The sequence below is a fragment of the Heteronotia binoei genome, chromosome 4 (assembly GCF_032191835.1).
Source record: "Heteronotia binoei isolate CCM8104 ecotype False Entrance Well chromosome 4, APGP_CSIRO_Hbin_v1, whole genome shotgun sequence".
NCBI classification, from domain to species: Eukaryota; Metazoa; Chordata; class Lepidosauria; order Squamata; family Gekkonidae; genus Heteronotia; species Heteronotia binoei.
Window position 1 is genome coordinate 144,852,289 of NC_083226.1, and position 1,153,433 is coordinate 146,005,721.

The following is a 1,153,433-nucleotide window of genomic DNA, read 5'->3' on the forward strand; positions in this document are numbered from 1 at the left end:
ACACATTTGGTGCAAAATGTGCCAGCCTGCCTTTTTTTGGGAGCTAGTTATAATGGCAATGCCACTCTTCTTCTGAAACAAAAACACTGGCTGTTTCCCACCCCTCCCCACCCGAGCTCAGTTTAAAGTGCTGGTTCTTACCATAAAACCCCTTCAAAATCTTGGACCCACATAACTGAAGGACAAAGGAACCCCCAAACCAGTCACTCGTCAGCTCAGCGTCTCCTCACCATTCCTTCACCCAGGACTGTACATTTTTTCTCTTCCAGAGCTTTCTCCTTTTTTTGTTTGTGTGGTAATCTTTTGGAATGGGCTGCCAGAGATGTGAATTTCCTCTTGAGTGATGTTACTGGGCAGATTATTTCTTTTGATGTTTTTAAATTTTTATTATTGGTTTTTATGTTTATAACTAAAAAGTGTCATGAGCCTATTTTTTTTTTGTTGGGGGGATAAGTGAGGGAAAAATATTTTAAATATAAATTCTTCAGGGTATGTGTGGAAATTCTATGGAAGCTCTTGTGGAATGTTAATTTTTATTCTGATCAGTCGTGCAAAACACCATCCGTTGTTGTTTCCATCTTGATGACTCTTGCAAGGAGCAGGCAATATGGAACAATATATATGCAATATATGGAACAGTATATGGAGCAATATATGGAACAGTATATATTAAAACAGCATGTAGTTGTGATTGTGACGACTGTGTTCTCCCAGTGTGTTCCTGCCCTGGAATTAAGATCACATGGAAAGGCCCTCCTGACTATATCTGGTATCTTACCTTATAGCAAATCCTTTTACATGTTTTTAGCATTATTAGACTATTTTTATCACCATGTTCTTAATCTTTTATTGTGATGGCCTTTGGCTATATACAATAAATATTTCTGAGTAACTGACTAGGGTTGCCAAGTCCAATTCAAGAAATATCTGGGGACTTTGGTAATGGAGTCAGAAGACTTTGGGAGTGGAGCCAGGAGACATTGGGGTGGAGCCAGGAGCAAAGTTGTGATAAGCATAATTGAACTCCAAAGGTACTTTTTGACCATCACATTTAAAGGGATCGCACACCTTTTAAATGCCTTCCCTCCATTGGAAATAATGAAGGACAGGGGTACCTTTTTTGAGGCTCATAGAATTGGACCCACTAGTCCAATCCTTTTGAAACTTGGAGGGTATTTTGAGGAGACGGACTGGATGCTATGCTAAAATGTTTGTGCATCTACCTCCAAAACAGCCCCCCCCCCTGAGCCCCAGATACCTGTGGATAAATTCTCTATTATACCTTATGGGAATCCATCTCCATAGGGAATAATGGAGTGCCAGCAGACATCTCCCCCGCTTTTTGATGACCCTGAAGTGGGGGAGGGCCTCCAAAGCAGGGGATCCCCTGCCCCCACCTGGGGATTGGCAACTCTATGACTGACTGTCCTACCAACCAAAGAAGCTTGTTTTGTGGGTGCAAGAATGAGGGGCTTTTCAGTGGCAGCCCCATGATTATGGAACAACCTCCCCAGGAAGATATGCCTAGCCCTCTTACTTTCAGTCTTTAGGAGACAGCTGAAGACCATTTTATTTAAGACTGCAGTTGGTAAAGTGTACTAGCAGTCCTGAACAAATTTTTGGTTTTTAAAAGTTTTTGATGTATTTTATCTATGTTGCAAGCCACTTTGCGCTCCATAAGGAAGAGACATGGCTAATAAATGTTTTAAATAAATAAAATAATACGGAGCATAATCTTGTCTATAAAAATTAGACAGACATGGTCCCTAAAAATTAGACTTAAAGAAGCGGCTAATAAATGCTTTAAATAAGTAAAATAATACAGAGCATAGCCTTGTCTAAAAAGATTAGACAAACATGGTCCCTAAAAATTTGACAGACATGTTCTCTTAAGCAGTGAGGATTCTATACTCAGAACTGGGGCTGCAAGCTAGCAGAAAGCTAGTGCATGTGTTGGAACACCTCACATTTGCTCATGCCTTCTTCATCCATTGAGAGACAGGACAATAGCCTTTTACACCAGCTGAAGCTTCAGAGGTTTTCGCCCTGATGGAACTCCTTAATCACCAAAATATCATGCAAAAATGACAGAAGGCTGTGTATGTTTCAACTTCTAGTGGATTACCCTTGGGTATACGATCTTGCAAACTACCCAGAAGACGTTTTCTGGACACAGCTTGGCTGACAGAATGATGGCAGCAAAGAAATAATTCTTCTCTGCTACCCAAAGGCCTCCAAATGGCAGAAGATGGTCAGATTGAGTATGGGTCATCTGTCACTGACATTCATGTCTTCCCCAGCCACCTCTGTCTCTCAGCTCCTCATTAAAGTATCTAGTTGGAGACCTATGAAGTTGATGCCAGGGGCAAAGTGACTCTTCTGGTTGCCCTGATTCACATGCTTTGATAAAGTTGTGATCTGAACATGACAGTGACTTATCAGTACCTCTTATCACTAGAAATTGGCCTAGTACATACCATCAAGTTCAAATGGCTGTGAATGATGAATGCATATTGAAATCTGCAGTCCATTCATGAAGTTTTGTAATTTGCATCAAAATCACAGTTCTGCAGAGGTTCACAGCATGTATTCAAGCATGTTAGGTCTTCAAAAAGAGAACCCATTAGAAACCTTCTGTGCTTTATGTCATTATCCATTCCAGATACACCAGTTGTTGTTTAGTTCTCTGGCAGCTGCAAACTATTGAATCATTTAATCAATCCATGCAAACATCATGTAGTAGATAAAATAAATCAAGTAGGCTGGTGCATAGTTGAGTTTTACATAGTATACTTGACAAATTGACATATACAGTTTGTACTGCAAAATAAAGTAAAAGTAAGTTGCAAAGAGAATAGCATTTACAGCTCACTCATTCATATGTAAAGTTGGCATACCTAAACTGATTCATTTCAGTGGATTTAGGCACTGCTAACTCCCATATAGAATTACCTTGTAAAAATATGGTGGTACTGAATTGAGCATGTAGATGGATTCACCATGCCTCCTGGAAAAGGAAAAATGGAAAATAATTTTCTAGGCAGATTCACTGTTGTTTTGGAACATTGGACACTATAAAAAGAGCTTTGTGGAACTGATCGAAAAAAGAACTCTCATTCTTTTTGATCTTCTAGCCCATTCCCCAGTTCTTACGTCAAATGTATGCCACATTCCTTTAGTGAGGAGGGGGAGTGGTCCGAACATAGCGTGATTGTGCATATCAAGTGAGCTGTAATAGTGAGCAGCAAGGCTGAATAAATGCAGAGTTTAATATACTTTTTAAAATATTCATTGACAACTGTAACAAATTTTCTTTGCAAATAGGAGGCATGGATACTAAATGCCTGTTTTCCTGGAGGAAGGAGGGGCCTAGTGTGTAGTTAGTCATGGTTCAAAAAAGTAAAGGGAAGTCTGTTGCTAGGAGTTGCTTGCAGATGCTCTTTCCCTTTGCAATTTCTTTCAGCATGTAAGTGGTTCTGGATAGGGTATGATGCTTCCCTTCCCTGTCCATGGTCAGTTGTCTGGCCAAGCCCCTCAAAAACAGGGCTGCTAAGAACCACCATGGACCCCAGTTTCACCTGGCTTCCTGTGAATGTTGCTGCCAGCTGCTATTATGAATCTGTAGTAATGAAATAACTGGCACGGCTCTCCATCTGCCTTTTGGGGCAGGTAACACTCATCAGAAAATAAAGCTAGGAATTTCAAAATTGGTTGCCAGTTTCAGAGTGATCATGGAAGTTCCAGGGCCAAAAACGAAAGGAACTGGAATATCCTGGCCTAGGTCATCTCCAGACCAGTATCCCCCACCCAGTGCTATTTGCAATGGAAGTTAAAATACTGCTACACATTTGAAAACGGGCCATCAACCTCAAGATGATGCCAGAAACAAAGGAAATAAGGACATTTTGGACCAGCTGGGGGCAGGGGATCTGTAGCAGACATCAGCTGTGCTTGGTGGTGTTGCCTTCTGTTCCAGTGCTGGCCTGGTTGAGGAGCTGAGCAGCCTCATTGTAGTAAACTTTGCAAAAAGGCCTGGCCAGCTGGTTCAGAGCTACTGCTGTTTATTCTGCTTTGCCTTCCATACACCCTAGTGGCTGCAGTGTGGAACTGCACTAAAAGTGAGATATATTGCTTAGCATTAGCTGAATGCAGCATGATTCCAGCTTGGACCCCAGGACTTCCCCCAGCCCTGGTCCTTCCTCTTGGTGGCCCTGCATAGGGTGGCAGAATGAGGCAGACACTGAGTGCGTGTGTATGACCTCTTGGATTCAGTGTATGTACCTTGCCTGAGTCAACAAAATACCTCGGACTGGTCCTTCTGGCTTTTTGCTATATGGATAGGTGGAAATGGACATCTCCTTGCTCAGTGTATAAAAGAGTGGGAATCCATGCATCCAGAACCAAGATTTGCTTTTAAAACAAAATTCTAATGAACAGCAGTCATTGGCATTGTCTCACAGAGCTGCTTTTCAAAGTCCTGTTAACTCTTGCATTACAGAGCAGTGGAGCTCTTGTTTCAGAAAGGATCACTAATGCCACCCCTTGCATGTGCCTCGAGTGGTTCTTCCTCTTACAAAAGCCTTCACTTACTAATTTAAATGGTGCTCATTTACCACAATGATGCTGTGGTCAAATCTGGTCAATATGTTAACACATATTATTTCACGTATTGATACCTGGCGATTGTAGTTGTCTTCTGTGACGAAAGAGAGGACCATTAAAAATAACACTAGAAAGGGCCCAGTAAACCATCAGAGAAGGTGCTTGCCAGTCTTTCCCCACTTTCCCTTCCCTCTTCTGACCCCAGGAAAGTTGATTCCCAGGGTCAGGGATAGCCATGTGGGTCAATGAACAGTAGTGAGGAAGAGGAAGGGGAAATCTTACTACTTGCCTCTCTCATCAGCAGACTTGCACTGGTGGAAGTGGGACAAGTGCTTTGCCCTTTGTCAGCCCAGTGACCCACGTGGCTATTACTGCATGTGGATCCTGTGGCATTGGGCATCATCTTTCTTAAGGCCAGTAGGGACTGCTGGGGGGAGAGAAAGCAAGAGACAACCTTGATCTTATAGATAATTGCAGGACCAGGCAGGTTTTTTGTGGGGGTGGGGAGAGAGACTGAGCAGAGAGTGTTCCAAGGTTCCCCTTCTCTCCTCAGTCTTAACACCATGCCCCTTCTCATGCCTCCCTTCCCACCTGCTAATCCACAAGCCTGTGCATCCTTCCCCCAACCCCTCATAAGCCATCTCACCACCTGCATTCACAGATGCCTGCACTACCCATGTGCCCATAGTCTGACAATACTGCACAGCAAGGAGCATGGGTCTCAGAGAGCTTGCCAGCCAGTGAAGAAGAAGAAGACTGTAGATTTATACCCTGCCCTTCTCTCTGAATCAGAGTCTCAGAGCGGCTTACAATCTCCTTTACCTTCTTCCCCCACAACAGACACCCTGGGAGGTGGGTGGGGCTGAGAGAGCTCTCTCAGAAGCTGCCCTTTCAAGGACAACTCTTGCGAGAGCTATTATTGACCCAAGGCCATTCCAGCAGGTGCAATCCCAGATAAGATTCCACACACTTAACCACTACACCAAACTGGCTCTCAGTTGAAGGGTGGTTGAGCAGCAGAGGCAGCGTGGAGTGAGTGGCAGGGGAGCCCACCATAAGTCCTGGGTCCCAGCAGCTGCCCCACCTCATGAAATGCTGATGCTGGATTCAACCCACTGAATGTGGTATGAAAGTGTCTGCGGAAGAGTAAGAGTAAAGCAAGGTGCAAAAAGATGGATAAAATCCAATCAATAAGAACATAAGAGAAGCCATGTTGGATCAGGCCAATGGCCCATCCAGTCCAACACTCTGTGTCACACAGTGGCAAAAATTTTTATACATACACACACACTGTGGCTAATAGCCACTGATGGACCTCTGCTCCATATTTTTATCTAAACCCATCTTGAAGGTGGCTATGCTTGTGGCCGCCACCACCTCCTGTGGCAGTGAAGAGAAAGATCAAGCTAGATACAAAAAACTGCACAATTTGTAAGATAACACAGAAAAACTGAATTACGACTACAAATCAGATAGATGAGGTTGAACTTTAACTCTCTCTTCTAAAAGCAGAATGTGGATTTCAGACTCTGACTTTAAAAATTGAATCTCAGCAAAAATGACACTGAAGGGATTGAACATTGTCTAATGGTACCCCAATAAACTATTTCAAACTTACCATACTTCCTGAGGGCCACTTCCTCCTTGAGCCACTAACTTAAAGTGGTGATTTCAGTCAAAACAACTGTTTAAATAACTATAAATGTCCTTTCTCTTACATGAGGTCTAATGCTACAATAACTTAATACTGTACATGGCTGCTACCCAAGGCAAATAACACCCCTGGCCCCTGAGGCCTGTTTCTCATCTTGAAAACAATGTGAGGGGGAAGGCTGAAGTCTCCCTCTTTCTGTGACGTGGTCCTAATCTGAATTGAGTGTACCTGTGGTTATTAGTTTCCCGTAGCTGCTGTCCATCTGATCAGGGTTCTTCTCACTTGACTTATTTGAAAAATGTAGTGTCTGACACATAATTGAACAAACTACTACCATGTAGTAGGGGGCAGGAGATCCCCTGAACTGGAGGTTCTCCCCCCACTTTAGGGTTATCAGAAAGTGTGTGTGGAGGGAGGAAATTTCTGCTCGGTACTCCATTATACCTTATGGAGACTGGTTGCCATAGGATATAATGGCAAATCAATCTGTGAGTATCTGGGGCTCTGGGAGGGGGCTGTTTCTTGAGGTAGAGGCACCAAATTTTCAGTGTATCATCTGGTGCCTCTCCTCAAACCCCTCCCCCCCAATTTGAAAGAGATTGAACTAGGGAGTCCAATTCTATGAGCCCCAAAAGAAGGTGCCCCTATCCTCCATTATTTCAGGTGAAGGGAAGGCAATTAAAAGGACCATGGTCCCTTTAAATGTGATGGCCAGAACTCCCTTGGGAGTTCAATTGTACTTGTCACAACCTTGCTCTTGGCTCCACCCCCAAAGTCCCCAGATATTTCCTGAGGCTGAACCTGGCAACCCTACCACGTAGCAAGAAAACAACCACCATGCCCTCAAGGAGATCTGAACCTGTAAAAACTTTCATTCTCTATGCCAAACTTGAAATCTCATTTTAAAAAACAATGGATGCCGTATAAAACAAAATCTGAAATTACAAAACAAAACTCCACTATTTCATTTATAAACCTTTAGGTGTCACTGTTTCTAATGAGTATATCTAGTAGGATTCATATTGAACATGTATCAACAGATTTAAACTCATTAAAATTCTATGGAACTGTGAATTACTAATGTTCTGTGCTTATATTTTGAGAAACAATGTGCTAATGGGGCTTCCTCGCTGGATTCAGTTCCTCGTCTTACTTTTACATTCAATTATTGATACCTGAAGAGATCTGTTAATTTTCTCTACATGCAGTAAGTTTCATCTTTTATAAATCACGTAGAGTGAATTGCAGATGGCAAAGGATCGTATTAAGCCATGATAAAAAAAAATTCTCCATAAGCATTTTAAAAAGTCAACACAAGCTACAAAATGCTGACCCGATTTCTCTTCACGGTGTGAGCTTTGCAAATATTATTTTTTAATGCCCAGCTCCTCTGTTCTAGGGCAGAGCGTCTCATATCATTGATCTGCCAGCAGGTGGCTATTCCAGCATTACACAAAGCACGCTGAGATCCAGACATTGCATAGGAAAAGCAGTCTGTGCCAAGGTGGGGAAAAATAGGGAAGTGTTTATATCTGGGAGATGGAGGAGGAGAAGGATTTCCCAGTGCAAGTCTTTGATGTATTTGTCTCCCCACTCACACGAAATATGCTTGTGAGAAAGGAAAGGGAGAAAGTACTCACTGTCTAAAAGAGTGAAAAGGTTTCTCTTCAGAGGGGAGAAAAATTGCTGAGCGTAGCTGCCAAGGCAGTCCCTTAAGAAATCAAAGCTGGAGGAGAGAGTGACATCTTTAATTGGAACAATTTTCTGTTGCTGTAAGCATGCAAGATTTCAAACAAACCCGCAAAAGCAACAGACTGCTCTTTTGAAGCAGCTCTAAGCTTTGCCTTCCCAACCTCTTTCCCCACTGAAGCATGACCTGAGTCAAAGGGAAGCACTTAATTGCAAGCAATGTATGGTGATCCATCAGTGGCTGTTTGTCATTGGAACCTCCATGTGCAGAGAAGATTTTTATGTTACGAAACACTGAAAAGTGTGATCCCCCCCCCCCGCCCAGTCTTGGGTCTGAAATGGTTTGATTTATTTTACCACCTCGTTTCTGCTATGTGTGCACATTTGTATGTCATTGGACACTGCACTGTAGCAATTGTTTGCAACTAGATTGGGCTGACAACAAAGGAAAACCCAGTTGTGAATCATTTCTGTAGCCCAATATACACTGTTGCAGAGATGCAACTCAAGGCTTCGGTTGTGAATGTTATTCCATTTATAAATACACAAGTGGGGACCCACGATATTTGTGGGGATGATCCCTAACCCCTTTGCTGCTAATTCCCTACATGGCTCAGTGCAGAGAGAGGCTCTTGGGATAGGAATTCCATATGCCCCCCGGTGCCGAGCCTGGCAGGGCTACTAATGAGGCCTGGGGTGCCACTGCTGGGAGTAGTGTGGCTGCTCGTGTTCTCCTCTTCCACTGGCAAGCCCGGCACGGCTGAGGATGTTGTCTTCTTCTGCAATCAAGCCCAGAGAGGCTGCTGGCATCCTCTGTGGCTGCTGCTGAGCCTGGTGTGGTTGGTGGTGTCCTCTGTGGCCAGATGCGGCTGCTGGCATCTTCCACCACAGCTGCTGGTGTCCTCTGTGGCTGGACCTGGCCTGTTTGCTGGCATCCTCCTCTGCTGTCGGGCATGCACAGACAACACAAATGTATCTGGGGGAGATTTAAATCCCGCTTTAATTTTTTTAAATTTCACATTTTTCTGCAAATCTGGGGATTCCCCCAAGTTTGAAGAGTTTAGCCTCCAGGTGGCATCAATCCATGGATTTACCTCTCTGCAGATAAGGGCCATGGGTGGCTATTACAATATAAGATGAAGCTGTTGTACTGAATAAAGGCTACTGGACAGTCCAGTCCAGTTCCAGACACGCTTACACTGCTGTGTTCAATGATGTGCAAATACACACCAGCAGAATGCAATAGTAAAATGACTAACAGCAGCTCTTAAGAGTTTTTCCTACTGCTGATTCTTGTATTGGAGATGCTAGAGACTGAATCTGGGGGTTTGTGCATGCAGAGCATGTGTTCTAGCACTGGACTGTGGCCCTCCCCATACTTTTGTGTACCCTGTGAGAGATGTAATGGATGTCCCTTATGAATGTAGACAGCTAAATAACTATGTAGTCAAAACCCTTCTTCTACTTCTTTGTTAGAAAGCTACATTCAAATTAAACATGACTACTTTAATTCAATTTGTGCCAGTTTGGTGCAATTAATATTGGCCTTGAAAATTTACAAGCCTAGTTCCCTGTTTTTGTTTTAAATTTGTGCTCTGTGCTCATAGTGATTAGTTTCCAAAAGCAGGGTTCTAGCATGTGTGTCCTCATTCACACATTCACAACCTGCTTTGTTGCATATATTCCTAATAGCAGGGAAAACTTTCTTCTGGGTTTTGAACATGTCTCACAGTAGCCACTGACATTAGGAATGAATATCCTGGAAACCATTGGAAAATGTCAAACATTTCTGAAGACTATTGGTAACGCAGATTGCAAAGTAGACAGTTGAAAAGTAATCTGATTATCATTTTTTTTTTACAAACTATCTTTCAGAAAAAGGGAACATATTCAGTTTGCAGAATGAGAGTTATAAGTGTATGGCTGGATCTGACTATTTAATTTAAAACATGACTTAAAAACAAATTAGTCTCTCCAAGAGCTACTGTTGATGTTTCTTGCCTGTCCTTTTTTGTTAGCATGTCAGTCATGTGCACAAATAACAACAAAAAAGACTAAAATAATCTCTTTCAATTAGTTGGTGAGGTGCTCCCATTAAGTGAGTGCAGTGTTCTCATAATCATCATAGCTGCAATTCATGCATTGATTGGTTAACCACACATATTAATTAGTTATATCTTTTATACACTCATCAATAAATGGTAGAAAGTGAAGTCTGTGTTTATGTGGGCCTGCATCTGAAGTAGTCTTGGAGCACTTTGGTGCATGTCCCAGAATTTCCCTCGATATATTGCTCCCGTCAGAATTCCTTATACTGCATTGAAGGGCATTCATTCAAATGCTGCAGATTTACTGACAGCCCATAGCTTGTGAGGGATATAAGAACATAAGAGAAGCCATGTTGGATCCGGCCAATGGCCCATCCAGTCCAACAATCTGTGTCACACAGTGGCCAAAAAAACCCAGGTGCCATCAGGAGGTCCATCAGTGGGGCCAGGACACTAGAAGCCCTTTCGCTGTGCCCCCCCCCCCCCAAGCACCAAGAATACAGAGCATCACTGCCCCAGACAGGGAGTTCCATCAGTACCCTGTGGCGAATAGCTACTGATGTATCTCTGCTGAACCCAGGGCAGCTATCCCATGAAGAAAATCTCCGTTTCCACCACTCCAAATTCACGGCTACTTCCTGCTCACTTCCCATCCCCACCAACCTCATTTCCGCTCCCTCATCCATACACATGAATGCATGGAGCAGCAGAAAATCCATAGCCTTTCCTGGTGGGTCCCAAACCATATAATTCTCTGAAGTTCAGCCCCACAACTATGGGGGGGGGGCCTCTGGGGCCCCACCCGAACTTTCTGCTGAGCCCCACCCCCACAACTCAGGGCCCCTGACAGGAGAGCAAGAGGCAGCAGCTCTTTGTGCTTTTAACAACATGTTGGCTGTGAGAAGCATGAGGACTGAGCCAGCTGGCAGTGGGTTTTCTTCTCGCAGCTGACTTCAAAGCCAGCTGCAAAAGCAGGAAGACGTGGCCCAGAGAGGCTGCCAGGATTTTTATAGAGGTGTTGTGGGGCCGGGGGGGGGGGCTTTTAAAAAATTTGAGTGTCCAAGGCTTTTTTTGTTACAGGAACTCCTTTGCATATTAGAACACACATCCCTGATGTAGCCAATCCTCCAAGAACTTACAGAGCTTTTAGAACAGGGCCTACTGTAAGTTCCAGGAGGACTGGCTACATCAGGGGTGTCTGGCCTAATATGCAGAGGAGTTTCTGCTACAAAAACCCCCCTGTGAATGCCCCTGAATTTTTAAAAAGCCCCTGACCTAAAAAAATCCTAGCTACGCCCCTGCAGAAGGTGGACACTTATATGGACCTTTGTATAGTTAATATTGGGTTCAGTGGAAAGAATGAGATCTCTCAGAGTAGTGAGCAGCATCTTTTACTAGTGATTCAGTATAACTATTTACAAGCATGCAAACCCCAGGCCATGGCCTGGTTATAAACAGTGAGACTCTACCCTGCTCCTGTCCCACAGGTGCATTCAAACTAGCCCACTAGCCTCCTATAGGTATTCCCAGACAGCCTGACCAACCAGGCTGCAGCTGTTTCAATCCAGGTGTTTTGTTGTTAGCAGGACTGAAGCTCTCAGAGTCTCTGTGTATTATTGCACAGACATAAGAGCATAAGAGAAGCCATGCTGGATCAGGCCAATGGCCCATCCAGTCCAACACTCTGTGTCACACAGTGGCCAAAGAAAACCAAGTGCCAACATATACCAACCATTGTGCATCTATTTAGAGAGAGAGGGAAAATACTAATGTTTTCTCTGTTGTATCTTTGTAATTCATAGAGTACTGAGCTGAACCTGCTTTAGCAGTCATGTCTTTAGGTCTAGTAATTTTTCTAGGTTGGTTTGTGCTTTGTGGAAGCCAAGCATAGGGGGCATGGAGAACAGCATACAATAGTAGGCTCATCTCTGTATTTCAGTTTGCCCAGTTTTAAATTTTAGAAAGGGTAACAACATACTGGAAATGTTCTCTCTTTTATCCATAAAACTGATGAGAAGAGAATGCCATTAGATGTGGAGGGAAAAAAGATTTATTAACAAGCTGGTTTCCAAGATTTCCATCTTGTTAATAAGATTATCTTCTACTTGATGCATTTGGCATCTTTTCATCAATTCTCTGCAGTATGCTGTGGCTTGCCTTCCATCTGCAGATCATCTCTACCTATGATTAGGTTGTTTGCTCAGGCCAGTACTAGAGAGCCAATCTGCTTCAGTGCTGTTTTTTGGAAACAGTTTCAGAGCTTCTCTTTCCCCTAGCCACGCCGGGGACTTTGGTACTATAACGGCTTCCTCTCCTCAGAGTTAGATGAGGTGAGGCTTTCTCCTACTGATCTTCTTTCCATATTATGGTAGCTTTTTTCAGCCGTCACCTATATGTTTGGTTTAGATTTAAGCTAGTAGTTTGTGCAGCTCATTTATTTACTAAATTATCCTTTCATGATATAGACATGAAGTCATTTCAAAGAAATCTCTTGGTTGCTGGGTCTCTGTGGCAACTGGCTGAGGGGTAGGAGGACCTCCCAGATGGTGGGGGCCCTTGTGATATACCGACATTTCTGGTGATGTGCTGATATCACTACCTGAAATGATGTCACAACTCTATGGATGCTCTGACATTTAGACAGAATTCTGTGTTTTAATCATAGAGTTTTGACCAAATGTCAGAGCATCTCACAGTGATGTGCTGATGTCACTTCCAGGCATGTGATGAGTGATGCCAGTGTCTGGGGGCACTGCTGACATCCTCCCCTCTTTTGGTACCATTTTCCATCCACCAGCAGTGGGAGCATCTGTTGGGGGGTAGGGGCCTGGGACCCCTCTTTGTTTATGGTATTTATATGACACATTTTCAGAGTTCTGATTGAGGTGGCTTATGAATAAAAACAATGCTATAAAAACATGAATTGTCTTTTTTTTTTAAAAGCCAGGGCATAAAATCAACATTGAGCATCCTAAAAAATACCCATGAAATAGACCCAAGACTGGAAGAAGATAATAAAATGGTGCAAAAGACAAAAAAACTCTTAGTTAAAAACCTGGGGAAAAATACATGCTTTGTCCTGGCAACAGAGAGCGAAAGTACGTATATATTTTTTCACTTGTTTACCCTTGTTTCCCAAAGTCACATAGCAGCTGCAGGGAACTGCTTCTTTAAAAAAAAAAAGAGCCTAAATGGTCTTGGAATGACTCCAGAGGGTAGAGGAAGGGCTCTTGCCAGCCCCCCCAACCTGTTTTCTTGCCCAAAAACTACATGGGGGGGGGGGAGAGAGCAAGAGCGATGAAGAGAGATATGTAAATAAGAGCAGATTTTCCTCAGAGAAAAGGGGAGCTGTAATTGTTCCATTCATATTGGAATCTCAAGGTGCAAGATCTGAGGTTCACTATCTCTTCTTCAAAGGTATGTTGCTAAACAGCAATAACAGAAAATGAATATTATCCACAGTTAATGCATGAAGAGACAACACGTAGTTTCAATGTCCTAAAATACATTACATCTGGTCAGAAATTTTGCTAGTGAAACAAAATTATTACAAGATTTTAACTAGAAGACTCCCTTCACCAATGTTTGCTTTGTTTATGAATGGATAGCAATCCTGCTTGTACAAGCGACTAATTGTTTGTATGCTAACTGTGGCATGCATTGTGTTAGATAGCTTGTGAAAGCAAGACACTGTTCCATCTAAAGCTCAGCAGGAAGCAAAAGTATGGAACATTTCTGTAATGTACAAAATTACCCATCAGATAAGTATTTTGCAAGGCAGGCAAGCTACAGTATTTATACAAGTATATATATCCTGCTCTCTCTCCACACACCCCCCCCACACACACAACTTAGAACACACCGTATAAATAAACCAGTGTATCTTGGTTGAACCAGCAACTTAATCAGCCCATGGTGATATCTGTGAGCCACAGGTTAGGAGCCTTTTAACCTGTGACTCCAGCACAGTTCAAGTTAACTGCAGGAAGAGACAACTGTCATGGGTTGGTCAGAGCTCAGTGAGGAAGAGGAGCCATCTGTAGCCAGCAAGCAGGAGGACAAACTGCAGGCTGATCAGGTTTCACAGCCAACAGCGGGTGCAGTGCCACCTACAGTCTACAGCCCTTAGTCTACAGGTGAAAGTAAATTGATTGTTTCCAGTCCTCCAGCATCACTCTTTGACTGCTGCAGACAGAGGCTATAAGCAGAGCAGAACTACAGGAGAGAGTGCTTGCCTCCTGGCCCAATGCCAGCTGCTTGAATAGTTGCAGAATTACTCCCCAGCAACTGGCTGCAAATTGGACCCTTTGACACATGCCAATAAAAACCAGCCAAGAGAAGCTGTTAGGCATGGAAGCAAGAAGGCAACTGATCACTGACTCTGAGATCATAGCCTTGGATCCTGCCTTGCCTGTGTGACCCTTGGACCAGATTCTGACTATGGTTTTTGGTTCTGCTTGACTTCTGCTTGTGAGTAACTCTTGGATTGCTTGGCTACGGCTGTCTTAGCTCTGAACTCTTGGTTTGGATTCTTGACTTGATTTCCCTCACTTGGACTTTGACTGTCCTCCAGGAACCCATCATTGGCTCTGCCTGACCCACGACAACAACAGACTTATCTCAGAACTCAGCTACTGCTGGATTGCTGCCAACGAAGTCTTCTTTATTTTTCACCCCATAACTGAGCTGTGATGTAATAAACTTCCCAGATATTGAAGAACATGATCTATTGTTCTAGTACAGAAGATGGAGTACAACTGACACTAAAGGAATAAAACTAGTTAATCAAGTCAATTAGCAATTTAATTATTAGCATTTAAGCCAGACATCTTAATGAAATAATGAAGCTGGTGGCCTAGATATGGATCTTCTTTCATGTAAATCATCCATCGAGAGTCAGTGATGGAACTGTTTAGGATCTCAGGTAGCTTTCTGATGAGCCCAACATACACATTATTTCACTTAATCCTCGGCAGGATCCAAGGTGTTGTTATGAGATGGCATGCTAGACAGTCACCCTAAGACATTGTTGTTGTGACTACAATTAAAAGGTGGCATAGTTAACTGAGCCCAATTATAAAATTTGCTAGGAGTAGCTGGAGTTTATGTGAGGATAGCTTGTACTATTCACTGTTTTGGGCCTCATTCTAGAAAATCAGAGTTCATGGTACATTTGTTGTATTAGACATCGATAGATAAATATTTGAGAACTGAGACGTCATGGGTCACACTGTGCCCTGCACGCGTTTCACTATAATTGAAGAACTGCAGTTTAAGAACAGGAAGCTCTATAGCTCGCAAGGCAACATTTCTTCTACCATTGCACAACACTATCAAGTTCATAGCTGGAGAAATTGCTGAACTGAAGTTTAAACCTTGCTGGAAAAAGCTGGGTCCACTAACAATGGTAAGTAGCATATTTCTCTTATTTCTAAGGGAAATTATCCAGTTTGACAGTGTGGAGTTGATTTTGCAGACTCATAGAAAGGGGTGGAGGCTACCTTTTCTCTACCAACTGCCCCAGAAACATGGGCCACTGTTGACATGTCTACAGCACTAACCAAGGGGAGTGTGACAACAAAGCTCACAACAAGGCTCACATTTTGCCATTGGCAGTGGCTCACACAAACAACCAACTTGCAGTTATGGATTCAGCTGCAGTTCCAGCTCCAGGAAAACCCTGGACAGAAAACCTTGTTGCTGCTGTCAGGAGAGAAGCCATGGCTGGAGTCTCAAGCACCTCAACAGTATCATCCATTGTGAGCTTTTGACTTCTTCCTTCCTTCAGTTTGTGTAGGAAATACTCTGGCAATTCTTATCTTGAACTTGTGGCAACATGGTAAAAAATACAAATTACCGTTATGTTCCACATTGAAGCACAATAGGTGACCTTGTGTCATAATTAATTCTGATTAATTATCTGCAGTTACTATAAATTCTGTCCTCCAGGAATCTATTATGGATATGTTTTCCATTAGATCAGGGGTTCCCAACCCCTGGTCTGTGGACCAAGACCGGTCCATGGCCTGTTAGCAAACGGGCTGTGAGTTGTATAATTATTTCATTATGTATTACAGTGTTGTAGTAGTGGTGGTGGTGGTAGTAATAATAATAATACGACATTGGATTTATATCCTGCCTTCCACTCCGAATTTCAGAGTCTCAGAGCGGCTCACAATCTCCTTAACCTTCCTCCCCCACAACAGACACCCTGGGAGGTGGGTGGGGCTGAGAGAGCCCTCTCCAGAAGCTGCCCTTTCAAGGAAAACTCTGCGAGAGCTATGGCTGACCCAAGGCCATTCCAGCAGCTGTAAGTGGAGGACTGGGGAATCAAACCCGGTTCTCCCAGATAAGAATCCACACACTTAACCACCACACCAAACTAATAGAAATAAGGTGCACAATTGTATCATCTTGGAACCATCCTCCCCACCCCGGTCCATGAAAAAATTATCTTCTACAAAACCGGTCCCTGGTGCCAAAAAGATTGGGGACCACAGCTTAGATCATTCAAAGTACCTGAAATAGTGTGACTATGAGGCAGAGACCTGGGTTCCATCCTCTAAGGCAGGCATGTCCAACTTCGAACAGGTCGTGATCTATTTTTTCTGAACAAAAGTGCTGGTGATCTACCACCATGAAAATTAAGTTTCGAATTAGATTTTAACCCACCAAAGTTGGGTTCCACCGTGCGCCCCCCCCCCCCCCCCCCCCCCGTTTACAATGCACCTTCTGTCATTTACTGGTAAGCAAAATAAGCAAAAGCCAAACATAGAAACGAAGATCCAGAAAGAATTGTGAACAGTTTTTCTTAAATTTTTATTGTTATAACTTTCTTTAACTGTCGTAATAACTTTAACTTTTATTGAGTAATTTGTGTTAAATGTAGATCAAGTATCGATCCAGGCTGATCTTGCACAGTCTTTAAAACTTCGCTCTTGCTAATTAGTAAGATGTCTGAGCCTGCATTTCATCCACCATCTTTTTGAAGTTGGGTGAATATTGCGTGAGGACCAGTCTCCGGGAATCCTGGAGATGTTCCTCTGTCAAGTTGGAACACTGTGTACTCTTTGTCATTTTCAGATGGGGAAACGCAGATTCACACAAATAAGTTGAACCGAAACAGGAGTGTACAGCTTCACTGCATCTTCTCAAGTTGGGAAATTTGTCTCTAGGCACTAGCTTCCAAAACGATTCTTAGCACGGATCTTGAGAAAAATGTCATTTTTAAGGGTTACTATTTCATTTTCAAGAGATGCTGTCAAGTATTGGTATTTTGAATAATCGAGCTGTTGTTTAAATCAAAGATTCGTTTTATTGATAATCCAATACTTGCTCCAAGGAACGATACCTTGGAAGTGATACAGAATGTTACATAGCATGGCATCTTAAAGTCTACTTCAAAGGCAAAGTTCAGATAACTTCAAAACATAACATACAGATGTTAATTGCATAGAAGGTTCAAAGCATACTATCAACTACTCATTCAAATACTATAACATCTCTTGTTTCCCCCACATTCCTGACTTGCTGATATGTATGGGAACTCGTGGGAGAGGCACTTCTGCTTTACAATAGGAAGATTACTTGCATATCCTGCATCCTTGAGAGTCAACAGGTGGGGGGGGGGACTTTGAAGAGAGATCTTTATTCAGAAAGGAGGGGTAATAGAAAGGAGGAGGGAAGTATGAGCACAGAATGCATACTAAATTAATACTCAGAAATATCATGCTTGACAGATGCCTTGTTCAATGAGTAATTTTTACTGATAGCAGCTGCAGTATCCTTAATGTCTGCTTTGAATGAGTATGACAAGTAGTCCACAACTTTTTCAGTTCTTTGGAAGTCACAGAATCTTTTTTCAAATTCCTGGATAACAAAGCAGATTTCTGTCACATACTTCTCATTCTGAAAAACAAAATTTGGATATTGTCCCAGATGGTCCTGCGTATTAGGAAAATGATCAAAAGTGTTGTTTGCAAAGTCAGTCATTATTAGCTCAAATTATTAGCTCAAACTGTACTCATCATCTCGCCAGTGCATTTGTTTTTACCTTGTAGTTCAATGTTCATATCACTTAGTTCGCCTGTAAAGTCAGCGAGAAATGCCAGATCACATAACCACTCATCTTCCAACTCTGCTTTGTCATCTCCCCTCTTCTTCAAAAACCTTCTTATTTCATTCAGCAAATCACTAAATCTTTGCAGAAATTTGTGCCTACTTAGCCATCTTACATCTGTGTGCAAAATTATTTCCGCTGCCCCTTCATCAAGAGTAAGATTGAAAAGCCGTCTTTGATCTTCCACGAACTGAATTTACAATTTTGAAAGTGATGTCCTTGACATTCTTTGTGTTGAGTCTCTTGCTTGCCAAAACTTGCTGGTGAATGATGCAGTGGTAAGAAAGGAAATCTGGAAAGTCGTCATACTGTCAACAGAGGCCTATGAAACCGTTAACCTCACCTATAATTGCTCTTGCTCCATCAGTAGTGATGGAAACAAGTTAATGCAATGGAAGATTACACTTTGTCACAAAAGAATGGAAAGAGCTGAATATTTCCTGACTGGTAGTTCTCCCTTTTAAAGAAATCATTCCAAGTAGTTCTTTAACACTGAAGTCTTCAAAAACCATCTGGATAAAGACTAGTAACTGGGCTATGTCTCTTATGTCTGTAGATTCATCCAGTTAGAGTGAGAAAGCAACACAAACTGAAACATCCTCCAACAATTGTTCAGTTGTGTCTCCACACATCTTTTCTATTCGCCACACAACGGTGTTTCTTGACAATTGTACATCTTGAACAGCAGCTATGATCTTTCTTATTCTTAAATCCTTCAAAAAGATTGTCTGCTGCTTCAAGAAAACGATCTTTTACAAATTCTTCTTCATTGAAAGGTTTGCATTTCTTTGCGATCAGGTTGCTGACTTTGAAGGATGCCATGGTTGCACTGACCAAATGTGACCTTGGCTTCGCCATCAACTGTTGCTGTGCAGCCAATTTAGATTTAAGTTCTTTGCGCTTTAGTTTACAAATTTCACTTTTGGGTGGAAAATCAGCATCAGACTTATTGCTATGCAGAGCCTTATAATGACGCTCCAGATTACCCTTTTTGGGCCAGGATACAGCGGCGTTACAAAGTAGACAACAACACCTGTCTTTCACCATGATGAAGATGTACTCCATTTCCCATTCATCATGAAAGAAGTGCTCTTCTTTGGAACACTCATCTTCATTATACTGGGGTGGCTGGGGCTAACACTGTTAACACTGGCTGAATCTGGTCCAAAACTGTCACTGTCCCAATGTATTAAAGATCAACAGGAACTGAAGACTCTGGATGATGCCAAGACCACACATGCAGTTCTAAAAGTAAAAATAAGAATTCATCATACTGGCACCAATAATCAAATACCACCACACCAAACAATCATCAAACCCCCCCAAACACCTGTCCAGCAAACCATGAGACCAAGTGGGGCTGGTGATTTACCTCTGACCCCTCTGCGATCTACTGGTAGATTGCGATCTGCCTGTTGGGCATACCTGCTCTAAGGGGAACCCCAGAAGTCTCATGACATGCACAATAACAGCGGCAAATTAGCTTGCTCTCATTTCTGCAGGCAACGTGGTTACAAAGCTGTGTACTTCACTAGGCAAGAAAAGTTACTTCACTCGCATTTCCCTGGGTGATGAGTTCATCTTAAGGTTCAGCTGAGCTGCCCCATCAAAAGTTGAAACCAAGAAACAAAAACTATATCTTTTAAACCTATAAAGCATGGTATAAGTAGTATAGAGGTGTGGAATAAAATGCTGTGCGTAATTGTTGAGGGACCTAAGGATAAATGGTTTTGGCTTCCTTTGGTTTTCTTATTCTGTCTCCCTGCTAAGGAAGGACTGGCCCTGGAAAAGGGCTCTGCCCCTACCTGCCCTGGTCTCCACAGGCAAGGATGGACCTGGGGGGGGGGGCAGAGGGGGGTGCTTGCCCTGGGCACCAACCGGGGGGGGGATATTTTATTTATTTTATTTATTTATATTTACATTTATATCCCGCCCTCCCCGCCTAGGCGGCTCAGGGCGGCTAACAACATTTCACATATTTAACAAAGGATAAAACTTTAAAATTTAACAATTAAAGAAATTAAACATAAAAACCAGTTAATTAAGTTAAAATATTTAAAATACATAATTCATTACATAGAATAAATCTGGCAGCAGTAAACTTGTTTGGCGCTGGTTCTGCCAGTTTAGATGGTTCCATAATCGTATAGTAGATGGCGGCTCCATAATCGTATAGTAGATGGATATGGAGTCCATTATATTCTATGGGACCATAAAATAGAATGGCCCATAAGGGGTCGTCATTTTTTTAATTCTCCCCCTCAAAAAACATGTAGATCCGGTCCTGTCCACAGGGTGGGGTGTGGCTAGGACGGGAACCTCTTCTCTTGTTTCTCTTTGGGAAAGAGCTGCTGGCTCCAAACCACCCCTCACTTTGGAGCAAGGGTGGCCCTGGCAGAGGAAATCCCCTAGGCTCTTGACCCACCAGGAGTTTTTCTGATAGCCTTTAATGGTCAATCTGCTGCTTCCCCTTCCATTGCCAGAATAAAAGGCATCTTTGTGTAATAACTTCACCTCCTTATTGATTGCTTGCACTTATTTCACAGATTTTATACTTTCCCCAAGGGTTTATGAAGCCTTGTTTAAATAGAATATTTAATTTTTTAAATAAATATTTAAGTAGAAATGAAGAAAAAAATTGTCTTTGGGCTTTTGATGTTGGTTCTTAGGAGTTTTGACCTTGTTTTCCCAATCAGATGTCTGTTTGTTGCTGGCAGTTCTTTTAGTCTCTTCTTGCTGTAGAGTCCCATTGATTTTGGAGTGTGGCATTTTAAGATGTTTAATTGGTCTTTTAAAAATTATTTGTTAATATGTTATGAAGTCGCACCTGCAGATTTGTTGAGAAGTTGAGTATTAATTTTTAAAAAGTAATATTAAGTTATAGAGTCAGTCTTCCTGCATAGGTAAGTCAGTTCCACCCCAGTCAAGAGAGCTGTCGCAAATGAAGGGGGGCAAACCTCTTCAAGCCTTTTACTTCTGCATCTGTATGGGTAATTCTGTCCTGCAATGAGCTATGAAGCCATTCACTTACCTCTGTTCCACTTCTCAGTGCAGATCTGTTCCATCATCTATTCCATTTTTTATTCTGTCTGAAAATCCAGTTGCACATGGTGGCATACATGGTTCTCTCCTCCTCTGTTTTATTCTTGCAACAACCTCATGAGGTAACTTAAACTGTGGAAAAGTCACTGGCCAAAGTTCATTTAGTGAGCTTCATTGCAGAGCCGGGATTTTAAACTGGGTGTTTCTGGCTCTGGTCTGAGAGCCAAACTAGATGTGTTGGCGTCCTCACAGCAGCCATTAAGATGTGGCTGACATTTCAAATGCTTTAAAAATGCTGCAAAGGCCTGATCCTGATTGGGTCCACAGTGTGGCACTTGTGCCCCCTCACCTTTTCAAGTGATGAAACAGCCATGGGGAGGGGGGTATGGCTGTTTCAACACTTCATCAGGAGTGAGGGGGGATAAGAGCACCTCAGCCCCCCACACTGTGGCCTCAATCAGGATCAGCATTGATTTTAAAATGGTGACAGTATCCTTGTGGCAGCCACAAGGACGTCGAAACATCTAATTTGACCCTGACACTCTTAAGACTCTATTCTTGCCTGCTTATCATCTGTTGTTGGCAGGGGCAGTATTTGTAATCCCTGTAGGGGAAAGGAAAGGTAGTTCAACCACCAAATGTATTATTTTCAATGATATACAATTTGTTAAATTCTTGGTATAGAGCTACTGAATTCAAGAAGGCATTTGTAAGACAACGCTGAAAAACCTTCCAAGCATCACCTTTATTACAAATCAGATTTAGTCATCAAAATGGATGTTTACTTGCAGCATTGTCGGCTGAAGAGACATTTTCTTTGTCAGCAGGTTTCAGGCCAAGAAGTCACACACAATGAGAGCAAGATTTTTCTTGGTGCCTGATGTATGAATCAGAAGATGGAACAATGACTTTTAAAGGAATGTTGTGCAGTTCCAGTTTTTTATTGTAATCATTGTAAAAAGATAAGTAACTTAATCCAAAGCAAAGAGGGGGGAAAGAGAAGAAGGGTGTTTACATCAGTTCAGAAAAGGCAAAGGTATATGTTTTTATCTGTAACTTCTGCTGAGCCTGTATATAACCTAATCATAAATACTGTGCATAATGTATAAGGAATTGTCCTTTGCCGGCCCCACTATAGCACCTATTTTTATGTATTTTAATCTATATATGTAATTGTATTGTACTCATAATGTTTATCTGCTTTTAATTGAATCATGACGTAGTCATGTCTGTGAGCCGCCCTGAGCCCGCCTTTTGGTGGGGGAGGGCGGGATATAAAAATAAAATTTATTATTATTATTATTATTATTACTAAAGTGAATGGGAGCAGCTCAAGAGCACTGTAGCAGAGCAAAACTTATCCTCACCATTTTCACTCCCCACTGACTTTAGTAGGGCTTACTTTCAAGTAAAGGCAAAAACAGAATGGCAAAGACTGCTGATTCCCTTTTGATTGTAAAAGGCAGATTGTAAGCATAGGACCTCATAGGAAGAGGACAGGGGGAGAAGATGCTGAGAGATTTAACACAAATGTAGTTACCAGCCAACCTTAGCCTTGATCATAGAATCATAGAGGGATCTTTGCTTCCGTATGGGTTGAGTCCTCTCACCAGATTGTCTCAGAGCTTGACTGTACATTGTTTTTGAACAAGTCAGGTTTGGGTTCCCTGGACCTAGCTCATTTTCCTCACAGTCACACAGGGGGGCTGTTCAGACGCACAGTATAATCAGTTATCGCTGCTGTTTCATACCGGATTAAAAGTGGCTGATCAGACAGCAATATCTGCCTCCTGGTATTAACTCGTAGTAGTTCTCCCCCCCCCAATCCTTCTCAGAAACGGAATATTTTGTTACCTGCTCCTTTGCGGTGTTTTTTGAGTTCTCCGGTTTCATCTCGTAGTTTCCCCATCTGGATAGTTCTTGACCAGCTTCCGGATGTATGAAGGCTGTTCCGGAGCAAAAGGAGCCTTAGACATCCGGTTTATGGTTGCAATTTTTTTTTTTACTGCTTAGAGATATGTGCATAACTGCACAACCACATAATGTTTTAACCTATGTGCATGCACATGTGTGCATATGTACATAATGCGCATAAAAGTGGAGAAAAAAATAACTGCATGGTGCTGTTGTGTGGACGGCAGAAGACTTGTTTCACCACGGAGTGATTCGAATTGCAGTATGGCAGTCTGATCGATAATATCCGGAACAAAGATATTCACAACAGAACCAGGTCAGTTTAACCCGGACTCAACACGCTGTGTGAACAGGGCCAGGGATTCTTGGAAAATGCTGTTTAATGTTCCATCAGGGCCCACATCAGCACAGGTCTGTGGTGTGAGGGAGAGGAGGGTCTTCTATTCCTCATGTATTTATTTATTTATTATTACTTTAAATTTCTATCCCGCCCTCTCCGCAAGCGAACTCAGGGCGGCTAACATTCATTTTTACAAATTAAAAACCAATAAAAATAGCAACAATTTAAAACCATTTTTTTAAAAAACATTTCATTTCATGGTGCTGTATCACTATAATATAATATAAGCAGTGATCATATGGGACTCTATAATGATGTAGGGTGGCAGCTGTTTTCCCTAGGCACATCAATCGTGCATGTGGGTGGGGTGCGTGTGGGAGTTTTACTTGCCCAATTTCAAGCTGCAATACTCTAAGAAGTAAACTATATTTCCCATATGATTATGTGAGAATACACATGCATTCCTCTAGTGAATATTAAACTGCTATTTTAGTTACAAACTGCCCAATCTCATATTTATTCAGAAGGGAGCCCCAGTGAGTTGAGTGGGGCTTACACTGGAGTAAGTATGCATAAGATTGCAACTAAGTATTCTATAACATCTAAAAAAACCTGATACTTATATAAGCAAAGATACATTAGTAAGTATATATCACACCATGATTTAATTTTTAATTAGTACAGACTGGGCCAAAATACTGAATTCTACTGTATGTTGCCAATTTGGAATATCTTCAGTAATGTAAAATTGTTTGGAAGAAGGCGGGGAGAATGTAAGCAATAATGTTGGTTGATGGAAGGTGTGCCTATTTTAAATCTCTGAAGTGTTATATGGTATGGGATTCAATCTGAATGATGAGGTGGTGGCAGCAAAGATTTTTCTGGGGTCACATAGTAGTTTTCAGCAGCCCTGCATCTAAAGACCATAACACCATTGTATCTAGATCTAAAAGTAGTTAACATTACTGCTTGGATGGAATAAAACTCTAATAAGATAAAAGATCTTTTTAAATCCCATGAAGATGAAAACAAAACATGACATTTATAGTGTTCTATTGCTTTACATCGTTCTCAGTTTTCATGTATGTCTATCACTCTGAATTGTGGAGGAATCCCATTTTGCTGGAGATTCTGAACAGTTATAAGGCATAGATTTGCCAAGGCTGTCTGGCACCAGCTATATATTCGATATTAGTCTCAGCAAAAGGGCAGTAAATATAGCTGGCAGAGACATCTATAGGATAAGGAGGGGAGGTAAACAGGAGAACTCAGGGGAAAAAAGCCGCCTGCTAATGTCTTTGCAGGAGATTGCTTCTTAATTTTTAAAAAGTCTCAGTTCTATACAGGCCTTAGATTCAGTGGGAGCTCACAGGAGCACAGCTCCTGAACCTTTCTGAGAGCTCCTCCTCCTTCTCCTGAGAGTTGCACCTCCTTGTCCATTGAATAGTATGTGCAGCTGCATAACAATCCCTGGATGAGCTCCACCACCTATTTTTCTACAAAACGACCCCTGGTAGTTTTGTAGTCCTTTAGCTTTCGCTGATAGCTCTTATAGTTAACTGTTGTTGGTTTTTTACCCTGTAACCAAACAGTATTGAAAGTCATTAAACCTTGACCATAACAGGATGAATTTCAGACAACAAACATCTTGTATAATTTCAGTTTAGTATTAGTGATAGATAGTGAGTTCACAAAGAATATGGAAATTAAGCAGCTTGAAATAAACATCAACATTGCTTCACTGCAAAATGAATATTTAGAATGATTAAATTTTAGGGCAGTGGGAGGACCCATTGTTCAGTGGTAGAGCACATGCTGAAGGTCCCTGCTTAAATCCCTCCTGGCAACTTCACTTGGATTTCAAGCTGCTGTGGCAGAAAAATGGACAGTCATCTTTTGTCAGAAAAAATATCACTGGGATGTTGTAGGCCCCAGCTGTTATGCACCAGGGCCCAGTTTGGCTGAGTTGCCTTACTTGATCTCAGACAAAGAGGGTTGGGTACTGGGCACCACCTTATTCTACTTTCTTCTGTCTCTGCTCCCTTCTGAGCTGGAAGCCAGAGCTGGTTTGTCCTAGCTGGTGTCCCTCAAGACTTTTGAAGGCCTTGTCAGCCCTGGAGCATTCCCAGTGTCCTCTCTCTACCCAGAAGACTTATGTAGATGTGACCCAAGTCTGTGAGGGACCAGTAGTGCCTTCTGATCAATTTCTGTCTAGTTATTCCCCTTTCTTACCCTTATGGTGGAGCTTCCCAACAGCTGATTGTCAGACAGCTGGCTCTCAAAGGGCCAGCTGTTAGTGGCTGCCTCACTCTTAAAAGGCCAACTACCATTGATCAGCTGGCTGGCGTGAAGATCTTTTCAAGGCAGGGCCATAGCCAAGATTTTAAATGTCAGGGAGCTTTTTTAAAAAGTCAGGAGGCACCCTTTCCCATCCACTGTGGGGCTCACTGCTTCTCCGAAGCTTTCTGGGGTAGGGGCATAAGCTGGAGGCTCTGAATGTGGCCAAGTTCAGGCAGCCAACACTAAAACTTTGGAGTCAAGAAGGGACTACACCCTGCGTTTTCTTCCACCCTGCAGAGGGGTTTCCTTTCATCTCACTCTCCCCCACCCTGGCACTTTGCAGCCAGCAGCTCCATCCATCCCCCTCCCTAGCCCATTCCATATGGCTTCCTCTGCCTCCTGCTACCCCGCCTCTCTCCTCTCTACCTGCTGCTTTTGTGCCCTATTCATCTCTCCCAGCTCTAGCAGCTGCTGATGACACTTTGCTGGTTCAGCCTTGGGAAAAAGAAAAAGAAAGGGCAGGCTGCACCCTGGAGGTCCCCCTGAAAGTTTGGAGGCCCCATCTGGAAGTTGGGGGCAATGCCCCCACAGGGCCCCCTAAAGTTACTTTCACAAAAAAAGAGATCAGGTTAGTCTTGAAGAGGGACCCCTGAATAATTATGAACACCCCTATAATAATAATAATTGAAAATATGGTTTTGCCTTTAACAGCAAAGAGAATATCTGATGCAATATTTGAAGAGCTGTAATTGTTAGAAAAGTAGGCAGCTCAAATGGGTGTAAGACACAGATGGGTACTGATAAAGAGGCCCTTTGAATAAGCTCCTTGCTGAAAGTTGATAAGGCAAGCGCAGAGGAAAATGCTAGAAGTTACTGGAAGGGAATGCAGGAAGGGTGGATTTGAATAAGATAAGCAGACTACCAGGGAGAAGGGGAGGAGAGAAGTGAATTAGATAACGTGTAAGGCGGCAGGCGGCAGGCTGCAGGCTCGCTTTTGCTTAAAGCTGATGTTTTGAGAAGTGTCGGAGGTTCATTATTTTGGGGGAGCCTAGATGCTCAAATGAACCTGCTTTGATGTCAAAGTAAAATACCTCGTTTCAAACCAAGCAATGTCTTGTCATTTTCCTGCTACAGTCTGACATGACTTGTTCTTGAGAAAACCATGCTGGCTCTTAGTAATCACATCCATTCTTTCCAAATGTTCCAGGACCAACTGATTATTTGTTTTAAAACTTTTCCAGGTATAGACGTCAAGCTGACGGGTCTGTAGTTACCCGGATTGTCTCCCCCCCCCCCCTTTTCCCTGAAGATAGGGACAACATTCGCCCGCCTTCAATCTTCTGGCACCTGTCCTGTTCTCCAAGAATTCTCAAAAATAATAGCCAGAGGCTCAGAAATTACATCCGCAAGCTCTTTTAGAACCCTTGGATGCAATTCATCTGGCCCTGAGGACTTAGTCCCATTTAAAGAAACTAGGTGTTTATGTACTTTCCCTATGCTGATCCTAGGTTGGAACTTCATACCCTCCTTATATGTTCTGTTTTTGCCATGCTGAGCACCGTTTCCCTCAGAAGAGAAGACTGAGGAAAAGTAGGAATTGAGCAGTTCCGCCCTCTCTTCATTACCCATTACAATTTCACTTTCTTGCCCTCGCCATGGGCCCGCCATGTCCTTGCTCTTTTTCTTACTCTAAAGAACCCTTTTTTGTTGTTTTTAGCATCTTTGGCCAGCCTAAGCTCATACTGAGCTTTGGCTTTTCTAATTTTTTCTGTACAAGCACTGGTGATTTGCTTAAATTCATCCTTGGTTATAAGGCCCTCCTTCCAATTCCTAAAGGAGCCTTTTTGATTTTTCAAGTCTTTAGAGAGCTGTTTATGGAGCCAGTTCGGCTTCTTTAGGCTTTTTCCATTTTTTCTTCTCATAGGAATCGTCTGATTGCGCTTTCAGTATTTCGCTTGATATTGTCTCCTCTCCTCTGACAGCTGTACCCCCATTTCATTACTTTATTGCACTGAGCTCTCAAGAGAAGCTAAACTTACTAAACTGAGCTCTCAAGAAAAGCTAAAATTACTAAACTGAGGATGTCATACATTGAACATATTATTAGAAGACAAGAGCTGCTGAAAGAGATGATAATGCTAGGGAAAGTCTAAGGCAGCAGGAATGGTAGATACTTCCAAATTTGATTTTGTTAGAAATTTCATTGGAGTTCTGCTATGAAATGTCAATAGTGATGGGATCCAGTGCCCTTCCACTCATAGGCCCTTTTCACACTTACCAGTGCAAACTGGAAGGGAGTTGGTATTGTGCCGCTTGCAGTAATCCGAGACAGGGATGGGAGTTTTCAGACACATGTTTTTTTTCCCGCTAGGGTTCCGTGATTGAAGCGAGCCATTTCACACTGTTCCGCTCTTATCTCGCTTCCACCAGCGCCAGCCGTTTTTGCCTGCCAGCTCGCGATCTCCAGCTTATTTTTTTTTTTTGGGAACGTCGGGCTAAGATCGCTATAGCGCTATAGCGCTATAGCGACGTATCACAACAGCAACACCATAGAGATGGCTAGGCTCTATTGAGATAAGTTACCAGGTTTCAGCGGTGGCGATATCTGGCATCTTAAGGGAGCCCAGGCATCCCTATGGTGATGCTATTGTGACACATCGCTATAGCGCTATAGCGATCTTAGCTTGACGTTCAAAAAAAAAGCCGGAGATCGCGCGCGCCGGTGGGTGAAAAAGGGCGTGAAAACTGCTCCCGGGTTAGATACTGGACATTTCACACAGCACCCCATAGCGATTTCAACCCGGAAGGAGGGGTTGAAAAGTGGAAGAAGCTGCTCTTTGTTTGTAACGACTCAGGCACGCCTCACTACTGGGACAGCCACGGGAGTGTGTGAAAAGGTGAGAATATTCCGGTAGCAGCCAGTTACTGAATTGGGTCTGTCTGAAATGCCAGCAGAAACCCGTTACTGTTCAGTAACTGACCAGCTTCCATACCGGAATACATAGACTGTGTGAAAAAGCCCATAGTCTTCCATTCATAGAAACACTCAACAGGGCAGTAAGTCAGAGTGGCAATTACCTCATCACCAGCTGATAAAACTTCATACCTAAACATCATGGCTGACTCCAGCTCATTATGTTCTTTGAGACAATTTGAGAGCGAAGTCCAGGCATCTTTCTCTGGTTACTGACTTTGAATAGGAAGGAATACTATGGGGGAGTAAATAGCAAGGATTTTGCTTGCAGTGAGCAAATTCACTGCGTCTTGCGTGCAACTTCTCAGTAAGTGGGAAAACGAATGCCTTGCATAGTAAATCCCAGACTCGTTATGTACACTGCTGGGCCACAGTGTGTATTGGGGGGAGAGGCATATAAAGTAAAGAGATGTAGAAATCATTAAAAGACATTAAAAGTGGAACCTGATAGTGACATTTCTAGCAGTTACTTTTGGAGCAGAACTGCACTTGGCGATGTATCTTCTTTTAATGAATCTATCTGAGCCAAAAGCACACAAGAGCATTCCCAATGCGGATGTTGCTTGCAAGGTTTTCAGGGGGGAACTGTAGCATCAAATTAGGCACTGCAGTTTCAAAACTGGCTCCTCCAGGTAAGCTTTTTTTAAAAAAATTGTTTTTATTCAGTGCCTTTTTTATTTGTCATCTTGGATTATAGCTTTGGTGTTTAATTAGACAAAATGACACAAGCGGCCATGGGTTATAACAAACACTGATTTTTTTTCCCTTTGTTTGCCTTAAGTAAAGTGTCTATTTGACATGCAGAGACTTGAACGATCATTCATCTTTTCAATTGCTTGGGGAAAATATTAAACTGGCTATTTTTTTTTAAAGCTTCAAGGTTAACTTTTAGAATGCTGTTAAGCTGTTGGAATTTCAGTCAGAAATAATGAATAGTTGCTCTTTGAGATGAGCAGCTGCATGTTTTAAGTGACAGAGAAGGTGGCTCTAGTGATATCAGCATAGACCTTGGAATCCTTTTCCCATCACAAAACAAATATGACATTCAGATCAATTTAATCACTAATATAAAATAGTCCTGCCTAACTTTGCTTGGAAAAGAATTAATAACTTATATTGTCTGTGACTGAAGTGTGATTGGAACTTATGCTAGACAAATCCCAGGCACCAGGTTGCCATGGTATCTAGAAACTTCATTGTGGCATCTGGTATTTGTAGAAATTATTTCGTTGGCAATGTTGCTCAGCAATTCTTAGTTGAAATACCAAGGGATAGATTCAGCCCCTTTTTTTCCATATTTTTTGAAAAGGGAGGAAGCGATGCTCTCCAACCCCTAAAAGGCTACATATTATGATTATGGGACATGCTGCATGGGTGAAAGCCATGTGAAATGGGGCTGTAAATTGGGGGATTTATAGTTTATGTGTTAAACCCAAAGTGTTCGTATCTTTTCACATCAGAACATTTTGTTGTATGACATAAAAATAAATGTGCAAGTTCCTGTCACTGGTTGTTTATACATGTGTAAACTTAATGTTACGGCATTCAGTGGTGAATTTCATTCCTTAACCAGTTGCTTTTTGTACTGGCTCCAATATTCAATTAAATTGAGTTTTTAAGGGCAATGATTTACAAGAAATCATGGTCCCCCCAGAATTTGTCCACTAAAGCATTAAATGGAAAAATGTTTTCAAAGCTTTTCCATCCCAGTGTCTCTCTGTCTACAATTTAATTCCATGCTGGTAATCTCCTTTTTGTTTGTCCATCCCCATTGTGCTGCTTACTCCTCTGTCCCCACTGCCAGCCTCCGCCACCAATTTGGGAGACTTCCTAGACACTGGAACTGCCCCATACCCCAGTGAGGCAATGACAGGATGAGTGGCAGGGCCTAGTGGAAGCCCACTGAGGGCTCCCGAGGACAGGGGCCCGGGCAAGTGGTGGAGGTGGTCAACAAGAGAGCAGCTGGCAAGGTTCGCAAGCAGCAGAAGACTGCAGATTTATACACCGGCCTTCTCTCTTAATCAGAGACTCAGAGCGGCTTACAATCTCCTATATCTTCTCCCCCCACACCAGACACCCTGTGAGGTGGGTTGAGAGAGCTGAGAGGGCAGCCCCTTTCATGGACAACTCCTGCGATAGCTATGGCTAACCCAAGGCCATTCCAGCTGCTGTAAGTGGAGGAGTGGGAAATCAAACCCTGTTCTCCCAGATAAGAGTCTGCTCACTTAACCACTACACCAAACTGGCTCACAGAAAACTGTCCTTTTCCCTTGGCCCCTTTCCTCAGGTGACAATATGGGCATGATGCAGAGCCCATTAAAGCCATGGCTTCCCAGTTGTGTGAGAAAGAGGCACTGTGGGATTGAAGCTCCTGGGTGGCTCCTTTGAGTGCAGGGGTGTGGCTTGGCTTTCTCCCTTGCCCTTCCAGGAAGTACTCAGGACACCCTGTTTCTTAGCAGATGGAAGGAGGAAAAGCCAGGCTGCCTCAGGAGGCACCACCACTGCTGTCTGCAGCACCACAGGGAAGGCAAGGCAGGGAGCGGGAGCAGTCACTGTGAAGCTCACTTTTGTGTTTCCCATGATGTAGCAAATTCTTTGTTGTGTTATTAGCTACTGTGAAAAATAGAAGCAGTGACTGATAACAATGGCTGAGATAGATATATATATATATATATATATATATATATATATATATATATATATATATATATATATATATATATATATATATATATATATATATATTTACAAACAACATTAATCTAGTGAAAGTCCAAGATCAGTACTCCTCTGTTGGCTCTGTGATCACCTGCTCCAGTGCACAGGAATGTATGGTGTTTAGGAATCTCATTTCTACAACATGACTTTAGTACATGTTTACAAAGTCAATGTGAGTGTAGTTGAAGTTTCCCAGTGTCATATTATCTCCATGTTTCCTTCTCTGTCTCAAGGACAGCCCACTTTTAAATAACTCTTAGGACCCAGAATTTCCACCCATATCACTGATGTTGCGGAGTTAATTACCTTGATCTTTTCTGATTTATTTGATTCTATGCCCTCTTTGATGAACAACACAAAACCCCACCAACCCGTTCCTATAGAGTATATACCCAGGAATGATTGTATCCCATAGATTTTTTCTATTTCACCATGTTTCTGAGATACCTTACAATATATGTCATTGAGCACCAAGCACTCCAGCTCCTCCATCTTGGCTCAGGGACTTCTAGGACTGGGATATAGATGGCTAAAGTGTTTCCCTCTCTTCCCCAGCCCCTTAGTTGCCATACATGGCCCTCAGTCACCATCATGCCCTCACTCCCAAGTTCTATTTCAGTCCTATCAATATTACCCATAGTGTTTAAACAGTCATCCCTTTGGATTGACTTGTCCCAAACTGGAGGCTCCCCAACACCTATTGGTTTCCCCTCTGATTTTACCATGTTTGATAGAATGGCTGGTATTGTTCATTGTTATTCCTAGCTTGCTGAAGAGTTCTGGATAATTTGAAAGCTTGCACACAGTTTTGTGTTTTGGCTGGTCCTACTAAAAGATATTACACGCTTTTGTTTTTGCATTGAGAAGCATGTTGCCTTGGAGAAGGGTCAGCATCTTCCTGCTCTCAGGAAAGCAGGAGTCTTTGGGGAGGTGAGTTCTTGATGAATCAGCTGGCAGGGAAGGTCATAGAACATGGAGTGATGCCTACTTTGCAAGCTAAATGATTGATGGATAATTGTAGCTGCTCTGTAATTTATTTTCTGAAGTCGTTTTGGACAGATAGGTGGGATGGAGAGATATAGGTAACCAAGCTGGATGGACCAAGGAATGGGTAGCAATCTTGAGTGAAGCAGGAACAAGGAGTATTGTCAGGGCTTTTTTTGAGCAGGAATGCACAGAAATGTAGTTCCGGCTGGCTTGGTGTTGCAGGTGTGGCCTAATATGCAAAAGAGTTCCTGCTGGGCTTTTTTTTTTTTTTACAAAAAAAGCCCTAAGTATTGTGATTATTTATTTATTTGTTTGTTTGTTTGTTTGTTTATTTATTTTATGACTTCTATCCCGCCCTTCCCAACAAGTGGCTCAGGGCGGCTTACAACACAGGAATCTAACATAAATAGGAGTTAAGCATAAAGCATTTAAATTTAAGCATTAAACCATTTAAAACATTGAACCATTTAAAACATTTAAAACATTGGGGGCAGCAGACATCCAGTATAGCTACGCTCAGTTTCTTGTACCAGCTAGTCATAGGCTAGCCGGAAGAGGGTTGTCTTACAGGCCCTGCAGAACTGGGCAAGGTCCCGCAGGGCCCTCATCTCTTCCGGCAGCTGGTTCCACCAGGAGGGGGCCATAATAGAAAAGGCCCGGTCCCTTGTCGATTTTAAGCGGGCTTCCTTTGGCCCGGGGATAACCAGGAGATTTTGAGTTCCCGATCTCAGTACTCTCCGGGGAACATGCGGGGAGAGACGGATTAGGAAAACACAAGAGACTGTTATATATATAAACTGTGCTGGAAGAAAGAGAAATGCTTTACAGGGAAGTGGTGCCCATGCGGGTTGTGTACTGAACCTTAGTCTTTATGTTATGTTTGCCCAGTTGTCTCTTATATTCATCACATCATATTTGGATCATTTATTTTAAATTTTCCCTGGTGAGGACTATTGCAAAAAAGATACAGCTCTTTTCTTTGTAACTGTAGGGAACTGTCAGTGTTCACAGTATGTGTAATGCCATGATTTATTTAGAGAACATACAGGTAGTTTGTGGGTGGGGGGAACAATAGATGAGGCAGCTTGTGGCAATTCTGCTGTGCTAGTTCCTTGTGCATTTATTTGTTTCCCTCTGAGAAAGTTTGTAAGCAAACTGTTTTTAGCAAAAAAAAAATACAGAAAGCTGTCCATAATATGACTCACTCCCTTTTTTTCATGGCATGCTCCCCCCACCCCACCCCACCCCACCCAATGTGCCAGGGGTTTTACAGAACAAATAACGCATGGTATCTGACAACAAATCTTTATTATTATTATTTTCATTTTCAGTGTCATATTACAGAATTAAAAATAGTTCTACGACTTGCTACAAAAAGTCAAAGAGGATTAACTATTGAATTGTGATATTTTATGGAATCCATACTGTTCAAGCAGTTTAAGGAGCCAAAGAATTGAATCAGGGTGTCTAAAGGACACCTTCACCTCGATGAATCTATCCACAGTTTAACATCAGCTCCTGGGGACTAGACTTGGACAGAAATCTGGAGGATCAAGGGAAGGGTGTTCAACCCTTGTACTAGTTTCACTAGCTAAAATTAGGCTGCCATGCTCCCTTTAAAAGAAAACAAAAAAGATGGCCATCCCTTCATGACCCAAGTCCCACATATTTGAACCCAACATCTACTGTCCATATATGTTCCTTATCTAAGGCAGGTTTGGCAATGGTCTGCACTTCAGCCTTTTCATTGGCTGCCCCATGCCTTTGGATTGTCCTCCTAGAAGAGGTCAGGAGTCCTCCAATCCTCTTGGATTTCTGCTGAGACTGCAAAACGGATCTGTTCTGAGAGCTTTTTGGACTTCTAGGCAAAGGGGAGTACCAACTGATTGATATTTTGGACTGGTTGTTGATGATAATAGTATTATTTTTTGGCTTTATTATTATTTTTATACTATTGTTAGCTGCCTTAGGTTCTGAGTTGCTCATGAGAGAGGTGGGCATAAAAATATTATAAGTAAATAGGTATAACAGCAGTGTTTATCCAGTGATCCACAGATCTTGCAGATCAGGTCTCTCCTGCTCTGCTCTCCAGTCTCCAGAGCCCCCTGAAACCTTGTTCTTGGGCTCACTTGGACCCTCTTGATCAGTTTAACTGGCAAAATGGGGGCCTGCTGTGAGAGGAGGCATCAGTGGAAATTAGTGCCCTTCTCTCTTCCAAAGACTTGACATTTCCTTACGTCTATGGAATTGCATGGCTGAACACATGGCAGTATTTGCAAAACTATATGATCTGAAAGTGTGAAATTTCCTCTCTCCTTACAGTGCTGCTCTGATGTGAATCAGGGCCATGCATGGCTGAAATTGATCTTCAAAAATGGCTGAGAAAATACAGTCTCTATGCACAGTCTTTTTGAGCATCTCATCTGTTTTGACCTTCTGCTGTAACTTTAGAAAGTGTTGCTTGTGAGGAACAGCCTGCTGCAAATGGATTACTTTGGCTATGTTGTGGCATTCCCAGTTTTACCAGCCAGCTTCTGATAGCAATAGGCAAAACCCCTTCTATAGGTGTTGATCGGTTCAAACGCAAAGCTCCTTCTGCCCATACCTGATCGGTGTAAGTAAAAGGAGGTATGAAATAGCATGAAAGTTAAAATAGCTTTCATACATTACCATATACATATAGTATTTCACAGGGAATTTGGATTTTATTACCAGTGACTAACCAACATGTTTGAAAGAAGGTGGAAAGAGTATACTTGAAGTAACAAGGTGCTATATGTAATTGATTATCATGTCACGTTTCACAAAAGATCACTCCTTGCTAAAGGATTGACCTTTTATGCCTGTTCTGCCACTTAAACAAATGTTTCAATTATCTTGAATGGATTATTTGCACTGCCCTTTTATATGTAAGATAGGTTTTATTGGAAATATATCATATCTGAAAAAGTATTACGATTAACAGACTCTGTTAATTCTCAGTGCAAACCTATGCACAGTTTATCATATCTTGCAAAGAGGTAAATGCTTGAAAACAAATCCACCGTATACATTGTCACAGATACTTAACATCAGAGAGTTATAAAAGTCATCCATATGCATATTACTTAGGAGAAAGTAATTTGCCCTACCTATATCCAACTTTGGTGTCTGTTAGCTGTCTTTGGAGATCTGGCACCAGTTTCGTGATTCCTGTATAAAACTGATAAATCAGTCATAGGAGGAAACTACAGGCAGGGCAAGCCGGAGAATTTCTGCAACAGTTTAGAATTCCTTCTTGCCCAGGGTGTCAAATGACACTAGGAAATCATTCTGCTTTTGTGATACAAGACTCCCAGATTTACTGTCTTCCTTCAGTCTGTGCAACTCTTTGCTGAAAGAAGTCACCATGAATGATCAATCCTCTGTCTGCCACCTGCTGGCCTGTCTATCCATGGTACTTGCCTATGTGTTTGGGGTAGAGCGCAGCGTGGCCTCCATCTTGATGAAGTCAGTAACACTATGATTAAAACTGTTTATTTATTAAGTCAAACTTAAGGCTGCTCAGGATTTGTATGCCAAACATATGCTTGGGTGATGGTGCTTCTGGACCACCCCTGTAGCCATGGTGGGGCACAGAAGGGCAATGCCCCTCCATTCAAGATCCCTGCCCCAGCTTGGCAGAAGCCTGGAGACCCCCCCACCCACCCCAGCACAGGAGGAGCCTGGAGAGCATAGCAGCACTTGTTCTGGGCAAGACGAGGAGAGTTCCAGGCAAGAAGCAGGAGGAGAGGAGCAAGGCGTTGCACTCATTCGGATACAGATGGGTGCTGCCCCCGGGAGCCATTCCACCAGCAAGTGGAATGACCCTCCCCAGAGCCCCAGCAAAGCGGTCCAAATGCAGGCTTGCTGGGCATAGCTGAGCAGTCAGAGTGGTGCCTCCTTTTCCTCCCCCTCCATGTATCTGGGCTGCCTTCCTTGTTTATCTGGTGGGCTGTGGAATGACTTGGCTGGGCAGCAGTGGCCTCACATTGTGCCTGCACCAGCCCATCCATGTGACCCGGCTGCTGGCATCCAATGGACCTGGTGTCGTATGACCCAGAGTGGTTGGGCTGGTGAAGGCGTAGTGAAGCTTGTGCAGCGTGGCTGAAGAGGAGATGCTGCTGTATGTCTCTATACTGTTCCGGTGGGGGGGGGGATGAGCAGTTGCAGGCTACAGAAGATTTTAAATTATTATCGTGACATCACGCTCCCCTGGGTGCCCCCCCCCCCAGTTTTTCTGGCCACAAGGGTGTCCTGGACACAGGCCTACTACTCAATAAGCAAGTGGCAGCTGTGACCAGGAGTGCCTTTGACCAGCTTTGACTGATTAGCCAGCTCTGACCTTTCCTGGACAGAAAAGATCTGGCCAGCATGGCCTGGGGTTGCCCTTAGAAAAGTGTTTGGCAACGCTGTTTGGTGCAGAATGCTGCTGCCAGGATGTTGACTGGAGTGGGTTGTAGGGGCCATGTTATTCCAACCTTAGCTCATCTGTACTGGCTCCCAATCTGTTTCCAGGCAGTATTCAAGGTGCTGCTGTTGACTTTTAAAGCCCTGAAGGACTGCCTACTCCCTTATGAACCTGCATGACCACTATTGTCAACTTCTGAGGTCCTGCCTTGTGTACCCCTGCCTTCTGAGACCAGGTAGATGGCAACTCAGGGGATGGGCGTTCTCAGTCATGGCACAGAAACTCTGGAACTGTTTCCCCAGAGAGACTCTCCTGTCCCCTTCTGTTGCTATACTCCGCCAGTGAGTGGTTTGTTATTATTTTTTAAATCTGGCATTCCCTCAGTGATTCCCTTTCCTGCCCTGTTTTTAATTATTGTTTTTATGTATGTGTATTTTAACTTGGTTGTAATTGTTTTAGTGAGATTTTCTTTTTCCCCCCCGTTTAAATGGCTATTAAATGTGTTTTTATTATGTATGTTTTTAATCTGGTGTAAAGTTCAAAGTAGGGAGGACTGAGATTTCTGGACAAATTACAACATTTTGAATAACCTCTTCACAGAGTTCCCAATTTAGCTTAGAGTTCCTTTCCAAACCATGGAAATGTAATCTAATCGATCATGTGGGATCCTAAACAAAATTTCTTAATTATATTACATAGAAAAGTAGTAACATTGTGTGTTTGTACACAGGAACAGAATTTAGCCATGCAAATTACTTGGGGAGTATATACCTAGCATTGCCGTACATTTAAAAATGTTTCTGGATTCTTCTTAATCCACCAAGTCAATAATATAAAGTAATCGAACGTGTAGCAGTTTCTTCATGCTTGCCCAAGCCTAAAATCTCTAGATTTTTTTCCTCAGCACAGCTTTCAAACTGCAGCATTAATACCAGAAGCCAAGAAGGTTACTGAGGGAATTAATGTTCTTTCTTGCTTTCTTCTACCTCCTGTAAAGCAACAGTAAAAAATTCCATGGCCCTGTTCCAAAGATTCCAGGATGTGCGTATATGCAGCTGAATAAGAGAACATTTCCCACGGACTTAGTTGTCTAGTGCAGAACTGCCAGGGTGTGTGTGTGTGTGTGTGAGGAGGGGTTATCAAATTTGATTCTTACATATTTTTAAAAACTTGATTTGGATTCCATGAGGCAGCATGGAAAACTCTTAATTAGTAAGTCACCAGAGGGTGTGGTGGGTGCCTTCACTTGTTGCATTCAGGAACACATGCAAGGTGGTTTTATTTCATAGGGCAGTCAGTTTTTGGCAGATTTGGCTGTTTTAAAACCTGTGTAGTGGGGTTGCCAATCTCCAGGTAGGACCTGGAGATCTCCTGCTTTTACAACTGCTCTCCAGGATATGGCATTGTACCCTGCTGAGGTCTCTCCCCTCCCCAAACTCTGCCCTCTCTCAGATTCACCTCCAAATTCTCCATGAATTTTCCAACACAGACCTGGCAACTGTACTGTATTTTTTAATCTTGAAGGACTGTTCATGTTGTTTTTATGGCACTGGGGTTTTTTTAGCCACCTGAAGGAAATTATATGGAATATAAATATTTTTAAATAAATTTGTCTAAATTTTAAATGTGAGAAGCAAAATAAATGTGTAAAACAGATTTTAGTTTTCCTGCTGCTTCTTCCCCAGTCACATGCTTGAAGTTGGCATTATTTTCTTCAGCTAGGTCACATGGCCTCCACCTCAGCTAGGGAAGAGCCTCCAGATGAGAGCTGCTTTTCCCTGTTTCTGCCCCCTACCAGTATCCAGGGCCAGTCCTAGACTGTCTGGCACCCTAGGCAAGGATAACTTCTGGTATCTCCCCTGCACTGATAACATCACCGAGTCACATGGGGGGGGGTGCCCAATTCAGCACCCCCAGAAGGCCAGTGTCGTAGGCAATTGCCTTGTTTGCCTAGTGGCAGGACTTGCCCTGCCAGTATCTCTGAAAAATGCTGTCTTGAAATGTCTCGCTAGTCCCAGAATCGCTATAACTGTTCTCAGTGTTCCAAAAGGGCCTGCAGGTTCAACTACGTTAGGATCCCTGTTCTGTTAGCTGCTTATTACCAACATACCAAGTGGTATCTTGTCTATGCCATAAAAATTTGATCTACCACCTTTTTCTTATCTGGGAAGGTTCTTCTAGGCCAGGGGTGTCAAACATGTGGCCTGGGGCCGAATCAGGCCCTTGGAGGGCTCCTATCAGTCCCAAGCAATTGGCTGTCATCTTCTCCCACTGTCTTACTTCCTTCTGCGTAACAGTTTGCTTTGCAAGGCTTGCTCAGTCACACAGGAACTAAAAAGCAAAGTCTCTGTTTTTTCCATTGGCTGCGGCTCCTCCCTTGGGGAGGAAGGGGGGGAGGGAGAGCTTGCTTTGCACAGCACAGTTACTGAGCCAAGCCTCTCTTCCTTCTATTGGCTGAGGCTCCTCCCCTTCCTGGCCCTCTGGAGAAGGAAGGAAAGAGCCAGAACTTCCTTTGCCCAGTCCCTGGATCCCATGGGAGAGATACAAAGAAAGCATCTTTAAGACCAACGAGTGCTAATAGTTTAAGCATTTTTTTTAAAAAATCTTAAATTGTGTTTGTGTCCTTTATAAAGTTTATATCTCTGCTACCTAATCTTAAACATGTACACATACATCCCGGCCTGATATGGCTCAGCCCAGCAAGGTCTTGTTTATGTCAGATCCGGCCCTCATAACAAATGAGTTTGAAACTCCTGTTTTAGACTGATCTCTTAGCAATAAAATGGTAAAAGTGGTCCCCTGTGCAAACCAGTCGTTTCCAACTCTGGGGTGACATTGCATCATGACTAGCAGAGTGCAAATTAAACACTTGTGTTATTCTGGCTCTGATAACAAGGGCTTGAAGCATATTCAGTAGCTGGGAGCCTTATGGCTAGCATGGAATCAGGCTAACCATATGAACTGGTTGAACCACAAGGCTATCTGCTTAGCCCAGGGCCTAAGTATCATCCAGACAGGGCTTAACTGAGCCCTGATCTTCCAAAGCATTAGGTGCACTTGGGCAGCTCAGTAGCTGGAACATGGGCTGTAGCAGCCTGGTGCTTCTTTGTCACTGAAGTGCGTCCACACGAGCCCAATCTCTCTCTTGTTCTTCATGAATTCAGGGGGTGGGATTTTGGAGTGTATGTGTTAGTTCAGGGTCTGGTCCTGCCAGGCAGGGGACTGGCTTCCCTGGATTCCGGTGTGTTAGCAACATTGCCTGGAGCTAAACTTTCAGATGTTGGCTGAGGTCTCCTGGAGCTTGAAGAGGCTCGGGGGCCAAAGGGGATCCAGTGGAGTTGGATATCCCATGAGCCTCCTTGTCTTCCCTCAGAGTAGTTCTGGCTCTTCCTGCTCATTGTCTAAGGAATCTGCCCCTGAGTCTGGCCCAGGGCATGCTATATGACTTGTAGATTTTATGCAAATCGCTCATGGAATGTGGTTTTGTGTCACCTTGGGGAGGGGATGTCTTGTTTTATATGTACAAGAATGAAAAGTATGGGAAGGGGACCTAATAAGTGCAAGAGAGAGGGCTAAAAAACAATACTTGGTCTCATAGTAAATAAATGTGAGAAGGTAAGCAGAACTGGTTCTGCCAGTGGACAGTCAGAGTAGACAATATGTGGTGGGAGGAAGGAGAGAACTTGCTTAGGGATGGCATGAATTTGCATCTACAAACTCTTATGTGCAAACAGCAATGTGGAGTATTCTACAGGTGGTCCCCAGGAAGTCTTTCAGCAGGGACTTGCAAAGCCATCAACTAAGTAACTGAATAACTTTTAAAATACAACTTTTGTGCTTTGTTCAGAGTTGACACATTAAAATACCGAAGGCCTGCAGCTGTATGGCCTGTTGGCCTTCATCCTTCAGCTTTCTCTGCCTGCTATAATGCCGAGTTATTTTTAACATGCGTTATGCAAATGCTAGTAGCTTGGACTTTAATTTGCAAACAGGAAAAAAAAAATCCCTTTGGTAAATACCGCGATGGATTGTACATTTTCATGATGCGGTTCTGACAAGCACATCAATTGCATTGCTCAGCTCTACCAGTCATGAAGAGGGCTGTGTCTGAAAGATTAATAAGCTTCTTATTTGTATTTTTTTTTTTTTTACAAAAAGCAGTGAACCATGAACATTAAGACATACTTCTAAGATCATTTGAGTATAATAATGTCCATTTCTGCAGGGGTGGTGCTGCTATCTGTGAGCCCGTTTATTGCTTTCCTTCAGCAATTGGGTCTGTCTGTCTAGTGAGATTTAAATGCTTCACTTTGTGTGTGTCAGTGCTCCAACTTTTATTTCAATATAATAAACCAGATCCAGTATTGGAGATTTATTTTACTCATCATGACGGATTCCCTGTCTGCCCCCTGCAGTTACTGTGTCTGTATATCTGAATCTAAATGAGGCTGGAATGGTGCAGTTTTGTTGTTGTTTTTCTTTGGGGTTTTTTGCTGATATTTATAAGCCTAGCTTTACTCTTGATCCTAAGGACTAAATTAGGTATGGTGCTGTAGGTTTTTTTTTTTTAATTAGAATGTCAGATTCATTATTTGGCCTTAAGTGGTAGTAGCTCTCATCTGGACGGCCGGGGCTGGCACCATTTCATTAGATCTTGTAAGCTGTACAGAGATGGTATTGGTTAGCATTTGGATGGGAGACCACCAAGGAACTCCCGGGTCGCTATGCAAAGGCAGGCAATGGCAAACCATCTCTGAACGTCTCTTGCCTTGAAAACCACACGGGGTCATCAAAAGTCAGCTGCAACTCAACAGCACTTTCCACCACCAGTAATCATGGGAGGCTTTAATATGGATAAGTGGCTCTGGCTCCAAGAAAGGTGAATTATATCTCTGCCTCTATGCAGTTTCCTCAATCAAAAGTGCCCCTTGGCTGCTTTAAGCCTCGATAGAGAGCAAAGTCAGGAACAGTAGCATACCTTTCTTTCTTTTGCCTAGCAGGAACTGAAGCAGCCTATGGAGACATGGCACAGGTCAAAGAAGAGTTAATGCCTTCCTCTTTAGTGCCATTGCCTTGAACCATCTCTCTCTCTCTCTTTCTCTCCCACGCCCAAACGCACAGAGTGCTTTTCTAGGGCCAAATTTTTACTCTCTGTCACAGACCTGCAGTGTCAGTCTGGCTGTCAGGCTGCCAACTTTGACACACATCTCTGCTGTTTGTGTTCTACACTGGCTTTTATTTTTTTAAAGCAGGAGCAACAGTTGCATATGTCTGCCTTGAGGAGCCTTTCCCAAAGAACGATTTTTTTGCACAATAAATTTGCAGTCATTTATTCTTGGTTCGAGAGGCATTACCATTTGCCAGTATTCAAGATGCCATGTTGTGCACCTAAGAAAATGTCAGTCCTCTGCCATCTTCAGATTAATGTTTTGTGGTGGTTGCACAAATGACCTGAACTCCTGAATACTGCATATTTTAAGTGGTAACCTGTAATGCAACCTCTCATTATGCCTATACCATTTTATGTTATTTGCATGCCTAGATCAACACTTTTTCATACTTTGTTTTACATTTGTCACTTAGAACACGTTTCCTGTATGCATAAAACTTAATACTCCAAGGTGCAATCACAGTGAACACTCAATATATACAGTTGAACTCCCCCCCCCCCCCCCACCGAATGCATGTACCAAAGATCAAGAGAAAAGGAGGCGGGGTGGCTGTGCCATAGTTCAGAAGTAGAGCAATACTTGGCATGTGCAAGGTCCCAACAGCAGCCTCTCACATCTCCTCTTATAAAGATTTCAGGTATTTTGGCTTCCTTGAGACCTGGGGGAGCTGCTGTCAATCAGAGTAGACTGTACCTTAATACACTACATGGATTAATGATCTCATCCTGTACAATACCCCAAGTTCTGGGCCTGCTGTGCTTTCAGCTTCTGCTACCAGATAGGCTTCCCAATCCCCAGGTCCCAGCAGGGGATCCCCCATTTTTACAGGCTGCCCCCCGCCCCCAACCAGCTGGCTGGCGGGGGAAACCCCGCCCTCACAGTCACCATGTACCTCTAGAGCTCCGACAGGTTTAGAAACCTGCAAACAGGTCCGTTTTTAAAATGTGTGCCTTTAAAGCTGAGCAGGAAGCAGGAAACAGGAAGCGCTTCATGGGAAAGGGTCAGTAACAGTTTCATCAGAGAACAGCCCCTCCCTTTGTTTTGCTTTCGTTTTCAGAGCAAGTAAAGTTGTGCAGGAACCAGACCCAGTAAGTGTGTGTGTGTGTGTGAGAGGGCAGGGGATTCCCTGGTTTGGAGGCCCTCCCCCCGCTTTAGAAAGCGGGGTGGGGAGGGAAATATCTACTGGGCACGCTATTATTCCCTATGGAGAACGATTCCCATAGGGAATAATAGGGAGTTGATCAGCGGGTATCGGGGGCTCTGCGGGGGCTGTTTTTTGAGAAAGAGGCACCACATTTTCCGTATAGTATCTAGTGCCCCTCCCCAAAATACCTCCCAAGTTTCAAAATGATTGGATCGGGGGGGTCCAATTTTATGAGCCCCAAAAGAAGGTGCCCCTATCCTTCTTTGTTTCCTATGGAAGGAAGGCATTTAAAAAGGTGTGCTATCCCTTTAAATGTGATGGCCAGAACTCCCTTGGAGTTCAATTATGCTTGTCACACCCTTGTTCCTGGCTCCACTCCCAGTGTATCCTAGCTCCACCCCCAAAGTCTCCTGGCTCCACCCCCAAAGTCCCCAGATATTTCTTGAATTGGGCTTGGCAACCCTGCTACCAGATGAAATTAGCAAGGCACCCAGGAAACTAAGTGCATGGATGCGATGGTTTAATTCAAACCTATCCAGAATGTGGGTCAAAAAAATCGAAAGGAAATTTGCTCTCCCAGTGAAAGAGACAGAATGGAAAGAGACCAGGAAAAAGGGTCAAAGTAATGTCCGAGACCCATTGTGTGAAAACATGCAGTCATTAAGTGAAGTACAAGATTTTGTGGGAGAGTAAAATGTCAAACTGACATATTGTGGGGTTGTGATTGGGTGTGACTTGTCCTCTTGCAGGAGTATAGCAGATGGGCTGTGGCCACTCTTCCTGCAATTTTTTTGAAAGTAATACTTTTTATGCTTTACATTCCCAACCTGTATAACTCCATCACAGGGATGCCAGTCTCCAGGTGGGACCTAGGGATCCCCTGGAATTACAGTGCATCTCCAGACTATAAAGCTAAGTTCCCATGGAGAAAATGGATGCCTTGGAGAGTGGACTCTGGCACTATACTTCACTGAGGTACCTGATCTTCTCAGACTCCATCCCCAAATCTCCAGGTGTTTCCCAACCTGGATCTGGCAATGCTACTCATCCAACCCCCACTGGTGGCTGGGGTGTGTGTATGACATGGCAACCCTGAACAGTTGGAAGGCTGCTGCTTTCTTTTCCTCCCACCCTCTCCAGGAGAGTCAGTTTGGTGTAGTGGTTAAGTGTGTGGACTCTTATCTGGGAGAACGGGATTTGATTCCCCACCCCTCCACTTGCACCTGCTGGAATGGCCTTGGGTTAGCCATAGCTCTGGCAGAGGTTGTCCTTGAAAGGGCAGCTGCTGTGAGAGCCCTCTCAGTCCTACCCACCTCACAGGGTGTTTGTTGTGGGGGAAGAAGATATGGGAGATTGTAAGCCGCTCTGAGTCTCTGATTCAGAGAGAAGGGCAGGGTATAAATCTGCAGTCTTCTTCTACTTCTTCAATCCATTGTGTGAATTGTTTTTCAGTTGTTAAACAATTCATTTGCTGGATCTATACTTCTCTCCTCTCCTCTGCTAGACTACTTATCTAGCCAGTTTCTAAAAAGAAGGTAAGCTAGTCTTTCTCTTGCCTTCAGAAGAAGGCAATTTACCCCTCTGTTCAATACAGTTGAATGTTGCCTTATTACCTTTGAAAAAGACTAATGGAAATATCAGGCAAAGGTGAACACACAGTTGCTGTGGAAAAGCCCAAAGTAAATTGCCAGCAGCAGATGCCTTCTGCTTAAAGAAATAAAAGTGGGGCTCTGATTCCTTTGTAGAAGCATATTCCATTTAAACAAATGGGATGCATGGCCAAGTGTGAAATTCAATGAATTTGTTGTACAAGGTGTACGTGCTGAGTGCTCATGTTGGGGAAATCCACAGATTTCTCACATTTTTGCACCAAAGACAAGGTTCACATACAGTTTTATTTTTCAGAAAATGAGTTCCTTGTAGGAATCTTTGTCCTGGTAAAGAATGTATTTCTTACTTGCAAGGGTTTAGGTCAGACTGTAACTTTGTGATATTGCTAGAAATGAAAAAGAATATTTTTAATGCTGCAGCAATAAAGAGGCAGAGGAGATGTATGCCAGGCTTAGGAGCTTTGGAGGGAAGTTCTCAGAACAAAACTGGTTTAGTACCACTATTTCAGCCACAGCACAGGCAACAAAACTTAAGCACTAATATAGAGGACTGTAAAATATCTAGTGGTGAGGAAAACCTTGCAAATGCTACCTGATAACAGGAAAAAATGAAGCAAAAAAGTAGAAATTCAACATGAGTTCCCTACAAATTTGTACAGATTGGGGCACAGTTCACTGGCAATTTCTTTTGCAAGCCTCATTGAAATGACTGAGACATGGAGCTTGTACAGGAGAATTTGCCAAAGGATTGTGCCTTTTGGGCCAAACTACCCATTACAAGTAGTGTGGGGCTGTCAGAGAAAATGGCAGCCTCATGCCAAGTCCCCACCTCCATACCATTATAGTACAGTATACCTTGGGCCCTTACATTATGCTCTTATGCTGTTATGCAGCGTGTCCCTCCACCCAAATCACTGTCTAATGCTTATGGATAACTGCAGGAAACTGTGAAAGACAAGGACATGGGAGGCACTGTTGGCATGATGGTGTGATGAACTAATCAGTTGGCATGAACCAGTTTGGTGTAACGGTTAAGTGTGCGGACTCTTATCTGGGAGAACTGATTCCCCACTCCTCCACTTGCACCTGCTGGCATGGCCTTGGATCAGCCATAGCTCTGGCAGGGTTTGTCCTTGAAAGGGTAGCTGCTGTGAGAGCCCTCTCCAGCCCCACCCACCTCACAGGGTGTCTGTTGTGAGAGAGGGAGATAAAGGAGATTGTGAGCTGCTCTGACACTCTTGAGTAGAGGGCGGAATATAAATCCAATGTCGTCTTCTTCTTCTATTACATCACTTCTGGGGAAAGCCTGGAAATGACATCACTCCATTCTAGGAACAACCAGAAAGTATGATAAAACCATAACATTTCTAGTGATTCCTACAGCAGAGTGACATCACTTCCAGGCTTTCCCTAGAAATCATGTAATACTGTTACTCCAATCGTGAAGTCAATATTTTTTTTCTCCTACCAGCTGCTGGAGTAGCATCAGGCAACAGATGCTGGGGGCTGGAGATTCCCGACCCCCAGCGAGTAAATGGCATTGTGGAAGAAACAGAATCATGTCAAATGCTGCCAGTGTGCCTATAATGAGAAAAAATTGTTTTGTTTTTGTTTTGATGTTAAGGGTAAATCATTGCAAAAATGAAGGGGGGGCATCATTGCAGGCTTGTTCCACCTCCCTTGGCCCCCACCCCCGTTTGCTACCAGGCTACAGGTGAACTGTCATGCTCACTGTGTTAGAGGCAAAGCCCTGGGCAACCACAGAGTGCCCCAGTAGCAGTACCTGGCATGCCAGGTTCAGCAGTAGGTTTGGAGGGTTCAAGCAGTAGGTTCGGAGGGTTCATCAGCATCAGCAAGATTGCAAATAAATTGATCCCACACTGGCTGCAGCCTTGCTACAGGTTTATACAGACTTGGGGTCATCTCACAAACTCAGTCAGCTCTTCTGCTCATGAGGAGTATCAGGGCCCAGATCCAGTGACTGACTGATTTCTTCAAGTGCTTCCTTAGCAGAGGGGGAGGCTTTAGACTGCCAGGAACACAGTCCTGCACCCGGCCCAGGCCTGAGGGCCTTGCTGGCTCAGTAGGAAGTGCCTTTGCTGGTGAAGGTTCCCTTTGAGGAGGCAATGAGGTATCTGCCTTACAAGAAGCATCTACCAAGGTAAGGTTCAAGGGCAGGTCCTCCTGCACTGATGAGGACTCATTTTCCCAGACTAAGATCAACATAACTTAATGACCAACCTCCTCACATATAAACCTACCCAACCTCTGCAGGAATCTTCAGAGGCCCTTCTTGGGGTGCGCCTGTTGTCTAAGGCTAGATGAGTGAAAGGGAGTTCTTTTATCTGCTCCTCTGTCTTAAGCTTCAGGGAAATCAGGTCCCCATGGCTGCTTTGGAGGGTGGACTCAATGGCAACATACCCTGCTGAGGTTGCTTTCCTCCCCCAACCTCACCCTAAGGGGAAAATTACCTCTGTAAGTTGAGAGATCTGTTATGATTCCAGGAGATCTCCAGCCCCCACCTGAAGGTTGGGAACCCTAGGAATTAGAGAAAGTGGAGATGCTATGGGGGCTTTCAAGAAAGGGAAAGAGGAAATAGTGGGGAAGAGGGAAATGAGATGCCTCCTGCAATTCCTTGGAGGTTCCTATTTGTAGATAAACATTTTCACAAATCATGCCTTGTTTTCAGAATAAGGGGTTTTCTCTAGGATATTATTTTTATTTGAAAATGCCAGAGAAATAGCAAAACAGAAGGCCAGTGACAAGTTATCAGTTAAGAATTAGAACCAGTTCAGGCAATATTGCCTTTCTGTTGGTTCATGTTCACAAATAATTCCTTCTGCTAATGGCATACTTGCATATGCTGTGTAATGCTGGGGATTTGGATCTCAGCACTTGTAACAAAAACAAAAAAACGATTGCTGTGTTCTCTACCAGGATCCGTTCTTGGGATTGTATTGCTCATGTGACTAGGCTGCCTATGAGAATAGTTCTTTGCTCATGGGAGTTGGCTGAAAGATTAACTAGCTCTCAATTTGTGTGTGTGTGTGTGTATCAGAAGTCCCCATCCTTTTCAAGCCTGTGAGCACCCTTGGAATTTGGCATAGCGTGGTAGGTGCAGCCACACAATGGCTTCCACAGGAAGTAGAGCTAGCTACAAAATGGCTGCCATCCCTTCAGTTGCACAGTGAAAATCCTTGTGCTGTGGTGACAGCTGCTGTCAAAGACATGTTTTTAAACTCTGCACAGCCATCAAAAGCCTTGACAGGCAACAGTCCCACCTGACTCCAACCACTTTCTAGGGACACCAGGAAAGGTGTTGGTGGGTGCCATGTTGAGGACCCCTGGTGTATGCCATTTGAGATGTACACTTCCTATGTACTGGCAATTGAATTTTGTCAGCTGTGTTGAAAATCATGGCTTTCAGTGGGTGCTTCAACATGACTCTCTTGTAGCATTCTGTCTGGGACAGCTGCTTTACACCATGTTCCATTTAAGTGACAAATATTCATGCATAAAAAAGACTCTGAAGAGCAGGTGTGGTGGCAACAAGCATCAGACAGAGCAGGTCTTCAGAGGACTTAACTGAACAGTAATAGAAGGAAATATGGCCAAGTTTTTTATCGTAGTCAAGGACTGTTACATTATAACTGATTGCTAAAGCTGTAAAGGCTGCAGTTAAGTGATGGATGAGAGATGAGTTACATTATACTTGGCACTAAAAATGAATGTGTGATGCCAGGAATACAAATAACACTTCTCACTGGAATTTGCCACTTGAGATACTAACATTATGATCTGCTAGATGGGGTTTTGCTTATTAACTTGAGACTCTATCTACCAGGAGAGGGTGGAGCTGGGGTGTGCCCAGAATAGTTGGCTTCAGCAGCCACCTTGGCTGCCCCGATCTGCCAGATAGATCTATCTTCTCTCCTTGGATTCTTTCCCAAGCATCTGGCATGTAAACCCAAACACACATGAGACACTACCATAAAGTTTGAAAGGAGGCTCATGCCTTCAGTGGAAGCTGCTGCAGCTTAGACATCAGTAAGACATCAGTCATGTTGATTAAGCATCAAATGGTTTCCAGCATTCTAAGTGTGGGGGTGGGGTGAGGAAGCAAGTGGCTTCCAGTTAATTGCTCATCATGTGTAAAATAGTGGATTCCATTATCCATTTTGGACTGTAGCTGTGAGTATATGTTGGGGGAGGAATTTGATATTAGAATGCTTCCTCATATTTGAAAAAAAAATTACATACACATAAACATAGATGCCAGAAGCATGCTAGTTTTTTGTGTGCAATATAATATTATATATATATATATATATATATGTTTGTGGGAGTAATTGTGCAATTCCCCATTTACAGATTCAGGAGGTGTAATCTGGAACAGGGGTACCCAACCCCCAGTCCGTGGACTGGTACTGGTCCATGGCCTGTAAGCAACCGGGCCGTGAGTTGTATAATTATTTCATTATATATTATAATGTAAGAAGAAGAACTGGGATTTATATCCTGCCCTCCACACCAAATCTCAGAATCTCAGAGTGGCTCATAATCTCCTTCACCTTCTTTCCCCACAACAGACACCTTGTGAGGTGGGTGGGGCTGAGAGAACTCTCCCCAGAAGCTGTCCTTTCAAGGACAACTCTGCGAAAGCTACAGCTGGCCCAAGATCATTCCAGCAGGTGCAAGCGGAGGAGGGGGGATCAAACCCGGTTCTCCCAGATAAGAGCCTGCACACTTAACCACCACACCAAACTAATAGAAATAAAGTGCACAATTGTATCATCCAGAAACCATCCCCACCCCTCTCCCCGATTCATGGAAAAATTTTCTTTCATAAAACCAGTCCCTTATGCCAAAAAGGTTGGGGACCGCTGATCTAGAACCACTGAGTTTTTCTCCCATATTTGTTTAGACATGTCAGATGTTGACTTCAGTTTGCACATGGGCACTGTTGATTGCCACAAAAGCTTCCCTGCTGGAGGAGATGTACAGACTCCGCTTTGGCTGTTCTAAGCAAGTAGGTCATATATGTGTATGAGTGTTCTCTAGATGCTTTTAGAACGTTTGCACTCATACTCCAAAATGAAGAACCAGATGAAATCTGTGGGTTAAGCTAGAGTTTATTGATTACAATCTGAATGGCCCAAATGATTAAATTCATCTCCCCCCCCCCTTTTGTGCAGGTTCTCTAAGAGCAGAGGTGCCAAACTCATTTGTTATGAGGGCCGGATCTGACATAAATGAGACCTTGTTGGGCCGGGCCATGTGTGTCACCCAGTGGGTGGTCTGGCCCTGGCCATTGCCTGCCTCTGCATAGCAGATCTGGACTTCCTTGATGGTCTCCCATCCAACAACTAACCAGGGGCAACCCTGCTTAGTTTCTGAGATCTGATGAGATTGGGCTAGTCTGGGCTATCCAGGTCAGGGCAACATGGAAGATATAGTTTCAACCATCCTCCCATCCTCTGTCCCACATCTTGACTGCACTGTATGAGACAACTGAGAATCCAGACTAAATGTGATCCACTGGAGAAGGAAATGGCAAACCACTCCAGTATCCTTGCCAAGAAAACCCCATGAACAGAAACAAAAGACTAAAAGATATGACACTGGAAGATGAGCCCCTCAGGTCAGAAGGTGCCCAATATGCTACTGGGGAAGAGCGTTCAAGTAACCACAGAAAGAGTGAAGTGGCTGAGCCAAAGCCGAAAGGGTGCTCAGCTGTGGATGTATCTGATGGTGAAAGAACAGTCCAATGCTGCAAAGAACAATACTGCATTGTAAGCTAGATGTGGTTAAACAAGAGATGGCAAGACTGAACATCGACATCTTGGGAAACAGTGAACTAAAATGGATGGGAATGGGTGAATTTAACTCAGAGCATCACTTCATCTATTATTGTGGCCAAGAGTCCCGTAGAAGAAGAAGAAGATATTGGATTAATATCCCGCCCTCCACTCCGAAGAGTCTCAGAGCAGCTCACAATCTCCTTTACCTTCCTCCCCCACAACAGACACCCTGTGAGGTGGGTGGGGCTGGAGAGGGCTCTCACAGCAGCTGCCCTTTCAAGGACAACCTCTGCCAGAGCTATGGCTGACCCAAGGCCATTCTAGCAGGTGCAAGTGGAGGAGTGGGGAATCAAACCCGGTTCTCTCAGATAAGAGTCCGCACACTTAACCACTACACCAAACTGGCTCTCCAGAAATGGTGTGGCCTTTATAGTTAACAAGAGAGTGAGGAAGGCGGTAATGGAATACAGTCTTAAAAATGACAGAATGATCTCGGTCCATATCCAAGGCAAACCATTCAATATCACAGTAATCCAAGCCTATGCCCCAACCACTGATGCAGAAGAGGCTGAAGTGGACCAGTTCTATGAAGATCTACAACACCTTCTACAATTAACACCAAAAAAAATATATCCTCCTCATCATAGGGGACTGGAATGCCAAAGTAGGAAGTCAACTGACAAGTTTGGCCTTGGAGAACAAAATGAAGCAGGGCAAAGGCTAATAGAGTTTTGTCAAGAGAACAAGCTGATCATAGCGAACACCCTCTTCCAACAACCTAAAAGGCAACTCTACACGTGGACAACACCTGATGGGCAACACAGAAATCAGATTGATTATATACTCCGCAGTCAAAGATGGAAAAGCTCCTTACAGTCAGCAAAAACAAGATCTGGAGCTGACTGCAGCTCAGATCATAAGCTATTCATCACAAAATTCAGGTTTAAACTGAAGAAAACTGGGGAAGCCATTAGGCCATTCAGGTTTGACCTTGATCACATCCCTTATGAATATACAGTGGAGGTGAAGAATAGGTTTAAGGAACTAGAGTTGATAGACAGAGTGCCTGAAGAACTATGGACAGAGGTTCATGACATTGTACAGAAGGCAGCAATCAGCACCCTCCCAAAGAAAAAGAAATGCAAGAAAGCAAAGTGGCTGTTTGATGAGACTTTACAAATAGCTGAGGAAAGAAGGAAAGTGAAAGGCAAAGGTGAAAAGGAAAGTTTCACCCAACTGAATGCAAATTTCCAGAGAACAGCAAGGAGAGATAAGGAGGCCTTCCTGAAGGCACAATGCAAAGCAAAAGAGGAAAATAATAGAATGGGAAGGACAAAAGATATAGTCAAGAAAATCTGAGAAATCAAGGGAATGTTTCATGCAAAGATGACCATGATAAAGGACAAAAATGGTAGGGACCAAACAGGAGCAGAAGAGATCAGGAAGAGGTGGCAAGAATACACAGAAGAATTATACAAGAAGGATCTCAATGTCCCGGACAACCATGACAGTGAAATCGATGACCTTGAGCCAGACATCCTGGAGTGTGAAGTCAAATGGGCTTTAGAAAACATTACTAACAACAAAGTGAGCGGAGATGATGGTATCCCAGTTGAGCTATTCAAAGTCCTAAAAGATGATGCTGTTAAAATGATGCACACATTATGTCAACAAATTTGGAAAACACAACAGTGGCCACAGGATTGGAAAATATCAGTTTATATTCCAATCCCAAAAAAGAGTAATGCCAAGGAATGTTCAAACTATTGCACCATTGCACTCATTTCACATGCCAGCAAGGTCATGTTAAAGATCCTACAAGCTAGGCTTCAGCAGTATATCGATCAGGAACTACCAGAAGTTCAAACTGGGTTTCGGAGTTGTAGACAAACTAGAGATCAAATTGCCAACATTTGATGGATTATGGAGAAAGCATGGGAGTATCAGAAAAACGTCTATTTCTACTTCATTAATTATGCTAAATCCTTTGATTGTGTGGATCACAACAAACTGGCAAGTCCTTAAAGAGATGGGAGTACCAGGCCACCTCACATGTCTCCTGAGAAACCTGTATAAGAGTCAAGAAGCAACTGTCAGAACGGGAAATGAAACAACTGATTGGTTCAGAATAGGAAAAGGAGTTCGACAAGGATGTATATTGTCACCCTGATTAATTTATATGCAGAATACATCATGTGGAATGCTGGCCTGGATGAAACACAAGCTGGAATTAAGATTGCCGGGAAAAACATCAATAACCTCAGATATGCAGATGACACTACTCTAATGGCAGAAAGTGAGGAGGACCTAAAGAACCTCTTGTTGAGGGTGAAAGGAGAGCACAAAAGTAGGCTTGAAACTCAGCATAAAAAAAAAAAAGATCATAGCATCTGGCCCCATTTGGCAAATAGAAAGGGAAGATATGGAAGTAGTGACAGACTTCACATTTCTGGGATCACTGGAGATGGTGACTGAAATTAAAAGATGTTTGCTCCTTGGGAAGACAGCTATGGCGAACCTGGGCAGTATAATAAAAAGTAGAGACATCACCCTGCCAACAAAAGTCCGTATAGTCAAAGCGAAGGTATTCCCAATAGTAATGTATGGCTGTGAGAACGGGACTATAAGGAAGGCCGAGCACAGAAGAATAGATGCTTTTGAGCTGTGGTGCTGGAGAAGACTCTTGAGAGTCCCTTGGACTGCAAGAAGATGAAATCAGTCAGTCCTAAGGGAAATCAACCCAGACTGTTCACTGGAAGGTCAGATGCTGAAGCTGTAGCTGAAATACTTTGGCTACCAAATAAGAAGGGAGCACTCCCTGGAGAAGATCCTGATGCTAGGAAAGACTAGGTAAAAGAAGAAGGAGATGGCAAAAGATGAGATGGCTGGACAGTGTTACTGAGGTAACAAACAAATTTGAGCAGACTTTGGAGGAGGGTGGAAATCAGGAGGGCCTGGCGTCACTTTGTCCATGGGGTCGCAAAGAGTCGGACTTGACTGTGCGACTGAACAACAACAACATGAGACAGCTCCCGCCCGCCCCACAATGTCTGGTACCTCTACTTCTCTGAAAGAGATGAGTGCAAAACCACTCCTGCCAATATTTGGACAGGAAAATGCTTCTGAGTGTTTTACAGGGACTCTTGCAAAAGCGTGAGTAGTTCTGGACCAAGCATGGAGGTGTCTGTCATTAATTCTCAGTTATGTGACTGTTTTCCCTCTCTCTCAAATAGCATTTCACTTGATTACTTTTGATATTAGTTTGAACAATATTAGTTTATTCATTATTAGAATAATGCAAATGATAGAAAGCTTGCCTTTTTCATCACCCTTTGCCATTAATCTTGTGATATTGCTGATGTGTGCTGCATACTGTTCTTCCAAAAGCATTCCTTTCAAGGGCATTCTGCTGAGCAAAAAAAATAATCTATTTGTAGAGTCAGCAAATCCAAAGCAGTTAATAGGCAAAATTTCAGACATTTCCGCTCCAAATCAATGTTAAAATGAAATATGCTGTGAAGGGCAGCAACGTGAACTGTGTATCACTGCCATCTGGTTGCTGGATCGAGAGGTGTGGGGTGTGCCTACTGTGGCTCTAATCTTCCTGGAACCCCAAGGGTGCAGATGGAGATTTGGGCATATAAGAAAATAAATGTATTGTTCTAACATTTGGGATTGTAGCCAATTATTCAATGGCCACATTGTGCTTACCTGCCAGCTGTCCACTGGAGAGTTATATCATCCCCCTGCAATTAATTAGGGCTGCACATTTTAAGTGTATTTCCTGAGTCCATTGATTTCATGATACATAATAGCAGCTTGAAACAATCTATGAATATTTGGAGACCAATCTGTTGAATTTCAGTGGGACTGTAATTTCAAATATAATCAATTTAGAATTGCAGCCTTTATCTTTCTGGAAACAAAGGTTGATGACTGAAAGTAGAAACTGTCTAGAATGACCCAACACTTTTCTGGAATTTCTCTCACTATATCTCTCATGAGGGTAAACATACATAGAGGACTGATCCAGAACGATTGTGTCTTTGTTATAGATGCTGTGTTTACTTGTTTGAAGAAGGTAGCAAAGCATGACTGAGACTGATTCTGACATGACAAGAGTCCACATGGCTGATACACACGTGTTGTCTGGGAGTGACTGAGATTAGGAGCAGGGTCTTCAGGGAGAGAGTGCTTTAAGCCTTCCTGTTATGTTTGTCCAATTGAAATGCCTCGGGGAGCCAAAGTGTGTAGTCAGGGATACACATAAGTTTCCCCAAATAGTGACTTTCCAGGGCTGCTTCAGTCAGAGAAGTGAGACTCATGCCTTCTCTAGTCAGTCCGAGAGAAGGCTTTTCAGGCAGGCTGCTGGTACTTGGAAATATTCAGTCAGCCTCTGTTACCTGCTTTAGTGAAAAATCAGGCTCCATCTTCTTTAGTTCCATGCCTTAGCACTTGCACTGGTACTCTTTGACTTACACTATCTAGTCTGCAGGAAAGCATACTTGTCTGGACACTCATGTGAAAAAACAGACCCCCTTTGTGAGATGATAATGCAGGACAAAAGCCAGCATATATACCTAGACTCTTACTTGTGTGTCCCTAATCACTCTTCATAGGATCTTGTACACTACCCAAGTTCTGTTTATTAGTTTCCAAACATCTGTGCATTGCCTGGTTGTTTTTATTATTTTCCTTTTTTCCAGCTCTGTAACAAAGTCACAGGAAAGTAGGGGAATCTGAGAATGTGTAACAGTTACAAAGCCAGTTTCTTGTTTGACTGATTCAGACTTATAACATGGGACAGAAATGTTTTGAACTCCTGGGGAGTGGAACTTCAAACCATTCATCATATGCCCACCCTTTCTAGGATGTTCTTTGGATGAGGTTTATGCAGGTCTCGCCTGAACAATGTTAAAACAAAACAAAAGCATTAACATTTTATTTACAATTACTTACAACCCACTGTATAATTTACAATTATTTACAACCCACTATATAATAAAACCTTTATATTCTGTTAAACTAGGGATGGCCAAACTGCAGCTCGGGAGCCACATGTGACTCTTTCATATACATTGTGTGGTTCTCAAAGCCTCCACCACACCATCAGCTGGCTTGGAAATGGCATTTCCTTGGGTCAGCCATAGCTCTGGCAGAGGTTGTTCCACCTCACAGGGTGTCTGTTGTGGGGGAGGAAGGTAAAGGAGATTGTGAGCCTCTCTGAGACTCTTCGGAGTGGAGGGCGGGATATAAATCCAATCTCTTTTGCTTCTTCTTCTTTAAATCACTATTCTGAGCCATGCCTACTAGAAGCTTGGAGAATGCATTTAAAGTTAAAGTTGCTTTCTTTCCACCTCTCCCTCCCCCATCTTCCTTCCTTCCTTCCTTCCTTCCTTCCTTCCTTCCTTCCTTCCTTCCTTCCTTCCTTCCTTCCTTCCTTCCTTCCTTCCTTCCTTCCTTCCTTCCTTCCTTCCTTCCTTCCTTCCTTCCTTCCTTCCTTCCTGTGACATTCATGTCCTGCAGCTCTCAAACATCTGACATTTATTTTATATGGCTCTTACATTAAGCAAGTTTGGCCACCTCTATGTTAAACCATTTTCCTTTACATGGATAGCCACAGATTCAGGTAGGTAGCCATGTTGGTCTGAAGCAGCAGAGCAAAGTTTGGGTCCAGTGGCACCTTTAAGACCAACAAAGTTTTATTGGGAATATAAGCTTTCATGTGCAAGCACACTCATTCAGATACAAACAATAACCACAGTTATTGATAGATTACCACAGTTCAATTGGTACAGTCCTGTGTAGTTTTCCTTTAAAAAAAAAGATACCTGCATTTAGCATAGTCTGGATGATGTATCTGCAACACTACTTTCATTTCCTTTCAGATGCAGTATGTTAAAATCAAAAGAACTAAAGCCTGTGCTTTCTTCAGGCACTTCTCAAAAAGCAAAGAAAAGGTGCTGGATCCAGTCTACTTGATGTGCACTGATATAGCTCCTCAACACTAGATTTAAGTTAGAATGGAATCTCTGCAGCAGGCCATTGGTCTCTGGCTGGGACACTGACATGATTAAATGGTAATGATGGGGATTTTTGGGGCAGTGATCCGGCTTTTCCATGGGCATGTCCATCTTCTCATAACTGAAAAAGGCTCACAGTAGAATCATGGCTTCCCTATTTTTGGAACAAGATGTCTTTTTATCTTAACTCCCTACCTGAATTTGATCCTTCCAGGTTACACAAAAGGAAGCAGGTTCGTTTTCTTCACAGTTATAAGTATGGCAGATGGTTATTTAACATTGATCAGGAGTTATTACTGGTATTACAGGAGGTTCTTATTGGCTTCTTTTAATCTTATATACCTTATGTGTTTATATTCTAGACTTTAAAGGTGAATGGAACCCAGTTTGAGATCTGAAGGTTCCGAAGAAAGATAAAAACAATTGAAACAGATACGACTATAAAGAGAATACTTGGTTGTTTTGTCAAATTCACAGCATACCTGATTTTTATTTTAAAACTCCACGGGCAGTCTTTGACTGCTAAGATAAGATACTTCTATTCATCTGTTTTCGTTCTTTGAGACTGCAATTCAAACACAGATGATAATAGATAAGGTAGCCATCTCCTGCAGAGGTTTTATGCAGTAATAATACATTGTCCTATTCTATTATCGTATTCTTTTGCAAGAAAAATCTAAAGCACTAAAAATGGAGAGCACTTTAGGCATTAGATTTTGCTACTTCTGTTATTAATTACCAAAATAGGTTTACCCTGTAGTTGGAAGTAGTGTTATGTTTATAGGAGCTGGGTGGGAACCAAAGACTGACTTAAGCTTATGGAAAAGACACTTTTTTTTTAAACTTTAATCAGTTGACTTCCAAACTGTATCTCAAGCTATTCTTGATCTTCCCCTTAGCTTTAAAAACTGTTTTCTAGATGGCCACGAGCTGCTGTACAAGAAGAACACATTCAAACTTTTGTCAACATCCCAAAAAGCAACACAGTGTTTTAGATTTTGGGCAGAATACCTGTTGAATGTGACCAAGCTTTAGTGATTGTTGGACTCTGCTCACCTTAAAGTAGTGTGACCAGGCAATGGTAGGGGTGAGGGGTGATAAAGGCATGCACTGGGGTCATTTGGTCATGCCTTTGGTTGGAGAGCCAGTTTGGTGTAGTGGTTAAGTGTGCGGACTCTTATCTGGGAGAACCGGGTTTGATTCCCCACTCCTCCACTTGCACCTGCTGGAATGGCCTTGGGTCAGCCATAGCTCTGGCAGAGGTTGTCCTTGAAAGGGCAGCTGCTGTGAGAGCCCTCTCCAGCCCCACCCACCTCACAGGGTGTCTGTTGTGGGGGAGGAAGGTAAAGGAGATTGTAAGCCGCTCTGAGACTCTTCGGAGTGGAGGGCGGGATATAAATCCAATATCTTCTTCTTCTTCTTCTTCTTTGGTAGTTTCGGCCTATGTAACTTGACTACATGCAAAACAAATTATTATCCAACCACAATACATTTTTGGCAGTCCCTGACATGGATGGCCCAGGCTGGCCTGATCTCTTCAGAAGCTAAACAGGACTGGCCTTAATTACTACTTGGATGGGAAACTACTAAGAAAGTCTAGGGTTGCTGTGAAAAGGCAGGCGATGGCAAAACACCGCTGCTTGTCTCTTGCTCTGAAAACCTGGTTGCCATAAGTTAGCTGCAGGTGGACAGTGCTTTCCATCACCAAAGGATATTGCAGTGTAAAGATTGGTTTTGCTTGTTAGATTTGATGTCGATTTTAAGGGCCAGCATTGAATATAAATATAAAGCAACCCACAGAAACTGCAGGCATGCAATTTTAAGCTGCAATGAATATCAATGAAAACAATTCCTTAACAGAAAAATATAGAGGCAAAGTCATGAGCAACTCAGTGAACACCCTGTCCCCAGTTTAAAACCACTCCTTTCTCCACATGTACAGTGGTCTCAGTCTGAATCAGGCTGTGTGCCTGGGAAGCATGTGTCCAGTGCATATGTGACCCGAAGTCCTGATGAAGGCCTTGAGGCCTTTGTTAGGTGTGATTTGGTCCTTCTGGGCTTCTGTTGAAAAGAAGCAAGATCCAGGTGGGGAGCTATGTTGGTCCAAAGCAATAGAACAAAGTTAGTGTCCAGTGGCACCTTTAAGACCAACAGCATTTTATTCAAAGTATAAGCTTTCATGTTCATGCACACTTCCTCAGATACAGAGAAATGGAAGATAACTGTTCAAACATAGACAGAAGTTGAACAGCAAATTAGCATAGAAAATGAAGCTATTTTAAGATAGGCAGTGACAAAACAGGAATCACAGGTTAAGTTCATAGGCTCAACAGTTGTTTGAATTTAATTAATTTTTTTAAAAGCAATAAATATGTCAAAAGAGGCGATAAATGTTTAAGGATCTTTTCTACTTGTGGGAAGTTAACTGAGGGCGTTTTCACACTGACCTTAATCGGCAGCAACGTCCCTCTTCACCGCGCAGGATCTGCATGGATTTCGCACCAGTTGCTGCGGAGCACCCGGAAGAGCCGCCAAGTCCCGCGGCTTTTGCGGCGCAAATGGAAACTGGTTTTTGGCGGTTTCCATTTGCGCCGCAAAAGCCGCGGGACTTGGCGGCTCTTCCGGGTGCTCCGCAGCAATTGGTGCGAAATCCACGCAGATCCTGCGCGGTGAAGAGGGACGTCGCTGCCGATTAAGGTCAGTGCGAAAACGCCCTGAGACTCCGTTGTAACACTCCATTCATCTCTTCTCAAGCAGCAATTTAATCATTCATCTGCTGAATGCTTTTTTTTAGTATTTTATACTAATATTTTCAGTAATAGATGGATCATATATACATCCTATAGAAAGAACAAGTTTCAGGACCCTGCAGTGTGGCTGCAGCAATGATTATACCCTTCACTAATGAATGCATTAAAGGTAGTCTGAAACTATAATCCCAGCCATTTTCAGAGTTAATACAACATACAAAGAGTATCACAGCAGAAAAGAACAAGGAAACAAAAAGCAAAACGCCCCACATGAACCAGCTTCTATATCCAATTACATAACAAGAAAAACCATTCAAATATAAATAATTGTATTTAACCCACATATATTGCTTTCATCAAAGCAACCATAATACTCAGTTTTTTGAACAAAAGGAAGCAGTTACACCAAGAGTTCTTTTCCTTTATATGGTAAAATTGACCAGCTTTTCCATGTAATCCTGGTGTGATATTCCAAATGATGAATGTCTCTCAGTGGATGCAGCCAAATTTTCAAAGAGAAAAGGGACAAGGTTGTACTAATTCCCTTGTTTCGCAAAAGCTTTTTCAAGCTATAAAAGACTTCTTAGCAGAGACTTCTTCAAGCTGCAATAAACCTCTTGGTAGAGAGCATATTCAAGCTGTAATAGACATCTTAGCAAAGACATCTGCTTGAATATGCTCTCTACCAAGAGGTTTATTGCCAAGAGGTCTCTGCTAAGAGGTCTTTTATAGCTTGAAAAAAGCTTTTGTGAAACAAGGGTATTAGTACAACCTTGTCCCGTTCCTCTTTGAAAATTTGGCTGCATCCACTGAGAGACATTCATCATTTGGAATATCGCACCAGGATTACATGGAAGAGCTGGACAATTTTACCATATAAAGGAAAAGAACTCTTGGTGTAAATGCTTCCTTTTGTTCAAAGGACTGAGTATTATGGTTGTTTTGATGAAAGCAATGTATGTGGGTTAAATACAATTATTTTCAGAGTTAAAGCAGAAGTACCAAGAGATTTCCTAGAGTATCAGCATCCCTTTTAGCTGATGATAAACCACATAGCACACCCGGCAGGGCTCATCTTTGCTTCTGACTATGACAGGCATCGCTGGTCCAAGCCCTGCACATCCAAAGCCCTGTAGCTGCCAGGTTTCCTTGCTCCTGTATCTGGCCCTGTCTCTGGAACAGTAGTACAATACTGAAAAGTGTTATTAGGAAAGAAACAAGACTAGGTAGGCTTCTGAAGGAACATTCAGCAACATGGGGGAAATTCTCCTGCCACAATTGGAAGAAGAATAACAGTGCACAGTCTGAGACCAATGAGAGGGAAGTAATCATGTTTTCTTTTCACTAAGAGAAGATTTGAATGCTGACTGAATAGCCGACCAGCCCCAGAAAGGGATGATTGAATGTGTAGGTTAAATAAACAGAAAACTAACAGGTTTAATATGGCATGAGCGTTCCTTACATGTGTGGACTATGTCCTCATTTGGCAGGTGCATACAAACGAATCTAGTAAAAAGACTGTAAATAGCAGGGTCAAAAGGCAATTAAATACAGGAGCAACAGTGTGTGATATTTCTGTGGAAAGGTCAAATGTGTGAAAGATAATCACACTGACTATTCTCAGCAGCAGAAACAGGTGGTAAGATAATCTTCCTAGACTTGCTGAGCTAATCTTCTACCTGCAGGCTGAATGGAAATCATTCTAGTATTTTCAACCGAATCCAGCAATTTCTGATTTTTAAAAAAGTAACTGTCACTTTCAGGTCATTGGTTTCTGAATGCCATTTTTTATATTAGCTTTACGGTAATTCATTCTTTTGCGCAAGAATTGATTTGTACGCATGGTGACCTGTAAGACTCACCATCCTCTCCTCCGCAGCTCACTCACCCTCCACCTTGGGCTTCCATTCCTCCCCCAAGAGAAATTTGTGGGGGAAGGACAATCTTGTATACCCCTCCCCCACTCTGCTTTCCTGACCCTTCCCTGCTGCTCTACTAGGGTTGCCAGGTCCACCTCAGAAAATATCTGAGGAGGTACAAAGTTTGAACTCCCAAGGGAGTTCTTGCCATCTCATTTAAAGCAACTGCATTCTTTTAAAATGCCCTCCCTTTATTGGAAATAATGGAAGATAGGGACACCTTTTGGGGCTCATAGAATTGGACCCCCTAGTCTAATATTTTTGAAATATGGGGGGGGGGGGGGTTTGAGGAGAGGCACCAGATGCTATGCTGAAAATTTTGTGCATCTACCTCAAAAAACAGCCCCCCCAGAGCTGCAGATACCCAGGGATCGATTCTCCATTATATCCTATGGGGACCAGTCTCCATGGAGTATAATGGAGTGCCCAGCAGATGTTCTCCCCTCCCCCGCTTTCTGCTAACCCTGAAGTGAAGGGAGGGCCTTCAAACCAGGGGATCCCCTGTTTCCAAATGCTCAATCCTCCTTCTAATTCTCCCCTCCCCACCTGTCCTTTACTTGCTTCTTTGCCTGTCCATTCTATGCTGCCCCATTGTCAGTGTGGCCTCTCACATCCTGCCTCATCCTTGTTGTTCTGCCTACACTGCTGCCTGCTCCCCTGCTGCTCTGCTCTGGCCTCCCATCCCTCTCAACCTTCCACCACTGTCCTCCTACAAAACATAACCCACTCTAAGGGGAGTGGTGGGGCTGTCATTGAGTGCTTCAGGGACGGAAGGGAGCAGGAGTGGCTCCCATTCTTCTCCCACCTACATTGCCACTGCCTCTGCTTGGGGGAGGGGGCTACAGTGGTAGCTGCCTTCATTCTCTGGCCCACCTGGGGTAGAGGAATTCACCCCCCCTTTTTAACTTTTCAGATTTTTCTGCAAACTTGGACATAGTCATTCAAATTCATTGAAATACGTTTTCTGTCTGCCTAGCCTTGATCCACAGATGGGGTTATTGCTGAATATTTAGCAGAGTTCACAATTAACTATTAAACGTGGCTCTTAATAGTTTAAAAATTGAACTAACTGCCCCCTGGCAGAAGCAGGAGGTCATGAATACGGTGGTGGTGCAGGCCACCAGCAGAGTATCATCTGTACCCCCCACACATGCAAACACTGATCCCTGGAATAGCATCTCCAGAGCTGCAGGCTGAGCGGAGAGGCATGTGAGCTCTCCTTGGAACCCTGAGCTGGCATGAATGTGGCTGCAGGTGAGTGCAGCTTACCAGTGAAACTGCCATTGCAGCAAAGGGATTCTGCTTGACTGCTGTAGTCAAGGTTGTTCCACTGTGCTGGAGTCAGGATTGGAGTGGCTCTGCCCACTCCCCCCCCCCCCCCGCCGGAGCAGCCTCCTGTCTTCCCTCCTTTGTGCCGGTTGCTTCTGGGCTGGATAAGAGCCCTGATTCTGGCCCCTGGGGCTTATGTTTGACACCTCTGCTCTAGATCCATTCTGTTAGCAGTGGTATTTTCCTCCAGTGCAAAGAGCCTCCCTATGATGCAAGAGAATCTTCTGGAGAGTTTTTTGCCTTGGAGGAAGAGCTTTTCCGCATGTGTTACTTTGTTGCTTGTGTGCCCATGCTACGATGTTTATCTTTTCTGCACCTGTTTGGCTCCTTGTAGTGGTCCCTTCAATATTGCATGACTCTACTTCCAGTTTATTTATGACCACTTTAAAATTGCATGTAAATAAACTGGAGATATAGTGATGCAATATCGAAGCAACCACTAGAGGAAGCAAAACAGGTGCAGAAAAGGGAATAAAGACCTCACACAAAATGGGCGTACAACTGACAAAAATAAGAAGTGTGGAAAAGCCTGAAGATTGCTCATTGGCATAAAGAAGGGGTGTCGAATTCATTTGTTATGAGGGACGGATCTTACAAATGAGACCTTTTTGAGCTGGGCCTGGTGTGTCACAAAATGTAATGCTAGATAGCAGAGATAAAAACATTATAAAAGACAGAGGCAAACACAATTAAATATATTATAGAATCATAGAGTTGGAAGGGACTTCCAGGGCCATCTAATCCAACCCCCTGCACAATGAAGGAAATTCACAATCACCTTCCTGCCCCCCCACATACCCTTTTAAAACTTAAAATATAACTATGCTTAAAACACTAACTCCTATGCAATATTTTGCCGCTGATGCCCCCATGCTGCCTAGAGTGAGGGGGTCTGCAAAACTAAACTGGAGTGTTGTCAACATGTAAGCTGCCCTGAGCCTGCCTTGGCAGGGATGGAGGGATATAAATGGAATAAAATAAATAAATAAATAAACAAAACCACAGTCTTTCCCAGAAAAATAACAACTGCTAACAGGCAGTGCAAGAACAGACAGACAGCAATGCATAGTTGTCAATATGAGCCTACTATTTGGAAGGTTTAGGTTCAAAATCCCCAGTCTATAAAATGAAATGTGCTGGGTGAATCTGGCCTGGACAAACACTCTCAGCCTAATGTCCACCCCAGTGGCTTGCTTTGCACACATACAGACCTACTGGATTCAAACTTGGCTTCAAAGATGCAGGGGTGGGGGGGGGGGAGAGGGAAAGAGGAAGCAGACACAGCTCCTATCTTAAAGAAAACTCTATCGGTTTTAAAGAAAACTCTATTGGTTTTAAAGTGCAACTGGATTTAGACTTGGCTTCCAGTATGGAGTTAACCATAGTGGCGGCACAATTCTGAGGCTTTCCCCTTCTCACTCAATTTTACCTTAATACTTACACTTAGCTTTATCACAACAATTTAATTGCGGTTCAAGCTTGTTTGAGCTATCTTTTATTCATGAAGTTTTTCTTCTCAGTACCTCGAGTCTCTGGATGAGTTTAGGAAAGCTGGAAGTTTGGAAATGCTGTTCTTTGGTAAGACTCTTATCTTTGCTTTGCTTCAGTTACTGTGAGGCTCAGATGTGGCTTCAATCATACAAAGATGCAATGTGAAGGGAAGGGGAAAGACGAATCAGACCCTGCTCCTATCTTAAACAAAATTCCGTTGGTTTTCAGATGCAACTGGACTCAAACCTGGCTTCGACACACAGAGAGACACGCCGGGGAGCGGGGGAGGGAAAGATTAAGCAGACCCAGTTCGTACCTTTTAAAAAACTTAGTCTTAAGGTGCTTGTTGTGTATGTTAGGAATGGCATAAAGTATCATCCTTGGCATTGAAGGATGTTGGGTTGCTAGTTCCTGCCTGGCTCATTGGAGCCTCTAGGACAGAGCTTGGGGACACCATAACAAAGGGAAGCAGGATTCTACTCTTCACCTTCCTGGACCAATAGCAAGCCCCCTGCTGGTTCAAATGGTCCAATGATGTTCTAGTGCAGGAACCTGAATTGTATATAGTTGGCCCCATTGGCCCAGTTCTCTAGTCTTAGTTTAACCATTGCAATGCTGTAATCACTAATAAAGAGCTTTGATTACTATGCAACGAGTCTCCTGATGCATCGAACCCATTACATTTTAGTGTTACTGGACTCAGACTTGGCTTTGCACACACACAGTAGCAAAGTGAGGGGGAGGAGTACCCAAGTAATAAGGGGGTGGGTATTGTATGGGAAAACAGGAAGTAGCTGATCACAACCACGAGGAAAACAGTTATGTGAAGCTGCTGATCTTACAGCCAACCCCAATAGTAATTGGCAGTAAATCTTTAACAGGGGGAGGGGGATTGTGGGGAGAGGCACTGTACCCGCGGGCTGAATGAAAGACCTTGGAGGGATGGTTCTGGCCCATGGGCCATATGTTTAACACCTCTGGCATAAAGTATCATCCCTGGCAGAACAGATCTTTGGGACTTAACACCTTCCTTTATAGTAAAATGTATCTTTATCTGACAAAGGGAGCCTTGGCTCTTGAAAATGTATTATCTTGAATCTTGCTCTTCTACTTCAGGCCAACATGGCTACCCACCTGAAACTTTGTTTACCTTTACTATATTTCTATCCCTCTCTTCTTCCAAGGAGCTTATGGGAATTGGCTTACAATTCCTAAATGGTTCCATTTCAACCAGGGCAACACCTCCTTAAGCTTCAGTAGTTGCACCTTATAATGTGTTCTAGGACTATTGTTTATTGTTGTTTAAACATTTGAGGGTGTTTTGTAGAGGAAAGGATTTGGTAGGTACAGACAGAAGAATTATAGTGATGTTTATGAGCTAATGGCCCAGAAGCATGTAATTAAATACCATAAAAGCAACCAGTTCCATATTTTTCCATGGAAACCTTAAAATTGCTTGAGTCATTAGTGCCTGAGTGTTTCAACATCATCTAGTATATTTCTGGTCTCATTAAAATCTCTTTTTGTCTAACTCTAAGCAGCGTGAAATTTCCTTTTAAAGATTCAAATGTACATCATTACAACTGTCCAGTGAACGACAATCGATATAAAACCTGAAAGGAAATAGAATATGAAGTTCCTTGTTCTCCCCATGTGTTCTTATAGTATTTCAGACATGCTGTGCTATTGCAAGACAGTTCTTTCACTAGGCTTGGTGTGACTTTGTTCTAGACAATGAGCCCTAATTAAAGAGCAAGCAGGGCAGCAGTTCATCTCATGTTGTTTCTGACATAAGCTACCTGGGAATGATTCTCGTTGTACCTGGGGGCACATGCTGGATATGGAACTAGTGGGGGAGTGGGATTGTAATGTGCTAGGGACCCCCAGCTGGGGACTCTTTGCTCCATGCTGCTTTCTGTCAATAACCTGCTGATGTTCTGCCTGTGATGGCTGTCAAGCCAAACCCAATCCACTAGCCAGATTTAGTGACTTACCAGGTACTAAATACATCCTTGTGCCTCCATCTCAGGCAGGTGGCCACAACTGGATATTTACAGTGCAGTTCTAAGCAGATGTACACTCTTCTAAATCCGTTGAAGTCTATGGGCTTAGAAGGGCGTAAAGTGTGCCTAGGACTGCACTATCATTTGTCCACTGCTGAAGTTGGTTGGTGAATTTTGTTCACCATAGAGAGTCACAAGTTTGCAAGCCTGATCTAATTTAATTTAAGCATGTGTGTAGGATGTGTTTGTAATACAATTGGTACTGTGGTTTTGTTTCATGCTGTTTTGATTGATTAATGCAATCCAGTATCAGCTATTCATCTAATGTGTTCCTTTCAAAATGCCAGCCTCTAAGTTTGGTGATGTGATCATTAATTCACAGTGCTTCACCTAATAGCAAAATGGTATACACTGCGTCAACCAGAAGAAAGAAAATCTGTGCTCGTTAATCAAGCCACACATGTCTGTATCTAGAACCTAGCTTTCAAGCAATTCCCAGAACTTAAATATGCCCTTGGTTTTATAAAGAAGCAAATGTTAAGACAGTAGACTTCTTAAGGGTGGCATACATGTCTCTCTGTATCTACACCATATACTGAGAATTATATCCTGTGTTTTCCTTTTAGTATAAAGAGCACATGCAAGGCTACTACAGGCATCTTTGACCTCATACTCTAGTCCCAGTATACCTATGTACCTTTTCACATGACCTAATGTATTTACATATTTAGATCAGATCAGCTAGAATTTAAGTACATAGAACTCTTGCTCTTTTCAGATAATAAACTGTTTCTTAGAATTGTTAAAGAGGTAAGACTTGTATATTTCTTACTCCCTATTCAAACAGTAGATTTTGTTTTTCTGATTTAATCTTAATTGAGGGTCTCAAGCAAGCCATAGCAGTGAAAGTATTTAGGTCTTTGTTAAAGGTATGCTAGAATTATAGGTAAACAAGTTTCAATTAGATTATATGTAATGAAAAAGAAATGCAAAAAAGTACCTTTGACTGTTTTAATCAAAGGAAGGGTAGGCAGAGAGAACTGAAGGCAATGATAGAAAAATATTTTCAACTAATAAACAGATTCAAAGGACTGAAATAGCACTAACTTGGTAATCATATTTAAAGTATCAGTAATCATAGGTGTGTGAACACACTAATTTTTTTTTTAGACTTTAGTTTACCTTGTGGAATTATCCATTGATGTAGGAACTAGTAGGAATTGATTGCTGAAAAAAACCACTTGACTTTCATGTTGCCAACAAAAGACTGAGTTTGCATTTATATGAATAAAGGCAAGCGATTTTGGATACTCCCATTGAAATAGTCAGGGAAGAAGACTGCAGATTTATACACCGCTCTTCTCTCTGAATCAGAGACTCCGAGTGGCTTACAATCTCCTATATCTTCTTCCCCCACAACAGACATCCTGTGAGGTGGGTGGGGCTGAGAGGGCTCTCACAGCAGTTGCCCTTTCAAGGACAACCTCTGCGATAGCTATGGCTAATGCAAGGCCATTCCAGCAGGTGCAAGTGGAAGAGTGGGGAATCAAACCCGGTTCTCCCAGCTAAGAGTCCGCACACTTAACCACTACACCAAACTGTCTCTCACCAAACATGCTTTGCTTTTGTACTGAGGCTATGTTCTTCAGGGTGGAGCCAGACTGAATTGGCGGTCTCTACCAGTCCTTCCTTCCTGCTGCAGATCCTCCACATTTCGTTCCTCAGGGCCTCCTGTCCCATAGGAGCAACATTTGGTAGAGATCAGTGGGCTGCAGTGGGTGGGAGGAGGAACCCCAAAAAGAACAACTGTGCCACTGGAAAGATCCAACCCTTCTTGGTCCATAGGACATTCCCCTCTCACCTCCCCAAAGAACCATGGTAGTATGCAGGGGTAGAATTCTAGTAGGAGCTCCTTTGCATATTAGACCACATACCCCTGGTGTAGCCAATCCTCCAAGAGTTTACAAAAAAGAGCCTAATAGGTATAATACAAAAAAGAGCTCCTTTGCATATTAGGGGGTGTGACCTAATATGCAAAGGAGCTCCTGCTAGAATTCTACCCCTGGTGGTATGAAAATCTGCTCAATTATATGAGGTGAGTGATTTAGATCTTCCTGTTGATGATGTATACCTCAGGTCCTTGTGCTGAAGCAAGGGCATACAAGTACAGAGTCAAAGCAGCAAAGTAAAAAACATGATGCATGTTTCACACAAAGATTTCTGTGTTTTGCATGCTGCTTTGATGGCAAATTTAAAGTAATATATAAAATATATAAAAGTTTATGACTGCCCTGTTGTCTAACCCAGCCATACACCTCTTGGTCCTGTTCCCTCTTGACTTCTAGTTGCTATTTCTCTGCACTCTTATTTCACCATTTTCTACACTCTTATGATGACGTAGCCCGGTTCCCTCACCCAGACAAAGTATTTTCCCTCCATTTTTTCCTTCCTTTTTGACTGAGCAGACCTTTCATCTATTTTCTTTTTTTTTCTAGAGATCTATAGCTGTCCTATCCCGTCACTTAATTGGATTTTCCTACTGGCTAAGCACAGGAACTTGAGCAAAGAGACAAGATCACCTCTTAAACTTCTGAAAATGGCACATAAGAGTCTTTAGAACATTCAAAACTAAACAAGGTATTTTATTCAACAGAGGGGAAAAGCTCAGGTGAAATCAGGGGTAAAATGTTTAATAACGAACTCTGAAGTAACTTAGTAATTTCCCATTCGTATGTTTCCAACATGAGAGTTCTTAAGCTTTTCACAAAGTCTTAGAATCTTAGGGTGTTCAGTGTATCCTAAACACTCCAGAAGTGAGCAGTGACTCATAAAAGCTCATACCCTACCACAGATTTTGTTAGTCTTTAAGGTGCTACTGAATTCTGACTCTTTTTTGCAGACAGACTAGCACAGCTATCTAAACACCCCAGTTTGCTTTCTTGGGTTTAACTGGCTCTTCAAGTTTCAGAAGGCAGCAATACACAACCAAGTACCAAATTCCTTCTTATACACACCAGGGATCAGTCTACCTTTGAGCTATCTCTCTTCCCAACTGAGTAGGGAATCACTTCTCTAACTAGAAGATCTATCCCCTTTTCCGGCCCAAATGGGAGCATTCACTGATCCTCCCACTCCTCCTTGCCAGCCTTCCCAATACTCCGACAGGGTTAAACTTTTCTCAATCAGTGTTAAAGGCTGCTCAGTCAGGGCTGAAAATGTTCCAGTTCTCTGTCAGAATTAAACTGGGTTCTTTTAAAGCAGTCAGTTTCCAAGTCTTTCTTGCTCAGCTGACATTAACCAATCAAATCCCTTTGAGCAGCCTGTAACTCAAGACTCTCTGACTCTGTGAGGCATTAACCCTTCACATGTTTACACAGCACTTATGAACTTTCACTGCACAGTGCATCACAACTCTCCACTCCAATCATTCTTTCATTCTCCTCTGTCCCCTTCCTCATTGTATTCAGGTGTGCCACTTCTCCTTTTACTCTCAAAAAGGCATCCTTTGACTCATCCTCTCTCTTCAGGTACCAGCCAAACCTCTAGGGCTCAGTCTTGCTGTCTCCAACACCATTTTTGACTCCTGTAGTCTGATTTCAGTTCTTTCTGATCTTCTGAAACTGCCCTCATAAAACAACTGCTTGATCCAAAAGTCTTTTTTCTGCCCTCTGATCTCTCTATTGCCTTTGACACAGTCATTCTTTCTTGCTTGATTCCCTTTTTCTCCGGTTTCCATGGCTGTTGTCAACTGGTTTTGTTTCTACCTTTTTACTCATTTAACATTTTCCCAGAGGGAAGAGCTTCTTTTGTTTTTCCTTCATCTCTTCCACCCTCCAAGGAATTGTCTCGGACCATTTCCCATCCTGAGTCTACATACTGTCTTCAAGTGACCTCATAAAATTGTGTGAACTTGAGTACCATGTACATACGAATGTCAACCAACTCTGCTTATGAATTCTCTCTATATAGTCACGCATCTTCAGTTTTCCATTTGATATCTCTGCTATTTGATACGTCTAAAACTGAATTTCTCATCTTCTCATGCCCTCTTTTTAAATGCTAGAGCCTGGACTCACCCAGGGTCCTTTCTTTACAAAACTGAATTGGGACAGCAGTATTTATTGTTTTATTGAAGTTCTTTAAACCATATGAAATGTTTTTCCCTCTGCATTTTGGGGAAAAACAACAGGTCATCTGTCAAAGTATGAAAACAGCCTGGAATAAATCCATGCTTGGGTAAATTAATACCACCTTTCTTCACATTCCCCATTTGCTTCTAAGTTTTAAGTTATTCTTATTTTCAAAATTTGCTATGAAGCCATCCCTTCCATTCTGGACAGATGAATAGGGCTGTAGTTTCCCAGGTAACTTTTATATCCTTTCTCATATGTAGGAGGATTATCAGCTATTCTCTCGACACAAGGTCCTATTCTCAAAGTCATTACATTCCTCGCTGGCTTGCAGTTTTTAATGTGTGTCACAGTTCCTTCAGTACTCTCAATAGAAATTATCTAGACCTCTTCACTTCAGTATATTGCATGCCTCAGATGTGGCACTTCGCATTGCCAGGCACTCATTCCCCAGCCATCCTGACTTTGTGCTCTTTCAATATCATTGTTATTAAAAATGGAGATGAAAGTTGAGGTCTTTTTCTTTTTTTACTTACCTACACTGAATGTTATTAATTTAGTCCCACTTTCTCTTCTTCTTTTCATATTTTAACTAGGTGAGAGGTAGTGTAGTCCCGAGTCAGTATGATGGATAGACTGAGACTACTGAGGCCTGGCTTCAGATTCCCCCTCAGCTGTGAAGCTCACCTTAGGCCAGTCTTCCTTCTGTGCTCAAGGAAAACATTGAACTCCTTGGATGAAAAAATATAGTGGATAAATTGGTCTTAAGTTTTTGTATTGTGAAATACAAGGTGGCTATGCCAGTGCAGTCCCAGACATCTTTTGGAGAAAGAATGAGAAATAAAAGGAGGCATTGGGTAGGATGATGATATTGGATTTATATCCCATCCTCCACTATGAATCTGAGCAGCTCACAATCTCCTTTACCTTCCTCTTCACAAGAAACACCCTGTAAGGAGGGTGGGGCTGAGAGAGCTCTCCCAGAAGCTGCCCTTTCAGGGATAGCTCTGCGAGAGCTGTGGCTAACCCAAGGCCATTCCAGCGGCTGCAAGTGGAGGAATGGGGAATCAAACCCGGTTCTCCCAGATAAGAGTCTGTGCACTTAACCACTACACCAAACTGGCTAGCATAGGCCTAGGCATGTGTTTTTAGATAGATAATACATTTTTAAACAACTTAAGGAAGTAGAAACTGGTTCCCAAGTTCCATATTGACAGTTTTTTTCTCTCTAAATATTTATGGTTTATTGAATTATAAATTATACATACATTACCATATACATTACATCATAATCCATTAAAAACAGTAGTTAATTAAAAACAGAGAACAAAGGTAGTTATTTCACTTATTTATTTGTTTGAGCCTGCTTGGGCGGAGAGGGCGGGATATAAATACGAAGAATAAAATAAATAAATAAATAAATCATAATACTTGTTAAACATACTGTAATTTCACATATATTAATTTAATTACCATATTAATTATTATTCTTCCAAGTTTAACTCGTACTAATATAGCTATTCCTCATTATTTACTCCTTCCTGTATCCAATCATATAATTTAACCCATTTTTCTGTGGCTGATTGTTTTGGTTTCCCATTCAATAGTGCCATAAGTATGTCTAATTCTGTGACTTGGAAGACTTTTTCAAACTTGAGAGCCAGTTTGGTGTAGTGGTTAAGTGTGCGGACTCTTATCTGGGAGAACCGGGTTTGATTCCCCACTCCTCCACTTGCACCTGCTGGAATGGCCTTGGATCAGCCATAGCTCTGGCAGAGGTTGTCCTTGAAAGGGCAGCTGCTGTGAGAGTCCTCTCAGCCCCACGCACCTCACTGTCGGTGCGGGTGCTAGCAGAGAGAGCTGTGTGATGAGCCCGACACTGAGCTCCAGGAAAGAAATCAGCCAGACACCTGCAGCTAGTGCCAAAGTAGTGTATTTACAGTATATACAACTCGTGCTCACTAGTGCAGTCCAATACATTGATCACAGGAACAAAATGCTTCGCCAGCAAGTCCACTCTCAAAGAGAGACCTGTGCATTGCAAACACAGTCCACATATAGTTCAGTCAGCCAATCCTGGCAGTCCACTCTCATGCTGACTCAGCAGGTTCCTTCCCTTGTCTTCAGCCGGCTCAAACCAGCCTGGTGATAAGGTCACTGTGACCTAGCATGCCGGCTAGATCACCAGCTGTCATTACAGAGCTGTCAAAGCTGGGTTCAGATAGATTCCTTAACTAACACACCTCCTAATCTATCGAACCCAGAGCACCCAACCACAGTGAATTTCAACATTGACTACAGTTTACATTCATATCTGATAACTGCACATCACTCACAATGTTCTGCATTGTTATGCACACATGCCTTCACATTGGTTCACAGACAGCAGTATTACATACTTATCATATTTACAAGTTTACAACTTCCAATCCAGGAACTCATTATCACTGTCCTGGTCAGCCAGTTCCCTCTGGCGTTTGGCTTCAGCCTCCCTGTTTCGTGCCTCGCACTCTGCCACCCAGACCTTCCACGCCTCAGCCTTTTTCCTGAGCGTTTCCTGGAACCCTGGTGGGTCTGGTTTAACTACCAGTGTAACATAAGGCACCTTGTATCTGGCAGGAGGGATACCCTTTGTGGCTCTAGCAGATACTCGTGGCCCTGTGCTCGGACCGGGCTCGTCTCCTTCGAGCTCATCTGTTGCCACCTCCTGGGCTGGTTCTGCCTCTTGATTCAGAGGTTGCACCTCCTGACTTTGTGCCTGAGGCTCTGTGCCAACTTTGGGCTCACCTTGCTCTGCTTGTTTGCTTACCAGTTCCCGGTCGGGAGATTGTTGTTCCTGCTTAATTACCCTTGGCAGGACTCCAGCACCGTTATCAGTGCTTGGCAGCAGCACAAGTTCTTTCTCAGTAGAATGTAATTGAGGCCACCTGGCGCTCTCATTAAACTTGGCAGTTTTACTGAGAGTTATCTTAGCCCTCTTATCGCAGAAGCAATAACACCTAGCTTCTGGCTTGTAGCCCAGAAAAGTTAGGCTCACTGCCCGGCCAGCCCCCTCCCTCCCGTTCTCGGAGGGGATGCCAACCCAAGCTTTTGTCCCAAAGACTCTTAAAAACCTTAAGTCTGGAACCTTATTGTATAGCCTTCTGTAAGGCAAGTCATTCACAGCTTTGCACCAAATTCGATTATGCACGTAAACTGCTGAATACATGGCCTCGGCCCAATAAGAAATTGGCAGCTTTGCATCTTCCAACATACAGTACATCAAAGTCTGCAGTGTAGCTCCGTGCCTCTCTGCTAACCCATTCTCCTGGGGCGTGGCTGGCTTCGCTAATCGGTGGGCAATGCCCTTATTTTCCAGCCAATGCTTTAATTCATTAGACAAGAATTCCCCCCCCCCCCCCGCGGTCGGTCTGAATAGACTTAATATGAGTATCCGACTCCCTTTCCACCGCTTTTGCCCATTTGGTGAACACCTTGTACACCTCGGATTTGTGCATCATAGCAAACACCCAGGAATAACTTGTATAGTCGTCGGTGGCCACTAGGCAGTACTGCCTCCCCGACAGACTCCTTGGCAATGGACCAATAACATCTAAATGGATGAGTTCTAGGGCACGCTTACTCTCTCTGTTGCTTTGCTTAGCAACTGCACAAGCCCTGCTCTTAGTCTTTTTGCAGACCTGGCAGTCTAGATAACACCTGCAGGGCTTTACCTTCAGACTTGGCACCAACTGTAGGGTCTTTTTCAACGCACTAAACCCACAGTGCCCGAGTCTTCTGTGGAGCAGATGTATACATTGATCATGCACCGGCACATTTGACACCTGTGCCACCTGGGCACAATGACTCTGAACCACATATATATTTCCCTCTCTTTTCCCAGTTGCAAGCAGCTTCCCCCCACCTCCTAAGATTTTACAACAGGCTATTTCAAACTTCACCTGGTATCCATGGTCAATTAGCATGCTCACACTTAGCAAGTTCAACCTTAGTGAGGGTACACACAAAACATGCTGCAAAGTGCAATCTAACACAGGAAATTCAACACAGCCAGAACAAGTAACAGCTGCGGAGGTACTGTCAGCTGATCTGACATGACTGTGCTCAGGAATGTCAACATTTCTCAACAGCTCCTTGTCGCAGCAGAGATGGCTCGTTGCACCAGAGTCTAATATCCAGGCAGACCCGGTGCTCTCTCCTGCAGACGTGACCAGCCGGGCTTCTTCCTCACATCGGCTGGTGGTCCTCTGCCCTCGCTGCCTCCGTCCACGCCGCTTCCCTTTCTCTGGGCAAACGCGTAGTAGGTGCAAGGATGATCCACAGCCATAGCACCATCGGACAGACAGTGCAGTCGGCTCCACTTCAGCTTTTGGTTGCCTGCCAGCAGCAGAAGCCGGCTCGCTCTTGGACGCCTTCCCAGACGAGCCAATAGCCACACGCTCCTCAGCCGACACCCCCGGACAGCTCACTGCTGCAATCCTCTCTTTGAAATCAAGCAGGTGGGCACACACGTACTCCATAGTCAGAGTCGCCACATCAACCGTCTCCAGGGATGTAATTAAGGGAGTAAACTCAGGCGGCAACAAAGACAGTAAAATATAAACTCTGTCATCAGGATCTACAGTTTTGCCCCTGGCTTTAAGCTCAACGAAGCAGTCCGTTAGCTTCTTGATGTGCTGCCTTACACACCCTCCAGCTGGCATTAAAGTGCGGAACATCTTCCTGGTCAAGGCCATAAGGGAGCCGGCAGTGGTACTAACATAAACCCCACTGAGCGTGTCCCAGGCAGCCTTGGGAGTGTCCTTCCCTCGCACATATATTAGTTGGTCATCTCCTACTGCTAGCACGATGTTTGCCAGTGCCTTATCGGCTAACACAGTCTCGGCAGGAGATAACACGGCAGGGGGATTACTTACAAACAGCCATTGCCCCTCACGCTTAAGGTAGTGTTCCATTCTCAGGCTCCACACCGCGTAGTTGGCTGAGTTAAGCTTCTCGACGGCCACTGCAAGCTGCTGCTGAGCCATGATGCCGACTCCTCCACACAGCTGGCTGCCGTCCTCCCTCTGGCTCTCAAAATGAGATAGCTGGTGCTTCTTTGTCCTTCAACCGGCATTCCTCACCTCCGGCTCCTTCACAACTCTCACGGTGCTCCTCCGCGCAGCGGAACCGCTCTGGGCCCATAACCCTGTCGGTGCGGGTGCTAGCAGAGAGAGCTGTGTGATGAGCCCGACACTGAGCTCCAGGAAAGAAATCAGCCAGACACCTGCAGCTAGTGCCAAAGTAGTGTATTTACAGTATATACAACTCGTGCTCACTAGTGCAGTCCAATACATTGATCACAGGAACAAAATGCTTCGCCAGCAAGTCCACTCTCAAAGAGAGACCTGTGCATTGCAAACACAGTCCACTTATAGTTCAGTCAGCCAATCCTGGCAGTCCACTCTCATGCTGACTCAGCAGGTTCCTTCCCTTGTCTTCAGCCGGCTCAAACCAGCCTGGTGATAAGGTCACTGTGACCTAGCATGCCGGCTAGATCACCAGCTGTCATTACAGAGCTGTCAAAGCTGGGTTAAGATAGATTCCTTAACTAACACTCACAGGGTGTCTGTTGTGGGGGAGGAAGGTAAAGGAGATTGTGAGCCGCTCTGAGACTCTTCGGAGTGGAGGGTGGGATTTAAATCCAATATCTGCTTCTTCTTCTAGTTCTCCCATCTTTGGGGTATTTTCCTGTCTCCAATATTTTGCATACAGTATCCTAGCGGCAGTATATGAAAAGTATTGACAGTTTTGATGTAAAGAGAAGTCCAGGGCAGAAGTAGGCAACCATGTTTAAACTTGTGAAGGTGTTGCATGCCAGCAAACTAAAGGGGGATACGTGAAGGGGGCACTTTGGCACATTGGAGCAAGATGAGCCCCAGTGGTGCTAGAGGCTTCTCAGTGACTCACCTCAATCTCCTGAGCAGAACAGGGACCCAGCATGCCAAGAAAGTGGTTTGGCATGCCACAATTCAACACATATGCCAGGGTTTGTGTAACCCTGGTCTCATGATCCGGAAAGGTAGGCGGGGCATAGTGATGGGCTTGAACTTTGGAAATGCCCCCTTAGGGCCATAGAGTTCTGAGCAAATCATTCTCACCTTCATATTACATGTGGTGTTATTCCCCCTCATTTTCAGTCTTCAGGAGGCAGCTGAAGACAGTTTTATTTAGGGCTGCATTTAACCCATTTAGTTTTTATTTATTGGCAGTCCTGAGTTTTTAAATTGTGGTCTTTTATATATGTTCTATTTACACTACAATCTGCCCTCAGCACCAAAAGGTAGAAAGAAGGCAACAAATAAATGTTTTAAATAAAGAAATAAATAGTGGTGGGCTGCAAGAACATAACCGTACAGGGGCCAAATCACTCCAGTCTTGTTCCTTGTATGCTGGCTTCCAATTTGCTTCTGTGCTCAATTTGAGGTGCAGGCACGGTTTTTTGTTTTTTTTCCTGCCAGAGCCTACAGGAGCAGAGCTCTGCCTGGCTCAAATCGCCATGCGGCAGCCACATGCTCCCAGGCCAGACGGTGTGGCTTGATATGCAAATGAGCTCCTGCTGGACTTTTTCTACAAAAAAAGCACTGTCTGCAGGTATTGACCTTTAAGGCTCTGTAGGGTCGGAGACCAACATACTTTAAGGACCGCCTTCTCCCATACGAACTTACCCCTTCACTCTGGTTATCCTGAAAGGCCCAGCTTCAGTTGCCCCTGCCATTTGAGACTGGACAGGTGGCAACCCGAGAAAGTGGTTTTGTGGTCCTGTTACCAAAACTTTGTCTGCCTCCCTCTGCTGGTGTTTTCCACCAATGAAGACTTTTGTTTGTTTGTTTGTTTGGCATACAAACAATTATTGGCCCTCCTCCCTGGTTCTAATATTGTTTGTGTTTTTATTTAAATATTTTGTAATTGTTAACTGTTGTTTTTAGTTGCTCAATGTTTGTGTGTCATCCACCTCGGAGATACAAATCTTTTAAATAAAGTAAATAAAGCATTGGATCTATTATAATATATGTATATACAGCAATGCTTAATAATATGTGCCCTATGATTTAGGTTTTGTTTGTTTTTAGTTTTTTGCTTGTATTGGGGGAATTATCAGTTTTGCCTATGTACATTTTCTAGACATAAGTTACTCTCTCCCTTTTTGTTAGCAAACATCTCTGCCTTTTTGGTTCTCTGTTTGCTCTGTATAACCTCTTCACAATAACACATTTGCTAAGCTAAAGATAAATGAAAGGACTCTTACATTCAGATGCTGCAGAGCAAAGGTCACCTAATCGTAACGTTAACAAAAACCTGCAAGAAAACACCGGAATCCATTTTAACCATCAGTTGACTGCTGCTGTACCTGTTCAGCCACCAAGATTCTCTTGTTTCTGCTGCTTTCCCTTTCTTTCTTTCTTTCTTTCATTCTTTCTTTCTTTCTTTCTTTCTTTCTTTCTTTCTTTCTTTCTTTCTTTCTTTCTTTCTTTCTTTCTTTCTTTCTTTCTTTCTTTCTTTCTTTCTTTCTTTCTTTCTTTCTTTCTTTCTTTCTTTCTTTCTTTCTTTCTTTCTTTCTTTCCTGTATGTGTTGCTTGCTCTTTTGTTTGCATGACTTTATTTTAAAAATATTCAGGGATTGAGTTCAAAAGATGAGAAACAATAGCAGAAAAGCCTTGTATTTTGGTAGCTGCTTGGTACATTTTGATGTGACGTACACAGAGCAGGTTCTCTGATTAGGATTCAGTAGGTTCATCTGGGATTTACTATATGTTACGTTTTCCTTGCATCCTCCCTAGATCCAAATAAAGATCAGAATTGCACTGAGTATTCTGTGCTTGGAACTCAATACCTAGGAGCACGAGGGCCTGATACAGATTGGGACAACAGTGCATGGTAAGAGGTGACTGAAGCTTCCCTAGCTGCTGTTTTCTCAACCTGAAATGGCCCTAGAGATCTGCTTATTTGCACCAATAGAAAAACATATACATAGCCCTTCAATACATGAAAGTTCCCCACTGGGGCAAATAACAGTTCCCTGGGGCCATTTCAGGTTGGGAAAAAGGGAAGGGAAAGTTTAAAGCCCTCTTCCTGCATGCTGTCATCCTGATTGGACCTGTGAATGCTTGGGAGTTGCGTTCTGAGCACAGAACTCATGGTGTTCGTCTGACTGAAAGCCCTTGTGGTGGACCTGCAGAGAAGACAAGGAAAGTGCTTAAAGTTAGGCTTTAAAGGAAGAACCAACACATTGAATGAGGCCCAGAAACAAATTGATTCTAGGCCAAATGAGACTCTCTTATTAATTTTGTGGGGAGACCAAAGGAACATGTGGACCCTTCAGCTGAAGTGAGTGGGGGGAGTCCTGGGAAGCAAGACATCCACTTGCATATCCAAGGATGCAGTTTTCTGAATGTTGTTCCACATAGTTTTGCATCTTGCAAATTTATGGTTTGCAACAGATGTGTCACATTTAAACCATAAAGTACATATGCATTGCATTCTGAATTTCAAGGTGTTGGTATTCCACATTGTTCTGCATCCAGCAAGTCCTGGATCGTGTCAGCCCAGGAAATTAGGAGCATAGTTTCAAGACTTGAGCCACTGACAGCCTGAAAAAATAAAAACAAAAATCCCTGTTGCTTAGTGAATTAAAATCAGGGGTAAAAGTGATGCAACTTTCAGCCTGCCAGTACTTCTCTACCACAAGGCTTTCTTTATCTGTCCTGATTGTAAGAAAGGAATGGTAGTTGTAGGCACACTTGTGTGCCAGTGCAGCTTATGCAAGTGGATGGCGGATTTTGCTTCAGGAAGCCATTTTACTATTGCTGATGATATTGCTGTTTAGTTACAGAGATGTGCTTTAAACAAAGTGGCAGGTTAATATATCAGCACATTTCCTTCACTTTGTAGTGCCACAGACATTTGAAGTATCTTCAGAACTCTTTAATTTGGTAAACATAAAGGCTGGTAGCTTTGTTCTCCCCTCCCCCCCTGTATTTAGCACTGCCAGAGGTAGACACTTTTTATTAAAAAAAAAAAAAAAGGCTTCCCTTACTCCAGAATGCTAGAGGACAGTTTGTACAATCATCAGAACCAAGTGGTAAACTTTTCCCTTGAAAGGGTGAACAAAAGAGGCTGGAGGTTTGGAGGAGATGCATTTAAAAAAAAAAAACACAAAACCCTCCTTATTCATTGCAAACTGTCATGCAACGCTTTTAGGGATTTATTTCTGAGGGGAAGGATTTGCCATGCTGTTCCCTACATCTAAAATAGTAGTGCCAGACGGTCCAGAGCAACTGTGGCTGCTTGATTTTGATGATTGTATAAATTGGGCTAGGTAATGCCGAATGCGATAGAAAATAATGGAAGTTCCTTACTGCGGGTCTCACACCTCCAAAATTGCCCCTTATTTTTCAGTGTCTGATCTGGCCCCTTTTGCTCTATCTCATAGAGAAATCTAGCTGTCTGCTCCATGATGAATATCTGCAATTGCTGCTCCCTGCATGACTCATGGAATGACAAACATGAGCAATTGCATAAACCAATGAAGGAGGGAGGAGCGCTGCTTGCTTAGATTGTGGGGACTGAAATCGTACCTCAGGTGATCTGCTCAATGCAGAATGCGCTATTTCATTTTGAATTGAAGAAGGTGACATGATGAAATCATACTAGAGTTAGGTACTGAATGACAAAAGGTACTTTGCCAGAATAAGGGAGCCAAATAAATCTGGTTTTGAACAGGCTGCATATCTGCAATGGAAAGCTTAGGAGAAGCAGGGGGCAGGTTTGTGAACTGAAAGGACCATGTTTAAGAATACTGGCTTAGAGCTTGCTCTTTTTTTCTGGTCCAGTCAGTTTTCCTTTGTTATGAAAGATTAAATGGGGGCTCTCTGCACTTGTTATAAATGTCAAGGTCAAATATTCTCCCCACCCCCAAGTTGACTCTTATCAACCCTCTTGATAACATTGCTATAATTATTGTGAGGTATGGACAGCAGCCGCAAAAAGAGCTCTTAAAATTCATGGTGCCTTTCATAATTTAATCTTGAATATATCCAAGAGATGGCTTTTAATCATTTCTCACAAACTTTCTTCTCCCTCCTCCAAAATATCCACCACCACTCCTGGTACAGAAATCAGAAATGACACCCCTGGCAAAGGGAATGGAAAGTGTGGTTCTTAAAAGGATCCATTTGCTGCCACAGGAACAAACCTTGAAAGAATTTAAGGCTTGCTCCCATGATCCTGTTACCCTCCCTCTGTTCCAATCCAAGAACTGAGCTAATTATTTCCACCTTCAAGGCAAACTGTATACATTCTCATCAAACCGCCTTATATTGAGTCAGACTGGGTCAGTATTTGTCTATTCTGACTGGCAGTGGCTCAAGGTTTTTTTTTTTATATTATCTGCTACCTGATGCCAGGGATTGAACCCGAAACCTTCTGCATGCAAAGCAGGGTTATCAATCCCCAGTTGGGGGCAGAGGATTCCATGGTTTGGAGGCATTCCCCCTGCTTCAGGGTTATCAGAAAGAGGGAGGAGAGGGCATTCCATTAGACTGGTCCCCTTTCCCTAATTATTTCCAGTGGAAGGAAGGCATTTGAAAAGAATGCAGTCCCTTTAAATGTGATGGCCTGAACTCCCTTCAGAGTTCAACTGTGCTTGTCACAACCTTGTTCTTGGCTCTACCCCAAAGTCTCCTGGCTCCCCCAAGTCCCCAGATATTTCCTGAGTGGGACCTGGCACCCTAATGCAAAGCAGTTTCTCTACCACTGTCAGCCCCTGTGGTGTGTTCCCCCCCCCCCCACTGCCAACCATGCTCAAAGCCACCCTTCGGAATCCTGGCTTGCAGGGAATTTGACCATCACAGTTCACTAATTTAGAAGTAACAGCAAACTGGTTTGCTGTCAACAGAGGAATAACTAATGACATCACCATGCATGAAAGCAAGAGAGATTGAAGAACTCACATGCATAAGGCTTGGTATGTAGCATCGCAACATTGCTTTCCATTACCCCCAAACCCTGCAACTCTGTGTATGTCTCTGCTGTCTAAAACAGCATATTTGTTCCCAACATTCCAGTGTGCTTTCTCTTTTGGGATGTTTCTTCAATGAACGGAAAATATTATAGTTGGTACTCTACATTTGTTTCTACACATGTTCATTTGTTATTTAGTGACTCCCCTTCCCAACTTAACATAAGAACATAAGAGAAGCCATGTTGGATCAGGCCAGTGGCCAATCCAGTCCAACACTCTGTGTCACATAGTGGCCAAAAATTTTATTTATTTATATATATACACACACACGCACACTGTGGCTAATAGCCACTGATGGACCTCTGCTCCATAATTTTATCTAACCCGCTCTTGAAGCTGGCTATGCTTGTAGCCGCCACCACCTCCTGTGGCAGTGAATTCCACATGTTAATCACCCTTGAGGAAGATTGTGTTTTGAAAAACAAAACAAACAAGCCTCTAAAGATAAAGGACCTCTCCAGATTCATCCTCACATGCTCAGAAACAAAAGCATGCAAGGAGATTTCCACGGTAGCAGTTTTCTCCTGTGCATTTTCAGTTAGGCTACACATATGAACACATTGCTGCATTAGAGAGGGAGTAAGTGGTCTTCCTAGTCTGAAACAATCCATACATATCTGCAGACATGTTCTTTGTTGCACAGGCTATTCTCATCATACCCCATATCAGTGTTTTGCTTCAGCTGGTGATTCAGATCTGTCTAGTGTTGTGGGGATCTTTGAAGGCTGCTCTAATATGCCAAGATGTAGGCTTTTTCATGAAGAAACAGCAGCTGTAATTGCCTCCATTTGGGACTGGAATCTAAAGAGGCTAGAATGCAAATGGCAAATGATGTAGCGAATCTATTCTTGGACTGTACTAATTTGTATGGCAAGTGAAGGAAGATTTTTGAATTCCCATTTTAAAAATGGCTTTGTCATACAAAGTTAGCAAGTAACAGGTTAGGTTAGCACTGACATCTAGTTTTCTATGTTCAGGTTTCTTTGTACATAGAAGACCGTCCTGTCATGCAGTTCCCCTGTCTGCAGGCATGCAGTCTAATGTGTAACCATTGACTAAACACTTGCCACTCATCTTGAGTAATTTGCGTAACAAGCATACATTTAGAGAAATGTGGGGTTGGGAGGTTAGCTGTTAGAAATATATATTTATTTAAAATATTTCTATGCTGTCTTTCTGCCTAATTCAGGGTCCCTTGAACATTTAAAAAAACAGAGATTTAACCCCAGCTTTAACAATAAGTACCACTATTTTAAAAACATATTTTCTTCAAAGAAGGTTGGGATACAAAAGGAAAAAGGAGCTGGGGAAATAAAAAATCATCAAAAAGTTTTCAGGATCATGGATAGTTACATACAACGAGGAGAGTCAGCTATATTAATAGAAATGAAAATAGGAGCATATAGTACAACATCATAATAACAATATTCCAGAATATTTTCTCTCTCTTAAAAACTGCACAAATTGTTTAAAGATATTTAAAGAGCTAATAAAAAAATAAAAGGATACATCTCTAGCATTAAGATAAATATTAAGTCTGAGCCTTCATTATAACCTACATATTTTAATCATTTATCATATTGTAAATCTTATTCTTAGAGTATCAAGTAAAACAATTAAAATTTCAATCAATGTTTTCCTAATAATCAGATAGGTTCATTTTGTATTAAATCAAATAACTTAATTATTCCCTGCATTGAGGTCTAAAAAAGAAGGCAGAGGAGATTGGATTTACCCCCCCCCCCTCTTCGCATGGAGTCTCAAAGTGGTTTACAACATCCTTTCCTTTCCCTTCCCCCTTCATAACAGATGCCCTGTGAGGTAGGTGGGGCTGAGAGAGAGCTCTTTCCAGAACTACTCTTGAGAGAACAGCTCTGAGAGAACTTGTGACTAACCCTAGATCACACCAGCAGTTGCATGTGGAGAAGTGGGGAATCAAACCCAGTTCTCTTTGAGGTAAACCAAGAACCTGAACCCCCCCCCCAATAAATATGCAAAAATCACCTATGATTTTGTTCATTATATTCTTTCTATGTTCCTGATTTTTTAAAGGGAATGCATGACCTTGACTTTTTATAGGATTATTAAAAACATAAGAAGAGCCCTGCTGGATCATACCAAGGGTCCATCTATCCAGCATCCTTTCTCACCCAGTGGCCAACCAGCTCCTTTGGACAGCCAAAAACAGGGCATAGAGGCTGATTACCAGTAAGGTGTACACAGTTGATTGCACTCAGTTATCTCTGCTACAGCTTCCATCCCTTTTTGAGAAACAATATAATTTTAAGTGTCTTGTTATCATCTGTATGACCATTTTACAAAGGTATTGCAAACTAGCTAATGTTGGTGTTATTATTGAAGCCCACACAGCTTTGCTTTTTTAGAGTATTCTGTAAATTTCTGTGTACTTGCTGCTACCACAAAGACTCCTTTTCTGAAACACTCAAAATAATTGTCGTTTAACTCATTTAAGTTGTTGGCTGAAAGTATTTGTGGCATAAGACTATTCATATATTGTATGAGCTTTAAAATGCAAAAGGAAGAACAGGAAATATAGCAATGTTCTGTTGATATGAAAACATGTGACTTGTTTGCTATCTTCAGGGGAACTTGAGCTGATTAAAATATTCATACACCAAAGATGTATATGGTGCGCCCCACAGTATTAATTTGCAGTCTGCAAGTGAAAGTTGTCACCCGTATAAAACCTTACCACCTTAAGGAAAGATGAGATCTTCGCAGTCTCTGTGCATCACACTAATGGGATCTACAGCTCCTGCGCCAGTTCCAATTGGTGTTTTGTAGCTCCACTGGAGGGATTTTTGTGTCTCTCCCTCTGAACATGCCCAGGGACTCCACTGTGCCTGCCTGGGAGGCAGGGTACAAAGTTCTCACCAGTTCTCTTCTGACCACCACACGAACAGGACTCAGATCCTCGGCTCTCCAGTTGGTGAACTTATTTTCCTCTTCTATTTTTTCACCGCTCTGCTTCTTCATCTGCTTCTTTGGATTGCACTTCTCAAAAAAAAGAGTATGAGAGAGACTCATTTGCCTCCTTGGATGCCCTGATCCCCACCACCACCTCTGCTTCCAAGATTTTCTTATGTGGGGTTTCTTCGGTGCAGCAACAAACTCACCCCTTCAGATGGACATTATTCATGCTTCCTTTGTGTGGGTGAAGTTCACCGCACTGGCTCTTGCATTCATTGCTTGAAATTTGGCAAGCAAATGTGTAAAAACTGGGCTGCTCGTCTCTAGACTGCCCTAATGGCTTTGGTGCTCATACCTCCCAAAATGGACTCTGGCTCTGCTGTGGAGGGTGCTGCCTCATCAGCCTTGGTATTGCTGATTTCTCTGCCGAACCCTGAAAAAGGTGCATTGGCAACCGGTTCTGATGTTTCTGAAATGGAAGCCAGTTTTGACTTTGAAATCCGTCTTGGCTTCTCTGACAAAGCACAAAAAAATATAAAGCGCACAAGTCTTCTAAGGAGCATAAGTTCCACCTGAAACGGAAACCCTCTCTGACTCCATCAGAATAGTCTATGACTCATTTTCGGGGCATGATAACTGCATCTCTGCGGAACCTGACATCTCCAAGAAAGGTTCCAACAAAGGTTATATGGACATATGAAGCTGCCTTATACTGAATCAGACCCTCAGTCCATCAAAGTCAGTATTGTCTTCTCAGACTGGCAGTGGCTCTCCAGGGTCTCAAGCTGAGGTTTTTCACACCTCTTTGCCTGGACCCTTTTTTGGAGATGCCAGGGATTGAACCTGGGACCTTCTGCTTCCCAAGCAGATGCTCTACCACTGAGCCACCGTCCCTCCCCAGGTTCTGGCATCACTGTGTTGGGTGGACTCCCCAGTCAGAGCTACGACATTTCAAGTGTCTTGGTTGGTTCCCCCTTCTGATTCTGACACTGAGCATATCAACTTGACACAACAATCACATCACTCCTCAGTCTCGGCTTTGACAAGCGGGGAGTGGGGGGGGGGGGTCTTCCAGACCATCAGACCTGGACCCATGTCATCCTCCTTGGCCACTGAGGGACCGTAGCTCTCTTCCACCTGACCCTTACTATCAGGACCAATTTGTGGATGACCGCCTCTTACGTGGCACCCCCTGAGCCCTGCTCCATAGGACCAACATCAACTGAGCTATCTTTATGGACTATACCATCTACTGATGCCATTGCTCTCCTCCAGAGGACCCCAGGATTGATTGGGACAAGTACTCCTCCTGCAGATTGCCAGGTGCCAGTTGGGAGGAGGTATCCTTCAAATCCAAGTCAAAACATAAGGCTTTGTTGCCTCCTGTCTCAACTCCACCTTGCCCTAAATGTGCTTTGACTCTGACTTTGGCTCTGAAGGCTCCAGCAGAGTTGGACTCTTCAGCTTTCAAGGACACTTGCACTTCCAATTATCTCAATTTGGACCACAATGGTTCTGACCATCATCCCAATGACTGGTCACCGCCTACTATAGTTGCAGAACATGCACCAATCTCCCCATCAGCGGACTTAAAATTGTATGGTGATCTAATCAAGTGGATGGCATCCACCTTAGGCCTTTCAGTGCAACAACCTCAGCCTGAAGTGGATGACCTTGTCTTTGACATTGTACAGAAAGATGTATCTACAGCTGTGGCCCTCCCATTGACAAAGATGATTCTCCAGGCAGTCAAAGTCCCCTGGGACAAACCAGCTTCCACTGCAGTGTCATCCAAACATTTAGACCATATGTACAAGATACAAGAGAAGGATGTGGAGATCCTCTTCTTCCATCCAAAACCTAATTCCATGGTGGTCACCTCCTTTATCCAAGGGTAAACACTCTACCTGCTCTCCCCTGGACAAGGAGGGTAAGAAGATGGACAGCTGACATAACCACTCTCAAAACCAGAGTGCAAAACCTTACAACTCCAATTCTAAATTTGTGGGGAGCCAGTGTTGGTCATGCACCAAGCAGACAGGTAGAAAATGTTATTCAACAGCAGCCCTGGGAATAAAAAATGTGAATTCTTGCTTGCCTGGGTCATTATAAGTTTGCTCTTTGGGATCAGCTCACATCAATTCTACTATCTCTTTTGGATGAACATCACAGTACATTTCAGAAGGTACAGAATGAAGGCATGCTTGTTGCCAAACAGCTAGTAAACTCAGCAAAACATAATATGGACACCTTTGCCATTGCCCTCAGACACCACACCTGGTTGTGATCCACCAGTTTCAATCAAGATACCAAGATGACTATTGAAGATCTCCCGTTTGATGGTAGTGGGCTTTTCCATACCACTACTTGCACTTCTCTACAGGACATGGACAAGAGCATCATGGCTTCCAGAACTCTCCGTGTGTCATCCTCTTCCAGGTCTTTTAAGAGCAAGGCCTGCCATAGACCATGGTCCTGCAGGTCCTCTCAGAGTCGCTCCTCCCTAGAACAATCTGACATAACCACTCTCAATACCAGAGTGCAAAACCTTAGAACTCCAATTCTAAATTTGTGGGGAGCCAGTGTTAGTCACGCACCAAACAGTCAAGTTCAGGCAAGCAGAACCTTTGACTCCACACAGATCAGCTTTCAACAACCAATCCTACAGAATACTTCACTCTGGGCTTCCTGTCTTTCTCCATTTTTCTACTATTGGGAGACTATTACATCAGACAAATGGGTACTCTCCATCATTGCCCAAAGGTATGTGGTTGGATTTGAACAAATGGCATCAGTTCTGAGAGTAGTCACCATTCTGTCATCAAATGTCCTACAGGATGAAGTTCAATCCTTACTCCTCAAAGGGGCCATCAAACCAGTTCCCCTTTTATTTGTGCTACTTTACAGTCTAAAAGAAGGATGGGGTCTCTGCCGCATCAAGGACCTTTGTGCTCTGAATAACCATATTGTTTACAAGAAATTTTGGATGACAGCTCTTGCCCACATCCTCCCTCTGGTGAACAGGGATGCTTGGATGGCTACGATTGACCTGCAAGATGCCTACTTTCATCTCAGCATCAGGCACTGCCACAGACAATACCTGCATTTCACAGTGGGTGATGACCACTACAAATAGTTTTTCCTTACTTATGTTTTCTTCTCTGATGTGCTGCTTTTTAATGTTTTCTACAATACATCATGGTGTTCTTAATTTCAGGGGAAATGTTATTTATGAAGTTGAGAAAGATGGCCTGCTCTTTTTCTTGCTACAAAATTAGGCACTTGATGGCTGGTTGTTGATTGCTGACTCCCAGGACGGTTTTTGCCATCACATCAAACTGACCTTTCAAACACTAAGCAGCCTGGGTCTCTGTGTCAATCTGAAAAAGTCCAACTTGATTCTGAACCAACAGGTGCCGTTTATAGGAGCTATACTGGACTACACGACCTGCAGTGCTTATCTTCCTCCTCAGAGGGCTCATATATCATATCATATCATGTTTTATTTATATCCCGCCCTCCCCGCCGAAGCAGGCTCAGGGCGGCTAACAACACAAATCACTACATTAATTTTACAAGATATTTAAACAAAAACTAATTAACAATTTAATTAAAATTCTACTAAAACTCTAAAATCAATAAAATTAATATGGTGGTGCTATTATACAGATGGTGAATTTCATTAGCAGTTTCCCCCTTAGTCGGTGGAGGCCAATCGAAAAAGGATGGTCTTGAAGGCCCTGCGGAACTGTTCAAATTCCCGCAGGGCCCGCATTTCCTCCGGAAGCTGGTTCCATAGGCGTGGGGCCATAACAGAGAAAGCCCGATCACGGGTGCTCTGAAGCTTTACCTCTTTCGGCCCGGGGATAGTCAGCAAGTTCTTCCCAGCTGACCTCAGTGCTCTCTGGGGTTCGTACGGGGAAAGACGGTCCCTAAGGTAGGCAGGTCCTCGGCCATATAGGGCTTTAAAGGTAATAACCAGCACTTTGTAACGAATCCGGTCTATAACTGGCAGCCAGTGCAGTTCACACAGCCCCGGCTGTATGCGCTCCCACTTTGGGAGCCCCAACAGCAGTCTAGCAGCTGCGTTTCTGTACAGAAACCTGGTGGAATGAGGAGAATCAGTAGGACACAGTGATTCCTGGATATAAGTTATATCAGAAGGATAGGGAGGGAAGGGTTGGAGGTGAGGTGGTCAACCCCTTCTTGAAGCTAGTTGCCCTTTTCTGGGTGTGGGGAGGAGCCAGGTGTGCTGAGAGTTGCCTCTGAAGGCTTGTTTACTGATTCAAACTGCAGTGTTGCCTTCATCACAGCTGTGGGCTGTGAGTTGTGACCAGTCAGTAACTCGATTTCCTGTTGCTCATCTGCTGGCTCAGGATTGGATACAGCTGGCTCCTTGTCTGAGGAATCATCGCTGTCACTGATCACAGGCTGACTTATAGATGAACCAATCGACAGGGAGGGAAGGGTTGGAGGTGGGGTGGCTATGTATGTCAGAGAGGGTATACAGTCCAGTAAGACTGAGGTCAAAGAATTAGATTCTCTTCTAGAAATGCTTTGGGTCGAAATAGAGGGCCCAAAAGGAAATTTAACTATGGGAGTTTATTATCGCCCACCAAATCAAAAGATAGAAGATTATTATAATATGATGGAAGGATTAAAGATAGTGGCTAAACGTAAAAACTGTGTCGTAATAGGTGATTTTAACTACCCGCAGATTGATTGGGTCAATATGTGTTCAGGTCGAGAGAAAGAGATTGGGTTTCTAGACGCTCTCAATGACTGTGCTATGGTCACAGAACCTACCGGGGTGGGGCGATCCTGGATTTGGTCCTAAGTAATGCCCAAGACTTGGTGAGAGATGTAAAAGTGATTGCACACTTGGGAGCAGTGACCATAACGTTATTGATTTCACCATTTGTATAAATAGGGAGTTGCCCCAAAAGACCAGTACAACCATGTTTAACTTTAAAAGGGGTAAATTCTCTGAGATGAGGAGACATGTGAAGAGGAAACTGAAAGGAAAGGTAAATACAGTCAAAAATCCTTGGGGAAGCTTGGAGGCTATTTAAAACTACAATCCTAGAAGCTCGGATAAAATATATACCACAAGTTAGGAAAGGCACAAACAGGTATAAGAAAAGGCCTGCATGGTTAACAAACAAAGTAATGGAAGCTGTAAAAGGTAAGAAGGACTCCTTTAAGCGGTGGAAAGCTAGCCCAAGTGAGATTAATAAAAGGGAACACAGGCTGTGGTAAAACAAATGCAAGACTGTGATCAGGCAGGCAAAATGGGACTATGAGGAGCATATTGCAAAAAACATAAAGACCAACAATAAAAATTTCTTCAAGTATATTAGAAGCAGGAAACCAGCCAGGGAGGCAGTGAGGCCCTTGGATGACCAAGGGGTAAAAGGATTACTGAAGGAGGATAGGGAAATGGCTGAGAAGCTGAATGCATTTTTTGCCTCCGTCTTCACTGTGGAAGATGAGAAGTATTTGCCCGCTCCAGAACCACTAATTCTGGAAGGGGTGTTGAAAGACCTGAGTCAGATTGAGATGACAAGAGAGGAGGTCCTACAACTGATTGACGAATTAAAAACTAATAAGTCACCAGGTCCGGATGGCATACATTCAAGAATTCTGAAAGAACTCCAAGTTGAACTTGTGGATCTCCTGACAAAAATATGTAATCTTTCATTGAAATCTGCCTCCGTTCCTGAGGACTGGAAGGTAGCAAATGTCACCCCCATCTTTAAAAAGGGTTCCAGAAGAGATCTGGGAAATTACAGGCCAGTCAGTCTGACTTCAATACTGGGAAGGTTGGTAGAAACCATTATCAAGAACAGAATGAGTAGGCACATTGATGAACACAAGTTATTGAGGAAGACTCAGCATGGGTTCTGTAAGGGAAGATCTTGCCTCACTAGCCCGTTACATTTCTTTGAGGGGGTGAACAAACATGTGGACAAAGGGGACCCAATAGAGGTTGTTTACCTTGACTTCAAGAAAGCTTCTGATGAAGTTCCTCATCAAAGGCTCCTTAGTAAGCTCGAGAGTCATGGAGTAAAAGGACAGGTCATCTTGTGGATCAAAAACTGGCTAATTAATAGGAAGCAGAGATTGAGTATAAATGGGCAGTCTTCACAGTGGAGGACGGTAAGCAGTGGGGTGCTGCAGGGCTCAGTACTGGGTCCCATGCTCTTTAACTTGTTCATAAATGATTTGGAGTTGGCAGTAAGCAGTGAAGTGGCCAAGTTTGCAGATGACACTAAATTGTTCAGGGTGGTGAGAACTAGAGAGGATTGTGAGGCACTCCAAAGGTATCTGTTGAGGCTGGGTGAGTGGGCGTCAACGTGGCAGATGTGGTTCAATGTGGCCAAGTGCAAAGTAATGCACATTGGGGCCAAGAATCCCAGCTACAAATACAAGTTGATGGGGTGTGAACTGGCAGAGACTGACCAAGAGAGAGATCTTGGGGTCATGGTAGATAACTCACTGAAAATGTCAAGACAGTGTGCGATTGCAATAAAAAAGGTCAACGCCAAGCTGGGAATTATTAGGAAGGGAATTGAAAACAAATCAGCCAGTATCATAATGCCCCTGTATAATTTGATAGTGCGATCTCATTTGGAATACTGTGTACAATTCTGGTCACCGCACCTCAAACAAGATATAGCATTGGGAAAAGTCCAGAAAAGTGCAAGTAGAATGATTAAAGGTTTGGAACACTTTCCTTATGAAGAAAGGTTCAAACGCTTGGGGCTCTTTAGCTTGGAGAAAAGTCGACTGCGGGGTGACATGATAGAGGTTTGCAAGATTATGCATGGGATGAAGTAGAGAAAGAAGTACTTTTCTTCCTTTCTCACAATACAAGAACTCGTGGGCATTCAATGAAATTGCTGGCCAGTCAGGTTAAAACGGATAAAAGGAAGTACTTCTTCACCCAAAGGATGATTAACATGTGGAATTCACTGCCACAGGAGGTGGCGGCAGCTACAAGCATAGCCAGCTTTAAGAGGGGATTGGATAAAAATATGGAGCAGAGGTCCATCAATGGCTATTAGCCACATTGTGTGTGTGTTTGTGTGTATATATGTGTGTGTCTGTGTGTCTGTATATGTATGTGCGTGTGTGTGTATGTACACACACACATATATTGGCCACTGTGTGACACAGAGTGTTGGACTGGATGGGCCATTGGCCTGATCCAACATGGCTTCTCTTATGTTCTTAGTAGAGAAAACACAATGAGGAGGGGGTGTCAATCTAAAGAGAGAGAAGATATTACAGGGGAGGGCCTCAAAGATCCACCAGAGACATTCTAGTTCTAAAAAGAGACCTACCGGTAAATCAAACACAGAGCTGGCAAAGGTCTGCATCAAAAGGAGTTTTGGAAATCGTGGGGCAAAAGTATACTGAAACCACTGGGAGAGGTTACTCCACCAAAACAGATGTAGAAACAGGAAGAAGCTCTGGGACAAAATAGAACTGAAAGTAGGAGGTGATACAGAAGGTGAATTTGAAACGCACTCAGAGACCGCAGCAGAAGGCAGGTGTAGAAAGGACCAAAATGCCCCATTTAAATGCTGGCAAAAGAAAGAGCAGACAACCAAACTAAGAAATGCACATACACGCAAAAGAAGGAAATATCTTTAATTCAGATGCATTTGTCCCTCAACCACAGTCCAATAAATACTGCTTCTCCAGATAAGATGAGAACACCAACTCCTTAAAACATTACCCAAGTCTCAGCAAGACATACTGATAAATGGCAGCAAATAAATAAAACAATGCAACATTGAATGTAATGCGCAATCTGGTGCAAATGTGTAACTTTAAAAATACCATCATTTTAGAAAACATAGCTGAAGAAATTAGCAGGACAGAGCATTGCAGGGCCCATAAATGTGGTAATGGACAACATCCCCAGCATTTCCAGTAAGAGTTGCTCAGATCAAGAACTCTGCTTCTTTGTGATGTTTGTCTCATCTTTTTTTGCTAGCAGAAAAGATGCATTGCCTCTCGTTTATTCTTAAATGCTTCACTGGGCTGGAAATCACTGTGATTTCCCTTTTCTCGTGGAGTTTCTCATTTGCAGTATTTTATGCACGAGAACAAATGACAGTATGACAGCTCTCCACAGTAATTTATTTCTGAGGGCTTATTCATACATGCAACTCATTTAGGGATGTTGATGTAAATGAACGAAGAATATACATTTGTGAATCAGCACATGAGTTTGCTGCTTGGAACACAGCCACATAGGTGCAGCTGTGAATAGCATACCATTTACACAAAGCAAATCCCTGCGTACTTAACAGTGATTACATCCACAGCTCTGTCCCCCTCCACTACTAAACGAAACCTCACTTGAATTGCATTGGCACAGTTGAAGTGTAGCAGCTACATAAGGGGCTCTTTCACACAAATGGCTTGCCACTAAGAGCTGTGCCCACAGATTTGCATTTGAAGCAGCAACTATGGAGTTGATGGTACATATTAATCAGGTCCCAGTGAATGCTTCTTAAAAGCACTTATTTTCTTCAGGGTCATTTCCTTAAATCACACAGTACATTAAAAGGCTAAGCAATCATGCATTCTCCACTGCAATGCAAAGTAAACAAGGCTAGTCCACACCGTCCAAAGCTCAATCCTGTTTCTCAAACAAGAAATTATGCAAAAACAATTCTAGATATTTCAAGAACTACCAGTGAGTATGATTACTTCACTGTTCAGGCCACTGAACATAAAATCATGCATTTTGAATAAATGTGAAAATAAAACATTGATCTAGTATCTAAGATACAAAATTCAAAGTAACCCTTGGAAAAGAAAATGGACTCATGGGAAACAGATTTGGGCACCAGTCTATATTATTATATCCACTGTTCTGTTGACCGAAATTGTTCAAGGTCTTCTCTTAGCTCTATCATCCTCCAAATGGGATACTACAACCAAGAAATCAAAAGGAGACTGAGACTGGGAAGGGCAGCCATAAAGAAACTAGAGAAGATTCTTAAAGGTAGGGATGTGTTGCTGGCAACCAGGATCAAGACCATTCATGCCATAGTATTCCCTGTTACATAGGTATGAGTGTGAAAGCTGGACAATGAAGAAAGCTCACAGGAAGAAAGTTGATTCATCTGAAATGTACTGAAGGAGTTTTACGGATACCATGGACCACCAAAAAGACAAACAAGTTTGTCCTAGATCATATCAAACCTGAACTCCCCCTGCAAGCTAAAATGACTAAACTGAGGCTATCATATTTTGGTCACATTATGGAAAGACAAGAGTCACTAGAAAAGACAATAATGCTAGGAAAAGTTGAAGGAAGCAGGAGAAGAGGAAGAATCAAAATGAGATGGATTGACTCAAATCAAGGAAATTGCAGCCCTCAATTTGCAAAATTTGAGCAAGGCTCTTAACGATATAACATTTTGGAGAATGATCCTAGTAGTCAGCCATGTTGGTCTGAAGCAATAGAACAAAGCAGTAGACAAGTGCATCTTTAAGACCAACTAAATTTTATTTAGAATGTAAGCTTTCGTATTCCCTTAAGAAGACTTCATCAGACAAAATGGGAATGGCAAGCAGCAATATTTAATATAAGTGGGCAGTGTGGAATCACGGGATTGATAGGGTTGCCATAAGCCGGAAGTGACTTGATGGCACTTAACATACACTATTCATTCTTCCAAGAACTTCCAAACAGGAACTGATATTATTTTCCAAGTTCCTTAAAAACTGATTATTATTGTGTATGTTAAAGCAAACTCATTTCAGTCTCCTTTGAAATTGGATAAGAAATAAAATGCAGCATCCCAATGGACCAATGAAATAGATTGGGAACACTCTGAAAGTTACAGCATCCTTAGGTCTGAAATGAACCAGTCCTGAAATATTAAGACCATTTTCATAGAGATGAGTTATTTCTAAATACGGGGTTCTTCAAAAGCTTACCAGGAAGTCCTCACTGAGAAAGCCACCAATGGCAGGCAAGCTTACTTGAAAGACATCTTACTTGTCCACTGCAATATGCAAATGAAAGAAAACATTAGGCATGTCTGATGCTGTGCTGTGTAACTCGACAGGACCAACAGGTCTGTCCAGGCAGGACCTGTGAACTGAATGCATAAACTACAAAATGCTACAGGTTCTCATATAGGGCCTAGCGGAAAAGTTGCCTGAAAGTAGTAAGTTTGGAAGCTACCGATGTAAACAACTGTTTAGATCACCATGCTCCAAATGACAAATCACAGCAAATCCATTCGGGATTCATAAAAACTTGGATATAAATATGTTGTTTTGTCAGCAAAAGGGGTCTTATGCTAACTTGTTGCCCCCCCCCCCCCCCACTCCCACTACAGATTCTTGCCTTATGCGAGTTAACCATGTAGCAATTAACAAAGCTTTTATCATGGGCATCTTTGCATATCAGCCCATAATGAATTAATTTAACCTCTCTTACTTTTCTCTCTTTAAAAGAAAAAACTGGGCAGAGATTTTAAATAAGTACCCCAAAAGAAATTATTGTTATCTTCTTTTTTACAATTCTTTCTCACTGAGACTGGAGGCAGATTACACAGTTAATAATGCAACAGCATAAAACTATTTTCATTCAACATCCAAAAGGGACCAATTGCTTGCAGTAACAAGGTGAATGAACAGTCTGACTGTATTTACAAATACCCAGTAAGTAGAGAGTTGAAATAGGAGTGGGAAATTTTGCAAAAAGATTAATAAAATCTTCATTGGTGTTGAAATAGGGCCCCAGCTTTTTAGTAGTGAGTAGGGAGGTTGTTATGAAAAGCTGTAAAGTGTTTGTTTGTTAAAATAATCCCTGATTGTAGAATCACTCATGTAACCAGATTTGGAAGCACCACCTTTATTCTAAATAGGATTAATCTGCCATATAACTTCAGCACAGAAGACCAGCCTTGGTATAGTTCACTGGTTTCCAGTTTGATTATAGGCCCTTTAAAGCTACCAAAGGGACTGAGCATGCAGCTCAAAGACTGCCTTCTCCTACATGAACCTATACATATGCTTCAGCTTGCCATAGTGATTAGTGTGTTAGCAGGACAGGCCCTGCCACTAAGCAAACTAGGCAATTGCCTAGGGCATCATCCTTCTGGAGGCACCAATTTGGGCACCCCCATTTGACTTAGTGATGTTATCAGTGATGGGGAGGCACCAGAAGTTAGTCTTGTCTAGGGTGCCAGACAGTCTAGGGCTGGCCCTGTGTGTCAGAATAGGTTCTGAAAGACCAGGTTTAAACCCCCACTCTGCTGTGGTAGCTTCCTGAAGGACCTAGGTCTAGTCACAGACTCTCAGCCTGACCTACTTCACCAGTTAAAATGTTGTGAGGAGGATTAAATGGAGGCCCGCACCTGGATAGCCCAGGCAAGCCTAATCTTGTCAGATCTTGGAAGCTAAGCAGGGTTGACTCTGGCAAGTACATGGATGGGAGATATCTCTCTCTCTCTCTCTCACACACACACACAGACAAAAATACCAACAAATAAAAAAGGATTAAATGGAGGAGAGGAAAATGTTGTATAAGCCACTATGGGGTCCCTACTAGGGAGACAAGTAGGGTTGCCAAGTCCAATTCAAGAAATATCTGGGGACTTTGGGGGTGGAGCCAGGAACAAGGATATAACAAGCACAACTGAACTCCAAAGGGAGTTCTGGCCATCACATTTAAAGGAACCACACATCTTTTAAATGCCTTCCCTCCATTAGAAATAATGGAGGATAGGGGCACCTTCTTTTGGGCCTCATAGAACTGGATCCCCTGATCCAATCCTTTTGAAACTTGGAGGGCATTTTGAAGATAGCCATCAGATGTTATGCTGAAAATTTGGTGCCTCTACCTCAAAAAACAAGCTCCCCGCAAAGCCCCAGATACCCACAGATCAATTCACCATTATAGCCTATGAGAATCAGTCTCCATAGGGAATAATGGCGTGCCCAGCAGACATTTCCCTCACCCCACCCACTTTCTGATGACCCTGAAGCAGGAAAAGGGCCTCCAAACTGGGGGATCCTTAGAGAAAAGTAGAATACAGATCTGGAAAGGCCCTTTTCTACCTTCCTCCCAAATTTACATTGGACAGAAATTTCTTTAATAATTATTAATAGATGCTTTAATGCAATACCATGCTTTAGAATCATAGCGTTGGAAGACATCTCTAAGGTCATCTAGTCCAACCCCCTGCACAATACAGGAAACTCACAAACACTTCCCCCCTAAATTCATAGGATCTTCATTGCTGTCAGATGGCCATCTAGCCTCTGCTTAAAAACCTCCAAGGAAGGAGAGCCCACCATCTCCCAAGGAAGCCTGTTCCACTGAGGAATCGCTCTAACGGTCAGAAAGTTCTTCCTAATGTTGAGCCGGAAACTTTTTTGATTTAATTTCAACCCATTGGTTCTGGTCCTACCTTCTGAGGCCACAGAAAACAATTCCACACCATCCTCTATATGACAGCCTTTCAAGTACTTGAAGACGGTGATCATATCACCTCTCAGCCGCCTCCTCTCCAGGCTAAACATCCCCAGCTCCTTCAACCTTTTCTCATAGGACTTGGTCCCCAGACCCCTCACCATCTTCGTCGCCCTCCTCTGGATCCGTACCAGTTTGTCTATATCCTTCTTAAAATCTTTCTTGTCTTTATCCTTCTTAAATGCTTTAATATTGACAGGTTGTTTGGTTATGCTTCTGGGTAGGGTTTCATACTCATTTACCATCTTCTCTCTGCTGGTTGGTCTTTTAAGGTTAATTTTTGATATTTTTATGTGTTCTAAATTATTATTTTTTCCTTGTAAGCTGCTTTGTGGGTCTATTTGACCACACAGTCTTCATAAAAGACTTTTTCTTTTTAACAATAAAAGTCAGTTCCCCAATAAAACAATAAAGTTAAGGCACAGGGATGAGTTAACTCTAAAACACAGAGTTAAATCTAGGTCATAGAGACTTAAATAGTGCTTTCTGAAGGTAAATTTTTCTATAACTAATAATTCAAAGCCAAACTGGCTGGGCAATATCTTATAGATAAAAAGTAAATCTTGCCTCCAATAAAAATACTCATATGACTGATAATGCAATTAAGTTTTTTTTCATTAAAACAATCCTTCAAATCTCAAATAAATATTCTACACACAAATCAAGGAGAACAGCATAATTGGCTCAACACGACCTTTACATTTGTCAGCCCCAACAAATTCGTAAAATAAATTGAAACCAAGGGAACGATCCATCACCTTCAGCACATGGTAACAGAACCTTGCAAATGGAAGAAGATTCCTGCCTGGGCACCACCAAAAACCTTTACATTCTCCTCCTGCATGGGCCATGCACAGCACAAGGTACAATGCAGCACTCCCACTAATTTTTTTTTTTAATGAGAATAGGATTGTCAACTCCAGCCCGGGATATCCTCGAAGAGCTGAGGGCCATGCTGGAAGGGAGAGTTTGGAGAGGGATTTTGCCTAGAATCTGTGTTATATATATACCAGAGAGTCCACCCAAAGCTGCCTGTTGTTTTTTCAGGGAACTGATCTCTGTAGACTGGAAATCAGTTGCAATTCCAGGAGAACTGTGCCCCTCACTTAAAGGTTGGCAAATCTAAATGGGAGATTTGTCTCATATATATGCTTCCAGCAGCCTCACTCTTTTTCAAGGCTCTACATGCAAGGATACTCAAGCGCTAAGCTATTTATGATCCACTGGTAGGCAGAAATTCTGGTAACCAACTACAACTGTGTTTCAGTTGTTATTAGTTTTGATCTTGTAAATCATTCAACTCTACGGCTTATTGCAGTTACAAGAAATGACAAGCCTGGCTAATATCCTCATTGAACAGAATATAGTTTAGTGGGAAGGGGTTATACACTGGCAGTGCTGTGTTTTTTTTAAAATGGCTCCAGAGATTGCATTCTGGACTCTGGATATAAAATGACAGCTACATAAATAATGGGGAAGAACCTCCACCATCTATCAGTTCACAGATACTTATATGCAGTTCTTTACTGTTTTTACAGTAGTCGGTTTTTGGATGGCATTGATTGAAATCTCCAGGATGTAAAGTACTCAGAGGTGAACACCAGACAGGGCAGATAAGTAAGGCTCAAATTGATGAAGAGTTTGAAAATAGTTAATCCAAGTGTGTGGGGAGGAACTGAATTACTCCCATGTTCACAGAACAGGAAGTAGTAAGAAAGCTGTGCATTTTTTACATCTAGATAAATTTTTACATCCAATGACATTTGAGATTCAAAAGCCAAATTATGTGCTGAGCTTACTTCACATTTATTTTGAGTTTACCTCAGTTTTCTTTAATATTCTCTTAGACAAATTAAAAAGCTCTAGCTGTTTGAATGCCTTTAGATCATGCTCTGATTTATGTACTTTGATATGTCGATTCAATTAGTCTTGTTAACAAGATAAACCATGCTGAGTTTTCTATGACTACTATCATGTCTCTGAAGTGCCCTGCAACCAGCTTCCTCTGATCCTTTAATAGGTTTTCTCACAAGATGAGATGAGTATTCAAAAGTATTTCAGATGACTGCAGATCACAAATATATTATACTAGCATAATATATTATACAACATGGTCCACATTCATTTAGCCAAAGGAAAGCACAAAGACTGTATGTGTGTGGGTTTTTTTTAAAATAGCTTGTCATAAATTAACTTGATTGTAGTTTTATTCATTGAAACAACTCAGACATTTCAATTAAAGTATAACAGCATTTTGGTTTTCCAGTTGCATTATTTTGGCAGCTAGCAACAATTTGTTTCTGGGGCCTATGCCAAATTACAACAAAAACCTCTTTAAAAGCTGCCTACCCAACATCTTTTGTGTAGCTGTCAAAATCTGGATAATGTGGTATGGAATGCAATGTAGGTACTTTCACTATTGTTCCCAAAAGGAGTTTTCTATGATATGCCAGCCAAAAAGGATGAACCCCCACCCCTGCAGCAATTAAATAAGTGCAAAAAGAAAACCCAGACATGCATGATTGTACCTGATAGAAACTAGAAGGTATATTGCTCAAATACTTTAATAATATACATGATTTGAAGAACTGTTTGAATGACTGATCATCTAGCCTACACCCATATTACATATTCTGCAGTCTGTTCATTGGTTACCAATTAGCTTCTGGAATCAATTCAAGGTACTGGTTATTACCTATAAAATTCTTCACTGCCTAGAACCTCTGTATTGGTAAGGCCACTTCTTCTGATATGTTCTGCTGTGACAGCGGCATTCATCTGAGCAAAGGTCAGATCAACAGTTGCCCCTACCTAAGGATTTTCAATGGATGCTTCCACACTTATTATTCTCCCCAGAACGTATGAAAATCAAGCACTTTTATAAAAGGAAGTAGTTTTAATGTTTATAAAATCTTTAGGCAGTTTTCATTATATTCTTCATAGTTATGTATTATACAAACTCCATTTCTCAGATTAACCAACCAGGATTTTAACCACAGCTGAAGTACAACATTTAGTCCATAGCACACTCCAATGCCCTTTTGCACTCCCGTCCCTTTCCAGAAGGGGAGTTTGTCTTCTTCCTCATTCCTTGCTGCTTCAGTAGCTTTCCCTTTGTCTTTTCTATCAGCCTCCTCAACATACTGGTGTTATTATGCAGGGTCCCTCAAGGAGCAATCCTCCCCCTGAAGTTGTTCCCTCACCCAGCTGGTGAGGAAGTTCGGGCTGGAGTGTCACCAGTACATTGGTGACATCCAGCTTTATCTGGTGATGGGCAGACAACTGGACAATGCCCCAATAAACCTGGTAGAGGGGTTGGAAGCTGTGGTGGGATGGCTAAAGCAGAGCCGGATGTGACTGAATCCATCTGAGATGGAGTGGCTGGGGTACTTTGATGTGGAGTGTCAGCTCTTGGTTCTTAGTGGTGTGCCCTTCAGACCGGCACCTACCATTAAGAGCCTGGGTGTTATCCTGGATGCCTTTCTGACAATGGAGGACCAGGTCACATATGTTGCCAGACTGGCATTTTTTCAACTAGCCCCATACCTGTCTTATCCTGACCTAGCCACTGTGCACCTGTCACCTCTAGACTCTACATGGGCCTACCCTTGAGTCTGACCCGGAAACTCCAACTGGTACAGAATGCAGTGGTGCAGGGCCTTACACTGCACACAGCACACATTTATCCTGGGCTGTGTGAACTGAACTGGCTTCCAGTGGAGTACTGGATCAGGTTCAAAGTTCTGGTACTGACCTTCGCCCTAAATGGTCAGGGACTGACTTACCTTTGGGACCACTCTTCTGCTATACCCTCAGAAGAGCATTGCACTCTGCAGATAAAAATCTATTGGCAGTCCCTGACCCAAGATACAACCATATGTCCTCAACCAGAGCCAGGGCTTTTTCTGCCATGGCTCCAACATGGTGGAACTCTCTGCCAAATGACATCCATGCCCTTCAGAACTTGTTACAGTTCCACAGAGCCTGGAACTGTAGGCATTTGGTTTAAGACAGTAACGGTACCATCCTAGTACTTCCACCCTCTCCCTTCCCTCCTGTGAGATAGTGGCATTATTGGTCTTTCTTGCTCCATCTCCATTTGCATTCTGTTGTTACTGGTTTTAATCTGTTTCTTAATTGATGTTCTTATGTCTATGTTGTACACCGCTCCGAGCCCAGCTTGATAAGGGAGGGCGGTTGAAAAATCTAATTAAATAAATACCTCATGACTTAACAACCGGCTAATGTGTCTTCTGTTAATAAACTGTGCTGTAGTTCCCACAGTATCCTATGGCCCATCAAATTTGACCTCACCTTTTACCAGAGCCGTATTATGGTTGGCTAATTAAGATGTCTTACTTAACCACACAGAAGAAGCAAAGGAGGAACTATGACAGAAATGCCAACCCTTTTTCATCAGCTGAATAACAGGAAGGCCTAATTCAAATATGCATAGTTCTAGCACATAAAGCTATATTTAAACACAAAGAGGGGGCAATAATAAGCAAGTCTATGTTTTTGTAAGTTCCAAAACTGTTTTTAGGATTGCAGCCTAAGTAAATTAAGGGCTAGAGATTCAGATTATGAACTTGAAGTATCTCTGAACACACCCTACTAAATTTTGGCTTTTGGGGGGGGGGGGTAATGCTATGAGGCCTCTTAAATTTAACAGAACCCCAGTGGAGAGTCCTCTGAAATGTGCGCCCCAGCTGAGGAGAGAAGCACCCATGGTGAATATCTTGGAAGGGGGTGTTGCTCTGAACAACAAACCCCTGCCAAGTCATTGAATGTAAAACGTCCTGAGGTGGGGTGAGAATGAGAGACGGAGGGTGGCGAGTGGGGTGGAAGGACCTCAGGAACCAAAGTTGTAGCTGTCTCATCCTGAGCTTTGCCATGGTTGTGGTGGAGGCCATGAGGCCTAGAAGTCATTGAATAGAGTGGGCAGTTGTCTCACCTCAGACTCTGATGGAGGTAATCATGGATAACATAAGAGAAGCCATGTTGGATCAGGCCAGTTGCCCATCCAGTCCAACACTTTGTGTCAAACAGTGGCCAAATATATATATACACATACACACACACACTCTGTGACTAATAGCCACTGATGGACCTCTGCTCCATATTTTTATCTAACCCCCTCTTGAAGCTGGCTATGCTTGTAGCTGCCACCACCTCCTATGGCAGTGAATTCCACATGTTAATCACTCTTTGGGTGAAGAAGTACTTCTTTCTATCCATTTTAACCTGACTGCTCAGCAATTTCATTGAATGGCCACGAGTTCTTGTATTGTGAGAAAGGGAGAAAAGTACTTCTTTCTCTACTTTCTCCATCCCATGCATACTCTTTTAAACCTCTATCATGTCACCCCGCAGTCGACGTTTCTCCAAGCTAAAGAGCCCCAAGCGTTTTAACCTTTCTTCATAGGGAAAGTGTTCCAAACCTTTAATCATTCTAGTTGCCCTTTTCTGCAAAGGAGCCTTTGATGAGGAACTTTATCAGAAGCTTTCTGGAAGTCAAGGTAAACAACATCTATTGGGTCGCCTTTGTCCACATGTTTGTTCACCCCCTCAAAGAACTGTAACAGGTTAGTGAGGCAAGATCTTCCTTACAGAACTCATGCTGAGTATTCCTCAATAACTTGTGTTCATCAATGTGCCTACTCATTCTGTCCTTGATAATGGTTTCTACCAACTTTCCTGGTATTGAAGTCAGACTGACTGGCCTGTAGTTTCCCGGATCTCCTCTGGAACCCTTTTTAAAGATGGAGGTGACGTATGCTACCTTCCAGTCCTCAGGAATGGAGGCAGATTTCAATGAAAGATTACATATTTTTCTCAGGAGATCCACAAGTTCAACTTGGAGTTCTTTCAGAACTCTTGGATGTATGCCATCCGGACCTGGTGACTTATTAGTTTTTAATTCGTCAATCAGTTGTAGGACCTCCTCTCTTGTCACCTCAATCTGACTCAGGTCTTTCAACACGCCTTCCAAAATTAGTGATTCTGGAGCAGGGAAACACTTCTCATCTTCCACAGTGAAGACGGAGGCAAAAAATGCATTCAGCTTCTCAGCCATTTCCCTAATCCTTTGACCCCTTGGTCATCCAAGGGCCCCACTGCCTCCCTGGCTGGTTTCCTGCTTCTAATATACTTGAAGAAATTTTTATTGTTGGTCTTTATGTTTTTTGCAATATGCTCTTCATAGTCCCTTTTTGCCTGCCTGATCACAGTCATGCATTTGATTTGCCACAGCCTGTGTTCTCTTTTATTAATCTCACTTGGACTAGCATTCCATCGCTTAAAGGAGTCCTCCTTACAGCTTTTACAGCTTCCATTACTTTGTTTGTTAACCATGCAGGCCTTTTCTTATACCTGTTTGTGCCTTTCCTAACTTGTGGTATATATTTTATCCGAGCTTCTAGGATTGTAGTTTTAAATAGCCTCCAAGTTACGCAGCTCTCACTATCTCCCCAGTGTCTTCACTGTTTGAATTTAGGCAGACACATTCTGATTCTCCCAGGCTTTCAAAGATTTGTTTTTTATCATGTGTATGGTCAGTTCTGCTTTTCAGTTTTATAGATTCAGTTTCTTTGTTTCACAGCTTTAGTTTGATCTCTGCTAAATTTAAATTTGTGCTTGGGTTTGTTTGTGGAGTTGTTTTCAATCTGATGGTTTTTGATTTATTTAACTGCTGATGTTTTAATTTTGTTTAATGTTTTTTTAATACACCATTTTCACAGCATTATTATTCCATAGTGATTATTGAATGAATTAAAGCATTTCTCCAACACGTGGATCCCAAAAATGGGTCGCAAAACCTGTGAAAGTGGGCCCCAGACTTTTGTAGGTTATTGATCTGTGCATGCCCTGTGTTTTTTTTTTTTTTAAAAAATGGGTCACCACACCAAGTAAATTTTGAATTATGGGTCACCTTGCTTGATTTTTTTTTTTTAACATTTTAAGGCTCATTCATGACCTGCCATCCTTTAGATTGCTGTAGGATTCCCTGTTTTACCTACTCCTGTACTTTACAATCACCTTGGCCTGGGTGGGCCAGGCTAGCCTGATCCTATCAGATCCTGGAAACTAAGCAGGATTTGCCAGGGCTAGTTAGGGATGCCCACCTCCAGATGTGATCTGGGGATTCCTCAGAATTACAACTCTCTCCTAACTACAGAGATCAATTCTCCGAGATAAAATGAATGCTTTGAAGGGTGGACTCTAGTCTAGGGCATTTTGCCCCACTGAGGACTTTGTCCTGCCCAGATTCTATCCCCAAATTTCTAGGGGGTTCCCAACGTGTAACTAGCAGCCCTACCCCCCATCCCTTGCTGGTGGCCAGGGGGAACCTGGCAACCCTATGGTTAGTATTTGGACGGGAGACCACCTAGGAACTCCAGGGCTGTTAACCATCTCTGAACCTCTTACCTTGAAACCTTAAGGTAGGGGTGTCAATCATATGGCCCATGGGGCAAATCCAGCCTATCCAGGGCTTTTATCCAGTCCACTAGCATGTGAGGGGCTGAACATGAGGTGTGAGCGAGGGAACAGGAAGCTGCTCGGGGGAGACAGCAGGTGAGCCACTCCAGTTGTATCTTCAGTGTGTGGTGGAACAACCTCCTCTGTAGCAGTTTACTTCAGCATCAACCTCCCTGGTAAGTAGGGGGCCACCGCAATCATACCTGCCTCCTCTCTCCCTCCCTTCCTTCCCACAGCATTTGGCAAAGCAGTTCTTTTCTCTATCCAAGCTGGACAACACCCAGCAAAAGTGGTGCACCAAGTGCAGGGTGGAATGGCTCACCCTGGGTGCATCCAATGAGGGGTGCCCAGAAGCCCAATGGGGAAGCTTTGCATTGAGGGAGAGAAGGAATGGGTTGCAGGGACTCTTGACCTGCCTGATGTGGATTGTAACACTGAAAAAAAGGATATCTCCCTGAAATGCAAAGCCCCGCCCTCGGGTCAGTCTCAATGGAAAAGAGAAAACTAAGGGGGGGGGGGGGAACCACATTTTCTTCCTGCTCAGCACAGTATTTTTAACTGTGTTCAGCAAGAAGAGAATGCATCTTTTTCCTAACTTTTTTTTTCATCCACAAAGTCAGGGATGCCCAAGAGCCAACAATCTGGAAGGGGCTGCTTCAGAATCCAAGGGCAGGCTCTTGTTCTTCCCTTGGCACATTTCTGTGCGCATTAGAAGCTGTGGAGGTACAAAGGCTGCTCCAGTCATGGCGCTGGAGAATAGCATCATCCCTCCTCTCCCCACCTTGCAAAGCCCGTCCTCATGCAGAGTCTCGACTGAAAAGAAAAAATGTAGAAGAAAATATATTTTTTAACTGTGCTGGGCAAAAAGAGAATGCATTTTTATTCCCCTCCACAAAGTCAGGGACACCCCCTCCTCCTCCCATTTGAAACAGGCAAGCCATTCACATCACAAGAACAGCTGGAAACATGTGATCTGGTAACTTCATTTCTTGTCCTTCTGTGGGATTGTGAGATTCAAAGTAAAAACTGAATTGCTTCTATTAAGACGTTGCATTTGGTTTCTTTTCCTAGAAAGTCTTGGAAGGTCTATATATCAAAACTGATTGTCTTTGAAGCATATTTGTGTTTTGAGTAAAAAGATAATATTGTTAATTGGGTTTGTTGGTGTCCTTTATAAAGTTATATCTCCTTTATCTGGTGTTACATTTTATGACACACATGCCCCAGCCCAAGAATAACAAATTAATCCAACACCGCTGCCCTAAGGAGTCCCCATAAGTCCAACAACATACCATATGACCCCTGTGTCATTGTGATTGCTTGAATCCACCAAGGTCAGCAAAGAGACTGCGAATACCACTTTCCATCCCTGCCTCCCCCCCAGGCTGCATAAGCAGGTTCGTGATTGATCTTCTCAACATGGCAGCACACTGCTATCAAATTTTAAAAGAATTCACTGCCAGGGTTTGCTAAAGAGATGTTACCAGGCTTTTCAATTTTTGATGCACATCCCAGTCCTCAAACAGCGACTTCTTCTGAAGTCTATACACAGCTGTGGGTCAGCATGAGAATCTCATGAGTCCCCAAACCTACCCCCAAACCCTGTCAGACACAAAGTTATCTAAGGTCTATGCTGAATCAGTCTTAATACCCAATTCTGCTGCTAAAGCAAAGAGCTCTTATTCCTCAAGGGAGTAATCTTAATCTGGGTTCTGCTACTCAGCGACTTCACTCTCCTGTAAAATTCCAGATAAAGCCTTGGAGAGCAGCCAATCAACAATGCCAGCATATATGTCATCAAACCAAGGATTTCCCCCTTTCTTTTCTTGCTAGTTGTTAGCTAAGGAGCAGAGCTTTTGGGCTCAGCAGGTTTGCTTCACTATTTGGGAGCTCAGTTGGGTTCTGACCATTTAATTAAAAAAGCAAAGATGGTCTTTGCCTTTGAGTTCTCCCTGTTATGCCGAATTCACCTTTGCACAACTACTGGTATTGCTATCCACTGTTGAATGGCTCTAGATTAGTCCTTCTGAAGGCTTCTGGCTACACCAGCTGCTTTCAGTGGGTCATCACCGAAAACAATGTAGAATTTCTCCCATAATTTGGGGATGCAATGTACCAAGAATCAAAGCAAAGCAGCATCCGTACAGAAGCCAAAACATTATTGCCTGCTAGTCTATTAAGACATTTTTGTTAGACTTTTTGATAAGAATGGAGTGATAATATTTCCAATAAAGAAAAAAAGTAAATACAATTCAGAACTTAAGTCAAGGGTCAATTCACACATTACAAGTTCATATAGTGAACATGTGGACATGTAGATAAGACATGAAGCTGAAGTTCACTGCTGGCAAGTGAATTCCAAGCTGCAGGTGGTCCAATTCAGATTGGGAGCATAGCAAAGGAGAAGTGGTTTAAGCATCCCCCTGTCTACCATTTTCCTAAGCTGCCTTGGGGATCCATTTTTTGCCCTATTGGGGCAACCTGCAAGTAGCCATTATCAGTCATGTAACAGCAGCTGTCCGGGGCCATTTCAGAGTGAGGAAATGGCACAGGACAAGGCTTAAGCCCAGTCTCCTTGAGAGCCTTTGTCTCCTTGAGGGCAAATTTAAATGACATCCATCCATATCTTGTGAGTCATATTCTCAACAACACATCTGGAATAGCTCCATGTGGGAGACACATGGATTTTGTAAAGGATAAATCAGCCCTAAATGGCAGTTTTATTTTAAAATAATTAATACTGACTGTGATGAGATAACAGCAATACATTCAAGATTGCAGTAGTATAAAGGATAAGAAATCCTATAATTTTCTGCCCAGTACAGGGTTATAAGCAGAGTTATCTGGAAAAAACACTCAAGGTGTTTATATGCAGAAAACACAGGCCCTTTCTGCATTCTGTTTTCACTCCATAGTTTCCCAGCAGTTGAATTATGCCTTTGATTCAGATCATTTGCTTTCATTCTGCATCTGCTGAATTTCCTCAGTACTTTGTGCCTGGAATGTCACTCTCTGGGGATTATGCTTTCTGTATTTCCACCCCGGGGCAGGGGGATCTGCAGCTGGCTAGTCTAGTTGGAGATGGAAAAGTTCTTGCTGCCAAGATCACAAGGAAGAAAGAGAAGTCAGAGGAACCCTCCCATCAAGAAAATTATTAATGAGGGAGAGAAGAGCTGAAGAGGATCCTGGTTGAACATTGATGGTGTTTTCCTCTGGCAGGCAATGAGAACAGAGAATAGGACACTGTATGTTTAAGAGAAACTGAAAGCAGGAATTTACTCTGATGCCCTAAGAAAACACACACATACCATTCCCCCCCCCCCCCAAAAAAACCCCTGTATCTGCCCACTGTAGGGCTTAAACTGACAATCTTTGTATAATGAGTACAATTCTTAACTCATTGAGAGCTAGCTAGCTGCATGATGAAAAGAAAGGCAAGCATTTTTCGGCACCAACCACCACCACCCCTCCGTGATTTTGCAAAAAGAAAAGGGAGGGAGGAAAAAATCCAGGCCTCCACAGTTGGAAGCAGTGAATCCCCTAGTTCTTCATATTTACTGATTCCTTTTTATGCTCTCTCTGTTTTTTTAAAAGTTTGCCTGTCCAGGAGGACACATCTTTCTCTTTGTCTTTGAAGAAGGTGGATTTACAAGGGGACTCTATATTTTAAAAAAGCTATCATGAAGGTAGAATGCCAGCAGGGGGGTGGGGGCTTTCCAGTGTCTTGCACTGAGTGTCACATGTATGACTATCTGCCCACAGGACAGAAGTCTTGGCTGTGTGCTTGATGCAAGGAGCTCCTGGTACTCAGGAAACGAGTTTGTACCCTTGAGGCCAAAGTAACTGACCTGCAGAAGCAGAGACAGTCAATTAAGCACTCGGAGAAGACTCTCAGGGACGTATTAGATGAGCCCCACTCTGAACGTAGCAGCCCCGTTGCTGCCAGGGAGCATGAGGGTCGAGAAGGAACAGGGCACTGTGCTGAGGATAAGGGGAATACACCCTCAGAAGGGACCTCTTCTTCAGTTGGTGAGCGGGTATCCTTTCGCGCCAAGGAACCATCCCTGGGCAGGGAGGGGGGGGGGTCTTGGTAGCTGGTGATTCGATCCTTAGGCAAGTAGATAGCTGGGTGGCAAAACTGCATACTGACTGTATGGTGACTTGCCTGCCTGGTGCGAAGGTAGCGGAGATTACGTGTGTTGTTGATAAGCTGATAGACAGTGCTGGGGAGGAGTCAGTGGTCATGGTGCATGTTGGCACCAACGATGTGGGGAAATGCAGTCGTGAGGTCCTGGAGGAAAAATTTAGGCTGCTAGGCAGGAGACTTAAGGCCAGGACCTCCAAGGTAGCCTTCTCAGAAGTGCTACCTGTTCCACGTGCAGGGCTGGAGAGACAGGCACAAATTAGAAGTCTCAATGTGCGGATGAGACAATGGTGTAGGGAGGAAGGGTTTAAGTTTGTTAGGCACTGGGATGTTTCTGGAACAAGCGGAGGCTATACCAAGGAGACGGTCTCCACTTATCCCCAGATGGAACCAAGCTGCTGGCGTTTAAAATCAAAAAGGTGGCAGAGCAGTTTTTAAGCTAAAATTTTGGGGAAAGCCGACAGGAAATGAAATGTCTCTGGTTCAGGAGGACTCATCTCAAGGAGATGAAGGGTTAGCTGTTACTTTTCTACCAGGTAATGGATCAGAGTTGTCCACTGAGATGGTGACAAACAGTATGGAGTGTCTGCCAAAGTCTCGAGGCAGCAGGAGGAAGGTTGCAGGCCTAACTTGCCTGGTAAATTATAGATGTTTGTATACAAATGCTAGAAGTGTTCGAAGTAAAATTGGTGAGTTGGAATGTTTTTTTTTTTTTAACTTATAAATGTTTATTCAAGAAAAAACAATACAAACGAAAACCAAAGACACTACCAACAATTAACATTACAAGAAAGAAGAAAGGAAAAGAAAAAACACATGTCCCACCCCCTCCCATCTTCCACCACCACCTGTGAAAGGAGCTTTAGGAGCATATAAGAATATTAAATCTACTGTCTCATGTCATATCCCATACCTTTCGCCCATGTGTACACTGGCTCCCAAGTCTTTATACATTCTTGCCAGTTTCCATCTCTCAACCTTATAGTTAAAACATCCATTTCGGCAGACTCCAGTAATTTAAACAAAAATTCTTCCTTACACGGGATTTGGGGGGATTTCCAATATTTTGCAAAGAGAATTCTGGCTGTTGTAATCATATATATTACTAGTTTTTTCTCACCCTGTGTTAAGTTTTCTCTGCATATACTCAACAGATAAAGTTCGGGTGAGTGTTTTAACCTTTTCTTTAATACCTTTTGAATCCATATACTTATTTGTATCCAAAATTTTTTAGCAATCTCACAGTTCCACCAAATGTGGTAGAGTGATCCTCTAGCTTTTTTACATTTCCAACATTTATCATTATAGGTTGGGTTCATTCTGGCTAATCTCGCTGGGGTCAAATACCACCTATACATCATTTTATATAGGTTTTCCTTGAAGACTACCGATTTAGTCATTTTAATATTAAATTTCCAAACCTTTTCCCATTCTTCCAATTCGATCGAATAGCCAAAGTCCTGTAACCATTTTATCCAGCTCTCTTTGACCGTTTCCGACTGCATTTCCATCTCCAATAACCAGCTGTACATTTTTGAGATAAGGTTTTTGGGTTCATGTATCATTGTGTCAAATTCATTTACTTTGTTCTCTTTAGGAAAGCCCACGCTTTTGTCAGATTGATATATTGACTTAATTTGGCATCTAACCCACCAATCCGGGATTACATTTCCTTCCAAATCTAGATTATTTTTAGTATCTAACAAAATTGAATAGTTTTGAGGATTTCTCCAATCATATAAATTAGGGTGGGTAGTTGCTTCCACTGGTGAGACCCACAATGGAGTATATGTATAAATTTTCTTTTTAATCTCAAACCAAGTCTTATAAATTGCTTTCCGGACTTCATGTGCCTGGAAGTTAGTGTTTTTTGTGGAGGTCTGATACCAAATGTATGCGTGCCAGCCTTTAGTTAGTCCTGCCCCCTCTAGAACTAGTAATCTTTTATTTTCTAACAGGCACCAATCTCTGGCCCAGGCTAAACAAGAGGCTTTATAATATAAGTGCCAGTTTGGTAAGGCCATACCCCCTCTTAGTTTACTCTCTTGAAGGATTTTTAACTTAATCCTTGGCTTCTTGTTTTGCCATATGAAAGTCAAGATCATTTTATTAAGTTTTTGAAAAAACGAATTGGGTAGTTGAACTGGGGTCATCTGGAATAGGAATAGGATTCTAGGCAGAATGTTCATCTTTATTGTAGCTACTCTTCCCAAAAGGGAAATTTGCAAGACTCGCCATTTCTCCAAATCTGTTTCCACTTCCTTTAAAATTTTTTCGTAATTATCACGATAGAGAGATTTCACATCATTTGTTAAATAAATTCCCAAATATCTAATTTTCTTCTCTTTTTTAAAGCCCGATTTATCTTCTAATTGTTTAATTTGTTCTTTATTCATATTTTTAGTTAGAAATTTGGTTTTCTGTATATTAACTTTGAATCCAGAAACTTCTCCAAACTGTTGCAAATTCAATTTTAGTTTATCAATCGAAGAGATAGGATCCTCCAGGAAAATCAGCAGGTCGTCTGCGAATGCTTGGATCTTGAATTCTTCATTCTTTATCTTCAGGCCTCTAATTTCAGTATCTTCTCTTATTTTTTGAATCAAAAATTCTATTGTAGTTACAAAAAGGAGAGGGGAGAGAGGACACCCTTGTCTGGTCCCCTGTTCTATTTCCACAAATCCAGAATTGTTCCCGTTTATATTAATTCTTGCCTTTTGCTTAGTGTATATAGCCTCAATCAGTTTCTTAAAGTTCTTACCGCAACCAACAGCTTCCAATACTTTGTTCATAAAGTTCCAATTCACGTTATCGAACGCTTTTTCAGCATCCAACGAAATTCCTGCAAATTGCTTGTCCGGATGGTCTCTATAGTATTCCAGGATGTTCAAAAAATATCTTAAATTCTGCCGCATCATTCTTCCCGGTATAAAACCCGTTTGATCTTCTTGCACTATATTGGTTACTATTTTCTTGAATCTGTTTGTCAGTATCGTTGCGAAAATTTTGTAGTCTGCATTTAGGAGAGAAATTGGCCTATAGTTCTTGATTTCCTTAGACACTGTTCCTTCTTTATGAATTAGTGTGATCAACGCCTCTCTCCAGATGGACTTCCGGAAAGATGGCGTGGTGAGACGCAGTGCAATCGCTGAGCTCCGGCGTGCACTGTGATTTGGAGTGCTCCAGAGAGGTCCCTCTTCGCAGGGGGTCTCTTAAGAAGCGTCTGAAAGACGCATCGAAGCTTGGGGGAGCTGGTTGGGGGTTTGGGAGGAACGCGGAGGCGTCCCTACTACCCCAGCCTGTCCCTCGCCTGGAGCTCTCTAACGCGTAACGCGTTGCGCAACAACCAGGCCTCCGGGAATAGGAGCGGAGGGGGCAACTGAACTCAAGCGAACTGCCCTGAGCTGAGATTAAATTCGAAAACTTCTAATTGTCAACATAAACGGAATATCAAAAGAGAGACCATTGAAAGAAAAAGTACCGTCCGGCGGAGAGCGGGGAAGCGAAAGTCGGAGTAGAGGCGGCCGGCGGCGCGGTGCGGCAACGGAGAGGTGGAAGGGACCGTATAACAGGTCTGTCTGGGCGAGAGCGGCGGTGGCGGTGGCGGCTAAGTAGCTTGGGTTGAGCGGTTTAGTCAACTACTGGAGTTCGAGGCGTCGGCGGCCCTGACTTAGACGGAGACGGCCATAGCAGAGTGTGGAGAAAGTGCCGGGACGTCGGGGCGAGTTGACGGGGAGGCGGAACGAAAGCGGGCGGTGAAGCGGCGAAGCGGAGAAACGGCAACGGCTTTGTTGAATAGAGGTGGTGAACGGAAAGTCGGGGAGTAATGGCTGGGCGCATGGACTGGAGCGAGGCAGCATGGTGAAAGATGGCGCAGAGTGGTGAGTGAAAGAGGAAGCGGCGGCGGAGAGCGGGTTAAGAGCTAAAGACTAGTGACGGGACTTTAGAAGGTTGCGGGAAAGAGAAAAACGGCTAATAAAACTGAAAAAGAAAGAGAAGGAGAGACAGAGAGAGAGAGAAAGAGAGATAAAACCAAGGCTTACCAAGAGAGGGAGAGGCAGTTCTTAGCAGGGAACACTGCGGCTGTCCCTCCCTTGAAGAAAGGGTGAGAAATAAAAGGATATAAAAACCAGAGAAATAGAGACAGAGACTAAGACTATATATAATAACTCTCCCGGAGTAGATTGTAAACGGCTAAATAAAAGGGGAGAAAGAAGACAGAAGACAGAAGAAAGAAAGAAGAAGATAAGAAGCTAAAAAATAAGAAGAAAGAAGAAAGAAAATAAAGTAAAATTAATAAGACTGAACTCTAAATTAACAGTGGATCTTAGCTGTCAGGATTATATTGAAGTGTGAGTTGTGTTTGATAAACTTTGAATATTATACTATATGCTAAATAATGAATGGCTAATGTGAAGAAAGGTTAGGGGAAGAGGTATTGATTTACAATTTATTATTTGCTTAGGTATTGATGAAATGAGGATTTGATTTACCAATGAAATTGATTTATTGATTTTGGGGAAGATACGATAAAAGGAAATGGTGGGGGTTTGACTTGACTTACGTACTTAGTAGCAGCAGTTAAAGGGGCTCATAATTTCTGAATGGCCAATATATATTAATATCCTGAAGTAATATCCTGAAGTAATTGTTTTGTACTGTAAGTGAGAAGTGAAACAGAAGCTTTGGGTTCTGTGCTGTGAGTAATAATTGAAACAGAAGCTATATGAAGCTAGGAGAAAGTCATTTTATGTTTTTTCAGTGACCAGGAAGACTAAGAATATGGGAGATAAAGAGAAAAAAGAAAGGCAGATGGAGGCCAAAATTAAAAAAGTGGGTCAGGGCACCTCACCAGGAGGTCAAAGAACTTTACCACCAACAGATAACCAGGAAGCCATAGAAAAACTACAAGCAATAATGGTGGCAAATTTTAAGCAAAGCCAAGAAACCCTGGAAGCGATGAAAATGGACCTGATGGGGGAGATTAAAAAAACCAATGACAAAATGGACGATTTTCAAAAACAACTATTAGCAAACACACAGCAAGTGCATAGTTTGGTTGCTAAAGTAGAAAGACTGGAAGATCAAAATAAGGTCACCACAGTGACGGTGCGAGAGAATCAAGACGAATTAATGGAGTTGGAAGACAAAGTAGCAAAATTAGAAATGGAAAAGGCGGCATATGTATTAAGGTTCCAGAATATTCCAGAAGATAGGGGAGAGAACCTAGAGGAGAAAATTCTGGAGATACTAAATACAGAGGAAGAGAAATTATTGGAGGGAGGAAAGAGTGAGATTGACTGGGTAAGGAGAATATCTTCCTCCTATTCCAGAAGACACAATCTGCCAAGGGAAGTTTTAGTAAGGTTTGTTAGAAGAACAATCTGTGAGAAGATTCAAAGAAAGGCAAGAGATGAAGGCTTATCCTGGCAAAACAGTAATATCAAAGTTTTGAAAGATGTTCCCTGGTCAGTTCGTCAAAGAAGACAAGGATATAAGAAGTTGACTAGTTGGCTATTGAAGCAGGCAATTCAATTTAGATGGCTGGTGCCAGAAGGAATCTTTTTACGTACCAGGCCAAGAGGTATAATATTACCACTCTGGAGAAAATGGAAGACTTTTGGTGCAGCTTTGTGGCTTCAAGTAACCAGAGTTCTGATATAGGGGAAGACCAAGAGGAAGAAACAGACCTGCGTGGAAAGGAAGTAGAGGACACCTATAAACTCAGAAGAGAAGGAGTCAGAACAAGACAATTCACTAAAAGAGACCAAAGAGCAACAGAAGGAAGTAAAACGATATTAGGATGAATAAAAAGACGGGATTACAGATTGTATCGGTAAATGTGAACGGTTTAAATGAACCAAAGAAGAGAAGGAAAACCTTTCTACAACTTCAGAAAACTAAAGCTCAAATTATTTGCCTTCAGGAAACGCATATAAAGGAAAGAGATAGGAAGTTTCTACAAAATAAAAGATTGGGACAGTTATATTGTTCGTGTGATGAAGGGAAGAGAAGAGGAGTAGCCATTTATGTTCATCATAATATAGATTCTAAACTGATTTATAAAGATGAAATGGGAAGGATCCTGATAATAGAAATAACAATTAACAAAAAAAAGATACTGCTTGTAAACATATACGCTCCGAACGACAAGCAAGAAAATTTTTATAAAAAGATACATGAGAAATTAGTGGAACTACAAACAGAAGCTTGTTGTATCATAGGAGATTTTAATGCCATATTTGATCCTCAAAAAGATAAAAAATTTGAAAAGTTAAAGAAAAATCTATCACGTAGTGTCTTGCCAAAGGCCTTTCTTAAGATGGTAGAGGAGTTAAGCCTTATCGATATCTGGAGGGTGAAGAACTCACAAACAGAAGATTTTACACATTTCTCACAAGCTCACAGGTGCTGGTCCAGAATCGATATGTGTTGGATGACGATAGGCCTGATTCCGCAAGTTACTCAAGCCAATATTCTCCCGAAAACATTTGCCGACCATAATCCATTGCAAGTGATGATATATTGCCCATCAAGGAATAGTCGCTGGACTTTGAATACCCAAATTTTAAAAGAAACAGCATTTTTGGAAGGGGCGAAAAAAGAAATAAAAGAATTTTTTCAGCGTAATGTGGAAGAAGATACCAGCATTCAGAACATTTGGGACACTTTCAAGGCATTCTTTAGGGGGATGGCTATTAGTTTCACGGCAAAAAGGAATCGGGAACGGATGAAGTTATACAACGAACTAGTGAAAGACTTAAAGGAGCAAGAAAGACAACAGAAAATTAAAAATACAAAAGAGATAAAAACAAAAATACAAGCTACGCAACACAGAATAAATTTATGGCTAACAGAAGAACTGGAAAGGAAAATGAAATGGACCAAGCAAAATTTTTTCGAAAATGCAAATAAAACAAGCAGATGGCTAGCATATAAACTTAAAAAGGAAAAGGAAAAAAAAATCATAAGATCACTTATTAATCAAGAAGGTGAAGAGACTACAAAAAAAGATCAAATGGAACAAATAGTCAAAATTTTTTATCAAAATCTATACAAAAAACAGGAAATTGAAGAACAACAGCAAGAAGAATATATTCAAAGTACTAATGTGAAACAAATTACGAAAGAACAACAAGATGCAATGGATAGTTCTATTACAATCCATGAGATAATTGAAGCAATTAAGCAGCAGAAGCCCAACAAAACGCCCGGCCTGGATGGTCTTCCGGTGGAAGTATATAAAACCTTTGAAGATATACTTTTAATTCCCTATAAAAAATTGATGGAGAAAATTCAGGAGTCAGAGTTGGAATGTTTAGTGTTGGGGGGAAACATAGACATTGTGGGAATTTCAGAAACTTGGTGGAATGAGAAGAATCAGTGGGACACAGTGATTCCTGGATATAAGTTATATCGGAAGGTTAGGGAGGAAAGGGTTGGAGGTGGGGTGGCTCTGTATGTCAGAGAGGGTATACAGCCCAGTAAGACTGAGGTCAAAGAATTAGATTCCCTTCTAGAAATGCTTTGGGTCGAAATAGAGGGCCCAAAAGGAAATTTAACTATGGGAGTTTATTATTGCCCACCAAATCAAAAGATAGAGGAGGATTATAATATGATGGAAGGATTAAAGATAGCGGCTAAACGTAATAACTGTGTTGTAATAGGTGATTTTAACTACCCGCAGATTGATTGGGTCAATATGTGTTCAGGTCAAGAGAAAGAGATTGAGTTTCTAGACGCTCTCAATGACTGTGCTAGGGAGCAGATGGTCACAGAACCTACCAGGGGTGGGGCGATCCTGGATTTGGTCCTCAGTAATGCCCAAGACTTGGTGAGAGATGTAAAAGTGATCACACCGCTTGGGAGCAGTGACCATAACGTTATTGATTTCACCATTTGTATAAATAGGAAGTTGCCCCAAAAGACCAGCACAACCACGTTTATCTTTAAAAGGGGTAAATTCTCTGAGATGAGGAGGCATGTGAAGAGGAAACTGAAAGGAAAGATAAATACAGTCAAAACCCTTGGGGAATCTTGGAGGCTATTTAAAACTACAATCCTAGAAGCTCAGATAAAATATATACCACAAGTTAGGAAAGGCACAAACAGGTATAAGAAAAGGCCTGCATGGTTAACAAACAAAGTAATGGAAGCTGTAAAAGGTAAGAAGGACTCCTTTAAGTGGTGGAAAGCTAGTCCAAGTGGCAAATCAAATGCAAGACTGTGATCAGGCAGGCAAAATGGGACTATGAGGAGCATATTGCAAAAAACATAAAGACCAACAATAAAAATTTCTTCAAGTATATTAGAAGCAGGAAACCAGCCAGGGAGGCAGTGGGGCCCTTGGATGACCAAGGGGTAAAAGGATTACTGAAGGAGGATAGGGAAATGGCTGAGAAGCTGAATGCATTTTTTGCCTCCGTCTTCACTGTGGAAGATGAGAAGTGTTTTCCCGCTCCAGAACCGCTGATTTTGGAAGGGGTGTTGAAAGACCTGAGTCAGATTGAAGTGACAAGAGAGGAGGTCTTACAACTGATAGACAAATTAAAAACTAATAAGTCATCAGGTTCGGATGGCATACATTTAAGAATTCTGAAAGAACTCAAAGTTGAACTTGTGGATCTCCTGACAAAAATATGTAATCTTTCATTGAAATCTGCCTCTGTTCCTGAGGACTGGAAGGTAGCAAATGTCACCCCCATCTTTAAAAAGGGTTCTAGAGGAGATCTGGGAAATTACAGGCCAGTCAGTCTGACTTCAATACCAGGAAAGTTGATAGAAACCATTATCAAGGACAGAATGAGTAGGCACTTTGATGAACACGAGTTATTGAGGAAAACTCAGCATGGGTTCTGTAAGGGAAGATCTTGCCTCACATGTTACATTTCTTTGAAGGGGGTGAACAAACATGTGGACAAAGGAGACCCAGTAGATGTTGTTTACCTTGACTTCAAGAAAGCTTTTGATAAAGTTCCTCATCAAAGGCTCCTTAGTAAGCTCGAGAGTCATTGGAGTAAAAGGTCCTCTTGTGGATCAAAAATTGGCTAATTAATAGGAAGCCAAGAGTGAGTATAAATGGGCAGTCTTTGCAGTGGAGGACGGTAAGCAGTGGGCTGCCGCAGTGCTCAGTACTGGGTCCCATGCTCTTTAACTTGTTCATAAATGATTTGGAGTTGGCAGTAAGCAGTGAAGTGGCCAAGTTTGCAGATTACACTGAATTGTTCAGGATGGTGAGAACCAGAGAGGATTTTGAGGCACTCCAAAGGGATCTGTTGAGACTGGGTGAGTGGGCGTCAACGTGACAGATAAGGTTCGAAGTAATGCACATTGGGGCCAAAAATCCCAGCTACAAATACAAGTTGATGCGGTGTGAACTGGCCGAGACTGACCAAGAGAGAGATCTTGGGGTCATGGTAGATAACTCACTGAAAATGTCAAGACACTGTGTGGTTGCAATAAAAATGGCTAACACCATGCTGGGAATTATTAGGAAGGGAATTGAAAACAAATCAGCCAGTATCATAATGTCCCTGTAGAAATGGATGGTGCGGTCTCATTTGGAATACTGTGTACAATTTTAGTCACCACACCTCAAAAAGGATATTATAGCACTGGAAAAAGTCCAGAAAAGGGCAGCTAGAATGATTAAAGGTTTGGAACACTTTCCCTATGAAGAAAGGTTCAAACACTTGGGGCTCTTTAGCTTGGAGAAACATCGACTGCGGGGTGACATGATAGAGGTTTACAAGATTATGCATGGGATGGAGAAGTAGAGAAAGAAGTACTTTTCTCCCTTTCTAACAATACAAGAACTCGTGGGCATTCAATGAAATTGCTGAGCAATCAGATTAGAACGGATTAAAGGAAGTACTTCTTCACCCAAAGGGTGATTAACATGTGGAATTCACTGCCACAGGAGGTGGCGGCAGCTACAAGCATAGACAGTTTTAAGAGGGGATTGGATAAAAATATGGAGCAGAGGTCCATCAGTGGCTATTAGCCACAGTATATTATTGGAACTGTCTGGGGCAGTGATGCTCTGTATTCTTCGTGCTTGGCGGGGGGGCAAAGTGGAAGGGTTTCTAGACCCACTTGTGAACCTTCTGATGGCACTTGGTTGGGTTTTTTTTTTTTTGGCCACTTTGTGACACAGAGTGTTGGACTGGATGGACCATTGGCCTGATCCAACATGGCTTCTCTTATGTTCTTAGAGGGGTTTCTTTCAGTTTAGCAGCAAGTTGCCTGGTCTATTAGGCCTTTTCTTTCTAACATTGTCAGCTTGTGTAACAGTCTCACAGTTACCTTTTCAGTTTCAAGCTGCTAATAGAGAGCTTCCACTCTAGCTCTCACTATCCCACAGGTGCTTCCTCAACCTGCTCCGAAGTTGCAGCTATTTCTCAGCCTCTCTTGGGTTTCCCTCATTTCCCCTTTGTGTTCTCTCCCCTATTCTCTCCTTCTCAATGAACAGCTATGTTTGTTTTCCAGGTCTCAGTCTGCAGGCTAGGACTGGTAGGAAATCTGGTCCCTGTGCCAGTGTTTCCAGTTTTAAAATAAGTCATGTTGTCGGAAGAGGGTGTGGAAGAGCTTGCCTTCTCCTGGGGTCATCCCATCTTCTAAAACTGAAGTTGCAGAACATTGGAAGTGAGAGACAGTAAACTAGCTGGAGGAGCCATTTCAGTAGCAAAATCTCAGTCCTGAGTGAAGAGGGCTGGTTAGACACCAAATTCCTTCACAATATTTTCCTAGGTTCTCCTTTCAGGATAGGAATAGATTCCTCCATGGTCTCATTTGTTTGTTCTAGCTGCCCCTTTTTTTGTCTCTCACAACATCCCACAAGGTTAGCTCAGTGATCTCCAATAGGGCATTGTAGGCACCACGACCATGCTGCCCATTGTTGTGTTTACTAGTTCCCACTTCCTTCTCCCCCTAAGTCAAGAGCCAGACCTGTCTTCCTCCATTTCTTTGGAACAGGGTGTCATAAAAACCCAACAGGCACCACATTTGTATCTTTGTTGAGCACCCATTCAAAACCAGTTGCTTCCATCACAAAAGGAGGAAACTTCAAACTTTTTGTGATTGGCCCTAGCTCTCATAGCAGCCATTTTGTAGAAGGCTGCACCCCCCTGTGTCAGTCATTTTGTGATGGTGCCCACTAACTTCTCAAAAATTCCATAAGTGCCCACAAGCTTAATGTTGGAGACAACATGTAACCAGCTTCAAGAGGGGATTGGATAAAAATATGGAGCAGAGGTCCATCAGTGGCTATTAGCCACAGTATATTATTGGAACTGTCTGGGGCAGTGATTCTCTGTATTCTTGGTGCTGGGGGATGGGGGCAAAGTGGAAGGGCTTCTAGACCCACTTATGAACCTCCTGATGGCACTTGGGGTTTTTTTTGGCCACTGTGTGACACAGAGTGCTGGACTGGATGGGCCATTGGCCTGATCCAACATGGCTTCTCTTATGTTCTTATGCAGTGCCAGTGCTGTCAGCAACGTGCAGAGTTGCAGGCAAGGAGAAAGAGCATATGTCTTCTGGCCTGTCATCAGAAGTCAACTGATGGGATAGATGAGTAGTTTCTGGATTACCCTCAAGTAATTGTCTGTGAGTATGGCTCATTAAGACTTAGCTATAAAATCACCCAATAGAAGCAGCAGTTTGTGGATGCAACAAGTACTGTGCTGCTGAGCCACTGACATTTTTGTTACTAGATCTCTGGAACCTTGGACCCTGGACTGGACACGGACAACTGGGTTTTCTGAAAACCCTGATCCTGGACTGGACTTGAACTTGCTGCCTGGATCCCTTTACCCTGGACAGGACTTGGTTAACCTGGAACCCCTCTCTTTGGACTGGACTCTATCTGTAATCTCTGTCTTTGGGCTGCCCTGCTGAATAGCAATGCCTGCTACCTGGGAGGACTGAGCCAGTACAGTCTAGCTCTGTATTACCTATTCTGAGTAACAGTGGTTCTCTAGGATCTCAGGCAGAGAAGGTTCTTTCCAGGCATTTCCTGAGATCCTTTTAATGGAGATTCTAGGGCTCCTTCCCTCCCCATGTGTCTTGGGGAATGCCTATATTCTTGTGAACCAAGGTCATGAGGGTGCAATTGATTGTCATGGATTGAGAAATGAAGCTGAAAATTGCATATTTTCATAATACAGCTCAAAGAAGCAGGTGTCAATTTTTCTGGTTAACTGGAAGGAATGATTTGTACTGGGAAATTATTCTTTTTATAATTAATGAATTACCATCATATTCCCTCTTTTTAATGCTTGGGTAAGATTAACTTTCATGGAACATGACAGTAGTGTGAGAAGAAAGGAATGCACAGTGGGAAGTTTATGTAAGCAAACACCACTTTTCGCCTGTTAACTTCTGTGAATTGGTTTGCAGGCAACACCAGCTGTGTCATTCAAACCAATGAAGTGTGATTTTGTTGCCCTTCAAACTATGGCGATTTAAATCCATCACTTTTCTCGCATAAATCTCAAGGACTTGGAGCAGAAATGCGCTACGTGCTATTTTATGCTCAGGGCCAGCAAGATTGATGGGGTCCGGTACAGGAACCATGGGAGGGCTATAGCACATTGAACTAGGTGTGAGGTGTCAGTTTTTAGGAAGTATGCTGGTGATGTGGAAATGGCATATTAATCTCTCTTGCAAGGTTTCCAAATCCACCCACGCACAGTGCCCTGCTGCCAAAATGAAAAAGATAAATTCAGTGCTGGGAAACAGGAATAGAATTAAATCAGTAAATGTATACATCTATACAGGGGTCATTTTGTAGAAAAATAGGTGGTTGAGCTCATCCAGGGATTGTTATGCAGCTGCACATACTATTCAATGGACAAGGAAATGGAACTCTCAGGAGGTGGAGGTGGAACTCTCAGAAAGGTTCAGGAGCCGTGCTCCTGTGAGCTCCCACTGAATCCGAGGCCTGCATCTATAGCATACTCACACATGAGTATGCTGATCTGCATCACAATGGATGTTGTAGACATGTAGAAGGTTCAGAAAAGGGGAATGAAGAGTCAAATGAAGGAGACACACAGTTGCATGTAGTTTGCCTTGACAAAATGCAATCATGGAGACTGCAAACAAAAACAGAATGGTAGGAGAGGGATCTTAAACTGTTCTTATTCTGTTTTTCCGCTTTAAGAAATTACCTCCTTTTAGCTGCTTTTTTGCTGCCTAAGGAATAAGATACTGGTTCTTGATGGGTGGTCCAATCTCTGGGGGGAGTGTCAGTGTTTTTCAGCAGAAGGTTTCTGATCGGTTAAGCACCCAAAACACCATATGCTGCCACCATCTTGAATGTTAAGTATCTAGGATATCTTTCTCTAACTCAGGGACCCCCAACCTTTTTTGAGCCTGCTGGCACTTTTGGGATTCTGACACAGGGCAGTGGGCACAATCACAACATGGCTGCCAGAGGAGGTGACTCTAATCACAATGGGTTGAAATTAAATAAGAATTTTTGACTAAATATTATGAAGAGTGGTTCCTCAGTGGAACAGGCTTCCTCAGGAAGTGGTGGGCTCTCCTTCCTTGGAGGTTTTTAAACAGAGCCTAGATGGCCATCTGACATCAATACTGATTCTGTGAATTAAGCTGATCATGAGAAGAAGGAAGGATTGCATCAGTGCTTAGTTCTCATGGCCCTTTCTTACATGCCTAGGGAAATGCTGATTGACACTTTGGGGGCAGTCAGCATTTTTTCTCCTGGATTAAGGGTTCCTGGAGGTTTTTGCCATCTTCTGGGCATGGAGCAGGGATCTCTGGGGATATATGTAAGCGGGGGGAGGTATTTGAAATAGTCCAACCCCCTGCATTATGCAGGGGGTTGGTCTAGCTGATCCTGCAGTCCCTTCCAACTCTATAATTCTATGAAAATAAACAGTGTGTAATGGACTTCGGTGGGGCCCAGAGGGGGCATGGCCCCTCCACCCAACCCCCACTTCCACCAGTGTGGCCCCTCCTTTCCCCACTGCTCTCCCTGCAAGCCCGTTTTTGTCACTGTAGCTCTCCCCAGGCTCTTCCCACCCTGTTCCTGCCTCCCCCACTCTCCCCGCAGCCCCGTTTTTGCTGCTGCCGCTCTCCCCAGACTCCTCCCTGCCTCCCAAGCTCTCCCCACAGCCCCAGTTTTGTTGCCGCTGCTCTCCCTGGGGTCTTCCTTGCCTCCCCCGCTCTCCCTGCAGCTCCGTTTTTGCCACCGTCCTCCCCGGGCTCTTCCCTGCCTCCCCTGCAGCCTTGTTTTCACTGCCGCCACTCTCCCTGGGCTCTTCCCTGCCTCCCAAGCTCCCCCCGCAACCCCATTTTTGCTGCTGCCACTCTCCCCGGGCTCTTCCCAGCCTCTCGCACTCTTCCTGCACTGTCTGCAGCCCCGTGTTTGCTGCCGCTGCTCTCCCCAGGCTCTTCCCTGCCTCCCAAGCTCTCCCCGCAGCCCCGTTTTTGCCATCGCCACTCTCCCTGGGCTCTTCCCTGCTTCCCAAGCTCTCCCCACATCCCCATTTTTGCTGCCAGCGCTCTCCCCAGGCACTTCCCTGCCTCCCTCGCTCTCTTCGCAGCCCCGTTTTTGCTGCTGCCGCTCTCCTCGGGCTCTTCCCTGCCTCCTAAGCTCTCCCTGCAGCCCCGTTTTTGCTGCCGCTGCTCTCCTCAGACTCTTCCCTGCCTCCTAAGCTCTCCCTGCAGCCCCGTTTTTGCCGCTGCCACTCTCCCCGGGCTCTTCCCTGCCTCTCGCACTCTTCCTGCACTGCCTGCAGCCCTGTGTTCGCCGCCACTGCTCTCCCCGGGCTCTTCCCTGCCTCCCAAGTTCTCCCCACAGCCCTGTTTTCACTGCCATCACTCTCCCCGGGCTGTTCTTCCCACCCCCAAGAGCGTGAGAGAGAGAGAGCTGGGGCCCGGAGGCTGGCTGCTGGAAGAAGCAGCCAAAACAATACGGCCCCCTCACCCAGCATTTTATGTCTTGGGCCTCCCCAACCCCAAAATTTCTGGCTACGGAGCTGTTAAAGAATGTATATGGAGATTATTTGGTAATTGTAAAAAGGGATTTCCCTTGCACATTTTGTTATTTTCTTGTGGTTCAATAACTTTTCCCTTAAGTGAAAGCAATGTTTTAGGCTTTGTTTTTCTCAGGTTCTTTTGGGGTACAAATAATGCAATTTATATTAACTTTGTTGCAGTGTGCTAAAAATATAACAGGAGGCTGTAAATCTCTCTTTGAATGACCTATAAATAGGATTTTCCATGACATTTTACAACCATTCACATCTCTCATTTACTGTGCAGTTCATCCAGTATAACTACAGTTTTTATTATTTTTACATTTCCTTAAGGCTAGACTAGGTATTTATCATGAATATAGAATTTGGATTGTCTGGTTTGTTTGTTTTTTAAATTGAAACAAGAGCGTGTAGTGTTTAACTCATTCGAAGTGGCTTATATTTTATAAATGTAATTTTAATATACTTGTTAGGAAGCAGGTCTTATTACTATGAACTCTGGAATTTAGGAGCCCAAGAATTCCCATTCCAAAACCGTTAGATCTTGGCTGAATACTTTATTTGATTTTTTAAACAAATAATATTATTATCCCCTATGTAGCAAATGTATCCCAAAAGCAGCTTATAGTTGAGTTAGATTTATTTCTTCTACCGCTGTTTCCTTAAGTTCTTAAATAAAACCCTTAAATAGGGTTCTTATAAGACTATGACAGGGACAAAGTGGCATCAAGTCCTTTCTGTCTCCTTTGACTGATACCATATAGGTAGGTTTTTTGTTTGGCACAGAATCCTGTTTTAGCCAGTGCTGCTCAAGCGCATTAATAGAATTGGGCTTGTAGTTGCCCTTGCCACGTCACACTTTGCTAACAAAACAGAAATCATATGTCAAGAATTAATGGATGCAGCCAGTAACAGAAAATGCATATTTCTTTATTATTATAGGTATCTGAAGAAACTCTATTTCCCCATAATGAAGAGGAAGGGGCTCTCCAAGGAATGGAGCAGTACCGTGTCAGGAGACTTTCCTGTCGAAATCTTCAGCTTCCTCCTTTGGCATTCCGGCAGCTGGAGCAAGCAGACTGGGATAGAAAGGGGGATGCAGAGACCATGGCACGGCCCACCAGTCTTCCACTGCGGACCCTTCCACTAATTGCTATCACGGCTGCAGACTCTGGCAGGTAAATGTTGATTGGGAGTCTTAACTCTTGCATCTGACAGCTGAGCGACCTGAATTCTGATAGCCAGTGATTGGGATGAAAATGTCCTGCATGATTGGGATGAAAATGTTTGTTCTGTTTAAGCCAGTTTTAATGGGAAGCATATATTTAAAATAGTTGCTGGTTGTTTAAAATCATTTTGATAGGCACTGGCAGACAGCATAAGTTAGAGAGGCAGAGGGTTTTTTTTTAAAGGGTGTACAGTTTATCCATTAGCTCAAGGAGTGCCCTACTTACTTATTGAAAAAAGAAAGTAGATGTGCCATTGGCTCCTGGATTTTACTGCATAGTGTAGAGTTCCTGGGCATTATTAAAATACTGAGGGGAAAAAATCCACTTAGTAATCTTCAGATGCCAACTCTTTAGAATGCAGTTAGGAGATCACAGGTATGAATACTCATCTAGTTCTCTCCAGACATCGCTGGATGTTGTGCTGTCATGGCACTAACCACTGTACAGTCTGGGACTTACATACTTTAATGACCACCTTATTCCATATGAATGTACCTGCTCACTCTGGTCATCCTTGGAGGCTCTACTCTGGTTACCCCTACCATCTGAAGCTAGACAGGTGGTGACTTGAGAAAAGGCTTTCTCCATCGTGGCACCTAAACTTTGGAACTGACTTCTCCAGGGAGATTTGTCTCCCTCTCGCCATCAGTGCCTTTTGCCAGCAGGTGAAGACTCCTTTGTTTCATCTGTCATACCCCCAATAATGGTGTTGGCCCTCCTTCTGGTGGAGTTTGTGTGTTTTAAATTGAATTTTATAATTTTAACTGTGTTTTAATTGTTTAAATGTTTTTGTTAGCTGCTTTATGGACCCTGATCCAGTGGAAAAGTGGTATTAAAATGTTTTAAATAAATAAACCAGTCAATCACAACTGGACTGTCTTGTCCACAGTGATTGCTGTACCATGGTGATAGTGCAATATCCAAAGATGTGTGAATGCAGAAGGCTATCAAGTCCAAAACGAGGCTAGGACTGGTGCCTTTGTCCCTGGCAAACTTGTTTCAAAATTTCAGGCCATTCATGAAAACCTTTTGTGACATTTTTAGATGAAGCTCCTCTAAGCTGTTAGCTGCTGTAAAATGCCAAAGTTTTCACTGAAATTTCATTGAGTTTCTCCTGATATTATTTAAATTAGATATAGCTTGACTATCTTTAAGACATATGGGGTATGTCCCCACATCCTTATCAAAATAAAAAGAAGTCCTGGCATTCTACCACAAAACAATGTGTATTGCAGGAAAAAATTATGCAGAGAGAACAGACGCCCACATGCATGCTCGTCAACAGGGAAGTGAACCCAAACAGAACTTGCTGTAAAGCAGATGCCGTTCTGCAACTGATGAAGTAACCTTGTCTCTCCTACATGTAGCACTCTAAACATTCATAAGCACATTTTTAAAAAGTCAGCTGTAAAAAGATACTGTTTTGAGGAAAGACAGAGTAATATATATACAGTCTCAAAGCAGTAGTACATAATAGCAGAATAAAAACTGCAAGGAGTTCAGGGTGACTGCATAGCCAATGAAAGGGGCATTCTGCCTTCCTCATACAGTTCAGAGAATCCCATAGCAAAAGCTTCGTAAACCAAAGCCAGCTCCCCAAAGCAGGCAATCAAATTTGGTCATATTGTGATAGACAAACATTTAATAACTTCTGAAGCATGCATAGATTTTCCGCTAATTCCTGAATGTAAACTGTTGGATAATGATACTATTCTATTTTAAAAATGCATTCACTAACATGATCAATTAAAACCAGAAGCTTCCCTATGCCTAAACCACACCCCTCCCCCCATTAATACAATTAGACCAATGCTTGGAGGCGAGGAAGCTCTGCGTTTGTCACACCGCTGCACCTGTTTCTTCAGGCCTTTCTGAGCCACTTCTTAGCTTAGATTTTTGACTGTTTATACTGTAGCCAAACTAATTCGGTCAACAGCAATGTCCTACAGCCCATCACATGATACCTATGTGATCTTTGATTGCCTACTATCACCTTGAGAAAGGATGAGGTCTGTAGTATTCAGGATGAGGTCTATGGTAGACTGGAGGGAGCCAGCCTCTTACCAGCATTAGTGCAGATCTCGTCACACCCCAGGGAACTTAAGATGTAACTGGGATGTGGAACAATGTATATTTGAGGAGAAGCGGATGTGTTTGGTTGTGTCGCACCCCGCATGCCTCTCTCGGTCTCTAGGTGCAGCCGTCACCCCCATTGACGGGTCTGCCCCCCCCTGGGTCTGGTGCGAGTGCCCCCCAGAGGTCTCAGAATTAGGGGTGGGAGCCAGGTTACGTCACCTCAGGCCCCCGTTCCCCTCTGGCTGTGCATGGGCTCCTTATTCTCTCTCAGGAGGCAGCTGTCCAGTGCAATTGCCAGCTTCCTCCCTGACCTTGGGCTTCCCTCCCTTTTATCTCCATGGTCGTTTCCTCCCCACTCCCCGGGTCCCACCCCCTGCTGGCTCCGCCCCCCATTCATAAGCTTGGATGCCGGGGGGAGGCGTGCCGGGGCCTGGACAGGCTGGAGCCGCTGGGCCTTCCTGGGGCTCTGTGAAGCATCGGGGAGTGACAGTGGTAGCCACTGTGGCTCGGTTTGCCGGCCCCTTCCTCCTCTGCTGCTAGCCGCCCTCCTGGCCTCCCGTTCCCAGTCTTCTTCGATGCAGTGCGCTGGCCAGACTCCTCAATTCTGTGGCCGGGTGCGCTGGCTGTGGGGGCTGAAGGGGTCGGCTGGGGCTGTGGCTCGGGTGTCGGATGCCCAGGTGAGTGGCTGTGGGTTTGCGGAACCCCCCCGCGGCTCTGCAGGGCACTCCAGGGGTGTTGGCAGGAGGGGTGAATGGCCGTCGGTGGTAGGGGGATCCCTCTGCGGAGTCCCAGCCTGGGCTTGGCGGGACACCCCCCCTCCGTGTCCCTTGCTTCTTCGCCTCCTCCTCGAAGAGTCGTGAGAGGTAGTTGGCCACGCGATGGTCAGCCCCGGCCTGATGGTGAACTGTGAACGAGAAGGGGAGAAGTGACATGTACCACCTGAGGACACGGTCATTGCTGTCCTTCATTCCCGACATCCACAGCAGGAGGGCGTGGTCAACCACCAACCGGAACGGGTTGTTGGTGAGGTAAGAAGAAGAAGAAGAAGATAGAAGAAGGTAGAAGGTAGAACTTCAATGCCCCAACGGCCCACTTTACTGCCAGGGCCTCCTTCTCTACCAGGAGTACGCCCGCTACGCGGGCAGGAGCTTGCAGCTGATCAACACCGGGCATTCTTTCCCGAGGCTCCCCTGGGACAGGGCTGCCCCGATCCCGGTCCCTGAAGCATCAGTGTGCAACACGAAGTCCAGGTTTTGCAGCACGGTTCACGGGATAGGCTGGTGCAGAGCGCTTTGAAAGCTGCCGCCTGGGCCACCCCCCACTGGAGGACATTCAGGCATGTTTTCCGCAGGCAGTCTGTCAACAGGGTGGCCACAGCTGCGAAGTTGGGGAGAATTTGCTGTAGAGCCCGCGAACCCCAAGAAGCGCCCTAACTGCTTCCTGGTGCGCGGGCGGGGCTGCTGCTCTAATGTGACGACCTTCTCTGTCCCTTCCCTACCAGGAACCCCAGATACTTTAGCTCCTGGAAGCCAAGGTGGCTTTTCCATGGGTTGGCACGGAGTCTGGCGGCGTGCAGGCCCTGGAACACACAGCGCAGGTGGGTCAGGTGGGCTTCCCACGTGGGGCTATATACGATTATGTCATCGATGTAGGCCCGAGTGAAGCCCTCGCACTGTGCCAAGGCCTTGTCCACCAGCCCCTGGAACGTGGCCGCTGACCTGTTCAAGCCAAAGGCCATGCGCTTGAACTGGAAGAGCCCCTGGGGGGTTGCGAAGGCGGTCTTTTCTCTGTCAGCTGGGTGCATGGGCACCTGCCAATAGCCCTTGGTGAGGTCCAGTGAGGAGAGGTACCAGGCCTCCCCCAGTTGGTCGATGAGGATGTCCGCCCGGGATATCGGGTACGCGTCGGATTTGACCAGTTTGTTCACTTCCTGATAGGCTACACAGAAACGCACCCTGCCATCGGGTTTCAGCACCAGGACCACCAGGCTGTGCCATTCGCTTTGCAATGGTTCGATGATGTTGAGGGGCAGCATCTCCTCCACTTCCTGGGTGATGACGTCCCAGCGTTTCTCCGGCACTGGCCTCCATCGTGCCTGAGCCACCTGGCCTGGGGGGGGGGGGTTACCACTCTATGCTTGACCAGGGTGGTCAAGCCCGGCTTGTTGGGGAACACGAAAGGGTACTCGGCCAGGACCTCTTGCAGGGCCTGCCGTTCTCCGGGTGTAAGCGAGGCGCCGAATGTCGGGGGCCCCTCGATGCCCTCTGCAACTGTCCAGGGCAGGGACCCATCCCGTAGGTCACTTGGGTCTTCGGCCAGGAGTCCCTGCTCTTCCACCGCCTCCTGTTGTACTCACGCCTTTAGGTTATTCTCATGAATGGACTTTTTCTGGTGGGCACGGGGTCCACATTGCACCTCATACGTCAGGGGTCCCAGGACTCAGGTAACTTGGAAGGGTCTTCTCCAAGGGTCACCCTGGTTCTGGCCTATCACTCCCCTATGCACCAGGACGTCTTCCCCCACGTGGAAACCTCGGGCCTTAGCGCCCCTGTCGTATCATTTCCACTGGACTTCCTGAGCCTGTGCGAGGTTCCCTCGGGCCTCCCGCCGCACGTCCTCCAGACGTTCTAGCAGCTGCCTGATGTACTCCTCTGGGGCTTTCTCTGGTCCCTTCCGACCTTGCACCCACTGCTCCCCCAGCAGGCCTAAGATCCCTCGGGGTTGCCTCCCGTACAGCAGTTCGAACGGGGAATACCCAAGGAAAGCCTGGGGTGTTTCCTGGATGGCGAAGACCAGCGGGTGCAAATAGAGATCCCAGGCCATGGCGTGGTCATATGCCGTTTTCCTCAGCATGGCCTTCAAGGTCTGGTTCATCCACTCCACCAACCCATCGGTTTGTGGGTGGTGGACGGAGGTGAATAGCTGTTTGATGTGCAGCGTCTGACATACCCGCCGCATGAGGTTTGCCGTGAAGGGCGTGCCCCAGTCTTTGAGTATCTCTTGGGGCAGCCCCACATGCGCGAAGTAGTGCATCAAAACCTTGGCCACGCCAGCGCTCTTCATGGTAGGAAGGGGGATGGCCTCTGGGTAATGGGTGGCATAGTCCATCAGGACCAAAATGTAGCATGTCCCTCGGGGGTGCGGGGGACACCCCATCCTGGACTGCTTCGTGCCTCCGTAACGCCTGTAGCTCCTCGTCCTCCACCTGAGCCTCTATGAACTGCGGATCTGCCGGCCACGCCTCCTGTCCGCCGGCTGCAGGAAGGTCTGCAGTTGATGGGCCCTCCCCAGGGTCCGTCTCCTTTGTCTCCACAGCTGGAGCTGCTGCATCATAGCCGGCATCGTTGGGTTGACCTTGTTGACTGGGCTTCGCTTCCTCTACCATGTCCCCAAAGCACGGGGCATCCCGCCCAAGCAGGACTGAGTAGGGTAGGCGGGCTACCTTGGCAACCGGCATGCTCCAGTAGTGGCCCAGGTACTTCAGTGGAATGGACACCACCGGGCTTCTTTCCATGTGTCCATGGACGCACTTGATGGAGGCAGTGCGAATGACGGGCAGTGGAGCGAACACCAGGTGCACCCGTATCATGGACAGCGAGCTGCCATTATCGACCATGACTTGCAGCTGCCGTCCTCCAAGGGATACAGGAATCGTCCGGGGGGCCCGAGCCCCGATCTCTGTGATTTGCAGGGACTCTTCCCAGCCTGCGTCATATTCCATCAGGGGACACTCTTGCTTGAGATGCCCCCACTGGCCGCAGGTGAAGCAGGGCCCTATGTCGCCCGCTGGGTGCCAAGCATCTGACAACGGGCGCCCCTCCTTCTCTCCTTCGCGCCCCCCTTGCCATAGGCCCGGGCCTGGTAGCGCCGGACATCCCCATGGTCCCCAACAGTCAGACGTGGAGTGGGCGGCTGTTGTGCTCGGCTCTCCGGTTGATTGTCCCTGGTGTCTTTCCTGGAGTCCCTCCCGGGGCAGTCTGTCGCCCGGGCTGGGGAACGCCTTTCCCGGGCTTGCTGCTCTCCATCCACGGGGGCAGGTCGCAGTGATTGGCTGCCTGGAAGTTTTCCCACAGCTCTTGGACCTCACTGAGGCGGGTCGGCTTCCAGCAGGCCACCCAATGGCGGGTGCAGGGCGGCAACACCTGCAGAAGCTGCTCCACCACCGCCAGCTCCACGATGTGCTGCCTGTCACAGGTGGTGGCATCCTTGAGGGTCGCAATTACCGAGCGGGGTCAAACGGTTGCTGTCGGCAGCCACGAGCGGAGCTTCTGGCGGTGGGCCTCAGGTGTGATGTCCAAGCGGTCCAAGATGGCTGCCTTCAGTGTTTTATAATCTGCGGCCTGGGTCCGTTTCAGGGCCTTCACGGCAGCTTGAGCTTCCCCCGTCAAGTAGGGTCCCAGAAAAAAGGCCCACTGCTCCTTGGGCCATCGAGCGGCCTCGGCCACCCGTTCGAAGGCCTTGAGGTAGGCCTCCAGTTGTCCTCCACCCCCAGCTTCATCAGAGGGGGCCAGGGGCTCCATCTGGAACCAAACGGCGTTGCCCCGGCTGGCTCAGGGCGGGCCAAGAGCACCTGTTGGAGGTTTCGCACGAGGGTCGCTTGAGCCACCATCTGCTGCTGGGTGATCTCGCTGAGAAGCTGCACCTGGTAGTTGGTGAGCCACTGCCCGAACTTGGCCAGGTTGAGGGGGTGGGGTTGGTGTCCATGGCGGTCATCAGCTCCACCTCCACCACAGAGTCACCGCTTGCTTCATCCATCAACAAGTCGCTGGACCCAGACTCGAGTGCCGGGGGTGCGACTCTGTCCAACCACCACCTGAGCGGGGCCGGGATATGGGGGCGAGGTCGGCCTATGCCAGGGGCAGTGCTCGCATCCTCCACCACGTTGTCGCACCCCGGGCGCCTCAGTCTCCAGGTGCGGCCGTCACCCCCCTTGACGGGTCTGTTTCCCCTGGTTCTGGTGCGAGTGCCCCCCAGAGGTCTCAGAATTAGGGGTGGGAGGTTACGTCACCTCAGGCCCCCATTTTCCTCTGGCTGCGCACGGGCTCCTTATTCTCTCTCTGGAGGCATCCATCCAGTGCAATTGCCAGCTTCCTCCCTGACCTCGGGCTTCCCTCCCTTTTATCTCCCTGGCCATTTCCTCCCCACTCCCCGGGTCCCCCCCCCCCGCGCTGGCTCCCCCCGATTCATAAGCTCAGATGCCGGGGCGAGGTGTTCCGGGGCCTGGACAGGCTGGAGCCGCTGGGCCTTCCTGGGGCTCTGTGAAGTGCTGGGGAGCGATGGCGGTAGCTGCCGCGGCTCGGTCTGCTGGCCCCTTCCTCCTCTGCTGCTGGCCGCCCTCCTGGTCTCCCATTCCCAGTCTTCTTTGATGCAGCGCGCCGGCCAGACTCCTCGCTTCTGTGGCCGGGCCCGCTGGCTGCGGGGGCTAAAGGGGTCGGCTTGGGCCATGGCTTGGGCGTCGGACGCCCAAATGAGTGGCAGCGGGTTCATGGGGTCCCCCCGCGGTGCTGCGGGGTACTCCGGGGGTGTCAGCAGGGGGGGCGAACGGCCGGCGGCAGGGGTCCCTCCGCAGAGTCTTAGCCCAGGTGGGGCAGGACAGGTTGGAATTAGCTGTGCATTGCATGTCCATGGCAGCCCATTCTTAATGCATTTAGATATCAACTTGACTTTGGCTAGGAACTTAGAGGAGTTACAGCTGTTTTTCTTTTTCTTTTCCAGATTTACAGAAATATGTAGCATCCAGGCTTCTAGATCCCCTCTATAGTCTGTTGTTTTATTTACTTAGAAAATGTATATGCCACTTCTCCAGAGACCTACGCAAGAAAGTTTACCAAGTAAAACAATTACAATAAAGTCCTAGAACCACAGCACAAAGACAAGTTATCAAAACCACAGCATAAAAATAAGCCAGGGCATAAAAACAGCATAAAACAATATTCAGTAGCTTAAAATTGTAGCAATAAACAGTCCTCAGGCTAGAGGCAGACCATAAAAAAGATGGAGGCGGAGCCCATCAGTGATAAGCCTGCGTAAAAAGGAATGTTTTGGTATTGCGCCTTAAAGGGAAAGTTGGACACCAGGAGAACCCTAGGGAGTGGAGGTGGTAAGGTGCTGCTACTGAAAAAACCCTGTCTCTTACCAACTGCTTCACCTGTGCAGATAGGGCCACAGAGGGCAAGGCTTGAGAAGAGTATCTTAACTTGCAGACTTGACTGTTTTTGTTAGGTGCTGGGAGGGGTAGGAGGTAGCATAGATTGCTATAATAAACTTATCCATGATACTCGAAGATTCTTGAAATGTTGAATTGCTTAAATTTGGAAAATACTGTTCCAAGAGATTTGATTGCATGGTTTGCCAGAGATAGTCACATCGTGGAATCGATCAGTTTAGTACGGTCATATCTTGGGGTGAGGGAGGAGGGTCTCCGGCAAATATGTCAGTACTTGCATTACATGCAGAGGAGGAAATGTAGAAGGGAGCTGAAAATGAAAACATTTCTTCAAGCAGCTAAAAAGGGCATGTTGTGTTAGTGGATATGCTGGTGTGTTCTGCTGTTGTTTAGTGAGGGAGCTGACGTGTGAGAGGCACCCTTGCATTTCTCTACCTGATGTTAAAAAGAATGCTGTTGTTCTGCCTAAAAAGATCAGTTATTACAGTCATTTAATTTGGTTTTAATTTACTCTGTGTGTGTGTGTGTGTAAATGTCACAAACAAATCCTGAATGTAAACTGTTGGATAATTATACGATTATATTTTAAAAATGCATTCACCAACATGATCAATTACTGCCATGATTGTGTGTTTTTTTAAATCTTTTAACTTTTATATCTGAACTTTATGGTGAGGGGGCCAGGGCTTGGTGGAAGAACATCTGCTTGGCATGCAGAAGGTCCCAGGTTCAACCTCCAGCATCTCTAGCTCAAAAAGGATTGTGTAGTAGGTGGCATGAAAGACCACTACATGAAACTCTGGAGAGCTACTGCATGTCTGAAAAGACAATACTGACCTCTCAAGGAATGGATTTATAACATCACATGATCCTCACAGGTTGTTTGGCATTTCCACTACTCCATCACAATTCCCATTTTTAATTCATTAAAGAGGCAACCACTGATGAAAAGGGCATTTGAGAATATCACTGGATGGGATTGCACAACGTGCTGCAATCAATCTGTAGTTTCAACAGCTAGATCATATCTTGAGGGCAGTTCCAGAAGATCATTTTGCTGTGCATTATGTATATAGCAATTAATGTCCTGTTGCAGAAGTTTTCTCAAGGCTGTGACTTTTCACCCCTCCAGGCAGACACAGTCAGTGAAAATCTTGTATACTGATTATGAATTTGCAGTTTGGAGGTATTGGGATCAATTCTGATCCCTAAGAAGAATACAAATGGAATCCTCCCAGAAAGGCAGATGAGGAACTGAACTTGCTGGTGATACATTTTATTAATTTAGATATCATTTATACCCCAATTTTTTCCTCAATGGGAACCCAGAGCAGCATACAACACTGTCTTCCCCTCCTTCATTTTATCTTCAAAACAAGCCTGTAAGGTAGAGTGACTAGCTAACACACCTCCTCCTGTACAACCACTTTTCTGATCGACAAAGCTGCCTTTCACTTAGAACCTATGGCATGCCATAGAGTTTGCCCTCTGAAGCTGGGTTGCCCTCTGAGTTCCCCCCTCCAGGGGAACTAATCTCTGTGGGCTGGAGTTCTGTTGTAATTCCAGGAATTTCCCCAGAGGAGGATGACAACCTTATGTAGATGTTATAGTTTTTTGCATGGACTTTGCTACTCATGATTCGGGCCCTGCGGGATCTTCTCGAGTTCTGCAGGGCCTGTAAAACAGAGCTCTATCACCAGGCTTTCAGCTAAGGCAGTGGTCATCACTTGTTACCAGCCTCCCCCCTTCATTCCATCCCAGTGCTATAAGATCTGCTGGACCTGGACAAAAGGCTATGTCTGTGAGGCATTTTAGTCTCTGTTGTCACTCTGTAGTTTTAGATTTTATATATTTTAAATTGGTCTTTTATTGTTTTTACTGCTGGTTGTTTTTATGATGTAACCCGCCCTGAACCTGTCCTATGAGAAGGGAGGACTAAAAATTGAATAAAATAAATAAATAAATAAATAAATATAGTGAGTCTAAGCATTTGGGGGCTTTAAAAATCAAACACAAGACCTTTTAATTGTGTTTGGGAGCTAACTGGCAAGTGATGCAATCTCTTGAACATTTTGGCACTGTACATTTATTATCTGTGGCTTAACCTTGCCAACAGCTAGATGGTTGCATTTCCTCCCTCAATGCAGCTTCTAAGCAGTCTCCCTCAGGAGCCCCTCACACACACACACACACACACACACACACACACACACACACACACAAATCCAGCAGTTAGTTCCCAAGTCATGTGTGACAGTAGTAGGACCCCATCCCATAAGAAACTATCCTGCTTTCCAGTGTTGTTGAGACATGTTCGGGCCCTCTCGGATCTGTTGTCATTCTGGAGGGCCTGTAAGATGGAGCTGTTCCGCCAGGCCTTTGGCTGAAGCAGGCAGGCATCCCTATCTTGCTATACCATCTAACTGGCCTCCCAACAGTGACAACACTGATACCACCGACTACCAATACTGATTACCATCTGGACTGAGGAGAAAATCAGGCCAATATAGTTGGCATCTTTGGACACCAGGCTGTGTATTTAAGTGTCCACACTATCCACACTGTTACTGGCTTAACTGTCTTAATTTTTAATGTTTTTAATTGTTTTTTTTACTGTTTTACTGTTTTATTGTAATAGTGTAATTATTGGTTTTACTGTCTGTTCTGTTGGAATCCACCCTGAGCCCAATTTGGGAAAGGGCAGAATATAAATCTACAGAAATAAATAAATAAAATGTTTTCAAATGTTCTGTGTTTCATGTAGTTAGCTTCATATTTAAACTGGGTCTTCAGCTATTACTTACATGCTTCAAATCTTGTTTAAATTATGGCCCTCCTGCAGTGAAGTATTTATACAGTTTGAAACATGCATAATCTTGTCTAAGTTAGAAAATGTCAGGTGCTTAAAATTAAGCATACATAAAAATGTTCCACTGAGTCATCCCATTTTTTGTGTGGATCTAGAGATGGTTTCATTTGCCCTTGAAGACACACTGACATTTATGTGTAATGTGTGTGCCTGGTGAAGTCACCATTTTATAGACTCTCATCCCACATTTTTGAGTCTTCCTTTTTTACTGCTTATGGATACATTCGTGAATCACTGCTGAACACCTCTCAAAAGCCTCTGCAGGGGTGCAGTAAAATATCCCCATGGATTAAGAACGGAACTAGAGCCATTATTTATTTATTCCATTTGATTAATTTGAATAGAGTTGCCAGTTCTGGGGATTTTAGAGGTGGAGCCTGGAGAGGGAGGGGTTTTAAGAGGGGAGAGGCCTCAGCATGGTACATAGAGGCCACCCTCCAAAGCAGCCATTTTGTCAAGAACTGATCTCTTTTGCCTGGAGATCAGCTTCAGGTCCTATGTGGAGGTTGGCAACCCTAAAAGAGATCTAATTTTCCTGCCTGACTTCACCTTGCAGGGCAAAGCATGAGCATGGTGGTGGCTCTGATTTTGCCCTGCAGGCTCAGGCACTGTGTGGCTGGCACTTCCTTACTTCAGCTGGCTGTACAGCCCTCCATCAGATGAGGGGGGCATGGTGATGGTGTGGTCTCCTCTAGGACCATTTTGGCCTCTCACTCTTCCCTTAGTAGCAGCCACAACAATTTAAGAAGAAATAGTCTCCAGTTAGCTTAGGCACCTGGATTTGGATGTCTTTGCAAATTGAAATTTTGAGGGTTTCCCAAATCTGGACACTTTCAAATAACACTCTATACAAGAGGAAGAAGGGCAGAGTACACCACCATTTCAAATAAGCTGTGTTTTGGCCCATCATGAACACAGAGAAGTTTGTTGTGTTAGTACTCCACTAACACTACAGACCATAGGTGAAGATTTGTAGTGGTCGGCAAGCAGTTGTTGTCAAGAAAGTCTCTCTAACACTATAGATCTTCTCATTGAAAAAAAATCTTGGTACGGTTCCAAGAAATTAGAGGGTTGCCTGAAATACTGCTTGAACTCCACTGTTTTAGAAGGTAATTTGATTTGTTGCTAAACATTTTATGGATTTTACTAACTGCATGATCCATTAAACATGAAGAGGATTAGGTTTGGTAGTTTCTCCTCCAAAGCTGAAACATGAACCATTAACAGTTGACTGTCCAATGGCTATAATAGCCTCCTGTCTTTCTTGTTTGATTCTAATTGGCAGCATTGATCTTGCAGGATGAGATATTCTCATTAACTCTGTTCTACAAGTTGACTCTGTTGGTTTTCTTCTCCACCCCCCATTCCTACCATTTCTGCTTTCTTGATTCCAGATTTATTCAGTATGCAGTTTTTGCTCCCTTTCTAACATGAGATGGGTTGGTTGCCAGGCATGCAAATAGATCTGGGGTTTGGCTGGTGTGTCGTGGTTGGTGATGTTATGAAGCAACAGTAGTGGCCCTGTGATGCATGAGAAAGCAAGGATACCTCCCTGTGCAGTTTCAAAGGGGAAGGGGCATTTGGGACTCTCTCCCAGCTGAGAAGGGACAGGATCTTTTCGACTTAGCATCTTTTCCATTGGCGATTTCAAGAAGTGAAAACAAACCAACATGCAGAACTGTGTAACATTATTATGGACAATTCTACAGAGAATAATTTCCCAAAGGCAGAATGTACCTTAGGAAAACAGCGGAAAGATTTATGAGTAGCATTAAGTTCCAAAAATAAAAATACTCTCAATCATTTATGACTTTTTCCAGTTCGTCCAAGGTTTCTGAATCTGTTTGTAGTTCCTCAGAATGCACCAAGTAGCTAACCTGCAATTGAACTGTGACATTTGTGTGAATGACTTTGGATTCAAGCAATAGTAACCACCATGTCACACAGATTTTGGTTTCATAATTGAGCACAGAAAACCTGATTTTATAAAAGACTTTTAAAGACATTAAAGTTAAATATCTTGCTAAGAGTTCAACTTAAAAAACTATTAGCTACTAATGGGAAAGCTGCAAAGCAACTCTAAATTGAAGCTACTGTTAAGACCAGGGGAAAGCCATCTTGGGAGTTTGTTCTGGAATCTGTGGCCTACCTTCTAAATGAGAGGCAGAAGTATAAGTGATTAACTACTAGACAATTTTACTGGAGCAAAATCCTCTCAATCAGTTTTGATTGCCAGTTATCTGGAATGCAGCCATTTGCAATGACAGGGCAAGGATGAATGAAAACGTCAGCTTGGTCTGGGTTTTAAGTTGTTGAAAGAGACTGGAACAGCAGTTTGACTTTGCAGGAAGCTGGCTAAGTTGGGTTCTGGGAGCAACTGTGCTGCTTCTGTTACTCGTGTTATGTATTCCTAATGTTAGCATTTCTAAATAAGCAGATGATTCCAAAGACGAAAGTCTCCAAAGCTCTCTCCTGGCAAGTAATTGACTATCCAAAAGGCTGCCTTGAAGTATCGGCTACTTGGAGTACAGCAGGAGGGTTGCAATGTTATTTTGTGTTTTAAAATAGGCAGATTTCTCATTATGCATTCTTGTGGTGAGTTATGAGTCTGTTACCTGGCTGGCAGCTATTTTTTTTTCAGGGAGTGTATTTTGAATTGACCACAGGTGGAATGTTTTGAATTTGAACATGTCTACTGACTCATTCTGCTTCCCCCACAGACATCAGCAGAGGACTCTTGAACACAGGCACCTTTATGACCACCAGCACCTTCCTCACCTTAGCTGTCCACTCCTATTTGTTTGTATCTTGCCAAATTAGGGGGGGAAGAAGGAAAAAAAAGCTGAGTCTCCTGTGTCTCCAGCTGCTGAAATGTGCAGGAAGAGTCCTGCCATTTCTCATGTCTGTTGTTTTCACACCCAGAGTTCCCTCTTTCTTTCACTTCTAACTTGTGTTAATGAAATTAATGACTCTTTATTTTTAATATGTCCTTACTTCAGTTATATCCTGCAAAATATAGGCAGCTTTCAATACATTATATGTATTAACAATATACAGTGTATAGATAGGAACTGCATGTATGTGCAAATTCATACAGATCTATAAAACCTACAGTGAAAGGCAGAAGACAGAACCCACTGATAAACTGTAAATAAGCAAAGACGACTTGCAAGGGAGAGAAATCTTAATTTTTCTCCTTGTGTCCCTTTCTTCCCCATTTTCATTGCCATCCCAGCAATGCTCATCATTGATATATTCTTCTCAGTCTCCTTGACCTGGTTGTCACCCCCTCTGAGGCCTGCTTCCAAAAGTCTAGGTGGCTGATTGGTCAAACATCATGGTTGCTATGAATGGTAGCTGTGGCTAGCCCTTTTGTACAGATGTCTTGATCTACATGAGGGCCAGCTCTTGAGTATTAAATAAAAGGGGGGGGGGGGTTAAAAAAAGGAAACAAAATAAGGGAACATTTAATCATCCTTAATAATAGCCTAACCTCCAACATTTCCCAGAGGGAGACATTCTTGTGCACTTGTACCAACCCTATTTTCACACAAGGGGTCAGTACCTGAGTTCTCCCCTCTTCATCATATGAACTTCACATCGCTGCAAAATCTTCTCCACCTGCTTTTTGTTGGATTAACTTACTCTGCATTAACCTATCTTGAATGGATTTCTGAAGCAGGGTTCAGTAAATCAACCCTAACTTTTTTTTTAAATAGTCAGTCTAATAAAATATTCAATTTAGGGATGTCACATCATGGCAGGCAGGTTTGGCGGGTGAACATACTGTACTCAGTAGTCACAACCACCCATAGGCTGAACCTTGGACCTCTCTACCCTTGGGAAGCTGCCAAACAATGAGTGGCGATGGTAGATCTGCTGGGGGGGGGCAGGCTGCTGAGCAGTGGGGGTGATGCTCGGGTCTGTTAAGTGTGTGGTGATAGGTCTGTGGAGAGTTGACTGTGGAGAGTTGTGCATGCTGCAGCCAAGTAGTGCCCCAAGGAGTAATCAGTAGACAACCCCTTTGAGGAGTTGGCAAGCAGGGTTTGAGCTAAACTGGTGGGTCTTTGAGTATTGCTTCTTTAACCCCATGTGTTGTGCGGTCTAACACATCTAACTGTTCTTATTACAGAGTAGTTGCATTGCATACACTGTTGGGGCAAGTGGTTATGGGGGGATGGAATGAAAGCAGGGCTTTGGCATTTTGTATCAAGTCAAAATGCACCTGCTTCTCCCACGCTTCTAGAGAAGACTGAGAGAGGGAGAAATGTTAAGAACTGTATTAGAACATTGTTAGCCTTGTGAGAAGCACTCCTGAATCACTCTCAGTGGCTGACATCGAAGCAGTGTTTTAATAAGAACATGCATTGGGAAATGAGACCATCAATAAACAGTTGGAAATTGGTTTGGAAATAAATTCCAAATTAAATAAGTTAATTATAATTTTGGGTTTTTAAAAGATTTTCATATGGTTCCCACTGGAGCAAACGTAGGAAATGAACGTTTTGGTAAATGTAAGCAAATGACAAATTTAGCAAGGCTAATTTTTTTTTTTAACTGCTTCCCAGTTCTCTTTTGTGTCCTGCTGTCCTTGCTTTTGTAATTTCCTGTTGCCAATTCCAGCATTGTGTTGTTCAGACATTATTCATCAGGTACAAGGAAACTGCATGGCAAATGGTTTGTCTGAAATAGTAAAAACCAAATAGGCACAACTTTTAACAGTCGGGGGTATTGAAAATTAGTGTGATTCACTTGAAGAAGGATAAAAAAAAGTGTGGGGTAGAATCATGGTGGGTCTGGGAATGAGTCTCCACAGGAGTCTGCAACTTTTTATAATTAAAAAGCTGAACTGTGTCAAAATTCAGAGCAAGAGATCAAGCAAAGCACCGGTATAAGGAAACCTATTTTCATATCAGAATATACAGTTTAAAAAAATGACTAATAATTGACATGTTGATTAATAATCTATAAAATTTCTACAGGCAAACACTGTTGTTGTGAGCCCTTTATTAGGAACTGGCACATACAAGGTCTGACAGTAAGTAATAAATACACACAAAAAGGCTCTGAATAGTTGCTTTTATGCACTGGCATAAATCCACACATGGTTCCCACTTGAATAATCATTTCCTCATCTCCAAGAAACCCCTTACTCCCATTAAAAAACCTCTGCCTACCATGCCCTTTACATACTGGTTATTCTCGCATCCTACCTACCCAACAAATATATCTTAATTTGAAGGCTTAGATTTCTTTTTTAAAAGAACCCTGTTAGGTTCTCTACTTAGCCACACTGGGTCCTGGAGCCAGAGGTTGCAGACCTTTACTATGTACTGTCCAAAAGATCTTAGCCCCCTTGAATGCTAAGGTTACCCAGTGAAACAAGTGAACAGATCTGCCTCTCATATATAATACCCAAACTCAGAATTTCCCAATGAAATTAATTGGCAGCAGGCTCAGAACTGATGAAATTATTGCTTCACACAAAGTGTAAGTAGAAGCCTATGGAATTCAGTGCCACAAGAGGTGTTGGTGTGCCACAGAGGGAGGTGGTTGATTAGGCTATACCACCTCGGAACACAGGTGTAGATGTCCCATTGTTAATGCTCCCCCATGTCAAGCCTCCCTAAACATGATTTTAAAATGCACATCAGGAAGTAAGGTTCGCTCCAGCTTTTCACATGCTGTGCTGGTTTGTCTTTTTCAATTAATTATTAATGCAGAGGAGCCAAGAGGAAAGGAAGGGTAAATATTTAGATAGATAGATAGATAGATAGATAGATAGATAGATAGATAGATAGATAGATAGATAGATAGATAGATAGATAGATAGATAGATAGATAGATAGATAATGGCAATAGCTCACCTGCAATCTGTAGTGGTAAAGTCCATTCTACTGCGTCAGCATTCTGCCCCTGAATACTACTTCATTCTGCCAGATGCCTAGACTAGGCTTTTGATAGATTTTGCAAATGCTTATGCCAAGGGGCCCCAACCTTTTCCAGACTGCAGGCACCTTTGGAATTACGACACAGCGTGGTGGTCAGAGCCACAAAATGGCTGCTGCAGGAAATGGAGCCAGCTCAAATCTCTCAATCAAATCTCCAGTGGCCAATCAGAAGACTTGCTTGGTGAAAGCCCCACCTGACCCCACCCACTTTCTAAAAATACTTGGCAGGTGCCAGGTGGCACCAACGAGCATCATGTGGGGACCCTGGCTAAAGTGAATAAACGGAGGCTGTGTTGCAAAGACCATAGTAACTGGACAGCTCTTCCATATCTAGATGTAGTCTATTCTTGAATACTGTGTGGTGGAGGCAAACAACAATGAGAGGTCTACTGTTGCATGGTCTGCTTCTGTGCTTCCTGAAGGCATCTGGTAGGCAGCTTTTAGAATGCTAGGTGAAGGAACTTTTGGTCTGCTCCAACAGGTACAGTCATAGTGATGCATGTCTTTTTACAGCAAAGCTTAACATACTGCAAATGATGGTCCTCTTGTAAAAAAATTATTCTGTCTCATTGTGTACTTCTGTCTGTAATATATTATGTGTCACTGTTCGGCTGTGTGTACATGAGGATTTCTAGGAGCAGTAGAAATGCAAAAATCCAGAATACACTTGGACCCTAACAGAGTGGCATTTACTGAAAATGAATTTGGAGAGCAAGCATGCTGGTTTCTTTGCAACTCAGCAGGGCAGTGTCTGCACTGAAAATAAGTGGGAACCAAGAAAAAAAATGTAGTATTGAAAGTTAAGGCTCAGGAAGAGTTGCAGTCTGATTTATTTCCAGACTCTGAGGGCCTTTCCTGGGACTGCAAGCCTCATCTGTCTCTAGCAGCTTCGTGTGGATTTGGGGTATTTTATTTTGGCAGCGGCTGTACATGATGACTCACCTATCAGTAAGGAAGAAAGAACAGAGCAATGCGGTGATGACCTAGGATGTTTGGATGCTGTTTCTTGTTCATAATGACTCTGTCACATGAGCTAATTCCCACATCTTCATCATCCCATAAGTTAGAATGACACAAGTGATTGCCTTCATTTTGTAATGGGATAAGGGGGGGAGAAAGGGGGGAAGGGATGTAATCACCAGTAAATTTGCTAAACAACAAGGACAGGAGTAAACTCCAGAGATTCTCTTCACTTCTCTTGCTTTCCAAGTCTCTTTCCAAGAGACTCTAAGTTGTCTGTGTCAAAGAACTGCTGTTGACATGGGTGAGGATTGAGGAAGGATGGATCAGGCGAAGACTTGATTCTTGGCCTAGGTGTTGCATGCTCCACTTTTGGATTGTCCACCAATTGGATGCTTCCTTGGAGAACTTGTTCTCTGGCCCACCACTGAGATGAACACCAGAGGATATTATTTTGTCTTTGGCACAGCCTCCAGTCTGACCATCAGACATACAGTGAAAGAATGAGTTGCTTTGTTATAGAATTGAATGTGCAGAAGCCATCCACCCCTACAGATTTGTTCAAATGTAGTTCATAGCTGCCTTGAAGATGTACATGGTGGGACATCACTTCCAAACCAAATACCTGAGAACTTGTGTCTAGGCATCAAGTACCATTCCTTTGTAGCTTGCACACAAAGGCTTGGATCCTGCAGTAAATCTGCATGGAGGGAAGGGAACTTCTGTCAGTATAAGGGGAACCCTAGCCTCTTCCCTCTTGCTGAAGTCCCAAATGATCTCCAAAGTGTTATTCCTAGGAAACGGGGAACCCCTATGAACAGTATGAGGGGCCTGCAGCAGGAGGAGGGACCCACTGACCCCCTGCCATTCCATTAGTGGAAATTGCTATGGGAACCAACCCAAAAGAAAGAAACATCTTCTAGAACATTCCACCCAGTCATCAGAATAACAACTTTGATGGTGTCATACATGTCCTCAATAAGGCAGCCCTGGAATACTCAAACTTGCAGATTTCGGCCTTTTTGTGGTGCTATAATTTAACAGCCAACCTCAGACAAAATGCTGGAATATCTGTGAGTAAATTTCTAGAACTTTATAAATTGCATAAACTGAATCTCACAATTAAGTCAACAATGAAGTACAAACAGCATACTACATCCAGTGAGGAGGAAAAGCAAGCTTCCTTAATGGTTCATGGGAAATGAAAAGTAGAGCCTTGTTATATATGCAGAAAGTGGCTTTCCTGCACATCTCTGTTTTCTTTATATGGATGCCTGAATAGTGTTTTATGTATTCTGCAAGACAGTGTAAGTCTGGATGCCTGTCTCACCTCATCAGGCAGTCAGTTCCACTAGGCTGGGACCACAGCAGAGAAAGCTTGAGTATGGGTTGCTGATGTTTTTACCCCTGTGCAGGGTGGCACCTTCAACAGACTATGTGGAGATGAGCAAAGGTATCTCAGTGAGACAGATAAAGAGAGAAGACCCTCTAGGTAAGTGAGCCCTGAGGTATGAAGGGCTTTGTAGGTAATAACAGCACCTGAACTCAAACTCTGCCACTAACTGGTAACCAGTGGAATGACTGCAGAATACATGTAATGTGCGTACTTTGCTTAGGTTTCAATAGTAAACAAGCCACAGTATTCTGTACCAGCTGGAGTTTCCTAGCTGGCTTCAAGGGCAGCCCCGAGTATTACAGAAGAGGAGGAGGAGTAAGAGGAACAAAAAGAAGAGAAAAAGAAGGGGATTGGATTTATACCCTGCCCTTCACTCAGTGTCTCAGAGTAGCTTACAAACTCCTTTCCCTACCCCTCCTCACAACAGATACCCTTTGATGAGAGAACAGTTCTGTGAAAACTGCGGCTGACCCAAAGTCAGCCATGTGGAGGGGCAGGGAATCAAACCCAGTCCTCTCAGATTAGAGTCTGTACACTTAACCGCTACACCAAACTGGCTCTAGCCCTTGATGTTCCCATGTCATTGATCTACTTGACCAGATTCGTTGGGTCAAGTGAGTGATCCATCCTCCTGGCTAAGTGGAAGAAAGCATTTTTACAGAAAAATTAATTTGCTTTTTCAGGTTTCAGTATAAACCTTAGACTCTTAATTGAGTCAGCAAGGAACATCTGAACCCCACAGCAACCAAGGACAGCATCACTGGGCAATTTCAATAAAGAAATATAGAACAGGGTGGCCTCTGCAGATTGATGACTCCCCTCCCATAGAGGTCACTTAGAGATTAAACAACAGCTGGTCTCGGACAGTGATCCTCTGAGTCCTGTATGTAAGTAGTGCCTTAAACCATTCTAAAAGGGTCTCAAGTGGTGTCGTAATTAGAGTGTTGGACAAGGACTGGAGAAAACGGAGTCCAAATCCCCCCTCTGCATTAAAGCTCACTGGGTGACTTGGGGCCAATTGCTGTCTTTTATTCTAACCCACCTCATGACACTGTTGAAATGGCAGAAGGACCCATCTTTTGGTGGAAAGATGGGTTATAAATAAGTCTGTGGATGAGCATAATATTTTCAGGGTGCCAGAAACCACTCCTATCCACAATACACAGTTTTTGTTTGTTTGTTTTTGTTTTGTCCAGCTAAATCTCTTTTTTGCTTGAAGCAAAACTTGTGAAAACCCAATGCTCCCTCCCAGCAGTACAAGAAAAGCTGATTCCACTAAAATATGGTGTTTCCAGAAATCCAGATGGCCTCACTGCAGGCAACACATAGGGTTGCCAGGTTCCCCCTGGGCACCATTGGGGAATAGGATTGCCAGATCCAGGTTGGGAAACTCCTGGAGATTTCAGGATGGAGCCAGTGGAGGACAGGGACCTCAGTGGGGTACAATACCATAGGGATTGCCCTCCAAAGCACCCATTTTTTCTGGGGGAACTGATCTTTATAGTCTGGAGATGAGCTGTGATTCTGTGGGATCCCCAGGTCCCACCCAGAGACTGGCATCTCTAGCAACAGACCAGGCAGTGGTGGCAAATTAGGAAGCATCTTGCAATCCCTTTCATGCCTTCATGTGCCTCCCAGGAAGGAAAGCAGAAACTGATCCAGCAATCTATTCTCTTAGGAGGTGGACCAAGCTTTGCCGCTTTTCACTAGAACTCCGAGACATGACAGGGTGGGGCCTGCCACCTGATCGTCCCAGGAAAGAACAGAAACTCCACTTGTCCTTTTTGGGGAGAGGGGACAGACCCTGTAGCAATTTTTGGAATAAAATCTTCCTTTGATTTGATTGCATGTTCCCACCATCTCAACAGATAGGGTGAAGAAAGCAGCTCACAGGAGTGATTTTTGTACTTGGCACAAAGTCTGCCCAAGAGAGAATGCCCAAGGAAGGAGGAGAATGGGCTTTTTCTCCCTTCTAAGGAACTCAGTGCCAGATGAAAAGATCAGAATCACTGTCCTCTGTATATCTGTTGCATAATTCTTTCAGCCTGTGAAAGTGCTTGGGGAAAAAATAAAAAGTACTGCTACTTTATTTCTGTAACCACTCCTATGCAAAGCAAAATTACTCCTGTCTTGTTCTCCTCTTTCTCCCATGTGACATACAGCAGTTGGGGTCATGATCTCAATCCTTTTACTTCCTGGTGCCTCCAGAAGTAAGATCGGAAATTTTTGAAAATGTAGCACTGAGTACGATCGCATGAAATTGTTGGCTTTAATTAGATGGTTTTAAGGAAATTTTAAGGAAATTGTATAATGTTGTAGATTGTTGTTTTATCATGTAATCTTTGTATTTTATATTATGTTGTGAGCCACCCTGAGCCTGCTTTGGCAGGGAGGGCGGGATATAAATTAAATGTTGTTATTATAATTATAAGTGAGGAAGTAATACAAAGTGCTCTTTTATTAGGCACCTTATGCAAAAGAAAATTCTTTGATCACTTTTAAAAAACACTGTGGCAAGCTGGATAAAAAAGAGGATGAAGTGTGTCTGGCAAATGATTTTTTCACCTCAGTTGGTGAAATGGCTTGAGCTTACCCTGTGTGAAGCTGTTGCAGGTTCCTATTGACAAATGCCTGCAACATCGCTGGTGGCAAACGGTACAGAGAGACCAAACCTTTGGTCAGTTTTCTGTCTCTTTTTGAAGGCTGGCCCTCCCCACAAGGCTGGAAAATGAGACAGATTATTGAGTTATCTACAGTGTGTCTGGACAAGAATTTTAAGGAGCTTTTATCGCAGACTTTACTTCATTTCACAGTTGTGAATTATATATTTTACCTAGAACTTGTTATCCCAAGAGGTGACATTTTTCTCTGCAATTAAGACTATTGGAAGAAAGGTTCACATACCAAACATATACATCTTTGCAAATTTAACATTTTTAAAAGCTTTCTTTGTAGCATAATTTGGCATTCACATCAGTTTTTAGCCTTGAGCAACAAACAGTAGGTGGAATGTTCTGTACAAGTTCCACATCTGATTTTAGTCTGCTGTGAATATATTTAGAGCCTCGATATGAAGGAATGGTACTTTGCAAAGTGCTCTTCCTTAAAATTCTCTTCTAAAACCTTATTGTTCATGCTTATGACTATGAAAATTTTTATTGCTACTCATTTTCTGATTATTTCTGGCTAGTACTAAATGGGAAATTCGTGTTACAAATCATTGGGTTCAGAATGGGTGGCTGGGAGCAGGAAAAGGTTTGTGAAGCTACTCCCACTCAATCTGCTGCCGTTTGTTCAGTGTGTTCTTTGAGGTAGTAGCAAAGAGGCTCTTTGCTGCTGCTATAGCATTTCCTTCCTTCCTGCGTTCCTTCAAATTTTGATTGTCGTCATGCTGCTAGATCTCATTGATCAGTGATCACATGGCCATGTCAGCCAAAATGCTTCTGCCCATCACTCTGGCATGTTGTGGATTAAAAGGTACACAAAAGAAAATGGTGCCTAATGACTTTGGAAACTGACTACTGCTGTGTTAACTGGGACAAACCCCTTTGTAGCATGCCTGATTGCTGAAATACTTCCTCAATTTGTAGCTTATGAATAGGATGGCAAAGCATTTAGGTTCTCTGTTACAGCTGATGCTTCTGTGTGAAGGATTTCTAAGCTTTCCTGATAACCACAAAGTATGTGGACTAATAGAATCAACCTAATGTTTTTTTGTTTCAAACAATTTTATTAGTAACATAGGTAATAAATTTCAATTACATCATCAATAACTACTTTTTAAAAATCTATCCCATATATTACTTTCTACCCACCCCTCCCCCCATTACTTGACCCCCGCCGGTGTTCTATACTTAAAATATTAATATTAAAGCTACCCTTAATTAATAAGAACCAAAATTAATATCCTCCTCCCTCTTGTACTTAATCATTATCAAAAATTGCCCAATGTCCTTTTATTTTCCACTCTTGTTCTACATATCTTCTGAACTTTTTCCACTCCATTTTAAATACTTCTAAATCATAGTCTCTTAAGGTTCTTGTTAACTTGTCCATTTCACTCCATGTCATAACTTTTACAATCCAATCCCATTTCTCTGGTATTTTTTCTTGCTTCCACAACTGCGCATACAATGTCCTAGCAGCTGAGAGCAAGTACCAGATTAAAGTTCTATCTTTTGGAAATTTTTCCATTTGTAATCCCAACAGAAAAGTATCTGCAACTTTGTTAAATTAGTATCCCAAGATCTTAGAAATCTCTTGTTGAATCATCTGCCAATACTCTTTCGCTCTTTCACAAGTCCACCACATATGGTAGAAAGAACCTTCATGTTTTTTACATTTCCAACATCTGTCTGGCATCTTATTGTCCATCTTTGCCAACTTTTTAGGAGTCATATACATCTGTACATCATCCTAAAACAATTTTCTTTGATACTCTGACATGTTGAGAGTTTCATAGAGTTCTTCCACAAATATTCCCATGTATCCATCTGTATTTCTTTATTTACATTAATTGCCCACTTGATCATTTGAGATTTCACTACTTCATCTTCTGAAGACCATTTTAACAGTAGTTTATATATTTTTGAAATTAATTTTTCGTTATCTCCAAGCAGAACTTTTCCCATTTCTGTTTGTTCTTTTCTTATTCCTTCAGTTTTGATATCATTATCCACCAGACTCTTTATTTGTTGCATTTGGAACCAATCACATTTATTATTCAGCTCTTCAGCAGTTTTCAATTCTATTTTGCCACTTTGTATTTTTAATAATTGATTATATGACAACCACTTTTTTCACCTATCTCAGCCGTTATTTTTATTACTTCAGATGGCACTATCCATAACGGTTTTTTCCTCATCCCCATATTTCTTGTATTTCATCCATGCATTTAGCAAATTATTTCTTCTATAATGGTGAGAGAAAAAACCGTCAGTCTTCTTTTTTCCATAATACAAATACTTGTGCCAGCCAAATTTATTTCCGTGACCTTCCAGCCCTAAGAGTTTTTTGTTTAACAGCGTTATCGATTCTTTTATCCACACTAAACAAACTGCTTCCTGATATAATTTTAAATTCGGTAGTTGAAATCCAGCTCTCTCTTTTGCATCTATCAAAATTTTCATTTTGATCCTTGGTTTCTTCTCAGCCCACACAAATTCTGAATTTTTTCTTCGCCATTTATCAAATTGTTTACTTTCTTTCACAATGGGAATAGTTTGAAACAAATACATTATTCTTGGTAGAATATTCATTTTAATTGCAGCTATTCTACCCAGCAATGACAAATTAAGTTTATTCCATTTTAACATATCTTCATCCATTTTATGCCATAGCTTCTCATAATTATTTTTAAATAGATCAATATTCTTCATTGTTATCTCAACACCCAAATATTTTACCTTGGAGGTGACTTCACAACCCGTTAGTCTCTGTAATTCTTGTTGCTTATTTCTTTGTTTTTACATAAAAGTTTTTTACATAAAAGTTTTGATTTTTCTTTATTAATACAAAGTCCCGCCAACTCCCCATATTCTTGTATTTTGGCTAACAACAAAGGTGTGGCTTGTATGGGGTTTTCATTTATAAACATTATATCATTTGCAAATGCTCTATGTTTGTAAATAAATCCTTTTATTTTTAATCCTTCTATTTCTTTATCTTCTTGGATCTGCATCAGTAATGTTTCAAGAGTTATTATAAACAACAATGGGGAAAGCGGACAACCTTGTCTTGTACCCTTGCTAATTATCTTGTCTTCTGTAAGGTCTGTGTTTATACATAGCCTTGCACGTTGTTCAGTATATATTGCTTTTATCATTCTTATAAAGCTTTCTCCCAACTCCATTTTCTCCATTACTGCAAACATAAAGTCCCAATTTAAATTGTCAAATGCTTTCTCTGCATCCGCAAAGAATAATGCTACTTCCTTTTCTGGATGTCTTTCATAATATTCTACAATATTTACAACAGTTCTGATATTGTCTCTTATTTGCCTTTTGGGAAGAAACTCCGCTTGATCTTCCTTTATAAAATTTATCAAATGTTGTTTAAGCCATTCTGCCAAGATTCTTGTATATATTTTATAGTCATTATTCAATAGCGAAATTGGTCTATAATGTTTTACATTCGTGACATCTCTATCTTTCTTTGGTATCAACAAAATAACAGCTTCCTTCCATGTGTTTGGTATTTTCTCTTTTATTCTTATCATGTTCATCAACTTCTGCAATTCTGGTGTTAATTCATCTTTAAATTCATCTATATATCTTCCATCTTTTAAAATATTTAGCTGTATATCCATCTGGCCCAGGTGCCTTTCCATTTTTCATTGCATTAATTGCAGCTTCAATTTCTATTTTTTCATTTGGATCATTCAAAACATTTCGCATATTTTCTGTTAAGGGTTCTATTTTTATCTTTTGTAGATACTCATCCATCTTTTCTTTCTTTATTTTGATGCCTTTAAACAACTTGGCATAATACTTAAAAGTTCTCTTTTTATTCCCTCTTGGATAACCACCTCTCTTCCATCTACCACAATTTTATTAATAATTTTATTTTCTCTCTTTTTCTTCAGTTGCCAAGCCAAATACTTTCCAGGTTTATTTGCTCCCTCAAAAGATTTCTGCTGCAGTCTTTACAAATTCCATTCCAATTCTTTATTTAACAAATGTCTCATTTGCGTTTGTAATATTGTAATTTCCCTTATAATTTTCTTTTTCCCTGGCCTTTTTCTCAACTCCCCTTCTTTTTTCTTTATTTCATTTTGAATGTCCAATAACTTTTTCTTTTGCTCTCTTATCTTTATTGTTCAAGGTAATCAATATTCCTCTCATTACTGCTTTATAGGAATCCCAGACCGTCTGAAATTCTATATCCTCTTTGTCATTCATTTGAAAGAACGTTTTAGTTTCATTTTCTAGGTATGTCACTATTTCTTTATTCTGTAGTAAATCTTCATTCAGTCTCCATCTTCTCCACTTCTTAGACATTTTTGTAATCCACATTACTGGGTTATGGTCAGCTCCTATTTTAGGGAAAATCTCTATCTTCTTTGTTATAAGTCCCAAATCATTGGTACCCCACAACATGTCAATTCTAGAAAAAGAATTATGTCTGGCTGAAGAAAAGGTATAGCCCCGTACTTCAGGACTGAACTTCCTCCATATATCCTCCAAATTCTCTTGTTTAACCAGCTCAAAAAAAGACTTTGGTAATTTCCCTTCTTTATCAATTTTTTTCTTCCCAGATCTATCTGTTGTATTCTGAATTGTTCCATTAAAGTCCCCCATCAATAAAATTTGCTCATAGGTCACTTCATCAAGATGTTGCGTAATATTTTTTAAAAACATGTCCTTTGCACCATTTGGAGCATAAAGTCCCAACAATAAAGTTTTTTTAGCATTCAATGTAATTTCCACCACTATATATCTTCCATCTTTATCTTTAAAAATCAATTTTGGGTCTAATTCTTTTGTAATATAAAAAATTACTCCTCTCTTTTGTTCCCCTTCTTTTTTGTGGTGAGTTTAGTCCATTTACATTCCAAGATATCAATTTGTAATCCATCATGGTGCAAATTCTTTATTTTCTCCATAAAATCTAAGCAATTCCTGTGTGTTTGTAATTGTAATCCTTTTCCCTTGAAGTTCAAAGCTCAAACCTTCAGGTATTATCCATCTGTATCTCATCCCATTGTCGCGTAATTTTTCTGTCAGTTTTTTATATGCATTCCTGTTGGTTAACACTTGTCTTGGCAACTCTTTCATAATTCTTATTCTATTACCTCCCACTATCAATGTCTTTTCAAAATTTTTGTTCATGATTTTCCCCATAATTTCTTTTGTCATAAATCTTATGACCACATCTCTTGGCAGATTGTTCTTTTTTGCATAGAGTGAATTCACTCTATACATATAGTCATACATATTTCTATTCCCTTCAGGATTCTCCTCCAAAAATTCTGCAATTATTTTTATTATTTTTATTATGTATTCTTTCAAATCAGATTCTTCATCTTCTGGTACACCTCTCAGACAAATCTGTGACTCCATCAACTTGCAGTCATGTATTATCACCTTTTCTTGTAGTTTCAACAAGGTGGAATCGTGTTTTCACTCTCTCTTCCACCTCTTGTACTTTTTTTGTTATTTATACAGTCTCATTCCTGAGACTCTCTATTTCTTTTTTTAATTCTTTTTTGAGTTTTCAATATCCTTTCTTATTTCTTTTTAAAAGGCAGTTATCATTTCTTTCACCCCCTTCATCATCCTGGCTTCCATTGCATCTAATTGGGCTTGCATTTTCTCCATTGAAGCAGACATAGCACGAGTTAGCTTCGGGTCTGACACATAAAAAAGATCGAAAATTTTTATCTCACCAAATTAAATTTGGACCATCAGATTTAATAGAGTGAAGCTTGCCCTTTCCAATGAACCTAATTTCGCCATTCTCTGAGCCTCCCTCCCAGGCTCAGATAATAATGTTTAAAGTCTTTATTTCCCCCAAAATGGCGACCGCAACTTTTGCTTCACTTTGAAAAAATTTTCTTCTTTTTCCTTATCCAATTCAAATCTTCTTCACCACTGTCCAATAGTCCTTATTTTAAAATTTCCAACTGTAAAATTGTAATAATAATAATAATAATAATACTTTTTATTTATATCCCGCCCTCCCCGCTGAAGCAGGCTCAGGGTGGCTCACAACATGTAAACACAATGTACAGTAAAACCATATACGATAGTTACAATTACAATTCTAAAATCATCCTTAAAACGATAAAACAACTTGTATTAAAATTAACATTATGGTGCTATGTCTAAGGTCTTCTGTAGAATTCAGTGACTAAAACATAAAAACATATCCAGCGAGACTTTCTTGGCTCGGTATTAAGTGAAGGCTATTTTAAAGAGGTAGGTCTTGCAGGCCCTGCGGAATTGTCCCAGTCACTTTAAAAACGTTGTTAAAATTTTGTCCTCCCAGCAATGGCTGCTGATGTTTCTCTCTGATATTATAATCCTAGAGTAGGCTGTTTACTTCTCTTACTTCCTTCTTCTTCTTCTTCTTCTTCTTCTTCTGGTACTTCCTGCTTTTCCTGCCACCAAGTCGCATTTCACTGGTAGAGAAATCTCACGATGTCTGACGTACTTCCTGTGTTGACTGTGAGTGCTGCAGATCTATGACGATGGGGCTACTTCCTCAACCGCAAATAGACTAAACAATAAATTCCTTTCTCCTTTTAGCACTGTCCTTTAGATTTACAAAGTTCAAATTTAGTCCCTTTTCTTCTCCTCCTTTCAGGCTTCCATTATATCCAACTCCCACCTTTTAATTTTGTTTTGTTTGGCTTTAGTTAGTCCCGGAGTGAAAAGATAGCAATCAATACCTTTTTTTTTGTAGATTATTCAATTTGACACCAGTCTTTTGTAGATTAGACATTTAAAGTTGTAAAAGAAGATTCGGATCCTGTCGAGCTTATGTCAAATAAATGACTCTGGAAACTTCTGCAGATGATGAATATGCAATTTCTCTCCGGAGATCCCTCAAAGCCTCAAAGGAGCCCCCTCTGGGACTCCCTTTCAGCCTCCTCAAAGTATCTGTGCATATCTTGGACAATTCTCTAGCTGAGAAAAGTAGGCAGTAGGCATTAATTTGCCTTTTACTACCCCAAACAGAAGTGCCAGCCTACCCCCGTTAAGGAAAGCAGCTTAGCTCGCCATTTTCCAATCCTGGAAGTCAGAATCAACCTAATGTTGAGCTGGGAACTCTTTTGATTTAATTTCAACCCATTGCTTCTGGTCCGACCACCTCAGACCATAGAAAACAATTCCACACCATCCTCTATATGAGTCCTTCAAGTACTTGAAGACTTCCTCAGTCTCCACATACAAGTTGCTGTCCATTTTGCAGTACCTTTTCTTTTGTCCTGGTGTACTTCTTCCAGGCAGCAAATATGGCAACCTATGTGTGTTCCCCCCACCTCACTATCTGAAGAAGTTAGTAGTGACTCAAGAAACCTCATACCCTGCCACAAATTTTGTTAGTCTTTAAGGTGCTGCTGGACTCTTACTTTTTTCCTGCTGTTACAGACGGACTAACATAGCTACCCATCTTGATCTGTCTTCCACCACCATAGTAAATAGCAGCTTTGGGGAAAGGGGTTCAGGACAGGAAAATAATTCCTGCTCCCTGACTGCTGTTTAACCATAAAGATACTTGGGGGATCTGATCATGGATCTCCAAGTGTCTTGTCCAATAGGACCATTTGGTTTAGGTCTTGGGTGTGCTGTTAGGATGTCAGAGCCCCAGTTCTGCTTGACAAAAACCATCTTACGCCATCCTATGCCAGTGCCATTTTCAGTGGCTTCTTGCTTTCAGTTCAAGCCAGTCTTAGAACGGTAGTTTTCAGACTGTGTTCCAGGGAACCTTGAGTTTCATCAGAAGCAGAGTTCCTCAAAGTTCCACTAAAGGAAGATTTAATTATGGGGAGACTTATTTATTTAAAAGGTGAGCATCCCACACCATACAATAATAAAACCACACTATTAAGGCCCAGCAAAGATAGCAGCAGTCCACAACTGCTGTACTGGCTGCTGCTCAGGGAAAGAGCCCTTCAGTCTTTTCTCCCTGCTGCATGAAGACTGACCCTGATGAAGTCTGAGGGGGTAGAGTGAAGGCTGCAGCCTGACAGAATGACAGAATTTCATTCTTTCTCCCCCTCCTTCATTTGCAAGATGTTTACATCTGACAGGGAGAGTGGGGAGACATTCTCTCTGAAATACAGCTTGTCCTCCATTATCATTTCTTCCCCATTTGAATAAAACTTTGTTGGTCTTAAAGGTGCCACTGGACTCAAATCTTGTTCTGCTGCTTCAGACCAACATGGCTACCCTCCTGAATAATTTCTTCCCCTGTGCAGCTGCAGGAAAGTGCTGGGAATCACACCTTTAGGACCAGGTGCAGTCAAACCCAATACCCCAGCCCTGAACTGTTTTCCCTAGCATATGTCCTGAGAAAATTTATTTTATTTTTCTTTCATTATTTATAGCCCATCTTTATCATTGATACTCAAGGCTCATTGCAATTTTTTTTTAAAGGGAAGTTCAGTCAGACAGCAATAGGTCTGCTCTAGGACTGGGGTCACAGAACTGGAAAGCAGTGCAAACAATGACAACAGTGAAAAGGGGAGGGGAAGTCTAGGCATGAAGGGCTGTAACTCAGAGGCAAAGCATCTGCTTGACATTCAGAAAGTCTCAGGTTCAGTCCCTGGCATCTCCAGCTAAAAGGAGCAGGTAGTAGGGGATGTGAAAGACCTCTACCAGAGACCCCAGGGACTTGCTGCCTGTTTCAGTAGATAATACTGACTTTCATGGACTGATGAGCTGATTCAGTATAAAGCAGTTTCATGGGTTTGTGTATGTGTTCAATGCAAAAAAAGTGGGTAGAATACAATACAGTCCGCTCCTCAATGTGGGAGGATGTGAACATAGTTGCTGACTGTACCCATTTGCAGAGTGGCAGTCTCAGAAGACTTAGCTAAGATGACTGGAGCTGTCATGGTGGGACATGGCATGAGAATGTAGTATGGCCTGAATCTGACTCTGGAATCAGTAATGGAAGAACTTTGAAACAATTGGTCCAAACTGGGAGAGTGGCTGACAGTGCAGGAAATTAGGTTCAATGTAAATATAAGGCAGTGGAATGTAAATATAATGTAAATATAAGGCAGTGGAACCAAAACTGTAGGGTTGGATCCAGACAAACATTTTGGTGAATACAGGGATTACCACCCAGCTCTATGGCAGCCACAAATGCCCCTGAAATCTTGTCCCTGGAAGTCCAGGACTGCAGCGGGGTGGAGTGTGGGACACAAGAAAATCACACTCCTTGGGTATAAATCCTTGAACTTGAAACATCTAATCTGGATCCAAGCCCTAACTTTAAATATAAATTGATAGGTTCTGAGCTGACAGTGCCTAACCAGGAAGGAGATTTGGGGACTGTGATGAGGTAGCTTGATGAAAATGTTGACTCAGTATAATTTTATGGTAGGGATTGTTGAAAACAAAACAACTACTGTTGCAATACTCTTGTGTAGATCTGTAATGTCGCTGCATCGTACAGTTCTTGTCACCATATCTCAAAGAGTGTATTGAGATATTGTGAAAGGCAGAAAAAAGACAACCAAAATTATTACAGGTTTGGGGCGTCTCGCCTGTAAGGAAATGATAAGGAATTTGAGTATTTTAGTTTAGAGAAAAACAAATGGGGAGAATGTGATAGAAGTTAATAAAATTATGCACAGCACAGAGAAAGTGAACTGATTGTTTTTCTCCTTTCCAGTTAGCTTCATGGCAGTATATTCAGGACGCATGAAAGGAAGTACTTTCACTCAGATTTTGTTAAATTCACTATTATGGGATTTTGTGATGACCAGTACTTCAGCTGAAGACTTCAGAATGGAATTAGACAAATTCCTAGAGGTCTAGATCATCAGTGGCAACTTGATAATTAAAATGAATTTGCATGTACAGAGGCAGTAACCTCTAAATACTAGTGCTGGGTGGTACCAATAGAGGAATGTTTTGCCCCTGCTCTTGGGCCTTCTGGGTGCATCCACTTGGCCACTGTGTCTGGAGTACTGGCTGGATCCAGCACAGCTGCTGTAGATATGTTAGCCAAAATGCCCTCAAAACGAGGTTAGGGAATTAGTTAGGTGGGCACCTGACTCACTAGGAATCTTTTTACCAATATATACCAGGCTCAACCATCCAGAGGGTGATGCTCAATAAAAGGACTCTAATTTTAATAAAACCAATTGTAATTTATTGTGAAAAATATAGTTCTTTCATACGATAAAAATACAATCACACATTCACACAGTCCTAAGAAAATACAGATAGATTGATAGGGGAACATATAAGGGTAGACAGACAGGGCGATGTTACCTCTCGTAGTCTTCAAGGAAGGCTCTGGTGGCGACAGTTGAGGGAATGGGGGAGGACCCGAAACTGATCAGGAATCGGGGATGGATCTATGCAGCGGAATGTGGGTTGCTGATAGAAGCACACCTGTGGGTAGCTAGTCCACAGGTTATAAGGACTCACCTGAGCCCTTAGGGAATGGGAGGTGACGGGGAGGAGAAATGGGAGGCTCTGTGATTACCATGAAGGCTGGACATTAGCAGAGCCAGTGGTGAGTCCCTTGGTGGCCCCTAATTGGGTGCCAGCTTTGACCAATGAACTTCACCTTCGTCCTGGGCAACCTGGAAACTTCCAAGTTGCGACAGGGCCTGAGGCGGCTCCAAGGGTGTCAGTATGGAAATGGCTAGGTGCTTGGGATTAAGTGGGCTTATCTGGGAAGGTGACAATAGGGAATCAAATATTGACCTAGGTATCCCCGGTGTAGACAAAAGACTTGGTTGTGACAGGAGATGTTCTTCCTCTTTTCTCATCATCTTCTGGACAAGAGTTATTGTTCAGGGTATTGCTAGGCAATTAGGACTAACAGTTGAGCTATTAATCCATTCATGGGGCAAATGGGTTGCTTGCGGGCTAAGGGTGACTCGGGGTGTGTACGTGAGCTTCCCACTATGAAGGAATGAAGTCCAGCCTGGCAGGAAGATGGCTACAGGTGGTGTTAGCGAGACACAGTGGATTCTATGCTCAGCACTTCATCACCGGTCGTCTGGATAGCTCCGTGACGGCGTAGCTTCTTCCCTACCATGGCGGACCCACGCAGTGACGGGGAAACGTCCGTGCACGTTGGCAAGCACTCTATACCGGTTTAGAATGCCTGCAAACTTAGGCTGTTTGTACACATGAGTCCCTTTAAGTTCCTGAATGGCTTTGCCCACACCCTCTGGCCAAAGGTGTGTGAGCTCACTTCTCCAGGCGCCCTGGCAACCATGCTGGTGACTATTATATTGGGGAAAGAGGGGTCTTTTCCTCACAGATATGCCTTTCACTCTGTGTAAATGCTAATGTCCATGTAATGATGCTAAAAGAAATTCAGACTTCCATCTCTAAGATTACAGATTGTTGCTTGCTTTCCTACAGGTTTCTTTTGCTTGTTAAAAAAAACCCCTTCTTCATTTTTTAATTTGGATTTAAATCATTTATATTATTGGCTTTTCCTTGTATAAACAAGAAGTCTATGAGTGACATTGTCATCTGAAACTACTGCAGAGAGAGAGAGAGCAAGAGAGAGAGAGAGAGAGAATTGCTTACATTATTAAAAGCTATGGGGTTTTATTGGGGAATGGTTTCTAAGCATCTGAGATTACTTCTGAAGTTCAGAAGTTGTGTTTGAACCAATTAATATTCATGCAGCATTCTCGTAGAAAGACTTTATATCTCTGTAATATGCAGTTTCCTAACATTCATACAAGATATTGGCCATTCATGATAACTGGATACTTTATCTTGTGGATTTCATTTTCAGTTCTAGAGTAATAATGTATCTGAATCCCCACAAGGCACCAGATTTTAGGGAGCTGGAAGAGGAGCATCCTAATAATTATGTTCCTTCACATAATAAAAAGTCCTTCATGTTCATAGGGAAACTGGTTTGGCAGTTATTCTTTTCTGCTTGCTGGTGCTCGTTCTTTGTTTGCTGAGAGTTTTTAACAAAGGGGAGCAATTCCAAATGTGGTCTTCCATGACTCTGCATCGGCTGTATGAAGAGATACAGCTCTTTCCCCCACCTAAGCCTTCTGCTGCCTAATTTCCATCTTACTCTATAGTGTCTATGAGCCAATTCGTGTTATTTATTGCAATATTTCATTTATTCCCTGCCTTTCTCCCCAGCAACAGCCTAAATCAGCTTGAATCAATCTTCTCTCCAGCATTTTATCCTAATGGCAACTTTGTAAGGAAGGTTAGGCTGAGAGTATGCAACTGTCAAACTTCCAAGGCAGAGTGGAGAGTCAAACCTGGGTCCCAGTCACTACACCAGAATGGCTCTCTTGTGTGCAATCATACCACTTTAGCAGCACCTTACTGGCTCCCCAGTGACTCAGGACCCACCCAACTTAATCTTTTGTGGATATCCAAGTACTCCATTGGGATTCTGAAATGATTTTCAAGGAAAAATAGATGCAGAATCTAGTGATGGGAGAAACCTAATGGGAAATAGTGCTTTTAGAAACCTGCCAAGAAAACATTCAGTTTTCCCTGCAAGCTTATCTCTTGAGACCTAAGGTTACTGGCTTGGTCACTCACCTGTGATGTAACGACTCAGAGGGCATGGTTATGTGCTCTTTTCTTTCTTATGCTCTGGGATTCCTGGATACTGGAAATCAGTTCCAGTAATGAGATTTATGATCTTTGGCACAGCTTACAACTTGATTGGAAGTCTAGGGTTCTCACTAAGCAGCTGGACGAGTGCTGGGGAAATAGCTCTTCTATCCTTGTTTGATCACACATTGCAGGGGACACTCTCAAATATTAAGAAACCCTCACATTGTATTGAGAGCTTTACCTGAGATCGCAAATATTCCATTCATGTGAAATCTCACACTGCGAACTGTATTCATGTGCAGGGGAAAGCCTAGGAACCTGAGCAGTGCTCTATGTGTCTTATATGTCATCAGGGCTTTTTTTGAGCAGAAACGCATAGGAATACAGTTCCAGCTGTCTTGGTGTCAGAGGTGTGGCCTAATATGCAAATGAGCACCTGTTGGGCTTTTTCTACAAAAAAATCCCTGTATGAAACAACAGTGATGTCAGGGTGTGTGACCTAATATGCAGATGAGTTCTTGCTGTGCTTTTTGTACCAAAAAATACCGTGTGTGTCATGATGATACTTTGCTCCTGGGCTGGAACATGTGGTGACATTTATCATCATGTGCTCTTATAATCAAGGCTTTTTTGTAGCAGGAACTCATTTGCATATTAGGCCACATACCCCTGATGTAGCCAATCCCCAAAAGCTTACAGTAGGCCTCGTACTAAGAGTCCTGTAAACTCTTGGAGGATTGGCTACATCAGGGTGTGTGTGGCCTAGTATGCAAAGGAGTTCCTACTACAAAAAAAGCCCTGCTTATAATTTTTCTTATTGGTGTTCTTATTCCTGTTATAATTTTTATTCATGCATATGTTTAGAGGACATTGAAACAATACATACAGGGATGAGTTGATGCAGCCATTTCTGTTTCTTACTGATTTTATATGTTGTTTACATAGGTTTGGGGCTGCAACACTGCATAATTCTTGTTGATACTTCTGTTTCTTGTGCACCATTTTTATGCCATATATACATGCAATGTATATGTACACACTGTTTCTATGCCAGTGATGCACAACTAATATTGAAAATATGCAATTTTTACAGCGAAAGCTGGGGCAAGGAAACACACTGGTGCTAAAATAAAAATTCATGAATTCATTCCTTGCAAAGGAGAAATAAAGTTGTGATGGGGACCTGCAAGCTTGCAAAATTTGATCTCATCCCTATCCTCACCTTGAGGCATATTTGACTTTACCAATAATCCACTATTTTTTGCACTGCGGCTACTAGTTGGTTCCATAGTAGGGTAATAAAAGCTGCTGTCTGCGCAGATTCAAAAGCCACATAAACCTGAAACATTTTAAATTGATACTGTTATCACTAATTAGACAATGTGGAAAATCAACTTGAGAGAAAAATGGAGATTACAAGCAAAGGAACCTTAATTTTTGAGCACCTAATTCACAGAGTTCACAGGCGCATCAAGGGAAACTAATCCACAGTGTCTCCCAACATCCACTCTTTCCCTTAATCAGTGCAAGAACTTTTTCAATACAGGTTTGCTTGTATTGATCACCCAATTTGCAGTCAATTCAAGCAAAAATGTCCAGGTTCTCTTTGATAATCTCCTAATAAAAATACAGAATTGTAGAGCAATAGATAGGACCGGATCTACATGTTTTTTGAGGGGGGGGGGCAAAATTAAAAAGCGTTGCTCCCTTATGGGCCATTCTACCTTATGGTCCCAAAGACTACAATGGACTCCTTACCCAATTTGGCGCCCTCTCCTCCGTTGGCGTCTAGGGCAAGCACCCCCCTCTGCTCCCCCTAGATCTGGCACTGGCAATAGATGATCTGGAAACCACCTAATCCAAAAGCCAAACTATATCTACCATATGATCACTGTATGGACTTGCAGCCATATAACTGCTGCAAGTTCACACATGAGAAAATTCAGAAGTCCCAAGGGGGCGTTCCATAGATGTTGAGCAGGAGCCTCCCCCCCCCCCCAGATAAATAGCACCCCTGGCATCATTTCAGGTCAATAAACCAGTACAGTAGGGAAGGCAGGAGCACCCATTTCTTCCTTACCATGATTCCAATCTGGGTAGTTTGGACCTGTTTGCCTCATACAGAAGACTGCTGTTTTAAGACCACTGAAATTGTGCCTCTATTGAGTCTAATTACAGGTTTCAAAGTAGTGCTTCTGTTTTCAGGGTTAAGTCATATGTTCTACCATTGCCAGCGTTTAGTGGTGCCCATATAAAAGGTTAGCCATTCCATTTAATTAAAGCGTGCATCAATGTAGCATGCACAATGGTGTGCCTCTCCACCACGAATGTAAATGTTTTAGTAGGATCTAATGGTAATACTAATAACAGATGGCTTCAGCAGAAAGCAGTCTTCAATAAATCTTGTGGATAACCTTGGTGCACTATTTCAGAGTGTGCAATAGGCCTTTTCAGGCTCTATAAATATTAATTTTCTCAGATATACAAGAAAACATAAGTTAAACTTGGATATAACAAAATTCCTTCCTTGTCCTTCTTTTGAATGGGTGAAATAAAAGAGATTGAATAATGATAGAGATGTTTGTTTAAACTTCCCGAATGATATAATTGCAGAACCCCAACCTTATTAAATAATGCATAAAGAAACAAAGAAATGTTAATCGGGGTGACCATCTTTTGTTAAGCGTTATTACAAGCATTATTAATCTGTTTGCTTGCCGATAGGATGATTGGTGTTAAATTTTCTTACCAGCAACGTGTGGTGAGATTTTTTTTTTTGCAGGATGAAATCTAAAACAGGGTTTGTTAAATATCAGATTTTGATTGCCATTTTTAAAAATATATATAAAGAATTAAAATTACTCTTTTGAAATCAGTCCAGTAGACATTTCCATTGTTTTTAGTGAGGGGAAAAAATGCTGGGTATAACATGCCCAGACCAATTGGCATGAAATTGGAATCCTTGCTGAATTTTAGGCTTGTAGAAGAAAATGTCTTCATTATTATTCATTAGGCAATTAAAATTCTTACAAGAGCATAAGAAAAGCTATGCTGCATCAGACCAGGGGCTCACTAGTTCAGCTCCTTGTTTCCAACACTGACAAGTCAGATGTCCAGGAAAGCCCCCAAGCAGGGTCCAAAAAAAAGAAGGAAAAGAAAAACTCCCATCTGTTGACTGCTCCGTGGTGTCAAACAATCAAAAGCATTCTGCCTGAGTCAGAACTTGGAGTTTCCATTTGGCTACGATAGCTAATCATGCTGGAGCTCAGCTGAGAATAGACCTGCATGTTTTCACTCAAGTGATGCAAGTGGCCAGTAGGATACAATCTGGTCCTATAAAGCTGTGGACTTCATTCTGGATCTTCTGCATGAACAAATTGTTGAATGACTATTATCATACCTGATGTTTGCCTGCCTGCCCAGCTGTTCTCTTCTGAAAGCTCTGATGGGAAGTTGGGCTGCCATTGGCCTTTTGCTTCCTGTCCTAAGGCTGTAGGCCTAGACCACATCACCAGCCTTATGGCTGCTGTGGCCAAGAATCAGAGATGAGGATGGATACCTATGGCAAAGGAATGGTGCCTCACAGATGATATTATTGTTCATAGTAGTCGTAGTACAAGTGGCTGCTTTTGCCATGAGAGTTGCAAAAAACAAATCAGGCTGCCATGTAGTACCAATGTTGGAAAAGACTATGGCTACAATCCGGAGTTTAGATGTAAAGCCCATTTATGTCCATAAGTGTATGTTTAACTCAGGACTTAGTTGTTGTGATCTGTATATGAAAAGTAAATAGATTTCAGATATACCATTTTTCTCCTTGAAGTCTATTTGCATTACTTAAAAAAGGAACAATTAAGTACATCTGTACTTCTGAGCATGTCGATATCCCAACTAGCAGTGTGCTGAAAAACAACAATGTCCATCTGTACAGAAGTGGTTGGGCACAGTATAGGATTAACTAATAACAGTAAAATGTAGTTACTTGTCTACAAAATTTATGTCCCACCTGTCTGCCCTATCAGAGGCACCAAGCTGGGTAACAATTAAAAACAGAATCTCTCTCTCTCTCTCTCTCTCTCTTTGTGTGTGTGTATGGAGATAGATAGGTAGATGATAGATAGACAGGTAGATATCTTATTTAGTTGCTGGATTTTCCCTGTTCTTTTTCTTCTAGTTTTTTAAAATCAATAATTTAACATAATAAAACAATCAATTAAAATATAGGACAGGAAGGATGGATCATTGAAGGAACTCAAAACGAAACAAAAAAGTCTATGCTCTGGTGGAACACAGCCATGGTGGGGGACAGCTGAGAATACCTGAGAAAGACTTTGGTCCATAATTTTGATTCTACAAAACAGAGTAGAATCACAGTTGTTGTTGTTGTTGTTGTTTTTTGGGGGGGGGGGCATACAAAGCAATTAATGGAGATATGATGCTCAGTTTTAATACCTATGAAATACAAGGTTGAGCATAAACCAGTCTGTTTTTTTACCACAACAGAACATCATCAACAAGATAAGAAAGACCTTGGATCTCTCATAGCATATTGTGAAGAAAATAAGGAAGCAGTAATCCTGCTACTGTTCAAAAAGGCTTTGACAGCATAGATATAAACTACTTAAAAACACTTATAGATTTAATGGGCTTTGGTGAAAATTTTTAATAAGTAATCCAAACAATAATGTTGTCTCAGAAATTATTAATCTTCAGAGAGGGACAAGACAGGGTTGTCCTCTGTCCTGTTATTTATCTTAACTATTGAACCTTTTGCAGAGAGCAGGCCTTGAATTCAGCAGAAGCTCACAGGAGCGCAGTTCTCCCTCCTCCTCCCCACCTACCTTGTCCATTGAGTAGTGGGTGCAGTTGCATACCAGTCCCTGGATTAGGAGAGCGGGCAGCCAGCCAGCCACCAGGAGATTTGCCACACTCCCAACATCAACTGCTCAGATGGAATGCCAAATTGTTCACTTGGAATGAAAGACTTAAAATAACTAAAACTTATATAGTACCCAAATATTTATTTTATTTCAGGCCCTCCCTATTCCCACCAAATAAGGAAAACCTGGCAAGGAGACATTAATAATTTTTATGGTCTTTCAAGAAGCACATAATACATTTTGGGACCCTTACCAGGGCTATAGAAAGGGGAGGAATGGACTATCCAGATTTAAAAACATACTACAAAGCTGCCAATTTATCAATTTTGATCAATATGGCAAATTCAACACAGTCCCCATAATGGGTGGAAATAGAAACCAATGTAAACCAATGCACTCTATATGATATATTATGGAATCCAAATATAACAAATTTGTACAATACTGTAGATAACCAACTTTTGGAAACCTCCCTAAAAATATGGAAATGTAGGAAGTCCAAATTAGCACCTGATATCTCCAAACAAGCTTCCTTTACTAATAAAAAAATGGTTCATTTCCAGCCAAAACCAGCTAGACTTTTCCCATTAGAAAGAAATTAATATCAGCAAAATTGATCATCTATTGGACAATGACAAAATATTGACTAAATTGCTATTTGGGAAAAAAAAGATTAAACAAACTATTCATTGATACAAATACCTGCAGATAAGAATTTTTTGGAATCTCCACAATTAAAAGTGACCAGACAAAGACCGTTGATTCAGTTTGAGACCTTATTTAAAAAACCAATCAGAACAAAAACCAGGATTAATAACTGTACTGTATAAAATCCTAAATAGAAATGATGAAGAAAAAACAATATTATATCAGAAACAATGGAATTTTGATTGGAACCAAACATGGTCTGATGAGGAATGGGAACAAATTTGGTCATCATCGAGCTTCAATTCAAAAATCTTTGCATTCCGTCTACAAGCCATCAAACTCATAGCCAAGTGGCATTTATCACCTACATATATTCATCATATGGATAATTAGATTTCACCTTACTGTAAAAAGTATTGTGGAAGCTTAGCTAATTTCATACACCGCTGGTAGTTATGTTCATCTATACAAACCTTTTAGAACCAGATAATCACTAAAATAAAGAACATTGCAAACATAAAAATACCTTATACTCCTGAAGTGGTACTTTTGGAAAGCTGGAAAACTCTTCATATAGATGATTCAAAGATCTTATTTCTATCTTATTATCCATAGCCAAAACTCTGATCACAACAAAATGGCTAGATAAAAATCTACCCACAATCCAATAATGGTTAGTAACAATACGGGACTATTCCATTATTTCAAAAAAAGATTTATGCATGCTCCTACCTATCCCCTAAAAAAAAGGTTGTGAAAAAAAAAGGTTGTGGCAGTGTGGTACCCAGTACTTGACTATTTAATACAATATGATATAATTCCAAATAACTCTTTGTATTTAGATATTATTTCTTTTTAGTTAATGTTGGTTTTGCTTACAGGTTAAAGGTCCTCTTAAGCAAAGAGGATTAAGTAGCATCTGAACTGTATGTAAAAATATTTACTAATGATTGCTCATTACTGTTTTTGTATATCTAGTGGATGAATAGACAGAAAACTACAAAAATTGTTAAAAAAAGCTTTTGTTCATAAAAAACATACAAGGTTGAGCAGCTGTCTCGGTGTTGGACATTGACCACAGAGACCTGGGCTCAGATCCCTGCTCAGCTGTGAAGCTTAGTGGGACAGTTGCAGTTCTCTGCTGAACCCCTGGTCACAAGCATCTTGTGAGAATAAAACAGAGGAGGGATAATGATTGTATACTATGCTGAGTTCCTTAGAGGGAAAGTAGGATAAAAATTTGATTGGTAGAGAGTTTGATGGAGGATGAATCGAATTCTCAGCAGAAACCAACACAATTCTCATTTATTTCCATCTACTAATTATGTTCCCCTAATTGACAGCTTTGTACCTTTTTTTTTGTTTCACTTTAGCAGCTAAATAATACGGTCTCCTTTCTTTCATCAGACTGAACAAATCGCTGGAGTTTTTCTTCTTCAGAGCTCTAATGTTGGTGTGTTTTGCTGCAACAGAAATATTTGTTAGAAGTACATAAAGAATGTGCCAGTCAGAGGATACAAAATGAGAATGTTTCCCTCATCAGACGTTCATTTTTTTGTCTTGCCTCTTGATCTGCTTTGCTAAATAAATCAATATAAATTTGATAAAATAATAATAAAAGATTCCCTTCGCCTCTTGGCATGTCGAGTCTTGGACCCTTTTTTTTCACAATATAATCCTTGCTGCATGGGACTGTTTTCTCTTCCCTGTTAAAGATATATCAAGGCAAGGATAAGATCCACTTCTTTATGACTGAGTACATGATCTGAGCAAGGCAGGCGAGACCTGAAACTGCATGGGAAGAAATAAAGTTCTAAAAGGCAGCAGATGTCCCTTTCATTGCAGACTCAAGTGCAGCACTTCCCCAGTTGTTTCCAAGTTATTTCCCTTGGCCAGGCTTCTTATGAATACTCATCTGCTCTGTGTGATTGGGTTGCTTGTTTGTTTGTTACCAGCAGGAGATAGATCATGCCTTCACTCTGGTTGCATTGCAGTTAGTGACTTCCCCAATACACAAAGCCAAAATAATTCATCAAAGTAAATTGGCTCTCATCTCATATTCTGTTGCTTATTAAAAAAAAATTAATAGCCGTGCTTGTGCTCAGCCACAGAAGGCCCCCTTGCACCTGTCTGAAAATTGCTGGCTGAGTCATCCCCCCCTTTCGGCTAAAAGAAGAGACCTTATTGATGCCTCTCCTTAAGTCATGCACATATCCATTATCATGTTGCTCTTCTGATATTGGCATGGCTTGGTGGTGGGGAAGAATTTTTGTCTGACTGTGAACCTCCAAGGAAACTTCACCGAAATGTAAAAATCCATGTTTTTGTCCCTGCCCTGTAGTTGCTGCTGCAAAAACATTCTCTCTCCACTTATGTGACATGACTCATAGGCAAAGCAGCTCTGTGCTTATCTGTCATGGGAAGTGCTACAGAAAGGAGTTGGTTAACTCTTCCTCACTGCTTTTCACTGCAGCTGACCTGTGCAAAGCAACTGTAGTTTTTGTAGTCGGAATCCTCCTGTGGGAGGGGTATGAAGCACCTAATTTCTTCTATCCAACTGCTTCTGTATTGCAAATTTCATTACAGATATTGGCATGCAACATGAAATCGGGCCTGATATACATTACTCTTGGATAACAATTCCTAAACCAAGGCTGCCATCCGAAGCAAAATTCATGGTGCGAATGTTCAGGATTGCAGCCTTACAATGCAGGCAAAGAATTTAGAAGGGTGTAATTCATCGTTAATTTAGGAACAATTACTTTCTGATATGCAGGCCTTGAATTCAGCAGGAGCTCACAGGAGCACAGCTTCTAAACCTTTCTGAGGGTTCCTCCTCCTCCTCCCCACCTACCTTGTCCATTGAATAGTAGGTGCAACTGCATAACAATCCCTGGATTAGGAGAGCAGCCAGCCAGCCAGCCAGCCACCAGGAGCTTTGCCACAACCCCAGCAGCCCTCATTAACCCCTGGAGAAGCCCACACCACCCTTTCTCCACTTATGTGATTTTGGGTGCCAGGTGGCTTGCTGGCCTTTTGACTATGGAGGGGATGGCCAAGGAGAGCCCCAGGTGAGCGAGGCCTGCTGGATCTCTAGCCAGCCCAAGCAGGCCTCGCTTGCCTGGGGTCTCCTTTCTTGTGTTGGGTTGCTTTTGTCTGGTGGGAGGATAGCATATGCTAATGAGTTATGCTAATTAGCCCCACTACCTATTGTTCTACAAAATGACCCCTGCTGGTATGTATAATTACCACTGTACTCTGTAGGACTTGTTTCTGGATTAAATTATTTAAGGTGTGTCTCTACATTTGCAGTTTCATGACCATAACTTAGCGTGGGCCTTTTCTCATATACATGCCCAGCAGCAGGAAGGAGGTGATTCACAGTGGGCCATTATCAGACTACTGGAGAGCATGTGTAGACCTAACCACATAGACCATGCTAATTGCAGAGGTCTTTCCCCTAATCTATTATTCAATATTCATTAAGCCAAATCTGGTTGACCTGCACACAAGAAAGGGAGAATGAGAGATAGTAGAGAGGACCTCACTTTCCCCTGTATTCCCTCCCTCATACCATTTCCTCCTTCCCTCCTCCTGGCAGCCCCAATATCCTCACCTTTCCATACTTTCTTGTCTCCTTCCCAACCACCAAGCAACCTACCTTTTATCTGGCTGCTATCTTCAGCTGTATTTATTATTTATTTACTTCATTTATTAATTTGATTTTAATTTAATTTAATATTGAGATTTATATCCCATCCATCCCACCGAAGCAGACTCAGGAGATGTGAGTGGTCTCCACCCAAGACCCTGCAGAGCCACTGCCAGCTGGATTAAATAGTATAAGGACGCTTCATGTGCTCATATGTCCCTTGGGAAAACCCCAAGGGTTGCCAACATCTCATGGCAGGGGGAATTTAGAGGAAGTCCCCCAATAGTAGTTTCTGCTGATGATGTTCCTAAAGGAACAGGTTCCATTTAGATTATTTAAACCACTCATCATTAGCAGTAATTCAACTGAATCTTTGTTTGCCTGCTGTGTCTGATGATATACCACATTATAAAGTGTTCAACATTATGGAAGAATAAGCCAGCAACGTACTTTAGACATGGGCACACCTAAATGCTTCTTGCTATCTCAGTAGATGTTCGACTTCTTCCCTGAATAGCTGACTCCTTTTCAAGCTGCAGTCTGTTTTTAAAACTATTACACATTTCAGATGTGGTTTGTCGTGCTGTGTTGGATGTCTGCTGTTCAAGAAATCCTATTCCATATCACTACTGGATGTGCAGAGATAATTATGTGGTTTTCCCCCCACCAGACCATAAGATCATTGCCAAAAATAACATCATGATCAGGTTATAATTGTTCAGATTTACTTTGATCATTTCAGTACAATTTTAGTAGCTTTGCATTTCTTTCTGTTGTTTTTTCCTAGACTAATAGCACTGAATGGGCCCAAAGGTCATCTGCTCCATTCTTCTGTCTAGAGGCAGATTTGTCCACCTGCCAGCTGCTTTGCCCTCTCCCCCAAACCGATCCAAGTAATACAAACCATTGAGAGTCAGCAAAGAATGTGCACTGCAGAGAGGTGTCCACAGATAAAATAGCTGTGGATTACTCATGCATCTCTGTCCTTGTGCAGCGAGATGTGAACAATCAGGTGTGGGTATGTGCATGTACACCTGTGCATTGATCAGCACCTCCTGTGATGGGATTAACCCATTAGGCCTTTCATATCCTAAAGTTTATTGTTTAAACTCTTAGTCACTTTCTTAATCTCCTTGCTTTCTTCATTCCATCCTGAAACAAAATTTGAAGTCCCCATAATTGCATTTATTCGTATATAGTTTTATATACATGAAAATATTTCTTTCCCATCCTTCCATAAATATCAAGGCAGTTTGGAATGTTATAAACCTTTAGAAAGTGCATTTAAAAAGCAAAGTATCAAATGATTCTTTGTGCTGTCACAAGCACAAATTACTATGAAATCGCAATGAGATTTCAGAAAATCAGCTAACAAACCCAACCATCTTCTGTTTCCTGTTTTAACTTTCTCCCCGCTTCACTTTGCAGTGTTTTCTAATGTCATTGTGTAAACTGTATGCTCATTGGGGCAGTTCATAAAGAAGTCTATACAGGGATGGTTTTGTATGAATAAGAAAAATTAGAATGAGGACTGAAGAAGCCACATCACAATCTTTGTTTCTACAGATTGTGGGGTACAGCTAACTCCCAAATGGCTGGTTTTAATTTTTTTTTGTCATTGTTTCCATTGTTGGCTCTTTTAGCCTGAATTTCAATATTCATTCTGTGCTCCATCTGTTCTCAGCAGACACTCTTGCAGTACAAGAAGTTCCTGCGGAGCCCAAGTCCATGACTGCTGTGGCAACACAAACCATTTTACTTACCTTCCGTAGCTCTCTTGCTCCTAGCTGGGACTTTGTTTTTTACCTTGATTTATTAGATCTCTCTTGAATGTATCCAGTTTAGGTCTGCAGGAAAATAATGAACAGCTGTACATGTCAGGAGATGGTTGCACTTTAATATTTTACAAATGGTATGAGATATATGGTGGAATATAAATAGAAGGACTGGCAGCAACAACGATAAAAGCTTAGAGAAGAGATTGGATTTTTACCCTGCCCTTCACTCAGAGTCTCAGAGCGGCTTCCAGTCTCCTTTCCCTTCCTTTCCCCACATCAGACACTCTGTGAGTTAGGTTGGACTGAGAGAGCTCTAAAAGAGCTGCTCTTGAGGGAACAGCTCTGAGACAACTGTGACTGACCCAAGATGCATGAAGTATGTGTGAAGATTAGATATCCTTCTAGGTGCATAAATGCATCTTCAATTTAATAGCTGTGTATATCTGCTGCATGCCCATATTGTCTTTAAAAGCATTTCACTCATTTTTTTAAAAAATATATATTTAATAGACTTTTTTTTAGTACTCTTCAAAATGTTTTTTTGGAGGATGGGGGGAGAAAGGCCTTTTTAAAAAGACAGGAATCCTACCCCCCTCCAATTTTCCTATTTTTCCCCACGCCTTCATATGTCCACTGTTGAATCCTGATCTCCAGGTTCCAAGGTCTCCACTAGTGCTGACCCCTCTCAGCAATGTGGAGAAGCTTGTGCCTTGTTGTTTTCTCCTGGATATTCTTCTTATTCCGGGGCAATGTTGTATTTCTGGTCAGGAGGGACATCCAGAGGGAAATTCTTACTCTTATTCAAATCCCAGCCCGGACTTATAAATCCTAGCTCCATGAGAAACAAATAGGGGTTTGTGTTTAAGATTTCAGAACCTTGAAGAAAAGAAAGAGCCATATACAAGCTTGTCTGTCCCAACCCTGATGAGCAGGGCTTTATTTGTAGAAAAAGTCCAGCAGGAAATCATTTGCATATTAGGCCACACATCCCTGATGTCACTATTGTTTCATGCAGGGTTTTTTTGTAGAAAAGGCCAGCAGAAACTCATTTGCATTTTAGGCCATACCCCCTGATGCCAAGCCAGCTGGAACTGCGTTCCTGTGCATTCCTGCTCAGGGGAAAAAAAAGCCCTGCTGAGGAGGTTCCCTATGCCAGAAGCCAAAGGCTTTCTCCCTCCCTTTCCTTACCCTTATTTTCCTTAGCATATTCCCAGTTGCATTGATGGAAGCCTGCCAAGACCAAGAAACCTCACTGATTCAGAACTGATCCATTAAAAAGCATGGCTGTAGTGGATGTCCTCTTAATCAATTTTTAACTAACTGATTCCAAATCAGATGCTGAGAAGACCACCTGTTGTTAGAAACCATCCTTCTAGAGGGCAGGGATGTTTGAAAATAGATGAGATGACATAGCCTACAAACAGACCCTGATCTTCTGTTCGCAGAAGCAAACATGGGATTGTTGAGGGGGGGCGGGAACTAGTAAAGCATGACAACCAAAAACAGTAGATAAGAACTTGGATGGCTGCAAAATGGAGAGATAAGAAATATCAAGAACTCATTGCAGTTTATGACAAACTCTGCCCAAATGTAATCTGTGGCTACAGATACATTAACTTAATTTGGCTGTGCTTAGTTTGAATATGTTAAAGAACAGAGACAGTGCAGCGCTTAAGGGCAATGACTATGACTTAATAAGGCTAATCATTCTGTTTAAGGAAGGCACCTACAGATGGCTTAGCAGAGCCTTTTGTCCCTTTACTTCCTGGGGTGCAGGAAGAGATTGTTGGTTTTTCAGCAGGAGTGAGCTTCATGCTGTCCATTTCTGCCTGGTTTTAATTGTGGCAGACGTGCAATGTGCTACTATTGGAAGCTTCTTTTAACAGCAGGAGGAAGGTGATGACCAAGAATAGAATCTTGTCCTAGAACAGAGGTCACTGCTATCCCTAGCCTGTAGGCTGACTTTCCAACATGGTGAGCTGTGCTGTTGCCCAAGTATTGATGTCACTTCTAAAAATGAAGTCTAGAAGGATTATTTGTTTTACTTTTTCAAAAAACAATATGTATTCCACCTCTCCAAAGACCTGCTTGGAGGAACACACAAAGTCAAAACAAAATTTAAAAACTACCACCATGAAAATTGCCAATATTATAACAAGTCATAAAACAGCCTCAAATGATATCTAAAATGAAAACAAACCTCAGGTTAGGAACAAACCATAACAAGAAGTGAAAAGATGGAATACTTCAATTGCAGTCCTGGGTAAAGAGAAAGGTTTTAGCATGATACCCAAAGGACAGGAAAGTCAATCGCAGCATTCCAAAGACAAAGTGCCATCGTGGAAAAAGCTATGTCTTTGGATGCTTCATATCTTCAGGCACAGAGAAGGGCGAGGAAGAGACTCTTAAGTGCCAGGCTAGACATGGGAGAAGGGGGTTCTTCAGATGCCCTGGCCATTTAGGATTTAAATGTAAGAACAAAGAGGCAGACAGTACGACAGATCTTTCACTGTAGGGGCTATATGATCCCTGTATCCAGCCTCTGACTGTAGCCGGGCAGCTTCATTTTGGATCTCTTGAAGTTTCCACACTGTTTTCAAAAGCAGCCTCACATAAAGCACCTTACAGCAATCGAACTTGGATAGTGGTACCAGGTCTGACTCAGGAAATATCTGGGGACTTTGGGGGTAGAACCAGGAGCAAGGCTGTGACAAATACGACTGAACTCCGAAGAGAGTTCTGGCCATCACATTTAAAGGGACCATGCACCTTCTTTTGCAGCTCATAGAATTGGACCCCTGGTCCAAACTTTTTGAAACTTGGGGAGGGGGGATGAGAAGAGGCACCAGATACTATGCTGAAAATTTGGTGCCTCTACCTCAAAAAATCCTCCCAAATTGCAGATACCCATGGATTGATTTCCCATTGTACCCTATAGGGACCTGTCTCTATTGGGTATAATGGAGTGTCCAGTGGACATTCAAGCCCTGAAATGGGGGGAGGGCCTCCAGACCAGGGGATCCCCTTCCTCCCCCTTCAACTGGGGATTGGCAACCCTAAACATGGTTTTGATCAGAGCATGGATCACCATGGTTTTTCTAGGAACAGCCATAGCTGACATTATCAGCTAAAACTAATAAGTTAAGCTTTGTTGTATGGAAGAGACCCGAGACTCCAACCATAGGCCAGGATCCAGCAGCACTTCCAAGCTGTGAACCTGATACTTCAATATGAGTGCAGCCCTTTCCAGGACAGACTGACTGGGAACTTTTTGATGTGAAATAAATCAAGAACTGTTGGTGCTTGCAAACCAACAGAAATATTGAAACTTGACAAACAGCTTAGTGCTTAGTAAAATATTTTTACACACATTAAAAATATTGAATGATAAGAGAATAACAGGTTTAACTGCGTGTATATGTGTCTCATTGGTTTAGTGTGGAGTTTAAGCACAAGAAATGTTTTGTGGTCATCTTACTTTCTTTATCATTTTCTAGAGTTACAGTGTAGAAAAGGGTTGTCAGGATGCCTGGATGGGTTTAAGCAAAATTCCATTGTTCTTCTTTAGCCTTGATCCTGTCATCTCATCATCTCTTTTTTTAGCATCTCCTAGGAATCTGTGTCTTACTTTACTGTTTTGGGGATTCTTTAAATAGTATTAAAAAATTCTGGATGTGTGTGTCATGTTTTGGTGCAAGTGCTACAAAAAGGGGGGATTCAAAACCTATGTATTCCTACCTATGACTGGTGTCTAGAATACTTGAAGGACATTTGTAATATGTGGAAAACGTTGAATTGCTATTATATGTCAGGTCCCCAACAGTTCAATGGTCAACAGCAGTCCATTGCAAGAATAGCTGTTTATTGATACATGACAGGTCAGAGCAAGATGGTTCTTGCAAAAACTGGCTATGGCAGGAAAGTACCCTCTATTTATAGTTCAGTAAAAAACTGTTAAAAATTTAAATCTAAGGTGTGAAGCGAGCAATCCCTCCCCTAATAGTTCTTTCCCAGGCCCCTTGCAAATGCAAGCATAATCAGACAGAGACAACCTTGGCCATCCCTGGGACTAGGCAGAAGGAGTGCTTGGTTCATTGCACAGAGATAGAAGCGGCGCAAAGCAGAGACAGTAGAAAGTACTCCCAGAGTAATGGTAAGAGTCTCTCCTGACCAGGGTGGATTTGATTTAAATCAAATTGATTTAAATCACGATTTAAATCACTAGTCAGTAAGACTTGATTTAAATCATAGTTTTCTACATAAAGACTCATTTTTGCTGGTAGAATCATAGAATCATGGAGTTGATTCCCTCCAGGGTCATCTAGTCCTTCACAATGCACAATGCAGGAAACTCACAAACACCTCCCCCCTAAATTCACAGGATCTTCATTGCTGTCAGATAGCTATCTAGCCTCTGTTTAAAAACCTCCAAGGAAGGAAAGTCCACCACCTCCCGAGGAAGCCTCTTCCACTGAGGAATTGCTCTAACCGTCAGGAAGTTCTTCCTAATGTTGAGCTGGAAACTCTTTTGATTTAATTTCAACCCACTGGTTCTGGTCCTACCTTTGGAGCCACAGAAAACAATTCCACACCATCCTCTATATGGCAGCCCTTCGAGTACTTGAAGATGGTGATCATATCACCTCTCAACCGCCTCCTCTCCAGGCTAAACATCCCCAGCGCCTTCAAACTTTCCTCATAAGACTTGGTCTCCAGACCCCTCACCATCTTTGTCACCCTCCTCTGGATCCATTCCAGCTTGGTTATATCCTTCTTAAAATGTGGTGCCCAAAACTTAACTCAATACTCCAGGTGAGGTCTTACCAGAGCAGAGCAAAGCGATACCAGCACATTACGTGATCTGGACACTATACTTCTGTTGATACAGCCCAAAATTGCATTTGCCTTTTTAGCCACCGCATCACACTGTTGACTCATGTTCAGCGTGTGATCCACTAAGACCCCTAGATCCTTTTCGCACATACTACTGCTAAGACAAGTCTCTCCCCAGCCTATAACCATGCGTTGGATTTTTCCTACCTAAATGCAGAACTTTACATTTATCTCTGTTAAAATTCATTTTATTGATTTTAGCCCAGTTTTCCAGCCTGTCAAGGTCATCCTGTATCCTGTTTCTGTCTTCTTCTGTGTTTGCAACCCCTCCCTATTTAGTATCATCAGCAAATGTAATCAGCATTCCCTCTATTCCTTCATCCAAATCATCGATAAGATGTTGAACAAAACAGGTCCCAGGACAGATCCTTGAGGCACTCCACTTGTCACTCCTCTCCAAGAGGATGAAGAACCATTCACAAGCACTCTTTGGGTGCAATCTGTCAACCAGTTACAGATCCACCTAATGGTAAAAGGATCCAAACCACATTTCACCAACTTGTCAACTAGCATAGTATGTGGAACCTTATCAAAAGCCTTACTGAAATCAAGATAAATGACGTCTTCAGCATTCCTTTGATCCAGCAAGGTAGTCACTTTCTCAAAAAAAGAGATCAGGTTAGTCTTACATGACTTGTTCTTGAGAAACCCATGCTGGCCCTTAGTGATCACATCCATTCTTTTTAAATGTTCCAGGACCTACTGTTTGGTTATTTGTTCTAAAACTTTTCCAGCTATAGACGTCAAGCTGACGGGTCAGTAGTTACCCGGATCGTCTTTTTCCCCTTCTTGAAGATGGGGACAACATTCCTTAATAATATAACCTTAATATTCACAATTAGATGAAGATTTCATTTTTAGAATAACAACTGTTCATATTTTACAGTTTTTAGATATTTTACATATTTTCATTTTTAGAATAACAACTGTTCATATTTTACAATATTTTACAGTTATATGAAAATATTGATTTTTAATATATTAGAAACACATTATAGATAGTAGAGGAACTTCATTAAAATATTCCCAAACTGGGTCGTTTTTACGGCCTGCTGCCATTATAGGTTTTCTCCTCCAGGGAAAGAATAATGTGATAAATCTCAGGTTATACACACAAAAGAGCCAGTCTTGTGGAGTATTCTGCTCAAAAAGTTTCACTTTCTTTTTTACTGCTTGCCCCTCCCTCCTCACGCTTAAGTTTCTTCTTGTGCAGATCTATTTTTCTCCAAGCGATCTTTTTCTATTCATTTGCAATAAAAAAGGCCAACGCCATGCTGGGAATTTTTAGGAAGGGAATTGAAAACAAATCAGCCAGTATCATAATGCCCCTGTATAAATCGATGGTGCGGTCTCATTTGGAGTACTGTGTGCAGTTCTGGTTGCCGCACCTCCAAAAGGATATTATAGAATTGGAGAAAGTCCAGAAAAGGGCAACTAAAATGATTAAAGGGCTGGAACACTTTCCCTATGAAGAAAGGTTGAAACGCTTGGGGCTCTTTAGCTTGGAGAAACGTCGACTGCGGGGTGGCATGATAGAGGTTTACAAGATAATGCATGGGATGGAGAAAGTAGAGAAGGAAGTACTTTTCACCCTTTCTCACAATACAAGAACTCGTGGGCATTTGATGAAATTGCTGAGCAGACAGGTTAAAACGGATAAAAGGAAGTACTTCTTCACCCAAAGGGTGATTAACATGTGGAATTCACTGCCACAGGAGGTGGTGGCGGCCTCAAGCGTAGCCACCTTCAAGAGGGGGTTAGATAAAAATATGGAGCAGAGGTCCATCAGTGGCTATTAGCCACAGTGTGTGTGTGTGTGTAATTTTTTTTGGGCCACTGTGTGACACAGAGTGTTGGACTGGATGGGCCATTGGCCTGATCTAACATGGCTTCTCTTATGTTCTTAAACATTGCATGAATATACAATCTTATGCTTCAGAATTAAAAACTAATCCTTATTTCATGGTGGAATAACCTTTGGATGATAATATATTTTCCTCAAAAAAGCATTATATTTTTAAAAATCTGATTTAAAATTTTAAAAATCCAATGTAAATTAAAAAATCTGATTTAAATTTTAAAAATCCCATTTAAATAAAAAAATTGGATTTTTAAAATTTCTTTTTAAAAAATCATCGATTTTTATCCTCCCTGCTCTTGACATTAATATCTGTGAGATTTAAGCAAAAAAGGCTGTACAAGACTGATACATATGTGCGGTACTTTGTGATGGTGGAGGAGGTCAAAGATGGAATTGCAAAAAGTCCTGCCTACCACAGAGCACATGCACAGACCCATTGTGTACCTGTATGTTCTGAAATGTATCAATACATATGGCATAAGACATGCCTTTCACATCTGTACATGATGTGCATTACACACAAAATATAGTTGGTAAATGGGATGTAGTTTGATGTATGTGTTTTACTGCTTTAATATGTTAAGAATGTTGGAAAATTAAAATTGAAATAAAATCAGGATTGGAGTCCCTTTCAAGTCATATATGCACAGTCATGCTCACATAAAAATCTACCTGCCTTCCCCACTGTCTACCTTTACCTCTTTTCTCTTTTCCCCTTTCTCTTTCACAAATCTAATTATCCATATTTCTGTACACTTTTATAACAGATAAGGTGGCAGCAAAGAAGAAAGAGAGAATAAACCTTCACATCTATACGCCAGAGCCCCAAACACTGGTGACATTTCTGTTATGTCAAAAAGGATGTAGAGTTCATTTTTACATGAAACTGAGTATGCATGTTGAATCATAGTACTCATTTCTTCAACCAAATTGCATTTTCTAGGAAAGAACTGTAAAAAATAAGTTTAAAAGCCCTTTTCAACAAAAGGAACAATAACCAAACTTTTCAGGCTCAAAAACACAGAAAAATGGAGTTGGTTCCTTGAGAAAGTATCCTAGCAAGCGCCCCAGGCCAAATGGCTGCATATGCTAAATCCAAATCCAAGCCAACCTCCCAAATCTGAGTGTCTGAACCACTAGTGGTATTCTGAGATTGGTTGGGGTTTGAGGATTGTTTTGATCTCTCAATGTTGGTACACAAAGCCAGAATGTCTCTAAAATGGGTTATTTTGGGGGGGAGGGGGAGAAGACAGTTCCTGACCCTCCAGTTTCTATCCTTGATTAATGTGAATTTGACAGAGTTTAGAAGAAGGATATAGATAGGCAAGTACTGTGATAATTCATGGTGGTATGGAGGTGAAGAGGGACGAGCTCTGAATTTGGTGGTGCTGGTTAATTAGAGTTCCCAACTCCAATCAAGGAAATTCCTGGAGATTTGAAGGCAGAGCCTGTGGAAGGGGGGAATTTGGGGAGGGCTTTCACCTAGAGTCTATGGTATGCCAGAGAGTTTGCCCTTGGAAGCTGTCATTTTCTCCAGAAAGAGAACTGATCTCTGTAGTCTTTCAGGAGAATTCAAAGCCCAACCTGGAGGTTAGCAACCCTGGGATTAGTTAATCTGTTAATGTTTAGAATAGTGTGTTTGATTATGAAGCTTTAATTATTGCTTTCTTAATGTTATCTACTCCAAACTTGGGGATGAGTCAGCTTAAAAGTACAGAACTTTTATTAGACAATTATTAACCATTTGGGGACTTGGGTGGGTTAAAAACTGTAAATAAATCTGTGTATTTATGCTACAGAAACTGATCAGGATGAAAATGAGGTCCTGTCCATATTTTATTTACTCCTTTACTCCTGTCTTATTTGAACAAGTTATTAAATCACCCTACTTAAAAAAAAATTGACTCCATTTGTTGATAAGACATCAGAATATATATCACTAACTCATGTGGTTTTGATTGCTTTTTGTTTTATGCACTCATAGAAATTAGAGCTGAGAGGGAGAAAGCCGTAATCCTTTATTCAGTTAACTCTTTTGATGGTCATTGAAATTGTGATAAAACCTTTACATTTTTTTTGTAACTATATTTCTTAGTCAGTACAAGCTTCTTGAGATCTGTTTACATTTCTGTTGGATATTCTTCTTTTTATGTAATGATTCTAATATTCTTTCCCCCTCTTTTTATTATATTAAATTTTTATTAATACAGCATAACAACAACAATTTAAAGTTTGTATGATATTAATCTAATAATAATTATATAACTAAAAATATATTCAAAAATACATTCAACTTATATAATGATGATTTTTCGGAACTATAATGTGTTCAGCCATATATTCCTTCCGCCTCTTGATTCCATTTCTTAATCTAACCCTTCTTGATCTAACGCTACTTTTGTTATTTGTTTCAGGCAGTTGCCCATGTTGGGATCATGTCTGTACATGGAACTGCCAAGAAAACCATTCTAAAATTTTCCTTCCTTATGCTGTAGCCAGATTATTAACAGGAGCACATTATACCCAGTGTGCTGGCTTCCATTTAGTTTCTGAACCTAATTCAAAATACTGGCTTCAGCTTTTGAAGCCCTTAAATAACTCTGGGTTAAGAATTCCTGCAGGAATGCCTCATCCCTCTCAGGAACTGAGATTTTCAGAGGAGGCTCTATTCTGTGTTATCATTACAGTCTGAGGCAAGATGTATTGCGATCAAGCACAAGGAGTTCTTTGTGGTTCCCTAGAACCATCTAATTAGCTCACTGTAGAGTTTCAGGAAAATACTTAGACTGATTCATTATTTTAGTTTTTAAAATGTATTTAAACTTGGTTTTTACATTTGATATTTCTGTTTGCTGCTCGTTCTCCTTGCATTGCAGGTGTGAGAGTACTGTGGAATTAAGAATGGGACACAAAAGGAAGCAGGGTTTGGCCTTTATACTGACCTCTTCCTGGGGCAAACCAGTCAGTATGCAACAGATATGATCCCACTGGTTAAGTCCAGAAGGCCTGTCTTCCCCATGCTTTGGTGGATCAGCACAGCCTTCATCCACACCCTCCCATGCAGATATAGCCAATTTATAGTAATTTATGTGTGATTGAGCAGGACTTCTGGGGTTTTTTGCTTGCCTTGAACCAAATCAGCTATGGAAATTGAAGAGAATGCCTGGCATGCTTGGGGCTGTGTAAGTGTTCTGAAATTACATCATAACTGAAAGGGGCAGTTCAGGTTATGAGAGAGAGAGATCAGAACTTACCCTGGTGAGCATCCTGAGGCATCACTCGGCAGGTGATCATTCCCAGATTACCTTCTCACAGGTTGGGGTCATGACTCAGGCGTAGAGCATCTGCTTGGCATGCAGGAGGTTCCCAGCTCAGTCCCCAGCATCTTCTCAGTCACAAGTTTTATTAAGTTTTAAGCTGGATTCATTAAAAAGAATACACACACACAACAAAAATCAGAAAAAAACCCACAAAAAAACCCTAAGAAAAGAAAGGGGAGGGAGGGAACAAAAGAAGGGAATATATTTCGACTTTTATAGTACAACTTAATTCTCTATTATCTCTAAATGTACATAGATGAAAAAGACCTCTCTTTTGTTTATAATTATTTTCTTCTTATTATTTTCAAACCCATAGATCATCCATTTATTTTTTTCTGTTTTGTGAAAAAGTCCATTGGAATATCCAGTTAGCTATAAATGCAGTTAATGTCTTTTCTCTGATCAAAGAAGTCAATGTAGCTAGCATCTTCATTTGATAGGATCAGGTAGTTAGGTGATGTGAAAGACCCCAGCCTGGGACCATGGAGAGCTGCTGTATAGACAGTACTGATCTTGATGGACCAGTGGTTTGATTCAGTATTAGGCAGTTTCATATGTTCAACTTGACTCAAAAGGACCAGGAGCATCTAGGGCTTGACTGGTTCATCTTTGCAAATCTTAGTGACTAAAATGGTGAAGCACATTTTTGGATGGATGGAATGAAATGAGCCAAGAGCTACATGGGCTCCAATCAGAGTGGGATCACCCAGATTGTGGAATTACATGGAAGGAAACCAGTCACTTCCAAATCATTGCAAGTTGGACATTTGCCTGCAGTCTTGGATAACATTTAGATAACAAGTGTGGTGTGCAGTTAAGAGTACCAGATTATGATCTGGAAGACCCCAATCTTCCATGGAAACTTGCTAAGTGACCTTGGGCTAATCACACACTCTTAGCCTAACCTTCCTAATGGGGTAATGGGAACAATGTCTACTGCTCTGAGTCTGTTGCACACCATCTGTGCTGAGAATTGAGTCCCTCCAGCCCAAATTAAGAGACTCAACAGCCAGAGTTCCAAATAAGTTGATCCAGAGATTCCTTTATTACCACTAGTGGCAGGAGGAAAGACCCATATCTCTCTATACTACCATCTTTCCTGCGTCTTTCCTCAAACTCCTGGTTTCTGGTTTCATTCCAGAGAATGTGTCAGTACTCCCAACCTCTACTGCGTGGACAAGATGGCTCCTTTCAGATTAGGAGGTCCTTCCTTGAGGCAGGGAGGAACGCTTCCCTTATCAAAGGATGCTAACAGACTTCTGATAACGTTCTCTTGCTAGGGAAATGTGTTTCCTTTCATATATATATTATGCTTAGCAAGGACTCTTAATAGAGATGTCTATTGTTCCAGACCACTTCAGGCCTGGGATAGAGCGAGATAAAGCACTATGTACTTTTAAAGCAAGCCCTGCAAATATAATACTTTGAAGGTAACAGTTCAAATGCAATGGTAGTGCAAGGTAGCTAGAGCAAGTGAGTTCTGTGATCTGGATTAGTGCAATTCTATTTGGCATTCTGCCCATGCTTTAATGCAAATCTGAATCTGCGTCCTACAGGTCCCTGCTGGGGAGAAAGGTGGAGGCATAAATGAAATAAAAAAATGAATAGCCATTTAATTTACATCAATTTTATTTTAAAGATGCAAATTTAAAAGGTAATAAAACATTTATGTTTCAGTGCAGTTTTATGGCCATAAATAATCATACCTACTACTGTTAATTTACCCAGCCAGTTCAATTTCAGAATAACGTATTATGGGGGACCAACATATTTTCCTATACTGCTGAATAGCAGTAAGGTTTTTAAATAGCCATATAATTTACAGTGGCTCACTGGTAGAGCATCTGCTTGGGAAGCAGAAGGTCCCAGGTTCAATCCCTGGCATCTCCAACTAAAAAAGGGTCCAGGCAAATAGGTGTGAAAAACCTCAGCTTGAGAACCTGGAGAGCCGCTGCCAGTCTGAGTAGACAATACTGACTTTGATGGACCAAGGGTCTGATTCAGTATAAGGCAGCTTCATATGATCATATGTTCAATTATTCCACTGCAAATTCCACTGTTAATTGAGTAATTTTTGCTATACAGCAGGGGTGGCCAACGGTAGCTCTCCAGATGTTTTTGCCTACAACTCCCATCAGTCCCAGCCATTGGCCATGCTGGCTGGAGCTGATGGGAGTTGTAGGCAAAAAACATCTGGAGAGTTACCGTTGGCTACCCCTGCTATACAGAATTGGTTGAGAACCAGCGTGGTTATGACATTGGACTATGATTGGGGATATGTCAGTTCCAGTCTCCACTCAGCTATGGACATCATTTGGCATCCCTGAACCAGTTTCTCTTAACCTACTTCATAGCATGTTGTGGGCATAAAATAGAGGAGGGGAGAGATGGAGGAGGCATTTATGTTGCCAGGAGTTCCTTGGGTGAAGGGTAGGAGAGAGATATAATTGAAACGTGACTTGCCTTTTAATTCCAGTGTTGGCTTGCAGTGATGCATTGGAAGGTGCCACATGAGCAGCCTTTTGGCTGTTTGACAGGATATACATTTTACAATAAATAGGCAAGCCATCTGTAGTTCATCAGCAGACCTGTCAGAACTGTATTCCTGCCATCTTTATTTGCTCCTTGCCCTAAGAAGACTACTGGAGAACACCCTGCACATGTTATATGTCATATATTGGTGGCCAGTGCAATGGCTTTCTATAAGTCTCAAAGCTTACACTTGGTAAACAAGCCAAAGTTTCAGCTTCTTCATATTTCCAGTAGATGTTATTCAGTTCCTTTGCTGAGCTGCTTGTTACCATCTGCACCTGTATGCAGTAAGTGGACAGCTGATCAACTCAAGCCATGATGATGTCTGTGTAGAAAAAAATTAAGGCAGCCATTTAACTGATGTGAAGTGCTATTGGATAGAGGCCTTGATTAAGCTTCCATTGTGTGGAATGGTGTGATGACAAATATTGTAAGATTATTTTTCATTTTCTTTAATGGGGGTATATTTTTATCCGTAAATTGCTTTTCAAATGTGAGTCTTTTAAAGAGCATTTCCAGGAAGATATTTCAAGGCCCATGAAAATATTGCAGAGTACCACACATGTAAAATGAAAGGAAGTTGCAGGATTGTCTAGGAACAGCATTAGACCGTTAGTGGATAATACTGTAATAAGTTTTAATGAGTATTTTGAGTAAATGCGTAAAGCATTAGCACAGGCGTTCTATTAGAAGAAAGAGCAGTAATTATGAGGTCTCCATTTCAAATCCAGAGCAAATGCATTTAGGGTTGTCTAAAACTTTTGGCTGTAATGTGGTTCTGCGTGGGGGCGGGGAATGTATTGCACAAATGGAAAAGAAGGCTTTCATTGATGTCAGTGTTTCATGCTGAGTTCTTAAGGCGTTTCAAGACTTCTGTTTAAATACCCGCCATTCAAATCCCTGCCCTTTCAATAAGAAACAGCAATGTATACTATTAGCAAAACATAGGTATACTAACATTACAGCAGATTAAACACCCACAAATAGATCTACTAAGATTATATTTTAAATGTTACAATATTCTTCATAGGAAAATTAGTTTGTATGAACACCATGAGAATATCTCTTTTCTAGATTTAAAATAGTCTCCTCTGGAGACTCTGCAGATCCCCAAAACCTCTTCCCTTTTGCCTCAAAGTAAAGGATGAAAGCTATGTAAATTAAAGTACTTTGATTTATGGTCAAACTTCATATCATGACTTTAAAAAAAAAAACATTTCAGAGAAGGGAAAGAAAAGGATTGGGACTGTGGTGCTAGAAATCTTTCTCTCATCCCAGATCTGCTCTTAGCCATGATAGCAGCAGTTTTGATGGGACAGGTTTTCTGGGACATTTGATGGGACATTTCTGACAGTGAAATAGCATATGGGTTAATGCTCTCTCCCCCACTACCAAGACTGCAGTCTAATTTGCTCCACCCATCCATCCATCCATCCATCCTCTACTTCTGCTTTTTAATCTGAAACAAGACATTGGGAGACCAGATCATGGATCCCCTGTGTGACAGGTAGCCCATAAACTGTCATGCTAGTCACAGTCATGAAATAATCCAATTCAATTTACTAGAGACTATGTATGGGCATGGGATTGGACTGTTGTTCTAAATACTCTAGGTTAATAGGGGTTTGGGCAGAATCTGAAAGCTCATGGGTTATAATGGACAGGGAACTGATAATGCTGATAATGGAAGTGCTATAACTTAGATCTCTGGAAAACCTAGTTTCACATATAATTAAAACCAGTTCAGAGCTGAACAGATGTGCATTCTTTATTCAGCATCCATGTTTTACCCCAAGAGTCACCCCAGGGAAATCTGATGCTGCAAGAATCTGGCAAAATACAGAATAGGGAACCATAGCGTAATAACTCCTCCAAGCAAAATGGGGTTATTCCCATATACAGGATTAGTCTTCCTCTTAAAGCATCAGATATGGAGATTGTGGGGTGGGGTGGATAGACAGATTTGCTAAATTTAGAAATGTCAACAGGATCTCAGCTTTCATGATTTTTTTTGTCTGTTGCCTTGCAAAGACAGCTTTGAAAGTGTAAATTAATCCAAGACAATTTTACATCCTGACTACAATTAAGGACAGCCATCTGGGATTCTAATTATTCATAAAGGAACTTAGAGACCCCTTCCCCTCAGCTATTTTTATGACCCATAAGAAAGTGTGAAGTTTGGAAATGTTTTGGGAAAAGCAAATCTCGTGTGTGTTTTCTGATAACAGCTAGTTGTGTGTGTCTGTTTTACAGTGACCAATTTTTCACAGCTGTTTGACCTTTATTTTGCTTACACAAACACATGCCTCCCCCTCCCCCTTTCATTCTTGTGGAACAATTCACAGTCTATATAGAATGTATCTATTGTTTTGAATGCAAATTTACAGATATTACATCTTCATATTTGTTTCATGCTAGTAATTCAAACAATAAATGAGATTTATAATTTACATTGAGAACATATTACTGACAAATAGATGTCACATGTGAAGCTGCCTTCTGTTTAGTGAGACTGACAGGGTCAGTCTTATCTACTCTGACAGGCAACAGCTCAAGCTTTCACCCCACTACCTGATCCTTTGAACTGGAGATGCCGGGATTTGAACCGATGTCTTTCGTCATACAAAGCAGATACTCTACCAGTAAATCACAGCCCCTCCCCAAGTATGAGATACATGTCAACATTAGACTTTTAACTTTTGAAGAGATGCTGGTGAATGTCAAAGACCCACTGAAAGCCACCATTTTTATTTTATTTTTGCTTCTAACCTGTATGAATTGTAGTGGTTCTTCTGTGCTCACCCATTGTTGTGCATATGCTGCCTGTTTCATAGAATCATAGAGTTGGAAGGGACCTCTAGGAGCATCTAGTCCAACCCCTTGCACAATGCAGGAAACTCACAAACACTTCCCCCTAAATTCACAGCATCTTCATTACTGTTAGATGGCCATCTAGCCTCTGTTTAAAAACCTCCAAGGAAGGAGAGCCCACCACCTCCCAAGGAAGTTTGTCAATGCAAAGAGTGAGGGCCAAACTACACATTGCTGTTTTAATGAGTTGGGTCCAGGTTCCCCAAATAGGAAGCTTCTTGAGGCATACTTTGCCCTGGTTATATTCCGTTTAGTGGATTGTAAACAGTGTGGAATAGCAGAAGGCTCAAAATATACAAACCAGCAGAAGACATCCAGTGCATTATTTTCTTGTCCTTTCTCCATATCTGAAGTTGTCAGAAGTTGTCTTTATGAAATGCCTGTCACCTGATAATTTTAAGCATCTTCAGGTCAGGTTAGAAAATACCTTACCTGGTAGGGACGTGTGAGCTTTGATATAGGCATTCTCTGGTTGGAAATAGTTGGAAGAAACATTTCAATTAAAATATACATAATGGTGCAGATATTAATGTGAGAATTTTATGGTCTTAATACAGCTCCTAGGAAAGAACTGAATTTGTTAAAATTGATTGATTTCTTTTCCCGGCAGAATTATACTGCACTCCTAAGCACAGTTACACCCTTCTAAACTTCTTGATTTAAATGACCCTAAAAAGTATACAACTCTGTTGAGGATTGCAGTGTTAGTCCACCAGCCTCTTTCTAGCAAAACAGTGTGAAAATAATATTACAAGGTGTTGGTGGGACTAACTGACAAGTCTATTTTAAGGCATCATGTATTTCTTTTCCTTCCAGCTAGTTTCTGCTGAGAGTTTTAAAAATAGTTCAGGTTGATTCCATTAAGTTTTGTCTAACACGTTATTGTGATTGACTGTTTCAAGTTGGACATCCTCAGCTGGACTCTTATTGATAAAACTAAAGAATAGGAGAGATTTCAATCAATCAATCAATCAACATTTTATTTATATCCCGTCCTCCCCGCTGAAGCAGGCTCAGGGCGGCTAACAACATCAAATACCGTAAATTATACAATAAATATTTAAAAACAGTAGCTAATTTTAAACAGTCTAATTTAAAATTTCTGAAATTAACATTCTGGTGCTATTTCAGCATGATGGTAAAAATTGCTTAGGCGAGTCTCTGTCATTTTAATTGGTGAAGGCCATCCCAAAAAGGATGGTATTGCAGGCCCTGCGAAACTGTTCAAAGTCCCGCAGGGCCCGCACTTCTGGGAGCTGGTTTCATAGGTGTGGAGCTACGATAGAGAAGGCCCGCATGCGAGTGCTTTGCAGTTTTGCCTCCTTCGGCCCGGGGATGGTCAGTTGGTTCTTCCCTGCTGACTTCAGTGCTCTCTGGGGTTCATATGGGGAAAGACGGTCCCTCAGGTAGGCAGGTCCTCGGCCATATAGGGCTTTAAAGGTAATAACCAGCACTTTGTAACGAATCTGATATGTAACTGGCAACCAGTGCAGTCCGCGCAGCCCTGGCTGTATGTGCTCCCACTTCGGGAGCCCCAATAACAGCCTAGCTGCCGCGTTCTGCACCAACTGCAGCTTCCGGGTTCGGCACAGAGGCAGCCCTATGTAGAGGGCATTACAGTAATCCAATCTTGAGGTGACCATTGCATGAATCACTGTTGCTAGGTCCTGATGCTCTAGGAAGGGGGCCAACTGCCTTGCCTGCCTTAGATGAAAGAAGGCTGACTTGGGAGTGGCTGCTATCTGGGCCTCCATTGATAGTGAAGGCTCCAGTAGAACTCCCAAGCTCCTGACCTGGTGTGCCGCTTTCAGCGGCACCCCGTCAAAAACCGGGAGAGGTATTTCCCTCCCCAAAGCACCCTGACCCACGCAAAGGACCTCTGTCTTCATCAGATTCAGCTTCAACCCACTCAGCCTTAGCCAAGTTGCCACGGCCTGCAGTGCCAGGTCCAAATTCCCTGGGACGCAGTCAGGCCAGCCATCCATTAGCAGATAGAGCTGGGTGTCATCTGCATATTGATGACACCCAAGCCTGTGCCTCTGGGCAATCTGGGCAAGGGGGCGCATATAGATATTAAATAGCATCGGGGAGAGAGCATCGGGGAGGTGGAGCCAGGAGACTTTGGGAGTGGATCCAGGAGCAAGGCAATTGAAGAAGCACAATTGAACTCTGAAGAGAATTCTGGCAATCACATTTAAAGGGACTATGCACCTTCTAAGTCCCTTCCCTCCATTTGGAAATAATGAAAGATAAGGCACCTTCTTTAGGAGCTCATAGAATTGGACTCCCTGGTCCAATCTTTTTGAAACTTGGGAGGTGTTTTGAGGAGAGACACCAGATGCTATGCTGAAAATGTGGTGCCTCTACCTAAAAAAAAAACAGTCCCTACAGTGACCCAAACACCCACAGATCTATTCTCCATTATACCCTTTGGGAATTGGTCCCTGTAAATGATAATAGAGTGCCCAGCAGACATTTCCCTCCCCCCCCACTTTCTGATAACCCTGAAGGTGGGGAGGGTCTCCAAACTGGGGCATCCTCTGCCCCCAACTGGGGATTGGCAACCCTAATTGATTTACACAGAAAACATGTCCTTGGGCAATCTGATGTGTAAGTACCAATAATTTTTGAAAGTCATGTAACTTCAGTCCATCTTCTGGGCATAATGTTGCCTCCTCATATATATTGCATCACAATTGTTACAATCCATGACCCAGAGAGCCTCTTTTTACATGTTGATCAATTATCTATTAACTTAGGCCAGTGGCTTGTGCAGAAACTGTGACTGATTTTCCACTAGCCTTATGCCGCTCTCATGCTCCTCTTCTCCGCAGGGCTTTGGTTGGATTTCACACTATCTGCTCTGTAACTAGCTTCATCTTTTTCATGTGGCAAACAAAAACTGTTTTTAGAGGATCTTGTTTGCTGCACGAAAGAGGCGGAGTGAGTTGGAGCCCCGGGGCAGATAGTGTGAAATCCAGTGGAAGCCCCACAGAGAAGAGGAGTGAGAGCAGCATAAGGCTAGTGAGAAATTGGTATGTGTTTGAGTAAAATCAAATTGCATCCCAAATAATCTAATCAAGCAAGAAATTTCATGCAGCTAAGGGTACCATTTGAGGTTCTACAGTTGTTTGTGCAAGGGACAGTGAGTCCATACTTCGCAAATAAACACAGGGCGTTTTCGCACTGACCTTACTCGGGAGCGACGTCCCTCTTCACTACGCAGCGTCTGCACGGATTTCGCACTAATTGCTCCGCAGAACCCGGAAGAGCCGCAAAGTCCCGCGGCTTTTGTGGCCAGTTTACATTTGCGACGCAAAAGCCGCGGGACTTTGCGGCTCTTCCGGGTTCTGTGGAGCAATTAGTGCGAAATCCGCGCAGACGCTGCACGGTGAAGAGGGACGTCGCTCCCGAGTAAGGTCAGTGCGAAAACGCTCACAGTCTTATTCACTGGGGTGTTTGGTTGCAGCCACAGTTTTCCCAATGACACATCAATGGACATTCTTGGTAATTGTTTCTTTGGTGCTCTGGATTTCTTTCACCCTGAAGTCTGCCAAAGTCCAAAAATGAATATTTCTTTATCATTCTGTGTGTCAAATCTGTTTCAAAATATGCCAGAGAGTACAACCCTGCTGTGTTCCTGAACTGCAATTTAATTTGTCCATAAGGAATGTACGTTTGACTATGTTATGTGACAGCCACACATGAATGTGAACCACTCACAATGCTAGTACATGGAACCATTACTTCGTAATATCGGCTGCTATCGCATAGCTTGCTGCTGGAAGCAGCTCGAATACTGATCATTTTCTCACAATATGAATGATACGTTGTCTTTGTGTGTTGTGCAACAGAAGTCCTCACTTCCATATGAATACAGAAAATGATTGCAAAATATCAGCCTGCCTGATTAAATTCACCCTAAAATGCCAATATGACTAGGTCTCAAAGAACTTAAGATCTAGTTCTGTCCTTCTAGGGGTGCTTAGGCCATGTGTTTCTTAAACTGCATGCAGCCCACTGGAAAGTGTTTTCAAAAGCAATTTATAATGTACTATTAAAAGTTAAAAAAATCAAAATCCCGCTATGGTTCTCCTATGCATTCCTGCCTATGAGGCCTGATTTTATTGCTAGATGGATTTGCTGACTTGAAATAAATAAACGAAATAAAATGAAATAAAATAAATGAGACTGAAAATCCTATGCATTCTACACTAAGGAGTAAGTACCAGTATCACTAAGGACTCAGTGGGATTTCGAATGAAGCTAGATTTGAATGGATCTTTTGCATGTTTTTTTTTAAATGAATAAAATGCAGCTGCAGAGGCCTCCCTAGTTGGAATGGAGCAACAGCACTGGGGGGAAGAGCTTAAATGTTTTCCCCCATGCCATTTCCCCTGAAGTTGCCCTATGTATGACAACCAGCTTGATGGGAGAATGCTCGAGATCAGGAAAATGGCATAGAGACCAGTGTAAAAAACCCCTTTTCCCTTCCTCACAATGGCACCAATCTGCAGCAGCCCCACCATGAAACCCTCCCTGGGGAGGTGCACCTGGCCTCCTCACTTTCAGACTTTAAGAGGCAGTTGAAAACAGTTTTAATTAGGACTGCACTTGATTAAGTTTAGTAGCATTATTGAGTAGTGATTTTAAATTTTAGGTTTATGCCTTAGATGTACTTTATCCTGAGTGCTTTTAATCTACATTTGTAAGTTGCTTTGAGCTTCATGAGGAAGAAAGGTGGCTACAAAATGTTTTGAATATATAAATAAAATAAATACACTTCTACTATTTACCACTAAAGACTCTATTTTAATGCTCCTTTTTAAAACATGGATACTCAGTCATTCCTCTGTTGCAACACAAATTGCACAGAGCAACATTCAATTGAAAAGCTGTTCATTTTGCCCAAAGATTTGAAAGTGAATTGAAAAGCCCTGCTGGGAAAGGAAGCTCCATGGCTTATCTCTTTTGCCCATTTTGCTTGGCTAATTAAATGTTCATCAAGTCTGGACTGCAAATACATAGGTATGGCTGTCCCCTTCCTCCCCTCACTCACCCAACGCACAGAGAAGGGGAACCCCCTCCCTATTTTACAGAAGTTCTGGTTTCCTTGCTTGACTTAATCCTTCTGGTGTAGAGAAAGGGTAATCTGTATAGCTTGTCTGTGGCAGTTCAGCATAGTCCATTTTCTCTCCCTACATTACTTGCAAAATTGAGTGTATTCATGTTCATCTGTATTCCTTGGACTACACTGCCATCTGGAAACTGTCATTCAATCCAGTCTGTTCTGAGCGTACATGATAAACACAGTCAACCAACCAGTGCCACTAACTGCCCAGGTACAAATGCAGCACATACAGTCTGGCTGATTTTTAATGGGGCAGAGACCTGTTCAGGATGATCCTGTAATCTGTAGCGGATGTTGATGTGTCTCAGCAATGGCTGCCTGTGTTGTGCTGAATACAGCCACTGTACAGATGTGCAGCTACTCAAAATGCTGTTTTCGAGCAAATCATCGAGGCAATCAAATGAGGTGCTTGATTCGGTATAAAATGGGCATTGCAAGCAAGGGAAGTTCAAGTATCAGTTGCCCTTTTCTGAAAATCACAGCATCTCTGGGTATTTACCATTAGGGGGGGAAACTGCCATCATGTCTCAAATGACCCTTATTTTCAAATACATGCGGGTAAAATCGTTCTGTGAGTTATTCAAAAACACCAAAACACTGTTCAGCAGGAAAGTGTTTATTATTGGAATACAGAAAACATGTTGAAACAGACAAATTGTGTTACTCTAGTCCAGAGATCCCCATTGTGGCGCGCATGGGTACCATGGCACATTCCCTAGTGCCCGCCAAGTGTTTTATTATTTATTATTATTTATTTATTACTTTAGTTTTCTATCCCACTCTCTCTGCAAGCAGACTCAGGGTGGCTGACAATCAATTTAAAAAATAATTTAAGGTTACAATTTAAAACAGTAAAATAACAATTAAAATACATTTCATGGTGCTACTCAAAACTTCCATATAGGCAGGATCATAACTTTCTTCTGACAGCGATCCTATGGTGATAATAATTCCTCATGAGTAATGTCACTCAGCAGTGTAGGGTGGCAGTCCTCTCCCATTTAGATATTAAAGGCCTGTTGAAATAATTCAGTTTTACAGGCCCTGCAGAATTGGGAGAGATCCCATAGGGCCCTTATGGCCTCTGGGAGGGTGTTCACATTGTTGGTGCTACCACTGCGAAGACCCTAGCCTTTGAGCCAGGTGAGTTTGAAGTTCATTCTGTAATGCTGACAGTGGCATTATGTAAAGTACTCTACCTGGGCAAAGTAGCTGAGGGGCATTCTGAAATCACAGTGGGGCTTGATTCTAATGAAATATGATGGGGCTGCACAACGTGATTGAAATTCTTAATGCACCCAACTGGAACGGCTATTGAATTCAACTGATCTTCCAAGTTTTAATGCATTTTTATAATTCATGTGGAAGTATATCACTATATCAGATTTTTGTCTATTTTTCAAAAATAATTTATCATCCTATTGAAATCAGGCCAGAATCTTTCTTTTGCTGTACGCACACACAAGGAGCATCAACATTGTTATAAGTAATTGTGCAGGTTAAAAATGGTTGGGCTCATGTAAAAGGGATGCATAAGTGTGTTATATGACTGAAAAATGGAGACAGAGTCTGACAGTATCTTTGTGCGCTCTCTCTCTCTGTCTGTCTGTCTCTCTCTCTGGTGTATGCAAGAAAGTATTTTAACACTGTATTAATTTTAAGAGGCATCCTATTAAACAGAGCTTCTTCCTGCAGTGTTGAAAGCCTATCAGAGTTGCACATAACACTCCCTGATAGCCTTTGGTTGGCTCTCTCTCCCATGACAGCCATTCATTCTATGGTTGACTCTGCCTCCCAGGGCAGCCATTCTATGGAGATAGATCCAGCTATTCTATGGTTAGCTCGCCACCATCCATCAGAATCGGTCTTGCAAGTGCCTGCAAGGCGCTTGGGCTAATCTTACACTGTTCCTTTGAAATGTAAAAGGATGTGGGGTTAGATCCTATGGGCTTTCTGTTTATGAATGATGGAAGTCCCACCCCACTTCAGTCCCCTCCCCATGCCATGGCACCTTCTCTTTACAAGATTCTCCAGCTGTCAGCAGATGATTTGGGGGGTGGGGGGGAGGAAAAGTGTGAAAAGATCCAGACTTTGCAGGATGGAATCCTTTGTTGTTATTTAAATTTATTTTGCAGTATTGGTGAATGTCAGTAAGTCTGTTTTCTCTTGCTCTGATATGCAGTTGCCATGTGCCTCTGCATCTTTTATTTTCAATCAGCCTTCAAGTGATTTAAAGCCTCTACTTTACTCTATTTACTAATTCATGTTTTCAGCTGATTTATGTAGCGATTGTCTACTGAATTCATTTTCCATTATCAGTTGTTGCTGCGGCTGCAGGTCAGATGTGGCTTGAAATCTGAATGGTTACCTTCCACAGAGTCAAAGCTAGCATGCCTTGAAGTTGTTTATGAATATTCAGTGGACTTCAGAGAATTCCTGTGCTATAAAGAAACTGAGCCATAGGCCCAGTTCATTTATTACAGAGAGCAATACAGCAGCCACATTCCTGGAATTGCTTCCCTCTCTAGCCTCACAAGAATGGGACAAGCCATTTGGGAGGGACAGGACCACATGGAGGGAAAGCCACTGGGCAGTGACAACCATAACATTTGGTAATTCCTGTACTTGGTCTTAGTTGCGATATTTCTATAATATGTTTAATTTCATTTTAAAAGTCTGGTGAGTATCTTTTAAATATTCATGGCTTTAAAATGACTGTGGTGGTAGAACAGACAGATTCATGGAAGAGAGGCTATTAGGCATGGTGAGTAAAGGGAACCTCTGCATACAGAGGCAGGAAACCTCTCAACTCAGGGCTAGGAGGCATCATCAGGGGAAGGCCTTGGCCTCTGTACCCAGTTCATTGGCCCTTCCTTACACTGTGAAATAAGAAACTGGAACAGATGGAGTATTGGTGTGATCTGTTACAGCTCTCGTTGCTGTCTGTTAAACAACAGGTTTTCTACTTCAGTAACTCTTCTGTTATAACAGTTGTACTGGTCAACTCAGGGAGGGGGCAGTACTGATATACTCTTCTCCATTATCTTGTCCGTCCTGCTTGGTCTCTCCATCCCTATCTGATATGAGTGGTCTGGGAACAGGCACCGTGTTAATGCATGAACTTGGCCAAAAGCAACAGTTCAGAGAATGGTATGAGTAGTGCTATTTTCCCAGCAGGGCTCTGGAACTTCTGCCAGCAATAAAGCTCTCCACCTCACTTGCAGGAGAAGTTTCAAGAGCAATTTGGGGGAAAGGCTTTGTTGTTCCAGGAAGGGGAAGGAAGTCTCTCTCAAGAGTTTGCAGAGGTCCTTGGAATTACTTAAATGGCTCATTTAGCTTAGATGTGATGGGAACAGTATGAAACAATTATAACATGATCTCCTTTGACCTATGGGATAATAGGCATTATCCCCAAGATTAAATTGTACTCAGTACATTTCTTGTTCAAACCATTTGTGAATTATCTATTATTTATAACATATATCTTCTGTGCTGAGTAATTTACAATATGTATGGCCTTAATCCTGGGTAACACATGGGCTCTTCTAGGGCTTCCTTCCTCCAGATTGTGAGGCAGTAAGAAGGAGTCTATGCCCTTGTTAGGATTTCAACCCAGATCTCCACCTCTAGGGTAATGACATCCCCCCCTTCCAAATTTTGAATGAAAATTCATTTTACAAAACTTGATGTGGAATCCAGGCTTGGCTCTTCAGCATTTCTCAAATGGGCAGAGGTAGAGGAGCTCTCCTGGACTGAAATCCCAAGTTTAACTCTCAGGCTCTAATAGTTCAGCAAAAAAATGGTAACTTTTTCATGCAGGAAAATTCACATCTCCTTTCCCTGCTCAGCAGGAAGCAGTGCTGAAGACTGATTCTGTTCTGTCAAAGTTGCGGGACTTGACCATTTGTTTAAGAGTGATCCAGCATGGATCATCATGTTTCAAAACTGAATTGCCAGATGCTGGGGACTGTAACTTCTGATGGGCACAGAGACCCCAACGGTAATGATCTGGGTCCTGAGCAATATTGCATCTAAGCTGTGGAGTCTTGTGAGCAAAAAATTCTACTTTGTGAGCTACTGGCATTAAAATTGTGAGCTGCTGCATCAATTAGTTTGCTCTGGGGCTTTTTTTCCTGAGCTGCGACAAAAATGTGTGAGGTGGAGGCTAAAAAAACTGCGAGCTAGTTCACACCAACTCAGCTTAGAGGGAACACTGGTCCTGAAGCCAACTTCCATGCATGGCTCACCCCTGCTAGATGGGCATGTGCAGAATACTGAAGCCTGGCATTCCATCTTCAGTGACTCCTCCGATGTGGGAGTCATCCACTTGCAGTCTTGGTGTGAATGTGCTGTTCTGGGTCGGAACAGTTTGGAAGCAGGAGCCCCGGCTGAGGAAAGAGGAAGAATAAAAACAAAATCCTTGGACATATTGAAACTGACATTGCTGCCCCCAACCCTGTGCCTCTGAACTGCCTTTGTTGTGGTTACCTGGCAATGACACAAGTGCTTGAAAGACAGCAAGGGAAGCAGATCTCCCTCCCCCAGTGACAACTCTAATTCACTTTGTAAATTAGTTTTATTTCAGGGCAGTAGCGTGTTATTGCATCAAATACAATCGGGTCGGTTGTCTGGAGTTGCCCACCTCTCCCCCATGTTGAAGCCTTTTGAAAAACACCGGAGAGTTTCCTTCCAGCATTCCCAAGCAGGGAAAGTGGTGCTTTAGGAGTGGAGAGGGGAGAGCTCGCCCCAAGCTCCGTTCTTTACAGCAGGGGCAGAATGGCTGTAATTAAGCCTTCCCGATGTTGATTCACAGCCAGGATTACTGGGCGGGGGCGGGGGGGAGACCAGAAAGGAGAGAGAGAGAGAAGCTCTTAATAATCGCCCCGCAGGTTTCGAAGCCGGAGCGAAAGCGCTTTTAATCCCGCTGGATGGCGAATCCTCGCTTTCTCTCTCAGTGGCAGAAGGCAAAACAGTAGAAGGGACTTAAGGGGGGGGAATCCGCTTGGAAGAGGAGGAGCCGCGAGTTCCCTGTTTTGCTTCCCTCCTCCCAGCAGCATCAGTTCTGCAGCGCCGTCGACTTCGTGCAACTTTGCAACCTGCAGGCACTTCCCGCCGCCGCTCCTTGGGGTGGGGGTGGAGGTGGAGAGGAGGAGGGAGGTGGAGAGGATGCGCCTCGTCAAAGCCCAGGCAAGCCAGCAGCCGCGCGCCACTCTCATGAAGGCGAGCGGAGCCAGCAAGCCAGTCGCCGCGGATCGGCGGGGAGGCGGCGGCAGAGGAGAGGAGCCTGGAGGCGCTGCCGGCCAACTGCTCTGAGGTCGCGGGCGCTGCTCAGCCGGAGGAGGACTGGCGGCTCCCTTCCCGCCGCCGGGTGCTTTCCAGCTGCTGCTTGGCTTCCGCCGCCTGGGCTGCCGGGCGGGGGGCTTGGCTGGCCAGCCTCCAGGGGGCCGGGCGACGTCTTCTCCTAGCGGCCGGGGACGAGCGGCGAGCGGCGAGGGAGCAGGCGCCAGGGAGCTGTCCAACTTTTCAGCAGCGCGCTGGTTGCTCTTGCCTCGCGGCAGCACAGAGCAGCGAAGCAGGCAGGCAGGCAGGCAGCGGCCAGAGTCGCTGTGTCTGCCGGCTCGCCCCGCGGCTCCTCTCGCCTTCGCCCCCGCCCTGCCCCGGCATGGAGGCTGAGGAGAGCCTGCCCGGCGTGGCCGAGGGCACGGCGGGCAGCGCGGGGAGCCTCGCGGCGCCGAAACACCTCTGGCGCCACGAGCACCACTGCCGCTACCAGCTCCGCCAGCAGCACCACTTCCTCGTGCACCAGCCGCAAGCGCTCCAGTGCCCGCCGCCCCCCCAGCCGCCTCTCCCGCCGCCCCCCCAGCCGCCGCCGCCGCCTCCCCCTCCTCCTCTCTCGCCAGCCGCCCGGGGGCGCGTCGCCGGGGGCGGCCGGGTGAGGCACCGCGGCTACTCGGACACCGAGCGCTACCTCTGCTCCCGCAACATGGACCGCGCGTCCTTCGCCCTGGAGACCGGCCACCGGCCCGGCTTGAAGAAATCCAGGATGTCCTGGCCCTCTTCCTTCCAAGGCTACCGACGGTACGAGGGAGGGGCTCGGGGCGCCCAGGGTCATTTCAGCCCCCTCATCCCATCTGCTCCCCTCCCGCAGGTGAGGGGGGAGGGCCCTTTGGAGTGGCAGGCAGGAGGGGGGGCGCTGGGAGGGCGCCAATGGAAGGCGTGGGGGTGGCTGCAGAGGAGGAGAAAGTGTTTGGGGGCTGGGGACAAGGAAAGGAGAGGACTGGGACTACCAGGGGTTGGTCATCAGCACCAGGAGGCTCTGGGAGGTAGAGAGCAGGCCTGGGGGCTACATTGAAACAAGGGCAGGGGTCATATAGATCAGGGCATTACCTCTAATTGTCACCTGGTCCTTGAGCCTTTTTTCATGTGTGTGCGCGTGGGGGCGGGGTCATAGGCCTAGGTTAATGGAACAGATTGTTCTCTGTTTGCTGCACAAGTGGAGAGAGTGTATTTTTTTGGTTACAAGACTGAACCCAAGCACGTGGCTGATGGAGAGAGTTTGAGAGTGAAATTCTGTAGTAAGCCTCAGCTGTGAGTTTTTCTAATGGGTTAGCATATCACTGACAGTCTAGCAGCAAGGGGTCCTTCACTCATTCTCCATCTTCTCTCCTCTCTCATCTCCCCCCTCCACCCTTGCCATAATATTAGCAGTGTTAATCTGCTTTTAACATAAATTACAGTGAATGATGGGGATTTAAAAGCTCAAAGGGCAAAAGTGTGCACTGTCCAGATGCGGTAGCAAATTAATGCTGGTTAACTTGGTGGCATTAGCTGGCTAGAAAACAGATGCAATTAGCTGATTAAAGGGAAAAACAGGCATTTAAGCTGGGAGGAGGGAAGCATTGCTGATGGCTCTGTTGTTCCCTATTAAAGGAGTGATCGGTTTTGTTGCAGTCTGCCTGCTACAGAGCGACTGCTGGATCACAGGGTGACATCACTCTGGAGGGAGAACTTCCTTTTTCAATCACCAGGGAGTTGCTAGTGAAAGGCCGTAATAGCTCTGCTGATGATTCTGATTTTGTTTGCAGTAAGCTGGGCCAGGCCATTTTCAAGGGTGTGCATTAGGAAGTAGTGGAATGTGTGTGTGTGTGTGGGGGGGGGGGGTCGATTATTTTTCATTTACTAGCTGCAGGGATTTATTTATACTCTGCCTTGACATGGTTGGTAGAGCGCTCTGTACACTGGGAACAAATGCCAGACTTCAAAGTTAAAAACTGTGTGCTGTGTCTGCAGCGCATGACCTTGTCCATGATTGTGTCATTGTGCCCCTCTGGTAAGGAATGAAGCATAGCACAGAAGCAAGCTACTGTGTACTGATTGTGGCTTGGTGGTTTTGTTTTTTTAACCATGGCCTTGTAAACCATTTTGAAGATGAAAAAGATATAATCCAGGCCACACTTTGTATATGGGCATTAGTTACAACCATCATAATCTTACACTTCTTTCATTTCTCCACTCCACCAACAGTCTTAGTGTAGTCATGTGTTTATCTGGTGGTACACTGTGAGTCTTAAGAACAGTAGCTATGAAAAGAGAGCTGCAACGTGAGACTTAGAAAAAAACATTTGCTTTGGATTAAGTGATCCTGGCCTCCAAGTAAATGTATAGGATCAGGCAGAATGAAGCCCTTGAATTGGAATACTTTATATGGAGTTGGGCATCTTCTCAGGACAAAGAAAGATGCTCTATAAAACTTAGACGTGTTGTTTTAAATAATAAAACATATGAACTCTGCATGGGCAGTGTTCTCAGCAGGTGTGAATTGTCTCATGAAAAATAATTTTTAAAAAACCATATGCTATTGTTGTTTTGTTTTACTTCTCACGCTGGTGCTTCAGTAATCAATGTCTTTTCCTTATAGGGTTGCATACTTTATTGAATAAAAACTACCTATGAAGCAGAGTTTATATCTCCTTCCTCTCTGTTAACAGGGATTGAATGTGGGATTGCAAGATACTTTCCGCTGATATTTAGGCAATAAATTAGTCAAAAGTGACTTTTCTTACTGTGTTCAAGATATGTGAAAAACAAAGCACAACTTTTCTTTGAACCATCTTTCTTAAATGAGTCAGACACTGAGCATTTAAGTTCTCATTCACATTTTAAACTAGCACTTTAAAATATTACTTGCCAAATATACTTACTTTCTTGTTATATTTTCTATCCATTCATGGAATAGTTTATATTTAGTATATATTTAGTAAGATAATTTGAGATGATTTCTCAGAGCGTGTCCCTTATTCATTTTTAAATGAGTAGCTTAACTTCAGTGGGTGTTTCTGGTATACCACCAACTCAGGAAACTGCAACATCAAAGTCTTCTTTGTGATCTCCAGAAACGATTAGTATATTACACCAAAGGAACATTATGATCTGAAAAAACTTTTCCAGCATTCATTGCATTTTATGTACTCTTACTGGAAAACCATTTAAAGCCAAGCCGCACATTTTTAGGACTGTACCATTCATTTAAATTTATTTATTTATTTATTTATTTATTTAAGATTTATATCCCGCCCTTCCCACAAGTGGCTCAGGGCGGCTTCCAATAGTAGATCCATCAAAATTACACATATAAAGGGATCCATATTTAAAACAGATAAAACAGATAAAACCCTAGTTATTAATACACATAAATATTTCAGCTATATATAAAAGGAATCCAGCAAGTTACAGTAAAATTCTCAAGCTAAGTAAAGGCTAGCCGGAAGAGGGTCGTCTTACAGGCCCTGCGGAACTGAACAAGGTCCCGCAGGGCCCTCACCTCTTCCGGCAGCTGATTCCACCATGTAGGGGCCATAACAGAGAAAGCCCTTTCTCTGGTGGACTTCAACCGGGCTTCCTTCGGCCCAGGGATAGTAAGGAGATTTTGTGTTCCCGACCTCAGTACTCTCTGGGGAACGTGCGGGGAAAGACGGTCCTTCAGGTAGACAGGTCCCAAGCCATATAGGGCTTTAAAGGTGATAACCAGCACCTTGTACCGGACTCGGTATATTACTGGAAGCCAGTGCAGGGTCCGAAGACCCGGCTGAATGTGTTCCCGCTTTGGGAGACCTAATAACAGCCGGGCCGCGGCATTCTGCACCAGCTGCAATTTCCGAGTTCGGGACAGGGGCAGCCCCATGTAGAGGGCATTACAGTAGTCTAACCTCGAGGTGACCGTGGCGTGGATCACTGTTGCTAGGTCGTCGCGCTCCAAAAAGGGGGCCAACTGCCTTGCCCGCCTAAGATGAAAAAACGCGGACTTGGCAGCGGCTGCTATCTGAGCCTCCATCTTTAGGGAAGGCTCCAACAGCACCCCCAAGCTCCTGACCCTGTCCGCCGCTATCAGCGGCGCACCGTCAAAGGCTGGTAGGGGGATTCCCCCTTCCGGACCACGGCGACCCAAGCAAAGGACCTCTGTCTTCGCAGGATTAAGCTTCAGCCCGCTCAGTCTGAGCCATTCAGCCACGGCATATAGTGCCCGGTCTAGATTTTCCGGGACGCAGGTCGGCTGGCCATCCATCAATAGATAGAGCTGGGTGTCATCAGCATACTGATGACACCCTAGCCCGTACCTTCGGGCAATCTGGGCAAGAGGTCGCATATAGATGTTAAATAACATCGGGGAGAGAACCGCCCCTTGAGGCACACCGCAGTCAAGTGTGCACCTCCGGGACAGCTCCCCCCCAACTGCGACCCTTTGTCCCCGACCTTCAAGGAAAGAGGAAAGCCACTGTAAAGCCAACCCCTGAATCCCTGCGTCGGCGAGGCGGCCCTTCAGTAGCCGGTGGTCGACCGTGTCGAACGCCGCCGACAGGTCCAACAGCATCAGCACCGCCGAGCCGCCCCGATCCAGATGCCGTTGAAGGTCATCCATTAGGGCGACCAGCACCGTCTCCGTCCCATGTCCCGGGCGAAAGCCGGACTGAAATGGGTCAAGGATGGAAGCATCCTCCAGGAAAGTCTGCAGCTGCATCGCCACTGCCCTCTCGATGAGTTTGCCCAAAAAGGGCAAATTTGAGACCGGCCGATAGTTTGCCAATTGGGCCGGATCTAAAGATGGTTTCTTTAAGAGGGGACGGACCACAGCCTCTTTAAGTGGCGTTGGAAAGTGCCCTTCCCTCAGGGATCTATTTATGATATCCCGTATAGGATATCTAAGGTCACCCTGGCAAGATTTAATAAGCCAGGAAGGGCATGGGTCCAATTTACAGGTAGTTGGGCGAGCAGCTAAGAGTATCCTGTCAACTTCCTCCAGGCTGAGGGGGTGCATGCCTGAAGAGTAAAGAATCTGAAAGTCCCATGCATCACTTGTCACAGAGCCAGGACTGGATGTGCTTTGTGTTGAATGTAAATTGGGAGTGTTGTCCCCTGTGATGAAAATTTCCTCCAGTGTTTGCTTGCAGAAAGTTCACTTTGGTACTAAAAACCTTTTCAAAGACAGAAATGGAAACATAGAGGCATTGGAATTGAGAGCAAATGAGTTTAACTACAAGAAGTGAAATGTAAATCCTACATGTACTGAAATTATATCACATATCTGAATTGAGTTCTGAAATATATAACACATTAGTCACTTCTTAGGGATGGTTTGTAATTAAGATTTCTTAGTTGCAAAGTTATCCCCAGCAATTGAAAGGTCATTAGGAAACTAACCACAGTGGCATACCAACAGCTGAAGTGTATTTTGTTGGTTAGAGCTGACAGGTTGGCTACAGACCGTCAATCTGTTCCTGACTCTTATTTTGAACTAGTAGATCAAACTTTTTTACACTAGTTATGAAAAGAAGCATCATGCATCGTGCTTTGTCAATTCCCTGGGAGTTGGGAGTGGTCCACATCTACCCTGACTGGCTCTTGATTTCATATGTGCTTCACAACACAATATAGCACAGCTGTTCGCAAAATTATTCTTGGGTAGAACTGGCGATAAACAGGCCTCTGCCTATATACAGACAATTTCAGTCAGCTGTTTGAAGATATTGTAAAATATATCTATTGCAGTATGTCAAACTTTATGCATAGTGATTGGCACTATTGTTAAAGAGCTAAAGCAATGCCTTTACTCTTTATTGGGATATATAAAAAGAAATGTTTGGTTTTCAGTCTTGGAAGATTTGGGAATTTTTCACAATGTGGAATGTGTGAAATAACTCAGCTCCTGTTAATGTTTAAATTCACAGTTTATTTAAGCAAGAACACTTAGGTGTTACAAGCCTAGTCCTCACTCAGTTACTATAGTCTACCCTGCAAACAATGTTCCTCTGTCCAGCCTCTCCTTCCTCCATTTGTTATGTGTATGTCATGTAAAGAAATAGCACATTTAACCTCTAAGAGTCAAACAGCTGGATTAATATATAGGTAGCTCGGGTGACTTTATCAAGGTTGCACTGTTATTCTAAAGTTCTCCTGTCCCCAGGATTGCAATTCTCTCACTGGTTAGTGTAGGGCTTCTACCCAAGGCTAGGTAGAAAGAGCAGAGAAGTGAAACTAACAGACTAATGGGACCCCAGAGGTTAGAAGAAGGCACAGAGCAGCATACATAGTTCAGACACAGAACAGCATATATAGCTGGAAGATAGAAATCACCAAAACGCATTGAGTGGATGCACGTTTTCCCCCTGCCAGTCAGTTATGTTGGGTTGGCTTACCTATCTTTTACAACCCATTACTCCCTCTGTAAAATGTTGACTGATTTGTGCTTGTTTACCAGAAGCAAACTCTGCCACTTCAGCCAAAGTACCAAACAGTTTTCTTGACATTAAAGCAAGCAGAGTGAAAATGCTGATAACTTCAGTTTTTACCTCTTGCTAAAATTCTCAGGGTGTGAAAGTGGTGTGCAGATCTGGTCAGCATACATCTCTTTGCTCATGCAAATCCTTTGCTGGTAGCAGTGTGGAGGAAGGTGCTATAATCTGTGATGCCAACAGAGAATCCTGTTGACTCTGTTTGCAGACTAGATAGCTGTGCATCCCAAAGCTGTGGATGTTTATTCAGAAGTAAATCCCAACAAGTTCAGTGGAGTTAATCCCATGTCAAGTGTACAGCCAGCCTGTGTCTGGTTTTCTGGTAGAAAGCTGAATTGCTTCTGAAAACTCCAGACAGCTTTCTAGACAGTCTTTCCTGCATCTATTGCCTTTTTAATGTTCATAGACTTAGGGGAGAAGATACTCATAAATAACCCAATTGTCTTTTTATTGCCTACACAAAATCTAGCACAGCGTAGGATGTTGTATGGTCACATAGTGTAAATGTATATGTTTCAGGCCAGCAGTCCCGACAGACAAGGTCTGTCTTCATGGTCCCTGTGCCACCAAGGTGGTTGACCAGAAGAAGGAACTTCAAATCAGTTACATCAAATCAACTGTGGTGCAAGCAAAGCAGCTAATTGGAAGGGGGGAAATGTAGACTCTCTGCATACCAGTCAGCAAGAACCTTGTCCAGTTCTTCCTTAGCTTACTGACAGTCCCCTCAGTTATCTAGCCATCTACCAGGTGACCCTGGGAACCCATGAATGCAGCACTTTATTTATTTATTTATTTATTTATTTATTTATTTATTTATTTATTTATTTATTTATTTATTTATTTATTTATTTATGTTATATTTATATCCTGCTCATTCTATACAGACTCAAGGCAACTAACAGCATAAAATAGACAGTTAACAAAAGCAATACTAAAACAATAAAGCAGATAAATGGCAATGGTGCTGCTTCAGGTGGATCATGGAATATTTTCTTTCTCATGCACACAGATCCTAGGCAATTAGTACTAGCATGATAGATCCAGATGTGGTGGCAGCCCTCTCCCATTAGATGTTATATACCATCCAAAAACAGTTCAGTCTTGCAGGTCCTGCAGAACTGCGATAAATCCCACAGGACCTTGGTGGCTTCTGGGAGGGTGTTCCAAAGTATTTGGGGCCGCAACCAAGAAGGCTCTTGCTCTGGTGGAAGTGAGCCTAGCCTCTTTTAGCCCAGGGACAGCCAAAAGATTTTGAGAGCTCGATCGCAGTGCTCTCTGGGGAACATGTGGGGCAAGGTGGTCCCGCAGATAGGTAGGTCCTAGGCCATATAGGGCTTTGAAGGTTAATACCAGGACTTTGAAACGGATTCAGTACACAACAGGCAGCCAGTGCAGTGCTCTCAGCACAGGCTGAATGTGTTCCTGATGGGGAAGCCCCATTAGTAGCCTGGCTGCAGCATTCTGCACCAACTGCAGCTTCCTAATTTGAGTCAAGGGCAGCCCCATGTAGAGATCGTTACAGTAATCAATTCTTAAGGTGACCGAGGCATGGATCACCATTGCTAAATCGCTGTGCTCAAGGGGACCAACTGCCATGTTTGCCGAAGGTGAAAAAAAGCAGCTCTTGCAGTGGCTGCTACTTGGGCCTCCATAGTTAAGGAGGACTCCAGAAGCACTCCCAAGCTCTTAACCCTCAATGCCCTCTACATGGGGCTGCCCCTGTACCGAACGCGGAAACTACAGCTAGTGCAGAACGCAGCAGCCAGGCTGCTAGTGGGACTACCTCGGTGGGAACACGTGTGGCCTAGGCTGCGGGAACTGCACTGGCTGCCAATTGTATACCGAGTTCGTTACAAGGTGCTGGTTATCACCTATAAAGCCCTATATGGCCAAGGACCTGCCTACCTCAGGGACCGCCTCTCTCCATATGTTCCCCAGAGAGCACTGCGTTCCAGTTCACAAAATCTTTTGGAAATCCCTGGGCCTAAGGAGGCCAAACTTAAAACAACTAGGGAGCTGGCCTTCTCTATAAAAGTGCCCCAATGGTGGAATCAGCTGCCGGAGGAGGTACGGGCCCTGCGGGACCTCAACCAGTTCCACAGGGCCTGCAAAACTGCCCTCTTCCAAGAAGCCTTCAAGACGTGACCAGACTGAATATTACGCTGCCTGGATAAATAGAGACTGTAGCACCACCGTATTGTTTTTTAGCTTTTTAACATTAATTTATATTTGTATTTGTATTTATATTGTGAATTGATTTTACCTGTATTGTTATATCATGATACCATATCATGTCTTGTAAGCCACCCTGAGCCTGCCCCGGCGGGGAGGGCGGGATATAAATAAAAACTTATTATTATTATTATTAATGCTGGCATCAATGGCACCCCATTGAAGGCTGGTAGAGGGATCACCCTTCCTGGGCCGCTGCGACTGAGATAGAGAACCTCCATCTTCGTTGGATTCAGCTTTAGCCGGCTCAACCTGAGCCATGATACCACGGCTTGCAGCGCCACATCCAAATTCTCCGGGGCGCGGCCGGACCGGCCACCCATCAATAGATAGAGCTGGATGTCATCCGCATACTGATGACAACCCAGCCCATACTTTCTGACCATCTGAGCAAGTGGGTGCATATAGATATTCATCAACATTGGGGAAAGAACTGCCCCCTGGGGCACCCCACAAACAAGTGGGTGTCTCTGGGACAGCATTTCCCCAATTGCCACCCTTTGTCCCCAACCTTGAAGGAAAGAGGAGAGCCACTGTAAGGCAGACCCCTGTATCTCCACGTTGGCAAGATGGCTAGACAGCAGCTGGCAGTCGACTGTATCGAATGCAGCCGACAGGTCTAATAGGAGCAGTATTGCCGAACCACCTTAATCCAGATGTCTCAGGAGGTCATCCGTGAGGGCAACCAGCACTGTCTCCATCCCGTGGCCTGGGCAGAAGCCAGACTGGAATGGGTTCAGTATGGAAGCGTCTTCCAGGAAACCCTGTAACTGTGTCGCCACCGCCCTCTCTATAATCTTACCCAAAAAGGGCAGATTTGACACCGGCCAATAGTTGACCAAATTGGTCAGGTCTAAAGATGGTTTCTTCAAGAGAGGGTGGATCACAGCCTCTTTAAGAGGTGTGGGGAAGACCCCCTCTATGAGGGATCTGTAGATAATGAATTGAAGTGATAATGAATTACTTACTGAAGTGTCTACCTGCCTCACTTGCTTTCCAGCCTTACTTCACCCCTCTCCCTCGGAGTGGCCACTCAGCATTGATCTGCTACAAGCTTTCTTAATGTTGCTTTTGACCACACACATCTTCAGCTTAACTACTATCTGGGAGTGCTGTGTTCCCTCCTCAGTGGCCCTCATTCCATTGCAACTACTTACTTTTAATCTGGCCTGATGCCTTCTCAGCTTCAGTTTCCTTTAATATAGACCAAGGGCTTGGTAGAAGGTCATATTATTTTTGCAAAACTATAGGAAAATCACCTGAGTTTTAATCAAATACTCAAGGGGAGGGGAAAGCCCAAACAAACCCTGCTCACAGCATTTTCAAGTTTTATTGATTAATTTGAGCTGCAGTAGATGAGATCCATGCTATTTATGTGTGTTGGGGGGGGGGGTGCACAGAAGGTTGGTGGGAGCTGGCTGATTCATGGCAGCTCCCACAGAATTTGTGAACCAATGGTCAGCAAACACTTTTTGTTCAGCATCTGGTTACCAGTACAGCATTTGCCAGATGTGGTTCTCAGGGAGTTATTTCACTTTGCCCTCTGTGCCTGTAGGTTCCTCGCATCTCCCTCTTTCTTATTCTGACTACCCCAGCCACTTTTGGACTGCCACATTTAGTGTTCTACTCAATATCTGGGCCTGCCCTCTTGGCTGAGTTCCATCTCATTCCTGGTTTTCCCATGCCCTCCACAGTCCTAGAGAAATGCTATCTCCATCAATGGCATCAGCTATCACCAACCAGCCCCTGGCCATGCCAAGCCCACATGTTTGCTTTAGGGCGCTGGTTCTTCAGTTTCAGCTAGCAGGTGGGTGTTTATACCCTCCCCACTTAAATCACTCCTCCCTTCCAGTCCTTCTGTGTTGTCGGTCATCTGGGAGAGCGTGAACTGTGACTCCTCACCGCCACTTGAACATTCTCAATTGCATTCTGGGTAGCTGCAAATACTTATATGGGTTTATGCACATTTACAGTGCCTTCCACTACAGATTCAGAATATAACTCATGAAATCTTGTCCCAAATGTGCCCTGTTTGGTAACCTGAGAAGAATAATGAATCTGAATGAATTTACCTTTGACATTTGTAAGTGTTTTGGGGGAAATCCTTGAGGTTCTAATGCCTCATTCATGGATCCTGTTTCTCTTCAACTGGGGCAGGGCAAAGCAGTGTGCAGTGGGAAAGGGGGGGAGCAAAGAATGAGTCAGAAGAGATGTATCTGACAGACACACCATGCAATCCAACCAGAAGAGTTGCCTGCAGGACAGTGTTGTCCCTGATTGGCATTTATGTGCACAACATTTGCTTGGTGGGTGCCTGACTACACACAAGTCTGCTTCACATGGTAAAGTAGGCAGGATGGAGAGATATAATTTTCTTACAGAAATGGAGGTGGTTGGTGAAAGGCGATCAAGCTCATACCTTCTTATGCTTTATCTTACTGTGTTTTGCTGTTTGAAGGATTTAATTTTCTCTAAGCAAGTCCAATGGCTCCTTTATGGATATCAGCAACTGAGTTAAGCTGAAGGCTACAGTTTAGCCCTTTCAGTGTTTCTGTTTAAAATGGGCCCACATCCCTACCTTCCAGCTACATCAGAGTCTCTGCAATGAAAAGGACAGTTAAAAACTCATCACCACACCTCCGCATGCCCCCTCTACAAGGGAAACTTAAGGGTTTCAAAAATAGAGGCAAGAGGGAAGGCAGTGTGGTATAGTCAGATCTTGGGAACTAAGCAGGGTCAGTACTCTGATGGAAGGCCACCAAGGAAGATTGCAAAGGAAGGCAACGGCAAACTGCTTTTTGCTTGCCTTGAAAGCTTCTTGCTGGGGTTGCTTTGAGTCTGTCAGGGCTGGCCCTGCCACTAGGCAAACTAGGTGATTGCCTAGGGTGCTGGCCTTCTGGGGGCACCAAATTGGGTGCCCCCCATGTGACTCAGTGACATTATCAGTGTGAGGGGGAGGCGCCAGAAGTTGGCCTGGCAGAAGGGTGCCAGACAGTCTAGGACCAGCCCTTGGAGTCAGTTACGCCTTGCTTTAGCTATGTAAAATGGAGGCCTTTTCTTCTCTCACACCATAATTTGGCAGGGCAGGTATTTGTGATAAGGGCAAGAAATCCTCTGGATTTCATCTGCACTGGATGAGGGGGTGAAGTGGTTAAATCCAAACAGTTATTATACCTCGGAGTAGAAAAATATCCTCCTATCGGCTTGAAATGTGGGAGTCAGGAAGCCTTGGGTGAGAGATCTGATCCCAAAAGATTTTATTTCAGTTCATGGAGAGTTACACACTGAAATATATTTCCCATGAATATGACTCCGAAACGGATTGATCAGAATGTGTGCTATTGTGCTATTAAATAAGTGCGGATGAAATTATTGAGCAAAGCAAGCCAATTATAAGCTGAATAAATTCTCTGTGCATTTTCCAGCATGCAGCAGGTATGATAGCACCTGACCACGAGAGCCAGTATGGTGTAGTAGTCAAAGTGCTGGGAAAAGGCCTGCAGATTTGAATCCTCATTCTGCCATGGAAGCTTACTGGCAGGGCAGCCACTCTTAGCTTAATCTCTCCCATTGTGCTGTTGCCACAAGAATAAAATGGAGGAGACAAGAACAATGTTGTGCATCGCTGTGGGTCCCCCTGAGAGAGAAAAGCAGGGGCATAAATATCTCAATAAATAAACAGACCCCCTTCATGCTCCCTATTACTGTGGCTGCTGTTTCAGATCCTGATGCAACCTCTGCATGAGGGGAGTATGTGTGGGGGGGAATGGGGGAAGTTACATCTTTGGGGGGGGATCATAGTCCCATGATAGAGCACATGTGTTGCAAATTGAAGGACCCCAGTTCAATTCCTGGTAGGGGTCCCAAATCCCCCGCTAGGCCTGGAGACCCCCGATTTGGAGCCTCCTCCTCCCGCTGGCCATAAAAGGGAAAGCGGGGGGGGGGAGGGGGAGAATGGCAGCCCTTCCCACCCAGCCCCGATCGCAGCAGCCAGAGCTCTTCCGTTTTCTCAGGCTGCTTCCCGCCCCCAGTCAGCTGGCCGGTGAAGGGAGGGGAGCCCAGCCACGCCCCCAAAGGACCATGTGCCTTTGCACCTCCGGAGGTGAGTGAGTTCTGTCTCCTGCATCAGATTTCCCAGAAAGGGGGGGGGGGCGGGGTGGAGGGGGGTGGAGAGGGAAACGTCTTCTCATAGGGTATAATGGGGAATTGATCTGGAGGTTTCGGGGGCTCTGGGGGAGCTGTTTTTTGAGGTAGAGGCACCAAATTTTCAATATAGTATCTAGTGCCTCTCCCCAAAGTATCCCCCAAATTTCAAAACGATTGGACCCGGGGGTCCAATTCTATGAGCCCCAAAAGAAGGTGCCCTTATCCTTCATTATTTCCTATGGAAGGAAGACATTTAAAAAGGTGTGCTGTTCCTTTAAATGTGATGGCCAGAACTCTCTTGGAGTTCAATTATGCTTGTCACACTGTTGTTCCTGGCTCCGCCCCAATGTCTCCTGGCTCCACCCCCAAAGTCTCCTGGCTCCACCCCCAAAGTCCCCAGATATTTCTTGAATTGGACTTGGCAACCCTAATTCCTGGTAGGTCCATTTAAAGTATCTAAATTTCTTCAGTTCCACAGGGCCTATAAGACTGAACTTTTCAAACTCGCCTTTAATGGCTAGGGGGAGGTGGCTATTACCTTCAGCATCAACAATCTCACTGAATTAATATAATGGAAAACAGAAGCTTGCCATATCGGATTTTAATATATATGGAAATGTTTTGATAGATCTAATTTTAATATGTTTGTAAACTGCTAATGTTTTTAAACTGTTGTTAGCCGCCCTGAGCCTGTCGGGGGAGGGTGGGATATAGATCTGATAGATAAATAGATAAATAAATAAATAAATTGGTGAAGACCTTTTTTTGAGACAGTACTACATTTGAGTACTCAGTACAAAATAGTTTCATCTATTTCTTCCAGTAGTTTATAGACCACGAGTTTACTGATAGACTTTTAACACCACACTATAATAGTGGCTCAGCTTATAATAATTTATACTGTCATTAGGGGACCATATATATAATTATCCAAATGTTTATAATTGTTGCCCATCTTATGTGGGCTGTCATAGGTACATAACTCACTGATGCTATGTCTTGAAGTCATCAGTCTCAAATATCATTTTTGTGAGGAGGACACATCCCATGGGTGAAATAGCTCCCAAAATTATTATATTGGCTTGTATGCATACTGGCACCCAAGGACTTAAGTGTCCATTGCTGGGAATGGTGATTTGCACCAGTCCCTCTGGCTGCCTTGTGGCAATTTTTTTTTGGGGGGGGCGGGGTTAGTGGAACCTCTGGAACAGCATAGGGGACCAAAGTGGGACTTGGCAGTGGGAGTGGGAAAGTAGCAGAAATCACTTCCCTTGAAGAAAACTTAACAATTTGGAGCAATTAGGTTGGATAAACACTAGAATCAAATCTCATCATTTGTCTGGCAGTTGTTTTTTTGTTCAGTAGTTATGGCTAGTCATATATTGGAGTGAGTGGTATGTTCCCAATAAATTGTCTGTAAATGCTTTTGATGTTCACCAGTTTGATGGACTAAATTATAGGAACCCAATTGTTTGTAGTAAGTGTATAAAAATTCAAACAATCCATATAAGTATTCCAGAATGCTTACATTCTCTTACTTTTAATTTAAATTTTGCTTCAAATGACTGCTTCCATGCTGTAATACTTCAGTTGCTTTTAACATTCTCTATAAATATTATGCATCATTTAACTGCAGGCTTATGAGAATTAATGTTGTTAATAGAAGGAAGATACTTAATAGTAAGTACATTACTTTAATGATCATGTTGTTGCTCTATTTAATTGCTCTTATTTGCTTTTATTCACTGTAGCCATTGGCTCTGAGCACTCCTGAATTGTTCAATGGCTAACGAAAAAGCTATTGGAGGAAACAATCTGTAATGAAAATTTTTCTGTAGCAATAAAATACCCCAATTGTGCTGAAGGACTGGCAAGGTGCCTCTTTACATGCTACATTGTTGACCAACAACGCAAGGACACTGAAGCAGACATTCAGCTAGAGTTTTGTGCCTCTCAATCTCACAGTGCCCTTGCTCCTCCTGACCAGAGTGTGTGGCCAGAAGTGGCAACTGCCTTACCCTGTGCACCAATACTCCCTTTAAGCTGGGGAGTCTTGTGAGCAAAAAATCTGCTTCATGAGTTACTGCCATTAAAAGCTGTGAGCTCTTGCATAAATTAGCTTGCTCTGTGTCCATTGTTCCTGAGCTAAGACAAAACTGTGTGAGCTGGAGGTTAAAAGTGTGACTTAGCTCACACTAACTCAGCTTAGAGGGAACGCTGCTGTGCAGTGTTTTCTCCTCTTTAACCATTCCCCATGGATCAGCTTATTACGTCTGTTTGCAAAAACATTAAGTTTTGAAGTGGAACCAGCAGCTGCTCCAGGGGCACTACAAGGAGGAGAAAATGACACGGAAGGTGAGGCTGCCACTGATTCTCTGCCTACAGGCCCTCTGGTCACAAGGAGCAAAGGGCATGTGGGAGATGGTAAAGTCCAGTTGAATGTCTGCTTCAAAGTCCTCAACAAACGAGAGCCCTGGCTGGATCAAAAGATCCACCAGTGCAGGTCTACAGTATTTGTATTAGAATTTCCAAGGAGCACCAGCTTCTTGTATTGCACTCCATATGGCCAAGAGGCAGTGCATTGCATTCAAGGATACAGAAGGAAGTGTTCTGATATGCACCCAGAACAGATGTGTCCTTATTCAGCCATGGCTTTGTAGGTGTCACCTAATCAAAGACTAAGCATTTGATGACCTATTTTTCCAATGTGAGAATGTTAAGTTTGTACTTACAACTTTCCATTTAAGGACCATGCAAAATGACATAAGAGAGACCCAAGATGAGATGCACTGTCCCTTTAAATTCTAGAACTAACAGAGCAGAGCCTCCAGTCTGGATTAGGATGGCAGGTTGATTGAGGATAGGGGGGCTGACCATCTCCCCTAGCAAGTTTGACTGTTGTTTTGCAAGGGGAGGCTTCTCATTAGGAAAGGCTATGAGGGAAAGGGTTAAATCCCCCATCTGGTTCAAATAAAATCAAGTCACTCCTGCTAATTCATAGTAATTTAAAGAGACAGGTGATCCAATTGCAGATCTCCAATATCTTTTCTGGTTTGGCCTTACCGCAATAGAATTTATATGTGATTAATTTATTTTTAACAAGATCTCTATTTTATAACATTGGAATTCAATTATGAATGAATACATAAGAGTTTCTAAACTTAAACAAGAAGCAAAACTTTAAAAACAAGGAACCTAGAGTAGAAGACTAAGGTGACAGATATAAGCATCTCTTCAGCACCAATGATCACTGAGAGCAATATATGTAGTGGTTAGTTTGTTGGACTACAATGTAGAAGATCCAAGTGTGACTCTCCAGTTTGCCACGGAAGCTTGGGCCAGTCAAACTCTCAGTTTATCCTTCCTCCTTCCTGTTGTGAGGCTAAAACAGAGGAGAGGAAAACAATGGAAGCTGCTTTTAGTCCCCACTTGGGAGAAAGGTGAGATATAAAGTAATTAAAATTTTAAAAATAAAGTAATGTCATTACTTGGAATAAAGGTTAGTACAATAGTTGGATTCATTTTGGCTGGGAGGCTTTCCTTTTGAATATCTAATGTATTTTTATGGAACAAAAGCTACAGCCTTAACTCCATCCAATGCATGTTACATAGAATATTAACAGAGATATTTTTAAGAGGTAAGGTTTAATAATACATGGGCCATGTTGCAATTTTCAGTTAGGAAAGGGCTTCCAGCATGTCACTTTTTAAATAAAAATCATTCTATGAGGAATGTTGTTACCTTTACAAGTCAGTGATAATTAAGATAAGGATTAGAGAGCATTTGAACATATCCATGTTTTGCTTATGAAATATGAAAATGGATAGAAGTTGCAGCTGCCAAAACTGCATTTTATTATTCAAAACACTGAGCAAATACAAGTAGAATACACAATAGCTTTCCACTTTGAGGAACAAGACTTGACTTACAGAAGTATTCCTATGAATGCAAATTTGTGTACTGAATTCAAGGTATTTGACATAAGGATGAACACACATGCCTCCTTTTTTGCCCTTTTGTTCTATCCGTTTTTGCTGCTGTTTTTTCATTTTGTTTTTTTTTACACCAGTTGTGTAAAATAACATTTTAAATGCATTAATTTTAATAGGAAAAGGTTGGTATGCAGAGGCAGAATATATCACAAAAATATTTGTGGATTCAACTTGAACAAGAGAACAACAAAACTGACATTCAGATTTTTGAGTTGAAACCAACAGAGATGAGAAATCAATGGCATCTTCAATATTATCCTGTTTAGTTAATATTCTGAATGTTCTTCCTGGCTCTGCCAGTGGTGAATGGATCATCCTAAAATGAAGGTGGACATTCCACTAGAAATGCTGTCAGCTTTCATCCAGAAGAAACCATCTGGGTTAGTCATATAAGTATATGAAACTGCCTTACAGAAAAGGAATACAGGGAAATCTGCAGTCCTGCTACAAAGATCCCCAGTCTTCATGCCAGAGCATTGCTCAATCCAATCCAGTCTACCTATTGGACTGGACTGAGCAATGCTCTGGCATGAGGACTTGGGGATCTTTGTGGTAGAACTGCAGATTTCCCTGTATTCCTTTTCTGTTCCGCAGCTTCTGCTGACTCTAGGAAAAAGCTGATTACTAGTTTCTTGGAACTCATATGGAGTAATAGGGTCTCATTATATGGCATGTGAAATGTGAGTCCCCAACCCAGTTCCCATTTCATACCTGACCTGGACTCACTCTCAAAATAGTTGGAAGGTGGGAAAATAAGTTATGAAGCACAACACATTGACAAAAGGAGCTTCAGCACTGCTTCCGACAGCAAAAAATGCTGTGTCCCACTGTGGGGGTCTCTTTGTCCCACTGCCATGCTTCTTAGCTGGTTCCCCTCCTTTTGGTTGAAGGCGAGTCCAGGTCAGATGTGAAATGCAAGTCAGGTTGGGAAAACCCCCAACCCCACTCTCATGTATCAAGAGCCATAGCTGCACAGGTCTGTGGGCTGCAGTAAGGAGGGAGAGGGAGCAGAAATCTCTCACTTCTGCCTCTTTCATCAAAGAGCTCTTCAGGTGAAAGATGCAGAAAAGGCCATTTCACCTCAGATCTAAATTTATCAGCAGAGGTTATCAAATATCTGTGAAAGTATTATGGATAAAGCAGCTTATAATCATGCCTTACTGTTCCCTGAGAAATGGACTGGTGGAGAGATTAAATTGCACTTTAAAAGAGTGCCATTAACACTGCAATTATTTAGGATTTGAAGTTACTACATCTATTATTTTCGTGTAGAGAAGTATCTCAGAAGGCCATGGAGTTTCATCATTTAAGTTTATTTTTGTCAAGCAGATGAGAGGACCACTAGATCTGATAGAAGAAAGATACAATGATCTGATAGAAGAACGATCAGGAAACTTCCGGATACAATGGTGTATATTTTAAGTTTTAGAATAAAAACATGATTAACACTGTTAAGGAAAACATGATGAGAGTGCAAAACAAATAGCGTTTGGTATGACAGAACAACTTGTGTTATGAGAATCTGAGCCAAGATTGACGCTGTTTCAGTCTGTAAAAGCAAATTCAAAGCAGCATGGGATGGATTCCATGCTGTGTTACAAAAATGACATAATGTACTTAATATTTATGAGAAGACATGGAAAAGAAATGTGTGTGTATGTAGTTGTACACGTGGGTTTAAGACTATGGGTCAATAGTGGAGCACCTGTTTTGCATGCAGAAGATCCCAGGTTCAATCCCCACCATCGCATTTAAAAGGAATCTCTATTGAGACTGGAGACGGAGAGCCACTGCCAGTACAAGCTGTACTGACTTTGATAAACCAATAGTCTGATTCAATATACAGCAGCTTCATATGCATGTGAACATATTACTGTGTTGTGTTATAAAAGAGACAACATATTTGAGCCGAATGAAGTAACTCAGAAGATGATGATGAATTCATAGACATATTACTACCAAGTTCTTTGGAGTTATAGTGAATTTGGTCAGATTGGGATAAGATATTAAAAGTTTGGAAGAAGTTATTAGAGGGTTTTCTTTGTGTAAATATATCTGGGTGATATACTCAATCTTGATTTTGAAAGTAAGTTTTCATTCTCAGATTTGTTCACCAATTTATTGTGTAATTAGGAAAGTAATGGAAATATTGGAAAGGAAATAGTGGATATGTAAAAGATGTCTAAATAACAGACTGATGTTGTATGTATTAATTTAAAAATATGAATGTTATTAGTCTTTCCTAAAGTACATAAAGTACCACACATGCTAAGTCACTCAGTTCTCACTTATACCCAGAATTAAGCTTTGTTGATCTTAACGGTGCTACTGGACATATATGTTGTCAATTCTAATGTTATCTGTAGGTCAATTTGCTGCTATGCACAGATCTTACCAAATGTTTTCCAATCTTAGCTGTATTTATTGCTCAGTCATTTTGACTCTAATTAGCTCTTCCTAGCAACTAACCCACCAACCTGTATGTAATGTTTGAGGAAATCTGTTTCAACATATCTAAGAAGTATGGATCTACACATGCTAAGAGCGCAATCCAGAGGGGGAGGGGGCGGAAAGTCTTTTGGGAGCAGACGAGCTGCTACGTGGGCACAGGAAGGGTTTGCACCGACGTATGAACAGCGCCACCCCAGTGAAGGGGAGTTCCGTGGGCGGGGGGACGCCCTCCGTCTGAGGGCAGCAGTGCCTGAGGACTGCATCCAAGCGTGGGTGGAAGTGAGGCGGAGCGCGACGTTCAGGTGGAGGAGGGGGTGGAGTTGGAGCGCGGCCAGCTTAGGTGGCTTCCAGAGCAGTTTGGCCCTTGACACGCCCCCCCAGAGGCGCAACTTTATGCCTGCAAAAACAGCGGCGTGCCCCATAGGCATTCGTTGAAACCAAAAACAAAGGTCACCTCCACCGCTGTGGAAGCTTGCAAACCCCTTAGGGAGCGGAATGATTGCCTTGCCAATTCCCTCGCACCTCGAGCTGACGAGCCCCCTCCCCAGCACCCAATCACGGTCTCCCCCCTCCTAGAAATACTTCCGCTCTGGCCTCGCACAACTCAGTTGTTAGGAAGAGGAGCACATGGCGGGAAGATCTGCCGGCGAGCTCCCGACCATATAGACTTAGAGTGAGAGACAGGCAGGCACGTTGGTGACGGGTTTTGAACCTCGTGGTTGCTTTGACAGTATCTTTAACTTGCAAGGGGGGTGGGGAGAGAGGTCTCTCCCCTGGGGCTAACTGCTCTTATTTCCAGGTCTCCACAGGTTCCGGGCTCCTGGAAGATCTGCATGTGAAGACTGTTGCCCATGGCTGGGTAAGTTCCACTGCCCCCCTCGGCCTCCCCCTCCCCTCAGTTGTCTCTCCCACTTGTCATCTGCTGCACGTTCCCTGGGCAACCCCCCCCCCCCACCTGTCAGTGGCCTCTCCGAGGGAATGCCTGGGAGGGTGGGCAGACTTGATGTTGGGGGGGGGATGGTCTATGAGCTGCTATGCTGCCCCCCGTGTGGCTGGACAGGGGAGGGGAGTGCCACCCCTCAGCCTACCCAGGCTGACAGCCTACCTGAACCCACAGGGCTGTTGTGCACAGGGCACTAAGGGGGGGCTGATGAAGTGGACTCAGAGTTCTGTGTCTGATGCACTCGCACTCTGAGTTCTGCGGCCCCCGGGGGAGGTGTTCCTTGCACATGGCAGGGGGTATCAGGGCAGCACAGGGGGTCTCTGGGTGAGGGTTGTCTGCTGCTGGGCTGCTCCCTCCCAGACACACATTCCAGCCATTGTCTATGACAGCGAACTCCTGCACTTGGTACTTCCTGCTTGTCAACCTGCCGTTGGCAGAGTCTCTGACAGTAGGAGGGTGTGAGAGGATTGACAGCTTCTCCGTGGTCCCATGCAGGCCTGTCTCACCCCCACCTTGCCACTAAGCCAGGCTTCTTGTGCGTGCATGCCCAGCCTCACTCCTGATCCCTCCCCGTGTTGGTGGGCCGTCTCTCCTTTGCCTGTGATGGTCTGCCCATCATTGACTCCGTTCTCTGTTTGGGGGCGGGTTGGGGATGGCTATCAGCCTCTCTGGGGCTGCATCTCCCTATCCCTGACTGTCATGAGCTTCGGCACATACGCTAGGACTGGCCAATGGGGGGGCTGGGCTGGCCCTCCCTTCTGGCTGCCTCCGCCTCCCTTCTGTGCCTCCGCCAGCAGCATTGCCATGGCGACCGTCTCCCTCACGGCAAGCTATGCTTCTCCCCTCCCCACACTCCAGTATGCCGAAGTCCTCAGGAAGTCTACTAGTGGTGTGGCAGCTACGCTGTGGCCGGCTGCCCCTTATTTCTGGATTGGGCTGGCATTTCTCTCATATACACATAATTGAACTTTGTTGGTCTTGGAGGTGCCACTGGACTCAAACTCAGTTCTCATATCTGTTTGTAAACTCTTGAATTTGTATACTAATTTACTGCTATTAACAGATTTTTACAAACTACTTGAATTCAGTCTCAGCTGTAATCTCCCATTTACTTATGCATCTTGACTCTTAACTAGCTGGTCCTGGTAACAAACCCCCCCCCCCATATGTAATGCTTGAGAATATCTTGTTTCATTGTATCTGAAGAAGTATGCGTGCGCGTGAAAGCTTATACCATAAATAGAACTTTGTTGGTCTTAAAGGTGCCACTGGACTCAAACTTTGTTCTGCTGCTTCAGACCAACATGGCTAATCAACCTGAACCTGTATTAATTACTGATAGTTTTGGTTCCTGAATCAGATAACTCATTCAGAGTTTTCATTTATTTTTATTTTTATTTTTTATATCCTGCTGGGATATATTTTTTTATATCCCACTGGGAATATGTACTCATTCATATGAGCAGAGAGAAACAGGTAACTGTAACAGTTCACAGCAATATGGAATGCTGTCCTATCGATACAGAAGGTAGATCACTGGGTCTGGCCATTTGTCCATGTCTGACAGAATCTGGTGTAGACAGTGGTGGAATTCTAGCAGGAGCTCCTTTGCATATTTGGCCACACACCCCTGATGTAGGCAATATTCTAAGAGCTTACAAAAAGAGCCTTGTAAACTCTTGGAGGATTGGCTACATCAGAGGTGTGTGGCCTAATATGCAAAGGAGCTCCTGCTCCCTGGATGTTGGTCTATGCATACAGTGCTATTATCTCATTTGTGGGTAAACCAGTTGCTTTACCAGAGAATAGGGTTTTAATAACTAAGTCACAATTGACTTACGGCAACCCCTCATGGGATTTTCAAGGCAAGAAATGAGCAGAGGTGGATAGCCATTACCTTCCATCCAAGGACAAACCACAGACAACCCTGCTTAGCTTCTAAGCTTTGATGAGCTCAGGCTAGTATGGGTTACTTACAGTGCAATCCTAAAGAGAGTTACTCCAGTCTAAATCCATTGAAAAGAATGGGCTAAGAGTGGAGCAGCTCTCTTTAGGATTGTGCACTTAGTCTCCTGCAGTAGAATTTTAGCAGTAGAAGTTTTGAGAAGTTTGTGAGACCAGGCCTTCCTTGGAATAATGGAAAGAGTTTATATAAAAGAGAATACTTATTGGGGTGTCTCAGCATGACTCCTTTGTGAACTTTGAGCTGAATGCAATCCTCATATCTGCTCACTGCCAATATGTGGAATTGTGCAAACAGGAACTGTGTTGAAGTGTGCAGTAGTATATGGAGAGGTAGCATTTCTCTAAAATGGTGACATTTTATTTTCTTATTTGGAAACACCTCACCATGCAGAAGCAGGGAGCAAACTTAATTACATAAGCTCAAAAGTAAATATCATGGGGCTCACTCTTAGGAGAGTGTATTTAGGATTGCGACTACAATCGGGTAAAGGTTGGAGTGCGAGGAAGACTTCACAAATAATTCTTGGCATCATCCAAAATTAACTTAAGAAAATAAGAACATTTGAAGAGCCCTGCTGGATCAGGCCAGTTGTCCAGCAAATCCAGCATCCTGTCTTACACAATGGTCAACCAGTTCCTCTGGAGGTTGAACAAGAGGGTGTATAGGTCCTGATATTGCCCTGCTGACTGCCTTTGAACATGGGTTCCCTTTAGTCATCATAGCTAGTAATCACTGATAGACCTGTCCTCCATTAATCTGTCTGATCTGATTTTAAAGCTGTCTATGCCTGTGGCCTTTGCTGCATATTCTGGCAGCAAATTCCACATTTTAATCACTTATGTAAAGAAGTCTTTCTTTTTGTCTATCCTGAAATTCTATACTCGGTATTGATTTCAGCAGGAGTAAAGCAGACTTAACTTCCTCTGTATCTCAAATGCCATGTTGGTTCCTTCAATAATATATTATTTGACATAATTGCTATCTGTGTCAAGACATCTCTTGTCCATTGCTCCTGTGTAAATAATTGCCTTGGTGAATTTTGTACTGCAAACTGGTTTTTTGTTGCATATGATGCTGCCCAAGGCTTGAGCATCATTCATCATTTCCACTAAATGATGAGTTTAATGTAAATGCGCTAAGTGAATCACAAGTGGAAACCATAAATCTACGTCTAGTTTTTTTTAATGAGATTTCCATCACAAATGCTAGTACACTGGAAAATGAGAATAAAGGAAAAGTATGTTGAAAAGAGATATCAGTTTTCTTGAAACATATATCCCCCCCCGCCCCTTTTTTTAGCTGTGTACTTATTCTCTGAAAACTGTTTAAAGCTGAGTATTGCATTTGATTCTCATTCAGGACCATTTCAGCCCTGTTAGATGATCAGGGATTTGATCATCTTGTGTGGCCAGTTCTGAGTCTCAGCTTCTATGGAAGTCATTGAAAGTTGTGGAGTTCTGATCTCCATAAAGGAGCAGCCCTTTATTCCCCCCTTCATCTGTCTCCACAGTGAGTAAAGTTTTTCAATCCGTCAGCATCCCACAGTATTCCCTGCCAATCTACATAGCTGAAGGAAGTTCAGCTGTTTTGGCTTGTGAGTAGCAGCAGAGTGGGTATGTCCTACAAGAAGATCTTTTTATTATTTATTTATTTGGTTCACTTATATTCCGCCCTTTCCCAGACGGGCTCAGGGCGGATCACATACAGATAAAAACCAGTCACATATAATAAAACTATATAACTGGGTAGATACACATAATTTTAAAGTATCAAGTATATTGGGAGTAGTGTTGCTAGAAAGGTTGCTTGTTCTTTTCATAAATACTTTTCCTCATGAAATAATGTAAGACTGCATCCCTTTGCCAATGAACAATGAACAAAATTAGAGTTTTTAGGACCTTAAAGACCAGCGAGGTTATCAGAGTATAAGCTTTTGAGAGCCACCAGAGCAGAAGCTTTCAAGAGTCAAAGCTCCCTTTGTCAAATAATTCAAGTCACTGAAATCAGGAAGACTTACTTCTAAATAACAGCAGGATCTTAAGCAGAGTTCTAGGCCCGTTGAATTTCTTGGGCTTGAAGGGTGTCATTCTCTTAGAATTGTGTTTAGGGATGTTTGCTTGATATATAGTGAACCAAATAACTACCCCCAAAATACCTTATTGGTATTTATTCAGCCATGCACAGAGCTTTTTTTTTTTTTGAACCGGAATGCACTGGAACGCTGTTCTGGCTGGCATGGGGAGCATTCCAGCCCACCATGCCTGCGTTCCACCTCAGTCCAGCCAGCTTCCCAGCTGGGCTGAGCTTGCTGAACCAGCTTCCCAGCCGGCAGGGGTCAGGGGGCGGAGCCACGCTTGTGCGGTGTCCTCCCAGCTCCCCGACGACCGGCCGGGGTCCGGGGGGCCAAGCTGGGCATTCTTGCCATTTTCCCGCCTCCCTGACCTTCAGTAGGAGTTGGGGGGCTGAGTCCCGCATTTGCAGCATTTTCCTGCCTTCCTGATATTCGGCTAGGGTCAGGGGGCTGAGCCGCACATCTGCGGTGTTGTCTCGTGCTTCCTGACGGCCAGCTGAGGTGATGTGCAGATATGCGGCATTTTCCACTACTCCCCAACAGCCGGCCGGGGTCGGGGGGCCCAGCTGCACATTCGCGGTGTTTCCCCGCCTCCCTGATGTCTGGCTGGGGTCATGGGGGCCGAGCTGCACATCCGCATCGTTTTCGCACTCCCCGACAGCCAGCTGGGATCAGGAGGCCGAGCCCAGCATCTGCGGCATTTTTCCAGCTCCCTGACAGCCGACAGGGATTGGGGGGTTGAGCTGTGCATCTGCAGCGTTTTCCCAGTTCTCTGCTGGCTGCTGGGCTGAGGGGGGCGAGCCGCGCTGGACTGCATCCTCCCAGGGCCTGACTGGCTGCAATGCTTTTGGAGCCCAGCTGCAGCAGTGGGATTGTTGCTGGCCGGGGTTCCCCTCTGTGGAAGAGTCAGCATTGCATTTAAAGTAAGTTTGTTGATGCTCCTCTACACCTGCATGAAATCCTTGCTTACTCTGATCCCCTTTATTTCCATTTCTCTTTCTTTCTTTCTTTCTTTCTTTCTTTCTTTCTTTCTTTCTTTCTTTCTTTCTTTCTTTCTTTCTTTCTTTCTTTCTTTCTTTCTTTCTTTCTTTCTTTCTTTCTTTCTTTCTTTTTCTTTTTTTCTTTCTCTCTTTCCTTCCTTCCTTCCTTCCTTCCTTCCTTCCTTCCTTCCTTCCTTCCTTCCTTCCCTTTCCTGCTTTCTTTCCTCTTCCTTTCCTCCTTCCTTCCTTCTCTCAAACATATGACATTCATGTCTTACAGCTCTCAGACATCTGTTGTTTATTTTATGTTGCACTTATATTAAGCAAATTCCTGTGCTAAGGGTTCTTTTGGGTCACAGACAGTGTTCCTTCTAAGCTGAGTTAGTGTGAGCTAGTTCACTGATTTTTAGCCTCCAGCTCACAGATTTTTGTCTTAGCTCAGGAAGGATGACCCCAGAGCACAATAATTTATGCAGTAGCTCACAACTTCAGTGCCAATGGCTCACAACTTTAATGCCAGTAGTTCACAAAGTAGAATTTTTGCTCTCAAGACTCTGCAGCTTAGAGTGAACATTGCCAGCCAGTGCCTCCTAAGTGATTGCTAAGATGTCAGCTCAGATGCTCTCTGAAATGTGCATATATGAATACTCTCAACAAAGAAACACAGCCACAACTGAATTGCCAGGGTGCCAGCATCCACTGCAAGTAAGGAACAGTGCAATCCTAAGCAGATCTATTCAGAATTTTATTGAACTCTACTTTGTTGTGATTATTTCTAGGAAGGTTAGATTCATGTCTAGTAGCACCTTAGAGACCAACAAGATTTTTGGGGTGTAAACTTTGAGAATCAAAGCTGGGAGGGTTATAACTCAAAAATATTGTTGGTCTCTAAGATGCCAGTGGACTTGAGTCTAGCTGTTCTCCTGCAGACCAATACAGCTACCCTCTGAAACTATCCTAAAATGTGAATTATAGACACAATGAGAATATGGAGAAATTATCTCAGCGGATTGCACTGAAATCTCCTGGAATAACTTATTAACTTTTGGGAGGACTGTGTAGATGGGTATGTTTATATGGCACAGTTCTCGAGGAACATGAAAATACTGAAGAATTCTGTTTCCTAATAATCTCCCAGTTTCATTCAAAAAGCAGTTTTCTAGCCCTTATGCCTGTAAAACCATGACCTTAGTAGCCCAGACTATCCTGATCTCATAAACTACAAAAGGTTGTGGCTCAGTGGTGGAGCATCCTCTTGGTATGCAGAAAGTCCTAGTTTCAATAGCCAGTTAAAAGGATAAGGTAGGAGGTGATATGAAAGACCTCTACCAGAGATCCTGGAGAGCTGCTGCCAGTCTGAGTAGACAATACTGACCTTGATGGACCAGTATAAGGCAGCTTCATGTGCTCCTGTATGTTGGCCATGGTTAGTATTTAGATTGGAGGACCTCACAAGTAATACTCCCTCTAAGCTGTGTTGCCCTGTGAGCTAGAATTCAATTTTTGAACTACTGGCATTAAAGTTGTGAGCTACTGAATGAATTAGTGTGCCCTGGGGCCATTTTTCCAAGCAAAGGCAAAAATGTGTGAGCCAGAAGCTAAAAAACTGTGAGCTAGCTCACACGAACTCATCTTAGAGGTGGATGTGGCTAGATAACCATACTTCTGGTGATGTCAGAAGCATGGCCTTGCATGCAAATGATGGTGATGTCAGAGGTGCAGCCTATTATGCAAATTATGATGATGTCAGAGGTGTGGCCTATTGTGCAAATAATGGAGATGTCAGAGGTATGGCCTAGTACGCAAATAATGGTGATATCAGAGGTGTGGCATCGCATACTAATGAGTTCCATACAGATTATACAGTCTGATTCAGCTACTGAAAAAAGCCATGCCCAAATAAAAGTTGATATTATTCTCCAGAACTCAAAATATTATATTCCTGAACTTTAGATGCCTTCTGAGTTCACTCACTAAGTGTGCATAGTGGTAGCAGCATGATTTAGCGAGTTCTGTGAGTTTAAACTTTAAATGCTTTCTGAAATCCACTATATCATATGGGGATGGTTCCCACAGGGTTTAATAGAGCCAAATAAATTCAGGTTTCCTGACTATTTTCTTGAATCCCATTAGAATACAAATATTGGGATTTGGGAATATTCAAGAATGCTGATATTTTTGGGGTACAATAGACCTGAATTGGAAAAATACTGATTTTTAAAATTACACTGTGTGTTCAGGATCATGTTGTGATTTCAGAAGCTCACTGAGATATATCCAGGACCTGTGTATAACATTTTCTTTTTCCCTTTGTCTGCTGAATCTAATTTACTTGCATTGTCTGGGAGACTAGTAACTTACATGATTGTTACACAGATGCATTCTGGTAACTCTTGTGGAAATTCCGTTAATATAAATGCTACTGTGGTTCTGCTTTTAGTACAAAACTTTATATCAGACTTTGAAAAATGACAAAAAGGGAAGCTGTTTATTTCAACAGACATGACTTAAATTCCAAATACAAAGTTAACTCAGGGAAATTTGAGATTACTAAATTTCATACCTCTGTGTATTTCTGTAAGGCAGTGGATACAATTCACTCCCAGACACATACCACCTTCCATTCATTTCAGTGCATTAACCCAGGAGACCAACTCAATTAATTGAACCCATACCTAGCAGCGGTAAAAGTGGGAAACAAGCTCTAGATTCTGTCTGCAAAATGTTGGACTTTGCCCATAATGACATTCTTATTTTTAAATAACCAGCAGTTTCCTTTGACTACACTGTGTTTTTTTCTTAGCCAGATTACTGAGGAACAGTAGTAGTGTGAATTTCTGAAGAAATGTGTATGAAACAATCCAGACACAGCCCGTACTCAGACATCCAACAAGATATTATCCTTTTCATTACTTAAGCTATTATGAGATAGGACAGGATGTCTGCCTTTTCTTCCACTTAATTAGAAAAGGGGCATGTTGTTGAAAATATCTCTTATTCAAAATAGGGACATGCATTTTTTTTTTAACTTTAAACATTTTATTAAGGCATAAAAGTAGCTTACAATCCATAGCGCAAGAAGTTTACCGTCAAGATTAACAGAAATAACATCGTAAGCTTAATAGACAGAATACAGAGCAAAAATAACCTTTAAAAACAAAATACAAACTGAAGGTAATAGTAATTATAATTATAATAACACAGTATTTGAAAATAAAATAAGATCAGGGAAAGGAAAAGGAAAAAGGAAGATATAATACACTTTAAATAACTTGAAATTAACTTGTTAAGAGAATTTTATAGCAAAAGGAAATCCTTATACATTTTATTTTTAGAATAAGAGTTAGCATAAAATGGATCGGTGTCAAGCTTTTCTAGAATGGGAAGCCAAGTTGCCAGATATTTAGCGTAGGCTTGGTATGGGTCTTTGTGGTCTATGGCTGCCTGAATTTTATCCATTACAATGTGTTCCCAGACTTTAATAATAATAATAATAATAATAATAATAATAATATTTTATTTTTATATCCCGCCCTCCCCGCCGAGGCGGGCTCAGGGCGGCTGACAGGCATGGGAATCCCATGAATCATAAAACAACATAAACAATTTTAAATATCAGTTACAGTAAAAATTATTTAAAAGTTAAATATATAATAAAATAGGTGCTAAATGCTGTAGTCGTGATATCCACAGATGACTAGTTGTCCATTCATCACATTAGTCGGGTTCCATCTCAAAGGCCAGCTGAAAGAGACATGTTTTGCAAGCCCTGCGGAACTGGTTCAAGTCCCGCAGGGCTCGCACCATCTCCGGAAGGTCGTTCCACCAGCGAGGGGCTATCACCGAGAAGGCCTGCTCCCTAGTGGCCCTCAGCCTGGCTTCTCTTGGCCCAGGGATTGTCAGTAAGTTCTGTGAGCTGGATCTCAGTGCTCTCTGGGGCACATATGGGGAGAGCCAGTTGTCAAGTGTCAAATTCAATGAGTTTTTCCAGGACTGCGCAATCGTGGTTTTAGCGGCTGTCAGGAGTTTAACTATCAAGGATTTTTTAGAAGATGAAAGACGGGTATCGGACCAATGATTGAGAAGTATCCTTGTTGGTTCATCTGGGATCAAGACCCCAGTTAGGGAGGAGAGAGGGGCACAAATTGAGGTCCAGAATGGTCTGATTTTGGGGCAGTCCCACCAGCAGTGAAAATAAGAGGCTTTGAGCCCACAGTTTCTCCAGCAGTCTGAAGAGCCTAACTGGGTCATATGGGAGAACTGGTTAGGAGTAAGGTACCAACGTGCTATCAATTTAAAGTTTTGTTGAGATATATTTATAATGGTAGATTGTAGGGCATCACTAGCCCATATAGAGTCCCATTGGTCGGGAGAAAGGATGATGCCACAGTCTTTATGCCATTGGGTGGTGTAAGAGGGTAAGGTTGCTTTGAGTTTAGACAATAAGATTCGATACAGCCGTGAAATGAGACTTTTAGGCGTTCTCTCTTCGTGAAAATGAAGAACCAGATGTTCGTAGTCAGATGAAGGGCGAGAAAATGAAGAGATCACTTTAGGGTCCTGAAGAAAGTGCCTGATTTGAAAGTATTCAAACCAAGGTGCTGGCTTAGTCAAAACTTGGTCTAGATCATTTTTAGGTAGAAGTTGTTTAGAAGATGAAAGAAGATTAAAGAAAAAAACTTTTGAGGAGTCTCTCCAGACCTTGAAAGAAAAGGGTAGTTGGGCAGGAAGGAAATATTTTTGTCCTATAAAAGATGAGATAGTAGAGAGTCCTGGAGCCAGAAAATGACGCTCCGAATCCCATACTGACAAGAGCGCCCTGAGGAATGGGTTCATGAATTGCCACGGTGGGCGTTCATTTTTCTTGAGCCATTATAGTTCGTAGTATTTCAGTGGGGTAAAGTGAGCTTCCTCTATGGGCGTCCACGGTGGCGGGGGATGTTGGTACAATATTTTGGTCATCTGGGATAAAATAGTAGCTTTATAATACTTTGCAATGTCGGGAACTGCTAGGCCACCTTTTTGTCTTGATCGACATAAAGTTGAAACTTTGATTCTAGGCTTTTTATATTTCCAGATAAAGGAGGTCAGTATTTGTTGCCAGGATTTTAAAGTAGGCTGAGAGATCTCAATAGGAAGAGCCCGAAAAAGATATAAAAACTTGGGAAAAATAAAGGATTTAATTACATGGATTCTTTCCATCCAGGATAGTTGCAACTTATCCCATTGCTTGAGCGTGGTAGTAATCTCAGAAGCCGTGGCCGTGTAGTTAGTTTTTAATAGGCCAGCTATATTTAAGGGGATTTTCAGCCCCCAATAGGACCAGGAATCAGAGACCCAATGAAAGGGGTAGTTTGCAACTATGTCTTTTTTAGAAGTATCGGAAATTTTAATTGGGTAGAGAATTGATTTCGAGTGGTTAACTGAAAGACCTGAAAGTTTACTATAATCAGACAGGAGAGAGGAAACGGCTTTAATAGACTGTAGTGGATTTGTAATATATAAGACTATATCGTCGGCAAATAAACTTATTTTAAAAGTAGAATTTTGGACAGAGATACCAGAGATCTCTGAAGAAAGCCGTATCAAATTTGCAAAGGGCTCTATGACAATGGCGAATAGCAGTGGTGATAGGGGGCACCCTTGACGAGTCCCTCTTTCTAGGATAAGTGAAGGGGACTGTTGACCATTGATTTGTATAAACGCGGATGGACAGGAATACAAAGAATCTATAACCGTTCTGAACCTAGGTCCGAAACCCATGTGATGTAAGACTTTTTTAAGGAAGAGAGGTTCTACACTATCGAAGGCCTTCTCTATATCTAAGGCAAGAATGCAGGAGTCGTATGGCTGAAAAGTGCAATATTGAATTAAGTTAATTGTTTGTCTAGTATTGTCCGTGATATCGCGATTCGGAATAAATCCTGATTGGTTGGTGTGAATATAGAGCCCTATGATTGTGTTCAATCTAGCAGTCAAAATGGAAGTAAATATTTTATAATCGTTATTTAGTAAAGAAATGGGGCGGTAAGATTTAACATTTAATGGGTCTTTGTCTTTTTTGGGAATCATAACTATTTTCGCCTGGGACCAGGAGGGAGGCATACAGCCGGAGTCCAGAACAAGATTGCAAACAGTGGTGACATGCATTTTCACCTTAAAAAATCTGTTGGAAATCTTTGCCTTTATTTTTATTATTCAGCAAGCTGGGTCTCCCCCACCCCTCCACTGAATCTTAAAAGGATATTTCAGTGCAGTAAACAAAAAAGAAAAGCAGATGTTTTCTGCTGAGCTGTGTAGATCACTCAGGTCAGGGTAATAATTTGCTAATGCATGCTGAACAGAAAAGAAACTTGCTATTAAGGAAATATGGGAAACACAATTCCTGGGGAATCCTTTAGAGAACTATTGCTGTATTTTCTATGGTTACATTATTATGATTGTTCCTGTATTTAGTTCATTGATACATTTCTTTTCAGCTCCCAAGGCAGCCTGCAACTTAAAACATTTCAAAAAGCACAAACACAAAAGCTACTATAAAAACACAGTAAAAGAAGGGCACTATGCTGTCACCTGTCATCAATCAGTCCAGTATATGCCTTATGGGAGGGGGAAAATGATGGAAAATTCACTGCAGTGTGTCGTCAGTAAGAATTGGGACTTCAGTGTAGTGTTTGGCAAACCGTTCTTTTCTGGATTAAAATCAGAGGCACATTATAGCTTGCATTGGAGATGTGACAAACAAACAGAATTTTGCCCCCCAAGGTCGGAATAAAGAGTCAGACACAATGCATTGGAATAAAATTGGGCCACTTTATTAACTAACAGCATAAACAGCAAGGGCACCCCACCAGCAGCCTGGTCAGGGCTAGGGGTCACCGCGACTGCTCCCCTGCCATTAACGGGCGAGAGACCCAGCCCCCCAGCCAGAGCTGAGCGACTGAGCTCCCTCCAGGCAGGCCCAGCAGGGAGGCCCGCACCAGAGGGCCCAAACCCAGATGCACGTCTCGACAGAAAGGCAGCCTCTAGCCGAGCTTCCTGGACAGTCTGCATTCTCCAAACCCAGGTCTCGAAACCCAAGGTTGATCATGCCAGACCCCAAATTCCCCCAAAGGGGGATGCTTCACAGTCCTCCCCTAGCCGCATAGTGTCCTAAACCCCAAAAACCTGCCAACTAAAGTGACCACCTAAGCCAATTCCACAATCCACTGCACTGCTATGCAGGGTAGGCAAAAAACACACCCCAGCAACAGCCAATCAGCTGGGGCATAAAAAATTCCTACCCGGCTCCTCCAGTGAGGCAACCAGCAAAGCCTACATAACAGACAGGGTGGGCGGGAGGCCCGATCAACGAAGAAGTGACAGGAGGGAAGGTAGAGCTAGCCGTTAAAACAGCTAAACCCCACCCCCAACATTGCGCGCCCAAACGGGCGAACTCTGACTCCTCCCTCCCAGGGAGGCAAACAGAGCAAAAGCAGCCTAGCAGCTATAAGCTCCAGATTGTTCATGGTGAGCACTAACCTGTTTTCTTTTTGAGCTTCTGCATTTCTGGCTTGAATATTAGAACATCAGAAGCGCTCTGGTGGATCAGAGCAGTGGTTAATCTAATCCAGCATCATATTTCACACAGTGGTAAAACTGGTCTGGGATCTCCTGTGCTATAGGTTGTGAGCTGTAAGCTAGGACCTTTTAGTTCTTGCCCTTTTGGCTCCTGTCCTGTACCCATTCCCTGTCCTAAAAACCTGTAACATAAGGGGAAATAGAAGCTCAGATCTTATGAAGCCAGCCAAGGTATCTACATTCCTCTTGTCTATGGTTTATAATTTATTTGGAGAACTTCTATGCTGCTTCCTCAGAAACTGCTGGCTACTGAGTTACTTACAGTGTAATCCTAAACAGAGTTACATCCTTCTAAGCCCATTGACGGTAACAGATTTAGAAGGGGGTAACTTTGCGATGTTAGCATAGCTGGTATCAGCATACCAACAGATGAGTCAGCTGCGGAGGCCCAGGACTTCTGCTAGGGGCTGGTACTGCCAGCCCTTTCCACACCTGCTCCACTACTCATGCTCCCAGCTGCATGCACTGCCCAGTGCCATCAGGCAGGGCAGGGCCAGCAGTGCAGAGGGCTCTGAGCACAGGCAGTGGGAGGGCTTGCAAGCAGGGCAGGCAAGGAGAGGAGATGGAGCCTGAGAATAAACCAGGCTCAGACTCATCAGAAACAAACTGTTACAAGCTTACTCTCAAAGTTATGTCCAGCTCTGAAGGTTCCAGGTTCACCCCTAGTGTCCTGCTGGGCTCCAGGACACAGGTATAGGTCAGAGAATGAGGGTTCCACTGGCCTCAGAATTCAAGAGCGAGGTGGTTGAGACATCAGTAGCCCTTCTCTCTCGCTTTGCACTCACTCTCTCAGGACTCTGCATTATCTCTGTCAGCCTTGTCCTCTCTTTAATCCTTGTAAGTTCTGCATAGTTCCTCCCCAGCTTGGGTTCCTCCAGTCCCCTTTATACTCAACATCCCCAACAGCCCCTCCCCAGGTGGTTTTGCTCTCTTTCCCCAAGTGGTTCTCTGTTGCTTGAGCATGGGCCAGGCAAGGGACAGTGCAGGTGCTCCGACAATACCTGGGCCTTTTCAGTTGTGAGCCAGTCATCCCCTGGCTTTCCCCCTTTTGCCATGACTTCCCTAGCCCTGCAGGCTGTGAGGAGAGCCCTTGGTAAGCCACTCATCATTGGAATCCTGTTTGGGGCTCAAGAAGGGAACTGGTTGGCAGAATCATGAAGGATGCTGGTGATGAGTCCCACCATCCTTTGGTTGAGGGTTCCTGGTGTTGGTACCTGTAGTTTGGCTCTACCTCAGGTGCTGAACAAGTTAAATGCCTGTTTTCTCAGGCAGCTTCCAGAACAGTGGACATGCATCAACTGAAAGGCAGCCTGCTAATGCTGCTTACTGATTCCCTGATACTTCTTTTGTCTAGTCAGTTAGGAATCAGGGATGGCACTGTGCTGTGTGGGCAACTGTGATGAATCTGGGATTCCCTTACACCTATCGGCTATAAGACAGGGTATGTAAGGGAATAGTTTTGTGTCATTGTTCCCTCTGTCAGAATAATGTCAATGTCCATTGATTGGCAGAGACATTGAGATCAGCATTTCATAGGTCGCAGCAAGGGCCATTGAGTGACAGAAGCAGTGAACATGACTTAATTTGACAAGGCATACTTCAGTCTCTCTTGGGGGAACAGTTGAGTACTGCAACAAGCCGTTAGGGAGTCATTCTTTTAATAACATCATGAAAACACCCAAAGCAAGCCACTCCACCCATCAGGGAGGGTTTTGCATTGAAATTATTGATTTGATGTCAACAAATAAGGTACAGACTTATTATGGCTTATGTGACAATTAAAGTTTATAGTTGTAGTCTTTACAGACAAGTCACATGAGATATACCAAAGCTGTTGTGTGGTATGAATCATCAATTATATCCTTCAAAGCAACTGCCATTTTATTTATTAACTGGTATATGTTTATTAACTGGTATACGTTGTACTTTCTGTTGATTCCCAGCAGAGAACTCAAGCTTGTAAAGTTTGCGACATAAATAGAACCTAAATAAAATGGGGGAACAGGGGAATTAGTTACCTATAGCTTATCCTTTACAAGTAACTGAGATTTCCAAAACACTTCCACTGCAATCCCAAACAGAGTTACTACCTTATAAATTCATGGAAGTCAACAGATTTAGAAGCACTATTAGAAGCAGTGATAAATTTGGACTGTCATACATGGTCTGCAGACCCCAGCAACTGCTATCAATACAATTCTCCTACCAATTATAATTCTTAGCCTGCAGTCATATCACATGGTGCTCTGATGTAGACAGATTCAATAAGAGTAAAGCATTAAGTACAAGCCTGGTTTCTGTTGGTCTGAGAGACCACCAACAAAGACATATTGTAAGGAATATGTATATTAAAAATACTGCAGAAAAGGGAAATTTGAAAACTGTTTTATTAATGTAGGCCTTAAGCATGTTCCTAATGGCATGTGATCATTTTAAATTGCAATGACCTTGCCAAAATAAAAGTATGAATCAGAACTGTGCATATGTTATCAATGTGCTTTCTCTAGTCAGGTTGATGAGAGTTTGCAAATAATGGACTTGAATATGCATGTTCACTGTTTACAATGCTCATTTTTAATGTGAATTGAACAACTTTACCCTACAACTCTGGTTATATTTGTAATTAATAATAGGACATCTTTTGAACTGATGCCTCACTATTATATATGTGCAGTCACTTTCCTATGATATAGGGACACGCTCAGAATTAACCTCTTCCATCCAGACTTGATAAGGAGTTGCTCCGTTCTTTCTGATAGTTGAAATTGACATAAGGCTTTGGAAGGGAAGTGTAGGTTACAGATTAGAGGCTGAGCTCACTCTATAGTCCAGCAATGTAATCATTATTATGGAAGAAGTGTGCATACATGTAGAAGAAGAAGAAGAAGATGAAGATATTGGATTTATATCCCACCCTTTACTCTGAAGAGTCTCAGAGCGGCTCACAATCTCCTTTACCTTCCTCCCCCACAACAGACACCCTGTGAGGTGGGTGGGGCTAAGAGAGCTCTTACAGCAGCTGCCCTTTCAAGGACAACCTCTGTCAGAGCTATGGCTGACCCAAGGCCATGCTCGCAGGTGAAAGTGGAGGAGTGGGGAATCAAACCCGGTTCTCCCAGATAAGAGTCCACACACTTAACCACTACACCAAACCATACACACGCTTAGACAATGAGCTGCTGGCTCACTGCCCCAGGCTAAATTTGCATGTGGCACTTTGTGTTTGTTGTGGGCCAAAATATTAGAAGCCACTTTAGCATTTTCACAGGGAGCTTCCCGCCATAAAAGGTATATATTTTTAGCATTATTTGTGCATCACTAAATGAGTTTATATATTTTTCATGTGCTGTACTATATGCGTGATGTATGTTACATATAAAATTATATATAAATATATACAACAGCTGTACATTATATGGATCTATGAAGCCAATAGCAAATGTAAAACATGAAACTATTAAAAAAATGGAAAAAAATGAATAAGGAACATTTGTTCATGTCTAAATAAAACCAGTAATCTCCCCTGCCACATACATAATGAGAGAAAACATCTTTCTACAGGTGGGAGTCTAGTCATGCTTATCTGTTGTATGAACTTGATTTTTTAGTAGAAGAAGACCGTAGATTTATACCCCGCCCTTCTCTCTGAAACAGAGTCTCAGAGTAGATCACAATCTTCTTTATCTTCCTTCCCCACAACAATCACCCGGTGAGATGGGTGGGGCTGAGAGAGCTCTAACAGAAGCTGCCCTTTCAAGGACAGCTCTGCAAGAGCTATGGCTGACCCAAGGCCATTCCAGCAGCTGCTAGTGGAGGAGTGGGGAATCAAACCCGGTTCTCCCAGATAAGAGTCTGCACTTAACCACTACACCAAACTGGTGTATTAACCAGTTGGAAAAGCATTTTTGTCTTGCTGGTTGGATTAAATTTTAACTATTATCTTTGAACCAGAGAAGCTTCCAAAATTTTTTATTTTGCTACTCTGAGTTTGCTCAGCAGACTTTGAAGATTTCCTCCAGCCTGAAGAGCCTTCCGCCAAGTAGAAGAACCATTTCTGTTGAAGGAAGGTTCCCTAGGCTGGAGGATAGACTTCAGATTTTGCTGAAAGGAGGGGTAGAATACAAGTCTCTAGGATACGTCTTTTATCCATATACGGTAGTTTATTTTAAGACACTAGTATGACCTGCAAGAGTAATTAGGACTGGTGTTTCTTCATCTGAAGCTGTGGTTTTTAAAAATGATGTAAGCCATGCTATGAACTTTCCCCATCCCATTGCATCCAACTATACTTCCTTGTGTGTGTATGGCCTTTACCAGCATTGGCAAGGATCAAATGTGGTGGGTTCCCCCCCCCCTCCCATATGAGTTCCTATCCATATTTATCCATACAAGTATTTGAGGGTGATGGGATGAGAAGTCATGAGTATATATAGTTCAGTAGAGTGGGAAAACTGTATTGGCCTTTCCTCCTCCTTTGAAACTGGCAACACACACTGATTTCCTCCCCCCCCCCCATCCCAGGAGTAAGAATGGAGTGTTGTGATGGTTCCTGTTGAAGTGGCAAAGGGAGGGTCCCTAAGCCAGGAAATCTAATATGCTTCTCCTGCAGGAAAGAACCATACATTTGGACCCTGCACCTATGACAAATGTGATTGTTTTCTCTAGCATCCCAAATTTTATCTAGTCTCCTCTGTACATTCATTTCCTTAGGGTTTTGGTCCCTCTTTTTTCCCCACTGGGAACCCAAAGTGGTTTACAAATAAAGCGAAAAACATAATTTAGATGAAGAAAGAAAAAAAAAATCCTTGTCTTTCAGCTTGAACCTCTGGCTATACTAGGGCTGCCAAGCCCCCGGTCTGGGTGGAGGTTCCCCTGCCTGGGAGGTTTCCAACCCACCGGCCCACATTGGTCTGGTGGGGAGAACTTCCCCCTATGTCACTGGCATGATGACGTCACCTGGAAGTGACGTCGCGTGCAGCATTGCTGGCACGATGATGTCACTTCCGGGTGACGTCATTGCGTCGTGTGCGCGCTTTGCACACACTAAAGTCCCCCACTCTGGGATGAAGAGGACTTGGCAACCCTAGGCTTTACCCAAGCCAAATACTTGCAAACAAAGGAGGAACAGCAGCTCAGCCCAGATCACAAAGAAGGGGCACAAAGAAGTTCCCAACCTTTCTTCCGTTTGTAGTCTACAGCAAAAATAAATTGTGCACATTTTAAAAATCCAGTACATTTTGCAGCTCAGATGGCAGTGTTCAAATCTGACTTCATAATCAGTTCAGATTTCAGACTTCAGGATTTAATAGCTCTGTTTGAGAAGTGACTGGTGCCAACACCTTTGCTCTTCACAACTTGCTGCTTTTGTTTGGCTCCGAGAATGACTTTTGGTTTGTCTGACCCCTTGTTTCACTCAAGCCACAGCTCCCTGTTCGATGAAAGCCAGTAGCCTCTGTTGGTTTTCCCAGCAGGCCTGTTCATCAATTTTCCCTTCCTACTGCATGCAGCTATTGCTTCCACTGTCAAATACTATCAAGTGCTGTGCATCAGATAGTATTCTGATCGACGGCTGCTTCTTGTCAGATACTGACTACAACAACAGCAATAATGGATAATAATTATTTGCATAGACATGAAATATTCTAAGAATATTCACTCTCAAAATATGCTGTAAGAATTTGTTTCTCAAATGAGGGCTTTTGTTTGAGCTATCTTCTTCCTGTTTCTTACACCATGCTCTTACCTGGTCCCCATTTACTTTCTCACTGATTCTTTCCAGTACTTTAAGCTGAAGACTTTAGGGTTGTTCAGGCAGAAAAGGCCCATCAATTAATTCCAAAGAGCTGCCCCCCCTCATTTATTACTAAGAATAATAATTAACGTTCACAGCAGGAGAACCACATATGATGGGCCAAACCCCAGAGAAGATCAGTCATTTTTCTACTTTCAACTCACTGTATATTTGAAAATATCTGTGTGGATTAGAAAAAGAAAACAGAATCTTGCCTTACTACATTCAGTAGTCTGTTTGTTTGATAATTTTGCTTTTGATTGGTCACCCTTCTTAGCCAAAAATGCAACCTGATTTATTTTTTGCCATACTTATAGAAATGAAGGATTCAAACAAGTGGACTTGAGATAGGCCCCTGTGTTCTGAGCAGATGGAGATATGCAATTATGAGCAGACTCAGCTCTGAATCTTGACATTCTGTGGAAATCAAGGAAAACTTTCCTGTGCAGGTTGGTTAGGAGGTCTCCCCGCTCTGATGCATTCCACCACTTCATGTGAAATCTGCTCTTTTCTATTATTTCATTAAAATAGCCTCTTTATTACTCTGCTTGACTGGCAGGAAAAATTTTCATATCAGAGTGTGTCAGAGAACTGGATGTGTTCAAGGATCCTGGAGACTTTAGGGAATTCAAAATGAAAACAGGCTTGTTTTCCCCTGCCTTCCCTTTCTGTGACACAGTGAACAAAAACAATTTAAGAGCTTAACAATTCTGTTGGATTTCACTGTTAATAAAAAGCAATTACCTCATACCTGGTGTATGAAACCAGTAGTTCTTAAAAGGCAGGCTAGGCTCTCCATTTCCTGAATAACAGAATCAATTTAGTGTAAGAAAAGAATACCAGATAGCGGTATTCCAAATTGAGGCTGGTAGGTTGAAATCAATATGCCCAATCTAACCTTATCCCACCGTGCAGCTTTTGTGCAGATATTCAGTAGTATGAATAAGCTGAAAGGTATGCTTTTGAGTAGGGATGGGCACAGACCAGAAAATGCTGGTTCTGTTCATGAACAGAACTGGACTGGTTCCCAGACCAGTTCACAAATCGAACCACAGCCTGGTTCGCGAACCAGTTTGCGAACTGGTCTGTTTTTTTAAAAGCCCCCCACAGGGCTTTGAAACTCCAAAATGGCAGGTTGTCTCCAGATCACTCTCCTCAATGTACCCACCAAGTTTGGTCCACATTGAACTTCGGGGGGCTGAGTTATTCATTGCAATGCTTTTCAATGGGATGTCACCTCTGCTGGTTCAGAAGTGACAAAAACTGACCTGGGTGAGCTAGAGGCCTTCAACACACACAATTCCTCCCTCCACATGGCCCATATGTTACATGCATGTCAGATTTGGAGAGATCCAAGTAGCAGACCACCAAGCAAGGTACCTCCAGGAAACTATTTTTGGGGGAGTTGTCCAGCATCAGTTTGAGACACTACAGTGTAGACCCGGTTAAGCTACAGGCATCAGACTCCCAGAGTACTTCCCCAGGAACCACCCACATGGCTGCAGGTGGCTGTATCTTCCTGGGACCAGCCACCCAGCCCTGGTGACATGATGACTGATTGGGGCCAAGCCTTCCATCCTACCTGGGAAGGTGACAGGGACAACCAAGCCTGGCAACTGGGACTCACTGCACAGCTGTGGGAGGGGGCACTGGTGGACTAGCTAAGGGAATGTGTGGGAATATGTGACAGAGGAGAAAGGATGCTTTTTTGGAGGAGCAGCAAGGATATCCCACAGCCGGGAAAGAGGGCAGTGAGCCAAGCCCTCCAGAAATCTGTAGGTAGTTTGAGTGCCTGAGTGGGAGAGGAGAGTGGAAACCCCCCAGGCAGAGACTCCAGCAATGCAGGAAGAAACGGGGTGCTTTTTGGAGAAGCAGAAAGGGGACCCTGCAGCCAGCATGTAGAAAAAAACGGCAGTTTTCAGAACTCACAAAAGTGAACAGTCCATCCCCAAATCAAATCAAAAACATGTTTTAAATGGAAAAAACCCCTATCCATGTTTCCCACTCCTTACAGTAAAGAAAAAGACCGAGGGTGGGGGAGAAATGTAGCCCTGAATGCAAGGAAAGGAGAAAAAAGAGAGAGGTAATGCTTTTACTCTGGCAGTTTGTATAGAGGCCAGGAGATTCAACAGGTTTCTTCACCCATCCCAGTAATTCCTCCCCCCAGTACACCAAAAGATATTCTTTCACACGCAAGAAGAAAAAGACTCGCAAAAACCAGAAGCAAACAGAGAACAGGAATTCACCTCCAGTGATTATATACATTTCCCTCCTCCCATTCTGAGGAAGTCAGATGAATGCCTGTCATTGGAAATCAAACTTGCCGGTCATCTTCAGACTAACTGTCACTATTGGTCCCTCAATGGCTGGAAATATCCCACTCATACCCACTTTTCAGCATGAAACTCCATGGGTGGAGTTTCTTTGCCAAGAGTGCATAATAGGTTCCAAACCAGGCAGAAAGTTCGAAGACTTCCTGGTCTGAACATGTGACTTTTGAACCAAGCTGTTAGAACCTTGAACAAGGTAAAGTCCGGGCTGGATTTTAGTTCGGGTTTGAGTCTGTGCCCATCCCTACTTTTGAGTAAATAACCATGAAGTCAATGAAGAAAGCAAACACGTATGGTCACAATGCAATCCTAAAATAAGCTAAATAGAGTGTAGTCAATAGATTTTTATATAACTCTTTTTAGAATTGCACTATGAGGTACAGAGTATTAGCATAAAGCTTATTGTGAAATGAGGGTACTACCATTTTCTCTTCCATTTTAAATAACTAGAATGTAAGATGAGTCATGCTGATTCTGTCTTGGCCAATGTTGTCTTCTAATGGCAAGCCTTGTGCTTTCAGGAAGCCTATATCAGGGGTTGCCAACGATAGCTCTCCAGATGTTTTTTGCCTACAACTCCCATCAGCCCCAGCCAGCATGGCCAATGGCTGGGGCTTATGGAAGTTGTAGGCAAAAAACATCTGGAGAGCTACCATTGGCCACCCCTGCTATAAGTCAAAAGCTGTAATAATCAGGAGAACTGGGTTTGATTCTGCACTCCTCCACATGAAGCAAACTGGGTGACCTTGGGTCAGTCACAACTTTTTCAGAGCCATCTCAGTCCAAAAAATAGGTCTAGTTTCCCATCTAGTGGTATATAATGTTAAAAGAACTAGAACATTAGGCTTCCAGACAGTCTTAGGATCTCCTAACTCAGGGGTGGCCGAACTTGCTTAACATAAGAGCCACATAGAATAAACATCAGATGTTTGAGAGCTACAAGGAAGGGAGGGAGAGAAGAGGGGAGGTAGAAGGAAAGCAACTTTAAATGCATTCTCCAAACTGCCAGCTGGATTTGCAAAGTGATTTAAAGAGAAAAATGCCATCTCCAAGCCAGCCAATGGAGGCTTCAAGAGCCATACAATATGTGTGGAAGAGCCACATGTGGCTCCCGAGCCACAGTTTGGCCACCCCTGTCCTAGCTATACTGTACACAATGCCATATGCTAATTAATTAACTCACCCTCAGCAAATGGTATAGAGTTATATTGCCTCTGGGTCTGGAGGAGGTTTTGGAAGTTCTCTTAGCTATTATGATGAATAGCCATTGATAGATCACAAATTCATTGAATGGTTTTTGATCACTATCTCAGCCAGCAACCATCACCACAAGGCATATCAAGGCCCTGTCAAAGGAAAGAGTGTCCATGCCTAATTTCTAAAGAGAGCCAAGACAGGGCTCATACCAGTATGGGAGTCCTACCATCTTTGCTATACTTTAATTTTAAATGAATGGGGCAAAGGAAATATATATATGTTGTATTACACATTACTCCATATCTGTTTTATTGATGTGACTAGAAATGGGAAGGGGATGATACTGGTTTGATCAATCAGTTTCCTAGAAGGGTGAAACTGAGCTCAGGATCACACTGTGAGTGTACCCACCAACCTCATGAGTCAATCAATAACATTCTTTTCAACCTCTTCATAGTAATGAGAATCCATGGTGTGGGATGAAGCTGGTAGGTTGAATGGACTCACAAGACCTCATCCCTTGAGTCCCAGGAGGCTGGGAAACCAAGCCATCCCATGTCTTTGCTCAGCATCACTGCCCTTTCCCCACTCTTGGGGGTGGGAGGGGGGAGAGTACCAAAATCACTGCTATAGGCATATCTGTTAGTAGCTCCTGCCAAATGGATTTGCACATCCATTAGCATCTGTAATCACTAAAGTGCTACAGGCTTGGGGCTTGATGGCTCATTCTCCACCCCCTCCTTTGTACCGGCTATAAGTTTGCAGCAGGTTCCCACTAAAGAGCAGAGAATTGCTAGGCGAATTCTAGGATGGAGGACATTTCTCTGCTTTGTTATTTAAAGGAAATAAGGGGTGGGGGAGATGCAAGCCAAATCCACTGAGCACAGCTACACTTTTAAGTAGATCTTTCAATTCCTTTTTTTCTTTTAAAATGTAACCTCGAATGCGAATAGAAACATTAATGCATTTTATATGATTGAATGCAATAAGGTGCAAAGAAGAGTAGAAGCACTTATTTCATTAAGAAGAAGATGATGATATTGGATTTATATCCCGCCCTCCACTCCGAATCTCAGAGTCTCAGAGCAGCTTACAATCTGCTTTATCTTCCTCCCCCACTACAGACACCCTGTGAGGTGGGTGGAGCTGAGAGGACTCTCACAGCAGCTGCCCTTTCAAGGACAACATCTGCCAGAGCTATGGCTGACCCAAGGCCATTCCAGCAGCTGTAAGTGGAGGAGTGGGGAATCAAATCTGGTTCTCCCAAATAAGAGTTCACACACTTAACCACTACACCAAACTGGCTCTCCACACCAAACTGGCTTAAAACTTTCCTACGCAGCTGGTTTGACTACCTCAGTCCAGCTTATGACGTATAATTAAAATGGAAGATCTGGAAAATTGTAAAAATGAGGCTAGCTAGAGATGGATGAGCAGATGTTCCTTATTTTGGTTGCTTTTTTAGCTGTTTACATAACTTTTATCTACAGTTTTGGACCTGTGCTTCGTTGCTATTGGTTTTGTGAATTTGCTTATATGGCATGTGACAGTTGTATGGGTTTTCTGTGCCATTTGTATGGTATTAATGCATACATGCACATCATTGGTGTCTATAGTAGACATATAATCATACTGCTGATTTATTGATACTGAATGCTGATGCACATTACAGGAAGAGTTCTCTGGCTACCATCCTAAGAACACTTGTCCGGGAGTAAGCACTATTTAATACAATTATTTCTCAGCAAATGTGTGTATAATTGTACTGTGTATGTAGAAACAGGAATTGGCACCAAAATAAATAACTTTAGGGAGAATTGAATAAATAATCAAAGGAAGACATAGCTCCCCCCCCCGGTCAAATAATCAGGGATGTAAAATTTGAAATCAATACTAAAACCAAATTAGCAAGTGCCACAATCCACACAGCAACACAAGAGCCACAATCTTGTTTCACCAACCTCTTGAACCCAATGAAGGTACTGTCAAGGTATGTTTGTGTGGAAGAAATAACCAGATCCAACAAGCATACTTCTTCAAGCAGGCTGGATGCCTAGGTTCCATCTTGGCTTGCCCCAATGGCCTCAGCTTGAAGGGACAGAAGAAGAAAAAGAGTTGGTTTTTGTACCCCACTTATCTCTACTCTATTGAGTCTCAAAGCAGCTTGTAATCACCTTCCCTTTCTCTCCCCCCAACACTCTGTGTCACACAGTGGCTAAAACCCAGGTGGTCAGGAGGTTCACCAGTGGGGCCAAAACTCCAGAAGCCCTCCCATTGTGCCCCCTCAGGCACCAAGAATACAGAGCATCACTGCCCCCCGATATAGTGTTCCATCTATATCTTGTGGCTAATAGCCACTGATGAACCTTGGTTCCATATATTTATCCAATCCCCCCCTCTTTTGGTATTTTGTATACTTGTTTGTGTGTGTGTGTTTGCACTTGGGGTTCGTGTGACTGACCCCTGCTGGGGGCTTGGAGGATATTCAGAAGGGTGACTGAATAGGGTGGCTGAATAGTGCCTGCCCCTGTCTTCCTGACTGGGTATTTCAGGGAAGTCTCCCATCCAAGTACAAACCACAGTCAACCCTGCTCAGCTTCCGCGATTTGACTAGATTGGGCTTATCTGAGCTATCCAGGTCAGGGCTATCCAGTCCCCTCTTGAAGCTGTCTATTCTTATAGTCACCACCACTTCGTGTGGCAGTGAATTCCATGTGTTAATTACTCTTTGAGTGAAGAAGTACTTCTTTTTTCCTGTTCTAAACCTACTGCTCATCAATTCCATTGACTGTCCACAAGTTCTTGTATTGTGAGAAAGGGAGAAAAGTACTTTACTCTACCTTCTCTATCCCATGTATAATTTTGTAAACCTCTTTCATGACACCTCTCAATAGCCATTTCTCCAAGCTAAAAAGCCCTAATCTTTCTTCATAGAGAAAGTGTTCAAACCCTTTAACAATCTGTTGTCCTTTTTTGCACCTTTTCCAATGCTATAACGTCTTTTTTGAGGTGTGATGATCAGAAACAGTATTCGAAATGAGGCCACACCATGGAATTTATGAAGGGGAATTATAATAATGGCTGATTTGTTTTCAAATTGCTTCCTAATAATCCCCAGCATAGCATTTGCCTTTTTTAATTGCAGTTGCACACTGAGTTGACATTTTCCATGAGTACCATAACCCGAAGATCTCTCTTCTGGTCAGTCTCTGCCTATTTTGACCCCATCATCGTATATTTATAGTTGGGATCTTTGGCTCCAATGAGCATTACTTTGCACTTGTGCATACTGAGTCTCATTTGCCACTTTGGTGCCCACTTGTCCAGCCTTGACAGATCACTCTGGAGTGCCTCACTGTTCTCCCTGATTTTCAGCGCCCTGATCAATTTAGTGTCATCTACAGACTTAGCCATTTCACCACTTACTCCCAACTCCAAATCATTAATAAACAAGTTTAAAAGCACCAGACTGAGCCCGGCTGTATCCCATTGGTTATCACCTGTGAAAACTGCCCATTTAGACTCAATCTCTGTTTCATGGTAATTAGCCAGTTTTTAATCCACATGAAGACTTGTTGTCTTATTCTATGACTGCTGAGTTTACTTAAGAGACTTTGATGAGGAACTTTATTAAAAGCTTTCTGGAAGTCTAGGTAAGCAAGATATATTAGGTCACCTTTATCTACATTCTTGTTTACCCCCTCAGGTAACAATAAATAGTTGGTGAGACGAGATCTTTCCATACAGAATCCATGCTGAGTCTTCCTCAATAGCTTTTGTTCACCAGTGTGCGTACAAATTCTATCTTTAATAACCAACTTACCTGGTATCGATATTAGACTGACTGGTCTGTAATTTCCCAGATTTCATCTGCAACCTTTTTTTTTTAGAGTTTAGTATTTTTATTAAGATTTTTTCACATATATATATATATATGATTGAAAAAGAACAAGAAAAAATAAACCAAAATAGAAACAATAGAAACAAAAAGAAAAAAAGAGTGGATAAATATATCTTTACAGTTTAACCAGATCCAAAAAGATCTTGACAATAAAGCAAAATATTACAATAATCCAATTTATTACAATAATCCAATTTATTTCTCTTACTCATAGCCTTTCACCCAACCTTTTCCCTCTTTATTGTATAAACTTAATTATATACCTTATTCATATATCAAGTCATTTTTTTTAATATAGAAAATCAATTAAGGGCTTCCAACTAGCAATAAAAGTAGATAATGTCTTTTCTTTAATTAAAGAAGTTTAGACATTTCTGCTAATTTCAGCTTCTTCAATCATCCTTCTTCTACTGTACGTATTTTTGTAGATTTCCAATTCTGTGCATAGAGTAATCTTGCTGCAATAATCGTATATAGATAAATCCAAATGCAATATCATCATATAGAAACAAAGTCTCACAATGGAAAAATTTAAAAAATGAATATACAAATTAAACTGGAAGCTTTATTGTTGGGACTGATGGAGGGACAACTTTAAAATAGTAATGGAACTGTTTTTAAAGATGGGGGTTACCTTAACTAACTTCCAGTCCTTGGGAATGGAGGCAGATTTTTGTGATAGTTTGCATTTTTTTGTCAGGAGACCAAGTTTACATTTGAGTTCTTTTAGACCTCTTGAATGTTTGCCATCTGGGCTTGGTGATTTGTTCATTTTTAATTTGTCTATCAGTCATAGGACTTCCTCTCCCATCACCTGAATTTCAGCTCAGGTCTTTCAATACCTCTCCCTAAATCAGCGGTTCTGGAGTGGAAAAGCTCCTCCCATTTTTGACAGTGAAGACAGCGGCAAAAAAAACATTCAGCTTCTCTGCCATTTCCCTGTTATCCTTTAGTAATCCTTTTACCCCTTGGTTATCCAAGGGTCCCACTGCCTCCTTGGTTGGTTTCCTGCTACTAATATATTTGAAGAATTTTTTAAATTATTGGTGTTTATGCTTTTTCAATATGTTCTTCATAGTCCCCCTTTGCCTGTCTAATCACCAACTTGCATTTTATTTGCTGAAGCCTGTGCTCCCTTTTATTTACCTAACTCAGACTAGCCTTCCACAGCTTAAAGAAAGCCTTCCTTTCTTGCCTTTTACTACTTCCATTACTTGGTTCATTAATCATGCAGACTTCTTTTTATACCTATTTGTATCTTTCCTAGCCTGTGTTATACATTTTATTTGAGTTTTTAGGATTGTTGTTTTGAATACTCTCCAAGCTTCTTGAAGGGATTTGACCCTCCTTACCTTCCTTTCTTCTAACAGTAAATGTGGTTGTGCTGGTCTTATGGAGCAGTTCCCTATTTACATAAAAATTAAACTCAATAGCATTGTGGCTACTGTTCCCAATCAGTGCTATCACATTTACATCTCTCACAAGGTCTTGAGCATTACGTAGGACCAAATCCAGGATTACCTCCCCCCCCACCTTTGGGTTCATTGATCATCTACTTCATGGCACAGCCATTGAGAGTGTCTAAAAACTCAATCTCTTTCTCCTGACTTGAACACTTATTGACCCAATCAATGTGTGGATAGTTAAAATGACCTGTTTCAACACAAGTATTTCATCCAGGTGTTTTCCTTCATTCTTTTGCTGTTTTTAAAGCATCCTTTAAACTGGTGGGTGATAACAAACTCCCAGGGTTAAACTTCCTTTTCATAGAATCATAGAATTGGAAGGGACCTCCAGGGTCATCTATTCCAACCCCCTGCACAATGCTGGGAATTCACAAATACTTCCCCCCACGCCCCCAGAAACCCCTGCTCCATGCCCAGAAGATGCCCCCCTCCCACAACAAAACCTCCCCAGGATCCATGGCCAAACTGGCCTGGAGAAAAATTGCTGCCTGTCCCCCAAGTGGCAATCAGCATTTCCCTGGATGTGTAAGAAAGGGCTCCTTTCTTACTTCTTCCCACCCTCCTTCCCATGATCTGCCTAAGTTCACAGAATCAGCACTGCTGTCGGTTGGCCATCTAGCCTCTGTTTAAAAACCTCCAAAGAAGGAGAGCCCACCACCTCCTGAGGAAGCCTGTTCCATTAATGAACCGCTCTGTCAGGAAGTTCTTCCTAATGTTTAGCTGAAAACTCTTCTGATTTAATTTCGACCCATTTGTTCTGGTCCAACCTTCTGGGGCAAATAAAACAATTTTGCACCATCCTCTGTAGGGCAGCCCTTCAAATACTTGAAGATGGCTATCATATCACCTCTCAGTCATCTCTCTAAGCTAAACATACTGAGCTCCTTCAGCCTTTCCTCATAGGATTTCATCTCCAGACATTCACCACACTATTGGGTACACTATTTCCACCCATAGTGTTTCTGTAAGGGTGTTGTGACACATACTAAATAATACAGTCTCAATCCACTTCAGAAACTGTTTGAAAGTGGATTTTGCCATTTCACACAATAAAACCCAGTTGGAAAGTGCGTTGGAAGTTGATTGAAAGTGAATTATTTAGTGTGTGTGACTGCACCCTAAGTGAATCTATTTCTCTTACATTCTCAGTCTTACTGTACTGTATACCTTCTCTGACATACAGAACCCTTCCACCTCTGACCTTTCCCTCCCTATCCTTTCGATATAATATGTATCCGAGAATCATTGTATCCCACTGATTATCATTATCCCACCAAGTTTTTAAAATACCCACAATGTCTATGTTCTCCTGTGATACTAAGCATTCCAGCTCCCCCATTTTACCTCAGACACTTGTAGTATTTGTAAACCCAGTTCTCCAGATTAGTGTCCACTGCTCTTAACTACAGCACACTGGCCAGTGGTTTACAGCACCCAATTCTTGCTCCTTCTATTAACTCCCATTCCATACTGCTGCTCAGGGTAGGCAGTCCAAAGTCCTCCTCATCCAGCCCTTTTGAAGAGCATGGTGTGCTTTCAGCATGCTCCATGGGGATCTCTGGCCTCTCATGAGAATCCCTTTCCTCACAAGAGATTGGACTCTTTTCCCCATGTAGCCTTAATGCTGCCACACCCCCTCGCAGCCTTCGCTTAGCTGAGGGGGCTATATGACTTTCAAAGCCTCCTTGGCTATAGTGTTTTTTCCTTCTGTCCAAAGCACCTCCCAGTCTCATATCTGGGCATCTCCATGGTTTCTGAATACTAACCCTGGGGGGAGGGATGATGGCTCAGTGGTAGAGCATCTGCTAGGTAAGCAGAAGGTCGCAAGTTCAGTCCCCGGCATCCCCAACTAAAAAGGGTCTAGGCAAATAGGCATGAAAAACCTCATCTTGAGACCCTGGAGCTGCCAGTCTGAGTAGACAATTCTGACTTTGATGGACTTAGGGTCTGATTCAGTGTAAGGCAGCTTCATATGTTCATATATGTTCATATGTTCTTGGTCACTGTCCACTGAAAACACCCTGTTTTCTGTGTTGCTCTCCACTGTGTTTTCGACACAAAGGAAGGTTTCACTGTACACCATATCCATAGGCAAGCATAGGCATAAGCATTTGTAACATCTATGGAAAACTGAATTCTGACTCCGTCTTATATCAAGGTATGTTGAAGATTTGCTCCTTAGAAAGTAATTGGGGTAGTTTTGGTTGTTGTGTAAAATCATCCAGCATTTTGTGGCCCTTCACCAGGCTCAGGTATTCTCAGGGCTTTTTTTGAGTACACAGAATGCAGTTCCGGCTGGCTAGTCACTAGGGGGTGAGGCCTAATATGCAAATGTGTTCCTACCGGGCTTTTTCTACCAAAAAAGTCCTGGGTATATGAACTCCTGATATTGGGAGGCATGTTCCTTCACCTGTTTCCAGCATGCTCAGTGTCATCCTGCTATAGTTTCATAACACTCCTAGTCCCTTGTGTTTCCTGCAGCTCGGAGATCTGGTCTCTTTCATTCTCCTGAAACTCTTTTAAAAGTTTAGCATATAGTATGATCCATGCATTTCCACTTTTAAAACCAAATTTCTGCACAAAAGGAGAGGGGAGGAGCAGTTGTGTGTTAGTCATCTTGTAGTTTCTAGATGAGTAATGCAGCATTGTACGTGTCACCAGAATGTGCTATAATCTCAATGTATGTTTCTATTTCTGAAAATAGATGGTTGGATTTTAGAATGCCAGACATGATTTAAAAAAAAATCCTGCCTTCCACTCTTCTAAACATTTTTTAATGCTTGTTCACAGCCATTGTTCCCTTGGTATGTTTTGGTTCAGGGTAGGAAGAAAGAGAATTTTTCCTTATTGCTAAAACTACCAGGTCAGTGATCTCTCTTGACTTGGAAATGCATATCCAAATGTGCCAGGGTTACAGTGTGATGGTTGAGAGCGTGGACTTGCCTTGGGGAGATCTTGGTAGAAATCCGCAATCAGCTGTTAGACTCACTGGATGACTCTGGTCACTCATTCTTAACTTGGCCTACTTCACAGGGTTGTGGGGAGGATAGGTACAGGGTCTCTTGCAGAAGAGCAGGCTAAAAAGTATGATAGATATGAATTCCACTGAAAGCAGAGCAGGGCAAAGGAATGAAATCTAAATTTAGATCCATAAACCAATGCACATGTTGCCATTGTCCTATATTGCTTTCAACGGGATGTGCATCCACAATTTGAAGGAGCATAGGGCTGGCTGTTTCAGCAATGGAGACGTGTGCCTCTCCATGCCTACCATCTACTGCCTTGTATACAGCTCACCCTTTTGCAAAGCAGTGGGGGGAAACCTGCCAAATATAGTAAAAACTATATGCAAACTTGCACTCCTGATTTAGCTCATTGCTAGTTGCATATCAGAATAGTCACCTGTGTTGCACAGCCCCAGCTGAAGGACATACATGGACATATATGTCTTATGCATGAATCAGTTTTCTTCTCTATAAGTAACCTATATATTCAATTAGCATTATTTGGGGGGAGGGGGGAAATGCAACATTATGGTTCAAATTCTGGCACCAAGAAAGGGTTCAAACAAAGGTCTTTATAGGGAAGTAGACAAAAGAAATTGTTCTGCTTCCTTTGTGATGAACAGCCTGTTCTAGTTATACCCTAGTGACCTAGTTCCATGGACCAGATTTACGGTAATGCTATGCGGAAATAACCAAAGAAAAGAATGAGGGGGATAATGGAAGCAGCTCACCTTTCCTCCCCTGCATTCTTCTATATTCAGCTTTCATTATTTTCTGCCAACCAGCGATGTAATTTGCTACTTTGTATTCTTTCCAGCTATGTTTTCCTATGATTGTGGGCAGTTGTTGATGTTTGGATTTCTGACATCCAGGTTCTGAGAAGGAGTTAGTTCAGAGGGTAGTGTTTCTGGTCCTTCCCCCTCCCCCCTCCTCCATACACACTGTGCAAAAGAAGGGTCCAAAAAGGGCCCATCTACCCTGTTAAAGCAGTTCAGAGGACAAGAGCGGGCACTATTTATGGCACTTAGATAGACAGAATAGGCAGTTTGACATATCACAAATATGTTCAGTCCATGTTTTGTATACTTCCACTTAAAAGAAAAATCACCACCCTGACTCTTTGGCTAAATAGGATTCACCAGCTGGCTGTATACTTTAATCATGCTTTTACCTACATATTTTGCACTGAAGGATGTTAACTAAAAAATACTAACTTAGTTGACTCTAAAGTGCAGTGTATCCATTTGGCAAAATAAAAAAGTCAGAGCCAAGTTGGTCTAGTGGTTAAGAAGAGCAGACTCTAATCTAGAGAACCGAAATTGATTCCCGACTCCTTCTGCACATAAAGGCAGCTGGGTGACTTTGGGCCACTCTTTCAGCCCGCCCCCCCTACTTCACAAGGTGCCTTATTTTTGGAAGGGGAAGGTAAGGCAATCATAAGCCTTTATTAGACTTCTTGGGGTAGAGAAAAACAGGGTAAAAACCCAACACTTCTACTACTTTTTTTTCCTAGACTGTCCAGTTTAGGACTATAGGTGAGAGTTGTGTGTTTCAATTTTTCCTTTCAGAAGAAAATTCCTCCCTGCTTGTGGAAAAGTAACATTTCAGGGGAAAGGCAGTGTTGTATAGTGGTTAGAGCAGGGGTGTCAAACGTGGTCTGGGGGCTGAATCAGGCCCCTGAGCAACTGACTGTCGTCGGCTTCCTTCTCCCTCTCTCTTGCTTCCTTCTGCATAGCAGCTTGCTTTGCAAGCCTTGCTCAATTGCAGAAAGCTACAGAGGCAAAACCTCTATTTTCTTCATTGGCCGAGGCTCCTCCCTTGAGGAGGAAGAGGGAGAGGCAGACCTTGTTTTTCCAGACTCTCTCAATTGCACAGCAGAGCTACTGAGCCAAGCCTCTCTTCCTTCTACTGGCTGAGGCTCCTTCCCACCCACCCCAGTCCCCTGGGGAAGGAATGAAAGAGCCAGAGCTTCCTTTGCCCAGTTCCTTGGATCCCATGGGAGAAATACAAAGAAAGCACCTTTAAGACTAATTAATGCTAATGTTTTAAGCCTGTTTTAAGTTTTAAAAAATATGTATATTTAATTGTGTTTGTCTTTATAAAGTTTATATCTCTGCTACCTAAACTTAAATAGGTACACACATGGCCTGGCCCAACATGGCTTGGCCCAACCCAACATAGCCAAGCCAAACAAGGTCTCATTTATGTCAGATCCGTCCCTCATAACAAATGAGTTCGACACCCCTGGGTTATAGTGTCAACGACTGATTAGGTGACATGTTAAATACAAGATGGGGTTTCCCCCAGGTCAGTTTTAATGTATTGTCTCCTGGTGCCCAATGGTATTTCCAGAGAGTGGGTCAGCCATTGAAATGCAGGGCTTGTTATTGGTGTCCCTCATTCAAATGAAAAAGTTTTCTGTGGCTGCAATAGCAGATGCAGCAACTGGAGGGTCAAAAGAACTGATTTCCTTAGTGTGTGATTTCATTCTCTTGGGGTTTCCTTTTTTTCTTTCTAATCCCAATTTCTTTTTAATCTGTCTGAGTTTCTCTGTCAACTCATATGAAGCATGCATTGGTTTGGTATCAGACCAATGACTTTCTTTAGCTGTACTGCTGCTGAGGAGATACCCTTAGTGCCCATTCTCCCAAAGTGGGCACATCATTTGGTTGCTGCCCACTGGCTCTCCTTCAGGGTCCACTCCATAAAACCACCCAGCAGGAGAGAGGAGGAGAACAAGGAGGAGAGGAGATTGAATTTATACCCTGCCCTTCACTCAGAGTCTCAGAGTGGTCTACAATCTCCTTTCCCTTCCTTTCCCCACAACAGATACCCTGTGAGGTAGGTGGGGCTGAGAAAGCTCTTTTGAGAACTGCTCTTGAGAGAACAACTCTGAGATAATTTGTGACTGACTCAAGGTCACATCAGCAGCTGCATGTGGAGGAGTGGGGAATCTGGTTCTCCCAGATTAGAATCCACACACTTAACTAACTACACCAAACTGGCTCTTCTGTTTCTTTCTCCTCTTGCTGCTCACCAGGCACTGGTAGCAGTGAGAACATAAGAGAAGCCATGTTGGATCAGGCCAGTGGCCCATCCAGTCCAACATTCTGTGTCACACAGTGGTCAAAAAAACCCAGGTGCCATCAGGAGGTCCATCAGTAGGGCCAGGACAATAGAAGCCCTTCCACTGTTGCCTCCCCCCACACCACAAGCACCAAGAATATAGAGCATCACTTGCCCCAGACAGAGAGTTCCAACAATAAGCTGGACCTCTGCTTCATATCTTTATCCAATCCCCTCTTGAAGCTGACTATGCATCAGGGAAAGGCATTGGGAGCTGGAGGGCTCCAGGAGCTGGAAATGGGCCTCACTCTTTGTATATTTCAGACTCTCAAATTGTCATTTACATTTTTTTTCTTAATTCCCACTTTGTGAAGGGAAAAGAGGGAGATCATTATTTGGAATAAATTAGTCAAACTAACTATGAAAGTGAGCATGTTTTGATTGCCAAGGATTAGTTCTCTTTAATGAACAAGGGCTACTGTTGATTCTTAGCATACCAATGAGACTCCTTCAAAATCTACTCTTTGAAAGATTAAGAGAGCTAATATGCTCTGGTAGCCCTATTGAGTGAGATTCGGTAAGAGATCCTTTTTAAAGGAAATGTATAACGGTCAGGCTGACTACAGATGCTGTGGTGCTCTTTATAATGACAGCCAAGAGCAGAATAATTGGTCTGAATCATAGACAATGGGGGGAAAGACATGACTACCAACAAGTTTAATAGATTATGCAAGCAGCACTGGCCTTCCTTAGACATGTGCTTTCGTAGGCTGCCCTCTTCTTCCAAGTGTTCCTGGGCAGCTGTGTCATGGCTCTTATGCAAACAGCCTCTAAGATAGGCTTACAAGCCACTTGCATCAGGGGAAGGCTCCTAGGGTGGCCAGGGAGAAGCGTGTGGAGCTTGATACCAATTGTTCCAGTTGGATCAAGCTCCGATGCAGTGTGACATTTCAGTACAGGCATCTTGGGGAACTGAAGTGTATTTACTTGACACAAATTGAGATTCTGTATTTTCTTTTAAGCCTGGTTTAGAATTCCAATTTGCGTGGGGTAAACAAGCTTCCAATTCATGGAGGTGCCTTCACTCAGATGTCTTGATGCATTTAGGGTTTGACAAAACAGAGAGTTTTGCAACCACCTTCCCTCTCAAAGGGAGGAGGGAACTGGCAGGAGTGAGGGGCACACACAAACAAACACCACATCAATCTGCGTTTGTGTCTGATTGGAGTATAATTGCTGCTTGTCACAACATCTGAATGCAGCCTGAGAGGTTCCTTCAAGTGAACATGCTTGTCTTATTTCAGCTCTTTCACCCGGGGCTGGGGAAAAACCCAAACCCTCTTGCACTAAATTTGCAAATAAGCTTGGCAGTAATTGGTCACAAACTTCTGCAAGCTGCAAGAGATGGATTTTATAAGTGTATATTTGATTTGGGGTCAGTTATTTGGAATGACACTTTAAAAAAAAAAAGGATGCCATTTGAACATTTGTGTTAATAAGGTACAATTTTTATTCCCTTATTCTGCGTCCCTTCTTTTTATTCCCTTGTTCTGGTCCCTTCCCTCCTCTCTGCTTTGATGTTGCATGCAAAACATACTTCTAAGGAACCTGGGCCATCTGCACTCCTGGCCACTCTGAGCCCTTTTTGCTTCACACTCCACAGTGCACTTGGCTCAAAATGATGTCAGTCTCTGAAGTGTCTCCAATGATCATTTTATCTTGACTGTAAATCTTTTCCCTTCTCAGGCCCAACAGATTTGTTTTTATGAATAGGGAAGATCGCAGCAAGTGTTAATTCAGCTCGGTAATGACTCCTAAAAATCTCAGGAACGCATGTACTAATGCCTACAAATTAAACTGCAAATAGTTTCCAAAACAGTCTTCATCTTCCTTCTAGGGATATTTTTATTAAATCATGTTTCTCACTAAAAATGTGTTTCACTTGCCCCTGGAATTTCTGCTATTTTCTGTTTCCCCTATATAATCATTCAAAGTAATGCAGGATGTCTCTCCGTAGAATTCTGGCAGTTTTGTCACAATTAACCACACAATTCTGATACTGTTTGTGGCAAACTCAGGTTTGGGAAGTTTGATCATCCCCTCTGTTCAGACAGCAGTTTAATTGCAAATTGTTAACAGGACTCTCACAAACCTTAAATATTTAAAAAGCATTTGAAATTATTGAATTGAAAATGTGAGGAACACGCTCTTTCTCGTGCTGTTTTTCTTATCCCTTGTCATTTAGTTAAAACAAATGCATTTTCAAAAGAGGTGTATCATCAAGTCCTTCTGGAAGGATGGGAGCTGTGTGACTTGTCTGTCTTCTGTAGCCTTGCCCTTTCGGTTTGGACCCATGAGGTCTAGCCTGAAAATAGTTGTGCTATGGCTATCTCTACCGCCTCGTGTTCATCTGTGAACCCAACAGGGAAAAAACTAAAGTTTTAAAAGAAATGTGGGAGGGGCTTGCCTCTCTCATGTTCTAACAGTGATTGTATTTTACCTTGCCGCCTGACTCTGAGCTTGTTTGTGTCTGTTTTTATTAATTGTATTTGTGCATTTTTGCAATTACTGCCTAGAAACTAGTTTGATCCACTCAGTTCTGAACATGCACTAGCATGATGAATGCCCCCAGAATGATGAATGGCAGCCAACATAATACTCTAGCATAGTTAATTTTAGATGGTGCTTGACAGGGCTTATTTTTATAGCAGGAACTCCTTTGCATATTGGGCCACATCCCTTTGATGCAGCCAATCTTCCTGGAGTTTACAGTAGGCCTTGTACTAAGAGACCTGTAAGCTCTTGGAGGATTGGCTACATTAGGGGTGTGTGGCCTAATATGCAGAGGAGTTCCTGCTACAAAAAAAGCCCTGATGCTTGACCTGCTGATGATGGCTCTGGGATGTGTATATTCCAAGCAGACCAGTAAACACTGCACACATATCAGGAGCAGCTACCTGGCCAGTGTCCCTGCTGAATGCCAGCATTGCAAAAACAATTCAAAATGCAGTTCATTTTGAGTTGTGAGCAAGTCAGTCATATGAGTGGCGAGATGCAACACAAGATGGGCATTGCAGGTTAGTTAAATGTAAAAGTGGATTACACTATTGGTGAAGTCTTCTGACTTTCTGGTTATATAACAACACTTTATTTATTAAACACTTTATTAAACAACATTATTTATTAAAAGGAATAATTGTTGTTCCATAGAAATACATTTGCACTTGCATGGGGTCTAAGATAAATGATATTTAAGATCTTTTGATAATTTTTATCCTCCTGCTTTGCTCCTTCTGTCTCTAATATTCAATCGGCTTTAAAAATGGGGTTTTTCTCCTTTTAATCAATTCTATTTTATTGTGTTTTGGAATAGGTTGTTCTTTTTCTCCAAGCTGTTTTTGAGGACTTTTGATTGAAGGCTTCTCAAACCATGCTGCGTGCATGAAGGGGATGGAGAAGAAAAGGCATACAGGCACTGCCAATAAGCACTGCCAGTAAGCTGTGTTCCCCATCATGAGCACGTGCAGGTTTGTTACGGTGACATCTGAGCATGACCAGAGATTTACTCAGGGGCATTCTTTCTCCTGAATCTCCTGTGCTGAAGCCATTCTGCAACACAACAGTTCATCCTGGATTCTTTTGGTGTCCATATCATACTACTTGCTGTTCATCCAGGCAAATCAGGAGTGGGGAAAAAGAGGGAGAGGGAATCTCTCCTGCTATGTTAGGGAGCATCCTATCCTGTGTCTGAAACCTGTTTGTATCGGATCGGATCTCAGAATTCTAGATGCCAGGCATTATTGCATCTTGCACAGCTTGCTTCATAATGACATGTGGTTTGAGAACATTCCCCCCCCCCCCCCAAATAGTAGATTTGCCAGATATGGTTTTATAGTGGACAGTTCAACGTTGGTTGCTTTTCCACTTTGGAAGTCTGGCGGGTCTGAGATTTTCTCTGAGGCTTGAAGTGAAGCAATAGGAACAGGGTTTTGCAGATGCTATTGTAATGCTTTTGCAGATAATACTGTTCTTATTCAGTTACCTTGATGAATTTCAGGTCATGTAGTGTTTCATCACATCAAGAGGATTTACGGTCATCTGTAAAGGCAATGTGAATGACAGCTTCCTCTTGAAATATTTAGAACAGAATGTTTAATTGTACTTGCTATATAACTAGAAGTTGTACCTTTCTGACATTTTCACAGCAAGGCAGCTTTTAAAAGGGGGTACTGCAAGCAAGCTTCTGTTTACAGAGAAACCTCATTGATTCCCATTGGGACTGGGACTGCATCCCTTTCCCTGTTAGCAAAGCTAAAATTTTTATCATACCTTTTCACCAAGGATCCATGAATTTCTCGAGGAAGGGCTTTCCAATGCAACTATGGAGAAAGCCCTTTATCTCAAGGAGCCTAACCTGGTCTCCTTTTGAAATGGAACCTTAAAACAGGGTCACTCCAGATGATCTCAACACATGGGTGGAATTGTGTATGGGAAAAGATGCTCATTGATGAGACTAGACCCAGGCTGTTTAGGGCTTTAAAAACCAAAGCCAGTACCTTAAATCCAGGCTGGAAACAAATGGTAAGGCAGGTCAGTTGCTTCGGTATCAAGTCAGCTGCTGTCAGATTGAATTACAGAAATCTAATTTAGAGGTCACCAAGGTGTAAAAGTGGTGAGGTCCTTTTCTTCCACGTACAGGGTACAACTGGTGAATCAGACAAAGCTGAAAAAAGTTGCTCTGAGTTATAGCTACTACCTGCAAATCCATGAACTCTCCCAAACTGTGAACCTGGTCTTTTAAGAGCATGATTCCTCTAACAGGAACAGCTCAGAACTTCATGGGCACCATGACAAGCATGGGACTGTTCCAGAACATTCTAGTCCCCTGTTGTTCAGAGGAAACAGAGCTGAGTGTTGTCTACATATTGGTGGCACCTTACTCCAGATCCCCTGATGATATCTTCCAGCATGGGGGGAGGGGAACAAGATGGAAATCTGCGGGATCCCACAGTATAACTGCCATAGGACTAAGCAGCAGTCCGTCCCCCCCACCTCCTGGAATTGGCCAGTCAATCAAGAGGGAATCTACTGAAGCACTGTACTCCCTGTTCCCAGTTTAGCCATTCTCTCCAGGATTCTATGTTTGATGGTGTCAGATGCCATAGAGAGGTCTAGAAGAATCAACAGGAACTTGCTCTACCAGTCAATCTCCTACCAAAGATCATCAGTCAGGGCCACCAAGGCAGTTTCCATCCCAAACCAAGGCCTGAATTAGGATGGAAATAGGGCTAGATAATCCATCTCCTCTGAGACTGTTTGAAGCTGCACAAGCACCACCTGGTCAATCACCTTGTGCCCAAATCTGGAATGTTAGTCACCTGACAGGAGTTCTTTAGATGCTTTTTTCAGGAAAGGCTGCATGGCTGCCTTTTCACACAGGCATTTATTACCTTCTGAACCCCCTCGATCAACCCATCAGCCATAGCATCCTGGAGAGGCTGGCATACAGTGCATCAGTGCATACAGTGCATCAGTGGATTCCCTCTTGATTGACTGACCAATTCAAGAATGTATTTATTTATTTTATATCCCACCCTCCCCGCCAAGGCAGACTCAGGGCGGCTCACAACATAAAATCATAATAACAATTAAAACAATTATATTATAAAATAACAAATTCTACAATTTAAAACAATTCAAATAGGTTTGGTGCTAATCTCATCAGATGTTGTATATTTCCGGTGACGGCATTTCTCCAGATTCCTATGATGTAGGCTGCACGTCAATTAAAAGCCAGCCAGCAGAGAGCAGTCTTGCAGGCCTTGTGGAAATGAGCAAGGTCCCGCAAGGCTCTCACCTCCTCTGGCAGTTGGTTCCACCAGTGGGGGGCTGCAACCGAGAAGGCCCTCTTTCTGGTGGTCTTTAGTTTGGCCTCCTTCGGCCTGGGGATTACTAATAGATTTTGCGATCCAGATCGAAGTACCCTCTGGGGAACATGTGGGGAGAGATGGTCCCTAAGGTAGGCAGGTCCTAGGCCATATAGGGCTTTAAAGGTAATAACCAGCACCTTGTAACGAATCCAGTACACTATTGGCAGTCAGTACAGTTCCCGCAGTCCCGGCTGTATGTGCTCCCACCTGAGAAGCCCCAATAGCAGCCTGTCCGCCACATTCTTCACTAGCTGTAGTTTCCAGGTTTGGCACAGGGGCAGCCCCAAGTAGAGGGCATTACAGTAGTCCAACCTCAAGGTGACAGTTGCATGGATCACTGTTGCCAGGTCATTGCGCTCCAGGAAGGGTACCACCTTAGATGGTACCCTTAGATGGAAGAAGGCGGTCTCACCCACCTTAGATGGAAGAAGGCGGATTTGGCAGTGGCTGCTATCTGGGCCTCCATTGTCAGGGCAGGCTCCAGCAGCACACCCAAGCTCTTGACCTTGTGTGCCATTGCCAGTGGCGCACCGTCAAATGCTGGTAAGGGAATTTCCCTGCCCAGACCGCCACGACTCAGGCAAAGGATCTCTGTCTTTGCTGGATTCAACTTCAATCGACTCAGCCTGAGCCAACCTGCCACAGCTTGCAGCGTCAGATCCAGATTTTCTGCGACACAGTCAGGCCGGCTGTCCATCAGTAGATAGAGCTGGGTGTCATCAGCATACTGGTGGCAACCCAACCCATACCTCCGGACAATCTGGGCAAGGGGGCGCATATAGATGTTAAACAACATCGGTTAGAGCACCGCCCCCTGAAGCACCCCACAATTAAGTGTGTGCCTCGAGGACAATTCTCCCCCAATCACCACCCTTTGTCCCTGACCATCAAGGAAAGAGGAAAGCCATTGCAAGGCCAACCCCTGTATCCCTGCGTCAGCAAAGCAGAGGGTCAGCAACTGATGGTTGACCATCTCGAACGCAGCCGATAGGTCTAACAGTATCAGTACCACCGAGCCACCTCAATCCAGATGCCACTGGAGGTCATCCACCAAGGCAACCAGCACTGTCTCCATCCCATGACCTGGGCGAAAGCCAGACTGGTGGGAGTCTAAAACGGAAGCGTCATCCAGAAAACTCTGTAACTGTAACGCTACTGCCCTCTCAGTAATTTTACCCAAAAAAGGGTAAATTTGAGACCAGCCAGTAGTGTGCCAATTCGGCCGGATCTAAAGTAGGTTTTTTCAGGAGAGGGCGGACCACTGCCTCTTTAAGAGGCATTGGAAAAAGCCCTTCCGAGAGGGAAGAAGGTGGTGGTGGGGGACTGTTGCTCAGTCCTGTGGCAGTTATGCTGTGGGATCCTACAGATTTCCATCTTGCCTCCCCCCTCACCCAATGATGTTTAACATCTATATGAAACTGCTGGGAGATATCATCAGGGTATCTGGATATGTGGATGAAGCTTTTTTGTAGCAGGAACTCTTTTGCATATTAGGCCACACACCCCTGTTATAGCCAATCCTCCAAGAGCTTACAGGGCTCTTAGTACAGGACCTACTGTAAACTCCAGGAGAATTGGCTACATTAGGAGGGTGTGGCCTAATATGACACCCAGCTCTGTTTCTTCTGGACAACTGAGTTAGGTGGATCTGTGGAAATCCCTGTCAGGAGCCTGAAGATGGTAATGGAAAGGATGAGGGCCAATAAACTGAAGCTCAATCCCAACAAGACTGAAGTGCAGTTGGTCAGTGACAAAGCTGCTTGGGGACTGAGGAGTTGGCCTGTCCTGGAGGGGCTTGCAGTGTCTCTGAAAGAACAGATTCATACCTGAATCATGGCCTGCAGTTGGAGGCACAGTTCTCCTCTAGTGTTGTTGATTAGCTTTGGCTGATACACCAACTATGGCCATACTACCTTTTTATGTTGTGGCTGGGTTTGTAATCTTGGGTTTTAATTCTGCATTTTAATAAATAACTTTTAATGTTTTGTTTTTATTATATTTCATTTTGTAAGCTACTCCAAGCAGCTTCTCTGGAGAGGTGGCATATATACCTGCTAAATAAACAAAGGAATAAATAATACAGGCGTTTCCTCTTTCAGTTGGCCAATTGTGCCACCAGCTAGCACCATCCAATCTGTTAGTGGTACTAGAGACAGATTTAAGCCTAGGATAACTTCATCTAGGCAAGCTGAAACACAGACATAGAATTGAATGTCATTCACATATTGTTTACACCAAAATCCATGCTTGCTGATTACTTCACCCAGCAGTTTCATGCAGATGTTGAAAAGCATGGATGACAGAATGGAATCTTTCAGGACTCCGCAGGTCAATTTTCATGAAGCCAAGCAATAATCACCTAGTGCTACTGTCTGAAACCTTCCCCCTAGGGCTTTTTTTGTAGCAGGAACTCCTTCACATATTAGGCCACACACCCCTGATGTTGCCAGTCCTCCTGGAGCTTACAGTAGGCCCAGTACTAAGAGTCCTGTAAGTCCTTGGAAGATTGGCTACATCAGGGGTTTGTGGCCTAATATGCAAAGAAGTTCCTGCTATACCAACACTTAAAGGAGCAAAACCAACACTCAATTCAGAGAGGCATTCCAGAAAGACACCAGAGTCAATGTTATCACTGAGAGATCAAGAAGAACAAGCAAGATCACACTCCTGCTATCATTGCCTTGATGTAAGTTATCAGCCTGGGTGACCGAGGCAGACTTCTTAGGTGGTGTGTCCACATTTCCAGTGGGGCAAATCAGTGATTCAGGTGAGTCTGTGCACCCAGTATCCCCTGGCTATAGCTTTGAGTAAGGGCAGTGGAGGGGGGGGACAAGCTAGAGCAATCTCAGAAGGGGTGATGATTTCAGAGGAACAAAATCCAAGACACCTTTGAAATATCCAACCTAGCAAAGAGTTCTCCAAAGCTTGCACACTCCATTAGGTTTATCTCAATAAAAGGACCAATGTAATTGTAACAAAATGATATGGCTTTAAGACTAAATAAGATCTTATTCTAAGGGATTCCCACCGCCAGAAAAAAATAACAGCTGCATTGAATGCAATCAGCTAAACTGAAGTGCATTGCAATAGGAATAAAATGGGGGAATGAATGGATATTGAGCAACATAACGAGTGGGTTTCTGTATGCAGTGTTTGGGGTTTTTTTTCTTCTGTGCAATTTACAGCATATCAGTAGCATAGCTTTGATGTCTGTTGTGAATCTTGGTTTCCACTGAAATTTTTCCCAGTATTCAAAATATGAAATGACACACTTGTTCTGCTCTTGCTGTATATTCTTATACCTGTAGTGCCAAGGCCCTTTTTGCTGTAGAACTCAATCATTCCTTCTTTCCCTCCCTTCCAAGCTAGGCTATTATTATTATTATTTATCCCCTTCCTCCCCATGCAGACTTACAGTTCCTTAGACCTACACAATAAGGATTAATTTCTCCCCACTTCTATTCAAATTGCCTTTCTTGAACTTTCCTGCAGCCTCATCCAGCAACCACAGTTGCACTGCCACAAAACCTATTTTTTTTTAACAAGGAAGGATTGGAAACATGACTATTCTTAACTTAAAAACTAAGCCCCAAGATAATGCATCACTGTGGTTCAGTGATAGAGCGTCTGCTTTGCATGCAGAAGGTACCAGGTATGACCCTTGGCATCTCCTGTAAAAGGATCATGTAGTGGGTGATGTGACAGACTTCTGCCTGAGACCCTAGACAGCTGCTACCCATCAGAGTTGACAATGCTGACCTTGTCAGACCAGTGTCTGACTCAGTGTAAGGCAGCTTTTCATCAGTTGCCAATGAGAAACTCTTCAAATGAGGGCAAGAACCAAAAAACTCAAACATGGATGGGTAGAAGATGTAGTTACCCTGACAGCTGCTTTGCAAACTATATAGCTCTTAGGGGGAAAAATGTGGTTCATTCTGAAAATTGATGTGACCTTTCCAGAGAAAGATTTTCCTTAATTATCTCTCAGTGTTTAGCAGGGCAGATCTGCTGCTGGTGTAACAGACATACGTCTTTTTTTTTTGCACGTTCATATACAAGTAATTAAAACCACATCAAGGAATGTAACTTCTGTGGAAAAGATCACTGTGTCATGAAGAAACAGGCACTTAATCACTATAGCATTCATTCATTCTCTCTCTCTCGTCCCCCCTCCCTTTTTAAAGCAACAGACTTCTTTTTCACAGATGTAGCTTCAGCTGGAACAAGGTTTGGGGCCTAGAATTGGCTACTCTGTATAGCTCTCAAGCGAGGACAAGACCATCTACCAGAGCCTACATTAAGTGTCTGTCTCTCTCTCTGTTCCTGGCAAGAGATATCAGAGCTTGAATTTGGGACTTTCTGCATGCAAAGCATACTTTGTGCTGCTTCTTGCCATGAGAGGGGGAAGTAGCACAGTATAGCCTGATCTCCTCAGATCTTGGAAGCTAAGCAGGGTGGGCACTTGGATGGCAGACCATCACCAAGGAAGATTCTGCAGAGGAAGCACCTTCTGCAAAGGAAGTGCTTCTCACTTACTTTGAAAGTTCCTTAGTGAAGTCGTCAAAGGTGATTTGATGGCACTTACATAAGTAAGCTCCTAGCTGTTTGTCACACATTCTCCCATGTTCCATCTGCTGAAGTTCGCTTTGTAGAGAGTGCCAAGCTGGACCTAGAAACATATTCTTGGGTCCAACACTCACAGCAGCCCAAATGGCAGATTGGATGGCAGAGAAGCGGAGGTGGAAAGTCTTTTCTTAGCATCCTGTCCATCATTTAGGCACTGTTGTTACCACAGGCTCAGTCTAGAAACACTTGTTCACACCTGATCTGGCCTTTGCTCATCCTGCAGGCCTTCCTTTGCTCGTCCTGCAGGCCTTCCTTTGCTCCCAGCAGATGGAGATAGCAAATGGAAAATGCTATAATCCAGAATAACTGCTGCTTTCAGTGCCATATCGACAGGATTAGGTTAGAGGCAAGAACTACTATGCGGATGCAGTGTCATATTACATGGCTTCATGTATCAGTCTGGTCCACTAACACACCTGTGTGGGTTGACCCAACTTCAACACAACCAGGACTGCTCAGAACTTTGCAAGAATTGCAGTGTTTGTGTTTTGCAGTGGACATTCACCTTTACCTTGATTGAAGCTTATGTTTTTGGTTGAGTGCAGCTTCTTTTGATCACCTCAAAGATTTGTGTGAGAGTAGTATTGCTAGCACAGGGAGAATGTATTGCATGACAGACGGGTCACTGCTGATCATGAATACTCAGTCACTGTGCTGCTGGCCATTGTTGCCTTAGAAGTAGCTAAATCAGGTTGTCTGTGCTGTTTTGTGCCTGCCTAGTTGGCAGCATTCCTCCTTCTCCTTTGCTCTTCACAGCAAGGCCTTTCACTTCCCTTCTATGTATCCCAAAGGTGCACACCTGTCTCTGCTCTTCCAAAGCAATTTGCAAAGAACCTTAATCAATGCATGGAAGATGAAATTGACTAAGGCTTCAGTGGCTAAGGTCACTGTCATAGTCAGGTTCCTAGGCTTGGAGGAGCTGCTGTCCTTTAAATTAATACACTAAACTAAAGAGCTGCTGGTAGCACTTAGCCACTGAAAATCTTGGTCAATTTCATCTTCAGTGCACTGGGTGAAATATAGATGGTTGACCTGCTTAAATAATGTGGGAAGTAGCAGCAGTAGTAATGGTGTGTGCACAGCCAGGGTTTTGTTTTGTTTTGTTATTTGCACAATTGAGAGCATATCTGAACAGCAACAGTCAGTCCCTCGTTGACCTGTACTGATTGCATATAAGCTGTTATATGACAAAGGAATGGATGGAGAGGGTCTAAAGTGGCAGCAGAACTGGGGATTTGATTGCAATTTGGGACTGAAAGTGATTTGTGGCATAAGATGGTGATTTACATTGTATGCCTTGAAATGAGTAGGACCTACTGAAGGAGAGCAGGGACCAGGGGTGAAACATTACCGAGGGGAGTTGCTGGGAGGCACCTGGAACTAGATAACATGTTGCTAGGGTGCAGTACTGGCAGCATCTGTGTTCCAATCAAGGCTCTTGTGTGTGTGTTTCTTAATATGAGGGATACTCGAAGAGACATTTGTGTCTGGGAGCTTGTGGGTGTCTTGCAGCTCCCCTGCTATGTGATTACAGTACTCTAAAAATTAGGGTTATGCTGCAACTTGGCAGCATTGAATTTTCAATTTGCCTAATCAGTTGGAGTAATCGCACAGGTGTGCAGGTGGCATCTATGTACATAAACATATTTTTAATGGAGCACAGATTTTTTATCTCCCCAACAATTTTTTTTTTAGTACTAAGCAATGTACAAAGCATTGCTGAGAGTTCTTAGCAATAAATCTGAGTGGCAAGTTTCTTTTTGCACAGTTTATAAGAAGCGAGCCCCCTCTGCTGTTAGTTAGGAGTAATGGTTATAATATCACATAATATCTGATCTTTCCTTAAATCCTTGAGTAATAGAAAACATGTAATTGCAGTATTGTTTGCCAGTAGTGTATCATTGTCATCTTAGCAATTATTATGGGATTTAGCCTGACTCTTTTCCTCACTTGCAAATCATTCTGATAGCCAGCACAAGAGAATTGGTTTATCGTGCTCACCCCACCCAGTGTATGAAATCTCAGATCCTAGATCCCCCCCCACCCCCGACCTTCAAAAACCGTCATAGAATTACTAAGAATCAAGCCCAGCTTTAGCCAAAAAATTGGCTATTGGCCTTCAAGCAGCTGGAGTTCTTGGAATGTATGTCTGTCATCTGTGTGTCATGTGCATATACCTTCAAAATCTTTTTGGTCGTTAAAGTGCTACTGTAGACCAACGGTGCTGTGCTTGGTGTTCTGTTTTAGGTCCTAATATTTTGACTTATTTAGTGGTGACTTACTGGTGATACTTCCAGGCAGGGCACTTTTTTTGTAGAAAAAGCCCAGCAGGAACTCATTTGCATATTAGGTCACATACCCCTGGTCCAGGCCAGTTCCAACTGCATTCCTGTGTGTTCCTGCTCAAAAAAAAAAAAACCCACCCTGCTTCCAGGGCCTCATCCTCATTCCCCTCCCTTCTGCTATCCGTTGAGCCTCAGCATGGAGTCATTTTTTGGGGGGAGGGAGATGCAGAGGATTATGGAGATGCATAAGAAGGCTGTTCTTTTAGGGGAGCGTTTCCCAGTTAATTCCACAAGGAGCATATTATTTCGAACTGTGATTGTCTTGTCTTTTTAAAAATTGTCTTTTAGCCATTGATCAGTTCCTTTTTCCTACCCTAGTATGCTGCTATGAGCTTCGATGGTCAGTGGGAAAGGAAACATATATTTTAATGTATAAGATGGGGAGGCTGGTGATAATGTTTTCTGCTTTGGAGTTAGTTGTATGTTGAAGGCTAGGAATGCTGGGGTTTCGTATGTTGGATGATGAATGTGAAGATCTGGGTTCAGATCAACACGCTTCATGAAGCTTTCTAGAATGATAGCTTCAGGCCAGTCACTTTGTCTCAGGGTTGTTGTGTTTATAATCTGGAGGTAAAGAGTATGGTTTAGGCCCCCCTGAGCTCCTTGGAAGAAAAGCAGGATAAACAGGGGGTAGACAGAAGGCAGCAAAGTTCAGTTGTATTCTTTCCTTGTTCCATGGAGGTTGGAGTTCATCCTGTTGTATCCCAACAAAAATCTTCTGAGAGAGGCTGAGCTGAGAGGTTATGAGTGACAGGTCATAGAACAGGGAACCAGGCAGAAGTTAAGATTTATTTATGAGTAGCAGCTTTGGGGTCTAATTATTTAAGCACCACTTACAAGAACTGGAAGATGCTTCCAAGTTCACACACTTGCCAAAATCCATCTCGTCTTGGAAGCGTCACACTCTTATCACTTCAAGGATTTATATGTTGATGGTTTTACTTTAGTATTGCTGTGGGAATTTATGATGTTGGAAGCTGCCTGTGCTGGCTCACTGCAATCTCGATTATAAAGATACAGCCTTCTCTAAGTCCAATGGATTTCGAAGGGTTCACTAGTTTCAATTACCATCCTCATACCACCCCAGGCTTCTTTCATGATAGTATTCAGCAAAGCTTTTCTGTGCTCCCTGGGATTCAGTGAGAGCTGCTCCATTAGTGGTAAACACTTCTATACTGCTCCTTCATTCGCTGATAAAGAACAAACCAAGGGTGCAATTGGGCAATGCAGGAGATGCTTTCAGAAGGCTTTTAAATTCAGTTTCAGTACCTTTACACTGGTCTTATAAATGCTTTCAAAGGGCAAATTCCTTTCCTCCTGCCATGTATTGTTCTTGTATTGCAATTAATGGAGGAACCTTTCAAGCCATTTTAGTTTAAAATGATGTTCCTAAAAATAATACACAACAGTCACTGAAAAGCTTTTAGGAATTTCTTGTTCTCGCTCTTCCTCCCAAAAAAACCCATTTCTACAAAAAAAATTTCAAACACAGGCTCCATTTTTCTATATTTCTTTGGTCAAAAATATCAATTACTGGTGGGGTTTTTTAAAGTATTGTCAACTACAAAGGGACTGGAGTTTTCACAAGGAAGGGGGGGGAGTTGCATCCATTTAATTTGGACAATATATTTATTGATTCCTCCTCAGTCTGAACTGGCTTAAAAATTCCATTCAGCATTTACTCTTTGGAACAAACCAGACAATACCACATCTCCAAGCTTTCCATGGGGGCAAGCTGCATGTTTTGTTTTGTTTTTCACTTTTGTTTTGTTTTTCACTTTTCAAAATGTCATGGGGACCCAATTCTCCTGGGGAACTTCAGAGCAGGAGCTAAGGAGATGCTGTGTCTCCTTGTAACATTTTCAAGAACTGAAATGGCATGGGTGGGGGGTGGGTAGATAGGAGTCCCTCATCGCCTCTCCAGGGCCATGACTCCAGCAGGATTGGGATCCCACGGTATTTTGAAATGTAAAAAGGCTCTAAAATTGTACCACATCCCTGTGGTGGACTCAATAATGTGGTATTGTCTAGTTCAATCCTGTGCCCTTTTCTCTCTTGAATAATTATTACTATGAAGGAATGTCCCAGTATCCTTTCAAATGTCTTTTTTCCCCCTTGACACATTCTTGATTTGGCCTCTAATAGAAATCAGAATCATGCTTACTGCCTTTGCAGGGTGAGTCATGTCTGGCCTTAGGCATTTTCCTCAGTTGTGAAACAGAACACTGCCAGTTTGCTGACCTCTGTTCCCATTTTGTTGCCTCTTTCCAGTTGCTGATCTTTCGACAGAAACAGAACAATGTGTTATTCTATAGAGTAATATCTTCATGCATGTTAAATAACTTCACGCTTATAATGCAATGCAACATTTGCCTACAAATCAATGTGGTAGAGAACAAAGGCTTGTTTCTTCATGTCCTGGCCTCAACTTGGGATTTAAACATTTAGTCAGAGCAGACCTTGAGTACTAACCCAGATGCTAACCTGGAGAACAAAATACATGTGACAGGATAGCCACATTTGTATATATGTAATGCTTGTGTGTGTGTGTGTGTGCGCGTGTGCTTGCATGTGTTTCCTGTCCCTTGTGGTATCTCCTCTGGAATGGGATATATGACAAGCACTGGATTCACATTCATTTAGTCTGTTCCTTCCCTTCCTTTTTTTTTTTTTGGCCTGGTATGATTTCTATTTGATCATGGGATTTTGATCTCCAGACAGAATGTTCTGCAAACAGATTATCTTGCTAGGGCAGCCCTCTCTTTTGGGACTGGAACTCATTGTGAATAGAAAAGTGACTGAACAGTGAAAGGTAGCTGCTGAACTGAGCAATTGCAGATGTGCCTGCCGTTTTGGCAGTGAAGTCTCCACAGAAACTAACAGTCTTTGGAACCATTAAGATTTCCCAACAAAGAAGTGGAACAGTCCATGACTGACAGGGATAGAGGAGGGAGTGACTCAGTGCAACTCATGAGGAAGCAACATGGCAATGCAACATGGTGGTAGAAAGTGTCATCAAGTCACAGACAGCTTATGGTGACCCCGTAGGGTTTTCAAGGCAAGATATGAAAAGAAGTGTTTTACCATTGTCTGCTTGTAAGTAGTGACCCTGGACTTGGTTGGTTGTCTCTCATCCAAGTACCAACCCTACTTGGTTTCCAAGATCTGATGAGATCGGGCCAGCCTGGTCAGGGCAGACTGAGATATACAGATTGTAATAAGACCATACACCCCCTCTCCAGCTATGGACACAGAGAGAACTGACACACAGATAAATCAGTTTGTCTCCCCCATCATGTCTCATCTGTTCTATAGTCTCAAGTGAATTTATGTCCCCAGGAGATTTAAAGCCTAATTTGGTCATGAACAGATGATGGGCTTCAGAACAAGTTTTATTCTATAAGGCAGCTGGACACATTTTTTTCCCAGTTGCCTGAACAGTATAATGTGGTCCTAGGAACGTATGTTTTGTGTGCCATCAGGTACATTGAGAAAAAGGAAGTACATTGTTTCTTAAAAGCAGATGTGAGGAAATAAGATTAAAATAAATTGAATATGAATATGACTGTGTTTGTTCTTGTCCCCCCCCCCCAATCCTTCCAGACAAAGACACCGCACTGATTCCTTATGCAGTGAGAAAGAAAACAGAACATCTATTAGAATTTTATCCCCCCAAGGAGTTATATTTGCATTGCTCTCATCTCCTCTCAGTCAGGTTAAGCTGAGAAAGAATGACTACCCTAAAGCTTTGTGAATTAATGCAGGATTTGAACCTTCCCAATGACACTTTAACCCTTGCACCACACTGCATCATAAGCTCCCTGTCAGATGTGTACCCAGAACCACACAAGAAAAACAGCTTAAATGTTCTTTGGGTAAACTCTTTGTCCATTAACCTGAGTTCACCAGTTTTCTCTCTTCTGAGTTGTAAGTGCACCTGGCCAGGCAGTCAAGTTGCCAGCTCTGGCTTGGGAAATTCTTGGAAATTTGAGGTCAGAGTTGGAGGAAGGGAGGAAGTGCACTGGGAATGTGATGATGCAATATGTTGATATGTTACCAGGGCTTTTTTTTGTAGCAGGAACTCCTTTGCATATTAGGCCACACATCCCTGATGTAGCCAATCCTCCAAGAGCTTACAGGATTCCAAGTACAGGGCCTACTGTAAGCTCCAGGAGTATTGGCTACATCAGGGGTGTAATAGAATAAAACTTGTACTGAAGCCCATCATCTGTTCATGACCAAACTAGGCTTTAAATCTCCTGGGGACATAAATTCACTTGAGACTATGGAACAGATGAGACATGATGGGGGAGACAAACTGATTTATCTGTGTGTGACCTAATATGCAAAGGAGTTCCTGCTACAAAAAAGCCCTGCTTGTTACTACCACACAATTGAAAAAATGTATTTTAAATAAGATACTCAGCTGCATGTAATTGTACATGGATAAGTACCTTGCTCACACTCTCTGTTATCCGTATATCAGTTCTGAGTTTTTTTCTGGAATTTGGGGCATGATTGAGCCACACAACACTGAAACCAGTGGGATGTAAGAGAGCACAACTTCACCTGCATTGCACCTTCTGTTATCAACTCAATGTTTTGCTAATCAGCCTCCCATCACCATAGGATGTGGCACCTCTCTAAGTCATCTAGCATACTGTGCATACTGTGAAAAATTTGACAGCAGTTTCTTGTATATTTCTAATTCTGTCCTTTGGCTTTATTCAACACATTCAATACTACCTCTTCTAAGAGCTTACAACAAAATGTCAGAGTCCAGTTGTAGAGCTGCCTTTCATCTGGTGTGTTGTTTTCTTCTTTGTTCTTGCTGACAACCTTTCTTTATATTGTTTATGTACCATAATTGTTCATAATCCATCTTCCCCCTTCATAAGGGGTTCACCATGGCTTAGAAAAAGCATATGCTGAAAAGGCATACGGATAAGCACATTAAAACCATACAGATACATAGAACTAATTGACACAGATTAAAAGCACAACAGTGTATGATAAGGACATCATAAGTGCCAATCAGGCCCACCACTCCAGACTCCAGTGCCTAGATTTGGTTGCAAACAGGGCTTTTTTTTGTAAAAAAAACAAAACAAAAACCCAGCAGGAAATTATTTGCATATTAGGGCACACTCCCTGATATCACCATTGTTTTGCACAGGCTTTTTTTGTAGAAAAAGCCCAACAGGAACTCATTTGCATATTAGGCCACACTCCCTGACACCAAGTCAGCTGGAACTGTGTTCCTTCTCAAAGAAAGCCCTGGTTGCAACCCCTTTTAAATACCACTGCCTTATAACACTTCCAGCTGCTACCCAAAAGGCCTGTGAATTCCATAGCTATGTGAGACAGAAGGACCAATAAGGGATGTTAGGAGAAAGAGAGTTTGTATAGGACGCCGCTTTCTGGTATTGGTGCACGGTCATGGTTGATGCTGCAGCAGCTCTGACCATCCACTCCTTTGTGCCCACCCAGTATATTTAGACAGAATTATATTGCCACCTCTTAAGCACAGGTTCATGAAATGGGCATCAAGAGAAGCAACTGAACAATTAAAACAAATAATTTACCTTAGAAACTAAGCAGGGCCAACCCTGGCAAGTATTTGGATGGGAGGCCTCCAGAGAATACTGGGGTCGGGAGGCAGAGACAGGATGTATCAAGCCACTTCTCTGAATGTTTTCCATGTCCCAGCAGGAGTCTCCAGAAGTCGGCATGACTTCCAGGCATGGGGGCACACATACACACAAATGCAAAAATACCAAAAAAACAAAAAAATTACAATGAAAAATTCAATAAAAAAGAAGCACTTAAGGTAATTAAGAAAGCAAGCTGAAGCCATTTTTAAAGGTTGTAAAACATTTTTTTTTAAAATTCAGCAGCAATATAACAATTTAGCTACGCCAACTCTTAAAAATATTAAAAAGTCATGGTCTCAATAGCCATAAAACTATAAGCATAAAAATAATAATAGCAGCAACTGATCAAACTGTTTAAAAGAATCATTGAAACAACACATAATAAATAACTACTCATTCTTTCTCCCTGTCATCTGAAATTTATTGAAGAAGATTCCAGTAGGTGCAAAAGGAAGGAGGACATTCCATAGACAGGGAAGTCCCTGCTTATATTTATTTTCTCCCCCATGGGAACCTGAAGAAGCTTAGCCTGTTGTTCTCCCCTCCTTCTCTACTCTAGCCTTACAACAGCAACAACCCTGTGAGGTAGATTGGACCCAGAGATTGTGATAGGCCCAAGGTTGCCTGGCCAGCCTTCATAGCAGAGTGGGGATTTGAACCCTGTTCTAGGTAGGATCTAATCCAACACTCTATTCACTACCCAACACTGACTCTCCCTGTCCCCCCTGGCTACCCACTTCACTTCTGTAAGCAGTGGCATGATCAGCAGGAACTCTGAGGGTTTTGTGTTTGGGCCCATTCCTCTGGGGGAAGTTGATCCTGAAGGTCCTTAGCTCTTAGCCACTGCCCAGTACCTCAGAACATGACATTGCACAAACACAGTTTTCTATGCTTTCTCTCCAAATCCCTTATTTCCTATCACATAGCATTTCAGAAGAGCAGGCCTCTAGCTGTTTGACTGGAAGAAAGCCAAGTAACACATTAATGTGCTTCACAGCTGCTTTGTTTAATTACCCTAAAACATATACACAGTGATGGCTGATTTCCAGGCTAGGGAAATCCCACTTGGAATACTGGTTGTAACGTCGTTTAACATCTGTTGTTACTGTGTGTAAATCCTGGATTTTTCAAAAATGCAGTTGGAGTGGGAGGTAACATAATACATGGTAAATATGTTTAAACCTTTTGTATTCGTTTAATAGGATGAGATTTATCAGTTTGCATTTAAAAATATAATCCATTTGCTAGAGGCTTAAAGACAGTATAAGTGTGGAGTTTTAAAAGGTCGGTATTTGGTTACAGATTACATTTTCTGTTGAGCATAGATTACATTTTCTGTTGAGCATATTTTGTTTTACTACTTCTGTTAATTCTGGAAAGTATTCAGTTTGGCTGTGGGACAGGAGACAAGCTCCTCTGCATAGACTTCTCCCTTGGGACAGAAGATGAAATTCTTCCCCAATGATGTTGTATGGAAGGGGAGAAATTAAGGACTTGACTAGATGAAACAAGTGGAAATCCATGAACAGCTCTCCTATGGTAAATAGCAGCCACAAAGCTAGCTCTATTCTGGGGTACAGGGTGGGAGTTCACCCTTCTTCCCCTTCCATTTCCCCAGCCCTATTCTTTGGATCTGCTGCTGGCTTCACTTATGGGGGAAAGTACATGACTGCTGTTTGCTATTAAAAAAAAATCAACCATGGGAGAACCATTCATGGATCTACAATTGCCCTGTTGGATTTGACCCTCTAAATGTTAGAACAAAAGGCTATTCTCCTGCCTAGATAAAATAAACCTTAATATCCACATCTTATCTGGTGCTGAATTTTGCCTAACTGGCCTTCTTTTTTGAGTGTGCTTTATGTGGAACTGCCCTTAAAGATGATTTTGAAACTACTGAGTGCAAAATGCTGCAGCCCTCTTGTTAAATAGTGGGTTCGATACATAGCGAGATGAGGCTGTGGTGATTAAAGCTCTTTATTTTGATTACAGCATTCTGTTGCTGTACATATGAACACAGAAGCTGCCTTATACTGAATCAGACTCTCGGTCCATCAAAGTCAGCTTGTATAACAGTATAAATGTGCTGTCCCCTCAAAATTATGCAACATACAGCCATTAATGTCTAAACTGCTGGCAAGAAAAGTGAGTACATCCCTAAGTGATAATGTCCAAATGGGGCCCACATAGCTGTTTTCCCTCCCTGGTGTCATGTGACTCGTTAGTGGTACAAGATATCAAGTGTGAAGGGGGAGCAGGTTATTGCTCTCACTCCCTCATACTGGTCACTGGAAGTTCCACATGGCACCTCATGGCAATGAACTCTCTGAGGATCTGAAAAAAACGAATTGTTGCTCTGCATAAAGATGGCTTAGGCTATAAGAAGATTGCCAAGACCCTGAAACTGAGCTGCAGCACAGTGGCCAAGACCATACAGCGGTTTAACAGGACAGGTTCCACTGAGAACAGGCCTCGCTATGGTTGACCAAAGAAGTTGAGTGCCCGTGCTCAGCATCATATCCAGAGGTTGGCTTTGGGAAATAGATGTTTGAGTGCTGTGAGCATTGCTACAGAGGTCGAAGGGAGGGGGGTCAGCCTGTCAGTGCTCAGACCATATGCTGCACGCTGCATCAAATTGGTCTGCAGGGCTGTCGTCCCAGAAGGAAGTCTTTTCTAAAGATGATGCACAAGAAAGCCCGCAAACGGTTTGCTGCAGACAAGCAGACTAAGGACATGGATTTCTGGAACCATGTCCTGTGGTCCAATGAGACAAAGATAAACTTATTTGGTTCAGATGATGTCAAGCATGTGTGGCAGCAACCAGGTGAGGAGTACAAAGACAAGTGTGTCTTGCCTACAGTCAAGCATAGTGGTGGGAATGTCATGGTCTGGGGCTGCATGAGTGCTGCTGGCACTGGGGAGCTACAGTTCAGTGAGGGAACCATGAATGCCAACATGTACTGTGACATACTGAAGCAGAGCATGATCCCCTCCCTTCGGAGACTGGGCCGCAGGGCAGTATTCCAACATGATAGCAACCCCAAACACACCTCCAAAACGACCACTGCCTTGCTAACGAAGCTGAGGGTAAAGTTGATGGACTGGCCAAGCATGTCTCCAGATCTAAATCCTATTGAGCATCTATGGGGCATCCTGAAATGGAAGGTGGAGGTGCGCAAGGCCTTTAACATCCACCAGCTACGTGACGTCGTCATGGAGGAGTGGAAGAGGACTCCAGTGGCAAACTGTGAAGCTCTGGTGAACTCTATGCCCAAGAGAGTTAATGCAGTGCTGGAAAATAATGGTGGCCACACAAAATATTGACACTTTGGGCCCTATTTGGACATTATCACTTAGGGGTGTATTCACTTTTGTTGCCAGCAGTTTAGACACTAATGGCTGTGTGTTGCATAATTTTGAGGGGACAGCACATTTATACTGTTATACAAGCTGTAGACTCACCACTTTACATTGTAACCAAGTATCATTTCTTCAGTGTTGTCACATGAAAAGATATACTTAAATATTTACAAAATGTGAGGGGGTGTACTCACTTCTGTGACATACTGTATTTACTAAAACTTTTACAATTATTTTTATTTATATTATTTATATTCTGCCTTCCTCAAAGGGACTCAAGGTGGATTACACAGAGTGAATCAGTATAGACAACAAAATGGGGGATTTGGTAACCAGTGTGTTAGGATTTTAGAAGTCTAGAGCTTCCAGAAAGAATTGAAACACAGCACGAGTATTAACATGACACATTAAATGGTACAGAAATTACATAATAGGATTGTCCTTAAAATAAGTTGCACACAGCAGTATAAACCATAGTCCCACTCATTTATCCAAGTAAGTGTGTGAACCACTTTGTACAGCACAACCCTATTACCTGTACAGAAAAGCCCTCTGTCTTGAATAAGAACATAAGAGAAGCCATGCTGGATCAGGCCAACGGCCCATCCAGTCCAACACTCTGTGTCACACAGTGGCCAAAAAAACCAGGTGCCATCAGGAGGTCCATCAGTGGGGCCAGGACACTAGAAGCCCTCACACTGTGCTCCCCCAAGCACCAAGAATACAGAGAATCACTGCCTCAGGCAGAGAGTTCCAACAATACGATGTGGCTAATAGCCACTGATGGACCTCTGCTCCATATGTTTACCCAGTCCCCTCTTGAAGGTGTCTATGCTTGCAGCCGCCGCCACCTCCTGAGGCAGTGAAGTTTTGCATAGTTTGCAGAAAGCCATGAGCGTGGGAACTTTCAGCAAGCCTTTCCCATAAGGCAGGAGCCTCAATGGAGAAAGCATGTTGATGGCCAGTTATGAACATGAACATATGAAGCTGCCTTATACTGAATCAGACCCTTGGTCCATCAAAGTCAGTATTGTCTTCTCAGACTGGCAGTGGCTCTCCAGGGTCTCAAGCTGAGGTTTTTCACACCTATTAGCCTGGAGCCTTTTTAGTTGGAGATGCCAGGGATCAAACCTGGGACCTTCTGCTTCCCAAGCAGATGCTCTACCACTGAGCCACCGTCCCTCCCCAAAAAATCTTGGTGAGCACTAGCTCAGAAACACACTCAAGGGACAAGACAAGTGGCATTTGCACAAATGAGAAAACTTTTCAAGTCCAGCCAAAAACAGACCCCCCCCCTCTCAACCTCGATTTTGGCCTGAAAGCTTCCTAAACCTTTTAGGTAACATCCTGAGACTCAGTAGTTGTAGAAGGAAATGACAGAATGAATATGACATGCCAGGGTGGAGGAGAGGAGGAGGAGAGAGGGACCATTGCTGATTTTGCTCATTTGCAGGTTGGCACCTGCAGAAGCCCCTGCTGACATGAGCACAGTTGTCATGGTGGAGCAGAGAGAGGTGGTTTTGCAAATAAGAGAGGCCAAGGCCATGAAGGGTTTCATATATAGTTGCCAATAGCTTAAACTGAGTCCAGTATCATTTTACATTTTAATTTTGAACATCAGACTTCTGGGAATATCACAAACTGTTTTTGCCCCATAGCATGGGAAATGGAGGTGGGGGGAGGTTCAAGGAACACAAGTTCTAAGGATCCTTTGATTGCTCTAGAAGCGCCAGATGGCTCTTTGGACAATGGTCATTGTATACAGCTTGAGTTCCAAGCTCAGGAGGACTCTTGAGAGATTCATGGCAGCCCTTTTCTCTCACATATAATTTCTATTGCCATATCATTTGGTGTCTTTATATTGGTTTCATATTTGCCTGCTGAATAGAATGCTGTGCTCGTGCAGTCAACCCGTGCAGTCAGCTCTGAGTAACAGTTTCTTCATCTCTAAAATAATCCATCTTCATGCCTGAACAGAACACAAATGGACTAGATGAACAATTTCTGCTTTCCTAGCTGACCACGAGAGGGAGTACTCTTGCTTGCATTTTTCAAATCCTTGTAGCTTCATCATTTGCCAGTTGCTGCAGCTGGCTTTTTGACATGTGGGTGAGGGAAGGTTTTGCATTTTGAGTTCATCTGTCCATGTGTGAAATTTCTAGATTTGCATTTGCTATTCTGTCATTCCACATATTTTGCAGAACAATAATGCCTGGGAGAGGATTTTTTTAATGAAGAGATTAGAACTGAAGCAGAATGAAATGGGTTTTGAGGGCACCTTCAGAATAGGACTGTAGTCTACTGCAATGATTAATCTAGGTCAGGGGTGGGCAAACTGCAACTTGGGAGTTACATGCAGCTCTTTCACACATATTGTGTGGCTCTTGAAACCCCCATCACTCTTTTGGCCAGCTTGGAGAAGGCATTTATCTCTTTAAATCAAGCCAGCCAGCAGCTTGGAGAATTCATTTAAAGTTAGTTGCTTTCTTTCCACTTCTCCCTCCCTCTTCCCTCTCCCCACCTCCCTCCCTCCCAATTCTACTTACTACATTGTTTATATTGTAGCATGCCTTACACAGTTTGTTGTCCGCATTATATTCTGATTCTGAATGATTGCAGTGATCACTGGATGTCTTATCCTTTAGCAGTACATTATTTTTATTCTGTTATCTATCTTGGGTCTTGGTGAGAAAGACAGGCTATGAATAAAATAGCTAACTAAATAAATATAGTAGAGGTGATGCATTCTCTCTACCAATTTACCTGTTGTACTGATTCTGTTGTAAAGAGCTTCCTTAACCTTTAGGAGCAAGAGTGTTGCCAGCAATGGCAGCCTGATCTCCATACACTTAAAGGTGTCCTTCAGTGAGTGTTACCTATGGCACCACTGTAACTGGGACCTCACAAGCAGGATATTAGGAGCATACAGGTAGTTAAGCCGTGTTGGGGCTTCTGTGTCTGTTGTCTCCTGTTTCTTCCCCAGACACATCACTGCCTCACATGATCTAGCCTCTGGATACCTGCTTGCTATGTCAGTTGAGGAAAGGATGGCATTACAGTGATATTCATGAAGCAATAAAATCCTAAGCAGTGTCTTGTAGATCTAAGCCTGTTGCGGTCAGTGGGCTGAGGAGGCGGCAACTGTGCACTGTAAGTGGGATGGAGCATACAGGACTAAGTGAATTGGAAAGGAGAATCAGATTTTTAAATGACTAATGACTCAGTGGGGGATGTGGAATGGTACAGGATAGCCTGACCTTGTCAGATCTCGGAAGTGAAGCTGAGTTAGTACTAGGACAGGAGACCACCAAGGAAGATCCTCCATTAGCATGTCACAGCCCAGGAAGCTTCCACAAGATAATGACTCAGCCCTACCCCACCTGCCTGAGTAGATATAAATTACCTGCCTACCAACTTCTTATCAATTTGACCCAGAGAGAACTCCAGTTTTCTGGGTTACACCTCTAAGGATGCCAGTCACAGTTACTGGTGAAACGTCAGATCTCACAATGCCAAGACCACGGTCACACAGCCTGGAAAATCTACAACAACCACCAAGGAAGACTTTGCAGACAAAGGCAATGGACAAGCCACCTCCACTTAATTATTTACTGTGAACCCTATGGGTTACCATATGTTGACTACAGCTTAATGGCACTTTACAACGCAATGATTCAGTGCAGTGCTCGGTCCAACTAAATATGCATATTTCTGTATGAAAACTGAAACCATTAAGATTTCAGCAGAGGCCTAATTTGTCGTGCTGTACCAGAGTCGTGTTCCTTCTACAGGTGTCGTCTTTGTAAAATCATCCTCTTTTCCTGTGACATTCCCTGTATGCTTCAGTTTTTGGGACTCAAGAGCTATATATCTGTGTTTAACAGGAACCCAAGCGTGATTTTTTAAAAAGAAAAACAAAGACAACTTCAGATGAAAGGGATTTGGTGTAGGAAGAAAGTGCTCATGAAGAGTGGATTTGCAGCAGGATGGGGGAAAATAATCAATAATCACCTCCTTCACCAACTGAAGTACTCTTTTAAGTAGAAATGCTCAAACATCCACTGGTTAGCCAATTTTTCATTATATGATTTGGCTACTTGTAAATAGTTTGGACCAGTTCAATGGATCGGTTTGTACTGTACAGGTATAGAAATCGTTGCTGTGAAACATGGTATGTTTACTTATCAGAACTGTTTGCTACAAAGTTCATTGCATTCCTAATCATAAGTGCTATTATTCCAGTAGAAGAGTATGTTTGGATCCAACCCAGTATTCCAAATGCAGTTGTACCTGCACCCTGCCTTCTGTGCTGTTCTTCACTAAAAATCGCATTCTACCAAAGCAGCTTTTTCTCTGTAATAATGTTGTTTACCAGTAAAAGATATAGAGCAAGTATCTTGATCAATGTGCTTGTACCTCTCTGTTTTAGAGCCTTCTTATTTTGGATCAGATTCCTGTTATCCCAGATCACTAAAACTTGGTGAATCATCCCATTTCATGTGGTAGAACTTCAGTTGATTATATTTCCCATCCATCTCAGATGAAGATTTGTTCTGAAAAATTTCTCTTGTTATCCTTCATGTCTGGATGTCTGAAGAGAAATTGCAGAAGCACCTTGTTGTGCGACTAAAGGGGAAAGTCTCAAAATGATGGCAGTAAAAAAAGGAATTTCCTCTTTTGCCTCAATGCTGTTATCATTACAGTCACTCAGTCAGCAGCTCATGCCTTTTGATTTCTCAGAGTTATCTCTTGTCTGTAGGATGGAACTGTGGAGAACTGATGTGATGTAGGAAGGATAAGATATGAGATGAGTGAATGTCAGGAAATGCCAACGCTGAGATACTTTAGAGTGTTAGCCTGCAACTGATCAGGTTTCCATGTTCATCCGCAGCATGCTTGTGATCCTAAGAAGTTAGAGTCCAGGGAAGGGTCAAGTTCCAGAAGGAGAAACCTGAAGAGTCAGAAGCAGAAATCATAAGGTCAAGCTGGCAGCCTTGTGGCAGTTGACTTTTGCAGCAAGACCAGTTGATCAGACTGGCAGTCCTAAGCCTCAGGTCTTGCCCAATAGAACCTAGTGGTACAGGATTTGTCTGTGAGGGTCAGCTGAGGGTCAGGCTTGTATTGGAGCCTTGGGAAACACAGCTCAAGTCTTGTGGCAGAAACACATATCCAGTGGTGCCAGTAGGTAAGGAGGGAAAAATCCCTGACTGCTGAGACCCCAAACTGAGATGCTGAAAACCTAAACCTGAAACTCTGCTGGAGTTACATCTCAAGACCAGTGTTTCCTCTAAACTGAGTTAGTGTGAGCTAGCTCACAGATTTTTAGCCTCTAGCCTACACATTTTTGCCTTGACTCAGGAAGGATGACCCCAGAGCACACTAATTTATGCAGCAGCTCACAACTTTAATGCCAGTAGCTCACAAAGTAGAACTTTTGCTGACAAGATTCTACAGCTTAGAAGGAACATTGCTCAAGACTTGGGCATCCAGCCTTTCTCCACTTGCCAAGGAGTGATTAGGTAATCTCCATGCACAGGATGGTATGATGAAGCCCTTCTTCAATCTTGATACCCCCCTCCAAATGCTCCCTGGCAATTATTTTGAACCCCTTTGATCTATTTTATTCTGTTTTTGCTAATTATGGGAACATGCAAGGAGAGCCAGTTTGGTGTAGTGGTTAAGTGTGCGGACTCATCTGGGAGAACCGGGTTTGATTCCCCACTCCTCCACTTGCACCTGCTGGAATGGCCTTGGGTCAGCCATAGCTCTGGCAGAGGTTGTCCTTGAAAGGGCAGCTGCTGTGAGAGCCCTCTCCAGCCCCACCCACCTCACAGGGTGTCTGTTGTGGGGGAGGAAGGTAAAGGAGATTGTGAGCCGCTCTGAGACTCTTTAGAGTGGAGGGCAGGATAAAATTCCAATATCATCTTCTTCTTCTTACAGAAGGTAATGGCAGCCATACTCCCACCTATTGAAAATCTTATTCAGTGACTCCCCCAGTTTCTGAGATTTCAGCAGACCTTGCATGTAATATTTCTGTGTTCACAGAGAAAGGCTAACAGGATAAGGAATGGCTGAAAAACAACTTTAATATAAACAGCAGCTCAAATATCTTGTACAGCAGTTTTGCTCTGAGCCAAACTAAGGCCTTGTAAGAGCAATCTACAAATTACCAGTTCCTTAATACCATTACAGATAGGGGAATGTCTCTAAACCATGTCACTACATTGTCTTCACTTTTTAAAGTCACATTCACTTTTAAAAGCCATAGTTTAACAAGACACCAGGACTAGAAATTTGCTTTAAAACTGAATGCTAAATTTCTTATGAAGTAGATTTCTAGGAGTGGGCCACATTCTGTGTTTCGTCAGCATTCCCAAGGACTTGTGTCACTGCCAACTTACCGCCTCCGGTTCCTTGGGCCTTTTCTGGCATCCTTTACAGTCTTTTTGATCTTCCCTTAAAAAAGCCACAGAGGTGTGCAATTGAGCCTCCCAGAAGTAGGGTTGTCAGGTCCCCCTGGTGAGGGATGGGGGACAGGGTCGCTAGATCCAGGCTGGAAAACTCTTGGATGTTTGGGGATTGAGCCTGGGAAGGACAGAAACCTCAATGGGGTACAATGCCAAAGTCTACCCTGCAAAGCATCTACTTTCTCCAAAGGAACTGATCTTTGAAGTCTGGGGGTGAGCTGTAATTCCTTGGGATCTCCAGGTTCCACCCAGGGGCTAGCATCCTTATGAACCGCCCTAACTTTTCTTTGATCACGGAGTTGGTCAGGAATTTCTTTCCATTTGGAAGCTATGCTTTTTCATGGCACAAAGCCATCTGGAGAAAGCCAGGCAGCTGCTGGTTTCTTTTCCAGTGTGTGAGAAAATACTTTATTTCCATTATTGCTCTGTGTTTGTCTGTTTGGGAATGAGGAGATGGTTCTTTTGTTTGATTTGGCTTGTGAGAAATGCCTGTCAGCAACCTTTCTCCCCCTCCACTCCCTCCCTCCTGAAATAGAATTACATTACTGAATGTGAGTTGGGTCACTGTGTGATCCCAGCCTTAATATGTAGAAAGTTGAGATGTTGTCATTGTGTCTTCCATTTTAATCTGTTCTTTCACCTCTCTGCGGTTCAGTGACAAAGCTTTGATAGCTTTGGTTTGTGCTTTCAATATCCAGTTTGGTGCAGTGGTTAAGTGTGCGGACTCTTATCTGGGAGAGCCGGGTTTGATTCCGCACTCCTCCACTTGCACCTGCTGGCATGGCCTTGGATCAGCCATAGCTCTGGCAGAGGTTGTCCTTGAAAGGGCAGCTGCTGTGAGAGCCCTCTCCAGCCCCACCCACCTCACAGGGTGTCTGTTGTGGGGGAGGAAGGTAAAGGAGATTGTGAGCCGCTCTGAGACTCTTTGGAGTGGAGGGCGGGATATAAATCCAATATCTTCCGCTTCATCTAAGTTGTTTGTTGCTTGACAACTTTTTTCTGAGTAAATGCTCATATAAAGAAGTTTCATAGTCCTCTCCAAATAGGAATCAAAACTCAAGGGTCAAGTACGATGCATCATTACTTTCACATTTGACAATTAGACTTTTACATTTCTTGGAAAACAACTTCAACTGCTGATGTTGTGGAGTTGCATTGTTTGTACTCCTGAGACTTTGGGTATTGTAGAGTTCTGCAGTGAGGGGCATCCAACACGTTACGATGCTCTGATAAATGGAAAACAATATACGATTTACAATGGCAATGACTGGGGAATTCTACTAATGCACCGAGAGCTGCTTTGATGCATATGAAGCCTCTAGTAGTGATTGGTTGAACTGCTTTTATGTCACGTACAGGCAGAGTAAGCAGCACAGTTCCTAATGGTGTTATAAGAAGGGGATTTCAGAAACTTATCACCACAGTAAAACAGTACTGCTTGGTTAATGATGGTTTTTGTCTCTCATGAACTGGCCTTTGGACTAATCTATTATACTTTACAAATCTCCTTCCTTTTTCTGATACAGAATACTTTTAAAATGATAGCAACAACACTATGATTATTAATGATAGATTTGATTTTATCTTGGAAGTCACCCTGAGCCACCATTCATTATTGTTGTTGCTGTTGTTAATTTTGAATTTTGAATGCAAGTCCAGGAAGTTGTACTTGTGTTGGAAATAACTAACTGAATCTAGCTGATGCATATTTAGAAGCAGTCTTTGCTAATGACACTCTGGAGTCTTTTTATCATGAAAGAGAGGAGAAAGGAGGTATCATACATGTGCGGTATAATGGTTAGATTGCCAGGCTAGGACCTGTGAGCTACAAGGCTGAATCCCTACATGGCCATGGAGGCTTGCTGGAAAACCTTGGGCTGGTCGTACACTCTCAGCTTAACCTATCTCACAGGGCTGTTGTGACAATAAAATGAAGGAAAGAAGAACAATGTAAGCCACTTTTGGTCTCTGTGGCATTCGGAAGAGAAAAGGCAGTGGCAGCAGGGAGATGCTGAAGAGATAGGAAACAAAGGTGGTAATATGACTAGGCGTCAAGGCCTGGCCCAGCTGGGAGCATTTCCTCAGAGGCCTTGGTAGTCACTTCTTTACTGTCACTCTCTCCCTCCCTTCTCCCCTCAGCCTCACCCAGGACAGATGAGGATTGGGCCACTGGGGAAGCTGGTAGGCAGTGGTTGCTAGGCAGTGACATCCAATCTTGGTTCTGTCAGTAAAGGGAGAGACTTCAGCTGAATGTAATCCCATAGAGTCCACCCCCTTACGCAGTTATTTTCCCTGTGGGAGTGAGGTTTGTTGTCTGGAATTCAGTTGTGATACCACAAGATCTTCAGGCTCCACCTGGGCGTTGGCTACCCTAGGCCTGGCTCCTTGATACTGTTCAGCAGCAGCCCCCTTATGACAGTCAGTGTGGCATAGGAGTTAGGGCTTCAGAGCAGGGTCTGCCAGACCCCTTACTGTGGAAGCTGACTGGGTGATTTCAGACCAGTCACAGACTTTCAGCTTAACCTACCTCACTTGGATTGTTGTGCAGATCAAAAGGGGGAGAGGAGAATGATGTAAGCTGCTTTGGTCCTCACTGTGGAAAAAGACTGTCCTTTTCTTAGATAGAGGCTGCAGGGAGGGAAAAGGAGATGAAAAGCTGAAGTCAGATCACTTCCCCTACAGAAAACAACTGACTTGAGGTGCATACTCTGTGGTATACCATAACACAACTATGCCAGGTCAAAAACCCCCACAGATCATGCCACAAGCTCACACTGATGCTAAACGCTGCAAGGCTGAATATGACAGGGAAAGGCAGCAACAATGCAATGTAAACGAAAGGAGTGCTGAGCTTCAGCATCTGTTGACCATTGTCATGCCCCCCCCACCCATAATTATTCTTCCTTCTCTCCGTTCTGGGCCTCTTTCAGGGCTTTGAGCCACCACAGACATGGGGACACACACACACATCTGGGAAAGAATCAGCATCTGTTTCAGCGGCAGGGTGGGTTGAAAGACAGCAAGCGTTGGGAGGGATGAGTGAATGCCAAGGGTTGGGAGTGGATGAGAAGATGGCAAGGGTGGGGCAGGTGAGTGAAGGCCAAGGGCTGGTGGATGGGTAGGAAGACAGCAAGGTTGGAGGTGAATGAATGTCACAGGTGGGAGGAGTAGTGGAGTGCCAAGGGTATGGGGGTAGTTGAGAGAAAGAGGTGGTTGGGGGATGGAAGTTGGAGGTGGTGGAGGGTGGGAGTTGGCGGTGGTTGGGAGGAATGACACTCAAGGGTGGGGGAGTGAATACCTTCACTTGGGTGAATGGAAAGACCGCAAGGATGGGGGGGGGGGCACTCACCCAGAGCCTCTTTCTAGAGCCCACTGTATTTTCTCTCACAACAGGCCTTATTCCTAGTACATAAATGTATGTCTGCCTAAGCAAAAATGAAATTTCATGCTAATCCATTTGAAAGAACAATTTAGCAATGTTAAATTAAAAAAAATGTATATAGTTGCCTGTTAATGATAAATAAACATCTGATGTAAGATTCAGGGTAGCCTTAGGAAACTGGTATAATGAATTTGACAAGAGTCTGAACTGCGAATCAGGAATACCCCAGTTTCAACCGACTCTGCCATGATTATAATAGGAGGCAGTAGGGTGGAATTTCAAGTTATACAGTTTCAATGATTGTTTTTCCTGAGGGCTTTCTTTTCAAATGTGAAGCAACTGTGGGTGGTTTTGACAATGTATATGTTCTATCCTTTCCCCGTGGGTGTAATGTTTCCTGTGCCACGTGGCCCATGTAGTCAGGTTAGCTCAGGTTCTAGCTATGCCACTCAGTACCAATTGGGATATTTAAAAAGGCTAGTCTGTAGCCCTTACAATTGCTAGGATACCTGGAAAAACTGCTCTGCCCTATCAAATAGTCAAAAAGTGCACTCTGCATTCCAGCTGCTGTGTGGATGATCCTGTAATGAAGTGTTTTCCCTCTCTTACTTGTAGTGGCTAATGGAGAAGGGCAAATGTAATTTGTAGAACACTCCATGCTAGGGTTGCCAATCCCCAGGTGTGGGCAGGGGATCCCCTGGCTTGGAGGCCCTCCCCTCGCTTCAGTCATTGGAAAGCAGGGTGGGGGAGGGAAATGCCTGCTGGACACGCCATTATTCCCTGTCCTGGAGACCAGATCCCACAGAGTATAATGGAGAATTGATCTGGGGGTATTTGGGGCTCAGGGGGGGCTTTGTTTAAAGGTAGAGACACCAAATTTGCTGCATAGCATCCGATGCCTCTCCTCAAAACACTCCAAGTTTCAAAAAGATTGGACCAGGAGAGGGGTCCAATTCTATGAGCCCCAAAAGAAGGTGCCCCTATCCTTCATTATTTCCAATGGAGGGAAGGCATTTAAAGGAATGTGGTTCCTTTAAATATGATGGCCAGAACTCCCTTTGGAGTTCAATTATGCTTGTCGCAACCTTGCTCCTAGCTCCACCCCAATGTCTCCTGGCTTCACCCCCAAAGTCCCCAGATATTTCTTGAACTGGGTCTGGCATCCTACTCCATGCAACTTTTGTTAAAATATTAAATATCAAGCTGTCCAGAATAGATTCAACATTAGGTGTGTCTGGAAAACCTCTTTAGGTAGGACAGCTGCTATGGGATTTGTTTTGAATGGTAAAGGAAAGGGTTAAATGGCCTGGTCACTTCCTTCCTGAAGCCAATCACAGGTTCTTTGTAGTAAAAAGAAAGGGAGGAGTGGCTGGTAGTTCTGTTGTTGGATGAACTCTTGAGTCAGCTTTAGTGCCCCCTCCTGCAATATGTATGTAGATGACACTGTCCTACTTTACAAAGCTATCATACATAAAACAAAAGTTCAGTGGCAACATTTATTTCAATATGAGCTTCTGTGAGTCACGCCTTGCTACAGCAGTGTAAGTGAAGGTGACTGGAATTCTTGAAATTGCTACATCAATGCCAAGTATTATTATATTTGATTTGGCTTAATGAGCACACGGCAGACATTTCAATATGGGACAGTTTACAATTCTGATGTTCAGTGAAGTGCTTTAAGACCAACAAATCCAAGGACTGGCCTTCTAGACCTTTGCAGTAGTGCATCTGCCTGGGACGCTTATTTATTTGTTGTTTCATCTCTTTATTTATCGATGGCCTGTCCAAATTCCAGGATGCCACGCTGGCTCACAGGATGACACAAATTTGAGAGACAGCAGTACAGTAAGAAGCTTGATGCTTCTTCACTATCATGCTGGCATGCTTGGTTTGTGCGGCCCCATCCTAAATAGTTAGACTTAAATTCTGAATAGAACTTTGTTGGTCTTAAAGGTGCTACTTGACTGCTTTGTTCTGCTGCTTCAGACCAGTACGGCTGCCCACCTGGATCTATCTAGTTAGGCAAAAGTAAAAGGCTACAGAATATTTTTTAAATAAAAGACTGGACCATAACAGCTTCTTTTTATTTGTGCTTGTAGGTTTGTGCTGCCCTTCATGCTCAATGTGCTGAAACTGTTTGTTCAGCCTCAGTATTGCACTGCTTATAACTTTGTATATCTGGGTAACTGGTTTTTGTGGGTTTTTTTTTTTTGAAAGGTTATAGTTATACCAAAGTCTTCATTGTGGGAAAGCTTGAACTTCTAATATTCTGTATGACTGGCATGGTGAAGTAGAAACATTGCTTCATGTTTCTTATCTCTGATCTTTCAGTAATGTCACCAAAAATATTTTTAGTTCTGGGCTCAGGATCAAATGCTTAGGAAACAGCATCAAGTGTGTAATGAGCTGAGGGGAACAGGTAACCCTTGGCATGCTGTCTTTTAAAGCCCAGTCAGAATGTTTGTGGCTGGTAAGGAATGCCTGTCGTCTGATTGGTCAGAGGGAGGACTATCGGGATTGCATGTCTGAATCTGCCTGCCTCTATATAAACCCCTCTATATTTGCAAAGTTGCTGTATCAGGCTAGGCTTTTCTGATTGGCTAGCTTTGCAAACACTGGATTGTGTCTAAAGGAGAGTCAGTTTGGTGTAGGGGTTAAGTGTGTGGACTCTTATCTGGGAGAACCAGGTTTGATTCCCAACTCTTCCACTTGCACCTGCTAGCATGGCCTTGGGTCAGCCACAGCTCTGGCAGAGGTTGTCCTTGAAAGGGCAGCTGCTGTGAGAGCCCTCTCCAGCCCCTCCCACCTCACAGGGTGTCTGTTGAGGGGGAGAAAGGTAAAGGAGATTGTGAGCCGCTCTGAGACTCTTCAGAGTGGAGGGTGGGATATAAATCCAATTTCTTCGTTTTCTTCTTGTTCTTCTTCTAATAGATAGTGTTTCCCTACAACTAACACTAGTACTTTGAATCTTTTAGTATGATACATCCTGGTGAAAGAATTTGCATTTAAAAATAGTAGTTTTCTTTCTGTCATCCTTAGAGTGGGCTAGTGGCTGCACCTAACAAAGTGTGTAGAGGAAGAACCTCCAGATTAAAGCTACATGGGATTGAAATCCAGCCAAATTTATGAAGCATTCAATCATCTCTGGTGGCCATGTGTGTCAGTTAGTGGGTGTGCATGGATTCAGTTTTATGATGCATTAAAATTATGAACATTTGGTGTCTCTGCCAAGTGGTCAACTAATTTACAGGAATAATCCAAGGTTTTAGATGTAGTCAGAGGGTAGAACAAGATAGAAGATGATCAAGTAGAAATGCTTGTATGGAACCTGGGGGATGAGGGAGTGGTTCCACCCCTGGAGCCAGGTTTTTGTGAAATTATGAGGAAGGCACGCAGTTCCTGGCTCCATTCCTAAATTCCTGGGCTCCTCTGCACTCCAGTTCACAGCTGCTAAGTCAAGAAGTGACTTTTTCATGCCACTCAACATATCACATACTTATAAGGTGTATAAACACACTTATAAACTTCTGGGAAAGAAATGCCTTCTTTTTTACTCAGGTTTTTTAGCAATAGAATAATTAACAGGCATTCTCACATTCTGACATGCTACTGTTTTATGGTTTCCCACACTAATGCAACCCAGATCAAAGGTTTTCTGAATTTGTTAATTTTATTATTCTGCTGTTGGTTTTTAACTTTGTATCACTTGGCATTCCAAACCCCACCAGCTATATGTGACTCTGCTTACTGTACTTCATTCCTCGTCTGAAGAAGTGCACATGCACACGTTCTGAATAAAACTAAGTTGGTCTTAAAGGTGCAATTGACTCCTATTTTGTTATGTCATTGTTTTCCTATTTATCACATATTCTGGAAGGCTCTCCTCCGCATGCTGTATACTGTATTAATTTACTCTTCGGTAGTTAGCCTTTCACTGACATCAGTGCCAAGAGAGCATGCCTGCTTTTGGTTAAAGGCTGAGTAGAAACACATAATTGTCATACAGAATATTATCAACAGTTCAAAATATAGTTTAGCTGTGGAAGGACAAGCTGTCCAGTGCATGGTGCCTTAGTACATTTTGAAGTCTGACTAATAAAGGCAAGATACAGGCATCCTTTGTTCAGAATTATATTCTGGGAAGGGAGATAAAGTTTGAAGGCCAACTGTAGCATCTTGCACGAACAACATTTTAGAAAGGCATTCATTCATAGGGGCAATGATGTAATAGAAGCAGATATCTCACATTAACAAGACCTGGAGTGTTTTAGGCAGGTAGACTTCATGGGGCCCCAACCTGGATGGTGCAGGCTGGCCTGATCTTGTGAGATATCTGAAGCTAAGCAGAGTCAGCCATGTTTAATGTTTGGATGGGAGACTACTAAGGAAGTCCAGGGTTGCTACACAGAGGCAGGCAATGGAAAACCACCTCTGTTCATGTCTTGCCTTGAAAATCCTATGGGGTCACCGTAAACCGGCTACAGCCTAATAGCACTTTCCAGCACCAGACTTCACAGGCAAAGGTTGCTTGTCTATCAGTCTAGCACATTTCCATCCCATGCTTTCTCTGAGGAACTCAACGTAGCATGTATGGCTCTCTCCCCTGCCTCCATTCTCACAACAATCCTTTGAAGTAAGTTAGATTGAGAGAAAGTGACTACCCAAGGTCACCTGATAAATTTCATCACTGAGTGGAGATCTGAAACCAGTAACACATTTGCCCTAGTCCAGTAATCTATGCACTACAGCACAATGGCTCACTTCATGTATAGTAACGTTTATCTACTTGGTGTTTGATTGAAAAGACCCCTAAATGGACTTTAAGGAGCAGTGCATAGATGCCAAAATCATGATAGTTTTCAGGTTGCCACCAGTGGGGGTTGAGAGGTAGGGTTGCCAGATCCATGTTGGGAAACCCCTGGAGTTTTGGAGATGGATCCTGGGGAGGACGGGGACCTCAGTGGGGTACAATGTCATAAAGTCCATCCTCCAAAGCATCCACCCTTCAAAGCTCTTAATAGTCTGTGACCCTCATACCTACAGGACCACCTCTCCCATTACAGCCCCCCTCCGTGTTCCCTTTAGTCATCATCTAGGGCCTCTTGCAGGTGCTTGGTCCCAGGATGGCTCAGTTAGCTGTAACCGGGGAATGGCCTTCTCAGTTGTAGCTCCTACCCTGTGGAATGCACTCCTGGATTACACCCATGGCCTACTGAATTTATTTTGTTTCTGCAGGGCATGCAAAGCTGAATTGTTTAGGTTGGCCTTTGGAGGGTAACCACATGTTTGAGCTGTTTTGATAGTGGTATGGTATAGTGGAATGGTGACAGACACATATTTTAATATTTAATAATTTAATATTTGTTATTTGTTTAAAATATTGTTTCTGCTGTATTGGTTTTAATATAAATCACCATAAGAACCCTTCAGGTGAGAGGCATCTAAAAAATTCAATAAACCATAAAAATAAATTACATTTTGTTCAGGGGAGTTGGCCTTTGTAGTCTGGGGATGAGATGTAATCCCCAGGAATTCCCTGGGCCCACCTTGGAAGCTCTTCTCCATGGCAGGCCTGCAATCTTGCAGTCCCCCTGCCGTGGCAACCAAACATCGCTGCTTGTGGTAACTTACTGAGCACTGTTTGACTTTATAGGAATACACACATACATACAGGAAACCACCGCAGATGGATTGAACAACACATATTGCTGGTGAAAAAGTCTTAAAGACCACTTAAATCCTTTGCAAACAACATTCTATTATATTCATAGAACACATCAAAAGAGCATGTTATACTTCTCATATATTACATACATTTTTCATATCATTGCATTTAGAACATAAACCCTTATCAAAACATAAACTCTTATCAAAGTTCTTAAAGTTACAGTCCCATGCACTTGCCATTAGTGTGTCCTGCAGTCATCACTTCACGATTTAAATATCCAGCATGAAATACAGATGCCAACTTTTCTTATCTGATGGGTGATGTTGTCAGGTAGCACTTGTAGACTGTAAAGTAGCTGTATTTCTTTCAAAAAATAGGCAGTAACATGAATCCTAGGTTGACTTCATGTTTCTGTAATCCTTCTTCTTGGCCACAACTAAGATCAGAACCAGTGTTCTTAAAGTCCTTACTCTGGCTTTACACAGCTCTCAGTCACTCATCATAGCACTATAGTTATAGGAAGATAGCAGTAATTTGCACCTTTCTCTTTATGCTCGTAGAAGAAAACAAACCTATGCAAAGCAATGAATGAATAATATTTTTGTTGCCTGGCATGTTTGGCTAGTAAAAGGTATACAGCAGCAGGATAAGAAAGTTGCCTACGCAAATCACATTGCAAGGATTTTTTTCAGTGCCTAAGGTAAACATTCTTTGTTTAAATTGCTGTGTGCTCATTGTGCAATGGTAGAACTACTTGAAATTCAAGTTAAACCTTCACTTCCTCTTAGGGTGGACACACGGTAAACCATTTGTCAGGCACAAATGTGTTTGTTTCAAGAATGTCCAAGTGCATTTAGTTTGAGTTTTCATTGTTTATTAGGAAAATATTCAGCATAGGCACAAATAAGTGCAAGTAAGCCTGTTGTGAGTAACAGGATTCTTCCATTTCTCTAGGGTTGCCAGACTCAACTTAGGAAAGCAATGAATTTATTATGGCACCAAGCCAGCAAGTCAATAACAACACAATACATAACCAGTATAGAAGGATTTGTTAAAATATAAAAACCAAAGTCTAAAAGAAATTTAAGACTCAAGAAATATCTGAGAACTTTGGGGTGTCAGCCAGGAGACATTGGGGTGGAGCCAGAGACAAAATTGTGACAAGTACAACTGAACTCTGAAGGAAGTTCTGTCCATCAGATTTAAGAGGACCGCACACCTTTTAAATGCCTTCCCTTCACTGGAAATAATGGTGGATAGGGGCACCTTCTTTTGGGGCTCATAGAACTAGTCCCCTTGGTCCAATCTTTTTGAAACTTTTTTTAGGAGAGGCACTAGATGATGCTATGCTGAAAAGTTAGTGCCTCTACTTCAAAACACAGGCACCCCAGAGCCCAGATACCCACAGATTGATTCTACATTATACCCTTTGGGGACCTGTCTCCATAGGGTATAATGGAGTGCCCAGTGGACATTCAGTGCCCCTCCTTTCTGATAACCCTGAAGTGAGGGATCAGGGGATCCCCTGTCCCCAGCTAGGGATGGGCAACCCTAAGATCCTCTGATTTCAGATGCTAGACTAACAGTGATGAGTGGTGCTAGACTTTGAAATGTCAAAGATACCCAACCCCTCAAATATAGTAGAAACTGCAAACATAACTAATAAAATACATGCACCTTAAATGAACTGCATTGAATCACTGTCAGATTTTTAAACAAAAGCCACTAAGAATAGTCTTTTACTAAATATGAAGAATTTGTTTATTTTTTCTTTGACTTTGGTTTGTAATGACAACTTGATTAAGGGCTGATGAAGGAACATGGACACAGAGCTGGCCAAGAGTGCATTTTTCAGTGTTCAGAATGTTTGTAAATAACATGCGGAAATATATTTTGATGTATACAGGAACCTCCTAGTGTATAATGATGATAACTTCGTTGCTGAACTTGAAGCAAACTTAGCATGCTTCAAAAGCCTTTTGATGGAGGCATCTCTTTAATATGCCCTTGTGGCCCTTTAAATTATATAAAAGGTGTTGGTTTCTAGTTTGGGTAATAATGGTAGCTCAATGGTAGAGCATGTGTCTTACACACAAGTTCGCAATTTCTTTTCTTTTCTTGGTATTTTTGTATATTTGGGTGTGTTGTGTGTCTGCCTGCACCTGAAAGTCGTGTAGGCCTCTGGCGACTGACCCCTACAAGGGGCCTGGAGGATATTCAGAGAGGTGGCTGAATAGAGCCTATCTCTGCCTTCCAGCTCTGGTATTCCAAGGAGGTCTGTCATCCAAGTATTTCCTGTATTGTGCAGGGGGTTGGACTAGATGACCCTGGAGGTACCTTCCAACTCTATGATTCTGTGATTCTAAGTACTCGTCAGAGTTGACCTTCCTTAACTTCTGAAAGCTGATGGGACTGAGCTTGCCTGGGCTGTTTAGGTTAGGGCACACGCTCCCAACTGCAATCTGCTGTTATAGGTTGGACATGTCAGGAAGAGCTTTTCTTTGCCTGAATCCCTGGAAAGCCTCTGCCAGTCTAATATATACAACTGTATACAGCTAGATGGACCTTAGACTTCTACTTGCTTACATTATACGTGTTTGATAGCAGGGGCGGGGGGATTAAATTCATGTTCTCTTGTGACAGGTGGCAGTCTGATTATGCCAGCCATTAGGTCCACCAGGTCAAACATCTTCACAATTTCATATGTGCCTATTAAAGCAGTGAACTGAAAGTAAAGGGGCTTCAAGCAGTAAGTAGTATATTTGCATGTGTGGAAGTTGGGGACTAGCTTGTTTGTTTGCAGCTGTGCCTCTTCCTATAGCAAAGCCCTGCCTGAATATGCAGCTGTCTGTGTGCGCAGTATTGATAGTATCTTCGGATAATGGCTTTGACCACAGTGTTGGTAAAGGTTGCTATTTTAGATGACGTTCAAGATAATTAGACAAATTCGTGGAGCATAGCTCTGGAGGCATTAGGCACTGAGTAATGGTTCCTGAAAGGGAAACAATGGCAGAAATAGGCATGCCAGTTTCCATTTGGGAAGTTTCTGGAGATTTGGGGGGTGGAACTTTGGGAGGGCAGAGTTTGGGAAGGAATCTCAGAGGAGATATGATACCATAGAGACTGCCTTCCAAAGGTGCTTTTTCTCCAGAGGAACTGATCTCTGTAGTCTGGAGATGGCTTGTAATTCCAGGAGAAGTCAGTGCCCTACCTGGAAGTTGTTGGCAAGCCTAATTTCCAGAGTCTACCTGTGTGTCCAGCAATTGTCCTGTGGGAGATATACTTCTATGTTTCATAGACTCACTTGTAAGCCTTTTAGGCTGCCTTCCACATGACTGCTGCCAGGTATTTGCTTCATGACCCACACACAATATTCACCAGTGAGTTGGTTCCCAGCCACCTCGTAGATACAAGAAACAAAATGGTAACCAAAGCTTGTCCCTTAATATGATTTAGGTGATCATGATGTCAGTAAGCCTAATTAACAGTGAAAACCAGATGGAGTGATGGCTAGAGTGTCAGGGTTGAAATTTCAAGCCCCAGATTTGAATCCCTTCTGTGTCATGAAAGCTCACTAAGTGGTCATTCTCCACCTAACCTGCCACACAAGGTTGTTGTGAGCATGAAATGGAGGAGGGGAGAATGATGCTGTAAGCTTTTCTGGTCCCTGTTGGAGACAAAATTGGGTGTAAATACCTAAGGTTTTTTTAATGGTTTCTTGGTAGATTTTCAGTATATTTATTTATTATTTATTGTTGGGATTTATATCCCATCCACCCCACCAGGGCAGGTTCAGGGTGGGTTAGTTGACAATTGGTCAACAGAAGATGTAAGGGCAATGTTTAGGAGCAATGTAGAAGTGAAGAGATGGATGAATAATAAGGAAGGGTACATCCAGTCAAAGCTAAATATTTTTTAAGTACTGTTGTTTTCAACTGGAGAGTGTTATGGACAAGCATAGATCCAGAGGAGTTAGCCATGTTGATCTGTTGCTGCAAAATAGTAAAGAGTTCAGTAGCACCTTTAAGACTAACAAATTTTATTGTTGCGTAAGCTTTCAAGAAACAGCTCTCGGTCTCACCCAGCCTGGATTGTGCATTCTATCTCTTTCATGACTTCTGCAACTGCTTTGCACTTACTTGGCACTCACTTTCTGCATCCACTTCCCCCCCTTACCACATATATATCTTTGGCCAGTTTCTACATCCCCTCCATGCATCTGATGAAGGGAGCTGTGTTTCTTGAAAGCTTATGCTACAATAAAATTTGTTAGTCTTAAAGATGCTACTGGACTCTTCACTGTTATGGGCAAGCATGACTCTTTCCAGCTGGTTTCAGAAGGGTAGCCATGTTAGTCTGCAACAGAAGAGCTGGATTTGAGTGCAGTGGCACCTTAGAAGGCTTCAGACTTGAAAACCAGGGCTTTTTTGAGTAGGAACGCACAGGAACACAAGTTCTGGCTGGTTGGCGTAATATGCAAATGAGTTCCTGCTGGACTTTTTCTACAAAAAAACCGTGTGTGAAACAATGGTGATGTCAGGGGGTGTAGCCTAATATGCAGAGTTCCTGCTGGGCTTTTGTTGAAAACATATCCTGAGAATCTCATTGGTCTCTATTACAATGCTTCTGGATTTAACTCTAACTGTTTTGAACTGAAAAAAAACTGGGTATAACAATGTTTCTATTTTGATCAATTTTAGCCTGTAATAATAAACTTTTTAAACTACTGTACAGCAAGCAAATCCTATTGCTGCTGTTTCTGTTAATAATAATGAATAATAATAACAAATAGGAATCTTCATTGATTTAAATATGAAATTCATGCACCGAAGTTTACACAGTAAGAGTTGTGAGCTCAATAATCTTTGCCTTTCTGCCCCTCGTGCTGAACTGGAGAAAACTGATGATGCTGATAAAGGCTTTTTCCTTTCCTTTGCAACTAAGCAGCATCGGGTGTAGTTCTGAAAAAAATTCATTTGGGCTATTTGAAAGACAATAAATTAGTCTGCAAGAAAAATGCAGCTTTATGTAATTGTTTGGAACAGCCATGAATCCCTTGTTCAGAATGAGATCTAATAATCGGAAAGAGCAGGAATCATGGTGCTTGCATTAAGTTAATTACTCTGAGCCATTTTAAAGCAATAATTGTAACATTTAAGAAATAGTTAATGCTTACAGGAAGCTACTGGCTTGGGAATTAGTATGATCTAATTAGATGGCTGTACTCAGCAGCATCATAGCTTTTAAGTTGGTTTGTGCACAGTAGCAGTTAGATATACCAATTTGTTTTGTATTGCTCATGGGACCAGCCTAAGATATTTTGGTGACTGAGGTGGAAACTCTGTCCTACATTTATGTACACCTCCCCCTGCCAATTTTGGTAGGGGTTGCATTTGAGCAAGGTTTGTATATTCCCCAAGTTCTAGCTACTAGGTGAACATATGCCTCACAGCAAGACCACTTCAGGTTTCTGAGGAGAAACTTGAGAAGTTCTTTCTGTCAGCGAGATCAATTATCCTGGTGTGGCAAGTTGGTAAAAAGAAAAAAAAAATGTTGCTGGGCCAGTGTTCGGTTTTTTACGTCTCTCTGACAAGCTCTAACTTGCTGACAAAATAATGTATGACAGGGCAAGAGGTTGGAGGGAAACGGAGAAGCAAACAGGCACACACAAAAAAGAGAAGCTAATATCCAACATTTCCATTCCCTGCGAAATAATCGGGGAGGGCGGGGGGGGGGGGGAGAGACTAGCCAAACAAAATGAACAGGCTGATGGTTTGAGACCTCCTCCCCTTTCCAGCGCTCTCTCTCCTTGCGCGTGTGTGTGTACATAATCGGGAGTCACTCTGGCAGCTGCGGTGCATTAGTTCCAATACTTTGACAGGCAGCCTGGTTACGTGGGCACAGAAGCTCTTTCGTAGCACACCATTTGTTCCCTCCGCACTCACTCGCAAGTAGAGTCCGCCGGAGTGACTGGTCTTAGGCTAGAAGAGGAGTGGCAATGCCTAACAGGCTCACTGGAGGAGATTGCTTTATTTCCCCCACACACTGCCGTTCATTATGTGTACACTCTGAAGGGAGGGAAAACCATGCTGAAAGCAGAACAGGCTGAATCAGAGTCAAAGCTCTGCATAGTGGCTCAGGACCGATAAGCAAATGAACTCTCTCGATATATTTTAAAGCTGCAGAAGGAAATATATTGCATTACTGAAACTTCCCTAATACCAGTTGCTTTGGGAACATGGCTCAGCAAACAAGCCCAGACACCTTGACTGTACCTGAAGTGGATAATCCACATTGTCAGAACCCGTGGCTCAATGAGGATCTTGTGAAGACGCTGCGGGAGAACCTGTTGCAGCACGAAACGCTCAGGACATCCAGGAAGTCATCTTCCATCTCTCCTAAACTGTCACCGGTCATTTCTCCCAGGAATTCTCCAAGGCTTTTGCGCAGGATGCTTTTAAACAGCAACATACCAAAACAGCGGCGCTTCACTGTGGCACATACCTGGTAAGAATGGCATACTTCCCTGCCCCCATTCCTTCCCCCCCCCCCCCCCACTTGGCATGGCATTTTTTAAAAATGTATTTTTCATGCCAGATTCCAAAGAATTAAACAAAACTTCCAGCCCATAAGGACAGGAAAAGCAGTAAACATTTATCCAGTTCCTCTCAAGCCGTTTCTCTTTTTTAAAATGAATCAAAATGAACTGTATTCCAGATAACAAAAAAGGGAAGTCAGCCCTGCTGCCAAAACTGCGTTTCCTTTCTGATTTATTTAAAAGGTTGCCTTTTCCCCCTTCCTCTTCTTTCTGGCCAGTTTTATGTGAGGAGCATGAAAAGAACATGTTTATTGGATTGGCTGCTAAAGTTAGAATGATGGTGACTTGAGGGGTTCCCCCCCTGTACTCTTTGTGGAAGAGCAGTGCCCCACACTGAGATATATTTCTATATGAAAGCTAAATGAAAACAGCGATGGCAAGCTCACAGTGAACCTCTAGGTCCATGTATTCAAATAATGGCCATAGGAAGGGAGAATGGAATAACTTACTTTATTACTTATAAAGCAAGTTATTCCCATTCTCCTTTATATACTGAATTATATGTCTTGTAACAGGGCAACTGGTCCTGTTCATGTATGTCTTTCTTTTCAGTAAAATCTGATACTTAGGTTTTTCTCTGAGGATAGTCCATTGGCTTTTGTTTTGATGGTTTTGACATCTGTTTGATGTGCTCTGGTATTTTAAAATTTTGGCTGGCCTTTTAATCTGATTTTTTTCCTCTTGGAAAAAAATACCAGTGTGTTAGCAAGAATGATTTTGTAATGGAAAGGGGAGAGAGGAATCATGTGTTGGTCAGAGAGCAAGTCTTGCAGACATGTTGATTTCATTTGTTTCAATTTGTTGAAGAAGCATAGGCATATCTTAGTGTGTGTGTATCTCTAGGTGTGTATTTATTTTATATATTTATTACTTGCTTGTCAGCTAAAAAGCCTCTGGCTAACAACATACATTCTTTTTCTGTTCATTAGCACTGATGGGCTTTAGCAGGCTCTGGTGGAATGCTAGTTGCCTAGGGACTGCAGATAAAGAGAAAGACATTGGCTTCTGTCACTGGCCAGCGGTCCAAAGGACGTTGAGCAATGGGATTTTATTTTGGCATATCTAAAAGGAACATCTCTCCATGTATGTTCCAATGTGCCAACTATAGTCTTTGGCTTGCTACACACTGGCTGTTTCCCTGTTTAAGGTAGCCCACCTGCCATTTACCAGAGCCCATTTTTTTGGGTAGTACTTCCTACCCTTTCAAATAGGCTCCCTGAGGAAGTGAGTGGGCACCATCTTGAGATGTTATTAGGAGGCACTGCAAAGCCATTTTATTTGCTAAAGTATTTTTAAGGGGTGTGAGTTAAAGGCAATTTGGGAGAGGGGGAGCAGTTACCTAGAATATTATTGTACTTTGTATGTTTTAAAATGTGGAATTGTAAGCCACAGTGAGCCACAAAGGAAAGGCACCAGGGAAATCTGTATATTTTAATAAATAAAAATCTAACATATTGTTGATAATACCCCATCTTGAGAATAATTTGATTTAAAGGTGGGATGTAAAACTTTATATAACATGTAAAATAGGGAGACTGTATCCTCCTGGCTCCTCTGGAAAGTGGTAGAATTTAAAGAACTGCCTTCACTCTTATTTATTTATTTTATTTATTTATTTATTTAATGATTTATATCCCGCCCTTCCCAACAAGTGGCTCAGGGCGGCTCACAACACAAAATTTCATATAAATAAGATTTAAGCATAAAAACAGTTAAAATAATTAATACATTTAAAATTTTAAGACATTTAAAACATTTAAAACATTAGGGACAGCAGAATTCTAGTATAACCACACTTGGTTTCTTGTACCAGCTAGTTATAGGCCAGCCGGAAGAGGGTTGTCTTACAGGCCCTGCGGAACTGACCAGGGAAAAAAGCTGAGTTCTGACCTATAGTAGCTAAGCCCTGTAAGAGAAACCAACCAGACTTTTTACATACTTGCGGGTGGGATATGTTTGCGTGTGATATATACATTGCTAGGACATGTACACAGTACACACTAGGACAGATCAAAATGCTTAGAATGTGAGCAGAAGTGGGCATTCTGGCAATGCTCCTGCTCACAGGTGAGCATGTTGGCTCCATTGTCACCCACCCACGTTCTTCTGAATGTGAGCAGAGTGCCTGTGCATGCAAGCTGTGTCCTTGTAGAACACATGCATGACCCCATGAAGCTACCATAGACTAGTTAGAGCAGTGGTCTGTCAAGACCAATACTGTCTTCTCTGGCAGGCAGTAGTTCTCCAAAGCCTCAGGTAGAGGTCTTACACATCACCTGTTGCCTGACCCTTAACTGGAGATGCCAGAAATTGAATCTGGGACCTTCTGCAAGCCAGGCAGATGCTGCGTCACTGAGCTGTGGCCACTTATAGGAAAATATGAGGAGAGCACACTTAGTCACAAGCAGGGGTTGGTGCCAGCCTGCTCCACCCTTCTGCAGACATTGGCTTCTACCTCCATATATCATACATACAGGGCTACTGTGTGTCCAAAAAGTAAATTGGACTGGAGAAGAATTGTAAGTGGTAAGGCCACAAGGCTCTTCAACTAAAACAAGCATACCGCTGCATACTGTCTGGAAAGAAGAAGGAGAGTTATTGAGAAGGAGAGTTAAGTATATTAGAGGAAATTGCTGTAAAATTAGTAGGAAATGGAGCACTGGAGCAAACATAAGTAGGAGAGGCTATGGCTCAGTGGTAGAGCATTTGCTTGTCATGCAGAAGGACCCAGGTTGAATCCCCAGCACCCCCTGTTAAAAGGACCAGGAGCAGGTGATAAGAAAGACTGAGATACTGGAGAGCCGCTGCCAGTCTGAGTAAACAGTACTGACCCCCATGGACCAAGGGTCTGATTCAGTATAAGGCAGAGGCATATGTTTATGTGAGGATTCAAAGATCCACCATGGAATGACTTTTCCAAACCCACTGTCATGACCACTGGAACACAGAATACTGTCTGTGGACCAATAGAATAATGTTAGACTCCAGTGGTACCTCTAAGACCAACGAAGTTTTATTCAAGGTATGAGCTTTCGTGTGCAAGAACCTTCAGATGAAATGAGCTGGAAGAGACTTATTTGAACTTATAGACAGGGTTGAAAAGCGAATTAGCATATAACATGATAATGACGTTTGGAGACAAAACAGGAACAAGCCAAGTGTACAGCATCAACAGCTATATGGATCCAATTAAGGGGGAACAAGAGTTGAAGCAATAAATATGTCAAAATAGGAGATAAGTGTGTAAGAGAATCTTTTCTAATTTCCTTCCTTAACTGAGAGTCGACTTTCATCACTATTCCATACTTCAACTATCTCATCCTGAATCAGGCTGTTCTTGGGGGGACGGGATCGTCCCCCAAGTAAAATGAAGGATGCCCCCAAGATATATAAACCCACTGGTGGCCTTGTTTCAAATAGCTTCCTGTTAGGCATGGATTCATTAATTCAATAGTATGAGAAATAATGCTACTGGTTTTACATAGGAGAAGAATTTACATCATTGTCCTGAATATCAGGAACAAACATCTTTCAATAGTAAGAATATATGAATATGTTGGAATAGATGAAATGAGATTCAGGAATTTGTTCCCCTCCTTTGAAAACTCCTAATTACTGTAAATATATTAATTTCTGATGGCTAAATGATATGTCCTGACCAGAGTTCCTTCAAAATATGCTTCTCACATTTGCAGAGAATGTTCTTTGACTTCTTCTGGGATTGTCTTCTGCAATTATTCTCTGTGTTATTTTTTTTTGTTCTGAATAACATTGACAGACAGCTGTACAACTCAACACAACAATTACTTGGACATGGCATGCAAAAATAAGGACTCTATCCAGAGAGTCTATTTAGAGAGATAAGTGGAATTGCTTCTTTTTAAACAGTGGCACTGTTTTACTGCTGAATGAATTGATGCCAATTCCGAAAACTGCTGAATATGTTGCTGATGAGGCTTAGACTATGTATGGCAATTCTTTGTTGTATCTTTTTTGTGTTTAATAAAGATGGTACTTCTATATCAATAATTTTCAGGCCATCTGCCTCAAATCATACTACTGGCACAAGCTCTGTGGAAATGAATGAAAATTGCATTACAGGGTTAAAAGGACATGAGATGCCCCGCTGGATCAGACTGGTAGTTCATCTAGTCCACCATCCTGTTTCATGCAGTGACCAACTAGGTTGGTCTTGGAAGGGACAGAGGCTAAGGCCTTCTCCTGAATTGCTTCCTAGCACTGCTATTCAGAGATTTGTTGCAGAGGTCTGACTGTGTAGCTTCGTTTTGATCAATGTGGGTAGCTAATGGACCTGTCCTCCATCAATTGCTCTAATTCCCATTTTAAAGCCAACTGTGTTCCTAGCCCTACATCCACTGGCAGTGATTCCCAGATCATTATTACTGATTCACTGAAGAACTACTTTCTTTGGGCAGTTCTGAACTTATTGTCCATTGCAGATAGGGAGAAAAATCCTGTTTTATCTATTTTCTCCACTCTATGCATAATTTTATAAATGTTTGTCATGCTCATCCTTAGTGGTCTTTTTTCTGAACTGCAGATGCCCAAACTTTTTGGGCTTTCCTCATAGGAATGGTGCTCCAACCCCTTAATTCACAGTCATAGATGCTCTCTTATGCTGTCTGACTGAAGATTTTTTTAAAATGTGTTGTAATCTGCCTTGAACGTCAGTGAGAGAGGAGAGTTATAAATAAGATAAACAAATAGTTGGTGCCCCTCGGTAGTAACTGAAGGCTTGTTTACACAAACCATCTGGGTGTCTGTAGGAAATGTTTGCAGGTAGTTGCTGTTACTCTTTGGTGAGTTGGTTGTTTGCTGTCATATATAGCATCCGGCATACATTGATCAGCCTGATTTAATTTATGTTACATATTCTAGAAACTGCCTCAGAACCAAAGTTTTTGAGGTGGCTCTTTTGAGGAGGGGTTTCTCAATATATATAGAGAAAATTCAGTCTAGCGCGTAGCTCCCAGTAAAGAGAATAAACTCAACACGAACCTCCATGTGAAAGATTTCAAGGACTCTTTTCCCACATCTGCAGCATGCCCCACAGATATGTAAGCAATCCCTGAGTTTATAACATGTTGATGATTTTGGCTTGGTATGTTCATATGGACTTCGTAATTAACCGCTGTTTATCTGTTTGTCTTATCCTGTGTCATACCACTTTAAGTTGTCACATTGTTTGCTTTATTACTGAAGAAACTTCTCTATTGGATAAAATCCTGTTTGTTGCTGGAGCCAGTCACAGATGCTTGAAGAAGTTCATAACAGGAAATGCATCCAACAGAATACACCAGGCCTCTGTCAGTCTCCTTCCCACCCTCTGGCAATTTCAAATGTGTGAACACCCTAAAAAAAGTATTTGGACATCCTACAAATGGCCCTTTATACTGGTGTTCAGTTCTGTTGTTAGCTCATTTATGCGGTTGACCATCACTGCCTTGACAGCTGGCAGTTCTTACAGGTCAACTTTATCACACTGGGTAGCAGTGTGTGTGAACAAGATTTTGGGGTGCGGGTGGGGACCGTAAGTTAAATATGAGCAGCCAGTGTGATGCAGCAACAAAAAAGGCTAATGCAACTTTGGGGTCTATTAGCATCCAAAATGCAAGATAGTCCTGCTATATACTACATTGGTCAGGCAGCACTTGGAGTATTGTGTGCAGTTATGGAAGCCTCACTTCAAAAAGCATGTGGACAGGATGGAGCAAGTGCATAGGAGAGTGATGAAAATAATCAAGGGCCTGGAGACCAAGCCCTATGAGGAAAGGCTGAGGGACTTGGGAATGTTCAGTCTGGAGAAGAGGAGGTTGAGGGGGGACATGATTGCTTACTTTAAGTATTTGAAGGACTGCTACTTAGAGGAGGGCAGGAAGCTGTTCCTGTTGGCAGCAGAGGAGAGGGCTCACAATAATGGTTTTTAATTAAGGGTGGGAAGGTACTGGTTGGCTATTAGGAAAAAGCTTTTTTACATCAAGAGTTGTTCAACAGTGGAATCAGCTACTGAGGGAGGTGGTGAGCTTCCCCTCACTGGCAGTCTTTAAGCAGTGGCTGGATGAACACTTGTCAGAGATGCTCTAGGCCAGGGATGTCAAACATGTTGCCTGGGGACCAAATCAGACCCCTGGAGGGCTCCTATCAGCCCCTTGAGCAACTGGTTGTTGTCTGCTACCTTCTCCCTCTTTCTTGCTTCCTTCTGCATCACAGCTTGCTTTCCCAGGAGCTGCAGAGCAAAGCCTCTATTTTCTCAATTGGTTGAGGCTCCTTCCTTGGGGAGGAGGGGGGGTAGCTTGCTTTGCCAGGCTCTCTCAGTTGCACAGCAGAGCGACTGAGTCAAGCCGCTCTTCCTTCTGTTGGCTGACTCTCCTCTCCCTCCTGGTCCCCTGGGGAAGGAAGGAAAGACCCAAAGCTTCCTTTGCCCAGTACCCTGGATTGCATGGAAGATATACAAAGAAAACACCATTAAGACCAAAAGTGTTAATGTTTTAAGCGTGTTTTATTTTAAGCTTTTAAAAACTCTTTAATTGTGTTTGTCTGTGTCCTTTATAAAGTTTATATCTCTGCTACCTGACATTACATTTTATGACACACATAGCCCAGCCTAACAGGGTCTCGTTTATGTCAGATCCAGCCCTCATAACAACTGTGTTTGACACCCCTACTCTAGGATGATCCTGCATTGAGCAGGGGGTTGGACTCACTTGATGGTTTATATGGTCCTTTCCAACTCTGTGATTCTGTGATAATTAGTAACAGAACTTTCCCCAGCTTCTAAATATTCTGTTAGAGACAGGGCCTCAAGGATTGCATTTAGTATTTAAAATACCAGCTTCTCATCGATTTTTGTAGGTGCATTAGGTACTATTATGTATATTGATTTCTATCCCTACCCTAATAACTCTTTATGAAAACTGAAGAAGATTAAGCTCAGTGTTTGTCGGGAGCTGTCGCTGTCAACTATAGCTTGCAAGACCCTCCTTCAGTAGTTGTCGTAGTAGTAATGAATTAATTGCCATCAGTTTTCATTTACTGGCAATAAATGCCATGTGGGTTTTTTTTTTATTGTCCGCTCTCTTAAAGCTCTTTGAGCCTTTTTGTGACTCAATTATCCTGGCCAGAGTCCTCTATGAGGAGCTGCTGCCTCCACTGAAATGAATAGAATCAGATGCTATAGAAAAACTACATCTCCCAGTCTCCTTGGAGTCAATGATGCCAGTCTTCCAGTTATAGGAAGCAAGGCAGGACACTGACCCTTTAGTCCTCTCTATCAGCTGTCCCAGCCTCTGTTTCTACAACCATTGCCAAGTCCAGTAGCTGAAGACAGAAGGAAGCAGTTTGACTGGAATTCTTCTCTGGTTCAAATCATTATCCATGCTGGAGGACAACTGGGGAGGTGGGGGTGGAAAAAGTAGTGCTCTATTTGGAAGGTGATCAAGTATTGTGAACAGTGTTCCCTCTTAGCTGAGTTAATGTGAGCTAGCTCACAGTTTTTTAGCCTATGACTCATATTTTTGTCTTAGCTCAGGAAGGATAGCCTCAGAACAAACTAATTTATGCAGTAGCCAAATTGCTCACTCACAACTTTAATGCCAGTAGTTCACAAAGTAGGATTTTTTCTCACAAGACTCCACAGCTTAGAGGGAACGTTGATTGTGAACTGGAGTAATTCATATCCTGAACTAAAACTGTTATCCCAAATTTCATTGACTGCTCCCTTGATCTATCAGCTGGGATTTATAAACTGCCATACCAGCAATTCCATAATTTTGATGACACAACCAAAAAGGCCCTTTCTCAGGTTGTCATCTAGCCTCAGATGGCGGGGCACCCATAGACAACCACAGTAGTTGGGTAGGTTCATATGTAGTATGTGAAGCTGTACTTTATGGCATCAAGATGCTAATCCAAACCTTTCAGCAATATACTGCTAGAATTAAGTTATCGATGCTATTCCACCCTTCATCTTCTAATAACCATATCCCCTGCACACTTCCTGGATGTTCTCATTGATTATATATCTTATTCTTTTTTTGTTCCTCTCAAATGTATATCCTGTCTTTTCCTTGGGATGCTCAAGGTGGATTAAAAATCAACACTGCATAAAACAATTATTCTAAAGCAATACAAGATGAAAACAATAAAATTCAGAAGCCTGTGATGGAGAGTTATAATGATACAGGAAAAAAATTATAATCTTTCTCCTGTGGACAGGTTTATTCACTCAAGTGGTATCATACTGAACCTTTTAAACTAAAAGAAACTTTTGCGTTATATAGCACAACTGTCAAATTCTAATGTACTTAGCTGCAAAATAAACCAGTTGATTATTGGGGGGGGGGGAGGGGGGGAGGAAGAAACAGCCTCTTAGTTTTATCAAGAGATTCTTCCATCTCATTCAATAATTTACAACTGAAAATAGCTTTGCCAGAGCTACAAATACAAAACTATATTCAACAAGCCATTTATAAACAAGAGGAAAGACAGGATATAAACATTTTAATCAGTTTAATAAATAAAATGTTGGATTTCTTTTTTTGTTTAGTAGAGATAAGCATTTTTTAAAAAAACAACAACAAATCAACTCTAAAGAAGAGCCAGATCATGCAACTTAAGGGTATCCAAGCTCTTCTAGTCCAGTGATCTGTTTCTTTACTAAATTTCCCCCACCTTCTCTCTAGTGGGCACCCAAAGCAACATTCTCCTCTTCTCTGTTTCTTCCTCATAGCCACCATATGAGGTAGGTTAGGCTGAGAGTGTGTGACTATCCCAAGGTCATCAACAGGATTCTGTTGCAGTGTGGGGATTCAACCCTACTCTCCTAGAACCTGTTCCAACATTCCAACCACTTCACCACACTGGCTGTTGCTAGGATTACTTGTTACCAACACAGGCAAGTTAGATGTCTCTGAAAGTTCAAAATTAAAAACAAATTCATTATTGTGAGGATGGAGGTGAGGCAAGGTCTTTCGTCCTCAAACTCACCTCTCTCTGCTTCCTATTTACAGTTCCCCTTCCCTTTCAACGGCCTTTATTAATGCCACCAGCTGGAAGTCTGTTAATCTCTCAGCTGCCTCTATCCATCAACCTCTTCTTATAGGTTTGTTTCTTATAGGACTCAATCAACTATTAGATATTTATTTCATTTATTTATTTCACAGAATTATACCCCACCTTCCCCTGCAAGCGGGTTCAGCACAGGTTACAGTAAACAAGTTAAAAACAAAGAAACCAATTCTATCATTTCAATGTCACTTAAAACCAGCTGATAGCTAAAAGATGGTGATCCATTATACAACAGAGTCCTGAGTGCATCGTGTACTATGAGATTATTTTGTAGAATGAGATTGGATTATTCATAGGGTGAAAAACAAGCTTTAGACATTAGGAGCAATCCTAAGCAAGTGTACTCAAAATCCTATTCCTATTCTCCTCCTCCTCTGCAGAGCCTTCCTTGGTGGTCTCTCATCCAAGTGGCCCTACTTAGCTTTTGAGATCTGATGAGATTTGGCTATACTATGCCACCTCCCCAAAAGCCTAATTAACATACACTTTTAAAAGTTTGTTTTAGCAGTATACACAAAACCCGTAAGATAATTCTAGATAAGAAAATAACAAGGGGAAACGTAGCCAGCAAAACCTAGCTAGACTCTTTTTTCTGGGAGATTTATAAGACAACGCAATTTCTTTGAGTTCTGCTTGTTTCCTTGCCCTTTTGCAGCTGCCAAGTTGTCCAGCAAAGATTTCCCTTCAATTCTCTTCGATGGTGCTCTGACATCCTTTCCCCCCAGCTCTCTCTCTCCTTGTTTCTTGGCTTGTGGTTCCTCTTTAGTTACAATCTGGTATTCCCTTCCAGATCTTGACCAACCAATGAGGGCATCCTTCACATTCCATTCTTGAAAACTACCTTTTTGTGTTTTGTTTCTGCAGACTGTCGAGAGACCCTTTTCTGTTTCCTAGGCTTGGACTTTCATCTTGAAACTGGTCAAGAACATTTTTTACCCAAAGGCAACCATTTTGAACACAATAAGAACCAAACACAAAACTGCTGGAACGTTTCCATCCCTTTACAGACCTGCCATTCAATAACTTTTGTCTGAGTCTTTTTGTAAAGCCATGGCATCATGCATTTAGTGTTCTGTGGAGAAGTACTCCCTTTTGCCTTTCTTGGACCCAGAGCATTATCACTGTGTGAACCTGCATTCTAGTATCATGTGACAAAAATTCTCTTTATCCTCACCTTTTATAATTTTATATATCCCTGTTATGTCACCCAAGGAACCCATACTTTTTACCTTTCCTTGTAGGAAATATTACCTTCTTCCTTTTCCAGTGCAATCCTAATCATTATTATACCCCTATAAGCCCATTGAAGTTAGTGTAGTTCTGCATAGGACAGCAGTGTTAGATCCCCTTTTTGATGTTTCTTTACAGCTTTACTTTGTTTACATTGCTTGCTTAGTTAATATTTGTGTTCTGCATCCTAGCCCATGGGACATTCAGAGTTTCAGAATGCTATGTGTGTTAGGTCTGGAGTTAGATCTTTGATAGTACAGTCCTAAACAGTTTTACACCCTTTTAAATCTGTAAAAATCGGTGGGCTTAGAAGGGTGTAATTCTGGTTAGGATTACAGTGTGAGTGATGCAGTATTCTGGATTTTTAAGCTTCTTTGGACACTTCACTTGTGGAGGCTGGGAAGGGATCCTTTCCTTAGCCATACATGTTCATAGGCAAAGCTTAGAAATTAGCCTGGTTTGGCATGAAAATAGCAAATGTATTATTAGTGCTGTTCACTTAGTTAATAGGTTTTATTCCCATGTTCAGCATCTCACTGATTTGTCCTTTCTTAGTGTTGTTAGGTGCAGCTTCTATGCTTCAAAGTTAAACTTTGGGATGATCTGCAAATATTCATTTACGTCTGAGCAACAATACTAATCTGCTGTTTTCTATAAAATTCTAAACTTCTAATTCTTTTGTGTGGTAAATTACAGTTCAGAAGAAATGAAAATGAATCTATGATAACAGGATAGTTTGATAATAAAGAGGCTAGAAATCACAGCCTTACATCACCTTTTAATAACTGAATATTCCAACCACACTAGCAAAATGCCCTAATGATGATGGAAGGCAGGGGTTGTCTATTTCAAGGACAGCTGAGGGATGCACTCTGCATGCTCTGCTCACAGGCAAATTGCACTGGAGTGGAGGTGTTATGTGGGCACTCAAGTTCACAGTCTCTCTCTCTCTTTCTCTGTCTCTCTCTCTCTCTCACACACACACACGTAAAAAAACAAAGGTTATTTTTCTCCTTGGCTTTTCTATTACACATTACAAATAACAAGTTCAATACACCAGGGGTGGCCAACGGTAACTCTCCAGATTTTTTGTGCCTACAACTCCCATCAGCCCCAGCCAGCATGGCCAGTGGCTGGGGCTGATGGGAGTTGTAGGCAAAAAACATCTGGAGAGCTACCGTTGGCCGCCCCTGCAATACACAGAAAAGGAGCATTGAACAGATGTGCTGTTTCAGTCAGTGTTCTGATGTCAGCCCACATCCCTGCCCTTTGCTAATATTGTTTCATTTACTTTTAACACTCAGATGCCAAGGTGATAAGTGCATGCTGAAGAAAGACCTGCTGGAAGGGTGGGTTGTAAAGTGAGCACCAACTTAATGACACTGAGAAACTACATTTGGGCTTAGCTGAGAAAGTAAGCTATAGCCTAAGGGTTTCAGCTATTACTTAATAAGCTTTATTCACAGACTTCACACATAAGCGATCATTTGAAAATGGAGATCTTAGTGCTTGTGGCCAAACAAGATAGATTGCTGTAGAATCTGCTTTTCAAAAAGTTTCAGCTTTCCTTCAGTAGAACTGGATCACTCTCTCTCCCCCGCACCCTACCAGCCCCCAGCCCGGATTCCTTCAAAGTTTTTAGGCTGATTTCTGGAGGCCAGCAAATACTGAGTTCTAAAATTGAAAATGTGTTTAATTAGTCTTATTGCAAGTAATTACTGAATGTTGTAATTGGTTTTATTATGATTTTATTGTGATTTTATTTCTATTTGATGTACTCCGCTTTGAGCCCCCAAACAGGGGAATGGGCGGAATATAAATAAACAAATAATATTAATAATAATAATAAATGAACATAGTGCAATCAATGCAGTTGAAATATATGAGAAACAGTGAGCATATAATCTATTCCTGCAGAAGTATAGCTGTGATCATGGGGTAGGGGAATCAGAATAGGGCTCACTAGAAAAGAAGAAATTTAATTTATACTACGCCCTTTACTCAGAGTCTCAGAGCAGTTTACAATCTCCTTCCCTTTCTCTCTCTGCAGAAGACACCCCGTCAGGTAGGTGGGGCTGAGAGAGCTCTCCAAGCTCTGAGAGTGTTGTGACTGACCCAAGGTCACTCAGCAGGCGCATGTGGAGGAATGGGGATTCAAACCATGTTCTCCCACTTAACCAGTACACCAAACTGGTTCTCAAGAACTGTGTTCTCCTTGACGGGCTCTTGGCATGCATGTGTTGTGATGCACTGGCCTTTGCACAGAATGGTCACACACTCTTCTCCCCAAGGCCCATTCACAAATCCCTTGAACCCTGAGGGCTGGACCAAATGGATAGGAGGAAAGAGTGCACTCCTATGGAAAATGGCTTATATCCAATGATAAATAACCAGTCCCAGGTTCATGGCCCACTCACCTGTTGCATAAGGTTTTTATTTTAGCAGATCTCATGAAGTTCAAAGTGAGACTGAGGACAAAAGAGGGCTTAGTAAAAATGCAAAGGTGGATAATATGAAATTCTAAGTCTCCAGTTTTTTGTTCCGGATGCTTGAGGGTTTTCTTCAGCTTCATGCATAATTCCAGGTATTCATTTGTAAATGTGGAAAAGAATTCTAGTAATTTATTTTCTCTTAATCATATCCTAGAATCACAAAGGGGAGAGGATGAAAAAGAAAGAAACACTAAGCTAATCTGCTTCTTTCTTTCTTCATTAGCATGGCAAAATTCATATTTTACATTTTTAATGAATGAAAAGGAATCGTTTCATTTTGTGTTCATGTGTCAGTACATTTAGAAAGAGTTTTCTCCTTTTACAAACCCATGAGAATATTTATTATAATAAAATAACTAAATTTGAGATATGTTTTAGTGATTCATATTTTGCTCTTTATGTTCATTGAAGCTTCCTTATGTCCATTTCCAGGGTATTAAGGAATCCTGTTATATCCTGTAGTTTATCGTGGCTGTATTGTTTTCCTCATTCATACAAACTTAATTGCAATTTAAGGGCTATCTTTTTAATTTGGAGTAGCCTTCTTACAAATCCATTCCACATTTGAAAGTAGGAACCATTACTTGGATATCCCAAGAAACAGAGATGTATGTCCCCCTTTCATTCAATCCAATATGTGGTGGAAGAATCCCTTGACATTCAAATAGGAGCCTGCACATATATAGCCCAAGACAGGTAGATTCAAACAGCATGACCCCTACAATCCTTTTCTGACCTTATGTCTGTGTGTACTTTGAGGATGGCAACTGCATATGTCAGGAGCATGTTGCTTCTGATATGTTTAGTCACCATGTTGTCCGATCAGGGGCATGAAGCTGATGAGACTACTGCAGGTGTCATGAAGAATATACTACCAATATGCACAGTTGCCACTCTCCCAGTATGTGTGGCATAATATTTAAACAGGGTTGCCAGCCTCCTGATGAGACCTGGGGATTGCCCAGAATTACAACTCATCTCCAGATGGCACAGATAATTTCCTCTGAAGAAAATGAATGCTTTGGAGGGTGGAATTTATGGCATTGTATCCCACTGAGGTCCTTGCCATCCTCACACTCAATCCTCAGATCTCCAGGAGGTTCTCAAACTGGATCTGGTAACCCTACCACCACCACGCCACCCTCTGCCTGTGGCTGGGCAGACCTAGCAACCTTAGCCTATATAAAACAGAGTGCAGTCAAGGACTACATAAGCTACATGCTGGTACACAGACATCTGTGCAGAGGCAATATGCATTACATAAGCTATAGAAAGTGCGTGCACTGGAGGGGGTAGTGCAAATTAGGACAATCTTGATTCTCTTTTTATAAATTGGTCTAAACATGTTCAGATAACAATACTGCTGAAGTGTCCAGGATTCACATTCCTGTGTTTTGCTGGGCAGTACACACAGGTACAACCACTTCCTAGGTAATGATTTCGGCTCTTCAGGAGTGATCTCCGGAAACACTTCTATCACTTAGGATTGTTTCTTACTTATATTTTGAATTCCAGTAAGGGTTATGTCTGTTTCTTTATATCCTAGATGTTCCTAGGTGCAGTAATTGTCCTTACAAGGTGGCACAGATGTTGCCCTTCTCTATGGCAAAAACATATTTGTAAGGCCACATCTGTTCATAGCATTTGACTGAGATAGATGTCTTTCTAAGAGCATCAATTCAAATTAAGAATAATAGTAGAGTATAACTGTGACAGTGTATAATAAGGGACAGTGTATAATAAGGGATCTGAGACTGCCCTGATCTGGATGGCACAGGCTAGCCTGGTATTGTCAGATATCGGAAGCTAAGAAGGGTCAGCCTTGGGTAGTATTTGGATGGAAGAACACTGAGGATTTCCAGGGTTGCTACAAAGAGGCAGGCAATGGTAAACCACCTCTTAATGTCTCCTGCCTTGAAAACTGTACGGGACCACCATAAGTCAACTGTGACTTGATGGCACTTTATGCAGGTATGATGAAGGGGAGGGAGGTTGACTCTTGAAAGCTGATACCCTGAGACTCTTGTTGGTTTCTGAAGTGCTACTGAACTCAGATCTGGCCCTTCTACTGCAGACCAACACAGCTGCCCTCTGAAACTATCATCATATAATGTATGTGTATAATGTATGCCGTATATTACTAGTTTAGAAAGAAAAGCCTAGCTACAACCCTGGCCAATGGATACACTTAGTAACCCGATATTGGTCCCAACTACATCTTATGTTTAGGCCTGTGTTTGTTTTGTGTTGTTTCTTTTCCAAGTGCAGATGCTGGGACTTCTTTTTTTTAAGAGAAGAGTAGCAGAGGGATGAGGAAGAGGTTCATTTACTCTTTCCTCACTTTCTACTGTGAAAAGAAGTACGTCTCCTATTTTTCTCAGCACTGTAGAAGTGGGTATCTATACTATGTTCCCTAGTGGACTAAAAGCAACTGGTTCTACTATTGAGTTGAGGGACATCTGATGTACAGACGTGTACCACTGTAGGGGTTGTCCACCTTAAATTTTTCCAGGACCATGTAATTTTCCAGTCTGTTCCTGGACTGTAAGCATCTTGGTCAGCACCCGCCATTCTTGTATATTCTGCTATGCCTATAGTAGAATGCAAATAAATTGTTGCTTTTATTCTTTATCATTTAAGCAATTATATTACTTAGGAGTCCCCAGTGGACTGGAGCACTGTTCTAGCAGGTTCTCTGTAAACAGTCCTTGCCCTGATAATGTCATCGGTTTATTTGTACTAGGTAAATTCTCATTTTCCCAGCTGAGCAAATATTTTTTCATTCAGATTCTTACATATGTCATGGACAATAAACATCCTCATAAGCACTGGTTACACTGAAGTATCGTGTTACTGCTGCTAGAGGTATTACTAACAAAAACACTATGTGGATGGTCAGTTGAAAAACTGAAGGGAAAGGAGGCTTTGTTCAGAGGAGCATATGCTAAAAGAATTAATCTCAACCTGCTGTTGGTTCTTCTCTACATTGGTATTTATTTTCAGGAACATAGTTTTGCCATTGTATAGAAAGCCTACAGTGGTAGGAATAAAGAGAGTAACCTTTTGGGTGCAAAATACCCTTCCACATGAGTCACCTTCTTTATCTTTTAATGTACAAATTAGCAGTTTCCCCATTCTCAGCCTTGTAATGAACAAGGTAACTAGGTATTATTTGGGAGTGGCTAGCATTCAGAGCACATGCTTTACAGGCAGAATGTATCTGGTTCAATCTCTGGCCTCTACATTTAAAAAAAAATGGAGTTGGGAAAGGCCTTTTTTTGCCCAAGGCCCTGAGGTTAATCAGAGCAGACAGTGCTAGATGAACCAATGTTACGTGTGGAGAGATTGTCCGGCACTTGCCAGGCACCAGGCTGCTACCTTGCAGGGAATATGGACTTTTCCAGGCTGCCCTGAGTCACTGCTTGGTGACTCACCTACTTCTCTTTATTCCCAGATTGTCTCTTTCTTTGATCACTGCCTCCATCTACTCAGTTTGGTGTAGTGGTTAAGTGTGCGGACTCTTATCTGGGAGAACCGGGTTTGATTCCCCACTCCTCCACTTGCACCTGCTGGCATGGCCTTGGGTCAGCCATAGCTCTGGCAGAGGTTGTCCTTGAAAGGGCAGCTGCTGTGAGAGCCCTCTCCAGCCCCACCCACCTCACAGGGTGTCTGTTGTGGGGGAGGAAGGTAAAGGAGATTGTGAGCCGCTCTGAGACTCTTCGGAGTGGAGGGCGGGATATAAATCCAATATCTTCTTCTTCTTCTTCAATTTGTAGAGTATAACTGGCTGTGCCAGAGGGACCCCAGACCAATAAGCCTTCAGAACCCTTGCTGGCTCCGCCTCCTTACTGTGTTCACTATCTTGTTTAGCCAAGCTCCAGTGAGAATGAACGGATACCCTTTCACACCTTCAGGGTTGAAGGAATCAATTCGCCCCCTTTTCTTACTTCACCTTTGGTAATCTGGTTGAGAGCAGGACATGGTATTGGTGGGATGCATTAATCAGACTTCCACTGTTCAGGGTGTAAGAGCCAGTTTGGTGTAGTGGTTAAGTGTGCAGACTCTTATCTGGGAGAACTGGGTTTGATTCCACACTCCTCCATTTGCACCTGCTGGAATGGCCTTGGGTTAGCCAGAGCTCTGGCAGAGGTTGTCCTTGAAAGGGGCAGCTGCTGTGGGAACCCACCCACCTTACAGGGTATCTGTTGTGGGGGGAGAAGATATAGGAATTTGTAAGCCGCTCTGAGTCTCTGATTCAGAGAGAAGGGCGGGGTATAAATATACAATTCTTCTTCTTCTTTAATGAATGAATCATGCACACCATCTGAATTAGCATCAGGACTGAGCAAAAGAGGGGAAGTAAAATGGCACACTCCATTCTGTCTTGCCTGACTAGGCTTGTTCCTAATAGATGTATTTAATGAAATGGGCCCTTAATCCTTGGAGGTACAAACTGTTAGATTTTGCACTGACAGCGCCCACTTGAATGTCTGTTGGACTGACTGATCTTGACTGAGTATTGGTTTATTTTTATTTATTTTTCTCATTTGGATTCAAGGTGGATTACACAGAATAAATCAATACAATCAACAGAATGAGTCATGCAATAAACAGTGCGTTAGGATTTGGATTGCAGAAATCTGAAAACAGCTGAAACAACACATAAGTATTAACGTGATGCATTAAATTATGCAAATATTACATAGTTGGATCCTCTATACACTGTTCTAACACACAGTATGAACTGTAGACAGTGGTATAGTCCACAGTCCTTAACCTTTTACTCAAGCATCTTTCTGAACCATTTTGTTACTGGTCAGCACTATTACCTAGGTAAAAAAGCCCTCTTAAATAGTTCAGTTCTACATAGCTCATGAAAAGCCAGGAGGGTGGAAGCATTCTGACTTCATCCCATCGGAATTCCATAAGGCTAGTGGTCATAACAGAAAACATACACTTACAGGCAGTTGTTAATTTTGTCCACCTGCAGAGTGAAGCTGTCAGGGTGGGGCATAGGGGAATGATGTTTCCACTGGTAGGGCAGACCAAAGCTATGAAGGGCTTTGTATGTGATGGTTGATACCTTAAATTAAGCCCAGTAGCTGATGGGTGGGCAAAGGAATGACTACAGAATGCAAATAATATCCATGCTCTGCCCAACTGTTGATAATAGTCAAGCTGCAGCATTCTGCACCACCTGAATTCTCCAAGCTGACTTCAAGGGGAGTGTATTACAGTACTCTAATCACAATGTTCCTGTGGCATTGATATAGGTAGCCAGATCAGCCGTATCAAGGTAGAGGGCCATCTTCAAGTAGTACAGCCTGCTAGTTTGTTCCTGGTGACTTATTAGACCTAAAAGAAAGCCATTTTTTTCATGACATCCTGGAAGGCATGTCCAGTTCAGTGAACTTTGAGAGAAAACTGTGGGGTGAGGGGCTGATAAGGTATTTTTTTGGTATTTATTTAGCTCGGTATTCCGTGTGCATACCTCTAATACATAATTAGCACATGTAGTAGTTATCTAGCCTAACGATATGTATACAAGGTTTCATTGCAAAATGAAAGAATGACAGAAATAAAAACAGTATGTGCTGCCAGCTATTATTTAAGTGATTAGCTGGAAGAGAACACAGCCCATATATTGTCATTTGGAAGGCATCACAGTATGGTGGTTAGAGATTGTGCTGGAGGATTGAAGATCCAAGGATTTGGCTTTTGCATGCAAGTTTTGACCATTCCCTTCTCCCCTGTAATTATTTTAGAGCCAGACTACAATAAAGATTCTCTTCTTAACTTAAACCTTGCAGTTTACCAACAGAAACATACACAGTGTACCATACCCAGCATATGCCTGGTAAACAAAAAGTGGCCTCTTAAAAGCTTACAACCCAATAAATGTGTCTTCTATATTCCAGTGTTGTTTATAGGGTTGCCAAGTCCCTCTGCCACTGCGGCGGGAAACTTGTTTCTCGTGTGTGCAAAGTGTGGGGCTGTGTGTGCAATGACATCATCTGGAAGTGACATCATCACTCTGGGGATGTTGTGCCAGGGATTCTATAGGACTTGTGCTAAAAAACTCTGTGGTACCATAGAATTTACCACAGTTTCTAGACTGTCACACCAGAAATGCTCTAGGATTTGTGGTAAAACTCTATGGTACTATAGAGTTTTTAGCACAAGTTCTAGAGCATCCCCAGCATGACGTCCCTGGCACATTGGTGTGCGCCAATTGAGCTCTTTGGGAGCAGGGATCCCTCTGGTGGCCTGCTCCCTGCCAGTGGGTTGGGGCTCTCCTGGGCATGGGATCCTCCGCCCCCAGTGGGAGCTTGGCAGCCCTAGCTGTGTGTGATTTTTTTACAACTACAACAGATTAACATGGTGGTGACCCTACTAGAATATCCCCCAATGTGAATTCTTAGCAAGATCCCAAGAAAGATATGAAAAGACCCTGTTAGGATGATGCCCAAGATTCCTGCCAGATAGAACCATACAAATCAGCCATATTATCATTACTTATCGCATTTTTGCCCTCCCCTTTCTATAAAGGTCATTAGTGATAATGTGTACAACAGTTTATCCAATTTAATCCTATGTTGAAGAATAGACTAAAGGAGTTGCCCAAAGTGCATCAGCCAACTATGGCTGAGGGCTAGACTAGCATGAGCTGGTGTAAAGCTGTTTTGGGGTTGCCGGGTCTGTGTTGGAAAATACCTGAGACTTTGGTAGTGAATCTGGGAGAGGGCAGGGTTTGGGGAGGGACCTTCTTATGATGCAATGTCATAGAGTAAACCCTTCAAAGCAGCCATTTTCTCCAGGAGAGCTGATCTCTGCCACCTGGAGATCAGTTGTAAAAGCAGATCTCTAGGCCCCACATGGAGGCTGACAACCCTATTTGGGGGAGGAAACTGTAGGTGATGGGATAATTCAGGTCCCACTCCCAGTTGTTTATGCTGTACTTTATATGCATTCCCTCAACATGTAGTGCTGGGGGGAGTCAATTAATAGATCCTTCAGTATTTAACTTATAAGCAAAAAGCAGGCCTGTGAGGTTGATCTGTATCAGGACAAAATTCTGGGAAAGCAGGATGTTGCATGGCTTACTGTTTTTCTCCCATGCACACCATTTGTCCAACAGACATTGCCCCCCACCCTGGCTGCTTGGGCAAAATTGGGGATGGGGGAATACAGGTACCCATGTTCTGTCTTTCTTTTTGTGGAACTTAAAGCAGTCTGAAGAGTACCAGAGCCAGTTTGGTGTAGTGGTTAAGTGTGCGGACTCTTATCTGGGAGAACAAGGTTTGATTTCCCACCCCTTCACTTGCACCTGCTGGAATGGCCTTGGGTCAGCCATAGCTCTGGCAGAGGTTGTCCTTGAAATGGCAGCTGCTGTGAGAGCCCTCTCAGCTCCACCCACCTCACAGGGTGTCTGTTGTGGGGGAGGAAGATAAAGGAGATTGCGAGCCGCTCTGAGACTCTGAGATTCGGAGTGGAGGGCAGGGTATAAATCCAATATCTTCTTCTTTGGCTATGTTTCAACTAAATCTCATCAAAAATGCCTAATGTCACCCAAAGATGGAACCTTAGACATAGCTTTACAGTTACTATCTACCCTAGTCATGACTGTGAATTTGATCCCAGGTTTTCTGAGCCCACGTTCAGTACTTCACTCAGTATGTGACTCTTCAGTGGACAAGAGACAGAGATTCTGCATCCCATGCAGAAAGTTCCAAGCTCAATCCCAATACTGAATAAAATGGGCCTTGCTTCTGAGCAGACGTGCATAAGGTTGCTTTGTCTCTTTACTTCCCAGGGCTCTCATTTATTTGAAAAACAGAAGCAGATTTGGAGTTCTGACGGAACCAACAAATGAAGTTTTTCTCCTACAGTTTATTGTGCACATGAAAAGTATATCTGATAAATGTTCCAACACAGAGGAGTGGAATATAATCTTGTTTGTTTAAATTTTAAATATCTTGATTAGTACATAATCTTGTTGCAGAATAGCTCATTAATAGTTCAACATGCTTCTCTTGAAAGTTTAATGAATGTTCTTTTTAAAAAATAGTGATCTTTTTTCCTTGAGCAGTCAAAGTATAATTGACTTCTCGTGAATAGAGTTTTTGATGAGTGTAATACCAAATTATTTAGCATGTGGAGTAGAGTGACTCATGAGTCTGTGCAAAGATGGATGTTAACATGGCTATCGATATTTACACATTCTAGTGTTTCTAATAGAAAATGTGAAGTACACATGGTGAAGAGAAAAATATACATGACAATAGACAAATATGCATGGCAAAGAGGAAAAAAAATTGTGCGGCATTCGCAGACAAGCTGACTATATTCAAAACAGTAACTTGTGGAGTGTATGTGTGCTTGACCATAGGACCCTGTCAGCTAGAGAAACAAGTTGCCTCACAGTTGACACGTGACTGTTGGAGTCGGTCAGCTAGGGGTTGTTCAGCCATAACATGTTAAAAAATTGTCACATGTAGTTTTACCCAGTAGTCTCAAGTCTGAACATATGTGATCCACCTGAACAGAGTGGGATATAGAGTAAGGAATGGCACCTGCTGTGAACTGTTTCATAAATCACTCACTTCCCCATGTACCTTGCCTGTTAATGTTAAAATCACCCAGGCTGTTAATGGATTTAGGCAGGGTGGGTGAGGTGCGGTGTATTTCTGCCAATTCTCCCTTCTGTTTTTCTGTGTAGGTATACTAAGGAGTTCAGGCACTGTTAAACTTTTTTACCCATAGAGCAAACTTCTGACTATTTTATTTTTAATAGTTAGAGAAATGTAATTAGCTCTTTTCTTCCATCACTGCAATACAGGAGTGATGGTCTCCCTTGCTTTTGCAGTTGTTTAATTTTTGCATTACTGTATCCTTTTTAATCTCTTGAAAAAAAAGATTTTGTCTGTAGTAAAATATCAGAACATAGTGTAATTTTGCTCCAGCCAAATTGAACTCTAGATACATACCAAGCTAAATTTTAAAGGCAGATGAAATAGTTTGTGCTTCTTTTAAGCTACGATATCGAGAATAATTTAAACTTTTGCAAGTGTATGGCAGACTTTTCATTAGAGTCACCTATTCATGTGTTAAATAGGCTCTTTGAGAGGGAAAGTGTTAATTGGAATCATAATGTGGTCTGCACTGGGTAAGCAAATCAGAAAGGGAATGGAGCAGCTTACGTAACTGCGCTTGGCATGAGAGACAGGTTAGAAAGTATAATTAAACCTGGAAATCAAATATGCCTGTGGAAAATGTCATATTTCTTTTTTTGTCATTAATTGGAAAGGAAATGGCTGAAAAAAGAAAGTTGAAGCTGGGCTCAGTCAGCCATTCCAGAATTCTATTTCTTCTTTTATGGGGAGAGAGATAGGGAAAGAGTTCAGAAATACATACATTTTCTCCTCTCTCATATTCTGTTGACTTTCATGTTGTTAAAATGTGTGGTAAATCAGGAGCAACCTGAGCAACACATTGCGGTTGCTAAGTACTTTAGGGTTACCAGAGTCAACGGTGAGTATATAATTAGATATTATAGAAGGAGAGCTAGCCCCAGGGCTGCAGAATGTGATATTTTTCTTTTTGTAATTCCCCTCCTGATAATTGTGTAAAAATGTGTTATCAAAGAGAGTTTCATTTTTACGGGCTTTTTCTGCCTGAAATACCTGCCTAGCTTCTCAACTTAGCACAGCTGTTTCTGTGGTGGCGCTGAGAAAGTGGACATTCATCAGGGAAGGCCTGCAGAGATGTAAAATTTGACAGCATCATGCCACATGCTGCATTTAGAACATACAACAAAAATGAATTACTGTAATTCCCATCAGCCACCTACATGACTGAAATATATTGTTCAACCCTTTCTCTTGACACATATGAATGTTTAAATTTATACAAGCGGCATGAGAAGCACACATACACAAGCATCCTCTTTGCTTTTTCCTATTGTCCTTAAATATATCTGTCATTTAAAAATTGCTGGAGCAAAGATTTTGGTCTGGAGCTTACAGGGATAGTTTGTCGAGCTTTATAGATAATGTGAAATGTCTACTCCCCACCTCCCCACCTCCTCACTTCTTCAGAAAGCATTTTGTTTTGAGAACAGATAATTTTAGGCATACTCTGGACAGCTGCTATTGAAGCACATGTGAAAACAACGTCTTAATCTTGCTGTTGCTATGAACAACCATATTGTTTATTTGGCTGCTAAAGTGGAAAAATGCTTGCAAGCAAAGTGTTGAATTGCAACAGGCAGTGGATCTCACAATGGTTGGAGCATGGCTAAAGTTCATAGGAATACATTCATAAAGCAGCACAAAGGGTGCCTAGGAACTTGCTGGTGATGCTAAACAGAGAATCCATACTCGGTCCATATTTAATCTAATTTAAAATCTAATATTTCATACTAGCTCATACTAGAAACTGCTGGACTTCCCTCAGTTCAATTCTGAATAGAATCAGCTTTCTAGAAAAGTGTTCATCTTTTTCAGAGAACTCTTACTCGACTCATAATGTTGGCATATAAACATTGTTTTCAGTTGTCCTGAGCATACTTAAAGGCTTGGTTTTATGGCTATATTCTAGTATTATGACACAAGCACATTTCTGTTCAAAAGCAAGTTATTACAGACTTCAGCAAAACCCATGGCTGATACATAAAAGTGGTTTTATGATCTTTCTTAGTCTTTTCAGGCTCACTGGGATGCAGTTCCAAAAAGTATTTATCAAAAACATTTGACTTAATCTGAGAAACAAATGTCATATATTGTCAGACAGAATAGATATAGTGTGTACTCGATAAAATTTGGAAATCCTGCTATGTTACATAGCAACAGGCCACATGCTGTGTAAAATCTATTGGGCACAAGCCAGAGAAAGCAAGGGGTGCCTTAGTCCCACTGGGGCAGCTTCTATTCTGGGAACAGTGCTCAAGTATTCTTATGGATGGAAATGCAAAAAGCGAAGCTTTGATTATAAACCCATCAAGTATAGAGACTGTTGGAGCTAAGCCTTGAGGTCAGACCCAACAGTGCCCTTCTTCTTACAGAAGGAATCTTTCCATGAACGGAAGACTCCTTTCATGAAAGAAAGGTCATTTTCTATGGCTGGAAGGTGTTAGGGTTGCCAGTGCCTGGGTGGGGGCAGAGGATCTCCTGGTTTGGAGTCCCTCCCCCCACTTTAAGCAGGATAAAAGTAAAATGAAACACCAAAAAGTTTACAAAATCTCAGCAAACCATATTGTACTGCTTATAGTGATACTTCAGTATTCCTGAAACATTCGTATAGATTTCAACAAAATGGCTATTGAACAAAATAAACTGAAATCACATTTCAGTACCCAATAAATTAATCATGCGTAATTAATGCATTTCATCCTATCCTGGAAATTTATTTTCAAAATGTAGAAAACAACTCGTGTTATTTGCAAGACGCTTCTCAAGCAGACACTGGGGAGATTTAAAGGTCATCAAGAACTTAAAAGGTAAGTTAGAAAACAAGTAAATGGCCAATAGTTAAGAACATAAATATAGAATAATAAAAATACATTAATTTTTTCCCGAAACATTTTTAAAAATAAAATAATTTTTTTTAAATGACCCAACTCAAACCTAACCACATAATAAAAATGACATATGCACAGAGGAAACAGTTATAACTTAATGCGTTTTAGCCCAATTGGGCCTTCCTCAGAGGTCAAACAATATAAGCTACTTGCAGGCTCCTGTTACAATCAAAAGTCAGTAAGCAAGTTGATACACAACCAAAAAAAGGAATTTTCCAATATGAGATCTAATGACACAGGAAAAATATTATTTATGAGGCCTCTTGGAAACTGGCCCTATATCAATTACAGATGCGTACAAATTGAATAGAATTGCAAGTGTATGCCTTCCAATTTTGGTCCAGGAAGTACAGGTGGAAACACCTAATCAGAGCCAATGTGCCTTCATTACAGACATTTGAAGGCCTTCATCTGTGAAAAAAACAAACGTGAATTCTGTGTGAGACTTGAGAGAGAGGACAATACAAATGAAAAGGCCCAACAGAAGAAGACCTTAAAAGAACTGCTACCCATTGAAAAGTAGAATGGGGTAAAATGTGGAAGCTTAAGCCAGGAGTGCAAACACTGAATGTGAAATATATTATCGCCCATAATAAAGAACTTTTGACAGCTTTACACAGCAGCAACCCATTTTGGCAGCACAAAGCTCGGCTTAATGTCAGCAATTCAAGGAGAACAATTTGCAGTTATTTGATATATGTTCCTGTTGGATAAAAGCCTCTTGTGTGTATTTACTCCTTCCACCTGTGGTTACGAGGTAAGAACATGTGGGAGGCAGCAAGATTTATCTGAGGTTGACGGAGCAGCAGGCTTAAGGAGAGGAAGGATGTTTCTTCATTGGACTGGCACATAGCCCCTCACCAGCTTGGATACATGTCAGCATAGCAACGTCTGTCAGACATCTTGGTATCTGAAGCAGAAAATCCACAGTTAAAAATGCTGTGATAAGTCAGGATTTCCCTCCTCATCTTGCTGTCTTTAGAGAGCCAGAATGTAGTTAAGAGCAGCAGACTCTAATATGAAGAAATGGATTTGATTCCCCACTCCTCCACATGAAGCCTACTGAGTGATCTTGGGCCAGTCACAGTTCCCTCAGAACTGTCTCAGACCTACCTACCTCACGAGGTGACTGTTTTGTGGAAGGGAGGGGAAGGCAATTGTAAACCACTGTGAACTCAGCCCTGTGAACTCAGGGATTGAACAATTCATGAATTTAATTAATAAATAAATACTTAGAGACTCCTTAAGGTAGAGAAAAGTGGGATGTAAAAGCCATCTCTTCTTCTTCTTTGGGTTGGCCCAATGTCAGAGATTTAACGGCAGGCCTCTCTTACTACAAGGCTTATGTATTCAGGTTGGCTTTTAAAATTTAGAGTTAGTTTGCAGGGTCAAATAATCTTTTATTAAAACCCTGTCCTCTTTAGTGGAATCAAATAACCTTTTGTTCTGTTACTGTGGCTTCTTTGACAGGATTGTAATATTTTTTGTTGTTCTTTATAAGATTTTTAATGCTTTCAAAAATCATTACTTTCTTTTGTCCTCCAGGGTTGGAATGGTGCATAAATATAAGTTAATTTCAGGTTGAATATTTGTATCAGCATTTCTGTCTGCAACATTGTTTTAAAAGTCACTACAGCACAAGGGGAGAACACCATTAAGTTTGACAATGGAGCATAAAAATAATTCATACATAGTGACAATGGGAGAGATTTAATCATTTGCTTAATGTGTCCACTGAAATCAAATAGGATTTAAAATTAGAATGTTAAATGGAATGCTCATTAGAATGAATTTTTATTTTACTTGTTCATAAAATAAAATAAATACCTTCTCCAAGCTGTGTGACTCCGGTTCACCTGGAAGGCATCTAAAGGGACTGTGAGCCCTTTAAACACCTTTGGAGTTCTCCAAGTTGTGGTGTTGTGCAACCTGGAGAAGGTAACGGGACCACAATCTCTGTAAATGCCTTTTTTTCCTCCACTTAAAACAATGGTGGATGAGGGCACCTCCATTGGAGGTCCATAGAATTGGACCCCTGCCACTGGTCCAATCTTTTGTAAACTTGGGAGGATTTTTTTGCTGCAAATTTGGTGCCCCTGTAATACCTCAAAAACGAGCCCCACTGAGCCATAGATACCCCTGGATCGATTCTCCATTGTACCCTATGGGAACAATTGACTATAATGGTGCCCATAGAGTATAATGGAATGGGGGGAATCAGGTTTCCCGGGTATTTCTTGAATCTGAAGACCATACCAGTATTGGTATTTGAGAATATTAGGAAATACCAATTTTTTTTAGTTCAATATACCCAAACCTGAAAAATACTGGGGTTGTTGTTGTTGTATGTTTCTAGTCTGTATGGGGTGGGGTGGGGGATGTCCTTCAACTAGGAGGTCTCAAATACTTAATGGCTTTAAAATGAAAACTAATATTTAGCATTACACCCAAAAGCATATTGACAGTTGTTGTAGAACTGGGGCTGTAAGCATGCACTGTGCAATGTCAGCATGTCAGGAATAGGAGGTGTGGCTACTAAAGATTTCCATTGGTACTGAGCAGTGGTGTCAGTTGCAAAAAAACATTTGGATGTATGTTTAGTCGGCTGCTGGAGTCTGGCTTGGAGAAGCCAGGGTTGGTTTAGATCCCTTTCCAACTTCAAGGAGAGCGAAGAATATAGATAAAGATAACAGTGTTTATGTTACGTTGTGTCTTTTTTGTGACTTCCCTAACTTGCATTATAAGGGCCGCCTTGGTTGCGTCATTAACACTGTGAGATTACCCAGGTAGATTTGTCTGCCGCCCCGCCCCCGCTATCATTATCTTCTGCCTTCTGGTGAGAATTTTTTTTGTTTTGTGTAGCAGTCTCTTATTGACCCTTCTCCCCATTTGTGTTTTAATTGCTTTTAATTGTTTCCATGTTGGCAAGGGCACATCCTCTATATTTACAGAGGGGCCAACTCTGCGGAAGCTAGAATTCTTCTGGTACAGATCACAGGGTGTGAGGTGTCCCCCCTCTTATAAGTTAAAAAAAAAACTTTGGTGGTGGTGTTTGATGGATTCTAGGATGTTTTCTGTAGTGGGCCCTACCTTTTTCAGTGGCAAGGCAGTCCATCTGAGAGATAGTTCTGTGCACCAGGCTAAGCTCTTACCCACCCAGACAGTAACTGTTGCATTTTGAACCCACTGTGATTCCCAAGTTATTTTCAGTGCAGCCCCATATAAAATGCATTACAGTAGTCGGTTCTGGTGCTGGTAGGCTGGCAGAATCCAAGAAAGGAGAAAGTCTTTAAATTAAAAGTTTTCTTAAAACTATTTTTGTGATCTGAGAAAGACAAATTGACAGTCCGGTCTTTTTTCTCCAGAGGAACAAACTTCCTAGCTGTCAGACTCTCCATCTTGTTTGGATTAATTTTCAGCTTGTTCTTTCTCATTTATTTGACTGCAGCTTTCAAACATGACTTCAGACAGAGACAGCAACATCCGGAGGTTTAGGCAGTTTTATTTCAGTCTTTAGAGGTTAAAATCCTTTCTGCTACAAATTAAAACAAGCACTGTATTTATTTCAAGTTTAAAGCCAAAGATGGAATTAGATTAGAAAAATCAAGTCTAGTTATTTTAGAAGTCTGGCTTTGTGATTCCGTCTGCTTCCCACTATATATATGAAAATGTTATCTGAATTGGAAGGGTTATCGTTATTTAAAGAATACGGTTAGCAATTAAAGGAGCAGGATTAAATAATGAAGAACATTCCCTGGCTAAATGGCCCTCTGAGGTTTGCTGTGACTGAAACTTTTCTCTGTTTTTGCAAGCACTGCTTAGGATGGATCCTTTCAGAATGCTGGTGCTGTCATCTTAGATAAGGAGCTTCATGCATTTTCTCTCTCTCTCTCTCCATATATATGATCAATGCAAAATCATTTCTTGTGAAAGTCTGTGTAACACAAAGGATCTGTTGAGACTTCATGCAAAACTATCCTTTATTTAAACTACAGTTAATTTGCAAATCCAGGATTTGATTCACTGCTAATTATTCCAAATCCCAGTTTGCTTCAACAAATGCTGGTTTCAGTGCTTTTTCTCTGAGAGGGTGTCATACAAGCAGCCTTGTCTTAAACAAGGCTGCTTGTATATGTGTATTACATATCACATGAAGTTATATCTAACTGTGGCTAATAAACCAACTTCAAGTGGACATACTTTGGACCATAACTAATCATAGTCTGCAGAGTGGCCTGCATTTGGGTACTCACAACAGCCATAGTTAGTTCTATTAAACCACAGATTTGTGCAATGTCTAAACTCAGTCGAAAAGGTAAAAGCATATATTTATTTAAGTTTCATTAGCAAACAGTTCTAAAGAGGAGGTGAACTGTAGAAAGATTTTTGGGGAAATGTTTATGATCAGTAGAAACAATAAAGTGTAAGTTAGAAAATGTATTAAAGATACCTTGGCATTTCAAATTGGCAAAAGGATTGAGTACTCTGGCCAATGAAAACATTTTCCTTGCCATCTTGCCATTCTACATGTGCCTGCTGGCAAGTGAAAGGGTACGTCAAAGCTGGATGTCATGTAAATCAATTGCATCAAGGAACAGCTTCTGTTTGCAGTATTGATTCACTCGTATCCAGGTGGATTCCGTCATTGCTCTAGTGCTTTTCCAAGTACAATTGTACTGTGATCATTCCGTTACTCCAGCTGATAAAGAAATGTTGGATTTTAAAGCAATTTACTATACATGAGGCTAGTGTCAAATTAATCTCTCTCTCTCGCATATACACTTACTGTTTTTTAATCTCAGGGGCAAGTTACCCTTTTCACATTTCATTGGGCAATTCTTGTCCCAAGAGGAACTATGGCTTGGGAAATTATGGGTACTTTTTGCAGAGTACCAAAGTCATGAGCCCTCCCTACAATACTAACTGCTGTCAGTTTTGAACCAGTTTAGCTATCAAGAATCTTGATAGTACTCATGGAAATAAATTTGGCTGGCACGCTTATATGTATTATGGGGGGAAAAAAGATAGACAGCTTATTCTCTCACCATTATATAAGAAACAGCTTGCTAAATACATGGATGAAATATAAGAAATATGGAGATGAGAGAAAACCGTTATGGATGGTGCCAGCTGAAGTGATAAAAATAACAGCTGAGACGGGTGAAGAAAAGTGGTTGTCATATAATCAACTATTAAAAATACAAAGTGGCAAAATAGAATTGAAAACTACTGAAGAGCTGAATAATAAATATGATTGGTTTCAAATGCAACAAATAAAGAGCTTGGTGGAGAATGACATTAAAACAGGAGGAATAAGAAAAGAACAAACAGAAATGGAAAAAGTTCTGCTTGGAGACAACGAAAAGTTAATTTCAAAATAATATAAATTACTTTTAAAATGGTCTACAGAAGATGAAGTAGTGAAATCTCAAATGATTGTGGGCAATTAATGTAAATAAATAAATACAGATGGAAACTTGGGAATATTTGTGGAAGAACTCTATGAAGCTTTCGACGTGTCATAGTATTAAAGAGAACTGTTTTAAAATGATGTATAGATGGTATATGATTCCTAAGAAATTGGCAAAGATGAATAATAAGATGCCAGACAGATGTTGGAAATGTAAAAAACATGAAGGTTCTTTCTACCATATGTGGTGGATTTGTGAAAGAGCAAAAAAGTATTGGCAGATGATTCAACAAGAAATTTCTAGGACCATGGGATATGAATTTAAGAAACCTGCAGAGACTTTTCTGTTGGGATTATAAATGGAAAAATTTCCAAAAGAAGATAGAACTATAATTTGGTACTTGCTTTCAGCTGCTAGGACATTATATGCGCAGTTGTGGAAGCAAGAGATACGTATTAGAAATGGGATTGGATTGTAAAAGTTATGACATGGAGTGAAATGGACAAATAAAGAAGAATTTTAAGAGACTATGATTTAGAAGTTTTTAAGATGGAGTGGAAAAAGTTCAGAAGATATGTAGAAAAAGAGTAGAAAATAAAAGGACATTGGACAATTTTTGATAATGATTAAGTCTTAGAAAAAAGAAGAATATTATTTTTTGTTTTTATTAGTTAAGGGTACCTTTAAACATTAGTATTTTAAGTAAATAACACTGGCGAGGGTCAAGTAACGGGGGGAGGGGTGGGTAGAAAGTAACATATGGGATAGATTAAAAAAGTTACTAATGATGCAAGAAATATAATTTGTTACCATATGTTACCAAATAAAATTGTTTTAAAACACAAGAATCTTGATAGTACTAAAAGTTTTGTATTAGTGACCCTTATATAATTCCAAGGTAAAGGTATGACAGTAAACTCACTTTTAAATCTGTAAGGTAGTAACAACCTTAGTTCTTTAAAAGAATGCATTATGATAATCTACGTACTTCAAGAAAAATAAATTACTTGCATGCATTTCTCTTTGCAATTACATATGCATGACTAAAACTTTCTGTGAGAAGATGAGGCCTTCATTTCACTTTAATCTAATGATAAATACTGATTTGTCAGGAACGCTGGAGCTTGAACTAGGAAGTTAATGGTCCAAGGCTGAGCTTTAGGACTTAGCCAAGTGTCCCAGCCATGGGACTATTTGTGTTTGGATCTCAAAGACACCCTCAGGAATAGAAAGCCTCTGAATCAACCAGAAATTTGGTCTTCTGCTTTTGTGCAGTCAGCATTAAATACTTGTTGCCTACTGGGCTTGAGCAGGATGCACATCAAGGGTGGTAAATGTTAGGGCATCTGCTGAGGCCTACAGCCTAGCAGAGAGTAAACCATCAACCAGAGATTATGCTTGGCTCACCCATGTCCACCACCAATGGTGTATCACCTGAGAGGTCCTCTGAAGGAATCTCACATTTTAAGGTTGGAGAGAAACTTGGAGGAAGCAGAGCACAATCCTTTTGCTTTTTACCCCAATAGGGCTTTGAACAGTGAGAGTAATTTTCTGTTCCAGGATGTGTATGTGCGCACCCATGTGTATGCACAAGAAGGCAAGGGGCCACCCCAAATCTTGGAGGTTAAGTTTCAGATTTTAGTTCTGCCAAATCCTAGCTCCAAAAGTGGCCTCAGGGCTCCTGAGCTGGAAGATCCTGTCAGCCTAGATTCAGTTACTACTCCCACCCACCCTTGACCTGCCCTGACACAATTTGGATAATGGCACTACTGAGAATGTGATCTATCTCTAATACATATCTACCAGCTGGTTTGGCGGGGGTGGGTTCCAACTCCATGATCTTTGAGTGGTCTCTGTGCTTCACACTCATGGGACAGAGCGCCTGCACCGATCCCCAGATCAGTACCTAAAAAGCCCGGGATTTTTTCGCGCTCGGCACCAACGGGCATGCGCAGGTGTCCCAGTGTGCATGCTCGCCGGTACCAGCGTGAGGATCGCGCCAGTTTCTTTCTGACTGCTGCTGTGAGAGGATCTCCTTTCGTGTCCCCGGTCGGTAAAGTAATCTTAGGATTGCCTTTCTTGTTGTATATAGCCCGTTTGTTATTTTCTTAGTGTAGTTAGTTAGTTGTTAGTTAGTCTTGTTAAAAAAAAATTGTTGGACTTTGCCCTTTGGGGCCCAGTTTTCCCCCCGTTTTTCACCTCAGAGTTTTCCTGTGTGGGTTTTTCCTTGGCGTCTATGGAAAGGCGTTGGGTTTTTTTTAAGAGGTGCCGTTCCTGTGGAAAGAAGATTGCCCCTCTTGACGGCCATTCCCTCTGTCTCCTTTGTTTGGGCGAGGAACATTGTGTTGATTCTTGCACGCACTGCCTGATTTTTTCTAAACAAACTCGCAAGAATCGAGCGGTGGGGCTTTTGGCCGCGTTGGTTGAGTCGGCACTTCGTCCTCAAAAGTTGGCATCGGGCTTGTTGGTACCGATGGGAGAGGCCACGGCCCCAATGGTCACATCAGCCAATGCATCGCCGATCAGGATCGAGATGCCGGTCGAGCATGGGTGCTCCACAAAACGACCATCTGAAGGGTCAGTGGACACCCCAGCTAAGAAGCGTTGGGATGACTTGAGGACCCGATCATCCACACCGAAGAAGGTGAAATCCAAGGAGAAGCGGAAGAAGAGATGGTCCCGCACTCCTTCCCCTTCTCACAATGCTTCGACAGCAATGTTGACCGCTCCACCGAGGAAGATCGTGGCGTCCCCACATTGTAGCCCTTCAGTGTCGAGAGGCAGTGCTTTGCAGCAGTTGCGCCTATCAGCATCGGAGCAAGAGATCGACCTTACTCAGTGTTCCCACTCTTCAGGGTTGAGGCATCGGAGTGAGAGCAACTCTGTCTCGGAGGTGGCGGTGGCAGTACCAACGGAGCCATCGGCACCGCTGGATCAGGAGAGGGGTCGGAGAGAGTTGGAACCAACTACCATAGCTCATTGCTTCCCACCGCTTCCACCGTGGAAGCAGTGCCAGTGGCCTCCCTATGCCTATCCATACCCGCCGTACCAATGGTACCCCCCTCGTGAGTTTGCAGACTGGGATCAGCAATCTGAAGCATCCCATATGTCGAGGCTTTCTCAGCATTATAGGCGGCGTCCCTCAGCATCGATGTCCGTTCCACCTGAAAGACGCGGCGTGGTGGTGGAGGAAGTCCAGCCTAGGTCATTGGTGTTGATCCGGTCACCCGTCAGAAAGTCAACGCCGGTGCTCTCGGAACATTCCTTGAGGAGAGAGTCTTCATCGTCAGACTCCGAGGTCGGTACCGACGATCCGGATAGGGCTTTGGAACTTTCGCCAGTGTCTCATACTGCTGAGGATCTTCCCATTTCACCATCGGAGGATCTGAAGTCGTATGGGGACCTGGTGAAGTGGATGGCACTCTCCCTCTCTCTCCCAGTGACACAACTGCAACCCGTTGTAGATGATACCATATTCGACATCATGCAGCGGGATATGTCTACAGTGGTTGCCCTGCCTGTTATGAAGGTCATCTTGCAGGCGGTGAAGGAGCCCTGAGCGAAGCCTGCTTCTACACCTGTGTCATCAAGAAGATTGGACCACATGTACCGCGTCAAAGAGGCCAGTGCTGAATTCCTTTTCACGCACCCAAAGCCCAATTTGGTGGTCATATCCTCCTTGTCAAAGGCCTGCAAGACTCACTCCTCCCCACCAGACAAGGAGGGAAAGAAGTTGGACAACGTTGGGAGGAAGTTTTATTTGGCTGGAGCGCTGGAAGTAAAGGTATCTAACTATGCTGCGTGCATGGCTAGATACTAATACTCAATGTGGGAACAACTCACCCCCCTTCTGTCTTCCCTGAGTGAGGAGAAGAGGTCCACTGCAAAGAAGATAGATAGATAAATTTATTGTCATTGTTCTCAAGAAAATGAGAGCAACGAAATGAGGTGCTCTTCCACAAACATACCAACACATCAACACCCACAAAAGGACATATACATAGACCATTTAAATGCATCTAAAAACACATAACCTTGCAGAAGCAGAAGTTGCAGAAGGAAGGCTTTGCTGTAGCCAAGCAACAACTGGCTGCAGCAAAGCATATGGTGGATGTCTCAGCAAGAACCATCACGTCTGCTGTCTGCCTCTGCCGCCACTCCTGGCTCAGGTCAACGGCCCTCCAGCAAGACACCAGGGCCTTTGTTGAAGATCTGCCCTTCAAGGGCGAAGGCCTCTTCAGCTTGACCACCAACAATGCTCTTCAGGAGATGGATAAGAGCATAAAGACCTCCAGAAACCTGGGTGTCCTGGCATCTTCCAGAGCTGCTAAACCAAAACAGTGGCACAAACCCTGGGCCAAGAAACAGTATCAAAAGATTTCTCTGGAACAGCAATGGAGACCTCGCTCTGCCCAACCTGAGAGTAGGTCCCCATACAGAGGGAACAACAGAAACCGATACGCTTCAGCACAGACCACTGGCAAGTCTAAGGGCGCTCACCCCCAAAAGCAGGGCCTTTGACTTTCTAGTAGAACGCATCACCGTCCCCACTTCTTCTTCTATCCGCCTCCACCCATTCCTGCCGGCCTGGGAGTCCATCTCTACAGACAGGTGGGTGCTTTCCATCATCGCGGAATGCTACAAAATAGACTTAGTTCAGATTCCAAACCAATCTGTGGTAATCACCACACCCCCTTCCCCACCTCGGCTGGCAAAGGTGAGCAACCTCCTACAGAAACAAGCCATAGAATGGGTTCCGGTGGAGGCCAGAATGGGAGGCTTCTACTCTCGTTATTTCCTGGTTCCTAAACAGGATGGAGGTCTGAGACCAATCATGGACCTTTGGAATCTGAACAAGTTTATTCTGTACCAGAAGTTCAGAATGTCCACTCTGCAAATTCTTCCCCTCATCAACCAAGGGGACTGGATGGCAACGCTGGACCTCAAGGATGCCTACTTCCACGTCAGCATTCATCCTGCGTTCAGACGTTTCCTTCGGTTTGCTGTAGGTTCTCAACACTTGCAGTTCAAAGCTCTTCCGTTTGGCCTGTCCACTGCACCTCGGGTGTTTACAAAGATGATGAGGGCTGTGGCTGCTCACCTCTGGCTTCAAGGGATAGTCGTGTTTCCATACATCGACGATTAGCTCCTTGTGGCGGAATCGAAGGAGAGTTTGTCAGATCATATTGCCATCACTCTTCGTCTTCTTCACACCTTGGGGCTGCAGGTCAACTTGGAGAAGTCACATCTTACTCCATCATGGACAGTTCAGTTCATAGGGGCTTTGCTGGATACGAACCTTCATCGCGCTTTTCTGCCTCATCAGAGAGCGATGGACATTATCTATCTTGTCAAACTCTTACAGAGTCGAAAGTGGGGCACGGTGTAGCAGCTGCAGCGGATGCTGGCGACTACAAGCGTGCTGCTCTTTACAAAGCTGAGGATGAGAGGCCTACAGCTTTGGTTTCTTCATCGGTTTTGACCACTAAGAGACTCACCTCGGAAGAGGTTTGTGATTCCACCTGTGACACTTCGAACACAGTGGTGGTGGAAATCAAAGGACAACATCTGTCAGGGAGCTCCTTTTCACCTACCTGCAACGACAGTGACGATCACAACAGATGCGTCTTTGTGGGGTTGGGGGGCTCACATGGACTCTCTGTGTGTGTGGGGCCTTTGGCCTTCTGAACTGACTCACTGTCATATAAATTACCTGGAACTGCTGGCAGTTCACTTTGCTTTTCGGTCCTTCCGCCCCATGGTGGCAGGGAAGGTTGTTGCTCTTCTAACAGACAATACTACTGCCCTGTGTTACATCAACACGCAGGGAGGAACAGTCTCTCGATGGCTCTGTGTGCTGGCACTGGAACTGTGGTCGGAGTGCCTGGAGCACGACATCTTTGTGAAGGCTGCGCACCTCCCAGGGGTGCTCAATTTACAAGGAGACTCGCTCAGCAGGGGTGCAGCTTCCCTGCACGAGTAGGAGATACAGTGACGCTTCCTTCAACCTGTGTTTCAGCTCTGGGGGTACCCTCAGGTGGATGTGTTTGCCACAGCCAGAAACTGGAAGTGTCTGTTTTGCTCCAGGGAAGGCTTGGATCCAGAGTCACTGGGAGATGGTCTACTGTTCCCGTGGGAAGGTCGGTTCCTGTATCTGTTCCCACCTCTGCCACTACTGACAAGGGTGGTCAACAAGATCGCAAGAGAGAGAGCATGCTGCATCCTGGTGACTCCGTGGTGGCCTCGGCAGAACTGGTTTCCGATCTTGCTCCAACTGGCAAGGGGAGTCTTCTACCAGTTTCCGGTGGAACCGGACCTTCTGTCAGCTCAGGACGGTCATGTATTCCATCACAACATGCCTCACCTGAAGCTGACAGCGTGGTTCATCGATGTTTGCAAGGCTGCCACCTGGTCCTCTCCGCATGCCTTTATGAAGCACTACGCGCTGGATGTGCATGCTCAGCAGAGGACTCGTCTGGGAGCTGCAGTGCTGCAAGCTGTTTCTTCTGGTTGACCATCTTCCCGCCTCCAGGTATGTCTTGCTTGCTAATCTCCCATGAGTATGAAGCACAGAGACCACGAAGAAGATAGACAGGTTTCTTACCTGTAACTGTAGATCTTCGAGTGGTCATCTGTGCATTCACACTAGTCGCCCTCCTTCCCCACTGCTGACGGTCTCCCTCCAGTAGGGGCTTCCAGCGGTCAGGAAGGAACTGGCAGGATCCTCGTGCTGGCACCGGCGAGCATGCGCACTGGGATGCCTGCGCATGCCCATTGGTGCCGAGCGCAAAAAAATCCCGGGCTTTTTAGGTACCGATTCGGGGATCTGCGCAGGTGCTCTATCCCTTGAGTGTGAATGCACAGATGACCACTTGAAGATCTACAGTTACGGGTAAGCAACCTGTCTTTTTTGTTGCCTGCTCTGGTGCTCTCTTTAAAATCCTTTACCCATGGAAATAATTCATAAAAATATGCATTATAGAATGTTGTCTATGCTATCCTTGACTCATCAAAACTGAAGTGCCTCGTTAACTCCTAAAGTTCATGCAAGGTGACTTCGTTCAGCTGACAGTTTCTAACAACCCAGCCCTGCTCAACTATGAGCTTGTCTGGAGGCAGCCTTAAAAAGGTTGGCAGACAGTATCTGTTTCAATACCCAGGAATATTATCAGGGTAATCAGTCTTTCAGTGATCTGTGTAGAGATGCACAATTCACTAGTCATTGCAGCAGATTTGTACTTTACTGAGGCAAAATGATCAATCCCCTGAAGTCTTACTAACATCCAAATAATGGGCCATAGAGCAAAATCTCATATGGTGACAACTCAAGCATAGTGCTCAGTCTCTTAAAGCCTGCAGAAGAATATATAGAAGAGCCAACAGGCAGTGCTGTGTTCCTATGGAGAGCACCATGTTAGAGTTGCCAGCCTCCAAGTGTGGGCTGGAGATATGCTAGAATTACAATTGATCTTTGGACTACAGAGGTGAGTTCCCCTGGAAAAACTGGCTGCTTTGGAAGATGGACTCTATGGCATTATACCCTATTGAGGCCTCTCCCCTTCCCAAACCCTGCTCTCCCCTAGTTGCCTGTCTAATATCCAGGTATTTTTCAAGAGTGGGTTGGCAACCCTGCCATCCATTATGGCCTACATGCCTTTTTAAATATTTGATTCTTTCCACTTGGTATTTATTTATATATTTAAAACATTTTTGTGCCACCTTCCGCCCAATCAGGAACCAGCAGGTGAAGAACACACACACATACACATACACAAATTAGAACATTTAAATAATTAAAATACAGTTAAAATATAAAATTCATTAAAAAACACACAACAAACAACACTAGAAGGAGCGTCAGTTACTATTATAGGGAATATACCAGACAAAACAAGGAAGTCTTCACCTGCAGGTGAAAGACATTGAGGGGACACAGATAAATCTCCCTGGGGAGGGATTTCCAAAATTTTGGTGCCATGACAGAGAAGGCGCAGTTTGGTGTAGTGGTTAAGTGTGATTTGATTCCCCACTCCTCCACTTGCAGCTGCTAGAATGGCCTTGGGTCAGCCATAGCTCTCGCAGAAGTTGTCCTTGAAAGGGCAGCTTCTGTGAGAGCGCTCTCTCAGGGTGTCTGTTGTGGGGGAGGAAGATAAAGTAGATTGTAAGCTGCTCTGAGACTCTGATTCAGAGAGAAGGGTGGGGTATAAATCTGTGGTCTTCTTCTTCAGGTTGCCACCCATCTAGTCTCAGGTCGTGGTGGGCAACCGAAGCAGGGCCTGTGAGGTTGACCAATGTGAGCAGGTTGGTTTGTATGGCAGAAGGCACTCCTTAAGGTATGTTAGTCTCAGGCCATACAGGCTTTAAAGGTACCAGTACCTTTAATTGATACTGGAAGCAAATTGGAAGCCAGTGTAGGTGAATAAAGACTGGAGTGATAATGATCCCAATAACACACTCCAGTCATCGTTCTGATAGCAGCATTCTGTACCAGCTGTAGCTTCTGCACAGTCTTCAGAGGCAGTACCTTATTGAGCACATTGCAGTAATCTAATCTAGATGTTACCAGAGCACTCATCACAGGGGCAAAATCTCTTCTGTCCATGAAGGACTGCAGCTGGCACAGAGCTAAAGCTACTGGAAGGCACCCTTGGCTGCTGCTTTGCATTGATGTTGAAAAACATGGGGACAAGATGGAACCTTGGAGAACCACAGAGGCTGAGGAGCAGAGCAGCAGTCCCTCAGCACCATACTCTGAAACCTACCCTCGAGAACAGAACAGTACCTTCCAGTTCTAGTCCTGAAAGATACCATGATCAATGTAGTTGTATGTTGTTTTCCTGCTATTCTGGATCCATCTTGCTTTTGCAAAAGGATTTCAGAATGGGGATGAAACTGCTGAGTGCAGATTTTTAAAAATCATATTAATTAATTTATGTGAACCAAAGGCTTTTATTTTTTAGTTTAAAGAATGCTGTGAGGCATCAGTCCCCTAGACAATTATCACATGGACAAGTTTAAAGCTGGCCTATTTTCCCTCCATTTCCTGAGTTATAAGTTCATGTTAAACTTTTGTATAAGCAATGTTAAACTTCTGTGCGTTACAATGGGCAAAAAAATTATAACTCTGCACCAAAACTATCATTATCTTTGCTCTATATCCAAAGTGCTGATTTAGACATACTTGGACATTTGTTGTTGAATTGTAGACTTTTTTTTCCTTTGAATAGCAGGCTTCCATGCCACTTCACAAATGGCTTTTGACATTCCCCTCAGTTTCAAAAGCAGTTTTATCTTGCTCTCCATATTTTTCCTCCAGGCCCTTCAAAAACTGGCTCACAACAAATACGAATCAAACTTAACATTAGGGAACTGAATTATGGCCATTGACTGTATGCTTGAGATCACCTACATATATCATGGCTTTGCCTTATATTGTGGTCCCCAACGTTTTTGAGCCTGTGAGCACATTTGGAATTCTGAAACGGCACAGTGGGCACATCAACAAAATGGCTGCCACAGGAGGTGGAGCTAGTCACAAAGCGATTGCCACAGCTTAACTTCAGTAACTCTAAGTGTTGTAGCAGATGCATCCCAAGTTGTACCACAATAATTTTTGGATAATGTTGTTTTGTGTGCATATTTTTGCTGCTTCATCTGTAAAATGGTGTTTATAGCCCAAGGTCCTGTCCAGGGTTCTTAGACGTATGGTTGTGTGTAAGTTGGTTGCCATAAAAGTAGACATTCAGTTCATGGTTGGCAAGGCAAGATTGTTATTGAGATGGAAACAGAAGAATTCTGTTTTTCCTGGACTTGGGATAAGTCACAATTTAGTCATCCAAAATTTTGAGATCTGTAGTTAGTGTTTCCTCAGTCCTTTCAATTGATTTGTGCCTTACCTCAATTCCCACGTCATCAACATAAGCAAACTTCCTGGATATTGTCTTGGGAACATCAGAGATGCATCGCTTATAAAGAACTGGAGCAAAGACCGAGCCCTGGGGTATACCATTATTAAGTTTATTCTGCTTGCTGACTGACTGTCTCATAATTACTTGGATAGTTCTATCACTCAGCATGTTATTTAGGAGTCCAAATAATATTCTGCAGGGGAAAACTTGTACAGCAGACCATCCCTCCAGACTGTGTCATAAGCAACAGTCAGATCAACAAAAACTGCTGATGTTTTTGGACACTTCGGATACCTTGCCTCAATGAAAGTTGTTAAGCTGAGAACCTGGTCTTTACAGCTATGATGGGGTCTAAGTCCTGCTTGCTCTATAGGGGCATGTTCATTAATTCTGTCACTGATTCTGTTCTGAATTAGCCTCTTGAGTTTATAACAGGAATTTGGAAGGGAAATAGGGCTGTAACTTTCTGTCAGATGTTTTGGTTTTCCAGGTTTCAGAATAGCAACTGCATTCTTGAAACCCCCTGGGAGTCTTCCTGTTCTCGTGATGTCAGTGAGAAGCCTTGTGAGCTTTTATTCTGAAAAAAAAGGTGCTGGAACTCTCAAGAGGGAGATGAGGGAGAAACACATGGGTGCCCCTTACGAGCTTTAATGTTTTTAAAAGAATTTTGTTTTCACAAAGAAGTACTGAAACTCCATTCCACCACGTTCCCGCAGAAAAAAAGCCCTGCTGTGAGCCTCTTCTTAGTGAATTTGCCGCTGTTGATCAGGACATCATTACGGATTCATGGTGGACCAATAGTCTGATTCTGTAGAAGGCAGCTTCATGTGTTCATTATGTCATAATCAAGGTGCTTAAAAATAGATTAAATTCCTGAGCAATTTTACTTGGATACAAATTTTCTTTGCAGATATGTGATTGTTAACTACACATGGATTTCAAACTGAGCTTATGGACAGCAGTAATTTATTTATTTTTCTTTTTAAAATACCTATTGCAATTTCTGTGCTTGAGCAATTCATCAGACCTATGACCTTTACATTTTGCACAACAGAGCCTGAACTTATTAACCCTAGAATTGTTGTACTATATATTGAAGTGCTTGAATGTGAACAAAGGAAAGAACTGCTCATGTTCATCAAACCCGATGGCCTGGACAAACCTGCATGGTGTAAGGATTTGCCTAAGTTCAATCATGAGGCTCCTTAGGCTGGTTCAAAAGAAGCTTTTAATGAAGCAAACATTAATGACATGTGTTGCAAGGTCAGGTCTTGCCAGACTGAACTGGATTGACAGACCCTTAGTACTTGTAGTACAGAACATAACTCTCCATTTCCCAAATCCTCCAGAAGTCTTTGAATTATTTCCCAGGCTGCAGTGTTACATCCCGTCAAGGTCACATTCCATACACCCTCTCCATTGCTGTTGGTTCCTATCAGAGTTACCCAGAGAGGCTAGAATAGAGTTGTCTCCCCATGCTCCTCTTCTACTTGCAGGCCTGGAACATTCCACAATACATAAAATACTAAATAGCTGTAAAATCAATGGGGTCAGTATTCATGGTTACAATCACAGTTTGTAATGAGTGCATCATATAAATGCAATGGCAACAGTATGGTAATAATGGATCATTAATAAGCTAAGAATATGATACCAGCGAAGCAGTGCCATCTTCTGTTATAACTGTCAGGGACACATGGTTGTCAGCTCTGGGTTGGGAAATTCCTGGAGATTTAGGAAGGGGACATGATCTGGGGACCTCAGTAGGCTATAATGCCATAGAGCCCAACATCCAAAGCAACTATTTCCTCCAGAGGAATTGATCTCTGTTGCCTGAATATCACTTGTAATTCTGGAGTTCTCCAGGCTCAACCTGGAGGTAAAACAAGAGAGAATAATGGAAGTAGAACAAAACCAAAGAAAAGCCATGAACAAAAATGAACACCAATTGTAAGTAATTAGCAGTCTTGTATCACTGAAATATCAATGTCACCATTTAAGTCAAAATGCAAAGTCTATATATAATCAGATTCCTATGAAGCTTCAGAAAAGTTCACAAAGTGCATCACTCCTCCAGCTTCCAAAGTCAGCAGGTCTTTCTTTCCGCTCCTTTGTTCTTCTTGAAAAGTGCTTGTGCAGTCCCAAATATTAAATATAGCTCTTGCAAAAATCTATATAATGTTGTATTCCATCAATTTGACATTCCAGTGGGTGTGGACCTGTGTCTATTGGTGGGATCAAATGAGAGATTTGGTGCGGAAGTATCCCAGTTGTGAAAAAGCTGATTCTCTTTGATCCATACTGTGGCATTTACACAGCCCCCACCCTGCTGCTGGGAGAGGCACAGGCTGTACACACACAAGAGGAGCATTCAGACTTCTCATGCACATGTGGGGCAGGTGCAGCACATTCCTGGCTGTTCAGATGGCCAGGAAACATGCCCTTCATATGCTTTACAGATGTGTTACCGTGAAATTCCCACTAGCTATTTAATCCAGTCCCAGCCTGTCCTAAAATGAGGTAGGTACAGGCAGAACTCAGGAGGCAGATGTGTATGTGTGATTGTGCACATTAAATCTGGATGAGAAGCATGGCTAGGTTAGACCAAATCTGATGCAATCCAATAAGCCTCTGACGGTATTGTCAACTGAATATCTGTTTCTCTTCACATCTTTGTCAGAGGGACATTCAGAAGGTTTTCTTCGCAGAGGTGCTTGAGGCTTAGCTGTCCTGATTGGAATGAGATGGACTTCTGAATGTGCCTCTTTGACAAAGACATAAAGAGAAACGGATATTCAGTTGACAATGCCATTAAAGGTTTATAGACCCAGGTCCATACCCACTGGAATGTAGAATTGGTGAAATATGACATTATATGGATTTTTGTAAGAGCTGTATGTACTTTGTGAACTTTTCTGAAGCTTTAGTGGAATTTGCTTATATATAGCCTTTGTATTTTGACTTAAATGGTGATATTACTATTGCTAATTGCTTATAGTTGATGTTCATTATTGTTCATGGTTTTCCCTTGGTTTTGTTCAACCTGGAGGTTGACTTGACAGCCCTTCAATCCTGGGAACAGATATGCTGCAGCTTCTGTTCTGGCTCAGATACGCAGACTATGTTTTTAACGTTAATATTGACACGTCACCTGGTGTTGTGCTGCCCTCGCGCACTGATTTTCCTGGGTATAACCTTTAAAAATGGTTCTGAGCCTATCTCAGAAAATGAAAGTAAAGCTACCTGAGGGAGAGGGAGGAGCTCATTTCCAGCAAAACTTATTAATTTTTTTCACTTGTGGTTTTTTTAGCTTGATGCAGTTTAATTAATGGATTGAACGTTTGTACAATGGGGTGTTGGAGAGGCAACTCATACAATTATCAATCAATACAATTAATTTTGTCAATAATCCTTTGCAGCATTGCAAGTTGTAGATCAAGCAACCTGAATGTTAATTACTATGGCTCTGCCAATTGATATGCCTAGTTGTGCATTCAGTCTTTGTTTTTAAAAAAACAGTAAACATCTTGGGTTGGATCCGGTGCAAAATTTCTGCTGGTACTAGAGTTCTTGAACAAACAGAAATGCATTAAGTCTAACTTATTTTATTTCCACTTACATTTCTGCTTGGACAAGATATCAAGCAAGCAGTTTCTGGACATTGTAATATACAAGGAGAAAAATGCTGGGTGCTGTGCTAGATCCTGTTCCAAAGGAATTATGGTAACTCCATTTGTGTTTGCTCTTGTGCATTGTTGGCTCTAAGCACTTGTCTCATTCTGGATAGCACAATGTATAGTTTTAGTAGCCTGACCTGGACATTTTTATTTACATATTATGTATTTTATTTGCAAATCTATTTACATATTTTTGTTTGTTTCTTTTACAGGTAAGTACCATTACGAACCATATATCTTGGGGTATGTGTTTTGAGTTGAATAAATCTTGCTATCGGACAACAGTTCTAACTTGACATGTTCAAGCTGCAATAAAAGTGGGCAGGAATGGCTAAGCAGTGGCCCTTGAACACGAGCGGTTCCAATACTGTACCTTATGGCTACAGTTCAGAAGAAATGAGCTGCTGCCAAACAGATGGAAAGCAGAGGTTTTATTTCACAAGGAGTGGAGATGGGATGTGGGCCGGAGAGGCTGCTGAATACTGCCTCCATCCCTGTGGCCTCCCACCCAAGGTGCTTTTCTAGCAACCATGCTTTGAGGCCAGGTCTGCCATGACAATAGTGACTCTTGGCCAGGATGGGAAATGCTGGTAGGGAGGGGAAGCACTCTCTTCCAGCCCAACACACCTCAGCATTGCTGAGCAGCAGTCCAGCACAGTCTGTGTTCTAACAGACAGGTCGTCTCACTGTCAGTCTAGTTAGTTAGGCCTTTGCATAGATTAGAATCCCCTTTCCACACAACATTCTACTGACAGAGCAGGGGAAAGCCTCCTGTTGCCAGTATTTGTGCCCGTGGTGTTTTGTGTTGTCCAGGTGAGTTCAAATAAATTTGCCCTCATGATAAAAACAGCCTATTTGTATAATACAAATCTACAGTCTGATTAATATTCCTGTATGAAAGGGCTAAAATCAAGTGTTTGACCCCAAGCCTCAAACGTGCTGGGATTTCCCATTATCAGTTATGAGCGGAAATACTCCCAATGTGATTTCAGAACCCCTGTCACAGAAATATCTGTAGATATGAGGCTCAAGACTCAGGATTCCTACGTTACATTTTTATGGCAGTGATTTAGAGGCAATGCTCATTTGTTCATTTTGAGACAGTTTTGTTTCTTGCAGGAGGTTGAACTAAAAAGCCTTTCTTTTTTTTTTTGGTCTTTGTATGTGCTATTATTGAAAGAGCTTGAAACTCCTTTTGCGCAATCAAGACTTTTTGAAAACCATCTGTGCAATTGCTATTTATCTGAATGATGCTTTTGAATACCCAGAGATCAGAAGGGACTGAAATTGGCAGTGCTGGATAAGTAGGTCTCTAATTATATGTATTAGATTAAGCTATAGTTAGTAACCTCATTAATTTTTTTAAAAGAAACAGCAGTTTTAAAATTCACAGACCCTTTTGTAACTCAGACTTCTTGCATGCTGTCTTGCTTGCTTATGTGGTTTGTGAGCATATATTCCCATTTCAACATTTTGCTGATTTTCTAATGCAGTGATTCCCAGTGTAGTACCTGCCCATGGATTTCTGGTACCCATTTCCTTCTTCAGCAGTGCATATTGTCCCCAAAGCTGAAGGTGCTTCAGCAGATCCTACAAGGCATCATTGTGTCTGTTTGGAAACACCTACCTCCATTGTAGGAGGATGCTTGGTTAGCAGTCTTCCAACATTTTGTGATTGGCTTTAGTATCCCATGAAGACACATGCTCCCCATTCCCAAAATTATGCCAAGGAAGAAATTAGAAAGGCTTTTCTTTGGAGAAGGGAAAATCATAAACCCATTCTAGTAAGTGTCAAGCTCTTAGGGAGACGGTTTGACTTGAAAGACAGGTTTGAAGGCCAGTAGTTACTGAACTGTTAAATAAAACAGGGTATCCTCAACTTGTGTTGTACAGTTCTGAGCCCAGTATTGTTGAACTGCTATGCTTTTTTACCCTCTATGAGCAAATAAAAATGAAGCTTCAGGAGTAAAATGTGTCTTAATCTGCGTTTAACCCACTAAGTGCAATGTACCAAGTTCAAGAAACCTTCAGGTGCACTGACTGGTTAAAAAGCAACAGCGACTGGTTAAAAAACAATCTACTCTTTTCACATACTACCACTTTTGCTACAAATACAGCACCTTAAAAACATAGAAACGGGCACAGAAATAATTCTGGCATTTCAGCCCTTACTCCCAATCCCATCCTCAGAGAAGAAATATAAGAGAGATCCACCAGTATTGTCCTTTTCCTTATAACCCAGATACACCTGGATCCAGCAGTAGAAAGGAAACTTTGAAGAGAATGTTCAAGTGACTGTCCCTTTTTCATAGTCTGTGCATCATATGTGCAAAAGCTTGTCCAGATAGTCATGCTCATTTTACATTCAGGGTCCCATAGATAGTGTGGGAAAGATATAAAAGGCTAAGGCTGGGTCCCATACCCTATTGTCCTTACTTCCTTCACAAGGCAACTGTTTATGATGAACTAGTCTGAAGTATTTTCCAGATGAAAACCTCCACAAAGGCACTGCTGTGGTTTCCTGTCTGATCACTAGAGGTCATCTTTCCACACTGCATCATGATCCACTGTAAAGCACTACACAATAACAGCAGTTGTAGCCTTTGTGTGTGTATGTATATGTATGTATTTCTAGAATACCTTCCCACTGAGCCCACTTTCTAGACTACCTTTCTACCCTACCTATTTTTTCTCAAAATGTTATATGCTGCCTCTCCAGAGACCTATTCAATGAATCCTGCCATTAAAACGTGCCATTAAAACATTCAGCCACCTAATAGCCCTTAAAACATTTTCAGGCGAGAAGCAAAGCATAAAAACAGCTTTTTAAAAAAGGATGAAACTCTTTAGCTACAACTCTGTGCAAAAAGAAATGCTTTGACCTGTTACCAGAGTAAAGAAGGTAAAGGTGCTAGGTGCGCATCAAAGAGGAGGGGATTACAAAGGCAAGGAGCCTCTTCTGAAAAAGCACCTCTCTGGTCATCACCCAGTACATCTGTGCAGGTGGAAGCACAAAACGCTTAGAATGAGGACCTTAACTGATTCTGTAGGAGGAGGTGGTACTTTCAATACCCCAGTCCTAAGCATTATGGTCTTCTAGACATGACTGATATCATTTAAGGTCTTCAGAAACAATCTTCTCAAAAGGCACTGGAAGGCTTGCATTGAGAGTGCCAGTTGTACCTCCTGGGGATGGAGTTGCACAATTTAAGAACAGCAGCTGAGATAGCCCTCCCATGAGTTCTTGTCTGTGTACCCCTGAAAGTGCAGTTCCTCTCAGCAAGCTAATCCTCTATCTGAGATGACTTCAGTGCTTTGACAGATTCATATGGGTGAAAATATTCCTTCAGGTTCTTTGGGTCCAAGTGATTTAAGTACTACAAAAGTCAAGAACTGTGCTTTGAATTGGACCTGAAAATCCTGACCTAGATAGCCCTGGTAAGCCTGATCTCATGAGATCTTGGAAGCTAAGTAGGGTTGATTCTGACAAGTATTTGGAGGGAAACCTCTTTGAAATACCAGAGGTGGGAGGTGAGGGCAGGCTTTGTTCAGCCACCTCTCTGAATATCCTCCAGGCCCTCAGTAGGGGTCAGTCACCATGACTTCCAGGTGCACATGCACTCACACACACAAAATACAACAATAACAACAACAAAGAATTGGAACTGTAAACAAACCTGAAGTCAGTGCAGTTGCTATAGCACTGCTTTTATATGCTCAGTGTGGCTACCCAATTAACGTTATGGCTGCTGCATTTTGTACTGGTTGAAATTGCCAAATCATCTTCAAAGGAAGCCAAACATAGGGCGTCATATCTCCATGGGTAAATCAACACTGATGTACCTGCCAGCCAGCTATAGCCCATCTTCATGGCCTTGTTTCAATCAGCACCCCTCCCCCATTTGATCGCTATCTCCTTAGTAGAAGAAGAAGATATTAGATTTATATCCCGTCTACCACTCTGGGTCTCAGAGCGGCTCACAATCTCCTTTATCTTCCTCCCCCACAACAGACACCCTTGAGGTGGGTGGGGCTGAGCAGCTGCCCTTACAAGGACAACCTCTGCCAGAGTTATGTCTGGCCCAAGGCCATTCCAGCAGGTGCAGGTGGAGGAGTAGGGAACCAAACCTGGTTCCCCCAGATAAGAGTCTGCACACTTAACCACTACACCAAACTGGCTCTCTAAAAACTGTTACATAACAGTTCAAATATTTCTGGTTGATCTGGGCACTTTAGCTGTAGGTGCAAAAAGATGGACTTACAAGGAATTAATTCACTAAGGGAAATGTTTAGATGACACTGGTTGGGACCTATGAAATTTAATCTCCTGTTCAATTAAATTTATAAAGTCACTTGCTTCCTATAACTTTGGTGTGGCAAATGAACACCTAATTAGACTTCTTTTAGAAGATGCAAAGGACTGAAAACTGAAAAAAAAAATACTGTTTTGCAATCCAAAAGCCAATGTCATGGATTATGGATTTTGCTTTGGACTAGTGTAGCTACTTGCATTCTCTTTATTTGTTTATTATTGTTGTGAGACTCTTTCTCTTCTGACATTCATAGTGTAGCATGGGACACAGCAAAGGCTGAAAGAAAACAGGGATGCTGCATTGATATCTGCAATGTACACAACTCAATCATTATAGTGACAAATTACTATATAATAAAGTGCATATACAAAATACAAAGCATAATTCATGAAATTTCTTCCACAAGGAGTCCCGATGTGCAGGCTGTGGACTTTAAAAAGTCCTGCTTTGATTGTCACTTTTCCAGCAAAGGGTGCTCCATAAATTTTCAAAACTGTAATACAAAATATGAAAATTACATCCTCTTATAGAAAAGGTGTTGTGATCTCAGCTCCAATACACTTATATCTAACCACAATTTATTTTTTTTATTTATTTATTTTATTCGATTTATATCCCGCCCTACCCCACCGAGGTGGGCTCAGGGCGGCTTACAACAGTAAAAGCTAACAGAAATCGGTTTAAATATGATTAAAATTATACAATAAAAACATAAAAACCTAAAAATACATAAAACTCACATCGGTATACACTATGCTACATTTTCCTTAAATCAGTCCTTCCATTTCCAATATTCAGTAATCTGATGTTTGAGATTTAGTATTCGGCATTCTGATCACAATTAATTATATGCCAACCGGAAGAGGGTTGTTTTACAGGCCCTGTGGAACTGCTCCAGGTTCCGCAGGGCCCTCACCTCCTCCGGGAGCTGATTCCACCAACAGGGAGCTGCAATCGAGAAGGCCCTGTCCCTGGTCGCTTTCAGACGGGCCTCCTTTGGCCCAGGGATTACAAGGAGGTTCTGAGACCCCGACCTCAGCACTCTCTGGGGAACATGTGGGGAGAGACGGTCCCTAAGGTAGGCAGGTCCCAGACCATAAAGGGCTTTAAAGGTCATAACCAGCACCTTGTACCGAACTCAGTATGTTATCGGCAGCCAGTGCAGTTCCCGAAGCCCCGGCTGAATGTGCTCCCGTCTAGGGAGCCCTAACAACAGCCGGGCAGCGGCATTCTGCACTAGCTGCAACTTCCGGGTTCGACACAGGGGCAGCCCCATGTAGAGGGCATTGCAGTAGTCCAGCCTCGAGGTGACCGTTGCATGGATCACTGTTGCCAGGTCGCCGTCCTCCAGGAAAGGGGCCAGCTGCCTTGCCCGCCTAAGATGAAAGAATGCGGACTTGGCAGTGGCTGCTATCTGGGCCTCCATAGTTAGGGTAGGCTCCAGTAGCACCCCCAGGCTCCTAACCCTGTGCGCCGCTGACAGAGGCACACCGTCGAGGGCCGGTAAGGGAATCTCCCTCCCCGGACCACGGCGACCCAGGCAAAGGACCTCTGTCTTCGTCGGATTTAGCTTCAGCCCACTCAGCCTGAGCCATCTAGACACGGCCTGCAATGCCAGGTCCAGGTTTTCTGGGACACAGGCAGGCTGGCCGTCCATAAGTAGATAGAGCTGGGTGTCATCAGCGTACTGGTGGCAGCCCAGCCCATATCTCCGGGCAATCTGGGTAAGAGGGCGCATATAGATGTTAAACAACATCGGGGATAGAACTGCTCCCTGAGGAACCCCGCAATCCAACGGGTACCTCTGGGACAATTCACCCCCAATCGCCACTCTTTGTCCCCGACCTTTGAGGAAAGAGGTAAGCCATTGTAAAGCCAACCCCTGAATCCCCACGTCGGCGAGATGGCAAGTCAGCAACTGATGGTCGACCGTATTGAACGCTGCCGACAGGTCTAACAACATCAGTACCGCCGAGCCGCCTCGATCCAGAATACTCACAAGACGTCCCCATTCAACGACGCTCACTGTTGATCTTTCCAGTGCGTTGCTTACTGCTAAACTATGATAATGAAACAATAATAAAACAAGGCATAAGTCACTTCAACGGAGACATAACGTTTTACTCCCTTTCTCAGAATGATACCTACTGTTTTTTAAGATAGTGTGGGAATGTAACTTCTCCAGGAGGATTCCAAATTGGCATAATGCTCTATGGCAGCTTAAGGCAAACTGCTGTCGCCACCCAAACCTTCTTAAAGCTGTTATCAACAACACCTGTTCTTACATAGGAGAGGTCACCAACATGCTTACACACATACCCTTATACAATAATATCCCAAGGCTCATACAAAAAATCATTTTACAATTCCATAATATTACAAAACCATAATATTACAAAGTCATTTTTCAAATGTAGTTTTTACAAAAAACAAGAATAATCAAGACTACTGTTCAAGCCATATGGCATGACTGAATTTAATCTGTGGATCCAGAAACATTCTTCTCTAAGTAAGTGGGTTGCCACATCCTCAGAGTTACCCCACGGTTCATATTTATACAATATAAAGAATCTAAAACTACATAAGAATTATTTTCCCCCCGGAAATGGCTCACGAGAGGTACGTTCATATCTGAATTCTTAATTCTACTACGGCGTTCCAAAATTCTCACTCTCACTGGACGAGTGATATTTCCAATGTAGGGGAGCCCACATCCACATTGGATTAAACAAATGACATTTTTTGTGACATAGGTAGAGAAATGATTCAAAACAATAGGTGGACCTCCATCAGAAGGGGTAAACTCTATAATCTGCATTGACTGTAAACATGCACAACGCTTGCATGGATAATGTCCTTTTAAAGGTTCATCTTCCTTGTTTTCACCTCGCATACCTGAATGTACCAACCTGTCTCTGATACTCTTAGTTTTTATTAACTCAATATATGGTATAAGTTGGCAACCAGGTATATCACTCAACAAATGTCGCAAGATGATTCTACGTATCTCATCAGACAAAGGTGTGTAGTCAAAACCACATATGACACGTTTACTTCGTTGTCTTTCTGAATTAATAAACAATCTTATGATCTACCCAGTGTGCTCTCAACCTAGCCCTTTCCACCACTTGGCTGGGGAAGCCTCTACTCCGGAAATTATCAGCCAGCCGCTTGCTGTCATTCACGTAGTCCTTTTCCTCAGTACTATTACGTTTAAGTCTCAAAAACTGCCCAAATGGAATATTGTTCCGTAAATGTACAGGGTGGAATGACCTATAATGAAGAAATGAATTTCTATCAATCTCTTTGTAATATGTACATACTGCCAACCTACCATTTTGCCACTTGTAAACACATGTATCCAAAAAAGGTACACACGAGGAATGTTGGTGTACAAGGATGCCACATCTAATGTAAGTAAAGCCGCTTCCTCTGGGACACTAATCCCTTCCACCATGCTCACAAACTGTTTACTATCTCTAATGTATGATGACAATTTAATAACAAAACTTTTTAAAAAGGAATCCACATATTTGGACAGGGGCTCAAGAATAGAATTACAGCCCAAAATAATGGGGCACCCAGGCGGAGGAAAGCCTGGTTTGTGAACCTTAGGGAGAATATATATAACAGGAGTCCTAGGATACTCATTCCTTAGATACTTATGACTCTCATTCTTTATAATTCCTAAACTCTCAGCTTCTTCTAACACAATCCTAATGATTCTAGCAATATGTGGGCCACGGTCACATTGTAACTGCTTGTAGTTGTCAGTATCCTGCAGTTGTCTCTCTAACTCACTACAGTAATCTTCTTTATTCAGAGCAACAATACCGCCTCCCTTATCAGCAGGTTTGATGATAATACTCTCATCCTGTGATAATGTTTTTAACGCCACTGCCTCTTCTCTAGAAAGATTACTCCAAGTCCGATTGAAATTGTTCTCTATTTTAATATCTCTCAGTACAACTTTTTCAAATGTAGCAATGTTAGCATCATATACATTAGGACTGTAGGTTGACCGTGGACGAAACGGATCAGCCTCAAAATCCTCATTGCCAAAGGTTTTTTTTAAGTTTAATCAGTCTAGTTAGTTTTAAGAAATCAACTCTAGTCTTGAAACTTTCATATTTCGAAGTGGGCACAAACTCAAGCCCCAGATTCAATACCTTAGTCTCAGCTGGAGTCAAAGTTCTATTAGACAAATTGATAACAAAGTTTTCCTCCTTCCTCTCCTCATGTTGACATCCTGAAAAAACGGAGTGTAATTCTGACTAGGATCCCTCATGCGTCTTGATCTTAAATTGCTACTGGGACCACTCTCATCACCTGATGTTGACACTGAATCCTCTACTTCAGAAGACTCATAATCTGAATACTGGTGAACAGGAGTCGCCCAAGTAACCTTCTTTCTTATGACTTTCCTATTGACATTTTCACTATTGCCCCAATTATAAATTCTCCCTTCAGCGTAATCCTTTAAGTCTCTATTCAGTTTGTGAATCTTAGATTCTCTTACTTTGCTTTTAAAATCCTTTACACTGTTTTCCATATCCTTCAGCTTCTTGTCAAACACCACTTGTGTGCATGTATCTTTAAGAGACCTCTCTTTGTTGGTAATTTCTTCTTTTAATGTAATAAGCTCCTTCCTAGATCTTTCTATTATTAGGCGCATGAGGTCTGAAGAGCACTTATTGAGGATTGATGTCCACTTTGCCAAAATTCATCATCATTGGTAAACATGACAGGTGGCTTGTGAATTCGCAAACCTCTAGGAATCTTATTAATTTTGCAGTATTCTGACAAAGAAACCGCATGTAATTGTAACCTCACTTCTTTTTTCTTACTCTGTAAGTATTGTCCCCAGTCCATGTGCATTTCCCCAATTCTGTCTCCTAACATGTCTGGTATATCCACAAGAATACATTCCTTCTCTGTCTCTGAATAAGCAAATAATGAATCAATTTGAGCCATGACTCTCAAAGCAAAGTGTAACAACAGCCTGCACATCGAGACTCCTTGTGGAAGAAATTTCATGAATTATGTTTTGTATTTTGTATATGCACTTTATTACATAGTAATTTGTTACTATAACGATTGAGTTGTGTATATTGTTGTTCCTGTAGTGACTTCTCTCCTGTTGTTGCATTGATATCTGCAGCAGATGATGTACAGAAATTGTGCTAGTAGGATTGCCAGCTTCTGGTTCGGAAACCTGGAGATTTTGGGGGTGGAGCCCTGAAGAGGAGGGATTAGGGGAAAGAAAGAACTTCAGTGGGATAGAATGCCATAGAGTTCACCTTTCAAAGCAGCCATTTTCTCCATGGAAACTGATCTCTGTTACTTGGAGATCAGTTGTACTCCTAGGAGATCTCCAGCCACCACCTGGAGTCTGGCAATCCTAGGGATGAATAAATGGGGTAATCTCAGATGTGCACTGCCCGAGAGCCAAATGGGTAGTGGCTGGATCATGGCTGCTGAAAGTTTTGTGTCTTAAGACACTTACAAGGACTTTGTCTCATTGGTTTGCATTATGAGAGTTAAACTGTATGCTCACATCTTCTTGCAAATACCTTTGAGAAAAGAGAGGGAAGTTAATTTTTGTTGTTGTTGTTGTTGTTGTTGGTGGTGGTGGTTAGACACATTTTGCTTCAACCCAGCAAGAGAAACAGATATAAATACATTGGGGAATAATGGGAATTAATCATTTTGCCTTCAAATAATGCTTCTCTGAAACCTAATGTATGAACACAACTAATATGTGTTATTAGCATTCTAGCAGCTTATTTCTTTACCAGTGTAATAAACTGTGTTAAGCTATAGACTCTAGTTCATTTTCTATATAATGATACTGATTAAACTAAAAAAAATTAAACTTTTAAACTAAAAAAGGAATACACATTTATTTATTCATTTACTTTATTTATCTCCTGCCTTTCTGCCCAATGGAGACCCAAAGCTTCACTCTTCTGTTTTATCCTCACAATAGCCCTGTGACGTAGGTAAATCTGCAAGCCTGTGACTGGCCAAAGGTCACCCAGCAACCTTCTATGGCAGAGTGGAGATTTAAAGCTGGGGTTCCCAGATCCTAGTCCGCCCCTTTAATCACTACACCAAAACATATGGAGCTGTCTTATACTGAATCAGACTATTGGTCTATCAAGCTTAATATTGTCTACTCAGACTGGCAGCAGCTCTCTGGTGGAGTCTCCAGGGCCTTTCACATCACCTCCTTCCTGGCCCTTAAGAAAAACTAGAAATACCCAAGATTGAACCTCTTGGACCTTCTGCATTCAACATGCAAAGCAGAGGGTCTTCCACTGAGCCACAGAACCCTCCCTGTTTGTCATTGGGGCTCTGTCAGTGTGCTCACTTTTCATGCAGCTGAAGTTTAATGAAACCATTTGTTGAACATGAGCTGTATATTTTTCGCTGGTGCTTCTCTGCTATCCTGAAGCCGTTGAAGTTCCAGCTAAGCAGGAACAAAGGATCAAATGCACAGGAAGGATAGCCGTAAATATTTAAAACATTTGACTTGCAATCCGGAAAAGGCCGGCCATGTGATTTTAGAAGCAGACGTGAAGCTTTGTGCAAAGCCACAAAACTGGAAGATTGATCTTGGTTTGATATTTTTAGGTTTATATAATGTGGGGCCTGAAAGAGGCTGTATCTGCGGAACCTTTCTGAAACGTAGCACTGTGGGACATCAGTATGATTGTGGGGGGGAAGAAATTTAATTTAATTTAGAGACTTATACCCTGCAAGGCGGGCTCAGGGTGGCTTACAACATTAAAACATTACAATAACAATAAATAAAACATAAACACAACAAATTTAAAATCTCATAAACATGATTCATAAAAGCAGAGGATCATAACTCCAACAATAATACAGCCAGAAGCCACAGTTCAGCAGTTGGTACGACTTCAGCTGGTTAACACCACTTAGCACAGTTTCAGGTCATTGATACTACTCAGACCCTGACGAACTCAAGCACAAGGATAGTAAAGTGCTGGGGAAGGTTTCAGAGGATGCCCGGTAAATTAAAAGCCTAGCATAAGAAAGGAAGGGAGTGCTGAATGCATCGCCATGCTTCTTCTACACTGCTTTGGGTGGATGTCACAAAGAGCTTGTTCAGACATTTGTAAAGAAAATACTTCCCCTCCACAGCCCTAATGCTGGTTGAAATTCTTCCCAATTAGGGATGAGGCATTGCACCTTGGGAAGAAAGTTAAGGGTGACTTCAGTTGTCAGGAAGTATTAGGGAACAACCAAGCACAAACTGATAACAACCCATCACAAGCAGGGCTGTTTTCAGTGGATTAAAAGAAGCATCGTTTCTAGTACCTGTGGTGTGTGTGCTTCAGCAGTATGTGCATTTGAAAGATACCATTTGGTTTATTTTATATAAGAATCCAGTCAATGGCAGATACTGCCAGAACTCTGTGGAAGCTTATTCTTGGGAAGTTTTCGAGAAGAGCTGAACAGAGATCTTGGCTTGTCAGGTGATGTTATTTAATGTCATGCAATGAAAAGCTTCAGCCATCCAGTTCCATTTATTAAACCTTTGTTAAAGAAACAGGACTTTTTCCCCCCTTGCCTGGCCAGTTGGTGAACTTCAGGATCTGTAGTAATACTTTATTAGTGCAATCCTAAACCAGTATGCTCAGAATCCTACTCAGGTCTGTTCAGTGACACTTCCTCCCAGGAAAGTATTCTTCAGATGTAAGTTATCCCTATACATTTTGGGACATAAAGTAATAACATATGATGCTTTTCAGAACATAATCAGTACTTTATTAGTATACTGTCTGTGTAGTATAGCAAGCTGAAATTGCTTTTTTGCACTTCCCGTGAATCTTTTTTTTCCCATGAGTTACCAAATATTAATACTAATTAACACTAAATCCAGAACTTTCTTGTAATAAATAGGAGATAACAAGGCTATATACAAAGTGATTGAAATGAATGGGATTCAGTATATTTAGCTAAACTGATTTAAACAGCTGAAGAGAGTTGAATTTTACATGTGCTTAACTTGTGTATCATACTGAAACTTAACTGAACAATATTGAGCCCAAATATGTTAGAAATAAAATTTGCAAGCAGAAACTTTCTCAAGGAGTCATTTAATCAGTGTCGGCATAATGTGGAATCTAGCTCCACCGTGAGTTCATAAAACAAAGGACAGATTGAATATTTTCTAACAAACTTCTGTATTCATTTTGCAATAAAGCCTTGTATGTCAACTTTTCTGTGCATGGACTCATACTATACTTTATCATATGCATTCAAAGCTCTAATTTTGTTCTTTCAAAAATAATGTTCTACTGACAGATGTTTAACAAATCTAGATTGTGTAACCTTCTGCATTTCAAAATGATTGTCTTTTCAAGATGCACATATGTGCATTTTTTATTTGTATCCTGCTTTTCTCCCCAGCTAAGACTCAAAGCAGCTAATACCATCATTCTCCCCCCACCTCCATTTTCTAACAACAACCCTGTGAGATAGTCCAGCCTTAGAGGCTATGATGGGTCCAAGGTCACCAAGTGAGCTTTCATAGTAGGTGCAGATTAAAACCTGGGTTCTATTTATTCATTCATTTATTTATTGGACTTGTACCCAAACCTGAGTTAAACAGTATAATAGTTAACGTTAAACAACATCATAGTTAACAAGTTAAACAAAAATAATAGAATAGATTTAAACAATTATAACATAATAGTTAAAGCTAGATAGCAGGTAGAAATCAGGCACCAAATACATAATCTAGTCTGGTAAGGACTGTGAAGGCTGTGTGGTTTGTAGAGCTGGTACACATGCAATGAAGGGCAAGGGGGCAGGGGGGCTGGGGCTCCGGGAGACCAAGTAAGATGGAAACTTTGCTGCCTCAACTAAATGCCTAGTGGAACAGTTGAGTTTTACAGGCCCTGCAGAACTAAATCCTCATCTTCCACTCTCTTCAATATACCACACTGTAGCCATGATGCCTACTTTTGTGTACAAATATTCAGTTTATGGGAATGCTCTTGGGTGCTCTGCTAGTAAAACTGAGTGGCTTCATAGGTTTCATTCCCTACTGGCCTTGACTAAAGTTTCCTATTAGATCACAACATCCTCCCTTGTGCTTCTTTATTGTATTGGTTATATTTTGGTGGCTTTATCTTGTTCAAAAACATCTGCATCCATACTAGTGATGCCACTAAAGTTCATAAAGCTCACCTGGTTCAGTATACAAAATTCCAGTCTCCTAATACTTGCCTGTACTATGAATCAGATACCACGAGTAGGGTTGCCAGGTCCCTCCTGGCCACCAGTGGGAGATGGGGGTAGGGTTGCCACTCTGGATTGGATAACTCCTGGAGATTTGGGGATGGAACCTGGGGAAGACAAGGACCTCAGTGAGGTATGATACTATAGAGTCCACTCTCCAAAACACCCATTTTCTCCAGGGGAACTGATCTCTGTAGTCGAGAGAATAGCTGTAATTCCAGGGGAATCTTCAGGTCCCACCTGGCGCCTGGCATCCATAACCATGAGATTCTGTGCATGGACTGTTCAATAAACCAGGCATTCAAAGCCAGCTACATAAGAACATGGGGAAAACCCCGCTGGATCATTGTAAATACTGGAAGCATTTGAGGAAGAGGATTCTGTGAAATGGTATCTGCTAGGTGAAGCCATACAGCAGTCCGGTGTATGTAATATAGCCTTGGTAATTTGTCAGTGTGCAAATGAGAAGTGATTTTGGAAGATAACATTTGTTGGGCTGATGGCAAAAAAAGCCATGACATGGATGGGCCAGGCTCGCCCAATCTCGGAAGTTAAGCATGGCAGGCCCCGGTTAGTCCTTGGATGGGAGACCACCGAGGAAGTCCAGGGTTGCTATGCAAAGGCAGGCAACGGCAAAACATCTCTTGCCTTGAAAAGATTATTCTGTTGTCATAAGTTGCTTGTGCCTTTTTATTTATATATATATATATATACACACACACACATACATACATTGGGGGGGGCGGGTCTTAGCTGCACAAAGTATTTGAGGAATGAGGACACTAGAGCCTCGTTGCAGATATAATGGGATATAGAGCTTTCTATGATCCAGCTGTGATCCTTCTTATCACAGACATGTTTGTTTTTCCTTTTGTGGAATCGTATAGGCAGATATCTCCAGAAGGATTTTTGGTGGTGGTTTTACAAAACCATAGATCTTGTTGTTCCTTGAGACTCATATACTTTCTCATTTGGAAGGGTCCCCCCCAATCCCATAATAATGTATGTACAGCTGTAGTATGCTGTACATATAGGAAAGGAAAGGGAAGGGAAGGTCCCCTGGATGGAAGGCTGAGTCAACCTTGGGCTGGAATTGAACTCAGGTCATGAGCAGAGAGTTCAGACCACAGTACTGCAGTACTGCTGCTTTACCACTCTGCGCCACGGGGTTCTATAGAATCATATAGTAAGCAAGTGAGGTATTTCAGTGGTGATGAAAAGGGCATGCTTTGTACTTTCCAGAGATGAGCTCTCATAAACCTCCATGGCTACATGCCAAAACTGAAGCTTCTGTCATTTCTAGACATACTGGGTGACCTTCCCATTCATTCCATCAGTCAGTTATTCATTCTTTAAAATGTTTCTTTCTTGTGCTCACAGTTCAGTGAACTCTTGAGGTAGCTTGACAACTGTGATGATAATACAACAATAAATAGGAAGCAGTTTGTATCTGAAGACCTGTGCATAGTATGAAACTTGTGGAGTGGGGTTTCCATGCTTCCCCACTCCTGCTCAAAATTTTGCTCCTGAGATTGGTCAGGGAGCTCTCATGAGCAAGCTTTGTTGATTTATTTGCTTCATTAGACCTCAATGGATACCCAAAGTGGCTTACATCATTCTCCTGTCCTCCTTTTTATCCTCGTAACAGCCTTGTGAGATAAAATTAGGTTGAGAGACTGTGACTGAGCCAAGGCCACCAGGCAATCTTACATGACAGAATGGGGATTCAGAACAGATACTATGTTACACCTCAAACAAGTTTTTATTGGGGAATATTAATATTTCTTAGCTCAAAATGGTAGGCCTACGAGAGGTGAGGTGTATAGGATCTATGTCTTTGTCTACGGAGATAGACCACTGAAAATCCTTTGGTTAATAATGGATTTTATTATAGCATAGGTTTCAAATAGTTACATCCCAATCAAACAATTTCAAGCATACAAGAGGAATTATAAAAGAGGTTAGCTGAATAAGCAGGATGGGGGAAGGTGATACAATACCTATATCTTTGTAGGGTAGACTCAGTCAGAGGAAATGCAAGGCCTCTGGAGGGAGATTTCTCTTGATAGGAAGGGGGGGGTGAGGGTAGGAAGGGGGTGGAGGAAGGAGAGGGTGAAGGGATTCCCTTTTTCCTTCCTTTTTCTTCTTCTGCAACCAGCTTTCCTGCTCTTATGCTGCCCTAAACCTGACAGGTTGGGTTGTCTGTTTTCTAGGGTAAATTACGTCACATCCCTCAATTAACCTACCCAATGAGGGAGCAGAGTGTCACACCAATGGAAAATCGGGGTGTCATATGTGTAATATCCAATCAGAGACCATTCGTATCATAGATCCATACCCCAACATAGGCATTTTAATTACACTGGCCAAATGACTTTATGGCCTTGTTTTTCCCAAAACTGGTTCCTTTGAAGCTCCCCAAAAGTGATAGATTTCTCTCTTAGTGTCAGCCATGGATAGGCATCCATCAAGTGGTCAGGGGACTGGCTGACTTTGATGGCCTTAGCAATTAATTAAAGAAAAATAGAAACTTTGTTAAAAGTCAAAATTGTGATATTAGTTTACAGGTTATACCACACATTCACAACAAGATGAGTGCTTAGCCTCTAACCTTTGTGTCCCTGCTATCTTGCTGAGGAATGGCAGACACAAGCCATTTATTTGTGTTGGAGATTTCCTGGTTCAATGTTATTTCCTTATGCTTTGATAGCAGGACTTTTAAAGTTTGCCAAAAATGAAGGAATTTTTATGGCAGTGCCCACCAGTCTCTCTGAGCCCGGAACTTTTTCATTCCCAGGAGCAGAAAGATGGATGCTTCTCAACCTTTCAGCTGGCATCATGTCGTTCTGGCTTGTGAACCAGACTCACATTACAGACCTGCTTTGGGGTAAAGAATGAACTGGATTTGTCTCCCTTATGTGCAAGAAAGACCATTCCAATTCAAATGGGCATTGCTGTATCCAATTAATATTCTAGGGTTACATTGCAATATCACATTCCAGGGGTGCATGGCTTGGGAATAAGTACAGGGGTGTCTTCCTGGATATCAACTAGTCCAGTGCTCTAACTATTGTACCACACTAGCTCTCTAGAAACTGAACTAAGATGGGACAAAGTGGGAGTTTATGAGTGGGATGGAAGAATTAGCACAAACACCTGCTTTCTGGCAATAGAAAGGCACTTCCCACACCAGAAGACATTAGTAGGGCTCAAACAAAGTTAGTATGATTTTAAAAAAAATATTGTAATAACCCAGAAACATCTAAATAGTCACAGTTCCCTTAAAAAGGAGCAGTATAATATTTAGAATGGATTTTAATTGCCTAAAATAGAGTTGTTATTGTGTATGGACATACATATGGGTTTGGTTGAGTTTCTCATGGTATGTGCACAAATATGACTGGATTGTAAATAAATACATTATTCATTCCAATTTAGGAGGGCCACCTTCTTGCACTAGCAGAATGGAATGACATGGGAAACTTGCATGTGTGTGAGAGAATCTCTCCTACATTTCTTGTCTTAGCTGGAGAAGATCCACTGTGAGCACATAAGAACCTAAGAAGAGCCCTGCTGGACCAAAGTGGTAATCCACCTACTGCAGCATCCTGTTTCACAGTGACCAACCAGTTCTTTTGGAGGTCCAACAAAGAGGGCATAGAGGTCAGGTTCTCCCCCTGATGCAAGTGTCCTGGCACTGGGATCTGTATGTTTACTGCCTCTGAATGTGGAGATTCCATTTAGCCACTATGGCTAGTAGCCACTGATTCATTACACCTCAGTGTGCGGCATAATGAATCACTGTGCTACATAATTTGGTTAAGGCATCATTGTCTTTTAAAAAGAGAGTTTTTCTTGGCAACAGAAAAAAAGGGCATATCAAACAAGGAGCTAGTGACCTGGTCTGACTGTGTTTTTACTGCATCTGTGGGCTGGAGTAATTTTGAAGCACTGAAAAATCAAACTTTGCTTTCTACAGGGGTTGCATTTTTGTAAGGCAATTTGATTTTAATGTGGGGAAGGTGGAGCAGAACCATTTTTCAAGTAAATAAATTGACTAAAATAAAATTAGAGTGATGATGAAACTCTTCCCAGGCAGCCTAAGGTAGAAGCTGTCAGAACAGGTCAGCCAGTGGAAGCATCACAGTACGATGCTTGAGTGCGCTTGAATTCACGCCAGCTTTTACTGTGGATGGAACCTGTTATCTATTAATAAATTAAAGTGAAAGTCTAAGGGACCTTGCTCTGCTTTTCAGCAAGGTGGCTGTGCCTGGATGGCCATGAATTAAAATTTTGAACACGGTGAATCAGTTGAGGCAGTTTGTGCGTCATCCTTACTGATTTGAAAATCGAGGCCCACGAGGGGGAGGTAATTGTTATTATGGCTTCTGTTTCTGTTTCACAATAATTAAACACTGTTAGATTGAGGTGTACTTCCTTCTGCCATGCTTGGTGCTCATCAGTGTGCCAGGCCAAAGAATCCCAGGCCCCATCGGGGATGTGTATTACCTGTGTCAGTGTCACGTGCTGGGGCTGGGTCAGGCGAAGTCCAGGTGCAGTCCAAGGTCTGTAGCTGGGGAGCAACGAGGGTCCAATACGCCAAAACCAAATCACAGTCCAGGTATCGCAAGTCAAAGGTCCAGAAGCCAAAGTCAGACACCGAAATGGATGCTAGCACATCAGGTAAGTAGCTAGTTGCTTCCACAAAGCCTTCTCCCAAAGCCCACAGTTATATAGCCCTCTGCTGGCTGTTGCCCATTTGGATTAATTGCTGACTCAGAGGGCGGCCAGGATCCTGCTGGGACTCAAGCATCCTCACTCCTAGAGGAGCCAGGATCCTTTTAAAACTCAGGGCTCAGGGAGCGTCTTGCTCGTGAGCATGCCGCCCTCCTCCGGTCCCTGAGATCCTGACGCAGGCGGTCATGTACACGAGCCACCCGAGAGGGCGAGGCTGGGGGGCTTGGATCTTCTCCAGTAGGCGGCAGGGGCACGGGTGCAGGTGGCAGGGGTACAGTTTCTTCTGCAGGCTCAGCTTCTTCTGCAGGGTCCCCAGCACCCATGACAGTCAGGAGCAGGACTAAGGATCGCTCTTTGCATGGCTTGTACTGGTTAGTGTCTCAAGAAGAGAGAAGCAGAGATCAGGGTACTGAATGAGAGAAAGGAGGAGCTAGATTCAGCCATCTTATGCCTCTTTCCTATACAGTCCTCCCCTTCCATGCATTGACTCAGACTTTTTTTGTCACAGTGGGACAGGGCGGCAGGTCACCCACTATGGCAGGAAACCTCTTGTTGGTTAAGTCCTCTTTGCCTGCCACCACTCTAAGTAGTGAGAAAATTTAAAAACCAAACAAAAAAAATGGCTACGTTGATGGCTCTGCTTTGTCACTTCCGGGGGGGGGGGGGGGGAGTGACATAGGGTAGTTCTAGGAATCACCAGAAACTCTATGGTAAAACTGCTATGCCGATTCTAGGTTTTCCCAGAAAGTGATGTAGTGATACTGCCAACATCATGCACCCCTATGTCACTCCCCAGCTCTTTGATGAGGTAGCTCTCATCAACTGGCCAGTGCTGTTGTGTTGAGTATCAGGCAAAAGGATGGAAAGAAGAAATGTGGTGTCCCTCCCTCCCACCCTCTCTTCTTGTTCTCCCTCACTTACTCACTTTTGGAACTTCTGTGCCCTGCTCCTAGTATTGCATTCTCAGTTTGCTATCTCCTCTGAGATTGTGTTCATATTCTATTCAGTAACAGCACACTAAGTAAAACTAGTACATTACAGAACAGCAAAATTGAGTATAACCAACTACTAAGTGAACCATATCTGCAGATATACTTTGACACTAATAGGCATATCCAACAAAGGGACAAAGGAAACCTCCTATTAATATAAATTGTAGCAGTTCCATGAGAAGTTGGGAACAGAGCTGCTGAGTAACAAAGGTAACAGGTTCTATTCCCAATGAGCCTAGTAATTAACTAGTCAATTCATTAACTGTTCCTAAAGATTTTCATTGAATTGTGTTTTGTGTAGAAGAAAGGCATTGTAGCTGAAGTGCAGACTTTCAGTAACTGGAGAAGCTGTTCGTGAGCATTGCATATGTCTTTTAAGAGGCAGATTCCAAATGCTCAGTATCTCAGATAGCAGAATTTTCTCAGGGCTTTTTTTCAGGGGGGAACAGGATGAAACAGAGTTCTGGAACCTCTTTGTGGAAACAAAATTCTCAAAAAATGTTTCAAAGTTAATAAGGGACACCTGTGTGTTTCTCCTTCAGTTCCCTCTTGAGAATTCCAGCACCTCTTTTTCCAAGAAAAAAAGCTCTGAGTCTTCTCCTGGAATTATACCACTGTATTTTTACAGAGACACTTTGCTCTAAAAACATCATTGTTTGAAATTTGCACCTGTCGAACTATTTATCTAAGTACGCATATTCTTGTCAGTCTTAGAATTGCTCTACAAAGGTAGAGGAGGAAGGCTTTATGTTTTTTTTTAAATTTATTGCATTTACATCCTGTTTTGCCAACCAAAGCAATTTACAGTAAAGCTAAAACCTTCATTAAAACAATAAAACGGAACCATAAAACCAGAATAGCATGGCATAAAACAACAGTGAGGAGCTGCCCTACAATGTCCAGGAATAACTGTACTAGTAAGAAAAAGGCCCTCCTAAAAATGCTTGTCAGTTCGCCAGGAAGACTTTTCTGGGCAAGGGATTCCATTACAAGGTGCCACTACTAGAAGGTCAGAATTATGGGCAGAAAAAGGGAAATGCTGAATCTGGCACAAAGTTATTGACTATTGTTAGCATGTAATGGATGTTCCTTGTTTCACGCTGTCAGGGCTAGGCCAAGGTTATGGGTGGCTCTTTCCAAGTCTAGACCTGGAAAATTAGGTCTGAGCCTTGAGCAAGAAAATGGAGCCTGGCCCATTGCAAGCAGCAAGTCCTGCCTTGTTGGTGAAGCAGTGGTGAAAGGCTAGTTTTTATACTATCATGTCTGGTTAATGCGGAGGCTTAATTGTGCCTGACAGTTTCAGCGATCAGTGTCATATACTCCTGTTTCCTTGAGCAGTTGAACAGGGCTATAATTAGAGGAAGGAGGGCAAGAGAGAGAAATGGCTCCCTCCCCCTGCCCCCCCCCCTCCCATGGTTGCTTCTGAAGCAGGAGCAACCAAAAGAAATAAGGAAAAGACTCCCTCTGATAATATGCCACCAGCATATCTTCCGGTCCCCAGACAGAGAGCAGAGAGGGAGCCCATCTGCCAAAGCTTTCTTCCACCTCAAAAATCCCTGGATGGCAGATTGAGGTTAACTAATTTATGCAATTGTACAAAGAGAAAACGAGGCATTACAAACTGTTAGCTCTGGGGAACAACATTTTATTGGAACGAAAGATGAAATCTAGGGAAACAGGAGGAAAATTGGAGGGAGGGGGGTGTAGAGGAGGAACAGATAGATGGGAAAGCAAAACAGCGGAAAGGAACAAAAGCAAACCATAGCACAAGCTGGCCAAAACTTTTCTGTAGCATTTCACTTAACATTAGATTCAGTGAACCTGAAAATCCACTGGGTCAGAACATCATTGCAGGAATAATAATAATAACAGTAATAATAATAATAATAATAATTAATAATAATAACATTTAATTTGTATCCCGTCCTCCCCGCCGAAGCAGGCTCAGGGAGGCTCACATATAACGTAAAATATAAGGATTGCAATAATAAAAACAACTATTACACAACATTTTACAATTCACTTATATATACTATTACATTAAAACCATCTGATTAAAACCATCAAATTCAATTCCAGCATTCTCAGTGCTACATTCTTGGTGTTACTTATCTTACAGTTTTTTGTGACAATGATACAATAGATTCCACATTAGGAAAAGGCCAGCTGAAAGAGGGTAGTCTTGCAGGCCCTGTGGACTTGGGCAAGACTCCGCAGGGCTCGCACCTCCTCTAATAATTGGTTCCACCATTGGGGAGCTGTGATCAAAAAGACCCTTTCTCTTGTAGCTTTCAGATTGGCCTCCTTCGGCCCAGGGATTGTCAATAGATTTTGCGAACCAGATCTCAGTACCCTCTGGGGCGCATATGGGGAGAGACTGTCCCTAAGGTAGGCAGGTCCTTGGTCTATAGATTCTCTTTTGCAAAAATTGCGCTTTGTACTCTATGCATGCTAAACAGGAGATGTGCTAAGGTTTTGAAGGAGGTGACACACAGACCCCACCTGGGATGGGGGGGCAGGAAATCACCTGTATGGGGAACTGGCATTTCCCACTTATAGAAGGAATGGCAAATCGAATAGTGTTCAGTTTTAGAGAACACAAATGTGTTTTCACCACTTTCCAGCGAAGAACTTTGTTCTTCATTACTCATGTTGCTGTTTCTGAGTTAGGCATTTCCATGGAAGGTGTTCAATTAATAAAAATCTTTACAAAATGAGGAAAATATTGGGGGAAAAAACTATTATAAGATAATTATTGCTACAAGGTCTCTGAGGTCTGAGCGCATAGCTCATGGAAGCTCAGTTGATCCCAGTTCAGAGTCAGAAGTCCTTGATTCAAACCCCATAATTCCTGTCAACAATTTCTATTGGCTATCAAGTTGTCCCTTCATCTCCTCTCTAAAGCTCTGATTTGGCTCTTCATTTTAAATGTTTATTGAGCAATGCCATTTGGTTTCATTCCCATAATGTTGGCAGAACAGGGCTTGGGATGTGGATGGAAGATTTGTCAAAAGATGACACCTGCATTGGAAGGGGAAAGTATTCAGATCACGAATTATTTAGCTGAGAAGAGTTGGACTGTGGATGAGTGGGACTCACTTACATGTGATGTCCAGTGCATGTAGACTGATCTTGATCTTGCTGCCACATCTCATATAGAACGTACCTGCATTGAAGTGTGTTTGAAAAATCAATTTGTTTTCTCACAGGTATGCTTAGGCTTTCAGCTTTTAATAACTCATAGGTGAGATTACATAGCTAACACTCAACAGAGAACTGGTACAAGGTACCTAAGTACTTTGAACTCTGTTCAACCCCAGTGTTACACTAATGCCTTGCAGAAATATGTAATCCTTAATGTTTCTTTTCCTTTCCAAACTGGCACTACAAATCTCTGTGCAAGAATGGATGTTCCTGAGTTTCTTAGAATTAACCAAATCTCCCTTTGACAGTTCTGTTTGATTATGTAATGAATATTATGCCTAAGTGCATTTTTGTGTTTGTCAAATTGAAGAGTAGCAGGAGTTTCATTTTATGAAGGGCATCTTATGTTAGGTGAAAATTGGAAGGTGAAAGTTACTGAACAACACTATCCTCACCCAGAGATCTTTGCATATGGGTGTGAGCTGCAGAGGTTTCACCCCCACTTCTCCAATATTATCCTCTGTGACAGCATTGAGTGCTCATAAGGAGGATGGGGGTGTCTGGATTTAGTCCCCCAAATAATTGATCAGCACTGTTGGAGGGGACAGCACCAATACTATTTTTAGTATTTATGTGCAAGGAGAAAGATACTTGCATCCAGTGGCAGCTGTAGCTAGCTAGCCCTGACCTAGATGACTGATCTCATCAGATCTTGGAAGCCACCATGGTCAGCCCTGGTTAGTACTTGGATGGGAGACCACCAAGGAAGTCCAGGGTTTCTATGCAGAGGCAGGCAATGGCAAACCACTTCTGATAATCTCTTGCCTTGAAAATTCTTCAGGGTCACCAAAAGTCAGCTGTGACTGGAAGGCATTTTCCACTAGCAGCATAAGTTTACAGCATGTTCTTGCATGCAAGACTCTCTGGATAGGGGCCAGCCTTTTCTGCACAGCATGTTTTCTGGTGTAAGCGATCTAACTATATGTCACCCTTGCTGAGTACAAGCAAGGCTAGGAACAACAGAAGTTTTAAAACATCATGATTTGAAATGATTTTGGCAGTAAAATTCCTCCTTGAGGAGAGTTTTGAAAGCTGATTGAACTATTTGTCACAAGAGCAATCCATATAATATATAAACATGATTTATGGTGTTTCTATTACACAATATGTTGTGATGTGTCTAAATTCCATACCTCTGAAAAGACACAATGGCACAGATAGGTAATTTATCTACAGGTAACTGGATGGGAAAAACCCAAACCCTCAGAATTCTGAAGGGTCCAGACTCCAGACACATCCCAGGAGAACTTATAATGAAATGCAATGACAAACCTTAAAGGAATCCCATGTATGAAAGGGAGGAAGAAGGCAAAGGAACTGAGAAGTAAGTAGGGAAGTCTGGATTCTGGAAGCACAGATGCTTGAAACGCTATACAAACCAGGCCAGCACCCAGTTATTAAACACACAAAGACCTTCTGAACCAGGGTGCATTTATATCTAGACCGGGAGACTCGATGGTGACAGGACAAGCTTGAAAGATAATGACTTTTCCAAGGCTCCTCTGTGAACGTTATGGCTAACCCAGGGTCCCTCCCCCACATCCAAACACAATACTCCATCCACTGTTGTACATCAGATAAGTACTCAGGTTAATTGTGAGTTGCAGATAGTGACTCCCACTGCCCATTAAGCTTGTTCAGAATGCTTCAAATGTTGCCTAGAAAATATATAAGATGCAAGCTACAAAATAGAATAAAGCTCTTTCAACACTTTCAACTCAGTTTAGCCCAGATGGAACCCTGCCTTGACTCAGCTGACCTGACCATCTGCACCCATGCCATGGTAGCATCAAAACTAGACTGCTGTAATGTACTCTACATAGATCAACTCAGAGACTTCAGCTGGTACAGAATGCTGCAGATTGGCTATTATCAGAAGACAGATGGAACATGCATATTACTCCCATTCTGAAGTTGCTTCTTTGGCTGCTTCTCTGTTCCTGGGTTCAGTTCAAGGTGTTGTTGATCGCATACAGAGCCCTACATGAAAATGGGATTCCCTATACAAAGCACCTGGTCTGGGACAAAACACCTGGCAGGGTAGTTTTCCCATTTCTTTAGGATATTTGGAATTCATTATCCACAGAGATGTAAATTCAAAGGGAAGTCCTAAAATATGAAACAATGTCATCTATTGTTTCAAGAAATGTTGGTGCCACATTTAAGCCCAGCCTTAGACTGACCTGGTTCTTCAGAGGATTAGCCATGAAAGTTAAACCCTAGGTCTGGCAAGACCGCTAATCCCTGGAATTCTGCCAAGCATCAACTTCATGACGTCGTTGTGGCCTCTGCTCTTGAGAATGTTAATAGCATTGAGCACTGGCTTAATCTTCTTCGTGGTCTCTGTGCTTCACACTCATGGGATAGTGCGCCTGCGCCGATCCCCGAATCGGTATCTGAAAAGCCCGGGATTTTTTCGCGCTTGGCGCCACTGGGCATGCGCAGGCGTCCCAATGCGCATGCCCACCGGCGCCAGCGCGGGGATCCCGCCAGTTCCTTTCTGACCGCTGCGCTAGAGAGGTTCCCTTTCTGTTTCTCCGGTCGGTGAGAGTACCTTTTTCTCTCGTTTTAGCCCGTTTGCCTTTGTAAATAGTTAGTTAGTTAGTCTTTAGTATTAGTTAGTGATAGTTAGTAAAAAAAAAAAAAAGCGTTTTTCGTTGTCCGGCGGACTGCCCTTTGGGGTATTCCGCTTTCGCTTTTCCCCCGCCTTTCTCTCAGGCGTTTCTGAGCAGAAAGAAATTGTTTTCGTGCGACTGCTTATGGAAAGTCGCTGGGGTTTTTTCAAGCGCTGCCGTGCTTGCGGGAAGAAGATTTCCCCTCCGGACGGCCATTCTCTGTGTCTGTTGTGCTTGGGGGAGTCGCACAGAGTAGAGTCGTGCCCGCATTGCCTTCGGTTCTCGAAACAGACCAGGAAGAACCGTGCGGCTCGATTATCGGCGGCACTAACCGAATCGGCGCTTCGACCTCATCGACCGATGGAGGGATCGGCACCGAAATCGACTGACACCCCGGCACAGGAGCTCGCATCGGCCGATGCCGCTCCGATCCCGACTGTAGAACTGCTGGAAGAGCGTGGCTCCACAAAACGTTCCCGCGAGGGCTCGGTGGATACGCCCGCTAAGAAACGCCGTGAGGACTCGGGGACCCGAGTTCCGAAAAAGGCGAAATCGAAGGAGAAGCGTAAGCGACCCCGCACTCCTTCCCCGTCGGGTGGCGCATCGACATCGGCAAATCCGCCGAAAACGATTCAGGTTTCCTCGCGCCGAAGCCCGGCAGCCCAACAACGCCTGTCGGAGCAGGAGCCGGAGATTGACCTCACCCAACGGTCTTCGTCTTTGGGCTCACGTCGACGGTCGATCAGCGATTCGGCGTCGGAAGTGGATGCTTCGGCACCGGTCATAGACCCGCCATTCAAGCCCCGACCCAGGCGAGATCCACCCTATACCCCGCAACGCTTCCCGATACCACCATGGGAGCAGCGTCGGTGGCAGCCTCCCTACTCCCGGTATGAATCCTACCGTTGGTACCCGGAGGACTACCAAGACTGGGAGCAAGCTTCGGAGTTCTCTTCGGTGTCGAGGGTCTCGCATCGTTCCCGGAAGGCATCGGCGTCGGTTCCCCCGGATCGACAGCTAGTTCCGGTCGAAGCCCCTCGTAGACTACAACCGCTTCAACTTCCACCGCGAGAGTCGACCCCGAGGCTCTCAGAGCATTCCACCCAACGTGACTCTTCGTCATCGGAGTCGGTTAGTGAAGCTCAGGACTTGGAACCCTCACCAGGTTCCCAGACGGCGGAGGACCTTCCGATTTCGCCGTCGGAGGATCTGAAGTCCTATGGGGACCTTGTGAAACGTATTGCTGCCACCCTCAGACTGCCTGTGACCCAGCCGGAACCCGTAGTGGACGACAATGTGTTCGATATAATGCAGAGGAACACGTCCACTGCGGTGGCCCTCCCGGTTACTAAGGTGATTCTTCAGGCCGTCAAAGAACCTTGGAAAAAGCCTTCTTCGATGCCGGTCTCCTCTAAACGCCTGGACCACATGTACAGGGTCCAGGAGGCGGGTGCCGAATTTTTGTTCACCCACCCACGTCCGAACTCAGTGGTGGTCTCCTCCTCCTCGAAGGCAAGGAAGGTTCACTCCTCCCCACCGGACAAAGAAGGGAGGAAGATCGACGGAATGGGCCGCAAGGTCTACTCAGCTGGGGCACTCGGCATAAAAATATCTAACTATGCAGCCTGCATGGCTAGGTATCAGTATGCCGTGTTGGAACAACTTGCCCCGTTCCTCTCTTCTCTAAGTGAGGACAAAAAGCCCGCTGCAACCAAGCTGCAGAAAGAGGGTCTCGCTGTGGCCAGACAACAACTGGCTGCAGCGAAACACATGGTGGAAGCCTCAGCCAAACAGATCACCTCTGCAGTCTGCATTAGGCGTCACTCCTGGCTTCGGTCTACGGCACTCCACCAAGACACAAAAACCTTCATCGAGGACCTGCCTTTTGAGGGTGATGGACTCTTCAGCACCACAACCGACTCAGCGCTGCAAGAGTTCGATAAGAGCGTCAAGACCTCCAAGAACTTGGGCGTCCAACCCACCCCCAAAACTTCTAGGTCCAAGCAGTGGCCTAAGCCCTGGACCAAGAAACCCTACCAAAGGTTCTCCCCTGAACAATGGCGTCCCCGGCCTGCACAGCCTGAACGACCCTCCTACTCTGGTAACGGCAGGAACCGTTATGGGACCCAGCCCTCCAACAAGTCTAAGGGGGCTCGTCCCCAGAAGCAGGGGGTTTGACTTCCTACAAGCATGCGTCATCGCTCCCACTGTTGGCCCCTCCATCCGCCTACGCCCTTTCCTGCCTGCCTGGGAGTTGATCTCCACAGACAGGTGGGCGCTGTCCATCGTAAAAGAGGGCTACAAAATAGAGTTTGTTCAGACCCCAGACCAGTCCGTGGTAGTTACCACCCCCCCTTCCCCACCTCTGCTGGCGGAGGTGAACAACCTCCTACAGAAACAAGCCATAGAGGTAGTTCCGCCGGAGGCCAGGACAGGAGGCTTCTACTCCCGCTACTTCCTGGTCCCCAAACGGGACGGGGGCTTGAGGCCTATCATGGACCTTCGGAGTCTGAACAAATTCATTCTGTACCAGAAGTTCAGAATGGCTACCCTGCAAACTATCCTGCCTCTCATCAATCAGGGAGACTGGATGGCAACCCTGGACCTCAAGGATGCCTACTTTCATGTCAGCATCCACCTTGCGTTCAGGCGTTTCCTAAGGTTTGCAGTGGGTGCTCGGCATTTCCAGTTCAGGGCCCTGCCGTTTGGACTGTCTACCGCTCCTCGGGTGTTCACAAAGCTGATGAGTGTGGTGGCTGCCCACCTTCGTCTTCAGGGAGTTGTTGTCTTCCCATACATCGACGACTGGCTTCTTGTGGCGAAGTCGAAGGAGAGTTTAACAATGCACATTGCCATCACTCTGCGTCTGCTCGACACCCTGGGTTTGCAGGTCAACCTGGAGAAGTCCCATCTTACTCCATCCAGGACAGTTCAATTCATAGGGGCCATATTGGATACAGATTGACACCGAGCATTCCTTCCTTCACAGAGAGCAAAGGACATCATCAATCTGGTACAGCTTCTTCGAAGGCGGCAGTGGGGCACGGCCCAGCAGCTCCAGCGGATGCTGGGGCTGATGGCTGCGACGACAAGTGTGCTACGTTTCGCAAGACTGCGAATGAGAGGACTGCAACTATGGTTCTTACGCCATTTTCGTCCTCTCAGAGACTCGCCTCGAAAGAGGTTTTCCATCCCACTTGGGACTATCCAATCTCTGCAATGGTGGGGATCGGAGAGCAACATCTGTCAAGGGGCTCCCTTTCATCTACCAACCCCTATCGTGACTATCGCTACCGATGCTTCCATGTGGGGGTGGGGAGCTCACCTGGAAGATCTATGTGTGGGGGGCCAGTGGCCTCCGAAACTGAGTCGGTGCCATATAAATTACTTGGAACTGCTGGCGGTTCACTTCGCCCTTCGCTCCTTCCGCCCTCTGCTAGCGGGGAAGACTGTGGCACTACTTACGGACACCACCACTGCCCTGTGTTATATAAACAGACAGGGGGGGACGGTGTCCCGCAGGCTGTGCTCGCTAGCGATGGATCTCTGGACGGAGTACCTCCAGTGGGACATTTTTCTGAAGGCAACACATCTGCCGGGGGTCCTCAACGTTCAGGCGGACTCTCTCAGCAGGGGTGGAGCTCTCCCACATGAATGGGAGCTGCAATGGCGGTTCCTGGAGCCGGTGTTCCAGCGTTGGGGGTACCCACAGCTAGACGTCTTCGCCACAGCAGAGAACAAGAAGTGCCCCTTGTTCTGTGCCAGGGGAGGTGCGGATCCAGCCTCGCTGGGAGACGGACTCCTACTTCAGTGGGGGGGCTGGTTTCTTTACATGTTCCCACCCTTGCCTTTGCTGACAAGGGTAGTCCACAAGTTAGTGCAGGAGAAGCCACGTTGCATCCTGGTGACTCCTTGGTGGCCCCGTCAGAGCTGGTTCTCGATCCTGCTCCAGCAGTCAGGGGGGGGGGGTCTTTTACCAGTTCCCGAAAGATCCGGACCTGTTGTCGGCCCAGGGCGGGCACGTACTCCATCACAACGTGCCTCACCTGAAGCTGATGGCGTGGTTCATCGACCAGTAGGGTTTTCCACCAGGGTCCAGCAAGTCCTCCAAAGCAGCAGGAAGCCTTCCACTCGTGCCTCTTACGAGAGGAAGTGGAAGAAGTTTAGTAACTTTGTGGCTGACTCCCCTACGCCGCCTGACTCTGTCGGGCTGTCGGCAATTTTTGACTTTCTTTTAGCCTTGGTGGATGAGGGGCTGGTATTCTCTTCCATCAAGGTTTATTTGGCAGCTATCTCTGCTTTCCATGTTTCAGTAGAGGGTTACTCTGTTTTTGTTCACCCTCATTCCAAGAGGTTTATGAAGGGGCTGTTTTGCCTTCACCCCCCTTCTAGATCCCCTCCACAGTTGTGGGACTTGACTCTGGTTCTGGACAAGTTGACTCGTCGTCCCTTTGAGCCCATGGCAACATGTTCCTTACAACTTTTGTCTTGGAAGACTGCATTTTTAGTTGCCATCACCTCGGCACGTCGTGCAGAGGAGCTCACGGCAATGCGCTGTGACTACCCCTACCTTGCCTTCAGGGAAGCGGGGGTCTCCTTGGCTCCAGACATCACTTTTCTCCCCAAGGTGGTTTCCCAATTTCACCTGAACTTAGAAGTTTGGTTACCCACGTTTTACCCTAGCCCTTCCTCAGATGAGGAGCGCAGGCTGCATGCGTTAGACGTTAAACATGCCCTCTTATTTTATTTGAATCGTTCACGGGGTTTTCGTAAGGACAACCAACTTTTTGTCTCCTACTCTGCCCCCAAGTTAGGGTCCAAGATTTCGTCTCAAAGACTTTCCAAGTGGCTTACTGAGACAATTAAACTTTGTTATTTGTTGGCGAAGAAGCCTTTACCTGGACCTGTTTGTGGACACTCCACAAGGGCTATGGCCACGTCGGTGGCATTCCTGAAGGGTGTGTCCCTTTCCGATGTCTGCAAGGCGGCTACCTGGTCTTCTCCGCATGCCTTCATGAAGCACTACGCGCTGGACGTGCATGCTCAGCAGAGGACTCGGTTGGGAGCTGCGGTGCTGCAAGCTATTTCTTCAGGTTGACCGTCTTCCCGCCTCCAGGTATGCTTTGCTTGCTAGTCTCCCATGAGTGTGAAGCACAGAGACCACGAAGAAGATAGACAGGTTGCTTACCTGTAACTGTAGATCTTCGAGTGGTCATCTGTGCATTCACACTACCCGCCCTCCTTCCCCACTGCTGACGGTCTCCCTTATATAGGGGCTTTCAGCGGTCATGAAGGAACTGGCGGGATCCCCGCGCTGGCGCCGGTGGGCATGCGCATTGGGACGCCTGCGCATGCCCAGTGGCGCCGAGCGCGAAAAAATCCCGGGCTTTTCAGATACCGATTCGGGGATCGGCGCAGGCGCACTATCCCATGAGTGTGAATGCACAGATGACCACTCGAAGATCTACAGTTACAGGTAAGCAACCTGTCTTTGCTATAGGTGAGAATCAGGCACCATGAGCAGCTTTCTGATGAACTCTTGCTTTCAAATGGACATGATCTCATTTGAAATTTCTGGTTTTCTCTTACTGAATATGCATTTGTGAACTAGGTGAGAAGAGCAATGATAGAAGCATATCTCTTCTAATATTTCCTCACATTTCCGGTATGAATCTGCTGACCCAGAAGACATGTTGGGTCCTTGGAAACCCTTCATGGCTCCTATATATCTCAGAGGCTGCCCCTGAATTTTTGCTGAGTAGAATGCCAGGATTCAGGAATGGCCCGCTTGCCTTTGTCGCCATCAATAACAAGAAAACTTCTTTAATGATGGGACTCTGAATAGAGCCTCTCTCACACCACTACAAGATCTGGTAGCAGAGAGTGCCACAAGATGCAGGCCAAACCACCCTGTCTCTCTCGCCCACACAATCTTGAAATCTTTGTTGGGAATTTTGAAAAACTCTTTGTTTCTTTTTTCCCATAAAAACTAAGTGTCCAGTCCTTTTGGTTACTGAGAGATGGTTGATAACAGCACAAATGTGACTCAGTTCAAAACAATGACTGGGGTCTTGAAGCGTACTCATCAACCTGAGGTGCTTTCAAATCTTTATGCATCTCTGGCCCCTGACCTTGAATAAAACTGCTGCATGACAACTGTTTTTGGAAACCCCCAGGCTGAGAAATACAAATTTGATGCTGGCTTGGGCATGAGGAAATAGTTATGTGGTTATTTGTATCCTGGCCAAAAAGCAAAATGTTCATGTGGGAAGATTTGTGAAGGTGAATGTGTTATGTTGCTAAGAAGTCAGTTCCTGACCACATGTGTTCATCAACACTCCAATGAGGTGTCTGAAAGCAGAATGGTCTGCTTTTATCTATAAGATACTCATTATAAAAAATCCATATTGCAAACATAACCTTTAGCAAAGGTTTCTGAGCATGATGATCACATGCTCACACCTAGCTGGGCTGGCTGAGATTAAAAGGGAAAGCAATAATGGCTCATAGGTTGGGAATATTTGACTCACCTTCTTTTAATAAATCTCATTAAGGATTTAACAATCAACTCATTATTCACTTGCAGTGAATACGTAAAAAGCACATTAGTTAGCCTCTCCATATGGCTAGCTGTACTTATGAACCTGAACGCTCTTAGATGGATCCAGGCTTCATGCTTACATTTCTAGATTACAGGACATGTGCCTTTCTGTGCGTGTGCTCTTTCTCTGTGCTCTGGCACATGGAGAGCCGGTTTGGTTAGTGGTTAAGTATGCACGGACTCTTATCTGGGAGAATTGGGTTTGATTCCCCACTCCTCCACTTGCAGCTGCTGGAATGACCTTGGGTCAGACATAGCTCTCATTGGAGTTGTCCTTGAAATGGCAGCTGCTGTAAGAGCTCTCTCAGCCCCACCTACCACACAGGGTGTCTGTTGTGAGGGGTGGGGAGGTAAAGGAGATTGTGACCACTCTGAGACTCTGAAATTTAGATTATGGGGTGGGATATAAATCCAATATCATCATCTTCTTCACTTCTTCTTTCTTCTTCTTCTTCCACCCAAATGCACTATAGATGGGCTTTTCATTGCATATCTTCACAACAGCTGTGTGAGACAGGTTAGTCTGGAGAGAGGATAACTTGCCCAAGGTCACCCAGTGAGCTTCATGGCAAAGATGAATTTGAACCTGCATTTCCCCTGCTGATATTTGATTGTTGTTTATTTTAAAACACATTAAATAGGCTGCCCTTACCTGGGCTAGACTGATCTCGTCTGATCTTGGAAGCTAAGAAGGGTTGGCCCTGGTTAGCACTTTAATGAGAGACCGCTGAGGGAGTCCAGGATTATTACAAAGAGGCAGGCAATGGCAACCCCTCTCTGTTAATCTCTTGCCTTGAAAACCCTACAGGATTGCCATAAATTGGCTGTAACTTGATAGCACTCGAACAATTCCCCACACAAATATGCAGACTTTCCCACAACAACATAAATAATGAAATTTAACATGATAAAAATAAATTAATTTTACTAATCAGTTGACTACTTTTCATTATTGTATGATGTCAGCTGCTATGATGTTCATGCTTCCTGTTTGGTCCAATAGATTGAATGACAGAGATTTTAAAGCTACAAAATATAAACAGTAAATGTAATTCATATTGTGTATTCTGTCACACTGTAGATTTATGGTTGGGCCGCTACCGCCTATGATGAGTGATTCCCCTCCGCCAATCACATTGGCCCCTTCAGTCAAAATGCTTTTTAAAAGGTTCTGTAGTTAAGGATACTGACCACTGTCTTTTGAGTTTGCTAAATGCTGTGTGGAATCCAGCAGGACCATGATCCCTACTGGAGAGCTTATGACCTATGGGTAGATTCAGCTGTGTACTCCTCTTGCTAAAACCTCATCACAAAACTTGGAAATTAAGTTAAGTCTGTACAACATACAAATAGTAAATATTGTAAAGTGCCATTTCGCACTAGAGCTTTAATCCTGGCTTAGCCCTGTCCCCAAACTGACATTCTACACTAGAATCGTAGAATCAGAGAAACCAACTCTGTAATTCTATCATTCTATGATTTTAGTGCAGAATGTCAGCTTAGGGATGGAGCTAAACCAGGATTAAAGGTTTAGTGCGAAAATGGTCCTAGAGCAGACAGTGGCAGAAAAACCACGTGCCATCAGGAGGTCCACCAGTGGAGCCAGGAGACTAAAAGCCCTCCCACTGTTGCCCCCCCCCAGGCACCAAGAATACAGAACATCACTTGCCCCAGACAGAGAGTTCCATCTATGTGGCTAATAGCCACTGATGGACCTCTGTTCCATATGTTTATCCAATCCCCTCTTGAAGCTGTAATATCTGAGAAGATATCTGAGAATGTGACAGAGTTTTGGTCTCACTCTTCTTTCTGAAGTTCTGAAAGCTGGAATTTTTAGAAAGTCAAAAAGAGAAATGGCAAAGTGAGTTTATTGGTACAGTGGCTCATGATATCACACCAGTCTTTAACTTTGCATGGAAACAGATGTTTCCTGACTGCTATTCCTGGAAAGATGGGGCATGTGGGGAGGAGTGTCACTCCCAGGTGAGAAGTTCATGGAGCTGAATTGCAGAGATCCATTGCACTAGTACTGGAAGCCTTCCACAGACAGAATAGCTTATTGTTTTAGGAGAGTGCTTTTTCCATCAGCTGAAAGAACTTCTGTTAGCAGAACAGATCTATAGAATCCAGCCTACAGGTTTCCCAAAGCACAACCAGTCACCTTCCTCTCCCTTCTAGTGTTGGACTGGATGGGCTATTGGCCTGGTCCAGCATGGCTCCTCTTATGTTCTCATGTTCATATCTGACATTAAGGTCTTGTTTGTTTACTTTTTACCAGAGACATGCATTAGTAGAGAACATTTTTAATTGGTGAAAACAAAAACCTGCCATTTGGAAGAACAGCAAGGAAGGGTTCAAAATGGCAACAGTAGACAGGGAAGGATTTGTTGTGCTGTTTCATATGTATCCAAAAAAGTGCAGATTGCAGTAGGTTCCTCATGGTTACAGTACACACTTGAGAAACACTGGTTGCCAAAAGCCCTAGCTAGAAAGCTTATGGAAGGTAATATTTGATTTCCCCTCAACAACACATGTTTGGTGGCAAGGCAAGAGGAACAAGACTGTCTGGGGAAAGGGTGCTTGCCAATTCATACAGTTATTGATATATGCAGAGATGTATGTTGATACATGTCACAGGCTAACATTCATAGAGAAAAAAAAGTTCTGGAAAGTTCATATCCAGAACTATCCTAAGTGATGGAAGAAACATCAGCCATGTCTATTATTTCTTGTGTAATTTAAACGCTAAACACTTTTGGTTATTTTTTTTCTCAATTAATCCCCTTAAAAATTGATAGACTCCTTGTGCTAGACAGAATTACCAATGCTACTGTAACAGATTTGTGGGCATCATAGAGTTGGAAGGGATCTCAAGGGTCATCTAGTCCAATCTCCTGCACAATGCAGGAAATTTACAAATACCTCCCTTCACAGGATCCACATTGCTGTCAGATGGCCATCTAGCCTCTATTTGAAAACCTCCAGAGAAGGAGAGCCCACCACCTTCCAAGGAAGACTGTTCCACTGAGGAACTGCTCTGACTGTCAGGAAGTTCTTCCAAATGTTGAGCTGGAAACTCCTTTGATGTAATTTCAACCTGTTGGTTCTGGTCCTATCTTCTGGTGCCACAAAAAACAATTCTACACCATCCTCTATATGACAGCCCTTCAAGTACTTGAAGATGATGATCATATCACGTCTCAGCCGCCTCCTCTCTAGGCTAAACATGCCCATTTCCTTCTTCATAGGACTTGATCTCCAAACCCCTCACCATCTTTGTCACCCTGTTCTGGACCAATTCCAGCTTGTCTATATCCTTCTTAAAATGTGGTGCCCAAAACTGAGCACAATACTCCAAGTGAGGTATTACCAGAGCATGCTGATAGGAAATAGAGGCTGTTGGTAGACTTCTAACTTGCTAAAACCCTGTCTCTAATTTCTGATCATATTGCTAAATCCATGTGTTTATTGTATATTTTATTTACCAAGTTATTTAGTATTGGAAAAACTAATTTTATTGTGTTGCATTGCTCACTGTTGATGCTGATAGTGATAATTATGTATTTTATTTTAGCTTATTTATACATTGAAAGGGAAGGCAGTATAGTATAGACCCATCTTGTCAGTTCTCAAAAGTTAAGAGGGTCAGTACCTGGAAGGGAGACCACCAAGGAAGACTCTGCAGAAGAATGCAATGGTAAACCACCTCTGCTTACTCACTTGCCTCGAAAGCCCCTTTCTGGAGTCACCGTAAGTCAGCTGTGACGTGACAGCACTTCACACACATTTATACATTTTGGCGTTTGCTCATTTAACCTTTTTTTAATTTTATTTTTTGTTACCTAATCCAGCTACTGCCCACAACCACTTCAGTAAATAGCATTTTGGGTATAATGCAGAAGATCTGCAGCCCATAGTTTGAGATAATCTTGCACCATTTTAGGATTCCAGAAAAAGTCATCTAAGTAAAACTTACCTGTAGTAGCCCATCCAAGTGAAATGTCTGAAAGCAGTGTACATTGTAGCACACAATGATTTGCAAGTCTGGTTTCTATAAAGGGGCCTTGATTACTGCCTTACCTGTAGTATGACTTAAAGTACTTACATTTCATTGTGAAAAAAGAAAGAAGGAAAGAATATCTGACCTTGCTGTTGACAGTTTGTCTGACCTCAAGCAAACCGGCAATGATTTTAAGAAAAATGCTTCAATTCTGTAGTAGCCAAAGACAATAGTAGATTGCAGTGTAGGAGGGAAAATGATACCTTTCATGTGGGTTTCTACATAAATAATTAAAGCGTAAGTGCAAATGGTGAGTTAGGCAGCCAGTTTCTATTAAACATTAATGTTCATGCATTTTATAGTCCTGCTCTTGCGTCATTGTCTCCTATCTTAAGCCACATAACTGCAGAAAAGAGAGAGAGTAATATAGATTATAAATTTGACAAGATTGAAAAGGAACGTAAATATCACCAAGCTCAGCCTATTGCTGCAAGAACTATATATATATGTTTCCTAAGATCTCCTCACACAATCTAGACTAAATATCATGACTCGAGTGATAGCCATCAGTCATTCAACCTTCTTTAACCTAAGCAGCTCTTCCGCTTTGACTGTGTTGTACCAAAATTAGAATCAGTAGGATGCATTAGCCTTTCTGACTTCTTGTTCCCAAAGCAAAAGGGACCATCCTTTTTCAGTCCACACTCATAAATTGGTTTTCTACTCTTGCAGCTATACATGCTCTTCTTCGTACCTCTGCTCATTTGAATTCATCCTCCAGAACATGGATGGCCAAAACTGGACACCAAGATCCAGATGAAACTCTTAATTAAAGATCCCTTTAACAAACATTTTTAAAGCACTATATTAGCATTCTCTATATCCATGTTTCATTGTTGGCTCAAAATAATCTGGTAATTGACCACAGTTCCCTGATTTTTATTTATTTATTTATTCCTAGCTGTTACCCAAGATATTTGCTGTGTGTCTCCTGATTCATCCTTATATACTGTTCTATTTAATTTATTCTTTCAGTCAGTTGATGGGATTGTTTAGCTCATTCTGTGTAACTTCCTGATCCTTGACTTGTGTGGTCCATAACCTCATCAATCAATGCCTAGGACTGAAAGAGATGAATATAATAAGCCCTATAATTGATCCCTGAGAAATGTTTCTGCTACTTTGTCTTGTTCTAAACGTTTCCTTTTAGTACAGCGCCTTTGTTATCTTCCTTTTTTCTGGATATGTCACACACTTCTAATTTCAAGACCAGAAAGCTTTGAGATCATAGTTGTAATTTTCTGCCTGCAGTTCTTCTGTTTCTTCCTTTAAAATGTATTATGTATTAATAACTTATGCAAAAGACTGGTTTTCTGTCAAGTGGGGAAGAAACTTAATGGATTGGTTGAGACAGGGCAAGGAATGGAATCAGAGAACTGATCCCAGGCTCTGAAGCTTACTGAAATATTTTCAGATAATGTTTGTTTGCCTTTAGTCTTTCATAAGCATTTTTATGGGAGAGGTGGAAAGAACCAGTAAAAGTTGTTTCATGAGCAAGACAAAATACCCTCTTTTATATGAATCACTCTGAAGATATTAAAATTCTATTTGTTACCATCTATTAGATTATATATTAACAACATGCATAAGGTTGCGCGTTAACTCCCCAAGGGAGAATTTAAAACTACTCTGAATAAATCATGAGTAAATGTACTAAAAAACCCCCAATGATTCATTGGCAGTGGGTGGGGCTACATGACCCTTGTAAGTCTTCTGTTTCACTGTGTTATTTGCAACCAAAATCACGAGTGTCTCAATGTCTGATGCTGATTATGAAAGAGGCATGGTGCAGGCATAATACTATGACTTGTTTTCCTTAACCATGTTCACTTGTTGTATCTGATTAGATAAATCAGGGGTAGGCAGCCTTTTGGGATCAATTGCCAACAATGCACAGGATCCTCATGTGAGGATGTTGGTATGCCAGCCAACAAAAGGACATGAAAAGAGGTGAAAGTTGTATTTGGCCAGACAAACAGAATAAACTGAGTCCCAGCAATGCTGCTACCACCTCGAGCTTGCCTAAGTCCCCTGTGTGGAGAATTGGTCCTTTGTGCTAAGCAAAGTTTTAGACAATTCCCGGTGTGCGCTGCTGTTCTGCTTGGGGTTGTATACTCCTGACATGAACCTTAGTTGAGAAGTGCCTGTAAACCAAAATGTGAAACCACAACTTGAAATCAGTTTGCTGAGCATGGCTGAAGATTACACTGAGATCATTCAGGTGCAGTGATTAGAGTATTGGACTGGGACTGGGGAGATCTGGAGTCGCATCCTTGCTAAACGATGAAGCTAATTGATTGACCTTGGCTAAAGCATTCTTTCTCAGCCAGGGCCGGATCTAGGGGGGAGCAGAGGGGGCACTTGCCCTGGGCAAGCACCAAATTGGGGGAGCACCAAATTGGATATGGAGTCCATTATATTCTATGGGCCCATAAGGGGGCATCATTTTTTAATTTTGCCCCCCCCAAAAAAAAGGCATGTAGATCCGGTCCTGTTCTTAGCCAAACCAACTACCCTTGGATAAAATGGAGGAAACAGCTATCTATGCTGCCCTTGGGAAAAGGGAGAATAAAATATAATAGTTAAACCAAGGAAAGGCTGCTATGCTAAACATCTTTACAAAGATACAAAGATTAAGATGCATTCCTCTCAGCAAAAATTGCTTCTGAATAAACAGTTTAAGATTTTATAATAAGGCTCCACTCTCCAGCCTCTCTTCATGCAAAGAGAGAAGTCTTATTGATAAAGAGCTATTATTTATTTCCAGTAGGGCAGTAGAGCCCCGTGGCGCAAAGTGGTAAAGCTGCAGTACTGCAGTCTGAACTCTGCTCACAACCTGAGTTCGATCCCAACGGAAGCTGGTTTCAGGTAGCTGGCTCAGGTTGACTCAGCCTTCCATCCTTCTGTGGTCGGTAAAATGAGTACCCAGCTTGCTGGGGGGAAAGTGTAGATGATTGGGGAAGGCAATGGCAAACCACCCCATAAAAAGTCTGCCATGAAAACGTGAAAGCAATGTCACCCCAGAGTCGGAAACATAAGAACATAAGAGAAGCCATGTTGGATCAGGCCAATGGCCCATTCAGTCCAACACTCTGTGTCACACAGTGGCAAAAAATTTTATATATACACACACACTGTGGCTAATAGCCACTGATGGACCTCTGCTCCATATTTTTATCTAAACCCCTCTTGAAGGTGGCTATGCTTGTGGCCGCCACCACCTCCTGTGGCAGTGAATTCCACATGTTAATCACCCTTTGGGTGAAGAAGTACTTCCTTTTATCCGTTTTAACCTGTCTGTTCAGCAATTTCATCGAATGCCCACAAGCTGGGCATTCGACTGGCAAACGACTGGTGCTTGCACAGGGGACTACCTTTACCTTTTTCAGGGCAGTGTTCAGTCTGGTAAACTAAGCTACCTTTTCAATGTGTATTGGGGGTGGGGGATTTTAACCAGGGTTATAGCATCAAGCCATGACTAATTGTAATGTTCGAACTAAGCCTTGAGAAAGACAATCTACTCTGACCTGGATAGCCCAGGCAAGCCTGATCTCATTAGATCTTGGAAGTTAAGCAGGGCTGATTACCAGGATTGGGAGGCAGAGGCAGGCTGTATCAAGCCACTTATCTGAGTGTCCTCCATACGCCAGTTGGGGTCACTAGAAGTTGCCATGACTTCCAGGCATGTGCACATGCACACACTCTCACACATACAAATTAAAAATACCGGAGAGAGAGACAATCTGAGCAATAGTTTCTGTTTAGTTCAACAATCACTTTGTGTGTGCTCCTGGATTGCAATTCTCTTCATGGCTACTTTAGCAAACTTGTTTGAGTAGGTGATGACTGTGAATGTTGTTAAGTGGAGGGCTTGTAATGACAAACCTGTGAGTTTGTTCCTCTAGAGGTGGTTATAATAAGAGAACAGGTTCTAGCAATGCTATCACAGGTTGTCATCACTATACCTGCCCCCTTCCCTTCCTACTTAACTCACATAAGTGCTTTCTATGAGGTCTTAGTCCATCTGTGCATTCTTTTCTTTATGGTGCATTCAGTGCTACAGTGGATGCATCTTAGATACCTGGGATTCTGAGAAATGTTGTTCAGGGCAACTTAGTATGGCTTTTAGATGCCATGCATTTTCTAGTTTCCTTAGTGTGTGAATGTTTCTGTTGCAGCATCCAAGACACCAGGGAGGGAGCTATGCAGGCATCCAGTTCCTCTATCATTTTCATTTGAGTAGGAGGGAATAGTTGGAAGGGTGTGGGTGGATGAATTCATTTTTGGACCTAAAATCACTGTCTGTTGCCAGGTGCTCAAGAACTATGCAGCTATTGTTGGATTTGTGGTTCTTGACCACCAGTCATCCTCTCTGCTTTATGATGCTGAGAGTCAGTGGTTAAAGTGTTGGACTAGGAACTTGGGAATCCTGGTTCAAATCTCCACTTTGCCATGGAAGTTTGCTGGGTGACCTTGGGCCAGTCACATCCTCTTAGCCTGACCTACAGGTTGTTGTAAAGATAAAAATGGAAAACTCACTTTGGGTCCCCACTGGGGAGAAAGGCAGGTTATAAAAAAAGGAAAGACTGACAGAAAGAAAAAATGAATGAATGAAAGGGGTGAGAGAGTCCCACAGGGGGGGAGAGAGCTCCACAGCTAGTGGGATGTTGGGAGACCTCTGCATAAGCACAGCTAGTGGGATGTTGGGAGACCTCTGCACAAGCACGGCTCAGCCCCCTGAACCCAGTGGCCAGTTGGGAAGCCACCTGGGGTGAACCGGAACGCTGCCCCTGCCAGCCAGAATGGTGTTCCGGTGCGTTCCGGCTCAAAAAAAGCCATCTATCTATCTATCTATCTATCTATCTATCTATCTATCTATCTATCTATCTATCTATCTATCTATCTATCTATCTATCATCTGGATTTAATTATAAGTAGTGTTGCAGATTTTTAATAGGAAAGTGGCCTGATTTTTTTTTTTTATAAGTAAATACACAAACCCTTTGGGTCCACTGATGTAATATTTTGAACTCTGGCCTGTAGAAGCTTGCTTTATAATAATTCATAGCAGCAAATGTAAAGCAAGTCAGCTTTGTGATATGAACGCTGCTCCAATTTTTCTGTGTTCCTGTAATCAGCATCTGGACGTTCCATTGATACCTAATGATTCTGCATGTGCTTTGTGCCTCTGGAATTATTTGCTTTCACATGAACAACAGCATCATGGTTTTAATTAACTATTTTTGGAAAGGATTTTTGTATTTCAATTTCCATGTTCAGCAATGATAACAGGATGCTGTGCTAAAGCATTTGCCGGCACCTTGCTATGCAGAAATAAATTGTTTTGACCATGGTTTTTTTATTATTATAGGTATAGATGTATCATGTAGAACTGAATGGCATGAAATATTAATTTGGTTTGAGATTCATTCAAAATGAAAAAGAAAAGAGTGGCATAAAACTACCAAAAGTCAGTTTCTGTGTTTGAAAATGCAAACTATAGGTCCTGGCCATCTACTGGAGATATGTCTGATCGAATTCTAGATATTAATAATCAGTAACTAGGGCTATTAAATTGCAGTGTCTTTAGGAAAAGCCAGTTTTATTTCTTGCTGGACTTGTTAGTTGGGTTGTCATGTCCTCCATTGCCTCCTCACCCCATGAGGACACCATGTCCTCCATTGCCTCCTCACCCCATGAGGACACCATTTAGGAAGGCTGAAACTAGATGGCCAGTGCCCACTGCTGTGTTTCAAATCATATGTGATTATTCCTTAGCAATGCTCTGACATTTGAGTTTAATTAAGCTTTTTAAAATATATATATCCATGGTGGTTTAACTATAACACACAGCTACAAAATTGGTTTTGTCATCCATTCTTCATATATTTAAAAGCAGATCTTGTTATCTTGCTATAACTCTTCCCCTTTCCCCCGGTCTTCTGCCCATCGTCTCCTGGAAATAGTGCCCCTAGCAAGGGCTGGTTCAAGTTGTTGTTGTTGTTGTTTTGTCACTTCATACCAGCTATATTTATTACCCCTCTGGCACAGCCATCAGTCCAGACTGAGCCCCTGCAATGATGCTGGAAGAAGGTCTGGATGGTGGCACTGCGGTCCAGGAGGCGATGCCTCCCCATTCCTATACTGCCAAGAACCAGGAGCAAGTTGTGTCCCTGTGATTTGATAGCACTGACTTCACTGTGCTGCTCTAAATAGTCACTAGAGTAGCTGAGCCAGAAAACCACCTCTGCTCCTGAGACCCCTCAAAAGTTCTAAGCATCTTGTTGTTTAAACTTAGCCAGCCTACAATACAAGAATATCTTACAAACAGCAGGCAAGAGTGTCCACTAGCTGGTGTAGTGTCCATCTCACTAACTAGTTATTGTACCAACTACCGTCAAGCATTACTGAGCATATGGAGTGTGTTTCTAATAATAACAATGAAAAATGGGACATGAGAGGCTATTAATCTCTCTCTTGGAATGACTCCTGAAGTCAATCTCTTTTTTGAAGTAGTATAGAAAGGACAATCCACTAAACCACCACAAAGTGTAATCTGATAGGTACAGTGATACACTTTATACATTGTTCTGCACCAAACTAAAAAGTGCAGCCCCATGCTAAGTATGTTTAGACTCAGAAGTTTTACTGAGGTCAATGGGAGTTATTCATGAATTACTGTGCATAGGACTGCAGCCTTTATCAAGCAACTATTAAAAATATGAGAGCCAAGCAAAGTCATATCTTTTACAAGGACCTCTAATGTTATGAAAAGCCTACTTTAGGCTTTCAGTGCCCACGAGAATAATCCTGTTCCTGCACAGATATTGCACGTCAAAGAGACAGTAACTTTTAAATACCAGTACCAGAAGGAGACATCGGGGAAGTCCTTGGCCTCCATTCCCTGTTGTTGGCCCTCCAGTGGTTGGTTGGTCACTGTATGAGACAGGATGCTGGTCTTAGATGGACCACTGGTCTCATCCAGCAGGACTCTTCTTGACTGAATGTGGACCGGGGAAATCCCATTTCCACTCCTGGTTGGAATTCTAAGCCTTGGAGTATCAGCTTGCAAACTTTGCAAAAAGGCCAGAGTCCTAAAGGATTTAGAAGGCAATGTACAGATTCTTGTTCTGATTTATGGCATTTGCAAAAATTTCTTTGGATCTGAGTCCAAGGCAATTGCCTTGGAAATATCTACATGTTTGAAAACAAGAAAAGTGAGTCTCATATCAACATTTCCCCACCCACCCCAGCAGGAAAAGTAAATAGTCCAGGGGGTTCAGTTTTCATTTGGTATCTTGCCTTTCTTCCATCAATAAATTCAAGATAGTGCAAGTAGGGTTCCTTGGAGGTCACCTTTCCAGACATTGACTGGATCCAGAGCGGCTTAGCTCAGTCAGGTGACTGGACCATATGCTCCTCAACAAACCTAGTGGCACAAAAATGAAAATCCACAGCCTACTTGCTCAGGCAGAAAAAATGTTCACCTTCCATATTGGCTAAACACAAAGGAAATGGAACCTACTTGCTAGGCTGGATTGGGCGGAAGGAGATGCCTATAGAATGAGTTAAGAAAAACACAGCTGCTTCTGCACAATAACAGAACATATTTCACATAATTTGTATTGGTAGACAATACTGCACAGTTTTCCGTTTAGTCCATAGGTTTGCTTGTGATAGTGAAGAACTAGCTGAAACACGTTTTGGCACACATTTAGAAGCATTGTTAAAATAATAACATTCCTCTTGTTTGATTTGACTGAAATACAGACTTGCTGGAATTGTTTGAAAAAGAGAAGTTGGTATGGGATGAGGATGCTCTTCTGGATGTGTGTCTGCATATTATAGAAGGGTTAGAACAGGACAGGCCAAGGCCTGAAGGGAAAGAGAAAATTGGGAAACTGTTGGAGGAGGCCAATAGGAGGTGAGGAGAGTGACAGAAAATGTTGAGTAGGGGGATTCCAGAAAGTGCTAAGAGGTCAAACAGGACGTAGGAAGCATGGAAGGGGCAAGAGAAAAATACTTTTCTATGGTTGGACCTGGGTTAAGTCTGGCTAAGTTTGCCCCAAGAAATTTTCATCTAGGCTCCTGAAAGAATGGGCAGAACAATACATAGTGAGAATAATCCTTCACTTCCAGGGATTGCTGCAGGATTCAAGGCAGTGAGAGCTGGGCCACCCAGAGGCCTGTATCCAACTACGTTATGAGAAGGTGACCATTATCACCAATTCCCCCTCCTGCTGAAGTCCCCCCCTCCACTATATTGTTTCTGAGGTTACATTGACACACACACACCTCGCAAAGGAACACAATTTCAAGGGGCTGCTTGGACTGCCATGTGAGGAAGGGATCATCACTCCTTATTAAGGAAGCTTAAGGCTGCTTAAGTTTCCTTACCTTTATGAATGGACACATGGCAGTGCCAAGGGTGGGCAGCAGATTCTAACAGCATTTCCAGTTGCAGAGCTTTATTTTCCCTATTGGAATAAATCATGAATGACAGCCACTTGTTTATGTGGAAGAAAGCAAAGCTTCACATTCAGAGAGACTACCTCAGTTCCCTGCTCCAGGTGACCCCAGCCATTTAGAATCAGCTTTATGCCTACCCATTTAGACATGCCTCTCAATTGCTTTGTCCCACCTTGTATTCTCTTTCTTGGTCATGTGAGAATGAAGCTGAATACTGAGACAGACAGTCATCCCATGCTTGTGGATTTCCCTATATCTTTTGGCTGAGCACATACGCCCACACTCATTGTGGTGTACAAGCCTACTTTCCACTGTAATGACAATCATTTGTTAGCTATTATAATATTGCAGAGCCCATTATTACACCCCAGTACCTGTTGCTTAGTGCCACCATGTCTGTGGAGCCCTGGAAGTAAAGGACTATTCTCACTATGTATTGTTCTACCCATTCTATCAGGAGCCTAAATCAAAATTTCTTGCGGCAATCTTAGCCAGATGTAACCCAAGTCCAACCACTGAGAAAAGTATTTTTCTTCTAGCTGATGTAGACTTGCTTGTAGGGTTGCCAACTTCAAGGTGGCACCTGAAGTACAACTTACTTCAGGGACCAGCTCTTCTGGAGAAAATGGCAGCTTCAAAGGGTGGCCTGTATTATATCACATCCCTGCTAAGCCCCCTCTTCTCCACAGGCTGTGCCCCCAAATCTCCAAGAATTTCCCAATTGGGACTTGGCAGCCCTGTTTGCATGGCTTCATTGTTTCTTCAGCTGCTGTGAAAATTCAAGCTAAAGTCATGCTGTTGGCCTGATCTGTTGTAACCTGATCAGTGTTTTGGGGCCACTGAGACATCTTTATTTTGCTCCTTATTAATATCCAGCTAATCTGTTTTTATTGTTGATCTCTCATTATCCCATGTATTTTACATCCTTTTAATTTAACTTGAGACTGTAACAGCCTTGGCCACATTCAGTAAATTTTATTACTAGGACTATTACTCCAGAGCTCAACAAGAAGCCATTGGAATGTCGGCTGTCGTGAGGGAGACAGAACGAGTGAGCGAATGAGCAATCTTAATATTTATTTTATTTTGTTTATGCACCATCTTTCCCACCCCCCAACGGGAAAACAGAGCAGCTTACATCAGTCTCCTCCTTTCCATCTTATCCTCACCACAACCGGTGAGGAGGGGTGCCAGCTCCTGGTTGGGAAATACCTGGAGATTTTGGAGGTAGAGCCTGAGGAAGGCAAGATTTGGCAAAGGGAAAGACTTCAATGGGCTATAATGCCACAGAGTCCACCTTCCAAAGTGGTTGTTTTCTTCAGGTGAACTGATCTCTGTAACCCCAGGAGCACCCTGTGTGCTTCCATGGCAGAATAGGGATTCACACCTGGTTCTCCTGGATCACATGAACCAGAGCCAGATTAACAATTAGGCCAAGTAGGCACTGGCCTATGGGCCCCCACACCTTTAGGGTCCCTGGGCCAGCTTTCCCTCCAGTTTTCCCCCTCCTTGCAGCCCTCCTGGTCTGCACATGCAGCCAGAAACAGAGTCACTCTTTGCCTGACTTGCCTGGTGGGGCTGCTGCTGGCATTGTTGTCAAGTTTTGCCTCTCTCTGCTTCTCCCCCACAGTTTTGTCAAAGGGGCTTTTGAGAAGGTGCCTGCAGGCTGCAGTGGGGGCCATGGGCAGTGGGGCAGGTGCTCTGACTCAAAGATCATTTGCAAGCCCCCCCCCCCCTGAGATTTTGACTGCGTAGGGGCCTCCACAGGGTTTAATCTGGCATTGACATGAAAACATGAAGCTGCCTTATACTGAATCAGAATCTTGCTTCATTAAAGTCAGTATTGTCTACTTAGACTGATAACAGCTTTCCAAGGTCTCATGCAGAGGTCTTTCATAACACCTACTGCCAGATCGTTGAACTGGAGGTTCTGGGGACCTTCTGCATGCCAAGCAGATGCTTTGCCACACAGCTTCAACCCCTCCTAGTCCAGTACTCTAACCACTGTACAGTTTAGCAGATGGCTCCGTTTTTCCTTTGAAATCACACAACCTTTGCTTTGGGATTAAACATTAAAGTATTTCTTTGATGATTGGGATTACAGTTTTGTGACATTCCTGAAACATTTATTAACAGCATGTGCACAGAGGTCAACTTTTCCCTTCCGCAGCCGCCTTGTGGTTTTTATATGGTTCCTGTTTTGCTGTATGAAGCAGTGGCCCAAACTTGGGCAGAAATATGCTGGTGTGTCTCCAGCCATCCCCAGACTCCATGAAGTGGAGTTTTCCCATTCCTTCTGTTGCTGCAGCCCACTGAATTTCATTCCTGGGGATCAATAGACCTTCAGGAATACTTCAGGTGGCAAAGGGGTGGTGGTGGTGGTTTACAGTATGTATGACTGCTTCTTTGTCCTCAAATGGAAACTCAGTTCCATTGATGGAACTGGGTACATACCCGTATCCCCTGTGCGCTCAAAGCAGGCAAGCATTTGACATCCCTTCTGCAAGATTTAATGTAAACTGCATCTGCTCAAACATTTTCCACTGAGAGAGAAAAGAGGGTGGATTGGAATGCAGCCGTTGATATGATTTCATTTATTAAAAATACTGGAGTAAAAACTTTTTGGAACAGTTTGTTTCTAGGTTTTACCATTACATTTTACTAGCGTGTTGTTTTAATTCTTCCAGAACTGATTTGCCTGTTTTATATTTCCTTTGTAACGAAACTTTCCTTCATATTTTATTCTTTTATAAGATGTTTTAAGATGTTTCTTTATGTTTCTGCTGTGGCACTCAAGGTGAGTCAGAACAATAAAAATACAGGACGGCCACAATAAATCTGACAATTAAACACATTCCTGGACAACCATGGAGGAGGACAGGAGACAAAGAACAGTATCAGGGGCCACTTTATCCCGCTTCTGCCCAGGTTATGGTAGACGAGGCACAGCTGCTGACAGTATGCCTTTACTCTAATGGAAGAACTTGTATTTAGTGGCCTGACTGCAGGGGAGAAATGCTTATAGTTTTAGCAGTGATTGTGCCTGTTCTCTCCTATACCCAGGCCTGGTCTCCAGTTTGGCTCTAGCTGAGGGTGTCTTGTAGATTCTCACAGCTGCCCCCTTTTTCCACTGGGTTAGGCCCCAACAGGATTCCCCTCTCCTGTGGTGCAGCCAATGACTGCCTCTTTCATGAGGCCAGGAAGGCACTCACCCTTGCCCCCAGAAATTGTCGAGCCTCCAAGCTCTGCCCTGATCCCACCTTCCAGGCTTCTTGCCCAGCTGGTCCTCTTGCCAACTGGCCCTCGCCTCACCTTTCTCCTTGCTCCTCTGCCTTTCATTGCAGCTGCCCAGCCAAGCCCTGCTTTGATGCCAGAGAAGACTGGTGCTCATGAGGAGGTCTTTTCCCCTACTCTCTGGGAACAGATCTATTCTGACTGCCCTCTCTGCAACTGAGCTGCTGCTCTACCTGTAGATCATTTTTTAAAAAAAAGAAAATCCCCCCTTAGGCTTGGAGTACAGCGGGGCGGTGGAGAGAACACAGTTCTTCTGTTTCCTGTACTTCAGGTTTAGGAGTAAATCTTGCCAGCAAAAAACAGTACCTGGTTGGAAAAAAAAGAGATGTATACAGCAGCAAGCGCAATTGCTTGTTTGTGCAGTGCTGGGTGTGCTGGCCCTGCTAATCCCTTGGTTTGCTGTTGAATTAGTGCCAGGATCCACACAATCTCCCTGGGGCTGGTTGTGGTGAAGAAAACTTGAGTTGGCCAAAAACATCCTCCCTCTGGGAGCACCCTGAGAAGCTAGAATGGCTGCAGCAAGGAGTCAGATGAATGCAAGTCAACAATGTGTTGCCGTGGCACAGAAGACTAACAAACGCATGCCCTTCCCATTCCAGGAATCAGTCATGCTGCCCTGATGAGCACCTCATTTGGAGTACATGGTTTCATTTAGTGCCGCAGCTCAAGAAGGATATTGACAAAACAGTAGAGGATGAAGAAGAGAATGGTATAGATTCTATTTATTCTGTTAAACACTTCTGTGCTACCTTTCCACCCAAACAGGATCCCCAAGGTGGCAAACATTAAGGCATTAAAATATTTAAAGGATTAAAATTTCAATTAAAATATACATGTAAAATATTTAATGATACAGTAAAAATGTATAGACATAAAAACACAACCAGGGAGGACAGCTAATAAGACTTTACTCTCGGGGCATACCAAACCAAACAAAAAAGGGCTTAATTTGCTGGTGGAAGAAAATGACAGAGGGACAAAGACAATTTTCCCTGGGGAGGAAATCCTAAAGTTTTGGTGCTCACGACTGAGAAGTCTCTTTCTCAGGTTGCCACCCATTTAGTTGCAGCCTTCCAAAAATGACTGGAATGGATGGGTAAGGTCATAAGCAGTGTTCCCTCTAAGCTGAGTTAGTGTGAGCTAGCTCACAGATTTTTAGCCTCCAGCTCACACATTTTTGTCTTAGCTTAGGAAAAATGGCCCCCGGGGCAAGCTAATGTATGCAGTAGCTTGCAGCTTTAATGCCAGTAGCTCACAACGTTACCACCAGTAGCTCACAAAGTAGAATTATCGCTCACAAGACTGCAGCTTAGAGGGAACACTGGTCATAAGGGAGAAGATCTGTGATGATTAGGAGATCTAGAAGGTAAGTCATAGGAAAAAGCTGCAAGGGATTGATATAATTAGTTTTGGAGGGTTTTTTTGCAGGGAGAATCAAGATTAAAATGGAGGGAATATGTTGATAATTTTCAAATATTCATAAGTTCCCCACAAAGCAAAAGGTGCAACACTGTTTACATATTCACAAAGGATGAGACAAGTAGCAATTGCTTTGTACAGGAAAGCTGCAGGAACCAGAATGGTGTACTGGTTAGAGTATCTGACTAAGATCTGGGAGAAGTTCAGGTTCAAATCCCCACAAGTAGGAATGGAGATCTGAGTCTTTTTATCCCAGTCAGAAGGTGGGAGGGATGTTGTAAAGAATGCTTGTAAATGATGCAAAGGCACAGCAGATATTGTAAAAAGCTTGATAAGAGCAGAGGGAACGGGGATGTGAAGACTCAGAGAACTCCATTTCTACTTGTGTCTGATGAAGGGAGCTTTGGTTCTTGAAATTCTGAAAATCTACTTGGCCTCTAAGGTACTATTGGACTCAAATCTAACTGTTCTGCTGAAGACCAGCACAGCTACCCATTGAACCTATCCATAATGTGTAGAGATGTACTTTAAAACCAGGTAGTCCTGTCACATTAAAAGGGGATCTACATTTGATTTCCAGCGCTGACAAAGTTCTGCACTTCAGGTTGTTCCAGGTTTGTCATATGAGGATATCAGTGCTTTATTTTGTGGATGGACCATTGGCCTGATCCAACATGGCTTCTCTTACGTCCTTATGAAAGTCAGTCCCATCAGCATCTAATTAAGACCAGAACCACAGGAAAGAAGAGGATTTTCAGTTTCTGCTCTGCAGTTCCACACTACCCCCTGCTCCCTCCTGCTTCCTTCCCTTCCTTTATAGTCTCTCTTCTTTCAGATATGAATTGGGAGGGGGAGCAGCTGGGGTAGGTTGCTGCAGGTGCGGTGGGGGGGGGACTCTCCCACCTCCCTCGTGTTTATCTCTCCCCTGTAAATGGTATATCCCTGACATCGCTCTGCAGCAGAAGTCAGTGGACAGAGTTTGTAAATGTGTTTTTGGCTGCATGAGGTCTCTTTCCTGCCAGAACATCTGCTCTCTTTGTTATACGTCTTTGTTATATATGTCTAGAGTGAGCTGGATTTAATGGCATCCAGGGAAGGGTTGCTTCATAAGACCCATTTGAAATAACTGTTGACGTGATGAGGTTAACCCAGCTTTGCTTTTCCCCATGGGGATTGTTAAGAAATTACATTAGGAGAGAAAGTAATGGCTCAGAGTGCGAGAAGAATGGGGTCCACTAGCCCCAGCCTAACTCCCTGCATACATTCATCATACCTAGGGAACAGAACTGTACATGCAATCAAGAATCCGGATACATGCAAGGTCCTCGATTCTGCATATACAGCATATGCATGTCTGCTTTGTTCACACGTTATGCTTGCAAGCACACCAGTGGGAAATTTTGAGCTCCCAGCAACCCAGCTAAAAGCTGTGCCACTGACATGTGTATATTCATTATGTATAGCCTATGCATGCAGATTTCCAGGAATGTTTGGAAACATGGTCCCTCACCCCACGTGTCTTGCCTGTCTTGGGCACACAGATTCTATGAAGCACTGCAGCAAAAGCACATAGTTTGGGTCAGAGCTTGTTTCTGCAATCCTTCCCCATCCACACCCACATTCATTTCCCACCTCCCATCCCACCACTTGAAAATGGCTACTAAAATAAAGGATCACACAGTAGTAGATTCACTATGTCAAAAAGTGAGTAAGCCTCAAGGGCACTCACATCTCTCTCTCTCTCAACTCTCTCTCTTTTGTTCCAGCAGTTCCAGATTATGGAGATCTTTTTACTTCCTGTGATGTCAGTATTAGAGTAGATGCTATTCTGCTCCTACTGCCAGTGAATGAAAGAGAGTGTATAAATAACTTCCCTCCATTTTCCCTCTTCCCATCAAAGACTGTACCACATTTCTTTTGTGTGTCAGAGAAGAGGTAGACACTGCTGTTATACTGCCAAGGCAGACACCTGACTTTGAAGATGAAAAGCGAATGGATATGGCAAATGATAAGCTTTTTGTCTTTGATTTCAGAGTGTCCTCACATCAGTACAAGATGTTTTTTGTACAATTTGAGAAACATTGTATCCCAGATCACAACCACCCAAACATTCTGTGTTTGGAACTGCACCTTGGCATCCTTCCACAAAAATCTGCCCCCAAATCTTAAAGGATGACAAAAGTTTCCAGATGTAATGTAAGGCTGAAAATGCCTTTAAACTTCTCTTTTGCTATGTATGTGAATGAGTGATTTGTGTTACTGTAGAAGGGGAAGAAATGTTTGGGAACTGAATCAATGTTTTGACCAATGTAAGCTTTCCATTTGAATTGTAAAACTGATTGAACAAGAACCACATTTAGTCTTGATATGTTGCCTTTTCTACATGTTATCCTACATGGTATGCATGAGACTTCTGGACAAACTAGATGTGAAGTGAGAAATCCATCATTAGGATCTTTCAGTTTTCCTAAAAGCTAATTAGCAATTCCACAGGCTGCTTTGGAGAGAGTACAACAGTAGTACCTGTCTTCCCTTTTCCTTTCCATCGACAAAAACTGAAATTTCGGAAGGACAATTGAAATTATGGATGATTCTCAAAGCAGCGACATGGGGTTGCCAGTTAACTTTTTAAAATCACAGTAATGGATTTCTTGTGGAGCGTATCCTTTGGTTCTTCGTTTGGTTGTCATGAATGATCATGCTTTTCCATTGCAGTTCAGAAGCATTTTTCAATTTATCATGTGTGGAGAACTGATCATGCTGAAATATTATCACTTATATGGGAGAGTTACTAGTAAAGTTGCAAGGACAGCCAGGTTATGCTGATCTTTTAAAAGGAATATCTGGAGGCATTATCCTTTTGGCAAAAAAAGGTAGAGCTGGAAGGTGAGATGTAAGGAAGATGTTCACTGCAGACTGAACTGGAAACTCTGCTTGAAGTTAATGCACTGGATCCAAAGTGGTGATGGAAAGAACTGTCAAGTTGCAGCCAACGTATGGTGACCCTGTAGGGTTTTCAAAGCAAGGGATGAATAGTTGTGGTTTGCCATTACTTGCCTCTGCATAGCAACTAGGGATCTTCCTTGGTGGTCTCTCATCCAATCACTAATCAGGGGAGACTCTGCTTAGTTTCCCAGATCTGATAAGATCAGGCTAGCCTGAGTCATTCAGGTCAGGGCAGACTCAAAGTACCCCTCACAAAAGCAGAAGATGGTCCTCCTTCTACCATGGCTCACCTTGCATTTCTGTGCTGCATCCCACACTGTTCCTGAGAGGTTCTTAGCACTTGAGTCTGTAGAAGGTCTTGAATTGTCATCCTGTAGGATATCAGTTGTACATTAATTTAGGGAATTAAGGAAGGAATTGCAGGATGACCAGCTAAGAAAATCTTGTTATTAGGCCATATAGTTTCCTTGAACCAGTGGGACTTTCAGATCTTTATACTAGTTCCAGGTCAGGCTTCCTCAGTGGTCTGAGAACAACTAAGATCCTTACTTCAAGTGCAATCCTAACTAACCCTAGATTGTCTGGCACTCTACATAAGGCTAACTTCTGGCACTCTGCATAAGGCTAACTTCTGGCACTCTGCATAAGGCTAATTTCTGGCACTCCCCCTCATAATGGCCCCAAGTCACATGGGGGCACCCAGTTCATAACCCCCAAAAGGCTGGCACCCTAGGCAGTCACCTAGCTTGCCTAGTGGCAGGGCCAACCCTGCTAGCTAGAGCTACCTCCTTCAAAGTTCATGATCTCAAAAGAGTGTGACTCTCTTTACGGTTGCTTTGCTCTTCCCCTTGATTTTATCTCTGTTCTAGATCTGACTATCACAAGGGGCAAAGGGTTCCTTCTCTGTACAGCTCCTGGCACATGCAGCTGCCTTTTGGTTTCAGCATTCGATTTCAGCATTTCAATTTTTTTTTGTTTTTTAAAAATGATTTGTGTCGCATCCATGGTGTACAAGACACTCTACAGCAAGATGAGTCATAGCCTTTCTGATCAGTACGGGGAGAGAATTCAGGCCGCCAAGGCAGGGCTATACCCAAGGTTTTTCAATTCTGCAGGTTTGGGGTTTCTTTTGTGGTTTGTTTGCTTTGGTGCCTTCTCAGTCGCAGGCATCTCTTTTTTTTAGCAGAAGCAGTCAAACAATGTGCTTGAGTAATGTTGGCGCTCTGTCTTGGATAATAAACATAAAGATCCTTCATTCTGTTTCCCAGAGCTCATAAATGATCAATCGCGCGTACTGTTTTCCTTGTGACGTCTTGAAGGGAGGGGGAGAAGGGAACTTTGAGCAGTGTGACTGGCTTGAAATCGGCACCTTGCCACACCCCCCCTCTACCTTGCCGATGCACGGAGCCCTGGCTCGACGGCGGCGGTGTGTGCGAAGGGTGGGGGTGGGGGAAGAAGCAAGCCTGCCTGGGAATCGGCAGCAGCTGCTTTGTTCACCAGCTCGTAACAAAGGCGAGGTTGATCCCCCAATATCCTATTAGCCGCCAAAGAGTTTGCTGTCCGATTCTGGCTCCAGAATGACAACAGAGCTGGGGCTCATTTGAGGGGTTGCGGGAGGCACCTCGGGACCGGAGCAGCCGGGGAGGGGGAAAGAGGAAGTCTCGCCGGTCGCCTTGCAGATTGGAATTCTCTTATCTCGGGACACGCCTTAGGCTAAAACCTTATCGAGCCAGCAGTTTATGGGATTGTTATTTCTGGGGGAATGACTTTCACGGTCCAGGATTTCCTGCCCCAAACATCTTGAGTGTTCTCGCGAAGGCTGGCGCTTCCAGCGATGCAAAAACCCACGCTCTGCTTGTTAAAAAAAAAAAAAAAAAAGCCCAGAAGGCTGACATTTCGAATAACTTGCGTCTCAGCCTGGCAAGCAATAAATGCTACAGAAATTATTTCACATCTGATATGTGTATGTTCGTTGGGGAGGGAGTGCGTGTCGGCTGCTTTGCCCTCGTTCTCGAAGACTTTCCAAGGCATTGGCTAGTTCTGCCCGCCCCGCCCCCTTGAACCGAGAGCCACTCTTCCTTCTGGCTGGCCCGTCTGCTGGAAAAGCACCAGAGAATGACGCTCGGCCCGGCGAACCCACCTAGAGGGGCCCCCCTGACGCTAGCACGTCCTCTCTCGGGCAGCCGTCACTGCAGCCTGGAGCGGAGCTCTGCTGCAGAATTAGAGTGTCGCTGAGTCGCCGGCAAGTGGCCCGAGCCTACTGTAAGGAAGGGAAGGGGGGCGGCAAAGGGGGCGCGGGCAATTAGCGCCCTGGCGGGAAGCGAGCGAAAAGCCGGCTGCTGCTGCTGCTGCCCCCTCTGCAGTGGCGTCGGGCGGCCAAGGGCTCTTTCTCGCTGGCCGGAAAACTTCCCAGGGTTTCGTGTGGCTCCTGGCCGGGAGGGTGTCGGACCCGGTCTGGAGAAAAGCCGGTGGCGCTTGGGGACGCCGCCAAAGGCAGAAGAGCCGAGAGGCGTCGGGGAAGGGATTCTTCGATTACGTAGGACTAGGGGAAGAAAGAAGTCGGCTTTCCTGCGGGGCGGCGGGCACATGGCTTGCATTCCTAATGTAGCAGCTACTTTGACAAAGCCCGGCTCGGCGGCAGAAACGGCAGCTTCCCGCGCGATCCTCAGCGGGCTTCCTCAGAAGTAAGCCCCGGAGGTTTGAATGGGACTGCCACCCCTGGGAAGCGCGCGCGGCTGGCTGCGCTGGTCCTTCGCTTAAGGGCGAGGGGCCGCTTTGTTATGGGGCTCGGGCAGCGGCGGTGAATGGGATCATGGGAGCCCCCCACCCGAGCAGGTCGCGGCGGTCCTCTCTGAGGAAGCAGCAGGGGAAAGCATCCTTTCTGAAGGGCCTTTTCCACCCAGGAGCGAGGCAGGAGGCGGCATTTGCAGAGAGAGAAAGTTTGCTTGACTTGTGACGGATTAATCTCCCTCCTTTCTTTCGGGAAGAGAGGAACTGCATCAGAGCCGCCCCTGATGAATATGTGTTTGAGAAGGAAGAAAAAGCAATACTCGTTTCTAAAGGACAGCATGGCCAAATCATTGGAAGTTTTGCATTTCCTCTTAAAAACTGATCTAGCCCAGCTGACCACAAACTCTCTTTTGACTAAGCTTTCCCTACTGTCTAAAATGCTGCAAAAGAAGAGGCTTTAATTTATACTTGGGGGGTGGGGATTTCTCAGAGGGGGAACCGTTGCCTTCATTTTGAAATAAGTTGTTTTAATGTAGCTGATTAGTTTGGTAAATTGCAAACAAGCAAAGGAGCAGGTTGCATGAAGGAGTGGACGCCTGGCTAGAAAACCTTCTGGAAAATCTGTCCTTGGCGCCTGGAGATTCTCACAGATGTGGAATACAATACTTTTTTTGCAATAGCCCTTGATGCTCTCTGATGCTGCAGTTGTGTTGGAACCGTATCTATGAATACTGGAACAGATAAAGCTTTCAGACAAGGGAAGGACTGAAAGAACTGTGAACATGATGCATGTGAATAATTTTCCATTCAGGAGGCATTCATGGATATGGTGAGTAAGTCCTGTACACTTCAGGATGGAAGATGTTCTTATTGTAGGGTGACAACTGTGAGGGGACTCATAGTGTAGCACAAAGCGATCTAAGGGTTCAAGTGAAAACCATGACCAAGCCATGCGTAACACAGAAATCCCACATTGGGGTCACCATGCAAGTGTTACAACCACACACCAAAGAAGAACCAGAAAGGGAAACTATATTTTATCATATCATGTACAAAGAAAGAAAGAAACCCCTGAATATATAATGTTCCTATTGTCTTGTTGGATTTGGTCTACGTTAGAGAATATGTAACCTTAATTTTTTTTTAACTCCTTCAAATTTATTGTGAAGTTCAGTGTTTTTCCAGGCAAGTCTGTTCCCGCTTCATTTTTTTTTGGGGGGGGGGGAGGGCTATTTCTTCACAAGAGCTGTTTTTCCTGGTCCTCCTAGTAAACAGTTGGCTGTCTCTCCTCCTTCCCTCCCCCTTCCTCCTGCCCCACCCCCTTCTGCTGAGATCTGCACCAGCATAAGAATGATTCTTTCTCTAAGACCTGAACAGCGAGGGGGCCTTTTCTTTTGTCTGTGATGCCACTGAAATATTACCAAAGTAATAGACAGTATTGGCTGTGTAATTTATATGTATATCTGGGGGGGGGGGGGGGAGAGAGAGCGAGAGAGCTCTGTTATACAGTCCTGGCAATAAATACCAATAAAGCCCCTCTTATATTGTTATATAATAAATTACTTTGCTTTGTATGGTTGTTAAAACAGTACGCTCTAGATAACTGAGTAAATTAGCTTGCTCATAATACGGTTTTCTGAAGGCAAATCTCTGAAAATCCTAGTCATTCTTTAAAAAAAGAAGTCAGTGAATCTTGGCATACCTATGCACTGTCATGGATGGCAACATTCCATGTTATATCTTTTGAAATTGGTGCAGAGAGACAGCTCTGGCTGGCTTTAACACATCCATTACTAAGATTATAATGGAGTAAGAGAAGGTTATTCATGTGACTCAATTAATGTGGTGCTTTGGTTAAAAGCTTTATGAATTGATGCTTCTGGCCTTGCTCTGCTCTGAAGCAACACATTAAAGGCATCTTGGGGGCAGCAGCATCAAGTTGGAACCCCGTATCTTAATTCCAGAAATCCAAAATGTCCTTTCTTCTTCTGTGAATATTTCCTCCTAATGGCATTTTTTGTATAGATTCCAGTTTTCATCTAAAAGAGAGAAGTCATAGAAATAACCACTTTTCAAAGTCAATTTTTCCTATTTGAGACTCCCCCCCCCCTTGCCAGTATTCTATCTAACTTTCTGCTTACGAAGATAAAGTTTGGGGATTAATGTGCCTTTGAAATGGGGTGCGTGTTTGCATGGGGCTCACTATCAGCTACAGCATGAATTTGGCAATTGTTGCTCTCTTATTAGACCTTTATGCATCATGCAGAAGGCCACTCCCTCTCTCCACCCCATTGACCTAGTCTGGGACAAAGACCCACCCACCGCCACCCGAGGCTTTGTGATGGCTGTACTGGCTTGACAGGAGCACAGATCTCCAGCTTTACTGCCGGGAGCTGAGTGACCACAGCTGGCCCGACCATGAGCAGATGCAGAACAGCTGCTTCAGGCAACTGTGCCCAGAAGGACCAACATTTTCCTTCTTCCTATTTTCATCTCTTTGTGTTATTTTAAAAAAAAAGGAGCTCCAGGGCAGAACTGGGTGGGGATGGCCTATTAATTGTTCTCCAAATGTGCCAGAATGGCTATAGTGTGCATTGTTTACAGCATGTGCATTCTGTCCTCACTTGGATGGACTGAAAATAAAGCTCCATCTCCCAACAGGTTATGTAAATTAGCCTCAAGGATCTAGCCTACTGAGCGAGGCAGGACTGTTCCCAGAAGCCCCCTTCAGGCACAGAAATGTGCAACAGCAACCCTTTCAACCGGCAGGCAGTCCGAGACATGAAACTATTCAAATACTGTCCATTGTTGTTGTAAGGCAAAATAGCACCAGAAGCAAGCAATTTGCAACAGAGAAGGAGTGACAGCAGGCCCATAGCTACAGGGGGGCATGTGGGGACCCTACCCCGTGACTTCCCACCAGCCCCCCTGACTAGACCTTCCCCAAGCCCCTGGACCCATGGCCTTCCCCCTGCTGCTGCTGCCGCCACTGCTTGAGCAACCACTCCATCCTATGCAAAATGTCAGGAAGGTGTGTCTTACATCAACTGGATTCATGAAGAGAGACATGAAACTATTCAAATACTGTCCATTGTTGTTGTAAGGCAAAATAGCACCAGAAGCAAGCAATTCGCAACAGAGAAGGAGTGGCAGCAGGCCCATAGCTACAGGGGGGCATGTGGGGACCCTACCCCGTGACTTCCCACCAGCCCCCCTGACTAGACCTTCCCCAAGCCCCTGGACCCATGGCCTTCCCCCTGCCGCTGCTGCCGCCACTGCTTGAGCAACCACTCCATTTAAAGGGCCTGCCAAGCAGCTGATCAGCAGACCCTTTAAATTGTGCCAGAGGCCAGCGACTGGACTGGAGGGAAGCAGGGACAGAGGGAGGGCCAGGTCAGGCATGCTCCCTCCTTTCCGTGGTAGGCCCTAGAGTGGGACTGCACTCTCTGCCTTTCCCAGCGCACCCTGGGATGGTAGCCACTTCCTCCTGGGGGTGGGCTGGCTAGAGGAAGACTGCTACCAACAGGCAGGCTGATGCAGGGAGCGGAATCAATGGAACAGGGGAGGCCGCATGCTCCTTCTTGCCAGCTGCCACTGTCGTGTGTGTCCCTTCCTCCCTCTTGCTTTGTGTGCATGAATGTGTGCCTACCACTCTCTTGCTCCCAGCCTGTGCAGCAAGAAGCTGGTTTGCACAGTGATGATGCCGGATTGCAGCTCTGCCCAGGCAACTAGTGATCCCCACCGCCACAACCACCGTCCTTTCCCCCTCCCTTTATGTCACTTTTGGCATGGCTTTCCCTTCACCACCCCTTTCCTAACCCCACCCCATTTGTATCTGTTCATTGAGGCTCTCTGCCTTCTCCTCTTGATTTCTTCTTTGGGTTCGTTGAGTGGATCTCATTTCTTTTGGGTAACTGCTGGCTTCGCCTGGACTTTGCCATCAGTGGCCGTGAGACCCACGGTGCCCCAATGGAGGGGGAGAAGCAGTTTAATTAACTTAAATAGTGCCCCGTGAGAAATTTAAATGCCCCTCCAACATTTGAAATCCTGGCTATGGGGCTGAGTGGCAGGGAAGCCATGCTTAACCCTTTCCCCATCTCCACAGCCCCCCTTCTAAATCTGCCTTGGTTGCTTCCTGTCCCCTGTGGAGTTCCAGATGTGTAACTGCATGGGGGAGGGTTGTTATCCCATTTATTGATATCTAACTTATTCAGACCTGGTGGGCGGGGTGGTGGTGGTGGTGGCAGATGCAGCTTGACTCAGGTGCATCACATAAACATTAAATAAATCTGATCAGTGCACAAACTTTTCTCTGTTTTCATTTGTGAAATGCTGGAATGTGTGCTCTAGGTTCCGCTTTATGTCCTGTGACTCCACATTTCTCAAGATAGATTCATGACTGGTTCAAAAGCACACATGTCCCTGCCTTATATGAAGTCAGGCCATTGGCCTGTCAAGGTCAGTACTGTTTACTCTGACTGGCAGCAGCTTTCCAGGGTCTCAGACAAAGGTCTTTCACCTGATGGACTACCTGAACCTTTAAATGGAAGGTGTTAGGGACTGAACCTGGAGCTTTCTGCATGCAAAGCAGACAAGACACAGGTCCTCCCTCAAAAGAGTTTCATGTGTGAAATGCCCCCCAAAACTGTAAAGATATTTTATAAATTAAGAGTTAAATGCCATAGAACAGAGTGGTTTCAGTATCTATTCAGTTGAAGGAACAAGAGATGGTTGGTAAAGAGGCTATAAAGATGTCCTTTGCCAAGAAGCAACAGTTTCTAGTTGCAACTGGTTTTACTGTCATAAAAACCCTAAGCATGGAATGTATATGAATGTGCGAAAAAAATATTTAGTTTATTTTATATATCCAACAGTATCTTTTAAAAAATCTTATCTAACTGATTTCATTATGCAATTTTCTTTTCCATTACACATGCTAACTTTTAATGCCAAGTCAAATAAAGATAAGAATGCTGTTTAATTATATGTTCTACCTTTAGACAAACAAGTACAACTCTTTCTCCAGTTTTTAGCACAGAAGACCGGGTGACAGTGTTTGGTGCAGTTCAAACAGAGCAATGAAATAGAATGTTCCATATGCCCTACACATCTTTTAAGGAAAATAATATTTTAAGAATCATCTAGCATTGAACCTAGTATGTCAGGAGCTCTAGAGCTTGAACCAGGAACTTCACAGTGTGAGTTTTGAGATGTAGCCTGGGATTGTGGGGCTGAGGTCTCACAGCACTCATGGGAACAGGGATAGTAAACAGTTGGTGTGATAGTACTGTGCCTCTGGGTTGAAGGCTGGTATGAATGCTAGAAGCAGCCCTTCCTTTCTTGAGTAGTATCTTCTGTCTGCTGGAGTCTTAGCTTTAGCAGCCAACATTGGAGATTTAGGGTGGGAGAAAACATGCATTCCAGGATTGGATTTGGGTACAGCTTCCAACAGTCTAAGCTTGGGCCTGACTAAGTGTTAGAATGTGCTGACTAATGAAAGTCAGCAGTGGAATGGATATTGAAATTGCATCTAGACAATGTAGAGGTTCCATTGCTTTGCCAAATCACAGAAGTGGTGTTCAACTGATATGGGACTGGGTTGTTCATTGCCTGTAGGCAAGTTTCTGCCATCTCCAGTTAGAGGATCTCTGGTAGCAGGTGTTGGAAAAGACCTTTTAATGCCTCAGGAATCCACCTAGATTTAGTTCTCCCCTGCATGTTTCTTCCTAACGGGGACCAAGAAACTGAAAGTTAGTCGGTAAGATCACAAATGTTAATTGATGACATAGAGGTAAAATCTGTTAAGCATTGTAAAGCTAAGCAATGATCAGCGCTAATTGCAATGCTTAGCTGGAGAAGACAAATTAATAAAAAATAGAAAATGGGGGTGTTACCTCTAGACTAAGAGGGGAGGATATGAGGATAATTTACAATTGATGTTAAACTAATTAGAACGTGAGTCAGCAATGAGTCAGACTAAGGGAGAAATCCTGTAATTCACAAATATATAGTATTCAAGACATTGGACTTGAAAGGTCTTGTTTACTGTATTTTTAAAAGAAGAATTCAAGGAAGTTTGAATGAATCGCCTAGACAATAGAAAAAAAGGCTTAGAGTTCAATAATTCTATTTACTTGCTTCTAGAATCTTTGGCTGCCAGTGCCACCTGTGTGAAAGATGACCATAGTACAGAATTCCTATATGGCTAGCAGTTGTATGTAATGGAGGTATAGATTTTTCTTAGATTAGCTTGGCAAAGGTGAATGACAAAGCAAGTATTTCCCCAAATCCCGCCCCCCATATCTATTAACACTATACAAACCTGGTGCTTCTTTTACTTATTCATCTTTTTAACTTATTCATCAGGTTTTTAAACAGACGCTAGATGGCCATCTGACAGCAATGAAGATCCTGTGAATTTTGGGGGAGGTTTGTGACTTTCCTGCATTGTGCAGGGGGTTGGACTAGATGACCCTGGGGTCCCTTCCAACTGTGATTCTATCTCACCTGTGTCACAGTTGTAGATTTTATAGTTCATTTAAGGCCAGTTGTGCTTTTTTTATTATGTCATAAGTCAGATTTTAACTTGGATGCTGTTGTGACTATCCTAGGTTTCTGTATTGGGCAGCTGTAGATACAGAGGCAAAGGAACAGAGTTTGGACATGTTTGGACTTGTGCCAGATGGCTGGATCTCATTTTATAACAAGAAGGGTGCAAAGGTTTTGAAACTTTATAAAGGAGAGAGATAATTGTATTTATGTTGGATATATGATTGGTAACTCCTTTTTAACATGAGTATCAAAAAACCATACTATCATACCATAATTTGACTAAACATGATTGGGAGAGAAAACATGACCATCACTTTTAGGCTGAGTGGTAAGGAACATTTTAAGATGGACAAGCCGCCCTGAGCCTGCTTCGGTGGGGAGGGTGGGATACAAATAATTTTTTTTTTTAAAAAAAAAGTTGTGCAGGCAGATTAGGTTGGTAATGCGGGTCTTACAATGTCATGTGATTTCTCTAGGTGAAGTGTTGCTCAAACTGACAAAATAACTCAGACACAGAGTTTCTAGGAGGAATTGCTATGTGTGGTTTATTTGTCCTGGCTACCTGGCTACAGCAGACCTATTGAGCAACTTGGTTGGGGGGGAATGCATATGCCAAAATCCAGGGGGGAAATATTAAAGGTGGAACCAGTAATGTATGATTGACAATGTTATAGGCAAATGTGGAGTAACATGTATTCAGCCTTAGTAGGGTTGCCAGGTCCAATGCAAGAAATATCTGGGAACTTTGGGGGTGGAGCCAGGAGCAAAGGTGTGACAAGCATGATTGAACTCCAAATGGAGTTCTGGCTATCACGTTTAAAGGGACCGCACACTTCTTACACGCCTTCGCTCCATTTGGAAATAATGAAGGATAGGAGCACCTTCTTTGAATCTCATAGAACTGGACCCCCCCTGATCCAATCTTTTTGAAACTTGTGGGGGGGAAGCTTTGAGGAGAGGCACTGGATGCTATGCTGAAGATCTGGTTCCTTTTCCTCAAAAAACAGCCCCTCCTGAGCCCCAGATAACCACAGATCAATTCTCCATTATACCCTATGAGAATCGGTCTCCATAAGGTATAATGGAGTGCCCAGCAGACACTCCCCCCTCATTTTCTGATGACCCTGAAGCGGGGGGAGGGCTTCTAAAGCGGGTGATTCCCTGCACCCAACTGGGGATTGGCAACTCTAGGGCTGCCAGCTCTGTGTTGGGAAATACCTAGAGATTTGAGGGGTGGAGCCTGAGGGTTTTGGGATAATACCACAAAGTCCACCTTCCAAAGTGGCCATTTTCTCCTGATGAACTGATACCTGGAGGCTGGCAGCCCTCTTAGGTTTGAAGTTGTTAGGCCATCCTGGTCTTGAAGGATCAGATTAAGCCACTGCTGGGGAAATGGCAACTTTTGGTTCACTAAAGTATGGCAGAGGATCCTTCCTTGATCACAGCAGAGGAATGTAGATGTTCCTGCAAAGTTTTTTGGGGCTTAGAAGTGTAGCTGTTGACACTGGAATGTGGTCCTGGTGATGGTGTTTGGCATGAGTTGTCTCTGGGGCCTTTACATGGCTTAGCAGTAATAAGGAAAGGAAAGGTCCCCTGTGCAAGCACCAGTCGTTTCTGACTCTGGGGTGACGTTGCTTTCACATTTTCACAGCAGACTTTTTACGGGATGGTTTGCCATTGCCTTCCCTAGTCATCTACACTTTCCCCCCAGCAAACTGGGTACTCATTTTACCAACCTCAGACGGATGGAAGGCTGAGTCAACCTTGAGTCCGACTACCGGAAAACCCAGCTTCCACTGGGGATCGAACTCAGGTTGTGAGCAGAGCTTAGGACTGCAGTACTCTGCCACAGGGCTCCTAGAGCAGCAATAAACAAGCCCCTTGAACTAGAATACATAGAATTAAGCCAGCAGATGGCTTTACTGTGATTATTCCATTTCCATTGATCTCCCCCCCCCCCCCCACAAAGTGCTGAATAAAGTATTCCAAATACACTGAAGTAAAGAAGGCATGAATTCAAAGAATTAGCCTGCCCACCAGTAGCAATTTTAACACAACCTTGTCCTAGAATTCAAATAGTTATGCAGAAGGATGGCCTACTAAGAACGATTCTTGAGACAAAAATTTCAGGACATTCAAAAAAGTCCACAGAGTGAAAACAGAAGCACAACTTTGTGCTTGCAAGAATACATGCTGCAAGATAAAAAAAAAATGAGTTCAGCAACTCCTCTAAGACCAACAAGCTCTTATTCTGTGTATAGCTTTTTCAGATACACTGAAACAGAAGTCACCAACCATTACATATGGATAGAGGGTGAGGAGGGTGTTGCTAGGAATGGCTAATTAGAATCAAGATACATAAGTAACTGAGCAATAAATAGAGCTAAGAATAAAACTTAGTTGATCTTAAAGGTGCCAGACTCATACTTTGTTCTGCTTATTCAGACCAATACGGCTACCCACCTGAATCTATGTTGCAAGATAGTTCATGGCATTAATACTACCTTTAGTGTTATATTTAGTATGTTTTCCCCTTGTAATGGTGATATTTGTACAGACTTCCCCTTCGTGAGAACCAAAGGAAAAGAAAGTCCCAGGAGTCAATTCACTTTCAAGCTTGCTGATTGGATGTGTGTGCTGGTTTGGGGTGGAGCTTGCAAGATAGCTATTTAGGTTTGAGTGTGCAGGTTTGTTTCTGTTACAGACAATCAAGAGTGGCTTAAGATGTGTGCAAGCAGTCTTTCCAAAGCAAGATGTGATTGGAACAGGGAAAACAACATGTGATGTGGACAAGGAAAACAGCCAAAAATCTTACTGAGCATACTGCAGCCCTTGGCTGTTTGAATTCTGGCTATATTGATTGATGTCTAAAATTATTTTCCAAAAGGCTTTTTTCTCCATATAGAAATATACTTGAGGAGCAGTACTAGGCAGGACTGCTTGAAAGTTGATTCAGTTTTATTCAACGAGGCTTACACCCAGTAATGAATTGCACTTTTAGAGACCCAAGACCCAACCGCTGCAGCACGGTTTACTTCAGAATTGCTTTTTTAAAAAGTTGGTCAGTCTTGTCGCTGAATCTGAGACACAGTCCTGGGAAACTTCAACTCTTTTCGCCTTAAATCAGAAATGTGTGCTTGAACAGAAGATAGCTCCAGTTGTCTTGCAGTTTTTATTTACAGGTTATCTCATGAAAATTTTACATGTGGAGTCTGAAAATATTAAAACATTAAGAGAAACTTGAGAGTTCTTTACTTACTCTCCAGTGATTAGTCTGCCCTCAATATGTCTATAGGAGTTTCCTTTGGTAGGTTGCAGGGCCAGAGGCTGAATACAAAAGGGCATTTTCTTGTGATGCTCTTGCTGAATGCAGAATCTGAATTTAAAGTGCACCGTACTACCAGACCATTTCCAGGGAGTAATTAACAGGAGGTCTTTATTTACGTTCTTAAAGGTAAAAGAACCCCAAATTATAAACTGGAAACTAGGAAACAACTGGGGAATCTCACAGATCTGTGTACTCAGTCTTCTTCAAACCAACAATCTGGACCAAAGCAAAAAAGTTGATTCTTGTTTTTGCAAGTTGCAATTCTCCATCTTCCAGAGAGAAAGCAATGTCACCAAATGAGAATTGTAACATTGCAATCTATACCTCTTCCAGCAAGCCCTTGGAGAGTACAAATTGGTGACTTGTATTGTGTGACTCACCTGCCAATCTCTGATGACAAATGTATATCATAACCTCAGACAATTATTGTGGGGGAAAGGAGTGTATCTTGGTAGATACACAAACTTCATGTCCAGTTCTGCTGCCATAATGTTGCAGTTCCTAGTCTCTTGCTAAGGTTTGGTCTGCATCAGTTTATTGTCATGGAATCTGTGAAAGTTCTGACATCTCTGCTCAGGCCCACCAGTTTTTAATGAAATGATAAATTTATTTAAGCACTAAGGTAATTCACTGTCCAGCTAGTTTCTGTTCTGCTTAGAAACCTGCCTGCTTATCTGGACTGGTCCTTGGAGAAGGGAAGTCCATTGAAGGCACAATCAAACCTTACAGTGGACAACGTACTATTCATAGAGTCTGCCCTGGATTTTGTCATGTCAGAAACAATTAATTGAATTCTACAGAAAATCCCATATCATGCTTCTAGCATGGCTCAATTGTTGATAGATCTTGGGTTGATAGTGAGTGATAAACTGGTGATTTCACAACGAACACAAACATTAAGATGGTGTTAGGTATTGGTAGGAACAGTTGTTTGTAAATATGTTTGGCAGCCTTTGCATTCCAGCTTTTCCCTTGCCTAACATCTTAGATCTCAGTTGCTTTGTCCCCTCCACCGTAAAAATTTTAACCTGGCAAGAGTATTCATTTCTACTTATTCCCATTTCCATTTTGTTCCCTTCTATCTTGTAATGCCCATTATTCCTTTTCTGTCTTGTTTAAAATGGGATAGTCCAGCAAATTTATTCTGCCTGTGTGCATTTTTGGCTAGGGGCAGATGGCAGTTCAGGCTATGGTTGCCAGCAGTGGATTGGGAAACACTTGGAGAAGTTTGAAGGTGGACTGTTGGAAGGGTGGGGTTTGGGGAGGGGAGTGACCTCAGTAGGGTGCAATGCCATAGAGTTCCCCACCTCCAAAGTAGCCATTTCTCCCCCAGGGAAACTGATCTCTGTTATCTGGATATAAGTTGTAATAGCAGGAGATTACCAGGCCCACCTGGAGGTTGGCAGCCCTAAGTTCAGACCCAGTCAGCAATGTTGATTATTGTCATTGGCTCACATTGCCTCTGGTGACAGTGGAGGGCAGGAGGCAACTGCTGAGCTGACACCAGTCATTGCTGAAAGACCTGAGCCTTCTGCAGGGCTAGAGGAGCTGTGTTTATTCAGGACAGTGGCCTATCAAGAATTTTCCCAGCAAGTTAAATGGCCAGTCCACCCCTGCATCTAGTGAAGGTTCTCTTTTCAAAATAGTTTGAAAAAGCTACTACACTCAGGGCTTGCAGCAACAGGTGACAAGTTCAGCTTCATGTTTTCTATGCAGTCCCAAATGGGACTGCCTGAGGGCAGGCCTGCTACAGAGAAGTTTTCCAACAGCTTTCCGACGCGGGGATTCAGGGGTTGGCCCTACAATGGCACTCCTCTTTCCTTGATGGTCGGGGACAAAGGATGGCGATTGGGGGTGAGTTGTCCCGGAGGCACACGCTTGACTGCGGGGTGCCTCGGGGCAGTTCTTTCCCCGATTTTGTTTAACATCTACATGCGTCCCCTTGCCCAGATTGTTCGGAGGTATGGGCTGGGTTGCCACCAGTACGCTGATGACACCCAGCTCTATCTACTCATGGATGGCCGGCCTGACTGTGTCCCAGAAAACCTGGACCTAGTATTACAAGCCGTGGCTAGATGGCTCAGGCTGAGTAGGTTGAAACTAAATCCAGCGAAGACAGAGGTCCTTTGCTTGGGTCGCCGTGGCCCGGGAAGGGAAATTCCCCTACCAGCTTTTGACGGTGTGCCACTGATAATGGCGCACAGGGTCAAGAGCTTGGGGGTACTATTGGAGCCTGCCTTAACTATGGAGGCCCAAATAGCAGCCACTGCTAAGTCCGCATTTTTTCATCTTAGGCAGGCAAGGTAGTTGGCTCCTTTCCTGGAGCAGGACGATCTGGCAACAGTGATCCATGCAACGGTCACCTCAAGGTTGGATTACTGTAATGCCCTCTACATGGAGCTGCCCCTGTGCTGAACCTGGAAGTTGCAGCTAGTGCAGAACGCAGCCGCTCGGCTGTTATTAGGGCTCCCTAGACGGGAGCACATTCAGCCGGGGCTCCGGGGACTGCACTGGCTGCCAATAATATACCGAGTGCGGTACAAGGTGCTGGTTATTACCTTTAAAGCCCTATATGGCCTAGGACCTCCCTACCTTAGGGACCGTCTCTTCCCATATGCTCCCCAGAGAGTGCTGCGATCCGGCTCTCGAAATCTGCTTGTAATCCCCGGGCCAAAGGAGGCCCGGTTGAAGTCAACTAGGGACAGGGCCTTCTCAATCACAGTCCCTTGCTGGTGGAACCAGCTAACGGAAGAGGTCAGGGCCCTGCGGGACTTTGGATAGTTCCACAGGGCCTGTAAGACAGTCCTCTTCCGGTTGGCTTATAACTGACCGGCATTGAAATATTCTGAAGGAAGACAATAAGATAGCAACTGACATTGACTGATACATTGATATACTGGTTGCTTTTAATTATGTAAATTATTATTGTATTTTAAATTTTTAAACCCTATTGTTAGAATTATTGTGTTGTGAGCCGCCCTGAGCCCGCCTTGGTGGGGTAGGGCGGGATATAAATCAAATAAAATGAAATGAAAATTTAATGGCTAAGTGCTCCCCCCTCCCCTCGGCAACGGACTGTGGCTGATTCCCCTCTTTCACCAAAATGATCAAGTGATGAAGGGGGAGGGGGACGCATTCTTCCCTCAGTCCTTTTTCTGCTGCTGTGGAAGAAGGACGCTTAACAGCCTCATTGTTACCTCAGACATGTAGAACGTTTTTGCCTCTTCTATTTAGGCTACTTCAGCTTATCTTTTTCAACTCTAGCCACAGAAGATGGTCCTCTTCAAAAAGTGTCATGATTGTGGTACCAAAATGGCTCAAAACAATAAGCATAATCTATGCCTCGTACGTCTCGGCAAGGGACATAACATGGCCTCCTGTAGGGCCTGTGTCCTTTTAACCCCAAAGGTTCACCAGGAATGGGCGCAGTGCCTAAAAGCCATTCTTTGGGAACAGTTGGGGTTTCAAAAATGGATTCCTGCATGAATGGGTCAAAAATATGTCTACAGAATTGGCTCCTATCAATCACTTGAGGCCTCATCCAGAATCACCGTCCCAGTGCCTACATAGAAGACATTCAATGAACATTATTACAAGTAAGCATAACCATGTTTTACACAGCCACTCTTGCAATAGCATACAAGAGGAAAACCAGTCCACACAGAGTTTTGTATGTGGTGTCAAGCGTCACATTTATTTATTTATTTATTTATTTATTTACTTTGTTTATATGTTGCCTTTCTCTCCAATGACCCAGAATGTCTTATGTTGTTCTTCTCTCCTCCATTTTATTCTGGAATGTACCTATAGTTGGTAGTCATTTAACCTTGTTTGTAAATAATATTCTATCTCATTTAGAGTCCAAAGAGTTTATTCTCCATTTTATTTTCACAATAAACCTGTGTAGAAGGTTCAACTGAGAGGATTTTGGGTGGCCATGGATCCCCCACTGAGTTTCAGGCTGACTGTGAAACTGAACCCAGGTTGTAGTAGTTTGACACTCTAATCTTTACAGCCCTTGGCTATCCCATATAGCCCATCAGTAGGCAAACTTTTACATTGCAACCATGAGTTAATAAAGCCATACCTTTCTCTTTGCAAAGTAATGCTGGAGATTAGATGGAAGGCAAGTGAATACCTTTTCCCTCTTATATGTCTCCATATCTATATTTGTGGCGTAAACATGAGTCCAAAACACTGGTGTGGAGGGAAGGCAGTGGGGGGAGGATTAGACCGCTATGAAAGGGGTAACTGGCAGGCAAAAAGTTAAGGATTCCCTTCTATCTCTTCTGTGGTGCAAATCACCTACTTTTCAAAAGAGAATTTCTAGGACTATTTTACATACTTCTCTAGTATAATAGGGAGTTTTCCTTCCATAAGAGGAGGCAGTTCTTTTTGGGCAGGACTTTTTTGGTAGAAAAAGCCCAGCAGGAACTCATTTGAATATTAGGCCACACCCCTGATGCCAAGCCAGCCAGAACTGCGATCCTGTGTGTTCCTGCTCAAAAAAAAGCCCTGGGCAGGGGTCATATAAAGATGTAAAGGTACAAAATGAAACAATCAGAAGTTGTAGTGGAGCTCTGCTGCAGATCTGTCATTCATAATAGTGATAGAGTCCTTCATCAGAGTACTAAGGAGAGTGGAGAGGATTCTATTTGATTTTTGAGTGTGAGCCCCTGAGAGGGGGGAGATCTAGAGCTGCAGTGCCTGTGTTGTTCTTTAGGGGTAAGTATGCTGAGAAAACTGATCATTCAAGATTAATTGAGTGCATAGCCTTTTCTGTTGCTAGCATGTTGAGCTCAGCAATGCTTTTGTCATAATTTTAATTACTGACACTGATATTTATTGTTCAAGAGCTTCTCTTGATGCCAAAAGAGACTTTGATTATGTTACTAGGCCTAATTCCATGACACATTTGAGTCATCATCTGTCATTGGAGAAGGACATCATTGTCCTTCCCACTTCAAAGATAACAAGATGGAAAATTTTGTATTCGTTATTGTATTTCCCCAATATAGAACTGAGAAGCAGAAATGTGCATCTTGTATTGTAATGGATTTCTCTGCAATTTCCAAAGATTACTCCAAGCAATACACAAGCAAGGAACCAGCAAGAACTTGGAGGGGGCATCTCATTTAATCCTTCTGCACTATTTCCTCTTTCTTTTGCCTGGCAGGCCCTATAGCATGTCCTCTTTTCCTGCTTCCTTCTCCGCTTCTCACCAACCATACCGACCTACCTTTATCTGCTCCCATGTTTTTGCTTTCATTCCTTTCCTCTCCCTTGCAGGCTCTGCCCAGTTGTGCAGTGGCAGCCATCAAGTGCAGTTTTATGATGGCGGAGTAGCATGGAATTGTGGAGAAGAGCCTCATTTTTCCCTGTGTCCCTCTGCTCATGCTATTCCTCTATCTCTCATCCTGGCTACCCCCATATTCTTACCTTTCCCTGCTTCTTTCTCCCTTCCTGCTCACCAGCCAGCTTACCAGCTATCTGCCTTCCATCTTCAGCTTTTCCACCTTCCCTTCCTCTGGGAGCCTCTTCAAAGAAGAGCTCTGGCTGAATTAGATGGTGCTGGGCTGGCCCAGTTGTATGCTGGAGCACCTGCAAGAGAACCTCCCTATACTATTTTCTCTCATTCCCATATCCTCAGCTTTCTTTACTACCTTCTCTCCAGCCAACCACCAACCAACCACTTATCTGCCCCCTCATCTTCAGCTATTTTTATTATTTATTCACATCATTTTTACCCCACCTTTCTTCACAATGGGAACCCAAAGCAGTTAAGAACATAAGAACAGAAGAGAAGCCATGTTGGATCAGGCCAATGGCCCTTCCAGTCCAACACACTGTATCACACAGTGGCCAATATATGTGTGCGTGTACATATGTATGTGTATATATGTGTGTGTGTGTGTATATATATATGTATATACACACACATATATATACACACACACTCATATATATATATATATATATATATATATATATATATATATATATATATATATATATATATATATACATACATACACACACACACACACACTGTGGCTAATAGCCACTAATGGACCTCTGCTCCTATTTTTATCCAATCCCCTCTTGAAGCTGGCTATGCTTGTAGCCGCCGCCGCCTCCTGTGGCAGTGAATTCCATGTGTTAATCACCCCTTTGGGTGAAGAAGTACTTCCTTTTATCTGTTTTAACCTGACTGCTCAGCAATTTCATTGAATGCCCACGAGTTCTTGTATTGTGAGAAAGGGAGAAAAATACTTCTTTCTCTACTTTCTCCATCCCATGCATAATCTTGTAAACCTCTATCATGTCACCCAGCAGTCAACGTTTCTCCAAGCTAAAGAGCCCCAAGGTTTTAACCTTTCTTCATAGGGAAAGTGTTCCAAACCTTTAATCATTCTAGTTGCCCTTTTCTGCACTTTTTCCAATGCTATAATATGCTTTTTGAGTTGCGGTGACCAGAATTGTACACAGTATTCCAAATGAGACGGCACCATCGATTTATACAGGGGCATTATGATACTGGTTGATTTATTTTCAATTATTTTCCTAATAATTCCCAGGATGGCATTGGCCTTTTTATTGCAATTGCACACTGTTGACATTTTCAGTGAGTTATCTACCATGACCCCCAAGATCTCTCTCTTGGTCAGTCTCTGCCAGTTCACACCCCATCCCCATCAACTTGTATTTGTAGCTGGGATTCTTGGTCCCAATGTGCATTACTTTGCACTTGGCCACATTGAATCTCATCTGCCACGTTAACGCCCACTCACCCAGGCTCAATAGATCCCTTTGGAGTGCCTCACAATCCTCTCTGGTTTTCACCACCCTGAGTTTACATCATTTTCCTCTCCTCCATTTTATCCTGGCAACAATTCTGTGAGGTAGGCTATTCTAAGACTGTGTAACTGACCCAAAATTACCCAGTGAGCTTCCATGGAAGAATGGGGATACAAAACTGGGTTTCCTGGATCCTGAAACTCTAACACCACACTGGCTTTCATAGGGTATTGAACAATAGCAAGCAGCCATGCCTGGTTGAATCATGGAAACTCAATGTAGCAAGTCTCTTGGTGATTGTTGCCAGGCCTGGTTCCAATGAGTCCTCCCTCAAGGTTGCCAACCTCCAGATGGAGACAAAGATCTCCAGCTCTTACAATTGATCTCCAGACAACTAAGATCAGTTCCTCTGGAGAAAATGGCTGCTTTGCAGGGTGGACTCTGGCATTATGCCCTGTTGAGGTCCCTCCCCTTCCTAAAGCCCACCCTTCCCAGGATAAAATCTCCAGGTATTTCCCAACCCAGATCTGGCAACCCTAGTCGAAGACCAAAACAGCCCTAGAAAGGGTCCTCCCCCTGCCTTTTATTGACAGAAACCAAGGCTTGATCACTGACAGTACTTTTGTGTTATCTTAGCAACAGCCATTGCAGGTATTCAGTTCTTTAAGCTGTAGGCACTCCTATCAGTTTGGGTGGTTAAACCCCCTCCCCAATGTTTTGTGCTGTTTTTAGATTTCAGATTTTTTTTCCTGCAAAGCTGGGGCTGTTCTCAGGTTTGTAGAAAGTTCTGTCTTGTCTATCCATGGTTCTAGTCTTCAGACTTAAGTATCGACAGATGGAGCTGTGCTGAGAATTAGATATATAGATAGGGAAGGTTATTATTAAGACTGTGACTGTAAGATTGCTTAATGGTCTTCTGTATGTTCATGCTGAAGATTTTTTAATGTCTTTGTATTTTTGCAGATTATGTTGACATTGTCAACAGTCCACATTTTGCTTGCTTAGTCTTGGATGTGGATATAAATTTAACTAGAAGTAGCAAGTAAATGAACACTGGTGGAGTTAGTTGACTCATAGAATCCAATGTTTTATATTTCTAATAGCATATGAGATACAACTTATTTCCTCTGTTGAAAGCAAAATAATATATCTGCTCTTCATCAAGAATGTTATCAGTACAAAGCTCCTATAAAGATTGAGGTTTTTAAAGAAAGTTTATATGTTGCTTCTCCAGAGACCTACTCAAAACCACCATTAAAAGATACAATAAAATCATAAAAACAGATGTACAATTATCAATATTAGAGCAACCACAAGGCATAGAATGACTCTCAGGCTAGAAGCAGACTATTAAAAACACCTAGAAACAACAGAACTCTTCAGTTAAAAGACAGGGTCAAGAGAAATGTTCTTGCTACCATCTAAATATAGAGCTGGATTAAAACATGTTGAAGCGTATTATTCTAATACACTCAAATTTAATTTGTTTGTTTATAGGCCCCTCATAATCTGAGGGTATATGCAGTAGCTACCTTAGCTTATGCATCAATCCAGTTCTGCCTCAAGGTTAATAAAAGTAGATGCCAGGTGAGCCTCAAGAGGAGGTACATTCCAAAGCAAAAAAATCCCTGCTGAAAAAGTCCTGAATCTGGTTACTTTGCAGGTAGGGGCAGAGAGAGCAAGGGTTGGAGAGAGACCTTTGACCTGTAGGCTGGGCAGTAGGGTAGAAGGCAGTCTGTTAAGTAACTTGGTTCAAAGCCCTATGGCCTTGAAGGCACTTGTTGATTCTTAATGTTATTCTTCATTCTCTGGTGTATTGCTGTAATTCTGTAGTTCAGTTTACTGATGTTTATTTGAACCTCCTGTATTTATGGAGCTTCCCCATTAAGTTCAACAAATGGGACAACTTTGTACATGCATCCCTAGTGTTTTGGCATTTGAGGAGGTGGGGGTTGTCTTCCCCACCAGCAATATGGGGATAATAACCCTGGCCTACCCCACAAGGATATTGTAAGGAATTCAGTAAAGTTGCTATTCATAAATAGGGATCCCCTGTCCCCAGTAGACACTCCCTGCCATTGGTCAGCTGGCTAGCAAGGGGGGAAATGGCACCAAAATCAGCAGTATCCTGACACACTGATGCCAGTCCCTGTGCACCCAGAAGTGATTGCTCTGGGGGAACTGGGGATACTCAGGTATTTGGACAAGACTCTATGATTAAACTACAGTGTTTTGCCCAAATGCTATAGCACCACTGGCTTTCCCTATGTTCCGGAAGTGATATCAGCATGTCACTGGGGAGAGCCTTCGGCCACCCACTAAGTCCCCCCCACCCCTCATTTGTAAAATACTTAGAATACTGAAGATGCTGTGTATTATTACTATTGTTAATATTCCCTGTAGATGTATTATAAGTATGCTAGGTTTTGTTTCCCTAGCTCAGTAGAAGAGTATAAGACTTTATGTCTGTCTTTTCATTATCTTATTGTATAAGTTTTTGTCTGTCTGTCTCCCTCTCTCTCTCTTCCCTTCTCCCCCCTCCACATATAAGTGATCGTTAGGTTATAAACTATTAATTGAGGAAACCTGTATTAGTATCTCTTGGTTATTGTCTCCTCCTATGTCATCAAACAAATTTATTGGGATTGTATGACAAGCTAGTGATAGACTTTCTCCCTTTTCCATGTTAGGTAATGCAGACAGCTAAATTGTGCTCTTACTTGACAAACATGTTATATTTCACATGTTGCAGCTATGCATATTGTACCAATTTTGCACAGGATACTTTATGGCATCTCTGAGATGGAGAGGCCTTCTACTTAGGGGAGAGACTGTGGCTCAGTGGTAAAATATCTGCTTTGCATGGCACAGATCATAGGTTCAATCCCTGGCATTGCCAGTTAAAAGCTCAGGCTGTAGGTGAAGTAAAAGACCTCTGCCTGAGACCCTGGAGAGCCGTCGCCAGTCATAGAAGACAATGCTGACCCTGATAGACCAAGAGGCTGGCTCAGTATAAGGCAGCTTCAGGTATTCATATGTACTGTTTCAGATAAGGTTAATATTACATTAAATATTTGCCAGGATTTGCTCTGCATCCTTGCATTAAAGCTATATTTTGCACTTATCACACAAGGTGTAGCATTGAATCCAGTGACTATCATCAGCCCAATAAAAGGCATTTTCTTTTGTAACTTAGTCAAAGGGAGTCATTGGATCCAACCCATAATCCACAATATAAAGCTGTTATGTATTAATAACCTAATTATTTAATTTGCTTCTCCTGCCAATTCTGCTAATTCCTCTGGAATTTGAAGCAGCTGCATCCCTTTTCTGCATGTGCTGCTGAGTTCATTGCCAGGTCTCTGCATGATGGACTTTCTTTTCTTCTTTCCAGTCCTACAGAGATAATCAAATTAGCATCTGTTAGGTACCTGTTGCCCACATGACATTACTGCTCATGCCTTTATTGACCATCACATTTTATGTAACTTCCTGGAAGAGTAACAAAGCCTTAAGAACTCTTTTTGAAGCATAGACATTTGGAACAGACAAATAAGGAGCTGACCAAGGGAGCTTAATTTAGCATTATGGATCATATTGCTATTTGAATAGTTGAGAATGCTATACTGGTCAGAATGACAATCCAGGACCAGAGGCCTGACAGTGGTGTAGTTATCTGCCTCCAAAAAAGTGCCTGGGAGTTGTACTTCAAAAGGTCAGGAGGACAATCTCTAAATCCTCCCAGACCACTTTGGTAAATGGTAAAGGTTCATGCATATCTTTTCTTAGAGCATTTCATAAGAATATAAGTATGTGCAACACAGTGGTGTAGAAAACAAATTGATGCTTCATTCAGATCTCATCTTATTGTGAGTGATTTTTTTGGACAAGTCAGTCTCCCTCAACCTTTATCTGTAATAAGGGAAGAACAATGCTGGTCTATTTTAGGATCTTTTGCTACAAACATTTGGAAAAGGAATCACAAAGTCCAAGTACCATGAGACTTCTTGGCTCCCCTGTATCAAATTTCTTGAGCTGCTTGCTCTGCAAACATCTTTTGATAGCATACTGTGATTTAGTTTCAGGAAAATCAGCCACATGGCAAGGAAGCTTCTAAATGACCACAAGCCTGGGGAGAAGCTATGACTCAGTGGTAGAGAAGGTATGCAGAAGGTACCAGATTCAGTTCCTGGCATCTCCAGTTAAAAGAATCAGGTAGTAGGTGATGTAAGACCTCTGATTTAAGACCTCTGATGTAAGACCTCTGATTTGAGACCAGTCTGAGTAGACAGTATTGATCTTGATGGGCTGATTTCAGTATGAGGCATCTTCATATGTTCATCATGTGGTACACTATGACCCTCACACCAAAAAGCTTCCATGTGGTATTTGAGCAATTAAGGAATTTGGGTGTTCTTTCTATGTTGCCTGTAAGAGATGGCTTTTGTCTTTCACTAATTTCTCCCTGCCCCCCATCTGCTCTGCCCTTACAGAATTAGAATCTGACAGATAGATATTTTCTATGGCAAGAGAAAGGAGCATCTTTTAATTCCAGGTCAATATGAAAGGGTCAAAGTGGTTTAAGGCAATTAAAGCTTATGATTGCTTTTCCCCCTGTGCCTTTCTCCTTGAGGTTTATTGGTGATACAGATTTCTGATGATGAACTTGCACTAAAAATATACTTTAGCATTTTCAAGGCACCTAGAAAAGCTGGACAAATAATACATGGGCTAAACAAGCAATTGGAGTTGACCGTGGCCTATTCAGGTTGGAAAAATGCGATGTGGGGGCAGAGAGAGGTTTAACCCCCTCCTCCCCAGATATGTTGGGTCTAATTGCCATGGATCTTCCATGATCCTGGTTTTTAAAGGAAAACATTGGGAATGCTGTTCCAAGGAACATCCTTGTTAGTTAAACCATCTTTCAGAGAACATGGCTAGTATTAGTCTTCCTTAAATTTTTGTGTTAGATTAATTCTGTTGTTACCAAAAGACCAAATTTCCTTTGCTCATACAGTTTGTGAATGGCCCAAGAGCACCACTGTAGAGGTTATCTGGTATAAACATTGTGTTTTCATATCTCTATTCTTGTAGTACAACAGTTTGTTTAGAATGGTTGTTGTGGGGGGGGGGAGGAAATGTGAGCAGCTGTTGCTGAGACTATCAAAACACTCATATCTCTTGAGGGCTTGTTAATGCGTAGATAGAGTCTGCAGGTGATGGTGGCAAGAGCAAAACTATGGCATTTAATTGAAAGGCAGTATAAGGATGGCCTACTTAAGGAGCATCTAAGGAGCTTTTTATGAGGCCTGATGTAAGCAGGCAGCAGGATGAGGTGATAGAATTCTGAGGGGATAGGGGCTATACCATTTCAGGCTGAAGGTGGAAAGTAATTCACATAGTCTTAATGCTCTCCCATGCAGTAATTTACTGCAAATAAAAATTGGGGACATCAAGGTGAAAGGTTGCTGGGTAGCCCTTTATATGGTGTAATAGTTTCCCACTTACAGACGATTATTAACCTAGGGAAAATGGGAAAATGTAATCTCACCCTGGTAGTGTCCATTTTGTCACCTTAGGACTTTTTCTTCTCATTGCTGCCTCGTTCTTTGGCAAGTCTAGACTAGGCCTGAGTCAGAACAAGGGTCTGTCTAACCCAATTCTTTCCAATCCAACTGCCAATAGTTCTTCTGTGTTATAGACAGAGGAGTCTCCCACACCATCACCTGAGAATTTCTTATTGGTCTGGTCAGTGATTGAATTTAGAATACCATGTCACCTTTTAAGAAAGTGTTGCTTGTACTTACCTTCATAGCAGCTGAGTGTATCTGTTTTTGTTTCCTTCCACCATTGGTGGGGGTGGAGGTGATGACTTCTTAACCAGAGGTCAAGTCTTGAAGACAAGCTTGACTTTGGAGAGATAGATCATGGGGTGAGTCAACAGCAAAAAATCAAATTCTGGCTAGAGCTTGCTTTATTTCTGTGTGAAAATGACAGTATGGAAGATAATGACTTTTGTATTTGGTTTGGAAGGTTTACGTATGTATATACAGATAAATTTTAAACATTTATAAGATGCTGTCCCGTATGGTCAGTAGTTTGCAACTTAATTACAACCATAATCATGCTAAGATTTAAAAAGTAGCCATTAATTATTGTACTTGGTAGCCAGTGTGCTTTGCATTACCTAACTGCACAAGCTTAAAAAACTTTTGATGGAAAATTCTCAAGACATGCTACTTCAGCCAAGTGCTCATGATTCTGATTTAATTGGAAGGTATTGCAGTAACCCGCTACTCTTGTGGAGATTTTTCCAATAACAAGCGATTTGCCAAGTCATGCCATGAGTGTAAAATCTGTGGCACATGCATTCATAATTCCAGGCCCAGACGCCCACTCATTCTCCTTCAACCATGAGTTTCTCCAAGAGTCTTCAGATAGCTAGCTGGAATTCCCTTGTTCTCTTATACATTCTGCATCTTCCATTTTATTATAGAGAAATCTTAAGTCCATTTACTAAGAAAGAAATTTCATTGAACTCAGTTGGATTTACTTTTGAGTAAGCATGTATAGGATTACACTGTGAAATGCTCAACTTATATTTTGTTCAGTTTTATCATTGCACATTTTGAGAAATCTGGATCACAGTTTACAAGACTGGATATCATCCTGTGCCCAGAAACTTTATGTCATGTGATGCTATAGGAAATGTGAACAACCATTCATCCTGCTCTTTCAGACAGTATGGAATTTAACTCATTTTAAGACTTTGACATAGTTCAGGTTTTAATTTTGCCCCCAGAGTATAGCAGTCTTGGAGGAAAGCCGGATTGAGTATGTGGCAGTGTGTATTTCGTGGTTTATTTTTGACTGTATGTTATAGTTAACCTGTAATGTTTTTTAGTATTTGATTGCAGTGCAGTGGTGTTTAGGTTTCGATAGCTGACAGCTTAGGAGTTTTCATGTTGGCCAAAACAACCATGTCTGGCAGCGCAATCATAAGAAGACCTTTCTGGAAGTAAACCTTTCTGTGTAGACCTGCGGTGGGGGGACTCTGAGTGGGCAGGTTTGAGAACAGTCTCTAAAATTCAGATGCAATGATTTTAAAAATTCATTCAGAGCCTAAGTGGTACAACAGGATATTTTGGCAAATTTGAATACTGTGAATATTTTTTGCTCTGTTGCTTACGATGCTGTGACCTGGATAGCCTAGGCTAGCTTACCTTGATCATTTTTTTTTTTTGCTTGAATGCAAAACAAGCTATTGATTGGATCAGCTAAATGATTTCGTGACATTCACCTCATGGACTGTGGCAAGCAGCTTTGTGCCTATGCAGCAGCCACTTCTGGTACAAGGTAAAGTCATCCCTTGGTAATAAGTAACAAATATGTTCCAGCTTGCAGACTCTGTTGTACTTGCCCAGTCCATGAATTAAACCCTCTCGAGTGCTAGAGAAGAGGGCCATGGAGAGGTCATTAAAGTGACCTACTTTTCAAGCATTGAATCACACTTTGTACCTTTTTTGCTCCTGTCTAGTTGGGTGCATCTTTTAAATGGCCAGCATAAGATTCATTACTTGCTTTTTTGCACTTGTAAATTGCAGGCAATGATATATACTTGTGAATTCTTCATAACTTTAGATAGTTAATGGTTGGGCACCTAATACCCACAGTGACATCTATGCAGTAAGTCACAACTGAAAATTCTTAAATATTTTTTTTTCTTTTAGCCTTGTGCCATTCAACATTTGGAGGTGGTGGCAGCAATAGACAAGTTGGTGGGGCAGCAGCTGTGGGGAGGTGATGTAGTGATATGAATGGATGCATCCAGACCACCCAGCAAATGATCAGCTTCCTGAAAGTGATAGATGAGGTGGACATGAGCTGAACCCACTGGATGATTGAACATCCCCAGTTGAGCTTTTGAAAGTCTGGCTAATCTTTTGATTGGGAGAAAGGGGTGTGCACATGGGCAAGCAGGTAAAAATGAGTAATCTAGAAAGAAGAAAAATATGTGTCTGTTTTGTATGTCTTATTGTTTTGGAAGTAGAAGAGAACACTGTTCAAGACAATTTTGCCACTTGGGTTATTCGAATCTTAAAGCCAGCTTGGCTTATGAATTAGTATAGTTTGCCTAATTAACTATATTAAGTGTTACATTTTTGTTCTGTGGATGAATATTTATGTGACATTTGAACATTAAATCTGTGGAGGGATTTGGTAGTGGTGATGGCAGTGGTTAAGGTGTTTGGAAACCATTTGCTGATTTTATGTGATGCTATGGAATATTCACAAATATTGCAGTGGGAAAATATGTAAGCATTATGATGTGACAAACAGGCTTTGAGAAAAGTGAAACATCATTTTGCTTAGGAATACATTTTACTTTACTAGAATAAGATCTATGGGCAAATTCCTAAAAACAGGAAAAGGTTCCAGCAGTAAGGAGCAAGTGTACAAAGTAAGCCAGTGGCAGAAAAACAGGAAAGTATGAAATGAGAGATGGGCCTGAGAATATGAGTAGCAGAGAAGACAGGAACTGAGGCAAAGAGAGGCTAGTAAGAAAGGCAACTGAGTTGCCAGGTCCACCTCAAGAAATATCTGGGGGCTTTGGGGGTGGAGCCAGGAGCAAGATTGTGACAAGTGCAGTTGAACTCTGAAGGAAGTTCTGATAATCACATTTAAAAGGACTGCACACTTTTTAAATGCCTTCCCTCCATTTGGAAATAATGAAGGATAGAGGCACCTTCTTTTGGGGCTTATAGAATTGGACCCCTTGGTCCAAAATTTTTGAAATTTGGGGGGTGTTTTGAGGAGAGGCAGTGGATGCCATGCTGAAAATTTGGGGCTTCAACCTCAAAAAACAACCCCCCAAAATCCCAGATACCCACAGATCAATGCTCCATTATATCCTATGGGAATCAGTCTCCAGCAGACATTTCCCTCCCCCCTCCCTTGCTTTCTGATAATCCTGAAGTGGTGGGAAGGCCTTCAACCTGGGGAATCCCCTGCCCTCAACTGGGGATTGGCAACCCTACTTTATAAAAAGCAGCACAGGGCCTAAGGACAATAATGGTTATATGTAGTTGAAAGGAATGAAATGCTGGCAAAGCAAGAAGACTGGGATAGCTACAAAAAGCAAGCAGAGTAAAAGGTGGACTAAAAAGAAACTGGAGGCCTGAAGCTGAAGAAAAGATAGAACAAAGAGGAAGTGGATTGGGATAGTGTTCCCATAGGGGCTGCCTCCTGTTCTACATTTTGTTTCCGATTTTACGCTTGCAGTGCTCACCCTTGTCTGCAAGCAGGAAAGGGAAAATATCCCTTTTAACTGATGAGTCATACCTCGTAAGTTACCTGCAGTAACACCGTCAAGTAAGATTTTATCATCTGTAAGCTGCTCTTTGCTTTTTAAACCCAAATGTTGAATGGGAAAAAAATGCCGTGGCAAAATGAAATGCTCCTATTTTTTACCATCATTGAAAACAGAAGAATTGTATCTCTACAGAGGTGAGGCTTAGGACCCAAACTTAGAACAGGTAGAGTGCCAAAATAGGGAACATCAGCTTATACAAATTGGACTGTTATCTAGAAACAGTAATGGAGGACATGCCCCTTTCTGTTCGATCCAGAAAGCCTAACAATCATATAAAGGAGAGTCAATGTTGATGAATATGGATTTTTATCTTCAACACGCCTTATATATTTTCATTTCAGCCTCATTCTGCTCATCTCCAGCACTCTTGTACTCATCTGCTCATTTTGGTCTGTTGCATTCTTTCTAGGGTAACCCCCATTGGATTTCATGGGGTTTTTTTTTGCTTTTATACAAAGTACTAATTCTTTCCAATTATATTCTGTATCAGTAAATGAAATTTGCATTTTGTAAGCATCAGTAAGACATTACTGGCTCTTCCTGGTAATCTGCCCTTGCCTTTTTTCAGCGGGTCAATGCAATGTCTATACCCCAACATTCCATCTGAGAGACATTTTTTCTTGTTCTATGTTGTGTTGCTGCCTTTTATTGTGAGGTCAGCATCACATTCTGAGTGTGAGTATTAGATTTATAAATCACTCCTTTCCAGAGCTTGGTGATGTATAGCATTTTAGCAAGGCAATAGGGATAATTTATCATTTGAACTCTATCTACTATCTGTTTTGAGGGACAAATGCACAAATGTCCCAGTGCTCAGATTTCAGGTCTATGACTCATGGAGTACCCTAACATCTTCAGTATTCATGTGAGTTAGTTAAGGAATGAGGCCTAAGAATCTTTATATATATCTATATCTAATGGCTCAGCCAGATGTAGTATCTGGAGGATTGTGGATAGACTGTCCCCCCCCCCCCTCCGTGCAGAAATAGCTGCTGGGGGGGGACATGGGACAATTAGGATCGCAACCTTAATGTAGAACAAGTGGTGTTAGACCCTTTCCCATCTGCATCATTTCCTTAACTTCTGTTGATTCTCTGGAGCTGTTGGGGGCATCCCTGCCCTCTCCAGAAATGCCCCCCAGAGTCCCCCCATGGAGACTAGAAAGGACTTGGAAATAGGAATAGGAAAACAAACATTACATTATTAACTAAGATGCCAAGGACTGAACTGAGAACCTTCTACCATGGAGCCATGTCCAATATCTATATTTTCCCCAGTTTTTCTATTAGAGAGGCAGATAGACAGACATTTCATTTCTGTGACTTCACAATTTATGCAAATTTTATACTGATGTTCTCCTTCCCTTTCCTTTTGCTCCTCTTTGCTTATGCTTCATGTCTTTTAAATTTGCACACCTGAGGCCAAGGCCAACCTCTATATTGATGGGAGGCAATTGTCCAAAAAGCAGGATATAAATATGACTAATGAATGGTATATTTCCTAGGTTCTTGGATACAATGCAGGCATGCAGCATCAGTGATCAGCTGCAACCTCCTGCCATCTGTTCTCTCTCTGGTAAGCAGAAGCACAGTGTTGGAGGGCCTCCTCCTCCTCGGCCTGAAGACAGCCACAGAGCTTTGGCCTCTAGATCTTGGTGCTCTTGTGACTGTTGCACATAAAATCCCAAAGAGTGGTGTATGGATCCTGGTCTGATCAGTCTGGGTGGTCTGGGATGTAGGCTGCTGTGTGTATGTGTGTGAGTGAGTGTGTGTGAGAGAGAGAGCAACACTATTGCCCTGGCCTCAGTTTGTGTCCACATGGGTAGATTGGGTGCAGATTTTCTTTGGAGACTAGCAATATGAGTAGGAAATTGGAAGCACACAGCTGTTCAGAACTGTAATTAACCACATGGCAGCTCATCTGATGTTTTGTGCATGTTCATATGATATCTTTATAATAGGATACAGTGGGATATCCATATCTAAAGATAATATGAGATCTCCTGAGGATTTTAGGACAGTATTTTGGCTTTGGTTCAAGATCAGGCTCAGAGCCTGTAATAATTAAATCAGAGGGATGGGATATAGCAGAGAGCCTATGGAGGCTGCAGGGAGTAATTCTAACTGATTCTCCTTTCCCCCCACCCACAGAAAGTTATTTTGTGCCATGACAGAGCGAAGTGTTTGCAACCAGTTGTTTTCTGGATTTAGATGAAGAGTGGGAAGTTCATGGCTGGCTTGGATAAAGTTAGAGTCCAGTAGCACTTTTAAGACCAGCAAAGTATTCAAGGTATATGCCAGGGGTGGCCAAACTTGCTTAACGTAAGAGCCACATAGAATAAACATCAGATGTTTGAGAGCTGCAAGACAGTAAGGAAAGGAGGGAGAGGTGGAAAGAAAGGAACTTTAACTTTAAATGCACTCTCCAAGCCACCTGGTAGCTTGGCTTAGAGAAGTGATTTGAAGAGAGAAATGCCTTCTCCAAGCCAGAGAGAAATGCCTTCTCCAACATGGCAGTGGGGGCTTCAAGAGCTACCAAATATATGTGAAAGAGCCACATGTGGCTCGAGCTGCAGTTTGGCTACTCCTGGAATAAGCTTTCATGTGCGTGCACACACTTCTTCAGATGCTGGCTCAAAGGGGAGGGGAAGGTAATTGCAGTAATATAAGGCAGGTGAAGGATAGAGATTGATGGGTGGATTTTGCCTAGGACAAAGGTTGTCATATCAATATTAGATTGAAGCTCATGATTTGGGGAACCAGTTCATTTCACCTACTTCATTACCTTGAATATATTACAAGTGTGTGGCTTATCACAAGATGACGAATGCCTTATCTGGCATTAATTAAAAATGTGCCACTGAATATTAATCGCTTAGAAGCTTGCTCATATTCAGGATTCAGTCAAGATCTGATTTATTTCTATATTGCTATTATGTGGGGTGGGTGGAAGATAGAACATAAATCAGTTCTAGTCAGTATGATTGTTGTGGATTAGACAAACAGACTACTGCAGTTTCTGGTAGACAGAGAAGAAGATGATATTGGATTTATATCCTGCCCTGTACTCTGAATCTCAGAATCTTAGAGCAGTCACAATCTCCTTTACACCCCCCCCCCCACAGCAGACACCCTGTGAGATAGGTGGGGCTAAGAGAGCTCTTACAGCAGCTGCCCTTTCAAGGACAACTCCTACGAAAGCTATGGCTGACCCAAGGCCATTCCAGCAGGTTCAAGTGGAGGAATGGGGAATCAAACCTGGTTCTCCCAGATAAGAGTCCGCGCACTTAACCACTATGCCAAACTGGCAGTGTATGTTGAGATTCTATATTCTTCCTATTCTCAAAGTTCCTCATTTCTGTGTTTCCACATGTCTGCAAAACTCCATATTAATAGTTCCTCTGTGATAAGTTTCCTTCTTAAGAGAAGCCATGTTGAATCAGGCCAATGGCCTATCGAGTCCAACACTCTTTGTCACACAGTGGCCAAAAAAACCAAGTGCCATCAGGAGGTCCACCAGTGGGGCCAGGACACTAGAAGCCCTCCCACTGTGCCTCCCCAGGCACCAAGAATACAGAGCATCACTGCCCCAGACAGAGAGTTCCAATGATAAGCTGTGGCTAATAACCACTGATGGACCTCTGCTCCATATGCTTATCCAATCCCCTGTTGAAGCTGGCTATGTTTGTAGCCACCACCCCCTCCTTTGGTGAAGAAGTACTTCCTTTTATCCCTTCTAACTTGACTGCTCAGCAGTTTCATTGAATGTCCACAAGTTCTCATATTTTGAGAAAGAGAGAAAAGTAATCCTTTCTGTACGTTCTCTGTCCCATGCATAATCTTGTAAACCTCTATCATGTCACCCAGCAGTCTACTTTTCTCCAAGCTAAAGAGCCCCAAGCATTTTAACCTTTCTTCATAGGGAAAGTGTTCCAATCCTTTAATCATTCTAGTTGCCCTTTTCTGCACTTTTTCCAATGCTATATCTTGTTTGAGGTGCGGTGACCAGAATTGTACACAGTATTTCAAATGAGGTCACACCATCGATTTATACAGGGGCATTATGATACTGGCTGATTTATTTTCAGTTCCCTTCCTAATAATTCCCAGCATGGCGTTGGCCTTTTTTATTGTAATCACACACTGTCTCTACATTTTCAGTGAGTTATCTATCACAACCCCAAACTCTCTCTCTTGGTCGGTCTCCGCCAGTTCACACCCCATCAACTTGTATTTATAGTTGGGATTTTTGGCCCCAATGTGCATCACTTTGCACTTGGCCACGCTGAACCTCATTTGCCACATTGACGCCCACTCGCCCAGCCTCGACAGATCCCTTTGGAATGCCTCACAGTCGTCTCTGGTTTTCACCACCCTGAACAATTTAGTGTCATCTGCAAACTTAGCTACTTTACTGCTTACTCCCAACTCCAAATCATTAATGAACAAGTTAAAAAGTATCGACCCGAGTACTGAGCCCTGTGCCACCCCACTGCTTACTATCCTCCACTGCGAAATCACTCCTCGGTGATATCTATTGACTGAGCTTTTAGTAACAGCAACAGAGCTGTTCCCCTTGGGGGTGTATAACCTTTGGGGTTTACATGTTAGTGTGTTTACATTTAAGATGTTATGATGTTAATGTATTTACTTTTAAGGAAAAATTGACTAGCAGCCCTGTCCTTTTAAAAGCTACCTGGGTTTTTTGTGTGTGTTTCTTTTATGCATGGCTTCAGTTTCAGCAGCAAATTCATATGCAATATAGGCAAATCTGGATTGCCTACAAAATGAGAGAGTGCTTGTAAAACACAATCTGCATGTTCTGGAAACTGTTGGATCTTTTTGGGGGGAAATGGGGTTTTAATTGACTTGAAAAAATGGGGAAAATAGAATTCACTATTTAAATGCTAAGAAAAATAAATATTTTTGAACTTAATATTTCATATAAGTGGGGAGGGGCTGATCTTAACTCTGGAAGTACTTGTCTGTACTGAACAGTGCTCTAAAAATATAACCATTTTCATTTTTTTGAAGTCTACAAACATGCCCATAGATCTGATGATCTTATTGACTACAGTAACAAGGGAACAAGCGTATGCTTGCCAGTCCTAATTTCTTGCCTACCAGCTGTTCACACATCAATGAGTCATTCCATGTACAGCAAGTACATATGGAAATCCAAATGATGTGATTAGTATTCCATATAAAATCTCAAAATTGACCATGTGATTTGAGTATACTCACCTTGAATGTTACAAACTTTTATGAACATATGAAGCCTTTTGTGGTAATCAAACCACTGGGCCATGTAGTCAAATATTGTCTATCTGATTGCAGTTCTCCAGGGTGTCTCAAGCACACAAGGTAATTCCTCCATGAAGTCATATAGCTTGAGTTGCCAGTTCTGTATACAGAACATGAGCACAGAGCCATAGTCCTTCCCTTCTTCTTCTTCTTTTTTTGTACATAAGTCATGTGCAAATAGGATGTCCAGTGGGACAGGCACTTGCAGATGGGTACAATAATATGCTGTGTTTTTGCTCTTCCACCTACAAGCTATAAATTAATCAGAACCAGGCCGTCATTGCTACCTTGGGGGGTGGGGGGGGGGTGGGATTGAGAGACTTTTCATGCTTGCAGGAACTGTACAGATAGCCATGTTCAGAAACACAGCTTGCTACTGCCCTTTCATAGCAGTTATGTTTTTGGCCTGTTATTGTTGCTCTTTTGTATTGCACTGCCCAAATAGTCTTATAATCAGTGCTAGGATCAATGCACATGTCATACGGTCCTCTATGCTACTTTGGGGACTTTTTCTCAAACATGCACCTGCAGTCCTCTAATGGGAACTCAATTCCCAGGCACACATGGGCTCAGTTGAGATCAGGAATGTGCTGTAGGAAGAAACGGCTTAAACTCCCTTTACCCATGCTGTTTTTCTGACCTGAAATGGCTCTAGGGAGCAGCTGTTTGCCCAGCTGGGGAAAATTAGTGTGTGGTGATTGCTACATGTAAGTTTCCCCAACAGGGAAACAGCAGTGGGGCAAATAACAGCTCATCAGGGCCATTTCAGATCAGAAAAACAGCATGGGAGGGAGGAGAATAAGGACGTAATAAAATGGGCTTGGCCAGTTCTCTCTACTACCTTCATGTTATGTATAGTTATGGAGATTGCACCTTCCCTTCTCCACCCTTTTGGCAAACCTGCCTCCTCTTCAACACCCCTAGATATCCACGCATGGGTTTATAATTTGACAAGGAAATATATATATATATATATATATATATATATATATATATATATATATATATATATATATATATTTCAATTCAGTATGTATAAGGTCAAAGAGCACAGTTGTTTCTACTCCCCCTGCCCTCAGCTTATCATGCAATATTAGTCTCTGGACATCCAGGAGTGTCAAAGGTGGGAAAGTGTTCTCCAGTAGTGGGAAGGGGTATGGTCTTGCTTGGTGTAGGGAAAAGTGAAGGAAGTATCACCACCTACAAAGTGTTGTCACCAAATTAGGCTATTCTCAATATTATGTTGTAACATGCCCAAACATCATGCACATTACGAAATATATAAAATTATTGGCCTGATTTTTAAAAGAGAATTAGAATTGGAAATAATGTATTGTACCGTCATCTAAGTAAGTGGATTACACTTTTCTAAAATGCTGAGTAAGAAGAGGTTTATTTTTTAAAAAACAGGATCTTGGCATTTACAGGCACAGCATAATAATGTTAAAAGGATCAATAGCTAGTAGGGTTTGTATTTGCTGGTGCCAGCAATAGAGTTATTTGGTCATGTCCCTTGTAGCTCATATTTGTGCTGTGGAAAGGGGCCTTTCAGCAGATTTCAGTGAAAACACAAATGAAACATCATGTGAAATGTTTATCTCCTCCAAGTCCTTTTACTGTGTACCATAATGTGGGCAATGATATAACTGACAAAAGAATGAACAGTCATGCTGAGCTATACAGAAGAATGCAGACTAATCAGGAACAAAGAACCAAAAGATGTGGAAATTGAATCAGAACCATCCACCTCCATATAAACAGAGAATTTTGAGAGTTAGAAATCAGGTTTCCTGTAACTCTTACTCTCCATTCTAGTGAGCTTCTGGCAAGGGCCAGAACTGACTATTTACTTCTTAGTATGAGAGTGGAATCCAGAAAATTAAAACTGAGAAAATGAAAAATTGAAATTAAATGAAAGACCAGACCACTGTGGAAGCTCTTCCAGAGAATCCTGTTGTCTAATTTTAGCAATCACTTGACCAGGAAAGAGGCCTTTAGTTGGTCACTAAGGAAATCTAGCAGAGCTCTTCTTGAGACTTATTAACTTTAACCCTAATGACTTGTAACATTATTCCAGCACTGCAAGCAGATCCAAAATGATGTGGCAGCACAGTTGTATGGGGCAAATCTCTTACACATCCTAGAAACGAGTAGCCGAAAGGTGGGAAAATTCAGGGAAGGACCACTTATGCTGCCAATGCATTTTTTGCCCACCCCACTAGCTATCTGTAAGTAGTGGACCATATCACCAATAGAGAATATAATCCCCTAGTGAAGCACAGATTGGTTGGCAACATGGATGTATTGCTGATGTTGATAGGATACATGGGATCAGATTGCTAGACGATTCTTAAGGCTATGCAAATAAGAGCTAATCCTCTGTTGCTATCCAATTTGAGAACATGGATACCTAACAGAGATGGAATATCACTAGTTATTTTTATTTATTTATTTACTTCATTTATATCTCCCTTCTCTCTCCAGCAGGGATTCAAAGCAGCTCACATTGTTTTATTTCTCATTTTATCCTCACAACAACCCTGTCAGGTAGGTTGGGTTGAGTGACTGGCTCAAGGTTACAGCTTCCATGGCAGAGTCGAGATTTCAATTTAGGTCCATATTTGAATTATATCTCACTTCCTGTTTTTGTGGGTTTTGTTATATCTATTTAATTTATTTATACCCCGCCTTTCTCCCAATGGGCATCCAAAGATTCAATGGGAATCCATATCATTCTCCTCCCCTCCATTATGAATTAGGCTGAGAGTATGTAATTGGCCCAAGGTCATCCAGCAAGCTTCCATGGCATGCATGGGGATTCAAACCTGGATATTCCAGATGCTAGTCCCAACATTCTTGACAACTACACCAGACTGGCTCTGGGCTGTAAAAAGTTTATTTGATTGTTTCTAGGACTGTAAGACTGGAATATCTATATTATATAGATATACATACAAATATAGATCTCTGAAGACCCCATAGGGTTTTCAGTTAAGAGACATTCAGGTGTGGTTTGCCATTGCCTGCCTCAGTGCAGCAACCCTGATCTTCTTGGAGGTCTGTCACCCAAATAGCTTCTGAGATCTGATGAGATCAGGCTAGCTTGGGCTATTCAGGTTAGGTCTACATGCACATAGATAAGCCGTTTTATCTCAGGGATGATTCACATATTACAAAGTCCTTGTGTCCCCCACATGGCCACCATGGGTCATGTCACTCAGACATTCCTGGAGATAGATCAAGATTCTTGGGTAGTTTCATATTCAGAACTAATTTCCAGCAATTCAGTGGCCCAATTTGAGAACATGGTGCACCAGGAGAAGGGTCTGAAGCCTCCCCCAGCCCAGTATTTTCCCTGATGTGAAATGGCTATATACCCTAGAATTATAGAACCATAGAGTTGGAAGGGACCTCCTTGCTAATCTTGTCTAACTTCCTGCATAATGCAGGAAATTCACAACTACACCCTGCACTGCCACCCTCAGTGACCACTGCTCCATACCCAGAAGATGGCAGAAAACATCCCAGGATCCCTGGCCAAACTGGCCTGGATAAAAATTGTTGCCTGGTGAACAACATTCTCTGGGCATGTAAGAAGGGCTGTGAAAACAAAGCACTGATATGATTCTTCCTGATTTCACTCTCATAATCTGGCTAAGTTCACAGAATCAGCGTTCCTGTCAAATGGCCTTCTAGCCTCTGTTTAAAAACCTCCAACACCTATAATCATGTCTACCTTATATACCAAAGGTAATATTACTGATATTATGAATAGGACAGATTGTTGAGAAGATGAAATGCTTGATAGTGGTCTGATACTGCATTCAGCCCCATTTGGAAGACCAGGGATAGGTTATACTACCGAGGTTGCTTGTTAACAGTTTTGATTCTTTTTTGTTTAAACCTATCTGTATGCGAACTGTTGTGGATATATTGTTTTGGAAATTACTTTTGCTGATTGAAATAAACTTTTGCATTTTCTTGCAAAAAAAAAAAAAACTCCAACAAAGAAGAGCCCACTACCTTGTGAGGAAGCCTGTTCCATTGCAAAACCAGTCTAACCATCAGGAAGTTTTTCCTTATGTTTAGCTGGAAACTCTTTTGATTTAATATCAACCCATTGGTTCTGGTCCGACCTTCTGGGGCAACAGAAAACAATTCTGCACCATCCTCTATATGACAACCCTTCAAGTACTTGAAGATGGTGATCAATCACTTCTCAGTCATTTCCTCTCCAGGCTAAACAGACTGAACTCCCTGTTGAGGAATACTTCATGTACGAATGGGCTAAACGTACATTTCACCAAGAGGGTAGAGAGTGGCTTCTGGAGCTCTTTCAAATCAGGGAAATCATGCAGGGATGAGGCTTTAACTCCTCCCTGTATCTTGATTTAAACTGGGTCCTCATGCACTTGGGAATTGTTCATAGCAGTGAACTACTAGACCACATATGCTTATCTGGCATGTGCTGGAAATGAGGACTTTGTAATATGTGAACTGGCCCTCAACTTTCCACATGGAATACTAGGGTCATAATACACGTCTGCTATTGTACGGCTTATGAGTTAATCTATGAAAAGCACTTTGAACACTTGGAAGTGATATACGAATACAGAGTATCATTGTTAATATTTCCATTCTTTTAAAGATGTTTCAGTAATTTTATTTACCTGACTACTACCTTTTCTATTTCTACAGAAGTAGGTATATATAAAACAAAGTTTTAAAATATATAATGAACAATCAAAAGGTAATTCTACTGTTGAAACCCAGCCCTCAACCCAGTATCAGCTACTGAAATCTAAACTATACTTGAAGGTCTAAAACTACATGAGTATTTCAAAGAAGTGGCGGTGTAGCCTGAAAAGGCTTATTTCAGGTTGTAGAGGGCTGGACTCCCTTAAGACTGGTCCTCACATTAGATAGTTCTCTTGGGTAGTATATCAACAGTGAAGTTATAACTAGTAGGGTTTTTTGTACAACTTCTGTCATCTGGGTGGCACCATCTACAGAGTGTTGTCGCCTATGACAGACAGCTGTCGTAGTGTTTCCAGGAGCTTTGGGGGCAGGAAAAGGGGCAGACATGGCATCACATGACACATAGAGCCATAGAGTTTGAGGAAAATTCCAGAGAATTGCCTGATGTAAATAATGTCAATACATTGGTTCTTCTGAGGGGTGGTGGGGAGATGGACCACAGGAATTGGTGGGGTAGATGGACCACAGGGGGATGGCCTACCTGAAACCTAAGTTACCCCCCTATTTTAGCAATTTTTTCATAGCACAATTGGACCCTGCAAACTGCTTTCTTACCCTGTTTGGGAAAAATATTTGCACATCTGCCTCCCCCCAGACTCAGCTCAGGGAAGAGAATTTTGATCAGAAAAACAGCCTGCAGGAAAAGAGATGAGCCTCTCCCCCTTCACCAGACTTTCCCTCTAGATAGCAGCTTCCTGAGCTGTTCTGATGGAAACAAACAAGCCTTATGAGAAAACATTCACAGGACTGAGTCTGACCTTCCCCATTTCCCCCCTCTCAGAGCACCATATCTCTTGCCAGATCATTGGGTCTAACATCCTGAGTAGCACTTGCATTGACTGACATCTCATAGCTTTGCACGTCAGTGTGATATTGATATAGCTCTGGAATGATAAGTTCCAAGCTGCTGCGGCCTGAAGCTCACTGCTGCATTTGATTTGGGAGGACCATTTGACTTAGAAGTGGCAGGTATACTGAATCAGTGAGCCCTCCTCTTGAGAAGAAAATACCCCCTCCATCTGGAGATGTCCTTAGCTGGAAAAAGCCTCACTAAACTTGTTATGAGAATATGAATGGCTAGAGAAACCAAATCATCCATTCTGACCTTTTATGCTTCCCTTTTATTATTTTTTTTGTCATTAGTAATACCCAGAGAACCTAGACACTACTTCACCTCTAGATATCAATCTCTTGCTGATTGCTTGAGGAAGCTGGAAGTAGGGAGAATGGGTGATTTTTTTGGGGTGGGGGAGGAAGGAGGATTTGAATTAATGACTATAATTTAACATCTCGAGAATATATATATATAAAAACTGAGTCAATAATCAGGAATTTGTTGATTTGCTCTGTGTTTTGGCCTAAGGGCTGTGAACTGCAGGCTTCCAGGAAAGGACTGGGTTCTGTGTCTGCCTTGCAAAGCTGACATGGGGAGGCATTTGCAGGAGGGATAGGGAGGAAGGGCAGAGGAGGCATGGAATCCTTCCTCTGCACACCCTGCAAATGTCTTCAGGCTGTTTTAAATCTGTTTTCCTTCCCAGTTGGAGCCAGAGAGCTGAAATAAACTTAATGGATTGTGTTTGGAGGTTGGGCGGGGGGGGGGGGGAGACGGGGGCATTTGCAGACATGGGGAAATGAGAAGACATATTCCTCCTCCTTGCAAGCTCTCACCTCCCAAAGGCCCTGTGTGCTATGTTAGCAAATGCTGGTTTGGCACTAGGGTTTCTGGGTCAGGAAATATCTGGGGACTGTGGATCCAGGAGACTTTGGGGATGGAGCCAGGAGCAAGGTTGTGACAAGCATGATTGAACTCCAAAGAGAGTTCTACTATCAAATTTAAAGAGGCTGTGCTCCTTTTAAATGCTTTCCTTTCACTGGAAATAATGGAGAATGTCAGCACCTTTTTGGGGGCTCATAGAATTGGAACCCCTGGTCTTCTTGAAACAAGGGGGGTGTTTTGAGGAGAAGCACCAGATGCTATGCTGAAAAATTGGTGCCTCTACCTCAAAACCCGCCCCCCCCCAGAGCCCCAGATATCCACAGATTGATTCTTCATTATACCCTATGGGGACCTGTCTCCATAGGGTATGATGGAGTGCAGAGTAGACATTCAACCCCACTCCCTGCTTTCTGATAATCCTGAAGCAGGAAGTGCCTCCAAACCAGGGGATCCCCTGCTGCCAACTGGGGATTGGCAACCCTATTCGGGACAGTTTGTCAGTTTAGCATGTAATTCTCCCATCTGACTCATGCTAATGGAAACAGGGCCCTGATCATGGAATAAAGGAGTAGAAATATGTTTCCTTAATGAGATCTGACACTTTAATGAGTATAAATATATAGGGACATGCTTGATGCTTGCCAGAGAATGCTGTTCAAAAAGTAAAGGTGATTTTCTTCTGTAGAGTTCTGAAAAAGGAAGGACCCAAAGGACATACTGAGTTGCACAGGTAAAATTATTGGATACGGTGTGCTAGACAAACCAATTACAAGTCTGAAAAATAAAGTCTGAGTCCATTGGCACCTTTAAGACAAACAGTTTTATTCTGGCTTTCTTGTATATGTACATTTCTTCACATAAATTTCTTCACAGTTACAAATCTGCAAGGATAATCTGTGAGGCTGAGAACTAATGTAATAACTGGTTTTCACTGCAAAATGGGAGAAATCTTACCCTGCTTTCTTGAATAAATGATTAAGACACTTGTTCAAAATCGGTTTGTTTAAGGCTAGCTAAAATGTACATCTACTAGAGGGCTTGGCCTAGGAGGAAACATGAACTTTAGCACTGTCCTCAGTTGTTTGAGGGGGTTTCCACCAGTCATTAATTCCACAACTGCTGGAATCTGCTGAAGTAATTGTTACTGAAGCATTACAGTAATTTAAAGCAGGTTAAACAAATTCTTACCTTTAGATTCTGAATGTTAATGCAGAGCTGCCCAGGGTTCTACCAACTGAATAACCCAAGCAGTCAGGTGGGGCGTGGGTTTGGCCAAACCTCCAAAGCCTTCCTGAAAATATAAGTTCTAGGCTTGCCAGATCTTGGGCTTTGGCCCTGAGAACCAAAATAATGTTATTACATTCCCATGGCTACCGTGAGGATACCATCATATTTAGTTTGGTCCTGACACTCAGGTTTTGGTTCTCCTTCTTTAAGCCTGAGGGTGGCAAGTTGAAATCTCAGGGCTGTCAGCTAGCACATATACAGGATGGCTTCTTTTAGGAGTTCTATGCTTGCCTGCTTGCTTGTGGAAAGTGTTAATTCTGATTGTGTGATGCCTACACAAATTGAAAGGTACTATATGGTACAGTTATCAGTGGTAGGTGAAAGTACTACTGCTGTTCAGTGTGACGTCTGAGGACCCCACCCATGCCTTTCAGGCCTCGGGTTGCTGGGGACCTGGCAGAATGTAACTGTGGTCTTTTCCATGGAAACATGAAACTATTAAAATGCCTGAGGATCTCCTGGACAACTAGAGTGAAGGACACTTTTGAGAGCCCTGGCATCCCTGGTTCAAACTGTCTAATGTGACTGGCTGTCTGTAATTTTATATTTAAATAGACAGCAGACTTCCTCTTTGTGATACACTTACATTTTATTTGGGTCATAATAGCGCTTGCAGCTTCTATTGACATTCGCTGCAGTTTCTAGAGCATATCCGAGGACGGAATAGGCAACTCTGACAATTGTAAATCACAGAAGAGATGCAGGCCTTCGATAAAGTACTGACAGACAGTAAACAAGTGATGCTTCAGTTTATTGTTACAAATATTGGCTGTCATCCTAAATACATTTACTTGGGAACAGGTCCCATTGATTCCATCAAGACTTATTCCCAAGTTAAGTGTGTTTAGGATTATAGCCACTGTTTCCTTATTAAACATTTATTTTGTAATAGGGCCAGGTATGCTGCATAGAAACTGATCCTCTAGTTGATGAGGAGAGGGAGGATCCATTTATTTCTTCTTGTTTTGCGCCTAGATACTGAGATGCAAACAAACATTATGAAGTTGAAGAGATCATGTCAACTCTCAGTGCTTGAATTCTGGAGGGAGGGGCTCAGTTTCCTTATCTTTTGTGGTAGCTTTTTTGAACAAATATTGCCTTATTCTGAGGCAGACTATTGGTCTGTCAGTTGTCAACTCTGACTGACAGTGGCTTTCCAGGATCTGGAGTAGATCTTCTTCGTGGTCTCTGTGCTTTACACTCATGCGATAGAGCGCCTGTGCTGATCCCCGAATCGGTACCTAAAAAGCCCGGGATTTTTTTGCGCTTGGCACCAACGGGCATGCGCAGGCGTCCCAGTGCACATGCTCACCGGTGCCAGCGCGAGGATCCCGCCAGTTCCTTTCTGACCGCTTCCCTGAGAGGATCTCCTTTCATGTCCCTGGTCGGTAAAGTAATCTTAGGATTGCCTTTCTTGTTGTATATAGCCCGTTTGTTATTTTCTTAGTGTAGTTAGTTAGTTAGTTGTTAGATAGTTAGTGTTGTAAAAAAAAAATTGTTGGACTTGCCCTTCGGGGCCCAGTTTCCCCCCCGTTTTTCCCCTCAGAGACTTTCCTGGGTGGGTTTTTTCCTTGCCGTCTATGGAAAGACATTGGTTTTTTTTAAAGAGGTGCCACTCCTGTGGGAAGAAGGTTGCCCCCCCCCCCGACGGCCATTCCCTCTGTCTCCTTTGTTTGGGCGAGGGACATTGTGTGGATTCTTGCTCGCACTACCTGAGTTTTTCCAAACAAACTCGCAAGAATCGAGTGGCAAGGCTTTCGGCTGTGTTGGTTGAGTTGACACTTCATCCTCAAAAGATGGCATCGGGCCTGTCGGTATCGGTGGGAGAGGACGCGGCCCCGACGGTCACATCGGCTGATACATCGCCGATCAGAACCGAGATGCCAGTCGAGCGCGGGCGTTCCACAAAGTGACCTTCTGAAGGGTCAGTGGACACCCCAGCTAAGAAGCGTCGGGATGACTTGGGGACTCGATCATCCGCACCGAAGAAGGTGAGATCTAAGGAGAAGCGGAAGAAGAGATCGTCCCGCACTCCTTCCCCTTCTCATGACACTTCGACATCGATGTCAACCCCTCCACCGAGGTAGATGTTGGCATACCCACATCGTAGCCCTTCGGTGTCGAGAGGCATTGCTTCGCAGCAGTTGTGTCTTTCGGCATCGGAGCAAGAGATCAACCTCACTCAGCGCTCCCATTCTTTGGGGTCGAGGCATCGCAGTGAGAGCGACTCTGTCTCGGAGGTGGAGGTGTCGGCACCGATGGAGCCGTTGGCACCGCTGGATCAGGCAAGAGGTGGGAGAGAGCTGGAACTGACCACCGTAGCTCGCCGCTTCCCACCGCTTCCACCATGGGAACAGCGCCAGTGGCCTCCCTACACCTATCCATACCCGCCATACCAGTGGTACCCCCCTCGGGAGTTTGCAGACTGGGACCAGCAATCCGAGGCATCCCATATGTCGAGGCTTTCCCAGCATTCTAGGCAGCGTCCCTCGGCATCGATGTCCGTCCCGCCTGAAAGACGTGGCGTGGTGGTGGAGGAAGTCCAGCCTAGGTCATCGGTGTTGATCCGGTCACCCGTCAGAGAGTCAACGCCGGTGCTCTCGGAACATTCTTTGAGGAGAGAGTCTTGATTGTCGGACTCCGAGGTAGGTACCAATGATCCGGACAGGGCTTTGGAACCTTCGCCAGTGTCTCATACCGCTGAGGATCTTCCCATTTCACCATCGGAGGATCTAAAGTCGTATGGGGACCTGGTGAAGAGGATGGCACTCTCCCTCTCTTTCCTGGTGACACAACTGCAACCGTTGTAGACGACACCATATTTGACATCATGCAGCGGGATACATCTACAGCAGTTGCCCTGCCTGTTATGAAGGTCATCTTACAGGTGGTGAAGGAGCCCTGGGCGAAGCCTGCTTCTACACCTGTGTCATCAAGAAGGTTGGACCACATGTACCGCATCCAAGAGGCCGGTGCTGAATTTCTCTTCACGCATCCAAAGCCCACCTCTGCCACTATTGACAATGGTGGTCAACAAGATCGCAAGAGAGAGACCATGCTGCATCCTGGTGACTTTGGTGGCCTTGGCAGAACTGGTTCCCGATCTTGCTCCAACTGGCGAGGGGGGTCTTCTACCAGTTTTTGGTTGAACCGGATCTTCTGTCAGCTCAGGACGGTCATGTATTCCATCACAACGTGCCCCACCTGAAGCTGACAGCGTGGTTCATCAACCCTGTGAGTTCTCCAGCAGAGTCCAACACGTTTTCCTGAATAGCAGGAAGCTGTCTACCTGCGCTTCTTTTGATAGGAAGTGGCGGAAGTTTCTTCAGTTTTTAGTTGATCCTACAGTTTCGCCCCAGAAGGTGGGACTGCTGGTTATTTTTGAGCTGTTGTGTTTTTTCCTCCATCAAAGTTTATCTGGCGGCAATATCTGCATTCCATGAACCAGTGGAGGGGCATTCCGTTTTTGCACACCCTCATTCTAAGAGATTTTTGAAGGGTTAGGCTTCATCGTCCTTCGAGATCACCCCCACAGTTGTGGGATTTGACTCTAGTGTTGGACAGGCTGACGCGGCATCCTTTTGAGCCAATGGCCACATGCTCGTTACAGCTCCTATCTTGGAAGACTGCTTTTTTGGTAGCCAGGGGAGCTCACAGCTATGCGTTGTGGCTACCCATATTTAGCTTTTCAGGAGTCTGGAGTGTCCTTAGCTCCTGATATTTCCTTTCTCCCCAAGGTGGTTTCTCAGTTCCACCTTAACTTAGAAGTTTGGTTGCCCGCGTTTTATCCTACACCTTCCTCGGATGAGGAACGTAGGTTGCATGCTCTAGATGTTAAGCATGCCTTATTGTTTTATTTGAGTCGCTCCAATAGTTTTCATAAGGACCAGCATCTTTTTGTTTCTTATGCTGCTCCTAAGTTAGGTTCTAGAATCTCGTCTCAGCGGCTTTCAAAATGGCTCACTGAGACTATTAAACTGTGTTAATAGTTGGCTAAGAAGCTGTTACCTGGGCCTGTTCGCGTACACTCTACAAGAGCAATGGCGACATTGGTGGCGTTCCTGAAAGGCATTTCCCTGACTGACGTTTGCAAGGCTGCCACCTGGTCCTCTCTGCATGCCTTTATGAAGCACTACGCGCTGGACGTGCATGCTCAACAGAGGACTCGTCTGGGAGCTGCAATGCTGCAAGCTGTTTCTTCTGGTTGACCGTCTTCCCGCCTCCAGGTATGTCTTGCTTGCTAATCTCCCATGAGTGTTAAGCACAGAGACCACGAAGAAGATAGACAGGTTGCTTACCTGTAACTGTAGATCTTCGAGTGGTCATCTGTGCATTCACACTACCCGCCCTCCTTCCCCACTACTGATGGTCTCCCTCCAGTAGGGGCTTCCAGCGGTCAGGAAGGAACTGGCGGGAGCCTCGCGCTTGCGCCGGCGAGCATGCACACTGGGACGCCTGCGCATGCCCGTTGGTGCTGAGTGCGAAAAAATCCCGGGCTTTTTAGGTACCGATTCAGGGATTGGCGCAGGCGCTCTATCCCATGAGTGTGAATGCACAGATGACCACTCAAAGTTCTACAGTTACAGGTAAGCAACCTGTCTGTCTTTCACATCCCATTCCCCTTTATCATTTGGACCTTCTGCATCCAAAGTCAGTGCTCTGCCATTGAGCTATGGCACCTCCTGTTTTCAGAAGGCTGTGAGAAAGGCAAGATACAGATTTACTAGCTGTATTTTAGGGTGGAGTCAGAGGGTAGGGCATGCAGATTTCATTAAGGGCATACTCATCCACTGCAGAGACCCAGTTGGTATCTCAGTCTACATTGCAGCAAGGGCAGAGCTAGGGAACAAGCCAAGATTAAGCAAGGAACTGGAACAAGCATAGCCAGCTGCAAGAGGGGATTGGATATATGGAGCAAAGATACATCATTGGCTATTAGCCACAGCATATTGTTGGAACTCTCTGTCTGGGGCAGTGGTGCTCTGTATTCCTGGTGCTGGGGGGGACAGTGGGATAGCTTCTAGTGTCCTGGTTCCACTGATGGATCTTCTGATGGCACCTGTTTTTTTCTTGTGGCTACTGTGTGACACAGAGTGTTGGAATGGATGGGCCATTGGCCTGATCCAACATGGCTTTCTTATGTTCTAATGTCTCTGTTCATACATCACACAAAAGCATAGTTAGCAGTGGTTAATAATCCAGTTTTGAACCAACATTTTCAATCTTGGGTTTGCTATACCTTATTTAAACAAACAGGATAAAGTTTGATCCCTATGGCACCTTTAAGACCAACAAAGTTTAATTCTGGATATAAGCACTTGTGTGCCTGCACATTTCTTCAGATACATTGAAACAGACTTCCTTAAGCCTTACATATAGGTAGAGAGTGGGTGGGGGATTTAGTTGCCAGGAAAGGCTAGTTAGAGTCGAGGTGCGTAAGTAACTTAAGCAATAAGTATAGCTAAGATTGGATTAAAGCAGTTGGTAATACCTGTGAATAGCAGCAAATTAGCTTACAAATAAAAGAGTTAACAAACAGATGTGATAACAGAGTCTGAGTCTAGTAGCACTTTTAAGACCAACAAAGTTTAATTCTTGGTACAAGTGAGAACTGAGTGACTTAGCATGTATAGTGAGATAAGAACCTGATATCTCTATTAGGCCCTGTTGTAATTCAGCAATCTCCTGTTCCAGTCTGTTTCTGAAATTCCTTTGCAATAAAACAGCAACTTTAAGTCCCCCATTGAGAGCCTTGGGAGGTTGAAATGTTCTCCTACAGATGTTCTCTCAGTTTTGTGATTCTTGATGTCAGATTTGTGTCCATTTATCCTTTGGCATAGGGTTTATCTGTTTGTCCTATGTAAAGAACTGAAAGGCATTGTTGACATTTAATGGTATATACAGTGTTAGAAGCTGAACAAGTGAATGAGCCTGAGATGATGTAGTTGAAGTTGTTAGGTTCGGTGATTATGTTGTCTGGGTGATTCCATTCCATTGTTTGATGAAGTGTGCTTGCACATGAAAGCTCACACCTTGAATTAAACTCTTTTGGTCTTAAAGGTGCCACTGAACTCTGTTCTAATTAAGTCATGGTTTTACATTATATCAAAACTGAGCCAGCTTTCCCTTTGAAATATACAGTTAACCAGATGTTAAGCAGAACGCAAATCAGAATTTTCTGTTTTGGTCTATTTTTTTAAAAATCCTCTATGCATGTTTACTTCCAGTTCACAGGCTACTTCAGTTTGCATTTGAATGCAGGCCAGCACAAGCCTGAAGACATTTGCATGTAGGAAAGTTGGCAGCATCACTGTGTGTTATGAGCAGCCCTTCGAGTCATTCCCCCATCTGTCAAATGGCTGATAACCATTTGCATCACACGAGGATGTTGAGAAATTTTATGAAATAAAGGCTGTCAGGAACTTTGCACTGCTGGGTTATTTATCTGCTACATGAATCTTTTTATTGGCACCATTATAATAAATGGTAATAATAATATTCTTAATAATTGCACATTATTCCAGAGTTGCGTTTTATTTTGGCTGAACTCACTTCACATTGTCTTGCCTATCAAAATGACTTTTGGCCTTCATTTCTGACTCTGTACTTCCTTTTACTGACGTGTGTTTTCCTATTTGTGGTGTTATTTTCTCTTCCTAAAGTAGTGGAGCAGTAGACCAGCTAAGGTGAGGGAATGGACTAGTGGATTATTGACAGGCATTAGGGAGGAATTGAGAAGTAAGGATTGGTCCAGAAGTAAATTAATTGATGACTGCCATAAATACAGTAAGCACAGATGGGCCGCTTAATATTCCTTCATCTCCCCTCTGAATCAGGAACATGTTTCGTTTGGCTTCCCACCCCGCCCTCCGTCTTCCCCTTGAGAGCCAGTTTGGTGTAGTGGTTAATAATAATAATAATAATAATAATAATAATAATAATAATAATATAATAATAATAAGTTTTATTTATACCCCGCCCTTCCCGCCGGGGCAGGCTCAGGGCGGCTTACAATCTATCATGATGTAGTATCATGATATGACAATACAGGTAAAATCAATACACAATATAAATACAAATACAGATACAAATATAAATTAATGTTAAAAAGCTAAAAACTATATGGTGGTTAAGATTGGCAGACTGTAATCTGGAGAACTGGGTTTGATGCCTCCCTCCACATGACGCCAGCTGGGTGACTTTGGGTGAATCACAGTTCTCTCAGAGCTCTCTCAGCCTCACCTACCTCACAGGTTGTCTGTTGTGGGAAGAAGAAACGAAGGAGATTGTAAGCTGCTCTGAGATACCAAGTGAAGGGTGAGGTATAAATTCCATCTCTTCTTTGAAACCGACAGATTAGGAATTTCTGTGTGTGTATTGGAAACCCATTTACATTGTCCTCCAAGAAGTGAAAACTTGACCTACAATCTGTCACTCTTTTTTTTTAAGCCTTTCCATCAAACTTAAATTAATTTTTTCAATTTATACCCCGCCCTATCCCGCAAGTGGATACCTAGATCATAGCAATATTATGTTAGAAACACAGATCAAAATCAGGAATCTCCCCGCTCCCCAGGAATTTGATGGTTGATCCCTTGTATTTACTGATTATACACCTAATTTTAAAATGTGATCCACCGGCAAATAGACACTTAGGGAGGGACACACTGACAGCTATATCAGAACCGTTTTACAAGCTATGATATTATGCAGACATGACAGGGACTTTATGCTTGTACTAGGGATGTACAACCCGCTATATAGCTGGTTATCTATGTTGCAAAGTCTGAGCTGTCTGCATTTCTGTTTACCCACTTCTAATTTCCCTTTCTCTTTTGGGACTTCTCCTTTTGCTCTTTTCTTCTAAAATGCTCCAGGTCAATACCAACATTTTCCATGGCTTCCTGCCTTGCCCTGCCTTGCCCTTCTTTCTTCTCCATGTCCCTTTTCCTTCTACCTCCTGCCTTTCAAAACCATCATGACTAAAGGCTTTTTCACACCATCACAAAATCCCGTTGTGTATTACAATACAATATGGGCTGCAGGCAGATGCCCTGTCACAGATTTTAAGATTCAGATACCAGGCTGCAATCCTAAAGATGCTGAAATTGCTTCCTTTGAAGCAGTCCATCTGAAGTAAATGAGACTGTTTTGGAAGTAAATGACTGGAGGATTGAAACAAAAATACAATTAGCAGGACTAGTCTGCCTCAAATCAGGAACATTTTTTTTATTTTTATTGGCCACTGTGTGACACAGAGTGTTGGACTGGATGGGCCATTGGCCTGATCCAACATGGCTTCTCTTATGTTCTTATTGGAACCAGTTGATTAGAAATGTCTTCAAGCAAGCTGCCACCCCTTCTTTTAAAGACTGATTGCTACTAGGAGCATTTACTATTCCACTCTCAGTGGGAGAAAATAGCCACCCAATCCCAGCTGTCAGTATTCATGATTTTCAAAAGGTATGAGATTTTTTTCAGAGTTTAGTGTTAAACTGTGTACAGAAGCTAACTGGTGATGTATAGAGAGGCCCAAAACAGTTAATGTTGGCCTTTTTTTGTTGCTGTTCTGAAATGAGATTGTGTTTCCTTATTTACCGAACTTCACTAAAGAGAAAAATCCTGGATAAGATGAAAGATTGCTCTCTGAGTAGATGTTCTTTAAGTAGATGGCAGGAGCTGGATAAGCAGAAATGTTATTTATGTGTTTTCGGCTGCATCTTTAGCTGCGCTGATTCTCCAACAAGATGTAATCTTACAAAAGTCAAAATAATGTGCTTTTGGGACTGGCTGCCCCATATGGCACTGCAGCCATGAAAGAAGGTGATATTTGTTGTCCTGCTGCCTGCATGGAAATAGTCTCTAATAATTGTCTTAAGGCAGTTACCAATAGTAAACATGGAATGACTTGGACTGTGCCTCAAGAACCTTGATGCCATCATCTTTGGCTCTCCTACTGGTTTCCTCTAGTTTCCTTCTCTGCTTCCTGTCTTCTTAATGCTTCCCTCTTTTCATAGAACACTATCCCTTTTTTGTTTCATACATATATGAAATTTTCCTAAGAATGTAAGAATATTTCTACTGGATCAGAACAAATCCAATAGCCTTTAAAGGAACTATCCTTCTGTAATCCCATTTTGAAGCCATCTAAATTAGCAATCCTTGCTACATCCCATCACGGTGAATTCTGTTAGTATAATTACACACTTTGTGGAACAAGTATTTCTGTCTACCATGAATTGATGGCCTTTTGTACACAAAACATGTGCTCTGCTGTTGATTTGTGAGTCTTCCAACATGCTGCCATCTCCATCTCCATCTTCTTTAAGATTCTCTCTTAAAATCCATTTATTTAGCAAAGCTTTTCCTAAACTATCTTGACCTCATTGGATCTGCACCCCCATATTTGATTTTCTGCAGCCACATTTGTTCCTAATCAGTCCCTGACTCCCTTTCCATCTAAAGCATAAGCAACCATTCTGGGCAGGGATTGTGCCCATTCTCAGTTCTGTACAGCACTTTTCTAGAACGAAATGTTCAATAATGGTAGCAATATGGTTTTGGAGGCTGTATGCCATGATGTTTTGTACAGCTGTCAGGGCTGATCTCAGCATACCTTAGGTAGAGCAGCTATTGGGGCCCAGGACATTTGGCTGGCCCTACTGCCACCCTCCCTCTCTACATGCCCTGCCTACTGCCTACCTTTCCCTGACCTGCTCTCTGGTGCTCCACTACTTGTGCTTCCAGCTAAGCATGCTTCCCAGCATTGTTAGGGAAAAGCATGCAGATGGTGCACAGCAGTGGTATTCCTGGTAGCTATGGTGGCAGCTCCTCCAAATATGTGCAGGCATCAGGCAAAGGGCAATGTGAGCAGCTGTGAGGGCATGTGGTGGGAGGGCTCATAAGCAGGGGAAGGACTCACAGGCAGGTGAGGAGGAGGAGGGGGAAATTGGATTTACACCCCACCCTTCACTACCCAAAGGAGTCTCGGAGTGACTTACAATCTCCTTTCCCTTCCCCTCATCACAACAGACACCCTGTGAAGTAGATGGAGCTCAGAGAGGTCTGACAGAAATTGCTCTTGAGAGGAACAGCTCTGCGAGAACTTGTGATTGACTCAAGATCACATCAGCAGATGCATGTGGAGGAGTGGGGAATCAAACCCAGTTCTCCTAGATAAGAGTCTGTGCACTTAACCACTACACCAAGCTGAAAAGGCAGAAAAGGGAGCCCAGGAAACACTCTGCCTGGCTCCCACCAAAGCTTGGAACCAGCCCTGTTCCCTGTTATATTATACCTAGCCTCCAACTCCTCCTAACAGGAGTAGCTCTGTGCTGGTGTGTCCTCCCTTGCCTGACTAGGACACTGTCAATCTCTGGTTGTTAGAATTTTGCTATTATCATTGTGGGGCATCCTGGGGGGATTTTTGTCTGGTCCACAGTGGAGGAGAGGATGGCTGTTTTGCCAGACACAGGCTCCCACCTTACGCAACAGGTGCTGATCCCTTAGGATTTATTTGATGCCTAGGATTGGACAGTGGACTGCTTTCGAAGCTTGTAACTAAGTAAATGTAATATCCATTATTCAGTATGGAATACCTCCTTCCTCTTATGACATGTCCTTTTAAAAAAGCATGGGGAGGTTAAAGAATAAGAGAGTGCGTAGATCGAGGCTGTGTGCATATGAAAGTTAAGCAGGCAAGAACTGTTATGTTAGTTCTGAAGTTCCTTCTGACCTTTAGGAGAGATTTTTGTTAAAAAAAAAACCCAAGATGATTTATTAGTGTATGTTGTACTGACACGTTTGCAGACGGCAGCAGTGCTTTTACAGACTTAGTGGGTGATCTAGCACTCCTTGTGATTGCAGTACAAGGAGTCCTCAAGCTGGTTGGTCTTAAAATCCTGCTTGCATCTCTGTTATGTTTAGAGTGGTGTTAATTTCTAGCCTCATTGCTTGTACAGGGAATATTGCTGGGGAAAAGGGGTGACTAGAATTTGAGGTCTCCTTTTACTGTATTTTCCTCAAAGGCACAAGTGGGGGAAAGCATGACCTCAGATGAAAGAAACTTGTCTTCCAGCTATCACGAGACAACCACCATTTTGGGCAAAGTCTCATCCTCTGATCCCCCCAATTTTTAAAAAAGCAGCAGTATTTCTTTTTATATGTTTGTATTGTACATGCCAATCATAGCCAAAGTTGAAGCCCAGGGAGTAAGAGACACAAAAGCACTATCTGTCAGTACTATATGTCAACATGTGAATTCTTTATATGCTTTACTTTATAGTGGTGCCAAAAACTATAACTGTTGATCTCATAACTAAATTTGCACTGAGGCAAGCAAAGAAACTGGCACAAAATGCTATTTGAAACGTGGTTGCTCGCTCTGAACATTCCTCTGCAATGCCTCAGTATGAAAAGCAAAACCCAGTAGTCACTGCTTGCTGCATGCACAAGGAATGGAAGGCAGGAGAAGTTTAGACAGAGAAATTCCTCACCCCCCCCCCCCCCGTTCCTGTGATGGACTCAGGCCCTTAGCCTGAGGAGCTGAGAAACAGGCTTGCAGCGATTGGCTGGAACGTTGCCCGAGCAACGGAAAAGTATCCTTTGGAGGTTTGCTCAGCAGAAAATCACCTCAGAATTTTTAGTCTGAGCCAAGGGATCTTCGAGTGAAGTCTTCAGTATACCGGTCTGAAGTGAAGACATTGGGCTTAGGCCAGGCAGTTATAAAACCAACTGGACGAGGAGCTGAGAGTGGCCAGAGTGGCTGGGCTCCTTGTGGCAGACAGAGCTGAGTGGACTCTGTCTGAAAAGGGGAGTTTTCAGATGGTTTGAAACTCTCTGAGGGAGATTTTGCCAGCGCATCAGGCAATCTCCAAGTACAAACTAGATCACACAATTACACACTGAGGGGAGAACTGGATTCTGGGGGGTCAGCAGAGGTACCTAAGATGCAGACCAGAGGACTATCTGTGGGGCTGAGACGCATCAGTATTCAGGGGTGTGAGTCCTGGAAGACAGTTAGTGTGAAAAAGTCTGTGAGGGAGAATACTGACACCAGTCAGGAGTTCTCTATGTGTGTGTGGAAGAGTGATTGAAGTTTGTTATTTATATGATTTGGCACTGCCTAAGTTAGGGTAAAACATCTGAAGTATTAAAAAAAAAAAAGCCCTGCTCCTTGGGTGAATCCTGATGAGTCAAGTACAAGTTGAAATCTAGAGGGTGGGAGGGGAATTTTCAGCTGCAAAGAAGAATAGAAGTTTTGTATTGTGGAAACAGTGTGAATAAATAAATGAGGCATTAGGATGGGTTATTAACAGCTGCCACACCAGTGCAAAGTCACAAAATGTATGTCAGGATGGAGAGACCAACATATATTAACTATAGGTTCTGTATCCTTAGAGATGTTTTTGCCTGTCTCCCTCAGCTCCTCCCTAAGGTGTATACCATTTAACCATTTTAGGCCCTGACTTGGATGGCCTGGGCAGCTCTTGGAAGCTAAGCAGCGTCAGCCATGGCTAGTTTTGGATGGGAGGCCACCAAGGAAGCCCAGGGATGCTAATTCTCAGGATAACCAACCACTCTTTTGTCTGTTGAGTGTTCCAGATTTCTCTTACCTGAAGAATCCAGTAGTGTTTTGCCTCAACTAAAATTTTCCTCATAAGTACAACTATATGGGGTTGCAAAAACTACAATATATATATCTGCAGCTTGAAAGCAACTCTTCAGCCTTTAGTATCAAAGTGTTTTAACAATTTATGGTTTCCTTCAAAGGCATTTTAATGTAGGGATGTTCTAGGTTGTGCCCTAGATCTTTAACTTCAGAATTATTTTGTGGGACACATTGTTTCCAGTTCATTTCCAAAAACTTCTCTGTTGTGTCTTCTGTACATTATTGTCTTTGGCAAAACCATCACAGATTCTTGCTATTTCTGGCTTTAGTTCAACTTTCATTATCTTGGCTGTTATTGTTGTCTGTGTTCACATGCTGTCAGACTTTCCACTCTCACCTTGGTTGCGTTTTGAGCTTCTTTATTGTTTTCAATAAACTTCCCTGTTGTTTCCAATTAGTTTTCCTGATTTCCTTTGCCCTTCCTTGTCTGTCAGCTGTGCTACTGAAGGTCAGCTGTTTCTCATGGTCTCCAGTGCACCATGAGGCCAGCTTGTCTTATAGCACCCCCTGCTGTTAGATGTGTAAAGTAAGAGGTAACCTTGAAAATTTAAGAACTGCTCAGTCTCTGAAAATGGTTCTTGAATGCTCAAGAACTGTGGCCTTTTGTTCATGGATTGTGACCCTCAAGTAGGTTGCAGAGCCTCACCTGCTGGGATGCAGGATGCTACAGAGATGCAATTTCTTTGCTGCTTTTTGGAAATACATGCTGCTAGTTCACATGCATAGAGAGCAAGGGTGCCAAAACCCTGCCTTGCTGCACACATAACTGAGGAGCAACAGTGAGATAAAGAGAACAGTGGAAAGGACTCCTATTTAATACTGTCTGCAAAAAGCCCTCCTTGCATTCTCTCTCTCCTCCCCACCCAACATAGCCTGGCCCAGCTGCCTGCACAGTCAATCCTCCAGTGCTCTCCCATACAAACCTACCCACTCATTCTGGTCACCCAGTTTGGTGTAGTGGTTAAGTGCACGGACTCTTATCTGGGAGAACCAGGTCTGATTCCCCACTCCTCCACATGCACCTGCTGGAATGGCCTTGGGTCAGCCATAGCTTTCGCAGGAGTTGTCCTTGAAAGGGCAGCTTCTGTGAGAGCTCTCTCTGCCCGACCTACCTCACAGGGTGTCTGTTGTGGAGGGGAAAGGCAAAGGAGATTGTGACCGCTCTGAGACTCTGAGATTCGAAGTATAGGGTGGGATATAAATCCAGTATCATCATCATCACTTTTAGAGGCTTTGCTTTAGTTGCCTCTAACATCTGAGGCTAGAATGGGTGGCAACACAAGATAGGGCCTTCTCCATGGTGGTACCAAAACTCTTGAACCTCCCTGCTCAGCAAGATTCATCTGCTTCCCTCTGTTAATTTCTTCCACCGGCAGGTGAAGACTTTTTTTGTTTCATTTGGCATACCCCCCCCCCCCCCGCAAGGGTTTTTCCCTTGTAGTATTGCTTATGTGTTTTTAATTGACTTTTATATTTTAACTACATTTTAATTGTTTAAATGCTTTTATGTTTTGCCACCTTATGAACCCTGATTGGGTAGAAAGGTGCCATAAAATGTTTTAAATGAATACGTTAATTAAACGAGACACACAAAAAATATGGATGAAATATTAAAAGAGGATAGTGTCTCAGAAGACCAAAGAGAACGGGAAGATGGACAGTAGAGAACTCTAATATAGAGACAGTGAAGGCTTAGCATATTTGGGCAGAAGTTGACTGTGGAAAACTGAACTATTTTACTGTAGTGGGATAGAAGAGAGTCTAGGACAGGGGTGGCCAAACAGCGGCTTGGGAGCCACATGTGGCTCTTCCACACATACTGTGTGGCACTTGAAGCCCCCACTGCCAGTAGCTTGGAGAATACATTTAAAGTTAAAGTTGCTTTCTTTCCACCTCTCCTTCCCTCTTCCCATATATTTTCCTTCCTTCCTTCCTTCCTTCCTTCCTTCCTTCCTTCCTTCCTTCCTTCCTTCCTTCCTTCCTTCCTTCCTTCCTTCCTTCCTTCCTTCCTTCCTTCCTTCCTTCCTTCCTTCCTGTTTTGTGGCTCTCAGATATCTGATGTTTATTGTATGTGGCTGTTACGTTAAGCAAGTCCCCCCCACCACAGTTGAGAGAGAAGAACTGGAAGACAAAGGAGTAAAGTCAGAAGCTTTAGACCACACACTTGAGAAACCTGAATATAGAAGCCAAGAAAGAACACAAAATAGTAGGTTTATTTTTCCCTTAAGTGTTCTCCATGCAGGATGGTTTGGGATGGGGGGCAGAAACCTTTACCTGTGCACATTCTAAATTAGCAGTTTGGGTTAGCTTTTGGCAGCGGCATTAGTAGGGCCGTGTTCATTCTGGACCGCATGACATGACATTTAGGAGGATCCACTTTCCAGGATCCACTTACCACATGCATTTTTCTTGATGGAAAGGTCTGTTTTTTTAAAATGTGCAGATGAAAATCATACCCAATAACTCATACTTTGTGAAATCACTCCCATTTTCTTTATTTTCAAAACTATCTTTCTGTTGATGTTGAAATATTTGTAGTTTTTTAAAGTTATCCTAATAGGGTTTTTTTTTTTTGCTACAAATGCTATTAGTATCCTGTGCACGCCTACACAAAGCATGCTGAAAGCGGCTAGTCAGGCAGGGGTAGGCGTAAGAAAAGCAATTTCCTGTGCCTCTCTCAGCAACTAGTGCTAATAATGTTCTTTGAGCATATGCCAGGAAGAATGTTGTCACCAAACCAAATTCAAGGTAAAGCAGGTGGGCATTTTCTTACACATCCCTTCCCCTTTTACTATAATGTCACTTTTGAACTCTGCAAAGGCTGTCTTCCAGCTTCACAAGCCTTGTTTTCCTTGACGTTCAGTTAATCTAAACGTTATACAAGCTCTTGCCAAACTATGAGAGGACTGGAAGGAAGCCAAGAGTAAAACAGAGATGCAAAAACTGAGCTGCAGTTAAGATAATGTGTAATTGGCAGAGCGCGGTGAGCTGGTGTGTAGTGCGGTCGTATGAACATATGAAGCTGCCTTATACTGAGTCATACCTTCGGTCCATCAAAGTCAGTATTGTCTTCTCAGACTGGCAGCGGCTCTCCAGGGTCTCAAGCTGAGGTTTTTCACACCTATTAGCCTGGACCCTTTTTTGGAGATGCCGGGGATTGAACCTGGGACCTTCTGCTTCCCAAGCAGATGCTCTACCACTGAGCCATCGTCCCTTCCCTAAACCTGCGTTTACAATCTAGTATGTGTTGCTTTAAGGAATGGATATGGCATACTCTTTCCCACCCCCCACCCCCATTTTTGGTACTAGTTAGAATCATTGAAGGAGAGGAGGACAAAGTTGGTTCCAGAAGGAAAAGTGGAAGGAGTTTGAGGAAATCCATGAATGGCTGAAGTATAGAGTTGAAAAAAAAAAGAGGACTTGTGGAAAAGATGGTCTGAGTCAGCAGAAGCCATCAAGCAGGAAAATGAACTGCAGGCTGGTCAGGATTTGCAGCCAACAGCTGGTATAGAACCACCAACAATCTCTAGCTCTAACTAAGTTAATCATTCCTAGCCTTCCAGTATCACCCACACTCTTTGAGTTCCACTGACAGAGGCTATAAGCAAAACTACAAGAGAGAGGACAGAGTGCTTGCCTCCTGGGCTGATGCCAGATGCTTGAGTAGTTGCAGAATTACTCCTGGGCAGCTAGTTGCAAATTTGACCCTTAGACACATGTCTGTAAAAACCAAGGAAGGCTGTCGGGTGTGGAAGCAGCAAGTCATTCTGCCACTGTGACATTGGTGCCTGCCTTGCTTGTAGAACCCTTGGACTGGTTTCTGACTTTGGCTCGACTTGACTCCTACTTGTGAGTAACCCTTAGACTGTTGGACCACATGTCTCAGACAACCCCTTGGTAATGACCCTCTTGGCTCTGAACTCCTCAACTGGACTCTTGACATGGCCTCCCTTGCTTGGACTCTGACTGCTTTCCAGGAACCCATCGTTGACTTTGTGTAACCCGTAACACCCTGGCAGCTCCAAGGGTGGACTCTGTGGCTGGACATCCCTGCTAGGCCCTATCCCCTCAAAAATGTCAAACCAGAGTTGTCATCCCCACCCAGAATAGCATGGCTGACAGTTAGACCCTCAGCATCTGAACCTCGAAATCCTGAGACACAGAAGACAAGAGATAAGATGATGGCATTTACAAGCTGATTACTAGACTAAATTACCTTGGTTAGGGAGAAAAGCAATGATGCATGACAGTGCCCTTCTACTACCTCGTTTACAGCTTGCATCACCAATAATGACTACCTCCACTTGCCATAAAGAGCCTTCTTTTTTTTTTTTTACTGCTGTAAGAAGCAGTCTAGTCCTGCCCAGCAGGCAGACCACACAGAGACTAATGCATTTCTCTCCATCAAATGGGAAACCAAACTTACCGGTAGTATGTTACTCTTGTGCTGCTATCTTTATGCTTATTCCTATGTTGTGCATGCATATTCCTCTCGGAATGTCAATGCTATAGGTCTAGGGTTGTCAGATCTGTGTTGGAAAATACCTGGAGACTTTGGGAGTGGATCCAAGAGAGGATGGGGTTTGGGGAGGGGCCTCAGCATGGTACAATGCCATACAGTCCACCCTTCAAAATAGCCATTTTCTCCAGGGGAACTGATCTCTGCCAGCTGGAGATCAGTTGTAAAAGCAGGAGATCTCCAGACCCCACCTGGAGGCTGGCAACCCTATGAGGATAGCCAAGTTAGTAGGCATGGACATTAGGCACATCATCCTGAGGAATTGCACAAACTTTCTTTTCTTTTTCTTTTTCTAAAAAGTCACAATGTAGTCAAAAAGCTTTCTGGTGAATGATCTAGTTAACCAGTCACCCTATGTAAGTTCTCATCCAGTTTAAATGCCACTTGCTTTGGAAAATATCTTTCTATTGTTTCTTTGTGCTGTGTCTTTCTCCTGTGTACTTTCAAGTATGGAGTAGCTTCCTTCCCTCCATTTTCCAAACAATTGCCTTTTCTCAAAATAAATAATTTTTTTCATAGACAATTGTTTGTCAGCCGTTTTATTCACCTCTGCTGTTTGACATTGCTCTTTGAACTATGATAATAAACTTTCAGAGCATTTTCTGTGATTATTTCCCCCATTACTTTATGAAACATTCCTTGTTTGCTTTTGTATATCTTTTTCTCATTTGAGGATGACAATCTTAGTGTTGCAGAGTAAGCCCAGGTTCATTCACCAGGAGATGGTGATAAAATCCTGTGGTCATGGAAGAACAGCTTAGGTCTCTTCTATCGCCCTTGCAGGTCATCATCTATGTGAGTTGAGGTCTCCAAACTTCCACTGCATAGACATCCTGCCTGTGTGTTCTCTCCTTTAAAAAAAAAAAAGGGGGGGGGTAAACCACATGATTTGTACATCCATGAGGTCTACTGGTCATGTGGAGGTCTCAGCTCACCTTGATTTTTTGCTGGAGACCCAAAGCTGAATATGTAATGTTTCTTTGGCCCGAGACAAGTTCTAGATGTACAGTACAGTTAGTAGCAATAGATGGGTCTGTGCATAAACATGTATGCCTTCATCCAGCCCATTAGGAATTCAGTGAAAACATATGTGGATGGACATCTAGCTGCGTGGTAGATTGCACATACAGCAGCCTGTTTCCACACTTGGGATTTCCTTTGCTGGACTGGACTAGTTATCTTAGGAAGTTTATATATATCTATTGTGCTCTGGAAAGTGACCAGCAACACTTTTGAGGGTATACATATTAGCTCAGATTCTGATTTGATCCCCTCCCCCTGAACAAATAAGGCTGTAGGCACAGTACTTAATCTTTTAAAGAAGCTGCTACCTCCAGATGGTTTCCTCTCTTCTATTCTGACTAGGCAATTTTACTTAATGGAATCAAACCCGAGGTTGATAAAATAAATATAGATTTCTCCTGATGTTCAAATCCCAGTTACTTGATTGATAAAGTAAGCTTTCAGGACATATAGACCATTGTTTTAATCTGAAAGCTCTGTTTGATTCTCTGTTCATGTAAGCGTCTCACATAAAGGTGGATCTGGTATGCGTGTAAGTGTGATAATTATTAGTGGGACTCTTCCCTGTCCTATGAGGTAGCATGTTTTCTGCAAGCAGTAGCTAGAATCGACATCACTTCCCATTGGATGCATTTCTTCTGCTGCTTCAGGACTACAGGGTGGCAAAAAGGGATAGCAGAGATCCAGGCAGAACTAGTGTGGTGTTGTGGTCATACAGCTGGAGTGAGATCATGGAGACCCAGCTTCAAATGCCCATGAAGTTCACTGGGTGACTTTGGGGCAGTTGCTTCCTCTCAGCCTAATATTCGCCACAAGATACATTGCATGCATAAAATGGAAATTGGTTATGTATGCTGCCATGAGCTCCTTGGAGGGGAGGTACGATAAAAATATGACAGATGGATAGAAGGTCTGATTGGTGGACCAGCCATGTAGATGTGTGCGGTTGGAGCCAATGTGGTCCAGCGCTCAAGTTGCTTTTAAACTGGGAAATCCAAAGTAGTCTCATTTTGGGGACCTTTGATAAGCCACTATCATTCAGGCTCAGTAAAATAAGATTTCTGGCCTGCTTTGAGGGGGAGGTGGCATGGGATAGCCCAGCCTCATCAGATCTTGGAAGCTAAGGAGGGTCAGTACTTGGAAGGGAAATCGCAGAGGAAGACCCTGCAGATGAAGGCAATGGCAGACCACCTCTGTTTAATTACTTGCCTTGAAAACCCCTTGCTGGGGTCTATGTAAGTCCACTGCCATTAGAGTCACTTCACACACATACTAGGGTTGCCAGGTTGTATTGGAAAATATCTGGAGACTTTGGGGGTGGAGGTGGGAGAGGGTGGGATTTGGGGAGGGGAGGGGCGTCAGCATGCCATAGTGCCATAGAGTCCCTTCAGACAGCCATTTTCTCCAGAGGAGCTGATCTCTGCCAGCTGGAGATCAGTTATAGAAGTGGGAGATCTCCAGGTCCCACTGGCAACCCTAACACACACACACAAACAAACACGGTGGGCTGTTGTGTTAGCAAATGAAATCTGTAGCACTCTGTCTAGAAATAATAGCAAATGTTGGTACTGCATACAAAGTCTGATCTTCATCTCTCCTGCTGTCGGCAGCGATTTGTGCTGATGCTAAAAGGATATTTATGGGTTTATTTTTCTTATATATATTTTTTAAACTTCCCTGTAGCAACCATATGTAATCCATTACATAACTGGACACTACAGTATCTCATCTTGAAGCTTAGTGGGCTGTCTTTCATCAATCGTATTGGGATACTTTGCTGCCTGTGTGTGTAAACAAAAGGCTGAGAAGGCCTGCTGCCTAATCAGCGAGCTTTGTGATGACGCAGGAAGGTGACGTCTGTTCATTGTGGAGTGTGTGTATGTGTGCGCACGCGTGCTTTCTTATTAACTGTTTCAGAATGAGACTTAGCTGCCAGTGCCATTGGCAAAGGCTGGAACAGAATGGAAATTAAAGCTGCCTAACTTTTAAAGACAAGTATTTCCTGAGAAAAACCTTATTTCTATCCTGTGTTTATTTTCACTTCAGGATGTAACTGTAAGTGACACTGTGGAGCTACTGTAGCAAACTGAGAATCGTGTATGTGAACTTTGGGTTTCTAAAAGAAAATGAAATACATTCTTCCCAGAGCACGGAGGGAAAATTAAACTGATAGGCTTGATTTTGCTTTGCTATGCAGGTATAGCATATACTGTACATTCAGACACATCAGATGCTGTTGCGATGCAGTGGAAAAGCTTTTCAACCCACAAATAAAATTATGGTGCATAAAATGTTTTATGTATAAATGCATACATTATAAACAGGGCGGCTGCTGTCACGATTGCCTTACCTATTGCCTGGCATAAAGTTACCTTGTGGAAAAGATACAAGTTCCGTCTTCTTTTAAAACTTTTTTTTTTGTGGACAGGGGCGTAATTCAGCCATGCATAAGACCCTTTATGCTTCTGAACTCTAGCTCAGAATATCCAACATTTACACAGATGTATATTTGTCCACAAGAGGCATGCCTATGTGTTGAATCTTTGACCACACCATATTAGTTTATGACTATTCACTGAATTCCCCCCACTCACAGTCATTTCAGTCAACATTTCTCCATATTTGTTGTTATGAAAACAAGTCAGAAAGTTGCAATAGCTGTGTTGCTGTCAGTCGTGTTGGATAATGTACTCTCAATGCACTGTTTTCAGTTTCACTTGATTGGTAGACTGCATTGAGTGTGCATTATCCAGTGATGTGCAAAAGCAGCCAGACTTATCTGTAGATAACAGTTGGCATGACCTATGCATATGAGAGTTGCAGGTATGCATCTCAGTTTGCTACTTTTAAGGAAACTGGGTTGTGACCTTAGAATTCACAAATGCCATGAAGCACTTTTCAGCCATCCTGCTGCTGTTTGTTAAGCCTGTGTGAAACCCAGGAAGGCGGTTCTTTTATCAAGGTGTTTTATTTAATTGGTGGCCAGTCAGGAAGACCGATGTGCAGCCTTCTTTCAGCCTTCTTGAACCTATACAATTATGACCTTAGTGAACCAATGTGGACAGTGTATGCTCTGGCAAAGAACACCGGAAGAGAATCAGCCTGTTCATTGGCAGACAGTATAAAGTTTCTGTAATTGGCCAGACCTGGTATATGTAGGTGGAGTCTGCTTTCACCCGTTCAAGAGCATGGCTGGTACCTTCTATGTGTTGCACTTCAAGCCTGGGAATCCAGCTGCAAGTCACTGACTTCAGGGCTCCTGAACCAGCATTCTGATAAAGCAGTCCATGCCTGCAGCTCAGTCTTAACAGCCTGGTTGAACATTTTACATAAACTACTGGGTGGATTCTTTATCTATACTGGCCAAGTTGGGCTAGTATGGAAAGGAGCAATCCCTGACTTTGCCGTCTTTCCTTGGAACGTTTTTCTTAGCATTGTAGAGGATACAAAATAGGAAGGAGGATCAAAACTCCAAGCAGTACAGATTTTACTGCACTCCTAAGATTAAGATTCATAGGATTAAGTGAACAGCTGCAGTGCTGTTATTATTGCTGCTATGTTGCCCCTGCTTTCCAGTATTTTTGCCTGTTTGTTGATAAGCTCAGTTGCTGAGTCTTTTGTGGAATCAGGTTGTGTTTTCCTTGAAATGGAAGCCTTTTGAAAAATGAAGGCATGTTGTTTTCAGTCCATCAGTGTTCTCCCATTGGAATCTGTGTTACTTTATTTTATTTTGCCATTGACATCAGTGCCTGATTGAATAACGTTATGGATACATAAACAGATTAACAAAGGTTGCTGTAGCCAGTTGTATTAAATGGCAGCAACGGCAACACAGGGGAACAACAAGGGGAAAACAAGGCAGAATGTCTTTGCAGTGATCGTGGAAGATCATTAAAAAAAACGGGAAGAGTTTTCAGTACTCAGAAACTGAAGAAAGTAGATTCAGTTCAGACCTACAGTGTGCATAGATTGCACTGCTAGTCAAAACCATTGTTTTCACTGAAAGGGCTGTTCTTTCATTCCCCATTTTGCAGCAAAGCAGTGCTTTTCGCTCAGCTATTGAGCAGTGGTTCACGGAGACATTTCAGTGGCCTTTTATTTCTTTGGGCACATGTGGAGCACAGTGTGGTGTAGAAGAACAGTGCTAAGAAGCAGCAGCAGATCCCAGAAAAACCCCAAAACAAAACACTTCGAAATGATGAATGTGTTTAAAGTCCCTTCCCCCACCAGCAGTTTTGTTTGGTTGTGCAACTTTTCGAATGTTCAACTTTTCGAAACAGTGCTGTACTTGTTTTGAATGAAATTGTTGTTGTATCCAGGATAGGAAAGTAGAAGCTTTCTACCTGTTCCTGTGGGTATAATGGCTGGGATTCAAATCACTATCCAATTAGTCCTGCTTCCTCAAGAGGCTTTTGGGTTACGCACTAAGCAGCAACCTTCCATGCCACAAAGCACGTCTAAGGAGAGGTGTAACAGCAAAAAAATCCCAGTAGGAATGACCACATACAATGTAGGAAAGGAAAAGGAAAGGTCCTCTGTGCAAGCACCAGTTGTTTCCGACTCTGGGATGACGTTGCTTTCGCAACGTTTTCACGGCAGACTTTTTACGGGGTGGTTTGCCATTGCCTTCCCCAGTCATCTACAATTTCCCCCCAGCAAGCTGGGTACTCATTTTACTGACCTCGGAAGGATGGAAGGCTGAGTCAACCTCGAACCAGCTACCTGAAAACCCAGCTACCGCCGGGGATCAAACTCAGGTCGTGAGCAGAGCTTAGGACTGCAGTACTGCAGCTTTAACACGCTGCGCCATGGGGCTGTTATACAATGTAGACACACCTATGATATCTCTTTGGATCTTGGCCTATGTCTGCAATGTGTATAAAGTGCCATCAAGTTGCAGCTGACTTATAGTTACCAAAGGCTTTTTTTTTAGCAGGAACACAGTTCTAGCTGGCTTGGCCCCAGGGGGTGTAGCCTAATATGCAAATGAGTTCCTGCTGGGCTTTGTCTACAAAAAGCCCTGTGTGAAATAATGGTGCCGTTGGTGGGGTGTGGCCTGATATGCAAATGAGTCCCTGCTGGGCTTTTTCTACAGAAAAGCCCTGTAGCTACCCCATATGGTTTTCAAGGCAAGAGAGGAGCGGAGGAGGTTTCCCAGTGCCTGCTAGGGTTGCCAGCCTCCAGGTGGGTCCTGGAGATCTGCTTTTACAACTGATCTCCAGCTGGCAGAGATCAGCTCTCCTGGAGAAAACAGCTGCTTTGGTGGAATCTATGAAATTGTACCATGCTGAGGCCCCTCCCCAAACCTCACCCTCTCCCAGATCCACCCCTAAAGTCTTCAGGTATTTTCCAGCACAAACCTGGCAACCCTAATGCCTGCATCTGTATAGCAATCCTGAACTTCCTTGCTTGTCTCCCGTCCAGGTACTAACCAGGGCCAGCCCTGCTTAGCTTCTGAGATCTGATGAGAATGGGCTAGCATGAACCATCCAGGTCAGGGTCTGTCTGCAATAGGCATATGAAAAACCAATTACAGTAAAAATACTATTTACCGTAGCTTATCAGGAGGTGGAATCTGCTGAAATGCCCCCCCCCAAAGAGATGATAAACATTTGCTCTGATTGGAATTTGGCTACTATATAGCAACAATGAAGTGTAATCATTCTTAACTCTGACAGATTTGCTGGTGTGATAGTGCCAACATTCCTGAAATGCAGTATGCTCAGCAAAAATACAAACAATAGGACAAAAGGTGTTAGTCTGCCCTTGAATTGCTTTGTCCCGCCTATGCCGCTGTGATTAATGATAAGCATTAGTAAATGTTGGCTTGCAAATGAATGCTTCATATTAGCCAATCCATCACCACTAGAGGTACATAAAAACATGTTCTGGGAATATTGATGAACACGAATAAACACAGACAATAATGGAGATCCACAAGATTCCTCTATAAAGCTGTGAATTTACACCAAGCAGTTGACAAAATGTGGAATAGGTGAAACTGTTGGAACACTCTTGAGCTTTATTATAATAGGGTTGCCAAATCTGGGTTTGGGAATTCCTGGAGATTTAGGGGTGGAGCCTGAGGATGGAGTGGAGGGACCTCAGAGAGATATAATGCTATACAGGCCACTCTGCAGTTGTCACCAGGGGGATTGTTGTGTGTAGTCTGGGGTGGGAGTGTTTTGAGGAGAGTGACCAGATGCTATGCTGAAAATCTGGTGCCTCCACCTCAAAACACAGTCCACTCAGAGCCCTAGATTGTCACGGATCAATTCTCCATTGTACCCTATGGGAATCGGTCTCCATAGGGTATAATGAAGTGCCCAGCAGACATTTTCCTCCCCCTCTCTGCTTTCTGATAACCCTGATGTGGAGGGAGGGCCTCCAAACTGGGAGATCCCCTGCCCTCGTCTGGGGAATGGCAACCCTATCCCCCACACTGGTTTCAGTGGTTCATCTGGAGCTGCTCCAGGTGGGTCCATCAAAGCCTTTCCCTGCTGCTTTCCCCACTTGCTTCTCTCCTAGGGTTGCCAAGTCCAATTCAAGAAATATCTGGGAACTTTGGGGGTGGAGCCAGGAGACATTGCGGGCGGAGCCAGGAGCAAGGGTGTGACAAGCATAATTGAACTCCAAGGGAGTTCTGGCCATCACATTTAAAGGGACAGCACACCTTTTAGAATGCCTTCCTTCCATAGAAAATAATGAAGGATAGGGGCACCTTCTTTTGGGGCTCATAGAATTGGACCCCCTGGTCCAATTTTTTTGAAACTTGGGGGGTATTTTGGGGAGAGGCACTAGATGCTATACTGAAAATTTGGCACCTCTACCTCAAAAAACAGCCCCTCCAGAGCCCCTGACACCCGCGGATCAATTCCCCATCATTCCCTATGGGAATCGTTCCTGGAGGTTCCTGTGTTTTGAGGTGGAGGCACTCTGGGGGTGGAGCTTCCCCCACCGGCCAGCTGGCTGGGGGAGGGGGGAAGCCTGTAAAACCAGGGGATCCCCCGCTGGGACCTGGGGATTGGGAAGCCTATTCTCTCCGCTCCCCCACAGGCTTTCAGCAGCTTGCCAGGCTGGGCTGGGCCTGGTGGTAGCTCCCAGGCTCTCCTGCCACCTCAGCAGCAGCCTCCACAGCCAGGACTTTCAAAGATAAGGATGGTGTCTGTGTGTGCAGATGCTTTTTGTTTTTGAGGAAAGGGATTGAAACCCCCCCCCAATCTATTTTATTTTTCACTCTTTAGATTTTTCTGTAAACCCAGGGGGTTCCCAAGTTTGCAGAAAAATCTGTTTAGGGAGAGTGTGGCTCCAATCTGTGGATTTAGTATCTGCAGATAGAGGGCACGCTTGGGAAATAGATATGTAGATAGTTCAGCCCTGAGACTCCTGGTGGATTTTTTTACATTTTGCTACTTCCCCCTTTTTACTACAGTCTGCTTCCTCCATTTTGTATTTCATAATACAGATGAAATGTATTATTGTATATATGTTAAATGCTTTCTTTTCCATGCAGTATTGCACGCTTGTATTTGTCAAATTACATCATCAGTTGTCATCATCTATCCTTCCTCCAAAGAACTCAGAGTAACACATAGGGCTTCCTTATCTCCAATTTTATTCTTACAACACCCCTGTGACGTAGGTTAGGCTGGCCCAAGGCCACCTAGAATGAACCTGCATCACCCTACTCCTACAGATGAACATCAATGTTCATTTATTTTATTAAGGCAGAATAATCCTGACTTCCTGCTTTTTAGCAGTCAAATGGCCTCTAGAGACTGTATGATACCCAATAATGCATATTTTCTAATCAGTCATCAGCACTAGAAAGCCTGAGGCATCCAGAACTTGGAGTAGCTTTAGAATGTCCACAATGAATACCAACAAGCTGCTTTTTGAAGCAAGCCCCACTTACAATGAAAGTGCAATTAGGGTAGAGTTTGACAATACTTTTTCCCCTTTCGCTGTTCTGCACCCAAGATATAACTCTGTTTCCAGCCAGTTTGGTGTAGTGGTGAAGTGCGCAGTCTCTTATCTGGGAGAACCGGGTTTGATTCCCCACTCTTCCACTTGCAGCTGCTGGATGGCCTTGGGTCAGCCATAGCTCTTGTAGGAGTTGTCTTTGAAAGGGCAGCTTTTTGGAGAGCTTTCTCAGCCCCACCCACCTCACAAAGTATCTGTTGTGGGGGAAGAAGATAAAGGAGATAAAGCTGCTCTGAGACTCTGATTCAGAGAGAAGGCCGGGGTATAAATCTATGGTCTTCTTCTTCCTCCTTCTCCTCCTCCTCTGTTGTGCAAGCCCTTCTAAAGGAAGGCAGGATAGGTGATTCACTCTCCAGATTAAGAATGCTGAGCTGGCATCTTTCAAGTGTTTCCTATTCAAATAAATGTCAGCTAATGTATGCAAATATTACACTGCTGTTTCTAAATGCTTGCTGGGAGTACGCCCATCAATTGCTCTTCATTATCAAGTTATCATGTCAAAATAAACTAAGTGTCTGTTCAGATTTTGTCAAGGTGCTGTTTGCTGGGACTACAGACAACTGGGAAACCAGTGCAGCTATTAGAAATGTAACAGTCAGAGTGAAAAAATGGCAGAAGGTATGTTTGCTTTGCAGTGTGAGAGGCCTGTATTTTTATTTCTATATAGTCTGTGGTCTTGCCCTTACAGATCAAATGTGCACCCCTACATATTTTAACTAGAGAACAGAACTATATACAGAATGCATAAGGAAAGCAAACCCACCATATCAAAAAAAGCTGTTTTGAGCTGCTATCTGGCTGAAATTTGAGTTTAAATATTTTAGTCTTTTAAATCTCCTTGTTGATTCAGGGTTAGGCAAGGCATGTGATTTCCTTTCATGTGATGTTTGGGCCTTAGTAGTATGGGTGGGGGAAGAAGCAGATTTGGCTGGGGCTTGTGGCTCTCAACAGTCTTTTTTAGATGATTTGTGAAGGCTGAACAGATAATAATTCAGCTCTCACTAAATGGGTGGGTGCAGTTATCAAGAATGAATCACAGATTTTCAGCTACGTTTTGCCTTTAATTCTTCCTCTCCTTGTATTCTCCTATTGGATTATGAGGCAAAGACAGATTGCCTAGCAGTCATTTACCCACATGAACTTTTTGCCTTAGGTCAAATGTTTTGTTAAAATCAAACCAAGTATTTGTTAAGTGGCTGAGGTAGATCTGCTCTGTGACCCACCAAAAATTCTTTGTAGACTCCCATCCTGACAGATCTAAATCACCATTTAAGTCCCATCCTTCTTGGTCCAAACTGACCTACAGACTGATTCAGCCTTGGCTCCTTCCCACTAACCAAATATTTTTACAGTTACAATTTGGCTACTCTTCAAAGCTGAGTGTAGGCACTTCTCTTTGGATTCTCATTCCGTATTGTTGCAAGGTATCGTCTACTGATATCTTGCAACAGAACTCTGAATTTACATATCTAGGTATTTTCAACTCCTGATTGTACATGAACAGCTGAAACATCCTATTATTCGTCTGCCTGAAATTCCTAAGCTGACCCCTGTGCCTAGAAATAAATGCTTCTTCATCCCACAGTGGTTTGTCCCTGTCCCTCCAGGCATTGACTCATCATCCTGCAATCTATTTGTTGCAATATTAAGTTGCAATACGGCATTTACTGGGATCATTTTGGATTCAAATTCCACTTTCTTTCTTTTTTAAAAAAAACTTAAATAGGCTTTCATTAGTTTGCAGTGAATTTGGATTCACTTTAAAAAACCTAGTGATACTTTCAGGGCATTACCTCAGTTTAAATCTGTAAGAACTAAATCTCAGTTTATAGTCTGTATGTCTCAGTCTCTGTGCTTTGTTCCACTGGACAGCCAGTGTGTTGTAGTGGTTAGAGTGAGGATCTGGGAGTAGGGTTGCCAACCCCCAGTTGGGGGCAGGGGGTCCCCTGGTTTGGAGGTTCTCCCCCCACTTCAGGATTAGCAGAAAGCGTGTGTGGGGGAAATGTCCATTGGGCACTCCATTATACCCTCTGGAAACCAGCCCCCATAAGGTATAATGGAAACTCAATCTGTGGGTATCTGGGCTCTGAGATGCTTTGTTTTGAGGTAGAGGCATGAGATTTTAAGCATAGCATCTGACGCCTCTCCTCAAAACACCCCCCCCTCCAAGTTTCAAAAAGATTAGACCAGGGGGTCCAATTCTATGAGCCCTAAAATAAGGTGTCCCCACCCTCCATTATTTCCAATGGAAGGAAAGCATTTAAAAGGAATGTGATGGTCAGAACTCCCTTTCAGAGTTTGATCATGCTTATCACAATCTTGTTCCTGGCTCCACCCCCAATGTCCCCAGATATTTCCTGAGCTGGACCTGGCAACCCTATCTGGGAGACCTGGATCCAGGAAGCTTCCGCCATGGAAGCTTCCTGGACGACTTTGGACCAGTTGCACGCTCACAGCCTGGCCTTCTTCTCAGGGTTGTTGGGAAGATATAATGGAGAAGAGGAAGCAACATAAGCCACTTTGGGTCCTCCCTGGGAAGAATGATGGGATATAAATGTAGATAAATAACTAAATAGGAGGATTGCAAATTAGCATAATGGGGTGGGATAAAGGTGAAACAAGAGGAAATGACTGCATAATGCTATTTGTGTAATTTAAACTTTAGATGGAGCGAGGTATATGAAGTCAAATACTACTGGCCTGCTTTTATTCTCCCTAGGTATTGACATGGCTGACTTAGACTATATGCTATATATGTGCAGTAAGCTAGAGTTATTGTAGCCCTGGGTGTACTGAGATGATCTGAAATGATTTAGTGTATCCTGCTGTGCGTCACTACAGTTGAGAAATGTGATGGCTCTTCGTTTGACTTGTTGATAGGGAAACAGCAGTAGCTGGCTTTACTATTATCTGTTTCAAATAGTGAAATGAATATATTAGTAGGATATGTATTTTGGAAAACATCTGTTGGGATGTTTGACTGGATCAGTGTATGAGTGATTAGAGAATATTAACAGGGCAGCAATGCAAAGAGATGCTGCGCACTGAATTCTAGAGTTGGCTGATTAATTTCACTGCCACTCAAAGTAGTTTACAAAAGAAATATAAAATATAAAACTACTCAACACTAAAATAACATTACAAAATTACATATATGAGCTACAATAGAGGAGAAAAACATCATGGTCATCACTCAGATTCAAAGATTCTTTTATGATAGAAATGATTTCAGTTTCTTCCAGATGCTCTGTAAAGATGATCTCAGCCTCACCTCCTAAGGCAAAGAGTTGCGTAGCCTGGGAACAGCAGCCCAAAAGGCTCTCCTTTGTATCTCCATGAACCTTAATTTAGTCAAGACAGATTTCTACTGAAGTGCTTCATTCCTAGCTCTTTAAGCTCAGCAAGTTGACGTAGGAGAAGGCGATCCATTAGATCATGGATATCAAACTCATTTGGTAGGAGGGCCTGGGCCAGATCTGACACAAATGGGACTTTGTGGAGTTGGGCCATGTGTGTCATAAAATGTAAAGTGAGGTAGCAGAGATATAAACTTTATAAAGAACACATACAAACACAAGGAAAGATATTATGTTTTAACTTAAAGTACAAACATGCTTAAAACTCTTACAATATTTTGTTCAAAATGGAAAGGTGGGAGAATAGTGAGATATAGCAATGCAATTTTAAAAATAAAACATCAAGAAAAAGCACAAGGATCACAGCAGAAACTAAAAATATAAAATGCTTTGAGCCTGGGAAAACATGAAAGGTGGCAAAATAGTGGGATTTGGCAATGCAATTTTAAAAAATCAAGAAAAAATACAAGGATCATAGTAGAAATTAAAACTATAAAATGCTCCGAGTCTAGGAAAACATGAAAGGTGGGGGAATAGTGGGATTTGGGAATGCAATTTTTAAAATAAAGCATCAAGAAAAAGCATAAGGATCACAGCAGAAACTAAAAATATAAAATACTCTGAGTCTGGGGAAACAATTAAATTGCATTGCAAGGTCCCCCCTCTCCCCGCCCCCCAAGTCTACTCAGATTGCCTATGGTTCTCCAGTGTAATATCTCCTTTTGACTATGGGTTCCCAGGTTAGAGTGCTCACTAGCCACCAGTTCTCATGTCCATTCAGCAGAGACAAGCTGGCTCAAAGCATCAACCCTTTATTTGCAAGGACACAACTCCACAAAGCAACAGCTTCAGCTGTCCATAAGAATGCTGCAGCACAGACAAAAGTTACAAGGAAAATGTGGAATGCATTTTCCATTAATGGAAAGTCCATTCCACATTTTCTTTGCAGCTTTGCAAGGCCAGAATTGGTTCCTGCTTCAGTCTGCAAAGACAAGGAAGAAGGAGCTGGGAACTTTGGCAGCCTGGGAGCTTCAAAGGGCAATGACAGGAAGGGGGGAGAGGGGAGAAAAGAGTCCTGTGGGTTTTTTTAAGCCCTGGGTGGGCCAGGCATTTGACATCCTGCATTAGATACTTTGAAGCCAAACCATTTAGGGCAGCTTGTCTTGGGCCTGGAAACAAACTGAGAACCAGAACAAATGGAACAATAGAAGGTTTGATTGCATTGGTAGGTTCTGGTTGGGATGGGACATGCTGTCTTTTTTATATGAACTGGAGATCTTCAAGGGCTGCCCCCACACAGAGCATGTTATAGTAGTATAAATACACACACACACTAGGGTTGTGAAGTCCCCTGCGCTTGCCAGCGGGGAACTTTTGCACGCACGCGACACAATCACCTGGAAGTGACGTCATTGCACTGGCGATGCCACATGCAGCCACTCTAGCCGTTTACAGGAAAACTCTATGGATTTCTTGGACACTCTAGCCATTCAGGAGGGGAAAAACTCTATGGTACCTTTTCCCTCCCAAATGGCTAGAGCATCCAGGAAAACCATAGGTTTCCCGGAAACGCCTAGAACAACCGCCATGCAGTGCCGCCAGTGTGATGACGTCACTTCCGAGTGACATCATCATGCTGGCGATGTAGGGGGAGGTTCCCCCTGCTGGCCCAACATGGGCGACAGGTTGGGAATCTCCCGGGCGAGGGAACCGCCGCTCGGACCGGGGACTTGGTAGCCATAAGACACACACACACACTCTCCCATCAGGAGAACAATCAAACAACAACAAAAGTAGAACAAATAGTACAAAAATTATATTAGAATTTAACAAAACAAGCAGAGGAGCACTTGAAAAGAGACATGAACACTAGCAGTGCAATCCAAAGCATGCATTCTCAGAAGTAAATCCACAAAGTTTAATGGAACTTATCCCTAGTAACTGCACTTAGGTTTGCAGCTTAGAAGCACTACAGACAATGAAATGTACAGGAGAATAAAGAAATCATAACTTAGAAGTAAATCAAGTTGGAGCCACACCTGCGTCTCTGGAGAGTGTTCTGACCAATGGGAACAAGCCTTCTTGTCACTGACCACCCACCTGACATCAAAAGATGGGCTGCTAGGAGCAGAGCCTCATAAGATAACCATGAGGGATGTTCAGTTTCACATGGCAGCAGATGGTCTTTCAGGCACTTGTGTAATTTGATTAATTGAATTAACATAAATCTTCTGAAAGAAGCCCTCACCTGGAGAGCTTAGGCTGGTCTGATCTCTCTAGATCTTGGAAGCCCTGGTTAGTATTTGGATGGGAGGCCACAAAGGAAGTTCAGGGTCGCTACCCAGAAACAGGCAATGGTGAACCACATCTGTTCATCTCTTGCCTTGAAAACCCTACAGGATTGCCATAAATTGGCAGCAACTTGATGGCACTTTCTACCACCACCACCACCACCACTACTGAAAGAAGCTTCCCAGTATGACAGTCCAAACATTTATCCTTGTCTTAAAGAAATGCTGAATTACTGGCCCATCCAATTACTAGCAACTGATGACAGTTGTCATACAAATGTCCTTTTATTCCTTTTTAATGCCTCTTTGTTTTCATTTAGATGTAATCAATAATCTGTGTGCTGAAAACATTAGTGATCACTCAGTGCTTATCAGCCATCCCTTCTCACTCTTTGAGGTTTCAATAGGCCTTATTGATAGCAGAATACATTCTTAATGAGGAAGGGGAAGGAAATGATGGTTGGCAGGCTTCGAAATAGTGACAAGAAGTCATCATAATTTGCTGTATTATTGGAATGCTGTGGTATTTAGCGCACCATTTAAAGGCATAATTTTTCTTGTCTGTCAGCAGCTATGGAAACATCCCTCCCCCCCAAAAGCTGGAAAGGGATGCTGAGACAGTGAAAAGAATATCAGGAGGGCTGAGGAAAAGAACAGGAGAATATGGTTTCCTTGGCAACAGTTGCTGCGAGACAGTCAGAGGTGGCATCTGTCTCATCATTTGTTAAACCAAAATGGTGTTCTGACATGAGACAAATCTCAGAAAGGGTGCACAACTACTGTGCCCCTCCCCCCAAGTTAGGTAGTATTTTATGAATGGTTTCCCATTTCTCCCTTAAAACAAAAAAGAAAGAAAAGTTTTGTTGTTGTTTCTGTAATACGCTCAATGACAATGAGATACACAAACAGAAATATACAGATGTCTATTTGTTTGTGTGAATACAGAATAATATAATCAAATATAACCTTTTGCAAACTGAGTACAAATTGCCCAATAAAATCCCTTTTCATAATTTAAAAAAACCTATACTGTGCCTGTCGAACTTCATGCTTTCCAATTTTTATTCTTCTTAAAGGAAACTGTTTCAATGTAAAGTATTCTGACCCACCTTGACCTTTGGAAAGTCAGTTTTTTCCCATTGCTATTCATATATGAGATGGTTAAAAATAAGCTGATGTGAAAGAATTATATACTGCAAGATAGAATGCTTTCTGATTAATAATATCACTTCTTGTCAGTGTTTTAAATTTATTCTTGTGGTATTTAGGTTAGAGCTCGTTGTAAAAGAGAATCATTCCAGAGCTGCAGAGAAAGCAGCTGACAGCCCATGTTATCAACATTTGATATAAATTGACGTCAGAACTCTGGGAATGCCTGAGGCAGGTCTGAAGCCGGCTTCCTCACGCTTGTTCTTCTGACAATGACTGCATCTATGCTTTTAATTGGTTAATGCCAGGGCAAGCCCCAGAGTTAGAGCAACATGAAAGGGTTGCCTCTGTTTTAAAGAAATGGGACATTTTCTGAGTTGTCAGATTCAGTGAATAAGTCTGAGATGATCTGATTTTATGAGAAGAAAACATTGTGATTTTTCAGGAATCCATGTTTGATTAACATTAAGACAATGCATTCAGCCTTTTGGAGCACAATGACTTCAAGGGCAGGCAAGGCATCAGTGGCTCATACCTTGCCATCTATGTTTCCTGAGGGGTACATGAGATGATGTCATTGCTAGGTGTCCAGTTGTGTGGTCCCTTGTGTCCTGGTCCAATCCTATGAATCTGGTCCCAAGATGGATTGCTTGGAGAGGTGCTTACAGTTTTCCCTCCCCAAAAACATTACTTCACATAAATGTTAATGAAGCTACATATCATGATATTCAAAATCCAACTTTTTTTTTCTGTAGCAAACTTTCACTAAATATATCTTAAATACCATTCATATTCAAGATCCTGGGAGGTAACTTCAGTTGACAGTTTTGGTCTCCCTGCCCTGTTTCTTGGCCCTCCAGGGCAGCTGTTTGGTTGCTGTGTGAAACAAGATGTTGGATTAGATGGACCATTGGTCTGATCCAAAAGGGCTCTGGTTATGTTCTTACAGTCTTACGGTACTTTCATTGATATTGGATTTATCCTGCCCTATATTCTGAATCTCAGAGTCTCAGAGTAGTCACAGACTCCCTTACCTTCACCCCCCCACACAACAGACACCCTGTGAGGTAGGTGGGGCTGAGAGAGCTCTTACAGCAGCTGCCCTTTCAAGGACAACTCCTGTGAGAGTTATGGCTGACCCAAGGCCATTTCAGCAGCTGCAAGTGGAGGAGTGGGGAATCAAACTCAGTTCTCCCAGATAAGAGTCTGTGGACTCAACCACTACACCAAACTGGCTCTCTTCAAAGCAAATTCAATGTTCTATCCCTACCTGATTTTTTCCCTCTTTTGATTCTGACTATCACTTTCTTTACATTTCACTGTCAATATTACAGTCATTAAACATTTTTCGTATGTTATACTTACCTGGTCAATTTGAACACTATTGTATCTTGAGTACTTCTGGTTTCTAGGGATTCCATTTACTGTGAGTTCCTATAACTCCTTTCTGCCAGGCTTTCTGCCAATGGAGAAAGTCTTCCTTGATTAGAGGAAGAGCAAGAGTTGCAGTTTTGACCACATTTTAGATTCACGTTGCAATGATTGGGGACACATATAAGTGACCAGTAGTCAAAGGCTCAAAGTCTTCTTTTGATAACTGGGGTAGCAGTGATAAGAATAAAATACTTTTTAAGATAAGACTCCCAAGCCTGAAGAGTATATTTTCATGAGATGGTGAAGAAAGAAACGGAAAGCAAAACAGATCCTTTCCACAAGCTCTATTCTGTTTTTGGCAGTCTGGGTCCAACCCACTGTTGAATAAGCTATCTGCAGGAAGACCATTAAATTGTAAGGGCATTTAAATAAGTAAGGAAGAATGGAAAATTAAATTAGATAGTAAGGACATTTTTTTTTACAGTGAAAAGCAAAAATCATTTTCTTGTTCCAGAAAAGTAAGCAGTTATCACACAAGATTCAGAAACATGTAATCATTTGCACTACGTTTTATCAGACTGTCTTTTCCTCTTTCCTAGTTATCTGTGTTTATGGCAAACCCATGCTGTGTTAAGACTTTTTAACAGTGGTTTGAGCTTGGTTTGCAGTTCTGGTTTCCAAGAAAGGCACAAACCATAATGCACTGGTTTAAATCTACAGTGGTTGCAAAAGAAGAAATGAGTAACTAGCTGGCAGCTTGAGATGAGCCCATGAGCTGAGAATTCCCCAGGCTCATTCACATAATGGCAAAGCTTGGTTTACCATTATGTCTTTCTAAGCTATGCCATTGTATCTGTTCAGTTTCAATTACATTGCTCTGCTTTTTGGATGCTTATTAAGCTGTGCATGTTGAGCCAAACGTTGAAAGAGCCAAAGTTTATTTCCAGTGTTTCCAAGGATGGATGCAAAGGTTCTTGATGGGTGGGCAGCGCTGTGAGAGGCAGTGCCTGCCCCTCCTCCTGGAACTTCTCGTGTGGAACATCCATCAACATGTGGCTTTTTAGCTCTTTAGGTCATGATTGCTAAGCAGAAAGAGACTGAGACAAAAAGCAGATGATGACTTTGTCAGGCTGATCTAGGAGCCCACTGGATTTCTGAACAAAGTTCCTGAAAGCAACATTAGCACATTTTAGTATCTTTGAAGTTGGAGGAATAGATACAGGGCAAATGGTACTAGGGGTGAAGAAATATTACTTTATTTGCCATATGTATGGTTGTTGTCTTAGTCACAGTTGGTAATTTCCTTGATATGCCAGGCCTTGATATGACGACTCTTGTATGAATTTTATTAGTATTGTTTGAATCCGTCTGGATTTTAAAACATCGGAAATTTGGTCAGTATCCCTGCTTGAAGTTCTCTCTCAGGGTTTTATTGTGTGCTATGGGTTGTAAAAGCCTTTAGAATTCTAATCTAGGTTGTATAGAAAAGCCTGGCAGTATTTGAAACAAATTATTAAGCATTACCATTTTGGCTGGGAGCGGGAATCGGCAGAAGAAGCAGTGGGCGGTGGGGAGGGGGAGGTCATTGTTCACAAAACACCTTTTAGATTTTTTTAAAAGAAACAGCCTGACTGTTTTCGGTGTCAGTTCAGCTTTCAGTGCTGCAGAGGGAAGATAAAGAAGAGTATTGTATGGCCCACTTACAAAGCCCATGTTTCAAGTAGTTTCCAGACTACAAGCAATTTCCTAGGCTACAATTAATCTTTCATTCAAGAGATTTCTTTAATACCTGGTGCACAACTGGAGCTTATTAGGAAATAATGTTGATTTCAGAGCCTCCCTATTATATTGATTTGTGCCAACAGAGAATCAGATTATCTGTTGAATTCTGCATGACCAGCTACAGACATAAAAGTAATTTTACAGTAGTAATATTCTCAAAGAGCATCTGATTTTTCTTCTGCAATGCTTTTTCATGATAACCGTCTCCCTCTCTTATGTTGCAGTGGCTAGCTTGGTCTTCCTCAATATGCCTCTACTTCTGTTTCATGCAAGCCTTTTCTGGTCTGCATATGCCTCCATCTCCTTTTTCATTTGCTCTGGGTAACCATATCTCTTGGTCTTTCCCCCTCTTTATTTCCCTTCATTTGCATCTTAGATTAATTCCATAATTCTTGGAGTGCACCGTAAAGCTTGTTCTCTTATTCTCATTCTGTGTCTGTTGTTGATCCTCTCTGATCTTGTGCAGGAACTCTGCCTTAAAATTCCTTTCTATTGACTCAATTTATGAATTCTTCTATATAACACATTGTGATTGCCCGTAAAATGGAAAGCTAATCTGAGGTGATGCTGAAAGGAGATAAGAACTGTAAAATGCTTTGTATGCTGGAAAGTACAATGTCGTCATTCTCACAGTCACTGTTGAAAAGCATATATGGGAGGGAGTGAGCAAAGGGACTCCTTCCTGCAGCTGTTCTCCCCCCCCCCCCATGGAATTTTTAGCAGGGCTACTCTGCTAAATATCAGCAGGGAGGGTGTTAGGATGCAGATGTAGGTAGGTATATTAGACTGTCAGACAAAAGGTTATCTGCTTTGTCCTTCTAAAACAAAGTTTTGCAAACTTGAGCTCCTGACCCCTGTGCACTCTTTGGGAAAAACTGGAACTTCCTGGCCATCATGCAGTACTGCAGCTTGTTGGAAGTGTACAAGTGGCCTAAGTGGTAACTGGATAATTTAGAATATAAACATCTTGAGTCAAGGGCCTGTCTCATTTTTCTGTGAAGCATCATATTAATTGGTACTACGATGATAATACTTTGCTTATGAATAGTTGACTGTGTAATACATCACCATGTAATTTGACAATTGCATGCTTTACCTGATAATTCCATAACCAGAGTAGGAATAACATACGGTAGGTGGCTTAGCATAGTCTATACATTAGTTGCTTATGGAGTGAAAGGTATATTGGATGTTGTACACCCCTCTCCGATTAACTAGGGTTCTAAAGCCAGGGATTTGGGGGTGGGTGGGGACATCACATGGCATCCCTGTTTTAGGGCAGGGGTTTCTCCAGCTGATCTGTGGCAGAGAGGAGCCCCCAAAACCAGGACAACCCTAACATTAACCATGTCTTTGTTATGATATGATATAGTTATTCTAGGCCTCTTCAAAAAGGACTGTTATTGAAAGTTAAGAATGAAGACTGGGTTGCAGATATGGTCTAGGCTCCATGATTCCCTTCACTCAGTGAAAACTTTTGCTCTAATAAGGAAAGGCTCCTCAGCAGAAGGGCATAATTAGATCCAACCCTGTAAGTTTCAGCTCTATTTAAAAGCTTTTAGCTGATACTGACCAGCCAATACAAGTGTGCTTCTCACTCACATTGTTGCTATCTTATAGCAGTGCTTCTTTTCTCTAGAAGTTTTGCTGCTTTTTATGCTGGAAAGAAGAAGTTCAGTTAGTAAGATTTCTGCTTCCAGTGGAAACTCTGTCTTTCTAGAAAAATATCAAGGGGTAGACCAACCTTTCCCCAAATTGCTGTGAACAAGAGTCAGCTATGTGTGATTTCTTCTTGTTGTGGGATGAAGCTGGCATCAGAGTCCCATGTGCAGGTCAAAGCCCTGGGGCCAGTGCAGGCGAGGGAACAGGCCTCAGAGGATACATGTCTGGCTCAGAGTCCAATATCACCCTTCTCACAAATAAGGATCTTTTCTATGGTGAAGAGCTGCTTCTATGGTGAGAGCCAGTTTGGTGTAGTGGTTAAGTGTGCGGACTCTTATCTGGGAGAACCGGGTTTGATTCCCCACTCTTCCACTTGCACCTGCTGGAATGGCCTTGGGTCAGCCATAGCTATCGCAGGAGTTGTCCTTGAAAGGGCAGCTGCTGTGAGAGCTCTCTTAGCCCCACCCACCTCGCAGGGTGTCTGTTGTGGGGGGAGAAGACACAGGAGATTGTAAGCCGCTCTGAGTCTCTGATTCAGGGAGAAGGGTGGGGTATAAATCTGCAATTCTTCTTCTTCTTCTTCTTCTTTGCAAAATAGAAAAAAATAAAAAATAAAAAGAAGCCCAAGGGAGTAGAAATTGGGCTTTGAATATGAACTTCCTTTAAGCCCATTTCCCTGTCCAGTTTTCTCCACAAATTCTCTGCAAATAATAAAATCAGAGAGTTGGAAGGGACCCCTAAAGTCATTTAGTCCAACTCCCTTCATAATGCAGGAAATTTAGAAGTAGTTCCCCCTAAATTCACAGAATCAGCAATGCTGTCAGATGGCCATCTAGCCTCTTGTTTAAAAACCTCCAAGGAAGGAGAGCCCACAACCTCCCGAGGAAGCCTGTTCCATTGAGGAACCACTCTAACTGTCAGGAAGTTCTTCCTAATGTTGAGCTGGAAACTCCTCTGATTTAATTTTAACCCACTGGTTCTGATCCTACCTTCTGGGACAACAGAAAACAATCTCCAGTTGTAATAAAAATACTTTGTGTATCCCACAGATACTAAATAATAGTCTCACTTCCAATGTGAGGTGATGCACAGTTATTGAGAACTCGAGTTATTCGTCTGGATGATACTTCAAATAATTGGTTTTTGCAGATATTTTCCACTGTGTGTGTGTGCGCACACACACACACTTGTTGTACCAAACTATGACACTGCCATTCCTGTTGAATTCCTTTGGATGGGGAGTGTGCTGTGGCATTCATGAAGTGAACTGGGGGGTGATATTGCTTTCAAGAATATGGGGAGGGATAGAGAGAGAGATGGCAACTTTAAGCTGAACCACAATTGATCCTTGTTGAATCTACACAGAGGGAAGAGCAAGAGAAAAGGAAAGCAATTTGCAATCAAATACTCCAAGACTGAGAAACGGATCTGAAGGCAAAGATCAGGGAATGCTAATAAACAAAACAGGGAAATAAGCACTCAGCAAGCAATTAAATAGTTTCAAGCCCAGACCATCTCATTAAGATAGAATGCATCCACCCACAGTTAGTCCAAACACAGCCCATGTATAAATGGTGTCCATGAGAATGAAAGCCAGGGTAGAAAGGAAGGGAAAGGGAGGGGGGCTCCTGTATATGAAGGAAGGAGATAAGGGTCTGCGGTTCCTCTGAGCAAGGGGAGGCAGAGGGTGTTGCCACAGGTAGGGATGTGGGAAACCAGGCTTAGGATGAAGAGGACCGTGGAAAGGCAAAGAAGATGAGTGAGGTGATGTTAGAGGAGAAAGGGAGAAAGATTGATACCTGCCTAGTTCCTATTGTGCAAATGATTTTGGAGTTCTGGAATGTCATGATAACTTCTGGAGTGGCTTTATTCCTGTTGAAGTGGTGGAGGGAAAATCCTTGAGGTGTGACTGGACCTCAACCATGAATCTTTAAAGTGTTCTTGAACTGTTGTCTTGAAGGAACAGTCCTGGGACAGAACTGAGCCTAAAACAGCAGCCTACGTTGGGTCCATATATAGTAAAAGTCTGTGTCATTTTCTGGTTGTGATGGGAACCAAATTTATAAGGCAACCTGGTTATTTCTACCTGGTGGTAATAGGGCAGCGGATGAGGTTATCCAATTGATGAATGGCTTGATTCAGGCAGGTTTGTATTGTGAAGGATGTTTTATATGGAACAAATGTGAGGGCTACTGCCTCACAAACCCTGGTTATTCCTTTGGGCTTAGGTGTAAGGGAGAACAAAACCTCAGGCACTGACTAGGATGTTTGACAGCTTTTCCATGGGATTTCCCATGAAGCAAACCTGGTTGTATCATCAGGAGATGCATGTAATTGTATGGAGCCCTGGTTCCATGATTCACTGGTTGGATATCAAATGGATTCTCCCAACATCCCTCCCTGGCTAGTTAGGGCCCTGGCATTGAAGTGAACTTTGGGTAAAACATTTTTTGTGGTGGTGGTGGAAAGTCTTGGAATAACAAATGGGCCACTGTGTGCCTCAGAAGGACCATAAACTATAGCACAGCCAAAGGCTCCCCCTTTTGTCACCCCCACAGTAATTGACATTCAAAGGTAAAGGCTTCATTTAGTCATTGTGGACGATAATCACAGATGGACCTATCCTCCAAGAATGTTCCCAATCCCTTTTTAAAGCCACCTGTACTCATCCCCATCACTAAATTCAACTGTAGCAATTAATTCCACAAGTTAAACAAGCTCCACCTTGTCTATTTATAAACACACAATTTTATAAGTTACTGCAAAAATGCTTTTGATCTCCCACGCTCCCTCTTCCAAAGGAAATTAAACTGGATGACTCTGCCCCTGGAATTCTTACAGTGCCATCTTAAACAGATTAAAAACCCTTCTGAAACCATTAACTTCAATGAATTTAGAAGGCTGTCATTTGGTTTAGGATGACACTGCTAATTGCTTGGGGAGGTGGGGGGTAGGTAAAACACATATCCTATTCAACTAAAAGACTGTAATGTTGAGTTCCTCTTATTACATGATGTCATGCTTAGATACCAGACTAGGAAGAAACTAGAGGTCGCTATTCTAATAATTAGTAGATATCCAAAGCAAGTCTCATGACAGAATAATCTTTAGCATTGGTTATTAAGAACAACTGTATTGGCACCCATATTACTACAAGCAGGGCTTTTGGGGTAGAAAAAGCCCAGTAGGAACTCATTTGCATATTAGACTAAATCCCCCAATATCACCATTGTTTCACATAGGTCTTTTCTATAGAAAACACCTGGCAGGAATTTATTTGCATATTAGGCCACACACCCTGACACCAAGCCAGCCGGAACTGCATTCCTGTGTGTTCCTGCTCAAAAAAAGCCCTGACTACAAGTGAAAAGAATGTCAGATAGAATCTGGGAGATCCCAGGTTCAAATCGCCACTGTTTTGTGGAAACTTGCTGAGTAACCTTGGACCAGTCACACACTCTTAGCCTAACCTACCTAAGGTTGCCATGAGGATAAAATGGAAGAGAAGAGAGTAATGAAAGCCACTTGGAATTCCCAGTGGGGAGAAAGGCAGAGTTTAAACGAAATACATAACTCAAAATTAAAAAATATTACTGCACTTTAGAATGTCTCATGTTGCTTTCCCCTCCAAACAACAAACCCCCCCCCCATCAATCAGTTCATTCATTCATATTGTCCAATGTCCATGTTGGGGCTTTTAATCAACTTCAGGTGAGGTGCTTTTCAACACTCTCAACAATATCTGTTCATGACGTTTATGTTTTACAGAAACTAGAAATGTGATATCAAAATGCCTGCATAATTTTTAAAAAGACCAAACCTGTTTATTTTAGTCTCATGTAAGTCTCATGATTTAATAATTTTAAACTCTGTGCAAAGTGTCTCCTGTTGCTGTGTGCCAATCCAGGCAGTAGATTTGCAAGAGCAGCTAGGAGAGGGGGGGAAATGCACTAGAAGCATCTCTGAGCTCTCCTTTGTCGAAAAGGAGTTGCACAATTGAGCCAACGCAGGCATTCCTGTTTCACAGCAGGTGGCAGTAAACCCCCGATTGTCTCTTGCCTGTTTCCAGTGGAGGCTTCTGGAAGCAGCACAGATATAATCCAGAGCTCTCCAGCCTGGGACTGTGTAGATCTGTACAAATATTGCTGCAACAATGTGAAAAGGGGCACATTTAAAATGCAAATTAAAAAATAAATAAGACAAATAAAGATCTTGCTTTAAATATTTAATGGGTATGACTGAAGAGCTGGCAGCCACAAGAGCTCCCTCAATGCCCTGGTTGTAAACCCGTTTTATTATCATGTCAGTACAGTTGCCAATCACAGCTTTAAAAGGGAGCTGGGAGCAGAAGAGACTTCAAGAGCAAAGACAGTAAGGGGAGCTGAGCGAGAAGATTAAGGCTGAAGAGAAACAGTGGATAAATAGAAGTTTTTATTGGTAGTCATCAGGGCCTTTGCAGTTTCTAGAAGGTATCATAACAAAATGAATCCTGAACATTATCAATTACATATAAAAAGAATAACTTTGTTAAATGAATTGATCATATGTACAGAATCAAATTATAGTTTACATAGCCTTGTAGCTGACTAGAGTTAATGCTCTATTAAAATAAGTGCATCTATCTTTTAATAAATAAGTTCTATGGTAAACCATTAGATTTCTCCAGAGCTGGGCTTTTTTGAGCAGGAACACAGTTCTGGCTGGCTTGGCATCAGGGGATGTGGCCTAATATGCAAATGAGTTTCTACAAAAAAGCCCTGCTTCTGAGACTGCCATAGTTGTTCATATGAAATTCCCCTCTGTGTTTCATATAGGGGTTTTTTTGGAGGGGGGGGACAGGTAAATGAGCTGAATCTTCTACTTTCCCCCCAATTGCACACACTTAAACGTTCCTCATAACAGATTCGATTTAATTTTACCTGGAGAATGGCGGTGTTCATAGCCTGACAACTCAAGGAGCTAAAAGGATATTAGTCTGTCCTCGCTAAGGTTGCCAGCCTCAAAGTGGCTTGAGATTTCCTGAAATTACAATTACTCTCAGGACTCCAGTTTGCCTGAAGAAAATGGCAGCTTCAAGCAGACTGTATGGCCAACACATCCCTGCTGCACTCCCTTATCTTCTCTCCCCAAACTCCATCTTCCCAAACCTGCGTGAGCTACCCAATTTGAAATTGACATCCCTAGGACTACACTGGGCCTCAGCGAAATTCGCAAAGCGTTGGATCACTTTTAAATTATTTACTGCAATTACATGTTTTTATTTGTCCACCTCAGGGCTTTTTTTCTGGAAAAAGAGGTGCTGGAACTCTCAAGAGGGAAATGAAGGAGAAACCATGGGTGCCTCTCATGAATTTTTAAAACGTTTTTTGAGAATTTTGTTCAGGGCTTTTTTTGTAGCAGGAATTCCTTTGCATATGAGGCCACACACGGGGCTCTTTGTATAGGGCCTACTGTAAGCTCCAGGAAGATTGGCTACATTTTATTTATTTATTTATTTTATTCGATTTATATCCCGCCCTACCCCACCAAGGTGGGCTCAGGGCGGCTTACAACAGTAAAAGCTAACAGAAATCGGTTTAAATATGATTAAAATTATACAATAAAAACATAAAAACCTAAAAATACATAAAACTCACATCGGTATACACTATGCTAAATTTTCCTTAAATCAGTCTTTCAATTTCCAATATTCAGTAATCTGATGTTTGAGATTTAGTATTCGGCATTCTGATCACAATTAATTATATGCCAACCGGAAGAGGGTTGTTTTACAGGCCTTGCGGAACTGCTCCAGGTTCCGCAGGGCCCTCACCTCCTCCGGGAGCTGATTCCACCAACAGGGAGCTGCAATCGAGAAGGCCCTGTCCCTGGTCGCTTTCAGACGGGCCTCCTTTGGCCCAGGCCCAGGCATCAGGGGTGTGCAGCCTAATATGCAAAGGAGTTCCCGCTACCAAAACCTCCCCTGATTTTGTTTCCACAAAGAGGTTCCAGTACTTCATGTTCCCAAAGGAAAGAAAGCTGTGGTCCACCTCTCCAAATCTCTGGTTAGGTTAGCCAGATCACCAGAAAACAGTCCTGTAGGCTACAACCTGAAACAGCCTTAAAAAAAAAACCCTAAATGACTCTAAGAAGTCCTTGTACACAAGGTACTTATCCTTAACATACACAGCATCTCTAAATAATACTTCAGGAAAAGATTCAGTCTCAGCAGATAGTTTTAAACAACTGCATTATTCTTTATTTAATTGAAGTTCCCATAAAAATCCTGATTGTCCAGAGATGGAGGTGATACTGTTAACTGAACTCTCAAAACCTGATTTTGTATTGATCTCACATATGCTATTAGGAAAGGGCTCCACTGTTATGTACCATAATGAGTGTAACTTCAAAATTTTTTAAAGTCAGCCAAAATTGATTTCCTCTCTTAGAATCTAATAATTGCTCTGACAGTGTTTGTTGCAGACATCTGGATCTGTTGTACTGATGTTTCTAGTCTCCCTTAGTTGAAAAAGGAAAATATAAATTCTTCCAAGATTTAGCTTGTCCTAACATATTCCGCTGAAAGACAGTGCCTTCCTAAGAACTCTTTCTTGTGAGTAAGCCCAACTGAATAGAGCTGAGTAGGATTCCAAATAGAACTGTTTAGGATTGCACTGTAACAAAATTATGCAATTCTAAATCTAAAATCAAAATGCTGTGAAATGGATTCACAAAAATCATATTTTTAGTTTTCGTATAATTTATTTTAACTCATCCAGGTGACAAATAGAAACATATTTCTTAAGCAACCTATGTAAATCCACTTATATTTGGGAAATATGAAGCATATTGTCAGCACACATTAGTATACACAGGGCTGGTTTTTAAACCAATTTGAGGGGACATAAACCTATTATCTGATAACCTATCTGGCAAATGGTTAATATAAAGATTGGAGTATAAAGAACCAGCAGACGTCCTTGGGGGATGCCTCTCCTAGAAGGAATTTTGTCAGTAATGAATGACAGATAATAAGGTTTTTAAAGGCATATTGAAGGTGACAATGTTGTCTGTGGTGCACACATTTTTATACTATCATCTTTGGTCCAAAACTTAATATGATTAGGCTTGTAGAGCTTCAGACCAAGGCAAAATCTGTTCCATCAGGAATTGTGATAGGACAGAAGAATTAAGAGTTATACACCCTAGCATAAATCATACTGCCTTCAGCTTTTCCACAAAAGATGTCTGTTTCCAGCTTCCAGCAAGACAGAGAAGCAGAAGTTCTGGAGAACTGTAATCTCCACAATACACAATGCAATACTACATAGTTACCCCAGTGTAAGCTAAGTGAGTTCAGTGGGCCTAGGCTGGGGTACCTCTGTGTAGGATTGCACATGCTAGAAAGCAAAATGGAGCCAATGCTGAGAATAAGATTGCCAGCTCCAGGCTGGAAAATTCTTGAAGATTTGGGGGCTGGAGTTTGGGGAGGGGAGGAACTTCTGTGGTGTACATTCCCTTAGAGTCCACCTTCCAAAGTGGCCATTTTCTCCAAGGGAACTGATCTCTATTGTCTGGAGATCAGTTATAATCCTAGGAGATCTCCAGTGACCACCTGGATATTGGCAACCCTAGTTGGAGGTTAATGTTCATATCTTTACTGTGGAGAGGTATGTAACCTCAATCCAAACTGTTGTCAGATAAATAGATGCAAAAAACAGATGCTATTTGCTCAGATTTGAGGGTACTTTAGTTTTAGGGGATCCATTTATGGGACTGAAAGTATAGAAGTATTTGGGACCCAGCTGGTAGAGTTTACCATTCTTGATGTATTTCTGTGCTTCATTTCTGGACCCTTTTGTATAATTGTACAGCTGTTCAGAGGAAAGCCAGAATAACTTCAGAGCTACTTTGTGAATCTCAGGGAAACAGTGTAACTTGAAGGTCTGGATGAAACTTGGCTGAACTTGAAGACTGGATGAAACTTGGCAATGTCATGCATGGTTTTTACTGAGCAAGAATTAGACAAATTGGTGGTGGGATGTTACTTTTCCTTATCCTAGTAAGGAAAAGTGACATCCCACCCACCAATTTGTCTAATTCTTGCACTATCTTTCTTGTTTGGGCAGCACAGCAGGGAGGATGATGTGCATAATGTTACTTCAAGCAAGCATAGAAGAAATGGATTTTACAGATGCCTTAAATGCTTCTTGTATATTTACACTGCACTCTGCGCCAGCTAAACATTTTTCTGTACATCTGGTACTTTAAATAATATTAACTGAGGACCATGTGCGTTTCTACCTCCGGAGGCTTCAGTCTCTGATTGAAAGGCTTCTTCTTGGGATGGTGTGTCTGTGTTACTTTGAAGAAGTTGGCAGCAACTCATGAGTAGAGAGGCCAATCCCCCTTTAGACTCGCCAGAAATGGGGGTGGGTGGGAACGCCTGCTGAGCACTTCATTATTCTCTATGTGGAGATTGATTCTCATAGGGTATAATGGGGAATTGATCTGGAGGTTTCAGGGGCTCTGGGGGAGCTGTTTTTTGAGGTTGAGGCACCAAATTTTCAGTATAGTATCTAGTGACTCTCCCCAAAGTATCCCCCAAGTTTCAAAACGATTGGACCAGGAGGTCCCATTCTATGAGCCCCAAAAGAAGGTGCCCTATCCTTCATTATTTCCTATGGAAGGAAGACATTTAAAAAGGTGTGCGGTCCCTTTAAATGTGATGGCCAGAACTCCCTTGGAGTTCAATTATGTTTGTCACACTCTTGTTCCTGGCTCCACCCCAAAGTCTCCTGGCTCCACCCCCAAAGTCCCCAGATATTTCTTGAATTGGACTTGGCAACCCTACCTCCAAGTGACAATACTCAAATGTTGTGGCAAGATGTTTCAGCGTTGTCACAGCGTCATGTATAAAGACAGAGAAACTTAACTTTGTATTTGTCTATTCTATAGAATTCCACTAATTTTTCTGAAGAATAGTATATTTTATAGTCCCCACTCCATCAGGCTCATTAAGCATTACCCTAAAGTAGCAGGTATATGTCTGTGAACTCAGAAATGTTTCTGAAACTGGATGGCATCATACTCTGCACAGATGACATTATGTGGCAAGTTGTGCTATGTGCTGATCTTAGCCAAGAGTTATACTAGCGTTTCCCGAAGTGGGCGATATTGCCCCCTGGGGGGTGCTGGAACGATCCAGGGGGCCGGTAGTAGCCTTGGGTGCAATTGGGAGGCAGTGAATAAAAATAAGGGAGTGGTAGAAGCTTAAAGGGAGAGGAGAAGAGGGTGGGAGGTGTCAAAACATCACGTTTATGGGTCCAGAATTTCTAATTTAGAGAAAAATTCCAATTAACAAATATACAGGATTCCTTTTTGTCTGTTACTTAGTGCAAATTCACCCAATTAGACTAGTAATGAGAACCAGAACTCCATCCAATTAAAATATAAGAATAAGAACATAAGAGAAGCCATGTTGGATCAGGCCAACGGCCCATCCAGTCCAACACTCTGTGTCACACAGTGGCAAAAAATTTTATATACACACACACACTGTGGCTAATAGCCACTGATGGACCTGTGCTCCATATTTTTATCTAAACCCTTCTTGAAGGTGGCTATACTTGTGGCCGCCACCACCTCCTGTGGCAGTGAATTCCACATGTTAAACACCCTTTGGGTGAAGAAGTACTTCCTTTTATCCGTTTTAACCTGTCTGCTCAGCAATTTCATCGAATGCCCACGAGTTCTTGTATTGTGAGAAAGGGAGAAAAGTACTTCTTTCTCTACTTTCTCCATCCCATGCATTATCTTGTAAACCTCTATCATGCCACTCCGCAGTCGACGTTTCTCCAAGCTAAAGAGTCCCAAGCGTTTCAACCTTTCTTCATAGGGAAAGTGCTCCAGCCCTTTAATCATTCTAGTTGCCCTTCTCTGGACTTTCTCCAGTGCTATAATATCCTTTTTGAGGTGCGGCGACCAGAACTGCACACAGTACTCCAAATGAGACTGCACCATCGATTTATACAGGGGCATTATGATACTGGCTGATTTGTTTTCAATTCCCTTCCTAATAATTCCCAGCATGGCGTTGGCCTTTTTTATTGCAAACGCACACTGTCTTGACATTTTCAGTGAGTTATCTACCACGACCCCAAGATCTCTCTCTTGGTCAGTCTCTGCCAGTTCACAACCCATCAACTTGTATTTGCAGCTGGGATTCTTGGCCCCAATGTGCATTACTTTGCACTTGGCCACATTGAACCGCATCTGCCACGTTGACGCCCACTCACCCAGCCTCAACAGATCCCTTTGGAGTTCCTCACAATCCTCTCTGGTTCTCACCACCCTGAACAATTTAGTGTCATCCGCAAACCTGGCCACTTCACTGCTCACTCCCAACTCTAAATCATTTATGAACAAGTTAAAGAGCATGGGACCCAGTACCGAGCCCTGAGGCACCCCACTGCTTACCGTCCTCCACTGCAAAGTCTGCCCATTTATACTGACTCTCTGCTTCCTATTACTCAGCCAGTTTTTGATCCACAAGAGGACCTGTTCTTTTACTCCATGACTCTCAAGCTTTCTAAGGAGCCTTTGATGAGGAACTTTATCAAAAGCTTTCTGGAAGTCAAGGTAAACAACATCTATTGGGTCTCCTTTGTCCACATGTTTGTTCACCCCCTCAAAGAAATGTAACAGGTTAGTGAGGCAAGATCTTCCCTTGCAGAACCCATGCTGAGTCTTCCTCAATAACCCGTGTTCATCAATGTGCCTACTCATTCTGTCCTTGATAATGGTTTCTACCAACTTTCCCGGTATTGAAGTCAGACTGACTGGCCTGTACAGTTTATGCAGTTTATTTACAAGACAGAATAAAAAAATAGAGGTGTACAGACAAACAAGGAACACAGAAACAAAAAACCTTACTAGTCTATCCTAGCCAATACTTGTTACAGCTAGCAGCTTCTCAAGGTTGCTTGCAGTTTCTCTCTCAGCAATACAGTTTAAATCAGGACAGTGGAAGCACTGAGGCAGTTGCACAAACCTCTCTGAAGAGTTCCAACCTGTGGTTTTCTCCTTACAGAGTTTTCTGCAGAGCATCAAACTTCTTACAGTCCTCTGGTTATCAGTTGATTGGTTCTGTTGATTTCAGCCAACTGCAGTGCCCCAGACACAGTGTCTTCTGCAGGGCCAGAGCATGGGAATAAGCAGAGTAAGTGACCACCTAGGGTGCTATGCTGCCTTACTCTCTCTTCCGATGTGGCACGATTGTGCCAGCCATCAGGCAAGCCGAGAGCCCTGGGCGGTTTTCTTCGCAGGGCAAACGTTGCCTGTGCTTATTGACGGCTTCCAAGGAAGCCTCCAAAGAGCGCCCCATTTTACTTCTGCCTGCTGCTTTTGGGTTAAAAGTGGCTGGGTAGCGGCACTTTCCCATTGCACTAGTTGGCGCTGACGAGCTCAATGGGAAGGTGCCGCCCACCCAGCTGCTTTCAATCCAAAAGCAGCAGGCAGCAGTAAAACTGGGCACTCTTTGGAGGCTTCCTTTGAAGACTCCAACAAGCACAGACGTTTGCCCTGTGAAGAAAAGAGGCATTGCGGTAGCACTTGTATGCACCACCCGGGACTCTGGGCTTGCCTGCTGGCTGGCATGATGACATCATCATCGGCATGCGAAGAATATCTCCCCTTAGGAGCACACGTGAGGAGGGGCGTGGGGTTCTACCTAGGGCGGTAGAACCCCTAGTGCCGGCGCTGGTCTTCTGGTTCCTCTTCTTGAGTTTTGATATTTTACTAATACACTTATCTCCCTGACTGGCTGTCAAAGAGCTAGAATTGTGCAACCAATCATTGGTACAAAACAACCAATTTAGCTGGGCCCATCTAGATTTTCTCCTGTCAAATACCTGACAAACTAGATGACCTCCTGTCAGTTGGAACTGAAATTTCAAAAATTCTCTGTAAATGCAAATGTTGCTATAGTTGATTTTATAAAATAATTTTAGAATTTCACACTTCAAAGTGTCTTCTTACAACATCTTTGCTTACTCTGTGTGCAAATATGTCACTGCATCTTTTAGTCCACTTCTTGAAGGTAGATTTTCAGGGGGGCACTGAGAAATTTTTTTTCTGAAAAGGGGGCATTAGACCAAATAAGTTTGGGAACCTCTGAGTTAAACTGACCTGAAAAGCACCATATTTCAGCAAATGAACTTAAATGTAAAAATGCCAAACTAGAATTTATAAACAAATGTAAATATGTTCAGTTATGTCTTAATCAGAACCATGGATTTCTCTCCCACTACAGGTATTGTATTACCCTAGTATGGTTTTCTTTTCCTTTGCTGTTGTAAGCAGTCGCTGTTCGCACCTTGTACATGTTTGACCTTTCCACAGAAATGTCAGAAGAAGAGGTTTTTATACCCACTTATTCTGCCTTAAGCAGTCTTAAAGTGGCTTTCACTTTCCCTTCCCCTCCCTGCACCAGTCACCTTGTGAGGTAGGTGGGGCTGAGAGAGTTCCGAGAGAACTGTGACTGGCCCAGGGTCATCCAGTATGCTTCATGTGGAGTAGTGGGGAATCAGACCCAGTTCTCCAGATTAGAGTCTGCTGTCTGTCACATCGTGGTGTTATCACTGTTCTGTTAACATGGCTTGTGATTCATGGCCTTTTGACCCCACCATTTACATTATTTTCTCTACACTTAAATGTGTTGGTGTGTAGGGAGCCAATCCCATTTGCTCCATGACAAACCTCCATGAAAGTTTATGCCACATTAAACCTGTGGGTTGTTGAAGGTGTTGTTTTTATGGCAACCAACAAACATGGTTACTTTACTGGAATCTGTTATAGATCCAGTTTTGAAAGTAAGTTGGGGTTTGATCTTTTTAACTCTGAGCTTCTTGAAAGAAAGGTTGGATATTAATGGAACCAATGAATAAATAAATCTGCTTTAAAGAACTTTAAAGGAATGTAAATGATGCTGCTCAGTCCTAGTGTTTCACTTATTAATATGTTTTCTCTCTCTCTCTTTTTTTATAGGTAAGTACTTCATTCTTCTCTTTAAGCTAAAAGAAAATGTATTATGTGCTCGAAACGTAACAAAGAGTACAAAAGCAAATTTTGAAGAGGGCGACGGCACTTTCTGCATGGGTAAGGACTTCAAACTGACTTCAAGATGCTCTTCACTTGTTTTTGAATACACTTTTCAGGAAGTGGGTCCAATTTTGCCAGGTTTTTATTTGTAGGATATTAGCAGGTGCCTGTTGACTGGCCTGAGGCATTGCTGGGTTCCTTTGCAAAAAGACCAGCCTGAGAAGAAGCAGAGGTTCCTTTGTTGAAGAGGAAAAAGGAAGACAGAAAGATTTAGAGTGAAGTGGTGAAGCATGGTGAAGGAGCAAGTGGCCTTGGAGATGCCAGGAAGATCTGTGATCATAGTCCTCCTAACTCTCTAGCTCTGTGTCAGTAGTCTGTGAACATTCACCCCTCAGGCTACTTCTTTTCACACCTCCTCAGAGAAACCACATTGTTTGGCATGTCTCAGGAGTTTCAGGGAAGTGTTTTAGGGTCTGTAGGGCACTAGTGAGGCCTGTTGGAGCTCACAGAACCTGTGTAAACTGAGAGTATGGCTTAGAACACAGCCAGGGTGCTCTTGGAGTGTGTGTATAATGATGAATCCAGGCATCTTTCAGGGAAGTTTGTCTGTCCTTTCCTGAACTCAGTGATCAGCTCCTGGGGTTTCCCAGAAGATGTTTTGAAAGCACGGCTTTGCATCCGTGCAGTTCTCTACATTTTAAAAAACAAAAACAAAAAGCCAGTGTTTCATTTCTAAATTAATGGCACATATAATTCTTTCTTAGATTCAGTATACAAAACTTCACAGTTTGCTAAACATCATCTCTTGGATGCTTTTTAATTGCTGAAAAATATTGAAAGTACCACTTAAAGGCATTGCTATAAAAGTTGGTAGGTCCTTACTGATACAGAAATTATTGGAAAACAGGTATATTTGTTTATGCACTTACTGATGCTGTGTGGCTTTACTCATCTCCATTGTTTTAATCTTGCAGCATAATAATGCTTGTAAGGTGCCATGCCTGCAGAGTACCACAACTGATGGAATAATGCTTGCAAGGTGCTGTTACTAATGGAATAAGAGAGGGAAGAGAGGGAAAATATGCAGAATGACCAGAATCCTAACATGCATAGTGGGCTGGATTCAGCTTCCACCACGTTTTGATTTATTAACTCTGTTTCATTAAGCCATTCTTCACTGAACTTCATTACAGCTGTGTTCTTAAGCTGGTTGCATTACTTAGGTGAATATTTAATTGAGACTCATTCAGAAATACATAGACCTCACTCACTATTAGTTACTAATCTGTGGCTGAAATTCCAGCTGGTGCAGAATGCAGCAGCTCAGCTGTTGATAACAGTGCCTAGCTGGGCACACATCCAGCCAGCGCCATGCAAACTGCACTGGCTACCAATCGAATACTGGATCCGTTTCAAGGTTTTAGTTTTAACTTTCAAAGCATTACATGGCCTGGGACCAACATATCTATGGGACCAACTCTCCCCATAGATGCCCCGGAGAACACTATGATCTGGCACTCAACATCTGCTGACCATCTCTGGCCCAAAGGATGTCCAGCTAGCCTCGACCAGGGCGAGGGCCTTTTCGGCTTTGGCCCCAGCCTGGTGGAATCAGCTCCCCTCAGACATCTGGGCGCTTACTGAATTGTTATCTTTTTGAAGGGCCTATAAGACGGAGCTATTCCACCAGGCATTTGGTTGAGGCAGCGAGCGTCCTATCCCATTGGCTGGCCCTATGCTGTGGTACCACCTCTGCTGAAATACTGATTTTATACTATCTGATGTTCAGTATATTATGATGTGCCCAACTGAGCCGCCAAATTGTATTATTTACTTGTATTGGTTTTAATTGCTGTTTTACTGTTTTAAAATGTTGTTATCCACCCTGAGCCCATCTGGGAAAGGGGCAGAATATAAATTATCTAAATAAATAAATAAAATAAATGTCCTACTCCCATGGGCATTACAGTGTTGCGTGAAGTTATGTGCTCTGTATATTGCCTTTTTAAATACAGGTTAGAGTTTTCTGATGATGGCTGTTCCACACATGCAGGTGTTGTTTGATGTTACAGTTGTTGGGTGATAAACATGCCTATGTAAACTATAGTGCCAGAATAGGGTACTTCTCCTTAGCTCTTATAGCTGTTGTGATGATAGACTTTTCTTGTATGAATGCTTCCAATCTGCTTTTAAAGCTATCTATATTGAGAATGAATGGCCACAATTTATCCTTGAGATAATGGTGTGTATCCAGCAAACCAGTTCATCTGACAGAATGGCATATCCATTTCTGGACTTTGGCCTTGATCTATTCTTGAGGATCTGCTAACCTCCCCAGGAAAAATGGGGGTCAGTGGGCTGCAGCAGAAGGGGAAAGTGGGAAAATCTTGGTCTGCGAAGTCCATGGATACCTGGATACATGCCATTGAGTTCTATTAATTGATCTGTCTGTGAAATACTTATTTTGTCTGTCCTTTATCTACTGTTATCCAGTTTCATTCAAGCTTATAGCTATAGAGTGGGATGGGAAGAATACACTAGCCTCCCCCCTGTATTTGATGTTTAAAAATTTCTCTTTCTTTTCCAATGGGAGATATATGGGAAAATGTTCAAGCATCACAGGATGTTATCCACAAAGAGCAGAGGATGGGGAAGGGAATGAACTCATGTTGCACATACCCTGTTCTCCTCCTCCCCATTTCCTTTTTTTTTCTTGCTTTCTTTCTTTTCCCCCTTATTAATAGCAGCAGCCAGTGAGAGCATTCTGCAGAAACTCCTAGTGAGATCTATTTCCTCAGTTGCCGTGGGCATGTTGCCCCAGGAGTTGGGCTGTGGAAAGGGGCAAAGGAGAAAAATGAGTGCCAAGACTCACTTAGCCTGGGATCTTGTTTTAATAATCCATTGCTTGCTGCCTGTAACTTGCCTGTAGGTATGATGTGTGCTTCTGAATAAGTTTAGTAATGCTTTGTTGCTCACCAGTGAATAGTTTTAATCAACCCACTACACATACTGTTCTCAAAATCTGAAACAGTGCATAATGCTTAGAGAGGCTTAAACCCCAGAGCCTCTCACTGTAGAAATCTGTTACTATATTTTACATTCTTTGAGACCAAAAGACTGAGGACACAAATGGATGAGATAGAGATCCCACATCTCATTCTCTCTATAAAATGCAAATAGCAAGCTCATAGAGCCTCAGTTTGCTTCTGGGTCATGCAGAAAAGGGAGAAAGATTTTACTCCTTTAACCCCCATTTGGTTTTGATAATCAAAACCCTATACTATTCATGTTATTAAGGGAAAGAGACTATGTAGCTTGAACCTTATTACTGCAGCTAATGAAGCTGAGGCTTTCTGTTAGTGAAATACAAAAATGGTTTAGTCAGATAATACCACAGATACAATCTCTTCGTTTTGCATGAAGTGTAAGTCAGAGCACCACAGCATCTAAAGTGCTCTGGTTTCTGGCAATTAAAATTCAATTCCATTTAAATTAATAAATGAAATAATTGTAAGTATGTTGAATATATATTCAGGTTTATGCTGTGCCAGATGTGTACCTTTCTCAGTTTCTTGTGGGAGGAGAAAATTAGAGAAGGGCTGCGGCCAAATCTTAGAGGGTACTAGTTCCAAAGGCCAAGATCCAAAAGGACTGTTCAAAAATAAATTATGTAAAGCAGACCTTTGTTACATAAATTTGTTAACTGTAAATGTATCACAACTAACTAAAGTATTAATTAGAACAAATGGCTGTACATATAGTGCAAGAATTATTGAACACTAATTGTATTTCTTTTCATCTGTGTTCTCTTGATAAACTCATAAGCTATGATAAGATTAGGGTTACCAGATCTGACTCAGGAAATATCTGGGACTTTGGGGATGGAGCAAAGAGAATTTGGCGGTGGAGCCAGGAGCAAGGTTGTGACAAGTACAATTGAATTCTGAAGGGAGTTCTGGCCATCATATTTAAAGGGACCACACTTCATTTAAATGCCTTCCCTTCATTGGAGGATGGGGGAACCTTCTTTTGGGGCTCATAGACTTGGACCCTCTGGTCCAATCTTTTCGAAACTTTTTTTTTTGGGGGGGGGAGGTTTTGAGGAGAGGCACCAGATGCTATACTGAAAATTTGGTGCCGCTAACTAAAAAGAACAGGCCCCAGACCCCCAGATACCCACAGATCAATTCTTCATTATGCCTTATGGGGACCAGTCCTGGTTTCATTTAATTACCATAGTATTAATTTATCTGTGTTTCATAGTTGCCTTTCAATGAAATGAAAGCTCTCATAAGCTTTAACATTGGTTAATGTTGAACAAAGTTTGACTCCAGTGGCACCTTTAAGACCAATAAAATTTCATTCACAGTATAAGCTTCCTTGTGTGAGCACACTTCCTCAGATGCATTGAAACAGTTTCCTCAAATGTTACTTATAGGGGGTTGCTGCCAAGAAGGGCCACTTAGAATCAAGATGCATAAATTCTGGGTGATTATAGCTGAGATTAAATTCAAGAAAGATCAGTGAATGGCAATAAATTAGCATACAAATACAGGAGTTAAACAGATGTGGGAACATGATTTGAGTTCAGTGGCATCTACAAGTCAAATAAAGTTCAATTCTGGGCACAAGTGAGAACTGAGAGACTTAGTATGTACACTCCTTCAAATCCAATTGTATTGACTGTGCCTATCCCCTTGCAATGGAACTAAGGATCTCCAGGAATCTACAGATCTTTCTCTTGCCTGGCCACATTCAGTCCCCATCTGAAACTTAAAGATGAAAGACCTAGCTGTATGTGTGCATGCAAATATTGATGTCTATCACTGTACATTTCACAGGCAAAGGCTCTTTTGTTTCTTGGCTCATCATAAGACTTGATTGGAAAGTTGTGTGACTGGGAACTGTGTGCCTGCTGTGCAAAATTGAAGAAGCTGATTGAGGTTGATCAAAACAAAGCAAATGAGGCTCATGACAAGAACTGTGAAGAAATGCTCTGAAAAGGGAAAAGAAAGAGGTTGTTAAAGACAGGGCACAGAAGGAAGGTACAGACATGTTTCAGACAAGCACAAGAGAAGCTGAAGGTCCACTCAGATGCAGCACAAAATCATGGCTTACTATATTTTAATTACAGTTAGATTGTGAAAACAGGATTCAGCTCCAAGGGGAACACTCAGGGCCAAATGGTACAATAAGTTTTTTAATTGCTCATGTCCAGATTCACTGGACCATATTCACTTTCCTTGCAGCCACACAACAGCTGCAGGGAACAGCTGTTTAAAAGTCCATGGGAGCCTGATTCATCTTGGGACTGAGTAGGGGGGAGTAGAGGCTTCCCCCCCACCCTGCCTTCTTCCCAGGTGAAAATGACCCCCATGAGGAGTTATTTGCATAAATTTGATATTTGTCCTCAAGAAATGCTGGTTTAATTTCTCTCACTGTAGCTAGGTGTCTCCACAGCTGGGGACTTAGTAAGTGTTCTGTTAGGGAACAAGCCAGGGTTAAGCTAGGATATCTACATTCATGTCAAGTAAAACTATAGTTAAATAAACCACCTTCAAACCGAGATTGTTAAATCTTAAACTGTATGTGGGTCTTTTTGACGTACAAGGAAATGACACTTAGCAGAAGAAGGTAGAGACTTACATTCCTGTCCGACTGGCTTTCCACACACTGCCCCCTTTAAGAGCTTCTTCTGTTCTTTCTGGTTCACCAGGCACTGTGTGTGTAGACAGAGTCTACCATTAAATATTAGGAGCCCTGTACAAATCAATCCACCAGAGGCTTTCAGAGTACTTTGCCATGACTCCATGTTGTGTATAGTATACAGAGGCAGACGAAAATTTAGGGATAGCTATCTTCTTAGCTTGTCTTCTGAGAACTTTGTACTGATTGATACTTTAACATTAAAACAAGTTGGATAGTTTCAAGAGAAGGCAGTTGTTTTTTAAGGTATTATTTGAGAGCAGAGATTGTAATTCCGATTTTTCCATCCTACAAATCAAGACTCTGGTTTGAAATTATTGTGTTTTTTCAGATATGTGAAAAGAATGTGTGTGATGCATGGGATCGGCCAAGAGAGGGCAATGTAATGCCTTTCCCCCTCCCCCCAGATAGCATTCTGCAGAGACAAGGACTATAACTCAAGCAAATTTTTCTGAAAAAGATGTGCTTCACAGAATAATTCATCTGGCTGCAACCTGCTGATCTGCATAAACAAGTTCATATTATGTGCCATTGACGCAGCTGAGAATTGGCTCGTTCCGATGAAGAAAAAAGCAATACAGATCTGAATCTTAACTCACTTCTGTAGGGAACAAAAAGAAGTTGAAGCACAACCCGTGAACAAAACCAGCAAAAAAGTGTTCTTAGTTCAGCAGCATACTTGGAAGACTATGGGCACAACTAGATGAGACAGAAGGGAAATCATGTTTTTTAAAATCTCAGATGTCCCTGCAGGCAGGTTAAATCAAATCAAGACAATGGCTACAGAGGAGGTCAAAGGTCAAGATTTCTTTGTGTTGTTCTTCTATTTGAATTCCACCCCACAGTTGATTGTTGCCCAAGGGGGTGGGGGGAGAGACCTGCTGTAGGGTTGCCCATTTTAACCTTATACTTGTTCTATTAAATTGTTATTCTTGTTTTGTTAAAATTTGTTTCAATTGTTTAAACACAGTAATTTTTGGTCACAGTAGCCTTTTTTCAGGCCAGTGGTTACTTTAACTTTTTGTGGCCTCTCTCTTCATATTGCTCTTCCAGATAGGGCCTGGAGATCTCCCAGAATTACAACTGATCTCTAGGTCTGTGGTTTTGCCTTAAAGTTCCTGGTGATTCTAAGAGCAACATTGGGTTGCTATAGATTTTTCAGAGAAGTGACATCATGGTGCACATGTCCCCATGTCACAGCCCCCCAAGTTCCCACTGGTTGCCTAACCGTGAGTTTGTTATGAGTGAGCACAAAACATTTCTTGCCTTTGAGCTTTCTACATAGCTGTCAAATGGAGGAGTGCTTTAAAGCTGAAGAGTGGTGAGGGAAGAGTGCTAAAAGTTTTCCCCATCACCGTTTTTGCGCCTGCTGTCTTGCCCACCAGCTCCAGTTCTCCTGGCCCAGATTTGGAACACTGCCACTGCCTCTATCCTTCACATCACCAAAACTAAGATTAGCTTTTTCCCAGGTGCATTTTAATGTTCTCCCTTCAGCACTTCTAAAGCGAATATACCAAAAAATCCCATATCCTGAACAAATTTTGTAATTATGGATACCAAGAGGTTCAATCAACAGGGCATGTCCTTTATACTATCCTTTTCATAAAGAGATGTATGATAAACCTTTATCTCCATTATTATGGAAATTCCAGGGAAGAGATGGAAAATTCTGTTTTGCTGATCTCCTTATAGATAAATCACATGAGACTCTGAAGACAGTTGCAAAGTATTGTCCAGCAAAAGATCTTTCTGAGCCTCATTGGAGAAACAGAATGCATTCTGTACTTTTAAATGTTAATTCTGTAACTAGGAGTCTTAGTATATAGATTCACATTATTACATTTTCAGTCTTAATTGTTCATTGTATTTATTTTTGCTGGTCATTTATCATAATCAGTCAATCACTTCATCCTTCCTTGTTTCACATCTGTCTGTCATTACCCACATAGCTCATAGAGGCTTAAGTCTCACCGAAGTCTCTTTCAGCCGAAACTCTGTACAGGACTGAATCCATAGCATGTGTTTCCATTATGTGGTGTTTGTTTTATATTAGTGTTTATGTAATGAAACTTGGGTCTTCCTATATAAGAATGTAAGACTTGAAAGGGTTTTTTTTTGTCCTAAAACATGAAATTACTATAGAACACATGCTTTGCATGCAAACATGCATCTGCAGTTTAAAAAGGATCTTGGAGAGTTTGCAACAATGGAAGGTGACTACCAGTGAACAGAGAAGTGGTCATGACTCAGAGTAAGGCATCTCCATCCTGCTCAGTAGAAGGCACCGTCTGCCATGCAGACATAAGTGAAGTACTTTTACTGTTCCATAAACTAGTGCTGTTTGAAAAAGTAAGTGCAAACCCCAGCTCATTTGGTCTGTGGATCAGATCTCTGCTTAGAATTACAAAAGACCCTTTTGATCATTTTTCTTGCATTCTCAAATATTTGTACAGTCAGATGACACACAAACGTTTGTATAGCATTAGGCAAGTACTAGGCAATAATCACCCTCTTTATCACCTATTTTGCTGGACAATTAATTACTGATAGACAAACATCAGATAGTTCTATATATGCAGTCATATCTGCAACATTCAAATGTGTACTTAAATCTTATGAAAATAATTTTCTTGGGCTAAGAAAGCATTTCTTTCTGGTAGATGGAACAGAGCATGTAGTAACTAAGGAGCAGACAGCCATGTTGATATGTTGGGGCTTCAGGGAAAATTAGAAGGAAGCACCTTTATACTAATCACAGATGACTGGTTAATGAAATGGAGGTCCTAAAAATATCAGATATTATAGAGCTGTCAGAAACATGGCTAACTTGTAGCTGTGACTGGAATCAGGGCCGGATCTATGGGGGAGCGCCAAATTGGGTATGGAGTCCATTCTGTTCTATGGGCCCATAAGATAGAATGGGCCCATAAGGGGGCGTCATTTTTAAAAATTTTGCCCCCCCCCCCAAAAAAAATGTAGATCCAGTCCTGATTGGAATGCAAGTTGTGCTGTCTCATATAGATAGAAACTAGAAATAGAATATAAGAACAAAATTATCACGAAGATGGAGAAAAATTGCCGATACACTTGCATGTGCAATACATCCTAAGCAGAGTTACAATCTTCTAATCCCATTGATATCAACGAATAAAGAAAGATATTCTTTTTAGGATGGCATTGCAAATAAAGGTAATTTCCACTGGAAGGGGGTCACTGCAAGTTGGCCCTGATATTCAGACTATCTATAAGGTCTTAGACAATGAGGGGAGATAATTTTGCCTTTTGCCTTTTTCCCTCCAGGCTGTTCCTTGTCTTCCTCTTTTAGCCACACACTGGAGAGTGAAGCTAACCTTCCACCATCCTCCTTATCCTCTGGCTTCTGGGTTTTGAATAGCTCTGAGCAGTGTTGACAGGCTTATGGATTCCTGGCATGCGAAACTGATGAGTCTCATGAGAACAGCTCCTAGTTTTTCTGATCTTGCTCTGCCTCTGTGTGGCTTCCTCGGGCTGCCATGTGTTCCCTCAGTGGTTGCTGTTGGGCTCTGGGAGCCATGGTCATGTTGTCCTTCTGGAGCACAGCAGCCTTGAAGAGATGGAGACAAGTTGGCCCACTGGTGCTGGACACCACTAGAATGGAAGTCACTAATTCCCTTAGTTTTAATGAATAAGCCAGACAATATCATAGCTATTCTGTTGCACTTTATTGTCGTAGTGTTTTATGTTCCATTGTTGTACAGCAAGTGGTCAATATGCAGGATTGCAGGGGGGCAATTATTGCCATCACATGAAGACATCACTTCTAATTCGACCCAGAAGTGCTGGCGTGATGCTCTGATTGAGTGCTAGAGTGTCACCCTGGTACAGTGCCAGCTCTTTCAGGTTGGGCTGGAAGTAACCACGATAACTATCCTCCCATTCAGCTGGTCTGTTTCTGTCCTCTGAACATTTCTGTAAATTAAAACTTTTTTTTACCAGGCTGAAATATTTTCCATAGATATAGGCTGTAATCTTAAAGATGCTTTCCTGGGAGTAAGCCCCATTGGGACTTAGTTCTGTGTAGACCTTCTTAGAACCTTGCTCTCTCTGATTCTTGCCCTGAAATTACCTATTTTTTTTCACAGGGTTAATATTACCTCCCTGGATTGTATTTAAAGTTATAGGCAGAAATTTATAGATAGAAATTCTTCTCTCCTAATCTTCCTGGTAACAGGGAGGGAGGATTAGTAATTGGAGAGAAGGCTTTCTACCTATAAATTGTTAATACTGAGCACAGCCAAGGTGAATAATGTGTAAATACATGCATACATATTTTGTTTCAATCCATATCCATATTCTTCTAAATTAGGAAGTATACCCATGGAAGGTGATATTGCATGAATAAAGGACAGCATGTATACTTAAAAATGAGACAGCCAGACTCAACACAGAATGCAGATTTAATTTTCATCACTCGATACACCAGGTGCTGCAAAACTAATACACATTAACAATAGGAGCTGACCTAACATTTCTAAAATGTCTGTATTTTGCCTATTCAGTGAGCAACATTTGTGCTATCATCCAGACATTCTAAACATAGTAACGACTGTTGATATTCACACATGATATTCACCTAGGAAAATGAATAAACATGATTGTTCTGTTGTGAAGCTGTGGCAATATGGCTACACATGCATGTTAATGGGTAACCTAATACATAATAGCAGCAGTGGGTTGAACATGAACTTCTTGGTTGATTTTAACATTGTCTGAAGCAACTGCCCTGTGCAAGGCTGCTAGTTGTGACTCATGATTTATGCTCAAAAACTTTTTGGGACAGAATGTGGCTGCTTGTGTGCTCATTTTGTGAGCTCTTCATTGCTTGCCACTTTACAGTTGCCAGCCTCCAGCTGGGGCCTGGAGATGTCCCAGAACTACAACTGATTTCCAGACTACAGAGATTGGTTTCTCTACAGAAAATGGCTGCTTTGAAAGATGAGCTGTATGCTGAGGAAGTCCTTCTCTTCCCCAAACTCTGCTCTCACCAAGTTCTACCCCTCAAATCTCCAGGAACTTCCCATGTTGGATTTGGCATTCCTACGCCATTTGTATGTTTCTGCATCCAATTTAAGTGACTGGTTCTTACTTTGAAACTCTTCATGCCCTGGGGTTGGTATATCTGAAAGTCTGACTCCCAATGTGAAGTGTGTGTGCACATGAAAGGTTATACCTTGAACGAAACTTTGTTGATCTTAATGGACTTGAATTTTGTTTTCCAGTATGTGCACATGTGGTAACTTGTGCTGTGCCCCCCTCCAAAGGTGTGGTTAGCCTGTCTGCTTGTGTGCTTTCTTGGTGGCTGCCTTTGTTTTATGAACCGGCCTCCCTTAGGAAGTGAGGTTAGCTAACACCAAATAAAACTGAACTATTCAAGAGGGTTTTAGAGGCTTTTAAAATGTTGCATAGTGTTATCACTCCACAGTAGGGGGCAGGGGATCCCCTGGTTTGTAGGCCCTTCCCCCACTTCAGGGTTATCAGAAAGCAGGGGAGGATATCCCCTGGGCACTCCTTTATACCCTATGGAGAGTGGTCCCCATAGGGTATGTGACGGAACCGGCCCGATTCTGCCTTCAGACCCGGTCCCGCCAACTCCTGGAGGGAGCTATTTCTCCTCCGGCCACTTGGGCTCTCTGCCACCACCTGCTCAGTCTAGGGGTTCAGATTGAGAGGAACAGGACTCCCAATCCCCCTCTCCAGCTATGAGGCCAGGCCTCAAGGTCCTCTGCCACCCTGTACTTGGGTATCACAGAGACCACAGCACTTCTTCGGGGAACCCCTGGAGGATTGGCACCTTATCCAACTGCATGCCTTCCCCGGGACCCCCTTCATAAAGCAGCGTGGTCTAAGCGGTTGGGATCTATGTGGTACAGAGTTTGACTGCCAGCATTCAAAACAGTAAAAATGTTTAATAAGAAGAGAAAGAAAAATAAAAACAAAAACAGTTACATGTAAAAGTTTAGCACAGCACCTGATCAGCAACAAGAAGAGCAAATAAAAGGTGGATTTAAACGCATCCTCTCGTCCCTGGTGTAAACTTGGTCTACCTTGTGAATTACTTACCCGGTCTGACTGCCTGGGGTCCTCCTCCTCTTGAGTAGGCCTCTCCCACAGTCAGGAGCCCACAGACTCACAACCTCTCTCTTTGAGGGCCAGCTGTGAACTCTGCCTGTCTTTCATCCCTCTCTCTTTCCTCCCGTCTGCGGTCTCGGTCCGCCTCGATACGCATTCTCTCCAGTTCCAATTGTAGCCGTAAGGTTGCTTCTGACTGGGCGGGGTGCACTTCTGCAGGTGCCCCTGCATGCTCATTATGCTCCAACAGGAGGTCCTGCATATCTTCTACTGTCATGTTGTCACACTCCAGATTTTGCTTTGCACACTCTTCCTGGAGCTGTGGCTTTGTCATCTTCAGGATGTCCCATCTCTTGGCACGCTCCATGCTAACTAAACTAAACTTTCCCTACTCCAGTTGACCCAAAAATAAAACAAAACCTCTGTTGCTTCCTCTGGGTTGCTTCAAATTCAAAATGCCAACTTAAAAAAAAAATGCCTGGCCAATCAAGTTCTCTGTTTGTTCTTATCCCACCGCTGCCGCCAAATGTGACGGAACCGGCCCGATTCTGCCTTCAGACCCGGTCCCGTCAACTCCAGGAGTTGGCGACTCAATAGGGAGTTGACGGGACCGGGTCTGAAGGCAGAATCGGGCCGGTTCCGTCACAGGGTATAATGGGGAATTGATCTATGGGTATCTGGGGCTCTAGGGATGGTTTTTGAGGCAAAGGCACCAAATTTTAAGCATAGTTTCTGATGCCTTTCTTCAATGGACCATGGGATCCAATTCTGTGAGCCCCAAAAGAAGATGCCCGCATCCTCCATTATTTTCAATGAAGAGAAGGCATTTAAAAGGCATGCAGTCCTTTTAAATATGATGGCCAGAATTCCCTTTCGAGTTCGGTTGTGCTTGTCACAACCTTGCTCCTTGGGTTCCAGTGGCAGGAAGAAAGGATGTTAATAAAAATTTGTAAATAAACATAAACAATAGAACATTTTAAACATTTTAATCAAAGATGCATGCTAGACCATTGAGATACTTTTTATCCCAAACTGAGAAGGAAGCAGTGACATCAAATACCAAACAGGCACTTAAAACCTCCCAGAGAGACCTATCATAACTATATCTTATATATCAGGGGTGGCTAACGGTAGCTCTTCAGATGTTTTTTGTCTACAACTCCCATGAGCCCCAGCCATTGGCCATGCTGGCTCGGGCTGATGGGAGTTGTAGGCAAAAAAACATCTGGAGAGCTACCGTTGGCCACCCCTGTTATATATCATTTTCCTTGTGATTAACCATAGTGGGTAGGATCCTATAGAACGTTTCAGATACTGGTGTTTTCTCTGGCTGAAGGAGCCATGGGCAAATGGAAATCTCCTTCCACTGGGGGAAAATACAACAATTACTGGAAATGTTCGCAGGATACAACCCAATATGTTTCTTTTTATAGTACAGCTATTGCCTTGCCTTGATGAAGAATGCTGTTGACCTGTTATTCAATTATATTAGTCACAACCGAATGGCTAAAATGGCTATTACAAGGAACTGAGCAGACCAAGCTTGACACTGTGTTCTATTAAGGGTGTGCTGAACATGACATGTAAGTGCTTTGCATGACACTGCCTGTGCCTGCTTTGGCACAATCAGGCAAGCTTGAACAGCTGCGTCCATTTCTGAGGAAAGCACACATCCAAGGTAGATCTTCCAAGTTGTGCAGTGAACACACCTCCCTGAATTCCCCTGAATTCTTTGCCTTTCAGTATGCTAAAGCACCAACAACATCCATTATTTTCAAACCAATTATATTTAAACCTGATGGCATTTTGGATTCTGAGGATATAAAAAGAGCCCAACTGGATCAGACTGGTGGTCCATTAGTCCAGTGCTCTGTTCCACACACTGGTCAGCCAGTTGCTCTGGAGGGCCAACAACAGGGCAGAGAAGAAGAAGAATTGCAGCTTTATACCCCACCCTTCTCTTTGAATCAGAGACTCAGCAGGTGTAAGTGGAGGAGTGGGGAATCAAACCCGGTTCTCCCAGATAAGAGTCTGCATAAGAGAGGCCAAGGTTTTCCTCTAAGGTTGCCTCCTGGTACTGTTATTCAGAGGTTTATTGCCTCTGAATGTAGAAGTTCCCTTTAGTCACCAAAAGGTCATGTAGTCATCTGGAAACCAGTTGATGAAAGTACAGGACTATTCTGGGAGAAGGATTTCTCATTTATCAAATTGCATTTGCTACAATTTGCTACAAAACAGCAGCATATATTCTTATGGACTTTTTGTGGTAAATATCTTGCACTTATTGTCACTAAACAAAGTCAGCTCTCTTAACACTGCATTTAATTCAGTGAAACCTACATTTAAATACATTTCAACCTTACCTTAAATACTACATTTTCTGTTTTTACATGATCCCTCACAGTGAAAGGATTGTATTGTCATAAGAACATAAGAAAAGCCATGTTGGATCAGGCCAATGGCTCATCCAGTCCAACACTCTGTGTCACACAGTGGCCAAAAAACCCAAGTGCCATCAGGAGGTCCACCAGTGGGGCCAGGACACTAGAACCCCTCCCACTGTGCCCCCCCCCCCCCAAGCACCAAGAATACAGAGCATCACTGCCGCAGACAGAGAGTTCCAATAATAAGCTGTGGCTAATAACTGCTGATGAACCTCTGCTCCATATGCTTTTCTATTCCCCTCTTGAAGCTGTCTATGCTTGTAGCCACCACCACCTCCTGTGGCAGTGAATTCCATGTGTTAAACACCCTTTGGATGAAGAAGTACTTTATACATGCTATTTTTGAAATAAATAAATAATAAAAAAAGAGACAGAGACTCTAAATCAGTGCTTTGGTCTTTAAATGACCCAAAAGAGAGAGGAGCCAGGTGGAAACCCTTGGACTAATTCAAGCCTCTTAGAACCGGGTTCCCGATGGCGGAGTTACCCTGAGAGACAAGTGGGGGAATCAAGGAAGAGGAGCCTTGCTGAGGTCTAGAGGGAAGAGCCTCCAGGTTTACCGAGTAAACTTCCTCATTCCTGTGGTACAGGAACAGGTGCTTGGAAGGCTTACCTCACCACAGTCTGTTCAGGAGACCTGAGCTTACAATCTCTGTTCTGATTTTCCATCACAAACAGTCCCATATCCTATTGCTATTCGGCTTAACAGTTCCTTGCTAACCAAATAGGAACATCAGTGCACGAGCCTGCTCAGGCACCCATCCCTTGTTGACATTGCTGAGCATTAGACAATCTCAATTTGTCCACTTTGGGTGGAAGTGATTTTGATCATTTGCAGCATCCTTTGAACTAACCTAAAATTCTGTACTGGAGAGGGGGGGCAACCAGAAGCATTTGCCATTTATATATCCTTTGGGGAATAATGTGAAAAGCCCAGACATACTACATACAATGAAGAAAGTATATGAAAATAAGCTGTGGACTTTTCCCTTATTTTGAATGTAAATTTGAGGCTGATATTCATTTCCTTTTTGCACTAACTTTAAATCTAAATGGTTTTCTTTCATCGCTGTAATTAGCTTCTCTAAATTAAATACTAGCTAGTTTTATTTTCTGGCCCATTGGTTTCCAGCATGGCCAGAAGTGGCAGTGATGCTCTAATGTTCAGTCAAAACTCTATGGTAAATGAGGATGGGTTTCAACAGAAGTGATGCCATCATGTCACTGGTCAGCCCCTCCCCCAGGTAAATCTCCAACTGGTTGCCAGTCCTAGGAACAATTATAGGGGCTTTCAGTGGAAAGAAAGAGGGAGATGAGATCTTCCCCGAGTCCTTGTAGGTTCTCTGCTTGTGCTAGATTGAACATTTTCTAGTTTTTGAGGTGCTGCAAGAATCCTGTTTATTTTGGCACCAGTCTTAAGACAGTACACAGGGTGCCATTTTCACACTTGTCAAGTTCATTCTTAACCACTAAGAGGTCAAATTTTGTTTGTCTAACAAATCTTTTTATCAAAATAACTCATGCTTGCTTAGTTTTTAACAGCACTGTTCTAGAATATAGGAATACAGCCTTTAGCAACATCCTATGGAGAGGCTCAGGAAGTGGTCTTTGGTCAGAAAAAAGGATTGCTATAAATGTGCTCCTGTTGTGAAATGCTAGAGGATAAGGATCCTTAGCATTGGGCTTCAGCTGGGGAGACTCAGGTTCATAGAATCATAGAGTTGGAAGGGACCTCCAGGGTCATCTAGTCCAATCGCCTGCACAATGCAGGAAATTCACAAATACCTCTCCCACTTCCCAATACACAGTTCAAAGTTTACTTTGGCCCAGTCATTAAATTCAACCCTAAACTTAACTCTTAAGGCTGTTGTGCCAGATAAGGGGGCCTTGATGGACTGGATTAAAATGTGAACTGTTGTTCACATTGCAAAATAACACCACCCTTCTACCTAAACCTGCAGAGACACAGAAAAGATGCCAAAGTAGAAAATAACAACCCTCCCCACCATACTGCTGAAGAATAGATTCCTCCCCTTCTACCTGTGCAGACTTACTGAGAAGCAAGCCCTTCTCCAGTTTGATATAGTGGTTAAGTGTGCGGACTCTTATTTGGGAGGAACCGGGTTTGATTCCCCACTCCTCCACTTGCAACTGTTGGAATGGCCTTGGGTCAGCCATAGCTCTGGCAGAGGCTGTCCTTGAAAGGGCAGCTTCTGTGATAGTCCTCTCGGCCCCACCCACTTCACAGGGTGTCTGTTGTGGGAAGAGAAGATAAAAGAGATTGTGAGCCTCTCTGAGACTCATATTCAGAGTGGAGGGCGGGGTGTAAATCCAGTCTTCTTCCTCCCCATTAAGCATGCGCACAGCCAGGATTTTTTCTGGCTTGAGAGCCAGTTTGGTGTAGTGGTTAAGTGTGCAGACTCTTACCTGGGAGAACTGGGTTCGATTCCCCACTCCTCCACTTGTGGCTGCTGGAATGGCCTTGAGTCAGCCATAGCTCTAGCAGAGCTGTCCTTGAAAGGGCAGCTTCTCTGTGAGAGTGCTCTCAGTGTCCCCTACTTCACAGGGTGTCTGTTGTGGGAGAAGAAGAGAAAGGAGATTGTGAGCCGCTCTGAGACTCTGATTCAGAGAGAAAGGCAGGGTAAAAATAGGTGGTTGCCTTCGTCTTCTGAGCAGGAACACACAGAAACACAGTTCTGGCTGCCTTGGCATCAGGGGATGTAGCCTAATATGCAAATGAATTCCTGCTGGGCTTTTGTTACAAAAAAAACCCCCTTACACACAACTATAAGAGCTTGGGGGCACATGAAGCAGAGTTTTTATTATGTTTTCATGGAATAGAGCCATTTCTGCATCTTAAGAATAGTATTTAACAGCTCTAGAAAAAGTATTCAGAATAAAAACCCTTTACCCTTTCCAAATCCCCCAAGACTCCTGCTTTATTCTCCCTGCAGCAGGCGAACATGGCTCCCCCTCCAGCCTTAACTCAGGCACAGATAAGATTCCCTCCCACACACTGTGTTGATGTACTGTACCAGTTTCATTGTAATCTGTTTTGGTCTGCACCATGCCACAGCAAAGCAGGGCTTAAGTGACTGTAAAAAGGGCTCTATCCTGGGAGGAGAAAAGCTGCCTGCTACTCTAAGCTGGTGGTGCTTGGATGGCAGACCACCAACAAGGACTTTGCAGAGGAAGGCTTAATCGCTAGCCTTGAAATCCCTATGGGGTTGCCAGAAATCAGCTGTGACTGACATATACTCTTAAGTGGCCTAGCCTTTCCAGTGACTGCAGTTGTCCTTCTTGCATGCATGCCCTGTTTCTGTTGATTCAGCAGTGCTTCTGTCTGGTGAACCACAGCTAAACCCATGACTGGACTCAAGCCGTGAATGAGGGGTGCAAGTGAGCTGCTGCCACTGTGGGTGGGTGGCCTGAGCCCTGTAGTCTGCATTGAGGGGATGGGCTATTGATGGGCCATTTTTTTGCCTGGTGTGCCCTGATTACCCTGGGTGTGGGCAGGGGTGGCATGAGGACAGCAGACAGTGGCTATCAGGTCCAGGGAAAGCAGAGATGGATGCAGCAGCAACTGGATGCCCCGCAACTAAGACCGCTCCTGAAGTTTGAACCTAGTCTGTCTTGGACTATATTGCTTACCTGAACCCTTGAAAAGACAGTTGCCCTAGGGCCCTGCAACTTGATTACTTGAGACCAGATCCCCACATGACGCTCAGCAACACATGGTCATGCTCTGAGGTTCATTAGTGATCCCATCCCCTATCATAGCCATGGACTTTGAATATTCTTTGCAAGTTGACTGTGTTGTTGATAAGAACTCCAAGCCACAGCTGGTGTTTCACTTGGGGCTGGGAAGGAAGCTGAACTGGGGACTGGGCTTTCATTAGCAGAAGAAATGCAGCAGAGTGTACCTCTCCAGTTCCTTGTTAGTTATAATTACTATTATTAACCATTTTAGTTGGCAGATTCTCAAAAATAGAGATCCATGGATAATATTTTTCAGAACAAAATCTGGGAGAGAGAACGTTCAGTTTATCGATAGAAAGGTCCTCATGGCTGGAGGAATGCAGTCGATCTGCATTATCGGACATGGTGCTAACTTTTGAAAATTCAGAAGATGAAACTTTTAAGTTGCAGTTCTTGAGTCACCCCACCCTTTCCCCACTCTTATTGAATGTAAATCTAGGATTTTTATGAATGTTTGCAGTCATCTCACTCTCACTGCCAAATTCAGCAAAATCCTTAAACTGCTTTGCTTTGAGAATGGTTGTAGATCTGGCTTTACCTTGGTTTATAAGGAGCCTATGAACAAAGGTCCCATATGGTAATCAGACTATTGTCAGGAGCTGGATACAGGGATCATGTGACTCTTGTGCTGAAAGATCTACAATGGCTGCCTATCTGTTTTAGGATACTAGTTCTTCCTTTCAAGGTCCTAAGTGGCTTGGGGCCAAGGTACTTGAAGGACTGCTTCTTCCATTATTGTGCAGCAAGCATTTCTCTTAACATTCTCTCTACAAGTCATGCTCTCTGCCCCCACCTGCAGAGATGATAGGGTTGCCAGGTCTGCTTACCTGGCCAGTGGGGGGCTTCCAGCAAACTTCTGGGAGACCAGAAATGACTTTATACAACTTTCAGTAAAACTGGAAGTGCTGTCCCCGATGTAGTGATGTGGGTGGTGTCATCACGTTGGGGATGGCACTTCTGGTTTTTGCAGGAGCCCACCAAAGCAGGGGATCCCCCACCCCCAGTGGAGGTGAGGTGAGGTGTGGATGGCAACCACAGACAGGGCCTTTTCAGTGCTGGCACTTTGTAGCCTGGAGGAAAAAAAATGACCTGCCCGTTTAACTGAGAATTAATTGGATGTTGTTTCCAGGTGATGTTATGTTTAAAGTCAGGAAATGTTTCAGCTGACCTTTTCCATACATAACTTCATTAAAGGGACAGGATTTCCGCCCCCTAGGCTACAGGAAACCCTACTCTTAGGTTTACCTCATGCCCACCTAATCTCTTTTAGGGGCTAAGTCAAAATATTTATTTGAATTAAGTGGTTGGGTGTTTTAAAATATTTTTGCAGGTTGCTTTTAGTCTGAGAACTGTTTTATGATATTTATGTTCAAGCTGTTAGATCTTTTCTCCTTTTTTAATGCTCTGACTGGGCTTTTAATGTTGGGTTTTTAATAGTTTCCTGATTTTTGATGTTAATTTTTGTTATGTTTTACTTTGTAAGCTGCCTCAAGCCAGTTGTCTGGAGTGGCAGCATAGAAATATTTAAAGTACATAAATAAAATAATTAATTGAAAATTTGTAAGTGAATGTAGCAGCTGTTAGAGCTCATATAGCCTCTTGCCATCCCTCTCTCTGTGCTTCCTGCTTGCTCGCCACTAAAGAGGATGGAAAGGAGGTTTTATGCAGGTGTGCACGGTAGCAGTTGAAACCATCAGCATAGTAACTTTAAGGCTTTTTGCCCTCTGGAACTTTCCTCAAAAGTACTAGAGTTTAAAAAAAAAAATCCTGTAGGCTGCTTACCAGGCCCTATGGCAAACAAGCTAAGGCCTTGCAAAGTTTTGCCATTTTTGTAACTAAGAATGAGAACATATGTGCTAAGGTTCTTAGGCCTGCTTTACATCCCACAACAGAAGCAGATCCTCATGTACATATGGGGAAAGTAGGGTTGCCAGGTCCTCTCAGCCATTGGCAGGGGATGGGGGTTAGGGCTGCCAGATCCAGCTTGGAAAATTCCTGGAAATCTGGGGTGGAACCTGAGTAGGACAGGGCTCTCTGTGAAATGCAATGCCATAGAGTCCATTTTCTCCAGGAGAACTGATCTATGTTGTCAGGAGATGAGCTACAATTCTGGTGGATCCCCAGATCCCACCTGGAGGTTGGCATACCTAGGAGAAAGCAGGGGTGGAATTCTAGCAGGAGCTCCTTTGCATATTAGGCCACATACCCCTGATGCAGTCAGTCCTCCAAGAGCTTAAAAAAAGAGCCTTGTAAGCTCTTGGAGGATTGGCTATATCAGGAGTGTGTGGCCTAATATGCAAAGAAGCTCCTGCTAGAATTCCACCCCGGGAGAAAGTATAAATAAGTATATCTGTTCATCCTTTGATGTTCCACTTCTAGCCTGATTCAAGTCCAGTAGCTCTTTAGAGATCAGCATTTTTGGAGTATAAGCTACAAGAGTCGCTAAGGTGCTATTGGGATCAAATCTAGCTGTTCTACTACAGACCATCATGACTACTGCTTAGACCAGTTCTAGCCCATATCTTGTGAGGTAGTTACATACCTTATTTTTGCCATAGGTACATGGTAGAAACCTGTTGCTTTGTCCTGGCTCCCTAACATTTTTTCTAAAATTGAAAGATGTGATGATTAAAAATTATCTAACCCCTTACGTATTATACACAAGTAGATGATGCATGCCTTTAAAAAAAATACATACCTGCTTTTGTAGAAACATTTCATATTAAAAATCTTTTCCTGTATTTTTTACAAATGTGTTGCCCATGCTGAGTTTGCAAAACACATGGGGAGTGGATTTGCAAGACAAGGCACTGATGAATTTGAATAATTCCTCTTTCACCAGAGGAGAGCGTCATCGGAGTATAAATAGTCCATCTCAGCCACCTATTGCTGCACAGTAATTGCTGGGAGTTTTTAGAGGCTGAATTTGCAGGCGATCGAGCTGTGCTCTATGTCTCTCAGAGTCAGGGAGCTGCAAGCTTCCAATTTTATCTGCTCCATCCCTTTGTGATTGCAAGACTGACTTCAAATGGATGCAAGCAGCTGCCAGTCCACCAGGGTGAATGTACCAGCTGAAGAGATCGGGACCCTTGGCAGAGGAGCAAAACCTGTATCTGAGCTGCACGTTTGAGCAGAATTCATTCCCCCGCTCCTCTCCCCCAGCTGCTTATTTCCAGCTTTCCTAGGAATGTGTCCTGTTTGCTATTAGCTGTTTTTACAGCTTGTACCTGGATAAAATGAGTTTGCCATCCAGCTGTGAGCACCTGACTTTGGAGAAGGTGGCTCGATTTCGAAGTGCCTTCATTCACGGATCACCCTATGCTATTAACAAGCCCATTGATATTAAGCAGCAAAGGAGACGGTAATTTGTTTTTGTTTTGTTTTGGTAAAGCATCTGCAAACATTTTTTTCCCCTCTCCATTTCTTTCATTTCAGTTTACTTTATGTTTTTCATGCCATGAGAAGGAAAGGAGTGAGGATTTCACTTTTCTTTTTGCTGGGTTGGAAATATTACCTTTTTTTGAAGGGGATAAAATGTGTGATATGATTGCAGAATATTCAGCTCTCAGCAAACAATACTTGTAATTCAATTCAAACCAAGGGCACAAAAGGCATAATCAGTTTAGTATATTTATGTCCCACTTTCCTATTTTTAAAAAAGCAAAGGAGTGTAGTAGCTGAGGAATCTATAACTACAGGAAGGAATGAAAACAAGAGTAATTTTGGACACTATTCTCTCCACTGTGCCGGTGGGGGAGGGCGGGCGGAGAATGTCAAGAAGCAAAACTAACCTGTTGTTTTAAAGGAAAATGGCTAGAACTCTACTATTAGTTCTCCCGGTCTATGGGTTTTTTTTAAAAAAAACTGTATTTCCTGTCTAACCTGTTTTTAAAAACTGACTTTACAAAGCAAATGATGATTTTTGTGTTGTGTTCAAAAACAGGGAAAGGCAAATACCCTTCTGAGCATGCCCAAAGTTAGAGTCCCTTAAAGCAGCTCTTTGGACTTTAGCATATAATAATCTAAGATAGAATTAGTAATATATCATGCTGCCAAACATAATAACGAGGAACAAGTTTAAAAACCGCACCCTATTCGATGGTGGAAGTCCAGTGGTCAACACGGTTTCGAATGCTCTGATGTAAGGAGTTTTGTTCCCTGAACTGCCAGAGATTTGTATAGCAACATTTCTTTGGCATCTGTGCTGTTAGCTTGATGTCCCATTTAAAGGCTTGTTTTATGAGCTCTGCACTGCCAAAGATGCATTTTACACTAATATGTTTTTTTTCGCCCTCCTCCCAACACACACACATCCTCATTAAATCTGAAGATCTGTGGCTCAGAAGTTTATGAACATATGAAGCTGCCTTATACTGAATCAGACCCTTGGTCCATCAAAGTCAGTATTGTCTACTCAGACTGGCAGTGGCTCTCCAGGGTCTCAAGTTGAGGTTTTTCACACCTATTTACCCGGACCCTTTTTTTGGAGATGCCGGGGATTGAACCTGGGACCTTCTGCTTCCCAAGCAGATGCTCAACCACTGAGCCACCGTCCCTCCCTATATGTTTGCTATATGTTTTGCTCAGGAGTTTCAAATCTCAAGTTTACATTTTCTTTACTTATAGCCAGTGTTCCCTTTAAGCTAGCGTGAGCTAGCTCACAGATTTTTAGGTTGCAGCTCACACATTTTTGTCTTAGCTCAGGAAGGATAACCCCAGATCACACTCATTTATGCAGTAGCTCACAACTTTAATGCCAGTAGCTCACAAAGTAGAATTTTTGCTCACAAGACTCTACAGTTTAGAGGGAACATTGCTTATAGCTATATCCACCTGACAGGGGGCATGAATTTTCTGTTATCTATTGTTGCCATCCATTGTTTTATTGCTTTTATTGTTTTATGGATTTTATGTTGTAAGCCACCCTGAGTCCACTTGTGGGATAAGCTGGGATATAAAGAAAGTGCTAAATTAATTTTTGGCAAAAGGGGCCATTGCTTTTAAATATAGACATTGTTTTTAAATATGCTTTTCAATGTGAAATAACAAAGCTTTATAAACTTTAAACTTCATTTTCAGAATAAAGGACCTGTGTTTCATATTGCCCCATGCTATATAGGGTGCATTCACACTACACTAAATAATGTGTTTTGCAACTGGATTTTTACTGTTCTAACAGAGCAAAATTCCAGTTGTAAAGCACATTATTTAGTGCAGTGTGAATGCACCCAGAGTCTAACTGGGACAAAGCAAGTGCATGTGGAACCAGGTTTCTTTCTTCTACACTTGCACTTACATCACCACAAAACCTTTGCAAGCCATCATGTTTCATTTCCTAATGGTAGTGAATTGTATATTGAAAGTTGTCTAGAAGACATGCATAGTTCCTCCACTGATCTTTACCAAGTTCATTTTATTTCGAGAGGGGAGGGTTAGTGGACCTAGGGACAGTTTTGTTCTTTAAGATTTGCACCAAATGTATTTATCTACTGAACACCTCTCATTTTGGGGTACACATTTTTGCATAAGACAAATATAGGCAGAGAAGCAACTTTCAAATATGTCTCTGCAAGAGTTTTTCTTAATGGATTGTGCAGAATTGAAGGGAGAAAAAACAAGAATATCAGAAGAGCCTGGTTAATTGGATTAAAAGTTAGCCCAATCTAGTGCTGGTTTCTAGCACTGGTTATCCAGATACTGAGTTTGTGGACATGGCATGAACACGGTAGCCTTCCCATTTTGTTTATCCAGAACATCTGGTGTTCAGATATATACTGTCTGTGTATGTGACTATACCATTAAGCTTTTAGGGATAGGAGCCATTGATAGACTTTATCATCCATGATTTGTGTAACTTCTTGATTAGTATTTCAGCTTCGTAGCCTCCATGATTCTTGAGCTCTGTATAGTTTTCTGAGGTTAGGTGGATGGCAGCCTGAGAGAGGCCTTCTCAGTTTTGGCACCAAAACTCTGGAACTCTCTCTCCAGGGAGACTTGTGTGTCTTCATCTCTTTCTGCCTTTCACCAGTGCCTTTCTTCTCTGTGTTTTAATGGTTGTTGTTATGTTTTTGTATGTTCGTTTTAGCTCTAGTTTTAGTTGTTTTAACAATGTGTTTTTGTTGGTTTTAAAAGTTTTTAAGATGTGATTTTATTATGTATATTTGTTAGCCACAGTAATAATAGGGTATAAATTTTGTAGAATAAAGGCGAATATAAATCTTGTAAAAGAATAATCCAATCAGACCTTTAATGGCATAACACACACATTTAGCATATACAGGGTGGGAAAAGGTTTAAACAATTGAAATAAAACCAAAATATATACATAAATTATGCATATAGTCCTAGATGGTCAGATTTAAATTTAAGAATATCTACCCAAAAGTTTGCTACAGCCTTAGTAATCTCCAATTTAGTATCATTCAATAGAAGTCGCCTCTATTTTTTCCATGGGCTGAGGCTCCTCCCTTGGGGAGGAAAGGAGGGGGAGAAGAACTTGCTTTGCCAGACTCTCTCAAACACCCAACAGAGCTACTGAGTCAAGCCCCTCTTCCTTCTCTTGACTGAGGCTCCTCTCCCTCCTGGTCCCCTGGGGATGGAAGGAAAGAGTCAGAGTTTCCTTTGCCCACTTCCCTGGATCCCATGGGAGAGATACAAAGAAAGCACCTTTAAAACCAATGAGTGCTAATGTTTTGATCATGTTTTAAGTTTTTAAAAAATCTTTAATTGTGTTCGTGACTTTTATAAAGTTTATATCTCTGCTACATGGTATTACATTTTATGACACATATGGCCTGACCCAGGTCTCATTTATGTCAGATTCATCCATCATAACAAATAAGTTCGACACCCCTGCCCTATGGTGAGTCGGAATCATAAAGTCTGATCATTTTTGCCCCATTAGTTTACTACCTATACTGGGCATATTGTATGCCAAACATCTGAACAAATTGACCTTTTCTAAAGGCGAATCTACTATGGACCATTGTACTCTAGCCTTTCTTGCAGAAAAATAAATAAATACAGGGACAAATAGATTATATGTTGCTTTCACTGTAAAAGAATCAGTTAGATAAATAAAAGACCAGCAGAAATGCAGCCAATTGTACTTCACTTGGAAAAATATTCCAAAATGTGAGCATCAGAAAGGGGCGTGGATAGCTCTGTGTTCTGTTCATAAAAAGGTTAAGGTAGTCCCCTGTGCAAGCACCAGTCATTTTTGACTGGGGTGACGATGCTTTCACGTTTTCACAGCAGACTTTTTACGGGGTGGTTTGCCATTGCCTTCCGCAGTCATCTACATTTCCCTCCCAGCAAGCTGGGTGCTCATTTTACTGACCTCGGAAGGATGGAAGGCTGAGTCAACCTGGAGCTGGCTACCTGAACCAGCTTCTGCTGGGATCAAACTCAGGTTATGAGCAGAGGGCTCTGACTACAATACTTCAGCTTTACCACTCTGCACCATGGGGCGCCCTATTCTGTTCATACAATTTTATAAAAGGCAAACTGTGCAGTAGTGCAGTGACTGTGGCCTGCCACTCAGTGAAGAGTAGATCCTTCCTCCAGTCTTCTTCCTTGGAAAGGGGATGAGCCTTGGAAAGAGGATGAGCCACTTATAATGGAGGAATTCTCCTTAGGATGGAGGAAGGATTCAAACTTTGCTGAGGAAAGTGGTTAAGATACCAGATCCTGTGTTCTGGAATTTATATGAAAGGGAAAAGAATCTATCTCTTCATACTATTTGTAATGTAATAAATTACTATCATGCACTAATCTTAGATTCCCTATTCCCCTTCTAAACTAAAAAGCCCTGAATGATCTAATCTTTCTTTAATGATAGTGAAGATGAGCCCATGCCTGGATCATAGTGGTTGGGGTTTTTTTGGTGACTGTTCTTCTGTTGATATCGTCTTAGGGCAATCAGAGCAGTACACAGTATTGCAAATGTGGTCACACCATCAATTTATATTAAGGGCTTCGGGTAATTCTGGCCACTTCATTTTTTCAGTCCATTTCCTAATACTTTCAGAAAGTGCCTTTTTGTTCCTGGGGCACAGTGAGTTGACATTTTAAGTGAACAATCCACTGTGGCCTCAGGATCTCTTTCTTGGGTAATCATAGCTAGGGTAGACCTCCTCAGCAGTAGATAATGCATGGCTGATTACAGACCGGCACTTTGGGTCGACTCAGAGACGCCTCTGAAGTTGGCCCAAATAATCCCTCCACACAGAAACATCTGCCAGGTGTCCCCAGCCCGCACTCACCATGTCTTTCTGGCTGCTCCACCCAGCTTGAAAAGCAGCCACTTTGGAAGTGGTCGCAAATGTTTGAGCTGGCCAGTAGTCGCCTCCCCGCCGCCTGGAAGGGGAGGGGCGCAAGTGAGGCAGGTTGGCAGTGTGGAACTTCCATGCCTCCTGAAGCTGTTTCCAGGTTGTTGTTTTTTAAGAACCCAATGAGAGCGCTCGTGCGGATCAGCGCTTCCCCCAAGGAGGATCAAAGAGGAATCTGGCTTCCAGGTTGCCTTCCCCTGTGGAGGCACCAATCTGCCTGATGGACTGGAGGCGGGCAGCTTGCGGGTGAGTGTGTGGAGGCTCCCAAATGGCTCTTTTTGCGCCAGTCCGATTTGGGATGCCTCCCAGCCACCCCAAAATGCCCGTCTGTTGTCAGCCCATAAGTCCCTTTTATGTAGTTTGGGGAAAACAAGTATGTGCATAATCAGAGGTATGGGGAAATTTTTACAAAAAATAATAACATCCCTTAAAATGGCAGAGGAGAGTGGCAACGTCTGAGATGAAAGGAGGGGCCCAAATGCATCCTTATTAACATTAATGGCAGCTAGGATGTAAGAAGGCCACAGTGAAGGCAGAAGCCACAGTGTTGGCAAACGTGTGAGAAAGCTGAATCAGAAACGATGTAGTTCTTGAAAACAGTAGAGCTGGAATGATATCTGGAGGCTTGGCTTCCCTCTGGCATTCTTCTGGGGGATATAAAGAAACAGCAATCAGTGCTCTGCCTCACACGCTTGACATTTGGGAATATAATGTGGCGATAACTAACTTGAGTTCTGCTGAAGTGTAGGTGAAAGTGCTTTGGCCTTAAGGATTCTCCTGAGTACCATTTTCCTAAGCTCACCACTTTGCTAAGAACCCCTTTTTGCTTTCAAAGTGTTTTTTTTGCATTAATGGTCATAAAATAGATATCCTTACTGATAGGGAAGCAGTTGTAGGGGTTCTAGTGAGAAATGCAGGTGGTGAACAGGTCCATGGACTGCTGAGGATGATATTTGTGCGCAGCCAGATTTGAGATGGAAATCCTTAAACTAGTCGTAGCATTTAATTTTTGCAATTAGGAAGCATTTGCTAAGTGACATCAGGCCTTCAGAGAAAAGACCCTGGATACAGTTAGAGTTATTTTATCCCATCAGTCTGCTCATTGTCTTCTTAGGATGGTATCTATGGAAATGAATTAACAGTAATAATCGAGTGGAGGGAGCTGGGACGCAAACTCAGTTGCAGTTATTAGCTGTGCCTTAGTGTTTCTAAAAATAGGAAGAGATAATCAATAGGTACCAGCTTCCTTCAGGCCTGCACTAGGATGAGCTTGGCGCAAGAGTACATTATGTTCTGAGAAATAATTTTTTTTTTTTAAAAATGTATCCTCTAAACAGCATCAATACAGTTGATTGGAAACTGGTTGTGGAGGGGAGAACGGTTCCCTCTTCTTTGAGCACAAACAACTTGTTTTGGCTACCTAGTCCCCTTCTATTTCATTAGAAGCTAAGGAAACATTCTTTGTTTTTTGCTACATCACTAAGGACACCACAATGAGAGTAAATCCAGTAATCTACTAGAAGCATCTTCTTGTCCTGTTCTTATGGCTGGATTTATATTGATCTGTCCTATCAGTGCTGACAATGTCCTTGGGATAGATCCAAATAGACAGCCGTGTTGGTCTGAAGTAGTAGAACAAAATAGGAGTCAATTGCACCTTTAAGACCAACTTAGTTTTATTCAGAACTTAAGCTTTCGTGTGCATGCACACTTCTTCAGATGAGGAATGAGGTACAGCAAACAGAACCACATATAGCTGGTGGGGTTTGGAATGCCAAGTGGTACAAAGTTTTACTATTCTGCTATTGGTTTTTAACTTTGTACCACTTGGCATTTCAAACCCCACCAGCTATATGTGGTTCTGTTTACTGTACCTCATTCCTCATCTGAAGAAGTGTACATGCACACGAAAGCTTACGTTCTGAATAAAACTAAGTTGGTCTTAAAGGTGCAATTGACTCCTATAATGTCCTTGAGAGTATGAGAACCACCACTTTTGCTCTGGATCTGTGCCAATTCTTGCTTTCAAAATCATGCTGGGAGACATCTTTTGGAGCCACTGGTGGAAATAATTAATGCCTTGTTCACCACGGCAGCCTCTCCTTTGTCCTTTGAAGGGGGTGGCTATTGCAGCTTTGCTTAAAGAACTTCATTGGCTAGGGATGAGGTGGCCAATTATAGGCTAGCCTCCAATTTACTTTTTCTGGGGAAAGAGCGAGTGTGTGTGGTGGCAGAGTCACTCTAAGAGTTTTTGGATGAAACATCTGCCCTTGACACATTTTAGACTAAATAGGCAGCCGTGTTGGTCTGAAGTAGAACGAAATAGGAGTCAATTGCACCTTTAAGACAAACTTAGTTTTATTCAGAACGTAAGCTTTCATGTGCATGCACACTTCTTCAGATGAGGAATGAGGTACAGTAAGCAGAGCCACATATAGGTGGTGGGGTTTGGAATGCCAAGTGGTACAAAGTTAGAAACCAATAGCAGAATAGTAAAATTAACAAATTCAGAAAACCTTTGATCTGGGTTGAATTAGCGTGGGAAACCATAAAACAGTAACATGTCAGAATGTGAGAATGCCTGTTAATTATTCTATTGCTAATAAACCTGGGTCAAAAAGAAGGCATTTCTTTCCCAGATTTTCCTGTCCAACTAGTTTACCTTTTAACAAGTATCATAAATATATACATCATTCTAGTTTGCCATTAGGAAAAAATACATTAAAATATAGTAGAAGATGGTTTTAATATATATGTAATGAGATAAAAAGCCAATATCCCTTGTTTGAATATGTCGATACAAAAGCATTATTCTGATACACTATCATAAAAGAGAAATACATTGGAATACTGTGGCTGTATCACCCTACTTGGTGAAAGTGGGTTTAGCATATGTAATGAGATAAAAAAACAAAACAACATCTCTGTTCAGTCCTGGGGAGGTGTTTGTTCCAAGTTTCATAATAATTTGTAATTCAGCAATTTCTCTCTCCATTCTGTTCTTGAATGCTAACCCATTGAATGCTTTGGAAGGTTAAAGTGTCCCCCCACAGGTTTCTCAGTTCTGTAATTCCTGATGTCAGATTTGTGTCCATTTATCCTTTGGCGGAGGGTTTGCCCTGTTTGCCCTATGTAGAGAACTGAAGGGCATTGTTGGCATTTAATGGCGTATATAATGTTGGAAGATGAGCAAGTGAATGAGCCTGAGACAATGTAGTTAATGCTGTTAGGTCCATTGATTGTGTTGTCTGGGTGTATGTGGCAGCAAAGTTGGCACTTGCATTTATTGCAAGCTCTGGTACCAGTGTCCATGCTCAGATGAGATGTTGCAAGGAGCTCTTGGTCCTCAGGGAAGGAGTTCGTACTCTTGAGGTCGAGGTGACTGACCTGGAGAAGCAGAGACAGTCAGTTAGGCACTTGGGGAAGACTCTCGGGGACCTATTAGATGAGCCCGCTCCGACGTGGCAGTCCCATTGCTGCCAGGGAGCTTGAGGGTCGAGAGGGACAGCACCGTGCTGAGGATAAGGGAATGCGTCCTCAGAAGGAACCTCTTCTTCAGTTGGTGAGCAGGAATCCTTTCATGCCAAGGAACCATCCCTGGGCAGGGAGAGAGGGGGGTGGTCTTGGTAGTTGGTGATTCGATCCTTAGGCAAGTAGACAGCTGGGTGGCAAAACCGTGTACTGACCGTATAGTGACTTGCCTGCCTGGTGCGAAGGTAGCAGACATTACGCGTGTAGTAGATAGGCTAATAGACAGTGCTGGGGAGGAGCCAGTGGTCGTGGTGCATGTTGGCACCAATGATGTGGGGAAATGCAGTTGTGATGCCCTGGAAGAAAAATTTAGGCTGCTAGGCGGGAGACTTAAGGCCAGGACCTTCAAGGTAGCCTTCTCAGAAGTGCTACCTGTTCTACGTGCAGGGCTGGAGAGACAGGCACAAATTAGAAGTCTCAGTGTTTGGATGAGATGATGGTGTAAGGAGGAAGGGTTTAAGTTTGTTAGGCACTGGGATGCTTTCTGGAACAAGCGGGAGCTGTACAAAAGAGATGGTCTCCATTTGTCCCCAGATGGAACCAGGCTGCTGGTGCTTAAAATCAAAAAGACAGCATAGCAGTTTTTAAACTAAATCTTGGGGGAAAGCTAACAAGAGATGAAATGTCTCTGGTTCGGGAGGACTCATCTCAAAGAGATGAAGGGTTAGCTGTTACTTTTCTATTGGGTAATGGGTCAGAGTTGTCCACTGAAATGGTGACAAAAAGTATGGAGTGTCTGCCAAAGTCTCGAGGCGGCAGGAGGAAGGTTGCGGGCCTAACTTGCCTGGGAAATTATAGATGTTTGTATACAAATGCTAGAAGTGTTCGAAGTAAAATTGATGAGTTGGAATGTTTAGTGTTAGGGGAAAACATTGACACTGTGGGAATTTCAGAAACTTGGTGGAATGAGGAGAATCAGTGGGACACGGTGATTCCTGGATATAAGTTATATCGGAAGGATAGGGAGGAAAGGGTTGGAGGTGGAGTGGCTCTATGTCAGAGAGCGTATACGGTCCAGTAAGACTGAGGTCAAAGAATTGGATTCCCTTCTAGAAATGCTTTGGGTCGAAATAGAGGGTCAAAAAGGAAATTTAACTATGGGAGTTTGTTATCGCCCACCAAATCAAAAGATAGAGGGCGATTATAATATGATGGAAGGATTAAAAATAGCGACTAAACATAAAAACTGTGTCGTAATAGGTGATTTTAACTACCCACAGATTGGTTGGGACAATATGTGTTCAGGTCAAGAGAAAGAGATTGAATTTCTAGATGCTCTCAATGACTGTGCTATGGAGCAGATGGTAACAGAACCTACCAGGGGTGGGGCGATCCTGGATTAGGTCCTAAGTAATGCCCAAGACTTGGTGAGAGATGTAAAAGTGATCGCACCGCTTGGGAGCAGTGACCATAATGTTATTGATTTCACCATTTGTATAAATAGGGAGTTGCCCCAAAAGACCAGCACAACCACGTTTAACTTTAAAAGGGGTAAATTGAGATGAGGAGTCATGTGAAGAGGAAACTGAAAGGAAAGGTAAATACAGTCAAAACCCTTGGGGAAGTTTGGAGGCTATTTAAAATTACAATCCTAGAAGCTCAGATAAAATACAGACCACAAGTTAGGAAAGGCACAAACAGGTATAAGAAAAGACCTGCATGGTTAACTAACAAAGCAATGGAAGCTGTAAAAGGTAAGAAGGACTCCTTTAAGCGGTGCAAAGCTAATCCAAGTGAGATTAATAAAAGGGAACACAGGCTGTGGCAAATCAAATGCAAGACTGTGATCAGGCAGGCAAAATGGGACTATGAGGAGCATATTGCAAAAAACATAAAGACCAACAATAAAAATTTCTTCAAATATATTAGAAGCAGAAAACCAGCCAGGGAGGCAGTGGGGCCCTTGGATGACCATGGGGTAAAAGGATTACTGAAGAAGGATAGGGAAATGGCTGAGAAGCTGAATACATTTTTTGCCTCCGTCTTCACTGTGGAAGATGAGAAGTGTTTGCCTGCTCCAGAACCACTAATTTTGGAAGGGGTTTTGAAAGACCTGAGTCAGATTGAGATGACAAGAGAGGAGGTCCTACAACTGATAGACAAATTAAAAACTAATAAGTCACCAGGTCCGGATGGCATACATCCAAGAGTTCTGAAAGAACTCAAAGTTGAACTTGTGGATCTGACAAAAATATGTAATCTTTCATTGAAATCTGCCTCCGTTCCTGAGGACTGGAAGGTAGCAAATGTCACCCTCAACTTTAAAAAGGGTTCCAGAAAAGATCTGGGCAATTACAGGTCAGTCATTCTGACTTCAATACCGGGAAAGTTGGTACAAAGCATTATCAAGGACAGAATGAGTAGGCACATTAATGAACACGAGTTATTGAGGAAGACTCAGCATGGGTTCTGTAAGGGAAGATCTTGCCTCACTAACCTGTTACATTTCTTTGAGGGGGTGAACAAACATGTGGACAAAGAAGACCCAATAGATGTTGTTTACCTTGACTTCCAGAAAGCTTTTGATAAAGTTCCTCTTCAAAGGCTCCTTAGTAAGCTCGAGAGTCATGGAGTAAAAGGACAGGTCCTCTTGTGGATCAAAAACTGGCTAATTAATAGGAAGCAGAGAGTGAGTATAAATGGGCAGTCTTCACAGTGGAGGATGGTAAGCAGTGGGGTGCCGGAGGGCTCAGTACTGGCTCCCATGCTCTTTAACTTGTTCATAAATGATTTGGAGTTGGGAGTAAGCAGTGAAGTGGCCAAGTTTGCAGATGACACTAAATTGTTCAGGGTGGTGAGAACCAGAAAGGATTGTGAGGTACTCCAAAGGGATCTGTTGAGGCTGGGTGAGTGGGCGTCAACGTGGCAGATGAGGTTCAATGTGGCCAAGTGCAAAGTAACGGACATTGGGGCAAAAATCCCAGCTACAAATACAAGTTGATGGGGTATGAACTGGCAGAGACTGACCAAGAGATAGATCTTGGGGTCATGGTAGATAACTCTCTGAAAATGTCAAGACAGTGTGTGATTGTAATAAAAAAGGCCAACGCCATGCTGGGAATTATTAGGAAGGGAATTGAAAACAAATCAGCCAGTATCATAATGCCCCTGTATAAATCGATGGTGCGGTCTCATTTGGAATACTGTGTACAATTCTGGTCATCGTACCTCAAAAAGAATATTATAGCATTGGAAAAAGTGCAGAAAAGGGCAACTAGAATGATTAAAGGGTTGGAAAACTTTCCCTATGAAGAAAGGTTGAAACGCTTGGGGCTCTTTAGCTTGGAGAAACGTCAACTGCGGGGTGTCATGATAGAAGTTTACAAGATTATGCATGGGATGGAGAAAGTAGAGAAATTAGTTCTTTTCTCCCTTTCTCACAATACAAGAACTCATGGGCATTTGATGAAATTGCTGAGCAATCGGGTTTAAATGGATAAAAGGAAGTCCTTCTTCACCCAAAGGGTGATTAACATGTGGAATTCACTGCCACAGGAGGTGGTGGCAGCTACAAGCATAGCCAGCTTCAAGAGGGGGTTAGATAAAAATATGGAGCAGAGGTCCATCAGTGGCTATTAGCCACAGAGTGTGTGTGTATATATATATATATGTCTGTGTGTGTGTGTGTATATAAATAATTTTTTGGCCACTGTGTGACACAGAGTGTTGGACTGGATGGGCCATTGGCCTGATCCAACTTGGCTTTCCTTATGTTCTTATGTATTGTTGTGGGTGAGGAGTTGTTTGAGATTAGGGGGCTGTCTGTGCAAGAAAAGGTTTGCCCCCCAGTACTTTTGAAAGAGAGCTGTCACTATTCAATAGAGGTTGTAAGTTGTTGATGATACGTTGAACTGTTTTCAGTTGAGAGTTGTGTGTGACCACTAGTGGTGTTCTGTTATTGTCTTTTTCGGGTTTGTCTTTTAACAGTTTTCTCTGGGTATCATTCTGGCTTTGTTAATCTGTTTCCTGATTTCATCAGGTGGGTACTTTAGTTCCAAAAAGGTTTGTTGTAGATCCCTCAGGAGAGAATCTCTGTCAGCAGGATTGGAGCAAATGCGGCTGTAGAGTAGAGCCTGGCTCTATACAATGGATCGTTTGGTATGTTTGGGATGGTAGCTGGAGGCGTTACACTGATGACATTTTAATGGACTGGACACATGGTAAAGAAGCCCTGGATACATTTCACCAATGACTTCCACCCCACCATCAACCTGACAATGAACCAGTCTATGCAAAAAATACATTTTCTGGACCCCACTGTTAAAATATGCAATGGATGCATAGACACTACCTTGTACTGGAAACCTACTGACCAACAAACATAACTGCATGCCTCCAGCTACCATCCCAGTGGTGTCCACCAAAGGTTCAATGGACACAAATCTCACATCAGGAATTACAGGACTGAGAAACCTGTGGGGGGACACTTTAACTTTCCAAAGCATTCAATGGGTGACCTCAAAGTAGCTGTTTTACTGCAAAGGAACTTCAAGAACAGAATGGAGACAGAAATTGCTGAATTACAAATTATTATGACACTTGGAACAAACACCTTCCCAGGACTGAACAGGGATATTGGTTTTTTATCTCATTACAGATGCTAAACCCACTCTCAGAATTTCAAGAACAGAATGGAGAGGGGAATTTCTGAATTACGAACTATTATAAAACTTGGAACAAACATCTCCCCAGGACTGAACAGAGATGTTGTTTTGTTTTTTTATCTCTTTACATATGCTAAACCCACTTTCACCAAGTAGGGAGATACAGCCACAGTATTCCAATGTATTTCTCTTTTAGGATAGTGTATCAGAATAATGCTTTTGTATCGACATATTCAAACCATGGATATTGGCTGTTAATCTCATTACATATATTAAACCCATCTTCTACTATATTTTAATGTATTTTTTCCTAATGGCAAACTAGAATGATGTATATATTTATGTTACTTGTTAAAAGGTAAATTAGTTGGACAGGAAAATCTTCTGGGAAAGATATCCCCCAGAGAGCACTGAGTTCAGGGACAAAAAATCTGCTGTCCACCCCTGGACCAAAGGAGACCAAGTTGCGTTTGACACGAGCCAGGGCCTTCTCGGTGGCAGCAGCAGAGTTATGGAATGCTCTCCCAGAGGCCATAAGGGCCCTGCGGGACCTTCCTACATTCCGCAGGGCCTGTAAGACCGAATTGTTTCGACAGGCCTTCGATGCTTAAACTGAGAGAGAGCTGCCACCTGACATCAGCTAGAGTTCCCGGTGACCAATTGTCTGAAAAGCAGAACCGCCAACATAGTAATGGTACAGCACCATGGAATAGTTTTTTAAATTTAAATTGTATTAATGTTTTATAGATTTTATAGATTTATTGTTTTAAATCATGTAAACGACTGTTGTAAGCTGCCCTGAGTCCGCTTGTGGAGAGGGCAGGATAAAAGTCTAATGTAAATAAATAAATAAGAAATGCCTCTTTTTGACCCAGGTTTATTAGCAATAGAATAATTAACAGGCATTCTCACATTCTGACATGTCATTGTTTTATGGTTTCCCATGCTAATTCAACCCAGATCAAAGGTTTTCTGAATTTGTTAATTTTACTATTCTGCTATTGGTTTCTAACTTTGTACCACTTGGCATTCCAAACCCCACCAGCTATATGTGGCTCTGCTTACTGTACCTCATTCCTCGTCTGAAGAAGTGTGCATGCACATGAAAGCTTACGTTCTGAATAAAACTAAGTTTGTCTTAAAGGTGCAATTGACTCCTATTACATTCTACATTTCAAACCAGTTTAATTTAAATTGCTTTTTGTTGCACTGATTGAAAATGTCCCAATAATTGACACACTAGGGCCAGCCTCTCCCTAAGAGCAGTCAGTGACAGTGCAAGGAATGTTGGGAGTGGGGGTTGGAAAAACAGCAACTGAAAACAACAGTTTGGAGTTAGTAGCAGAGGAGTTGACAGCTTAGAGCTGAGGCAGAGAAAAAGGAGGATTTCTGACTGTGTGGAACCGTGCAGAAGAGGAGGTAAATTGGTAACTAAATGATCCCCATTATAGGAGGAATAGGACCTCAGTTTGAAAGTTCAGTGGAAGGGAAACGTTGTTATTTATAGGCTGTGATCACACGTGCTTAATAATGCAGTTTCAATCCACTCTCAGTGCACTTCCCAACTGGATTTTACTGTGTGAACTGGCAAAATCCAGGTTGAAAGTGCATTGAAAGTAGATTCAAGCTTCATTATTTAGCATGTGTGATCACAGCTATATGTATATGTAATTTAATATCTCAGTCTATATGCAAATATTATAATTTATGAATAACTGGTAGCAGTGAGTGACTGGGACAATATTTGAGCCTCAATTCCAGTAGCTCTGTGAGTCAGGGCTTATTATTAAAGTGGGCTGAGCTACTCTGTCTGTGGCTGCATCTGGGAGTGTGAGAGAGGATTTGTAGTTTGGAATGAACACAGCTTTTTGTATGTTTTAAAAGAGACAGAAGGGTAACTTGTAACATCCCGACCTACTTGTAACCCAGAACCTGAGAGAGAGGTTTAAGAGAGTAGTAGGCACTCTGTGAGAGTGAAAAACTTTGAATTACCAGTTCCATGGAACTAGTCAACACAAGCCACCTTCATTCAAGTGAATGGCACCCCCTTTCACAGAAGGATGCCTCTCATGTGACGAGGGTACCTTCTAAAAGATCTTATGATTATGGCAGGTTATGTGGGTGAAACCTATGTAATGTGGCAATGCCAGCAGATATGCAGCTGCAGGTAATGTGTGAATCAAACCTTACAATTCAGCCCATGTCTTTTCCTTTCACTAGATCCAGGTGGGCAGCCGTGTTGGTCTGAAGCAATAGAACAAAGTGGACGTCCAATGGCACCTTTAAGACCAACAAACGTTTACTCTTGTGAGCTTTCGTGTGCATGCATTCTTCCTCAGACAAAGTGAAATTAAATTTACCAGCTTCATATGTTATGTGTATGGACTGGTAAGTTTCATTTCACTTTGTCTGAGGCAGTGCGTATGTACACGAACGCTCACAGTTTGAATAAAAGTTTGTTGGTCTTAAAGGTGCCATCAGATTCCCACTTAATTCTTTTCCTGTAGCTGTTGCTTCTGTGTCATCTTTTGCATGGTAAATAAGGCAGAGCTGAACAATTTCATGCTGCTTGTGTCAGACATTAAGATGAAATACCATGGTCTAGTATTGCCCAACCTTTCTGAGCCTGTGGACACCTTTGGAATTTTGAGCCAGGGTGGTGCTTGCCTGCTACAGGAGGCAGAACCAAACACGCATGACTCATAAGAGGAAAGAGGATGGAGAATATAAACATACATGGTGATGGAAAGTGCCCAACCAGACCTTTGCACTCATTCTTATGTATTACTGTAATGAAGATACTCTGATGTATATGGTTGTTTATTTGTTTTTGTTTTTTCATTGAAATGACTTTATTTTGCAATCCCTTTTGTTTAACCCCTATTTATTTCCATAAAGTTTGATTTATGTGAAAGAAAGAAAGAAAGAAAGAAAGAAAGAAAGAAAGAAAGAAAGAAAGAAAGAAAGAAAGAAAGAAAGAAAGAAAGAGTCCTCAAGACACAGCTGACTTATGGTGACCTTATAGGGTTTTCAAGGCAAGAGGCATTCAGAGGTGGTTTACTATTGATTGTCTCTGCGTAACAACCCTGGGCTTTTGGTGGTCTCCCATCCAATTATTAATTAGGGCCAATCTTGTTTAACTTCCAAAATCTGATGAGATATGGCTAGCCTGGGCTATTCAGGACAGGGCCAAACATGCATACCCAGAAGGGGGAGAACATACACAAAGAAGATGTCCAACAGGGGAAAGGGAAGATAAAATGCATATAAAGAGAAGATAGTCAGGCGGGGGAAAGGGGTGTTCCAGTGCTCTGGTACTTTCTAGCACCCTGTTTACAAGATTCTGGATCCTTCTCCAGTGAGCAATGGGGAAGATCCAAGTGAAAAAACAGACTGTCACTGGTTCTGCCTTCAAAATGGCTCCTTGTTGGGAACCATTCCCTAGTGACAGCTTCTAGAGAAAGCTACATTTGTGCCATCCTTAGGTCCTGTGACCACACTCCATGACGCTTAGATTAGGCTATCCAGCAGTTGCTTCAACCAGAAGAAAACCCTCTTGCATGCATTTTGTCAATGGAAACTAGTCTCATCAGAAATTATGTGCTCTGTTCCTCTGTTTCCCTAGAACCAACAGAGGGGAAAAAACTACTGCCAGAAAGAGCATTTCTTGTACTATAATTTCTTACTGTACCCTTGTGTTTAAAGTAATCATTTTCCTTCAGTTGCCAGCATTTAGAAGAACAATGGGATTGTTTCCTTTAGTTTAAAGAGCAAATAGCATTGAGGTATTTTTATTGCACATTCAACAACTCAATGTGTGGCCTGGGAACTCTTCAGGTATAAATGATCATGTTGTCAAGAAAAAAAGTAGTTTGTTACTGCTGCATGAAGCTCTTTTGTTCTCTGAGTTCCCTTGTAAGGAGAACATCAGTACATCACTGCTCTATTCCCAGTTATACTGTATCAAAACTTTTTTAAAAATATAGAAACAATATAGCTAAATTGTTAAGATGATCTAAGATGGAGGGGGCAAAACTACATGGCAGAGAACTTTCACTGGATTCTCAGTGTACTTTATTTTTGAAAACAACCAAATGGGGATGTTATTTGGTGGTGATACTGGGAGATGAGGAGGACCCTCCTGTCCCATGTTCCCCAGTACAACTCAACCCTTCTTCTGGATACCTTTCCCCTACCCACCCACCAGGGCTAATATCCGTCCTAAGAGGCAATTTGAGAAGCAGTCTTAAGAGACAAGCCATGCAGGAAAGTGGAAGACTTTACTCCCCCAGAATCACTATCTCAACCCAATTACCCCCCTTACAGCTGCTTCTTAAGACTAAGCTATATACTTGGAGGATCCTTTCATAGACTTCTAGTGTCACATGAAGTTTGACTCTTAGGTTAAGACAGTTAAGTAGAGTTCTCTTGTCAGTTGACTCAAAGAAAAAAGAGTATTTTTAAAGGCTATGAACGTCCTTTTGGGGAAAAGCAGGACTTTGGGACTTTTCTTTGTATTTATACTAAAGTTCTAATCTACTTAATGTACAGTATAATGTTTATGAAGTCCAGTTAATCCAATTAATTAAAATTAGTATTATCATAAATGTCAAAAATCTTTGGGGAGGGGTACTGTGGTCTCTCTATTGGAATGTAAGTCTTTCCACTCTGTCCTTTGGAAGTATGGTGTTTTAAATAATAGCAGTCATCCAAAGGGAAAAATCCTCAGTTTCAGAACACTAAAATATTTTTGTAGGGTTGCATTCAGTTTTATTAAGACACAAGTATCTTGTGGGATTGAGGAAAAAATCTTTTGAAAATAATGACTGCTCCAAATTAGTGAGGGTCTGTATTTTCATCTCTTTCAAACAGTGGCTGATCAGTTGCTCTGAAGGGCCAACCAACAGGGCATACAGGTCAAGGCCTTCTGTGATGCTGCCTTCAAGCCCTGGGTTTCAGAGGTTTATTGCCTCTGAATATGGAGATTTCTCACTATGGATGATAGCCATTGATGGACTTCTCCTTCCGAAATCTGCTGAACTCCCTTTTAAAGCCATCTATCTTGAGAGTTGACTGGTGTTTGCACAGGGGACTACCTTTACCTTTTTGCTTTATCTTGTGGACATTACTACCTCAACTGGCAGTGAATTCTGTATACTTACCTATCAAGTAAAGAAGAATTTCCTTTTGCCTGTTCTGTATCTATTGCCCATCAATTTTGTTGCATGCAAGTTCTATTATTATGGGAGAGGGAGAAAAGGCTCCCTCTATCTTCTTTCTTTGCTTCGTGCAAAATTTTATAAGCCTTTATCATGTTTTCCCCTCCCTGCCTTAGCCATCTTGTTCTAAACTGAAAAGTCCCAGCCTCTTTGGCCTTTCCTCATAGGAATGTTGCTGCAGCTCCTTTGTCAAGTTGTTTGATTTCTTCTGTCCTTTTTTCCAACTCTGCAATATCATTTTTGAGATATGGCGATCTGTGATATCTGATGTCTCCAGAATTTGGGTATTAGCAAATGTGGGGAAAATATGTCTATGGTTTAGCTACAAAGGGTACACAAGAACAAAATCATGGGCATCCATTATAAATAATATTGGGGTTTTTTTGTAGCAGGAACTCCTTTGCATATTAAGCCACACACCTCTGATGTAGCCAATCCTCCTGGAGCTTACAGTGGGCCATGTACTAAAAACCCTGTAAGCTCTTGGAGGGTTGGCTACATCAGGGGTGTGTGGCCTAATATGCATAGGAGTTCCTGCTACAAAAAAAAGCCCTGCATAATATCCAAATAAATTCTGGGAAAGCTTATTTACTTACCAGATAATTCACCTACCTGCTGAGTGTATCTTTAATTATGACGACATTGTTTGTAGCTCTAAGCAAACAAGTTCCTAACCTATTCAGACATTAACGATAACACAAATACACTCCCTCCAAATTAGCATGCAAATATTACTGGGTTTATTATTTTATTTAAGTATTTTTACTTCATTTATAGGCCATCTTCATCTCAAAGGTTCAAGCTTTCCTTCCCAGAGACCAATGGCTTGGAATTGAAGACAGAGATATTTGAACTTATGCATATAACACTATTCAGTAATAACCTGAAAAGCATAGGGGTTTGGCTAGAACTCATTTGGAAGGAAAGCAAAAATGAGTGCACACATAATAGAAGTCCTGGAGGAATAAGTTAAATGCTGCTGTTGCAATCTTCTCTCTCACTGTTTTGTGTATTTAGCAAATGCAATAGAAATTACTCATCCACCCACTGCACATGCATTAAGATTAACTTCATGCTGTACAAACCTTTGAACACTTTGTGATTTTTGAAATCCATGATATCTTTGAAAAGTATACCAAGAAAATAATTATTTCAACAGTACAGCATGATGGCATGAAAACAAGCATTGTGATTTTCTTTCATGTAGAGATGATATCCCATGATAAAACACTGAGGGAATGGCCCTTCCCTGTTATATGAGTGCATGTATAGGAATAACACTGGGGCATGAAAGGAAACAAGAGATGTGTATTATGCCAAGGGAAATGGGAGGTTTCCATATACTTCTGAGGCCATCCCTGTCTTAATGACGCAAGTTACTTGTGGTCATGCACAGGTGCTGGGGAGGGGGAGGAGAAGCAGGTCTCTTTTAAGTCTTGTGGGGATCCCTCCATGTTTTGGCATCATACTCACAATAGGAATGTTTGTCCCCTGAGTGTATTGGCATTCATTCTTTATCAGTGGGACACGGTGATTTCTGGATATGTTATATTGGAAGGATAGGGAGGGAAGGGTTGGAGGTAGGGTGACTCTGTATGTCAGAGAGGGTATACAGTCCAGTAAGACTGAGGCTAGAGAATTAGATTCCCTTCTAGAAATGCTTTGGGTCGAAATAGAGGGCCCAAAAGGAAATTTAACTATGGGAGTTTGTTATCACCCACTAAATCAAAAGATAGAGGATGATTATAATATGATGGAAGGATTAAAGATAGTGGCTAAACGTGAAAACTGTGTCATAATAGGTGATTTTAACTACCCGTAGATTGATGGGTCAATATGTGTTCTGGTCGAGAGAAAGAGATTGAATTTCTAGATGCTCTCATTGACTGTGCTATGGAGCAGATGGTAACAGAACCTACCAGGGGTGGGCAATCCTGGATTTGATCCTAAGTAATGCCCAAGACTTGGTGAGAGATGTAAAAGTGATCGCACTGCTTGGGAGCAGTGACCATAACATTATTGATTTTACCATTTGTATAAATAGGGAGTTGCCCCAAAAGACCAACACAACCACGTTTAACTTTAAAAGGGATATATTCTCTCAGATGAGGAGGCATGTGAAGAGGAAACTGAAAGAAAAGGTAAATACAGTCAAAACCCTTTGGGAAGCTTGGAGGCTATTTAAAACTACAATCCTAGAAGCTCGGATAAAATATATACCACAAGTTAGGAAGGGCACAAACAGGTATCAGAAAAGGCCTGCATGGCTAACAAACAAAGTAATGGAAGCTATAAAAGGTAAGAAGAATTCCTTTAAGCGGTGGAAAGCTAGTCCAAGTGAGATTAATAAAAGGGAACACAGGCTGTGGCAAATCAAATGCAAGACTGTGATCAGGCAGGCAAAAAGCGACTATGAGGAGCATATTGCAAAAAACATAAAGACCAACAATAAAAATTTCTTAAAATATATTAGAAGCAGAAAACCAGTCAGGGAGGCAGTGGATGACCAAGGGGTAAAAGGATTACTGAAGGAAGATAGGGAAATGGCTGAGAAGCTGAATGCATTTTTTGCCTCTGTTTTCACTGTGGAGGATGAGAAGTGTTTGCCTACTCCAGAACCACTAATTTTGGAAGGGGTTTTGAAAGACCTGAGTCAGATTGAGGTGACAAGAGAGGAGGTCCTACAACTGATAGACAAATTAAAAACTAATAAGTCACCAGGTCCGGATGGCATACATCCAAGAGTTCTGAAAGAACTCAAAGGTGAACTTGTGCATCCCCTGACAAAAATATGTAATCTTTCATTGAAATCTGCCTCCGTTCCTGAGGACTGGAAGGTAGCGAAACCCTCATCTTTAAAAAGGGTTCCAGAGGAGATCCGGGAAACTACAGGCCAGTCAGTCTGACTTACTGGGGAAGTTGGTAGAAAGCATTATCAAGGACAGAATGAGTAGGCACTTCGATGAACACAAGTTATTGAGGAAGACTCAGCATGGGTCCTATAAGGGAAGATCTTGCCTCACTAACCTGTCTTTGAGGGGATGAACAAACATGTGGACAAAGGGGACCCAATGGATGTTGTTTACTTTGACTTCCAGAAAGCTTTTGATAAAGTTCCTCATCAAAGGCTCCTTAGTAAGCTCGAGAGTCATGGAGTAAAAGGACAGGTCCTCTTGTGGATCAAAAACTGGGTAATTAATAGGAAGCAGAGAGTGAGTATAAATGGGCAGTCTTCGCAGTGGAGGACGGTAAGCAGTCGGGTGCCGCAGGGCTCAGTACTGGGTCCCATGCTCTTTAACTTGTTCATTAATGATCTGGAGTTGGGAGTAAGCAGTGAAGTGGCCAAGTTTGCAGATGATACTAAATTGTTCAGGGTGGTGAGAACCAGAGAAGATTGTGAGGCACTCCAAAGGAATCTGTTGAGGCTAGGTGAGTGGGCGTCAATGTGACAGATGTGATTTAATGTGGCCAAGTGCAAAGTAATGCACATTGGGGCCAAAAATCCCAGCTACAAATACAAGTTGATGGGGTGTGAACTGACAGAAACTGACCAAGAGATAGATCTTGGGGTCATGGTAGATAACTCTCTGAAAATGTCAAGACAGTGTGCGATTGTAAAAAAAGGCCAATGCCTTTCTCACAATACAACAGGGGTGTCTAATGGTAGCTCTCCAGATGTTTTTTGGCCTACAACTTCCATCAGCCCCAGCCATTGGCCATGCTGGTTGGAGCTGATGGGAGTTGTAGGCAAAAAAACATCTGGAGAGCTACCGTTGGCCACCCCTGCAATACAAGAACTCGTGGGCATTCAATGAAATTGCTGAGCAGTTGGGTTAAAACAGATAAAAGGAAGTACTTCTTCACCCAAAGGGTGATTAACATGTGGAATTCACTGCCACAGGAGGTGATGTTGGCTACAAGCATAGCCAGCTTCAAGAGGGGATTGGATAAAAATATGGAGCTGAAGTTCATCAGTGGTTATTAGCCGCAGTATATTACTGGGACTGTCTGGGACAGTGATGCTCTGTATTCTTGGTGCTTGGGGTGGGGGTGGGGCAAAGTGGAAGGAGTTCTAGACCCACTTGTGAACCTCCTGATAGCACTTGGTGGTTGTTGTTTTTTTGCCACTGTGTGACACAGAGTGTTGGACTGGATGGGCCATTGCCCTGATCCAACATGGCTTCTCTTATGTTCTTATGTCACTAAGTGCTTTTCTACCCTATACGTTTTTTGCACCTCAAGATGGCAGTGGATAGCCTCCATACCTCTCTCAAAGTAGCCCTTAGTTGTGGGAATCTATAGTAACAATTCTTTTATTGCCATGGCCAAATCAAGGGTGGCCACTGCCTAATATTTCTTTAACAAACAATTGGCCCATCACATGTCTGTCACCCCTCTGGCCTCGCATTGGCTGACTCTGCTCTCCCGTGCCTACTCAGACCCAGGAATGTTGAAAAAAATTGCTAGAAGCGGTCTTCCCTCAGAGACAGCCACATCTTCAACTCTTCTCTGTGTCCTCTGTCAACCAGCCTCAGAAAGGGCTGCAGAGCTACTGCAGCCTCACAAAAGGCCTCTCAGCACATTCAGCACACCAAAGGCTGCGGAAATAGCCGAGGCCTGGCCCTGTTAGGAGTGTTTCCTGCTACTTGGAAAGTGCTAGCCAGAGGCTGTTGCTGGACAATGCAGGCTGTTGGTCAGCAAAGGGAGAGGCCTCAAGTGAATAGAATGGCATACAGTTAACCCTCCCAAACAGTGACTTTTTCCAGAGTGGGGAGAGAGATGTGTTGTTTGTAGTTCAGTTGCGATCTCAGGAGAACTTCAGGCTCCATCTGGAGGTTGACTACACTAGGCCTGGCAGCACCCTCTCGGTGCCTTGATGCTACCAGCCATTTCCTCCCAGGGAACCACTTTTGCCAGTCTCCATGTGAGGGCTGGAGATCTCTCAGAACTGCTCTCCAGAAGCTTTTAGTGGTATCTTTCCAGGTTTCTTGGAAATTCCTGGAGATTCTGTGGTGGGGTTTGAGGAGGGCATAAGAAGAATTGCAGATTTACACCCCGCCCTTCTCTCTGAATCAGAGACTCAGAGCGGCTTACAATCTCCTATATCTTCTCCCCCCACAACAGATACCCTGTGAGGTGGGTGGGGCTAAGGGAGCTTTCACAGAAGCTGCCCTTTCAATAGGGTTGCCAAGTCCAATTAAAGAAATATCTGAAGACTTTGGGGGTGGAGCCAGGAGACTTTGGGGCAGAGCCAGGAACAAGGGTGTGACAAGCATAATTGAACTTCAAGGGAGTTCTGGCCATCACATTTAAAGGGACAGCACACCTTTTTAAAATGTCTTCCTTCCATAGGAAATAATGAAGGATAGGGGCACCTTCTTTTGGGGCTCATGGAATTGGACCCCCTGGTCCAATCGTTTTGAAACTTGGGGGGTACTTTGGGGGAGAGGCACTAGATACTATACTGAAAATTTGGTGCCTCTACCTCAAGAAACAGCTTCCCCAGAGCCCCCGAAGCCTCCAGATCAATTTCCCATTATACCCTATGAGAATCGATCTCCACGTAGGAAATGATGAAGCGCTCAGCAGACGTCCCCCCCCCTTTTTCTGGCAACTCTGAAGTGGGGGATTGGCCTCTCTACTCATGAGTTGCAGACAACTTCTTCCAAGTAACACAGACACCCCATCCCAAGAGGAAGCCTTTCCAATCGGAGACTGGAGCCTCTGGAGGGGGAAAGTCACATGGTGGCTTTGGGGGCAGGGCTTCCCCCCGCCAGCCAGCTGTCTGAGGGCGGGAAGGAGCCTGGGAAAGCAGAAGAACCCCCCGCTGGGACCTGGGGATTGGCAAGCCTACCTTTCAAGGACAACTTTTACGATAGCTATGGCTAACTCAAGGCCATTCCAGCAGCTGCAAGTGGAGGAGTGGGGAATCAAACCCGGTTCTTCCAAATAAGAGTCCACGCACTTAACCACTACACCAAACTGGCAACGAGTTGGGGCTTCAGAGCATGGTCTGCCAGACACAGTTTCTTGTTGTGGAAGCTGACTGGGTGTTTGGACCAGTCACAGGCTTCCAGCCTAACCTGCCTTACAGGATTGTTGTTCAGGTCAAAGGGGGGAGAGGAGAATGATGTAAGTTGCTTTGGTCACCCCTACACACAAACTATGAAGAAAAACTGTCCTTTTTCTATGTAGAGAGTGCAGGGAGGGGGACGCCGATGGAAACTTGAAGTCAGAGGGCAGATGAAGAGAAGGAGATAGGGTTGCCAACTCCAGGTTAGGAAATTCCTGGAGACTTAAGGAGTGGGGCCTGGATAGGGTGGTTTAATGAGAGATAGCACCTCAGACATGTAAGATGGCATTTTCTCCTGGGGAACCACTGGAGACCACTCAGATTTACAACTGCTCTCTAGAACGCAGAGATCAGCTCCCCTTGAGATCCAGTTTGGTGTAGTGGTTAAGTGTGCAGACTCTTATCTGGGAGAACTGACTTTGATTCCTCCCTCCTCTATGTCATGGGTACTGGGGACCCTGCAGAAGAAACTGTGCCCCTGCCACCTGCACCAGTGCCCCTGCCTCCTGCTGGAGAAGATCCAAGCCCCCCTGCCTCGCCCTCTCGGGTGGCTCGTGTGCGTGACCGCCTTCGTCAGGACCTCAGGGATCGGAGGATGGCGGCACGCTCACGAGCAAGACCCTCCCTGAGCCCTGAGTTTTGAAAGGATTCTGGCCCTTCTAGGAGTGAGGATGCTTGAGTCTCAGCAGGATCCTGGCTGCCCCTCTGAGCCAGCAATTAGCCCAAATAGGCAACAGACAGCAGAAGGCTATATAGCTGTGGGCTTTGGGAGGAGGCTTTGTGGAAGCCACTAGTCACTTACCTGACGTTCTAGCATCCACTTCGGCTTTTGACTTTGGCTTTGACTCCTGGACCCCCTGACTTCGGCTTCTGAACCCCTGACCTGCGATACCTGGACTGTGATTTGGTTTTGGTGCCTTGGACTCTCTCTGCTCACCAGCTACAGACCTTGGACTGCCCCTGGACTTTGCCTGACCTGGCCACAGCCCGTGACACTCTACTTGCAGCTGCTGGAATGGTCTTGGGTCAGCCATAGCTCTGGCAGAGGTTGTCCTTGAAAGGGCAGCTGCTGTAAGAGCTCTCTCAGTCCCACCCACCTCACAGGGTGTCTGTTGTGTGTGTGTGTGGGGGGGGGGAGATAAAGGAGATTGTGACCACTCTGAGACTCTGAGATTCAGCATATAGGGCGGGATATAAATCCAATATCTTCTTCTTCTTGAGGTGGTGGGCTGAGTCATTGCCTTCACTTGGGTGGGTGGGAAGACAGCAAGGGTGGTAGGCTCCTTCCAGAGCCCATTGCATTTTTCTTCACGACAGGTGTTACTCCTGCTATTACATATTCCAATAACTACAATATAATTAATTGTGATGCTTTCCTCAGTGCATTGTTTGCTATGATTATTGATATTCTAATATGTCTGCTTGATTGCCTCAAACATGTTGAATACTGTTTTTGTGCAGAAATAAGGGACACCCAACCATCAGTTTTATGAATATTTCATGTCAGTTTTGAGGAATGTACATCTCATAAATATTGAGTGGCAAACAGTGGCATGCCTGTTACTCCACAGCAAAGCTATCACCTTTTGTTAATTATATGAAGATGGACTTACCATGCTGTTGTCATTGAAAAAAATACATATATGAGACTAATGAACAATGCCTAAAAGGTGCCTGTAGGAAGCTGGCTTCTGGCAGTCATGCAAAAACACCCTAAGTAAATTCAGCTAATAAACTGAAGCTTCATGCTGTTATCCTGAATGTTCTCTTAGCATCCAAAAGAGAATGAATTGTACTGACGACTTAATACAGCTCAAGGTGAAAAGAAATAATAATCCAGAATTTGCTAACAAAACAAACCATAGGAGACCCTTAAGCTGTCTCAAGGGATGTTTTTAAAAAATACTCTAAAAATGCCCTTTTAGCTGCTTTCCTGAAAGAGTTCTTATACTGGCTCTCATATTAGCTTAAAACATATTGAGTTTCCTAGTTTGCTAATAGATTTCACATTTTGGACCCCTTTCTACTTTTTGTTGATCCTGTGAGCGCTGATAATATCAGCTTTATCTGTCAAAATATCTGTGCTCACCAGGTTGCTTTTATGGGACTGTCTGTGTGTGAGACCAAGCCACAGTGAGCGTGTGAAATAACTGTTTTAGAAAAGATATAGAACTCATCTTCAATATGAAAAGGGTAGCACTGTTGGATCTGAGAATCCTGGAGTTAGGTATTCAAAGAAAAGAAAAAGGCAATTGTTCCTCATTTGTGGCAGGTTTTTAACTTGTCTTCTAATCCCAAACTTAGTCTACAGATATTCACAACACTCTAAATTCACCTAGCCTTCAGGTATGAATTGCAGGCAGTGTTAATGTATTACTAGAATGAAACCTGCAATTTTTCTCCAGCTTCACCCCCTGAATATCTGCAATTGACCAGAGCCTTGATAAATTACAAGATACATGAATCATAAGCAGGGAATGGGGTTGTATATTTCCTTAACATCTCATTAATTCTCAATAGAATCTAAGACAAATAGTCATTAGCAAAGGTTATTGGATCTTAAGTCTTAACCAACAAATGTCTTGCAAAAAGTAAATATTAAGAACCAGCCACAAAGCAACAGATGTTAGGCACAAGATAAGCATTGCAGTTGTGTGCTTTTTACATTTCCACCATTAAATACAAAACCTCCAGTATTTAAATTACATTACAGTTATGAGACAAATCAATGAAAGCCAGGAAATTCAAACCTGAGAATGATATTTTGGGGGCATATTCTTTGCTTAGCAATAATGAATTACGAACGTAACTCTGTTTGCACACCTGCAGGAGAGTGTGGAAGAAACACACATGACCTCAGAGTAAACTCAGTATTGAATTGTGCTTGAAAATATGGCAAATTTTAATTTGTCAAATTTGAATATTCATATGTATTTAGATAAAAATCTGGATTGGCTGCTCTGGATGTCATGACTTAGTATGCATAGATTAAAGATGCTCAGTAGTATGAGGGGTGGGCGGTGGGAAAGCAGTAGATCCTATGAGCAGAAGGTATCCAGAGATGACAGTCTTTGCCAGTGTCTCCTTTCCTTCCTTCCTTCCAGATTTTGGCCAGGCACAGAGCTTCAGGTTCCTCCTATCCTGCTAGAGCCAAACTAAACTCATCAGAGGCAATTGGTCCATTCTGTGGCTGCTCCATTTTAGGAGCAGTTGTAGTTTTTGAAAAATTGCTGTGAGACCCAATCCAAATTGGGTGCCCAGCATGGCAGCTTCAGGAACTCTTGCTCCTTACTATGCCTTTTCAATTGTTGATGTCCCTGAAACTGAAAAGGTGCCAGGGCAGGAAACAGTAGCTCCTGGGGCTACAGCACTGTATGCCCAATCCAGAACCGACCTTGTGGCAGTTTTTAAAAAACCTTAAAACTGCTTTTAAAATAGTGTTGGCCGACAAAGGATGGACCTGTGGCAACTGCGACGTATAGTATGGCTTCTAGCTACATTTAACCTTTTATGTAAAACATTTCTAACTTCTAGCTTCTGGTGATAGATCCAACAACAAGACTTTACCATGTACCTGGGTCAGTAACTTCATAAAATAAAGGTGTCACTGTCCCCTCCCCTGTATTCCTACTGAAATTAGGCCTAAATATATATAACTGAAGTGAATACAGTGTCTTTCCTGGTTTATCCCTGCTTCCAGTGCTCTCTCTTTCCTTTGCTGTCTTCTTTAAGTCAAATTACAGATTTTCATGCAGGAACCCATCATCTTGTACTCTGTTAAGCACCAGGGTAAATACTAATGTAAATACTAAATCATTGTCATCAGCATAAAATTTATTAAGGAGTGTGCTCCAACAATTGTGCAGCACCCAGTTCCTTACTTAAAACTGAACGCATATTTATGTGTTAGTACTGTTTATCTGAAGTGCCATTCTACATGAACCCTAATATTCCCTGCAAGCCAGATGGGTCTAAGTATTTGCGCTGAAATAGCTTTCTGCAATGACAGGCAATTGTCTTTGCGATGTTGGTGGAATGTCAGATTTATGCCAGTTTAGTATTTTTAAGTGTTTGTATGCAGATGCAGCAAGGATTTAGATCAATCTTTGAATCATGCTTTGCTGCAGGTGATTTCGAGCCGCATGGTGGATTTTTTGTCAGATATGAATGGGGGAAGCTGTCAGGACTAGGCCAGGATTTATTTTATCGATTTTTTGCAGTGGTTTGTTTGCTTTTCCATCATATAATCCCCAAGGTAGTTTACAACAGTTTAAATCGAAAGAATTATAAAATGCAAAGAAAATATCCCTCCAAGTACACTGCGAAGGAGTACTGCATGTAACTGTCTCTAGGGGGTTGCCCAGATGCAAAATGGTTCTACTTCATTTCTTCTTGGTTGGCAAATATGGATGCTGGTGGGGGAAAGATATTCTGAAAGCCTCTCCCCAGCCATCTGGCATGCCGGCTGATGCTGTAGTCTGAAGTGGCCATATTTGTTTGTCCCTGCTTGGATGTTGTTGGGCAGTGGATTTCCCCCCCCCCCACTTCCCTCACAGCATCATGGCACATCTGTGCACTCCTTAGGTTTTCCCCATTCTTCCTGAGATCTTTCCCAAATCTGCTTTACTATGTTGTTTTTTGGAAAAATCACAGCAATGCCAGGGTGACAGTGTGATGAGAAAAGTCCAGTTCTTCTCAGTCCTATCCACATTGGTGCCATTTTCTCTGCCACGGTGGCCATTTCCCCCTATCTCCACTGGAGAAATTTAATTACCAACTGAAGTATCATTACAGCATTATAATATTATAACAATTTATAAGATTCTCTGAATGATAGATTGAAGTCATTTGCTAGAGCCAGAGGAAGGAACTGAGGATTTTTTCTGTGTTCTTTTTCACTGTTCTATCATGGCAAACTGGAGTTGCCAGGTCTCTGAGTCTGACCTAACATTTCAAGGTTTCACACACCTTCTTGGGTATCTTTTCTTTCTGTAGAATCATAGAATCACAGAGTTGGAAGGGGCCATGCAGGCCATTTAGTCCAATCACCTATTCAATGCAATGTAAGGGAGACTGACTGATCATAATAAATCTGTTTTGAAAGCAGTAATTTTACATTGGAGATCAGCTAGAAGTAGGATTGCCAATCCCCCATTAGGGGCAGGTGATCCCATGATTTGGAGGCCCTCCTTTCACTTCAGGGTTATGAGAAAGTGGGGGTGGGGAGGACATGTCCTCTGGGCACTCCATTATACCCTATGGAGACCAATCCCCATAGGGTATAATGGAGAATGGATCTGTGAGTATCTGGGGCTTGGGGGGGGTCTGTTTATTGAGGTAGAGGCACAAAATTTTTCATAGCATCTGGTAGCCTCGCCTCAAAAAACTCCCCCAGTTTCAATAAGATTGGACCAGGGTCCAATTCTGTGAGCCCCAAAAGAAGCTACCTTCATCTTCCATTATTTTCTATGAAGAGAAGGCATTTAAAAGGACCCCTTAAATGTGATGGCCAGAACTTCCTTTGGAGTTCAGTTGTGCTTGTCACAGCCTTGCTCTTGGCTCCACCCTCAAAGCCTCCTGGCTCTATTCCCAAAGTCCCCAGATATTTCTTGAGTCAGACCTGGCAACCCTAGCTAGAAGAAGAGGTTTGTTATTTCCCCAAGTATGTCCAGCCTCCATGCCCTTCTTTCTGAACTCCCAAGCTCCACCTCCTCCACAGCAGGAGGCTTAGTCACTGTAGAGAAAACCTGTGCTTGAGTCTGCAGCCATGTTTCAACAGGCCATAGATAGATAGATAGATAGATAGATAGATAGATAGATAGATAGATAGATAGATAGATAGATAGATAGATAGATAGATAGATAGATATTGCAGTAGTTCTTCATTAGGCAATTGTAAAATGCTCTCAGAAGCATTGAAGAAGCAATTACAATATCACACTAATAAATGAATATTAAAAGACCAGATCAAATAAGGCAGATATTTGGAGAACAGAGTGTAGTTTTTATTTAAATAAGTTCTGATTATCTGAGTCCCTTGTGTCTGGCACACCAAACATGTCTAAAGCTACTATTGATTCTTCTAATATGCATAGATGCCATTTTGTATGAATAGGACAATGAATGTATTTTCCGTGGTTGTTATGGATGAACAAAAAACTGGATTTTTGAGGGTTCTTGCTTGCACATACTGAAAAAATGCATGTGTTTTCCTGTTCACACAAAATGACAAGTGTGTGTGCTGGAAGGACACATTCATTAGTGAAAAACAAAGTTCCAATTGGGAATAGACAAGCACTGTCATGAAGAAAAAGCCTCTTCCCCTATTCCCATTCATTTGCTCAAGATTCAAGCCTCTTATATGCTCTTTTCTTTTAATTAAACTTTTGGTCACTTACATAATTTCATGGCAGCCGCCAGAAATGACATCACATCTTTATAGGAATCACCAGAAACTCTTTGGTTTAGTTTCTGATGACTCCTAGAAAGGCATAGTGTCACTTCTAGGTTGCCTCCTGCAAGTGACATGATGCCATCATGGCAACTGCTATTATTCATATTACTTTCCTCCCACTGGCCACTGGAGCAAGGGGCAGGAAATCTCTCACCCATAGATTTGGTGTAGTGCAGTGTTGTTCATCTTAAGGTCTTATAACTTCATTTTGTTGTGGTTACTTATTCAAAGGCCAGGCATCAGGCCATGGGAAGCTATACTTTGTTATGAAGCTCAATGGCACAGTAATATAGATGCATTGTGGATTAGATGTTAAGATGCTTAACCCTTTAAGGTTCTGAAATAGGAAGATATTTGCTTGAGAACTTTGAGCACTGCTGTTAGTCATAAGAACATAAGAAGAGTCCTGTTGGTTAAGACCAGTAGTCCATCTAGTCCAACATCCTGTCCCACACAGTGGCCAACCAGTTTCTCTGGGTGGCTAGCAACAGGGTTTAGAGGCTGAGGCCTTCCCTTGCTGTTGCCTGTTGGTTCTGGAATTCAGGCTTAGAGCCTCTGATTGTGGACCCCTCGGTCACTATGGCTAGTAGCCATAGACTTATTGTCCATGAATTTATCTAATCCCCTTTTAAAGCTGTTCATTCCTGTGGCCACGACTACATCCTCTTGCAGCAAATTCCACATTTTAATCACTCTCTGGGTAAATTAGTATTTCTTTTTGTTTGTACTGAACCTACTGCCCATCAGCTTCATTGGGTGTCCTCAAGTTCTAGTATTCTGGGAGAGGGAGAAAAAGTTCTCTTTGTCAGCTCTCTCCATTCCATGCATAATTTCATCTATCATGTCCCCCTTAGTTGTTTATTTTCTAAACTGAAAAGTCCCTGATCCTTCAGCCTTTCCTTATTGGTAAGGTGCTCCAACCCCCAGTCTGCTTGGTTGTCCTGAACTTTTTCTAGCTTTACAATGTTCATTTTGAGGTACAATGACCAGAACTGTAAACAGTATTCCAAAATGAGGCCTCACCATAAATCTGTACAGGGCATTACAATATGACCATTTTATTCCCAATCTCTTTCCTAATATTAAGTTTGCCTTTTCACTGCTGCAGCACACTTGTCTCACACTATAATTGAACTGTCCACTGTGACGCCAGGATCTTTTTCTTTCTCAGTCTCAGCAAGTTCAGACCCCATTAGCCTAGACTTGAAGTTGGGATTTTTTGTCCCAATGTGCATCACCTTACACTTACCAACACTGAATTTCGGTAGCCACATTGTCACCCACTCACCCAATTTGTAGAGGTTCCCGTGGAGCTCTTCATAGTCAGCCTTGCTTTTCACTACTCTGAATAATTTTGTGTCATCTGCAGCCTTGGCCACTACACTAGTCACCCCTAGTTCCAGATAATTTATGAATGAGTTAAATAATACTGGCCTCAATACTGATCCTTATAGGATCCCACTGCTCACTTCTCTCCATTGTGAGAACTGTCTGTTTGTTCCTACTCTTTACTTCCTGTCATTTAACCAATTTTTAATCCATAAGAGAACCCATCCTCTTATCCTATGACTGCTAAGTTTACTCAGGAGTCTTTGGTAGGGTTGCCAAGTCCAACCCCAGAAATATCTGGGGACTTTGGGGGTGGAGCCAGGAGACTTTGGGGGTGGAGCCAGGAGACACTGGGGTGGAGCTAGGGGGGAGGGGGGAAACGGCGCCGGGGAGCGTGGCGAGCCACCCCGCAGCTGCCGCCTCTTCTCCGCTCGCCGTGGCTGCTCGGAGGAGCAGAAAAGAGGCGGCCTTGCCCGCTCCGCCTTTTGGGTGGAAGCGGAGGGGGGGGGTGGAGGCGAGCTGGGGTGAGGCGCAAGTCCGGGTCCTAGAAGGGCCCGGATTCGCGGCTCGCCATGCTCCTGGCCTGCCTCGCCCTCCCCTTCTCTGGTTTTGCCTGTGCTGCTCTTGGCTGCTCCTCCGAGATGGGCTCAGCCTGGGCCCATCTCGGAGGAGCAGCTGCGGTGGGCAGGGAGGAGGTGCCGTTTCCCCCCTCCCCCCGCTTCCGTTTTTTGGGGGAGCGGGGGAAGAGGGTGGAAACCCTGGGGTCCCCCACCAGGGCGGGAGGGTTGGGAAACCTAGTCTTTGGTGAGGTTCCTTGTCAAAAGCCTTTTGAAAGTCCAAGTATAAACTGTCTGCCAAGTCACCATTACTACATGCTTGTTCACTTTCTCAAAGAACTCCAAATGGCTGGTGAGGCACAACTCCCCTTTGCAGAAACCATGCTGATTTTCCCTCACCAGACATTGTCCCTCTATGTGTCTAGTCATTCTAGTCAGGGTACATAGTACAATTTGGTGTAGTGGTTAGAGTGGGAGGTTCAAGTCCCCGCTGTGTCATGGATGCTCTCTGGGTGACCTTGAGTAGTCTCTTTCTCAGCCTAACCTACCACACAGAGTTGCTACTGTGTTGACAAAATGAAGGAGAGGGTTACAATGTTGTAAAGCACTTTGGGTCCCCAATAGGGAGGAGAGCAGGATATAATTATCTAAATAAATAATGTAAGTCAATAAAGATGGGCTAGTGCTGATGGTTAAAAGAACCCATTGAGATGGCTGAAGATGAGTATTGCAAGAATATGTTGTTTTGTTATCTGTGATCCTGATGGATGAATTTTAACTCCTTTTCTCTAAATAATATGTGCCACCATAATTTGTATGGGTGTCTGAACCTTTTAAATATAGAAGTCACCTACTGCTGGATATCATTCGATGCCTTTTATCTTTTTGCTTTTACAAGAGTTAATCATTAATGTACTTGCAGGCTGAGAACACAATAATGCAAGCTATGTGACTATTATATGTATGTGTATGATGGTAATTAGGCATGATATAATAATTTCAGATGCAAGCCAACACAAGAATAATTCAAGTTGCATTTCAAAATTATATTATATTCTAATTCTTTCTGTCCCCCTCAGAATTGTCCTTCCAGTCTCCCCTGTCCACACACACCTCTCTTCACCATATCTATCCCCCCAAATTGTCACTTTCAGCCTCCCCATGTCTGCCTCCTCATGATTTATGTTCCACCAAGAATCATTGCTTCCAGCTTCTCTCTGTTCATGTCTGCTGCCTCACAACTTGTGTCCCACCTAGAATTGGTGCTTCAAGCCGCCTCACGTCCACCCCTTTGGGGAGATAGATTCTGGCTGTGGCCAGCAGCTGTCACTCAGGGCAACCAATAAAAGGCCTTTCTCATGTCCAGCCTCCCCTCACCCACCCCACTGGGGAGATGGATTCTGGCTTTGGCACTCTCACTCAGGGCTATGTTTCCATGGTTAAAAGACCTTTCTCCCTTGCACTCAAGGGCTGCTTCACCACACTCTCCTTCATTGGGATTTGTGAGATTCCCAGGCCCGACCTGGAGGTTAGCAACCCTAAAAGGGACCCCAGGAAGTATTTCTAGGATTTGCAGGTGACCTTCTTCCAGACCTGCTTAGCTTCAGTCTGCTTACTGTGTCATGTGTCTTTCAGACAATTCCTTGGTCTGTTAGGGAGCCTTTGCTAGGGTCAGGGCTTTTTTGTAGAAAAAGCCCAGGAGGACCTCATTTGCATAATAGCCCACACCCCCTGACACCAAGCCAGCCGGAACTGCTTTCCTGTACATGCCTGCTAAAAAAAAAAAAGGCCCTAACTAGGGCTGCCCTGATCAGAAGCTGTATGTATGCAAATTTCACAAACATGGAACCTGCTCCCTTTTCACTGTGAAAGAGAGGAGTTAATACACAGTGAAAAAAAGTTGAGAGAGAAGCAGCCAGAGAGAAACAATAGCCAGTGAGCAAGGAAGGGTGTGTGTGTTAATGCTTTTGCATCTCTACTTCTGTTGAATAACACATTTAGGGACAGATGCCAAAGAGCAAAGAGAGAGTGCTCCTACAATGAACTCTCTCTCATGCTAAGCAGGTCTTTCTTTGGTCATTTGAAAGAAAAAAAATTGTACTTCTGATTGGCTAGAATGACTCATGCTGTCAACATGGGAAGTGTTGACTTCACTGTAACTGTGGTTTTGTTGTGGTGCCCTCAGTGAGATCATCACACTTGCTATGTGATCCCTTTATTGACTGGGATTTAGACAGATTGAAAGCACAACATTCTTCCATAAGATGTGTGCAGGAGAACATAGGGTGCAGCATTAGTGCTCTCACTATCTAGTTAGTCCTTACTATCTTGTTAGGCAAGATGTTTTCTCAGGGATGATGCCTTGAACACCATTCCTAAGTAAGCATGTCTAGGCAGATGTCTTTTGTCTTCAGAATACCTATAATGATATTTCTGTTTTGGAAGAGGGTTGGTTCCCCCCCCCCCTGTTAAATTAGGGTTGGAATGTATCAATATTTATCCCATTGTTTGAATTTCTCCAAGTCTTCTTTGTCATAATTGATGTTTAAATTGTTAATCTCATTTGGAATATTTTATTGTATTGTTACTAAAACCTGCTTATTTTTAGGCTCCTTTGATTTAGCACAATGTTAAATTTCAGAATCCAGTAGGTAATAATGATCATTTATAAAATGACCTTGACATAGGAATGCCAGCATTCAGGTGGGACCTGGGGATCCCCCAAAATTACAGCTCATCTCCAAACTACAGAGACCAGTTCCCCTGAAGAAAATGGATACTTTGAAGGGGGGGGGTGCCTATGGCCTTGTACCCCAATGAGATCCCTGTTCTCCCTGGGTTCCACTCCTAAATCTCCAGGAATTTACCCAGCTTGGATCTGGCAATGCTTTGCCCCACTCCCTGCCAATGGCCAGGGGGAAGAATCTGTTAGCCCTACTTTGAAAAGTAGTTTAAGGCTTACTGATGACAGACTATGTTTGAATAGTTGGATCCCAAGTTATGCAGGTCTGTTAAAAGAAAGAAAAAACCTAGGGTCTTGCTTAGTTATAATTAATCTTCATTCATATTTTGTACTGAGACATAAACAGAGAGAGACTGAGACATCTAGTGGATAAGTTGATTTCAGCCATCTCAGTCTGAAAGTGAAAGCCAAAAAGCAAAGTGCCAGAGTCTATGCAATGAAGGCTATTAAGAACAACCCAGCGATATATAACTGCACAAACTTTCAGGCTCACCAGAACACTTCATCTGGTCAGATATTACAAAATAAAGGAAAGGAAACAGCAGATTTTTTAAGGTCATCATTTCATGAGCTTGTTATGCCAGTATATGATCAGTCTTCTAGCAAACAATCGAGTTTCAAGTTGTAGCCATACAAGCATGGGAAATAAATCCTTTAAACTCCAAATCCCCAACATCCCTAATTTCCTTCTTAACCAGTGAGAATCCAACTCATTTTTTGGATGTTAGCTTTCATGTTTTTGGATGTTAGCCTTCATGTTTGCATTCAGATAATGAGATTACTTAAAACAATGTGGTATATGTTATAAAACTGCAAATGCCCAGTTCAGCTGTAGGCAATGTTTAAGAGGGCCTAAGACATAATAAAATCCATTTGTGCTATAGTTTAAATGGCAAGTAGGTAAGGCTTCTTTTAATAAGGTTTGTAGTCCAAAGACAATTCCTTGGGTGCAAATACCATTTTCCATAATACAAAGGTTGTGATTGGTACCTGCAATGAAGCACACTGTGGTTTCCTGATCAATCTCCATTCTGATATTTCCTTTTCTAACTTTCCATAACATCCTAGAGTCATGGCCATTACTGATCTCTCTGAAGCTTTTCATTCTTTATACACATACTAATATAGATGCAAGCTTTTCAGCCCCTTAGGCATTTGGAAGTGCCTTAGTTTGTCCTATGAGACTATTTGGCATTCTTCTATCTGTTTACAAGTGTGTAGCACAGCAGAGTGTTAGCATGTATGTAGGCACAAATACTACAGGCAGATTAATATAATTAATAAAAATAGGTTTATTTTTGGAAAATTGGGGGAAATCACTTGGAATTCAAAACACAGAAGAGCCTGTCTACAGGAAATGGTGGAATATAAGCCAACAAAAATAAATACAAATAAATAAAATGAAGATATTCTTAAATTCAGTCTAGTCTAGGCATGTCCAACTTCGAACAGGTCGTGATCTGTTTTATCCGGACAAAAATGCTGGTGATCTACCACCATGAAAATTAAGTTTCAGATTAGTTTCGAATTAGATTTTAACCCATCAAAGTTGAGTTCCACCCCCCATTTACAATGCACCTTCTGTCATTTACTGGTAAGCAAAATAAGCAAAAACAAAACAGAGAGACAAAGATCCAGAAAGAACTGCTTACAGTTTTTTAAAAAATTTTATTGTTATAACTTTCTTTAACTGTTTTAATAACGTTCTTTAACTTTTATTGAGTAATTTGTGTTAAAAATCTTGCACAATCTTTAAAACTTCGCTCTTGCTAATTAGTGAGACGTCTGAGCCTGCATTTCATCCACCAGCTTTTTGAAGTTGGGTGGTGAATATTGCATGAGGGCCAGTCTCAGGGAATCCTGGAGATGTTCATCTGTCACGTTGGAACGCTGTATATTCTTTGTCATTTTCAGATGGGAGAACGTAGATTCACACAAATAAGTTGAACCGAAACAGGAGTGTACAGCTTCACTGCATCTTCTCAAGTTGGGAAATTTGTCTCTAGGCACTAGCTTCCAAAATGATTCTTGCTCAGCACGGGTCTTGAGAAAAATGTCATTTTTAAGGGTTACTATTTCGTTTTCAAGAGATGCCTCATTCAATGAGTAATTTTTACTGATATCAGCTGCAGTTTTCTTAATGTCCGTATCTGCTCTGAATGGATATGACAAGTACTCCACAACTTTTTCAATTCTTTGGAAATCACAGAATCTTTTTTTGAATTCCTGGATAACAGAGCAGATTTCTGTCACATGCTTCTCCATGGATAACAAAATTTGGATATTGTCCCAGATGGTCCTGCGTATTAGGAAAATGATCAAAAGTGTTGTTTGCAAGGTCAGTCATCATTAGTTCAAATTTGCTCTTGTAGGATGAAACTGTACTCATCATCTCGCCAATGCATTTGTTTTTATCTTGTAGTTCAATGTTTATATCACTTAGTTCGCCTGTAAAGTCAGCGAGAAATGCCAGATCACATAACCACTCCTCATCTTCCAACTCTGCTTTGTCATCTCCTTCAAAAACCTTCTTATTTTATTCAGCAAATCACGGAATCTTTGCAGAAATTTGTGCCTACTTAGCCATCTTACATCTGTGTGCAAAATGATTTCTGCTGCCCCTTCATCAAGAGTAAGATTGAAAAGCCGTCTTTGAAGTGATCTTTCACAAACTGAATTTACAATTTTAAAAGTGATGTCCATGACAGTCTTTGTGTTGAATCTCTTGCTTGCCAAAACTTGCTGGTGAATGATGCAGTGGTAAGAAAGAAAATCTGGAAAGTCATCATGCTGTCTACAGAGGCCTATGAAACCATTAACCTCACCTGTCACTGCTCTTGCTCCATCAGTAGTGATGGAAACAAGTTTATGCAATGGAAGATTACACTTTGTCACAAAAGAATGGAAAGAGCTGAATATTTCCTGACCAGTAGTTCTCCCTTTTAAAGTTCTTCTTTAAAGTTTTAAAGTTCTTCTTTAACACGGAAGTCTTCAAAAACCATCTGGATAAAGACTGGTAACTGGGCTATGTCTCTTATGTCTGTAGATTCATCCAGTTAGAGTGAGAAAGCAACACAAACTGAAACATCCTCCAACAATTGTTCAGTTGTATCTCCACGCATCTTTTCTGTTCGCTGCACGACAGTGTTTCTTGACAATTGTACATCTTGAACAGCAGCTATGATCTCTTTCTTATTCTTAAATCCTTCAAAAAGATTGTCTGCTGCTTCAAGAAAACAATCTTTTACAAATCCTCCTTCATTGAAAGGTTTCATTTCTTTGCAATCAGGTTGCTGACCTTGATGGATGCCATGGTTGCATTGACCGAATGTGTCCTTTGCTTCGCCATCAACTGTTGCTGTGCAGCCAATTTAGATTTAAGTTCTTTGAGCTTCAGTTTAGGAATTTCACTTTTGGGTGGAAAATCAGCATCAAACTTATTGCTCTGCCTTTATAATGACGCTCCAGATTACCCTTTTTGGGCCAGGATGCAGCGGCGTTACAAAATAGACAACAACACTTGTCTTTCACCATGATGAAGAAGTAGTCCATTTCCCATTCATCATGAAAGTGGTAGGTTTTGCTCTTCTTTGGAACACTCATCTTCATTATACTGGGGTGGCTGGGGTGCTAAGTTAACACTGACTGAATCTGGTCCAAAACTGTCACTGTCCCAAAGTATTAAAGATCAACAGGAACTGAAGACCTCTGGATGATGCCAAAACCACACATGCAGTTCTAAAAGTAAAAATAAAAATTCATCATACTGGCACCAATAATCAAATACCACCACACCAAACAATCATAAAAAAACCTCAAACACACCTGTCCAGCAAACCATGAGACCAAGTGGGGCTGGTTGTAAGCCGAAATGCCCTCAAAACAAGGTTGGGGAATTAGTCAGGTGGGCACCTGGCTCACTAGGGATCTTTTCCCCAATGTATACAAGATTAACCAACCTGAGAGTAATGCTTAAATAATGGGGACTCTAATTTAGTAAAACCAATTATAATCTATTGAGAAAAATATAGTCTTCCATACAAGATAAAAATACACATACAATCACACATACAGTCCTAGGAAATATAGATAGATGGATAGGGGAACATAAAGGGTAGACACACAGGGTAATATTTACCTATCGTAGTCTTCGAGGATGGCTCCAATTGGCGACGAGTGAGGAAGTGGGTAAGGGACCCGAAACTGATCAGGAATCGGGGATGGATCTATGCAGCGGAAGGTGGGATACTGATAGAAGCACACATGAGTGGAGTTGGGTCAGAGGTTAAATAGACCACCTTAGACCCTCAGGGTATGGGCTGTACGGGGGAGGAGAAAGGGAAGGCTTTGCAGTGACCATAAGGGCTGGACTTCTGCAGTAGCCAATAGAAAGTGCATTGGTGACACCTAATTGGGTGCTTGCTCTTGACCAATGGACTTGCCTGGATCCTGGATCCTGGATACCTGGTTAAACTTTCAGGTGAAATGGACCAGGGGAAGGCTCCAAAATGACAGTTGGGGAGAAGAATGGGAGAGATTACTGGGTGGGGAGATGCTTAAGACTATTAAACTTATCTAAAAGGGTGACAATAGAGAGTCAAATTGTGGCCTAGGTAACACCCAGTTTTGTACAAAGGAACTTGGCTCTTGGCTGAAGATGGTCTTCCTCTTCTTTTGTCTCCTTCTGGGCACCAGTCTTTGTCTAGAGTTCTGTTAAACAAAGAAAGTGGCAGTTGGACTATTAACCACTCTGGGGTAGGTAGGTTGCTTGTAGGCCAAAGGTGACATCTGGTGTGTACATGAGCCTTCTGTTGGGATGAACTGGAGTCAGGAAAACAAGATGGATTCTGGTGGTGTTAGCCTTTGGTTCATGGAAACAGGCTGGAAACTGTTTGCCTGTACAGTTCATGGTGGCGTGGCTTCTTCCACTGCAGTGGCCAAGACTGGGCACGCAATGAACAGCTGGAAGCTCGTCTGTAGTTCTGGCTAACACCCATCCAGAGATGTAGAATGCTGCTGCAAAGCTGAGGCTTATAGTATCCACATAAGCCTTAGAAACGGTGGGCAAAGTCCACTTCTTAGAGCAGATGTGTGCGAGTGAGAACTCCAGGCACCCTGGCAACCATACTGGTGATCACGATGTCCATGTGTATGAAAAGTAGGAGGCTTTTCCTTACATGGTGATCTACCTCTGACCCCTCCGCGATCTACTGGTAGATCGTGATCTACCGGTTGAACATACCTGCTCTAGCCCATGAAGAAAGACCAGTACTTGCATTAGTTACAAGGTTCCAAGAGAAAGTTTTTTTACAAACCATATCTAGGGCCTAATAAACCGATTTAGCTGGTGAGACACCGAAGTACAGTGGTTAGTGTGTTAGACTATAATCTAGATTCAGGTTGGTAGCCATGTTGGTCTGAAACAAAACAAAGCTTGAGTCCAGTGGCACTTTTGTATTAACTTTTGTGTGCATATATCTGATGAAGTATACCTGCGCACATGAAAGCTTATGACCAGAATTAAACTTTGTACTTAAAGGTGCTATATACTCGACAGACTTTAAACTAGAATCTGGTAGACCTAGGTTCAAATCCTCTTCTGCCAGGAAATTTGCTTGATGACTTTGTACCAGCACCTAACCCACCTCACAGGGATGCTGAGAATATAAATTATGTGGAGGAATGACTTGTGTCATTCTGAATGTCTTGGAAGAAGGATGAGATAAACATGTAATAACATAAACTGAAAATATGTTTACAGTCATGGGAACTGTAAGACACGGGGGGGGGGGGGGTTAACCAATCAGGGAACTTATTGTAAAATAAGGTTTCTATTCTCCATGGTAATGAAGGTTGATTGAATTAAGCATTCCGCCACTGCAGTCCAAAACAGTTTTGCCATTTCCTAAGCCCATTGAAGTGAATGAACTTAGAAGAGTATAACCTGTTGTACCATTGCGTAATGCAGAAAGAAGCATAACGTTTCTAACTCGATGGTTTTTAATGGAAAAACAGTATTTGAGACCAGTTCTGCACTAGACCTTTAATCCTGGTTCAGCCCTGTCCCCAAACTGATTTTCTACGCTAGAATAATAAACTTATAGAGTTGGTTTCTATGATTCTATGATCAGGGCTGGTCCTGCCACTAGGCAAACTAAGTGATTGCCTAGGACACTGACCTTCTGGGAGTGCTGAATTGGGCACCCCCATGTGACACAGTGATGTTATAAGTAGGGGGGGCACCAGTCTTTAGCCTTGCCTAGGGTTAGGCCAGCCCCCTATGATTCTAGTGTAAAATGTCAGTTTGGGGACAGGGCTCTGAAGCAGGATTAAAGGTCTAATGTGGAATTCCTTTTAATCTTCTAGATACCTGAATAGGTTGCCCCAGGCTGTGGTTATACATTTCTCTTGGATTTAGCTGTAGCTGGTTTAGAGAAAGTTTAATTTTGATGCACACAATCACTGTTATCCAGTCAGATTTAGTTTCACAATTAGATGATAAAACCATATCAGCAAAGTTGACTGTTATACAATTATTATTTATTGAGAATAGTTTTACATTGTAGAAAAAATTTTTTGTTGATAAATCTATTCATCCAATCATTTTAACATAAGCCTTTTTTCTTTTCCAGGTAAGTTGAAAAACATTTACTTCATTTTGAACATGACAGGTAGAATGGTATATTCCCTCATTTCGTGCCTGACTTTTTCATCTGCAAGTCTTAAGTATATCATAGGATACTGGTATGTGTTAATATGCGATGATGAATGTACATTGCTGAACAAGTATTAAAGAGCAATTACTGTGTCTGTTGACTTAACCTTGGCATTCAGTTTGGCATGAGATCCAAGTGTTTTTTCTCCATAAAATTTCCACTTCTCCTCTGTACCACCCTCTTCATGTTGAGAATTTCATTATGTAAGTTATATGTTCTTGAAAAGCATTCCCAGTGTGAAAACTCTCCATGCCATTATTCACGCGATAATGGCTTTGGTATGAAATCTGATGAATTCAAATGGCTAAATGAGAATTCAAGTGGCTAAATGAGACTTTCATTACACCTCTGAGTTCCAGTTGTAGGCCTATGAGCCATACTGTGGACATTCTGTAGGAAACAGGTTTACAGCCTTGCTGAATGGTGTCATCCAGCATGGCTCTTCACATGTCCATTTTTGGTTGAAATTAAATCAAGAGTTTCCAACTAAATATTAGGAAAAACTTCCTAACACTTAGAGTGGTTCCTCAGTGGAACAGGCTGCCCTCAAGAGGTGGTGGGCTCTCTGGAGGTTTTTAAATAGAGGCTAGATGGCCATCTAACAGTAATGCTGATTCTGTGAACTTAGGAAGGGTTGCATCACTGCTTCGTTCTTGTGGCCCTTTCTTACACACCCAAGAAAATGCTATTTGCAACTTTGGGATCAGTCAGTAATTTTTCTCCAGGCCAGTTTGGCCAGGGATCCTGGAGGTTTGGGGTTTTTTTGCCATTTTCTGGGCTTAGAACAGGGATCACTGGGTGTGTGTGTGGGAGGAAGGCATCTGTGAATTCCCTGTGTTGTTCGAGGGGTTAGACTAGATTAATCTGGAGGTCCCTTCCAATTCTTTGATTCTGTGACTCTTCTAGCTGAACTTCGAAGGTTTTGTATTTTAAGCTACTGAGTGCTCAAGTGGTTTAACAAACCATTGTACTAATGTAAATTCTAATTAACTATTTAATTAACAAGCTTAAACAATAGATCCCTAGCATGGGATTTGCAGAGCAGAATTTCAAAGTTTGATACCTTTTAATGTTATGGCATTTAGCTGATTGTCTTTGAAAACATGATCCAAGTTAATGCAGATATTAAACTGCCTATCATGGTGTTCTTGTCTTCCCATTATTATGCATGAGTGTAGTGGGGAGAAAATGTGTGGGGTTGGTTATTGTAACAGTGGCAGGTATGAAGTTATGATGTTAAACAGATGGAAGCTTTAAGCTGTAAGAGTAATATTCAGTGTTTCACTTTAAAATGGTCCAAAGAATTTCATATACGTAATCTCAGTAAGTCTTACAACAAACCTGTAAGGTGGGCCACTGTTATTATTCCCATATTGCAAAAGGTGTGGCTGAAGCTATTAAGTGTGGGCAGAAGTAGCTTAGGTTTTCCTGTTTCAATCTTGTGCACCTTTTTCTCAGTCTTGTCCCACTGACGACAACCAAGTAAGTCCCTATCAAGTATGAATACTTGTCCAGTGTATCCTCTAAGTCTCTTTACCGTTCATTGGGGAGCTTATATTAAATACAGCTTAGAAACTAATCAACTTTCTGAGGATGCAAGTAGAGTTGTGCAGCTTGTTCAGAAGCAAGTGCCTGCTGCACTTGTTCAGGACCAGTCTTTCTCACTTTGAACACTAGAGGGCATGGCAACATATGCTCCAGTCAAGAGAGATCAAGTCTGTTGTGAATGCCTTCTAGAAAAGAAGCTAAGGCCGAATTAGTCTGTTGAAGCAGCAAAAAAAAGAGAGAGAGAAAGTATGACTTCTTAAATGCTAACCAAGGATATTGATACTTGATAGTTTATATTTATATTAATAATTGGTTTAGATAAAAAACTGTCTAGTATTGTTGTATCTAGCTGTAATTTAATATAGCTTTTCAGATGAGGTTGTGTGGAAGTGCCTGAAATGGCTTCCAACAAAATAGTCTTTGTATGTTTTCTCTCTGTCTCTCTATTTTGTTTGTATGCTGACTAAACAAAGCCATGTGAGGGCTTGGAGAGAGAGAGAGAGACTATGTGCAAGGATGAAACATGCATTTGTAAAGCCTTCCTTATTGCTTCATACTGTACGACATGGAAGGTATCCAGGTATTCTCATCATAGATTTCAGTACCATGTCCTGCAAAGACTGTGGGGGGAGAGAGCAGAAGGGTGTTTGGGGAAGACTGTGATGTAGCAAGCGCAGAGATTCCAGAAGGCAAGTGAATGCCTCACGTGGCCTGGCAAGAATCTTGAGAAGGGATCAAAGTTAGAGGGTTTCTTCCTTTTGTGTATGGAGCCCATGGGATGAGAATTACGGCTATGTATCCCACAAATGGATATGAGTTGTGGAATGAAAACTAAGGGCACTTTTGTGAACTCTCTTGTGAATGTTGTCACCTGTGAAATAGTGTTTTGATTTATACCCTGTTGTTGTGAAGACCTGGTTCTGAGCATCACAACTTTCAATGAGGCAGGGTATCCAAAGTGTCTTAAGACATCAGCAGTTTTTGTTAATCTGACTGCCATTTACAACACAATCTGGAAGGATGGTCTGCTGTATAAATTTTTACAAGTTTTCCCCTGCAAAATATTATTTCAACTCCTAAACAACATGCTGAGTGACAGAACTTTCTGAGTAATTATGGGTCAGTCAATCAGCAACCAGAATGAACTGAATTCTACGCTAGGACTCGGTCCAACTCCAGTTCGTTTCAGTCTATACATTTCTGATATTTCTGAGATAATATCCAGGATTTTTGCTTTTGCTGATGACATGGCAATTGCAGTAAGGCACAAATGAATTGAAAAGAATGAGGAAATACTGACCAGGAATCTCGAAAATTTGGCTGACTACAAACATAAATGGCGGCTTATCCTAAATTCAGGAAAAACAGAATGCTCCTGTTTCCTTCTCAATGACAATCTTGCCAACCATGAACTCAATGCCTGCCTCATTAGCACCCAGTTTACACACAACCATACACCTGAGTATGTTGGCATTACCCTGGACAGGACTTGAGCTATAAATACCATCTTACAGATTTAGCAGCAAAAACACACACACACAAAACAACATTCTCCAAAAATTATGTGCTACAACTTGAGGTGCGTCTGCTACAACACTTAGATGCCTAGTTTTGGGATTAGTATATAGTACTGCAGAATATAGTGCTTCAGTGTGACTCAACAGTGTGACTCTCGGGTCCACAATATTGATATTCAACTCAATACAACAATGGAAACCATCAGTGGATGTATTAAATCCACTCTGACCTATTGGTTACCCATGTTGTGCCACAATGTTTCCCACATTTCCAAAGACAAGATGCTCTTCTTCATGAATATAGAAAGGTAATTGAAAACAGAAAGTTGCCCATCCACAAAGATACTGCTGACACAAGCCTATCCAGACTAAGATCTTGAAACCCAGCAATAAGATCTGCACAAATTCTACAATCACAACATTTTGATGTAGGGAATGAATGGTTGGCAACATGGATACAATCAGTTCCGCCCAGTATCCATAAACTGATAGACACCAATGAAAGGCCTGCATGTAAAGTATGGAAGATGGCTAATAAAATACAAACCAACAATGGCAAATTGTACAGAACTGTTGTTTTGATGGGGCAAAATACCAGGACCCAAATGCAATTGTGGTGCAGCCTTTCAAACTATTTTCCATCTGCCACAGGCATGTGAGTATTGTCTTTCCAGGGAGATGTGACCAAGCTCTTTGAACTTTCCGCAGCTGCAATTCAGTCAATTTAAGTCAGACTGCATAGTCGTTGTATCAACGATTACATATTTTAATTATTATATGCTTCCTGTATGTAACTCTGCCGTATGAATACTACTACTGCTGCTTTCACTAATAATAACAATAATAATAATAATAATAATAATAATAATACTTTGAATACAGTTTCAGAGGGTGGCCATGTTGGTCTGCAGTAGAACAGATAGATTTGAGTCCAGAAGTACCTTAGAGACTAATGAGATTTTGAGGGTATGAGCTTCCGAGAGTCAACACTCCCTTCATTAAATATCTGATAAAGGGAGTTTTAACTCTCGAAAAGTCCTATCCCAAAAATCTCATTGGTTTCTAAGACTCTGAATGCAGTTTTTCTTGTTCTAGACTAGAGAATGCTGAATATGTGTTTGAAATCCCCAGAAAGTGAATGAAAAATACGTTTCACTGCCCTATAAGTTTCCTTCTGGGATCAAATTCTGCTTTGAAAATTTGATCCCGACCCCTGCCAAGGTGTCTGCTCATCCTTTGCACAAAGTCTTCAGTTCCATCTAAAATTAGGCTTTCTCTGTGATTTCTGAGATGCTGCTTGTCCTTGGACCAAGATCAAGAGCTGGTGTAGCACAGAGGCTAAGACACAGAGCTACGAATCAGGAATCTCATTTCAAGCCATCTTCTCTATCAGACTCTTTCTCTCACACAAACACATTCTTTCCCTCAGCTGCAATACTCAGCTAGTTGTATTTACCTGCCTTACGTGGTGCCAGGAATACATGGAAGTGTATTTAAATGCTAAGTATTCTTGTGGGGGCTGTTGCTCAGTGGTAGAACACATACTTTGTACAGAGATATACTCGTTTCAGCCCTTGACATCTCCTGTTAAAATTGCCTTAAGTAACAGGTGCTGGGAAAGGCCTTTCTTTGCCTGAGACTCTTTGCTTACCTCTTCCCCACAACAGCCTTGTGAGGTTAGCTAGGCAGAGAGGAAGAGAGAAAGAGAGAGAGAGAGAGAGAGAGAGACTAGCCTAAGCACACTCAGAGAATGTCACTGCAGAGCAAAGAATTTAACATGAATCTCCATGGTTGCAGTCCAGCCCATTAACTGCCCCACAGTTGAATCAGCACATCCAGTTCCTACATACCACATTTGTTTGTTCAGGTCATTTTTGCCACCACTACCCTTTCTACATGGAGCTCAGGTAGCCCAGTTTGTTCTCTCTTCTTCTATTTTATCCTGGGTGTCTCTGATCTAAGTCGATCAGGAGACCACATAGTGAGAAGTTAAGGTGCTTCTTTAGGGATGCCCAAAACTCGTGATTGGATGCAATTCATCTTCAGGAACATCTGTTATCACTTGCCAACTCACTAATTGAGAGACCATTGTTAAAAGTAATTAAATGAACTTGAACATTTTGCACGCTTGGCAAAAGTAGAAATGCTTTTGCTTAATGAAAGGGAATCCCTTTGCTGATATGGAAGCTGTGTTTCTTTTAGATTGCTAAAGTTATCAAGCGATATTAGAAAACTTACTGCAATGCTCTCAGATTTCACTTTTGTGCATCTGAAATGCAATTCCAGTGAGCCTTTAAACCTTGCTGAGAATTTTACCATTCACTGAAATCTGAAACAGCACTTGTCATGTTCAGTTGTTCTTTTTATTCTTGGCACTGCTGCTTGGTTCCCTGGAATACAACCACTAGGGTTTTTCAATGGATGCTCACTCCTATCCCATAGCAGCCATTCCCTAGTTTGGCCTAGGACTCTGATGAAGGCAGGCTACATGCCTTGCAGTGCAGTCTAAGCCCAATGAAATAAAATCTGTTTAGGATTGTAGTTATAGAGCTACGCATTTTTTTTCTTTACTGAAGCAGTCTCAAATGTAGGTCTACAGAGATTTAAGTACACGTTTGTGATTGTTTCCAGACCCAGGTGTTCTCTAGTGATAAACTGAATGATAACAATGGAGCAACTAAATGAGCATATGTAAGTGATTCTGGATGTGACATGGATTTTCAGAAACTCAAAGTTAAAGATGTCTTCCTGTGTGAATTGTACATCTTTTAAGATTCTGGTGAGAATATATGGATCACATATGGGAAAAACATTCATTTCACTTCGAAATCATAGTTGACAGTTTTTCACAATTCTGCAGGGCCTGTAAGACTGAACTGTTTCAACAGGCCTTTAACTCCTGAATCCAGGAGAGAACCACCCCCTCTCACTGCTGAGGAGCTACGAATATCATGGAATCATTAACAGAAAAAGAGAGATCCCACCATATCAAGGTGTATAGCACCACAAAATGTTTTAAATGTATTTTATTGTTTTTAAATTGTTTTATATAATTGATTGTTAGCCACCCTGAGTCCGCTTGCGGAGAGGGCGGGATACAAATTTAAAGTAATAAATAAATAAAATAATAAATAAATTGACCACCCGGCCAGTGGAGCTGGACTGAACGTACATCTTTTTTTTAATATAATGGTCATTATAAATAGTAATTTTATAACACTTTCATATTTCAAAGCAGTCCATATATTATTGTAGAGTAAGGCCTGTAACAGCCCCATAATGTAGCCCAGTATTGTTATTATGCCCCTACAGGAGATGGGGGAGCTGAGGCTGAGAGGCAGCCACTTGTGTATCACAGTGGGCTTGCCGGGGCTTTTGTGAGCCAGCCCCATGGATCTGGGATTTCTTCAGAACTTTTCTGAGCTAAGCAAATAGACAGGGGAAAAGAAGACATGGGGCACTGTTGACAATATGACATCATGCCACTTCTGCAGAAAAACCCGAAGTGATGTCACATTGCTGTAGGAATTGACAGAAACAAAAAAATTCCACCAGTTCCTAGAATAACATGATGTTACATTTGGTGATATTAATTAATTAGGTTTCCGGTGGAAGTGACATAACACTTCTGTGCCAATGGTGATTTTTTTTCTTCATTGCTCCCTCCACTTCACCAGCCTACTGAGAAGTAGCAGCAGTTGGGGGCTGAAAGCAGGGCATTCCTCACTGGAAGCAGGAACATGGCAAGCCTATTCTGAAAGCTAAGAAGGATGTGTCAAGTGAGCTTTATGGGGAAATGAGTTCCAGAGTTTTGGTGCCACAGCCAAAAAGGCCCTGTGTGTAACCTTCAGTTGCCCCTCAGATGTCAGGAGAACATAGGATGCCTCCAGATAACCCAAGTGTATGGGTAAGTTGATGTGGCAGAAGAAACCTATCATTTTTACTTTGTTTTTAAAACTGAAATTCATGTTAATTTGTTATAAAGATAATAAATACTTCATTTATACCTCAGTTTTCTCCCCAGTGGGGACCCCAAACCGCTTACATCATTTTCCTCTGCTCTATGTTATTCTCACAACAATCCTATGAGGTAAATTGTGTGTATTAAGTGCTGTCAAGTCACTTCTGACCCATGGTGACCCTATGAATTAATGTTCTCCAAAATGTCCTGTTGTTGACAGCCTTGCTCAAGTCTTGCAAACCGAGGGGGCCATGACTTCCTAGATTGAATCAATCTACCTTGTGTTGGGTTTCCCCCTTTTTGTTGCTGCCTTTAGCTTTCCCTAACAGTATTGATTTTTCTAGTGAATCTTGTCTTCTCATAATGTGACCAAAGTATAATAGCCTCCATTTTTTTAGCTTCTAGGGAGAGTTCAGGCTTGATTTGGTCTAGAACCCATTTGATCTTCTTCGTGGTCTCTGTGCTTCACACTCATGGGATAGAGCACCTGCGCCGATCCCCGAATCATTATCTGAAAACTCTCCTCCAGTACCACATTTCAAATTAATCAACTTTCTTCCTATCAGCTTTCTTCATTGTCCAGCTTTTATGCCCATACATAGTAATGAAGAATACCATGGCAAGAGTTAACCTGATCTTGGTCACCAGCAACACATTCCTACATTTTAGAATCTCTTCTAGCTCCTTCACGACTATCATTCTCAGACTTGGTGTCCTTTTGATTTCTTGGTTGATCCTTCTGACTTTGGCACTTTCTGCTTTAACTATCATCAGAAGTCATTTCAAGTCTTCACTATTTCTGCCAGTAATGTGGTGTCATCTGCATATCTCAAATAATTAATGTTCCTTTCATCTATTTTCGTTCTACCTTACTCTGAATCTAATTCAGTTTTCCTTATATGTTCTGCATAAAGACTGAAGAGAGAGAGAGATAAAATACATCATTGTCTTACACTTTTGGAAACTGCTGGAAACTATTCTGCTTCTTCATATCTGTCCGAATGGTAGCCACTTGTCTGGAGTACAGGTTGCACATCAAAACAATCGGATGTTGTGGGATATTCATTTCTTTTATAACCAACCATAGCTTTTCACAATCCGCACAGTCAAAAGCTTTGCTGTAATCCATAAAACACAAGTTGATTTTCTTCTGAAATTCTCTCATATGCTTCAATAACCTATGTAAATTTGCAGTATGATCTCTAGTGTCCCTTCCTTTTCTGAATGCAGCTTGAACATATGGTATTTTTTGTTCCGTATGTAGAAACAAGTCTTTGTTGTAAGATTTTGAACATCACTTTACTTGAGTGAAAAATTACTGTGATGGTCCAGTAATTGCTGCTGACTTTGATGTTTCCTTTTTTTGGAATTGGAATGTAAATTGAATATTTCCAGTCAGTGGGCCACTGTTCTCCCCCCATATTTGTTGGCACACTTCATGCACAAGAAAGCTCTCGCCCTAAATAAAATGTTGTTGGTCTTAAAGGTGCCGTTGGGCTCTAACTTTGTTCTACTGCTTCAGATCAACATGACTACCAGTGTTCCCTCTAAGCTGAGTTAGTGTGAGCTAGCTCACAGATTTTTAGCCTCCAGCTCACATATATTTGTCTTCGCTCAGGAAGGATGACCCCAGAGCACACTAATTTATGCAGTAGCTCACAACTTTAATGCCAGTAGCTCACAAAGTAGAATTTTTGCTCACAAGATTCTGCAGCTTAGGGGGAACATTAGCTACCCACCTGGATCTGTTCTAACCCAGTGATACTCAGTGGCTCAATAGCCACATGTGGGTTTTTGACTTGTCACCAGTGACTCTTCTAAGTACTGTTCCTCAAAATGACACCCAGTGTATGTTTTAGGAAAATGGTCAAGGCCATTGCTCAGTAGGTCATGTAGTTGGCAGGTGGATTCCAATCTTACAACAGCTTCAGTTGAGAATACGTTAGCTGTGAGTTGCAAGCCTTATGCTAGAGATTATAGTAAAGGGCTAGTCCTCTCCAATAACCCTTCATCCTTTACTGTAGCCTCTGTGCTCCCATCTAAGAACCTGGGTGGTTTTAATTTAGGGAAGCATTTCTAGAATTCAAAAGCTTGCACACATTTGTATTATATGTTTGATTTGAAGGCCTTCTCCTTGCTCCATGGTTTGGTGTAGCGGTTAAGTGCATGGACTCTTCTCTGGGTGAACTGGGTTTGATTCCCCAAACCTCCACTTGCACCTGCTGGAATGGCCTTGAGTTAGCCATAGCTCTGGCAGACGTTGTCCTTGAAAGGGCAGCTATTGAGCCACTGAGTATCACTGGGTTAGAACAGATCCAGGTGGGTAGCTAATGTTCCCCGTAAGCTGCAGAATCTTGTGAGCAAAAATTCTACTTTGTGAGCTATTGGTATTAAAGTTGTGAGAGCCCTCTCAACCCCACCCACCTCACAGGGTGTCTGTTGTGGGGGGAGAAGATATAGGAGATTGTAAACCACTGAAGCAGAGAAATAATGAGGTCTGCACAGACTTACTGGTTTGAAGCGAGGTTTACTTTATGGTACCTTAGGCAGAACCCAGTTGGGCATGGGCCCCCAAAATGACTGAGTTACAATCATTCTACATACACCCAGTTTTATTCACACAGAAAACAAGCAGGCAGGCACATAAGCTTATCTGATGCAACATTCCCCACCCCCTTGCAACTCCTTCTAGTGCTTTTCCATTCCTCCTGTCTCCTTCCTTTATCAGCTCCAGCAAGAAGCTTCTCAATGAGGCCCCTTTGTCTTATCCTAATACACATCTGTGAACACACACCCACTGAAGGCTGTCTGTGCTTCTAACAGCAGTTTTACAACAGACTCCTCTGTTTGAAGACAAAGCATATTTTTACTCAGTATGGCAAATATTATTATTGTTGGTGGTATTAATTAATTATTCAGGGGCTCTCCTTCATTCTCCCTTTCAGTCTCTGAAAGCTTATTTGTCTGAAGGAGACTGACCATCATCATCATTAAACAAATTAATTCTGTATGACCACTCAGGAAGGGCAGCTAGGTGACAATTTGGTTTTGACATTCCCAGGAAAGACTGAAATGACACTACAATGGGATGACGAACTAGTATATTGACAGAGATGGGGTAAAGATGGGTCACGGTAGGACAAGAGACAGTGATGGGATTATCCATTCACAATGGCACATCTCAGTATTTTTCCATCTACAGAAGATGTATGTGTGGGGGGGAAGGTCACTCAGAGGCATGCCTTGGCTATGCAGCCCAGCTTTCCAATATGGAGTTTTCCTGGTTTCCATCATGGGGTCTTTCTGGGCCCATAGGCTAGCTTGAAAGGGCCCCCCATGTCTTTTAAGACTACCCTCTTTATTCGGCAGCACTCTGGTATCAATTCCCCCCTCCTTTGACACCACCCAATCCTTGGAGGGTGTGTGCCACATTTCATGATGCGCTGCCATTCAGACTTCAAACAACCAGGGTTGAGACACGGGACAAAGGGGAAGGGCTTAGTAATGTCAACTACCAAAAAATAGGCTATACATGCATTAAAAATAAAAAAAAAACCCTTGCTGGGCAGTTAATCCCAGTATTCTCTTATCTGATCTAGATAAATTTTCCAGGATACAGTTTTTTTTTCAGGTTAAGTAACTTTTAAACATAAGATGGGGAAGGTGATGAGATATCTGCCTGGTGGGGGGGCTTAGATTTTACACTTCTTATTTTTACAATTAAGACTAAATTTGGTTGTCTTTTCTTTCCTAAAACAGCTAAAGAGGGTCTGCAAAAGTTTTCCTAGCCAAGATCCAGTGAAAGATGCTAGGACAAAAGTTCTTTGTAAAAGAGAAAACTTTGACTCATTGCAAAGATGTTGGTAATTTACTTCTCTTAAGGAGACTGGATTAGCTTTGTATCAGAGACAAGATTTTCTTTCTGATTATGAGAGAAAATTCAAGCTCTGAGTGTTTCATTATTTGCATGTGAAAAAGGTGATACCTGGAGTTTTCCATCAACTTAGTCACAATTTTCAAATGACCAAATTTCTTCTTCCCTGGCTAGTTATGGATCTGATTTATAAAAGAAGATGGGTCTCTTTCTCTAAAGACACCTGGTTGCTTGTGCTTTAAGAGGAGAGACTTGAGGTGAAAATTTTCTTTCCTTCTTAATGTCTCAGGGCACTGCATTCTAAAAAAAATAAAAAAATATTATTCCTTTTGCCTTTTCTGATTCTTTTAAAGATTTCAGATTGAGTAAGGAGAAGAGGATTAGCATTCCTTCCATAATGGGGGAAGGGCAGGAGGACTGCAGATTTGCAGTCTTTAACTTCTTTAGACCAGGCTCCAATTTGGGTTGATCTTAGGCACTCTTTGTACATGCTCAGAGGCCTTTCCTTGAGCCTGAAATTTATAGAACTGAAGCAGTAAATATTTAACAAAACTAGTTTAATCTCTCTTTCTCAGAGGTATTTGGTTCTGGCATTTTAAAAGTGAAAATAAAGTTACAACTCTTTGAATCTCTCTCTCAATCATGGCAATAAATTGTATTTGTTTAGTTTGCATCCTGGATGCATTTTAAAAGGGCTGAACCTAAGTTCTTTTGGGCTAACTGTAATGTAGCCATGCACCAACTGAATTTTAGTGCTGAGATAGCTGAATAGCCTTAATTGGCTACACCACGAGGGTCTAGGAGGCATAAAAATAACATAATGAGTGCTTTTCTTTGCCTCGCCTAACCGAGACTAGAGTTTATTATGCTGAACAATCTCCTGACATGATTCCATTTGGGGAAACCCTTGGATTCCATCTGGACATTTGGACTCTGTATGATAATATCTAGCTCTCTGAATTTATACCCATTTAGCTAGTTATATGGAACAACGTTGTTATTTTGTATGGCTTACTAAAACCAATGTTTTCATGCTTATTTTGTAAAATAAACTTTCTTTAAGTTTATTTTTGTGGTTATTTGCTTTCAGAGCCACCACAATCCAAGCCAAGCTTACCCACTAGCCTTTGGAGGTGCCTACTACCAATCTGTGAAAACTGACTTGGGGAACCCCTTGCTGCAGTTGTGTGGCTTGGTTTTCTCTAGAGTATTCCTAATAGGCAGAGGCTTGACAGGGGCCTCTGTGCGAAAGGATTTATCCAGTCTGGTGGCAGCCTACCTTTCTGGTGTTTCTGGGGACCCGTGTTGGACTATCAGTTGGCAAATCTGCTGACCCACCTCGGCCAGACAGGTGGCAGACTTCGTTACAGTAACTGAGATCTTTTGGGCAAGGCCACATTCTCTGCAGTTAGTTTTATTTCCTGAATAGGGTTGCCGTATCCAGGCAGGACAGATTGCTAGAGATCTAGAATGGAAATCTAAAGAAAGATGAGATCCCAAGGGAACCAGGCTCTGAGCTCTCACTCACACCAAACTTTCATTACCCTGCAGAGAAAACTGAGTCTGCAGCTTGGAATTTTGTGCTGTGATTCCAGGAGATCTCCAGGCCTCACCCTTTAGAACTGGCCTTGTTTAATTTTAGTCCAAATCGTTGCTTTTCTGTTTCTTTATTTTATTAAGGGGAGAAAAGTCTTTGTTACCTTACAAAGCCAGGTTTCTCTATTCTAAGAGACATTCAAATTTGAAAGTTAGATTTTTCGGGGGGGGGGGGGAAGGTTGAGGGACAAAGGAGCCTTGCCTGCCCATGTGGAACTACCATTCTCTGACATTCCCCAGAATTCTGGCTTTTACGTTCCCCATGACACCAGACATTTAGACAAGACACTTCTAGGGAAAACAGAAATCAGGAGCTGCCAGTAAGGGGTCTGGCAGCCAGGGAGCCCTGGGGGTTTTCACTCCCTCTCTCTTGTGACCCAGTGAGGTCACCCTACTGGGAACTGCACAAGAGAAAATCCCTCTCGCTTAGAGGCTTCATCTCCTCTACTTCACACACACCACAGAATCCTTCCAGATCCTAGCTTCTCTGCTCTCAGCTCCAAAGCGGAGCCTAATAGACAGAGCTTAAGGGGTATTCAGACCCTTCTTCTCTCATAAGGAGAGGTAAGCAGAATTCCCAGACAGTTCATACTCACAATCCTGAAGATCTTCCAATTCCCTGGACATATCGGTACAACCAGGCGCAGGATCTTGGTTTGGCAAACCGGACACCTTCTCCCACTGAGGCAGAGAGAGCTGGACTTGATCAAAAATGTGACCATGGCGCCTAGTCCAGTCTTCCTGCCACAAGGGTGGAAGGCGGACGGCTATACAACCAGCCAAGGGAAAGCAAATATCCTAACCCCGTTCATTTCCTGGCAGTCAATGCACCAAAATGAGGCAGAGAAATAATGAGGTCCACACAGACTTACTGGTTTGAAATGAGGTTTACTTTATGGTACCTTAGGCAGAACCCAGTCGGGCATGGGCCCCCAAAATGACTGAGTTACAATTATTCTACATACAGCCAGTTTTATTCACACAGAAAACAAGCAGGCAGGCACATAAGCTTATCTGATTCAACATTCCCAACCCCCTTGCAATTCCTTCTAGTACTTTTCCAGTCCTCCTGTCTCCTTCCTTTGTCAGCTCCGGCAAGAAGCTTCTCAGTGAGGCCCCTTTGTCTTATCCTAATACACATCTGTGAACACACACCCATTGAAGGCCATCTGTGCTTCTAACGGCAGTTTTCCGACAGACTCCTCTATTTGAGGACAAAGCATATTTTTTACTGTCATATTATTATTATTTGGGGTATTAATTCATTATTAAGGGACTCTCGTTCACCACTCTGAGTCTCTGATTCAGAGAGAAGGGTGGGGTATAAATCTGGAATTCTTCTTCTTCTTATGCACAAAGGATGGCTCCCCACCATGGGTGGTGGGAGAGGCAACCCTACATGACCAGAGGTACTCTGTTGATTTAAAAGGTTATAGTTACAAATGTAATATTAATAGTTTATTGCACGTGTGTGTTTGGAGAGTGGTGCTGCACAAGGCATACCATAGTCATGTGGCTTCTTTGGTTGACAGCAAAAATCTGGCTGCTTGTGAGGTCCACTGCCCTAACCACTATGCCCACTTCTTCCCAGAAGTATAGACTAATGGAAATTTAGGGTTGGCTATAGTAATATTTGTCAGTGCAATGGAAGATCACTTGTTGTGAGGCCAGAGTCCCAGGGGTTTTGTTGAGCCGGAACGCCTGGGCAGTGTTCTGGCTTCCTTAGCCAGCATTCTGGCTCAGCCCAGGCAGCTTCCTGGCTGACTGGCAGGGCTCAGGGGGCTCAGCCGCACTTGCGCAGAGGCCTCTCGATGTCCTGCTGGCCAAGCCGTTTTTGTCCTGTGGCCTCCCGACGTCCCACTGGTGGGCGGGGCTCAGGGGGCCCAGCCGTGCTTGCGCAGAGGCCTCCTGGCATCCCACTGGCTGGCAGAGCGCAGGGGGCCCAGCTGTACTTGTGCAGTGGCCTCTTGATGTTTTGCTGGCCAGAGGAGCACAGGGGGCCAAGCTGCACTGCACGGTGGGCAGTTTTAAATTTGCTCCCATTCCCTTTCATTCTGCTTCTTTCTTTGTTTTTCTTTCTTTCTCTTTCTTTCTTCCCTTTTTCCCTCCTTTCACTCCCTCCCTCCCTCCCTCCCTTTCCCTTCCTTCCTATTTCCTCTGTGCGTGTGTTTAAAGTCCCTCTTTCTTTCTTTCTTTCTTTCTTTCTTTCTTTCTTTCTTTCTTTCTTTCTTTCTTTCTTTCTTTCTTTCATCAGTCTTTCTTTTTCCCTATTTGCTTTATTTCCCACTCCCACTCCCCCTCTCCTTCCTTCCTTCCTTCCTTCCTTCCTTCCTTCCTTCCTTCCTTCCTTCCTGGTGGGCATTGTCTTCTGAAGGACTGCTGCTGGGGTATGTGAGTGCTTTTAAAGGTCTGGTGGGAGCAGCTGCAGCTTCTGCATGGAGGGAGGGGTGGCAGGTGGGGAGTGGAAGCCGGCTATCACCAGTTCCACTTGTACTTGATTATCCCAGTGGGTGTGGCTGAATATGCTAATGAGTATGTGGTATAATATGCTAATGAGTTCCTGCTGCTCTTTTTCTTAAAAAAAAAGGCCCCGCAGAGTACTATTTTATAAACATAAAATGTAGAGCTTTTTAAAGCACAAAATGTTTATCTATTTCTTAACTTTTCATTTTTTTTAAAAAAATCCATGGATTTTAGTCACTTTTTGCCAGAAATGAAACAATAATTGCTTCACTGCATGCATATGGAAGAAATTTGCTATAATTACACACAGAGATATTTCCCCCTTTCTCCAAACTTGAGCTATGGGTAATAACCTACCTATATTTTTTACAGACTGTAATTTGCTTGCATGTGGCAATGTTTTAAAATTCCCAAACTTTGTTCACAATTATTTGAAACTGATGCTCGGTGCACTCAATGGGACTTTCTTCTGAGTAAACACATTATCAAGAATGCAGAACATAAGAAACTCTGGGAAATGAAAATATCCATTTCATAAATTGCTGGTGTTGCCATACACAAGCTACATGCATAGCTCACTAGAATGCATTCTCATGCCTCATGGTGTCTCATGTCTCATGGTGTCTCATTCCTTTGTAGGAATTGCCAAAAACTGTAGTTTTACTATAGAGATTTTGGTGATTTGTAGAGAGGTTTCTCCAGAAGTGATGTCATCCCATCACTGACAGCTGCTCATGTTCCCTCTCTCCCCAGTGTTGCCTGGCAACCCTAATTCTCTCACTTCTTTGATGAGTGTTTTGTAGTTTAGTCTGATGCGTCAATCTTAAGCTTATTTAGGAGTCCCATCGATTTCATTGGGATTTACCACCAGGTAGGCCTTCTTATGATAGCGGCGGAAAGCTTTATTTTGTTTCACAAGAATCTTAATGGTAATAAGCTTATTTCTTTGACATCACTGAGGCTGACAATGCTAATTGGTTTAAATGCAAATTGGAGAGGGACCTGAAACAGTCTTCTGCAATTCCATAGTATGAAAAAAAAATCAGCTTTTCTTTAAATGCTATTAAGCTTGTCATTGGGTTAGAGCCAAAGTAGCCCTTGCATGAATTGTGGATTTCCACTCATGTAAAGGCGTTGCAGATTATTCCTAATCTGCAGCCCCTCCCTCAATGGCAAACTACTCCGTAAAAAGTCTGTCGTGAAAATATCGTGATGCGACATCACCCCAGAGTCGGAAATGACTGGTGCTTGCACAGGGGATCACATTTAGCTTTATATGAACAGATACCTATCTTCATATACATATACATTGCTAACTGGTACACTGATAGTTGGAATAGCAGTTATATAGCATCTGTGGTTTGAAGAGAGGTTCTTTCATCCATATTTATTTGTAGTTATTTTGCTCTGTTTTATAATATGTAAATCAGTGAAATGAATATTATGACACTTGGTAGTAAATAGTTTCTCAGAACAAACAGATTGCTCTGCAGTTAGAAAGACTATTGTTTGGTAGCAATGAAATACTGCATAATAACTGCAATTGGCTTTTATTACAAAAATAACCTTTTCCTATCTGCAGAAACTAGGTGCACAATTATCATTTGGGCAGTTAATTGTTCCAGGGAAAAATATATAGCTTTGATGTGGATGGCCTAGACTAGCCTGATGTCAGAACTTGGAAGACCACTAAGAAAGTCCAGGATTACTACACAGCTGCAGGCAATGGCAAACCACCTTTGTCTCAGTCACCATACGTTGGCTGCAACATGTCACTTTACACACACACAGGTTCTATGAATGCACTTTTAAAAAATTTGTACTGTCATAGTGAGCCTTGTCACTGATGTTCCTGATTTTGTTTGTTTTATCCCATTTTAGCTCCTCTTTATAGCAGACATCCACTTATAATGTTTTTATCAAATTCGACTTAGTACATTTGCATGGAAAGATGGCTGTAAGTGTTGTCCTGAGCAAGGAGAACCTATGTCAGAAACTGGAATTTAAAGATTTGAATAGCATGGAATGAGTGGTACTTTTTTCACTGTTGAATAAAAGCCGGGAACATTGGACTGGATAGGGGATATTTTATCTTAGGCTAGGGGAAGTTCCTCCAAAAGTAAGGAGTAGTGATTGGCATGAACCAGAAAAATAGAGCTTCATCATGACTCACGGAGTCTCATTAACCACAAACCTTCATGAACCTTCCTGTTTACTGAAGCAGTTCATTTCATGGGGGAGCTCTCTGTTTGGCAGCCAGTGGTGCTTTGGAGGGCCACTATTGGCATTTCCAGGGTTGGAGAAGAACTACAGAAGCCCCACCACCACCACTGCTTTGACAATTGATCTGCACCAATGTGTCTGCCTCACAAACTGCCAACAAGAACTGCATGACTCTCCATTAAAAATATGGCAGTTTGTGGGAGGTTTGTGGAAGATATGATCTCACAAACCATGAACCAGGTGATCTTTGTGATGAATTTAGGTTCATGATGAGGTTTCTGCCCATCCCTAGTAAGGAGCCTTCCTCCAACTTAAGTGACTCTTGGTAGAAGAACCACTTCTGTGGGAGGAAAAGTACCTTAGTCTAGAAGAACAGGTGAATATATTAAAAGGTTAATCTTCATATGAATGGACTGAATATCCTGTCAGGACTTTCTACATGCAGCAGTGCATATAAAATATACTGTGATTTCTGGCTTGCACAAAGATGGAGTTTGGAAGAGTTGGGCCATACTGTGCTACAGCCAGGACTCTGTCCTTCTTAGCCTGGATTACTGCTGTGTCCTTGAGTGTTTCAAATGGTAATTGAGATCATAATCCAGTATGGAGATGGGAAGCTTACTGTGTCAAGTACAGTTGTGAATTTTTGATTAAAATGAACAGAAAGAAAACTTCCAAGTTGTAACCTTTTTTTTTTTTACTGATTTGTACCTTAGGAATGCTTTTAAAATAAAAAAGATAACAGTAATATCACATCTTTATTTTACTCTGTCTTCATGGTTTCCCTATTCATTGTTGTCCCATACTTCAAACAGTGTTGCTTATATACAGCACCACAGCTACTTCCCATCTTGATAACCTCTGAAAGTATACTGTGGATCTTACAAAAAGTAGTATTTCAGCATTCCAAAAACCAGCCACCTGCAAACTGAGAGTCTTCCTTGTGTCTAGTTTTGCAGTAAGCCGAGTTGAGTTGTCAAAGTCATTCACTGTAATAGGAGAAAGGCACAAAGCCTTCTGGATGAAAAAGCTGCCAAAAGGTCTGAAAATAATCTACCCATCTGATACTGTCTCTCCTGGAGTGACTGATGCCTCATAAATGATTATGCCGTAGTGTGTGTGTATGTGGGGGGGCGGACTGCTTAGTTATATAAATGTATGCCTTTCCAAGAGTGGAAGAGATAAGCAGAACTTAGATGGATAGAGAAATGGACTTTGCAAAGTTGGTTTATTCAAACACCAGCAGGAGATCCTTTGCATATGTTGAGGCATCAGGCCTATATTGGACTTCATCATATATGTATGCATGTTATAATAGCACAACAAATATACATGTGGGGGTGATGTATTAATTAGAAAGTGCACAAAGCTGGTGTGAATGCACTTCTATGTGCCTGTCTGTCTCTCCACACTTCATTGAAAAAAACCAGTTGTGAAAAGAGAGTCCTATTTGTGTCCCCTTGTATCTCTTTTTGGCAGTTAAATGGCATGAACCACACAGATCTCCTGCAGGGAAAGGAAGTTTTGGTAGGCCAGTTGGTGCCACCCATATATAGAGGACTTCTGGCTGGTGACTGCAGGCAAAATAGCTCTTAGATTTGTCTTTTAAATATTAGTATTTACCTGTTACCACCTTGCGCTTATGGCGGGCATCTTCTCTCCTTTTGTTTGATTTCAACCTATATCGGTGTCAGTAAAAGAAAACATATCGATGTGCCTGCCTAAGCCAGCAAAGGCTAAGGAGGCTATTAACTACCTCAGGACCTCCCTCCTCTACTGTGGGCAGTTTCCAGCAGCACACGCCATTGCTCGCTTTTAATCAGTGCTATATTTATAAACAGTTTCCCTTGAATAATGAGATAAGACCCTGATTGCTGCCAGTTGTTCTTACTTAGGGCAAGTGTCATGCCGCAGGAAATCCTAGTTGTACTTCCTATCTTGTGCTTTCAGCCGGCTTTGGCACTGCTGATGCACAGTGCTGTCTAAGGGACATTCCTCAAGGGAGCTACAAGTGCTTTTATGAGTAGAGCAGGACACCTCCTGCTGCGGTTGCAGTGCCTCTCCACAGAAGCAAGCGTTGTTTCCAGTCTGGTGTGACACTGCCCGATAAATGGCCTTTGTTTGGGACACCCCTTGTTCATCCCCAAAGAACAAGAAGAGGCTTCGCTTTTTGAAGTCATACAGGTACCTGAGTTGTTCCTAGAGTGAGTGAATATTGACAGTCCACTTGATTTGTAGTTTTTGTCTAAGGTTTGTAGTATGGGTGGGGGGAGAGGGGAATTTCTCATTCAAATACAATTACTCTAGGAAGAATGTGGTTTTTTGAAGTATTGTCTTCTAATGGTAGCTTTCTAAATAAGCAGTTTAACATAAACTTCACCATATCAGTTTGGTTTAAGAACATCAAATGTAAATTGAAACGGCAAAATAGAAAAATGAATTAACATTTTTAATCAGAAATTATCACATTTAAAAGGAACTTTAGCAAATGGCTGAATCTAGAATTTTGGTGCAAGAAGAGTATTTGCATTATGGAATATACAGTCTAAATCCACTGAAATCAGTGGGCTTAGTAACTCTGCATAGATGTTTATACTTTGTAAATATCTTTAGGAGTAGAGAAAAATTATGAGAAAATAGCACTTAAAATGAGTGTCCTACAAGGGGAACAAAATAAGACTGCATTCCAGGCATTTCTCCCATTGGGGAAAAGTGCTTGAAATAGCTAATGAATGATAATGAATGAGAAACATGCTGACAATGGCAATGCCTTGAGCCATTCCGAAATCTCATTCGCATTTTAAACTTTTACTGTTCTTTTATACCCTTGTTCAGTTTAAGATCTGTATATGTAACTATAAGTTTCTTCCATATGTGCATGATAGATAATATGCCTAAGAGACTGCTAGGATGTACAGGGTAGTGTACTTGTTATTATTGTACAAATATTTCACTTCCATTAAAATGATTTGAATCCAGATTGTATGCCAGTTTGAGGTGTGCTCTGATGCAGAAAAGTGCTCCAGTCCAGCAAGAACAACCTGCACTAAGGAATTGCTTTTATGAAGGAATACCTTCCAGACTGAGCCTATGTATGCAAAAGGGTGGTGTGTCATTAAAAATAAAACAAAGCATAAAACAAAACCACACATTGCCCCTTACTAGATAGGAGCTAACCCTATCCCAATAAATAAATTTTTTACAGCTCTGGCAGTGTTAATAATTTGTTTGAGCGGTACAAGCCTTGCTGACTGTAAGGCTAGGAGACCCTAGTATGCAGGATTACGCCTGTTGCTGCATGCCAGCCTCCCTGGATCAAGGTCAGGGTAGATATGTATTAATGCAAACTTTAATCCAATTCCTTCTCCTTTCTGGACATTACAGCCTTTGATCTGCGTTTAGATTGTAAGAACAGTTTTATCCCTGGATGTTAGGTAGTTCTGTCAAGTGTATCAAATCTTTTTTGTTATACCTTTAAAAACCCCCTAAAATTGTAGCTTTTGGGGGTAAAGCACCTTATTGTTAACCTTTAATCATCATTCAGATTCATAAATGAGATGCTGAAATAGGAACTGTGGTCTAATGTTGCATACTGCCAGTTCAGCACTTTGATTTCATTCACACTTTTAGGTTATCATTGGAAGGCCACTATAAGCCATTGCTGGACTTTGTTTCACTGTAACTTAAGAATGTTGCCTTCGTCAATAAACCGTCATCCTTACGTCACTGAAATATCTGATGTCAGTGTCCATGTCCATAATCTTCTAAAAATGATTGCGGCACAATAGTAGCTTCCAAGTTCTGGGACCTGCTCTACTTTCCGGTGCTTGGTCCAGGATATTCTGTTACTTGGAAGTAGATGCAAGAGTAAGTTGGAGAGCATAAACATAGAAACTAGCTGACAAGTGATACTGGGGTTGTCAGTTCTATGCAGCATATTCTTTTTACATTTAATTTTCTGGCCATCTGGGTATTTTTTAGTTACAGTGTTGTTTGTTTTGTGTGATGTTGCAGAATGAAGGAGAGGCATAAGTCATGGCCAGGCTTAGAACAAAAGCTGTGGTCCAGCTGGTTTTAGCTTTCAGACCAGCAAAATTCAGTAGGTTAGATCCTGTCATACCTTGGTTCCACTGGTACCTAGAAGAATAGGTGGGCAGATGGGTAGGACTGAATAATAAAAACTGTGCAGAATCTTACAATTCCACCTACAAAGTATCCTTTACTGCATATCGACATTTAGCAGGACATATTACATTTTTATCAGCCTTGCATCTGAAAGGAAATGCTGCCACTTAACATTTATAGCATGCATGGGTCCCAGTACAAACCTTTTGGGATCTCACTGTCTATTTCCTGTCATTTTGAAAACAAATGGTAACTTCGGATTGTGGTGTCAGTTTCAATGGCTTTAAAAAATAGATTGGGGAAGTTCATGGGTTGATTCGGAAGCCTGGTCAGACCGTAGGCCTTGCAATACTGAAAAGCCCATCTGTTTTTTTATTGAGTTATTAAAGGCAGTATTTTTAGGAAATGTGGGGACATGACTGCCAGATTATTGAAAGCAGCAAAAATTCCACAGTGAAACATTGATACTGCCTGTCTTCTTTGACTGTATTTATGGGTAAATTAATTTTAGATAGTGAAATAATGACATCGTTAACTAGCTTTATTAGGAAGCTGGGTTCAGGTAGCCAGCTCGAGGTTGACTCAGCCTTCCATCCTTTCGAGGTCAGTAAAATGAGTACCCAGCTTGCTGGGGGGAAAGTGTAGATGACTGGGGAAGGCAATGACAAACGATCCCGTAAAAAGTCTGCCGTGAAAACGTTGTGAAAGCAACATCACCCCAGAGTCGGAAACTACTGGTGCTTGCACAGGGGACTTTACCTTTACCTTTTTTTAGAAGATATTTGTGATATCTTTTATGTTGCAATATCTTGTTTTTATCGTTATTTTCTCTACAACAGATCCAATGTTTCATGTGCCTTTGTTAAGGAGACTGTCTTTGGAACATCTTTTAACCCATGCAGTTGTTTTCTTGGGTGTGAAAAATAAGTTTATTTTATTTATTTTATTTTATTACTTTAAATTTCTATCCCACCCTCTCCACAAGCGGACTCCGCAAGTTAGAATTGGATCATTTGTTGTTGTTTTTAAAGTGTTAGCCAGATTAATGTCGGGATTAAAACTATATTAGGAAATCAATCTGATAGTTGTTTAAAGGAGAATAGATTTCTAGTTGTAACATTTTCACTCCCATCTCTAACAGGGATAAAATTGTTGAGGATTATATCCCTCATTGAAGGAGTCACTACCTCCCAAATTTCAGGCATTCCTGTGCAATGTGGGCACAGTGTAGGTATAAACTGTGGTTGGGTGAGCTTTTACCTCCTTTCCTGAGAGCATCAAGTGGCAGGTGCAGTATGTTTCAGTTCATTTGCGAACCTGGAACAAAGCGGCCCTCTCATTTTCCTTCTGTACTATCCTTCCTTCCTTGGTTTCCATCAAGAATGTTTCCCTTCAGGCCAAGAGGCCCTTTCTTATTGGGGGTAAAAGGTGAACAATGGGACAGAAATGTTAAGCTGTTTCATGACAGGGGCAGTGGTTGGAACTTTGGATCTTAATTGCTGGAGAATCAAGCATATCAGGCAGGAACCACCTCTCACTGGTGTCTGCTCCATGAAGCTCTTGGTTGTAGCAGAACACACCTGAAGGTGTCTTCTACTGAATCAGATCCTTGGTCTTTCAAAGTCTACCAAAGCTCTTCAGGGCTGAGGCAGAGATCTTACACCTCTTCTGCTGGTGATGGTAAATGCTGACAAGTTACACACAACCTATGGCAACTCCTTAGGGTTTCCAAAGCAAGAGACAAACAGAGGTGGTTTGCCATTGCCTGCCTCTCCGTAGCAATCCTGGACTTCTGTGATGATTTCACATCCAGTGTGGTGTAGTGGCTAAGAGTGGCAGACTCTAATCTGCAGAACCAGGTTTGATTCCCCACTTCTCCACATGAAGTCCACTGGATGAGCTTGGGCCAGTTGCGGTTCTCTCAGAATTCTCTCGGCCCCTCCTACCTCACAAGATGACCGTTATGGGGACAGGAAGGAAATGTGATTGTAAGCCACTTTGAGACTCCTTGAGGTAGAAAAAAGTAGGGAATAAAAAACCTAGACCGATTTTGCATTTAGCATTTGCTATCGTTTATCTGTGGAGCGATTCTTTCCGGATAATTTTCGTGGATTTCACACCAGGGTCACTTTTGCGAGGTCGCTTTGTGCGTAGCCCTGTGCCAGATTGTTTTCGCATTAGCATTGGATTGGCATCAAAGTCATGCCAATCAAATTTGAATCCCCCCCCTTTTTTTAAGCACATGCGTGGTTGAATTATTGCATAACAATGTAACAAAAGTAACGTGAATGGGGTCCCTCCCCCTTTTTTCGCGGGCTAACTGCATCATGTGTGATGTTTCAGCTTTACTATTGGCTCTAGCATCCTGTGCCGAGTTTTTGAAGGACGAACCCACCCACTCCCCCACAGCCATTTCTACTGCGATATCCGCATTCACAATGGAGAATCTTGAGATCGAAAGTGTGGCATGCCTTTATTCCATGATGGAGGTGCTGGTTGTTTGCCTACACACAGCAAGGCAACTCAGTCTGCTTAAGAGCATACGAAAGCTTACATTCTGAATAAAACTTAGTTGGTCTTAAAGGTGAACTTGTCTACTGCTTTGTTCTGTTGCTTCAGACCAACACAGCTGCCCACTTGGATCAACCCTTATGTATGATGACGTGTTGCATTTAATGGATGGCGGAATTTCACCACTGTGAAATATCATAGTAACGCAATCAAATAAAAATGTTTTTAAAAGGGCGGGCACATGTCGGAAGTCTTATGTGAACGCACTGCTCGGTTCTACGGCTGATGCGGGGGAGAACGGCTGAGATTTCCCCCCCCAAGCAAGGCTGCCAGCATAAGAATGCCGTTCGTGATTAAAGGTGTTAACGTCTACCACCTGGTTTTATTGTTTCAGACTAACACGGCTGCCCACTTGGATCAACCCTTATGTATGATGACGTGTTGCATTTAATGGATGGCGGAATTTCACCACTGTGAAATATCATAGTAACGCAATCAAATAAAAATGTTTTTAAAAGGGCGGGCACATGTCGGAAGTCTTATGTGAACGCACTGCTCGGTTCTACGGCTGATGCGGGGGAGAACGGCTGAGATTTCCCCCCCCAAGCAAGGCTGCCAGCATAAGAATGCCGTTCGTGATTAAAGGTGTTAACGTCTACCACCTGGTTTTATTGTTTCAGACTAACACGGCTGCCCACTTGGATCAACCCTTATGTATGATAAAATGGATGATGGAATTCTGCTGCTTTGAAATATTGTTGTAATGCAATCAAGTAAAAATCCTAAAAAAAAAGGACGGGCACATGTCGGCTGATGATTTGCGTGTAATGTCAAAGGGGGAGGCAGTGGGAGAACTAACTGGCAATGGAGGGTAACGCCCCAAAAAGCAGTCGCTGCGAAATGGGATGATTTTCCCACTGCAAGTTCTGCGGATTGGATCCGCAGGTTTTCGGAAACTCCGCAAAAATGAGCATCCAGATCCCACTCGGTGGAAATGGTTAAGCTGCGGATCAGAAGGAGGATGCGGAGTAACGTGCAAAATTCAGCAAATGCCCCGGAGAAAAATGGGATGCCACCTCGGGTTAAACCCTAGTGCGAAATCTGTCCTACTCTTCTTCCAAGTACTAGTCAGGGCTGACCCTACTTAGCTTCCAAGATATGAGAGACTGGGCTAGCCTGGTCAGCATCCAGGTTAGGGCACATCTCCTACTTCCTGATCCTTTTAACTGGAGATGCCAGGATTTGAACCTGGAACCTTCTGCTTGCAAGCAGATACTCTACCACTGAGTTACGACCCCTTCTCAAATCCAGGCATAATGGGAGAGTGCTTGGCTATGGCTTTCTCCGATAGCATAATTGTTCATCATTGATATTTGGATAAGAGAGCTATGAGCTACAGCTGGACCCAGGCAGAATGGAAGGATGCCTCGTGGTTGCTTCCCTCCCCTCTGATAGCCTCTTTTTGCTTTAGAGGAATGTGATTGTGGCTTTAATTTTTCTCCTTCTACTGTCAAGGATTTTGTTTTTAAGCATATGACCTGCATTGCAGTGACGTTTAAGAAACCCTAAGAGTGCTATAAATAGAATGAGCATCAGATCTGACACTCAGTATATCAGGTAAACATCATGACATGAGTTCAGCATGTACTGTGCCAGAATAAAGTAACCATTTTCACAATACAGTGTATCTTTCATACTAAGGCAATTGCTCTTTTGCTTGGCTAATTCTTGGTTTACTAGCATTATTTACTTAATGCTAGTAATTTTATTTAATGCTAGTGATAATTTACTTAATGCTAGTGATTATTGATGTAATGCTAGTAATTTGTAACAGTCCGAAATCTTATGCGTATCTATCAAAAGCTTGTGTATTTTCTTTAATACTTATTGTGCATCTCTTCAATCATTTTGAACTTGATCCTAGTAGGTGATGTTCAAATTCATTTAGAAATAGGTATGCTGGAACAATCCTAGTTAGGCATCTCAGGGATATTTCTCACTTTACAATTTGTACTTGAGCATGCATACTCAAAAAAGAAGACCAGTGCATGTAAGTTTAATTTGCTGCCTTTCTCAGTATGGGTTGTAAAGAAAGGACTAGTTCCTTGGAGAAATGCACAGGGAAGCATCTACTTAAACATGCACCATTCCCAGTTGATAAGTGGAGCATGTACATACTCAAAAATATATTGAGTACATACTCAACATGTAAAGTGAAATTAGGACTTCTAGTTGTCCTACAGTTATAAGACTCAAGAAGTGGTGTAGATTAAAAGCAAGCAGTTCCAGTTGTAAATGTCAAATAATCCAGGAATTTGGTGGGATGCAACTGTGAAATGTAGTTGCAGTTAATAGCAAATATGTATGATACTGGCTTTTTGTCAGGCTTGCAAACTCACTTCTCTACTCCTTCCTCATGCTAAGAATCGTGGCTAAACATTAAACCAGGCTGAGAATTCTGTTTTGTGGAGGGAAATACGATTAACTGAACACCTGCATTCATATGCCATGGGTGACAGCAGTTAGTGATTGGCCACAGTTCTCAGCATAAACAGGGAGGGCAGAAGAGTGAGGCATGAATGGGACTGTCTCAGTAAGCTTAGTAAACACACCTTTCACCCTGATTAGAGAATCACATGGTATATGATTGTAGCCTTGATGGCCTTTTATTAAGATACGAATTTACATCTTTGTCCTTTCCCTGCTTCATATTTAATCTGAGCATCACACACACACAAAAGTGATGTGGGAGTATCCTTGAGAACTCTGCTGTGTTGGTGCCATTACAGAAAAGGACCAGTTGCAAGTAGCCACTACAGTATTTCAGACAAAAATGGAACAGGGCCTGGCTCATGCATTAATTCATGATTTCACCCATAGGAGGGAGGAAAGGACCAGTATGGTGCTGACATCTTTCCAATGAAAATCACAGCAAAAACTTATTAGTCTGGGAGAACCACCAGCTAATGTCCACTCTGAAATAAAGGAAGGGAGTGAGGGCATCTCCCTTGTTGATGGTCAGAAAGAGAAAGGGGTGGGGCACATACTGTCTCTTATAATGGCCTTCATCCCCCACCCCCAAATGCATCACAGCATCAGATACCCAGCTCTCCCCTTCACATCAGATACCCAGCTCTCCCTTGCCACTGCTGATGCAAATCAACTCCTTCCCAACGCTTACTTGTGTTGAGGGTTCAGGAACTCTTTTATTGAAAATGCACGTTCAGCATTATTCAAAACATTTTTTTTGCGGGGGAAAGAACTGGGCTCAGTGAGTGTATTACCTACATATGTCAAATCAAACTAAGGCAAAATATTGCCAATTGTTGATGTGCTGGTGCATTATTTAATGTGACACAGATGGTGCATTTACTGACTCTGCTATATTAGCCAAATGGAGCATGCTATCATTGAAGTTCTGTTTCAAAACACATCCGTCCATAAAGTCTGCCAGGCACCTACTGCTGTGTGAACTGCCAGGGAGACAAGGTTCAAATTTCACTGGAAAAGGTTGGTTGCTGATGAAGCAGGCAAGCTAGGCAGATGTGTTAGAATGGAAGACACCAGCACCACCTGTTGAAAGATCAATGCTAGAAATAAGTGGACTGAATACAAAACTAGATGTGATGAGGAGCTCTGTGTGTCTGTCCTTTCTTATGAAAAAATGAGGTGATGAGGGATCCATTTTTTAAACAACATTAAACGTGGTGGTGAAGTAAACGGAAGTAAATCTCACTTCATTACACTCCATTGTTTGAAACATTTTCTCCCATCCCATGTGCATCACTCAGCTACTGCAATTCAGGAAAAGTCTAGAAAATAAGAGGAGCCTGGATAATTCACACCAGAGTTCTATCCTGTTTCTCACAGTGGCCAACCATTCGTCCTGAAGGGCCAACCAATGGCTCAGTAGTGCTTTAGATTTTATTTTAAAATGTCAGCTGCTTAAAGGACCTAACTGTTGAGACTACAGATATAAATCAAGTACATACATAAAAAAGAGGCTAGAAGAAACATGGTTAAAGCAATTGAGCATGGCAAGGTGAGATGAAGAAAGGGCAGGGCTTTTAACTCGTCTTACATGTATGCTCAGTTTTCTGAGACTTCACCCTTTATATGTGATGTAAATTTTAAAAAGTGTATTCCCAAGCAGGAAGCCACATGCACACAAAATGGCTAAAGGTTAACAATTTCAGAAAAAAGTTACCCACCTAACCCTGGGAACCTGTGTAAATTATATTGATTTCCTAATTTGGGGGGGACTGTTACAGCTCATCACTTGTGACTGTTAAGAAAGTATATTCCCTTTGAGATGTCACTAACTAGAACTGACATTGTACATGTTCCCCTCTGTATTTTATAACTTTGCAAAATATTCGTTGAATGCACTAATAACTCACTATTTATATTTCAGAGGTCAAATGAAATATATAAAAAGACCCTTTCAAATGGAAAACCTAAGTTCTGGGTTTGCAAAAAAAAAAATTATTGAAGAACAGTGGAGTCCTGCTACTTGTACATGAATCTGAGCTCTTCAGAGAAACTTGCAGGATACAAATGACCAAAGTGCTCCTCCCCAGTTCTAAAGGCACATATGCATTTTCTTTAATTAACATCCTGACTGCCTGGCAGTGTACAACCAGAAGCTAGTTTGGTGTAGTGATTACGTAAGTGTCCGGACTCTTATCTGGGAGAACCGGGTTTGATTCCCCACTCCTCCACTTGCACCTGCTGGCATGGCCTTGGGTCAGCCATAGCTCTGGCAGAGGTTTTCCTTGAAAGGGCAGCTGCTGTGAGCGTCCTCTCAGCCCCACCCACCTCACAGGGTGTCTGTTGTGGGGGAGGAAGATTAAGGAGATTGTGAGCCACTCTGAGATGCTTAGATTTGGAATGGAGGGCGAGATATAAATCCAATATCTTCTTCTTCTAGTGGGTTCGTGCTTTCTGCACTGTTGTCACAAGTTGCTAGAAGACAGCACTGCGATTCAGTTCTCAGCACCACTTCTAACATAGCCCAAGGTTGGTATTGCAGCTACCAACCCACCAAGATTCACCTGATAAAGACAGTAGAATCTGACCTACAGACATGCTGACTCGGGCCTGCCTCTTCGTTCTGTGTGGTTTATCTTTTAGGCATGGATTTGTTCTTGGTCGGCTTGTCTCCACTTCCTTTCTTGACAACCAGTGTACTCCTAGGCAGACAGCTCTGATGCTGACAACCCTGTTTTTACAGAACTCTGGCTGCTTGATACACGACTTTGCAAGAGCTTATAAGAAGCCAAATCCTGACAGTTGATTTATTCTGAACTGCAAAGTGTATGGCCCCAGGAGCAAGTTGCTGTGTTGCTCTTTGTACCATATGTGCTATGTGGAAGTGGCATTTGGGGTGGTATTGTCAACTCTAGGATTGCCCCAAGTTGTATATATCATACAGAACAGGTTTTGTCATGGAGCTGTTAATTCTGCAGCCAGCACACTCCAGAACAGGTACAGAGGTCTCCCAAGAGTGGATACTAACAGAAAAGAAATGAAGTAGCAATATTTGTTTTCATTTGGAGTTTATTTATACTCCAAATGAATACTCATTTATACTGAGTATTTATTTATGAATACTCATTTATACTGAGTCTGAGCTTTGGCCTGTCTTAATAGGGCCAAGCCTGGCAATCACCAGGAGGGTTGGGGGGCAAGAACATGGGGAGCATGTGGCATCTGTGATGTTGCTGAAATCACTACATTATGGCTGAATAAAACCATATTGTTTCTGGGAGATTCCTAGAGCTTCCATTGTCATTTACAGGGTGTGGCTGGAAGTGACATATTGGAACCACGGCTGCTGGCATGGTTTTTCTTTTTAAATGTTAGTTTTTGATCTAGCCATTTTGTGTGCACATGGCTACCTGCCTGGAGCTCAACAAGCTCAGTGTCAAACTGCCAAAGCTATTCTGGTGAACCCTGGAGTATGATGCCTCCTAAAACCTGATCATCCCAAATCCTTGAGGAACTGTGGCAACAAGCAGGACGTGGCATTCACAAGATGTATTTCCAGTTCTCCTTCCATTGCTCAGAGCAGTGGAGAGTAATGGAGACAATTGGCAGGAGGCCTGGCAACCTTAGTCTGGATTTATCTACTGCTGGCTGCATCTCCCTGTGCTCTTTGTCAGCTGACATTTATCTTTTGCCACTATAGATCTTTTTTTGCTGAAGATGCTGCAGACTGAACTTTGGATCTCATACCTGCTGAGTGTGTGTTCTGCCACTGAGCTAAGGCTCCCCCCCCCCCCCCGCAACATTCTCCAAGCAATACAAAAATTGGTTATGGGTTTGCACTTACAAAATGTATACTTCCTTGTTATTGGCCAAGTATGCAGCTGAATGCCCCCATCTTCTGGGAGTCCTGGCATTACAGCTGTGAGGAAAGCTTGAGACAGGGATGGCTCTGCCACACACCCCAACACTGTTCATTCTCCCTCATTCTCTGCAGCATCAAGAAAGGAGATGTGAAGGCAGCAGGGGAAAAATCACTATGTTTTTTGGGGGAACCACTATGGCTTTTTTTCCCTTTTGGGATGAGTGAAGTGTGTTTTAAGACCCAGTTTTACTTAGAACGTGTAGTATGAAGTGGGGTTGCCAGCCTCCAGGTGAAGACTGGAGATCTCCCCGTATTACACCTGATCTCCCGATGATGGAGCTTAGTTCCCCTGGAGAAAATGGCTGCTTTGGAGGGAAGACTCTATGACATTGTATGCTGCTGATGTCCTTCCCCTCCCCAAACCATGCTCTCCCCTGGCTCCACCCTCCCTAAATCTCTAGGTATTTTCCAACCCAGAACTGGCAACCTTAGTATGAAGATTTTTTATGTAAGTCATTCTGTAACAGAGAACTATAATTACTATAGACATACATAACATATCCTCAAAGGCATGTTTATTACTTAAATATGACTACTTTTGTCCACAAGAAAGATGTGATAATGCATACAAAGCAAGATTCAGCAGCACTTTAGGGACCAACCAGATTTCCAGGGGTAGAAGCGTTTGAGAATCAAAGCTCCCTTGGTCAGGTATCTGATGAAGGGAGCATTGATTCTCAAAACCTGCTTAGGGTGCTATACGAATTGGAATGGCATCTCCTTTCAAGCAGTAAGCCATTGGTTATTTGTGGGACCCTGGCATGTGCCCTGTTTACACCCTGCAGAACTAGCTCAGAAGCTCTGCTGCCTCCTCTCTTCACTCTGACTCTGGACAGAAATCTTCCCCTTAGTAGCTCTTCCAGGGGGGTTGCTGGTGGTCTCACCTTAGCCCAGGAAGCTCAGTATTCCTTTCTGAAGTTTTAAAATCATAAAGAAGCACTCTGGAAGAGATACCTGTCCACACCTTTTACATTTCAGAGACATATGTAGTGTGTTGCTTGGCTACAAATGTGAATACAGGCTGGCATTCCTTCTTTCTGGCTCACTAGAATGGTCTGCTGTTGGCTGCCCTCTCCGTCTGGCTTTATACCCTACGCAGGGTCACGTCTCACGGTCTCAAGCAATATTTGTCTTTGCTCCAGTAAGACTTTTTCCCCCCTCAAAGTTCTGAGGATAGAATAAGGTCTGAACCATTCCCCTAGGCATATTAGTTGTGGTGGGAAAGAACATCATTCTTCCTGTCAAAATAGATTAACATACTGCAGTCCTTGTTGTATACGTTGCCCCTTTTTATAGGAATGCTGAAATCAACATGTGCTACCATTAGTTTGGTGGTATCAGCCTACTCAGGGATACTCGTCATCTTTGCCTCAGTAACTCTGAGGGAGCTGTTCTGTAGGGTTGCCAGTCCACAGGTGGGACCTGGAGATCTCCCAGAGTTACAGCTGATCTCCTGAGATCTGTTTTCCTGGGGAAGATGGCTCCAGTGCAGGGTGGACTCTGTTGCATCACATCCCCACTGAGGTCCCTCTCTCTCCAAAACTCACCCTCCCCAGGCTGTACCCCCAAATCTCCAGACACGTCCCAACCAAAAGTTGGTAACTCTAGTGTTATGTAAGGCTTGTTCATCATCAGTTTTCTGTGCAATCCTACATAGGACTTCACATGAGCAGGCCTGCCATCAGATAGGTCTTTATAGCTAAAAAGCCTATGAAAGCCGGAAGCTTGTTCCCACCCAGGAACCACGTGCTCCTGTGCAGCAGCACCCCCAACCTCAGATCCTCTTTTGCCATTGAAGAAAAAGATCATGTTTTTCAGAGTCTCCAGCTATTGTCATGTTTGAGAGGAATTCCAATTTTGTTGGAGTGACATCAACTTCTGAATTTGTTCCATGGCTCAGAAGAAACCCTTAGCTGTTTACCCCACAACAGGGTTGCCATAGGTATAATTGCTGAGCAGTCAGGTTAGAATGGATAAAAGGAGGTACTTCTTCACTCAAAGGGTGATTAACACATGGAATTCACTGCCACAGGAGGTGGTGGCAGTTACAAGCATAGATGGCTTCAAGAGAGGATTGGATAAACATATGGAGCTGAGGTCCATCAGTGGCTATCAGCCACAGGGTATAGATGGAATTCTCTGCCTGGGGCAGTGATCCAACAGCCGCCTTCTTCCAGAAAGATGGTCCATCCAGTCCAACACTCTGTCACACAGTGGTCAAAAAACTCAGGTGCCATCAGGAGGTCCACCAGTGGGACTAGGACACAAAAATCCTCCCACTGTTGCCCGCCCCCCAGCACCAAGGATACAGAGCATCACTGCCCCAGACAGAGTTCCATCTATACCTTGTGGCTTAAAGCCACTGATGGACCTTTGCTCCATATGTTTATCCAATCCCCTCTTGAAGCCATGTATGCTTGACGCTGCCACCACCTTCTGTGGCAGTGAATTCCACGTGGTAATCACCCTTTGGGTGAAGAAGTACTTCCTTTTATCTGTTCTAACTTGACTGCTCAGCAATTTCATTGAATGTCCATGAGTTCTTGTATTGAGAAAGGGAGAAAAGTACTTCTTTCTCTACCTTCTCTATCCCATGCATAATCTTGTAAACCTGTATCATGTCACTCCTCAGTCAACGTTTTTCCAAGCTAAAGAGCCCCAAAGACTTTAACCTTTCTTCATGGGGAAAGTGTTTCAACCCTTTTATCATTCTAGTTGCCCTTTTCTGCACTTTTTCCAGTATTATATCTTTTTTGAGGTATAGTGGCCAAAATTGTACACAGTATTCCAAATGAGGTTGCACCATTGATTTATATAGGGGCATTATGATACTGGCTGATTTGTTTTCAAAATAAACAAAAACAGTAGTTCCTCTCCTCCCAGCAACCACACACACCTTCAGATGCTCTCTGTCCACATAGCAGCACTCAGCTAATTCTCCTCAGCAGTTAAGAAAAGGCAGTTAAAAAGCAAACACTCACCCCTTCAGCAGCACCCCTTTCCATTCTCTCTCAGAGCACAACTGACTTTTGTTTAGGATTGTTGTCAACCCCTGTTAAGCCCAGGGAAAGGCCAGTTCAGTTTTGTTCAGTCTAGGAGGCTATTACCTCTGATGAGTAGGTTTTGTCCACAATTAGATTTGGCTGCAGATTAGAATTTATCTCCCTTCCCCCCCCCCCCCCCGGTAGGAGCAAGGCCCGTTGTGAAGAAAAATACAATAGGCTCTAGGAGGAGGATCTGGCCGAGTGCCCCCCCTTGTTGTCTTCCCACCCACCCAAGTGAAGGCATTCACCCTCCCCCACCTCAAGGGAAGGTGATCTCCGGCATCTGGACTCCAGACAACAGATCTCTCTCCCCATCCTGGAGAAAATAAATGATTTGGAGGGTGGATTGTATGGCATTATAATCCCTAAGACCTTTCCCTTTCCTGACAAAAGCAGCCTGCAACAGCCTCGGGTTGCCAGCAACAGCCCCTGGCTAGTACTTTCCAGGGGGCAGCCATGGACATACTCTCAGTGGGGCCTGGCTTCCCAGGCTATTTTTGTGGCCCTTGAAGGCTGCGTGTGCTGGGAGCCCTTTTGTGAGGCCACAGTAGCTCTGCAGCCCTTTCTGAGGCTGGTTGACAGAGAGGGCACAAAGAAGAGTTGGGTATATGGATGTCTCTAAGATAAGACTGCTCTTGGCAGTGTGGATGTTGGATCAGGCCAATGGCCCATCCAGTCCAACACTCCGTGTCACACAGTGGCCAAAAAAACCCCAGGTGCCATCAGGAGGTTCATCAGTGGGGCCAGGGCACTAGAAGCCATCCCACTGTGTTTAACATTCCTGGGCCTGCAGTAGGCAGGAGCAGGGGAGACAGACAGTGGGAGGCCAGAGACAGTGTGTTCTCACAGGTCGAGAGGTGCCCTCACCAGAGGCTGCCAAAGACATTGTGAATTGAAAGAAAGGGAAAGATAGCTGGTCCACGCCTGGTTTTAGAGGGTAGCTGTATTTGTCTGCAGTGGAACAGTTAGTTCAGTAGCATCTTAGAGACCAACAAGATTTTTTTCGGGGTGGGGTAAAAGCTTTTGTGAATCAAAGCTTCCTTAATCAGATATTGAAGTATGTGACAAAGGGAGTTTTGACTCTGGAAAGCTTATATCCCAAAAATCTTCTCAGTCTCTAAGGTGCAACTCGACTCAATCTAGCTGGTCCATCTCTAACTTTCTTTTGCCTCCTGCAGTAGATTCCTCACAGGATAACAGACTAGTCTCTGCCTGCTTTGTCTAGGTTCTTCTGGGCCAGAAGGTTTTTTTAAAAATTAAATTTAGCTGTCCCCTACATGTCCAGGAGCACCCTGTGGTTTCCCGACAGCTGCATCAGGCAAAGTCTTTGGTCAAACTGTTTTGCAGAACTTCTAATCCTTCCCTCCGCTAATTTTTTATTATAAATATAGAAAATCACAAACATTAACATGGTGCACACTAACTTACAACTTCAACAGCTCATTAAATTATTCCTATACAGAATTCCAGATAAATAATATCCAGTATTTTTTGCAATTCTTCATATGTTTGCTAAACATATATATCTTATTGTTACATACCAAAACATGGCATCAAATTCAAAATTTCTTTCTTTACTTCATAGGAAAATTCTTATCTCAGAAATCAATAAATGTAAACCAATGCCATACAAAGATTTCTTGAGTGATATTCTTAACTATTATTGTGTTTCAGCACTGTGATTTTATCTGTGGCCGTAACAAACCAAATCTTCTTCAAGGGTCTCTTGCTTCACTTCTAGTGTGAGCACTGTTTTGTGTACTCATAATCGTATTAATATCTGTCAGTCTTTTACAGATTTATTTCATTGGCCTGCTTGATTCCTACAAAAACAAGGAATCACAACCATTTCTATTCCTCTCTTTACCTCTGGGGGGTTATTGTCAGTGGTTTGGCATCATAATTTGCTTGTCTGATTTATATATAAATGCATAAAAATAGACTGTCCTAATCCAGTGAAGTTAGAACTAAATGTTATAGAGTAATTGAGACTGGCAGCTCAGCTGCGTGCTGGCAATTCAAAGGCTTGCATACCTGGCGGCCTGTTGCAGGAAAAGGTGTATGTCAAATCACATTAATTACGTTTCTTTTGAACTGTGAACATCCAGACAAGCTGGAGGACTGGAAACCCACAGATTCCAGTAAATTATGCAAATAGATTTTTAACAGCACAATAATCCTTTAGAAAGAATCTCCAAATGGAAGAGATGGAATGAGTCTCTGTCCCCCCCCCCCCCCAGCTATGTTGCTCTGCAGCCTCCACTGACTTATTTTCCTGGGGCTACACACTAATACATGTTTAAATATCGTTCTTCCATTGCTGTGTCTATTTTTAATTCACCAGAGAATAAAACTAATGCCTTGGCACTTGTAGGTAAAAAATAAAATAAAATAAAGGTAGGCCCATTATTCCTTTTTTGGGGGGGGGGCGGGGAGAGTGGTAGAGCATCTGCTTAGTAAACAGAAGGTCCCAGGTTCAATCCCTGGCATCTCCAACTAAAAAGGGTCCAGGCAAGTAGGCATGAAAAACCTCAGCTTGAGACCCTGAAGAGCCGCTGCCAGTCTGAGTAGACAATACTGACTTTGATGGACTGAGGATCTGATTCAGTAGAAGGCAGCTTCATATGATCATCTTTTTTTGATCAAGTAAAAATGAGATATACCATGAGTCACCAGCAGTCCTGCAATTGATAACAATGCAAACATGATAAAATTGGATTGTTGATCCAGGAGAGGAGACAGAACTGCCAGTCACAAAAAGACCCACACATAACGAAAGACCCCACAAAAAAAGTTCTGATTTCACAGTCAGACTGTGCTATCAGTTTCCCCAAGTATGTCAGGGAGTATCTTAGGCTAGAACTTGTTTGAATCATCTGTCTGAATCCTGAATGTAAACCCTGGAAGCCTTAAAGTGAGATTGGTGTTGCTCAAAAGTTCTTTGAGCATTTCACGTAGGATATCCAACTTGTAAAACAGCAAAACAAAAGTTTAAATAAGGATAAGCACAGGAGACAGCTGTCGTCCCAAATATTGTTTCTACATTTGCTAACGCTGTACAAAACCCCCCACTTCAATAGAATTACATCACAGTATCGTACTTTTGCACTGGTCTGGATGGCCTAGGCTAGCCTGATCTAATCATATTTCAGAAGCTGAGCAGGTCATCCCTGCTGGATGGTAGACCAAGGGAATCCAGGATTGCTACACAGAGGCAATCAATGACGTCTGTTCATCTCTTGTCTTGAAAACCATACAGTGTCGTCATAAACTGGCTGTTACTTGGTGACACTTTCCACCACCATATTACTTTCATCCTGGCAATCCTATGTACATTTTCTTGAGCAGAAATCTCACCGGCTTCAATTGGCTCCAGTCCAATGTAGAGCTGCAACCGATAGGGATTAAGTACATGAATCCATTATTGTCCCACCATTTTATCAATGAGCTCAGGGTTTTTCTTCCCTGATTTTGTCTCCCCAACAACCCTGTGATGTAGGCTGAGATAGAGTGACTGCTTGAAGTTCACTCAAGGAATTCATGGCAGAGTAGAAATCTGAATCCAGGTCCTCCAGATTCTAGCTTGATATTCTAACCGTTGTTACCACATTGTTTCTTTGCTAGATCACGGTCAGTGGAACCAGATTCTGAGTAAATGGGCACAGGATTCAGCTACATGAAAGTTGCAAGTTGCAACTCAGTTGTTTTATCATTTACTCTTAGTCCCTCATCCACCCTCCCCAGACTAAAATTATGTCCTAGACTTTAATGATACAGATTTTTAATAGGAAACTAGAATCTAGAGCTCTTGCATGCAACTTAGCCACAATAGAAAGGCTATTTAAGACTCACTGCATCTCATTAGAATGAAGTGTTGGCTTCATTGATTTTCATGAGATGTAATCATGGTTTTTGCAGAATTGCACCTCTTGGCCTTCAAAACTGTGGTGTTTCTTTGACTGTATGACTTTGAGATTTCATATATGCTGTATCTGCATTTGAATTATTTATACGTAACTTTTCCCTAGGTATATGAGAGTCCCAGAAAGTTACTGTCTGGTTGCAGATAATCATCATGTAGTGATTTACCAAACACTGATTTATTTACCCTCTTTGGCATGGATTTTTCAGGGGCCTTGAATGAATAGTCTTCAGCTACGTGTTCATATCATTACAAGGGGGAAGGTTCCCCATTAAATGAGTTCCTATGTTAATAGGATACAGATGTACTGGTTAATTGTACTGATACATTCAAGTCCTTGCAACTTGTTACACTATTAGCTCCCATTAATCTGAAAAGATAAGGTGGAATATCAGTGTTTTAAATAAATGCATAAAATCCCACCTATGAAGATATTGGAAGATATTGGATTTTTATCCCGCCCTCCACTCCGAAGAGTCTCAGAGCGGCTCACAATCTCCTTTACCTTCCTCCCCCACAACAGACACCCTGTGAGGTGGGTGGGGCTGGAGAGGGCTCTCACAGCAGCTGCCCTTTCAAGGACAACCTCTGCCAGAGCTATGGCTGACCCAAGGCCATTCTAGCAGGTGCAAGTGGAGGAGTGGGGAATCAAACCCGGTTCTCCCAGATAAGAGTCCGCACACTTAACCACTACACCAAACTGGCTATGAGTCCAGAGGGATAACTGAGGTTGGTAACTCCATCAGCAAGAAATGCGATCATATGCATACGTTGTCTCTTGTCCTCTCATCTCCCACCTTCCAAGTACAGACCTGCAGAATATAGACTGTACTTTTCTGGGTTGCACATAAGAATGTACAATGGATATTTCCCCCATTTCTTTTCTGGGTTGCACATAAGAATGTACAATGGATATTTCCCCCGTTTCTTTCTATTTTTGTGTAAAGTAAAACATTAGCACTCTTGCAGTATTTTTGTCCCACCTATTTTCTTTGTTAAATGTCCAGTTTTACTTGTTTATTTTGCATGAGTTTTACATAGTTAACACACATTAATGGTAATATTTATTTTTGTTTGTTTCTTTACTATGGTTACAAGTCTTTGGAAACCTTAAGAAAATGAACTTTTACTCAGATCAGAATTGTCACAAAAGTCGGTAGCATCCCTAGTTTAAAGCAGTGAGAAGACCCTTATGCAAAACTATCTTCTAGAGGAAGTTCAATGCATATCCTGTATTTTTGCTATTTGCCTTCAGCTTGTGTAAACAAGGGATTGTGAAGCACTCAGTAGGTCACAATACATGTCCAGTGAGCTGCCTGCATTTTGGCATTTTACAAGTCCAGTACATGATTCAGGTACCACAAAGCCATGAATTACATCTGTAGTATATATCAAGAATGTACATTAGTATCTTGGATGAAATGTGCCTCCAGTTTTAACTAAAACAAAACAACAAAACCATTGTTTCCTATGTATCAAAAGTTTTGGAAAATGTTTTTTTACATACATATACTGATTCCTCATCATCCTGATCCCTAAATCTTTACATTTATTGTCTAAGCAATGCAGAGGGGGTAGGGGCTGTGACAAAGTGGAAGGTCCCAGGTTCAATCCACAGTATTTCCAGTTTAAAAGTGCCAGACAGTAGATCAGGGGTGTAGAACTCATTTGTTATGAGGGCCAGATTTGACATAAATGAGACCTTGTCAGGCTGGGCCATGTGTGTCATAAAATGTAATACCAGGTAGCGGACATATAAACTGTATAAAGGGAGCGCAGACAAACATATATTTTTTTTTACTTAAAACATTAGCACTCTTGCAGTATTTTGTTTTATAGTCTGATAAATGTCATCTCTTGCTATGAATTATTGCATCAAAAACTGCAGACAATGTCTGTGCTGTACCAATCTTAAATATGCTGTTCAAGTGTTGTTTAAGTGTGCACATCTATAAGTTGCAAACCTACTTTTGATTTATTGACATTCATTACAAAGATCTCATAGTCAACGCTTTGAGTCTCAAACCCAGAGGAAAACATGAAGCAACTGGGCATTGTGAGCTTTTGTACATAAGTTGCTTCATGTGCTGGTCAAGATTATGTGAAGACACCATGGCATAGACTGAGGGCTATGCACTTGTTTGCAAAACTGTAGTCTTCTCCAGAAAAATAACTACAACTCCTATGTGGCAGTGCAAAAATAGAGAAAGCCATGTACAATGATTAGTATCAGCCAACTATCTGGGAAGTCTAAATTCAAGATCCCCAATCAAAGGAAAATGTGAAAGAAAAATCAACGGAAATATCCTGGGTAAACCTGGGCTGGACACACACACACAGCCTAATGCTAGCTTGTTGTTATTTCTCTTCTAAATAGTTCACATACTTTCCTATTGAGAAAGACTAGAGGGCATGAATACAATGAAAAAGATGAAGGGAACCGAGCTGCACCCATAACAAGTCCAACAAATCTCTCTCTCTCTCTGTAGCAAGGCAAAAAGCTCATACCTTTAATAAAACATCACTAGTCTTAAAAGTGCTCTTTGTATTTCTCCAGATGATGACTGGGCAAAGGAAGCTCTGACTCTTTCCTTCCTTCCCCCAGGGCACAAGGAGAGGGAGGAGGCTCAGCCAGGAAGGAAGAGAGGCTTGGCTCAGTAGCTCTGCAGGGTGATTAACTGAGTCTGGTAAACTTAATCACCCAGCAGAGCTATAGAGCCAGGCTCTTTCATTGGCTAAGGCTCCTCCTCCCTTTGGGAAAAGAGAGGGGGAGAGAGAAGGAGCCAAGAAAGGCTGCTTTGCTGGCCAACTGATCGCGGGGGGGAAACACAAAATGGCGACTGAACACAGCAGGTAAGTGAGAATGAAGCAGACAACAGTCAGTTGCAGGAGGGCCTGATTGGAGCCCTCTGTGGGCCGGATTTGGCCCGCGGGCTGCATGTTTGACACCCCTGCAGTAGATGATATGAAACAGCAGTTGCTGAGTAGACAATACTGACTTTGATGAACCAATGGTCTCATTCAATAAGAGGCAGCTTCATGTGTATTCATGTTGGGTGTGAGGACAATCTGGCTGTCACATCTGTCACCCCATTGATTTCCAGGGTTGATTTGAAGATTTATATCCTGCCCTATACTCTGAATCTCAGAGCGGTCACAATCTCTACCTTCCCCCCCCCCTTCCCACAACAGACACCTTGTGAGGTAGGTGGGGCTGAGAGCTTTTACAGCAGTTGTCATTTCAAGGACAACTCCTGTGAAAGCTATGGCTGACCCAAGGCCATTCCAGCAGGTGCAAATGGAGGAGTGGTGAATCAAACCCGGTTCTCCCAGATAAGAGTCCATGCACTTAACTACTACACCAAAAAGATTTGATTGATCTGGCTGGCTGGGCTGATTTCCTTATCTTCCTCACCACTCATTGTGCATCCGTCCTAAAGCCGTGCCCTCAATGAAAGAGGATGACTATCACCATCCAAGGTAGGAGTGTACTGTTCTTCTGTCAAGGGTGTATTTGTGTATATATTAATGAGCAGTAATCAATAAGGGAGAATAGTGTCCATCTAAATGTAATTCACGTTGCCTTTGATTTTTTTGAAAACCTTACTAAACTTTTAAATTACTCAGCTCCATCTTAAGACTAGAAGGTGAATTTAATTCCCACTGATCCTTTAGAACTGTTTTTCATTGTAGTAAGTAAGTAAAAGTAAGTGGAAAATAGCTAAAAGGGTAATGAGTTCTCAGTTAGTGACCTACATGTGTGTACGTGCTCTTTTGGCTGCAAAGTGGCATGAAATCCTCCTCTAGGATTGAGGTCATATTGTGGAGAAAGTACAATAATGGTTATACACTGGTGGAGATCTTTATCAGAGGAAAGAAATAACTGAGAGAAGAAACTTTCCAGTGCAAGTGGTGAAGGGCATAGCTGGCTTGCCTGTTAGTTTGTGTGCTTGATTTGTAGAATTCTTAATGTGAAGGTTTATTTTTGTTTAAGCTAAAACGATGTAGAGGATATGAAGATTGGTGGCTTGCCTTTCCTTTGAAAAAAACAACAACAACAACCAAGAGTAAAGCATGAAAGAAAACTGAAAACAGAACTCACTTAAAAAGGAAAGAAAGAGAAGTTTATATAGAGCAGCAGTCTGAAACTGTTCCAGACCCATTTTTAATCCCAGTTTGCAGCATAGAATCTAGATTTGATTGGTGCTGTATCCATTTTTCTCTCTCCCTCTCTTCTTTTATATTCTTTCTTTCTCTTTAAAGATATTCTCTTTTCCCCCTTAAAAATTGTGTTGACAGCTCTGGTTCAGTCCACTTAGGTCAGATTATAACTTCTATCTGGACCCTGACCCACCAATCAAAGACTAATGTTGTAGTTAACAGTTACTGCATGTAGAGTTTGAGGATATGGGTTAAGGCCTGTTACATGGAACACAGTAGGAGAACTCAAGGCTGATATTTTGGGCAATAGCAGAGACACTAATCAAGTTCGTGTAGCCAAAAAGTCTGTTCACAAGGGAGGCCAGCTGAGAATTCAGGGAGCAAGATTCAATCAGGTCCAAGAGGCACAGTCAAGGAGGAATGTGGGTCAAAGCCAGGATTTCAGAAATCACAAGAGGTATCAGGGTCAGGTGCTGTAGTCACAGTGTCTCCAGAATGCTGATAAGTTGCTGCCATGCCTGAGCTGTCTGAAGTCCTGTGTTTTATGGGTAGTTCACAGCTGGGTCTTGTTGAACTTGCAAGGAAGCTGTCTGTTTGACTCATTAGCCCCAGGTGCTCCTGCTGTCTTGGTAAACACAGTTCTGCAAGGCATGCACTCTCATCTCCTCTCGAGGAGCTCCAAATGCACCCTGTGTTCCCCTGGCTCTGGTGAAAGGGGAGGCAAGGCAGCCTTTCCTGAATCTTAGTGCCCATGGAGCTAGGGTCCATACTGTCCTTAGCAACTTCAGCAACTGGTGCCTGAGGGCCCACTTCTGCCACCTCAGAGTCACTGACAGGGGTGGTAACAGACTCAGGTGGTCAGAAATCAGCATTATAACACTGTTTCTTCAAAGGGGCACCTTAATCCTGGGCTAGGCCCTGCATTCACCAGTAGTATTTCCATCTTGTTGGGATTAAACTTTATTTATTAGCCTGCAGCATCTATTCCAAAATTACCTCCAGCCACCACTTCACAGTTTCATCAGCTCCCCTGGGATCTTCTGGAAGCATGAGACAGAGCTGAGTGTCATCTATTTATTGGTGACAACCCAGCCCAAAATTCTGGACGACCTCACCCAGCAGTTTCATATAGATGTTAAAGAGCATAGAATACAGGATGGAGCCTTGTGGGACCTCACAGGCCAAAGACTATGGGGCTGAGCAGCACTTCCCTAGTACCACCTTCTGAAATCCATTCTCCAAGTGGGACCAGAACCACCACAAAACAGTGTCTCCCAGTTTCACACAGGAAAAGTGTTCCAGAAGGCTATCATGATAGATGGTATCGAGCCACTAAGAAGTCTAGGAGAATCAACAGAATGGCACTCCCTCTGCTCATCTTCTCGTGTATGTCATTCCCTAGGGCAACAAAAGCTATTTCAGTTCCCTAACCAGGCCTGAAACCAGATTGGAAAGAATCTAAACAATCTGTTTCATCTGAGAAAGTCTGAAGTTGTCTAGCCTCCACCACAATTGCCTTGCTCAAGAATAGTCCATTTGAGATTGGTCAATATTTATTGAGATATATTGGGTCCAAGGTAGGCTTCTTTAGAAGTCAGTACATCACAGCCTGTTTCAAGGCTAGGGTGACCACCTCCTCTACCAAGGAAGCATTGACTACCTCTTGTAGAATCATAGCGTTGGAAGGGACCTCCAAGGTCATCTAATCCACAATGCACAAAATTCACAAATACCTCCCCCACGCCCCCCAACTACCTCTACTCCATGACCAGAAGATGGCAACAAAAAAATCCCAACAATTTAGCACTGATGCAACCATTGTTCCCTCTAAGCTGAGTTAGTGTGAGCTAGCTCACAGTTTTTTAGCTTCTGGCTCACACACTTTTGTCTTAGCTCAAGAAGGATGGCCCCAGAGCAAACTAATTTATGCGGCAGCCAAGTTGCCAGGAGCTCACAAAGTAAAAATTTTGCTCATGCCTAAATTCACAGAATCATCATTGCTGTCAGATGGCCATCTAGCCTCTGTTTAAAAACCTCCAAAGAAGGAGAGCCCACCACCTCCCAAGGAAGCCTGTTCCACTGAGGCACTGTACCCCGTCAGCCAGCCCCCCACACCCAGCAGATTTAAGTAGTCAGTAGATACTTATCCTTTACTTGTGTGTGTTGAGGGAACATCTGCTGTGTTTTAAATCTTACATGTTGTTTAGTGTTTTGCCATTTATGTGGCAAGAAGCCTTTGATGTGTCATATGCAAGCATTATCTAAAAAACAAAGAGAGGATTTCTCCCCCAGAATGATTATTTTAGCCATATGCAAATATACAGAGATTTAATCAATTAATTGACTCAAACAAGTACAGTTAATTGCCAAAAAATTCTGTAATCAAGTGACAATCCTACTAAATGTCAGCTACTTATCCATTACATAGCGCTTCTAACTGACAGCCTTTCATGGTCTTTTATTGTGTTTGTTCTTATCACCTTCTGAGAAATGACACTATATTATTAGTCTTCTAAAGATGGAGAACTGATAAACAGTCTCCCAGTAGTGACTAGCATCTCAGTGTCCCAGGTGCAGTTTCAACTTTATAATCACTGAATTGCAGTGAAATTGATCTTGTGCAAGTCTGTGAAAGTTTGCACATCTTTTAGTTAAGATCTCTCAGTATATAACTGGTGTTCCTTTTTTAAATACATCTTGCAGTCCATTCATAGTGCTGTAAGCATATTACATTGTATTTTAGTTTCTATCTACCCAATGCTACCATGGTCTAAAAAGGGTAAGGATAAAAGATTACATCTATTTCTCTTTGATGGATACAGTCCAGTGGGATCTTGAGCTGGCAAAGACTGCTATTTATTTAATATAATTTATGTGCTGCCTCATAACTTAGTTCTCAAGGTGGCAACACCACATGCAGTGAGTTGCAGTAACTGAGATCGGATGTGGTCAAAATATGGATATCTGTGCACAACAAACGTTGAAGGATGTTAATCTGTTTAGGATTGTTTTGGTGATCTTGTGTTTCCTAGAAGTACTGTAGCTAGCCAACTGGTTTATTGTGCTCTACTGACTACATAAATCTGCTGGGGGGTGGGGTGGGGGCTGGCTGACTGGGTACAGTGAGCCATTGATAGCAATGGGCATAAGCTGGCTCACAAACTAAAATTCATGACAAATTTTGACCAGTTCATAGTTTGTGAACTTAGGTTTGTGTCAGGTAAACCTTCAGGAGCTTTCAAGTGGTTTGTGGTGGTTCATGAATGGATCCATTTCCAAAATGTTTACCAAAATTCAAAGAACAGGGTGATGTTCTCTGTGAGTTAAGTGTTTGTGGCTTGCAGGAGGTCCATTCTATACACTTCTAAATCAGCACCTGACATTTCCCCCAAAAGCACTTTCTTGGGGGCATCATCTTTGGGGGCATCATCTTTGGGGGCCATAACTTGGACCCTCAAGTCTAAACTGCTTTGTAAGCCTCCCTGAGCCTGCTTTGGCGGGGAGGGTGGGCTATAAATAAAAACTTATTATTATTATTACATAAATTTGGAAGATATGTAGAAGAGCATCAAGGGGAGGTCCCATGTGAGTTTGATGCCTCTACCTTGTGCAGGGTCAGTTCTATATACTCCTGAACCTCCTGACCCTGTACCTGTTATTTCCCCAGAAAGCACTTTCCTGGGGGCATCTTCTTTGGGGGACCATACTTTGGACCCCATAAAGCCAATCCTCACCAAACTTGGAGGACAGGTAGAAGAGATCCCCCTATGTGTTTTGTGTCTCTAGCTTGCCGGGTTGGGGGGGGGGGGCGTTCTACTGCATCATGAACCAAACTTGTTCATTTGGTGCCTAAAAGTTCTTGGTTCAGGCCCATCCCTAGCCATAGATGAAAATGGCCTTTCAGTCTTAGTGTGTTTGGTCTTGTAATTACCTTTTGAGAAATGGTATAATATTATTAGCCTTGTGAAGAAGAAACCTGAACATTCATCCTCAGGCATCAGTCTAACAACACCTCTCAGACTGCAAACCTGCTTTTAAAGGGAGAAAGTAACCTCATCTTAGAAAAGATGACACTGCAATCCCTGACTCAAAAGCAGTTCAGTCTTGCCTGGGTTTCATTTCAGTTACTCAGCCCTCCTCTTCTTCCAAGTATCTGTTTAGAATATCAATCACTTCAACTAAATCAGAAGGAAATAGAGTTGAGTATCATTTACACAGGGAGGATGCTTTAAATTCTTGTACAGTATTTCATACAGATATTAAGCATCCTAGGAGATGAGATGGTACCCCAAGGGACACCTTGGGATAAAAGCTGAGGGACTGAGCTGCAACACACACACACACACCCCACACACATATCTATCCTAAGAATAGAACCATTAGAGTGCAGTGTTGCCAATACTCATGGTGGACAGTATGCAAACTTCGTTCATTTCCCTAGAAATGAAATAGCATGATCTCTTCCCAGTGGATAGTGTATAGTATGTTTTTCTGTATATGGGAACTTTTTAAAATAATGATTTTTTTTTTTACAAAATCCAAAACAACTGTGTCTTTACTCAAATTACTCTTCTAATTAGAGGAACATTTTTTGAAAGCCCTTCATGGTTGACAGAATAATAACACAAAACAGTTAATCTTCTTTGCTGATTGTTGTGACTTCTGAACAACAAGGTCAAAAGTGATTCAGAGCCAGAAAGCAACAAGTATGATCTTTGTACAGATTTTTTTTTAAGTAGACATGGGAAAGCATTCAAACATGCAGTTCCACAGCTTCAGTACAAACTTTAGGGTTATGAAGCTATTTCTGCACATGTGAAACCATTCTGCTACTTTCTGCAAAGGAAGTTAACTTGTCTTTGGTAGCTATGGATGTATTTCCACTGTCCTCAGTGACAAGTGTCGGCCCTTGGTAGCCGTTTAGTAGCAGCTGAGAACATCCTGAATCATGGTCACTGCTGCACTAATGGGTCCACCAATATCAGGGACATCAATGTACCAATTGTTATATTCTGGGAGGCCCTGCCCATAAATTTGTTCAGCTTTTATCTACTCGATAAATGTGGGAATGTATGGCTTTCCCTCTGTTTTTTAAAGGGCTGGTTATCATGAGTATTTTCATTATTACACAGTGGGCAGTGGGGACAGAAGAGACATCCCTTTATGCAAGAGAAAGAGAAATGCTTTCCTGCTATGACAGTGCCTGCCATTTGAGATTTTTAAAGGCACCTGTATTTTCAACAGTAATTACACCATTTAACCCATCTAATATCTTGATTGATTAATCAGACCAATTCAGTGACTAAGCCTTGCAGCCGTATGCTTCAACTGGTGTCTGCATATTAAAAAGTAATTTCAGTGCCCCAGATTTTTCTAAGCAATAATTTATTAAAGGAGGGACCGTTAGACTATTGCAAATCATCTGAAAATTAAGAATTTGCTTTTTTCCTGATCCCTCAGGCTTTTTAATAAAAAGGCTACCTGTGTGCCCCCCTCCCAAATAGCTGCTAAAATGAAATTGTGTATGCTAGGTTACCATATGGAACAAACAGTTACTAACACGTTCCATGACCTTGAGAAGGAAAAAATATCAGAGTCTTCGTTGGAAATAGCGATTTGTCTCTCAGGCTCCAGGCCTCCTTATAGCAATGATTACTGCACAGTGTCAACACAGGGATTGTAACACCACCAAGAAAACTGATCTGTTTCTTCTATGGCAAACCCTATTTTTAATGCACACTATTCTGTCATTTTCCATGTTTATTTTAGACACTATGGATTTTGGAAAGTTTTCTGAAACAAACCAGGTTTTTCAAGTAAGTGTCCAAAGAACTGTCTTACTCTTTGGGACTGTTTTTAAATTGTTTAAAAATAGCTTTCACCAGCTTCAGTGGAAGATGCTGCAAAGCACTGAAGGAGGGAAGGGGGTGGGGAACAGACCTTGAAAAATTGTGTCTGTGCTGTAAAAGGTCAGCACTGGCATCACTGTAAATAACTGAAAGCAGTTCATTATCCATAATGAACATGGCAGCTTTCTAAATTCTTTGGGTAAATTGTTTAAATTTATTTTTTTTCAACACAAACACAAATGTTCCAAAATTGCACTTTAGGTCTAGATAGGATTTCTCTCTCCCTCTCTGTCTTCATTCTCCCTCCTTGAAAGGACTCAGATGTTTCCTTCTCTGAGATCTCACACATGTTTACAGGCAGTGATGTTGTGAGGTCCTGATCCTGTACCAAGAGAAGACGCATCCACATGGTTCTTTAGAAATGCAAAGCTAGAGCTATTGTAGCAGGGTCCCAAGGACATGACCTAGGAACTAAGGGATGCTCTGGTTCATGTCTTACCACTGCTGCGGTGACCTTATGTATGCTACTGGGGCCAGAACTAGTGAGCAGCATGTTTAAGCACCTGCCAATACCCACAGCCTGGTAGAGGTCTCACACCAATTCATTGGAGGTCTCTTAATTTCTCAGTGGGAGGATCTCCTAGAGACAATGGATGAAACAGACTGTAAGAAAATTGTGCCCTGCAATCTCCCTCCTAAATGACCTTTCTATGATTGCCGTGATACTTCCTTAAAACTCCTGGACCCTCCAACACTGATGGAGTTCAAAGGAGTGGAAGAAGACCCAAGCCTCTCTCTCTTAAGCATCTCTGCAGTTGGGAAGGAAGAAGAAAGCTGCAATGAAGGGTGTGGATAAGATTTTGGGGGGAGAATGGAGGTATGGTAGAGGGGCCCCATAAAAACCTTAGTTTTATTAATTCAACCTTAACCTCTATACTAGGAGGCAATGTTAACCAACTTTGTAAGGGTGTCAAAAAAGATTATTTGTATAATTAACATGAAAGGTTGAAAATACACACTACTTAAATGTTAAGCATTATTATTAATTGAGACTAAGATATTTCTAGTGCAGTCTTCATAAAGTGTTATATCAGTCAAGGCGCTCCTCACTACTGAGAGCCAGTGGAATGGCCAGCCAATTTCTAATGGGCCATAATCTTTTATGGGGGAAGCATTAGCATGGTTTAGGGGTTAGAGTTAGCTTAGGGTTTAGAATTCTGGACTAAGATCTTGGAGTCCTGGGTTCAAATTCCCACTCTGCTATGAAAGCTCACTGGATGACTTTTGGACAGTCACGTACTCTCAGCCTAACCAACCTCACAGGTTAGGTGTGAGGATAAAATAGAGAAGGGGAGAACATAGTAAGACACTTTGAGCCCCTATTGGGGGGAGGGGGAAGTGAGGTATAAATGAGGTAAGCATAAATAAATTGATTATGCTAATCCAGTCAAATTTGCATCCTCCTAAAGCTGCAGTTCAGTTAAAATATCTTCTAAGGGTCATGTCCTTAAATCTAGCTATTAACGGGACCTGTTGGATACTCCCATGTTCATTATACTATTATTGGTCTTGCTATATTGGTGACTCTTTCAGCTAAGAAGGCAGGATCCCTTTCAAAATCCTGAAGTGTCTGCCGCTAAATGGTACTGGAGAAAATAATAAAGGCTTGAGAGCACAAGAGAGTAAATTGCACGATGCCTCATTAAAATTCTTTCTGCTGTTATGGAACAATTTGCATACACATGATTGGCATAAGCCTGCAGGGCAGACAGGATCATTCCTGTCAAAGAATAGTATGTACAAACCACAGTGCATGTTTGCTAGATCTTAAAATAACAATAAGCAACTTATGCGTGATGCCCTCAGAGATTAAAAGGCATCCATCCAGGTATGGATGAAAGCCTCATAGTTGAAGTTTTGTTTCAGATGTTAACATATAGTAGAAAACATACCGTTGGGTTTGAATCTCAAAACTGTCGGTTCCCAAATGGTTACTTAATTCTTTGCCCTACGTCACCTGCTGGTTTTGAGCCATTGTGTCAAGGAGAACGGATCTTCTGCATGTCATCACTTGTTAATGTTGTTTTAATTTCTAAGGGAACTCCAAAACAGATTCACAAAAATGCATTTTAAAATCTCTCTCTTGTATTTACATAGATATGGCCCCTCCTCTTTAGTTTTTACTTAAGGCTTTTTACAAACCGGGCATGCCGGTTGAAATCCAACAATTTCAAAAGAGTTATCATTAGGCATGGAGTTCTGTAAAAATGATAAATTGCTGGTTAGATTGATAGGCTGTTCAAAAGGGACATGGGCTTTGGCCTCCTTGAATATCTCAGTGTGTATATAGCTCCTTCCATGTATGAAACAGGTCTTGGACTGCAGCCCTAAGCATAAGTAACAGGAAGCAAGTTAAACTGAACTCAGTAGGTCCCACATCCAAATAAACACACAAAGAACTGTGTGTAGGGATGCCAGGCCTCCTGTTGTAGCAAGAGACCTCCCAGCATCCCTGTGCTGGAAAAAATGGGGGTAATGGAGCACACACTGGTGTGCTGATGTCACTTTCAATAAAACAATAGCTGTGGCATGGGGATGCTGATGTCACTTTCAATAAAACAATAGCTGTGGCATGGGGAGAATTTACAAAAAAAAAAAATCTATGCAAAGCCATAGAAATTTTTGTAAATTCTAGAACGTCTGGTGCTTTCACTTCTGGTTGTTACTGGAAATGATGCTGGCATACCTGGCCCCACTGCCCAATTTCTTGTGGGGGTTGCCAGCTGTTGCCTGGCACCCCAAGCTTGTGCAGCAGGTCATGCAAAGCTTATCTATACTATATAATCTGTTAACTCTGTATGTGAAACATTAAGTGAGTCTCTTGTTATGGGCTAGATGGTACCTTACACCTCTTAGACTATTCCTTTCTAAACACAAATCAGATCCTCTTTGTTGGAAGGAATGTAAGCAAATTGCTTCTTTTTACCACTGCTGGTAGAGTTGCCTCATAATCCAATGGTTTTGGGGCAATGTGTTATCGGTTATTGATGATATACTTAAAGTTACTATTCCAAAAAACCCAGAGTTTGTTCTACTAAATGACTGTTCCAATTTTAAATTTGCTCAGGAAAAAAGGGATCTGGCCTGTTTACTCATAATGGCTGCCAAATTATTGATAGCTTCAAAATGTAAAAGCCCTTCTAAACCTACTCAGTGACAATGGCGCCTGAAAATTTGGGATGTACTAGTGATTGATAAATTAGCTTCTCAGATCATCCAAGAAGAAGTTCCACTATGCAAAAACACTTTTATAGAGTGTTGGTTTTCTTTTTTCGAATATATTGAAAACTCTAATAAAGAATATTGTAAAGTACCTGAAAAAAATGTTTTATTGATTAGAAAGGAAAGATTTAATACTTATATTAATCACTATCTATATGCATTTATAAGTATATGACCCCTAGACAGTACAGTTGTTAATTATGCTTTGTTTAACAGTTGTAATTCTTTTACTCTGTATTGATTGGTTATAGTAATGTTATGCTTATTGAATGAATTTAAATAAACAATTTTAAAAAGTGAGTCTCGTGTGTGTGTGTTTGTGTGTGACAGAGCGAGGGAGCAAGAGAGAGCTGAGATGTAGTTGTTAGTGCTGGACTGCAATCTGAAAGGCCCCTGTTCAAATCCTTGTTCTGCAGTGAAGCTCACTGAGTTACATTGGGTCAGTCACCTACCTCACAGAGTTGTCGTGAGGATAAAAACTGGAGGAGTTGAGAACAAAGTACCCTGTCCTGAGCTCCTTGGAGTAAGGGCAGGATCAAAATGCACTAACTAAATAAATGAAATACTTGCATATCTTCCTGTACTGAAACTCCCCTGTGGTGTCAAAGTGTTTAAGACAGGGTCGCTTAACCCTGTACCAATGTTGGGCTTTGTGGAACTGAATGGCTATTCTTCCTTTAAGTAGAAAAAGTTGTGAACAGCCATAGTGGTCCATGCAGAACCCAAACTACAGCATTGTGGCCTGGAAAATGCGCTTCTTACCCCTCCCCCCACTGTCTTTTAAAATTTTGTAACATTCGGCCTGATGAAGAGTTCTGGTGAGCTCAAAAGTTTGCACAATCTTTTGTTGTCAGTTTGGTTGGTCATAATAAAAGGTATTATAGAGATCTGGTTCTTGTTCTTCTTTTGGCAGTGATGATGCATGGTGGGGGGAGTTATTTAGAAAGGGAGTGCAGAGTTGCATTTTCAGGTTTGCTTTGAATCAAACGGGCACATTTACTTTCATGCATCTGAAAGTGAAGCTTCCCTGGGTACCAAGTGGTGCTCCATTGCCTTACCTTCTCATTTCCCTTTTTACTACCCCCATCAACTATTTTAGAATGTGGCTGACCTTTAAACCTGTTATTATAGGATTGCGAGAGCAAAAATGATCAAGAGGCTCTTTCAGCTGCCTTGGTTCCCATGTGACCTAGATGAAGAATAGATTCAAAACAGGGTTCCTCCCCCTGGCAATGCAAGAGGCAGAAGAGAACAGCACTGTCACTTCCAAACAGTGCTGGCGTGGAGGCAGCAAGGAGGGAGCAGAAAGAGTTCCAGTGGCTTTAGGATTTGTCTGGCAGAGCCGGGTCATGGCCAGGAGTATGCTGCAGAGAAAGCTTGGATCTTTAAAACAAGCCTCTTTCCCAAATGGAATATGTGTGGTGTGGGAGCTCTGTAAAGACAACTGAAGTTTCCCTGCTAAAAACACTTGGGATTGTACTTGCAAGATGAGTATTATTATGAAGCCAAGATCTCGATCTACCAGCTCCTTAAGGACTGCAGACACGACTGGGTAATATGTTTCCTCTCGCCCAGAACTGCTTGTTCCCCAAAGGCTTTGATTTTTTTTTTTTTACTGCATGTTAATAAATATTGCATGCTGTTCACAAAGATTGCGAGTTGCAGGGGTTAGCCGGAGGGTCATCTTTCTTCTTTTTGTACCTATTATTCCTGGAGGTGGGGAAGCAGATTACTATCTAGCTTTCTTGAGCTAATATTTGATACCACATAAAGGACTTTCAAGCTTGTCATTTTGTAGGAAGGAAACTGGTAGTAGCGTCCAATGACTTTTAAAAAGATCTTGCTCTCACTTTTTCCCTGCATTTAACAGACTAAATGATGACAGATGTTACAAACGGTGAGAGAAATTAGGCCGTGGTAGATCAATAGAAAAAATTAGTTTCACAAATTTTCCTTTAAAAACTGCAAAGGGGTGGAGTGGAGAAAATCAATGTATTTTTATTCTTTTTCATGTAAGGGGTCTGGACTGGAAGCAACAAGAAAATTATTCTTTAATTTACTTAAGCTGTTGACAAAATGTTTATATTGTTGTTCTCCTTTTAAAATGAGACTTTTCAGGACTTCTGGTCAGGCAGGGCAACTTCTCTGTTACTTATGCGCATCTTAATTTGTTCCTAAATGTTCTACGCTTCTGTCACATTTACCTAAGGCATTCTTTTAAAGATGCATGCTCCAGAGGTACACTGAGAGAAACCTTTCAGTGGCATTAAGCTATATGATTTGTTCTAAGTTTTTCTGGTCTTTCTTTTTTTTTTTTTGCACACTCCACTTGTGTAGTCACTGCAAAAATATCTGTATTTTAAACTGCTAGCTTTTTTAGTGTGGGTCTCCCTATTAAACCCCTGGATGGATAATAAAGTAGTCACAACGGCTACAGTAGCGTCACTAAAAGTAGAAAAAAAATAGGACATCAAGGTAAGTGGCTGATCCTTTCTGTATACAAGTGTCATGCTTCTGGCATGACATCGCAAAGAAGCGTTTGGATTTGGAGTCGAATTACGTCAGGCACACAATACAGCGCGGCTGGTAATCTAGTAGTAAACTGTTGCCAGCTCTTCAGTGGAAGCGCACAAAGGGGGCAACCCTCAGAGAACCACAGACCAAATGCTGCAGTCGTCAGCCCTTATTCAGGCAAAACCACAACTGACGTCACAGATGCTTTCACTCAATTGCAGATACTTTCACTCAGACCAGTTATTGTCTGATCCATAAAACTAAACAAAAGAAACCTGCATTCCCTTCCTCTTTTTAATTTAGCCTTCTGTAAAAGGCAACGCTTGCTAGCTGTCTCTTTTTTCATTTGCAACCTCACACATTCGTTTACTAGTTTACAGAATTTTATAACAACAGATGAACTTGTAGCTGTATCAGAGACAGTTTTAAGTGCATGTTCAAGAGGGTCTAGTTCAATTTTTTTTCTCCTGGCATTGAGATGTGAATAGGATTAAGTGTGTGGCTGTTGTCATTTGTGGTAAACAGTTGTTGTCTTGCCCTCTATTATAAGGTGCAACTTGTGCACAGTGTAATGCAGACATTTCCATTGTCAGTGAGAAAGTAGGCAAGGTTATCTTTTGCATAATATTACAGCACATTGCTCGTTGAATGATCACTGACATTGCCTTTGAGATTGAATCTTGCCTGTCATATTTTTGTCTCCCTCTCCAAGGAGCTTGGAGTAGGGTACATGATTCCCCTCTCCTATATTTTAGACTCACAACAACCCTGTGAAGTAGATTTGGCTGTATATGTGTGAGTGTGTGTGTAGGAGAGAGAGAGAGAGACTAAGGTGAAGTTCATGGCTGAGGTGGGGATTCAAACTTGTGTCTTCTCAATTCTAGTCCAGCATGTACCCATTGCACCACAATGTGTATGTAGCCAATATGGAATTTCTAACATGGCAGCCCAATTTCTGTCCTGTCCTGTTCTTCCTTCCTTCCCCCATCCATTTATCAGTTCACAGCATTGGAGTTGCACACCTCAGTGATCTATTACCTTACAGTTTTTGAATAATCAATCTACATTGTTGTCTCACATCATCTGCTTTGCAAGATTGGTTGGATCTAACCAACCTTTGCACTGATGTAAAAGGAAGGAGGGGACACACCCATACTGGCTATGCCAGGGATCATGGGACATGGCATGGACAAAAGCCACATGGAACAAGGGCTATAATAATTGGGGAAGAGTAAGCAAAAAGCTGGCTGCATCCAACCTTAGATGAATATGGCTATGGTACAAAGGCCTGCGATCCAGCCACCTTGCTGAAGCTAAGCAGACATGATTCTGGTCAGCGCTTGAATGTCACAAAAGGACTCCTGGGGACTCAATTTATGGCTCCTTAAGTTCTGTGGTGGAAGAAGTGTTGTATATAAACGTAATTAAATTAATGGTGCCATTTGAGAATATCTGTGTAATGTGCAGTGAGATGCAAAATGCATGGTCATCAGCGCAGTATGATGAGTCTGTGTGGTGGACCACACCACTTTAGGTTGCAGATGGAAGAGTCACATGCTTGAATACTGTCATATGTTAACAAGAAAACTGCTCCCTTCATATCCAATATTTGTGTGTGTGGAATAAGGTTAGATGAGAATCTTCTCTGGATCAACCCAGTTTTCTAAGTGCATGATTGTCTTGGAATTTTTTTTTTTTTGGGGGGGTGCAGAATTTAACCATTAGATTACCCAACTTATCAGACACATTACAAGGAGCTGTTGACTGGTATAGTAGCTTTTAAGTCCCATTGGTCACTTGTAATTTGAAAGTGCCCCATTCATGAAAGAAGTAGCTGGTACGGAAGTACAGTAGTGAGTAGCTAATGGTAGAGTGATTTTTAAAAACAACAACAAAACTTGGAGTGATCAGGATATCACGTCAGCTGACAATACAGTCCAAGAGATAATTTGTGATACCTTCATTTTCATCCTGTTGTAATTCTAGTAAGTCCCAAAGGACAGATAAGATACAGCTAGAGTCAACGCCTTTAAATCCAATTGATTTTAATGGAAGAGATTTTAAGTACATACTTAACTCTCCCATTGAAAACAGTGGAATTAGCTGGACTGTGTCCTAAATGTATGGGGATTACTGTTTTAATAAGCCCTTGCTGTCACAAAAGGAATTTGCATTACCTATGACTGTTACATCTGCTAAGAATGCTCTTACAATGATAAAAATGACCCAAATATTTGTTTCTTGCCAGAAGAGCAGCAGTGCTCCCTGTTACAACTTGGTAGTGCCAATGTGTAATTGTTCCTTTGGGAGGCAGTTTGCAATGGCATCTGATTTTTTTTTTGAGTGATTATTAATGATTTATACCTTATGCACATAGCTAAATCATTTGAGCACCTAGGTGCCTGGGAAGGGAGCAGAAGGAAATAACTATAACTATCTGTTAATGCCACTTCTGACTTGTTTGGGGTGATGGACAGTTGGCCTTGGATCGGAGGGACTTCTTATATGGCCTTGGCATCTGTCAGTCTTTGGTTTCCATCTTGCAAACAGGAGTAATAACCAATGTGGTATAGTGGTTACAGTCCTATACTAGGATCTAGGAGGCCCGGGTTTGAGTCCCCACTCCGCCATGGCAGTTCACAGGGTGACCTTGGGACAGTCACAAGATGGTTGTTGAGGGATAAAATGGAGGAGGGGAAAACAATGTTATAAGCTGCTTTGCTTCCCTACTGGTGAGAAGAGTGGGATGTAAATATCTAAATAAGTAAATAAAATCATAGCATTCTTCAGAATGGCATGTAGTGGGAAGTGCCATCAAGTTGCAGCCAACTTATTGCAACCCAGTAGGGTTTGCTAGGCAAAAGATACAGAGGTGGTTTGCCATTGCCTCCTTCTGCATAGCAACCCTGGACTCCTCCCATCCAAGTACTAACCAGAGTTGACCCTGCTTAGCTTCTGCTATCAGACAAGATCAGGCTAACATGGGCCATCCAAGTTAGGGTACAGAATGTATAAATTATGATAAAGAATGACAACCAAGTTACAATCTAAATGAGATGTGTGTGTGTGTGTGCAAACACTAGAGAACCATATTATAAATTCTACATTTATAATATGCAAATTTACTTCACATGATCCATTATCATCATGCCTCATCAATATGCACAGTGCTTAAAAAACAAAACCCTGGTGAGCTTACAGTTTGACAATAGGCAGCAACTTGAATGGAGAGACATGGAAGTGGGGCCCCTCTCTGCCATGGAAGAGGGGAAGAAATGTGTGTTCATTTCAGTTCCACATGCCTAGTGTTAATTTCAATAAGGGGAAAGAGCTAAGGAGTTGTCCCAAAGGTTTCATGGAAAGGGACGGGGCGGGGGGGGGGAGGTGAGGGAAGATTTAAAGGTAGTGAGAGAAAAGGTATAGACAAGCAAAGAGATGGTCAAAATGAAAATCAGATGATTTTGTAGAAGGGGTAGTCAGAAAAGAGCACTATTTTTGGAATTCTGTAAAGGGAGAAAAAACATGTTTTGGAAGCAGATTGAATATGGAGGCAAAATAATGAAAATAGTTAAAGAGGAGACTTTGTTCCTGTTCTAGAGGGTGGATCTTTGTCAATGGTTATAGAGAGCATACAAGGAGAGGAGGAGGAGGGGAAGGCAGCATGGTATGGCTTGATCTTGTCAAATCTTGAAAGCTAAGCAAGGTTGGTAGTTGGATGGAAGACCACCCTGCAAAGAGAGGTAATGGCAAACCACTTCTCACTTGCTTTGAAAGCCCCTTGCTGGGGTTGCCATAAGTTGGCTGCAACTTAACAACACATATGTGTGTATGTACAAGGAGAGGAGGATATGGTAAAAAATACAAACAATTCAATCTTGGGTACATTGAGGTTGATGCAGCTGTGGCATCCAAGCAGAATTACTGGACAAGCAGTGGAGATGCAGAAATTAATGTACAGGGAAAGTTAAGGGTGAAATAAGGTAATACCAGCATGTAGCTATAGGATTTTTGGAGGCCCCACAGTGGTTGAGAGTAATTTGAGAAGTGGGGCTAGCTTCTTGGAAGAAAAACTGGTGAATTGGCCTGTTCTTTACATGACAGAACTCAAGACACCATGATCAGCAGTTCACCCAGAAGAAATCAAGAATTAAGTGAACACCATGCATATTGCTCTTGGTAAATTTTTACTTCCCAGCTTTTTCTTTCTCCCTTTCCATGGCTAGCTTCCACTGTCAGTAACTTTTCCCTCAATTACTTATCCATGCTGCCATTCCGCCTCTCTATGGTGGCATGATGGTTCTCACAGGACGCATAAGAGATCACATAACATAAGAAATAGATAGCATAACAGAAGAGATAGCACCATAACAGGATTGCTACCTGAAAACCATGCCAAAGGATGCTCCTGGGATCCATCCCCTCTATCTAAGAAGCTAAGATGTAATTTGCCACTTGACTTTCAGTAAATATGGGATTGATTTACTCATTTGCACACATATTTCTCTGCTTTCTAGTACATACCATAACTGTTGTTGTTTAAAAAAAACCTGCTCAGAAGAGGCATCATTTCTGATTCTACTTGAAAGCAAAAATTGTGCTGAACTCTCATTTTGGCTTTGCAGTGCACATCGACTACCTGCCTCATGAGCAGCTTTAGATCCAAGACTGAATCTGCAGGGTTTTGAACTGATTTGGATGACATCCAAAGTGACAAATACAGTCCTAGGTGAAACTTCTGCTTACATACTCTTGGAATGGCCTTATAATTGGAGCCTAGAATAGCATTCGCATCACAACAGAGAGGGGTGAAACAGCTACTTTTCTGTCATCACAGCTTGTGGTGCTTTGCTTTACCATTTGCAGATACAGTTCTCCATTTACGTGGTTGTTATCTGAACATTTTTTTTAGTTTGAGATCATTGTTGAACTTTTTAGCCAACATCTGAAATATTTGCTGTCCTTCCCAGTTTATATTATTCATGCTTTGTTCAAGATTTTGAATGATTTCTAGTGCCCTGATTTTGTCTCACTGTGCGTGTTTTCTTTTTCTTATAATTAGCAGGATGTTTGCTCTTCTCCAATCATTGGTAACATCAGATTCACTTGAGTACTCAATTGTAATAGCTAGCATTTCTCAGGCATTTCTAGCTGACTCCCCTAGGATCCATCAATAATTTCATTAGGCTTGCTGACCTGAGTTTGCCCAGATTAGCAGTTATTCTTTGGCATGCTTTTTCTCTCATCTTGTCCCATGACCTTTCCCTCTTCACACTATGGCCAAATCTCCTCATATTTCCTTCTGCCTAGTCCAAGCAGGCCAGCAGACAGCCCTTACACAAAATCCTTGCTTTTTCTCCCACATAACTTTAGTAAAAAATTTTTAGAAATCACTATGTTGTAACTGTGCACTGATTCTCACTTACATGAGAACACATGTGATGTACCGGTACATCATATTCTACCATCATGTGAATACTAGCCCATCAATTACTGCTTGTACCTAACTTCCACTGATTCCATGGATCAGCCGTACTTTGGAAAATTATGCTCAAAAAAGAGGATAAATTGGGACATTAGAACAGTCTGGTAGATAGTTGACTGAAGTAGCCAAAGCAGTGCTGGTGACCCCATAGTGCTGCTAGACTTAGATCCCAAACAGTGGTGATAAAGATGGGCATACCTTTGCCCATTGTCTCCTTCCCTGCTGTTGCTTCTGCCTAGGTTTAAGTCTCTGTTGTCACCCCCCATGGCCAGGGCTGAGCCAAGCAGCCTCCCTGGCACCATTTGCATTGCTGAGATTCAGCTCACCTTCCTCTTGGCTGCCAGTGGCCTTCTAGTGGAGCAACTCATCAGGAATATTGAAGTGCCAATCTACCACTGCTCAAAAATAAATGTAGTCTGAGGACACTTTCTTGCTGGGGTGGGGAGGGTTAATGATTGGCAGCTCCTTGGCTAAATCTGACTTCCTTGGTGATGTCATCTGATCTTCCAAAAAGCAGAAGCAACACTTATGACTATGGGTGGGAGGGAAGATGGCACGGTGTATAGCTCAATCTTATCAGATATCAGAAGCTAAGCAGGGCTGGTATTTGGAAGGGGGACCACCAAGGAAAACTTTGTAGAGGAAAGTCATGGCAAACCATCTCTGCTTCTCACTTACCATGGTGTCATAGTAAGTCAGTTGTGACTTGATAGTACTTTGGTATGGCTATGAGCTGTGGAGCTTTGACACATTAACCTCATACTACCTTATTAAAATGATCATCTAGCAAAGCAAGTTTCTGAATAAGGGCTTTATTTCTTTAACTTTTCTCCCTGGCATTCAGATTACTGATCGGCAAAGACTCTTTCTCTTCTTACAGATTTGCACCCAATGACACTGGAATGTCTCTCACACATGAATGTGGGGGAAATCCAAATTTACATATTACCAAATCTCAATGTATGTTACATGTCAAAGAAGGTGAGAATATAAACAAAAGCAACCACAGAAGGAAAGGGCTATTTTTAATATTTTCTTTTTCATTCAATTTTATTCTCTATCCTCTAAGCCATTTTTTAAAAAGATAAAGTGAGTGATTAAAATCTGCCAACATTCAGCTAAAAATTGCTTTACTTGATCTTATCATACTTGAGTAGATCTAGTGCAGGGGTGGCCAACGGTAGCTCTCCAGATGTTTTTTGCCTACAACTCCCATCAACCCCAGCCATTGGCCATGCTGGCTGGGGCTGATGAGAGTTGTAGGCAAAAAACATCTGGAGAGCTACCGTTGGGCACCCCTGATCTAGTGTTTTCATAATCAGTCTGCAAAAAGGAAACTAGATCTCACGAGCCTAGCATTCAGTGATTTTATTGAAGATTAAGATGGAACTCTTAAAGGGTATAGTGTCAAATGTTCATGCATGAATGGTTTCTAACTGAAGCCAGAAAAGATTCTTTTCATCATGACGTAGTGACAGTATACACCCCCTAGCATCCCCATTCCACAGTCTGAAACAATGAGCCGAACTAGACAAGATGCTAGCAGATCTATGATTGGATCTTGTAAATATTTTAATAGTAAAAAGTAACAGTTCCCAAATTCAGGTTCGGATGGGAGGTTAGTGATTTTGCCCTGTGCCATTTTTCCAATTTAAAATGTTTCCATTCTCCCCTTCCTCTTCAAACAACCTGCTTTGTTGGTTATATCATACAATTGATATACTGGGGGTGTAAAAGGTTCCCCATCTCCTGAACAGGGCAAACAGATATTCCAGAAAGTTGTATAAGATCAGGAAAATATCACTTGTGGAAGGCAGGGGTAGAGTAAATTTTCTGTCGCCCACACAATGGCCCTGATCAGGTTGCCCCCCCCCCCACACATGCCATTTACCAGCAAAAATTACTATTTCGTCTAGTTTGGCTCTTAATTTTATATTTAGAATGTGTGCAGCTATGGATTCAAAGGATGTGCTGTCAGTCCTTCATAATGAAAATCTTTTTTTTGGGGGGGGGGAGTGGGGTTTATTCCGTAATAAAAATTTGACCTCATTTCTTTCTGTTATTTGGTTTTGTCTGAAGAACGTCTAGTTTACCATCTGTTTCATTGGATGACTATGGATTTAATGAGATTGTATAACTTGTAGAAATACAATGCATACATAAGAAGTACTAATGTGTTGTCTGAGCAAAGGTGGTTAAGAATGTAGCTGCATATGTGTTAATTGCAGGAAACTTACAGAGAAAATAGACATTTACTCTATTCAGCCATTTACAGAATGTTCCATGGGTGGTTTTCTGCCCTTAAAATTTGTGATGGTTGTTTACTGCCTGAAGAGGGGAAAACCATGTCTCTTTAATAGAGGGTTAATGGACTGTTATGGGTCAAGTGATGCTATTAACGAAAAGGAAAAGATTTGACTGCCCGTTTCCATACATTTTACTTGTTTTAATGGAACAAGCTTGTTAGCAATCCTGGTGTAGTTATGTAGTAAGGAGAGTGTCACAGTAGGGTCTAGAACAAGATGGGTAGCCTTGTTAGTCTACCCATACCAGTAGAAAAGAGTAAGAGTCTAGTAGAACCTTAAACAGAGCCAGTTTGGTGTAGTGTAGTGTAGTGGTTAAGTGCACAGGTGCTAATCTGGGAAGATCAGGTTTGATTCTCCACATGCAGCTTCTGGGGGACCTTGAATCAGTCACAGTTCTCTCAGAGCTGTTTTCTCAAGAGCAGTTCTCTGAGAGCTCTCTCAGCCCCAGCTACCTCACAGGGTGTCTGTTTTGGGAAGAGGAAGGGAAGAAACTTGTAAGCCACTCTGAGTGAAGGGCAGGGTATAAATTCTCCCCCTCCCCCCACCTCTTCCTCCTCCTGGCCTGATTGGATTAGATGGAGTAGGTGTGATATGCAAAGGTAGGCTGGCATTGAGAAATCAGCATTTGTAATGAGACAGGAAACCTAGGTCTCAGTTCAGTCCTGGAGGATGTGTTGTCTTGAATTTCATTATCAGTTGCAATTCAACAGTCTCTGAATTGGACCTGGGTCTGGCAGATACAGGTTCAGGTTCCCACTCTGCCATGGAAGCTTGCTGGGTGACCTTGAGTCCATCACATGATCTCACCCTAACCTATGTCACAGGGTAGTTGATGTGAAAATAATATGGAGGATGGGAGAATGGTCTTTTGGGTCCCAAACTACTTTTGGGTCCCAATAAAAGGAAAGCAGAGTATAAATATCTAAATTCTATTAAAATAATGTCATGACTGTGTTAGATTTCCTAGCACTCAGTCCTGTGACTGTCTAGTAGAATGCACAACCCTTACTTCAATGAAATTTGGTGCTCTGGTACATTTTCCAAGGCTTTTGCAATAAAACTTGTCAGAAGACGGTGTGCCCCACGGATCAGAACCTTTCTGCTAATAATAACTTGTCACCTGAAATGGCTGCCTTCTTTTGTCCCATGACGTCAGTTGTCTTTATCTTTCTTTTCTTTTTAAAGATTAAGAAATAGTGGGATTTTATGATCTCCTGTTGTTGGACAATACTTTTTGTTTAGGTTCAGAACATGAACTATGGATGGCCACAAAGGCTGGAAAGGTGCCCATGTAATTTTGAAAAGCGTTTCACTCAGCTGTGTGCACCTTTTCTCTTGTGTGTCTATAGATTTTATTGAACTTGACACTGGGATGTCTGTCACATTCTGAATTATTTGTGAGAAGGAGAAGTGGTATTTTACAGACAATGACCTTCTGAATTAAATATGAACATTAAAAAGTCAAAAGGGTCGCAACCACAGTAACTGCATAAAATAGCTATTTTCTCCGGTCTTCAAAGATGAGGGTAGTTCTGAAATCCGATATCTATTTATTCAGAGACTCTAACCATTCAGTTTTTGTTTGTTGATCTGAGTGGCGCTCTGAGTTCAAAGGCTTGGTTTAGCTGTAACTGAAATTGTTTGACTTTGGTTCTGGATCAGGCCAAGTGAAGTTCAGGAACTGACTGACTATCTCGATATCATTCTCCCTTGATGGGGCAGCATGACAAAATTATCTCATTTGTTACAGTTATCAGTCATAAGCCCCTCAGTATTATGATGTATTTAGGAAACAGAGGATAATTTCAGTACTTTAAAAGTTGAAGTGTAATGTGTTTTAATTGGTAATGTTAAAGTATGTTACACCAGGGTAGCAGAACTGATACTTCCCAGTCCTCTAAAATGACAGAGCACAGAAACAGAGACAAACAAAATCAAATCAAAATCCTCCTAGATGATGGTTTACATAGTTGTGATTCAGTCTGTTTGCAGCCAATAATGTGCTATATTTGTTTTACATTTCTGTTCTAGCTCAGAAAGAAAAAATATAAAGTTTGGATTAGGTTTGGTTGGACTCCCTATCTGTAACAAAAGCGACCAATGTGCTTCCTATGTCCCTGGCTTTAGTGGTTAAGTATGGAACTCTAGCGCTGTACATTTTGCAGAAGTGGAAGACTATGTTAGTTGTCTCTTTTGCTAAATTGCTCATGTGTTCATTTTTGAAATACCAAAAGTGAAGCAGGATAAAATATGACCCAAGAAGGTCACTCTGTGAAGGAAAGGAGGGGAAAAAACACATTCTTTCCCAACAGTAAATGGAAATAAGGCCCTTAAGGGATCACTGCCTTGTATAATGGAGTGGCTTCTCCCTGCCTCTCAACATTTTATTCAGGCATGCTTTTCTTGATGGACACATTCATGGCATTTAAAAAAAAAATACATTACAGGGAATGCAAAAGAACCTGGAAATGAGAAAAGCCATTCAGAATTTTCTCGGAGTTCTAAGATGGCAGCATTTAATGAGTTCGTGCTGGCAGTTTCTAAATTAATATTCAGTCATGAATATTTACTCTATTAAAAGACAAGATCGATGCAACTGCTGAATTATTAATCTAAAACAATTTCATTCAGAGATAATCTACTTCATTGCCATGTATTGCAATAACAAGGTGGAGGATCCAGCTCTGGGTTGGGAAATTTCTAGAGATGTTGGGGGTAGAGTCTGGGGATGCTGGGATTTGGGGAAGGAATGGACTTCAGCAGGTTTTAATGCCATATCCACCTTCCAAAGCTGACAGTTTCCCCCAGGGGAACCGATCTCTGTTGCTTGGAAACTAGTTGAAGTACCAGGAGATTGCCAGCCATCACCTGGAAGTTTGGCAATCGTACCTGTGTTACACTGATTGCAAAGCTACATGGTCCTGGCCTAATGGTAACATCCCATTCCAGGGGTCTGTGAGAGAGGCTAACCTGTAGCCTTTGCCCCCCCAAGTCAGAATAAAAAGGCAGACACAATTAGAGACCCGGCCCCCCCAGCCGGAGCTGTGTGTCACAGCTCCCGTCAGGCAGGCCCAGCAGGGAGGCTCGCACCGGAGGGCCCAGACACCAGATGCAAGTTTCAGCAAAAGGCACCTATCCAATCGAGTCTCCAGGACAGTCTGCATTCACACACCTCAGGCCACACCCAAAGGTTGATCCTGCCAGACCCCTAACTCCCCAAAAGGGGAAGGCTAACCGGTCCTCCCCAGGCCGGATGGTGCCATAAACCCCGTAAAACCTGCCCTAAAAAGTGACCAATCTATACCAAGGCACCAACCCAAAGCCAATTCCTCAATCCACTGATATGCTATGCAGGGTAGGCAAAAAACACCCCCCAGTCACCAGCCAATTAGCCGGGGAGTAAAAAATTCCTACCCGGCCCCTCCACAAAAGAGGCGACCAGCGATTGCCTGCATAACAAACAGGGCGGGAGGGCCAAGCACCCAAGGAGGACTGACACATCGGAGCGGAGGCTTCCGAACAAACGCGGAAGCCCTGCCCCCTCAAGACGCGCCGAAAGCGCGCTGAATCATCCGCTCCCCGTCTGGGGGGGGCAAAGTCTCCCCGACAGCCATGCGTGATGTGGCGGGCCGTCGGAGGCTCCGTTGCCCCCCCCCAAAGTTGGAATAAAGAGGAAAAATTGGAAAAATATATGGGCTACTTTATTAAATAACATAGCAACGGCAAGAGCAACCAACTGCAGCCAGGTCAGGGCCAGGGGTCTCCACAGACTGCTCCCCTGCCTTTTTCAATGGGCGAGAGCTCCCGTCAGGCAGGCCCAGCAGGGAGGCTCGCACCGGAGGGCCCAGACACCAGACGCGAGTCTCAGCAAAAGGCACCCATCCAATCGAGTCTCCAGGACAGTCTGCAGTCACACATCTCGGGCCACACCCAAAGGTTGATCCTGCCAGACCCCTAACTCCCCAAAAGGGGGAGGCTAACTGGTCCTCCCTAGGCCGCATGGTGCCATAAACCCCGTAAAACCTGCCACAACTAAGGCCAAGTCTCTACTTAGGACTTAAGCACCCACCGAAAGGCCTAAAGCCAACACAAGCCCTTGCTGAAGATCCTTCAAGAGTAGCATATTACCCTTTTCCGAGAGATGCACCCCATCCCCTCTGTAGAGGTTGGGACATTCCCTAGAAATATCCGGATGGGGCACATAGTGGCCCAAACGACCCTCCAAAAACTTGCGAATCTCCTTATTCACTCTGTAATGAGCCCTCTCTATCCCAGCTGGATTCCAAGCACTGCGCCACACCAAGCGCGGAATTATGGCCAACCACACTATAACGGTACCAGGCCATCTCTTCCTTATGTACTTGAAATCATCTCGGGCTTGTAAGATCAAAGCCTTGCCTTTAATCAGCCCGAGATCATTACCTCCCAGGTGAACAATTAATACCTGCGGAGGAGGGCCCGCACACCCATGAAACAAAAGGGGGAGCAAGCCAGGCCACTGAAGACCCCGGCGCCCCCACCATTCCACCGTAACATATTTGCTGAGCCCCAACTGAGAGCCAACAGCAGTTCTCCGAGCTTGATGTGCCGCCCAAAACACATAACTGTGCCCACAGATGAGAACTCGGCTCCTCCGGCCAGGAACAACAGTATCTAAAAAGAGAAACAAACAGGTTGCCATCAGAGGCTCCGTTGTTGGAAATCTTGGATTTATCATGCTGGGCTTTGAGGCAGCAGGAAATGGCCAGGTATGTCTGTTGCATAGCGGTCTGGAAGAGGGGAGAATGATGTTGACAGTTGCTTTCATTCCTCAGTGGGAAGAAAAACGGTGTAAAATATCTATTTTTCTGTCTTTCATCTGTCTATCTATTTGTTTGTATGTAAAGTGATGATCACAGGGTAATGTCTTTTTAACTAGGTCTGAGTTTCTAATCCTTTCCCCAAGATTCCTGCTGCTACAGCTGGTGCTGTTTTTCTTCATCATCACTGGTGACCCTGAGGAAAATAAATATCTACTCCTTCCAGGATGTGAATAGTTAATAACTGGGATTGGGCCTCAACCAGGCAGAGTGGCTAAATGGTGATAGCGGCTCTCCTTTTGTCTTCTCTTCCCCAATGTCAGCAGAACGTTTAAGACTGATGTTGCTGTTTATGCCAGACTGTTAGAGTTTGTCAGAGTTTCTTAGCATTTTACAGTCTTATATCTATATTCTGTAATTAAAGTCAAGCACAAGCAGTCAGAACATTTGGGACATCATGGTCCAAGAAAGTTGCTTATTTATTTTTATAAAGTTCTTGTCTTACTTATTGATGAAGGTTTTAATAGTCTGAGGTCTCAAATATGGTAAGGCATTTCTTGGCGTCTTTATTTCTCTCCAGTGATTTTGCACAAATGTTTATAGGAAAAGACTTCCCAGAATGTCGGTGAAGACATAATTCCAGCATTGCGGATCCTTCCATTTTAGGACAAGATTGTGTTTACTAGGTTGTTACATAGCTGATCTAATCATAGCTACCTGTTGTCAACTTCCTGAATCCATGCCCAGGGAGATGTCGATAGCCACTTTGGGGTCAGGAAGCAGTTTTCTCCAGGCCAGTTTGACCAGGGATCCTGGAGGGTTTTCTGACATCTTCTGGGGATGGAGCAGGGATCACTGGGAGTGTGGGGGGAGGTAGTTGTGAATTTCTTGCATTGTGCAGGGGTGTGTACTAGATGATGACCCTCGCGGTCCCTTCCATCTCCTTGATTCTATTATCTTAGTATCTGATAATGTGGATGTGGTACTGAGACAAGCTGACCCATAATTATACTTATTGGAAGGGAGTTTGTACTACATCAAGAATATGAATTTGGAACACAATTAAACAAAATTCAATTTTGGGTTTTTTGTGTTTTTTTTTTTAATTCGCAAGGATAACCATCTAACTTGGGAAAGAGACAAAGTCTGCCATGGGGAGTGGGGGTGGGGGGCAGTGGAAGCCAAGATTTCCACTCTTCAGAATGAAAGGGGGGGGGGGAGATAGGAGCAGACAGGAGGCAAATGGTCCATGACCCAGGAAAACCAATTATGCATAAGTCATCCTAGTCTCATATAAGGCTGGAGAAGATGGCTCTGTTTTTTTAATTGCAAAAGTGACCTATTCTGGTGAAGGAAAGCAAATTCTGCTTCTTTCCCTTCCTGTCTCTCCTGCTAATACTGAGCACTTGACTGTTTTAAGCATTTTATTCTCTCTGCCCAGACAGCATGTAAGAATTTTAATTGCCTTTGGGATGGGGACATTTCTGCCACCTACCTGGAATTTCAGAGGGATGATTCCTTGGCTAAAGGCTATAGTCTCTGAGAATTTCCTCTGTATTAACTGGAAAATAAACAAGTTCCATTTGGAACTTGTGTTTCCCCTTTGAAATCAATATAAATGTCATGGTACTACAATAACAATTCTAAACATGTCTCCTTCCTCTGTCTTGTAAGAATGCAAACACAAAAAAATGCTAACAAAGTGAGCTCAATCCCTACTTTTTGTGACATCTTCTTCCTTCAGATGAAATCTGCCCAAACTGACCTTGTTCCTTCAAGCCATGGGAATTTATCACCTCTGTCTGCCTACTCCCCTGTGCGTCAAATCTTCCCTTCCTAAGGTCTCTAAGAAGGAACAATCTGGTGGTTGTGGAAAGTGCCTCAAGTCACAACTAACTTATGACAACCCCCTAGGGTTCTCAAGACAAGAGACTTGCAGAGGTGGTTTGCCTTTTCCTGCTTCTGCCTCTGTGTCACAACCTGGGACTTTCTTGGTGGTCTCCCATCCAAATACTAACCAGGGCTGACCTTACTTAGCTTCCGAGATCTAACAAGATCAGGATAGCATGGACTATCCAGGTCAAGGCAAGATCCACTCTTGCCTCTGATATCCTGCGTCACCTTCTAAGTGACCCATTCCAGGTATGAACAGGCCATTCACTGGGAGATCTATTTACATTTATAAAGTTTGGATGGCTGGGTACTGAATAGCTGACAGGATGGGTGAAATTTGGGAGCAATCAACTTCCCCCTTCCTGCCTGTCTTCTGCTAACAGGAAGAAAAACTTTTAAAACCAATTGTGAAGGTTTTGCAAGCCCCCAAACTTGAAATATTGGGATGTATCACTGAAAAAAACAACATTTCTCTTCCAGTGGCCTCTAAGAAAGGGTCAAAAGAGACACAAGGACATGAATGAGTAATATTCTGCAGTAACAACATTCAGTATGAGAGTTCAAGCATTTTACGCATGCTTTAAGCTACAGATTAGAGAGAGTGGTACCTCCAAGGTGCTCTTCCATTTCCTATACTTCCCCTTTGGAGTTCCCAAACCAAGATTCACCTGGTGGACACAGCATAATCATTGGGTCAGTGCTTAGCCATCTATAGTAGGGAACAGTTATACTCAGGGCCTTTTTTGTAAAACAAACAAACAAAAAAAGCCCAGCAAGAACTCATTTTCATATTAGACCATACCTCCTCCTGACATCACCATTGTTTTGCATAGGGCTTTTTTGTAGAAAAAGTCCAGCAGAAGCTCATTTGCATATTAGGCCACACCCCTTGGTGCCAAGCCGGCCGGAACTGTGTTCCTGTGCGTTCCTGCTCAAAAAAAGCCCTGATTATACTGGAACTTTGCCTACATTTTTTGCTAGGACTTCATGGGCTCTTATCCTACAAGACAGAAGACATCATAAGATGGCCTGCAGTAGCAATGATTGAGTGTTACCGGTAGTTGCCCAGAAATGTAGTTGTTTATCTGTCCCTCCAATTTTATATAAAATTAAACTGGTATGACATAATGCCTGCATCACAGTGATGTTCTCCTAATACATCTGTCCTGTGCAAAGGAGTATGAGATTCAGGCTTGAGTTTGATTCTTGAAATGGATTACCCGTAAAAGTTCTGAGTAGAGTAGAGCTGAGCCAGAATAACTCTAGTCTTCATATAAAATGACTTTTCTTTTCTCTCTGCATTCTTTACTGGCAAGGATGTTTACATGATGGTGGCAATGAGGCTCAGAAATTCAATGCTGATCAGCTCCAGTGTCACTGGAAAAGCCACATTCAGTGTTGCCCTTCTTGTTCACATTGCTTCTCTATTGCATCTCTCACACAAGTCTGTGGAATAGAGTTTCTGATCTCTGGGGAGGGCCTAAATCCTACAGAATTACAACTGATCTTAGCAATGCTATTCCCCAGTTAGGGGCAGGGGATCCCCTGTTTTTTTTATTTCCTGCCTGCTGCTGGCCAGCTGGCTGGGGGGAGAAATCCCATCCTCAGATAAGATGCACTGATGTCACACAGAAGTGACATCACCATGCTGACAACATTGTGCAATGACACTGTATTTTTGCGCAAAACTCTATGGTTTGATGGCAATTTTACCATAAAGTTTTGCCCCCAAAATAAGAGTGTCAATGTGCAATGTTGCCAACATGATGATTTCACTTCTGCATGTTGCAGCGCTGCGCTCCCACTCCCAGAAAGCTTTTCCACCTCCCCTACCAGCACAATCATTGGACCTGGTAGCCCAAATTGATCTCTAAACTACAGAGCTAAGCCACCCTGGAGAAAACAGCTACTTTAAAGAATGGTCTCTATCATGGATTCCCCATCTCCCAAGCCCAAGAAGAGCAGGAACCTTTGTTTAGGGACAAGACGAAACCAATTACAGAAGTCCTAAAGAGAGTCTAAGCTCTCTCTCCAGGCTAAAAGAGTAGGCTGCCACCAGACTCTTTGACTATCTCAACAGCTCCAGAGTAAAAAGGATCAAACTTCTGAACCTTTCAGGGAATTATTCCAGAGAGTCAACCCTGCAAGGTTGGTTTGCAGTTCTGAGTTTCCAAACTAAATGTTAACAATGGATGAAGCAGTCCAAGACTTCTGGATTTAGCTTTTGAGGCTTTAGAGCAAAAAGCTACACCAGGTTTTAAAAAATGATTTATTTAACATGCAAAAATATTTTAGAAAGACATGATATGTGAAAGAATTAAAATAATGAAACTACACTTATGCAGCATAACTAAGACTTGAAAGCAAATAGTTACCACAAGGTTCCAACAGTAATTAGGTTCAGCGTTCACTTCATGTCTCAGAGACGAAATAAGGCCTTCAGCCATCAGGAATAGCAGATAGCTGTTTGGCCACTGACATACTGCCTTGCTAGGGGTTCGACAGCTGCAAAACCTATGCAAAAGAATGGCTGTCTTATAGAAATGGATTCTGATTGTCTCTGGGTCCTAGAGCCAATCACAATCCAGGGGGTCATGTAATCCCTTCCCTTCATTACTAGGAAACCAAGATCACATGTGGCCAACTTGTGGCTTTGCTTCCCATTGCTCAGTGTCATGAGCCCTGACGAGGAGGAGCTGGAAGGGTTAACAGACCTGGAAGAGTTGCCAGCCAGTTCCTCAGCTGAACAAACAGCAGCTGGCCCATCAATCACTCCCCAGGCACCAGTGTCAGCTGTTGATGATCAATCTCCTCCAAGCTCTCCTCCTCCCATCTCAAGAGTTCGAAGCAGGCTCTGGAAAGGACTTTCAGAGTGAAGACATGAGGCACGCCGATGCTTCAGATCTCTCAGCCTTGAGTTCTAGCATAGTCACTGCCACCCAGGGAGAAGACTGATTGAGACTCCCATATAGCTCCCACCCAGGACCTGGTAACCTTGTGGAAGCAACAAGTCTATTATCTGGCTTGCATCCACACTCTTCCCTGATCCTGACCTGCTTGATTTCTTTGGCACCCTGACCGTTTGACTTTTGGACATTGACTTCTGATTCCGGTTTGTGATTCTGCATTGGTGACTTAGCTCCTGCTTGACTTCCTGGACTGTGACCTTGGACTGGCTTTGGACTCCTGCCTGCCTGCACCCTGAGAATGTGACACTCAGCTGCATAATATTTGCTACTCAAGAAGCCTTGTTAAGGATGGTATCAAGCTTCATCCAGGTGCAGATAGTTTGCTATGAAGGTCATTTACCAATTATCTCTAGCAGTCTAGTTCAGGAGTGTCAAACATGCAGCCCGGGAGCTGGATCAGGCCCCCAGAGGGTTCCTATCAGGCCCACAAGCAAGTCTGCTTTCTTCTCCCTCTTTCTTGTTTCCTTCTGTGTCACAGCTTGCTTTGCCAGGCTTGCTCAATCACACAAGAGCTACAGAACAAAGCCTCTGTTTTTTCAATCAGCTGAAGCTCCTCCCTTGGGGAGAAATGCGGGGAGGGAGAGAGTGGTTTGCCAAGCTCTCTCAATCACACAGCAGAGCTACTGAACCCAAGCCTCTTTTCCTTCTATTGACTGAAGTTCCATCCCTTCCTCTTTCCCTGGGGAGGGAGGGAAAGAGCCAGAGCTTCCTTTGCCCAGTTCTCTTGATCACATGGAAGAGATCCAAAATCTTTGTGTTTGTCTGTGTCCTTTATAAAGTTTATATCTCTACTATCTGGCATTACATTTTATGACACGCATGGCCCGGCCTGATAAGGTTTCATTTATGTCAGATCTGGCCCTCATAGCAAATGTGTTCGACACCCTGGCCTAGTTGAAATCTTTTTGACCAGGCCTGCTTGACCAGAGTGCTGTAAGGAACCAGAAATCCATTACAGTCTCTATTCCTGCTGAGGTCCCTCCTATCTCCAAACTCTGTCCTCATCATGCTCCACCCTCAAAGTATCCAGGAATTTCTTAACCTTGATTTGGCAACCGTCGTGTGGAAGCTCTTGATTCAAGGATACAAGTAAACCCCTTTGAGAAATTTCCTTAGTCTTAACTCTTAATGTGCCTCAGCATTTCTCATCATACTTCTATTGAATTTTTGGAGGATGATTTCCTAATCAAGAACTGATTTTCTTTGAAATATGCTTTGGACAAAAATTGGTGGGAAGTCTGCTTTTATGGGAGACTGGAATCTGCACCTAAGAACCCTAGGCCGTAATTCTCCTGTGACACTGCAAAGCCTATGAGTTACAGCAAATTGGAGGAGAGAAAAAAATGGTCCCATCTCCATGCATTCTGTATGTCATTACTGTTTACCAAATCCTTGTGATCGTAGGCTTCTATTGTGTGTGTGCAAGGGGAGAATGCACTGCACCAGAAGCCCAGTGTTGAGACACCAATAAAATGGTGTGTACGTATAACATGTCCAACAGGTTTGACTGGCTAGGGCTGAGTGGGCAACAGCTCTGAGCAGGCGGGTTCTGGCTACCGACGTCACTCTTCCATTTCTCTTCAGACATTGCTGCCAGAAGTCAGATGATAATCAATCCTGGACCAGCAGTACAAATGGGAAGTTCGCTGTGACCAATGGAAACACCCCACTGCCTTATGTTTATAATTATATATTGAGAAATTACAGCTTCTATTCTGCAAGTATGGATTTGTTTGTTGGCTGCCTTTACAAATCCCCCTCTCCCTCGTTTTGATGATAGTTCAAGTTTGTGGAAGTGGAACTGAACTCCAGCGACCTTGCATTCCAATCCCATCTGTTCCTACAGGGTCTAATTAGGCAAGACAGTGGTTGGATCTTCTCAGCCTTTTGAAAAATAAATTGAAACCATGAAGAATTTTACCTGAGAAATAAATACTTGAGAAATAAAAAGACTCCTTTAGGAATTGGAAGGAAGGCCTTATAACCAAGGATGAATATAAACAAATCACCAGTGCTTGTAGAGAAAAAGTTAGGAAAGCTGAAGCTCAGTGTGAGCTCAAGCTGGCCAAAGATGCTATAAACAACAAAAAAGAGTTATTTTCTTATGTTCAGAGCAAGAAAAAGAGCAAGTACATAGTAGGCCCATTGCGAGGGCAAGAAAGTGAAGTTGTAACAGGTAATGAAGAGAGGGCGGAACTGCTCAATTCCTACTTTTCCTCAGTCTTCTCTTCTGAGGGAAATGGTGCTCAACATGCCAAAAACAGAACATACAAGGAGGGTATGAAGTTCCAACCTAGGATCAGCATAGGGGTAGTATATAAACGAAGTCCTCAGGGCCAGATGAATTGCATCCAAGGGTTCTAAAAGAGCTTGTGGATGTAATTTCTGAGCCTCTGGCTATTATTTTTGAGAATTCTTGGAGAACGGGAGAGGTGCCAGAAGATTGAAGCCGGGCGAATGTTGTCCCCCTCTTCAAGAAGGAGAAAAAAGATGATCCGGGTAACTACCGACCCATCAGCTTGACATGTATACCTGGAAAAGTTTTAGAACAAATATCAAACAGTCGGACCTGGAACATTTAGAAAGAATGGATATGATCACTAAGAGCCAGCATGGGTTTCTCAAGAACAAGTCATGTCAGACTAACCTGGTCTCTTTTTTTGAGAAAGTGACTACCTTGGTGGATCAGGGGGATGCTGTAGACATCATTTATCTTGATTTCAGTAAGGCTTTTGATAAGGATCTACATACTATCCTTGTTGACAAGTTGGTAAAATGTGGTTGGATCCTGTTACTGTTAGGTGGATCTGTAACTGGTTGACAGATCGCACCCAAAGAGTGCTTGTGAATGGTTCCTCATCCTCTGGGAGAGGAGTGACAAGTGGAGTGTCTCAAGGATCTGTCCTGGGACCTGTTTTGTTCAACATCTTTATTGATGATTTGAATGAAGGAATAGAGAGAATGCTTATTAAATTTGTCAACGATATTAAATTGGGAGGGGTTGCAAACACAGAAGAAGACAGAAACAGGATACAGGATGACCTTGACAGGCTGGAAAACTGGGCTAAAATCAATAAAATGAATTTTAACAGGGATAAATGTAAAGTTCTGCGTTTAGGTAGGAAAAATCCAATGCATGGTTATAGGATGGGGGAGAGTTATCTTAGCAGTAGTATGTGCGAAAAGGATCTAGGGGTCTTAGTGGATCATATGCTGAACATGAGTCAACAGTGTGATGCGGTGGCTAAAAAGACAAATGCAATTTTGGACTGTATCAACAGTAGTATAGTGTCTAGATCATGTGATGTGATGTATCACTTTACGTTGCTCTGGTAAGACCTCACCTGGAGTACTGTGTTCAGTTTTGGGCACCACATTTTAAAAAGCATATAGACAAGCTGGAATGGGTCCAGAAGAGAGGGCGACAAAGATGGTGAGGGGTCTGGAGACCAAATCCTATGAGGAAAGGTTGAAGGAGCTGGGGATGTTTAGCCTGGAGAGGAGGCAGCTGAGAGGTGATATGATCACCATCTTCAAGTGCTTGAAGGGCTGTCATATAGAGGATGGTGTGGAATTGTTTTCTGTGGCCTCAGAAGGTAGGACCAGACTATTGGGTTGAAATTAAATCAAAAGAGTTTCTGGCTCAACATTAGGAAGAACTTCCTGACTGGTTAGAGCGATTCCTCAGTGGAACAGGCTTCCTCGGGAGGTGGTGGGCTCTCCTTCCTTGGAGGTCTTTAAACAGAGGCTAGATGGCCATCTGACAGCAATGAAGATCCTGTGAATTTAAGGGGAGGTGTGTGTGAGTTTCCTGCATTGTGCAGGGGTTGGACTAGATGACCCTAGAGGTCCCTTCCAGCTCTATGATTCTACCTGTTGAACCTGATCCCCTTCCCTATATACCCTTCTTACCATGGAAATGAGGGGGAAAAGATGGGACCCATCATTTTCTTTTGAACATGAACATATGAACATATGAAGCTGCCTTATACGGAATCAGATCCTCGGTCCATCAAAGCCAGTATTGTCTACTCAGACTGGCAGCGGCTCTCCAGGGCTTTCTTTTCTTTTGAAGGCTAATAACAGCATGGGGAGTACAGTTTTGATAGATAAACCTGTGCAGGGATGGAAAGTATTATCCTCTCCCCATCACCCCAATCTGCTGCGCAGGTGTTCTGCCACATGCTTACACCCCATTGCAACAGTAGCTGTAAGAGACATCACTTTCCTTGTTGTTGCTGTCAAGGAAACAAACTCCTATACATTTGTAAATTATTATTATATAGCACTTTCAAGATGTTGACCATATTATTAACCATGTGAAGTTGATTTGATTCCTCATTTGTATTCCCAGCACTACTGTAATGTGTCTTGCAACCCTTATTATTTAATTTTTTTGCTATGGAACTGAAGCTGTGGCCACCCAATTGAGTCACAGCTGAGCAGGGATTTGACCACTAGCCTAACCCAGCGCTCATTAAATCAGTCAGTTTTATTGTTTTTTTCAGATAGGATAAAAAAGAATATACAGTCATCCTGAAAGCATATACTAACGTCATTACGAAGAAGAAAATGATTATTCCAAAATTTATTACTCAACAGACAATGTCCAAAAGAAGTTACTTGTAAAACATCACCATAACAACATAGAACAGCTGACAAAAAATCTTGTTGCTCTGGACAGCACGGGTTCAGTTTGCAAGACAGGACACGCCACTGGGTATGATAGATAACAGTCCCAGATTAGACTGTCAGGCACCTTAATCCTAAATATATTTAATCTTAAAGATTAAGTGTCACTGCAGCAACGCACACAGAAGAGTGAGATGACGCAGCTACGCTGGCACCCTGTATGGGGCAAATCTTATGAATATGTGTACAGGGAGGAGGCAGCTAAAATCCCATTGTAATATGGTATGATCTGGAGGCATATGGTGAAGCTAAGCAAAGTTCTGACCAATGTCTGAATGGGAGATTATAGGGTAGCCCTATGGATGCCATTTTATGATCTGTGGAAGCAAAGTCAGGTAAGAATATGATAAATCATAGCCCACTACAGTCTGTAAGATAGAGTAAGAGTTGTACTAAGAGAGAGTTGTACTGTAAGAGTTGTACAAAGAGAGAGCTCTGCATAACTATTTCCAGCCTTTAGTGGGCTCTATTGAATCTTACATACATGATCTGGTACTGAGCATGTGCAGTGCCTCTTGGGAGGTTCAGCAAATTGCCTTCTCCATGGCTATTGCCATCCTCTGAAGAGAATGGTAACGTTCAAAGGTTAGGCAGCAGCTGTCGTTGGAGACTCCAGCAACTGCCCTGGTTGGATGTTGGGAAGAAGATGCGGACTGGTTCAGTGGTTACCTGTCATGTTTTTCCTGTTTCCTCTGAGCCCTATCTTCTGCCTTGTAATACCTTTTTGGTAGTGCTGCATCATTAATGTCAACCTGCGTCAAAACACAACACGGCAAGTCATGACATTACTCTTCCTTCACGTTAACTGGACATAAAAAATAAGCAGCTTATTTGCTGGCGCACGGCTTCCAGTCATCCGGCTGCTTAAGTTCATTCTCAAAGCTCTCTGCTGGCACAAGACTTGTGTTTGTAAATGGGGCTTGAACTGGCAGCACTGGGGGCTGAAATCATGAGAATGTGGCTTGCAGTGGTTTTCTCAGAATGTTTTGCATGTAAATGCATGTGAATCTGCCTTATACTGAATCAGTCCATGAATCCCTCAGTTTCAATATTGTCTATTCAGATTGGCAGCAGCTCTCCAGGGTCTCAGGTAGAGGTCCACCTCACCTGCTACGTGGTCATTTTAACTGGAAATGCTGGGGATTGAATATGGGACCTTCTGCAAACAAAGCAGAGGCTCTTCTGCTGAGCAGTAGTCCCTTCACTAAACACTTTGTGTGTGTTCAGTACTGTCAGGTCTCTTCCAACTTAGGGTGATCTTATAAACTAACGGCCTCCAAAACATCCTACCATTAACAGCCTTGCTGATGTCTTGCCAACTGAGGATGGTGGTTTCCTTGACTAAGTCTTTTTGGGGGGGTCTTTCTCTTTTCCTGCTGCCTTCAACTTTTCCTAGCATTATCATTGTTTCCAGTAATTCAGTAGCCTCAGTTTAGTCATTTTAGCTTCCCGGGAGAGTTCAAGCTTGATTGGCAATTTATAAGAAATGAGGCAAATGTAAAAGTTATCTTTGTTCAATAGGATCCTCAATATAATGTGTATTATTTGGCTTATATCCTGAGGACTTGGAGTTCCCATAAGAACCTGTCTGTTGTTTAAAGTATGGTTCTGAGACCCTGTTCAGGATGCCCTCCTTTCAGTGGTTAGGAGCTGCTGGCCAAAGACTCAGTGAAATCCTGTTTATGGAATACTCTTCCCAGATATATTCAAACAGCTCCTACTTTTCTATCCTTTAGGTAGCAGGTAAAGGCTCTATTGTTCTTCTGAGTTTTTAGTGTGTTTTATTTATTTATTGCTCCGGCTTCACCTATTTTTAAAAACATGTTTATTACCACCATTTTGTTGCATATTAGGATTTCTGTTGATATTTTGTTGACTAATTCCCCGCTAGGCTTGTTCTGGTGTCAGAGCTCTTTTTTCCCTGACACTTTTGTCCAATTTCACACAAGCTGCCCCAGGGCTGCGACTCACTTCGCCTCTTTCCGGTGGCAAGCAAGATCCTCTGAAAACCAGTTTCTGCTTGCTGTGGGAAAGAGGCAAGGCAAGTTGCAGCCCCAGGGCAGCCTGTGCAAAATCACACAGCAGTGTGGGGCGGGGGGGGGGGGGAGAAGAGCTCCGATGCTGGAACAAGCCTAGTGGGGAATCGGTCACTGCCTTTATATTTATTGCATGTAGGCTGCCTTGAAAGTGTTAAAAGAATTGTAGACTATAAATAAATTGCTATAAAATTTCCTTAAACTTAATGGCTATTTGGCAGTTTGTATTCCTTACAGTGTAGCTCAATCAGCTTTTCATACCTGTGTGCTCTCACATAACACAGTTGAGTCTGACTTCTCCTTTCCTTACTGAGCCACTGCTCCTCTTAGCAAATAAGTCACAAATGATACAAAATCAGTAATAAACCAATTGTGTTTGTATGTTTTTTAAATCCTGCTGTTTAATATTCATTAGTGTAGACCTTAGCAACATTAATGGCTTCTGATCTGTTTGGGTTGGCAGCATTTTCGCACATGTGCAGTTGTGGGGAGAATGATGCAAATCTGTTTGTCAAGTATTCAGTTTGCTTGAGCAAACAGAGCAGACCAGGTGATTGGCTTGTGACTGCTTATTGCAGTTTAACATTATAAGTCCGATTGTCAAAGATGTCAATTGGGAAATTCATGACTTCTCTTGCTACAGAAATGGATGTTTCATCTTTTACTTCCCCTTAAGTCATTCATAGACTCCAAGGGCATGTGGAGTCTGCAGTATGTCTAGAAGGATGCTTTTTCATAGGGGTACTTCAGAGTATTTCAGTTTTCACAAAAATGGCAAAGTTTATTTTCTCACTTGTTTCCAGTTGTCACAAATAACTCTTAATTCAGTTATTTTCAGAGGTGTAGCCAGAATATTTTGGGTGGTGGGGCACTGGAAAATCCTGTGGGGCAGGGGAACCAAGGGAGGGAGAGACAGAAATAAGAAAGTTGGAAGCTGCCAACAAAATGCACCCCCTCCCCCCAAATCCACAGCCTTCTACATGAATCGAGGAGGGAGGGGAAATCTCTGATTCTTTGTCCTTTGCATTTTGCAATTTTATTTTATTTTTTGCTATTTTATTTTGCATTTTTAAAAATCCATGTATTTGCTGCCCTGAAATAAGAAAATGAGGCTGAAGCTTCCCTAGCTGTGTCTGGGGTCATTTTGGATCCCCATGTTCATGTTACATTTTTTAAAAACACAATTAAAATCAAATTATTTCTTTGATTTTTAAATGTTTCCTGTGAAGGGTGGTACTCATCTGTGGGGCAATGCCCCGCATGGCTACAGGCTTGGTTCTATTAAGTGTTAAATTACAATTATCTTTTGTCAAGGCAGATCTCATAAAACTTTTGGTGAACAAAACTAGAAGCTGTTGCTATTGCTGGACTTAGTTTAACTAGCTTAACTGTTGGGGGTGGGTTATATGTATATGAGAGCAGTTCTTGGTCAGAAGAAAGTCTACTTATGTTTTAAACACAATGTTCTTTATCTTTGCTCTCGATCAAACCAAAGTGAATCCTTCAAAGGAACATTCAGTGCTGTTCTCTCCCCCCCCCCCCGCCCCAACCCACTGCCTTGCTTGTACAAACGTCATAGTGGAGCACTGCGTTTTAAGTTTTTAAAAAGCCCAGATCTAATTTGTTGATCAACATTCAATGAATACACAGCTTTAGGAAAATGAAGTATAAATGAATAATCGTTTTCAGTTTGAAGTCCTGCCTGGAAGAATTTTAATTAACTTTCCCATGATAATCGACATGGCTGCAAGCATTCTGACCATTTTTATAAGTTGTGCAGCTGCATGAAGATGGAGCAATCTCTACATTTGATTGCGTAACAGAAATGTCTTGTGCCACTGCAGCCTTTCACCTCCTCACCTTTTCTACTTTGAAAATGTCCCTTTCATTGTTTTTTGCTTGAACACCAGCAATATAAAATGAAACTGGAGTTAAATAAGAAGCGCCAGATACCATTGAATCAGAACAAATCCAAGGGTTTTTTTTAATCTCATATTTGCATGATGGGTTATTTTGTCTATGCCATTTAATGGACCTATTCATTTCTCAAAATATTGGCATTTTGAGCAAGCATCGTTAATTATCATGATAGTAATGTAAATGTTTTGCTTTTTAAAATAACATTTATGAAATTAGCAATTGTTCAACAACTAATAGAGCTTCATAACCCTTAGAAAATGGCCATAATTAAAAAATATCATTTGCCTTAGAAGCATAGCAGCTTTTTTCTGAGTATTCCTGATTCTCCTTTCCAGTTTGCTGAGCCAGTTTGGTGTAGTGGTTAAGTGCGTGGTTAAGTAGTGGTTAAATGCATGGAGTCTTATCTGGGAGAACTGGGTTTGATTCCCCACTCCTCCACTTGCACCTGCTGGAATGGCCTTGGGTTAGCCATAGCTTTCACAGGAGTTGTCCTTGAAAGGGAAACTGCTGTGAGAGTATAATAATAATAATAATAATAATAATAAAATTTTATTTATACCCTGCCCTCCCCGCTGAGGCAGGCTCAGGGCGGCTTACAGAGAGCCCTCTCAGCCCCACCCACCTCACAGGGTGTCTGTTGTGGAGGGAGAAGATAAAGGAGATTGTAAGCCGCTCTGAGTCTCTGATGCAGAGAGAAGGGCGGGGTATAAATCTGCAATTCTTCTTCTTCTTAAGGGGAAAATACTGTTAAAATAAATTTTGAAGATTATCTGACTCCATTGGTAACAAGAAAAAGAAATTTTACTTTCAAAAATAGAAGCACATTTTGCATGACATATTTATGTAATGAACATTTAACTTTTTTTGAACAGATTAACTTCAAAAAGGTTAACTTGCTATTGGTCCTGTCTATAATCTAATAAAACCTCTTTTGTGTTCACAAAACTGAGCAACCTGATTGGTTGTGACTGGGTGGGACTGTGGTGCATCAACTTTTGGCCTGTCAAACTGTCAGTCGAGTGCCATTGGTTGAGTCTACTCCGCTCTCCCACCTAAGTGGCTGTTGCGAGCCAGCAAACTGATTCTGCCAGCCAGGAGAGAGCTGAGCCCTTGTGCCATGTCTGTGTCCACCTGAAGTGGTTGCTTGGGTGGATTGGGCAGAGAACTGGCTCCAATAAGAATAAACAGCTTTTGTGCACTCTATGAATTCCTGCATTTAAGTTCAGTAATATAAATCTTGAGGTCATATCATTAAGGAAGATTCATCTGGATCAGGTCAGCTAGGAATAGCAGAGGCAAAAAGAGACCTGGCTGTCTTGGTTAAAACACAGAACATCTGAGTCACAAATCAGATGTTGCCACAAAATGGCCAATTTATAGCATGTCCCTTTGTAGTAGTAAAGAACTGAGACATAGTGGAAATCATTGTGTAAGGCCTCAGGACAGTATACAAAGTTTGAGGAGCCACATTAAACAGTGGTATGTTCAATCAAGGACGATGTACACAAAGGGCAAAGATCAGTTCACCTGAAGAAAATGGCTGCTTTGAAAGGTGGACTCTGCAGATTATACCCTGTTGAGGCCCTTCCCCTCCCGTCCTCAGACTCCATCCACAAATCTCCAGGAATGTCTCCGTCGAATGTTGGTAACTCTTAAGAACTAGCCATGCCATTGTTTTTAATTCTGTTTACCTCCAGCCTCCATGTTTGTGGACATATCATTCTGAAAGAATTCCAGCACTTGTCTTTGGACAAGCTGTGCTGATTCTGCTTCTTTCTTTCTTTCTTTCTTTCTTTCTTTCTTTCTTTCTTTCTTTCTTTCTTTCTTTCTTTCTTTCTTTCTTTCTTTCTTTCTTTCTTTCTTTCTTTCTTTCTTTCTTTCTTTCTTTCTTTCCTTCTTTCTTTCCTTCCTTCCTTCCTTCCTTCCTTCCTTCCTTCCTTCCTTCCTTCCTTCCTTCCTTCCTTCCTTCCTTCCTTCCTTCCTTCCTTCCTTTCTTTCTTTCTTTCTTTCTTCCTTTCTTTCTTTCTTTCTTTCTTTCTTTCTTTCTTTCTTTCTTTCTTTCTTTCGCTTTTTTTGTAGTAGGAACTCCTTTGCATATTAGGCCACACACCCTTGGTGTAGCCAATCCTCCCAGAGCTTACAGTAGGCCCTGTAGTAAGAGCCCTTTAAGCTCTTGGAGGATTGGCTACATCAAGGGTGTGCGGCCTAATATGCAAAGAAGTTCCTGCTACAAAAAAGCCCTGAATCTATCTATACTTTTTAAAGCTGACTTCCTGCAACCCTTTTACTTCTGGCAATGTTCAGAGGCCTGTCTGTCTCTGTGTAGTGACCTTGGACTTCCATGGTGGACTCCCATGCAATTACTAACCAGAGCTAACCTTGCCTAGTTTCTGAGATCTGAAGGGCATGCTAACCTTCTATCTTATGAGTGTGTATGTGTGTGCGTGCGTGTGTGCCTGGAAGTCATGGTTGACTTCTGGCAATCCCTATTAAAAGTAAAGGTAGTTCCCTGTGCAATAGGCTTCCCAACCCTCCCACCCTGGCGGGGGACCCCCGAATTTTCAGCCTCCTCCCCCGCTCTTAAAAAATCTGGGGGCAGGGGGAGAGAGAACATAGCTGTAGGCATCATGTTGTTTTACAGCTTGGGATCCGTTTTTAAAATGTGTCCCTTTAAGGCTGCACAGGAAACAGGAAACAGGAACGGCCCCTCCCTTTCTTTTCCTGTGCAGCCTTGCTTTCCTTTTTCACAGTGAGCAAATTCTGCTGGAAGAAGACCAAGTACGGTAAGTATTTGTGTGTGTGTGAGAGAGAGAGGGAGGGGGGCAGGGAGGGGGGATTCCCTGGTATGGAGGCCCGCCCTCCCCCCCCTTTAGAAAGCGTGGGGGGGGAGGGAAATGTCTACTAGGCACTGTATTATTCCCTATGGAGAACGATTCCCATAGAGAATAATAGGGAATTGATCCATGGGTATTGGAGGCTCTGGGGGGGCTATTTTTTGAGGTAGAGGCACCAGATTTTTAGTATAGCAGCTAGTGCCTCTCCCCAAAATACCCCCCAAGTTTCAAAAATATTGGACCAGAGGGTCCAATTCTATGAGCCCCAAAAGATGGTGCCCCTATCCTTAATTATTTCTTATGGAAGAAAGGCATTTAAAAAGGCGTGCTGTCCCTTTGAATGTGATGGCCAGAACTCCCTTGGAGTTCAATTATGCTTGTCACATCCTTGTTCCTGGCTCCACCCCCAATGTCTCCTGGCTCCGCCCCCAATGTCTCCTGGCTCCGCCCCCAAAGTCCCCAGATTTTTCTTTAATTGGACTTGGCAACCCTACTGTGCAAGCACCAGTCGTTTCTGATCTGTTGAGATCAGGCTTGCCTTGGCTATCTAGGTTGGGACAACTTCTAACTTTTAATAGTAATTGATACAAATTAAAGCTGAGTCTAAATATTGTTTGAGTATTAAATACCATATGTGGTGGGAATGAAAATATTTGTCTCCAGCCACAAAGAAGATGTGGTAAATTTGGGGGTGTTACTAACCTGTTTAGGATGGCTGATATCTTGTTTTCACTTTATATTAGCACATCATACGTGGAAGATATAACATGTCCTCAGCTGTGTGACTACATTCAGAAATGAGTGCCATCACACCTATTTCTGGGTCAGAGGAGCAGAGTGATCATGAGGACTATTTTGTTTTCTGGATGCCATTATTTTTCACTGCTGTCTACTTTGTTGATCCAGGAACATAACAGCAAATACAAATTACTCGGTCTGCATTACTAAACATTCATTAATACAATGAACTGCTTCAGAATGAAGCAGCTTTTGCAGATGTATTTTTTAAACCTTGGCCAAGTGTAGTTCTGTTAATTGTACTATCTCCTTCATCTTACAAAACTACAGATTACGTTAAAAGATTGCTTTTGAATGCTTTGTGCCAGTATTCCCTTGGGAGTATTTTTTAAACAGAATATGAAATCATAATTCTGCATCTAGAGTGCTCAGTGGCGATTTATTTGCCATTTATTTTGGCAAGATGCAGACCAAAGACAAGAGAACTGCAGCCCTAAATTCTGTTTTATTTGATCTTCAATTCATTGGGGACTAACTCTTGAAATACTGCAGCCTTTGCTACTAAAATGTAGCTCAGCAGATTAAGTTATTGGATGCTCATAGTTCATTTACTATGTCAAGGAGTCTTTTTCTTTTGTTAAAGATTTATCTACATTTTTGGCATTTTATGCCTTGTTGCAAACAGCACTATCAACTATAATAAGTTGCACAGGCAAACTGTAACCTTTTAATTGAATGATTCAAGTTTCATGGAAACAAGTTTTAATCAAAATATTTTAACTGAATGGTTGCCACCAAGCTTTCTGAAAGACTGTACTAAAGATCTTCTGCATGGATAGCAAATCAAGTTTATTTGGGAAACGTTCAACACAACGCAATTATTAAATATTGGTTTTAAGCCATCCAAAATGTGTTTCCAGTTGTTCTTAAGTATGTGATGTTCTTAGAACTCATAAGTCAATATAAATTTACAACAAGCATGTTAATAGAACTTTTAAAAATAAATGCTTGCTAATTCAAAGGACCTCTGTCAATTCAGTTTTTTAATACAACGTTTAATTGGAAAGGCTGTCTGCAGTGTAAACACAAAGAAGAAAAGATCCCAAAGCAGTCATCTGTAAATGTTGTGAGAGTGGTTATGGAACCCTCCATCCTTGTTGTCTTTTATTCCATGAGCCCTTTCCAAGAATTATGCCTTTGCTCCTTCTATACAGAGTTCTGGCTGAGTGAACTACATGCACGTCTCTTATATGTGTGATCACTATGTTTTGTGAGTTGGGCAGCTTGTGAATATCCCAGCCAAAGTTTGTTTAAACCCATATTTTCAAATGTATACCTTTACACATACTGGAACTGCAAAATGAACATGGTTGTTTTGACACAAAATGATGGAGTCCTCCCAGTGTACAAAACAGGAACATCTAAAATGTAATGCCTGAAGTGAACTGCAGAGAACAGAGATTTAAACTCAACCTTTTCTGAGTCTTTTGTGGGATGCACAAGCTGTTCTGCATCAACCAGCTTCATTAAAAGCCAGTTTGGTGTAGTGGTTAAGTGGGCAGACTCTTATCTGGGAGAACTGGGTTTGATTCCCCACTGCTCCACTTACAGCTGCTGGAATGGCCTTGGGTCAGCCATAGCTATCGCAGGAATTGTCCTTGAAAGGGCAGCTGCTGTGAGAGCCCTCTCAGCCCCACCCACCTCTGTTGTGGGGGGAGAAGACATAGGAGATTGTAAGCCGTTCTGAGTCTCTAATTCAGAGAGAAGGGCGGGGTATAAATCTGTTTCTTCTTCTTTCTTGATATTTGAAATGTGTTTTCAGCACCATCCTAAGAATCAGCCAATGAGATAGGGTTGGAGATAGGGTTAAGAACATAAGAGAAGCCATGTTGGATCAGGCCAATGGCCCATCCAGTCCAACACTCTGTGTCACACAGTGGCCAAAATTTATATATATATACATATATATATATACACATATATATACACACTGTAGCTAATAGCCACTGATGGACCTCTGCTCCATATTTTTTTATCTAACCCTCTCTTGAAGCTGGCTATGCTTGTAGCTGCTACCACCTCCTGTGGCAGTGAATTCCACATGTTAATCACCCTTTGGGTGAAGAAGTACCTCCTTTTATCCATTCTAACCCGACTGCTCAGCAATTTCATCGAATGCCCACGAGTTCTTGTATTGTGAGAAAGGGAGAAAAGTACTTCTTTCTCTACCTTCTCCATCCCATGCATAATCTTGTAAACCTCTATCATGTCACCTCGAAGTCAACGTTTCTCCAAGCTAAAGAGCCCCAAGCGTTTTAACTTTTCTTCATAAGGAAAGTGTCCCAACCCTTTAATCATTCTAGTTGCCCTTTTCTGGACTTTTTCCAATGCTATAATATCCTTTTTGAGGTGCAGTGACCAGAATTGCACACAGTATTCCAAATGAGACTGCACCATCAATTTATACAGGGGCATTATGATACTGGCTGATTTGTTTTCAATTCCCTTCCTAATAATTCCCAGCATGGCTTTGGCCTTTTTTATTGCAATTGCACACTGTCTTGACATTTTCAGTGAGTTATCTACCACGATCCCAAGATCTCTCTCTTGGTCAGTCTCTGCAAAGAGTTACCAAGCAGGTTCTAGTGACTGGAAGGAGGGAAGGTGGTGGGGACATGGGGGGTCCACAACACCAGCTCCAGAGCTGACAGTGTTTTAAATTCTTCTCCCAATGCCATTCAGAGCAGTGGCAGGCAACAGAAGCTGGGGGAGGGGGTCCCCCCATTCCCACTGGTGGATTGGCAGTCCTGGTTGGAGACCCCTTTACTAATGCAAGCCAATAACATATTAAAATATATTTCTCAAGTTATAAATAGTTGCAATAGCTGTTACAAATGATGTTAATCTGTAAAAATATCAGTGATCAAAGTGGATCTGAACTGGACAAATAAAGAATACTGGAGAAGTTAAACTAGAGTTGAACTAAAATGTTTAATTTATAGCAGGCCTTTTTTGTAGAAAAAGCCCAACAGGAACTCATTTGTTTATTAGGCCACACCCCTGACCCCAAGCCAGCCGGAACTGTATTCCAGTGCATTCCTGCTCAAAAAGAGCCCTGTTTAATACCAACTTCAAAGCCTCAGCCAATTTTAGCAGCTCCTACACAGAGCATGAAGACGAGCCCTTCATCAGTGGCATTCTTCCAAGATGGCCCATCAACTCTTTGTTTTTTGAGGTTGCTGTTCACTCATAAGGCTGCAATCAGGCTATCTGGGATAAAGCACTTCTGAAACCTTTCTCACACACTCCAATAAAAAGGCTATCTAACATATATTTAGGTAGGAAAAGTTTATGCATTCTAGAAACCACCGGGAGCTAAGAATAAGAGGTTATGCATCATCATCCAGTGATCTAAGTTGTTAACGGAGATGCAAACTTTAATAAATCAATTGTTGGGGCTAATCTGAAATAACTGGGAAGTGATTAACAATCTTCCTCCCCCCAGTTAAATAATAAGAGTACAGGCATAATGCTGCATCTAGGGACTAAAGAGATGTACCAGCTTTCTTGGTTGACAGCTTTTGTTTTCAAGAATTAAAAATCTCATTCAGTTCAGTCCAATGAACTAGCAAGTTCTTGCCACTGTTCTCTCCACCTTCCCACTGCAACTTCCTGCATTCCTTGAAAAGCTGCTCCTGAGGGTTGGGAGACCTTTATGTAAAGAGAAGGTTGCACCATGGAGGAAGGACTGGAGCTAGAAGGAGTATTCACATGGGGCAAAATTCTCTCTCCTGAGTGCTTGTTGCATTCCTGGAAGAGTTTGAACAAGATGTGAGACAGCAGATTAATTTCCTTGCAAGTAGCAGCCCTAAGCCCTGCATCCCACTCTGTGAAAGTACCACAGATCTTGGGGTCAGATTTTGGGGGGCTGTAAGGCAAGGGATCCATTTATGTGTTGATGGGACCCAAGCCATTATATTTTAATCAAAAACAGGCTTTTTATAAAGTTGTCTAGTGTTGTGTAGCCAGATAAATAGACAGACAGACAGATAGATAGATAGAGTTTGTTTTATTCTAGCCTGCCTCCTCTGCATTTTATTACTCAGTTCATTTCCCAAAAATTTCCTATGCATTTTGCCAACAGGCTTCATCAGGCGAATTAGTTGGTTTTAAAGGTGCAACTTGACTCCTGCTTTGTTCAACTGTCACTTCAAGAAACTTTACTGTATTCTAGAACATTGGTGGTGAACCTGTGGCACGGGTGCCAGAGGCGGCACTCAGAGCCCTCTCTATGGGCATGCACACTCCCTCGCCCCCCCCCCCCACCTGCACACGAGGCTTGGCTCCCTGGTTGTGTTTCATATTTCAAAACTGTTGTGGCACGGTCCAAGCTGAAGGGAAAAAGAGAGCATGGATATGTGAGGAGGAGGGGGAGGAGAGATCAGGACCTTGAATCAAGCACATTTTTTTGAAGGGATGTGGGTTTATTACAGGAAATGTTGTATCCCACTAATTTGGCAGAAACAGCAACCGGGATCACCTCTGGTTTAGGAGTGGAATGGGAGGAACTGCAGGCTTCCTTGCTTTCAAATACAATGCTTCTGATAGCAGTATCTGAGCAGAGCTCTTTCAAGCTACAGGCACCATAAGGCAAATTGTTGATAAGCTGTTTTTGAACTGTTTCACTGCTGTTCTGGTTTTCCAAAGCATCCCTGACAAGTGTATGTCCAGCTGCTGCTTAAAAACTGCCAGTGAGGGGGTTGATTGCACTGTTGAACAACTCTTACTGTTAAAAAGTTTTTCCTATGCCAGTCCTCTCCTCTGCTGGCAGCAGGAGCAGCTCCCTGCCCTCCTCTAAGTGGCAGCCCTGGTAATACTTCAAAAGAGCAATCATGTCTCCCCCCTCAACCTCCTCTTCTCCAGACTGAATATCCCCAAGTCCCTTAGCCTTTCCTCATTAGGCTTGCTCTCCAAGGTTACTCGGAAGTAATCTACAGTAAGCACTGTGGCACCTACTCTCTATACATGCACAGGATTGTATAATTTATATCCTGCCCTTCACTCTGAATCCCAGGGTCTCAGAGCAGCTCACAATCTCCTTTACCTTCCTCCCTCATAACAGACACCCTGTGAGGTAGGTGGGGCTAAGAGAAACTCTCTCAGAAGCTGCCCTTTCAAGGACAGCTCTGTGATAGCTATGGCTGACCTAAGACCATTCCAGCAGCTGAAAGTGAAGGAGTGGGGAATCAATCCCACTTCTCCCAGATAAGAGTCCACACACTTAACCTCTACACCAAACTGGCCCTCCTTTCTCACATCAGACTTTCTACTTAATATAATTCAGACTATCCCTGAAGTTTCCAAGGGTAGCCGTGCTGGTCTATAGTAGAACAACTAGATTTGAGCCCAGGAGCACCTTGGAGACCAACAAGATTTGGAGGAGGGGGCACAAGCTTTCCAGGTCTAGAGCTCCCTCAATTAGATAAAAGGGGCTTTGACTCTCAAAAATCTTGTTCTCTAAGGTGCTGCTGGACTCAGATTTAACCATATAAATCAGTGGACTCCTTTCATCAACTTAATTTATTAACTAACATCATGTATCCCCTGCCTTCCTCCCCCAAAAGGACACTGAAGTGGTTTGATACACTCTCCCCTTCTCTTTTATCCTCACAACAAACCTATGAGGCGGGTTAACTCAGAGTATATTACTGGCCAAGGTTTCCCAGCAAGCTGCCAGGACAGAGTGGGCATACGAATCAGGACCTCCCAGATCTGATTTGGACACCCTAACCACCAGCTCCTACTAAACACACTATATTTTAATGTATTCTTTTTTTCTAATGGCAAACTAGAATGATGTTTATAATGTATGTTACGTGTCCAAAAGTAAATTAGGTGGACAGGAACACCTCTGGGAAAGGCATGTTCTCAGTTTAACCCAGACCTGCAAGCAACAGAGCAATGAACAACCTCCATTTATTGCCTTTTGACACTCTTGCCATCATTCTCCCATTCTGACATGTTACTATTTTGTTGGTTTCTTAAGCAAATGCTATCCAAACCAAATGTTCTTTCAGTTTGTTAATTTCACTATGAGTTTTTTTCTAAACTAAACCCTCAGCATTCAGGTTAAATTGCCATGTTGGCACTTTGCGATAAATAAGTGGGTTTTGGGTTGTAGTTTGGGTACTTGGTCTCTAAAAGGTTCGCCATCACTGTTCTAGAATATAGTAAAGTTTCTTCCAGTGACAACTTGCTATTGATCTTGTTCTCCTTTTGAAGAATTACTGCAAGACAAACAGATTCCCCTGATGAAGCCTGTTGGCAAAACACACAGGATTTTTTTTTTTTTTAATTTTAACTAATAAAAAATATTTTTACCTGATTTTGCACCTTTGGCCTTAGCGTTCTTTTTTTATTTCCTGTGACTGGTGCAGCCCTTTATTTTCTTCTTACTATAAAGAAAAGGTATTTAGAGGAACTTCAGGGTTATGTTAGCTGCTTTCAAAATTTCTGTTGTTTCATTAGGTAAATTTTGTATCTGTGATTCCCATCCTTTTCAGTTTAGGGGTCTTTATCATTAACATGGACAATATGAATCTCTCTCTCTCCCCCCCCCTCTCCCCTCCCCCCCCACATACTGATAGCTGTCATGACAGGGCAAACCTATTTGTAAAGCCCTGATTGATTAGGGGTGGTTTAGCAGGAAGAGCTGAGCTAGCTTTCATCTTCCTTCCATTTCTTTTTTAAAAATCCTTTTTAAAAATAAAACTTGTGCAATTTTGCAGACCAAATCACGTACATGTTAGTGTTTCCTTTTGGAGATAAACCTATCTTTAATTAAGCAGGAGTCAAGTTACACCTTTAAGACCAACCAATTTTTATTTAGAAAGGAAGCTTTTGTGTGCTCTTAAGCACACTTCATCAGATGAGGAATCCAGCACAGTGAGCAAAGCCATACTTAGCTGAGCAGAGCCATACATAGCTGGTAGGCAGTGGCTCATGCTACTCAGATCAAAGGTTTGCTCAATTTGTTAATTTTACTGCATACTGCTGTTTTGTTGCTTTCGTATGCTCGTGCTACTCAGGTCAAAGGTTTGCTCAATCTGTTAATTTTACTTTTCTGTCATTGTACCATTTTACATTCTAAACCACTATGTACCAGGTAATTTTGCTTCACTGTCATTGGTTCTTAAATCTGTCCCATGTTGCATTCTGCGCCACTGCCTACCAGCTATGTATGGCTCTGCTCCACTATGTATGGCTTTGCTCACTGTGCTGGATTCCTCGTCTGATGAAGTGTGCTTAAGAGCACATGAAAGCTTACGTTCTAAATAAAAATTGGTTGGTCTTAAAGGTGCAACTTGACTTCTGCTTTGTTCAACTGCTTCAGACCAACACGGCTGCCCGCTTGGATCTATCTATCTTTAATTAGTTTACACTTAGTTGTTTCTGCCACCACATGCAAATGACAACTGTCTCATATATTATCCTTGATCTGTTAAAATGTTGACAACATATTCAGAGAGACTGAAAATTTCTGTAAGAACAATAATTAATCTCTGGTCAGCACTCAACATCTTCCTTCCTAAAAGCTCAGCTTTTCCACTGTTTTGGATACGTGTCACACAAGCAATCATTTTCCATATGAAATACCTATGTGATATAGATACGAGTGTAAGCTCTGCATCAGCATTAAATTCAGACGCTGAAATGCCAGTTCCCTGTTTTTAGTTTTGGACCCCCATCTAGTGGCTAAACTGTTGTATTGAAATAAACACATCTAAATACACCTGGCAAACTACAGCTCTTCTCAGATGTAGTTTTGACTGTATTGCTAAAAATGCATTTTAGCTCAGTCCTTTTCAATTTTGGTTGATTTTTAAAAAAATATGCTTAATCTAAAAGAAAACAAAAGTAGCTTGGATTTTGATGAGAGGTTAGAAGTCTTTCAGTGTTTGCTATTGGGATGTTCAAAATATATTGAAGTCTCTTTTAAAAATCTGATTTTCAAATGCTGCAGAAATATTCTCCTCAAAGATGATTTGTAAATCAATCAAGTAACCCCTTTTTTACTTACAATTAAGCCGTAATTGCACATAACAACAATGATAAAAACAATCTGGGCACACATGAGGAACAGGAGTAGGTGAACAATTGAGAAATTCTACCCCACCTCCCTAAAGCAATTCCTCCAGAATTCTCTATGCTGTCAGGAACCTGAGAAGGTCAATTTCTTGTCCTTCCCCCTACCACCACCTCTGCCTTTACCTGACACACACATGCTCTCTACAGCTCATTGCTCCTGTACCATATTTAATCCTAATATGACAAGGATTTTTAGGTTTAATTCCCTTGTCTTCTGGTTTAAACATTTTTTCTGAATATGTAGGGAGTCACTGAAACAGCTGGTGACCCCAACTCACAGTGGGTAGCCAAGTGTTGTGGCCTTTATCAACACAGCATCCTGCCTATTTACTACTTGATATAATAGTAGGCTCTAGAAGATTTGGGGAGGGTAGGAATGAATACCTTGGAAATACCAACCTCAACCAAATAAAGTTCTCCACCCACCTACCCCGCTCCCATCTTAAACTGATGCTCATATCATATAAATTAGTATACATGAAGTTGCCTTATACTGAATCAGACCATCAGACTATCAAGGTCCATGCTGCCTACTCAGATTAGAAATGGCTCTCCAGGATCTCAAGCTTTAAGGTCTTTCACATCACTTACAATCTGATCCCTATTGGAGATGCTGGGGATTGACCATGGGACCTTCTGCATGCCAAGCAGATGCTCTACCACTTTTACACTGCCCCTTCCCCCAAGCTACTGCTCTCATCATTCATAGTGCTTGTCAAGATGGGTTGGGGCGGTGGTGGTGGTGAAGTCATACTTTTCTTTGTACCTCTGGGTCCTTGAGTGAGTAACTATAGACTCCTGCCTTGTCCTTATACATCATCCACATGGCAGTGAGCCAGTATGTTGTTAGATAGAGTGATTACATGATAATATTCATAATTTAATACTTTTAACACGTCAGAATACATCACACATCCCTAGTACAAACCCAGTATCAGTAACCATTATAATGCAATGAAACTATTAAATAGGAATAAAACAATTTTAAAAACCATGCATTTCACATTATGTTAATATACTGAATAACTGTACACTGCAATGTATTTTAAAAGCACTTTTAAATGGAAGTTTCTAATTAAGCAAGCATTTTCTTGTTTTGAATCCATTTGTGTTCTCAGTGGCATCAGCAAGGTAGAAAGCCTGCATTGCCCATGTACCACCACACTTTGGATTTGGCACAGTATATAAATGTAGCTGTTTGAATCTTTACAGAGCCCCGTGGCACAGAGTGATAAGCTGCAGTACTGCAGTCCAAGCTCTACTCACGACCTGAGTTCGATTCTGGCAGAAATTGGGTTCAGGTAGCCGGCTGAAGGTTGACTCAGCCTTCCATCTTTCTGAGGTCGATAAAATGAGTATCCAGCTTGCTGGGGATAAAGTGTAGATGACTGGGGAAGGCAATGACAAACCACCCTGTGAAAAGTCTGCTGTGAAAACATTGTGACGCGACATCACCCCAGAGTCGGAAACGACTGGTGCTTTACATTTTTTGAGTCTTTACGCTGCCATGGCAAAATCCAGATCTTGTGCAAATCTGGCTCACAGTGGTGGATGCACCATAAACTGAAGTGGTCAGGAGTCAGCATAAGAAAAGGTTTCCACACGATGAAATTGTGATATGCAACTTTCTCCTGCCATTTCAAGTTTTATTGTTATTTGTATCTTTTAATTCACTCTAGCTCTGAGAACCAACATGGTGTTGTAGTGAGCATGATAGACTAGGATCTGGGAGACCCAGGTCTTTATGTCCTCCTTCTGCTGTGGAAGCTGGTTGGGTGACCTTGTCCTCCAGTCTAACCTACTTCAGAGGGTTGTTGTGCAAATAAAATGGAAGAGAAGAGAATGATGTTGCAAAGCCTCTTTCAATCTCTGTTGAGGAGAATAGCTAGATATAAATAGCAACATCATTTTTAACAATATTGTTATTGCCCGTTTACGGAAAAAGGCGGAATATAAGCCTACTAAATAAATAAAGAAATAGGTTGTATTTGTATTTATTGGCAGGAATCTCAAAGTGTTCTTGTGTGGCCAGAAGACACTTTTACTCATGCCCAGAGAGGAATCTGTGTTTTCCATCGATGTCCTCCGCCCAAGTTGCAGCCCCACTACTGTATCCCATACTGTGCCTGAATGTCCCCTGACTTTCAGAATCATCTTAAGTGACATGAGGGGCTGCAAAAAATGGAGAAAAGAAAGATCTGTTTCATAAATAGAATTTCATTTGAACTTCTTTGGAATCCAGTGTATTGATTTTTAAAGTTATTGTTGTCTTTTAATTGTCATTTTTTTGTTCCGTGTCATCTGTTTAGCAGTTGTAGGGAAGGTAGTCACAGAAAGATCAAAGGTGGATAGAGCTCTTTGTCTTTTTTGTGGCTCTATCCATATTAGAGTTACGTTTTCATTCCTTCTCATTTCAGTTGGTTATCATATTATTCATTTTTGTTTCCTGTTCCTTTCAATGGGCTGTAACTTTCCCATCCAGTGTGCATGAAATTTTCAAAGATTGTGCCTTCGCTCAAGGAATCCTGCCAGATTTCACTCAGATAGGAGAAAGCACCCTGGTTGGTTTTGGTGGTGGTGGAAGTGTACCATAAAGTCACAACTGACTTATGATGACTCTGTAGGGTTTTCAAGGCAAGAGATAGTCCACATCACAACCCTGGGAATTTTTTGGTGGTCTCCCATTCACATACTAACCAGGGCTGACCCTGCTTAGCTCTGACAAGATGAGGGTAACCTGGGATATCCAGGTCAGGGCCAGTTTACACGTCATAAAAAACTGCACTTTCAAAGCAGGCAGAAGACACTACCAGAAGACAGGCTGAGCTACGCATAAAGATCAGAAAGTTGAATTTGGCAACCATGGAAGCAGGTGGAATTATTGGGGAACAGGGGCTTTTTGCACCCAAAGAAGAGCATATAGGAGAATGATCATGAAGGTTTTCATTGTATAGACAGCATTATGCAGTTTTTGCCAATCCCACTTTCCTGCTGCAGACATTCCTCATGGGTTCCCTATCCCCCAGAAGCAGAATTTGTAGAGATTAGTAGCCTGCATTGGAAGTGGGAGGAAAAAAATTCCATCCTAATGATGGAAAATTTAGCCTGGATAGAACCCAGTCAGTGTGAGTTCTTGGTGGAAAAGAGACATTGTAATAATACCAGTGGAAATAACTTTAAATGTGTGCATTGCAGTTCAAGTGAGTTACATTGAGTCAGTTAAACTGATTGTTGACATGGGTTAATTAATAATTAATTAAACAATTCTCTGAAGAAGTGGCTCATGAAAGCTCATCCCCTACCACAAATTTTGTTAGTCTTTAAGGTGCTACTGAGCTCTTATTCTTTTCTGCTGCTACAAACTAACATGGCTACCCATCTTCATCTAATTAAATAATGTAACTGAAATTTCCTTATTTGTTTTTGTTATAGTAATGACAATGAATAGTGTGTTTAATTCAATGATGTTTACCAGTTAATGAAAAAATTCATCTCTTTATTGGGAAAACCTACATGTACAGGAGCTCCATGCATTTATTAAAGGACACAATATTTTATATCTGTAGTACTAACCCTACCGGTTCAACTAGACAATATATAAGGAAGTTTGCATAGCCTTTTGAAGTCATCTAACATTTCTCAGTGTTTGTGCATGCATGATTTAAATAAGGGAAAGAGCACAAGGAAAAGGGTTAATAAATGATTGATTTAAAATAATAATTAATAATTATATGTGAAGAAGTGAGCAGTGACTGATGAAAGCTCATACCATAATTTACCTTCATCCAGCGCCATAGTCTAGATTCCTCTGAGCCTGAGTAGATTGGTGATCTCATTACAGATCTCCAGTATCTTATCTAGTTTAGCTCTAGTTTTCACAAACAGCAGAGGGCATTGTAATCCTTTATCTGAACTGTATTACTTCAGATTGCTGATGTGGGATTCTTAATTTTTATAAAACAATTCTGCGCACAGGGAAAGCAGGAGAAGGATTCAACCTAGCTTCCTTCCTGATGTCTTGATTTTCTGAATGTAGAAATTGAAGCCTAAAGATCTGAAATCCAATTATTTTTATCCCATCACCAGTGGATTGTGAGAAATAGGCCGTAGTTTCCAACCTGCTCTGAGCATAATTGTCTGTAAGAAGTGTGATTATAGATAAACATTGCAAGCAAGCTAAATAATTTCCTATGACATATCTATGAATTTAAGTAAATTATTTCTCCATTTAAAAATGGAATAGAAGGAAATGATCCTCATAGCACATCTTCCTCCGGCTTTTCTTTGTGTCTTGCTCTTGAACTGATGTCTGCTTTTCTAATATATATTAAATAGCACCCACCATTGATTTGATTCCATCTGTTGATTTTCCCAGCAAAAAACATAGCTTGATTGGTAAAAGATTAGATTGATAATACCTCCATTTGCAAATCTGTTGGATGTGAAGCATTAAACTTGTCTTCTTTCTTACAGTTTTGACGTAGACAATGGCACCTCATCGGGACGGAGTCCCTTGGATCCCATGACAAGCCCAGGCTCAGGGCTGATTCTCCAGGCTAACTTTGCTCACAGTCAACGTAGAGAATCCTTTCTCTACCGGTCAGACAGCGATTATGACCTCTCTCCAAAGTCCATGTCCAGGAACTCCTCCATTGCCAGTGATATGTAAGTATCATACTTTGATTCAGTATCCAGACTTGTGTCTTGTGACAACAGCAGGCCATGATTGTAGTTCAACTATGAAAGATGGAGGGCTGGAACCAGCCTTCATCACTAGATGTGGTCCCCATATTTCCATAAGAGGCTTCCAAGAAATTATTGGCATAAACTTATAGCAACATTATGTGCAACTTCGTGGGAGAAGTCATAGTACATGACACATTTCCCATGTCAAAGTCCCAAGTTCAGTCCCTGGCAACCCTATTCAGCAGTGATGTTAGGAAGATCCAATGAAACTCCACGTTCAGATAGACTCTACAATTGTGGCAACAACAGAATCAATTATGTGGATCGTATTCTTTTTGACTGCCCCAAATTTTCAGATCAAAGAGCTGAATTAGTTAAACAAGACTGTATCTCTTCAGAATCTAAATCATCTTGGCTACTCAGAGATAAGTACTTTGTGTGTGGCAAAATTTCTGACAGCTGTTGTTAAGTTACATGATAACATTTGTAGTCATTTTTAGGCTTTCCTTTTGTGAACTGAGGGTCTGCTGTTTATGACTCTGGTTGTGAAAACAGTAATCTTACTATGACATATCTATGAGAATGTAAGAAAGCAAATATTTGTATGTATTCAAGCACAGGGCCCACAGGACTTGTAGAGGGCATTTCATTTTCCCCTCCCTTCCTATTTCTTCTTTTCATTTCCAGAAAGCCTCCATAAATTCTCCCTTTCCCCTGCTTCCTTCTTACATACCAGACAACCTAACCTTTTCTGCCTCCTTTTCATGTTTCCCTCCTTTTCTCTCCCTGGGAAAAATCTGGCCCAGTGGAAATGTGGCAGTCATTAGACTGGATCCAGTGGCATGATACCAGTCACCAGACTAGGCCCAGTGATGTCGTACAGGCCAAGCTGGGGCAGGCCCACTAGCATGTTGGGGAACCTCCACGAGACTGCAGGGAGCACCTTCTTTCCCCCTATATCTATTCCCATACTATTTTTTCCTGGCAGCCCCCATATCATCATCTTCTCTGCTTCTTTCTCTCCTTCTTACCTACCATCTTCAGTTACCTTTTATTATTTATTTACTTTATTTGCATCCTGCATTTATTCACAGTAGGGACCCAAAGCAGCTTACATCATTCTGCTCTTTCATTTTATTCTCACAACCCTGTAAAGTAACTTAGGCTGAGAATTTTGCTATGAGTTCAAAGTCACCCAGTGAACTTCCATAACAGAGTGGGGATTCCAGATGCTACTCTGAAACTCTTAACTGCTACACTGCACTGGCTGTTGTGGAGTCATGGGGTGACTGCTGTTAAACAGTAACAAGCAACTGGGCCTTGGTGAGCCATGCATTTGATGCAGTAGCAAGTCACCCAGTGGTTGCTGCCTTGCCTGGCCCTAGTGAGTCCTCCCTCACCCTGACCTGGGTAGCCCAGGCAAGCCCAGTCTCATCAGATCTCAGAAGCTAAGCAGGGTTGACTGTGGTTAGTACCTGGATGGGAGACTTCCCTGAAATAGTCAGGAAGACAGGGGCAGGCTATTCAGCCACCTCTCTGAATATCCTCCAGGTCCCTCATAAGGGTCAGTCACCAGAGAGTAACATGATTTTCAGGTATGCACACACACACAAACATACACCCCTTTTCAAAAAAAAGACCTCCCCTCAAAGGCCAGAACATTCCTTCCCCTCTGCCCTTTACTGACAGAACCTAAGGCTTGTTGACTGGCAATACTGTTGTGGTTCCCTAGCAATGGCCACAGAGGGCATTCATTTCTTAAAACTATAAGCACCGCTTCTATCATTTAGGGGGGTTTTACCCCCCCCCCCCCACACACAGTATATGTATGTGTGCATGCATGCTTGGATTTCAGATTTTTCTGCAAATCTGGTGCCTTTTCAGATTTCTTGAAAGATCTATCTTGTTTGTTCATGGCTCCAATCCATGGATTTAAGTGTCCACAGATTTTGCCTTGCTGAGAATTAAATATATTGACAAACAGAGAGGGACACATAAGACTCATGGGGGGGATCCTGTCCATTTTTTACTACCCTACACAGCCTTCTCTTTCTTGCCCTGACCCTACTGTACTTCCATTTCCCCTTCTGTTGCTTTCCTTTCTCCCCATCCCTACCCCCTCCTGGCCTCCATTGACTGCCTCACCCTCCAGGCCCTCCAAATGCCTTGCTCAGCTGCTGGTTGGCTGGCTACTTGCCTACCTGTAGGGCTACTTGCGTACCTGTAGTGCTGCTTCCTCGACCAAAATGACTAATGCAACAGCAGGGGACGAATGAGGAGCTTTATTCTCAGTTTTGTCCTGCTGCTCAGACTTCCATTTGTACTCCTTTCCACTTCTCTGAGGACAATGACCTTGGCAGTGGGTGGCTCCTGCCTGTACCCACTTTCACCTTTCTAGCTCAAGTGGTGGCTCCTCTTTCTCCAAAATCTGCCACATGTAGTGTGGAGGGTGAATGCTGCCGGATCAGTGGAGGAGCATTGTCTGTGCAGGTGCAGACAATGTTCCACTATTTTGTAGGTAACTTAATTCCCCCCCCCCTTTTTTTGAACTTTCACTGCTCCCCAAGTTTGAAGAAAAACAACCCTTCTCTGTAAATAGCCCCAATTGGTGGATTTAAGTATCCATAGATGGGGCTATGTTAAAAATTAGATACACTGATATTAGTATTAAGCTGTTTCCACTATTTGCAATACTCCTAGAGACTCACAGTCAGTAAAAATGGAACTTAAAAGCCTATCAATCAATTAAATAATAGCAAATAAACCTTTCCTGGCCCTTTTTAAATCTAAGCATCAAAGGATACATAATTTGATGTGTCTGGTTCCAAGTCTTAATTATTAGAAAGGAAGATATTCATAGTTACATTAGTGGGAAAACACCTGTTCACTTGGTTTCCTGTTAACAAGGATTCAGTGAGGCTGGGGGGTAGAGAATGAGGTGTTCAGCCCCAGCCTTTTAAAGGTCTTCTCTGTGTTAAAAACGTCTGTTTGACATGTTTTCCTGCTTCTGCCTGGTTATAAATGTGTTATGTTACATTATATTGTCTAACGTTCTGTAAGCTTCATCTGAGACTGCATGGAAAAGAAATAAGTAGGATGCTTATTGGCTGTAAATAGATAGTACTTCCCCAATAAAACAATAAGCAGCCTCATTAAAACATACAGGAAAAAGCTCTTTGACACTTTCTGCCCAGGTCTGGTCACATAGAAGGGGACATAAATTCAAGGCAGGGTGGGGATGGGGTGGGAATCCATATGTAGTTCTTGTTCCATATGCACACATTCCTGCTGTGAACAGGAAAATAGGTAGGTGAGGTAGCAGGCATAGGCATAATACAGGAGTGCGTTCATTCTACCAAACTGACATCAATATACAGCCAATCCTGGACAGCCTCACCCACCATGTTGTGCCACTTTCTTTTGCTCCTGGGAGCAGAGCCAATGGGCACTGGGATTTCCCTGCTCAACAGGAACCTAAAGGGGCCATGTTGCTCCAGTATCTCAGTCTCAAAGGCTTGTTCAAACATTTGCATCTAAACACCACCCAAAGCCTCTAGATGATAGCCAAGGCAAAAGATGTCAGCAACAACACCCGCTCCTAAGGAGCTATGCACCTCCCTTTTTGGGGCAGGGGAAGGGTGTTTGATTTTGAGCTACAGTGCAGCAGAAGGTTTTCTGGTGCACCAACGGTAGTCAAATCAAACAATTTTATTATTTTATTTTAGTGAATTTATCATCTACCTTTCCATTCAAAGAATGCTCAAAACTCTTAAGGAAACATCTTGAAGGTAAAGCGAGACTGAAACAAATGGTTATGCCTTAGGAGAGCCTTCCCTAATCTGGCCACAGTCCCTGAGAAAGCCTTTCTCTTGCTCCAAATATTCACCCTCCCAAGTGTGCAAAGTGCAATGCTAGCAGAAGATCTAGTGGCACAAGTAGGAATGTATGGAAGGAGATGACCTTTAGCTACCCAGATCCTGAGCCATTTAGGGCTTTAATCACCTCTTTGGAAAATGGTTGACACTTGGTCAAGATCTCACTTGGTAATGGGGTTATATGTTCCCTTTTGTGGGTTCCTATTAGGAACTCACCACAGCATTTTGAACCATTTGTTCCCATGTTGTTCTCAGCTGTCAGTCCGACATTGTTGGGGTGATCCTACACTGTGTTACAGTAGCCCTGAGCTCTTCTAACCAGGGATCATGTTGTAGAAAAATAGGTGGTGGAGCTCATCCAGAGATTGTTATGCAGCTGCACCTACTATTCAATGGACAAGGAGATGGAACTCTCAGAAGGAGGAGGTGGAACTCTCAGAAAGGTTCAAGAGCTGAGCTGCTGTGAGCTCCCACTGAATCTGAGGCTTGCTTATAACCAAGAATCAATTAAAATGTGTGCTGAATGCTCTGAGTTGATCAGTCAGATCCTAGTAACCAATTTTAAAATGTTCCAAGATTTCCTCCAGGAAGATTTATAATGCACTTATAATATTAGGTCAAATTTTGTAAATATGTGTATCTGCATAATGTCCAGGGAGGGATGTCCACCAATCAATTTCTATTCTTGATTTAAAGGTTTTGATTTTATTTTGATGGGTCTGAGTAGAAAAGGGTGGGTGTGTGGGTGTGTTTTAAATCCAGGCCATTTCACCTACTCTTGTTGCCTTCATAATGTTTTATTGGATTCCTCATAAGTAGCTTTAGCGTTGCCAGCTGCCTGGAGAGAAAAAAATGTCCTGTCTGTTTAACAGAGATTTGATGGGATACTATTCCATGCCAGAAAAACGTCAACTGCCCATTTCCTGTATTAGAGGGACAGAACAATTTTTATCCTTCAGGCTGTTGGGAACCCTAGCTTGCTTGGATCATATTCTGTTAGAGCATTGGTTCCCAAAGTGTACAGTACCACCCCTGAGGACAGTTGGATTACATAGGGGGGTAGTGAGAGGCAAGGGGGTAGCGGGAGGGGCAGTGCTGTAGGTTTCGTTGAATACATTTTGTTGAACAAATTAAACCATTCATTCATTCATTCATTTTGTTCGACATATCCAGTGTTCCCTCTAAAGTGAGTTAGTGTGAGCTAACTCACAGTTTTTTAGCCTCTGACTCACTCATTTTTGTCTTACCTCAGAAAAAATTGCCCCAGAGCAAACTAATTTGTGCAGTAGCTCACAACTTTAATGCCAGTAGTTCAAAAAGTTGAATTTTTGCTCACAAGACTCGACAGCTTAGAGGGGGCATTGCTTATATCCCACCCTTTCTGCAAGCAGGCTCAGAGCAGGTTCCATAAAAGGTTAAGCAATTAAAAACAAGATTAAAATTACAATATAAAAAAACTAAAATACAGTCTTAAACTAAAAAGTTTTAATTGGATTCTGAATACATGTGCAAGTAATTGTTACTGTTTTAAATTTTATTGTTGTTATCTTCCTTGACGAGTTGTACAAACTTGCTGTTCTGAATAATGTTTTTTAGAGGGGAGGGGAGGGGCCCTGGGGATGAGTTTATGGAACTAAGGGACAGAGGCCCCAGAAAGATTGGGAAAGACCGTGTTAGAGTCCTGTCATACCCAGCACCATTCCAGTGTTTGGTGATCACTCATTTCTTATTAATTCTGGTCAATCGCTTTGTAAGCCACTTTTTCAAAGCATCTTAGACACAAAGATAAATTTAAACAAAAGAGCTGGGCAAAACACTGTTGCCTAGACCTGTACATTTTTTGGAATCTCAACCCGGTCTTATTGTTGCTCAACCTGTAGCTGAATCTTGAGAAATTCGCTTTCTTAACACATACTTAGAAAACAGCCAATGTGGACAAGAGAGTTTATTTGTACAGTATGTGTTCACAATATGAGTTCCCTTAACCATAAACCCATTATGTAGCTCTCAGGTCCCAGTATGTAAACTGGAGAGACTGTTGACACATTTCATGGGCTTGCTGTGAGAAGAAACAAAACAAAAGTGGACAGGAACTTATTAAAACTGAACAAGCTCTTTAAATGTCTACCTTGTTCTTGTAATATAAGCAGAATTTCTTGCCTTTCGCCACTCCCATGGCTGTGAATCTTTCAGTGTTTGTCTGTAAAGGCAGGCAACACCAAATAACTGAACAAAAATACACCCTCAAGCCCTGTGGTAGACAACACCCAGTTCTTCCTTTTAAATTTTCATTTTGTAACCCATTTCCTTGGAATTGCTGTAGTTACAAACCTCACATTAACTTCAGAGTTATCTAAGCAAGTATCACAGAACCATGCCTTTGATTCCAGAGTAATACAACCAGTAAATCAAACTGTGTTTATCTATCAGGGTTTCCTCCCTCTAAGGTGGAGATACTGGCTGCAATCCTGCAGCCACTCGAGTACATTTAAACCCAGTTCCTTCTAAGGGATCAACTTAGCACAGGACTATAGCTTTGAACTTGACTTGGAGTTCACCCAGGGCATATTTTGTTTTCCATTTAGAATGGACAGATTTTGTGAGAATGTGTTAGAAAAGTTTCACTGGCTGTTTGCTTTCACTCCTTGTGAAAATTTCAATTAAACTTGACTGGCTTTCTGGGTTACATCATCTCCTCAGTCCTTTCCTTCCTCAGATTTGTCAGTAGTCCCTGTTAACTTTGTGCAAAATATCACACATCACCCAGGTCTACATGTGTGAACTTTTACATGACTTTGAAATTTTATTTCTGTGGGAGTGAGAAATACTTTGGGCTCAACCAGTGGTGTTTTTGTCTTGTGGTAATGCTGATCTTGTTGCTCTTTCCCCTCAGTCATTAAGACACATCACCCTGACACTTCACTCAGACGTCAAAGGGAGGTGATGTGGGTTTGGTCGCTCCAGCAACAGCACACACTTGGTAACCCTGTGGACATCTGAGTCAGTCGAAGAGTTTTACCAAGTTTTTTTATTAGCTTCTGAAACACTTCCCTCTCATCTACAGTTACTAGCTTGTCCAATTCTTACAAATGATTATCCATTAGTAATGTTTAATGAACATCACTTGCAATAATTAAGTGGGCTGACTGCTGTAATTTTTTAAAAAAAAGGTAATTGTAGATATTACCTCCTTCTGGGCATGCCTGGCTAATTCTAAGACTATGGGATTCCCCTGGATTTAAAAGATGAGGAAGTAGAACTCCAGTGACTAAATTTTTTGCTCATTTGCCTTATGTACTTATGTGTGCCGCTCTAAGTAAATGGAGTGGAGCCATTGCATTCTTGCCCATCTACAGGTGACCAGACTAATGCTGTTGTGTATCTTAGCCTTCATTTAACCAACTTGGAATGAATACAGGGTGAGAAAAAAAACTAATTGGCACAGTTAATTAAAATCATTTAGAGAGCTGAACTTTGAGAACGAATGTTGTACATTTGGATTTGCTGTTGTTGGCGATGGGAAAAGCCGTCCATCACATCTAATAAATATTTGTATTGTTTTATCTTTCAGACATGGAGATGACTTGATTGTGACACCGTTTGCTCAGGTAAGCTACATAGGGTTGCCAGGCATTTCCCCCCCCTTCACAGTCACCAGTAATAATAATAATAATAGGTAACCAGATCCAGGCTGAGAAGCACCTAGAGATTTGGGAATGGAGAGGACAGGGGTGGGATACAATGCCATAGAGCCACCTTCTAAATCATCAATTTTCTCCATGGGAACTGATCTCTGTAGTCTGGAGACAAGCACTAATTCCAGAGAATCCCCAGGTCTCAACTGGAGGCTGGCGTCCTTAGATAGCCATATGAAAATATCAGTTTGTGCTTTCAGCTGGTGCCATACTATGTATTTCAGATGGGCACTGCTGTTCTTTCCGTTATTTTGCATATATTCCAAGTAAAATAGACAATCTAAAAGAACAGTTTCCATTGTTACCCCCGTTGCTTAGAAATGCTGTGAACTGGCATCCCGAAGCCATTGGCTGGAGCCCAAAGAGCTCCATCACATATACATATTAAACTTTCACCCCTCATTTGAACTCTAGACTACCATGCTGTATCACAAACTGCTTTTGAAGCATGATAAGCCTATCCCTAGTGGAGATCTGAAACTAGTACTCTCCCCATCTATGTCAAAGTTGACCTTGGCAGTTTAGTCTGGTTAAGGTATATATGCAGAGCCCTGTTGGGTGTTATTCAGGGGCCTTAGAAGGATTTGCACCTCAAGACCATTTCAGCATATTTACTTTAATGTGTGTTGCTAGGATTTTATGCATAGATAAATCTGTGTTAAACTAAGAATACCTGGCTATTAAACATGACAGTGGTTCTATTTACTTACTTTGCACTGCTTTTAAAGGCAATTTTAATAAAATATTTTCATCCATGGCTTTTAAGCTTTTACTATTTTTATTTAAGCATTTATTGTTTTCTGTTTTTTAAAAAAACATATATAAAAGCTCATGACATTTGAACTAATTTGTTGTAAGCCACCTAAGCTTCTTTTTGAGCAGAAAGGCGGAGCACAAATGGTCTAAACAAATACATAGAAAGTGGGATCACATGAATTTATGCACAGATGTCTTTGTGTCGATTGGATGTCAAGTATGAAACGTTCTTATTGTGCAAATGTTTCATTGCTATAACAATTCTAGTGCAAATGGCACTGGAAGGCAATGGCCCATTCTTTTCTGAGCTCACTCATTTCAGATGGACAAAGAGGTTTCTGTGGGAAATCTTCCTTCTCTTTGAACAAGGCTGCTTTTAAAGAAATAATGGTTTCTTTAGTCAGAGTGAAAGCGACAAAACTCTTGCCTTGTATTACAAAAGCTTCTTTGTGGAATGACAGTCAAAGGCATCAAACATCAAAACAATCTTGGGAAGTTTATTAGCTTATTTAGAAAGTCTTTTGCTTTCTGTTCAATGGAGAGAAGTTGTGAGTGCACCTGAAGAATACGAGAATGAAGCTTCACTTTCATCCCCTACAGGTGCTGGCCAGCTTACGTACTGTACGGAATAATTTTGCTGCATTAACCAACTTACAGGATCGAGCACCCAGCAAGTGAGTATTGTGGTCTTTCTCCTCCAGAGCCTGCTGCATTAGTGCCCCTTCGCTCTGCGTAATCCTTCCATATGATTGTCTGTACAGATCAACAGCATAACAAGGACAGATTATTGCAAACCAGGTTCTACAAATGGTACCAGGAAGCCATGGTACCAGGTACCAGAGTACACTTGCAGCTTCTGAGAAAGGCTGCGGCATTCACAGAGATGACTGGACATATGACTGCTAATTTACTGCATGGACAGCCCAGTTCACATGAACTTTGGGGAAGATCTGTGACTCAGTGGCAGAGCATGCTTTTTCATATGGAAAGTCCCAGGTTTGTTTCTTGGCCTTTCTGGTAGAAAGATCTCAGGTAGCAAGTGCTAAAACAGACCTTTCTCTCCCCAGATCATGGAGAGCTGCTGCCAGTTAGAATCAAAGATACTGATCTCTATGGACTGGTAGTCCAAGTTGGTGTATGGCAGTTTCATATGCTCAGATGAACTTTTCCTCCCTCTTCATTTTCATTCAGGCCAAAATCATGACTTGAGTTGCATTAAACACTTGGCCATTGCTGAAAACATTTCTGAAAGTGACAAGTTTAATTTCCCCCTCCTTCCCCTCCATGATGATTAGGACAATTTACCCCTGCCCTGACACCACGATTCATGTTTCTCTACTTTTTTTCTCCATTGGGAGTAAGGAATTGTACAATGCTTGTCCTACAGATGTGGCCACACCTTTAACATTTTGGCCTTTTTCAGGTGTACCTATACAAATAACCACTTTTCAGAATTTAGCAGAGTATGTGGCTGTTTCCATGTACCCATGATACCAAAGAGGGTGTGTTCCTTTCACATGAGGTTCCCTCGCTTTGAAAGAATCACTCTTGAAAGTGCTTATTTTAAAAATCATTTATTACATTTGTTTGTTTATTAGATTTATATTCTGCCCTCCCCACTGGAGCAGGCTTATTTCACACACACACCCCTCCACTGAGTATATGCAGTTATCATCACAAGAGCTCTTGTGATGTAGGGAGCAATCTTAAACAGGTCTACTCAAAAGTAAATCCATCACTAGCATTTACATTTGGGTAGAATTGTAAAATCATAAAGTTGGAAGGGACCTCCAGGATCACCTAGTCCAGCCCCCTGCACAAGAGTTTAAGTGTGGGTAAGTGTGCTTAAGTGGGTAAGTGTGCTTAAGATTGAAGGCACAGTTTAATACGAAAGACTGAGATTTGTCCAAGGCTGATCAGTAGTTTCACAAGAATGTGAGGATGTGAACTGGGATTCCTACTTCACAAGCCGGTGCATCTGCTTATTTGAACATATGAACATATGAAGCTGCCTTATACTGAATCAGACCTTTGGTCCATCAAAGTCAGTATTGTCTTCTCAGACTGGCAGCGGCTCTCCAGGGTCTCAAGCTGAGGCTTTTCACACCTATTTGCCTGGACCCTTTTTTGGAGATGCCAGGGATCGAACCTGGGACCTTCTGCTTCCCAAGCAGATGCTCTACCACTGAGCCCCCATCCCTCCCCATCCCTATTTGGGGTACTTCTTACCCCCAAATAAGTGCTAGTGTGTGTAGACCTTCTTTTACTTTTACCAGGGCATTCTCGTTAACAGCATCATCCCAAGCGGAGTTATACCCTTCTCAGCCCATTGATTTAAATAGAAGGATATAACTTTGCTTTGGATTGCAAAGTAATTAGCTTGTTTGCCCATCAAATAATTAATATTGTCCCTAATGAAATTATTTGTAAAGATGTAGTGCTATAAACAGAGCCATGCCAAAAACTTAAATTTTCTCTGTTTCTTTCAGACGGTCACCCATGTGTAACCAACCATCCATTAACAAAGCAACCATAACAGGTAAGACAGATGAATCTAACCATACCTCTTGGATAAGATATTATTTGGGTTAAGCCTTTTCTTGTTCATGGTCAAATCTACCTAATTCTAGACAACATATTATCAATTTATAAAACTATTTTATGCATATGAAATATCTCTCCATACTTCAAAAAGTGCATACATTTTTCTTTTAGTGCCTTACATTTCCACTCCCATGATGTCCAAGATGTGCTGTAGCAAGCTTTAACCACCAGTGGCTGCAGCACAAGCAGTTTACTTGGTTTCAGTTCAACAGCCATGGTTTGGTTTCAGATGAGCTGGCCTTACTAGATGTGGAATCTTTATCAGTGAAAACCACAATAAAATCTCCAGTTGTGCATGCAGATTAACCCTTTTCCTTAGCAGGCTACCTTATAGACCGGGGTTTCCCAAAGGCAGGGTCGCAACCCGACACTGGGCTGCGGAGCCCTCAATGCTGGGCCGTGGGACCTCCAGTCCCCTAGCAGCCCCTCCCCCCGCCTTCCTCCGCATCGCACCTCTCTTCCTCAGGTTTCGCGACTCCGCACCTCCTTCTCCCACTCTTCCCCACCGCAGGCAGGTCAGTTTCATCCTGTGCAAAGCCCTTCTCCCCCCCCACATCACCCGATCGGTGGGAAATCGACACGGAGCTCATTCCGCATTGGGCCAAGCCGGCCGCAGGTTGAACAGACTGTGGCCGAAAAGGGCGCATGGCTCCTCCCTCCCTGGCACTTCCTGGATGGAAAGGAAGTGCCGGGGATGGAGGAAGGAGGAGCCATGCACCCTTTTCAGCCACGGTCTGTTTGACCTGCGGCCGGCTTGGCCCAGCGCGGAATGAGCTCAGCGTTGATTTCCCACCAATCGGGTAATCGGTCGCGCCCCCCCCCCCCGCACCTCCCTCCCACAGGGTAGTGCCCCCTCCTCCTCCATCCCTCCCTCCCTTCCCCACCACTGGTAAATTTCCGGCTTTGTAAAGCTCCCCCCACCACCACCATCTCCTTGGCAAGGAAAACGGAGCTGAGATAATTCAGTGCTGAGGCATGCCGCTGGCATTTGTAAGGGACCGCGCCTGGAAAGGGAGCGTGGCTGATCCCTCCCCCACACTTCAGTGGGGAAGGAATCAGCCATGCTCCCTTTCTAGGCGTTGTCCCCTCGAAATGCCGGCAACATGCCTCAGCGCTGAATTATCTCAGCTCCATTTTCCTTGCCGAGAAGGTGGGGAGGGGGAGCTTTACAAAGCCAGAAATATACCAGCGGTGAGGAAGGGAGTGAGAAGGAGGCGCTTGCGCAGCGAAAGTCAGCATTTCTAAAAATGAATTACTCCCATCCCATTTTTTCCCATTTTTCTTTTCTTTTCCTTTCTTTTCTTTCTTTCTTCCTTTTGTCCCTCCTTTCTTTCACTCCTTTCTTTCCCTTTCCTTCCTTCATATTTCCTTTCTCTTTCTCTCCCCCTCCCTTTCATTCATTCTTTCTTTCTTTCTTTCTTTCTTTCTGTCAGTCTTTTCCCATCCTCTCTCTCTCTCTCTTTCTGTCAGTCTTTTCTCCTTCCTTCCCATTGCTAATCTGAGTAGACCTGAAGTGGGGGGAGATGCCCTGCCATTTCATGTTTTCCCAGCAGTGCCATTTCAGGTCAGTTCCTTTCTTCCTTTTCTCTGTCTCTCTTTCTGTCAGACTTTTCTCGTTTCTCCTTCCTTCCTTCCTTCCTTCCTTCCTTCCTTCCTTCCTTCCTTCCTTCCTTCCTTCCTTCCTTCCTTCCTTCCTTCCTTCCTTCCTTGCCATTGCTAATCTGAGTAGACCTGGGGGGTGGGGGGAGGAACTTGAAATGCCCTGCCATTTCATGTTTTCCCAGGATAAGAGCATTTTATATTTTTAGTTTTCTGCTGTGTGATCCTTGTGCTTCTTCTTGATTTTTTATTTTTGAAATTGCATTGCAAAATCCCAACATATTCTACTTTTCCTAAAAAATATATATTGCAAGAGTTTTAGGTTTGTTTGTACATCATTTCCTGTCTCCCGGCTCCACCCCCAAAGTCTCCCGGCTCTACCCTCAAATTTTAGTGGGCCACGAAAAAGAAGTGTAAAAATAACCGGGCCACGGGGTGGGGGGAAAGTTTGGGAAACCCTGTTATAGACACTGGACCTCACATGCAACTTCTCTGTGTCATCCGGACCTAGAGCTTTCCCCCGAACAGAAAGCCCTGAAATTGCTGAGCAGTCGGGTTAGAACTGATAAAAGGAAATCCTTCTTCACCCAAAGGGTGATTAACATGTGGAATTCACTGCCACAGGAGGTGGTGGTGACTACAAGCATAGCCCGCTTCAAGAGGGGGTTGGATAAACATCTGGAACAGAGGTCCATCAGTGGCTATTAGCCACAGTGTATTGTTGGAACTCTCTGTCTGGGGCAGTGGTGCTCTATATTCTTGGTGCTTGGGGGGGCACAGTGGGAGGACTTTATTATATATTGAATTTGTTTTATTGTATATTGAATTTACATGTTGTGAGCCTGCTTCAGCGGGGAGGGCGGGATATAAATAAAATTTATTATTATTATTATTAGTGTCCTGGTCCCACTGGTGGACCTCCTGATGGCACCTAGTTGTTGTTTTTTTGGCCACTGTGTGACACAGAGTGTTGGACTGGATGGGCAATTGGCCTGATCCAACATGGCTTCTCTTATGTTCCCTATATGGTGAAAGGAGCCCCATAGGTACAGCAGTATTATTTGTCAAGGCTTTTTGTGTAGAAAAAGCCCAGCAGGAACTCATTTGCATATTAGTCCAGAGCCCTGACATCACCATTGTTTCACACAGGGCTTTTTGTAAAAAAGGAAAAAGCCCAGCATGAACTCATTTGCATATTAGGCCACACCCCTTGATGCCAAGCCAGCCGGAACTGTGTTCCTGTGCATTCCTGCTCAATAAAAGCCCTGTTGTTTGCTATTCTGGGAGCAATGGCTGGATGTGTGCTGATGAGGCAATCATTTTTATAGAGCTAGGTCTTAAACATGGTCACCTCCTGTTGGATCATTAAATATGAATTGCATTTGAAAACCACATAGGACTATTTTTTGCAATAATAATGATGATCCTCTGTGTGTTTGTGTGTGTGTGTATTTATAAAGTTTGATTCTGGTTTCCATTACGGAAAACAATCCCCCTCACTCCCATGTTTGCCTTTTCAGTTTATCCACATATTTTTGTAGATTAGTCTTTCTTCATTTCAAATAGCATGCATTATGGGAGCAATGTAGTGAGATGGGTTTTTTTTCCATTGGGGAACAAATAAAGTAGCAGGCAAGTTCAGTGGCTCGAAAACGCAAGTGTGCCACAGCTGCTAAATCAGTGCTGCAAATGTCTTGCTAGGGTAAGGATTTTCAGACTTATGGTCACAATTAACTTTGAAGGATACCTAATTCCTGTCTATGGTTACTGCTTTAGTCAGTGTGAGGTAAATGCTGGTATAAGTAAATTAATATTCAGAGTGTAAGGTTTCAGGTCTGACTGAGGAAATACCAGGAGATTTGGGAGTCCCTGAGGAGGGTGGAGTATGGGGAGCGCGGAGCTCAGTGAGGATGTCACATTGTGGTATCCTGTCTTGTGATGTCACTTCCAGGTAAAAGGTCAAGTGATGGCATATTGTGTCACTTCGAAGTCACTCCCCCTGAAAAAACCACCCCCTCTTATGAGGCCAGAACTTCTTTTGAAATTCATATTGAAATACCGAACCTTAAATCACTTCCCCCATTTCCCTCACACCGTTTCTCAACCTTGCATTACTTGTAGGCACCCAATCCAGTGTAGAACTCCAACCCCACCACATATCCAACCTCAGAGAGACTGGCTTCTAATTTAAAGTTTCAGTATTAACCATACAATGAAAACAATGGTGGTAGCAGTGGAAAATGTATCCGTTTTCAGGTTTTCAAATTAGCTACTCATCAGCCTTCCATTGGAGCTGATACACTCAACTATTTGCTTACACCAAGACCTTACAATCCCAGGAAGAATCATGATAAGGTGATGCTGTAGTAGGATTGCGAACTCTGGGTCGGGACCTACCTGGAGATTTTGGGGCTGGAGCCTGTGAAAGGCAGGTTTTGTGAAGGGGAAGGATCTCGATATAACGTCATGGAGTTAACCCTCTGAAACAGCCATTTTCTCCATTTCTCCATTTTCTCTCATACTGAGCAGAAATCTTCCTTTGCAAGTAGAAAAGGGAGCCTACAGGATGCTGCGCATCTTCCATTAGAAATCCCAGCCAGTTTTGCAAAGCCTTGACTTCAAAGGAAAGGGTCCACTTGACAACTGAATGGTTTGGCTCCATTAGCTGAAGAATACTTCACCAACTGAAAGACTTCAGAAGCACCAGAGTTTTGACTAGATGGAATTTTGCCTGAACTGGTCTGCCCATCCCAAGTCATAATGCTGTATTTGATGTTATAGGAGTTACCATAACAACAGACTTCGTGGAACAAATCTCTCCCCCAGGGCATGTAAAACCCTGTTAATTGTGATACACATTATACAAATGCATAAGGCCAAGGTGGGGGAGAATAATAGAAGCTTCTTCACCCCTCTCTTTTATACCAGTTTAGACATTTGGCACCAGTCTTCCACCTCAGAGAGTCTTGCCAGAAATGTTTGAAGTGTGCTGTCTCTATCTTCATGTCTTTTAGAAAGTTCCTTGTTTATTGCTCTACACACTTTTGAGACAGCTATATGGGTGGGATTTCCATTAATGTTAATTCAAAGGAGAATTAAGAGAACCATCTGCCAAGCAGAGAAGAAACCCGTGGGTGAAGCTTCGGTTTCCTCCCTCAGTGGAGAATAGTGAAGCACTTCAAGAAACCTGGTTCTTCAGTTAGTTTCTGAACTTTCTGCCTCTGAATTTGCCTTGCCTTTCTGGCAGCTATTCTCTTTCATTGCTCTTTAAAACTGAAGTCCCTAAGGTTGTGAGGCCCGCCCAGACTACTGGCAGGGGATGAGAGTAGGCTTGCCAGATCCAGGTTGGAAAAATCCTGGCTATTTGGGGATGGAGCCTAGGGAGGACAGGGACCTCAGTGGGGATACCACAGTGCTGTAGAGTCTGCCCTCCAAATTATCCATTTTTTCCATTGTTGAGGAGTGGCCAAAGAGAAAAGCACAATTTCCTTTCTGGTGGGCATCACTCAGCCATAGGGACGGTAGGAATGCCTAGAGCAGCACCATGCAAACACACAATTCTGCAATTCTGAAGTGTGATGAAGCTGGTGCTTTCTATGAGCATGACCTGATGACATCAGTCTGTGCTGGTTTCCTCTGTTTGATGCAGTGGTTTTGTTGTTGTTCAGTCGCATAGTCGAGTCTGACTCTTTGCAACCCCATGGACAAAGTCACGCCAGGCCCTCCTGTCTTCTACTATCTTCCGAAGTCTGCAGTGGTTAAGAGCAGCTAACTGTAATCTGTTGAACTGGGTTTGATTCCCCACTCCTCCACATGAAGCCTGCTGGGTGATCTTGGGCCAGTCACAATTCTCTCAGAACTCTCTCAGCCTCACCTACCTAACAGAGTGTCTGTTGTGCGGAGTGGAAGGGAAGGCAATTGTAAGCTGCTCTGAGACTCCTTCAGGCAGTGAAGGGCAGAGTAACTCCGCCTCTGCCTCTTCTTCTTCTCTTTCATCAGCTCTGTGCCTGCATGGTACTGCCCCAAATTCTGCTAAAGCTGAGTGTCATATGCCAATAATGATATGAAGCACCCTCCTGAAACTGTTCAAGTACCTTTAGCCTCACTGAGAGGATCTGTGGCTCAGTAGTAGATCACCTGCTTTGCATGCAGAAGGTCCTGGGTTCAGTTCCAAACATCCCCAGGTTGTAAGTGATGTCTTTAGAAGGCCTCTTTGCTTCAAGATGGTGTTGTATTTGATAAACCAATGGTCTGACTCAGAATAAGATACCTACATTATTCAGAGTATAATCCACCATTGGACCACACTCAAAATTACTGTTGCCATTCAGGCCTAAGTTTATGTATCATGCCGAATGACAGTGGGATGGCTGACTGACAAGACTAAACTTTGAGGGGGGTGGAGTTTAGCAAGAATATGATGCTTGTGAAGCTGCCATTTTCTCCAGGGGAACTGACCTCTCTAGTCTAGAGATACGTTGTAATTCCAGGAGTACCCCAGAGCCCATCTGTAGCTTAGCTGTATTTTGTGCCTGACATTCTGCCTAGGCCCTGTGATTGAATCCATCAAAAACACTGCACCAAACATGTGTCTTGGGGTGTACTTTTTGTTTGCATGAGGTAAGATGATCAGTAATGTGCCTTTTGGGGTGCAATTGTAGATTGGATTGGATTGGATATTGGATTTATATTCCGCCCTATACTCTGAATCTCAGTCTCAGAGCAGTCACAATCTCCTTTACTTTCTCCCCCCCCCCCCAAACACCCTGTGAGGTGGGTGCGGCTAAGAGGGCTCTCACAGCAGCTGCCCTTTCAAGGACAACTCCTGTGAGTGCTGTGGCTGACCCAAGGCCATTCCAGCAGCTGCAAGTCAAAGAGGGGGGAATCAAACCCGGTTCTCCCAGATAAGAGTCCGTGCACTTAACCACTACACCAAACTGGCTGTCTTATTAAAGAACTCTAGACTGACTTTCAAATAATGCTAATGAGACTGAGAACTGCTTCTCTAGTAAAAATCAGCACAACATAGGAAGAAATTTTGACATCTAGTTTCCCAGTTCTGCCATGCGCACCCCCCAAAGTATTCTTAAAGTAGGAGTCCGCATCCTTCACATTAGTTGTACTGAACTCCTCTCTTCCCTTGCTGCACAATGTCAAATGAGTTGGGAGCAGGAATGGTATGTTTCTGTACAGCAACAAACATCTTGCGCTTACTGTGTGTATCTTCTTTGAAATCATACCACTTTCTCTTTGTTCTGCTGCCAGAAAGGTATTTCCCCTTACAGTGAGTCATGGCCGGGTGCACTGAAGCATGCTTATTAAATAAAGCCTTTGGTAAATAATAAACACTGGGCACAATCCAGCCAATATTAAACACTTGTAAGCCTCATTGATTTCGAAGGAGAAATTTAAGCAGCGATTTAATACTTCCATCAAGCAAATGGGATTCCAAATTGCCTAACAATGGCTGGATCATGCCAGATATTTGCACTGCAGCAACAAAAAAGGCTAAGACTTTGCACACTTTAAATGAAATATTCATTTCCATTTTTCTTTATACCATCCCCAAACACAATAATCATTTAAAAAGAATGACTTCAACCATTTTCATTTTATGACAAATGTAGATCATTCTGCTACATCACCTTATAATATTTCCAATATTTGAAACATTTTTATTCATGTTAAATTCTCTGTTGTTTGGATAGCACAATGTAATCAACATAAATGAATCCTCAGGATAAATCTGAGGATTTATGAATAAATAAAATCATTTAAATAAATAAATAAAATCATTTAAATAAATAAATAAAATCATTTAAATAAATAAATAAAATCACAATATATGGCTTTCAAGCCACAGTGTTAAACCAGCGTCAAAGCCATATACAGTTTAATTAAAAACACAGGCAAAAGATCACAGTCACATCTGAAGGACAAGCAGCTTTGGCAGCCAACAGGAATGCACTTTCTGAAAAAGCCACATTTTCACAAGTGCTGAAAAGTCATGGCAGAAGTAGTTAGATGTGTGTGTGTTTTACAGAGCATTCCACAGAGTAGACACCAACATAGAGGAGTCATTCTGTTCCTGATGAAGAGAGCTTTGATTCTCAAGCATATACTCTGAAAATCTTGCTGGTCTCTAAGATGCAACAGGACTTGAATCTAGCTGTTCTGTTCCTTTATGGTTCTCCCTTCTGTAAATATAGGATCACTGAGCAGGGTCTCACCTGAAGGAAAGGGGAGGAAATGCTCTTTATAGTATGTTGGTTCAAGATCCTGTAGGGCTTTTAGATGCCATATTCCTGCAGGCTTGCATTGGTGGAAGCTTCCAAGCCATCTTTAAAGGTAGAGGTGAATCAGCTTTGAATTACTTGCATATAAATGGTGTAAGCAAGGTGTATATTGTGTAAATGGAACAAAACAACATAACATGGGAAATTTGCAAAAGACTGAACTAAATTGGCTTCCCGATTATAGACCAGTTTGGCCAGGGATTCTGGAGGGTTTTTGCCATCTTCTGGGCATGGAGTCGGGGTCACTGAGGTATGTGTGTTGGGGGGAAGTGTTTGTGAATTTCCTGCATTGTGCAGGGGGTTGGACTAGATTACTCTGGAGGTCCCCTCCCGCTCTATGATTCTATGACTGCAATTAAAATAAATGAAAATAATATACATCCCTACACCACCTACTCTGTAAAGTACCGTGTACGGTGCTACATAAATAATAACAGTATTAACTAGCAGTTAGTTAGGAGTTCTTGACCAACTCTGCTGGTCGGAGAGATAAAGTGGAATCAACTAATGTGTACTTTAGGAAACAATATACTCTGCTATGAGGGACAATAATGATTGCCTTTTGTATTGGAGTATTATAACATCTAAAGGTATTTCCAATCACAGAAGGTTTAGTTGGCATCTCTAATGAACTTAGTGGTCACAATCACACCCACCCATGTCTATACATTGATTGTCCTTGGATTGATAGATTTATTTATTTATTTATTTGCCATTGGGTTTTTAAGGCAAGAGACATTCAGTGGTGGTTTGCCATTGCCTGCCTCTGCATCGCAACCCTAGACTTCCTTGGTGGTCTCCCATCCAAGTTCTAACGAGGGCCAACCCATCTCAGCTTCCGAGACCTGATGAGATCAGGCTAGCCTGGGCCATCCATGTCAGGACAATAATAGATGGTGGTTGAAAAGGAAGACACCTAAAGTACACATTCAGACACATGAGGGGGCGGTAAAGAGCAAACAATGCTCTTCTGGTGGTTACCATTATCACTCTTTCAGTTCATCCTAAAAACTGGGAGAGGTTTAGTAGCCGCAGATAGTTTTAAACAAAGTAAGATCCTGATGCTGGGAAAAACAGAAGGCAAAAGAAGAAGGGGACGGCAAAAGATGAGATGGCTGGACAGCGTTACTGATGTAACAAACACGAATTTGAGCAGACTTCGGAGGATGGTGGAAGACAGGAGGGCCTGATGGAAGGATGGAGGAGGATGGTAGAAGACAGGAGGGCCTGCCATGACTTTGTCCATGGGGTTGCAAAGAGTTGCACTCAACTGTGCAACTGAACAACAATATCGGTCAATGGTGTTGCTGGCTAAACACAGAAGATGAAAACAGCTTTGGGAGGACTTTTTCCGTTCATGTCTATTCAACCTGGGGAGGGGGCGGGGAGAAGGTATTTTTTTTAAAAAAATCCTGGCTACCAATACTGGTATGGTATTTGGATCCAGGTTTTTAAAAAAAAATCTGATTTTTTTTTCCTGGTCCAATAGACCCAAGAAGACAAATACCAATGGCTTCTCCTGCAGCACTTTAAACCACAGGCCATGAGAAGCTGGCCCCAGGATCTGTGTGCAGCAGGGAGATCTCTTGCCACCACACACAGTCCTGGCTTGGAGGGCTTCTTCTGCAGCATGGGTTAACCTGTGCCACCGCAGGAGAAGCTGGCCCCAGGATCTGCATGTGGTTGGGAGAGACCTGACACACAGACCTGGTTTGAAGAACCCACCAACTGAGGCAGCACGAAACTCTCAACCCCTGCCGCCCGAGCTGATCTTCTTGGTACAGCGAACCCAGATAAAAGTTGAAAAAAAAATGGCTTTTATTCAGGCTCAGCTATATGAGTAGCTGAATCAGATCATTTGATCTATATTTGAATTGATTAATATTTGAAAAATACCAATAAGGTATTTTGGGGTATTTTTTCGATTTGGGTTATGCTGAATGCATACCCCTAGTCTCCCCTCCCCTCCCCCAACATTAAAAACTTTTTCTTGATTCATATGTAATGCCAAACTCTAGTTTGGAGCAAGCCTTGAAGGTAGGGTTGCCAGCCTCCAGATGGTGACTGAAGATCCCCAGGATTACAACTAATTTCCAGTTGACAGAGTTCTCTAGGTTCACCTAGAGAAAGTGACCTCTTTGGAAGGTGGACTCAATGGCATTATACTCCCATTGAAGTCCCTTCCCTCTCCAAACTTCACCTTCCCCAGGCTCCATTCCCCCCACCCTGCCCGCCCCCCAAAAAATCTTCAGGGATTTCCCAATCCAGAGCTGGCAGCCCTACTTGAAGGGGTCTCAGTTTAGCTTAAGCAGTTGCTCCTCTCCTCATGTAGCACCAGCTAATTAGCAATTTCCATATTTGCAGGAAGGCCTAGTTTACTGTTTCATTTGAAACTGGCAGAATATTGTTTGCCTTTACCCTGTAAACTAAGATCATAGTTTCCTCCCTTCAGCTTGCAATCCTGATTTGCAGGGGCCAATGCAGACCATAGTTTGTCAGTTCAAATATAACAGTGAGCTACACTTTGCTGCAAATCCTGGAATCACTAATTTTCTCACCACATGAGTGGGAAGGAAAGAGATAGGAACATACCTAAAACTACAAAACTCATTCTTCTAATTGCAGAGCACTATTTGACATTGTATCTTAACTAATCCCATGATTTTTGAGAATCTGTTTTTAAGATATAGAGAAAGTGATGGAAGGAAGGGGGAGTCTTGGACACATTTGGGGAAGTGGTGTGTTCAGTATCTTGGGACACCTTTTGAGCACAAGTGGTGTCATAGATCCTCATTCCTACATTCATCTCTCCCACCTAAGGTAGGGCAGGGCAATACCCTCAGAAGAAGAAGGCGTCTCTGATGCATTAAAGACATTTTATTAGGAAAGAATGGAAAGTTTGGAGACAGACACTTTTGACTCAAGAACAAAGCAGGAATCAAGTTCACCTTTAAGACCAACCAATTTTTATTCAGAATGTAAGCTTTCGTGCGCTCTCTTAAGCACACTTCATCAGACGAGGGGATCAGGTATTGTGAGCTGAAATACAAGCAGTCTGGCAAACTAACTGGTCACGTGGTCACATAAAACAGTGTGGCTAGGCCATTTGGTCTGGATAGCCATAAAAGGTAATAAAATTCCCTGCCAAATGGTGTTTTTGCAAATCTAGGTGAATCACAAAAGGACATGTATTTCCAACTTGTAGTCCACCCAATCAACTTATCAACATCAATCTATACATATTAAACATCATTCTAGTCTGCCATTAGAAAACACGAATACAAAAAATGAAAATGGACTGAGTATATGTAATGAAAAAATAGCCAATATCCCTTATTTGAGTATGTCAGTATAAAACATTATTCTGATACACTATTATAAAAGAGAAATACATTGGAATGCTGTGGATGTATAGCTCTACTCACTGAGAGTGGGTTTAGCATGTGTAATGAGATAAAAAACCAATGTCCCTGTTCAGTCCTGGAGAGGTGTTTGTTCCAAGTTTCATAATAATTTGTAATTCAGCAATTTCTCTCTCCATTCTGTTCTTGAAGTTCCTTTGCAGTAAAACAGAGAGTGGATGGAAAGGTTTCCCAAAAGTTCTCCCAGCTTCTCTACTTCAATCTTTTATCCCTTTTGTTAGAGGAAGCCACTACAATGACTTTCCACTGCAAGGTGCCATTACCCCTCCCTCTATTCTTCTAACCAAAAATGGCAGGGAGAGGGCAGAATGCATTACCCTTGCCTTGACCTGGCTTCAGACAGCATCCCTTAGCCAAATCTCTGTCATTACATGGTGGTGTATGAATGAATCTCAAACAGAATAAAGGCAGGAAGTGCTGCCCCTCCATCTGTTTTAACCTTATGACAATACATTTGACAACCAGCTGACGCCAAAAACAGGGGCCATGAGGGTAGTACTTCCTGTACCCATTAAAACAGTTTTAATTAAAGAATAGAGAGGAAAAACGATGCCTGGCAGAACTAGAAAGTGCAATTACTATCAGCAGTTAACTAGGCAAACGCTTAGCCCTTTTTCACAGTCCACTACCCCAAAAAATTACAGGGAGGAAGGCTGTCTGCAGGCTGTACAGTGAAAGAGACAAATGGAGCAGGGGGTGTGGGTGGCTTTTGGCTCACTTTCATTGTGTGGTCAGATACATGCATGACCTTCCAGGATTTCAGAAGAGTCAACGTTCTCTATTGGTGGAAGAATGGAGGACCACTACCTGAAGAGGAGTAAACTGGTTTATCTTGCAATGAGTGCCTGTAGATCCTAGCCTTCTGTATCAGATGCATGAAGTGTACTGAATAGGGGGTGTGTGCAGTTGCCAACTTCCAGGTGGGGCCTGGAGTTGTCTCAGTATTATGACTGATCTCCAAACAAGAGATCAGTTCCGCTGGAGAACATAGCAGCTTTTGAAGGTGAGCTATGGCATCATACCCCTGCTAAGCTTCCTCCTCAGGATCTGCCCTTAAATCTCTAAGAATTTCCCAACCAGAGTTGGCAAACCTAGGTGTGTATATACATACATATATTCAGACAGAGAGAAGAGAGAGAGAGCACATGCCATGGAGCACAACCTCCTGTCACTGCACCTCAGGCTTCTGCTACCACTTGATGGAGCAGTGGGAGCAAAAATAGAGGGGGAAACCAGCACTGCACAACACTCAAGGGATTTCCTAAATGTCAATGGTAAAAACTAGAGATTGGGAAGTTCCCAGTGTGTCATTTTACACAGATATACACATTTTGCAGCATACAGTCAGTTATTGATAACAGTGTTTTAATCAACTTAAAAGGCATCCCTGATAGATTTTTTAAAGTAATATAAAAATTTATAAAAATTGCATATGTCAGGTACGTACATCTCTTCTTGGGTTGGGGTAGAAATGGAAATACCTCTTCTTAGGGTGCTTTTACACAGCAACTGTTTGTAAGTGGATTTTGCTGTTCTTAACACAATAAAAATCCAGTTGCAAAGTGTGTAGTTAATGTGTGTGATCAGGCCCTTAAATGACGACTGTTGTGAGACATACATACAAGACACGTAAAAGGAAAGTTTTTCCCCTTTAAAAGTATGTTGTTCTCATATGCAGATTTCAACTCATATGCAGAAAGCTAGCTATCCTCACTCTATATTCACATGGACTGAGGTTGGCTGCAGCCTCCAAATCCTCTGGCCTGGAGGGAGAGCCTGCCCTTACAAAATTAGTTTCCAGAGAGGAGCAGCTGAAGCTCTTTGAAATCATGGGAAGGGAATGAGGGCAGATGCTCATGACCTTTTCTGTGGATACAATTGTTAGCATAAGCATATGATGCCTTCTTGCCATGTGCCAAGCCAGCCAACTGAATGCTAATTACACCACATGCACTGGTCAGTGCGAATCAGCTTACTGTATGCCATTATAGCTACAGCAGTCAAAATTCTTTGTGACCAGGTTGTGCATCATTACAGAATCAAGTTCTGGTGTGCTTTTTTAAAAAAATCTCACAACAGTCTGTCCTGCAGTCTCTCTTTCCTTGTGCACAAACGCTGTTAAATAAGAAGACAGATATTTTCAGTGTAATATTTCACAGTGATGCTACTGAATTCCACAGTCTTGACATTTTGATCAGGGAAAAAAACCATTTTGTGTTTGTTTCTGCCTTATACAAATTGAACCTGTGAATCTCTGTATTTCATCTCATTCCCTGTTTTCTGTAAAATAGATTTAGGTGGGCGGCTGTGTTGGTTTGGAGCAATAGAGCAATGTTTGAGTCCAGTGGCACCTTTAAGACCAACAAAGAATTAAACTTCATTGGTCTTAAAGGTGCCACTGGACTCAAACTTTGTTCTGTTTTCTTGTGTCAGAGGTTTTCCCCATAAAAATTTATGCATGCCCCTGTTAATAATAGTCTAAAATCCCCATATATAAATGGCATATAACATGGAAAAGGTATGAAAATGCTCTAAAATAGCCTAAAAGAAATAGCAAATTGGAAATATACATATATTGGGATGACATGCAAAAATTTTAAACATGCAAAAAAATTAAAACAGCCTCTAGGCACATTCCTAATACTTCAAACTATTGAGATTTACTTGATGGTTCATCTGTTAAGAAATAAAAGCTGTATGACAGATATGAAATAATTAGGAGAACAAGAGGGGAGTTTTTAAAGTTAACATTAGGAACAAATACTGCAAGATAACATCAGTGTGATTTTTACTGCTGAGTGAAAAATGACCTTATTAGCATATTTGGGAAACAGCACCCAAGTCAAGTCGTGCAAGTGATTCCTAGATTAGGAAAGCTTGTTAAAATTCCCTTTCTAGAAAATATTTTACTGGTGACCTGATAACTTCAGAGCGGAGCTTTTTTTCACCTGAAGGACTGCACAGATGAGAGGCAGAGGGGAGGGTCCAGCAAATACTGTGTGCCAAAATAAATGATGGGGGAAAATCTCCTGAAAATAGTTTGACATAACCAAGTTACCTCGCCTGACCAAACATTATTCATGGGGTGTGGAAAGATCTGACACATGAGAAGACTGATCCAACTGGGAAAGAATCCAGTGGCAGAGCTGAGAAGCCATGAAAATACTTTTAGAGAAAGATTGCTGAATCCAGAGAAGGGGAATGAAGAAAAAGAAAATCTGAAGAGTGTGTGTGTGTGTTTGTGTCTCTCTGTGTGTGTGTGTGTGTGTGTGAGAGAGAGAGAGTTTATGTGACAGAGAAAGAAAGAAATATGTCATGACTATTCCGCTTGTATACGGTGGAGATTCAGAGAGAAGGTTGTATGAGGACACAACGAAATGAGTTGTCCCCCATTGGCCAGACTCAGAATTGTATCTCTCAAATTACCAAGCAGGGCTTTTGATGGTAGAACTGTGCGTAATATTCCGGCCTTTCACTTTGATGGGTAAAAGATTCCAGATGTTGATGTTCAGCGGTTGCAATAGCATTTATGATCCTGTTTTTCAGAGTGCTCTTTCCTCTGCCGCAATTGATTTGGATTTGTGCTTGCATTCAAGAAATTATCATCATTAGCTTTGACTGTTGTTCATAATCCCCTTTCTTCTCACTACTATTGCTGAATAGTAGTCATCAACACAGCCTGTAGCTTTTGAGTACAAAGATGATCCTGGTTGCCATTGCTTGCTTGCTTGCCCAATCTGAGGATTGTTAAAGCATGTGAAAGCAAAATTGTTTCTGTTTAATGGCTTGTTTCATGAGATTTGGGGAGAAGGGATCTGCCATGACAGCTAGGAATGTATTGACAATTCAATTCTTTCAGCCAGAAAGGATCAGCACAGGACAGGAAAAGACTAGAAATAAATTATCACAGTGCCTCAGTATCTGCATGTAAGGTTGCAAATCCCCAGATGGGGGCAGGGGATCCCCTGGTTTGGAGACTCTCCGCTGACTTTAAAAGAAGAAGATATTGGATTTATATCCTGCTCTTTACTCTGAATCTCAGAGCCGCTCACAATCTCCTTTATCTTCCTCCCCCACAACAAACACACTGTGAGGTAGGTGGGGCTGAACAGCTGCCCTTTCAAGGACAACTCTACAAGAGCTATGGCTGACCCAAGGCCATTCCAGCAGCTGCAAGTGGAGGAATGGGGGAATCAAACCCATTTATCCCAGATAAAAGTCTGCACACTTAACCACTACACCAAACTGAGTTATCAGAAAGTGTGTGTGTGGGGGGGGGGAAATGTCTGCTGGGCACTCCATTATACCGTATGGAGACCAATTCCCATAGGGAATAGTGGAGAATTGATCTCTGGGGTTCGGGTGGGGCTGTTTTTTGAGTTAGAGGCACCAAATTTTCAGCATAGCATCCAGTGCCTCTCCTCAAAACACCCCCCCAAGTGTAAAAAAGATTGGACCAAGAGATCCAATTCTGTGAGCCCCAAAAGAAGATGCCCCTATCCTTCATTATTTCAAAATGGAGGGAAGGCATTTAAAAGGCATGTGGTCCCTTTAAATGTGATTGCCAGAACTCCCTTTGGAGTTCATTTGTACTTGTCACACCCTTGCTCCTGGCTCCACCCCCAAAGTCCCCAGATATTTCTTGAGTCAGAGCTGGCAACCTTATCTACATGTGTGGGCCTTGTTGCTTAGAGAGAGAATGTTGTTAGTTAATAGATGGTGACATGCCCAAGTGGGTGTGCAGCCTAGGCTTCCCAAACCTCCCACCCTGGCGGGGGACTCCAGGTTTTCCAGCCTCTTCCCCCGCTCCCCAAAAAAACGGAAGCGGGGGGAGGAGGGGGAAAACGGCACCAAGGCTCAGGCTGAGGTGAAGGAGGAGGCAGCCAGTGGCCCATCCACACCACCACCAACCGGCCCTCGACGGCGCTCCGGGGCAGCCTCCCCTCCCCTCCCTTCCCCTCGGGGCTGCAGCGGCGCATGGCCTTGACTGGTGGCTGCTCCGCTGCTGGGGAGGTAAGTGGTCGCGCTGGCTCTCCGCCACGCCGGGGCAGCCTCCCCTCCCTTCCCCTCGGGGCTGCAGCGGCACATGGCCTTGACTGGTGGCTGCTGGGGCCGGCGGGGGGCTTCTGACGGCGTGGGCGGCTGCAGGCCGCGGCCTCAGGGCTGCCCGCGGTGCCGCTAGCCGCCCCACCGGAGAGGTAAGTGCTTGCGCTGGCTCTGGGCCTGGCTGCGGGGCTCTGAGGGGAGGCTGGGGGTTTTAGTAATAGTCTGCTCTTCTCGGGGAGTGGCTGCTGGGGCCGGCGGGGGGCTTTCGATGGCGCAGGCGGCTGCTGGCCGCGGCCTCAGGGCTGCCCGCGGTGCCGCTGGTGCTGGGCCTGGCTGCGGGGCTCCTGCTCTCCATCATGCTGCCCCACCGGAGAGGTAAGTGGTCGCGCTGGCTCTGGGCCTGGCTGCAGGGCTCTGAGGGGAGGCTGGGGGTTTTAGTAGTAGTCTGCTCTTCTCGGGGAGTGGCTGCTGGGGCCGGCGGAGGGCTTCCGACGGTGCGGGCGGCTGCTGGCCGCGGCCTCAGGGCTGCCTGCGGTGCCGCTGGCGCTGGGCCTGGCTGCGGGGCTCTGAGGGGCTGCCCGCGGTGCCGTTGGCTGCGGGGCTCTGAGGGGAGGCTGGGGGTTTTAATAGTAGTCTGCTCTTCTCAGGGAGTAGGAGGGATCTCAGGGCAGACCGGTGCCCTCAGCCCTGTCCGCTTCCCTAATGATGGGGGCCGGTGGGGCTCAATAAGAGCTGAGTAGCCTTTGCTCCCTTAGCTTGGTTGGGGGTGTGAGTGAAGTTCTGAGGAGTGGGCTGGTAAGGAAACCAGTGACTAAGATAAAGATCAATATTGAAATGTAAGCACGTGTGCTGTCCCTTTAAATGTGATGGCCAGAACTCTCTTGGAGTTCAATTATGCTTGTCACACCCTTGTTCCTGGCTCCTCCCCCAATGTCTCCTGGCTCCACCCCCAAAGTCTCCTGGCTCCACCCCCAAAGTCCCCAGATATTTCTTGAATTGGACTTGGCCACCCTAGTGCAGCCATTTGGGGAACAAGCTGTTAGTATCACCTTCAAGTGGCAAGGATTTTGCTTTTTGCACAGAAATCCAGGGGAACACTTTTCTTGACTACCATATGTGTAGGTACCAAAATGTGCAACACAAATACTTTTTTTACAGAGAATATGTAGAACTTTTCCTAATGAATTGAAGAAATATAGATACTACAGCAGAACACAACTGACTCTGTTGTACCTTTAAGTTCTGCAGCTGAAGTCAGCTGAGTTTTACATTGGGAGCATTTTCAACCCCCCAGCTACTTCAAATGTGTCTTAAATGGCTGTATTAAGAAAACAGACAGCATTGAGATTTTTCTGCAGGAATTTGGGAGTACAAAGCTATACCATGGCACATGGGAAAAGTGATTTATTTATCTTAACTAGATGTTTATCAAAGTGAAAAGTGAGAAGTACACTGACAAGCAATTAACTCCCTTCAATGGATAATGTAGAACTGTGCTCCTCCGGGCCTTTCCCAGAACTTTGATACTGCTGTCTTGCATTATCTCCAGCCTTTGCCAGAGCTGTGCCATTCATGTCCTGACCTGACCTGACCCTCGGGAGGCTGAAATGTGTAGTGAGATTGCAGCCTTGAGCTGATTGGCTGCAGTACACTAGAAGGAGCACTTCAAGGCTGTGTTCAGCCACGATACTTTTATTTTGCTGATATAAATATGTCATGTGACCTCTTGAACGCACTCCCTGCTGTTCAGGTTCACCACAGAACTGAGAAGGTTTCTGTTCTAAATTGGGGTTCTCAATAGTTCAACAGAAATCATGGGGCCCTGTTTCAAGAGGATCATTTATGGAGAGGGCAAGCGGCATGGTATAGCCCAGTACTTGGAAGGAAGACCACCAAGGAAGACTGTGGAGGAAGGCAATGGCAAATCGCTTCTGCTTCTCACTTGCTTTGAAAACTCTATGAGTTTGCCATAAGTTGACTGCAACTTGACAGCACTTTACACACACAATTAGCTGCAGATGGTATGCAGTTCTGGGTAATGTTGCCAACCCTGGGTTGGGAAATTCCTGGAGATTTTGGAGGTGGAGCCTAGGGAGGGGAGTGTGCTGATGGGAGGGGGCTCACCAGGTTCTAATGCCATCCTCCAAAACAGCCATTCTCTCTAGGGGAACTGATCTCTGTTGTGTGGGGATCAGTTGTAATTCTGGGAGATCTCTAGGCTGTACCAGGTGATTGGCAGTCTTGGTTATAGGAGGAGTCAACCATTGGTTTTGTTTCTCATGGGAAGCAGAGATTTTTACCAACTGCATTAGGTTGTTTCCCCTGGAAAGGGGATAGGATATCTGACTTTGAAGTTCTGACAAGACGTTCTTGTTATTTTAAAATGTCATCCCTGCATTTGGCATTGCAAGATTCTGGGTTGAGTTCACTGGGGACCTTCCAGTCTGACGAGAGAGTTTAGCTAAGCAATCCCAGTTTTGCAGACTTGCGATACAATATGATGAGCACAGCCTATCAGTGACATAATGTGTTCTGCTCGGTAGTAACCCCCTCTACTAATTTCGAACAGTCCTGGGCATGCAGCAAGACGGGAGATGTATTGAGGTCCTAGTGGGCCACCCGATACATAGTTGGTGAGGTGCATCTGATGACAAATTGCAAATTGTAAAGGCCTGACCTAATACAAGCCTCTCCGGTTAACAGGTCTCCTGAGCTGTTCTATTTGCATTGATGCTGTATCATTAGAGTAGTATCAGGAGTTTAGGTTCAGGTGTGCCCAGCCTGTGAGTCACTAGACCAAATCACAGCCTCTGGCCATGTTGGCCTGCTCGGTAAACCTCCTGTTTTCAATAGCCTGTTTAGGATTACAAAAAATAGAGATAACTGTCAAACACTGGCAGGCCACAGTATAAGACTCATGGTGTGTGTGTGTGTGTGTGTGTCACACATTATATAAGGTTGTTTTAGTTGTAGTGTGTGGTCTTTTATATTGAAAACTACTGGTTTTTTCCCCCCAGTTTTCTAACTTATTTAGGGTTGCCAGATCCCTTGGACCAGCTTGCGGGAGATGTGGGGTGAACTTAACAGGAGCTGGAGGGAATGCTGGAAATAAATGTGATGTGTCCACATGACCAGGAAGTTGGGAGGTGATGCTCCTCTACGGTAGAATTAGCTTCTCCCATAGAGTTTTGCCCAAAATCCAGAGTGTTGCCCCCCAAAGTTCCTGATGTGCCTACATCACTTCTAGGTCATGTAGGCATGTCACATTAATTTCCGACATTCTTCCTTGTTGGGGGATGATTACCCCCAGCCGGTCAGCTGGTTGGTGGTGGAGAGGTGTGGCCCAAAAGTGGGGGACCCCCACCCCCACTGGGTTGTCTGGCATCCCTAAACTCAATGTATGTCTGATTGTCCTTAAATGGAAAGAAAATAATAAACACGGTCACTTGCAATCTGTCACATGCAGTGCCTCCGTCCCAGCTGGAAAAATGTGTACAGGATCTGTTTCATTTGGCTTTGTTTTAATTTTTAAAATTTAAATTTTATAATTTTAGTACAGTGGTGAACACTGTAAACATCTTCTTTCTGCTTCTGAACACAAGCTGGGTCACGGTCACAATCCTCAGCCTGTATACACTTTTCTAAGCCCATTGCCTTCAAGGAACATAGAAGGCTGTTAACTCTGCTTAGACTTGCGCTGTCATTCTCCTTAATGGTTAATATGGCTTTTTTCAGTCTCCTTAGTCCTTAGGAATCCATCTGCCAGAAGACATACTTCTGGATCTTTCCCCTTCCTTGGTGATCCTCATATCTCTTGAGTGTTTGTTGTGTGTGTGTGTGTGTGTGTGTATGTGTCTGGACCTGTGATCCACTGAGCATTATTGGAGCATCATTTATAATCTCTGAAACATGGTGACACTTTGCACCACACCTCCCTTGTCTTGGATTGGTATTGATATCTTCCAGTCATGCTTGCACACTCAGACAGAAGTGATTCATGGCCAGGAAGTAGGTAACTACTTGTCTAGAGTTTATTAAACAGGTCTCATTCTTGCTTTTTCTCCACAATGACAAGGCAGGGACAATAGATGAAAATTCAGCACAAGTAGTGGGCCTGTGTTTAACTAACTGTTTCTGGAGTTCTTGTGTGATTTAGTCATTGGACGTCTTCAGTCCAGCCCCATGGAATAATGAGCTGCCTGAAATGATGAGTCAGCAAAACCAGGATTTTCCGGATGGAGCATCATTGTGCAAACATGTGGTGTTTTCAGGCAAACATTTGTCAGCCTGTCATGGTTTGTTTAGCTCTTCTTATTTTCCTTGTTTTATGAATTTCTAGAATTCAGGGCCAACTAATTGCAAATATTAGGCAACAGCAGAATGTTGCTAAAAGAAAAACTTTCTGAACAGAACTGCCTGACATGGATTGTACTGAGCAAAAGAACCAAATGTGACCTGGGTCCCACTGCCGCTCTAATGGACCCTTTATTATCATAAAGTCCTCACAATTGCTCTTATTAACTCAATGGTGTTCAAAATGCCATTTATTGCATTTATTTCCCATCCTAAGGAGCTCAGAGTGGCATGCAAGGGCTTATCCTGCTCTATCCTTACAAAGTTAGACAGAGAGATAGTGACTGGCCCAAGGTCACTCAGGGAGCTTTATGACTAAGCAAAACTCTCCAGAGTTGCCAGGCCCTGCTTGGAAAATGCCTGGAGATTTGAGAGCAGAGCTGGGGGGGCAGAATTTGGGGAGGAGGAATTCAGCAAGGCTGTGATGTTATAGAGTCCACCTTCCAAAGTAGCCATTTTCTCCAGGGGGAACTGATGTCTGTCATCTGGAGAGCAGAGGTAATCCTGGGAGATCTTCAGCCCTCACCTGGAGGTTGGTAACCCACAAGGACAGTATTCCATTCCATGGCACCACATTGGTTCCAGTTGCTACAGACATGGTATAAAAAAGTGACCAAACTGTTTTTAACATAATGCTTTCCATTGTGGGGGGAGGGCTTTCTCAGACGTATTGTGCTATTTTTGATGCTCACAGTGCATTGGAAAACCGCTATGGAAAATAAACATCACCTTCCCAACTGGAATTATCCCCTGCTGGGATCTTTGCAGATCCTGTAATTTAAAATTGAACTTTGCATATTCACAATACCTGTTTTTATTCAGGTTGATCACTCTGTATTCTTACATGGTTTCAACTGAATATGAGCAGCATTTTGAGTGGTTTTACAACTTATCTCCTGCTGGCAGAGATCAGTTCCTCTGGAGAAAATGTCTGCTTTGGAGGGTGGACTCCATGGCATTGTACCCTGCTAAGGCCTCTCCCCTTGCCAAACCCCACCCTCTCTCAGATCCACCTCCAAAGTCTCCAGGTATTTTCCAAACAGACCTGGCAACCCTAGTGGTTGGCCACATTCATCATATCACTGCATGGTCAGAATCGACTAGATTGAGCCACAGTTTGCAGGCAGCATTATGAGAACTCTTTAAGAGTGTTTGCAGTCCAATTTAGAGCACTCAATAGCTCAGCATTAGTTGTCAGGAAGGGAAAATGATCTAGTCCGAAGCATTAGAGAGAGGCAAGGCAAACAGATCTCTCTCTACTCCACTGCCCCAGCAGGAGTGATGTAAACAAGGGGAGTATGGCTTTTGTACATTCCCCTACCCCCCATCACAAGTGGTTTAGATGGAAAGCAGTGTGAGAGTGCACATGTGCAACACAGTTCAGAACTTCAGGCACATAATAAAAAGTGAACTGCATTTATCATTTGAGTATGCTTATACGGCTCTAGGAGAGCATCACCACCAAGAAGGAAAATGAACTTCAGCCTAACGTTTTAGACTTCAGAACTGGCTTTAAAATTCTAAACAATAATTTATGAAAATTATGCCCAAGGTATTAATTAGGGGATGTCTTAAATAAAATATCAGCCACTAGACGGGTATTTAACTGTGTTTAATTCTTAGTACCTTTTTTGTAATAGTATTCAACTCTGACTTTCTGCTGTACTGGAATTTTGTAAAGTTTTGCAGTATGCTTGGAGTGACAGCAGAAAGTTGCTTTATCCTGAGTCTAACAGCCAGTTCACTCAATTGATGTGGTTAGTAACAGCTATAAAGACTTGCCGGAGTATTCCCAATTCCAGTCAATCATGGGACAAAACCAGAAAAATAAAGGGAGAGTTCCATATGGTGACTTTCCATGTCCTCTCCACATCATACTGAAATTGTGAGTTGCCCTCACTTTTACTCTCTTTGACTCTCCTGTTACCCTCAAAGCACAATAGGACCAAGCCATCAGAAATTATACATGGGATCAAAGCAGGGCAGCTGTATTCAATCAGCTCCCAGCCATTTCCAAAGAATGGCAAAACAGTTTTACTGAGTTATCTGGCTTATTATGTAATATTTTACAGACAGACCACATGGGAAAAGAACATAGGAAAAATGTTTGAAGAAAGTGAAGTGGGGGGCTGTGGTTCAGTGATCAAGCCCATGCTTTGCTTGCTGTCCAAGTAGACAGTCAATGGACCCGTGGGGTTGAACAGATGAGATAAATTGTAGGCACGTGTAGCCTCAATTTCACTTGGGGCCTGTGCAGGGGTGGGGGAGAGGCAGTTTAACCCTTCAGCCACTGCTCTGTTTTACTTTTTGAGGACTGCTTTGTCGTTGGTATTTTAAAAGGAACAAATCGGTTGCTTTTGAAAGGCAGGCATTTTTTTCTTTTTAAATATGATTGAGTGGGAGAGCAGGCTTCAAATAGTGAAATGGATTGGATGTTGAGTGTGTCATAAGCCTCCTCTATCTTTCCCACATGGTTGGGGCAACTTGAAGCTGTAGGAGCCTGCAGTGCATAGGACGAGCACATGTGCTTGTCCTGTGCATTGCAGGCTCCTACAGCTTCAAGTTGCTCCAATCATGTGGGAAGAGGAGAGGCTTGTGTTTCAGATATCTGAAGACAACCACAAACAGCAGAAACCTTAGTGTACCCTCAAGTTCCTGTGTGTCCAATTCAAAGAAATACTGAGGGTAGCAAGAGTAGTATTTCCTTTTTGGGTTGGTTCTTCTGCTATTCCAGATCACTTTTGCAGTTGTTGTCCAGTAAATAGCACTCATGTGTAGGCACACATTTACACAATGGCCACAGTCTAGTGTACAGTTTGCACATTTATATGCCACTGAAATGATTGACACCTGCATGTTGCCAGTGTGTTGCACTTGCTTCATACCCTCTATCTATTTCTCTGTCTTTACGTATATCTATTACTTTGCTAAATAGACTACGTAGTGTATATGGTTATTTTCTTTACTGTATAAGCTGGCTTTTCTCCCAAGTAGCTGAGACCTCAAGAAAGCAGTATAAAAACAAAATTCTCAAAATAACAAAATTAAAACAATCATCAGGAAAGGAAAGATGCAAAATTCATGTGAAGGGTCAGTCTGGGAGAAATGAAAGACCCCATTGTACCAGAACTCACATGAACAAAAATGAGTATATTTTGTGCATTTAAATATGTAAAATGAGTCCTGTGAAAACTGACCTTCTGAGATCTGTTCAGCCTTCAGTTCTGCTTTTTTTTGAAAATTCCTGTCACTTTGCAATCATAAATGGAGTTGTACTCTTCTAAAACCATTGCAGTCAGTAGGTAAAGAAGGGCAAAAATCAGTTTAGGATCACATTGTTAGTTTCTTTCCCTTCCTAGCTGATGCTATAAAGGAATTTCATTCTTTTTCTTCTGGGCTGGCAAACACTGCAGTTCTACGTCATATCTCCAGCGATGTGTATAAAAGGCCCGGACTGCTCTTATTGCTAAGCTATGTCTGTGCTTTCTTTTTTTGCGCTGTTGTTTCCCACACACACACACACACAAACACCAGTTAGCTATGTTAGGCAGGATTCACAACATCTGAGTGCAATGCAAGGAAGTTTCAAAGAGCAGTCTGTCTCCTCACAGCTGAAAATCAATGAAAATGCAGGCTTTTAGGACCCAGTTCTAATCTTATGGCTCTTCTATACAAAACAGGTCATCATAGGGTGAACACCTGGGCTAAATCTGAAGCATTGCATATCTGCATGAAGGCAGATATTGCCCTATTTCTACAACCTGGGCAAAATTACTTGCTTTTGTCTGAGGATTATTGCTGCAGTTTGCCATGCATGCCACAAAGGATGCTAAAAGTCTAGATGTGGTGTATATGTTTGAGTGGGTATCAGTTAGTAAATGGCTGTGAGAAAAAAAATATGCCAGTGTAAGATCCTTGTTTGAGAGTTCCATGTACTGGTATGAACTATTTGCAATTATATATCCAGGTGGGCAACCATGCTGGTCTGAAGCAATAGAACGAAGTTTGAGTCCAGTGGCACTTTTAAAACCAACAATTTTTTATTCAAGGTATGAAATATTGTGTGCATGCACACTTCTTCAGATACAATGAAATGAAAGAAAACCATTCAGACTTCTCGACAGAGGCTGAATAGCAAATTATCTTAAAATATCTTCATCATATTATATGCTATGTGGAGACAAAACTGAAATAACAAGTTAAGTTTATAGGGTCAACGGTTGTATGAATTTAATTAAGAGGGAACAATGCGAAGCAATAAATATGTCAAAAGAGGAGATAAATGTGTAAAATAATCCTTTCTAATTGTGGTGAGTTAACTGAAACTCCATTTCAATGCTCCATTCATCTCCTCTCAAGCATGGCGGTACAGGAGTATTGGGGGGGGGGGGTGAGGTGCAGTGCTGTGTAGGGAAATATATTTTAATTTATATTGCATTACATTACAATTACTACACATTGTTCTAAATACTATACCAACATATTGTTCTTTAGAGGTTTTATGTTAGAAAAATCTATTGCATTCTAAGGACTATTCCAATAAAGAAGTGCATGAAAATACAGAGGATGTATGCTCCTTCTTGGTGAGAATGAGTTTAGCATATGTAATGAAATAAGAAGCTAATATCCATGTTAAGTCCCATGAGGTGTTTCTTCTTAGTGTTGTAATAACTTGCAATTCAGCAGTTTCCCTTTCCATTCTGTTCCTGAAGTTCCTTTGCAATAAAACAGCTACTTTGAGGTCACCCATTGCTCTTTGAAACTAAGTTCTCCATGAACCAAGATTTTAAACTGAAGCCCTCGTTTGATAACTGTTTTTTAAAAATACATGGCCCACTTTAAAAGACCAACAGAATATGCACATGTAATGTCCCAAATCAGTAAAAGCCAGGGCCCAGAACTCACCCAAGCAGGGCTGGCGTGTGGGAGTCGGCGAACTAGGCAATGGCCAGGGCCAGATCTAGGGTGGGGCAGAGGGGGATGCTTGCCCTGGGCCCCGACAGAGGGGAAGTGCCAAATTGGGTACGGAGTCCATTGTATTCTATGGGACCATAAGATAGAAAGGCCCATAAGGGGGCGCCATTTTTTAATTTTGCCCCCTCCTCAAATAACATGTAGATCCAGTCCTGGTGACGGCCTATGGCACCAGCTTCCACAGGGCGCCTCCCTCCCTCTGGCACGATCAGCTGCAGTTGACCCCCCCGCCCTCCTCCCTCCCTTCACAGCGCTGGAAGCCAGCACCAGGCTCCGCTCAGCCCGCCCCCCCCCCCAGCCAAGGCTGGTCCTTACCAGCTCCAGTGTGGCTGTGCGCGGCTTCTAAGCCTTTGAAGGTCCACGATAGTTGAGTTTGCTCCCCCTCACTTCCGGTTCCAGGAAGGAGGGGGAGTGAACTCTTCTCCCGCGGGCCCTTCAAAGGCTTAGAAGCCGCACGCAGCCACACTGAAGCTGGTAAGGCCCAGCCTCAGAAGTGGTGGCAGCAGGGGCAGGGGAGTGCGGCCTGGCTTGCGGCGCCGCAACGGAGGGAGGGGGGAGAGCACCCACTGTCTTTCCACTCTTGCCGAGGCTTTGCAAGCCTCGGCAAGATGGGGGGGCGGGTTGGGGAGTGAGTGCATGATCTGAGCGTGCCCACTGTCTTCTTGGGGGGGGTCAGAGAGCGAACACGTGATCTTGGGGGGTCAGAGAGCGAACACGTGATCGGGGGGGGGTCGGGGAGGAAGTGCATGATGTCATCAAGTTTTTTAAAAAGAAAAAAAGGAGGGGACAGGGGTCAAATTTCGGCCTGGGGCTCTGGAAACCTTAGTGCTGGGCCTGCACCCAAGGACCTGTTTGCAGAGCAGGAGAAAGAGTGAGAACATAAAAACATAAGAGAAGCCATGTTGGATCAGGCCAACGGCCCATCAAGTCCAACACACTGTGTCACACAGTGGCAAAAAATTTTATATACACACATACACTGTGGCTAATAGCCACTGATGGACCTGTGCTCCATATTTTTATCTAAACCCTTCTTGAAGGTGGCTATACTTATATATATGTTCTTGCAGGTATCCAAATCCCAGACAGGGACACCCTGGGAGTCTAATCTGACCCCAAGGCAGAAATTTCATACCTGCTGGTACTTGGTGAACTAACAAGGCAGTCCTTTACAGGGTTACTCCAGTCTAAGCCTAGTAATATTAATGGAGTAGCTCTGAATAGGATTGCTTTCTTAGTATTACACTTGCTGTGGCTTAAATGAACAAACATCATTATGATAGATCACACCGTTTTGCTGGGTTTTGCTGGAATAATTGGTTAAGTAATTCATTGGGGGGGGGGGTTCATATTTTTGTACACCCCATAGAATGCAGAGACTTTGTCAGGTGTGTTCAGCGTTGCTTCAAATCCCCAAAACAGAGATATACAGAATATTAAAAAATGCCCTTGCAATAGTAGTCAGAACCTGTTTTCAAGAAAGACAAGTGAAAATGTGCCAGCCACGTAAGGAGGCGAGTTCCCAATTTAGATACAGCCTGTGCTGGGAGAATCCGTACATGGTGAATTAGAAGGAAAGAGAAGGGGGAAACACTGATATTGTAAATCGCTAATTTCTTTCCTTTTTAGCTAGACATAAACTGCAGTTGTGTTGCTAATCACAATCATTTCGACACTTCTTTAAAAAAAAATAAGAAGTTGAAATCGATAACGTTCGTTTCGTTCGCAATTCCATGCTTTCTTAGCATGCTGTGGGCTACAGTGGAGAAATCCCGTCCGGCTAGGAAGCTCCAGGCCGGAGATTATGAGAAGCAGAAGCGCTGTGAACAAGAGTAGCCTCTGAGGGTTGGTTTCTGATGTCGCACTAAGCATGATAAGAATGCCTATTGACGTCAGCAGAGTCATCAGCAGGGAGGATGGCAGCCCTGCGCTTGAAACCACACCAAGCAATTGCAGCGCCTTTGAAAATTAAAAGCCGCTGTTCGCGGGAGGGGGAGCAGGAGGAGGAGGCGGGGAAGCTGCGGCTCCAGCTGAGCTCTCCCAGTTGCTTCTGTGTTTCCTGTAAATCGGGGACGGGAGGGCAGTTTGAACGTTGCTGCGGTCGCGACGAAGGTGCTTGAAATTCACCGAAGCAAAAAAATAAAAGCATTCTCAGGTTTTTCTGAGAGTTTATTGTTTTCTAGGAAAACAAGCCCTGCCACTCACGTGGGCTGCTGGTCGAATACCTTTGGCCACATCGCAAAACGTGTAGATTTTCTGGCTTGAATCGAGAACTGTTCAAAAGCGACCGTGTGCTTACTGAAAGCTTTCCAAATCTCTCTCTCCCCCCTCCCTCTGTGTGTCTTGATGTTTTCCAAGGACTTTTTTTTTGTGTGGTTTGTGGTTGTTGAGAAACGAAAATGTCTGGGTTTGGGGTTCTTTGCGCATCAGCGGACTGTCAGTTTCCAGGATGCTGCAGCAGCAGCTGTAGGCTGCTCAGCTCATGTGCCCTTGAAATGCTCCTGTGGGATCCCAGAGAGAAAGGGAGCCACAGAGTGAGGAGTCCTCCTTTGCTGAGGCCAGTCGGCTCCAGCTGGCAGTGAAGAGATTTGCAGTGCGTGGGTGGGCTGGGGGGGGGCGGGGAGTGAAGGGGATAAGAGGAGTCTGCAGCCCCGCTAGCTACTGGCCATCCAGTTGCTGTGAGCTGTTAGTGGAATTAAGCAGGATGAAAGGGCCTGGGAACAACCAGGGTATGCGTAATTAGAATTTCTTTTTCTTTGAGCATTGCTACCAGCTTACAAAAAAAAAATGCCATTGAAAAAAACCAGATGTGAGCTGTTCCCAGTCTGGCAGGATGATTTTTCACAGGACCCAGGTTGGGAACCACAGGCCCATTGGGTCACACTCAAGGGCTGATGCTTCTGGACCAGACCAGGTTAAATACCTGCAGAAAGAAGAGGAGGGGGAAAGGCAGCCTAGATGGATCTCTCCAACTGCAGCAAGCCAGCAGAGTCTTCCTCAGTTCTATTTTTTGCCGCAAATTATTATGTTGGAGGTGAAGGAACCATCCCCCAATGTAGTTATATTGGGTCATTCTGTGCAAATTGCTTTAGGGTCTTTCTAGATCAAAAGATAGGGTAGAAATCAAGTTCCAATACACAACAAATAGATAAAAATCAGTGCAATGCAGAGCTTTTTTTTTTTTTTAACAGGAATACACAGGATTGCCGTTCCACCTGGCTTGGTGTCAGGGGGTGTGTGGCCTAATATGCAAATAAGTTCCTGCTGAGCTTTTTCTACGAAAAAAAAATCGTATTAGACATGCAAACAGAGGCAAACACACTCTCCTGGGAAGATACACAATGCCCTGTTAGAAAAGAGATAATAAGTTCTAGTAGACCCAGTCCATGACAAATAGCAGCTGTAGTGGCTGTTTCTACATCTTGGAGTACATGCTGAGGGACAGTCACAGATCACTGCCACCCAGACCACTAGAATACAAGGTGACACAGTACCTTAAGCCAGCTGTAGTGGTGTTGATGACATAACTGAAGGCCGTTCCATAGTTTAATGGCAAAGAAGGATGAGACCCATAGACACATTGCACACTCCAGGCAAACATCATGTAACACCCTCAACATACAAACACAGAGTACTGATGTATGTCGTAATAATATTTAGTATTCTGTGTAAAGCAAATCATGTCAGAAGAAGAGATGGTGCTCCCCAGGTTCCAAGGGATGGCAAAGATACTTCAAGGCAAGCATAGCACATAGTGCTGCTCCTCACCACAGTAGCGCATGTGTGTTAGAATCATGCCTTCTCATAAGAGTGTTAATTCGAAAATCAGAAGAGAAATCTGTCAGTTTAATGCTCTTTAGCTACCTTGATTAGAAACAGATTTTAACATATTTACAAACACTTGTCTGTGGATGTCCCCCCCCTCCATTCCAAATGCTAGACTCAAATCTATTGGCATGAATGTATACAAAGTTAGAACTTAGTCACAAAAAACATGCCTTAAGATTACCTAAAATAAACACAATGCAATTTGCAAAGTTTTGAGTTTTGCAGAATTCCTCATCTATTTTATCCAGTTTATTCTGAGAGCCAGTGAAGTGCAGGGGGTGGAACATCACACTAGGGCTTGGTTTGTACATACTTCAAAATGAGGTGTTACAAATCTGTGGTGCCAGAATGGGCAATGTGATTGGAAGAAAAGAAACATGAGAAAGGTTCTAGTCTATTCTTTTGCATGTGCAAGTTTTCCGATTGGTGGTGCAAAGTGCCTTCAGGTCATGGCGACATGGAGACATTCATTGCTTGCATTCATGACCAGTGTTCCCTCTAAGCTGAGTGAGTGTGAGCTAGTTCACAGATTTTTAGCCTCCGGCTCACACATTTTTGTCTTAGCTCAGGAAGGATGACCTCAGAGCATACTAATTTATGCAGTAGCTCAGAACTTTAATGGCAATAGCTCACAAAGTAGAATTTTTTTCTTACAAGGCTCTGTAGCTTAGAGGGAACATTGTTCATGACCCTGGTATTCCTTGGAGCTCTCCCATCCAACGTATGTCACTCAGATCTCCATGACAAAAGAGTAATATACAGATGAGATAAAATAAGAACATGTTCCCAAAAGGTAGACAAAAGCTTCATTGGATATTTTTTTCTCTTACAGAGATTAGGTCTACTAGTCCATTTGTATTGTTTCAAGTCCAGAGTTCCCAAAGCTGTTGCCATGTGACTGACCTCATCTCTCTTCTGTCTGTGTCACTTCCTGTTTAGTTTGTTTCTTTTGTCTTGTCATCTTGACCTCATACCCTCATCTCTGCCCACTTTCTCCTTTTCTCAGCATTGCTTCCTTTTCCTTGTCGCCTGATATCTCCATTAAGCAGAATCCTTCTGCCATGTCCTACGTGCTTGATACCATCCTTCCTAAACCCTAACTCATTTCCAAGTGACGTCTCATAAACACACTCCTTTTGTGTCTTAGCAATGGGGCAGTTGTTGGTTATTTTATTGTGTGTCCTTTTACTGCAAAGGAGGAGGAAAAGCCAAATGTTTTTTCTTTACAGAGATGTTCTTTTTTGTGTATACAGGTTTGCACATGTTCAGTGTAGGAGGCAGTTCTTATTTTACAGAGCTGTCATTTCCACTGTGAATTGCAGAGATTCTGAAAAACTATCACTAGGCATTTTAGGACCATAATGGTTCCTAAGACATCTCAGTGTGTGTGTCATGATTAATACAAGTGTGGGCTTGCAACAAAATAGTGTGGATTGTTTTCTTCTTTCTCATCACTTACTCCTTAAATTCAGTCCTGTATGTAAACTGCAGCAGGGGGTGTGAATTATGGAGCTGATAAGCTTTCCCACATGCTTTAGATCTCCACTTTCTCACAGAACCCTCCCTAAATGTTTTCTTTCCTTTCTCCCTCCCTTGTTTGCCTTCACCACCATTAATGTTGCCATCTCCTTCCACATGGCCACTTTCAACGTTCTCACTGTATCTCCCTGTGTTTCTCATATCCTACTCATTCCATTCCCCAAGCACTTATGACAATCCCCACACACATCTGATCCCCACCTGTCTTGTTCCCCCCCATGTTCATCCACTAACTTCCCCCATCACATTCCTTTTCTTTCCTTTCCCCAGAGTTTTCCTCCCTTTCCAACTTTTTCATCTCCCCATACACACTCCCTTTAAATATTTCACTCTTCAGAACCCCTACCTATCACCCCTTCTGTTTCCTACTCCCCCAACACCCTCTCCCCATCCTAGTTCCAACTCCCTGAAATGTTCTGTGATCCTGTAGTGTCTCTTGACACCCTGGAATCTGAAAAGTGATTGTTGTGGCAACCAAAATGGCACCCAAGCTCTTTCAAAACCTCAGGAGGCAAGTTGGATATTTCTGCATACCAGAGTTTTCCCCAGGTATGCATAATTTGCTCTCTACCTTTGTGCTTGGCCCCATTGCACAGACTTTGCTATCTGATGAGAGTCAGGACTTTGCAATTAGATATATAGCTAAAACCCCTGCTTTGTTTGTCTAGGTATTGCTGTTCTATAGTTGACATGCAAGCAGTACTTTAGTGCCACATATACTGACTTGTCCTGGGGCTTAAACAGGTTATGTCTTTAATACATTAAAACTTGGTAGGCAGTACTGAAATATTGCACTGTGTCATGGCAGAATTCCCCTTGTAAAGCCCACTGAAACTCGGAATGTTTAGCCTTTAAATTATGAAAAAAGGCACCAACTAGCACATAATGTGTTTTAAACAAAAGTGAACCCCAGAAGCATTTGTACATTCAGAACTTTCCAGTAACAGTAAATGGGATATGCCTAGAATTGTTATGGGATTCAGTAAGGAAAGATATGATAGTAATCATCATAGGATGAAAAGCAGTTTATCAGATCCTGGATAGTGTTCATAGTATGGGTTTTATGTTTCATCTGGATAATTTTTTAAAAATATACTTGGCTTTATATTAAACAGCATATCTGCTTATACATTTATAGCAAGAAAGTGTACTTCCTTTGTGAAAGAAACATATAAAATTGGTTGCTTGTTGATACATAAAAATTACATTTACCATAAAGCCCTGTTCTAATTATCAAGAAGTGGGTGCAGGCATCCTGTAGAGATGGGATGCAATTACATCATCATGTCATATTAGTGCATGAGTGAGACTTACACTGTTAATGCAACCCCAGATCCATGGTAGGAACCCTACCAGGATCTTTTAAGTACAGTAAAAGCTTTGGTATCTTGCAGCTGCCTGTCTTGAACACTTGGTTATTTAGCATCACACAGAAGGCAAGTTCCTGCTCCCTAACTTTAGCCACCATAACCCCTTGTCTTTGGTTGCACATGTGCCCTGCTTCCCTCTTAACAGCTAGCCAACTTGATCCTTCCAGCCATTGCCGGGCTTTTACAACCTCATCTTCCTCTGGAGCCTCTTCCCCCTCAGTCTGTCTTGAGTTGTCAGGAGCCAGCTCTTCTGGTGGGTTCCTGGGAAGCTGCCTATATCCTCTGGTCTCTGTGTAAGACAGCTCTATGGCTTGGGAGAAAGAGGAAAGGTGGTGTTTGCTGCCATGACATTCTAGGGTGGTATTTGGTCACCAAAGTTTTCTTCCTCAATAAGCTTGAGAATCTAGGCCATTTGATTAACCCCAATTCCCTATAACTGCAAACCAGTGAAGCTCTGACCGTATCTTCTCCCCCATGCTGGGTCAGAGTGGTTTTTCTGTTGATGAAACCAAAGAATCCACTTCTGGATTCCATTTGTTTTATCAATAGGGTAGCATGTCTAACCACACTGTTATTATTGGGTCAGGGAAAATATTGCTGTAGTAGTACAGCACCCACATATTTTGAAATTGAACTGTAATGATGGGCTGCAGCTGAGTAGGACGTTGTTGCTCTCCTGTCATCTTGGCTTCTAAGCCTGTTTAGTACAGCAGCCTTTGCACATTGGTTGCTGGCTTGTGGTAAGGGCTGGGGTTATTGTAGTGGTTGCTTTTGTCACAAAGGCACTGATGATGGCTTTCTATATCAGTTGTATTTCCTTATTTAATTTGATCAAAGGGGCACTTGGGGGAAGGGATGTCTTCTAGGTGAAAGAGTCAACGAGAGTAAACCTAAACATGTCTATTGAGAAGTCACTCCCATCTGATTCAATGGAGTTTACTCCCAGGAAAGTAGTCTTAGGATTGCAGCCTAAGTTGTCCAAACACAAGCTATTATCCTTCCTGTCCTTTCAGCTTTCTGGATGTTACTTCTGCCACATGTGTCAGCAGAGCTGTTTAGAAAAGGAAGCTAAATAGGTACGGATGGGGGGAACAAAAGAACAGCCAGGCTGGATTAGAACAATGGTCCATCTAGGCTAGGCCAGTCAGCTGCCACTAGCAGGACTCACTACCTATAAGTCACCTGCTGACTGCTCCCCAGCATCTGACAATCCACCTCTGAACTCTAAAGGTCCCCTTCAGCTGTCATGGCTCCACACACTTATCAACCACTTTTAAATCCGTCTAAGACAATGGTCATCAGTATATCACATGAGAGTGGGCTCCATATGTAATCAACAAAATGGGACTTTTTTATTTGTCTCAAATCTACTGTCAATCTGTTCCATGAGATGGCTATAGAATCTAATATTACGTAAAAGATGGAGAAAAGTTCCTCTCTGTTCTTTCTCTGAAGTAGAGAAAAGGAACTTTTCCTAAAGCTCCAGATGCTTTAGCATAGCCTCATAGGAAAAGCATTCTAGCTCAGTGATAATAATGGTTGTCCTTTTCTTTCCTTTTCTCCACATTTCCCAGCTTCTCAATAACCTTTTTAAGATGCAGTAACCAGAACAATACACAGTATCTCAACTATAGCCCCTCCTTGCATATAAGGACTATATACAGAGAGAGAGGGAGAGAGAGTCCCCAACATGGTGCCCATGGGCACTCTAATGCCTGCCATCACCTTACCTGATACCCACCAAGAATATAGGTGGGGCCAGCATGGCTTCTTACCCCAAATGGCTTCTGGAGATCTGCTTCATTGTGCAAATTAAAATACTGTTGCTTTGGCAGCTACTGCTACCATATTGTTTGTTTTATTTCCTCACTGTCTTCTCCCCTGAACGTCAGCTTTCTCTGGGTGAGGTTGGCTCTGCCTCCTGCAGTAGCCATTTTTGTGGTTGAACCCACCACCTTATGTCAGAATTCCTGGAGTGCTCAAAAAGGTTGGAGACCCCAGTGTATATACCAGCAACCTCTTAACCCCACTGCATCCACTTTCAGATCTGAACTTGTGACTCTTGAGCACAAGCAGGACAGTGTAATACTATTTACATTACGACGATGCACTCTTATCTAGCCAAAATGCATGCAAGTGCAAATTGAGAGCATTGTCTAAAAGAGGTTCCATAACAAGATCTGATGGATTAGCATAGATGTGCTTCTGAACAGTTCTCATTAATTTCTGTGGCACTTATGCCAGGAGACATCCCAATAGTTTTTGCCTTGCATGTCTGATGTCTGTTGTCTACAAATGCTGCAGCTTAGTCATTGTGCAGAATTCATTTTAACTTGCCGAAGACATCATTATCAGGAAACCATTAAGCTTCACTGTGTTTGTTAGACATATTATGTGGAATTCTCCCACAGAATTACAGGAAATGAACGCTGGTCCTAAGAAGTATTCCAGTTGCTTTTCTCAGTAACACGAGTCACATTTTACTGGCAAAATATAAATACTTTTAGCAGCTTTGGAGTCTACTAATCACTTGTAGGGTAGAATGTGTGATTTAAAAAAATAATCATTTGTTTGCACTCTTTATCCATTTAACTTTGCAGAGAAAGATCTAATTAGCTAGTTCTACAACTTTGGTTAAGACCAGTTTAGCCAATAATAGTGTTTTGGTTTTGATAAGTAACAGAAGTAAAATGATCACAATTCCATATATATATAAAAAGTGCTTTAAGTCAGGGATGTCAAACATCTGTCTCGGGGGCCGAATCAGCCCCCCCCCCCCGGAGGGCTCCTATCAGACCCCCGAGCAACTGGCTGTCATCTGCTTCCTTTTCCCTCTCTCTTACTTCCTTCTGTGTAATAGCTTGCTTTGCAAGGCTTGCTCAATCACACAGGAGCTACAGAGCAAAACCTCCATTTTCTCCATTGGCTGAGGCTCCTCCCTTGGGAAGAAAGGGGGGAAAGAAGAGCTTGCTTTGCTAAGCTATCACAATCACAGCAAAGCTATTGAGCCAAGCCTCTCTTCCTTCTATTGGCTGAGGCTCCTCCCCCTCCTGGTCCCTTGGGGAAGGCAAGAAAGAGCCAGAGTTTCCTTTGCCCAGTTTTCTGGATCCCATGGGAGAAACACAAAGAAAGCACCTTTAATGAGTGCTAATGTTTTAAGCTTTTTTAAAAAAAATTTAATTGTGTTTGTCTGTATCCTTTATAAAGTTTATATCTCTGCTATCTAATCATAAATAGGTCTGCATATGGCCTGACCAGACATAGCCTGGCCTGACAAGGTCTCATTTATGTCAGATCCGGCCCTTATAACAGATGAGTTTGACACCCCTGGCTTTAAGTGATAGAAAACTTCTTGAGGCCAGTGCTCATTTCATATAGTCAGTGAACAAGGACATTAGACTTGGCCTAAAAGTAAATGATTCCCATTCACATCTTCCACCTCCTCCTATTCAAATTGTAAGCATCAAACAATTCTATATCTCTGTGTGTTTTATCATACTTTGGAACACATGAAGCTGCCTTATATGGCCTCAAACCCCTGGTCCATCAAGACCAGCATCCAGTGCTCAGAGTGGCAGCAGCTCTCCTGAGTCTCAGGAGGTCTTTCATATCACTTGCTACTTGATCCTTTTGCAAAAAGGGGGTATTTCCAGAGAAGTAGCTGTGTTAGTCTGTGGCAGTAAAATTATTCCAATATAAGTATTTGTTAGTCAGAGCTCACTTCATCAGATGTATGATGAAATATGCATCCACAGCAGTTGCTTAAAGCTATGAGCAGTAGCAGGACAGGAGTGGGGAGATGTTGGAAAGAGCTGCCCCTCTAAACAATAACCAAAGAGAAATCAGTCCATTCAGATTGGGTGAGAACCAGTGCTCCCTCTAAGCTTGGAGTCTTGTGAGCAAAAATTTCTACTTTGTGAGCTACTGGCATTGAAGTTGTGAGCGAGTGATTTGGCTACTGCATAAATTCATTTGCTCTGGGTCCATCCTTCCTGAGCTGAAACAAAAATGTGTGAGCCAGAGGCTAAAAAATGGTGAGCTAACTCACACTAACTCAGCTTAGAAGGAATACTGGGAGAACCAGTCCTAATTGTCGGCCAGAGTATGTATGTGAGTGCCATCAAGTTGCAACTGACTTATGAGGACACTAGCAAGACGTTTTAAAAGGCAAGCGAAAAGCAAAGGTGGTTTGCTGTTGCCTTCGTCTGCAGAGCCTTTTTGGTGGTTTCCCATCCAAGTACCAAACCTGCTTAGCTTCCAAAATGAGGCTTTCCTCTCCTTGGTTAGAATAGGATTAACATAAATCTAATCAAGAAAGGTAGAGAGCCCTGAGGCACAGAGTGGTAAGCTGCAGTACTGCAGTCCAAGCTCTGCTCATGACCTGAGTTCGATCCCGGCAGAAGTTGGGTTCAGGTAGCCGGCTCAAGGTTGAGGTTGGTAAAATGAGTACCCAGCTTGCTGGAGGTAAAGTGTAGATGGGGAAGGCAATGGCAAACCACCCTGTAAAAAGTCTGCCGTGAAAACGTTGTGATGTGATGTCACCACAGAGTCGGAAATGACTGGTGCTTGCACAGGGGATTGATTACCTTTACCTTTAATCAAGGATAAACAGAACTAATTAACAACTGTAACGTGTGGGTCATGCTGAGCTATCAGCACCTACAGTAAATGTGAAAATCCAAGTCCTTATTCAAGCCTAGGGGGAAGAAAGTGTTGGATCTTTTGATGAATGTTATCTAGCACTTCTGCCTTGGATTCTTCTCTTGAAGTTTTTTTGTAGAAGCACAATAACATTTTGATGAGCAACAATAGTGTGCAGTTGGAGATTAAAATGGGAATCCCTCTATTAGATCCTAGGCCCATTCATAGGCCTGAATCTGAGTAGGGCCTGCATTAGATCAAAAGAACAAACCTTAAGTGAGGAAACTGAGCTGGAGGAGAAACAGATGCAAAGTGGAAGCAACAATGGCAGAGCCAAACAAAGTGGAAGCAACAATGGCAGAGCCAAACAAATTAAGCAGCTGGAACAGTCCAGGTTGTCCTGTTGCTGTGGAATTCAGGTTGTGTCAAGAAGGCCTCAGACTGGATTGCCCTGAACCAGGAAGTTTATTTGGCCAATTGATGGCCTAAGACAGGAAGTGAATCAAAGGAAATTATTTTGCATTATAAAGATCACTGACGTAAAGTATATGAAGTGCTTTCAACTCTCTAAATACCTCCATTTGAAGGCTTAGTATTATCATTAATCTCTAAGTAATTCCATTATGATAAAGAAGAGGATCTGGGCTCCTGAGTATTCCTCTGAGCTGGAAAGAGTTCTGCTAGATTACAACCAGCATGTTGACTTATGTGCATGAATACCTGGTAGAATGTGCCCCTGACTCAGTCTAACTCTTTCAGGAGAACTAGTTTTATACTTTAATGGGAGAACTTCATTGGGCTAATGCAGTATCCCAAAAACCCTTGCTTTTGATGATTGTCCAAAGTCACCAAGAGCAACTGTTTATATAGGGTATTACTAGGACTGCCAATTTTGTGTTGGAAAAAAAAATATGTCCCATCCCTTTAACAGAGGCTTAATGGTATGCTATTTACCAGGTGATGTTATTTACCTCCTTGGCATGAAAAGCTTCAGCTCCTCATTTCTACACATTAAGTCTCTGTTAAAGGGACAGGGCATATTTCCCCAGGCTTGTTGGCAACTGTGGGCATTACATTTATCCTGCCCTTGATGCTTACAATATACTTCCTTAACTCCTTGGGATGTGTTTATAGGATAGAAGTTTCTGTCCAGGGACGGATGCCAGGATTTCTTGTGGTAAACCTCAAACAATAAAATCCAAGGAGAAAACAATGCTTGAAATGCCCTGGAAATCTGTGAAGAAGTTATATTAAAGCCTCTTTTTTCTGTGTAGGATGTATTTCCTGTTGCCACATTATTTCTTTGCAATGGCCTGTCACTTATTCAAACCCCATATTAAACATTTTTTGTTGGTCACGGTCAGCAGCCATTCCAGGTCTGGTTGTTTAGCCATCACTCTTTCCTGTCGCAGCGATAACACCTCTGAGCAGATGAATGACGGCCTGTTTGTTCTAAATGTTATGTGCACCACAAGCCCTTTCCCCCCACATACTTGACTTTCATCTGTAAGGGATTTATGGAATTTATGACTTGGTTCGTTTGATGTGGCACAGTTCCACATGTGAGTGATGGCGAGTTGGAAAGCATGCTGGGAGTTCTTGCCAAGAATAATTGGCTTCTGCATTGTGGAACAGCTCAAATATTGTGAACATCACAGTATGTAATTTGGGTGTGCGCATTGCCTGTAGTTCAAAGCATTTTACTAGCCCGCAGTGGCACACTGAGTTTCCTGTTGGTTTGCTTTGTGTATGTTTATAAACGGGGCTGAACGCTGGGCTAGAGAGGCCAATAGTCATGGCTTGCAGTTATTCAGGCAAGTTAAAATGAGTCCATTCTACCTCCATGTGCAAACCCCCTAACTTATATGGGCTGCTAGTAATTCTGTTGCTTTTCTGTTGTTAAATAGGAAAAAGAAAAGAATCTACCACCAACACACTGGGATTAATGAAAGGGTTTAGGGATTAAGCAATGAATATTACTTGGAAAACACTATATTACGCAAAAGGAAGTTCACTCCTGATGTAAACAAGATATTCATTAGGGATATGCACGTGTCTCAAAATTAGTAGTGCAATCCTCAGCAGAGTTACATCCCTCTAAACCTGTTGACTTCAATGGATTTAGCAGGGTGTAACTCTGTTTAGGATTGTGCTGTAGGTGTTGGAGGTTCAGCATCTGGCTCAGGGATAGACACATGTATAAAACACGCTCACCTCTGTGACAGCATCCTGTGATGTTCCAATCCTCAAATACAGATAACAGAGGAGGTAGAATAGCATTTTACTGGATTTACCAAAACTGTTGGTTACAACCAGACATTACAGTTTGCTAACTTCTCTACAGGCATAGAATATACTCTTGTTTCCTTCAGGGATCCCATTTAGCCACATAGTTTAAACCAGGGATGTAGGCAGAAAATTTTGGTTGGTGGGGCATTGGGAAATCCGGGGCCTGGGGGGCAGGGGAGAGAGAGACAGGAGTGTGGGAAAGAGAGAGAGATCCTGTCAGCAACCAGCCAGTGCATTCTTACCAGCTTGTGTGGGAATTCCCATTCTGCGCATGGCTTGGCTGCACTTTGTGGGGCTATGGATTTCTCTCCCCCTCCTTCCCAACTGGGAAACTTCCCCTCCTCTTGCTGGCTTGCCGCACCATGCCTGTGCCCTGGCTGCAGAGGGAGGAAGACATACACCTCTGAAGCTAAGCCATGCAGGCAGAGACTTCCTTTGCAGCATCGCTGGAGCTGCATGGGTAGAAGGGCTTTCTACATGGGCAGGGAGAGCTGGCCACCAGCCCCAACCTTGGCTTCATTGGGCCTGTGCTAGGGGAGGAGTCATGTGACTTGATCACGTGACCTAGCTGCCATAACTCCTTCCCTGATGTAGGCACACTGCAGAGAGGCTGGGCAGCCTCGTTTGTCTGCTGCTTATCCACTCGGCTCGCTTGCCCACTGTCCTGGCTGGTGCATGGCATGGGACTCCAGGCTGGAAGAAGGAGAGCCAGCTGGAATGCACTCTTTGCTGCAGAGAAGAGAGCTCTCCTTCTCCTGTAGTGAGGCAAACAAACATGACTGGCACTCATGCCTTTTCGGACAGAGGTGGCTCAGGACTGAGGGGGCATGGCCCCCAAATGCCCCACCATAGCTACGCACCTAGTTTAAATCCCCATTACTCCCACAAACACACAGCCCAAGCAAAGAACAAACTAGCATAGTAGATGAGGAGGCATGTAAAGAGGAAACTGAAAGGGAAGGTCAATACAGTCAAAACCCTTGGGGAAGCTTGGAGGCTATTTAAAACTACAATCCTAGAAGCTCAGATAAAATATATACCACAAGTTAGGAAAGGCACAAACAGGTATAAGAAAAGGCCTGCATGGTTAACAAACAAAGTAATGGAAGCTGTAAAAGGTAAGAAGGACTCCTTTAAGCGGTGGAAAGCTAGTCCAAGTGAGATTAATAAAAGGGAACACAGGCTGTGGCAAATCAAATGCAAGACTGTGATCAGGCAGGCAAAAAGGGACTATGAGGAGCATATTGCGAAAAACATAAAGACCAACAATAAAAATTTCTTCAAATATATTAGAAGCAGGAAACCAGCCAGGGAGGCAGTGGGGCCCTTGGATGACCAAGGGGTAAAAGGATTACTGAAGGAGGATAGGGAAATGGCTGAGAAGCTGAATGCATTTTTTGTCTCAGTCTTCACTGTGGAAGATGAGAAGTGTTTGCCCGCTTCAGAACCACTAATTTTGGAAGGGGTGTTGAAAGACCTGAGTCAAATTGAGGTGACAAGAGAGGAGGTCCTACAACTGATTGACGAATTAAAAACTAATAAGTCACCAGGTCCGGATGGCATACATCCAAGAGTTCTGAAAGAACTCAAAGTTGAACTTGTGGATCTCCTGACAAAAATATGTAATCTTTCATTGAAATCTGCCTCAGTTCCTGAGGACTGGAAGGTAGCAAATGTCACCCCCATCTTTAAAAAGGGTTCCAGAGGAGATTTGGGAAATTACAGGCCAGTCAGTCTGACTTCAATACCGGGAGAGTTGGTAGAAAGCATTATCAAGGACATAATGAGTAGGCACATTGATGAACACAAGTTATTGAGGAATACTCAGCATGGATTCTGTAAGGGAAGATCTTGCCTCACTAACCTGTTACATTTCTTTGAGGGGGGTGAACAAACATGTGGACAAAGGGGACCCAATAGATGTTGTTTATCTTGGCTTCCAAAAAGCTTTTGATAAGTTCCTCATCAAAGGTTCCTTAGTAAGCTTGAGAGTCATGGAGCAAAAGGACAGGTCCTCTTGTGGATCAAAAACTGGTTAATTAATAGGAAGCAGAGTGTGAGTATAAATGGCCAGTCTTCACAGTGGAGGACAGTAAGCAGTGGGGTGCCGCAGGGCTCAGTACTGGGTCCCATGCTCTTTAACTTGTTCATTAATGATCTGGAGTTAGGAGTAAGCAGTGAAGTGGCTAAGTTTGCAGATGACACTAACTTGTTCAGGGTGGTGAGAACCAGAGAGGATTGTGAGGTACTCCAAAGGCATCTGTTGAGGCTGGGTGAATGGGCGTCAACTTGGCAGATGAGGTTCAATGTGGCCAAGTGCAAAGTAATGCACATTGGGGCCAAGAATCCCAGGTACAAATACAAGTTAATGGGTTGTGAACTGGCAGAGACTGACCAAGAGAGATCTTGGGGTCGTGGTAGATAACTTACTGAAAATGTCAAACAGTGTGCGATTGCAATAAAGAAGGCCAACGCCATGCTGGGAATTATTAGAAAGAGAATTGAAAACAAATCAGCCAGTATCATAATGCCCCTGTATAAATCGATGGTGCAGTCTCATTTGGAATACTGTGTACAATTCTGGTCACTGCACCTCAAAAAGGTTATTATAGCATTGGAAAAAGTCCAGAAAAGGGCAACTAGAATGATTAAAGGTTTGGAATACTTTCCCTATGAAGAAAGGTTAAAACGCTTGGGGCTCTTTAGCTTGGAGAAATGTCAACTGTGGGGTGACATGATAGAGGTTTACAAGATTATGCATGGGATGGAGAAAGTAGAGAAAGAAGTACTTTTCTCCCTTTCTCACAATACAAGAACTCGTGGGCATTCGATGAAATTGCTGAGCAGTCAGGTTAAAATGGATAAAAGGAAGTCCCTCTTCACCCAAAGGGTGATTAACATGTGGAATTCACTGCCACAGGAGGTGGTGGCGGCTACAAACATAGCCAGCTTTAAGAGGGGATTGGATAAAAATATGGAGCAGAGGTCCATCAGTGGCTATTAGCCACAGTATATATATATATGTGTGTGTGTGTGTGTGTGTGTGTGTGCATATGTGTTGGACTGGATGGGCCATTGGCCTGATCCAACATGGCTTCTCTTATGTTCTTAGTAGTTGAGACTCTCTCTTTCAAAGTTATGGGTGTAATGAATGGACCCATGGAGTCATAGTCCCAAATGCTGGTGTCTGAGTGTCAAAGTAGACACTAAGAGATCCAGAGATACCCCCACTCTCTTTTGCCTCTCTTTGTAGCATCTAACCCAGGAATGTATCACTGATCATGCTCAATGTGTCTTCTTGGCCCCCCGGCTGCTAATGATGTCTGCCAAAGGTAAGGAGATGCAGAATGTGATATTGGGATGGCACATGTGCTTTGGGTTAGACAAGAACAGAAGAGCATAAGAGCCCCGCTGGATCAGACCAGTGGTCCATCTATTCCAGCATCCCATCTCACACAAACAGAGGTGGTTTTCTATTGCCTGTCTCTACACAGTGACCTTGGACTTCCCTGGTGGTCTCCTATGCAAACACTAACCAGGGTTGATCCTGCTCAGCTTCCAAGATCTGACTTCAGGATAGCTTGGGCCATCCAGATCAGGGATTTGATAGCACTTAATTATTATTTGAGGAATGAGCGATGATCTTCCTGCCATGTAGAGAACCTATCTATGGAAGGCATGACAGTTTGCTTCATTTGCCCTCTAAATTAGACTAAGGAAAAACAACTTTTTAAAGAACACAAGGAGATTCCTGCTAATTGTTAGAGTTTGTCACAGGCATCACAAGCCACACCCCCGCTCCTTGTTAGCCTGGGAAGGACCCTGTTCTCACTCACTGGCCAGCATTGACCTAGCCAAGTAGTTTTCAAGTATTATCTCCCATTTTGATTTATTCCCCTCCCCCACCAGGAAACAGCAATAAACTTCCTAGTGTTTAATGTTCTACGAGTTGAACTTAGGTAAAAAGGGACCTGGAAAACCTTTCAGAGATGTTTGTACAAGTAGAAATAGAACAGCATCTCACAAACCTGAACTTCACTTTTCAACTGAAAATCATGGTTGGCCATAGTTTTGGATGCTACTGTGGGTAGAGCGCATTCCCTCTCCCTCTCTCTGTATGTGTGCGTGTGTGTGAAATCCTTTATACTGGAAATAAGACTGAAAGGCAGCTCACTTTTATACTGGAGGTAACTATGATGACTGTATTAAGACTCTTCTTCCTTGGGGTCACTCAGCCAATTAGAGTTCCTAGGACTTAGCTATTAGATCTCAAAGATCAATCAGCATATGTTGCTGTTGTTTGCTGTCACTCTGAGATGATCTGGAAGCAAGGGAACTGTGAGGTGTAGGAAGATCCGTGAACTCCTGCCCTTCAACAGAGATGGAAGATAATTCCATCCCTGCCCTCTTTCCCAGAAAACCGAGAGGGTACGATTTTTACTTTAAAGTAAAGTATGCTGTTGAGTCACATTTGACTCATGGTGAGCCCATGAAGTTCCATCCCTTGTTTCAAGGCAAGAAATAAGCAGAGCTGGTTTGCCATTGCCTTCTTCTGCACAGCAACCCCAGTCACCCTTCGTTGTCCAAGTATCCAAGTACCAACCCTGCTTGGCTTCTGAGCTCTGATTAGATTAGCTGGATGAACTAAGAAGAGGCCATCCCTTGTCTTCAGAAAACCCTTGTTCTCCTGGGATGTCCTCACACATCCCCCTATGGGCCCTTGCACCCCAGATAGAGAAAAGCTGACCTTGTCCAAAATCAGCACATTACTTGGCTGCTCTGAAACAGTAGGTGGTAGAGCCCCTTTTTGCACACCATCCTTGGAAAAGAACCTTGAGAAAGTGTAGAAGGCTGATAATGTAAACTCTGTCCACCTTTTCTCTTTTGGAATGTCCACTTTATATATATATTTGGAAAAGGTGAGACAAGAAAACATAAGCATTTGAGTCATAATACGTAATATCCTACACAGAGATGGTTTTTTTCCATATTACTGGAAGGTGGAAAGTGAGATAAAATAAATGTTTTTCTGTTTGTAGCCAAGGCTACCGCCACATGGGAATGCTAGATAGAGAATGGCTTGAAATGATATCAGAAAAGATATTTCACCAAAGTTGAATCATTGCTAATCAGTTGCTGCCAGTAGTAATGAGAAAGCAGATGGCTGTTGAAGGAAACCACAGTGACATACTAGCCCCTCACTTATAAAAGGCGCTGGGACATTTTCCCTTTGAGCATCTGTGTTTTGCAAATATATCTGTCAAAATAAAAATAAGTGGATGGTGAAAAAGGACATTTACAGTTTGTGGACTGCTGTGGGTGGGTGGATTTTACTACATGTTAGAACAAGGAGACCTGCCTTGCGGATACGATTTCCTGTAGCTATACTATTTATTCCCCCTGTAGTCAGGCCTGTAGCTATAGGATGTGGTGGGGGCAGTGCCCCCTTAGAAATATGTCTTTTCGAATTTCCACCAGGGATGAGCATGAACTGGGAAAATGGTGGTTTGTGTTGGTTCATTGTTTGATTGCACAAACCAAATGAACCACAAACTTACATGAACCACCATTTTCCCGACATTTATGTTTGTTGTTGTTGCTGTTTGGGAGTGGAAGAACAGCTCCCTTGCAAGTTAGAGATGCCAAACTTACCAGGAGTCTTCAACAGGCTCTCCTCCACCTGCCCTCCAACTTTGGTGAAGACTGGATTTGGGATGTCTGAATTATAGCCCCCCCTCCCCCCCAAAAAAATGCAGGTGCCCTCAGGAAAGCTCAGCTTCAGCTCTAGCTTCAGGTTTGGTCCCTGAAACCACAGCTAGGAACACTATCCCAGCTGGGAGAAGTGTTCAAAAAATTGTCCCACTGTGTATGTGGGGGGGAAGGGAGGCCCTCAAGCCTCCCCTAAGTCAGCCACACAGCAAACAATTCTTATTCTGCTCTCACGACAACTGATTCTTCTCTCTTTGTGCTGCAAAGTGAAAGCAGATGTGATATTATACCTGCTCCCATAGAGCAGAATGGAAGTTCTGTGGTTGGTTCCCAGAGCTGCCAATCAAGCTGGGACAGCTGCTTTGGATGTTTCTAGGGCTCTCCACAAGTCCACCCCCATCATTGCCTAGGAGTTAATTGAATCGGCACCAGGCTGTCTGGAAAATGAACTGCAAAAATGAATCAGCCGAACCTCCATGAATAAAGGCAGTTCATTTTTGGGTTCAGGAAAAATGCAATTAGACAAACCACAAACTGGACCAGTTCATGTTTGAATTGGGGTTCATTTTTCAGTCTGTGCCCATTCCTAATTTCTGCATTTCATATGCTAGAAAAGTAAGTTTCTAACTCTCTTCACTGTGAACATATAAGAGGAAATGTCCAAGTGTGGGGGGAATGTGTGGTATGGAAGAAACATTATGGGGGGGAGGGACAGAAAAATGAGCATTCCTTTTCATTCACCTTGTTTTAAACAAGTTAATGACAAGCTATCTTGCTGCAGCTTGCCTTTATGAATGAATGTATGTCTCTAAGCATGTGCAGAATTTCCTTTTAATACTAGTGAATAGCCACTAGCAAGCTCCTATCCTCAACTCCCAGACAGTCATGTCATATCTAGTCATAACTATTAAGCTCCACCACCTCACATTAGTTGAAAATAAGGTCCTTGGGAAAATTTAAGCAATCAATAATCCCTTCCCTAAATGCCAAGATTGAAAACACTGAGCACATGCAAAGTGCTTTTCTCTTTCTGCTCAGTAATACCACATTTGTACCTATCTGGAATTAGGGAATGAATTTCTAGCTTGAAGAGAGATCCAGGTGGGCAGTCGTGTTGGTCTGATGCAGTAGAATAAATTAGGAGCCAAGTAGCACCTTTAAGACCAACCAAGTTTTATTCAGAATGTAAACTTTCTTATGCATGCATACGAAAGCTGACATTCTGAATAATACTTTGTTGGTCTTAAAGGTGCTACTTGGCTCCTAGCTTGAAGAGAGCAATTAACAGACAGATGCAGCTCAAGACTCTATCAAAAATGGGAACACTAATTAGATCAACAAAGGACTCATGGTGTGAGTACAACCAAATCACCTTTCCCTGCGTAACTGATGATGTGCCATTTTAAAAGATATTTGTACTCTCTCTGAGTTCATAGCTCTGTATTCATATGCACTTTCAGAGTAACAGGATGAAATCTCAGGGAGAACACCTAGCCCATAGACTCAATGGCTTACTCTAAAATAGCTATGCACGCCTGCTTATTTTGACTACTGCATATAAAAACTGAAGCTGGAAGGCAGTAATATAGCAAATAATTTTACATTTAGTACATAGTTAATTTCGAGGTTATCTTTATTTTTTTAATAATTTATATCTTCAAAGGAATGTAACTGAGACCATGTAGTCACAGATCCCTACAATGAATGAATTGTTTTCTGATGCTACATATAATGCATAAAGCTTCTGTAGTTTAATTTTGGCATGAGAGAGAGAGAGAGAGAGAGAGAGAGAGAGAAGCTCTTATGTGTTGACTCTCAAACAATTGTATTTACCTTTACAAATGTTTAAAAATATTCTACAGGAAATAAATTATCTAGGATTATTATTTCTTATATGGGTAGCACAGAACATTTCCATGAATTCATAGTAATTTAATATATTAGGGTAAAGGATATAATTTACTAAGTTTTCATTAGAACATAAAAGAAGCCATGTTAGATCAGGCCAATGGCCCATCCAGTCCAACACTCTGTCACACAGTGGCAAAAAAAAATTATACACACACACACACACACTGTGGCTAATAGCCACTGATGGACCTCTGCTCCATATTTTTATCTAAACCCCTCTTGAAGGTGGCTATGCTTGTGGCCGCCACCACCTCCTGTGGCAGTGAATTCCACATGTTAATCACCCTTTGGGTGAAGAAGTACTTCCTTTTATTCATTTTAACCTGTCTGCTCAGCAATTTCATCGAATGCCCACGAGTTCTTGTATTGTGAGAAAGGGAGAAAAGTACTTCTTTCTCTACTTTCTGCATCCCATGCATTATCTTGTAAACCTCTATCATGTCACCCCGCAGTCGACGTTTCTCCAAGCTAAAAAGTCCCAAGCGTTTCAACCTTTGTTCATAGGGAAAGTGTTCCAGCCCTTTAATCATTCTAGTTGCCCTTTTCTGGACTTTCTCCAATGCTATAATATCCTTTTTGAGGTGTGGTGACCAGAACTGCACACAGTACTCCAAATGAGACCGCACCATCGATCAGTGCCCTTTGTGCATCAGTGCCCTTTGTGAAGAAAGGTAAACTAGCCAGTGAAATTGACAATATTTTTGGACCCTTTCCTATCATCCTGGTCAGTTTTACTTGCAGGTGATGAAGGAAATGGCCATAAGTTGGTCAGAGTCATGGAAAAGGAACAGGAACTGGGGAACATGAACTTGTTGATAGTGACCAAAGAGAGGTTAAAAGATGAAAAAAGCAAGTGCAAAATGCGTATGACTTTGTTATTTTTTAAAAGGTGGGTGAAGGACTTTCTTCACAAAGGCCATTTATGCACACCATTATTGGTATACAATACAATATAAACTCCCCCTTAGGTGGAACAAACTGTTCACAAACAATGCAGGAAGGTTGACATGTGATTGGAAATCCAACTTCTTGCACTATCAGTGTAAAAACCTGTCACAAGTGCATTTAAAACTGCATTTCTGTCCTAAGCCCCAATTTGAGGGAGGAGTTGGATAAAAAGCTAATTAAATCGATAATAGTAAATTCCACATAACACACAAACAATCTTGACTGAGAAGTTCTTTAAGTAGCCCTTGTAGAATATCTCTGCATGCCCCTCTCTTGTGAAGATTCACAGGTCTTGCATGCTTCTCTACCCTTTTCTTTCCCACGTGTCTTATAAGACCACGGTGAACAGGCTAAAGACCTGTTCTCTCTCCCATTGCATTGGGTGATATGAATTCTAAGGCTACTCCTATTTGGATCCCTAGAATAACTTTGGACAGCTTAAGAGATCCAGCCCAAATAATTTCTTATGCTGTGGATAGCTTGTGATCTGGTTGGGTTAGAGATTGCTCTTCTATCCCACATGTCCATCTTGATCTGGTTCTTTCTTTTCAATATTGAGTTGACCCACCCTCGTTGATTAGGGTCTGTCCCTCCTGGCCCTCTCCCCACCCTCTCTTTAGGCCTAATGGTATGCTCTTGCCACAAACAACTGTCACAATAGCCAACCATCCCTGTCCTGTCATTGGTGTGCCCAGCCACACTAATTCCACAGATTTGGCTCCCATAAGTTGGGCATTTCTCTTGTCCCCCTGAACTGCTCTTTGGTCTCAAGTGTGAGTCCCTGCAACCCTCTCTTTCCCAGGTGTCATACTGGGTCTGTAGCACACTTTTAAGTCTCCGCCTCCAAGGCGCTGTATGATCTCAGGGAGCTAGAATTTGCTCCATTGGGAAAAAGGTATGAGGAGGGGGGTATGTAAGCCCTTTTTCCCTGACGCCATCATCCCACTCTGAGTTGGGCTTGTGATCCATTCCCCACCAGTTGCTGTTCAGGCACCTTTTGATCCAAGGCTACCTCCCATTTCTGAGACAAGAGTGTGTGCTTGCTCTGGGGGGCTTGCGTGCCAGCTCCATTAATTTGTGGGAACTGAGTACTGGTTTTCTTCATTTTTAGATGTCTGTAACTCACGATTGCTGCTCCCTCTATATTGTGTTTTCTTCAGTTCCCATAACATCCCCATGTGGAACCTTAATGTAGTCATTTCTACCACCCCCATTTTTTCTGCAATAGTACGATTTTTCTGGGAATGGTGGGCAATCATAGTTGTGAGTAAACCAGAACTCTTGCCTAACGCAATACCCTTGTGTGACATTTAGCTGAAAGCACTGATTGATCCAAGCAGATTCAAAGGCTGAGCAAGGGTAACTGATTTATGACTCCCATGGGCCTTTGAAAAATGACGGCACAAGCCTTTCTTCGGAATACTTTGTATCTTACACATGCTTATCTGTCTGTTTCTTAGAAACACAAAAGGGCTTCAACAGGGAGATACTTGTTCAGAGAAGCATTACTACTACTACAGGCTATTGTCGTGAAACAATCAAAATTTGACTTCCAGGGAGGCCAAGGCACGATTGCTCAAGTTTATACCTGACTCACAAAACAGCAGGTTCATTTCCATTGTGGTTTTGTTTTACAATGCATGTCAGAGGCCTATCTGTCGTGCCAGACAAACCATTCCCAACCGGCCCTTCCTCAACAGTTTACAGGGTGGGTGTGAACTGAAATTTGTGGTGCCATCTCTCAGGTTTCCTAGCCTCAAGGCTGGCTGAAGCAAAACAACAAGGAAATGTATTAAAACCAACAGGTTGACTCAGAAAGATGCAATCTTTCAGCACAGATGAAATGCCTGGCTAATAAATTGATGGGAGTCCTTAAAGTTCCAGATTTTTCCCCATCTTTCCCATGCATGAAATGGTAATCTTTTCCATTCATAAAATGCAGGCAGCATTATCACTAGAACAGTCACATTGCTGTTACAAAGAATTGGCTTTAATCATTAAGTGGCCATTTACATCATAGGAAAGGAAGGAATCAGAAATCCCTATGACTAATACCCTCTATACTGGCGTCTTTTGCTTAGGCTTGCCAATTCCCAGGTCCGGGCAGGGGATCTCCCAGTTTTCAGGTTCCTCCCAGCCAGCAAGCCCCACCCCAACAGCTACCATGTGCCTTCAAACCTACACAGGTTTAAAAGAGGCTTGCAACCAGTGTTCCCTCTAAGCTGAGTGAGCATGAGCTAGTTCATAATTTTTTAGCCTCTGGCTCACACATTTTTTGTCTTAGCTCAGGAAAAATGCCCCCAGAGCAAACTAATATATGCAGTAGCTCACAACTTTAATCCTAGTAGCTCACAAAGTAGAATTTTGGCTCACAGGACTCCACCGCTTAGAGGGAACATTGCTTATAACTGTTTGTGTTTCTGAACGTGTGTGTGCATGCCTTTAAATCTCAACAAGAAAGTTGCAGGGGGGCTCTCAGTCTCTCTGTTTGTTTGGGGGGAATCTCCAACCCCTAAGCTGCTCTTTCATTTTCCTATTAATCTGAAGAAGTTGGTTGAAATACAATAGATAGTTACATTCAGCAACGTGAGTAAATTTCCCCAATGAGATTACAAAAATGTGTACTTGCTAACTGTGTTTATTTTGACTGCTTTGTGAGAGTGTATATGTTCTCATTTAGTAAAAGTTTAGCTGTGTCACGGCTGGGGCCGGGTCAGGCAAAGTCCAGAGGCAGTCCGAGGTCTGTAGCCAGTAAGCAGGAGGGTCCGAGGCGCCAAATCCGAATCACGGTAGAAGTATCGCAGGTCTGAGGTCCAGAAGCCGAGGTCAGGGAGTCCAGAAGTCCAAAGCCAAAGTCAGGGAGTCAGGAACCAAAGTCAAGCCGGAGTGGATGCTAGAATGTCAGGGAGATGACTAGTTGCTTCCACAAAGCTTCCTCCCAAAGCCCACAGCTATATAGCCCTCTGCTGGCTGTTGCCCGTTTGGGCTAATTGCTGGCTCAGGGAGGCAGCCAGGATCCTGTTACCACTCAAGCATCCTTGCTCTTAGAAGGGCCAGAATCCTCTCAGAACTCAGGGCTCAGGGAGCGTCTTGCTTGTGAGCGTGCCGCCCTCCTCCGATCCCTGAGGTCCTGCCGGAGGCGGTCACGCACACGAGCCACCCGAGAGGGCGAGGCAGGGGGGCTGGGATCTTCTCCAGCAGGAGGCAGGGGCACTGGTGCAGGTGGCAGGGGCACAGTTTCCTCATCAGACTCAACTTCCTCTGAAGGGTCCCCAGCACCCATGACACTATCCCCCCCCCCAGGGCCCCCCCTCCGTCGAGGGACCTGGAAGGTCGGGGTGGTCGTTGTGGAACTGGTGCACCAAGTCCGGGGCATGAAGATTGTCCTCGGGCTCCCAAGACCGGTCTTCTGGGCCGTATCCCTCCCAGTCCACCAGGTACTGGAGGCCTCCACGATGGTACCGGGAGTCCAGGATCTGGCGCACCTCATATTCTTCCTCGTCATCCACCAACACTGGTGGTGGCGGCGGTGGGGAAGGAGTCCGAGCTGGGTCAGGGGGTGCAGCCGGAACAAGGAGGGAGCGATGAAACACGGGGTGAATGCGGAGGTGGGGTGGCAACTGAAGCCTGAAGGCGACGGGGTTTATTTGTTCAACGACGGGGTAGGGTCCAATGAACCGTGCATCCAGCTTGTGAGACCGACCAGGCCGGCGCAGGTAGCGAGTTGAGAGCCACACCTGATCCCCCGGCTGCACTGGAGGGCCTTCTTGCCTCTTTCGGTCCGCAGCCCGTTTATATGCCTCCTTGGCTTGCTGTAGCTGCTCTCGGAGCAAGTCTTGGCTGGCACGGAGTTCTTGCAGGTAGGCATCGACGGCGGGGACATTCGTGGGTGGTAGGATCGCTGGGAAGAACCGAGGGTGGTACCCGTAGGTTGCAGCAAACGGGGTCATTTGGGTGGATGAATGGACCGCGTTGTTGTATGCAAACTCCGCTAGGGGCAATAGAGTGGTCCAGTCATCCTGCTGGTAACAGGTGTAGCAGCGGAGATATTGCTCTAGCGTGGCATTGGTGCGCTCTGTCTGGCCATCTGTCTGTGGGTGGTAGGCCGAGGACAGGTGCACTCGAGTACCCAGGCTGGAATGGAGGGCTTGCCAGAACCGAGAGGAGAACTGAGGGCCCCGATCGGAGATCAGATGGGCTGGGAGTCCATGCAGACGAAAGATGTGTTGCAGGTAAAGCTGGGCCGTCTCCTGAGCTGTGGGGAGTTTCGGGCACGGAACAAAGTGGGCCATCTTGGTAAATAGGTCGACGACCACCCAGATACAAGTCTGACCCTTGGAGCGTGGAAGTTCCGTGATGAAGTCCATCGAGATGGTATCCCAGGGTCCTGAAGATGTGGGCAAGGGCTGCAGCAACCCTGAGGGTTTGGCTGGGATGTCTTTGGCCCGTCGGCAGACGTCACAGGAGCTGACATAGCGGGCAACATCAGCGCGAACTCGTGGCCACCAGAATTCCCTTGTCAGCAAGTGGGTGGTCTTATGCTGTCCAAAGTGCCCGGCGGGTAACGAGTCGTGGGTCAGGCGTAGCACTTCTGCCCGCAAGGGCCCGGGCGGCACATAGAGGCGTTCGCGGTGTAGCAAGAGGCCGCCTCGAGTCGTGAACTCCCCTGTTGGGTCATCTTGGAGAGCCTGGAGGTGTTGCTGGACCCAGGGATCATTGGCCTGGCTAGCCCGAATGTCCTCCACGAGTGCTGGTGAAGTGGAGGTGGCTGCAAATACTGAGGGCGGCAGGATTGGAGCAGCGGGCGCGGTCTCAGTTGAGGCAGGGGCGTATTCCGGTTTCTGGGAGAGCGCGTCTGCTTTCCGGTTCTGGGTATGGGGGATGTAGGAGATCCGGAAGTCGAAGCGAGAGAAGAATAGGGACCACCGGATCTGGCGCTGGTTGAGACGGCGGGTGGTCTGGAGGTGTTCCAAGTTCCGGTGATCGGTGAGCACTTGAACAGGGTGGCGAGCCCCTTCGAGGTAATGTCGCCAAACCTCAAACGCCGCCTTGATCGCGAGCAACTCCCTCTCCCAGATGGTATAGTTCCTCTCTGCAGCAGTGAGCTGCCGCGAGTAATAGGCGCAGGGCTGTAGTGGCTGGGACGGCTCCTCGCGCTGGGACAGCACTGCTCCCAGGGCCACGTTGGAGGCATCAGCTTCCACCGTAAAGGGAAGCTGGGGGTCGGGGTATCTCAGGAGTGGCCCGGTGGCAAAGCGAGTCTTCAGGGTGGAGAAGGCGTTATCGGCCTCTGGGGACCAGTGGAAGGGTTCTTTGGGGCGGAGTAGTTGAGTCAGGGGTGTGGTCAGGGATGCGTAGGCCGGGATGAATTGCCGATAGTAGTTGGCAAAACCGAGGAACCGCTGCAGGTCTTTGCGATTCTGAGGAGCCTGCCAGGTCAGGACCGCTTCTACTTTTTTCGGGTCCATGAGGATCCCCTGCGGTGACACGATGTGCCCAAGGAACTCGACGGAGCGCAGGTCGAAGTCGCACTTCTCCAGCTTGGCGTAGAGACCATGGGCTCGTAGGCGCTGCAGGACCTGGCGGACGTGCTCGGCGTGCTGGGCAGGATTGCGGGAGTAAATTAGGATGTCATCCAGGTATATGATCGCGAAGCGGTCGAGCAGGTCCCGGAATATGTCATTCATGAACCTCTGGAAGACAGCGGGGGCATTGGTCAGTCCGAAGGGCATTACCAGGTGCTCGTACTGCCCGTATCGGGTCCCAAACGCGGTCTTCCATTCGTCTCCGGGCCGTATGCGCACCAAATTGTACGCTCCACGGAGGTCCAGCTTGGTGTAGATTTGGGCCCCCTTTAGGCGATCCAAGAGTTCCGGGATCAGTGGTAGAGGGTACCGGTCGCGGATGATGATCTTGTTCAGGGCCCGGTAGTCATTGCACAGCCGGAGCTCCCCACTTTTCTTCTTCACGAAGAGCACTGGAGCAGATAGGGGAGAGGTTGAGGGTCGGATGAATCCGCGTTTCAGGTTCTTGTCCAGGAAGTCTCGCAGAGCTGCCAACTCCGGCTCCGACATTGGGTACAGACGCCCCACCGGGAGTGGTGCCCCAGGTACCAAATCAATGGCACAGTCGTAGGGCCGGTGAGGGGGAAGCTGATCAGCTCCTGTCTCTTCGAAGACATCAGCAAAGTCCACATACTTCTGAGGGAGCTGAGGACCACCACTCGGGATGCCAGCTGCTAGAGTGGTGGGAGGAGTCAGATGGGGGCATGGGTCTCGGAAGCGTAGTTCCTGCTGGGCCCAGTCCACGATGGGGTTGTGCAGCTTCAGCCAGGAAAGGCCTAGAATCAGCGGGAAGCGAGGCATGCGGGCGACATCAAACCGCAGCTGTTCTTGGTGCTGCTGGACGTGGAAGGTGATGGGACAGGTCTCCTGGGTGACGGGGCCAGAACGGAGGAGGCGCCCGTCAATAGCCTCCACCAGCGACGGAATCCCTTTTGTCTGCACAGGGATCTGGTGTTGCTTCACAAAGGCGGCATCTATAAAACAGTGGGCCGCTCCCGAGTCCAGCATGGCATACACGAACAGCCAGCGTTCGTCAGGCAGACGGAGTTTGACTGGTAGCAGGAATGGCCCTGGGGTATCAGCCCGCTGTTCGGAGGACCCAGCTAGTCGCCCCAGGCTGGGGGGTCCACTTACGCCTGGGGCTGCCCTTTTGGCGGCGGTGGCAGCGAAGGTCCAGGTATCCGATGCTTAGCAGGGCAGCCAGAGGCATAGTGGCCTGCCGTGCCGCAGTAGAGGCACAGATTCTGCGTGCGGCGTCTGGTCTTTTCCTCTGGGGTCAGGCGGGGTCGAGCAGCTCCAAGCTGCATAGGCTCATCCTTGGTGCTGGTACTAGCTGGGGACGGGCGAGGAGCCAGGTAGCACGGCGCAGGGAGCTGGCGCCCTCTGGTCTTGGCTTGGCGGCGACTTTCCAGGCGGCCATCGATGCGGAGGCAGAGGGTGATAAGTTCTTGGAGCGTGGGTGGCTGCTCCACCCTGGCCAGTTCATCCAGGACCTCCTCTGCCAACCCCTCAGTAAACTGGTCCATCTGGGCAGCCTCATTCCACGCCAAGTCCTGGGTCAGGAGCTTGAATTCAGTGGCATATTGAGCCACCGAGGAGTTGCCTTGTTTCAGTGCCCTGATCTTCCGGTTGGCTGTGGCTGCTTGGACTGGGTTTGAGAAAGCAGCAGACAGGTGGGCCTCAAACCCCTGGTAATCAGTCAGTAGGGGAGAGGACGCGACCAGTAAGGGTGTGGCCCATTTGGCCGCCTGCCCCTTTAACAGACTGATGACGAAACACACCTTGGTTTTGTCATTGAGGAAGTCCCGTGCTCTCAGTTCAAAGTACAGCCGACACTGTGCTAAGAAGGCAGGAAATTCTTCCACGGCACCCCCAAATCTGTCAGGTGGGGGAACTGGGCACTTGGCTGGAGCACTGGCCGCAGGTTGTTGCTGCAAGTGCACTACTGCCTGTGTTAGCTGCTGTACCTGGGCTTGGAGCGCAGCCAGTAGTTCTGTGGTTTCACTTGCTTCAGCATCCATCCTGTGGAGTGGGTGTTTGTGGGTGGAAGCAATCTGTCACGGCTGGGGCCGGGTCAGGCAAAGTCCAGAGGCAGTCCGAGGTCTGTAGCCAGTAAGCAGGAGGGTCCGAGGCGCCAAATCCGAATCACGGTAGAAGTATCGCAGGTCTGAGGTCCAGAAGCCGAGGTCAGGGAGTCCAGAAGTCCAAAGCCAAAGTCAGGGAGTCAGGAACCAAAGTCAAGCCGGAGTGGATGCTAGAATGTCAGGGAGATGACTAGTTGCTTCCACAAAGCTTCCTCCCAAAGCCCACAGCTATATAGCCCTCTGCTGGCTGTTGCCCGTTTGGGCTAATTGCTGGCTCAGGGAGGCAGCCAGGATCCTGTTACCACTCAAGCATCCTTGCTCTTAGAAGGGCCAGAATCCTCTCAGAACTCAGGGCTCAGGGAGCGTCTTGCTTGTGAGCGTGCCGCCCTCCTCCGATCCCTGAGGTCCTGCCGGAGGCGGTCACGCACACGAGCCACCCGAGAGGGCGAGGCAGGGGGGCTGGGATCTTCTCCAGCAGGAGGCAGGGGCACTGGTGCAGGTGGCAGGGGCACAGTTTCCTCATCAGACTCAACTTCCTCTGAAGGGTCCCCAGCACCCATGACAAGCTGCTGGGGGATGAGGAAATGAAGACTGTATTCAGAGGAATTGCACTGCTGTATTTTTATTTATTTTAGGGAATGGGAGTCTCCTGGCTCCACCCCCCAAAGTCCCCAGATATTTTCTGTTGGACCTAGCAACTCTACTATTGTCATTCTTGTTTATATTATACTAAAGGTAAAGGTAGTCCCCTATGCAAGCACCAGACGTCTCCAACTCTGGGGTGACATTGCATCACGACGTTTTCACGGCAGACTTTTTACAGGGTGGTTTGCCATTGCCTTCCCCAGTCATCTAAACTTTCCCCCCAGCAAGCCAGGTATTCATTTTACCAACCTCAGAAGGATGGAAGGCTGAGTCAGCCTTGAGCTGGCTACCTGAACCCAGCTTCTGCTGGGATCTACAGCTTTTTAAATATGTTTTATATATGTTTTAAATTGTGTGTGCATGTATTTTAATTACAACTGGCTTGGGGACCCATTTTGTAGTAGAAAGTTGGGGTACAAATTTTGCAAGTAAGAACCAGTGCCCAAGCAGAATGCCTCTGCTCCTAAGCAGAGTTATACCCTTCCTAGGCCCATTGATGCAAGGGAGTGTTTGTAAAGGGTATAATTCTGCTTAGAAAGGCAATGTAAGTAACATTAGGCCTATGCTGTTGATAGCTTGATAGCTGATGCTGCTTTTCCCTTACCAATGACAGCATTCAACTGTCAGGCTGTCTTGAGGACAACATGATGAGTGGATACCTGATTTCCTTTTCCTCTTACCTACCAAGTGCTATACAACATTATAAAATAACAAACAGTACTGTGTGATGCTCCGAACCATCCTTTGTGTGTGGAACAGACCCTTGTTTTTATTCCCCCTCCCCATACATGTTTTGGATGGTCAGCTCTTGGCCTTAAAAATGGAGAACAGAAGCCCTTCAAAGTGCCTGCTCAGAACACAAGTGATAGAATTTTTCTTCCCATCAAGTCACAGGTGAGTGATGGTGACCCTATACGGTTTTCAAAGCAAGAGACCTTTGGCAGTGGTCTGCCATTGCTTGCCTCTGTGTTGGCAATGTGGCTGGCCCAAGATCCCCCAGCAAACTTCCATGGCATGAGTGGGGATTCGGATTTTCCAGGTCCTAGTGTGACACTTTAAGCACTATACCATGCTGGGTCTTGTGATGGAATAGCATATCGGAATTGGAATGGTTTTTTTACTGGTATGATTATATTACAAAGTTAAATAAAAGAGATTTTTCACTGTCTGCATTTCTTTTCTGGCCTTTGAAACAAAGTTTGGGTCCAGTAGCACTTTTAAGACCAAACTTTGTTCTGTTGTTTCAGACCAACACTGCTACCCACCTGAATGTATTTTCTGCCATTATTATTATTATTCATTTAATGTCATGATTATTGCAGAAAATAATTTTGTTGTATAGAGCCAGGGCCCTGACCTGGATATCCCCAGCCTTGCCTGACCTCATCAGATCTCAGAAGCTAAGCAGAGCAGATGCAGAAGCAGGCAATAGCAATGGCAAACCACCTCTAAAATCTCTTGTCTTGAAAACCCTATGGGGTCACCATGAATTAGCTGTGACTCGATGGGGAGGGGGGGTGGGGCGGGAAATAGAGGAGGAGGTGTTAAAATTTATCCACCCTGGGCACCAAATAAGCTAGGTACACCACTGCCTTCCAATTCATTGGTCTGTCTCTATAGCTTCTCACAAAACCCATGTTTTGTCCCATATCTGTCTGTGTAAAAATGTGGCCTTCGGCTGTGTAAAATAATAGGTCCAGGGAGTGTGGTGAGTATTGTGTAAGGGAGAAGTCTTCAGCAGTCAGCTGCTCCTGTTGCCCTTGAGGCGATTACATTTTCTTCTGAACAAGAGAAGGCTGTTTTGACACGCTCTGCTGAGGCCAGAACTTAAGGTGATGTGTCAAGGGAGTCATCTCATGCCAAAATCAGCCTGCTTGTGGTCCACAGAAGATAGCACTGTCTGGGCTCAGATGTGCTTGCATGGAATGAAGGAGAGGATGTTTGAAAAAAGTCCAAAAAAACAGAGCAGCAGACTGTGTGGACATCAGAAATCTCTGCCCTGTAGTATCTGTAGTATTTCTCTTGCCTTCAGAATGGAGTCCTTGATCTGCATGACTTGTCAGCACAAATAGAATGACTGGCTGTCTCTCCAGAGCTTTTGGAGATCAAAGTGCAAATGCTGTTCTCCTGTTGTGTTCTTGAGAACTCCAAAACATCTCCAGTCTGCCTGCCTATCTAAACATTATAGCTGCAATACCAGCTCTATCCCACATAAAGTGGCTCATACTAGGAAAGATTTCCAACACAGAGACAGTGACTTTTCACTCTCCAGTTCTGTTTTACTAGCCCACAGCAGGTGTTCACATAACAAAGATTTTCTTAACCACACCTCATAATAAATCTTGTACTTCCTCTGGACCAGTTTCAGTAATTTGAAAGCAATTGCCATTTGATTTGCCCTAGCCAGGTAATAGTTATTTGACTTGCCTTAACCCACCAATAACTTAAAGGTTTGATATGGCACTCTGGGTTTTGTTTTTGCTTCGTTGCAGAGAGCAGCACAGGACTGAAAACTCAAGGTTGGGAAATTCTTGAAGATTTGGGGGTAGAACTTGGAGGATGTGGGATTTGGAAAGAGGAGCATATATCTCATTGGGGTATATGTTATAGAATTCAATTTACCCTCCAAAGAAGCTGTTTTCTCCAGAAGAACTGGTCTCTGTAGTCTGGAGATCAGTTATAATTCCAGGAGATCTCTAGACCCTTCCAGAGGTTGGCAGCTCTAATGCAAAGAAAAGTGGCTATAGAACATTTTCCTCTTAAAACATTATCTCCTGAAGCGTAGTGCAGAATGTCTTCTTATCACATTCTACTTACAATTTTATTTCTGTTTTTAAAAAAGCACTCATGGTAGAAACACAACCTCTGAAATCTAATAATATCGACATTGCAGTTATTTAGCTCTAACCGTATATTGGAATAAAAAAGAAAAAAAAACATGATGTTTGCAGTGAAGTGAACTGTCATGATGATTCTTAATAGGCTGGCACAACCAGAGTTTATATATAGGGATATGCAGGAACTGCATTTTTGCTGTTTGGTTCTGTTCTTGATTCATGGCTGAACCATGAACCCAGGCAAGCCAGGAGTTTGGTTCATGAACTGGCCCAGTTTGTATAGGCTCATAAGCCATTTAAAGTTTAAACCCCTGCTTTCTTCTCCCCATGGCTTTTTACAGGAAGAAGAAAACAGGATATTTCACACAGCTAAGCAGCAGAAAACGTCCCAGTGCTCAGCTGTTTTTCGTGAAGAGCAGAAAGCTGGGGTGTAAACCCCTGGCTTTTGCTCTTCCAAACTGCACCATAATTCATGGAAATTCGTGGTGGTTCTTCGGTTCACAAAGAATGCTTCACCAACCAGGAATTGGCCAAAATCCATGACAAATTTTAATTTGTCAGCCAGTTCGTGCCCATGCCTACCTCTATATCTCTCACCACAGAAGGATATGGATGTGTTTTTAAGGTAGAAAAGTAACTCCATATGAAAACAACACCACTCATTGCTATTATGGTTTTGTTTAAAATTTAGGAACACTTGTATTCATTTTCATAAGTCTTAGGTTCAAAACATATGTTTTGTTTGTTTAAAATTTAAATGAAAGCTATAGCTTTATAAAAGGGCAGAACCAGTGAGTTATTTCATATGTCAAAGGGGAGGAGCATATGTACTCAAAAGAAAAATTCTGACAGATTCCTCACTATCAGTTGTTCTGCCTCCAGGCTTCCGCTTTCCCCTGGCTCAAAGTGATTGATTCCCACCTGTTGCTGCGTGGTTGCATTTTGATCCGTTGCTCCCTCCAGTTTCCCTCGTGGTTTCCTGATCTCTAGAAAACAAGACCAGGAAGCCATGAGGGAAATTGGAGGGAGCTGCGGGTCAAAATGAGCCCACACAGCAACGGGTGGAGAATTGATCACTTGAGCCGGGGAAAGCAGAAGCCCTGGGGGCAGAACAACTGCTACTAAGGAATCGGTCTCTGTCTTGTGAAAGTGTGTTTTCAGACTCAGCTTGTTTTGGTATTGTAAACTATGATTTCTGCCACAACAAATATTTGTGTTTCAGTGGAATCTTTTCTACCAAATGCAATGGAATTTTGTCTTGAAGAAAAACATATAACACCAATGGCATCCTGTATAACTTAGGTTGTTTGAAGGTTAAGCAAGTGTTTCATATTTTATTAATTAATTTACTTCATTTGGAGTCCACCTTTCTCACTGAAACACAAAATGAGTTGCAAACTAGCAATAAATGCAATAAGGACAGCGTAACACATAGAATCAACAGAATTAAACAATGCAGACAATGCAATAAAACATTATACTTCGTGCAACAAACAAAGCAATAAAGCTGGAGTACAAAGTTAAAGGACAGTGTTAAACAAACAGCATAACATACGCAATGAAGACTACCTTAAATTCCAGAGACATCAGTTTATTCATTTTATGCAAAGTCCCTCTGGAAGAGTTCCCTTCAATACGAGTGCCTGCTCAAGTAACCCGCCTCAGGATAATCAAACTACGTTTATTTTTATAGGTCCCAAACAGGTACAGCAAGGTCTTGATTTTATTTTACGATGGGATTAAAAGTCATACCGAGTGGATAACATGTAACTGAAGTTCTAGTTTTTTTAACAATTTCCTGTTGCTGTCAAAGGGCAATGGGGGAAAAAGACATGTTTGGTGCCAACCATGGTGTTTGTGCAGAGGAAGGGTTGAACATTTGCAAGTGAGAACAGTCAGGCAAGAAGGGTAGACTAAGGCCGTCCGGTGCCCATTTTCCCCTCGTCCCCCCATCCTTCATCCCTCCTTCACCTTTTCCCTGTTTGCATTTGCCTGCAACATGCACAGGATGTTTCCTGGAAATTTACTTCAGATAGCTTTAAAAGACGATTAGATTCATGGAGGATAAATTTATCAGTGGTACTAGCCATGGTGACTAAGAGAACTTCCACATTCAAGGGCACTAAACCTCTGGATCCCTGTGCTAGGAGGCAACATCAAAGGAAGGCCTCCCCTCCAGAGTAACTGTTTAGCCACTATGTGGGACAGAGGGGTCTGATCTTTTTATGCTCTTATGGTTTTCATTTTTAAATTTTACATGTGGGGGGGAAGCTTTATAGGCAGATTTGTTCAAATGTTGGTGTATTTGCTTCAAGCTTAATACTTGTACACTAGCAGGTGTTTTCCACAAAGGGAAGAGCTTGTGTAGTTTTTCTGTTACTGCAGCAGTAATGGGGCTACCACATGGCATGTTTCTCCCGTGTTTCCCTGCAGTTCCCCCCTGGAGTCCTCCTGAAATTATGACTGATCTCCAGACTATAGCAATCAGTTTCCTTGGAGAAAGTGGCAGCTTCAGAGGTCAAACACTATGGTTTACCACAGATCCTAAGTGAAATCCTTCCTCAAACTCTCCCCTCCACAGGTATCGCCCCCAAATCTCCAGGAATCTCCCCTGGTTTGAGTTGGCAACCCTAAGACCCTCAGCAGTGGCCCTTTTCCCTCACCCTAGGGACCACTAGAGGTTTTTGCTTGCTTGCTTGTTTGTTTAAATTTGGCAGTTGGTTATATCATTTTCAATCATGATATAGCAATCTGTGTATCAGGTTCTCTGAATGCCTGGCTTTTATTTTTTTTAAAAGTCAGTCTCTATCTCATTTAATTGTGGAGATATGCTGTCCCTCTTATATCTCCGCAACAAAAGGGTATAGATGCTTACTTTTTTAAAATGGAAATTTAGAAGACTTGGTGCACATACTGTTAAAACATAACAATGTAATGATATTCAATTGCTGGTTTAAAAAGAATAACTGAAAATGCCCCACTGGTGTTTGTGTCTATTCATGACCTGTGTCAGGAGACCAGGGCAGGAAAATGCAGGTACACCTCCCACCTGGGAGTCCTGTTGCAACAACATCAGCAATGGGGAAGCTACAGAAAGAAGCCTGCTGCTGTGTGAAAAAAACCCCTCAACTCTCAGAAAACATTGCTGTCCCAGGTAGACTAGTGGTGTGGTTTCGTATAAGGCACCATCATTTGTACATGTTCAGAGGGTTTAACACTTTCTGCCCCAAACTTGAGAGGTGCACCAATGCACCACAATGCTATGGGGAAGCTGAAAAAAATAACAACTTTAAACAGCATTGGCCTTAGGCATATAACATGTATGGAAAGGTCAAGCTTCTTCACATCACCTTCTGCCATATACTTTTAGCTGGACATGCCTGGGATTGTACCTGGGACCCTCTGCATGCAAAGCAAGGTGCTCTGCCCTGAGACACAGCCCTACCTTCCTCAGTCCACAGGGCTGCTATGCATTCTGGATTTTTAAAAAATATGTGGATGATCTGCTCTTTATTTTCCATAGCAAGTCAAAAGGACAAACCAGATGCACATTTCCACAATTTCCTGTATTTCTTCTAACTTGTCAAGCTTGAAGGAGCCTAGCTTTGATCAGGACTGTAGTTTGTATTAAGCACACACACACCAATATAACATGGCTCCAGGAAGGTATTATTTGTCCTTTCAGAGAAATGTACATTTATCCCATTAGAACACGCAAGTTTCCCCAGCACAGCAGATAGTGTTTCTGGGTCCTTCAAGTTGGGAAAACAGCCCTGGAGGAAAGACATAGAACTTCCTCCTCTCATGGCATGGTCCCAATCCCATGTACTCGATCATTAAGTTATAAAAGGTGCTGGAGTTATGTAAACACACACTTTTTGTTTAGCCCTAAGTTTACCCTGTTAAGATTGAAGGCATAGAACCATGTTAATTGTTATTTTACTCCACTGTGTGACAGAGTGTTGGACTGGATGGGCCATTGGCCTGATCCAACATGGCTTCTCTTATGTGCTTAAGTATTTAGAAATTCAGGCTTTCACAAATAGTCAACTACTATTGAAGATTTTGTCCTTTGGATATATAGTAAGTCTTCTCCTATCCATCCTGTGACAGCAGAAACTGAGCAGTGGAGGAGGACGTTTTGAGGCCAAACTAGACAGGACTCAGGGAAATCTGTGAATGTATTTTCCACTTCTTAAAAAATGTTAAAGGCAGTCACATGGATCCGTGGTATGGAGAGGCAAGGAAGTGTAGTTCTTTCCCCTGTACTGCTTTCACTGTCAAGAGTCACACACACCCTGGACTGCTGTTTGACCAGCCAAGGGGAGGAAGGAATTTTCCCCTCCAGCTAAATAGCAAGGAGAGAGGGAGCAATTCAGATTGTGAAAATAACTGACTGGAAGAGTTAAATTCCTTTTTGAGCCCCAAACGGTTGCAATGTAGAGTTTTAGAAACTCTTAAGATATTCTAGGCAAAACTAGCCCTTGTTTTCAATCTGCCCTGTGAACTTGTAGAGTGTATGGGTTCCCCCCCCCCCCCACCTCCAATATTCTGGCATGCACTTGCATTTAAGTCATGGAGAATGGAGCTTGATCATACTGGGAACCTTTGCATTAGTCTCCATTTGCAAAAAGGGAGCTACAGGAGTGAAAATAGTATGTCTTACTAGTGCGGTATTGGAGTAGAGGGAGAGCTTGAAGAAGAAGATAGGAATTACCACTTCGGCCACTTTCTTAGTGGTTCTCTATACTGACCCGTACTGGCTCACTTTCACTCCAGGGGAGAAGAGGTAGGAGTGAGGGGTATGCATGAACACAGCAACAAATTGTGTTGTGAACACTTTGATCTTGTCAGATCTTGGAAGTTACACAGGGTCAGTCCCAGCTAGTATTTGGATGGGAGATCTCAAATGAATATCAGGTGCATGATGCAGAAGCAGGCTATGGCAAACCAACTCTGAAAGTCTCTTGCCTTGAAAACTCTGTGGGGTTGCCATAAGTCAGCTGTGACTTGACAGCACTTTCCACCACCACCGTGCTGTGATGGTGCATATTGTGATGTATAGATGAACCCTAAGTCTGGTTCATTAGCCCATCAATTCCCAGAATTTTTTGTCACATCAGCAGTAATATGGATGTTCCAAGAATCCAACTAAATTCTTATTGAAGTAACAGATCTGGTCACTACATTCTTTAAGTCAGCTAGGTTGATCAGTTCTGAGTGATCTCAAGGCTTCTCTTACCTGTCTTTTACAACACCTGCCTACATAATGAGTGGTGGAACTATTTATAATTTTCCATAATGCAGTCCTCTGTACCACTTCAACATGAGCACAATAATGACAACTGAAGTGCTCTGATATCCTTAGAATGTTCTTATGCTCCCTTAAGGAAGTCATTTTATATGAATCTAAAAGTTTCAGTAATGAATTTTTATATAATTGAGGAAGTGGGATATGGGGCATAATTCAGTAGCAGAGCATCTGCTTTGCATGCAGAAAGTCCCACATTTACTTCCTTCATCTCTAGTTAAAAGAATCTCAAGTGCTGGGGGGTGGGGGGAACGACCCTTCTTTGCTTGAGACTTAGTGAGAAACAGCTTCTTGTGTTCACATGGATTTTCAGTCGATTCATACACTATCACAGACTGTCACCAACATTTAACTTTTTCATTTTTTACACTACTCAGAAGGTTTCACCTGGCCAAAATGGATTGACACTTGTTAGAGAGAAGTCTGAATTTCCCAACATCTTAACTTTGAGGAATGTTGAAAGGCAGGCTGAAGTCCATCAAAGAACCAAATACATCACTGTCTAGTATGCATTCCCCAGAACGTCTTCAGTGTCTGTCTATCTACCTTGTACCCCACCTTACCCAAAAATGGGCTCAGGGCAGCTTACAGCATAAAACCATTAACAATAAAACAATAAATAATATCAACAAATTACAGCAAAACAAGAACAACCATGCCTCATGTCAGGTAAGAATAAATACCCCAGAGACTCCAGTACCCAGATAATGTCCATAGGCAGCAAAGGCACTGGAGAGGGGGCTGTGGACAGGGGAGGCCACGATGGTTGAATGTCTGCTGCCTCAATCAAAAGCCTGACAGAACAGCTCCATTTTACGGGTCATGCAGAACTGTAATAAGTCCCACAGGGCCCTGATCTGGAGTAGGAGCATGTTCCACGAGGTCAGGGCAAGGGCCAAAAAAGCCTTTGCCATGGTTGAGGCTAAGCAGATGTCCCTTGGGTGGGAGACCACCAGAAGGTGTGGTTCAGAAGAGCATAAAGCTCTCCGGGGCTCATATGGGGAGAGGTGGTTCCACAGGTATGAAGGTCCCTGGCCGCGTATTCTTTACGCATATTGAAATCACCACACTCCAAGTAACTATATTGGTCCCAGCAATGCCTTTTCTTTTTGTTCATATGTATTCAAAAATATATATCAATATGAGGGTCAGTTCTTTAAGTTTTAGTTCCTGGTGGGGCCTTGAAAACTCTGTTCCAATGATAAGTATTACTGGCACTTCAGTCCCAAAACCATTTTCTTGAGAGCATAAGGGCTTATGTTATCATATTTATCTTTTGGTTTTCACACAATTGTCTGCCAAAACAGTCCTTATCAGTCAAGAGACAAAGTCTAAGAAGGTCTTCTAGAAAGTGTCCCATATTATGCAGTGGGGTTTACTCCCAGCCTGAATACCCCAGTTTGATCTGAGCTTATCAGGGTTTGGGAGCTAAGCAAAGCTGACCATGGTCAGTACCTGGATAGGAGACCATCTAGGAAAACCAGGGTTGCTACACAGAAGAAGGCAATGGCAAAACATCTCTGTTCATCTCTTGCCTAGAACACCCTATGGTTGGGGTTGTGATTAGCTGGTAGCAACTTGATGGCACATTCTTCTTCTTCCTCTCCGGAAAGTGTCTTCAGGATCGCAGCCAGAGCCACTTACCCTCAGAGGCTTACAGACTAAGATACACCATGGAAGAGGAATGAGGAAAAAGGGCAGAAGAAGGAGATCAGTCTGACAGCATCAGGACAAAATCAGCATTTCTGCTGGAGCCAGACAACTGGTGTTCTTGTTGAGATGGAGGTGGTGCCACTATCCTGCACCCCTTAATCCACAGACTGATGCCAGAGGCCAGGATATCCTTTTCTTCACTTTTACAACCCCTCTCTGTATATATATAGGTCATTTCTATCTCACTATTGTACTTTTATATAAAGCACTTAAGGCAGCTTACAGAAAGTAACAAATGTCAAACTTTTGTTAATCAGCTTTACAGTAGCAGTCAGAGGAGCTATCACAGCAGGAATCCTTCTGGCACGGAATGGAAAGCAAAGTCCCTGCAGCTTCTTTATTTGTCTGGCTGATTCAAAATTCATTACCTCATGACTCAACTTTAACGTGTGAACTGACTCTGCCAGAAGAGTTTGGTTTCAGATGACATGGAATGGTATGAAATTCATCTGTGGATGAATTCACACATCATTCACACATGCCAGACACTCCTTGCTGTTATTACAAGGGATATCATACCCTGTGAATTGGCCTTGTCCCACTGAGTTTGGTAGAACTTGCTTCTAAATAAGTAAGTTCTCTTTTTCAACTACAGCCTTTTTGCTTATTATTATTATTCAGAGCGAAATTGACAACTACTGATCTGTGACAGGTATTCAGTTGCAAACATCAGAAGTTCCCTTTCAATTCATTTTTTTAAAAACTTAGGAAAGTCCCCTTTGTAAAGTCACAGGATTTTTTTTTTTGCACTGTCTAGAACACAGGTGGACAAACAGCTTGGGGGCTACATCCAGCCCATGGGTATCAGGTGCTGTAAACAAAAAGGTTTGTTCTCCAGAGCCCTCAAATGCATGCAGAGACCCAGATGTGCCCCTCAAGCTAGAAAAATCTGCCTATGCCTCAACTAGCATGTATATCTGAGGGGTACTTTTCTAATCCTGGAGAGGTGAGTGCCTTGGAGTTTTGCTAATGCTGTAATGAAATGATAGAGACACAGTGAGAGGGGCAGAGCCTGGCAGTTCACACTGTGTGATTCTGTTACTGCATTTCTGTCCAAGCTCCAAGTTGTTCCCGAGGAGAAAAATTCTGCAACATTTGGCAGTCCCTCTGTGATGTGGACAAGCATTTATTGTTCATATGTACTGAGGAATTCCCTTGGTTATTTATGTATGGATTGTGTTGCTGAAGCATGTCTAAAAGCCACCAAAATGTACATGAATATGCAGCAGCGGTTAGCCAGTGCTGAACATTCCTTAAAAGTGGCCTAATGTTTTGGTGATTGTATTAAATGTCATCTAGGAAAATTTAGAAAGGGTGTTCTAAAGTATTAATGACTTCTTATTTTCTTCCATAGCTTTGTTTCCACTACCCTTCATTCCCCTGTGCCAAGTGGGAAACAGCAAAACATACATGTATTTTCCAAATATTTCAAGCTTGCAGTTCTAAAAAGCCCATCTATAAACTATAGTGCTGTCAACTTTGACTGTTCTGGTGTTCCCCAGGGTAATAGGATATCTGTAGTAGCACAATCAGTAGTCAACACCTTAAAAATAGTTTAATACGATCCATCATCATTTTTTTTCTTATTGGCTTTCAGGGTTTTTTTTTTTTAAAATTAAATTATCTTTGTAGGAGGAAGTTTACACTACTGTGAAATTCTGAGCAACATTTCTCCCCTGCAACAGTTAAATTCTAAAAATGGCCTTTGATTGAGTTCTGCTCCTGCCTCTCAGTGACTCAGTTTTAACTTTGGTTACTTAGTGATAGGTGAGGGTTTTTTGTAGAAAAAGTGCAGCAGGAACTTATTTGCCTATTAGGCCACACCCCTGGCACCACCATTGTTGCACACAGGGCTTTTTATAGATGACGACATTGGATTTATATTCCACCCTCCACTCAGAGTCTGAGTGGCTCACAATCTCCTTTATCTTCCTCCCCCACAACAAACACCCTGTGAGGTAGGTGGGGCTGTAAGAGCTTGCGCAGCAGCTTCCCTTCCAAGGACAAGCTCTGTGATAGCTGTAGCTGACCCAAGGCCATTCCAGCATCTGCAAGTGGAGGAGTGGGGAATCAAACCTGGATCTCCCAGATAACACACTAAACCACTACACCAAACTGGCTCTCAGCAGGAACTCATTTGCATATTAGGCCACACACCCAACACCAAGCCAGCCGGAACTCTGTTCCTGTGTGTTCCTGCTCAAAAAAAGGGAAAGTGTTATTAGCTGACTTATGGCAACCCCATAGGACTTTGAAGGCAAAAGAGAAACAGGAGTGGTTTGCCATTGCCTGCCTCTGTGTAGCAACCCTAGGCTGCCTTAATGGTTTTCCATCCATGTACTAACCAGGGCTGACCTTGTTTAGCTTCTGAGATCTGACAAGATCAGGCTAGCTTGGCCTCTCCAGGTCAGGGCAAGAGAGAAAGCACAAATGTAGTTTTCATTTTCCAGAGGTATCATTTTCCAGTGTTAAGGCTTAGCATTGAGGTTCAAAGTTGAGGTTCAATGTTTTGTGAACCCTGGCTAGGGTTTATTCCTATCCTCCAGCTTTGTCTCCTTTAATTGCCAATTGACAAAATCTTTTTGGAAGCAAGATGAGGTTGCTGAGGTAGATCTCTGAAAGATAATTTTCCCTTCTTCTTCCAAAACAAACTGTGTGATGCATGTATAATGCACACCTTCCAACAGGGATTTGGTTTAAAGTAAATATACTGAAATATTTGAAAATGCCTTTCTACTGAATCGTTGCTAGACTAACATATATATACATTGCATTAAAACTGACTTGTGCAAATATTAACTGTAAGTCTCAGGATGTATGAGAGTTACCTAAAGAAAATAGGGAATAAACTGTAAACAGATTTTGTGTGGTCTGGTGGACAGTGTGATACAGTCTTTAAAAACCTACGTCTAAGCTTCACCTCAACTGTTGGGTGACCTCAGTTCCCTCTCTGAAATGTGAGAATACAGCCTCCCCTCCCAGGATTGTACAGAGGCCAAAAGAGATTATAGGCACGATCCAGTCAAAGTTAAGCACAAGTCAGTGGTATTGATTTCAGGGGGAGATTTAATGACATACTTTAAAGTCAGTACAGGCTTTAAAAGTGCTTAACTTTGCTGGATTGTGCCCAAAGATTGTAAAATATTTTGCATATTAATGGTGCGATTTACCTTATTAGTTACTGGAGTATGGAACACTTAAGAAATCCACATAGTGTGATTTGATAATTGAAGGATAATTGAAGGAAGTTTATGGTTTGTGGAGGAGTAAGCAAATATGGGGACACTGGTCATTGCTTTGAGACACTCTTAGCTGTTACGACCTTCCATTCCTGAATATCTCATGGCAGAGCTACATGGAGCAGATGTTTCTGAAATTTTATGAACTGGACAGTACTCCTCTCTTAAGCTTTTAAAATGATAATAATCAGCCTCCTCAGTGCAAATTATATGACCCATAGGTAGGGTTGCCAGATCCAGGTTGGGAAACTCCTAGCAATTTGGGGAAGGAGCCTGGGGAGGACAGGGACCTCAGTGGGGTGCAGTGCCATGAAGTCCACCCTCCAAAACATCCATTTTCTTAAGGGGAACTGATCTCTGTAGTATGGGGATGAACTGTACTTCCAGGGGATGCAGAGGTCCCACCTGGAGGTTGACATCCCTAACCTTGGGACATGAATTGTGTGTGGTAGTGTTGGGGAAAGATGCCAGAAAAAGTTAGTTCCCAGTGTGTGGCAACACATGCATCTGCAGGATCTGACACACTCCTGCAAACGCCAGAAAATGAGGGTTTGCAGCAGCATGCCGGAACATGAAGTCTGTGCACAGTGGCAGATGTCTACCACTGTCTTTTTCTGCAGGCTTTGAGTGGGTTGCGTAAAGGCCCGACCCCCTTTCCCGAGAGTTTAGCTCGGGTCCTGCTTTGCCTGGGCTAAGCCCCCACCAAGGTTAAGAGGCCTTAATCCTGTTTATATTCCTCCTCCTCCTCCTCCGGCCGGCCCAGAGCACCACTCAGGCAGGCCCCTGCAGTTATATAAGGCGGGCGGCGGGTGTGGAGAAAGGGGATTTCACGGCCACGTCATGCGCGCCCTTCTCCGCCCAGCGCAGGTGGCCGCAGCTTGGGCAAAGGGCGCTGCGTGTGGTTCCACGTCTGAGGCGAAGAAGAAACCGCAGCCCTTTACCAAAGGGGGGAGGGAGAGTCCTCCACACTGCCTTTTCTCTTTCTCCCCCAGCCCGACCTTTTCTTCTCCCCTCAGCTCTGCACACAACCCTCCCGCTGTAAAAACAACAACAAAAAAACTCCTCTGGCGGCGCCTGTTCAAAGGCGGGAACAGCGAGGCGCTGGCCTGTCCCTCGCTGGAGACTCTGAGACAATAAATGAAAACAAAGCACACGCAGGGAGAGAGCGGGGCGGCGGGGGGGAGCTGGAGGTCGGAGCGCGCCAGGCTGGAAAGCGCAGATTCCTCTGTGGGGAAGGGAGGAAGGAAGGCGGGAGGACGAGGCAGGCTTCCCCTCACGACGACGACAGCTCCTCCAAGGACTGCTGCTGCTGCTCTGCTCCACTTGCTTGCGCGGCTTCTGCTGCACAACTTGAGCAAACAGGAAACGCGGTGGCCGCACACCCGGCAGCCGCTGCTCTGATTCATTGGGCTTGAAGCTTCCCCGAAGGGGAGGGGGGAGGAGGAAGTGCCGCCGCCGCTGCTTGCCTCCAGCCCGAGGGAAGGAGAGCGCTTCGCTGCGTGTAGCCCAGAGTCTCTTGCTCGCCAGAGAGAAGCGGCTGCTTACGCCCGCCGCCGCCGCCGCCTCCTCCTCTTGCCAGCCAGCACAGGGCGCGCTACCAGCCGAGGGAGGGAGTCCAAACGGAGCAGCGGCGCGCTTCCTTCTTTCCTCACCTGCTCCCCCTCCTTCCCCTCCACTCCAAAAGTTGCCTTCGCCCAGACTGGATCCCGAGAGGCTGGAGGTGTTCCTTCGTGGTTCCCGCCGGAGGACCAAGCCCGCCTTTCTCCCCATTGCCTGGCTTTAGCAATATGAAGGAGCAGCACTCATGTGTGGGCACTGGGCATCCCCCCATAGCTGGGTACGGCAGGATGGACCCGTTGGAGCTTGCTGTTAGCCCCGTAAAACGCTTGCGAACTGAGTACTCCTTTCCCTATCTCTTCGCAGAGGAGGCCTACCAAAAACTGGCCAGCGAGACCCTGGAGGAGCTGGACTGGTGCCTGGACCAGCTGGAAACCTTGCAAACCAGGCACTCCGTCAGTGAAATGGCCTCGAACAAGGTAGGAACCAGTGAAACCACCGTCACCCCCCTTCCCCACGCGCTTCTTTGCCTTGCTTTGACTTTGTTTTCTCCTCCCCAGCCAGACTTGGCTGCTTCTTCGCTCGGGTGCCACACAAGACTGCAGTGTTGGGCTGCGGTTTAGGCAGGCCGAGCGAAACTTGGCCCTCGGGAGCTGGAAGTTTGCTTCACAGCGGTGATGCTTTGCAGATTAAAACGTGGGTGCCTCGATGGTGTTGGCATAGGGCGCAGTTTCACATGTTCTTTTGTTGGGAGACTTCCGACCTAGCTCACTGAATTCTCCCGAAGACTGCCCTGGGCTTCTAGGGACTTAGTCCACCCAACTCAGGGGGACTTGCTCAGCAGTGAAGAGGCATAGGATTCAGTTGAGTCGAGTTCTTGCATTCTGTAAATGTGTCTGTCTGCCTGAACCTCATGCTTTGTTTGCTCCAAAGCGTTCCACTTCAGTCAGACTTTGGTCCTGGAGAAGGGCTGCAAAACTTTGCAGTAAGCTAAACATTATAAAAGGTCTGTCAAGCAATACTGCAGTTGTGGTTGAATCAGAAGGCCAATTTGACAAGCAATTTGGATGCAAAAAAAAAAAAAAGACAGATCATTCACTTTTGCCCATTGCAGGGTTGCCATTTATACATGAAAAGGAGAAGGGAGCTGAATCTGTCTAGAAGTATCCAAGGAGACACTACAGTATGGGATCCAGAGGCTGTGTATGCCATCTAAACATTATGAGTAGTCACATCAGAATGCTGCAGGATGGGGAAAATACATTTCCTTCACCATTTAGATAAGAGGACTGATCCACATGGGGGTTGATTTTTGCTGAAAGTGTCGGCAGCACAAGGTAGTTGTCAACATGGGTACAGCCTGTTGCACACACTGGAGAAAGGCAAGAAAGGCTTCATGTATTGTGGAAACAGACTGAGGAACTTGGTTAGTGTATGTCATATACAAGTGCTTCATATGCAAAGGCCGTGACAGGACGGGAGTTGCTAGACTTCATACTTAACAGAACCAACAATGAGCATGTTGACTTGGAAGTGAGTCTTATTGATGTCACTGACACTTACTTCAGAAAAAAATGTGATTAGGTTTGAGCAACAAGTTTAATCACATTTCCCCTAAGAAAACTGGCACAAATTCACACACCATAATCCTTTTAAGGCTTAAAAAAAACTCTAGTAAAATTTTACATATTTGAATGCAGTTCTCATCATAGGATTAATGGCTCCTTACCTCTGTTATCCTTTTGGTCACCTTCAGTTAGTTGCAGAAGGGAGAGATACCTCTGATTGCTACAAGCCTTCTGAGCATCCCCACAAGAGTCAAGTTATTGGCACCACTGAGTTTTCCTCCTGGGCTTCCTTGAGGCTGCCCTGAGGTCCTGGAAGTAAATCTGTTGAACTCGATGGGAGTGACTTGATTTCTAGTAAAGATACACAGAATTGGGAAATTTACGATTATTTGTGTGGTTGCTTCTGTTGTAAGGAAGCAAATGTAAGAAACTTTACTGCTCATGATAATTTCTTCCTCAGACCTATTTGTGTTGCTCTGGACATTAAACTCAGCACACTCAAAAGGACTCTTTCACACACTGTGCAGTAGCAAACTTTGTTTTGCCACAGAATGTAAGCTCAGTAGGCAGCTACATCCAATCAGTCCATGACATGTGTACTGTTCACACCAGATATTTCTTGGATTCACTGTTTTACATTTTTAATTTTTAAAAAAACTTACACGTGCATATGAAACACAAAGTGAGCAAAGAGGCTGTTTAGTTTAGTGAGGAACGTGACTGTGTATTTTGATTTGCAGTTATAAGCAGCCTCATTTGCAAGTACTGGACAAGTTTTTCCTAATACGCTTATTTAATTAATTGCTTATTAGCTTGAATATCAATATATGAGCATTTTCATATTCTAAATTCACCCTTAATGGCAGTTAGTTGATTGTAGTAATAATGTCATGAACATGGCAGTTTTGGGATTGTGCTTTTTAGTAAAAGAGCAAGATTCAAGTCCAGTAGCACCTTAAAGACCAAAAGGTTTCCAAGGTACAAGCTTCAGCAAAGCTCTCTTCATCAGAGCTGATGAATCTTGTTCTCCTACTGCAGACCAACATGGCTACCCACCTGAAACTATCTTCATGAGTTTTAGTAATCTATTTTGTTGTGTATTAAATATTTAAATGCATGTTTTAAATACTGTTTTAACAGTTCATTTACTTGATTTTTGTTTTTAAAAAACAATCTGTCCTCATTGTCTAAATAGGACACTCTGTTGCTAATGAATAAGTTGGAGAGGTGTTTTACATAAAATATTTGCATTTTTAAATATTATGGATGTGTTCAATGTTTAAAGAGTCTTTGGTGATGCTAGGGGGAAAGCCGTGTGGAAAGCTGTGTTTTCACCCAGAGTGCTCACTTTGCTTCAGAAACAGGATTGTAGAGCCAAGGTTTCCTGCTATGAGATGTATAGTGAGCTGAGTTGCCATAGCCAATCTGAAGGTCATCCTGAATTATGCCATTCTTTACATCAGCACTGAAAATTTTTACTGCAGCCTCACAATTGGCTTTATTTTGGCCGTAAAGCAGGAATACAATTATTTAAATGTCTTTGCTGATAATTAAATGCAATGTAGCAAATTCCTGATCCCATACTTAGTTCAACATGCCCCTAATGCTAGGGCTTTCTCTTCTGGGGCTTGGAATTGCGCAGATTCAGATTTTGAAGGCATTAGTCTTGTTCCAGTCTAATTTCTGGAAACCCTTTTTTCTCTGAATATAAGACATGGGGGTTTATTAAAAGGAATTTCCTTGTAGAATATCTGACCTGTTAGAGGAAAGTGTAGTCATAGTATCTTGTACAGTATCTTTCGGGAGTGAAGGTACCTGTTCAAAAAAATCTGAAATGGGTTTAGGTCTTGATAGGAAGTAACGTTTGTGCAAAGCTTATTCACTCTGTGTGAACATGGACAAATGTGTGTGTGTATTGTATTATATTGTACTGCTGGAAACACAAAATGTTCTTTGTGCCATGGCACAAGTAATTGATAAAGCTGAAAAAGCCATCCTGGGTATGCTTGATTTGACATACTTGAACAATAGCAAGATCCAACAAAACCATACTATTTTGGATGGCATACAGAATGATAAGTATGATAAACAACATGCTTGCTGTCTGAAAGAATAATTAATGCAGGTGAAAATGCATTTCTTGCAAATTTGTATTTTTAACAGTTTTGAAAGTCATTGTTCATATACTGATGTTGTAATACTGTACTAATACAGTACATTTCCATCCATTCCCATCCCCAGCCCCCTTGCGGTTGCAGTGTTAGGATTATGATATTAAGTCACATCATTGGCTTCAAGGAATGAAACTCTGCATATGTATAGAGAGAGATGGGGGTCAAGGGCAAGGGATGGCGAAGGGTGCATGTAGCGATTGGTGTTGGTGCTTAAGGGAAAGTGGTGGTTGCTAACCCAACAGAGAAAGGAAAAGCGAGCCCAGCATCTCTCTCCTCAGCTATCAGCAGCAGCAGCCAGGGCTAGAACCAGAGGAAGAATAGATACAAAGATATGACTTGTTCCCTGGGACTTGATCTCTGTTGTTCCTTTTCAGATTTTAGCTCCCACTGCTGCTGTTTACTTGTAAAAACTATAATAACTCAAAGACAGACAAACCTCCAAACTTAGCAAGCAAGGAAAGAAGGGATCCTGGTATAACCCCTCATATACATACTAAACAGGGATGCAGTTTCAAGTTGTGGGTACTGTTTCTGCACCACAGAGTTCAAGTTGTGGGCACTGTTTCTGCACCACAGAGTTTAAATGAAGCATGCAAATTATATAAGGGAGGGCCAGGTGTTCTCTTCTCCAGTCACACCCTTCCTATCATAAAAAGTATACAGATTGGAGGTGCCAGGAAGAAATTACATATATGAGTGTATTACAAATCATACCGACCAAGGGCTTTGACCAAGGCACATTTATAGTGCTGAAACAAAAGCTATGGAGTTAATGGAGTATTGCTTGCTTGTGTCCTAAGTTTATGGATACGCCTAAGGACAGTTCTCTTCTACAAGAGGATGACAAGATGAGCTTCCATGTTGCCATCAACTGCTGTTAGGGATGTAGCCCAGACACTACATGTAATGGGCACTGTCACTGTCAGATGAACCACTTGATGCCTTACAGTTGCTAGGTATCTTGTGTGCAACACTGAGGTTGTTTCAGGCAACCTTACTTTAGCAACTATCACTTGCATACTAGAAATGTGTATAAACTTCAGCGCTGCAGTACATTTTTAGCATTATTTCAAACTTCCATCACAGTTGTAGATCAGAGCAACCAGTTTCCAGTTACAGAGGAAGGATAATGCTGTCATATCTCATTTAGTGGGGTTTACTGATCCACCAACCTTTTGCATTTTGACAATGGCATGCAGTTATATAGTGCAAAAATAATTTATTGATGTCATAAATGCCAGTTCAGTTACAAAGCAGGCACATGTGTTATTTAAGATCAAGAAGGCGGATAAAGGGTCTCTAAACTTTTGCATCATGTGACAGTACTGTTATAAAAAGCTTGACAATGGTACTAGCTGACTATACAGTTTAGCTAGATCTTGTTGTTTCTAGGAAAATATAAGATAAGTATGTGTGTATGTGTATATATATATAATATAAGATATATATATAATAAATTTATATTCCTAAATATAAGATAAGCACTGCTTTCAGATGTATTTGCCAATTAAAATGTTTATCTGATGCATTATTGAACTATTACTTGAACTATATAATACCTTATTTGTTGTGCGCTCTAGAATCTCTCCAAGAACACAGAAAACATTAGAACTATATTTAGATACTGGCAATACTCCATTATTTCTAAATTGTGGTTTGATCAGATCCCAGATAGTTATGTGGAGTGTTAAACTGGCACCAAGCTGGAATTTCAACTACAGTTTATTGTTTTGTTAATCACAGTTTGTAATATTTGTGGCTTGTTGCAACATCTGAATTCACAAACCATAGTTGTCTGGCTGCAGAGATGCCAATACAGGGAGAATCTCTTTTATTCTAGGGAGGTGAAGAAGGGCCAAGAAGCAGATGAACTAGAATGTATGTGTGCAAACTAGGATTTGTTTCAGCTGGGGTAACTGTCTTAGTTTGCAGTAGACAGGGCTTTTTTTTTTTTTTTTTGAGCAGGAACACACAAACGCAATTCTGGCTGGCTTGGTGTCAGGGGTCTGTGGCCTAATATGCAAATGAATTCCTCTTGGGCTTTTTCTACAAAAAAAAGCCCTGGCAGTAAAAGAGCTAAATTTGAGTCCATTAGCACCTTGAAGACCGGCAAGATTTCCAGGGTATAAGCTTTTGAGAGTCAAAACTCCCTTAGTCAGATATATTTAAGGTACTACAAGACTTGAATCAAATTAGGATTTGTTGCTGAAGTTTTGTAGATGAACAATAATTTGTTGCACAAACCACAATGTATTATGGTGTCTGAAGGGCGCCATAGTTGGCACTTGTGGCACTTGTGCTTTGAAAAAAAATGTTACCAGTTTGGATGGTTCTTTCGGTATTTTGTATTTGTGTGTTCATGTGTGTCTGCACCTGGAAGTCATGTCGACCTCTGATGCCTGCCCCTACTGGGCGTCTGGAGGATATTCAGAGAGGTGACTGACTAAAGCATGCCCCTGTCCTCCCAACTTGCTATTTCAAGAAAGTCTCCCATCCAAGTACTAACAAGAGTCAGCCCTGCTTAGCTTTCAGGATCTGATGAGATTGGGTTTGCTTGAGCTATCCAAGTCAGGGCCAAAATGACTCTCCCCTCTTCCCATTTCTCATCCAGTAGAATTTAGAGAGGTCTTCCCTGTGTGCAGTGTTTTCTTCCCAATTTTCCTGAGGCATCTGAGGTAGTAATTGTGGTAGTAATTGTATTACAGGCTTGTGCTAGACGGTGGTCAGTAGAATTCTGGCAGTAGATCTCAAAGGTGTCAGTTTCCTGCCTCTCCCCCTTGGGATTTCTTTAAAACCATAAAGATGCAAGTAAGACAGGGATGGCCAACGGTAGCTCTCCAGATGTTTTTTTGCCTACAACTCCCATCAGCCCCAGCCATTGGCCATGCTGGCTGGGGCTGATGGGAGTTGTATGCAAAAAACATCTGGAGAGCTACCATTGGCCACCTCTGAAGTAAGAGGATGGATTTACCATTTTAAATTTGGGTGCATGAATATCTAAGGTCTGCAGTTCTCTGGGAAAGTGTTGGTGAATTCCTCCTGCTTTATAACTTGGATCTAACTGAATTGCAAGATTTGGCCAGGAAGGGATATTTTTAATAAAGAGGTTGGGTTGTTGTGACCTGGGAGAAATTTCCAATCCCTTCTATATCATATGATTTAGCTCCTTCACTTAGCCAGTTACAGTTTTACAAAACATTTAACGGCCCTGGTGCAGAAAGTATCATACTTGTTTTCTCTCTGTCTTTTTCTCTCTTTGGTTTGGTACATAAACTGGACAATGTGGGTTAATCTCTTTTGTGAGGGAGCTGATACATGGATGATTGGAATACAGCGTGGTCAAGTTTCATCTCACTCTGTGATTGCCTGGTAGTTGCCTTTAGGACAATAAAATACTCATGGCTTGGAGGGAGGGAGAGATAAAACAATGTAGTGTAGCTAAATATTTCTTCACATGTGCTCAGGGGATTATACTTAGCATATTAATTAAGTAATGCCGTTCCCCTCCTACACACCACCTTTTTATGCTGCTGGCATGAGATACAAGAGTCTTGAGTCTTTGTTCTACACTATACTTACTCTAGGTAGTGCTGGAGCACAACAGACTTCCACTCAGGTAACCATGGAGATAAGTGTGGGTGGGATGGGTAGACATCGTTCTTTGTAGAAAGGACTTGCAGAAGCAAGGACAGCAGAAGTGCACAAGGCAACTCACTTGTGCAAATCCCCACTTGCTATTTAAGTTGTATTAGTACAGTTTACGGCAGAAGCAGAGGTACTCAAAGGGGAGCTTCACGCTTTCTCAAGTGAGGCTGGCAGATGAAGGCAAAATTACTACTTCTGACAGACTGTTGTCAAGGAAGTGGTGCACAGAGTGGAGTTGGGGCACACAACCTTGTTCATAGTGGAGAAGCCTTCCTAAACCAAAGCAGGCCTTGATGTCTTTTTGACTGAGACTCAGGATGTCTTTGTATAGCAGGTTAGTTTACCTTAACAAATCACTCTTGTAAGTGAAATAGTTACCTGGGAAAGAATTATACATGTTTGTCCATTGATCAGCTGCACTCATCTTAAGCCACTCCTAGATACTTGGTATACTGATAGACACATGCATACATGCTTTTGGTCCCATGGGTTTGTCCTTCGGAGCAACTTAGAAAAGGGAGTCCCATGAATGGAAACCCATAATGGATGACAGAGCACACATGAATTCACAGGGCTAGGAATTTCCTTGTGCAGTAGAGGTAAGCACATTTTTTACCTAATTTAATATGGAAACATTTCCCAGCAGATGTCTTTCTTTTGTGCTTCCTAAGACCTGAAGTTCTGCAGGTAGCACATGTACAGCTCCTTAGCTGTTAGTAGGCCTAGCATATTGTAATTCAGTCTCTCTGCCTTTGGGAGCTGCTCAAAAAGTATTAATCAGAAAAAATGTAGTAAAGTTTCTGTCATGTAGTAAAGTTTCCCCCCTGTGCAATCATGAGTTTAATAGGTTGGTGTTCCCTTTTAAATCTCAAAAATACTGTAGAACAATTAAGGACATCAATAGAAAGTCACGGGCATGATCCTACCCAGGGCTCTTTTTTGTAGCAGGAACTTCTTTGCATTTTGTAGCAGGAACTCCCTGATGCAGCCAATCCTCCTGGAGCTTACAGTAGGCCCTATACTAAGAGCCCTGTAAGCTCTTGGAGGATTGGCTACATCATCAGGGTGTGTGGCCTAATATGCAAAGGAGTTCCTGCTACAAAAAAAAGCCCTGATTCCTTTCCCTTTTGGAACTCAGTTGGTCCCTTATCCCATCAGTGTTTCAGCATGATGTCCAAGATGGCTGGATTCGTTTTGCATTCTTGACGTGACATAGTAGCAAGTACTCGTTTGTACAGTCATATTCTATGGAATAATTACATATCTACTGTATAAACATGGATTTTTCTCTTTTCCTAGTTAATCTGAACGTGATTAACAACTGGACAGTTTGAGGAGAATATTGTTTTCCCTTGGGATGGAAGACCTTCTAATCTTCCCACACAAACCCTCCCACTCCTCTGCCATAACTGGAAACAGTCTAATCTCCCATGTCTCAGACCTGTTGCATTTTCAGCATGTACCTGTAAACAGCATAACATTTCAAAACTTATATGTTAATACATATGCTATAAATTTGTGTGTGTGCCATATGGAGCCCCAGTTGGTTGTGCTTTCTTGGTATGATGTGTGAAACAGCCATAAAAAGCAAACAACTTCAGGGTTGTCTTCATTTCAGTGCAACATCTTCAGTTTGTTTTCATATTTCCACCACCAAGATCTACTCTTTCTCTACATTTGCATGGTCTGGTCATTTTTCTTATGTTGTCTAAAGGTAATCTACCCTTTGGTGACTTTCCTTTCTGCAATATCGCATCTCTGCAGTTGACGGACAGGTTTTTTTGCTTTGATCATCCCCACCCCCACTCTCAGGATCATGCTTCTTTTCTAGAATGTGCAGTCTCAAGTCAAGTTTTGCTGGGCATCTTCCATCACCATCATCATCGTTATTATTTGACAGTATTATTATTTACTTCATTTATACCTTTAGAGCCAGTTTGGTGTAGTGGTTAAGTGTGCAGACTCTTATCTGGGAGAACCAGATTTGATTCCTCACTCCTCCACTTGCAGCTGCTGGAATGGCCTTGGGTCAGCAATAGCTCTCATAGGAATTATCCTTGAAATGGCAGCTGCTGTAAGAGCTCTCTCAGTCCCACCTACCTCACAGGGTGTCTGTTGTGGTGGTGGGGAGGTAAAGGAGATTGTGACTACTGAGATTCAGACTATAGGGTGGGATATAAATCCAATGGGGAGGGACGGTGGCTCAGTGGTAGAGCATCTGCTTGGGAAGCAGAAGGTCCCAGGTTCAATCCCTGGCATCTCCAAAAAGGGTCCAGGCAAATAGGCGTGAAAAACCTCAGCTTGAGACCCTGGAGAGCCGCTGCCAGTCTGAGTAGACAATACTGACTTTGATGGACCGAGGGTCTGATTCAGTATAAGGCAGCTTCATATGTTCATATGTTCATATGTTCAATATCTTACCTTTTCCCCCAACAGGGACCCAAAACAGCTTACATCATTTTCCTCTCCTACATTTTATCTTCATAACAACCCTGTGGATAGCTTAGGCCGAGAGGGTGTGACTTGCCCAAGGTCACCCTGTGAGCTTCTGTGGCAGAGTGGGGATTTGAACCTGGATTTCCCATATCCTAGTTCAGCACTCTTAACCATCATACCATGCTGACTCTAGCCAATGCAAGTAGAAATCCATATATTAAATATAATCTTTGGATGGCTATTAAATGGTCTATTCGGAAGCTAAGCAGGATGGACTCTCACTAGTACTTGAATGGGAGACCACCAAGAAAGTCAAGGGTTGCTACACAGAGGGAGGCAATGGCAAACCACTTCTGTTTGTTTCTTGCCTTCAAAAACCCCATGGGGGTGCCATAAATCAACTGCAACTTGATAGCAGTTTCCACCACATCTCCTTTGGGTATAGCTTTTGTGAATCAAAACTCAGTTCTTCATTTACTAGTAAGAACAAAGATCCATTAGTCTTCATATCTTCATCCCAAGATAATGCATGGGATGGAGAAAGTAGAGAAAGAAGTACTTTTCTCCCTTTCTCACAATACAAGAACTCGTGGGCATTCGATGAAATTGCTGAGCAGAAAGGTTAAAACGGATAAAAGGAAGTACTTCTTCACCCAAAGGGTGATTAACATGTGGAATTCACTGCCACAGGAGGTGGTGGCGGCCACAAGTATAGCCACCTTCAAGAAGGGTTTAGATAAATATATGGAGCACAGGTCCATCAGTGGCTATTAGCCACAGTGTATGTGTGTATATAAAATTTTTTGCCACTGTGTGACACAGAGTGTTGGACTTGATGGGCCGTTGGCCTGATCCAACATGGCTTCTCTTATGTTCTTATATCCAGTTCAGAAGGTGGGAGAGGTGTTAACAAGAAAGGCCAGTTCATTTCATTTCATTTTCATGTATTGGATTTATATCTCACCCTCCCTGCAAGTGGACTTAGTTGAAGTTATGTTAGATGCTTTTGGAGAATATTACATGGTTACTCCAAGAGCACCTAATTGATCATGTGCTCTTGCCCAGTGGAGCTGTATATATGAGGAAAAACTTTCCTTTGAGCAGCTGTTTCATTGGCATTGGAAGCAGGAACCTCTTCTACAAACATCAAAGACAAAGTGAGCGAAGAACTCACTTTTGGAAAGATGGAGGGGAGAAAGAGAAGCAAATCCCCCTTCTGCAAAGCAGAAGTAAGTTGGTGAAAGCAGAAACATCTTGGTTGGCCACTAAGACCCTCTGATTTTTTGGATGGGAAAGGTACTCTTTTCTGGAACTGGCTCTCTGATTTTTTGGATGGAAAAGGTACAGTGTACTCTTTTCTGGAACTGCATCTCTCCAGTTGGCTCTGGAGTTTATAATTTAAGAGGTGTGCATCTAGGAATACACAGGTACAAAAATTCTGCTTTAATCATGTGTTCATGTACAAATGCTAGAAACTGAGGCCACAGCCAGCACAGTATCTAGGCCACAGATTTCAGTCAGCTTAAGCACACAGAATTCTTTGTGGGGCTGTGCGTACCACCGTCTTTTTAAAGCAAGGTTACAAAGGTTCAGATATCCTGGTTACTGAGCTAAAATATTTTGTCCCTATATAATGACAAAAAGATTCTCTTTTTGTATACTAACAGATTGCATTTAGAAATCCTAATTTGCTTTAATATGTGTGCTTTCCTTGATGTCAACCTCAAATGTAATGCAGAGTAAACTAAAATAAGAACAGAAACCCTCTGTTGTTTAGGAGGGTAGCTGTGTTGGTCTGAAACAGTAGAACAGATTTTAAGTCCAATGGCACCTTTAAGACCAACAAAAGTTTATTCAAGGTATGAGCTTTCGCGTGCATGCACTGTCTGAGGAAGTGTGTGTGCACACATGAAAAGTCATACCTTGAATAATCTGTTGTTGGTCTTAAATGTGCCACCGGACACAAAATCTGTTTTTCTGTTGTCTAGTTAGCAGATTGGTTTGTATTCAGTCAGAAGGACCAATCAAACTCTTAATAAAAAAAATCAATGTGAGAAAAAAGGCTCGCTCTTTGAGTTGTGCTGCTCTAATAGTTCTTTTATCAGGGTGCTGACAGGTCTGTAGATGTCTGCTGATTCTGTAGTTGCTCAAGAATTGCAAGCATTGGGTATTCTTGTGGATTTCAACATGGTCAGTTATGCAATAGCCCCTGCTTCTGCTAAGGATTTACATAGTTGGAGCTGTCTGGAAACTGGAAAGGCCATTATTTGTGTTATCTCTAAATTTATAGTGAATGGGCCCAGATGTGCAAGCATGAGCTAAGCCTTGTCTCATCTGAGCAAGTGAGGTCATTTGGCAGGGTGACTTGACTAAGTGGATGTTGTGCTAGTTGGACTGTCGGAGTTGGCAGATGGGAGTCTGAAAGTAGTCATGTCTTCCTTCTGGGTTCTGTCTCCCTTGTCCCAAAGGGCAGCCTCCCTCCCCATTAAGCCTACAGGACAAACAAACAGACTAGCTTCTGCAGCCAGAGGAAAGGCAGTATATTTCTAAAGTGCAAAAGCGAGAGCCACTAGAGAATGAGCAATGATATTGTAAAGCGTACAGCAGTCCTGAGGGCCTAGGGACCTCGCTGCTGTCGTCAGCGCAGTCTTCCACAACAGCATTTCTCCATAAGCCAGGGCAGCATTGAATTCTTTGTCAATGTCTAGTGGTTGACTTTTGTCCTTTTTTCTTTTTTGCTTTTAATGCGCTTTTCCAGGATTTTATTTTTTCCATAATTTTCCTATATGTAAACTTTCCCCATCGGAAACGCCAGGCCAGATCAGGCTCAGTGATTTGTATGCTGCTTAACCGTTCCTGAAATTGCCGTTCTATGCAGAGTTGCAGAGAGCATGCTTAGATTCCTCAGCATCTCTGTCCTCTGCTGCATGCTGATCACCTTAGTGGCTGCCGCGGGCTCTCGTTACTGGCAAATGGCATGCTGTGCTGATGCAGGCACCATAATAGGAAGCACCTAGGCCTGTCATAAACAAACAGGTCTGAGGGAAAAAAGTGCAGGTCTGACGTATGGCGTGTCCATAGCAACAAGGAGAGATGAGGTTGCCATTTTGGAGTATATGCAGACTAGTATAGCTCTCTACAAGAAGCCAGAAAGTATCTGACAGGATTCAAAAAGCTCCCTCTGTGTGCACGTCAGATGCTTTGTGAGAGAGACGCTGTATGCAGGGGACAGCATTTTTTAAATACAAACTTTTGGGACATTGAAGTGGTTTATCGGAATTGATTTTCTTTTCCCTTGCAAGTGCAATAGAAAGTTTTGTCGGAGAATGATAGTGCACTTACTCCTAAGAAATATTTACCTGACTACTCAGAGTCTGTACCTTTGGATGCTTAGTTATTAAATCTGAGAGGATATAAATTTTTATGAGTAAGATGACTGTGAGTTCCTTACATTATGAAGTATGGCCAAAGTTTTGTGCTCCTGAATTTTGGATCCAGGTAAGATTTCATTTCATTTTTAATAAATGACCTGTTGTTTTCTTTACTCCCCCCCCCCCAGCAAAATCAGTGAATACCCCTTATCTGCAGCAGTTTTGATATGGTGTTGGAGGTTAGGATTTAAATGGCTGTTTATCTGAGCACTTTGAAAGCTCACTGGTATGAAGATGCTCTTGCAGCCTGTAAAACGATCCTGTCGGATGCAAGTGCTGGAAATTGGTGTGACTGGCTTTAGCAAATCCTTGTTGACAATATCTCATCTTTTCACTGAAATTACTGCATTGGAAAGTGTTCCAGGTCCAGAGAACTGGGAATGTTCAGGGAACTGTACCCAGAACTGAGTAATTTTGAGACAAGATGATGAAGAAACCTACGTAATATTTTCCCCCTTTCCCTCCTCCTCCCTTGTCTGCGTAATTGCAGCTGTTTCCAGATATTCCTATTTACCAGTCTTGCAAAAAAAGAGAAAAGAGTTAATACGAGAGATGGCATAAAAATAAAAATGTCGTGTATGCTGGCTGCTAGGTAGAATGGAACAAGGAAGCTGTCTCTAGCCCTATTTTGTTTGAACTTCTAGAGATTTTTTTTAATGGAAGAGGAAAGAAAGTGATGACTACAATGCTAATATTGAGTGAAGCAACTGTCTGTATGTGTATATACATCTTTGAGTGAGAGGGAAAATGTTATTGAATTGTCGAGTCCTGAACCATTTAATGGCTGCATGGAGAATTAAGCTACACGTCAATGGGATAGGCAAGAGTCGAATCTCTACTGTCACTCCCCAATGAACGGCTTTTGCTTTCTGCTCACCCCTGTTACTAGCTCTAATCTCTTCCATAAGAGTTGATTCTTTTCAATAAAGATAGGAAGGATTTTTTTTGTTTGCTTCTTTACTGTTTTGACAAAGCAGTGTTTTTCAGCAGTTCCCCCATTTTTTAATGTTGACTGAATAAATCCACCATTTGCATTTGTGGGTGTGTCATGTGCCTGTCAGAACATTTACAATTAAGAGTTGTCTGTTTTCCTCGCTCACTGTTCCACTGTTATTTAAGCACTTCTGAATGGCAGGGACTTTGGTGCACCTTGCTAGTGTGGAATCGATAGAATGTTCTCTTGTAGATATCCAGGAATCATACCACTTCACTGATAGTTTCAAGAGCAACTTCATGCCTCTGACATTTTTATTTAAATTGGAACCAAACCCGGAGGGCTCAGAAGAGTACTGCAAAAGCAGAATGGCCTGCAGCAAAGCAGGTGGGTTGAGATGGCGGCAAACTGGGTAAGAATGGAAATTCCCTTCTAGAGGAGAAATTGGGAGAAACGCCTGAGACTCCTGCCCTATACTGACTTTGGGACTCAGACATTGCTGCAGAGAAGAGATGCGCAAGAAAGGGGAATCATGATTCCAGGGGAGATAGGGAAGGATTGCTCTTGCCCCCTCTGGATGAAAATCCTTTTCTTGTGAGAATAATGCTTTTTTTTCCTTTTAGTACTGTGCTAATGTTAACTTAATCCAGTGAGATTCTCGGGAAATGGGATCTCTCCTTGCAGCCAGAGGTAACCATGCTGCAAGATAGCAGAGCAGATTTCATCAAATGTAGGAGGTGTGTGGTTGAGCACTTGGGCAGCCTTAAACATAGAGTTAAAAACAATCTAATTGGTGGGGAATTCAAAATGTCACAGATAGGTGGGGAAGGAACATGTGTGAATGTTATGTCATCTGGTAGCTTCCCATGGTACTATCACAAGGTCCATCTGCACACGAAAACACCCATGGTAGTTGCCTGCGTGATAGTGTGATTTGCAATTTTACAAGCCATCGGGAGTTAGCAGTTTGAGCTTTCTGTATTTGTCATCTTTGATGACACAACTGAGAGACAGCTGCACAGTCTCCATGCTTCCCAGGAAACCACAACATTTGGAAAAATCTTAAGTAGTTCTCCTTCCCCTGAGATTGAGGAAGGGGGGATCCCTTCCACCTTTCTTTGGTTGCCCATCCAGAAACGCACATCGAAGAAGGAAGCTGGCTTGGAGTAAAGGCCCAAACTATATTCCTCAAATTCAAGATGTTCAGGAGATGCCTGCATCAGGTTTGTTTTTCTCATTATTGTCACAATGCTCCAGCTGAGTGGATGGAAAAGGAAGAAACCCACTGGTCCCGACAAGATTGGTCCTCCAAATTTTGATCTGCTCTGGAAGCACTGAAGCGGTCCAAACAATGATCAATAGATCTAGGGAAGGAATGATATTTTGTGAGTGAAATACTTGTCCATTTTTGTGGTTTATATTCAGTTCAAGGTTGAGATTTTATTGCCCGCATCTGTCTATCTAAAGTTTTAGAGCTCTTACTAGCTGACATTCAATTATGCAGTGTTGTTTTTTGAAATCAATGCCCTATTTTATCTTATTTTTTTTTAAATCCATAGGATGCTAATACCTGTAGGAATAAATAAGACTGCTTGTATTTTTTCCCCTTTATGTATGTGTAGGTTGCTGTTGTCAATATTGTCCAGTATTGTTGTCAATATTATCCAGTCAATATTATACAGGAATTTGCTGTAGACAAAAAGGTCTGCTATTCGTTAAACAGTATTATATTTGCTTCATCAAAAATCTATTTGGTTCTGTCCCTATATCTTGAATTATGTAAAGTTCTTACACTGAAGGAACCTCTGCTTATGTTTGATTCCTCCTTCTGACTCATTTTAATATGACTCATTGTTTGGATTCAATTATGACTTGGTTCTTGCCAATGAGGACCCCTTTCTTAGTCATTAAAATGGGTTTGGATTGAGTGTTTGTCTGCTCTCTTTACATCTTTATCAAGCTGGTTTCAGTATCCTTGTGAGCTATGGCAAGCTTGACCAAAAATGTGAGGCAATTTCACCGATTGCCCCCACCACAACGCACTAAAAGCTGTGACTCACAGCCGTTGGAGACTATGAGGTTTTTCATTGAAAGGAGCCAAAGGAGGAAGTGGAACTAGTGCAGATCCTCCATGATTCGTCCATATATTTGGCAGAAAACAGGAATGAGGTTTGGGCCAGGAAGTTACCTCACAAAATGGGGCTGTTTTATTTTCCTCTGGCTCACAGTCTTAGGGCTTAACTGGCTTACACCCAGATGCATGTAGCTAAGCCACAGTGCTTTTAAAAAAGCAAATAGCTTGGGGAGAAGAGGGCAGTTTAGAAGAGAGAAAGGACACGGTTGCCTCTTATCATGAGGTTCCAAATTCAAGTTTCTGGGAAAAGCAGCTGGCAGGGGGAGTATGTTTGAAGTAGGGAAGTGGCCAAATCAGGCAGCAGCAACAACAAAACAGAACAAAACAAAAGAAAAAATGTGAGGCAATTGTCATTGTTATCCATATTTAACATTAGACTCCTAGTCTTCTCAGTAGAAAATGACGAACCATTCACAAGAAGTATCTCTTCCATTAAAACTTTGGATTTTTGCACCTTTACTAGGAGGACTGGACTCACTGAATGGTGGGATTTCTGAGTAGGTTGTTCAGGGTTGTACCACCTTTATACTTCTTGGTATTGTATTGCTAATTTACACAGTTTTAAAAAGAATACATAAATTAATTGTCATGCCTGACCTTCCAGAGTTTTAAGATTAACTTCAGTTTTATGTTTAAATCATTTTTCAGCACAGGAACATAGGACATCTATAGTTTTTTTATTTGAAGCTTGGTTTTCTAGGCCAGTTTTAATTATACTAGTGTTGAATTCAGTATACTTGAAGCACAGCACATTTAGTATTAAGAACAAAGAATATAATGGTACTTCAAAAACTTTTATGGACTAGATTCTTTCTGGGCACAATATTAATGAAGCATTATTCTCAGTTTGGAAATAAAAAAAGGTGTATGTAATAGGTCCATGTTACTTCTATGTCAAACTGTAAAATATACAAGATAAGTACAGTGACCATTCGCAGAAGTGACAGCACAACCTTTCTCACTTTGCTATGTTAAGTTCCCATCTGTGGAGATCCTAGTTAAGACCTAAATGAATGGAATCAATTTTGGTTGATAAATTTGAGTTCAGAAATTTCATTCTGGAGTCTTCCTTTGAAGTTTTTGTTGCTGCTGAAGAACAGCTAATTTCAGACTAGCAACCATGTTCCCTGGGGAACTATTTCCATGCTTTTTCTGAATGTTGCCATCTTAGAGGTTGGATTTATGATCATTCTTTTGTATAGAATGATCTTTGAAGGATGAGCTCCAGATGTATGGCTGATATTATCAGGTCTTGAAATTGCCCAGGGATGCTAATTTTTTTTCCATTAGGGAAATCTGCTTGTACTCCATCATATATGTGGAGCCCTCAATGGGGCAAATAGCAGCTCCCCAGGGCTATAAGTCAGGATGATTACTTGGATTGGTTTTAGCTATGAACTGTGGTGATATTCTGTCACTTTCTTTTCAGCCACTATACCATATTTCTTAGATAGACATAGATGCTTGTATGTTTCTTAGCTAACCCTCCCGCCCCACGTAGAACATTGTAAACATACAAATACACATGGGAAGTATAGTTATTAAATAACAATTTCTACCATCCCTGACCTGGATAGCCCAGTGAAATGATTATATGTCAGATCTTGGCAATTAAGCAGGTCAATATTTGGATGGGAAACCACCAAAGAACATCAGGGTTGCAATGCACTGGCAGGCAATAGCAAACACACTGGCAGCAAATAGCAAACACACCTTTGATTGTCTTTTGACTTGAAAACTGTATGGGATTGCCACAAACTGGCTGCAACTTGATGGCAATAATAATTGTTTTTCACCGTATTTGTCAGTACTGGTGGTTTTCATTTTGTGAAGCTTTGGGTTTGGGTTTGGGTTTTTTTTCTGATCTACCATATAGTTTCTCCCTCCCCCCATTTTTCATGAATGGTGCTAGTCTTTACCTAAGATCCAAGAGTACATTATGGCATACAGCATTACAGAGGGACGGTGGCTCAGTGGTAGAGCATCTGCTTGGGAAGCAGAAGGTCCCAGGTTCAATCCCCGGCATCTCCAACTAAAAAAGGGTCCAGGCAAGTAGGTGTGAAAAAACCTCAGCTTGAGAACCTGGAGAGCCGCTGCCAGTCTGAGTAGACAATACTGACTTTGATGGACCAAGGGTCTGATTCAGTATAAGACAGCTTCATATGTTCATATGAACATGCTGAAATGACATAATTCTTTTCAAGAGGCTAGCAAGAGGCTATATCCAACTTTTGTCCCCAGTGGAGACCCAGAGTGGTTTACAACATTCTCCACTGTTTTATCCTCACAAAACAACCCTGTGGGGTACATTGACTAAGAGTATGTGAATGGACTAAGGTCACCCAACAAGCTTTCATAGCAAAGCAGGGATTTAACCTGGGTATCCCAGATCCTGTCTAGCACTCTAACCAGCACATTGTGCTAGCTCTAATTAATATAAGCAGAGATCCATGGGTTAAATATAATTTTTGGGCAGCTCTTAAATGGCTCACTCCAATGAGTGTGAACTGTCATTGAGAAGAATTCCCATTGTATTCCAATAGAAAAGAAACAAATTCTTTCAGATCCTGCCCCCAGTCCCTGAAAGGGCCATCTCAATCACCTAGCCCAGTGGTGGCCAAACTGTGGTTTGTGAGCCACATATGGCTGTTTCACACATATTATGTGGCTCTCGAATCTCCCCGAACCCTGTTGGCTGGCTCAGAAAAGGCATTTGTCTCTTTAACTCACTTCTCCAAGCCAAGCTAGCCGGCTTGGTTTAAAGTTAAAGTTGTTTTATTTCTACTTCTACTTCCCCCATCTATTTGCTTTCTTTCTTTCTTCCATCCTTCCTGTCTTGCGGCTCGCAAACATTTGGTGTTTACTCTGTGTGATTCTTACGTTAATAAAGTTTGGCCACCCCTGACCTAGCCCTCTTATATAGTCTTTTGGCTGCTTGTATTAGTCATGGACATGAGTTCCCAAAGTAGCCCTGCATGTCAGAACCCAGGTAATTGTCATCACGGGAGGCCTGTGGCAGTAGTGTTCAGGTCTGCCCAGAATGGATGAACAACTGTATAAGCACTGGGGGTTCTGGGTTCCTTTCCTTCCTACATCACCAGCTTTCTGGCATAAAGACTTGATTTTTTAGCATAGGGAGTGAATTGCACGAACCACATATTGGTAACAAGAAAGAAATGTATATCAAATCCTTTTTAGTTTTACTTTGTGCCTTAAATCTTTAAACCTGGTTTTACTAGTAAACCCAGAAAATTTATTCTGGGGGCAAGTAGAAATTGAGCTTTTGTTTTCTTTTCCTATTTCATATAAAAAAGAAAGAAGTTGCACCTGCACCTAAGTCACTCTGTGTGGAATTGTAGATGGATCACCAGGCTGAGAAAGCTATATTGCAAGACTTTAAATGTTTATATTAAGTAAATATTTAACAGATGGACTTAAAAGAGCGAATCAAATATATATATTCAACACATAAAACAGAACGAATCTTTTTGGCCAACTGAACATTAAATTTCTTCTTTGTAGGAACAGTAATACCATCCTGTTACCCTTTTCGGAAAGAGAGATGATAGCCACGCTTTAATAGCAACTGGAGCTTGAATCAACAAGTCTATGTGAAACAGCTTGCAATGTGCCTTTGAAATCCTGATATCTAGTCAGGGTGATTTATAGGCTCTTGCACTGGCATGTACATGTTGGGGCCCTACTCAGTTTGTTTGTTTTGGTGTTAGCTGCGTTACCTAGCACTCCATGAAGTGGTGGCTAAAAAAAAAAGTGACACACAAAGAATTCAGCTGGGATACTCCTTTAAAAGTAGGGGGGTGAGCAGGGTAGGTGAATGGAAATCCTGCAGATAAATTGCAAGCTTGGTTTTAAATTCCCCTCCATAAAGAAACATTTGGTGTTGGGGGTGGAAAAAATTACAGTTTTGTGTTTCACTATTTAATTTATGGCACATTATAATCATAGGCCTTCCTCAGATCTCATGTTAGCATTCCTATTCAGAAGACCCCAAGTTATTTCATAGAATTCATTCTTGTATCATTCTAACTATTACTGCCAAAAGGCTGTTGGTTTGGGCTTGCTTCTTCATGTGGTTATCCCAGGGAAGAGCAGCACACCCATTTCCCGTTTAAAGGGAGCTTCCATAGGACTTGTGGGTCTCCCAAGAACTTCCCCTTTAAAACGAAAGCATCCTTTGACCTGGCCTAAACATGGAACTGCAGATGGTCTGCTCACAGATGGTATAGTTCTGCCTTTGAAATAGCAGAGTTCAGCCTCCACCCCACCTTTCAATCTTTAAAGGGCCCCACATTTCCTAGCCAAGGCATGATGGTGTTGCTTTAGATCATAGTTAAGCTGGGGTGGGGAAAGGGGGGGGGAGTTGGCAGGCCACAGTGGCGTGCAGCTCAACTTGGCATATTAGTGAAAGGTGGAGTGGAATGGTGACAGCAGGAAACGACACAGGGACAGGGCGTGTGGATTTTGTTCCACCTGTTTCTGCAGCACATGCTGCTGCAGCAGCAGTGTGATTTCATGCCCTGTGTGGAAGTAGCCTTTTTGCTGCGCAGTTGGTTATAAAGGGCCTAATCCAGTCAGAGGTCCTCTGAGCTTATTGAAATGATTGGAGGCTACATCTCTCTCTCTCTCTCTCTCTCTCTCTCTCTCTCGGCTTGACTTCGCGAACGAAGATTTAAGAAGGGTGCAGTAGTCCACATCTGCTGCAGGCTCGCTGGTGGCTGACAAGACCAATGCGGGACAGGCAGATCCGGCCACAGTGGCTGCAGGGAAAAGTCTGATTTGGGGTTGGTGCTGTAGCAGTGCGATTCTTCCTCAATCTGCTTTTGTTCTCAAGACCAGCTATGCGTGCGTTCTCAAAGGAAGAGACAGCCTGGTGGATGGTGTGCCTCCATGCTTTGCGATCTGAGGCTAGGTCAGACCACTGGTGATGGTTGATGCGACAGGTGCCAAGGGATTTCTTCAAGGAGTCCTTGTACCTCTTCTTTGGTGCCCCTCTATTTCGATGGCCGGTGGAAAGTTCGCCATACAGAGCAATCTTGGGAAGGCGGTGGTTTTCCATCCTAGAAATATGCCCTGCCCAGCGCAGCTGCGTCTTCAACAGCAGTGCTTCGATGCTTGTAACCTCCGCCCTCTTGAGGACTTCAGTGTTGGTCACAAAGTCACTCCAGTGGATGTTGAGGATGGTGCGAAGGCAGCGCTGATGAAAGCGCTCAAGGAGTCGCAGGTGATGACGGTATAAAACCCACGATTCGGAGCTGTAGATGAGGGTTGTCATCACAACCGCTTTGTAAACATTGATCTTTGTGCCTTTTTTCAGATGCTTGTTGCTCCATACTCTTTTGTGTAGTCGGCCAAATGCACGATTTGCCTTTGCCAGCCTGTTGTCAATCTCCTTGTCAATCTTGGCATCTGAGGAGATGATGCACCCCAGGTAGCTGAACTGCTGGACTGTCTTCAGAACTGATTCACCCACATCGATGCAGGGAGGGTGATAATCTTCCTGGGGTGCAGGCTGGTGGAGAACTTCTGTCTTCTTCAGACTAACTTCTAGGCCGAATAGCTTGGCAGCCTCTGCAAAGCAGGACGTCATATGCTGCAGAGCTTATACCAAGTGGGAGACGAGTGCAGCATCATCAGCAAATAGTAGCTCTCGGATGAGTTTTTCCATTGTCTTGGAGTGAGCCTTTAGTCGCCTCAGGTTGAACAGGCTGCCATCAGTGCGATAGCGGATGTAGACACCATCGTCATCATCTAGATCTACTGCGGCTCTTTGAAGCATCATGCTAAAGAAGATCATAAAGAGAGTTGGCGCGAGAACGCAGCCTTGCTTTACACCTGTGCCTATTGGGAAGGGCTCCGAGAGGTCGTTGCAGTGTCTGACTTGGCCTCGCTGGTCTTCATGTAGCTGGATGATCATGCTGAGGAACCTTGGGGGACATCCTAAACGTTCCAAGATTTGCCACAGGCCTTTCCTGCTTACGGTATCGAAAGCTTTGGTAAGGTCGACAAAAGTCACATACAGAGCCTTGTTCTGTTCCCTGCATTTCTCTTGGAGCTGCCTGAGAACAAATACCATGTCAGTGGTGCTCCTGTTAGCTCTGAAGCCGCACTGGCTCTCTGGGAGGAATTCTTCTGCAATGGTGGGCACCAGTCTGCTCAGGAGTATTCTGGCAAGGATTTTGCCTGCGATGGAGAGCAGGGTTATCCCCCGGTAGTTGGAGCAGTCTGACTTTTCTCCTTTGTTCTTGTGTAGAGTGATGATTGCATCGCGAAAGTCCTGTGGTAGTTTGCCTTGTTCCCAGCAGGTGACAAGTACTTTGTGAAGTGTGCTATGTAGTACTGTGCCCCCATGCTTCCAGATCTCTGGTGGGATTCCATCAACTCCCGCTGCCTTGCCACTTTTCAGTTGCTTGATGTTTTTAACAGTCTCTTCTAGAGTGGGGATCTCATCCAACTCTGTTTTCACTGGTTGAAGTGGGGTGAGGTGGATTGCTGAATCTTGAACTACGCGGTTGGCACTGAAGAGAACCTGAAAATACTCTGATCACCGGTTCAGTATGGATGCCTTGTCTGTGAGGAGCACTTGGCTGTCTGCAAGGGACTCTGAGCCTGATATGATGGGCCATATACTGCCTTCAGGGCTTCATAGAACCCTCTTAAATCACCAGTGTCTGCACACAGCTGGGTTCTCTCTGCAAGCTTGGTCCACCACTCGTTCTGAATGTCTCGAAGCTTGCGCTGGAGGTTGCTACATGCAGCACGAAAGATTGCTTTTTATGATTTATATCCCACCCTTCCCAGCGAGTGGCTCAGGGCGGCTCTCAAAGTCCCCAGTGCCCTGTCTGCCAATGTGGAGAAGACATTTGTCTCTTTAAATCACTTTTCCAAACCAGTTGGCAACTTAGAGAATTAATTTGAAGTTAAAATTCCTTCCTTCCTTCCTTCCTTCCTTCCTTCCTTCCTTCCTTCCTTCCTTCCTTCCTTCCTTCCTTCCTTCCTTCCTTCCTTCCTTCCTTCCTTCCTTCCTTCCTTCCTTCCTTCCTTCCTTCCTTCCTTCCTTCCTTCCTTCCTTCCTTCCTTCCTTCCTTCCTCCCTCCCTCCCTCCCTCCCTCCCTCCCTCCCTCCCTCCCTGCAGCTCTCAAACATCTGATGTTCATGTCTTGTGACTCTCAAACATCTTATATTTATTCTATGTGACTCTTATGTTAAGCAAGTTTGGCCACCCCTACTCTAACCTACCTCTTAGGGTTGATGTGAGTATTAAATAGAAGAAAGGGAAAAGACATAAACTGCTTTGGATCTTCATTAGGGAGAAAAGTAGGGTATAAATAAATATCTTATTTAGTTTTTGCCATATTTTTTCCAAGTCCTAGACACAAAATGCACAGGTCACAGGATTGGGACAGCAAGTGAATTATTCTGGAAGGAGCTTAATGTATAAAGGGAAGTTATCTAAACTTCTGCTTGGTTGTGTGAGCCTTTCTGAACTTGCTGCTTATGGATTTGGCTCAAGGACTTCATAGTTCTCTTGTTCCCAGTTCAGGAGCTTTCCCAAATTTGGATATTTTGCAAATTAGTCCAGCAACTGCACAATTCTGGGAGCCTGAAATAGCCATTTGTAGTTTACTGCACTATCTCTTGTATGCCAGGAGTTCACTGGGAAAAACAAAACAATTATATTTGCATAATTTCTCTTTCTTCCCTTTGATGAAAAATTCTTCTTATTAAAAATGCAAATTTGCAAAAATTTGGCTTATGCTTAGTTATCAGCCCATTGTGTTGCAGCCATCATTTTTCATTGCCATTTACCACAGTCTTGCAGTTGCTGGAAAAGTATCTTTAGCAAAGCTAAATTCTCAAACATACGCTGGGATCTATACCCTTTTCTAATACTTTGTTTACTTCTCTTTCCTTCCTGTCTCACCTTTTTCTCACCTCTGTTCCTTTCTCAGCAGAAATAAAACATGTCCCACCCTTCTTATTTGTACCCAACTGGGAGGGGGGGGGGGTTATGGTTCTGAATCTCTCCATCTTTTGAATAATTGAACATTTGTCATAAATATTGAGATATGTTTGTTTAATTTCTTCAAATCTTGTTTCTACAAAAATTAAATCTCTATGTATGGGAAGCATAATTTATCAGCTTCTCCCCTGCCTGAGTCCTCTAATTTCCACTTGTAAACGCCAAATTCTTAACCAGAGGCTTGCCTGCAATAAGTTTTATTTTGGGTGTTGTTGTTTTTCATGAGAATCATTTGCATCTTCTTTTCATATAGACTGATCCCATACATAATGATGGAAAGAGCCATCAAGTCACAGGCAATTTATGGCAACCTTATAGGGCTTTCAAGGCAAGAGATGAACAGAGATGGTTTACGATTGCCTGCTTCTGTGTTGCACAGCTGAGAAAGAATCAGGCAAAGACGTATTAGTGGGAATAGTTTTTGCTTTGGCATATAACTAACCAATGGAATTCACTGCTTCAGCAAGGTACTGAAAGATATTTTAATACAACCGGTGTGAGCAAGCCAAGAAAAAAGCCATAGAACAAGGCAGGACTATAACTATAGTAATTGTCCTCTGAATTTAAAAATGGCATATCAGTGCATGTAGATAGATCCAGGTGGGCAGCTGTGTTGGTCTGAAGCAACAGAACAAAGTAGGAGTCCAGTAACACCTTTAAGACCAACAAAGTTTTATTCAGTAGAACAAAGCAGGAGCCAATGGAATGAGGAATGGCCATTGAATTCTATAACTTTGTACTACTTCGAATTCTTAACCACTGCCCACCAGCTATATGTAGCTCTGCTCACTGTACCTTATTCCATTGTCTGAAGAAGTATGCATGCATACAAAAGTTTACATTCAGAACAAAACTTTGTTGGTTTTAAAGGTGCTACTGGACTCCTACCTTGTTATATCAGTGCATATTTTTTGGTGTTTGGCTTTTGCTTTGATACTCTTATTGCACAATGAGCTGTTATAGTTCTGTAAGTGTGGTTTTAAAACCTTGAGAAATCTAATCCAGATTAAGCAATACGTGTCAAGAAAAAATATAGTGAAGCTGTTTTAATGTAGATTGAAACCAAAATAGCATTTTATTTATTTAAAAATTTAAACTCTATCTTTTCAAAGTTACGAATGGCAGCTCCTAATATCAGTGAAAACAGTTTATAAATGGTATGCTCTGTGGTATATATTTCATTACACAAAGTTGTGGTTGCTTTATTAGTTGGACCAGATTTCTTGAACATATCCCTGAAAGTCAAGGTAACTGAATTCAGACTACTTAGTTTTCCATTCTTACTGAGAATTAATGCTCCATTGATAAAGGCAACTAAAAATGGTTGCCTGAAAGATGGGTTTTAGCCACAGACAATTTTGTTTGGTTTGAGGGTATTAAAATTATGAGCCTTCATTTTGAGAGCTATGTTCTAATCCTTGTGAATGCAGAGAAAATATTGCAGACATTTCTGCAATGTATACTATTAGAGATCATCTTGAAAGAAGAAATGGAGGGGTGTGTATATATTCGTAGAGGGAGCTGTGTCAGTTTTTAAAGAAACTTTTAGATTTGGTAGAACAACAGCTCCTAGCTAATTTAGATATTAGGAATGTGAGTGCTGCAGTCTACCAAAAAAGAAAATCTCATTGACTGCACATGCTTAAATCTTTTCCACTGAAATTTAGCATGGCTGGATCCTGGCAGTATCTGAGATTCTACTTTTTGGTGAATCACACTGCACACAGAATTAGGTAATTTTCTTACTGCTCAGAGCCGGGTGAATAAAGACTTCCAGTTTCTACTCCTAATGGAATTGCTGGTTGTTAGTTTGAACATGTTTCTTCTGTTTAGAAGAGTGTGTTTTCCCTGTCTTTTAAATGTTGGCTAAAGAACTGCACTTTGGTATTTACTTTGCAACTCCTCCCTGCCTTTACCTTTGGAGTAATATTATTGTTTGTCAGTATGCATATTTTATAAATTGCCTTTGAGCCTGCTGGTGTTCTTCCTTCAAGGTCTAGTGTCACTGATTCTACCTATGCTTCTTCATCTGTTTCTATTCACATGTTTCTCCATACAGTTTCAGGACAAATGCCATCAGCTAGTCAGTCTCTTGACCCAAAATGCACTCACCCAAGGAAGTTGCTGCTCCGTTTCTAGTTTCCTGTGTTTTTGACTTGCTGACCTTATCCTGTCTTTCAGCTTTGCTTATGTTCATTTTACTTCCTCTGATAAAAGTATGATTGCATGGGCTTGTCTTGCTTTCTTGACTTTGTTTTGCCCGGCAGTATCCTTCCCTAGCAGAAGTGACGCATCCATTCATTGATAAAGGTAACATAGGTAAAATAGCAAACAGCTCTAGCTCTGAAAGAGAGTGGATTTTAATGTCTTTCCTTCTGGGAGAAAATAAGTATCTTTTCCTATTTCATATATATATAATGGCTTGACTCCACTGGGAGAGTTGTATGGATGGAAGAGATTGACAGTGTCTGGGATAACTGAGGCAGAGAGCCAGTTTAACCTCTATTCCTCAAGTGCACCCATTGATTTATTATTAATTTTACATAAAACACATTCCCCAGGCATCCCAGGACCCAAGGCTTGGTAACAACAGTTTAAAAGCAATTTGACAAAACAGCATTATATTAAAACAAGACATTAAAAGCAAAACTAAAAACAACTGAAGAAGTGTGCATGCACACGAAAGCTCTGTTGATCTTAAAGGTGTCACTAGACTCAAACCTTGTTCCAATGCGCAGGCTGCTCAAAACACTCTCTGGAATAGCTCCTGTTTGCAGCCTTATTGGAAATCCAGGAAGGTAGGACACCTTCCCTGCCCCAAACCAAAAAGCTGTTCAGAGGCATGGGACAGCCACTGAAAAGCTTAAGGCCACACCATAGTATTAACATGCCTTAGACAAAGGAGGTACTGATAACAGACCTTGCTGGGAAGATCAGAGTTGCCACATGTGAACATGCAAGGAGAGGTTGTCCTCCAACTGTGTGAGGGCCCTAGGTCATCTAGGGCTTTAAAGATGGGCACCAATACCTTGAACTTGACCTGGAAACTAGTTGGCAGTCATTAAAGGGACCTCAGAGTAGGAATGACATGGTCCCGTCAGCTATCATCAGATAATTTTACTTAGTTAATTTATAACCTGCCCTTTTCTCGAATGGCAACCCAAAGCAGCTTTCATAGTTCTCATATCCTCCATTTTATCCTCACAGCATCCTGTGAGGTAGGTTAGGCTGAGTGTGTGAGACTGGCCCAGGGGTGGCCAAACTTGCTTAATGTAAGAGCCACATAGAATAAATGTCAAATGTTTGAGAGCCACAAAACATGAAGTCAGATGTTTGAGAGCCACAAGACACAAACATCAGACGTTTGAAAGCTGCAAGGGAGGGAGGGGGAGGGGTGGCAGGAGGAGGGAGAGAGAGAGGTGGAAAGAAAGCAACTTTAAATGCATTCTCCAAGCTGCCAACTGGATTGACTTGGAGAAGTGATTTAAACAGAGGCAGCTTACAGGGCGGTGGTGGCTTCAAGAGAGACACAATATGTGTGGAAGAGCCACATATGGCTCCCGAGCCACAGTTTGGCCACCTCTGGACTGGCCCAAAGTTACCCAGCAAGCTTTCATGGCAGTTCAGACCTGAGTCTCCTCATCTTAGTCTGACTCTAATCACTGTACCTCACTGATTCTCAGATAACAGACAACAGCAGTATTTCGTAGCAGCTGTGGCTTGGTGATCATCTTTGAAAGGCAGTCCCTTCTACAGTGTTTTACAGTAATGTAGCCTCAAGGTTACTGAAGCATGATTCAGCGTGGCGAGGCACCTGCAAACAGGAAGGCAGCTTCCTAACTAGATGTAGCTCCGGGAAAAGCATGTTTTGCTGTCATGGAACCTGTTTTTCCTACAGGAGATCAGGATTCCACAAGACTGTTATCAGTGTTTATCCAAATAATAGGCCTTTTCCACATGTTAAAAGCAAGACCTAGAGAGTATCTGTCTTTCTCAGGATGAAGCAGAGTTTTGATCTGGCCATGATATGAGTACCTCCAGTTTTTGTTTTGGTTTTTTTAACATTGCAGAGTATTTTAAGTTTCAGATTCTCTGCGCATTCACATAACCAGCCATTGAACGATAGTCCACATTATGCCAACACAATTTTGATACTGCAGAGGGCTAGTGCTACCCACACAATTTATAAGAACAAAAATGAGTATTAAGATTACAAACTTCCATTTAGTCAGCAAGCCACTGCATTTCTTCCATGCTCTTAGAGGAATGCTGAGCTCACTGGAGACTCAGTAGAACAAACAAAGTTTGAATTCAGTGGCATCTTTAAGACCAAGAAAGTTTTATTCAAGGTATAAACTTTCATGTACAAGCACACTTCTTCTAAAAGGTGCCACTGAATTCCAGCTTTGTTCCGCTGCTTCAGGCCAACACAGCTACCTACCTGGATCAACAGAACAAAGTTAGAGTTGCAGTGGCACCTTAAGACCAGCAGCTTCTCTATGAGTTTGAAATAGTACCTTCCATTTCTATGTATCTGAGGAAGTATAAGTGCGCACAGAAGCTCATACACTTGAATAAAACTTTGTTGTTCTTGAAGGTGGACTTTAACTTTGTTCTATTACTATAGACCAACACCCCTGCCCACCTAGAGACTCAGTGTTTTTATTGCAGCTGATAGCACCCAAATGAACTGAACTCGCCAGCAAGTTCTTTCCTGGATGCTGACCATATTTATGCTTAAGTTTATTACTGGGAAATTCAAAGGTAGCAAACTTTAAAAAGGTAAAGGTAGCCCCTGTGCAAGCACCAGTCATTTCCGACTCTGGGGTGACGTTTTCACCGCAGAGTGTTTTTTTTTTTTATGGGGTGGTTTGTCATTGCCTTCACCAGTCATCTACACTTCCTGCTCCCCCCCCCCCCCCAGCAAACTGCATATTCATTTTACCGACCTTGGAAGGATGGAAGGCTGAGTCAACCTGTGTTAACCTGAACCCAGCTTCCATCAGGATCGAACTCAGTTCTTGAGCAGGGCTGCAGCTTACCACTCTGTGCCACGGGGCTTTGAATTGGGAATAGAATACCCTGGGTAACAGAATAAACTTCCAGCTCTAATCACTGCTTGGGGTGTTTTTACTTGCGACCATAAATTCAGGGTTTTGTCATAATTTTCTTTAAAGTTTCTACCATTCCCATTCAATGGCTGTCTCCTTTTTGAGAGCCTCATTGGAAAGAAATAGCTTGGTAATCATTCACATACTGTATAGACTTTGTTCTATAGCAGAAGGCAGACAGAACTAATGCTGTGAGGTGTGGCCCTCTTGTGGCGTCATTTGAGTTTGTTTCTTCTAGTGTCATTTTGAAAACTGTTCACCACATTTCACAATGTTCTTGTGTCCAGTGCATTGGAAGTACTTTTGAGCAAATATGCTAAATCCATGTAAGGAAAGGAAGTTGAATCCAATGTTGTTGTTGTTCAGTCGCACAGTTGAGTCCGACTCTTTGCGACCCCATGGACAAAGTCATGCCAGGCCCTTCTGTCTTCCACCATCCTTCGAAGTCTGCTCAAATTTGTGTTTGTTACATTAGTAATGCTGTCCAGCCATCTCATCTTTTGCCGTCCCCTTCTTCTTTTGCCTTCTGTCTTTCCCAGCATCAGGAACTTCTCCAGTGAGTGCTCCCTTCTCCTTTGGTGGCCAAAGTATTTGAGCTTCAGCATCTGGCCTTCCAGGGAACAGTCAGGGTTGATTTCCCTTAGGACTGACTGATTTGATCTTCTTGCTGTTCAAGGGACACTCAAGATCCAGTGTAGGAAAGTATAAAGGAAAGTTTTGATATGTGCAGATTATCAGGAATGTAAAATAAATATATAAGTAAAACCTGCTGCACCCAAGAATTACATTTTAACTACAAAGCCTTTCAGGCAATCTCTTGTGTGGCTTCTGTAACATGAACATGTGCTGGCTTCAAAGAACAGCCAGTACAGTCTTGTGTTTTGAGCTATTATGATTTTTGTCACTAGAGGGCGGTAAGTGCAAATGGAATGGAATAGAACATACCGCAATTCTAAGTCCCTGTCCATAAAAATAATAGGCATCATGTAAATCACTGTGATGGTGAATTCTGTTTGTCTCTCTCCCTTCACTGAAAGGCCCCAATCCTTCAGTGTTTTTAAACACAAATGCAAGATGTTCCCAAGCAGCGCCTTTGAATTTTTCTACCCTTGGGAAGCAGTTTTGGTAACAAGTAGTCTTCTGAATGCCCTTTTGCAAAGGGTTTTAAGGGTGGGTAGGTTCCAGCATGTACAGTCACTTTGTTCAGTGTGCTAGCCCACCTTGTGGGCATCGCTGTAATAGTGCATTGGGAGTACATCCCTACATGCCTTTGCAAAAGTTTGTTTCAGGAGAAGGTCTGCTAAAGCTGGGCCACTGGTTTTTCTGCAAAGCTTATTTAACAGTAGTGTTCCTGTTATTGAGGAATCCCTACAAAGTTTTCAAGAACCCCCAGAGTTCCCTGCAGACATCGCTTGAAAACCACATGATTGAAAAAGTCCGTGAAACTAAGGCAGCTAGCAGTTCTTCACTTTTATTTATTATTTTGCCTCTGCATCGTGATGGTAGTGCGAGTTGCTGGTGAGTTCTGCTGTTGTTGAGTTCAGTGTGAAAAACTGTGCTTTTTCTTGCCTTTAATTCTGAAATCTTTGGGATAGCCTTAGTTGTGAGGTAGTAAAAAGACCAGCTGTTCCAACAGCAATCTTTTTAATTTACTCCTTAATTAGCAGTCACATGCAAAGGTCACTCATGATTAAATTAAAAACACTGTTTATTTTAATTAAACATTTTTGTCAGTTCTCCCTATGCCTGTGATATTTCTGCATCTCTGTATCCCAGTTCATTTAACATACAAGGCAGTATACATTGTACAGGGTAGAGACCTGACACTTTGTTTACATATATTGGTTTGTCTTCCATGGTCATTGTAAAGATTACTGGTAAATATGTTTAGTGCTTTGAGCAACTGGGAAAAGCACTCTATGCTTTAGACATTATTAAGATTGCTTCGTTCACAAAGTCTAGTTTATTTATTTAAAATGTTTATTTGCCACCTTTCCACCCAAATAAGGTCTCCAGAGTGGTGGACATCGAAGATTTAAACATGCTGACACACAAAGACATTAAAACACCATGTAAAATATGAGTGTGCATAAAGTAATTAAACAGTTCAATAAAACTTATAAGCACACAAAATAAACATAACAGCAGCCAGAGAGGAGGGCCAGTAACAGTGAGGGAACACCAAGCAAGCAAACAAACAAACATGGTCTTCATGCTCTAGTAGAGAAGACTATGATAAGAAGAAGATGATGATATTGGATTTATATCCCGCCCTATACTCCGAAGAGTCTCAGAGCGGCTCACAATCTCCTTTACCTTCCTCCCCCACAACAGACACCCTGTGAGGTGGGTGGGGCTGGAGAGGGCTCTCACAGCAGCTGCCCTTTCAAGGACAACCTCTGCCAGAGCTATGGCTGACCCAAGGCCATTCCAGCAGGTGCAAGTGGAGGAGTGGGGAATCAAACCTGGTTCTCCCAAATAAGAGTCCGCACACTTCACCAGTACACCAAACTGGCTCTGATAGAGGGAGCCAGATAAATCTCCCTGGGGAGAGAGTTCCAAAGCTTTGGCACTATTGACCAAGAAGGAGCTTTTTTGGGTTGCCACCCACCTAGCCTGTGATGACAGGGTCACTTGAAACAGGGCCTCTGAAGATGACCAGAGTGATCAGATAGGTTCATATGTGAGTAGGCAGTCCTTACAGTTGAAACCGGTACTTGTGTGATTGACTCGTCTGCAGTCAGTCTCCAGAACACATTATGGTCTGATTTTAAAAAGTGTTTGAACCGTGGAATTTTGGAATTCAATAAATGATATAAGGCTTCATAACTAGACTTACATACATGCATAATTTGATACCATAAGAGTGCTGCATATCTGCCAATCCATCCACCAAGATAATAAACACACTGTGCAAGTCACATTCACATTAAAATTTACCAGGGGGCATTTCGTAGAAAAAGAGATACCGGAGCTCATTAGCACAACTCTTTTGCATATGCCACATACCCCTGACATCACTGGAAGGTGAACTAAATTATATCACATCAGCATCTACCTTAAAATGCTTCTTGAATTATTATTGTCATAATAAAACCTTACTTCTATCATACATTTTAAATTACTTTCTCCTATGTGGCCACAGTGGCATGATGAAGATTTCCATCTGTCTGCTTTATATGTTTTGGTCATTTTCCCATTTTTTTTGTGGGGAAAAACGTTAGAAAGTTTGTCAGATCCTAGAGTTCAGCAAAATTCCCACATATGCTTTAAACAATGGAGCCCAGAAACAAGGGTTTTTTTGGGGGGGAGGGGGTTAGGAAAGAAAAGAGCACAATAAAATTTAGAGGTTCCAGAGTTCTGCTCCTGTGAGCTCCTGCCCAAAATGAGACCTGAAGTTTACATTCTGGAGCAGTCTTTGGGACCTTTAGTGCAGGGGTGTCGAACTCATTTGTTACGAGGGCCAGACCTGACATAAATGAGACCTTGTCAGGCTGGGCCATGTGTGTACCTATTTTAAGATTAGGTAGCAGAGATACAAATTTTATAAAGAGCAAACACAAACACAAATATATATTTTTTAAAAAACTTAAAAACGTTAGCACTCATTGGTCTTAAAGATGCTTTCTTTGTATTTCTCCCATGGGATCCAGGGAACTGGGCAAAGGGAGCTCTGGCTCTTTCCTTCCTTCCCCAGGGGACTGGGTGGGGGGCGCCTCAGCCAATAGAAGGAAGAGAGGCTTTGCTCAGTAGCTCTACTGTGGAATTGAGAGAGCCTGTCAAAGCAAGCTATTCCTCCCCCCTTCTTCCGCAAGGGAGGAGCCTCAGCCAATGGAGAAAACAGGTTTTGCTCTGTAGCTCCTGTGCGACTAAGCAAGCCTTGCAAAGCAAGCTGTTATGCAGAAGGAAGCAAGATATAGGGAGAAAGAAGCCAATGACAGCCAGTTGCTTGGGGGCCTGATAGGAGCCCCCTGGGGGTCTGATTCGGCCCATGAACTGCGTGTTTGACACCCCTGATTTAGTGGTTCTGTACAGAGAGTTGAGCTGGTATAGCTGCATGGTCTACTGGCACCCTAATGTATAATCAGTGTAGGTTGTTACTGTATAAATGGAATCTTGGGATTATTTGCTGTGGCTTCCCTAATAGTACCTCCCCTCCTCTCCCTGCTGTCAGCTTTAGTACAGCGTGTTCCTGCACTGGACAAATACTGCCTTCAGGAAGCAGTTTAATGCCAGGAAAACACTTCTGGGGTAAAAGGTTAAGCCTCAGTCTGAATATGGGGTATGTGCGTACAGTGATATTTAGCAATGGAAATATTCAGGTGATCCATTCATAGATCTCCCAGTATCTCATCTACTTTGACCTTTAATGTACTGGGTCGTGAGTAGGCATAAAAAAGATACAAATGTCAGAGCATCTCGCAAAAAAAGGCTTTGTAGGAGGCTTGTGGCATGGAACATATTGGCAGCTCGGTAATAAAAAATGCTCAGCAACTGCTGAACCTACCGTATTCACCATGTTCATGCCTGCATTAGAGTCTGCTGCAAATTAAGAGAGCTATGAGTCACTCCATGTACAGTTTCTAGGTTGCCTGGGGAAGATTTCTAATCTGCAGTGGCAATGGTGGAAACTGCCGATGTCGCAGCTGACTTAAGGCAAGAGACAAATAGAGGGAGTTTGCCATTGCCTGCCTTTGCGGAGCAACTCCCATCCAAGTACTAATCAGGGCCAACCTTGTTTAGCTTCCAAAATCTGACAAGATCAAGGTAGCCTGAACTGTCCAGGTCAGAGCCAGAAACCCTACCTAATATTTAAGAAGTTGTAAACTTTTTGGAATCTCCAAAACATAACATCATTTCATAGTCCTAGTGAATTAATCTGATTTTTTTTTTAAAAAAGCAGGGCAATTTTCAAATTAAATAATCTCTTGCTGTCCTGATAAAGTTAATGCTTTAAAAATAATTGACAATATTAGACCAATCAGTTGCCCAAATGAAATTGAATCATAGAGAGAAGACATGTGGGAGTTAGCCCAAGTAAACATATAGAAGGGATTGTGCGGATTACTTCTGCTGCTGTCAGTTTCTGCTCCCCATTTTTAATGCATACATAAGACTGGTCCTCCACAGAGGAGGGAGGTCATCATTCACATGTAGACAGCTGCTGTAAAGAAAAGCTCAGATTAGGGTGATTTTTGCCTTCCTTTTCATATACTGTCAGTACTTTCCAGGATAGCTGAAGAACTGGCCCATCTGTTCCAGAAATCACGTTCCAGAAATAGAGGTGGTTGTACATGATTTGTATCAGAGATTTCCTTTCTCAATCACTAGATGTCCAGTGAGCAGTAGAATATAAATGAAATAAGTCTGTTTATGCTACTGCATGTTGTAAGAAAGAGTATCTTGGGTCCAGCAGCAGTTTCTGTTGATGGAAGGGCTTCCCATCAGCAGAGCATTACTTTCTTGCTGCCACCCACCTGTCGTGGCCAAAAGTGTTCCCAGACAAGGAATCCAGGAACCAGTGTGAGAGTGGAGCCAGAGGTCAGCAAAGGGATGGGGGAATTGGTAAAAATTGTCCTTCCTTCCTTACACAAAAGTCATCTGCTGGATCCATCCCAGTAAAGGATAAATCACTAGTATATTTTGAGCATATGACCTTTGTGGAGGAATTGAGATGGTTGGTGGCACACATAACTGGGTGAGAGCTGATGCGACACATTGAGGAAAGGGTGGACAAAGTTGCAGCTGCTTGACCTTGTTTTGGTGCTGCAGTATGGTTGAAAGAAGAGAGTTGAGGCCAGTTTTATTTACATATAGGGATGATTAGAAAGCTAGATGGTCCGTTATCTCTTATGACCAGCAGTATAGTCCTAGGAATTTATATTCTGAAGTAAATCCCACTGCATTCAATAGGATTTACTCCCTATTAAGTGTGTTTAGGATTGCAGTTAGAATATCCTTTTTCACATATTCAGTTTGTTGTCACTGTGCACACACAGAGTTAATTTCAAAATATTCATTCATGTATACATCAGGACCTGCCACCTGTACTCTGGATTTTCTACACTGTTCAACCCCGGATACTGATGCTATGCATTATTCACTTGGGTTCACTTTGGTGTAGTGGTTAAGTGTGCAGACTCTTATCTGGGAGAACTGGGTTTGATTCCCCACTCCTCCACTTGCAGCTGCTGGAATGGTCTTTGTTCAGCCATAGCGATCTCAGAGTTGTCCTTGAAAGGGCAGCTTCTGTGAGAGCGCTCTCAGCCCCACCCGCCTCACAGGGTGTCTCATGTGGGGGAGGAAGATAAAGGAGATTGGGAGCCACTCTGAGATTTGGAGTGGATATAAGTCCAATATCATCTTCCTAGATACTGCTGTTTAAGCCCCATGGAAATGAATGGAGAATGAAAGTATAAAAACAGCATCTCTAAATTGGCCCCATTATTTCAGAACAAATCAGCAAGCACTAGGTTGAGTGGCAAGGCCCAGTTATTTGGCTTGAAGGCATTTCCCCATTATATTAACAGAAAGCTTTCTTGTTTTATGGGTCGACATAGACAGTGACATTTGTCTTAGCAGTCTTCAGTTCAATGATTTTTTCCCAACCTTCAGATGACCTTGCTGTTTTGAATACTATTAAGTGAGATGTTTATTATCTCTTCAGTTTTTATACTTCCCATTAACCAAGGAGTTTGGAGCAACATCAGCGGTCCTGGCATTCTTTCCCCTCCCCACACAATTGTATCCTCACAACATCTCCATGAGACTGAGAGACTTGCCCAAGTAATCTTCATGGCAGAATGGGGATTAGAACCCAGCCTTCCCTGGTCATACACTGCCCTCGCTATAGCAGTGGTCTTCAACACACGAGTCAGGACCCTCAGATGGGTCATAAACCACTAGGCAGTTGCCATATTTTTTTTTATTTTGGAAGGACCTGCTGTTAGTGCACATGAATAGCCAGCAAGGGTACCATGTCTCCTGCCTCTCTTTGCATGCACACTTAGAGGAAGGAGCAGCAGGATGTGAAAGTGAGGTCAGTCGGCAGCATTCCTCTTTAGTGCAGGAAGGTTCAGAGACTTGCTTGCTCCCCTAACAAGCTCTTATGTGGCTTCTTTCTGTTGCTCTGGCTTGGCCAGTCTCACCTCGCAAGTTGGCCTTCCAGCTCTCCCTGTGTGCTTGCAGTGTTGAGGCCCCATACCCCATAAATGGGATAACTCTGCATTCTCCTTTTCCTATCTTAGCACATGACTTCTTGACATGTGGTTACAACTCAGTGGGTCCCATGCTGATGCCTAGGTGTTAACGGTGGGCCTGGAAAGATTGATGATCATTGCATTACCCCACACTGTCTTGGGTTAGTCACGAGAGCGTCTTCACTGACATTTTTTTTTTAAACCAAGTTTGCTGCATAGTGGATAAGGGCACAGCTGGAAGTTCCAATTCAGATTTTCACTCAGCTATTGACTTGGGGAAGGACTGTTGCTCATTGGTAGAACACCTGTTTAGTGTGCAGGAGGTCCATTCTCTGATATCTTTAGTTCGAGAATCTCAAGTGACAGGTGTCTCTTCTGCCTGAGACTCCAGAGAGCAGCTGCACATCAGAGTAGGCAGAGAACTAGGTGGACCAATGGGACTGACTGATTTGGAGTATTTTTTTTCAAAAGTCATATATCACAATGCACACATATTAGACAAAGGCCCTTTGTTTTTATATTGCTGGAAGTTTGTAACAAATATGTCATAAATTGATGATGCTGACAATAATGCTGTGTGCATCTGACGAAAATAAGCTTTGGTTCCCATAAAGCCTGTGCTGCAATAAAGCTGTTAGTCTGGAGGGGCTCGTTGTTTCTTCGCTTGCAATACAATTTTAACCAAAATTTTACCCTTTAATGTTCATTAAAACGACTGGGCTTAAAAAGGCCAGGTTTGTCGTGTAAAATGGCCACCCCTTGTAGATTGGTTCTGCTCATTATGATTTAAAGATAGAAATCTGTGCAGCCACCTTGTCATTTTCTTTTTTCATATTTCTACATTTTATATATATAATCCTGGTCTGAAATAGTGTAAGCTGATCCCCGGATGCTCCTTGGTCTTCCAAAACTGCTGTGATTTCACACTGATGCTGCCTAAATTTTGTTGCAACTGCATGTGAAGGTTTGCTGAAAATTTGAGGGGGGGGGGGAGAGGGGCTTTTTATTATTTGTTTTAGAAAATATACCTTTTTAAAAAACCCAGAAATTAAGCTCATGACATTTAGCCTGAGTAAAACAGCCCCTTCTGCCTCATTGAATGGGTTCAGTGAGTGCCTTGCATTAGAAAGTAAGTGCTATTGACAGATACAAAAAGTTAAGCTAATTAATCATGTCTGCATAGAAGTAGTGCTGCAGGGAAGTCATTATTAAATGGCATTTAGTTCAAAAGAAAAGAACTACCCCCATTCCCAGCAGATTCATCCATGCTGACCAATCAGAAAACAGCACACACATGTTAGGGCTTTATCTTCTGCTCTTATATATTTTTGGCTAGAACATGATTGGCTTTTGTCTGAGGTTCATGGGAGGGATTACTTCACACTGGTTGTAGCATCCCCGCAGATCCTTATTTGGTAGGCTGTTGATAGAACAAGTCTTTTCCAGCAGCTGAGCATCCTGGCATACATAATTCATTAAGTCCTGGTGTTCAGGAAATATGCAGATCTTTTGCCGCTCTTCAGATTTCTCTTCAGTTTCTGCAATATGCTTTTCTGAACTGGTCCTTGAATTTTATAGCACTTTGGTATTCTGCAAATGGCTCTTATATAACCAGAAGATCCCACAACTGGAATGCCCGTTAGTGTTCTCTTGTGTGCCAGCTGCAGGGAATCTATAGATCAGCAGAACTAACACACTGAGGGTGGAAAGAAACTGATTAAGAAAATCCAGCTATTTTTCTTGTCTGTATCTCAAGAGCTTGCAGAGGACTTAACATTTCTGTTTAAATTGGAAACTCTTAAAAAACCAAAAATGCCTGAAGCAAATTATCTACTCTCAGTGTCTTGGGGCTACATAAAGGTAGGATTTTTTAAAAAACCTTTTTAACCACTGGGTGTTTGTTTGTATACAGTAATACATTTTGAACAAATATAATTGTGGAGACATGTTCAGAAAAAGGGGTAATGGTTTAAACGTAGATATTCTGTTTTATGAACTGAGGCTGCTTTAACCTAGCTTGTAATATGTAACTGGTAAAGGGAAAGAGGTGCCCTCTGGTTTGAGGCTCCTCTGGTTTGAGGCTCCATCATTATATAAATGAAGGAAAATTCTACAAAAAGTCCACCAGTGTATCGTTCAAGGAGAAGCAGATATTTGGATCAAATCTAGGCTTAGGCTGCTTGAACCACATTCTGAGGAGAGCTTGGCTAGCTAAGCAAAAGGATAATGGCTGAATATGTGAATTCGTATTGCTTCCTGATCATATGAAAATCTCCCCAATTACCAAGACTGTGCTTTAATAACATTTTTCTGGTTTTCTGTGTGTGACACCCAGCTTGTATTGATTAATGCCTTTTCAGGTTGAAAAGGGTCTTTTCCCTTCAGCGGTGTGCCTTATGATGTAAAGCTGCCAAGAATGAGCCTCAGATTTTAGGGTTGCTATTATAGAAAATTCGATTGGCTTATCTTTTCTATATAAAACTGTGCACCATTTAATCTGATACAGGTGTTTCCTAGCATACAGTAGCGATGCAGAATCATACAACTTTTCCTTTTTTGTTTCTCAGTTACATATAATTCATTTAAATAATCTGTCACCTTCCCTTGCCAATTCAGAATAACATACTTAATTAATTGTTGTTTTTTCTTAACTGAACTGTCCAATTTTATCTTCTGTTATATGGATTTAAATTGTTACTGGCTTGTAAACATTGGCATTACACAGACAACAGTGCTTATTTTAGAATGTAAGGTTGGAAATTGTATATTATTTTGGTCATCAGAATTTTCCTTACTAAAGCAGACTCTTACAATATTTTCATAAAAATTTCCTACAATTGCACATGGATTAATTTTATGTGTCAGCTTGATTTTATTTATCATGTGCCATATAAATAACCAAGCTTTTGTATGCTTGTATTCTTTTTTCCAGGGGCTTGCTTTTTTAAAAAAACACTTAACATTCATTTAGAATTCTTCCTTGGGATACCTGTTATCCCTTTATCAAATACATCCTGACTGACCATGGAAAGTTTGCATGCAAAAGCAGCTTTCCATGAATTAATTACCCTTCTGCATGTTTGTTTTTTTTTAAATGCAGAGGGATTCTCTCTAGAGAGAACCTCCCTCCAGCTAGCATGGAAGGACCATGCACTGCTTTTGTGCACTGTATATATCAAAATATGGCTGCCAATTGAATGTTTGGACAGTATCCAAAACGTGTATGAGAGGACTATTCAGTATAGGGGCTGGAACTGAACTAGGGAGGCCTGGGTTCAGATCCATGGTTTGCTGTGGTTACACGCAGAAACCACAAAGAGAAAGGTAATTAATGTGTGGAAGCCATCATCACCCTTTTTTGCATGACAGTTTCATTCTTTCTGAGTCAGAATATTAAGTCTGTACTTGGCCAAATGGTGATAACAGTGTTCATTGGATGGCTTTGGTCAAGCAACTAAAAAAGGGATTTCCCTTGTATGTTACTTCGATCAGCCCCCCCCCCCCCGAAATAAAAAAAAATCTTCCAGAGGTTGTTGGGTGAATGGTGACTGAAACCAGACTGTCCCTTTCCCCTCCTCATCCCACAGTTGATCCAGCATTGCCAGAGTACCAACTGTCTTTGTGGTAGAGCAGCCCCCCTGCAGAATTGCTGCTAAACCTGAGGCTCTTAACGAGTTATTATCTTATTGGTAATTGCATTTTATCAAGAGCGGTCTAAAGAGGTGATGGTAGTAGAAAGTGCCATCAGTTTGCAGCTGACTTATGGCAGCCCTATAGGGTTTTCAAGGCAAGAGATGAACAGCGGTGGTTTGCCATTGCCTGCCTCTTTGACAACCATGGACTTACTTGCTGTTCTCCTACCCAAGTGCTAACCAGGGCTGACCCTACTCACCTTCCAAGATCTGATGAAATTGGACTTTCCTGGGGCATCCATATCATGGCAGCAGAATACTAGATGTCTTCAGTAATGTACATGAATGGGAGGGTGTTCTTCAAGAGATAAAGAATCATTTCTAGAAGCTGTTAATATTTCTGCTTTGTTATCCTCTGCGCACAGTGTGTGAATAATGAACTTATATATATGATTCCCTAGATCATAATTAGAAGGAAACAACCAATATTCTCTTAGAATGTCTCCTTACAGATTAGTTTCAGAGGGTAGCCATATTCTTATGCAGTAGAACAGATAGATTCAAGTCCAGTAGCACCTTAGAAACCAACAAGATATTCAGTATATAAACTTTTGAGTTGAAGCTATCTGACAAAGGGAGTTTGGAGTCTTGAAAGCCTATACCCTGAAAATATTGTTGGTCTCTAAGGTGCTTGAATCTAGCTGTCCTTATAGATTAGTTAACATATACACCAGAAGTTTCCACTTTGAGGTAATGGGCCCCTTTCTACTAGGTTGCAGCTGAGACATTTATGTTGTCAGGGCTGAAGTTCTGTTTGTGGATCAGAGGCTGGTTTGTCATTCTTTTTTTTTTGAGGTGTCAAGTATTATAAGTGTTTCAGAGTCCTTTGAAGAGTGACTGTAGCTCCATGAGGAAGCCCATACTTCTCATGCAGAAGGCTCCAGGTTTAATCTGTGGAATTTCTAGTTTAAAGAATCCGAGGGATCAGATAACAGGAAAGACCCTACTTTGCCGGGGACCTTGGAGAGCCATTGCCAATCAGAGAAGACAGTACTGATCTTAATGAGGTGATGCGCTGACTCATATTCCTCTTGTCCTAGAAATAAAATAAATGTACATTTCCCAAGGAAAATCAACTCAGAGCGTCTTCTGAGGTACCCAGTTGTTACTTCCGTTATGTGCATTCTCTACATCAGGGATGGCCAACAGTAGCTCTCCAGATGTTTTTTGCCTACAACTCCCATCAGCTGCAGTCATTGACATGCTGGCTGGGGCTGATGGGAGTTGTAGGCAAAAAAACATCTGGAAAGCTACCATTGGCCACCCCTGCTCTACATATATGTGTTAATGAATGCCTTAGAGACAGCACAACAGCTTGTAGGCCTGTGGAGAATCTGCATGCCAAAAGTGAAGAACATGTTGATATTGGATTTATACCCAACCCTTCACTCTGAATCTCAGAATCTCAGAGCGGTTTATAATCTCTTTTACCTTCCTCCCCCACAACAGACACCCTGTGAGGTAGGTGGGACTGAGAGAGCTTTCACAGAAGCTGCCCTTTCAAGGACAGCTCTATGAGAGCTATGGCTGACCCAAGGCCATTTCAGCAACTGCAAGTGGAGGAGTGGGGAATCAAACCCGCTTCTCCCGCGCACTTAACCACTACACCAAACTGGCTCTGAGTGTAAAAACAACATTTAGGAAGGTTTCAGTCCTCTCGAAGTAAATGGGAGTTAAACATTTGTGTCTTCCTTGATGAAGGGACATAAATTGTCCTGTATATTTCTACTGTTCTCTCGCTAGGGTTGCTGCCAGCTCTGTATTGGGAAATACCAGGTATTTGGAGGATGGAGCAGACCTTAGAATCTTAGAGTTGGAAGGGACCTCCTGAGTTATCTAGTCCGACCCCCTGCACAATGCAAGAACTTCGCAAATACCTCCCCCACACATATACATCCCCATTGAGCCCTGCTCCATGCCCAGAAGATGTCAAAACCCTCCAGGATCCCTTCCCAAACTGGCCTGTAGAAAAATTACTAACTGACCACAAAGTGTCAATTAGCATTTCCTTGTGTGTGTAAAAAAAGGCCACAGAAACTGAGGCAACCCATCCTGCCCTCTTTCTCATGATCTGCGTAATTAACAGGATCCTCATTGCTATTAGATGGGCATCTAGCCTCTGCTTAAAAACCTCCAAGGAAATAGAGCCCATCACCTTCTGAAGAAGCCTGTTCCACTGAGGAACAGCTCTAACAGTCAGGAAGTTTTTCCTAATGTTTCGCCAGAAACTATTTTGCTTTAATTTCAACATGTCGATTTTGGTCTGACCTGGGGCAACAGAAAACAATTCCACACCATCCTGTATATGACAGCCCTTCACGTTCTTGAAGATGGTAATAATACCATCTCTCAATCGCCTCTCTAAAGACATGAGAAATAAGAAAGATTCATTTAGGAAATGCATGAATATAAAGAAATAACTCGTGCTTGTAGAGAAAGAGTTAGGAAAGCTAAAGCTCAGTATAAGCTTAGGCTAGTGAGAGATGCTAAAAACAACAAAAAAGGGTGTGTTTTTTTATGGATAGTGCCAGCTGAAGTAATAAAAATAATGGCTGAGATAGGTGAAGAAAAGTGGTTGTCATATAATCAATTATTAAAAATACAAAGTGGTAAAATAGAATTGAAAACTGCTGAAGAGCTGAATAATAAATATGATTGGTTCCAAATGCAACAAATAAAGTTTGGTGGATAATGATATCAAAACTGAAGGAATAAGAAAAGAACAAACAGAAATGGAAAAAGTTCTGCTTGGAGATAATGAAAAATTAATTTCACAAATATATAAATTACTTTTAAAATGGTCTACGGAGGAAGTAGTGAAATCTCAAATGATTAAATGGGCAATTAATGTAAATAAAGAAATTGGCAAAGATGAACAACAAGATGCCAGATAGATGTTGGAAATGTAAAAAACATGAAGGTTCCTTCTACCATATGTGGTGGACTTGTGAAAGAGCAAAAAAAGTATTGGCATCTGATTCAACAAGAAATTTCTAAGATCTTGGGAAATGAATTTAAGAAAGCTGCAGAGACTTTTCTGTTGGAATTACAAATGGAAAATTTTCCAAAAGAAGATAGAACTATAATTTGGTACTTGCTTTCAGCTGCTAGGATATTATATGCGCAGTTGTGGAAGCAAGAAAAAATACCAGAGAAATGGGATAGGATTGTAAAAGTTATGACATGGAGTGAAATGGACAAATTAGCAAGAACTTTAAGAGACTATGATTTAGAAATTTTTAAGATGGAGTGGAAAAAGTTCAGAAGATATGTAGAAAAAGAGTGGAAAATAAAAGGACATTGGACAATTTTTGATAATGATTAAGTTTTAGAAAAAAAGAATATTAATTTTTGTTTTTATTAGTTAAGGGTACCTTTAAATATTAGTATTTTAAGTAAATAACACCGGCGAGGGTCAAGTAACTGGGGGGAGGGGTGGGTAGAAAGTAATATATGGGATTGATAAAAGAAGTTATTAATGAAGAAGAAGAAGAAGAAGAAGAAGAAGAAGAAGAAGAAGATATTGGATTTATATCCCGCCCTCCACTCCAAAGAGTCTCAGAGCGGCTCACAATCTCCTTTACCTTCCTCCCCCACAACAGACACCCTGTGAGGTGGGTGGGGCTGGAGAGGGCTCTCCCAGCAGCTGCCTTTTCAAGGACAACCTCTGCCAGAGCTATGGCTGACCCAAGGCCATGCTAGCAGGTGCAAGTGGAGGAGTGGGGAATCAAACCCGGTTCTCCCAGATAAGAGTCCGCACACTTAACCACTACACCAAACTGGCTCTGATGCAAGAAATATAATTTGTTACCATGTGTTACCAAATAAAATTGTTTTAACCTGAAAACAACAAAAAGGGTTATTTTCTTATATTCAAAAAAGTAAGAAAAATATCAAGGACATTGTAGGCTCCTTGCAAGGACAGGAAAATGAAATTGTAACTGGTGGTAAAGAAAGGGCAGCAGAACTGCTCAATTCCTAATTTTCCTCAATCTTCTCTTGTGAAGGAAACCATGCTCAACATGGCAAAAACAGAAAATATGATGAGAGAAGGGAGTTGCAGCTTAGGATCAGCATAGGGGTAATACATAAACACCTAGTTTCTTTAAATGAAACTAGTCCTTGGGGCCATATGAACTGCACCGAAGGCTACTAAAAGAACTTGTGAAGTAATTTCTGAACCTCTGGCCATTATTTTTGAGAATTCTTGGAGAACAGGTGAGCTGCCAGAAGACTGGAGGTGGGCATATGTTATTTCTCTTCAAAAAAGGAGGATCCGGGTAACTGCTGACACATCAGGTTGATGTCTATGCCTGGAAAAGTTTTAGAACAAGTCATCAAACAGTCAATCCTGGAACAGTTAGAAAAGATGGCTGTGATTACTAAGAGCCAGCATGGGTTTCTCAAGAACTCATGTCAGAGTAACCTGATCTCCTTTTTTGAGAAAGTTACTACCTTGCTGGATCAGGGGTTACTACTTTGCTGTAGACATACTGTGTACCTTGATTGCAGTAAGGTTTTTGATAAGGTTCCGCATACTGTTCTTGTTGACAAGTTGGTAAAATGTGGTTTGGATCCAGTTACTGTTACTGGATCTGTAACTGGCTGACAAATTATACCCATAGAGTGCTTGTGAATGGTTCCTCATCCTTCTGGAGAGAAGTGACAAGTGGAGTGCCTCGAGGATCTGTCCTGGGACCTGTTTTGTTCAACATCTTTATAAATAATTTGGATGGATGAAGGAATAGAGGGAATGCTTATTAAATCTGCAGATGATACTAAATAGGGAGGGGTAAGAAATATGGCAGAATACAGAGTTAGGATGCAGAATTATTTTAGCAGACTGGAAAACTGGGCTAAAACAAATAAAATGAATTTTAACAGGGATAAATGTAAAGTTCTGCATTCAGGTAGGGAAAATCCAATGCATCATTATAGGATAGGGGAGACTTGTGTTGGCAGTAGTATGTGGGGAAAGAATTTAGGGTACACTGAACAAGAGTCAACAGTGTGATGAGGTGGCTAAAAAGGCAAATTCAGTTTTGGACTGTATCAACAGAAGTAGTGTCTTGATCTTCTGGAAATCCATTATAATAACAGGAGAGCTCCAGGTAGCACCTAGAGGTTGGCAACCCTAGTTTCCAATATCCTGGCAGTGACTGGAAATGTCCTGCTGTTACAGCTGATCTCCAGGCACCAGAGATCAATTCACCTGGGGAAAATAGTTGCTTTGGAAGGTGCGTTCTCTGACATTATACCCCATTGACGTCCTTCTCCCCAACCTTTGTCCTCCTATGGCTTCACCTCCAAAATCTCTGGGTATTTCCCAGCCAAGCTGGCAACCCTATCCCTCACTGAGGTCTAGAGGCTGGGGGTATTGGCTTGATCGATAAGTCCATCCAGGCTACAGCTTCTGCCCTCTTTCTAGACGAGGCAGAGTTTCCTCACTTTACCTTTTCATACCGTCTGTCATTGAAGCCAAGCATATGGCACATACTTCTTCTCCTTGTTTTCCTTGTTTTTTTCTTCTGTAGATTGTTGAAGTACAGATTAAATTAGGGTAGCAGGAATGGAGGAAGACCTAGAGAGCAACAGCAAGCCTGATCTTGCCAATAAGGGGCATGAGCTCAATTCAGTGATGTGCTGCCCTGTTTGTATCCTGATTAGGGGTTGCCAATTGTGTTGGAAAATTGTGGAGATTTGGGGTGGAGGGTGTGATGCCAGAGAGTCCACCCACCAAAGTAGCCACGTTCTCCAGGGAAGCTGAACTCTGGAAATCAGTCGTAATTCCAGGAGATCTCCAGGCTCCACCTGGAGACTGGTAACCCTAATCCCGGCCCTTCTGTGTCTCCTATCTGCCCCTTTCCACCATCTGAGTAAGCCCCCAAGAGTCCTCTAATACAGAGGTCCCCAGCTCCCAGGCCATGGACTGGTACTGTTCTGTAGTAGTAATAATAAGACATGGATTTATATCCTATCCTCCACTCCAAGTCTCAAAGCCGTTCACAATCTCTCTTAGCTTCCTCCCCCACAACAGACACCTGTGACGTGGGTGGTGCTGAGAGGACTCTCACAGCAGCTGCCCTTTCAAGGACAACTCTGCGAGAGCTATGGCTGACTCAAGGCCATTCCAGCAACTGCAAGTGGAGAACTGGGGAATCAAACCTGGTTCTCCCAGATAAGAGTTTGCACACTTAACCACCACATCAAACTAATAGAAATAAAGCGCACAATTGCATCATCCCAAAACCATCACACACACACACACACCCCAGTCTGTGGCAAAATTGTCTTCCACAAAACTGGTCCCTGGTGCTAAAAAGGCTGGGGACCGCTGCTCTAATAGACTTGAGACTAGCAGGTATTGGTAACTTAGTGGCAAGCATGAGGTCATAGAGCGGTTTCTTTTCTGCCTGTGACCTAATAGAATCTCAGCACCAGCAGTTGTCTCCTAGACCCTGATATGAATAATCAAGGATCTTGCTGTGCTGCTTCCCCAAAGAAGGGACACCATAGGGCGCTTACCTTTGTGGTTTTGGGGTAAAAATAAAAGGTAGTTTATTAGTTTAAATTATGTGTTGCATGTGGCAAGGGGGGCATGTGATAAGCAGCCTATTAAGCAAATGTAAGAAACCTGATAATTTGCAAGATGAGCCAGTGTGGTGTAGTAGTTAGAGTGTTGGCCTAGGATCTTGAAGGCCCAGGTTCCCATCCCCATTCTTCCATGAAGCTCACTGATGGGCCTTGGGCGGGCCACTCTCTGTTAGTCTAGCCCACCTTGTGCGGTTGTTGTGAAGATAAAATGGAAGCAAGGAGAATGATCTTTGCCACCATGAGCTCCTTGGAGGAAGAGCAGAATAAAAATGTGCCAAGCAAATACATATATTTTCTAATGCATACCACTTTGAGGGGGGGGGGGCTTTCTTCACCCTTGAACCAGCACACATGAGCAGAAGTTTCCGGCTCCTTTCTATGTCAGAAAAGGAACCCAAGTGGTGCTTGATTCCTCAGCCAACTCAGTCAGCTCCTCCCTCTGCCCCCTCCCCCAGGGCAATGTCAGCACTTCAGGGTTAGTGCCAGTGTTCCTCATACAGTGGAGCATACGCATTCCTGTTTCAGTTCAGGGGCTTGGGGAGGATGAAAGGTTGTTTTTCCCTTGCTTTCCCTAAATTGTCCCAGTGCAAGTGGGACTGCCTGTGCTGGAAAAAACAGTGGCAGAGTCTCCTGTTCTATTCCCCCCCCCCCCCTCTTAGTTCATCTGGGGACACACTTCAGCCAAGGCTTATACATACACGCACACATAACTATGTGTGAATGTGATACGTACCAAATAACTGTGGCAGCTAAAACAAGTAGACTTTGCTTCCCTCCCAAAGGCTTTTGTTGCAAGGTATGAAGGAAGCAGAATGAAGGACACTGAAAGCATCAGATATGAGCTGAGTTGTGAATGCGCACATATTTCATAGCCCTTTCCCCCCATGTGAGTGCAAAGGGAAGAGTGAGGATTTTTTTTAAAAAAACTGCATAGTGTTCATCAGACTGTTTTCACATGATATTTTTTTCACAAGGCTTGAACTGCCTTTGCATTTCTCTCATGCTATTTTTTTTATATTTCTCATTGTTCTTGGGATGGAAGAATGAGGGCAGGAGAGGCATTAGAAATGCCACTGGAGCACTCTGATCAGTGCAGCTTTTATATTCCTGTCATAAACCTACTGGAGAGCTGTTTTAAGCCTTGTGCTTGAAAATAGGGAGATGCTGTTTTATGTTATATGAGAGGTTTTTACAATAAGATGGAAATCAAGTTGTGTGAAGCATGGTGGCTGACTGGCTTGTTCTAGTAAACTATCACTTTAAAACGTACTTCTTTGCTCTTTCAACATGCCTTGCGGAATTCAGTATTAGATTCCTGTCCCCTGTTCCTTTGCTGAGTCGCTGAAAATTGTTCTCAAACCTGACCCCCCCACCATAAAACTAGAAGCAACCATTGATGCAGCTGTTTCAGACCAGAAGAGACTTGTGAAAGGGACATCTTTGGGTAGCATTGCTACTGGACTCTTGCAACGCTCCATACTGAGTTTCTTGCAGCCTGCAGCTTTCAACTAGAATGCTGTGTTTGCATTAGCTAGGAGTGATAACAGAGTTTCCCTCCAACTGCAATAAGGGCCATTGTTGCCACTGTATAAATCTCACTCCCCAAAGATGATTATTTCAAATAAATGCATGCTCTTGTGAAAATTCTTGCCAGTGCAAGAAATCTGGTATTGTGCCACAAAAGGGGCACACGGGGTGATAAATATGTAGCACAAGAGTAAGGTGCAACAATGTACCCACATTAATTGGAAACACAGGATTGGATCCTGTAGTAGAATGGGACTTTTCAGTTTAACCATCCCACTGCAGCCCTCTCATCTCCAAGAAATGCTGCTCCAAGGAAGGGGAGACGAGGAACTCACGGGAATGACATGAGGGGGAATGGTAGAATAGACGAAAATGGCCCATTTGGTCTGGATCCAGCCCACTTGACAATTAGAAAGGCCTGCATCATCTCTGATTTCACAGTACTATTCAAAATGTGTTGTTGCTGTTCTCAAGGTGCATTTTAAAAAGTCTATCCGTAAACAAAATTATAGCACTCAGGCTCCCATGACAGTTGGATCAAATTTTAGTAAATTGGGTACCACCACCACCACCCCAGTTAGAGAGACAGATGTACTTTCAGAGAGCGGGGAATTGCTTTTGACCTTTCTTTAATCCTTACCTACAAGGATGCTGAAAATTGTTCAAGAGAGCTGAACATTTTCAGATTCGATGATAGCGTGCTGCAATGTATTTATACATCATTTGAAAAAAAAGAAACAAAGGTGGGATGTGGTATGTGTGTTGTAAATTAAATAGGAGTCAATTTCTCTCCTACGTATGCATCTGAAGAAGCAAAGTAGTTGAATTAATCCGTACTCAGGGCCACAATTAGTTTTCCACATATATTTATATCATGTTGAGTAGATTATTATATTTGATGATGCCTATCTTTGAGATTCTCTCCCTGCCATGGAAATGGGATTCTATCTTCTATTATTCTATTGAGTCAAAACAGTTTTCAGAATGAAGCCTCTATAAAAGGAATCTTGAACTTTTTCATGCCCAAGGTTCATGTCACTGACGCATCCTATTTTTTTCTTTTTTCCTTTGCAGTTTAAAAGAATGCTCAATCGGGAGCTAACCCACTTATCTGAAATGAGCCGATCGGGCAATCAGGTCTCAGAATATATATCCAACACATTTTTGGGTAAGCAGATGGCTTTGGAAACTGGTACTGCTTGTGCTTTTCCCATGTGTTTTCTCTTCCAACGCCCACCATCAACATCCAGATGGAAAGGTTCTAGCATTGCATATCTTTGCTGAAGAATAATGTTTTGTGCATATTCATATAAATCATGGTTGGTTTAAATGCAGTGCTTGCCTTTGGTTTTACAACATGAATTTTTCCTTTACATTCAGTGTGGCCCATTTGTGTTCCTCTGGACAGACCACCACCACCCTCCACCCTCCCAGTTATCTCTGCTTTTTACGACGTGTTGTATGGTTACGCACAAGTATATGGTGCAATCCCATCATCAACACGCCATCCTGATTAACACAGACATTTGGTTCTCCAGATATGTTTTAGTCTTTAATACATGTCAGTATAGTGTAGTGTTTAGAGTGTTGGACTAGGAGTGATATCCTTCTCAGCCATGAAGTTCCCCGAGTAACCTTGATCTGCCAAGCACTCAGCCTGATCTCACATAGATATGGCAGGGTCGGGGGGAGGGCATCCATGAAGAATAATATAACAGAAGAACATATGAAAAGTCCTGCTGGATCAGACCAGTAGTCCCTGAAGTCCAGCATCTTGTTTCACACAGCAGCCAATGAATTGCCTCAGAGAGCCAACAAATAGTGCATAGAAGTCAAGATTTTCCCTTGATATTGTTTGGTGTAGTGGTTAAGTGTGCGGACTCCTATCTGGGAGTACCAGGTTTGATTCCCCACTCCTCCACTTGCAGCTGCTGGAATGGCCTTGAGTCAGCCGTAGCTCCGGCAGAGGTTGTCCTTGAAAGGACAGCTGCTGTAAGAGTCCTCTCAGCTCCACCCACCTCACAGGGTGTCTTCTGGCCACAATCTTCTGGCACACCATGGTGGTCTATTGTCATCTGGTGCTGATGCAAAGATTGATAAACCCAATGGACTGAATAGGCTACTATCTGGAAAATACTTTCAGCCCCAAGAACATATTATGAGGGACTTAGAAAAACCTGATGATGGTGTCAATAAATCTAAAATATAATCTCGGAACTGTGAAGTGTTATGTAGGTGGGTGGGTGGATTGATAAAGAAGCATAGACTAGTGCATATCATACAATGCTACTGCAGACAAGCAATAATATGTAGGGGATCCCTGATTTATGCCACTGCAATTAATTTAGCATTCAGTACTTGGCAAAGACAAACTCCCATCCACCACATCCAACATGGCTTGCATCACAGAAATGTACACTTGCATGTATGCACACACACACAGAGAAGATGTATTTGCTCAAGGAATATCTTGATGACTGAAAACCTGAGTATTGAATTGAGTGCTGCCTCATACATTATTGTGACATCATTATACCAGGCAAGAACAAGAGGAATGCATGGCCATTTTGTGCTGGCAGAACCCTTAACAGTTATACAAGTTCTGCTCTAGAGCCAGTGTGGACACAGTGCTCAAATGTTATGACTTGATGCTCACAGAATCAGAGTGCTAGCAGTTTTTTCAGCCAGTTCAGGGGATTAATTAGCTATTAATTATAGTCAGATCCCAGGCTGTCATGCTTTTCTGTATAAAAACTTGCTAGAACGCAGCTTAAGCTATTGATTCTAAATTGTAAAGCAAGACCTTTTATCCTAGTTATATATCCAGCTGAAATTAATCTCTCAAAATCCCCAACCCTCTATTTACTTACTCAGCCATTGGAAAACTGAATTTTATGAATCCTGGCAGGAAAGTTATCACCCTAGTTTAAGAAACTTTGAAAAAGCTGGAATAGAATTGCCTGTGGAGATGACCTACTTAGAAGAATCTTCTTGTTCCCACTTACTGAAGAAACTGAGACTTCTCTATCAGTGTTTCCATGGTTGTGGGGGGAGGAGAGAAGGAAATACATTGTGTTCTCATCCTGTAATATGTCCTCCTCAGCAAGCAGGAAGACAAAGGCCTCATGCTGGTGTCAAGTGACATAGAGATCTGTTGTAGAATCAAATAGTTTTAATTGGACTTAGAAGCCCTTAAGAGGGTGAAAATCTAAACCAAATGGCCACATAAGACTCGAGCCTCCTTCCAATGCAAATTGAAGAGCAACTTAAAGACATTAGTTGCCTGCACTCACTCAACTTATTACTGAGGCAGCTAACAACAACTCCATAAATAACCTATCCAAAAAACAAATATCTTTTTAATAAGCAAGTAAAACCCCAGCACTGCAATAAATAAGACTGGTTAATGATGCAGCAGGGGAAGGAAAGGAAAGGTCCCCTGTGCAAGCACCAGTCATTTCTGACTCTGGGGTGACGCTTTCACAGTGTTTTCACGGCAGACTTTTTACGGGGTGGTTTGCCATTGCCATCCCCAGTACACCCCCAGCAGGGGAAACAACATATTAAAACCTGTTAGCACTGCAGTAAAAAGGCAGATGAGAATAAAAACCAAAACAACTGCAGAATGAACAACCAAAATCGTGTCACTATAAAATTCAAAAGACCTTGGCCAAAAAACATGCATTTACTGGATGGCAGACATTTGACAGGCTCAGAGGAAGTAGATGCTCATAGACAGAACATTTCAAAATCAGGGTGTTACAACCAAGAAGACCCTACCAGTCATAGCCACACATATAAAAGTGTGGCCTTGAAACAAGACCTTATTATGGCCTTGAAACAAGACCTTATTATGGGTAGGTATATTTTGAAGTAGGCATCTTTCAGTTACTCATGTCTTGGCCTTCCCCATTGTCTGACAAAAAATTCCATGTCCCTCATAAAGCCTCATGAACATTGCCTCTCTTTGTCAGTTTATTATACTTCTCTAAAAAGTTGCTAGTTATTTCCTCACAGAGGAAGCCCAGCAGTTCTGGGTCATCTTTCATTCATTTCCTGATTTCAGTAGAATACTCTTGTTTCCTCTAGGAAAGGGATTCCATATGATTGAAGAAATAGATGTATAACCCTCACTGAAGCAGTAATATCTGGGGAGGGGTAAATTTTCAGCTTGCAGTAATGCACTCAGCACTGATAATGTTAACTGTTCACTTGGAACAAAACCCTAGGGAATCCCATGGAATTCCCTGGCATATCTAAAATCTTCTGGACAGACACTTCCTTTCACTTGAGTTCATCTGACAACTTGGTTTATAATCTTCCCCTTTGATGGTCCTAAACTTTGTGCATATGACTGAAGCCATAAATATCAAGGCATGCACATGAGTCTTTATTCTTCTGCCTCTACTGGTTTGTAGCCAGTCAAGTGCTTTTCCTTTCTCCTAGTTGTATTTAATTGGTGAACAGAGGGAAGGGGGGTAAGAAGGGAGGGGGCCGAATGCCTCAGGCTGATGCTTGGTGACATTTTCTCTTGTTTGCAGTGATCTGATCAGAATTCACTGCTGTTTCCAGTGAGTACTAGCCCCTTCTAAAGGTTTTAAAAAAACAACAGCCCACGAAGCAGAAGAAGCAAAATAGAGCTGTGGTCTAGTTACGGCGCCATTCTTTTTCACTAAAGAGGACCATTAACTGGAACATATAAATGTTTAGTTTTCTCAAATATTCTAGATAATTCATGTTTTTGTTTGTACGGGAGGGGGGTGAAGCTAAACACAAGGTTTTGAAGGGATGTTATCCCCTAAAAATCACTTGCTTTTACATCTTTGAAGGACACATGAGCAAGCATGCATCACTGCATCTTCAGAGGCAAACTTGAAAGCCTGAGGTGAATTGTTTTTCCCATCATTTATCCATGTGAAATTAATAGGTAAATGCCTGATCATATCATGTGACAGATTTTCAACCACAAGTGATTGGTATAAAGATCTCGAGGCAGCTTCCTCTGCCAGCATCCTGTCCAGACATTATTTTGCTCTATTCATGGTGACACCAGGAGATTCCCCAGATGGTTAGGGGAAAAGGGTTGAAAAACCAAGCTCATCTGAACTGCTGGCATAGGAGGCTCATAGCCAAGCAAAGCCCGGATTTATCCAACATGTCCCTTTGACGTATGAAAAACACATCTTAGTAGAGCTCTTGTCTTGTTTTACATAATAATTAGAAAGATTTGTTTAAGGCCATGGTGAATGTGCGCTTGGATCGGAGCACTGTTTTCCCAGTAGGATTTTGCATAAAGATGAATCCAGGTGTTACCTCCTACTGTCTTCAATTAAAAGGATCTTTGTATTGGGAAAAACCCCTGAAACCATGGAGGATCACTGCCAGTCAAAATAGAATATCCATCGAGCTGAATCAATGGTCTGATTTTGATACAAGCCAGGTTCATGTTTTCCTATTTCTTGCAGTATGTTGGTTTTTGGTTGTGTCCCCCCTTAAGTCTGTACTTTGCAAATGGAGACATTTTATGAAATTGAAAAGTCTGTGGTTAGGTTTGGTACTGGATTTGTTTTGTTTTACAAGGCAGTTCTAGTATACACACAGATTTTCTTTTCCCCCCCTTTTAAAGACAAACAGCATGAAGTGGAAATCCCATCCCCAACACAGAAAGAGAAAGAAAAGAAGAAACGGCCTATGTCTCAGATCAGTGGAGTGAAAAAACTCATGCACAGTTCCAGTTTAACCAATTCCAGCATCCCCAAATTTGGAGTTAAAACTGACCAAGAAGAGATTCTAGCCAAGGTAAGAGCAGTGCTAATGTCTAACTGGCTGTGCACCTTTTAAACTATGGAGCCACAGTAGTGGAAAAGTAAACTAAAAAAGGGTATGCACTCAGGGTGCATGCTGGTCACCTTCTGCACCAGCTGGATTTCAACAGCTGATTAGATTATATGTTCATTCACCAAAAGAAAGGCTTGGTTAGAGTTTTCTCTCCTTTGGTTTTCCCACAGTGCTATGAGCAAACATTAAAAATGAAAAGATTGCAGAATCTCTGAAGGTTCTCATTTGTCTCTATTCCTGATGGTAATTATAGCAAAAACGCTCCATCCAGTTCATACAAAATACATTGCACAGTTCTCTCACGCAAGACACTGCCTCCCTTTTTAAAGTCTAGAAAATCATTTGCTGAAAAGTTAAACTTTTGGTTTGTAGCAGCAATCCAGTGTTGTTGTTTCCACATAGTCACCAATACTCCCTCTAAATGTGGAGTCTTGTAAGCAAATATTCTACTCCTTGAGTCACTGGCATTAAAGTTGTGAGCTCCTGCATAGATTAGTTTGCCCTGGGGCAATTTTTCCTGAGCTACAACAAAAATGTGTGAGCCGGAGGCTAAAACACTGTGAGCTAGCTCACATTAACTCATCTTAGAAGGAACATTGCTAGTCACGCAGTGGAAGACTGAGTTTTAGATTCCATTTTCTGATGTTTGATTCCCTATTAGGAACTAGAAGATGTAAACAAATGGGGCCTTCAGGTGTTCAAAGTAGCTGAATTATCTGGGAACCGACCTTTGACAGTCATCATGTACACCATTTTTCAGGTAAGTTCAACAAACAGGCAGCTTTCCATTTTCCTTCTCCTTCAGCCCTTCAATGTCTTGTAACAGCAGCTTTCTTTCCTTGTCTTAACTGCAGGAACGGGAGTTGTTAAAAACATTCAAAATTCCACCAGACATGTTAATAACATACTTGATGACATTGGAGGATCATTACCATGCAGATGTGGCATATCATAACAATATACATGCTGCAGATGTTGTGCAGTCCACACATGTGCTGTTGTCAACCCCTGCTTTGGAGGTAAATCCACAATGTAGAGACACAGACTTATAATAGACAAGCATGAAATGTTGCACTTTCAAGGACTTAAGCATTCGTGCTTGTTTTGTAGTGTTCTGGAATGTTCCTGTGATACTGTTTAGGAAACCTGTTATCTTCAGCATCACTCTCTTCAGTATACTGGCTGTTTGCAGGATGTATCTTCTCTTTTTTAATATAACAAAATAATACAGCAAAATAAAAAGTCTATCCATAAATTCTTCTCTATTTGACCCAATTGTATTAGCTTGCTTGCCTGTAAAGTAAGTATCTGATAGTCAGGTTTTATCATAAAATATTCAAGTAGAGATTCTGCACTGGTTTGTTCTTAGATTCAGTGATTTGAATCTTGTGACCGCTTTGTTTTAAAAATGGCTGGTCCATGAACAGAAGCAAAATCATATGCCACCATTTTAAACTGGGTGGTATCTGGGCAAGCAGTAATAAGGCAACAATTGCTGAATGAGAGAATTCATATTGATGGAATTCACAGTTTAATTCTATGTAAAAGTTACCCCAGTATATTTGAACTGAAGGGGTAAGCTTGAGTAACTCTGTATTGTACAGTACCTGACTGTATTTATAGGCAGTACCTGACTGTATATTTAGAAGAAGTTAAATTAAATGGGACTTCTCTTCTTCACTTAGGAAGGACAGCTGCTGCTTAGTAAAAGCTCAGTTAATACCATGTTGCATTGCAGCATACATTATAAATGTATATATCATTTAGGTTTAAAGCACAAACTGAAGAGCAGCTGTATCAGGAAATAAATGCTTTGGATGAAGTGTATTACTGGCATTCCAGAGCAGTGTGACATTTTCCTGTACTGCAAGCATTCATTTCTAATTCCAGTGTTTAAAATTTGTTTCCAGTTAGACTAAAATTCTCAAAACAGCTAATTTGTAGATGGGGAGGCATATTCATTTTGAGACTTAAATTTTGGCAGTGTGGTTTCAAACTGTGCACCATGCTGGCTTCTCAGTCACTTGGATATTTTAAAAAATGAAATTAGTGGATAGACAGAAATTGTGAAAACTTCCAAATATCTGGCAAGTAGTTATCCAAATTGTTTCATAAGCTTGGGTTTAAATTGGTTTTTGTAAAAATGGGTAACAACTAAGAGACTCTTTATTGTGTTTTGGCACTTCTGCAGATCAGAACTCAAATGGGGAAGTGCACTTCTAACAAAAAATATTTTCTCTGTTTAGTAATGTAATTCATTCTTCCTCCCCCAGGCGGTTTTCACAGACCTAGAGATTCTGGCTGCCATTTTTGCCAGTGCAATACATGATGTTGATCACCCTGGGGTTTCAAACCAATTTCTTATCAACACAAGTAAGTGGGATTTGTTCTTGCTAACACTTGACAATCTTTTTGTTTGGCATTTTAAAAGCAGTGCATGCAGGAAACAGACATATATCTCTTTCTCCAGTCCCATGCCCTTATCAAAATGGGGCTTAAGGAAGTGAAAAAAATGAGTTTCCTATTCAGCTCCAGTCACTCCACGTCTTGAAATTTGCACACCTACAAACATGTTATGAGCAGTAGGGCTACCCTGTGGGTACAGCAACCTTGCATGGAAGTCTTTCCTGTGTTTCTGTATCCTGTTTTGCTCTCTGTCCTTTTCTCATACTTTTATTTATTGTTTACAAAATTTATATCCCACCATTCTGCCCTTAAAAGGGCCACCAAAATGGGTAGCAATTCAAAACATATGTGATGAAATTATGAAACTAGTAACATAAACCCCCTCCCAAACATACCTCCTTAAAAGAGCTTTAAAAAGGGTTAAAAACAGAGCTAAGTACATATAAAACAATTAAAATATGTTCAAAAGATAAGAATTGGTTAGGAGGAAGGGATTATTGAGAAAAACTCCAAATGAAACAAAAAGGTCTTCACCCACTGGTGGAAGATGGCAACAGAAGGGGATAGAAGAATCTCACCTCACCCCCAGGAAGAGAGTTCCAGAGCTTCAGAGCTATGACTGTGAGAGCCCTTTGCCAGGCTGCCACATGCCTAATCTCAGAAGGCAGGGACACCGAAAATTGACTTGTAATAAGGGATTAGGTGGTCTTTCAGGTATGTTGGACCCCAACCACACAGGGCTTTGAAGGTCAAGACCAACTCCTTGAATTGTGGCTGAAAACAAATAGGAGGCCAGTGTAGGTGAGCCAAGACTGGAGTGATACGGTCCCTACAACCCACTCTAGTCAGCATCCTGGCTGCAGTGTTCTGTATGAACTGAAGCTTCCAAATACTTTTCAAAGGCAGCCCCATGTAGAGTGTATTGTAGTAATCTAATCTAGATGTAACCAGGGCATTTACCACAGTGGTCAGATCTTTTTTGTCCAGGAAAGGCTGCAGCTGGCTAACTAGCCAAAGCTGGTAAAAGGCACTCGTGGCCACAGCTGCCACCTGCTTATCTAGTAGTAGTCCTGTGCAAAGGTAACCCCAGACCACAGAGCTGTTCCTTCAAGGGGAGCAGAGCCCCATGCAGAACAGGTGACACCTTAAATTTTGGGTCAGACCTTCTGTCCACCAGTAGCACTTTTGTCAGAATTAAACTTCAGTTAATTAGTCTGCATCCTCTCCAAAACTGCCTGCAGACACTGGTTCAGGGTTTCTTCATCTTCCCTGGGGTCAGCTGAGAATGTGATAATGGCTGTAACAGCTAACTTGCAAGATACAATGGAGAAACCATGATCTTGGTATGATCTCAATTCCTTAAGTCTCCTTTTGTTGTTTCCATTTCAAAGAACTCCCTAAGATTTTGAATCAAATAATGCTGCCATTTGTGCAGTTGGACAACTTTCTTGAAAACAAAAGTGATTTGGTGAAAAACTAAATGAGATTAAAGGGGAAGAAGGGGGGGGGGGTTTGGAAGAGAACAGTGTAAGCAGGACGACCATCGTGATACACTGTTCCCCTACAGTACAGTCTACTCAGCCCATAATATGTATTGTTATGCCAAGCACTATCATGGGAGCCCCCACTTGCAGTCTAAATGGTATACCCCATTTCCAGGCTGTCCACCACTTTGAGGACTAGGCGATGTATATTCACCCCTTCTGGTGAACATGAGCACTCTTTGTTCCTTCAGAGCTACTGTACAGTGCCAGGACTCAGCACAACAGTGTTGCTTAAAGAAGAAACTCCAGATTTGAGGCTGGGTTCCCCCCACCCCCGCCGTGCTATTTGATTCGTCTCAGCCCGTCCCTTATCTGAATCTATTTTTGTGTACTTTAATAGCCCTTGGGCTACCTTCTAGTGGAATGTAATTTGATGATTCATCTGAAAGGAGGAGGGGTGGGAATGTCAGAGTTTTCCAAGCTGCGTTATGATACCAAAGGCACCTCTGCAACCCCCACAGGGACAAAAGCTGAACACAGAATGTCACGAAATATGTTAAACTGTTGAAAATGAGGGTGATGTAACCAGCCTCTTCCTTGTAACACTTCACAGTATCATTGCTTTATGACAGAAGCATGATAGCACATAATGTACAAAATGCTGGGACAATTTTGTTAACTTAGGACTTATGAATCTTGGAAATCCTCTTTGTTCTCTCATCTGGAATACTGTTTGTTTTTTAATGATTGTATATGCTGATGAATTCAAAGCAACTGGTATATAAAAACCCTTGATATTTTCAGTTACTAGTTCAGATCTCATCTAGCTGAGAATCACAGGTGGCTGCAGCTGTTTTTCAGATTTTGTTACAAACCTTAATGCTGGTGTCGGCGATTTGGTTCCTTGCAAAAACACATCTGGCTAGAGCTGGAAAGGATTTTGTAGCTATAGAAGCAAATATATAGCTCCCAAACTTGTGTCTGCCTTGTAAGGATAATTTAAGGGCAACTGTGATTTGCAGGGGTGACCTGGCAGGCAGAGGGATATTTAACCCTTTCCCTAGCTGCTGGTTCTGCCCGGCAGGTTGTTTTTTACCTGTTTCTACCCCTTTCCCCAATGTTTCAATACAACAATAAGCCCAGTGAGAGAGAACCATGCAGGGAGCGGTAGAAAAGCACATGTACACACACACAAAACCAACCTTGCTTTGATTATCCCTAAGGAATGCCACTCGCACACTCAGCCCTATATTCATGCTACCGTGGCACAGACATGTTTGGGAACCCATGATTGCCATTGTAATTGTAGTTGTGCTCCTAATTAGCTGTTGGAGGGCTGAGGGTTGCATGATGATGGAATCTGAATGAGTTCGCCTTTCCACTGAGGTTCAAACAGCCTGTAGGGATGTTGTCAGGATGATGTGCAACAGATGGGTAGAAGCTGATTGTGGTTCAGTGAAGGCAGCAGCCTAGGACACTGTTTGTGAAGATGAATGGCTGAAGCCCACTTGGGTAGCACTGAGCTGTCAGAAATGAGAGCAAATAAGGGAGAGAATTGCATTTCTCTTTTCGTTTTGGTAAAAGTGGGAATTGTGCATCCTGCGGCACAACTCCTGATGACTTGTCAGGTTTTTTATTTTTTAATTTTTAAAATAAAACAGAAAAGAAGAGCAGGGGGAAAGAATTTAAAATCCAGCAACTAAGTAGACTTTTAAAAAGAAAAAATGTGAGGGGAGACCCAATTGTCATATAGAGGCTTAGGATGGTGAACACAAACATCTGGCCTTTCATGGCAACGTTACAAGGTATTATTTTGGCAGGAGCTGCTGTTTAGGGTGATGGGTATATCAGCAAGGGTTGAGCTGAACTTTGCATTCAGTGACAGATACAAATGAGCAGGGTGATAAGAATCTTGGCCTTGCTCAGTTTGTTTTTAGAAACATTTACTTGAACAAAAGTAAACCTCAAGATTTGGACAGTACAAAACAGTAGAACAGGAGCTTGTTTTACAATATACAGATGTTAACAGATCTTAAAGCTGTTTGGCCTAAAGACTAAACTCTCAGAATGCATGTCCCAATGTACCTTTTTTGGGGGGGGAGGGGGGAGAGTTGATAGGATTGTGATTGTGGCCAGAGCTCACCTTTCACTTGACCACAATATCTAGCTTTGTTACTTGATATCCTTTCATGCTCCAAGTGGTGATGAGTGGGTCTAGAGCTAGGGGATATGGCTGCAGAATTGGAAGTGATTCCTGCTAGAGAGCCAGTTTGGTGTAGTGGTTAAGTGCGTGCACTCTTATCTGGGAGAACCGGGTTTGATTCCCCGCTCCTCCACTTGCAGCTGCTGGAATGGCCTTGGGTCAGCCATAGCTCTGGCAGAGGTTGTCCTTGAAAGGGCAGCTTCTGGGAGAGCTCTCTCAGCCCCACCCACCTCACAGGGTGTCTGTTGCGGGGAAGGAAGATAAAGGAGATTGTGAGCCGCTCTGAGATTCAGAGTGAAGGGCAAGATATAAATCCAATATCCTCATCTTCTAAAAAGCTGCATTAAAGTTCTCACATCCATACCTTCTGGTCAGTTGATCAGTCCCCCCCCCACCCCGGTGTATGTTGCAAAGGAGCTATTACCAGCCTTAGGAAGCCTCTTTTTATAAAGTAGTATGTACAACTCACTTAATTGGTCTAAAAAATCATCTGTACATATTCTTACCTAAATGTGATAGGCACCTTGTCACATCACGACAACTGGATAATGATTAGAAGTAGAAAAATCTCTCATGTTCCCATCATCTAGAAGAATTCTTCAAAATACAGACATCTAAAAGCTTTTTGTGAATTAGTCATTCATTGTTGGAGGTTTCTTTCTTTTAAGAAAAAGACAGGGTTTTTTTTGTTGTTTGTTGGATGCTCAAACCTATCCAATGCTATTGTGATCTTTTTCGTGAATGCGGTCTTTCTCCTTCCTGTGCTGCATCTCTCATATGCCTTGGGAGGGAACGAGCAAGAGGCAGGAATTTTTGACTCACGTGTTTGGTACAGGAGAGTGAGATGCAGGAGAATAGCTGATAAGGTTTCTGAAATATAAATACAAGAGGCTTCTGCTTGCAGATCTTTTTGAGCCACAGGGATTTTTATGGGGGAACTAAAAGAAATAAGATTCAACACAAGAACAGCTAGTAGAGCAGAGTAAGGAACAGCTAGCTCTAGGATATGGGAAGCGTAATAAACAGAAATTAATGTCAGCAGATGACAAGTACCGTTACATGAAAACTGTCTCATTCCCCATAAAATAGACACTTTTCTACATCTTACATCCAAAGGCATCCAGAAGGATTTAGAAGATGGTATGTGTGTTTGCCTACATGCAGCTGATGGCCTCATTAGGCCTCATAGGGCAGCTGCCCTGTGTTTCCTACCAAGGCTATTCCAAGATGATGTACAGATTTCTTGATCCTATATAGACTGTTTGGAACATGCACTTCCCTTTACAGAGATTTCATGTGTGCAGCAAAGAACTTCTCTCTGTAGTACTTACTGAGCAGCAGTAAGCTAGGTACATTCTTTAGGACAAGCTAAGAAAAGACCCACTCAAAAGGGTACATAAATCCTCTCTTGTCTTAAATGTCCAATCTGCAGTAGATGGTCAGTTGGATTAAGTGTGTGAAAAAAAATCAGATGCCAGTGGAAGGGAGAAACTGAAGGAGAGGAACTGCCAGCATAGGTTAACAAAGAATTAGTTATCGTTCTGTTGCTAGCTCCTCAAAGTTCTCTGTTCCTGACTGTGTCACTTAACTATATCAGTACCAGAAGAAGAGAGAGGAGCTCCCACCTGACAAGATGTACCTGCAAGAAAGTGTGCTTGGCAAAGGTTTTGTAATGTGTTTGCAGATTTATGTGCAGTAAGCAAAGATAGCCTTCATTTGACACTGGTTAGCTTTAATTTGTTAATTTTGTTCTTCTTGCTCTTGGAAGGCTTTTTTTCTGGAGAGAGGAGAAGGCAATTGTAGACGAAGGAAGGTTTATTGGGAAATTGTTGCCTGCTGCATAACCCAATCCTGTTTTGTTTTGCCATTTGACACATACCTCAGGAGACTCCTTTATTTGCATTGTGCTGTTCTAAAAACTAAAACTATAGATTTTGCTTTCTGGATATCTGACAAATAACTGACAAATGCAATAAGTTGGAAATAACTTGTAGGGGAAGGGCCACAGATTTCCTTCATGTTCTGTCTTGTAACTATCTTGCAGACTCTGAACTCGCTTTGATGTACAATGATTCCTCGGTCCTGGAAAACCATCATTTAGCCGTGGGATTCAAGTTACTGCAGGAGGAGAACTGTGACATTTTCCAGAATCTGACAAAAAAGCAGAGGCAATCATTGAGGAAAATGGTTATTGACATTGTGAGTTGCCATTTAAACCTTTTTTCTTATTTTTGAACTCCATGCAAATATAAACTGTAGCTGTAGGTAATTTTTTTTAAGGTACTTGGTATAGTGTTTAAAACCCAAGATAGAAATGGAACAGAGAGGGCTATTTCAGAAGCATTCTGTTTTACCCACTTTTAACTAAGGCAGCTATAGATTTCTGGTAGGTGATCTTGGAGTGATTTGTAAGAACACTTGATCCCTTTGCATCTTAAGTTGGGGGCTGGTGCAGTCTGCACAATTCAGGTTGCCAATTATGAAGTTCTTAGGGTGTACGGCATGCTCAGAGAATTTCTGTCTTCACAAAGCTTTGTACAATGGCCATCTCAGTAGATTTTAGATATTTTAGCATGTCTGTTGCTTCTGTCTGCAACAGATCCTAACTCCACACCATCCCATGTTGACAGTGAGTGACCCCCCTCCCATTGCTTTCTCTCCTCTTCCAAGGTGCTGGCTACAGATATGTCTAAACATATGAACCTGTTGGCGGACCTGAAAACAATGGTTGAAACGAAGAAAGTAACTAGCTCTGGAGTTCTGCTTCTTGATAACTATTCAGACAGGATCCAGGTAAGATGCCACAAACTCAAATCCCTCCATTCCTCTTGTCATATATCTTCCAGTAACATGTGTGTTTAGGCTATCCACATTTCCTATGATGGATGACTATCTCTTCTGAGTAGCATTTATGTACAATCACTGCATCTTAAATAAACATTCTGCCAGTCACTGGATTATTTTCCTAAACTTGAGCTTGGCCAAGTTGGTGTTAACCTTGATTAATTTTGCTACGGCCTAACTTCCACATTTCCTTGTAACTGATCAGTCTTGCACTTAGAACATTTTTGGCCTTTTAATAAAGGCAGAAACTAGAGATGTGAGATAATGGGGAGGCTATTAATGTCAGTGTGAAAAACACCACCACACATCATCCCTTTGCTGTTCAGAATAAACCTTGCACTACATCTATTTTTGAGATTCTGTTTTCACACCTGCCAAATGTGCAAATGGAAAAAAAGGGGGTCTTGTCTCCAGTGGAATAACATGAATGTTTCTCTAGAGAGAAATATATATATATATATAAATATATATATTGTTTATTTTAGGTGCTACAAAATATGGTACACTGTGCAGATCTAAGCAATCCAACAAAGCCACTCCAGCTGTATCGGCAATGGACAGATAGAATAATGGAAGAGTTCTTTCGTCAGGGTGATCGAGAAAGAGAGAGGGGCATGGAGATAAGCCCCATGTGTGATAAGCACAATGCATCAGTAGAAAAATCACAGGTAATCTATTTAATATAGAGAGTAATGAGATAATTTTATTTAATTCATTTATAGCCCACCTTTCTAAGCATTTATAGCCCACTGACACTTCAAGGCATGGAATAATGAGAGAGCCAGTTTGGTGTAGTGTTTAAATGTGCAGACTCTTATCTGGGAGAACCAGGTTTGATTCCCCCCTCCTCCACTTGCAGCTGCTGGAATGGCCTTGGGTCAGCTACAGTTCTGGCAGAGATGTCCTTGAAAGGGCAGCTTCTGGGAGAGCTCTCTCAGTCCCACCTACCTTACATGATGTCTGTTGTGGGGGGAGGTAAAGGATATTGTAAGCCAGTCTGAGACTCTGAGAATCAGAGTATAGGGCAAGGTATAAATTCAATATCATCATCAGATGAAATTTTAGCTCCATGTTATGCTTGCATTTTTTAAAAAACTAAGGGTTTACAGAAAGGTACTAAAAGAATTTGAGAGATACTGTTGTTAAGCATTTTTTGTGGGAATTGGTGATTTACATTGCAGACATTTTGCTGCATAGTGTTTAGTAGAGAGGATGGTTCTGTTGAGTTTGTTTTCCAGTCAGTCAATTTCATTAGACAAACTGATAACGTTAACTCCTTCAGTCTTTGGGATAATAGTTTTTCCTTCTTTTGCATTCCAACAGGTGGGATTTATAGACTACATTGTTCATCCTCTCTGGGAGACCTGGGCAGACCTTGTACATCCAGATGCCCAGGACATTTTAGACACCTTGGAGGACAATCGTGAATGGTACCAGAGCACAATCCCTCAGAGTCCTTCTCCTGCCCCAGATGACCAAGAGGAGGGTAGGCAGGGCCAAACAGACAAATTCCAGTTTGAACTAACACTGGAGGAAGATGGTGAATCGGACACAGAAAAAGACAGTGGCAGTCAGGTGGAAGAAGATACCAGCTGTAGTGACTCCAAAACACTTTGTACCCAAGACTCAGAATCCACAGAAATTCCACTGGACGAACAAGTTGGAGAGGAAGTAGTAGAGGAGGAGGAGAGCCAGACAGAACCTTGTGTGCTAGAAGAAGAACGTTCTCCTGATACGTAACAGTGTGGCAGCTTCATAGCTCTCTGTCTGTCCTCCTCTCTTCTCTTTTTTAAAAAAATAGAAAATGGTTTCCAAAGTGCATGTCACACGGCACAACCATGGTCACGCCTCACTGTCATCTGCCAGAGATGTTTGTTGATCAAAAACTGACCTTGATTACTCAGTTTGGCACTCAGGAATATTGTAACCAGAATTGTTCATCTCCATGGCATCAGAGAGCAAAGGAGAACACCTGCAAAGAACAGTTTTAATGAGAGTTCCACTTGGCAGATACAATTAGAGAGAGTGTCTACTCCAAGCTGTTTTCAAGAAGAGTAAAGGCTGGCCCAGAGCTAGTGTTTGGTTTTCTTTTTGTGTTCTCTTTTAATTTCATGAGAGAGGCAATTAGTAGCAATCATCATCAGGATTTAAAGAAAGTAGCCAGCGAGTGAATCAAGGTTTCTAGTGGAAAATAAATGCACTCAAATAATGGGACACAACATGAATCTGTTATTACCAGTAGGAAGATAAAGCTGTGGAAATGGCGTACTTTTCTAATTTCAAGTCTTCCTGACACATGACTGAAAAAAAAAAAGTGTAGCTCAGTGGGTTGCACTGACGCCTGCATTTTGTATAATATGTAAAATGGAAATCTTTTTGTAGAGTTTACTTTTATTATTAAATGTATTGAGGTATTATATTTAAAAAGAATGCAGCACCCTCAGAACTTCATCTGCCACTGATTCTTTTTTCCCTCCCCAAAGAGTAACTTGCAAGTTTTCAGTACAAATACGTGCTACACTGGATTAATCGAGTTTTATATTTGTTTGCACTTAGATTTTTCATAAGCAATTATTTCACCTCTTCTAGAATAACCCATTGCTGTCTAGACCAATGACAACATCTATCCATAAACCATTTTCATTTTCTCCTCCCCCCCCCCTTCCATTCTGAATTGCAGAAGCTCCCTTTCACTGTGTTGGCATTATTTTCTGGCTTTTAAAAAAAAAAAATCATAATTTTCCAAGAGCAGCAATACGAAATCTGCAATCAGCTCTTTCTCCACCAGAGGTGGCTTAGACTTGCAGGCCCTGCCTTTACTGCTGTGGGCTTTCTCTGCTCAACCAAAATATGGTTTCCGAAATCTAGCCAACCACTATGACAACAGCTTCCTTGACTTTAGGTTGCGTCCATATGGTAGGTGGCTGGAGCCCTGGGGATTTAGCACTCGGTTCCTTACAGTAGGTGCAATAGAGTCCACACTCTGGAAGGTGACGACAGTAGCGGCAGTAGATGTGGGATCTTGAAGCAGCTTCCAAAGACTAAACTTCTTTCACAGCTCTTCATAATGAAAAGTTGGGGAACTCTTTATGAATTCAAATCAGGATTTGCAAGACTGTGGCCAGTATGAATGTGAGTCTGTCTTGCTGTAAATGCAAATCTGTTGCTAATGATATTATTCCTGTTCAGCCATAACTAGCTGTGCATGAGACATCCTTAATAGCCTTGCTGTTCTACCAAATAAATTCTCATATGGGGGTGTTCTGAGTGCTGTGACAACATGACATTGCAGGCTGTACTTATACAAACAATTAGGCCAGGTATATGTGGAGTTATTGATGTGCATCTCAGGCTGTTTCCAGCAGTCCCTGACCCCCATCTGGTCCCCTTAAATCTGTTTTGGCCAGCAGATGTTACATAAACAATATTCAGTTGAGGTCTTTTAATATCCAGCTTCATAGCTTTTGACCTTGATTATCCCAATTCCTTTAGGTTTTTAAATTTATTTTACTAATATCAACCATAGTCTTATGGGAAATATCCAATCAGTGATTTTTTTGGTAGAAATCAACAGATATGCTGAGGGCGAGAAGTTCATCGTCAAACAAAACTGACAGATCCAAAGAAACATATGCCAAATAAGGCATAAGCCCTGATCCGACACAGAGTTAGCTGCAGGTAAAGCCATTGGTGTCATTAGGTTTGACTGCACTTAACTGCACTGGGTTGTTGCTTTATTGTGCAACTACTGCTATAGGTGGAGCTGCATACTGGGACAGGCTTCAGATGCTGGTCCATGTCTGTGCTGAGAGACATGGAGTATCCTCACCCAACTGTGCTGTGGTTACAACGTACAGCTTGCACTGCCATGCACATGACCATGTGTCATACATCCCATTGTTTCTGCAACTGTGTCAACATGGAGCATTTGCTTGCCCATGTACACCTAGAGCAGTGACCAACATATATAAAGAACAGCTGTTCAGCATATACGAATGCATATAGTGTGAACCAACAGTATCACACTGACATTAAATGGAGAGGCTGCATGGATGTTTTGACACAATTGAGCAGAAATAGAATTTAGTTTTGCTGAATCAGGGAATGTTATGGCTTTGGTAAGTTATTGGCTTTTTAATGAAAGAACTGACTGATCATTTGAGATTTTTTTAAACATGCATTTTAATGTGTCTACTCTACCATTTAATGACTTTAAGGGGGGGGGGACTAGCTGGAGAAGTGAATCAAAGAATTTCACTGTGTTGCTATCCCCATAAACTCATGTTCTCCCTTTGCTATTTTAACATTGTTCAGTCCCCAAGAGTGCCTGGAATCTTAATGAAAAAAGCAATATCAATTCCAAAAAACCAATATGGATCTGGAAGGGTATTTTATCTGCACTAAAGGCTTAATCCTATGAAGTGGGGAGCACTTTTGCTTGAGTGAACAAGAGCATATGGAGCTCTGGCCCCATACACTAACTTAAGCATGGGAATCTTTGATATAATGGGATTTTCCATATGCTTAAATTTTAAAGGTTGGTGGATCTGGTTAAGTGTGCTTACCATATCATAAGGATAAAATTTCATTAAAAAATGGAGATGTAAAGAAAATACAACCATATTGTGTAAAATACACCCATACACATGGACAATCAAGTTGTAGAAAACACAATAAGTTTTAGAGCCAGGGATCGAATGCACTGTACAATCTTTTGTTTTTTATTTTGCCAAAGTGTGCTTTAGCATTGCACACTGCTTTAAAACAACAATACTGTCAAAAAGTGACTTTACATGTTTTCTGTGTTTGTTTGTTTTTTTGCCATAAGAAAAAATGCAATGAGTTGGGTACTGTATCCGGGGGAAGAGGAAAGAGTGGAATCTGAACTTGTGTCTGACAGTACACTTTAGCTTGCAAGTTACTGTACTCAGTTATGCTGTGTGTTTCCTTTTAATTTCTGTCATTCTTTAAAAAATTGTGATCAGACAATATAGGTTGAACAAATCACATTCAAACGGTTTTTTTTTTAAAAAAACAACTTGAATGAAATGAACTTTACAGAAAGCTTTTGACACTTCTTTTAAAATGCATTTATTTATTTATTTTTATTTGTGCCATGCATATTTTTCTCACCAAATGACCTTACTTGTAATAAGTCTTGTTTGTCTCTGTTTACAACCATGTATTTATTGTAATGTATATACTGTAATGTTAATTGTAAATTATAAGTTCTTATTATAACATCATCCTTGCTTGGGTGGTGTTGCTATATTTGGAAACTCTTGGTGAGAAGAGAATTAATATTGTGTATACATTAATCCCTTTGTACATTCTTCCTCCCACCCTGTAATATATCCTCTGTCACCTTAGAGCTTGTTTATGGAAGAGTTGAGAAAAAATATTAAAAAATAAATATATAAATTAAAAGCTGCAGGTCTTTGGTCCCAGGGCTGTGCCTTAACTTTAAATGATATTTTCTTCTTGTTTTGCTGCATTTGAAAGAGAGGTCATTATGGAACATGGGCTGGGCATATCTCCACCATCCATTTTGGCTGTTTGGGGGACTTAGGTGGCTGTGGCCCCAATCTAGGACACTCCTCCCCCCCCCCCCCAGTTCCTGTGGGCTTTTACCAAAGCTCAAATGGGTACATACTTGGGCATCAGCACCCCCTGCCTATTGGGAGGGGGGTACTTTCCCATTTCAAAATGTCTCTCAAGGGATCATTGCCCATCCTCCTTTCTTAAAAGAAACACAATCACCATTTAAGCTAACAAAAGTGAGTATAATTGATCCGGGGAAAATTTGTACTCCACCAGGTGAATTCCCATTCATTTTAATGCTGGAAATGTTTTGTGTCTGTTATCCTTAATGCTGGATTGTCCGTTAGAGTTCCTTCATTGTCCATGGGAAATATCTATGTCAAACCTTTCCCCTCTCCGACACTAATTAGTGGTTCGAGCAGCTAAAAGCTTGCTTCTGTACAACTGTGTCTATGGAAGTGTGTGTATATATAGCATAGGTATAGAGAATGAACCTAACCCTTTAGATCTTGGAATTGGAACACTACCATTCTCTCCACTACCCCTTCTTTCTGTGTCCTAAATATTGTCTTGCAGCTGTTCTCGATCACGTAATTTTGTGGTGACAGATACCTCGCTACCATTCCATTCCCGCCCAGCCCTTGTAACCATGTGACTTGTTCAGTGAAAGGAGAGATTCTTTTTTCAAGGAAAACCGGAGCCTCCTTTGTTTGACACAAACTGTAGATTATAGCAGCCCTGGCCCAAAGGAATATTATTGCTTTTGTTTTAAACAGTATAAAAGGGACACTATAACAACAGGATTACTGAACAATATTTTTGTTGTTGTTTTCAGTTTGATTTTGTTTCCTTTGGGTATGTCTTTAGAGTGGCAAATTGTGTGAACATTGCAAATAATTCAACGGTTTCTTAGCCTCTCTTTCAGCCTATGGGATAGTACTGTACGTCAATACCTTCATATGAAATTTTTATATGCAATGGAAAAGCATGGGTTGATTCTGCCTAGATACTGTACTTGACCATCTTTTTGCAAATAAATTTATCTTACACTATAATCGCTTCTCTGTAATAAGGGTTTATGTTTTGTCTTAAGGTTTGGTGCCAGAAAACAAACTGAGTTTAAGGTGGGTAGTCCTGTTGGTCTGAAACAACAGGACAAAGTTTGAGTCCAGTGGCACCTTCATTGGTCTTAAAAGTACCACTGGGCACAAACTTTTTTCTACTGAGTTTAATGCTTAATTCTAAAAGGCTATTGTGTGATTAACTCACTGGAAGCCGGAAGTTGTAACTTGCCCTCTTCCTTATTGCATAAATTCTTTTTATATCTCTCCTTCTTTTATGGAACTTAAGATGGCTTGCATAAGTTTCCTGGGAAGGCTCTTTCCTAGGAACATACTAGAGTTGCTTCCACACAAGGCTGATTCCCCATTATCACATGCCTTCCAAGTATACATAAAGGAGAAATCGAATCCAGTTTAAAAAACCCTTGTTCTAGCAAGCACAAGGACAACTGAGCAATTTCTACCTAAAATGAGCAAAACAACAGACTGTAATGCTGCACTATAGCAAAGAACAGAAACAGTCACATAAGACATCTGTTAAGACATAAGACGTGTTACTGGCTCATAGATGATGATATAAAATTATATTTTATATTATCCATTTTATAACACATCTCCAATGCCTTCCCAAGATACAACTTGTTGGATGTGCATGTTTCTGTTTTGCAATGTGCACATGCATCAAGCCCACTGAGAAGCTCTATTTTGTACATGACTTGCTTTCATCTATGGTGGTTTTCAAGCCAGGAATGTGCAACAGGGTGGAGGCAGGCCTCGTTTTGGGGTGGAGCTTCCCGGAGCAGCGCTGCAGAAGAGAAGCTGGCCCCACACCAGCCGCGTTGCCCAGCTGCTCCCAGGCAACATGGCCGGTGCAGGGCTAGTTTCTCTTCCTAGGCTGTTAAAGCCCTTAATGTCAGTGGGGTTGACATATGCAAATGAGTTGTGCTAATGAGCTCCTGCACCTCTTTTTCTACAAAATGAGTCCTGAGTGGGGGACTCTGAAATGTATCCCGAGGGGCAGCTTGTCTGAACCTGTGGCCCTATCTCTATTGCTAACAGCTGTGTATGAAGTCCCTAGACCTAATTGCCTGGTCTGCATCTCACTTCTAAGTTTTGAGATAGGCAGGACTGGACCTGCAGCCCTTTGAGTGATGGGGAAGAGGCGCCTCACGGGAAGGTATGTGGGACTTACTACCAGGCTGCTACCATTTCAGGATTACACTAGGAAATCTAGTGCAACAGCAGCAGAAGCCTATAGCCACTACTCGACTGAGGCAAGCCCCTCAGGCGCTCCATCTTGTACTCTGCCGTTGCTACACACTCTTGCCTTTGAAACTGAATGCCCAGATCAACAAAGGCTAGTAAAAGCACAGCAGGGACACACTTTTGACTGCACTAAATAAAAGGTCCATTCACAAAGGACACACGATCTGAGCAATGGCTCCTTGTACGTGAAATGTACAACGTATGGTGCAGTCAAATATTTAAACATTTGAGGCTGTTAATCTTTTACTAATAGCAAAGTTAGCCAAATCTGAGGATACATAAATCTAGTGACTGAAGCTGTGAACAGGCGAGACAGATCTTTCTACAGACCTGAAAAGGGTCCTGGGCTTGCAGGAAAATGTGAAATCTAAAATAATTACAAATAATACATTGGGGGGGGGGGGGTTAAAAAAAAACTTGAAAATGAGAAAAGGAATTCCTATAGCTTTAAGCAACTGATTTTCTCAGCTTGACAATCACAATATTCCAAGTTGCTTTGGTCCCCCCACTTGGGAGAAAGGTTGGGTATAAAAATGGAGATCAAATAGAGCTGAAGATGTGAGGCAGATAAAAGGTAGGTAATGGTATGTAAATGGATGAGAAGGAAAGAATAAAGCAGGGAAAGGGGAAAGGATATGGAGGTTGCCAGGTTGGTATGAGAAAGACTGGAACCCCCCCCCCCCCGCCCCAGGAAGTGCACGAAAGCCATGGAAACCCCCCCCCCCCCCAGGAAGTGCATGAATAGCACTGAACCTGAGGCCAAGAACCTGGCTGTCCTAAGTTAGGTACTGAAAGCTAAAGCAGAAAAGAAAAATGTAGTGGGGAAAAGCATATACGTGCCTACTTTGCTTGGACTGGTTGGCTAAGCCACAAGGCATGTCACTAGACTACAGCCCCCCTAACCTTTGTGCATGTGGATAAAGTTTACCATAATTTGCCTTTGTTTCATTCGGATTATTGTTGAGAGAAATTGTAATGCTTTTGCTAGTTCACAGAGGCCCATGCAGCTAAAGGGTTAATGTTCATTCTTCTTCATTCAAAAAGTCAAGAAGGGGAAGGTTTGCTTGAGCAACAGAAATGCATTTTCTAATGAGAGGGCTCAAAGGTCTCTATTCTCCATGAATGGAATCATTTTGAGGCAAAGCTCAAACACAGCACATTTCCTATTACTTCCAAGCGTGTTGGCATCGAGCAAAGGACATTTGCCAGGTTAGCATTACACCTTGTCAAGCATGTGCTATGGCCAGCCTCTCTTTTGGAATGTGATCCTGTTCATTTCTTCCCCCCCCTCCCCCCCCCCCCACACACCAGAAGGGATTCAGAAGCCATTTAAACAAAAAAACAAGAATTCAGTGCAGATTTGCGCATCTTGTTATGATGTGCTGCACCACTAACTCTGTGTCGTTCGGCATCAGTATCACATTAGCCGTTTGCATCCTCTGCTCAAATAAGAGTTGACAAAGGCATACTTTACCCACATGCCTTTGCTGTGTATGAATGAAGCATCATTCAGCCGTTTCTGAAAGCAGGACGATCTGATGCTGAAACTGAATGGCTCCAGAAATCCTGTTTCCTGCCTGCTTTCCAGACCTAGTGCCTTGCTGTGACCGACGTACATCTCAGTGTGTTAGGAAGACTTCAGTTGCGTTTATAAAGGATTAAAAACACACACTTGGGTTTATGAACGGACGGTTCTGCATTCATGGATGTTTTCTGAATGAACGTGCAGGATAGCCTCAGCCAGTGGCTGTATCTCTTTGTCTGCAGACTATGAACATTATGAATAATCAGAAGGATTTCCACTACCGACACCCCCATTTTCTGCTGTGCTAGTTAACCAAACTGGATGGATTTTAGACCACCACTGACATTTCTTTGAAGATCTGCCAGAGCTGATCATTGGGGCCAAAAAATCTGATCAGATACAGGCAGCTTTAGGGGGAGAGGGGGAGTTTGATCCAAGTCACATCCTATGGTGGCAACAGCCCTTTGTGTTACTATTTGGAAAAGGCCATACTGCATTCGTAGTTGCTCTGCTCCTATTCACTGAGCTCATTTAAAAGCATAGTCAAAATATGCATGTGAGGAAGAAGAAAACTACAAGGGACCATCACAAGGCAAACCAGTTGGCCTGCAAGCACATCTGACCTTCAGTCAGAGGACATCCTCTATTAAAAGACCAGTAAGGAGCTGCTGGAGGAGGCACTGAAAGACTAATCATGTGACAAATGAAGCAGGTGTCGTGAAATGACAGCAGAAAAGTACACCTGCAATGCTTTAGATTACTGTGGATGGACATCCTTAGCTGATGGGCTATTCAGCAGTGTCCTTCCATGGTACAGCCTACTGAAGGTTCCACCTCACCATTGGGCTCCCAAATAACTTTTCTAGAAGAAGAAGACTGCAGATTTATACCCTGCCCTTGTCTCTGAATCAGAGACTCAGAGCTGTTTACAGTCTCCTATATCTTCCCACACACATCCACAACTGACACCCTGTGAGGTGCGCATGGCTGTGAGGGCTCTCACAGCAGCTCCCCTTTCAAGGACAAGTCTTGCGAGAGCAATGGCTAACCCAAGGCCATTCCAGCAGCAGCAAGTGGAGGAGTGGGGAATCAAACCTGGTTCTCCCAGATAAGAGTCCGTGCATTTAACCACTACACCAAACTGACTCTCACCAAACTAGGAGGGGGGTGGGATTCAGTGTCAATAGTACTTAATGCTCTTGTTTGTAGCTCTGGCTTTCTCTGACATACCTCAACATTGAGTTTCCTGTGATTATTTCATTTACATCCCCTCATTCAACTTAAATGCCCATAGATTTCCCCCGCCCCCATCAAAACACTACAGAACAGCAGAGACGGTTCATGTTTCTTCCATGACATTTCTCTAGGGGGGCCCTAGAGTTTGGCACTGTATCCCCTCTCAACATATACACAGGCACAACACATCAGTCTCATCTATCTGCAGTTCTACATTTTAACTTGTGCATTATTTATTTACTTATACTCCACTTCTTTCCCTAGTGGAAACCCAAAATGGTTTACAACATATTTATCCTCTCCCTTATTTTACCCTCACAGCAACAACCTCATGACTTAGATTAGATTGAGAAAGTGCCAGCCCACGGCTACCCAGTGAACTCCCATGGGAGAGCAGGGATTTGAACCTGCATCCCCCAGATCCTTCCTACTGCTGCAATATATCCAATGTGGCCCCAGAAGTGCTCTTCCCACACAGCTGTCCAACAGCCAGGAGCTCATCTGCCACCAACTGAATCCTTTCTTATGACTCTCCCTCTGCAGGCTGCCAGATGCTTTCAAAGGTTTTGCTTTATCCTGCCGGTCCTTTTTTGAGATATTCTACTAGCCACTTCTGTCCTGAAAGGCCCTACCTTATATCTTCTTTAAAATGCCTGGGGTGCTCTCAGAACCAAGTTGACCTGGAAGAGATAGTCAGTCAGTCAGTCAATCAGTCTCTCTCTCTCTCTCTCACACACACACACACAGACACCATCTATCACCATTATCAACCGAGCTCCTCACATGGATCCTTAAATGACCTCCTTGACTGGCCTGCTTCACCAACTTAATATACTTTTATTGGAATAAGCCAAACACCTAATTTGCCTGGTAAAATATGCACATTCTGTCTCAAGGCAGCTGGAGCCAAGACACAGATTCTTTCTCCCCCATCCAAACTCCAGGGAGCTGCACAATCATCCCCATCTCTGAGAAAATGACGGAAAGGGAATTTTGCTTGGTTTCCATAGCTCTAGAGAATGGAGTAAGATATTCACTGCATGACCGGCAAACATCCCTTTGTCAGGGAAGCCAGATTAGAACTATCTGCTTGAACCATCCTAAAAAGAGGGAAGCATGGACAAAGCCATTTTCATTTTTTGCTCTGTGCTAAGCAGTGAAGGATGAAACCGGACCTTAGGGCTGTGCTGATCAGACAGAAACAGCACAGGAACCAGTGATTCATTGCTAACCTCTAGTTCCACACATTCTGATAATGAATGGGTTGGGGCTTTTGTGAATGTCTTTTAATTCATACATAAACATGAAACTGAAAGAGATCTAATAATAGCAGGGAAGCTAAGCAACCAGCAGGATTTTCCATGGAGCAATTACCCCATTGGCAAAGTTAAAGGCAACAATCCCAGCTCTATAAAAGCTAAATGGAACTGCCGTCACCCAGAACTGTGCTTAGATTTAAAATCTAACCCAAAATGTGCTGGTAACAACTTTAGAATTCAGTCTCTATTATGCATGGTATGGAAGAACTGGTTTCCCATCAATATGATATGCACACATGTACTAGAAGTACTAACATTATCATTTAGAGAAGCATTGGGGAAAGACGGTGGCTTAGTGGTAGAGCATCTGCTTGGGAAGCAGAAGGTCCCAGGTTCAATCCCCGGCATCTCCAAAAAAGGGTCCAGGCAAATAGGTGTGAAAAACCTCAGCTTGAGACCCTGGAGAGCTGCTGCCAGTCTGAGAAGACAATACTGACTTTGATGGACCAAGGGTCTGATTCAGTATAAGGCAGCTTCATATGTTCATATGTTCACTGGAAAAAGATAGCGCTGTTTTGAAGCTCCTTACTGTGACAGTGACCTCACAAGCACCAATTATGGGTCAGGGGCTATTTTATAGGTATGTAATAAATTGAACAGGCATGTCAGACTTCCTGGGCTCTTAGCAAACTCACAAAAGGTGACTGGATTAGCATCTGAGGAAGTGTGCATGGACACAGAAGCTCATACCATGAATAAAACTTTGTTGGTCTTAAAGGTGCCCCTGGACCCAAACTTTGTTCTAGGATTAGCAAGAGTTGGGGTGCTACTTTTTCCTATTTGAGTATTTATATTATGCCCAGAGAAATGGCAAGAAGGATCACCCCCAGCTCAGCAGCATGCAATATGGCAGATGTGTTTGGGGGGCACATCTCTTGGACGATCTGCAGCATATCTGTGCACAGCTGAAAATCATGATCTCTGTAGCTTTCTGATGGATCCTGGGGTGCACTTACATACAGCGGGACATCTTCATTCACTTTTTCTTTGATATTAAACAAAGTCTCTTTTGGGGAAAATGTCTCCTTTCAGGGCCGTGACACTGATGGGAAAGAGTCTTTGACTCTCTCCATTGCTACTTTCCTAGTACAAAGCAATCCCAGAGTGGTGGGGGAAAGAATAAGTACGTACTTGAACTCTTTAAGGGTTGAGGAATTTGAGTCAAATTCAGCTCCATAGCAGATCCTTTTTAATCTTGATATAAACTGTGGAGATCCAACCTTGTAACTTGACTCTCAAATTGTGTAGTGCATTTTTTTCTGAGGGAGGGGACAAAATATGAGATTCTATAATGTTGGTTCCCTCTGGTCTGTGTCTGGGATACACATAGCCCTTGATTGGAAGCACTTGTTAGATCTCAACCATTCTGATATGACCCAAGCTTTGCAATATTTTCTCTCTGCCTTGCTTCCCATTCATAGAACCTGGGAAATGTACTGTTAGAACGGTTCCTGGGACTTTGGAACTTGCACATAGCCCTTTTTCATATGGTTGCATTCACTCTTCTTAAGTACTAAATCCATGTAGAGGAAGATTCTAATGCATGAAATTCATACAGAAGAGAGTTAGAGAACTTGGAGAAATCTCATCATTCACAAACAGAAGAATATGAATTTGAATCATAGAGATGGAAGGGACCTCCAGGGTCATCTAGTCTAACCCCCTGCACAATGCTGGAAATTCACAAATACCCACTCACCCCCAGTGACCCCTGCTCCAAGCCCAGGAGATGGCAAAAAGAAAAAAAAACCCTCCAGGATCCCTAGCCAAACTGGCCTGGAGAAAAATTGCTGACTGAACCCAAAGTGGTGAATAGCATTTCCCTGGGTGTGTAAGAAGGGGCCATGAGAACTAAGCACTGACGTGACTCTTCCTGCTTTCCTTTTTATGATCTGCCTAAGTTCACAGAATCAGCATTGCTGTCAGATGGACACCTAGCCTCTGTTTAAACACCTCCAAAGAAAGAGAGCCCACTGCCTCCTGAGGAAGCCTGTTCCACTGAGCAAACGCTCTAAACGTCTGGAAGTTATTCCTAATGTTTAGTTGAACTCTTTGGATTTAATTTAATTCTGTTGGTTCTGATCTGACCTTCTGGAGCAACAGAAAACAATCCTGCACCATCCTCTATATCAAGGGTGTCAAACTCATTTGTTCTGAGGGCTGGATCTGACACAAATGAGACCTTGAGGGGCTGGGCCATGTCAGTTTGGGCCAAGCCATGTCAGGCCAGGTCATGTGTGTACCTATTTAAGATCAGGTAGCAGATGTATCAATTTTAAAAAGAACACAAACACAAATATTTTTAAAAACTTAAAACATGCTTAAAACATTAGCACTCAGTCTTAAAGGTGCCTTCTTTGTATTTCTCCCATGGGATCCAAGGAACTGGGCAAAGGAAGCTCTGACTCTTTCCTTCCTTCCCAGGGACTGGGGGGTGGATCTCAGTCAATAGAAGGAAGAGAGGTTTGGCTCAGTAGCTCTACTGTGCAATTGAGTGAGCCTGGCAAAGCAAGCAAGAGAGAGGGAGAAGGAAGCAGAAGACAGCCAGTTGCTTGGGGGCCTGATAGGAGCCCTCCGGGGGACCTGATTTGGCCCCCGAACTTCATGTTTGACACCCCTGCTCTATATGACAGCCCTTCAAGTACTTAAAGATGGTTATCATATCACCCTTCAGTCATCTACTCTTCAGGCTAAACATACCCATACTGAACAGCCTTTCCTTGTAGGACTTGGTCTCCAGACCCCTCAACATCTTTTCTGTGTTCACACATTCTTAATTGCCATTGACAATTGTAAGACAGATACTGGATAAAATCCGTTGTGAATAAAATATTTTTACCCAGCCTTTTTGAACTTGATTGTAGAAGATCAAAATGTACGATCTAATTTGAAAGTTAGACAAAATTCAAGTGGGTACCTGCATAGATCTGAAGCTTGAGTTTAAGTCCAGTGCATACACAAAAGTTTCTACCGTGAAAAAAACCTTGTTGGTCTTAAATATGCCACTGGATTCAAACTATGTTCTCAAGAATTAAAAGTCAATCAAATGCTAGTTGCCACACCAACTAATAATGGAACCTCCATGTTCAGAGGCAGTTAATCTATCAAAGAAACAATGTTTACCATTTCTATAGCCTGCTCCAGACCTAGAGGCACCTGGCTGGCCACTGCTGGAAAAGGGATGCTGTACTAATGGACTTCAGCCTGATCCAGCACAGGCCAGTCATGTGTTCCTTTGAGTCAATCAATAGCCTTCAGTATCCAGCACTGCCTAAAGAGCTTCACGAACACAGAACAGCCACAAGCACTTTGTCCCACAGGCAAGTCAGACACCGCCATCCACTCTCCGTTCAGCTGAGATGATCCTGCTTTGGGACATCTGCAGTGCTGTAGAAATTGCACAAAAAGACATTCCAGCACATAAATGGCACATACCACCATGCCCGTGTCAGGCAGAACCAATAACATGGTGCTGGGCAATGTGAACGCAGAAGGCTTATTTCTTTCCTGTTTTCTAGACTGGCCAATTTGCTTCATTTGACCAGATTCTTTGAATAAGTAACTGGTTAGGGCATCAATCCCTCCCTCCCACCCTTTTGTAATAAAATGTGTAACAAGCCTGACTTTGAAAGGGTCGTTTTGATAAAAGATAACAACGGCAGATACTCATGTTGGTACACAAGTGCCAGGAGTGATTATTGCATTTTCCAAGATATTAGAAAGCCCTCCCCCCCCTTTTATTTTGCAGCTTGCAGCAGGTTTCATTAAATTATTGGCTTTTGGTATCTTGTCTCAGGTGGTCTTAAACCCGAAGAGTTCTGCTCAGTCAATTTTTCTGCTTCTGCTAGTGGATCTCTGCCAGCTTTGCAAATGCAGAAGGGTCACTGCACAGTTTCCCTGGGGGGCAGCTGCTGGTAGGATTCCCAATCATAATTTCCTCCAGATGGACTACAGACACATGTGCTCCCCCCACCCCCCACCCCAAGCCCAGCAGGTCTGGAAGCTTGCATTTCTTACAGGTGCTGATTGCCAATGGGTGGGGAGGGGGAAGAATACCATCACCACCAAGATTATGACGTTAGCCCCATGGCTGCTTTTACACCTTAAAGAAATTACACAGGGAGATCACATCACACGACTCCCATGTTTCATCTGCTAGAACTCTTAGGGCCAAACTAGACATTACAGCATCCATGGACTTGACAGAAACTAACACCATTTCAGAGCTGAATTTGGCCATTAACAATGCCACAAGGACCTGCAGTGAGGCAGAATAACGCTATTTCCCACTCCCATGGCTGTTTTGGCATTTGAAAAGGCATGTGGTGGGGGACAAGATCGCCTGCTTGGCCCTTGTACCATTTTTTAAACAATCGCGTTTAGCTTTAAAATGGCATCAGTGCCCACAGGTTGGACCTGTAGGTGCTGTAATGTCTAGTTTGGCATTTAATCTTACCTTCAGCAAATCTTAGTCTCAACTAAATGCCCATAGCATTGCGGCCTCAGGAAGTTCCTCTTCCCCCAAATTAATGTTTAAAAAGCAGGCTCTGGTGGGAGAGGTTTGTAATAATATTGACTAGTATGCACCTGGAAAAAAGAGTCCTACATCCTTAATTATTGAACAAATGTCAAATGTGCTAAAATGTAGATACCATTTTGTGGTCCTATATTAATAGCATTAACTCATACACTTCCACACAAAGATGTGTATTCTTGGAACAAAGAATATCTTCAAGGTGACCTTCTCTCCTTTGTACCATTATAATCGACTGAGAGGGCTCTTTTTACTGGGCCACTGTGTGTCAAAGAACAGTGAGGGTGTTCCTATCTGTGGCCCCATAAACTTGTAACTCTGTTCCCCTAGAAGTCTACTGAAGCCTGCACTCGTATAGTATACTCTCTCAAAATACCCATAATGTTTGCCTCTTTGGGAATTCAAGAACACAGATTAAGCAGAGAACTTAAATTGAGTGTTTTATTTGTACGCATGTATTTTGTTTAAAATATGTTTTACTTTTAATGTTTCCCATTGCTGGCCTTCTGGTAGGAGGCAAGTTAGCAACTGAGCTGACTGAAGGAAGAAAAGGGAAACTGAAATTGATCCAAATGTGACAGGTAGCCCATATGGTAAACCACGTTGCCATGTGTTCCCTGCTCATACGGGCCTGTTATGATTGCCCTTCAAATCCTTGCTAGGCATTCCACATGCAATCGTTATGCTTAAATCCCCCTGAGCCGAGGCTACTGCCTTGTGCCACAGTGCCAGCTAAAAACAAATAACTTGGTTTAAATTGTGGACCCCTGTAGATATAGACAATCAATTTTGAAGCATTACCAGCCTGTCGGAGAATCATTTGCCCACCCTTTGTGATCCCTTCTCGCTAAATAGGACTTTGGGCTTCATTAATAATTTGTGGCGGGGGGTGGGTGGGATTGTGTGATCTTTTAGCATTGTCTTTGGTGACAAAAGAAGGCAAAGAATGTTTTTAGAACTTCACAGCCTACAGTGCGTTTGGAATCATGAAAGGGAGAATAGGTCTTTGGGAAGAAAGAAAAATACGTTTTCTCCTCCCCTTCTGTTTTCTTAGATGATCACTGGAACAACAAAAAATGCAGAGCATGTAACATCCAAGGTGAAAAGAAGGTTTTGAAACAAGAATTAACATTTGAGGCTTAAGAGGCTGGGGGTGGGGGGGATGGATCCAAGATGCCTTAGCTGTCCTGGTTGGCTGGGCCATGCCATGCACCCATTATGCGCTTTTGGGAGGGTTGTCAATTCTGGTTTGGGGATGGTTGTCCATTCTGGAGCTTTGGGGATGGAGCCTAGGGAGGAAGGGGCTTGGGGACAGGAGGGACCTCAGCGGGGTATAATGGCATGGAATCCACACTCCTGAGCAGCCATCTTCTGCAAGAGAACTGATCTCTGTAGTCTGGAGATCAGTTGTAATTTTGGGAGATCTCCAGGACCCACCCAGATACTGGCAACCCTAGTTTTGGCATGCCAGATTACTTAACTACCAAGAGCCCCCCTCCCTCCCTGCCCAAGGATGGTTTCTTGGTGCAAAAGGATACCCGTTCACAACTGAAGAATAGGTCCCTTCTGAGGGCACGTTCCACTTATTCTCAGCATGGCACCCTGTTTCCCCTCACTGGGGCTGCCATTTTCAGAGTGCGACACATCTAATAAGACCCCGCAAGTCTTCTCCATGTGCCTAACTGACTGTCTCTGCTTCTCCAGGTTAGCCACCTCAGCTTCAAGGGTGCAAACTCTTTCCCTGAGAACCAGGAGCTCCTTGCACTGAGCACACACCCAAGACTTCTGTCCAGTGGGTAGATAGTTGTACATGTGGTATTCAGGTGCAAAACACTGGATAGCCTCTAACCACCTCAGTAAGGACACCTGAAATTATCCTTCTCTTACCAATTTTAAAGACAGTGTGGAACTCAGTATGGAAAGAGGCATTTCCTAGTGTAGTTCCTTTCAAAGACAACACTTTCTTCATCACTGTCCCCAACAGCCCAGTCAAAATAATTCCTCTGTTCTGCAAATTATTTCCCAGCAAATTGATTTGCTGTTCCTGGCTGCAGTATTGGCAGGTGCCTTAGGCTTAGGAACGCTTAAGTGGTGCATTAATCACAGCTGGAACAAAGCCAGATGATTCCAAGCCAGCTGGGTGCTGGGTTCCTGTAGTTTCACCCAACACACTGCCCACACATGCATGCACATGTGCCCCTACACAAAATCCACAGCAGGACAAACAGAAACAGACTTCTGGAAAAGCAAGCAGGCTAGTAGGCAGAAATTTAGTGATGTGGAAGAGTATCCTGTAATCGCTTTCATTGCATATTTTATGCAAAACAGACATGCTCATATTCTTTAAATTATATTGTATATACAACAGACAGAAATATAGGGGGGGGGGTGCGTTAGCATATAGAGGGATAATATTGAATGTCTGCAGGGTCACTTCAGTGAGGTTAGATTATTTGCATTCCTGTCTTCTTTGCCCTGTACCAAGACAACTGCCAGGCATTTGCAGTCTGATCTGAAAACCACGTGCTGTATTGGTGAGAGCAGCACCTGTGGGCTTCATGGTGCCACTGGTTTACCACAGAGTCTCTAGGGTTTCCTAGAGCTACCCACCATCATTTCTGGGTTTTGTCTAGAAGTGACATCGTCATACTGGCGATGTCATCCCCCAGCCTTCCCTCCTCTTGCCACGCTCGGCCTGGCAATCCTACCTCAAACCCTTTCAAAATCTTGCTAGTTTTTCACAGGTAATCTATTTAAATAGAGAATAATGAAATAATTGTATTTGATTCATTTATAGCCCACTTTTATAAGCATTTATAGCCCACTGACACTTTAAGGCATGGAATAAGAGAGCCAGTTTGGTGTAGTGGTAAATTGTGCGGACTCCTATCTGGGAGAACCAGGTTTGATTCCCCACTCCTCCACTTACAGTTGCTTGAATGGCCTTGGGTCAGCCATAGCTTTCGCAGGAGTTGTCCTTGAAAGGACAGCTTCCGGGAGAGCTCTCTCAGCCCCACCTACCTCACAGGGTGTCTGTTGTGGGGGGAGAAAATATAGGAGATTGTAAACCGCTCTGAGTCATTTACCATTTTCACACACAGCTTACCTTGCAGTCACAATCCTGTTCCCTCCGCAGCGTCTGTCTGCACTGGAGTTACAGGAAGTGCTGCGGCTTTTGCGTAGCAAACGTAAACTCGGTTTTTAGTGGTTTACGTTTGCTATGCAAAAGCTGCGGCACTTCCTGTAACTTTGGCGCAGATGGTGGGAAATGTGACCAGACGCTGCAGAGGGAACAGGATTGTGACTGCGAGGTAAGCTGTGTGCGAAAACGGTCTCTGATTCAGAGAGAAGGGCAGGGTATAAATCTGCAGTCGTCTTTGTCTTCTAATTCCTCCTTCTCCTTGTGGCTCTTTCTTACACACCCAGGGCAATGCTGATAACCACTTTGGGGTCAGGAAGAAATTTTCCTCCAGGCCAGATTGGCCAGGGATCCTGGAGGGTTTTTGCTTTCCTAAAGATTTAGGGGTGAAGCGAGGAGAGGGAGCTCAGCAGGAATATCCTCCAAAGCTGCCATTTTCTCCTGGGGAACTGGTCTCTGTAGATCTCCAGGCCTCCACCTGGAGGATGGCAACCCTACTCACAGTTTGGGATTCTAAGAATCCGCAGCAATAACAACACTCTTGGAAAAGGGTAGAATGCAGGGGAATGATTCAAAGGGTTTTATTGCGGCCTTGTTTTACGTGCAGAAGAAAATGCTTTGCTGAGCACAAGGTGAATCATAAGTGCCTGTTTTAAATGTAAGTTTTAACAAGTGTGTCACTTCAGAATGAGATAGTGTGAATCCAGAGGTGAGAGAAAGGAAAGAGTGTGTTTGTGTGTGGGGGTGGGGAGGTCTGAAACTCTTAAAAAACAAGAGACTTGAAGCAAACAAACAGAATGAATGCTTTTAGAGCAGGGGGTCCCCAACCTTTCTGAGCCTAGGGGTGCATTTAATAATAATAATAATAAAATTTTATTTATGCCCCGCCCTCCCCGCTGGGGCAGGCTCAGGGCGGCTTACAGGGTGCGGCAAAAGCCATGTTGAACAATAAAACAATTATACATTTCTATACCATTTAAAATATACCATTAAGTTTACATAATATATTTGGAATTCTGACAAAGCATGGTGGGTGTGGCAATTAGGGTTGCCAATCCCCAGTTGTGGGCAAGGAATCCCTTGGTTTGGAGACCCTCCCCCCCACTCAGAAAGCGGGGGGGGGGACTGAATGTCTGCTGGGCACTCCATTATACCCTCTGGAGGCCGATTCTCATAGGGTATAATAGAGAATCAATCTGTGGGTATCTGGGGCTCTGAGGGGCTGCTTTTTAAGATAGAGGCACCAAATTTTCAGCATAGCATCTGGTGCTTCTCTTCAAAAAATCCCCCAAGTTTCAAAATGATTGGACCAGGGGGTCTAATTTTATGAGCCCCAAAAGAAGGTGCACCCACCCTCCATTGTTTCCATTGAAGGGAAGGCACTTAATAGGAGCACAATCTCTTTAAATGTGATGGCTAGAACTCCCTTTGGCATTCAATCATGCTTGTCACAACCTTGCTCCTGGCTCCACTCTAAAGTCTCCTGGCTCCACCCCCAAAGTCCCCAAATATGTTTTGAATTAGACCTGGCAACCCAAGCAACAACAAAATGGCTGTCACAGGAGGTGAAGCCAGAAACAAAATGATTGCCACAGCTTAACTTCAACAACGTGGTGTAGATCCCTGCGTTGTGGGGGCAACTGCTGACGAAGCAACAGTTAAGAAAATCTGCACAGCCAACCAAATCTCCAATAGTCAATCAGAAGCCATGCTGGTCAAAGGCCTTACCTGGCCCAGCCCACTTTTGAAAAACACTTGGTGGGTGCCAGAAAAGGTGTCGTGCTGAGGACCTCTGTTTTAGAGAAATGTCCCTAAAATCCCAAGACAGGTCCTTCTTGATATTAGGAAATGGAAAGCCTGGGGCAGGACCATGGCTCAGTGGCAGAGCATTTGCTTTGCTTGCGGAAGGTCCCTGGTTCAATCCCCAGCACCGGCAGTTAAAAGACTCAACTAGTAGGTGATGTGAAAGATCTCTGCTTGGGACCCTGGAGAGCTGCCTCGAGTCAGCGCAGACAACTCTGACTTTGATAGCTGAAGGGTCTGACTCAGTAGAAGGTAAGCTTCGTGCATTCATCTCTGTCACCACAAAGAGAAAGAGGTTTCTGCTATGTTTAGACTTTCTGAATCAGACTTTGAAAGCAAGTCAGCATGTCTCAGCATGGCACGAATCTTATTGCAGTCATTGCTTTTTACTAAATGTTAGTTAACTACTACTGCATGTCACTCTGTGATTCTATCAAGGCTGCAATTTGAAACAGAAGACTGGTGTGGAAGTGGAGGGGGGGGGGGAAGGGACACATCTGAACACTTTCTCTTCACATTCATTTTCTGCTAAGGATAACCAGTATCCATACATTGCAAATAATTCCACCAGAAGTAGCAGCTGAAAATGGGTAAATTTGGAAGGAACAAATGCACCTTCAATGGTCATTCTCTGCCATTCCTTTTAGCATCTCCAGCTGAAAACAGGGCTAGCTAAATGCATAATACCTACAATCAAGCACAGAGCTAGGAGAAAGCGCTTAGGAGCAATGGCTTTCTCTCTCTCTTTCTCGGCTTGGCTTTGCGAACGAAGATTTAAGAAGGGTGCAATAGTCCACGTCTGCTGCAGGCTCGCTGGTGGCTGACAAGACCAATGCGGGACAGGCAGGTCCGGCCACAGTGGCTGCAGGGAAAAGTCTGATTTAGGGTTGGTGCTGTAGCAATGGCTTAAAAAGGGACTAAATGCATCAAACTTTGGTGCTAGGCTGCGGCCCTCTACTGCTACCCAAGCTCTGTGTTGTGTCTTGTATTTCAGTCCCAAAATTACAACACAGCGGACGCTACGGAGGTGACCAGTGGAAGTCCACTGGTCCCCGGATGTAGCTCCGCAAATACGCTCCACCAATCAAGATCTGTGGCGGGAAGTTTAGCTGGCCAGGATTGGACCTGGCCAGACTGAGGGTTGTTCCAGGGTATGTATATAATCGGGACCTGGCCTGTGTTGCCTCGCTTTGTGATGTACTCGCTAATAAAGCATGTTGCCTTCAACACACCTCGTCACTCAGTACATTACACTCTGTATTTAAATAAAACTTGAGAGTACAGGTGAGAATAAACATCCAGCCATGGCATGATAGCACAAGCTTCACGTGTTCCCTCCATTTCCTCAGTGTCTCTCCTACCCTTCCATGTGGCCAGTTCTCCTTTTTTGCATGTGGCCAGTTCATGAAAAGATTTCTGCTTTATGTCTGAATGGCAAACTATGTTTTGCATTCATTCTACAAATGAGGGTTCGAAAGCAGGATTATATCGTGGAGTGAGCAAGCTTAAATGCAAAGCCCAAACCACGGTTTGTCACACGTCAGACCAATATCATTCTCAGTGTTTGCTGCAGCATCTCACTAAACAAATCAACCAAATTATAACTGAGCCACTCCGGTGGGAAGGGCGGGATATAAATCGAAATATAAACAAACAAACAAACAGCGCCTCCTGTAGCCTCAACTACATTCTCCCCTGCAGAGAATACTTTGCCTCCAATAGCCTTAAGTCTTAGTGCTCCCTCATGCAAAGGAAGCCGACTCCAGCGGTATAGCCTTTGGAATTTGTATTTTGTTGGAGAAGATGGATGAATGATTCAGGATGTCACTCTTAAAAATAACCTTAAGAAACATATATACAATCCCTGCCTGAGTAATATGACAAAACAGTACCAAATAACAGGGATGGTTTGCATATATTCATACAACGTGTCATTAATTGCCCCAATGACTAGCAGCTGACTGTGTGTGAATCAGCTCCACTGAAAAGCATGGGGTTTCAGGTGACTCAAAGGAAGATGAAAATTCTACCTAAGGGGTTTGGTCCAAGATGTCTTATTTACATGCGTAAATCATTACGGATGGTTCAGTGATCTATCATGTGTATCAGTTCATTAGTTCATTGGGGAAAAGTAATAAAGCGGGAGTAACACTGACTGTGCCACATGGTTATTAGGATTGTTGATGTAATTTACTATTAAAAATTGTGCGACGTAAAATATGATTAATTTTCAGTTCACTTATTCTCATTATCCAATTTGTTTGCTTTAGCCATGGGCATACAGATAACAAGACTACATATATCAAAATAATGTAGGTATCAAAAAAGGCAGTAAACATCATGTATCCAATTTGTAATCTACTACACATATATCAAAGTACCCCGATGATATTCTGTAGATGCTGCAGTCAGTTAACTACTTTCAGAGTAGGCTTCTTAATACTATTGTTATGTATGTGGACTCAAGAGAAGGCTTGGATATTCCCACCGGCTCATTGGAGCCAGGCAGACTGAGCTTGGGAACGTGGGAATAAAGGGCTGCAAGATCCAAATCCCTGCAGCCCTCGACCAATCACAAACCCCCACCAGTTTGAATGACCCAATGATATGCTAGGGCAGGAACCTAGAGATGTATATGTTGGGCCTGCAGGCCCCATCCCCAGTCTTGTATTGTAACCTTTACTATGTGATTCCTAATAAAGAGCTTGTTATCACTACGCCAAGACTCTGCCATGCCTAGAACCCACTATATTATAACTATCAAGCACTTAGTCATGCTTTTTGTGAATTTGACAAATGGATCCTATCCTGCAATAATCAGTAAAGGTATTCTTCAGATTGCAGCTGCTATTTGCGTTTTCGTGCATATTGCACTGCTTCTAATGATCATGCTATCAGTTGGATCAGTTCAGACTTCCCCTTCAGGAATTCCATCTGTTCTGGGTTTTGTTTTTGCATTTTTTGCACATGTGTTGATGTGTTTCAGCAGCTTAGTTTGCTCCACCAGTTTGGTGTAGTGGTTAAGTGTGCGGACTCTTATCTGGGAGAACCGGGTTTGATTCCCCACTCCTCCACGTGCACCTGCTGGAATGGCCTTGGGTCCGCCATAGTTCTGGCAGAGGTTGTCCTTGAAAGGGCAGCTGATGGGAGAGCCCTCTCCAGCCCCACCCACCTCACAGGGTGTCTGTTGTGGGGGAGGAAGGTAAAGGAGATTGTGAGCCGCTCTGAGACTCTTCGGAGTGGAGGGCGGGATATAAATCCAATATCTTCTTTTTCTTCTACATGAGACCAGCCCCATTTACTCTTGTGTAAAGCACAGTAGCTGAAGCACAAAAGATGATTTATTTGCACCACTGGCTTTCGTGTTGAATAGGGGGACATGATCTTGGCTCAGGCTGGAGAGACAGGCAGTGAGAGAGAGAGAGAGAGAGAGAGAGAGAGAGAGAGAGAGAGAGAGAGAGATATGCACACATTTGCAAGGCAGAGCAAAGGGAACTGCTGGTTCAAATGACCCAATAGCACCTCAGTGCAGGAACTTAACTGTGTATATATTTGACCCCACTGGCCCAGTTCAGCAGTCTTGAGTCAGCCATTACCATGTTGTTATCTATAATACAAAAAAACTTTGATCACTGCAACCTCACCTCTTCATGCATTGAACCCACTACTTAACATCACCAATGCAAAAAACTTAGTTCAGATTATAGAGCAGACGCTTTGTTGCAAATACATTTCACTCCCCCCCATAAAAAAAAAGTGTAAAAGAAACCATTTTTATTAGGAATGGGTGGGAGGGCAACAGGAAGATATGACAGAGTTCTGGGATGTTTACAAAGTTGTGTGAACACTATAAAAAAGACATTTACAATGGGTAATGCAAATGGATTACTAAGGTAATGTGAAAGACCCCAAATATGTTTGTGTCTAGGGTCCTCAGAAATAAGCTAAACAATATATAATGGCTTGGTTCAGATTTAATATGAAAAATGGGGTTGCACATGGTTCATCAAGTAGCTTTCTGTGCCGTCCCTCATGGGAGACTGCAAGAATGCAGGCCCACTGCAGAGAAGTTTCCAAGCTTTTACAGAAGCTTCCTTGAAAGTGCTCCCCATCCCCTCTGTTTGCAGAGATCCCTTTCCTGCCCAAAGGGTCACATGACAGAGGTGGGGCAAGCACTCCTCCCTCAGTTCCCTTTGTCCCCATGAGGAGATTTTTGCTCAGTCAACAGCCCATAGTGGGGAAAGGAGGGAGGTGTGTGTGTCACTCAATGAACAACAGTTACAGATAAGTACAACCCCATTTTCATTGTTGTGGCTTCTGTGCACTCCCACATAGGATAATAGGAAGCTTACTTACCAAAGGAGGAGGATGTGGGCTGACCAATGAAACATCACCTGTAACACTGCCTTCCCACAGGGAATCAGCTGTGTAGGGTACATACATGTGGTAAAACAGGGACAGTCATGGCAGGGCAGGTTGGTAAAATGGAGAACAGGAGAACCATGTAGGCCCCTTGGGGTCCCCATTGGGGAGAAAGGATGGAGATAAATGAAGGAAATAAATGATGGGAACAAAGGCCAGGGCACACACTGATTCCTAAGACTGGGCTCAAGTGCTTTATTTCTTGAATGAGCTCATCAGCTCCTCATATAGCACTAAGTATCTCCCAGCACCTTCTGTTCCACACCTCTATTTATACATATTATCATTTCTCTCTTTTTAAAGTTTTCCTTTGAATCCTGAATCCTTTGCTTCTTTGGCTAAGATCTTCTGGAAGATAATTATATTTTGCATTTTTTTTCAGTTAATATTTTTAAGTGAAGACAAAAAAAAATACCAAAATTAAAATAAAACAGTGCAAAATCGTATTGGCATGCAAAATTGTATTGGTTTCCCATGCATGATTTCCACAACAGTGTTAAATTGAAAATTTAAATATGGATAAACTTTTGTTTGTCTTAAAGGTGCCACTGGACTAAAATTTTGTTCTACTGCTTCAGACCAACACAGCTGCCCACCTAGAATTAACTCTGGACCTTTAGACTCCGATGCTTCCAAGGTTGAAATGCTAGGAAAGCTTGTATGTTCTTGATAACATGACAAACACCAGTTATATGTTTCCCAGATATTTCAGCATAGCAGACTGTCAGGTCAGGCAACTGAGATCCTTATGTTCTGAGGACCTCTTAGAAGATGGTAATAGGTGATAGACATCATGGTTGTAGAGAGGCATAATGGAAGTGACATCAGAAGGCACACAGAGAGTCAAAGCTATGTGTAGTGAGTAGTGTGGCAAGGATGGAATCACAGGCTCTGACTATTTCAGGTATGATTCTTACCTGGTGGAACAACTTACCAAAGGCAATCATGCAAGCCTTCACACTCTACTCCTTCCACTGACTTTGTAAAACAGAACTTTTCAGGCGATTTTCATAACTGGGGAGCTTTTTAGTTATTGTTTTATTCATTTCAAATATTTTTACTGACCTGTACCTTGAGTCCTTTGGAGAAAGGCAGGCTATAAAATGCTGCAAAACCAGCAAGCCAACCAACATGGGTGAGTGCAGGCAAGGAGAACACACACACAGGAAGTTGGCCACACAGCACATTGGGCCTCCTGACTGAAGAGGGAAGGGACCTCAACAGGATATAAATACAAAGCAGCCATTTTTTTCAAGCCTTGGGCCTCCTGAGTGAAGGCAAGTTCTCGATCTCGGCCAGTTTGAACATCAGCTTAGCGGCGCATCAACAGGGGCAACCTGGACATGACATGTCGGTCAACAGCCACATGTTGGTAGCTGGTGTGACATTTCTTCAGTTCCATCTTTTGGGCAGCTGTCCTGATAGTATATAGTAAGGGACCAGAATTCAGCTGCCAAGGTCCCAGGTCTTTAAAAAGTAATCAGACTGGGAACTCAGCTGCAGGGCCTGAGTAGTATCATCCTTATGAAACCTGGGAATACATGGAATGAGTGCTTCAAGAGAGCAATGCTAAACAGGTTTATTTGGAAATAAGTTTCACTTTACTCAGTGAGTCTTTCCTCCCATCACTGCAGGCAATGGCTCCTTTAGGCCCAGGAAGGCATTCCTAAATATCAGCTGCTTTGACAGGGTGACATTAAGAGACCTCTGAAGGAGCCAAGTCATGTATTACTATCAGGAGCAATATTCCTTGATATTCAGAACCCAAGCTTTAGCTTTCTTTTCCTCTTGACTTATCTTGTTCCAGCCTTTTTCTGCATTCTAGGTCTTTTAGCCTTATCAGCCTAATAACAATCTCTCCAAAATTATAGACTGATTTCTTGCAACCCCCCCCCCCCAACAAACCCTCCAAATGTGAAATCTTCCACGGCATTTCAAAAATCTTATCTGACTTTTACTTTCTCTGAAAATGACTCTTGAAAGCTTATACCCTGGAAATATTGTTGGTCTTTAAAGAACTACTGGATTTAGTTCTTCTACTGCAGTGTAGTCCAACACAACTATCCACCTGAAATTGTAGCAAGCCAATTTTCCAAATACTGCCTCACAATTTCGGAAGTGATACCTGTACTAGAGATGAAAGATCTCTCTTGATGGCCTCAAGAGAACAATGTTCTCCAGTCTCTCAGTCATAGTTTCTCAATTGGCACTTTATTGCCTTCCTGTATGTAATATAATCTTGCCAAGTAGTATCTAGCTTGGTCAGGCTGAAATGAATGTGAATGACACTGAAAAAGGGTTTACACTATCGACTTCCGCTCTTTGGGGTTTTTTTAACACTTCAGCCTTGGTGTCTGCAAACTTTCACATCCTCCTCTGTACCTGACATTTTCTGCTTCTCACATGCCTCTCTCTTCCCGGTACTGTCTGTTGACTATTCCTTTGGGTACTTCTACAAAGGTATGAGTTTGGTATGAGCATTCGGCCAGAGCCATTTTGGCAAGGCCTCCTATAAAGTGTGCCCTTCCTCCCAAAATAGGGTTGCCAAGTCCAATTCATGAAATATCTGGGGGCTTTGGGGGTGGAGCCAAGAGATATTGGGGGTGGAGCCAGGAGCAAAGTTGTGACAAGCATAATTGAACTTCAAAGGAGTTCTGGCTATCACATCTAAAGGGACTGCACACCTTTTAGAAGAAGAAGATGATGACTGCAGATTTTTACCCCCCCCCCTTCACTCTGAATCAGAAACTCAGAGCGGTTTACAATCTGCTATATCTTCTCCCCGCACAACAGACACCCTGTGAGGTGGGTGGGGCTGAGAGGGCTCTCACAGCAGCTGCCCTTTCAAGGACAACCCCTGCAATAGCTGTGGCTAACCCAAGGCCATTCCAACAGGTGCAAGTGGAGGAGTGGGGAATCAAACCCGGTTCTCCCAGATAAGAGTCCTCACACTTAACCACTACACCAAAATGTCTTCCCTACATTGGAAATAATGAAGGATAGGGGCTCTTTTGGGGCTCATAAAATTGGACCCCCTGGTCCAATCTTTTTGAAACTTGGAGGGTATTTTGAGGAGAGGCACCAGATGCTGCAAATGTGGAGCATCTACCTCAAACAATAGCACCCCAGAGCCCCAAATACCTGCAGATCAGTTCTGCATTATACCCTATGGGAATCAGTCTCCATAGGGAATAATGGGGTGCCCAGCAGACATTTTCCTCCCTGTCCCACTTTCTGATGACCCTGAAGTGGGGGAAGGGCCTCCAAACCAGGGGATTAGCAACCCTATCCCAAAACCACATTGTAAAGTCACAAGAATTTGTGCTAAAAGCAGCTCAATATTCTGTGTATTTTGTTCAAACAGCCAAAGCACGGGTGTCTCACTGGAAAGCACGACAGGAGGCTGCCCACCAAGTTCCATGGGGCCTCTCAGAAGACTAATCAACCAGGTAAGCAGCCTGAATGCAGCAACAGGGATAAAAGAAAGCACCTTCCTTCTGTTGATTTATCTGCCTCTGGCACAAATGAGAAGAGTTAATATGGCTTTATCCAGCCTGGTCATCCCTTCTGGCTCCAGGCATGGAGTTGATAGATATGCCCTTTTTCATTCAAAGACGTGCCCTCACACCCTGGGCCCATGCAGCAGGGCTTCTTGGTGGAGCTGATGACTTGAGTTGAAGGCCTTCTGAGGACAAGCCTCTGTTAAATTGGTTAAAATGATCTCACAGTCCTTGCTTACAGGAATAAATCACTCTGCACAATGTTAGCTCAAAGCTTGCCTTCTCTCTTGTGCTGTTCTTGTACTGCTTAACCTTCTTTCATTCTAACTGAAATCACCACCAGCCACTTCCAGGGAGATACGGCTGCTCTTTCCCCTCCCTGTTCCTCTCTGGCGATTTGCCTTTATAGCGAGAAAGCAGCTGGCTCTTGCTAAAAGAGTCATTTTGCCTTCCCAAAGGGTCTTTTCCCACTGCTTGGTCATCTCATGGCTGGGCAATGCCTTACAGTTGTCAACTCCAGGTCAGGAAATTCCTGGAAAGATGGGGGTTTGGGGAGGGAAGGAAAGAGACTTCTACAGGGTATAAATACAAAGCAGCCATTTTCTTCTGGGAAATGGAGCTCGGTAGTCTGGTGATTAGTAATTCTGGGACATCTCCAGGCCCAACCTGGAGATCAGCAACCCTACCTGAGTACCTAAAATTTCTAGGCACAGTCTGGTGTGGCTAAGCCATGTGGGGGTCAAGGTACAGAGAAGGAGCCCATCTCTGTGGGACACAGGGTGTCACAGAAACAAAGACTTATATAGCGTCTAAAGGGTCCAGGCAAATAGGCATGAAAAACCTCAGCTTGAGACCCTGGAGAGCCAACTGCCAGTCTGAGTAGACAATACTGACTTTGATGGACCAAGGGTCTGATTAAGTATAAGGCAGCTTCATATGTTCATATAATCTGCTGTAGAATTTCACACAAAATTGCAGTTCGGGAAATTCCTAAATTTATGAATATCTGAAGTCTTAATTTGGATTTTCCTGTAGGTAGATAGTATCACCTGCACTCTTGATTTGGCCAGAAGCAACTAAGTACAGTGCTGTGAGCACAGAACCTCTATGTCACTTTGGCAAAGACAATGTTATTTATTTATTATTTCTGTGCTGCCCCTTCAGAGTTCTGTTTGAGGGTGACTTACAATGAAAAATGAAATGAAAAAACCACCACAAGCCATAGGGTTGCCAGCAAGACTCTTGCCCCTTTCAATAGAGCAGGGGTGGCCTACGGTAGCTCTCTAGATGTTTTTTGCCTACATCTCTCATCAGCCCCAGCCATTGGCCATGCTGGCTGGGGTTGATGGGAGTTGTAGGCAAAAAAAATCTGAAGAGCTACCCTTGGCCACCCCTGCAATAGAGGCTTATTGTATGGAAATGAGAAGCTGAAGGTTTTGATGGAATGGGGGTAAATAATGCCATCTGGTAAATAATCTGTTAAACCTCTTAAAAAGGATGTTTGGAGTTGTAATTGACAGCCCTAGTTATGTGCACACCACTTCTGAGCAAACAGAAGTTCCAGAGGTAATGATTACCTGGTTTGATTCCCTTTGGAGAAGAGAGCATGGAGAACATAAGAGAAACCATGTTGGATCAGAACAATGGCGCATCCAGTCTAATACTCTGTGTCACATAGCGGTCAAAAAACCCAGGTGTCATCAGGAGGTCCATCAGTGGGGCCAGGACAGTAGAAGCCCTCCACTGTGCCCCCACCCCAAGCACCAAGAATACAGAGCATCACTGCCCCAGACAGAGAGTTCCAGCAATACACTGTGGCTAATATCCACAGATGGATCTCTGTTCCATATGTTTATCCAAACTTTGTCATGTTTGACAAAAGGAGCTTTGAATGTTGAAAGTTTATACCCTGAACATCTTGTTGGTCTCTAAGGTACTACTGGACTCACATCTAGCTGGAGACTTATAGCATTGCAGTAGTGTTTGCCTCTTTAAAGGTAAACGTAGTTCCCTGTACCTGTCTAGGTTGAAAGGTAGAAAGCACTGAGTCGTTACCGACCCATGGGATGATCACATCATGTTTTCATGGGAGGTTTTTTATGGGGTGGTTTGCCATTGCCTTCTCCAGTCAGCTACACTTTACCCCCAGCAAGCTGGGTGCTCATTTTATAATATAATAATAATAATAATAATAATAAATTTTATTTCTATCCCGCCCTCCCCACCTCAGCAGGCTCAGGGCGGCTAACAACATTTTATAAAAACATACAATAATAATAATAAAACCTTTAAGTTTAACAATATAAAACATCAACAATAAACTTAATAACATTAAAAACCAGTTCAATAAATACAGTTATTCTGCGGTATAGTTCTTCAACCGCGTTGGCGGCTCCTTAATTTCTGATCTTCCTAACAGTCCGGGTGTGCAAATTTGAAAAGGACGGTCTTGCAGGCTCTGCGGAACTGCTCAAGGTTCCGCAGGGCCCGCACCTCCTCGGGGAGTCGGTTCCACAGAGTAGGAGCCGCAATCGAGAATGCCCGTGCTCTGGTGCTCTGATATTTTATCTCCTTCGGCCCGGGGATGGTCATTAGATTTTTCCCGACTGACCTCAGTGCTCTCTGGGGTTCGTATGGGGAAAGACGGTCCCTCAGGTAGGCAGGTCCTCGGCCATATAAGGCTTTAAAGGTAACGACCAACACTTTGTACTGGACTCGGTATACAATCGGCAGCCAGTGCAGTTCACGCAGCCCCGGCTGTATATGCTCCCGTTTTGGGAGCCCCAGCAACAGCCTGGCTGCCGCGTTCTGCACTAGCTGCAGTCTCCGAGTCCGGCACAGAGGTAGCCCCAAGTAGAGGGCATTACAGTAGTCTAATCTTGAGGTGACCGTTGCGTGGATCACTGTTGCGAGGTCCCGGCGCTCGAGGAAAGGGGCCAACTGCCTTGCCCGCTTCAGATGGAAGAATGCTGACTTGGCAGTGGCTGCTATCTGGGCCTCCATTGATAGTGAAGGCTCCAGTAAAACACCCAGGCTCTTTACCTGGCGCGCTGCTTTCAATAGCGCACCATCGAAGGCCGGGAGAGCTATTTCCCTTCCCAGAGCGCCGCGACCCACGCAAAGGACCTCTGTCTTCGCTGGGTTCAGTTTCAGCCCACTCAGCCTGAGCCATGTCGCAACAGCCTGTAAAGCCCGGTCGAGATTCCCTGGTGCGGAGTCGGGCCAGCCGTCCATTAGTAGATAGAGCTGGGTGTCATCTGCATATTGATGGCAACCCAGCCCAAACCGCCGGGCAATCTGGGCGAGGGGGCGCATATAGATGTTGAACAACATCGGGGAGAGAACTGCTCCCTGAGGCACCCCGCAATCCAGTGTGCGCCTCCGGGACCGTTCCCCCCCAATAGCCACCCTCTGTCCCCGACCTAGGAGAAAGGAGGAAAGCCATTGCAAGGCCGACCCCTCAACCCCAATGTCGGCGAGGCGGCGCGTCAGTAGCCGATGGTCGACTGTATCGAATGCAGCCGACAGATCTAACAACATCAGCACCGCAACGCCGCCTCGGTCCAGTTGCCGTTGGAGGTCATCCACCAAGGCGACCAGCACCGTCTCCGTCCCATGTTTTACTGTTTTACTGAACTTGGAAGGGATGGAAGGCTGAGTCAATCTTGAGCCGGCTACCTGAACCCAGCTTCTGCCAGGATTGAGTGAGCAGAGCTTGGACTGCAATACTGCAGCTTACCATCTTTAGAAATACATAAATAGAGGGCATGTGAAGAAAAAAAGGCTTTCCTACTACAGGTCAGAAGATCTGCTATCCCACATCCAACCCCAGTTAGAGAAGGGAGTCCCTGCACCCCAAGGCCCTTCAAGAAACTCTCTTCATTTTTTCCTGTGTCTAGAAACTGCTGTTTCTTAACACAGAGACATACATCAACCCCTTCCCTTCTGCCTTGATAGATGCTTGGACTAGGGTTGCCAAGTCCCCAGCTTCCCACAGCGGGGGACTCTCTGTCACATGTGGAGCATGCGTGTGCGATGTGATAACGTCACCTGGAAGTTATGTCATCAAAATGGCGGCACCCATGCGGGGCCACTCTAGGCATTTCCGGGAAAACTCTATGGTTTTCCCGGACGATCTAGTCATTTGGGAGGTAAAAACTCTATAGTACCTATGCACCATAGAGTTTTTTTACCTCCCAAATGGCTAGAGCATCCAGGAAAACCATAGAGTTTTCCCGGAAACACCTAGAGTGGCCATGCATGGGCGCCAACATTTTTATGATGTCACTTCTGGGTGATGTCATCGCGGCAGCGACGTTGGGGGAAGTTCCCCCCACTGGCCCAATGTAGGCCGGCGGTTTGGGAGCCTCCCAGGTGGGAGAACCCCCGTCCAGACCTGAGGCTTGGCAGTCCTAGCTTGGACGGAGCCATTTTTCAACAGTTGACCAATGGAGGCAATGCCCAGTTTTTTATTTTTTAAATGCCATTTTTGGGTCATATGTGGTCACTCCACCAAGGCCTGCCATTTTAGTCTATGCCTAGAGGTCAGAACATCTGCAAAATCCCAAGCTCATAACACCATCTTTTCAAAATACCTGCCAGTTTATGGTAACAGAGGGGAACTGAAAGGAACAAATCAATAAGTAAGAGGGGAAGTGCTTGAGTTTCCCCTGCTTCTACCCACAATTGATTCTTTCCTGCAACCTCTACAGCAAGGTTATGTCAGGTCTGAAAGCCAACTTGGGGGGGGGTGGGCAGGGAAAAGCACAGGGTGTGCAATGGTACCTAAAAAAAATTATCAGCATCTTTAGATTGGTTTTCAGTAGCTTTCTATTCACAGGGTAGTTTACAACAATTTTAAAATGTCATTCAGACAAAACTATTAAATAAATTCAAAAGTGCACAAAGGGAAAAGAAAGAGCTCCCTACCAGTTTGTCAAATGCCATGTGGAATAAAAACGTCTTCATGTGGAGAGAATAACAGAGGAGAGAAACAGATGTGCTTCCTAAGGGGAACCTCCCCCCCCCCCGCCCGCACAATTGCCTCACAGACCCAGGGCTTTTTTTGTAGAAAAAGCCCGGCAGAGACTCATTTGCATATTAGGCCACACCCCCTGACGTCACCATTGTTCCACACAGGCCTTTTTTTGCAGAAAAAGTTTAACCTCTGCAAACCTTCACCTGAAAATATCCTCTCACCATCTTTCACAAGCAGGGATCCAAGATGAAAATTCCAAAAACACTTCCCACTAAAGCACTGAATGTATTTGCCATAGTTCCAAGTCCTGGCTGCTCTTCACAAGAATACTTTAGACAGCAATCCTAAAGTCTACTCATAATTGTACTCAGAGCTCTTCAAGAAAGCTTCCTCCCAGGAAACTGTTCTTAGGACTGAACAGCCAGTCTCCTTATTTAGGACCGTCATCCTTTTACCATCATCCTTGTTCATGAGCACAGCAGCTAATGCATGCCCTCCTTCCAGCTTAAATGTTTAATCAATTAATCAGTTTAGCCTGTGGCAATTTTAAGTAGGAAGAAACCCTCAAATGACTCATGCAAATGATGCTCATGGAACACCCCTGGGGAAAATAAGCACTCCCTTAATCAGCCCTAACCTATTTCACTTCAAACAAATGCAGTTAGCACCTGAAATAGATATTTCTAATATTTATTTTTCCATATAAGTTCCAGGGAAGAGGCTAGCTAGCCATTTTAGTATTTGTACAGCCCACAAAGGCAGAAGAGGTATGAGGCAGGCAATACCTGCTGAACTCAGAAAAAACAGAAGGGGAAATGTATGTGATGGATGAGAGAGAGTCTCTGAGGTTGGGTCTGTGATTAGAGCAGGGCAGTGAGGATCTGGATCCTACTGCCCATTGTTCCTGAGTCTCCAAGCTCAGGCCTAAAGGCTCCAATGAGCCAGGCAGGAACCCCATTCCAAAGTCACGACATTAGTTTATGTACACAACACTGTGTAGACCTGGAATGTCATTGGAAAGCGAGAACACATGAAGCTGCCTACTACTAAGTCAAACCATAAGTCTGTCAGTGTTGGTATTGTCTACCCTGAGCAGCAGTGGCTATCTGGGGTCTTAGGGAGAGGCAGGCCTCATTTTGGGCAGGAGCTCACAGGAGCAGAGTTCTGGAACCTCTAAATTTTATTGTGCTCTTCCTTTCTTACCATCTACCCCCCAAAATACTTGCTTCTGGGCTCCATTGTTTAACCCCCCTGTGAGAATTTTGCTGAACTCTAAGATTTGACAAACTTTCTAATATTTTTCCCCACAAAAAAATGGGAAAATAGCCAAAACATATAAAGCAGACAGATGGAAATATTCATCATGCCACTGTGGCCATGTAGGAGAAAGTAATTTTAAAAAGCATGATGGGAATAAGGTTTTATTATGACAATTCAAGAAGCATTTTAAGGTAGATGCTGAGCTGCTATAACTTAGTACACCTTCTGGTGATGTCAGGGGTGTGTGGCATATGTAAATGAGTTGTGCTAATGAGCTCTGGCACCTCTTTTTCTACGAAATGACCCCTGGGTAGAGGTCTTTTATATCACCTACTAGAAGATGATCCTTTCAGCTGAAGATGCCAGGGAATGAACCTGGGACCTTCTGCAGGCCAGGCAGATGCTCTGACATTGAGTCACAGCCCTGTCACATGGAGGAGAAAGATGACATGAATCAGACAAAGGAAACAAAAAGCTGGAGGCAAGGAAAATAAAAAATAAAAGCCATAAGAAAAGAAGGCCTCTGTCTAGGTAGAAAGTTTGTGAGAGTAATTTGCCCGACAACTCCTGATATCTTCCCATGATAAGAAGGAAACCGAAATGCATAAACATTTGAAAGACGGGGTGAGATAATTCTCCCATTAGCCAGGAACACGGTGGATTGTCCCCCCTCCCAAATCCTCCTGCTGGGAGGAATCTCCCTTCCGTCAGGATGGTCTCCTACAAGTGAAAATATGAATCTGATATTCAGGTTAACTAAAGACAAACCCTTCACAAGTGACATATATGGCACGAGAACCCCTGCAGCGTAGCTCCCCCCTAAGATACAAAGGAAGCCTCAGAAGCCCTGGGCAAGGTGGGAACAGGTCCCTCTGATGCCTTTCTATACACCAGCAGTCCTAGGAGAAGCAAAGCAGGTGTGGGGAGGGCCTGCAGTGCGGGATTCTGCCAAGTTACCTGGGGCTTCAGGCCTTCACAACATGGGAAGGAGCCACTTTGCACAACTCTGGGATGTGTGTTTGGATAGTTCTGGTCTGAATATACATATGAAAAATACACTATCAGTATTTTTCGGATATATTCAGATGTTTGGACCATATTCAGGGTATCAGCAAATGGGTCCCAAAAATTCTGGAAATTGTTGGGAATATACAGGAATTTTGGGAACATTTGCTAGAAAACAGCCACTCCAGCCACGCCCCCAACTTCTCCATAAGCAATAATGGACTAAATAAAACCAGAATTCGGAGCAGGGGGGCTAATCTGAACACTGAAATGGTATTTGGGGGCCTCCGAATAACCCAGACTACCAGAATTTGCACACTTCCTGAAATCTGAATAAAAAAAATACTACTTTTTTAGGTGCCCATATGTTAAGCTTTCCTCCTCCCACTGCATAAGCAGCAAGTTCAGTAGCCTTCTGTGATGTCATACTTTTAAAAGAAAAAAAATGGGGAGAAGAAAGGAAAGGACAATGACTAAGAAAAGAAAGTATCTTCATCTATTTTTAAAATCTTTTTTTCTTTCATCTGTTTATTGTTAGAAAAAACCTCACCCCAAGTATTCAGCTGTGCAAAACTGCAGAAAATACATCACACCCCAAGTAAGGATTAACTCTTGCTCCCTTGCTGTGAATGCAGGCTGAGAAACAGGAATAGCTGATACATTTCTCTTTTTCTGACATGAAGTGCTTTTCTTCTGGCCATTATGTTCAAGAGAGCCATAAACTGAGCAATATGGGAAGTGGGATGGAGCCCTGCGGGGTTAGGATAATAAACAGCTATAACCATTAGGCACACTGTCCTGTTTTCCAATGTAGTATTTAATAATTAAATCAGTGGGTTGAATCCAATGGACTGTGAACAGCAAAAACTTCACAGAATGGATCTGTCTCATCCTCCTGTACTTTCTTGCACCACCTTGAGCTGCTGGTGAGTGTCAGGGAATCCATGAGGAAAGAACATAGTGTGTGTGTGTGGTGGGGGGTGCACCCACACGGGGAAAGCGAAAATGATAGAAATCACCCTCTATGCACACTGCCCTTCTGTTCTCAGAAGGCATTCCACATGAATTTTGTGTGTGTGCAGGGCCGTAGCCAGGATTTTACAAGTGGGGGGGCTTTTTAAAAAGTCAGGGGACACCCTTTCCCATCCACTGTGGGGCTTGACGCTTCTCAGAAGCTTTCTGGGGTAGCGGCAAAAGCTGGAGGCTCTGAATGTGGCCAAATTGAGGCAGCCAGCCCTAAAAATTTGGAGTGAAGAAGGGACTGCGCCTTGCGTGCTAGCAGGGGAGTTTCCTTCCACCTCCCTCACCCCCACCCTGACACTTGGCAGCCAGGAGCTCCATCCTTCTCCCCCCCTTCCCCAGCACATTCCATATGGCTTCCTCTGCCTCCCTCCTCTCCGCCTGCTGCTTTTGCTGCCGCATTGCACTGTGCACTGCTCAGCTCTCCTGGCTCTGGCTGCCACTTGTGATGCTTTGCTGGCTCAGCCACGACAAAAAGAAAATGAAAAAAGAAGACTGCTTGCTGGAGGCCCCCTGGGAGTCAGGTGGCGGTGCCCCCACAGGCCCCCCTGTGGCTACAGGCCTGTGTGTGTGTGTGAGAGAGAGAGAGAGATTGACAAATTCCCCTTTTTTCTCCTGCAATGCCCCAGGCTTCATCCCACTCTGATGTCCCTGTGTTCCCAGGAGCAGCTTTCTAGGGACTGGCTTTCAGGATCTAGATCTCTCTGTTTCTAGATCTCTGTGGGTTTATTTCCCCCTATTCCCTTTATCTTGGAGACCACAAGCTTTTCTTTCCTGAGCACTTGTCATTGGGCTCATTTATTTATAGTACACCATTCAATTCTAAGTGGGTGTATCAATAACTTAGTAGCTGTTCCCTTCTTTTTAAAAATTATAATCAAGTTTTTGAAGGCTGTTTCTAATAACTGTTAATTGTGCTTAATGTTCTTATTCATACTTTTATTAACTGAGGTTTTAATTCTGAGCATCATTTTGTTTATTTTTTGTCTTCTCTTAATGTCTTTAAAACATGTTAAAATTTTAATTTTAATCTGTTTTCTAAGAGTAGCTGTTATAGATTATACTGAATGTATTTTCACCTTCATATATGTTTTTTCTCTCTCTTGGAATATTTCTAAATTTGTACCTATTGAACTTCCAGTTAAATGTTCAAAATGTCAATACATTTCTATTATTATACTTCTCTTTTTATTTGTTATGACCTAATGATAAATTGTGTTTCAGTAATTTACCAGAATAAAAAGCGCTTGTTCTTTTTTGACCATAGTGATTTCATTTTCCATACAATATCTCAAAATATCTCCAGCTCTCTCAGCCTTCTAGATCTATCCCCCCTGGATCTCAGTTACACCAGAACTCTGGCATAACTCTTAGCTCTTCCAGCTTTCCCCTAAGTTTTCAGTTGTGTTCTGTTTGTAAAAGGCACTTTTAAAATCTGATATTACTATTAAATAGCTATCAATCAAACATATACAAACACAATGAGATTTGAAAATGAAGCCCATGTAATAGAAGCAAAAAACCGCCAACTTTTAGTAGGGATCAGGACAATTCTTGAAGATTTGGAGGTAGAATTCTGGGGAAGGCAGAGTTTGTGGGGCGGGGAGAGTCACTTAGTGGGGATAGAACTGCATAGAGTCTGCACTCTGAAGGTATTTCCTCCAGGGGAATATAGCCTGGAGATTCTAGAAGAACTCCAGGCCCAAATTGAGGATGACAACTCTACTTAGCTCCCACTTGAAATATTTGACAGCAAGTATGATACAGTGGTGTTGGGCTAAAATCTGGAAGATGTTTGAAGTTTGCTTCATGATCTTTAGCCAGTTGCTCTCTTTTTCTCAGCCTCACAAGATCGTTGAAAGGAAGGTAAGAACTATGCTTGCTGCCCTGAGCTCCCTGGAGATAAAAACCCAACTGTTGGTGCTGCGCAGGAGAAGATGCAACCCTCTTTTCCCCACCCCCACCCTGTTTCTCAGAGTTTAGTTCTGGGCTCTTTGACCTCCTAGGCTTCACCCTTGAACCAGACCAAAGCATAAGGGGACATATTGAAGCTCCCCCCACCCCACATGGAAGTTTTTGCTTGCCAATCTACCCCTGCACAGAACAACCCCTTTATGGTAGAAAAATACATGAAGTTACATACAGCAAGAGAGAAAGTTTGACATAATTGTATACCCCTTTAAAATAAATTGTGATTCTGTCTGACACAGGAGGGTTAAAACAAGTATTCATGAGCATTTCTGCCTTTTAATTAAGGCCTGGTGGAAGCTGAGAAACTCACTTCTATATCCAGCTTTGGTATAGAGCTCGGAGTATTAACTGTCTGTCACATATTTATCCCACCTTCCCTCCAAGTTACTCCAGGATCATCCTACCTTCTTTTTATCCTCATAGCAATCTTGTGTGGCAAACTAGGTGGAGACACAGGGGCTGGCCCTTGCTCATCTTCATTTCATGGCTAAGTGGGAATTCTAACTCATTCACCCCCCAATTTGACAACTGACACTCTAGTTGCTACACTACATGGAAGGAAATGATACAGAACAATGGAGTGATAATGGTATGACTATGAAACCATGCAGTAAATAGCTTGTGAACATACATCTCTCTCTGGTTTCATGGAGAATATTACTAGTGACTTGTATGTCTTCACATCCAGAAGATTAATACAGTATAAGTACTTGTCACTGAACATATATTCACTGCAATTTTAAGAATCTTTTTTTTTTGGCACGGTGAGAGGGGAGGAAGCAACGCATTGTTTCCACCAACCAAAGAACAAAGGGAATGGCATAAAAGAAAGCATTTTGCAATACATGAATCTTTCAAAATAAGATTCTTGCATTTAGGTCACAGTAAGCATTCAGTTGCATGTATATCATATCTAAGAAATACCTCTATGCTTTCAGAAGTGGTGGTGGTGGGGAGATCATTTGGGGACAAAACAAACAAACAAAAAACCTCCTATGTCAAGAGGGAAAACTACGATATGTTCCAGATGAGCTTTTCAGGGAGACATCTGGTGGTAATTCTTGGCCAATGCTAGGGTTTTGTTTTTTTTTAAATTATTCCCTAAACTTCAAAAGCATGGCATTTCTACACACACACAAATACTATTCATAACAGATGTATTTATATACTTATAAGCTGTGCAGTCTATAAAGGATAATGTCCCATGCAAGATACAAAATAACCCCGTTCTGCGCTGATGCATGACAGTCGTGAGCCCTGGCCTGCAAATACATTCTTCCGATACCAAAGCAAGGAAAGGATTTATTTTAGTTGCTGCTGTCCCTGGCTCTGTTATTCACATCCCGCTGTGATCAGACCCAGGGTCTTTCTGTGGTTTTCCTTAATAGCCATACTGTATACTCCTGCGGATATAGTGCAAGGACATCGACAAAAATAAGATTCCTATGATGAAGAGTAATAACTTGATTTTAATGAGAGTGCTGCTTTTGGGAATAAAACTAAAAACTAATTTTTAAAGGTCTGTATAGGAATAGGCCTTCGGTGCCACTGACTTATTTTCATTTGCATCCTTCTTTTCTCCACAATGGGGGCCCAAATAGGTTGCCAAGTCAAGAAATATCTGGGGACTTTGGAGGTGGAACCAGGAGACTTTGGGGTGGAGCCAGGAGACATTGGGGGTGGAGCCAGGAGCAAGGTTGTTTAATTCTGTTAATTAAAACTGTTTAATTCCTAACTGTCTTATTGTGTTGTAATCCGCCCTGAGCCCATCTTGGGAAAGGGTGGACTATAAATTCACAAAAATAAATAAAATAAATAAAAGGTTGTGACAAGCATAACTGAATTCCAAAGGGAGTTCTGGCCATCACATTTAAAGGGACAACACACCTTTTAAATGCCTTCCCTCCATTAGAAATAATGAAGGATAGGGGCACCTCCTTTTGGGGTCCATAGAATTGGACCCCCTGGTCCAATCCTTTTGAAACTTGGCGGGTGTTTCGAGGAGAGGGACAGGATGCTGTGTGGCAAATTTCGTGTCTCTATCTCAAAAAACAGCTCCCCCAGAACCGCAGATACCTATGGATCTATTCTCTATTATTCCCTATGGGAATCGGTCTTCATAGCAAATAATGGCATGTGCAGCAGGCATTCCCCCCTCCCCCCGCTTTCTAATGACCCTGAAGTGGCGGGGAGGGCCTCCAAACCGGGGATCCCCTGCCCCACCTGGAGGTTGGTAGCCCTAGGCCCAAATCAGATAACAATATAGTGGAAAGTACTGTCAAGTCACAGTCAACTTATGGTGACCCCGTAGGGTTTTCAAGGCAAGAGACATTTAGAGGTGGCTTGCTATTACCTGCCTCTGCGTAGCAACCCTGGACTTTCTTGGGAATGTTTGTGTGTGGAGGAGGTATTTATGAAATTCCTGCATTGTGCTGGGGATTGGCTTAGATGACCCTGGAGGTCCCTTCCAACTCCATGATTCTATGATTCTTGCTGGTGTCCCATCCAAATACTAACCCTGCTTATCTTCCAAGATTTCATGAGATCAGGCAAGCCTGGGCCATCCAGGTCAGGTTAGATAATGATACAGGAAACATTAGGGTTGCCAATCCCCAGGTGGGGGTAGGGGATCCCCCAGTTTGGAAGCCCTCCCCCTGCTTCAGGGTCATCAGAAAGTGGGGAGGGGGAAATGTCTGCTGGCACTCCATTATTCCCCATGGAGACCAATTTCCATAGAATATAATGGAGAATTAAACTGCAAGTATCTGGGGCTCCAGGAGGGCTGTTTTTTGAGGTAAAGGCACCAAATTTGCAGCACAGCATCCAGTACCAGCCCCCAAAGTACCCTCCAAGTTTCAAAAGGATTGGACCAGGGGGTCCAAATCTAGGAGATCCAAAAGAAGGTGCCCCAGCCATTATTTCTATCGGAGAGAAAGCATTTAAAAAGTGTGAAGTCCCTTTAAATGTGATGGCCAGGATTCCCTTTGGAATTCAATTATGCTTGTCACAACCTTACACCTGGCTCCACTCCCAAAGTCTCCTGGCTCCACCTTCAAAGTCCTCAGATATTTCTTGAATTGGACTTGGCAACCCTAAGTCACACACGAAAGAAACAAACAAGGAACATGAAAGGAAGGCATGTGAGTGCCAAACAGGTCTTTTCTCTCTGCTAGCTGACCTTCTGCCCATCTGAAAGTTGGTCCTAAGCTAATATCACACTGGTTCTTGAGCTTTAGATTGCTCCCAAGAGCTCCTGCCTCTAGGTTAGGCCTTAAGTGTCAGGTGTGTAGAGAGGAGGACAGACTCAAGGAAGGAGATGTCACTCAATTTCTACTAGCTAGCAGGCTCTTCCCCCAATTCATCACCTTCCCCACCTAAGGTTTCATCTGCTGAGAGTTGCATTTAATCAATTAAAGCTTAGAATGTATTTAAAGAGAGAGAGAGCTAGCATTTTTATAATCCTGACAACAATCCTGTGAGGTTTTCACTGTCACTGCTGAAAGAAGAGACTGAGAGGAGTTTGCCTAAGACCATGAAAATTCCAGATTCACACAGGGGGAGGAGCTGATTCATAGCTCAGTCACTGAAGCATACAAACAATCTCAATGTAGAGTGAACAATAAATAGGGTTGTCAACCTCCAGATGGTGGGATTTGGAGATCTCTGGAATTAGAACTGATCCCCAGGTGACAGAAATCAGTTCTCCTGGAGAAAATGGATGCTTTGGAGTGTGGATTCTTTGGCATTATATCGTACTGAGGTCTTCCCCAAGTTCTTCCCCAAATTCCCCAGGTATTTCGTAACCCAGAGCTGCCAGTTCTAAAAAGATGAAGACTTTGTTACTTTTTGGAAAATGCTGATTCATATTTCTATTCTTCAATCTTCCAAAAAAAAGTGTTTGGTTATTTTTTAAAAAATAAGAAAAATGGCATTTCCAGAAAATGAAATCCAAGGCCTTAAGAGAAGAACAGAAGCAATATGCAAGATAAGGGGTTAGCCCAGCAAGGTAACCATAGCCCTGAGCTGGGAAATACCAGCTTTCAGATGAACTATTAGGGAGAGTTTGGGTGGCAAAAGAGAGGTCAAAGTTGAGCTGGGATAGTTTTGGGAACAAAAGAAGAAGGGGGAAAGTGACATTTTAGAAGGACCAACCAGGGCAGTCTAAGTGGCCAGACAGTTACTATTATATGGTGTATAAAAATATTTTTTTATTACTCATGAAACTGAGTGTGGGATGGGATCATGTGTATATTCGGGGCCAGCATAAGTTTCCACCAAGGCAAGCCCACAGAAATAATGCTTGAGTCTCATACACAGTCCATCAGCTGCTGGATCTAGGACTGCTCAATCAGTTTTTGCAAACAGGACCCCCAGAATTGCCCAAGACAGACACGAATTTTTAGCTTTTGTTCTTGCAAACACTCGAGTTGCAGATCTGGTTTTTAGATTCCCATGTATCTTCTCTCCCACAGCCCACTATCCCCCACCATGGAGTTCTCTTATCTACGTTTGCACAGATCTTAGCGATATTAAAACTTTCACAATCTAAACTGAAGAAGAAGAAAACCATTGAACATTGAGAGCTCATGTGGCATAGGACTGGGACTGGGGCAACCCTGAGTTTGAACCCCAATTCTGCCCTGGAAGCTCCCCAGGTGATCCAAGTTCTTTCAGCCTAACCTATCTCTCCAGATTTTTGTGGGGATAAAGCAGGGTTCCCAGCCTCCCATTTGGGGGAGGGGGGTTCCCCAGTTTCAGGGCCTCCAATCCTGCCAGCACAGGATTGGCTGGTGGGGGGAGACCCCAAAGAGCTCCATTGGTGTGCAGCATGCCCAGCATGATGATGTCACCTGGAAGTGATGTCATCATGCTGGACATATCATGTGGGGACTCTCTAGCATTTTGGTAAAAAACTCTATGACACCATGCATGCATGAAGGAATTCTCCCCATTGGCAGCTAGGTAAGACCTGGCAACCGTAGGATACAGTAGGGGTGTGTGTTGATGTGTTAAGTCACTTCAGGTTTCAATTTTGTGTGGATCACAACAGATCATTTTATCAATATAACTCAGTAATGCAGAGAAAGAGAAATTCACAAAGGAACTGTAAGTTGTGGCAAAATGGGCAGGTTCAGGGTTTCTGTCATCAACTCACAGTTGACTTATGGCAACCCTGTGGGGTTTTCAAGGCAAGAGGCATTCAGAGGTGGTTTTCCATTGCCTGCCTCTGTGTTGCGCCTCTGGTATTCCTTGGAGATTGCCCATCCAAATTCTAGCCAGATCTGTCCCTGCTTAGCTTCTAAGATCTGATGAGATCCAGCTAGTCAGGGCTACCCAGATCAATGCAGGTTCAGTACTGAGCACAAAATATGGAAATGAGAGTTGGAGGATTCCTAGTGCAGCAGCTCAGTTACAGAATCATCTAGGAAATTAGAACATTGACAAATCTGGAAAAGAACTTCAGAAGCATCCCTAATTGTCAGCATTGGGAGCCAACTATTATGTCTCATCTTCAGTGAAAGGGTAAATCTATTCCTGACAAATCTTAGTGCAATTCATGAAGGCTAAATTTGTGACTTCCCCAGAAAACAAGCCACCAGCCACATTTTTACACTACAGATGTTCATTAACAAAGATGTTAAAATAAACCCGAAGAAGTTAAAAAATATTTGCATCCTGCGTCATCAACCTCCAAAAATTACTTGGGCTCCATCTGGCATCCTGGATTAAACCTGAAGAATTGGCTGCACAAATCAGAGATTAAACACTTGACCTCATCAAAACCATCTATCAATCCATCCATCCGTTCCTGAGAAACAAAAACAAACCACAGCCTTCCTCAAAAGCAGAGGAGTATCAGGGATCAAACATCAAATCAACATTTTCCAGACATGTTCTTTCAACTACACTTATGAAAGCACAGAGTTTTAACAGCCACAGAAATGGAGTTTATATGGATATTTGTTAGTTCATTGTTTTCAAAAGGAGAGCTCACAAAACAGATGGCTACCATCTTTGGAATCCTGAGATGAAACCCTGCAAAATATACAACATTCATGCCTGGGGGGGGGGGGGGGGGAGGTCCCAATTTCTTATGGGTGCCACCTTGGAAGCCTGGATTCTATTCTGAGAGGGGCTGTTAATGCAGGTTCTCTGCTCTGCCCTGCTTACATATTCACTGCCCCATCCCACCTGGGGTTGACCCTAGACTATTTGGCACCCTAGGTGAGGCTAATGTCTGGTGCCTCCTCCCCTACTGATAACCAATTTTCTAGAACAGATGAATTGTAGCACCCAGTTGGCACCTCCAGAAGGCTGGCACTCTAGGCAATCGCCTAGTTTGTCTAGTGGCAGGGCTGGTTCTGATCCCACCCACAGATTCTGCTTTGATTCAAGGAAGAAGCATTAGTGCCTACTCCCACCACCACCTGTAGCTGGCTCCCTGCAACTGTCTCCCCATAGAAGAAAAATATATTGGATTTATACTTTGCCCTTCACTCAGGGACTCAGAGCAGCTTACAACCTCCTTCCCTTCCTCTCCCCACAACAGATACCCTGTGAGCTAGGTAGGGTTGCCTGGTCTGTGCTGGAAAATACTTGGAGACTTTGGGGGTGGATCTGGGAGAGGGCAGGGTTTGGGGAGGGGAGGGGCCTCAAGCATGGTACAATGCAAGAGATTCTACCCTTCAAAGCAGCCATTTTCTCCAGGGAAGCTGATCTGTGCCAGCTGGAGATCAGTTGTAAAAGTGGGAGATATCCAGGGTCCACCTGGAGGCTGGCAACCCAAGAGGTAGGTGGGGCCAAGAGAGCTCTGAGAGAACTGCTCTTGAGAGCAAACTACTTGGCTTTAAATATTCAGTGGATCCAGGGGTGGAATTCTAGCAGGAGCTCCTTTGCACATTAGGCTACACACCCCTGCTGTAGACAATCCTCCAAGCGCTTACAAAAGGGTCTTGTAAGCTCTTGGAGAATTGGCTACATCAGGGGTATGTGGCCTAATATGCAAAGGAGCTCCTGCTAGAATTCCATCCCTGAGTGGAGCCTACAGTATCTGCAATTTTACACCCTTAAATAGCCATTCTGGAGGTTGGGTCAGGTACCTTGTCAGGTATAGGTCAGGTTCAGGTACTTTGTTGGATACCCACTGAATGGATCACAAGCCCTTGTGGAAGAAAGATAAACACAGGACAATTTTAAGAGGTGCCCAGGATGCTGCATGAGGTTGAAGAGTTGTTGGAAATAATGGCCATTGGTGCTAAAATAAAAAAGGCATGTTGTAGTGTGTTGTATTGTTTAAGAGTGGCAACCTATAATCTGGAAAACTGGCTTTAATTCCCCACTCCCCCCACCTGAAGCTTGCTGGGTGATCTCAGGTCAGTTACAGTTCTCTCCAAACTCTCTCAGCCCCACCTACCTAACAAGGGGTCTGCTGTGGGGGCAGGAAGGGAAGATAATTGTAAGCTACTTTGAGTCTCCTTAAAGTAAGTCACTTTGAACTTTCTTGAGGTAGAAAATGCCCTGAGCTGGACACTCCAGGTGAGACCCATTTCATCAGATCTTGGAAGTTGAACAGGATTGGCCCCGACTAGACCTCCATGGAATACCAGGGTCATAATGCTAGGGTTGCCAGTTTACTTACCCAGCTGGTGGGTAGGTGGGTAGGTGGGTGGGTGGGAGGGAGCCTTCCTAGAGGGTGGAGATCAGGGCAATGTTGCTTCATGCAACATCATCAGTGCAGTGGCATTACACGGAATGCCAAAATACTGTTGGAAATATGTATCTGTTTTGTATGTCCTTTGCAATGTTCTAAAGTTCCAGTCATTATAGGGTTAACACTGTGCCTGATTCCCTATTGCCTGCATGACCTAGGAAGAAGATACTGACTGCTGTTAATCAAGGTCTAGAAGCGGGAAAACCTGTTTTGTCTGTTTGGTCAGTTAGTCAGGTGACTTCCTTTGTTCATGCAGTGAGGTCAAGAAGAAGGAGGAAGTAGCCTCCATTAAGCGCATGATCTTCTAGTGTAAGCATGTAGTTCTATAGTGTTGTTTTATCTCCCAGTACCCCTTCCCTGTAGAAATAAATATGTTTTTGCTTTTTCATGTTAAATGCCTCTCAATGATTATTTGATCCAGTGATCCATCGCACTGTTTGAGATAAAGAAATAGAATTTCAAACAGAATTTCCCTAACAAAATTGGTAGCAGGAAGCATGGTTTTTGCCATCCAGCTGGTAGCTTATAGCATGGACTGTTTTTTGAACTCTAAATGATTTTTTAAAATCTGGATCACTTTTGAGAGCATTTTGAAAGCAATAGGCAAAAGGCTGCTATGCTGTGCAGACAAGCCTCAATTTTAAAACGATGCCTTTTTTTTCTCTTGCCATTACTGAGAGTGTTCTGACTTAAATGAACTTTGAATTCAGATTGTCTCGATCTGGAAACTCTGTTACTTTTGTCTAACAGCCTCAAATGTGCTAGAAAGAGAATTTTTGGAGCTTTTTAACCCTTTTTCTGTGGATTACGTTGGAGACCTTGGAAGAGCCCTGCTACAGCCATACGCACACACATTCAGCTGCCTTTTCTCTCCAGTGAGGAAGGAACAATCTTTAACCCTGCCCTGCCTGATTGCTGTGAAAAATGTCGAACCCAGAGAGAGGAGTCACTGGATCTTCTGTTTCCACATTTTCAGGAACAGACACTGCAAATCTTGGTTTTGGTACTGAGTAATCTACCAGTGATAGGATTTAGTACCCTGAAGTTAAGTAGAATAATTTCTCATTCTGGCTCTCACTCCTAACACAGAGACTTGAGATTTATGGAGCTGAAAGAGTTTTGTCTGAAAATCCCCCTGAGAATGAGCTAGATGGTTTTGCAAAAACTCTCATTTTAGAATCTCTTGAGGCATATGAAATTTCTCAATTGCACACTCTTAAAACTGAAAAACAAATGCTTGAATGCCTTAAAGATAAATATAACAACACTCCCATAAGCACTACCCATGATTTAAAGGGCAAAGTATTTGGTTTTCAAGTGTAAGAAGGGGAGAATGTGACTAAACATCTGAAGGAATTTATGTGCATGAAATCCAGACTACAGGAGCTTGGTGAGGCTATTGCAGAACAAGATTTAAACTCAACTATATTGAAAGCTTTACCCAGTACTTACAAGTCAATTAAGATGATTTTGAGACTGCAAAAAGATTTGTGGAAGGCCTGTTAAATGCTAACCAGGAGGAAGCAGCCTCCAGATTTGGGGACAAGACCACTGAACAAAGGAATGTTAAAGCACATGTTTCAAATGAGGGAACACGGGTACCATCTCGTGGCCATAGAAATAATAGCAGCCAGAAATTTTTAAACCAGAAATTTTCCAAGCCACATGGCCCAGGTGGAAACAAAGAAAAGAACAGAAAAAGTACTATGCATGTTAATAATGTGAATTTTATTGGTGAAAGAGGAAGATTTTTGATTGATAGTGGATCTTCTATGCATATTTGTCAATATAAGGGCATGTTTTCAGAGTTGGTTGAAAGTCAGAGACCGGAAATGATAGGTGCCAACCAGAAACCCTTACAAGTTTGTAGTGTGGGTGAGATCAAAATGAAATTGCTTACCACTGATGGAGATTTAATGCCAGTAAGACTGAAAAATGTAGCTTATGCACCTGAATCAATTGAGTATTTACTTTCAAGCCAAGTGCTTATAAGAAATTATTATGCTGTATATCTTGATGAAGGAGATGATGGTGAAATCATTCAGAAGAATTCTGTAATTAGTTTTAAACTGGATGAAAGAAATGGAGCTCATTATATTATGGACTTAAGTGAAAGGTCAGATGCTGTTGATGTTGTGGAAAAGACTGTTTGCCAGACTGAAGGCAGAAAGTGTGATCATAGGAGATGTGTTTATGCTTGACATGTAAAGTTAGCACACCAGAAGCATGCAGAGTGTTGAGAAGTTGCTAAAGTATTGTGGACTTGATGTTGTGCATTATGATAAATCCAAGGAAAGATGTGATGTTTGTTTGAGAGCAAAAGGAACGGCACCTTGCTTCAGTGGAAAAAGCAGTGTGAATAATGAAATGTTTTTGGAAACAATATTCAGTGATGTTGTTGGGCCTATAAAAGCTTCGATTGGGAGAAATAAATTTCTCAGTATTCACAGAGGCAAAGACAAAATATAGCACTGTCTATATGCTCAAATCAAAAGATGAGACTCTTGATAAATGTAAAGAATATGTTGCCATGGTTAAAAACAAATTTGGGCGTGCACCTCAAAGCTTGCTGACAGATGGAGGTGGTGAATATTGCAATACTGAATTTAAGAAATTTCTGAAAGCAGAAGGGATTGAACACAAAGTGACTGTCCCATACACTCCACAGCAGGATGGGAGTGCAGAAAGACTTAACCGTGTGTTATAGGAAATGACCAGAGCAATGCTCATGCATTCTGGAATACCTAAAAGCTTGTGGGCTGAAGCTGTAAACACAGTAGTGCATATTCACAATAGAGTACCTTCAAAAGTAACAGGAATCACTCCGTTCCAGGCTTGGTTTGGCAAGAAGCCAGGACTTAAGCATATCAAAACTTTTGGAGCAAAAGCCTATACATATGTTCCTAGAGAAAATAGAGGGAAGCTTGATGCAAGGACTGAGATTGGATTCATAGTATGATATCCCTCAGTGGGAAAAGGCTACAGAGTCTATCATCCAAAGCTGAATAAGACCAAACATTGTAATGTTGTGTTTGTGTACTTGAATCTGATCGTGAGGTTAATGATGATGCTTCTGAAGATTGGTGTACCTGATTACCTGTAGTGACCACCAGTGAACCGGCAGGTCTACCTTCTGAAGACTCTACTGAACCAGAAGAGGAAATGGGGACCAGACCGCAGGGAGCAACAGAATCGCCACTCTTTTTAAGACGATCAGAAAGGAGCACAAAAGGGCAACCACCTCAGAAATATGGATACTGTGACACTGTGAGATCTATAGAGACTGTGAAACCTAAAGAGGAACCCAAGAGCTGGAAACAAGTGTGTGATTTCCCTAATGAAGAAAAGGAGAAATGGATTCAAGCAATGGAACAAGACATGCTATCCATTTATGAAAAAGATGTATGGACTCTTACAAAGCTACCTGCAGGAAGAAAGCCTGTTGGATGCAAATGGGTCTACAAAATAAAGTGCAAAGATGATGGAACTATAGACTTGTACAAAGCAAGGCTAGTAGCCAAAGGATATGCACAAAAATTTGGAACTGATTATTCAGAGACTTTTGCACCAGTTATCAATAGTGCTACACTTAAAACACTTTTGAGTGCGGCATCATCTAGAAATATGCTCGTAGAGCACCTAGACATTAAGTCAGCATTTCTTAATGGTGAGTTATCAGAGGAAATCTATATGGAAATACCTGAAGGTTTTCAAGTCCCTGGCAAAGAGAACTGTGTTTTCAAACTCAACAAAGGACTGTATGGTTTGAAACAAGCCGCAGAAGGTTGGTATGACAAAATAACTTAACTACTACAGCAACAAGGATTTGAGCAAGGGAAAGCTGAACGCTGCATGTACACTAGACTCAAAGATGGAGAATATCAATACATTCTGGTTTACGTTGACGATTTGATTGTGAGCTGCAAGAACAAAGAGGACATTAAAGGCATTGTTGAAAAGCTGAACAAAGAGGTTGAAGTCAAAAGACTTGGAGATATTAAACACTATCTAGGAATACAGATTGAGAGACTCGAGGATGGAATCTTTCAACTGTGCCAAAGATGAAAGATTATGGATTTTATAGAATCTCCTGGCATGAGAGACTGTAAAGAATCTAAGATACCTCTTGAACCTGCATACCTGAGAGCTCAGGGTGGTCAACCACTCAAAGACACTGGAGAGTACAGAGAAGCTATAGGAAAACTCCTGTACCTGAGTAAAACTACCAAACCTGATATCACAGCTGCTGTCGGAATACTGAGCAGAAAAGTAAGTTCGCCTAATCACCATGATTGGAATGCAGTAAAGAAAGTTGCCAAATACTTAAAAGGGACTATGGATTTAAGATTGATCATTGAACCTTCTGAAAATCCCAGACTAGTTGGATACATTGATGCCAACTATGCAGAAGAATCGTGCAATTACCAATCAACCAGCGGATACTTGTTCTTCTATGGAAATGGACTTGTAGAATGGATTGGCAGAAAACAGACTATAGTGGCACAATCTACAGCAGAAGCTGAGTGTGTGTCAGCAGCCAGGGCCTGCAGTGAACTTGAATGGATTTTTCATCTGCTGAAAGACTTCAAGATAAAAGAACCTGTACCTATTGTAATGTTTGAAGATAATCAAGCTTGTATTGCTATATGTAAAGGGGAAAGTAGAACAGCCAGAAGAAGATTGATTGGTATTAAATGTGAGCTAGTGAAAGATCTACACCAGAAGGGGCTGATTAAGATAGAATATTGTTGTACAGAAGCTATGGCAGCTGTTATACTTACAAAGCCATTACCTTGTGCTAGATTTGAATGTTTACGTGAAATGATGAATCTAGTTGATGTGAATGTTACAGTGAATAATTAGTAATGACTATTGAATGTATAATGACTTGCACATTAGGCATTGAGAAGGGGTGTTGGAAATATGTATCTGTTCTGTATGTCCTTTGCAATGCTCTAAAGTTCCAGTCGTTATAGGGTTAACACTGTGCCTGATTCCCTATTGTCTGCATGACCTAGAAAGAAGATACTGACTGCTGTCAATCAAGGTCTAGAAGCATGAAAACCTGTTTTGTCTGTTTGGTCAGTTAGTCAGGTGACTTCCTTTGTTCAGGCAGAGAGGTCAAGAAGGAGGAGGAAGTGGCCTCCATTAAGCACATGATCTTCTAGTGTAAGCATGTAGTTCTATAGTGTTTGTTGTTTTAACTCCCAGTACCCTTTCCCTGTAGAAATAAATGTTTTGCTTTTCCATGTTAAATGCCTCTCAATGATTATTTGATTCTAATTGGGGCATTTGAGAGAGGCTGGTCTGAGGACCTTGTCAGTTGGCTTTATGAAGAAGCTGCAGGTGCAGCGGAACGCGATTTAAGCTGGTGATTGCGTGAAGGCAAGAATTTCTCCTTCAGAAGCCGACATCGGTGGAAGGACTCTGTTTGGAACTTACTCCTGAGTAGTATTACTCCTTATAGACTTTTTAAAGACTTCGTCGGAAACAGTGCTTCCTTAGAAACAGTGTTTCTGTTTGGGACTTTATGCTCTCTATGTGATTTATGGTTTATGGTTTTGGAATATAAATTGGATGTTTTTGCACAATACAATATATAGATTTTTGTAAAATTTGTCAAACTGTATTCTTGACACAATTGTTTTTAGATCTCTCCTACCTGGGGATTGGCAATCCTAAATACAACCATTTTTTTTTTAAAAAAACGACAATCATGGAGTTTTGGGGTGGGTGGGAAATCAGATAACTGCAAACCAGCTGGCCTCATTGTCAGTTCCAAGAAAATTGGTGAATATTATTATTAATAACATGGTTATAAGATATACAACAGAAGAAAAAGCTATACTAAGCTGTACTAAGAGTTATCTTCTGCCCAGAGAAGTCCTGCCATGTAAATCTTTTGAAGTTCTTTGCAACTTATCAATAATGATGATGAGATTTTCTTGGGAGTTCTAAAAAAAGCTTTTGACAAAGTCCTTCCTCAAAGGCTTCTGAGGAAATTCTGAAGTCTTGGGATATTTATTAGGCATCTGTACTCTACCTTTCTGCTCCATGGAAAACCAAAGAGGCTCTAAATACCAACCAAGCTAAACACAAACACAGCAACCAAATCAGATAAATACTAAAAGCTGATGCAACACAATAAACCACAGTAAAAAAACACAAGAGCATCAGACTCACATATTCAAATTAAAACCATTTAGAATAGAAGAAAACAGTGTAACGGTCAGCTAGAACCACTTTTGCAGCAATCTGAAAAGCCTATAAAAGCCCAAGTGTTTTCAAATCCTAATCTTATGCGTTAGCCGCTGGCTAAACAGCTAGAAGTAGTGGGTAGAAGTAAATGGACCATTTATTATTTATATATTTGGTTTAGTTTTAACATTTTAGGATGCCTTTCTGCAAAACTTAGGGTCCCCAAGGCAAGGAATAATAATAAAAAATAAAACAAAGACATACAAGCAATTAAAACAAATGTGGACACATGAACAGGAAGGAGGATCAATGAAAATCTGTGAGAGAATGCAAGATAAAACAGAAAACTCCTCAGTTGCAGGCACAAGACAATGATAACATCACAAGATGTCCTAGTCCCACTGTACACTGCATTGGTCAGGCTGCACCTGGAGTCTTGTGTGCAGTTCTGGAGGCCTCACTTCAAGAAGGATGTGGACAGAATGGAGTGGATGCAGAGGAGAGTGACAAGGATGATCGGGAGACCAAGCCTTGTGAGGAAAGGCTGAGGGACTTGAGAATGTTCAGTCTGGAGAAGAGGAGGCTGAGGGGGGACATGATTGCTCTCTTGAAGTATCTGAAGGGCTCTCACTTAGAGGAGGGCAGGGAGCTGTTCCTGTTGACATCAGAGTAGAGGATTCACAATAACAGGTTTAAGTTAAGAGTGAGAAGGTACCGATTGGATATTAGGCAAGACTTTTTTTACAGTAAGAGTTGTTCAACAGTGGAATCAGCTACCAAGGGAGGTGGGTGAGCTCCATCCCACCACCCGGGCAGTCTTTAAGCAGCAGATGGACAAACACTTGTCAGGGATGCTCTAGGCTGATCCTGCATTGAGCAGGGGGATGGACTAGATGGCCTTGTATGGCCCCTTCCAACTTGGTGATTCTATGAAAGAAGGGAGCAGTAAAGCATCTCCATGGAGGAAATCCCTCGTTTTGGTGCTATGACTGAGAAGACCCTTCCTCAGATATCCATCCATCTATCCTCAGGTGGTGGGAACAACTGAAGCAGGGCCTCTGAAAAGAACTGGAGTGGTCCTGCAGACCTCCTCTTTAAAAGAAAAGAAAAACTTGGGAGTGCCCCTAAATGACATCCAGCATTTCATGTAGTTTGGCCTGTTGGTGGCTGTAAAAGGGGACTTAGACAAATTAATGACAAATGGGTCTATGAAAAGCTATTAGTAATGACAGTCAACTTGAGAAAGCTGAGAAAAAAATTTGGGGAAAATAAATGTTAAATTTTCTATCCATGAAAATTGCAGGGGGGGGGGGCACTGGAGGAAAGAAAACCCTCCAATAAAATATCCTCTCATTTGGAATGAATGAAATGCTTTTAAAGACAAGGTTTCATTCACTCAAAATGTGCAGTATGTTAGATAACCTACAGCATTGGAGAATGGCAACTATTCATACACAGACATTATGTGGCATATTTCTATGGGTACATTTACTGTTTAACATTGGATAATTTTTGACCAAGAATTAAACAATATAGTATGATAGTACACTACAGAAGAATTCATTGTTCTAACTTTATACACAGATATCTTGTTAGTCCTGTTTTGACTGCATGAGATTATTTCTGTCCAAATACTAAGGTTGGGTTTTGGGTTTTTTCTTTTTGTTGTTGCTTATTTCAAAAGTTGTGTTTTCTATTTTCAGCTCTCTCTCTGTCTCTCAAGATGGTGAGAATTGATACCAGTGATAATGCAACATAGGATTTGCAGTGAGTACCTTCTCTCTAATATTTGCTATATTTGAAATTTTGCTAGGAAAAAACTTAAGGTCTTTTATATTTTAAATGCCGTATATATGACAGATAGAATACATCATTTATAACTTACCATAGGGGATTGTATTGTGTTTTAAAGCAATACAATAAGTTTAGGGCTGATAAGAAAGAGTACACAGAGTTCAATGTTTACCAAAGTCTTTCCAGAGAAAAAAAGGGGGAAATAAAAATCTCCAGAAATGCTACATCTCTGTTTAAAAGGCAGTGCTCAGAGATTGAATACCAGATACTCAGGGGCTGGGGAGGACACTGGGAAGACCTCCAGGTTCTGCTTGTGGGTCTTCCCGCTGGTATCTGCTTTGCCTCTGGGGAAAATAGAATTCTGGTTTAACAGATGCTCATTTGATCCACCAGGGCTTTCCCTTGTCAATAATGAAGGACAAGCACTGGAGTATTACTCAAAAGCTCTCTCTGGTGTTCACTTAAAGAAATGCAACTATCTAACGACTTATTTTATTTCCAGTGCGTCTGTCCAAAATGGTCACTTTTTCTACACAAACGTAGTTTCTCAATATAAGGATTAAAGCATTAGGCTTGCATTATGTGTTATCCACATATTACTTAGCTCATCTGTGAAAAAGCCTGTATTTCCAGAAATACAGCACCCCACCCCTCAAGCTGACTGTTTCCCACATTTGTTCTGTCAGCAGCCGGGATTTAGTACAGGAAGGGAAGGATCTAACACTGAATGCAGGATGAGATTAGACACCCAAGCCAACATTTTGGCCCCTGCCCTGCTCAGAAGAGTGGTCACTAGGATGGTACCACTGAAACATGCTCTTCAACAAAAAGATATTCTAGACTGGACAAAGATGTTGCTCTACTTAAGAATAAGGCGTCCCTTTCCTGGCATGTTGCATTGTCACTAAAATACAGAAAGAATTAGGAAAGCCAATTCTGACATCGGTTTGGGATAAGCATCTCTAAGAGTTCTCATCAGCCCCTCTGTTCCAACTCTGTTGGGAAAGGAAACTGGGGGTGTTTTCGCACTTACGTTTTACTGGTGCGACGACCCTCCTCACGCCGGCGGATCTGCAGTGATTTCGCACTAGAAGCGCCGGCGCAGCCCAAAGAGCCGGCTACTTCCGTCGCTAAGCCAGCGCAAACGTTTTCCTGCTTCTTGGCGGTTTCCGTTTGCGCTGGCTTAGCGACGGAAGTAGCCGGCGCAATGGGCTGCGCCGGCGCTTCTAGTGCGAAATCACTGCAGATCCGCCAGCGTGAGGAGGGTCGTCGCGCCAGTAAAACGTAAGTGCGAAAACACCCTGGGAGATGTTGCTAGTCTTCTCTGTCTCTGAAAGAAGAAGGCAAGATTAGCTGCTATTTTCCATAATGCATGATGAAAGGCGGGGTGGGGGGGTGGGAAGAGAAAGACAGGCAATGATGCCATTTTCACACACAAACGCACACCAGCAATCTCCAGCTCAACCACATACTTCTGGGAAGGAGAAGATTTGTCCACACCAGTCCATCTATTTTACCAGATCCAGGGAATGAGGAAGCGAGGTTACAGTTGCTAAGCAACTCTGTGTCATGCTCTCCCAGTGCCTCTGGGTCAAGCACGAGAGAGAGAGAGAGAGAGAGAGAGAGAGAGAGAGAGAGAGAGAGAGAGAGAGAGAGACTAGTTATCACTAGTTATCTGCCTCCTACCCCTGCCAAGCACTGGAGTATCACTAGTTATCACTTGGGTCTGAGGTAAAAATGGAGCAGAACAGAAGGGATTTTCAGTTGTGACTAATTAGGGCCACACATGAGCATTCCCCCCCTTGCAACTGATACAGAAGAGGGAGCGGCAGTGGAGTGAAGCCCGTCCATTTCCTCTGGGCACAGGATAATTGGTAAGACTGGACAGATGCCAAATCAAACATCCCTTGGGAGGGCAACGTGAATGGGGGTTTGTATATCCTCTTTGAGTGACTGCTGCGTTGTAACCCACGTAATGCTTTTCAATTCTGTAAAATGCCAAATGAAACAAAAAACATTATCACCATTTATTTGTCTACCCATCCATCCTGTATATGGTCCCAAAGGATGGCTTATGACAAACCATTAAACAATAAATTACAACTAGTATAATACAATCAAGTAGCAAACACCAACACCCACTGCAAAGAGCAGATGTGCTATCAATTGCAGCACTGGCAAGATAAAATTAACTGTACCACAAAAACCATTTTTTTAAAAAAGGACCTGAAGTTCTAAATCACAAAGAAAAAAAAATTAAAAAAGGAAAGTCTGGCAGCTCAAAACCAGAAAATCCAGTCCAACTTCTTATATCTGAAAGGCTGTGCTCAAAAAGATAATTTTTAACAGCCACCAAAAATGTGAACAAAAGGAGGCTCTTGCAAGCCACAAATGCTAGTTCATTCTATAACTGAGGCATGTTACCAAGAAAGTGTTCACATTTTAATCTAACTCTTCCCTAAGGAGTTCAAAGTGACACAGTGTTCGCCTACTTACAGTGGGGGGGGGGGCATACAGAGGAGGACCAAAATGCCCCAAGGAAGTTTGTAAGTCGAAGAAAATGTGACCTTTAGGATACTGTGGCTCCTGACAATTTAGAACTTCAAAGGTCAATACTATAATTTGAAATGGAAACCAGGGTAGATAAAATAGGAGAAATACATCACTAGTAGGTGGCAGGCTCGTAGCTGCGAGGGAGCCTGTGGGGGCACAGCCCCCTGACTGCTAGGCAGGGCCCCCTGACTTGGGGCCCCTAACCAGCTTCCAGTGCCTTGGCTGCATCCTTTTCCATTCTGCCGTCATCATACACCATTGCTTCTTCTTGCTTAGGGGCCGGAAGAATTCTCTGACCCCTCAGCAAGCAGAAACAACAGAGCACTTTCAGTGCCCAAGACTGAAATTTAAGATCCCTGTTGCTTCTGCTTGCTTAGGGGCTGGAAGAAATCTCTGACCCCTCAACAAGCAGAAACAATGGAGCACTTTCAGCGCCCAGGACTGAAAGTTAAGCTCCACATTGGGCTGACGTTGGGCTAGAGGGCGCCTGCAAGAAGAGGCCATTCTGGTCCTCAAGTGGGGTGGCAGGGGTAGGAGGCAGATGGCTCCATTGCAGACAGGGCAGGGTAGGGTAGGCTGCCGCACACAAGTGGAGGTGCAGTGCGGGGCTGAGGATCAGCAGAGAGGTGATGTTCGCCTGCAGGGGTTTTCTGACCTGGTCTCACTGGCCACCCAAGCAAGGGTGGGAGCTGCACTTGGGCAGCCTCGGCTTGCCCTCTGACAGGAAGAAACCCGAATTGGAGGTCTTGTAGCCCCAGAAGTCAGTTGCGACTTGTTGGCGCCTTCCACCCCCCCCCCCCATCCCGCCGGGCTTGCTAGCTGGATTATGCTACAGGTAAGGGCAGGAGACCGTGTGGCATGTATCTAAACCTCTGAGTGGCTCCCCACCAGAGCTGCAGGAAGAGGGGTGGAAAGGGATCACCTTGGGGCAGCTATGGGAGGGGGGGAGGCTGTATGGCAGCGAGCTGGCAGCTTTCTTCCTCAGCGGTGGTAGGAGAGAAGGCAATGGAGGTTGGGGCCACTATGTACCTCCTGAAAAAAATCAGGGCCCTCCCCTCAATTCTTCAAATCCTGGCTACGGGGCTGGTAGGTGGCCTACTAGGACTTCAGCAGCCACATATTCTGCTCCCACAAAGTCTTTCCACAGCCTGAAAGTCGGCTTCTTTTAATAGACACAGATCCTTTGAACTCAATGTTCAACTCCAAACGGCATGGAGAAAGTAAGGAGGAACAGCTTATTGCAGGACTCCTCGCAATTTCGACAGAATATACTTCATCAGCCTCCTTCTCTCGACGTAATAAGCGGTCCTGCAATAAGTGGTTCCTCCTTACTTTCTCCGTGCCATTTGGAATTGAATGTGAGTTCAAAGGATTTTGTCCACCCCTGTGTCTATTAGAAGCCGACTTTCAGGCTGTGGAAAGACTTTGTGGGGACATTCATACTGTATACTCAGTGTTCTGTTCTTTTTGTTCAATTCAGTCTGCACTAAATATATTTGTACACTGTTTTGTGAAAGTTACATTGTTTCCGGTGATTTCCTTTTATTATCCACTGAGTACACCGATTCCAGTTGTGTTTATCATCACATATTCGGCTCCAGCTGCAGTTTTCAGATAGTCTTTAAAGGCAATCACTGACTCTCATTAAACTCAAGCAATTGTGGTCAGATCCTTCTGATCCACGAATAGATGGAGCTAGTGGAATGAGAGGCACCTCCTCAAAACAGTAATTAATCCAGAAACACTCCCGAGTTGCAGAGGAACACAACCAAGAAACGGTATCCACTACCTTTGGGTCAGTCCCCAAGACCAAGAATACCTTTTCTAACCAATGCAATATTTTCTAAGGATTAAATCGCACCTTGTATGTTCCCATCCACCCCGCCAGTGAATGGTGGTTCAGAGCTTCCTTGGCTTCTTCAGAATTAATTTAAACCAAGAGCCGGATGTTATCTGCATATTGATGACAGTAAAGTCCAGATCTCCAGATGATTCAAAAGGACATTAACATAGTAAAAGGGGCAAGACAGAATAAGCAGAACTCTCTATAAGACAATTATTATTATTATTAATTACTTATATTCTGCCCATTCCTCCATTGGGGGAATGTGATAGAGAAGTACCCACTGGTATCATCTCCTGAAACCTACCCACCGGGAAGGGATAGGAGCATTGCAACATGGCGCCACCCAAAAAATTGTTCTGTGAAATGGATCAATATTCTTCAGGAAACTCTGGAGCTCTGCTGCCACAAACACATGAGATTTTGGAACACGGCTTGATCCAAACACACCTTACTTGTGCAACACTTTATTGTTCAGGAGGGCCTTTAAAAAAAAGGAATAATGGAATCACAGTGAACACCCATTGCTTTGTTCATCATATACATTTGCCCACTTTCACTGTTTCTTTAATTTTGTAAGTCCATTTTTTTCATAGTTTGTGGTATGTATTATCCTAGTACAATTTCATTGTTTTTGTGTTAAGCCAACTTGACCCTGAGCTGTATGGCCCAGGCTGGCCCTGTCTCCTCAGATCTTGGAAGCTAAGCAGGGCCAGCCCTGGTTAGGACTTGGATGGGCGACCACCAAGGAAGTCCAGGTTTGCTACGCAGCAGCCAGGCAATGGCAAACCACCTCTGAATGTCTCTTGCCTTGAAAACCCTAGGAGGTTGCCCATAAGTCAGCAGTAACTTGACAGCAAAGAAAAAAAACCCACCTGCGACTCAGTAAAAAAAAGGTGACCTAAAAATGATGTGAGTAAACAAATAAACTTTTCCCAACTTAGATCCAAATTGATCTGATTTCAGTTAATTACTCTGATGGCATTGTCAGACCTGCATCTTCATTCTTCTTTTCATTACCATCTATCTCCCCATGCTATTTTAAAGTTTCTCATTCCTCAGGGTGACAAGAAGGAGAAAAGAGCAACTCAGATATGTCCAGGGCTTTTTTTTTGAACAGGAACACAGAGGAACGCAGTTCCAGCTAGCTTGGTGTCAGGGGGTGTGGCCTAATATGCAAATGAGTTCCCACTGGGCCTTTTCTACAAAAAAAGCCCTGGATATGTCCATGACAGGCACGCAGTCCAACCAAATGCATAGCCCATGTACACACCACACAGTATCACCTCTGACTGAGGAAACTACACAGAAACACCAACCACAATTTTTTCCTCCTTTGGCAGAGCAGAAAGATTTTCCCCTCCAGCTCTACTTCCAGAACAGACCAAAGGGGCAATTTCACCCGCTTTCCCTTTCCTCAGTGCAACTGCCCCATCACACAGCATTTCAATCCACAGTGCTTGCCGCTGCCCTTTCAAAGCTAGAGTTGGCCACTGGGCAGGGATGCCAGCCTCCAGGTGGGACCTGGAGATCCCCCAGAATTACAATTGATCTCCAGACTACAAAGATCAGTTTCCCTGGAGAAAATGGATGCTTTAGAGAGTGGGCTGTATGGCACTGTACCGCACTGAGGTCTTACCTTGCCCAGGTTCACTCCCCACATATCCAGGAGTTTCCCAACCTGAATCTGGCAATCTTATTCCCCCCAGGGCTTTTTTTGTAGCAGGAACCCTTTGCATACTAGGCTACACCATCTGATGTGGCTAATCCTCCTGGAGTTTACAGTAAGCCCTGTACTAAGAGCCCTGTAAGCTCCAGGAGGATTGGCTACATCAGGGTTGTGTGGCCTAATATGCAAAGGAGTTCTTGCTACAAAAAAGCCCTGGTCTTGGCCATCCTTGGACAGGCCATCCTTGAAGCAAGTTGTTCCAAACATGGCCAGCAGCATGGCTCTTTCTTGAAGCAGGAACTCCACTACATATTAGACAGCAGCCCCCTGATGTAGCCTGTCCTCCTGGAGCTTACAGTAGGCTCTGTACCACCCCATCCCACCGGTGGCCAGGAGAGGCATGGCAACCCTTCCACTGGGGAAGGAGAGAAAATCTACTTCTGCCATATCTCCCACCGCCACTGCACACAGTGCAGACCCCTCTAATTGCAAATGGCACAAACTTATTTTGTTGCTGCCCTCCTCCCCTCAGTAGGCTTCCCAATCCCCAGGTCCCAGAGGGGTATCCCCCAGTTTTACAGGCTTCCCCCCTCCCCCAGCCAGCTGGCTGGCGGGGGAAGTCCCGCCCCCAGAGCCATCATGCACCTCCATGAACAATTCCCATAGGGAATGATAGGGAATTGATCCGCGGGTATTGGGGGCTCTGGGGGGCTGTTTTTTGAGATAGAGGCACCAATTTTTCAGTATAGCATCTAGTTCCTCTCCCCAAAATACCTCCCAAGTTTCAAAAAGATTGGACCAGGGGGTCCAATTCTATGAGCCCCAAAAGAAGGTGCCCCTATCCTTCATTATTTCCTATGGAAGGAAGGCATTTAAAAATTTGTGCAGTCCCTTTAAATGTGATGGCCAGAACTCCCTTGGAGTTCAATGATGCTTGTCACACCCTTGCTCTTGGCTCTGCCCCCAATGTCTCCTGGCTCAACCCCCAAAGTCCCCAGATATTTCTTAAATTGGACTTGGCAACCCTACCCCTCAGTAACAACACACCCTACTGTCTGAAAGCAGCTGTTCTTTCATAAACAGGGCAGCAGCTATTTCCCCAGTCCTTGGAGGCCATTGTTTGCTTTGCTCTGGGCAGTTCAAACTGAATGTATGCTGCAGATTTCTCCCGTAGGAGCCAGTGTCCCATTTTCCCTTCAGCGAATGTCCTCCTGAAAAACAATTCTCAGTTGGTCAGATCTGCTGAACTCAGTGGAAGTGGCTGCTGGATTATAGACGGGCACAAGATCTGGCATTGGTACCAGTGCCGGATTAAACCCTGTGGAGGTCCCTAGGCAGTCAAAATCTTGGGGGCCCCCTTGCAAATTATCTGAGTTGGAGTGCCCGCCCCACCACCTACTAGGCTTGCCAATCCCCAGGTCCCAGCGGGAGCTCTTCCGCTTTCCCAGGTTCCTTCCTGCCCCCTGTCAGCTGGCCGGTGGGGGGGAAGCCCCTCCCCCAGAGGACCATGTGCCTTTGCACCTCCGGAGGCTTCAGTCTCCGATTGAAAGGCTTCCTCTTGGGATGGGGTGTCTGTGTTACTTTGAAGAAGTTGGCAGCAATTTGTGAGTAGAGAGGCCACTCCCTTGCTTCAGAGTCACCAGAAATGGTGGCGGCAGCGGCGGGGGGTGGGAGGGAAATGTCTGCTGAGCACTTCAGTATTCCCTATGTGGAGATCGATTCTCATAGGGTATAATGGGGAATTGATCTGGGGCTCTGGGGGAGCTGTTTTTTGAGGTAGAGGCACCGAATTTTCAGTATAGTATCTAGTGCCTCTCCCCAAAGTGCCCCCTAAATTTCAAAACAATTGGACCAGGGGGTCCAATTCTATGAGCCCCAAAAGAAGGTGCCCTAATCCTTCATTATTTCCTATGGGAGGAAGACATTTAAAAAGGTGTGCTGTCCCTTTAAATGTGATGGCTAGAACTCCCTTGGAGTTCAATTATACTTGTCACACCTTTGTTCCTGGCTCCGCCTCCAGTGTCTCCTGGCTCCATCCCAAAGTCTCCTGGCTCCACCCCCAAAGTCCCCAGATATTTCTTGAATTGGACTTGGCAACCCTACCAACCTACAGCCTTCAGGCACCTTCTCAAAAGCTCCTTTGACAAAGCTGTGGGAGTAGGGTTGCCAAGTCCAATTTAAGAAATATCTGGGGACTTTGGGGGTGGAGCCAGGAGACATTAGGGGTGGAGCCAAGATCAAGGCTGTGACAAGCATAATTGAACTCCACAGGGAGCTCTGGCCATCACATTTAAAGGGACAGCACACCTTTTCAATGCCTTCCTTCCATAGGAAATAATGAAGGATAGGGGCACCTTCTTTTGGGGCTCATAGAATGGGACCCCCTGGTCCAATCGTTTTGAAACTTGGGAGAATTTTGGGGAAAGGCACTAGATGCTGTACTGAAAATTTGGTGCCTCTACCTCAAAAAACAGCCCCCCCAGAGCCCCAGATACCCGCAGATCAATACTCCATTATTTTCTATGGGAATAAGTCTCCATAGGGAATAATAGAGTTCCCAGCAGACATTTCCCTCCCGTCCCCCTGCTTTCTAATGACCCTGAAGTGGGGGGAGGGCCTCCAAACCGGGGGATCCCCTGCCCCACCTGGGGATTGGCAACCCTATGTGGGAGAGAGGCAAACTTGGTGATGACACCAGCAGCAGCCACACCAGGCAAGCTGGACAAAGAGAGGCTCAGTTGCTGGCTGTGTGTGCAGGCTGGGAGGGCTGCAAGCAGGGGGAAAACTGGGTGGGGGGAGGCTGGGCTGGGGCCCCTAAAGGCATGGGGCCCATAGCGCACAGGACAGTGCCTACTTGGCCTAATTGTTAATCTGGCTCTGATTGTTACAGTTGCAAAATGCTACGCCACACTGAAAGAAACTGCATTTACCACTTGCATCCATCAGAGGGCTACCTAATGCAAATACAGAGCACACTGCTTGGAAACAGCTGGTTTATTCTGCTGCTGGGAGGGGGCAGGGGGGATGCTTTCCCTTCAACCGAGCCATGCTAAAGCAAGCTAGATTTTTCAGGAAAATTAGTTAAAGTCACTTTCTTTGAAAAGGATGCCTAGAATAGATTTGGGGAGCGAAACATCATGCAGAAACACTATAAAAGAAGCAATATTGTCCAGTGTTCCCTCTAAGCTGAGTTCATGTGAGCCAGCTCACAGTTTTTTTGCTTCTGGCTCACATCTGTTTGTCTCAGCTCAGGAAGGGTGGCCCCAGAGCAAATGAATTCATGCAGTAGCCAAATCGCTCGCTCACAACTTTAATGCTAGTAGCTCACTGAGTAGAATTTTTGCTCGCAAGACTCCACAGCTTAGAGGCAGCATTGCTGTTAACTGTTTAACAAGGTTCATATTTGTATTTTGCTATATATTAAACACTGCTTTATTACTGAGACTCAAAACTGCACTGCAATCCCAGCCTGAACAGCCAGGGAACACCTGGGAAGAACCTCTCAAGTGCTTGAGCTGTTTGACTGCTCCTCCAGAACGTGCGCGGCCCGTCCCTTCTCCCAACAGTGGGGAGCGCACCATCTGACCACCCCGGGGTCGCTTTCCACTGTGCTGGCTTTCTTCTAAGCTTGGACTCTGCTGACCCAAGATGCCATTCTGGATCCAGCCAGACTCTCCTTTCCCTTCCTCTCCCCACAACAGACACCCTGGAGGCAGGTAGGGCTGAAAGATCTCCTTCAAGAAGTGCTCTTGAGGAAACAATCTGAGAAAACTTGTGACTGACCCAAGGTCACTCAGCAGGACTCATATTGCAAGACCCAGTCCCTTATTTGCTCTGTGTTGGCACAGTACGACATGCAAGCTGTGCTAAAACAAAGCTTTGGCCAAGAGGTTTTGCTAGGGAACAGATTGCTTACAGTGTTCACGGATATGTTGCCTTGCATCTACTTGCTTCTGCTCAAAGTCAAAAAAAGCAAGTTCTGGCTTTTTCTGAATCACTGGAGTACCAGGTACTTCAGAAGAGCCCATGAGGAATCACGACTGCAGGGAGCACTCATTTGGAAACCACTTCCCTCCCTCATGGCACCATGGTTGACCTGGAATGTCCTAACACTTTGTGGAACCTCCCAATGTTTTGTGATTGGATTCAGCCTTCATAACAGCCATTTTGTGGCTGCTTCCCCCTTATTATAGGACTACTTGTCCTCAAAATTCCACAGAGTCTGTGCGAGACTGCAGGGATACCTTGTAAGAGACAGTCTTCCAGTAGCAACAGTGAATTATTTGGGTTAGTCAAATGTCACTTCCCTGCGATCAGAGAGATGAAAACTTTAGTTCCTTGTTAAGATTTTCAACTTTTGAACCAGACTATCACTGTTTCTTTAACAGGCATTTGATCCGCAGGATCGTATGGGCTTACCTCTGCAACCCCCCCACCCCCACCCCATGGGGCCTTGTGATGACTGAGGACATACCAATTCGGAGCTTACCAGATGCTGTCTTTTATAAAGTTTTTATCTCTGCAACTTGTCATTATGTTTTATGGCACATATGGCCCAGCTGACAAAGTCCCATTTATGTCAGATCTGACCCTCATAAGAAATGAATCTAACACCTCTTTAAAGGCAAAGAACATATTTTCCAAGATGACCTTGTTATAAAGTTAGCCTAGGATTTGGGAGTAGGGTTGCCAGGTCTGTGTTGGAAAATACCTGGACTTTGGGGGTGGATCTGGGAGAGGTTGGGGCATGGGGAGGGGAGGGGCCTCAGTATAGTGCAATGCCATGGCATAGAGAGTCCACCCTTCAAAACAGCCTTTTTCTCCAGGGGAGCTGATCTTTGCCAGCTGGAGATCAGTTGTAAAAGTGGGAGATCTTCAGGTCCCACCTGGAGGCTGGAAACCCTATTTGGGAGACCAAGATTCAAATCCTCACTCTTCCAGAAAGCTTTGCCCATTGCTCTCAGCATAACCAATAGTGTTCCCAACTCTGGGCTAACAAATATCTGGGTATTTGGGGGTGGGGTGGAGCCTGAAGAGGGTGAAGTTTGGGGAGGGAAGGACTTCAATGGGGTATAATGCCACAGAGTCCACTTTCCAAAGTGGGCATTTTCTCCAGGTGAACTGTTCTCTGTTGCCTGGAGATCAATTGTGATCCAGCTACCACCTCGAGGCTCACTGTTATTAAAGCTGTTTCCACGTGGATGTTTTGCTCTCCCTTGGCTTCCTAACAAGCAATGTTTTTTTCAAGTCACTTCTGTGCTTTCCCCCATTTTACCACAATCTTTCCCAAACTTGCTTTAATGAAATCTGCTGAAAAGATAACATTATAATGAAATAGCATTATAATGTTATAACATTATAATATTATAATGTTATAACAATTTATTTTGCATGATCTGCTAGATCCTAGCTTTCATTTTTATGGAAGGATGTCTTGATCCCTTTTCATAGTGGAGTTATAAATCGAAATAACTTCACAATGAAAAGGGACAGAGACTTTTTGTGTGACAGCTGAGAAATATCCGGATATTTGGGGGGTGGGGTGGAGCCTGAGGAGGGTGGAGTTTGGGGAGGTGATAGATCAGTATAACTGAATAGTAATCTGCAAAGTTTTATTCAACTTAAAGATGCCACTGGATTAAAACTTTGTTCTGCTGCTTCAGACCAACATAGCTGCCCACCTGAATCTAGTAATAGTGATCTAGTAATTCTCAATTTGTTGTTTTAAAAAGCCCCCTAGAGGGCCTGACCTGGATACCCAGGCAAGTCTGATCTCATCAGATCTTGGAAGCTAAGGAGGGTCGACCCTGGCAAGTACCTTGATGGGAGGCTTCCAAGTATTACCAGAACTGGGATGCAGAGGCAGGCAAGCAAGACATCTCACTAGGGGTTGCCAGAAGTCATCTCTCTCTCTCTCTCTCACACACACACATACACACAAAATACTAACAATAACACCCTCTAGTGGATAGGAAAGTGTTAGTCACTGGGCTAAAGGAGGCAGGGAGAATGATGCACATTTCTCTGAGTGCTTTGGAAGAAGGGTAGGATACAAATGCACTAAATAATGCCTGGGTTTCAACATGAAGCCATGGCTTCTGCAGAATCTCTGGCTGTGGCCACAAGAGCCCTGACAAAAGCAAAAGTTCCAACCATTCCTGGGATATAACATCTCAATTCTCAAGTGGTGTGTGGGAAATAGGAATGTTTTTTTGAGCAGGAACACACAGGAACGCAGTTCTGGCTGGCTTGGTGACAGGGTGTGTGGCCTAATATGCAAATGAGTTCCTGCTGGACTTTTTCTACAAAAAAGGCCCTGGGGATCCACAAGAACGTAATAAATATTTTTTTCCGCCTTGCACCTGTTCTTCTGCACTCCTGCCCATTGGTACAGCCATTCTTGTTTGTTTGTTTTTTGCTTTAGGTATTTTTGCTTCCTGCATGAAACTGGAGGTATTTTTTCAGGACAGTGCCTTGAGCGTGGAGATTTTCACTCTCAAGGTAGTATTATATGAGCCATGACCTGGATAGCCCAGGCAAGCCTGATTTCATCACACCTCGGAAGCTAAGAAGAGTCAGTTCTGACAAGTACTTGTATGGGAGACCTCCTTGGCATACCAGAGCCCATTAGCAGGGACAGCTTTTATTCAGCCACCTCTCTGAATATCCTCCACGTCCCCAATAGAGGTCCATCACCAGAGGTCATCATGGCTTCCTGGCATGCACATAACAATACAAAACAAAAAAGAAAAAATGATATGAGGCTGCATTTTGGCACTTTTATATGGAGGTCACATATGGATCTAGATCTTGTTTTTGTAGCTGACAGTGCAATTGTAGACAAAGATACACACCCTTCTGAGTCAATTGACTTCAACAGAATTAGATTGTTGTAACTTTATTTAGGATTGCACTACAAGACATACATTTGATTGCTGCTTAATTCTGTAGCACCAAACTGTATCTAATTCTCCACTGCCAGATGCCACTGCATATGGCAGCAATTAAAAGACTAACCCATCATCCTGATTGCAGACTCATGTCTCTGTGTATACTTTCTAAATACACACCAACCCTGATTCAATGTGATAATGAAGCTTATTTTTTTCCGCTATGGTAGTCAGTCTATTTATGTTTGATCAGATTAGAGAAGGATGTCAAAGCATAACATTTGTAATTTTTTTTTGGTTGTTCTGTGCTCAGCATATAGATATCCAAGCTGATGTGGGCTAGGACTTGATTCCAGTTTGCAGCAAACAGTTTGCAGCTTTAAGATAAGGGACTGGTGCTGCTCTTAACATCCTCTTCTGAACCTTCTAAGGACACATAAAGTGAGTTGCTAATTTCATGTGCATGGTCCTTCTCTGTCATAACTTAAGCAGGGTTTTTTTTGTAGCAAGAACTCTTTTGCATATTAGGCCTTGCCTCCCTAATGTAGCCAATCCTCCAAGAGCTTACAGGGCTCTTACTACAGGGCCTACTGTAAGCTCTTGGAGGATTGGCTACATCAGGGAGGCAAGGCCTAATATGCAAATGAGTTCCTGCTGCAAAAGAAGCTCTAGTAATAAGCTTGTTTGTGGCCTTTTTTCAATTAGATTTTTATTCCCTCTTCTTTTCTGTTCCCTTAATTGCCTCTCTTGTTTGCCTTACAGGTTCTTTCCATATTTTTGTGGGATGTGGAAGTGGGTAAGTGTTGTTTTGTGAGAAGACCTGCAATGGTTGTTTCCAGCATGCTTATGCAGTTCCTCTATAACGCCTTGGGGGATGGACCATAGGGACAAACTGGGTAAGTAGAAAAGATTCAGATCCTCTTACCTGACGCAGTGAAGGAAGCCACAGCCTTCAATTTGTAAGAAGATCAAGGCTGTCAGTGATAGGACAGTTTGGAGGTAATGAATTCACAAGGTTGTCATAAGTTGGAAGCAACTTGATTGCACATACCAAACATGGACTTCAGGCCTCATACATTTAGTTATGGCTGTCACCCCTAGTTTGTCTCTTATCTGAACAGGGATGTGAGTCCTTTTGCAATGGACATAAGATATATTTTAGAACTGATGTTATAAAAGAAGGGGCACATCAAATGTAAATATTTGGGCAAAACGGATACTTCTTCAGGAGGGAAGGCAGCATGGTAGAGCTCCATCTCATCAGATACTGGAAACTAAGCAATGTTGGTATTTTCCTCTCTTCCACACTTTGAAATCCAGTTGGGATTTGTTAAGTCAGATGATCTTCAGAGTCCAAATCCATTCACTCATCTGTTTTCATTCTAATCCATTCCTGCTCCTCTCCCCTCCACCTTTAGTCAATTGCACTTTCGTCATTAGCTCCAGGTGGGCAGTCCTGTCAGGCTGAAACAGCGGAACAAGGTTCGAGTCCAGTGGCACCTTTAAGACCAACGAAGTTTTATTCAAGGTATGAGTTTTCCTGGGCATGCACCCTTCCTCTGCATAGAAAGTGTGTGTGCACACAAAAGCTCATACTGTGAATAAAACTTTGTTGATCCTAAAGGTGCCACTGGACTCGAACTTTGCACCATTAACTGTTAGGGTAGAGGTTGAGCTTTCTCACAAACTGGAGCAGGAAAGGATGTGCAGCTAGTGATGGAGGAGCCCCAGATTACTACTGCTGGGCCAGGGGGTTCCCTCTAAGGACTGAAAAGTGTCACTGGCAATTCTAGTCTGCTAACCCCCTACACAACCCCCTTGTCAGTTATAGCCACTGTGGGATTTTCAAGACAACAGGCTGACCTAGAGGGGCTAAATCAGGGCTTTTTTGTAGCAGGAACTCCTTTGCATATCAGGCCACACCCCCCTGATGTAGCCAATCCTCCCGGTGCTTAAAGCAGGCCGTGTACTAAGAGCCCTGTAAGCTTTTGAAGGATTGGCTACATCAGGGGTGTATGGCCTAATATGCAAATGAGTTCCTGCTACAAAAAAAAGCACTGGGCTAAATTATGTACTATTTCAAAGCCTGCTCACTCTTAAAATTAATGACAGATTTCTGCGAGGTCAAAATCAAATTTGTAGCTGTAAGTAGGGCTACCAAGGCACATACCTCTGAAGTTCAGATTCCCTCCTCGTCACCTTTCTTAGGATGCTAGCTGTGTTGGGAAATTCCTCAAGGTTTTGGGGGTAGAGCCTGGAGGGAATAGAATTTAGGGAGAGGGAAGAGACCTTTGCAGAGTACAATGTCATAGTGTCTTCCCTCCAAAGCAGCCTTTTCCTTCAGAGGTAGTAATGTCATAGAAATCAGTTATAACCCAGGAGATCAACAGGCCCAACCTAGAGGTTACTGTCAGAATGAGCACCATAGTATGCTAGTTAAGCCAAAATACAAAGATAAACCGTGGAAACAATGTACTAATAAATGGACATATATTAAGTGTTGCAAAAGCATACAAGATGTCATATAAACAAGTACGTGACCAATCCAAACATCATCCCAAATCCACTTTCAGCAATAATATACAAAGCATCCTAAGCAGTGTTCACAAAAGTCTCATATTCCAGTAAAATGAGTGCACGACAAATGGACAAATGTCAAATCAACTGGATCCAAAAGCCCAATGATCATTTTGATATTACCCTTTCTTAAGAGCAAAACTAATTAGAAAAAAGTTTTTGCATTGCATCGGTTATTGTTGGAGGCTGTGCTGTTCTGTTTTGAAATCGTTAAACTCATTAATGATTATGACTGTGAGGATTCTGAGCTTTTGAGAAAGAGTAGTATCAAAAGTCAAAACGATCATCGGGCTTTTGGATCCCGACAATCCAACCTGGAGGCTGGCGATCCTACCTTTCACCCAACTTCAGCTTCATATGAAAGCATATTGCATGACTTGTCCAGCTCCATGGGCTCCCAAAATGACCAGGGTCCCAGGCATTTTGTTTCTTCCTATCCCCCCCATCCCAGCTCTGATTGCAGGAATATTTGACCAACCCTAGGGTAAACTGGCTGAGGCTGGTAAATACCCTCCTCTCCAGTGCTGAATATCCCAATTGGGCCAGTAGTGTTAGCATTGTTGCCCTGTGACCAACAGGAGCAGATTCAAAGACCTCATCATATGGTGGCTCCAACCATATGGAACACTTTCAAGGACATCCCCCCACTGTGGGAATACATCTGGGGTTCGCAACCTTTTTGAGCCTGCAGGCACCTTTGGAATTTTGACGCAGCATGGTGGGTGCAGCCTACACTTACCAACTTCCAGTTGGGGAAGTCAATTAACCAACACAATCACTGTGACCAAAGATTAATACGGATAATTGCTAATAATTAAACACTGATTTTATTACAATAAATGCCAAGCAATAACCAAAGTCCAATTCATACCACAGTCATTCTCCAAATGAATGCAAAGTTATGCAAGTTAAAAAATCCTTGGCAAACTTCCATGTGGGGCCTGGAGATCTCCAGCATGTGCTTTTTTGGCTCTTACAAGAGTTATCATATAGAGGAGGAGGGTGTTAAAAAAATGAACATACCTTGGCAGACACCACGGTACCTGCAAGCACGGTACTGGGCACCACTGTTCTAATGTCATCTTGCATCACTGAGCTTCTCTGGAGAATGTAGGTTCTGGTGACATATTTGGAAGGTGCAGCTGTCCCTGTGTGATGAGATTTCTAGCCTTTTGCAATACGTTAACACTGATCTCGGCAATGTGAATCCTACTTCTGAACTTCTAGATCATCACCCAGAGTGGCAGAATAGCGTAATGACAAGGTGGCAAATGATACACTCTGGCTGTGATCACTAAATAATGCATCTTCATTCCACTTTCTAACTGAATTTCACTGTGTGAACTGGCAAAATCCAGTTGGAAAGTGCATGGAAAGTGCATTATTTAGTGTGTGTGAGCACAGCCTCCAAGTGCCAAAAAGGCTAGGTATGCCACTGAGTCCAGAGACCAACAAGATTCTCAGGTTATACATGGTCTTGTTGAAGTGTGTTGGTTTTGTACAGTGTCCATTCACTTTTAAGACGTAGTAGAAAATCACCTTGACACACCTGGAATTCATAATATAGCCTTGTAAATATTTATTGGATTTTTTTTTTTACAGAATCAATGAAATAAGACAAAGTGGAGGAAGTTCACTTGTTACATAAAACTCAGATGAATCAGAATGTCTGGTGGTTTACATGTTGTATTTACTTCTGCGGTGAATTAAAAACCTGCACATGTGTAATACTGGTACTTGATGCCCAAGCAAGGGTCCTGTGGACATAATGAAGGAGAGTCACAACGTTGATCACCCAGCAGCATTTTAAACTAAGATTCATAGAAGCACAGTCACTAGGTTGTATGTTGCAACAGGGTGGGAATTTGAGTTCCGGACATGCCTCTGGCAAACAGTTCAGTTTATAAGTTGATGAGTGGTAACTGGAAAAGTTCAGTGGACATAGATATTATGTGCAACTCTACTAGTAGCTATTAGGTGTGCATCGGACTACAGACTTGGTTGTTATGAGTAACTGTTCCCCTGGTTAGATTTTGACGTACAGTGCAGTCTTTTAGATAGTAATTGAGAAGGAAGTCCCAGTATATTTGATAGGGCCCCTCCCCTCAGTAAACATGCACAGAATTGATCCAAATAGGCAGCCGTGTTGGTCTGAAGCAGTAGAACAAAATAGGAGTCAATTGCACCTTTAAGACCAACTTAGTTTTATTCAGAACGTAAGCTTTCGTGTGCATGCACACTTCTTCAGATGAGGAATGAAGTACAGTAAGCAGAGCCACATATAGCTGGTGGGGTTTGGAATGCCAAGTGGTACAAAGTTAATTCTGCTCAAAGGTATATTCTGCTATTGGTTTTTAACTTTGTACCACTTGGCATTCCAAACCCCACCAACTATATGTGGCTCTGCTTATTGTACCTTATTCCTCGTCTGAAGAAGTGTGCATGCACACAAAAACTTACATTCTGAATAAAACTAAGTTGGTCTTAAAGGTGCAATTGACTCCTATTATGCACAGGATTGCAGCCTCAGTCATAGCTTTAGCTGGATTGGGGGCATCTGTATTTAGCTAGCCTGACTAAAAGGTTTAGTTCAAGAAGCTCGCATAATGTCCCATCAGAAATGGGACGCCCAAAGGTATCAGTGGTACTAATGTAACATTAGTGAAGTTCACACACATTGTTATGTAGTTTGCCTAGTATCCTTCTGCTATTAAAACAGTCTGGCTCCTTCTCTTTCCATCTGGTGGTTGCAATAGATGCCACTGGGCTGTTTCCCAATACCCCACGCGTTTTGGTGCAATTGACAAAGAAGATAAAAACCACACGAGACAATTTTGGCTGCATCCTTTTTCCTTCCATTCTTCATGAACTGCAGCCTGCTCTTCCAAGCAAGACATGATGGTAGACCAAGTTATACCCTTCTGCACTCACAGACATAACTTAGAAGAGGGTAACTCAATTTAGAATTGCAGCACTAGGCCGCATATGCTGAAGTCGCTCTGGTTGCAAAGTGGATTGAAAGTACATTATTGTGGAAACACTTACAATATTTGCTTGGGACAAACAATGTGTATTGTTTGCATGTGGTTAGTTGAATTGATCTGATCAAGTTTCTCCTCAACCAAACAATTTAGCACTTCCTGTGTAAAGTACTTCTTGAGGTAATGGAAAAACAGGTCACAGGATTTTAACTTAACTATCAAGCTTTCCTCTGTAGCTAGCAGGGCAACCGGGACTCAGATTGGCCTTCAAATTCCACAGAATCACAGGGTGCTCTTGGCCACAATGTTCTCTCTCAGTGCTGTTTACCCTTTTGCAATATAATATATGTTAATAGGTTCTGAGAATGACTAAGGTGAGTACTTTGTGTTCTAGATGTGCATAGAAAAGATGAACAATAATAATTCAAATCAAGCCATATTTTTTGAATTGCAATATATAAACCAACCTTCAAATTACTGGCAAATGACAGTTACCTTCTGAAACATTCCTATGTCTACTTAAAATAAACGAGGTCATTTAACTTCATAAGCCTTTTACCAGGCTGCTTGGCTCTACCTGTGGCAGATACCAATCCAGAGGCCATGTGCTGCTAAGTGTTTTGATGTTTCAAGGGGAGATGTGTACCTGGAAATACTGGAATAACACACAAACTTCAGAAAGCCAAGAACAACTATGGTTTCTGTAGTGCACACCCTCACATAGAGATAAAACAGCTACACCTCTTCAGAAACTACCCTTTGAAATAGGGTTCCTTTTGCTAGAATGAATGATTTTGCCCTCAAAGGTGTTATTTAAGCTACCATTCCCTCCACACCAAACCAAATGAATTGCCAAACAAATCCCTCACTGTGCAGATTTTGTTTAGTCTTATAGTCTGCACCATCTCCGTTATATTCTAGAACACAGAAACAAGGAGCAGAGACATTTTATTATTCTATAAACTGACAGGGTACATAACTAACAAGCCATCTGAGGACATGAGATTTCCTGGCAGTCTAGATATATATATATGTATATATATTTTACAAACCATGCCTCTCAAATGTGCACAAATTGCCATAAGAAATAGGTAAGATATTTTGACTGAAAATAAGTTTCTTCACCGTTTTTATTTATAGCACAATCTTTTGGTTTTCTTTTTGTTTTTTAAAGATATGGTTTGAGAAGTAAAATTGACATGCACTTGCAAATAAACAAATGGACATATTGTATCGTTATGATAGGAAAAATAATTTAACATAATCAGGAAGAGGTTATTCTTTCACTACAACTGTTAAAAGCATTTATACGATATAAATGTGACTATCAGACACTTAACAGCAACTAGAAACCTTTTAAATAAGCCACACAGTCTTGAGCTACCAACAGCAGCATCTCACGCATTCACGACAATTCTCTCTTTCACACAAGATTATATACACTGAATAAGTCGTTAAATATTGCACTTATTGGCCCATGATCCCTCAGGTTAGAGGTGTTCAAAAATAGAAAACAAATCTATTTTTTATAACATTTTCATGCAACATTTAAGACACTTCAGTTCCACGAACACTATTGAATAGTTTACACATTCTGACAGTCCAACTGAATCACGACACGGCTGACGTTACCAACAATATATTGAACAGGCATTACGGCACAGTTTCCATTTAACACTAGAATGCAGGTACATGTCAGGATTACCTATTTATGTTGCTTTATCACAGTACATGTCAGCAAGTCCTAGCTTCTGTTTCACTTGTTTTAGGCAGGCATGTAAAATTGCTGGGTGGTTAGGATGTGTTCTCTCCACTGTGATGCCAGGTGGCCATATCCAAGCAGACCGCCTTTTGTTTTGCTGCCATTTTAAGCATGAATCTGACATTTAAAAAAAAAATTCTACAGGCACTTTTTTAGTGACAAGGTGAATATCTTGGCAAGTTTTGCAAAGTAGAGGGTGAGGGAGAAGAACAACAGATTTTATCACAGCGAATCAAGTATAAATAATGTGTTAACATGGGAAGTGCAGTAGATTTTTGATCTAGGGAATGTTAAGCTGATAAAAATAAAGCATCATTAACAGAGATAGAACAAAAATTCATTTACCTGACTTGTCTGCAAAAAAATGTTTAATAACAACATCTACATTGAATTTTGTATTGAAGTCAAGTGGAAAACTTTGGCAAAGCCACATTCTGTATTGTCTGAGAGAAATAAATAAACTAGCATTGGCCTGCTGGATGAGAGGGAACTAGGCATGATGGGCATCAGTTGAGTGCCTATACCATGAATCCATCTGTACCTTGGCTCCACTGATTCCCAAAGGGTTATCTTAAAGGAAATTATTTCGTTTCCTGGATACAGTATGTTGAAAACCATCTGCCAACTGGTAGCAATTAAAAAGGACAGTCTGTATTTTAATTGCCTCAAAACTACCTGACAGCCAACTATTTTAACATAAGAACAGATAAACCCACATCTGGGGGAAACACATTCCATAAGACGAACTTCACTTTCTTCAAACTCCACAATCACACAGGTTTGAAGTGATGCGCACAGATGCCGCTGGCTTCTGTTTATCAAGGCAGAAGTACTTATTACTACTGGTTTTAATGGGATATGCAAATCTCACCACAATGGGCACAGTTAAGATGTTTGATTCATGAAAAAATTAGTGTTTTATTGGTGCCTATGGAAAGAGGACCCCTATTTAACAATGCACTCATCTACACAGTGCCCTCACAAACTATGCTTATCAAAAACTATCTCTATTGATTTTCTGCAACTGAAAAAACCTGTTATTAGCAGGCATAAATCTTGCACCATTTGTCTCCAGGGAAACAAAGCATTCTAATAATTTTGCAAGAGCAGATAAAATCAGTGAGCACAGTACACTATCAAATACTCTTTCATTCTTAAAAACAAATAAGGTGCAGACAGTACAGCCGAACGTAACAGAGCTGAGCCCAATTGGGAAGGAAATCTAATCTTTCAGACTCATACTCCAGAAAGGCCACATAGATCTAGCTGTTCAGGTGGTTTCTCCATACAAGATACAGAGGGCTTATTCTATTTCACAAGCAGAGTGGTGTCCATTATACACATAATTGGGGGGGCAGGGAGTACTGATACAAGAGGGTCTTTGACCCTATTATCCTTTTCTCTGTTTTAAAAAGAAAGCTGGGTGACATGTTCTCTGGCTTGTGGAGAAAAAGCTGCAAAGCAGTTTTGGTCACATTGGGTAAAACTGATTTGTCTCCACCCTCAGGATAAAGTTCAGAGAATTCCTTGGCCAGTTAGATCTGCTCAAGCAGAATCTGAAAGCTTGCTGCACAAAGGGAAGGCTCAGGGGATCAGGAGCTTTTCACACTTTGCTCTGAGTAGTCAGCTTGGATCCTGATGAGACCCATATTTCCAAGCTGTGCAAAAGTGTTACTGTCCCAACACGATGCCAGTATGGGGTAGTGGAAAACCTGTATTACTCAAAATCAGTGTTGTCATGAGCACTAGCTAATGGGAACCTGTGACACTCCTGTTATTAGGATTTCAGACAACTGTTCTAATTGCAATAGCCTCATCAGCTGGTGGCAAGACTCTAATTTTATGGTACAGCTTGGTATACATGTAATAGTAAACATGAGGGTCTCTCATGATGTGAACATGCCTTGGGAGATCTCTTCCAGACCTACCTTGTTTTTGCAGTAAACAGTGACTTTTTGTTATGTTTGAACCACAAATGGTGATTTCCCTTTCCCTGGGGATTGAGATTCTGAATCCTGGCTTGGAAAGAAGAAAACAATATGCAGGACTGGATCCTATCCTTATTCCTTTCCACTCTGACTCCTTACTTGAAGGAGAGGAACCAATGGCTCCAAATCATGGTTTGGACAAGCAGAAATGATTACTTTCCAAGTGAAGCACTATGGGGAGGGGGGGAATGCATGACTTGAAGGCTTATTGCCATATTGATAAACAATGGTTCATTATTTGGTATGAGTCAGGCTATTGCTATTTGAGGGCTGGGACAATGTGGTATCTGAAGAGGCTAAGTTAGAGTTACTATCCTCCAAGTGGGGCCTTAAGACCTCCAGGAATTACAACTGACAGAGATAAGTTCCCCTGGAGAAAATGGCTGCTCTGGTGAGCAGACTGTTGGAATTATGATCTTACTGAGGTCCAGGGCTTTTTTTGTAGCAGAAACTCCTTTGCATATTAGATCACACCTCCCTGATGTAGCCAATCCTTCTGGAGCTTACAGTAGGCCCTGTACTAAGAGCCCTGTAAGCTCTTGGAGGATTGGCTAAATCGAGAGGTTTGGCCTAATATGCAAAGGAGTTCCTGCTATAAAAAAAGTCCTGCTGAGGTCATTCCCTTTCCCCAAACCCTTACACTCCTAAGCTCTGCCCTGATATCTCCAGGAATTTCCCAGCCTGAAGTTGGCAGCCCTATGTACAACACACAACCCACCACAGTGCCTCTGGCTCATGATGAACTGATAGGTTGGGAAGGCCCTGAGTATATGCACAAAGGAACAAATGGTTTCCGTAACAGTCACATACATTGCAGCTAAGAGAGAGAGAGATGGAAAGCAATTTTGACAGAAAATAGGCCACCTCATCTGTATTTCAGACACCAAACAACCAGATCTAAAAACAGGCAGAAATTTTTAAAAAATCATTTTGAATGAATGGCACTAAGGATAGGCACATTTATTATAATTGGAGAGTGAGCCATTATCTATAAATCAAAACACAAACTTGCCACTTCACCAGTAAAACGTACAAGACTGCTGGGGTATGGTCTGTTGGTGTCTGTGCTTCTGGACTTGCTAACATTCAAGTCATACCTGTGTTCCAGTGGGGACTCATGAAAAATATTTTGCTTAAGCATCAAGGAAGGTACTGCATGAGCAAGAAGGTGTTTATCTGTGCAAGGAATTATTCTACTTATGGCATGGCTGTTGCTGTACCCATGTGTGGTGACAGTTCAGCTGGCACTGATCCACACTGCCATTTGGTGTGCATCTGGAGTTCCATGCTGGGCACTCAGTTCTCTGGTGCACAGAGGCAGGGAGGGACAGGGTGCTTAAACTTATCTTCCTGGTTTCCCCAATCTCAGATGGGCCTGGGAGCTGCTATTTTCTCCATAATGGAAATTTAGAGTACATGTGATTTCCCCCAGTGGGTAAATAATGGGTCCCTCACAATTCAGTTTAAGAAAATGGCATGGGAGAAGGGAAGACTGAAGCACCTTCTGCCCTGGCTGATCTGAATCCTGATCTGAATCATCTGCCTAGGAATCGAGTTTCCAGCACAGAACTTCAGCCACATGTCTATTCCAAAGTCCTTGTGCTGACTGTGTGTCCACCATGTGTACTTTATAATGTAAGAATTAGCCTTGAGGCTTGTCTAGGTCATGCCCACCTTTGTCTATTATAGGATAGTAAATATGAAAATGTGCGCTAATAGCAAGAAATGCTTCAAATCTGAACATTTTAATCAATTGTACTTGCACATTTCAGGAAGACCTGCATTTCTTAAGATAGTTTTCATTTTGTATTTTTATATTCAATTTTTTTTGGGAACATTCTGTAAAAGTGCACTCAATTACATTTCCATACAAATCTAATTTGCTGTTAATATTGTCCCCCCCCCTTCCTTTTTTGCTTGCTGGGATGTGGGGGGTGGGGTAGGCAACTCTACCAGAACAATTCATAGCCACTCTTCTGTCCTATATTTTTTTCATTCTGTGAAATGTTTGTACTTTCTTAGCTATATTAAAGACTGAGAATGAGATTTAGAGCAAGCTAATTCAGTGCCACTAGAAAATGAAATCTAACCCTCCATGTCATTAATTTCAGCAGATCTTTTTCTCTGGATTTTGCCTGTGGAAGTGAACAGTAAACTCTGCTGGAGGCAATCACTGTTAAAAATAAAAATGTGATTTTTTGATAGATCCCTGACAATACATGTTGTACCAGTTGCCACTTCAAATAAATAAATAAAATGCCTCTTTCCCCCTAAAAAAAACTGTGTGGGTAAACACAGTGAAGTTTTAGAATAGAAATCACAAGTGAGGTAATTCCATTCCCCGCCGTTTTTTCTTTCCTGTCTTTACTTTTTCCAAAGCCTCTCCCCTTTTCCTACTTCTTTCTCTCCTTCCCACCCACCAACCAATCTAACTTTATTCCCCCTCCCCCATCTTCAGCTTTCCATCTTTCCCTCCCCCAGGGAAAACCCTGGCCAAGTTGCATGGTGGGGAATCTGCAAAGACTTGCAGGAAGTACCTTGCTTCCCCCTGTATTCCCTTCCCACACTATTTTCTCCTGACAGACCCCATATCCTCACCTTTCCTTGCATCCTTCTCTCCTTCCCAAGCAACCACCAACCTAGATTTTATCTTCAGCTATATTTATTATTTATTTCTATCCTGCATTGCTCCACAATGGAGAACCAAAACAGCTTACATAATTCTTGCCTCCTCCATTTTATCCTCACAACAACCCTGGGAGGTAAATTAGGCTAAGAGTATGTGACTGGCTCAAAGCTACCTAGTGGCTTTCCACAGCAGAGTGATGTTTCAAATCTAAGTCTTCCAGATCCCGGTGTGAAACTATCAATGCTACACCATACTGGCTTTCATGGGACAGCTGCTGTAGAACTGGAGCAAGCAGCCAGGCATCGGTGAGGTAGCAAATTGCCTGGTGGTTGCTGGTGGCCTGGCCCCAGTACGTTCTCCCTCAGAAGCTCTAATGGCTCTGGGAATATATACATCTGTCCTGACTTGGATACCCAGGCTAGCCTGATTTCATCAGATCTTGGAAGCTAAGCAGGGTTGAATGGGAGACCACCAAGGAATACCAGGGTCACTATGCAGAGGCAGGCAATGGCAAACCACCTCTGAATGTCTCTTGCCTTGAAAGCCCTATAGGGTTGACATACGTTGGCTGCGACTTAAGAGCAAAAAACAACATCATGAGAGGGCCTACAGTACTGCTGAAGTGACATTTACCTTAGTTCTCACTAAGGTCAGGTGGTCAACTTGAATCTGAATTACCACTTCAGAATGCATTATTGAAGTAGGTGAAGATTTTTTGTTTCATCTGGCACCCCCAAGTAATTGTTTTTGTATGAAAAAAGTGTGCATACCAGAAGCACAATCTTTTTTTAAGAATCCCCAAATGAGGAATTCATTGTTGTTCCTGATCTGGGTAGCCCATGCTAGCCTGATCTCATCAGATCTTGGAAGCTATGCATTAATATTTGCATTATGTAATATTTGTATGGGAAACCACCAAGGACATCCCCAGTTGCTATGCAGAGGCTGGCAATGGCAACCACCTCTATTAACCTCTTGACTTGACAGCAGTTTCCTCTACCAACAACACAAGGGAAATTATTGTGAGGCATAAAAAGAAACTAAATGCTCCTAAATATATAGTTTGGTTGCTGTCTTTAACTCAGACTGTATCTAACAGCAGGTCTTCAAACTTACCTACACCTCTTTACCCACAAAATTTGAGATGGCACCCCTGTTGGTAGTTCATGGTTAAAACCTGAGCTTCATTCTCGGGTAGCTACAGTGAAATGGGCCCAAAAGAATTCCTTATGGGTAGGCATTGTTAGTAATATCCTAGAACGCCCATTTCTTCCTTCAGTCATCTCTGTCCGTAGTGTGCCTGTTGAATAATGGGCAGCAAGGTATTAAAGATAATTCAAAAAGAACTTGACACAAAGAATGCTTCTTTGATAGAGCCACTGATATGAAGTAGTTCACTGTGACCCAGATAGAGCTGGGGAGATGGAATGCTTCAAGATGGTGAGTTGAAACACTTCCAGCAGTGAACAGAGAAGAGAACTTATTCATGTGGTAAGAAAAACATTGGAGGGAGAATAATACTTAAATTGCTCTGCACACTATCCTACAATTTAATTTGCACTATTTCATTTTTTGATATAGTTGAAGGTTTGAGTTTTATTTTTCTGTGAGTCTCATAAAAAGCCTGCCAAATTCTAACTTTCTAATTAAAAGGTATAAGAAAACCATCAAAGATGCTGCCTTTCAGAAGTCATAACCCAGATCCGTCCTCACAGGAAGGGAAGAAATTAATGATTACAGGAAACAAAGAACAAAAAAGGTGTGTCTTATTCTGTAGTATATAATATGAAGACTGAACCATCTTTTTAACAATCAGAAGTGGCATTCTTATGCAACAGAGACTACAGAGTAATCCATTACCTATATGGTCAACACATTACATGAAACTATAGAACTGATTCATGTATGCATTGATGTTACTTGGTGATTGCTTTCCCCACTGAGAATTATTGTATTTATAAGTTCATATTGTAATATATAAAATTTCTGTAGTGATTAATCCATAATGCCACATTCACACACAGAAATCATCTATTGAACATAAAGGTGAACATGTGAATATGCACATGTAAATTAATTTTCAGTAATACGCTTCCACCCCAAAGCCATCTGCCAAACCTTTGCCAATTTCTACAGCTTAGATGGAACACAGGCACAGAGGAAGTGTCCCATTTGCTTCTACCTGAAGCAGTGTTCCCGCTGAGTTAGTGTGAACTAGTTCATAGTTTTCAGCCTCCTGCTCACACATTTTTCTTTTAGCTCAGGAAGGATGGTCTCAGAGCAAACTAATTTATGCAGTAGCCGAATTGCTCACTTCCAGTCTTAATGCCAGTAGCTCATGAAGTAGAATTCACAAGACTCCACAGCTTAGAGAGAGATCATTGATCCTGAAGCACACCTAGCAAATGTAATGAGAAACTTCCACAGTGTACCTAGAGAATCCCAACTCATGTAAGAGACTGAGGCAAACTTCTCTGGAGGCAAAATTCTGTGTGTAATGGAGGATCATAGCAAATGTGATTTGAAGCATGCTGCAAATAGTTGGCCACAAATTACATAACAAATGGCGTATTTTTTACTCATTTTGCTATTGGTAGTTATTGCATCAGGACAGAATAAACAATGCATTATTAAGACGAGAGATTCCACAGATATAAAATGGAGATTATACCTGCATCAGGCCCCCTTACTATATTTCTTATAGGGTCATGTTGTGTCTGTCTGTTTTTTTAATAAACTCTTCATCCCCTTGTGAAGATGAAAGTCTTCTGATGACTAATTAGTATACCTATCTCTGTATCCTTAGAAGTGACAGCTGTACCCTCATTATAAATGTTTATAATTATCATTTTGGCTCTTCTTTCTGCTGTTCATGTAGTTAAACTCTGCAGTTGACAGTGCTGTCTGGGAAGGGGAAGACTGAATCCTGTATCTGCATATTCATCAGGGAAAACAGTGAAAGAATTAGGTTTTATACTCTTCTTTAAAAAGACATCCATTGTCTTGATCTTTCCTCTTTCTAACTGATCTCACAATCTGCAAATTAGCAAAACTTAAGACCATTACAAGTCTATCTATAACCAAAAGTTTTGGTGAATATGACCAAACATGTGGCTACATTATGCTTCAAAACAAGCCGTATGCCAGTGAAGATGATCCAAAGGCTTGGAAACATGTGGGTTAAACCATCAGACTGTATAAGGCCAATGACTGGAATGAAAGAAATGTACATCTTGGCTCAGCATACAGGATGCCCTTCATAAAGAAGGTCATTAGAATGGCAGGTCGTCATAATGCGAGAACTGGAAAATCTGAGGTACCATCCTTCCATTTGCTTAGAGAGACACCATGTAAGTTTCTCCAAAGCATAAGCCTCCCTCCCAGCATGTTTTTGGAGAGGTTTTTTTTTTTTGTGTGTGTGTATATATATATTTATATATTTGTGTATGTGTGTGTATGTGTCTGCAACTAGAAATCATGTCAACCTCTGGTGACTGATCCCTACTGGGGGCCTGGAGGATATTCAGAGAGTGCCTGAATATAGCCTGCCCCTGTCCTCCTGACTGGGTATTTCAAGTAAGTTTCCCCTCCAAGTAATAACCACAGCTGACCCTGCTTGGCTTCCAAGATCTGACAAGATTGGGCTTGCCTGGGCTATCCAGGTCAAAGCTCCCCCACCCGCCCCTGCCCAAGCTTGTTGAAGCTATGGGCACTTTTGGAATGTTGAGAAGAGAGGGTGGGCAGCACAACAAAATGACTGCCATGGGGCCTGGATCCAATTAGATAATGTTGGGTGATTCCAAGCCAAGCATCCTCCTTTGATGGGCAGCTGTTTCCAAAATGCTTCCTATAGACACAAAGCCTCCTAGGCTGAAGCACCTCCTCCAGTGAGGTGGAGAAAAGCCAAGTTTGGCTATTTGCTTTGAGGGAGAAGTGCTTCAAGAAAGAAGCAAGAGGGCACCAGAACATACCTTGGGAGACACCATAGTACCCACAAACATGGTACTGGGCACCACTGTTGTAAAGTTATCTTGCATCACTGAGGTTCTCTGGAGAATGTAGATTCTGGTGACATATTTGGAAGGTACAGCTGTCCCTGTGTGATGAGATTTCTAGCCTCTTGCAATATGTTAACTTTGATCTGGACAATGGGAATCCTACTTCTGAACTTCTAGATCATCACCCTAGAGTGGCAAAATAGTGTAACCAGAAACAGGTGAAAGAAGAGTAGCATCTAGACAAAACTGGGGACTGAGGTCACAGAACCAGCTGAAGTAACAGTAATAGATATACGTCAAGGAAAGGGCAAACATTAAGAGAAAAGACTAACAGCCATCTACGTGCAGAGGCCAGATGCTGAGAACCTGGAGGGCAGTCCTTTCCTGAAACATTTGTGATCAGTTTCCACAAAACAGCTCTATGCACATACTGTACCAGCAGTGGACGCTAAATAAGACAGATCCCTCCCAACGAACTGGTAAGACATTATAAATAAAGGCATAAAGACCCTATATGTAAATACTCTATTGGCAAAAGAACACACTGGAGCTGCCTCTGTCGACGATGACTCTATTAACAGCCGCAATTGGGTTGCTGTGGAGGAGGGGTGTCCCTTAGTCTTGTATTCTGTTTACCAGCAGCAATGGCAGGATCTGTCTCCAGACTTTCTGACATTTTGTCACAGATGATATCCACAAGCCGCTCGAATGTCTGCTTGACATTGATGTTATCCTTGGCGCTTGTTTCGAAGAATTCAAAACCTAGTAACAGAGACAGAACGTACTGTGGTCAGTAAGTGTACTTCAGTTTCTTTGAGCAGCAACTCTGTGTTACATTTTGGAAATCAGATGGGGCAAGCATGCAAAGGCAGAGGAGAGGAATGAGAAGACCAGCAGGTTTCAGTTATGGCCAATACACTTAGGGTTGGAGCTTAAAGACCAATTCTAACCAGAGTTACACCTTCCTAAGTCCAATGAGCCTAGAAAGATGTAACTCTGGTTAGGATTGCACGGTAAACCTTTCATACTGGCTGGTCATAAGCCTGGGAATCAGCTTTGCTTGCAATTTGAGAAAAGAAGACCCTTGCAGGAGTTCCAAGGAGATGGAACTTGGTCATTCCTTTATAACGAACCAGGATACCAATAGTATCCGGTGAAGTAAATTCAGATTATACACATGGGTGGACTGGGAAACTTAAACAGTCCGCAAAATGCCAAATGGAGCAGCCTTTGCAGTGAGATGAGACCTCTCAGATCCAGTCAGCAATGCCAATGTTGGCTCAGTACTCAGTCTGCCCCTCATTATATGTAAGGATATAAGAAGCACTGCATTGTACTCATATCTGTAGGGCCAAGAGGGAGATTCACCCCACACCGATGCTTCTTTTAAGAAAGGTCATTAATCTACCCTGCTTTCTTCAACAGCGGAAAAAGCACATGGGCTGCTTTTTAAAAGTCATCCAATTTTTTTTTTGATAATGCATTCCATATTGTTAATTCTGCATTGTCTGAGAAGTAGATCCTTTTGTATCAGATGACCGTAAACTCTGGTGTTTTGAGAAAGAGACAGAGAGAGAGACCAATAACATCTCTTGTTAAGGTTCTGTAAAGCACAGTCCACAGGTGAGTATGAAAAACATAGAAGAAATCAAGGTCTGAAAGCAAAAACACATTCACAGTAGAGACACAGAAATATTACCCACTATTCAGGAGGAATGAAAGATCCCATTGCTCTTTTAAGAGTATAAGAAGATCCCTGCTGGATCAGACCAGTGATCCATCTAGTCCAACGTCCTGTTTCACACAGTGTCTGATCAGTTATTCTGGAGGTCTTCCCTGATGTTGCCTTCTGGCACAAGCATGCAGAGTTTGACTGCCAGTGAATGTGACGGTTGCCTTTAGTTCCCATGAACCTATTCTTGAGCCTTCACAAATCTATCTAATCTCCTTTTATCTCCAGCTAATGGGAGCCACTCTAATGGTCCACGTTGCGTGTAGGCCACAGTCTCCCTGCTATGCCTCCTTATGTTTATTGAGACTGAACGAAAAGACCCAGCTCCCAAGAAGCACCCCTTTTTGAAAGACACTTCAGTTTGCAGACTTCGAAACATGTTTCTCAGTGAAGAATATTTCATGACCCAATGGTTCTTATAACAGATATACAAATTTCTTTAGCTTCTTTCTTTGTAGAAGTTTGTTTGAGACCCACACTACATCTGTCAGCAGCACAGCTTTCTTAAAAATCCAGATGGGGTGAACATCTGTATTGATTTTATCAATAGCAATTTTTTCTTTTTGCTGTCTTGATTCAAAATGTCCTTTTGACTTCAACCAAGGACAGATTATTGTACAGAATGTATGCTCACATATGAACTACGCATGATCTGCAAGACTCCAGGTAACTGTAAAAAAAAAGGTAAAGGTGCAAGCACCCTGTGCAAGCACCAGTCGTTTCCGACTCTGGGGTGACATTGCATCACAACATTTTCACAGCAGATTTTTTAGAGGGTGGTTTGCCTTTGCCTTCTCCTATCATCTACACTTCCACCCCAGCAAGCTGGGTACTCATTTTACCAACCTTGGAAGGATGGAAGGCTGAGTGAACCCTGAGAGGGCTACCTGAACCCAGCTTCCGGTGGGATTGAACTCAGGTTGTGAGGAGAGAGTTTAGACTGCAGTACTGCAGCTTTACCACTCTGTGCCTTGGCGCTACTAGATAACTGTAGATGTCCCAATTAATCCCGTTAACTGAAGATTCCTCTGTAGATAATAAATACTCCTGTATGTCTGCCCCTCCTCTTTGTTATGGAAGCAATGCCTGTCTGACAATAGGAGCTGAGGACTCATCACTTGTTATGAAGTTCTTGTGTCTCCCATATGATTCTACCTTTTGGTTTGGTCCCTAAATCCCAGGTAGATGAGAGCCCATTTTGGATCACAGCATGTGGGGAGAGAAGATTTAAGCCTTCTACTGTGTGTTTTCCTGACCTCAGTGACCCCACTGAGTCACTATTTACCCTGTTGGAGAAATCTTACTACACACACTGGGCCAAAGCGTAGCTTGCTAGGGCCATTTCTGGTCAGGAAAATTTTGTGTTGGGAGAGACTTAACCTTCCTCTCCTTGTGCACCATGAACCTAGTCTGAATCAAGGCTGTATGTACCTGGGAACTAAGTTCCAAACACAGAACTCCTACACCGGTTCTATTGACCACTTACAACATGAATGCATGTTGGCTCTTTCTTGCAAACAAGTGTGTGTATATAAATACAGACTGTATGTTTATACACTATAACGTGTGAACTGGAGCAATGTACACACACATGCAGGAACTGAGGAGAACCCACAAGTCACATCTAGTTAATACACAAGATACAGAGTGGGGATTTTGGACCCAACTTGTGTGCTCCATAATGTGCAAAGTTGTGGTTGTTTACCGCTCATTCACAGCCAAACTACAGACAAGTACACTGACCGCATGGAGAAAGAGCTGCATGGTGGTTGGCTGCTTCTCTCCAGCACTGCCATCATGGCACCACATGGTGTCATGTGGCGCATATGCACAGCCACACTTTGATATGGAGAAATGCTGCATGAAGAGGATGTGTTTATCAAAGAAGAAGATATTGGATTTATATCCCGCCCTCCACTCCAAATCTCAGAGTCTCAGAGCAGCTCACAATCTCCTTTATCTTCCTCCCCCACAACAGACACCCTGTGAGGTGGGTGGGGCTGAGAGGGTTCTCACAGCAGCTGCCCTTTCAAGGATAACCTCTGCGAGAGCTATGGCTGACCCAAGGCCATTCCAGCAGGTGCAAGTGGAGGAGTGAGGAATCAAACCCGGTTCTCCCAGGTAAGAGTCCGCACACTTAACCACTACACCAAACTGGTTCTCATCATATAATAAATGCTAGTGATTCCTCTTCTTCAGCCTCAGGAGCACCTGTTTTAACACTTCAGCAATTATAATGATTTTTTAAAAAACAAAATCTCCACAGTTCTGACTCTTCAAGCCAATTCTCTTTATTTTATTTTAGTAGGATTCTTTAACATTCACACAGGAAGCTTGTACACCTGCTTTTCCCAAATGGCCACTTAACTGAAATTCGTCTAAACCCATTCAAAATTTAAACCTTTCAATGAGTAACAGGTGCTTGCAAATGCATGCTCCAAGGGAGTTGGTGGAGGGGGGGGAATCACACAAGGGTTGTACATCAGGTTCTGTCTGGAACAGAGTAAACAGCAGCTGTCTGTCAAGCCGTATCACTGAAAAAGTAGCAAAATTGAAGCTGTCGGAGGAGAAGGCTCCAGAATTGTAATGCTTGCAGACTCTTCTGGAGATGCAGGGCCCTGGCTTGGATAGCTCAGGCTAGCCTGATCTTGTCAGACAATGGAAGCTAAGTTGGGTTGTCTCTGGCTAGTATTTGAAAGGGAAACCTAAGCAGGAGAGGGGCTCTGGCTCACCGGCAGAGTATCTGTTTGGCATGCAGAAGGCCCCAGGTTCAACCCCTGGCAACTCCAGTTCAAAGGATCATGTAGGGGATGATGTGAAAGACCTCAGCCTGAGACCCTGGAAAACTGCTGCCAGTCTGAGTAGATAATACCAACTTAGATAGACCAAGGGTCTGATTCAGGATATGGTGACTTCATGTGTGTATGTTCATGTCTGCAAGTGTAGACTGTAGTATGAATCCTCTACTGCTAGAATGATTCCTCCTAGAATGAATCCTCCACCCTAGACTGCTAGAATGAATCCTCCATCCTCATCTCTTCAGTTGTCCATCCTCCAATATCAACACACACAGAGGGCACAAAATGCATGAGAGCAGCTCAAAGATGCATTATATATCACATGTGAAAACAGGCTCCATCTTGGAGCTCTGATAAATACAAAATGCTAGCTATAGTTCACTGGCCCAATCAAGACCTCAGGGTCCAGAATCTGCGTGGATTTCGCACTAATTGCCGCGGAGCACCCAGAAGAGCCGGAAAGTCCCGGCGCTTTTGCGGCGCAAACGGAAACTGGTTTTTGGCGGTTTCCGTTTGCATCGCAAAAGCGCCAGGACTTTCTGGCTCTTCTGGGTGCTCCGTGGCAATTAGTGCGAAATCCACGCAGATCCTGTGCGGTGAAGAGGGTCATCGCTGCTGATTAAGGCGAGTGCGAAAACGACCCTTGAGTCAGTCACAAGTTCTTTCAAAAAGCTTTTTTCCCAAGAACAGTTTTTTGAAAGATCTCTCTTGGCTCCACCTACCTCACGGGGTGTCTGTTGTGGGGAGGGGAAGGGAAAAGACTGAGATTGTAAGCTGCTCTGAGACTGTGAGCGAAGGGTGGGGGTATAAATCCAATCCCCCCCCCTCTTCTTCTTCTGCCGCTACTACTATTACAACTACTACTAGGATTTTTGTCTCACAGATGTGATGGGGTTTTTGTGACTCCCAGATTCACACTGGCTCTTCTGCCACCAAGGTACCTGGGGAGACACAGTTGTAGCTCCTTCCCCCTTTTACTGTTCTTAAAATGCTCCAGGGAGCTGCCTTTGGATCCATTGTAAAAATCCCATTACTCACATCACTACACATTAAGTTTCACAATGGAGCCAACAGTGGCACACTGTGGCAGTTTGAGGATGTGAAATCAGCAGGGGGCAGGCTACAGATGCTCCTCTCTGGGTGGTAGGTCACAAATAGAAAAGAGCACTCCGTTAAAATGCAGCACAGAAGAAGCTGCAAGGAAAACACGGAATGGATTTTCCGTTAAGATCTCTGTGCCCAGATAAATTACTCCTAGAGTAGCCTATCTGGGCACAGAGACCTTAATGGAAACTCCATTCTGGATTTTCTTTGCAGCTTTGCAAGTCCAGAATTGCTTCCTGCTTCAGCCTGCAAAGACAGGGAAGAAGGAGCTGGGAGCTTTGGCAGTCAAAGGGTGAGGACAGGAGAGGGAGATGGAAGTTAAAGAAGTTTTAACAAATAGGCATGGTCCTTGCCCACATTGGGCAAGGGTGAGGACAGGAGAGGGAGATGGAAGTTAAAAGAATATTCCAGAAAACAGCAAAAAAAAAGTACAAATCCATGAAACTGCTTCTTATTTGAGCTTATGAACAAGTTATTTCACATAGAGTAGCCTTTCCCTGGCGACTCAGTATTCCATATTTCACTGGGGCAGGGGGGTGCAAAGAGATTTGCTGTCTCATCCCTGATCCTCTGCTCTTGTTTGTTTCCCAGGTTTGCTATCAGAGCAGAGAAGAAAAACGTGTTCACTCACTACCCTTGTCTGCCTCCCTGAGCTCCCAAAAATAGCTCAGAAATAGAGATGCATGGTGTTCTTTTAGAGCTTGTCAAGATGTTATGTATGCAAGTTAAATCCCAACTGCTGACTTTACTAAGGAACTACAGCTTTTGGAAGGGGAAAAAGGGCAGGGGAGAAGCAACGGAGGAGAAGGGAACTTAATTCCCTCCCCGACCTGCCTCTTTCCCAGTGCAACTCCTCCATGGCTGCTTTGTGCACAAAACTAAACAGGAATCCAGTGGCACCATGAAGGCTAACAGAATTTATTCCAGCATAAAGTTTCATGAGTCAGAGGTCACTTCATCAGATACACTGGAATGTAAATCTACTAAGCAGAGATGTTTATACTAAAAGCTGCAGATGACAGAAAGGCAGAAGATGTTTTGAAGGGAGGCCAGTTGAAAAAAATGATCCACTCAAAAGAGTAACTAATCCATTCAATGTGGGCAAGGACCATGCCTAATTGTTAAAAGCAGCCGATCCAGTTAGAAAAGTACAGAGATTTAGGAGAACTTACTAACATTTGCAAGGGATACCAAGTACCAAATGCCAAATTCTTGTTCAGACCTGGGGGTGGGAATAATACTAAAGTTTTTGATAAATCCTAACTCAGCACTAGACTCCTGTTTAATTTTGCTGTTACAGAGTAACATGATTGCCGGTAGGAAATTTTTCTCCACAAGAGTTTATCCTTTTGAGCATAAAACAAAAGTCCAGCGGCACCTTAAAGAGTAACAACATTTATTTATTTATGAACTTTTGTGAGTCACCACTCACCATCTTCAGAGCAGTGACTCGTGAAAGCTCACCTTGAAATAAATGTTTGTCAGTCTCTAAAGTGCCACTGGATTGTTGTTTTATTTTGCTGCAAAAGACTAACATAGTTTACCCCTTTTGCAATCATCTTTGTTATAAGCGGCATTTCCTTAGTGGCACCTGTCTGTCTGTGTGTTTGGTCTTGGGCGAAAACAGATGTGATAACAGCCTTGCAGCTGTCATGAGGACACCACCACCATTTTAAAATGCCATGCAGTGCTCTTGTCTCCCCTCCCTTTGCCTTTCCAAGTCCCAGAACAGCTGTGGTGTCTCTGTGTGTGGCTGCTTTGGCACTTGATAAGGTGCACCACCACAGGGGGGAACAACAGCATCTCAGCTCACTGCACTGCATGCCCAATCAGGAATGGCCCTCACGACGGTTGTAATTACTTTAAAATGGTAGTGGAATTCTCTTGGTGGCCACGAGGACACCGTCATGTCTTGTTTGGCCCCTAGTTGAATTCTTAGAGGTGAACTGGCAGAAAAGAAACAAGGCAGATGATAACTGCGGGACTCGGGGAGGGGGGAAGGTGGAGTGGATGTAAAACTGGATAAGGTAGCCACTGATGAACCTGGAGTGTCAATGGAATGCAAGAAATCATGAAGCTGCCTACTTTTGAGTCAGACAATTGGACTACTAAGGTCAGTATTGTCTTCTCTGATGGGCAGCAGCTCTCCAGAGTCGTAGCCAGAGGCCCTTCACTTCACCAACTACCTGAACCTTTTAGCTGGAGATGTCAGGGAGGAGGAGAGTTGGTTCTTATACCCCACTTTTCACTAACCAAAGGAGTCTCAGAGCAGCTTACAATCACCTTTCTTTTCTCTCCCCACAATAGACACCATGTGAGGTAGGTGGCGCTGAGAGAGCTCTGAGAGAACTGAGACTGGGCCAAAGTCACCCAGCAGGCTTCATGTGGAGGATGAATGGGGAATCAAATCCAGTTCTCCAGATTAGAGTCTGCCACGCTTAACCACTACACCAAACTGGCTCTTGGGACCTTCTTTCACACAAAGCAGATATTCTACCTCTAAACCATGGTCCCTTCCAAGAATTTGCCTTCTTCCTTATTCGTGCTTTATTTGTTACATCTTTATCACATGGGCTATTGTTTCTGAAGATAGCACTGTATCATGGTTTGGCAAACAAAGTTATTTTGAAATGCTATAGATCAGTGACTACTTTTGCTGAGGGGAAGAGTTTACCTTACCTCCTTAGACTCAGTGTGGCTCAGCCTCTACACTCCAGTGTGCTAGAGTTCTAAACAACCAGGCAAGTAGCCAGTGAGGCTTTCTTCTCAGTGAACATGCACAGAAGTCCAATGAAATAATTTGTTACAGCATTCTTAGACAAAGGCCCACTGTGTGTCTGACAGAGGGATCTTGCCTTAGAAAACTCATATATTGCAATTTGGATAGCTAGTGTGGGTTGTGGTTTGGGTCCCCCTGTTTTGGGAGTCACTGTGCCACAAATTATTATTGTGTGTGTGTGGCCTTGTATAAGCTGGCTGGATGCCTAGCAAAAAATCTTTGCAAGCTGCGAAATGGCAGCAGAGCACAGGGTTTGTGTGGCTGCAAGTCCTAAATTGAACCCTGGTGTCTCCACTGAGAAAGACAGAAGGTATTGGGAATGTGCTTTCTGTCCCTGAAACCATCAACTCTGATTAGCAACGGCATGACTCATTGGCAAGGTTGTTTGTATTCCTGTTTCTTGAAGCTCAGCTGCTGCTGCGTGTGCTGAGTCTGAATTCATATTTTCTATTAATTGGCTCCCTCTGCTGGCCTGATCACCCAGTTTCCACACCCAAATCTGCATGGTCTGAATCCAGATTTTAACCAACTAGATGCTTTTAATTTTGATGGAGTAAAAGTGAAGAAAAATGTTCTCCAAAGGTGCAGGCAAAATCATAGTGCAGCCAAGTCTTATTCTTAAAGTTCACCCACTGCCCCTTTTAGGTGATATGAATGCAACAACATTACTTTGTAAAATAATTCCAGTTTTAGGTATGTCTCTAGCTGTCTTCTTATCCAAACCTAGGAAAGCCATTAGCATCACTTGTTGTTGCCACATATTTCTTTACAATAACTGACAAACTGAATTATCAGAACTCTCATACTATGGCAATAAAGTGCTGGAACATGGTAAACAATCTTAATTTTATTGTTATTTTTTAAAAATTCTCTTCTTACCAAGTTGTTCCGCTAAATGTTTCCCTCTTTCCATGGAAACTACCCGTTCTTCTTCCATGTCACATTTATTACCGACCAAAATAACCTGGGCATTATCCCAAGAGTAGGTTTTTATTTGGGTTGACCTTGAGAGAGAGAAAGACAGAGAAAAAAAAACAGTCAAACGCAGAGCATGTAACAGGGTTGGCTCTACCATTAGGCAAGGGTGATGTGGCCAGTCCCTGGAAGCAGAACTGGGAATACTGTTAAAGAACAGCAAACGTTTGATGATTTAAGAGTAACGTAAGAACTCCAGCACTGCATAAACACCAGCGCAGCATCTCTTGTGAGCATCTGCTCTGGTGTCCCCAATATGATATTGCTTTTGCCTTCCAATCTGTTAGTAATACAGACAGACTATGCTGAGAAGGCCAGGAAATATCCAGTTAATCTTGCTAGACTGTTTAGCCCTTTGCTAGTAATTTGGTGGTGGTGGCTGAGGATATTGGGTGTGTGTGTGTCATATATAAATTTTCAGAGAATAACTTGGCATGCAATCAATAGGATGAGGCATTTAATAAGCAATGTAGTAAAACTAGGACTGTGGCAGTCTGAAACAAAGCACAAGGACTACACGTGGTATGTTAATCAGTGCAGAAAATGGTACTGTGTACGTATAAAAGCAAAACACTGAGTGGATAATACATACAGCAAATAGATAATACATATTACAGTGTATTGTAAAGTGATTTCAGCTGGCTCTGAATCAACCAAGAACACTTTATTGCAAGAAGAAACAGTCACAAACAGCAGAGGCACTTCACTCATTATATACCCTCTTGCCATGGTTACCCTCCACCCCCCACAGCAGACAGCAGTTACTCCTACTGGCTTACTACAGAATCCTTCATTTACATCTCTTTGTTACAAGTTGTTACATGCCTAGCAACCTGACTGGACAGTTCTTCCAGGCTTCAGGATCCTGGTTTGCAAGGAGTGCCTGTCTCAAGCTCAAGCAACAAGACCCCAGTACAACACAATACATAACACAGTGGTATAATTCACATCCTGCTTCTTTTAGAAAAGCACCCTCCTGAATCAGTTTGTTCTAATATAATCCTATTGCCTTTATAAACAACCCCTCCTCCCCAAGACAATACCGTTTTACATACTTTGCGGAATGATAGAAGCGTGGGAGCCTTCCTGACTTTCTCAGGCAAGCTATTCCACATGGTGGGGGCCCAAGAGAGAACCCACATGTACATGCTGTTGTAGATCTTTCTCATTTGTAAGGTGACACCTACAGAAGATCCTACTCGTTTGATGAAGTAGTCATGGGGGAGTATGTCAAGAGGAGTGGTCCTGTAGATATGATAGCTCAAGGCCAGGAATAGGGATGCCAATCCTCAGGTGAGTGAAGAGAAAACCAATCCATGAAAGAATACAATACTAAAAAACAAACAAACCCCACACCAAAATAATTTATTCAAGTATATCACAAACAAATTCTTCATAGAAAACAGTGCAACATCAGGGGAAAAATACTGAACGAATACCCCAAATGTGAAAAGTTTGTGAAATGTCCACAGATAATAAAGGTGTGCTGTAGTGAATTTACTACAGAAGTCTCCTTCCAGATAACAGCACACTCTTCCAAATGTTCTTCATAGAAATCCTGGTTGCAGCTCCAGCAATGGGCAAATCAGTTTTTTAAAAGAACCTCATTTCACACAAAGCTTTGTCTAGTTAGAACTGGCTTCCAGTATATGAACAAATTTCTTCATCTCCTCCATCATATGTAAGTAAATGGGCAAAAATCTTCCCAACAGAATTGTCTTTAGATGACTGGAACAAGATATGGCGGTCTCCATCTAACATCTTCAATCTTTAGTATCAAAACCCATTTTTTTTAACTTATAGCAAATTGGTATATGACATCCAGCTGACTTCATTGGATTGATACAAACCATTCCCCTTATTGTTGGAAAAATGTGGTCAGTTGGGAACGCACTTTCATCTGTGGTGGGAGTGTCAGGAGGTGGTGTCTTTTTGGTCAAAAGTCAGGATTCAAATTGTAGAGTGGACAGGGGTGAACATCCCTTTCAGTCCTGAATTTCTGCTTTTAGATCACTAGCCAGATATCTCGATGCTAAAATCCAAGAGAGATTTTATTTCCCAGTTACTAGCAGCTGCCAGACATACCATTGCCTCCTGCTGGAAAGATTCAGCTAAACTTACACTTGAAATAATGTATGATAGAATTTGGGAAACTTTCATTATGTCTCAAATTACTCAAAATGTATTCTTTTTAGGAGACTCTTTGTTATCAACAACTAACAATATGCAATACTATTGGGATCCAGTTTTTTTTTATCTTAAATCCAATAATGTTCTACCAAATCAATCAGATTATAATATATGGCTGTTCACATAAATGTGTTTATTCTATCCCTTATCAGTATTTTAAACACTGATATTAGACTAAGGATCATTAGCTTTTCATTAATTATTCAGGAAATCTAAAATGCAAATTTGATAAAAATGGAGTCATCAATATATGTAATATATGTAATCTCCTTTGTAACTTTGTTTGAATGTTGGTTTATGGATAAATATGTTGATCTCACACACTAATTGTAATGCTTGGAATAACCCCCCCCTATGTTTGTTATGTCAGTTAAGTTTTAAAAATTCAATAAAATTTAAATGGGGGGGGACAATGGATTTTGATGCTCAAAGATAGACAACCACAAACACTGTATCCTTCCAAATGGTTATAGAATTATAGGCTGTCCCCGGGGCGGGGGGCAGGGGATCCCCAAATTTTTGGGATTCCCCCCTGACACCAGCCAGCTGACCAGTGGTGGTGGGGAACCATGCCTCCAACAATCGTCCATGGCCCTGCTTGAAAAGAGTGGGCAGCATATGTGCCTGCCCTGCAAGCCACGAATACGGCCCCTCCCAGAAAGCCCCCCAAATCCCCCCACCATGGAGAAGCTGGGACCTAGCAACCCTAGTCCTGAATCAATGATGGATTTATGATGGATACCACAGACTCATTAATGTAGCTTTGCCTGATTTCATCCATCGGGACAGAAAAGGACCAAGAGCACAAGTAGTGGCCTTCATATATCCTAAGATCCTGTCAACATCTGTCATGATGATTGGGTCAAAACAGTCCACAACCGGGTCAGACAGTGCATCACACATTTCCATTGTATGAGCTATGCCTACAACTACCATCCAAATCAAAACATACACAAGAGATTTTATCAGCAAAAAAAATTGTAACAGCACCCCAACTAATTACCTGTTCCTATGGCAATAAAAGCATAGTTTCAGGAGTTAGCAGTTGCCAATCTTAAATAATTGGGATGGTCATTTATGCAACGGTAACAGAGAAGTAACATTTCTGTGCTGCTGTCACCATTGCTTTGTGGATTTTCTGAAGAGTTCTATAGCACATTGTGTCAGATGAACACAAATTTTCTGTGAGCACCACTCAAGACATTTCTCATCTCTCTTCAGGTCAGCCAGTTCTGTGGTAAACTACAGAGCCAGGTTCCACCTCAGGGATGGGGGAGGCCAACAAAGGCCTGCCTTATTGATAGCTTCTAGGCACTTATACCAAACTCCCACTGCAGCCTCAATAGATGGCAAGCAAGCAAGCAGGAGGACACTTCACACTTATTAGCTAGTTTGGTGTAGTGGCTAATTTGGTGTAATGGTTAAGAGTGGTGGACTCTAATCTGGAGAACCAGGTTTGATTCTCCACTCCTTCACATGCAACTGCAGTAGTGACCTTGAGTCAGTCACAGTTCTTGAACGAGCTGTGCTCTGAGAGCTCTCCCAGCCCCACCTACCTCACACAGGATGTCTGTTTTCGGGAGAGGAAGGGAAGGAGATTGTAAACTGCTCTGAGACTCCAAGTGAAAGGCAGGGTATAAATCCAATCCCTTCCTCCTCTTCTACTTCTTTTTTTAAATTTTCTTGTACAGTTTAGAATTTATTTAGGAAGTTGATGTAGCACTGTGTTTAAGAGAGTGAGTTCTACTCCAAGAAATCCTTGGTTTGAATTTTGCCTCTGCTACAAATTTACTAACGTTGCTCTCCTAAGCAGCATTTCACCCTTCTAAGCCCACTGAAGTCAATGGTCTTAGAAAGGCATAACTCTGTTTAGGGTGCCACTGTAAGTGACATTGAGCATACTGCCTCTTGTCTGCCTCTCATAACTCTCATAAGGAAATAATACTGGCCAACTTTGTAGGGTTGCTGCATGGATTACATCAAGATAAATATGTGAAGCGCTCTGAATGCCAAAAATGCTGTATGCCTGCTAAATATCCTTACTCTTTGTTTTAGAATTCAGCAAAGATTCTGCTGTAGAAATCAGTGTATGTAGTTCTGTACATAATAAAGCTGTCTTCTTTCACGAGAATAACTGCACCCATTTTCAAAAGAAGCAAGTTCTCAAATGAATAACCTCAAGCAGGGACCCCTGAAGTGGGGTCACAAAGCTAAGGCACAAAAGGTCAGCGTTCCATTCATATGAATATTTTATTTAAGACTCCACCAATGCTTTGATGTCATAGAGGTGATAAGTTTGCTTTGGTAGAAATACAGTCTTTTTGGAAGCATGCTGAGGTGGTTTTTTTTTTTTTTTTAGGAATTTGTGATCAATCAGAATACAAAAAGTGGCTTTTACCAAAGATGCACTGGTCACCATGGTAACCTTGAAAACTGCAGGAACACAGACCACTAACAGCACCCCCTTATTAGTGTCTCTAGAAGGTTTCATTTTTTTTAACCAGCTGTGAATCAGGGCCGACTGATATAGCAATATTTCACTAACAAGTGGAAGATGTTCCAGACTGGGAGAAGGGGAAAAAAAATTCTCCTTCATCATATCCACCCACTTCCTTGCAAAGGTAAGATTTCAGTAAAACATCTTTCAATAGCTATACAAGGGTTTGGGCAACTCCGAAGTATGGTGCCCTACTTTTATCGCTCCAGGTGTCCTTATCATTATTATTCCACTTCGCTTTTTATGGTCATGTTTGAGCACACAGTGCATGCTCATACAATCATTTCAGCACACATTGAAAATTCATCCTATGGTCGCTTGCCTGGTACCAGTTGGAGCCCGTTCCATTCTGATAGTTTCCCCACACTATGGAATGGGGCAGGGAGCCATCTTTAGAAGTTTCGAAGTTTTTAGAAAGTGCTGCAAAGCCATTTTATTCACTAGGGTTTTTAATGGGGTATAAGCAGCAGGGATTTTTTTAAAGAAGGGTATTAATTGGGGTTTTCTTATATTTGTTAGGCTTTTTAAAAATAGAATTATCAGCTACTTCAAGCCACAAGGGAAGGCAGGGTATAAGTGTTTGAATAAATAAACTACGTGCCAAGAAAACAACTCTGTTCTTGTATAAACTGCTGCATGAAATGGCTCCTGAACATTGTATAGATGATATTTTCCCACCATATTTATCTATTTATACTTAATCTTTCTGTCCTCATTAGAACCACCAAGGCAGCTAAAACCTTTTCCAGAACTGGCTAAGAGTTTCAGGGTGCTCATGGATCCTGTCTTGCTGTTTGAAAAGCAAGTTGGCAGGAGATGGTAACAGAGAGGGTTGCCAGGTCCAGCTCAGGAAATACCTAGGGACTTTGGAGTTGGAGCCTGGAGACTTTTCCATTTCCTAAAATAAATAACTAAAATACAGCAGTACAGTTCCCCTGAATACAGTCTTCATTTCCTCCTCTTTTTTGCCTTCAAAGGGTTTTCCAACAGTGCACTTCCACTAAATGAAAGTGAACACACACTCACACACACAGAGCAGCTTAATAAAGATTTTGCAAGCCCACACTTTTGTGATTTCACTGGGGCATGAGTAAATCACTTTCCTCAAAGGAGATGCTGTATTTCTACCAACTTCTTCAGGCTAACGTAAGAAAATGAAAGTAAGGAATACAGAAGTTTAGAGAGCCAGTTTGGTGTAGTGGTTAAGTATGTGGATTCTGATCTGGGGGAACTGGGTTTGATTCCACACTCCTCCACTTGCACCTGCTGGAATGGCCTTGGGTTAGCCATAGCTATCGTAGGAGTTGTCCTTGAAAGGGCAGCTGCTATGAGAGCCCTCTGAGCTCCACCCTCCTCACAGGGTGTCTGTTGTGGGGGGAGAAGATATAGGAGATTGTAATCCACTTTGAGTTTCTGATTCAGAGAGAAGAGCGGGGTATAAATCTGCAGTCTTCTTCTTCTGGGTGGAGTTTTTCTCCATACCATTATCAGGTTCTAGTTAACTCTTTACTATCCATTGTACCATACAAATGGCTTCTGAAATGAATGCAAAGCAAATAGATGTAGGGGTACAGGAAGAGTATCAGAGGCCATGCTGGCAAACCACATGGTCCCTGTGCTGCCTGCACCCTGCAGGGCCCCAACCGAAACTGCTTCGTGTGCATTGTACTTTGCCCCGGCACGGCACTGTTGTAAAAGGGTATCAATCATTACCTGAGCCAACGCCTGGCTTACAAGGATATAAAATAAAGCACCGCTCCTGGCCCGAGAGAGCAGCTTTTTACCCCATGGTCGTCTCGTCTGATTTCTTGACTCCCACAGCATCTTGACTCCCACAGCTTCTTGGCTCCCACAGCTGGTGACCCCGACGTGATCAGCTCCCACAGCAGATCAGCTCCCGGCCTCTGCTCACCCGACCCTTCGGTCTTCACGGTGCACCAATTTCAGGTGAGTATGGGGGAACAGGTAGTGCATGCAGATGAACTATGTCAGTCGCAGCAGCCAGACAGATGCCCGTCAGGGAAAAAGATCCTTGAGCTCCTGCGGGAGATAGACTGCCAGTGTCCATGGTATCCACAATGTGGTTCCATGAAGCCCAGTGACTGGGGGAAAATCGGGGCGGAATTAAAACAGGAACCCCGCGCTCCTATGTCTCTGCTCATAACCTGGCAGCGGATTCATCATGCTATTTGCCAGTTCACCCCGACTGATAACATCCTCTGTAAGCCCCCTGAGACGTCGGGTGAACCCCCTCCTCATCTCTACCCGGTCCTGGCCCCTTGGTCAGAGGCCTCAGCTCCCGCGGGAGCTCCCCAGACGGTTGTGTCTCCCCAGACGGTTGTGTCTCCCAGTGAGCCTCTGGGCTCAGCCCTCCCGGTGCCCCAGTCCTCTCCCGCCATGCTTCTCAGTCCCTTAGAACGCTCTTTGGCTCGAGCCCGAGAGGCAGGGGAACTGGACTTGTCAGAGGATTGGGGGGGGGGAATCTCCAGGGCTGTTCCCCAGAACACGGTAGGGTGACCATAATGTCTGAAGGCCAGCCAGGGACACTGGGGGGTGGGTGGGTGGGTAGGGGTGTGCGCGCGCGAAGCGCGAGCGCCGCCGGAAACAGGAAGTGACGTCACTTCCGGTGACGTCACTTCCGGTGACGTCATGCCACCACCGGAAACAGGAAGTGGCATCACTTCCTGTGACATCATTTCCCCCGCGTCACCTGCCGGAAACGGGAAGTGACATCACTTCCTGTGACATCATTTCCCCCAAATGACATCATTTCCCCCAAATGCCACTGCCGGAAACAGGAAGTGACTTCACAGCACTTCCTGTGACGTCCCCAAAAATCCCCCAAATATCACCGCCGGAAACAATTTTGTTCTCAAATCCTGTATATACTTCATCAGTATATGGGATAAGGCACTTTCTCAACTGTGCTGCATAATGCAGCCTATTTATTTTGTCCTGTTGGCTCTGTTGGCTCTATCTGCGCCACCTTCATCACTTTCGGGGTGTGGATCCCCCAGTGGGGTGGTCTCCCGACTCCCTCCGCCGACTGTTTCTGATAGCCCTGCGCCCCCTCTTTCATTTGATATGTGTCCCGTGCGGGTGCCACCCTCCCGCCGGGAGATGCCGCAAAATGAGCCCCCTTGAGGCTTATGGCGGCAGGGCTCGGGGGAAGCGAGCTAGACTGCTGTTCTTTTGAGGGGTTATAGAGTGTTTCGAGCCCGTCCCTGTGGCATCGGTCCCATCGTTGTGGGACCCAGGGGGCCGGCGCAGCGGCACGCCGAAGCAGCCTGTCACTAATAACACCGGTCGAGATGCAGGACAGGAACCTGGAAGTGACCGACAGGCTGCTTCAGCGTGCCGCTGCGCCGGCCCCCTGGGCCCCACAATGATGGGACCGATGCCACAGGGACGGGCTCGAAACACTCTATAACCCCTCAAAAGAACAGCAGTCTAGCTCGCTTCCCCCGAGCCCTGCCGCCATAAGCCTCAAGGGGGCTCATTTTGCAGCATCTCCCGGCGGGAGGGTGGCACCCGCACGGGACACATATCAAATGAAAGAGGGGGCGCAGGGCTATCAGAAACAGCCGGCGGAGGGAGTCGGGAGACCACTCCACTGGGGGATCCACACCCCGAAAGTGATGAAGGTGGCGCAGATAGAGCCAACAGGACAAAATAAATAGGCTGCATTATGCAGCACAGTTGAGAAAGTGCCTTATCCCATATACTGATGAAGTAAATACAGGATCTGAGAACAAAATTGCACTAGAAGACACAAACACAAAGCTCCCTTACACTGAATCAGTGCTTGGGTCCACCAAAGTCAGTATTGTCTACTCCAGTCACAAACACAAAGCTCCCTTACACTGAATCAGTGCTTGGGTCCACCAAAGTCAGTATTGTCACATAAGAGAAGCCCTGTTGGATCAGGCCAGTGGCCCATCCAGTCCAACACTCTGCGTCACATAACAACATAAGAGAAGCCCTGTTGGATCAGGAAAGTGGCCCATCCAGTCCAACACTCTGCGTCACATAAGAACATAAGAGAAGCCCTGTTGGATCAGGCCAGTGGCCCATCCAGTCCAACACTCTGCGTCACATAAGAACATAAGAGAAGCCCTGTTGGATCAGGCCAGTGGCCCATCCAGTCCAACACTCTGCGTCACATAAGAACATAAGAGAAGCCCTGTTGGATCAGGCCAGTGGCCCATCCAGTCCAACACTCTGCGTCACATAAGAACATAAGAGAAGCCCTGTTGGATCAGGCCAGTGGCCCATCCAGTCCAACACTCTGGGTCACATAAGAACATAAGAGAAGCCCTGTTGGATCAGGCCAGTGGCCCATCCAGTCCAACACTCTGCGTCACATAAGAACATAAGAGAAGCCCTGTTGGATCAGGCCAGTGGCCCATCCAGTCCAACACTCTGCGTCACATAAGAACATAAGAGAAGCCCTGTTGGATCAGGCCAGTGGCCCATCCAGTCCAACACTCTGGGTCACATAAGAACATAAGAGAAGCCCTGTTGGATCAGGCCAGTGGCCCATCCAGTCCAACACTCTGGGTCACATAAGAACATAAGAGAAGCCCTGTTGGATCAGGCCAGTGGCCCCTCCAGTCCAACACTCTGCGTCACATAAGAACATAAGGAGGGAGGGAGAGAGGGAGGGAAGGAAGGAAGGGAGAAAGGAAGGAAGGAAGGAAGGAAGGAAGGAAGGAAGGAAGGAAGGAAGGAAGGAAGGAAGGAAGGAAGGAAGGAAGGAAGGAAGGAAGGAAGGGAGGGAGGGAGGGAGGGAGGGAGGGAGGAAGGAAGGAGGGAAGGAAGGAAGAAAGGAAGAAAGGAGGGAAGGAAGGAAGGAAGAAAGGAAGAAAGGAAGAAAGGAGGGAGGGAAGGAAGGAAGGAAGGAAGGAAGGAAGGAAGGAAGGAGGGAGGGAAGGAAGGAAGGCCACCCCCTCCCGCCAGCCCCCCCCCCGGCCCCCTTACCTGCTGCTAGTCCGGCAGCGGCGGCGGCGGAGAGGCCTTTCCGACGCCCCCCCCCGGGCGGAGGAGAACAGGGGGGGGAATGCTAGAGGCCCGGGAGGGCGTCGGAAAGGCCCGCGGTGGTTGCTGGAGGGCCTCCAGCGACCCCCGCGGGCCTTTCCGATGCCCTCCCGGGCGGGGAAGGACGGGGGGTGGGGGTTGCGAGGCCGTGGAAGCCTCGGAAAGGCCCGCGGGGGTCGCTGGAGGGCCTCCAGCGACCCCCGCGGGCCTTTCCGACGCCCTCCCGGGCGGGGAAGGACGGGGGGTGGGCGTTCCAAGGCCCGGGAAGCCTCGGGAAGGCCCGCGGGGGTCGCTGGAGGGCCTCCAGCGACCCCCGCGGGCCTTTCCGATGCCCTCCCGGGCGGGGAAGGACGGGGGGTGGGCGTTCCGAGGCCCGGGAAGCCTCGGGAAGGCCCGCGGGGGTCGCTGGAGGGCCTCCAGCGACCCCCGCGGGCCTCTCCGATGCCCTCCCGGGCGGGGAAGGACGGGGGGTGGGGGTTGCGAGGCCGGGGAAGCCTCGGGAAGGCCCGCGGGGGTCGCTGGAGGGCCTCCAGCGACCCCCGCGGGACTTTCCGACGCCCTCCCGGGCGGGGAAGGACGGGGGGTGGGGGTTGCGAGGCCGGGGAAGCCTCGGGAAGGCCCGCGGGGGTCGCTGGAGGGCCTCCAGCGACCCCCGCGGGCCTTTCCGATGCCCTCCCGGGCGGGGAAGGACGGGGGGTGGGCGTTCCAAGGCCCGGGAAGCCTCGGAAAGGCCCGCGGGGGTCGCTGGAGGGCCTCCAGCGACCCCCGCGGGCCTTTCCGATGCCCTCCCGGGCGGGGAAGGACGGGGGGTGGGCGTTCCAAGGCCCGGGAAGCCTCGGGAAGGCCCGCGGGTGTCGCTGGAGGGCCTCCAGCGACCCCCGCGGGCCTTTCCGATGCCCTCCCGGGCGGGGAAGGACGGGGGGTGGGGGTTGCGAGGCCGGGGAAGCCTCGGGAAGGCCCGCGGGGGTCGCTGGAGGGCCTCCAGCGACCCCCGCGGGCCTTTCCGATGCCCTCCCGGGCGGGGAAGGACGGGGGGTGGGCGTTCCAAGGCCCGGGAAGCCTCGGAAAGGCCCGCGGGGGTCGCTGGAGGGCCTCCAGCGACCCCCGCGGGCCTTTCCGATGCCCTCCCGGGCGGGGAAGGACGGGGGGTGGGGGTTGTGAGGCCCGGGAAGCCTCGGGAAGGCCCGCGGGGGTCGCTGGAGGGCCTCCAGCGACCCCCGCGGGCCTTTCCGATGCCCTCCCGGGCGGGGAAGGACGGGGGGTGGGGGTTGCGAGGCCGGGGAAGCCTCGGAAAGGCCCGCGAGGGTCGCTGGAGGGCCTCCAACGACCCCCGCGGGCCTTTCCGACGCCCTCCCGGGCGGGGAAGGACGGGGGGTGGGCGTTCCAAGGCCCGGGAAGCCTCGGGAAGGCCCGCGGGGGTCGCTGGAGGGCCTCCAGCGACCCCCGCGGGCCTTTCCGATGCCCTCCCGGGCGGGGAAGGACGGGGGGTGGGCGTTCCAAGGCCCGGGAAGCCTCGGGAAGGCCCGCGGGGGTCGCTGGAGCGCCTCCAGCGACCCCCGCGGGCCTTTCCGATGCCCTCCCGGGCGGGGAAGGACGGGGGGTGGGCGTTCCAAGGCCCGGGAAGCCTCGGGAAGGCCCGCGGGGGTCGCTGGAGGGCCTCCAGCGACCCCCGCGGGCCTTTCCGACGCCCTCCCGGGCCTCCGCCGCCACTGCCGGGCCCCGTGCGCGGGCGGGGAAAGTGGCGAGGGAGGGAGGGAGCGTCCCTGCGCGTGCGCAGAGCGATCTGCGCACGCGCAGGGTCGCTCCCTCCCTCACTCGCCGCCTTCCCCACCCGGGCGCGCGGCCCCCGGCTCTCTGGCTGGCTAAACCGGGACCTCTTAATGGTCCCGGTATACCCAGCCCGGGAGCCGGGAATTGGGGGCCAGAACCGGGAAAGTCCCGGGAGACCGGGACGGTCTGGCCACCCTAGAACACGGGGACCAGATCCTAGTCACCCTGACCGAGTTTAGCAAAGCAAAGCAAAGCAAAGCAAATTTTATTTTTATATCCCGCCCTCCCCCGCCAGAAGGCGGGCTCAGGGCGGCTCACAGACATGACAAGCATGATTTGGTTAAAATAGACAACAATAGTTTAAATAATACAATTACATGAATTAATAAAGTTTAAAAATATAACAATAAGAGAATAGGAGATTAAAAGATATAAAAATATAAGGTAGGTAGAAATAGGTGACCTGGACAGGGCTACCTTATTCTGTCCTGAGAGAATTGAATAAATCTATTAAGGATTATGGGTTAAAATCCACCTTTGTGCAAGGGACCTTGGAGGGCATCGCCCAAGGATATGCCATGTTGCCCTATGATTGGAAAACCCTCTTGAAATAAACTCAGCCAAATTCAGCTTGAGTTAAAGAAACTGGAAAGAGTTACAATTTTGAGCCTCACCCAGGCAGAAAGCTCATTATTTCCCTCTTTTCCACCTCTCTTTGTAAAAACTTATCAGGATTAGATAAGAGAGTACTGGCCAAATCCATTGTGTCTGTTAAAACCTTCCCCTTCTTTCCCATCTAGGGGGGGAGGGTGGAAATAGCGTGGAAATATTTTTGTGCTATTTTGAATTCTCATCTCCTGAGTTTGGGTCTAAAAGATATAATTTCAAAAGTCTTTCATTACCAAACCTTTTTCTAATATTGCAGTCTCTCACAGACAGCCTCTCCCCAGCCAGAGAAATACCTGGATGGAAGATGTGCATACTACTTTGTTTTTGTAAGGTCGCCAGTCTCCAGGTGGGACCTGGAGGTCTCTCCCGAAATCATAGCCTTTTCCCCAATACATTGAGGCTAAAGCCTCTGGAGGGAATAGGTGTCCAAGGAAATGAACTGCATGCCTTGTGATTTTCACATTTGATTCACTATTTCAGGAATCTCCAGCCTGGAGCTGGCATCCCAAAGTTCTACTTACAGCCAATCCTTCTCCGCTGGAGAGACTCCTCTGCCTGTAAACTGCCCTAATACCAGGAGTTCTCCTAGGTTAATAATTTTCTAGTGACTGGTAAACCCTTTTAAAATAGTCAGCCTATGATTTCCATTGTTCTAAGGAAATGGTGCACCTAATAGAGACTCCTTTTTGTTATTTCTAGTAGTTTTCTTATACAGGGCAATGTTTTAAACTTTACCTCACAATTTTGGTTCCTACAAGCAGTATAGGACATCTGTACATTTCCTTGGGGTAAACATACCTTCTCCCTGTGCTTTTTCTCTCTTAAGCTTCCAGACCTCATACTCTTGTTTTTTGGCAGAATTCCTGAAAGTTCTTGGTCTCCCTTAGAAATCTGGATTCCTCAAATGTATTTCAACTATTGATATCTTCATTTGCCCTCTGCATGTCATTTGTAGTTATGTTCCATCTATGATCAATCTTCCCCTTTCTAGCTATTTGGTGCAGCTTGAGTTTTAATTGTTGTTTAATCCAGTCTGCCTGTGGAAAGAGGTATCCACATGTTCTTAAAAGGCCCCACCTTGTGGGCTCAGTATATCTTGTTAGAGCCAGACTTTTCTGAGTGAAAACCCTTTTCTATTTTCCATGTTCTCAAGGAAATGAGCCATAACCTGTTAGATTCTTAATGTAGATCCCTCAGGGTTCATTTCTGATCATGACTTTCTTCTTGCTACTAAATGTCCTTTTGTGTTATTTTTGCCTCAATGAAGGCCCTTCAATTTAAGTCTTGTTGTATTATGCTCAACTTTTGGTCTACTTGGTATTTCTGACAGCGTGTTGCCTTCCAGCAACACATTCTTTGCACTCTGTGTATGCACAGAGGAAACTCATTCTCTGGCACAAGCCTTAAACCTGGAGCATTGTGCCATCATCCTAGTTTTGCCTTTTACTCCATAAAAGGTCTCTTCTTAAAGGGATATGCTTTCGTGCTTCTAGTCTTTCTTTTGACTTGTCCTTGCAACAACTCAGCATTTTAATCTTGGTCCTACAGATGCCTTGACACATCTTTTCTCTTTTTATGCATTGTTTTAGTGTGTCTATCAAGGTATTAACCATGATTTGCTTTCTAGGATGTTGTGACTGTTTTTGTTAAGTTTGCTCATCTTTTCTTTCAATATAGATATGCAGGGAATCTGGACCTGCACATCAAGTCTAATGCCTGCTCAGTAGTTCTAAAGGTTGTTGATAGTCCTGTTAAGAATTGTTTTATGTATGTGTAACCATTATGTTCCTTTTCAGAATTCTGGTTTTGTTAAGTTTTTGTTGAAATCTGTGCTCACATGTGAGATCGTTTTAGCTGACCTAGCCCAGAGCAACACTGGATTTGGTGGGACCTGATCAGCTCACTAGTGTCCAGGTTTTTAATTTCTCTGATCTAGCTCACCTATCATATAACGCTAGCTAGCATTGTTCTATTGAGGCCTCAGTTTTTGTTTTTGAAGTTTTTATATTGTTTTGACAATTTATTATATTCCAAGGCTATAGCAAAGGTTTTCTTTTGTCTCTTTTTTATGGAACTATTTTCATCATATGGGGGACGCCCCACACTATGGTCATTTTCCTGGATTGTGCACAATGTTTTATTTTAAGTTTTATGTTGCAACAAAGAATATTTTGGGTTGTGTTTTCTGTATTGTGTATGTTACTTTCCTCCCTTGACAAGGAAGAAGCCTCCTGAAGTCCTGAGTGCTTAGTGTACTAGGCAAACCTGCCCAATGCAGGCCCCTAACATGACATCTGTAAGCTTGTGACGTAAAAGCTCACTGGTCACCATACTCTGGACAGGAAGACGCTTCACTAATAACTTTTTAAGACTCCTTTCTTCATGGTTGAATGTATGCATTTTTGATCTGCTTTCACTGCTCCCTACACTGGTACGGAGTCATCTCCATGTTGTCATGTGTGAATGTTTTTGGTTCCTTTTTGGTTTTTTTCCTCCAGCCCCTGTTGCTGTATGGACCATCGGTGATACCGGCAGGACAGCACCGTTGCCAATTCTATGCTGGGTTACAGGAAGAATTCCCTTTTGGCAACCATAAAGACTCATTTCACTGGGTGCTAGGGGGGGTGGGAAGACTCTTTAGTTCACCCTCCCCTAGGACTTTCACATACCCAATAGGTCCATGGCAGAAGATCCTCTTCCAACCCCAGTTTAAGAAGCTTATCAACGAGGGGAGAACGTGAAACGGGTTATTTCTCATTTTGTCCGCGCCATGGCTGTTATGGGTCGTCCTGCCACCCTCACAACAGACAATGGCCCTGCTTCCTGTAGCTCCGCCTTTGCTGAATTTTGTGGCCGCTGGCACGTTCGGCATCTCTACGGTATTCCCCTTAATTCCACAGGTCAAGCTGTTGTGGAGCGTGCCAACCGTACCTTGAACGCTGCCCTGGCTGTTCTCGAAAAACAGAAAGGGGGAGAATCCCCCTCCGCTGTTTCCTGTGACATGCTCTGAGCACAAACCTTTTTATTGTTTGTTGTTGGTTCCAGTCAATGCAGAACTAGTTAATCAGTCTCCTCCTCAGAATTTGTGGGTTCGACACACTGCGTATATGTTTTGGCACCATGGTACTAATGTTACACTTGTGTATGAACCCCCCATGTCTGTTTCCTCTATGTCTTTCCTGCCCACCCCCTTTCAAGCTCCAGAAATAGTGTTAGCCCAATTACAGAACTTAAATCGATCCTATATGTTTACCAACCCATTGGAGGACGATGTTAATGCTACTCGCTTTCGCATGTTTCATTACCAATATGCCTTACCAGGACTGTGCTTTTGCTGCGGTGCTACAAATAACGCCTTTTCCAAGTGGAAGGGACTTGCTGATGGGAACAAACATTGGCTTAGTCGCAAGAATCAGACCCATTGTAGTGACCGATTCTGGGTGGGAGGCGGTAATAACATGAACTTTAATTCTTCTTATAATGTTAATATTTCTCTTATGAATTCTACTTGGGACACGCTTCATGTTACTTTTCCATTCTTGTTTCCAAATGTTTCCACCTTTACCCCCGGGTCCGTTTGTAGTGGGTGGATCATAAAAGACCCCAATTTATGGTTCTTCTGGGGTGGGGGAATCGCCACTAATTTTCATCCAGGAAATTATGAGTGCGCATCTATTGGGTTTCTTACGTTGCCTGTCACGGTGTTGCGCTCCACACAGACCCCCCAACCCCAGCGACACCCACGAAGCCCGCTGGGGTCAGGGTGTTCTGATCTTGTCTTTGTAGACCCACAGTTAAGTGGGGGTCCCGAGAAGTGGGGTACGGGGAGGGCAGCCGCTGCAAGTTTCACAGGCATTTTAACCTTAGGCGGCTATTCTAATATAGTAGCGCAGGAGAACCGCGCCTCCATCATTGGACTCACCTGCCGTCTAGAACAATCCATTAATGCAACTACCTCCATTATTCGTGACCTACAGAAGGAAATCTTCAGTCTGCACCAAGTACAGTTGCAGCACCGGCTTGCCCTGGACTATCTGTTGGCACGCCAGGGAGGGTTTTGCAAGATTGTTGGACCAGCAGCCTGTGAGGTACGGTTTCAAGACTTCAACCGGACCATCGAGGAAGAGTTGAAGCACTTGCACAACCTCATTGCGGATAATGCACTCCGTCCTGATTGGGACCCTTTCGCTGGCTAACCTCCCTGCTCCCAGACCCTACTTGGCTCCGACAATTGATTTGTGCCATAATTGTAATTGTTGTTCTTTTAATCATTGCCTGTTGTTGTATTCAGTGCCTTCCTAATTTGCTGCAAATGTGTACACGTTCTAAGGAAACATGGCAGCGGCGTGCATTGTATTATGCTTATTATCAGCTTAAAAACAAAAAGGGGGAGATGTAGGGGTACAGGAAGAGTATCAGAGGCCATGCTGGCAAACCACATGGTCCCTGTGCTGCCTGCACCCTGCAGGGCCCCAACCGAAACTGCTTCGTGTGCATTGTACTTTGCCCCGGCACGGCACTGTTGTAAAAGGGTATCAATCATTACCTGAGCCAACGCCTGGCTTACAAGGATATAAAATAAAGCACCGCTCCTGGCCCGAGAGAGCAGCTTTTTACCCCATGGTCGTCTCGTCTGATTTCTTGACTCCCACAGCATCTTGACTCCCACAGCTTCTTGGCTCCCACAAATAGAGGGAATGTGCTCTCTTCCTCTATCACACACTCACTGGGAAGAGCCACATGGCTCTGCCTGCACGCACCCCCGTGCAGCTTTTGCATCCTGCTGAGATTTAAAGGCACACACACATTCCAAAACGCAATCTGCAAGCTTCTTCTAAACCTGGAGATCTAAAGGCATATCATGGCTATACGGGTGGGGCTTCTCCCTGATGGCCAGATGGCTGGCAGCAGGGTGAAGCCTACAAAACCGGGGGTTCCCCTGCCTGGACCTGGGGGCTGGCAAGCCTAGTAATGGAGCGAAGTAATGGAAGTGAGATCATGTCATCTGGAAGCAAAGCACTAGCATTCACCAAGGCTGTAGAAACTGATGACTTCTAAGGCAAGGCTTGTAGCACCCCATGGTGCCCACAGGGCCCAGCCTCCTTGTAGATTTTATGGGCCCCCTCCCTCTCCCCCTCGGGACCCCTCACCTCAATTGCCTTAGCACTTGAAGCAGGTAGTGGCATTGGCAAGTTCTCCCCTGAAGCACTCTGAGCAGAGTTGGGTGGGTGGGTGGGCAGATTCCGAAAGTTGGGTGGGTGGATAGGTGGGCAGCCAGCCCCACCCCCTGCACCCAGCAGCCCTTAGTCCAACCATGAAGAGCTGGGGGCTCCATGTGCTGCCTTGTTTTCCACTGCCATGAGCCTGAACAATTAGTTCTTGGGTAGGTGGGAAGAGAGGCCCCTAGATTGCACAGGCTGCAAGGGTAGCTAGAGTCCTTTCAGGGTGGGGAGGGAGGAGGGTGGCCAGGACATGTCTCCCCCAGGCAGCAGTACAGGCCATGCATGTTCCCTGCTGCTCCTGGTTGGGGAAAGGCACAGAAAAGCATGGAAATGGGGAGGGAGTGCAGAGATACAAATCAGCCTTTTTTTGAACTTCAGAATTGGAAGTTGATCACTGCAGGCTGAGCTCCAGGAAAGATAGAAGGGGAATCGGAGCTCACATGCAATTTAAATCACACTGGAGGGGGGAGGGAGAGGGGTAGCCCCCAGCCTCTCCAGCTTCTTGCTCTCAACCCATGGCCCCCCTCTCAACCCATGGCCCCCCGTGGCCCCTCATCCTGTGACTCCTAGCTACGGGGCTGCCTAAAGCATTGCTCCAACATCTTAACGTCACTTCAAGTTGTTTGCTGGAAGTGACGTTCCTCCCATTTCCCCTCCAGCAGGGTTAGGGAAAAATGCAACCAGGCATCCCTGCATTCCAAACAGCCTGCCTGGGCCAAGCATGAGCCACTTCTGGGTGGGGGGAGGGGGAGGCTGCAGGAGGTTGGGCGGGTGAGGATATTGTGGCTTCCCTCTGCCTAGGCTTTGACTGTGGCAATCTCCTCACCTGCCCAGGAGTGATGATACAGACAGCGAAAACCCCCCACAGAGCATAAAAGTGCATATCACACCTGCCTTGAGTGCAACCACTACACCACACTGGCTCATCAGCTGCTTCTTTATTCTCTTTATCTGTGAAAGACCTTTTGGCACCTTTTCTGACAATAGGGCAGAACTGCACTCCTGTCCTGCTTTGGCCTGCATAACAAAAGGTGTTCATGCTGCATCATTAAAATACCCTTTTAAAATTAATCCATCAGAGCTTGTCTGAGCTGATATCCGACTGTACGATAAAGCTTATGCAATACATTATTATGGGCTTCTTCACTATAGCATCTGCTTATTCTAAAGCTATCAAATTGATGCCATCATTTAGTTCATGCACTTATGTGCATTATTTTCTTGTGAATGAGAAATAATTTTCACCACTACAATATAGAGCAAATAGCAAGACACGATTTTTGCATCCATCCTATCAGTCCTGTTGCATGCGGTTAGATTCTTTTCCTTCTCTACAAGTTCCTTTGGTCCCTTCAGACTTCTTCCCACATCCCCGTTGTGGTTGTTTTTCAAGTTATTGTATGTGAGCCTCTTTATTTGATTGTTGTGGGGAGGGGTCCAATGTACTTGTTTTATATTGGTGCAACTTAGCCCTTTCCCAACAGCGAACTGGGAAGATGTATGTATCTATGGGGATGAGATCATAGTGACAAGTTCCAATCTATGTAAATTCTGTATGCTTTAAGAATAGTCCCTATATAGACATATGTGCATAGAATCTGTTCTTCTAGTACCATGAATGCAAGCAAAGAGGGGATGGGCCCTTTGTATGATCAGCTTGGATTCTGGTTGAGAGCAACACCAATTTCTCACTAGTGTTGCTCCACTCTCAGGCTTGTTCCCCTCAGTGCAAACAATCAGTTTCCCACCAATTGCTCCACGGGCACATTTTGACGTGGGGCTCTCTCCAGTTCCAAACACAATTTTGTGATGCTGTCTTTTAAGGATCATGATGCTGCACAGGGAATTAGAAGGAGCCCCGCATCAAAATGCACCCCTGGAGCAACTGGTGGGAAAGTGGTCGCTTGCACCGGGGGAAACCAGAAGCCGGGGGGTGGAGCAACGCTAGTGAGAAATCAGCCCCAGTGTAGCATACTGCTTAGAGTGCTGGACAAAGACTAGAGAGACCCTGATTCAAATGCTCATTCACTGTGACACTTCCTGGGTGTCACAGTCACTCCCTCTCAGCCTACCATATTCTACAAGGTTGTTGTGAGAAGAAAAGGGGAGAGTCATCCATATATTCCATCCTGAGCTCCAGGGTCTGAAAAAGGCTTTATTTTAGGACACAGCTTGTACATCACTTCGCTCTATCTTCCCCGAGTATTCTGCAGAAATAGAACTGAATCCCTCTAGAAACATCTGGCTTTCTGTCCTGATCCCCTGAGACTGTACACCAGTGATACTGAATAGGGCTTCCTTTGGGGCATACGTTCCTATGGCACACTGGATGTACTATAATTGTATTGCTTTTTACATCATGCATCAGAGGACAATGCACCAGGTTTTTTAAATCCCTTTTTTGCGTATGATTTCCTTATTAAATAACAGATGTTTCCCAAGCCAGACACAGCAGAGTTCCTTTTCCATGCCAAAGCAGCATCGTCAGTCTCAGGAAGATGAAAGGTCTGAAGAGACAGAGCTGATGTTGTGCTGAATTGATGAGAGCACTCTGGCTGACCTGCCCTGAGTCAATAGGAACTTGCTCTGTAATTCTTGGCGCAGCTCAAAGCGTTGAACAACGCAAGGCAGCCCTTCTCTATATTGGAGGCTGGGGAAATCCAAACGACAGCCCTGAGGATCTGGCATCTCCCATTTGTAATATTTGGTGAGTTCTGCTGTGGCAGAAGAATCCCAAGTCTCAGCAATAAACACTGAACCCCAAATCAGTCACTGCGTCAATGATATGAGAATTACTAAGCAAAATAATAATTACATAAATACTTTGGAGTTGCTTTCTCCAAACAATCAATGCCTCCCATCCCCACCACATTCCAAGTTAAAAAGCAAAGCTTGCAGAGGGAAGGCAGGACTGCAGAGAGAAGGCAAGACTCTCCACGTTGCTTTCATTCTGACTGTGAATTCAGAGACATGTGAGTTGGACCTGGCCCTTCCACACTTGATGGTTTCCTGCCATTTTTCATCTTTCTTTTTTCTGATTCTTCCCTTTGGTGTTTGGTGTATTCCTCACTCCTCCACTTGCAGCTGCTAGAATGGCCTTGGGTGTAAGCCGAAATGCCCTCAAAACGAGGTTGGGGAATTAGTTAGGTGGGCACCTGGCTCACTCGGAATCTTTTTACCTATGTATACAAGATTAACCAACCAGAGAGTGATGCTTAAATAATGGGACTCTACTTTTGTAAAACCAATTATAATTTATTGAGAAAAATATAGTCTTCCATACAAGATAAAAACACATATACAATCACACATACAGTCCTAGGAATATAGATAGATCGATAGGGGAACATAAAAGGGTAGACATACAGGGTGATATTACCTATCGTAGTCTTCGAGGAAGGCTCCAATGGGCGACAAGCGAGGGAATGGGAAAGGGACCCGAAACTGATCAGGAATCGGGGATGGATCTATGCAGCGGAAGGTGGGTTACTGATAGAAGCACACCTGTGGGTAGCTAGTCCACAGGTTATAAGGACTCTCTTGAGCCCTCAGGGGATGGGCGGCATCAGGGAGGAGAAAGGGGAGGCTCCGCAATGACCATGAAGGCTGGAAATTTGCAGAGCCAATGGCGAGTTCCTTGGTTGCACCTAATTGGGTACGTGCTCTTGACCAATGAACTTTGCTTGGGTCCTGTGTACCTGAGAGAACTTCCAGATTGCAACAGGCCTTGGGGTGGCTCCAAGGTGTCAGTCGGGAAGAAGAATGGAAATGGCTAAATACTTAAGATTAGATGGACTTATCTGGGAGGGTGACAATAAGGAATCAAATATTGACCTAGGTATCCCCGGTATAGACAAAAGACTTGGCTTTGACAGGAGATGGTCTTCCTCTTATCTCATCATCTTCTGGGTAGGAGCCTTTGTCCAGGGTTTTGCCAGACAAAGAGGAGCAACAGTTGCCTATCTACGGGACCGCCTTTCCCCATATATCCCCCAGAGAGCACTGCGATCAGGGACAAAAAATCTGCTGTCTGCCCCTGGCCCAAAAGAAGCCAGGCTATGCGCAACAAGATCTAGGGCCTTCTCGGTGGCAGCACCAGAACTCTGGAACACCCTCCCAGAAGCTATAAGGGCCCTGCGGGATTTGTCGGCGTTCCACAGGGTCTGTAAGACCGAACTGTTTAGACAGGCTTTTCTGGTTGACTGAAAATGGGTTGCCACCGGACATCCTACAGAAGCTGGTGGTCATAGTCAGAACCCAATACCGCCAGACTGGATTGAGATAGCGTAATAGTTTTAAACTGATAAATGTATTATGGTTTTATATGTTTTATGGAATTGATTGTTTTTATGATACTGTAAGCCGCCCTGAGTCCGCTTGCGGAGAGGGCGGGATATAAATGTAAAGTAATAAATAAATAAATAAATAATTGAGCTGTTAATCCATTCATGGGGCAGACGGGTTGCTTACGGGCTAGAGGTGACATAGGGTGTGTATGTGAGCCTTCCACTATGGGGGAATGAAGTCCAGCCTGGCGGGAAGATGGCTACGAGTGGCGTTAGTGTTACACGGTGGATTCCATGTTCTGCAGTAGTTTGGACACCCAGCCGTTGTTTATTGATGGTGTTATGGTAGAACAGGTGACAGAATGGAAGTTTCTGGGAATTACCATGAAACAGGATCTAACATGGGGGGCAAATACTTTAGCTCTAGAGAAAAAGGCCCAGCAACGACTATACTACTTAAGACTCTTAAGATCACTACAACTGTCAGGGAGTCTGCTGGTTGCCTTTTATCGTAGTTCCATTGAGAGCATTTTATCTTATTGCCTCTGCGCGTGGTTTGGGAGCTGCACGGAAGCAGAGAGAAGGGTGCTCCAAAGAGTGACGAGAAGAGCACAAAAGATTTGTGGATGTTCTGTCCCCTCATTGGTGGATCTGTATAATATGGCATGTAAAAGGAAGATACAAATGATCCTAAGGGATCATACACATCTGGGCCATTTGCTTTTTGAGATCTTACCGTCAGGTAGACGATATAGAGTGTTGAAGGCTAGGACAAACAGATTTAAGGACAGTTTCTATCCAAGTGCTGTGGTTAGGTTAAATGCAGGGTTATGAAGGATTATCTGTTTTAGATGTATTTAATGGTTTAAATGGTTTTAATGGTTTTATGAATGTTTAATGGTTTTATGAATGTTTATTTAATGGTTTAAATGGTTTTAATGGTTTTATGAATGTTTATCCGTTTTAGATGTATTTAAATGGTTTTAATGGTTTAAATGGTTTAATGGTTTTAGATGTATTTAAATGGTTTATGAATATGTGTGTTTGATGTGTTGGTATGTTTGTGGAAGAGCGCCTCATTTCGTTGCTCTCTTTTTGTTGAGAACAATGACAATAAATTCATCTATCTATCTATCTATCTATCTATCTATCTATCTGTCTGTCTGTCTGTCTGTCTGTCTGTCTGTCTGTCTGTCTGTCTGTCTGTCTATCTATCTATCTATCTATCTACTGATGACTATGATGTTCGGGAAAAAGGGGGCTTTTCCTCACATGTGTCAGCCATAGCTCTCACAGAGCTGTTCTTGAAAGGGCAGCTTTTGTGAGAGCTCTCTCAGCCTCACCTACATCACAGGGTGTCTGTTGTGGGGAAGGAAGGTAAAGGAGATTGTAAAACACTCTGAGACTCTGAGATTCAGAGTGAAGGGCAGGGTATAGATCCAATATCATCATCTTTTTCTTTAACAAGCACTCTATATGGACTCTCAGGGACATGGGGTTGTCATGGCTGCTGTAATAATAACAATAATAATAATAATAATAATAATAATAATAATAATAATAATAATAATAATAATAAGTTTTATTTATATCCCACCCTCCCTGCCAAGGCAGGCTCAGGGCGGCTAACAAGACATGGTGTGTACCATGATTATAATACAATTCATATGATAAAATACAGTTAATAAATACAGTTAAAACAGTTACATAAAATTTTAAAACCACAATAAATTAGAGGTGCTACATTTCAGTGAGATATATATCCAGATGGCTAGATGTCACTTTCAGGATTCCTTATAGGCGTGTTGAAAGAGGGTAGTTTTGCAAGCCCTGCGGAACTGGTTAAAGTCCCGCAGGGCTCGCACTTCCTCCGGTAGCTGATTCCACCAGTGGGGAGCCATTATTGAGAAGGCCTGCTCCCTCGTTACTTTCAGTTTGGCCTCCTTTGGTCCAGGGATTTTTAGGAGACTTTGGGAGCTGGATCTCAGTGATCTCAGGGGAACATATGGAGAGAGGCGGTCCCTAAGGTAGGCAGGTCCTCGGCCATATAGGGCTTTAAAGGTAATAACCAGCACCTTGTAGCAAACTCGGAATACAATTGGAAGCCAGTGCAGCTCCCTCAGCCCAGGCCACACGTGTTCCCACCGAGGTAGTCCCACTAGCAGCCTGTCCGCCGCATTCTGCACTAGCTGCAGTTTCCGAGTTCGGAACAAGGGCAGCCCCATGTAGAGGGCATTACAGTAGTCTAATCTCGAGGTGACTGTTGCATGGATCACTGTTGCTAGGTCGCTACATTTTAGGAAGGGGGCCAGCTGCCTCGCCCTTCTAAGATGGAAGAAGGCAGATTTAGCAGTGGCTGCTATCTGTGCCTCCATTGTCAGGGAGGGCTCCAGTAGCACTCCCAGGCTCTTGACCATGCACACTGGTATCAGTGACGCACCGTCAAAGACCGGTAGGGAGATCTCCCCCCCTAGCTCACCACGACCCACGCAAAGGACCACTGTCTTTGCTGGGTTCAGCTTCAGCCCACTCAGCTTAATCCAGCCAGCCACGGCTTGCAACGCCCGGTCCAAATTTATAGGGGTGTCAGCGGTCCGGCCGCCCATCAATAGATAGAGCTGAGTGTCATCAGCATACTGATGGCAACCCAGCCAAAGTCTCCGGGCGATCTGGGCAAAGGGGCGCATAAAGATATTAAACAGCATCGGGGAGAGAACTGCCCCTTGAGGCACCCCACAGTTAAGTAGGTGTCTCTGGGACATCTCTCCTCCAACCGCCACAAGGAAGGAGGAAAGCCACTGTAAGGCTAGCCCCCGAATTCCTGCGTCGGCGAGGCGGCGAGTCAGCAGCTGATGATCGACCATATCGAACGCAGCCGATAGGTCTAGCAACAGCAATACCGCTGAGCCACCTCGATCCAGATGTCGCTGGAGGTCATCCATGAGGGCGACCAACACCGTCTCCACCCCATGGCCTGGGCGGAAGCCGGACTGGTATGGATCCAAGGTGGAAGCGTCATCCAAGAAGCCCTGTAACTGCAACGCCACAGCCCTCTCAATAATTTTGCCCCAAAAGGGCAAGTTTGAGACCGGCCGATAATGAGCCAATTCGGCTGGATCTGATGTAACCTTTTTCAGGAGGGGGCGGACCACTGCCTCCTTCACGGGTGTTGGAAAGAAGCCCTCCGAAAGAGATCTATTTATGATGTCCCGTATAGGACATCTTAGCTCCTCCGGGCAGGCCTTAATTAACCAGGAGGGGCATGGGTCCAGATCACATGTAGTTGGGCGTGCAGTGACAAGGATTCTTTCAACTTCCTCCAAGCTGAGTGGGTCGAAGCAGTCCAGGATCAAATTAGAAGACACGCACGGAGCCTCAAGTTCACTCACTGTATCCAATATGGCAGGGCAGTCATGGCGGAGTAATTGGACCTTGTCTGCAAAATTTTTTGCAAAAGCCTCACAGCCTATTTCCAATTCCTTAACATTTGGCTTGCCTTGTGGCAATGTAGTAAAATTCAGAATTATCCTAAATAATTGTGCTGGGCGCGAATTTGCAGACGCAATCTTGGCCGCAAAGTATGTTTTCTTTGCGGCCTTGATTGCCATCTCATAGGACCTCATAAACTCCCTATAAGATGTTCTAGTCACTTCATCACGGGTGCGTCGCCATTGCCTCTCTAGCCATCTGAGACCTTGTTTCAGCAGGCGCAACTCCGGGGTATACCACGGAGCCAGCCTACTCCAAGGCCATAGAGGGCGTCGAGGTGCGATCTCGTCCATGGCCCTAGATAGCCGGCTATTCCAGGTCTCGACCAGGCCATTGAGGGAATCGGCAGAGGGCCAGGGATCCCGCAGGGCTGTTTGGAACCGTTCTGGGTCCATCTGGCTCCACGGGCGAGCCATAATAGGCTCATCGCCTAAACAGGTTTGGGGTGGCATATCTATACGAGCCCTAAGGGCGAGGTGGTCCGACCATGGCACCACTTTGGTGATTATATCGTCCACCATAACCCCAGCCGCAAAGATCAGGTCTAACATGTGTCCGGCCTGGTGAGTGGGGGTTGTAACAAATTGAGAGAGTCCTAGTGTCACCATGGATGACACTAGGTCCGTCGCCTGACTAGAGGCCAGGTCATCAGCATGGACGTTGAAGTCACCCAGGATCACCAGCCTTGGGTGCTCCAGCGCCCAGCCTGTCGCCGCCTCGAGTAGGGATGGTAAGGCGCTGGCTGGTGCGTTAGGCGTACAGTATACCAGCCAGATCGCCAATCCCTCTCCAGCCTCCAACGCCAGGCCGGCACATTCAATGCCCTCGATCTTTGGAGCCATCTGTGATGACTCCCCCCCGCCCCTTTTTATCTTTTTCTTCATAGATCGACAGAAACAGTTCAATTAAAAACTGAAATATTTATTTACTTCATTTATCTGTTTACTTCATTTATACTTTCCCTTCCTCCCCAGTGGGGATTCAAAGCAGCTTAGAGAGCCAGCAGGGTGTAGAGGTGCATGTGTTGGGCTAGGATCTGGGAAACCAAAGTTCACATCCTCACTTATGCCATGGAAGCTCACTGGGTGACCTTGGGTCAGTCACATACTCTCAGCTTAACCTACCTCGCAGGGTTGTTGTGAGGATAAAACAGAGGAGAGGAGAATGATGTAAGCCAGAGGTGTCAAACATGCAGTTCATAGGCCAAATCAGCCCCCCCCCCCGAGTGCTCCTATCAGGCCCTCAAGCAACTGGCTGCTTCCTTCTCCCTATATCTTGCTTCCTTCTGCATAACAGCTTGCTTTGCAAGGCTTGCTCAATTGCACAGGAGCTACAGGAAAAAATCCTCTATTTTCTCCATTGGCTGAGGCTCCTCCCTTGGGGAGGAATAGGTTGCTTTGCCAGGCACAGCAGAGCTACTGAGCAAAGCCTCTCTTCGTTCTATTGACTGAGGCTCCTCCCACCCAGTCCCCTGGGGAAGGAAGGAAAGAGCCAGAGCTTCCTTTGCCCAGTTCCCTGGATCCCATGGGAGAAATACATAGAAAGCACCTTTAAGACCAATGAGTGCTAATGTTTTAAGCTTGTTTTATTTTTTTTAAAAATATATATATTTGGGTTCTTTATAAAATTTATATCTCTGCTACCTAATCTTAAATAGGTACACACATGGCCCGGCCTGACGTGGCTCAGCCCAATCAGACATTGTCCGGCCCAACAAGGTCTCTTTTATGTCAGATCCAGTCCTCATAACAAATGAGTTCGACACCCCAGATGTAAGCTGTTTTGGGTATCCACTGAAGAGAAAAAAAATGGGATATTTTAATGGGTGTGTTTGATGGTTCTCCATTATCATTATGGCTATAAGCCACCTCAAGCAGGTCTCTGGGGAAGCTATATATACACACACACACAAATGTTATCCTCACAACAACTCTGTGAGGTAGGTTAGTGTGCTTGGCCAAAGGTCACCCAGCGAGCTTCCATGGCAGAGTAGGGATTTGAAATTGGGTCTTGCAGATCATATGAACATATGAACATATGAACATATGAAGCTGCCTTATACTGAATCAGACCCTTGGTCCATCAAAGTCAGTATTGTCTTCTCAGACTGGCAGTGGCTCTCCAGGGTCTTAAGCTGAGGTTTTTCACACCTATTTGCCTGGACCCTTTTTTGGAGATGCCAGGGATTGAACCTGGGACCTTCTGCTTCCCAAGCAGATGCTCTACCACTGAGCCACCGTCCCTCCCCGATCCTTGTCCAACATTCTAATTACTACACCAGATAGTCCGGAGGTTTGGGCTGGGTTGCCATCAATATGCAGATGACACCCAGCTCTATCTACTAATGGACGGCCGGCCTGGCTCCGCCCCAGGGAACCTGGATCGGGCCTTGCAGGCTGTAGCGGCGTGGCTTAGATTGAGTGGGTTGAAGTTGAACCCAGCGAAGACAGAGGTCCTTTGCGTGGGTCGCGGCGCCCAGGGAGGGGAAATAGCTCTCCCAACCTTCGACGGCGCACCATTGGAACCAGTGCGCCAGGTAAAGAGTTTGGGTGTTTTACTGGAGCCTTCATTATCAATGGAGGCCCAGATAGCAGCCACTGCCAAGTCAGCATTCTTTCACCTGAAGCGGGCAAGGCAGTTGGCCCCCTTCCTGGAACGCCGCGACCTCGCAACAGTGATCCATGCAACGGTCACCTCAAGATTGGACTACTGTAATGCCCTCTACTTGGGGCTACCTCTGTGCCGGACTCGGAAGCTGCAGCTAGTGCAGAATGCGGCGGCCAGGCTGTTACTGGGGCTCCCGAAATGGGAGCACATACAGCCGGGGCTGCGCGGACTGCACTGGCTGCCAGTTATCTACCGAGTCCAGTACAAAGTGTTGGTTATTACCTTTAAAGCCCTATATGGCCGAGGACCTGCCTACCTAAGGGACCGTCTCTCCCCGTATGAACCCCAGAGGGCACTGAGGTCAGCAAGTAAAAACAAAATGACCATCCCTGGGCCGAGAGAGGCCAAACTCCAAAACACCAGAGTACGAGCCTTTTCAGTTGCGGCACCTGCACTGTGGAACCAGCTCCCGGAGGAGGTGCGGGCCCTGCGGAACCTGGACCAGTTCCGCAGGGCCTGCAAGACTGCCCTTTTTAGACACGCCTATAATGATACGGACTGCTGAGTTGCAATGAACGAAGAACCGCCATCTCTAACACCATTTAAACTGGCAGATTCAGCGCCAGAACAGCTATTACTGCCAGATATATATATAATGTAATGTAAAATTAAGTATTTTAACTGAATTAACGGGTTTTTATATGTGTAATTTTAATTGCTAATCTAATGTTTTACTATTTATGTTAATATATTACTTACTGTTAGCCGCCCTGAGCCGCTTTGCGGGGAGGGCGGGGTAGAAATAAAATTTATTATTATTATTATATTATTATTATAAGAGTGGATAAGTGGCAATAGGTAATTATAGCACAGGTGTGGGAAGGACTTTTGCAGGGCAGGAAAATACACACCATGTCTTTCATATGGTGTGCTGAAGTTCAGAATGTAGGATTGCCAGGTCCAACTCAGGAAATATCTGAGGACTTTGGGGATGCAGCCAGGAGACTTTCCCATTCTAAACAAGCAAGCAAGCACGCAAACAAACAAACACAGCAGTGCAGTACAGTTCCCCTGAATACAGTCCTCATTTCCTCCTCCTCTTTTTTGCCTTTTTTGTTCCCCAGCAGCTGCATTTTCACTAGATGAAAGTGAACACACACTCACAAAGTAGCCAAAATAAACAGTTTGCATGGCCACACTTTGTGATCTCTCTGGGGCAATGGTATATATAGTTTTACTCACCAGAGCTGCTGAAAATAACAATCTGTTGAATTTCAACTAACTTAAGAAGATAGACGTCTAGGGGCTGGAGTTTCCCTCTATCCCATAATCAGGCTCTAGTTAACTCTTTGCTATCCCTTTCAGTATACAAACAGTTTCTGAAAGGTATGCAAAACAAATGAAGGGACTGGGCTCTCTCTCTTACACACATAGCTCAGCCTGCTCGCCCTGTCCCCATACAGCTTCAGTTTCACTGAGATTTAAAGGTACACACACAAACACACACTTTCCAAAATACAAGTTTGACAGCTTTTAACCCTACCTGAGATCTAATGGCTGTTGGGAGGGGATTTCTCCCACTGGCCAGCTGGCTGCTGGTGAGGAGGAGCTTGCAAAACTGGAGGATCCCCCAATCCAGTTCTGGGGACTGGCAAGCCTATTGGAATGCATATTTTTCAACAGAGTTACATAGAGTTGCCAGCCTCCAGGTGGGACCTAGAGATCTTTTGCTTTTACAACTGATCTCCAGCTGGCAGAGATCAGCTCCCCTGAAGAAAATGGCTGCTTTGAAGGGTGGACTCTATGACCATGTACCATGCTGAGGTCCCCCTCCCCAAACCTCATCCTCTCCCGGATCCACCCCCTAAATCTCTGGGTATTTTCCAACTAGACTTGGCAACCCTAAGTAAGAAAGAGTGTACTGAGGGCTTGGGAAACCTGAAAAACAGGACCATCATAGCACGACTTTATTTTATTTTCCTTTTATATTTTTTATTAGCAAAACCACATTATATTACATCAGCATAGCATCTTAAGTTCATACCAGTCTTCATACATAATCAATTTGTCTACTTTAAATCCTACTTAACTGAACCCCATAATTAATTTATCTTAACCAAAAAAAAAAAAGAGCATGGAGATGCCTTTCACATCCATTCTTACATCATTCTGTTATATACTCCTTTCTTATCATTAACTCGCTTCTCCCATTTATTTCAGAAACCTTTTCCCTCTCCTTCATTCCTTCCCTTTTGTTTCTTACTAACCCATCTATATAATTTCTCCCATTTACTACTCGCCGCTATCTTGGTCACCCCTTTCAAAAGGGCTGAAAGTATATCCGCTTCAGCAGCCTGAAGGACTTTATCAACCAATTCTTCTAAATTCTCCAAAATTTGGCAAGTAAAATTCTAGCAGCCGTGAGGCAGTAGACTGTCAAATGTAGATCTTCTTTAGGTACCTCATTTGTAATCAAAGATAATAACATAACCTCAGGTTTAAATTGAAAATCAAAACATAACACTTCCTTCAAAAATTCATATGCTCTCACCCAAAACTTCTTTACAACATTACACAACCACCATGAATGATAAAACGTACCAATATACCTGGTATTCAAGAAAGTAAATAATAAACCTTCTGGTATAAGCCATTTGTACATTATTTCTTTCTCCTGTAGCAGCATTGCTAGTTTCATATATTCTTTTCTTTTACTTCTTATCATCCAAGGAGTTTCTCTCATAATTTTAGTTCGTACCCCTTTAATTATAAGGGGTTGTTCTCTCGTTTCCCTCCATACTTTCGCTTTTATCCCTTTACGCAGAAATTTAAGATGAATTTCCCTGGGAAGATCATTCTTTTTTGCATATAGAGAATTCACCCTATATATATAATCAAATTCCTTTTCTACCTCCAATTTTTCCCTCTCCAATATAGACATCAAAGCTTCCCCCAGTAAATTTATCAAATCCTCATTTTTTTCTTCCGGGACATTCAAAAATCTTAAAATATAATCTGCATTCCCCATCTCTATCATAGCCATTTTCTCTGTTAGCTCTAACTGTTTTGCTTCTATTATACCCACATGCTGATCATAGCACGGCTTTACATGGAAGCTCTTAAAAAAGAAAAGCACTCTGGTTTGGAAGCCAAGGTGAAGAAAACCCTCCCTGTGGAAGCAACAACAGATTAAAGCCTAGCATTTCTGTCAGTCCTGAATGGCCACCAAACTAAAAAGAGCATCGTATGGTCTCTGTTCCCTTCCACACAACAATCCAATCTACTCCTTGTTCTTCCAGCATTTCCCCATGATGTTTCACACATGTGCACGCGCACACACACACACACACACACACACATGAAGAATAAAGTTAGAGTCTAGTGGCACTTTAAGACCAACAAATAAATTTGAATGCTTTCCCCCCATTTCAGTGCATCTAAAGAAAACTTATACCTTAAATAAAACTTAGTTGGTCTTAAAGATGCTATCGGACTCTTTATTCTGTTGCTTCAGACCAAAACTTTATTCTGTTGCTTCAGACCAACATGGCTACCTACCTGGATCTCAGTGTACAAAAAATAAAATAAAATAAATTCCCTCCCCCTCCCCCCCTCAACTCTTCCCTACTCTTTTTATTGTAGGCTAGCTCACCGTTTCCCAAGACTAATGATAGGCATGAAGAGAGTAAAAGTAATGAGTCCTAATACCAAGGTTAAAAACTGTTATGCTGTCTTGACACCAAGAATCCCTTTAAAATCCCGTGATATATTTATTTTCCCCTATTGTAGTTGTACCCAGGGCTTTTTTTGAGCAGGAACTCACAGGAACGCAGCTCCGGCCGGCTTCGTGTCAGGGGGTGTGGCCTAATATGCAAATGAGTTCATGCAGGGCTTTTTCTACAAACCGCCCCCCTCGGCTGTACCTTTCGAGTGTGTTTGCTCTTCACTCGAGTTGAACATCCAAAATAAAACCAGGATTAATCACTGCTCATGCCGCAGTGAACTTCAGCCCATGGCACTGTCCTTTTCTTTCATTTGGAAAGAAGCTAATTTCTGTCTAGCTGTGCTCGTTTCCAGAATGATGTTCCAGGGAAATTAGATCAGGACCGTTCCTGTTTCAGATTAGTAATGTTTATACTGGATTACATACAGAACTTGCCAGATGAAGATACTTTCTCATTTAGCAGACCTGACAAGGCTAGTAAGTACATTTTATGAAGAACAGATTCATTTGGGTGTGTATGTGTCCATGTGTGCATCTATGCTGAGGGAAGAATGTCAGCATGTCCTAAACTAAAGGGACACATTTTGGCACCTGGATTTTGTATGCGCTCTGGCAACAGTCTCCTGCAGATGATATTCCTGCAGGGTTCTGCACACACTCTTTATTTCATGAACTTCTGGGAACACACTGATCCAGAGGTACTAGTTTCAGGCGGGAGCATGCAATTAACTGGAGCACTGTAACCAGCTGGAGAAACATCTATGTGCTGCCACTGCGGCTCCTCGCTAATTGATTCAACCCTCTCCATTTGTAATATGTCAGGCCTCTAGTAGGGTTTCTGTTAGGGTTACCATATTTTGAAAAACAAAAAAGTGATGTATTTCCTAACTAACTACTTCGAACAAGTGATCACTGTGACAATCTGATTTTAAATACCCCTGCTATTTAAGCTGTGATAATTGCTACTAACTAGGAATATTTCTAAACTTCTAACCTAAAAAGAGGACATTTTCATCTGTTGTTTTTTTTAAAAAAAAGAACCCCAAAGAGGACAGACACACACAAAAAGAAAGCACGTTGTCTAAAAAGAAGACAGCTGGTAACCCTAGTTTCCAGCTATTTTTCACTTACTTGAATCAAAGAGATCAGGATAACAATTCCCCCCCCCCCATATCATTCAAGAAATGAGGACGGGGGTAGTAGGAGGAACTACAAATTTGCCAATGAAATTTGAGTCAAGTGGCAACTTTAAGACCAACACTTCAAGCTGCCAATGGACTCAAACTTTGTTCTGTTGTGTCAGACCAACACGGCTACCCATCTTAGTCCAAACTTAGAGACAAGAGGATTTCTAACTCCTTTTCCTGTAGATTTATTTATTTTATTTTTTATTTTACTTTATCAAATTTATATCCCACCCTCCCCTAATGGGCTCACGGCAGCTCACAACAGTTTAAACAACATAAAATTTAAAACGATATACAATAAAATCATTTCCATACATATTTGCAATCATTACATTCCAATGTTTTTGGTTTCGCTTCTTACACTTCAGTGAGATTGCTGGTGCTGTGAAATAATAGCAACCTCCCCTTAGTCCTATTGAAAGCAAGTTTAAACAATTCAGTCTTACAGGCCCTGCAGAACTGCGACAAGTCCCACAAGGCCCTAATGTTTTCGGGGAGAGCATTCCACAGAGCAGGGGCTATTACCGAGAACTCTCTGGCTCTGGTGATGGATAACCGAGCTTCTTTTGGTTCAGTGATCTTAAGAAGATTTTGGGACCTTGAATGTAGTGCTCTCTAGGGTACATACAGGGAAAAGCGGTCTCAAAGATAGACAGGTCCTAGGCCATATAGGGCTTTAAAGGTTATAACCAGCACCTTGAAACGAATCTGAAATGGCACATGCAGTAAGTGCAACGTTTCCAGCACAGGTTGAATGTGTTCCCATACAGGCAGCTCCATTAACAACCTGGCTGACTCATTTTGCACCAGCTGCAGCTCTGAATTTGAGTCAAGGGCAGCCCCATGTAGACGGCATTACAGCAGTCTATTCTTGAGATGACTGTTGAATGGATCACTGTTGCTAAGTTGTTGCACTCCAGGTACGGAATCAATTGCCTTGTGCTGGGAAGGAGGAAAAGCACTGTCTTTAAAGAAGGAATATGTGTTTCTTTATGCTCCACTGGGCAACGGATGTATGGTAGAGAAGACAATGTGTGGTGAAGGTAATGGAAGCTACTGGTAATTGAAGGCATGCCGATGTACTCAATTTTTCTGGAAAACATCAATGATTTTCATTTTTGAAAATTTTGTTGAAAGAAAACACTGTTTAGCTATAAAACCAGAATTCTCCTAGATTCTCTTAGATCATTTCATATCTGCACCTTTTCAAAAAGTTTGTTTTTTATGGTATATTTTAATGGAATTGTAACCCTTTTAAGCAGGCTTGTTTGAAAAAGCAGCTTATAAAATGAATCAAATCTAATTCTTGAAAAACTTCAAGGACAGCCATGAAACGGTTGTTTCATTTCTGGTTAGTTGTGTGTTTTTAAACATTTTCATTAAATTAATTATCAAAGCTATTCATTTCGGCTACTTGGTTCAATTTCTCATTCCAGCGGTTTCAGTGAGAAACCCATTTCAGACTGGAGTATTCTTTTCCCTGTCTAGCTGAGAATTCTAGAGACTGGACTGTTCACCAAGGACCTTAAGAGACTATGATTTAGAAGTATTTAAGATGGAGTGGAAAAAGTTCAGAAGATACATAGAAAAAGAGTGGAAAATAAAAGGACATTGGACAATTTTTGATAATGACTAAGTACAAGAGGGAGAAGGATATTAATTTTGGTTCTTATTAATTAAGGGTACCTATAATATTAAGATTTTAAGTATATAACACCGGCCGGGGTCAAGTAACGGGGGGAGGGTAGAAAGTAATATATGGGATAGATGAAAAAAAGTAGTTATTAATGAAGTAAGAAATTGAAATTTATTACCATATGTTACTAATAAAATTGTTTGAAATGAGACTGGACTGTTCACCAAGGGATCCTTCTTGCTAAATTTCATACCCATAGAGTGAAATTGTCCACATTTTGTAAGCTGTAAATATTGTAGAGCTGGTGAGCCAAGAAAGCAAATCATGGGCACAAATGAAATATAATAATAAGTAAAGGAATCTTCATGTAATACTGTAACCCTGCCTGATTACATGACAAGAAAGGGATTTTAAATACAAAAAAGTTATGTGGGCAAGGGGAGCAAAACCCCACTATATACTGTGTCTTTCTTTGTGGTATCCCAGAGCTTTCAGCAATATTTTTGCCTCAGCTCTGATGTTAAAAGATATAAACAAATTTGAGCCAAGAATGTGAATGGATGAAAAGAGAGCACTGCTGGTTTTTCCATCAGGGCTCTTTTTCTAGCAGGAGCTCCTCTGCATATTAGGTCATGCCCCCCTGATGTAGCCAATCTCCAAGAGTTTAGAGGGCTCTTAGTACAGAGCCTACTGTAAACTCCAGGAGGACTGGCTACATCAGGGGGCATGGCCTAATATGCAGATGAGATTCTGTTAGAAAAAGAGCCCTACCTATACCTGGCATTAGTGGATGAGCGTCTAGGCTGAAGAGAGTGACTTGTTATAGTAGCCAGCTTCAGCAAATATATGAACTTAACTCCAGGTTTCTGGGTCTTTTTTTCTTGGTGATTTAAATGATGATTCAAATTGCCTTGAAACCATCGTTCAAAAGGCTGATTTGCTCTATTAAACCATATTGTAAAATCCTCTAAAGATTGTACCACTTCACAAAGCAGGTTGGAGATAGTGCCGGATTAAACCCTTTGGAGGCCTCTAGCCAGTCAAAATCTTGGGGGGGCCTCACAAATTATCTCAAGAGTCGGAGCACTCGCCCTGCCACCCACGGTCTCCACTGCACCTGCAGGCACCTTCTCAAAAGCCCCTTTTACTAAGCTGCGGGGGAGAGGCAGAGAGAGGCAAACGTGGCAACAATGCCAGCAGCAGCCACACCAGGCAAGTCGAGCAATGAGCGGCTCAGTTGCTGGCTGCATGTGCAGGCTGGGAGGGCTGCAAGCAGGGGGGGAAACGGGGTGGGGGAAGCCAGTCCAGGGCCCCTAAAGGCATGGGGGCCCATTGGCCAGTGCCTACTTGGCCTAATTGTTAATCTGGCCCTGGTTGGAGGAGGGTTCTAATATCTGAATACTGAACAGTCAAATCTCCCCATACGTAGAAAACTAGGACATCAGGGTGAATGCTATGTTTAAATTGCTGGATTTCCCAAGGAATTTTTTTAAAAATGTGAGATGCATTCAAAGATACAATCTTTTATGTGCATTCTGAAATTCTCAAGAAAACTGCACCACTTGCTTTTCCTGAACATGTAGATCATATTCCAGTTTTCCTTGACCTTTGTTCCAAAGCACGTCAGACTCAATCAGCTTGGAAAGGCAATGCTGGGATTTATTTTCGCTCTGAACCTCTCACCATCATGACAAATGTGTTGCTAGCATCTTAAAGAATCTAGTCGGTCAATTAAAAGGTGTTGTCTCGCACTTCTTCCCTGCAACTTCTAACTGTACATATCTTTCCATTGGAGGCAGCACAAAAGCCAGCTTCCTTAGGAGAAAGATGAATGGAAGCGGCAGAAGTGGTGTGACGCTAATGAAGTGTTGGCAGCCGGTAGGTGAGTCAGGAGAAGAATGGGCATTGCCTTGCATCTTACAGCTTACCACTTTGTCCTATTCCTGGTCAATTAGATTGGTCATCCTGCTGATATAAAGCACAGCCTAGGAGCAAAGAGTCAACTGCCGTCTCCTCCTTATCTCTCTCTCTTCCTAATTTCTTAAGACCAATCCTGACTCAAGGCTAGAGCAGATGTCATCATGTCACTGCTGTTAGAAGCTGCTAAAAATGGCCACTCTGTGACAACAAATCCCTATTTTTGCCTGAATCATGCCGTTTATAAACAGAGATGGAGCTTTAGATGTTGGAGAGCTCAAGCAGAATAATATGAGGGAGGGGCTGGGGCTCATTAGGGAGGGGCCAGGGCTCAGTGGCAGAGCATCTGATTGGCCTGCAGAAGGTCCCAAGTTTAACACCCATTTACATTCACTCATTTCCCAAAAGGACTGGGTGGTAAAAAGTTCTGCTGTCATCGTGTGACATTTCATGTACAGCCCCAGAGGTGTCAAACTCATTTGTTACAAGGGCTGTTGTGTGCAGGGCCGGTGTGTGGGAGTACCCTGCCTGGGGGTGCCACCAGGCACCCCCTTACCCATGCAGAGTGCTCCTCTGAGCTTGCCTTAAAGGCAGGATCGGAGGAGTGCTGCACAGTGCACTAAGCTTTCTGGTTGAAAGTGGCCAGGTGATGCTAAAACAGTGCAGTCTTCAGAGGCTGCCAAGGAAGAGCTTAGTGTAGGGTGAAAGCCGCGGCGCAGAAGCACTCTTGTGTGCCACCCATCGCTCTCTTGTCCCCTGCCGCCCTGCACAATGCGGGGGGGGGGGGAGGAGGGGGGGCGTGGTGCAGGGGTCTGCCTTGAGTGGCAGAACCCATAGCGCTGGCCCTGATCATGTGTGCCAAGCTTCTTGGCAAATGAAAATGATATTAAAGGTAGACTTTTTGGGAAAAGGGGTAATTGCCACCAATGCCCCATCCCATAGAAGACCCCCTTTTTGTCCCCATGGTCTTCCTGGAGATCCACTGAGCATGGGGCCTGATTTCGGGGGACACAGCCACCTGCATCACAAGGGGGAGGCAGAAAAGTCTGGTTCTGCTTGCATTAGACAGGATCCACCTATTAGGCCAGGCCATGTGTACTATAAAATGTAATGCCATGCCAGGTACCAGAGATATAAACTTTATAAAGGACAGCAGCTGGTAAACTCCAAGTTGGTGTGTCCTCATCATGAGGCAATATAGGTGGTGGTGGGGAGGTGCAGAGGAAAACCCACATGGTTGGACTGGTGAGCTAGCAGTGCAGTGCTGGATGTATGCCCCCACACTGCCTGGAGGGGGGCAAACCCCTTCCCCAGCCCACTCCTGCCACCAATGCCATAAGCTCTGGTCTCAGGGGAAAAACACAAAGTGGCTGGACATTGCAAGCTCTTCCCTGTCCCCGACCTGCCACAGAAAGATGAGCTGAACTAACCCCTGCCCATGGAACTGTGTGTGTAGGTGGCCCAGGCACAAGCCTATGTGCACAGCAGAACCCATGCCAAGCTCAATATGCCGGAAACCCATGAGGGGCTGTGCCAGGGGTTTAAGCCAGACAGTGATGGCTAGCTCACCATCCCCAAACGGCAGCAGCTACCCCAGGCTGAATGATGCCAGATTGTCCAATGGGAGGGGGCAGGCACTGCACACACAAGGCCACACACGTGGTAGAGGGTCCAGGCTGCCCAGTGACCAGTATAACCAGAGATTGCTGGCACTGCTGGCAGCTACCTATGGCTGAAGTCAGTTGGATGGTCCATGGGGAAGGGAAGCCCAGCTGCTGAGTCATGTGCTCAGTGGCAGGCCCAGGCCTCCAATATGCAGAAGAAACTACCAAAGAACACTCACCATGGGCAGAAGTTCAGCCACTGCATGGGGTGTGTGAATACAGCTGCAGTGCTGGCCACCAGTAGGCCCTGAAAGTGGATTGTCTGTGCCCATGTGCAAACATTGATCTCCATGGCCTTCTGGGATAGCATCCCCAGAGCTGCAGGCCAAGTGGAGAGGTATGCAACATCACTTTGGAACCATGAGCATGATTTACTAGTGAGGCTGCCACTGAAGCAAAGGGGTTTTCAGAGTCACAGAATTGAAAGGGTCCTCCAGGGTCAACCCCACTTGATTGCTTGGTTCTACTTGATTGCTGCAAATGAGGTTGTTCCACCACACTGAAGCCACGATCAGAACGGCTCCTCATGCTTGCCCCCCTCCCCAGCAACCTCCTGTTACCTCCCTTGCATCAGTTGATCAGCAACATTTGGAAAACAACATCACCAATCAGGGAGTGTCCATGTGTATAACACATAGCCACTTCCTCCACACAATGGCACTCTGCAGATGAGAAGCAGAAGTGGGAGCATGAGGCCAGAGCACTCATGACGCCCACTCTTCCTCCTCGGGCATTCAGTGAACACACTAGTCTGTCCTGTGTCTTGGCTCCTCCTGATGCTACACCATAGCAGGGCTTTTTTTGTAGCAGGAACTTCTTTGCATCCCCCTGATGTAACTAATCCTCCAAGAGCTTACAGTAGGCCCTGTAAAAAGAGCCCTGTAAGCTCTTGGAGGATTGGCTACATCGGGGGTGGGGGTGGGGTGTAGCCTAATATGCAAAGGAGTTCCTGCTACAAAAAAAAGAGCCCTGCATTATAGTATCAAAGAGTACTGCTGCAAGATGCTTGCTAGAGTTACTGTCCTCCCTGCAGGCTCTTTCTTTCTCTCTCTGAAACAATACTTGGGGAACAGTTTAATTTATTGTACACCATTTTCCTCGCTGTGTGCAACATATACCAATTCCACTGAAGTCAGTGAAACTTCCTGGCATGTAACTAACTGCTAGTTTACATCTCTAAGTGACGCAGTCTCGAAACATAAGAGCCAGAAGAACGCTGTGCATGAACAACGTAACTCGTTTAATACGTTTTCCACTGTTGGGGTATGGTAACAATGCATGTTAATTGAGAGTTTTTATGTCATAGACAATGCGGTTGGCTGTGCCCAACTGCGAAAAGTGATTTAGTAGCTCGGGATAAGAAGAAAAGTCCGTGCGTTTTCATGTTCTCCCTGTTGGGATACCTGCTATTAAATCACAAGCCTTCGAGGCTTCCGCTACAAATGCACAGCAGGCCCCATCATCATCGATTAAGGGTTAAAAGGAGAAGAAAGCGGGGTTTTTTTTGGGGGGGGGGGGAATTAACGTTCATGAAGGAACATTTGCAACTATACTGCAGACTGTGGCTGTGCTACGTGATTAGTCCACTTCTGAAGTTTTCAGTTCACTATTTTTTCTATATGCATAGAGATAACTCTGTTAACTTAGCGTTGCTCCATACACACCTCAGTGACTCAGGCCTGGCTCCTCTCTCCAATATCTTCTTTAGGGAATCTCAATGCAAAGAATTAATTGACCATCACTGTAACCTTTTGGTTTCCCCTAAGTACTCTCTTCTTTTTCTGTCTTATGGCAGGTTTAGATATTGAACACAGGTTTACATAACATTACCCCAACAGCTCTTTTTACCAGAAAGCAGGGGGGGGGGGAAGAGTCTCCTTATAGCCAGTTCCACATTTTCCTGAACAAAATTACTTGCCTGCCCCCTTGGCTTGCCAGCTCCAGGTTGAGACATACCCAGAGATTTGGGAGAGGGGGCAGAGCTTGAGAAGGGCAAGGTTTGGGGAGGATTTCAGTGGGGTACAATGTGGCCATTTTATCCAGGTGAACTGATCACTGTCATCTGAAGATCAGTTGTAACACCAGGAGATCTCTAGCCACTGCCTGGAGGTTGGCAACTCTACTCCCCCCAGCTATATTCCTTCCCATGGGCTACGTGAGTCTTGCCGTTTTCCAACCTGCTGGGACTGGAATGGTTTTAGCCACTTTAAACCCACTACAGCTGGTATGGAATGCCACTGGCTGCATTAGACTGTGTTTTTAGTGCAGCGCTCTCTGTTTTTCTGAGTTTGCAGTACTGCAGTCCAAGCTCTGCTCATGACCAGTGTTCCCTCTAAGCTGAGCTAGGGTGAGCTAACTCACAGTTTTTTAGCCTCTAGCTCACACATTTTTGTCTGAGCTCAGGAAAGATGGCCCCAGAGCAAACTAATTGATGCAGTAGCTCACAGTTTTAATGCCAATAGTTCACAAAGTAGAATTTTTGCTCACAAGCTCCACAGCTTAGAGGGAACATTGCTCATGACTTGAGTTTGATCCCAGCGGAAGCTGGGTTCAGGTAGCTGGCTCAAGCCTTCCATCCTTCCAAGGTCGGTAAAATGAGTACCCAGCTTGCTGGGGGTGAAGTGTAGATGACTGGGGAATGCAATGGCAAACCACCCTGTAAAAAAAGTCTGCTATGAAAACATTGTGATGCGATGTCACCCCAGAGTCGGAAACGACTGGCGCTTGCACAGAGGACTACCTTTACCTTCATGCGCATGCAAACAGTAAGTTGTAGTCAGCTATAAGTCTCATCAAGAAAGGTGGACTATAAATCAAGTAAATAAGAGAGTAAATAAATGGGAGGGATATAAATCCTGTAAACAAATACATGTACAAACATACCAGCCATTCAAATCCTGCAGGGAGAAAGCACCAGGGCTTTTATTGAGCAGGAACACACAGTAATGCAGTTTCGGCTGGCTTAGCGTCAGGGTGTGTGGCCTAATATGCAAATGAGGTTCTGCTGGGCTTTTTCTACAAAAACCCGTGTGTGAAACAATGGTGATGTCAGGGGTGAGGCCTAATATGCAAATGAGGTTCTGCTGGGCTTTTTCTACAAAAAAAGTTGTGGAAAGCACATAGGCCCTAGGGTGCAGTGGTTAGAGAGCTGCCCTGGAATCTCACTGGGTGACCCTGTCTCAATCATACACTCTCATCCTAACCTACCTCCCAAGGTGGTTATGAGGATAGAAGGAAGGAGACAGGATTGATGAAAGCTGTTTTGAGTTCTCTTTGGGGAGAAAGGAAGGGTATAAATGAAGTAACATAAACAGTAAACCAAAAGAGTTTCCAGCTCAACATTAGGAAGATCTTCCTGACAGAGTGGTTCCTCAGTGGAACAGGCTTCCTCAGAAGGTGGTGGGCTTCCTTGGAGGTTTTTAAACACAGGCTAGATGGCCATCTGACAGCAACGCTGATTCAGTGAACTTAGGCAGATCATGAGAAGGAGGGCGGGAAGGGTTGCATCAGTGCTTAGTTCTCATGGTCCTTTCTTACACGCCCAGGGAAATGCTGATCACCACTTTGGGCTTACTCAGCAATTTTTCTCCAGGCGAGTTTTGCCAGAGATCCTGGAGGGTTTTTTTCCCCTGCCATGGGCATGGAACAGGGGTCACTGGTGGTGTTGGGGGAGGTATTTGTGAATTTCCTGCATAGTGCAGGGGATTGGACTAGATGACCCTGGAGGTCCCTTCCAATGATACTAAATAAATAAGAATCCTTGATGGAAAATTCAAAGTAGGGAAATGGTAGGCAGGAAAATGGTTAGGTGCTTCCTCATCGCATGCCATCTCCACCATTTCGATTGCCTCCTCCAGAAGCTTTTCTGTTTTAGAAAGGGATGTGGGTGGTAATGTTACATGTGTGTATCCAAATGCATCATGTAGTTTTCTTCTCATGCCCCATTCATTTAAGACATTTTAGTTTGCAAAAGCAGCAGTCATCATGTGCCCTATGAAATTAACCAAAGAGTTATAGGCTCTTTGGTTATACATAATTCCAAATTTCCTTTAAATATAATTACAGGAAAAATCATGACACCCAATATTGCACCTAGGCAATATTGGAAGAAAAACCTATTAAACTATCCAGTTAATGCAAACTACTTGAGTATGTTTAAAGCTGCAGGTTTAAAGCTGCTGCTTCAGCACAATGGCTGAACAAAAACAAGGAAATCAAATTAGATGAGTTTTTTTGCCTGTACAGTGATATCGACTCTCAAAATGTAACTCACATGTGACAATCCAGGAGATGACAAAAAACCTTGACCTTACTCATTTCTTAACAAATGTTTATCATTTGCTCTCCCCCCATCCCCCGCCCCCCAAAAAATATTGGGAAGGGGAGACAAGGGAAAAGGAGGTGCCCTATGCAAGTCCTTGTGGGTCTCCTTCTACCAGTGGTCAGCTGTGACTAACCTGGCCAGACTTTTCCCATGGGAGGCTGCAAGGGGTAGGGAAGGAAGGAAAAAAAATGAAGCTGCAAATAAAAGTAGGTTGAGAGACATTAAAGAGAAGAAGCTATGGGAGCATTTAGGGAAGGCACAGAGGAAATCATGGCGGAGGGAGAAATGAGATGCCCCCCTGTGTAGGGTTTCCATGGACCAATGGGGTGGGTGCATGGGAGATCTCCTGCTCAAGCAGGTCATGGCTAATAGCACTTGAGCAATCAATAGAAGAATATTTTTTTTAAATAGCCATTGGTGACAGCATGATACCACATCTCTATAGGAATTGCTGGCAACTCTATAGTTTCTGGCAGTGATGTCAGTGACAGCTGCCTTCACCTTACCTCCACTTAGGGTTGTCAAATCTGGACCGAGAGATCCCTAGAACCTTGGGGAGGGCAGGGTTTGGGGAAGAGGGGGATCTCAGCAAGGAATAATGCCACAGAGCTGCCATTTGGAGGGTATAATGCTCTCCAAAGCTGCCACATTCTCTGGGTGAAATGATCTCTGTTGTTGGAAGATTTCTGGGAGATCTCCAGACACTAGGGTTGCCAGGTTTGTGCTGAAAAATACCTGGAGACTTTGGGGGTGGATACAGGAGAGAGTGGGGTTTGGGGAGGGGAGGGGAGGGACCTCAGGATGGCACAATGCTATAGAGTCCACCCTTCAAAGTGGCCATTTTCTTCAGAAGAGCTGATCACTGCCACCTGAGGATCAGTTGTAAAAGAAGGAGATCTCCAGGTCCCACCTGGAGGCTGGCAACCCTACCAGGCACCACCCAGAGGATGGCAATTCTATCGGCACCCCCACCTGGTCTCCCACTGGTTTCCAAGTTGGACTTGGCAACCTCCTCCTGTAATTTTATAGATCTCTATCCTGTTTAGAGGCTTGCCAATCCCCAGGTCTCAGCGGGGGCTCTCCCGCTTTCCCATGCTCCTTCCCACCCCCAGTCAGCTGGCCAGTGGGGGTAAGCCCCACCCCCACAGCTACCATGTGACTTTCCACCTCCGGAGGCTTCAGTCTCCGATTGGAAAGGCTTCCTCTTGGGATGTTGTGTCTGTGTTACTTTGAAGAAGTTGGCAGCAACTCGTGAGTAGAGATGCCAATCCCTCACTTCAGAGTCGCCAGAAATGGGGACGGGGGGGGGGGGCGGAAATGTCTGCTGGGCACTTCATTATTCCCTATGTGGAGATCAATTCTCATAGGGTATAATGGGGGATTGATCTGGAGGTATTGGGGGCTCTGGGGGGAGGGCTGTTTTTTGAGGTAGAGGCACCAAATTTTCAGTATAGCATCTCTCCTCAAAATACCCCCCAAGTTTCAAAACGATTGGACCCGGGGGGTCCAATTCTATGAGCCCCAAAAGAAGGTGCCCCTATCCTTCATTGTTTCCTATGGAAGGAAGGCATTTAAAAAGGTGTGCTGTCCCTTTAAATGTGATGGCCAGAACTCCCTTGGAGTTCAATTATGCTTGTCACACCCTTGCTCCTGGCTCCACCCCAATGTCTCCTGGCTCCATCAGCGAAGTCCCAAGATATTTCTTGAATTGGACTTGGCAACCCTACCTGTTAACCATGTAAAAGAAGAAAGACAAGGCTACAGTCTTTATATTAGCGAAATCAGAGTTTATTTGTTCAAAGCAGCAGAATGAACAGAAGCAGGATCAGACTCTTGAAATGAGCAGCTGCTGCACTGTTAAGCACTGGCTTCACATAAACGTGAGGTCTCAACAAGCTTTCGCGGAGATCAAAAGATTCAGTCGCAAGCATGACAAGAGGGTAACAACGACTTACAGAAAACCAGACTGAACCTATACTTCTAACTGTGGCCACCAAGCTAGAACTGCAAGGCCATCAAAACAGGAAGCACAACTTAAAGGTGCAGTAACCCTATTTGCAGAACTGTTCTATGCCACAACAATCAGGTTTCAGGTGACACCAAAAAGGGTCATTCTGGGCAGGATAATGGCCCAGGAACATCCCAAGCAGAGTAGCCCCCCTGACCCAGCTCTGCAAAAGTTACTTGGCTCAGACACCATCAGCAAAAACAATTATTCATATGTTAACTGGCAGGAGTGCAATGGGGTTGCCAGCTATGGGTTGGGAAATACATGGAGATTTGTGGGAGGGGAGTGGGGAGCCTGAGGAGGGCAGTGTTTGGGATAGAGGGTATAATATAAGAGTATAAGGAAAGTTTCCCTTTAAATGATTTGGAGAAAGCAGGGGGAGGGGTGCATGGTTGTTCCATTTCATTGATCCTTGGCTTTCAGTTGTTCTCAGCACAAGTTGTCCCTAATGCCTTTATTTGAGGTCAGTAACTTGGAGAATGACAGCAAGCTTGGCTCTGCTTGTTCCTGGATGCCTGTGGCCCTCTCACTGGAAACTGTCCTTGAATTAAGGTTAGAGTCGGCATGTGGGAGTAGGCCAACTAGGTGGTGGCCTTGGGCACCACCTGGCCTAGGGGCACCATGAGGTGCCCCCTCTCCACACTCCCACACCCATCCTGATGTCACCCAGGCTTCCCGAGGCTTGGGAAGCCTGGGCGAAGGGGGGGGGGGCTTGGCTGCGAGTCCCATCCTGACTTCTCCCAGGCTTCCCAAGGCTCGATTCAGCCTCGGGCGCAGGAAAGCCTAGCGCCGAGCCTGATTAAAGTAGCCCATCTTTTCCTGAAATAGGCTTGTCAGTTGGCGGACACCACCTGCTGGGAGACTGGGCATCGGGGATAGAGTATACCAGGAAGCAAGGGGTTGCCGCTGGGGGGTATAATAGGAGACCTCAGGGCCCTGCCCAATAATGCTACAGTCTGTGACCTGGAAGCCAGCCAGTTGTCCAGGGAAGTGATTCAGTGGAAATTCTCATAAGCAAGTCAAAAGGGACACCCTAACAATCCTTGCAACACCGGAACAGCACCTGAGTGGAGATTTGCACTCCACCTTCCTGTATTCTGTTGCTATCAATTGTTAATGTGGGCCAAATGCAAGCCTCATGATGATTTAAGTGCAGCCTGCATTAACTATTCATGGTAATAAAATGGCCATACATGGTGGCTGCACACCGCTGATCAGAACAAACCAAAGACAGGAGCCAGGAAGCCAAGTCAGGCTGGGGCAATTCACAAAAGGGATAATCAGTGCTCTGAGTCTGTAGCCAGACACACATGGCTTGGACATTATGTAATGCCATCCGGGTATTTGTAGCTGAACCTCACATGCTTCCCCTCTCTCCCTCTTCCTGGCAAACCACAACTTACAAACTGGGCAAGCTTTGGACACCAAAGTGGGAAACTGCCATTTTACAATTCTGATTGCAGGCAAATAATGGTTGTCCAGTTTGCATATAGGAAAGTTTATGGAAGGAAGGGACACAAGAACCTGCAAAGTGGTTCTGATACTAGTCCAAACCATGGTTTGAAAGGATTAGGAGCCAGGGCTGGGTTGATGCATTTTGCTACCCTGAAAAGGCAGCAGTCTAGGAGACAACACACCTTCACACCTGCCCCTGCCTTCCAGGGTGAAATCAAGCTCAACAGAACTGCCAGCAGTGCCCCTTGGATGGTGGTCAGGGGCTGATGTAGAAGAAAACCCCCTTCCTAGACCTGTCCCACTACTGGCTGGGAGAAGATCTGGTGGCACTGCCTGCCCTCACCAGAGGGGGGTGACAAATTAGGTGCTCCCCCCCTCCCAGTGCCCTAGGCAAATGCCCCGGTTGCACAGTGGCTGGTAGCTTCACTCCACCTCCCTTCTGACTGGAAAAGAGGCAGAGCAAAGCTAGCAGTTGCACACCAGCCTGCTTGCTTCACTTCCTGGGTGCCCTCCACACCCTACTTCACTGTGGAGGTGGCGAGGTGTGGCACCGGGGTGTGGCACCGTCAAGGAGGGCCATGGGGGGGTAGTGGACAGCAGGTCTGCCTGGGACACAATGCGCCCTAGGGCCGGCCCTGGCCCTCACATCTGGGTAGCTGCCCATGTGACAACTGAAGCACCCTGAAGAGATGGCAGGGAACTAGAAGAGCAACCCTTCTCCACTGCCACTGCCAATTCCATAGATTTACTTCAAAGAGAGAAGGATCACTTGCATGCCACACAGACCACTGTGTTTATCTCTTGTAGGACTCTTAGCCCCATGGTCACTATGACTGTGTGGAGATGCTGGAGTGCCCAGGCCCCCTGGGTCTGATGCTACCCAGCTGCCAATTGTGGTTTCTCACTGTGGGAACTGAGTCTTTCCTGAGACCCAGCTTTGACTCCAGGGAGCAGGGAGGGCTCAGTCAGTGTCATGTGGGCTGCTTAGGCATGCAGGCACCATCACCAGTGTGTCAGGGTCAACAGGCTTCTGGGCAAGTCTCAGCAAAATTGAGCTTTGATTCAGGTGGACAGCCATGCTGGTCTGAGGCAGCAGAACAAAGTTAGAGTCCAGCAGCACCTTTGAAGACTGACAAAGTTTTATTCAAGGCATGAGCTTTCGTGTGCATGCACACTTCCTCTGCATATATGTATGGACTGGTAATTTCCATTTCATTGTATCTGAGGATACTTTGTTCCAAAACTGAGTTTGTTCCATTTCATCGATCCTTTGCTTTCAGTTGTTGTCAGTACAAGTTAAGTCCCTAATGCCTTTATTTGTGGTGGACAGCTTGGAGAATGACCGGTGACAGCAAGCGGATGAAGAGATGCTGCCCTGCAGGGTGCAGACGGGTGAAAGGCTTAGCTTTGAAAGGAGCAACAACCCACATTCATTATCTCTTTGGTTTGTTTGTCCGTATGCTTCTTTCAAAGCCATGGGAAGCAGGAGCATGCTGCCAGAGATCAGCAACACAGATTGTGAATGGGGGTTTTGTTCCAAGTGGGCAGTATATTGATGACTCCTTTATTATTTGAGCAAAGGACAAGGGGGTAGAAAGACCCAGCTCAAGAAGAACACAACTGAACAAATCATTTTCCTTCGGCTTAAGTCAGAAATTTAAAAATCCCATATTTTCCAGCGTGCTCACATATTCTCAGTTATCTCTCTATGTTTATGTGTGATGAAGGGCTTGCTTGGGACGTGGAAACCCAGTCAGCAACAGCAACACGCCCCCCCCCAACAAAACAGCAGCAGTCAATGAAAAACAAAAACAACAAATGAAACCACAGACAATAAATACCATACCATCAACATGTCAGGAAAGAAACTTATCACATGCTCCCTGCCCTGGAACAAAGTAGTCTTGAACAGCTGCTGGCACTTAAAATCAAGAAGGTGGCAGAGCAGTTTTTAAACTAAATCTTGGAGGAAAGCCGACAGGAGATGAAATGTCTCTGGTTCGGGAGGACTCATCTCATAGAGATGAAGGGTTAGCTGTTACTTTTCTACCGGGTAATGGATCAGAGTTGTCCACTGAGATGGTGACAAACAGTTTGGACTGTCTGCCAGTCTCGAGGCGACAGGAGGAAGGTTGCAGGCCTAGCTTGCCTGGGAAATTATAGATGTTTGTATGCAAATGCTAGAAGTGTTCAAAGTAAAATTGGTGAGAAAACATAGACATTGTGGGAATTTCAGAAACTTGGTGGAACTCCAGTGCAGATAATGGGAAATCCGACAGACGCTGCGGAAAGAACAGGAATGTGACCCCGTGGTAAGCTGTGTGCGAAAACGGTCTCATTCTCTGCTTCCTATTATTAAGCCAGTTTTTGATCCACAAGAGGACCTGTCCTTTTACTCCATGACTCTCAAGTTTTCTAAGGAGCCTTTGATGAGGAACTTTATCAAAAGCTTTCTGGAAGTCAAGGTAAACAACATCTATTGGGTCTCCTTTGTCCACATGTTTGTTCACCCGCGCTCCGTGGGGTTCAGGATCCTCGAATAATAGGCCACAGGAACCTCCCTCCCGTCCGGGAGTTGGTGCCCCAGAATGGCGCCCACCCCGTACGGGGAAGCATCGCAAGCCAGAATCACTGATTGATATATGATTGATATATTGATATACTGGTTGTTTTTAATTATGTAAATTATTATTGTATTTTAATTTTTAAACCTTATTGCTAGAATTATTATGCTGTGAGCCGCCCTGAGCCCACCTCGGTGGGGTAGGGCAGGATATAAATCAAATCAAATGAAAATGAAATGAAATTCGTCAAAATGGTGGAGCACATAATTGGAAACTAGGAGGTCCTTGACTGCCTGAAAAGCGGCAGCCTGCTTCTTTTCCCAGACCCACAGGACGTTTTTTATCGAGGAGCCTATGAAGGGGTTCTGAGATGGCTGTTTTGTGGGGCAAAAATGAATGATAAAAATTTAATAATCCCAAGAAACTTTGTAACTCCTTCTTGCACGTGGGGGCCGGGGCGTGGACAATAGCCCTTGTCTTGTTGGACATCTGGTAGATTCCCTCGGCATCTACTGCAAATCCCAAGAACTCTGCCCTCGACACCCCGAGGGAACACTTCTCCCGCTTTATTTTAAGTCCCGCCGCCTGGAAATGGCGGAGTACCTCACGCAGACGGATGCTGAACTCCTCAGCGTCCGGGGCAGCGATCAAAACATCATCAAAAAACGGTTGCACTCTGGGGATCCCTTTGAGAAGAGAATCCATAATGCTCGGAAAAATCCCTGGAGCCACACTAACCCCAAATTGCAACCGCTGCCCCTGAAAAGCTCCCCTGTGAGTCACAATGGTCTGGGCTTCTGCTGTCTCGGCAGCCACCGGGAGTTGCTGGTACGCCTGGGCCAAGTCCAGTTTCCCCAAAACCTTAGAGCCTGCTAGGGCTGCCAGTACGTCGCTGACCACCGGAATGGGGTATGGGTTGTTCTGAAGTGCCTTATTTATTGTGCACTTGTAATCAGTGCATATGCGCACATCTCTATTTGGCTTCACTGGAGTGACTATGGGTGTTTCCCATGCAGCATAGGATACCGGTTCTAGCACTCCCTGGGCCATGAGGCGGTTCAGCTCCACTTCTATTTTGGTTAAAGAGCGAACGGAAGTCGCCTGGCCTTCAGCCTTATCGGTCTCATGTGGGGATTGAGGGGTAAGGTGATGGGAGGCCCCTTGTAGCACCCCAGGGACCCATCAAACACTTCCGGGAATTCCCAGCACACGTGCTTGAAATTTTGTGTTTGCATCTGCTGCACCCCCATTATTTGAATACCCAGCAGTCAAAACCAGGCCAGCCCCAGTAATGTGGTGAGCTGGCGTTTGACCACGAGAATGTCCAGCTTGCCCTTAAAGTTCTTAAACTCTACCCTTACAGTGGCCCAACCCAAAATCTGTACAGGGTTTTTTTGGAAGTCCTGCAATATGAAGTCCGCCGGTTGCAGCTGGGGCCGGCCACGGGGACAAAGTTTTCTTAGAGACTCCTCTGAAATTATGGAGATGGAGGAGCCCGAGTCCAGCTCCATTAGGCATGGAGCGCCCTCGATTAGGACTGACACCCTAACCTTATCTGGGGTGGTGAGGGGCAAGTTCATTACCTGCAGGCTAGTCTATGCGGTTGAGTAGGCATCGGTCAAGTCGTGGTTGGTGGACTGGCGTCTGTGGGTGGCCTTGGCCCGGCAAGCCTGCGCTATGTTGCCCACTCTTCCACAGTTCATGCAGTCCACGTTGTGGTAGGGGCAGTCCCGGCGCTTGTGTGGATCCCCACAGCTGGCGCACTTGGTGTTGGTTGGTCACTCTGTCGCTTGTGGCCGCTTGGGTGCTCTTGGCCCCATTCCCGGTTGGCGACGTAGCTGGTTTGCCTCCTCCTCCTCTGGGTTGCCCGATGCCATCTCCTCCTGGTGGACGGCTTCCGCTTGCGGGTTGTTGTAAGCTTTGATTGCTCTCTCGAACATGGTGGCTTCGTTGAAGGCAAGTTGGAGGGTGAGCTCTTCCTTTGCGAAGAGCTTTTGCTGCAGTCTTTCGTTTCGGAGGCCCCAGATGAAGCGATCCCTCAGGGCTTTATCCAGCTTGTCGAAGCTGCAGTTCCCTGCGATTTGGCGGAGGGCGGCCAGGTAGACGGCAGCTGTCTCTCCCGCCCCTTGATCCCTCTTGTGGAAGAGGAATCGGTGGGCGATGATGGAAGGCTGGGGCAAGAAGTGCCTGGTCAGGAGTCTGACTATCTCATCGTACGTTTTCTCCATGATCTTCGCAGGGGCCGACAGACCCTTTGTGATCTCGAATGTGGCCTCCCCACAGACACTCAGGAGCATGTCTCTCTTACGGCTGTCGTCTGTAATCATGTTCGCTCGTAGGTAGCAGTCGACCTGCTCTGTGTAGGTCTCCCACCTATTGGGGTTGGCGGGGTCGAACTCTGCAAGGTGGCCCGTCGTCCCACTCGGGTTAGCCATGGCAGCGGCGGGCGCTTCCATCTCCCTCGAATGCGTGCCTTCCTCGTCTCTGGCCAGGTCAGCGAAGTCCCGCTTGGGGAGTTACCTGGCTAGAATCCCATCCTCGTCACGACTGTAATGTACTGAGTGACGAGACGTGTTGAAGGCAACATGCTTTATTTGCGAAGGCAAAACAATGCGGGCCGAGTCCCGATTATATACATACCCCGGAACAACCCTCAGTCTGGCCAGGTCCAATCCTGGCCAGTTAAACTTCCCGCCACAGATCTTGATTGGCGGAGCATATTTGCGTCCGCTGTGTTGTAATTTCGGGACTGAAATGCAAGACACAACACAGGCACACGTTCAATTTGGCTCAGGACTACAGCACATGTGTAGAAGGGGGCTTCAGCTCCCCCCCCTTCCCTAACCTCAACAGCCCTGGGAGCCAGTATTCATTCCCTTGAAAAACTTACGTGAATTGAAGTGTTCATTTAAAAGTTTCCCAGAGGAGCAAAACAGCAGGTCTCTGGGGTCATTTCAGGTCATGCACATGAAGTAGGGCAGAATTCTGCCATGCCTGGGAGACATGGAACTCCCGGCACATGTGTGCTGCAAAGTCCTTATGATGGCTGGAAGGACTTTGTAATATGTGAACCAGCTCTCATAGAAGAAAAAGCAACATTGTGTGCTCCTGTTCTTAAAATCTGTGTACAGAGCACAGCATGCCTTCCTGAATATTGCCTACTGGAATACCTAGTGCTGAGCATTCATGGGAATACAGCTTGAGAAACTGTCCAGTCTTTAAACAAGGAGGGGAAAAAAACCCACACAAGTTTTTTTAAAAAACCCACCCAGATATTGCACATTGACAACTGCAGAGTGAGACTCCCAAACATTTCTCTATCAAGCTTGCATATTTGTACATAATATGTGAGCATGTGTGGAAATTCACAAATAACACTGTCAAGCCCATCTGCAGCAAAAAAAGAAAAGAAAGAAAAGAAGAGAAAACTATAACAAAAGGTGCAGATCACATTTAGTGTTGAATATGCCCATTTCCACAAGAACCACATCATGTGAACATGTACAAACAACCTTGCCATTATCAATCTCAAGACCACACCAAGAATTCACCTAAGGATTATGTAATGCACATATGCATGCAGAAATCCAACCAACACGTTCACATGCACACCCAAAATGAGAACTCTTAAGGCAAAAGCCTCTATCACTGATCAAAAGCTTTCACCAAAGCAGAACTCTGCCTTCTGATTCTCACTTCCCTTCCTTCCTCCAAGCTGGGGTGGGTGGGTAAAATAGAGCCCCGCCAAGAAGAACAGGCACAGTAAACAGAATCCTCCAGTTTTGCAAAAAGGATCTGAATACAACTTACCTGCAGGGATCTGTACCAGGAGGAAACAGCTGTTCTGTGCTGCAAGCCAGAAGAGAGCGGGGCCTACAGCACAGACAGGGAACATGCAACAAAAGCCAGCTTTGGCTGTTCCAAGAGAGGCAGGGGTGCTGCAGGAAGATACCGTGGCATCCTTATATGGCAAGAAGAAGACTGTGTGGAGCTGCATGCAAAGCAGGGCAAATTAAGGGTGCCGATTAAAAACGAACAGCTTGCTTTTTGCACATTGGTGAAGTTCAGAGCTTTCCCAGCCGGCCACTCCAGACAGAATAAACAATGCCTTTGCTACAAAAGCCGCAGCACAGCAAAAGGAAACAGCATTCTGTGTAACATTAATCTTTTTATTTATACAGCTTGTCTTTGTTAAGGACTCAGAGAGAGGTGGGCAGAAGGGGAAATATCCCAACAAATATCCTGCTCAGCAGATACTATCGATGTGGAATCTTCTTTAAAAGATTCAGGGGTGCAGGGGTCCCCCAGGTCTTGATAAAAAGCACACTTGGTTAAAGGGTTGTGCATAATGCAAGCAGATTTGGCAAGAAAAGGTTTAACAGTAAAAATAATGTCAGGAGAGAAAAGCAACATGTAGCTATTCATCAGCTCCACCAACCTCCTGCTGCCTCCTCGTTTTTAAAAATGCCTATGCTTAAGGCTGCCAACCTCCAGGTGATGGCTGGAGATCTCCTGGTATTTAAAACGGATCTTCCAGCCACAGAGATCAGTTTGCCTGGAGAAAACAGCTGCTTTGGAAGGTGGACTGTCTGGCATTAAACCCAGCTGAAAGCCCTCCCCTCCTCAACCCCCACCCTTCTCAGGCTCCGGTATTTCCCAACTCCAGGATGGCTGTCCAATGCTGCTTTTCTCCTTACATGGGTTCCAAAAGCAGCTTATGGAAGCATCAGGAACCCCCCCCCCCCAAAAAAAATCAAATGATATACCATATTAGAACAAAGAACAGCAAACAGACTAGCATCCCAAAACAAGTCACAAAAAAAACAGCTAGGAAGGACAGTGATAACTAAGCATAAAACAAAAAACGAAAGTACAATGTAAAATGAAACCACCACAACTCCAACTAAGCCTAACAGTCTCCAGGCCCTCTGAAATGTGGATCAAGGAATCCCTTTGTGATGTGATTTACTGTGCTTTAAATTTGTACTGCCATGTCCCTGCATTTTCTAAAAAGGTAAGAGGGCTGATTGAGGGCTCAGTTCGGGTTAGACTCAAGGTGAGGCAGAGAAGAAGCATAACCCTTCTACCTTGTACAGTTTTGGTAAGTGAATCTGACTCCCACAACACCACCCTTAGCTCTGGAAAGGGGGGGGGGGTCAGCAAAGGGGAGGGAGTTTTGATTGATGAAAGGATGCAGGGATGGAAGGGTTAAAACTCATTCTTCTCCCACACTGTGAAAAAGAATCTGAGCCCTGCATGGTTTCGGGTTGATATCCATGTTGGTCTGCAGTAAAAGAACTAGATTCAAGTCCAGTAAATATTTGATTGCTTTACCCCGATTATAGGAACTCACTTGCATATTAGGCCACACCTCTGACACAAAGTCAGCCGGAACTGCACCCTGTGCATTCCAGCTCAAAAAAAGTCCTGATCATAAAACATAGAACTATAATAGGGCAAAGAACAGGTATTGATTATCAACATGCTGTACGAGACAGATTTGCCATATTTTAGAACTTAACAGACCATAATAGCACTGAAGTCTTCTATCAATGGCTTAAATTACTTAGCATAACATAAGCAACTCTCCCCTCAACCTCTGGTCTTGTCAAGAGGCTCCATCTCCATATTGGCAATTAGCTTTACTCAGATATGGTTATGATGGCAGCTTTTATCTCTCGGCTTGGCTTCGTGAACGAAGATTTAAGAAGGGTGCAATAGTCCATGTTTGCAGCAGGCTCGCTGGTGGCTGACAAGACCAATGTGGGACAGGCAGGTCCGGCCACAGCGGCTGCAGGGAAAAGTCTGATTTAGGGTTGGTCCTGTAGCAGTGCGATTCTTCCTCAATCTCCTTTTGTCCTCAAGACCAGCTATGCGTGTGTTCTCAAAGGAAGAGACAGCCTGGTGGATGGTGTGCCTCCATGCTTTGCGATCTGAGGCTAGGTCAGACCACTGGTGATGGTTGATGTGACAGGTGCTAAGGGATTTCTTCAAGGAGTCCTTGTACCTCTTCTTTGGTGCCCCTCTATTTCGATGGCCGGTGGAGAGTTCGCCATACAGGGCAATCTTGGGAAGGCGGTGGTTTTCCATCCTAGAAATATGCCCTGCCCAGCGCAGCTGCGTCTTCAACAGCAGTGCCTCGATGCTGGTAACCTCTGCCCGCTTGAGGACTTCAGTGTTGGTCACAAAGTCACTCCAGTGGATGTTGAGGATGGTGCGAAGGCAGCGCTGATGAAAGCGCTCAAGGAGTCGCAGGTGATGACGGTATAAAACCCACGATTCGGAGCCATAGATGAGGGTTGTCATCACAACCGCTTTGTAAACATTGATCTTTGTGCCTTTTTTCAGATGCTTGTTGCTCCACACTCTTTTGTGCAGTCGGCCAAATGCACGGTTTGCCTTTGCCAGCCTGTTGTCAATCTCCTTGTCAATCTTGGCATCTGAGGAGATGATGCACCCCAGGTAGCTGAACTGCTGGACTGTCTTCAGAACTGATTCACCCACAGTGATGCAGGGAGGGTGATAATCTTCCTGGGGTGCAGGCTGGTGGAGAACTTCTGTCTTCTTCAGACTAACTTCTAGGCCGAATAGCTTGGCAGCCTCTGCAAAGCAGGACGTCATATGCTGCAGAGCTGATACCGAGTGGGAGACGAGTGCAGCATCGTCAGCAAACAGTAGCTCTCGGATGAGTTTTTCCATTGTCTTGGAGTGTGCCTTTAGTCGCCTCAGGCTGAACAGGCTGCCATCGGTGCGATAGCGGATGTAGACACCATCGTCCTCATCTAGATCTACTGTGGCTCTTTGAAGCATCATGCTAAAGAAGATCGTAAAGAGAGTTGGCGCGAGAACGCAGCCTTGCTTTACACCTGTGCCTATTGGGAAGGGCTCCGAGAGGTCGTTGCAGTGTCTGACTTGGCCTCGCTGGTCTTCGTGTAGCTGGATGATCATGCTGAGGAACCTTGGGGGACATCCTAAACGTTCCAAGATTTGCCACAGGCCTTTCCTGCTAACGGTATCGAAAGCTTTGGTAAGGTCGACAAAAGTCACATACAGACCCTTGTTCTGTTCCCTGCATTTCTCTTGGAGCTGCCTGAGAACAAATACCATGTCGGTGGTGCTCCTGTTAGCTCTGAAGCCGCACTGGCTCTCTGGGAGGAGTTCTTCTGCAATGGTGGGCACCAGTCTGTTCAGGAGTATTCTGGCAAGGATTTTGCCTGCGATGGAGAGCAGGGTTATCCCCCGGTAGTTGGAGCAGTCTGACTTTTCCCCTTTGTTCTTGTATAGGGTGATGATGATTGCATCGCGAAAGTCCTGTGGTAATTTTCCTTGTTCCCAGCAGGTGACAAGTACTTTGTGAAGTGAGCTATGTAGTACTGTGCCCCCATGCTTCCAGATCTCTGGTGGAATTCCATCAACTCCTGCTGCCTTGCCACTTTTCAGTTGCTTGATGGCTTTAACAGTCTCTTCTAGGGTGGGGATCTCATCCAACTCTGTTTTCACTGGTTGAAGTGGGGTGAGGTGGATTGCTGAATCTTGAACTACGTGGTTGGCACTGAAGAGAACCTGAAAATACTCCGACCACCGGTTCAGTATGGATGCCTTGTCTGTGAGGAGCACTTGGCCGTCTGCACTATGCAAGGGACTCTGAGCCTGATATGATGGACCATATACTGCCTTCAGGGCTTCGTAGAACCCTCTTAAATCACCAGTGTCTGCACACAGCTGGGTTCTCTCTGCAAGCTTGGTCCACCACTCGTTCTGAATGTCTCGAAGCTTGCGCTGGAGGTTGCTACATGCAGCGCGAAAGGTTGCTTTTTTCCCAGGACAGGAGGGCTGAGCAAGATGTGCTTGGTAGACAGATCTCTTTTTTGCCAGTAATTCTTGGATCTCTTGATTGTTCTCATCAAACCAGTCCTTGTTTTTCCTTGTGGAGAACCCGAGGACTTCTTCAGAGATCTGCAGGACGGTAGTTTTTAGGTGTTCCCAGAGTGCTTCTGGAGAAGGGTCTGTGGGGCAACTGAGGTCCTCAATTCTTGACTGGAGTTTTGCCTGGAAGGCAGCTTTAACTTCGGCTGACTGGAGGCTGCCAACCTGAAACTTCCTCCGAGGGATACCTCCTCTCCTGGGTGTGGGTTTAAAGTGAAGACGGAGATTGCAGCGTACAAGACGATGATCCGTATGACATTCTGCGCTGGGCATTACTCGGGTGTGTAAGACATCTCGAAGGTCTCTCTGGCGCACCAGAATGTAGTCGATAAGGTGCCAATGCTTGGACCGTGGGTGCATCCAGGTTGTCTTCAGACTGTTCTTCTGCTGGAAGATAGTGTTGGTGATGGTGTACTTGCACCCAAATATTGCAACTGCTTTGTCACTCGTTTGTTGCTACTCAAGCTAGTTGGCAAACCAGAACATCATAGTAAGGGGTGATTCTGCACTGGTTAAGGATACAATGCCTACAAACAGGTAATAAGGATCAGGCAGATTCATAAGATTAGCTTTCCATATGATGTAACCATGACTTTCGATAGAAAGAACCTAGAAGGAAATATATAGCTAAATGGCCTGTGAGGAAGGGATACTTAAGATATGCTCAAATTACATGTGGCACTCCCTACCATGGATAACAGTCCTTTTACAGTTGGACCTAGAAAGCCACAGAGGGTCAGATTGGTGGGATTCCATAAAAGGCCCCCTACTATTTCCTCCACTGCCTGAGAACTAAAACCAAACCAAGTCCAAGAGTGGCAAAAGACATTGGCAACAGGACCCAAGCACAGCTCTTCTGAGCAACAGGCATTGTTTAGCAGGGCAACAGAATCTCATCCTTTTACATGTCAAATCAAATGCTTCCTTCAACAGTGGAAGGATTTGAAGAGCACTGGGGAAAAGGTTCTGTTCAAAAGGAACAACAGCTGCATTCACAGTCCTCCTCAAGTCCCAAAGCCAGGGCCAGCATCAAGACTTGGCATGGTTGTGCAGCCGCTGAGACTGGAGTTTCCCGCAGGGGGGCGGACCCTGCCTTCTGTTCTCTTTCTCAGGATGGCAACAGGATTAAGTCTCCTCTGTGTTCTTCCCACCCACCCCCAGTTCTAGATTAATGACCCACAAAGAAATCTAGATGTGGCTGGCTTCCACAGCAGACTAATATTTATATGTCCTTTATTGAAATAACGGCCTCAATTATGCTTTAGGAGCATAGGACACATTGGAAACACACAATACCTTCCTCATACCCCCAAGAAATGAATGCCCATTCTTTTGGAGTAAAAGAAGAAAAGCAAAACAGAAAGACTGATTTTGGACAAGGCTTATTCCGGGTGGAGAGCAAGCAGCAACCCCCAGCAAGCAGCCACCGCCAATCGGTTTCCCAGTACTCCACTGAGTTCAAGCTTCTGGCCTGAGACCTGGCCTGGAATGAGGCTGACCTCATGGACCAGTATATGGAGGGGCTGGCTAACAAAGTCCTTGATAAGCTGGCACGAGTAGACCAACCGGCCACGCTGCAAGGCCTAATCATGCTGTGTCTCCGCATCGATGGCTGCCTGGAAAGCCGCCGCCACGCGTGAAGCAGCGCCTGTCCCTCTCAGCTGCCACACCGCCCAGCAATAGTGACAACCCTGATGCACACCAGTCCCGAGACTGATGACCCCGAGCCCATGCAACTCCAGAGGAAAAAGCACAGCGCCGCTCACAGAATCTCTGAGTGTACTATGGAGCACTTCTCCTCCGGCTGCCCTGCCAAGCGCACCCAGCCCAATACCATGCCACTGCCGCCAGTAAAAGACCAGCCCCAAGTCAGAGTGGACCCCCTGACTTGGGGCATCTAGCCAGGTCCTGAACCCTACGTTACCAGCCAGGGCCTGTTCCTCATACCGGTCACACTTGGCTTGCTGCACGGGCACTGGATGTTCGTCTACGTCATGGTTGACTCCGGGGCCACCCGCTGCTTTGTCGATGTGGCCTTTGTGAAGCAACACCAAATTCCTTTGCAGGACAAAGATACCCTGACCCTGGTCGAATTCATCGACTGGTGCCTCCTCCGCTCTGGTGACCCAGGAGACCCACCCAGTCACGGTCCAGATCCAACACCATCACTAGCAAGTACAATTTGATGTTGCTTGCATGCCCTGTTTTCCCCTCATTCTGAGACTCTCCTGGCTCATAAAGCACAACCCCCTCGTGGACTGGGCACAGGGAAAGCTGAGCTTCAAGAACCCTTGTCCTCACCAGGCCCAGTCGGCCACTCTGTCCGCCGCTGCCCCGACTGCTGGTCCTCTACTTCCCCCGGCCTACACAGACTTTGTCAATGTCTTTGAGGAGAAGGGGGCCGACCAGCTCCCGCCGCACTGGCCCTATGATTGCGCCATCAATTTGATACCAGGGACACCCCTGCCTATGGGGCGGCTCTACCCCATGTCCAAACTGGAACTAGCAGCCTAGCGGGACTTCCTCACCAAAAACCTGGAACGGGGTTTCATCTGGCCATCCACATCCTCGCTGTCAACCCCTGTTCTCTTTGTCAAGAAGAAAGGCGGTGAGCTCCGGCCCTGCAATGACTACTGGGCCCTGAACAAAATCACCGTCTGGGACCGCTATCCTTTGCCACTGATCCCAGAACTACTGGATCACCTTAAGGGGGCCCAGGTCTATACCAAGCTGGACCTCCGGGGTGCGTACAACTTGGTGCGGATCTGTGCAGGAGACAAATGGAAGATGGCTTTCTGGACCCGCTATGGCCAGCACGAGTATCTCGTGATGCCCTTCGGCGTGACCAATGCCCCCGCTGTGTTCCAAAGGCTGATGAATGACATCTTCCACGACCTGCTCGACCACTTTGTGATCATTTATTTAGATGACATTTTAATTTATTCCCAAGGCCCCACCTAGCATGCAGGGCACGTCCGCCAGGTCTTGCAACGCATGCACGAGCATGGTCTCTACGCCAAGTTAGAGAAGTGTGTCTTTGACTTAACAGCAATCGAGCTCCTTGGCCACATCGTCTCACCCCATGGGACTCGGATGGACCCGAACAAAGTCAAGGCGGTCCTGACCTGGCAGATGCCATGGAACCGCAAGGACGTACAGCGGTTCCTTGGTTTTTCCAATTATTACTGCCAATCCATCCCTGCCTATGCCGACGTAACCACGCCTCTGACCCAGCTCCTCTGGGCCAAAGAGCCATTTCACTGGACTCCAGAGGCAGACCATGCCTTCATCACCCTGAAAACCTGCTTTACCACCAGGCCGCTCCTGCGTTACCCAGACCCGCAGCTGCCGTTCACAGTAGAAACCGATGCCTCCAGTGTGGCCCTCGGCGCAGTGCTATCCCAGTAGGAGGACCCCTCCCAGCCGCTACAACCCTGCGCATACTACTCGTGGCAGCTGACGCCTGCAGAGCGCAACTACACCATCTGGAAGTGGGAACTTCTGGCCATCAAGACCGCCTTCGAGGTTTGGAGGCATCACCTTGAAGAGGCCCGCCACCCTGTCCAGGTCCTGACTGACCATTGGAACCTGGAGCATCTACAGACTGCTCGACGCCTCACCCAGTGTCAGATTCGGTGGTCCCTCTTCTTTTCCTGGTTTGACTTCCGGAATACCTACATCCTGCAGAACCAGAACCGGAAAGCGGACACCCTCTCCTGAAAACTGGAGTATGCTGTGCCTCTAATGGAGGAGACCCCAACTGGGCTCATCCTTGCACCCTCGGTCTTTGCTGCCACCACGACTTGCCTGACCTTGGCTGCAGACATCCAGGCCAGCCAGGCCCAAGACCCCTGTGCTCAGCAACGCCTCCTGAAGAAGAAGAAGAAGAAGATATTGGATTTATATCCCGCCCTCCACTCCGAAGAGTCTCAGAGCGGCTCACAATCTCCTTTACCTTCCTCCCCCACAACAAACACCCTGTGAGGTGGGTGGGGCTGGAGAGGGCTCTCACAGCTGCTGCCCTTTCAAGGACAACCTCTGCCAGAGCTATGGCTGACCCAAGGCCATTCCAGCAGGTGCAAGTGGAGGAGTGGGGAATCAAACCCGGTTCTCCCAGATAAGAGTCTGCACACTTAACCACTACACCAAACTGGCTCTCCTGGAAGTGCAAGATGGCCCGGCCGGGGACCTCTCTACCTGCCAAGGTCTCCTCCTGCACTGTGGGCACCTATACGTGCCTCCAGGATCCCTCTGGGCTGACGTGCTCCGCCTGACCCACGACTCCCCTCCTGCGGGGCACTTTGGCCAACACCAGACCCTTCACCTGCTCCTGTGGGAGTTTTGATAACCTTGCTTTTGTGCCGACGTGGCCTGCTATGTCGGTTCCTGTGAAGTCTGCCGGCGGGCCAAGGATGTACCAGCCAAGCCCCCAGGGCTTTTGCATCCCTTACCCATGCCTGCAGGACCCTGGGACACCGTCTCCCTGGACTTTATCACCAAGCTCCCTGGGTCCAAGGGGCACACTTGCATCCTGGTGATGGTGGACCTCTTCACCAAGATGGCTCACTTTGATCCATGTCCCACGCCACCCACGGCTCCTGAAACAGCCCAGCTCTACCTCCAGCAGGTCTTTTGCCTGCACGGGCTCCCGACACACTTGATCTCAGAACGAGGCCCCCAGTTCACCTCTGAATTCTGGCAAGCCCTGCACTCCAGCTTAGGCACTCAGGTGCATTTGTCCTCAGCTTACCATCCCCAAACTTATGGGCAGACCGAATGCACCAACGCCACGCTGGAACAATACCTGTGCTGTTACATCAGCTACTAGCAGGATGACTGGGCCGCCTTGCTACCCCTCGCAGAGTTGCCTACAACAATGCCATACATGCGTCCACGCAACAAACCTCATTTGCTGCCACCTATGGGTACCACCCTCACTTCTTCCCCGCAGTCCTGCCCCCCACAGCAGTCCCTGCTGCTGATGCGCACCTGCAGGAACTCCGGGCTCTCCAGGACTTGCTCCAAGAGCAACTCCAATAGGCTAAAAAGGCCTACAAGACAGCCGCCGATCGAAAGCGACAGGTGGGGCCCCCACTGAAGCTCAGGGACCACGTCTGGCTCTCCACCTGCGTTGGCCTGGCCAGTCTCGCAAGCTGGACCCTCGCTTTGCGGGGCCTTGCCTGATCACGGACCAAATCAACCCCGCTGCTTTCCAGCTACAGCTGCCGGCCACCCTTCGCATCCATCCAGTCTTCCACCAGTTCCTTTTTGTTCCTGCTACACCACCGGACATCCGACCGCCACCTCCAGCACCACCTCCTCCTGTCCTGGTCGATGACAAGGAGGAATATGAGGTCCATCAGCTCCTGGACTCCAGAATCCACCGTGGGGACCTCCAGTACTTTGTGGACTGGAAAGGCTATGGCCTGAGGTCCGTTCATGGGACCCCGCGGACAACCTACATGCCCCTGACCTTGTGCAGCAGTTCCACACGGCCTACCCTGACCGACCTGGCCTGTCTGTGGGGCGGGGGTGTGTGTGTTCTGTGGGGGGATAGTGTCATGAGTCTGATGAGGAGGAGCTGAAAGAGTTAACAGACCTGGAAGAGTTGCCAGCCAGTTCCTCAGCTGAACAAACAGCAGCTGGCCCATCAATCACTCTCCCAGCACCAGTGTCAGCTGTTTACGATCAATCTCCTCCAAGCTCTCCTCCTCCCAACTCATGAGTTTGAAACAGGCTCCGGAAAGAACTTTCAGAGTGAAGACATGAGGCACACCGGTGCTTCAGATCTCTCAGCCCTGAGTTCTAGCAGAGTCACTGCCACCCAGGGAGCAGGCTGATTGAGACTCCCATATAGCTCCCACCCAGGACCTGGTATCCTTGTTTATTTATTTATTTATTACTTTCAATTTATTTATTACTTTCAATTTATATCGCGCCCTCTCCGCAAGCGGACTCAGGGCGGCTCACAACATCATAAAATCCAATCAGTCCAATCAGTTGCTTGTGGAAGCAACAAGTCTATTCTCTGGCTTATTCACGTTCCTTTCTGAGTCCTGATCCTGACCTGCTTGATTTCCTTGGCACCCTGAACTTTTGGCTTTTGGACATTGACTTCTGATTCTGGTTTGTGATTCTGCATTGGTGACTTTGCTCCTGCTTGAATTCCTGGACTTTGACCTTGGACTGGCTTTGTGGACTGGAAAGGCTATGGCCCGAGGTCCGTTCATGGGACCCCGCGGACAACCTACACACCCCTGACCTCGTGCAGCAGTTCCACACGGCCTACCCTGACTGACCTGGCCTGTCTGTGGGGTGGGGGGGCGGTGTTCTGTGGGGGGATAGTGTCATGAGTCTGATGAGGAGGAGCTGAAAGAGTTAACAGACCTGGAAGAGTCTCCTGCCTGCCTGTGCCCTGAGAACGTGAAACAGGGGCTGCGAGTTGGCCCGCTGCTTTTCTGCAGCAAGCAAGATCCTCTTACAAGTGGTTTCTGCTTGCCATGGGAGAATAAGGAAACAAAAAGCAAAAAGCCCCACATGAAACCAGCTTCTATATCAAATTACATAAACAAGAAGAACCATTCATATATAAATAATTGTATTTGACCCACATATATTACTTTCATAAAAACAACCATAATACTCAGTCCTTAGAACAAAAGGAAGCATTTACACCAAGAGTTCTTTTCCTTTATATGGTAAAATTGTCCAGCTTTTCCATGTAATCTTGGTAAGATATTCCAAATGATGAATGTCTCTCAATGGATGCAGCCAAATAATTCAATTTTCAAAGAGGAAAGGGACAAGGTTGTGCTAATACCCTTGTTTCGCAAAAAGCTTTTTCAAGCTATAAAACCTCTTAGCAGAGAACTTCAAGCTGCAATACACCTCTTGGTAGAGAGCTTATTCAAGCTGGAATAGACATCTTAACAGAGAGCTTCTTCAAGCTGCAATAAATCTCTTAGCAAATTCTTAAAGCAAAGGCAATCATAGCCCAAATGTTTTCTAATGAATTGCCATGGGAGAATGGCAAGCCAACTTGCAGCTCCATGACAGCTTGTGCGAAAATGGAGAGAAGCCCCGGGAGCAAAAGGGCTCTCCACTCGGAACAAGCCCTAGTGCAAAAACAGTCAAAGAAAACAAAACACCCTTTGCACACAATCACAAGAACAGAACTACTTGCACCCCGATGTCAAATTAGAGGGTTGTGATGCAGGAAGAAGAAGGCAGATACTTGCTTAGACCAGTGTGGAAGACCTAGTGATGGTCCTTTCCTTCTGAGCTGTGCAGGAAGCCTGACACTGATAAGACATCCTCCCTGGTACCTCACAGCTCACTCTGGGCTAGATCTGATGAGTTGCAAACCTTTTACCTTGCAAGGAAAAGTCAGGTTTGACATAGATATCCCATGTGAATCACCAGGAAGTCTGCCACAGACTCTTCAATTGCTTCAGCTATGGGTCAAACTACACATTACACTTTTTGATAAGTTGAGTCCAGGTTCCCTGCCATTTTCCGGAGCTGGATATGTGGAGAATTCTGTGCAAGTGCGGCTCTAAAGATGGGCAAATTGCTCCCTCTCCACAGCTGTTTTGGCTCAGAAAAATGGTACTGAAAGGACTTCAGAAGCCCCTCTTCCCCTTGCCTATTGTCACAAGTTCAGCTGGACTCCTGGTTGCTTTAATGCCTTCTCCTACAGCCACTATGTAACTGAGGGGAAAGTAAGTTGGTTTCAGGGAATGTGTAGTTTGATTCTATGTGAGTGACCTTGAGAGGATGGAGCAAATGGTACTAATGTAGGTAGGACCTTTGCAGGGCAAGCAAATGCACACCATGCCTTCGAGATGGTGTGCTAAGATGCCTGGACTGCATTCCCTCCAAAAAGATTGCAGTTGAATGGGTTTGGGAAAGAGCACATTGAGAATGGGGAAAACTTAGAAAAGAGAATGATTATTGCTTGTTATCATGCTGTATCTCTTGGAAGACAACCCCCTCTCCAAAGAAAACTCCTGCTTTCCCAACAACCAATCAGAACTGATAATAAAAATCCCCTCCTGGCCCCTCCAAAGAATGAACAATCAAAGCCCAGGTAGGTCTTCTGCCCAGATGGACTGGTTGCATTACTTCTTTGCCATAGATTATAGAATCATAGAGTTGGAAGGGAGTCCCAGGGTCATCTAGTCCAACCCCCTGCACAATGCAGGAAATTCACAAATACCTCCCCCTAAATTTACAGAATTCACACTGCATTGCTGTCAGGTGGCCAGATTATTGCTTTGTGTGGCAGGAAAGGCGCTTCTGTAAGTGCTACTTTTCGCCTCTTGCACAAATTCTCACAAGATCTGGAACAAAGCAACAGAGCTTGCAAGATTTCTGGGTGAGATTAGTTTAGAGCTTCACTGTTCTGCAGCCACTACTGCATCCTCTTCTTTCCACCATGAGCAATAACCCCCTCCTGGAGGGCTTTGCCATGGAGGGCAGGAGGATTCTTTTCTGAAAGGGAGCTTTCTTTCTGTGAAGGCTGAACAGTTTCCATTACTGAAGAATCACATGGGTGACATAATTCATTTAGACTTTTAACAAGTTCTTGACAAGGTCCTTGCAGGAAGGGATTGGAAAAGATAAGTAGCCGTGAGCTGAGAGGCAAAACTGTCATGGATCAGAAACTAGATAAAAAGTCATACGGTAAAGTGTAGGGGGAAAGTATTCAATATTTACAGTCACTAGGCACAACACATTGAGGCAATAATGGGAGGGGGGCAATAAACGTTCCTCTGGGTGCAAATCACCCACCGCATTTGAGTTAGATGGCTTTCTTCTCATGGACTGGCATATCTATGAGGGTCAAGAAAACGCAAATCTTGAGGGCATGATGTACAGCTTAAGATCCTGGAGGACACTGGTGGGAGGGAGAGATTGAAGTACAGGCATCGGGCAGAAAGTGTTGCTCCAAGCAAAAGCAGGAAATGGCTATTTATACTGTGCTGTCTAATCCAGAGGCTTTGTGGTGGTGGTGGTGAAAAGTGCCTTCAAGTCATAGCTGATTTATGATAATCCCACAGGGTTTTCAAGGCAAGAGATGTTCAGAGGTGGTTTGCCATTGCCTGGTTCTGTGTCATGACCATGAACTTTCTTGGTGGTCTGCCATTCAAGCACTAACCAGGGCTGATCCTGCTTAGCTTTTGAGATCTATTCTATCCTTACCAGTAGTCAATTTCAGGGATTGATCTTGCTCACCTTCACTCCCTTCTGTACTCAGCCTAAGCAAAGACACATGCACACCCCCTGGAAGTTTACCAGGCTAGCCTCAAGTGCTGCAGTTTCTGATGCCAGCAGTAAATACTACCAAAACTATTTTAAAACCACTTTTTTTTTATTTAGTTACATTTCTATCTGACTCTTCTTCCAAGCACCTTGGGGCAGTGCATGTTATTCTCACTTCCTCCACTGTATTTTCATAGCAACCCTGTGAGGTTAGATCAGCTGGAAGAGAATGACTGTCTGGCTCAAATTTCCATGGTGGAGTGGGGATTTGATTCTGGTTCTGCCAGACCCTAGTCCAACAATCTAACCACTACAACATGCCGGATCTCATGACTGGGATTTCAGGCTTCCAAATGATGCATGGTGATTTCTTGGAATGTCATTGAACAGCAGACTTCTCCTCCATCTGTTTATTTGACTGTGTGGGAAAGCTAACTTTACTGCACAGACATGTTGAAATAATGTTGGTGTGGTTCATTTGGCATCGATATGTACCCCATTATGGAAGAGGATTCCCCATATAAGTTCACCTGCTGGGGAGTGAGATCAAAAGTAGCCAAGATGCAGCATATATAGCACCTGAGAAGAGCATTCTTAAATGTAAGGTACCCTCCTAAGACTGTCGGTAATCATATTGCAAAAGCAAGACTCATACATTGGGAAGAACTATAATAGCATCAAAGGAACAACATGAAACCTTTTATAATCAACTATGCCTCTCAGCTGAAAATACTGCAGCACATCAGAAGAGAGTTAAATCACATTCTGGAGAATGATGATCCTCTCAAGGAGGCAATGGGAGGTCAACCAAGGGTAGCATAGAAATAGTTCCATAATTTAAAATGGCAGCTAATGCAACCAAACACAAGTACCAGCTGTGCATCATTGGCAGAGGATCATTGGCAGAGGATTTAGTGCCATCAGTCACCACATCTGGGATGGTTACAGCTGCAATTCTATTAATGTTGTGTATGCAATATCATGCAGAAAATGCCCACCGGTAGTTTGTATTGGGCAGGCAGGGTTGTGTTTGGGGGAAAAGACTGCAGATATATATATTGGGGTAGTGCTTGGGGAGGTTGGAGTTTCAGAGGGGAACATGACCTCACTTCTGGATGATACTCTAGGGATTTCCCCAATCTCTATGGTCTTTACCATAAAAATTGGCAGCATGGTGAGTATAGTATCACTTCCAAGTGCAAGGTTGATGGATATGACGTCATATGCATATGCTCTGCATGAACGAATGCCCTGAGTTTCCCTGCTTCTCCAGAGACCTAATAGGGTCTCTTGGTGCCAAAAAACTGGTCAGAATCAGTAGCATGTCTAGTTACACAAAATCTGTCCTGCATTCTGCTTCAGCCAGAATTCATCAACACATCTAATAACTGACCTGTTTCCAGGGTCGTAATGATTAAACTGTAATATACAAAACTAGACGTGCACAAGCCTGGAAATTTTGGATATTTTAGGAATTGCTTATGTTTTAGGAGCCCATATTCTTTCTGCTCAAACTCTTTCCCCATCTTCAAAATCTGAATTTGGCTGTCTTTTTGCAGCTTTTAAATACCTTTTTTTAAAAATACTTTGAACACATCTCATGTAAACATGTGCCAACTGTTAAGACATCTGATAAGACAGACTGGAATGGGCTTACAAATTAGGAGCCAGAGAATTGAAATAAAAAGGTGGGTTGCAGAGTGGAAGGAAGTAAACACGCAAGACTCCAAGCATATGTACTAGGGCTGTGCTGATTAATTTTTTACACAAATTATCTGGAGTCAGGCAGCATAGCAAGGATGCAAGTTTTGCAGATGATAACAAATTATTTGGGAGGACAGAAACTCTAAGCTGATTATGAAGTGTATTCCTTAATCACACATTTCTAAGCTTTTGACATCCTGGAGTGTGAAGTCATATGGGCCTTAGAAAGCATTGCTAACAACAAAGTGAGCGGAGATGACGGTATCCCAGTTGAGCTATTCAAAGCCCTAAAAGATTATTCTGTTAAAGTGATGCACACATTATGTCAACAAATTTGGAAAATGCAAGGATTGGAAAAGGTCAGTTTATATTCCAATCCCAAAGAAGGGTAATGCCAAGGAATGTTCAAACTATCGCACCATTGCACTCATTTCACATGCTAGCAAGATCATGTTAAAGATCCTACAAGCTAGCCTTCAGCAGTATGTAAATCGGGAACTACCAGAAGTTCAAGTTGGGTTTTGGAGAGGTTGAAGAACTAGAGATCAAATTGCCAACATTTGTTGGATTATGGAGAAAGCACGAGAGTATCAGAAAAACGTCTATTTCTGTTTCATTGACTATGCTAAAGCCTTTGATTGTGTGGATCACAACAAACTGTGGCAAGTCCTTAAAGAGATGGAAGTACCAGACCATCTCACATGTCTCCTGAGAAATCTGTATAAGGGTCAAGAAGCAACTGTCAGAATGGGATATGGAACAACTGCTTGGTTTAGAATAGGAAAAGGAGTTCAACAAGGATGTATATTGTCACTCTGCTTATTTAATTTATATGCAGAGTACATCATGTGGAATGCTGGCCTGGATGAAGCACAAGCCGGAATTAAGATTGCTGGGAAAAACATCAACAACCTCAGATTTGCAGATGATACCACTCTAATGGCAGAAAGTGAGGAGGACCTAAAGAACCTCTTGTTGAGGGTGAAAGAGGAGAGCACAAAAGTAGGCTTGAAACTCAACATAAAAAAAAACTTAAGATCATGGCATCCAGCCTCATCACACATTGGCAAATAGAAGGGGAAGGCATGGAAGTAGTGACAGACTTTACATTTCTAGGATCCAAGATCACTGCAGATGGTGACTGTAGCCATGAACTTAAAAGATATTTACTCCTTGGGAGGACAGCTATGGCGAACCTGGGCAGTATAATAAAAAGTAGAGACATCACCCTGCCAACAAAAGTCCATATAGTCAAAGTGATGGTATTCCCAGTAGTAATGTATGAATGTGACAGCTGGACCATAAGGAAGGTCGAGCACAGAAGAATAGATGCTTTTGAGCTGTGGTGCTGGAGAAGAATCTCAAGAGTCCCTTGGACTGCAAGAAGATCAAATTAGTCGGTCCTAAGGGAAATCAACCCTGACTGTTCCCTGGAAGCTCAAATACTTTAGCCACCAAATGAGAAGGGAGCACTCACTGGAGAAGACCCTGATGATGAGAAAGACAGAAGGTAAAAGAAGAAGGGGACGGCAAAATGCCAAGCCAGCCGGAACTGTGTCCCTATAAGTTCCTGCTCTCCGCCCCCCCCAAGCTTGTTGGCAACTATGGAAGAAATTTTTGCCAGGTTGTGGAGGAGTGAAGAATCTGAGGTGATGATGAGGAGGAATAAGGTGATGGAAGCCCCTTCCCCACTCCAGATCTGAGGACATCATTGGTTCCCCTGGGGCAACTGAAAACCACATTTGGCTCTGGTCAGAGACCTGGACCCCTGCATCCCTACAATGGTGATGGCAGAAAGTGCTATCTAATTACAGCTGATTTATGACAACTCCACAGGATTTTCAAAGTGAGAGTTGAACAGAGGTGGCTTGCCATTGCTTACTTTGTGTAGCAACCCTGGACTTCCTTGGTGGTCTCCTGTCCAAGTACTAGCCAGGTGCCAATGTTGCTTAGCTTCCAAGATATAAATAATTTACTCAGAAATTATTTCTAGATAAATGTACCCTGAAATAGTTCAAAGCTAGGAGATGAGCAACATAAAGGCCAAAATCCCATATCTGATTGCTGCAGCATCTCTCCTCGCTCTCTAATGCTGCATGACGACTATGTAGCAACTCTTCCAAAGGGAGGGTAAGTGAAAATCCTTGGTGGGCTGGATAGGGCTTGTGGCTCACCTGGCTCGGAAGGCTTGTTTGGAGGTTTTAAGTTTTACTGTTAGTTTTCAGCAGCAAAAGAATATGGGAGTGAGTCCTAAAAATAACCTGTATGATTGTGTACTATGTATCCTTTATTGGCAGGGCCTCATTGTTTCTCCTAGTACAGGCTTGTTTTCTCTTCTAGCTGCATCAAAGCAGAACAAAGAAAGCCACTGTGAGCAAGAGAGCAGACACTCAGGAACAGGTGCAATATTAATCTACCTGGTTTACAAGAGCAATTTGTTTAAGTGCTGGTCATCAGGACCAACAATGCCTCTCCAAGAACGCAGCACTGCAGTGGCCTCATTTAACAGTTTAAATATTAACTACCTCCTATTTACCTTTATCTTGGAACAAGGGGGAGCAACATCAGAAGTGTGGACCTGTCTGTTAAAAGTGAAATTTTCCAAGAGGCCAGGGAGAGGGAGAAAAAGAGGCATTTAAGTTTAGTGGAACCAAGGCAGGGGTTTCTAAAGGATGAGATCTGTTACCTTGGAAACAGCCCGGGATTCTTTAGCAAACAACAAGATGCTGAATGTTGTCCTTTTCCCCTCACTGCAGCTTTGCAAAGATTTAAGGTGGCGCTTTTGGGGGGGGGGGGCTTTGTGTAGAAGGCATTCCCATTTATTTTACTCACCTCCCAAATGGCATAAATTAATGACTCAAATTGTTTTGAAGTGAGAAATTTGTAGAAAGAAAAGTGTAAAATTCATTACTGTCTGGTTGTCTATCTATGCTCAATATATTAGTGAAACATGGAAATGTCAACACCAAATATACATAATATTGGACTTCCCGTGATTAACAGTGCAACCCTAAACGGTTAACCTCTCTAAGTCCTCTGAAGTTTTTTTTGTTGTTCAGTCGCACAGTTGAGTCTGACTCTTTGCAGCCCCATGGACAAAGTCACACCAGACCCTCCTGTCTTCTACCATCCTCTGAAGTCTGCTCCAATTCGTGTTAGTTACATCAGTAATGCTGTCCATCCATCTAATCTTTTGCTGTCCCCTTCTTCTTTTGCCTTCTCTCTTTCCCAGCATCGGGGTCTTCTCCAGTGAGTGCTCCCTTCTCATTTGGTGGCTAAAGTATTTGAGCTTCCAGGGAACAGTCAGGGTTGATTTCCCTTAGGACCAAGGGACTCTCAAGATTCTTCTCCAGCACCACAGCTCAAAAGCATCTATTCTTCTGTGCTCGGCCTTCCTTATGGTCCAGCTCTCATAGCCATACATTACCATTACTTTGACTATACGGACTTTTGTTGGCAGGCTGATGTCTCTGCTTATTATACTGCCCAGGTTCGCCAAGGAGCAAATGTCTTTTAAGTTCATGGCTACAGTCACCATCTGCAGTGATCTTTGACCCCAGAAATGTGAACTCTGTTACTACTTCCATATCTTCCCCTTCTATTTGCCAAGTTGTGATGGGGTCGGATGCCATGATCTTAGTTTTTTTGATGTTGAGTTTCAAGCCTACATGTGAGATAGTGTGGCCTAATATGCAAATGAGTTCCTGCTGGGCTTTTTCTACAAAAAAGGCCCTGCTAATTATGGATATGAAGGCCACTATTCCGAAACATGCAGTTTCTGCCTACAGTTAGCATGCCAGACACAATCAGTTAAGTTCTCTGTAGAGGCACAGTATTTCAAGCTTCCAGCGTGGTTGACATTTGTTCCTTAAGAGTCATTTTTAAAAGTGACACATTTGATATTTCTGAACCAGAAGTACGTAGAGGCAATCAGTACATTCCAATAAGATAACCCACAATCAAAACAGATACTGGCTGTTAGGTGCTCTCTAAATAATAAACATTATACCTAAGCTTTTGTGCTCTCCTCTTTCACCCTCAACAAGAGGTTCTTTAGGTCCTCCTCACTTTCTGCCATTAGAGTGGTATCATCTGCATATCTGAAGTTGTTGATGTTTTTCCCAGCAATCTTAATTCTGGCTTGTGCTTCATCCAGGCCAGCATTCCGCATGATGTACTTTGCATATAAATTAAATAAGCAGAGTGACAATATACATCCTTGTCGAACCCCCTTTCCTATTCTGAACCAATCAGTTGCTCCATATCCTGTTCTGACAGTTGCATCTTGACCCTTATATAGGTTTCTCAAGAGACATGTGAGGTGGTCTGGTACTTCCATCTCTTTAAGGACTTGCCACAGTTTGTTGTGATCCACAAAATCAAAGGCTTTAGCAAAGACAATGAAACAGAAATGGATGTTTTTCTTTATTCCCGTGCTTTCTCCATAATCCAGGGAATGTTGGCAATTTGATCTTTAGTTTCTCTACCTCTCTGAAACCCAGCTTGAACTTCTGGTAGCTCCCGATTTACATACTGCTGAAGCCTTGCTGGCATGTGAAATGAGTGAAGTGGTGCGATAGTTCCTTGGCATTACCCTTCTTTGGGATTGGAATATAAACTGATCTTTTCCAATCCTGTGGCCACTGTTGCATTTTCAAAATTTGATGACATAATGTGTGCATCACTTTAACAGCATTGTCTTTTAGGACTTTGAATAGCTCAACTGGGATACCATCATCTCCGCTCACTTTGTTGTTAGTAATGCTTTCTAAGACCCATTTGACTTCACACTCCAGAATGTCTGGCTCGAGGTCAGTGATTTCACCGTCATGGTTGTCAAGGACATTGAGATCCTTCTTGTACAATTCTTCTGTGTATTCTTGCCACTTTTTCCTAATCTCTTCTGCTTCTGTTAGGTCCCTATCGTTTTTGTCCTTTATCATGGCCATCTTTGCATGAAACATTCCCTTGATTTCTCCAATTTTCTTAAAGAGATCTCTTGTCTTTCCCATTCTGTTATTTTCCTCTCTGCTTAGGATGCCACTGTGGATCTCCTGACATCTTTTGGCCCCAAAAGGCAATCCCCCTCAATATGGATTGCAGCTGTGTGATCCAGAAGTGAGGGGCAGCTCTTCCTTCTCCTGGTATTTTTTCTCTGATTGAAAATGGATCTTCTGAGCAGCTTATAGCTCCAGTAGAGAAAAAAAGACAGGCACAATGCAGGCACTTGTCTCTTTTTTGAGTGGGATGAAAAGCAGTCGGGGGTATTGAATGAGGCATGAAGGCAAAGAGTTCAATATCTCCTTTCCAGTGCACTTGCCTATCCACACTGCCCATTCTTCCCCTTTCCCACACCTGCATTTTAAAGCCAAAAACAAGGCAAGATGCCCAATGACAGAACTCTACCATCCTATATAATCTGACCCTAAAAGAGCTATTCAGTCACTGCTATCTGAGACACTAGAGGTGATGGGCAAAGGGGGGGCATTGCCTCATCTACAATGGCTCATTTCAAATGAAAATATACCTCCACTTTACACATGAATGGGGCAGAACTATAATTAAATATATGTGGCTATTCCTGTTATAGTTAGCATGCAGCCAGAGATCACTGTAAACCTTTGTTCTAGATTATGGGCCACCAATGTGGTGCCTATGGATGCTAGGACACCTGCCTACACCTTTCCTGGCATCTGCCAAAGTTGGCAGGGCCAGGTGGAGCTTTTGCCTAGCAAGCTTCTGATTGGCCACTGGAAATTTGATTGGCTGTGCAGATTTTTGAAAACTGTTGCTTTGGTAGCAGGTGCCAAAGCAGCACAAGCATCCTCACTGTATGACTGAAGGTAAGCTGTGGCAGCCATTTTATGACAGGCTATACCTCCTGCAACAGCTATTGTGTGGCTCTGCCCACCACATTGTGTCTGAATTCCAAAGGTGCCTGTAGGCTCAAAAAGGTTGGCGACTCCTGCTCCAGGTCAAGAGATTGCAAATAAAGGAAAGGGAGATACTAAAACCCCAAATGTATGAGTATAGCTTTAAGTGGCGAGGCATTTGGGTGAAGTGACTCCCCATGGTTTAGCAGTGATTTCAATCAGGTCTTCAGAGACCACTAAGAGCAGGGTTGCCAGATCTATTTGGCTGGTGGGAGGGAGGCTTCCGGGAGTGGGCAGGGCAGGGTGAAGTCACTGCCTGCGACATTATTGGTGCAATGATGTTACGCAGAAGTGATGTCATTGTGCCAACAATGTCGATGCAGGAGGGGGCTGTTTGGGGGTGGGGCTTCCCCCACCAGCCAGTTGGCTGGTGGCAGATTGGAGCTCCAGCCAGTTGGCTGGTGGCAGATTGGAGCTCCCGAAAATGGGGAAACCTCTGCCCCAACCAGGGACCTGGCAACCCTAATCAAGCATCACAGTCTGCAAACTTCCATATCAGTTTCTCTATTCTAGTCTGGCGTGGGGACATTTAAAGACAAAAGGAAACCATCTGTTTTTACCTGCAGTGGCTCCTGGGCCAACAGAAAAGCTGTGGGGTCCAAATGCCCTCATTAGACCATCAGGGTGTGGCATGCCGTTATTCTCCACTGCGATGTCATTTCCCTGTAATACTGCTCCTCAGAATTTGCTCAGGCCTCTCCATGAGACACACAGGGATAATTAAATGTCATAAAACAATTTTCAGTGAGAATGCGATCATGTAAATTAAGTCCCGAAATGAATGCAGCTGGCACTGCATATTGAGATAGGCTTGGTTCTTTATTTCATTGTTCTCATTTAATATTGTTCTTGAATTCATGGCTCAGATATTAAAAATGGCATAAATCTAGAGCACTGAACAAGACCTTCTTTCTCAAACCTTTATCTACTGCATTATGGTTGCCAGTCTCCAGGTGGGACCTGGAGATCTCCTGCTATTACAAGTGATCTCCAGATGACAGAGATCAATTCCCCTGGGGAAAAATGGCTTCTTTGGAGGGTGGATGCCATGGCATGATATCCTGCAGAAGTTCCCCCACAACCCCTGCCCTCCCCAGCCTCCACCCTCAAATCTCCAGGTATTTCCCAACCCAGAGCTGGCAACCTGATGCTATTGCTTTTGTTTACAAAGCCATCTTGTACATCATTCAGCTATTGTGAATATCCTCACAACAGCCCTGTGAAGTAGTTCTCCAATGAACTAAAGTAATCCATTCTCTGGTCTGAGTGCCATTAATGCCAGAGTGGGCCATCACCTTTTCTAGCCAGTTTGGTGTAGTGGTTAAGAGCCATGGACTCTAATCTGGAGAGGTTTGCTTTCCCACTTCACATGAAACCTGCTGGGTGAATTTGGGCCAGTCACAGTTCTCTCAGAACTCTTTCAGCCTCACCTACCTCACAATGTGACTGTTGTGGGGAGAGGAAGGGAAGATGATTCTAAGCTACTCCAAGACTAATGGTAAGGGTATAAACCCAGCTCTCCTCCTCCTCCTCCATCATCTCCATGTTGGGAGAGCCAGCTGTGGTGAAAGTCCTGGATTAGAATCTGAGAGTCAAGTTTGAATCCCCACTCAGCCTTGGAAACTTGATGAGTGATCATTGGTCAGTCACACTGTTATGTATATGAATATTATACACACAATCTCAGCCTACCTCATAGGGTTTGTGGTGAGGAGAAAACAGAGGAGAGGAGAACATTGGAAGCTGATTTGAGTCCCCATTGGGGATAGATAAATAAATAAGTAAAAAAGATATATGTTGGCATTGGCACTTAGAACTCCCTGCCTCATGTTACAAAACTACTGTTATTGTTCATGGGACCATTAAACACTATTATTTTAAAGAAACTTTATTTTTTCAATATGGGAAACTCTGGAGTTAGGAAGTAGTTTTATAGGCTGGTGATTTTGTTGTTCACAGTTATTTATCTTTTGGTTATGTTTTAAAGCAAGGAACACCACCAGCTGTATGAGCCAACCTAAGACTTGAGGTCAGCCCAAGTCTGAGAACAAGCCTTAGCTTAGCTTTCTGGGGAACCAAGGAAAGGTCTTTTTTGACTGTTCCCCACCACCACCTTTAGAACTCCTTCCGATGAGATTTGAGAAGGCCACTACATTTCCTTCTCCTGCCCTGTACTTTTGGTTAGATAAATGAAGATAAAAATACTTAAGCTCTTTTCTCCCCTCCCCCTCTAATTTTCTTCTGGGAAAATATTAAGTCCAATCTATTTCTATGTATAGAGAGGCCTAAGTACCCTGCAATCAAGGGTAAGGTTGCCAACCTCCAGATGGTGCCTGGAGGTCTCCTGGATTTACAACTGATTTCTAGGCAACAGAGATCAGTTCATCTGAAGAAAATGGCTGCTTTGAAAAGTGGTCTCTATGGCATTATATCCCATTGAAGACCTCCCTCTCCCCCAGTCCGCCACCTCCTCAGACTCCACCTCCATAATCTCCATATATTTCCAATCCTGGAGCTGGCAAGTGCCTGGGAATTGCACATGTGGAAAGCTCAGTCGTGAACACCCTGAGGAATCTCTCATTTCTGCTAACTATTTTCACTGCAAAAGAGCTTCATTTCCCTAAGCCATTCACCACCCTTTCCTTGCTTTTTAAAAATGGGACTAAAAAACTACTGTACAATGGGCAACATTCATCAAAGATGTGCTAGAAAATGCTACTAATTGCAAAATGCTCAATAGGCTTCCTTCCAAGCAAGAGTAGCTTTCAGTGGCTTAATTAGAAGCCATTTACCAAGCTTGTCCTTGCTGGATATCATGTGCTCAGACCATATTTAGCAAAGAAGAAATAAGAATCATTCAAAGGACAGGCTTGCTCAAGGTCCACAGCATCTATTAGCATTCATATATGCTTGATCTGTGCTCTGCAGCGACAGCAGACAGAAAAACTGAACCTGTACACTTGAATCAAAATAACCCACCAAAAGCAGAGCATTCTGAGCAATGCAAATGCAGCATGCAGATTACAAAATTAATGAAGCAAGAATCATTTTAAGGCTCATGTTTTTTTTAAAAAACAAACAAACCTCTAACTCAATGTGTTGAAGAAAAAAAATGTCAAATGTGAAAGTTCAGTGTTTTTATTTATGTAATATTTATTTCAGGTATACTTAGTGGAAGACAGTATAAACATTAGCTTCTAGGGTTGCAGCTTTGGGTTGGAAAATTCCTGGAGATTTGAGGGTGAAGCCTGAAGAGGGCAGAGTTTGTGGAGGGGATGAAGCTCCGTGTGGAGGAGTGAACCCTCCAAAGGAGCCATTTTCTCCAGGAAATTAGATGTCTCTAGTCTGGAGATAGGGATGCCAGCCTCCAGGTGAGGATCCCCTGGAATTACAGCTCATCTCCAGACTACAGAGATTGGTTCCCCTGGAGAATATGGTTGCTTTGGAGGGTGGACTGTATGGCATTGCACCCACTGAGGTCCCTGTCCTCTCCAGGCTCCATCTCTAAGTCTCCAGGAGATTCCCAACCTGGATCTGGCAACTCTACTTCCCCATCCCCCACTGGTGGCCAAGGGGGACCCAGCAACCTATCTAGAGATCAGCTGCAATTCCAGGAGAACTTCAGGCCCACTGGCAAGCCTATTCTCAGGCTGTGTGAATCCAAGGACAAGACGACACTCATACCAGATGAGCCTTTACTACTTCACTTTTTTTCTTCACTCCTGCTCCTCTAAAAGCTGCTTGATTGGGGAGGCAAAATTAAAAAATGATGCCCCCTTTTGGGCCATTCTGTCTTATGGTCCCATACAATACAATGGACTCCATGTCCAATTGGCGCCCCCCCCCCCTCTGTCGGCGCCCGGGGCAAGCACCCCCCCTCTGCCCCCCTCTAGATCTGGCCCTGATTGGCAGATATTACTGGCTGATAATAGCATGAAAAAGCTTCACTGGCTGGTTCTGACAGATCAGAGTGCTGTGAAAGGCACAAGAGTAAACCAGCCCAGTTTTTTTGGCTAGCTGGCAGCTCTATTCTTTATGTATTCGTTACTAATCTCCATTCCAGAAAGGTAACTTCTGCAATGGCCCTCACACTTTGCTTTCAAGATGCAATCAGGGTCAGCAAACAGATAACGATTTTCTCCAATGCTATCACGGTGCATTTCAGTCGTGCACTCCAACTACGTATCATCAGGCTTTAAAAGCCCCATTTAGATTTCTCTCACTTGGTTCCCAGAATAACCTTTGCAGTCAGAAAAGTCACCCTAAGAAGACTTTCACTGCTTGCAGCCACAACTACTGAGTTGTGACAACTTAATGAGACCACAAAAACCTTCTCAGAGACTGATGAAGTATTTCAAAGTGAACCTCCTGATGACCCACTTACTGGGGGAAGCTTTTAACAGAGGTGGGAATATATTAAAACCATTGTAAATGTTCCAGAATTGTCCTAGCCTGCCCCCCAGTAATGCATGTGTCTGTGGGTGTTTCCTGTATGTCTTGGGGTGCTGTGACATCATGGCATTCTATAGTGGGAGGAACATTTGTGTGATGTCACAGCACCCAATGACATACAGGACATGCTATGCCACCCCATTTCCCACCATTAACTTGTGCAAAATTTACAGCTTTGGAAAATGAATGTTTAATTTGCACACTGCTGTGGCTGCCCTAAAACAGCCTTCCCAGGTAGGACAAAGGTTTTGAAAATTAATTTCGCAGGTTAACCTTCAGTGGGGAATTGATGTAATTGGGCAAACTGTAATTAGCAGGTAACTTAGTAAGTCTATTCAACAAGCCACTATCTTAGTATGAAAACCTAAAGGTTCTACATTTTGTCTAGAAGTTTCCAAGGAATGGAAGGCCTGGAGTTTGGGAAGATTAAGGGGAGGGGAGGCATTCTAAGGAGGAGAACCATGACTTTCCCCCTTCCCTTTGCTTTGGATGGAAGAAGAAGAAATTGGATTTATATCCCACCCTATACTCTGAATCTTAAGAGTCTCAGAGTGGTCACAATCTCCTTAACTTCCCCCCACCACAGACACCCTGTGAGGTGGGTGGGGTTGAGAGAGCTCTTACAGCAGCTCTCCTTTCAAGGACAACTCCTACGAGAGCTATGGCTGACCTACGAGAGCCCATTCCCGCAGCTGCAAGTGGAAGAGTAGGGAATCAAACCTGGTTCTTCCAGACAAGAGTCTGTGCACTTAATCATTACACCAAGCTGGCTCTCAAGCAGAAGGAAGGCTCTGATGAGTGCCATCAAATGAGAAATGAAAGGGAGGGAAACCCCAGCGTTTGGCCTTGAGATGAAATGCTGACTACTGTAGGGATGCCAGCCTCCAGGTGGACCTGGGGATCCCCTGGAATTACAGGTCATCTCCACTCTACAGAGATCAGTATCCCTGGAGGAAATAGATGTTTTGGAGGATGGAGTCCATGGCATTGTATCCCCACTGAGGTCCCTGTTCTCCCCAGACTCTATCCCCAAATCTCCAAGAGTTTCCCAACCAGGATTTGCAACCCTACCCCCCCCCCCAAACCCTTGCAACCTGGCAACTCTACTAACTTGGCATGGTTTGGGTCTGCCAACTCCCACTGGAAGATATCTGGAGATCTGGGGGTAGGGAATGGTTTCGAGAAGGGAGGTACTTCAGCAGGGTATAATGCCATAGAGTTCACCACCCAAAGCAGACATTTTCTCCATGGGAACTGATCTCTGTCATCTTGAGATCAGTTGTAATCCTGGGAGATCTCCAACCCCTACTAAAGTTGGTTGTTCAAATTTCCTAAGTCTGATTTACCAACATAAGGTAAACTGTTTGACTTTGCAAGTGTAACCACTTCAATCTTGAAAGAATTAAACTGTTGTTTATATAATAATGTTACCTAGATCCAGGTGGGCAGCCATTTTGGTCTGAAACAATAGAACAAAGTAGGAATCCAGTAGCACCTTTAAGACCAACAAAGTTTTATTCAGTATGTAAGCTTTCATATGTATGCATACTTTATCAGACAATGAAATGGGGTACAGTGAACAGTGTTACATATAGCCGGTGGGCAGTGATTAAGCATGCAAAGTGGTATAAAGTTAGAATATTTTGCCACTGGATTCTTTTAAAAAGAGCTATGTTTGTTTCTATACTGAGCCATGTTTGACTCTAGAGGCATAGACTGCAGGCACCTGGTCTAGTGCCTTGAATGTAGGACTAGTACTGGTAAGACCTGAGTTTGAATCTCTACTCTACCATAAAGCTGGGTGTCTTCGGTCACTAACTCAGCTTGACTCTCATAACTCTGTTACAAGAATAAAATAGGGAAGGAGATAATCACATGGAATCTCTGAGCTCCCAGGTGGAAGTGTGGGATAAAAATGTGATCGGCAGGTAAGGGACAGAGGGAACTATTACACAAGACTTCTTTTCAGAATTACAAATGAGCATGACAGGTGTTCTTCAGGTGTTAGTATATACCACCTTGGGCTTTCTGAGAAGAAATGTAATGAAAGAATAATTATCCTTCTGTGTACCTTATTGCCCGCTCTAAGGCATTCTCTAGCCTGAAGTGTAACACACAGACGAAAAAAGCATTGGCTGCCCCTCATACATTTTTAGATGGACACCCCCAAATTTTAACTGATAATTTTAAAAAGGTCACCTAAAGACATACTTTAATTTGTAATTTTTTTAAAAAAAAAGGTGGTGGGGAGGGGAGAGGAAATGTGGGAAAATCATCTAAATCTCCTGCTTAGCCTAAATATATTCCACAACCTTGTCTGTTTATATTTAGACTGACTGCAGTGGCAACCCCACAAAAAGAGTCTCCATGGCAACTGAGAGCCATTTTAAGTTCCTCTGAGTGACAGTCTTTGAATGTACACTTCGTTCAGAAAAAAAGTAAGCGTATATTATAGTCACTGTTTCTTGATATTTATTACAGTGTGTGACCTCTCCAGAATACTACTGATTAAAGCTATTTTGCATACAATTTATTATAAGAACATCAGTAATGAGTCACCAAATAATTATGATAATTTTATAATAATAATAATAATAATAATAATATTTTATTTTTATATCCCGCCCTCCCCGCTAGGCGGGCTCAGGGCGGCTAACAGACATGGGAGTCTCATGATTCACATTAAACAATAATAGACATGGGAGTCCCGTGATTCATAAAACATAACAACTTAAACATTAATTACAATAAATTATTTAAAATACATAAAAACATATAAACATATAAGATATAAAAATAGGTGCTAAAATGATGTATTTAAGATGGCTGAGTGTCTATTCATTCATTAATCAGGTTCCGTCTTAGTTGCCACATGGTGACTCAAATGCTAACTGAAAAAGAAATGTTTTGCAAGCCCTGCGGAATTGGTTCAGGTCCCGCAGGGCTCGCACCATCTCTGGGAGATCGTTCCACCAGCGAGGGGCTATCACCGAGAAGGCCTGCTCCCTAGTGGCCTTCAACCTAACTTCTCTTGGCCCAGGGATTGTTAATAAGTTCTGAGAACCAGACCTCAGTGCTCTCCGGGGTACATATGGGGAGAGGCGGTCCTTTAGGTAGGCAGGTCCTCGGCCATATAGGGCTTTAAAGGTAATGACCAGCACCTTATAGCGAACACGGTAGACAACCGGCAGCCAGTGCAGATTGCGCAGCCCAGGCCGTGCAGGCTCCCACCGTGGTAGTCCCTCCAGCAGCCTGGCCGCCGCGTTCTGGACTACCTGGAGTCTCCGTGTTCGGTACAAGGGCAGCCCCATGTAGAGGGCATTGCAGTAGTCTAACCTCGAAGTGACCGTTGCGTGGATCACAGTTGCCAGGTCGGTGCGTTCCAGGAAGGGGGCCAACTGCCTCGCCCTCTTGAGATAGAAGAAGGCGGATCTAGCAGTGGCAGCTACTTGGGCCTCCATTGATAGGGAGGACTCCAGTAGCACCCCCAGGCTCTTGACTTTGCGCACCGGTACCAGTGGCACACCGTCAAAGGCCGGTAAAGTAGTCTCCCCTCCCGGTCCGCCGCGGCCCACGCAAAGGACCTCAGTCTTCGCCGGATTCAACTTCAGCCCGCTCAGCCTGAGCCAGTCAGCCACGGCTTGTAGTGCCCGGTCCAAATTTGCTGGGACATCACCAGCCCGGCCGTCCATCAATAGATAGAGCTGGGTGTCATCTGCATATTGATGGCAACCCAGCCCATACCTCCGTGCAATCTGGGCAAGGGGGCGCATAAAGATGTTAAACAGCATCGGGGAGAGGACTGCCCCCTGAGGCACTCCGCAATGGAGTGGATACCTCTGAGACAGTTCCCCCCCGATCGCCACCCTTTGTCCCCGACCCTCAAGAAAGGAGGAGAGCCACTGTAAGGCTAGCCCCCGAATTCCTGCGTCGGCGAGGCGGCGGGTCAGCAGCCGATGATCAACCATATCGAACGCCGCCGATAGGTCTAACAACAGCAATACTGCCGAGCCGCCTCGATCCAGTTGCCGTCGGAGGTCATCCATGAGGGCGACCAGGACTGTTTCTGTCCCATGGCCCGGGCGAAAGCCGGACTGGCATGGGTCTAGGACGGAAGCGTCCTCCAGGAATTCCTGTAACTGCACCGCCACGGCCCTCTCGATTATTTTGCCTAAAAAGGGCAAGTTTGAGACCGGCCGGTAATGTGCCAATTCGGCCGGATCTGATGACGGTTTTTTCAGGAGAGGGCGGACCAGTGCCTCTTTCAGAGGTGTTGGAAAAACACCTTCTGAAAGGGATCGATTTATAATATCCCGTATAGGATATCTTAATTCCTCCTGGCAGGCCTTAATTAGCCAGGAGGGGCAGGGGTCCAGATCGCAAGTCGTGGAACGTGCAGTGGCAAGAATTCTGTCGACTTCCTCCAAGCTGAGCGGGTCGAAGCAATCCAGAGTTGAATCAGAAGACACGCATTGGGCTTCGAGTCCACTTACTGCCTCCAAGTTGGCGGGGCAGTCCTGGCGGAGCGATTGGACCTTATCCGCAAAGAATTTCGCGAAGGCCTCGCAGCCGATTTCCAATTCCTTAGCTTTAGAATTGCCCTGAGGCAATGTAGTCAGATTCCGAATTATTCTAAATAATTGGGCTGGGCGCGAATTTGCGGATGCAATCCTAGCCGCAAAGTATGTTTTCTTTGCGGCCTTGATTGCCATCTCATAGGACTTCATAAACTTCCTATAAGATGTTCTAGTCGCCTCGTCACGAGTGCGTCGCCATTGCCTCTCTAGCCGTCTAAGGCCTTGTTTCAGCTGGCGTAATTCCGGGGTATACCACGGAGCCAGCTTAATCCGAGGTCGCAGAGGGCGCCGAGGTGCGATCTCCTCGATGGCCCTAGAGAGCCGGCTATTCCAGGTCTCAATCAGGCCATCAAGGGAGCCGCCAGAGGGCCAGGAGTCCCGCAGAGCCATCTGGAACCGTTCCGGGTCCATTTGACTCCGCGGGCGAGCCATAATCGGCTCCTCGCCTAAACAGGTTCGGGGGGGCATATTCACACGGGCCTTGAGGGCGAAGTGATCCGACCATGGCACAACCTCTGTGGTTATATCGCTCACTACAATCCCGGCCGCAAAGATCAGGTCTAACATGTGCCCGGCCTGGTGGGTGGGGGTCACAACGAATTGAGAGAGTCCCAGTGTCGCCATGGAAGACACTAGGTCCGTCGCCTGACTGGAGGACGGGTCATCGGCATGGACGTTGAAGTCACCCAGGATTATCAGCCTTGGGTGCTCCAGCGCCCAGCCTGTCGCCGCCTCAAGCAGGGACGGTAAGGCGTTGGCCGGTGCGTTAGGCGTACGGTACACCAGCCAAATCGCCAACCCCTCTTCATCCCCCCACGCCAGCCCGGCACATTCAATGCCCTCAATCTTTGGGGCCGGGAGCGCCCTAAAGGAGTAAGCCTCCCGTGCAAATAATGCCACTCCTCCCCCCCGCCCGCTCGTCCGCGATTGGTGGAAGACCGAGTAACCTGGGGGAGCTGTTTGCGAGAGGGCCACTGTATCACCCTCCCGGATCCAGGTCTCGGTCACGCAAGCCAGGTCCATATTCTGCTCAAGCATGAACTCTCGGAGAGTTGAGGTCTTATTATTGATGGACCTGGCGTTGCATAACACCAATGACGGAGGCGGGTTGCTCCTGGTCCTGCTACCTGTCACCCTTGGGATGGGCCGCAGACTGGAGGGGGGCCGAGCACCGACTTGTCTCTGTCCGCCTCCCTTATAATATCTGCTCCCACCGCCATACCTCCCCCTCCCCAGGAGCACCGGAATCCCTGAGCCAGCCATTCCTCGCTGGCAGCAGCTGCAATGAAACTACTATCAGGCTGGCGTCTAATTACACACCCGTGTAATTTTAATCCGTGGTAATATTTTTGTAGGATAATTCTCCCCCCCCCTCAAGATATTATTATTACACTATACTACACCATTTTGAAAATTGAAAATTTAGGACTTATTTTTTTGCACTAAAGCATGAAGTGAAATTTAGGATTGCTTTGAATTAATGTAATGTGGTGCTTAAAAACAGAAGCTAGGAAACTCACCAAGGGGTAGGGGTGCCAGCTTCCAGGTGGGACCTGGGGATCCCCTGGAATTACAGGTTATATCCAGACTACAGAGATCCAATTCCCCTGGAGAAAATGGATGCTTTGGATTGGACTCTGTAGTATCATACCTAAGTGAAGCCCCTGTCCTCCCCAGACTCCATCCCCAGATCTCCAGGAGTTTTCCAATCTGGATCTGGTAACCCTCCCTCTCTCCCCACCCACTGCCAGTGGCTAGGAAACCATTGGCAACCCTACCAAGGGCCATTCGTATGGAATTTGTATGCAGATCTTATATCAGGGTGGCCAAACTGTGGTTTGGGAGCCAGATGTGCTTCTTTCACACATATTGTGTGGCTCTGAAAGCCCCCACCACCATGTCAGCTGGCTTGGAGAAGGCATTTCTCTCTTTAAATCTCTTCTCCAAGCAAAGCCACCCGGCGGCTTGGAGAATGCATTTAAAGGTAAAGTTGTTTTCTTTCCACCTCTCCCTCCCCCCATCTATTTTCCTTCCTTAATTCCTTCCTCTGACGTTCATGTCTTGCAGCTCTCAAACATCTGCTATTTATTCTATGTGGCTCTTACATTAAGCAAGTTTATCAACTTTGGACTCAATAGGAACTTAGAATGGTTGGCTGAGCTCTCCATTGAGGTTTAAAAGCATTATTTAGGTTCATCCTACTTGGCTATTTCATGAACTGTTAAGTGTGGTCCACACTCACCCTGAGTATATTCTTATTTTTTCCAATGGATGTTTTTCCATCTGTGTTTTGCAGTGTAACACATCATGGGATCAGTCCTAAACATGTACTTGTAAGTAAGTCTCCTGTTATTCAGTGAAGCTTAATCCCAGAAAAGTGCCTTTAGGATTGCATCATGGGAGAAATTGGACCATATGGTTTCTTTTAACTTTCCTTCTCTCTGTCCATAGCTTTAAGTATATATATCCCTCTGCCTAATAAATATTAACACTTCATACATTAGGCTTGCAAAAGCTTGCATAAAAAAAAAAACTTAAATTTTTAAGGTGCTGCAAGACTCTTGTTGTTTTGGCTGCAGCAGTCCACCTTGCACAACAGCTGTAAATTTCGAATATTACTGCATTGCATATTTACCTGGTGCAGAATACCAATCTGTCCATCATAATCCTTGGCTGCATTTTAGCTTGGAATATAAAGTAAGATGTTGTGCATAATCTGAGCTCTGCAGATCAAGTACCCTGTTTCTGTAGGCACATGAGCAAAAGGTCTTTATTGTTAAATCCTGTTGCTCTCATTGATTGCTGGGAAACTGCTACAAAGCCATCTGTTTATGTAAAGGATGCTGGAAAAGTGTTTAAAGTTAAGCCCTTCTTTCTGTTGAAACTCTCAATGGCTGCTGTGAATCACAGTGATACCGGCCAAAGTGGTGTTTTATTCCAGTATAGGCTTTTCATGAGGTAGACCATTAGATACGTACAGTGTACATCCACAGGAGATATATGGTGGTGGAAAGTGCTATTTGTTTTTAAAAACATTGTTATGTTGCCTTTCTGCCCAAATAGGGTCCCCAAGGTGGCAAACAATAAAAAATTGAACATCAAAACAGCAATCAAAATAATATATAGAATAATTTAATAAAAACATATAAAAACATACTAATTGACATAAATAATGGTCTGTTGGGGCCTTATCACAATTAATAAATTCACAACTCCAAGCTGGACAAATGGAAAAGCTCATGGTAAGAACATAAGAAGAGCCCTGCTGGATCAGACTAGGCATGACAGCTGCAGCCCCATCTGCCAGAATCATCCCTGAATCCCTAGGGATCCCTAGCAGACAAATCAGTTGCCCAGGCCTAGAGGGTCAGACAAATAGGGGACAGAGGCCTAGGTTTTCCCTGATGCAGCCTCCTAGCGCTGGTAATTCAGAGGTTCATTGCCTTTGTATATGAGAGTTGTCAGGCCTTCTGCTATGATGGCCAGAGTGTGTGTGTGTGTGGGGGGGGGAAGTCACTGGTGATCTAGCAGCATAACCTAATCTCAGGGAACACCTAAAGTGACATCATATCAATCTAGGAATCACTGGGAGCTCTATGGCTTTACGGAGGAATGGTGGCTCAGTGGTAGAGCATTTGCTTGGGAAGCAGAAGGTCCCAGGTTCAATCCCTGGCATCTCCAAAAAAAGGGTCCAGGCAAATAGGTGTGAAAATCCTCAGCTTGAGACCCTGGAGAGCTGCTGTCAGTCTGAGAAGACAATACTGACTTTGATGGACCAGGGGTCTGATTCAGTATAAGGCAGCTTCATATGTTCATATATGTCCTAGAGATGTATGACATTGCTTCTGACTGAAACTGGCACACTGTCCCACCTACGGAACCACTGGCTGGCAACCCTGCTGTATATAAGGCTCACTTTACTCACCATGGCTAGTAGCCATGGATGAAGCTATCCATGTATCTGTCTAACCCCCTTTGAAAGCCATGGTGTGCTTCCTCTGATAGTTTTGTGGTGAAGGGAGGCTTGCCTATAATTTAGCAGCTTGAGGGGATCAAAGATGGGAACATTCTTGGACCCTGACTGCCTCATTGGTCTCCTCTTCTGTAAAATATCATACACGTAGCAGGATTTGCTGCTGCCAGGGGCTCCCTTGGCACACCTTGGAGGCAGTAAAGATAAGCTATACAATTTAAGCACTGATCTGATGCTTTGTTGTGGCATCATCACTTGAACAAGCTGGCAGGGGGGGATATTCTCACCTTGGCAGCACTGAGGAAGGGAGTGGAGATCAGCTAATCATTATAATTCCATTACAGATCAATTAATTTAAATGGTGGCCCTTATTCTTTGTTGTGGCAGCTCACTGGAGGCCAAACTCCATCTGTCCACATTTCCACTAGAAAACGCTGCCCCCCTCTTTTTGTGAGGCATGATTAGTGCTGTGCAAAAAAAAAAAAAAATCAAGCTGCAATTCCGATTATACTTGGCATTTATAATACTCTTTCAGTATTCAAAATGTTTCATGTGCAGTATCTTCTGGCAGTCCTTACACAACAGGCCTGTAAGCTGGGCCAGCCCTATTATCCCCATATTGTGGCATTGCGCTGAAGGGAAGACATGCCTAATGCCACCCAATAAATTGGTGACAGCAGTGAAATTTGAACCAGGGACTGCCCAATTTAAAGCTAATTCTCTTGGCCATTAAATTATGCCAACTTCCTGTATACTTACTATGCATACTCATGAGTAAGTATCCTTATAAGAAATGTGCATAACTTCCAAACAAGCATGGACAGTACTGGGATGTACATCTTCTTCTATGGCGTTTGTCTTTCCGGTTGTGTATAACTCAGACACAATGGTGATCTGGACACGTGGAAAGCCAAAACCCAGATCACTGCATGCAAATTCAGACTAAAATAAGAAAAACCAATTTGGCTCCCAATTGAAAAAAGACTCAGAAAAACTTATGTTAATTAGCTGTAGCATTAGAAGCTCAGTGTTAGAGGCCAGATGGACCTGACACCTATAAGGAGTTCAATTTAGCTAGGGGTTGCCAGCTCTCAGTTGGGAAATATCTGGAGATTTTTTTGGGGGGGTGGGGGGTGGGGTGAAGCCTGAGAAGGGCAAGGTCTGGAGAAGAGAGGGACCTCAGCAGGGTATAATGCCACAGAATCCACCTTCCAAAGCAGCCATTTTCTCCAGTTGAACTGATCTCTGTCACCTGGAGATCAGCTGTAACAGCCACCACCTGGAGGTTGGCAACCCTGATAACCTTTGAGCCAAGGCCCTTGTTAGATATTTTGGGATGGATCCTGTCAAAACGATCTGTGCATCCAACAAAATAGAATTCTGTTGATTCGCCTTTGTATAGCAGCTCTTCCCCCTCATTCAGCTGCTGGGGTCCTCCACAATACGAGGGCAACATTTGGGGCAGATTTCAGAATGTAGCTGGAGGTGGAAGGTAGGGAAATCACACTTCCATGCGCATAAGTCTTTTTGTGTGTCTCTGGGAATTTTAGACAGGATCCAACCTACATAGTTATTCTCTCTCACCTTTGCCTCGCCTTCTCTGCTTTTTAAACAAAAATAATAATTATGAACGTCTCACTTCTTCCAGCTGTGAAAAGTCCCAGGGGCTACACTTATGTGGGTCAGTTCCTTTTCAAGGACAGACCTGAAGATTCATGGAATTTTTGAAGTATTTGCTTATTTACAAATAGACAGATATATCACAGGGTGGACAGGCAGAGGCATCCTTAAGGGGCAGAAGATCTACTACTCACATCAGATGCTGAGAGAGAGATATAATGTACCATAATCAAAGCGCCTCAGCCAACTTCAGCAGAGTATGTTTGAATCTTCCAGCATTTTAACTGTCCTTTCTTTTCACGCACACACACACACATTTGGCCCCTCCTTCTGGTTAGGCAGGAGACTCATCATACCTTCCAAGTCCTGAACAAAACCATTTTCCTGTTATTCAAGGGCCATCAAGGAAATGCCTAGCTGTTAAGACATTTTATTCTTACTTTTGTCATGTAGAGAGACTGATCCACTGATCAGAAGCCAGGCATGAAACCCTAATAATATAAATAGTATGGAATGGAACTTTTTAGTTGATGCTTTATTTCAAATATGTCCTTGTCTGTTAAATTCGAGCAAGAAATGCTATTTCCCACACAAAGTGCCTTCTTTGACATCATAGCTAGAGACATTGACAATTACATAGACCCAACCCCATGATGCTCTGTCAGGGTTGAAGGATTTTTACAAGACTTAACATTGCCAAAATGTCTACTTGCCCTTAAATTCTCCAACCGAGCCATTCACAGCTTCTTATAATCTGCTTCTGAAGCCAAGAGGAATTATGCAGCCTCACTACCTGTTTTTTAAGGCTGTCACTATTCGTGACTTGTTTAAAGACAGACATGATTAAGGCTTTATGTGCTCAGAGACATGAAAATACAAGACATAAATCTAAAAATATTAAGATGGCTTTCAGAATCCAGCTACAGAAGACTGATCTATATTATTTTCCTGCTCCTAAAGGCTTAAAGCAAGTAAAACATTAAGGCTACCAATCAGAGATTGTTTTGTAGAAAAATAGGTGGTGGAGCTTATTAGCATAACTCATTAGCATATGCCCCCCCCAGCCAAAAGCAACCTGATGCAAGAAAGGAGAGCCCCAGGAGAGCAAGGCCTGCTTGGGCTGGCTAGAGATCCAGCCAGCCTAAGTAGACCTCGCTCACCAGGGGCTCTCCTTGGCCACCCCCCCTCCAGCCAAAAGGCCAGCAAGCCACCCGCCGCCCAAAATCACATAAGAAGAGGAGAAAGGGTGGCGTGGGCTTCTCCAGGGGTTAATGAGGGTTGCTGGCAAAGCTCCTGGTGGCTGGCTGGCTGCCCGCTCTCCTAATCCTATATATATATAGGATTAGGAGAGCGGGGGGTTGTTGTCTTTGTTTTAGTTGCCATCTTGTTTTGAATGTTTTAATTTTTTAACATTATTATATGTCTATTGTTACTTTTACATACTGTGAACCACCCTGAGCCCACTTGTGGGATAGGGTGGATATACATTTAACAAATAAATAAATGACAAAATAATTGCAATAAATACAATAAAATCAATAAAATACAACTACTATACAGCTAAGTGATGGCATACAATCATAACAGAGGGGCAATATGAAATCATCTGATAAGAAGGAAAGGGGGGGGGGAGTGAAGGGGAAAGGAGGAGAAGGAGGGGGAGACCAAACCTAGATGAAACCTATCAGAAAGAAGCCTGTTGCTGCCGTCAACCATAAGCCCAGTGGAACAATTCTGTTTTGCAGGGCCTGTGGAACTGCAACAAGTCCCGCAGGGCCCTGATCTTTCCCGTTAGAGTGTTCAGGCCTTGGCTCTGGTAGAGTACAGCAGGACACTCTTGGGGACCACCAGCAGATTTTCATCACTTAAGTGTAATGCTCTTTGGGGAAAATACCAGGAAAGGCAGTCCCAAATGTATGCTGGTCCCTGACCATTTAGGGCTTTAAAGGTCAACACCACAACCTTGAACTTGATTCGGTCTTCTATCTGGAGCCAGTGCAGCTGGTAGAGCACGGGTTGGATATGTGCTCTAAAGGATGTTCCTGTCAGAACCCTCACAGCTGCGTTCTGGATCAGTTGCATTTTCTGGGACAACCTCAGCATAGACTCCTGCATTGAGCGAGTTACAATAATCCAGGTTACAGGGCAACAGGTATTGAGCCAACTGTTTAACCTGGTGTACTAAGAAGGACTTATAAGCACTCTCACTAAACAACAGTTCTTCAGGTTCTATGATGGAATCCAGGATGGCTAAACTGATTTCAAGCTGATTTAAAAGCATTTACAGATGCACTTGTCAACAATTAAAGGTTCTCTTGTTCAAAGCTCAAACTACTTTGCCACACTAAGTAGTTTATATGCACAGTACAGTTAACATTCTTCCTTCTATTTAACCAGTACACCACAGAAAGTTGGCAAAATACAGTGCTTATTATTAAAAAAAAAAGTTACAAAGCTCCTTCAGTATCATGAAGTAATTAGTGCAGGGGTCCTCAAACTTTTTAAATAGGGGGCCAGTTCACTGTCCCTCAGACTGTTGGAGGGCCGGACTGCCGTTACTGTACAAGGCCGCGGGCTGTCAGTTCTCTGTCTTCTGCATCTCTCTCCCTTCCCCACATCACACACCCTGGCTTGGGAACTCACCTCACCTCGGTATCACCTCACACTCTGTCTCCGCCGCCTCAGCCCAGTGCCGGAAGTGTGCGTTGCTAACGCGAGTTTAGGTTGAACGTCACTTCCGGTCTGATTTTGCCATAACCCGGCGGGCCGCATAAACGTCCTCAGCGGGCCGCATCTGGCCCACGGGCCGTAGTTTGAGGACCCCTGAATTAGAGTATCAGACTAGGATTGGAAGGTGTGTGTACATACTAAGTGCTTTCAAGTCACTTCTGACCCAAGGCATCCCTATGAATGAATGACCTTCAAAATGTCATATTGTTTACAGCCTTGCTCAAGTCTTGCAAACTGAGCTGTGCTTTCCTATATTTTTATCCATCTCATGTTGTGTCTTACTCTTTTCCTGCTGCCTTCAGCTTTTCCTAGCAATTGTCTTTTCCAGTGACTGCTGTCTTCTCATAATGTGACCAAAGTACAAAGTAGTCATTTTAGCTTCTAGGGAGAGTTTATGTTTGATTTGACCTAGAACTCACTTGTTGGTCTTTTTGGCAGTCCACAGTATCCGTAAAACTCCAGCATTTCAAAGAAATCAATTTTCTTTCTGTCAGCTTTCTTCATTGTCTAACTTTCACACCCATAGATAGTAATAGGGAATACTGTGACATGAATGATCTTGATCTTGGTTGCCAGTGACACATCTTTACACTTAAGGATCTTTTCTAGCTCCTTTATGGCTGCCCCCACTTTTTCAGAAATCTCACCCCCAACAGGCCTGAAAGGCAAAATGATGACATCACCTGGAAGTGTCATCATGTTACTGATATCACATGGCAGCGCCCTAGTTTGTGCAAAACTCTATGGTGAAATTGGCTACAAACCATATCCCCGATGTCAGCAACATGATGATGTCATTTCTGAGTGACACCAATGTGCTGTGTGTGATCTCCCTGATGGCAGTCATGTAGGATCTACAACCCTACCAAGTGCTCTTGGATAAGGCTGCACTGATTTCCACCAATTCCCCCTTCAGAACTTGGGAGAACCCCCCCCCTTCAAAAAAAAAAAGGTGCTGGTACTTTGTAACCGTGACAACCCCCCTCCTCCTGGGTGTATGTACATCCTCCCTGTAAGAGTCAATGTATGTTTACTTTACAATTGAAATCGGGGACCTGTACCTGGATAAATATCACATATACATATATATTTATTGACTGTAACATGATAATTATTCAACATACATACAAAGAACACTTGAGTACATTGTACACAGGTGGTATATGCATTCTCTGTAACCTACTGTCTATGTGCGATGGGAGCATACTGGTGGGGTCCACATGGCTCATAAGTGCTGTGCACAGAGAAATTATAGATCCAGGTGGGCAGTCATGTTGGTCTGAAGGAACATAACAAAGTTGGAGTCCAGTAGCACCTTTAAGACCAACAAAGTTTTATTCAGAATGTAAGCTTTCATGTGCATGCACACTTCATGTTTGGCACTGCCTCTCTCCTAGTATACTGTGCCAGGATTAAAGGTGATTCTTCTTTTAAAATGACCTAAAATGCTTCATTCTATCTTTGTTGCCATTGAAATATCTGTTTTGTTATTAATATAGCTCAAGTCAGTGGCAGAGGTGTATTCAATTTTCTGGAGGCACAAATTTCATTTGGAAATGCTGAATGACAATGTAATTTTGTCAACACATGGAAAGGCAGCAGAAAATGAAGATACTACCTTGGCAGGTAGCCACTTCTCAGCCAATAAAATCTGTCATCTCTGCCCCAGTAGTCTTATTGCTACTGAGAGCAAATTTTCTGACTGGATGATAAAACAACACTTTTTGAGTGTCACGGCTGTCATAAGCAACCTATGTCAGAAGATACAAGCAGGCCAGAAAATATAATGGATCCATTTATTTTGCACCTTTGCCAAAACAGTGATTATCACATTACATTCTGAATGACTGTTATCTTTCCTAGGTTTATCAGACCACTTTATACAGTATCATACGCAAAAAGTCTTATGCCATGAGAAATTAGGCTGCATCCAGAGAATATAATCCATTTTTCAAAAACTGTTTTTTCCTAAGGGCTAATTGCCCCTTGCTGTGCCCTGGATGGCCCAAACTAGTTCAATCTCATCAGATCTCAGAAGGTAAGCAAAACTGGCCCTGGTTAGTACTTGGATGAGAGAATGTTAATGAAGTTGCTTGAAAAATGTAAATAACTTGTATAATTATTGCCCAGTTGAAAATATTCCATTTTGGGGCAAGGTACTTGAGTGAGTGGTAGTGATCTAATTCCAGGCTTTCTTGGATTAAAACAGATTATCTAGATCCTTTTCAATCATGTTTCAGACCTGGCTTGGTGGCAGAAATGTATTGGTTACCCTGTAGGGTTGACAAACTCCAGATAGCTCTAAAGTTGCCATTCCCCAGGTCCCTGTGGGGGATTCCCTGGTTTTGGGGGCTCCTCTCCACTGCAGACCAGCTGACAGGTAGGGGAAACTCCTCCCCTAAGCAGGGACATTGCCACACGATGCTCCAACATGATGATATCACCCAGAAGTGATATCATCATGTTGGTAGGCTTCCCAATCCCCAGGTCCCAGTGGGGGATCCCCGGGTTTTACAGGCTTCCCCCCATCCTCAGCCAGCTCCCCCACAGCCCCTCCCCCACAGCCACCATGTACCTCTAGATCTCCGGCAGGACCTGCAAACAGGTCCAGTTTTAAAATGTTTGTGTGTGTGCCTTTAAATTGGACCTAGAAGCAGGAAGTACTTAATGGAGAAGGGTCAGCAACAGCAGATCTCGTCAGAGCAAAGGCCCTCCATTTGTTTTGCTTTCATTTCAGAGCAAGTGTGTGTGTGTGTAAAAGAGAGCAGTGTAGCCCCTGTACTTTCCAGTACAGGCACCAGAGAGAGTTAAGTGTGTGTGTGAGTGAGAGAGAGAAAGCGGGGGGAGGGGAGGGAACTCTTATTTCCTATGGAGACTTATTCTCATATGAAATAATGGAGAATTGATCCACAGGTATCTGGGGCTCAGGGGGTTTTTGGAGGTAGAGGCAGGATAGCATCCAGTGCATTTGCAGCATAGCATCCAGTGCCTCTCCCCAAAATACTCCCCAAGTTTAAAAAAGATTGGACCAGGGTGTCCAATTCTATGAGCCCCCAAAAGAAGGTGCCCCTGTCCTTCATTATTTCCTATGGAAGGAAGCTATTTAAAAAAATGTGTGGTCCCTTTCAATGTGATGGCCAGAACTTCCTTTGGAGTGCAATTATGCTTGTCACACCCTTGCTCCTGGTTCCGTCCCTATGTCTCCTGGCTCCACTGTGAGGAAAAGACCCCTCTTTCCCCAATATTATAATCACCAGCATGGTTGCCAGGGCGCCTGGAGAAGTGAGCTTGCACCCGTCTGGCCAGAGAGTGCGAGTAAAGCCATCCAGGAACCAAAAGGGACTCGTGTGTACAAACAGCCTAAGTGTGCAGGCATTCTAAACAGGTACAGAGTGCTTGCCAATATGCACGGACGTTTCCCCGTCACTGCGTGGGTCCGCCATGGTAGGGAAGAAGCTGCGCCGCCACGGAGCTTTCCAGGCGACCGGTGTTGAAGCGCTGAGCATGGAAACCACTGTGTTTCGCTAACACCACTCGTAGCCATCTTCCTGCCAGGCTGGACTTAATTCCTTCATAGTGGGGATCTCACGTACACACCCTGAGTCACTCCTAGCCCGCAAGCAACCCATTCGTTCTATGAATGGATTAACAGCTCAACTGTTAGTCCTAATTGCAGGGCAATACCCTCAACAATAACTCTTGCCCAGAAGATGATGAGAAAAGAGGAAGGACATCTCCTGTCACATCCAAGTCTTTTGTATACACCGGGGATACCTAGGTCAATATTTGATTCCCTATTGTCACATGCCCAGATAATCCCATCTAATCTTAAGTACCCAGCCATTTCCATACTGACACTCCTGGAGCCGCCTCAGGTCCTGTTGCAACCTGGAAGTTTCCAGGTTGCCCAGGACGAAGGTGAAGTTCATTGGTCAAAGCAAACACCCAATTGAATGTCACCAAAGGACTCACCATTGGCTCTGCTGATGTCCAGCCTTCGTGGTCATCACAGAACCTCCCATCTCTCCTCCCCGTCACCTCCCATCCCCTCGGGACTCAGGTGACTCTTTATAACCTGTGGACTAGCTACCCACAGGTGTGCTTCTATTCAGCAACCCACCTTCCGCTGTATAGATCCATCCCCGATTCCTGATCAGTTTCGGGTCCTCCCCCATTCCCTCAACTGTCGCCATCGGAGCCTTCCTTGGAGTCTGCGAGAGGTAAATATCGCCCTGTCTGTCTACCCCTATATGTTCCCCTATCAATCTATCTGTATTTCTTAGACCTGTGTGAATGTGTGATTGTTTTGTATTTTTATCTTGTATGAAAGAACTATTATTCTAAATAAATTACAATTGGTTTTTATTAAATTAGAGTCCTTTTTATTGAGCATTTACCTTCTGGATGGTTGAGCCTGGTATAAATTGGTAAAAAGATTCCTAATGAGCCAGGTGCCCACCTAACTAATTCCCCAACCTCGTTTTGAGGGCATTTGGCTTAACACCACCCCCAAAGTTCCCAGATATTTCTTGAAACTGAACTTGGCAACCCTACGTGTTGGGGATGTTGTGTGGGGATGCTCTGGTATTTGGACAAACTCTATGGTTTTGAGTGCAAAAAACCCACAGAGTTTTGCCCAAATACCAGGGTGTCCCTGTGAGATGTCCATGATGTAATACTGTCACTTCCAGGTGAAGTCATCACATCAGGGATGTCATGTCCCATCCCACCCCCAAATCCCACCACCGGACAGGAAAGGGGACCTGGCAACCCTAGGTGGTTCCTGGAGAAAATGACTGCTTTGGAGGGCTACATGGCATCATTCCCCTACTGAGGTCCCACCCCTCCCCTAAGCCCATCCTCCCCAGGCTCCCCTCCCTTAATCTCCAAGAATTTCCCAACCCAGAGCTGGCAAACCTATCACCCTGACTTATGCTCTATGCTGGAAAAGACACAAAAGTGCGTGTCACTGTTAGTCCTGCACCCCCTCTCCAACTGCTCTGAACTGTTATGGACTATATCATCTAGTTGCTATACTAAAACAGCTATGGACATTTGTCTCTTATGGACTAAACAGCCGTGTACCAGGCCAGGCCCCAGTTTGCTTCCTGTCTGTGCCTGCTAGTGTGTGAGTTGCCTATGCCTGCAACATCGAGAGAACACTGGACTGTGCTTCCTCAGCAAGCTGCTCAGCTTTGCAGAACAGTAACTGCATCCCTCTCTTCAAGAAGATAACACCAGAAGCAGCCATGTCCCTAGGAGACAACAATCTCCCTGCAAACCACCATGCAGAGAAGGTTTCTTTTGCATGCACCACATTCCAGAGTCCTGCCAATGCTTTGGAAATGCAGATGTGAAGGCATACCTGTCAACAAAGGACTGCTGTAACATCATCTTCTCTGGACAAAAGAATCTTCCTGTTACCCATCAAGACTGACTTCCAGCTCAATAGAACATCACTGGAGAAGATCTCTGGTCATCAGCTATATCATTCAACCCATCTACTCTCTTTTGTTTTCCATTGTCCAATCACGAGGTGTTATAATAGTGAACATTCGACCCTAAATTGCCCACTCCAATTCCTTTGTGTGAAAAATGGTCCACACTACATGGACCATCATCGCCCATCAAATTCTTTTGTTCTGTGTCCTGAGAGCCATCTCTGGGTAGCATAGCTCATCACAAGACCCTGCCTTAGGATATGAAATTGACTATAAAAGGCCAGCTTTTTGGCCATTCAGGTGTGTCTCTGACAATACCCCTACCATGCTGCCAGAGCCACCCCCAATTCCTGATCAGTTTTGGGCCCATTATTGCGAGTGACGCTGGTTGTCCCTTGCTCCCCCTTCCCTTCCTTTCTTCGCTGGAGAATCATCCTTCTTCCATCATTGAGCGGTATAGTATTGCCCTCATCATTTTCCTGCTTGTGCAAACATCCCTACCAATTTCCTACTTGTTTTTCCAAGACCTGTATGTGTGTTGAATACTTGTGTTTCCTTGTATGCTTGGATGTTTTATAATAAAAATCTGTTCTAGCTTTTAAAATTTCCTCATTATGTAAAGGGGGCTGCTCTGGAGGACTGACTCCTGCATACTCAGGTTATTGCTCCTGTACTAATTTGCCATTTTTGCCCACCTAGTTAAATTCCCCCACACCTCTCTTGAGGGCAATTTGGCTAGCATCGCTCTGAACCTCTCAACATCTTTCAATATTATTAAATATCAAGATCCTTCAAGATCAGATAGCTGAGGTGGATATTGGGAGCACCACACTCTGATTGTATTCAGTGGACAAGTTCTACAGTTGGTGCTGGGGGACAAATGCTCAAAGAAATAAAACCCCAATGTTTGAAATACTGGGTTCCTCAGGGTCCTGTTCTGTCCCCCATGCTATTCAACACTTACATAAAATGGCTTAGGGAAGCTGTCCAGAGCTTCCATGGATATGTGAATGACACTGAGTTCTATTTTTATATTTCAACTGTGTCAAGTGACAGCAAGGCACCAGAACAACTGTCAGAGTGGAAGATTTCCAGCCACTCAAAATTTGAACATAATTGTGCTTTTACAATATTAAAGAATGGTCATAGTTGGAACGTTCAGCTCTTGAATAGTTAAGTTTTGGCTGCACAGCATAGCTGATGGTTGATTAACCCTGGACAGATGTCAGATTCAGCAGCAGCAACTTGATGGGAGGGTGGTGGTGGTGATGATAATGTCATGAATCTGTAGTTCTGTGTTGCAGTGTGTTGCTATCAAATAAACATTCCAGGAAGATAAAGTTTAGTGGCCACTCTGCTGCTTGAGAAGCACCTTTCTAGAACAACATTCACTCCTCTCCCCGCATGTATTCCATCTGTGTGGCTGTTCTTCCTACATACCTGTTTGTCCCATGTTGCCAACTGTAATATAGAACATTATAATTTGTCTGCAATGCTGATCAGACCATGTTCTTGGAAGACATCTGGAGCATAGCATCTCTAAGGGCGTTTTCGCACTGACCTTCAAGTGGTGCGACCACCCTCCTCACGCCGGCGGATCTGCAGGGATTTCGCACCAGAAGCGCCGGCGCACCCAAAAGAGCCGGCGACTTCCGTCGCGAAACCAGCTCAAACGGAAACCGCCAAGAAGCAGGAAAACGTTTGAGCTGGTTTCGCGACGGAAGTCGCCAGCTCTTTTGGGTGCGCCGGCGCTTCTGGTGCGAAATCCCTGCAGATCCGCCGGCGTGAGGAGGGTGGTCGCACCACTTGAAGGTGAGTGCGAAAACGCCCAAAGAATGCAGAAGATGATCATCTCTGGTTTGTCTAAATTTTATCTACATGAGCAATTGCACAAGAGCTCTTTTTCTTCAAGGCATTGATATTGTTACCCTATACAAATGATATCATGTTTCCTAGTAATAAGTCCTCAAGAGGGCGGAGGTTACAAGCATCGAAGCACTGCTGTTGAAGACGCAGTTGCGCTGGGCAGGGCATATTTCTAGGATGGAAAACCACCGCCTTCCCAAGATTGCTCTGTATGGTGAACTTTCCACTGGCCATCGAAATAGAGGGGCACCAAAGAAGAGATACAAGGACTCCTTGAAGAAATCCCTTGGCACCTGTCGCATCAACCATCACCAGTGGTCTGACCTAGCCTCAGATCGCAAAGCATGGAGGCACACCATCCACCAGGCTGTCTCTTCCTTTGAGATCGCATGCATAGCTGGTCTTGAGGACAAAAGGAGATTGAGGAAGAATCGCACTGCTACAGCACCAACCCCAAATCAGACTTTTCCCTGCAGCCACTGTGGCCGTATCTGCCTGTCCCGCATTGGTCTTGTCAGCCACCAGCGAGCCTGCAGCAGACGTGGACTACTGCACCCTTCTTAAATCTTCGTTCGCGAAGTCAAGCCGAGAGAGAGAGAGAGAAATTGTAAATATTAAAACCTTCCAGGACTTTACCAAGAATAAAATACATGCCACTGTGTAAAAACAGCTTGATAAGTAAGCTATCACAGGGCTTGTCCTTGAAAGGGCAACTGGTGTAAGAGTCCTCTCAGCCCCACCCATCTCACAGGGTGTCTGTTGTGGGGGGAGAAGATATAGGAGATTGTAAGCTGCTCTGAGTTTCTGATTCAGAGAGAAGGGTGGGATATAAATCTGCAGTCTTCTTCATATAGCATGAAATGTCTGTCACAAAACATCTCCGTTGCATGGTGGAAGCAACTGGACCCCCAAATTTGCATGAACAGAGCAATTCGTGGATACCAAGGAGGGTTGGGTTGAAGAAGCAAGCAAATAAATGATTAGAACATATCCAAGTTTGTGAATGACATGACATTCTTGAGGTTATGTATACATTTGGTACTGCTGTTATGAAGATGTCTCCTCTTCCAAGTGGCATCAATCTCCTTTTGCTTTTGAAAGCAATACAGGCACCTATTGAGGCTGCTCCAGAACTGATTATGACTGGGAAGACTCGAGCTTGTCTCCACTCAACCATGAAACTCACTAGGTGACCTTGAGCTAGTCACTCGTCCTCAGTCTAACCTACCTCACAGGGTTCTTTTCAAGATAAAATGGGGCAAGGGTCTCTGGAGCTCCTTGCGGGGGAAAGGCAGGATAAAGTCAGTGAAAACAATGTCACTGGCTTGCACGACTATCAAGCCACTTAGAAACTGTAGGAAGTCTCTGTTGCTTCTACTGAGCAGTGCATGGGTCGAGTTGAGCCCTTCTTCTTGGCAAGATTTCACTTCTGATGTGCCACTATAAAATTCTCTTTTGGAAAAATGCAGAGGTGCCTCAAAAGCAAGACTTTTCACATGGCAGTGAAAATATTCAACTGCTTCTGATGGGTAGTGGAGATCTCCCCCCTTCCCGCATTTACTTTGCCTTGCTAACACTTATTCAGTGGTTATGGGAGCAGGTCCACGCATCATGAAACGGTAGTTCAAATATGCTAAATTGCCACGTTCTTTGGTAAGAGCAATTGTTTACGACCTCTTTGAGCCGGTCCAAACAGCATGCAAATGCACACCACATGCTGTGCCATATAGGAGGGTACTGAGCAGCCACTGAAATCTATTTCAAAACGAATCCAATAATGTAAACAAAAGCAGCATGAGATGGCTCTTGGCATTCATTTATTCCTTGTTCAAATTTGGTAAAGATAATTAGTTAAAATAAATTAAATCCAGCAGCCCAAATACACAGATCTCTTAGATGCTGTTTACAGTTTGCAGCCTACAATATATACTGGGGCTGCGGCACAGTCAGAAAAGAACTTGCTGTCAAGCTGTTTTTCATTCATGCCATTCACAAGCATTTGCCTCCCAACAGAAGCAGGGAATGTAAACCTACAAATACTTACAGTGAAATCAGCATAACACTCTGGCCAGGATAAACAGGGAATCAGAAAACCAAACCCACTTGAGTGAGAAGGGATCTAGGCAGGACTCAGGGATGCAGAAGTCAGAATTTCAGAAGACGGGTGGGTTCAGCCCAGCTTCATTTCCCACACAAAAAGGATGTTTGACAAGAGGGAGAGGAGGCCACTGGTAGGGAGGGCTTGCAAAATGCAAACACTTGCCTAGGAATGACAAGGGAGGGGCTATAGATCAGTGGTAGAACATTCACTTAGCATATAGAAAGTCTCAGGCCCAGTTTCTGGCATCTCCTGGTAAAAGGATAAGGTAATAGATGATGCCTTGTCAGGGCTAGCCCTAGACTGTCTGGCACCCTAGGTATGGCTAACTTCTGGTGCCCCCCCCCCGCCCCCGCCAACTGATAATATCACCATTCCCATGGGAGGGCTCCCAATCTGGTGCACCCTAGGCAATCACCTAGTTTGTCTAGTGGCAGAGCTGGCCCTGTGACCTGTATGCCCTGACCTTGACAGCCCTGGCAAGCCTGATCTCATCAGATCTCAGAAACTAAGCAAGGCTGGCACTTTTAAGCAACGAACTCCAATGATCAACAGACCCTTCATTTTGGTCATTATATATTTAGAAACAGCCTGACATAGAAAAAGTTGACATTGTAGAAAAAGCTCAGAAGGAACTCGTTTGCATATTAGGCCACACCCCTGTTGTCACCATTGTCTCATGCAGGGCTTTTATAGAAAAAGTCTGTCAAGAACTCATTTGCATATTAGGCCACCCCGCCACCCCCTCCGGACAACAAAACAGCTGGAACTGCATTCCTGTGCATTCCTGCTACCCCGCCCTCCTGGTCCAGGCTAGCTCAAGCTCACCAGAACTCACAAGCTAAGCAGGGCTGGCTCTGTTCAGTATTTGGATGTGAGACCACCAATGAAGTCCAGGGTTGCGAGGCAGGCAATGGCAAACCACCTTTGAATTCCCTTTCTTGAAACCCCTATGGGGTTGTTACAAGCAGTGTTCCCTCTAAGCTGAGTTAGTGTGAGCTCGCTCACAGATTTTTAGCCTCCAGCTCAGACATTTTTGTCTTAGCTCAGGAAGGATGACCCCAGAGCACACTAATTTATGCAGTAGCTCACAAATTTAATTCCAGTAGCTCACAACTTTAATTCTAATTGCTCACAAAGTAGAATTTTTGCTCACAAGACTCTGCAGCTTAGAGGGAACATTGGTCACAATTTGGCTGCAACTTGATGACACTTTCCACCACCAGCAGGTGAGGAGGAAAATCCTCTACCTGAGACTCTGGAAAGCCAGTGCCATGGAGCACACAATACTGCCACGGATGGAACAATGATCTAATTCAGTTTAAGGCAACTTCATGTGGCCATGTGACCCTATAGGGCATAGGCATGTCCAGGATCTGTAGTTTATGTGCTTTCTGGACTGAATAGGAATTAAGAATACTAGTACCCCCCGCATGCTCAGAAGATAGGCAGCATGGAATCTGGGTACAAAGAACCTCCCCCAATGACGGCTTTCCATTCCCTCCCACTTCTCAGAAATAAGGGGTATGCAGTTGTTGGAGGAAGAGAGAAATGGATACTTGGATATGGGGAACATGCTTCACCTATTGCTGTTTTTCAGACATCCCTGTTGAATACTTTTTTGGACCACTTAATATGACAGCTCAAAAGCCCACAATGGCTTTTTGCAGCAAGATGGTGAGTCGTGCTGCACAGGCAATAACTCTGGTAATACTAATTATTCAGTCCCAGCCATTACTCAAAATGTTATTATTCAATGTTGCAGACATCAATGGGATTTACTGCCATGTAATGGCCTTGTTGTGGGTACTCTGATGTACAGTGCTCTGATTAATTTCAGTGGATACAGGAACTCTACATATAAATGAATCCCTTTCCCAATACGGCACTGCTACTCCCATTGATATGATGAGAAAGTCACCATTTCACACAAGGGAATTCAGTTACAAGGATCCAGTACATCAAGGTAAGCAAAGGAACAAGGGAGTTACCTATTTATCTACTGATTTTCTCCAAATGTTTACAACTTTAAAAAACCCATTAAAAGCAATAAGTGAATGAATAAATTGTCTACAGAGGTTTGTAGAAAGGCAAGAGACAAACCATACTCTCTTATCAAACCACCCTCTTTCTATCTTTTTGCATATGACAGGTACTTTTGAAAACATGTCTATACTACAGATTTAAATCTGCTTGCTAATAATTCCCTCTTCTCCAGGACTCCTCATGAACTATACTTTAGCAAAGCAGAGGCAGTTAGGTTACATAGCTATGGATTTCTAACAGAGAATACACGGCATCTGTCTCATGCAAAGATTTCCAAGGAAACCTCACGACAGTTAAACTGAGAACAGTGAAGACATGCCCTAGAGACATGCCAAAGGTCTCCCACTTTTACAACTGATCTCCAGCTGGCAGAGATCAGCTCCCCTAAAGAAAATGGCTGCTTTGAAGGGTGGACTCTATGGCATTGTACCATGCTGAGGCCCCTCCCCTTCCCAAACCCCACCCTCTCCTGGTCCACCCCCAAAGTCTCCAGGTATTTTCCAACACAGACCTGGCAACCCTATAGTCATTTCCTGCTTTGGACCACTTCAGGTAAAACCAAAATGTCATTTGGGTCCTTGGCACCCCGCTTAACCCCTGGAAAGCCCCCAAAGGTAATGCCTACCACTGAAATGCCCCAAGGTAAATACCTGCCAGAAAGGTAAGGGGACCTGGCAACTCTACCACAAGGACTTTGCTGTCACACGTGCAATGGGAGTTTTGTGCCTTACAGACACACCTGGGCTCTTTTCTGTTTGTGACCACGCCACACCTCCGCTCACTTTTGCTGTTTCTTGTATCTGCAAACCACCCCATGGAGGCACTGATGGCTCTGTTGTGAAAGCCACATTACTTACACGGCTACATGTAACTTTCACAATCTTGGTTCAAACTCCCAGTTGGGCTTTTGAGTTCATCAGGTGGCGCAGGGCTAGTCATTCTTTCTTGGTCCACCCTATCTTAAGGGGTTGTTGCAAGGAATAAAAAGCAGGGTCATCTTATGCATGAGTGGGATATAAACATGAGGAAGAAATTAAACAGATGCTGCCTGTATCCTGTTTCCTTTAAGTTGCCTACATTAATCACACTCTGAAATCTCTTACACAGCTTTGCAGCTCCAAAGTGATTTATGCCACAGGAACTTTATTGTGACTGTTCTTCGATTGACTCTGCTTAATTCCATTTGGGGAAAGAGCTCAGGGAATAAATATTTTATTGCAAAGTTTCTGTTCTGTCTGAATTCCGTAAATGTTTGGAGGTCTTGTCGGTAGACAAGGCAAGCACCACTAAATGTTGCTTCAGCACCAGAGGGCGTTAGTATCATTTTTTTTTAATAAGCAAGATTTTTAAAGTCATATCAGCTGTGGAGAAGTCTGTAATCATGCTCGAAACTGTTTTTGTTTGTGTGTGTGTGTGTGTTTTGTAGAATGGTGGTTAAGGAAGGGAACTTGAGACCAATTTCATTTTAAAAGGGAAAAGGTAAGCCTGGGACTAAACTAACCTCTGTAAAAGAGCAGCAGTGGGTTTATATGCCCTTAACTACCTATTCAGATCACATTTGATAGCAGAAGTCTGTGCAACCTTTTGCACAGCTGCCCCCAGAGGTTGCCATCCTCCACTTGGGGTCTAGGGCTCCCCTGGAATGACAACTGAACTGCGGATGAGTTCCCCAGGAGGAAATAGCTTCGGGGAGTCAACTCTATCAAATCACATCCCTGCTGAGATCCCTCCCCTCTTCCCAGGCTCCACCCCAAGATCTCCAGGACTTTCTCAACCAAGATTTGGCAGCTCTACCTGAGTGACAAATGACATGTGATGCTACCAGTACTCTAAATGAACCACCAAGTATCTTTTCCCTCTTAATGAGTGGGCATGCAGGACCTCAGTTCAGATTGGGGCTGTCACAAGTGGGAGGAGTCTTAAGCCTCCCCACACACACCCTTCCATTTTCCTGTCTTGAAACTGCCCCATGGAGCTGACACTTGCTTCACTGCAGACCAGCAGATTCCCCCAGTGGGATAAATAGCAGCTATATGGAATCCATTCTGTTTGCATTTATTTGTTTATACCCTTCTTTTCTCCCCACAGTTCTGGCTCACAACTGCTTAGAACACCATTCTCCCCTCTTTAATTTTCTCATAACAACAACTCTGTGAGGTAGGACACTGAGTATTTGTGATGGGCCCAAGGTCCCAAGGAGCTTCCATGGCAGAAGTGAGGAACTGGGTTGCACAGGGTCCAAGTCCACTGTACCACGCTGGCATTTTAAAGTCAGGAAAAACACCTAGGTGAGAGGTTTGCCCCACACCACAGTCCCCATCCAAACTGGGATCTGCTTTTTAAAAAGATGAAGCTGCTGAGGAGTTCGTTCACAGCTCGAATTTACAGTGGTATCATGCTCTGAGTTTGACCTAAACAAGTTTATAGGTTTGCTTGCTGAATATTTCATATGAAGTTGAAAATTGCAGAGTGCATCAGTCAGGACAATTCTTCAGCAGACTGCAGGATTATTCCGGCTAGTCCTGCAAAGGGGGGGTGGGGGGCAATCTAGGCTTTCAGAGAGACATTCAAATTTCATTTGAAATGTGTAGTATCTTTAATCAGCTTGGTTTGATTCACTAGCTTCAACCTTGCTCTGCCATGTGAGATCTTTCCGCAGTTATAAATGCATTGCTCACCTCAAATTATTGCAGTTTATTGCAATGTATTCTGCATAGGGCTGCCTTGGAAGACAAATGCAAAAGCTCATTCAAAACAGCAGGCAGGCTGCTTAATAAGCGCAAACTATAGGCAATCTTGCCAATCTTTAAACAGCTCCACTGGTGGCCAACTCCTCTCCAATCCACTTTAAAAACACTAGCTCTTATTACATAAATTTGAGAACTATTACAGGCTACCAAGGACAAGATCTACTCAACTAGGTTGCCAGGTTTGTGTTGGAAAATACTTGGAGACTTTGGGGTGGATCCGGGAGACGGCAGAGTTTGAGGAAGGGAGGTGTCAGGCTCTGTAACTTTAATATCTAACAAATGTAGAATACTAACCATATGGACTCTTTGTACTAACCCAAAGCTCTTTGTAATGCTGTAGTTACTGTGCATATCAAAAGGGACAGCGAGCGATGTGTAAACGTTGTTGATGTTACCCAAAGAACAAAAGAATGCAGCCGTTGGTAGATAAAACGGCCTCCAGGCATCTTCTCAGGGCAAAGAGATAAGCTGAAGCCCTCATGTGAAAGTTTGCACCTTCACCCCCTTGATGTTATGGGAATGGGAGCTTTGTTTAGAAAGTGTTTGATGTAGAATCTTTAAGAGTAGTAACCGCCTGATTCCAGGCATTAGCCTCAATCTTTGTATCCAGCTATGAGTTTCCAATAAAGTATACATTGTTTCAAATGAATACTGCCTTGAGATTCCATCACCTGACAGGAGGGGCCTCAGCATGGTACAATGTCATAGAGTCCACCCTTCAAAGCAGCCATTTTCTCCAGGGGAGCTGATCTCTGCCTGCTACAGATCAGTTGTAAAAGTGGGAGGTCTCCAGGCCCCACCTGGAGGCTACAGATCAAAAATATACTGCTCCAGGCACAACAAGAAACAATTTAGTAATAGTTAGTCATTTGTTTACAAATATAACACGTACAAATCCCAAATATAAGGTATGAACTACGGTGGGTCAATCTAGTACACCATTTCAAATCTTCCTCAGGTCCAAGGATGAAGAGATTGAATCTAAAGAATTTATAGTCCTGTTTGTTGCTATCACTTTGAAATGGGATCAAACTCGACTCCAAAGAGTGTACAATCTTGTGTTTATGTGGGAATCACCGCAAACATTCAACAGTAGCCAAAGCCTACAATAATTGTATAGGGAGAAAGATTCTCCCTGTATAATTATTGTAGGCTTCGGCTACTAGTGAATGTTTGTGGTGATTCCTACATAACTACAAGTTCTTGCAAATAAGACTGTAAGTTCCTTGGAGTCTGGTTTGGTCCCATTCCGAAAGCAATAACAATTATTAAGATTGTAAACTCTTTGGAGTCTAGGGTTGCCAAGTCTAATTTAGGAAATATCTGAGGACTTTGGGGATGGAGCCAAGAGACTTTGGGGTGGAGTCAGGAGACTTCGGGGTGGAGCCAGACTTCCCATTTCCAAAATAAATGCATAAAAATACAACAGTGCAGTTTACCTGAATAGTCATCATTTCCTCATCCCCCAATAGCTGCAATTCTAGTACATGAAAGTGTAAGCACACGAAAAGCAGCCAAAATGCACAGAGTTTGCAAGCTCACATTTTTGTGATCTCACTGGGGCTTTACTCACAGGAACTGCTGTTCTTCAGCCTAACACAGGCAAACAAAAGAGAGAGAGGTGGAGTTTTCCTCTATCCCATAAACAGGCTCCTATACAAAGACTCTGAAAACAATGCAAAACAAGCACAGAGACAGACACACACTATTAATGCCTCCCCTACAAAGACTTCTGAAAAGTACTCTCTCTCTCTCTCTCTCACTCACTGAGGCTGGTTCCTCCACAACGACATCTGACAATTACAGGGGCTATGCTGCTCTCGCTCTCTCTCTCTCTCGCTGTGAAACAAAAGCAAAACAAACGGAGGCTCTGCGTCTGACCCTTCCCCATGAAGTACTTCCTGCTTCCTGCTCAAATTTAAAGGGGAACACAAACACAAAGAGGCATTTTAAAACGGGACCTGTTTGCAGGTTTCTTAACCTGTGGGAGATCTAGAGGTACTGGTGGCTGTGGGGGCGTGGCTTTCCCTTGCCGGCCAGCTGGCTGGGGGTAGGGGAAAGCCTGTAAAACCGGGGGATCCCCTGCTGGGACTCGGGGATTGGGAAGCCTATTGGAGTCTGGTTATTTTGTCATGGGAACTTTTGATCAGACATCCCACCCTGAGCCAGCTTCACTGCATGCTTGCCACATGGTCGATTGTTCAGATTGTTATGGCATCCTTTTTTTCTTTTGGTCCTTCACTCATATGCATAAGCATGTAATTGAAGCTCGGGCTCCTTTTTGACAGCTCCACAATCCCTCTGCCAAGTACTCCAGTCCCTATTGGTCTCCTTCCCTTCACCTCTCTTCCTTGGAATACATGGGAGGTGTAAAGTGCAGGTTTACATGAGAGTAGTCCCATTGACTTCAGTACATTTACTCTTGTGTCAATCATGGGATGTTCTCCAACAGCAACTCTGACATAGAAACAGGAGAGGGGGTGGGGTGGGGATTTGTTGCTCAAAAACAACCCCCAAGGGACTCCCAATCCAGAATGACTACTTGGTTGTGGTGACTGACAACATCATAGGCAATTATGTGCTTATGCACACTTGCTACCTGATCCAAAATGGGGGGGGGGGGGGAGGAGATGAGAATGGAAGAGAAGGTTCAGACTTCCCAAATGGCTTGACTTCGCAAAAGGGGACTTCAGACAGCTGGAAATGTGGGGTGAAGGCTCTTGCATCCATAGTCTGGCCTTTCCCTAGTGTCCATTAACTTCAGTTCCAAGATGGGTCAGAAGGGGAGAGGGCTAATGACTGGGGAACAGGAAGCAGATGTCTGATCATCATGCTCTTTAAATCTGCAAGGGTACCACAACAATAACAGATCAAACTGCTTGTGTGACTGCAGCCTTAAAATGGTGCTGGCAGCCACAAGATGGACCCCGCTGCATGCCATCATTTGTAGCTCAACCCTAAACCTATATCAGGTTCCACTGGGATATAAAAGAGCTCGAGTTTATCCATACTGGGCACAGATTGGCCCTGTGCAGCTTGGATCTGAAGAACAATGAGTATAATGGAGGATTTGATTCATTGGATACATAGAAAGATGAATTGACAAAACTGTCTTCTTGTGCCTTGTCTAAATGAACTCCAACAAAGACCTTTGAGATTTACTTGTTCTTTCCACACTTCTATAATGCAGCATTGTCATTTGCAGGGTTCTTTAACTTTTCTGATTCTCACAGACCTTGGCAGCAGTTTTATGTCTCCTACTAATGTTGCAGTCTCGGCTCATTGAAAACAATTACCGGTTACGAAAGGGAAGCAATAAAGCAGAGATCGGGAGCAGGCGATGGTGGCAGTGGTAGTGGTGGTAGTAATTACCTCCTCCTGACATGTGGCACTGTGCCAGCCAGACTTTCAGGTGAAGTATTGATTACTGCTTCATTGCAGTCACTTCATGAGGCCAAAACCCAGCTGCCCCAGACATGGGGTAATGACCAGTTCTGATGCAACTACCAAGCTTAAGGGTGTGATGGATATCTGCTGACTTTTGGCTTTAATGTGGCTGAAGCCCAATGACCTTTGGATCTGGTAGTTTCTCGCCTTGCGAAGAACATAATGACTTCAGAATTATTTTCCACTATCTCTGTGTTGTTGTGAAGAAACCTTTTCTGTTTTCAGTGTTCACTTTTCAGTGGAGAGTCAAGGCTAGAAGTGTCTGTTAAGAGATGCCACCAGGAAACAGAAATAAGCTTCTGAAATTAAGGTTCTGCATGCGTAAGGATGGGACAGTTAGAAGGAAACAACAGAAATAACAGATCTGGCCGGGAGAGAGAGAGAGAGATTAAAGCTAATACTCAAAGTTGGTCACATGACCACATTTTTATAGATCATTTTAAAATCATGCCTATGGACTTTTCTGCATTCTCATTTAACTCACTGGTAGTTTCCAGCTTCTTGGGTTTTCTCTCTCTCTGTTTCTCATGTGTTTTTCTCCGCTTAGTGGTCAATTGGATATCATCACACAAGTTTATTTCCAACACAACTTGCTGTAGATTTGAACTGCAGGTAGATAAACTGGAAATAAACCTGTGTAATATTCAATAAGCCACTAGGGAGAGAAAAAACATGTGTGGAATAAACTCCACCCCCACCCCACCAAAGAAACAGGAAATTAGCAGCAAGTAAAATGGGAATGCAGAAAATCCATGTTGGAACAAATGTTCACAACTGAATGGTTCTCCTCCATGTGGAGAACCACCAAGAATGAAGGTTCAGTGAAAACAAGCCCAGTTAGATAGAACTATCATAACTGGGCTTGTTTTCACTGAACCTTCATTCTTGGTGGTCTGTACCCTTGTGAGAGGGCTATAGACAACAAGGTGATATTCTTGTTGCTATTCTGTAAATTAATGAAGTATTATATGAAGGTGAAATAATTATTGACTATCTGCAAAAAGTGACAAGATGGTGGCATCTTAGCACATAGGGAAGGAAGGTTTAGAATACCTGTGTTGTTGTGGCTGTTTAGAAGAAGAGTTGGTTTTTATACCCCACCTTTCTCTACCATAAGAAGTCTCAATGCAGTTTACAATCCCCTTCCCCTCCTCTCCCCACAACAGACACCTTGTGAGGTAGGAGGGGCTGAGAGAGTTCTAGGAGAACTGTGACTGGCCCAAGGTCACCCAACAGGCTTCATGTGGAGGAGTGGAGAATCAAACCTGGTACTCCAGATTAGAGTCTGCTGCTCTTAATCACTACACTGGCTGGCCTATTTCATGCAGCGAGTTTGGTATTTTGACTATTTATAATCCAGTTTTCCCCCTACAAAGTAGGCAGTTCACAAAGTAGGCAGTTCACAATGAAATCAGCAGTAAATAGGGGATCTTTGGGACTCCAATCTGCTGGCCCGTCAGCTGCCCAGTGGGGGAACCCCACTCCCGAACAGAACAAGTAGAACAATCTTAAGAAAGAGTCAACTGTAAACATCTGATACGAAACACCAATGTTTAATTAACAAATGGCCTAAAAGAACAGTCTCCCAGGCTGACGCTTTTTACCTCTTATTACTGAGAAGGCTCACATGTTTTGCAGGCTGAGGCTGCTCATATCTCAAGAAGCTTGTGATGAAAGAAACATAGCTGACAGACAGTTTTACAGAAGAGGAGCTTTCAAAATTTACACCCACCCCCATCCTAAAAGCTCAATGGTCCAGTCCAAAGAATTCTACTATGTTAGTCTATTACCTAGGCAATGTATAAAGCAGCTTCTTTTATCCAGCTTACAGAATAGACTTTGAGCAAACTACTTTGCTGAAATGTTTTCATACATTTCTACTTCCCTGAGAAAAGCTGGACACATTAGGCTTGCCAATCCCCATGACCCAGCGGGGGTTTTTCTGCTTTCCCATGCTCCTTCCTGCCCCCAGTCAGCTGGCCAGAGGGGGGAAGCCCCACCCCCAGAGGACCATGTGCATTTCCACCTCCGGAGGTTTCAGTCTCCAATTGAAAGGCTTACTCTTGGGATGGTATATCTGTGTTACTTTGAAGAAGTTGGCAGCAACTTGTGAGTAGAGAGGCCAATCCCTCGTTTCAGAGTCGCCAGAAACAGGGTGGGGGGAGAGAAACGTCTGCTGAGCACTTCATTATTCCCTATGTGGAGATCGATTCTCATAGGGTATAATGGGGAATTGATCTGGAGGTTTCGGGGGCTCTGGGGGAGCTGTTTTTTGAGGTAGAGGCACCACATTTTCAGTATAGTATCTAGTGCCTCTTCCCAAAGTACCCCCCAAGTTTCAAAACGATTGGACCAGGGGGTCCCATTCTATGAGCTCCAAAAGAAGGTGCCCCTATCCTTCATTATTTCCTATGGAAGGAAGACATTTAAAAAGGTGTGCTGTCCCTTTAAATGTGATGGCCAGAACTCCCTTGGAGTTCAATTATGCTTGTCACACCCTTATTCCTGGCTCTGCCCCCAATGTCTCCTGGCTCCACCCCCAAAGTCTCCTGGCTCCACCCCCAAAGTCCCCAGATATTTCTTGAATTGGACTTGACAACCCTAGTACATATAGATGCCAAACAAAACATCCCTTCAAACAGGGAAAGTGTAGAGTGTAAAAGACTAATAATTCTTTGCGGATTTTTATTCAGTTTTACTCTGCGCATTTTTTTTTTGTCTCTTCCTCTCTCAGCAGGTGGCCAAAGCATTGTTAAATGGAGGCATGGATTACTGAGAATGCATCATGTAAAAAGGTTAAAAAACAAACAAACAATCAAGCAACAGAATAGTAACAATAAACACTGTTATAGTCTGCACTAAACTGTATTTTTTTAAAAAAAAATTACACAAGGAACTCTGATCACTGCATAGGTTTAAACAGTTGGAATCCAGCACACCACCCATGGAGAAAGGCAGCTACCATTTCCATTTGAGGTGCAGTTAATTGGTTGTGTATGGCTTTTTGACCATGCAAAATCTTGAGGAAGCATAAATATTCAGATTCTCATCAGACATTTTCGTTTTAAATGATATGGATGTAGATTTGGATGTGATCGTAATGCTTCAGGGCTAAATCCTGTAAGGGTCATTCACACACCGGCAAACTGGAGTTTGCCCCTGACAGCACAGTTAACAGCAGGCCTCATTTTGAGCAGGAGCTCACAGGAGCAGAGCTCTGAAAGCTCTAAATTTTATTGTGCTCTTTTTTTTTTACCCCACCCCCCACCGTATACTTGCTTCTGGGCTCTATTGTTCAAACCCCCTGTGAGAATTTTGCTGAACTCTAAGATTTGACAGACTTTCTAATATTTTCCCCCACAAAAAATGGGGAAACCACCAAAGCACATAAAGCAGACAGATGGAAATCGTCATCATGCCACTGTGGCCACATAGGAGAAAGTAATTTTAAAAATATAATGGGAGTAAGGTTTTATTGTGACAATTATAATTCAAAGAAGCATTTAAAGGTATATGCTGAGGTAATATGATTTCGTCCACCTTCCAGTGATGTCAGGGGTGTGTGACATATGCAAATGAGTTATGCAAATAAGTTGTGCTAATGAGCTCCGGCACCTCTTTTTCTACAAAATGATTGCTGGTTAACAGGAAAGGACATCCAATTACAATTCCCTGATGAGCATATCTACTTGACATGCACTTGTAAACCTGACTTTGGCAAGTCTATTTCCTAGATCTTGCAGAGCCTAAATTAGGCTCATCAATGAATGTACACCCAATAGAGAGAGATAGCCACTGACAGCACTTGACAAAGAAATCTGCATATTGTACATGGATGGTGTTCTTTGTAGCTTTACACAGCAATGAAATAGATAACCCATTTATTAACATTTGTACTTTACATTTTAAGGAGGGTGTTTATGTACGAGAATACTTAAAATGGCAGTGTATGAATTTATGCCTTACTTGGATGACCCAAGCTAGCCCAGCCTCATCAGATCTTGGAAGTTAAGCAGGGTCAGCCCCTGGCTAGTATTTCGATGGGTGACCACCAAGGCAGACCATATCAGACAACCTCTGTCCCCCTCTTGCCATAAGTAATTTGTAACTTAATGGCACTTTCCGCCCTGTGAGTGATCTTCAGGGCCTAGGGCATTCCTTTAAGAAACAGATTTCCCGACTTGCCTAACCTGCTCTGTCTGGTAGTCCAAGAATGTTCACTTCAGCTGTCCCACTCTGCTCAGCTTGCTTTACAAATCCCATCTGTTTCACCCTTACTACCATTTCTGCTTGTTATAGATTGCACCTCTGTCAAAATCCTTATTTGCCTGCCCAGCTCCCAAATCTTGAAAGACACACAATTATCAACAGTAATGGTACAGGAAATAGTGCAAGTGTGTATGAGAAAAAAAAAGAAGAGAGAACAATAAGCCAGAACACACACACACCCTTTCCCAGGATGGCCATTTTAGTGTTCTCCAGAACACTCACACTGTAACATGCCCTGGTGTTTCTTGTCTCCACAGCTTGTCCCTACTAGGAGGGCATTTGATTTACTTCTATAAATTATCCATGGAAAGCAAAAGTGCAAATGTTAAAATATTAACAAGATGCAGAGTGCCCAAATGAATTATATGTAGTGGAGCTGAAAGCATGATATTTTCCCCAGCATAGGCATTATGCCTTTTGGAACAAACAGAATGTAGGAATGTGGGAAAGGGAGCTTCTGTTAAATTATTGGGTTATCCAGGGTTTACAATCAGAAGTGGGAACAACCTTCACATGTCACAAGAGATGTTCAATTAGGGTTATCAGCCTCAAAGTAGTTCCTGAAATTACAACTGATCGCCACACAACACGAATGAGTTCCCAAGGACGAAGTGCCAGCTTTGGAGGGCAGACTTTCTGGCATCACATCATATCATTAGTATTATTATTAGTATTAATTTGGCTTATTAATCACCCTATCCCAGATAATGCTGGGCTCTGGACGATGTACATCAGTCATGTTGGACTACATAAATTTAAAAGCAATAAAACAATTCAAGCTTTTGGGTTAAATCAGTGGGGTTAAATCCCCACTGAGCTCCCTCCCCAGACTCTGCCCTTCCTTGACACCACTCCCAAATCTCCAGGAATTTCTCAAGCCAGAGTTAGCAACCTTCGGGGTGGCTGGATATCAGGACATTTTGGTTTTCACATTAGAGCAGTTGTGTGAAATCCCACCTCTGGTCACTAAAAGGAATGGGATATTTAATCATTTCCCCCTCATGATATTCTCTTTGATACAAACAAATCCCTCAAAGCTGCTAGCCCCCTGACAGCTTCATCATGTAACCACAACTTTGAGATGGTCTTCTGAATAGGTCTGCAGCCAGAGATTGTGAGTGCTAGAAGCTTGACACTGATATGGAAGGAAACACAGATCAAGAGGGAAATATTCTCAAAGTCAAATTCAAGATAGATTTTCTTAAAAAGCAAAAATGAAAGAGTAGACATTCTTAGAAAGTTACTCCCAGAGTTACTCCCATTCTTAGAAAGTTACTCCCATGACAGTAATAAGTACATGGATTGCTAAGTAGTTTTTGTTCCCATGTTCTACTCACCAGTCTTGCACAGCATTGAAGGATTCTTCATTGGTGATGTCATACATTAATATGAAGCCCATTGCACCCCGATAGTAGGCTGTAGTAATTGTCCTATATCTCTCCTGCCCCGCTGTGTCCTAAGATCAATAAAGAACAGACAAATGAGGCTGCAATTCTATGCTGTTCACTTCTCTGTGCTTATGAAAGAGAAGAGCCAAAAGCTTTCAAAATGTTTTTATTCACAAGTTGGCAGATCCTAGCTGAAAAACCAACAATACCTTTTAACATGGTCAAGACTGTAACTGAGTAGAATTTCAAAGTGCTGCTTTCCTTTAAGTAAAGAAAGAGGTTTCTTTGTGATACAGAGTGGGAAGAGTCAAATATTTAGGGGAAAAGATAGGACACACGGTTTTGTATCATGTGAATTGGAAATGGAGCGGGCTGTGCAGAAGGAAAGCAGTAGACAAGAGGGGAGAATGCCTAAATATTTCCCTGCCTTCCCTTTCCCTTGTACTACCACTCACCCCACCTGTTTGCCCATCAGACTGGCATACAGAACCCCTGGGGGGAGGAACAACAGTAGGGGGGGGGTTAGAATAAAAACAGACTGCAGGGAAAGGGTCAAGTCCCTCCCTTCAGTGGACCTCTTATTCTCTCCCAAAAAATCCTCTTAATGATCAAAAGATAACTGAAAAATTGTTGCTTCTTATGAAGTCAACCTTACCAATATGTATGAGAGAGCCAGTGTGGTGTAGTGGTTAAGTGCACAGATTCTTATTTGGGAGAATTGGGATTGATTCTCCATTTCTCCACTTGCAGCTGCTAGGGGTCAGCCATAGCTCTCGCAGTTGTTCTTGAAAGGGTCATGGAGTAAAAGGACAGGTCCTCTTGTGGATCAAAAACTGGCTAGTTAATAGGAAACAGAGAGTGAGTATAAATGGGCAGTCTTCGCAATGGAGTACAGTAAGCAGTGGGGTGCCGCATGGCTTAGTACTGGGTCCCATGCTCTTTAACTTGTTCATTAATGATCTGGAGTTGGGAGTAAGCAGTGAAGTGGCCAAGTTTGCAGATGACACTAAATTGTTCAGGGTGGTGAGAACCAGAGAAGATTGTGAGGCACTCCAAAGGGATCTGTTGAAGCTGGGTGAGTGGGCGTCAATGTGGCAGATGAGGTTCAATGTGGCCAAGTGCAAAGTAATGCACATTGGGGTCAAAAATCCCAGCTACAAATACAAGTTGATGGGGTGTGAACTGGCAGAGACTGACCAAGAGATAGATCTTGGGGTCATGGTAGATATCTCACAAGACAGTGTGCAGTTGCAATAAAAAAGGCCAATGCCATGCTGGGAATTATTAGGAAGGGAATTGAAAACAAATCAGCCAGTATCATAATGCCCCTATATAAATCAATGGTGCGGTCTCATTTGGAATACTGTGTACACTTTTGGTCACCACACCTCAAAAAGGATATTATAGCACTGGAAAAAGTCCAGAAAAGGGAAATTAGAATGATTTAAGGTTTGGAACACTTTCCCTATGAAGGAAGGTTAAAACGCTTGGGGCTCTTTAGCTTGGAGAAACGTCAACTGCGGGGTGACATGATAGAGGTTTACAAGATCATGCATGGGATGGAGCAAGTAAAGTACTTTTCTCCCTTTCTCACAATACAAGAAGTCGTGGGCATTCAATGAAATTGCTGAGCATTCGGGTTAGAACGGATAAAAGGAAGTACTTCTTCACCCAAAGGATGATTAACATGTGGAATTCACTGCCACAGGAGGTGGTGGTGGCTACAAGCATAGACAGCTTCAAGAGGGGATTGGATAAAAATATGGAGCAGAGGTCCATCAGTGGCTATTAGCCACAGTATATGATTGGAACTGTCTGGGGGCAGTGATGCTCTGTATTCTTGGTGCTTGGGGGGGGCAGGCAAAGTGGAAGGGCTTCTAGACCCACTTGTGAACCTTCTGATGGCACTTGGTTTTTTTGGCCACTGTGTGACACAGAGTGTTGGACTGGATGGGCCATCAGCCTGATCCAACATGGCTTCTCTTATGTTCTTATGCTATAAAGAACTCTCTCAGCCCCACCTACCACACACCCTATTGGCAGTAGATTTCCACTATATCTAACAGTAAACTGGCTAATTTCTGAGCAGTTGATAGAAGCAACATAACAGATATACTCCCACAAAGTGGAAGTCTCTTTTGTACTTGAGGGGGGAGCTATTCAAGTATGCAGTAAACAGGTTTTCAAGTTAGCAAAAAAAATACATCCCAAAAAGAACTAAATTATCTTCAGGAGCAAGGAGTTTTGAAAGCAAATGGGCATCAGTTATAGTGGAGGGGGGGGGAGTTGTATGAGAAAGAGAGAAATAGAATTTCCAAGTTGTCTCAGTCTTCCACATTTCATAGTATGTTTCTGATGAGGGTGAAAAGAGAAGCAGCAATTTTTGTGTGTGTGTGTGTGTGTGAGTGAGTGAGAGAGAGAGAGAGAGAGAGTGAGAGAGAAATACCTTGCATAAGTTGGGTTTGCAACCAGTAGTTTTCCTCTTGAGAGAGGGAAAGCAGTATGGTACAGCCTGATCTCTTCAGATCTTGGAAACTAAGCAGGGTTGGATGTAGGGTTGCCAAGTCCAATTCAAGAAATATCTGGGGACTTTGGGGGTGGAGCCAGGAGACATTGGGGGCAGAGCCAGGAACAGGGGTGTGACAAGCATAATTGAACTCCAAGGAAGTTCTGGCCATGACATTTAAAGGGACAGCACACCTTTTTAAATGTCTTCCTTCCATAGGAAATAATGAAGGATAGGGGCACCTTCTTTTGGGGCTCATAGAATTTGACCCCCTGGTCCAATTGTTTTGAAACTTTGGGGTACTTTGGGGAGAGGCACTAGATACTGTACTGAAAACTTGGTGCCTCTACCTCAAAAAACAGCTCCCCCAGAGCCCCCGAAACCTCCAGATCAATTCCCCATTATACCCTATGAGAATCAATATCCACATAGGGAATAATGAAGAGCTCAGCAGACGTTTCCCTCCCCCCACCTGTTTCTGGCGACTCTGAAGTGAGGGATTGGCCTCTCTACTCACGAGTTGCTGCCAACTTCTTTGAAGTAACACAGACACACCATCCCAAGAGGAAGCCTTTCAATCAGAGACGGAAGCCTCCAGAGGTGGAAAGGCACATGGTCCTCTGGGGGCGGGGCTTCCCCCCGCCAGCCAGCTGACTGGGGCGGGAAGGAGCCGGGGAAAGCGGAAGAACCCCCACTGGGACCTGGGGATTGGCAAGCCTAGTGGGATGGGAGACCACCAAAGAAGACTCTGCAGAGAAAGGCAATGGCAAACCACGTTGGCCTCTTATTTGCTTTGAAAGTTCCTTGCTGAGGTTATTATAATTTGGCTGTGACTTGATGACACTTTGTACACATGAAAGCTCCCTCTTTTCTGTGTTTCTGACCCTAACCTCACATAAAGGGGCAAATCATGTATTTTATATTGTCCCTATCAGAGGGCACCTAGCAGCAGAGTTGGGCCAATGGAACCAGTGGAGCAGAGATGTGACAGGATGGAAAAGCACACACTTCACCTTTCCTGACAGTCACCTTTCTCCTGAAAAAATCTTTTGCCACAGCTGCTTTTATACTCCTGGAGTTTGAGACCGAAGTTTGCAAAGTAAATGAGAGCATTGAGAAATTGTCAGGGAAGAGATTAAAAGCCACAGTAAGGAAAAGGGTTAAGCGCTCCACTCTCCCTTTTTGTTTGGAACAGCACAATTCCTTCTTATGGGTACTCTGAAATGGAGAAGGAGCTACCTGAACTTTGCTTCATGAAGCTGCAGTTTAAATGGCCAACAGCATGTCCGGGATGCTTTATGTGTCAGTTTTTCTCTATTCTTGAACAACTGTGGTACTTTCTCTAGGTGGTGACTGGATACCTCCTGCAATTGCAAGTGATCTCCAGGCAACAGAGATCAGTTCGCCTGGATAAAATTGGCTGCTTTGGAAAGTATGCAGTATGGTGTTATACTCGAGGCCTCCAAATTTCCAGGTATTTCCCAACCCAGAGCTGGAAACCCTACTTACTGGCCATCTACATTCCCACAGTCATGTTGCAGGTTATATGAATGAATCATACAGGAAGAACCTACAAGGAATGCTTGTTAATTAAAACCACAGTGGCTTAGAAGTTCATCACAGAACGAGGGCATCTTCTGATAGACACAGTTTCTTGTGGATTCCAAATGTCAACACACAGTGGGGAAATCTGGGTCACTTAACTCCATCTTCATATTGCTAGAAGGTATGCAATTCCTGTAAGAGCTGAGGACTGCATTACACTTATAGCATCCAGCTCTTTCAGTAGCATAACTATTGACAAGAGAGGTGATGTCTGTGTTGAAACAAATTAATGCCATTAATCACTCATCTCTGAGACAAGTTCAAGTCATTGACAATACTCACTCTTTTAGAGGACTTGAAAAACAGTTTCATAGAAGCCTCTCAATGACAACTTTTCTTTCTATCCAGCCTCTGGCATTAACAATCAGGAAGGGCTGTTGTCTTCATGCTCTACTAAGAAACATCTGTATGGGCCACTATTGGACACAGTGATCCACAAGATAGGCTTTTGTCTGATCCACCATTGTGGTGGTTCTTAAAATTTGATCATTACATCAGCAGTGGGTAGGGAGAGACTCATCATACCTGGATGGCATTGACCTGGGTTTTTTAATGTTTGCATTGTAATGTTTTTTTTAATGCAATTGTAAGCCACCTCAAGAAAGTTTCTGGAGATGTATTTTCCTATAAAGTTTCTAAATCAATCAATCAATCAATCAATCTATTCAGGAAATCACAGAACTTGTGCTTCTATCAGAGGCGTGTACCTAGAACAGTTTTTAGTGTGAGTTTTATTTCCAGGGACTTAGTTTAGCAACTCAAAGGGTTGTGTACTTCTCTCTCTCTTTGTTTTTGGAATTTTTAATGTGTGTGTGATGTATGTGTGTGTGTGTATGCCTGCACCTGGAAATCATGGCCACCTCTGGTGACTGACTCCTACTAGGGGCCTAAAGGATATTCAGAGAGATGACTGAATAGAGCCTGTCCATCCTCCTGACTGCTGGTATTCTAAGGAGGTCTTCCATCCAAGTACTTGGCAGCGTTGACCCTGCTTAGCTTCTGAGACATAATGAGATCAGGTTTGCCTGGGCTATCAGGGTCAGGGCAGTCTGTATACTTTCCTGAGCCACAGCCTAATTCAAAGCATGGGTCAAAAGTGACCGAAGGCTCAAAGGACATTTCTGTCCATTCATAAAATACAAGTTGCAGACTTGCCTGGCTTCAATTAGCCTTGGGACAAAATAGGGAAGGGAAAAGAGTAGACCTTTTAACCTCCAGTCAGTTTAGCTGTGCTAGATGGGATCTTCCCACTCTGCTGTTAGTATTATAAAAGAAAACAGTTGCTTCTGTTTCATGGACAGAGATAAACAATCTTTGTTTTGACTGTCTGAACTAGGGTAGCCAGCCTCCAGGTGGGGCCTAGAGATCTCCCACTTCTACAGCCGATCTCCAGCTCACATAGATCAGCTACCCTGGAGAAAAGGGCTGCTTTGAAAGGTGGACTCTATGGCATTGTACCAAGAGGCCCCTCTCCTCCCCAAGCCACGCCCTCTCGCAGATCCACCCCTAAAGTCTCCAGGTATTTTCCTACATAGTCCTGGCAACCCTAGTCTGAACCCAGAGAAATGTAGAATTAAGTAGCACTTCGCAATCCACAGCTCATTCACATTCAGTCACAGATTTGAGGACACATTTGTGTTCCTTCCCTGGGTTTCTTTATTCCTTCCCTTTACTCAAAGCCATAAAATGTAGCATGGATACAAATAAATAAATGCATGGGTGAACTGAAACAACAAGATACCTGTATTGTCTTCTAAAATTTATCGCCTTAGCCTCCTAAACACCACTTTAACAGGGCCTCATTGTTTCCTATCCAGAATTCTAGTTATGCTCCAGTGTGCACATAGAGCTCCTAAAGGAGAAGTTTCCACATGTGCTTGAACAGAAGGGAAGCTCTATACTCATGTTCTTTTATGAACACAGATTTGCGCCTGCCATTGGAATGAATGGAGATTTTTTTTATTGGGGAAACAGTATGCAAGTAAAGAAGACACACAGACTGTAGGCTGGAATAAGCTCCTAATGAATCACTGGATTGGAGCATTATAGATAGGTAATCTCAAAGTGCTTATTTGTCCCTTGATGCCTAGGCTCATTAATTGATATTGGAAATTCCCTCATCACAAAAGCAAGGTAGAACATTTTATTATGTTTCCATTGGACTTCCCCATCTTGCTTTTTTAAATAAACATGTCAGGTCTACCTGATGCTTGCCCAGTTGAACAACAAATATTACTAAGATATGGCACTGCATAATGTTGATCATTTGAGTAGTGCTGAAACATTAGACATTACTTTTTAAAAATTTATATTATTTATAGTCCACCTGTACATTTTTACATATACCACAAATGGCTTTTAAGAATATAAGAGAACATAAGAGAAGCCATGTTGGATCAGGCCAATGGCTCATCCAGTCCAACACTGTGTGTCACACAGTGGCCAAAAAGTCAGATGCCATCAGAAAGTCCATCAGTGGGGCCAGGGCACTAAAAGCCCTCCCTCTGTTGCTCCCCCCAAGCACCAAGAATACAGAGCATCACTTGCCACAGACAGAGAGTTCCATCTATTCCTGGTGGCTAATAGTCACTGATGGACCCCTGCTCCATATGTTTATCCAGTCCCCTCTAGAAGCCATCTATGCTTGTAGCTGCCACCACCTCATGTGGCAGTGAATTCCATGTGTTAAATCACTCTTTCGATGAAGTACTTCTTTTTATCCATTCTAACCCAACTGCTCAGCAATTTCATTGAGTGTCCCCAAATTCTTGTATTGAGAGAAGGGGAGAAAAGTACTTCTTTCTCTAATCTTCTCTATCCCATAATCCTGTCAACTCTCAGTCATTGTAAATGCATCAGATTAGATGCATTCATTTAGACATATCCATTTTTATCCCACGTTCTCAGCTAAAATCATATGAGGCATGCCATGAAAATGAAAAAAGGATAACAATAAAAATATAAAAAGCCATCCCCCCCCCAAAAAAAAAGCAGCACAAATGAACTCTAGAATCACAGCTTAAAATCAGCAGCATAAACCCATCATTTCCAAAGCCAATAAAACAAAAACTATCAGTTAGAGTACTAAAGTAAAGGATCAAAATGATAATAACAAGCCCTGACCTGGATAGTCTAGGCAAGCCTGATCTCATCAGATCTCTGAGTAGGCACATTGATGAACACAAGTTATTGAGGAAGACTCAGCATGGGTTCTGTAAGGGAAGATCTTGCCTCACTAACCTGTTACAGTTCTTTGAGGGGGTGAACAAACATGTGGCCAAAGGGGACCCAATAGATGTTGTTTACCTTAACTTCCAGAAAGCTTTTGATAAAGTTCCTCTTCAAAGGCTCCTTAGTAAGCTCGAGAGTCATGGAGTAAAAGGACAGGTCCTCTTGTGGATCAAAAACTGGCTAATTAATAGGAAGCAGAGAGTGAGTATAAATGGGCAGTCTTCGCAGTGGAAGACGGTAAGCAGTGGGGTGCCGCAGGGCTCAGTACTGGGTCCCATGCTCTTTAACTTGTTCATTAATGATCTGGAGTTGGGAGTAAGCAGTGATGTGACCAAGTTTGCAGATGACACTAAATTGTTCAGGGTGGTGAGAACCAGAGAGGATTGTGAGGCACTCCAAAGGGATCTGTTGAGACTGGGTGAGTGGGTGTCAACGTGGCAGATGAGGTTCAGTGTGGCCAAGTGCAAAGTAATGCACATTGGGGCCAAAAATCCCAGCTACAAATACAAGTTGATGGGGTGTGAACTGGCAGAGACTGACCAAGAGAGAGATCTTGGGGTCGTGGTAGATAACTCACTGAAAATGTCAAGACAGTGTGCGGTTGCAATAAAAAAGGCCAATGCCATGCTGGGAATTATTAGGAAGGGAATTGAAAACAAATCAGCCAGTATCATAATGCCCCTGAATAAATCGATGGTGCGGTCTCATTTGGAATACTGTGTACAATTCTGGTCACCGCACCTCAAAAAGGATATTATAGCATTGGAAAAAAGTCCAGAAAAGGGCAACTAGAATGATTAAAAGTTTGGAACACTTTCCCTATGAAGAAAGGTTAAAATGCTTGGGACTCTTTAGCTTGGAGAAACGTCGACTGCGGGGTGACATGATAGAGGTTTACAAGATTATGCATGGGATGGAGCAGGTAGAGAAAGACGTACTTTGAAGCATAGACAGCTTCAAGAGGGGATTGGATAAAAATATGGAGCAGAGGTCCATCAGTGGCTATTAGCCACAGTGTGTGTGTGTGTGTGTGTGTGTGTATATTGGCCACTGTATGACACAGAGTGTTGGACTGGATGGGCCATTGGCCTGATCCAACATGGCTTCTCTTATGTTCTTATGTTAAGCAGGGTTGACTCTGGCTCATACTTGGATGGGGAGACCTCCAAGGAATATCAGAAGTTGAGAGGACAGGGGCTGGCTTTATTCAGTCATCTCTCTGAATATCCTCCAGGTCTCCGGCTGGGGTCTATCACTAGAGGTCAACATGACTTCAAGGTTCCAGCAGGCATCAGTCACCAGGGGTCAACACTACTTCAAGTGCATACACATACTTACACGCACACAAATGCACATGAAAATACAAAAAAACCATTGATAATAGTTGAACAAAGACTAGTAGCCACTATTAATAATTCATAAATACTTGGATATGGTGCCAGATGAGTGGTTGTGGGGAAGGCATTTCAGATATGACACCCCCACATCAGAAAAGGCTTATCTATTGTAACCACCTACTTAAAAGTGGGGCACAGATCAAGGGCCTCTGAAGAGTTCAGCTGTTGCTCAGGTTCATATAGGAGCAGTAAGTTTATCTAGGAGCAGTAAAATTATCTAGTAAGTTTAAAGATTTAAATGGCAGAACCATCAGCATTTGAGTTCTTACTCTCAGTGTGATTTGTTCCTATAGCCTATACCAGCCAGAATTCTCAGAGCTGTCTTCACATTTCCAAAAAGACTTCAAAAACAACCCCACATACAGCAGATTGCAATATTCTAACCTGGATGAGATCAGAACATGGATAACTGTGGCTAGATCTAACTTTTCAAAGAATGGTCTGAGCAGATGTAAGAACCGTGCTGGCTAAAAAGTTGCTATGCACTGTGGATCATACTTTAACATCCATTTGCAGGTATGGTCCTGATAGCATTTCTATAATTCCCCTCCCCTTTTGTACTCATTCTTTTTGGGTTTAACTTGACTATTAGCATATGAAGAAAATGGTCGTGGCCCTGAAACTCCCAATGAAACGAATAGAAATGGAGCAAGAGTATTGGTGTGCTATTACCCAGTCACATTCATTAAATGATGTTTGCACAGTAGAACTGCATGAAGACTTGTATCCTAATGTAATCCAAGAAAAAGTAAAGTCAACGATATGCTTAAACATCAGTAATTACCCTGCAATTTGAATGCATCTTCATTCTGTTTGGTCTGGGCCTACACAATATTGGAATTAATATTTGTTAACATTACCACAAAATAACTAAATTTTCATAGAAAAATATGTTAATATTTCCTCTGATCCATTTCTTTGTACAATGAATGTTGAAGCCCCTTTGTTGCTTTTATTATGCTTGACTTTTATGCAAATGGAAAGCACTGGAGAATTAATTTCCATATTTCATTTACATCTTACTGTACATCAATCCTGATTTTCCCCATTAAACCTTGACGCGAGCATCTATGTAAAACCAAGTGCTTTTATCAATTCAATCCTGCTTATTCACTGGTACTAATTTACCCACTGATCAGATTATCTTTTAACTTGAAAATGCAAAGGTTTGCTTTTTTATTCCAGTGGTGCTTTCTAAGCAAACTCTAAAAGCATAAGCCTGAGGAATATTGATAAAAAAATTGACCTGTTATTCGGTGATGGTGTTACCATGGCAATCTATCTTCTTCTTGGATGAACACAGAAAATACATACAATGTTTTGATGGTGCTCTAATACTAGGTAATTACTCAGGTGGGATAGTCACAGCTATAGATGTAGGGGAGGTATTCAAACAAGCTTTGACTGCGGTGGACATTTTACAGATGCCTTCCAGTGAGGACACGGGACTAGGTTTAGGAAAGATTCAATACATGCAAATTTATTTAATATCCCATTGTCTTCAGTGGGAGTTACTTCAAAGTGTGTCCTGAGGACTGCAGCCTGACAGTCTAGTCCTATACACAAATTGTACTTGGTTCCGTTGGAATTCCTCCCAAGAAAATGTGCAGAGGATTGCAACCTGAAGAGTACAAACCAATGATTGGTCACTCTGTTGCATGTGGTTTATAACGTTTCAGTTAGGGTTGCCAGTTGGGGGCTGGGGATCCCCCATTTTGGAGGCCCTTCTCCAGCTTCAGGGTCATCAGAAAGCAGTGGAGGTGGGGGAGAGAGAATGTCTGCTGGGCCCTCCATCATTCCCTATGGAGACTAATGGAGAATTAATCTGTGAGTATCTGGGGCTCTGGGGGGGGGGGCTGTTTTTTGAAGTAGAGGTACCAAATCTTCAGCATAGTATCCGGTGCCTCTCCTCAAAAGACCCTCCAAGTTTCAAAAAGATTGGGCCTGGGGGGGGGGGTTCAATTCTATGAGCCTCAAAGAAGATGCCCCTATCCTTCATTATTTCCAGTGGAGGGAAGGCATTTAAAAGGTGTGTGGTCCCTTTAAATTTGATGGCCAGAACTCCCTTTGAAGTTCAATTATGGCTATTGCAACCTTGCTCCTGGCTCCCCAACAAGGTCCCCTGGCTCCACCCCCAAAGTCCCCAGATTTTTCTCGAATTGGACCTGGCAACCCTAGTTTCAGCTGGTCTATAATCCTAGCTCTTGGGGCCTAGTAATCTGTCTCTGGGCTGTACCACAGCCTATACCACTTTGAATTAAAGGCAGGAACTAAGAAGAAGGAATGTGTCTTCACACAAAGAAAACCAATGCCAGCAAAGCATTTCTTCCTGATATGTACTATATTGCTTTATGCATAGAGGAATACTGTTTAATCATAGGAACCCAGTCTCATGCCTGAAGGGAGTCGATTCCCTGGAAAAAACTGCTGTTTTGGAGGGTGGACTCTATGGCATTATACCTGTTGAGGACCTTCCCACTACCCTCCTCAGGCTTCACTCCCAAAACTCCTGGGATTTCTCAACCAGGGGTTGGCAGCTCTGGATAGGGTTGCTAATCTCCAGGTTGGGGCAGGGAATACCCCAGTTTGGAGGCCCTCCCCCCATTTCAGGGTCATCAGAAAGTGGGAGGGGGGAGGGAAATGTCTGCTGGGTACTCCATTAGTCTCTCTGGAGACCAATTCCCATAGGGTATCATGAAGAATTGATCTGTGAGTATCTGGGGCTCTAAGGGGCTGTTTTTAGAGGTAGAGGTACCAAATTTGCAGTATAGCATCCAATGCTTCTCCTCAAAATGCCCTCCAAGTTTCAAAAAGATTGGACTAGGTGTCCAATTCTATGAGCCACAAAAGAAGGTGCCCCTATCCTTAATTATTTCCAATGGAGGGAAGGTATCTAAAAGGTGTGTGGTCCTTTTAAATGTAGTGGCCAAAACTCCCTTTGGAATTCAATTATGCTTGTCACAACCTTGCTCCTGGCTCCACCCCCAAAGTCCCCAGGTATTTCTTGAATTGGACTTGGCAACCCTAGCTCTGGTTCATGCACAGGTTTATTATCTAAACTATTGCATTAAATCCTAGTTCCACAGGGCCTCCTCCAGGAGATGCCATCAGGATGGAATTTATTCACCAGTCTGGCACACAGAGAGATTGTGGATTATTTTCTTCCCCTCCCCCATAAATCTCTTGAAGAAACTCTGAACACTACTAACAAATAACAAAAGGAAGAAAGATTTACAAAATGCTGTATTTCAACCTGCAGCATGTATTGATCTAAGAAGTTATTGAAAAAAAAACCCTTTGAAAAAGAAAATTATGCAAATGCTGCAAAATAACAACAGATGTAGCACTTCTGATATGTGTGGCACTTCATAATGGCTTCATCATGCGTATGTCACATCTGGAAAGCAAATGCAAACATTTGAAGCTGACCTAACTGACTCAGGCCATTAGTTCATCCAGTTCAGCCTTGTCTCGTCTGACTGAAGAAGGTCTCTCAAATCCCAGCCAGGGGTCTTCTCTAGCCCTGCTGTGCAACTTTCTCCTTGCTAGAGGTAAAAGTGATAAAAACAATTTGAAAAACTAAAAACCGCTAGTTCTGAGGATACACACAGGAAAACTGGTTTGCTGCTGGATGTCTTACCTGTACTTTTGCTGTAAAATTGGGCTTAGTTTACCATGTAGAACATTTCCCTGCCTCATGCTTGTTGAGGAAACTCAGCTGTTTTCTGGAAGGTATACAGACAGGATTTGTAGGGCTAGCTCCAGGTTTTGGAATGGCCCTCCAATGCCAGGTCCCCCTGGCCACTGACAGAGGGTAAAGGTTGGGAAACTCCTGGAGATAGGTTTGCCAATCCCCAGGTGGGGCAGGGGATCCCCCGGTTTGGAGGCCCTCCCCCCACTTCAGGGTAATCAGAAAGCGGGGGGGAGGGAAGGGAAATGTCTGCTGGGAACTCTATTATTCCTTATGGAGACTTATTTCCATAGGAAATAATGGATAATTGGTCCACGGCTATCTTGGGCTCTGGGGTGGGGGCTGATTTTTTATGTAGAGGCATCAAATTTTCAGTGTAGCATCCAGTGCCTCTCCCCCAAAATACCCCCATGTTTCAAAAAGATTGGACCAAGGGGTCCATTTCTATGAGCCCCAAAAGAAGGTGCCCCTATTATTCATTATTTCCTATGGAAGGAAGGCATTTAACAGGTATGCAGTCCCTTTAAATTTGATGGCCAGAACTCCCTTTGAGCTCCTGGCTCAACCCCCAATGTTTCCTGGCTCTACCCCCAAAGTCCCCAGATATTTCTTGAATTGGACTTGGCAACCCTACATGAAGATTTGGGGGTGGAGCCTGGGGAGGACAGTGGGTACAATGCCATACAGTTCACCATCCAAAGCATCTGTTTTCTCCAGAGGAACTGATCTCTGTAGTTTGGAGATGAGCTATAATTCCAGGAGATCTCCAAGCCCCACCTAGGGGCTGGCACCCCTATCTGACAGTGTAAAGTTCAGTTTGTGTCAGGGACTTTTGCCAGGGTTAACCACATGTAGGGCTTGAACTGGAGATCACACGTGCTGTTCCACAGTGTTATTATACCTTTCTCTTCTCCAGTCTTTTCTGCCCTGGTATGGATGGCCCAGGCTAGCTCAATCTCAAGCAAGATTGGCCTGGTTAGTACTTGGATAAGAGACCACCATGGAAGTCCAAGTTTGCTAAAAAGGTAAAGGTAGTCCCCTGTGCAAGCACCAGTAATTTCCGACTCTGGGGTAATGTCGCATAATGACGTTTTCACAGCAGACTTTTTAATAGGGTGGTTTGCCATTGTCTTCCCCAGTCATCTACACTCCCCCCCCCACAGCAAGCTGGGCGCTCATTTAACTGATGTCAGAAGGATGGAAGGCTGAGTCAACCTTGAGCTGGCTACCTGAACCCAGCTTCTGCTGGGATCGAACTCAGATTGTGAGCAGAGCTTTGACTGCAGTACTGCAGCCTTACCACTCTGAGCCACAAGGCAAACAATGGTAAAACACCTCTATTTGTCTCTTCCCTTGAAAATGCTACAGGGTTGTCAAAGCTGATTGTGACTGGACAGCTCTTTCTACCACCATATGTGGCTGCTTTCAACAGCAAGGCCAATAGAGGATTTCAAATGCCTCATGATGGATTTTTTCCATGTGGGGTGAAGTCTAGGTTCTAGTTTTGCAATGCAGTCCTCCTAAATTGCTTCTGGTTGGCTGAACTGTAAGCTAGACTTTATTTCCACACCCTTTCTTTTACTGCAAATGACTTAGAATCATAGAGTTGGAAGGGATCTCCAGAGTCATCTAGTCCAACCCCCTGCACAATGTAGGAAACTCACAAACACCTCCCCCTAAATTCATAGGATCTTCATTGCTGTCAGATGGCTATCCAGCCTCTGTTTAAAAACCTCCAAGGAAGGACAGCCCACCATCTCCTGAGGAAGCCTGTTCCACTGAGGAACCGCTCTAACTGTCAGGAAGTTCTTCCTAATGTTAAGCTGGAAACTCTTTTGATTTAATTTCAACCCACTGGTTCTAGTCCTACCTTCTGGGGCCACAGAAAACAATTCTGCACCATCCTTTATATGACAGCCCTTCAAGTACTTGAACATGGTGATCATATCACCTCCCAGTAGCCTCCTCTCCAGGCTAAACACGCCAAGCTCCTTCAACCTTTCCTCATAGGACTTGGTCACCAGACCCCTCACCATCTTTGTTGCCCTCCTCTATACCCATTCCAGCTTGTGGGATATTGGTGGGATCTGAACCCACTGGCAGAAGACTTTGATGAAGGGGGATAAACAAATCTCCCTGGGAAGGCCTGCTCTCAGGTTGTCACCTGGCTAACCTCAGATGGAAGGGGCACTTGAAGCAGAACATCTGTGAACATAAGATTGCTAACTCTTGGTTGGAAAATTCCTGGAGATTTTGAGATGGAATCTTGGTGGGTGAGGGTGGCGGGGTGGAAGTTGCTAGCTAACTTTAATTCAGTTGCTACATTCTCAAGGCCTTGAAATTGGCACTCCTTTGCCACTTCTTTCCCCTATTGAGGCAGCAGAAGATAACTAACTGTGCTGGCACTGTGCAGTCCACAGCAATGTATTGGTCTCTAGGGTTTAGGAATGTAGCTTTAAGCTGTCTACAGCTTTAAGCATGAAAGGCTCATATTTAGTTTTTCAACTGAGTTATGGCAGCCCCCTCAATGTACCTTTATCCCACTGCACCACCATAAAACTTACACGCCTGTATCTTTTAAACATCAGTAGCCACTATTTCTACTACTGATTTACCTCATTAACTAGTGGTTATCTTAGACACTATTCTTTTTTATTGGCAGTTCTGTTGCTGTAATGCCACCTTAGGTATTCTTGGAATTAAAAAAGCAGGATATAATCTCAACATATATACATAAAAATATCAAATCACTGAAAATGTTAACTGAAAATACAGAACTCATTTATTAAATAATAACATGTAAAATTGGCATTCAGTAATTATAAAATAAAAAAAATTGAATCCACTGATTATGCAAAATGAAAACAGAAACACTGATCAAGTCACACAACTCCTAGAATATAATGCCATTAAAATATGAATTGCATTGTAACTCAAATAGTCTTGATCAGGGCTTTTATTCTGGAAAAAGAGGTGCCAGAACTCTAAACAGGGAAATGAAGGTGAAACATACAGGTGCTCTTTGTGAGCTTTTAAATATTTTTTCTTTAGAATTTTATTTCCATGAAGAGGTTCTGGAACTCCATTCCCCCAGAAAAAAAGCCCTAATCTTGACACACATATCTGAGTTGGAAAAATACTCCCTAGTTTGAGAATAAAGAGTCAAGCTCCAGCAAATGTAAAAATTAAATCTCCAATACAGCAATTCTATGTCTGCTCAAATACTACTTAAGTCTATTGAATGAGACATACTTCTGTGCAAGTCTTCTTAAAATGGCTTAGCATATAAAGCTGCCTAGGGTTGCTGGCTTCAACCTGAAGGCTAGCCTAATCTTGTCAGAACTTGGAAGTGATGCAGGGCAAGCTCTGGTCAGTGTTTGGATGGGAGACCACCAATGAATAATAGGTCACTATGCAGACGCAGGCAATGGCAAACCACCTCTGAACATCTCTTGCCTTGAAAACCCTAAAGGGTTGCCATGAGTTCAGCTGCAACTTGATGGCAAACAAAAAAGGGAAGGTTTGCTGACTCTGGGTTAGGAAATACCTGGAGATTTGAGGATGGAGCCTGGGGAGGGCAGGGTTTGGAGAGGGGAGGGGCCTCAGCAGGGTATAATGCCACTCTCCAAAGCAGTCAGCTTCTCAAGATAAATTGATCTGAGTCATCTGGAGATCACCTGTAACCAGGCAATTGAGCCATCTAATTCTTTATTGTCTACTTTGACTGGCAGTTGTTCTCTGGGAACTCAGGCAGAGAAAGATCTTTCCAACACCACTACTGAAATTCTTCAGCTAGAGATGGCCGGGATTGAACCTGGAGCCTATTCTATTCAAAATTAGGGTTGCCAAGTCCAATTCAAGAAATATCTGGGGACTTTGGGGGTGGAGCCAGGAGACATTGGGGTGGAACCAGGAGCAAGGGTGTGACAAGCACAACTGAACTCCAAAGGGAGTTCTGTCCATCACATTTAAAGGGACCACACACCTTTTAAAATGCCTTCCCCCCATTGGAAATAATGAATGATAAAGGAACCTTCTTTTGGGGCTCATAGAATTGGACCCCCTGGTCCAATCTTTTTGAAACTTGGAGGGTGTTTTGGGGAGAGGCATTGGACACTATTGTGCAAATTTGGTGCTTCTACCTCAAAAAACAGGGGGCCCCCCCAGAGCCCCAGGTACCCGTAGATCAATGATACCCTATGGGAATCGGTCTCCATAAAGAATAATGAATTGCCCAGCAGACATTTCTCTCCCCCTGCCTGCTTTCTGATGATCCTGAAGTGGGGTGAAGTCCTCCAAACTAGAGGCTCCCCTGCCTCCACCAGGGGATTGGCAACTCTATGCAAAATACATGGTCTAGCACTGAACTGCCACTGGATCTCTTTAGTTTTAGTCTGTGCAGCATCTGTTCTCTCTTTTTATCATGGAAATGGGTGGTTATTATATATAAACCGGCCAACAGCCAAAGAAACCACATTTAGCCTTGGTGACCTCAGGTTCTTGCAATTTGATGTTGTTTCTAATATTGGCTCTTCCGCTGCAGAACACTTTATAACCCAAAAATAGATGTGTTCTTGATATATAGGAAGCCTGGGGTTTTATTTTCCTCCCCAAATGTGTTAAATGCCTTTGGTTTTCTCACCTGATCTCTCACCTCCCCTTCAAAGTAAATGTGTATGGGGTCATCTTTCCTTTCACCAGGCAATTTTAGCAGCGGCTTCAAATGCCACACAGGAAAAAGAGGGAGGGCAGGTATTATTCAGTAATATGATTTCAAAAACACCATGCAACAATATAGTGAGCCAAAATGTAAGACAGGCAATTGCCTTCCTCAAGTAATATAAACACCATGTTTCTGGTGCAACCATGAACGTTTGTAGATTCCTTTTTCAGAATGGAATGGAATGTGCGATAGGCTATTTATTCATACAGTCTTACAACAAGTTTGTTCAAATAAGTCCTTTCCTCTGTTTATATGATGCACCTGTGCCATACATTTCCCTGTTCAGATTCCAATTTTCTGGCTGATGTTTCTGGGAAATAAGGGAAAATATACGGTGTGAGGGGCTGTGGCTCAGTGGTAGAGCATCTGCTTGGCATGCAGAAGGTCCTGGGTTCTATCCCTGGCATCTCCATTTAAGGTTCCAGCAGTATTTGATATGAAAACCCCTTGTTTTAAGGCCCTGGATAGCCACAGCCTGTCAGAATAGACAATACTGACTGTGCTGGACCTGTGGTCTGTTTCAGTATAAGGCAGCTTAATGTATTCCCATATTTGTATAACTTTACAATTATGAACCGGGAGAGGGGTGTGCTCAATGCAGCATTGATGTTTTGGAGTTCCAAATCCACACTGGACATCATATATAATTCCACTCTCAGAAACCTGACTGTAGGAAAGGTTCAGTCTACTTCTAGAACCACAAAACTAAACTCCATTAAATTCTGCTCTTTTTATTTAAAGAACAGCAGGATTTCCTGAAAGCAACGATGCTTTAAACATGGTTTTCTAGACAGAGTTAGGGAACAATCCTTTACTTGGAAGTAAATCCCATTTTATCCAGTGGGATTTACTCCCAGGAAAGAGTTCTCAGTATTGCAGCCGTAAATACCTATTAAGCTCAACACTGCATGCTCCAAAGTGTGTTAAAGACCAGTCTTTACAAGTAAGTATTAACAGACCTTTGAAGTCAGTGCCAAAACCTCCACAGCTTGGCATTTATCTTTTTATAGGCAAGCTTATTAAAGAAAGAAGAAGTCCATAATGTGACCAATGACCAGTTTCTCATTTTAAAGAGCAAACAATCCCCTACCTTTTGAGCAACTTGCAAGCACTAAAGGGATTCTTTTGCTGTGCTGAAGGACATTGACACAAATCTTCAGGAGATGAAAGATAATCCTTTTGTAATAAAAAGGGGGATTTAATTACATTTTGCCAGCTTATTGTTAGACTCATTTAACTTTGATGAAGTGTGAGGAAAGGATGCGTTCATATTTTTATCACATGGCTGTCTCAGTTCTAATGTTCTTATTAATTGCTTCATTGCCTGAAACAAAAGCATAAAACTTATGCTGAAAAATTCCTTTAGAACAACCCTGCATTGTTTTCTTTCAAAAGGAAGTAGATATTTCCCTTGATCAGTCATGGTAAAAAAATGCAGTCCTATAACAGAACTACTTTTTCCAATTCATATTCTGAACAGTGACCAAAATATTTATGACAGATATATTCTAACAGTGTTTGTTTGCTGGTGGTCCTGGTTTGCATTACTGGACTATAGTTTTTATCAGTTGAAATGTTTTATATATTTTATTTTAGAGAGTCACATAAGCAGACTCTTTAAAATGCTGTTAACCCAGAACATATGTTTATCTATGTTTACATGCATGTTAAACTTTCATCTACCTGCTTCAAGCAGACCACCGTGACACCTTCAAAATAAAGCAAGCCATGTGTTGTCCTTAAAACATGGCACTGTTTCACCCATAACTTTGCAACACCCATGCACACTAAGGTTGCCAACCTCCAGGGAGCACCTGGAGATCTCTCACTATTTCAACTGATCTCTGGACAACCAAGATCAGTTCCCTTGGATAAAAAGGATACTTTGGAGGGTAGAGTCTAAGGCATTGTCCTGTGCAAAGGTCCCTCTCCTCCCCCAGCCCCAACTCCCCAGGCTCCAACCCCCAAAATCTTCAGGTATTTCAGAATTGGCAGCCCTAATGCACACTCAGAATATGCCAACACACTCTGTGTGCAGCTAAGGATATTGAGGTTAGAATTAGGGTTGCCAAGTCCAATTCAAGAAATATCTGGGGACTTTGGGGGTGGAGCCAGGAACAAGGGTGCGACAAGCATATTTGAACTCCAAGGAAGTTCTGGCCATCACATTTAAAGGGACAGCACACCTTTTTAAATGCTTTTCTTCCATAGGAAAAAATGAAGGATAGGGGTGCCATCTTTTGGAGCTCATAGAATTGGACCCCTTGGTCCAATCGTTTTGAAACTTGGGGGGTATTTTGGGGAGAGGCACTAGATGCGATACTAAAAATCTGGTGCATCTACCTCAAAACATAGGTCCCCCCCAGAGCCCCCAACACCCACAGATCAATTCCCCATTATTCCCTATGGGAATCGTTCTCCATAGGGAATGATAGAGTGCCCAATAGACATTTTCCTCTCCCCGCACGCTTTCTAAAGCGGGGGGAGGGCCTCCAAACCAGGGAATCCCCTGCCCTCTCTCTCTCTCTCTCACGCACAAATACTTACTGTGTCTTGTTCCTGCAGAACTTTACTTGATCTGAAAACAAAGGCAAAACAAAGGGAGGGGCCGTTCTCCAAAGCCCTTCCTGTTTCCTGCTCAGCCTTAAAGGCACATATTTCAAAAACGGACCTGCGGGAGCTCTAAAACTACATGGTAACTGTGTGGGGGGGGGCTTCCCCCACAGGCCAGCTGGCTGGGGCGGGGAGAAGCCTGTAAAAACGGGGGATCCCCTGCTGGGACCTGGGGATTGGAAAGCCTAGTTAGAATACAGTACAAGTGGCCATAGATCTATCTACCCTCAACTACATGAATGGAAAGAAAAACTCCAGAAATGTGCTTATACCAGACCATACACAACCCCTGTCACCTATTTTTGCCCTACTGCTATCTGTGGGCTTCTGTAGCAGGCAGGTAACAGATTTCAGTGGGGTAGCCATGTTAGGCTATTGGAGGCAGGGCCAGCCCTAGACTGTCTAGCACCCTAGGCAAGGCTAACTTCTGGCGCCTCACTCCCCTGCACTGGTAACATCACAAAGTCACATGGGGAGTGCCCGATTCAGCATCCCCAGAAGGCTGTCACCTTAGACAGTTGCCTAGTTTGCCTAGTGGCAAGGCTGGCCCTAATTGTAGCAAATACAAAAGAAAGTTTCACAGCCCCTTTAAGGACCAACAGATTAATTGATCTATAATCTTTTATGGGCTAGAGCCCATACAATGAGGGGATTCTAGCCTGCGAAGATTGATACTTCAATAAATCTATTAGCTATTAAGAGACCATAGTTGGCAGGTAAGACCCATAGTGTAGTCCAAAGGCCACATAGATACAACATTTGAGGTCTAATTGCAAATAGAATAATACTGCATTCTAAGAGTATATGGTGTGATTAGTTTTTATAATAATTAATGACCAAAGATACAAGTTTTTTCAAGAGATCTGAAACATGGGATATGGTCCTCTCTCCCCCCTCTTCCTGAATGGCACCCCTCCCTATGCATTCTGGCACATGTTGTAGTATACTCTCTTCTCCCAAACAGGAGCATCTATCAGGAAGGCAACTTATGGCAACGTCTGTTTTCATGTGTTCATCTGTTTTTGCCACACTAACATCCATCGCGTTGAGGTTTGCTGCTTCCAGGCAACTAAGAACAGCCATTTCATTAACAGCAAACCTGTCTGAAGTCCCAAATATTCCCTTTCAGAAGTCACCATAACTGGCAAGGTGACAAGATTCCTCTCAGGGTTTTAGGTGCAATGACTCCCACAGCAAGCAGTCCCACAAAACTGACATGACACTAAACAGATGTGTTTATTAAAATATGCTGATAATATTGCCGCCTCACTTAACTACAAACATGCCCTTGATGACAGCAAGTAGGAACATTTCTCAAGTCTGTTTTCTGTTATCAAAAGCACTGCACTTGCAGTATCCAAGCTTTTCCTTATCAGCTAAAACCAGCAGGTGCACCACAGGATTATGGGATATGATTTAAAAAAAATAAAAGAAAGAAAGAAAACGGAAGCAGAAGCAGAAGCATTATAACTGGACCTGCTTCCTCAACTCTCCCTCCACCCCTCCAAGAACAGAGTCTTAGGATTTTTTTCGCTTGTGTACATTATTAGTTATGCCACAGGTAAAGGCCTATGTAGGACTATGAAATAGACAAAGATGTTGCAAATGGGGAAAAAAGGGGAAAGCACAGTGAGACTAACCATGAGGATCATATGTTTATTAGTCCTTTCTATGTGAAAGACCACCCATCAAACCAAAAACAAAAGCCACCTAAGGCCTATTATTGAAACTGACAACAAAAAAAGAAAAGAAAAAATGTGTTCATACTTGCAAGTTCTCAAGAACTTAGCATCAGGGTGGATCAGAGGAGTGCAACATATGGCTGCAGTGTCAAATGTGGCTCAATACAGAAACAAATGTGGCACTTTCAGAAAACTATGGAGGGGAGGTGGGATTCCAGAATAACCAGCATGTGAAAGGAATGGCAGGTAAATAATTTTATGTACCTTGAGAACCTCTAAGAGGTATTTTATAGGAAGGGAATTGACAGAGAGGAACAGTTGCTAATAATCCAACTATGAACTATGCACAGATTTATGCCAGTACACTGATATTATTGTGCAGGGCGCTCCTTTGTATATTTATCAGGGATCTGCAGCTGCTTATTGTCAACCCAATAAAATGCATGATATTTTCAGTATCAGCTACCACACATCATGAAAGGCACTCCTGATGCTTCCTGATTAGATATTTAACCCCTGATAAATTTTGACAATATTTGGAATCAGGTCAGGACAAGAGGCCCTTTTGCCATCCTCCAGGTGGCAAATTAGCCCTTCAGTTTTAAAAGGCCAATATGCTATGGACCAGGGGTGTCGAACTCATTTGTTATGAGGGCCAGATCTGAGATAAATGAGACCTTGTTGGGCTAGGCTGGGCTCGGCTCTGTTGGGCCGGGCCATGTGTGTACATATTTAAGATTAGGTAGCAGAGATATAAACTTTATAAAGGATACAAACACGACTAATGATGGTTTTTTTGTAAACTTAATACATGCTTAAAACATTAGCACTTGTTGGTCTTAAAGGTGCTTTCTTTGTATTTTTTTCCTTGGGATCCAGAGAACTGGGCAAAGGAAGCTCTGTCTCTTTCCCTCCCTCCCCAGGGGACCAGGAGGGAGAGGAGCCTCAAACCATGGAGAAAACTGAGGTTTTGCTCTGTAGCTCCTGTGTGATTGAGCAAGCCTTGCAAAGCAAGCTGAGAAGGAAGCAAGAGAGAGGGAGAAGGAAGCAGACAAGAGCAAGTTGCTCGGGGGCCTGATAGGAGCCCTCCGGGGACCTGATTTGGCCCCCAGGCCACTTGTTTGACACCCCTGCTTTGGGCCATCTGGGGCAGGTGTCCTCTCTCTCCTAGCTCCCACTGCATGCAGGCATTGCTCCCATGCCATAACATCACTTCCAGCACAAAACCATAAGTGACATAATTGCATCACAGATTCTCTCAAGAATTCCACTGAAACTAAATGGCAAAAACCATAGAGTTTGTGGAGGGGGGGAACCCGGATGTGACAATGTCACTTCTGGTTTCACACCACAAGTGATGTTGCAGCACTGAAGTTGTGAACACCACAAGTGATGTTGCAGTTCATACACCCCTAAGTCCAAAAAGCTCGTAGCGGTTGCCAGCACTCAGTTGGCAACCCATGTGCCAAGTAAAGAGTTACTGGAAGACAAACTAGAATCCTAGCCTGCTGAATATTTAGAAAGCAGCATGGAAAGTATGATCTGGAGGGCAAAATCAATTAGTGGGCTAGGGATGCTCTCCCCTCCCCCATCAGCTGCTTCTCCCCGGCTATACTTAGATGAGAATGGCTAGGAAGATGAGTGCAAGGAATGAGAAAAGGGCTTCTGCGGGCATTGCCCATTCACACAGGCCTTCCAAACCAGGTTTTTTTAGATATCTCATAGAAACTAAGTTTTCCAGATATGATAGATGGAAAACACCTTGCAGTTGACATAGTGACCCCATAGGGTTTTCAAGCCAAGAGATGGATAGAGGCGATTTGCCATTGCCAACGTCTATGTAGCAACCTTGATTTATTTGTTTACTTTGGATTTATATCCTGCCCTCTCTGCGAATGGACTCAGGGCAGCTAACAATCAACCAAGAATTACAGATAAATAACAATATTAAAATCAATAAACTTAAACAATGTTGAAAACAGTTAAAAACAACATTGTGACGCTACTCAAAGAATTAATAGGAGGGATCATGACCTTCTTCATCAGGCAATTTAGTTCATTTTTGGTTTTATAGTTACTTTTTATCTGATGGTGGTCCTTATGGTGTCTCCAACTCCTCAGTTTTTGTGTTGCTCAGCCTCTATGGAAGTGGCAGTTCTCTTCCATTTAGATATTGTTGGCCAATCGGAATAATTCTGTTTTACAGGCCATGCAGAATTGGGAAAGATCCTGCAGGGTCCTTATGGTCTCTGGGAGGGTGTTCCACATTGTTGGCGCTGCCACTGAGAAGGCCCTGGCCCTTGTGGAACTCAGTCGGGCCTCCCTTGGTCCAGGGATAGAGAGCAGATTTTGTGCCCTGAACACAGTGCTCTCTGGGGAACACATGGGGAAAGGCGGTCCCATATATAGACAGGCCTTCGACCATATAGGGCTTTAAAGGTCAATACCAGCACCTTGAAACAGATTTGGAATGCAATAGGTAGCCAGTGCAACTCTTTCAGCACCGGTTGAATGTGCTCCCGTCGAGGGAGCCCCATTAACAATCATGCCACAGCCTGGATTTCTTTGGTGATCTCCAATCCAAATTCTAACCAGAACCAACTCTACTTAGCTCTTGAGATCTAATGAGATCAGGCTATCTTTGGTCATCAAGGTTATCTGGATATTAATTAAAAGCATCCCTGGAGCCAGGATCCTGAAAAATAAGTGATTTGGTCCTAGTTTTAATAGGGGGAGGGAGAAGATTACAGCATAAAAATGTAGGAGGTGGATTCTAAACTGATGGTAATCTATTGAAATTGCACTGTGAAATGGTCCTTTGAGAACATAAAATTGGGACTGAAGATGGAATTCAGTTATTACTAATTCCACAATAGGTTTTAAAAGACATCAGGACCGTAATTATGATACAATTACTATGCTTCCCATTTGGCTGCAGGCAATGTATGTGCTAATATAATGCTGAACTTATGCATAAGCATGTGTGTTTTTATCATCACTTAATTCTGTCTCCCCCAAAAAGGGATGTCTTGAGACATTGCTTCTTTCAATGCAGCACATTATCTAGAAACACACGAACCAGAAATCTAATTACCATCCTTTTGGATGATAGATTTTTAAAAAGAAAAATATCACTTTGTCCCTGATTAGATTACAGGGTATAGCATGTTTTACCTGGACACAGAACATCACTGTGAAAAAGATAAGAAACCCCTATCCAAAAGGGCAAAGCAGCACTGGATAATGAACAAGGCTAGGGGCAGTGTGGAACCACAAACAAAAGCACCTGAGAACAACCTCCTGGCTGTGAGGGAGGCTGAAGTTGGCGCCTTATTCCCAGTTCCTTATTCATTTCATATTGGTGACTTGTTAATGAATTCAACCAAAAACACTGAGGAGAGTTTGAACACTCTGAACCCCAAAATAAGGTCTGGTATATCATATAGGTATATCACACACCCTCACATTCATGGGACTTGCTTTCCAGGGGACATGTGCTATTTCCTGGTCTCCTCAGTGTTTTTGGTTGAATTAATGAATAAGTTGCAAATAAGGAACTGGGAAATAATGTTCTTTGAGAAATAATGTTCTCAAAGAACCAATTTCAGCCATTTGTGGATGGCTGCAGCTTGTCAAACCAAATTCCCCTTCAAGAGGACGTGTGTTTTGGCAGGAGGGAGATAAAGCAAAGGTAGGGAACGAGCAAGTTTTAGGTAATCCATGGCTAGCTCAGCAAGAGAAGAATTTCTTCCTTGAGTGCAATTCATAATGAAGGATCATATGCATCGGATGAGGAAATAAACTAGGTAAATGTGGAAGAGTTAATAATTGATTGCTATTTACACTGCAAATGCAGGCAGCTCTGACAGCTCTTTCCCTTTCCTGTGCTTTCGAAGGCAATCAGGCTATAGCTTTACCTCCTAATAAAACACAACTGAATTTTATCCTGGATTCTAATTTCTTCATGAAGGCAAAGCTTTCATTGCCATTGAAGGGAGAATTTCTTGAGCAAGAACAGAGATCAGGCCAATTACATCTTCCAGTTATAATGTGACAAGTCATGCGCACCCCACTGTTCCCATCAAACAAGAGGAAATGTCAAAAGCTGCCAATATAATGAAAATGGCCTTTAGAGGATGCACCCCATCCTCTGTGTAAGAACGGACTTCATTTAGGCCAATGTATGGCCTGGCACTATGCCATCCAGGATAGCACTGGCACTGTGCCATCCACAAGGCTTTTGTATGTTGGTTGGCACTTGGTCTATACAACAGCATACTGCCTGCTAAGTTTGGTGTAGTAGTTACAGAGCCAGTTTGGTAGTGGTTAAGTGTGCAAACTCTTGCCTGGGAGAACTGGGTTTCACTCCCCACTCCTCCACTTGCATCTGCTGGAATGGCCTTGGGTCAGCCATAGCTCTGGCAGAGCTTCTTCTTCTTCTTCTTCTCAGATGTCTCTATCACTTTACTGCCTCATGTTTTAGCCAGAGATACTAAGGATTCAACCTAGAAGAGACACCCCCCCCCCTTGTAGTATGCACTCTACCTCTGAGGAATGGCCCCTTCCCGTGGAATCTTTGTGATTCTTGCAAAAATTAAAAATGGCTCAGGCATTCAGTTTTTAATTCTTCACAATTTTCTTGAGCAATATATTAATAATGCTACCATGATAAATTTAACTTAAGACTGGCTTTGCAACACACCTCCAAAATGTACCTTCCAAATTACATTAGCATAAGGAAGGTCATTTAAATTGTACTGATAAGCAGCTGCCTTGTATTTGGTCAAACCAATGAAGCATTCAGCCTCATTCAGTCGACTCTGACTGATATCAGACCTCTGATGTCTTTGCAGATATTTTTCCCTGACTAGCTGCCTGAGGCTCTGTTTGTATTTACAGAAAATGACAAAAAGCAGATGCCCAAGTTGGCAATAAAGCACAAAGGGGGGAATTTGCACATCTCCTCCATGGGAGATGCACACTATTTTTCATTAGGTTCTATCCTACTAGATTTTCTACTGAGCAGAATCCCCTTTGGACCAGCATAAAGGCTACTCTGGAGATCTTGGGAACAGCATGGACAAAACCCACACTGGAGTGGGGCTCCAGCAAGCAGAGAAATTGGGCAAGACCGAAGGAAAAGCTGGTAGGATCCACACAGTGCCTCCTTTAAAATGCAAAGCATTGAGTTATGTGAGGCATACACTCCACTGCTATGTTCAGGAGCAACATTCTGTGTGCATAATATAAATTTATTTATTAATTAATTATTTATTTATTACTTTAGACTTTTATCCTGCCCTCTCTGCAAGCAGACTCAGGGTGACTAACAATCAGTTCAGTTCAAACCTACTATTTCAACCCTGCTAGTCTGCAAGCCACTGATCAAAGACCAAACCAGAGATTATGCAGGAAAGCTGAGACTGGCTATCCCAATACCATTAATTTACTTTAAAATAAGTTGGATCAAAGCAGTGGTTTTAGAGCAAAAGGGGTTTACCACTTTTGTAAACAAAATGGCTTTTGTAAACTAAATTGATCCCTTAAAACTATGTCCCAATGGATGAGAGGCAGAAACCACAGAAACATATGTATATGCTCTCTCCAGTGAAGACAAGAGCAGCTTCAAGGGGATTATTTAAATCCGGGGGAGATAAGGTGATGAACAACTCCTACAGAGCAGTGATGCTTTCCTTGTTGAATGAGAATCCAAGCATATCCTATTTGAGTTAGAACAAGCTTCTGAAAGATCTTATCATGGATCTCCAGCATCATGTTTTGGCTCTGCAGAGGGCTGACCTCGGGTTGAACAACAATTACTAACAAAGAAAAAGCCATTACAGACAGCTAGGCTAGGAGCAGGTTCAACAGGACCTGGGACATCTCCTAGGATCGATAGATGCTTCCAAGATGGCTTCTGACGACTTCAGCTGAACATGTAAATAGGCTTGCTAACTAACAGACACTTGCCCCAAGCTGTGAGTCAGCAGGACTTGCATAAGAACATGAGAGAAGCCATGTTGGATCAAGCCAATGGTCCATCCAGTCCAACATTCTGTGTCACACAGTAGCCACAACCCAGGTGCCACCAGGAGGTCCATGAGTGGGGCCAGAACTCCAGAAGCCTTCCCACTGTTGTCTCCAAAGCACCAAGAATACAGAGCATCACTTGCCCCAGAGACAGAGAGTTCCATCTATTCCATGTGGCTAATAACATCTGGTTCCAACTCTGCTTTCAATAGATAAGAAGCACTATGGTTGAGGTTGTGTTGCCTCCAGCTTTCTGGCAAGTGGTTGGCATTGAAAAAGATTGCCATTTGAAGGAATGATATACTTGCATTGCCACCATATAATTACATTTTTATGTTGGACCAACAGAATTTGGACATAGGTTGTAAATGACAAAGGAGATAGACATATGTGGATAAGCATGCACACACACAAACAGCTTCTTGCTGCTAAAGTGTCACCTTCCAAACCAGTATATATTCTTTTACTAGAAAGAGTAGATCCATGGGATGAAAACATGAACTCAGAAACATTTAAGAATATAAGAACATAAGAAAAGCCAAGCTTTTATCTGTTTAGTGCTAATCAATTTCATTGAGTGCCCATGAGTTCTTGTATTGTGAGAAAAGGACTACTTTTCTACCTTTTCTGTCCTGTGCAAAATTTTGTACACCTATATCATGTCACCTCTCAGTCTTCATTTCTCCAAAGTAAAGGATGCTTCCATAAGAAGAGCCCTGCTGGATCAGACCAGTGGTCCATCTAGTCCAGCATCCTGTCTCACACAGTGGCCAACCAGTTCCTCTAGACTGAGGGTCAACAACAGAGCACAGAGGCTGAGACCTTCCCCTAATGTTGCCTTCTGGCTCTGGGATTCAGAGGTTTAGTGCCTCTTAGTTTAGAGGTTTAGTACCTCTTAGTCACCATGGCTAGTAGCCACTAATAAGTAGGGATGGGCATGAACCAGTAGAATGCGGTTTGGTCTGTGGTATGTTCACAAATCACAAACTGTTAGCTGCCAAATGAATTCATGAGGTTTGTGATGTACTAGGTCACCCCCCAGCATGCTAGAGAAACCAAATTCACAGGTCTGATTCTCCTTCACTTGCCCTCCAAGTGTGGTGAGGATAGGATTTACAGAGTATATCACCCCCCTCCCCCCCAAAAAAAAGGTGCTCAGGAAGGTGCTTCCTAGGAAAATGTCAGGCAGTCAATTTGACAGGCATGGGTTCAGAATCAGATTCTGTGCAAGCCAGAGATGTAAAACTCACAGGAGACCTCCCTCTGATGCTCCTCTTCATGTCCTCCAAGTTCTGTGGAGATTGGATTTAGGGGGTCTGAAATATATGGATTCCCCACCCCCAAGAAGATGCTCCCAGGAAAGTACTTTTGGGAGAAAAGCAGCAAGCATGAGCAGTATCGTAAGAGCATAAGAAGCGTGTGCTGTGACTGGGTGGCTCCAGCCCCATGAGATCCTGCTTCTCTTCTTTTCCTCCTTCCGTAGGGTGGCAGGACAATGGGCAGGCCCTGTTTTGCCTCCCAGTCCATCCTGATCACTGAGTGTGATGACTTCAGGGTGGGGAATGCAGCAGTCAGGCTGTAGAGTAGTCAGATGGGCCCGCATGGCCCTACAGCTGATTAACCATGGGTGCTCTCCTCTGCCTGCCACTGCCCACCATGGCTACAGAGAGACTGGCAGTAGCAGTGCCAGGGCAACAGGGTTGTTGCCCCCCTCCCATTGCATGGGACCTGGGGAAGCTGCCCTGAGTCTAAGACACCCTCGCATGTTCCTGCTTCCACTCCCACCCTACTCAGCTTTATCCTACATATACATCTGGAACGCCGCTCAGACAAGGGCCTCCCAGGTCTCGAGTTTCAAAAAAAGGTGAACTGGCTAAAGGGCAGAGACTAAGGCCAACACAATGGAAGCTGCTAACAAGGTAAACAGATGCCCTGGTGTCTCCCCCTGCTGTTTGACAGAAGTGATCCTGTTTACTCTCTTTTATTGTAACCTGTCCCTCCACCCATGGAAAAGCAGCATGCTGAGTTGTGAAATACCCCACCCTGCTACAATTTGTCTTTGTTAAAATAAACATTTCAGAATGGCTTCCCTCCTCCATCTCTTACCCTGGCAGCCTTGCTAGCAGCTTTCTTTTAAATTCAAAACTTGGCATCCAAATGATTTATACCTACCATTGCACACCAAGTTCTATCACTTGCAGTGTTTAAGCATATAAATCAGAGTCTAAAAACAAGAGGCATATTGACCGAGACCTATAAAATGGTTTCAGCATCATCTACAAAAAACAAGACGAGCATCTGAATCTGGAAATTTATTTTGATGTTGTTTAAGCTGAGACTACTGTTACATTGGGCCAGATGGAGCAAATAATGTCCGAACTATAAATTTTTGGGATTATATTTACTGAAGCTCCAAACTCCTAGGTACTGGTCCCCAGTGCTTGTGCCTCATCTCTGATCCTTTAGAAATTAAAATGCTACCAAATTCATGTTATAAAGGGGTGATTCCTTGGCAAAACAGACACCAGTGTTGCATCAGATATTTGGTAGAGATTCAGAAATCCATATATTTGCCAAACAGTTAAATACCAATGATGGATCCTCCTAAATAGCTTTGCTTTCAATCATTCAAAAGAACTGGGAACTAAATACTCAAATTCATGTAATGACATTTTGCCAAGTGGAAAACAATTCTGGAAGCAAAGAATTTATAGCAGAGGATGCTGAAGACCTTTCCTTGCTTGCCATTTCCCCAACTGAAATCATGCCTCCCTCCACATACAAGGATCCAAGAGCAAGGTTGTGTTCAACACCTGCTACCTGAGATCTGTTTATGTGGAGATGCTAAGGGTTAAACCTGCCTGCAAACTATATGGTCATCCCCTCAGCTCCACTGGACTTCTCCACCAGTATTTAGTTCTGGGAAACGTTCCCATTTGACTTACATTTTTAAAAACAGATGTTATTAAATTGAGGCTGTCATTGAATGATGTAGAATAATTTGCCAAAATTACTTACAAGAGATGTCCTTCAAACCCTCTTTTAAAAAATCCAGTATGAATAACAGCATTCTCTCTGTGTAAAAACTTGTTCATGTATACTTGTGTAGGTGCTGGCATCCTTTTGTGGGACAGGGCAAATCTTAGGCTGAGCTCCAAAAATTAAGTTGAGGATAACCAGTACAAAGGATTGATTTCATGGTAGTGTGACCTAGCTAGTTCTTTTTTCTGGGCAAGAGGAAAATATGACTTAGATGCTCGCTATTTAATCCACAAACTGACTCCAAATCAGCATCTTGGAAATATCGCTTCATTGAAAACAGCAACTGTGAATAATTTTCTTGGAAAAGTCAAGGCTGTTCTACTATAAACAGTTATCATTGCTAAAACGTGACAGCTTGTATGATGATGACTACAGTTCTATAAGCACTTTCCTGGGAGTTAAGCCCCAGTGAATAAAATGAGACTTCTAAAACTTGCATGCTTAGGATTGCTGCCATTATCTGCATAGGCACTGAACTAACTGCTGTTGCCCCAGAAGGTCAGACCAGAACCAACGGGTTGAAATTAAATCGAAAGAGTCTCTGACTAAACATTAGGAAGAACTTCCTGACAGAGCAGTTCTGCAGAAGAACAGGCTTCCTTGGGAGGTAGTGGACTCTCCTTGTTTGGAAGTTTTTAAACAGAGGCTAGATGGCCATCTGACTGCAACGCCAATTCTGTTAATTAGGCAGATCATGAGAAGGAAGGCAGGAAGGGTTGCATCGGTGCTTAGTTCTTGTTGCCCTTTCTTACACGGCCAGGGAAATGTTGATTGACACTTTGGGGTCAGTCAGCAATTTTTCTCCAGGCCAGATTGGCAAGGGATCCTGGAGGTTTTGCCATCTTCTGGGCATTGACCAGGGGTCACTGTATGTGTGTGGGGGAGGTATTTGTGAAGTTCATGCATTGTGCAGGGGGTTGGAATAGATGACCCCGGAGGCCCCTTCCAACTCTATGATTCTTTGCAAGGTGGATTAGGGGTTAACCATTTGATTTCACATGTTTTTGGCAACCAAGGATTCATATTCATTTTGGAAAGGAAAAAAAAAGACAAAGAGATAAGAACCTTGTCTGCTTGTCTGTTTTTCTTTAGGGTTTTTTTCCACTGTGCTAACAACATAGTTATTTTGATTAACAAAATGATACAGAGGTGCAGTGATTAACACACACATACCATGCCTTGGTACTAATCCTAATCCTCATGGCTGTCATTTCCTTTAAAAAAATTGGGAAGATCCAGTTGTGGAACTCTGCATTTTCTCAGGTCCTGAGATATCAGAAACCTCACAATCCAAGGCTGGATTCTAGTTTAGAGGAGGAGGAGGAGAATTGGTTTTTATACCCTGCTTCCCCCTACTCTAAGGAATCTCAAAGTGGCTTACAATCGCCTTCCCTTCCTCTTCCCACAATAGACACCTTGTGAGGTAGGTGGGGCTTCATGTGGAGGACTGGGAAATCAAATCAGATTCTCCAGACTAGAGTCTGCTGCTTTTAACACTACACTGTGATGGCTTTGCAAATACAGAATAAAGGAAGCAACATCAGTCCTGGTGATTGGCATGCAGTATGAAGCCCTCAGGCATACTAAACTATCAGGATTTAGGCCCTGGCTTTCTCCTCTTCTCTCTTCAATGAAACAATATTTTCTGCTTCCTGAACTCTAGTTTTCAGCACAAACCATTGACCCCCTGGGATTCAGAGCTATAATTAGGCTTGCCAGGTCCAACTCAGAAAATACCTGGGCACTTTGGGGTGGAGCTGGAAGATTTTGGGGGTGGAGCCAGGTGACTTTTCCAGCAGAGCAGTTCCCCTAAATACAGTCTTAATTTCCTCATCCCCCAGCAGCTGGCTGCACCTCCACTAAATGAAAGTGAACACGCACAGACACCCTCTCACAAAGCCCCCAAAATAAACACAGTTTGCAAGCACACACTTTTGTAATCTCACTGGGGCACTGGGACATTGAATGCAACCATCTTCTGTCTTTCAACTAACTTCTTCACACTAACAGGAAAATGAAAGCAGAGCAGCCTAGGGGGTGGAGTTTTCCTCCAAACAAACAGAGGGACTCTGCTAGCTTCTCTTCCTTTTACGCACTCACTAGGAAGACCCACATGGCTCTGCCTACTCGCCCCACCCATTCAACTTTCTTCTTGGTCTCCCAAGTACTAGCCACAGGATTTAAAGGTGCACACAAAGAACAAAACACAGGCAGTTTGCAGGGTTCTTATAAACCTGCTGAGATATAAAGGCACATGGTGGCTGTTGGGACAGGGAGGAGAGCAGCATCAAGGGGTGCCTTATCATCATCAAGCTGCATGCCAAAGTGACAGCTGCCACGCCCACACACGCACACACAAATGAATACCAGATGTTTCCTATGGGGACTGAGGCAACTGCCCTGATGGGGCGATTGACCTCATAATCCACCCATCCAATGAATGCCAGATTTTCCTATGGGGAAAAAAGTGGACAGCCAATGCTTTTGGGGTAGCCCTGCTTCAGATTGTTTGGGGAAAGCCTGCTTTGCAACACAGACGTTATTTAGAGAATTGTGGAGAAGCAGCTATTCTAAGCAGACATAGTTTGGAGATTTACCCAATGGATAAAATGATGGATTTAAACTGAACAGAGTCCACACAGCTAACCTTATACCAGTAATATGTCCCTTTAACATCAGGTTGCATGTTGATACAACTCTCTGGGCTCAGTAAAGCCATAGAGTTTTGCCTGAATCCTAGATCTTTGGTTTGCCAGTCCCAGTTATTTGTTGAGAGGTTCAATTTTTTTTTTTGTCCTTCACAGATGGAAGGTTCAAAAATATTTGATTGTACTTTATATACATCCCTCACACACACTCTTCCACAAATATATTTAAATTTAATTTGGTAGTGAACTATTGCCCCAACACACAAGTATTTTTTCCTATTTAAAAGCAAACGACTTGATGCAAAAGCCTAACCTGCACCGCCCCCCCCCCTCCCATGGCATGCGCTTATTGCTTTTGGTTTCCCTGCTCTATTGAACCATCATTTTATGAAGAAATGAATGCTGTGGATAAATAAGGATCAGGTTTTCCAACCTGGGGTCTGGCACCCCTAATGCAGGTCATTTGTGTGTGTGCAAACATGGTGCTTTGGAAAAAAACTATGTTGGAGGAAATTAAAGGCATTTTCAGTGTCTCTGTGTGGGGCGGGAGGGGGGAAGCGTGTGTTTTTGAATAAAGCATGGAGGGGAGAATGAAAGGCATTTGGGGAAAAGCTGGGTGCTTTTTTGGTTCTCTGTTCTCTTTTCAGCAATACTCTTGCTGGAGGTGGTCACTATGGACATGCCCTCCCCTCTCTGAGAAAAAGGACTAGCAGTTCCAATGGGCTGGCAGGCACAATGTAAAACACCTAACAGCATTTCAGATGTGCAGAGATGTGTCTGTTTCATGTTGTTTAAATAACTAGTTTCCCCTCACATTTCATTGCAAAGAACATTTTTAAAAATTTTCATTTCTTTTGGCTTCCAAAAGCCTAAACCACCTCACCTCCTTGCAAAAAGAGTTCTCACAGACCCATGTCTGGGAAAGTGATTTCTTCCAATGCCTTTCCCACACATAGCATTTAAAAAAACAAACAAGGTGGTAGAAACATCACATCTTCTGAATTATTGCTGTAAAACAAATACTATTTTGACTTTCAAACTGATCTAAAAGGTCAGGTCCCTGAGGTCAATGGACAGATGTGTAGACCAGATTTTATATATAAAAAAAACAGGGCTAACTGCATCAGCAGGCAAATGTAATGTTGTTATATTCTGTATATAAACAGGTCAATGTTTGCTACTAATTCCTAGACAATCTTAAATACATGTGTCTCCGCTTAGACCTGATAAGGTCAGTTAAGATAAATAAACAGAAAGAACTTCATCTCTGACTTGGGGTTAGCTAGAAAGAGGGCATGTGTTTTACCAGTTACTTCTAAGCTGGCAGTAGAAATGGTTCAGTAAAGCTTGGAATCATAGCCATAGCCTGCCCTCCCTGTTATTTGTTGAGAGATGGGACTGTAAGTGTGGGTAAAAAATAAAAAAAATGGTTGCCATTGTGGGGTTTTTACAAGGCTGTTTTGTGATTTGCAATGGGAGCATTTTTCAAAAACAGATGTGTTGTAATTCTAGGAGATCTCCAGGAGATCTGGAGGTTGGCATCCTTAATGCATGGCATTTGTGCGTGTGCAAAAGCAGTTTAGAGATGTGTCTGTTTGTTTCATGTTTTTAAGTAATTAGTTTCCCTCACATTTCAATGCAAAGAATATTTTTAAAAATTTTCAGTTGTTTGGGCTGCCAAAGCCTCTGGTTTTAAATGCATACTTTTCCAGAAGAAAAACATTATAGCAACGGGCTGATAGGCACAGGCACAATATGAACCACCTAACAAAGACATTTTAGATGTGCAGAAAAAGAACATGGCAAAACTCCTTTTTATGCTTAAGATCCCCCCCACCCTATTTTTACATCATGGTTTATTTCTGGTTTTTTAGCTTCCCCATACATTTCAATGCAAAGAACATTTTTAATTTTTCCAGTTCTTTTGGCCTGTGGTTTTTCAATGCATAGCTTTTCAGAAGAAAAACACAAATATTTTAAAATTTAATTTGGTAATGAACTAATGTCTAAGACCCATTTACCCTTTCTCCACAATCCTGACTCCTAGAGACATTCATAACCACCACCCCTAGGGAGCTAGAGGGTGGGTTGCTGAATGAGTCAAAAACTCGGAGGTACCGGGGTCACTGAGATAAATCGCCAGCCAGTGTTCTCCCGGGAGGTAGTGGGGGTGAGTGTTCACCACTAAAGAGATGGGCCTCTGGGGCAGCCTTTCAACAGGAAGCTGATTGCAGGGGAAGACGTTCAAGAAGCTTTTTTGGGTGTGAAAATTGTCTAGTAAGGCACATGTTAGCTGGAAAGTATCCATGTTACATATAGTCAAAGAGCACGTTGTGGTTTTGGTTGATCTCGATGTTGTCAAACACCCCTTACACGATTAAATTCATCGTTTGGGGGAGCACTGCTGCCAAGCGTATTTCAGCTCTCAGGTTCCCTGTTTTGATCAGGGAGTAATGGTCTGCACATTCCTGATCAGGAGAGAGGTCAAAGGCAAACAGAGTGTACCCATTCTGATAGTCGTCATGATCTATTAGGAGTGGTCTATCCTGAAGATGCTTCCCCGCCGTCTGCACCAAACTAATGTATTCTATCATGTTGTTCCCCATGGCAAAATCGGGCTGGAAGGGCTTGGGGGGGAATCTGCTCCGCATCCACATATAGGGCTGCAAAGTTAATGTTGGAAAGGGTTTTTGGTGAAGCTGCCACTGAATGCGTTATTGTCCACCAGACCCTTGACCACCATTTGGGGAGCTGTCCCAAAACAAGTTGTCTTGGTTGCTTACATGGGCTCCTGCTGAGGTACTGAACTCTTTCATGCTGACACGATCCACAGGGTATTTTGCTGTTGAGGTCAACAGTGCTTCAGCATGGACCAGTTAGACACCCAGGGATTCCCTCACTTTTTTCACAAAGAGAGAGATGGAATCCATCTGGAGCTTAAAACGTGTCCCGTCTCCCACACGGCTCATCAAGCAGAAGGTGTCCCTGCTGCGGGTTAGTTTGATTTTCACATCCACTCTCTTTAGTAGCAGTTTTTCTTGAAAAAATAGGTCCGCATGGAGATGACCTAAAAGGTCTATCACCCGGCTCTTGGCCATTAGTTCTGCTCTCTTGGCAAACCCCTTGTTGATGGGGTTCGTTAGGATGGTGGGCCGCCATATCCTTATAAAAACCACCCACTGAAAATTGTGTGGCTAGGGTTTTCCTGCTGTAGTTGAGCAGAGTTTCAATCATTGCCCTATAGGGGAAGCAATTATTGCTCTGGCTGATCAGCCGTTCGCCAACGGTCACATCCAGCTGACTAAAGATGGCTGCTATTGGGTAGTTCACCAGCGCCACTTTAGCGTCAGCAGGGAGGTCTGTGCCATCTTCTTGAGTAATTTTGCATTTCACATAGAGGAGAGCATTGTTTAAATCAATGTAATCTTCCCCATTACCCGCTATGTAGAACTCTAGGGGAGCATATCCTATAAGGGCTGATAGGGGTGGGACTTCAATATACAGGTTTTTCTTGATGCAGGTTTGTTGTGGGGCTATCTGGAACAGATCAAGCTCCGACTTCACACACTCTTCCGAGCCGCAGTGGATGAAAGCCATGGCTGCTTATAAAACATCTTTGAGTCCCCCGTGAGGAGCCCTCTTCTTCTTCCTCTTTCCTCCCCTCTTTCTCAGGGCCTTCTGCTTCTTAGGGCCCCCATGGCTTCTTCTAACAGGGCCTGGGGGGCCCTTGCATGTAGTAGACTGTTTTCTTTTAAGTCCACCCCTTCTTTTAAGATACAGAAAGCCCGATCCCTCCTGGGGGTCAAGTTTATTCATAACTCTGCGTGTCACATGGCTCACGACATCTTGAGCAATATCACGAGCTGCAGATTTCAAGTGCGGTTTGACAATGTCCACCCCTTTTTTAAAAAGCGGTACGGCCATTCAGAAAAGCCTCCGGAAAATCCCACCAACTCCTGACCATCACGAGTACACCGTGAAATCCAGGGAGAGCATAACCAGCCTGAGAATGGTAATAGCCCCTAAACATCGCAGGGTTCCCGTAATCTTTCACAATCAACATTTTTTCCGCGGTCGTAACTGCAACCTTACGATGAGCTTACCGTAACAAAATGACACGGGTTGATTCTGATCCATCTTTATTTCTATGTGGATCGTTTCAATATGCTTCTTCTTGACAGGGACATAGTGGGGCTCATCATAGATGACTGTGAGAAAATCGTGATTTTTCCCTCTTATCGGGACACTGACAGAAGGGATACGGTGTGTCCCCTACCAGCTGGTGTTCTATGATATCCGTATATAGGTAAAGAGAATTAAATCCTTTGGTAATATCTGTGGCATGGTGAATGTTTTTGAATGGTGTGTTAGGGGCTAATTCATCACCCATGATGAAGTGTGTAATGCTCGAACCAACAAATCTAGTTTTCCCTGTTGTTTGGTCATAAAGGAAACACACATTGGGTGGTATATTGACCTGTTCCCATACAGCTGTCTGCATGGCATCTAATATATGGCGAACGTCTTCATAATAACCCTGCTTCACTTGGAATTTGTTTCTAGTAGTCTCGGTACAGATTTGGAACATCTGAGGCTTACTGATAGTGTACCAGGTGCAGGGGTACTGAATTTCCACCAACCCAACTTCCCACTCCCCTCTCAAATCCAGAGGCTTAAACAAGCGCACCGTGAAAGCTGAACTGGTATTTTCAGGAAATCGGTCCTTAGAAGCGTTGCTGGGAAGCGTAATGTAAAACCCGTCATCTTCCATCCTGTTCAGCGATGTCTTCAGTCGGGATCCAGCTGTTAAATTTGGGTGGCCACCTCCTCCACTTCACTAAGAACTGCTTCTGTTTCTTGTTTGTCCGGGTTTCTATAATTTTCTCTATCTTGTATATTCTGTCTTTCCAGCGAGTCACTTTCTGCAACTCCTCCAGGTAAAACCCTCCTAGGATCGGTTCACCGTCAAAATCTACCAGGTGGTACATGGGCCTCTTGCCCCTTCCACTTACCTCTTCTATAATAAAAATTTCTTGTGTGAAATTCTGTTCATAACCCTTCTCAAATGTCCCCTTTGTTCTAGAGACCATCACACGGTCCCCTTTTCTAAACAGAACTTGTGTTTCTTTTTTGGGAGACCCCAGGACCGCACCAAACACACACCTCCACATGGTAAGCATGTTAGAGGGCTTGATATCTACAGGTCGCGTCTGAATAGTACTATGGTGACTATGGTTATAACTTTTGACTAGGTCTTGTAACACAACCGTATACTTAAAAGTGTTAAAGACATCCTGGTCTTTAAAGTTCTATTAAACTTCTCCACTATGGCCGCCTTCACTTCGTTGTTGGTGACAAAATGGTGAACATGTTGTTTTAACAGATCACCCACTTTTTTATTGAGAAACTCCTTGCCCCGCCTGTTTGTAGCTTCTGAGGGGACCTCCCTGATCCCCTGAAAATGCTTTTAAAAGCAGCTGCCACCTCAGTCCCACCCTTGTCTTTCAGAGGCACCGCTCACACGTATTTAGACAGGATGTCAAACACAGAATGTATTTATAGCCCCCGTTGTAATTGGAATATTGTTGCATATCTACCAAATCAGGCTGCTACTGTTCATCAATATTCCCCACGATTAGCTTGTTTCTTTTGAAGTGCACCCTGACTGGTTAAAGCATGCTGTATACATCCTGATCATCCAACCACTCTTTTACCTCATTTCTGCTCAGCTTATACCCCTTCTTAGAGGCTGCCTGAAATAGCGGTTCAATACCCCCAAAACTTCCAACCTCCCAAGGATTATAATAAATCCCTTTTAACACATCCCCATGACGACTCATGACACTTAGCTCTCTTTTGCCACAATGAAAGTATTTTTTTTTTATTAGGCAGCATATATACAGAAAAACTAGATCTTCACTCTGACTCCTGATTCTCATCTTCTTCTCCAAGTTGGTTCTGCTTCTCAGCACGCTCCATCACTTTTTCTTTGCAGAAATTTACATAGGTCTGCCCCCTTTACTTCAAACACCGTAAACTTTGGAACATCTACACACGCGCTTTGGGTACTGTATCCCTCCTTTTGAAACAGGGTGACCAATCCACAGCAGTAGCAACAGCCTGGGTTTATCTCCTCGCTAACACATCTGGCCAGAAGTGCAAAATCAACGGGTCTATCCCACACCTGTGTTCAAAGAAAAAACACACATTTTAGCTCAAATATTGCTTTGTTACATTCACACAATTGGTGCTCTTTTATTACACTTACATCAGGGAATAAAGCCTCAATGCATGGGCGGTTATCTTCTTCTTCCCCCTCCTTGGCTGGATCAGCTTCCATTGGAGGCTCAGGTGTTTGCGCTTCAGAAGTTGTGAGTTCCTTTGCTCCCCCTGCAGCTTCAGACTCTGTATCTGCTCTTGAATCTCCCGGGGTCATGTGTTCAATATCTCCTGGGGAATCTCCCGAATCACCTTCTTTCTCAGCATCCTTCTTTACAGATGGAATGTTATATACAATCACGTTATATACAGTCATGCATTCCCAGCAGCAACTTGGTTCTGACTTCACAGGGATGACATCCGCCACCTCTGAATATGGGCGAGTTTTCCCTACTTTGTCAGGGGAAAAAAAGTGTCTAAGTCTTTCTATTTCCCTTCTAGATATCCCCATCCCACCCTTTAAAATAAAAAACTTACACCTGGATATAAATCTCGCATGCAGGGGGGTTGCGGGCATTTCATTTCTTTCTCACCCAACTGTGATCTTGATACCAAGCTATTTCTTCACAATAATCACAACAAGAAGGATTCACTTTCTCATGTGCAGTTCCCACAATTTGTGTAAACTGGTGCCACTCCACATCGTCATATTAGTTCTGAAAGAGATAAATAGTGATGTTTATTCTGTCCCCCACACCCCCTGGATCTTTCCCACATCCCATTCCTCCCACACCTTTGCTACTTACCATCTCTAGGTAATATTCGGCACACACTATACTTTCTTTTTCCTCCACCTCCTCTTCCTCATCCTGTCCAGTCTTCTTGCCTGTCATGTTTTTCATACAACTATCTTCTTGACAATATATTATTGTTCTACAGAATTTACAACAGTTTATTCCCACTCTACGATGCGCCAATTCCAGAATTCGATCAATCAGTCTTCAATACAGTCCTTCATCCTCCAGCTGCAAGAGAAAAAACACAATTCTAAATATTTCCTGACCTCCACTATCAACAACATCCCCATTTCCTTCATGCTACTTACATCCTCTTTCCAATTCTGAACACACTGCGCCCATTCCTCTTCTTCTTCCTCAGCTTCATCTTTTCCCTCATCATGTCCAGACTCCTTGCCATCGATTTTGGGTGAAAGATGCTTCATCTCCTCATAAACAGGTTCCTCACCAGCATCAGCTGTCCCCCCATCAGTCTCCACGTGATTCATATCCTAATGAACAGTCTGTTCCAAAGTAGGATCCCCGTCAGCCTTCACAGCATTCATTTCTTCATAAAATGATGGTTCAACAGAGCCAGGAAACCAAAAGCAACAAATGCATGCCATGGGGGTGTGTGTTTGTGTGTGGTCTCCCCTATTTTAAAGAGCTCCATGGGAAAACCCACTGGCATTCATTGGAGTGTTTAAATATCGCTGGGACACGCCCTGTGACAACTGCACAAACTCTTTCCGGGTTTTTTGAGTTTTCAAGGTTTGGGTTTCTTTCTGGTTTGTGTGTGGGGTGCCCTCCCATGCCTCAGACACACAAAAAATAGTCCCCCCTCTCAAAGAAGCCCTATACTGGTAAGGGCCACACACCACCCTCCCCCCGCCACCAAAATTAAACATTCCCCAAACAGGCTGTTGTCCTCAGACCATAGCATTTTCCCATAGGAAACATCTGGCATTCATTGGTGGGGTGGATCAGGAGGTCAGTTACCCCCCTAGAAGACATCTGGTATTCATTTTGTGTGTGTGTGTGCGTGGGCATGGCAGCTGTCATTTTGGTATGTGGCTTGATGATGATAAGGCACCCCTTGATGCTGCTGAGGAGCCTGCAAAACTGGTGGATCCCCGGCTAGAACCTGGAGACTGGCAAGCCTAGCTGGAATGTCTAGATTTGGATATGATCATTCACAGGCCCACATATATTTAGGGTTGCTGTTTGGAATCTAAGTCTTTAAACATGGAAATTTGGATACTTTCAATTTGCTATTGGCTGAACTGACATCACAGAACCTGATGGCAGCGGCACAACATTATGCTACTGGGTTTGTAGCTAAGGTTTTTTGTCTGGCTAACCAAGCAGAACTCCACCAGATTTGCCGGACATAAAAAGATGACTTGTGTGCTCGTCTCGAACATCAGATTATTGAATTCTGGAAAATTTGAAAGACTGATTTAAGGAAACGTAGCATAGTGTATATCGATGTGAGTTTTATGTATTTTTAAGGTTTTTATGTATTTTATTGTATAATTATTAACGTATTTAAATTGATCTTTGTTAGCTTTTTTCTGTTGTAAGCCGCCCTGAGCCCGCCTTGGTGGGGAGGGCGGGATATAAATCGAATAAAATAAATAAATAAATAAATAAATAAATAAATAAATAAATAATAAAAAGCCACAATTTCAGTTCCAGAGCCTTCAAAGGATCAGGTCAGAAAACATTCAGAACCAAAAGTGACCGAAACAGGCTGACATCACCAGAGTGAGGTATGCAATCAAGCAATGCCCACACCCACATACCTGGAGAGATCTAAAAGAAAGCTGAATAATTTAGCAATTTTCTAAACTGAAAATCATTTTCTCCTTTAACCCCTGCTTTGTTCTGTTGTTATTTGTATTACTTTCCTTTGATTCCTGAAATCCTTCTCATGGTGACAGTAGGGTTTTCTTATCACTAACTACCACAGTGGCATTGCAAGTTGCATTACTGATAAAAACTATTATAGCTAGGGGCTGATTTAAACACAGTAAAATAATATTGCTGATTGGAAACTTGGTGGCTAAGCAACACTGCAATTGGTTTTCTTTTTCTTCAGTTTAGGGCAGGGAAAGAAGGGTCTAAATTCTGCTTATCCATCTGAATCTCAGTCCCATATAATCCATCAAAAACCAGTTAAGACACTTGCTGGCCCACCCATGATCATCCAGAAAGACTGCAGACTCAACTGTAGGAGGTCATAACTCCACATAGAGAATAGGCATGCAGCTAGCTGATTGCAGCAGAAATTGGGTTTAGGTAGTCAGCTCCAGATTGACTCAACCTTCCATTCTTCCGAGGTTGGTAAAATGAGTACCCAGTTTGTGGGTGGGGGGAAGTGTAGATGACTGGGGAAGGCAATGGCAAACCACCCCGTAAAAAGTCTGCCATGGAAACATTGTGAAAGCAACGTCACCCCAAAGTCGAAAAATAACTGGTGCTTGCACAGGGGACCACCTTTATCTTTTTAATGAAATCCACTGCTTTATGCTTAAACTTTGTTAAGTTCCATCAGTAGTAATGGACTTAACACTGTACCCAATATACTGTTGAAGTAAATGGAGGAATGGCTTGAAATCTATTGCTCTTCAGTTACACATTTTTTTAATTTCCATCTACAGTTTAACAAACTTTTAAGAAAAGCTAAATATGTAATTAGTATCCCATAAGTATTTTAAAAGGGAAACCAATAGTTTAAAGGTTCATTTCATTTGTAATTAAATAGTAGGGAGTGAGGGTGTCATTTTGAAATAAAACTTTCCTTTTCTAAACATAAATAGAGGCACTTTAAAGTAGTGTCTCCTCTCCTATATTACTAGAAGACTCAGTTGCAAAAATGATAAAACTCTTGAAAAGGATGCACAGAATTACTGTACATACCAAGACCTTGGGGTGGTTTTGGTGTTGTTTCTCCTAGAAGGCTGGCTACATTAGTGAATATTTGATTTACAATGGCTAGAAAACAAATTCATCTGTGGACATAACTTCCTTCAAAAACAAAGATAAAGGCACCTGCATAATATCAATTTATAATGGTGTGTTCTTAGTAACTATTTCTGGCAGCTGAGAGGGCACAAAATATAGTAGCCCAATTAGCAAATTAAAATGTACAAACTACAAATTATAAGCATTCCTAATTTCAGAACACATAGAACTTTTAAAACACAGAGAGACTAAAAATGAACACAGCCAAATATACTGAAACAATTTACCATCCATGTTTACAGTCTCTCATCACACCAGAACACTCACAGAAGAGGGGGGGAAACTTCTATAGGAAACCAACCATGTGACTCTCTGGAGATCTTCCTGGCACCATAGAGAGTAATCCTAGAGTGGCACAAAAACGTCTGCCATTTTGTCCCCCACTTCTGGATTTTTGACCAGTGGGGGAGGGGCTTGAAAACCAGGGAACCCCCCGCTCCCAGTGGGGGATTGGGAAGCCTATCCCTGCATAATGCGGGAAATTCACAAATACCTCCCCCGCCCACCCCCCTATAACCCCTACTCCATGCCCAGAAGATGGCAAAAAAACCCAAACAAAACCCTGTAAAAAGGTCTTTTCCCCCTAGTGGTAGTGCAGAGAACAAAGTTCTGGAACTAATTTGTGGAAACAAAATTCTCAAAAAATGTTTAAAAGTTTTACAATCACCAGCTCAGCAGATCCTCTAGGAGGGGTTTTCTATTCAAACCACAGGTATTCCAAACAATATCTATTTTTCTTCTTTTAAACTTGTTTCTCACAATTTTAAAGTCCCAATTTCAACCCCTCCTTTATTCTCCTAGATATAATATTATGTTTCTGGCTCCAGACCTTTGCTTTTAGTTTTATTTAGTCTTTTATTTGTCCCGGAGTGATAGATATAAATCTTTTACCTTCAGTTCTGATATCCTTCTTTGCACTGCTCTCTTAGTTATCAGATGTTAATCAGTCTCATAGAAGCTTTGTATCTTGGTGGATTTAAGCCAATTTAATGGCCTCAGAGATCCTCTGTAGACGATAAAATGCAGTCCTTCTCGGGGGACTCTTCAAAGCCAAAAAGAAACCCCATTGGAGTTCCTCGTCAGCCAAAGTAAATCCCCTCAGAACTTCATATGCATTTCTTGGCCCCCTCCCTACCTGGAAGGGGTAGGCAGCAGGTGTTAAGGTCACCTTCTCTGCCCAGAACAGAAGTTCTGATCTGCCCGTCTGCTGAAGAGCAGCTCAATCCTCCATGACCAAAACCCAGAAGTGATTATAATACAGGAAGTGTCGTCACTGAAACAACGTGAGACTTCACAACCATAGAAAATGAGACTTCGTGTCAAGAAAGGAAGGAAGGTAAACGACGGCGCCATTAAGAGAAGGGAAAAATAGCAAGTCCTCCAGCCTTATTTAGGACTCAAAACCATAGAGAAGTATCAGATGCCATTACAAGAAGGTCAAAATTTTAAAAGTTAATAAAAAGAAATCTGGACATTGAAAAATAGCAGAGATTCCATGCTGGTATCAGGCATCCAATATTGTGGTCTGCAAAATCAGGGAAAAAGACTCAAAGGTGATGGATAAATTAGGATTTGCTACAGAAACAGGAAATAGTGGTGTCTCTGGAAAAGGAAACTAAATGCTTCTTCCAAATAAATGAAAAAGAAGATACCCATTTTCGAATTGTGTGGGATGCATATAAAGCAGTTATGAGGGGCATTTTGATTACAGGATAAAAGAGCCAAAAATAAACAAATGATGGACATTCAGAAAGAAATAGGCAAAAAAGAGAAAGAGCTTTAAAAAAGACCTGGGAAAAAGAAGATCATAAGAGAAATTACAATATTACAAAGCCAACTGAGCCATTTGCTGAATTAAGAATTGGAATGAATTTAAAAAGACTATAGCAGAAATCTTTTGAAGGTGCGAATAAACCTGGAAAATATCTTACATGGCAAATGAAAAAAAGAAGGGAGAATAAAGTAATTAACAAAATTGTATCTGGAGAAAAAGACATTGTTGACCATGAAGGCATTAAAAGGGAATTTTACAAATATTATGCCAAGCTGTTTAAAAGCCAAAGTGTAGAAAGAAAAAGAATTGATGAGTATCTACAGAAAATTAAGGTTAACTCATCAACAAAAAACATGGAGAATTTGTTAAATAAACCAATTGAGAGAGGAGAAATAGAGGAGGCGATCAACTTAATGAAATTAGGAAAAGAACCTGGTCCAGATGGCTTCAGGGCAAAATTTTATAAAGTTCTTGCAGAGACGCTATTACCAAAACTTCAGATACTGATGAACACTATAATATTAGATGGGAAAGTTCCTAGTACATGGAAAGAAGCAGTAATTTCTTTGATACCAAAAGAAGACAGAGAGACCACAAATGTGAAAAACTACAGACCAATTTCATTACTAAAAATGACTATAAAATATACGCAAGGATTTTAGCAGAACACCTTAAACAGCATTTGAACAGTTTTATTAAAGAAGAAAAAGCAGGATTTCTTCCCAAGAAACAAATTAGAGACAACATAAGAACAGTTATAGATATTATCGAATATTATCAGAAGCATCCTGAAAAAGAAGTAGCATTATTTTTTGCAGACGCAGAGAAAGCATTTGATAATGTGCATTGGGACTTTATGTTTGCAGTTATGGAGAAAATGAGATTGGGAGAAGACTTTATTAGAATGGTAAAGGCGATATATTCTGAACAATCAGCAAGGCTCTGCATTAATGCAGACTTAACAGAAAAAATGATAATAAATAAAGGAAAAAGACAAGGTTGCCCTCTATCTCCACTGATATTTATAACGACTTTAGAGGTTTTGTTAATTCAAATCCAAGACGATAAAGAGATAGAGGGGCTAAAAATGAAAGGTTTTTCCTATAAATACAGAGTATTTGCAGATGACGATGTTTATAAATGAAAATCCCACTCATGTAACACCATTGCTGCTTTGTAAGATACAAGAATATGGAGAGTTGGCAGGCTTTTATATAAACAAAGAAAAATAAAAAATCATGTGTAAAAATATGTTAAAGAGTAAGCAGGAAGAACTACAGAGATTAACAGAGTGTGAAATTACCTTAAAAGTAAAATACTTAAGTGCAGAAAAAACAATGAAAAATATTGATTTGTATAAAAACAATTATGAGAAACTCTGGCACATGATCGATGGAGATATGATTAAATGGAACAAATTGAACCTATCTATGCTGGGCAGAATCTCTCCAATTAAGATGAATGTTTTACCGAGAATTATGTTCCTGTTTCAAACAATTCCAATAGTGAAAGACAATAAACAATTTAATAGATGGCAAAGGAAACTTTCAGAATTTGTATGGGCTGGGAAAAAACCAAGAATTAAAATGAAAATTCTGGCTGATGCGAAAGAAAGAGGTGGATTCCAACTGCCTAACTTAAAGCTGTATCATGATGTGGTTTGCCTCGTGTGGATTAAGGAATGGATGACATTATCAAACAGAAAGTTACTGACATTAGAAAGACATGGAAATGTCTTTGGATGGCATGCTTATATGTACTATGGGAAAAATAAGATGGATGGTTTCTTCTCACATCATTATATCAGAAGCAATCTGTTAAATACCTGCTCAAAATATAAAATATATGGTGATGAGAGGAAGCTGCTTTGAATCGAACCAACAGAAGTAATAAAATTGCATTCAGATATTAAAGAAGAGAAGTGGTTAACATACAAGCAACTTTTAAAAATCCAAGGAAAAAAGGTGGAATTAAAAACAGCCGAAGAAATACAATATAAATATAATTGGATTCAACTGCAACAAATAAAGAGCTTGCTTGAACAGGACATCAAGAATGATGGAATAAGACAAGAACAAACAGAATTGGAGAAAATGCTGTTTGGAGAAAATGAAAACCTGTTCTCAAGGACATATAAACTATTATTGAAATGGTCTACGGAAGATGAAGCAGTTAAATCACAAATGATAAAATGGGCGATAAATATAAATAAGGAAATACAGATGGAGTCATGGGAATACCTTTGGAAGAATTCTATGAAAATTTCTACATGTTATAACATTAAAGAAAATTGCTTTAAAATGCTATATAGGTGGTACATGACACCTAAGAAATTGGCAAAAATGAACAATCATTTGTCGGATAGAAGTTGGAAATGTAAATGACATGAAGGATCTTTCTACCATATGTGGTGGACTTGCGAAAAGGCGAAACAATTCTGGCAAATAATTCAGCAGGAGATCTCAAAAGTTTTGGGATATAATATTAAGAAGGCACCAGATACTTTCCTGTTGGGATTACAAGTGGGAAAATTTCAAAAGCAAGATAGAACAATAATTTGGTATATGCTTTCAGCTACACGGACATTATTTGCGCAAATGTGGAAACAAGACAAAATACCAGAAATATGGGAATGGACTCTGAAAGTCATGCATTGGAGTGAAATGGACAAACTTACAAGAATCTTAAAAGAGCAAGATTTAGAGAAATTTAAAAACAATTGGGGAAAGTTTCAAAAATACATTGAAAAACAATGGAACGTTAAAAGACATTTGGTGATCTTTGACAATGGTTAATTTTTAAAGAAATGATATATGGATTACAGTTTAAAAATATGATTAGTGGATTATAATTTTTCTCTTTTTTTTCTCCCTCAATGATTAAGACGAAATACTATGATGATGGATTATAATTATAACCTCTGGGGTTTTTTGGAGAAAGATTCTTTGATAGAGTTTATTACCTTATAACAAATTAGATCAAATAGTAATACGGAGACGTTTGCTAAGGGGGTATGCACTGCTGGGGGTCACAAAAGAGGGGGGTTTAAAAGTTCATGAGGGCCGCCAATGAAAAGAAGTCCTGCAAATCCACAAAATCACAAGAGCAGAAGTTGTTAACCTCCAGAACAACCATGCCCAACAAAATGCCTGCAAGCAGAGGCTTTAACCATCTCCCCTGGTAAGACTGGACAGGACAAAGTATACTGCCAGCAGGGGTTTGCTGAGAAGACCTAGGATTGCCAACTCCAGGTTCTCAGAGAAAATAAAATCTAAATTATTGGAGTTTGGATAGAAGAGGGAGATCAGTAGGCATGTGTTTGAAGTTACAGAGTGCAGAAAGGGTAAATCTGTCCCCAACCTGCCTCGTGCCCCCAACCCAAAGCCTTTGTGTAGCTGCTAAAACCCTGGGAAGATAACATTCTGTTGATTTTGGCTCTAAATCCCCTGTTCCCTGGTTGTTACGGCAAACTCACACTATAGCTTTCACCATCATGGCGGCTAATATACATTAGTTAAGCAGTATCAGAACATATACATGGTGTGTGTGTGTGTATACACATATACACACATATCAAAAGGTGAGATAATTCTTTTTTTTACATTTCTGCTGCTAACAATTCACGGACACAAGGGGGATATAACAGCTTCCACTACTTAAGAAAAGTCATCTGAGTTTTTTCCCTGTTCATCTATTTGAAGTCCCATCCCCCTGAAATGTGGCAGCCCTACCTAGTTGAGAAGGCTAGCTAGCAGGATTGCCAACTCTGGAGATTTGAGGGAAGACTCTGGGGGCAGGGAGTTTTGGAGAGGTGAGGGAGGACAGCAGAGCATAATGCCATAGAGTCTAAAGAGACTGTTTTCTCCAGGGAAACTGATCTCTAGTCTAAAGATCAGTTGTAATTCTGGGAGATTGCCAGGCCCCACCTGCAGACTGGCAACCTTCCTAGCTAGCTACATCCCTGCAATCAGAACAAGTCTAGACCTACAATCAGAACAGGACAAATATTTACGTGATTCTGACTGAGATTCCCATATGCCAGACTCACTGGAGCAACTCAATGCTAACCTAGTAACCCTTCCTGTGGGCACATTTCCGATAGAAGACAATGGCAGGATATGACTCAGTCTTTCACTGGAAACCATCTTCTTGGGTATCAAAGGCATTTTCCAATATCCGTTTTTTCTGTTTGCTCTCCCCACTCGCTTGAATGAAATAATTAGTTTTAAGCTCTTGACAGAGCAAAGCTGTTATTTTCTGCCAGCTCCCCATCTCCAGAAAGAGATTTATTCTGCTGAAGTGGCTAATGTCTCTCCATTTCTGGGAAGTAATAAAAGCATGCCTCTCTAATAGTGATTGCTTCTTAAGACATAAGACACTGAGTGTGGATACTTGGTTTCTACATACACAAATCACGTGCCTTGATTCTGGAGGAGGAGTTCAAATTATATAGGAAGGTATTTATTGAGAATATTTGTATGCCACTCTTGTACAAGAAAATGTGTTCAAGGCAGTTCACAAAGGAAAATACAAGATTTATGTATTTAAAATAATTTAGAATACTTTAAATTTGAAATAATTTAAAATAATTAAATAATGTAACACACAAGGAAAAAGACAACTCAAAATGAACTTCCAGAAAAACATTGGAGTAAAAGTGGTTTTTAAAAAAACAAAAACACAAACAAAACAAAATGAAAACTAAAGTCACAAAAATGCATATGAAAATCAGGGGATAAACTGAAGCAGGTGGGGCCAAGAACTGATAAAGAAAAAACCTGTGTGGAAATCCCATGGACTGGACGCTTCTAAAGGTCTTTTTTTTTAAAGTCCCACATGGCAGTTAACAAAAATATGTATGGAATATAACATTTCCAAATTAAAAAGGAGACTTTCTGTATTCCCTTGAATTCTACGCAAATGTTAAACAAGCAGGTAGGAAACCAATTCATGAAGAAATATTAACTCAGATTCTATATCTACCTTTCAAAAAACAATAAAGCTGTACTTATGAGGGTTAAAAGATCTCTTGACACATTTCCTCCAGATAAAATGGATTATTCTTATAATATGTGGTGGTTGTTCCTATGAATGTTCCATTTTTCTTTTAACTGTAGAAATAATTGGTGCACTCTTGTATTTTTTTATTCCTGGGTAAAGAAAATTGAACAAAATAAGGGCACAATTAACATAATAAAGACCCAATTCTAAGACTCCAGGTTAGCTAACTGGGGGTTGCACAGTGGCAGAATGGCAGGTCTTGCCACAGCCCAGGCCCAGAGCTCTCTGCTATGCTCTAAGAAGCAGGCCAACTGACCATATCTGTTGTGTCCTAGGTTCAAATGGAGAACTGTTACTTTTGGAGGGAACTGTTACTTTTGGAGGGAAGCTGAACAAGCCAAGCTTGTACTCCACACCAGGGTTCCAGAGAAGGCCTAAGCGTGCCCAATCAGGGGAAGGATTGAAACATAGGTAGCCAATCAACATCTAGGCTCATACTGTACCCTGATAGGCCCTTAGGCCTCTGTAAATAGCCAATCCATGTACATAGTTAAGGTCCAATCAGAAGGGGGCAAGAATTGTATAAAGGAGTGGGAGGTTTGAATAGAGCTCAGTCTGTCTGTGTTGGTGTTCCTGAAGTAAAGCTTGCTGAAATCACTCTCCGCCTCTGGTCTCTTACTGCGTCGACCCCAGTACTTTACAATATCCTTGCCTCCTCCTACATAGCTGGGACTCAGAGTAGCTTTTTGTTGTCCATGCAAAGGCTGGGAGAGTCCTGAAGACATGCTTCTTTCCATTTTTCCTACTGATCAACATCAGAGAGGGCCTTCAGCTCAGTGATATAGCTGTTTCTTTATATATGGAAGGTCCCAGGTTCATATCTTCCACCAAAGGATTTCATGTGCTGGGAAAGATCTTTTTCTGCTTGCAAACCTGGAGAGCTGCTGCCATTTCAAAGCAGACAATACTGAGCTAGATGTTATAATGATTGAGCTTGGCATAGTTGCATGGATATATATTGACCATCCCCTGGAATATGGATTAATGCCTTACATATCTTTTTTTAAAAAAACACCTAAAAGTATTTTTTCACAGTAAAACTAGGGTGGGATTTGTCCATTTAAGCCTCCTCAGAAGACTCCACACCTCTTGAATACTTAGCTTGGCTTCTGCTTGGGAGACACTGCCTCCTTCCCTTGTAGGTTGCCAGGTCCCCTTGTCACTCTGGCAGGGGGATCTGAGGGATGTTCCAGAACATCGTCAACACAATGACATTACCTGGAAATGATGTCATCACATTGGAAATACTGCACGGTGACACTCTGGTTTGGGGGTAAAACTCTATGGCAAAACCCGCTTCAAAACATGGAGTTTTGCCCTCAAACCAGAATGTCATTGTGCAACACCCCTGACAAGATGGCATCACTTCTGGGTGATGTCAGCACACCAGGGACATCACACAGTGGCATCAGTGTTTGGGGGTGGGGTTTCCCTCGCTTTTGTCAGCTGGCTGGTGGCAGGGAAAAGTCCTGAAAACCAAGGGAACCCCCGCTGGGACCTGGGGACTGGAAACCCTACTTTGTTGTGTTGTCTTTTAAACAGTGTAATTTGGAAACTATCCCTTCTGGCTCTTTGATACAGCGCTTCTGTAGGAAACTTGCCCTGCAAAACTTAGTTCCCCAACTAAGAGAGATTCACGTGAGTAGCCAAATTGGTCTGAAGCAACAAAACAAAGTCTGAGTCCAGTGGCACCTTTAAGATCAACTAAGGCTGCCAGGTCTGTGTTGGAAGATACCTCAAGACTCTGGGGGTGAATCCGGGAGAGGGCAGGGTTTGGGGAGGGGCCTCAGCATGGTCATATTTACCAGCAAGAAATCAAATTCATACCTGGCTTCTCAAGAAAGCAGTGCTGAGAATAACTTAGTCTCAGCAGGACAAACTGCTAACCAAAGCATCTTGGTTCTGCATTTTACCAAGGACATTCAAAATGAATGCCACTTTGCAAGTACAACAAGACTTTATACTGTTCCTTAAAATCCATTGTAAGTTTTAGTGCAAACCTTTATCTTGCCAGCCCCTTTCCATAATCTTAGGGTGAAGTGACACCTTATTGGTGACATAGAGGTGCTACTGAAAAATAGGCATCTTTATGCCTGGTTCTATTTACTTTGCAAATTTTTATCCCACCCTTCCTCCAAGCATCTCAGGGAGGCATTCATTGATCTCCTGTCTTCCATTTTAGCCTCACATCAACCTTGTGAAGTTGGATAAGTGACTGACTTCAGATCACTCACTGAGCTTCCACGGCAGAGGGGGATTCAAACCTGGATCTTCCAGTTCTAAGTCCAGCAGTTCTAACTACTACATCAACCCTCCCTCATAACATTTGCATTGTGATGCCATCTGTGACTGCCACTGGAGGGGATGGGGAACACATTCCATTGCCATTAAGTATTGCTATACATTATGAGGAACAAGTGAACATGACACAGGGGCAGTTTTGCAAGCATAACCATTTAAGCCATAATATGTAGGTCTTTCCGAACACGAGGGGAACACCAGTCTAATGTGGCTCTCTTTCTGGCATCGTGTGGATTTGCATTTGCAGTACTGTTTATGGGAACAGTCTCTGATGGTCTAACAGTTAATCTGTTTGTTCAGGCAACTTGGTCCCATAGTTCATGAAAACTAGGACAAATTTCAATGAGAATAAAGAATTGTGCATATGCCAGAGCATCTGGCTTGAGGTAGCTAGTCCTCTGAACAGGGACCCCCCCACATGCAGGGACCCCCTTCACACTCTGAGTGAAGAAAAAGTGTTTTGTGGGAATGAGGCTTCATTTGAAATACAGCCAAGCATACCAGCTGGATGGATTCACGTACTGAAGCAGGTAATTATGTAGTCTGAACAGTAATGGTATGAAGCATTAGTGGTAATTGGTGGTATGGAGGGTATTATTCCCTTATCATTAATGGCAAGTGACCCCTTTCAAGGATGGAAGCTGTTTTAACCCATGCACCACAATATTCCATTATGATTCCTGTCAGGGCTTTCTTTGTAGCAGGAACTCCTTTGCATATTAGGCTACACACCCCTGATGTAACCAATCCTCCAAGAGCTTACAGGGCTCTTCTTACAGGGCCTACTGTAAGCTCTTGGAGGATTGGCTACATCAGGGGTGTGTGACCTAATATGCAAAGGAGTTCCTGCTACAAAGAAAGCCCTGATTCCTGTACTTGGGAATGTATTTGTTCTGGTCAACAATACTGCAGATACATCACTGCTGTTGTACTCAGAGAGCCAGTTTGGGACAGCCAGTTTGGTGTAGAGGTTAAGAACACAGACTCTGATCCGGGAGAACCAGGTTTGATTCCTCACTTCTCCACATGCAGCTGGTGGTGTGACCTTGGGTCAGTCAAAAGTTCTGTCAGAGCTATCCTCTCAAGGGCAGTTTCTGTCAGAGCTCTCTCAGCTGCACCTATCTCACAGGATAGGGTAGGGAAGGGAAAGGAGATTGTAAACTGCTCTGAGACTCCAAGTCAAGTGCGAACTATAAATCCAATCTCCTCCTCCTTCTCTGCCACATTCACCTATTATGAAAATGTACACGTATATTTTTGCATAATTCCACATCAGTAGCATAGAGCTAGGCAGGGTTACACAGCCCCTGAAAGACCTGCTAAGCCCTCCTTGCTCCATTTAGCCTTCTAGTATCTCAGACTGTCCTGGTTGTTCCCCAATACAATATGGGGACAGACAAGACTTCTGCGAGTTGAACATCTAATAACAGAAGCATCATAGTTTATTCTGCACATACTCGTTTCTTTTGTTCCAGTATTGGCTCTGTACAAACAGGCTTTACAGGTTTTTGAAGGACCATAGAACCAGTTCAACCATACAGCAAAAAAGGATAGGGAAAAAAATGAGTGTGCCCACAAATTACCTTTGGTGTCGGGGAGCCTGTCTTTTATAGTTTTAAGGAGTAGTTAAAAGTGAAACGTGAGATTTTCAAGATGCTGAAATGTGGTATCAACACAATATGCAGAATGGTCTCTTAGTGACAGAACAGAGTCCTGTCTGTGCTGCTGACTCCCTTACTATGCCACAGCAGATAAAACTAGCAATTCTCCTCTGGATGTACTTTACATTTTGCTGTTGCTATGCCAACCTGCATCAAGCTGACCTTTGACAGTCATACACACTGAGTGTTTAGACAGCTCTATTCAAAATGAACTGGATGGTTTCTGGTCCATCTAGAAAGGTCAGCTCTAGTTACAGAAAACAGGATGTGCGATAATATAAAAACTGCCTTTCTTCTGCCTACCCTGTGGGGCTGCAATCTGGGTCAGGTTGACCTCTGACAGGATTTCTTTTCAAAGACATGTGCAGAGTTCCCTGGCAGCCTGACCCTAAGCATGTTTACTGAGAAGTAAGTCCTACTGAGTTCCATGGGATTGATGTGAATAGGAATGCAGTCTGAGATTCTCTGGCCACAAGCCACTGCAGTCCAAGGCACTTAAGCCTTGTGAAAACTAACAATGTTAAATGTGCTTTAGGTTACACAATATGTTCCATTCTAAGGATACAGTACCAGTGACCAAAAGTCATCTGGATCCAAGGAACCATGAGTGAAGCTCTGCCTATGGAAAGGACCCTGCCCACCTCCTCCTGGGTTTGATCCACCAAGCTATTTTGCTATTGAAAAGGGGGAAAAAAGAAGAAGATAATGGATTTATACCCTCACCTTCACTTGGAGTCTCAGTGCAGCCTAAAATCTTCTTTTTCTTCCTCTCCCCACAACAGACACCCTGTAAGGTAGGTGGGGCTCAGAGAGCTCCTTCGAGAAAACAGCTTGAAGAGAACTGTAGCTGACCCAAGATCACCCAGCAGGTGCAGGTGCATGTGGAGGAATGGGGAATCAAACCCAGTTCTGCAGATTAGAGCACATGTTCTTAATCACTACACTAACTGGCTCTAACCACTAGTGGGCTCTGACCACTAAAGAATGCTATGCTGTGGATCATCATATTTCCATGCACAAAAGCCCTGTGAGCGGGTGAAGAATGAGAGGGAGATGGATGAAAGACAGCAGAAATCTGGCAGGATCTAACTCCTGTATTTGCAGCCACTTTAAAATCTGTCTGGATCTTTACACAAGGCCAGTGCTAGGTTTTGGAGGCCCCTACTCACCCCTGCAGGAATTGCAACTGATTTCCAGAAATAAATTCCCCTAGGAAAAATGACTAAGCTGGAGGATGGACTTCCTGGCATTATATCTTATGAGGTCCCTCTCCAGTTTCTACCCCCAAATATCCAGGAAGTGCTCGACCTGGAATTGGCATTCCTGGGTGCTCCCACCATTCTGTGCATTTCCCCCTGCTCACGAGCCTTCCCACTGCCCACACTCACAGCTTCCCACCCTGTATACTTGCCCTTTGCCTGATGGCACTGGGCGTTGTTTGTGTGTGGTTAAGCTGCTGCTATGGCTAACCAAGTTTTTCAAGGCAAGAGATGTTCAGAGCTGGTTTGCCATTGCCTGCCTTTACACCTGTCCCTTGTATTAATCAGGGATGACCCTGCTTAGCTTCTGAGGTCTAATGAGATCAGGTGAGCCTGTGCCAAACAGGTCAGGGCATTACAGTCTATTGATAATAAAATGGATTCCATTCCTCCTGAAATTCTTGTGGTTAGAGAACAATTGCATATAATGCCATGACAATATCATTTTGAACCATTTTCACTTGCTAATTAAGAATGGGCCAGTCCAGATATAATGGGAAGAGATCTTTTTATGGAAGGCTTGGACAGATAAGGGGATTTTTACTCTAGAGCAGGGGTGTCAAACATGTGGCCCAGGGGCCAAATCAGGCCCCTCAGAGGGCACCTATTAGGCCCCCAAGCAACTGGCTGTCATCTGCTTCCTTCTCCCTCTCTCGAGCTTCCTTCTGCATCACAGCTTGCTTTGCCAAGCTTAGTGAATTGCACAGGAGCTACAGAGCAAAACCTCTATTTTCTCCACTGGCTGAGGCTTCCCCCTTGGGGAGGAAGGGGGGAGGGAAAGCTTGCTTTGCCAGGCTCTCTCAATTGCACAGCAGAACTACTGAGTCAAGCCTCTCTTCCTTCTATTGGCTGAGGCTCCTTCCCCTCCTGGTCCCCTGGGGAAGGAAAGGAAGAGCCAGAGCTTCCTTTGACCAGTTCCCTGGATAGCACAGGAGAGACACAAGGAAAGCACCTTTAAGACCAATGAGTGCTAATGTTTTATGCATGTTTTATTTTAAGCTTTAAAAAAATCTTTGTGTTTGTCTGTGTCTTTTATAAAGTTTATATCTCTGCTACCTGGCATTATATTTTATGACACACATTGCCCATCCTGACAAGTTCTCACTTAAGTTATATCTGGCCCTCATAACAAATGAGTTTGACATCCCTGCTCTAGACCAACTAATAGACTATGGTTATGAGTTTTGTTGTTTCCTTCGCTGAGATCTAGATATGACCTGCCAACTTTTGTTAAATGGCAATATTTACAACTGCAACATCTGTTGGTATCTAAATATGGCCCTGCAGCACTATGTGTTTCAGAAACTTTCTTACTCTTGGAATCTCTCATTGAATCAATTGAGAAAATGAACCCTACAAAATGTGTTTATGAATCCTTGATGTTGATTCATAAATATGATATGCAAAGTCTTAGGAATGAATGGAATAAGGAGTCAAATTTCCCTATTTTGCCCAAGCAGTGGGATATGGCACCAAACTTTATATTGTTGTTTCTATGGACTCCAAGCTGAAACACATTCAACAATAAAAAAATATATCCAAGTGAGCAGCCGTGTTGGTCTGAAGCAGTAGTACAAAGTAGGAGTCAAGTGTCCCTTTAAGATCAACAAAGCTTTATTCAGAATGTAAGCTTTCATGTGTTCCAAGCACACTTCATCAGTGTGTTTAAAAATATGTTTAATAATAAAATATTTTTAAAAATATGTTCAAGATATACTGGATACAATGGTGACTTTTTAGTAAAGGCCAACAGAAAGTGTCTAATTGTTGGTGCTGTAATTTATCAGATGCATGTCTTAAACATATGCCTTGGGACTGTCCGGTTATTTGGTCTTTTTGGAAAGAAGTACTTACTGATATCAGTTTTGTATTAGAATATTCATTGATCTTTGGGGATGCTTATGTACTTCTAAACGATTTGCCTGCTTCTTGGAGACTAACTGATTGTCTACAGAAATGGACCTTCCATACCCCTACTGTTGCTAAAAGATTTATATTACAATGCTATGGAATTAGGGCTGAATTTAGCCTCAGTCCTCTGCTAAATCTATGCTATTTCAATTTCTATAGTAATTAGCTTCTATAGTTGAAACTTTGGTTCTGCTTCCCAGGAGTCTTTAGAACGCTTCTGGTGATGTGATCTTTTCAGGACAGATAATGTTGTACATGATTTTTGCCTTACATGACTTTTTGCCTTTTTGGAATGTTTATATCCTATCAAAGTCTAAATAGATAAAGTATCAGAACCTAGTTTCCTGGACTCTCTGAGTCACACTAGTTTTCCCTGACTTTCCTGGATCTTCCTGACCCCAAGAGATAGAAAGAAAGGGCTGAGCTTTGCCATGAATGTCAGGTATATGACAGATGCTTAGCAAAAGAATTAAGCTTACATTGGAACCTTAATGCGTGAATTTAGTCTTGTTTGGGGTTGTTCTGTGTTATGGGTTTTGACAGAATAACCTGGATAGATCCTTTATAAAATTACAGTGCACTCTAATTAGGTATTTGGTTAATTTGATTAGTTTGTATGCAGCATACCAGATCCATATATATATTGACTCATTTGCATACCCCCTGCTGGCACCATTGCTTCACACAGGGCTTTTTAATAGAAAAAGCCCAGCAGGAGCTCATTTGCATATTAGGCCACACCTCCTGATGCCATGCCAGCCGGAACTGTGTTCCTGTGTGTTCCTGCTAAAAAAAAAAGCCCTGTGTTTTGATGAATTTACATTTGGGATTGAAGTTAAATAAATAAGAGGGTTTAAAAAACAACAACCTGTATTTCCTGATGCAACTGGGAAGCCAGTTTCTCTCTCTCCCCAGATTAACACAGTGGAGATATGAGTACATGAAAAAGGTTCCTGCACCCCTCATTTCCCCAACAAACAACACTGGAAAGATAAATGCGTAGTTTCAGTAACCCAGTGGATTGAGTACCTTAAAACTTTGTAACACTTGAGCATATGGCATACAGATGACAACTGCACAATGCACATGGACATATTTTTAGATATTTGGAAACCTTTTGTAGATGCTTATCTGTAGACTTCTTGTTATATTTTTCTGTTTAGGTGTATACACACACACTTTCAGAATGTTGTGCCTAACTTCTTGTTGCCATATTTTGAAGAGCTAAAAATGTGCAGAAAAGGGAAATCAAACTGCTCAAGGGGTTCGAGTACTTGACCCTTGACAAAAAAAAAAAATCAAAACCATTGGGGGCATTTAGGCTAGAAAACAGACTGAGAGATTTATGAAATTATTGACAGGAGTAAACTGTTGTGCTAAAGCTTTTTAGTGGGGTTGAGAAGGTTAACTCCTTTTCATTAAAAGCACCAGAATCATGAAGACAACCACTTCTCTTGTTTTTGTTTCATCCCCATAAAACATCCTTTCCAGCACCTGAAAAGCTGAGGTATCAGCAATAGATCTTAATTAGCTTTCCATGCTGCCAACAGTGACTTAGCTGTAGATTTTACTCCCTGCCCCCAGAATATTTTATATGTAACTACCAAGTGGCTAATCTGAAACTTTTACATGTTGTCAGGTCAAGATAAATGCATTTGCTATGAGAAAGATTTATGACTGCTGGAAAATAACATTGATTCATTGCCATATATCCTTACGTCAAAAATGAATTTAGAGAATTGCCTCAAAACCAGGTCATTGCTATTGCCAGATGATGTTGGCTTAGGAGAGGGAAAAAGTCTACCATCCACTAATTAATTTTGAGAAAGATCAGATTTCTTCCATAGTCTGAGCTGGAAAGGCAGTCTTCCACATTGGAGGACTCACACTAATAATTAGAACCACATGCTGTAATCAGTTTAATTGGTAGATCAATCAACTAAAGTTTTAATTGATTCATCAGTGGGAACAAGCATTAATCAGTGGGGCTCAGACTGAAGGCACTGTTAATTTTTCTCTTTAAGGCTGCAGTTCTCTGCATGCAATCTGGAGAGTAAGCCTCATGGAACAAGAGCCCTGAGACTGAGGAGAGATAGATATACTTTACAGTGGTCTGGGAAAAGTGAGCATGGTCCACAGGGTTTTCAAAGCAAGAGACCTTCAAAGGTTTGCCATTGCCTGTTTCTGCACAGTGACCCTGGACTCTACTCGTGGTCTCCCATCCAAATACTAACCAGGGCCAACCTTAAGAACATAAGAGAAGCCATGTTGGATCAGGCCAATGGCCCATCCAGTCCAACACTCTGTATCACATAGTGGCCAAAAAACCTAAGTACCATCAGGAGGTCCACCAGTGGGGCTAGAAGCCCTTCCACTGTGCCCCCCCCCCCGCAAGCACAAGAATACAGAGCATCACTGCCCCAGACAGAGAGTTCCAACAATATTTTGTGGCTAATAGCCACTGATGGACCTCTGCTCCATATGCTTATCCAATCCCCTCTTGAAGCTGGCTAAGCCTGTAGCTGCTGCCACCTCCTGTGGCAGTACATTCCACATGTTAATCACCCTTTGGGTGGACTTCCTTTTGTCAGTTCTAACCTGACTGCTCAGCAATTTCATTGAATATCCATGAGTTCTCGTATTGTGAGAAAGAGAGAAAAGTACTTCTTTCTCTACCTTCTCTATCCCATGCATAATCTTGTAAACCTCTACATGTCACTCCGCAGTCGACATTTCTCCAAGCTAAAGAGCCCCAAGTGTTTTAACCTTTCTTCATAGGGAAAGTGTTCCAACCCTTTAATCAATCTAGTTGCCCTTTTCTGGACTTTTCCCAATGCTATAATATCATTTTTGAGATGCGGTGACCAGAATTGTACACAGTACTAACCTTGCTTCGTTTCTGAGATCTGATGAGATCAGGCGAGCCTGGGCTATACAGGTCAGGGGAATGAATGACAGTTTTATGTAAATACATGTCACAAGAGGGTCTTATTCCACACATTCAAGGAAATTCTGAATCTAGGGTTAGCGAACAGTTTTCTAGATTTTCAGCATCACTAGATTCAACCAGGTTTTGTCTGTCTGCTCTTGATGGGTGTAGTCTTGCTCTGACAGAATCCATTGACAAAGCTCCTCTTGATTTTAATGCAGCAAGAACACAGCCTAAATCTGTTACTGTCACTTTCTGACTTGTGCATGAACAGAATTGACATGATCTAATGCATTGGCCTATTCCTTCCCTGGAAAACATAGAGTACTGCCCCAATGACGTCAATGGGAGCATCATCTACGTGTCAGCAGTTGGCAAACATTAAGCTCTGAATGTTTTCTTGCCTGGATGGCACTTTTTCATGGAAATCAGACTCCACCATTCTGAATGAGTCACTGGCTCTAGTGAATGACAAGCAAAGCTCTTTGAGATTCATTTGCAGTTTCCTAATAGATGCAGATCTTAATGAGTCTACCCATCTTAATGAGTCAGATATGCTTCTGTCCTGATGGGCTGATGGTAAAGTCAGTGGCAGTCAGCACTTCCAGTATTAGCCAGGGCTCATGACACGCATCACCCCAGAGCAGCAAATCTGCCAGAACAGTCCAGTTAATGTTCATCTCCCCAAATGCCCTTTGGCACTGTGGATGCAAGCACATCAGAGCATGCAAAATTAAACATAATACATGAGTGCTGGAGACAATCGGACTTAATCTAAAAGCTGTTGAACTGCTCATCTTAAGATACAACTCCTTATTTGAAACAGTTATAGTTAAATTATATTGATGTTTTTTCAAAAGGTCCCCTGAAGATTTCACTCTGAATGCTGGACATGGTAAAAGTCACCATACCCTCTGCATACAATATCATGCCCTTTTCAGTTTTGGTCCATTTGGCTCATGTATTTAGCAAAGTTTTCCAGTGTGGTTTCATTACCATTGTTCTTATAAATTCCCCTCCTTTTGCCTATCCCCCCCCCATATCTAATTAGCATGACATTTTTAGGGATAGGGCCCTCCTCAGCCAAGCCAACCTCTTCATCAGATGAAATTTCTCCAGTAATTAATAAGCACACTTACAGAACAGGCACAAAGAGATTTTTAGCAACCCAAGAAAATGGGTAGTTGGTGCAAATAATAAATAAGGGGATCCTTGTACATCTACCCAAGGGTCATTTTGTAGAAAAATAGGTGGTGGAGCTCATCCAGGGATTGTTATGCAGCTGCACATACTATTCAATGGACAAGGAGGTGGAACTCTCAGAAAGGTTCAGGAACTGTGCTCCTGTAAGCTCCCACTGAATCTGAGGCCTGCATCTACCTATCCATTCACATCTAAAACAGCGACTGGAGAAAATCTGTTTTAAAAACAAAAATGCAGATGGGAGGAAGCTAAATTCTGCCATCTTCCATATCTTAAGTCATTGTGCTCCATTAAAAAAAATTCCAGCATTTTTATCCCAGCCAAGTTCACTTTTTGTATCAAAACAAGGAAAGGAGAAAAATACTTTAAGCACCACAGCATAGCAAACATGAGCCCCAGGAAGATGGAGAGTTTAGCTTGCCCACCACAACAGTTTTGTTTAAAAACAGACAACTCACTCCCGCTTTTCTTCATATGTAAATAGATGGGCTCATGTAAATGTATAAAAATCTCCCAGACTTTTATAATTTGGCCCAGTTTAACACACACATACTGAAGCTAATGTTATTTGGGACACGAGCTGTAATTCTGGGAGATCCCCAGGTCCCACCTGGAGGCTGGCATCCCAAATTGTGATCAGTGTAAACAGAACTTTGGAAAGACAGACCTATTAACAATCCCCTTGGGTGGTAGGATTTGTGTGTAAGTCTTCTGACTGGAAATCATCCTTTTCTCTTAATAAATTTACCAAGTCCTGAAATTTGAGGAGGGATCAATTCAACTCAGCCAGCCGCAGACATGAGATTACATCTTCACCTGCCTCACAAAGCATTCCATGGCCAGAACTGTTTCAGATCCATCTCTCCTCCTCTTACTTAACAGTTCCCACAGGGGAAAGAATTATTGTTAAACTGGTGTAAGCCTGTAGAGGCCAAACCACAGGGAATGTCAATAGCCTGTGAGATGGAAACAGCTCATGTCTGATACCATGTATTTATTTATGGCCTGCCTTCTACAGCTTAGGTCTTCAAGGTGCTTATAAAGAACAAGGTGCTTGCTGCTTTCAGTATTAACAGTGTGGTGGTGAAAAGTCTCATCAAGTTGCAGCTGACGTATAGCAACTTCTGAGGGTTTTCAAGGCAAGAGATGAACAGGAGTAGTTTGCCATTGCCTGCCTCTGTGTAGCAACCCTGGACTTCATTGATGAAAGCCTATCCAAGTACTAACCAGGGCAAACACTGTTGTTCAAGATATTCTCTTATATTAATCTATGAGAGTACTTGCATAAACATGTTAGATTAGGTTCTTAGATTAAAACTGATTGAACCACTCTTCATTCTTCTGGTCTTTGTTTTGGAACCCAGAAATACTGCAAACACTGCTTAGTTTCTGAAGAGACTAAGCTAGCTTGGACCATCCAGATCAGGTCTCAGCATCTGCATAGACCTCTCATGCTAGAACAAAAAAGGTTCCCTTTCCTTACTGCTGACATCCAGAGGGCACTGGGCCACTGGTGAAGCCTCAGTAGTAGAGCAAAGAACAGGCCCTCTCTAGGAACACCAACTCTTTGAACCAATCTGAAAGCGCAGCAGATGACAGAATGCAGACTGGGGTTGAGATAGGGCAGGTCAATTCCTGCTTCCCAGCTCTTCTCACAGACAGCTGGCTTGAGGGCAGTTAAGCCCCACCTCAAGAGAGGGCCTGATGGATTTGTCTCCTCCCTCACAGATGTCAGTGGAGCTTCTGCATATGACTGTACCATTCATTAGCCACCACAAAATTACAGCTGGGAGGGAAGGTAATTGGTGTGCAGCCAAGTGATTGGGGAATGCTTCTAGCACAATAACAACAACATGTTAGGAGTTGGGCAACCTTTCTTTTATCAACCATTTCTTCCTACAGACAGCCAGGGACAAAACACATCTTGAAGACCCTTCTTAAATACACCTGCATGAACTGCACTCTCTCTTGGCTTATGCTTAGAGTTGCTGCCATTTGACTTAAAACAATACAAGCTCCCTTGGATAGGCTCCGAGCATGGATCCAAGGCTGGCTGGGGAGGAGAAGATAGCCAGCAAGTGATATACCCCATAGGGATACTAGCAGAATCCACAATCCTCTTCAGTCCTCTTGAAGAATCTCCTTTGAATAATCAACCTAGTAAATTCCAAGCAGTCTGCCTGAGACTAGGACATGTCCTTGTGGTAAGAAATCCCTAAAGGTTCCTGTGAAAACTTGAGATGGGGATCTCCAGTGTCTGAATTGATTCACCCAAAATACTAATTCTGCACTGGAGTACATTCAACCTGTGCTGGAAACATTACACTGGTTGCCCGTGGCATTCCAGATTCGCTTCAAGGTGCTGGTCATAGCCTTTAAAGCCCTATATGGTCTGGGATTTGTCTACCTTTAGGATTGCCTCTCCCTATACGTACTCCAGAGAGTACTATGTTCAGGGTCCCAAAATCTTAAGATCCTTGGACCAAAAGAAGCTCAATTGTTCACCACCAGAGTCAGAGTGTTCTCTGTAATAGCCCCCGCTCTGTGGAATGCCCTCCCCAAAAACATCAGGACCCTGAGGGACCTGCCACAGTTCCATAGGGCCTGTAAGACTGAACTGTTCAAACTTACCTTCAACGGTTAAGGGGAGGTGGCTATTATTCCACAGCACTGACAATCTCACTGAACTAACATAATTGAAACCAGAAACATCAGAATAACCAGAACATCAACGTGCATCTTGAACTTTTAATGACTATAAAATGTATGGAAATTATTTTATTGTATATTTTGTTTTTTAATATTTTATGTTGCTTTTATTTGTTGTTAGCCACCCTGAGCCCATCAGGGAAGGTCGAGATATAAATCTGATTAAATAAATAAATGAACAAATCACTGTAGACATTTTCATCCTAAGAGTCTGATACTATTACTTTCCATTATTGCTGCTTTGTGTCATTTAGTAATTTAAATATGTACATCACCCCGACTGACCTCAATCTCTTTACAACTGTTGGATAAGTAGGCAAAACTGGACAGAAAAGGCAGCAGTGCCACGCCTGTTATCATCATAGTTATTTTTTTTTACAGACTTGTTCACTCCCTCACACAATTGTCTCTTATAAAACAGTTTACTTGCTATACTTGGTGCTGTAGAAATATCACATTACACATACAAAGTATCTAGCTACCTAATATACCATTTCTGCTTTTGGATCTTCTGTCTGCCCCTCTAAGGAGCAATCATTTCCCTTTAGAGCATAAGAAGCTAAGAGTCCACATAGATTTCGTAGCTGCAAATGTCGATATTTAAATCTGTGATCAACCCTTTTATCCACTATTTAGCAAAACTTGTAAAAGTTACAAAAGAGGAAACAGGCAACTAAATGATGCTTCTGGTGGTTAAGAGAGAAAACATCAAGAGGAGGAATTGCAGAGTGTTCTTTAAACATTAAAACAAATTGGACAAAAAACAAACTGGAGAAGGCATCACTGGGGGGATTAACTATGTTCCCTTTTCTCAAGGTGAAATTATATTGGTTCATGTTCTCCTTGTTGAGCAAAACAAAAGGCAGGAAACTGTCAGTTAATTTCTCTCAGTTTAAACTATCCAGGAAGGAATTCAAGACTAACATCTAAGATTGAAGTGGTACCAACACAATTATCCTGAGAGTTAGCTTGCCTAAGGAAATGTGACTGACCCAGTGTGCTTTAAGAATGAATGGAGATCTGAACCCAAGTATTCCCAGATTCAGCCCAATGCTCTAACCACTATACTGCCCTGTGTATGTTTCTTTATTTTTATTTCATTATTCTATATTTAATCTGTTAATTCATATTAACAAAAAAATTGTGCTGAAGAACCTGTCTGTCTGCAGACTGAGAAACCTGGCTGCTATTCTAGGAATATATGGCAGAACCCTTGGAACAATACATTTCTGCCTTCCCTGCTGCCACTCTTTGAAATTCTGTTCTGGGAGACAGGGGACCCTCATAATCACAGGAGGCAAAGAGAGGGTCTTCAGTGGGAAGAGGAAATCAGCAAAAATCTTCTGCCCTTCTTTGACGATAGAACAGCTTTTCTGTCATTGGAAATAGATAATTACTTGTGTCTGTGTTAAATGCTGTCAAGTAGTTTCTGACTTATGGTGATCCTATCAATTAACAATCTCCAGAATGTTCTGTCATTAACAGCCTTGCTTGGGGCTGTGGCTCTCTTTATTGAGTCAACCCATCTTCTTTTGGGTCTCTCCCTTTTCCTGCTTTAACTTTTCCTAGCATTATTGCATTTTCCAGAGACTCTTGTATTCTCATAATGTGACTGAAGTACGAGAGCCTTGGTTTGGTCATTTTAGCTTTTCAGGAGAGCTCAGGCTTGATTTGATTTAGAACCCACATATTTGTCTCTGTGGTGTTCCATGGTATCCTTAAAACTCTCCTCTAACTCCACATTTCAAATTAATCAAATTTATTTATTTAACATATTAATGCTCCATCTTTCTACAAAGCTCAAAGCAGCTTATGCAACAAACAATTATATTAAGATCCCATCCATTACATTGGTCTTTCTGGTCCAACACCAGCTCCTACAACTCACTGACCATCTATCTATGTCCTGAGTAGTCTAAGTTAACTAGCCTGAAGGAATTCTCCCCTCCCCACATCATCTCAAAAAAAAGAAGGGAGAAGGAGGAGATTGGATTTATACCCCAGCCTTCACTATCTGAAGGAGAACAAAGTAGAGTCAAGTTGCACCTTTAAGACCAACAAAGGTTTATTCAGAATGCTTACATTCGGAATAAGCCTTTGTTGGTTTTAAAGGTGCAACTTGACTCTACTTTGTTCTACTGCTTCAGACCAACACAGCTGCCCAGTTGGATCTACCTGAAGGAGTCTCAGAGCAGTTTACAATCTCCTTTCCCTTCCCCTCCCCACAAGGGACACCCTGTGAGGTAGGTGGGGCTGAGAGAGCTCTGACAGAAACTGCTCTTTCCAGAACAGCTTCTGACAGAGTTATGACTGACCCAAGGCCACTCCAACAGTTGCATGTGGAGGAGTGGAGAATCAAACCTGGTTCTTCCAAATAAGAGTCCCTGCCAAAAAGAGAGGCCTCTAGGAAAGTGCGGTGGGGGTACTAGTGCTTTGTTGTCTAAAAATATAATGGAAAGCTGACCTGGACAATGGGACAAATGCAATTTGTCTTGCTGCTTCATTTTCAATTGCATTTTAAATGACCTCTGCAGGCAAGTAGCCCTAGTGACTCAGAAGTGCCATTGCTGTTTTAAATAGCAACACACATTTACCATTGAGCTTCACAGCTGAGACTCTCCACAGATAATGTGTTCCTCAGCAGCAGTCATTAGAGTTCTTCCAAATGCGTGTCCTACATCTCCAAATCAATGCCTACAAATCAGCAACTTCATGTCAGCTCCAGCCCTGGGTTAACCCATCCCATAATGATTCAATGAAGGGATCAAAGCGAGGCCACCATGAAGTCTTTGATCATGTCTGTAACTCCCTCCTGAGCAGCGGATGGATTTTATGCTGGGATTACAGAAGAAATGTAAATCAAGGGGCAAAATTAATTGAGCCATCCTTTTGCATTGCAGTTTGAAAGAGCACAGGGGATTATGAAAGCACTAAGTACAAACTCAGTTTTTACAGCCCAGTTCTAAAACAAGCTACTTCTATTTTATGACTGCATTGTTACCAAGTAAACCAGTTCTTGCTTTCCACCCAATTTAATGGGCTTTAAAACTGCAATTTGTTGCTTTTGTTATCATCATCATCACCATCACCACCTCCATCATCAGGTTATTTGTAATCCACCTTCCTGACGGAGACTCAAAGTGGATTACATGGTGTAAATCAAGTAAAACCAGCAGGACAGGACATCCAATGAATGATACAAGGGGGGTTCCTACAAAAAACTGAACACAAATAGAAATCTCAAACAGGGTTGAAACAAAGCATGAGCTTTTAAACATGATATGGTGAGTGGTAAAGCCTGGAGCATGCTTACAGAGAGAGGTGGCAATATAGTAGTATAGACCACCATTGCAGTCCCTTTACTAGTGCAACTTTCTGACTGTTTCAGTAGTACAGTACCTATTTACTTGTTGAAGAATGCAATTTTGCATAGTTTGTGAAAACTCAAGAGAGACTGTGGGACCCTTCCTAACTTCTTCAAGGAGATCATTCCATAAACTGGGGGCCATGCCAAATACATGAGTATGGGCGGTTAATTTTGCCTGTTGCAGGATGGTACTCACAAAAGGCCCTGCTGGGATGAACAAAGCTGTCATGGCACAGCATAGGGAAAGAAGTAGTCTTACAAGGCCATAAAGGGCTTTATGTGATCGTCAGGGGTGGAATTCTAGCAGGAGTTCCTTTGCATATTAGGCCACACACCCCTGAAGTAGCCAATCCTCCAAGAGCTTACAAAAAAGAGCCTTGTAAGCTCTTGGAGGATTGGCTACATCAGGGGTGTGTGGCCTAATATGCAAAGGAGCTCCTGCTAGAATTCCACCCCTGGTGATAGTCATTGGTAATGACTCATCACCTTGAATTAAGCCTGGTAATTGTTAGGCTGCCAATGGAGTGGCTGCAGAATGGAAGTCATATGCACGTTCTGCTAGCTCCTGACAATAATCTAGCAGTGGCTCAGGAAGGATCTTTACTGTATTATCAAGGAATTTTGAAAGAGATATGTAAAGCTGGGTCTTATCCTCATGTAGACAACATCCAATTCCAAATCCAATATGGTTGATGCTTAATAACATGGGGGATAAGACTGCGCCCTGAGCAGGGCTTTTTGTAGCAAAAGCCCAGCAGGAACTGATTTGCATATTAGGTCACACCCCCTGATGCCAAGTTAGCTGGAACTGCATTCCTGCTAAAAAAAAAACCAAAACCCTGACCCTGAGGAACTAACACCACAAGATAACTCCCAAACTGAGGATAGCAGCAGCCCCTTTGAGTCTGATTCATAAGGAATTATTTAAACCAGTTCAAGGGCCATCCTCTGACACCTACTTTACTCTGCTCTGGTAAGACCTCACCTGGAGTATTGTGTTCAGTTTTGGGCATCACATTTTAAGAAGGATATAGACAAGCTGGAACGGGTCCAGACGAGGTGATGAAGATGGTGAGGGGTCTGAAAACCAAGTCCTATGAGGAAAGGTTGAAGGAGCTGGGGATGTTTAGCCTGGAGAGGAGGCGGCTGAGAGGTGATATGATCACCATCTTCAAGTACTTGAAGGGCTGTCATATAGAGAATGGTGTGGAATTGTTTTCTGTGGCCCCAAAAGGTAGGACCAGAACCAATGAAATTAAATCAAAAGAGTTTCTGGCTCAACATTAGGAAGAACTTCCTGACAGTTAGAGCAATTCCTCAGTGGAACAGGCTTCCTCGGGAGGTGGTCGGCTCTCCTTCCTTGGAGGTTTTTAAACAGAGGCTGGATGGCCATCTGACAGCAATGAAGCTCCTATGAATTTAGGGGGATGTATTTGTGAGTTTCCTGCATTGTGCAGGAGGTTGGACTAGATGACCCTGTAGGTCCCTTCCAACTCTATTATTCTATAATTCTACTTCTGCATCCAAATGCCTCAATAGGCTAACATGGTCTACTGTATCAAAGGCTGCAGACAGATCCAGGAGGAGCAATAATGAAGCATTACCTTTGTCTAAGGTGGAGATCATCAGCTAAAGCCACCTTCACATAATATCTTATATCAGCAGTAAATTTAAGCAGATATATTATAACTGGTTTTTAGGGTACAGAGATCACTTCCCCTGGAGAAAATGGCTGCTTTGAAGGGTGGACTCTATGGCATTATAATCCTGCTGAAGTCCCCCACCCCAAAACCCCACTGTCCCCAGGGTCCATCCCCAAAATCTCCAGGTATTTTCCAACCCAGAGTTAGCAACCCCATTTGGAATACAATGCAGATAAACAAAAAGAAAAACTTGCCTAAGGCAGGGTATACCATAACGTAGAAAGTGTTTTACAAAAGTAGACAGCATAGTAGTAAAATGAGCATAGCAATAGACTAAATCCTATTTCCTTATACAATCAACCTCCTGTATAGCCCAGGCTAGCCCAATCTTGTCAGATCTTGGAAGCTAAGCAGGGTTGGCCCTGGCTAGTATTTGGATTGGAGACCACCAGGGAATACCGTGGTTGTGACAAAGAGGCAGGCAATGGCAAACCACCTCTGAATGTCTCTTGCTTTGAAAGACCCATTGGGTTGCCCTGAGTCAGCTGTGACTTGATGGCACTTTCCACCACCAAAAATGTCCTCCTGAACACTTCTGTTTTACACATTCTGCAAAATGGAGTCCACATCAGTTTCTAGGACATCATATCCACATTTAACATTTTCACACCAGACTTTTAATCCTGGTCTAGCCCTGTCCCCAAATCATAGAATCATAGAGTCACAGAGTTGGTTTCTCTGATTCTATTATTCTAGTGAGGAATGCCAGTTTGGGGACAAAGTTAAACCAGGATTAAAGGTCTAGTGCAAAATTCATGCCTTATGATGGAGACAGATGACACATTTGCTTATACATTGCCCCATGTCTGGAACGTTTAAAAGCTGAAGATATCATCTATCCTAAAAAATTAGCCTTTCAGAAAGTGCTTTTTAAATATCTCCCACACCATCCAAAGTCCTTTTTAAAATCCCCTAAAAGAAGTAGATGGGTATAAAAGCTGTTCAAAGGTATAGTTAGTGGAAACTACCATCTACATGCCCAGCATTTTTCCTTTCAACAGCTTAACCTAATCCTTAAAGTGTTTTTTCCTTAGCACATTTCTGTCCTATCTTTCGATCTTCAAGGCAGCCTACATCTGGCATAAATTTGTTTTCCCTGGGGCCATTTTTCCTGAGCAAAGACAAAAATGTATGAGTTGGAGGCTGAAAAACTGTGAGCTAGCTCACACTAACTCAGCTTAGAGGGAACACTGATTGCCAGTCACCACCTGGAGACTGGCAGCCCTACTGGCATCTGAAGCTGAAAGAACCAGATATAAGGTGGTATGGAATTCCTGTATCAGAGACCCTAGGGAGCTGCTGCCCATCTGAGTAGACAATATGACCTTGATGGACTGGAGGTCTGATTCAGTGATAAAATCGTAAAGTTGGAAGGGATCTCCAGGGTCATATAGTCCAACCCCTGTACAATGCAGGAAACTAACAAATACTTCCCACGGCATACCTCCAGTGACACCTGCTCAATGCCCAGGAGATGGCAACCCCCCCACCCCCCCCAAAAAAACCCCAATAACAACAACCCTTCAGGATTCCTGGCCATACTGGCCTGGAGAAAAATTGCTGCCTGATTCCAAAGTGGTGAACAATATTCTCTGAGCATGTAAGGGCCATGAGAACTAAACACTGATGCACCCCATCCTGCCCTCCTTCTCATGATCTGCCTAAGTTCAGGGAATCACAGCATTGCTGTCAGATGGCCATCTAGCTTGCATTTAAGAACCTCACATGAAGCTGATAAGCTGACATGAAGATGAAGCTACACAAGAAGCTGATAAGGCAGCTTCATGCGTGGATTTGATGAACTTACTCCTTTTCCACTGTACACAAGATTGGATTGACCACGTGAGGTGTTGATAATCTTTAGAGAGTATAATGCCCCTGGTTTGCACAGTCTTTGCTTCATGTAATTTATGGTAGACATTTCAAATGAAATTTAGTCTCATAAGATAGTATCTTCTGCTATATGTAGAGTCTGATATGTGCTTTCCTCAGTTAAGGTTCAAAGTTTCTCTCCCATCTGAGCATTTATACTCTATGAGACAGGAGCAGGAAAACAGATGGGCATTTAGAGATTAGCACCATGAAGCATCAGTGTGGGAAATTCCCTCTGTGTAAGAGGCTTTACCATTCTCTTCAATGTTACAAAAGCTCCAGTATGCCATACTGTTGCTAATTTACCACTGTTTCACACCCTACGCTGCTCTGACATTCCTCTTTTCAGCACGGCATCTTTCCAATTTCTCACTATCTGCCCCGGGGCCATTTTTGCGAGGCAAAGAGAAACCACTAAAAACCAATTTCTCTTTGCTGCACAAAAACGGCGATGCAAGCTGAAGCCCTGGGGCAGATAGTGGGAAATTGGAAGGATGCTGCACTGAAAAGAGGAATGTCAGAGCGGCGTAGAGTGAGTGCGAAATTGGTCTCTGTGTGGGCTGCTAATGACTCACTTCTGCCAAGGCAGAGTCATTGACTCCTTTCCACTGAGAGCCTTCTACTGTCTAACAGGAAGACCATGAAAGGGGCTCGTTGGATCCAACCCAATATGAGCAAATCAGACTCACATCTTGCCAATAAATATAACAGGCTGGGAAATTTCTGGAGATTTGGGGGTTGAGCCTGGGGAAGGTTGAATCTGAGAACTCAGCAGGAATTTGATGTCATAGAGTCCAAAGCTGCCATTTCCTTCTCCAGAGGACCGCTCCCTATGGTCTGGAGATGGGTTGTAATCCTGGGAGGACTCCAGCCCAACCTCAAAACTGGCAATCCAAAGGAGAATACCGTGTTACTACACACCAGCTACCATTACAAAGAGTGAACAAAAAAACTATATATGGACAGTATGCTATCAGTGCAATCTTGAGGAAATTTTCTTGGAAAATTAGCCCCACTGAATAGACTTGAGTAGGATTATGAGTTGATCTGCTTATGATTGCTAAGTATGTTGGAAACATATTTGGTGCCCATAACTGTGCACTATGTGCATCCTTGAAAGATAATTGCAAAACTTAAATGAATGGTTCAGGAATGTGATTCCTTTCAAGGGCCAGTTAGATGAAAGCAATAAAACAGGAGTGCAGTGTGGTCCTACAGGTATAGCTTCTATGCACTTATAATAATATAGCTGTCACTGAAGGTTATGAGAGGAGGGAAGTGTATTCTATTTATTTAAAATCTGCTCCCCAGAACAGCTTTCATGAGATTCATCTCTTATTTCATTAGTAGCCTCAGGGGTCCAGCAGTCATACCATTTTACTCTAGCTGGCTTAAGTGCAACAGAAATGACTTAATGCAAAGCTCTAAATCTTTAAATGAGTGGACAACAATATTGAGCAGGCAGACCCATAATTCATTTTGTAATGCCAAGGCTTTTTAGGATGTACAGGAGGGGGAGGGAACTGCAAGGACTTGCAGGGGGCATCTTATTTCCACTCTCCCATCCCATTTTCTCAGTGCCTTCCCTGAAAGCCCCCAGAGCGTCTCCCCTTTTTCTGCTTCCATCTCACCATAGTTACTACCTTCGGCTTGGGAAATTCTTAGAGATTTGGAGGTGGTGTCAAGGGACAGTAAAGTTCTCACTCAGGATATCTTGAGTTGGGGTTGTCAACCTCCAAGTGTGGCTTGGAGATTTCCCAGAATTATAACTGATGTTCAGACTACAGAGATCAGATCCCCTGAAGTAAAGGGCAGCCTTGGAGGATAGACTCTATGGCATTATACCCCGCTGAAGTCCTCCGCCACCTCAAACCACACTGTCCACAGACTCCCCCTCCAAATCTCCAGGAATTTCCCAAAATGGAGCGACAACCTTACATAGAGAAGAGGAGGAGGAGAAGGAGACTGGATTTATACCCTGCCCTTTACCACCCAACGGAGTCTCAGAGCAGCTTACAATCTCCTTTCCCTTCCCTTCCCCACAACAGGCATCTTGTGAGGTAGGGGGGGGGATGAGAGCACTCTTTTGAGAACTGCTTTTGAGAGAACAGCTTTGAGAGAACTGTGACTGACCCAAGATCACTCAGTAGGTGCATGTAGAAGAGCGGGGAATCAAACTTGTTTCTCTAGATTAGAGTCCACACTCTTAATCACTACACCAAACTGGCTCTGTCAGTTCTCTCTCTGAATACAAATTAATACATTTCTTTGACAGTCCATAGGGGAAGAAAATGGAGGAATGCCAGAATTCAGCTTCTAAAAAGTTAATATAAAATACCATCATGCTCTGAATCTGGTTTTGCCACCCCCACCCTTTGCAAGATGAGACGATCAATTATATACATTCTACATGCTGTCCACTAGAAAGAACCAATTTTTTACCCACGAAAGGAAGACAATTTACAAGGTGGTAAAATGAGAAGGTACCAACAAGAACCAACTTGTTATCGTTGCAATTCTAAGGGAGCAGCTGGATTTGATGTAGAAGAGCAAGCATTATGCTACAAAGTCAATCTTATACATTACTTTCATGTGAAATATTGCTTGTTTGTAAAAGGATGGTTTTCTTTTAAAAGGTCTTAAAACACTACAATGCTAAAAACAGTCTCAAATACTACAATGCTAAAACTGGCGCTATGCAGAAAAAGGTGAAAGGATGGCAAAGGTGACCTTGACAGTTCATAAAATCTCTGTATTCAAAATGGAAAAAATAGAGAATCATGTTTTGCTTTTTTTTAAAAAGCCCCTTAGGGACATGAGCCAGCTCTAAACTAATTCAGTCAAAAACAGGGGAAGGGATCAATATAGGACTTCCTAAGTCCTCTTCCTTCTTTCTCTCCCCTCCTGTCTATCCCCCCCCCCCACCAGGAAGCCAGTGTGCTCTCTTCTCTGGGTCCTTCAAAATTGCTCAAGGGCAGGGTTGGAATCAGGTACAATACGGAAGCCCATCCCAAATCTAAGCTGCACTGGGAGTATGTTAGAGACTGGATGTGAGCAAAAGAGGCCTTTAACATTAAGAAATCCTATGTAGAGTTATTATGAAGAAATTCTGATTATACTATACATGTACCAAAAATCAGTTCATTAAACAAATACTGTAACAGTCAAGTAAACAAAATATCAGTTGTAAAAAATGGGGCAAAATTGATGGACACTACAACCAAACTGGAAAAAACCAGATTGCCATCATCCAGGTAAAGTCTGGAGAGCTCCTGAAATTGCAGCTAATCTCCAGATGACTGAGATCAGTTGTCTCAGAGAAAATGGCTTCTACCAAAGAGTTTTTTGCCCAAATACCAAAGCATTTTCCAGACATTGCTGCTGCCAGTGTGATGACATCATTTCCTGTGTGCACTGAAAGTGACATTGCCAGATTACTGGTGATGTCACTTGGGCCTTCCTCTTTCTCCCGGCAATACCCCCACTGGCCAGCTGATTGGCAGTGGGGGTGGGGCCTGGTAATGGAAGACCCCTGGTTCCATTGGGTGGGGGGCTGGCAACCCCAACATCCAGGAAGGAGGATCAGCCAGAGTGTGCTAAATGAAACAAAGAAGTCTTTATATGTGGCAACAGATAAATAGAGAGAGTAATAATCTTCCTAGGAAAGTCCACAGTTTTGGTGCCTTGACTTGGGTTGCCAGATCCCTTCTCCATGGAATACAAATGGCATTGAGGCCCTCATTCCAAAGCATTCATGTTCTCTGGGGGAGCTGATATCTGTAGTCTGGAGATGAGCTAAAATTCCAGGAGATCCCCAGGTCCTACTTGAAGGCTGGCATCTGCAGCCACAACTAAGAAGGCATTTTTCCAGGTTGCCATCCACCTAGCTTCCAGGGGCACCCAAAGAGGAGTACTTTTACCTTTTAATCTGGCAGACAGAGGAGTAAAGTGGGGAGTAAGAAAAGAATGAGGATATACCAGTTCTCTCACCATAGTTGTATCTGAACACTCATATAAAGATGTAACAGCTTCCAATGTCCAGCAGGTTCAGGATAAACAGAAGGAAATACTGCTTTATACAGAGAGATATTAATATGTGGAATTTGCCATCAGAGGATATAATGATGGCCACAGAAGTAAACAGCATTAAAAGGGGATTAGATAGATTCATGAAGGATACGTCTATCAATGGCTACTAGCCATAGTGACTGAGGGGGACTTCCACATTCAGAGGCACTGTCATCTCCTATCCAGGTTAAACATACCCAGCTCCTGAGCAGACAGGTTAAAACGGATAAAAGGAAGCACTTCTTCACCCAAAGGGTGATTAACATGTGGAATTCACTGCCACAGGAGGTGGTGGCGGCCACAAGCATAGCCAGCTTCAAGAGGGGTTTAGATAAAAATATGGAGCAGAGGTCCATCAGTGGCTATTAGCCATAGTGTGTGTGTGTGTGTGTGTGTGTGTGTGTGTATAAAAAAAATTTTGGCCACTGTGTGACACAGAGTGTTGGACTGGATGGGCCATTGGCCTGATCCAACATGGCTTCTCTTATGTTCTTCAACCTTTCCTCATAGGACTGGGTCTCCAGACCCCTCACCATCTTCATTGTGCTCCTCTGGACACATTCCAGTTGGTCTATATCCTTCTTAAATTGTGCTGCCCAAAACTGAACACAATACTCTAGGTGAGATCTAACCAGAGCAAAGTAAAGCGATACCATCAGTTTGCATGATCTGGTGATACTTCTGTTGATACAGCCCAAAACTGCATTGGCCTTTTTCGTTACTGCATCACACTAGTGATTCATGTTCATTGTACAGCCCACCAAGATTTTTAGATCCTTTTCACACATACTATTGCCAAGACAAGCCTCCCCCATCCTATAATTATGTATTGGATTTTTCCCACCTAAATGCAGAACTTTACACTTATTTAACTTAAAATGCAGGAGCCCTGTGGTGCAGAGTGGCAAGATGCAGTACAATACTGCAGTCCAAGCTCCACCCCGTAAAAAGTTTGCCAAGAAAATGTCATGATGCAACATCACCCCATGGGTCAGTAATGACTCAGGGACTACCTTTACCTTAAAATTTGTTTTATTTATTTTAGCCCAGTCTTCCAGCCTATTAAGATCATCCTGTATCCTGATTTTTTCTTCTACTGTATTTGCTACCCCTCCTAATTTAGTATCATCTACAAATTTAATAAGCATTCATCCAAACCATTTATAAAGATATTAAACAAAACAGGTCCCAGGATAGATCCTTGAGACACCTTGAGGCACTAGGTGATGCTCTAGGAATCCCCCCAATCTCTAGGGCAAATACCATAGACACCAGGGAGGCTATTGGAGTATCAGGAAAGCTGTGATGTCATTTCCAAGCCTCTCACTCCTGGCCTTTGAGCTCCTGCTCCTGCTGCTGTTCAGTGAAGCAGGGGGAGCAAAATGGGTAGGATGGCATAGGCCCTAACTAGTTTTCATATCTGGGAAGGGCTGTGGCTCAGTGGTTGGGCATCTACTTGGCATACAGAAGGTCTCAGGCACAATCCCCAGAAGCTCCAGCTAAAAGGATCAAATGGCAGATGATGTGAATGAGCCAGTGGAGAGCCACTGCCAGACTGAGTAGACAATACTTTCCCTGATGGACCCAGGGTCTAATTCAGTATAAAGCAGCAACAGTCATATTGGAAATGTACATGTAACAGTCTTAAGGATGTAGGTTCAATTCATGTGGTCAGTCCTTGGAGTTTATCTAGGAAATTAATCATACAGTCTGGGCGTACATGCTTTGGATTGCATGTTCCTGCAGAGTTTAAATATCACTATGTGGAAGCTAGGCAAGTGTGCCAGGAAAACAAGATGGGCAGGTATGCCATTGTCCCTCATATGAGAGTGATTGGTGAATGCATCCTCTGACCATTATCAAAGAATGGTGGTAAACTGATCCCCTGACTTACACCTACATATGAGCTATTTGAGAAAGAACAGGGAGTCCAGAATGCTGCTGCTTAATAGTTAAAAAAAGCTATGAAATACTTGCTGGTTTTTGGTGGCAACAAAACAGGGCTAAGGTTTAATACAAGCCAGAAGTGAGTAGTAGAATGGAACAATGCAATAACAATAATAATGCCAGAATTTCATCAGAGAAACCAACCAGATCCCTGCTCCAAATGTAAGCTCTCCAGAATATATGCCATAGACCAAACCATGTCATCAGGAAAAGGGAAAGAAAAAAAGAGAACAATCTAGTTAGTCATCCTATTGAGCGGGCAATTCTAAATATGATGACTCATCACCAAATAATCACTATGCAAGAATCTTTTTAAAAGAACTTCCAGCTTACCCAGATCTGTAGCTTAATTCTTTTTTCATTTTTGAAAACCGTTTTTACTTTGAAATCAATCCCGACGGTGCTTACGAAAGCTGATGTAAAAGAATCATCAGCATAACGGAACAAGAAGGAGGTCTTCCCAACACTGCTGTTGCCAATGATGAGCAGCTTGAACATGTAATCAAAATTCTGATCGGATGTGTCCTTCTGGCCATACTTGGAGTCCTGAGCAGATGCCATCTGTAAATTTTGAATAGGAAAAAAAAGATTAGGTTTTTTTGGGGGGTGAGGGGGTCTTGAATTTACTTTATTATCTGTGGCCGATATATATTCTACTAAGCCTTCAAAACAACAACAACAGCAACAACAACAAAATTTTATTTATATCCTGCCCTCCCCGCCGGGGCAGGCTCAGGGCGGCTAACAACACAATTCAAATTTAGCTATACAGATAGATAAAATTACAGTTAAACAACATGAACATTTAATTAAAAATCTGCTTAAGTTTTAAAATTAAATTAAATTAAATTAAATTAATAAAAGTGCTAATGCTATGTTTACTTTATGTTTGCTTTTATTATGGCGGTTTCCTTAGCAATTTCCATTTTCATCAGCGAAAGCCAGTCGGAAGAGGAAGGTCTTGCAGGCCCTGCAGAACTGTTCAAGGTCCCGCAGGGCCCGCATTTCCTCTGGAAGTTGGTTCCATAGGCTCGGAGCTATAGAGGAGAAGGCCTGATTGTGGGTACATTGCAACTTCACCTCTCTCGGTCCGGTAATAGTCAACAGTTTTTTCCCGGCTGACCTCAGTGCTTTCTGGGGTTCATATGGGGAGAGACGGTCCCTAAGGTAGACAGGTCCTCGACCATATAGGGCTTTAAAGGTAATGACCAGCACTTTGTAACGGACCCGGTATATAACTGGCAGCCAGTGCAGTTCGCGCAGCCCAGGCTGTATGTGTTCCCATTTAGGAAGCCCTAACAACAGTCTGGCCGCTGCATTCTGCACCAGCTGCAGCTTCTGGGTTCGGTACAGAGGCAGCCCCATGTAGAGGGCATTACAGTAATCCAGTCTCGAGGTGACCGTTGCATGAAGCACCATTGCCAGATCTTGCCGCTCTAGGAAGGGAGCCAACTGCTTTGCCCGCCTTAGATGGAAAAAGGCTGACTTGGCAGTGGCTGCAATTTGGGCCTCCATTGATAGTGCAGGCTCCAGTAAAACTCCCAGGTTCCTAACCCGGTGCGCCGCTTTTAGCGGCGCCCCGTCGAAGACAGGGAGAGGTATTTCCCCTCCCCGAGCGCCCCGACCTAGACAGAGGACTTCTGTCTTTGCTGGATTCAATTTCAGCCCACTCCTCCTCAACCAAGTTGCCAAATCCTGCAGGGCCCGGTCTAAATTCTCTGGGACGCAGTCAGGCCGGCCGTCCATTAGCAGATAGAGTTGGGTGTCATCTGCATATTGATGGCACCCAAGTCCATGTCTCCTGGCGATCTGGGCAAGGGGGTGCATATAGATATTAAATAACATTGGTGAGAGAACTGCCCCCTGAAGCACTCCACAGTCCAGTGTGCGCCTCTGGGACCGCTCGCCCCCAATTGCCACCCTTTGTCCCCGATCCTCGAGGAAGGAGGAGAGCCATTGTAAGGCAGACCCCCTCACCCCTACGTCGGCGAGGCGGCGGGTCAGTAGCCGATGGTCGACCATGTCGAACGCAGCCGACAGGCCCAACAACATCAGCACCGCCACACCGCCCCGATCCAGATGCCGTTGAAGATCATCTACCAGGGCGACCAGTACTGTCTCCGTCCCATAACCCGGGCGAAAGCTCTGCAACTGTGACGCCACTGCCCTCTCTATGATTTTACCTAAAAACGGTAAATTAGAGACCGGCCGGTAGTTTGCCAATTCGGCCGGGTCTGCTGTACTTTTTTTCAAGAGGGGACGGACCAAAGCCTCTTTTAGAGATGATGGAAAACACCCCTCCAAGAGGGATCTATTTATGATGTCCCGTAAAGGACATTCAAGCTCCCTCAGGCAGGATTTAATTAGCCAGGAGGGTAATTGTAGCCAAAAACTAAGCCCTTTCACTTTATGTTGACTCAGAATACCATTACATGAGAACATGGCTCTGCCTTTGCAGAACATTGAATCAGACCACTGGTTCTTCCAAGTCAGTATTTTGCACTCAGATTGGTGGTGGCTCTCCAGGGTCTCAGGGAAAGGTCTTAACGGGCAATGCCAGGGACTGAAACTGGGACCTTCTACATTCCAAGCAGCTATTTTACCAATGAGCCACAGCCCCTCCCCAGCCAACACTGGCAAATATGCAACCAGGGTTTGGGTTTGTTTTTTTTTTGAGCAGGAATGCAATTTTGGCTGGCTTGGTATCAGGAGGTGTGGCCTAATATGCAAATGAGTTCCTGCTGGGCTTTTTTTTACAAAAAATCCCTGTATGCAACTATCCACAGCCTTTGCAGAACAGGACTTCTTCCCTTCCTGATGCAGCTCACTGAGCCGCTTGAAATTTTGTTTCTGGGAATCAGTGGAGCTTTGATAGCAGCACAGAAGGCAAAGTGGGGGGGGGGGTCTGAGGGGGGGGGTCTGAGTACAGAATCAGTGGAAACCATTGTCCCTTGTCCACAGTGAAATGCCATTCCTTTGGAGGAACTGCGAGGTTGGTTACATTCTGCTGAGCAAATGAAGCTACTGCGTACTTTCAGACTATTGGTTCTATGGCTGACAGGACTGAGCCCCATGGCACAGAGTGGTAAGCTGCAGTACTGCAGTCCAAGCTCTGCTCATGACCTGAGTTTGATCCCAGCAGAAGCTAGAGTCAGGTAGCCACCTCAAGGTTAACTCAGCCTTCCATCCATCCAAGATTGGTAAAATGAGTACCCAGCTTGCTTGGGGGGGGGGGGAGTTTAGATGACTGGGGAAGGCAATGGCAAACCACTCCATAAAAAGCCTGCCAAGAACGTTGTGATGTGACATCACCCCATGGGTTGGTAACGACTTGGTGCTTGCACAGGGGGACTACCTTCACCGATGACTGACAGGGGCTCTTCAGGATCTCCGGAGGAGAGGCTCTTTCAAACCCCTGCTACCTGAATGACTGTAAATGCCTGGGCTTGAACCTGACACTTGCTGTTATGTGAAGCCCAGACTGAGCCACAGCACCTTCCCCAAGTTTGTTCAGTGGGCTGCCAGAAGGGCTGCATCTGGCACCCTCTCTTTAAGGCTGTTTTATTTCAGTGGGCCTTTGATAGAGTGTTTCTGGGGCAAGCTAGCTATTAATCTTCCAAGTAGTTTGCTTACATTCTGATGTTGGAGATATTTGTTGTCTGTTGCATTTGTCTTTTCATATGGTGGCTATATTATTGTATTATTACTGGAAAAGTAGGGTTTTTAGAAAGTAGTATAAAAGAAAATGAATACAGGTCCTGAACTTTGATAATAAATTTCCTAAGGTTCTCAAGGGGTCCTCTGTCTAGTACTTCAATTTCCATTCCCCAGAACATCAGCTGTAAAGCATACAAAGAAACCTTAATCCTTTGGAAGTACTGCAAGTCAATACAGAAGGACACGAAGGCTGGTTGTTTGGCACAGTGTGACCTATCACTACATCCAGAGAACCATTAAATAAGAGTTCCTCAAGTGGTCTTGCAGCAATCAAAATTAATTGCTGGAAAAGCTATGCAAGCCCTTATGAGTTGCAGCAGGAGAGGACGAACAAAGAAGGTAATTTGGGTGTCATTCAGATGCATGGCAGGGAACAGAGAGCAAAAAGTTATGTTTTCTCATTACCTCTGCATTGGTATGTCTGACTAGTGCAATCCTAAGCAGTGTATTATCTAAGTGCTTTGGCTTCACTGGATTTAGAAGGGGTTAACTGTGTTTAGAATTGCATTGTGAGTAGCAAACCAAGGCCTGGATGGCTTATAAATATATATAGTAGCACTCCATAACAAGGAAGGACTGGGTGAAGGGAGGCAGGTGGCATAACCAGCCATAGCCAGGATTTCATGTTTGGTGGGGTCCACAACAGAATTTATTGTTTGGGGGGCCAGAGGGCTATCCAGTTTGGTGCTCCTGGGCTAGGGTTCCCAAGTCCCCCGCGTCTTCTGGTGGGGGACATTTTTCATGCATGACATCGTACACTGGACGCTCTAGGTGTTTCTGGGAAAACTCTATGGTACTCTAGCAATTTGGGAGGGAAAAACTCTATGGTACCTACAGTATGGTACCTATTGTACCATAGAGTTTTCCCTTCCAAATTGCTAGAGCATCCAGGAAAACCATAGAGTTTTCCTGAAAACGCCTAGAGTGGCCAGCATGTAATGTCACCAGCACGATGATGTCACTTTCGGGAGATGTCATCATGCCAGCGATGTTGGGGGAGGTTCCCCCCGCCGGCCCAATGTGGGCCGGTGGGTTGGGAACCTCCAGGGTGGGAGAACCCCCTTGGCAGCCCTATTCTGGGCTCTTGGTGCTGTAAGCTGCCTTGGGTTCCAAAAGCTAACCCCCCTTCACCTGGGCAGTTAAAGCAGCTCCATTTCCCCCATCCCTTTCTTATGTGCCCCTCTCTCAGAGAGACAGAGACCTCTTGACTCCCCCTCCCCCTTTGCTCTGCATGCTGTATTAGGAAAGAGGAGAGAAGAAAATGAAAAGACCAGCAGCAGTGCTACTTCTTGTTCAGAGTGGCGGTGAGCAAAGGGGACAGATTGGGGGTCCTCCAATGGAGGAGCCATAAAGTCTGAAGGGGGGTTGAAAGGATGGGCCTGGCCCCCCTGTAGCTATTAGGCTTTCCAATCCCCAGGTCCCAGTGGGGGATCCCCCAGTTTTACAGGCTTTCCCCCACCCCCAGTCAGCTGGTCGATGGGGGGAAGACCCGCCCCCACAGTCATCATGTATCTCTAGATCTCCAGCAGATTTAGAAACCTGCAAACAGGTCCCATTTTAAAATGTGTGTGTGTGCCTTTAAAGTAGAGCAGGAAGCAGGAAGTACTTCATGGGGAAGGGTCAGCAGCATAGCTTCGTCAGAGCTCAGCCCCTCCATTTGCTTTGCTTTCGTTTCAGAGCAAGTAAGTGTGTGTGTAAAACAGAGCAGCATATTTTTCAGACCTCATTGTGGAGGAACCAGAGACAGTTAAGTGTGTGTGTGTGAGAGAGAGAGAAAGAGGGAGAGAGAGAGAGATCAGCTCCTGTACTTTTCAGAAGGCTTTATAGAGACAGTAAGGGGGGGTGGTGTTTCTGTGCTTGTTTTGCATTGTTTTCAGAGACTTTGTATAGGAACCTGTTTATGGGATGGAGGAAAACTCCATCTCTTTCTCTCTCTCTCTCTTTTTGTTTGCCAGTGTTAGCCTGAAGAACAGCAGTTCCTGTGAGTAAAGCTGCAGTGAAATGTGAGCTTGCAAACTCTGTGCATTTTGGCTGCTTTGTGTGTATTCACTATCATTTACTAGAACTGCAGCTATTGGGCGATGAGGAAACGATGACTATTCAGGTGAACTGCACTGCTGTATTTTTATGTATTTATTTTGGGAATGGGAATGTCTGGCTCCGCCCCAAAGTCTCCTGACTCCACCCCAAAGTCTCTTGGCTCCACCCCCAAAGTCCCCAGATATTTTATGAATTAGACTTGGCAATACTAGTAGCTAAAGGCCTGGGCATAACCTATTTTGTATAGGTTATGCAGAGGCCTTACTTTTAAGCTGTTTAGGTTTATGTGAACGAAAGACCCCATGTCGAGGAGAAAGGCTCTGAGTTTGTTTGTATGGAATGGTGATGAGTTCTTCTTACAGAATAAAGAGCAGCATGGATGGGTTTCTAACAACAAGCCTATAAGGAAGGCAGGAATCCAAACTCAGGTCTCCACATCTCAGCTCTGGCAGTCTATTATACCAAAGTTGTTTTCAGTCTGGCATATTACATGATGCGCCACAATGCTTTCCAATATATTTTATGTCAGTATCCTTTCCATTAGTCAGTTGTGCCTTTTCTGTCTTAGACTGCAGTCCTATGCAGAGTTTTCTGTGAACACAACTGGGCTGCTGCACAATTTTGATCTTCTATGCACACTTCCTTGGGAGTGAGTCTCATTGAACTCTGTGGGGTCTGTGTGCAGAAAGCAGGCTGCAGTGCTAATTGAGTTTTTGACATGGTCTCCTAGCTTTTAACACCCTATTTTCTTGCTCTCCAAATAAAGGATGTGATGTTATATTAATACATTACCAAATTAATGTTGCAAGGATAGTACAGTGCAGTTGTCCACAAGATAAAGTAGAAGGAAATATGTTTTTTTTAAAATTTATTCAACCAGGTTTTTCTATTTCATATCTTTAAAAATAACCCAACATTCATATTCATCACGGAAGCAAGCAGCAATAAAATGAAGTCATTCACCAGAATATAATCATAAGCATCTAGCACTTTTGCTGAGCATATATTACTTCTGTAATCATTGCAACAACCATGTAAGCAGGGGTGGCATTCTAGCAGGAGCTCCTTTGCATATTAGGCCGCACCCCCATGATGTAGCCAATCCTCCAAGAGCTTACAAGGCTCTTTTTTGTAAACTCTTGGAGGATTGGCTACATCAGGAGTGTGTGGCCTAATATGCAAAGGAGCTCCTGCTAGAATGCCACCCCTGCATGTAAGGCAGATCAGTATTATTAGTACAGATGGAAGGTGTGTGGGAAATTAACCTTAAAGTTACCCAAGGTGTTCTGGTGATGTTTGGACCATGGATAGCTTTAAATGAGAATTAGACAAGTTCCTGGCAGACAAGTGGCTGCTAACTATGGTGTCTAAAAGGAAACCTCCACATTCAGAGGCAGTGAACTTCTGAAAGCCAGTGCAGGGAGGCAACATCAGGGGGCCTCACCCTCGATACCACTAGTAGCTCTTCAAGGCATCTGGTTGGCTCAGGGATGCCAATGGTACCTGGGGATCCCCCAGAATTGCAGCTCATCTCCCTCCAGACTACAGTTTCTCAGGAGAAAATAGATGCTTTGGAGAATGGACTCTATGTCATTATTTGTACCCCATTGAGGTTCCTGTCCTTCCAGGTTCCATTTCCAAGGGACTTTCCAGGATTTTCCCAACCCTACCTCTCCCACCCTCCACCAGTGTCCAGGAAGAACCAGGCAACCCTCCTATCTGAGACAGAATGCTGGATTAGACAGAACACTGCCCAGATCTGTTCTTATAAACCCAAAACTTGTTTGATCATAGCTCAGCCAGTACAGAAGGTGGTGGTGGTGGTGGGGGGGAGGCTGAACAAAGCTCTGCAACCTTCTGCATCAAAAATATGCAAAAAGTAGAGGGGGAAAAAGAAAGCACTAAGCACAGAAACATATAAATCTTGAGCTTATTTTAAATGACACAACAGAAATAAACATACTACAGACAGTTAACAAAAGGATTGTGTCTTGAAGGGAAAATTCCCTAGTAGCTTTGAATGTAATTGGATTTGTAACCAGGTGGGCGTGGAAACAACATCACTTAATCCTTAGCGAATGACAGAGGGAGCATAGAACAAAGGAGATGGTCAGGCCTGCATTGGTTTGAGCTAGAAAATCTGATGTTTTTTTCTGTTGCTAGAACATTCCAAAGGGCAGCTCTAGGCCACATAAATACTAATCAGGAATCCAAACTTTTCGGGAATTCTTTCTTCATTGACTTCTCTGTTTAGGAGCCCTTGAATCTTTGCCATGGAACAAAAATTAGCGGAAGAACCATAGCTTGGTGTTAGATCATCAGGTATCCATGCAGAAGGTCTGAGGTTCAATCCCTGGCATCTCCAGTTAAAATATCAGGCAGTAGGTGATGTGAAAGATCTCTTCCTGAGACACTGGGGAGCAACTGGACTGACTCAGCACATGGCAGCTTCATGCACACTTAGTGCAAAACTCTGCATGTTGCAGATGATTCTGGGTGGAGAAGTGCTCTAGAATGCACTTGAAGCAGAGAAATAACGAGATCTGCACAGACTTACTGGTATGAAGCAAGGTTTACTTTATGGTACTTTATGATTCAGAACTCAGTCGGGCATGGGCCCCCAAATTGACTGAGATATATTTCCCGGTGTGCATACAGTTTTCAAGCAAGTAGGCTGGTGCAAGCTTATCAGATTTCAAAGTTCCTGCCTCACAGAGCTCCTTCTAGTAAATTTCCATAACACAATACCTCTACGCTATCTATTTACAGCAAGTTTTCTGTAGGAGGCTGCTTTCTTATCTAATCTTACAGCTGGAGCTCACACCCACTGGGCGGTAGTCAGTTTCTAACGGCAGTTTTACACCAGACACCTTCGTTTGAAGGCAAAGCTCTTATTCAATATAGCAATTATTATTATTATTGGGGGTATTAATTAATTATTCAGGGGCTGCCCCTTCTCACTCTCAAGGCTGACCTGTTGAGTGTTGCCATCACTTTGTGTGAACAAGCCACATACAACGTTTCCCAGTAGTGGCCCATTGCTGGGAGAGACTTTCCCAGCAATGGGCCACTACTGGGAGACAAGGGTGTCAAACATCCAGCCTGGGGGCCAAATCAGACCCTCGGAGGGCTCCTATCAGGCCCCTGAGCAACTGGCTGTTATCTGCTTCCTTCTCCCTCTCTCTTGCTCCCTTCTGCATCACAGCTTGCTTTGTGTTTGTCTGTGTCCTTTATAAATTTTCTACCTCTGCTACCTAATCTTAAATAGGAACACACACGGCCCGACCCAACAAGGTCTCATTAATGTCAGATCCACCCCTCATAACAAGTTAGTTTGACATCTCTGAACTAAGAGGTTTGTGGCACCTTGAAGACACATTTAAGCTTTTTCTGAGCCCCATCAGATGCACGGTGTCCTGTGTGTATGTATGTGATATGATATGATAACATTTATTGTATATGAATCCAAGGCCCTTACAATTGATTGCAAAAAGTTAAAACATAAAACAAATCATTAAAATGAGTAGATTGAAAAGTATGTATCATGTTAAAACATGTTACCCATCAAATACAGCTTTTGCTCATTTTCCCAGGCAAACAATGAGAGAGAAAGATAGTGTGCATGGGCATACACACACACACATATTGTGACCTGGATGGCCTAGGCTAGCCTCATCCAACCAGACCTCAGAAGCTAAGTAGGGTTGACCCTGCTTAATATTTGGATGGGAGACCACCAAGGAACTGTAGGATCTCTACACAGAGGAAGGCAATGGCGAAATCACCTCTGTTAGTCTTTTGCCTTGAAAACCTAGTGAAGTTGCTGTAAATTAGCTGTGGCAGAACTTCACACACACACACACACATGTACACACGCACACATCCCAACCAAATGTAGCTTTTCATGTATTTGATAGAGAAGGCTCTGGAGCTTGTGAAAGCTTATGTCACAATACATTTGTAAATCTTTGAAGGTAAGGGTAGCCCCTGTGCAAGCACCAGTCATTTCTGACTCTGGGGTGATGCCACATCATATTTTCACAGCAGACTTTTTTAATGGGATGGTTTGCCATTGCATTCCCCTTTCATCTACACTTTCCGCCCAGCAAGCTGGGTATGCATTTTACTGACCTCAGAAGAATGGAAGGCTGAGTCAACCTTGAGTCTACCTGGACCCAGCTTCCACCGGGATCGAACTCAGGTCATGAACAGAGTTTGGACTGCAATACTGCAGCTTACCACTCTGCACCACGGGGCTCTTTAAAGTGCCATAAAACCCATTGTTATTTTAGCTGCGCTCACCCCTCTGGCATTTATCCACCAGTATTGCCTAAGGAACTCTGAATTTGTTGAAGCAGATTAAAAGCCACAGTTATGTACTCCTACAATATTCCATGCAAAATACACTGTGCTGTCTGTCCCTCGGAAAAATATAATGCTGAAATCCTAAGCAAATCTACCAGAAAGTCCCTCTGAACTCATTGAGACCATCATGTTTTTGCAAACATACAAACAATTCACATCATGCATGAAATGGTTTGATCCTTTATAAATAATACAATGATGATTCAAATTGCTAACGATTACAAGCGTTATTATACTCTTTGAAATTCACTGTTGTGAAATATTTTCATAAAACTTTAATGAAGAAAGAAAGGGATGTTGAAGAAATTGTTTCCTGACATTCAAAGGGAACAATGCCAACAACGGATCATGCCCTCAAGCTTCACTTTTGATCTTATTTTTAAATCATGAATTTGACCTTATTCCTGCTCCTGTGCTGTGGAACAGAGCTGCAGAAATTCATACCACACATCGGCAAGGCAGGAACCAACATTCTCTCAGGATGATGAAAGAAAAGTTCTGAGCTCATCTCTTGATGGGGCCCTTCTCTGGATTCACCCCACCTTGGGTTCACGCGTGCCACCATTGCGCTTTCGGCTTGAGATTCTGAATTGGTGAAATGGTTCACTTTATCTCCTTCCTTCATGGCAGGAACTACTCTCGGGGGGGGGGGGGGAACTGGACTGTAGAAGAAACTCATAGGCCTTGCTTTAAAATATGTGCTCAGAACACCTTCAGAAGGTCTGGGTCCTATTTTAATTCTTCTTAGGATTGCACCATAAGGAGCAAAGCAGGACCCAGAGAGTTTATCGTTATGAATAACTACACTCCATAAAAAGGAAAGCCTGGCTGAATGGAGATGAAGAAATCCTGTACTGTTTAATCAGGGCTTAGTCCAAGTTGAAAGGCCAAAGACAAAGCAACTAAGATCCCTGTAAGTGTAACTGCAAGGAAATTATGGCAGATAGTAACATATACACTGTGTCCTTTCAGGCTACCAAGCTTAAGGATAAGATTTGCTGAATGTTGGCAAGTATGGAAGACCTGCAGTGGGAGTAGCGTCATGATAGGGTTGCCATCCCCCCTGTCTGGGTGGGGGTTCCCCTGCTTTTGCAGGCCTCCTTCCATTGCCAGCCAGCTGGCCAGCAAGTTGAAACCGCAACCACAAATGCCCCTGAACATAATGAAATGAAGTGACATAATCACATTGCTGATGTTGGGGGTGTGTGTGTGTGTGATGATGATCTAGTTTTCGTGCAAAACTCTATGGTAAAATTGAGCTCAAACCATAGTTTTGCCCAATGTTGGTAACATAATGTCACTTCTGAGTGACATCATCACAGTGCATGTGCTTTGCACACACACCAGAAGATCCTGGAATGGACTCTGGAGCCCCTACCACCACCAGCAAGGTAGGACCTGGCAATCCTACATCATGAGCATGATGACTGGGGGTTTGGCAGCTCTATTGCATGGTGATGTAAAGTTTTTGGCTAGGACCTGGAAAATTTGGGTTCAAATCCCCACTCAACCCATTTGCTAGTGGGTGACCTTGGGCCAGTCCCTCTCAGCCTAACATACCCACCTCCCAGGATTGTTCAGTACAAATTAGAAAGGGGAAATCAGCTGTGCTGTCACTAGTACCTTGGGGGAAGGCTGGGATTAAAAAGTATAGACAGGAGTGGCATTCATTCTAAGTGTAAAGTGCTTACGCATGATATTTGGCTGTGATAGTCTAAAGTGTGAATGACAGGGGCTGCTCTTGAGCAGAATCAAGAATGAAGGACCTTGTGGTGAAGCAGGGCTCAAGGACAGAAGGGAGACTGAATCTGCTGGGGCCTGGAGGTCCAGGGATGCTCAGGCCAGGCTGAAGGTCTGTTGTCTTGATATAGTATATATATGACATTTTAGAAATAAAACAGCCTTTTCCCCCCATGACTCATCAGCTTGTATTACTGGATGGGATTGCTTGTGTTCAAAGGCTCACTTTACAGCTTTGTTCTAGGCCAAAACCAGGTTAAGATTGGGTCTTAAAGCGACGAGTTTAGCCAGATATTTTCCAAGTTGTCTCCAGACTGTATTTAAATGTATTGGAAATATTTTCATCCCTCCCACATTAACTTTACCATTCTAGTACTATGAACAACTAGTCCTTCCTTCTTTTAGAAATTCCGTTTGGTTGCTATTGATGGTGGGAAGTTTGGGTCTCTGATCGGCAATTACAGACGGATGAATTACAGAGCGTGTCAGATGATACTTTTTTTGTTCACACACACACACACATAAAAACTATGATTCACTACAGACACTGATTCATAAATTACTTCTACTATTGCTGCAAAGCAACAGGCACCCACTCATGCCTTTGATATACCATAACTACTTCGATCTGAAAGCTTGCTGTGCTGCTTTTTTACTTTTTCTCAATTATTAATAGCCAGATGTGTTTAGAGACCTCTTAATGGCAGTCAGGTTTCAGCAATTAGCAATAGGACTTGTGATTTTATGCCCTTGATTTCTCTTCCTCCTTATGCAATGTCTTGCCATTTGGCTATTTGGTGGTTGCTTGCAAATTCCCACAAGGTGAAAGAAACCACAGGGCAACTGCAGTTTTCAATAGAGTCCAGCCAAGTCGTGAAGAAAATTTCACTATATTCCTGGAACCAGGCAGAAATGGTGTGGATATGGTAGGATGTGTCAAGATTCCAAAAACAACTGGTGACCCCCATCCTTGTAAGCCTCCACAGCGAGGTTAGAAGAAGTGGTCTCTATGTGGCAAATTAGTTACTCAGGCCATAAATTGCTGGTGAAGCTGACATCTGATCCCAGTCCTGAGCAATTTGTCATACTCCATGAATGAATAGCTTTAACTATCTTGTCATATTCATATTGTGGAAGTCAATAAAGTGGGCTTTCCACTCCTTCTCTGTCAAGGCTTGTTTGCATTTAAAGTACTGAAATATCTGTACTGGCTGTCTGTTTTGTTTCTGGATGCAACACAAAGTGTTGGTACTTCCCTTTGAATGGCTTGAGGCCAGGATATTCTAAGGCCAAACTGTGGCTCGGGAGCCATATGCGGCTCTTTCACACATACAGTGTGGCTCCCAGAGGTTGAGGAGTGAGTGTGTGTAGCATCAGGACCTCAGTCAGCCTTTGAGTGCTGACTCATAGGTAGGCAACTATTTCTATCATGTGTGAAGCAGGGAAAGAGGGGGAAATAACCAGGCTCGCAAGCTCTTCACCACCACAAGGGTCACCCAGAGAATGAGAGTGCAAGAGCTGAAGGAGAAAAGTGAGCACGAGGGGAGGGAAGCTGCTGGCTGAGCCACCAAGTCCAGTATAAAGAGCTTTATAAAAATTTGTGGGTAGTATTTAGGGTTGCCAATCCCCAGGTGGGAGCAGGGGATTCCCCAGTTTGGAGGCCCTCCCCCCACTTCAGGGTCATCAGAAAGCGGGGGGAGGGGAGGGAAATGTCTGCTGGAACTCTATTATTCCTTATGGAGACTTATTCCCATAGAAAACAATGGAGAATTGATCTGTGGGTATCTGGGGCTCTGGAGGGCCTGTTTTTTGAAGTAGAGGTACCAATTTTTCAGCATAGCATCCAGTACCTCTCCCCAAAATACCCCCCATTTCAAAAAAACTGGACCAGGGGGTCCAATTCCATGAGCCCCCAAAGTAGGTGCCCCTATCCTTCATTATTTCCTATGGAAGGAAGGCATTTAAAAGGTGTGTGGTCCCTTTAAATGTGACGTCCAGAACTCCCTTTGGAGTTCAATTATGCTTGTCACGCCCTTGCTCCTTGCTCCACCCCGAAAGTCTTCTGGCTCTACCCCCAAAGTCCCCAGATATTTCTTGAATTGGACTTGGCAACCCTAGTAGTATTTGTTCATGTATTCTGGCTCTCAAACAGCTGATGTTTATTCTTTGTGGCTCTTACGTTAAGCAAGTTTGGCCACCTCTGCTCTAAGGACTGTCTGGATCTCCTCCCATACTCCCACACTGTCCAGACAACTAAGAGGTTTCCTCACAAGCCCTGCTTTCTGTGCCTCTGCCTTCAGAGGTGAGGCTGGTGACAAACTCCCCTAGAAGATGCACTTCCTGATGAAGTTCACCTGGTGCTTACCTTACTCTCTTTTATGTGCTGAGTCAAAATTTTCCTTTTTATCCAGGCTTTTGATCAAGGAGTTGATCTTTTAAGGTAGTTTTATAGTCTGCTTCTCTTTTATGAAGCTGCTCAGCCTTTTATTGTCTTTTTATGCTTTGGATGCATTTTTAATGCTGAATCTTCACTAGTTTATCAATTGTTAACATTTATGGTATTACATGTTTTACTCTGCAAGGTGCCTTGAGCTCTGCCTTTCTAGGGGAGATCCACGCAGTTCTCTGAAGAAGTTAACCTTAACCAGACTTCATCTTGAGAATAAAGTACATCGTTGAAAATAAATAGGACTGAAGTGGTTAAGAGCAGGCACCTCTAATCTGGAGAAATGGGCTTGATTCCCCACTCTTCCTCTACATGAAGCCAGCTGGGTGACCTTAAGCCAGTCACAGTTCTCTCAGAACTCCCTCAGCCCCAACTACCTCACAAGGTGACTGTTGTGCAGAAAGAAAGAGAAGGCAATTGTAAGCCGCTTTGAGACTCCTTAAGGTAGAGAAAACCAAAGTATCAAAACCTCCATCACCACCTCTTCTTCTCCTCCTCCTCCTTCTTCCTGATACAATTTATTGCTATTTAACAAATTCCTCTTCTGTTCCATCCTTCCTTAAGGATCTCAGACTGGGATCCATGAGAATATGGCATCTGCATGGGCTGGAAAAGCACAGAGACTGTACTACAAAACATGAAGGTTGCACTCCCAGCCTTGCCTCTCACCACATGACTTCAGCCAAGTTGCTTTTGTTTATCCTCAGCAACTTCTGTGCAACATGGAGATAATAATACTGATCAACTTTACAGAGCTGTAGCAGAGATTACAGGACAGCACTGAACACTTGGGTGTGCTTTATGCAAACAAATACCTGGAAAGGGTACTAAATTAAACTAATAAATAATGCTAAGTATTCTTCTCTCATAATTCCCAGAGGTGTCTGGTGGAGAGAAAATGAATTGCTCAAGGAATATCCAGTTATTACCATAAGCTTATGTCTTCCTGGTGCAACTTGGTTAGCTGGTACAACACTCTGATTTGGCCGCAGACAGATTGATCTGGGATGGTCTCTTTTCTGTAGGCTGTTTCATACAGAACCCTACCAGGCTTTTACAGGTATGCATAACCTCTAATGGTATACAGAACAATCTTTGCTGAAGAGCCATCCTGCATCATCCTGTGTCAGCTACAAGTGTATCCTAAAAGGCTGCTACTAACAAAGGTCAGGCATGTATTCAGTTTCCAATAGTGTTGTTTTCAAAGTGGCCAAATGATGTTTGTTGAGCTTAGTATTTACAACCACCGCCTTCCCAAGATTGCCCTGTATGGCGAACTCTCCACCGGCCATCGAAATAGAGGGGCACCAAAGAAGAGGTACAAGGACTCCTTGAAGAAATCCTTTAGCACCTGTCACATCAACCATCACCAGTGGTCTGACCTAGCCTCAGATCGCAAAGCATGGAGGCGTACCATCCACCAGGCTGTCTCTTCCTTTGAGAACGCACGCATAGCTGGTCTTGAGGACAAAAGGAGATTGAGGAAGAATCGCACTGCTACAGGACCAACCCTAAATCAGACTTTTCCCTGCAGCCACTGTGGCAGGACCTGCCTGTCCCGCATTGGTCTTGTGAGCCACCAGCGAGCCTGCAGCAAACGTGGACTATTGCACCCTTCTTAAATCTTCGTTCGCGAAGCCAAGCCGAGAGAGAGAGAATGATGATGACATGGATCAAATTTGACTTGTAATGTGACCATGGGGTCCGTATCTGATGCTGGATGTCCACAAAGCCAGCAAACTGTTCACTACAAGAACCCATGAAGCTGTTTTATACTGAATCAGACCACTGTCCTATCTGCTGCATCTGCACATCCTTGGATACTATGCTACTGTTACACTCTGCCAATCATATCCCAATGGATTGCCTTATTGACACAAGAAAATCGCATTGTAAATTATCATCTTTAGGGCAATGACAACATTATATTCCACAATGTGCAGCCAAAGTCAATATTGTCTATGCAAACTCGCTGTGGTTCTCCAGGGTCTCCGGTAAAGGTCTCACATCACTTACTACCTGATCCTTTTAATACATGTAAAGGAGATGTACCAACACAAAGCTATCTTATACTGAATTAGACCGTTGTTCCATCAAGGTCAGTATTATTTAGTCTGTCACTCAATCGCATGATGATCCAGAAATTGTTAGCTTTAACAAACTCTTGAAGTTACTTGACCATTAAGTGGTTTATCCATCTACATGGACGCATGAAGCTGCCTGAGACTGATTAAAAAACTTATTCCATTTTGGTCAGCACTATCTATTCACAGTGGAAGCAGGTTTCCAGAATCTCCAGTTGAGGTGTTTCACATTACCTGGCCCTTTTAGCTGGAAATACCAGGGATTGAACCTGGGACTTTCTGCATGCCAAATAAATACTCTGCTACTGAGCCAAAGCCTCTATCCAACATTCACACTATCAGATTCAATGTTCTCTCCAGTATGCCTGTTTTGGTCTCAAGGAAGCGGGGGAAGAGCCCTCCTTTCCTCTCTATGGTATTATGCACTACTGCAGCCATAAACAGGGTCTCAGGACTCTCACATCACCTACTGCCTGATCCTTTTGACTGGAGATTCCACAGCCCCTCTGATACTGAGCCACAGATGCCCAACCACTGAGCCACAGCCTCTCCTCATATTGAGCTTGTTGTTGGGGACCAATTAGGGAGGAGAGCTTCATATTGAATGGGAACAATTTTATGACACCCATGTACATATCTGCCAATCCTTATCTATATTCTGCAGCCTATTTAAGAACAGACTGTTTTTGAATTATGGTTCACCTTCCACATTTCCTGCGGTTTAGAAGTTCAAAAAGAGACAAAGAGGATCAGAGGATGAGCTAAATTCAGGGGTCTAAATTCAGCTGGAACTCATTAGCATAACTCATTAGCATATGCCACTCCCCACCAGCCAAAAGCAACCCAAGACAAGAAAGAAGAGCCCCGGGCAAGCAAAGTCTGCTTGGGCTGACCAGAGATCCAGCCAGCCCAATCAGGCCTCACTCACCTGGGGTTCTCCTTGGCCCCCCCTCCACAATCTTCCACTGCCCAAAATCACATAAGAAGTGGAGAAAGGGTGGGGCGGGCTTCTCCAGGGGTTAATGAGGGCTGCTGGGGTTGTGGCAAAGCTCCTGGGGGCTGGCTGGCTGCCCACTCTCCTAATCCAGGGATTGTTATGCAGCTGCACCTATTATTCAATGGATGAGGTAGGTAGGTAGGTGGGGAAGAGGAGCAGGGGTTATCAGAAAGGTTCAGCAGCTGTGCTCCTGTGAGCTCCTGCTGAATTCAAGGCCTGGCTAAATTGATGATAGCTTGCTTATATGAAACAGTTATCACAGAGCACACAACATGGCTAGAGCTTTGATATCACCCTTATATCATTGAAACAAAATTGTTTTCGCCTGAGACAAATGGGGAATGATAAGTTACTGAGTGACAAGATATTCAGCAATGAACATGTGTGAATCAGCCCTATACTCTTGGGGCATCTTGGCAGATACCTGGGATATTCCTCTGCACAGCCCTCAAATATCTGAATATGAAAGGAGCAGTGAATGCTGACTCAATTCATCTAAACTGGCTGCATCATCAACTGCAAGAGTAAAGGGATTTCTGGGATTAGGTACTTCCAGCTGTGGTGGATCCTCTCCCTACCCAACCCTACCACAACCAACCACCTCCATGAAGCCTTCCTCCAGTTGAAGGCAGTTTCCTCCTCCATTGGTGGAAGAGCCTCTTAAGTTGCAGGACGTTTCCTTAGGTTGGGGGTAGGTTCGTTGGAGGATGGTTGGATCCACTCCATTGGCTTTCTCCACATACTGTGTGCCTCTGATAAGATGAGCTCTGATTCATGTAAACTTATGCTGGAATAAATGTTGTTAGTTCTTAAGGTGACTCTGGACCCCTGTTTGATTCTTCTTCTGCAAACTAACCCAGCTACCCATCCAGAAGTTCCGGTTTTTGTAATGCTTTTTGTGGGTGACAAAAAGTGATGTGAATGGTGCTGATTGCTGTCATTGGGGATGCAGATGTCTGGAACCACTCCTAGACTGAAATGCCACATGCATTGTAAAGCACAGGGAAGGTGAAATGCAATCGGAAACCAGCCTTCCTGCATGAATATACATTTCATTCTGATTAAAGTACATTTAAAACTGCTTTATTATATATATTTTTCCACATAGGCACATTACTAGTGAGAGAAGGGTGGAAAACTGCATGGGTGAATTTCAGTCTTAGACTAAACAGCAGCTCTTCAATTTTTTTTTTAATTGGACAACCAAGGTACATTTAATAAAACATTCTGTAAAGCCAGCAGGACAGAAAATGGGGAAACTTTCACATTCCCTTTGCTAACAAATGAAAATGAGTCCAGTCAAGCAATCGGTTCAGTCAGTCCAGAACCTCTTTTGCCAAAAATGTGAAACTCATTTGGAGAAAGAAAACCCATCAGAAAACAAACTAACAGCACATCAGGAGACACTCTCATAATGGAATCTGGGATTGCTTGGAGGTTTAATAAGAATCATTCTAGACATATTCAGCAGGAATGAGAAGGGCAGGCGGGAAGATGAGAAGAAGCTTTTCTCTTTTTTTATCTGTGGTCTTTAAATGCTAATCTGAAGTACTCTGCCTGATTGCATTTTCATATTTCAGAGAATCCTGGATGCTCTGTAATTATAATTATGGATGGAACATGGGAAAAATACATTATTAGTCCATCTCAGTGCTTCCCCCTGCTACACGCACTTTGTTTTTGACAGATTTCTTGCCACCATATTATGTAAAAACAAGCTTCTTTGCCTCTGCTGCTTGGGGAAAGGAAGGGGGCAAAGCATTTTTAAGTGCAATGGCAGCTTGGAGTCCCCCCCTCCGATATCATAGCTGAATAGCATATATGTCAAGGCACTGCCAAATAAAACACTCTTTGATACTTTTGTATTATTCAAAGTCTATTATTTTGCATTTACAAGACTATGCCACCCAATCCTGTGTATATTTACTCAGAAGCAAGTCCAGTGGAGTTCCATGAGACTTTTCTCTCAAGTAAAGGTTCATAGTCAACATTGCAACAATTGTAACTATTCCAATAGCAGCATAGCTTACACTATTAATTCTGACAAGGCCCTGTTAAATTTTTTCTCCAAAAAGCAAATTTAACGCACATAATTATGGGTCCTCGCTTTAATTCTTGTGCTACATTTCAAATATGTTATGTGTTACAACATGAAGGCTCACCTCATATGCATTTTAATTCTATAAGCATGCTTGTGTATTGGGATGCTGAAGCAGATATTCCTACCATATTTTTGCATTTGTTGTTCCTTCAATGAGAAAATATATTTCAGTATACGGAAACTGATCAGGTTTTGGGGATCACATTTCAAGATTTTAAAAATCCCACTATTACTATTCTGAAATTATTGGGCAACAGTGCATAACAATGAATGATTTTGTAGTTGGAATTGAATTTTCCTCTGAAGTTGGTTTGAACAGTGTCACAAAATGCCATGTAGAAGGGGAAATACACCTGCCAGTAAATGCATTGCAAAATGTTCACAGTTCACAATATAGCTGTAAAAATCTACTGGCCAAATTTATAATGGAGAGGTGACTATGGGTGAGCTTCTGTTTAAAAGACAGTAATCAGAAAGACCATAAACCACATAATAGGCAATTTACTGTGTATCAATTATCAAAAAACATTTACTGTTAGATTACACAAACTGCAAAGCCCTGTAAATCGCTACCATCTGGGCTGATTCCTATTCATGTACTTATTCCAATTGCAGAGCGACCAGAAGTCCCCCTCCAGAAACATTTTTAAAAGGCGTCTCTATTTTTTAGGAGCCACTTTTCTTTCTGTTTTAAAATGCCAATATGCCCTTTAATAAACAAACAGCTACCGTCGTGATTGTAATCAAAGATGCATTTCGTATTGAAAACTTTTTAAACTGTCGTTAATTCCCACGCAAAAGAGTTTAGGAAGCACAGACTTTCACGATTCCTCCGGCAGATTTTCAAGAAGACCCACCATGAAGTCGCCTCAGTGTTTGGGAAAGAGGCTCTCAAGGAACGCGTTAGCTGCAAAAAGAGACGCTCGTCCCCCCCTACCCCGGGAAGGGTTTGAATTCTAATTAAAGCTGTCCAACAGTCAGCCGTAGAAAGAGGAAACGGGGTTGGTCAGGGGAAAGGTGTTCGTGAGCTTGGCTCCGCTGGGTAGTCATCCAGATTCCTCGCGGTTAAGTAACGCCCGAGTTCACGCCTCGCCTTTCGCACGCGAAAGGCACAAACAAGGAGATCCGGGCTGGTGCGGGGGGGCTTCGGAAGAGAATAACACACGCGCTGTTTGCCCGGAGCAGCGTCTGGTTTTGCAGCGCCTAAGTGGGAGAGGCAGGCGCGGACACTAGACGGGCAACAATCGCAATTACACAACACCCAAGAGACTTTCCAAGAGGGGCCAGCACCAAAGCCACAGCCCTCTTCTCCCGTCGCTTGCGCGCCTCCCCTGTCGCTCGGTTCCCTTTCGCCTGACCAACCTGCACTGGAGCTTCGTGCCTCATCGTCAGCCACTCGTCGTCCTTTCTCCCGCTTCCTCGGCCCTCGGATCAAACCAGCAGCGGGAGCAGCAGCGGCGAACCCCAAGGCTGCACGCCCGGCACAGCTGCTGGGAGAGATCAGCACCGGGAGCTGTCCACCTCCCTCCCTCCCTCCCTCCACGTCTTATCAAGAGCCACCCGCGTGACCTGTGGGACTTGTAGTGCGAACTGTCGCCGGTCTCTGGCCAGGATCAAGGGGAAACCAGAGCCAGCCAAAACTACAACTCCCAGAAATCTGCGCTCTCCCCGCCTCAAACCCCGCCCCTCAGCTCTCCGTCTCTGCAATTGCTCCATGGAAACTGAAACCCGGGTGGCTGCTAGTTTTGCAGCGGCGAGTGAGTGCTCCTCGCCCGGAAAGCAGGCTAAAGTTTCAACGTTTTTGCCTTAGTCGTCGGAATCACGCGACCTGCAGAGGGAAAGGTACAGGGAACACCGTCCACTCCCCTCGGCTTCTTACACGTGCCCAGAAATCGGATTTTCTGAGATATCCGCTCAGATCGTGACTCTGGATTCAACTTGGAACATTTAAGCTTCATCCCTTTCTGCTGGGAAGTGAATGGTTGTTTGTGTGCGTGGGTGTGCGGCATCGCAGATGGCCGTTCAGTTCAGGGTCCAAGCTGGGTTGTCTTGTCAAACACAGATCGGAAGGCGTTTGTTTAGGTGCTGCTGAGGCGCTTTGGTGAGGAAGGGCACAATCGCATGCTTGGAAAGAGGCGCCCCAGACCCGCGAAGAAGAAGCAAAAAGGCCTTACCTTCCCGTACAGCTCCATTTAGCTCTGGCCGAAGGCAGGATGCTCCACTTTCCCCGGGAACGAGACACTTCTGCAAATAAGTGCCGGTTGAACTAAACACCCCGATAGGGCTGAGTCAGGCGGGCGGGCGGGCTCCCCCCGCCTTCACCCCCGACTGGCTGGTGGAGAAAAGTAGCATTCGCAATCCCAGCCCAGCGCTGAGTTTCCCAGTAGCCGCACCAGCATTAGCACAACCCCCACGAACCTCCCTTTAGGCACCTTTCGCATTAATTATCTCAGAATTGGAACAGCAGGTGGTGACGGAGGGGGGCGCACTGGGGTTATTTACACCAAACAAGTTATATAAAATGCAGCCCTCAGATCACCAAAACAAAGCCCGGCCAGGAGTGGACAGAATAATTGGATTCGTGTTTCTTTCATCCCTTTGTAGCACTACACTTTGTGTAGTGTGCACCAAAGACCCTTTCAACTGCCTATTGGAAATGATAGGACTTTGAGATCCATGGATCCCAAATCAAGCAACTGATTTACATATTCCTGGAGGGTTTTCCCCTTTATATTTGCAAACCAAGGGAAAATGACATGTGTAATGTTCAAATGTTGTCAGTGAACACATTTCTGCTTTAAAACCAGATTCCAGTATAAAATTCCAGTGTAAAAATGAACTTTTAAAAGCAACCAGACTCCAAAGTCCTCCAAGCCATCTTCCTCACATACATCACTCAGAGGTGAGCTCCCTTTTGCTTTTCAAAAGCATCCAAGAGCAGAGATTCTGATTTTTGAGAGCTACATTTAATCCCTGATTGGCAGTCATTGAACTACTGTTGTGTGACTGAGCTGATTTATTTTAAATTAGGCAGAAAAGAAGTTCTTTTTCTGGTTGGTCTGGATCTATTTCTGTGGCACAGTGTGAGCAAGAGGATTTTTAATTTATTTGCTTAATTTTTATTTACTTTACAATCTGCCGTTCTTGCTGAAACCCAAGGGGTATTACAGGATGTCAAGCAGTGCAATCAGACAGCATGAGACAACCAGTGAACAATGCAGTTGAATGAGGACTGCAGAATTAGAGCAAAAATGCAAACAACAAACTAAGGCAGGAATACTAAAAACAACAAAGAAATTGGTTATACAGTCTAGAGGAAAGGAAAGGTCCCCTGTGAAAGCACCAGTCGTTTCCGACTCTGGGGTGACATTGCTTTCACAACGTTTTCATGGCAGACTTTTTATGGGGTGGTTTGTCATTGCCTTTCCCAGTCTTTTACACTTTCCCCCCAGCAAGCTGGGTATTCATTTTACTGACCTCGGAAGGATGGAAGGCTGAGTCAACCTGAGCCAGCTACCTGAAACCAGCTTCCGCTGGAATCGGGCTCAGGTTGTAAACAGAGAATTCAGACCACAGTACTGCAGTACTGCTGCTTTACCACTCTGCACCACGGGGCCACTATATGGTCTAGAACACTGCAGTAAAAGCAAGTGATACCTACAATAATCATGAGTGGACTACAATTTTATTCCATTATGAAGGTGCTTTCCTGTACTGTCCACTACACTGCAGTTCTAATCTTTTTTTAAAAGATAGAATACTGCTGAGTATTTGCACCTGTGTTCATAGGCAGTATGATACAGTCCAATATAACTTTCTGTTAAGTAAATTCCACACTGTGCTGCTTGCTGATGTAGTCTTTTGAACTAGGCTGAAACTCTTAATCTGGGAATCGTCTTCCTTGTAACCCAACATAAGTCACCATAACCAGTTACTTTTAAAAATACAGAGTGATAGAGAGAGAGAAAAAGACATAGTGTTACAGTGCAAATTAAAGTGTCAAAAGCTCTAGCATACTGCAATCATGTCTGCTACATCAATATCATTGTTTCTTGCAGCAAGTATGTAAAGCATGATCAGCAAACCTGAGTGCATTTCAGAGGTTTGTATACCCGTTGTTTGAGCATGCTCCTTTGAGAGGCTCAGATGAAAAGGAGACAAATATTTTACATAAATAAATCTAGCAGTGCTTTCTTATTTTTAGAGCTCCTTTTGGTCTTTATAAAATCAATGGACTTTGTAGTAATGGCACCCACCCTTTGGAAAGGCTTGCTAAGGATGATGCATAGGACACCTTCTTTGACAAGCATTTTGGGAACTGTGCAAGACCAATCCTATTCCAGAGGGGCTTTGGAAACTGAGTTGCATCCTTTACTGATTGTGGGGACTGCAGAACTGTATTTGTTACAGCCCCCCTGCAAGTTTAGTGCATTGTTAAAGGATAGGTCTGGTTTTTCTGTTATTTAAAGAACATGTTTATATGCCACGTCTCTAGAGGCCTGATTGTTGGAAACATACTTTCCCTCTTGGGTTGCTAGACAAATTGTTCTTGCTATTGATTCTCTCCCCACCCCCCCACAAAATGTGCTGTTTTATCAGTTTTATTCTGCAAGTCACTTCAGGGACAGAAGAAGTGGGTAAAATCTTTGCAGATAAAACCAGTTCACATTGGTAGTTTGGACCTAAGGACTCTCCTGCTGTTACATCTTCTTCCCTTTGGCCAATACTAAGCCACAAGTTATATAAAATTGGATCCATCTTAGTGCAAGAGTTATTGGATCCAGCTTCATATTCTGGAAAACATTGCCTAGTCACTCATACAGCCTTGACAAAAACTGCTGCTGCTTAAGCTCTGAGGCAGCTATTTTTCCTGCACAGATGTCATCGATGTTGTGTGATGATGGAAAATAAAGCAGCAGCAGCCAAAAGCATCCAAAGTCAGGATTTCTTCCTGTCCTCTCAGTTCCCACAGTGTGCCTACTGCATTTGTTGTTGATGTGTTTTCCCCCCTCTCCCATTCTCATGAGTGTTGTTTCTAATCCCAGCACTCCTGAGACTGTGATATCATTCTCTCCTGTTGTTATGTAGCAGAGTCAAGCAGAGAAGAGAAGGAACCTCGACTTCTTTGTGTCAGTCAGCTGTATAAAGTGCTGGTCTGACAGTATGTGTCTCTTCATGGGCTTATTTGAGAAAAGCAATGTGGATCACCTATTCCATGTCATGCCTCTAGGAGTGATGTGCTCTCACAGAATTAAAAGCCATCCCATGAGCACCAGATGTTAATGTTGGAATCATTCCAGGCTCTACCATTTATTAGATGGCTGTTTCCAGCTGGCTGCCCTGGAAAAGGGTGCCAGTCAGAATGAGTTGGAAATGTCAGCAATAGATGGATGTTCTGATGTTCACCTAGGGTACTCTAGCAAACATAAACTATCATTTTACTTGTTACAATTGTTTTACTTTTTTTTTTTTTTTAAAAAAAGAGACTTTCCTAGGTCAAACTACATTTCCCCCTAAAGGTTTCAGTAGTTGATAAGATCACGATACACTTTCCCCCCACCCTCCCTGGTTCAGATGATTTCCTATCAGCAAGTTATTATCTGCAGCAATGAAATGGAAAATAGCTTTAAAGATAACAGCAGGGATTTTCTTTAGACCAAAACTGTAACCCCCAGAGCTGAGGACTTTTGGAATGGACGGAATATGGTTCATCTTATCATGGCTCAATAGTGTGTGGGGAGGGGAAAAAACACTCTTAATTTTGAGAGGCTAACGTATACTTTGAAAATATAAAGGTTAGACACACTGTTCAGAAAGATCAGTATTATTTTTACTACTGTTTAATTCAGAATTGTGAAAAATATTTTGCTGTAAGCAGGGGTAGAATTCTAGCAGGAGCTCCTGTGCATATTAGGCCATACACCCCTGATGTAGCCAGCCCTCCAAGAGCTTACAAAAAAGAGCCTTCTAAAGCTCTTGGAGGATTGGCTACATCAGGGGTGTGCGGCCTAATATGCAAAGGAGCTTCTGCTAGAATTCCACCCCTGGCTGTAAGGTTAGATTAGATTGGTATATGGGGGTGGGATGGGGTGTGTGTGTGATGGTGTTATGCACCTGTGCCCTCTGGGGGCTGTAGTTTGGATTTGTCTGCCTGGAAGTCATCCCACACACAAGATAGAGGGGCATAAATCCACAGTTTAGTAATGGATTTATGCAAGTGTGTTGGATACATAACCATGTGCCTGGAGACCAGTCTGTGTGTCTTAGAGATGAGGATCTGGCTTCAGACCTTAACATTCTGGCTGTGCATCCACTTTTTATCAGAATACCCTAGCTATGTATATACTATGCTCTCAAATACTTACTCTAGCAATTGATTGTGTCAAATTTAAAGGAAAATTAAATTGATTGGAGTACCACCTGGAAGACCTCAAGCCTTTTGCTTGCTGTGCCGGAGGTTAAAAGATATTGATAGGCAGTCCCTGTATGCAGCAGCAAATAGAACTTGCTCTCTCTCAGACTTAGATATCTTCTCTGACTATGGGACTTTGGCTGCATATTTTATTTATTTATTTAATTACATTTATAGATTGCCCTACCGCTGCTACTGCAGGGCTCTGTGAAATGTACATCATTTAATAAAAACATCAAAGTCATAGGATAAAATGCATAAGAAGTACTAATACAGCTCCTAAAGGAAGCCCGTTTGAAAACTACAAGGGATAGGGCCTTCTCGGTAATGGCCCCTTCCTGGTGGAACCAGCTGCCGGAAGAGGTAAGGGCCCTGCGGGATCTTGCTCAATTCTGCAGGGCCTGTAAGACAGTCCTCTTCCAGCTGGCTCACAACTAACCGGCACTGAAACGTGTAGTTGTAAGATCGCTGTATGTCTTTAATGTTTTAAGTATATAACCGTGAGAAATGTTTAGATTTTAACTATGTAAATTGTGAAATGTTTAAACTTTTATGCTTAATTTTATACTCTTATGTTGGTTTTTATATGTTGTAAGCCGCCCTGAGGCACCTGGTGGGAAGGACGGGATATAAATTACAAATAAATAAATAAATAAATAAATAAATAAATAAATAATACAGTAAGTCTGAAAAGAATCAGATAGCGAAATTTTACAGTTCCCTATTCTGGACTGCAGCCACCTTGTAGGTGGTGGTGATGGGGGTGGGGGAAGGAATTGAGTAGCCTGTAGGAGAAGAAGGTGCCAGCCAGAATGCAAACTGTTGCTGTCCTGTTGCTGTGCCTTACAGGTCCTGTGTGTGAGATTCCACAGGGCCTGATGGTATTCAGCAGAGAGTTCCACCAGGTTGGGGCCAGGACCAAAAAGGCTCTGGCCCTCGTCAAGGACAGCTGGACATCTCTGGGGCCAGGGATCACCAGCAGATTGCTATCCAAGGAGCATAACAGTCTGCTGGGGACATACTGGAGGAGATGATCCCACAGATACATTGGTTGTTTCTTCCATCAGAGCTCCTTAAACCCACAGAGCCTTCATGTTCACTAGGTTTGACATCTTGCCTACTGCAGTCATCTACAGCAAATATTCATGGAAGCCTCACACCAAAAGGCTCTGCCCATGCTGGGCAAGAGTCCCTGAAACTATATCGCATGTTTTACTCTACAGTCACTGTCAACTTGAGCAGAGGAATTTTTTAATTAGCTCCCTCATTCATAATTTTACCAATCAACCTGACAAATGGCTTGTCTCTTACCTTTTATCTAATTAAAATTCCTTTATGACTAGTCAAGTTGCTAGGTTTCTTTTAAAATTTCTGAGGTCACAGGAACCAATTGGGGATTGGATTTCCTTCACTACCTGGAGGAGTCTAAGAGTCATTTACAATTTCCTTTCCCTTCCCCTGCCCACAACAGACATCCTGTGAGGTAGGTGAAATTCCTTTATGACTAGTCAAGTTGCTAGGTTTCTTTTAAAATTTCTGAGGTCACAGGAAGCAACTGGAGATTGGATTTATACCCTGCCCTTCACTACCCGGAGGAGTCTAAGAGTCATTTACCATCTCCTTTCCTTCTCCTCCCCACAACAGACATCCTGTTAGTTAGGTAAGGCTGAGAGAGCTCTTTTGAGAACAGTTCTCAGAGAACTGTGGCTAACCCAAGGTCACCCATGTGGAGGAGTGGGGAGTCCACACACTTAACCACTACACCACACTGGCTCTCCCAGTTGTGACTGAAGTTCAGTCACACAGTGTAGATCCTTGGGTTGTGGTGGCAGCTGCTGCCAAAAACCACATTTTAACAGCCAATCAAATCCCCAGTGGCCAATCAGAAGCTTTGCTGGGCAAAAGCCCTACCTGGTCCCACCCATCCTAAAGACACTTAGTGGACACCAGATAAGGTGTTGGTGGGCACCATGACACCCATGGATACCACAATGGGGCCCCCTGCCATACTTGCATGCTGAAGTGGTGCAATCCAGGAATATAACTAGCACTATTGCTTATAAGGCTCCCTGACCAGATAAACACAAGTACCATTGCATGTCATTATGTCTTTATATGTGCCATATGTATAAGTGGCTTGAATGCAGTGGTCTGAATAGATTTTAGTATTGATGCATCCCATATGGGTTATTCAGGAAGGTTTCCTATTGTGGTTCTATTTAAACTACCAAAAGCCATCGCAGTGCATTGATACATAAACAGGGATGGTGGGTCGTATCAAGAGCACAGTTTAGTAATGGATTTATGCATTTGTTGTATTAACTTCCTCAGTGAAAGATTTTGCCTTTCAGCCATTTAATACAAAAGGAGAGTAAATGCATCATAATTTCTCTGATGGAGCCATTCAATAAAATGGAAACTGAGCTTTCAATCAAATGGAAAACTCATAGTATTGTATGAAAGGATGGTGAGATAAAAAACATCATTGAATGTCCATGTTGATTCTAATGAAAAGCAAATGGGCTGTAAGGCAGTTTGTAATCAGACCAACTCTATTATATATTTGTTCACAAATTAGCCTGGCTAGAATAGAGACTGGCGGTAAAATTTATTGTCAAGGCTGGTTGGGACAATGAAATACCAAGCAGTATTTAAAACAGATGAAATCTTATTACACCAATTGTACCATTTCAATTTGGTCCTAGCTTTATGTTCTAAACAAAACCTGCCAGATTATTAGAGAGAATAATTAGCATTCTACAATTGTGTTCATTAAAGTCATATAGAAAAACTGAGAACTGTGTAGCTGCAATCAATATCTCACTGTTCTGTGCAGAATAATGAAAGAATGAATGTATTACCATGAGGAGTTTCTAATTTTTATTTCTAATGTAGGGATTTCTAAAAGAACCATCTCAGTGGAGGACTATAAATGAGGTAAAGAAATGGGAAAAAAATAAACACAATGATATGTCACAGGGCTACACATAGTGAGCTGAACTCATGAGGTTGGACCCAATCAGCTGTTCAAGTGGTGGAAAATAGAGGAACACCCAAAACAGCTTTGATGGAAATCCTAGGAACTGGATGGACAAAAGCCATGTGGAATGGGGGACAATAGGGGGAGATTAAGAAAAAAGTTGGCTGGTGCTGGAATCAAATGTGGAAAATAGTAACACTGTGATGACAAAATCTACAGTCCAGGAGTACCCACACTTCTACCACAATCCTTTACCCATCCTGTAAAAAGGTGTACACACGGGGCTTTTTTTGTAGAAAAAGCCCAGCAGGAACTCATTAGGATGCGAGGTCACACCTCTGACATCATCAATATTTGCATACTAGACCACACATCTGTCATCGCCGAAAGTGCTATAATATCTTTTTTGTGGTGTGGTAACAATTCTGGTCATCACACCTCAAAAAAGATATTCTAGCATTGGAAAAAGTCCAGAAATATATAGCCATATACATATACAAAGCCATAAATATATAGCTATCCCAGAAAAAAAAAATCAAATTCCAACACACTACTCGATCACAAGAGCCAGCATGGTGTAGTGCTTAAAGAAAGAAAGAGAAATGAAGCAAATAGGGAAAAAGACTGACTGACAGAGAGAGGAGGGGGAGGAAGGAAGGGGGAGTGGGAAAAGGCAAACAGGGAAAAAGAAATAGTGACAGAAAGACTGACAGAAAGAAAGAGTGGGGGAGTGGAAAATAAAGCAAACAGACAGAGAAAAAGAAAGACTGACAGAAAAAATGAATGAATGAAAGTGGGAGAAAGTTGGAAAGAAAGGAAGATAAAGAGAGGGGGAAAGAAGGTAAACAGGGAGAAAGAAAGAAAGAAAGAAAGAAAGAAAGAAAGAAAGAAAGAAAGAAAGAAAGAAAGAAAGAAAGAAAGAAAGAAAGAAAGAAAGAAAGAAAGAAAGAAAGAAAGTAAGTGGGGGAGTGGAAAATTAAGCAGACAGAGAAAAAGACTGACAGAAAGAAAAAATGAATAAATGAAAGGGGGAGAGAGTTGGAAAGAGAAAGAAAGAAAAAACACTGACAAAAAGAAATAATGAGGGGAGGGAGGGGGAGACAGTTGGAAACAAATAGAGAAAATAGAGAAAAAAAAGAAAAAATAGAGAAAGAAAAAGAAAAAAAGGAAAAAAAGAGGGAAAGGGTGAAAGGGTGAAAGAAAGAAAGAAAGAAAGAAAAAGAAAAGAAAAGAAAGGAAAAGAAAGAAAGAAAGAAACTGAAAGGGGATAGCAGCAACTCACCTGTAAAACTGCTGACGTCCAAGAAGCCCGGGCTCTGCAGCTTGACCCCCAAACCCCGCCAGCCAGCTGGATGTCAGGAGGCCTCATGCAAGCACAACTGGCCTCCCTGAACCCCGCCAGACAGCAGAACATTGGGAGGCCTCCACGCTAGCACAGCTGGACTCCCTGAACCCCGCCATGCAGTGGGACGTTGGGAGGCCCCTGCTCAAGCACAGCTGGCCTCCCTAAACCCCACCTGACACCTGGATGTCTGGAGGCCTCCAAGCAACCACAGTTGGCCTCCCTGAACCCCACCAGACAGTGGGACATTGGGAGGCCCCCATGCAAGCGCGGCTAGCCTCCCTAAGCTCCGCCCGACACCTGGACATCTAAAGGCCCCGTGCAAGCCCAGCTGGCCTCCCTGAACCCCACCCCGACACCTGGACGTCTGGAGGCTCTGCGCAAGCCCGGCTGCCCTCCCTGAGCCCTGCCTAACAGCGGGGGAAGTCGCCTAGGCTGAGCTGGAACACTGACTGGGCTGGCCAGAATGCTGCCCGGGCCAGCCGGAACAGCGTTCCAGTGCATTCTGGCTCAAAAAAAGCCCTGTGTACACATATTGTATTCTGGGATATATTTATACCCCAAGACCAATTTCCATTGGACCAGGGCAAGAAATTTCCCACAAAAACACATTTGCTTGTCACCCTGACCAGATGACCCAGGTCTGATTCAGAATGATGGAGAAGCTTCAGCGAGGGAGGCCACTTTGTTGGATGCCCTCAGCCCCAACCAAGGCAGGTGCAGGCAATGGTAAATCACCTCTGTTCATTTCTTGCCTTGAAAACCCTACAGGTACTGCCATGGGTAACTACAATGTGACAGGACTTCACACACACACCATTTTTATTTATTTTATTCAATTTATATCCCGCCCTCCCTGTGAAAGCAGGCTCAGGGCGGCTAGAGCTTGGAAACATACTCAGGCAGGCATGAGACAGAATGACATAGATACCCTCATCCCCTTTTGCATATTGAATGACTTACACCAGTATGGGACCTTTACTAAATTATAACCTTTTAAAGAAATTGAAATAACAGAAACTACAAAACCTAAGAAACTAGACAACTAGCAAAAACATTTTAAAAGAAAACATCTAAACTTAATATTTTCTATGGCTGGGGAAGGCAATGGCAAACCACCCCTTAAAAGTCTGCCAAGAAAATGTCCTGATGTGACATCACTCAATGAGTTGGTAACAACCTGGTGCTTGCACAGGGGACTACCTTTACTTTAACATTCCTGTATTTTTCTGCCCCCCCTGATATAGCTCTCTGTGATTACATAGTGGCTAGGTTATCATGCAGGGTCATCAGACTGTCTTGAGAGGCTACATCTCTTCTGAACACTTAAAAATAGATCTCTGGATCAATGTTTTTTCTTCATTGACTCATGGGGCATTTTCTACCACAATATGATAAATGGCCCTGGGGTAAAAACAAGGGCAGTCTTATTAAGTATGGAACCTTGGGCAAAATTCCAGGATGGGGCCCCAGAAACACTCCAGACCCAACCCCCAACTGGGTTCAAACAAGGGTCCCTGAACAAAGCAGACAGGATCCACCACCAACAGAAGCTGGCTACTCAGACCCTGGATGGAGAGGACATGAGTGGTAACAGCAGCTGGAGTCTGCTCTTCTTCCCTCCCCCCCCCAGTTATGTTATGGGGGTGCAGCATGGGGCCCGAGACAGCTGCCCCTTGGGTTAAAAAAACCTACCACAGTACATAGATTTCTGGGATTGTTTTGAACCTCAGGTGTGTTTTTGTTTACGGAAAGCAAACACTAGGTGGTAACTAGTATTACTTTGGGTTGTTTACTCAGTTACAGGTGGCAGTGTCCCTGGAAGACAAAGTTGTACAGCCACTTCGCCATGCATTCTGCCATCAAAAGTGTAACCAGGGTAGAAAACACACCCCAAACTTGGATGGTTAGAAGAAGAGTAGGTTTTATCCCCGCCCTTCGCTATCTGAAGGAGTTTAAGAGCAACTTACAATCACCTTCCCTTCTTCTTCCCACAACAGCCACCCTGTGAGGTAGGTGAGAGACTGAGAGAGTTGTGACTCACCCAAGGTCACCCAGGTGCTTTGATATGGAAGAGTGGGGAATCAAACCCGGTTCTCCAGGTTGGAGTCCACTGTTCTTAACCACTACACCAAACTGGTTGGAGTTGATGAAGTATAGTTCCAATACTTACAGGAAAACTTTGCAACTGTAGCTATGCATGATGGGAAGCTAAAGTGGAGAATTCCTAGCAACCCACAGATTCTTCAGGGTGGAAGCTGTAATGGTTGCATTTGACATAAATTTAGCCCCACTCATTGATTACTCATTATGCAAAAATCAGCTGGGCTCTGATTACTCAAAAATCTGAAGCTGCCCTCCTAACAGTCAAGCAAAATTGGAGGATCTTGTCACTGGAAGTCATACTGGGAGAGAAGGAGAAGCTGTTGGCTGGCAGATGTCAGTTATGTCACTTAGCTAATCTAACAGCTGGGATGCACAAGGAATGGGAACAAGGTAGCTTGAGATGACAAATGGGGAAAGTCTATCTGCCCCTCCAAGTTGTTAACTCAGGGGGCATGCAGGAGACTGCATCTGTGGCAACAGGACATGCCAGAAAGTCTCTTTGGGAAAGGTACCGGTAGGTATGGTTAAAGTTATCTGCGGTATTTCATCCTGTACATAGTTCCCAAAGCAAACTTCTAGGAAGCAGTTGTTGAGGAGAATTGGCCTTGAACCTGTAATGGCAACATATGACAAAGGCAGGTGGGTGAGAGTGCCCACTTACTGGAGGCCAGGAGGTACATCCCATGAGGAAAGCCCTGAGGCACTTCTAGGAACAAAAGGGTGGACAAACAACTTTGAGAAGCCTGCTCTGGGAAGGCAAGGCAAGCCCCAGGCAGAGATGGTATGGGCTAATGACCCTAGAGCCCACTGAGCCAGCAGCAATTAGCAGGAGCTGGAAGTGGGTAGGGCAGCAAGTTGGCTAAGCCAAAGAGCTCCAAAGGTGAGCCTTAAAAGCGGCAGCCCAGACTGTTGTGGGGGGAGTGCCTGCGGAAACAACAGGAGGATGTGTGGGCCACATGAGAGGAGAGGAGCTGTTAACCACTTACTTACCATATTGGTATGAAGGCCAGATTAAACGGCTATTGCAGAACTGATTTGAGAGTCTGGTTTATACTTGTGGGGCGGAACAGGGCCCCTGGAGTTTACTGAAGGCTACAGGTTGCCCAGGAAATGCCCAGTTCTGCCAGCCAACATTTCAGTTTGACCTGTGCAATCTGAAAGAGGCAGCACCCTCAAATCTTCCTACCAAACAGATGTTTAATAGTGTTGTCCAAAATCTGCCCCCCCCACATTCATGTGATACAAGCATCTGCTTTATAGAAGAGAGTCTCATGAATATAAACACACACCAGCAGAGTCACTCAGAAGCCTTTCACAATGTGTTACCGTGTGCTGCTCAGCAAGCTTTACAAAGCTTCCATATCATTGTGGACAGAGACACAATGAAATGGTATAAATTATCTGTGTCCTGCTGCTGACTGGAGAAAGCATTAGGATAACTTATCATAGCACTGTAGTTGCTATAGTTACCAGGTCACCATGGTAGAAATGCATTCCCATCTTCCGTGTGCTTGCTAGCCACATGTAATGATTTACTGGGACTGTAGGGGGGACAGGCAGGATATTGGCTTTTACTTAACATCTTTCATGGATTCCTTTAAAAAAGCACCACTGAATGAAGAATGCTTTCTGACATTTGTTTGAGACCTTCACAGTATGTTTGGCTGTCAAACTCATTCACCGTGAAATTTGTAGCACCCCAACTATGAACCTGCTCCTTCCGGGACAGTGCAGCCCCCTCCAGGACAGGCTGAATTCCTAACCCTTGAGTGACTTTCCCCTCAGGGGTCCCAGAGTTGTTGTCAATGTGCCTCATCCATCCCATTCCCTTCTTCAGGCATTTGTTCAGGAGTTCCACAGATCCACATAACTCATCTTCTAGGGTAGAATCACACGAACACACGGAGCTGCATTATACTGAGTCAGACCACTGATTTCTCAAGATCAGCATTGTCTACTATGACCGGCAGTGGCTCTCTAGGTCTTTGACTTCCTGATCCTTTTCAGCTGGAGACACCAAGGGTTAAATCCTGGGAACTTCTGAATGCCAAGCAGCTGCCCTTCCTCTGAGCCATGCCCCCACTTTTCAAACAGAACTGGGTATCATCTGCATATTGGTGGCACATTGTTCAAAATCCCTGTGCACTCTTATATATGAGTGAGGCAAAAAAAAATTCAAGGATTATTTAGTAGGGCAGTAAGTTTTAATCAAAGCGCTGAATTCATCAAAGCTTAGATTGTGTGTTTTTACAAAGCATGCCAGTTAAGGAAGTCGCGAGTTCTGCAGGAACTGATATCTCATATAGCTCCAAAAAGTATTCTTGCTGAAACAGTGTTACAGAAGTTGAAAAGCAACGTTTCTGCAACTACTTCTGGAGGTTGGTTAGCTGATACGGACAACTTGGAGGGCTCTATCCACCGAGCAGGCTGCTGCCAGCCATTCTGCTTTCCTTCCAAGGTCCCCTTCCTACTATTTGCACACCGATTCCCTGAAGGGGTTACCCACCCAAAAGTGGAACTGTTGCTTGTTACACTTTGAACTTTATTAGGATGCTTTCATAAAATCATGTTTCACAAAATTATGTGAAACTTCAACTAGGGGTGAGGAAAGCTTTGCTCATGTCAGTTCAGTCCTGGAAACTGTGAGCAAACAAAACATATCTCTTGACCTTTTCCTCTGTTAACAGGCTGTTGTGTTTAAAATAATGGCTGACAAATGCCAGGTGAGTTGGAAGAGAATGCAACAGGATGATACATATAGCCAGTTCACAAACACAAGAGGGTCACAATTTGCCTTCCCCCACAAAGGGGTGAGAATAATAAAGAAGATTTTGTGTTCATGAAATCAAGTATATTTAAAAAAAAAATTTCTGAAGTTGTTGTGTTTCAAAATGGCACATGCACATAGAGGGCAGCAAGAATGCTCTCACTGGCCTCTTGCCTGAACATACAGACATACTACTGAGTGCCAATGAGTGCAGCAAGCTCCTGTATGCATGCAAGCCTGTGCAAACAGCTACAGTCTTGATGACACAGTGGTGCCATCATGCATTCAAGTGCACATGGGAAAGGTTTAAAAGGAAATTTGCCACCAGAGGATGTAGTGATGTCCACAGGACTGATGGCTTTATAGGGGGATTAGACAGCTTCATGGAGGATAGGTCTATCAGTGGCTACCAGCCATGGTGACTAAAGGGAAGCTCTGTATTCAGAGAGTGCACCTATGAATACCAGGTCCAGGAAGAAATATCAGGAGAAGGCCTTGGTTTCTGTGTCCTGTTGTTGGCCCTCCAGAAGAACTGGTTGGCTGCTGTGTGAAGCAGGATTCTGGATTAGATGGACATCACTAGTCTGATCCAGTGGGATTCTTTTTATGTTTCATTGCAGTCAGTTTTGTTCAGGGCCAGTGGACACAAGTTCGTTCTGCCCTTTACTTCCTAAGCATATCTGGTTTTGAACACCTGAATAGGTATAAAGTGGTGATCCCTAATGTGATGCCTGTGGACATGGTAGTGCCTGATGACATAAGAGAAGCCATGTTGGATCAGGCCAATGGCCCATCCAGTCCAACACTCTGTGTCACATAGTGGCCAATATATATACTGTGGCTAATGTTTCCTGATGCCCACTTGCTTCTTTCCTGCAGGTCCCTTCCAACACTATGATTCTGCAAATATACTTATTTCCCCAAATAAAAAGAGCCAGTACTGTCTTTCCTCTATTACGTTGGAGCAGGAGATGCTTTATAGGCCCTGGGAAGAATCACCTTTAGGTCTGCAGGGAGCACACATTGGGGAAAAGTTGCCTCTCTATCATAGGAGTGTGCATGGATTGGAAACTCATGATGTTCTGTAATTGCCCCTTCACAGTAACCATTTTGTGGTGGTGCCCAGTGTTCCCTGTAAGCTGAGTTAGTGTGAGCTAGCTCACAGTTTCTAAGTCTCTGGTTCACCCATTTTTGTCTTGGCTCAGGAAGAATGACCCTTAGAGCAAAATAATTTATGCAGTAGCTCACAACTTTAATGTCAGTAGCTCACAAAGTAGAGTTTTTGCCCACAAGACTCCACAGCTTAGAGAGAGTATTGGGTGTCCAATACCTTTTTTCAACCTTAACAAAGTTGGGCACCCACATGAAATTGCCTCATACTGAATCAGACCATTAGCACATAGAGATAATTATTGTCTACTCAGACTAGCATCAGTTCTCCGGAGTTTCAGATAGAGGTCTTTCATATTACCTCCTACCTGACTTAACAACAACAACAACAACTAGAGATGCAAGGAGTTGAAGATGAGACCTTCCTGCATGCCAAGCAAATGCTGTATCATTGGAGCCATGGCCACTCCATGGCTCAACTGTAGATCCCTGGTCTAAAGTGTTCCTTTCATTTGCTGTCTTCAGAACAAGAACATTTAAGTTTTGGCAAAATTTTTAAAAAATGTCAATAGGGTTAAATCAGTTACAACTATAGTTTTAATCATTGTGAACTGCATGTCCCAGGCTAGCATGATCTCATCAGATCACAGAAGCTAAGCAAGGTCAAACCTGGTAAGTAGGTGGATGGGAGACCACCAAGGAGAATTCCAAGGTCAGTATGCAGAGGAAGACAATGGCCTGCATTAGTCCCTTGTCTTGAAAACCCTAGGATGGCATACATTGGCTGAGATTTGATAGCACTTTAAACAGAGACTTAATCAGATTTTTTTTTCAGTTTTTACTTTAAATCTGTGACAACGGCTGTCACCATCTGTGTCAGTATAGAGTTCTTGAATAAGCAGGTGGGAGAATTATAGGCAAGTGAACCTACCAGCTAGAGTGAGCAAGCAAGTGGCTGAGTTGCACCATCACATTCTGGAGAAAGCAAAGCCGAAAGCTCAATTCTGTATTGTTGTTAATAGAGATAATGTTAATAATAACAATAATTAAAGCCGTAATGACTAGGAGTAGTCTCATGGGAAGTTATGCATGTGAAAAAGTGGGACTTGGGAGGGGACAAGGCTCAGTGCTGGACACACAGAAGGCCCCGGGTTCTGTCCTAGTTACAAAAAAGCACCAGGAAGTAGAAAATAGAAAAGATCTTGAGATGAGACTTGGCGACCCACTGCTGGTCATAGGAGACTGTACGCACCTTGAAAGACAAATGGCATATAAAGCAGCTTCATATGTTCAGTGCATTAGTTGGTCTTTGAGGTGCCACAGCTCTCTTTAGGACACAACAGGTAACACAGCTATCCCTCAAGAATTTATTGCTGTCATTACAGAATTAAAATGTTTAATATCAAAAAAGATCATCCTCTAGGCAGCATGCACCAACAATAACACACAACCCTCCCCCCCTCCCCCCCTGGCAATCAAAACAGGAAAAGTCAACCCTAGATCCCTGCATGGTTGCAAATTGTGATCTTGCTGGGTGACATATACTTCTTAAAATGTTTGGAGCACTAACAGTGTAAGGCAAACCCTCCCAAGTAACCCCCGGAGAAGTATCCATTGTTGCTTTGCTTACGTCTGTATGAGGGGTAGCTCCTGTCTCCAACTGCTTCTGCTGTATAGAAACATATGATGAGCTATTTTGTCTTCCTTCTCTGAAACACAGCAGAAGGTTCCCGGTGTGGAAGATCTATATTACCTCCTATTTAAATTGTCCTTTGAAGTTATTGCAAGAGGTTTCCCAAGGGACTTCCTCTACCCAAATAGCTCCCAGAGAGGCTTAGTGCAAAGACTGCCCCAGAAATCCCTGCATACATTGTAAGGAGAATGAACGGTTCCCTTGACTTGCAACTGTAGTCGGCTCACACAAATCTCATTAATTAATGTGTTTACACCATGAAAAAAGAACGACATATTACAGCAAAAGCTTACTCTCTCCCAACCCCCTTCAATTTATTTGCTCTGCAGCTGCGGCCAATGTAATTTGAATTAATTAGGAAATGTATTCTCTTTTAAAAGGCAGACATTCGATAAATTCCATCTGTTCCAAAGTCAACTTAAGAAAAAATCATAATGAATCACCACCTTGGGCCTGTCCCATTGTCTGGTTCTTAATTCTGATGAAAGTGTTAGTTTTTTGCACATTTTCCCACTGCTGACACCTGGGCCACAATCCAAGAGAAGGTTTTGAGACACATTCATGCTGGGCTCCCATAGAAAACATGAATGCAAATTTGTATGGCATCCCCCTTCAAAGAGAGGCTTCTGAGGGTCATAACATGAACAGAGACCAGCATCTGGCATCACTTAATCCTAGTAGTCCAAAAGTTCCAAAGCTTCTTTGGAATTTTAATTTCCCCAGGTTAATGTAATAGTTGCTGTTAGCGTTGCCATTGCCATAGAAGTTCAATTTGAATGTTCCACAAAACCATGGTTTCATTAAACTAGCTGTGGTAATGGTGATTACCCAAATGATAACAAACTGTGGCTTGTTACAGAATACCAAAGCAGTATCTGAAACCATTGGCTGAATTCAGGGCTTTTTTTGTAGCAGGAACTTCTTTGCATATTAGGCCACACACCCCTGATGTAGCCAATCCTCCTGGAGCTTACAGTAGGCCTTGTACTAAGAGCCCTGTAGAGGAATGACTACATCAGGGTTGTTTGGCCTAATATGCAAAGGAGTTCCTGCTACAAAGAAAGCACTGGCTGTATTAACTATGGGTCACATTAACTATGGTTTCATGCGATGTATGGTTGGGGACATCATGGCTTGTGGATGTGCCCATTGTTTGGTGGGGCTTCCTGGAAGGGTAGTGATAAGGAAACTGGCTGTTGAATGTGACCATTGTTCTGTGTTAATTGCTGGGAGGGTTGGAAGGGGTGTGAAGATAAGGAAGATGGTTGTTGACTGTGCTGATTGTTCTGTGGAATGTGCTGATTGTTCTGTGACTCCCAGCAATTAACACAGAACAATGGTCACATTCAACAGCCAGTTTCCAGGAAGCCCCACCAAACAATGGGCACATCCACAAACCAATTGCCTTTTCACCACACCCCCTCCAGCCTAGAAATAGCAGCTCTCCAGCAGCCCTGGCCTCACTCAATGCACAGCAGCCAAGAAGGTCAGAGCGCCTGCTCCGGCTGCAACGCCACTGAGGATGTTCTCCGCAGCTGAGAACGAAACGTCTGGAAGAAAAACTTTCTCCAGTAGAACACGGCACTTGAGCCCGAAAGATTCTACAAACCCTAATGATGTTACCAGCCATGAAAACCTGAAATCTTTGATAATTTCTCATTCTTTGTTACTTGGCATAAGTCACCTGTGAGATGGCAGATTCTTCATTGTTGGAAGCTTTGAAGTATTGATTGGTTAACTGCTTGTTGGGGATATTACAGTTGTAGATTCTGCATTAGTTGGGGGTTGGACTTGTTGACACTAGTGGTCTCTTTAAACAATGAGAATAAATTTTAAAAATCAAGTCATTGTCTTGCAATTAATCCAACATGGCTTCCATTTTTTTGTGCTAAGCATTTTCCCACTTGGTTTACCATTTTGATATAACTTAATTCAGTCTCAAAAATACTTCATGGGTCCATTAGCGTGGGAGAGCATGGAAGCATATATCTTTGGAGAATGGGAAATGAGAATCCTTGAGTAACTACCTGTCAGAAATAAATATGTCCCTTATTACAATAGTTTGATTTTACATATAAACACCCATTGATTCCAGTTGAAAAACTAATACTTAAACAGAGGTGAAAAAACTATACTATATGTGAATCATACACTGAGTTGGCTCATTGGACAAGTATTGCCTATGCCATGTAGTAATAGCCCTTCGAATTCTTAGATAATGTTGAGCTAGAGATACCAAGGTTAACCCTGCACCTTATGCAGGCACATCACATGCTCTGCCACTAAGCTATGGACCTCTTGTTTTCTAAAAGGGAAGAATTGGTAGCTTCTTTAGCTCAATTGACTCTCCTAAACAACCACTCAGGAAACAACTGGATACTTTAAAAAGGATATGACTTTCTTTCCACTGCTTGCATGGGCTAGGCTGAGCTTGACCATTTATAACTGTTCTCTGATAATGTTCAAGGATGGCTATTGTTCATGTCTTACTATTGATATCTGTTTGTGAAAGTGTAGAAAGAAATTTCTATTTTCTTGGAAAAGAAGTCCAGCCACTTCTCACTGACTCAATTGTGACCCAAGTAATGCATTTAAGTTTCTTTTCTTTGTGGTTCCATTCAAAGTAATAAGCAGCACATTTGACACATGAGAAATAGTTGTTTATCTTGAGTTGTTTCTCTTACCAATAGTCTCCCCAGCCTTGATAACTAAATCCCAGTTTTCAAAAGTTTTTATTAGTTTCAGAAAAGTTTAGAAAATAGGGAACAGAAAGGGAAAGGGGTAAAAGCACAATACATTCTGGTCTTATTTTTATACAATACCTTCCAAAAGCCAAAAGGATAATTCTACCACATTTTCTTGACATATGTTATCTCTTATTATTATTTTAATCTAAACATTTTAAAGTTATATAATCTAAATCTTTAATTGTATTCTAATAATTTTATTCATATTAAATTTGAAAATTCGATTCAAGATAAATATTGTAATATAAGCACAGGAAAAAAAAGAAAAAGAAATCAGATCACACCAAAGAATCTTAAGAGTCTTGAGTGTTCAACCAAACATAGAATTTCATCCAGTTTTTTCTCGCTTCTTCTTTAGATTTCCCAGCCATCAACTGTGACAAAAAGTCAAGTTCAGCAGTCTCCAAAACTTTTCCCACCAAATCCATTTTCGAGGGAATTTCCTGAGATTTCCATCTCTGCGCCAACAGGATTCTAGCTGCAGTGTTAAAATGTGCCAACATGTGTCTCATTTCTTTAGAATAGTCCTCTGGTAATATGTTCAATAAAAAAAGTTCTGGTTTAAAATATATCTGCGTTTTCATAATCTTCTGTAACATTTCATGTACCATTTTCCAGTAGTCTTTCACCATCTCACATGTCCACCACATATGATAAAAAGTACCAATTTGTTTGTTGCACTTCCAACATTTATTAGACATGTTAGTGTAGATCTTGCACAGTTTCTGAGGGGTCAAATACCATCTATAAAACATTTTATAGAGGTTTTCTTTAAAAGTCACTGACCTGGTAAGTTTAACATTGAAGCTCCACAATCTTTCCCACTGTTCTAAAATAATGTTGTATCCAAAATTTTTCGCCCATTGAACCATGTAATCCTTTACAACTTCATCTTGTGTCTTCATTTGAAGTAGATATGCATATAATTTGGAAATTAACTTTTCCTGTGGTCCCAAAAGAATTTTATCAAATAAGTATTGTTCACTGGTGAAGCCTATCACCTTGTCTTTAGCATATCTGGATTCAACTTGCATTCTCATCCACCAGTTCATTTTAATGTTCATGTTTTCTAGTTCTTCTTTGGTTTTCAGTTGATTATCTTTTCCCAACAAATCCTCATACCTGTAATTCTGGTATGCTTTCAAAAGATTTGGGTGAGTAAATGCTTCTACTGGTGAAACCCATCTTGGAACTTTTGAGTAGATTTTAGGCTTTAACCATGACCAGGCATGGTACAAAGATTTCCGAAACCAATGATTCTTAAAATAAGAGTGGCCTTCAAGTCTTTGATACCACAAGTAAGCATGCCATCCCATATTCAAATCGTGACCTTCTAAAAGCAATTGTCTCTTATCTTTCAACAGCATCCAATCTCTTATCCACAAAAGTACAGATGCTTTATAGTACAATTGCCAGTCTGGGAAACCCATACCTGCTCTTAATTTGGAATCCTGCAAAGTCTTTAATTTAATTCTGGATTTTTTGCCTTGCCACACATATTTGATAACCATCTTATTTAGCTCTTGAAAAAATCCACAATTTAGAAATATTGGAATAGTTTGAAAGAGAAATAATAGTCTTGGTAAAATATTCATTTTTATCAGAGCTATTCTTCCCATTAAAGACAAGTTCAAGTCATGCTATTTTTCCAGATCTTTTTAGATTTCTTTAAGTAGTTTATCATAGTTGTCTGCTTTTAGATTACTGCATCTATTTGAAATTACCACACCTAGATATTTAATTCTTTTTTCATGAAGAAATCCTGATTTTTGCTGAATTTGTTGAATTTGTTCTGTTGTCATGTTCTTGGTCAAAAATTTTGTTTTGTAATAATTAATCTTTAATTCTGCCCAACAGCCAAATTGTTTAATCTTGTTTATGAGACTGTCTATAGAGTCCATTGGTTGTTCTAATATAAAAACTAAGTTGTCAGCAAATGCTTTAAGTTTATATTGTTCATTTTTATCACAGCACCCTTTATACTTGCATCTTCTCTTATTTGATTGTTCAATACCTCTAAGGATAGAATGAAAAGTAAAGGTGACAGTGGACAGCCTTGTCTTGTACCTTTTTGTATATTAATTGTTTCTGTTAGTTCACCATTCACTGTCACCCTGGCATTTTGTGAGGAGTATATTGCTTCTACTATTCTCAAGAAATTTTCCCCACATTCCATACTTTTCAAGTGCTGTAACATAAACTGCCAACTTTGATAACTAAATCATCACGCATTTCAGTTCAGGTTTCAGAGAAAGGATGAGATATTACATGCTACTGCACATGAAAAGAAAAAGCAAATTCCACTCAGGCAGCCCAGTCCTAAGTCCTGGATGACCTGGTGAAGTTTGAGTGCTGCTACTTGGTATCCTATACCTGTTCAATAGAGAAGAAATATGTACAGGTGTGGAGAGCATAGAAGTTGACTGCCGCTGAGAACAACCATAGCAGAACAACCCACCAAATACACCATACTGATCTCCCTGAGGCATCAAGAGATGCAAGCAGCCAAATAGAGTATGTGATGCTGGCACACACCTCTGGCATCAGCCCACCACTCATATGTGGAACATAACAAGGGAGGAAATACAGGTAACTCCCCACAGGATGGACTGTGGCTTTAGCAGTAGGAGCCCTTGGACAAACTAACCCTCTAGAGCAAGCATGTCCAACTTCGAACAGGTCATGATCTATTTTTTCCGGACAAAAGTGCTGGTGATCTACCACCATAAAAATTAAGTTTCAAATTAGATTTTAACCCACCAAAGTTGGGTTCCACTGCCCCCTACCCCATTTACAATGCACCTTCTCTCATTTACTGGTAAGCAAAATAAGGGGAAAAAAGAGAGAGAGACGAAGATCCAGAAAGAACTGCAAACAGTTTTTCTTAAATTGTTATTGTTATAAGTTTCTTTAACTGTCTTAATAACTAACTTTTATTGAGTAATTTGTGTTAAATGTAGGTCAAATATTGATCCAGGCTGATCTTGTGCAATCTTTAAAACTTCGCTCTTGCTAATTAGTGAGATGTCTGAGCCTGCATTTCATCCACCAGCTTTTTGAAGTTGGGTGAATATTGCATGAGGGCCAGTCTCAGGGAATCCTGGAGATGTTCATCTGTCATGTTGGAATGCTGTGTACTCTTTGTCATTTTCAGATGGGAAAACACAGATTCACACACATAAGTTGAACTGAAACAGGAGTGTACAGCTTCACTGCATTTTCTCAAGTTGGGAAATTTGTCTCTAGGCACTAGCTTCCAAAACGATTCTTGCTCAGCATGGGTCTTGAGAAAAATGTCATTTTTAAGGGATACTATTTCTTTTTCAAGAGACACCTTGTTCAATGAGTAATTTTAACTGATAGCAGCTGTAGTTTTCTTAAAGTCCATATCTGCTTTGAATGGGTATGACAAGTACTCCACAACTTTTTTAATTCTTTGGAAGTCACAGAATCTTTTTTCAAATTCCTGGATAACAGCAGATTTCTGTCACATACTTTGTTCTGAAAAACAAGGTTTGGATATTGTCCCAGATGGTCCTGCATATTAGGAAAATGATCAAAAGTGTTGTTTGCAAGGTCAGTCATAATTAGCTCAAATTTGCTCTTGTAGGATGAAACTGTACTCATTATCTTGCCAATGTATTTGTTTTTACCTTGTAGTTCAATGTTCATATCACTTAGTTCGCCTGTAAAGTCAGCGAGAAATGCCAGATCACATAACCACTCCTCATCTTCCAACTCTGCTTTGTCATCTCCCCTCTCCTTCAAAAACCTTCTTATTTCATTCAGCAAATCACAAAATCTTTGCAGAAATTTGTGCCTATTTAGCCACCTTACATCTGTGTGCAAAATGATTTCCGCTGCCCCTTCATCAAGAGTAAGATTGAAAAGCCGTCTTTGATCTTCCACGAACTGAATTTACAATTTTGAAAGTGATGTCCATGACAGTCTTTGTATTGAGTCTCTTGCTTGCCAAAACTTGCTGGTAAATGATGCAGTGGTAAGAAAGGAAATCTGGAATGTCATCATGCTGTCTACAGAGGCCTATGAAACCGTTAACCTCACCTGTCATTGCTCTCGCTCCATCAGTAGTGATGGAAACAAGTTTATGCAATGGAAGATTACACTTTGTCACAAAAGAATGGAAAGAGCTGAATATTTCCTGACCGGTAGTTCCCCCTTTTAAAGAAATCATTCCAAGTAGTTCTTCTTTAACACTGAAGTCTTCAAAAACCATCCGGATAAAGACTAATAACTAGGCTATGTCTCTTATGTCTGTAGATTCATCCAGTTGGAGTGAGAAAGTGACACAAACTGAAACATCCTCCAACAATTGTTCAGTTGTGTCTCCACACATCTTATCTATTTGCCACACAACGGTGTTTCTTGACAATTGTACATCTGGAACAGCAGCTATGATCTCTTTCTTATTCTTAAATCCTTCAAAAAGATTGTCTGCTGCTTCAAGAAAACAATCTTTTACAAATCCTCCTTCATTGAAAGGTTTGCATTTCTTTGCGATCAGGTTGCTGACCTTGAAGAATGCCATGGTTGCTTTGATTGAATGTGACCTTGGCTTTGCCATCATTGCTGTGCAGCCAATTTAGATTTAAGTTCTTTGAGCTTCAATTTAGGAATTTCACTTTTGGGTGGGAAATCAGCATCAAACTTATTGCTATGCAGAGCCTCCAGATTATCCTTTTGGGGCAAGGATACAGCGGCGTTACAAAGTAGACAACAACGCTTGTCTTTCACCATGATGAAGAAGTACTCCATTTCCGATTCACCACGAAAGTGGTAGGTTTTGCTCTTCTTTGGAACACTCATCTTCGTTATACTGGAGTGGCTGGGGTGCTAAGTTAACACTGGTTGAATCTGGTCCAAAACTGTCACTGTCCTAAAAGTATTAAAGATCAACAGGAACTGAAGACCTCTGGATGATGCCAAAACCACAAATGCAGTTCTAAAAGTAAAAATAAAAATTCATCATACTGGCACCAATAATCAAATACCACCACACCAGACAATCATCAAAACCCCCCCAAACACCTGTCCAGCAAACCATGAGACCAAGTGGGGCTGGTGATCTACCTCTGACCCCAGTAGATCGCGATCTACCTGTTGGACATACTTGCTCTAGAGCTCTTTAGAAACAGATTTGAGTCCCTTGTTAAAGCCATGTTCCCCTTTGACAAGCAGACACACAAGGTAGGAAATAGGAATGCCAGCCTCCAGTGGATCCCCTGGAATTACAGCTCATTTCCAGACTACAGAGATCCATTCTCCTGAAGAAAAATGGAAGCTTAGGAATGTGGACTCTATGGCATTGTACCCCTGATGTTCCTGTCCTCCCCGGGCTCCACTTTCCAATAGTTCCCCAACCTGGAACTGGTAACCCTACCCCACCCCTCACCAGTGGTCAGAAGAGACCCAGCAACCCTACCCGGAAACACGACCACTCCAGCTACAGCACTAAGAGCCCCCCACAGCTTAGGTGAGTGGGGCCCTTCCCATACAAGGGCTCAGGCTGGGAGGGTGGGAGCTAAGAGTATCAGCCTTTTGGCCAGTAAGGAGAAAGCATCAGGGCAGCCAGAAGAGATATTCTGTCACCCCTTCAGTAGCTTACTATGGGCCTTACTCTCAGGAAAGTCTTCATATTTCTGTTTATGTTTATGGCAGCATCTGGTTTTAATTTTATCCATTCTCCCTCTCCTGACAACTTTTATTTTCAACAATATTTTGTTTTGGATGACGTTCTCAAAGGTGCCCATGCATTGTGCTTAAGGTGGTGGAGGCAGCTTTCCAGAAGCCTATTTCTGCAGTGAAGTATATCTCACTTGCAGCTATTGTATCTTCAGTACTGATTTTCATTAATCATAGGTTTTCTAGTATATCCTTTGAGAGACAATTCTACAGTTTAATGGGGCCACTGGGATATTACCTGCTGTGTTTCTTACCAGGTAATCAACACTCAAAGTTCAAGCAAGTCACTTCAGAAAATCAGGATGTTTTCTTTAAGAAAAATACAACATACCTCCTTATTCTTTCTTAAAAATACAAAATAATCACTTTAAAATGCATCTTTCATTGAAATGGGCAACAGCTAAAAACATGTACTTCCAGTTCTGGCAGAACAAAGAGTTTCTGTTTTCAATTGGCAGACAGCCTACCCCAATTTCCTAAAAGCTCCCATCTTGCAACCTCCGTTTTTTTTTTTTTTTAAGGGCTTGTGTAAGGTTCCTTCCTACAGTGAAATGAACGAAGATAGTCCCTGGCTAATTGCAACCTGACTTAAAAGTAAGACACAATTTTTCAGATAAGAAGCAATTTCTTCTCCCTTTTCTTCTGTCCAATGTGTTTCCAGGCAACAGCTAACACTACTCCCTTTATTACAACAGGTACTGCAGATAATTAGGGATTTTTGCCCTTTAAATCCTTCTCAATTTCTTATTAAATATAATCCTTAATGGCCCATTCTGTTTCATTGGAACAATTCTATTGACAGAGATCCATTCTTTCATTAATATACGGTAAGTAAAACTAATTCTTGTTACAGATTTTTTACATTTTAATTGAATTTTAATTGAAAAGCAGTAGGACATCCTCTCTGGAAGGCTAGGGTTGCCAGGTTTGTGTTGGAAAATACCTGGAGCCTTTGGGGGTGGAGTCAGGAGAGGGCAGGGTTTCATGAGCAGAGGGGCCTCAGCATGGTACAATGCCATAGAATTCACCCTTCAAAGCAGCCATTTTCTCCAGGGGAGCTGATCTCTGCCAACTGGAGATCAGCTGTAAAAGTGGGAGATCTCCAGGCCCCACCTAGAGGCTGGCAACCCTACTAGGTAATGAAAACCAAGAAGGCTGATAAACGGGATCCACTTCTGGTTTAACAACTGCAGGGAGATCATGGTTTAAAGCTCTGAAAACAAAATGTCCCTTTCTCTCTGACTGTTCAGCACATAGTTCACATTTCATTTGGAAGGAGTACTGAGAGAACAGTCCTAAGCAGGTCTACTTGGAAGTAAGTCCTCATTTTATTCAATGAGGCATAGTTCCAGTCTCCAGGACTGCAACCTAAATCCTTCATGTAGACCATCTTGCATTTTTTACTAAGAAGCTGGTTTACCTCTATTAGGCCCTGTTCACACAGCATGTTCAGTCGGTGTTAAACTGACCTGGTTCTGTTCTGAATACCTTTGTTCCAGATATTAGACAGCCATACTGCAATTCGAATCACTCCGCAGTGAAACCGTTTTCTGCTGTCCACACAACGGCACCATGCAGTTCTTTTTTCCGCCACTTTTATGCGTATGCGCACACATGCACATAGGTTAAAACATTATGTGGTTATGCAGTTATGCGCATATCGCTAAGTAGTAAAAAAAATGGCGACCCGTAAACCGAATGTCTGAGGCTCCTTTTGCTCCGGGACAGCCTTCAGACATCCGGAAGTTGGTCGAGAACTATCCAGATGGGGAAACTATGAGGTGAAACCGAAAAACTCAAAAACACCGCAAAGAAGCAGGTAACAAAATACTCCGGTTCTGAGAAGGATTGAGGGGGGCTACTACGAGTTAATACCGGGAAGCAGATGTTGCTGTCTGATCAGCCACTTTTAATACAGTATGAAACAGCAGCGACAACTGGTTATACTGTGTGTCTGAACAGCCATTTAGAATCTTGACTTTTTTTTTATTTAGAGATGGCTCCTCCCTCATCTCCAAAAGCAGCCTGTTTCATAGTGTAGAAACTACAAGAGAAAAACTGGAGCTCTGGTTCTGGTGTCTGATCAATGGTAGGAGTGGAAAGGGCCATCAAGATGCAAGCTGACTTATAGCACTGCCTCATGGGGTTTTCTGCAGAACAACCCTGGACTTCCTTGGTGGTTTCCCATCTCTGTACCAGCCAGGACTGATAATGTTTTGCTTCTAAGATCAGGCTGGTCTGGGACATCCAGGTGAGGGCAAGAACCTGTAAATCCTAAAAATGTAGCATGATGTGAAAGGAGAGAGGGAGAAAAATAGCTTTATGGCAGTGTTTTCAGTCTTTCTAGAACAAGATCCTGCTATTATGTAACAGGAAGTCATGTGACATCTGTAGAGTCTGGAATTATGACCTCCCCAGTGTCAAAACCGGAACTCACATCGCTATCCTGCTTTTCTCAACACTCAGGCAAGGAGAGGCAGCAGGATAGGCATTGCTTGCACTTTATACAACAAATCCTTCCAAAAGGCAGTAACAATGGCATCTTTAAAAGAGCTCGTGGCCCAGAAGAAGGGACTTTGCTGGGATGAAGACCTCCACTACTCAGTAGAGTTGCCAGCAGTACTCCCTCTAAGCTGTGGAGTCTTGTGAGCAAAAGTTCTACTTTGTGAGCTACTGGCATTAAAGTTGTGAGCTACTGCATAAATTAATTTTCTCTGGGGCCATTTTTTGTGAGCTGAGACAAAAATGTGTGAGCTGGAGGCTAGAAAATTGTGAGCTAGCTCACACTAACTCAGCTTAGAGGGAACACTGGTTGCCAGCAGACAGGAAATTCTCCTGTCTCTTTAATAGAGGCTTAATGTGTGGAAATGAACTGGTGAAGCTTCCCATGGCATGAAAGTAGGTAACATCACCTGGTTCATAACATCCTATTAAGCTCCTATGAAAGGAAGGAGACACTCTCCTCCCCCCACCTCCACCGTAGACTTAGGTTAACCTAATCGACTGGTGCCAGCGATGTTATGAACACTGCTCAAAAGCTGACTTCTCACTTTAGGTGTAAGGTGTTGGGCTAGGCTAGCTGACCAGCTTTATGTTGTTGTGCAAATTGCTAAGCTAAGCTCACCCCCATGGGTAAAGAACGCACCGTGGCTGCTCTTTAAATGCTTTCTCTTTCTTTACCCAAAGACGGATCAAAGGCTGAATAGCTACCCCAAATGAGCAGCTGCTGGTCTTGCCCGTTACAGCATCAGCACTCCTGGTATCCAATTAAGAGCTGTTCTGAGGCCATAAATCCATTTCTCATGGGTCAGCAAACAGCTACCTCAGGATGACTTCTGGACACTAACAATCTGGTTTGGGTTTGAACTGAAGCCACCTAGGTAGAAAGTTTTATATATCCAATTACTGTTGTCAAGTGAAATGGCAGAGTCAGTTTTAGGGGGTGGTAGAATATAATGATCCATCATCCAATTTCAGTTTCCTGAAGTCCTGTTTCTGCCATTGCAGACACGATAGACAGCACATAACTTTGTACTTTGCAAAAATGAGAGAGTGCTCATACCTGCAGAAGATGGTCTTTTGTGTCCAGGGTGATTGTTCTGTGGATTTGTGATGCAGTGATTTGTGACTATGCAGTTTAAAGAGCCTCTTCTTCACAAGGGCTAACACACAAGGGCACAACACAAAGCAGTCTGTCTTTCTGTCTTCTATGCTTTGGATGATTAATTGATAATATTAATGTCTTACCTGGAATATAAAGAGATACCACCCAAAGTTCCATTCCTTGGTTGAAACAAGTTATGATGAGAATTTACAGAGGCTCACCAGGATATTGTGGTTATTTGACTCCGTTGTTGGGAGGTCTGTCTGGGTGACCTTTTCTGTCTCCTCTCCTAGAGAGCAGCACTGTATTTTGTTCTCCCCTGCCTTTTCTTTCTCTCTCAACTGGACAGTTACCTTCTGTAGGTTTTCTAGACAATGCCTTCTCATCGGTGGTCTTCATACAATAAATGCACATGAACTAACAATTGCTTACAGAACAGTGGGGCAGATGGATTTATTGCTGAACAAGGCAAGATGTGTTGTGACGATCTGGCAACTTAAGCTATTTTAAATACAGATGGGTAGGTAGCTGATTTGGATTGGTACAGGGGGATGGGTTACCTTTCTTCTCCTTTACAATTCCCATTGAGAAATCATATGCACACGGGACACTGGCAGAGAAAACTGACACTCTGTCATAGAGGACAAACCTAGCTGGATCTACTCAGAGGTAAATCTGATTTTATTCATTGGGACTTACATCCAGGAAAATGTCATTGAGATTGCAGCCTTTGGTAATTAAACTAATTACAGGGTGAGGTGGAAATTTATGTATTTATATTCAAGTGTCATCTTGTTTATATTTAAGGTCGGGGTTGGAAATTATTATTATTATTTTAAAAAAAGAATGTATAAGAAGCATCTACTCCAGCACCCTATTTCACATAGTGACTTACCAGTTAGTCTTGGGGACCAACAAATGGCATTGAGGCCAAGACACCCTCCTGTGTTGCTTCCTAATACTGGATTTCAGAGCTCTATTCCCTCTGATCATTCACCTTGGCTAGTAGCCATTGAGAGAGATTTTGTCTATGAACCTATCATGTAGAAGCAAGAGGGGTTAAGCACCATCCCCTCCCACATCTTATTTAATGATTTGCAAAGCATTTCTTGTAGCTTTTTTCTCTCAGGCTGGGAAGAGAGGGCTGAAGGTACTAAACAAGGAAAATGAAGTAAAGTACAGGAGGACTAGGGTTCAGCTTCTTTTGCTTGGACACTCAGGCCCGTAGCCAGAAAAGTTTGGGTGGAGGGGCCCCCAGGTAAGAATTCTGGTGGGGGGTCTGACTCCTCTCCATCCAGGAAGTGGGGAGGGGAGGAGTCAGTGACAGTGAGGCTGCGCTGTCAGGACTCTGGTGCTGACAGACTGTGAGAGCGGCCTTGCGGCACGGTTTTACTCACTGTTCCAGCCATCCTCGGGGGGGGGGGGGGCACTTTAGATAGCCTGAATGCAGTGCTAGAGCTGGTTCCAGCTTGGAAATCCACTCTGCCCGTTACAGCATCAGGAGACACAGGCTGCTGCGGCAGGCAGGCGGGCAGTGCGCTGGGGGTGTGTGCAAAGGGAAGGGGTGGGCGGTGGTGGGTCAGCGGAGAAGGCACAGGCCGTGGCGGGCGATGCAATGTGGGGGAGTTGCAATGGGAAGGGAAGGGGTGGGTGGCGGTGGGGGAACTGGATGGAGGGGCCCTACAGGGGAAGGGGGGGTTTAATGGAGGGGCCAGCCCCCCAGGCCTCCCCCCTCGTGGGTATGGGCCTATGGACACTCCATTTTTTTCTTTGAGAACAGACCTCTTCTGCCCACTATGCGTTACACATTAGCAGATGAAGGATCCACCTGAGGAAAACCTCACACACCAGGCAGAGGAGTGGGCTAGAGGTGCTACCAGCTATTTCTTTGCCTGATACTTGTACTTGTGGTACACAGATGGGTTCCATGTTCTCGTTAAGTGAGGTGCCCACCTGAGGACATTTGTTTGTTTGTTTAGTAGGCTTATATTCTGCCCTTTTCCATAAGCAGGCTTAGAGAGGATCACAACATACAATAATAACAATAAAAACCCTACAGTTCGAAGTTAAAACACTACATTAAGATTAAACAAGTAAAAACAATCCAACAGTAAATAAAGTGCACCACAGGCAGAAAGGGCACATCATAGCAGGTAAACATTTATAGGCCCAGACTAAATGATGGTAGTAGTAGCAGCATAGTACTGCAGTAGGACACAATGTCACCACAAGGTCACCACAAGGGAGGTCAGCTGATGGATTTACTATTTGTATATTATTTCTGCTCAATCTGCTGTGCTGCCTGCATACCTCTTTCCACTGTATGAGTGAACTATATGCTCATAGTTTTCCTTTGAACTCTTATCTGGCAGATAGAATCCCTTGGAATTTCATCCCAGTTGGATGAAGAAAAGTTATACGCAATGGAAATGAAGATGATGAGTGGAAAGTGAATCAATGCATTAAAAAAAGTGCAACCCCCCCCCACACACATTTTGAATGCTTTTCAGTCCAACTTTAGGGCTGAAACAGATATGATGAAGACCAGGATCTCGGTCAGTCTGGTGGTAGTGGAAAGTGCCATCAAGTCACAATCAACTTATGGCAACCTCATAGGGGTTTCAAGGCAAGAGATGTTCAGAGGTGACTCGCTATTCCTGCCTCTCCATAGTGACCCTGGACTTCCTTGGTGGTCTCCCATCCAAATACTGACCAGGACCAACCTTGCTTAGTTTCCAAGATGTGACAAGATCAGGTTAGTCTGAGTCATTCAAGTCAGGGCCTTTTGTCAGTATATATAATGTTAATTGATTGCATGTGTAGGTGCAATTTAAACAAGCCCATTCAGGAAGAGAAGAGGCGATCTAATCCTTCGCTAACTTAAACAAGGCTCCCACATTAGCAGTTTTAAAAAGTGGAAAGACATTTCCCTTTAAGAATCTGAAAACTCTGGCAACAACTCAGGGAGCCTACTTGCTTGTAGCAAACCTGAGACAGATTGATGGGTTTAATCTTTTTTTCTCTATGTGCATGGCCCTGATCCAAATTCTGACTGTGTGAATGTACAATGTAGCTTTGACAACCTGATCTGTGATCTTTGTAACACTATAAAAAAATTTCTCTTTGCCACTGGGTGTGTCACTTATTTACTATATGTTCTGCTTCTAGCAATTTAAATAAAATATTTGGGACATTCTCAGGCATCCATTGCCATTTTAAGTATTCAAAGTAAACATTAACTGCAGGTTTCTTTAAGCAGAATGCACCCTGCGGTTGAGCATGCTACATTTTCTTTGGAGCAGGTTTATGAAATGTGCAGGCCTCCTGATAGGATGATAGTGGAGAGAGACATTTTTGTTTGCATTCCTCCTCAAGCCAAAAAAGAAGAAAAAATCCCACCACAATCCACATTTGATTATTACTCTTTTGAGAAGATGAAAATCAATTGAGTTCCTTCAAGCTCCAGAGATTCTAGGCATGCTGAAAGCTCACTTTAATAAAAGGCATTTTCCCAAAGTGCACTGCTGCAGAATCCAGAACGAAAGATAGCAAGGGAAATGTATTATTTGCAGCTGGTGATTCTTGCAAGGTGAGAGTGCTGGATTTCAATGAGGGGTAACCAGTAGGAGAAAAGGTCACTCCCTGTTTCTGCCTTAAAGCAACTTTTCCACTGATTAAAGAAGAAATCAGGAGCTTGCAGCCGGCAGCATAGCTGCTAGGCTGCTTCTGCTCTGTTTGCCTCCCTGGGAGGGAGGAGTCAGAGGTCGCCCGTTTGGGCGTGCAGTGTTGGGGGGTGGAGTTTAGCCGTTTTAACAGCTAGCTCTACCTTCCCTCCTGGCATTGTTTCATTGACCAGCCCTCCCGCCCGCCCTGTCTGTTATGTAGGTTTTGCTGGTTGCCTCATTTGAGGAATGAGGGTAGGAATTTTTTACGCCCCAGCTGATTGGCTGTTGCTGGGGTGTGTTTTTCACCTACTCTGCATAGCAGTGCAGTGGATTGTGGAATTGGCTTAGGGAAGGTGCCTTTAAATAGGTGGTCACTTTAGTTGGCAGGTTTTGGGCTTTAGGACACTATGTGGCTAGGGGAAGACTGCAAAGCATCTCCCTTTTGGGGAATTTGGGGTCTGGCATGATCAACCTTGGGTTTGGAGACCCGGGTTGGAGATTGCAGACTGTCCAGGAGGCTCGGCTAGAGGGTGCCTTTCTGTCGAGACGTGCGTCTGGGTTTGGGCCCTCTGGTGCGGGCCTCCCTGCTGGGCCTGCCTGAAGGGAGCTGAGTTGCTCAGCTCTGGCTGGGGGCTGGGTCTCTCGCCCATTAATGGCAGGGGAGCAGTTGCGGTGTCCCCTAGCCCTGGGCAGGCCACTGGTGGGGTACCCTTGCTGTTTATGCTGTTTGTTAATAAAGTGGCCCAATTTTATTCCAATGCATTGTGTCTGACTCTTTATTCCGACCTTGGGGGGCAAACCACAACCAGGCAAAGTTAACTACTTTCTTGATTTCAACAGCAGCATTAAGTGTATGCTTAATTCCCCCCAGTGAAATGAATAAGCCTTAATATTTATTAACTTTGATAGGTTCAGGTTCCAAAGTTTCCCCATAGTTCCATACTAGCTCATGACTGCTCCAATCCTGCCTCAGTGGCTGATATCGTCATTTCTCCCTGTTGTATTTCAGGCACTTAGATTTAAACAAACAAACAAACAAACACCTGTTTAAAGGTAATTTAAAAGTTCACTTGTGAAGGGAACAGGCAGCTGTGAATTGGTGTGTGAGGGAGTCTTCCCACCTTTTTTTAAATTCTCAAGTGGTGGATGAGGCTCTGAGTAAAAATGAAAATGTAAGATACGAACAAGAGGAATTAATTCCTGCTTCTTTTTACTTTCTTGTTCTGTTGATTTTACCATTTTTCTCCCAGCCTGGAACAGTTTTAGCAAGAGGGCCTGTTCAAGCGAAAAATAGTTCAAGCACTGAAGTTAGAATGCTTGGAGAGAATGACTTGACCACACTCCTGTTTTGTTTAAAATGGATTCCTACTGCTATAAGAACATATGAGAAGTCACATTGGATCAGGCTAATGGCACATCCAGTTCAACACTATGTCACACAGTGGCTAAAAAAACAAACAGGTGCCATCAGGAGATCCACCAGTGGGGGACACTAGAAGCCCTCCCATTGTTGCCACACTCCCCAAGCACCAAGAATACAGAGCATCACTGCCCCATACAGAGTGTTCCATCTATACTCTGTGGATGAACCTCTGCTCCAAATGTTTATCTACTGCTCCTGACGTCCCTAAACATGACCTATCTTTTTTCCTACTAAGGCTAATCACACATGAAGAGGAGTACTGGATAGTAGGGAAAAGGTCCAGCTTTACCATGCTTTTGCATGCAATTGAAGACTGCGAGAGATCGGAGGACTTGAATCAGCAGTTATTGAGTTAATGAATTCAAATTGCTCATATGTTGCCTTTGGATGTGCCCAGTGCCTCCAGGGCCATTTACAACAATCAATGCAATCAGTTTTAAAATTGTAAAAAAGCCAGCAAGCCTTTAAAAGGGGGGGGGGGCGTTAATTCAGCAACTGGTTAAACAAAAGTCTCTTTACATAGCCCAGAAAAGACAGAAGGGGAAGGTACAGCCTGAAGCTTCAAATGTAACCTGTTGTGTAGGTTGATCATTGCAAAAACCTTGACAGAGCCCACCAGAGTCCTTTCCTTAAAAGGAAGGATGAGGAGAAACTGACATGAAGATTCTAACTAGAGCATGGGCTTAGACTAGGAGAGATGGTCCTTCAGGCTTGGGGATACCAGGACATTTAAGGCTTTAAAGATTAAAACTGGATGGGTAGCCATGTAAGTCGGTACTAGCAACAAAACAAAATAGGAATCCAGTAGCACCTTAGAGACTAAGCAGAGTTACACCCTTCTAAGTCCGCTGAAGTCTACTTTATTTAAGTCATTTAATAGTCTACCTTTCTCACTGAGACTCAAGGCAGATTACACAGTGTATGTCAATGAAGTCAACATTATCGGGGATTCAGTAAGCGATGTAATAAGGACTGTGGAAAACTGAAAAATAGCTGAAATGAAGGTGAAACAATGGATAAGTATTAAAATGATGAACAGTGAAGAAATTATATATAACAACATAGTATACAATATGTAATGGAACGTGCTATCAAGTTGCAATGGGCTTATGGAGACCCTGTAGGGTTTTCAAGGCAGGAGATCCTCAGAGGTGGCTTGCCATTGCCCGCCTCTGCATCGCCACCCTGGTCTTCCTTGGTGGCCAAACATCTAAGTATCGATGAGAGCTGACCCTGCTTACCGTCCGAGATCCAATGAGATTGGGCTAGCCTGGGCCATCCAGGACAAGGAAGTACACACTATACATAGATTTAGTTCACAGTCCCTTTCCCTTTATTAAAACAATGGGTTGAACTGGGTGTAATGGAATATATTAAGGCATAAACTTTTGTGACTGCTTTTTAAGATGCATAGCGAAGTGAGCTCTTGCTCAGAACATTTTATGCTAGAGTAAAGTCTGTTATTCTAAGGTGCCTCTGAAGTCCTGATTTATTTTGGAAACAGATGAGCAGTCAACACGACTTTGTTCCAGAACTGGTATAATGTGCTGGCAGTGTCAGGTCCTAATTAAAAAACAAACAAAGCAAAAAAAGAGCTGTTGTATTCTGAATTAGCAGAAGCTTCTGGATTGTCAAAGGACAGTAATACATATAGCATCTTTCAGTAATCTAGCATCCATGTTACAGTGGCATGGATCAGAATCAGACCTGGGTGTCTAGGTCTAAATAAGGAATCAGTTTGTGGACTCCTACAGCCCTGCTTGCCTACTAGCAAGCCTAAATGAAACATTTGACTCAGCTGCCCTTCCAGTTGTTGCCTATTGCCTGGGGGGGAAGGACAACACTGGGAATGTGCCTCTACCTGCAGTCCGATTTCCCAGTAGGTACAAGCAAAGCTAACAGGCAGTCACAATCCCAGAGAAAGAGATGTTTCACATAAACAAGACACAAGAATCTTTAACAGAAAGCTCTCGCCAAACCTGAGTTAGTGCAGTGATTAGCAGAGAGTGAAAATAGCAGAAATGCTATTTGGGGGTAATCCTGTTTGGCGAAACCATTGGCAAACTCTTCTAGTTGGAAAAGTTCCCTATCAGGTACACGTCTGTGAGTCATTCTCTCCTCCTTCCCCTCTCCCCTTCACCCCCCCCCCCGCCTCACTGCTTCATGGAACTGACACATACTTGGCATTAATAAACCCAGGGGTTTTTTTTGGTAGAAAAAGCCCAGCAAGAACTCATTTGCATATTTGGCCACACCCCCTGACATCGCCAGTGTTTAAGTCTTCTGAATGGAAATTGCAACACATTTGTCCAGTGGACCACTGCTAGTTTGAGGACACATCATGGCAAGGGTGTTATTTTTGTACTGTACTGATTTTAGCACATATGATACAATGTAAATAAAATAAAAATAATGGATATTATTAAAATCCCAGAAATGGATGACAAATCAAATGAGATATGCAAGTGTATTTTGCAAGCAACTAATGATATTCAGGAGAGCAAAGTACACGTGACTCAATCAACACTGAATTCAGAGGGCATTCCTTGCTTCCTTAGGAATCAATTCAGATGTCACTTCTCTTTAGTCCTCAAAATGTTGAAGAAGAAGAAGATGATATTGGATTTATATCCCACCTTCCACTCTGAATCTCAGAGCAGCTCACAATCTCCTTTATCTTCCTCCCGCACAATCGATACCCTGTGAGGTGGGTAGGGCTGAGAGGACTCACAGCAGCTGCCCTTTCAAGGACAACCTCTGTGAGAGCTGTGGCTGACCCAAGGCCATTCCAGCAGCTGCAAGTGGAGGAGTGGGGAATCATACCCGGTTCTCCCAGGTAAGAGTCAGCACACTTAACCACTACACTAAACTGGTTCTTGAAGCTATCAAGAACCTTCCTTAGACTGCAGTCCTAAGCAGTGGTCATTTTATAGAAAAAGAGGTGCCGGAGCTCATTAGCACAACTCATTTTAGCACAACTCATTTGCATAACTGATTTCCATATGCCAACACCCCTGACATCACCAGAATTTGTACTGAAGTATATTATTTATTTAGCTAATTTCTATTTTACCCTTTCCCACGAAGGGCTCAGGGTGGAGTGCAACATATTAAAAGGAGCAATAGTAAATCATAATAATTAGCTAATAAAAACAACCATTAAAACATTACAATCCATTTACAGTAAACTATACAATTTCAGCAACAGGCAGCTCTGGTTTAATAAATTAAATCAACACTATAGCAGTGGGCCTGAAAGAAGATGGAGGACACTACAAGGGAGGCCAGATTAGATGTATTATGGACACCTGTTGCCTCAACCAACTCATATCAGCTCAGCATCTACCTTAAAATGCTTCTTGAATGATAGTTGTCATAATAAAACCTTACTCTCATCATGATGTAGATTTCCATCTGTCTGCTTTATATATTTTGGTTATTTCCCCATTTTTTGTGGAGGAAAATATTAGAAAGTCTGTCAAATCTTAGAGTCCAGCAAAATTCTCACAGGGGGGTTGAACTCTGGAGCCCAAAAGCAAGTGTTTGTGGGGAAACCAAAAGCAAGTAATCTATCTATCCCCCTATTGTATCTTTTCCCTTATTCCTTTTCCCCAAACTCCCCAATTTTCCCTGTATGAAACTCAATAAATTTGAAAATGGAAGAAAAACAGAAAGAAAGAGCAATAACATTTAGAGGTGCTAGAGCTCTGCTCTGCTCCTGTGAGCTTCTGCCCAAAATGAGGCCTGGTCCTTAGGAAATAAGTCTCTTTGATCTCAGTCAGGTTTGCTGCTGAGTAAACAGTAGGATTGCCAAGTCCAATTCACGAAATATCTGGGGACTTTGGGAGTGGAGCCAGGAGACTTTGGAGGTGGAGCCAGGAGACATTAGAGGCGGAGCCAGGAACAAGGGTGTGACAAGCATAATTGAACTCCAAGGGAGTTCTGGTCATCACATTTAAAGGGACAGAACACCTTTTAAATGTCTTCCTTCCAGAGGAAATAATGAAGGATAGGGGCACCTTCTTTTGGGGCTCATAGAATTGGACCCCCTGGTCCAATCGTTTTGAAACTTGGGGGGCACTTTGGGGAGAGGCACTAGATACTATACTGAAAATGTGGTGCCTCTACCTCAAAAAACAGCTCTCCCAGAGCCCCCAAAACCTCCAGATCAATTCCCCATTATACCCTATGAGAATCGATCTCCACATAGGGAATAATGAAGTGCTCAGCAGACTCCCCCCCCCCCACTTTTTCTGGTGACTCTGAAGTGAGGGATTGGCCTCTCTACTCATGAGTTGCAGCCAACTTCTTCCAAGTAACACAGACATCCCATCCCAAGAGGAAGCCTTTCCAATCGGAGACTGGAGCCTCCGGAGGGGGAAAGTCACATGATGGCTTTGGGGGCGGGGCTTCCCCCACCAGCCAGCTGACTGGGGGTGGGAAGGAGCCTGGGAAAGCAGAAGAACCCTCACTGGGACCTGGAGATTGGCAAGCCTAGTAAACGGCATAGGATTGGGACTGTGTTTGTGTGTATGCTTTGAGTTGTTACTGCATTATAGAAAAGGAAGGTTTATTGAAGAAACCAATTTTTGTATCCCACAACCCATTGCATTTGATGGAGATGATAGCTTTTACAAAAATGATGAAACTGATGATGAGCTATTCAATATTCTTCATAGACTACTAGACAGCACTTTTTGATGTTGTTAAAAAAAAAAAAGAGGTGCTGGTAGTCATGTATAAGGCTGCACCAATTTCTACCAGTTTCCCATCAGGACTTGGGAGAGTCCCCCTGAAAGGTGCTGGTACTCAGTACCAGTGAGTACCACCACACACAAAAAAGCCCTGCTACTGTCTGCTACTGTACACCTGCCACCAGCTTTCACAGGACTTGTCCTGGTACTTTGAAGACAGGCCCGACTGTTCTCTTCATTTTCTTTAGGCTTTATCCTTAATGTTCAATGTGGTAAAAAATTATCTCATTTTTTTTCACAGGAACACAAAGCAGATGGCTTGTTAACCCTGCCCAGGCCCCCCCATGCAGAAATCAGCATACAAGTGAGTAAGATTAAATGACATAGCATCTGTGACAGCAGATAAATGTTTTCATTAATTGGTTATTCAAGCATCTTTCTAATACTCCCTCCTCACAAGAGTACATCTTGTACTCTTGACAATATCTTTAAGACTCTCTAAGGATGCACATCTTGGTTCATCTTAGGGTTGCCAGCCTCCAGTGGTGGCTGGAGATCTTCTATGATTACAAGTCATCTCCAGATGACAGAGATCAGTTCACCAACTTCACCTGGAGAAAACGGCCTCTTTGAAAGATGAACTCTGTGGTGTACTCCATTGAAACCAAACCTATCTCAGGCTTTACCCCAAAAATCTCAAGGTATTTCCCAACCTGGAGCTGGTGACCCTATCACAGTGATAGCCTCCTTGACCCTATCAGTGATGTCATGATCCTATGCCAAAGACTAAAGAATAAGCAGCCTATAGGCCTCAATGAAACCTCTGAGGCCTCATGTACAGTTTACAAGCCTACATTTCCCAGGCACCATCTGAAGAAGAAGAAGATGAAGAAGATATTGGATTTAAGAACGTAACATAAGACATAAGAGAAGCCATGTTGGATCAGGCCAATGGCCCATCCAGTCCAACACTCTGTATCACACAGTGGCCAAAAAAATTATACACACACACACACTGTGGCTAATAGCCACTGAGGGACCTCTGCTCCATATTTTTATCTAACCCCCTCTTGAAGCTGGCTATGCTTGTAGCCGCCACCACCTCCTGTGGCAGTGATTTATATCCCGCCCTCCACTCTGAAGAGTCTCAGAGCAGCTCACAATCTCCTTTACCTTCCTCCCCCACAACAGACACCCTGTGAGGTGGGTGGGGCTGAGAGGGCTCTCACAGCAGCTGCCCTTTCAAGGACAACCTCTGCCAGAGCTATGGCTGACCCAAGGCCATGCTAGCAGGTGCAAGTGGAGGAGTGGGGGATCAAACCCAGTTCTCTCAGATAAGAGTCTGCACACTTAACCACTACACCAAACTGGCTCTCCAATCTGGGCCTTTGAGTGGACTGGGGTGACATTGGAGGGAAGGCCAGTCATCACTGAAAACTCTGGGTCTTGGGGAAAACAATGTAAGTCCCCACCCAGGAGTGGGAAGATGTTCTTCTCCCAGAAGCTGATTGGCAGAGAAGCCACCATAGCAAGAGAGGATCCCTCACCCAAGGAGTGGGTTGGACCCGCGAAAGGTCAGGTGCAGCAAGGACTAGTGAGGCAACTGCATTAGGAAGCTTTCTTACTCCCTTGCCAGCTCATTTATGTGTTAATTTTTCCCTGTTGGCTGAAAATGGATCCCTGTTAAGCTGTTGCTTCCAAGTGTATTTTATCCCTGTCTACTATCCACCTTGTTTAATAAACCAGTTTGTTGTAATCTACCTGGGTCCTCACATCTCAAGCTTGACCTGGCAACACCCTCATTAGTGTGTGTGGGAGGGTGCATTTTTGAAGGCTGAAGGAAGGGTACTCTGGGCCCTCCCTGGTTTGTACTCCAGAGTTGTGACTATTAGTTAAGGCCCTTGACTGCTCTGGGGCTGAAGAGGGCAGGAGGAAAGGATATGGGGGGCTACAGGTCTCCTGGAAGGGGACACACATATTAGTCAACCCCTCCCCCATGTGACTGCTCACACCCACAACAAGTGGGGTAAGCTGTATACAACATGATTGGTGGATCTGTGCTCCCATGTACATTGCTGTCCTTTACATGCAGACCTCTTCTTCTTTTTTTTAACATATGTTAAGTTTATTTTAGGTATTCCAAGTTATACAGAACTTTGTTAGTTGAAGTAGTATCAAATAGATACTTGTGTGAATCTGTGTGTGAAATAGTCAAGGTTTTTTTTGGTTTTTTAAAATATACAGTACTAGAGTTCCAATTACATCCTTTTACATTCATTAATATGTAATATTAATTAATATGCAGACCTCTTCTGAAGAAGTGCGCATACACACAAAGGCTTTGTTATGCTCATCACTGTTGCTGATGCATCTGCCCCACCATTTGTTCAGTGCTGCCTGATGTGGTTCCTTAAGCAAATCTTGAAGTTTTTAAAAAGTTGCACTCATTCAGACGCTCTGCTACCCTAATTCTAGTCTGATGTTTTAAATTAGTCGCCCACCATTTTAGCATTGCAATGGAATGGACACATGTTCTCTCTCTCTCTCTCTCTCTCATCCTCTTTGGATGTAGCATTGCTATGGCCAGTTTTCTTTAACAGATGCTTAAAAAAGGTCTGGTCTCTTTGTTCTGGGCATAGTTTACTGCCCAGTATTTGGACTTATGCATTCTACATATTTTATAGGGTTCATGGTGAACAATGTACATGTATCTTCTTCAGATTGACATTGAATGTGAGAATTTTGTACTTGGGTATTTCTACAAGCGTGTAACCCATGGCATTGAATGTTGCCCTCTCTTCAAAAAGAGGGATGCAAACTCAAGCCATGACTAATGAATAAAAAGCAATATTGTGCCATCTTGTGGCATAGCAAATTACAAAATGAAAAGCACTGCTTCAGGATGCTAAAACAGATGTGATAAAGCTCATGAATTTCTGTTTGTCTATACAGAGTAAGTTGCATGCATAGCCACAAGGTAGATTGGGGTTCAATTGAAAGGGGAGAGAGGATTTAACCCTTCAACCTTTTCTTGGTGTTACAAACAGAAACAAGGCTTCTGGGACTTTTATTAACATTTGTTTTAGCATTTATTCATTTTTATTGGCATTGGAGAGCCAGTTTGGTGTAGTGGTTAAGTATGCTGATTCTTATCTGGGAGAACTGGGTTCCACACTCCTCCATTTGCAGCTGCTGGAATGGCCTTGGGTCAGCCATAGCACTCGCAGGAAGGGCAGCTTCTGGGAGAGCTCTCTCAGCCCCACCCACCTCATAGGGTGCCTGTTGTGGGGGAGGAAGATAAAGGAGATTGTGAGCTACTCTGAGATTTGGAGTGGAGGGCGGCATATAAATCCAATATCATCATCACCATCATGCTCCCTTGAGGTATAGCACACATAGTGCTGGACTAGGATCTGGGGGATCCAGGTTTGACTTTTCACTCTGCCATGAAAGTTTGCCAGGTGGCTTTGGGTCAGTCACATACTCCCAGTCCAACCTTCTTCAGAAGTGGCTGTGGAGATAAAATAACATAAAAAAGAATGATGTTAAGCCCTTTGGGTCCCCACTGGGCATAGGCTTGCCAACAGCTTGGGAGGGGAGGGAACCCTCTCCCTTTAACAGAGGTTTCATGTGATGTTATTTGCCAGGTGATATTACTTACCTCTGTGCCATGAAAAGCTTCACCTGCCCCTTTTCACACATTAAGCCTCTATTAAAGGGGTGAGGCATTCTTCTCCAGGTTGTTGGCAATCCTAATTGGAGAAAAGGCATGGCATAAATGAAATCAAGAAATAAATGAAAATTACGGGTGTTTAATGATGCCTTTTATTATTTTAAAGCACTGATAATAAAACCAAGAACCCAGCTTTTATTAGCAAAACTAAGAGGAAGGGTGTTGAAGAGTTGACTCACCCACTCACCCCACCCTGCATGGCCTCTGTCTGACTCATGGCCATAGACGCATGTTGTCTACCTTTTATAGGCTGACAGAGATCTGTGATTTTCATTATATCTATTTGTGCCTTTAGGTTCCATAGGTCAAACTGCATCCTGTGTCAAGTTCTATAGGCTGGATTCCCTCTACCATGCAGCTCCCCCCCCCCCACTCCAAATACCATCTGACAAAACAAAGTTAAAGATTTACAGGGCTGTTGTGAGGGAAAAGATGAAGCGCTAAAGAAATTCTTGAAATGTGAAAATTCAGTGTCACATTTATGATTTCAGGATGACCCACCTTTGCTGTCCTAATTTGAGAAAACAGCTGTAATATGCTCAGGAGTATTTTACTAACTCTTCATTATGTATCAAATAGTTTCAGAGTGGATGTGTGCATGCAAGTTTGGGTGGTTGAAGAGTCCCTTTCTCCCATTTGGCCAGGACCTCAAGCTCAAAGCATGCCTCAGATTTAGACTTCTTCTTCTTTGCATTCCTAAGCCCTGCATCTGGTTTTTATGTACATCATATACCACCATTTAAAGAAGACAATTATGGCTAGGGGCTTAAAAATTATGGCTAGGGGCTTCAAAAGCTAGCAGCGGTCTGAGCCTGCAGGACCTCTGAGAATGCCTGGTTGGATGTGACCCATGGTTTTAAATAGAATAATCTTGGAATCTGAAGATGACAAGATGTTAACTTGCCACCAGAGAGCGCTGTGAGACAGGTTTTTCACTAAAAGATGAACCCACTAAACACAAACTATATTCTGAAAAGAGAAAACAAGGAAGCTATATTGGGTATGTGTGTGTGTGAGAGATACTAAAGCTTAAATTGATGGCAATATGCAAGTTACTGTGTCAGTTTGCAGACTGTCTTTGTATTCTGGGTTATAAACTTTTGTGTGTATGCACTGAAGAATTGTGTATGCGCACAAAATCTTGAACCCAGAATTAAACTTTGTTGGTGTTAAAGGTGTCACTGGACTCAGACTTTGGAGTGAGAATGTATTGGAGACACCCATTCAACATCACTTAATGTAGCTAGTTAGAAACTTCATAGCCACAATCAGAGTGGTATGACCACTATTGCAGTGAGGATTCTAATATGATGTGGGAAGAACCACATAATTGGACCTTACATCCATGTAGGCATAACTGGAGCATTACAGAATTGGACCACAAGATTTAAGGTTCCATACAACTCCAGTAATATATACATCAGACCTGAGAATTGGACAAGGAGATGATAGTGATTCATGGTGACTAACCATGCGATTTTAATCAGTTACATAATTCTATTTATTGGTTAATTTAATTTAATTATTTACATTCTTTATAGTCTGCTTTTCTCACAGGGACTCAAGGCTCATTACACACAGTGAGCCAAGAAAATAAGACATTCAACAATGCAGTAGGATATTGGAATTCTGGAACCATCAAAAGGACCTGAAGCATAGCATAAGTATTAATGTGACACATTAACTGGTACAGAAGTTACATAATAAGATCCTACTTATAATAAGCTATACACAGCAGTATATCCTGCCTTTCTTTCTCCCCAGTGAGGGCTCAAAGCAGTTTACATTGTTGTCTTCTCCTCCATGTTAAACTCACAACAACCCTGTGAGGTAGGTTAGGCTGAGAGAATCTAATCGGCCCAAGGTCACCCAGCAAGCTCCTGTGCCAGAGTGGAGATTCAAACCCAGGTCTAAGTTCATTGGCTTAAATGGACTTAGACAGGTGTAACTCTGCCTAGGATTGCACAGTAGTTAATGCAGGGAACAAGCATGCTCTTGTATTTAGCTGTGATGTTACTAGTCCTCAGTTGGGAGAGAGCACACCAGAATGCAGCTCCTGGTTAAGACTATCAGAATAGGATCTTGCAGACTTGGGTTCAAATCCACCCCCACCCCTCTCTGTTATGAAGCCTGCTGCGTTCTCCTGGGACTGTTGTTCTTTTCTGCCTGACCCATCTCACAGGCTTGTTGTGAGGGCAGAAGGGAGAATCACAGAGTTGCCACTCTCAGGTGGGGCCTGGAGAGCTTCTGAAATTATTACTTATCACCGGAATAAAGAGCTCAGCTCCCCTGGAGAAAATGGCTGCTCAAGGAGGTGGGCTGTATGGCATTATACCCTACTGTGGTCCCTCCCCTCCTCAAATCCCACCGTCCCCAGGCTCCACCCCCAAATCTCCAGGGATTCCACAACTTGGAGCTGGCAACCCTAGCAGAATCATGTAGCCCACCCTAAGCTTCATGCAATGAAAGTGCACATAGATGGATAATATTTCTCTTCAATTATTTCCTGGTTATTTGTTCTAATCTGTGAGTTCTTAAAGGCGAAAGGGTGATAATACCAAGGAAGAAATACTGAAGGCATGCTATGGTTGAAAGTTCTATGGCTTTATTTCACCTTTATATTTTCTGCGTTGTTTCTGATTTGAATGCTTTGAGATACCTGATTTTTTTTTTTCATCTTGTGCCTTTGGGACTGACAACCCTTGAATGTTTGACATACAAACCACAAGCCTTCTTGACTTCAGCACTTTCCTTTCTTGTTGCAGTCTACTTTTTCTCCACATGGTGGCACAGCAGCCAATAGATAGAATTTCTCATTCTTGGCTGTCACAAATGGTGTGCATGGGCACACGGCCTCATTACAACATCACATATTCTGCAAGTTCATTCATGCATCTTGTATAGTCCAGTGCATCAATCACTGCCAAGGAGGCAAGCAAAAATACTCTCTGGCACAGTTAAAAATAGATTTTTTCGATCAGGGACGATGAAACATTTTGTGCTACATTTTGTTGATGTCAGTTCAGCTATACTTGTGCTCATTAACATGGATAAACACCGCTCAAAGTTCTCAAGGTAGTTAAAAAAAATGTAAAAGAGCAATACAATATAAAGGAGATTAGGATGGACTAGAGAAATGGGGTCCTAAAAACAGGCATGCAGAAATAAAACAGGATCAAGCAGCGGTGGCGGGGACAGCAACAAAATTAGAAGTGCAAAATTTCAAGGCAGCTGAAATACCACAGATGATTAACAGCTTTCTGTTGTGCCACAGATTTATTTATTTATTTTTATTTAGTGGATTATTATTCTGCCCTACCCCGCAAGTGAGGCGGATTACAACAGAGACAGGATACCATAGCTAAAATCAATCGTCCGATAATTAAAACTATATAGTTTCAGAACAGGATGAGACTTGAATGTCTGTAGAGATGCCTCTAACAGTACCCCCCACACTGCATGTCTCATCCTTTAGGGGGAGTTTTGTTGTTCTCAAGTTGCAACCAACTTATGGCAACCTTGTAGGGTTTTCAATAGAAGAGACTTCAGAGGTTGTTTGCCTTAGCCTCTCTCTGTGTAGCAACTGTGTTGTTCCTTGGTGGCCTCCTATCCAAATACTAACCAGGGCTGATCCTGCTTAGCTTCCAAGATCTGACAAGATCAGGCTATCCTGGACTATCCAGTTCAGAGGAAGGGACCGCCCCATGTAAAACACTCATTTTGAATGGTAACCTTTTGCTAGAATTGCTAGAGCAGCAAACACACCAGAAGATAGGGATAGAACAATGAGATCTGAACACACTGGAAAAGTGGGTGGATGTGAACAACATGCACTTTAACAAGGGTAAGTGTTGAGTTCTACATCTGGGTAACAAAGAAGAGCACACACATTCTGGATGGGGGATATACTACTGAGTAGCAGTGTATGTGAACAAGATCTTTGGATATGGGTGGATCATAAGTTATATATGAGCAGCCAGTGTGATGCAACAACAAAAAAAGGTAATGCCATTTTGAGGTGTATCAACAGAGGCATAACATCCAAATTGCGAGATGTTCTAGTCTCACTGTATACTGCATTGGTCAGGCCACCTCTGGAGTATTGTGTGCAGTTCTGGAAGCCTCACTTCAAGAAGGATGCGGACAGAATGGAGTGGGTGCAGAAAAGAGCAACAAGGATGACCAGGTCCTGGAGACCAAGCCCTAAGAGGAAAGACTGAGGGGCTTGGGAATGTTCAGTCCGGAGAAGAGGAGGTTGAGAGGGGATGTGATCGCTCTCTTTAAGTATCTGAAAGGCTCTCACTTAGAAGAAGGCAGGGAGCTGTTCCTGTTGGCAGCAGAAGACTCACAATAATGGGTTTAATAAGGGTAGGAAAGTATCAGCTTGCTAGTAGGAAAAACTCCTTTTTATGGGTTCATAATATTTTTATTTTTTACATAGTAAACAACATAAAACAACAACACAATAACAATAACACAAATGTTATAACAATGCAAAACAAAAACAATAATTGAAAAATACACATAAATGAACATTTTGGGGGAAGAGAACTTTGATCTGGTTCTTCTTCTAAGTTCATCTATCAGTTTCATTAAAACATCTCTTCCATCACCCCTCTCCTTTATTACTACTATTTCTGCATGTTCAGCCAATCATACATGTAAACCTGGATCGATCTTCAAATTTGCTTGGCTATCCAATAATGTATGGTAAGTGGGTATTTCATCCCAGTTCAACAAATTGGGGTGTATCAATGCTTCAAGTGGAGATATCCACCTCGGCACCTTATTGAAAAATTGTGGTTTTATCCATTGCCAAGTTTTGTATAATGATTTCCTAATTTCATGTTTGTTAAATAAACTTTTTCGAAGGGGGTTGGTACCACATGTAAAAGTGCTATCCTCGCAGCAGGTCTGCACCTTCTACAACCAATGTTTTTTGTTAGCTAGTGTGACCCAATCTTTAAGCCACACCGACAGGCTTTGTGATAGCTGCCAGTCCGGAAGGCCGAGACCCCCTCTCTGCTTGATGTCTTGTAATACTTTCACTTTCATTCTAGGCCTCTCATTCTGCCAAATGAATTTAGAAATTAGAGTGTTCAACTGCCAAAAAAAAGATTTCTGGAAGGGCTATAGGAATCATTTGAAACAAGAACAATAACCTTGGGAGGACATTCATTTTAACAGTCGCAATTCTTCCTAGAAGAGACACAGTATATCTCTTCACCTCTCTAAATCCTTTTTAATCTCTTTTAGGAGTTTATCATAGTTGTCAATTTTCAATTTTCAATACCGAAATATTTCACCTTTTTCTCATGTCCGAAGCATGATTTAATTTCCAATTCTTAAATTTGTTCTTTTGTCATGAGCTTTGCGAAAAACTTAGTTTTCTTGTAATTAATTTTCAAACCGGCAATTTGACCATATTGGATTAATTTATTTTTCAAAATTTCAATTGAAGAATTCGGATTTTCCAAAATAAACACTACGTCATCTGCAAAGGCCTGTACTTTGTATTGTTCCTCCTTTATTTTTAGACCATTACTCTTGGATTCTTCTCCTACAGATTGAATCAAATATTCCAGCGATAACACAAACAACAATGGAGACAAAGGACACCCCTGCCTAGTACCTTGTTTAATATTTATTGGTTTTGTCAATGTACCATTGATGTTTACTCTTGCTGTTTGTTTTGTGTAAATAGCTTGGACTATACTTTTAAAATACGACCCAGACTCAATCTTTCCAAACATTTCAACATAAAGCTCCAGTTGACATTATCGAAAGCCTTTTCTGCATCCAAAAAAATACAAGCTGCTTGTTTGTCTGGGTGCTCATAGTAATATTCCAGAATGTTTAAAATATTTCTTACATTCTGCTTCATTTGTCTCCTTGGTAGAAATCCAGTTTGCTCTTCCTCTATTATCTGCGACAATACTTTCTTGAGCTTTTGTGCTAAAATGGTGGTGAAAATTTTATAATCAGTATTCAAAAGCGATATTGGTCTGTAATTTTTTATATCCGTAGGTTCAGATCCCTCTTTATGAATCAAGGATATCATGGCCTCATTCCAAGAGTCTGGGACTTTACCTGTATATTCTATACCATCTATTACTTTTTTTTTATAAGGAAGCAGGAGTTGTTCTGAAATTTTTTTGTAAAATTCCATTGGTAGCCCATCCAAGCTTGAAGCTTTATTGTTTTTCTGTGTTATCGTGTCAACAATTTCTTGGATTGTTATCTTTGTATTTAGTATCTCTTTTAATTTTGAGGGAGTTTTTTCACTTTAATTCTCTCCATTATATTCTTCTTGTTTAGGAAAAACTCTTTTTACAGTCAGAGTTGTTCAACAGTGGCATTAGCTACCTAGGGAGGTGATGAGTTCCCCCTAGCAAGCTTTGAGCAGTGGCTGAGCAAACACTTGTCAGGGATGCTCTAGTCTGATCCTGCGTTGGGGGGTGGGGGGTGGAACTAGATGGCTGGTATGGCCTCTTCCAAATCTGTGATTTTTTGAAAAGTGATAACCTCTTGCTAATTCTAGAATTAAGTTACTATTTACTGGAAACTTGGTTTTGAGAATTAAGTATTGATTAATTGGTATTATTTGACTGCTTGAGATTTCTATTTATCTCTCCTCCCCCCACACCCCGCACCCCATATTTTATCTCTGGTTCTCATTCTATTGAGTCTCAGTATTGCTTCTGAGTATGTAGCAATGCCTCACCGATGAGTCACAGATCTCTTATTACTAATGTATGGGTCACTGCCTAGCAGGTCTGGTGCCAGCATACCCTGAGGTGGACTCACTGCTGATGACTCCCACACACATCTCCCCTGACACCTTTCTGTACCTATGCCCCCATCTGCCCGGAGTCATTGAGGAAGGGCATGCATCTGGGTGGTGCACAGTGATGCTACTTGTGGTAGTAATGGCAGAAGCACTCTCAGCTGCATATACTAGCCACTGCTGTCAGAGAAAGAGCGCACAGATGGTAGAGGGAACTGCGCACAGAGGGCTTGCAAGCTCTAGAGGGACACATGGACAGGTGAGGATCATACAGGTGTGAAGGTGCAAAAGAGAACATGAGAGGAGATATTGGGACCCCTGAGCACTGTTTGCCCAGAATCCTCCCAAACCTGGAACTGGCCCTACTGCCTAGATTTATAGATTGGTTTTTCATGGGTTTTTAGCTTCAGAACCTGCTTCTCACTAGACAACGAGCAAGGGAAGGAAGGCTTGCTAATTTATCCTTGGCTCTTTTAATGTGTATTTGTGGGAACTGTGGCTCAGTGGTAGGCCACCTACTTGTCATGCAGTTACCCCAAGACTCCTTCACACCCCACTGCTGAGCCATGATCCCTGCAGGACCTTGTGCAGCCAGAGGTAGAGTCTCCATCTTGAATCAAACCAGTGAATCTGGATCAGGGTAATATGCAATTAAAGACATCTCCTGATGAGACAGCCAGTTTCCCATGGGAAAGCTGTCACACACCCTAATCAAAGACTTGTTCTTGTGGCTCGAGGGATCCCACACGCGCGGGCTAGAAAAACAACAATTGGTATTTGCAGGACAACAACCCCAACATTCCTTTCCTGTCAGCACTGTCCCTTGGAAACACAGATATGCCTCGTAACTTCATCCAGTCCTTAATCAGCAGAACAGATCCATCTGCTTCCCTAGTAGCATCCCTCTCAAAATAATCCAAGTACCTAGGAAATCTGGTTCCCAATCACTGCTGAAAATGGGTGTGATACTTGATATATAATGACTCACTTTGAGCTTGCATTTTAGGCTCAGTTCTGCTCTGGGGCTGCTCCACCACCACTATGTCAGCTTAAGACTGTTCCCCCACTCAGGCAAACATATGGATCCTTCCCTCACTGTTCTCTGCATCTCTCTCCTGATGCCACAAAGGCTTGCCTCCAGCTCTCTCACTGTCCTTCACTTTTGGACTCCATGCCTCTTCTCTCCCCCCTCCTAAGCCTCAAAGCCCCATTCTGCACCTTTTCACGTCTTCTATTGTCATAATCCTCCATCTCAAGCCTGATAACCCTCTCCTTCCTCTGCATCTTCAGTACCACCACTACTACTACTACTACTTATTCCCTGTCCTGTCCCACAAGTGGGCTCAGAGCGCCTTACAATATAAAAACTCATCAGCAATAAAAACAATAGAACGTAGATGGCACAACAGATAGTAACAAGAATCTATGCCTCAAGTCAAGCAAAAAAAGTGCTTCTTTCTCCTCCCCCTTTCCTTTCCTCTGTTTCTCCTTTGGGGACACTGAATGCATACCCACAGTGGGATTTCTTGGGCCAAGCTATGGGTGGATACATCTAGCTTAAACAGGACAGCTTCCACTGGGAATTGTTTAAATTGCTTGCTGATTGCTTTATTGTGTGATCTGCATTCCCCAATTGGTGTGATTTACTAACTTTTGGTATATTCCTAATAATAGTGCATTGCCTCTTACCCTGCCTTCCTTCCTAACACCAACAATAATAAAACCTAGTTCAAAATCAATGTCGTCTCTTTTCTCTGCTCCTCCTCTGACATGGGTTTTCCTAGCTTAACAATAGAAGGTCTCAGGTTCAATCTTTGCCAGTACAATAAATCGATCATATCATTTAGTTTCCCAGGAAGCTGCTGCTTTAACCAGTCAATGTACTAATAGCACAAGCCACTAGAGGCCACTCTTGGTTTCTTTCAGCTCCATATTCCAAAGGATCTGACATTAGATGATGGGAAAAGACTCCACTTGAGACCCTGGATAGTCACTGCCAGTCAGAGTAGGCAATATAGACCTTGATAGACCAAGAATCTGCTTCATGCATTCCTGCGATTTGGGCTCCAATGTTAATCATATTTGCACAGTTGCATTCTAGGGTATACAAGTATTCTGACTATAAACAATAACGTTTTCTGCCTATTCCCTTCACCTTGGTGCAACTCTTCCCCTTCATCAATGTGCCCAAAAGTACCATCCATCATCCCTCCATTGGCTGTGCAAGTATAACATGTACTCTTGAGGCTCCTATGGCTGGCTTGCCAAAGCTCAGTGGCAGAGCATCTGCTTTGTATACAGAAGGTTCCAGTTTCCATCTCCAGTATCTCTGGTTAAAAAGGTTAAGCAGTAAGAGACATGAATGGGAGAACCTGGATAGATGCTGCCAAGTCAGCGTAGATAATATTGACTTTGATGGACTGATCATCCGGCTCAGTATAAAGCAGCTTCAAGGGTTCATGCGCATTCATGTATTGTGAGTACCAACCAAGTACACAAGACAGCTGACAGCATCCTCTGCAATCTGAGTAATTTGTTAATTGAACAACACCTGCATCTGTAATTTAGATGCACAAGTTTTGCCTGGATAAACAAGTAAAAAGAAACTTCTTGTGTCTAGTCATCCAATTTAAACCTGAATGTTGAGAAAACAGGGCAAGGTTTTCTTTCTACACGTCGATCCTAGTAAGATTGAGGACAAATGAATAGCAATTATCATGCCACAGTTAGTAATTTGGCCTCTTGGCTTTGCCAGTCCAATAAATAGATCATATCGTTTAGTTTCCCAGGAGGCTGCTGCTTTAACCAGTCAATGTACTAATAACACAAGCCACTAGAGGCCACTCTTGGTTTCTTTCAGCTCCATATTCCGAAGGACCCGCTGGCTGCATCCCAAATCCGCAGCAAGTTAATAACCCACTTAGCAACAGCTAGATCTTTAGCTTGGGGAATGCTGATTGGCAGAGCATCCGAAGCCAAGAGATTCAATCCAGAAAGTTTGGCAGTAAGATTCAATGATGCAAAGGCAGCAAACAACAATTCTGACCAGTTTGGTCTCTGGACCATCATCATTTGGTGCTGTTTTGCTGCCTCCATACACCCCCCCCCCCTCCGAGTGGCTGGTTCATTTTCTGAAATTTTGGTTTCCAAACCTTGAAAGCTAATTTTCCCCATAGTTCCAGCAAAATGGCATGGATAGTTTTCATGGAATAAATGAAACCGTCTGGTTTTTTTAAGGAAAAAAGTCTTCTAAGAAAAGTATCATATTCAGTATGAAATGTTTTACATTTGCAGAGGCTTCCTATACAGTTACATCCTTCTAAGCCCACTGACATTAATGGATGTTGAAGGGTGTGGGGCTTTTTTTTTTTTTTGAGCAGGAACACACAGGAACGCAGTTCTGGCTGGCTTGGTGTCAGGGGGTGTGGCCCAATATGCAAATTATTCCTGCTGGACCTCTTCTACATAAAAGCCCCATGCAGAACAATGGTGACATCAGGGGTGTGGCCTAATATGCAAATTAGTTCCTGCTGGGATTTTTCTGCAAAAAAAAAAAGCCCTGGGAGGGTGTAACTATGTTTAGGGTTGCAATGCCAATGAGTTTGTAACATTTTTACTAACAACCCTCATTTAAATGGATGAAGAATATTCTGATATTTTTACCAGCTTCCTCTTTTGATGAAAAAAAATTATTACAGTACAGCGCTGTCACCCCTCTCCTTTGTTCTCTCAAGAGATGAAAGAGGCAATGGCTAGTCCTAGAGAATGGCTCTGCAGGTTTGTCCTTGAATAACCTTGTGTGATTAGGAAAGGGCAACAATACTGTCCTGCTCCTCTCTGCAACCCAAACAACCATCCGCCTTGCTCAGCCTGGTTAATTTAGGGCACTTCAGCCTGGCATGTGTTTGCCTCACAGCCTGTTCATTAGAAAGACATATGGAGAGAAAATTAGGGAACAGAAACAAGGGCATTCTCTCTCCCTGCACCTGGGACATTAATCCCTGAGATTTATCCCTTGGTGTTGCAGCTGTTGCCTTTGCTGGAGGTGCTGAAGGGCACCTTCAGCACACAAATAGGCTCCAGATGAATCCAGCCTCCAGAACACACACTGGCAAGACATTTGTGCAGTTTGCATGGTGTGTGCCAGCTTCACACCCACCTAGTGCATTTCATCCTGGGGCACAGGGGAGGTCCATGCTGATGATACACTTCCTGAGAGCCAGCGTGGTTAGTGTGGGACTAGGATCTGAGAGATCCAGGGTTCAATCCCCACCCTGCTAGAGATGCATGCTGTATGTCTTTGGGTCTGTCATGCACTCTCAGCCTAACCTGATTCTTGGGACTGTTGTTGGAAGGATAAAATGGAGGAGGTGAGACCAATACTGTTAGGTGCATTGGAAAGAAAAGCAGGGTATGCATATCAAACCATAGAAAGACAGAGAAGATGTGTTTGGGGCATGGACGAGTGATTCAGAAAGACACAAGGGGCTCCTCATTCCAGCAGGGATTATTGTGGCATTTTTCCTATTGCATTTCTTACTTTATGTTTCCTCCAAAGAGCTCAAGGTTCTCTTATCCTCACAACAACCCCGTGAGGCAGATCAGGCTGAGACAGAATGACTGGCCCATGGTCCCCCCATGAGCTTCACAGCAGAGTTGGGATTTGGGATCTCCCTGGTGCTAATCTGATACTAGACACCCTAAGGATTCTGGTGATTCTTATTTTCCCTAACAAAAGGAATGGCCACAATCAGTTCAGTTGCAATGTGCTGAACAAAGTAATGCTTGAGATAGTGGTGTGAAGGCAGAGGCTGCTGGTTGAGCGAGTTAATGGCTTTGAGTGTGTTGCAAAGAGTGTTCTGGGAAGCTCAGCTCACCACGACTCCTTGATTAGGTAAGTCATGGAAAACAAGGCAGAAGACATTCTTGGTGGTGGAAAGTTCCATCCAGTCTCAACCAACTTATGGCAATCCTGTAGGCTTTTCAAGGCAAGAGATGGACAAAGGTGGTTTGCTGTTGCCTGCCTCTGCACAGCGACCCTTGGGCTTGCTTGGTGTTTTTCCATCCAAGTACTAACCAGGGCTGACCCTGCTTTGCTCCAGAGATCTGATGAGATCAGGCTAGCCTAGGCCACCCAGGTCAGAGCAGAAGGTGCTTGGTGGGACAACAGTGGGAGGGCTTCTAATGTCCTGGCCCCACTGATGGACCTCCTGATGACACCTGGGGTTTTTTTTGCCACTATGTGACCCAGAGTGTTGAACTGGATGGGCCATTGGCCTGATCCAAGATGGCTTCTTTTATGTTCTTAAGGCATCTGTAGGGTAAGTGATGTGGGCACATTTTATAGCTCACTTGGGATTCATGCAGAGCAATGTCCAGACTACCTCTTGGATGAACTGTCCATGTGCTTTACACACGAAGCTGCCTTGTACAGGAGCCACTGATCTATCAGAGTCAGTATTGTCTGCTTTGACAGGCAGAGGTTCTCCAAAGTCTCAGGCCAAGGCCTTTCCCTGTAACTTGATCCTTTTTAACTGGAGATGTCAGAAACTGAACAAGGGACCTTTTGCTTGCCAAGCACACACTCTACCTCAGAATCACAGTCTCTTCCTAAATGTACATTTTGAGGATATTCTAGACAGAAAAGGAGGGTCCTGTCAGCAGGCAACTCCTTGGAAAAGGCTCCCTGAGGGCAGGAAGGTAGGAGCAAAGGTGAATGATGCATTACCACACATTCTTTTCTGAAGAGCAATTACCCTAATTCCATATACATAGATGGTGATTACTAATAACTTCTTAAGTATGATTAAATTTACTTCTCTTTCCTGAAAGACAAAACTGCTTGGGAAGAAAGGAGGAGAGGAATCCAAAGTGGTCTCTTCTCCCAACACATCAGTGTAGACTCCAGTAGATGGCAGTCCTTCAACGACTATGCATGTACAGAAATTAATCTTCCATGAATCTCCACAAATGCAGGCAGAACAACTACAGGATCTTTAGTCTCACGTTTCAGCTGGAGTTTAGGAGTGCTTGCAGGGCTACAAAAATCTCTATGCAAAAAGCACCGCTGTGCAGAACTAGAAAGAAGGGGTTGTGTGTAAATCATCACATGTGACAAATGCACCTGTATGTGTATCAAAATACATGTACCGATGTTCATGTGTTTTCCCATGGGAACACTACCAAGACTGGAAAGTCTGAGAGAGCATAACGCAGGGGCCTGCCAGTTTGGGAAGAAAAGGCTGACATTTAGTTCCTTCCTAATCTTTTCACCGGAGAAATGCCACAGTCATGGGGCAGGAGGGAGAACAACAGGGAGCCGCTTCTGTGTTTTGTGAGGCCAAGGCAAGAGGCTCAAGGTAAACCCTTCAGCTCCCTTCTTGCAGAAAAATATAGTTACGGCATTGGATTCCGTTGTAGGTCACACATATCCCAGTTGGGGCTGTGCCCTACATAGGCAGGTGTGCAATTCTTCTCTGGCGTTGGCAGCTGGTCAGGCCACTATCAGTCAAGGTAAAATGCTGAATATTCACTCCACCGGATTTTGAAAGAGGAGTTTAAAAACTGAGGAAAATGTCCAAGTACCCATCCGCTCGTCGCTCTACATTTCCACAATGCCACCTGTAGCGCTATGGTGCTATGATAAAGACAAAAAAACCATTCTCCTAAAGCGTTACTCGGGAGTCGGTGTCACCGCGTCCGGTGGCACTTAACACCTAATCAAAGGCGCTTGGGAAGGAAGGCGATTGTCATTACAAGCCTCTCCGCCAGGGGCGCGCAAGCGAAGCCTGCCGCCACCGAACGCCGAGCGCGCTTCGCCTCTCCGCCGGCCAATGCGGAGCTCCGTCAGGTTTTCTCCGCGGCTGGCCGGAGAACGCGACTGCTGGGCGGGCCGCTGTTGTGACGTCACGGGGCGGGGCGGGGCCAAGGCCCGCGCTATAAAAGGCAGCCGAACCGCCTCCCGCTCCGCACAGCGAGTGGTTTGCAACAAGCGGTGTCCGGAGCGGGGCGGGCAGAAGCTGGCGCGGCGGGTGCGGGGCGCTGGGCAGAGCCGGCCGTCGAGGCTATGGATTTATTGAGGACTATCACCTACCAGCCGGGCAGCACCGGCGCCACCGCCGGCGGCAACAGCAAGATGGGCGAGCAGGCGCTGGGCAAAGCCTGCGGCGGGGAGTCTCGGAGGAAGAAGGCGGCGGCAGCGGCGGACCCGGAGCAGCATCACCACCATTCGCACTCCGCCGCCGAGGTCTCCCGGATTATTATCGACCCCACCACGGGAAGGCGATATTGCCGCGGCAAGGTGCTAGGGAAGGTAAACGCCCGGCTGTGGAGGCGCTGCGGGTGGCCCTGGACGGGGATCTATCGAGACGGCTCTCTAGAACTGGGGGCAGAGGAGAGCAGCTGGCGGCGCCCCCCGCTCTGCATGCTGCCTCTTTGGCCTTTCTCCAGGGCGGCTGGCCAACTCCGCGGTTGCCCAGGGCCCTGGGGGGAGGGGGGCACCCAATTGGGCTCCCCCCTTCCAGGTACCCACAGGGGCTTTCTTGTGCCTACAAGCGCTTTCTCCCCTTGCTTACCTTCTGATTTTTCTCTCACTGCCGTCTGTTATGCTTCAGACCCCCCTCCTCCGTGCACAAGCCCCCCCCCCCCTTTCCACACACAAAGCCTCTCACTGTGCCATTCATTTCTAATTCTCCAGTGGTCTGGTCCAGGATCTCCCCCCGCTCTCCCCTCCGCCCCGCATGTTGATCTGCCTCCTCCTTGGATCCCCAGATTGCCTGAATGGAGTCCCCAGTTGTGTCTGCCTGAATGGAAGAGCTCATTAAGCCTTCGGTTGCTAGTCTGGAAAGGGCTGCTTAGCATATCGTGTTCCTGTGTGACAAATGCATGCTTGCCTCCCTGCTTGCACGGAACAGCATGGCAGGCATCTTCTCTGACTTGCAGCTGCCTCTGTGGGAATTGAATGTCTGCCTTGCTGCTGCGGGTGCCCAGCAGCGTTCCTCCTCAAGCATCTTTATCCAGCCATTTGCTGGGACCCGCACGGATGTTAATGGTCGATAGCTGTGCTGGTGGCTGCTTCGGTATGCAAGAACTGTGTCTGCCTGGACAGCATGCTGGCGGTGGGGGTGGCACTAGTCAATGCTCTGCTGAGCCTTTAGTAAATATCCTGGCCCCCCTCCTCCCCCTTCAGAGGACTTTGGCTCCATGTGGTGCTCTCTCTGTTGCGCACAGAGCTCAGCTCACTCGAACTCCTTTGAAAAGGGGAGGGCGAATCTCTTAGCTGTCACATCTAATGCTCTGCTTTCTCCCATGGGCTTGTCTCTCCAGGGTGGCTTTGCAAAATGTTACGAGATGACAGACCTGACCACGAACAAAGTCTACGCTGCCAAGATCATTCCACACAGCCGAGTGGCCAAGCCTCATCAAAGAGAGAAGGTGCGTGCCTCCCTCCGTGACGCGGCGCTCAGGAATCTCTCTTATGTGCCTGGGTGGCCCTTCCCTCTTCCTGCAGTGGCTTACTCATGTGTAAGCCCTGTCTTTTTTTCCCACGGTGGCTGAGCCATTACTGCAAGCCACGCAGGTATGACCCTTTTCCCTCCCGTTTCTCCCCACAGATCGATAAAGAAATTGAGCTGCACAGGTTGCTCAATCACAGGCATATTGTGCAGTTCTACCATTACTTTGAGGACAAAGAGAATATTTACATTCTTCTGGAGTACTGCAGTCGAAGGGTGAGCATGCGTCCCTGGGGAGCAATCCGGTATTCACTTGCATGGAATTGGCAGCTAACTTAAAATGTGTGGCGGGGTGTGCAAGGTATCTTCTGCAACTGCTTTGAGCAGTTCTTATTCCTTCCCTCTTCATCCCAGTTTTTAATACAGGCTAAATCTTGTGTCTGGCTTTGGTCCGGTGACCTTGTCTTGTGCCTTGTTTCCTTCTCCCCCCCCCCGCCCCCAATCAGTCTATGGCTCACATCTTGAAAGCCAGGAAGGTATTGACGGCGCCAGAAGTCCGATACTACCTCAGGCAGATTGTGTTGGGACTGAAATACCTTCACGAGCAAGAAATCTTGCACAGAGATCTGAAGCTAGGTGAGTGGGTTGCCCTTCCTACGATACGCTGGGCTTGTATTAAAAGCTGTTCGACAATGGAAGTGGGGTTTTTTTCTTAGTGCTATTAAAATTACACTCATGGGGATTAATTGATAGGATCAGTTATCTTGCAATATGGTTTTGGAATGCCTGAGCAATAGTGCTAAGTAGCTTTCTTTATTAAATGAATATCTTCTGGCTTCCTTTGGGCATGAGTCAGCACTTGTCTAGTACATCATTATGTTGACTGGGCACTCAACTGGCTTTTCCCTCCACCCCTTTTTCCCACAGGTAACTTCTTCATTAATGATGCCATGGAATTAAAAGTAGGTGATTTTGGACTGGCAGCAAGGCTTGAACCTTTGGAGCACAGAAGGCGGTAAGGATCTGAGAGACAATCTTTGTCATGACCTAAAATTGACTCCTTTCATCATCATGTATTTCAAGGCCACAGTGGGATTGCCTTGGGGACTCCTAGTTTTATATGGCAATGAGATGTGCAAGTATTGCTAGCACATTGCTTGGGCCTCTTTCCAGAATAGGTCAGTGCATGAACACACATGAAGCTGCCTTATACTGAATCAGACCACTGATCCATCGGAGTATTGTCTACTCAGACTGGCAGCAGCTCTCCAGGGTCTCAGGCTGAGGTCTCTCACATCACCTCTTGCTTGATTTGTTTTAACTGGGGATGCCAGGGATTGAACCTGGGACCTTCTGGGTGCCAAGCAGATGTTTTGCTGCTGAGTTACAGCTTCTCCCAGATTTGTCCTGTCTTTTACACACAAACAATCCCGATGGTTTTTAGGCCCACTTCCTTTTTATCAGGTTACTGCATAAAACTGCCAGTGAATTGTCGTAATGGACCATTGATGAACCTTCAGTAACAGCAGGTCTACTGCTGGTTGTGTACTGTTGAGATTATGCCTATAGTTGAGGCCTGCTGGAACTGGAGCAAAGGGCCCATGTGGAAATCTGCCCAGTATTTAACTCTTAGCTTATTTGGCCAAATTTCTTCCTTAGTAGTAGGCAAACTTATTTGTAGATGTGCATGTTTCATTGCAATCTATTATAAACATGTTGAAAAGGAGTAATTGGAAAAGGTAGCAACAGCAAGTCTTGAAGTTTAACTCCTGGTTAATTTTTGTTCCCTCAGAACAATCTGTGGCACACCAAATTACCTTTCTCCAGAAGTCTTGAACAAACAAGGGCATGGCTGTGAATCAGACATATGGGCATTGGGCTGTGTCATGTAAGTACTGAGAATATTTATGGCCTTCTATTCGGGTTGCCAGGTCCCCATTGTCCACTCATGGGGGATGGGGGTAGGGTTGCTAGCTCCAGGTTGAGAAATGCCTGGAGACTTGGGGATGGAGCCCGAGGAGGAAAGGGACTTTGGTGGAGTGCAATGCCATACAGTCCAGCTCCCAAAGCATTGATTTTCTCCAAGGAAACTTATCTCTGTAGGTTGGAGATGAACTCCAGGGAATCCTCAGGTCCCACTGGAGGCTGGCATCCCTGCCTTCCATGCAAATACATAAAGAGATTACTAACTGATCTGTGTGCATGCAAAGCTGTCACAAAGTTCAGCTTGAATTAAGTCTAACTGTCCAAAGGTGAACTTTGTGACCTGTGAGAATTGAACTGTTCAAAAAGTGCTTATTTTTCACAGCTTGTTTTGCTTGCTCTGGTTATATGAGAGGGTAACAATTGATACCTGGTAATGGAAGTCCAGCTTTTAGTCCACCAGAAATACCTGTTAGTGTTGAGATGTCAGAAGACATAAGCTATTCTGATTTATGCTTCTAGATCCTTGGTTCATCCAACCCAGCAGTAGCTCTCGAATGTTCTGGGTCCTCTTCAGATCCATTTACTAAAGATCTTTAACTGGAGATGGCAGAAATGGGCTCTGAGAAGCAGGTGCTCTATTACTGAACTATGAGCCCTGCTCTGTCTGCTTCTCTTCCTACAGCCACATGAGCCACAATTTGCTGACAGTTGAGTTCTTGTCGAGTTACCAAACTTGTTTCTTCTGCACAAAATAGAATGGTGCAAAACGTTGGTTCACCTTCCGGTTGTAACTTCTGGAATCCATCCTAACTAGGGAATGAATGAGCTGAACGGGAAACTGTTTAGCATAGAGATTTATTCTCTGCCAGAGATGGAAATGAGACTGGTATCCGTTGTTTTTTCAACAGGTATACAATGCTATTGGGAAGACCTCCATTTGAAACCACTAATCTAAAGGAAACCTACAGGTGTATTAGGGAAGCAAGATATTCCATGCCATCATCATTGATGCCCCCAGCAAAACATTTAATTACAAGCATGTTGTCAAAAAACCCTGAGGATCGTCCAAGTTTAGACGACATCGTTCGGCATGATTTCTTCTTGCTGGTTAGTAGCCATCTTGGGGTGCTTTTTCTTTGTGTGTGTGTGTGTGTGTGTGTGTGTGTGTGGTTCCCTCTGTTCTGAATGCAGATGCAGATCTGTTGGACTACCATTTTTGTGCATCTTGTTTCCTTAGGGCTTCACCCCAGAGAGGCTTCCAGCGAGCTGTTGTCACACAGTTCCTGACTTCAATTTGTCAAGCCCGGCTAAGAATTTCTTCAAGAAGGCAGCGGCAGCTCTCTTTGGGGGCAAGAAGGAAAAAGCGAGATACTTTGACACACACAGTAAGCATCTTATTTATGTACAGGTTGTTTTACACCCAGTTCCAGCTTCCTGGGTGGTTGTAGCAAAGTTACAAAGTGTAGCTAGCTTTAGTACTAGGTAAGTACAAATATCAATTAGGAAAACTTGTGCTGCTGCTTCCAAAGAGCTTGCATGCTTGGGATAGGCATGTCCAGCAGCTCTGTATAAAAAGTTTAAATACCTATTGGGTAGTTCCGTCAGTCTTGTATGCCTGCTTGTTATTGGCGAAACAGGAACTTCTCCTTGCAACCAAGTCCTTCATTAGTGGTCTCTTAGTATAATACTGTGTTCTGCCCTGTGAAATTAGTTGCAAGCAAATGAAAATTGGGTAGGGACTAACAAGCAAACCTACAGGAAAAAACAGCATGTCATGGCAAGGAAAGCACTGCAGGATGTTTCCTGATGCAGTAATTCATTTCTGGGTGTAATAACAGCTGTGTTTTTCCCCTGTGTCTTTTCAGATCGATTGGCTAAAGAAGACGAAGAAATATACAAACTTCGGCATGACTTGAAAAAGACCTCTATAACCCAGCAGCCTCCGAAGCATAGACTAGAAGAGGTATGTATAGTTACTACACAGATCTGTTAAGTTTCTGGGGTTTTCTAATATTACTAGAAAATTAATAGCTAGCAGATACTTAAATGCCAAGAGCTTTGGATGTATTGGGAACACTTGATGCCATCCCTGTGTTGACCCCAAAAATAATAAATCAGATCATCTAGCATCTGCTTCACACAGTGTAATCCTTTGAGATGCTGCTGGACACACTATTCATTCTTGGTTCGTTTGTTTTTAAAAAAATTCTGGATGAACCTGTGTTATGGAAAACTTGGCGTTTGCAGACTATGGGAACCTGGGTTGAGTAGTGATAAAGCTGGCCAGAAATGCAAATTACTTTTGCTGTAAAATTAACTTAAGAACATTAGAAGAACCCTGTTAGATTAGACGAGGGGTCTATCTAGTTCAGCATTCTGTCTCACACAGTGGCCAACCAGTTCCTCTGGAGGGCCAACAACAGGGCATAGAGGTCCTTACTCAATAAGTCCTTACTCAGTAGGCTGCCATGAACCTGTTAGGGGAGGGTGGGATATAAATCTGATAAATAAATGAATGAATGAAATTCAGGCGGAGGCCATGAAGATCTTGGTAGGTCTGATTCTCATGGTGCTTCAAGTTGTTGTGGGGAAGATTCTCATGGTGCTTCAAGTTGTTGTGGGGAAGATTTTCAAGGCAGGTCTGGCCTAGTGGTGTCGCTCTAGCTAATCTCAAGATCACTAATGTG

At 43.3% G+C, this 1,153,433-nt stretch overlaps 3 protein-coding genes across 11 annotated transcripts in view; 2 read left to right on the forward strand and 1 right to left on the reverse strand.

Annotated features, from left to right (window-relative positions):
• The first annotated feature begins 196,413 nt into the window (after window positions 1–196,413).
• Window positions 196,414–792,521, forward strand: PDE4D (phosphodiesterase 4D). 8 transcript variants are annotated; one of them, XM_060235952.1, is made up of 15 exons: window positions 196,414–196,841; window positions 640,647–640,838; window positions 648,306–648,342; window positions 649,786–649,859; window positions 651,675–651,724; window positions 723,031–723,143; window positions 772,225–772,318; window positions 776,777–776,949; window positions 777,650–777,748; window positions 777,843–778,007; window positions 779,262–779,361; window positions 785,126–785,280; window positions 785,752–785,874; window positions 786,411–786,593; window positions 787,249–792,521. In XM_060235952.1, the coding sequence occupies exons 1-15, from the start codon at window positions 196,426–196,428 to the stop codon at window positions 787,663–787,665; spliced, it is 2,391 nt and encodes a 796-aa protein (XP_060091935.1). In that variant the 5' UTR covers window positions 196,414–196,425; the 3' UTR covers window positions 787,666–792,521. The 8 variants fall into 8 exon arrangements, with proteins under 8 accessions (XP_060091935.1, XP_060091936.1, XP_060091940.1 ...); XM_060235953.1 differs by lacking the exon at window positions 196,414–196,841 and adding an exon at window positions 293,363–293,646; XM_060235957.1 differs by lacking the exon at window positions 196,414–196,841 and adding an exon at window positions 391,171–392,605.
• Window positions 792,522–869,974: 77,453 nt separating this feature from the next.
• RAB3C (RAB3C, member RAS oncogene family) lies at window positions 869,975–1,091,894 on the reverse strand. Of its 2 annotated transcripts, none has more exons than XM_060235961.1 (5): window positions 1,091,776–1,091,894; window positions 1,070,445–1,070,672; window positions 993,166–993,284; window positions 879,391–879,515; window positions 869,975–870,860 (listed from the first exon to the last, which is right to left on the reverse strand). In XM_060235961.1, the coding sequence occupies exons 1-5, from the start codon at window positions 1,091,791–1,091,793 to the stop codon at window positions 870,673–870,675; spliced, it is 678 nt and encodes a 225-aa protein (XP_060091944.1). In that variant the 5' UTR covers window positions 1,091,794–1,091,894; the 3' UTR covers window positions 869,975–870,672. The 2 variants fall into 2 exon arrangements, with proteins under 2 accessions (XP_060091944.1, XP_060091943.1); XM_060235960.1 differs by lacking the exon at window positions 1,091,776–1,091,894 and adding an exon at window positions 1,090,964–1,091,105.
• Window positions 1,091,895–1,147,339: 55,445 nt separating this feature from the next.
• Window positions 1,147,340–1,153,433, forward strand: part of PLK2 (polo like kinase 2) — a 9,873-nt gene continuing 3,779 nt past the window's right edge. The window contains exons 1-9 of the mRNA XM_060235962.1: window positions 1,147,340–1,147,679; window positions 1,148,693–1,148,800; window positions 1,148,980–1,149,096; window positions 1,149,327–1,149,456; window positions 1,149,748–1,149,835; window positions 1,150,613–1,150,708; window positions 1,151,655–1,151,853; window positions 1,151,984–1,152,131; window positions 1,152,612–1,152,709. Coding sequence (XP_060091945.1) covers window positions 1,147,434–1,147,679; window positions 1,148,693–1,148,800; window positions 1,148,980–1,149,096; window positions 1,149,327–1,149,456; window positions 1,149,748–1,149,835; window positions 1,150,613–1,150,708; window positions 1,151,655–1,151,853; window positions 1,151,984–1,152,131; window positions 1,152,612–1,152,709 — 1,230 coding nt within the window. The 5' untranslated portion in view covers window positions 1,147,340–1,147,433. The remainder of the gene's footprint in view (window positions 1,147,680–1,148,692; window positions 1,148,801–1,148,979; window positions 1,149,097–1,149,326; window positions 1,149,457–1,149,747; window positions 1,149,836–1,150,612; window positions 1,150,709–1,151,654; window positions 1,151,854–1,151,983; window positions 1,152,132–1,152,611; window positions 1,152,710–1,153,433) is intronic.

Excerpts from the sequence above, each read along its gene's own strand:
- RAB3C (XM_060235960.1), bottom strand. The coding sequence starts at position 1,090,987 with ATGAGGCACGAAGCTCCAGTGCAG. Across the intron at positions 1,070,673-1,090,963 it reads GGCACGAAGCTCCAGTGCAG|ATGGCATCTGCTCAGGACTC; the intron begins GTTGGTCAGGCG and ends CAAAATTTACAG. Across the intron at positions 870,861-879,390 it reads ACATTTAGCGGAACAACTTG|GTTTTGAATTCTTCGAAACA; the intron begins GTAAGAAGAGAA and ends CTCTGTTACTAG.
- PDE4D (XM_060235952.1), top strand. The coding sequence starts at position 196,426 with ATGGAGGCTGAGGAGAGCCTGCCCGGCGTGGCCGAGGGCACGGCGGGC. Across the intron at positions 196,842-640,646 it reads TCCTTCCAAGGCTACCGACG|TTTTGACGTAGACAATGGCA; the intron begins GTACGAGGGAGG and ends TCTTTCTTACAG. Across the intron at positions 779,362-785,125 it reads CCAATTTCTTATCAACACAA|ACTCTGAACTCGCTTTGATG; the intron begins GTAAGTGGGATT and ends ACTATCTTGCAG.